At 42.2% G+C, this 1153433-nt stretch overlaps 2 protein-coding genes across 3 annotated transcripts; one reads left to right on the plus strand and one right to left on the minus strand.

Moving 5' to 3' along the window:
- Positions 1-54013: 54013 nt before the first annotated feature.
- On the plus strand, positions 54014-708077 carry LOC126097821 (peripheral plasma membrane protein CASK-like). Its single transcript, XM_049910596.1, has 12 exons — positions 54014-54287; positions 65417-65638; positions 143865-143970; positions 198446-198523; positions 201687-201862; positions 213621-213692; positions 380462-380637; positions 396790-396912; positions 405521-405710; positions 485659-485777; positions 707787-707972; positions 708042-708077. The coding sequence occupies exons 1-12, from the start codon at positions 54014-54016 to the stop codon at positions 708075-708077; spliced, it is 1758 nt and encodes a 585-aa protein (XP_049766553.1).
- On the minus strand, positions 549466-586906 carry LOC126185157 (ejaculatory bulb-specific protein 3-like). Of its 2 annotated transcripts, XR_007536970.1 has the most exons (4): positions 586662-586906; positions 558657-558940; positions 558175-558324; positions 549500-549634 (listed from the first exon to the last, which is right to left on the minus strand). XR_007536970.1 is itself a non-coding variant. In XM_049928006.1 (3 exons), exons 1-3 carry the CDS (start codon positions 586867-586869, stop codon positions 549617-549619), a joined length of 510 nt encoding a protein of 169 aa, XP_049783963.1. In that variant the 5' UTR covers positions 586870-586906; the 3' UTR covers positions 549466-549616. The 2 variants fall into 2 exon arrangements, 1 of the variants encoding a protein (XP_049783963.1); XM_049928006.1 differs by lacking the exon at positions 558175-558324 and having other exon boundaries at positions 549466-549634.
- Positions 708078-1153433: the final 445356 nt, after the last annotated feature.

Raw genomic sequence — 1153433 nt, forward strand, 5'->3', positions numbered from 1 at the left:
TTTGGATTGTGGTTTTGGACTAGTTATTTAGATTTCCATAGGCGAATAGGTTAGTATTACGGCAGACTGCTCCTTGAAAGGCGTGAAACTCAAACAAAAACCGGCCCAGTTTGGGTCCATTATGGAAGACATGAGTCTCTGGAAAGGAAGGTAACGCTGGGGAAGGTCGAAGACTCAAGGAGAAGAGGATGGTAAAGGATGGCATAGGAATAGTAACTGATTCCAACCTGGAAAGTGTGCGGAAGAAAACGATGGACAATGGACCAGGCATGCTTTAGTTCACAGGGTCACGGGGAATCGGAATCGACTAAACGGGGACGAGATGGAGGGAGGTAGGGAGGGGGGAGAGACGCGTAATGAAAAAAGCTAAATTCAATTAGCCATTACAATTACGAACAATTTAAATTGAAAACAACACAGGCAAAACGTTGCGGGGAAGGCAAACCAAAGACTGCGTTTTATTGGCAGAACATTCAGAAAACATAACACTCAGAAAATGTAACAGATCTCGTAAAGACTGCCTACACTTTGCTTGTCCGTCCTCTTTTGGATTACTGCTGCACAGTGTGGCATCTTCGCCGGTTAGATTAACAGAGTACACCGAGAATGTTCAACGAAGAGCAGCGCTTTTTGTATTATCGCGAAATAGAGGAGAGGGTGTCACGGACATGATACAGAATTTGGGATGGTGCTTTAATAGCAAACGCGTTTTTCGTTGCGGTGGAATCTTCTCACGATATTTCAAACACCAACTTCCTTATCAGAATACGAAAATATTTTGTTGACACCGACCTTCATAGGGAGAAATCATCATCATCATCATAAAATAAGGGACATCAGAGCTCGCACGGAGGGGTATAGACTTTCATTTTTTACGCGCACTGTACGAGATTGGAATAATAGAGAAATATTGTGAAGGTGTTTCGAAGAACCCTCCGTCAGGCGCGTTAAGTGTGATTTGCAGGTGTACATGTAGATGTAGATGTGATACAATCAATCTAGACCGTTTCTCGGACGGAAGAAACTAGAGTTCAAAAATGTATTCTCAGTAAGAAGTCGCTTACATAGATTCGCTTCACCCGTTTTACAGTTTTAGCTCTATTACAGTGATACCACAGTTATGACGAAACAGTGACATTTCTGCTGTGTCCGAAGTTACCTTATCATTCTTTTGCTTTACATAATTGCACGAAAGTTCGGGAGTCATAAAATCGGCGGCTGTTTACTTTCTAACAGAACGGGGACAGAACAGGACACGGAGTAGTGCTTTCTGTAGCAAAGATGTGAGCAGAGCTGAAAGCGGGGGGGGGGCGGGGGGGGGGGGGGGGCAGGCGTGACATAGCGGGAAATGGCCCTGGTCTCACGGCGTGGCGTGAGTGGCCGGCTTTGCGAGCCTTTCTTCTCCGTGGGCCAGTTACCGCTTCTTATATAGGATGACCAAAAAACAACAGGATCTTAAGAAACGCCGTGGCTGCCATACACAATTGGCAGCACAGCTGAATAGAACTATGAGAGACGGCCACCCTATTCATTTACTCGTACTAGCCATGGATTGAGCAACTTCACGGAATCACCAAAAAAGTGATAAGCTGAAGGTTGATGGATCAAGTACAGACTTCTACCTGCCTAGGGCGAATTCTTCATGTGGACTCGAAGTATCGAAGTACGCCGTACCAGAACAGCAGAACCACGGACATCAATTAACATTTTTCCAACAAGTACAGACAAACGTAAACCAAGGCTCTGAATTTCGCGATAACTATGACCGTCAGGTGAGATATATTTTCATCCGATATATTAGGCGACTATCAAACCTGTCGTTGCCGGCCGAAGTGGCTGAGCGGTTCTAGGCGCTGCAGTCTAGAACCCCGCGACTTCTACGGTCGCAGGTTCGAATCCTGCCTCGGGCATGGATGTGTGTGATGTCCTTAGGTTAGTTAGGTTTAAGTAGTTCTAAGTTCTAGGGGACTGATGACCTCAGAAGTTAAGTCTCATAGTGCTCAGAGCCATTTGAACCATTTTTGAACATGTCGTTAATGAACAGCATTGAACACTAACGCAGTGCATGAACTAACACCCTTGACACAGTTGCAAAGTTCGCTGCACTGTTTCGTCGCACAGGGTCGTGGAGATTTTTTTTTACTTCTAATACAATCGTAGCTGTAGACATGGAGAAGCGAGCAACGGGAAAAGCGTGCATTACCCAAGGGTGGAAAGAATGCAAAACTAGAAAACAACATCGACAGCTATTCCATTTCCAAACACTGATTGTTTGAATTAGCGTCCGTGAAATGGCGTGTCGAAATCTTTAGTTCTGCAGAAATCTATTTCTGATCGATATCTTTCATTTTTATCGTGAGCTCCAAAACTACGCGTCTTCCTTTTCTTTTTTAAACCCACTGACAGGTAAACACGGGATGGTTAGAAGTGTTGAAAGATAAAAGTTGGCGGTAACCATCTGCGCGCCGACGCCTGTCCTGTCATGCCGCAGGTGGTGTGTGTGTGTGTGTGTGTGTGTGTGACAGAGACAAATAGGATTTGATTTCCGCTGGAAACTGAAATGTATTTCACGGCTTCAATGTAGCAAGAAACGAATAATTTAAATTATGAAAAGATTGACATATACTCATTTGTTAAAATAAGCGTGTCGCCTCGGTAAAATAACTGTAATTAGTCTCTTTGGCGGAAAGTGCAGCAAGTAAGAAGACACACAGACGTCTAACAATCGTTGACACGAAGTCAAAACCAGACATGAGAATAAGGCCACAATAGCTTATAAGCGCGAGAGACAGATTTACGTTGATGAAGCGTAACTGACTACTGGTTTTTGTTCAAGAATGCGGTAAAAACCCAGTCGCAGTTACGTAGATAATCTTGGATACGCGGGAGGAGGAGGAGGAGGAGGACAGTAGGGACGGGAAAAACTGACCGGTTAAAAACGATACCGGTATTTCAGTCCTGAATAAACGGTTTTTTTCAGTCTCCACAATGAGATTTTCACTCGGCAACGGAGTGTGCGCTGATATGAAACTTCCTGGCAGATTAAAACTGTGTGCCCGACCGAGACTCGAACTCGGTGTTTTTCAGTGTTCATCTGGTCTCTGTTATAACAAGTATCTTTTACTAATAACCGAGTAAAATAAACCGAAATATCAATTAGCCATAGCAACACTACTAAAATTTGTAATTTTTAAATGAACCGTTTTTAAAAAAATCGGTAATTTTTGTTCGTAAGTTTGGACTGTTTTGAATTGACGTCTTGTTCTAGGAAATGGGGAAAGCGATTAGTGTTGTTCTAACAACAATGCGGACAGAAACGAGCAAGAAAATCGTGGCATAAGAATTGATTCAAATGGCTCTGAGCACTATGGGACTTAACATCTGAGGTCATCAATCCCCTGGACTTAGAACTACTTCAACCTAACCAACCTAAGGACAGCACACAGATCCATGCCCGCCGGCCACGGTGGTCTAGCGGTTCTGGCGCTGCAGTCCGGAACCGCGGGACTGCTACGGTCGCAGGTTCGAATCCTGCCTCGGGCATGGGTGTGTGTGATGTCCTTAGGTTAGTTAGGTTTAAGTAGTTCTAAGTTCTAGGGGACTTATGACCTAAGATGTTGAGTCCCATAGTGCTGAGAGCCAACCAACATCCATGCCCGAGGCAGGATTTAAACCTGCGACCGAAGCAGCAGCGCGGTTCCGGACTGAAGCGCCTAGAACCGCTCGACCACAGAAGCCGGCTAAGAACTGGTAGAGCGTAGCAGAGGCAATAAGGTCTCTGTTGCCGTGTGTCGTGGATTACGGTAGGCGTGTACGTGCAGCGTGCAGATATTGTCAACACCTGGTCTTTACGGTAGTTTTTCGCTGTCGTCGCCGGAAATCGGTTCTATTGCGGAACTGTGCGAACGTTAGTCTGGAAATATTTTTACAAAGTGACATAGCAGTGAAGTACAGTTCTTCAATTGCTTTAAAACATGAAAGTTTTGTGTCATTTCTATGAAATAATAAATATGGAAATTACAGTGATAAATTAAAACCTTAATAACAACTCATTCATAACGTACAATAAAAATAGAGTGTAGCTGATGTGCTGCCTGTGTCAACATAATATGCCTGTACTGCTTGTAGCCCTTGAAACCTTAAATTAACACGAAGAACAAAGTTCTTCAGCCTCGGTTTTTACCATTTAGGACTATTCGTAGTGCCCAAATAGTGCCATGAGCTCCGATTAAAACATGGTTGAAGAGCAGAATTTCAGAAGATCATTAGAAGAATACTGGTGATTTTTTTAATAATATTCAACCACTTATCACTTTTCGACAACAGCAGCGAACGGTGAACGGACTGTTTTCTTTTATTTGCCTATTTAATTTAATGTTTTGATTATATGTATCCTGAAAGGAGGAGTGGAAATGTTCAATCTGTGTTCCACGTATTACATGAAATAATAGGAATAAGAAAAAGAAAATAGGTTACTTCGGAAATCTCTTATTTTGAGCGGTTTTAACGGTCAGATAAAACTGGCGTGGAAAAAATGATACAACCGAGAACTGGTTGTCTCTGCGAAACCACTATTCTTAACTGATAGTACTCTTGACAGGTCAGTGGCTCGCAAAACTTCACACGAATATTCCAAGACGAATATTGTCTCGGAGGTGCATTCTTTCCGCTTTCCAAGGAAACATAGCGATTAGTGTTCACTGTTTCTGTCTTTCTTTCTGTTTAACCGACTCTCTCCTCTCTCTGGCTCTCTTAGTGCTGCGGTACGGGGTGTCGTTATGTACTACCCAGTTAAACAGTTTGAGAGCTCAAGGTCTACATCTACATCCGTACTCTGCAAGCCACCTGACGGTGTGTGGCGGAGGGTACCTTGAGTACTGAAGACAACTACATGTATAGTCACGTTCAATTGGTTTTTTGTCGAAACGAGCTTTGTTTACATGTCTTCATTTCTGCAAGTTTCAGAAGTTGTTATCTGCTTCGTAATGATGTATAATAAACGCCGTTTATGTATAATGAAATTGAGATTAATTTCCATCCGTGATTTACCACAGTCTGTTTATCAATTTGTAAAAGTACAGCAGTTTCGTCATTTTGCATGTAATACGTAAAGCATTACTCGCTTTACTTTGCAGAAACGCAAAACCAGAGCAAGGAGGAGGAACACGTGGAGAGAAATATAAAACAGAGAAAAGTGAAGAATGAACCATAGAGGGAGACTGACTGTGGTCAAGAACGTACTTCAGAACAGTGTGTCAGTGATACTTTTTGTCTTCGAGCATGCACCATTTGAACTGATCATGCTGCTGTTGATTCGGAAGTTGATTTTCGTGTCTGAGCTTTTTTCGTAGTTTCACATTAAGTCAAGCATGAGAACAATAGGTCTGCAAATAACAGCCCAGTAAATGAATGAAATTTCGTTCCGAACCTCGTTAGGCATCATGTTAAATGCTACCTCTTACCAAATCCGTGCATGACATTTAGCAAATCACATCCACGGTAAAATTTCGGCGTTTCTGGTTAAGATTGTTCAACGTCCGGTACTTTCATTAAAAGTGCTGAATGCGTTATCAATATTAAAGTTTTAAAATAGTATACCTATTCATTACATTATCTTCAGAGTTATTTACCTTTTGAAATTACTATTCGAACAGAGAGATGAGAAAAAGAGCTGATCTTCGTTGTTCTGTTACGCCATTGCTTAAGGGTGGAGAGGAAACATAATGGATGCTCAGCGCAACAGGTTCTGTAGCTCTGGTAGCAGGCTTACAAGATAGTAAGCAGACTTCCAATAGGTTATCATTTTACTACTCGTGTTGAATATTTATTTCCTCCACGTGCACGTGTCTTTGCAGTAATGAATGTTATCGAAGACCGTGAGATGCTGATTGCGATAGTCCATGGTAAATCCAGAAGGGGAGACGGGGGCGGAATGGACTACCGGGGAAGAACGGTCGCGATGATGTACTTTCATCTAGAGACGCCTAGTGCGCTCAGACTGACAAGTGTATACCAGACCTATATCTGTTATGTTTTAGTAAGGTTGCAACTGTTGTCGCGCGCCAGTTACGTAATCTGCCTAGAAAAGTGAGCGAATTCGCAGTTCTGTTATAACTTACCAGACCGTTTCCAGCCATGGTTACTCTGTCATACTTTTTTTTTTTTTTTTTTTTCGCAATCTACGTTTAGTCCATATGAATCAGCATGTTCTTAACTATCTTCGTCCGACAAAAAAATGTTTACTGTGGTTGCTGAATATTTTTTCAATAGATATGCGTTTGGGACGGAATGCTCTACCGGTATAGTCCGACAAAAAAATGTTTACTGTGGTTGCTGAATATTTTTTCAATAGATATGCGTTTGGGACGGAATGCTCTACCGGTATAGTCCGTTTCGCCCCGGTCGCGTATTATTCTTCATTCGACGAACTGTGCCGCACGTTTTATCTTTTTGTTTTGCAGATGGTACGGAAAACGAAGAGGCAAAATTGGTTCACGAAAAATATGGGACAAGCTGTGTTGAACCGGTAATGAATAAAACGATGACCCACGAAAAAGCATCGAAACAATTTCTCGTGCCTTTGACAACTTTAAAACGATAGATAAAAAGGGAGAAGCCCCTTTCAACACTGACAAATATGCGGAAAATATCAATGCGTTTTCAATAAGGAACAAGAGTTAGAATTTGTTAAATATCTTAGAGCCATGCAAAAGCGAGTTTTTGGTATGATTATGAAATAACTGCGCAGATTAGCCTATAAACTCGCTCAACGAAACGGATGGCCGCATCCTTTCAACAACGAAACGGAAATGGCTGCGGAAGATGGGGTCCTTGGATTTCTGGCTCGCCATTCTGACTTAAGTTCCAGGAAACCAGAAGACACTCCCACGGCGCGTGCTTTGGAATTCAATAAAGTTGCAATAGCCTCTCGCAGTTCTTTTTTTTTTTTTTTTTTTTTTTTTTTTTTTTTTGACTTACTGACTGAAGTTATAGAAGAAAAACAAAAATAAGTAAAGGAAGAATTTGCAGCTGTGTCGAGACCGGTGTAACTGTGGTACCGGAACAGACTCAAAAATTATTGTAAATAAATGAAAGCGTGAAGTTCGGGTGATCACATCTGCAGAACGTGGAAACACAGGGACAGCTGAAATTTGTAGTTCAGCGACGTTTATCTATCCTAGGAAAAGGAAACTGCAAGAATTTAAATCTGATTTGCCACCAGCATGTTGGGCTGAACCTCGTGTATATGGATGGATGACAAGCGAAACATTCTTAACGCTTATTCCCCAAATTTGTCGATTTTTCTAATGCAAAAATAAAAAATCCTGTTCTGCTACTCCTTGACGGGTATGCCTCTCATACCAAAATCTTGGAGGTGATCGAACTAGTTCAGAGCAACGGTGTTATTTTACTGTCCTTACCACCACATTGCTCGCATAAACTTCAGCCCCTGGATGTAACATTTATGAAACCCTTCAGGTTGTATTATGAAGACGAAATGAGAAGGTGATTAGGATCCAGTCCACGAAACGTTACCACTTCGTGCCAAATCTCAACCTTGTTTTGGCAACCTCTTTATATATGCTGCGAACAGGAGAACTGCAATGAAAGGATTCCAGTTTTCATCTTGTTAAGGGCAAACAAGATGAGAATGGGAAGAAAAATGTTCGGAACATGAAACATGCTTGTTTCGTAATGGGAGCAGTAGTGCAACCCCCAGCACGTGACCAGATGAGAGAAAATGCAGATGCCAATCACAGACTCGAAGAACTGTAAGTAATCATTTATTTACATAAAAATGAGACGTGAGTTGTTTTATAATCTACAAATAACACATATCCAAACAAAACTGTATCATTCTAGATCCACACGTGATGCCTTAAAGTGAAAAAGTCGAAATGCATTTGGGAGAAATAAAATACAGTGCAGCAAGAAAATGCGGCTTTTATGTACAGAATAAATATTTCTGTGCTGGCGCGCAGGATGTCCAAACAAATAAAGTAGAACTTTACTGAACTCCTGTGTTCATCGTATTTCACGAATATTAGTAGCAGAGGCGAAAGAAGCTGTCTGTAGTTCAGTACAGTGAATACATTTGTTACCTCGTTCATCAACATCATTCCTTAGCTGAAACATGATTACTACACTTCCAGCTCAACTGACAACTTCCACAGAAATGTTAGTCTCCACAAATCCACTGGAAAGTATCAATTTTTTTTATTAATAAGCTGCAGCGAGGATCTGTACACTAGTTCTTCCTGCATTCGGCATGATATTATGATTGTTGCCTAAAAGAGAAACACTAACTGTTCTTGCTGTTACTCTCAAACGGTATCTTCTGCTTTCGAAGCTTTCTTTATTTCAAATGTTAGTTCATATTACAATTATTATTATTATTTGAGACATCGACACAAGTCGACAGCTTCTATCGTGATAATTAGGGATATCCTGTCTCGCTAACTTTTACTGGGAGTATTTTGGTTTTTTAAAAGTTCTAAAGCGCATTTGATGACTAAGCTTACTGTCTGATTGTTTAGGGGCTCTATCCCGAATATTTCCAGTGTTACTTCCGCATTTAAGGACGTTTCTGGCATTGATACAGTAAGCAAGTGCCACCCCCTTTTGTTACATGATCCGTTAATCATCTTGTCTTCGCACGCAGAATTATGATTACCAGTCCTTAAGATATGGACGCATACATCTCAGTACTGAAACATTGCTGTCAGCAAGTGGCATGTTGCACTCGTTATGACATTGGCCTCCTATTTGGGTCTGATGGGATTCAAATCGCCGTCTCGCTATCATACTACATGTTTTCTGCGCTTTCCCAGCTCAGGCGACTGGCTTGATGATTACTCCATAAAGGCCGATTTCTGTGGTCATCCTTGCCAAATATGATCTTCTGCTATGTAATACTACCGCGGCTGACAAGCAAATTTTGCGATCGACACTAAAACCCTAAAAAAATGAATATGTGGTAAAGTCCTCAGGCAGGATCGTTGACCTAGTCGACATGCTGGGTCCGCACCTGTTTCCATATTACGGTTGGTTACGATCGTTCCAGAACCAGTACGTAGCGGCTGTTCGTTCGTCTAAGCATCCATCACAATTCACTACTTCAAGTCACTACAGTCAAGTTCTAAGGCCTCAGATTTTTTGTCTCCGGACTGGAAAGAGATAGAAACATGCGCATTGTTTTAAAATGAGGCGGCGTTAATTGTCAATACGTCCCAGAGATGGCAGCACCGTACGGCAGATTGAATTTTACCGCCAGCGGCGAGAGTGAGAACCGTTTTAAATACTTAAAATGGCGACGTTTTCCTTATTTGAACAGCGTGCAATCATTCGTTTTCTGAATTTGCGTGGTGTGAAACCAATTGAAATTCATTGGCAGTTGAAGGAGACACGTGGTGATGGAGTTATGCATGTGTCGAAAGTGCGTTCGTGGGTGCGACCGTTTAATGAAGGCAGAACATCGTGTGACAACAAACCGAAACAACCTCAGGCTCGCACAAGCCGGTCTGACGACATGATCGAGAAAGTGGAGGGAATTGTTTTGGGGGATTGCCGAATGACTGTTGAACAGATCGCCTCCAGAGTTGGCATTTCTGTGGGTTCTGTGCACACAGTCCTGCATGACGACCTGAAAGTGCGAAAAGTGTCATCCACGTGGGTGCCACAAATGCTGACGGATGACCACATCGCTGCCTGTGTGGCATGTTGCCAAGCAATGTTGACGCGCAACGACAGCATGAATGGGACTTTCTTTTCGTCGGTTGTGAATTTGGATGAGACGTGGATGCCATTTCTCAGTCCAGAAACAAAGCGCCAGTCAGCTCAATGGAAGTACACAGATTCACCGCCACCAAAAAAATTTCGGGTAACCGCCAGTGCTGAAAAAATTATGGTGTCCATGTTCTGGGACAGCGAGGGCGTAATCCTTACCCATTGCGTTCCAAAGGGCACTACGGTAACAGGTGCATCCTACGAAAATGTTTTGAAGAACAAATTCCTTCCTGCACTGCAACAAAAACGTAGGGGAAGGGCTACGCGTGTGCTGTTTCACCAAGACAACGCACCCGCACATCGAGCTAACGTTACGCAACAGTTTCTTCGTGATAACAACTTGGAAGTGAAGTGATTCCTCATGCTCCCTTCTCACCTGACCTGGCTCCTAGTGACTTTTGGCTTTTTCCAACAATGAAAGACACTCTCCGTGGCCGCACATTCACCAGCTGTGCTGCTATTGCCTCAGCGATTTTCCAGTGGTCAAAACAGACTTCTAAAGAAGCCTTCGTCGCTGCCATGGAATCATGGCGTCAGCGTTGTGAAAAATGTGTACGTCTGCAGGGCGATTACGTCGAGAAGTAACGCCAGTTTAATCGATTTCGGGTGAGTAGTTAATTAGAAAAAAAATCGGAGGCCTTAGAACTTGAATGCACCTCGTATATCGGCATACGGGATACGGCATATTGCCAGCTGGGGTAACATCTTACAGTCTAACGGTGTGAGAAGCGAGGCATTTGAGAGCTGGCTTCTGAGGGTGGGGGTGGTGGGACGAGCTGCGTTGGCGGCGGCCCTGAGCCGACGGTTTTCCCTGTCGGTGACTCAGGGCCGGCCGCCGGCAGTTCTCTTCTCCGTGCGTCGTGACGCGTCCTGCTATGGCCTCCTGCTCGTTCCGTGGTCCGTGTCACTCGCCACATGTTCCTGACAGCTTGACGGCTCCCAGCTGCCGCGGCAGGAATAGACTAGACCCAACACCGAGCTCAAGATATGTCGCACAGTGTCAGTCGAGAAAGTGATTTGTGAGCGTGTAACCATTCACAAAGTACTGCCGGCAGGTTTGACAAGCCCCACACAGCTTGGTAGTATGACTGGAGGAGGAATTTAATCTAGATACAGTGGAACCTCGCGTAGCGAACATAATTCGTTCCAGAATCTTACTCGTAGTGCGAAACACGCGTTAAGCGAAACAATTTATCCCATATAAATTAATGTAAAATACGATACTGCATTCCATAGAGAAAAAATACTGAAAGTTTATCTTATTCATTCCATTTATTCAGAGGAAATAATACATACAGTATTATGTACTTTATTATTCAGGATGCATTACTGATTCTTTTTCACTAGGAAGCTATCTGTAGTTATTTGTTTCTGCTGCCTTCAACACTAGGCGAAAATGCGCATTATCGTCAAACAAAGTTGTAGCGTGCATAGCCACTGCTTTACTGGGGTGATAATGATTTTCATTGTACGATGCAACCGATTCCTAGCTTTTCAGCGTTACTCTTACTGCGACAGAAGATTGCTCTTTTGCTGTTACATCCATGAGCTATTCGGTGGTCATTTCTTGACTCTGATTTTCCACAGGCTCTTCGATACCATTGTTATCCACTTGTAGTCCCATACTCTTGGCCAAAGACAATCTCGTTGACTACAGGCTCCACAGGTACTGACTCAAATGCGTCATAGCCATGTTTCACCCGCCGCCCGCGAAAGGTTGATGACGTCACACTAAATCGTCCTCGCTCGTTACGCAAAACGTCGCTCGTTAAGCGAGTCTTTTATTATTATTATGTCCGCCCCAGTAGCTGAGTGGTCAGCGTGACGGATTGCCGTCCTCCGGGCCCGGGTTCGATTCCCGGCTGGGTCGGAGATTTTCTCCGCTCAGGGACTGGGTGTTGTGTTGTGTTCATCATCATTTCATCCCCATCCGGCGTGCAGATCGCCCAATGTGGCGCCGAATGTGATAAGACCTGCGCCAAGGCGGCCGGACCTGCCCCGCGAGGGGCCTCCCGGCCAATGACGCCAAACGCTCATCATCATCATCATTATTATTATTATTATTATTATTATTATTATTACAATCTGTTTTGTTCGTTATGCGAATTGCGCGTTAAGCGAGGTTCCTCAGGACTGTGTTCTCCTGTATTACCAAACAAGCTTTATACACTGCTAGACAGTCGCTAAGCAAGAGACATTGTTGGACGGGAATAATCGCAGACAATGATGGACGTAATAGAGGTGCAGTGGTATATTGGTAACGACAAATGGTACAGATTTCACCACTTAGGAAAACAAGATAACAGACACACACAACTTTGATGTTGGCACAGGTCAGACTCCTAATACAAATGTAGATATCGGAGTCTCGGTAAGAAAGGTACCCTCCTGGGGCACTAATGAACATTTTGCACCTATTATTCGAGCTGCCTGCCGGCCGGGGTGGCCGAGCGGTTTAAGGCGCTACAGTCTGGAACCGCGCGACCGCTACGGTCGCAGGTTCGAATCCTGCCTCGGGCATGGATGTGTGAGATATCCTTAGGTTAGATAGGTTTAATTAGTTCTAAGTTCTAGGGGACTGATGACCTCAGTAATTAAGTCCCATAGTGCTCAGAGCCATTTGAACCATTTGATCGAGCTTGAAACGTCCCCTTTGAACAATTTATACACGACTGTGCTTAACCTGACACACAATATTATTTAGCGCAACGCAATCTGACTATCAAAGATCCCTGCAAAAGAATGGCCCTGAGTAACATTAAACTATACCTTTCACAAATCACTTACCTCACAAAAATCTCCGTTACTCGAACTACTGCAATACGGCGAGCGCCACTACTGCCAGCTAAATAAAAGATTCAAACTACTGAAGGCAGTAACTACTGATAGGGATAGTTAGCAAATGAAAGATTTTAATAGAGAACAAACAATGTATTTACCTTAATAGTCATAATATATATATCAGTTCATGACAAATTACAAAACTTCGCTATCTCTCTCCCCACATCCACCACTGCTGGCGGCTCACCTCCAACTGCGCAACGCTACGCGCTGTTCACATCCAGCTGCCGTTGCCTAACACTACAATGGCAGACAACAATGCAAACTAGCCACAGACTGCACACAGCACAGCCAGTGATTTTCGTACAGAGCGCTACGTAGCGTTGCCAATAAGAAAACATAAACAGCCTACTTACATAAAGAAAACATAAACAGCCTACTTACATAAAGAAAACATAAACAGCCTACTTACAAGCTGCCTACTAAAATCGTTAGGAGTGGGGAATAAATGTCCCACTACTCTCTCAAGGCGGTTTTTACTTCTTTCATGCTTCAGGGAGGCGGTTTTCGATGAGAAACACGTCTGCCAAGACCATCCCCGGCATGCTTTTTAGGGTTTATGTCCGAGAAGTACGCAGGTTGTACCGATTACGTTCATGAACATTCTGTAATAGGAAACATGATTTCCTCTCTCCCCTCACGAACTGGTGGCCAAAAAACTTGCCACAATGAAGCGGGATTCGCAGGAGAACATGACTCTGAAACACTGTTGCTGACACCGACCAACACGTTCCCTACACCACCGAACTTCTCAACAATGGCGTGGTTGAAGGGGGATGCGTGTAACTACCGAGCGTCGAAACCGACCTAATTTAATCGCCGCGAAATGGTTCCGACAGGGACACGTGTACCGGTAGTGGTTGCAAGGTCTGCATCAATCTGCCTAGGAGTGAATGTCAGCTCTTTTTCGCTACCAGGGCTAGGTTTCGATAGTCTTGAAGTGTGGCGGTCCGTCTGCGACCAACAGCATGCTTTTGTATAGCATTTCCACTTTCAGCAGCCTGTGTTAATACCGAGAAAACACCTTCGGACACACTCATCACTGTAACCACAGTGGTGACACTTACCGGCTTCGAGCTGTCCAGTTGCTCGTAAGCATTCAAGCATTCAAATGATGCCTTGCAGATATTTAGCCATACCACACGGAATGTTCAAATAAAAATCTGGACTGGGTGTTGCTTAAATTTTCTGTGTTACCGGAAACAAACCACGTAATATGTAAATTGGAATTGGAAAATTCGTGGTAAGTTCCTACGGCACCAAACTGCTGATGTCATCGGTTCCTAAGCTTACGCTGTACTTAAACCAATTTGACAAACTTACGCTAAGGACAACTCTCACTCACTCTCTCTCTCTCTCTCTCTCTCTCTCTCTCTCTCTCTCTCTCTCTCTCTCTCTCTCACACACACACACACACACACACACACACACACACACACACACACACACACACATGCCCGAGGGAGGACTCGAAAGGGGGGAGCCACGCGGACCGTGACAAGACGCCCTAGACCGCGCGGCTAATACGTAAGTTAAAGTGGCCAGTGTATAAAAAGGGAAGTGCTTTCAGTTGACAGTTCTGGAGTACTGCAGCACTAAATCCCTTTTCGGTTTTGTGAATTTCTTCAGTGGGACCAGATCTTGGCTGCAGGTATTACGTTTTTTCTCGTTTCATTGTAATTGTGCGTTTGATACCTTTCGTGCTACATCCAAATAGGTGGAATTTATTAACGGCAAGTGACAAGAGAAAGAAACTTAATACAGTTTGTTTCAAACACCAATAAACATTCAGGGACGGGTTCTAAATGTTGAGACTAATAAAGATGTCAGTTTTTTCTTTAATTTTGTTTATCTTTTTTAACAATATCCATTACCTTTGGATATCTTGTGAGATCTTTGCACCGCAAGGAATTTCCCCTTCCGTATCAGGTATATACGTCACATGTACATAACAATGCCATAAATGCCATAGAAGTTATTGGAAAACATACATACTCTTAACTGTCCAAAAGCTAATGAAGGGGCAGAAAATGTATGTCCATGACTTCGATTTCTTCCGTGTGATACGTCACACTGTTGCTAGTTACTACCAAGGCTTACTAGAAGTCAAATCAGATTCATAATCTTACTCCGTACACTGGACAGCTAAGCTAAAAGAAAAATTAATAATGTCTTCCATTGATCCACGCTCGACAGTGCACAGTACCAATAAATTCCAAAAAGCCGTGCGCGAAAACACGGTTTTTCAGGGCATCATATCTCGGGTTCTGTTGATAACAGAACAAATGGTCAAGTGTTTTGGAAAGCCCTTGTTCTAGCGAACAATTGCGTACCTATTCCGAAGAACGGACATACTGCAGCCATCCTACAGTACAGGGACAAAATTTCGACATTACGTACTTCCTCCAACCCAGGAAAATAGTGAATTTTTTTGGTTCTTTTGCATTAGATGTGGTCTAGCGTAGATCTTAGGCGGCTTATTTCTTTAAATAACGTTTCCTGAGAAAGCCATGGAAAAACCATGATTTTTGCGTACGAAAAGTTGGGATGGCAACTTATGTCATTTATATTTATGGTAAATCGTCAAAATTTTTTCGTTATATTCTTCAGACGATTTTCTTGGAGACCGTTGAAACTTAGTTCGAACTCATTATCCGTTACAGAGATCCAGAGATTGAAAGTTGTCGTACTTACGTACTAAAATATGCACATAATATCGGGTCTGAGGCCTAAATATAGTTTTAAGTGACATATTGAACACATGCCAAGGGTTCTAGGGTCATCGCAAGGATTCTGAGGTCACCAAACTAAGTTTTTAGTCGGAATTGTTTCACCAATAAAACTTTATGACGCGCAGTCTCTGGGTATTGAGGACTCCACGGCTATACAAATGTGCCCAAATAGGTACTGCAGTGACAAAAATGTGCTAAAACAGGGCTACACACTCCCGAAAAGCAAATTCAGGTAAGTATTTCTAAGAACATTTTTATTGTTTTAAGACAGAAATCATAAGCTGGGCGTTTTCGACAATGAGCAAAGTATCCAGAGAAAAATGTGAAGCAGGCTATTGTGTGTTAACTTTCTATTATGCGTAGTTATTCGTTATTTCTATGTGTCAAAGTTTATAACTGTGTCGAAGTATATAAATAAACTATAAAAAAAACCCTGCGAGTCCGGGGTAAGAATAGGCCCGAGGTTTTTCCTGCCTGTCTTAAGAGGCGACTAAAAGGAGTTTCAACCGTTTCGGCCTTCCATGTGATGGTCCCCCTTGGGGTTTGACCTCCATTTTTCAAAATTCTACAGAAGTACGAGCCTTTTGGGGAAGGACGCCTTACGTGGTGTACCACTGGTCCTCAGTGCACTAAGACCTTGGCACTCAGCATTGTAACGGCGTTGTCACCATACCCACTATTCCTCAACGCCTGATGGGTTGTACAAGTTACGCCCATAGTGCGTCCCCATCTGCACCTACGATCATGATGGACTTTCCATGGCACCCGAAATCCAGCACGGTAGCCAGCCTGTTGTGGTGGGGTCGTCATGTACCTTCTAGGTTGTAGCCCCCTGACAACACAGGGATCGTACTGCCGATACCTGAGCTGCACCCTCCCCATGTCGGCCAAGGAGTAGATGCCCGTCTCCTTGGGGCATTAGGACTCCCGGCAACGGTCATCCTGCCAGGTGGCCCTTGCTGAGGCTGGGTGGCGCCCGTGGGGAGAGCCCCTGGTCGGAGTGGGTGGTACCGGGGCGGACGTTTCGCAGATGAAACGTCACCACGTATCAGGTCGCTCTGCGGCCGAGTATTTCAAAAGGAAAGGTACTGTCTCTGGTTCTGGTTCTCTTGCCCTTTCCCCCCTTGGCCACTCCCTGGGAGGAGGGACAGGCCCACCAGCTTGGGGCGAAGTACTTCCCCCGCTATTTGGTCTTTTCTCGAACCGATGGGGGGACGTTCACCACCTCCAAGCCCATGTTCTTTGTTCAGCACGTCGAGGACATCTTCGGGGAAATCGAGGCTCTCAGTAAGATGCGTTCGGGGTCCGTTCTTATAAAGACCACCTCCGCCACACAGTCGGCGGCGCTCCAGGCGTGCGACCGACTAGGGGACATCCCAGTGTCCATTGTCCCGCATCTGGCACTGAATCGGACGCAGGGGGTTATTTTTCATTGGGACCTCCTGCTGCAATCTGATGAGCTCAGGGCCAACCTGGAGCGCCGAGGCGTGCATTTCGTCCGGCGAGCCCAGCGCGGCCCCAAAGACCGTCGCATCGACACCGGGGCCTTTATCCTCGCCTTCGAGGGGGACGTTCTCCCGGAGAAGGTAAAGGTGATGTGCTACCGGTGCTACGTGCGACCTTATGTCCCGCCTCCTATGCGCTGTTTTCGGTGTTTGCGCTTTGGGCACATGTCGTCACGGTGTGAGGCTGAGCCCCTTTGTGGCGATTGTGGACGTCCTCTTCATGAGGAACATACATGCACCCCACCACCTCTGTGCGTTAATTGTCCTGGCATCCACTCGCCTAGATCCTTAGACTGCCCCACATATCAGAAGGAGAAGAAGATTCAAGAACTCAAAACTTTGGATCGTCTCTCTTATTCTGAGGCCAGGAAGAAGTATGACCGCCTCTATCCCGTGACGTTGACCACTTCGTTTGCCTCAGTCGTGTCCACTCTGTCCACGATATCCTCACCCCTATCCTGTCCCCCCTCCACCTCCTCCCCCCATCCGGGGTCTCCGCCTCCGCCTCCCAAATCCCTCCCTTCCAAATCCTCCTCCCCCGCGGCCCCCGCCCCCTCTGCCCCGGGGGCCACCCTTCCTCCTCCTCCCCCTCCCCCCCCCCGCCGCCTGAGAAACGATCCTCTTCTCAGGCGTCCATCGGGGAAACGTTCCGGACCCCAGCTTCCGAGGTCCGGCGTTCCAAAACGGACCCCGCGCGTGAGGACCTTCTTCGGGTCCAGCCCACCATCCCTGTGCCTCCTCGGACTTCCAAGAAGGCCTCCAAGAAGAAGTCTCTATCCCCCTCTCCACCCCGGCGCGTTTCGTCTGACGCTCCATTTGTGAGTCGCTGCTCCCGGCCGTCCTCAGTTTCGCCGGGACGCTCTGCTGCCAGGCGCTCAGCTGGCCTCTCGTCGGCAAATGATGCTGCCCCTCCTACACAACCCGGGACAGCGGCCGCAGCTGGCGACGACTCGATGGAACAGGATCCGCCTCCCGCCGGTTGTAGCGTTGTTCCCTCGAAACCTGGCCCTCCGCGGCCGTCGAGGTGACCAGCTCTTCCCCCTTCTCGTTCCCCCGACTTTTTGACTAGCGATGGCGTTGTTTCATTGGAACATACGAGGTATTCGATCTCATCGGGAGGAGTTACAACTGCTCCTCCGACTGCACTGTCCGCTCGTCCTTGGACTCCAGGAAACCAAGTTGCGCCCGACTGACCGTATTGCCTTTACCCACTATACCTCGGAGCGGTATGACCTCACACCTGTGGACGGTATCCCAGCTCATGGTGGGGTCATGTTGCTCATTCGGGACGACGTCTATTACCATGCCATCCCATTGACCACCCCACTCCAAGCAATAGCTGTCCGCATTACTCTTTCTGCTTTTACTTTTTCAGTTTGTACCAACTACACTCCACCGTCGTCTGCTGTTAGTCGGGCTGACATGATGCACCTGATCGTTCAGCTTCCCCCGCCGTTTTTATTGTTTGGCGACTTCAATGCCCATCATCCCCTTTGGGGCTCTCCTGCATCCTGTCCAAGAGGCTCACTCTTGGCAGATGTCTTCAACCATCTCAATCTTGTCTGCCTCAATACCGGCGCCCCGACTTTCCTCTCGGACTCTACTCATACCTACTCCCACTTGGACCTCTCGATCTGTTCTACCACTCTTGCTCGTCGGTTCGAGTGGTCTGTCCTTTCTGACACCTATTCGAGCGACCACTTCCCCTGTGTCGTTCGTCTCCTGAACCACACCCCATCCCCACGTCCTTCGAGCTGGAACATACTGAAAGCTGACTGGGGACTTTACTCATCCCTGGCGACCTTTCCGGACCACGATTTTCCCCAGTTGTGACAGTCAGGTCGAATACCTCACGGCTGTTATCGTCCATGCTGCCGAACGTTCCATTCCTCGTACTACTTCTTCACGTCGCGTTTCCGTCCCCTGGTGGAACGAGGGTTGTAGGGACGCTATCCGTGCTCGACGACGTGCTTTACGCACCTTTCGCCGCCATCCTACGTTGGCGAATTGTATTGAATACAAACGACTCCGAGCGCAATGCCGTAGAGTCATCAAAGACAGCAAAAAAGCTTGTTGGGCCTCTTTCACCGGCTCCTTTAACAGTTTTACTCCCTCTTCCGTCGTTTGGGGCAGCCTGCGCCGGCTGTCTGGCATTAAGGCCCACTCCTCGGTACCTGGCCTGACCTCAGGTAATGCGGTCCTTGTTGATCCTGTGGCTGTCTCCAACGCCTTTGGCCGCTTTTTCGAGGAGGTTTCCAGCTCCGCCCATTACCATCCTGCCTTCCTTCCCAGGAAAGAGGCAGAAGAGGCTCGGCGACCTTCCTTCCACTCGCTGAATCTGGAAACCTATAATGCCCCCTTTACTATGCGGGAACTCGAACGTGCGCTTGCACTGTCCCGGTCCTCTGCTCCGGGGCCGGATGCCATTCACGTTCAGATGCTGGCACACCTTTCTCCGGCGGGCAAAAGCTTCCTTCTTCGTACCTACAATCGCGTCTGGACCGAAGGTCAGGTCCCCATGCGTTGGCGTGACGCCGTTGTTGTTCCTATTCCCAAACCCGGGAAGGATAGACACCTTCCTTCTAGTTACCGCCCCATTTCTCTTACAAGCTGTGTCTGTAAGGTGATGGAGCGCATGGTTAATGCTCGGTTAGTCTGGATTCTTGAATCTCGACGGCTACTTACTAATGTCCAATGCGGCTTTCTTCGCCGCCGCTCCGCTGTTGACCACCTTGTGACCTTGTCGACATTCATCATGAACAACTTTTTGCGAAGGCGCCAAACGGTAGCCGTGTTCTTCGACTTAGAGAAGGCTTATGAAACCTGTTGGAGAGGAGGTATCCTCCGCACTATGCACAGGTGGGGCCTACGCGGTCGCCTGCCCCTTTTTATTGATTCCTTTTTAACGGATCGAAAGTTTAGGGTACGTGTGGGCTCCGTATTGTCCGACGTCTTCCTCCAGGAGAACGGAGTGCCTCAGGGCTCCGTCTTGAGCGTAGCCCTTTTTGCCATCGCGATCAATCCAATTATGGATTGCATTCCACCTAATGTCTCAGGCTCTCTCTTTGTCGATGACTTCGCGATCTACTGCAGTGCCCAGAGAACATGCCTCCTGAAGCGCTGCCTTCAGCGTTGTCTAGACAGCCTCTACTCATGGAGCGTGGCGAATGACTTCCGGTTCTCTGAAGAAAAGACGGTTTGTATCAACTTTTGGCGATATAAAGCGTTCCTTCCGCCATCCTTACATCTCGGTCCCGTTGTTCTCCCATTCGTGGACACAACTAAGTTTCTAGGGCTCACGTTGGACAGGAAACTGTGTTGGTCTCCACATGTCTCTTATTTGGCGGCCCATTGTACACGTTCCCTTAATATCCTCAGAGTTCTTAGCGGTTCATCTTGGGGAGCGGATCGCACTGTCCTGCTTCGCTTGTATCGGTCCATAGTCCGATCGAAGCTGGATTATGGGAGCTTCGTCCACTCGTCCGCTCGGCCGTCCCTCTTACGCCGGCTCAACTCCATCCACCATCGGGGGATACGTCTTGCGACCGGAGCCTTCTACACTAGTCCTGTCGAGAGTCTTTATGCTGAAGCTGCCGAATTACCGTTGACCTACCGGCGCGACGTGCTGCTGTGTCGGTATGCCTGCCGGCTGTCGTCTATGCCCGACCACCCCTCTTACAAGTCCTTCTTCGCCGATTCTCTCGACCGTCAGTACGGGTTGTATGTGTCTGCCCTGCTGCCCCCCGGAGTCCGCTTCCGTCGCCTGCTTCGACAATTGGATTTTGCCCTCCCTACCACCTTCAGAGAGGGTGAGAGCCCGACACCACCTTGGCTCCAGGCTCCGGTTCATATTTATCTCGACCTCAGCTCACTCCCGAAGGAGGGTACTCCGGCTGCAGTGTATTGCTCACGGTTTGTCGAACTTCGTGCTCGACTTGCCGGTCACGCCTTTATTTACACCGATGGCTCCAAAACTGACGATGGTGTCGGCTGTGCCTTTGTCGTCGGGGCCGCCACCTTTAAATACCGGCTCCTCGACCAATGTTCCAGCTTTACGGCCGAGCTTTTTGCTCTCCATCAGGCCGTTCAGTATGCCCGCCGCCACCGCCATTCATCATATGTACTCTGCTCTGACTCACTCAGTGCTCTTCAGAGCCTTGGAGCTCCCTATCCGGTCCATCCCTTGATTCAACGGATACAGCAGTCCCTCCATTCTTTCGCTGATAACGGTGGTTCTGTCAGCTTTCTGTGGGTTGCCGGACATGTAGGAGTGCCTGGGAATGAGGCTGCGGATGCTGCAGCCAAGGCTGCAGTCCTCCTGCCTCGGCCAGCCTCCCATTGTGTCCCGTCATCCGACGTTCGTGGGGATGTATGTAAGAGGCTTGTGTCGTTGTGGTGGGATGCTTGGTCATCCCTCCAAGGAAACGAGCTCCGGGCAGTAAAACCGCTACCAACTGCTTGGACAACCTCCTCCCGACCATCTCGGCGAGAAGAGGTCCTTCTGACCAGGTTGCGGGTTGGGCATTGCCGGTTTAGCCACCGCTACCTGCTCTCCGGTGACCCAGCCCCGCAGTGCCCTTGTGGTCAGGCATTAACAGTGCGCCATGTTTTATTGTCGTGTCACCGCTTCAGTCAATCTCGTGTTGTCCTGTCCCTGCCATCCACTTTACCGGATATTTTAGCTGATGACGCTTGAGCAGCTGCTCGTATTCTGCGTTTTATAACTTTGACTGGCTTGTCCAAAGACATCTAACTTTTTTACTTATTTTATCTGCATCCTTGTCAGGACTTTTTGGTGTCCCCCCCTCCCCTTGAGCTTTACTAGATTCCATGTGCTCTAACAACTGTGACTGGGCGCTAATGACCTCAGTAGTTGAGCGCCCTTAAACCCCACCAAAAAAAACTATAAAAATTTTATTGGCCTGTAAAATTCGTTCTATGTAACCAGTACACCATACTGCAGCGGGGAACCAGGGCAAAATTGCTCGCATCGGAACACAAGAAAGGCAAATACGTTCCTGTTTAAAAGACTATGACAAAAAAGTGGGGAAACAGGTGTCTCAATCCTCATTCCCCCTTCCTCACCCAAAATTATTGTATGCGAACATATTCGCGCTTTTTTGTACTGAAAAAGAATAGCAGTAGACAGCGGCGGTGGACAAGAGAGGAGAAAGCGCCAGTGGGGTTGTGGAGGGGGATGGAAGAGGGAGAGGGAGACAAGATAGTGATGGTTGGAGATAGTAGAAAGTGCAGTGAAAGAAAAAGACAGGTAGATGAAGACAGTAGTAGTGTATGCCAAAGAGAGAGGAGATAGGCGTATTGATGGTCAATGAGAGACAGTGGTAGTAAAAACAGAAAGAGAGATGGATGGAGACAAAATCAGAGGAAACAGTGGAAATGAAAAATACAGATGAGTGGAGACCATACATAAGTTTGGGATCCTGGACGCTCCGAGAACGGCGCCCTCCTTAGATAGAAGAGAGGGCACATTAAGAACTAAAATTTTAAACGCATAGGTGGGCAATTTTTGAGTTCTGAGTTACAGTGGAGACCATGGCAGTAGAAACGAAAGAGAAAAGGAGACGGTATACGTCAGAGAGGAGAAAATGACTGTGGGATATAATGTAAATCAATGGGAGAAAACGGAGAAAGTGAGAGAGAGAGACATTTACTCAGACAGTGGCAATCAGCGGGGGATGCCGAGTGTGAAGGCTTAATTCGAAGAGAGGCTGCATAATATGATTGTGTATTCCGTGTTAAAACAGTGCGAATATGTTCGCATGCCAAAATTTTTGCTGAGGAAGGCGGAATGAGGACTGAGGCAGCTACACTCCTGGAAATTGAAATAAGAACACCGTGAATTCATTGTCCCAGGAAGGGGAAACTTTATTGACACATTCCTGGGGTCAGATACATCACATGATCACACTGACAGAACCACAGGCACATAGACACAGGCAACAGAGCATGCACAATGTCGGCACTAGTACAGTATATATCCACCTTTCGCAGCAATGCAGGCTGCTATTCTCCCATGGAGACGATCGTAGAGATGCTGGATGTAGTCCTGTGGAACGGCTTGCCATGCCGTTTCCACCTGGCGCCTCAGTTGGACCAGCGTTCGTGCTGGACGTGCAGACCGCGTGAGACGACGCTTCATCCAGTCCCAAACATGCTCAATGGGGGACAGATCCGGAGATCTTGCTGGCCAGGGTAGTTGACTTACACCTTCTAGAGCACGTTGGGTGGCACGGGATACATGCGGACGTGCATTGTCCTGTTGGAACAGCAAGTTCCCTTGCCGGTCTAGGAATGGTAGAACGATGGGTTCGATGACGGTTTGGATGTACCGTGCACTATTCAGTGTCCCCTCGACGATCACCAGTGGTGTACGGCCAGTGTAGGAGATGGCTCCCCACACCATGATGCCGGGTGTTGGCCCTGTGTGCCTCGGTCGTATGCAGTCCTGATTGTGGCGCTCACCTGCACGGCGCCAAACACGCATACGACCATCATTGGCACCAAGGCAGAAGCGACTCTCATCGCTGAAGACGACACGTCTCCATTCGTCCCTCCATTCACGCCTGTCGCGACACCACTGGAGGCGGGCTGCACGATGTTGGGGCGTGAGCGGAATACGGCCTAACGGTGTGCGGGACCGTAGCCCAGCTTCATGGAGACGGTTGCGAATGGTCCTCGCCGATACCCCAGGAGCAACAGTGTCCCTCATTTGCTGGGAAGTGGCGGTGCGGTCCCCTACGGCACTGCGTAGGATCCTACGGTCTTGGCGTGCATCCGTGCGTCGCTGCGGTCCGGTCCCAGGTCGACGGGCACGGGCACGTGCACCTTCCGCCGACCACTGGCGACAACATCGATGTACTGTGGAGACCTCACGCCCCACATGTTGAGCAATTCGGCGGTACGTCCACCCGGCCTCCCGCATGCCCACTATACGCCCTCGCTCAAAGTCCGTCAACTGCACATACGGTTCACGTCCACGTTGTCGCGGCATGCTACCAGTGTTAAAGACTGCGATGGAGCTCCGTATGCCACGGCAAACTGGCTGACACTGACGGCGGCGGTGCACAAATGCTGCGCAGCTAGCGCCATTCGACGGCCAACACCGCGGTTCCTGGTGTGTCCGCTGTGCCGTGCGTGTGATCATTGCTTGTACAGCCCTCTCGCAGTGTCCGGAGCAAGTATGGTGGGTCTGACACACCGGTGTCAATGTGTTCTTTTTTCCATTTCCAGGAGTGTATTTGCCTACCTTTCTGTCGGTGTGTTTTAAAGAGGAACATACTCGCCTTTGTTGCGCTCCGGCTGGAGCATTCTTCCCGTGTTTTTTAACGACTGTGGAGCTAATGACAACAGTTAAGATGTTTGCCGTCAGCTGCACAGCAAGTAAGTGGCATGAACGGATAGTAGACTGCGTTGTGTCCCACATCAGTGGGTTTTTAATTGTACTGGACATGCATCCATTTAACGTTTAAGAACATCGATGAGTCCAGTGCTTCGACGTACTTGCAGCTGCTGGTGGATTGCGTTTTCCTGAGAAGCTCGATATAATTAAGTAAAGTAAGCTGAGTCACATTTAATTTTTCTTTGTTTCGTTCGAATTTAGTCCGTTTAAACTGGCTGTTTCAACCAGTACGTCGCGATCACGATTCAGAAAACTCAATGAGACTGGTCCGTTATACCGATTGCCTCGAAAAAATTTTAAGATACCTACCGCTTACTGAGTGTCCCGAAGGTACGTGGAGGCGGCTTATACTTCAGGAAGGGTCGTATGAACAGTTGGTCTTCTCACTCTCCATCAAGGAATAAAACTGGAAGAGTAGCTAATACGTAAAAAGCACTGAGTCATGCTCTCTGTTGGTTTTAGAATCTGTGAAGAAAACTTAGAAACGTGACTGTAAATCAGTTGTGATGTGACGAGTCCGCATGTTGCGTCCGTTAGTTGTACGTGCGATACGTTTGAATTATCAAAGTGATGTGCAGGTGTGTTAGTCATTAGAAATATCTGATGACAATTAACTCGGCACACTAAGCACGACTGCTACAAATGACTTCTTCCTAAAACGATCTCTGTTGCTACAAATGTTGATTGAGACATTTTTGTTCATGAAGTATGCATTCAGGGCTGATGATTTAGATTAGCTTGCCTTCTTTACGTTGTTGACAAATTAGACTGCGTTTAGAAGGCTGCATCATATTGCATCTATTACGTGTTACACACGTTCAATCGAGAATTTAGAAAACTGGATTAGATAAAATGTGCTTCACATAATCGGAAGTAGCGAAGATCAAAATATATGAATAAGTTTTGGTGTAGCAGTCACGTATGCAGTCTCTCCCACTCTGAACAGTTGGCGCGGCCTTCGCGCTTCGCTTCTTCAGCTTCCGGCCGATCTCATACGGTCCCCGGCGTCTGCCGCTCTGGGATCAAATCAACGCCTCCCTCCGGTGCTGCCATCGCCGATTTCCTCTCAGCTTCCGCCGTCCCCTCGTCTGCTCCTTTGAACTACGGTGAAGGCACCAGGAACGAATATTCTTTGGAGTATATCAGGCTTGCAAAAAAGTGAAAAGTACTGATTCTATTTTTTTTTTTCTTCCACGTCGAAAACGAACGCAGCAGTTCGCCTGAAGTTCTTCGCTGAATTCTTGTAAGGGTAAAATACTTTCACCCTTCATTTAATACCTATGCTTCCGGCGGGGTCAGGGTTGTGGCGATCTCCCTATCGGGACGTGTATGTAGAAATACGTTCTTACCCTGACGGCCCAAAGTAAGACCTTCCCGGCCCTCGCCACACAGGAAGTGTTTGAACCACGTGCAGACGCCAGGAGAAGGGGCTTAGAATACATCCCCAGTGAAAGCGCAATGTTCAAAATGCGTCTGAACTAACTAAAAACTTTTCTGACAGCGTATTATGATGAACTTAAGCACTGCGCGCTATCTAAGTTAGATTACAAGAATCCCTAAGAATAGTTACCTTGCATTTCTTCGTAATAATTTCTCCACCCTGAATTAAATAAAACTCTTCAAAGCTAGATTGCAGTAAACAATCACCACAGAATGATATTGCTTCAATAAACACCAGATTACAAATAAGAAAATCACGAACTGCTGCCACTCAAGTAAATAAATATAAGTAGTGCACCTCTTGAGTCCTTCGCTATCTTTCAGTCCAGTACTAAATACAGTTTAGTGATGCTTCACTACCTGGCGCAATAGTCTTTCACAATACAATGCAGTGCTCATCATAAAACTGAATGATAGTGTCTTTTTCATAGTCTTTATTATTCGGCAATGGCGAAACTCTTTGGCGGTCGGGATTCTAGTCCCGGCGGTCGCTGTTCGCGAATCTTCTTGCCGGGTATAAGCGGCGATCAAAAAGTTTCCGCTGGAAGGCTTTACAGTCCAGAATCAGTATGGCAGTGAGGCCATCAGCCCACCGACACACAGGTTGAAGATACGCGTCTGGTGAAACACCGTGTCATGCTGCGGGAAGATGTCGTAAGTGACCGCTCGCGTCCTCTTGCGCCCTCCAAGGACTTTAAGGGCCAAAGTCGTTCTAACCGCATATGCAGAGTTCAGTACTAAAGGGTGAGTGCTCTAGTGCCTACACTTTGGCTTTACGACATTTCCGATTTGCGAACGCGCGTTAACACGAAGCAGCAGCACCCGAGCACAACGGCCGTTTTGACAGACGTGCTGGCCCTACATATTCTTCATTCTGCAATGGATGTCCAACGGCGTTTGCCCTTCGATAGCCAAGAAGAGAATAACGGCACGTTGTTACTATTTGGCGACGTTATTACCAAACGCCTCAATAGTTCGCGTTTCCCATTTTACAGCACGCATGTTGGAAATACACGAATGCCACAGAAATCCCTTGCCTGCATGTCTGTGTTCACATACGCGCATCGCTGTCGTACTGCGTTGCATACACGCTGCAGCAACGTCTTTAAACGGAAATATTTTGATAGCCCCTTGTACTGTGAGCTCCCTCGGTACATCAGGATGCTGCAAGGCCACTGTGAAACACGACTTCTGTAACGCTCGTAGCAAAAATTAGCACATGCTGTTACCCTAACTTGTAGTCCATCTGGCTTCTCAGCAGCCACAGTCATTGAAAAGGTCCTAGTTTCACGATATATTTTAGGATCAAAAATGAGCAATGACGGTTGCACTGAGCGGAGTGTCGCAGTGTGCATTTGAAAATTTCTTTTTGGCGTTAGATGACGTTGTTGTGTAAAACTGAATAGCGTTTCGATCGAATGTCAGCGGTAGTCTTCAGGATGCTGAAACATCTTCAGATGTTAAGTTGATCGTGCCTGTGCGTTTTATCATGTTCTGATCCTAACGTGACAGCGTACCTAACATTCATAGGACGTCATTGGACTGGCTGAAGTTGAAACGCTTGTGGCAGGGCGGTTATGCAGGAGACCACAGGTGACTGGCGAGTAACAGCGAATGCGGCTTCTACCCGGCAGCAGTGTTTTCCTACACGGCAGTCCTGTTGTGTCCACACGCGGTCGTTTGGACTGTGATTTATCAGCAGGCGTGGCCGAGAGGTTCTAGGCGCTACAGTCTGGAACCGCGCGACCGCTATGGTTGCAGGTTCGAATCCTGCCTCGGGCATGGATGTGTGTGATGTCCTTAGGTTAGTTAGGTTTAAGTAGTTCTAAGTTCTAGGCGACTGATGACCTTAGAAGTTAAGTCGCATAGTGCTCAGAGCCATTTGAACCATTTTTTTACCAGCAGGCAAGTCGTCGAGAGTCTTTTCCCATCCTTCCTGCTTATGTTATTAGGTCGTTTAACGGTCTCGATACGGCTAGTTGGTGGAACGTGATTCAGGGTGGCCTTTCAGTGTCTCACAGAGTGAACCCCACGACGCATCGCAAACGTCTTCGGAGAGAACCGGGGTACTAGATGCTGACAGCGTAATGGCGAGTCATTCTCTTCTCTGGCCAAATATGTGAACTCCCTTTTTGCTGTGACACCAAGATACGACCGTACGAAGCATCTCTTGCAAATGCAAGGATCAGCAGCACAAGATCGTTCGCTGACGAAGCCGTTGTCTACGGGAAAATATCTTCGTTGAACGATCTTAAGAACTTCGAGAAAACTAAGACAAAATTTCCACTGGGTTTACCCGACTGAATCCGATTGCAAGATTAGTGGTGAACATCTTCAGCACGTCACAGTATATATTTATTTAGGCTAATAGTAAAATCGATGTGAAATGGGGTGACGACGTAAAGTCAGTATTAGGGAAGGCGACTGGGAGGCTCAAATTTATCGAAAGAGTAATGAATATGTAAAGGAAATCTTAGACAAAGAAGCCGATGCAACCAATTCTAGATAACTGTTCTAATGCCGGAAGTGATTATCAATTGAACGAATTCTGAGATGTGCTACTGGGATCGTAAGACGTCGGTATTGCCCATACGAAAGTGCAGCAGAAATGGGAATCCTTGGAAACAAGACGACACATCTCGTGACACCTTGTTGGATACTTATTAAGAAAAATTGCGTTCGTAGAAGAGTGTGCGACCATTATGCTGCCAACGTTGTATGTTTCGTGTGGGATCATAGAATGGCACGAGGATTATTTTTTCCCACGCTCAGTACTAGAACGAAATAGGACAGAAAAATGACAATAATGGTACGATACGTCGTTTGCCAGTACACTGTAAAATTTCTTGCTGAGTACACAGGGTGTAAACGATAACAGTTTACAACTTACCACGCTGGGGTAAAGAGAGTCGAACGAGAGATTTGACATGGGACACTTACGGTCCATCAAGCAAATTGGCTAACAAATATCACATAAGGTATAACGCATGTGCGGTGCGCTATATTTCCCATATCGTTTCACTTTATGCGCTCATAATACTGGCCCTAGAGAAAAAAATGAATAGGACCTCTTTCGTAGGAAATTTTGTGTAGTTTTATTTTTTGCTGGGATACCTTTCCTCCACAGGCAACTTCTTTATAATTATTAAAGGAAAGTCTTCAAAAGTTACTTTAAAACGCACACCCATCCCCACACGCATCATCCTACGCGTCATAACTTATATTAGGTATGTTGTTCGTGGCACTCCCACATACCATTGTACAAAAAATTGAGATTACGAATATTATTTTCCCTATTAAACTTTTCTGGTCTTCATTGACTGCACCGAGCGAGATGGCGCAGTGGTTAGCACATAGGACTTGCATGTGGGAGGACGATGGCTCAAATCCGCAGCCGGCCATCCTGATTTAGATTTCCCGTGCTTCCCCTAAATCACTCCAGGCAAATGACACGACAGATTTTTTTCTCATCCTCCAAACAGTCGGAGCTTGTGCTCAGTTTCTTATGACGTCGATGTCGACGGGACGTTAAACTCTAATCTTCCTTCTTCATTGACTGGGGTATTGCACCAACTGGTTATTCGGCTGTTTCGTTACAATTATTAGCTAAACTTTCCCGTGAGGGTACTGAAATGAAAAAAAAAAAAACCTAAAGTAAACATCAGGCACAAACTCATTACGTACACAAATCCATCTCTACTTAATCTTTACAAGCACAGCAATTTCGAAGTAAGAAGTCCAGACAAGCAAACCGATTTCATTGTTAGTTTTAAGCAGTAAAAATTCACAAAATTATAAGGTAAAAATTACACGAAGATCAGTTTCCACAGTAAGTGGAAAACTAAGCCGGTGGCGTAACTACAATGCAGTCAGTGAAAATGAAACAAGCGGTAGGGGGGAGTACAACGAACCAAAAATTCTGACCGTCGGAGATGAGTGTATAGGTGGGGATCCGTTCGAAAGTCATTTGTGTAAGTTTTTCGTGAAAAAAAATTCGAAAAATGTTCTCTGGATGAAACGTATTGAGGTACAAAAGAAAGTTTATTAAATTCCCTATCAAAAAGGTCGTATTCCTTTTTCTCTAGGAGCAATATTTTGCGCGTAGAGAGCGACAGGATATTGTGAATCCCATGCGACGCGCGTGCGCTGTAGCAGATGGTTTTTGTAAGCCAATTTAAGGTAGTTTCCTGGATTTTTGTTCATCACAAGTGGTCTGTAAGCAAATGCTTGATGTACACTTTGTCTTCACCATTGTGGTACGTTGTAAACAGCTATCGTTTACAATCTGTGTATGTAGGTATAGATAAATGCCCAGATGATCATTGTATTGAAAAGGGAAAACCGAGTATCCTTCTACTTTCGCTTTCATTTTCAGTAGTATGGCTCTGAGCACTATGCGACTCAACTTCTGAGGTCATCAGTCGCCTAGAATTTAGAACTAATTAAACCTAACTAACCTAAGGACATCACACACATCCATGCCCGAGGCAGGATTCGAACCTGCGACCGGAGCGGTCACGCGGTTCCAGACTGAAGCGCCTTTAACCGCACGGCCACACCGGCCGGCTTTTCAGTAGTAGTTTAGGCTTATGGAAGCCTCATAGATAAGGAACTACTTTATTGTGTTATCGCTCAATGACAGCGAAGTTCCTCGTTTCAATGATAATGTACAATCATACATGAGGTAGTTTACTTTGATTATTGTGTGCCATTGGTTAAAGGTTCTTCAGCTGATAAATACATTTGTTTCCCACGTTCTCATACTGATCCACAAAGGTCCCTCGAGACCATTCCTCGAAGTATAAACGTATATACACTTACCTTCCAGCTCCTGTTAGTAGCGTATATGTTAAACCGAGTGGCGTCGTGACTTCATCAAACAGTAAGACAGAAGAAATATAATCGGCATATATCGTTTAAACGACGACAGGCCATCTACGTGTTTCGTTTCTACGACGATAAGCTTTCTAATGGCCTACACAATGATACTCCAGAAACGCTTTCATAAGCGCTAAAAGTACTATAGCTAACATGATTTATACAACTCCTACCTAATAAGATGCCAAATGTCGTACTCGCCGTTACTTACAGAACACCAGAAGTGTTAAGTCACTTTGCAGAAATATAGACGGAATTTTTATCCTGTTGCAGTCACCTCTGACATACAGATACGGCTGGATAAATTGGTCCAACCTTAGAAGCAGGCAGGACGCGATAACCACACTTAAATGGTGTTCTAAAGTAATTTCCAGGGTCGTTATAACACAGTAAATCTTGAGTTTTGAAATAACCGCGGGAAGTAAATATTACGGTGCACCCAACTGCTCAAAACAAAAACGTGGAATTATTGGAACAGATTTTCTGTCGAGTGGACTTCAATTTCTGCAAAACGGTATCTTCATATAATTCCATTCCTATCCTCCCCCACCTTTTGCAAAGGTTCAGCGTTCTCCGGAAAAAATAAGAATGAAACAGTTAGTTAAAAAATAATACTTATCGTAGTTACACATTTACATCTACATTATTACTCTGCAATTCACAGTTAAGTGCCTGGCAGAGGTTCGGTATAAAAGAAGATCAAAATCTTCCCATCTGAGTTGTGATTTCCTTGATTTTATTATGATAATCATTTCTCTCTATGTTCGTGGGCGCCAGCAAAATACTTTCGCATTCGGAGGAGAATTTGAAATTCGATGAGAAGATCCTGCCACAACGAAAAACGCCTTCGTTTAAATGGTTGCCACATAAATTCGCGTATTATATCAGTGGCATTCTGTCCTCTGTTTCGAATAATACGAGTAATGGTTTTTCATACACGTAGAGCTAAGTAATGTTTCATTGATATTACAAACTATTTATAATCATGATTTTGCAAAGTTTCTTCCCCGTTTCGTAACGGGGTGATTCGCCTGGCAAATTTCGATCACGAAGTTTCTGCGTGCCGACGGTTAAGCGACATCTCATTTTCACTGTAATGCATTATGTATTCAATTATAACTTTCACAGACTTTGCTTGGCGAATTTATACCTTGTTCTGCGCTTTGCACAGACGATGAAGAGAGGATAAAGAGAAAGGGTCGTTATGATACCAGTTGTGCGCGCCCAAGAAGGAAAAGCCGATGTCCAATACTGTAAGAGAAAGAAGGAAGAGGTGAATTTCTTAAAAATACTGCCAGTACAGGCAGGGAAATACACATTAAATCAAGAGATCGCAGTGTACAAATATATCTACAAAAAACTAAGCCTGCCTTCATGGACCACAGTATGGGGTATCCATAGTTTAATAGCTACGTATCAGAAAACTTGCAGTTCTTCTTGAGACATTCAGTATGGATTTTAGAGGACCTTAGATCCTAATCTCATAAATCCTTTATCGGCAGAACAATGCAGGGCACATAAGTGCTTGCACTGCCAATTTTAACGTCTTCGCGGTGGATCACAAAACACTCCTAGAGCTTTAGAAAGATTTGACAAAGTAATAATGATAATTAGTGGGTAAAAGGCAAGAAGGCTGGAAAGAAGGAAGGACAGCAGTGGTTCACGTCGAGGTGGTTGGGCCCGGCACAACAGACGAGGTCGTCGCAGCGGTACCTGCTTGTGGCACCCTCCCCTGCCCGACATGAACGCAATGCTCCACTCCACTTGCTGTAGCCACATAAGCTTCGGCGCCTGTGGCTAAGTAAAGGGTAGCGGCAACTGTGAAACACATTTGTTGAATTTAATTTTATTCATATTTCGCAGCTTCAGACGTGACTGTATTCAATATGCTGGAGATATGAATTAAAAAAAGGCCTTCAGTCACAACTTTACGTGTTTTATTAAGTACACGATGCATTTGGTAGTACTACATAACGAAGCCAATGGTAAGACCCTAAATCTGTTAAAGGAACTGGAGATACACCTCCACAAAATCAAAAAACCACAATCTATGCTTAATGAACAAACAGATTTTGCAGGCCACAGCTATTTCAGTGATTTTAAAGTCCTATTCTGAAGTTCTTTCCTGAATATTTCAATTACTTCTTGCATATTTCAATTGTTCAATAATTATATCTTTAGCACTACGAATAACTTCCTCTTTGATCACACCATGTACAGAAACATCTGTGCAGTGTGTATGCCAATGTGTCTCTTAAAGAAAGTGATATGTGCGGAAACGATGGAAAAAAGTATGTATGCTGGTGCTAAAACTTTAAAAAACGCTTTTCTTGGATTATTTGGCAAGTTTACACTGTTCATCTTTTCCACTATTTCGCATATATTTTCCGCGTTTGACTTAAGAAATTCATGACCTCATGACAGGAATATGCATTTCATCTCATTCAAGAGAAAAAATAAAGCATATATTATGACGAATTACACCTGATGTTCGACCCACAGGGTTCGAAACGCATCGTGTACTTAACGAAACACGAAAAGTTGTGACTAAAAGCGTTTTTTAACACATACCTCCAACATTTGTTGAAGCATTTAGAAGCTACTAAAGCACTGTGATGTGTGCTGACTCTAGCTGTCTAATTCATCAAATAGAATAGACAATAAGATCATAAAAATAATAAGGTTCGTGTTTAGCTGTAGTTGTCTAAGTGCCGGTTGATATTATTGCGACCTATGCTAAACATTTATTGTAGTTTATGAACAACTGCAGAAGCCAGAAGTGTTGCTTGCTGTTCGTACATATCTTTTATCTGTTTCCAGTTCAAAAAATCCATACTATGAACGAATGTTCATGTCAAGCAATGTCACTCGTGCCGAATCATTTTTTCAGTCTGTAGCATAATGTGCACTGTTCTGAAATGGGCTGGGAGATTACAGCTCTTGACCGGACCGGCAAAGAATCCAAAATCTTCCCCTTCGCTTGCGATTATCTTACCAAATGAGCATTCCAAGAAAGACTCGCGGCTTAGCGTCACAGTTTTACTTCTTCCAGTACTTCTTTCTTACTATCAGAGATTCATAGAAACTCAAGTGGCAAAAATTTGCCTCAGAAACTGAATGGAAACTTCAGAGATCAAAACATACAATGAACTTACCTCATTGAAAGTAAAATCTTCTACGTTGCTGCGACTCGTCGTGTTGCTCTTCTGATTTATTCTTCACAAGACGAAGTTTAGAACCCAGGGCTGGGATCTTCTTACAGGACTTTCCTGAGTGGGCAGCTTACTGGAAATATCACAAGTGTTGAACATCTCAGTAGAGGGGGTCGTAAAGACTTGTGAAAAATTAATTTGATGAGCAACACAACGCTTGACAACAACCTAGATGATTACGCTTCCAATGGCAACGGATGTGAAAGCCCACGGACTTAAAAAAATTGTTTACGTAAGTATAGGGAAATTGTCATTTATAATACAAAAACGAAACTGCCGGCGATGAAGTAGATTGCTATTAGTTGTGTAACCATCTGCGGTAGCAGTTCTCTTGAGACGTGTCCTCTTCCTCCGCCGCCGCCGCCGCCGCCGCCGCCGCCGCCGCCGCTGCCTGCCAGCCGCAGCTGCCGCTATGTGGTGGGCCGGTCCTGTGCGTGGCCTGTTGCTATTGGATTTCCCGGTCAGTGATTTCTGACGTCCGGTGCAGGTTCGCCGCCGGCCGCGGAATATTACATACCTGTCAGGGCCGCCGCGTGCCACTGCGCCACGCAGCACAGCCTCCTAATTACATCTGCTCAGTACTAACTACTTGCTCCATTAGACGTTATTAACAATCAGTTCTTTTTTACAGAATCAGTTTTTTCCCAGTGCCCTGACACAAAAATTGCCTGCCTGGAGGACTCAGTTTTAACAGCCACAGGCAAAAAAGGACGACGACAAGGACAACAAGAAATATGTTAAATATGCATACATATCTCAAAGCAATCGAGTCATAAATTAAGGTGTTGCTGCACAGTAAATAGACTCAGGCGCGAAATAAATTCATACGGAGCACGGTAAACGCAATAGGTGTCCATCAGAATTAATGGTACATCTATGCTCTGTAAGTCACTATACGGTGTACGGCGACGGGGTACTCAGTGTACGACTCTCCTCCTCCTCCTCCTCGCTCCACTCCCCTCCCTCCCTCCCTCCCTTTCCATTTCCGCCCTCCCTCCCTTTCCTCCTCCCTGTCTCCCTCCCTTTCCTCCTCCCTCTCTCCCTCCCTTTCCAGCCCTCCCTCTCTCCCTCCCTCTCTCCCTCCCTTTCCTCCCTCCCTCTCTCCCTCCCTTTCCTCCCTCCCTCTCACCCTCCCTTTCCTCCCTCCCTCTCTCCCTCCCTTTCCTCCCTCCCTCTCTCCCTCCCTTTCCTCCCTCCCTTTCCTCCCTCCCTTTCCTCCCTCCCTTTCCTCCCTCCCTTTCCTCCCTCCCTTTCCTCCCTCCCTTTCCTCCCTCCCTTTCCTCCCTCCCTTTCCTCCCTCCCTTTCCTCCCTCCCTTTCCTCCCTCCCTTTCCTCCCTCCCTTTCCTCCCTCCCTTTCCTCCCTCCCTTTCCTCCCTCCCTCTCCTCCCTCCCTCCCTCTCTCCCTCCCTTTCCTCCCTCCCTCTCTCCCTCCCTTTCCTCCCTCCCTCTCTCCCTCCCTTTCCTCCCTCCCTCTCTCCCTCCCTTTCCTCCCTCCCTCTCTCTCTCCCTCCCTTTCCTCCCTCCCTCTCTCTCTCCCTCCCTTTCCTCCCTCCCTCTCTCTCTCCCTCCCTTTCCTCCCTCCCTCTCTCTCTCCCTCCCTTTCCTCCCTCCCTCTCTCTCTCCCTCCCTTTCCTCCCTCCCTCTCTCTCTCCCTCCCTCTCTCTCTCCATCTCTCCCTCCCTTTCCTCCCTCCCTCTCTCCCCAGTCGCAAATCATGTGCGGGAAGGATGGTAGTTGGTAAGCCTCCATGTGAACTAGTCTCTTTCTAATTTTTCCTTCACGGTCTTTTCGCTAAATACACTGAAGCGTTAGTTAGTGGAGGAACCATGTATTTTCGTTAATATTTTTGAAGAAACGGGCTTAAGTTCATACAGAGCTGTAATTACCGAGCAATATGAAAGAAACGTAAATTAGCTACAAGCCACGGCGTGCACACACTTTATTCAGCATGTAAACGTCACTACAAATACTCGGATTTAGGTTATGACATGTTCGATATCGCTGCCATCATTGGCTAGGATGTTGCGCAAACGAATAGCGAAATTCTGCATGACCCACTGAAGTGTCAGAACATCGGTGCTGTCGATGACCTTCTGAATGGCTGTTTTCAGCTCAGCAATGGTTTTGAGGTTATTTCTGTATACCTTGTCTTTAATATAAACCCACGAAAACGAGTCACATGCATTGAGATCCGGAGAATATGGCGGCCAACCGAGGCACATGCCAGTGGCATCTGGTTCATCAGAGCCAGAATGCGGTCCCCAAAGTGCTCCTCCAGGACATCGAACACTGTACTGCTTCGATGGGGGTCGAGCTCCGTCTTGTATGAACCACATCTTGTCGAAATCAGGGTCACTGGATAACAGGAATGAAATCATCTTCCAAAACTTTCACCTACCGTTCGGTAGTCGCCGTACCATCAAGGAATATGGTACCGATTATTCCGTGACAGGACAGTGGACACCACACAGTCACCTGTTGAGTGTGGAGAAACTTCTCGATTGCGAAATGCGGATTTTCAGTCCCCCAAATGCGCCAATCTTGCTTGTTGGCGATCGCATCCGAATGAAAGTGGGCTTCGTCGCTAAACCAAACAAAGCATACGCATACTAATTCCCACCATGCCCCGCGGCCAACCGTGCAGTTCGAACGTCCTACCGCAAACCGTTCGGAAATTAGGACGATTTTATTTCATATAGTTCAATAATTGCCACCCTGTATATCCTTCTTCTGTAAGAGTCTTTGTGTATAGTAATATTGTATTTTTTGACAGCGTACTAGAGCTTTATCGATGATCAGCGATATTGAAATGGTCTGCTGCTGAAACAGAATGGAGTGTAGAAAAATGTTCTCTCGGTTTTTTTATCCCCATAAGACTGCAAGTTATCTCATTTACTTTGTCTTCCTGTCGTAGTCTGCTTTACAAGTCAGATCTGCTGTGTAAGTAACGTAATACTACTCGTAATAATAATATTGATAATAATTTTTGTTTGGTGGTTTTAAAGTAATTACCTGTAATAGCTGTTAAGAACTTTCGTAATAATTTTAAATTTGCCTTCTCCCAACAGTATAATTTATGTCCTTTTTTTTCCTTGCTATCAAGCGGAGTGACATAATGACCGAACGCATATTGCTTTCATTAATTCGTACTTGGCCACAGCAATCTGCGACGTTGAGATCAAAGGCCGATCGTTTTAATGTATCTTCAAATCATTACAAGCAAGAGATGTTACAAATGATTCGGTCATTCGTCTCCGAACAATGATTCTTTTGGTCATTGCCTATGTCAGACATCGGTCGCATGTTCAGCAGTTGTGTAATTACCAATATTTCATGCGTTGATCTCCAGGACGGTTACAAAATATGAAAAAAGGCTTACTAAGATAAAAATGAGGGTGCAGCACGTCAGTATGTAGGAGGCAGCAATATATTGGTTGATTCTTCACGGAATGTACGCTCTCGGAATTTGAACTGTAAACCACATCATGATACACAACGCCTCTCCAGTAGCTCTCTCCACTGCAGTTGACTGAACATCTCAGTGCGCTTTCGCGCTTAGTAAATAAAGCAGTAACATAATGCGGTGCTATTCTCTGGATATTCCCTGTAAACTCTGTCACTCCTGCCTGGTAAGGGTCGCGGATTGATGACCTGTTCTTAAGTATCGGTCAAACGAAGCTTTCGTGGGCTACCTGCTTTGTGCGTGCATCTGTCTTCCTCACCTTTTCTAAGATGATTTTCGTGTGGTCGTTCCACTTCTAACTGCTCAGTGTGCATACTTTAAGACTGCTTCCAGTGACACTTCGATAATCGTGTAATGATACATTACTGGATCGTTGTGCCTATTTAAATGCAATGCGTTACATTTGTTTGTGTTGAAAATCAACTACCAGTACAATCACTAGCGTCAACCCTTTCCACGTCTTCAGCATTTCGCTACAATTTGCTGGCCCTTTAACGTCTCTATATGCGGCAGCGTCATTCGCGAACATCATAACGCATCTTCCTACACTATCTACTACGACATCTATATACAGGTATGTACGTCGAAAAGAATGCTAGAAGTACTGCGCGCGAACATTACATTACGAGTATTAACTTAAAAGTTACGCCGAATACGACGTTCATGTAACACACCAAATCGACCCTCAAACTAAAACTACAACTGCGATACGAGCTCAAATGCAAACGGCGTCGTCTCGATTTGCAACAGATACACCTCTGATGAACTGTGCTTCACCGTACAGAATCACAATGGTATTCAATCGTTTCCTACTGACCGATTCAGAGAGATGTGATTTCGGTAGTACTATACTACACGAGCGCCTTCTGTTACCATTCACAATCGGAGATAGTGCGCACTGTCAGTTTCTCATACCAGGGCTTTGTACGTGTAGGCCCCTGGCATGCACAAGGTGAAAGGCCTCAGAAAATATCGGAAACAAATGTCACAAAAAACGAAAGGCATTGTAAGTAATGACCATTAGCTACAACACACATTTTACATCGATTGCTAAGCTTACGGAAACTGTCAGCAAACGCTTCTTCTGGAGTCGCTTGCGAGATGAAGGCGGAGCTCACTATCTGAAGCACTGTCGATAGAACCGACTGCGGTCCTTCGATACAGAGTCGAGTGGAGGGTCTGATTCAGAGACTCAAACGGTTCCGCGACCGTGTAGGTTGCAGATTCCACAACTGGCGTCATGGGATGGTGGGTTACCAGGTACCGCTAAATATGTCAGGAGTCCACTACATGCAGGAAGCGGCAACACGTGTAGCTACGGCTGTATGGAGGGGTCTGGGCGGTTTTAGATGGTCTCGGGAAAGCTCAGACAGGGCTTCAGTTTCAAAGACTGCCGGAAGAACACAGGATGAGTGTAGACAAAGAAAACCAATAAAATAGTTGTAAACTGCCGTAGCTTTGTTGGAAAAGAAACGGAGCTCCAAGCACCAGCAGAAAGCACTGAATCTCAAATCGTTATACGTATGGAAAGCTGGCTAAAGTCGGAAATAAATTCAGCCGCAGTGTGAATGGTTGTGAGAACATACTTGACCTCTTAGCAACAAATAATATTAACCAAATAGGGACCAAGACATAAACAGTTTCCTTTTTATATAGAAATGGGGGCATGGAGAGGAGGGCGAGAAGGGCAGAGTGGGCACGGGTCGTAACCTGAGGCCTGGCCACAGTGGCCCCTGAACGGCGAGGGGAAATCAGTGGTGGGAATATTTTTTAATTTTTTAAATTTCTTTTTTAACATTTGTGTTTTCTTCATACCATACCCAAAATACGTGTAAGTAGCATCGCATCGTGCACGAAGCAAACAAAACAATCTAGGTACGCCTACACTGAGGCACTATACATGGGGAAACGGAAAATATGCTTCGTACACGCTGCAGACATTGAAATTGTAGCAAAATGAAAAGGGAGACTTCAAGGACTGGCAGGAGAACATAGGACTTTCGACCTAACATCTAGGAGAGATTAAAAATGAGATTACTTAATCCATCGAGTGGACCGATACATTACCTGACTGGCCATGGCCCTTACGCCACGTATCTACATAAAATCAGAAAATAGATGACTAATAGCTGCGCCTGCGGCTGTGTGGGCATAACAGAACACACTTTGCGGAACTGCGCGCTCTGTTAAGATGCAGCGGGTAACTGACGTCAGGTGTATACGGTATCTCACAGCAGCACTAAGGAGCGAGTCGACCTGACGCGTCTTGGACGATACTGCAGCCGCTGTATCCAGAAAGACCAAGGAAGACTTTATGAGGCACTCAACCATAAGTCATCGTGCTGCCACCCAGGCTAGAAAACATACTCTGCATATTCAGAGAAGGTAATTGAGGTCGGCGTCCACCGAATGAAATACTGTCCCAAGAATCTACATTATGTTGGTGTAAGTGGTCATCAGAGCGTGGAATGTCAGATCCCTTAATCGGGCAGGTAGATTAGAAAATTTTAAAACGGAAGTGGATATATTAAAGTTACATATGGTGGGAATTAGTGAAGTTCGGTGGCAGGAGAAACAAGACTTCACGTCAGGTGAATATAGAGTTATAAATACAAAATCAAATAGGGATAATGAAGGAGTAGGTTTAATAATGTATAAAAAATAGCAGCGCGGGTAAGCTACTACGGCAGCATAGTGAATGCATTATTATGGCCAAGATAGACACGAATCGAACGCCTTCCACAGTAGTAAAAGTTCGTATGCCAACTAGCTCCGGAGATGACGAAGAGATTGAAGAAATGTATGATCAGATAAAAGAAATTTTTCAGATAGTGAAGGGAGACTAAAATTTAGTAGTCGTGGGAGACTTGAATTAGATAGTACGAAAAGGAAGAGAGAGAAAAGTAGTAGGTGAATATGGAATGGAGGTAAGGAATGAAAGAGGAAGCCGCCTGACAGAATTTTGCACATAGCATAATTTAATCATAGCTAACACTTGGTTTAAGAATCTTGAAGGTTCTATACGTGGGAGAGGCCTGGAGACACTGGACGGTTTCAGATAGTTTATGTAATGGTAAGACAGACATTTAGGAACCAGTTTTTAAATTGTAAGACATTTCTAGGGGCAGATGTGCACTCGACCACAATCTATTGGTTATGAACTGTAGATTAAAACTGAAGAAAATGCAAAAAGGTGGGAGTTAAGAGGATGGGACCTGGATAAACTGAAAGAACCAAAGGTTGAAGGGTGTTTCAGGGAGAGCATTATGGACCGATTGACAGGAATAGGGGAAAGAAATACAGTAGAAGAATGGGTAGCTTTGAGAGATTAAATAGTAAAGGCAGCAGAGGATCAAGTAGGTAAAAATACGAGGGCTAATAGAAATCGTTGGGTAACAGAAGAAATACTGAATTTAGTTGATGAAAGGAGAAAATACAAAAATGCAGTAAATGAAGCAGGCAAAAAGGAATACAAACGTCTCAAAAATGAGATCGACAGGATGTGCAAAATGGCTAAGCAGGGATGGCTAGAGGACAAATGTAAGGATGTAGAGGCGCATATCACTAGGGGTAAGATAGATACTGCCTACAGGAAAATTAAAGAGACCTTTGGAGAAAAGAGAACCACTTGTATGAGTATCAAGAGCTCAGATGGAAAACCAGTTCTAAGCAAAGAAGGAAAAGCAGAAAGTGGAAGGAGTATATAGTGGGTTTATAAAAGGGCGATGTATTTGAGGGCAATGTTAGGGAAATGGAAGAGGAGGTAGATGAAGGTGGAATGTGAAATGTGAGATATGATACTGCGCAAAGAGTTCGACAGAGGATCGGAAGACGTATGTCGAAGCAAGGCCCTGGGAGTAGACTTCATTCCATTAGAACTACTGACAGCGTTGGGAGAGCCAGCCCCGATAAAACTCTACCATCGGATGAGCAAGATGTATGAGACAGGTGAAATACCATCAGACTTCAAGAATAATATAAAAATACCAATCCCACAGAAAGTAGGTGTTGACAGATGTGAAAAGTACCGAACTATCAGTTTAATAAGCCACGGTTGCAAAATACTAACACGAATTCTTTACAGACGAATATAAAAACTGGTAGAAGCCGACCTCGGGGAAGGTCAGTTTGGATACCGTAGAAATATTGTAACACGTGAGGCAATACTGACCGTACAACTTACCTTAGAACATAGATCAAGGAAAGGCAAACATACGTTGCTAGCATTTGTAGACGTAGAGAAAGCTTTTGACAATGTTGACTGGAATACTCTTCTTGCAAATTCTGAAGGTGGCGCGGGTCAAATACAGGGAGCGAAAGGCTATTTACAATTTGTACGGAAACCAGATGGTTATAACCAGTTATAAGAGTCGAGGGGCCTGAGAGGGAAGCAGTGGTTGAGAATGGAGTGAGGCAGGGCTGTAGCGTGTCCCCGATGATATTCAGTTTGTATATTGAGCCACCGGTATAGGAACAAAAGAAAAATTTGCAGTAATTAAATTCCATGGAGAACAAAAAAAAAGCTTTGAGGTTTGCTGATGACATTGCAATTCTGTCAGAGGCAGCAAAGCACCTGGAAGAGCAGTTGAACGGAATGGACAGTGTCTTGAAAGGAGGATATAAGATGAACATCGACAAAAGCGAAACGAGGATAGTGGAATGTAGTCGAATTAAGTCAGGTGACGCTGAGGGAATTAGATTAGGAAATGAGACACCTAAAGTAGTAAAGGAGTTTTGCTATTTGGGGAGCAAAATAATTGATGATGGTCGAAGTAGAGAGAATATAAAATGTAGACTGGCAATGGCAAGGAAAGCGTTTCTGAAGAAGAGAAATTTGTTAACGTCGAGTATAGATTTAAGTGTCAGGAAGTCATTTCTGGAAGTATTTGTATGGAGTGTAGCCATGTATGGAAGTGAAACATGGACGATAAATAGTTTGAACAAGAAGAGAATAGAAGCTTTCGAAATGTGGTGCTACAGAAGAATGTTTAAGATTAGGTGGGTAGATCACGTAACTAATTAGGAGGTATTGAATAGAATTGGGAAGAAGAGGAGCTTGTGGCACAACTTGACTAGAAGAAGGGATCGGTTGGTAGGACATGTCCTGAGGCATGAAGTGATCACCAATTTAGCATTGGAGGGCAGCGTGGAGGGTAAAAATCGTACAGGGACACAAAGAGATGAATACACTAAGCAGATTCAGCAGGATGTAGGTTGCAGTAGCTACTGGGAGATGAAGAAGTTTGCACAGGATAGAGTAGAATGGAGAGCTGCACCAAACCAGTCTCAGGGCTGAAGACCACAACAACAACATTATCATTATTATCTTATGGCTCAGGAGCCTAGTGCAAGTCTTTCAATTTTACGCCACTCCAACAATTTACGTGCTCCTGACCCAGCGGCACCCAGTGTTTCCAAACGGCCACCCAGCCAAGTAATAACCAGGTCAGTCGTTTCTTTACTTCGGTAATCACTCAAGAACCGGTGTGTCTATCGTGGCAAGGCTGTTGGCTTCGAAAACTGAAGTAGATACTTTACGCGTGCCCATTTTCGTAAACAATCGGTGTCTCACGAGTCAGACGTAGCCGAGAACTGCCGATGGTGATCGTTGTGCTCGAGAATCACGATGAGGAACAATTTCCATGTGATTCACCGGCTAATTTCTGAGCGTGGACCAACCACGTTGAAAATCACGCTTTGCACGCTTAACGATGGGAACCCGTCCCGTGTGAAGACGGCTTAAGGGGACACAGTCGCGAACAGGCTCAAAAAAATCGAATTTTTTTTCTTTTAATCTATGCTCCAATTATTTGGGTACAAAATGCCGTTTGTTTCATACAAATCTGATTATTAGATTCGGAGTTACTAATTTGTTCGTGAAGCATGGTAACTAGCGCCACGTCCATTTTTGCTGTACCTTGCGCAGTAGTCATCATTGAGTATAGTACAACTATCATTTATGTTCCACAGATATAAATACTCTTTATTTGGGTTGCAAGAGAGAACTGTTATTCTGATGTTTGCCAGCCTGCCTGCATTGTCGACTATTGTTTGTCAGTTTCTACATCCTAGTTGTTTACGTTTTGGTGATATAAATGTAATGATTTTGTGAAACGTTATAACACAATGGGTAGAATAAGGAAGTTTGGATTTAAGCCTAAGTTTCGTGGAAATAAATATGTAAAAATAAACCGCGAAACTGCTAGTTTGGAACACAGGGCAGAAAATAATACTGAAAGTGATGTCAGTGCGAGTGTCAGTGCTTCAAAAAAGAAGCTTATAGGTGCTACCGGTTTTCCAAGTGCCTCTCAAATGCGTGACAATGCAATATGTGGTGTGAACAGTGTTTCTGTTGTTACTGACACAAACATTCTGATCTCCATGAGGTTATTACGCGAACTTATCGAAAAGCACATAAATTGTAAAAACTGTGGTGGAAACGTTACTTTGCACGAAGATGTGGTGAAAACCAAGGGAACTGTTTGTAATTTAGTTTTGACATGTTTGGAATGTAGCTGTACTGCCAATACAATGTCATCCCACGTAACAAGAAGCAGATTGTATGAAAACAATATAAGATTAGTGTATGAACTTAGATCTGTTCTTTGTGCAGTGATGAACATTCCTCCACCTCCAAGAAAGTTTGATGTTTACAACAAGACTATTGGTGCAGTTGTAGCTGAGGTAAGTGAATCTACAATGTTGAAAGCAGCCAAAGAAGCAGTTCAGTTGAATGATACGAAATTTGACCCAAGGCAAATTCCTGCTGGTTTTGATGGCAGTTGGCAGAAACGTGGGCAGACATCCCTAAATGGCATTGTGTCAACAACTTCTTTTGATACTGGGGAGGTTCTGGATATTGAAATTATTACTAAGTTCTGTGACATCTGTAGCAAAAATCCCACTATACAACATGTGTGCAAAAAGGACTATGATGGTTCTAGTGGAGGCATGGAAGTGGCTGGTGTTGCTAACATTTTCAAAAGGTCTGTGCAGTCAAGAGGTATCCTCTATACAGACTATCTTGGGGACGGGGACAGTAAGGCTTATAAGAAAGTGGTAGAAGATAAACCTTATGGGCCTAGAGTCAAAATTAATAAACTGGAATGTATAGGACAGGTACAGAAAAGAATGGGATCACGACTTCTAAATATATGAAAGGAAAAAAAGTTAGGTGGTAAAGGGGGCCTGACAAAGGCTGAAATAGACAGGATCCAGACTTATTATTGTATGGCCATTAGAAATAACTGCAACAATGTAGAAGCAATGAGGAGAGCCATCTGGGCTATATTCTTTGATAAAATTTCATCAGATGAGGATCCACAACATAACCTTTGCCCACGGCGACCAGACAGCTGGTGCATATTCAACAACCCAGCTACATCTTCCAGCTATTAGCACAAACATTCAATTCCAGAAAAAATCCTCCTAGCTGTGAAACCCATTTTCAGAGACCTTAGCCAACAAGAGCTCTTGAAAAAGTGTCTCCATGGAAAAACTCAAAACCCAAATGAAAGTTTGAATTTTGTCATTTGGACAAGGCTACCAAAAACTCTTTTCGTTAGAAAAGAAACACTAAAATTTGGTGTTCATCATGCAGTGATGTGCTTCAATGCTGGTGTGTCAAAGAAGACAGATGTATTAAGACTCTTGGGAACAAAGGATGGTATCAATACTGAAAGGCGACTGAAAAAGATTGACATGGACCGTATCCGTTATGCTGATACTTCTGCAGGAAATGCTACCAAGGAGGCCAGGATAGCCAGAAGATCAAAGAAAAGAAGAAAAGAAGATAAAGATCAAGAAGCTGAGCCACAGTTTAGCCCTGGAATATTTTAGAAGTATGTCTGTATGACATTGTACAATACTTTCTTGTGCATGTAAAACATTAATACCATTTTTCTCAAAACTACATTTATTGACCTTCTGGTACACCTTTGTCAAACAAACACTATGACTGCTACAGACATCAGACTTACAGTATCTCTTGTTAATACAACAGTGATTGATTAGATAAAAAAAATAGACCAGTAGTGATAAAAAGAACAATTTACAAGCTCCAAGGTGTGTAGAAAAGTTTTAATTTTTTGTCTTACAGAAAAAAAGATTACTCATGAAATATGTAAAATACATTAACCATTTTTTATGTGATTTGAGAATGATGTTTCAGCTGTACACTGTAAAAGTTTCAGGTCTTTATCTCCATTGGTTACTTCAGAAAGTGTACCTGACGTTTGGTAGTTTTAGCATTGATTCCTTATAGGAGTTCCCTCGTGACTGTGTCCCCTTAAGGGCTGTTTCCCGATATTCGCACTTTCCGGGTTGATATTCATAGTGTAAACAGAAACCCCGCCCGCTGGGGAGCAACTCGCCACTACTCTCACTCTCATACACTGAAACCTACACCGGCACTGTTGGGACAACCGAGAATACTCTCAATAGAAAATGCTAAACAGTATCAGCTGCATAACTAAGTAATGTTAGAGCCTCGGTGGATCTTCCAGTTTCGTTGTCATGCAACACTTAAGCTAGATATGCAGCCGACAGTTTCGTTACTATGACAATTTGACACCAGTTGCTGTTGAAAGTACACGAAAGTGTCCCGACAGTGCTGATTGTAATAGAATTTTATCAGCTGGGTTGTAGTTAAGTTATCATGGTAAGCCTTCTGCAGCATGGATCCGAACGTCGAACTAACGAACATTGTTGCGTTGCTGCCCGCAGCACGGAAACGCCAGCCTAATGTTCACAGAGGAACTACCTGTAGCGGCTGATTAACCCGCCGGGCTGCGTCTAGGACCTCCAGGGAGGTGGGCGGCAGCAGCAGCAGCAGCAGCGCAGTTCAGAGTGACCACTCCAGCAGCGTAGCGCGGCGCCAGGCCTGCGGCTCCCGGCCGCCCTTTAAGGCAGGCCGCGTTCTCCCAGGACCCTGCGCCCACGAGCCCTTTACTGGCCGCCGCCCTGCGGTCACGACGCGCTGCAAAGAGACCGGGCTGAAAGCACCGCCCTCCAGGGGCCTCCTCTCAGCCACACTCCACGCTGTGAGCAGCACATATCGAAGGCCAGGCTCTCCCTAGTGCCCACTGCTATACAAACTAGAGCGCACTGTTCTTCGCACACATTCAACTCAAAACCATAGTGACTTCCAATTTTTACGGTGTCGTTATACTGTCAGACTCTGTGTCTTTCTCGTGCGACAGTTTTCCGTCGTGTGTGTGGAATCAGAATACTGACACGACAAAGCAATTAGTTTACTTCATTGTGTGGAAGCTTACAGACTTCCACAGGCTCTCTTTGTTGATCTTGGTTATTCTTACAACTTAGATGATTGATTTTCGGAATCCACATTCCATCAGAATATATATATATCAGAATATTTATATATATTTTATTGGTGTTTTGCCCTTAAAGAGCGCATTTGGACTAAACTACATGGCCAGTTCCTTTTGCTGCCTTCCTTGCTGCCCAAACTTCCCTCATTCGCTCACTGTGTTTCTGTTTCCGGTTCTCTGTCCATGCTTCTTGTCGGCTTTGTGTCTTCGGCTTCATCTTGATTGCTTTTTGGTTGCCCATATTTCTTTCATCTTCTGGCTGTGATCTTGCTTGCGTTCTTCGGTCCATTTTATGCCTGTTCGTTTGTCACATTGTATCTCATGTAGTTTACTTTTCTTAATGATGTTTCTGAATTTTATTCTGTCGTTTATTGTGTCTGCTGTTACGTTGAGTTGGTTCAGGTCGTTTTCTACCTCTGCCACCCATTTGTTGTTTCTAGTGGTTACCCAGTCAAAGATCTGTTTGGTCAGCCTGTGTGATGGCATTCTGTATAGGTGTCCATAAAATTGTAGTCTGCGTTTTCTAATCTTTTCTGTGATTGTCCCCGTATGTTTGTACAGTTCCTCTGTAGATTTCTTGATCCATATTCCATTGTTGTTAGTTGCGCCAAATATTTTCCTAAGTATTTTCCGTTCTACTTTTTCTAGTTGTCTGATACGTGTATGCCCTAGGATTAGTGTGGTCTCCGCTGCATATAGTGCCTCGGGGAGCACCACCGTGTCGTAATGGCGTAATTTGGCTTTTTGTGAGATAGACTTCTTGTTGTAATGATTCCACACTACTTTGTATGCCTTGTCCAGTTTAGTCTTTCTTTTTTCGTTTGAGTCTCTGTTATGTCCACTCATTTGTAGTGTTTCACCGAGATATTTGAAGTTTGCCGTTTTGTAAATCGTGCAATACTTCGTGTTCAGAGATGAGAGTTTCTTTGTGCTCATAAACTGTGTCTTTTTCGTAAGAGATCTGTAGTCCAGTTTTGGAAGCGATTTCGTGCAGTTTTTCAATAACGTCTTTTGTTTTCTTTATACCTTTCGTGACAATCGCCAAATCGTCTGCAAAAGCCATGCATTTAATCTGTAGTTTCCTAAGGTTATCCGCTGTTGTGATGTTTCCCATTCTTTTATGACCTTATCTAACACCAGATTGAAAAGGAGAGGTGAGAGGCCATCGCCTTGTCGGACACCTGTGCGAATTTCAAAGGGCTCTGATAGTTCCCCACAGAACTTTACTTTGGAGGTCGTGTTGGTTAAAGTTTGCTCTATTATAGCCCGTGTTTTGTTGTCTACTTCGTATTCCGCTAGAATTTTGAAGAGAGTTTTCCGGTCGATAGAGTCGTACGCCTTTTTGAAGTCAACAAAGGTAATGATCAGGTTCTGTTTGTGTTGCAAAATTATTTTCAGGTTCCAAATTTGTTCCGCACAAGACCGCCCTTTACGGAAGCCTGCTTGGTATTCCCCAATCAAGTGGTCGGTCTGGCATTCTAGTCTGTTCAGTAAAGCTTTCGAGAGGATCTTGTATGTGACCGGTAGTAGGGATATTCCTCTGTAGTTGTTCGGGTCAGTCTTGTCACTTTTCTTGTGTAGTGGGTGTATCAGAACAGTTTTCCAATCGTCAGGAATTTTCATGGTCTTCCAGATATCTTCCAAGATCCTGTGGATGTCTTTAGTGAGTTCTGGGTCTTGTAACTTCCAGATTTCCGCGATGATGCCATCTTCTCCTGGTGCTCTACGATTCTTGAGTGACTTGATTATTTCTTTAACTTCTTCTAGAGTTGGAGGTTCACTATCTGGATGGTACGTGCTCGCTTCTGTCATCGTTTCTCCGATAGGGGGGTCCGTGTTGAGCAGTTTTTCAAAGTACTTTGCCAGAATGTCACAATTGTTTTTGGTATTGGTTTCTAGGGTTCCATCCGGTCTTCTGAAGCAAAAGTTGGGTGGTTGATATCCAGTCATATTTTCTCTGAACGTTCTGTAGAAGTTTCTTGTATTGTTCTTCATGAAGTCCGATTCGATCTCTGTCAGTCGCCGTTTGTCATACTGTCGTTTTTCACTGCGAATGATTTTGCTTGATTGCTTCTGTGTTTTCAACAACTTCATCCAATTCTCTTGGGATTTATGGCTACTAAATTTTTTCCATGCACTGATTAGTTGGTCAATAGCTTGGTCACATGTGTGGTTCCACCAACGGTGTTTCCGTGTGCGTGGGGCTTGTGCTAGTTTCATGGCCTCTCGGATTCTTTGTGAAAGTTGTGTCCAGTCTGTCGTTTTCTCCATTTTAATTTTGTGTAATATTTGTGTCTGGTTTAAAGTAACGTATTCTGGATCTGGTCTAACAATTTTGTTCTTCTGGAGCTTTTTCTTGGGCAAAAGACGAATCCTGATCTGTAGTAGGTGGTGGTCTGAGTCGAAGTAGCCTTTACGGGTGTCTATGTTAAAAATTTCTTTTTGTGAGTCTTTCTGGACTATTACGTGGTCGATTTGTAGTTCGTGCTTTCTGCGGGGAATTTCCGTGTGGAAAGTTTTCGTGTTGGTTTCTTGAATTTTGTTGACATAATGGCGAGGTCCTGGCTTTTGCAAAAGTCTATCAGATGTTTTCCGTTTTTGTTGGTGTCCTTCTGTGGAGTATGTTTTCCTGTGCTATATATCGATTCAACGAGGTTCGTCCTTGCATCGGTAGCTAATAATCACTGGAACCATGCCACACTTTTCACCACGTTCGTAAAATCAAGTGAATCTATGCAATTAATTTTGTTTTGTTTCCTTTTACAGCGCTTGCGACTCACAAATTGACCGTGACTGACTAGTTATAGTTGGTACGCTCTACGTTCATTTTGCGTTTCGTATGCACTGTTTACGTGATTTCACCGACGTGGTGTCCGGCCCCGGTAGCTGAGTGGTCAGCCCGACAGAATGTCAATCCTAAGGGCCCGGGTTTGATTCCCGGCTGGGTCGGAGATTTTCTCCGCTCAGGGACTGGGTGTGGTGTTGTGTCCTAATCTTCATCATTTCATCACCATAGACGCGCAAGTCGCCGAAGTGGCGTCAAATCGAAATACTTGCACTCGGCGAATCGTCTACCAGACGGGAGGCCCTAGTCACACGTCATTTTAGCCGACGTAGTAACATAGTATGGTAGGATACTGGTGATTATCAGCTATACGTTCGTGGACGTACTTCACTGAATCGATATAGATCTGACTTTTTTTTCCCCAGAAACATCTGGTGAGGGAACTTTCCTAAGTGGGTAGTATATGTTATATGAGCGACCAGCATCATAAAAGTGGAAAAACAAATACGGCTGCGTGCCTTTACGTAGTACGGTCAGATGGAGAAATTATTTTTATCTTCCAAAATACCATCATGAGGTGTTGCCGATCGTGGTAACGTAATAGTTAGTGAACTGGATTCGTATTCGGAAGTTGCCGAGTTGTAACTACCGTCGTACTATATTGATTTCTAGCGATGTCCCCAAATCACTTGAGGTGAGTGCTGGGTCGGTTCCTTAAAATAAGTATACGATATTCTGCAACGTGCTTGTCCTCCCATTTGTTATACTCAGTTTCTCATGATCTCTCTACCGAGTCGCCATTACACAAAAATGGCACTATTAAGTTAATTAGTATCATTAGAGAAAACTATCTAGTTTTGTATCTATCTGATGCTTTCTACTTACTTAAACACCTTTCTTGTTTCTTGTTTCATGTCTTGTAAATCATTTGAGGAACTGAATTTGAGCTTGTTAATTAGTATTAGTTTTAACAGTGGTCTACGCATGTCATGTTTATGGTGTTTCCATTTCCTTAGTAACATTCTTTGGCCTAGTCTTAGTATGCCTAGACAGTGTGAATGTTATGCGATTTCCAGAATTTTACAGGCCCGTGAAAATTTGGTTGTCAAGGATTTGCCGATAGCAATACCTTCACTCTCTTTTATAACCTCTCCCACACTGTTCCACCATACGCTGGAACTGTTCACTGTGCAACGTCGAACAGTTCATATTTGTTAGTCGGTGCACATAGTCTCAGATTTTGAGATGTAAACTCGAGAACAATGACCTGAACCAAAAGTCATTCCCTTCTCAATTTTGAAATTATTTCCAAATGGTTAAGTTTTCTGTAAAATGACAATCCTTACACTCGGGAAAGAAGAAACACTAAATGCGCACCGAGCGGGGTGGCGCAGTGGTTAGACACTGGACTCGCATTCGGGAGGACGACGGTTCAATCCCACGTCCGGCCATCCTGATTTAGGTTTTCCGTGATTTCCCTAAATCACTCCAGGCAAATGCCGGGATGGTTCCTCTGAAAGGGCACGGCCGACTTCCTTCCCTAATCCGATGAGACCGATGACCACGCTGTCTGGTCTCCTTCCCCAAACCAACCAACTAAATGCGCACCTACATTTGAGTTCCGTATTGCGTTCATTGGCATTGGTAATAATAATTGCAAGCAAAGTATAATCCTTCCAAGAATAGAAGAGCATCATCATTCGGATTTCGTAAGATATCATCCTCGTCCAATATACGTATTTCATAAACTAAATATGTATTGACGAATTTGACAAGAACGCAAAATACATGAACAGTGCCATATCGTACTTAGGTGAAAAGGGTCGACTCAGTCACCAAGACTAATCGCACTTCTTACGAGAATGTATTAAGGTACGTTATACTACCTCTTGGGTATTACGGAAGGGCTCTACAGAGATGTTTGTAACACAACTACTCCTTACCAACCTTGCTTCCCGAATGGGAGCACGTTACAGAGCGTACATTGCTCTCCTTGATCAGACACCCTATTAAAAATAATTTCTCGCATTCTGTACTGTCCAGAGGACATCACGAATTACAGTCATTTCAGGGTAATTGTCTTAGCAAAAAGTGTAATTTCTGTTCGTCTCACTGCGTTTTTCATTCAGTGTTCTTCTATACTTTATTGTAGGTACCCTCCGCTACGCACCGTATGGTGGATTGCGGAGTATGTATGTAGATGTAGCAGTTCTTGTATGTATACCCTAGTTTCATCGAGCGATGTTATTTGGCACTGGCACATCATGAGAAATTTACTTTCGTACATAAGTTTTGCAGATGGTTACACAACAGATGAATCACAAGTTTGTGACTGGAGCTGCCCGAGGGCCAGCTACGTCATCGCTTTGTGCCGTTCTTCCATTTCCTTTTCAACGCTGCCGCAGCTCTCGCATTCGTTCAGAACTGGACCTTTTAGCCTTTTGGTTTCTTTCGGTGCGAGCTTTCCTCTGTCTCGAGATTTCTATAATTCCGAGAATATTTATGACTTACATGAGACGATATCTTCCTTTTTTTATTTTCAGTTTCATGCCGGTTTTCATTTATATTCAGACAAATATGTATATATGACAAGCACATCAATGACCTAGCTGAATGCATTTATGCCTAACAAAAGTTTATAAATTTAGACAAAGTAAATTTGTAATAATCACGCTCTTGGGCGTACTTTGGTGCGATGACATCACAGACAAAATAAATACTTCGCAGCTGTCGCGTACAGGCAAGATCTAATCGTTGTGGGCTCAACAGTCGTTTACCTATTGTTAGTCTCGTAGTTATTAGCGATTCATATCTGACGGTCGATTCATATCCGAAGGTTCTGCAACAAAGTTTGACCGATGAGCGAACAGACGTTTTCACGTCAATACAAACGGCTCTACTGAAACGTGCTACGTAGAAGAGGGAGGGGGCGGGGAAGAGAGAGTGTGTTGATCTACGCCAGCTCTGACGGAGAATCGATTAAGTATACAAATATACTAAGATGAAACTCAGTTTCAACATTCGTCCTGGTTTGTTTAAGCAGACGCGAAAAAAACAGTGCAGTACACTGAGGTTAAAAAATTCAAGGCAGAGCGATATGCACGTATACAGATGGCGGTAGTATCACTCAGACAAGGTGTAAAAGAGCAGTGCATTGGCAGAGCTGTCGTTCGTATTCAGGAGATTCAATTGAAAAAGGTTTTCGAGGTGATTATAGCCGCATGATGGGAATTCAGATTTTCAACGCGGAATGATAGTAGGAAGTAGACGCTGCGGCATTTAATTTTGAAAATAATTAGGAAATTCAGTATACCGCGATACAGTGTTAACAGTGTGCCGAGAATACCATATTTGAAGCATTACCTCTCACCACGGGCAACGCAGTGACCGACGCCTTTCTCTTAACGACCGAGAGCAACGGCGTTTACGTAGATTAGTCAGTGCTGACAGACGAGGTACACTGCGTTAAATAACCGCAGAAATCAATGTGGGACGTACGACGAATGTATGCATTAGGACAATGCAGCGAAATTTGGCTTTTATGGACTATGCAAGCAGACAAGCGAAGTTAGTGCCTTTGCTAATGTCTAACGTCGCCTGCAACACATCTCCTCGGCTCGTGACCATATGGGTTCCACCCTAGACGATTGGAAAACTGTGCCCTGATCAGATGAGCCCTGTTTGGAGTTGGTAAGAGGTGTTGGTAGGATTCGAGTGTGGCGCACACCCCACGAAGCCATGGTCAGAGACAAGCTTTCAACAAGGCACAGTGCAAGCTGGTAGTGGCTCCATAATGATGTGGCCTATGTTTGCATGGAATGGACTGGGTCCTCTGGTCCAACTGAACCCATCATCGACTGAAAGCGGTTATGTTCGGCTACTTGGAGACGATTTGCAGCCGCTAATGGACTTCATGTCCTCAAACAACGATGGTATTTTTACGGATAACAATGCGCCGTTTCGCCGGCCCACAATTTTTCGCGATTGGTTTGAAGAACATTCCGGACAGTTCGAGCGAATGATTTGGCCACCCACATCGCCCGATGTGAATCGCATCGAACATTTATAGACATAATCCAGACGTCAGTTCGTGTTCAAAATCCTGCACCGGCAATACTTTTGCAGTTATGGACGGCTATAAAGGCAGGATGGCACAATATTTCTGCAAGAGCCTTCAAACGATTTGTTGAGTCCATGTCACACAGAGTGGCTGCCGGGCGAAAGGTGGTCCGACAAGATACGAGGAGGTATACCATGAGTTGTCATCTCATTGTATGACTCGGGAAGTTCACCGTCTCAGCCATGCTTCTCTGTCTGAGAGACCACTTGCCCAGGAACTACTGTGCGCAGGTCAGCACTGAATCCGTTGCAGTTTGCACGCCTTCACATCCTGCCGCTTCCCCTAGTCCCAAATTAGTTTAAATCGGTAACGAGCCGTGGGGAACGATTGGGTTGTCGCATCACCGGGGCGCGACACGTGTTGTGCAGCGTCCGTGTGGTCGGCTAATCTCTTTACGCCGCTACCGGCCAACATTTAACACCGCGGGTCGAATTTCACAGCGCGGCCCGCTCTGGTGGCTGGTGCCGGGGCGGCACGCACCGCCGCGTTTATCGGATTATGCGGCGCATAATGAAGAGGCCGCTCCGCGCCCGTTACCTGCCGGCCCGGCTCGCCGCACTGGCCGCCACGGCTGACCGGCGCCGCGTCACGTTACACACTCGAGTTCTGTGCTGCGGGGCAAAAGAAGAGCTCTCGCAGTTACAACTGGATTTTCTGTATCGATCTGGTGTGAACCCGCTCCTCGCGCGTGCTCCATCTGCTTCATTTAGTCCACGAAAACATTCATCAATTTGCTGTGCTTCTGGACACGGCCTCATTCCAGCTGACACCGGTATATCTACACGAATACTATGCAATTCACAATTAAGTGCCTGGCAGAGGTTTCTTCGAACCACCTTCAAGCTACTTCCCTACCATTCTAATCTCGAACAGCACGCGGGGAAAAAACTAACATTTGAATCTTCTTGTGCGAGCTGTTTTTTCTCTTACTTTATTGTTACGATTATTTATCCCTATGTAGGGATAAATGATCCGTGGACATAAGCGCCTCGGTCTCTGGGAAATTTATTATATTCGAACTGAAATACGTACAAAAGTTCTACAGCGAACCGAAGTTCGCGCGACAGTCCTTTTATCCTTGTTACAGACCAGAGTCACCGGCGCCTGTTTTCAGTCGTTTAGGACTTTGCGCTGAGCGAGAGATTCGCGATAAATGCAAGCTAAGCAAAGGGGCAATTTCGTAGAGTACTTTCTGTAAAACCGAAGTGGGATTCCATCCGGACCTGGCGACTTATTTGTTTCAAACTGCTTCGGTTGTTCCTCCACGCCAGGGATGCTTATTACTATGTCGTTCATATAGGAGTCTGTGGTCAAACGACAGTACTTTTGTACGATTCTCCTGCCTGAAACATAACTTAAAGGCTAAATCTAAAACTTATGCTTCATTTTTCTTATCTTCTGTTATCGCAACAGACTGGTGAACGAGTGACCGGATGAAAGCCTTAGACCGCGTAGCGATTTCATATACGAGCAGAATTTACTCGGATTCTCGGGCAGATCTTTTTGTAAGGTATGATGGTGGGGGTGGCTGTTGCTTCACTCGTAGATATTTTCACAGACACACGAATCTCTGCAAATATTTGCTTGTCGCCATCTGCGCGCTCTCTTTTGAACCGAGAGTGTAATAGCCTCTGCTTTCACAGCATATAGCGAATTTCGTTGCCATGGTGGGTCTCCTACGTCTTTAATCCACTTACTAGGGCCAAAGTTCTCCAGACCGCTATTTACAGTCTTTTTAAACTTTGCCCATAATGTCTCTGCGTCCATATTACTGGAGTTAAGTGATGTCGATTCACTGCTAAAGTGACATACTGACAACTGCTTGTCTGCTCTTTCTAGCAGAAACACTCCCTTAACCTTCTTGACTGATCTATTAAGTTTCCTAACCATAGCTGCTTAATGACTTCATCATCTCTAATCCCCCGTCTATACTGACGCCTACGATAAGGTCTGGCCCGTTTGTAACTGTAAATTATAAACATGTCCATTGCATTGCAGTTTTCAGAAAATGTGTTCAAAAGTACTTCGCACGACTGTCTGGCTGTACCCTGCTATGAACTCGTTGACGTCCCAATGTATACCCAGGACGTTAAAGTTGACCCCAACTTCTATTGCATGATCTGGACCCTAGACCCTAGAACCGTCACAGCAGAGTCGGGTTGCCGTTAAAAGCATCCAACTTCCTGCTGCGGAGCCGTATATTCAGCAATGTTCGCTGGCTCTCTGACGCGAAACACTTCTGCCTACACCAGCATTGCACTCAGTCGGAAGATCTGCCACAGGTCGCCACTTCAAGCGGCATTCAGCCTCGCAATGGGGAGTGCTAAAATCTTGCTGCTCACCAGTGTATGTTAATGAATTAAATATACTACACTTAGTTTTTGTGGCATTGTAATAATTTCGTTAACACTCAGCAACCAATTTTTATAAATCAACCTTGTATTTTTATGCGACCATGGCGTAGCACACAATAGGTCCTCGATATGCATACAGATTTTTCTACAGTGTTCGGTTTCAGCAACTAGCCGGTTGACAATAGCGTACTGTCTAAGCACTGGAGTCGATGTCTGTGAAACTGTTACACTAAACTGTGAAGCGATCAGATAAGGATAAATACATCTGGCACGGAACAGGAATATTCATTCAAACCTTCTCTCCTCGTAGTGCTACGCTTCATTCTGAGTTCGCTCCAAGCTACAGGGGTTGGGCAAAACTACGGAGATATCGGAAACACGTCACATTACGATGCCTAATAGGTTGTAGGAAACCTGTTGGCATTCAAAAAAGTTTCCAGTCATCTCAAATAGATAAAGAGAGGTCCTGTTTTGTTTCAAAAGAATCTTATAACAACCTTCCTGCAAAACAATGACAACTTCAGATAAGAAGGGGGTAGCGATCAGGCACCTTTCTTTCCAAAGTAGATCGTAAAAGCTCAATAATAATATTGAGACCTGGTGGCTGTGATTATCAGGAGAGATGCGACACTTCATCCCCACGCTCACAGCAAGATTCCCAGACGATGCGAGGTGTGTGAAGAGGGCCACTGTCGTCTTGGAACACCACCACCACTACCACCGGAGAATTAACATTCTACCGCAGGATGGACTTGATCCGCCAAAATGGTCACATAATCCTTGGCATTAATGCGACTCACGGAATATCACGATATGGCTGCTCAAATAATCACCGTATGCTCTCCATGGTTGATTCGTGGGAGGTAAACTCTGCCGTAATTGCAAACAGTGTGAAACAAGACTCATCCGACCAAATGACATTCTTCCATTGCTCGTTTGTACACGTTTTATAGCTTCGGCACCACGTTTTCCTGTTACGGACGTTTGCATCATTGATCCGTGGTTTTTGAATTCCAGCTCGTCCCGCATTTCCCTTCTTATGGATCTCTCTTCGTGATTCGCTATTGCGAAATTCAGTTCAGCAGTCTCTTTCGCAGCTGTCGTCGTCGTGCTTTTTCTCAAAATCGTCTCCAATAACCGTCTGTGAAGATCCATCAATACAGGCATTCCTCTCCGTGGTGTGTTAGTGGATGATGTTTTTACGCTTTCTCTGTATGCAGTATAAATCTTCGCTATGGTATTTCTTGAAACACCGAACACTGAATAGCAGCTATTCGTCTACCTTCGAAATCACTTATCTCCGACATAATGCATTCACTACTTCGCAGAACACTGTTATGGCCACAACTGAAAACGTGTTCAGGACACTGCACAGGAGACGTTGCTGGTCAAATACAACAGATAAACCTGCACTCTTCGCTAGCATTTGCGTTTTTGTTCAAGCAAGCATTTCTCGCCGAGTTCCCATATTTTTGTCCAGCCTCCGCACCTCTCCGTGTGGCCATGGTTCCCCGCGAAAACGGTGCCCGGAATTATCCTCCAAGAGAACCACATGTCAGAGCCAGAGACGAGGCGGCTCAGATCACACAGCACTTCAGGGATCGTGACTCCCGTTACACGAGTGTCGAGTCGTCTGTCCGCGCTGTCTGCGAAGCTCCCTTGCAGTGGCAGGCGTTAGAATTTCCTGCCTCGTTTACACGTCGTCGTACTCAGAGTATCATGTTGCACACCTAGCAGTGATACGTCTCTGCAGTTCCTTTCGCGAGTGGATATATGCAACACGCCGTAAAACTTCATACGCCTCTCTCGATCGCTGCTTTCCGTACGTGTACTTTCTCGAACAACGGATCTGCAGTGTTCATTAGCGGAATATGTGCTCCTACAATGAAGTGAAGCGTTATGGGTTCCAACTTGAGCAACATCACCCCCCCCCCCCCCATACCCCACATACACACAGAAGGTATCTATTTTACACTTAAACCTGCATATGTACGAGGGGTAGGATCCATGCCTAAGTATGAAGTGGACAAAACGACTTATATAAAAGTAAGTGTATGACATGTATGTACAAGAGGGAAGAAAACGATTTATGTAGTTCAATGTGCGCCTCGCTGTCTCTCATCTTTTCTCATGGCATCTACGTCATATACACGGTGATCAGAAAGAGTGTGAAAAGCTTGAAGAATGTTGCGATGTAGGTTGTGCTAAGGTGTAATAGTTATGAAAGTTAAGTCGATACATCACGTCGTTTACGAGTTAACTAGCATTGAATTTGGTCAGTCAGGCCGTTGCGCGCAAAAATTAAGGCTGCCCGCCAGAGATGGTGTCGCCAAACGTGTTCTTCGTTTGGTTTCCTAAAACGGAAAATGAGAGCGATACAAGAATTGCTCGTGCTTTGGCTCATGTTACACCCATACTACCGCCGCATGTCCAATCTCATGCGCCATCACATACGCCGTGAGAGCAACTGACATTAATTGTATCTAGTGGACCGCTTGAATTTTCGTGTGCAACGGCCTGATTGGCTAGCTTTAATGCTAATTAGCTCGGAAATGGCACGAAGTATCTAATTTTTTTTTCTAGACTGTTACTTCTCAGATTAAGCTTATTTATTATAGATGTTTAAGAACCCGTGAATGTTCATGCAGTGTAAATACGGAAAACTGCAACCAGTAACTTTCTTGAAATAGTTATTTATTCCATGAACCGGTTTCCAAACCTTGCCAGGCTCATTTTCAGTTGGTGTACTGGAGGTTACATTGAAGCTCAACACTAATCTTGTAATGGGATTTACCTTTGCTATGGGCATTATCTCGCCTAGAACCACATTTAAAGAGTGTGAGTATTCGGCAGACTAACGGGAATTCCTCTGAGGTTCGTTTAAAAGAAAAGATTAGTATTCAATGCCCCATCGACGACGGGGGAACCTGGAAGTGTTCAAAGGCTGGGGAAGGAAATCGGCCATTCTCTTTCAAAGAAACTTCTGTGTTAGGAGAAGAGCCAACACCGTGTTACAGTGGAGGCCGAAATGCACGCATTTTAGCTCACGCATGCTGGCGTGAGGAGGGAAGAACTATACTGACGTGAGGTCTGGAACATGACAAGGAATGAGAATTCGGAAAGCGGACATAATTAGTTTGATACTTAACTTTAATCCATTAATGATGAACGTCGCTCTTGACGGTACATGAGTCACAATATTATCTGTTCAGAAGACATTCTTGAAGATAGTACTTCCAGTAACTGAATATGGCGCCTTGCTAGGTCGTACAAATGACGTAGCTGAAGGCTATGCTAAACTGTCGTCTCTGCAAATGAGAGCGTATGTAGACAGTGAACCATCGCTAGCAAAGCCGGCTGTACAACTAGGGCGAGTGCTAGGGAGACCCTCTAGACTAGACCTGCCGTGTGACGGCGCTCCGTCTGCAATCTGATAGTGGCGACAGGCGGGTCCGACGTATACTAACGGACCGCGGCCGATTTAAAGGCTACCACCTAGCAAGTGTGGTGTCTCGCGGTGACACCACAGAAACCATCTCAGCATTTTCCAGCAGCGATTTAGGAAAATCACGGAGAACCTAAATCTGGATCGCTCGGTGGGGATTTGAACAGTTGTCCTCTCGAATACGATTCCAGTGTGCTCCCCAATGCGCCACCTCACTAGGCGAGAGTGGGTAAAAAAAATGATTTAAATGGCTCTGAGCACTATGGGACTTAATTTCTGAGGTCATCAGTCCCCTAGAACTTAGAACTACTTAAACCTAACTAACGTAAGGACATTACACACATCCATGCCCGAGGCAGGATTCGAACCTGCGGCCGCAGCAGTCCCGCGGTTCCGGACTGCAGCGCCTAGAACCGCACGGCCACCGGGGCCGGCGAGAGTGGGTCACATTTCTTTCCAGTCATCCGGCAAAGATACCAGGCAGCTAACGGAGCTATCAATAAACAACCTGAAAAAAACCCTGACCCTGTCTAATGTATCCGTTACATATTTTGACTTCTGCATTATCGGTCCTCTCCTGGTTCCTACTGCACATCCGATGCTACTTTTTGTTGAGCATTTGCCTTCTGGTATAACGTACTGGGTTTTTACGCTCAAGTACTATTAACGCTAGTGATGTGTTCGTGACGTCACACCATATAAATTGACAGCCGGACATGTCACCGCGGGTTGCCATCAACGTTGCAGCAGACTGGCGGATGATGTGGTTGGTGGTAGGCGGACGGGATAGAGGGGAAGGGGTGGGGGGGAGAGCATATAAATATTTTACCGCTGATGCGATTCGTGCTCGGCTTACTGTTAACATTTTGAAAGTTAAAAAAGTAACTAAATCGTTGATGATGAGATGATGATGATGAATTTATTATTAACTCTAATTGAGAGAGGAAGTGCTACTACACTTACGTTAGCTATAAAACTTCCCAAGTCTGTTCCTTTTCGCCGTAACCACAGAGGAAGACTGCGACAAGTAATAATAGTTGTCAGTTGCCGTTTACGTTGTTGAGCTTAAATATTTATGCAGAAATAATGTGCTGGTATATTAAACATACAAAATATGTAAAAGTACTTGGGTGGGATTAAACGGCTTTTGTAACAACTTTCGTAAACCTATGAGCACGAAATATTCATATCCATATGTTTCTGTAAGAAGTGGATGTTAGGATTACTGGGGTACAATTATGCACACGAGGATTGATAACCTTCCTGTAAATTTCACTGACTTTGCATCATTCTCCAGTTACGTGGGGTTTCTTCAGTGTGAGAGATGAACGATAAATCCTATGCTAGGGTGGTTTGTTCGGCAAAGCTCTTGGTCGATTGCGTACATTATTCTTATCCAAATCGAGGCAGTGCTCGACCTAGGCGTAAAGGGACATTAAAACTCAACGTTGCATTCATACCCTTCGAAATGCTATGTCATTATTTTATCGGGATCTTTGAAGTGGCTCGCACAGTTACTTTCGTCAGTTACAGTTTTTCTTGGAGACTGACTTTGGGCCTTATTTTTGATTTTTTTCAGTACAAAAAAAAGCAGGATGACAGTTGGAAGCCTTGTAGTGACGGTCTGGGTCTATTAAACGGCAGTTCATTCACTTTACATTTTTATCAGTTTAAAGCACTCTTCTGGGCAAGAACAGACTGATTGAAACAAGCTATCATCTTAAATATCCTTAAAAACATGCGTTATCAGCCAATATACTGCAGCTATTTCTGTCACTGACAGTACCTTAGCTTCAGAACAGTAAATAAATTACAGTGAAAAATACACCAGATGTTTGTGTATGAGGAAAATAATCATAATTTACTATTTCTGTGCACTGGAGAACCTGTAATCTGTCTTCAAAATTACTCGTATTCCTCTGCAACTTTGTCGCTTCACTTGACAAATTAACCACTAGTTCGTTAGAAAATTTTGTTTTTTGAACATATGCGTATATGTATATTTTCAACAAGTTTGTTTCTCTGATTCACACGTGCAGGTTATTAAGCTATTTTCGCTAAGTTTTTATGGGTTTAGAACAGGCGTTTCTTCAGTTCCATGTTTCATTTACTGAACTGTGTCAAATATCTTCAGTTACTCTTTGAAGTAAGAACAATAGCAGAAACTTTTTGAAATATCCCATCTTCGTAGTTTCCTTTGCTGTGCTCTTTTCAACTACAGCAAAAACGTTCGTAAAGGAGTATCTTTACTGATTTACAATCTGCCTTCATCACTTTCAATTCTTATATCAGGTGAACTAGAATCATATTTATTTTCAGAAGAATTCAATGGTTGTTCGCATGGGTCACACAACTGTCCGTCTAGTCTAGGCATCACTCCTGTCTAGACATGACTCCTTCATATTCTTCTGATATTACTAAATTCATTTGCGCACAAAATCCGATAAATTTGAATTTCTTTAAAATTGTTCACTGAAGTGTTAAAAAGGTGTAAAATAAATTACAAGTGAAGTTGAAAACTGATAGCAACCTACAGACCTAAGAGTTATTAAACTTAGTAAGAAATCTTGAATGTGATTATTATTGATACAAATGTCGCAAAACAGGTATTAATAGAAACATTAGTTAGGTCACAGTACTTGCGAAGGCCTCACCCACCGCCAACCGATTCGGCTCATGTTTGCCAAATCGTTTATGTACAACCTGAAATGAAAGACACTAAGATAACTTCGCTCAGTCCCCTCCCACCCCCCCCACCCCCCCCCCCCACCGATACGGGCAATTGACTCAGAAATGAGATCGATAGATAACTGATAACTGAGCATTGTACATCGTTATATATGGAGTCTGAAAACGGTATTTTTGTAGAAATCCAGGAAAGAAACTTCTTTGACTGTCGCCGTTGAACCAATGCAGTTAACACTGTGCAACAAATGCTCCGCTGCTGTAACGGCGAAGGCATTCGGCTGACGAGCAGAGAACTTGACTCGATTTCCAAATACAATTTTTTTTTTCTCGAAATTGGTAGGAATTGGGGGGGGGGGTTTGTTAAGAAGATCAGAAGGCTAAATCGGAAGGAAAACTAACAAGGTAGGGAAATAACTTTCTCGAATTAGTAACGAATTAAAATTAAGCTTCGTTGTATAAAAACAATGCCGAGTAAGAGAGTGCGAAGATGAGTATTCGGTCCACGTCGTCGTACAAGGGAGAAAAAAGAGCCCGGGTCGCAGTGGTAGAATAATAGTGTCACCTATGATGGCATAATCATAGATGGCCCAGGGTCAACTGACTTACATGGTAGAAGTAACATTCACAAACTGCAAGTCTGTGTGACGGCCACATATGTGTATTTTTGTTGTTCGAAGGAAATTAAGGACATGTAACAGAATGAGTAAAAGAGGCAATTGTGAAGCGACTAGGATTAAATTTTTAATTCTTTACTAAACCAAACCGTTACAGAAATTTATTTTCGTACTTTGTTGTTATTATTTATTGATTTACTTACCTTATTAACCGCCCTGTTGCTATCAATTTCGAAAAGGAAAAGACAAATAAAAATGAATGTACCTAGAAATCGAACATAGGTTCTCTTATCCCTAGGCAGACTCCATGGTCGTTACGCTAGCGGGGCTTTCGTTGCACAGCGTTTACCTTACGGATACATTAGCTGCAGTAAAAAAAAAAGAGAACACTTTTCCTCGATTTCTAGAAAAATGTAAGTTTTCGCCCTATATATGATAACGAAAAAACGTTGATTTTTCAGTTATTTATCGACCTAGTCAGTTTTGAGTCGATTGCACGTCTGATCTTTAAAAGCAAAATATCTTAGCCTCCATTTTAGGCTGTGTACAAGCTACCTGACACATATGAGCTGAGTCGATTGGCCGTGTCTGAGGCCTTCGCCTTATTGGTAGAAAATGGAAAATAGGCTTATTTATGAAACTTACAGAAAATAAGCAGTACAATAAAGTTACGTACCTTTTAGTACAAAGTGTTAGTGGTTTGCTCGAAAACTTTTTTAACTGACATCTGATTTCGACCTTTTCCTACAAAATGACTTCTACCATCCAACACACACACTACCGATAACTTTCTTGCTAGAACTCTGTCATGGTACTTCTATTTCAGATATGAGGTGGCAATGTTCCTTCGAATATACTTGATACTTGTGGTCTGTTGAGATCCATTGTTTCGAGTATATCACAGCTATGTCAGCAAATATAATTAAAATTGCAGTATACCATTTTTTTCCCCACGAACTACGGACATATGTTTTTTTCCAAACACAAGTCATAGTGGACTACGCCTGCCATATATTTGATTTACTGTCTCACAAGATATGACTGTTGCGTGAGCTACTTTTATTTTTATTCCTTCTGTCGTCTAGAAAGTGATATATGAGGCACAATTAGATCAAAATTTCTTGCCGTTGTTACACGAGTGTAGTCATTCCATTCTACCATTACTTGGTTGTGTGTCAAACAGGCTCTGCTTTCGGAGGGCAGTTTGCATTCCTGTTCTGTCTTCTTGTAGCTGCCGCACGGAACCGCATCAGTAAATACGGCACGGCTTTTAGGTGAACGACAGACTTAAGTATCCTTTTCACAGTGAAGTTCACGAAGGTTGAGAATTTTCAGGGACATTCTTCCTACAGAAAAAGTTTATAACAGTAGCCGTTAGTATCAGACAAAGCCTAAACTTTGTACCCAAGTCTGACGAGTTTCCCTTTTAGAAAATTGTCCAAGGAAGGTCATTTCATCGATGGAAAAATTTTCATGAAAAATTCCCTGCTCCTGCAAGCTTTTATTCATAGTGACAGACGCCTGAACTTGAACCCCTGGTCACTTTTAATAACATTCGCTTCGTTATTATTCACAAAATGAAACATTAGTTTTAGTTCAAAATACATATTACGTATAAGGCACTTTTTACATGCGACACAACCAGATTGTTATCTTCTGACCCATACTCTTTCTAGCTTGGCAGTGTGTGGTATCAAGCTTGTTTTCGCACTGTTTTGCCTATTTTTCGGTTTCTTTCATTTAGTGACTCAGGATTAAGAAACTCTTCAAAAATTTCCAGGGGTCTGTGTCCTTTTAGACCGTTAACAGGATCTGTAGTGCCAAGAGTACCGACATGACCGAAGTTGTAATTAGAATTTATGTGAGACTCTACTCCTGTTGGCGTATATTGTTTTCTTTTTGGAAGAAAGATATCTGAGTTGTAAGTGAACTTGCTTTTCCTTGACACTAGATAATGATTCTATAAAACAGTTTGTGACGTCACCTGAAACACTAATTTCTACTTTCCCTGGAAAATTCTGATCCATAGGGCATGCTATTTCATCATCATAAAAATCTTCCTCACCTCTCAGATCATCGACATTAGAAGTCATGTGACCATGTCTGCGTCTAACTCAGACAAAAAGTGTTCTACAGCTCCCATCGACTGATACGAATATCTGGTGCGGGTACATATTAGAATTGCTGAAAGATATTGCAACAGCATAGCATGCTATTTATGGCACACCATTCTCAACTCGAACTTTTCAGTACCGGTACGTAATTAAAGGTTTTCTAAGAGAAATTTTGTACAGTTGGCATAAAGAGACTTACAGGATTTCAGTACAAAGTAATGTAATTCACTTGCTCTTCTCATAAGACTTCCGGCAAATTGTATAAATTGAAGGTAAAAAGGGAGAAAGGAAAGGGGACTATTGATGTCAGCTGCTTTGGAGCTTTATGTAGAATCAGTGGTGAAGATTGTAAATGTTCGCCGGACGGGGATTCGAACCCGAGATCTCCGGCTTGCTATACCGTTGCCTTAACCCCTCCACCTTCAGTTTGCGTAATATGTGTCAGAGCTGCGGATTCCGCGTGGTGCCTGTTCTTTCGGACAAGTCTAAAAGAATAGACACCACGCATTCATATGCTTCCAGCATCGCCGAAAGTAAATCATGCGGTGAGATGAATGTCATGCAACAAGGTGTTTGCGCTTCGCCAGTTCGAAGGACTTTTTATGTGACCGATGTCGCAGAGAAGCAGCGAAACCTAAAGATTGGATAGTACAGAACAAATGGTGAACAGATTAGTCTACTCGCAGGAGACAGTTGTTCTGATGGAGAGCTAAGGAGTATCTGCAGTCGATGTGATATAATGCAAGCAGGTGTTGCAGTGGCCGTGGCTCACCACGCATATCTGTCTGTCCACAGGGGGCCGTTCAGCGTGGTGCGGCGCTGCATCCACCGGCAGACCAGCCAGCAGTTCGCCGTCAAGATCGTCGACGTCGCCAAGTTCACTTCCAGCCCCGGCCTCAGCACCGCAGGTCAGTAACCTGTCCACAGCTCTCCAACTCGCATCGTTCTTTGTAGAGTCGTGGACAAGTCTTCTACGGTCCGTACCATTAATCCCACTGTAACTTAAAATACGTATACAGTGGGTAAGTGAGACTTGTAAGCCCATTATCACCACTGACTGAAGAAATATTAACAATAATGCATTAAACAGCAGTTGTTTCGCGCACTGCCTTTGAGTCACATCACTTTTTTATCACCTTCCACTAAATACTTCACTCGTTACAACGAATCATGTATCTAATTGATAATAATAATAATAATAATAATAATAATAATAATAATAATAATAATAATTTCTATTTAGTGGAAGATTAGAAAAAATGACGTGAGTCGGTAACAGTACGTGCAGCCTTATAGTTTCCCACCTTAGCCGGGCGCGCTAATGCCGTTGCACGACGGTTGAGCTCTGGTGGCAGGCTCCTAAAAGTGTATTCGTAAGTTTTCCCGGCGAATATGCCGCTTGAAAGTCTCTCTAACATACCATCGAATAGATTAATGGTTAGAGAACGAATTTTCTACGGTGTAAAGTGCCATCATTTTCGTCAGGTTACTCCAGGTGACTGACGTCCTGGAGCAGTGGTTCCTATATATGTACCGGTCGTCTTCCCTCCTTCTTTGACCCTGTTTACGGACCACGCATTGTCCCGGCCGCGGTAGTGGGAGTAGCTAGCGCTCGGAAGTCGAGTGGTGGACCTGTCTGCGCTCCGCCTTCGCCGGGGTCAGTGTTCAGTTTCCGCTGCGCTTGGATAATATTCGGTGCCGGAGTCCACTCTTGACTAAGTTGGAATCCATTGTCCTAGTCGATGTGGTTCTTAAGTAGCCGGATTTCGATAGCCTCCTTTGTATACAAAGTCCTAATACAGGGATGTCTTATACATATTAATTAATTATTAAATTTTTGTTTTTATTTTTCGTATTTCACTTAGTTGTTGGATTCAAGGTAGTGTTCAGCAACTGCTGATTTTATAGGCTGTTCAGAGGTTGGTGTGCCGTTCATGTTCCATGCACAGCACAGCGTCTATCAGAAGAAAAACCACACGGACCAGTACATTCTCGCCCCTGGCTGTCATCACCCATTTACAAATGGAAGGAGTGCTAAACAAGCCAGTCCACAGAGCTCGTGTGATTTCCGACAAAGAAAGTTTAAAACCGCAACTGGACCAGTTCAGGGGCGTGTTCCAGGGAACATATAGCGACCGCCAAATTCGCCGTGCTTTCAAGCAAAAGACCACATCACAGCCAACAACGAAGCCGGCAAAGAGGAAATCCGATTTTGGGACAATAAAAGACGACTTGGGACACCGGAAATATGGAGTGTACTACGTACAATATTAGTGCCAGAACGCATATGTCAGACAAACTATTAGCACAATTGAAAGGTGCACGGAACTCAAACAAGCTGAACTCCGGAAGGCTACAAAAATTGCTAAACATTGCCTGGAAACCAGCTACAAAATGAAATACGAAGCTACAAAAATTTTGCGTAGCACACCCCACAATTGGGACTATGCATACAATCAGGCAATCGAAATCTGGCTACATGACATCCTCATCAACAAGGGCAATGGATTTCAACTTAGTCAGACTTGGGCTCCGGCACCGAAAACTATCCAGACACAGCGGTAACGGAGCACAGAGGACGGCGAAGACAGTCCGCAGCTCGTGGTCTAGTGGCTAGCTTTACTGCCTCTGGATCACGGGGTCCCGGATTCGATTCCCGGCCTGGCTGGGGATTTTCTCTGCCGGGGACTCGGTATTTATGTCGTCGTCGTCGTCGTCGTCGTCGTCGTCGTCGTCGTCGTCGTCATCATCATCATTAATATCAGTGCTCGATTGGATTGTGTAAAAAATTGGACTGTGTAGAAACTGGGGCTTTGTACAGGCGCTGATAACCGCACAGTTGAGCGCCCCACGAACCAATCATCATCATCATGATCACGGCGAAGACAAAGCGCAGACTGAGGACCGCCAGTCGACTCGCCCATCACCATGGTCAGCACATCGGTCAGTCAGCAGGAGCAACCTGATGATCATGGCACGTCCACTGTCGAAACTTCGTTCTACAACGATCAATCAATCCGGCTGCATGCCCGAGAGACTTTCAAGCGGATTCCTAAAACTTTTAACTTTGATTTCTCGAAAAAGCTAGAGAAGCGTATAGTACTGAAGGAGCATTCGTTAAGTTTATGTGTGTACTATAGTCGTGCGAAAGACGAGCAGAAATCTGTTACTCGTTCGATGTATGCTTCACTTATTAGCTGTGGGATAAACAGGAGAAAAAATGTTTTGAGATTTTTCCCTTCAGGACAATCTGTTACATTACACGAAATCTGCATGGACATCACGTAACTTTAGACAATGTTTCTGGCTTAAAATGAGCTAAACTGGAAATCACTGAGAAAGGATATCTGCACTGAATTCAGACACTGGCCTGAGAGGAAAGTTTAATGAAGCCTGTTACGAAGGACTTCCAAATTAATTTGCCTTTTCGGCTTTGGAAGTCATGAAGAAGTCATTGTATCTACAAGTGTGCTGGCTGGCGTCCTCGACCAGCGACGGAATAGATAACTTGAATCGTGAAGATAGATAACAAGACAGAGGTGCTGTGGATTTACCAGGGGTCTAGAGTCCGGCACTGGACAGGGCTGCCTGCGGATTGCGATGTTTTATTACTGCCGCGTCCTCCCAGCGCGCTTCCCTTCAGATTTGGGATTGACCTGCCGCCAGGCAGCCCTCTGTCCGCCTTGAATAATACAGCCCTCTGCCAGGGATCGCCGCCTCCAGCTGCCGTGCTCTCAGCCTTTCACGTTCTGTATAGAGAGAGAGAGAGAGAGAGAGAGAGAGAGAGAGAGAGAGAGAGAGAGCGAGCGGGGAGGGGAGGTGGGGGAGAGAGCGGGAAGGAAGGAGGGAGGTGAATGCTTAGAACAGAGAACTTGAGGCATGTTTTGATTTGCCGAGAAATTGAAAGCCCATAAATCCGTCAACCAGCCTTGAAAACGATGCCCGCGGGCAATTTAATATGCCGTTAGGCACAAAAGACTCCTTTAGTGAAGTAATATCTTCAACACAGGAAGTTAACTCTATTGACTGATCAGTTGGATCTCCCAACTTGTATTCCAAAAAGCATTTTTCGAAGCTTGTAGGAGGCGTGTAGCTCCACGTAATTATACCGTAAACTATTGCCGCGGTTCTCTGCGAGCACCTTCCATTTATTACGAAGCTGATACCACCACCATAACAGCGTCAAACATCACTTAATGTACGATACTGTCACTTTGTGATTTCTGTAGTGACGTTACGTGTAATACAATAATTTGGCATTTAGACGTTGAAATTTCAAACGTGTATCACATTCGATATTAGACTATTCCAGTTACCGTTTCTTGAGAAACAGTTTCATATACAGCGGATTCCGTGATGATGATCCAGACATTCAGGCACGATGAAACAGGGCAAATGTATCAAACTGGGGTAACTGACCCTTATCGGGAAGCAACCGTGTTGGAAGCTATAAGAGATAAGTTCTTACAGCTCTGACAGCAGAATCTACGTGCTGGTACTGTTGCTGCGAAGCGACTGTTGCGTAGGCAACTTTCAGAGGTGGTAATTCGGACCAAAACAAGGAAAATGGTGTAGTAAACGTGGGCCCCAAAATGAACACCTTAAGAACCACGGGTACTTTTTGAGTCGGAGAGATGTCTTTGACAGCGTGGAAGACGAACAAGTGCTCATAGCTCTTCAGTTATGCACTGCGAGTACTGGTTTATTGGATTTTTCTTCTTCTTTTGGTCCATAATACCTCCTCCGAAAATACGGAAACTGAAGAGCCTGCAGAAGAGGAGATGCATTTCACAGATCGAAGATGAAGTAGTGCTCATAGCTCCTCAGTTATGCATTTAGATGTTTGCTATACATTTTGCTCTGTTTTGGCGCGTATTAACACCTCTGAAAGGGTCTGTGTTCTGCGAACAGAGGACCGAAGCATAATTTGCTCCTTGCCTGACGCTACACTCACGAACATCGGCTATTGCGATAGCTGGCAACGCACCCGTAAGCGCCTTATTTGACCACTGTTTATGCTTCTGGCTGTCGCTGCATGAATTTATATGCTCAAAAACTGTCACTGTCTCTTGTCTTGTTGTCTTCATGCCTCTCGTAATGATCGCTACTGAGGTGAAGCACTTTCATCATACCAGAACTAAAATTAGTGAATGCTAAATGTCCTACGCACATCCTGAAACGCATGCTACAAACAAAGCCCGTAGCATGACGCTTCTGACTGGACTGTCATTCGCTCTTCGCACTGTGCATCGTCCCGCCACCCGTCTTCTTTGTAAGTGCGCATCGCTGTAGTATTTAGTTGTCAACTCGCTACCTTTCGAAGCTTTGATCCCGTAATGTTACGACAAACCAATATCCTGTAGTTTTTTTAGATACTTTGCCGGCATACAGCACATGCACCATTTTTTATCTCCTCGTCGTGTTACATTTTCTGGGTCTCTACCATCTGCGTGAAAGCCATTTGGATTTATTCTCTGCCGCATCCATGGTGGCTAGGCTTCCTTGGGATGCTTCGTTCGTCCGGTTTTGCACGGTCCCTATGGACCAGCTACGTAGCAGACCCTCACGCTGTGAAAGATAACAGCTGTAGACGATGAGATAAAAATTAGTATGTGTGGCTTTCCTGTACACGCTGTCTCATAATGCCGTCCGCTTTACGCTTGACTAGGACGTTTAAAAGGGGAGTTCGCCATTCTATTTCTATAGCGAATTTTATGCTGGGATGGAGAGAGTTCAGAGGCTGAAACTCCTAGTCTTTCATTCCTGCGTAATAAAATCACAAATGTGTTATAATCGTGTCTGAAAAGCATGTGGGGCTAGGTGCAATTTTTTCAGAACCTTCTCTTCGAAATTTTCCACGAATAAGCTTGCCACAGCAAGTGAAAGAGGGACCCCATAGGGACGCCACTAATTTGTGCACAATAATAGCTGCTAAAGAGAGAAAGTGTAGATCTGAGAACGAACTCGTGGAGGTTAGTCATCTTGGGGCTGTGTTTTTCCCTAATCTGTTTGAGGGAATCAGAAAGCGGCGTTCGGGTGGAGAGGGAGACGACATCAAAGTTCACCATAAGCTCCTGGTTATGAATGCGTAGTTCTTAGAGCCAGTGAATGAAATTTACAGAGTTTCTGATGTGATCCTGACATGTACCTAGGTGCTTAATACTTCCCTTAGATGATGTGCCAGCTGGTACATAGCTGTACCTATGTGCTTACAATAGGCCACTAGAGGAATGTCTTGTCTGAGCATTTTTGCTAAACTGTAAAGGCTTAGCGGTGCAGCAGCCAGTGTTCGTAACTTTTTGATTATTTCCTTCACCAGGGACTGGCGTAGAAGTTCTGTGGTCTTTCTTTTTACTCTTTTGGTCGAATCTTCATATAATTTCACATATGCTGGATCCTGGAACGAGTTGTAGGGGAGAGTTTCCTGAATCGTACCACTTGTCAGATTTTATTTATAAGGGGTAGTCAAATGAAAACGTAACACCGGCCACAACAAGACTGTCTCCGCCCGACAGCATTCCTGGGCGTTTTGACTTCATGGCGCGCCGCAGTTTCTGCAAAGTGTCTCACAGCGCTGAGCACTGGTTGTTTGCGTCACGCTCGGGGAGTAGGACTGAGGGGCCCTGCAGTTGGATGAGGTCATCGTGACTTTGTCGGAACATAAGTGGACAGCTCTGGATTTTCTTGGCTGGGTGAGATGTGGGATGTTTCCACTGTTGGCCTTATCGTTTGCCCTCTGGCTGTACCATTGCTGGCGGACGGAATCATCCAGTTGAACGATAATGCCCACCCCCACACTGCCAATCGGACGAAGAGTACACTTCGGCGATTTGGCTGGGAAACACTGAAACGTCCTCCGTACGGCATGGCTCTTTCACTGTGTGATTTTCACATCTTTTGCGAACCCAAGACAGATTCGCGTGAACATCGGTTTCAGACGAACGAGGAAGTGCAAGAGTGGATGCGGTTATGGAACCGTCTGCGGCCAACCGTAGTGTAATGCGTTTGGTGATTACTTTTAAATGAAACCATTCCACGGTGTCCGCAGCTCGAGGTCGTGCGGTAGCGTTCTCGCTTCCCGCGCCAGGGTTCCCGGGTTCGATTCCCGGTGGGGTCAGGGATTTTCTCTGCCTCGTGATGGCTGGGTGTTGTGTGATGTCCTTAGGTTAGTTAGGTTTAAGTAGTTCTAGGGGACTGATGACCATAGATGTTAAGTCCCATAGTGCTCAGAGCCATTTGAACCATTCCACGGTCCTTTTGGGACGGGTGTTCAGTTTTCATTTGACTGCAACTCATAATATAACCGTAACACGAAGTTACAAAATTATTTAAACAATGCCATATTCAAGAGCAGACTGTTGTCCTTGATATCTGATATGAAGAACGGAAATCCTCAGAAAAAACATCACTACACTTAATTTTCTAAACGTCTGCCAGTGGTACAAAGGGTGAATGTCGTCTTTTCGGTCAAATGTTAGAAACGAAAATGGATTCTAAGTCTACTGGTACGAAGTAAACATTGGAGAACAACGCCGAGGTTATGTGATGAGAGCGCATGGGCTGCTTAACAGAAAAATGCTACTTTCTAGACTACTGAAACCGTCTTTGAGGAATCACACCGATTAAGGAGACGCAACAGATGGCGTTCTTGAGAGGGTTTTATCTGCGGAAATCTGTGCTGGTAACAGACCAGCACTATCTCGCATGAACGTAGCAGAAACTCAGAAGAAAAATGTCAGGGTGGTACATAAACTATTTGGAATAAATTATAGCGCCAGGCCGCCTTTTACGAGAAATTGGTATTCTATTTCAGACGTAATTTCATTTCAGCTGTTCTATTAACCGAATTATCTTCTTTTCATTTTACAACTGGAACTGTTACGGTTGTACAGAACATTTCGCCGAAGTATCTTCTTGTATTCACAAAGATTGATCTTTGATACCTCAACGTCTGCCACTTACTGACTCGACGTAATCACGTGCTGATCACCTCAGCTGCACTCGACTAGTTGATAATTCCGTTATCATAATTTTAGGGGCTTTATGCAAGTGACAACTCTGACAGAATTCGAATTTAGCTGCATTTACAACACTGCGGCAACCTCAACAGTCCTAAATCACACATTCCTTTTTCATGAACACTCTCAATTTTTAGCACACACAAACTTCAGTTGCCATAATCTTGAAAAAAAGCATGTTTTTTATTATGTGGTGAACTCTCGTAGTAGCATCAGCGGATATAACCGACGAATCGTGCGAAGTGAATCTAATGATCGATGATTTAAGCTTCGAGACAATATTTTGCGATTGATCATAGACTGAACATAGGACATTGCAGTGCCTCTGTTACTCTTTATTACGATGCAATGCTCGTTCGGACGTGTCCGAAGGAATCGGCTCTGCGGCGACTATAGCCGACAGGGAGTCCATCCCGGATTTCCCGCTTATCGCGAGCGGTCACCTTACTAATTGGCTATCCGAGCACGACTCGCGGCCAGACCCAAAGTCCCATATGACGTCATCCATGCCTACATCTCTACAGCTTGTACTAATCCATTGTGTATATTTACATACAGGGGAGACGTTTTACTTGAGAGTCGCTAGCCCATTGACAGCGGATAAATACCATTTTGCAGTGCCTGTGTTGTTTCAAATTTCGATGCAATGTTCCGTCGTACATGCTGCTTGTTGACGAAATACGGAAGTTTGGGTCTCGCCGCGAGCTGTGTTCGGGTAGCCAAATGGCTGCGGTAAGGGTGAAATCCGGGTTCGAGTTCCAGTCCGGAACACATTTTTATTTTCGTCATTCCACTATAGCGCTGAAGCTTGTCCATATTCGCAACTTCGAATACATTTCATTTTTAGACAGTATACGTTCATCTGACAACGTCCTTCGTGAAACGAATAGGATAAAGAGTGAAACAGCTTTTGCCAAACGAGGACTAGATATTGTACGGACAATGTAGTTTCATATGGCCTTGTGCGAACGTAACACTAAAGACAGTCTAAATATGAAAACGTAAGATGTTACGTGTACAGCTTCTCTGAAGTACCCATTAGCTCGTAGCAGTCGCGGTCGATACTAATAATGACACCAATTCTTCCGATGTAGTGAACGAGAAGGCGTGCCAAGAGACGGCACTGAAGAATGAGTTGCTGAAAATGTTCACCGTTCGCATTAATGCACAAATGGAATCAGCATACTAAAGACTGTGCAACTCGCTCAAAACATCCAGTTACATTCACGAATGATGGCTGCAGTTTCAGCCAACCGGCAACGATCTCTTCTGGGGTGTCTGTCGGTGTCTCGTACACAAAACGCCTTAATTCCTCCGTCAAAGGGAAATCTCTAAAAGTTCAGCAGCATCTCTAAAGCAGTATTCATCAAACGGCATTCTGAACAAGGTCTCTGGATATCACGTAATGGACTGCTAGCGGAAACAATGTTGAACTGTGACATTTTTGTCACATACAAAATTGTTTATTTTTATCTCCTCTACACATTCTAAAATTTTGCATACTTAGTTCCTTTGAACCCTTCGTACAAAGCGCTAGTGATGACAGCAGTATGTAACGCATACACATGAGAAAAAACACCGTGCGGGAAAAAAATAAAAAAGTAAGCGATATAAAACTGAAAATGACGAAGGCGCAACGAGATACATACCTGTTTTCATGTACGCTACCCTGGAAGCACTCTTGAAACTCTGTTGCAGGAGTAACAATAAAATGCAACGTGTAAAAGCAGAGACATGTTCTGCAGAAGCAACTTCTGCACATAGACCGATGGGCCAAACCATCATGACCACCTACTTAAAAACGCAATTCAGCAGTGATTCTGCGTGCCATGGAGTCGGAAAGACCTTAATAGGTTTCCAGAGGTTTGTGGCACCAGTTCCCTACGCACAGGTCACACACTTCTGTAATTTACGTGTGGTTGGTTTGTGGACGCGGAGCTAGCGCCCGATAGCGTCCCAGTTGGGATTCGTTGGATTCAGGTAAGCCGAATTTGATGGCCAAGACATCAACCTGAGTTCACTGTCATGACCCTCAGACCATTGCAACAGCATTCTTGCCTTGTGACATGGACAGTTATGCTGCTGGAAGATGCCATCGCTGCTGGGGAAGACGTCAAGCATAAGGGGTTACAGGTGGTCCCAAATAATGTTCACGTAGTCCACAGCTGTCATGGTGCCTTCGGTTACTGCCGCAGGGTCCATGCGAGCCCAGGGGAATGTCCCCCACAACACAGTACTGCTCTCATCAGCCCGTGTCTGTGGCGCGGTGCATGTTTCGAGCAGCCGTTTGTCTTGATGACAGCGTGTCTGGACGCGACATCGACCCGGTTTAATAATAAACGGGATTCATGCGGTCAGGCGACTCGGTTCCACTGATCTGCGGTCCAATCTCGTTGGATGATTCCATGCCCATTGTAATTGTAACTGACGAAGTTGTTGGATCAACATGGGAGGTAGTAGGGGTCCCCTGCTGAGAAGCACCATGCTCCACACGGTGTGCTGAACGGTGCGCTCCAGGACACTCGGGCTTACGCCAGCACTGTGCTCTTTCGTCAGGCCCGCCACAGATAGCCGCCTGCCCTGCTTTAGGGAGCGCGCGAGCCTCCGATCCGTATGTTCCATGATGAGGTATGGACGTCAGACTTCCTGTCGCATACTCGTAGTTTCATCGTTCTTCGACTACTTCCCATAGAAGCACACGACATTAGCATCACCGTTTCCGAGATACTCGCTTCCAGCCACTGGGCCACAACAATCAGGCTTTTGTCAAACTCGCTTAAGTCGGCGAATTTCAGGAGTGCCGCCACTTACATCGCTAAAATGATTCTCCATTCATCTGTACTCCGTTCTTACACTTACCTTATCACGTCACGTGCCCTCAGCGCTACAAGGCAGCAGACTACCTCGCGGCGAGCAGTGATCATAATGTTTTGGCTCATTAGTGTAATGTGGCTGCAGGTGCGCCATGAACAGCAGAAGATATTTCGTCAGCATAATTCTTTATATTTTATTTCCTTCTTGCGTATAATATTCTTTCGATCGCTTAATGTTTCCATTCATCAAAAAATGGTTCAAATGGCTCCGAGCATTATGGGACTCAACATCTGAGGTCATCAGTCCCCTAGACTTACAATACTTAAACCTAACTAAACCAAGTACATCACACTCATCCATGCCCGAGGCAGGATTCGAACCTGCAACCGTAGCAGCAGCGCGGTTCCGGACTGAAGTGAAGTGCCTAGAACCGGTCGGCCATGGCGGCCGGCTGACGCAAGCTCCACACATAGCTTAAAAATGATGTACAAAGTAAACGGAATACAGAAGTTTAATTATTCTGAGTAACACATAGGGAATATATGCGTTTTGTGTTAATTCATTCTGTTTATTAACCATTTATCGGAAGGTTTTCCTCTTGTATTTTATGTTTCTCATTCTTCTTACAGGTAAAGTGAACAGTCTATAAGAGGATCATGCACTGTTCACAGATTGTGCATGTACATCTACATGATTACTCCTCAATTCACTATTAAGTGCCTGACAGAGGGTTCATCGAACCACCTTTAAGCTGTTTCTGTATCGTTCCACACTCAAACAGGGCGCGGAAAAATGAAAACATAAATCATTCCCTGCGAGCTCAGATTTCTCTCATTTTGTTATGATGATCATTTCTCCCGATGAAGTATGTTCGTGGTCTACCAAATACGTTAGAAAATTGAAGCTTTCTGGCAAATTAAAATTGTGTGCCGTACCTAGACCCGAACTCGAGACCTCTTGCCTTTGGCGGGCAGTTGCTTTATCGATTGAGCTTTCCAAGCGCGACTCACGACCCATCCCCTCAGCTGTTCTTCCACCAGTATCTCATCTCCTGCCTTCCATACTCAACGCAAGTGCTACTCTTGCACTGTAGGCGCGAGGGCTTCTGTGAAGACTTGGAGAACACAGAAACGTTCAGTGTGAGACATAGTTTAGAGTTGATACCGCTATCAGTATTCTATCAATCATAAATCTTAAGTTAAGACTTATTACAGGAGATGAATGCTAAACTAAGCTTCCTATCATTGGTGTGTATACTGTTTTGAATAATCAATGGATCATTTTGCCTTCGCGACTGCCTTTGGAATCACCAACGTATGGTACTCTCCCCCATATTTAAAGTTTGGTTGACCTAGGTTGCATGTTCTTATTGTTGTCGTTGTTGCTTCTGTTTTCGTTGTTTTGCTGTCGCTGTTTCTTGAGTCCGAAGATCGGCTTGATGGAGCTCCCAGCTTTACCAACTGAATTACCCAAGCTATCCTGCACGAGCCTCTCCATCTCAGAGTAACTACATAATCAACATCCATTTGGACCTGCATACTGTATACATCCCTCGGTCTCCCTGTACAGTTTTGCTCTCACACTTCCCTTCAGTACCGAGCGAGGTGGCGCAGTGGTTAGACACTGGTCTCACATTCGGAAGGACGACGGTCCGCGTCCGGCCGTCCTGATTAAGGTTTTCCGTGATTTCCCTAAATCGCTCCAGGCTAATGCCGGGATGGTTCCTTTCAAAGGGTACGGCTGACTTCTTTCCCCGTCATTCCCTAATCCAATGAGACCGTTGACCTCGCTGTCTGGTCTCCTTCCCCAAAACAACCCAATCCTTCCCTTCAGTACCAAATTGACAATTTCCTGATGACTCACAATAGGCCCCATCGACCGTTACCTACTCTTCGTCAAGTTGTGCCAGAATTTTTTCCCCAGTGCTTCATTTGTTATGCGATCTACCCATCTGATCTATAGCATTCTTCTGTAGCACCACATATAAAAGCTTCCATTGCCTTCTTATCTACATGGTTTGTCACCCACCTTTCACTTCGTTACATACGAATACCTTCAGAAAACAGTATCTGACACTTAAATTTTGATAACACTTATCTATTGTTAAGGAATACTTTCCTTGCTATTGCCGGTCTGCATTTTATTTCATGTACACTACTGCTATGATTAGTTTTACTGCTCAAATGGCAAAACTCTCCAACTACTTTTGCTTGTCTCAACACTTAATCTTATTCTTTCAGCAGAGACTGATTTTATATTTTTTCTGGACAGATCCGTACTTGTGCTGCATATAATTCTTTTAATGCAGTGATAAAGTTATAGTCAGGCTACAAAAAATTAAGTAGTAGTATTAGGTGCGTAAACATTATCATTTACAATAAAAATTTTCCTTATCCATCCCAAAACCGGGAAAGTGGTTCCTGAAAGTCTATGTGAAGAACCAAAAACTAAGAGTATCACAACGCATCATGTTCCCTGACTTTCCCAAGTGGTTGTGTCTCGGTATTAAGCAGCTAGGTGGTTGCATTATTTGTCATTCCACCACTAACCTAGAACGCGAGCAGCACGCGTAACGTGGTAGAACAGTAAAGTTCATATTAGGGACAAGTGAGGTTCAAACTTCATACGGTTACTATGATGTAAGTTTCCCGTGTTGTGTATCTAAATAAACTCCCATAAAACGTCCCCGCTAATGGAACTATACACTTGCCTACATTTATAGATGACGTGCCTGTTCTAGCGTTCGCCTGTAACGGCATTAACAACGTGTCTTTTCAAGCTTGTTGCACCTCATCAGAAACATCCAGTTTAAGATTTCCGTGGTTTCCTTAAAGCTCGTAAGATGAATACGGGGATGGATACTTCGGAAAGAACGTCGCCGATTTCTTTCCGTGCCCTCACGCATCATGAGACGTTTCTAAACTAGTTGTGGCAGACGTCGTTATACATTTGGCCTCTACCTACGGGAAGAAAGGATGACATTAACTGACCATTAGACACTCAGGTGCCACCACTTACACACTAACCACATAGGCCTCTTCAAAAGCAGTCAGAACGGCCGCTGTATCTGAAAGCGTGGCAGCCGTTAGAAACATGGAGGGAGCTCTGTGTCCAGGAGGCGGGCGGAACTGGGCGTGCAGAAGTGTGAGGCGGCGGCGGTTGTAAGGGTCGACCGCACTCGTTATCCGCCGCTCACTCTCCACCTGCTGTTCAAACCCAAGGCGCGGCCGCGAGTGTCAGCCCACACACCAGGCGTGTGACAACAAAACCCTCGTCTTCGTAAAGATATTTGCTTTATTTAGGCGATATCGACACGATTCGCTCATTCTTTTTGTGTCCTATTGCGAGCGTGCACATACATAAACTTTTTGCGTGTTGATACTTAATGTTCCCTTAATTGTTTCCAACACATTATGTGTCGTAGTGAAAAGGAGTCACATGAATTGTTTCGAATTTGTCACTGTTGCTCGCTACCGTTTTATGATATTGCCCCCTTTCTGAAGCAAATCGTGCTTTTCATTTATCGGGTCTATTCGTCTCTCTGCGTGTCCACTCTCGAAACTAAATAATAATCTTGTATTTCACTTCATCAATTCTCACTGATACCACCTACATTAGCTGCCACTTACTTTTAACGCTGTCGTGCAGAACGTCGCCTGATATTCACAGATAGATAGGAAGTTGTAATACATATTATTATGGATTTATACACTCCTGGAAATTGAAATAAGAACACCGTGAATTCATTGTCCCAGGAAGGGGAAACTTTATTGACACATTCCTGGGGTCAGATACATCACATGATCACACTGACAGAACCACAGGCACATAGACACAGGCAACAGAGCATGCACAATGTCGGCACTAGTACAGTGTATATCCACCTTTCGCAGCAATGCAGGCTGCTGTTCTCCCATGGAGACGATCGTAGAGATGCTGGATGTAGTCCTGTGGAACGGCTTGCCATGCCATTTCCACCTGGCGCCTCAGTTGGACCAGCGTTCGTGCTGGACGTGCAAACCGCGTGAGACGACGCTTCATCCAGTCCCAAACATTCTCAATGGGGGACAGATCCGGAGATCTTGCTGGCCAGGTTAGTTGACTTACACCTTCTAGAGCACGTTGGGTGGCACGGGATACATGCGGACGTGCATTGTCCTGTTGGAACAGCAAGTTCCCTTGCCGGTCTAGGAATGGTAGAACGATGGGTTCGATGACGGTTTGGATGTACCGTGCACTATTCAGTGTCCCCTCGACGATCACCAGTGGTGTACGGCCAGTGTAGGAGATGGCTCCCCACACCATGATGCCGGGTGTTGGCCCTGTGTGCCTCGGTCGTATGCAGTCCTGATTGTGGCGCTCACCTGCACGGCGCCAAACACGCATACGACCATCATTGGCACCAAGGCAGAAGCGACTCTCATCGCTGAAGACGACACGTCTCCATTCGTCCCTCCATTCACGCCTGTCGCGACACCACTGGAGGCGGGCTGCACGATGTTGGGGCGTGAGCGGAAGACGGCCTAACGGTGTGCGGGACCGTAGCCCAGCTTCATGGAGACGGTTGCGAATGGCCCTCGCCGATACCGCAGGAGCAACAGTGTCCCTAATTTGCTGGGAAGTGGCGGTGCGGTCCCCTACGGCACTGCGTAGGATCCTACGGTCTTGGCGTGCATCCGTGCGTCGCTGCGGTCCGGTCCCAGGTCGACGGGCACGTACACCTTCCGCCGACCACTGGCGACAACATCGATGTACTGTGGAGTCCTCACGCCCCACGTGTTGAGCAATTCGGCGGTACGTCCACCCGGCCTCCCGCATGCCCACTATACGCCCTCGCTCAAAGTCCGTCAACTGCACATACGGTTCACGTCCACGCTGTCGCGGCATGCTACCAGTGTTAAAGACTGCGATGGAGCTCCGTATGCCACGGCAAACTGGCTGACACTGACGGCGGCGGTGCACAAATGCTGCGCAGCTAGCGCCATTCGACGGCCAACACCGCGGTTCCTGGTGTGTCCGCTGTGCCGTGCGTGTGATCATTGCTTGTACAGCCCTCTCGCAGTGTCCGGAGCAAGTATGGTGGGTCTGACACACCGGTGTCAATGTGTTCTTTTTTCCATTTCCAGGAGTGTAGTTTCATAACATTAGAGCCGCGCGGGATTAGCTGAGCGGTATAGGCCGCTGCAGTTATGGACTGTGCGGCTGGTCCCGGCGGAGGTTCGAGTCCTCCCTCGGGCATGAGTGTGTGGGTTTGTCCGTAGGATAATTTAGGTTAAGTGGTGTGTAAGCTTAGGGACTGATGACCTTAGCAATTCAGTCCCATAAGATTTCACACACATTTGAACACAACTGTAGAGAGTCTTTAAGAATGTTCACTGTGTGTTCTTAGAGACTTTTCGGACGTAGTAAGTGCTTCGTTGGTCCTCGGATATTGTGGAAGCTGCACAATATTTCAACGAGACAGCTGCTCGTCATCTTCAGTTGCTCACTGACGTGTTGCTGCAATGGCTCGCCAACATACACCCTGACTCCCTAGAAAAGCGCACGCGCCAACGGGTGGGGCTAAAACGTCATCGTAGACGATTCATAGAACACTGAAACATTCAGTGCCCCCTGCCGGAGAAAGGGAATATGGTCTTCGCGTTCGCGACGCGGGAAAAGCGCGGCTGCAAATAGCGGCCCAGCGCGCGCGCAGGCAGTGTTGGCGTCCAGTTTAATGTACGGACTTCGATTCTCCGTCGGTGTTGCCTCGGATTCGTTCGTTTGCGGCCGACGATGCCTATACAGGTAAGTGTGAGTAGGTTTGCGGAACGCACTGTGACCCAAGGAACCATCTTCTTTCCTGCTGGCCAAGACATCTAGGAACGGGAGGTCTCCGTTTTTCCCCGCTTCAATGGTGAAGCAAAATCTGGGATGGAGGGAGTCAAGGTGTTCCACAAATGTAGGTAGCGTTGCTGCTCTGTGTGGCCAAACTAGAAAAGGGTCGTCCACATACCTCCAGAAACGTTTAGATTTCAATACCGCTGATAAAGTGCTTTTCCCTCGAAGTCTTCAATAAAAAGACTAGCTACTATGTGAGACGAAGCACTACCCATAGCAACACCGTCAGGTTGCTCAAAATCGTGTTCATTAACTAGGAAGTAAGTCGAGGTAAGCACATGCGTGAATAGTTGTAAGATGTCCTCCTCCAACTTAGTTCCTATAAGTTGTAATGAATCCACCAAAGATACTCGCGTGAACATAGAGATCATGTCGAAATCCACTAATATGTCAGCTGGTTCGAGACGCAAAGTCCTCAGTCGTTGTATAAAATCTTCAGAGTTTCGAATGCGATGTTCACATTTTCTTACCAGTGCGCTTAGAAGAGAACCCACATGTTTTGCTAGGTAATTCGTTGGGGCTCCTATATTGCTCACGATGGGGTGAACAGGGACACCTTCCTTACGGATCTTAGGCAGCCTAAGAAATCGTGGTGGAACTGGCGCTTTACTCTTAAGCTCCTCTTAAGATGTCCAGAAGCCTGGATGGATTTGAGGATGTCTTCCATGGTCCTGCGTCAGTTGGATCCTTTTTTTTTCCTTTGTCAGCAGGTAAAATCACTTTCTCTGTTTTCTTGTTATGGAACGAAGAGCTTTCCTTTCTTCGGTATTGATTCGGTGCGGACACCCTGTTTATGGCTCTGCAAGCCCCTCGGCTTATTTCCTCAGCAGTCTCTCCCGTAAGTTTCAAGACATCTTGCTCAACGGCACTGACAAAATTCTCGATGGGCAAGGTCTTCGTCGTGGGCGCAAAATTTAGCCCCTTTTCCAACACTGATATCGCAGCGTCACTTAATTGTTTATCTGAAAATTAAACACAGTAAGTCTTCATGGTTTACGTTCTTGCAGTGATTGGCCGCCGACCTCGTTTGTTCGCTGACAAGACCGCTGACAATTCAAGTACGTGGTAATGTGTAATAGCAGACATCTCTCCAAACCATCACACAGGAATTCCAAACTGCAACAGGATCGACTGCAAGTACTATGACAAATAGGCGGGAGGTGAGAAGACTTGGACTTCATGGTCGAGCGGCTGCTCGAAGCCACACATCACGCCAGTAAGTTCCAAACGACGCCTCGCTTGATGTAAGGAGCGTAAACATTGGACGACTGAACAGTAGAAAAACGTTGTGCGGAGTGATGTATCACGGTACACATTGTGGCGATTCGATGGCAGGGTGTGGGTATGCCGAATGCCCCGTGAACGTCATCAGCCAGCGTGTGTAGTGCCAACAGTAAAATTCAGGAGCGATGGTGTTTAGGTGTGGGCGTGTTTTTCATGGAGGTGGCTTGCACCCTTTGTTGTTTTGCACAGCACAGGCCTACATAGATGTTTTAAGCACCTTCTTGTTTCCCACTGCTGAAGAGCAATTCGGGAATGGCGATTGCATCTTTCAACATTATTGATCACCTGTTCATAATGCATGGCCTGTGGCGGAGAGATTACACGACAGCATCCATGTAATGGACTGGCCTGCACAAATTCCTGACCTGAATCCTAGAGAACACCTTTGGGATGTTTTGGAACCCCGACTTCGTGCCAGGTATAACCGACCGAAATTGATACCTCTCCTCAGTGAAGCACTCCGTGAAGAATGGGCTGCCATTCCCCAAGAAACCTTCAGCACATGATTGAACGTATGCCTGCGAGAGAGGAAGCTGTCATCAAAGCTAAGGGTGGGCCAACACCATACTGAATTCCAGCATTCCCGATGGAGGGCGCCACGAACGTGTAAGTCATTTTCAGCCAGGTGACCGTATAATTCAGATCGCATCGTGTATATAGGGATGGCATGGTCGCTTAAGCGTAATGGCGTGGCGGCCTTATAGCCTAGTGCGTTAACGTATTCGCCTAGAAGGTTTGCTACCCGGCGCGCTTCCGTGATATTTTGTTTGCCAGTATTTAGCAAGCACGTGGGACTTGTTTCTGTTCAACATTAACTGACACTTTTAATGTGTGTTAAGGAGACCTAGCACTTCCGAGAATTGCCATACCCCTTCATACTTCACGGTATCGTTAACTGGTACTACTTTCACACATTTTTGGTTCTTTCAGAATGTATAAGTAACTTGCTTCGCATTGAGATGATGTGTCATAATGTTAGATTTTTTCACAGTACTTTGTAGCAGGACGGTTGGAAGAACCATAAACCACTATGGAAGCTTACTGTTACTGTCGATGCAGTTTGTGTCTCAAAACACAGTATTGTAGCTGGAAGTTGTTTTTTAACTGTCGGCTAAGTAGACCGTGCACTTTGTTTTTTGGACGTTTCCCTTAAGCATCTAGAAAAGGACACGGAGGATTTTTTGATTTTCCTGAGGGAGTAAAGAAACAGATCATTCGGGATCTCTCTTTCACCCTCCAGACTGCTCTAGGCAATAGCATCACTGTGCTAATAAGAATGTCCTTCACACGTGTACATTAGAACATCCGATTCATAAATGGAACTGCAATCCTTCTGACTTCGGCGTAACTTTTCAAGCGTCATTATAACACATTCGTTGCCGTTAGGTATCAGGACACGTTCAGGCTACTATGACGATACAGAAAAACGCAGACATCTAGGTTTGTTGCGTATAATTTTATTATTGTCTTAGCTGTACTCAGCCACGTGTTGTTGTGGCCCAGTCTGCTTAAATGCAAAAGGAGGAAAAGAGAAAGCTTACGTTTCTGCGTTGTATGGGAATTCGATATACGTCATAATCTGGCCTCGTTCTGCTCCTGCTCCTGCTCCTCTTCCTCCTCCTCCATCGACCTCATATTACCCTTTTCTTTGTCCATGTTCTCCTGCCTCCTGTTTCAACACATCTCCTGCTTTCCGCTCTCTATCTCCATTTCCTACCACCCCTCTGTTCTCCATTCACCCTCCCCCTCTCTGACCTTCAGCCTTTTTTTGTTATTGCAAATTCCGATTCTGTAGTATTAGCGGATTTCTATGAACAGCTTCTGTGAGGAAGAAAACAAAACAGCACAGTCTTGTGTGTACAATTAATGTTTACAAATACATATGTGAGAGAATGTATATGAGAGAAACAGTTTGTCTGGTGGTTTAAATGTCCAACTATTATGGTAAAAACTGACTGCGACGAAGGAAACAAAACCGCACCTTTTTGTAGCAGTCCACTTTGTTTCTCGCAGTCTGTTTTAACAGAAAACCTGTACATTTTTGTTTGAATTAATGTTCCACTTAACATTTGAAGTAAATCGGTAAAGAACTTTCAGAGATAACGCTAAAAAGGTTTAACAGATTTCATAATTATATCTTTTATGTTATATATATTTAAAAGTATTTGTCTTAGCTGCGCAGGGTAGCCGCGTGGTCTCGGGCGCCTTGCCACGGTTCGCGCTGCTTCCTCCGTCGGAGGTTCGAGTCCTCCCTCGGGCATGGGTGTGTGCACGTTGTCCTTAGCGTAAGTTAGGTAGGTTCAGTAGTGTGTAAGCCTAGAGACCGATGACCTTAGCAGTTTGGTCCCATAGGAACTTACCATGAATTTCCAAATTTGTCTTCCGTTACTCCAAACGTTAATTAGAATTACGTGCAAAAATTCGAAGTAATTTGGTTAAGTACTTTGGCGATTTTTGGTAGCAATGTATCCACTTAATACACACGGCGACGATTATTGAACTATATGATAATACGTAAATTAGTTACGAACTGGGGTTTGCACACTCTTTATTCAACATGTAAATGTCACTACAGATATTCGAATTTAGGTTATGACATGATCATTATGCTTGCAATAATTGGCGATGCTGTGGCGCAGACCAATAGCGAAATTCTGCATGACCCGCTGAAGTGTCAGAATATCGGGGCTGTCGAGGACCTCATAATGGCTGTTTTCAGCTCAGCAGTGGTTTTGTGGTTATTGCTGTAAACTTTGTCTTCGATATAGCCCCGCAAAAAATAGTCGCATGTGTTCGGATCCGGAGAATATGGTGGCCAATCGAGGCCTATGCCAGAGGCGTCTGAGTATCCCAGAGTCAGAATGCGATCCCCAAAATACTCGTCCTAGACATGAAACACTCAGCTCCGTCGATGGGGTCGAGCTCCGTCTTGCATGAACCACATCTTGCCAAAATCAGGGTTACTGCGGATAATGGGGTGAAATCAAAAAATGGTTCAAATGGCTCTGAGCACTACGGGATGTAACATCTGAGGTCATCAGTCCCCTAGAACTTAGAACTACTTGAAGCTAACTAACCTAAGGACATCACACACATACATGCCCGAGGTAGGATTCGAACCTGCGACCGTAGCGGTCGCACAGTTTCAGACTGTAGCGCCTAGAACCGCTCGGCTACTGCGGCCGGCGGTGAAATCATCTTCCAAAACTTTCGTTAGTCACCGTGCGATCAAGGAATATCGCTCCGATTATCCAATCACTGGAAATTGCACTCCACACAATATACTGGTAACATCTGCAGCAGTAGCTGTAGCGTTACTTGTAACTGTTTCCATCATGGTGATAAATGCTATGGCTTTAGCTTACTTGTTATAAGCGGATTAGTTGTACGTCAGCCGTAGCTACACTATAACAGCTTTATACTAAGAATGTTTTCATTTTTTTTTTTCGTTTGATATCCATTTCTGTTGAAATTTATCTGTCCATGTTGCAGTATCTTCAGCTTATTAGTGCAGTGGTGCTGTATTACGTAAACCTGTATATAGATTCAGATTTGGTGAACGTTAGACATAATCTATTTCCCGCGAACAAGTTGAAATGTGCGCATTTGGTGCGATTGAGAATTTCGGAAAGTTTGCAGTAATCTTAAATGAAAAAGTTGTAGCTTTGTGGAGCATAAACAGCACGAATAGACTGTGTCAATAAATTGATCATATTAAGTTTGCCTCGTAATAACGCAGTGAACTCTACCGCAGAGAGCTCACTCGTCATTAAGAGCGATGACATGGGCGCCCAGTAGTAGGCCCCTGCAGCTGACTCCCCCCGCGGCAGAGTGCCGTGGTGAGGCGTTAAGCAGCGACAGGACGCCCCCCTCCTCCCCAAGATATCTGAAACAGCCCGGGGCGAAAATCAGGCGCGGTGGTAGCCTTCCGCGATGGCGATGGTCCATCTTGGGCTCACCAACAAAGGCGCTGGCGAGAACAGAGGGACAAGGGAGGGGACGACGGCGATCGATGGGGGTGGCGGACGCTCACGGCGCGCGCACGATCTGCTCTGCTCTGCTCTGCCCTGCCCGCTACACTCCAACGCCCCCCCCCCCCAGGCCCCCCTCCTCTCTTCTCACCATACAAAGCCAACACTCACAGTATCGGCGCCACTCGCGGAATCGTCCGCGTAGCTGTGTCCACAGATATAACGACACGCTCCATTTCACAATGCCTGACTCGGCTCGCTGAAATCGGAAAATAGTTCCTTTCCAACATGCGGGCAATCCAGTACCATCGAACGACTTACCTGCCTTTTACTAACCGCTTTTATTATGCGATAAACTTAATGAGATGACCGGTATGGTACGTTACGAGGATGTAAAAAGCTTAACCTTCTGCAAGAAAAGACCTGACATTTTGACGTAGCAGTATTTCCGTTTTTACAATATACGCAACCAGGTGACATGAAATCCGTTTTAAGGAAGAAATTAGTCACTCATTATTGTTCGATTTACGAGGGCATCCGTTGGATGACGTCTGCTAAAATTTATAGGTAATAAACCTAGGCTACCTGAAGTCTAAGGCCCAGTAAGCCTTCATTGGAAAATAGTGATATTTACAACTACGAGCCCCCGTTCTTCGTACGACCGGGAAGTGGCACATTAGTGCCTATTTGGCTGACAACAGTAAGATGTGGGAATAAATTCTGGGTAGTGTTGTGAAGTGATGACGACAGTCTTTTTAACTGTATTCGCGAACTACATTTGCTCCCAAGCTGTAACACACCATTTCGGAGCCAGCAGAAACGAGTGTTCGCAAGAGCAATTATTCGATCTGGATTTTAAATGCGCCAAGTATTTTGCCTTGTTTTTTGTCAGACCCCATAATCAGCTGCGGCTTTGCGCTTGATCTCGGGTGTAAGTGACGCAAGACATGGCGTCCGACGAAGTTTCCGCGAGATCCGAGATCGCAGCGTGCTGCTAACGGATTTAATTCCCGTATCAGCGTAAAATGATGTGTAGTCGAGGTTCACGTGGCACACTAATAGCTGTGGTGATCACTGATAGTCTCACTGACGCGTTAGACACCTTCAGATGACCCAAGGTATTGTCCCAGCAGTATTATGTAGCAAATGCTGATGCCAGCATGCAGCATTTACCGGAGATATGCTATTCGCGGGGGAAAGTGGATGACCGATACGAATCCCAGTATTTGAGTAAAAACCATAAATTTTGCACCTCAGCCCTGATTTTATGAGAGGCCTAAATGTTTGCACAATTTCACGAGTGGTTTGGAGCTCGGAAAATCCAGGAGTCGGTTTACTCAACTTGCGGGTCCTTTACGAAGGAGGTGATGTAGAGATGTAATTTTTCTGCTATCTGAAGTTAATGATTGACGAAGTAAATATACCAGTAAACACAGATTACGAGAATTCGCCGGCTAGTCCGCGGATTTTTGTTTCACATACGACGTAAAACACCATGTCGACGAGCAATAATCGCTCCTGGATATCTTGCAGAACTACTGTTTGTTGTTGTTTCGAGATTGACGTCGGATAACAAATGACAAAAATATTTATTTATGGCCGTATATTTTCAGTGCACTGACTTGGAAGCGAACTTTTATTATACCGCCAAGGTACTGAAGACCTTTTTGCATGACAGAACAGCTTGATAAGTCTACCTGTTTCTTTGAAAAACGGTTCGTCGTCGTTGAATGACACATACACTCTTTCTCCGTCCCTTCAACAGCCACGCGTTATGGAGCCATTGGACGGTATAATCACGCTTACCTCATGCCGTACCACGTCCAGCTTTCTGTGCACGACTGGGAGACTCCGACAACACGCTCCCGCACTTTCATTCATTTACACCGATTTTTCAATATTTTATGTTACATCATCTATTTCGTCGATAAGTTCTGCAGAACTGAGTATCCACGATAGGTCCCCATTTGTTTTCCTAATTTCTACTACGTCTGGCACGCCCAGAAAATAGACGATAGTAGCAGGTAATACAGTCTCCCTTCTTTACCGTTCACAACAGACGCTCAAATTATTATACGCTTACACACTTGGGGTGATAATTTACTACTCGTAAGGCTTACCCTGTCAACGAAGTAACTGCAAAATTAATTTGAAAATAACTGGAAAAAGCTGTTTTCTTCTGAAACGAAATGTTATTCTGCCTTCCATCATCCAGCAGTTATGAAGACTTCAATTTTACGTCGAGATCCATACCTCTGATTTCAAGATAGGATATTTTTTTATTGTTGCAGTTTCTGCTCGCTGCTTGACCTTTTCTGTCAGTCTGTTACGCAAAGCTATCTTTGAAGCATTCTTCTTTCATGTTTTGCCTATTTCGTTGTACTGTACATTTTAGTGTACTGTTAATTGTTTAACTCGTTGGATGAATTTAAATAGAATGGAAGACCATGGGTATGTCTTTTATTTTAGGTATTCATATTTTTTGTTAAAGCATGCAGAATGATCTCATCATTTGCTGTCGTTTAGTGAAACCCGTAATGACAGAGTTCTGTGGCAATAGGACGCACACGATCTATGTGATCTAAATAAAAAAATGTAAAGACAGTATTCTTTTGTTCAGAATCGTTTACCTCCGAAAGTTCTTCACCGACTGTTTTGAAATTTTGACACAAATACGCGCGTGTACTTTCATACCCTATATACATATGAAAGGGAAACATTTTAACTAACTATGTATATATGTACATGCCGTTAAATTGAACTATTGCTGCTAGAAATGTTAACGCTTCGGGAACAGCGAGTAGAACAACTATTTAGGTTTTCTTCCTGACTTACCTTTTTTTACCTGCCACGTGTATTTCGTGTTAGGTCTTAATACGAAGAGTTTATCCGGTAAATAAGTTCATGTCAAATCTAAACACGTAAAACTACACATATATCAGTCAGACGTCGTGTCAGATTTATGGCTTTATCGTCCCAGAATTAAACGATAAGGCTAGGTCAGTAAGATGTAACCCCAGTCTGGCAGCAACACAGGACTCTATTCTCGCAAGAAGACGAGTATACCCAGCAATAAACGGTGCCAATATTTTGTACCTGTTGTAGTTGGGTCTTTAGACAGAGTAGGTTGCCGCGCGGTATTAGCCGAGAGGTCTAAGGCGCTGCAGTCATGGACTGTGCGGCTGGTCCCGGCGGAGGTTCGAGTCCTCCCTCGGGCATGGGTGTGTGTGTTTGTCCTTAGGATAATTTAGGTTAAGTAGTGTGTAAGCTTAGGGGCTGATGACCTTAGCAGTTAAGTCCCATAAGATTTCACACACATTTGAACAGAGTAGGTTGGTGCCCTGGCCTGCTCCTTTCGTGTTTATTGTGGAGAGGCAGAGGAGGCTCCTGAACTTAAACAGCCCTACGTAAATGCTAATGTTCCTGCTGAAACCACACATGGTTTTGCTGTCGAAGGAGCACGGGTTAACAGTCTGACACACGACTAAACGTAACAAAGGCGAAAAAGTCAGCTCTCATAGACACAGTCAGCAACAGATGGATTTTGTATAGTAGACGAATGCAATCTAAGCAGCAACATCACATGCATGTCGGCGGAGCCTGCTGTCATTAACAAATACCCTCCTCTATCATTCAGTTTACGACTTACCAGGCACTAAAGGGCCTGGTCACAAGCAAACAACGTTTGCCTTCCGATTGTGAGCAGGTGATCTCCGCTAGATGATTTTAAGGTAATACTTTGGCCTTGTACTATATATTACTTTCCTCGATGTGTGTCTGTACGATACGAAACGTGCTGTACATAGATGCATCTGTTCCACAGACCGCTGCTGGAGGCAGCGTCACGCAACGGCTATAACGTGACCAGGCTGACAGGCCCGTCTGCTACACGCAAACCTGCAGTGCGGTGTCTTTCAAACGTCTACACCATAACCGGAGCACGTAGGCGCCATCGTGTCAAGGCTACTTGTAAACTCGAATCTTGGCACAACACAGCATCAATGTAGCGCATAAATCATCACTGAAGATACTCTCTCTGCTCAGAACTGTTCACCTCTCATGGCAGCACAGTGACCGCCGGCAAAGCCTGCAGAGAGCACAGTGCGCAGTCGCTGGCCTGTTTCGTGGCGTTTGTTACACAGTGTATGCGACACACGAATAACCACAGCTACAACCTCTCGCTAAACACAGGTGATGACTGTTCATAAAAATCTAGCAGTTTTTGCGGATCTCTCTCATAAATGAAAACGGTTCGCATTTTTTGTAACGACTCTCATTGAGTGAGCTCCAAAGAACTACGTTTTCTGTGCCATTTATTGTATTACATACTTGTCTACTATTTGGCACGAGACACTTGTAAATTATCCTAGGAATTATTAGTAAAATTCTCCAGGGTATGTGACTAAATTGTTAATGTAGAAAATTCTCAGACGTTTCGGCCACTGTTGTAAATGGCGTTCCTCAGGGTGTTTTCTTTTTCTGTTGTTAAAAACACCCAAATAAAGGCCATTTGCAACAGGGGCTGAAACGTTGAGAATTTTACACGTGGACTTCGACTGTGACAACGGCTGCGGAAGCCTACGCATACAACCGTACGCACCTCCGTCTAAGCAGTCAGTGTTCTCTAGCTTTTTTGAAGACAGGGTGGCAAGAAACGAAGTTTCACACAACCTGTAGAAGTGAGAAACAGCCGCAGATGAAGGTACCAATGCATATTGAAGAAATGATCGCATTTTTAAAATTTAACTCGATTGAAAACATGCTTCATGTTGCAATTCGCGTTACTGCTGAGTGGTAGAACAGTATTTACCGGTCTCCTTAGCCGACGCTACAAGTCGAAAGGTAGCTGGTTCGATAAATGTTGCCATTAGTAATTTTAGTTTTGTAGTAATCCGGCGGCAAGGGAGTAACAGTAGTGCTTTACAGCATCTGACCGTCACACTTTGAGCTGTTGTGTATTGGTAGGAGGGCTTGCAACTTAATTGGTAATAATCGTTCCTCTGTTTGTCTGAGCGAGACACTGTTGGTGATTGCCACCTTACTGAGTTTTGTTCCTTCCCTTCTTATCGTTTTGTTATCACCCGTAATATTACAAGGAGAATTTTCGCTTCACACGCACCTGTGGAATGTCCTTAGTTACATCGGTACTTGGTGGTAAATACCAAAATCTAATCACAACCTAAGAATCTTTCCCTTATTTGCAATTTGGAGAAGTGAGGAAACATGTACCGGGGCGTATGTACGGGTGTAGCAGTCTAATTTCCCTTGACCAATCCACTGCTTGCCTCTTTGTGTTCTATCACTGTACCTGGAGTCTTTGACAGTTTGCGCAATGTATGTTTCTTCTTATTTTTTTAATTGCTTTGTCAGCCAAATTATAAACACATGAGAGGCAACAAGCGAAAAATACATAGTGGTCTGTGTTGAAATAAAATTGAGTTGGCTGTAGGTACAATTCTGGGGAGAAGGAGGCGAAATGAAAGGAAGATTAGTATTCAGTTGTCGTCCCACCGACGACGAGATCATTAGAGATGGGGGCTAAGTTCGGAATGGATAGGGACGTCAATGAAATTAGCCGTGACGTTGATCAGTTGACACAGGCGCCGATGACGGAAATGTCATAGGAAGGAGGAAGGTGTGTTCTGGGTGAGGAACTCTTCCGGCCGTTACAATGCATGTGATCCCAACCGGAATGTCAGATCTTCGCATCTCCGGATCTTTGGCGGCACCTGGCGAGTCACACGACGCAATGTCAAATGTCTGTCTTGAGTTCCTACGATTCGCCTAAGACTGACATGACCAATTTACAGTCAAAGACAAGTTGTCCACGGTACTGCAGGTAGCTCAGAAATTGAGCGCTGGAAGCGAATAACAAGTTTTTCGTTAACGGGACAGAGACGCAAACATCGCACGAGAGATACGAGACTTGGAGTGGTGTAGAAAGACAGCTGTTGCGCCGCCCGCTGTGGTAGAGTGGTTCTGTGCGCTTCAGTCTGGAACCGCGCGACCGCTACGGTCACAGGTTCGAATCCTGCCTCGGGCATGGGGGTGTGTGATGTCCGTAGATTAGTTAGGTTTAAGTACTTGTAAGTTCTAGGGGACTGATGACTTCAGATGTTAAATCCAATAGTGCTCAGAGCCATTTGAACCATTTGAACAGCTATTGCAGTCTCCATGTTTGGAAAAAAAGCTTCAGGTGAAAACAGGAAAAAGGCTCGGGTACACTGTGGGAAGGTGGATAGGAAGACTGAAAAAACATTTTGCTAAAAAATTTATATTTTAACATATATCGATTTCCTAATTACTCAGCTACGTTTCCTTGAATGAAGTACCATGTAAATTTCGAATCGCTAAAAATAACAAGGATTCTAGAGAACGAAGAGCTATGTTTACTTTTAATTTAATTTACTTTCCTAAGGGCTAGACCGCGTGCATAGGTCTGTGGCCTGCTTGGCTGCAGAATACACTCCATCCAAAAACGGCCAGGCTCACTATAGCTGGTGCCAACAACAAATCAGACGCAATTCTTGAGACCGTAAGTACAACGGACAAACTACAAGGAGCTGAGTAGCGCAAGACGGAAAGACGGTCCACTGAGAAAAAATGGTAGACCAAATTTCGTGACCGAAAGCGGAAACGACTAAAAGAAGCAGAATTTGCCCCTTTCATGCGCCTGCGTAGCCAGTGACTCCAAAACTCTCTTCAAAATACAGATAATTGTTTGCAAAGTGTGATGTCAAAGTTGTGCGTGTTCGTTGCTGTTACGGTTATTAAAAGTAGTAGACGACTAATTTAGGTCTTCAGTCCTTGTACAAAAGCGTTTCAAATGGTGTGTGTCTCTGAATTACAATTTTTTGGATATATTAAGTTCAAAATGGCTCAAATGGCTCTGAGCACTATGGGACTTAACATCTGCGGTCATCAGTCCTCTAGAACTTACAACTACTTAAACCTAACTAACCTAAGGACATCACACACATCCATGCCCGAGGCAGGATTCGAACCTGCGACCGAAGCAGTCCCGCGGTTCCGGACTGCAGCGCCTAGAACCGCTCGGCCACCGCGGCCGGCCCCCGAGGCAGGATTCGAACCTGCGACCGTAGCAGTAGCGCAGTTTCGGACTGAAGCGCCTAGAACCGCTCGGCCACCGCGATACATTAAGTAGTGACGTAAAAAATTATTACTATATTAAAACAGTTTATATGTATTATTATTATTATTATTATTATTATTATTATTATTATTATGGTTGTTGTTATCGTCGTCGTTGTTAAAATCCGAGGCAGCAGTTGTGCTGTAATGAACCCAATATGGAACCTGGCTCCGCACGTTCCTCGATTCGCGTAAAACAGCCATCTACAATGTTAAAGCCGTACTCTGCAGCGTGAGAGCAACAGGTTTGTAACCAGAACAAGCTGCCCACAGCGCTGCAGCTCGCTTGTCTGTTCAACTCTGGACGAGGAAGACAACCGTTTCCTTACGGGAGTCTGAAGTAACTGTCACAGTAACAATTTTCCTTCAAACCCTCCGCCATCGAGTACAGTTATTTTCACGGACATAGAAACACAGCAACCCCAGCCTCGAAGTGTGGGAAATGAGCTTTCCGACAGATGAGAACAAAGAAAATGTGAGGTGAGGTGTAGTGAGGCAAGGTTCTCACTGTCAGGACGGTGACAACTGAACGGGTAAGATCAGGAGTGCGGTACCCACGCCACGACACGACAAGGCAGTAGCTTACGGAACGTGACGTGCCGGTGTGGGGAGCGGTGTTTAGTGAGGCGCGCGCAGCGTTCGGCGTGCGCCAGAGGGCGCAGGATCCGGCTCATTCACTGGCCGCCGCCCACGCCGCGTGTTTTATCTGTCGCGGCAAAATAAATAACCGTTGGGAGGGGCGAGGCGGGGCGGGGCAGGGCAGGGCAGCGGCCGCACTTCAAAGTCGGCGCGCCACCGCCTCACATCAAAGCGGCCGGCCGGCCGGTAGGCAGGCAGGCAGGCTGCGTGTCCTGGCGGAGAGACTGCCACTGCCACTGCCACTGCCACTGCCACTGCAGCTGCCGTCCCGGCCAGGGGACGTGGCTCGTTCACCAGCCTCTCGCGGTGGGAATGCGGCCGATCTGACATTCACTGGGACACCCGTCTACTGCCAAGGGGCCCCTGTGTACTAGAAGGATAATTCGCGCTTCATTTCCATACCTTGCTTACGGGATGTAGTTCAAATGTTCAAATGTGTGTGAAATCTTATGGGACTTAACTGCTAAGGTCATCAGTCCCTAAGCTTACACACTACTTAACCTAAATTATCCTAAGGACGAACACACACACACACACACACACACACACACACACACACACACACACACACATATACATATGCCCGAGGCAGAACTCGAACCTCCGCCGGGACCAGCCGTACAGTCAACGACTCGGGATGTAGTTCTCGTTCCTAGTTGCTACCGATAGCGATTATTACCCACGGTCGATGACAAGAGAGGTTTGCGGGATTAATCGTGCAACTTGTAGCAACCTGATGGAGAAGTCTGAGTTTGGCGAATACCTGAAGGTTCAAAAATGGCTCTGAGCACTATGGGACTCAAATGCTGAGGTCATTAGTCCCCTAGAACTTAGAACTAGTTAAACCTAACTAACCTAAGGACATCACAAACATCCATGCCCGAGGCAGGATTCGAACCAGCGACCGTAGCGGTCTTGCGGTTCCAGAGTGCAGCGCCTTTAACCGCACGGCCACTTCGGCCGGCTCACTTGAAGGTTACCTGTCATCATGTTTAGTGTCAACTATCCAGTATGGGTCAGATGGTGTTACGGTATGAAGATGGTTTTCGTAGTCAGAATGTGGTCTCCCCTTATTGCGCTTAAGGATACACAAAATTCTGAAGGATATGAGTACATTTTACAGCACTGTGTACAGCAGAGCAACAGGTCGGAGACACTGACTATTTGTATCAGGGTAGTAATGCACTGTGTCATAAAGCAGCAACTGTGAGCTAAAGGTTCGTAGATATTAACACTGCAGAAATAGACTGGCATCCCCGGAGAGCCGACCTGAATTCGACGGAACACTTTTGGGATGAGTTAGAACTTGGACTTTGCTCCAGGCCACCAGCTTCCGACATCACGACACTTCTCATGAAAGTGTCACCAGCAAAGTTCAATCTGTTATAAAGCCCAAGTGTGGTTACAGCTAGAGGTGTACAAATTCCCCTTGCAGCCTGCTTGCCCCTAGCTCCTCTGCAACCATTCATGCAGGTCAGGCTGCCGCGACGTAAACACAAGAGTGCGCGTGTACTGAGGCATAGTGGGTAATGCGGCCGACTTGGGCTCCCGCAAGCCCGGACTACCTGGGTTCCCGCACGCCTGCCGAGCTTCACGGGACCCGCTCAGCTTGCTGCGCGTGACAACAGGTTGCGCTGTCAAGCTACCGTGACTAGAGTAGCCAGGTAGTTAGCACGCAGTTCATTTATCGCAACGGTGGGGGCAGCACAACGAATAGGTCGAACTTTAGTGAGATCGAAAAAAAATTGACAACTGGCGAATACATGCTGATAACGAAACAGCACAAGTGCAGCATGGGAAACGTTTTCGTGTGTTTATGAGGCCGCTTCAATTAAATCGGTAGGTGCGTCTCAATGCAAACTATATAAAAAGCTCTTAAGTACTTATTCGGGAACCTCGAGTATGTTACGACATGTGTGCAAATTTTACAAGCAGTTCCCTCACTCCGTAAATATCTTGAAAGAGGACAAAGATTTAGCGGCCGAAAAGTGCGTCGAAATGTGTGCTAAGGACCTGAGACCATTTAGCAGTATAAAGGGAGAAGGATTTCTTAATTTAGGGCAGACACTGATCGACATAGGTAAAATATATGGCTCAGTTGATATTAAAAATGTTATGCCTTCCCGAGTGACAGTAGCTTGGAAAGTTCAAACCTTAGCTGATAAAGTGCGCAGCAAAATGCTCCCAGACATAGTGCATGCGATTCATTCTGGTATATGTGCCAATACAACTGATCTATGGACAGACAATTACAAAGGGGTGCATTACATGTCCGTGACAATGCATTACATAAATTCAGACTGGCGTTTGAATAAATATGTACTGATGTGCTCTGTGTTTCCTAACTGCCCAAAAACTGGCTCGAATATTCGAAACGAGTTGGAAGATGGCTTAGAAACTTTGGGTGTTTCTCGTGAAGACATTGCCAAAATTACGTTTGTCACAGACCAGGGCAGTAACATTGTCAAAGCGCTCGAAATATATCAGCGTCTTCCATGCATGGCTCATAGTATAAACACAGTCTTGAAACATGTTCCAAATATATTAGCCATTCTTAATACAGTGCGGGCTACGGTTTCGTACTTGAAGAGAAGAGGTCTCTGTGTGAGACTGAACACATCTTTAAAGCAGTGGGTTTCAACTCGTCGGAATAGTTATTTTGACATGCTTGTATCAGTCCATTCTCAGATTGATTCAGTGAAGGCTGTCTTACATAATGAAGGTGCCTCTGATAAAATGATGGGTTATGACCGCCATATAACTGGCCAGCTTATAGAATTTCTTAAGCCTCTTAAAGAAGCCACAGTTGATCTAGAGGGTGACAAGGAGCCAACCCTACATTTAGTTCTACCGTGGTTTTATGCCTTAAAAGCTCACTGTACCGTACGGGATAGCGATGAAGAGGTTTGTAATTTTATTCCATCTGAATATTATAGAACCACTTGTGAAATATGTATGTTGAGAAAATGTATTTTCAGGACATGAAACCTTTGAAACAATCTGCCGATGCCTTCCTAGAACAGAAAATGTGCGTTAGTATGTTGCATAAAATTGCAACGTTTATGGTGGCTAACTACCGCACATTAAGAAAGTTAACCGAGGATGAAAAAATTGAAGTTTACCAAGCAGCACGACAGATCTGTGCTGAAGGTAAGCTCCTAAGATAATGCATCTATTCTTCATCTACATGTTCATGGTTACTCTGCAAGTCACACGCAAGTGCTTGGTTGAGCGTTCATCGAACCACTTTCAACTTATTTGGCTCCTATTCTCGAATTTCGCGCGGGATAGAACACCTACATCTCTCCGTCTGAGCGCTGCTTTTTTGTATTTTATTCTGATGATCATTTCTTCCAATGTAAATGGGACTCAACAATATATCTTCGAATTCGGAGGTGTAAGTTGGTGTTCGAAATTTCATATATAGATCGCGCCACGTCAAAAAACGCCATTGTTGTAATGATTCCCACCCCAACTCTTGTGTAATTTCCGCGACACTCTTTTCCCTGTTTCACGATAATACCAAACCAGCTGCCCTTCTTTATACTCTTTCGACCTTTTCCATCAATCGTAAGGCTCTCAAACTGCGTAGCAATGCTCCAAAAGAGTGTTTTGTCATTAAAACGCCTATAGCGTTTTCTGTGTGTCCATTCCTATTTAAGTAGATGGTAATTGTAATCAGAGGTATTAAGCAGAATCTACAGCCTTTAGATTTGACTGGTTGATCTTGTAAACTAAGTTTAACGGACTTAGTTTAGTACACACACGGATAACCTCGCTCTTGTCATTATTTATTGCCAACTGCTAATTTTCACACCAAAAATATATACCTTATTTACATCGTCCTGCAGTTAGTTTTGATCTTCTGGTGACTTTACTGGACGATAAATGATAGCATCATCTAAAAACTATTATAATTTCAACTACGTGTAGTACGATCTTCACATTATTCTGCAAATATTAATTGGGACCTGTACAGTTTGAGTACAAGTGCCCAATCACAGCACCCAAGAAACAAATCCAGGGCCGTACAAAATGGCGAAATTTGAGGACTGGGCAGAAGAGCCTCCTCTCCTACATGATGAAGTCAGTAGATACTTGCAAGAACACTGTGTGAACGAGGGAGATATTCTACAGTGGTGGAAAAATAACTCCCAATGACTTCCTCGACTTGCGTGTGTGGCAAGAAAAATATTAAACCTACCAGCCACTAGTGCCTTTAGTGAGAGAATTTTTAGTTGCGCTGGAAACCTAATTAGCGAAAAACGATCACGTCTTAATGCAGACAGACTTAACGATCTCGTCATAATTAATTCAAACACTAATCAGCAGACACATTAAGAATACAGTAGAACATTAAACAGGAAACTATGAGTTTGAGCGCAAATTTACTAATTAAGAGTGCAGATTTCTTTTTTGTGCTTTCTGGGCGGCAATTTCTCAGATATTTTGTAATGTATACAGTTCATTTTTATTTTAGACTAAACCTTTTTGATTTCAATCCTCCGAAGTGACATTTATTATTGTTTGTAAACCATTTTCTGTTACTTGCGTTCGCAAAAGTAGCCAAATATTTTTAGGAGTATCTGGTTTGGCCTAAATAATACTTTCAGGGGATCTGAAGGAAAATTTGTAAATATTTTATATTGAAAAGTGTTCTGCAAAATAAAATATTCATTTGTGGATTAAGGCAATACACATTATGAGTTTAAATTACAATTTATTTTGTTGAGTTCCATACACATTGCAAAATGTAATTTTATTTTTGTATTTCTATATTAAGGGGAATTCCACATGCAGAGTCAAGATGCTGAAGACCTAGACACTACAAATGCTCCTAAATTGAAGAGCGTCTTTTTCCATGAATGTATTGTAGTAGGAATATAATGGAAACTCTGAGCCACTCTCCACAGCGTCTACATCTGCGTCATGAGGATTCAGACTCGTCGTTTAGATCTGTGTTATGAGCGTCTACAATCGTTATTGAGGTTTGCATCATGCAAGTAAACACTCGTCATCTTAGTCTGCATCATGATGGTCCGAAATATGGTCCCTCATGACGCAGACCTAGACTACAAGTGTGGACTCTCATGACGCAAACGTAGGTGCCACGAAAAATGGCTCAGGGTCTCCATTGTATTCCCAGTACTATAGTTTTTAGACGAACTGGATGCGAAACAATTCCTTCGATTTTGTTAAAATACATTTTGGCATTTTGGAATGATTTTGCCAACTTCGAATGAATTCACAGAACCAGTAAAATACATCCTGGAAAAGTAGTTAACTATTTATATAATTGGTTTCATACTTGGCTGAAACATACTAAAGTTAAAGACTCTAGACTTCTAAAATCTTAATTTGGTTCTCATTGCAGTACAGTGGTTAATAGGGGCGTAGATAATTTATTCTTCTGGGGAGGTGATCAATCTTCTTTTGGGGGGTGGGGGGGTGGGGGGTGCAGGTTCACTTCTTTAGTATAAATATCCATCCGTTTCGGTGTTGAAAAGTGCAGCACAGACTGCACTGCGTTGCCTGGGCATTTATTTATTCCATACTCTCGTAGTCCATCCTCCCTCCCCTATTTTCTATCTATCCATTTAGCCCTCTCCCACTATCTCTCTGATCACCTCCCCCCCTCCCCTTCCCCATCCCTTGGCCGGCCGAAGTGGCCAAGCAGTTCTAGGCGCTACAGTCTGGAACCGCGCGACCGCTACGGTCGCAGGTTCGAATCCTGCCTCGGGCATGGATGTGTGTGATGTCCTTAGGTTAGTTAGGTTTAAGTAGTTCTAAGTTCTAGGGGACTGATGACCTCAGAAGTAAACTCCCATATTGCTCAGGGCCATTTGAACCATTTTTGAACCCATCCCTTGGCCCATCTCCCACCACCCTCTATCCTTCTCCTCGTCCTCTCTCTGTTGGATTCCGCCACCTCAGTTCGACTCCTCTTCACCTATCTATGAAAACTGATATATATCCGTCAACTTTTGTGGTGATCAGTGAATCAGTGTCAAAGTTAATTGCTAGGTAGCATTTATTGTAATACTTTTTGATACGCAGCATTGATAGTTTTGTTTTCTGGTGCGTAAAAAAATGAAGTCGAAGGTGTCCCGACAGGGGAATATGCGACATACAAATGCCCATGTGGAAAACATGATTTTCAAGATTGATGCCACAAACATACAACAACTGGCCTTGCGATTTATCTATCGACATGGCAAATTAAAGCTGCACTGGAAATTATAGCCGTTTAAAGTCGAATGGCATGTCGGTCGGAATCTTCGTGATACTGGAATCAAACTGTCTTCACCTTTGTACTTTCCTTTTAAAATTGTGGCTTCGATTACGTTGTTCTTTAATTTCCTCCCTGCAAGCCGGGTGCCATTACAAAGACGTGGCTGGTTTACCTTTCGCAACATAATGATTGCCAATCCGACTTAATTACAGATTGGGAGGCGGTAATCCGGGGAAATCCAGCGAATTTAAAAATTCCGTAGGATAGTTGAGTACATCATCTTGGTTAGTAACGGAATAAACCTACTTGTATGTCATCAATTCGCCAGGTGTCATATTTTGAATCTGAAAATTCATTTCGTTAACATCAAGGTTTTTGCACCCAATATAACACATTCACTCAACCAAAAATGGTTTGCAACTGTTAAACGACATTTGCTGTGCGCGAATTGTCAAACACGATGACTGTGAATGTGTCAGACATCTCTCAAATTTCAAAAAGATCATAGACATTTCGTTTAAAAGAAATGTATATATATATATATATATATATATATATATATATATATATATATATATATATATATATATATGGAAATATTCGAAAACCTTCTCCATGGAAATATGCGTACATAGTGAACTTTCATGGTAACCCACAAATGATGTAAAAATCTTTTGTATGGTACTCCATTCAATGTTCTGTCCGAAATATTATGTAGACAGTGATGTTCCTCTTGATGGCCAAATGTGCAAAATTTCTTCAGGATCGGATTAAAACTGTAGGTTGGTGCAGAAGTGTGTAAGTAAAGCATCCTCCGCCATGCACCATTCAGAATTGTAAGCAGACAGCGCCCTTCATCCTGCTTTGAATATCAAGTGTGCCAAATTTCATCAAGATCGGAATAAATACGTACAATTTGTCGAATTCCGTTCTGTAAAGGTACCCTTGTCATGCAACATACGAAATTTTATGTAGACTGTGATCTTCCACTTGGTTTCAAGGTATAGTGTGCAAAATTTCATCAAGATTGTATGCAATACAAACGCTCGGACACAATGAAAACGCACTTTCAGTTTTTGTCAAATTTTCCAATTTTTCGGTCGATTTTCGAAAAATTTTATTTCATAAAAACCTTGTCCTGAGAATTACGAACACAGCAAAAAAAAAAAAAAAAAAAAAAAAAAAAAAATATATATATATATATATATATATATATATATATATATATATATATATATAAATGTTGGGGTTTGTCTCTTGGTGCTCAGGTAAAATAAAAACTTTTAATTAACGTTCATAATACGACAATGACGCGCGCAGACTAAACGGCTGCGTAGCGCAGCTCAGCAGTAATATGGGCAGGCAAGCAAGTTTCCCGCAGCCTGCCCGGGTTGGGTTCTGCTTGGCTTGGCTGGGAGTGAAGCAGCCTGCCCGTTCTGTTGACAATGCGCGGCGGCCTGCCCGCCTGGCCACCGGGCAAGCATGGGCGGGTTAAAAGCGGAACATGTACACCACTAGTTACAGCCCATACTTTTCACCAGGTAGTGTATAAGAGTAGTCGGAACCTAAAATAAGACTGAAACAAGACTGTGCTCACTTTCACTGAACAACCGTGCATACTGTCTCACTACGAGAAGGCCCCCTTAGACCTTTTTTCACGGTGGCACAAACATGCAGTGCAGTTGCAAATTATCGTGCCTAACAATCGCTTAGAGGAGGTGGTTCTAGGGATTCTTCGGCTTTTTAATTTCTTACGCACAATTAAAGCAAGCAGGCCGTTCCCTGTAGTGTACTGGTTACGTTATTTTACAACTGTCAACGGCAACGAAACCTTTAGCAAAGAAGCGTATAGCGTGTTGTCTGTAACTGGTTAGAAGTTGTTAACTGCTCATTTGGTTGCGTTGAAGTGCAGTTACCAGTATAATACAGCTGGCTATAAAACACTATAAAATACTGTGTAAGAGACGTATGAGGAGCATTATTTCTAATAGTGTTTTGTCCAAAAAATAAAATTTTACAGGAGAAGCAAGTAACCGGATTTCTCCTAAACTGCTAAATTTTTCACCAATTGTGAAATATGAAGTTATTGTGTCTGGAAACATGAAAAAGTGAAATTAATTTGCAATTTAAGGAGAATGTGTTGAACTTAATATGCTTTGATCCAATAATCTCTAACAAATTATTTTATAATCATTGTAGAAGAATATCATATTTTAATAAAAAATTAAATTTTTCACAGTAAACTTTTTGATATATAGTATGGTCATTGGGTCCTCCTTGCTGCCAGTTCACTGTAGTACATACCATATTCCTAACAACCATGTTATTACACAATAAAAATATCCACATTAATCATTTTATGCACGGTTCACGATGTCTTTCTCTTATAATTGTTTAATGATATACTGTGTTATTTAAATGTTTGCTTGTCTTATTACACACATCACAAAGTTTTGCATCACCCCGGTTCCCAGAACTCCTGAAGATAGACGTTGACTGTGGATATTGTATCACAGACACAGTCGCTTTGACTGTTCAGAGACGTCACTAAACCAGCCCAAAGATGTAAACAACCATCCATGAGCTGCACCTATTAGACGGAGGGGGTCCGACAGCCATCAGTTCTACTCATTCCACCAGGAAGGAGGTACACGGCTCGTGTTGTCTGTAGTTCAGCCATGCCTAGACGGTCAGTACCGCGGTTCGATCGCGTCCGCATTGTTACTTTTTTGCCAGGAAGGGCTGTCAACAAGGGAAGTGTCCAGGCGTCTGGGAGTAAACCAAAGCTTTGTTGTTCGGACATGGAGGAGATACATAGAGACGGGAACTCTCGATTACATGCCTCGCTCAGGTCGCCCAAGGGCTACTACTGCAGTGGATGACCGCTACCTACGGATTATGGCTCGGAGGAACCCTGACAGCAACGCCACCATGTTGAATAATGCTTTTCGTGCCGCCAAAGGACGTCGTGTTGCGACTCAAACTGTGTGCAATAGACTGCATGATACGTAACTTCACTCCCGACGTCCACGGCGAGGTCCATCTTTGCAACCACGACACCATGCAGTGCGATACAGATGGGTCCAACAACATGCCGAATGGACTGTTCAGGATTGGCATCACGTTCTCTTCAACGAGAGTGTCCCGTATGCTTCCAACCAGACAGTCGTCAGAGACGTGTTTGGAGGCAACCCGGTCAGGCTGAACGCCTTACACACACTGTCCAGTGAGTGCAGCGGGGTCGAGGTTCGCTGATGTTTTGGGATGGCATTATGTGGGACCGACGTACGCCACTGGTGGTCATGGAAGACGCCGTAACGGCTGTACGATACATGAATGACATCCTTCGACCTATAGTGCAAACATATCGGCAGCATATTGGCGAGGCATTAGTTTTCATGGACGACAATTTGCGCCCCCCTCGTGCACGTTTTGTGAGTGACTTCCTGGAAGACAACGACATCGCTCGACTAGAGTGGCCAGCATGTTCTCCACACACGAACCCTATCGAACTTGCCTGGGATGTGTTGGTAAGGGCTGTTTATGGATGATGTGGCTCACCAACCACTCTGAGGAATCTACTCCGAGCCGCAGTTGAGGAGTGGGACAGTCTGGACCAACAGTGCCTTGATGAACTTATGGATAGTATGCCACGACGAATACAGGCATGCATCAGTGCAAGAGGACGTCGTACTGGGTACTAGAGGTATCGGCGTGTACAGCAAACTGGACCACCAACTCGGAAGGTCTCGCTGTATGGTGGTACAGCATGCAGTGTGTGGTGATCATGGGCAATAAAAAGGGTAGAAATGATGTTTATGTTGATCTCGCCGGCCGCGGTGGCCGAGCGGTTCTAGGCGCTTCAGTCCGAAACCACGAGAATGCTACGGTCGCAGGTTCGAATCCTGCCTCGGGCATGGATGTGTGTGATGTCCTTAGGGTAGTTAGGTTTAAGTAGTTCCAAATTCTAGGGGACTGATGACCTCCGATGTTAAGTCCCATAGTGCTCAGAGCAACCCGATCAGCGAGTGTAGTAGCAAGGTGTTACAGTGTGTTCAACATCTCGTGGGCTCAGTAATATCTGGTGACAGATTAAGAATGGCAAAGGAAAACGGCAGTGTCCTTATCGCGGAAGACTCGTGGCGTTCGCCTCAAGTAGTGTAGACGTTTGCTTTCTACGTGTATGTGCTTGTGGCTGTGGCCTGTATGTAGTAGACACAAGAGACGCGGCTGCGAAAAGCCGCCCGGCGTGGCTGCACGCGCGCTGCGGGTGAGCATCGACCCCGCCGCCGCCTCTCACTCCCCCCCCTCCTCACCCCTCCCTCGCATCACGCACTCTTGCCCTGCTGCCTGCACATTTTTTAACACCTGTGGCTGCGCCAGAAGTGTTGTGCCAATCCTTCTAACTCCTGTCCTGTTGCAGTTGGTACGGGCTTGTTCTTAATCTTTCGTGACTGTAGGGCTGACAGGTTTTCACGAAACAGTTGCACAGAGACGCATGCGACATAGCAGTACTGTGAAATCGCAGGACCGACAGCTCCACAGTTCTCCAGTCCTGTTTTTTCGCCTTGTTTTATAGAACTCCGGTTGAGTATTGAAATATCGGTCCGGAGAATGAACCTCCCGCTCGACATTGCGGATCGACTAGTTTCTGCAGCACTAGAGACCAAAACGAAACTTGCGCTATCACATTACCGCATTGCCCTGTGGGGCTGGAAGTCACTTGTTTCCCACTCATAATTTCCTTTGTCTTCCTCCTCTGTTTCATTTGAAAACTGAGACTTCCTCTCGCAAAAATTTTCGGTCCTTGGATGAGTTTACCATTTCATTTGTTTCCATCTGCCTCATGCTACGGAAACCGTTTTACGATACAAAAAAAGACCATTGCATTGAAGAATGTATTTAAAAAAATTCAGTACGCAAACTTTATATTTGCGTCAGTATAACAGATGGAATTTCTATAAGAACTGATCCTTTGCTTACAAAAAAAAAAAAAAAAATACACAAAGTTGAAATATTTTGACTGAAGATTCTGAAGAAACACCGAATTTGTTTGGTTTTCACTTTAACTCTAAAGCTCTCAAAAATTCTGGAATATATGTTGCTAACGCGACTACGTTTTCCACAACAAAATCTTCGAATTACGTGAAGTGCGTTAGTTAATTTCGGAGCTTCATAATAACTACGACAAACATCGGAAATTCAACAAACGCTGACTTCACTAGCAAGGGACGTAGTGTCGGATAGGAATTACCTTATCCGCTCGGAGTGGCGGTGCTGTCTGAGGCGCCATGTCAGGGACTGCGCGGCCTCTCCCGCCGGAGATTAGAGTCCTCCCTCGGGCATGGGTGTGTGTGTGTGTTTGTCCTCAGGATAATTTAGGTTAAGTAGTGTGTAAGCTTAGGGACTGATGACCTTAGCAGTTGCGTCCCGTAAGATTTCACACACATTTGAACATTTTTTTGAAGCGAGCAGGAGTCAAATGTTGTTGATAGATATCGAATGACTGATGGCGGTGATGGTGATCATTCAAATAATGAAAGAAGGTGCTTCCCATGACCTGTCCACGGATAAAAGAATTTTGTGTGTTCCCTATCTTGAGATATGCTATACAGCAAGGCATACGATACGAATGCTACAGTCACGCCTAGTGAAGGTTGGAATAAATCCACTGCAAACGGTGGATCATTTGAAACAGAACAAAAACAAAGAGGAAAGTTCATCATACAAGGTGAGCCAGGAAAAACTTGTGGATTGAAAATTGATGTGGATGAAAAGGAACCGTCTAAATCGTATAAAGTGTATGCAGAGCGACGATTTTCAAGAAACTTGCATGGGACAAAACATAAATCTTCTGTAGGACGGAATGAAAAGCTTGATAATTTGTGTTACTGTCTCATCGTAATTTGGAAACCCCAGCAAATGGAGACCCAGTGGAGGCTGGTAGATCTTTGCTTCATACTGGAATAATTCCATCATTTATTTCAACAGAATTTTCACGATTTGGAAAAGATCTCATACGTGAGATGTAGTGTACTTGATTACAGTTTGTCTTCAACAAAAACCGTTTAGCGTAAGCAGCCGAGGCTTATCTGGTGCAGAGGTTGTGAAGGCATACCATTAACAATTGAAGTCTGCGCTCTGAAGTACCTTCGTGTACAACCCCAAAGTGGACTAACGTAACACTCCCTAGGAAAAAAAAAATTGTCAGGGGACTACCAGCTCCCGACAAATATGCGCACAACACAACGTTTCTCTTTCTTTTCTTTACCGTCCCAATAGAAGCGCTCGTTACCACAGGTGAACAATGGAGCTCCTGAGAATCGACTGTGGCGCTGTTAATGGAACCAGTCCGCCATTTCGGTGAAACAACTGGTAGAATTCAAGGAAAAAAAGATCAAACAGTCGAACTCAGGATCGGATGCGACAGTAGTTCCTTCGACCGCAGGACATTATAATAATCTATACGTTAATTTGGCTCATTTGATTTCGATCGTGCTGCAGCAGGAACTAGATTTCTTCACCCGATGTTATGACCGTACACCAAGGCTACGCCACTCCTCGCCTCTGCCAGTTAAAAAACCGTAGCCGCGCTGCTGCGCTTGCGACTTCAAAATACAAAATGACGACGCCCGATTCATGCTGGTATATCGATGCATCAGCAGGATCTACAATGCGGTAACGTCTTTGAGTTCATCAGAGAGATAGTCTGATTCCATAGTTATTGCTGACTCGAACCACTATCTCTCTAAATCGTTCTCCAAACGCATTTACATGTTCCTTCATCGCCGCGCTGCTGAATGATGAAGTCGACGCTGGAACTTGAATGTTACCGTACAGTGTCGATTCAACATTCTGCAACAGCTGATTTATTGGTTTGTAGTAGCTGGTGTGCTTTCAGTATTCCGTGAATTTCTCTTCACAGTGCGAGTCATCTTCTCGATATTTGAAAGTGACACTCTCAAGGGATCTTCTGGATTCCAGCGTTGAAGTGCATCATGTCGTCGTTGACTGAACCCAGGCAATGGTGTCTTAGTTGCAGTGCATGCTATAAGTACAGTAAGAACGGCAATGGAAGGGGCACTCAGCAAGAAACAGACTATGGCTAGTATTTATTGATCCAAAGAAGGCTTTTGATTGCGTGCCTCGGTTGCTGAAATGCTAGGCTCTGAGACCACACAATGTAGACTACCTGAATATCGTGTAAACATTATTGAAGAAACGTTCAACAACGCCCAGATACGTGTCAGCAGCCCATCTGGAGAACAGCAGAGTGTGAAGTTAAGTGTTGGGACATATACAAGCGTCGCTCTCAACACAAAAGCCCACCTCCTGGAACATCGTATACGGTGATGATACGGCGTCAGTATCAAAAGTCAAACATTAAATTGGAGAAACCTTGAAGCAGTGAGCAGTGTTAGAATGTTGGCATGGATGTCAATAGAACTAACTCAGAATTCGTGCTGTGAGACTTGGATCCTTCCTAAAGGATATGAAGAAGATGGATCTGGTCGAACAAGACTCATACCAACTTAGAAAATAGTGCAACGAGATTAGGAAAGCTGACCGCCGTGTAACGGAATTGAGCTCTAAGTTTTCTTTTATACACCGGAAGTAACATTCTTGTGTTCACAATTACCAGATCGTCGGTATAAGCAAAGGACGGTGTACCATTAAAAGAGCTTGGTCCGTGGCATACAAAAGCAAAATCACTACTACTTAGGAGTGTCACTGCGGTTAATAGGCGTTGTGTCACCCTTGTTACAAAATCACGACGTCTTCGTAATTATTTACAAGAGTGGATACCATCGATTGATCAGATGCAAATTTTATATTTCTGATACCAGAAGCCGTGAAACTATTGAACTTAGTTCGCTGACATTGTATTGCACGCCATTCCGAAGTACTGTGAAACACGATTACGCTATAACATTCCTTTCCAATTGCATTTCATAAACTTTTGTATGAGTTTCAAGCATGTGTTGTAGGATATTATCTCTTCGCGGCCGGTATCCGTGTCAACGCTACAGACGTCACCTTCAAATACTTAGCGTGTTCAACTTCATTGGGCACTTGGCATAGGAAACAACCACGTTTGTCGACTGAACCACAGCCTTCTAATGACTTCGGTCTTCTCGTTGGAACCAGGGAAGGTATTCTGCATTGACTCCTGTATAGTTAACTAGTAGAGGGTAAAACTGTAAAAGACATAAATTGAAATACATCCAGTATATAATTAAGAAAGTAGGTTGCCATTGTTACTCTGAGGAGAAAAGCTTAGCACAGAAGATGAATTCGTGGTGGGGCACATGAAACACTCAAGCCTTTTGGCATACCAAATCATACGTACTTCTTGGAGATGTTGTAGCCTCCCCCTCACTTCTCGACCTCAATGACAGTGAAAAATTAAACCGCGTGCACATAATGGGAAATTTGGGAAAAGCAATCGCCACCGAAGTTAATTTGTCGGTAAAGAGGGAGGAAAGGGTTACATCTAAAAGAAAGGAAAAATGCAAATGAAATTGGTGGAAATTAATTTTGAGAAAAGGGTAAAATTAATAAAGAAAGTAAATGTGCGGTCGTCACGTTAACAATTAATTGGCATTAATTAGATATTTGAGATTTGGGGAAAATTACGGTCGCCAATCCTATGGACAACTACTATAATAACTGAAAAAGAAAGGTTATTGCACACATAATTAGCACTAAAAGCGTGGCAACTGAAGGTTGACACGTGTTGTGTGAAAACTGAATGTTTGTCAGAGTAATAAATTTCGCTACACTCTGACTTGATTTAGCAAAAGAATTAATAAAACCGGAAAATTGAAAGTTAATTTAGTAACTGAAATTAATAGTGAACTTTGTTACTGAAGCACTAAGACATTCAATAAAATAAGGTTAGCCTTGGGCTACCTCAACAATCGTTTCAAAAGCTACTTCAATCTACGGAATTCAGAAATAAGAGATTTAACTTTGAACTTCAATTAAATGATTCTGGACAATTAACAATAGTAACATTTAGCACGTACCAAGCTGAGCTGCAGTCACAGGTAAGCTAAAATATGCTAACAGAACTCGCACTCTTAATTTGTGCTTGTGTAATCTAAATATTGTAGCCAGCTATGAATACTTTAACCGTACTTTGAAATTAAAGCAGTGAAATGGCATGATATTACTTTAATGCTGGCGTTTGAATTTCAACGACACTCGGGTTCATTCCAGTAAAGGAAGGGACCCTGGTTGGTAATGCAATTGGGACAATGAGCAACAAAGGTTCATGCTAAGTCGCTGTGATTTTGTGATGCAACAATTTTAAAAGCTGAGGTTTGCCATACAGTTCTAAAACTTTACATGCTTCCAGTATTCCTTGATTGAAGGTTTGAAGTCGTCGGTTGAGGAGGTGGCGACAGTCAATAATTGTCGGCCGTCGCTGTTGCAGAAGCTGGATGTCGGCGCGCCTTCTTCTCGACATGGTCTCCAGCCGAAACGGGCTCTTGATGTGTGCCAGCTAAAGCTTCCCGTCCGCGACACCATGTCAGAAACTAACATAGCAAGTCGAGCGCAATTACATGATGCCAAACCCCGAAAGTGCGGCAACTCGCGGGAGCGTCACACAACACACCATCTCTACCGCCCTACTCCAGCCATACTCTGCTCTGCCCGCGCTCCACGCGGCCGAGTTCACACTACCAAAGATCCTAAACACTTTGGTTCTCCACACGACCTATCGATGTAATCGTTCGATAGCATAGTTTTCCCTAGGCCAGACCCAGCGTAAAATCAAACAATATTTACAAAACAAACCAATTATACATCGACATGCATGCATAAATATATATATACAAATAGGAAAAAACAATTACAATATATAAAGACACAGAAATGTCATATCTTCAGGTAACAAATAAAGGAAAAGAATTTATAGTACAATAGATGGAAATAGGAGGATATGTACACTCCTGGAAATGGAAAAAAGAACACATTGACACCGGTGTGTCAGACCCACCATACTTGCTCCGGACACTGCGAGAGGGCTGTACAAGCAATGATCACACGCACGGCACAGCGGACACACCAGGAACCGCGGTGTTGGCCGTCGAATGGCGCTAGCTGCGCAGCATTTGTGCACCGCCGCCGTCAGTGTCAGCCAGTTTGCCGTGGCATACGGAGCTCCATCGCAGTCTTTAACACTGGTAGCATGCCGCGACAGCGTGGACGTGAACCGTATGTGCAGTTGACGGACTTTGAGCGAGGGCGTATAGTGGGCATGCGGGAGGCCGGGTGGACGTACCGCCGAATTGCTCAACACGTGGGGCGTGAGGTCTCCACAGTACATCGATGTTGTCGCCAGTGGTCGGCGGAAGCTGCACGTGCCCGTCGACCTGGGACCGGACCGCAGCGACGCACGGATGCACGCCAAGACCGTAGGATCCTACGCAGTGCCGTAGGGGACCGCACCGCCACTTCCCAGCAAATTAGGGACACTGTTGCTCCTGGGGTATCGGCGAGGGCCATTCGCAACCGTCTCCATGAAGCTGGGCTACGGTCCCGCACACCGTTAGGTCGTCTTCCGCTCACGCCCCAACATCGTGCAGCCCGCCTCCAGTGGTGTCGCGACAGGCGTGAATGGAGGGACGAATGGAGACGTGTCGTCTTCAGCGATGAGAGTCGCTTCTGCCTTGGTGCCAATGATGGTCGTATGCGTGTTTGGCGCCGTGCAGGTGAGCGCCACAATCAGGACTGCATACGACCGAGGCACACAGGGCCAACACCCGGCATCATGGTGTGGGGAGCCATCTCCTACACTGGCCGTACACCACTGGTGATCGTCGAGGGGACACTGAATAGTGCACGGTACATCCAAACCGTCATCGAACCCATCGTTCTACCATTCCTAGACCGGCAAGGGAACTTGCTGTTCCAACAGGACAATGCACGTCCGCATGTATCCCGTGCCACCCAACGTGCTCTAGTAGGTGTAAGTCAACTACCCTGGCCAGCAAGATCTCCGGATCTGTCCCCCATTGAGCATGTTTGGGACTGGATGAAGCGTCGTCTCACGCGGTCTGCACGTCCAGCACGAACGCTGGTCCAACTGAGGCGCCAGGTGTAAATGGCATGGCAAGCCGTTCCACAGGACTACATCCAGCATCTCTACGATCGTCTCCATGGGAGAATAGCAGCCTGCATTGCTGCGAAAGGTGGATATACACTGTACTAGTGCCGACATTGTGCATGCTCTGTTGCCTGTGTCTATGTGCCTGTGGTTCTGTCAGTGTGATCATGTGATGTATCTGACCCCAGGAATGTGTCAATAAAGTTTCCCCTTCCTGGGACAATGAATTCACGGTGTTCTTATTTCAATTTCCAGGAGTGTATTTCCGGCGTTACAATATGGTAACTGAATTTGCCTCCCAGTGACAGCGTCTTCATTTTTTTATCATTGCATCTTACCGTCTGCGTGGAAGAAGGCTTCATACGACTTCCCTGATATAGCCTACGTAAGAAGAGGTGCACTTTTACGGCAGAATAAAAAAAGACAAAGAACAGAGCGGCTCTGAATACAACTGAAAGAACACGAAGTCTCACTAAATGAAAAGAAAAAGAGAAGCTCGGGGAATTACAGCTCATACAATTTAAATAAGACAGTATCCGTTCTCCACTTTCCTCACTGCGTTTCTGGAGGGTTGCTAAAATTGCTACGGAGTTAGTTATCTTCAGCAGCGTCGCATCTCTGCTAATTAAAATTCATACTGACATAAAATAGTCCTTGAGAATCACGTTTACATCGCAGCACCACGTGTCAGCGTTTTTTAAGTGAGGTAATTTGCATATCTGTAAAGACCCGAAGCACCTAGGCCACTGGAGTTAGCCGTGAATGTCCAGTTCAGCGAATATGGCTGAGTATGGACAGTAGTTCTCATGGTATCGCATAATATTTGTCAAATGTCATGCGTTCTTCTACGGCTACGTAGATCCTCTGCAAAACACTATGAAGTGCATGGCAGGAGGTACTTAGTACTGTGCTACATGATAGAGTCGTTTCCGTTCCAGTCGCAAATGGAGCACGGGAAGAACGAAAGGATTCAGAGTCTCCCTGCGTGCTGCAATTAGTGTAATTTGTTTTCTCGGCCCTTACAGATTTGTGAGTTGCCAAGCAACCGTTTTCGTTATGGACTGCAAACAAAAGTCGTAGTGGAATAGTACTAAGCACACAAGTAGTAGTTCCCCTATTTCTTTGGCAGATAAGTTACTCAAGCATTAGTTAGGTCTTCCTTTAACCAGTGATTTAACGCAGCTTCTGGAAATAAATGTCCAAGAGAGGGCCAAATCCAGACGAGTTTCAGCTCATAAGTGCCGCATTCCATGGTAATATGCTCATTTATGTATCAAAATGTGTCGTACATTTAAGATCTTGTAAAGCTACTTCATCCAGTATAATCAGGGCTGAAATCTAGTGTCTAAAGCAGCACGCCACGCTGTGTCATCGGCATGGGGGGCGCCCACCTCTCCACCGACATAAATCAAAACTAAAGCCAACGTATGAGCCCGGTCCCCATCGAAAACTTCGAGGGCTACATCTTGCTCACTCGGGAGACTTTACACCATAGGTTTAGGGCGAAAAGTTCTTTTCACCTTACACAATAAAGCACATTGCTGGTTTCATGGGTACATCTTTGCCAATTGTATGCTAATTGAACATATATTTATGAAGTCTGGAAGCAACCACTGTGGAAGATACTGAAAGAGAGTAGATATAAACGGCGATTAGCCGTAACGATCAACTTCTGTTCCGTAGATTGTTTAAAGCATAGTAGAACATCAATTGTATACAAACTGTGAAACTATTTTAACAGCGGCAACAGCTTTCTCCTACTTGCTGAAGACGGCGTATTGGGCCAGAATGCTATAATTGCGAACAGGAAAAGTTATACAGGGTGGTCCATTGATAGTAACCGGGCCAAATATCTCACGAAATATGCATCAAACGAAAAAACTACAAAAAAAGACTCGTTAAGCTTGAAGGGGGAAACCAGATGGCGCTATGGTTGGCCCGCTAGATGGCACTGCCATAGGTCAAACGGACATCAACTGCGTTTTTTTTAAATAGGAACACCCATTTTTATTACATATTCGTGTAGTACGTAAAGAAATATGAATGTTTTAGTTGGACCACTTTTTTCGCTTTGTGATAGATGGCGCTGTAATAGTCACAAACGTGTAAGTACGTGGTATCACGTAACATTCCACCAGTGCGGACGGTATTTGCTTTGTGATACATTACCCGTGTTAAAATGAACTGTTTACCAATTGCGGAAAAGATGTATATCGTGTTGATGTATGGCTATTGTGATCAAAATGCCCAACGGGCGTCTGCTATGTATGCTGCTCGGTATCCTGGACATCATCATCATCCAAGTGTCCGGACCGTTCGCCGGATAGTTACGTTATTTAAGGCAACAGGAAGTGTTCAGCCACATGTGAATGTCGTTGCACATATTGCCAAAGGCATTGGGGTTGACGGACATTATTTTAAACATTTATTGCGTTAATGTGGTATTTACAGATAATCACGCTGTAACAGCATGCGTTCTCAGAAATGATAACTTCACATTGGAACAACCGAAATAAAATGTTCAAACGCACCTACGTTCTGTATTTTAATTTAAAAATCCTACCGGTTATCAACTGTTCGTCTAAAATTGTGAGCCATATGTTTGTGACTATTACAGTGCCATCTATCACATAGCGAAAAAAGTGGTCCAACTAAAACATTCATATTTCTTTACGTACTACACCAATATGTAATAAAAATGGGTGTTTGTATTTTAAAAAACGCAGTTGATATCCGTTTGACCTATGGCAGCGCCATCTAGCGGGCCAACCATAGCGCCATCTGGTTTCCCTATTCAAGCTAGGCGAGTTTCGTTCTTTGTAGTTTTTTCGTTTGACGCTTATTTCGTGAGATATTTGGCCCGGTCACGATCAATGGACCACCTTTTATATCCACAGAAACACTGGTTAAATAAGTCCATTTATTTGTTACCAGTTTCGAGGTTGGCAGTTAATTTCAGATGTTATCGATACTATCATTAAAGATATGTACACGAAAAGAGAACAAATCATTAGAATTTGCGCGTATTGTTGGTCTTATATGTTCATACTCATCAGACTTTGACACCTAATTTGGTGTTCGCATTTTGTGTGCATGTTAATGTGAAAATCTAGCTTTTAGTATCCACTTACCTGGTTCGGATCCAGTGCGTTGTCTTCAACAACTTGGAGAAAATTGTTGTTGATCTTAAAATTTTTCTGAGTTTATGTACAATTAAGGTTCTACGATGTTTGACACAGTCAACGTAAGATACGTTACCCATTATGACTTATACTTTTCCAGAAGTTGTAGAGGAGACTTTTTGTATCGAACTCGTGTCCGGAAACGGTTCCTTTCCACGTTACAAGGAAAACAAGAGCTACTCAGTTTCCTACGCATTTCACCTGTTAATGTAGGCTGCCCACATACATGAATGGTACAATGACGTGATGTCACGTATCTGCCGATGTTTTCATACTGCCTGGTGATGTGTCAGTTGACATTATGATGACTAGTACTGCAGTAACAGGGTGCCTGAGTACACGTTCGCAGAGCACACCGGCATGTTGTTAATTTACGGTGAAGCTCGCTGTAATGGAAGAGAAGCTCAACGTTTTTACCACAAGTACTTTCCAAAGCGTGTGACTGCGTCTCATCCCACCCCATGTTTGCCAGAGAAGAATAACGACTGCGGTGAAAGTGGGAAATTATGAAGCGATGGAACAAACTGCGGTTTTCCAAGAAGGCGCACTATCATATTGGAAGAGGAAGTGCTTCATGAAATTGAAGAGAACCCATTGACGAGTACTCGAGCCATTGGACGTGACTTGGATGTGCCTCATTCGTCTGTCTGGCGCGTCCTGCATGAACAGTAACAACATCCACCGCATCCTCAGAAAGCACACACCATGTTCCCGGCGGAATTTGCGCCACGGGTCAATTTCTGAACTTAGTTTCTACACCACTGTGCAAATTTTCCTCAGTTTTCAAAACTAATTTTGTTCACTGACGAAGCGCATTACAACAGAAAAAAGTGTTCTGAACGCCCGAAACAGGCACATTAAGGATCAAGAAAAACCCCAAAGCCACATGTACACGAAGATTTCAGCATGCCTTCGGCATCAATGTCTGGGCAGGTATCTGCGATGGTCGTATGATTGGTCCGTACGACTTTCCTCCCCATCTAACGGGTACCAAGTAGTTAAAATCCCCGCAACAAGTGCTGGCGGAGTTTTTGGAAGCTGTACCACTGGACATTTGGCACGAATCGTGGTTACAGCATGACTGCAGTTCGCATCCGAAACCATCTGACAGTAGTCTTCGGGGACAGAGAGATCGGTCGAGGTGGACCACATGCTTGGCTACCAAGATCCCCAGATTTATCACTGTTGAGCTTTGTGGGGCCACATGAAGATTCTTGCTTAAGAGACCCGAGTCCAGTCGGAGGAAGGTCCGACTGGACGGATCTTAGCGGAGGCAGAAGTGATTAACCATACACTACGCGTACCAGACAGAGTTCATGCAAACTTAACTGCGTAGGTACACTGTATGCACCGGATTTCGTTGTCCTCTTACCGAAAAGTTGTTATAATACCAAAATAAATAGGAGTGAAATGTGTAAATTTTGTTTTTCTTGTAACATAGAAACGTATAGTTTCCAGACATGAATTCCTGTGTAAAACGTGATCTACGAAGTCCCCTCTACAAATTCTAAATATGTGTAACTTGAATTGTCAAATGCCCCGTATCTACTCTCTTGCAAGGTGCTGGTTGCTTCCAGACTTCATGAGCGTATTTTCTACTAGCATACAATTGTTAACCCTCTGTTATAGAGTCGTTGTTGTGAATAAGATACCGGCGTCAAAAGGTTTCAATGGGACCCGGCTGGTGCGCTGGCTTTAGTTTACGTCGACTGGGAGGTGAGCGCTCGCCATGCCGTGCTGTTTACTGAGGAGAGGCCGCCTGATTAACAAGCGGAGGGCCGCGCTTAGCGCAAAGGGGCCACGGCGTGCAGCCACTTGCTGGCGTGCGCGGACCAGTCCCCAGCCGGTCGGCGTTTTAATTGAGCGGCGCCGGGCAATCAGGCGACGCCTCCCAATGACGCCGCTAATTAAAACCGCCGGATTACCGCTGACCGCATCCGCCGAGACTCGCCTGCTGACGCAGTCCAGTTTCTCTCGAAAGATGAGCGCCAAAACTACCCCGTCTTGGCGGAACAGTAATCACTGGCATCTTCATAAGTACCATAAGTACATATTTAACTTCCTCTTTCACGTTCTGCGATAAAAAAACTGGTTACTACGTTAATGGTGTTTCACTGAAGTCCTTCAGGACTTACTTAGCAGAAAACTTACTTGGAGAAAACTTGTGCAACACTACACAAGTTTTGCGACATGCACGTTTATTGAACGCTAGACACAAGAAAACTTTACGCAAAGTACTGATCTAGTACAAGTAATCAAGTCCAGCGTAGTACGCTGAGGTGACAAAAGTCATGGGATACCTCCTAATGCGTGTCGGACCTCCTTTTGTTCGGCGTAATACAGCAACCCGACGTGGCACTGACTCACTAGTCGTTGGAAGTCCCCAGCAGAAATACTGAGCCATGCTGCCTTTATAACCGTCCATAACTGCGAAAGTATTGCCGGTGCAGCATTTTGTGCACGAACTGGCTTCTCGATTATGTCCCATAAATCTTCTATCAGATTCATGAAGGGCGAAGTGGGTGGCCATATCATTCGCTCGAATTGTCGAGTGTGTTCTCCAAACCAATCGCGAACAACTGTAGCCCAGTGACGTGGCGCATTGTCATCCATAAAAATTCTATCGTTGGTTGGGAACATGAAGTCCATGAATAGCTGCAAATGGTCTCCAAGTAGCCGAACATAGCCACTTCCAATCAACGATCAGTTCAGTTGGTCCAGAGGACCCAGTCCATTCCACAAAAACGCAGCCCACATCGTTATGGAGCCACTACCAGCTTGCACAGTGCCTTGTTGACAACCTGGGTCCATGGGTTCGTGGGGTATGCGCCACACTCGAACCTTATCTTCAGCTCTTACCAATTGAAACTGAAACTTACCTGACCAGGCTACGGTTTTCCAGTCGCCTAGGGACTAACCGCTATTGGTCACAAGCCCAGAAGAGACGTTTCAGGCGATGTCGTGCTGTTAGCAAAGGCACCCGCATCGGTCGTCTGCTTCCATAGCCCATTAATGCCAAATTTCGCCGCCCTGTCCTAACGGATACGTTCGTCGTACGTCCCACATTGACTTACGCTGTTATTTCACGCGATGTTGCTTGTCTGTTTGCGCTGCTAAATCTACGCAAACGCCGCCCTTGCCGGTCGTTAAGTGAAGGGCATCGGCCACTGCATTGCCCATGGTGGGAGGTAATGCCTGAAATATGGCACCTTCGGTAAACTGGTAGTACATTGATTTCCCTGACAATTTGCAAAATGGAGTGTCACATGCGTCTAGCTCCAACTACCATTCCGCGTTCAGAGTCTCTTCATTCCCATCGTGCGGCCAAAATGACGTCGGAAAACTTTTCACATAAGTCACCTGAGTACAAATAACAGGTCCGCCAATACACTGCTGTTTTTTTACGTTGGGTGCGCCATCTGTATATGTGCATATCGCCATCCCATGACTTTTTTCACCCCAGTGCAGTCGCTAAGCAGCAACCGAGAATCTGGCTACCACGATAATCGTAGCGAGTCCGTGGACGTGCAGCCGGGGGCCGTGCCCGCCTCCTGGAGCACAGCGGGGCGATCTGACAAGCTGTGTCGTCAGAGCCGCATTAGCTTCTGTTGGCGGCTGCAACAACCTGTAAAGTCAACTAGGTTATTATTAATAACCATCGCGCTCGTTTTTGCTGCAAAGATAGTATCGACGTGGTCTGCCGCAAAATAATACCTTCCTTATGCACTTAAGCTTTCAACGTGTCTTCGGCGGAACTACGCGTATGTCAGCTTGTAACTGTGTCCTCCTTTTTTCATTTTCTTCTTTCCTGGCGCTACTGTCCCGTCTACGGTGAGTACATGTGTTCAGATATTTTAAGTGCCGGCTGTAGTGCCCAGTTTCATAGCACAAGCATCATTCGAGCTCGTATTCTTTCTCGAATGTGACAGTACTTTGACACATATTGGGAAAAGGCGGTCGAACGTACAACCAAGATCAATTTTTTGTTTCCCATTAGGTAAAACTGACAAGCAAACGTACGAACTGATTAAAAAATGTATACTGCAGTGATCTAACCGCTGTTACATCGTAACAGTAGGGAGGATCGAAAGCTGCTGCATGATAGCTCAAGTTGAGGAAAAGCCGCCTCGAAAATAATGTGTGAAATTTGGCTCAAATTCTTTGTGATCAATGTGTTCCCGCAATATTCGTCAAGGAGCCTTCAGAAGTACCAAAAACTACTATGCATCAAAATATGGCTGATGACAGGAGAAAAGGGGAATTTCTCTCTGTGATTTGTACTGTAAGCTTTGTAAGACAACAGAAATGCACCGGTCCGTAGTACTGTACGAATGTAATTGTTGATTGTCGTCGCTGTTGCACGTTGGTAGGAAGATAGCAATCTTAGGGCTGCTCGACCATCTGCATACTTGCGATCGTCACAGGGTGTGATTCGTTGTATTTTTTTACTGTAACTGAACACTTAGTGATGACCACAAGGCTGAAAATCTTAAAGTAGACCAAAACTTGTTCTCACAAATGACGTGCCACCGTCTCGATAATAAACTATTATTATGAGTTAAAATTAGGTGATCTCTAGCAAACATATCTCCATTAATGATTGTAAAGACATGTTACGTCCACCTGATGTCAAATAAACCTATCAAAATGGAATGTGACGGGTAACGAGAGAAGCGTTCCGTGTGATTCAAGAGGCCCGAGACATTAAGACACAGGACTCGTATTTAGGAGAAGTGGTTCATATCTCCATCCGCCAAGCCGGATTTTGGGTTTCTGTCGTTCTGCTAAATCGCTTAAGACTTCACAATGGTTCCTTTGAAATGGCGTGACTGATTTGCATTTCTGTCCTTTCCTAGTCCTAGTCCGAGCTTGTGCTTCATCTATGATGACCTCGTTGTCGACAGGGCGTTAAGCATTAATTTTCATCTTCCAACAGAGCGGCAGAACTGTGAATGTGTGATCAAAAACGAGGCAAAACTAAAGCGAATGTACATGTCAGGAGTCATGCCAAATTTGTGGCTGCTATGCCGCTCGTTGAGTTCTACAGATGGGGAGCCAACAAGTGGTAGGAAGATAATACAGATGCTGGTAGAATCAGTGTTCAGGAATAATAATTACTAGCGTCGTACTGCCCACGTGAGCTGTAAATGGCAAATGATTCATGAGAAGCTAGCAACTCACAGACAGATAGAGTACTGTTATGTCTTTTACATTTTAGATCATAGGTGATCTATAAAACTTGGAAATTTTGGAGCTCTTGCAGGGACATTTCATGAGTATTTTCATGCGAGGGGCTCGTAACGGCGTAATGATATGTTGGTTTATTCGATTTATTAATCCAGTTACCATTATTTCTCTGAAAATACTCAATGCAAAACCTAGAACTCGTAATGTGTAATCATCAAAACATGCAAAACGAATCACCGAATAATGGAATAACCTTCAGGCAGAAGCAAAATGCTGGGAGGTGATGGCCGTCAACGCGGAAACAGTTCCTAAAAGTTAATGTGCCAGAAGTTATACCCGAACAACTTCCGTTACGATGTCTGTACTGATTTCAGTTGTTTATTACAGACAGACCATTCAACGCGTGAATCAACAGGTCCCTCTTTATTGAATCGACACCTTCAACAATTCAATTTCTCAGATCTTGAAGAATAGCAAGGTGTGAGGTTTGGTGACCTGGGGGGGGGGGGGGCTAAAAACAATGAACAAGATGTTGTTGTCCTCCCCTTCCAATCCAACGTTCTAGGATGGTGTTGGTGAGATAGCGCCGTACTCCAAGGAGAAAGTGAAGCGAGACACAGTCATCATAAAAATTAAATTGTTGGAATCTTCGTGAAGTTGACGAAACGACCAATATTGCAGCATGTCCCGGTATGACATTCTTGTCACAGTTTCCCCCTCAAAATTGAAAGGCCCATAATCTTTGTGAAGAGAAACGGTAAAAATACATCGTTTCAATGCGTCTCTTTCATGTTCAACGACGACGCCATGAATTGGTGACGGCCAAAATTTTACCCTGTAGCGGGTTACTTCACGCTATGCATGAAATGTTGATTCATCCGAAAAGGTGAATTGTGTCGCAAAAGTGTCCTCTGCCATATCCTGGAGAACTGAAATGCAATATTCCAACCTTTTGTTACGGTCGCAGGGATGCAATTGTTGCAGTAGCTTCAAATGCAGGCGTCGTTTCAGAAAACGCCATACCGAGTTTGAGGAAGTTGAATTTCCTGGCCCGCTCGTCTTGTGGATTTTCGGGGAATTTGTGTGATCGCATCTCGCATACTCTCAACATTTTCATCAGACGAGCGTGGCTGACCATTGATCTTCCTTAGCATATACAACCAACTTCCAAGAATTTGGTATGCCAGTCATAAACCTGCTTATGCTGAAGTGGGTTCCTGCTGAATCGATGCCGGAATGTACGTCGCAGATGAACAATGGACTGACTTCGCGCAAATGCCAACACACACAATGGTTTCTCTTGCGTTGTAGCTGCCATGTTGGCACAACAAACAGCTCAGCTGCATCAAAACGTTGGACCTTCCTCCATGCAGTCACATAAAAATGTGTTTTCTATCTTTTATCGTTTGTCTGTAATAAACAACTGAAGTCTGTTCGTTCTTTTTTGAAGCACCCTGTATAGATGAGAAATCCAAATAGATCTGTCGGTATTTGAAATGAGTCTAATTGTGTAAATTGTATACAAATAAATTTAAGTCAGTTCTGGTTGTGTGCTGAGGAGGCAGTTTGTATAGAAACAAGGAAGCCAGTAAACTATTGACATCCTGTACTGAGAGAGACTGAAAGGAACCTGGACACACCGTCCATTATGACAGTTTAATGCATGCAGCACACACGTCAAGAGTTCTTGCGCTGCCAGTGTCTGCAGGGTCTCGTTCGGGGCACTAATTGAGACGTGTTCGCGAGCTGCCTGATATTTTCTGCGTGACATCAGTGCAGCAGCGACCGAGATCTTCGTGGGAGTGACACTCGACACGATGCGTCGATATCGATGTACTGGTCCAGGGCTAGGCCTGGGCCGGGTGAGAAGTGGCGGCGGCAGCGGCGGCGGCGGCGGCCCGTCCCCTGCCGCGGCTCGCGGATCGGGTTTCTCCCAGCGGACGGCGCAGCGCAGCGCAGCGCAGGTCCTCTGCCAGCCCAGGGGCGCGCGCCGCCAGCAGGCTCCGTGCTACATTCCGGTTTAGCAGGCAGCAGGCGTAAGCTGTCGCGCCAGCAAGCTCTCACAATAACTGCGTAACGTCTATTAGGTTCCCGTACGATGCACCGCGTTACCCGCCGTATCTGAGGTTCACACACGTCGCTCCTACAGCCGTATCGAGAAAAAATGCAACAGTGTCCAGAACAGCCCCTTAGAAGGCGGCGCTTCAACTGTCCACTAAGAAACAAAGTAGACGGCACGTCTATTTTTACCATGCTGTAAAAGCATTCATCTTAATTGTCTTAACTACCCTGTATATTACCAGAATTCGCACGTCGATGTAAAATTTTTACTTATTTGTGTCATATTGGTCCGGTAATTTTGAACCTATGTTTCAGCCTCAAAGCCAAGTAATCTGTAGGGTGATGGCAATCTGTAGGTAAGAATTTTACCTGATAGTACCTGTAAATAACTCCTCATAGGCGCACCAATGTTCTTACTACGATGTAATCCTGCTGCACCGTAATAGCATTGTAGCAGATGTTTACATCACATTTTTAGTACGTCGGCATGTGAGACCAAGTAGCTGTATCTGATTCTTCCCATAGTTTCTCCTATAGTATGCTCAGTACCTCACAGTGAACGATTAGCTGATAAACTGAAGCTAATGAACAACCCAAATAACGTCATAATCAGTGACAAAGAAGTTGAAGCTTCAAAACGCGCCGGATCGAACCAAGAAAATAATTTCTGTGCCTGACGATGACGTCTCAGTAACAAAGATATTACTGTCCTATAAGTTACAGTCAAGGAGAGCCCCTTTAGAAATGTCTGTTGTTGTTGTTGTTGTTGTTGTTGTTGTTGTCTTCAGTCCTGAGACTGGTTTGAAGCAGCTGTCCACGCTACTCTATCCTGTGCAAGATTCTTCATCTCTGAGTAACTACTGCAACCTACATCCTTCTGAATCTGCTTAGTGTATTCATCTCTTGGTCTCCCTCTAAGATTTTTACCCTCCACGCTGCCATCCAATACTAAACTGTGATTCCTTAATGCCTCAGAACATGTCCTGCCAACCGATCCCTTCTTCCAGTCAAGTTGTGTCACAAACTTCTCTTCTCCCCAATTCTATTCAATACCTCCTCATTACTTATGCGATCTACCCATCTAATCTTCAGCATTCTTCTGTAGCACCACATTTTGAAAGCTTCTATCCTCTTCTTGTCCAAATTATTTAACGTCCACGTTTCACTTCCATACATGGCTACTCTCCATACAAATACTTTCAGAAACGACTTCCTGACACTTAAATCTATACTAGATGTTAACAAATTTCTCTTCTTCAGAAACTCTTACTTGCCATTGCCAGTCGAAATGTCTGTAAATAACGGAATTACTAGTACATTGAATACACACACTGGGTAAATTCTCTCTTCGCATTTCTTTAACAAAAAAGAATACTGCGCAATTATTATCTCCTCATTCTCAACGTAAAAATTTTTTATTAATCTACTGGCGTTTTAGCCTGGTCTTCGTCCAGATAACGTTTCTTCGCCTTCTGTGACAGTAATTGGTGAGCGAATAATAACGTCGCTCTGTGACCACTGAAAGAAGCTACGGACGTTTTAATTCAACATCCCGTTGACAAGGAGATCGTTGCAGACCGCGCACAATCTGGGACTGGTATAGATAGATTGAGGAAGCCCGAACCCACTGGGGGGGGACACATCTTTGTATTCGACGGAAGTGATTTGATGAATCGGGCGCGCGGACCTAGTTATTTGAATTCCGCTCATTCTGAGTACGGTGCAGACTCCTGTCACACCTTGGTAAACATGACGCCACCAGCAGTCTACGATATGTTCGCCCTGAAGATGACCCCTGCGATGGCCCGAAACCAGTCGGCACTAAATAAATAAAAAAGGCGATTAAGACTGTTTTAATACTAAAAAAAACATGAACAATAGTTGTTCAGAAGTAATTCCTTGAGATACGAACTGCGTGGAGCTGCTCGTCAGAGGCTGTGTACCGTAACCAATGGCGATCTATGAGACAGGGTCCTCCGAATCGCAGTTTAGATGAACGTAGCTGGTTTCAAGTCTTCTTCGACGTGGTTAAGTCGAAGTTTAACCTACATCAAGTAAAGGTGTGAAGGACATGCCATTAATTCGTAGCTGACGTGAAGATGAGGCATGCTGCTATCACGCGCCAGTCAGTCAGGTTTCGAGATATAACTGCGAGCAAACCGCAGTTCATCATTTCGAGGTGAAAAAAAAAAGTGTGTGTGTCTGTGAAGTTGATATATGCTATGACAAATTCATATACAAAAATGACAGTGATAATTGCGAGAAGAGTACTGTTTCCCTAGCTTTGTATCTGTCTTCTGGAACGTCAAAGCATATTAGAACCAAAAATAAAGAAAAGACTGTTTAATAGCGAAAATCTTATAATCGACCAATCAAGATATGAAAAAAATGGGCAGAATTATTTTCAAAATTTCTTTCGAAAAAGTTGCATAAACTGATAAATTGATATTATTTCCTCTCTCTCTCTCTCTCTCTCTCTCTCTCTCTCTCACACACACACACACCACACACACACATATGTCCACATAACATCTTTTCTTTCTTTGTGTGTGAGGAATGTTTCCTGAAAGTTTGGCCGTACCTTTTTGTAACACCCTGTATATATATATATATATATATATATATATATATATATATATAGGGGTACCTCTGCCTTTCAGGAGGACGACGAAGAGACTGTTGATATAATTAAGATTCCACCATTAACAACCAATGCGATTTCCGATAAAGTATTTATTCGACTGTGGAATACATTTTTAAAGAAAATCTTGGACAATGTACTTTCGCCGGCCGCGGTGGTCTAGCGGTTCTAGGCGCTCAGTCCGGAGCCGCGCGACTGCTACGGTCGCAGGTTCGAATCCTGCCTCGGGCATGGATGTGTGTGATGTCCTTAGGTTAGTTAGGTTTAAGTCGTTCTAAGTTCTAGGGGACTGATGACCATAGATGTTAAGTCCCATAGTGCTCAGAGCCATTTTTTTTGACAATGTACTTTCAGATAGTTCGGTGTCATTTGAGGTTATTCAGGAGAACTATCTTCTTAAATATCAGTCATTTGTGCGTAATCAGTTTACATCGGCACGTTTTACGAGTTGCTTCAGGTAGTCTTGTGCCCGGTATGAGGCACAATAAGCAGAGCAACGGACAGGACCATTTCTTACTCTACCGCAATTGTGTCTAAATAAAATTAGTAATTATTGTGAAGTGTGTGAAAGAGTTAATTTTTCTTTCTTCAGCAGTGCTTGGTGTTAGGAAAATGTTCGTTTTCATCATTCGAAGGACACTCAGCTGTATTGTGACGACTATGGGCAACAAATAAGGAAATATTTCATTGTTACTAAAATATACCCTATTCAGAAATTATCATACGAACTTTGTAAAATATGGTTTGTGAAAAAATATTTCAATAAATTTAAGTCACGACTGCTGGAAGTCGTCTGTAAGGTAACACCAAACACAGTCTTCATTTATTTTCCTCTGCTGCTCAAGAATTACTTGTGCAACAGTTCCGCTGTCGATATGAATTGCCTCTTGTTTAAAACATTAATAATACGTGATATTTTTTGTATGGTTTAGTTACTACAAATTCACATGTGTCACGCCGGATATTCGCACTCTGCGGCGCTACGCTCTCTTCTCTGAAGGCTGATCGTGTGCTACGCGGGAAGGGGTAAAAAGTGCTGTCATAACCGGGTTTTCGTGCGAGTAACTTCAAAATAAAGAAAAAACACTTGCACTGTGTTTTAGCAGCTAAAATTTTGACTGTGTAGTTCTTTTTTTTGAATTCTTCCTGGATTAAAAAAATAATTCAGGCAGGGTTTTGACTTGTCGGATTGGACCATTCCCTTCTTAGTTGGAAAAGAGAGATGCGAACGACAGAGCGAACGTCAGTGCGAGACGCCTTTAGCAAGCCGGCCCGACGATCTCCAAAAAGCTTGTAAGCATACAGCAGTGCCGCTGCCCGGTGCCCAAGTCAGTACCGTACTCGAGCTGGCAGCGCGGATGTAATTGTTGAATGCAGCAGTTACTGTTAAATTGTAGTAAGTATTGGGACGTTGTAGCGACCGGACGTCACTTACAATGAAGTCACCAACCAAACAATAATACGTCAGGAATAAGGGTATGAACTTCAAATGGCTCTGAGCACTATGGGACTTAACAGCTCAGGTCACAGTCCCCCTAGGCTTACAACTACTTAAACCTAATTAACCTAAGGACATCACACACATCCATGCCCGAGGCAGGATTCGAAGCCTCATCATCTCCCAGTACCTACTGCAGCCTACATCCTTCTGAATCTGCTTAGTGTATTCATCTCTTGGTCTCCCTCTACGATTTTTACCCTCCACGCTGCCCTCCAATACTAAATTGGTGATCCCTTGATGTCTCAGAACATGTCCTACCAACCGATCCCTTCTTCTAGTCAACAAATTTCTCTTCTTCAGAAACGGTTTCCTTGCCATTGCCAGTCTCCATCTTATATCCTGTCTACTTAGACCATCATCAGTTATTTTGCTCCCCAAATAGCAAAACTCCTTTACTACTTTAAGTGTCTCATTTCCTAATCTAATTCCCTCAGCATCACCCGACTTAATTCGACTACATTCCATTATCCGCGTTTTGCTTTTGTTGATGTTCATCTTATACCCTCCCTTCAAGACACTGTCCCTTCCATTCAGCTGCTCTTCCAAGTCCTTTGCTGTCTCTGACAGAATTACAATGTCGTCGGCGAACCTCAACGTTTTTATTTCTTCTCCATGGATTTTAATACCTACTCCGAACTTTTCTTTCGTTTCCTTTACTGCATGCTCAATATACCTATTGAAGAGCATCGGGGAGAGGCTACAACCCTGTCTCATTCCCTTCCCAACCACTGTTTCCCTTTCAAGCCCCTCGACTCTTATAACTGCCATCTGCTTTCTGTACAAATTGTAAATAGGCTTTCGCTCCCTGTATTTTATCCCTGCCACCTTCAGAATTTGAAAGAGAGTATTCTAGTCAACATTGTCGAAAGCTTTCTCTAAGTCTACAAATGCTAGAAACGTAGGTTTGCCTTTCCTTAATCTTTCTTCTAAGATAAGTCGTAGGGTCAGTAGTGCCTCACGTGTTCCAATATTTCTACGGAATCCAAATTGATCTTCCCCGTGGTCGGCTTGTACCAGTTTTTCCATTCGTCTGTAAACAATTCGCGTTAGTATTTTGCAGCTATGACTTCTTAAACTGATAGTCCGGTAATTTTCACATCTGTCAACACCTGCTTTCTTTGGGATTGGGATTATTATATTCTTCTTGAAGTCTGAGGCTGTTTCGCCTGTCTCTTACATCTTGCTCACCAAAAGGTAGAGTTTTGTCAGGACTGGCTCTCCCAAGGCTGTCAGTAATTCTAATGGAATGTTGTATACTCCAGGGGCTTTGTTTCGACTCAGGTCTTTCAGTGCTCTGTCAAACTCTTCACACAGTATCTTATCTCCCATTTCATCTTCATCTACCTCCTCTTCCATTTCCATAATATTGTCCTCAAGAACATTGGCCCTGTATAGAACTTCTATATACTCCTTCGACCTTTCTGCTTTCCGTTCTTTGCTTAGAACTGGGTTTCCATCAGAGCTCTTGATATTCATACAAGTGGTTCTCTTTTCTCCAAAGGTATCTTTAATTTTCCTGTAGGCAGTATCTACCTGACCCCTCATTAGATAAGCCTCTACATCCTTACATTTGTCCTCTAGCCATCCCTGCTTAGGCATTTTGCACTTCCTGTCCGATTTCATTTTTGAGACGTTTGTATTCCTTTTTGCCTGCCTCATTTACTGCATTTTTATATTTTCTCCTTTCATCAATTAAATTCAGTATCTCTTCTGTTACCCAAGGATTTCTACTAGCCCTCGTCTTTTTACCTACTTGATCCTCTGCTGCCTTCACTACTTCATCCCTCAAAGCTACCCATTCTTCTTCTACTGTATTTCTTTCCCCCATTCCTGTCAATTTTTCCCTTACGCTCTCCCTGAAACTCTCCACAACCTCTCGTTCTTTCAGTTTATCCAGGTCCCATCTCCTTAAATTCCCACCTTTTTGCAGTTTCTTCAGTTTTCATCTACAGTTCATAACCAATAGATTGTGGTCAGAGTCCACATCTGCCCCTGGAAATGTCTTACAATTTAAAATCTAGTTCCTAAATCTCTGTCTTATCATTATATAATCTATCTGAAACCTGTCAGTATCTCCAGGGTTCTTCCATGTATACAACCTTCTGTCATGATTCTTGAAACAAGTGTTAGCTATGATTAAGTTATGCGCTGTGCAAAATTCTACCAGGCGGCTTCCTCTTTCATTTCTTAGCCCCAATCCATATTCATCTACTACGTTTCCTTCTCTTCCTTCTCCTACCATCGAATTCCAGTCACCCATGACTATTAAATTTTCATCTCCCTTCACTACCTGAAAAATTTCTTTTATCTCATCATACATTTCATCAACTCCTCCTTCATCTGCAGAGCTAGTTGGCATATAAACTTGTACTACTGCAGTAGGCGTGGACTTAGTGTCTATTGTGGCCACAATAATGCGTTCACTATGCTGTTGGTAATAGCTTACCCACACTCCTTTTGGTTTATTCATTATTAAACCTACTCCTGCATTACCCCTATTTGACTTTGTGTTTATAACCCTGTAGTCACCTGACCAGAAGTCTTGTTCCTCCTGCCACCAAACTTCACTAATTCCTACTATATCTAACTTTAACCTATCCATTTCCCTTTTTAAATTTTCTAGCCTACCTGCCCGATTAAGGGATCTGACATTCCACACTCAGATCCATAGAATGCGTTTTCTTTCTCCTGATAACGATGTCGCCTTGAGTAGTCCCCACCCGGAGATCCGAATGGGGGACTATTTTACCTCCGGAGTATTTTACCTCCGGAGTATTTTACCTCCGGAGTATTTTACCTCCGGAGTATTTTACCTCCGGAGTATTTTACCTCCGGAGTATTTTACCTCCGGAGTATTTTACCTCCGGAGTATTTTACCTCCGGAGTATTTTACCTCCGGAGTATTTTACCTCCGGAGTATTTTACCTCCGGAGTATTTTACCTCCGGAGTATTTTACCTCCGGAGTATTTTACCTCCGGAGTATTTTACCTCCGGAGTATTTTACCTCCGGAGTATTTTACCTCCGGAGTATTTTACCTCCGGAGTATTTTACCTCCGGAGTATTTTACCTCCGGAGTATTTTACCTCCGGAGTATTTTACCTCCGGAGTATTTTACCTCCGGAGTATTTTACCTCCGGACTATTTTACCTCCGGACTATTTTACCTCCGGACTATTTTACCTCCGGACTATTTTACCTCCGGACTATTTTACCTCCGGACTATTTTACCTCCGGACTATTTTACCTCCGGACTATTTTACCTCCGGACTATTTTACCTCCGGACTATTTTACCTCCGGACTATTTTACCTCCGGACTATTTTACCTCCGGACTATTTTACCTCCGGACTATTTTACCTCCGGACTATTTTACCTCCGGACTATTTTACCTCCGGACTATTTTACCTCCGGACTATTTTACCTCCGGACTATTTTACCTCCGGACTATTTTACCTCCGGACTATTTTACCTCCGGACTATTTTACCTCCGGACTATTTTACCTCCGGACTATTTTACCTCCGGACTATTTTACCTCCGGACTATTTTACCTCCGGACTATTTTACCTCCGGACTATTTTACCTCCGGACTATTTTACCTCCGGACTATTTTACCTCCGGACTATTTTACCTCCGGACTATTTTACCTCCGGACTATTTTACCTCCGGACTATTTTACCTCCGGACTATTTTACCTCCGGACTATTTTACCTCCGGACTATTTTACCTCCGGACTATTTTACCTCCGGACTATTTTACCTCCGGACTATTTTACCTCCGGACTATTTTACCTCCGGACTATTTTACCTCCGGACTATTTTACCTCCGGACTATTTTACCTCCGGACTATTTTACCTCCGGACTATTTTACCTCCGGACTATTTTACCTCCGGACTATTTTACCTCCGGACTATTTTACCTCCGGACTATTTTACCTCCGGACTATTTTACCTCCGGACTATTTTACCTCCGGACTATTTTACCTCCGGACTATTTTACCTCCGGACTATTTTACCTCCGGACTATTTTACCTCCGGACTATTTTACCTCCGGACTATTTTACCTCCGGACTATTTTACCTCCGGACTATTTTACCTCCGGACTATTTTACCTCCGGACTATTTTACCTCCGGACTATTTTACCTCCGGACTATTTTACCTCCGGACTATTTTACCTCCGGACTATTTTACCTCCGGACTATTTTACCTCCGGACTATTTTACCTCCGGACTATTTTACCTCCGGACTATTTTACCTCCGGACTATTTTACCTCCGGACTATTTTACCTCCGGACTATTTTACCTCCGGACTATTTTACCTCCGGACTATTTTACCTCCGGACTATTTTACCTCCGGACTATTTTACCTCCGGACTATTTTACCTCCGGACTATTTTACCTCCGGACTATTTTACCTCTGGACTATTTTACCCAAGAGGACGCCATCATCATTTAATCATACAGTAAAGCTGCATGCCCCCGGGAAAAATTATGGCTGTAGTTTCCCCTTGCTTTCAGCCATTCGCAGTACCAAAACAGCGAGGCCGTTTTGGTTAGTGTTACATGGCCAGATCAGCCAATCATCCAGACTGTTACCCCTACAACTACTGAAAAGGCTGCTGCCCCTCTTCAGGAACCACACATTTGTCTGGCCTCTCAACAGATACCCCTCTGTTGCGGTTGCACCTACGGTATGGCTCTCTGTATCGTTGAGGCACGCAAGCCTCCCCACCAACGGCAAGGTCCATGGTTCATGGGGGGGTTAGATACACCATGTGATTAAAATATCCGGAATCCCCAAAATCATAATTTAATATATGAAGTGTATTGTACTGCCAGGTACTCCATATCAGCGACCTCAGTAGTCATTAGGCATAATGAGAGAGCAGAATGGGGCGCTCCGCGAAACTCACGGACTTCGAACGTGGTCAGGTGGCTAGGTGTCACTTGTGTCATACGTCTGTACACGAGATTTCCACACTCCCAAACATCCGTAGGTCCACTGTTTCCGATGTGATAGTGAAGCGGAAACGTGAAGGGACACGTACAGCACAAAAGCGTGGAAAAACGTTTTGTACAGTGGCGAATCACGGTACACAATGTGGCGGTCCGATGGCAAGGTGTCGGTATGGCGAATACCCAGTGAACGTCATCTGCAGGCGTGTGTAGTCCCAACAGTAAAATTCGGAGGCGGTGGTGTTAAAATTTGGTCGTGTTTTTCATTGAGGAGGCTTGCACCCCTTGTTGTTTCGGGTGGCACTATCACAGCACAGACCTACATTGATGTTTTAAGCACCTTCTTGCTTCCCACTGTGGAAGAGCAGTTCGGGGAAGGCGATTGCAGCTTTCAACACGATTGAGCACATGTTCATAATGCACGGCCTGTGGCGGAGTGGTTACACGACAATAACATCCCTGTAATGGACTGGCCTTCACATAGTCCTGACATGAATCCTATAAAACACCTTTGTGATAATTCGGATGTTTGGGATGTTTTGGAACGCAGACTTCGTGTCAGGCCTCACCGACTGACATCGATACCTCTCCTCAGTGCAGCACGCAGTCGAGAATGGGCTGCCATTCCCCAAGAAACATTCCAGTACCTGATTGAACGTACGCCTGCAAGAGAGGCCGCTGTCATCAAAGCTAAGGGTGGGTCAACACCATATTGAATTCCAGCATTACCGATGGAGGGCGCCACGAACTTGTCATTTTCACTCAGGTGTCAGGATACTTTTGATCACATAGTGTATTACATATCATCATATACACTCAAGCGCCAAAGAAACTGCATATACAGATACAGAGATACATAAACAGGCAGAATACGGCGCCGCAGTCGCCAACGCGTATATAAGACAAGTGTCTGGCGCATTTGTTAGATCAGATACTGCTGCTACAGTGGCAGGTTAATGAAAGTTAAGTGAGTTTGATCGTACTGTTATAGTCGGCGCACGAGCGCTGGGCGATAGCATCTCCGAGGTAGCCATGCAGTGGAGATTTTTCCGTACGGCCCTTGCACGAACGTTCCGTGAATATCAGGAATCCGGTAAAACATCAGATCTTCGACATGGCTGCGCCCGAAAAAGATCCTGCAAGAACTGGACGAACGACTGAACAGAATCGTTGAACGTGACAGAAGTGCAACCCTTCCGCAAATTGCTGCAGATTTAAATTTTGGGCCATCGACATGTGTCAGCGTGCGAACCATTCAACGAAACATGATCGATATGGGTTTTCGGAGGCGAAGGCTCACTCGTCTACCCTCGATGACTGCACGACACAAAGCTTTACACCTCGCCCGAGCCCGTCAACACCGACATTGGACTGTTGATAACTGGAAACATATTGCCTGGTCTGATGAGTGCCGTTTCAAGTTGTGGCTGCGGCTCTGAGCACTATGGGACTTAACATCTATGGTCATCAGTCCCCTAGAACTTACAACTACTTAAACCTAACTAACCTAAGGACATCACACAACACCCAGTCATCACGAGGCAGAGAAAATCCCTGACCCCGCCGGGAATCGAACCCGGGAGTTTCAAGTTGTATCGAGCGGATGGACGTGTACGGGTATGGAACAACCTCGTGAATGCATGGACACTACATGTCAGCAGGGGACTGTTCAAGCTGGTGGAGGTCCGCAGCTCGTGCTCGGGCGGTAGCGTTCTCGCTTCCCGCGCCCTGGTTCTCGGGTTCGATTCCCGGCGGGGTCAGGGATTTTCTCTGCCTCGTGTTGACGGGTTGTTGTGTGATGTCCTTAGGTTAGTTAGGTTTAAATAGTTCTAAGTTCTAGGGGACTAATGACCATAGATGTTAAGCCCCATAGTGCTCAGAGCCATTTGAACCATTTGAACCATTTGAACCATTTGAACCAAGCTGGTGGAGCCTCTGTAATGGTGTGGGGCGTGTGCAGTTGGTGTGATCTGGGACCGCTGAAAGTCTAGATACGACTCTGACAGGTGACACGTACGTAAGTATCCAGTCTGATCACCTGCATCCATTCATGTCCATTGTGCATTCCGACGTACTTAGGCAGTTCCAACAGGACAATGCGACACCCCACACGTCCAGAATTTTTACAGAGTGACTCCAGGAACACTTTTCTGAGTTTAAACACTTCCACTGGCCACCAAAATCCCCCAGACATTAACATTATTGAGGATATGTGGGGTGCCTTGCAACGTGCTGTTCAGAAAGATCTCCACCCCCTCGTACTCCTACAGGTTTATGGACAGCCCTGCAGGATGCATGGTGTCAGTTCCTCCAGTCCTACTTCAGACATTAGTAAACTCTATGCCACGTCATGTTGCGGCACTTCTGCGTGCTCGCGGGGGCCCCACTCTATATCAGGCAGGTGTACCAGTCTCTTTGGCTCTTCAGTGTATAAAAGCAATGTCCCGACTGATTGACTGACTGGTTGACTCACTCAATCACTCACTCCCTGAACCATCAGCGCCCAGCCCAAACTACTGAGAATAGAAAGTTGAAATTTGCAGAGAGTGTTGATCTTACATTATAGGCTTCGTTTAAGAAGGGATTTTTCAGTATTCCATCCCTAATGGGGTGAAATAGTGAATGAAAAGCTTTTTAGAAAATGTGTTTCTATTAAGGCAATTTTGAAGCTCGAAATTCGAAAATTGGAATTGGTTTTTCGGTAAGAAATAAAAAAAATTACTGGCTTCAGCGTGTTACGAAATTCAACCACTTCAGGGAGTTAAGATAATGAGTGAAAGTTTATTTTGAAAACAGATCAGTATAAAACTACTACAAACATTTTAAAAAGTGCATCTGTGGAAACTGATATGTGACATCTCAGTTAGAAATAAACATCTTTCCGTGTTTATGGAAAGTCAACCCGTAAGGGGAAAACAAGAGATGAAAATATTTATGAAAATATTTCTTTATATTAAAACACTTTTAAAGCGAAGTCTATGAGAACTGGTATTTTACTTCTAAAGAAATGTGTGTTAGGGGATGAGTTTCTATGGAAATGTCACAAAAAGAATTCAAAAGGCAGGATTAACGACGACCTGCGACTCCAGCTTGAAGTACATTCGCAAAAGTCCATGCTTCTGTGGCCTTCATGAACGTGAAAAGTTTAAAAGACGTTGCAATTTGTGAACAACATAACAATTTAATTAAAGACAAACAAAACAATCCAGGCATAGCATGCAGTCTACGCGAGCGAAGCAGCGGGTGTTAACCTAGTTAATTTTTTATTACATATACTCAAAAAGAAAGAAAAACAGGTATGCAGAAACATGCGCGTATGTGAATGCAACGTTTTAGCAAAATTTCAAGTCAGTCGACCGATTACTTTTCTAGTTTTTCGAACACAAACATACACAACATACGCAGTTATTTCTGTTATCTGGGATTCGTTTACTGTAATACAAGACAAAGGTGAATAGCTGAATTCATCTATTTATAGTGGATATATTCTAAATGTTTTTATTAATTATCATGTATGCAGTGGAAAATTCAAATGTACAGGGCGATTTTAATTCAGTGTGTATTGGATATCAAACACGATATATAGCTTTCCCGCTCTCGCGGTGAATTCGTTGTGCGGTGAAAATCGCGGAATGTCAGAGGTGAAGCGCAGCAGCAGCAGCCCAAAGCAGGCTGTCGATCGCCCCACTTTGTTCCACTCCATTTCTCTCGTTACATGCCGCAGTGGGTTTGTTTTCCTCGAAGCGATATGTTTGTTATGGCACAGTGTGTTCCAGGTCAGCCGGACTGTTGTTAATGATGAGGTGGACACTGATCACAGGTCATGCGCTCTCTCTCTCTCTCTCTCTCTCTCTCTCTCTCTCTCTCTCTCTCACACACACTCTCACACACCTACACCTACCTCATAGGTTTGTTCCTGCCAGTCGCTGTTGCTCTTTTCCCTTTTATATAGCGTCACGGCAAATATAACGAGAAGTTGGCACGCCATTCGGACTCTGAAATTGAACAGTGTTATCGGCCTTGAGGTTCGGAAGTCTTCCTTTGCAACTATATAGACACGACATGCTGTTCTAGAATTCATAAGCCTCTTGGAAACAAAACATTTACCGTGATTTTTCTATTGAGCAGCTTTTGTCACCACTTACGGTCATAAAATATCACTCAGTAAAAAAAAAAAAAATAAACAAACTTATAAAATTACTCTTTCCTACGGGGCCAGGATGTTCAGCAGAGACGCTGATCGATATGACATTGCAGCGAATAAATTTGATTCATAATCTGCAGTTTTTGCCGCGCTGTTCTTGTGGTTTGCTCAGGCATTCACCTCTATGGTTCGCTCGGCAGTAAGACTTCGTTGCTCTGCAGTAGAGTTTTATGAAGCATATACCTTGCTAAAATGGCAGACTGCAAGAAACAGACATTGGACGTGAGGGAAATGGCTACTGGTGAAAAGAATAAAAAACTAAGAGTTAAATACTCTCCAACGGATAAAAATAAATTATACAGAAATGTGGATGGTTTTGGTGCAAAGGGTAAAGAAACCTTATGCTACTTGATTTCTATTTGATAACACGTACTACCATATGGCAATATTGCTTCGGCATACCGTTGTCAAATCTCTAGGATTGACGAGCAGGGTGAAGCAGTAGTTAAAACGACATTGGTCTAGTGTCCCGGAGGAACTAGTTGATCCCGGCTACCACGATTCGATATCAATTCCGATTCCCACTTAATTATCAATGCCTGTAGCATAGCTTACTTGTAGGTTCAATCTTCTTACCGAACGGGTTTAAGACGATAAGACACAGTCTATCATGATGAGACGTGATGTTTCTGTGTAATAGGTTTCATTAAAATGGATATGCAAATACTCGGACACAACAAACTCAGTTGTCTTGCAACTATCTTTCTTTGGAGTTACAGGTAAGCATCAACAGACTACTTGAAAATTTTAAAGTAGGCTTCGGGTATCTTCGTAGTTCAGTTAACTATAGTATTAGAGCTGAAAAGATGTTTACTCTATCAGACAATAGCATGTACATAAGTAATATTATTATAGAGTAACATAAACAGTTAAGTTTCCAAAGAGCCAACAGTTAACATCTCCCTATCAAGTAACACTGAAATCGTCATTTCTGCAAATTTGATAAAGCTGCTTTCGTGAAACAGCTGCCAGATATGTATGTTTCGTCCAAGTAATTCCCTTTAATGTGGAGTTGTTTCTTTGACGCGTTGTTGAACAGCGCAGCTCTGCATTCCTTTTCTACTTGGTTTAAAAAGCCATTGCGCCTAACTGACTTTACCTAATTCTTCGATTCACTGGCGCCTTCTGATGTAATTCTAAAAGACGATACTTCACTAGCCTAAGTGTTTAACACTAAGTTGTAAGTGATCCTTCCTCATGCATCGGTATTAATTGAAAGTGGAGATGATAAATGCCTTATTGTTCATTTATGTGACGTATGAAATTAGTGTGAAAACCAGTAATAGTCCAACCGTTCAGCCAACGTGCTATGCGTTATGGCCACTATCGACTTCCGTTGGCCTTGCGCACTAGCGAGGCTGCTGGTTTGGATCGCTGCCTGCAGAGTACATTTCAGCTTCTATAAAACTGTAGGAAGTGCAGTTTCTCACCATCAAAATGCTAGTTGGAGACTACTGATTGTGTTGAAGTTGTCCTGCAGAATATTCCGTCGTATAAGCGATGGTCGTCTTAAAAATACTTTGAGGCAACTTTGATACAGATGTATTGTGGATGGAAGGATAATAGAAGCTATGTTCTATTGTGAAAGGCTGGGTACCTTCATTGATGTTGTGAGCTCAGTACACTGACAGTAGCACTCTAAAATCGATGAACTAGCAGATTTGAAAAAAGTATTGTTGTGAACTGGCGGCTGTCTCTGAGTCACCGTATGGTTGGATATGGTAGGTGTCCAAAATTGATGAAATTTACAAAAGATAACTGTTAGGTGATGGGTCATCATGGAGGAGCCATTGAGCATGGTCGGCACGCCTAATAAAGGAAGTAGTGCAAGGAAGCCCAAAATATAAAAACCTCAGCGTAGTACGTGGGAGAAGAAGGTGTAAATGGAACGGCACTAACTTAGGACTCACAGCTGGCGTTCAGACTACAGGTGACGCAGTAGTCGTACTATGTTAGCCGTATTAAGTTCACACTCAAGGCTCTAATTGCTATCTGTGTCTTGTTAATCAAGAATGAAATTTGTTGATGCTTTCTGGAAAAAACAGTTGAAAAGAAAATCATATTTGTTGTTAATGGTATATCGAAGTAATTATTATGGGATTTAAATCATCTGTTTCGAAAAGTATTCCACCCTACCTAAATAAAATGTTGCATTGTCTCTAACGACTGAGACATCGACAGTAGCTTAAACGCTAACCTCCGTTGGTATGAAATAGATTAGGTGATTTTATCCTGTTACTTTTCTTCGTACCACAATACACTTTTCAAGTAGTGAAGTCCCCGCCCTCTTCCTTTCTGCATCCTATAAGCCTGAGCAATCATTTCACGAAATTGTACTTCAATACATACAGTACTTGAAAATTTACGTCCATTATCGCGAAACTTAAAAACGTTATCGTTAAGGTGACATCTAACTATGTCTAAACCATAAATACATCCGTGAAAAATGAACATTTTACTTTTTTCGGCAGTAGTACACTGAGAAGTTTCATCATTCTCCATGCCACTAATTTGTTACAAATGAAACAAAATGAACTTTCCATTTGTTTTAATCAGTGTAAATAATACACTACTGGCCATTAAAATTGCTACACCAAGAAGAAAAGCAGATGATAAACGGGTATTCATTGTACATATATATTATACTAGAACTGACATGTGATTATATTTTCACGCAATTTGGGTGCACAGATGCTGAGAAATCAGTACCCAGAACAACCACCTCTGGCCGTAATAACGGCCTTGATACGCCTGGACATTGAGTCAAACAGAGCTTGGATGGCGTGTACAGGCACAGCTGCCCATGCAGCTTCAACACGATACCACAGTTCATCAAGAGTAATGACTGGCGTATTGTGACGAGCCAGTTGCTCGGCCACCATTGACCAGACGTTTTCAGTTGGTGGGAGATCTGGAGAATGTGCTGTACCCAGAAAGGCCCTTACAGGACCTGCAACATGCGGTCGTGTATTAGCCTGCTGAAATTTAGGGATTCGCAGGGATCGAATGAAGGGTAGAGCCACGGGTCTAACATATATGAAATGTAACGTCCAGTGTTCAAACTGCCGTCAATGCGAACAAGAGGTGACAGAGACGTGTAACCGATGGCACCCCATACCATCACGCCAGGTGATACGCCAGTATGGCGATGACGAATACGCGCTTCCAATATGCTTTCACCGCGATGTCGCCAAACACAGATGCGACCATCACGATGCTATAAACAGAACCTGGATTCATCCGAAAAATGACGTTTTGCCATTCGTGCACCCAGGTTCGTCGTTGAGTACACTATCGCATGCGTTCCTGTCTGTGATGCAGCGTCAAGGGTAACCGCAGCCATGGTCTCCGAGCTGATAGTCCCTGCTGCTGCAAACGTCGTCGAACTGTTCGTGTAGATAGTCGTTGTCTTGCGAACATACCCATCTGTTGACTCAGGGATCGAGATGTGGCTGCACGATCCGTTACTGCCATGCGGATAAGATGCCTGTCATCTCGACTGCTAGTGATACGTGGCCGTTGGGATCCAGCACAGCGTTTCGTATTACCCTCCTGAACCCACCGATTTCATATTCTGCTAACAGTCATTGGATCTCGACCAACGCGAGCAGCTATGTCGCCTTACGATAAACCGCAATCGCGATAGGCTACAATCCGACCTTTATCGAAGTCGGAAACGTGATGGTACGCATTTCTCCTCCTTACTCGTGGCATCGCAACAGCGTTTCACCAGGCAACGCCGGTCAACTACTGTTTATGTATGAGAAATCTTCCCTCATATCAGCATGGTGTAGGTGTCGCCACCGGCGCCAACCATGTGAGAATGCAGAATGAGATTTTCACTCTGCAGCGGAGTGTGCGCTGATATGAAACTTCCTGGCAGATTAAAACTGTGTGCCCGACCGAGACTCGAACTCGGGACCTTTGCCTTTCGCGGGCAAGTGCTCTACCAACTGAGCTACCGAAGCACGACTCACGACCGGTACTCACAGCTTTACTTCTGCCAGTACCTCGTCTCCTACCTTCCAAACTTTACAGAAGCTCTCCTGCGAACCTTGCAGAACTAGCACTCCTGAAAGAAAGGATATTGCGGAGACATGGCTTAGCCACAGCCTGGGGGATGTTTCCAGAATGAGATTTTCACTCTGCAGCGGAGTGTGCGCTGATATGAAACTTCCTGGCAGATTAAAACTGTGTGCCCGACCGAGACTCGAACTCGGGACCTTTGCCTTTCGCGGGCAAGTGCTCTACCAACTGAGCTACCGAAGCACGACTCACGACCGGTACTCACAGCTTTACTTCTGCCAGTACCTCGTCTCCTACCTTCCAAACTTTACAGAAGCTCTCCTGCGAACCTTGCAGAACTAGCACTCCTGAAAGAAAGGATATTGCGGAGACATGGCTTAGCCACAGCCTGGGGGATGTTTCCAGAATGAGATTTTCACTCTGCAGCGGAGTGTGCGCTGATATGAAACTTCCTGGCAGATTAAAACTGTGTGCCCGACCGAGACTCGAACTCGGGACCTTTGCCTTTCGCGGGCAAGTGCTCTACCAACTGAGCTACCGAAGCACGACTCACGACCGGTACTCACAGCTTTACTTCTGCCAGTACCTCGTCTCCTACCTTCCAAACTTTACAGAAGCTCTCCTGCGAACCTTGCAGAACTAGCACTCCTGAAAGAAAGGATATTGCGGAGACATGGCTTAGCCACAGCCTGGGGGATGTTTCCAGAATGAGATTTTCACTCTGCAGCGGAGTGTGCGCTGATATGAAACTTCCTGGCAGATTAAAACTGTGTGCCCGACCGAGACTCGAACTCGGGACCTTTGCCTTTCGCGGGCAAGTGCTCTACCAACTGAGCTACCGAAGCACGACTCACGACCGGTACTCACAGCTTTACTTCTGCCAGTACCTCGTCTCCTACCTTCCAAACTTTACAGAAGCTCTCCTGCGAACCTTGCAGAACTAGCACTCCTGAAAGAAAGGATATTGCGGAGACATGGCTTAGCCACAGCCTGGGGGATGTTTCCAGAATGAGATTTTCACTCTGCAGCGGAGTGTGCGCTGATATGAAACTTCCTGGCAGATTAAAACTGTGTGCCCGACCGAGACTCGAACTCGGGACCTTTGCCTTTCGCGGGCAAGTGCTCTACCAACTGAGCTACCGAAGCACGACTCACGACCGGTACTCACAGCTTTACTTCTGCCAGTACCTCGTCTCCTACCTTCCAAACTTTACAGAAGCTCTCCTGCGAACCTTGCAGAACTAGCACTCCTGAAAGAAAGGATATTGCGGAGACATGGCTTAGCCACAGCCTGGGGGATGTTTCCAGAATGAGATTTTCACTCTGCAGCGGAGTGTGCGCTGATATGAAACTTCCTGGCAGATTAAAACTGTGTGCCCGACCGAGACTCGAACTCGGGACCTTTGCCTTTCGCGGGCAAGTGCTCTACCAACTGAGCTACCGAAGCACGACTCACGACCGGTACTCACAGCTTTACTTCTGCCAGTACCTCGTCTCCTACCTTCCAAACTTTACAGAAGCTCTCCTGCGAACCTTGCAGAACTAGCACTCCTGAAAGAAAGGATATTGCGGAGACATGGCTTAGCCACAGCCTGGGGGATGTTTCCAGAATGAGATTTTCACTCTGCAGCGGAGTGTGCGCTGAAGTAAAGCTGTGAGTACCGGTCGTGAGTCGTGCTTCGGTAGCTCAGTTGGTAGAGCACTTGCCCGCGAAAGGCAAAGGTCCCGAGTTCGAGTCTCGGTCGGGCACACAGTTTTAATCTGCCAGGAAGTTTCATATCAGCGCACACTCCGCTGCAGAGTGAAAATCTCATTCTGGAAACATCCCCCAGGCTGTGGCTAAGCCATGTCTCCGCAATATCCTTTCTTTCAGGAGTGCTAGTTCTGCAGTGTTCGCAGGAGAGCTTCTGTAAAGTTTGGAAGGTAGGAGACGAGGTACTGGCAGAAGTAAAGCTGTGAGTACCGGTCGTGAGTCGTGCTTCGGTAGCTCAGTTGGTAGAGCACTTGCCCGCGAAAGGCAAAGGTCCCGAGTTCGAGTCTCGGTCGGGCACACAGTTTTAATCTGCCAGGAAGTTTCATATCAGCGCACACTCCGCTGCAGAGTGAAAATCTCATTCTGGAAACATCCCCCAGGCTGTGGCTAAGCCATGTCTCCGCAATATCCTTTCTTTCAGGAGTGCTAGTTCTGCAAGGTTCGCAGGAGAGCTTCTGTAAAGTTTGGAAGGTAGGAGACGAGGTACTGGCAGAAGTAAAGCTGTGAGTACCGGTCGTGAGTCGTGCTTCGGTAGCTCAGTTGGTAGAGCACTTGCCCGCGAAAGGCAAAGGTCCCGAGTTCGAGTCTCGGTCGGGCACACAGTTTTAATCTGCCAGGAAGTTTCATATCAGCGCACACTCCGCTGCAGAGTGAAAATCTCATTCTGGAAACATCCCCCAGGCTGTGGCTAAGCCATGTCTCCGCAATATCCTTTCTTTCAGGAGTGCTAGTTCTGCAAGGTTCGCAGGAGAGCTTCTGTAAAGTTTGGAAGGTAGGAGACGAGGTACTGGCAGAAGTAAAGCTGTGAGTACCGGTCGTGAGTCGTGCTTCGGTAGCTCAGTTGGTAGAGCACTTGCCCGCGAAAGGCAAAGGTCCCGAGTTCGAGTCTCGGTCGGGCACACAGTTTTAATCTGCCAGGAAGTTTCATATCAGCGCACACTCCGCTGCAGAGTGAAAATCTCATTCTGGAAACATCCCCCAGGCTGTGGCTAAGCCATGTCTCCGCAATATCCTTTCTTTCAGGAGTGCTAGTTCTGCAAGGTTCGCAGGAGAGCTTCTGTAAAGTTTGGAAGGTAGGAGACGAGGTACTGGCAGAAGTAAAGCTGTGAGTACCGGTCGTGAGTCGTGCTTCGGTAGCTCAGTTGGTAGAGCACTTGCCCGCGAAAGGCAAAGGTCCCGAGTTCGAGTCTCGGTCGGGCACACAGTTTTAATCTGCCAGGAAGTTTCATATCAGCGCACACTCCGCTGCAGAGTGAAAATCTCATTCTGGAAACATCCCCCAGGCTGTGGCTAAGCCATGTCTCCGCAATATCCTTTCTTTCAGGAGTGCTAGTTCTGCAAGGTTCGCAGGAGAGCTTCTGTAAAGTTTGGAAGGTAGGAGACGAGGTACTGGCAGAAGTAAAGCTGTGAGTACCGGTCGTGAGTCGTGCTTCGGTAGCTCAGTTGGTAGAGCACTTGCCCGCGAAAGGCAAAGGTCCCGAGTTCGAGTCTCGGTCGGGCACACAGTTTTAATCTGCCAGGAAGTTTCACATGTGAGAATGCTCTGAAAAGCTAATGATTTGCATATCACAGCATATTCTTCTGTCGGTTAAATTTTGCCTCTGTAGCACATCATCTTCGTGGTGTAACAATTTTAATGGCCAGTAGTGTATCCATAGAAATAACGCAGGGCTGTGTAGGGCCGTATCTGTACAACAGACTACAAACTTAGACATGGTTACAAAATTATTGTAAAATTTCTGCCAGTGCTCGCACTACACGTTACATTTCTAAGCATATTGCACTATGATGAGACTTGACTCTACAGTTCTGTTGATTTACTCATGCTCTCGACTGTTATAATAGTGTGTATGACGCTTAGCTGGTAGTGGTCATTGACTTACATCAATGAGGAAAGCTGAAAATTTGGCCGGACTGGGATTAGAAACCGGTTCTCCTGGTCTTCAGTAGATGCTCTGACTGCTAAGCCATACAGACACAGTGGTCATCGCAACTGCACGGACTATCCTAGCACGCCTCCCGTCAGACTCGAATTTTGAAGTTACCCACACACTACCGGTAGTGATGTTGCGTCCCTGCCCATTATCTTCATTCCTCGCGACCTTCCGCCGATTCCCGTAAGAGTTCGAGAATGGTGTGTATATAAGGATGTGTGTCGAAAAGTTGAGAATTTGTGTCTGACGGGAGGCGTTCTAGGATAGTCCGTGCAGTTGCGATAACCACTGTGTCTGTCTGGCTTAGCAGTCAGAGCATCTATTGATGACCAGGAGAACCGGTTTCGAATCCCAGTCCGGCCAAATTTTCAGCTTTCGTCATTGATGTAAATGAGTGTCCACCATAAGGTAAAAGTCATAAGTTCCTTTGTGCGTTGTTTGATAATGGCTGCAGGTTCTAAACTGTGTCTGTTCTTTCGGATATGTCCGAAAGAAATGACACGACATACGTTACAAATGTGTACAAGTTGTATTAGTATCTGTTTTTTTGTACAGTTGAGTAATGGCGTGATGTTTGTGTTGCAGACCTGAAGCGGGAAGCGACCATCTGCCACATGCTGAAACACCCGCACATCGTGGAGCTGCTGGAGACGTACAGCTCCGAAGGCATGCTCTACATGGTCTTCGAGTAGTAAGTACACAGCCTCACAAAGTTCGCCCTCTTTCGTGGCAGGCGGTGACAGAGCTAGTCGGTAGGCACACCCCTCACCAAAGCAGATTGCATTAGCTTGTCTAATACCGTTAACAAAAAAAAAAATTATCGTTATCACACTCTGCCAGAGGGAGAAGTCCTCTATAGCACTAACGCAAATGAAACGCAACGCGTAACATTCCCATTTACATTAAGATTAACGTTGGGCTTATCAATGTTCTAGAGTTAGTCCAGGAAGATACAAATATTATACGCTCTCACTACCTATACTTATACGTCATAGAAACTAAATAGAAAAAGTTCCGTCAGTGTTCTGTATCTGAATGGTCAACATCTGGACACAACATGGGTAGGGTATCAAGATCAACACCTGATTAGGTGGCGTTTTGTTTCTCTAATTGTTCTCAACCAGAGACACCCTCTTCTGGCTCTCTATTGAGTGTTTGTTTCCCTCTTCATTTGACGAAACGCACCGCTCCGTTATTATGGTGAGCTGTTAATTTGCCTCTGTACATACAAATGATGATGACGATGATGATGATGGGTGCTACGTCACGTCAGTGGTAGTAAATTATTATTATTATTATTATTATTATTATTGTTATTATTTCTTTCTATTCTCAGACGTTATGTCTGGTCAAAAATGGACAGTGACGCGGACCTTGATCAAGCACGAGTTCCTTTTAACTGTACGGTATATGTTATATTGCATTTAGGAACTTTCGGGTCATTGAACATGTATCAATAATTACATATTTTTGTAGTTGTATATATATATATGTTTGGATGTAGCTGTATTGCATTGATGTACTGGTGGATATTGTGAGGTATGACTCCTGTAGTTGGTAGTATAATTGGTATAATGTCGACTTTATCCTGATGCCACATGTCCTTGACTTCCTCAGCCAGTTGGATGTATTTTTCAATTTTTTCTCCTGTTTTCTTCTGTATATTTGTTGTGTTGGGTATGGATATTTCAATTAGTTGTGTTAATTTCTTCTTTTTATTGGTGAGTATGATGTCAGGTTTGTTATGTGGTGTTGTTTTATCTGTTATAATCGTTCTGTTCCAGTATAATTTGTATTCATCATTCTCCAGTACATTTTGTGGTGTGTACTTGTATGTGGGAACGCGTTGTTTTATTAGTTTATGTTTTATGGCAAGTTGTTGATGTATTATTTTTGCTACATTGTCATGTCTTCTGGGGTATTCTGTATTTGCTAGTATTGTACATCCGCTTGTGATGTGATCTACTGTTTCTATTTGTTGTTTGCAAAGTCTGCATTTATCTGTTGTGGTATTGGGATCTTTATTGTTAATAATAATAATAATAATAATAATAATAATAATAATAATAATAATAATAATAATAATAATAAAGTCCCTCAAAGTGTAGTAGAAACTTAAGTTGAATGAAACAACATACTTACTATTACCAGTCACTGTTTACTTGTATCCACAACGCGTTCCAAATGTTTAAACCTCCATCAGGTGGACTTACATGTGTTGATACAGCATGGGTGTGTGTTTTGTTATGATATTCGGTAACCTGTGGCACTGTGTAGTGGAGAAACAGAACAGGGTTCTTTGCAGATTTTCGACTAAAAACTGAACATAAATATAAATGTGAAAATAAAACAACTAAAATAGAATACTTCCAATGGTCACAGACTCCTTTCTCTGTCGTAATACATCACATATAAACTGTCACACTTTATAAAAAAGATGGTATTTGGAGACTAATAAGTTCAAAGAACATATTATAGCAAATACAGGAACACTGTTTCAAAGTACAAAGGCCATATAGCAAAACTCAACATTATTTCAGAGTTGTCTTAAAGCACTGTGGAGATCTTTGGTTGAGTTGATGAATACACATGTCAAAGTAAGTATTTCAAATTGTGTACAGATCCTTTTCTATCAATATTATATAATTTTTTTACGTGGGTGTTTTATTTGATATTTTTCATGTGAACAACTGACTTGCCTAAATCACGAAAAACTCAATAGGTCCAGCAAAGTGGAACCAACAGTTTGTACCAAATGTCAGCCTGATACTACATGTATCTGTTTATATTATTAGGAATATATCTATCTGCATATCTTTAATTCAGTATCAGTGTATTACTTAAACGTTTGCTTAGTCATAACATACAACAAATGTAAGTTTAAAGATCTCACAGCCGTATCATATCCAAAACTTGCCTCTCCTTGACGCGCTCGTTTTATCCACCGTCTCTCTGAATGTCAGCCAAAATTGTTATTAATGTAAAATTTTGCCATTGTTAACAACATAATTATTGCAATGTGTTCGGCATGTCACCTGATAAACTAAACGAATATTAAGTTTAAGCTTTCGTGGATCTGACAGAAAAGGAATTTTATGCCACTTCAGATATTTCTCCAACATACGTGTTCATCAACTCAACCAAGGATCTCCACAATGCTTTAAGAATTACTCTCTAATGTTTTTTGTACATTGAAACAGTGTTTTTTTTTCTCTATATGTTCTCTGGCCCTAGCAGTTTGAAGACACAGTCTTTATTTACAAAGTGTGACAGTTTGTGTGTGATGTAGTGTATAATGGCAGAGAAAGCAGCAAGGGAAGTGCTCTTCTTTAGCTGTTTTATTTTTACATTTACATTTACTTTTTAGTCAAGACCTTCGAAGAGCCAACATCCGAAAAAGGGTTTTGTTTCGCCACAAGACAGTGCCACAGTTTACCCCAAGGTCGTCACACAACAAAAACGTGTCGTATTAACAAATACTCCTATAAATCCACCTGATGAAGCTTTAAACCATGGGAACACGCTGTGGATGTTAGTATGTAGTGACTGCTAACAGTAAACTTGATGTATCTTCAGATACCAATAAAATTCACGATGAAGCCTAACTTAAAATCAAGCATTTGAAGGAAGTTGAGTATTACGAAGAACTGATTGTTTCGTTTATGTAACAACATTACCGTTGACGCTTACTGAATTTCGTTCTCACTTGGGTGACTGGATTATAGAAAAGGGGAAAAACAGACTCCAAATACTAATACTGCAGTGAGTTTTGAACTGACTTAAATGACGAGAGAGACACTAGTAAATCAGCGACACACTGGGGCTTGGAGGGCTCTCGTATTTCTATACTGGTGACCAAGGCGTATGGTTCGCAACGTTTAAGTTAACCACAGCTATAACTTCGATGTAGAACGACATTTGTACAGACAAAAAAATGAGTCTCATTTATGGGTGTTCTTTACTATCATGAACGGAACTGTACACCCTCTAGAGCGACGGGTATTTCACCTTTCAGCTCTGATGTTTTTTTTTGTGCTATCAACTGTAGCTCCACTGTCTTAGCACAACAAGAATAACGCAGTAACAAGTCGAAGGTTATCGACGTCAACACGCTTAGCAGTTCCCAATACTGGGAATGCCCTTCATCTTCTGTTAGCGGTTTGTTCGCTTGCAGTGGGCCTGTGAATATGAACAGCGACATTTTCACTGGCATCAGATAGTCTTCTACAGCTTATTGTGCCTTGCCTTGTGCAGTGATCGTCGTTTCATACATTCCCGCACACTTTCCGGTGGCTGAAAGTCGCCTTGTAATAGGAAGAGCGTACCAACTGCAGACTCGCGCAAAAGATTTCAGACTAGTTGGTATTTACATAGTGTTAGTTGGGCACTATATATCTGGTTAGATACAGAGTGGGATCATATCGAAAATTTCATTTGCAAATCTACGGTGAAATGCAAACTGGTGGAAATATTTAATCTTCATGTTGCTGTTCATGCTGGTATATTGTTACAAAAAAAAACAAAAAAACTGATGAATAGCGAAGAACGCAGTAATGCTGCTGTTTCCGATAACTGAGCCACAAACAGTAAGAACTGTAAACGTAGCAACTACAAACTACAATCTGATTGCAGTCCAGGAAGCTAACACACACAAGGCCATTTCTCAGAACCGCTGTAGAAAGCGACTGTGTTAGTTTCTGACCTAATTTGTGAAAAATGTAATCATCAAACTGGCAGGATAACCGGAAAGATGCCACGCCACCAACGAGCTACAGATTTGTCGCGTGACTGGAATCGGGTCTAAAAAGATGTTGGGAGCTGATTCCTGAATGCTGCTAATACTCTCAGCCGTTAAATAAGGCAAGAGTGTTTTTATTTGATTAATTCTACAGGATATAACTAAATTCTCTTCTATAGCTGGAGAAATTGTAGTGGGGTTAAGCTTAGCATAGGATCTCATGTTCCGAAACATCGTTTTCCCTCTTCACGAAAAACACAACAGCAGATGTTGCTCATTGACTCCTACCGCTTGTTGTCTAGTTCACTTACAAGTAGGGTCTGTAGTGACAACAGCCCAAGTTAAAACAAATACGGTAACTCTGTACGATGTTCCAGTACATACGACCACCGATCCCTGGTGTCCCAGCATCCGCCGCAGAAACTAAGCCCTTACTACACACTATGCAGGCTCGACACATCAGGATGACGCCCTGCTCCATATTCCCCAGATAGTCCGTGAGGTTTTCTTTTACAATAGACATGCCTTTACGCATTTCTACTTCGAATTAAATATCGCCAGCGTGCCAAGCTAGTAGTCAGCCAACTGCCAAAGGCCATCTATACTAAACAACCGATAAAAAAAATTATCAGGATGACTGTCTTTGTCCCAGGAAGAAAACAAAGGACAGTGGCTCGCCGAGCATAAACTTGCGTAGCTGCAGGTTAAAGCTCTAACAATCATTAATTTTCTAAACGCTAAGCCTGTCTCCTTCTCGGAAATCTGTGAGCATAGTTATTTACATTTCCTGATGCTTGCTATTTTGATAAACCCTTCCATTTTTTCATCCTGACGTCGAAATTTTTATGAAACGTTGTAGCAAGTCGTTTTTATCGATTAAGTCGGGCAACACATCATGTACTTGCTGCCTGTGATGGGTTTACAGCAAAGGAACACAGCACATGAAAGTGTCCTATTCTGGAACCAGTTTTCCATCAAAGTTGCAAGCATTGTTCTAATTGTATTTATTAAGTTTTCCCTATCAACTACGCAGAGATGCGTGAGACATGCATGCAGTCAAGCATCCCTTTACAACAGATAACATGGATTCCTCTTGATGACCGGTTTCTCCAGTTATTGATTGAATCGTTAGAGCCGCCATTGTTCCTGCAAGCCACCTGTTACACAATTTAAATTACCATGATTTCTAACATTTATTTTTCCTCTTATGTGTGACGAAGTGGTTCAAATGGCTCTGAGCACTATGGGACTTAACGTCTGTGGTCATCAGTCCCCTAGAACTTAAACCTAACTAACCTAAGGACATCACACACATCCATGCCCGAGGCATGATTCGAACTTGCGACCGTAGCAGTCCCGCGGTTCCGGACTGAGCGCCTAGAACCGCTAGACCACCGCGGCCTGTGACGAAGTGGCACCCAATGGAAAGAACGTCCCATCGACGATAATGCAATAGAGGCGGAGCACAAACTTGCATTCGAGCAGTATGAGATAGGAAGTCGGCTATGTCCTTCTCAACCGAACCATTCAGCCGCTAGGAAACTAAGGAATGGATGGTCGATCGGGGTTTTGTGCCTTGGTTCTCCCAACAAATCTGAGTCCAATGTGGTAGCCACTGCGTCGTCTCGCGACAATGTCTTACCGGAAGACCATTTCAGAGTAAATGACAGGAAGAAAGGACTGAACTCGCATCATTTATAGAGATAACGACAGAAAAGTAGTTACTGAACGATATGAAGGCATCGCCGGAAACAATGGACAGTTGAACGATGAACTGTGGTAGGCAACATTAGAAGTTACGAAAAGAACGCAGACAAAGACATAGCACCAAAAGAAACATAAAGCAGAATGGCGAATGAAGTAATAGTGGGTTCTTCATTGAGTGAGATCGCTAATAAATACGGAATAAATTTCATAATACAACAGATGTTATGCCTAAAAATCAAACCTGATCCTACCGATTAACATACTCAGCTGTTACCAATATTTACAAAAAATCTCACAAAGTTTTGTTGACATCTTAACAAAATGTCCACAAGAAACTGTAATTGCTGCAAAATCTGCAAGGTGAAGCTGAGTCTGTGCTGGAAGTAGAAAAAGACAGACCAAGATGAAGCAGATTAAGACAATGAAGAGCCACAGAAAACAATGTGTTTATGAAGCTAGGAGGAGGAGGAGGAGGAGGAGGAGGAGGAGATGATTTATGATGATGAAGAAACACACAAGGCTCTCGTACAAGAACCATAATGTTCGGCACGTCACCTACACGTTTAACTAAACAACCTTCTACACCCCCCCCCCCCCCCCCAGAGAACTTGTATCGTTCACTTATCCATTACTTTTTGAGCTAACCCTTTTTTGTAGCAAGTTTAGTCAGTTCCTGGTTACGTGTCTCATGGGATAATCTGAACTCCTTGGTAGTTGAAAGTGTCAACGTGTCCTGTCCTAAAGTGCTTTACATATCTCGACTTCTTTTGGATGAAAATTAGATGAAGCCAAGTTACTTACATTGGTAGCATAAAATACATTGAAAAACTCAGGGTCCTTAGCAAGAAAGATTTAAATGTGTTTACAACAGTTACTGAACCATTTTACGACAGTATTATGAAAATTAAAAAAATGTTCAAGTGTGTGTGAAATCTTACGGGACTTAACTAAGGTCATCAGTCCCTAAGCTTACACACTACTTAACCTACCTAAATTATCCTAAGGACACACACACACACACACACACACACACACACACACACACACACACACACACACACACACACACACACGCGCGCGCGCGCGCCCGAGGGAGGACTCGAACCTCCGCCGGGACCAGCCGCACAGCGCCTGAGACCGCTCGGCTAATCCCGCGCGGCTATATGAAAGTTACAATCTACAATCAAGTGGACTGTCATTATGACGATTCATATACAGCTCGCTAAAAACATAGTATACCAACAGTAACCTACACGCGAAGGGATACTGACACTTACTTCACAGTTGTTGTCTGGTGGGTCTGCATGCAGTAATGTGGTCAGGAGCTCTTAATAGCACCATGCTTGTGCAGTCAGAACGTTTGTGTCTCATAACTGGTGTGGATTGGCTGTGGCGTTGTGGCGTGCCTTAGAGTTTTTGTGGAACAACAGTCATGGCGTCGGAATGTGAATATGGTGTGCAATTCAGTCAGAAGTTCAGAAGTATTTTCAGTGCCAGGCCCTAGTGGAGATGGTGTGTAGGCTCACAACCTGCAGCAGTCTCTTCTCCAAGACAGGCTGCGGCACAATAAACTCTGCTACTGTCTGATGCTTTCACCCCACAGTTGCAGTGGCCTCACATCAGTGTATCAATGGATGCTGTGGCCTTGCGATGTTCACTACAGTTGTTTTCATAAGTAAAAAACGGCTACACACATGATGAAGCAGCTTCAGCTATGATGCGTGACTTGGTGGGCGCACGCACACACACACACACACACACACACACACACACACACACAGTGGTAATTATTCAAACATTAAAAGTCTCATATTTGCAATAATCTATAAGCGCCTTATGATCATCTTGAAAACTGATTTTACATTGGGTAGTTGGGAGACACAGAAAAATATTTGAAACTGCATTCCCCATTTCTTGGCCATCAAATTCATTTGATCCAAACACATACTATGGTACTGGACGTCAGGTTTGCATTCACAATTAGCAGGAATTTTGTAAACATTTGATTCCACATATCTGTAGAAACATACCAAGTGTTACTGCACAGACTGTGGAACAACATGCTGTTAATGAGAATTCTCTTCGGCTATCCATATTATCGTACTCTCCTTGGATATGACTACTGCTAAAATTTAATTCCCACCAAATCCTACATATTACAGAAAAATGACGTTAGTTAAAGAATAAAAATTTCATGTAACAAAAGAAGTGTGTGGTCATAGCAGTCCATATGTGATTTCTGTACAGGAGTTTCATCCTCTTAAAGTTTATGACCAAAGTGTTTGGAGATCTATCTATACAAAAGAAACATGCTAGAGATACTTTGTCGGGGTGCTGGAATGTTAATAACGCCTCATTCCTGTAAATATTTCAGATAAGTAAGAAGCCAGAACCTTTCTAGTCTTAAAATTAGGCACTGTTTAACTGTAAAATCATGTAGTCTTCACAGTGCTTCTGAAAGCTGTGTCGGTTCACATCAGCTGTGGCACGGGCGCACTGCCTTAGCAAACAACAGAGGACAGACAGTTGCCTGCATTCCTAACTGATGACACAACTTACGAGCTCTGATACACAGGTAAAAGCTGTCTTCCTGCAGCAGTGCATTGAGTGTGATGTCAAGCACTCAGCGATGGTCAGGTGCCAGGGTCTGTTGACAGTTCAATGTTGGCCGTGGTGAATGACACACTGCGACATGGCCTCTGGTTGCGGATAGTGCAGTGCGGTGTGCGTGAGGCAGCTGCCGAGTTGGGACTGTGAGCCTTCAGCTTAGTGTGGCATGGCATGGTGCTTAAATAAGACACAACTGCGTATCTATCCCAGTCCTGTTCTACTACACACAACAGTGACAAGTGTCCATACATGCCGGCCGCGGTGGTCTAGCGGTTCTGGCGCTGCAGTCCGGAACCGCGGGACTGCTACGGTCGCAGGTTCGAATCCTGCCTCGGGCATGGGTATGTGTGATGTCCTTAGGTTAGTTAGGTTTAAGTAGTTCTAAGTTCTAGGGGACTTATGACCTAATATGTTGAGTCCCATAGTGCTCAGAGCCATTTGAACCATTTTGTCCATACATGCTTCACCAGTGAGCTCTGTGGATGAAAGCCGGGACAAGTGGTCAAGTTCTGAGAATCAGAGGGCTATCCGCCATATTACATTTAAGGTATGTGAATTTCTCGCCATTTCGAACTTGGTGCAAACGAGCTCTTGGGTTCCAAAATTAAGAGAACTGGGGTGGGAGAAATTGTTTTTAATAATGACAGACTTGTTGACAACCTATCATACTGTAAATATTAACTATTACGTATGAGCCTAGCATAAATGAGCTTAGGGTGACTGTCGTACGAATTACGGGGACAGAAAAGTTGGGGGAGGGGATAACTTATTTAAAGTTTGGACATTTTGGCTAGTGACACTTTAGACTTGCAGCAGGTGTATTGTAACATGATAGGTGAAAGATGATTTACGAAGTTCCCATCATTTTAAATTTAGCACAAGGAACCTGGGGAATAATGCATGCTGCACCAATATTCACAGATCCACCATACTGGTTTCTAATGTCATGAGGCCGGAGAAATCTGACAACCATGCAGGCTGCACCTGTATCTGCAGAGCCACCATTGTAGATCGCCATGTTTTTTGACTTCACACTAATAGAACAATGAACAATCTTGGATGTTTTTTTAATTTCCTGGCATTTTTATCATACATACAGCAACAGAAATGTGTAGGGAATGGGAGGGAAAAATGTGGCAACAATGCAGACTGAATCCATTCTCTGTTAGCCCTACTACTAATTCTGTGTGGTCTTGTAAACATCTGACTCGATCCCACAGTTGTGGATCAAGAAGTCAATTTGAACATCGATTAATCGAAATTTATCATGGAGACGTACCTGAACAGGAAGGACTGTACCACAGCCATAACAGTGGGAGGAACCCAAACATGAGTTACCAATTAGAATGTATTCTGCATTTAAGATTCACAAACAGGAAAACTAATATTAAGCATTGTAATCGGGAGGAAAGAGTGCTGTAGCATTCAGTACAGACGAATAAATTAAAAGCTACAAAATGACATGAAAGAAGACAAGTGGTTGAGACAAGTGAGAGAGCAAAATACTACCAATGATGAGAAACGGGTTTAGGATGACATGCTACCTAGCCTGTAGGCGTAGCATCTCAACGAGTTACATAGACAGTAGGCGATGGTTGTATACTGTACTGTGAATCCTGTAATGATCCCAATAGGAAGCGTCATACTAGTTTCTCACATGCTCTTACGAGTTTGTGAGGGCGTAGAGCCACACTTTCGTCAACCTGGCGTCCACCACGAGATCCTCTTTGGGGGACAGTGAATACGGGAGCACTACGTTTTGACTGCTCCAGTACACTAACAAAATTGAGCCTGGATCTCGCTACTCGGTGCCATTTAAAAGGTCGATCACGAAAAGAACACAGCGGGCTGTCAAGGTTGCCATTATTATATTTTGCCACTTTAAAGTGGACTTTCAACAAAAAACTGTGGCTGACTTACAAGCGAGTTCTGATGGAACTCTGCAGATGTCAGGTTGTCATTACCTGGATGGTCCTAACCGCCAGCTACATCCCAGGAAGGTAGACATGCACTTCTAGCGTCCTCCCTCAAACACCATTGTCGTAGGGACCATCAGTAAATACAGTTTGGAATTTGTTGCATTAAAATTAACCTGACCCAAAGTTACTCTTGTACAGTACGAGTGGTAAGTAAATTCTGTCTCACTATTGTCTTCGTCGAGATGGGAGCCAAGATTTTTATTTTTATTTGTAACTTAACTCCTTAATAAAACAAATGTATCACACACTGTAGTCTGTCCCATGATTCATTTATTTATATTCTTGTATCAGACATTTCTAACTTTCTCCTTCTCTCAGAACATATATTTTTGCTAATCAATACAACAGGACCGTTTATTTTTATTACCGCTAAAGGGCATTCCTTGACAAAAACAGGTTTATAAGCGTTCGTCAATATATATCAATCTGATGCAAGAGTAGTTCCTTTGTGTGGTGAAGTTATAGCTGTCAGTGTAACCCATCACAGTAAAATGACATCTAAGAATTTGTAGAAACGTCTCTCTGCTTGAGATCTGCGAGGTTATCTTCGTAAAGTACGGTCTTTCACGGAGTCAGTATTGTATATTATGCTCATCCTTCGTCCGTATATAGCAGATATAGTTGCATGGCCAGGGTGACTAAAACCAGCAGGTTTCTAAACTTAAATAGGTATCCGCCGTTCGGTTCGAGATAATCACGAAAAGCCGATAGACTGTTGCTGCGTTCTCTGCCTTAGATCAGTAAATGTCTATACTCATACATCATAAGGCGTGAGAAGCTAGCTCAGTTATTGCGAACATTCAACCGCGAACACAAACCGTAGTCGCCTAGAAGCGCGGCAGCAGTGAAGCGTTACCGTAGAGATGTAAACGATATCGTACTCCGTTGTTGGGTGTGCTAGACGCGCGAAACATCAGCGTCAAGCCCACTTCAGTTGTCTGGGTCTCAGGCCGTACGGATATAGCGACTGCAGTATTGAGTGGCGGTCAGCACACTCCTATGGTTATCGTAACTGCCTCTAAAGAACGGACGGGGAAGACTATCTGGACTTCGTGAGCAGCAAATGTGAGTACTTTACAGACATTAGCTTAAACACTAGTATTTCTGCAGCTGAATGTTGCTTTACTGTGTGGCTAAATAGCTACTGCCTTCCATCAGTTAAAGTTCAACTGCGAAACATAGTAAGAATCACATCTCTGTTGAATGGTTGTATATTCTGAGCAACATTCAGCCGCCTCACGTCAGACGGCAAAACGGCCTTGCCAGTTATGGTCTAGGTAACTGAAAGTAGTGTTCCCTTCCCATCCACGAAGAAACGGAATGAACTACTACAAAGAATGATATTTCATAAACCTTGGCCGCGCGGTCTAGGACGACTGCCACGTCAGCGTGGTTCTCCCCGTCGGAGGTTCGAGTCCTCCCTCGGGCATGGGTGTGTGCGTTGTACGTAGCGTAATTTAGTTTTAGTTAGATTAAGTAGTGTGTAAGCCTAGAGACCGATGACCTCAGCAGTTTGATCCCACTGGAATTTAGCACAAATTTCCGTAACTTTTCTGGAAGACGGTTACCGAGCGAGGTGGCGCAGTGAGTAGCTCATCCGTGCACCCAGATTTAGGTTTTCTGAGATTTCCCTAAATCGCTCCTTGCAAATGCCACGATGGTTTCTTTGAAAGGATATCACCGATTTCCTTCCACATCCTTGAAACAATCAGTTTGTGCTCCGTCTTTAATAGCCTCGTTGTCGACTGGGTGTTAAACCCTGATCTTCCTTTTTCTTTTTCCTTTAAAAAAAGCGGGCTCAAGAATTATGACGTCTTCTACTCCTGATGAAGCACTGAGACAAGGATGGTCTCAATCATACCGCTATAGCCTTACCATCATCCGTGATCAGTGTATAAAACTGGCTGGCTTTAACCTTCGTCACCCACCTGGACGAAACAAGGGGAGATGCAGTGGTGCCTGTAGAAATGTTAATGCTCTGTATCTGTGGGGCTGGTTACAGTACCATGTTCGTAACTACGCTAATGAAGCTCAAGCCATCAAACACACCACAGAAGATTGACCTTAGTGATTAGATGGAAGCGGTGAATAAAGTATTTAATTCTTTTCTTGTTCTGGATGTTGTGTGTCCGTGATACAATTAACTCGGCTAGAAGAATTACACTTTTGTGTATGAGAGACAAACGTAGAGGGCGAACCCTCCATATTTTTTCCTTTCTTGCTGTCTCAAATTTTATTTCCTGATAAGTATATTTGCGTGTACAACCTTTGTTGAAACTAATTGCTACTGCAGCGTTACAAAAATGTTTCTTTCGAATCTGAGTCAATTTCAGTTGTTTTCACAGTCTGAAGTGACTCGTCTCTAGTCCTTCCGAAAAGGAAAATTCTTGTAAATCTGACGGATCGAAATAAATTTCTTGGTTTAAGTGATTTGGCACATTGACAGCCACAAACACAAAACAGGAAAGAGAATCATACGCAGTGAAGATAATTCCGTGTGTTAGCTATATTGAGTCCAGCCAGACGATAATATTTTGATGGAATCCTTTTTTTGAGATGTATAACTGCTCTGGGGATTGCGATCTGTGATTGTTATTGTGCTCTGGATAGTTCATTGTCTTTCGGTGTCTTCTCTATAAATTTTTTGCTGTTAAATTACCTTAGAACTTCATGTATTCCTTTTATCCAGTTTTGAGGACTAGAAGTTTGTATGCAGTTTTACTTTGTTTACTGTTCTTTTTTTTCTTTAAGCCCTGATTAAAACTTACTTAATATTTTTTTCACATGAAATGCAGTACCTATTCTAGGGCTTCATTTTGTAAGTGTTCGGATTACATTATGATGTTGTGTCCGGCGGTTTCTGAAACTGCATTTGCGTAGTCCATAAATGGCATAATGCGTGTATTATGGACACGAAGACCACAGTTTATGGCTAGTGGCCGACGCTGGGTATCGAACTTGACTATAAATAGCGGCGCGTGGCCGATAACTCTTCAGGCGGGCTAGAATCCAGGCAGCGAACATGTGTAGCATAATCGCTCTGGACACCGTAGACCAGGACTAGAGCAGCCGTCGGTATACAGTGCGTAAAAATGGACCAACGATTCCATTTCACTCTAAAAATGTTTCCTTTCATCAGTCGTCTAGATCAACACAAACAGAGGAAATCTTGAAAAACGCATACGATGGAATCTTGCGACTACAAAGATTTGCAAAAAAGAAACAAAGACGAATTCAAAAGAGTATAAACAAATTCAGCATTTAAGTTAGAACTGTCCTCAGCAACTTTGAGTTTCATTTCGTCCAATGCCAACTCCCCCACTGTTACTCTCGAGCGACAGAGGAGCTGAAGTTTTGTTGGAAGTGAACGTCAGTCAGCAGGCGCAAATTGTGCATTATTTGTGTATGATGTATTCCGAACTCTGTAAGCTTCCTCTACCGCTGCTTCGTTGCATTATATTGCCCTTTTTGCGTTATTTCAACGCGTTGCAAATAAACCAGCTCGTTAACAGAACTGCATGGTTACCGACTGATTACATATTTCATACGAAATACTAACTACATAGCAGATTTCACGACATCTTTCAGTATTTTAGTACATGGTTTATAAATATAATTTTCATAATATGTGCTGACAAAATTAAAAGAATAACAAAAATATTGTAATATCACATATATTCCAAACGCGTACACCTCGTACGCTACGATCTCTCAGTGTAACTGCTAAATTTTTATATTTACTGAAGCATGCGTATAGTTTTTCCGTGAATGTTCTTCTCTGTAAAGAAATACAAATTTACACTACAATATAGCTGTACTTTGCTTCTGTGGAAGTCATTTATTGGAAAGTATGGCAGAATAGGTGCACTATTGTAACTGTTGGTGAGAACTGAATTAAAAGCATATTTGTTTTATCCGCAGCACCCGAGTGTTTCTTAATTGATGCTGATAGAATACTCCGAAAACTAAATTTTTCTTTGCCTAAACCGTGAAAACATTCCCGGCACAGTTCTGACGTGAAGGAGGACAGAAAATAATAAAATTTTGTACGATGTTCTTATACAGTGAAGCAGAAAAATATTTGATCAAATTTGTACGAGGCTTGCGGGGACAGAGGATGCGAAATTTAGTAAACATAGCTGCATTTCGTGGCAACTGCAACATCTCGAAGGCCGCTGGGTATCGTGCCAAAGTGGGCATGGGTCACAGATAAAAATTAACGATCATGCGGACCAGAGATGATCGTGTTGTGTACCCAGTGGCACCCCATACCACCACGCCAGGCGCTGGACACGTACGCCGATGAGGAAAGCAATCTGGCACAGCTCGTTCTCCAAGGATACTACAGACGCTGATACGTCCATCCTGGTGTTGTATGCAAAATCGGGATGGTGCAACTCCCGTAACCAGCGTTGTCGATAGTCACACCACTGTTGGGACCGATGGCCTCCTGTCTGGTCCCCTCCGCCCCCACCCCAACCAACCAACCAACCACACCACTGTCGGTGTGATTATTTCAGCGGTTTTGTCTGGAGAAGGTGCAGCAATGGACACCGTGCTGATAGCATGTGGTCCTCCAGACGTCTTGCATCCATATGGATACTTGTCTTGCAACAAACAAGCTCACTTTGTTTTTCGACTCAAGGTACATGACGTGACGGCACGGTCGTGCCTCCCTGAACGAACAATGTTACGTCCTCTTGGGCGCTAATCAGCTTGAGGCCGCTAAGATTCTGCATGGTCTAGAGTTAGACACTTGGCCTGCTGAACCCGTAGATCCCATATTCGCATAACAGGCGTTGTACACGATCAACGCGACCAGCAATATCGCGGAACGATAAACGGAAGTTTCACTAGGGCTCGATGCTGCCGCTGTCGAATTACGACACGTGCTGCTAGAGCTTTCTTCTTCTTACGCGAGTCATAACACACCCTTGTTTATAACATCTAACATTCCTTTATTGTAAGGCGCCACCCAGGTGATGGAGTGCCATGAGGCGGTATCTCTGGAAAACGGTAAGTGGCCGGAAAGAGACAGAGTGGACAAACCGAGAGGAAGGGCGATGTGACGCCAAGAATGTGAATAGCGTACGAACAAGCAGCGAAAAATTACACAGAACAAGTGTGTCACTGAGTTAACAGCAACTTTGGCGACCGGAAAGCTTCGGATACACCAACACAATTAGCCGAGGAACGCGCTCACTCTGCTCCTAGGCCACGCCGCCACAGGGTCTTGACAACGGACGTCGTGTTCGCGCCGCCCGCAATGCGGCCGCAAAACAATATAACTCGGGGCGGCCAGTGCTGCTGCATTCATCTCGATATCGACTTCCGAATCCGGCGACGATGCTGAAATCTCCCCTTGCAGAACGTAAATGTCGCCACTACTCCCATCTTTTTGTGGCTGCGCTCAAACGCTAATAATTTGCATATCCTAGCGTGTAGAACACAGAGTCTCAATCGGAGGTTTACTGCATACCACCTTCGTGCTGCTACAGTTTTAATAGGTGGCAGTCTTGGTTTTGTGAGACAAAAAGCAGGGAAGTAGGACTAGCAAAGTTGCCAATGGCTGCAGTCTTGGTTAGTCTCTTTTCCTTAAGAAGGCAATGTTACCGTCCAGCACCTGTGGTGTGCATCTGTACTACAATCTTAGAACACACTTTCACTTCAAACATAACCAGATACCTCTTAGAGAATGAGTTCTTCGGAGACATCCAACATGGATTCTGAAAACAAAGTCGCGCTTTTCTCGTATGACATCCTGAAAACCAAGGATCAATGCCGTCAAGTAGGTGCAGTATTTCTTGACACCTGAAAAGCTATTGACCCTTTTTAACCGAAGTATGAGCATGTTGATTATGAAGCGACATTCCTGATTGAAGACGATAGGGAGGCTGTAGCATGTCCTCACAAATATAGAGTCACCGCAAATGTTGAAATAACTTCATGTGTGCCCCAGAAAGCAGCGTGAAGACCCATACTGTTGTGATCTATACTAATGACCTGGCAGAGGATACTGATACTGATCTCGGACTTTTCGCAGATGTTGTTGTTGTTGTTTTTGTTGTTGTGGTCTTCAGTCCTGTGATTGGTTTGATGCAGCTCTCCATGCTACTCTATCCTGTGCCAGCTTCTTCATCTTCCAGTACCTACTGCACCCTACATCCTTCTGAATCTGCTTAGTGTATTCATCTCTTGGTCTCCCTCTACGAGTTTTACCCTCCACGCTGCCCTCCAATGCTAAAATTTTTAGCCCTTGATGCCTCAGAACATGTCCTACCAACCGGTCCCTTCTTCTTGTCAAGCTGTGCCACAAACTCCTTTTCTCCCCAATTCTATTCAATACCTCCTCATTAGTTACGTGATATACCCATCTAATCTTCAGCATTCTTCTGTATTCGCACATGATAGCTATTTATAATGAAGCACTGTTCGAGAAAACTACACAAATAATCAACTTTAATATTCATGCACATATAATTTTGAATTTCAGAAAAGCCAAAATCGTAGCGTTCCATGATTACAGTATCTATGAATCACAATTAGAAAGAGTTATGTGATACATCTGTGATACATATACCACGCTGTAAAAATTTGTGGGGATGTGGAACAGAATGATCACAAAGGCTCAGACGTAGGTAAAGCAGGCGGCAGATTGCGAGATTGCTTACAAAACACTTCTGCGACGCTTAGTAAAACATTATTTAAGTGTGTTGAACCGATATCGTGTTAATAAAGATGATGATGATGATGAACGTATGCAAAGAAGTGCAGCACAAATGGTGACATTTTTGTTTGACCCTTGAAAGAGCATCACATAGATGGTGGTGGAACACCTGTCCTGGCGGACACTTGAACATAGGTGACAACTGTACAGCGAAAGCCAATGTACAAAAGTTTCAAGAATTAGTACTAGGGGAGCAATCGAGGAAAGTATCCGTAAGGATCACGAAGACAAGATTAGCCAAAATGCAGCACGCATAGATGTAGTTAACCAATCATTCTTCCTGTGCTCCACACGCGACTGGAGTGGGAAGAAACCCCAGCATGTGATATGATCGGCAGATCTCTGACAAGCACTTGTCGGTTGAGTGCAGATGCAGATATAAAAGTCACGTGGGCTAAAACGTAACATTGCTGTCGGGTCAGACGCTCAGAGCGGAAATTGCGTGACATGCCAACCTTAAGGACGCGTTTATACGACGTGAATCCGTATGTTTTTGTATCAGCTTCTCTTGCTGACAGTTCGTTAAACCCATATAACAACAGAAAAACCGGTTTTTAAGTAGTTATCGCTGGTACACATTCCCAGTTGCCAACATTACCGGCATACGAAAAAAACTACGTTAGTAAATGTGCTCCTAGTTACGAAGTAAAGAAGTCACGTACCTAGTTTGATTCAGCAATCATCATTTCGCTTCACTAGACAAACTCTATTACACTTTTCGTCTTATTAATCATATTCGAAGGCAATCGAGCCGTGTATGACAGTACATGGTACCAGTATATTCCAAAAAGCTTCGCGCGGAACTGTGATTTAACAGTAGATCATATTTCGGATTCTGTTGATCTCGCAGATGAGGTGTCAAGTGGTTTGATAGCTCTTGGCCTAGCGACCATTTGTGCGGGTATTCCCACCGGAGGAATGGGCACACTGATGCTATGCTACAGCACAGCGTTAAAATTTAAACATTACACACTTCCGCCAGGCCAGGCAAGTTGGTTCTTTAGTATCACGTGTGGTATAAGGTGGATCTTAGGCGGTTTGTAAAAGCATCATTTGTTCAATGTACGATTCCTGAGAAAACCTTGAGTAAGCATGATTTTTGAGTTCCAAAAGTACCAATTGCGGGGATGGCACTTCCATAATTTCTGTTCATGGAAAATCGCAGAAATTTTTTGCCGTATGTTTTTAAGCTGATGTTCTAAAATTTTTCGATAGCATTATCTGTTACCGAGATGCAGAGGAGCAAAGTTACCGTACGTATACACGTAAAATATGCACGTAATGTCCAATCTGAGGCGTGAACGTAGATTTACATCTACATCTACGTCGTTACTCTGCTATTCACAATAAAGTGCTTGGCAAAGGGTTCAATGACCACCTTCAAGCTGTCTCTCTACCGTTCCACTATCGAACGGCACGCGGGAAAAACGAGCACTTAAATTTTTCTATAGTGAACGCACAGTAAGGGTGTTCGTGGCATGCAAGGGTTTGAGCTCACCTGTTTTTAGTCGCCATTTTTCACCAATAAAACTTCATGACGCGCTCTGTGTGTATAGTGGGCACATCAGGTGTATACAGAGATGCCCAAATTAGTACTGTTGTGACAAAAAATAGGCTAAAAAGAGTCTTAAGATCCATGAAAAGAACTTAAAATGATTGCCAAAAATTATGTAAAACTGGAAAGACTGCAAATTCAGTAAAATAACTTCAGTAACAGAAATTTCTACTATTCCAAGATACAGATCACAAGTCAGACGTTTTCGATGAATTGCGATGTGCAAAGTGCCCAGAAAAAAGTAAAGCAAACCATTTTCCTCTAACCTTACATTACACGTTCATATTTGTTTCTTTGTGTGTCAAAGGATATAAATGTGTCGAAGTAGATAAATAAACTGTGAAGACTTTATGGAACTATGGACAAGGCAGCAGAGAGCCAAGACTGGTCTCGGGGCAGGACATGTGGCTGAGCGCCATCTCCAAATAAAGCAATCCAATTTTGTTATTTGAAGGAAGGTCTGACTTAATTTAAACATAATTCGGGGAATATTGGTGATTCACAAAAGATAGTCATTGTGATGAAACATAGAATAACTAAATTTCGTATTAAACTCTAAACATTTCTTCACCAGTGTAATTCATACTATCATACTATACGTTGCACGAGATATTACCGGCAAATGACAATTGTTCGTGGCGCACATAGCTGAGACAGTGGTTGCGACAGTATTAATAGGTGTGTTTCCAGCAATAAGTTCGGTTGCATGTTGAAAAAGTTTTGTAGTACATTACAGAGCCTGTAAACATTTGAGGAAATTATAAAGACATATCTGACACTGCACTGTATTAGAAAGCAGGTGCCCCCGAAGAAATCGCGCTAAGCGTTCCGACGCAGAGCAGAAAGTTTATATTCAGGTGTACCAGAGTAACTGTTACTAATTTTGTGATGTCGTAGAGGACATGAACATTACTCGTCAATAATTTAGTGTCAGCAAATGAATCGTGCTCATCACTCAGATTTTAGATGTTGTTGTTTCAGCTGCTATTGTTACCATGGAAACATTGAACTGCTCAATATCTTCTGTGAAATTTGTTTCCTTAGTTTCGGGTAATAAGATACGTAACATAGTTTTTCTGCGAAAGGATAGAAAGACAGACTTCTTAATTGCAGAAATGACACTGAAAATTATATTTCCTTCTCCGAGAATATAATTTTTTCCAATAGCATTTTCTGCAATCATATTTATGATTTTCACGCACATTTTGTGTCAAATTAGAATAGATAGGGGGTAGCTACGGATTTAAATAACAATTATAACATATTTGCAAATGTCATTATATTTAATTATAATAATTTCCTCGAAAGACAACAATTCGTAACATGTTTGCGTGATGTGCCATTGCCAATATTGTGCTCTAAATGTCACTCTAATTCTGAAGTGAAATCCTTCCAGCACTGTCATTACAATGTACAGTTTCCTTCATGCCAGTAGAAGTTCAAAACGACGCATTATTGGACTCTGATTTATCAAGAAAAATGTTTAGTTCCATGCCCTCTACTGTTTCAAAAAACTAAAGATATTTAATATGAAACACCTGTATTATGTTCTATTACAATCAGAATGATTTGGAGTGTAGTGGAACAAAAAATAGTCGTAAACTGTGTCTCCGGTATCCGACTGTACTGTGAAAAAACTAACAGACTTATGAGATGAATCATGAATGAGTGTAAAAAGGTTAAATACATCGAGGAACAGTACTACCTCCATGACGTTTTCGTGGAGTAGGAGACTGAAAGAATAGTATAAGGGGCCAACAAAAAGAATTCCATTTGAAGGACTTACAGACTAGAACGGTACGCCAGTCAGACATAAACGCCGTGAGCGCTGAGGGAATCATCCCACCGACGCAGCGGGCTGAAGACACCCGTTCGGTAAAACTCCGTGTCCTGCTGCGTGAAGAAGTCCAAACTGCCTGCTGGACATCCTCGTCCGACGGGAATCGTCGACCCTTACGGACTAGTTCAAGGACCTGAAGGCGGTTAATCTGATGGGGAGAGATCAGAAAATTCTATGGATGTCTACGGGTGTTTTTCCTTCGGCAGCCAAGAAAAGAACAACAGCACTTTGGTCCTATTTGGACGCATTTGGTAATAATGTCACCATATTTAACGTTTTCGCATTTACTGCAGTCACTCAGAAAGACGCGAATTCCACCGAGCCAGGCGGTGCAGTGGCTGGCACACTGGACTCGCTTTCGGGAGGACGACTGCTCAAACCCGCGTTCGGCCATCCTGATTTAGGTTTTCGTTATTTCCCTAAATTGCTATAGGCAAATGGCAGGATGGTTCCTTTGAAAGGGCACGGCCTATTTCCTTCCTCATCCTTCCGTAATCCGATGGGACCGACGACCTCGCTCTTTAGTCCACTCCCTCCAAATCGACCAACCACTCTAATTCCTGACCATGTCGGTGCTTATATACCCACATCGGAGTCGTGGTACGTTGCATATACGCTGCAACAACGCCCTCAAATTGAAACATTTCGATCACTCCCTTCTAATAACTATTACTTTGAACAGTAGTGGTGAAGACAGTTATCAGGAGCCCAGGACCACAACAGCGAGGGAAATGGAAGATAGCTATTCAAAGACGTACAGGGCTAGACAGAAAGCTGATACGAATGAAGTACTTAAAAGTTCGACTTCGGATACTACTCAATATCCAATTACTGTAAAATGTACATATACGCACCATTTAATTTCATTTTTTCATTGCTTTGGTTTACTTTCAGTTCACTTTAAAACCAAAGGCTAACCATTACGCTAATTTCTGCACTGCAGCAATGTTAGGTGTGAGTAGGGCTGCGTTACTGAGCGTTCTGTCCCCACTCGTTACCAGGCATGGCCGCATATCAGTGCACTCGTATGTAAATTGCAATGAGTTGCGCAAGGGGTTAGAATATTATAACCTACTTGCTTACAAAATTGTCAACGGTGCTTTGCGAGCCCTTCGTCCAGCAAATGATTGAGATACACCATGAAAATCTAGTTGCCCTGCCAACTTACATTCAGTTGTCAAGTTACCCAAAAATGTGAGACAGTGATGAAGCTTAGTTAACCTGAGACAGTTATTAACGCGAGCCACAGTGCTGTATGATCGTCCTCCTTGAGCTACGATCATTTGAAAAGTGTAAAAGACGCGTATAGCTACACATACGTTCAGAAATAAGCTTGAAATTTTAAGATCGTGCATCTTACTCAAGCGGTTCCAATATTTCCGAAGTAATGTATTGAGTGTTCGAAGTACGAATTGTTTCCAGATATTTCATTTTTTCTCCTAAATACCTTGTGACATAATTAGGGTATTGCCGGCCGGAGTGGCCGAGCGGTTCTAGGCGCTACAGTCTGGAACCGCGCGACCGCTACGGTCGCAGGTTCGAATACTGCCTCGGGCATGGATGTGTGTGATGTCCTTAGGTTAGTTAGGTTTAAGTAGTTCTAAGGTCTAGGGGACTGATGACCTCAGATGTTAAGTCCCATAGTGCTCAGTGCCAATTATGGTATTCAGTGACAAATAACTTGCATGCCTCAGTGACCTAATCGTCAATCGCTCTTGAGTATTTCCAAACCAACCCAAATGTTTCACTAAAATCTTCACTGTTCCATGTAGGTTTTTCAAACTTCCTAGCAGATTAAAACTGTGTGCCGGACCGAGACTCAAACTCGGCACCTTTTTGCCTTTCGCGGTCCTTCACGCAGTTTTAATCTGCCAGGAAGTTGCATATCAGCGCATACTCCGCTGCAGAGTGAAAATTTCATTCTAGGGTTTTCAAGTTCGATACTATATTGTCAATGATGACAAAAAAACCTTTGTCTCGAATAAATCTTCTAAATTGACACGCTGATGACCTCGATGTTGAGCGCCCATAACCCCCCCCCCCCCCTAAATTGACAGCCGCGCGGTTTGAGGTGCCATGTCACTTATTGCGCTGCTCCTCCCGCCGGAGGTTCGAGTCCTCCCTCGGGCACTGGTGTGTGTGTGTGTGTGTGTGTGTGTGTGTGTGTGTGTGTGTGTGTGTGTGTGTGTGTGTGTTTTGTTCTTAACATACGTCAGTTTAAGTTAGTTCAAATAGTGTGTAAGTCTAGGGACCGATGACCTCAGTAGTTTGGTCCCTTAGGAATTCACACACATTTGAACATTTTTCTAAATTCACATCTGTCATTCCGTCCTGGTTTCAGCATGACATGATTTATTATTTTTAGTATGCTCCTCCGGAAATCAGGATCGATATTAATTGCTCTGGCAACAACTTCAGATTGAGAGAGAATGGTGTACCAATTTTCGCGAAGATATCTTAAGTCATTTAATAAGTTCTCAAAGTGTCTTACCTCAATATTAGTGGTAGTATTTTGCGGTTTTAGAAATTCGCTACTGCTGTCAGTGGGCGCCAACTCAAGCCAAACACTTGAAAGATCTCACGTACTCCAAAGCAGCTAGTACCACAGAACGTGATTTTAGATGACAAAATTAACTTCCAGAGTTTCAACAACAATGAAAATCTTTTCCAGCCGAGCAACAGCTGGTCTTAAAGCGCCAATCCGAGCTCTCCAACAGGTATCAGGCATGGAATATAAGCAACTTCCAACACATTTTATCAAACGAACAGGTTGGAAAGTTGCTGAATCACTCCGAAAAAGTACCCGTATCATGACAACTCTCCGCTTCAGTTTCTGCGTATAATGCTATGACGAACACACAGAAAATTTTGCAAGGGGATTCCACTAAAGAAAATGTGTTTGAGCTCCTTTAAAAGACGCTCTCATATTACTTCTGTTATAATATTCTCGTCCGCGGAATTCACTGATAGGAACTGAGTGTTTCTCATGTATTGATCGTACTAAATGTGGAATGGCAACTCCTGTTTTCTGATTACAATCCGCTAATTCCAGGAACCGTTCATGTTTTTCATATTTATCACTTCCCTTATCGAAGTAAATATAACAAGATTTGTATCAGGAGTTCCATCAACAATACTGTAATTGAATAATACTTCCTATTTCTCTCTTTTCCAAGATCCCGCTTCAGATATAATGGGAACAATTGGAGATAAAATCAGTCTCAGTGTCACTTGACAGATAATAAAAGATAATAAACTTCTAACGATTTTGCACCTTCTTATCCGTCTCTGACCGTGCAAATGTGTTTCGCAAGAACTGGATCATATTGTCTCAGGAACTCCAATAATCCGAGCAGATTTTCTGTATTTGGATCTCCAGTTTGGTGAGATGAACCTCTGAGGACCAAGCCTCTTTGACCAAGAAATAACGTCACTTCAGGTGACATGAAAGCTCCCCTGTAAGTTGGCTATTATACGGACGAATGAAAGAAGAAAATTTTCACCTTAATTCCGACCAACAGCATAACCAGTACACCTCTTCCATGTCTCCCCATTTCTTCACTTTTACGATTCTTCCAGGGCACCTACATGGAAATAGGTATAGCTTAATTCGCGTTTATTCTTTAATGCAAAATATGTTCTGTATATTTCGTTTAAAATCACCTTGTGATGGAATCAAAAGCGACAGGTCTTTGAATGTTGTTAACGTTCTTACCAAAGTATAACAACGTTTCACAGTTGTTGCCGTGTACATTCATCGAGGAAACGTTTTGATAGGATTTCCAACAATATGGAAAGAAAGCGCATTTTCGACTCCATCACAAGGTGTTTTTAGGCACCATGTCTAAATAAAATACTGTGCATTCAGAGTTAAACACGAAGTAGAATTGTTTGCAGTTGGTGTGTAAGAATCGTACAAGTGAGGGTATAGGGGAGGCCGCGTTTTGTACCGAAATTGTAAATTCGTGGGTATAGCGTAAAAGTAACTTGGACCCCGTTCAGAATTTTTGAGCTGCCAAGGTATGCTGGAGACTGGCAGTGTGAAAGAAAGACAAGAGGGACCAATGTAAGTGAGAGAAGACACAGTCGCAGTGGGATATACTGTCAATCAGTGGATGAAAAAGGAGACAGTGTCAGAGACATACGTATAGACATGTGTGACAGTGAAAGAGAGGTGCTGAGTACGAAGGCTTAACCACAAAGAGAGTCCGAATAAAAGGATTTAGAATGTTCTGTACTAAAAGAGCACGAATATATTCGCATGCCAATATTTTTGGTGAGGAACGCGGAATGGAGATTGAGGCAGCCGGTTCCCCACCTTTCTGTCAGTCTTTTAGTGAAGAACATCGATATAGGCTAGTGATGCGTCCAGCTTTGGCAAATAGAGTTCATGGTTCCCATAAAGTGTGCAACCAGCAGGTAAGGCAACTATTTTAAGTTTATTGGTATAGTTTTGATAACTTACTGTGCTTCAGACTCTGTCAGCTCCTACCAAATCAGCTTCCTTTTCACGTTTGAATATGCAGAATGTGTGAACTGTCTTTCACTCTATACGAAGCAGCTAGCCTGCTTCACCGTGACTGAAACAACTCAACGTATTGAATTCATTGATGACTGCCGTCTTCATTTAATACATTGTAAAGCCTGGTAGACATATTTTGATTGGACATCGTTTTATACTTACCTCCAAGGAGAGTTTAAAATGTTCCAAGTAGAACTCGTTGCTGTGCGAAGTCTTGCGGCTATTGCCTTTTCGCAGACCTCGTTTTATGAATACTGCCTACTATATAGAGGTCCACTATCTGATCAAAAGTATCCGGACACCTCGCAGAGACCGTGGAGCATTGCGGAGGATGGTTGTGAAAAGTCGCATGAAATCAGCGAAAGGAATAATTCGTGAGTCCAAAGTGCCACCAGCAGTCCAGCGCTATGGCTGTGCGCAGAATTAAAAAGAATGGGGCAAAACGGATGAGCACATCCGCATCAGCCACACATTCCTGTAGTCACTGCTAAGCGCCGGTTGAGGTGGTTTAACCAGCGATGTCGCTAGACAGTGGACGACTGAAGAAAGAGTGACTTGGAATGACGACTCATGCTTTACCCTGTGACAGCCCCGTGGAAGGGTTTGGGTTCTGCAAATGGGTGGAGAAAGCACCCTCCGTCATGTATGGTGCCAACAGTGAGGTATGGAGGAAGCGGCGTTAAGGCATGGGAGCGTTTTTCGTGGCCGGGATGCCGTCCTCTTACTGCAGCTAAGAAAACGCTTGTGCAAAATGACGTGGACATATTTTACTGCATAGTGTACTGCGTACAATAGAGGAACAGTTCGGAGACGATAATTGATTATCGGTATGACAGTCCACCCTGTCGTAAAGCAGCATTGCGAGGCAGTGGTTTGTGTGCAATAATATTACTGACATTGACGAGCCTGTCGAGTCCCGACGTCATCTACACCTACATCTACGTTATTACTGTGCTGTTCACAAGAAAGTGCCTAGCAGTGGGTTCAATGAACCACCTTCAAGCTCTCTCTCTACCGTCCCACTCTCGAACGGCACGCGCAGTGGTTAACGCACTGGACTCACATTCGGGAGGACGACGGTTCAATCCCGTCTCCGGCCATCCTGATTTAGGTTTTCCGTGATTTCCCTAAATCGCATCAGGCAAATGCCGGGATGGTTCCTTTGAAAGGGCACGGCCGATTTCCTTCCCCATCCTTTCCTCACCCGAGCTTGCGCTCCGTCTCTAATGACCTCGTTGTCGACGGGACGTTAAACACTAATCTCCTCCTCCTCCTCCTCGAACGGCACGCGGGAAAAACGAGCTCTTAAATTTTTCTGTGCGATCCCTGATTCCTCTTATTTTATCGTGATGATCATTTCTCCCTATGTAGGTGGGTGCCAACAGAATGGTTTCGCAATAGGAGGAGAAAACTGGAGATTGAAATTTCATGAGGAGATCCCATCGCAACGAAAAACGCCTTTGTTTTAATGATTGCCACTCCAACTCACGTATCATGTCTGTGACACTATCTCCCCTATTTCGCGATAATACAAAACGAGCTGCCCTTCTGTGTACTTATTCGATGTCATCCGTCATTCCCACCTGACGCGGATCCCACACCGCACAGCAATACTTCAGAATAGGGCGGGCAAGCGTGGTGTAAGCAGTCCCTTTAGTAGACCTGTTGCACCTTCTAAGTGTTCTGCCAATGAATCGCAGTCTTTGGTTTGCTCTACCCACAATATTATCTGATTGTTCCAAATGGTTCAAATGGCTCTGAGCACTATGGGACTTAACATCTATGGTCATCAGTCCCCTAGAACTTAGAACTACTTAAACCTAACTAACCTAAGGACATCACACAACACCCAGTCATCACGAGGCAGAGAAATCCCTGACCCCGCCGGAAATCGAACCCGGGAATCCGGGCGTGGGAAACGAGAACGCTACCGCACGACCATGAGCTGCGGACTATGTGATTGTTCCAATTTAGGTTATGTCTAATTGTAACCCATATGTATTTAGTTGAATTTACAGCCTTCAGATTTGACTTATCGCGTAATCGAAATTTAGCTCATTTCTTTTCATACTCATGTGATTAACTTCACACATTTCCTTATTTAGGGTCAATTGCCACTTTTCGCATCATACAGATATCTTGTCTAAATCATTTTGCAAGTCGTTTTGATCATCTGATGGCTTGACAAGACGGTAAATGAGAGCATCATCTGCAAACAATCTAACACGGCTACTCAGATTGTCTCCTATATCGTTAATATAGATCAGGAACAGTAGAGGGCCTATAACACTTCCTTGGGGAACGCCGGGTATTACTTCTGTTTCACTCGATGACTTTCCGTCAATTGCTACGAACTGTGACCTTTCTGACAGGACATACAGTCGCACAACTGAGGCGATATTCCGTAGGCACGCAGTTTGGTTAGAAGACGTTTGTGAGGAACGGTGTCGAAAGCCTTCTGGAAATTTAAACTATGGAATCAATTTGACATCCCCTGTCGATAGCACTTCTTACTTCATAAGTATAAAGAGCTAGTTGAGTTTCAAAAGAAAGATATTTTCTGAAACTGTGCTGACAAGGTGTCAATAAATCGTTTTCTTAGAGGTACTTCATAATGTTCGAATACCGTGTACGTTCCAAAACCCTATTGCAAATCGACGTTAGTGATACAGGCCTGTAATTCAGTGGATTACGCCTACTTCCCTTTTTGGGTATTGGTGTGACTCAAGCACTTTTCCAGGTTTAGGTACGGATCTTTCCGTGAGCGAGTGGTTGTATATGTTGTTGTTGTTGTTGTTGTTGTGGTCTTCAGTCCTGACACTGGTTTGATGCAGCTCTCCATGCTACTCGATCCTGTGCAAGCTTCTTCATCTCCCAGTACCTACTGCAACCTACATCCTTTTGAATCTGCTTAGTGTATTCATCTCTTGGTTTCCCTCTACGATTTTTACCTTCCACGCTGCCCTCCAATACTAAGTTGGTGATCCCTTGATGTCTCACAACGTGTCCTACCAATCGATCCCTTCTTCTAGTCAAGTTGTGCCACAAGCTCCTCATCTCCCCAATTCTGTTCAACACCTCCTCATTAGTTATGTGATCTACCCATCTAATCTTCAGCATTCTTCTGTAGCACCACATTTTGAAAGCTTCTATTCTCTTCTTGTCCAAACTATTTATCGTCCACGTTTCACTTCCATATTTGGGTACACTCCATACAAATACATTCAGAAACGACTTCCTGACATTTAAATCTACACTCGATGTTAACAAATTCCTCTTCTTCAGAAACACTTTCCTTGCCATTGCCATTCTACATTTTATATCCTCTCTACTTCGACCATCATCAGTTATTTTGCTCCCCAAATAGCAAAACTCCTTTACTACTGTAAGTGTCTCATTTCCTAATCTAATTCCCTCAGCATCACCCGACTTAATTCGACTACATTCCATTATCCTCGTTTTGCTTTTGTTGATGTTCATCTTATACCCTCCCTTCAAGACACTGTCCCTTCCGTTCAGCTGCTCTTCCAAGTCCTTTGCTGCCTCTGACAGAATTACAATGTCATCGGCGAACCTCATATTTTTTATTTCTTCTCCATGGATTTTAATACCTACACCGAACTTTTCTTTTGTTTCCGTTATTGCTTGCTCAATATACAGATTGAATAACATCGGGGATAGGCTACAGCAGTGTCTCACTCCCTTCCCAACCACTGTTTCCCTTTCATGCCCCTCAACGCTTATAACTGCCATTTGGTTTCTATACAAATTGTAAATAGCCTTTCGCTCCCTGTATTTTACCCCTGCCACCTTCAGAATTTGAAAGAGAGTATTCCAGTCAACATTGTCAAAAGCTTTCTCTAAGTCCACAAATGCTAGAAACGTAGGTTTGCTTTTCCTTAATCTTTCTTCTAAGATAAGTCGTAGGGTCAGTATTGCCTCACGTGTTCCAACATTTCTACGGAATCCAAACTGATGTTCCCCGAGGTCGGATTCTATCGGTTTTTCCATTCGTCTGTACACAATTCGCGTTAGTATTTTGCAGCTGTGACTTACTAAACTGATAGTTCGGTAATTTTCACATCTGTCAACACCTGCATTCTTTGGGATTGGAATTATTATATTCTTCTTGAAGTCTGAGGGTATTTCCCCTGTCTCATACATCTTCCTCACCAAATGGTAGAGTTTTGTCAGGACTGGCTCTCCCAAGGCTGTCAGTAGTTCTCATGGAATGTTGTCTACTCCCGGGGCCTTGTTTCGACTCAGGTCTTTCAGTGCTCTGTCAAACTCTTCACGCAGTATCATATCTCCCATTTCATCTTCATCTACATCCTCTTCCCTTTCTATAACATTGCCCTCAAGTACATCGCCCTTGTATAGTCCCTCTATATACTCCTTCCACCTTTATGCTTTCCCTTCTTTGCTTAGAACTGGGTTTCCATCTGAGCTCTTGATATTCATACAAGTGGTTCTCTTTTCTCCAAAGGTCTCTTTAATTTTCCTGTAGGCAGTATCTATCTCACCCCTAGTGAGATAAGCCTCTACATCCTTACATTTGTCCTCTAGCCATGCCTGCTTAGCCATTTTGCACTTCCTGTCGATATCATTTTTGAGACATTTGTATTCCTTGTTGGCTGCTTCATTTACTGTATTTTTATATTTTCTCCTTTCATCAATTAAATTCAGTATTTCTTCTGTCACCCATGGGTTTTTACTAACCCTTGTCTTTTTACCTACTTGATCCTCTGCTGCCTTCACTACTTCATCCCTCAAAGCTACCCATTCTTCTTCTACTGTATTTCTTTTCCCCATTCTTGTCAATTGTTCCCTTAAGCTCACTCTGAAACTCTGTACAACCTCTGGTTTAGTCAGTTTATCCAGGTCCCATCTCCTAAAATTCCCACCTTTTTGCAGTTTCTTCAGTTTTAATCTGCAGTTCATAACCAACAGATTGTGGTCAGAGTCCGCAACTGCCCCTGGAAATGTCTTAGAATTCAAAACCTGGTTCCTAAATCTGTCTTACCATTATATAATCTATCTGATACCTTTTAGTATCTCCAGGGTTGTATATAGTTACTAAATATGGAGCTATTTTATCAGCATACAGTTTCTAACATCACCACGTTTTGTGATGTCGGCTCTTCAAGAAGAACGGGCCGCCATTCCTCCACAGACTTTTAGACACCTCATCGAGATTCTCCCAGGAAAGTCCAGCAACCTGAAGTTCCACTTTTAGGTGTCCGGATACCTTTGATCAGACAGTGTATTCAGTCTTGGTGTTGCTTCTTGACTTCCGTAACACGTACTTTAATTTCTGCACTATTGTCTATTGAACTGAAAGTGAGTGCCAGGGACATCAGGCTGCCTTTGTGATTCGCCAGAAGAACTCCTATGAAATAAAATACAGCATGGTTTTCTTGAAAGAGAGAGATTCTCAGACGTAAAAGCACTTTTGAAGTTACCACAAGGTAACGCTGTAGGACCGTAATGTTCATTATATATGTAACCGATCGAATGGGTAACGTGGAAGTTCCGTGGGACTGTTGCTTTATGGTCCTGTTGTATTTAGAGGGGTTGAAACGCTAGGAAATTTTAGCGGAACGTAGATAGCCCTGCAGAAAATCGACGATGATGCAGCTGATCCCCGACATACACGATTGTAACGTAGTGGGCGTAAATAGGCGGAAAGATCGAATTCTCTTTGATAACACGCTTGACGAACGATCACTGGAACAAGCCGTATGAATTAAATATGTAGGATTTGTGCGCAGCGAGCGGTTTAAAGTGGAAGGACCATATAAAAGTAACGGATGGAAGGGCGCATGCCGGTTTGCGCTTTATTGAAATAACCTTCATGAAGTGTAGTCCATCTAAGAACGAGGTATGTTACAAAACTCTCGTTCGATCGATACTTACGTATTGCTCCTCATCTTCGGAATTTCATCAGTATGACTGACGGAAGAAATAGAGATCTAAAAGAGTAACGCATTTTGTAAGCGTGAAAGCGTCACGAGAGATGATCATCCAGTCCGAGTTGTAAACACATCAACAAAGCCATTTTATATGGCTCTTAAAATTCCGAGACAGAGTTGTTCTTCCTGCGCACTTTTCGTGGCTTGAATAAGAAAGGGATGGCTGACAATGGTACAGGACGTATTCTCTTACGTAGTATAGACGTAGCAGATAAGATAGCAGGAGATTGCTAGTAGTTGCTACATTATTAATCATATTGTCAGTTCACTTCCCTGAAGGTCACAAATATACAGGGTTAATTGAGGCTGCCGCTGTTTTGAAAGGCAGCCTCGGATGCGGCACGTGCGTTGCCGAAGCGGACCGTGGCGCTGGCGGCTCGGGGCATCAGCCAGGCAGGCAGGCGCGTTTTCACTGAGAGACGCCGGTGGCAGCGGCAGCGGCAGCGGGTCGCGAGCCCTCGCGAGGCACGCCCGCGGGGCTCGCCACCCCTTCCACCCGGCACTCGCCAGCCGCCACTGATATGCAAATGCGCCGCGCCGGATTACAGGCAGCCCGGTCGCCGTGCGCTCTCCTCCCCGCCCCCGCCACTCGTTTTAACGTGGTTTGTCGCTAACGCGATTAACGGCTAATCCGGCGCCAGTTAAGGGCCCCCCAGCCGGCTGTTTGCGTCGCGCCATCTCCCATTTTTGTTTCTCATTTGCGATTAACTGCTAAATTGCGTGATCCTGTCTAACTTGATTGCAGGCTGCCGGCTTTTATTTTATGGTTTCAATCAAACTGACTACTCCGTGTCAAAGTGTGTAAACGTATTGGTTGCTGCCAGTTTTTATTTTTCGTTCCGAAACGAGTCATCGTTTCGTTTGTACAAGATAGCTACCTAGGCAGCATATTAACCGTTACTTTCGTGTGATAGCCTGGTTCATGTATTTATATGACACGTGTGATTCTCGATAGCAAAAAAGGCTTCTTTCGTTAGTTGTATTCATGTAAGTGCCAGAGAGAGAGAGAGAGAGAGAGAGAGAGAGAGAGAGTTGGGTGCGGGAAGGGAGAGGGGGGGGGGGAATGAGCGCTATTGGGCATAAGTGCCACAGCCAGATCTCCTGAAAACTTCGCTCAGTGAAGGAGTAGTCAAAGTATGCGACCATGTTGGAACATGTACGTTTGAAACAAGATTGAAATTAGGTAACTGACAATACACCAAGTGAAACACAACTATTAGAATGGGAATGGCATGCGAACGTATAGTTCATCTCGCCACTTATGCGCTTTGCCCTGTACTGAACTTCCCTGACTGCGAGAATGTAAACTGTCAATAACTTCAAACCAAAGAAAAACTGCATGAATTTACGTAACACAAAAACTGTGTCTGATGCAACTTTGTTGATTTGAAATTGGTCCTGGTAATAAAAGAAAACTTCATCAATTTGAAAATAATGGTCCTTGTGCTAAATAATTGCTGCATCTGAAATAGCAAAAGTTCTTACCTTTATCTGCGCAGTGATATCGGTCTTCGCACTGCTCTCGGGTAGTACTTTAAATTGTTTAGTTGGCTTGTAAGCTATTGTGCGAGGCTGTTGCCTGACAAACATTTTAATTAAATCGAATGTGGCTGAGACAATAACTTCTTGAGCAAAATAGTTAATCAAAAACGGCATGTATCTGGTATTCACTTGTAACAATGTGGCACCAACGTAGTATTTTGACTCTTTGAAAATTAATAATGCTCACAATTAACACACAATAAACTGATTATACATTAACAATTAGCTTTACAAGATCATTGGATGTGAGTGTTATACACACCTTGAACTAGCGATCGCTGTCGAGCAGCGATGATGGATGATGATGACGATTGGTTTGTGGGGCCCTCAACTGCGCTGTCATCAACACCCGTACCAAGTCCCAATTCTTACACAGTCCATTTTTTTCACATATTAATCTAGACCCTTAACAAGTGATCAAGATGATGAAATGGTAAGGACAACACAAACACCCAGTCCCCGGGCAGAGAAAATCCCCAACCTAGCCGCGAATCGAACCCAGGACACCAGCCACTAGACCACGAGCAGCGGACTTGAACAGCGACGCTCCTATGCAATCCATACTACATTTGATCATCTGGTTCAATATAAAATTTTCTTACAAAATTTTTACTCTGCGTATATACCTTTCAATGTGTCTCAGCTTATCCGTGGATACACTACATATGCCTTTTAGCGGGGAAATAGATCATTCGAGGCGGTGGCACCGTGGCTGCTGACACTGCAGTTTTGCGCCCGTGTTCGAAACCCGATTATTATTATTTTAGTTTTTCTTTTTCTGTCCATGCCCCTACACAATCTATATTGAAATAACATTGTCCTTATTCGTCGGTTAATGGTATGTCTGGAGAATAAATTTAAAAAAATAATGAGAAAAGTGTGACACTTACTGTGAAACCCAGTTGTAATTTTGCAACTAATATAACGTCCTTGGATCCCATAAGTTCATAAGAAACCTTCTTGTAGTATCCTTCTAGTACTTAGATACATAAATGACTGGGCGCGAAAGTGACAGGCCACAACGCTAGCGACTGCACCATAATTCCGGCTGACATTATCACGAGTAAGAGGCAGTTACACTGCGTCGAAAAGTTTCCTCAGAAACTTCGGAGTATCTAGAAATTGTCCTGTATCTACGTATAAGCCGAGACACGTGTTCGCTTACTTTGACTGCTGTTGCACTGAGCGAAGTTTCTGAGAAATCGGGTTATGGTACTTGCCGTGTTCTCCTTGTAAGAGTTACAAAACTGCAAAAGAAGTCGAAGCCTATCGTATCATGGATCAGTTTAGTTATGTAAGGAAAGACCAGCTGTTCGATGATTTAGTAGCTCGCGCGTAGACCTTTCTTGGTCCCATGTACCTAACCCCATTGCTTGGACTGTGGCAGGTGTACCGGCTTCAGCCGAGAATAAAATAGACGAGTTGGGAGTGACCTCAGAAATGTCTCCTTTAGCAGTATAGACTGATGTGTCTGTAGCGCCTTTGCCAAACTCACTCTGAAACCTTTACGGCAGTGCATCGATTGCTCGACGTTAGTTCTGCAGCTGGATATCACAGTCCGTCCATGACAGAGAGCTTAATCCTGAAATGCTCTTTTTTTATGGTTCAGTACGACTGCAGTTATCGCAGTACGTGAACTCGCGGAACCATCTATGTACTTTGGCGGTCTGAAAATCCTCAGTAGTGAATCATGAGCCCCTGTACGGAGAGGAAACAACACTGCGGTTTGCAATTTGTGCAGCACCAGTTCCTGGTCCATCCCTTTTCGACCAAACCATAATATTCAGTGGTTGTATGAACAATTTACTGCAACCCTGTTTCAGACACATTGCTCAAACATATTAGGTGAGGTATCCGTACGACGCTGCAACGCAGAGATGGCTAGATGTCGGTCTTCGAGTGGGGTTGTAATGCGTCAACGACCTTGTTCAACCCACCTTCTATACTGGCCTGTCTCCCTTTAGTGTGTCCACAACCAGTGGATGACTCATGAAGAGGCGTTGGCATCTGCAGCAACACGACCGAAAGTCCATTCTTTTTTTTATCAAACAGTCCGCTCTTGCAACTTGCATGCGCTTGGTTGAATACACCTCCACCAGTGACAGTTGGCATCTTCGTACGTCACTAGAAAACGCTGGGACACCGTACTCACTTTATTATGAGGGGTCACTTGACTCTATAATGCACAAAACAGTCCATAGTGGCGAATGATTTTAATTGTTTGCCTACATTGGAAGCGAAGATCTCAAGCCGTGTAATAAGTGTAGCTAACAGTTAACGAAAATACCTACCTTTTACAGTGCAAGACCACAAATCACTAACGCCTATGATAGTATTACATGTTTTTTTATAAAGGATGATTGACCGGCATGTTCGCTCCTCACATAAATACGGTACACATGATTCTTAGGGAATCTTACAGAATTAGCAGACAGCATTCGATTTGTAATTTCAAGAATTTCGTCTGCCTGAATTCGACCAGTTTTTGAAAATATGTTCAGTTGGTGCCAGGCTGCTCTTGTCACAGAGGCCATTCTGAGGACTTGCTGTTATTACGGGTAAGTTTACTTCAGTCGCACTGGATCTTTTATGTTCAGCTACCGAGCGGTCAAGTTGGTGCACATCCCGAGCAAACTGTGAGGGTATGCACGAAATCAGCGAGAGTAAAAGAGCTTCTCATTCCAATATTCAGAGCCAGCTTAACAAGGCAGAGCCTTGGAAGTCCGCTGAAATCTCCGCCCAGCGATCCAGATGCTGATTCTGCATGGTTTTTTCTAAAATAAGACGATTGATAGAATCGTTTCTTTCAAAAGATACGACGGATTTCCTCCTCCGCTCTTATATGACCAGAGCTTGCACTCCTCCTTTGATGACCGTGCCGTCTGGGGGACTTTAAATCCACTTCCTGATGACCTCTGCGTTGTTGCGAGGACAGTGTATCATACTAGATGAGCATTCTCACTGAGTCCAGTCTTGCAGGTAGTTATGAGGGTCCAGTCGTAATAATTAACTCCATAGTTATCAGTTTAGTTGTTGTGATCCAATGGTCGATTCGATATTTCGTTGCCAGAATGATGTATTTATTTTTTTGGTTAACTTGCTTTCCAGACACAAACGATAATTGAAAATAGTTTTATACGATGCCAGTGGACCTTTTAATAAGCCTGAGAATGGTCACATTATATTTGAACACAGCGGAAAAGCCTCCCCTGCACAAAAAAAGTACGGCAGCGTATGCAGAACTGCATTACGATATATTTGCAATCGATTACTTGTACAAAGTTTGAGAACTGCCAGTGCATTCGAAAGTCATGGAAAATACGTAAACAGTCGTTGATTGTTGGTTCATGAAGAAATTCATGTCGTCTGCAAAATTTCACAAATGGCAGAATGGCCAAAAAAGTAATTTAGCCTTATGATTTGCTGACAGTCGCCATAAGAAAATAATATAAAGGTGTTTGCCGTGAGTAATACAGACGTGTACAAAAATACATCACAAGTGATATATGCTGGAGGCTATATGACATAAATATTTTGGCAATAAATACGCGACTGACCTAGCTAATCAAAGATGTTGATAGTTGCTCCTGGGTTGCATTAACAAAAAATACAATTCACGTCACCATGTTTGCTGTGGTCTGTGTTAACACAGCGCTCCATACTAGTCTATCCAGTGTAAGCCTCGTCATCTCTACATAACTGCTGCATCCTACGAGCATTCGGATCTGTTTATCGCCAAAGCCTTGGTCTCTCTCTCTCTCTCTCTCTCTCTCTCTCTCTCTCTCTCTCTCCCTCTCTCCCCTCAGTTTTGCCTCCATTACCAAATTACTATTCCTCGATACCTCAGAATATGTCATGTCAAGTAATTCCTTCTTTAAGACACGTTGTGCCATTATTTCCCACTTCTGTTCAGCTTGATTCTGTGGCTCTTCATTAGTTATAAGATCATCATGTTTTAGCACCACATTTAGAAAGCATCCATTGTCTTCAAGACTGAAATGTTAATCGTCCACGTTTCACTTCGGCACAGGGCTTTGCTCTTCACACAAATATCTTCATGAAATATTTCCTACCACTTAAATGTATATTCTATGCCAACAAATTCACTTTTTCTTTCTATTGCGTCTGCATTTTATGTCTTCTCTACTTGGGCCTTCTCAACTAATACTTTCCTTGCAAATCCTCTACAGTTTCGTTTCTGTACAAGTTGTACATAATCTTGTGTCCGTGTGTTTTATCACTGGTACCTCCAGAACTTTGAAGAGTGTATTTCAGTCAACATTGTCAAAATTTACAAATGCTACGAACGCAAGTTGCATTTTTTCAGACTTACTAAGCCAGGTGGTAGAATCGGTATTTCTACACGTGTTCTCTCATTTCACAGGAATCTAACATGGTGCTCATGTTATTTTGTAGGATATTCTTTCGAAATTTCAGCCTTTTCCTTTCTGGTTAGTTCTGGCTTCCCGTCTTAGCTCTTGATATTCGTACAGTTCCTTCCCTTTACCCCTTTTTTTAATTTAATATCGTCATCTATCTTTTCAAAGTGAAAAATCGTAATTTTGATTTTGGACTTTGCGTAAATGTCGTTTTTTAGACATCTGAGTCGCTACGGCCTACTTGTTTTGAGGGGTTTTAATAGTTTCTCGTGTTGTCAGTTAAATCCAATAGATTGTGTGTTATCTAAGGATTTCTACTGTACCTTTTTCCTAATTACATCTTCTGCTGCACTCATTACTTGTTCTCTCAAAGGTAACCATTCGGCTTGCAGTAGATTCATTCCTCTGTTTATGTCAGTCGTTACCTAACAGTCGGTTTAAGATGATCGAAAAACTTAGGATCTTAACATATTCATGCTTCATCTCCTTAATTTTCCATCTTTTTCTATCTCTTCAGTTGTAAACCGCAGTTCATAACCAGTAAATTATCGTCATTCTGCATCTGCACCTGGAAATGTCTTACAATTTAAAATCTGGTTTCAAAAAACTGTTGCAGATACGCATCCCTCTTCCATGATTCTTAAGTAAGGTGTTCGCGATGATTAAACTATGCTCCATGGAAAATACTAGCAAATGGCTTCATTTTTCATTCCTTCCCATGAGCCCATGTTTTCCTACTATTTTCTCTTCCTATCCTTCATACCGAATTCTAGTCTGTCATCATATTTTAAATTTTTGTTTAGCTTAATTACCTGAATAATTTACACTCCTGGAAATGGAAAAAAGAACACATTGACACCGGTGTGTCAGACCCACCATACTTGCTCCGGACACTGCGAGAGGGCTGTACAAGCAATGATCACACGCACGGCACAGCGGACACACCAGGAACCGCGGTGTTGGCCGTCGAATGGCGCTAGCTGCGCAGCATTCGTGCACCGCCGCCGTCAGTGTCAGCCAGTTTGCCGTGGCATACGGAGCTCCATCGCAGTCTTTAACACTGGTAGCATGCCGCGACAGCGTGGACGTGAACCGTATGTGCAGTTGACGGACTTTGAGCGAGGGCGTATAGTGGGCATGCGGGAGTCCGGGTGGACGTACCGCCGAATTGCTCAACACGTGGGGCGTGAGGTCTCCACAGTACATCGATTTTGCCGCCAGTGGTCGGCGGAAGGTGCACGTGCCCGTCGACCTGGGACCGGACCGCAGCGACGCACGGATGCACGCCAAGACCGTAGGATCCTACGCAGTGCCGTAGGGGACCGCACCGCCACTTCCCAGCAAATTAGGGACACTGTTGCTCCTGGGGTATCGGCGAGGACCATTCGCAACCGTCTCCATGAAGCTGGGCTACGGTCCCGCACACCGTTAGGCCGTCTTCCGCTCACGCCCCAACATCGTGCAGCCCGCCTCCAGTGGTGTCGCGACAGGCGTGAATGGAGGGACGAATGGAGACGTGTCGTCTTCAGCGATGAGAGTCGCTTCTGCCTTGGTGCCAATGATGGTCGTATGCGTGTTTGGCGCCGTGCAGGTGAGCGCCACAATCAGGACTGCATACGACCGAGGCACACAGGGCCAACACCCGGCATCATGGTGTGGGGAGCGATGTCCTACACTGGCCGTACACCACTGGTGATCGTCGAGGGGACACTGAATAGCGCACGGTACATCCAAACCGTCATCGAACCCATCGTTCTACCATTCCTAGACCGGCAAGGGAACTTGCTGTTCCAACAGGACAATGCACATCCGCATGTATCCCGTGCTCTAGAAGGTGTAAGTCAACTACCCTGGCCAGCAAGATCTCCGGATCTGTCCCCCATTGAGCATGTTTGGGACTGGATGAAGCGTCGTCTCACGCGGTCTGCACGTCCAGCACGAACGCTGCTCCAACTGAGGCGCCAGGTGAAAATGGCATGGCATGGCAAGCCGTTCCACAGGACTACATCCAGCATCTCTACGATCGTCTCCATGGGAGAATAGCAGCCTGCATTGCTGCGAAAGGTGGATATACACTGTACTAGTGCCGACATTGTGCATGCTCTGTTGCCTGTGTCTATGTGCCTGTGGTTCTGTCAGTGTGATCATGTGATGTATCTGACCCCAGGAATGTGTCAATGAAGTTTCCCCTTCCTGGGACAATGAATTCACGGTGTTCTTATTTCAATTTCCAGGAGTGTATTTTATCTTATCTTAGATGTTCATCATCTATGTACAGGGCGACAGTTATTAAACTACATGAAAAAAAAGTAAATTAGTTTCAAACTACGGCGTGCGCAAATTTTATTCAACAAGTAGACGTCAGTACAGATATTCGGATTTAGGTTATGACATGTTCGATATGCCTGCCGTCATTGGCGATGATGTGGCGCAGACGAATAGCGAAATTCTGCATGACCCGCTGAAGTGTTGGAAAAACGATGCAGTCAATGACATCCTGAATGGTTGTTTTCAGGTCTGCAATGGTTTTGGGATTATTGCTGTACACCTTGTCTTCAATATAGTCCCACAAAAAGGAGTCTCGTGAGTTGTGACCTCTGGGTATCCCAGAACCAGAATGCTGTCTCCAAATAGCTCCTCTAGAACATCATTCTCCTGCTTCGATGGGGTCTACTCCGTCTTGTCGATATAGGTTCACTTCGGATAATGGGGATGAAACCATCTTCCAAAACCATCACGTACCGTTCGTTAGTCACCGTGCCATCAAGGAATATCGCCCCGATTATTCCGTGGCTGGACATTGCGCACCACATAATCACCCGTTGAGGATGAAGGGACTTATCCTTCGCGAAATGCGAATTCTCAGTCCCCAAAATGCGCTTATTTTTTCTTGACGAACTCCTGCAAATGAAAGTGGGCTTCGTCGCTATACCCCTGCGTATGCACATACTAATTCCCATCATGCCCCGCGGCCAAACATGCAGTCTGAACGTCCTGACGCAAACCGTTCACAAGTTACGACGATTTTATTTCATATAGTTCAATAATTGTCACCCTGTACATTTTGTACCACTGTGGTGTAGGTGTTAACTTTATCTCTATCTTGGTTATGATTCATGTGTGCATTTATTATGCACTTGCCACGTTCCACATCATAACAGTTACCGTAAGACTGATCAATGGAATACACACATAACTTACTAACTAATGTTAATGGTTGATTAGAGATGGAGCAGAGTGTTATAATAATACTTCATTGAGTGTTTCAGTAGCTAACACATAGTTGTTAAAATACGTGATGTTGACACTACAAATACTGTGGCTCAACTGTCAGACATTTTCATTTGTAAATAAATGCATACCGCATAACAGTTAATGTAGTTCCAATATAATAAACTGTGTTTAGTTACTGCAATTAGCAGCACAACAGGTTTTTATGAGAGTCACAGCCAGTTTTTGGTAGGGGACGATCTGTTTTCTAAATGTTGTCGACTACGTAGTCAGGTAGGGAATAATAATGAATGGTAATCTTCAGATCTGTTTATGGTGAAGTAAGAAAACATGAATAACGAGGTAGGTGAAAGAACATATCGTAGAGAGAATAAAAAATTGGTAGGCTACGTCTTCACCCAATTTCATCATTCTTTCGTGGTTGACGGTACAGTTGTAAGTATGCTGTTTAGGTTTTCTTATTGGTAATGCCACGTAGCGCTTTGTATGAAAATAACTGGCTGTGCTGTGTGCAGTCTGTGGCTAGTTTGCATTGTTGTCTGCCATTGTTATGTTGGGCAGCTGGATGTTAACAGCGCGTAGCGTTGCGCAGTTGGAGGTGAGCCGCCAGCAGTGGTGGATGTGGGGAGAGAAATGGCGGAGTTTTGAAATTTGTAAGACTGGATGTCATGAACTGCTATATATATTATGACTTTTGATGACTATTAAGGTAAATACATTGTTTGTTCTCTATTAAAATCTTTCATTTGCTAACTATACCTATCAGTAGTTAGTGCGTTCAGTAGTTTGAATCTTTTATTTACCTGGCAGTAGTGGCGCTCGCTATATTGCAGTAGTTCGAGTAACCAAGATTTTTGTGAGATAAGTGATTTGTGAAACGTATAGGTTAATGTTAGTCAGGGCCATTCTTTTGTAGGGATTATTGAATGTCAGACTGCGTTGCGCTAAAAATATTGTGTGTCAGTTTAAGGACAGTCCTGTATAATTGTTCTAAGGGGACGTTTCACAGTTAGTCAAATGTACCGCACTTTTCAGTGGGTCCCGCCCCATATCACAGTGGTGGTTCGTCGTTGGCTAGCGCTAGCGTCTGCCGCTTCCAGGTGGGAACGCAAATTCCGCAAGCCACCGCGGTAAACACTCGCGCTGGCGTTGCCGCGCTGTAGTGAGGATCGGCTTTTAAACCTTAAATGAGCGCGCCGCCCTACCGGTGTGGAGCCACACCAACCTCTACCGCTTTCACCACGGTTGTGCTGTCTAAGGGAACTGTTTGGTACACGTGGGAGCACTCTAGTGGGTGGCGCCGCAGTTTACTAAAGTGCGGAGAGACACATTCTGGGCCTCCATTCGACCGCAGTCGGTTGCAGATTTCAGACTCTCTCTTTGCTGACAACAGAAATGAGAAAGTTAGAACGCTTGCGGTGTTTTCCAACCATGGGAGAAGCTTTGTGTGAAGATTTGCTGGTATCGTACAGTATGATTCGGGGTGGGAAGCTAGCAATAAGTATATTGGTTGCTACCGTGCAAATCACGCCGACTGTACCGCACACATTCAGTATCACGACTACACCGGTGAAGTTTCTACAAGCCGCTCATGCCCTTGTGATCGTTTCAGTAGTCACGTTTCGCAAGTATCCTTTTTCATGATTCCTCTCTTTTAATCGGTTCCTCTTCTCTCTCTCTCTCTCTCTCTCTCTCTCTCTCTCTCTCTCTCTCTCTCGGGACCTAAATTATTATTCGCTCAGTGTGAATCTGATAATTGTTTCTTGTCTAATTATCTATCCTGCGGTAGGGATGCTAGCTCGAAAAGGCACATAAAATTGTGAGAGAGCTAGGAATATCGTGTAACATAGCTACCTATCATTGGTGTTATATTTTGAGTTTCAGTATTTTCAAGTTAATTTTATTTGTTGCCTGTCATTGACTGTAACTTTCCCACTGTTGTTGTCCTATTAATTACTTCATTAACTCTACGAGAAACACATGCAGTACCTGATGAACACAGACGCCTTCACAGTTCAGGGAGACCAAGTTTAGCAGGTCAGTGATCCTCTCTGACCGTTAGGGATATCGTATTCGAGAGTAAATCATCCGTTTTATTCCCCATCGTGCAGACGTGGCGACAGCTGAGGTCCCTCATATCTTCTTAAATTCTCCAGTCGCTACGCACTCAGTGTACTCCGTACGCCGTGAGGCTGTGTTGTTACTAGGACAACGTGTCTAAAGGTGGTTTACAGCAATTCATTGATATCCTGGGGCCAATTTCCATGGCATATGAACCGATTAACCAGTCACCCCATTCTCATCCCCTGCACGTTTTTCGCTATATCGAGCATAGCTGCTACACATAAAAAGACGAAGTTCTACTTTTACAAGCGCGTTGTTTTCATCAGCTAGCCATTTTGGCCTGTGAGATACAGAGTATTTGTCTGTTAAGGTATTGCCGGGCCGCGCGGGATTAGCCGAACGGTCTCAGGTGCTGCAGTCATGGACTGTGCGGCTGGTCCCGGCGGAGGTTCGAGTCCTCCCTCGGATGTGTGTGTGTGTGTGTGTGTGTGTGTGTGTGTGTGTGTGTGTGTGTGTGTGTGTGTGTGTGTGTGTGTCCGTCCTTAGGATAATTTAGGTTCAGTAGTGTGTAAGCTTAGGGACTGATGACCTTACCAGTTAAGTCCCATAAGATTTTTCACACACATTTGAAGGTATTGCCGGAAACCTTACACTCGTATGTGTTCGTACATGAAGTTTCGAAGGAAACCTGCAATATTCTGTCGATAAAGAACATAAGTGGCAATGAATTTTAGCAACGAAAATTCGTTTTCAACTCAACAGCACTGAATGGTAATCATTTTCCCGTAAAAACCAGCACCAGTCGATTGAACTGTCGTTCAGTAACTGTTACGACACTTTTATTGCACGTCAGATTTTGTTCACACATTTTTAGCAGTCCTGTATCCGAGGCTGTTTGTGAGTTTGCCAGTAATCGTACAGTTCCCTGGCTGCGTTACGTGCGCCGCGCAAGTTACGTCACGTGATGGGGCTGCCAGCTCTAGGTATCGCGACCCGCCTGATTTTCTGTCGACTCAAATGGCTCTGAGCACTATGGGACTCCACATCTTAGGTCATAAGTCCCCTAGAACTTAGAACTACTTAAACCTAACTAACCTAAGGACATCACACACACCCATGCCCGAGGCAGGATTCGAACCTGCGACCGTAGTAGTCCCGCGGTTCCGGACTGCAGCGCCGATTTTCTGTCGGGTTTGTCTCCCTAATGGAGGCTTGTTTCACCGCGCCTCTAGAGCCCTCCCTGCTCTATGTTGTGTCCTCAGTCGAGACCACTCCCGCTAGGGAGACCCTCCCTGTAGCTACGCTACCGCCGGCGCATCTCTCGACTTCATCGAAGCACGCAAACCCTACCTCCTGATACTGAAGGTGCCTTCGATAAGGCGGTGGTCTACTTTCAAGAAATAATTATTAACCAAGGCGTTAGAGCAGGATGTGGATTGTAACCTACCCTTTTTAATATCTACATTGACTTAATTATTCGCAAATGAAAATATAAATTACGCAAAGGAATTAAGATAACGAATGAAGAATTATCTGAATGCACTTCTGTTTGTTGATGACATCGTTATTATTCAAAAGAATTTAGATGCCCTCCAAAGGTCAGTATACCAGCTAAACGAAATTTGCAAGAAGTACAGCTTTAATATTTCTAGTAACAAGACAAAAATAATGGCATTCCGAGGAAAATATCCAGTCAGATTAAAAATTGTTTTGGATAAGTCAGTTTCAGAACAAGTGACTCAAATCTCATACTTAGACTGTGCTATAAGTTTTGATTTGGACCCTGATGTTGAAAATAAAATACATTCCAAGTTGTCTGTGGTACCTTAGCAAAACAATGGACCGTGAAGTACAAAAAGAAGCAGTCATGAAAATCTGTAAAGTAACGGCGGTTCCTGTGTTATCCTACGGATTCGATAGGTGAGTTACCACAAAAACAAGAAAATAACATTCAGACAGCAGAGGTGAGGTTCCTAAGAAAGCCGAAGGGCTGTACAAGAAAAGACATGATTAGAAACGAAGAGGTTGGAACAGAATTAAATATTTTCAGCATGAATGAAAAAATACAAAATTATCATGAAGATTGGAAAACCACCTCATGAGAATTCCAGGTCACCGTATTCCTCAGAAGATTTTGAACTAAATGCCGAATGGAAAGAGAGATTTTGGAATACCTAGAAAAAGATTGGAATGATTTTATTTGTGAAATCCTTGAAAGGATGGTCGTGGTGGTGGTGATATTTTTAGCAATGATATTTTCTTGTAGATAAATTCGGTATAAATAACTGTTTAAGAACGTATTAGCTACCGTTATATTAATTCAGTAGGTAATAATCGAATTTATATTACAAATTTAGTTCGTAAAAACAGTTAATATCAGCATTTTTTCGATTTCCACGTTGCTGGTGGTGTGATTTCTCTAGTGAAATAAGAATGAAAAGTTTTCCCCGGTTTCACCCGGCAGCAGAACGGTCCCACAGTCTTCATCGAATACACATTCTCTAAATTTACTCGACAGGGGTTCGCAAGAGCTATGTTGCCTTTACTCTAAGCATTCGCATTAAAGTTCCCCGAGTACATCAGACACACTTCCGTATGAGCTAAGGCGTCCTGTTATGATATTAGCAGAGCCTCATGGATTCCTCTGATGTCAGGTATCATGCCTGCTTGGTAAGGATCCCAAATGGTGCAACAATACTCGAGAATTTCTGGATAGCACATTGCAAATGCTTTCCCTTACAGATGCTCTGCACGTTCCCAGAAACCCTTTCAACAAATATGTCTTCCGACAGCCTTCCGTAATAGTCATTTCATGCGATTGTCCCATTTAATATCGCTTCTTAGTATTACCCATACGTACTAAAGCGATGTGACGTGCTCCAGATGTTCACTAACCTTGTAATCAGATATTATCGGGTTCTTCAACCGTGTTATGACATCTTTCTATTATCCAAATTTCCAAAAGAAAACATGAACGAGTGTATTATAGATGCACAGATGACGTATTCTACGTAACTTCATATTAATTTGTCCCTTTAGAAAAGGGACTATAGGGGTAAATCATCGTCTCGTTAAGTCAACAGATGCAGACATCTCAGAAGGAAACTGCCAAGAAGTTAATGACTAATATTCCTAACGAGCTGAGTGCGGACTGTTACGAATGTGTTCGTCGTGCTGCAACTGATCATTCAATTTTAGTGTAGGAACCTCTTCGTTAGTCACTTACTTAAGAGGCATTGAAGATAATACAAAGTGGAATGTCTGACGTTGAACGATGTACTGCGAACAACGTAGCAACTGAATTGATCTTCATAGCAGGAATGCACAAACGGCAATCTCCGGGCCATGTGCGGCCCCCCTTTCATTTGCTGGCGGCCCGTCCCTCACTGTACGTTTATTTTTTTTTATTTTAGAAAAAAGAAGAAACCGGGCCATTGTAAAACTTCATTTATTTGTTCCCCGTCTAGCTAGCGTTGGGTCAGGGAGACTAAATTCGGAATAATAAATTGTCTCACGCCACGTTATTTTCGAACTTAGGTAGTTTAAGTGAGAGATTCGCTGACCGCGGTATTAGCAAGTCTGTAGACACCTACTTTACATAACGGAAAAGAAACCACAACAGGGCAATTCTGTACACGTCTACCAGCCCATGGCGCATGTTGAGGACTGAGGTAAGACACGGTATGAAGGAAATTTGCAAATATGCATTGAAATTACGAACCAGAAATTATGAAAAGAAGGCGCAAAATCATACTAAAAAAGGGCAACATACCACGAGTTGCATACTTCATAGTATGCAAAAAGATCATGAACACACAAATCCATGAATTAAAGTTGTACACGTAATCACCAGAACACTAACAGGTAAAGAAGTTGAAAATGATAAGGGATGAAAGAATTAAAACCTGGCTAACAAAGTACGGGTGTGAAGTACGTAGATGTTAAAAACTATGCTTAACTGAAAGAAGATATTCCCCCCTCATAAATGCAAAAAAAAAAAAAAATCTAAAAGGATGCGGCTTGCCAACGTATCATGTCCCACCGGAACAAATACTACTACTGCAGCGTGTTGTCTGGATAATGAAGCAAGGGGTAACGTACATAAAAACTACGACTGATTAATGCTTTGATACTTGCCCCTGTGATAATAGCTTGTAATAGACGTAGATGAATTATCGGGGTTTACTAACAAAATTTCCATGAAGATTTCTTAAATTACTTACGACGAATTCTCGAATGGTTTCTGTTGTGGACTGACAAGACAGCCAGTCCACAGTGACGAGTAACCGAAAGGCACGCGTTTACACACGCCGGCTGGCGTTAGGTCTGAAACAGGATACGTAATGAATGCTATAAAGAAAAGTACGTAGCTGCTGGAATACTTAACTTTAATCCATCATTTGTATACAGCATTCTTGATGATACTAGTGAGACTCTCTATAGCAATGGTTAATGGCGCCTTGCTAGGTCGTAGCCATGGACTTAACTGAAGGCTATTCTAACTATCTCTCGGCAAATGAGAGAAAGGCTTAGTCAGTGTAGTCGCTAGCAAAGTCGTCCGTACAACTGGGGCGAGTCCTAGTACGTCTCTCTAGACCTGCCGTGTGGTGGCGCTCGGTCTGCGATCACTGACAGTGGCGACACGCGGGTCCGACATGTACTAATGGACCGCGGCCGATTTAAAGCTACCACCTAGCAAGTGTGGTGTCTGGCGGTGACACCACAGTTTCTCAGTATTTCGATGACGACTTCTTTCTGCGTACTTGCGAAACTGGTAAGTCCTCCATCTCTAATTGTAAGTTTTCACTCATTTCCAGTATAAACTGCAAAAGAAATTGTTGAAATAATACGATTAATATCAGTGGTGACGGAGCAAAGCCTCCGCGTACCATGTCTTGTTTAACGATAATCTGGAGTCCTCAATGAATATTTCTGCATCATTTGTAGATTTTACGTTTTATAAAGTCTTAACCGTAAACAAGGAAACTTAGGGGTGAACACTAGAATGTTGTATGAAGCGTACTGGAAATAAAGGAAATATGGCGCAGCTGTTAATTTTGTGTCGGATGACCTGCAAGCAAGCAAGCAAATCCTTGCGACAGGTGCTTCAGCGGCTGTGCCTAGTCACAAACACAGCGAGCTGTTCATTAAAAAGTTGCGGCTCGGAAAGAAAATGAGTGGCAGCCCGCGGAAGGCGCCCTGTTCCGTTGTTCTTTTCTTCACCCCACGCTCCCGAGATGAGAATTTCGGTAGGAGGCAGCGGCATTTGTACTGCGCAACGAGCCGCGTCCGTTCATCGTCATTTGCGCATGCGCTTGAACAAGTTGGAGTAAGCCGTACAAAGCTGTCGGCGCGGAAATAATGAAGCAGGCATCTCTTTAAAGCGCTATCCGCCGATTCCTTTATTCAAAGAGTGGCACTCTCCTCCGCAATTTTAAAGGCAAAATAAAACTTTCGGATACTTACTGCAGTGCCTCTAAATCGACAATAACTTCGGTATTTTCCGACTGTGCTGCCGGTTTTTTTTTAAATCCTCTACTGTCGACGCAGCACGTAAAGCAGGGTGCTGTTAGTAGCAAGACTTATCGCCATAAACCGAAAATAAAAGCGGAGGCATACTCTGCTATGCCTCAGGGGGCGACGACACACTACTCAGAAACACACCTCCCTCTGCAGGTGTGAAGCAAGTGATGATTTTAGGAACTAAAAAGAAAGAAATAAATAAAGACAGAAATGAAGGCAAAAATGAAGGCAAAATAAAAAAAAAAAACATGGACGTCAGCTCACTCAAATGAAAACGAAACTGGCGAGATAATCCCATCGCCCATAGAATTAAGTAATAATCCTCGAAGATAGATTACGTGTTTTCCAATTTTCCAATAATTTTTCATACAAGGTTTACACAATTTCCATGTTACCAATTTCCACATTATCAGTATCATAGAACAGTCTACTATAGTGATACCCAGAAGGCCATTGTCAAATCTGGGGTATAGGCAAGTCAAGGGTAGTTTGAAAGTCCGAGTGACAAAGATCCAGGGCTACACTCAGGCAGTTCTTGTACGAGGTGCCTTAGTCAGCCCGGAACACCTTCTGATAACCATGAACCATTGCCACTTTAAGAAATCTTGCAAAAGTAGTGGTATATTTCCGGTCAGATTCCGCCAGGCGATGCTGGCTCCAAAGGTAGTCCATGAAAGAGACAGCATCGGTGTGGCAAAGGTCATAGATCGTGAAAATGGTGTGGCCCAAGAGCCACACCATTGCGTTACGTTGTGTTCGGGGGTTGGTCTGAATGTCAGGGGTAAGGAACAAGTCGATTGACACATTATCCGGTGTAGTCCCACCGATCAGCGCCAATAGCACACGTGCAAGGTCCCACACTTCTGTGACGTGAGGGCATAAGAGACGATGCTCTCTGGTGTCCACGTCACCACATCGGCCGCAAGCAGCCGAGGGCCGAAGGCGGATGGCCGCCAGGCGATGATTAGTGGGTATTAAATTGTTTACGACGTGATACCATAGCGCTGAAACGTCCGTGGGAAGGGCTGGGTGGTTGATATTGGCCCAAGCTTGGTGCCAGATGACCGACGGTCGTCTGTCCTCCAATTTATGTGGTGTGGGCTGGCCTCGAAGTGCCTGGTAAAGGCGCTTCGACATGCGTGCCTTGTCAGTGGCCACTGGGAGGACGTAACTTTGATCGAGGTAATAGTCCTTGACCGTCGTCATCCGGAACGGAATATGTGTCAAACATACTGGTGCACGCGCCGATTGCGGGCGATAACGGTAGAAAAGCACCGCTGTTGTCCCACCTGGGTCAATCTCACGCAAAGTGGCGATACGGTGAATCAGGAGGGCCGCACATTTGCGGGGAAAGTCAATGAGTCCAAGGCCACCATCGACCTTTGGCAGTGTACAAGTCTGCGCATCAACTTTGAATAGTGCATGCCGCCACAATAGCCAATATACTATTTGTGAGATGGCTCTGCCAGTTTGTTTCGGTAGCGTAAGGAGTTGTGCTACATACCATGCCCTTGATAGGATGTAAGTATTAATCAGTTGGATTCGTTGATAGAGGTCGAGTCGTCGATCAGCGTAACTCACGCAAAGTCCTCTGATGCGCGTGAGAATTCGCCTCCACGTGAGTGTTAGCATGCGCTGCGGGCAGGCAGTCACCTCAAGGCCCAAGATACGTTGTTCCCCCACAATCCGGTACCATGGGCGTTTGATGGTCAATGATCGTGGTCCTAGCGGGATTAGCACCGTTTTGTTGGAATTTAACATGGCACTGGATGCTCGTTCATAAACGTTGAGGACTCTGCGAACTGAATCGATGTCCCTGGCGTTTGCTACAAACACACCGACATCATCCGCGTATGCCGCACTGCGGAAGGTGACGCCTGGGAAAGCGAAACCATCGACCATTCTTCCGATGTCCCGCAGCATGGGGTCCAGCGCCAAAGCGAACAAATACATTGACAAGGGACACCCAAGTCGAACTGATCGTCTGATGGGAATTGGTGTGATCTGCAGCCGTTCACAACGATTGTGGAATTTGCTCCATCCAAGAAGTGCCGGATAACTCTTATGAAGCGCTCCCCGAAACCCATCCGCGACATAACGGCCAGCAGGTAGGTATGGGAGACCATATCGAATGCACCAGCGAAATCTAGGGAAAGAACTGCAGCCGGGGTTAGAGCGTCGGCGGTGAGTAAGACAGCATCACGGTATATAGAAGCGGCGGTAAAGATGGTTCGATTCGAAACGACACATGATTGAGTGGGACAAAGTACCTTGCTCATTACCTGTTTAAGACGTGAAGCCACGCTTCGTGCCACCAACTTATAATCAGTGTTAAGAACGGTGATGGGACGAAGGTCTTTAGCCCGACAGTGACCTGTGACCTTTGGAATAAGGGCAATACGACCAGCTAGAAAATCGGCGGGTAGCTCGCAACCAGCAAAAATTTCCGCGCACATTTTGCAGAAGTGGTCTCCTAACAGGTCCCAAAATTGTTGGTAAAATTCATAAGGGAGACCGTCGGGGCCAGGTGATTTTTGTCCCGGACAGGCACGGAGGACAGATGTGAGGTCAGCAAGTGTGAGTGGCTCAGTCAAACAGTCGCGGTCTCGACTATCCAATGAAGTCGGGACCCCGCCGATAAGTCCTCGTTGGGCGGCGACGTCTACCTCAACATCCTGGAAGAGGTGCGTATAATGGTCTGTTAGGCGTTGGAGGACTTCACGGTGGTCTGTGAGGCGCGTACCATCGTCTGTTTTAAGGCGTAGAATGGTGTTTTTCTTTGCATGATTCCTTTCAGAGGCTAGGTGATAGATGGATGGCCTTTTGCTCTCAATCAGGGATGCGGAACAGCACCTCACCACCATCCCCTCAGCCTTCTCCCGAGAGAAGCAAAGGATTGTCGCTTTAATTTTGTTGAGGCGCTGGTCGTACCTGTCAGCAGGAAGGGTTAGTGCATCATTTAGACATTGTTGATAGAAGTCTAGTGTGCTACGCTTCCAGTGTGCGACTTCGCGACTATGTTGCTGGATAATACGTCGCAGTCGCGGCTTCGCACAGCGGAGCCACCAAACCACAGTGGTAGGGTACTTCGATGCAGTAGCGATGCAATCCCGCCATGTTTTCGTGACAAGGGTGCGAAGTTCGGGTGTTGGGAGATGAAGTGTATTAATCTTCCAATAGGTGCCTCGAGGAACCGGGGTGGACCCGTGATATGCAAGGAGCAAGAGTATGCACAGTGGTCACTAAAGGCCACGGGAATGACTTGGACGGCACAAAGGGCAGGAATCAAATCAGCAGAGACATAAACACGGTCAATACGGCTTGCCCCAGTGGGGTATATGTCAGTAAATTGTGTGTAGGCGGGATGAAAGTGGCGCCACGTATCATTGAGGTCAGCCGCCTGAAGGAGTGAAGAGAGTGCTTCACACCTCATAGGCGTTGGGACCTGATCAGCATCGGCTACCACACAGTTGAAATCTCCGCCAAACACCATAAGTCAACGAGCTGTCAAGAAAGGGGTGATATCTGAAGTAAAAAGTGTTGTTCTGTCATGCCTGTGATTAGCTCCTGAAGGAGCATAGACGTTAATAAAAAGTACATCCCGAATGATACACGCAAGAACGCGACCATTGGGTAGTTTTGTAAAATCGGATGGAGTTAACTCTGATCTGTATAGCAAAGCAGTGCCCCGCCTGGCGTCAGGGTCGATGTTATATAGTGCCTCATAACCAACCAGGACAGAGAGAAAGGGGGCACAAACCTCCTGGAGAAAAACCACATCAAATGCACCAAGGCGCAGAAAGTCCTTCAGAGAGCGTAATTTAACTGGGTTGGAGATGGAGTTACGTCTTAATGTGTGGAAAAACTTTCTTAAAATACAGTTATCCTTTTAGGTGGTTTGCGACACGAATAAATTAAATCAACACAGCTTACTTTGGTAACTTGGCATAGCAAATTACATGCTACAGTGTCTTATTGTTGTCTCACAATGGTCGTCAACTTGGTTATCTTTAAAACCTTATCCTAGATTTTTGAGCGGTAGTATCAGATTTAGAATTCTGTCACATACAAAGAATAAAATGAAGTATGTTTCAAAACAGAAGTAAGAAGAAGACCGGCTGTCACTCTCCTGCGCTATTTTGGAGGCCGTTGCTCCTCTTGAGTATTATTGCATGTGTAATTGAACCATCATTAACTTGACGCAGAGGATGAAAGGGACGATTACGGTGAAGAAAAGGACCCATTGATACCGGGAAAGAAATCAAGTGGTATCTGCTCAGTGAACGATCAACAACGAAATCGCACTGTTATGTCCTTCACATTCTCCTAGTGGAGAGGACTGAGCGCTGCCCGGCTGAAACCTCCGACCTTCCCGAGTGTTTCGTGTGTTGTAAGAGTGGACGCCTTGAGTGGGGATGCGCTGATCTACTTCTATGTTGTTGTGGACGAGCATGAAATGAAATGAAGTGAAAGGAAATGCAGAGAGGCTGAAAAGCGATGACAGCGAGCACTGTTCACTCACCGTCCGTTGATCATAATTGTCATGCCTCCTTCCATTATTGGTGGAGTTCTGGTGAAGAACATTTCTTCCACCACGAGAATTCCATCGGCAACTTTTGGAGCGTGCCTTCGGACGCGGAGACCAATAATGTCCCACAAGTAAAGCCACCTATTTTACTGGTAGAAAGACGTACGCGTGCGGAATTGGATTTAATGTGTGCCAACGAATCTTCTAACACCAATGTTATGGAACTGGATAGTTTTGTACATGCGTACGACCATCTTGCAGTCCAAACGCCCATGCTAAAATACGCAGTGATACTTAATCGCAACAAAATAAAAAAGGAAAGTCGGCGCGGGACCAAGAAAATGTTAACCGCGTATAGCATGGTGTTGCTATTTGACAACAAAGCGTAAGTTTTACGTGTGTTCCGGAAACCACTTTCATATGCATGAAGTTGGCAGCTGGCAACACGCAGAATCTGCCTGTATCCAGCTGCACTGTGTTTAGCATCATTACGTTGGCAGGAACAGTTGAAAAACAACTATCTTAGATAAAGGTCGAGTGTACGTAATCACACGCGCTAAAGTAGTTGAAGGGGTGAATTATTTCTGCTGCTTAGATCATATCTATTAGATTTTTAAGGTATGTAAAATGAGCTTAATGTTACCGCAGATTAAGTTTCCATGTCTCTGTAACTGAAAGATTAATCAGCGTCATCGATTTGTTAGGACATGACAACTAACCTAAAATACTGAATAAATAAAAATTAAATCAAAATTTCTATGTTCAGTCTGTTCCGCGGTATTTTTGTGTCAGACCATACCACCTAACTTTCTTTCACTGAAATTCGTTTCCTAAATAAAGTCACGCAATAGATGGTTAAATAACCTTACGTTGACACTGTGTGTTCCTGTCTTACTCGTAAAGTCATTGTAGCTGCTATTGCATTGAGTTATGATGAGCTCTGACTGTCAACGAGCACGATTAACTCCATATTGGCCTGATTATGGGAAAGAAACTCATCACAGCTGAAAATACGCTTTGATGACAGAGCTTTTTGGCTGGATTTGCACGTTGTTTGTATGCTGAATTTTACATTTTTATCCTGTGAACTATTTTGTTTAGTAATAGTTACTTGCATTATTCCATTTATATTAAGCCTGAGATATATGTGATTAAATTAAAATGAACAGACTTATTTTAATTTCTAAATTAATTAGCTTAACTGAAGTAACGATTACTATTCAAAGTGGCAAGATTAAAGGACAAGGAAAAGTTAAATTATGATTTGGACGTTTCTTTCTATGGACACTCTTGAATGAGATAGGGAAATGGATTCACAGATCAGTCCTATGAAGCATCACGTTGAAATAAATCTTAAAATAAATAGCGCCTGATTTCCAGCGGACAGTGCAGTACCCGCAACCGCACAGGAAGCGGCAAAACTGGCTCAGTGCAGCATTTAATTCTCACAACCGTGCTGACTTTTACTATGTCTATCACTATCCTAATAATACTCCTTGAGATAATGTCGACTGAGTCAGTGGATTTGGTTTGGATGGAAACAGTGTATCTTTCAGTCCATGATGCATTTTTGCATGTTTGGTGAACGACTGAGAATTAGGTCTTTAAAGGAGCACAGTCGCGAATTGTTTTCTTCTTTACAAATAAAACTTACGCCATCATCAGCGTCTCCGGAATTCAGTTTCACGAACATGATTATTACAATAAATTGACCAAGTGTGTTGCAATCTGTTGTGTAGTTCACTCTATTGAAGTGTCTGAGACTGATCCATTCATATGAACTCCCCAAGCCAGTCTAGAGTATATGGTGGAGGATGCTACTTTTGGACGAACTGTATCACAATACCAGCATCACTGTTAGGTACCGTAATTTCATTTAGTCTCTCGTGTTTGTTTTTACACTATGAGCCATCACCTGTTGACAGAAACTTTATTAGGACACTGGCAGCATACAAGCAGCCTTTAGTCGGCGTTGTATTTCATACTGAGCAAATTATTCTTAGGTATCAACTGCAGAGGAAGCGTATAGTCTACTTTTTATTGGTGGCCCGAGTACAAGAAACTGAGGAACGGCAGCAGCGAGTACAGTCTTCTTTGTTGTTGTTGTTGTTGTTGTTGTTGTTGTTAAGGAGAATCAGGTACCCGCTAAGAGCATTCCTGTTGGCAATGAAATGAAATGTGATGCAGAGTCATCGTCAGCAATACTAGTGCTTCCATTTGTCGTAACACAGCATGTGCTTGTGTTCCAGCATGGACGGATCGGACCTGTGCTTCGAGGTCGTCCGTCGAGCCATGGCGGGTTTCGTCTACAGCGAGGCGGTCGCCAGGTAAGAATTGGTAACTTAAAAGCTAACCGTACTGTTTAAGAGCGGACGTCCATAAATATTGGAGAACCTTTACTGCTAAGTGAACAATTTTATTTTGATCCATTGTCCAGCATGTCTGCCATTTTAACACCATGCAATAAAAATTAGTCGAAACATGTTAACAGTACACTTCTTGTGAACACGTAACCGATTTTGAGAGAATAAAGTCGTCATGAGACGTTTTTCTGCGATTTTTACTCGGCTCGGTATTGCGTAGTATTGTCACATGAGAAGTTCTAGTTATGTTCTCAGATAAGCCGTCGTGGAGGACTTGAGTACATGTCAATACTAAAAAACACGTTTTGTGACTAGCAGATTCAGTCAGCGATTTTAGCTGTTTCGTAGTAAAATACTCCAGTGCAACCAATCGCTATGTGTTCCACTAGACACAAGATACGCATTTTTTCGGTATTTCTGCTGGAGTGTACACATTAGAACCGGTCCATAGTGTAGCTCATTCGTTTTCTGCCAAATTCCAATTAACTAATTCAAGGATAACAATTCTGAATTGAGAAAATGTGGTAGGATATTAATAGTTACATTTCCCTGAAAACCAAAGGAAGTCTCGTAAGTCGTTGGTCTAAACCAGAAAATCCCAACACTTTGTCTCTTCTAGCACAGTCCTAGTTGAAAACATGTGCGCTTAGTATCCGGTTTGTTTGTGCATGTAACTGAGCAAAGTCCATGGCTTGAACGAGATATAATTGAGCGCATTTATGCCGTCCAATAAAGCGAAAACCTATATTTTTAAACGTGTTTATATTGTCAAAAAGACCTTTTCAGCTGCAAAAAGGTATGATCGTAACATAGTACAGCGCCATCACTAAGAAGAACAGTAAGGGGAGGGGGGGAGGTAGCGATATCTTACTATAGGATGTTGTTCGTCATGATGATGTTCATGGTGGGACCCGTAGCATTTTTATTTTAGAAAATAGTGGGAATCATTTATCTGGCGACCACCAATGACACCCATTTACTACCAAGATATTCCCGACCTCCAGATGTCAAATCCTATTGTCAAATGTCACATGGGTCACTTGTGAAACTATAAGCGGTGTTAACATAATACGTTAAAAAGGCATTACCGAACAATATGGCTAATGTGAACAGTATCGGTGATCTACTTGGTCATCCGAAGTTACTTGTGTCATTATAGTCGTCACAAATTACAGTTAACCTGTTGAGCGCCTAGTGATAAAATACCCACATACACAATAAACAGCAGTTAGCAGACGACGGCCCTCAAGCCGAACGTGATAAACGTGTGCAAACTGTGTCCACCAGGTCTTTTTCTCAAGTGGATGAAGTAAAAACCGGAAATAATTTGCGAATGAAAATGTGATTTCCAATGAATACGACGTACTACTAAGAAATTATTGTCCCGAAACAGATTTGTGAAAAAATTTATAAACTTGATTCGGAGATCCTTCTTTTCCGTTTAAACATATAGAAAACATACGAAAACACACACAGGGCTGCAGCCAAAAAGCGCTGGACGCCTAAGTATTTCAGAGAAGATTTTATGATTTATAGAACTTCATTTAAATGTCTCACAGATTAGAATCACAAGTCACTGGACACTTTTACGCACCATAGAAATACCACCAGCATTTTGTCAAATATCTTGTTCAAGACAGTATCAATAAGCTTAGACGGAAGGGCGAATGTCTTAGTTTGTGCCCAAATTAGAGAAATTATGTAGGAGTCTACCTGAAAATAAAAACAAGCGCTAACCTATTACCAGGAATTGGAAACGATGACACCAGGTTCATACACATGTTATAAGAACAATGGCTGCCCGTCTCGGAGAATGCTAAGCATGTGGTGATAGAAAAATACTGGCAGTACGTGCTGGAACTGATATTTCCCAAAGACAGATATAAATAAATTTGAGAAGTCACATATTTGGATGCAGCGACGTAACGAAATGTACGGAAAAGCCAGTTTAGAAGATCAGAATAAGTTGTTTTGTGGCCAACTTACTAAAATCCTTGTGTGTGCTGCAATTCGGGTCGGATGAAACCTATCTGACCTTGAACGCGTTCTTGAAATACAAATTCAAGTAAATTCAATCGACCAGTCCCAGTTTCAGCCATCAGAGAACGGAGGAGACTCCACAAATAGAGAATAAACGTAAATATGACGGATATTGAAGTTACGGCTAATCAACTTCAATATCCGCGGCGAATTTGTTCAAATAGTAAATAAGACGAACGTGTGAGTGTGTCCAAAAATAATTGAAAGCACTGCGCCATTTGGAAAGCAGTCAGCAGGCAGATTTATAAGCGAATGAATGGATAAGTTGACAGAAGGTCTAAAGGCGCCAGGTACGTGGTGGAACTGGCAAGAGATCGCCCAGGGTAGATCAATGAAACATATCCTGCGATTCAATGTTAGTGCGGAAAAAATGCAGTCTGTCTAAAAGTTCAGACGTCTAGTAGTTTTACACACTGCCCGTGGTAGCTTATCCCAGAAATAATTGCGTCAGAGACCTCGGGAAGCAAGGTGGTGGTCCGTTTCATCTTTTCGGTTGTCCACAGGATTGGAGTAAAAAGTGCAGTTATTTGCGTTCTGCTCAGCGCTGGCCTCTGTTCGTTTCTTCTCTTGTTCCGAAACTGTGTCTCGGTTTAAAGGCAGAAAAACAGAAAGGGGCACTGAATTCGCTAGCGTGCCTGACCATAATACGTGGCTACAATTGCATCGTGCTAGCGTGCTGAAGATATTACGAATCCTGGAGGAAAAGCAGGAGAAAAAGGGCTTCCAACGAACACAGATTGAACAGAGACATACTGTAATTTTGGGTTTTTATTAGGTCAGAAGAGGTGAGGGGAAAAAAAGACAAAGGGTGAAAAATCAGTAAAGAGCGATACGTAAAGACAGCTAACGGTTTTACTCGATTTTGATGGCGAGGTAATTCGCTGGCAAAAATCCTGTTTTTCAGCAGTGAACAACACACAACACTGTGCTCGTCTTGTAATCGCGTAAGTGATTGTCCAGTACCACACTTTTCAATACATTTTTTCCTGTAATGCGCCCGCGAATGTGATCCAGTTTTTGATTTCGAGCAACCGTGAAGACGGTATGATGAGTAATGCCGACTACAGCCGGCGCCGCCTGTTCGCAGCCACTACATGCGCCAGATCCTGGAGGCGCTGCGCTACTGCCACGAGAACGACATCATCCACAGGGATATCAAGCCGCACTGCGTCCTGCTCGCCACGAAGGAGAACTCTGCACCCGTGAAGCTGGGCGGCTTCGGCGTCGCCATCCAGCTGCAGGACGGCCAGATGATCAACGGCGGTGAGTACACGACACACACTCCGTGCGCCTTGCTCATTATTGCAGTAATTCGCAGCGCACCTACAGAAGTATATTGCTTCGTGCTCCGACGAACAACTGCGCTAAAGACAGAGGCCATAAGACGAGCGCGCAGTGCAGTCACCTTGGTGTACTTACTAACTCGGTGTGGCGCGTAATCCCGTTACTGTCACTGGCCACTCAAATGATATTCGCGCACACTACGGGCAACCACAAGGTCACAGCTCATTTCATCGCGACCGCTTTATCTGGGCCAGATGCATTGGATACTCCGTCATGGAATTAATGAAAACAAAAATTTCGTCCCAGGTGATGGTGTCAACATCTACCACGAGTACAGTCGTGTACAGTGCAGGTTTCAGCCCATCCAACCTGCGTCTCGCACGCTGGCTCGCCTGTCCCGTCGTGCTGGAGACATGAGTGCAGCCCGCCGCACCACAGGCGACGGTCTGTTATACAGGGTAATTATAAAGTCCGTGAAACGTTTCAAGAAATCTCTACAGATAAATGGCGAGGAACAAGCTAACAAACGATAGAGTACGTGAAAGACAACATCTGTCATTTTTTAATAATATTCATAAAAGTTTTACCTGTGGACCATTCGTAACAAGACAAACACATAATCGGTACTCCATTTCTACAGATATCCACAAAGAATATCAGGAGTCACTGAAACAGTAACGGCTGCGATATACTGTCGCAAGTCTTCCAAATTCTGTGGTGGAGATGGAACATAGCATCTACCCGTGGTGTACTCACACAGGAAAAAGCGGCAAAGTGTCAAGTGTGGCGACCGTGGTGGCCACTAGCGTAGCGCCGGGCCGGCGACTGTAACTCTGCCTACCCAGCCGTGTGGCAACATCTCCTTCAAGTATTCTCGCTCATAGTTGTGGAAATGTGGAAAGGTGCCACCTCGTTGAAGTATGAGACACGAGCTATCAGTGTCACGTTCTCCCGGGAGACTTCAATGCAGCATACCAAGGTACTTGATAGCGAAGAAGGGTCCATAAACTGTGTTTTGGACGCGGAACAGAACACGTTAACTTTCTAGATAAATCCCGTCCGGATTCTCTGACACCCCCCCCTCCCCCGCATACGCGTCTTTTGTCGGTTCACTTTTCTCGAAGGATGAATGTAGATTAATTTACGTGCGAAGTCGACATTTTCAAGATGTTTCTCCGTATCATTGCATAGCTGCAGATGGCGCAGTTTGTCATCATGGCTTATGGCTTACAGAAGTAGCAATTTGTATGGCTTCACGCTTAAACGCTTCCGAAGGATCTTACGCAGTCTCTAGCTGAGAAATACTCAGTTCTGCACCAGCTCGATAGCTGGACCCTGTGGTTTTTCGCAGTGTTACTTCGCTTCACCCGGCCCAACGTCACGCCTGTCGGCCGCAGAGTTCTGCATCGCACGAACAACTATCACCCTCGAATTTTTTCCAACATTTCACTGTGCTGCTACAAACATTTGAAGTAGCGTGAAACTTGTCACGGAAAGCTCTCTGCACACTCAGTACCGACTAGCATAGGGCAAATTCTATCATACGAAAAGCTTTCTCTACTGTTTCAGCAACTACGGTCGGTGACGTCCTAGTTGGCTGTTCTCCTAACTAACGTGTCGGCTCCACGTTACAAAAAACTTCAGAGTTTTGTTTCATTATGTTTAGCTATTTACCTGTATGGATTTGTTACAAGTTTAATATACGTTATAATTAGCCTGTATTACAGCAGACCACACGGCTGCGGTGTGGGCCCAGCTCACCACGAGAACACAGAAAGTGCCCTAACCCGCTGTCCTAGCAACTTCCTTCGCTGGAAGACGAGTCAAAATAAGCGAATGTGTGTGTCTGCTTATACCTAGATATTTGACCGTTTCTGAGAAAACTTTCAAATCGTTCAAATGGCTCTGAGCACTATGGGACTTAACTTCCGAGGTCATCACTCCCCTAGAACTTAGAACTACTTAAACCTGACTAACCTAAGGACATCACACTCTCCATGCCCGAGGCAGGATTCGAACCTGCGCCCGTAGCGGTCGCGCAGTTCCAGACTGTAGCGCCTAGAACCGCTCGCCCACGCTGTCCGGCTGAGAAAACTACTGCCAGAGTTTTCCAGGTATCTCATGTGCCTTCAACGGAAGCAGTGGTACAGTTGTAGCGTCGAGTCTTCACACTTTCGCGTCCCTTGATCTAAACCCGAATATTATTTTTATTTTTCACTTATATACCTCAGTTCGTAGATTACCACCAACGTACATAGGAATAACGTTCTCCTTATTCGTCCACCATTTGTATGTGTGGTGAATGAATGTAAGCAAAACAATGAAAGAAAAACAATAAATTAATGTAAAAACTATTTGAAATTATTTTCGATGAAATCTTGTAGTGTATCATTATTCATAATCAAGTACAAGCGCCAGTTCGCGGAGAAGGGATCCACTGTGCGTGGTTTGCCGTGAAAGTATGGAATCTTGAGCAATGTTAACGACTTCTCTTTCCCGAGTGAGATTCAAACGAAGAAATTTCGCTGTGGCAAACCTGCATTCGCTCTTGGTGTTCCAAATTTCTACGCTTATAATGTTTCTACAGTCGGTATCATCAGGGGAATGCACGAAATCTTCGTGAAGAATAAACATAAAAATAATATCTAAGAACTAAGAATTGATATAAAAGTGAAATGCAAGAATATGAGAATTTGAAAAGATCGTAACCCCTGAACATATAATACACGCTTATGAGTGTATAACACTTACTGTGAAATCTACTGTAATTTTACAATTAATGCAAGGCCCTTGTATCCTCCAACTCGATAAGCAACATTCATGTAGAAATCTTATACGGATATGGGTAGATACATGAAAAATAAAATAAATAAAAACAATAAACGTGCTCCAACACAGGACGCAAAAGTGAGAGGCCGGAGTCGTGCGGTAGCGTTCTCGCTTCCCGCGCCCGGTTTCCCGGGTTCGATTCACGGCGGGTCAGGGTTTTTCTCTGCCTCGTGATGACTGGGTGTTGTGTGATGTCCTTAGGTTAGTTAGGTTTAAGTAGTTCTAAGTTCTAGGGGACTGATGACCGTAGATGTTAAGTCCCATAGTGCTCAGAGCCATTTGAACCATTTGAGAGGCCGGAAAGCTAGCGAGTTCGCTACGAGAGACACATGTTCGCTCGTTTTGGTTCCTCTTCAACTGAGCGAAGTTCTTGGGAAATCAGGTTATGGCACTTCCTGTGATCTCCGCGTCAGCATATCGGCTGTTCCAGCCTTTTAACTGTCCGGAGGAGCGCCTCGCAAACGTCAGCAACGTCCATGACATACGGACGGAAAGATATGACTGACGTTGTGACGTTGTGTGCTGCTTGATACCTTTAACTGTCGATGGACTCTCACACTGTGATTACCAGCTTATCACATGCAAGACAGATGTGAAGAATTCAACTATAGATGCGTCACGGAACTGCAGCCGCATCTAAGCGTAATGTGCATCACGAATATGAAAGTTGTTTATGATAAAATAAAAATTATTTTTGGTATTTTCAGGACCTCACGAGGATGTTGACTCCTTTTCAAGTGACGACAGTTCTTATTTTTTTTATTTTGCTGTTTTCACTTGCAAAAGTTATCCACGCTTTATAGCAAGGCAGGTATCGGAAACGGCTAAGTATTGTCTGCAGTATGATACTTGCCAATCTCTGTCCAACTAGGATAAACGTCGTGAGTTACCAGAAGGCAGTCCCTCTGGCAAGACTTTCACTACTATGTGGTACGTTAACGTAAAAGTGTGTTACTCGCCTTTATTGTGTATACAAGGACTGGATAAACACCGACCGCATCAGTGTTATTTGCGATAAGCTTGTCGTCTGTTTAAGAGATTTTCAACACTGTCCAGGAGTGCTTACAGTACACGTTATTAAGACCGGTCATAACTCGGCCTCGCGGCAAGACATCAAGAGCGTGCATTCAGAGCGGAGAGCGCCGCCTCAGCATCAAACAGGGGACTGGAAGTCGGGCACACCTCTCCTCTTCAGGCCCACACCAGCCGCGTTCCTCGAGCTGTGGCACCCGCGGCCTCGAGCCCCGACCGGATGGCAGTTCAGCAGCTCGCAGTTAATCCATTATACATAACGGCCTTCCTGCCGCGACGGTCAAATATACAAGAAAGCGAGCGGGGCGCGGGCAGGCGTTAAAAGTGAACAGCGAGCTGCTTTACGGTCGCTGCGCTGGGGAGTCCACGTCGTCGCCGGCCCGTTGCGTGGTGCGTATCCGCCACGTCACAAACAACTCCAGGACTAGTTGAAGCAGCCTTGCTTCAGGGTTCTTCTCCAGGGCTCTTCTCTATTATCTTAAGACTCGTTGTCAGTTAAAAATAACGCTGCTGTAGTATAACTTCCGTTGCAGATTGTCGTTACACACTACTGCAGTGGTGTGAGGGAGAATGTGGTAATAAAAGGCACGTGGAAACTAGAGTTTTCCATCATTTGCAGCTCGTGTCAGGAAGAAAAGCCTGCTCCAGTATGGTAACAACAAACGTTCTATGTTAAGTAATAGGTGCGATAATCGTCAATAGGGTAGTGCATCATGTGCTAGAGTATGCAACGTATGTTGGTGAAATCGCTAACGTTCGTCAGCCAAGGGGCTCATTGGAGAAGTTCGACGTTATTATCTGTAAGTTGTAAGCACATCACCAAGGAGGGCGCAGTAGTACGTACTTCCAATTTGACATTTGTCAGACAAAACTGGCAAAAGGAGGGCAGTCAGGATCACAGCGGTGTGGGAAAAGGGAACCGGTTCATAATACTTTCGGTATAATATTCTTCGTACATAAAACATATGAAATGAAATGCGAGTGTCGTGGGATCATAAAGTGAACAGATCAACATTGAGGGGCGTTGATGATTCAACTACAATGACAGCTTTGCAACAGAACAGTTCTTTTAGGAAGATCTGTAACAGAATTTTTAGTGCAAAATACAGGGAGATTCAAAAAGAATACCACAACTTTAAAAATGTGTATTTAATGAAAGAAACATAATATAACCTTCTGTTATACATCATTACAAAGAGTATTTAAAAAAGTTTTTTTCACTCAAAAACAAGTTAAGAGATGTTCAATATGGCCCCCTCCAGACACTCGAGCAATATCAACCCGATACTCCAACTCGTTCCACACTCTCTGTAGCATATCAGGCGTAACAGTTTGGATAGCTGCTGTTATTTCTCGTTTCAAATCATCAGTGGTGGCTGGGAGAGGTGGCCGAAACACCATATCCTTAACATACCCCCATAAGAAAAAATCGCAGGGGGTAAGATCAGGGCTTCTTGGAGGCCAGTGATGAAGTGCTTTGTCACGGGCTGCCTGGCGGCCGATCCATCGCCTCGGGTAGTTGACGTTCAGGTAGTTACAGACAGATAAGTGCCAATATGGTGGCCCTCCATCCTGCTGAAATATGAATTATTGTGCTTCTTGTTCGAGCTGAGGGAACAGCCAATTCTCTAACATCTCCAGATACTGTAGTCCAGTTACAGTAGCACCTTCGAAGAAAAAGGGACCAAAAACTTTATTGGCTGAAATGGCACAGAAAACGTTCACCTTAGGCGAGTCACGTTCATACTGAGTTGTTTCCCGCGGATTCTCGTCGATTCACTTCTGCCGTACTCAATAACACAAAAAGCTTTCTGTTGAGCGGTTGCCATCTTAGCATCAACTGACGCTGACGCCTAGTCAACAGCGCCTCAAGCGAACAAATGTGCAACTAAATGAAACTTTATAGCTCCCTTAATTCGCCGACAGATAGTGCTTAGCTCTGCCTTTTGTCGTTGCAGAGTTTTAAATTCCTAAAGTTGTGTTATTCTTTTTGAATCACCCTGTATTACTTGCCAACTACGGCGTATGTACGGAGTGCGTACCCGAAAAAGCAAACTAAAAATTTTTACGCGAAATAGTGCTGAAACAGGGCGGAGAGGACCTGTCACCATGGACATGAAAATAAAATATTCACTCTGAGCAGTGACACTATCTAACGATAGTCCTACCGCTTAGAAGGCCTGCAACTTCTAATAATCGGCAGTCGGATTACTCGCGGGTAGGATTAAGCGAACAACCCACAGGTAACTTTCCCTAGAGGAATCAACTCTGAAGACAAAGAAACGACGCTTCGCGAAAAATTTACCGGAATGGAACGGAAATCGGTAAATGCGGTGTACATGTACAGACAAACAAATGATTAGAGTTTCAGTAAAAATGGGATGATTTTTTTCAGGAGAAAGATCTTTATAATTTGAGCAAGTCAATTATGTGCTGGTCCAGCTCTGTCGCTTATGGAAGGAGTCATTTGGCTTAGCGTTGATTGATAGAGTTTTTGGATGTACACCTGCGGGATAATGTGCCAAATTTTATCCAATTGGCGCGTTAGATAGTCAAATTCCACGTCGAGTTGCCCGTAATGCTTCAAAAGTTCTCAATTGGGGAGAGATCCGGCAGCCTCGTTCGCCAAGGCGTACACATGGGCTGCGGATCGCAACAAAATGAGTTCTGCTATGAGAAGTAATGCCAGACCAGACCATCAGTCCTGGTTGTCGGGCCGTAAGGCGAGCGAGAGACAGGTTGGTATCCCGAGGCGTCTCCAGAGATGTCGTCGCTGGTTGTCAGTGCTCAGTTCGAAGCGGGACTCATCACTGCAGACAGTTCTACTCTACTCAGTGAGATTCCAGGCCGAAGACGTGTCTGGAGATGCCCCAGACAGCGGTGGGACGCCAACCTGTCTGTCGCTCGCTTTACGGCCTGACAACCAGGAGTGATGACCTGGGATGCCACTTCTTTTCATACCAGGACCTTCACAGCACAGGGTCGACGATATTGTACGACCCGTTTTGCTGCCTTCAATGACAAGCCATCCTTGGCATGCATTTCAGCTAGGTATTGCCCGCCTGCACACGGCGAGAGTTTCTACTGCTTGCCTTCATGCTCGCGAAACCGTCCCTTGGCCAGTAAGATCGCTGGCTCCCTCCAAAACTGACAGCATTTGGAGCATTCTGGATAGGGCCCTCCAACCAGCGTGCCAGCTGGACACAATTTGGCACGATATCGCTCAAGAGGAAATTAAACAACTCCATCAATCAATACTAAGTCAAAAATGGTTCAAATGGTTCTGAGCACTATGGGACTTCACATCTGAGATCATCAGTCCCCTAGAACTTTGACCTACTTAAACCTAACTAACCTAAGGACATCACACACGTCCATGCCCGAGGCAGGATTCGAACCTGCGACCGTAACGGTCGCGCGGTTCCAGACTGAAGCGCCTAGAACCGCTCGGCCACTACGGCCGGCCGATACCAAGTCGAATAACTGCTTGCATAGGGGCCAGTGGTGGACCAACACGTTATTGATTTGTTCATTTTATGAAGCTCTTTCTCTTGAATAAATCATCTAATTTTTCTGAAATTATAAGCATTTGTTTGTCAGTTCGTGTACATCACATCTACTGATTTCCGTCCCATTCGGATTACTGCTTCGTGGTGCGTCTCTTTTTGTCTTTGAATCTAAAAGGTTGATAGCTAATGATGCACGACCCACTTAATCGATTGGTCAAAACCAGTCAAGACACTGTACATCCCAGCAACGCTATCAGAATCACTTCCACGTATACACCAATTCCAAGAAACTGAGTTGACAACAGTAGCGGAACAGAACTCATCCATCCAAGTATTCATGTCAGCGCAGTTACTGGACGTTGATGCGAACACACACATTATAGTTACAAAACAGCACAATGTTTGTCTAAAATTAAAGAACAGTGAGTAACAGCGACCGGGCTACTTTTTCCCATCTAAATGGCTTCTCAGTCCAGGGCAGCACAGAATACAAGTATTACATTAAAAATATTTCAAACGTTAGACCGTGGGCAATTCTTAAATGAATTTCCTTTTCTGTACAGGATAGCAAAAATGATAAACTTAACAATTATTTTTTCTATTTCCGCATGCTGCTGCTACCTACATGTGTACATATAGATTTTGAGGCTATAGCATCATGAATTCTGCATGCGGTATACCATACAGGCCACCGATTTATTAAATTGTCCTACAAATAATTCTAATCTCTTCCCCGTGGTTATTGATTTTACCGTTACAGAGAATGGCAGTTATTCATACATCCGTCGACCTTACAGAACCCAGCGAACGACTATCTAAACGACAACCGATGCTTTCGCCTAAACAAAAGACAGACCGTTCGGTTAATCCGTTCGTATTTCATCGAACTGCATTGTTTGCTTGTGCTAATAGTCGACTATTCACTTGCAGATTTATGTCACATGTTACTGGAAGTTGAACTGTGACGCTTCTTTACGTAGCTCCGCCTACACACAGGCTATGAGAAATGTGCACTCATTTCGACTAGGCATGATAACTTCTCATTTGAAAGTTTAATGTTGAAATTCACAAACACTCAAGTAGAACCAACTCTGCTAGTGACGGCCAACTAGCCTTCGCGATGAAGTTCGGAACACGTGATACTCATAAAAGTGGCAGCCTCCTTTATTTGACCATCAACGGGCAACGGACAACTTCTTAGTGTGCCAAGTAGTGGAATCCTATCAACTTTCGCACTGCTGCACCAGGCAACGCCCTCTAGCAAACTACTCCCAATTTGATTCTTTATCGTAAGTGTCACGTAAACATCTTCCTTTCCTTTTTTAGTTCTACTTTCCATCAAATGTATTGTACTCTTAGAGTCCTCTGTTATTCTTAGCAGTACACCCGCTTTTTGGTTATAGTTAGTTTTTTCTTTAACTTGAATGTCTTCCCTGTAATCTCATTTTAGTCTATTATTTTTCCACTTTTTGTACGATGGTCTCCTCTTCTTGCGAACACACCGTTCAGTGGTTAAGGTAAATTGTAATGTTGTTGCAGGTAAGTGGCAAGTAATCAAATATTTAGAAAATCTATCTGTTAATATTATACGCAAATTTAATAGTGACAAATAAGTGTTAACGTAATTAAATGAGTGTTAGTTTACGCAACGCAGAAAAACACGCTCCATTTCAATAAGGAGGACTTGGGTATAAACTGTGATTATACATGGTAATTCAGCTGTCCCTGCCGATACCGTTTTATGCAACTCGCAATATTGTAGTTGGCCTCCAAAAATCACGTGCGAGATGTTCGTATTCTTTCGATCACTACTCGCAAACTGTTGGTCCTACAGAAAAAATTAACGTGACGTTTTTGTAGGAAATTTAATATCAAGTTTGCATGCATGGCCATCGTCCGCAGCAAGCACAGAAATATTCGTTTTGTAAATTAAAACAGCTTTTCCTAGCAGCAAGAAATGGCTGTTTTTCTTTACAAAACGGAATTTAATGTAGTTCAACTTTGTACTGGAATAAATTTTCGTTGGAGGCCACACTTCTACAGGTGTTCAAGAAAACCGCACAGAAGCGACCTACAGATGTACCTTCATCCCCACGCTCATCTCTCATCAGTGAGGATTTCTAGTATGTTGTTGGTGACACTTCGTCACACCACTGTACAGGAATTTCCGACACAAAGAACTATTCCCGATATTCAATCTTCTTTTTTGGTCTTTATTGAATGCCCTTACTGCGCCGCCGGCGTAGCCGAACACTTACACAGACCTCACTTTCAAGTTTGTAAAGTTTAACGAACATTTTGTGAATTTTAACAACGTAAAATAAACAATTATTCGTACTGTATTCGTCATGCTTTATGACATTGCTTAGGTTAAGGTTGGATCGAATTGTCAACGTAATTGCTTTTTTCGTAACGTTACAAAAGTCGTTTTCCTTTCATTAATCTCACGGGTACTTTAAATTAACAATTTTAACTAAATAGACGATTATGTTGGTGGCGTAATAGCGAGATCAATAGAAACCAAGAGAGGTAGAATATCGGGAATAGCTTGTGTAGTCGGAAATTTTCGTACAGTGGTAAGAGAGAGTGCCACGAACGACATAATAGAAATCCTGACTGGTGAGGGATGAGTGTGGGGATGAAGATGCGTTTGGAAGTCACTTCTGTATGTTTTTCTTGAAGAAATGGTAAACTGTGGTCTCCAACGAAAATATATCCCAATACAAAAAATTTAACTAAATTAAATTTCCTGCAAAAAGTCCTGTTCGATTTTTTCTGTAGGACTACTAGTTCGCGCGTAGCGAAGAGCTACTAATTGGTAACAGGATTCACAACTAAGGGCAAAAATTCAAAGCAATGTGCTGAACACTGAAGTGAAATGGCTGACAGGCCAGTGGTTCTAATGTGCCAGACCTGTTATGAGAAACAATTTTAAAAAAGGGTTACCTTGTGGAAAAAAAACTGCTGTGGCTGGAAATGACAATGAGAAGCAGCTGCACAAGATCTCTGTTCAGCCATTAAAGACCACTGCATTCGCCTTCGAGAGGAGTGCATTTCAAAAGCCGACTGCGGCCACCAAGAGCTAGGCTCTCCGTCTTTTCCACAAACCTTTTAAGGACGATGCCGTGATCGTTTCTTCAAAAAGAAAGCGATCCTTTTCTATTCCCATCCCCAGCCCATCCGAGCTTGAGCTTTTATGTACAATGACTTCGTCGTTGGCGAGATGTTAGATCATAATCTTCCTTCCTTCCAAGTACGAAGTACCTCCGCTCGTTTTTGTAAAGTACTTAGTGTTCATTACAAGTCATTCATTATCGCTCATCATATAGTTTTTAGAATTGTTGTGTTGCTGACAGGATGTAAATAGTCTCTCAATTAGGTTTCACTTAATGTTTGTGTTACATCGTAACAGAGAAATTTGATACTTCGATGGTTAATCTCCCGGGGTCGGCAGTATACGGGTACGCTACTTCGACCATAAATTAAGAACCATTTGAATTAATATATTTCACGAGGATGAGTCCATATGGACATACCGTACATGATAATAAGTATTGCGTGTTAGATATTATCATTTTCTCACAAAATGAGGCAGCAGATCTATGGGAAAGAATTAGTTGCACATTTTTTCTAGCACATAAATTAGTCATTGTTTTTAATTTACTTAGTTTACAAAGTAATGAAGATGGTGGTAAAATTGCAGTACGTAATTATAAAGTTAAGTTTCATAAAATTTGGCCATTTTTATTTGATAATTAATGATTGCTAGATCATCTTATAACCCTTTTCCCCTAAAGCAATGTACACATTTCCTTGTTTCAAGTAAATGAATGTCCCACACAAATACTGAACCTACTGATACCACCTGTCTGGTTTGACCTGTGATCTCACCACTATTCGTAAAATAGCGCCGTAGCAATAATTAGTAGATTTCTTTGCGTGATGTCCCTTTCATTTGCTTAACCAACTCTGAAGCAAACTGGTACCTTTAAACACAACCTAGACCTGGGGCTACGCTTCATATCAGTTTGTTAACGCAACTTAAATTCCAAAAAATAACACAGAAGCACAAACGGCATTGTCAGTGTTTTGCTCTAACTTGTTTGTGCTACTACGATATGACACGCCACAGCGTAATTATGTCATGGGTCAAATCAGACGTTTGATATCCGTAGAGTCAAACGGCCCAGTTTCGCTGAAAGTGGGGAACGATCCGTAAGTAGTATGTTAACAATGTTTTGTATCTTTCTTGCCACGAACAGGCCCTGGCTTGGGTAGCCACTGCTAGTACTAGTACTAGAGTTAAGCTACAGTAGTAGTACGTAAGCTGGAGTGGTAACTGAGCTGGTGTGTTTTCCTGCCCACAGAGAATCTTGTGAGAGAGAGCCGGCCAGGCCTGAGCCCCATGGGGCGGCTGTATTACAAGGCAGACCGCGAGGGTAAGCCCCACTGTGCGCGCCTCTACGTCTACCTCTACCTCTGGCTGTCCTGTCCTCGGCCCCTCTTCCTGTGGTGTATGTGTATGAGGCACGCCGTCACGCACGCGGTTCTCTGCCCCTCTGGGCCTCCTCTACTCCTGCACTTTGTGGAACACCTTCACTGTATCACACCTAACTTCTTTACTATTGGGCACTATTTCTCACCTCTCTCTCTCACTATTAACTCTGTGTGTGTGTTCATTTTTTACGTAGATGGATTTTCAAAAGATCCTCGCTTTCATTTTCTTCTCTCAATAAGCTGCTGCTATCTGGGTAACTCTTCGGGACCTATGGACAACACCAGAACCAGTGCTTAGTAACATTCTATACCTGCGTTTCCACGGCGCTAGTCAGTTTTATGAACGACATCCGACTGAATCGTTTTTCTGCTAATACTCTTGAATAAGCATAGTAAGGCACTCTCATCTCGATAAATTTCGTAGGATAGACATACTGCCGACAGTTAGAATGTTATTTCAGATGACGTTTAGCTCTCTTATACGAACATCATTTTCTCTTATGTTTGCGATTCAGCAGGCGGCACAGTGTTTCTTGCTATACCAGCGTTAACGTGGTCGCAAGTGAGCGTAATTACAGTTGTTGGTGGCTTGGTCCAGTTTCTCTACGTAGCAACAGATTGCCGACACGATTCGACAGTCTTACCTGTACAACTAGCGGCATCCAAAGATTGAGACGCACAGTGTTCGAATATCTCAAAATTGCTACATACTTTTTCGAGAACCTGAACTCCAGCGTTCCGTCGGTTGCAGTAATACTGATAGGACGTAAGGCGTTCGCTATTTGACGAATGAAAATATAGTCACAGATTAGTATCGCAATGCTTCGCCACTAACTTAAACATACCAATGTTGGCTGTCATGTAAGACATTCGGTACCTATAGCGGATTAATGCTCGTGTGGCGTTGAGTAAACTCTCCAATAAGCCGGACTTGTTAATTTATTACTAATTACTCTACAGTCATAACATTATGCCGCTCTCAAACTTAGTCCCGAAAATGCGCTGACCATACGACACCTTATTTGTTTGTTTGTCGCAATGTTCCTACTAATGTAATAACAAACGGCTGGGGTTGTTCTGTGTATTTTCCGCTTTTGTGCTTGTTCTGGGTTGGGGTATGTGCCTACACGTTTTCAGCAGCTGTATTGATACCGTATGAGCTTTTATTTATGTTGTATTACAGGTAAGCCAATGAGCAAATAAATAACTCCTATAAAATAACACTAAAATAATGAAGACATAAATACAAATCAGTAACACAAAATACGATAAATAAAGAATAACTACAGCATAATATAGATACCAATTTAGAAAGAATTTATTTTGGACTATTTTATAGTAAGTGTTGTTTATGGAATGCAACTAATCTGCATTTTATGCTAAACATAAATTTATATATGCAAATAAGTATGTCTTGATGAGTATTTTTCCATTGTTCTGAAACAGTTTTTTAGTTCCTCCGTAGAGAAGCTTTTGAATGTGGTATACGTTGAACTCAAAGATGTATGTCGACTTATTCTTCTTATATAGTATTGTTTATTTTCATAGCGTAGCCAGTACCTGTTGTATTATGTTATTACGGCTACTAGTTAACTGCTTTTAACAGTGTGGTTAATTCAAGAAGATCAGAATGAGAAATTTCCACCTCGTGTAGTGGATTCGATTCTTCAATCGCTTCAGAACTACTTCTAAGGTGGCTTAAATGTCGTTACACACCTGTAATCGCCTAGCTGTATCAGTGGCATAAATACGGCGTAAACTGTTAAAATGCTTCTTGAGTACTACCTAGATTGGGAAGACGCTTCACTCTGGTAACTTTTCGAATAGAGTTCAGTGCGCGGTTATATCAGTTTGAATTATGGATGGTTGAACAAATTCATAAGTCTGTAGCCAATGTTGTTGCGAGATTCTCAAAAAAGAGGACCATCATCACATTCACACAAATATTCTTTAATTTTACACATCAAATGTAATCCCTTTTCCACACCAGTTACAATAAACTTGTGTAGTTAAATTAGATGGTCTCTTCAGTGGTAACTGCGAGCGAGCTGATTTGGAATGCATATGCATGCATGAGATTGTAATACGACGTACAGATACTGTAAAATAACAATCGTGTTACATGTCTAGAGAGACTAAAACGACGATAATTACTTGTCTCTCCCTGTGTAGAAATCACGTAATGTGCGAGCATTAGGGGTTGTGGACAGTGTGGCATAAGGAGGTTTGGATCGGTCGGGGAAGCCCAAGTGGTCGAGGCGACGGCTCGCTATAAGCGGGAAATCCGGATCGGAGTCCCGGTCTGGCACAAATTTTCATGTGTCACTAATAAATTGTGCAGATGACGTCAAATGAGATTCGCAATTTACGAACCAGTTTGGTACCTTTGATTTAGCTGCACCTATAGTCTCTCGTTTTTGTACTGTCTTGAGCTTCTTATCCTACTTCCACAGATATGTCGTAGGATCTGTGCTGGCCGTGTTCTTCAGTAACTGGATTATCCTGTACGCTTTGGAACTTCTTGTAGTTCGCTTTTTTGGACATTACATTTCGGACTTTCTGTGGACTGGTATGGTGCGTTACTTGATACGAGAAAGGTTTATGTTGAGTGAATCGTACTGGTGGGTAAAGACCTATTAAGCGTGGTTGTTGCTGTTGTTTTTTACACGTTGACTGTTGAAAAAGAGGTACGGGTTTTATACAGTTCGCCATCTTCCATACAGGTGGACGCATGGAGTTGATTGTCGTGCTTCAGCTCCAAGTTGTACCCATTGTTAGCGTCTTTAGAGTAGCCTCATAAGGTGCTGTGGCTGTAGAGGTCAGCGTACAGTCATGTACTTCAACAGTCTGCACTTCCGTAACGTGCGAGTCTTGGACGTTTGTTGACTGGATCTGTAGCCTAGTTTTGGCAAAATTTATCTGTGTTCCATTCCAGCTGACTTACTGATGAACTACTTGGAATGGAACTGCAAGTAACTGAAATCTTGAGATCGACAGTCCGTACGTTACGCCGCCCTTAAGTGTGGCTCAGGTAGGGTTGGCCAACGAATCTATTAACTAGCGAATAACTGCGGTTTGCGAGTAGTGCGCTGCGTTCGGTTACCTCCGGTACTACCGTAACAGGCGACGATGAAGTGGAAGGCGGGCTGGAGCAAGCGGAGCAGTTCGTCATTTCACCGGAGCGGAGACGTGTGTAGTGCCAACAGTAACATTCGGAGGCGATGTTGTTATGGTATGTCGTGTTTTTCATGGAGAGGGCTTGCACCCCTTGTTGTTTTGCGTGGCACTATCACAGCACAGGCCTACATTGATGTTTTAAGCACCTTCTTGCTTCCCACTGTTGAAGAGCAATTGGGGGATGGCGATTGCATCTTTCAACAAGATCGAGCACCTGTTCATAACGCACGACCTGTGGCGGAGTGGTTACACGACAATAACATCTCTGTAATGGACAGGCCTGCAGAGAGTACTGACCTGAATTCTCTAGCACACCTTTGGCATATTTTGGAACGCCGACTTCGTGCCAGACCTCACCGATCGCCAATGCTACCTCTCCTCAGTGCACCACTCCGTGAAGAATGGGCTGCCTTTCCCCAAGAAACGTTCTAGCACTTGATTGAACGTATGCCTGCGAGAATGGAAGCTGTCATCAAGAGTAAGAGCGGACCAACACCACATTGAATTCCAGCATTACCGATGGAGGGTGCCACGAACTTGTAAGTCATTTTCAGGCAGGTATCCGGGATACTTTTGATCACATAGTATAGTAAGCTGAGTTACAACCCAGACCTTTTCTTTCTACGCTACGTCCTCTAAGGTCAAACGCACTTACTCGACCTGTTAACCTTATCTGCTCCTACCTGTTACCCACATGTTCATATGCTGCACTCCCACATGAGAGACCTGATTAATCTCTGAATTAGCACCGCAGCACTCTGGGAGGATTTTGTGCACGATAAAATATAAGGGGCAGTCAAATGAAAAAGAGACAGATGGGAAAAATAAGTAAACTGGTTATTATTTAAAAAGTAACCGCCGTAACTGTTAGTACATTCATCCCACTGCAAGACAAAGCGTGCGGGCGCACATATTTCCAAAGTAGTTTCGTGTGCGCTGCAGAAGTTTCTATGGGAAGCTTACCCATCCTCCATATGCTCACGATCTCTCCCCCATGTCATTTCCATGTTCTTGCCCCCCCCCCCCCCCCCCGTCTCCTATGAAGAAAGACATCAGTGCCTGTTGATTTTCTCAGGACGAAGAGCTGCATGCCAGGTTGCAATGACAGTTCCTTAGGCAACCGCAAATAATTTTCCATGAAGGCACTGACCATCTTGTCTCACAGTGCGATAAATATATTATCAGTTATGGTGATAGCGTCTGAAATAGTTAACAGTGTACATACTTTTTTCCATCTGTCCTCGTTTGACTGCCCCTTTTTAAGTAAATCTTAATACTTTTTTGACGCACTATGTCCTCCAGTTTGGTTGTTTCACGTCCGTTACAACAATTACGCAAAGGTAAGGATGGCACTAATCAGAATTCACGGAACGTACGCGACCGAAAACTAATTCCACTTGCCAAGCACTTGTGCCTTTACCAAAATATTTGCTTTGTTATAAAATTGCCGTAACAGTGCTTCTCTGCCACGCGACGCAGAAACGAAACGCAGGATACTGTTAGGTCTGCTGGCAATAAGTTTTAAGATATTCTCCAAGACGCAAAATAATCTACTGCACAGTCGCGACCAGTACGTCATCAGCGACAATCTATTAGGAGCACTGAGACAGTATCCAACTATACATTGAGCATCATCCAACTTACACACAGCTGGTTGAGTGATGGTGCATTACGCGACACAAGACTTCATCGACATAAAATGAACAAATATAAAGCCTATTACAAAACTGACGTGGAACTGCCATGTGACGTCAGTCAAGCCGCTTTACTGATATTTTACCTTCTAGTAATAGTGTCGTATGTCGGTTCCTCCAGTGGAGCCTCTTTCAAAACTCCACTTGAAGTAATTTTCTTTTAATGCCAACCCTTACAAAACGTAATTCTGGGATGGACTATTTTTACACCTGGGCTTGAAGATCTGAGACAGGGCTAGCAGCATGTTGCTAAGGTGTGTTTGCCCTTAAAAACTGCATCAGACTTCCGGTTCTTGCGCATCGTATTCTTACGACAGCTCTCCAGGAATTTCCTGAGACCGCTATCTGACTTTCCGTTCTCGGGCGCTCAGGCGTCGCATCGCGCGACAGTGTATGCCTTTGGCCGTCGTGTGTTACATCGAATTCAGATTGCAGCGCTTAATCAAAACTGAAATACCTCGCGATCCTCAGTTAGTACAGGATGACGTTTACACCAGTTGAGCTTAAATAAAAGAATGCAAACGTACAAGGTATGCTCCAACTATGCTCCAACCTTCCTTCTTATCTTCATTAACTATTGTGATTAAAGAAATTGACAAACTGAAAACAAGCCTGGTCAGTGAGGTAACATATCACCTCCATGTCTCAACTTGCCACTTATTTTTCCCCTGGTAATTATTTGTTAATATGAAAACGCTATTTTCACAGTGGCACGGAGTCCACGCTGAGCAGGGTAAGTAATTTTTAAGATAGGAGGAGAGCAAGAGCATAGTCAGAGGGCAACAGGATCATGCCTAGTAAAGCAGTGAGGTGATCAAACCAGCCTCCAGATAGTTCTACGTTTTTACGTCAAAATGAAGATGAAATGTGTAGAAGTTATTTAAAAAGCATACATCCAAAAAGCTTTTCTTTCCTGTGTAGAAACGAAGATCATTTATTGTGTACCACACCAGCTTCAATGTAAATAAATGTTTTCTCTTAATGTAATCGGCCAGAGTAAACACTAGTTTCCTTATTACAGAGCATAACATAATTTCATTGCTCTTAATTTTATTTTTGCTTTATACAGCAAAACTAACAATATTCGTGTTAATTTAAATTCAATTCGGATCTTCACGCATTTCTATATAGTTCTATTTCATCCTGTTAGAAAATATAATCTGCTTGCGTCATACTAAACAAAAAGCCAGTTTTATACATAATTCAGTATTATCATTTTGAAAGCTTTATTTTCATACATCCAAAATATGGGAGTATATTTTAAACAGTTTCCGATTTCTGTGTATTTCTAACTTCCACACAAATAGGAAAATTTCTGACCAATTTTGTATCCAGATGTGTTAAAATCTTTCCACGGAAACAGATGACAGTCAGCTTGATTAGCCTGTACTCAGCACGCATACTGTCCAGTCCTTCGTGTGGCCAGCGCTGGGTGTAGCCTAACGGGTAGGCAACCCGCCGGAGACAGCTGTATTGCGGAACACTCGAGCTGTTTTCCATGCTTCAGCTGAGTGGTCAGCGTGACAGACTGTCAATCCTAAGGGCCCGGGTTCGATTCCCGGCTGGGTCGGAGATTTTCTCCGCTCAGGGACTGGGTGTTGTGTTGTCCTAATCATCATCATTTCATCCCCATCGACGCGCAGGTCGCCGAAGTGGCGTCAAATCGAAAGACCTGCACCAGGCGAACGGTCTACCCGCGGGAGGCCCTAGCCACACGACATTTCCATTTATCAAGAATTTGCGTGAGGGAAGCTCGGTATTTTGAGCGAGTCTTCATCCAGTTTGACAACAGCTTTAATCAAAACACAGCTTCGAGTCGTGTCTTGCTTCAGTCTGACCCGCGGATGATACCACATCAGACAAACAGTGACACATACATAAGATCGGGCCGCCGCCTCAAATCTACTTCATGTAATTTAGCGGCAGGGAAACATTTTATTTAAATACCTTGGGAATTAGAAAACCACTTCATCTGTATGAAAATCATTTTCATTGGACTCACTGACGGTTTCGTGGCATTACTACCACATCTTCAGGTGAATATTACGTACGTATGTCAGTTCTAAACGAATTACCCTGTATGGTTTTTTTTTTTAAACAAAAGCTACAATTAACAGGAGCACAGCAAAATTAAAGAAAATTATGCGACACGCGAGTTACTGAAAGAAAGGGCAGCCATTGATTCTACAACAGCTACTGGCAATGAATGCTGAGAATAATGAAAAGAAAAAAAAAAATGAAATATGCGAAAAATCGCCTAATGCAAGTTTGGCCAGTTTTCACAGCTTGTTTTCAAGAAATTATCTAAACAAGATTACAGGAATAGAGAAAAAGGATCTATCGCTCTCGATGCGCTTTCTGATTCTGTTGCTAATGTCACTGTCCTCGATGGGACAATTAAAACCTAATGTTCCTCCTTTCTAGGCTTCAGAATTTTTCCGACGAGGTAACAAATTCTGGCAAACAGTATGGGCGGGTACCAGTCAACTTACATTGTCTAGACGTCCTGAACGGGGTCCCTTCTAGTTTCAACGCTATGTCTTGTGAAAACAAAACAGTTCATGCAATTGATTTTTGTAACAGCACACCTAATTTTACGCCTGTTAGCTTCACGCTTTGTGTTAAATGTTTTAGGTGCCTAATTTCCGTTATCACTCGACAGGTTTCAGACTCAACAAAGATATCACCAGGAACGAGGGACTAGCAACAGATTCAAAAACTCAGTGGTGATACTGTTTCAATCTGTTACTGGCGAGTGGCAGTATGTTTTCAGCAATTTGATGATAAATGCAAAATGTTCGTAGTAGATATAATCATTGCTTAGCAAGAGAATCCTCAGTTTTGGACTACCACCACTAGCTTAACACGATCGCTCAAGATACCTCTTTCGCAGTAAACATTCCTGTTCGTATTCGACAGCATGAACAGCTCGTTGTAAAGAGGGGCGCCACGTTGAATCTCCGACGTTGATGTCTTGTCTGAGGAGGTTACTCTATGGCTTGTTCTAGGTTATTTCAGGCGAGTGCGGAGATCGTTCCTTAAGAAAAGCATCCTCGTTGTCATTCCGTCATTTATTCACAAATGACCTAGTGCTCTGAGTGTAATTATCTTGCACTCGAAAGAGAAAGAAGAAGATTGCAACTCTTCAATGATTTACTTCTGTTACTTGTACGTCAAAACGAAAAACATAACGAAAAATTTCCAACGTATGAGTCAGTGTGCGACACTCCATCGGTCTCCAACTGCATTGATAAACGCGACGTCAACAGTGCCTTCTTTTACACTAACACTACTACAAACGGTTTAGTCACCGTGCTGAACGATTACATGACATGGACGTGGTTAATGATGGCGATGGCAACGTGCGCCAGTTTAAAATAAAAAATAAGAAAACAGTCGGGGTTGCATTTTATGACTGAGATTATAAAGGAGCATACAAAAGGATATCGAGGGAATTGATTTAGCTTCTAAATTACAAAAATCGAACAACATTAATTTGTATTCGGTGAGGTTCTGAAAAGGAATAATAGATGGTTATTGCTGTAGTTATACAGAGTCTGGTAAAACTAACATTTATTTTTTAATAACTCGCTCCAGATGATACAAGTATTCGTTTAACGAGGTACACGTTTAACTTATATTGAACCATTGCCCACTTACGCCACGTGTCGCTTAGCGTGTTACGAAACAAGTTACGCCCATCAAGATACAGAAGGTTCAAATGGCTCTGAGCACTATGAGGCTTAACATCTATGGTCATCAGTCCCCTAGAAGTTAGAACTACTTAAACCTAACTAGCCTAAGGACAGCACACAACACCCAGCCATCACGAGGCAGAGAAAATCCCTGACCCCGCCGGGAATCGAACCCGGGAACCCGGGCGTGGGAAGCGAGAACGCTACCGCACGATCACGAGATGCGGGCGATACAGAAGGAATAGAAATACTTACACATAAGGACCACTCTGCCGTGAGAATAATTCTGGCATGAAGACCTGTATTTGAAAACTTTAAGTGCTAATTTGTCATTAACGGCGAAACTGTACTTAAGGAGTATAGTAAATCTGAAAAGTTTTGTAATTTCTCTGGACTTAATGTTTTTCTCTGTTGTCTTGGACTATTTATAGTGCAAACACTAGTAAGATGCTGTCATATTTTCTGAAATCTACTTGTTTGTGTAAACTAACAGTGTTACATTAATTTTATTTTCTTAAGGGCACTGATACAGTAATAAATTATTATGTTTAAATATGTGATTATTTCCTGATTCCACATAGAAAGAAGTATGTTTTAGCTCTTCATGATCTAATGAAAGAAAGAAAGAAACTGGAAATGTTTGAAACGTGTTTTCACAGAAGGCCTTTAGTAACAAAGTGAAGAAAGAAATTTCTTAATGGACAGGTATTATTTTAAACAGAGTGTGAGAGAAGTCTGTGGAAAATTCTTGCTATGGTAAGGGGCAGCTTGGTGAGGTATGCTATGAGACCTGTAACACTAGGGTTATCCAAAAAGTCGGTTCCCGTTAGGTAAAGAAATGTAAAGCTTAGTTAGGCGGAAACATTTATCTGATAAAATAATCGTTGAGCTACAGATTAGCAATTGACAAAAAAACATCATTTTTGTCATGTTGGGCGATTATTCCTGTATGGAACTATTTTGCCTCAAGGGATTGGACTCTCGTGCGACATGCCTCTACATAAGTTCCGTCGCTCTCAAAATACTGACCGGGTCTGTAAAAGAAAATACGGGAGTTGGTGACAGTACGGTTAGTACTTTAGACGATAGCAAAATATCGGGATCGGCATATCGGAAGGAAATAGCTATTTATTCATTAATCGTATGTCAATTGTTATTGACACTACGCTGCAGCCACCTCCACTATAAGGTGGTCATTCATGAGGCACGGCCTTCTACTGTGCTTTTCATATTGCATATTTTGTGGCTTTCGGCGCACTACATACAAAAACAATACGCCACCTGATTTGTCCCTATGTCAGACCCATACATCAGATGGAGCTGGCGCTGAATTTCTGTTTGTGTTTGATCCAAAGCTTTTCCCCTGTTACGAAAGGAGCATTCTGAATTAACAGAAGACGATAGCAGTGATCCTAACAGTTATTGTCCAGATAAAGAATAAGATGACTTTCAGTGTCGAGGAAGGAATGAAGAGACCAGTGCGGCAGAAAGTGAGCTGTGGTGGCAGGATTTCTCGTGCCCACGGGAGGCTGGCGGGCGCTGACAAGCCGGCCAAATCGGATTTGGACGCGGTTTGCCGTGCCTGGCAGGGCTCCGGCGTCACCGAGACGCCGCCTCGCCGGCTTAGGCGGCCAGGCCGAGGTCCGCGCAGTCTTTAAACCTCCAGCTGCGCCTGGCCTGGCTCAAGGGAGCCTCGGCCTTATTTCTGTGCACCTCTTCAAATTCTGCCTACACCTCTCTCTCTCTCTCTCTCTCTCTCTCTCTCTCTCTCTCTCTCTCTCACACACACACACACAGTAAGGGAGGTTTTGTTAAAAGGGGATAGAAATGAGAGAGAGAGAGAGAGACAAATATGTGTGTGTGAATTCCTAAGGTTCAAAATGGTTCGAATGGCTCTGAGCACTAAGGGACTTAACATCTGAGGTCATCAGTCCCCTAGAACTTAGAACTACTTAAACTTAACTAACCTAAGGACATCACACACATCCATGCCCGAGGCAGGATTCGAACCTGCGATCGTAGCAGTCGCGCGGTTCCCGACTGAAGCGCCTAGAACCGCTCGGCCACCGCGGCCGGCAATTCCTAAGGGACTGAGGTCTTGGGCCCCCAGACCTATACACTACTTAAACTAACCTATGCTAAGAACAACACACACAGCCATGCCCGAGGGAGGACTCGAACCTCCGGCGGGAGGGGCTGCGCAATCCGTGACATGGAGCCTCAAACCACGCGGCCACTCCGCGCGGCGAGAGAGAAAAGCTGTAGGGTTTAGTATCTGCGCCTACAACGACGCAGAAAGCTTCATGTGTATAAAGTTGTCGTCTACGACTGCAGGGGGGCTACACCGAGTTGTCACGTGGGCTGCGCTTCCAAGTCGGGGCTGGCCAGTCTCATTTGTGCCGTGGTTTGTGAACTTCCTAGTCCATCGTCCTACTGCTGCGACCACAATGACCCCGCAAAATTATTGGATTTCTTTGGTTTTACTATCGATTTTCATTAAGTGCCTAGCTTATTACGACTATGGCTTAGCATCCAGTTTACGGAGGGCGGGGGGGCGGCAGGACTTTTTGACTACATAATTCGTAATTTGTCTGTCTTTATTATTTTCAGTAAAGTTGGTTCCTAGTATCAGCCGATTATGAAAAACTCTACATTACGTAGGGAAAGTGAGGATGTCGGCTTAGGACCAAGTGATTATGAAGGCAAACAAACCGGTCAGCTCATTGTGCCAAGTGCTACATCACTACCACCCGACGTCGAGCTTGATACCTTGCGAAATACGCTATCAACGACCCGTCCAGTGGCAGATACAGTAAGAAGCACCAGAGGGCGGTCATATGGGCATGGCTGTATCGTCTAACCAGAGATAAAACCCTGACCTTGTTATTTATTGGGATTCAGTTGGATTACGTGGTTGACCGCTGTTCTGTAGATTACTGACTCATTTGCTTGACTCTCAACTATTTCTACTCTTAAACAGAATGATCGAATGTAGCGGGTGTGATACTGGCGACTAGAAGTCGAACTTAGTGTGTGCGTGCCTGCCTGCCTGCCTGCCTGCCTGCCTGCCTGCCTGCCTGCCTGCGTGTGTGTGTGTGTGTGTGTGTGTGTGAGTGAGAGAGAGAGAGAGAGAGAGAGAGAGAGAACGAGCGAGCGATATGGAGAGGGGAGAGGACGGAGGGCATGTGAGGACAATGGACTAGGTTCTGTAATCATTGATCGCAATTCACGAAACTGTGACAGCCACAGCTGCAACTTCAGCAGCAAGACTACGCGCGATAACAAGAGCTATAAAAGCAGATTCTGGAACAATGGCAGCAACAGCTTACACTACAGCAAATCATCAAGCGAGAACAGCCTCCACTGCTACCGTTCTGCGCCATTTAATCCAGAAAACGATGAGTTGTCTCATATCACGGACGTTGCAAAACATGGTGCTTTTATGCTATCTACTACCCCCATATGATGTCTCTTCTACAAAAATTAAGTCCTCTCGACAAACCTGAGTGTGAAGATTTGCTGAAATCCATAGTTAGCTCTCTCAAGTATTGCGAGCAGAAAACACACATTGTAGAGCTAGCCTGGCATTTTTTCGTTCTCACAAGAAGTTGCGTCAATCGTATGCCACATGGACAGCTTATATCAAAGGGCTGAGCCGTAAGCGTAGATTTAGGGCGTGGTGGAAGACAGTAAACCATCCGGTTACTTTCTTAGTTCGGCCGCCATGTCGAACACCAAATACGTTTTGGAACATAGACTTGTTTATATTCTCTTTTAAAATAACAAATGACATCAACATTCATCAGCAGTTACACCCTCTGATTATCTTGATTCACTGTGCACCGAATTTTCAGGCTTACCTTCACAAGGTTTAGGGTGTGCAAGTAATTACATGCTACACATGCAACTAAAGCGTTCTGCAGCACCTGGCTGCTCCAGAGCTGCACTAGTACCAGTAGCAGTTCAGGACGACCCCACGTCTCAAGTAAATCGTCTGGTAATCAACTATAAACGCAAACTCAGAGACTGGCGTCTATTCCATTTCAAGACCAGAAGAGCTCAGAAGAGCTCATCTCGAGACTATATTTGAAACTGTTTTATACTACTAAGTTACTTTACAGTAACCATTAGACCAACAGCATTACCGGTTAATGATGATAAACACTACATTTGGATTGTACAGGTACAAGAAGTTGCATTTCGAAATTGTAAACGGACGCCCATTATCCAAACTTTTCCGGAGCGGCTTATTCAAAACATTCCGAGCACAGTCAATTACGTGGACGATATGTTAGTGGTGCTACAAGAGAGCAACATCTTGTAAATTTACATTACTGTTCCACACACATTAACAGTTGGATTTAACTTCAACCAATTAACGTGCGAATTCTTTCGTGGTCTAATGGAGTACTTAGGCCGCATATTTCAATTGTAAACGCGTTCAAGCGATTCAGCAACGTTTGGAAGCAATAAAGAAAGCTAAGTACTTAACGAACATGAACCACCTGGAGTCGTTCGATGGTTGGTTGGTTGGTTGGTTGGTTTGCGGGAGCGGACTATACAGCGAGGTCATCGGTCCCATCGGATTAGGGAAGGACGGGGAAGGAAGTCGGCCGTGCCCTTTTCAGAGGAACCATCCCGGCATTGGCCTGGAGCGATTTAGGGAAACCACGGAAAACCTAAATCAGGATGGCAGGACGCGGGTTTGAACCGTCTTCCTTCCGAATGCGAGTCCAGTGTGCTAACCACTGCGCCACATCGCTCGGTTTTCAGCTATTCCTCGCAAAATAAATTGTTACCCAAAAGTCATGCCGAATGTTGCTCATATCACCAGAGTCCTTAATAATCTTTGCAACAAAGGTGTGAAATATGAGTAGTAACAGCTATGTCAGGAGGCATTTCATAAGTTATAACACTTACTAAACTCTGTTCCTTGTTTGGCGACCTACGATTCCTCAAAGTGGCTTATCCTAGACACGGACGCATCTCAATATGTTGTCGGGGTCGTTCTTTCTGACAGACGTGATGAAGGGCTTGAATGACTCATCGCATACTCACTTAAAACGCTCACTTCTTCTCATATTAATAACCTATAAATTGAAAAAGAGGCACTGACTGTCATATTTGGCATTCAGAAATTCCATACATTTCTTTACAACACAAAATTTCGCCTCATAACGGAACATAAACCATTAATTTCCTCGTATTACGGCAAGTTGAAATAGTTAGCACGATAGGGAGAGATTGGGAAAAGTGATATATACGTGCGTATGATAAACCCTTTCCCTCGCAAACATCTCTCTCTTTCATACCTCCTCTGTGTTACCACAGATCACGTGTCACTGATCTCATTTGTACTAAGATTGCAATATACGCGAGCAGCCTATTTGCTTCCACCAGCCTCAGTGCAATGCTTACGCTCTAATAAATGCCCACCAACTTACAGTCTTCTACGGTTGTTGTCCCCAGCGCTGAAAACAGCACGTAGACAATAAATCTGTAATCTTGAGGCTGCAAGAAACTCTTGGTGAGGAAGTGTTTATTTTATAAATGATTAAACTTCTGATCAGTTTGTTTATATGGGATGCCACTCGCTTTCTATTGGCAGAACACGATAAACTGCACAATTACCTTCCTTTTAGAGTCACAAATGATTTCTATTCTTCAACAAATTAATGAACTGCATATTTCCGTTATTAGTACCACACTGTTCTCAACCATATGTCCAAATAACGACACATTGCTAATAGTCTTCAATAACACCGATCGCGGCAGACTGCATGTCTGTCCTCCGATACTGCCGAACCAGCTCTGATCTTACAACCAAACCACTTGCGTCTAACGCACTGCTTCCCGATCGGAAAGGCGTGCCGGTCGGCAACACGAATCCGCCCGGCGGATTAGTGTCGAGGTCCGATGTGCCGGCCAGCCTGTGGATGGTTTTTAAGGCGGTTTTCCATCTGCCTCGGCGTATGCGGCCTGGTTCCCCTTATCCCGCCTCAGTTACACTATGTCGGCGATTGCTGCGAAAACACTATCTCCACGTATGCATACACCATAACTACTCCACTTCGCAAACACTGGGGTTACACTCGTCTGGAATGAGACGCTCCCGCGGGGTCCACTGTGGGCCGAACCGCACAATAACCCTGGGTTCGGTGGGGTGAGTGGACTGCTGTGGCCTGTTGTGGAGCTGTGTACCACTGAGCGCTACGGCGGGGACGAAGCCTCTCCATCGTTTCTAGGTCCCCAGTTCAATACATACATACATAGGCGCGATCGGAAGACCATCGAAGTGGTTAGTCTGGCTTTTCGTTTAGTAGTTGCTGGTTATTAATACTTGTGAAATAATGGAATGATAGCACGCTATTGAGAGATACTTTAAATATAAAATGCAAGTAAATACGCTGTCTAGTTTGGTTAATATCAATAACAGAGGATTCTCATTTTGGCGCGCAACTTCCGAATGCAGCAGCAAATGGCGGAGAAAGACCACAATTTAGGCGGCTTTTCTCACGATACCCGTACCTAACAAACCATCTGTCATCGGTACCTCACACCACATTACGTCATCTTGCAACTGCTGCCGCCTCAACTGCTCTAAGAAGAGTTTCTTGTACCTGAATATGAGGGCTGCAAAGCCTTAAGAACTGCCGTCCAGAAGGAAGTCACAATCAGTGCAATGTTAGGCGCTTCCTCAGCTGCCTTTCAAACCCGCCTATCAGAGTTTGTCACTGTATCCGTATGGCGAAGGATACAGTTGAGAACTTTATCCACAAGCAAGTTATCAAACACATTCGCTGATGTTGGGCGGAGCATTGATCGCAGTGCCCCCCCCCCCCTTCCCCTCATTCTCTTCCAGAGCTCCGCACATACTTTTCATTAAAAAAGCACGATCCAGATGGTACATGGGGTACTGATGCTGACATCGAACAACAGGGTGTTTCAAAATTTATATATATGGATTTTAAGGCTTTGTAGTGTTTATTACCTTCAACTTACAATTATAAATAATACGTAAAGTGAAAGACCTATTCAACAATTTTTCTTAGAAGTGTTGAATGTGAGCACCAGTCTTTAGACATCGAGTCGACAGGCTTCTTATTCCCAAAACTTCATAGCTGTGTCTGGAGTAATTGTTGCAACAATGCTGCTTCTGAAGTCGGGTAGATCAGCCGGTAGCAGAGGCACATACAGACGATTCTTTGAGCCTCCAAAGGTAAAAATCGCTTGGCGTCAGATCGTGTGTGAACGTCGACGTCACGAAAAACAAGCTCTGTCATCCGGCCCCTTGCGGCCACTCCAGCGATCGGGCACAACACCGTTTAACCGATCGCGTACTGAGTTAAGCCAGTGACGCGGCGCACGATCTTGCTGCCAAATAGAGATCTGTGATTCAGCTTCTTCCAATCCAGGAAAGAGACATAGTTCTAGTGTAGGAAGAGAATAAACACTATTTACAGTTGCTTTGTCGAAAAAGAAATACCTTTAAACTTCCCGCCGGGATATGGCACTAAAAAAAATCAATTTAGGTGAGCCTCGTTGCAACTGCACCATTTCGTGACGATTGGCTGACGCGCACATTACGTGCGTTCACACTTCCACATACGTGAAATGTCACTGAAGACGACACGATCCAGAACATCATCACCGTACAGCAACATTTCGTTTTCGAAGTTGGAACGTAAACCGTTCTTCATATTATTTAGAGCTTGTAACAGCTGCAAACGATAAGGACATAGTTGTCCCCTTAAAAGTCTCCACACAGACGTTACTGTGTGTGTAACTTATGCTAAGAACAAATGACGTCACCTACAGCTCTCCCCCCTCCCCCCCCCCTTGCCACCCTCCCTTTCGTCTATCCAAACATGCGTGCAAGTAAGCTGCATTTTTTCGTGAAGCAACACGTTTCTGTGCAACTATGTGCTCTATGCGAATCTGAATTTTCTGAGCTATTTTAGAGTTCCATTGCCCTATAACTACAGCAGAGTAATTACATCACATTTGTTAGAAACATTACTAGTTTGTTTATAGTTTCTTGAATTCAAAACTGGGTAATTTCGTGAAAATTCAATGAGTTTTGTTTATAGTATAAACCTTCTACTATTTTTCCTTTGTACGAGTGTGCATAATGCACAAATTACACGTTTTCCAAATTACGCGATCTGTCCACGAAAGAAGGCGTCTAAATCTGTTCAATCCTATCAATTATTTTTGTAAACGACAACGTGATCGCATTAAACGGTTACGTTTTATTTTTCTTCTGCCATCCCAAACTCGAACTAAAGTCATTATGAAGCGGTATGATAATCCACTTGATCTTTAGCCAAAATTGCAGTATTAGTTGAAAATAAATCATAATATTAGTCAAAGACTAATATCTTGTCCTTTATAAAATTATGTTCGACTGTGAAAACCGATTGTATAAATTTAATATGTTAAGAAAACATTTTGAAATAATTTTTAATGAATCCATGCGATAAATAGAATACTTTAATATGGCGTAGATTTATCCTCTGGGGAGCGGCAGATATTTGCTATACCTGCAGTTTCCGTATAAAACGCGTATATCTTAATCACTGGTGTAAGTTAAACAGCGAACACTACGATGTGCGATAAATCAGAAAGCAGGCATCTTCATCAGGTAGTCGCGTCTGTAGATGCCAAAACGCAATTACTTTCCTCCCAATCAAATAACTACTCATGCAGAGTAGTATGATAATATAGAAAGTTTCAGTATTTTTTAAATTTTTTGTCTTTTATTATAAATTTCACTCTATAAGACTAATGACGCTTAATTACTACCGAGCGAGGTGGCGCAGTGGTTAGCACACTGGACTCGCATTCGAGATGCCGTCGGTTCAATCCTGCGTCTGGCCATCCTGATTTAAGTTTTCCGTAATTTCCCTAAATCGCTCTAGGCAATTGCCGGAATCGTTCCTATGAAAGGGCACGGCAGACTTCCTTCTCCATCCTTCCCTAATCCGATGAGACCGATAACCTCACTGTTTGGTCTCCTCCCCCAAACAACCCAACCCAGCACTCTTAATTACCACATTCAGTTGAGATGCGACTGAAAGCGAAAGACTGAAATCCGGTAGAACACCTCTGCTATTGATGTGAATAAAAATATGACACCTACTTTTGAGCGCAGGTAATAGAACGGCACAGCACAGTGGCTATATTGCAAAGTCGTGTCCTGATTTAGTTTATTCGTAAAGAGAGGGAGAAGACGTAACTCTGAAACTCCATGAGAAGTGATCTCCAGCTTTTCCTTCCTCCGTGGAGACTTCAGAAAGCAAGGTACACGTGGAGTCCCAAGTTAAGAGCAAGGCGCAACAAGTGTTAGAAGAGAGCATGTGTTCTGGGTTTCCTGCACAGCTCTACTGCTGTACGGGTGATAGGTGCACCACAGCGTGAGAGTGAAATAGCGCGGCAACTGGGAACGTACGCCAAAGTTGAAGTGCGTGGAACAGTACGAATCTTGCGGGCAAAACGTCTGAAGTGGCGGTATATGCACCAAATGAAGTGTCGCTTGCGACCGTAGTGAAACCAAGGCCGCACACGCGTGTGTGGTGCTGATACGCCGTGCAGTTCAGATCGTGCACCGTGCGATTTCCAGCTTTCCTGCGAGCTGAAAGATCACACGATAAGAGATTCTCCAGTGATGACGTCCACACAGCGGTTCTTCAGTGGCTCCTGTATCATCGAGGAATTGAAAGACTGGTGGAACGTTCTTTTCAGAAATTCAGTAACTGCGTTGCAAAATAATGTCACTTTGAGCTGTAGTGCAGCAGTCAATAAAAGTTATTTGGCCTGCCATAATAATGTGTACCTTACTTCTTTAAGTCCCCTCGTTTTACGCTGTTTTAAAGCGTTCTGTTATGAATGTCAAGGGACCTCACCTCACTTCTCGTTGCAAATGAAACGGGCCAGTTCTATTGAGTTGACGAAGTATGTGAAGCTGTGACTCACCTGATGTTCCATCGCAGTTTTCAACAATTTGACCAGAGCGTACCACGAAATAAGAGTTCAAACCACAACTCTTTATTCTATAAATCTGACAGAAGCAACATTGCTCTGCATTATGGATCCCTCGTACCACATTCGCAGCATCAAGGACAATAACACAACGTGTGATGCTATTCGATATTTCACATGACGCTGTTTCAGACTCGTGAACCTTGCCAGAGATGTTTTTTTAACACCGTTGTAAGCAGTTTCCTCGGAATTGTAAAAATCTCTGCAGGAAATGGTAATCAAACGGTTACTGAAGTTACTATGCAGAATTCTATGACTGTAGACATGCCATCGCACTTTCGGTAGAATATATCCACACAGTTCCGAAGACGTCAGTGGCAGATAAACGCATGAACTATCAGTTTAACAGCTCATGCAGCTAAGTTTTTGACAAGAATAGTGTACGGAAGAATGAAAGAGAGAATTGGGGCTGTGTGAAATGACCATCGGTTTGGTTGTAGGAGAGGTCAAAGACGTAGTTCTGAACGTGGGCTTGGTAACAAGAAGCAAGACGTAGGAGAAATAAAGACACGTCCATAAGACGTATTGATGTGGAAAAGGCGTCCGACAACGTAAAGTAGTGCAAGACACTCGAAATTCTCAGAAAAAGTGGTGTAAGATATAGAGAAGTGCGGATAATACGCAGAACGTGCAAGAATGAAATGAGAAAAATAAGACTAGAAGACCAAGAGTAGTGAGGTGGGATTTAAAACGGTTTAAATTAAGGATGCACTCTTTTTCTTTTGCTGTTTAACTTAGACGTCGACCAAACAGTGACAGACATAAAAAGGTTCACGAGTGAGGTTAAAATTCAGGAGGAAAAGATATCTCCCTCAAGATGCGCTGATGACACTACTGTCGTTAGTGAAATTGAATGAGAAGTACAGGTCCTGTGGAACTTAATTAACAGTCTAATGAACACGGAAAATCGACTGAGAGTAAGCCAGAGAAAGGGGAAAGTAATGATGCGTAGAATAAATGTGATTAGCAATAAAATAAAAATAAAAATCGAGCAGCAGACAAAGTGAATAAATGTTGCTATATTTGAAGCCAGGTGTTACAGAAGGCTGCTGAACTGATGAGGTAAGTTGATAAGGTCGTCTTTGTCGTAATGAGCGAGAAAAGGAATATTTGAGAAACACTGACTGATAGAAGGGACAGGCAGACGGGACATGTATTAAGAGATCAGGAAACAATTTTCATGACGGAAAAAATGTAGGAAAAGACTGAGGTTGGAGTACGTGCAGTAGGTAGTGGATGACATTGGACGTACATCCATGAGCCAAAACATTATGACCACCTGTTTAATGGCATGTTGTTTCACTTTTCAAACACAGTACAACAGAGATTCTCCTTGGCATGGATTCTGTAAGACCTAGATAGGGTTCCAGAAGTATGTGGCACAAATGTCTAGGCACAGGTCAAGCAATTGTTGTAAAGTACGGGTTGATGGTTTACGGGCACTCAGCGGCGCTCGATATGTGTTCCAGGGGGAATAGATCAGGCACATTTGCTGGCCAAGACATCAGTGTGAGCCCCTCAAACCACTGTAGCACAAATCTGATTTGTAACACGGACAGATATCCTGCCGGAAGATGTCGTTGCCGTACGGGGAGACTTCAAGCACGAAGCGATCCAGTTAGTCCGCAGTAATGTTCCCATAGTTCTCTGCTGTCATAATTTCTTCGATTACCACCACAGATCCCCTGTATGCCCAACTCAATGTAACCCATGGCATAGTCCTGCCATCACCGGCCTGCATGTTTCATACAGCCATTCGCTGGATGTCGCCGTGTAAGGACCCACCCATCCACCTGATATAACAGGAAACGCGATTCATTCGACAGGCGACACATTTTTATTGATCCACGGTGAAAACTCAGCGATGCTTTGCCCACTGCAGTCGTAACTGACGACGTCGTAGGGTCAACATGGGAACACGTAGGGGTCGTCTGGTGTGGAGCTCCGAAACACTTGTGCTTCCACCAGCATTGTACTCTGTCGTCATCTGTGCAACAGATCGCTGCCTATCCTGGATTGCACGGTGAGGGATCATCTGACCTCTAAGTGTTATGATGACCCTTGGTCGTCAAACACCACACGGCCTACTCGTTATTTCACCATCCTTCAACCACGTTCCACAGGTGCTCAGGAGAGCGCTAGCAGGCTACCAGCTTCGCCCTTTAAGAAAGTTTCGTTTCCAGCCGCAGCACCAGAACAATGTGCACTTCGTCAAAACCGCTTCTGTCAGAGCATTTCCGCATTTGCGGCTCTTATCTTCGCTATAAAGACTGCCCATTCGTCTTTCTTCCGCTTACGTTGTTTCCTTACTGCATCATATGCCCGCAACACCACCAGGAGGCATTCAACCTCGCGGCGGTCGTGGTCATAATGTTTCGGCTCATCAGTGTAAGTGCTGCTCCGAGATGAAGCGGTTAATGCAGGTGAGAAAGTCAGAAAACTGACTACGGAACAAAAGGCGAGCGTTCAGTGTTCTGATCCTTGGTTTATGCGCTGCAGCTCGCATTTGAAATTAAGTTTCAAACATTTCTCAGACTTCACGAATTGTGAGAAAACTGCCGTGTTGTCGAGTCGTCAGTTTCGAGTCTGTGATAATTATTGCTGTCTAGGTCAATATCAGTTTGCATTACTTTCTGTGCAGCTGTAGTGGATAACTGGCTTCCTAGGCCACAGTCTTGAAGTTAAGTCATTGCATTACGCAAAATTTCGCCTTCAGAGTTGGGCTAAGCGCTCACACTCTTAGAGGTGGCTTCGTGTATCCAAAGGCGAAGCTGCGCCGCCTGCAGACTTTCCGGACAACAGGCGAAGGGCGGCAGGCTCCGTATCGACCGGGCGGCCTAACTTTTGCATATGCTGCTACGGTAGCTCAGGCGCTGACGTACATCGGCGATGCATTGCGGAGTGGATGGCTGCTACTCGTGAATTTTTTGTTAACGTTCGCCAAACCGTGCCCGAATGGACAGACTAGTGTGAACTGGAGAATGGTATCCTTGTTATGGAACAACTGTTTTAACGTAAGATGCACTACGTCACCAAACATTCCCCTTGAGACCTTCTGTTTCATTTGATATTGAAGAGTAACAATAACATAAATCGTAGGCATTATCACTACTCTGGAACCAGGTAGGGGAATATGTTTAAAATTGAGAACTAGGCAATTCAATGGAAAAATAAATTGGCATTTTCACCTTAAGTAAGCACTACTTTCTTTTAGAAGAATGACTAACGGAACTGCGCTACTCTTACCCTACACTCGCTGGTTGAATAGTCTGAGCAGCATTTGTTAATTTGGTGTTGAAGGCGACCAGAAATAAGGAGACCGGCTGTACATGTTCGGTTTATCAAGCTTGATTCGGACTATGAAGGGAACAGAAGACTTGTTCGAGAAGCAACTAGAATGCTGAAATCGATTACTTTGCTTTAACTTCCTGTTCTTAGTGAGGACAGCCTTCAGTGTTCGCGAAAAACTATCACTGAAGATAGGAAAGTAAGAAGTTACGGATTATTCTCGTTTCGCCGGCGACAACAGTAGGAACGAAGCACGAACACGAATTGAGGAAGATGGAGAAGGAAATCACCCATGTCCTTTTCAAAGGAACCATCCCGGCATTTGCCTTGTGCGATTTAGGGAAAGTACGAAAACCTAATTCTGGACAGCTGGGCAAGGAGTTGAACCTCCATCATTCGGAAGGCGAGTCCTTTGTAATAACTACTGCGCTTACTTGGATGAATACCTATCGCTGAGGATTGGTTTTTACCTTACTTGCTTTCCGTTGAAGATATCTTGCCACGGGTCACGTACGCCGTTAACACGAGTGAATGCCGTTGTTCGTGTTACGGAAGTACTCAGTAGTCCTCCACAAAAATACACCGACAGAAAAAAAGGGCATCACCATGGAGGAGTTGCGCTACATAAACGTTTAGTGGTAGACGTGTTTTTAAATCTGAAAGATGATGCCTATTCAGATCCCGCGCCAGTCGCATAAGAGTGGCGCTAGTACCGCCACTGTGAGAAAACAAATAAGGTTTGCTTTAAATACACGCTGTAACGGTCGTGAACGTTAGTTACCTTCGCAATTGGACGCGGTGAGTTGATGTTAGTCGAGAATGCCTATTACGCGACAAAGACGCCATTATCTACACCTCAGTGAGTCTCAACGACGTTGTGCAAAAGTGCTCCCAGAAGCTGGATGTTCCTTGTACGATAATGTAGAAAGACGTGGCAGGAACGTATTCACTATACATACTGCTGGCGGCAGTGATCACGAGAATGTACGGGCACAAGACGACCTGTTGTGGATGGCCACGTGGTAACACCGAGAGGGAAGACCATCGTGTTCGGCATATGGCACTGCGCATCGCACTGCATCTGCAGCAACACCACAGTCACACAACGAACTGTCACATACAGTTACTTCAAGGACAGCTCTGAGCCAGTCGCCCTGTAAGCTGCATTCCACTGATTCTAAACCATCACCGTCTGAGACTTCAGTGGTGATAATCGAGAGGTCATTGAAGGGCAAGGTGGTCTGTTGGGTTTTCGGATGAAGGCTGGGTCTGCCTCGGTGCCAGTGACGGCCGCGTGTTGATTAGGAGGAGGCCAATTGAGGGCCTGCAACCAACCTGTCTGTGTGCTGCACCTACTGAATCTACACCTGCAGTTAGGGTCTGGGGTGTGATTTTCTATGACAGCAGGAGCACTCTACTGGTCATCCCACGCACCGTGACTGAAATTTTGTACGAGTGTCTGGTGATTCGACCTGTTGGGATGCATTACAGGGGGTGTTACCCAACAGGATAACGCCGCCCACAAACCGCTGTTGTAACCCAACATGCTCTACAAAGAATGGTGGGTCGACATGTTGCCCTGGCCTGCTCGATCCCCAGACCTGTCTCCAATCGAGCACATATGGGACGTTACCGGACGACACCTCCAGCGTCATCCGCGAGCAGCATTAGCTGTCCCTCTGTAGACCGACCAAGTGAAACTGGCGTGGCATTCCAGCCCACAAAATGACATCCGGCAACTGTCCAATACAATGCATACACGTTTGCATGCTTGCATTCAACATTCTGTCGTTTACAAGGGTTATTAATGTAGCAACATTTCACATTTGCAACGGCTTCACTCGCGCTAACGTTAACCTTTGCTCTTGCAATGTGAATCACTTAAATACGTTACCTAGACAAATGTATTCGAGAAATTTCATAATGATACATCAATTAATGTTTGGTGTTATGATTTTTTTTTCGTCGTCGTATGTCCCTATTTAGGTTTCCGTGGTCCCCTTAAAATCGCTTACGGCAACAGTTGGATGGTTCGTTTGGAAAGGACACTTCCAATTTCCTTTCCCACCCTTTCGTGATGTAAGCCGGAGTTCCCTTTCTAATGACATTGATGTCGACAGGACGTTAAACCATACTCCTCTTCCTCCCGTGTTTATCCGCACAACAACCTACAATTGAACAAACTGTCTTTGTTGAACCTCCAAAAGTTTTGCTGGACAGTGGCAGATATTAATTTGCAGCCCATAGTCCACTTTACTGCTGGCTAATTCATTTTTCCTTATCAGGAGGCAGGTGCAGTTTACGAACTACTGTTGCTACCATAGCGTGCAGATAATTCTGTCCCGCATCGTAATTGTTTCCTGTATTTTGATGGCCATCTTAAAGATTCAGACAGTAATGACACATTTTTACTGTCCATTTTTGCTGCACTGTCTCCCGACACATGCACTTGATTTAGACAACCTTTTCCAAGTCGAGTAGTTTGATAAGACGTCTCATGTCCACAGATCGCTGGCTTGCAAAACAAGGTGGTGGGTCAGGCCCGCCTGGATTGGTGGTGGCTGCTAGACGACCATCCGTGTGGCACACCAGCCAGGCCGACTGTGGGCAGAAGCGGTTTTCCACTCTCGTCAATGCCGGTATAGGCCCTGTTCGCCATCTCCACATCAGAAACGAACCTCAATAACAGTTAAAATAAGAATGCACACACAGCAAAGTCGCGTGGTCCATACAGTACCTTATGATCGCGGCGACAAAAAGGTCATCCGATCCAGATTAAAAATGATGTAATAAGTACCATTGCGATTGCCTGTCATTAGTTGATGGTGCCCGCTCTGGGGAAAAGGTCAAAGGAAAGAAGAAGAAATCGTGAACTATTCTTGCGCAGAGTGTGGAGTCGAATTCGCCCGACAAACTTGCAGAAATTGTTCAGCGATATTTTCTGACTATTTCGATGCAAGGAACCGGTGGGCTCTGGTGACATATTATAGATAAATTCAATTTCGTTTAATTTCTTACCCTCATTTATTTTTGTATCTGTATTGCACTGAACATTGCTGCACAATAGTGGAAGTGTCGACTACATGCTCATTTTGTCTTTTCAGGTAGCAAAGCTGTTACATTCACTCACTGTAGTTGCTGTTGACAACACTAGTGCCCTGGAGCTTGTATTTTGTATTGTTGGCGGTGTTTCGGGTTTGTTTCTCCCGAAGTGCTGGTTGTACGTGAACAGTGAGAGACGGCAGAATGGCTAGGTTTAATGGAGAGTTAGCCGATGGGCGGCCATCAAGATCACCAGATTTGTACCCGTGCGACTACTGGCTACGGTGTGCGGCAAGGACAGGGTTCATCAGCGGGATGCAACACACGTTGGTGGTTTGAGATGAGCGTAGCGAGGGCGTATCCAACATTACACCTGAGGTGTTTAGTAGAGCGATCTCCAGTGCGGTGACCCGCTGTCGTGGATGCGGATGGTCGTCATATTGAACATCATTTGTAACCTGAAACTTAAACATGGTATGCAATTAGCAAGTATTACCCTCTCGCGTGGGAACTGAAACGTGTTTCTTTCAACGGTTTATTCTTATTTGTCTTCCGCATGTCGCTGCAAGTGTTTCCAAAATGTTTCGTTGTCCTACGATCACTCGTTTTTCGTGGGGCCCCTCTCAAGTAGCGAAAGTTTAATTATAAACACCGTGTATTTGCTTTAAAGTGTTTTGTCGTCAAAGCGTTGGCCCTTCATATCAGTTTCTTCACTTCGTCGTTATGTGGCAGGTTCGTGTCCATAACACGAAGTTTCGTCACTCGTGATGATTTTTTTCCAGAAAAGAATAGTCCGCGTTTTGCATTTGAATCAAGTGGCGACATGAGTCGACGCGTCGTTGTTTTTGTTAGGGAGTCAAGATGTGCGGCCGCGTGGGGTAGCCGCGCGGTCGAGGGCTTCTTGTCACGTCCGTGCGGCTCCCCCCGTCGGAGGTTCTATTCTCCTCCCTCTGGCGTGGGTATGTGTGTTGTCCATAGCGTAAGTTAGTTTAAGTTAGATTAAGTCGTGCGTAAGCTTAGAGACCGATGACCTCAGCAGTTTGGTCCCATAAGACCTTACCACAAACTTCCCAAATTTTCCAAGATGTGCTGTACAGACTTCGCACATACTTTTCTCATGCTCAAAACATTCTGGAGAACCTCTCGAACACTTGATTTAGAGCTATTGTTCCACTTTGATTTGTGACATAGCAACACTGACGCACTAAGGCCGCACTTCCACAAATGAACACTGCCTGCCGACGACTGACTGATACAATGCACATCTGTTGTTTACAGTTCTTTTAGTTTAAGCTGCTACCGTAGGTACTGCGCTGACATCGCGTATACACTAGTAATAAAATCAGTCTCGGAGCTGTCTGAATGGGCGGTGTATTTTCATGTAAACAAAAATAACTGTAGTAACCAGCAGAATAAACAATAATTACATTATTACCCTGTGACGTGTCACCTGAGACGACGGGTTTCTTACACGAAAATACACAGAAAAGTCCCTGAACAACCTCCGAAATTTTGTCTGTGGATTTCGGTTTCTTCCTCTATTCATTACGGTCGCTCTAACACATGAAACCCGTGTTTTAGAAATTATTATTACAGGATGGGGGCGCACCATCGGAAATGTGTTCATCCGCTACGAATGTGTCGATGAGCTGCACATGCCGCAGTGCAACAATCCGCTCCCTGTCCATAATAGCACCAAGCGGCGAGCTGGCCGCTGTGACCGAGCTGTCTAGAGCATGGATGTGTGTGATGTCCTTAGGTTAGTTAGGTTTAAGTAGTTATAAGTCTAGGCGACTGATGACCTCAGATGTTAAGTCCCATAGCGCTCAGAGCCACTTGAACCAAGCGGCGACTGCGCGTCCGTGGAGCAGCCGAAGGGCGCGACGCGCGCCGTCCCGCCACGGCATGTAACACCCGACACTGCTACCGGGTGGACTCCAAGTCTGCTGGCCTCGGACCGTCTCTCTGCAATGCCATATTAGTCAGATGGCTTTTTAATTACAGTCACCACGGTCGCTTTGACACGTTATACTTTCATCCTCCAACAGGTTGCTTGTAACGTCCTTCGCATTCTCAGCAAATTAAAAGTCTTCATGATGGGAGCACATATATGTCGTAATCGTGGTCGGTAAATGTAAATGTCCTGTGACTAGGTTCTCCCGTCGGGTAGACCGTTCGCCGGGTGCAAGTCTTCCGATTTAACGCCACTTAGGCGACTTGCACGCCGATGGGGATGAAATGATGATGATTAGGACAACACAATACCCAGTCCCCGAGAGGAGAAAATCTCCGACCCAGCCGGAAATCGAACCTGGGCCCTTAAGATTGACATTCTGTCGCGCTGACCACTCAGCTACCGGGGGGCGGACATGGGCGGTCATCAACGAAATAGTAGTTCGATGTGGCTCCGTGTTAGTGTATGATGAGCAAACCTCATCTCTGTAGGAACTGCTGCACCCTACATCCATTTGAACCACCTTTCTGTAGTTACGCCCCCCACAATTTTTTCATCCCACATTTCCCCCCATTACGAAATAGACGATTCTTTCGTGTCTCAGTACGTGCCCTATTAACCGATCCCTTCTTTTAGTACAGTTGTCATAATTTTTTCTCCTACTTGATTCAGTACCACATCATTAGTTACGCGATTCGTCCATCTAATCTTCAGCAATCTTCCGTAGCACCACATTTCAAAAGCTTCTATTCTCTTCTTGTCTGAGCTGTCCATCGTTCGTGTTCCACTTCCATAAAAGGCTACACTCCAGACAAATACCTTCAGTAAAGACTTCATAACACTGAAGTCTATATTCGATGTTAACAAATTTCTCTTCGACAGGAACGCTTTTCTTGTCACTTCCAATCTACCTTTAACGTTCTCTTCCTTCCGGCCATCATCAGTTAGTTTGCTGCCCATATAGAAAATATCATTTTCTACTTCAAGTGTCTCGTTTCCTAATTTAATTCCCTCAGCATCGCCTGATTTAATTAGGTTTAATAAGTCACGGATGCAAAGTACTAACGCGAATTCTTTACAGAAGAATGAAAAAACTGGTAGAAGTCGACCTCGGGGAAGATCAGTTTGGATTCCGTAGAAATATGGGAACACGTGAGGCAATACTGACCCTACGAATTATCTTAGAAGCTAGATTAAGGAAAGGCAAACCTACGTTTCTAGCATTTGTAGACTTAGAGAAAGCTTTTGACAATGTTGACTGGAATACTCTCTTTCAAATTCTGAAGATGGCAGGGGTAAAATACAGGGAGCGAAAGGCTATTTACAATTTGTACAGAAACCAGATGGCAGTTATAAGAGTCGAGGGACATGAAAGGGAAGCAGTTGTTGGGAAGGGTGTAAGACAGGGTTGTAGCCTCTCCCCGATGTTATTCAATCTGTATATTGAGCAAGCAGTAAACGAAACGAAACGAAAGAAAAATTCGGAGTTGGAATTAAAATCCATGGAGGAGAAATAAAAAATTTGAGGTTTGTCGATGACATTGTAATTCGGTCAGAGACAGCAAAGGACTTGGAAGAGCAGCTGAACGGAATGGACAGTGTCTTGAAAGGAGGGTATAAGAGGAACATCAACAAAAGCAAAACGAGGATAATGGAATGTAGTCGAATTAAATTGGGTGATGCTGCCGGAATTTGATTAGGAAGTGAGACGCTTAAAATAGTAAAGGAGTTTTGCTATTTGGGGCGCAAAATAACTGATGATGGTCGAAGCAGAGAGGATATAAAATGTAGACTGGCAATGGAAAGGAAAGCGTTTCTGAAGAAGAGAAATTTGTTAACATCGAGTGTAGATTTAAGTGTCAGGAAGTCGTTTCTGAAAGTATTTGTATGGAGTGTAGCCACCTATGGAAGTGAAACATGGACGATAAATAGTATGGACAAGAAGAGAATAGAAGCTTTCGAAATGTGGTGCCACAGAAGAATGCTGAAGATTAGTTGGGTAGATTACATAACTAATGAGGAGGTATTGAATAGGATTGGGGAGAAGAGGAGCTTGTGGCACAACTTGACTAGAAGAAGGTATCGGTTGGTAGGACATGTTCTGAGACATCAAGGAATCACCAACTTAGTATTGGAGGGCAGCGTGGAGGATAAAAATCGTAGAGGGAGACCAAGAGATGAATACACTAAACAGATACAGAAGGATGGAGGTAGCAGTAGGTACTGGGAGATGAAGCAGCTTGCACAGGATAGAGTAGCGTAGAGAGCTGCATCAAACCAGTCTGAGGACTGAAGACCACAACAAAAACAACATTCTACTGCCGTAGTTTTGCTTTTACTTTTGTTAATTTTCATCCTACATATTCCTTTCAAGGTACTGTCCATTCCGTTCAACTGCTCTTCGAAGTACTCCGCTGCGTGTAACAGAATTACGGTGTCATAGGCAAACCTCAAAATTTTTATTTCTTATCCCTGAACTTTGATTCCCACTTAAGATTTTTCTTTGGTTTACTTTACTACGTAGTCAGTGTACAAATTGAATAACACAGGCGATAGGCTTCAGTCCTTTCTCAATCATTTTCAACCACTGCTTCCCTTTCATGCTCCTCAACTCTTACAACTACAGTCTGGTTTTTGTACAAGTTGTTAATAACGTTTCGCTCATTGTATTTTATTCCTGCTACATTAAAAATTTCAAAGAGTGTAGTTCACTCAGCGTTTCCAAAAGGTTTCTTTACTTCTACAAATGCTATAAACATGGGTCTGACGTTCTTCAATCCATCTTCTAGGGTAAGTCGCAGGGTCGGTATTGCCTCGTATGTTTCTTTATTTCTAGAGAATCCAAACTAATCTTCTGCGCGGTCGTCTTCTACCACTTTTTCCATTCTTCCATAAATCATCTTGTCAATATTTTACAGCCGTAAATTACCAAATTGGTAGTTAGGTTGCATTCTAACATATCAGTACCTGACATCTTTACGAATGGAATTATTACATTCTTCCTGAAGTCAGAGGTTATCTCGTCCGTATCATGTATCTTGCACATCAGTGTCGTCTACTACAGGAGCCTCACTTCAACTTAGTCTAACAGTGTTCTGTCAAATGCTTATCGCAGTATCGTATCTCCCACCTCATTTTTACCTACTTCCTCTTTTCTTTCTAAAACATTGTCCTCAAGTTCATTTCCCCTATGTAGACACGCTATATATTCATTCCGCGTATCAACTTTCCCTTCTTTTCTGAGTATTGCCTTGCTGTCTGCGCTCTTAATATTTATATAACTACTTCCCTTTTCTCTGGAGGTCTCTTCAATTTTCCTACATTCAGCCTCTATCTTTCACCTAGTTTTGCATGCTTCTGTAGACTTACATGTGTCCTCTGAGCCATTCCTGCTTCGCCATTCTGCACTTAGTGTCAGTCTAATTCTTTTTGTATCTGTATGCCCTTTCGCCTGCTTTATTTGCTTCATTTTTATATTTTCTCCTTTCGCTGATTAAATTCAATATCTTCTGTGATTTCCGACGATTTCTGCTAGGCTTTGTCTTTTTACCTATTTGATCCTCTGCTGCCTCCAATATTTCATCTCTCAAAGCTACCCATTCGTATTCTACTGTAGTCCTTTCCCATTGCACTCAATCGTTGCCTAATGCTCCCTCTGAAACTCTCAACAAACTCTGGTTCTTTCCAGTTACTCAGGTCCCTTCTCCGTTACTGGAAATGTCTTACAGTTTAAAATCAGGTTCCGAAATCTCTTGTCTTACCACTATATAATCAATCTGAAACCTTCCGGTGTTTCCAGGGTCTTCCACGTATACGACCGTCTTTCATGATTCTTAATCCAAGTGTTAGCGATGGTTAAATTATGCCCTGTGCAGAATTGTACCAGACAGCTTCCTCTTCTATTTCTCTCCCCCATTCCATATTCACCTACTACTTTTCGTTCTCTTTCTTTTCCTGTTCACGAATTCCATCCACATTTCACAGTTAAATTTTCATCTCCCTTAAATATCTAAATAATTTCCATTACCTCATCATGCATTCTTTAATTTCCTTCATCTATGTAGCTAGTTGGCATGTAAATTTGTGCTATTGTAGTGAGTTTTGGCTTCCTGTTTAACTTGGCTACGATAGGGAGTTAATTATGCAATTCGTAGTACATTACCCACATTCCTGTTTTGTTATCCATTATTAGACCTACGCTTGCAGTACTTGATTATGTGTTGATTACCCTGTATTATCGTGATCAGTAGACATGTTGTTCCTGCCACCTCACTTAAGTAAATCCCACCATATCTAGCTGTAAGCTGCCCATTTCGCTTTTTAAGATCTGGAACCTTCCTACTGATTATCCTAAAAATCGTCGCTTCGCCCATAGTACGCCAGTTTTGTTTATCCCGATGATGACACCCTAATGAGTAGTCCCCGCCCGAAGATCTAAATGGTGGACTATCTTACCTCCTGGATGCCATCATGATTAAGACATGCAATAGATCTTCATGCCGTGGGGCGAAAGAAAAAGGTTACAGTTTCCTCTTGCTATCAGCCGTTGGCAGTACAAGCACAGGAAATCCAAGCTGGCTAATGTTACAAGGTCAGCAATCACCCAGACAGTCGTCCCTGTGTGACGAAGCGTGCTGGGATGTTTTTTACTTTCCCTTTTGTTTTGCCATCTGCCTCCTTAAAATTCATTTTTTCACTGTACCCTTAATATGCGTGAGTATAATCTGCATTTTCGTAAAAGAAAAAGGGTGGTACTCAGTTTAAAGAATGTAACGCGAGTCCAGTTTTGTGCTTAGTTCGCAATTTCCTAATTTATTTTGACTATTCCTAGTTAATATCTTTTGTTATAGGGTGAAATCAGTAATTGTTTCATAACTTAAATACAATTGTTGACTTATAAAAAAAATATAAATTCTGTACTAATTGTAAACATTTGGAGGAACAACTAATAGTATTAAAAAGGATCTGTTTGGCTCTATTCGAAAGCATGTTAGCAAAGCCAGCTCTTAATTAATTTCAAAGTAATTAACAGTTTTGTCAAAAGTATTGTTTACGTAACTATATTTGTTAATTTCATAATTTAAACAAATAATACGGCTTAACCCTTGTAATAGAAGAAGAAACTGTTAAAAAGACGTAATTTTTCGATGTATGCAGTTACTTGAAGGAGCTAAGTTTTAATTGTAATTTGTGTAAATTAAACATCGAACAACGTGTAGTTTCAGTGCCTATAATTGTGAGGATATATAAGGGCCCGATTTTTGGTCCCGAGACAGTCCATGGCAGAGTTCCAGACAAGAAACCGGTGTTGGTCAGATGACAACAATGCATCAACTTAACCGTGACATAAGTGGTACACAAATAGGCCGTGTGTTGAAACAATGACAGTGTCTGTTCAATACGTACCTTGTTATCCCAAAAACACTGAACTGTGTGGTCAGGTTTTTACTGCTCGTAGATGTTCAACAGTAAACTGTTGTAGCAGTATGTGGATGTTCGCCTGCAAATTATTAATGAGGCTTATCGAAAGTTAAACGATAGTGCACTGGCCATATAACTGTGTATTATTTGAGGGGCGGGAGGGGGGCGTTGTGAACAGTGAAAGTAAAGAACTGTGAAATGCAAAAGTGCACCTGTCGATTACATCATTTACAGTGGTCAGTATTGCACTTCCATCCCCCATTTTTCAGTCTGTATAGCAACGCAGTACGTCGCCACCGAGGACAATCAACAAAGAAATGAAGCAGAGGAACGTCGCACCTGCAACTACTGAAAAGAGTGCCGGCCCTCCTCAGGAACCACAGTCACTTCCACAAGAGAGTGTACGCCATAATGTTAAATGTAACGTCCGCAGCGACATCACTGGTATTGGTCTCGAATCTGCACTCAATGCGCTTTTGCACAGTGTGTAGATAAACAGCGTGAGATTTGAATGTTTTGTTTTGTCGGTTGCAGTTCAAAATCAATGCAAAGTATTTGAAACGTCACGAGGTACTGTTCCTTGTAAAGCATCCAAAGGGACCAAAACTTTCATATGGAGCTGCTGCTAAAATTCTTAGAAAGACTAAGACATTGGTTGCGAAGTGGATCAACTGATACTTCGAAGTTAGAAATGTGGATGATCTACCGGAGAGATTGCTAAGATGCCAAGCTATAATTGATAATGGCAGCGATTGCATTAACTATTACGTAATAGTGCAGTTAGTAATAACATGCATTTTTATGTAAACATGTATTTATAACAGTGTCTTTTATTTCATACAGATAACGGCATACACTTTCTTGTGAAACTGACTGTATGCTTCCGTTGTGATGGCACCTACGATATGCTTACCTGTATCGCTGAGGCGCACAGGCTACCTCACCTTGGTAAGCTATAAGGTTCACGGGAGGGTAGAAAGATAAGAGATTAAAACCCACACTGGTTTAAACCCACACTACAGCTTTCACTGAAACACAATAGTTTCCTTTCTCACTGCAATAAACCTGACACAAACGTATTCTCTTACCAGCATCTCTTGCAACTGATAGTCCCCCTATTTAATGTAAGATTACCATCTAATGACGTCAAATCCTTGTACATCGTACGCTGAAAATCGCCGATCAGCTATCACTACAGTGAAATTATTGCGTGAATATTACCCCCACCATCGCTGTAGCTACAGTGTTTGTATAATGAAACTCTGAATTGCTGATAGCACTTCGCGTTCAGGCGCCGTCAGACCAATCTTCATCCATCTACGACGCTTCTCAAGACTTCCATCTTCCATTCTCGATGGTCGACGGCACCATTTCTTGTTTTCGGGGTAGCTCTCTAAATTCGTTCAACATTCGGGTTTAATAACCGGTCAGCCCTGTGGTTCCAAAAAGTACTTACTTGTTCTTTACTGCCAGGCTTTCTCATAGTTCCAGCCTCCTCTCCTACAAAATTGGGTTTGCCGTCAGACAGAACCATGGTGTAGACTAATTTTTTTATGATACTGACGAGAGAAGTTTCCGTGATGTCACTGGAAGCCATCTGCATACTGGTCGGAACTAAGGCTAGTTAGTCCGTGGATATCCTGCATGGTATACACTCTGCATTGGAAGGTTTCCAGATGTCTTACTGTGATGGGATATTGATTAAGTCTGATGGCACATGGAGTATCCCAGCTTCGGAAGTCTGAAAAATCCGCCGATGCTCCGCTCGTGTCAGTGACTACACCTCGTACCACAACGGTTGCACGTAAAATTACACTTCAGATTGGAATAAGGAAGTGAACAATTACAACTCTGACAAGACGTACTAAAGGCTTGGTAAAAACAAGTTACATAAAGAAGACATTAGCTGTGGCATCTCGCGATGACTACAGCCCCAATTATGAAGGAAGATGATGCATGGACTGAAAGTAAAAGGGAAATAGAGATGACAGGATTCAGGCTTCTCCACACTTCATTCTGAATACAGGTCTAACGGCTTATGCTTTAGTTTTCCGCCATCATCGGTTCGGTCACGAAATGATCACGTAGTGGGGAAGAGAGGGTGTGGAATCGGCTGCTCGCTCTTCTGTTCAAAGACCTACAGAGGAGGAAAGTGCGTTGCCACAATCCGACGACCTGCCTTCCCTCACGTGACTTCACTCCCCCCGCTGTATCCTGAAAAAGCAGTTTATCCATTGATATGGTTCTACTGCACTTCTATGTGGTACACAGATGTAATATTTGTTCTTATACCAGTTTATTTAACAATATACGTTAATTATATACCATTAAACGACCAATTTTAATAATCTACGATTTTCCGTCTGGGCCTTCTGTGTAGCAAATTTAGTGCACTTTAATTTCGTACTGCGAAACAGAAGCCGCGGCTTTCGAAATATTCAAGAAAAATCTCTAAAAGTGACATTAAAAGGCCCCCTCTGCCCCCCTACCCCTCTCACGCCCATGCTTGCACTCCCCTCTACCACTGTACAACTATTGACGACCTCCCGATTTTTCCCTCTTTCCGACCTTTTTTGTCCTTCGTTGACACGGCTTTTAGCGTTTCGGAGACGTGGCGATGTAGGTAAACGGTATCGATGGTCACTCCCGGATACACCATCATCCAGGAAAACGGCTGCTCGAAAGATGCGCCGCGCCACGGATGCAAGCTGGTAGTGCAGTGTTATGCTACGGGGAACATTGGCCTGTGTTTTCATAGAATCTGCGGTAGTAATCAAAGGCACCATAGCACCTGTGGACTGCGTCAATATTATTGCGGACCATCTGCACCCTTCGTGCTTCAAATTTTCCTGGTGGCCATATGCGCTCTGCAGCTTCAGTAGCACGTTTTATTTGTTTTCTTCGCATTGGTTATAACACGGCTGCGCAGTATACAGAAGGCGCGGCTGCCAGCTTGCAGTGCTGTCTTGTGGCCAGCTAACTGAGTTGCCCTGCGCGCCTAAGCGCCGTGATGTCCGTTGCCAGCCGCACAGCTAAGGATGCGCCGCGCTTGGTGTCGGATCAGCCTCGTAAAGTGATGTGCCATGGCATAGCGTCAGTGTTCCACAATAGGCAGCTCAGGTTTTCAGTCAGCACTGAAAGCAATTTTATTTCCGAATGCAAGACACAAGCTGTCTTTATTTCTTTATTATAATTAACCAAGGCTTGCCCTCTAAAATCTCTACGGCGGTTTATTTAAACCCAAGTATCTCTGTAATCAAGTCTTATGCACACTACAACCATAGTTATTTTTAACAGATATTTAACATAAAATAAAGAATACGATAAAATGAAATAAATTCGCTGTAAAGAAAAGAAATTAAAGCACATCCATATGCTGCAAATTTATTTCTATTCTACGCACATGGAGGTCAGTGGCTTTCTCAGAAACACTTAGTCTTGTAAGTCCATTTCGTTCATCCCGAGCTAAGTGTCCGTATTGTTGGATACCCTGCTGCTGTCGAGTGTCTCGTCCCTATTCGCGTCTTCGTAGGTTCGTATGGGTTGCTCGTATTCTAATGCCGATACAAAGCTGTAGAAACTATTTACAATAACAGTGTACAAATAAATAGTTACTTACTGATAACAATGTCTCACAATTATACCAAGGAAATCTCAGTTAATCGAAACTTACTGCTGACCTATGTTATGTTCGTGTCAAATGCTTCCTCCAAATGCACACAATAATGCACGGATTGTTCCGTGTGGCACAGCTGCACATGCAGGCCCAGATTGTAATGGATCAGTCAGTGCGCCAGTGAACACAAGAAAATTGACGCAGACGAACCACGTTTGAAACTAAATATGACTTATGTATGTTACCTGAGCGAGTGGATCTGTTGATCGTGGATTATCCTCGTTAATATTGTTACATTGATACTCTGATATTCAAATGTGTCCCATATATACTTTCCGTTGCTATAGACCTTACCTAATGATACCAGTTCTGCCGAAAGTAGAAAAAATAAAAGAATCATTTATCATCAATTTTCGGTATTACATAGATACGATTTTCTGTAAAAATTTACGAGCAATACTTAGTGCATCTTTTATCTCTTCTTTAAGACGACAGTATCATCACACGTGCAGGATTAAAATTCTGCGTGCAGCGTTCCCAGTCGTACTAATTTTCCACTTTGTACACGGGTGGCCTCTGGTTTTACAGTATTCACTAGGCACGTATCAGCAGCGTAACGAGCACCAGCAAAGGAGAGAAATCCATGCTCCCTTCTGCACCTTTTTCCACGTTCCGACACAATGGAGCTCGCACTGATCTCGCAGTCTACGTCCCCTACTTTCTGTGCAGGTCTCCAGGCTGTGGAGCGCGTGACCCGCCTCCTGACGACTCCTCCAGAAACGCGAGGTGTTTCCACGACTTTCATTTAACAGTGGCGGTGCTTATGAAGCGGCAGACCGGCCGTGTTGGTACATTTCTCGTGGGCTCTCGTCTGCACGGCGACGTGGCGAAATCTGCAGCAAATAGTGGTGGGCTTCTTGTGCGCCGCTGCGGCTAATGCGCACGAGGGAACCGTGGTGCTTAGGCAGCTGGTTGTACAGTCTGCTGGGGGCGTGCTACAGCCCCTCCCTGTGCCGAACCGCTGCAGTGCGGCTGCGGGCAATGGGAAGTGCTGCATCGACTGAAGCAAAAGGGTTAGATAAAACTGGGTACTGCAAATTCAGTTTCGACTAGCATGTGAATACCATATTTCATACTAAAATCGCCATCTGTGCACGTCGCTTGGTGCGTATCCTCATTAAAAGCCGTGCAACTCTTTGCAGAAATATTCTAATAAATCTGTCGTAGAACTACCTCAAAAATAACATTAAAAGTCAGTCTCATTACGAAGTTGTGTCCATACTTAGGCTCACGAGAGTGTCACTTGGATCAACTCGGTTGATTTTCATATTTGTTGTTGCATCCGACTTAGGTTCGTTTATTATTTCGTATCACTGACTCCACAAGTGAAACCCATTCTCTGAATGCTTTAAAACCCCTTATTTCGGTACTGTCAATTTATGACGTACATAACAATCTGAAAGTCAACAAGTACACGAATTTAATGAAGCCATTTCCTGAGATAAGTTATTGCTCAGACATATTTAGAGTTTTCTACGCTCGCTGCCATATATTTGGGCTTTCCTTCCGTCGCTGGTCGCTTCGTGATCTTCTTAACACCATCCTTCTACACGTGAACACTGCAGGCAGCGCTACAGAGTTACGGAGAACATGAGTATGTAAGTCACGTGCGGTGAAGGACATTTTCCAGAGGAGATGAATACATCACCGTTACACAGCCAGGAAGTTCGGCAGCTGTTGCTTTTCAACAGTTGATCGGCCACGCGCAGTAGCACGTTGGCTTCCTGCTTTTGTGAAGGTGAACCATTGGAAGGTGCCGAGGAGAACCATCTGCATTACATAATTTACCTCGTTCTGCGACAAAATAATTGTTTCCTTTACGCCCCACTGGTGGTGTACAATAAGCGTGGAGGCAGAAATGGTGGCGAATCGTTGAATTTATATAGGGGAGACAGATAAAAATAATAAGTAAACCGTTTATTATTTCAAAATTAATTACCATAATTTTTAATACATTTACCCAACTGTGAGACTATGCCGTCAATACCTTCATGGAAAAATGTTTGCCGTTACGTACGGAAACTACTAAACGTCTTTTTCCAAAGCTGTTTCACAGAGAAAGACTGCACTGTAGTTCCTTCTCTAGATTGTCGCACAGATGACAAAATGGTAGATATCGAAATAGATGACAGAGGGATAGAAAAACAATTAAAATCGCTCAAAAGAGGAAAGGCCGCTGGACCTGATGGGATATCAGTTGGATTGTACACAGACTTCGCGAAGGAACTTGACCTCCTCCTTACAGCGGTGTAACATAGGTCACTAGAAGAGCGTAGCGTTCCAAAAAATTGGAAGGGGGCACAGGTCATCCCCGGTTTCAAGAAGGGACGTCGAACAGATGTGCAGAACTCTAACGTCGATCAGTTGTAGAATTTTGGAACACGTATTATGTTCGAGTATAATGACTTTTCTGGAGACTAGAAATCTACTATGAAGGAATAACCATGGGTTTCGAAAAACACGATCGTGTGAAACCCAGCTCGCGCTATTCGTCCACGAGACTCAGAGGGCCATAGACACGGGTTCCCAGGTAGATGATGTGTTTCTTGACTTCCGCAAGGCCTTAAATACAGTTCCCCACAGTCGTTTAATGAACAAAGTAAGAGCATATGGACTATCAGACCAAATGTGTGATTGGATTGAAGACTTCCTAGATAACAGAACGGAGCATGTCATTCTCAATGGAGAGAAGTCTCCCGAAGTAAGAGTGATTTCAGGTGTGCGGCAGGGGAGTGTCGTAGGACCGTTGCCATTCACAATATACATAAATGACCTTGTGGATGACATCGGAAGTTCACCGAGGCTTTTTGCGGATGATGCTGTGGTATATCGAGAGGTTGTAACAATGGAAAATTGTACTCAAATGAAGGAGGATCTGCAACGAATTGACGCATGGTGCAGGGAATGGCAATTGAATCTCAATGTAGACAAGTGAATGTGCTGCGAATACATAGAAAGAAAGATCCTTTAGCTACAATATAGCATGTCAGCAGCTGGAAGCAGTTAATTCCATAAATTATTTGGGAGTAGGCATTAGGAGTTATTTAAAATGGAATGACCATATAAAATTAATTGTCGGTAAAGCAGATGCCAGACTGAGATTCATTGGAAGAATCCTAAGGAGATGCAGTCCGAAAACAAAGGAAATAGTTTACAGTACACTTGTTCGCCCACTGCGTGAGTACTGCTCACCTGTGTGGGATCCGTACCGGGATAGGGTTGATAGCAGAGATAGAGAAGATCCAACGGAGAGCAGCACGCTTCGTTACAGGATCATTTAGTAAGCGCGAAAGCGTTATGGAGAAGATAGATAAACTCCAGTGGAAGACTTTGCAGGAGAGACGCTCAGTAGGTCGGTACGGGCTTTTGTTGAAGTTACGGTACATACCTTCACCGAGGAGTCAAGCAGTATATTGCTCTCTCCTACGTATATCTCGCGAAGAGACCATGAGGATAAAATCAGAGAGATTAGAGCCCACACAGAGGCATACCGACAGTCTTTTTTTTTCCACGAACAATAAGAGACTTGACTAGAAGGGAGAACCGATAGAGGTACTCAAGGTACCCTCGGCCACACACCGCCAGGTGGCTTGTGGAGTACGGGTGTAGATGTAGATGTAGAAACATGATTGTGCCCAGGCGTGCAGATCTTTGTCGGAAGTAAATCGACAGTCACGAAGGTCTTTCTTCAGGGGCTCGAAAAATATGGAAATCACGTGGGGAGAGATCAGGGCCGTATGGAGGATATCTTAGGGATTCCCACAGAAATTTCTGTAGCGTAGTCGAAACAAACTTGGCAACATGTGGAACAGGCATTTTGTTGGTAAGTTGTTTCAATTACGCTGCAGAAGTTCTACAGGGAAGCCCATACACATCCTCCATATTGTCTCGTTCTCTCCCCGTGTGATTTCCGTGTTTTTGGAACCTTGAAAGAAGACATTCATGACCGCCGATTTGCTTCGGACGAAGAGGTGCACGCATGAGTACAGTAGTGGTTCCGTTCCTTTCCTCTGTCTGGGAGTATGGCACCCAAAAAGAAAAGACAGTCATTTTACTGTGCTCTCACAGAAACGTATGAAAGTAGCGGCAGAGAGATGAAAGTATTTGTATTTGTCACTAGTTTGTACCCGAGAAACATTTACTGCAATGGTTGATAGAGAACGTCGACCAGAGTGGGGAACGTTTTAAATGGGTAAGCTACTCTATCTAAAACTGTGGGCCGTATGAGTATGTTAGAGTGACGAGAACAGTCTACTCCAAACACTGGGAACATTTACGCTATTCTTTCATCCAATGCCATCTCTCGTGACAAATTTGTGACAAAACTGCAGTTTATCTTGACTCGCTGGCCCACTCGGCATTCTCATGATGATTGTTACTTACCATACGTTACTCCAGGGTTCCCGAACGGCGGTACGCCTACCGCTGGTGGTATGCAAGGACATTTCAGGTCGTTAGCGTAGAAGTAAGCAAAACAGGTACTGATGTAGAACTATAAATCAAATAGACCACGTTGCTATTGATCTCAGAGCCAAGAGGTGGGTGTTACGCGTTAAGACAGCGCGAGGTGCCGAAGGTGGAGGTGATCATTTCCTGGTCAGAGGCCTTCTAAACATACAGTGTAAAGGGATAACGGGGCCTAAGTTAAAGAGAGTGGAAAGATACCATGTGGAGAAACTAAAAGTTGAAGCAACGAAGACCGGATAGCAGGTGCAACTTACTAACCGCCTCGAAGCACTCAGTGAAATGAACGCAAATCAGGACCTAGAACCTTGTGGGGAAATATTCAGAGCTCAGTTATGGATACAGTAAAGGAAACACTCACGGGAAACACAGTGGGCAAGAAGATCTGGTTTGGAAAGGAATGTGCAGATGCCCTGGAAAGGAGGAAGGAAGCCAGGGGCAAGTGTCTGAAGGGGACAAATCTGACACAGGGCAAAGCACAATTTCAGAGGTCCGAAAGACTACACAAGCAACTCTGAGAAGAGCAAAGAGGAAATACAAAAGGGATATCATCATTGAAGCAGAAACAGCCTTCAGACGACAAAAGACTAGGGAAATGTTTTTGAAGGTGAAGTAACTCTGCAAAGGTAACCAGGCCAAGCAGAAATTTGTCAAAAATTCCCGTGATAAGATCCTGACGAACGATAGCTGCTAAATTGTGATGAACCCGCACTGCAGTTTGATTTCCAGTACCCAGTTACAGCCGATGCAGATGATCTCCCACCTACCCTGATGAGATAAAAACCGGAATCTGACACCTTAAGCAGAATAAGAGTGTAGGTGAAGATGAAATACAGGCTGAAATGATCCTGGCAGGAGGACAGAAACTTGCAGAAAGAATACACTGATACAGGCAATATGGACCAAAGAAGAACTACCAGCAGAATGGAAAACAGGTCAGATTTGTCCAATACATAAGATGGGCGACAAACTGAAATATGACAACTATTGAGGAATCGCAGTGCTTAACGTCTGCTATAAGATCCTGCTCAATTGCCTCATACATAGAATTCAGCCAGTGGCAGAATCGGTGATTGGGGAGTACCAGGGAGGTTTCCGGCCAGGACGGTCAACAGTAGATCACATCTTCAGTCTCCGCCAGCTCACTGAGAAACTGGGTGAATATGGTAAAGATTTGCATATTTTATTCGTTGATTTGAAGAAGGCCTATGATTGCATACATCGCAAGAGCCTGCTCAACTGTTTAAGGGAGTTTGGCATAGCAGAGAAACTCATCAATCTGATAAAGATCTGTCTGAACGAAATACGTGCAAAGGTGAAGGTGGGAAATCGCGTAACCGTGGAATTTGAAATTGTAACAGGACTCGGGCAAGGAGATGGGTTGTCCCCTATCCTGTTCAACTTTGCCCTCGAGAAGATAGTACGCGAGAACGAAGGGATTGAAATAGAAGGAAAGAGACTGGCATATTTAGCCTATGCAGACATCTGTTTACTCTCTAGGTCGGAAGAGGAGCTGAAGCAAATGACCAAAGCACTAAAGGAGGCTGCCAGCAAATTTGGGCTAAACATAAACGAAGCCAAGACAGAGTACTTCGTTATGACGCGTGGTCATTGTTAGACTGCTGATCATCTACAGTCACTGCAGGTTGGGGACCAGTCCTACAAGAGAGTGCAAGAATTCAAATACGTAGGGGCACTTTCCACTGAGAACTCGTCATGTGAAGCAGAGATCGATGCCAGAATACAAGCAGCAAACCGATGTTACCACAACCTAGCACAATTGCTTCGGTCCAGATATCTCTCTAGACAGTTCAAGATTCGACTGTACAAAACCTGGATCATCCTGTTGTTCTATATGGCTGTGAGACATGGGGTACCCGGAAACAAGACTTCCATAAGCTCCTCGTTTTTGAGAGAAAAGTGCTTCAGAAGATCTTCGGTCCGGTTCTGGATGCAGATACAGGGGAATGGAGGATCAGATACAACCAAGAACTTGAGGAACTATACCAGCAGCCCACCATAGCAGGAAATGTCAAAGCCAAACGAATGCAGTGGGCCGGCCGTGTGGCCCGGATGGAGGATCACAGACGACCTCGGAAGCTACTGGATCTAACACCTACAGGAGACAGACCCCCCAGGAAGACCCAAGAAGCGTTGGAGAGATTGACTCCATGAAGATTTAAACCAAGTGTCAATAGATGTGGACGAATGGCGGATAGCAGCAATCGACAGAATACAGTGGAGGAGGAAACTTGTAGAAGGGTGCGGTCCACTGGCCCTGATCACGTAGTATTAGCAGTAGTAGTAGTAGTAGTGGTAGTAGTAGTAGAAGTAGATTTAAAACTGTTCTCTTACGTTACTTTATTTTTAAAGTAAAATGGAAGTGAGAAAACTGGAGTGAGAAAACTGATTGATGAAAGTAGTGTCTGTGTAATGTCAGAGAAAATGGATTTACCACAGACAGTTTGCTTCGGACGTATGCAGGACTCACTCCTCACTTCATCAGTTGTCGCCGCCTTGGCCGGGGGAGTGATTCACCTTGTGACGCTGACGATATTTTGACCAGGTTTTGTTGGCGATTATGGTTCAAATGGCTCTGAGCACTATGGGACTCAACATCTTAGGTCATAAGTCCCCTAGAACTTAGAACTACTTAAACCTAAAGACATCACACACACCCATGCCCGAGGCAGGATTCGAACCTGCGACCGTAGCAGTCCCGTGGTTCCGGACTGCAGCGCCAGAACCGCTAGATCACCGCGGCCGGCTTGGCGATTATTCGAATGTTTTGGTGCCGCTTTGCAGCTGCTGCCAACATATGCAAAGTACCAGTATGTGGTGCTGCAGCAGTCACGTCGCAGTGAATGGTTTATTGTTGTTATTGCCGCTTTGTTGGCCGTTACGTTAAATGGCATCGTGAGGCGAAGAAATCTTGCATCTGCAACTGATGTTGAAGTCTGATATACCGTCAAACTTTGGTTTGATTCTTATTTCCTTTTACTCCGATTTACTATACTCTCGGTTCAGTTTATTATTCTCTTGCAGAACTGGTTTATATTGTTTGTGTTATTAAATATACAGGGTGATCCATTGATCGTGACCGGGCCAAATATCTCACGAAATAATCGTCAAACGAAAAAACTACAAAGAACGAAACTCGCCTAGCTTGAAGGGGGAAACCAGATCGCGCTATGGTTGGCCCGCTGGATGGCGCTGCCATAGGTCAAACGGATGTCAACTAAGTTTTTTTAAATAGGAACCCCCATTTTTATTACATATTCGTGTAGTACGTAAAGAAATATGAATGTTTTAGTTGGACCACTTTTTTCGCTTTGTGATAGATGGCGCTGTAATAGTCACAAACGTATAAGTACGTGGTATCACGTAACATTCCGTCAGTGCGGACGGTCTTGGCTTCTTGATACGTTACCCGTGTTAAAATGGACCGTTTACCAATTGCGGAAAAGGTCGATATCGTGTTGTGTATGGCTGTTGTGATCAAAATGCCCAACGGGCGTGTGCTATGTATGCTGCACGGTATCCTGGACGACATCATCCAAGTGTCCGGACGGTTCACCGGATAGTTACGTTATTTAAGCAACCGGAAGTGTTCAGCCACAAGTGAAACGTCAACCAGGACCTGCAACAAATGATGATGCCCAAGTAGATGTTTTAGCTGCTGTCGCGGCTAATCCGCACATCAGTAGCAGACAAATTGCGCGAGAATCGGGAATCTCAAAAACGTCGGTGTTGAGAATGCTACATCAACATCGATTGCACGCGTACCATATGTTCAAACGAACCTACGTTCTGTATTTTAATTTAAAAAACGTACCTGTTACCAACTGTTCGTCTAAAATTGTGAGCCACATGTTTGTGGCTATTACAGCGCCATCTATCACAAAGCGAAAAAAGTGGTCCAACTAAAACATTCAATTTCTTTATGTGATACACGAATATGTAATAAAAAATGGGGGTTCCTATTTTTAAAAAATGCAGTTGATATCCGTTTGACCTATGGCAGCGCTATCTAGCGAGCCAACCATAGCGCCATCCGGTTTCCCTCTTCAAGCTAGACGACTTTCGTTCTTTGTAGTTTTTTCGTTTGATGCTTATTTCTTGAGATATTTGGCCCGGTCACTATCAATGGACCACCCTGTATATTTTAAATGCAATTCCTCTCTTGCTCATTGAATACTGGTATCAGAACTGACATAATTTCATACTATTTGCTACAAGTAAGTACGACGTGTGGACATGAACGAGTATGTAAAAAGACTTCCCACGAAACATAATTGCGAGTAGCAGCTGGGGGTAATGGCTACGGAGCGTGTAAGAACAGGGCCGAACGTGCGCTGGAGCAGTTCATCCCGGGCGTGGTGGAGCCTGTTCTACACATCGCCACAGCAGGAAAATGTGAGACGACTACCGGAATTCAAGCGGGGGCTTCGCGTTTGCTGATGGCGACTCTGCCTGCTAGACCACACAGGTGTTACCTCATTCACATATCATAAATTCTCTGCAGCTTTTGGAAAGCGAGGAATCGTGGTGAAGACAAAGGAGATGAAACAGAGAGTGATAAATAATGGAATGCTTCAGACGGTGATGACTGTGTGTTGTCCTTAGGTTAGTTAGGTTCAAGTAGTTCTAAGTTCTAGGGGACTGATGACCATCGATGTTAAGTCCCATAGTGCTCAGAGCCATTTGAACCATTTTTTTTGCTTCAGACGGTGTGTTTGCTAGTCTTGTAACAATAAAACTATACCATTAAATACATTTCGTAGGATAAATAAAGAGCTGCAAGATCCTGGAGCTCAGCATAAGTGTCACGGTTACTAAAAATTCTGTTACCAATAGAAATATCGCGCTAAGTCAAATTTCTCATCGGAAATAAAATCTGTTGAAAGGAAATATAATTAATTAATATCAATCGATGACATAAGATATTTTACTCATGTGGTCCCTTCGTACTGATACGGATAAATAGTCTTAGGGTGGAAACAGACCATAGCGGAAGCATCCAGTATTTTCAGATGAAACATCAAAGATGTATAGTCTCATCCGTTCGCACGTCTCCACGTACCTTTGCTTCTTGACACTTTGAAAAACTGGCGATTGCACACACACTTGCAGGGACTACGCGAACACAGCGTTTCAAAAAGTTAGAGCCCATCTAGCACTGTGTACCTTTAATACAAGTTTACTGCTTTTTTGCCTTTATTTAGACGTCTGCATGAAGATAACAACATACAAACGGAAAGAACTACGGCAAGCTACCCCAACAAAAACAGACGAATGTCTCTTGAACAAAAAAAGAAAAAAATAGCTGTTAACTATGTAGTGTATCAGTAAGGACCGTTTGACGATGGCACGCATGTGCTCGGATCAAGTGGTGGAAGTGTTTTGCAACAACTAGACGGAACCTAATCCTATAACGTTTAACGCATGGATGCCGTCGGAAAAAGATGGATTTTTGCTCGACTTCAGGAATTAATGTATCGATCATTTACAGATATGATATTCAGATTAATGTTTGTGACAGTTAACGTCCGCACGACTCGCAAGACCAGTACTCGAATCTCTGCCAGCATTAGACACACCGGGTAAATATATCGCATCAATTTAGCTTTAGATTAACAATTTAATGCTGGAACATGTTAGGATTTACGGGCTAGAAAAGAACAACGGGCACTTTTCTGTTGAAAAGCTATGTAAGCGTTTGCAAGTCTTCCCTCTTAACTCCGTCTCTGGTTTGACGTGAAACCGTATGTGAACTGGTTCTTAAAATATAAGTAGTATTCGGGAAACCAGTCGTGGGCTTACCTAGAGCACACTGCTCTTCAGAATTTCTTTAATCTTAGCGTGCTGTCTCGACCTTCCCTAAAAACAGTGCGCAAGTTAGGTGATCGATGTAACCAGTATGACGGTATGACATCGATACTGAGTGAGCAGTCATTAAGCGGGAAGTGCTGTGAGCTGCGGTTTGAGGCAGGGTGCAGCGACGTCCTGGAGTGATCACCTGGGCAAGTGCAGGCAGTCGGCGAGCGTTAGCAGGCACGGCTTCGCGCGCTTATCGATCACGCGCACGCGCCCGCGGCACGCAGTGTACGCAGTACGCGCCTCGTTGCGTAGCCCGCACACCCCCGCTTCACTCCCCCCCCCCCCTCCTACTCTAGCCGCCCTCGCCCCCATGATGCGCTCCGCCGAACAGCTCCCTCTGCGGCGAACTTGTTCCGTACTCCAGCCTTACCTTCAGAGACTAATGCACTGCGCACACAGTTAATCAGCACTACTGCATTAGCATTAAGTTGCTAGTCTTGTCTACCTCAGTGGCACTTCTAGCGTTAGATACTATGATTTACAGAAATCGGCTTGCAGGAAGACAGCTTGGGTCAAGAAGAAATGTGCGGAGAGGCAATACTTACCATACGACTTACCTCACAAGATTGATTGAAGACCTTTTCACAGTGTTGATTGGAATGTGCTGTTGGAAATTCTGATGTTATCTGAAGTAAAAAGCAGGGACCGAAACACTATAGTCAAAAGACTCCAAGGAAATGAAACGAAGGCAGTGATTATGAAGGGAGTGAAACAGGATTGTAGACGGTCCCTGATATTATTCAATATGCGTATTGAGCAGCTAGTAAAGGAAACCGAGGAGGAATTTGGAAATTCAATTAAAAATCAGGGAGAATAGAGAAAAACTTGGAGGTTTGCCAATGATATTGTAATTCTGTCACAGAAGGCAAAGGATTTGGAACGTAAGTTCAACTAAATGGATAATGTCTTGAAATGAGGTTAGGAGATGAATGTCAACAATTGCCTACCACTAAATCCTCTCCTACTCTAACCACTTCATCTCAGAGTATGACTTGCATGCTACGTCCTCAACTGTTTATTGGATGTATTCCAATCTCTGTCTTCCCCCTGCAGTTTTTATCTTGCACAGCTTCCTCTAGTACAATGGAGGTTATTCCACGATGTCTTAGCACATGTCCTATCATGGCCAAAGTATCGAGGACATAAAAAGCAGACGGACAGTAGCAATAAAAGTGATTCTGAGAAACAAAAATTTGTAAACCTTAAACACAAATTTAAGTGTTAGCGTGTTTTGTGTGTAAGCGTACGTGAAATATACAATAAGAGATCAGAAGCTTTTCATATCTGGTCTTACAGAAGAATGCTGAAGATCAAATGGGTTGATCGTATAACTAATGAAGAAGTACTTAGTCGAATTAGGGAGAAACGAAGTTTATCTCAGAATTTGACGAAAGGGAGGACAATTTCAAAGGACTCACCTCCTCCTCCTCCTCCTCCTCCTCCTCCTCCTCCCTAATTCTATTACTACACTTTTTGCTTCTCTCCTGTTTGAAATTTACCCCGCTTACGTAGGTAGGGCATTCTCCAAGAAGGTGAAAGAACTGCAATATGCTGAAAGTCCGCTTTCTGTGTGAAGATAACGTCTCTGGAAGGCTGCAGGCCGCAGTTGACTACTGAAGTGCTCGCGCTGCTACACTGGCTTACAAGAAAGACCATCATCAATCTCACTAACAAGGAACTGGATGAAAACGCTATTTCGGTTCTTAAGAAAGGATGACACCGATCCTACCAAGAGGGTCGAGAGGAAGACTCTGGCGCTTCTCAAGGATTCCGGCTCCCCTGACGAGATTACCAAGTAGCTACGCCCGAGGGCTGCTGTTCCTCCTAGACTTTACGGACTGCCGAAGGTGCACAAGGAATCGATTCCGTTACGTCCCATTGGCAGCAATATTGGTACCCTAACGTACCTTCTCGCCAAGCATCTCAAACATCTGCTTAGCCCTTACATTGGGAGATGTAACCACCATATCCGTAACTCCGTGGATTTCTTGGGACGCATCAACAACCTTGCGGTTAAGGAATCTGACATGCTGGTGAGCTTCGACGTGGTATCTCTATTCACTAAAGTTCCGTTACAAGAATCCTTGGAACTCATCAGCCAGGAATTTGATGAAGAGACCACCAACCTTTTCAGACATGTTCTGACATCAACTTACTTCTTATTTGACGGTCAATACTACGAGCAGACTGAAGGAGTAGCCATGGGGAGTCCACTCTCACCCGTTGTCGCAAATATGTACATGGAACATTTCGTGGAGGAAGCTCTTGAATCAGCACTTCTAAGACCCACCTGTTTCTTTAGACATGTGGATGATACCTTCTGGTCACATGGAAGAGATAAACTGGCAGACTTCCTAACACATCTCAACTCCAGACACCAGAATATTAAGTTCACAATTGAGATAGAAACGGATGGGATGCTCCCTTTCCTAGATGTTCTGCTTAGAAGACGAGCTGACGGCACTTTGGGCCACAGCGTGTATAGGAAGAAGACGCACAACGATTTGTACCTACATGCGGATAGCTGCCACACCCGGCACAAAAGAATGTCGTGCTCAAAACTCTTGTACACAGAGCTCACACCATCTCCGACAGCGAAAGTCTCCAACAAGAAATGGCCCATCTGAAGACGGTGTTTCGGAGGAACGGTTACAAGGAAGGGCAAATTCGGAAGGCTGTACATCCCACACCTGCAGCACCGGCGAAAACTGAGGATGAACCTCAGGCGGCCTTGGCTATTATTCCGTTTTGTGGGGCCTTATCCGAAAAAATTGGACGCATTTTACGTAAACACCAAGTGAAAACCATCTTGCGTCCTCCAAGCAAAACCAGGAGCCTTCTTGGTAGTGTCGAGAACAACCTTGGTCTACGTAAATCAGGGGTTTATCAGATACCTTGCCAATGCGGTAGTGTATACATAGGGCAGACCATTCGTACCATTGAGGACCGATGCCGAGAACATCAACGGCACACTGGACTGCAACAGCCCAGTAAGTCGGCAATCGCTGAGCATTGCCTGTCGGAGCTCCACAGCATGGATTATGACCAAACCAAAGTCGTGACACAGACTTCAAAATACTGGGACTGTGTCATCAAAGAAGCCATGGAGATCAGAGTAAGGGAGCCACAACTAAACCGTGACAGCGGTTACATCCTTAGCAAGGCGTGGGAACCCGCGATCACCCAGATTAAGAAGAAGAAGGATATTTCCCAGAGTGTACCACCGACTTCGGGGTAGGAGGAAAGAATAACGAGAGCGGTGCCGGCAGACCCTCCTGAACGAGAAGACCTAGGACGCAGCGCCCAGACGGCGGGAGAACGGACGCTGTACCTGGACCGCGCGCGGGGCGCGGACCGCACCGACTCATAGGAAGCGCCTGAGGGAGGAGCGGGAGGGGGATTGCCCTATATAATATAGCGCCGGCCCACCGCCGGTCTGTACATCAGCGCACTTGATGACGGCAACGTGGTCGATCGCCGAAATATTGTTTTCTATGTACTCTCGTACCAGGCTGTTCACCCGAGATTTATTTCGTCGGGAATGACATTGCTCGTGTACTTTGCAAAGGTCTGTCTGGGATTAATCTGAGAGATTTAGGAACCCAGGAAAAATCTGAAGCTGGATGACCGGATGGAGAGTCAAAGCACCGTTCTCCCGAATACGAGTCTAGTGCGTCACCAGTGTCACCTCTCGGCTGGAGTTTTCAACGAAAAGACGAAAGAGGTAACGACGGGATAATGGTGGTCCGCTAGGTGTGCCCGGAAGCAAGAGTCCAGTCTCCTACCCAGTTTTAGTCTACCCTGAGTATTCTAAACAGAAAAAACACAATCCATTTGCAACTTTACGAATGGTCACAAGTTGGTACACGTGTGTGTGGAGCGACCAGGCTGTTACGCGGATATTCATTTCTTTCAGTTGCGACAAGACGCCGCAGCTTTGACTACGCAGTATTTTATCTCACTTCTCACATGAACATTTTCGCAATCTGGTAAAAACAGGTCATGGAATTACAGTGGCTACTGACTGCACAATAAAACTGTGTCTTGCGATGTAACTAAGACCACATCTAAGCATGATAGTCTATTGTTCAGATGTCCAGTACTGTATATAACTTTCGTAGGCTGGGGTGCCGAAAAGTAATGCCTCCGAATTTTTTGCGTGGAAACTCTTCTTAAAGTGAAACAAACCTTATTAACACTCTTCATATCCCTTTTCATGTCTGTGTATACCCAGCCCTCTGCCGCTAGGGGGCCGCGAATTGTAGCGTGTAAGTGTAACATGGCGGTGTGTAACGTCAAGTGTGTCGGTGCGTGAGGAACAGCGTGGGTAACAGGGTTTCGAATTCGAAGAGTTCTGCCACAGATGGAGCACCCTGAGACTCGTGGCGGTAAGACTGAATGAAAAGTTCTCCGGTTTCTAGCCGCGTTAAGTGATGAAAATTACGAGAGTTTTCGGCCAAGAACTCCTTGGCCACTGTTAGTGGTAAGACTGCCAGTGGGCTTCTATTACGCCTATTACGTACACCAGCTGCCGGCTGTGAAGCCACTGGTGTTCACAGCGTCGCCGTATATGGGCATACGTTGACTCTTTATTAGATTTGACCCATTCAACCGCACTATCGCAGGATCCCCCGCCGTGATGTGCTGGCATTAACATTTCATCCAGTTCACAATGGAAGACGATGCATTGCTCTTTCTCGACGTCCTCGTCCACCCTAACGATATTAATGCCATGGTCACAGCGACTATAGGAAACCCACTCAAAACGATCTGTACTTACACGCCATCAGTCACCATTGCCCGTCACAGAGGCGTACTATGTTGCAAACATTAGTGCATCGTGCGAGAATGATATCAGACGCTGATAACCTGCCCCACAAGCTAAGTCACCTATGCATGGTCTTCAGGAACAATGGCTGTAATGTTCGTCAAATAAACGAAGTGGTTCCTAGCAAGTATCACAATAAAACCACCGATGAAGAGCAGGAGAAGGAACTTGCTTTCTTGCCGTTCTGTGGCTTCGTGTCGGACAAGGTAAGGCGTCTGATAAAAAGACAAAAGATCAGTTTGATATTCAAACCTCCGACAGAAATCCATCAGTCACTGAGACCCATTAAAGACGCAGCAACGCTCAGAACACCTGGGTTCTACAAGATACCTTGCGTGTGTGACCAGTGTTAAGTGGGACAAACGGTACGTAGAGTTGAACAAGGCAGAAACTAATATGAGAGGTTTTATCGCCTACGCTATCCTGAGTTACGTTCAGAACACAAAACGGTCATCGGATGAAATTTGACGAAACATCAATCGTGGCTCGCACTAACGGCTTCTGGGAATGTGTAGTTAAATGAACCATTTTAAAAAATCACCGATAACATTCTAAATAGAGACGGTGGCCTGCGCCTCAGCACGGCATGAGATCCAGCGATCGCACGGCAGAAGCAGGCACATCGAAGCATCGAACTACACAGTCAACGTATGCCCTTATATGGTCATGCTGCGTCTACCAGTGACGTCACAGCCCGCAACTAAGGTCGGTAAGGGGGTAACTGCGGCCCAGCGGCAATGGGATAAGAGTTCTTGACCGAAAACCGGTGCAATTTCGATCACTTAACGCGGCTGGAAACCCGAGAACTTTTTATTCAATACCTTCAACGGTTTCACTTCGGTCGTGATGAGGCGGTGCAAGCAGAGGTGAGGTGGTGGCCCCGTCAACAGTCAAACGTTCAACAGTGACAGTATCAACAATTGATCTCACGCTGGGAGAAATTTGCTCGTCGCCAGGATGACAATGTTGGGAAATAAATATGTGGACATGAAAAATAAAGATGTAGAATGTTAATAACGTTTGTTTTATTTAAAGAGCTTTAAGAAGTTTCACATCACCTTCCAGCACGGCCTAGTAGAATGAAGAAAACTTCCTCAAAACTCAGCGGCCTGGTTAGCGTATTAATGGGAACCCTGCATTTGCAACTGTTGTTAGATTTTGGTTTGACCCTGTCACTACTCGGGTTATTACGAAAGTAAGTTTGAATGAATGCAGTCGCAATCACAATGTCATCTACCACATCACGGATAATGTCACCTGTAATTTCACAGTCTTTGTTTTGTTAGATTCCAAGTTTGATTTAGCATATCATACGAATGGTGGGAAATGAAAACATTGTAGCTCCATTTTGTTAAATTGTACAAGATAAGCAAAAATGGCTTCTAAAAAACAATATTAAGTGATTCAGAAAGTTGCTACATGTGTAACGCTATAGTAGAAGCCTACTTCCTGACAGAGTAAGAAATCCACACACTATCAAAACCCCCTTTGGTAATGGAGTTACTGGTTTCTGGAATTACGAGGTTTTTTCAGACAGATGGAGTTCCGAGGTTTTCATTGCCTACCATCTACATGGTGCATTACAGCATTTATTTGTGTTATTGATCGTCTATACTGAAAACTAATTCTAACATATCTGTTCCTCTTCTCTATGCTTGAGGAGCCCTTTCGTCTTGTTTCTGTGTGCCGTCTGTGTGTGAACAACTATGCAGTTTCTGTAGAACACACAGAAATTGTCTTTGAGTGTCGTCATTCGCAATGCGACATTGGAAGATGATCAAGAAGTAAAATGCGCCGTTAGTCCCGTCGGCCCGACAGCGTACGCCTCCTTCGGGCACCGTCACTCCCCTGGGCCTGACGAATGTAGTCTTGGTTGGTTGGTTGTTTTGGGGAAGGAGGCCAGACAGCGAGGTCATCGGTCTCATCGGATTAGGGAAGGACGGGGGATGAAGTCGGCCGTGCGCTTTGAAAGGAACCATCCTGGCATTTGCCTGGAGCGATTTAGGGAAATCACGGAAAACCTAAATCAGGATGGCCGGACGCGGGATTGACCGTCGTCCTCCCGAATGCGAGTCCAGTGTCTAACCACTCGGCCACCTCGCTCGGTGCAAAATGTAGTTTTCGTTTGGACGAAGGCAATCGGTGGGGACGATCTTTGCACAGTTCATCTGGAAGATATCAACGCATGGGAACGGAAGTGTCAAGGTTAAAAACCACATGTTATTTTAGTTATGTATATTAAAACATTCAGTAAGGAGATGGATTTCGATTTGCCGTATTACCAAAAGCAAACACCTGTTTAGTTGATTGTCTAGCGGGGTTGCACCTGAATGTTCTTGTGTTTGTCTTGTACTATTCACAGCAATATCTACACAATTTTGTGCCTTTCTTTCCTTCGTGTCCGACTGGCATTTGCTTCTTCTTATGTCTATACTGACATGAGTCCCTTCATGTAAATGCCCTATGAGCATCTACCAACTGTTTCCTGTATATTTTGATTAACATTTTCCGACCTGTTACATCTTGGAATACGTAAGGCATTCACAGCAGCGGCGTTCAAAAAGGATTGATTGCTAAATTTAGATACTATTTCACATTTCTTCTCAGTGGACTGCTATATACCGGTAATTGATCAGAAAGGTCAATAACAGATTTTCCCTCATTATATTCAGTAATTATTTTTATTTTTCGCTATACATCTCTTTTTTGTTGTCACGTTTTACATTTCACTCGAATATTTGGTGGAATCAACTGAAACCACTTCTGCCTTTCCATTTCAGGACCGTAATTCCTTGAATGCTCTCTTTTCTGTCACATCCTCGCTTTTCAGTTTGGTCGTTAGTTTCTTTGGGAATTTCTTCTATTTTGTCACACTTTAGTACATTTTCATGACTCACGATACTCATAAAATGCACACTGTTCGGCTGTTTGCCTCTAGAAAAAACCAGGTACTTCAATCACTTATTGTACCATCAGATGAATTCTCGCTTTCGGATGTGGCAATCGAATCACGCGGCGACATTTACGGGGTACAAATAACGCACCCGATGAATCACCGTCTTCTCTTCGAGACATTTTTGCTACTATAGGCAACTAAAGCTTTGGGCAAATAATCGCTGTGAAACTAGTCCGTCCTTACACAATAGTGGCTTTCTTATCTGGTCCTGCCTTGGAGGTTGTCTTCGTATCACACCAAGCCCGTTTATACCCAGCCTCAACAACCGTCAGGTGGTGAACTTAACGCTTTGTTTACGTGCCCAGCTCGGCGGCAGTTTTCCACAGTAACGCCTGTGTGCTGGGTGGCAAGGAGTGCGCGGCCGTCGGATGGGATGCTGACCCGCAGGCGCACCATTAAGCGCCCGTTAACTCAACACATCTAAGTGGCCGTCGGTTCCGCGGAGCTGCCGCCTCAGCGGAAAGCAAAGTAAAATCGGCTCCGCGCTCAACGTATCAACAAACATAGTGACTAAACATCATTTCCTGACATGTTGCACGGAAAAAATGAAAATTACTTACATAATACTGTTTTCAGAGTCTCTGTACTTCATTGTTCTTAATGTTCTTCGTGGTTCGCTTAAGTCAGTACAGAAATCAATTTGACGACATGCTCCCTTCAGAACTACTGTGGCTGATTCCCCCCCCTCTCCTCTCCCCTCCCCCTCTCTCTCCTCCCCCCTACCCCTCCCCTTCCTCTCTCTCTCTCTCTCTCTCTCTCTCTCTCTCTCTCTCTCTCTCCCTCCCCCCTCCCCCTCCTTTCTCTCCCCAACTCCAGCTGAGCAAGGTATTCTGTCTGAATCCATCAAGAATCCGTTGCTGCTACGTCACCAATAACACCTGACGAGCCACGCTGCCTGCCTTTTTACCTCCTGACAACATTAAGGACTCATTAGCTTATGTTTTTGCTTGCTTCCTCTGGTAATCGGCTTTTCTTTTCCATATTAATCCGTGATTACTGAGTATCCAGCCCCTGTGTTTCCTAAGAACGGGAAAAATGCTGAAACGCGGTGTGTGGGAACTTAACTCTAACTACATTAATTACACATTGTAAAGCCTTCTAATGACTCTTCGTATTGAAAATTAGCCACCGCGTCTGCATTATATTGAGCAAGCATCGTTTACTTGATGAATTTCATCTGCAGACGTCCTAAATTTGAAAACCACATGATGAAAGCAGAAGAGGTACGTGTAGATGTACATTACTCCCTGCATAGTGCGCAAGTGATGCAGCGTAATGCCTGTTAGATGCTTGCATAAAATACCACCTGATAAGTTATGCTTGCTAATGAAGCAAGCCGTTTCGAATAAATAAGTGAATTAAATAGAGTTTTTAATGTATTTAACAGCGGAAGTGAAGTCTCATATCTAATTTAATTCTACATTTAATTATTTAAAACAAAAGTGCCCATTAACACGTTCAAATATGATGAGCATTTAGGTCACACTGGGTGACAGGTGCCTCACTTGTCTTCCTGCTCAGGAAGAGGAAGACGAGGAGGTCCATTGCCGTCTCGAATTTTTCCATTCCTTCCTTCAAAATAACCCGCGTACTAATGCAGATGATGTAGAGTAAATGTAGTGTAGAAATACCGCAAGACAATAATTAAAAAGCTTGAAACGTGTCGTATAGTGTTAAAAAATCATTTGTTCAGATTATGAATACCTATTTGTTTTTGTACCATAGATTGACACAGCCAAGATAGGCCTGACTTAAAATTTTATTATTTCAAAATTATGACACTGCTTTCCGCGCATAACGGAAGGATAACAATAAGTTAGAAATGTGTGTTCGAAAGCGATAAGTCACAACCAAGATGTAGAACATAGGGCATGAAAGGAGTGGCAGACAGACTAGGCTTGTAACGTCTTGTCGACGACAAGTTCACTATGAGACAAGGAGAGGGGAAGGTCCGTGGTCATTTACTTTCTGAAGGAAGCATCCTCGCATTCCCGTTAATGGATTTTAAGGAAACGACGAAAAATCTAAATCTGCATGCGAGCTGACAATTGAGCCCCGTTGCTCCAGATTACGGGTCCCGTGCCTGAAAGAGTGGGATACACCGACCTCTGTGTAACGTGATATAAATCGAACACCACAAGTTGTATTTGAACTTAAAATATTTTTGATGAACGAAACAAATGTTAATTTCGAGCTGTGCAAACAAAATAAATACGAAACTTCCTGGCAGAATAAAGCCGTGTGCCGGACCGAGACTCGAACTCGGGACCTTTGCCTTTCGCTGGCAAGTGCCCTACCATCTGAGCTGCCCAAGCACAACTCACGACCCATCCTCACAGCTTCAATTCTGCCAGTACCTCGTCTCCTACCTACCAAACTTCAGATGGTAGAGCACTTGCCCGCGAAAGGCAAAGGCCCCGGGTTCGAGTTTCAGCCAGGCACACAGTTTTAATCTGCCAGGAAGTTACATATCAGCTACACTCCGCTGCAGAGTGAAAATCTCATTCTGGAAAATAAATACGAGCAATGATTAGACCGAGGAGGCATACATTACCATTCCTAATACAGTGTAGGAAAATTGTTGTCACTCGAAAGAGTTTGCAGGCGTCTCGGAATGGATAAATAAAAGTACTATACAGTTTTCAAGTGAACCATGTCCGCCCCCCGGTAGCTGAGTGGTCAGCGCGGCAGAATGTCAATCCTAAGGGCCCGGGTTCGGTTCCCAGCTGGGTCGGAGATTTTCTCCGCTCAGGGATTGGGTATTGCGTTGCCCTAATCATCATCATTTCATCCCCATCGACGCGCAAGTCGCCGAAGTGGGGTCAATCGGAAGACTTGCACCCGGCGAACGGTCTACCCGACGGGAAGCCCTAGTCACACATTTTTTATTTTTAAGTGAACCGTGTACCGTTCTTCTGCAAAATAGTGGCAGGTTCATGTAGCGATGATGGATGTGGATGGTGATCACGTACACTTGTCTCCAAAGTAGACCACGAAGGCTCAATATTTTTGAGATCTGCTGACTGCAGTGGCCACGGAAGACGCGACTGTTCATCCTCGTGCTCATGAAAGCAGCCCCGCCCGAGGTTAACTGTGCGAAGACATGGCCTGTATTCTTGGAACATTGCATCACCATTAAGGAACAAACACTATATAATGTGATCGGCCTGATCATCCAGTTGGTCATATAATGCGACTTTAAGGAGGAACCGTGGCTTCGGCACTACGTTTTCCTGATACAGGCATTTGCCTCATTGATGAGTGGTCTTGGAATTCCAGCTCGACCTACAGTTCGCTGTTTCTAGAGCCCCACTCGTGTTTTGGCACTGCCACGGTGGCGGCATTCAGTTCTGCAGTGACATTTGGGGAAGCCGTCCTCTTATTTTTCGTCACAGTCTTTTTTTATGACCGTCTATCACCATCACTCTATGCACTCTTTCGTTTGCTTTGTGACTTAGCGGATGATGATTTTCCGCTTTCCCCAAACGCGCTATACAACCTTCGATACGGTACCTTTTGAAACACACGTGACTTTCGCCGAACTGGTTACGGAAGGACCCACCATACGAGCACTAACAATTCGCCCACGTTCGGATTTACACTACTGGCGATAAAAATTTCTACACCAAGATGAAATGCAGATGATAAACGGATATTCATTAGACAAATATATTATACTAGAACTGACATGTGATTACATTTTCACGCAGTTTAGGTGCATAGATCCTGAGAAATCAGTACCCATACCAACCACCTCTGGCCGTAATAACGGCCTTGATACGCCTGGGCATTGAGTCAAACAGAGCTTGGATGGAGTGTACAGGTACAGCTGCCCATGCAGCTTCAATACGATACCACAGTTCATGAAGAGTAGTGACTGGCGTGTTGTGACGAGCCAGTTGGTCGGCCACCATTGACCAGACGTTTTCAATTGGTGAGAGATCTGGAGAATGTGCTGGCCAGGGCAGCAGTCGAACATTTTCTGTATCCAGAAAGGCCCCTACAGGACCTGCAACATGCGGTCGTGCATTATCCTGCTGAAATGTAGGGTTTCGCAGGGATCGAATGAAGGTTAGAGTCACGGGTCGTAACACATCTGAAGTGTAACGTCCAGTGTTCAGAATGCCGTCAATGCGAACAAGAGGTGACCGAGACGTGTAACCAATGGCACCCCATACCATCACGCCGGGTGATACGCCAGTATGGCGATGACGAATACACGCGTTCACCGCGATGTCGCGAAACACGGATGCGACCATAATGATGCTGTAAACAGAACCTTGATTCATCCGAAAAAATGACGTTTTGCCATTCTTGCACCCAGGTTCGTCGTTGAGTACACCATCGTGGGCGTTCCTGTCTGATGCAGCGTCAAGGGTAACCGCAGCCATGGTCTCCGAGCTGATAGTCCATGCTGCTGCAAACGTCGTCGAACTGTTCGTGCAGATGTTTGTTGTCTTGCAAACATCCACATCTGTTGACTCAGGGATCGAAACGTGGCTGCAGGATCCGTTACAGCCATGCGGATAAGATGCCTGTCATCTCGACTGCTAGTGATAAGAGCCCGTTGGGATCCAGCACGGCGTTCCGTATTACCCTCCTGAACCCACAGATTCCATATTCTGCCAACAGTCATTGGATCTCGAACAACGGGAGCAGCAATGTCGCGATACGATAAGCCGCAATCGCGATAGGCTACAATCCGACCTTTATCAAAGTCGGAAACGTGATGGCACGCATTTCTCCTCCTTACACGAGGCCTCACAACAACGTTTCACCAGGCAACGCCGGTCAACTGCTGTTTGTGTATAAGAAATCGGTTGTTAACTTTCCTCATGTCAGCACGTTGTAGGTGTCGCCACCGGCGCCAGCCTTGTGTGAATGCTCTGAAAAGCTAATCATTTGCATGACAGAGCATCTTCTTCCTGTCGGTTAAATTTCGCGTCTGTAGCACGTCATCTTCGTGGTGTAGCAATTTTAATGGGCAGTAGTGTACTTAGCTCCGACATAATGCACTCGTAACTACACAGCACGCATTTGTGCTAACGACTGACACTTACAAAGTTTACATTAATTAAAACTAGTACGGGCTTATGGTATGAAATGTAATCGAATAATGTTATCGTTGCGTTGCAAGGGTGAAAAATGCAAAGTTGCATCGTGGTTCAGTGTTAACGTCAAACTGCACTACCTCTCGTTACTGACCCTGTTGCTCTGTTCAACGGCTGGAGGAAGGCAAGGGCAATCGACGTCCCGTAGTACCTTCCGTGTTGAGATCGACCTTCGGGCTGAGCTGTACCGATATGACCAGCAAGTAAAACCATCAGTTCTGCACAACAGCCTATTACCAGCCGGTACACCCATGCACTGCTACGACGGGCTGTAGAGACTGGCTGGCTGCGCCTATTAACCGCCAGGCAGGGGTGGGGGTGGGGGTGGGGCTGGGTGTGGGTGTGGGTGAGGGGGCGCGCTACTTGCGTGGCGGTCGCAACTCTGGGCGGTCGAATGTGGTTGTGGCGGCGATGGCAGCGGCGCCGAGGCGAGTATTTCGGTGCAGCCGCTCCGAGATCAAAGGAAGGTCAGCAGGCGGAGCGTGCCATTTTAGACCTCGTTCGCTGTGCCAATGGGCGCTACCTGGGATTGCTTCTCCTTCTTCCCGGCTTGAAGTGCGTATTGTCATCGCTGGTCCCCACGACCAGTGCCACTGACAATTTCCATCGTATGAAATTGCCAGTGGCCTGGCAGTAGTGGTTTCAGCAGAAAACGATGTGCTCCGAGAGCCATATAGGACCTACGACGATGGTTTGGTAGTGATGTTTTGCGATGGAGGCTGTTTATGGTACAGCGCAACATCTAAGTAGGTAGAGCACCAGTACATACTTTCCATTAAAAATAAACTGCTTGTTACACCGTAACAATTTTACATAAATACATATTTTCATAGCACACTGTAAGAGCATTTTTTTTGTACTGCCGCACTACAGTTAACCAGAAATAGTCGTATATGTAGATAATGAAATTTTTTAGCTTTCAGTACTATCTGTCGCATTTTTCACAGGAGTGGAAAAATAATCGTGAATGGCAATTCTGAAGTATTTCTGAAGTCTCATCTCTCGTTTTTTCCCTTTAATCTGGACCAGTACAGCTCTGTTTTTCTTTCTATTACCTATGAAATCGACTTTTTTGGCTTCCTCTTACGAGAATCCAAACTTACAGCGTAGCCTCTGCTTAATAACAACTTTTATCTTTTAATTAGACAATAATCTGCGTCGCTTCTCGCATTTATTTCATGTTCAAAAAATGGTTCAAATGACTCTGAACACTATGGGACTTAACATCTGAGGTCATCAGTCCCCTAGAACTTAGAAATACGTAAACCTAACTAACCTAAGGACATCACACACATCCATGCCCGAGGCAGGATTCGAACGTACAACCGTAGCGGTCGCACGGTTCCCGAATGAAGCGCTTAGAACCTCTCGGCCACACCGGCCGGCTTCGTGTTCAAGTCCTCATTTTCAGAGATGTACTTTGTGTTATAAATGAAGGAACAAATGTGAAAATAAATTAAAATTCTCATCCTAAGTTGCCCCGTAGTAAATTTTATAGACATCCAGGCCTTCCATTTACAGATAGTGGACTCCAGTTTTAAAATGCTCATGTAGTGCACTGCTGCAGGAATACAGTCTAACTATACAGCAATTAACATTTGCACGCACATAATCCCAATGATAACTAACTGGAATATTCAGAGGGGATACAGATGAAGCGACTGCGCAACATGGTTTCGTGTCTGTTGTTTGCAGACCGTGCCAAATGCCTCGCAGTCTTAAGTCTATCCGCGAGAGAGGTCCAAGAAACAATATGCCACATAGAATCAATCGCGTGCATATTCTGTGCCAGTCACCTGTGAGTAATAACAAAGGACGGTACGCCGACTTCGCGCTGATAGTGGGCTATATGCTGAGAGACCAGTGACACGGTTATGCAGAATGGAACATGTACAATATGCGGTGGGAGATATTTATTGGATCGTGTGACTGGCGATGCTTGATTGTATCTTAGCATTGTATGCGTGCCGATATTAGGAGAACCGTGGACACGTTCCAGGCGAAACGTCACCGAAAGGGCCCAGCTGGAGGGATGCGGGCGCTTGTTAGGGGATGGAACGTACGATACGTCTGTAGAACGCAACTGTTTGCTTCCACGGCAACCAGTGCCAGCTACAGAACTAGCGCTGACATTTTGCATTCAAACGGTACGTGATCGCACAAGAACAAGGAGGCAGCACGGTTATATTGAACCGACGATTCTCGTCCATGCAGAGGATGTTAACTCAGGTATTCCCTGGATAGTTAAAATGTCTGGTAATAGAATGACTGTTAGCTGGAGCACTATGTATCGGAATGTGACGCTAGAATACTAGAGAAGAAAAACTTCTCATTTTTAAGATGTGTTGCTGCAGGAGAATTTTAAAATCAACTGGACAGATAAAGTACAAAATGAAAAGGGAGGAAAGAACCTCGTGAGAAATTGTAAACTGAAGAAGGTACATAACACAGAAACATCCAGGGGAAATCGTGTGGAGATTCATTATAAACCATTACGGAATACGTTGATTAAGTATGTATATATGATTTTGCATACATGTATTATGAAACGTCCCCTTAGAACAATTTATACAAGACTGTGCTTAAACTGACACACAATATTTTTAGCGCAACGCAATCTGACTATCAAAAATCCCTGCAAAAGAATGGCCCTGAGTAACATTAAACTATACCTTTCACAAATCACTTACCTCACAAAAATCTTCGTTACTCGAACTACTGCAATACAGCGAGCGCCACTATTGCCAGCTAAATAAAAGATTCAAACTACAGAAGGCACCAACTACTGATAGGGATAGTTAGCAAATGAAAGATATTAATAGAGAGCAAACACTGTATTTACCTTAATAATCATAATTGACAATCAGTATTACAAATTATCAAAACTCCGCCATCTCTCTCCCCACATCCACCACTGCTGGCGGCTCACCTCCAACTGCGCAACGCTATGCGCTGTTCACATTCAGCTATAGCAGTTCATGACAACAATGGCAGGCAACAATGCAAACTAGCCACATACTGCACACAGCACAGCCAGTGATTTTCATACAGAGCGCTACGTAACGTTGCCAATAAGAAAACATAAACAGCAAACTTACATAAAGAAAACATAAACAGCCTACTTACATAGCCCCCATGCGCCCCACAAAAAATTTTACAAATGGTGTTGGGCACTGGCCAATACAGATTTGAAAAAATTTTTCATAATTACAATAACAAAGATATCAAATGCACACACTTATTTATACAATGTTGGTCAAAATCTAAAATTTTCTCACAGTCCATAAAGACAGTCCAGATTGTTCATCATAATAGTAATTACAGTTTTTGTTTTTCACAAAGTCTCATTAGTAAAAGAAATTGCACACAGAAGTAGTGGATTTCCATGCAGTCTTGAAGAAGTAGTGTTGTCCTTCCAACGGAAAGACAGTGCTGACTCTTGAAATGCTGACAGGTAATGGGCCACAACAGAGCAAACCCACAGCAGAGTCAGTCGACATTTAGAAGAATTTTGTTAGGTAGGTCGTCACAGAGCAGACCCACTGTAGTCCTGGAAGAGATTACGGTATTGGTGGGCCACCAGAGGTGCAGACCCACTGTAGTCCTTGTAGAAATCGTGGTTTTGGTGAGTCATCATAGGTGTAGACCCACTGCAGTCCTTGTGGAGACGGCCAGCAGCCATCTGTTGCGACTGTGCAGGTGCACATTCACCATCGAAGAGGCTTGCGGAGAATATAGCAAGTCCATAAACCACCACTTGTCCACTCACAAAGTTTTTTTTTTTTTTCTAATTGTCCTTAGAACCAGCAATGCTGTTATCCAGTCCGTTGCTGAATTATTAACACACGTGCAAACACTATCAGTCCCTACTTCTCACACATTGTCCATATACTATGACCAACAGAAATGTGTGCAGTGAAATGGAACTTACAAGTTACTTGATTAGATGAATTGGTGTCAATTACAATATTATAACATAAGAATACAATTACAAAGGTACAAAATACATCATTAAAAACATAACAGTACAGATAACATTTGTAGTTTAGGCTTTACAAAAGAATAGAAATAGACATATACATAAATGTTACAGGAATTATGACATAAGTAAATACAGAAAAGATCAGAATAACTTTTGAAACATCAACTTTACACATTAGCATTAAAACAAAACAGAATAAATAATAACTAAGCATCTTTACAAGGTAAATAACATATTATTAATGCCAATTATATTCGAGGATAACAGTATTCCTCATCATAGTGAATGTAGCTTAGTATTAGAAGAAAAAAAATTCTATGGAACTACACAGAGACAGGAAGAAAACAAATACACAAGGGTACACAAACACATAGTGGGATAACACAAAAGGAAAGGACAGGGTTTGTTTTCAGTGTTTTGCATGAAGATCTCCCTTCGTTCATCATTATTCCCAAAAAGTCCTATCTAAGCCTGCTTTCTGTATTCTGTTCACATCCTCTGTCAAAAATAGTTTTTCTCCACTGTACAGTATCCTTTTTTTTCCCAAACCATTTTCATATAGCTTCTCATAACATTTCTTCCAAGTCATCATAGTTAGTTTCTTATATAGTCTACCCCTCTTAAGCTAACTTAAATCTACTGAGCTCAGATGCTAAACTAAGGGACGAGGCAATGCAGCATCACATAACAAATTAACACAAACAGCAATGCAAAAAAATGGAAAATTGCAAAGCAAGCTACAGTAAATCTAAATTACCAAGCAATGCAACATTACAACTAATATGAGCCAATGTGCAGCAACAATAAATATAAGTCAGTAGTAAAACTAGCTTAACAGAGTAACACAATTTAAAGTTCAGTAGCACTATGCCTGGCAAACAGCAGCAGCAACTGATATCTAAACATGACAAAGCTCAAGCAGAAAAAATATTACACTAAAATGGCCATGTCTAATACCTATGTCACATCTTAACATTAGAGTGATGCATCACAAAAACTTACGCTAGTAGATAAGTTACCAAATCGTAAAAAAAATATTTATGCAATTCCTGTGAAGGGAAATGTCTTTTTGTGCTCCCTCAATTTTTTTTGGATAGATCATAAAATTATTTACTGGATCTGTAGGCATAAAATATTTATATTAGTACATATATTAAATTTTATTTTAACCAATGCTGCAGTGCAGCTAGAAACTTGATATTAAACAAAATGTGTAAATAAATACATAAAGCAAGCCATATGGCATTTTTCTTAACTAGCAAGACAATAGCCATGAAATGTTTCTCATCGTTTCATTAGGCATTTCAGTAAATATCATAAATTACGAGCTCCACAGTATGCTTTCAACAAGGAGATGTCAGTAGCGCGGACAATGGCCTTCCCTTTCTTTTTTTTTTCTACCTGTGCTTCTGACGAGGCACTCACACTAATGGCTTGTTCTCCAGGCGTCTATGTAAGTAGGCTGTTTATGTTTTCTTTATGTAAGTTTGCTGTTTATGTTTTCTTATTGGCAACGTTACGTAGCGCTCTGTATGAAAATCACTGGCTGTGCTGTGTGCAGTATGTGGCTAGTTTGCATTGTTGCCTGCCATTGTTGTCATGAACTGCTATAGCTGAATGTGAACAGCGCATAGCGTTGCGCAGTTGGAGGTGAGCTGCCAGCAGTGGTGGATGTGGGGAGAGAGATGGCGGAGTTTTGATAATTTGTAATACTGATTGTCAATTATGATTATTAAGGTAAATACAGTGTTTGCTCTCTATTAATATCTTTCATTTGCTAACTATCCCTATCAGTAGTTACTGCCTTCTGTAGTTTGAATTTTCTTATTTGTTCATACTCTTCTGTGTCGGTGAAGGCTACGGGTCTTGTGTCATTCAGATCATCATCTACCTTTGTAGATAAGTTAGTGACCTGATCCGAAAGTTCAGCTACTTTCTCCGATAGTGAACACATTTCCTCAGTGTGTTTTTCTGAACCAAGTTTCAGTGTGTCCATTTGTGTTGAAATCGAATCTACTGTGTTCTTTAAGTTTTCCTGAGTTTTTGCCAGTTGCGTAACCAAATCGGTAGATGCAACTGAGTCAATTTTAGCCCACAAGGTCTCATGATTTTCATGAACAATGGTTTGCAGCTCTTTTATGGCTACTTCGTGATTCTGTAATGCATTTTCATGCCGCGAAAAAATAGGCTGAAAATGCTCACAAATTTGTGTTTTTACGTCATTACAGACCTTTTGACATTTCGATTCAATGTTATGTAACTCAGTAGTTAAATCTTCACGTGTTTGTTCAAGTGTGGTGTCTAACTTCCGAAGATTTTGTTCCATTGTGTCTAACTTTTGCAGCTTTTGCTGTGTTTGTCTCTGATTTTGTTCCATTGTGTCTAACTTTTGCAGCTTTTGCTGTGTTTGTCTCTGATTCTGTTCCATTGTGTCTAACTTTTGAAGATTTTGCCCCATTTGTTGCATTAATTGTAATAACAATGCATTAGTGTCTGGAATCTGTCCCTCTACGCTTTTCGGCAGTGCATTTGCACCAGCAACATTCACATTTTGACAAGCAGAAAATGTGTCTTGACTTATTTGAGAAAACGGTGAGGACGCAAAACCTGAATCTACAGTATTTGCAAAATTGTGTCCTATCATTTCGGATTCCTGAGGCGAGCTGTTGCCGACCGATCGATCGATAATGCTTCCCTGTTCACTACCTGTTTGACTGTCTACGCCATTGTTTGACGCCCGCTCCATTTCCCTATGCACAATTACCAAATTACTACTTTGAATATTAGTTAATTCATTACATGGTGGGGCCAACACACTGCTTTCGTCTTCACTGTCATTTCTCAATTTACTTTGGAGCCGAGTGTTAAGTTTTTCACACGCCATTATTGTCACAATATTTCACACGATAACACAGAAAAGCACAATTTGAATAGCAAAAATAAGAGAACACATTAACATAGCACTGAAAATAATATGTAGTTAATTACAAGCGCAACTGCGAAATACTTGGTGCAAATCTACATGCATGCCACAACTGTTTTACTGTGCAACAATGAAAAGCTGCAACTACAAAGGAGATTCTCTCTACAATTACGCGCTAGCAATAAACAAAATCTACACTAAATACACAAACTACAAGAAAAAATCAGAAGATTCCAGTGAGGTATCCTAGGCTAAGGGTCGACATATGAAACGTCCCCTTATAACAATTTATACAAGACTGTGCTTAAACTGACACACAATATTTTTAGCGCAACGCAATCTGACTATCAAAAATCCCTGCAAAAGAATGGCCCTGAGTAACATTAAACTATACCTTCCACAAATCACTTACCTCACAAAAATCTTCGTTACTCGAACTACTGCAATACAGCGAGCGCCACTATTGCCAGCTAAATAAAAGATTCAAACTACTGAAGACACTAACTACTGATAGGGATAGTTAGCAAATGAAAGATATTAATAGAGAGCAAACACTGTATTTACCTTAATAATCATAATTGACAATCAGTATTACAAATTATCAAAACTCCGCCATCTCTCTCCCCACATCCACCACTGCTGGCGGCTCACCTCCAACTGCGCAACGCTATGCGCTGTTCACATTCAGCTATAGCAGTTCATGACAACAATGGCAGGCAACAATGCAAACTAGCCACATACTGCACACAGCACAGCCAGTGATTTTCATACAGAGCGCTACGTAACGTTGCCAATAAGAAAACATAAACAGCATACTTACATAAAGAAAACATAAACAGCCTACTTACAGTATATACTCGTACAATAATATTAGCGCAATAAAGGAAGAAACGAAAGCGAGATCCAAACCAATGGCAGGACCTTCACGTATCGAGGACATGGAATATACGCCGAAACATGGTCTGTCACACCCCTTTTTCATAACCGCTCTAAAGAGTTGCGACATTGGTTCCAAAGACATTGTATGAAGTCACCAATCGACCGGAGCTGCAGAATTGTTAACATTCAGTGTTTAACGGCCTCCGTTGCAGAACATTTTTTCTAATCAGATCTTGGTGATAAACTTTTCGTGCAGTGCCTTCTTCACTTATTTGAACATGAGACCCATGCAAAATTGAGTTAATTCTTTCCATCGGTCCATCATATATTCGCAGTTGCATAACTCACACCAGTTGGTCTAGTGGTGGAGTACGTTCATAGAAACAGAAACGTTGCGTGATTGACTTCCGGTCGGGCAACGGAAATTTCGATCTGTCTTTAACCTAGTTTTCACTTCTCAAAGGTTCACCGGGAACAACACGAGGATCGTATTCACGTACAACTGTAGGTCCCGTTCCTCCAGTGTCGGGGTAGGCTAGGGCCACTCGTGTCACCCAAGTGCTTTCTGCCAGACTTATACCAGGCCGTCAGCCGCTCGGAATTAATTATTTTATAATTAAATGGAATTTAAACTTGTGTTACCTTTTGGTATATACTGATTTCCATTTCTATAGAAGTTTATGAGAGAGGATATTTTTTATATTGGTCGGATGTGAGGTTTTCACAGTTGTCCGCTAACACAGGTCTTGGGTATTTGGAAGTTGTACTGTACAGTTGTGGCGTCACCGGACCGTCAGTAGGCGACCTATGTCTTACTGGAGAAAGGCGGAATTCAGAGGCGATGTTTGGAAGGGGATATGACACTTGAACGGAGCCTGGGGCTCTTGCCGGGCTAACCGGCTTTTCACAGGTTCATTCACACTAGTCTACCCGCCAGGGTAGCGTAGAGCACTAACGCGCTGCTTGTTGGACTCGGGTAGGCGCGCCAGCCCCGTATCGAGTCCGCTTGACGGATTAACGACGTAGGGGCGGTGTGCCAGTCAGCCTGGATGTGGTTTTTAGGCGGTTTTCCACATCCCCCTAGGTGAATACCGGGCTGGTCCCCACGTTCCGCCTCAGTTACACGACTCGCAGACATTTGCAACACATTCGCACCATTCCATGGCTTACATTAGACACAGACAGCTGGGGGGGTTCGGGGTGGCGGCAGGAAGGGCATCCGGCCACCCCTTAAACTTACCATGCCACATCCGATTAACCATGGCCGATTCTGCGTAACTGTGGGACACGTCTCAGACAATGAAAGAAAGAAAGAAAGAAAGACAGACAGACAGACAGACAGATCCACACTAAGAAGTCCAGCAGTTCAGCATGGCAGCTCGTGAGAGCTGGCACGAGCTCACACCATGGCAGTTACCAACCATGCATCGCTTCAGGGTGGCTCATTAATGAGAACTGACACTGAAATTAACCGTCTCTTTTTAACATTTTGATGATGGAAAGAACGGTGGCAGGGAGGGGGGAGGGCAGTTAAGTAAGAAACATGATATTTCTTACTAGCGTTGCAGCCTTATGACGAGGACGAAATTTAAATTGACAAATTTAATCATAAAAGCACAGATTGTCAAATTTAAACATAAAAACACAGATTGTCAATAAATATTACTCATTTTGCTTTTCACTAAATGATCAGCGTCTGTTACCACTTTTCGAGTAATGCTAAATCGAAGACAGGCTCTTAAGTTGAAGTCTGCCAGCGAGCTTCTGTGTGTGGATTTTGTTGTCTTCATTGCGTAGAAAAGCAGCATGCACATGTAGGTCTAAACATAGACATAATCGTAGCTACAGACTTAAGTCGTGAAAATTTACTTTGGGTGAACAAGAGTTTACGAGACTAAATTTGCTATGAAACCAATCAGGCAAACGCCACGGTGTAGATGTGTAAGTCCTAACTGTAGCAGACTTTCCACACTGTTAGCATGCCCCGAAAATCAGTAAAAATACAAACTGGAAAGCAATATTGGTAACTTGATTTAACTGCAGATTCATTCGTTGAGTATTCCTTCTGAACACAAAAATATATTATCATGGTGAAGACGTTGTAAAAATTATTGAGACGTTTGTTTCTCTGCTCCTATATGATGAATACTTTCTTCAGTCATATGCTTGAAAGTTGAGTTTATTATTATTATTATTATTATTATTATTATTATTATTATTATTATTATTATTATTTCTTCTGGGCCGGCCAGTGTGGCCACGCGGTTAAAGGCGCTTCAGTCTGGAACCGCGCGACCGCTACGGTCGCAGGTTCGAATCCTGCCTCGGGCATGGATGTGTGTGATGTCCTTAGGTTAGTTAGGTTTAAGTAGTTCTAAGTTCTAGGGGACTGATGACCTGAGATATTAAGTCCCATAGTGCTCAGAGCCATTTGAACCATGTGAACCATTTCTTCTGGACTTCGGCTTCTCGCTGTTCACCCTCTAAGTGTCCTTAATCTTTTGCATTGAAATCAATTGTAATGTTGTTGTAAAATGAATTTTTTCGTCGTGTTCGAAGTTTTGAATCGCATTAGTAGAACGCTAAGCATATCAAGGCAACAACGCATACAATAAACATACAGCCTGGGCATCATGCAGTGATACGTAGATGTTGATGTGTCTGACTGCTTTGAGGTTCGTAACCCGACTATCAGGTTACTTTTCATCCCTTTAAAAGCGGCTTCTCTCGATTTTAAGGGGAGATTTCACTCTGAAACATTTTTTCCAAAAAAAAAAAGAATTAATGGCTATTTCATCTTTTCGGAGTTTTACTCTTAGATCCCAGAAGGGTTTGGCTGCATTGGAATTACAAGTACGTCTAAAAAATGTTTTAAATGCTAACTGCGTGACCGTCTGGGGTACACCGAAAGATGCCAAAGATAATTTTTCATTTCTGTCACCATCAGACCTTGGCATAAACTCAAGTTGGGAAAATCAAATTGCAAGATTCCCAGGAAAACTGAAGCGAAACAGTTCGCAGCCAGTCACTGGAAATCAATTACTTTGCATGCTGACTGTATAAATATAAATTTAGGAAATACACTGGAGTCCTGTTCAATACAGTCAATCCTTATCACCGCACTTCCTCGAGAAGACGGTAAATAGATTTTTATTCTGAAAATTAAAGACAAAGGCTACTCTGATCTTGAAATTACTAGAAGCTGCCTCATTTAAGAAGGAAGAGAAAACGTTATTGTGTCAGTGAATTTTATTGGGTATAGGTCTTGAAGCAACATTTATTTATTCTTGATAAAACAATAAAATCCACTTTACCATAAGTTTGTTTTTCTAAGCTGAGAGACAATTTCTTATCGTAAATATTAACCAACCTCAATGAAGTTTTTTCAGGAAGTAGTCTCGATGTGTTTAGATCCTATCACGATTAATATTATCAACAATGTAATTTATTTATTCAAGAACATATTTATGTATCGATAATTAAAGAAAATTTAAGGCTGAAATTTGAAATAAGCACTGAAAACAAATTATTAATACTTCTCATAAAATAAATGCAGCGTTGAACTATGTCCTGTCAGTATACAGTACCTTCAAAATCTAGAACGTGAAAATTATGGTGAGAGTACCAAAAGCTGGTTTTCAATAACACACTGAAATAACATTAAAAATTCAAAAGTCGAAAACCATGGAGCTATGGACTTTAAAAGTTGTAACAATTCCCATCTTTACATAATAGACACACTTTTAAAATTTGGTTATCGGCAAGAAAAGTTAATTCTTGTGATTTGCCTGCGTTTCCGCTTCAAAGATATCCTATTCGATGTCCATTCATACAGATTTTGATTCTGAGGACTTCTCAAGGCTAATGCTGCTATTATTCCTTAGAAAAGACTTAACCGTTGAGGTAATCTTCTGAATTCTCGTTACAGAATATTTTACCGTATTCCAGGGAACACCACGAGAAGATAGTCTCTTTTCGTACTCATTAAATTTATTTACAATATTTAAACGATCACAAACGATTATATTAAAGTACTTTTCAATATTTACTAACTTTTCACTAACTCTAACGTTTTAGTCGTCACTGCAACTTCTGTGCGTAGGCCACACAAGTCAAAAATGATTTTAAGATCCTATCCGTTCGAATTTTCGTTAGAGCCTTTTCAATCGTTTCGTCAGTCTTTATTGCTGACTTTTTTCTTCTTTTCCCATCAAAGTTTAAAATTATTCAGTGAAACTGGCTTCCGTGGTATTGTGCATCTTCTCGAAGACTTTTCGCTGATGCGTAAACATCAGGATGAAGTTTTGATATTAATGTATTTATTCTTCGGTTTCATCCCTTTCAAACGTTATTAGTTTGACAGCACCTTCCATTCCAGTTCCACATCTCTCTTGGCATGTGTTTGTTATCGAGCCACTGGTCCACTACATAGTCATAGAAGTCCTGAAGCTTTTGGTTTTCAGGCGTGCTCTCCTGAATACAAAGCCAACCATCATGCAACATTTGCAATGTAAGATGTGCTAGAACAGAATATATTCTTATCTCATAGCATATTTCCTCGCTTTTCTTTATAAACCGGAACAAGGCCGGAACACCGAACTAGTTTCCACAAACACTGATTAACATGATAACTGCAGCCAGTAACCTCTTTTCTAGAAAACAAATGGGTAGTTGCTTGGACGATGGCAGTCTCGAAGTCTGTCATCAGAGATGCAAGTGTCCACACAGGCACATTAGTTCTAATATCTTTTTTTTAAAAAAAGTTCATATGTGTGTCACTTTTTGTTTGACAGCAAAACGTGAACAACTGCGAGGGTTTTGTTTCCTCCCAAGAACTATTAAGGTCGGCATGGAGTATAAACAACTGTCCAAACTGCTTGCTCGCATTGTTGAATGTTCCGTCCACAAACAATGATTCACAGTTTGATAAACACCTTTCTTCCTTTTCGCTGGCAAACACGAGTACACTGTGATTCGACCATCCGTTATCCTCTGCAAGTAAAAAAACTGCTACCCTCATTCATCAGTAAATTAATTTCTTGGAATAATATTCCTCCACAATCGGTGGGAAATGTGTAGTTCCATATTTTTCGCCGAATCCGGGTAACGATTGTTTCGCACTTCCGTGTGATGGTAACGATGCTGCAAAGCCTGAACCTCGACTGTAGAGCTGCCCTACTTCTTCAACGTAAACTGATGAAACTGTAGCATCTGTTTCGTTTGCTCGCTTCTTTTCGGAGACAAAATGTTTCCACATTGTATTTGCTGTTTCATCTGGAATACAAATATGGCTACCTTCGCCTAAAACTGTGTTACTTTTCGTGATTGGTTGGTTCGTTTGGGGGAGGGGACCAAACAGAGAGGTCACCGGTCCCATCGGATTAGGAAAGGATGGGGGAAAAAAACGGGTCGCGCTCTTTCAAAGGAACCATTCCGGCGTTTGCCTGAAGCGATTTAGAAAATGTTAGGATGGCCGTAAGCGGGTTTGAACTGCAGTCCTCCCAAATACGAGTTCAGTAGCCACTGTGCCACATGGGTGGGTTACTTTTTGTGGATAATCTTCCTTCGCATTTATCGTTTTTAAAGTTTATACAACGCCAGAAATTCACTCTTTGTTTCTTCCTTTGTTTGTATAGTCCACTACATACTGATGCCCGTTATAAATCAGTAAAGGCTTCCCTTTAGTGATCTTCGTGAACTCTATTATCTCTGCACTAAAACATGGAACACTACTTGCCAGTAAGAGGGCAGCGGCAGCACTGAACCCTGGGAGAAAGCCACGCACACGACGAACTGGTGCGGGGACAGGGAACTTCGTGCAGAAATAGACTTCGGCTTTCCCCAGAAAAGGTCGCAGGTAGCGGCGGACAGGCCGGTATATCGTACTTCTGGAACGAACATCCTGTCCACTACCGCTGCGCGTAGTGACCGCGTGGTTTGCGGCAGCATGAACGGATTGCGCGGCCCCTCCTGGAGGAGGTTTGAGTCCTCCCTCGGGCATGTGTGTATGTGTGTGTGTGTGTGTGTCTGTGTGTCTGTGTGTGTGTGTGTGTGTGTGTGTGTGTGTGTGTATGTGTGTGTGTTGTGGTGTTCTTAGCATACGTTAGTTTAAATAGTGTGTAAGTCTAGGGACCGATGACCTCAGCAGTTTGTTCCCTTAAGAATTCACTCACATTTGAACGTTTGTTCGCTACCTTCAGTATCCTCGATTCCGTGCAAATGTCAGCACATTCCCTCTCCGTACAAGTATCACAAACTCTGTGTCGAAGGCGGAGAGTGACTCTGGCCTATGGCCGCTGCTCTCAGTATTCGGACCGCGGGCGGCGTCCGCCCTGTGAATAGAGTCCTTTCGTACCTTTCATTAAAGTACTAACAAACACAGTAGGGTGTATAGACCATTATTTCGGTTTATTTGCAATGTAAGTAACGCAAAAAATGAAGGTAAAAACATTTCCACATATCGGAACTCGAACAACGACCCCCTGAATACCGTTCTGTCACTTTACTCAGCGCCATGGCTGCTTTGAGACTAAAACTAATATGAATGGCTTACGCCTCGACCGACCCGCGCCAAAGGTGGTATTTTTTGTAAATAATAATAATAATAATAGTAGTAATAGTAGTAATGGACATTTAGAAAGACGTAGATTACCTTTGAATGTTTGAAGTCACGTTTATTACTGCCAGAAGCAAGACGAATAAAGAAAGAGGAGAACATTGAAATGACAGTCAGTGGCTGTTAGCAACGGACAGAATACAAACAAAGAACTCTACCGATAAGGCGTAGGGAGAAGTTGCGGGAAGGAAGACTGACGAGAGTGATCTGCACAGAATATGCGAGATGACTGTTGTGATAGGTGGGCTATTAGCTGTCTTTTGAGGTTTGGAAGTAATTTAATTTCTCCGACGTTTTGAGGAAGATTATTACAAAGTTGTATTTCAGATACAGAAAATGATGTAGAGCATATGGGAGCGTCATGTGATGATACAGAGATATTTCCACTTTCTAGAAAAGGTGCACTTCTCCTGTGCTGTTCAGATAGTGTAAGAATTGAAGACAGACAAGAGGAAGTGCAGTGACTGAGTAGCCCATAGAGCAGACATACAGTATGAGAGTTCCTACGCTTACCCGTACATAGCCATGATAATGATGTGATATGGTCAAAAAACCGTACATTGCTAATGTATTCAGCGTCAGTTCCAGCCTGCATAAGTTTTTGTACAAAAGTCCTTGGAGAACAGCGTCACCATAGTCTAGTATAGGGAGTACTAGGGTCTTTACGAGATGTTTTTTAATCTCGATAGGAAGTATTTCTGTAGTGAGGGAAGCGACGCTATCACCTTCCTACAGACTGCAGTTCTATGTTCAGGAAAACCTAAGTGATAGTCGAGAATCATGCCCAAGTTCTTCGCAGAAGAAGAAAAGATTATTTCTGTACCGAAGAGATTCTGTATTTTCACCATTATTCTTCTGCGACATCAAACACTCTGAGATTATTATGTCTGTGATAATGTGGTACTCTTCAGCCTCAGTCGTTCTGTCAGTCATCTGTTTTTCAAGAACCCGAACTTTCTCGTTAGCTTTGGTGAGAGAAGTCTATGACGTACAGTTTCATAACACTACACTGGAAGATGCATTCAAAAATGGCTCTGCGCACTATGGGACTTAACTCCTGAGGTCATCAGTCTCCTAGAACTTAGAACTAGTTAAACCTAACTAACCTAAGGACATCACACACATCCATGCCCGAGGCAGGATTCGAACATGCGACCATAGCGGTCGCGCGGTTCCAGACTGTAGCGCCAAGAACTGCTCGGCCACATCGGCCGGCGAAGATGCATTACCTTTCCCTTCATCATTGGTTAACTTACCGCTTACTTAATTCTGCTGTTTTCCTGTTGTAATCATTTCACAGAAGCAAAACTTTTTTCGTTAATGACATACACACTACCGAGCATGACATTTGAATATTAATATAATACACACATCAAAACAAGTTTTGCATCACCTCGGTTCCGAGAGTTCCGGAACCTGTACTGAAAATTGGAAGAGAGATCAACATAAACATCATTTCCGCTCTTTTTATAATATGTATAATTATATTTAGTTAGCGTTCAGCCACGTTAAAACAATCAAAACACACAGTCACGCGTTGCCGTGTGTCTTCATTGTTTTATCATGGTTGTAAATAAAATAAACGTAATTAATGCGATATGTTTCAGTACTTCAAAGAGTTTTAAAACGCGACATTTAAGTGGAAGTGTGGGCGAAGCGTGCAGCAACACTTTTCTTCGCTGTAGGTTACGACAAAGCAGTACTGTTTATAGACCCGTTTCATAATGTCAGTTACGATCACCGAGGAGGAGGAGGAATGTTTGAGTTATACTTGCCGTCGCTAGTGCTGCGGTTAAACAAGGAAAACCAGACCAAATGGGAGTGGCGGAAGGAAGCTATAACGCTTCTTCGAGGAACTATTCCTGCAATAGCGTTGATTATATTCCAGAAAACCAGGGAGAATATACTTCTTGACACGTGGATTGGTATTTTAATCACTCTTACCTGAATGTAAGTTAACTGCCTTACCCATCGTGTCACCTCGCCTGGTGAACGCTGTCTTGAGTTACAGACTATAACATTCTCACAGGCATCTCGTGGTCGTGCGGTAGCGTTCTCGCTTCCCACGCCCGGGTTCCCGGGTTCGATTCCCGGCGGGGTCAGTGATTTTCTCTGCCTCGTGATGGCTGGGTGTTGTGTGCTGTCCTTAGGTTAGTTAGGTTTAAGTAGTTCTAAGTTCTAGGGGACTGATGACCTAAGATGTTAAGTCCCATAGTGCTCAGAGCCATTTGAACCATTTTGAACCATTCTCACAGCTGAATCCGTAAATAAAATTTCAAGTAAGAGTGGCTCAACAGCTTTCCTCCTCATATGACGTCACAAATACACTAACTGAAAAAAATCACAGCACCAAGAAGGATTTCTGCATCATGAACGAAAGTTGGCTGGCATGTTTCTACAGCTGAGAGACGACGCCTATTAAAATGTCGTACCACTCGCATAAGAATGACGCTAGTAGCGCCACTACGAGGATAAAAATCAGGTTCGCTTGAAATACACGCTGTAATGGTACTGAGCGTTAGTTACCTTTCAGATTGTCTGGAGTGAGTTGTCGTTGCTCAAGGAGACTCCACTATCAACACCTCACTGAGTTCGAACGAGGTTCTGTAATATGGCTGTGGGAAGCTGGTTTGCAGAAAGACTTAGCAGGATTGCAGCCACTGTACGTGACTGCTGGCAGCGGTGGTCACGAGAATATATGACCGGAAGAGGACTGGGCTCCGGACAACCTCTTTGCACTATCTAGAGGGAAGACCATGGTGTTCGGCATATGGTTCTGGCCCATAGTACGCAATCTGCAGCAGCAATTTGAGCAGCAGTTGGCACCAAAGTGACACAATGAACTGTTACAAATTGGCTACTTCAAGGAGATCTCCGAGCCAGACGCCCTATAGCTAGAATTTCACTGACTCCAAACAACCGCCATCTGAGACTCTAGTGGTTACAGGCGAGAGCTCATCGAAGGGCAGAGTGGAGGTCTGCTGAGTTTTGTGATGAAATCTGGTTCTGCCTCGGCGCCAGTGATGGCCGTATGGTGATTATGAGGCGGCCAGTTGAGGACCTGCAGCCGACCTGTCTGCGTGGTAAGTACACAGGATCTACACCTGGAGTTACGGTTTAGGGTGCTATTTTGTATGACAACAGGAGCGCTCTAGTGGTTTTTCGTTGAACCCTGACTAAAAATTACTGCGTCCGCCTGCTGATTCGACTTCTTGTGCTGCCATTCGTTAACAGCATTCCAGGAGGTTTTTTTTTAAAAAAAAAAAAAAAAAAAAAAAACAGGACAACGCCAGTCCACATCCCATTGTTATAAACCCAACATGCTCTACAGAGTATCGGCATGTTGCCTTGACCAGGTCGATCACCAGATCTGTCCCCAGTCGAGCACATGCGGGACATCACCGAGCAACAACTCCAGCGCCATCCACACCAGCATTAACCGCCCCTGTACTGACCAAGTACAACAGGCATGGAACTCAACTCACTCAACTCCATTCCACTCTACTCCACTCCACAGACAGACATCCGGCACCTGTACAACACAATGCATGCACGTTATCATGCTTGCGTTCAACATTCTGGTGGTTAAACCGGTTCTTTGCAGTGATTGTCAGTTACGTATTTTACCTAGACAAATGTATTCCCGAAATTCATTGCTCTACATTACTTATTTTTTGGTTTTGCGATGTTTTTTTTTCGTCACGGAAGCAAACTGTGTAAACGAGATAGTTTTCCAGGTCAGCGAAGCGTGAATTTCGTCCAGAGCCAGTGAAGTAGTTGCAACAGAGGACTGCGGATCACATTTCTGGCACTACGCTGGTACATCGCCGTTGAACCGCGGTGCGGAGACTTTTGCTTATACTGAGTGAAAAAGCGACTTGAGAGCTATAAGATGCACTGGATCGAATTTAGAAGCTCAGTGTCCGCAGCTCGTGGTCTTGCGGCAGCGTTCTAGCTTCCTGCGAACGGGGTCCCGGGTTAGATTTCCGGTGGGGTCAGGGATTTTCTCTGCCTCGTGGTGACTGGGTGTTGTGTGTTCTTCATCATCATTGACTCGCAAGTCGCCGAAGTGGCATCAACTAAAAAGGACTTGCAATAAGGCGGCCGAACTCCCGCGCATGGGGCTCCCGGCCAACAATGCCATACGATCATTTCCTTTTCAGAAGCTCAGTCAACATGATTTGTCTGTTACGGTGAAATAACGCAAAAGAAAGCTTTATCGTTCGTTCCCTTCGAATTTGGAGGTATGCTATGTCTGTAGCAACATCGCTGTCATCTTGGACTGAAAGACATCACCTGTAGCAATAAAAGTATGAAAAAACTTGTTCCCAGTAAAGGTGCGTTGCAGTCGGTTTTGTCTCGTGCCTGCAGGTCCAATGGATTATTTCGACTGTTCTTCCGCTTTCCGTGCTTCGGCTGTATGAAAAAGATTTCAAGCTCTGCTCGGCTGGTGGCACAGTTTGAGATCAGTTTAAAGCAGTACTTTCTTCCGTGGCGGGTTTGTTCTTGCGAGACAATTTACTACCGCAGTGTTAATTGGCTGGAACTGAATACACAGTCTGTTCCTGCTGCTAAACCCCACCCTCCTCTCTTTCCCCTGCCGCGGCTTAAGCAAACAGACGTTTCGCTTATGTACACTTCATTAAAAGAGCGGCAGCTTAGCGGAAGTTGTCTTTTTTCGCGTGATATTTCTTTTGAAACAGGTAATAACGTGTTCGTTGGCCATACAGCCACTGGTGACCTAATTAGCAATGGTTCCACAGACACAATAGCAAATAACGCAAGTCAGAACTAGAAAGGTGTTACACAATTTATCCGGAAACAAGTTCTGAAACAGGAGTATTCTGTACTATGACAGTCATCTGACAACGGCACAGGAGATTACCATTGGCTCTAAAACATCCTTCAATATTTTTCTCAAAGAATAACGAGCCCTCGGATTTGGTGACAAGCGTGTGCCACACGTCCCCGTAACGTCAGCGCCCTGTCGATGGAGGCGGAATTGACCAATGCCTTCAAATGCTCCCATAGCCAGAAATCTAAGAGATGAAGGTCAGTGAACCAAGAAGCTTTGCTGTAGGATCTCGATAGACCGCTCATCCATTAAACGTTTGTGTCGTAGGAGTTGTAGAAAATGGAGTGATGCTCTGTCATGCATATAAATCATCTGTTATTTCTGAAAGGGTCACGTTGTCAAATAACGCAGTTAATTTGTTGCGCCGAAATTGGTGAACAGGACATGTTAATTTGCGCCGTGAAGTGTACAGGCCGCGCGGGATTAGCGAAGCGGTCTAGGACGCTCCAGTCATGGACTCTGCGGCTGGTCCCGGGGAGGTCCTCCCTCGGGCATGGGTGTGTGTGTTTTTCCCTAGGATAATTTAGGTTAAGTAGTGTGTAAGCTTAGGGACTGATAACTTTAGCAGTTAGGTCCCATAAGATTTCACACACATTTTTTTGAAGTGTACAGCCCTAAGAATCAGTCAGCCAGAGTACCTGTCCGCACATATGCCTTGCTTGCAGTCGCTCGAGATTTGAATCGGCCCATACGTAGTTTGTGTGCTGATCTACAGGGTGGTTGTAATTAAACTTTCTTTACTTGAGGGATCCCCTATCAAGAACGAGTGGTCGTAGGGCAACAAAACTTCGGGAAAATATTTTTAAGCACATGCGGAGGATAAATAACGAATAAACCACTTAAAGAAATTTTAATTTCTACTTGAGAGCGTAACATTTATTAATTGCGTACCGTGTTCACGTTCCAAATTACAAACGTTGCTAAATGTGACGGCTATCCGCATCGACGACAGCCTGGAACTGCACTAGAATACCATTTCACAGTTGTTCGCAGCACTTTTCGAACGGTGGACCATGGAATGTTCAGCTGTCGAGATTCGTGCACTGCTTGAAGATCACACATTGCGTCCAGCATATTCTGCCATTACATCATTAACTTCAACAATTTGTGGCGCAACTGGACATGGCCTCTCCCAGGAACAGTTTCCAAATCTCTGTTTATTTCATATTTCGGAACAATGTTCTTCAATCCCCGTGCGGGAAGAGGACTTCTCCATATTTCTTTACAGCGGCGATGGTCGCGCAGAGGAGCAGCACTATTGCTGTTGCTTTGATAAAACAGCTTTACAAGTAAAACGATGCTCGCCTCATTCAGACCTAATTTGATTGTCTGCAACTGTAATGGATTCGCAACGCAACGCCGCCCTGCCAGCAGCGGTGCGTAAAGGCAAGTCGTGACAGTAACACTACTAACAACGTAAATCCTGCAGCGTACGTTCTGAACATCATCCATATAATGTTGCCATGCGATAAATAGTTTTTCGTCTAGAGTGGTCCAAGTAGCGAAAGTTTAATTTATAACCATTCTATATTATCACCTTCTGAGAGAGTCCTTCCTCTTCCGTAAATAAAATGCAGGCTGTCATTTCCGTCTTATAATCCATTGCAGAACTGTTAACTGACATAGTGACCGTGCGGTTACCATTTGTGAGTAATTAGCATTAGTAGCAAATTACCAGAATATACGGGTAAAGTATCTATATGTTGTTTCTCAAATCTACTCCATGCTTTGTCTACCGCATGTTGTTGCATGTTTCTGTTAATTCTCTGTTACTGGTGTTGTAATGAATTAATTTAGTAATTTAGTAATTACGGTAACAGGTTTACCGCTTCTAGCGGCTCTGTAATTACACGCGCTGAGCCGGTAATGAGGTAATATGATAGCGCTTCTCAATGTTTTCAAATAAGGCTTTGTTTGTAGTATCGTAATTTTTATATTGGAGTGATGAATTTCAAGGATTAAGCTAATTAATATTTTTTATCTGCTTGTAGCACTTGAAACAAGAAATTACAATATTTGCGACTGCACCAATAAATTAATTAGAAAAAATTCCTTACAATAAAGTGTGTGCCACTTTTGTAACATACATCGTCCGTAGCTAAAGCAACTGAAAGACTTCGAAATAAAGAAGTCGCCAGATTCGGATGGAATCCCAGTTCACTTTTACAGTGAGTACTCCTAGACGTTGGCCCCGTACTACCTTGCATTTTCCGCGTATATCTCTTCCACCGACGTGCCAAACGAATAGAAGAAAGCCCGTATGGCAACCGTAGATGAGAATGGTAAAAGAATAGATCCGCAATATTACGGACCTGTGTCCTTACCTCGGTTTCCTGCAGCATTTTTGGGCGTATTATAAGTTAGAATATAATACATTTTATTGAGAGAGAAAAGCTTTTACTCACAAAACAACATGGATGTAGAAAGCAGTTCGAAACTAAACTATCCCGTTGCTCGCGGACCATGGCCGAAAGATAAAAAGCAGATTCAATATTTCTTGATTTCCGGAAGGCGTTTGACACAGTGATACTCCGCAGACGGTTAACGAAGATCGTACATAACGAATAGGTTTTCAGATACGTGAGTGCCTTGAAGTCTTTAAAGTAATACGTTGTACTGGATTTAGAGTTTTCATCAGAGACAAAGGTATCGACACAACTGCCACAGGGAAATGTAAAAGGACTGCTTTTGTTCTCTATAGCCATAAACAGACGGATATTGTGAGCAGGTATCTGCGAGTGTTTGCTGATGACCCTGTATTATACAGGAAAGTTATCCTCAGTGAGTGACGTTACGGGGTTACAGAATGAATTGGACGTAATTTGTATTTGGCTGTGATGAATAGCAGCTTCCTCTAAGCTTGAAAAAAAATTGGGTGCAGTAGTCTGAAAAACAGTCCTGTAATGTTCGAATATAGTATCAGTGGTATGTTGCGTGACACAGTCACGTCTGCTGAATATCTTGGCAGTACGAAACAGAACGAGCACGTAAAGGCGGTTGTAGGGAAGGCGAATGGCTGACTTCGATTCATTGGGATGATTCTAGCAAAGTGTAGTCATCTGTAAAGGAGACAGCCCGCAGATCACCCCTGCGACCCATTCTTGAGTACTGTTGGAGTGTCTGGAATTAAGCAATAAGCAGGCGTGCTGCTAGATTTATAATTGGCAGGTTTTATCAGCGCGTAAATATTGCGGAAATGCTCCGTGAACTGAAATGGTAATCCTTGGAGGGAAGACGCCGCCGTTGTCGCAAAACACTGTAGAGGTAGTTAAGAAAACCGGCCTTTACATCAAACTACGGAACGATTGTGTTGCCACCAGTGTACGTATCGCGTAAGCACCGTGAAGACGGAAAAAAAGAGAAATTAGGACCCATACAGAATCGGATACACAGGTGGTTTACCTTCAGTCTATTTGTGGGCAAAGGGAATTACTAGCAGTGGTACAATGTACTCTGCGCCATGCACTGTATGGTGCCATGAGGTGTAGGTTTGTAATTTAGATGCACCCTTGAATGTGGAACAGTGGTACGGTATTCGTCAAATTCGGGTTTCTTGAAGGGCCCTGCTACAGTCTGACTTGGGGTACTGGATGCATACATTTTTCTCCCGAGTTGCATACCGTATCATATTTCAGTTCGTCACATTTACAGTGTGAAAAAAGTGTTGGTATTTTCACAAACCATTAAGACTTCATTCAAGTTAAATAAATTAGCCTAGTTGGCTGTTCTAAGCAGTTGATTCAGAAGTTTGTGTTCTTATTCGACATCAATCATTTTACAGTTTCTGTTAAATCTATGGCGTGTAACATATTAGTACATCACCAAATTACAGCCAATTTAAATTTAAGGTGACCAGACGGATTCTGTGTGTAACCAGTGAGCAGAGTTGTGTAGTTGGTGCACAATATCTTTAGTGTAGGCTCTCCTACTGCAATCCGTTTAGAATTCTTGCGACAATCTAAAACTTATTAAATAATTTTTGATGACTAGTGCACGTCGTCTTTGAATTTTTGCTGTGTCCTCCGTTCAAAAAAGTGGCGAACACACTTCGTGTAATCTTAAGAATAATTGCGGATGGCAGTAAAACGTTAAATAATTTGCAGGTAGCGGTACTCTAGCGTGCATTACAATGCAACATGCATGTTTCTTCCAACGTCATAATGACAAAACTTGTCAAAAAATCACTTACAGAATCAGTCCCTTTGCTGCGTCAAATCAACGGAAGTTTTTGGGAGCATCTTCAACGCCCTGAAGAAATCAATGAAAACTAAACTAAATGTACTTACGTCATGTTAAGCCTAAACAGATGAAGCGCTTGAGTTCGGAGGTACATAATGATCACTGTCTTAAGTACTGTCATCATATGGCAGTGTCTTACATCCTCCACAATTTTCTAAGAAGCCTGCTTGATAAATTTTTGTGTGTCAGTATGATAAAATGTATTCGTTACCAAAGAGGTCATCACTGACAGAGATAACACTTTTGGAGGCGGGGGCGTATGCTTATCAAAATTGTTCACCATTTTTAATATGAGCATGTAGTTTAATTACTTGTCACACTGGCCCTGATGATAAATTTTATACCTGCTTCCATACATGTCCCATCTGTACTTCGGGATTTGAGAAAGCGTGAAAGTAGTTCTGGTATTACCGCTGTTTACGTTTACGAAAATATCAGCATCACTTACTGCTAACGTTAGGTGAAGGCCATAAATCGTAAATGTTGTTTGACACGTCAGATATTTTAAAGCCATATTTTTGTAATAGTATTCTCTCTTCGATCTGAGATCGTCTCACGCACCGTCTTAAGCTGCGTTTTCCTAGCTGCGGGAATTACCCGCAGCGTGCTGCATAAAACGCGTGCCAGGCCCCGCTGCTCACTTGCACAATGCAAACATACGAGACCGTTCTCCTAGGTTGCGGACAACGCAGTACCGCAGCAGGCCCCGCCTGCGAGAAACGCTTGCTTGCTCCGGGAGGAGTCTCTACCGCACGTCGCAGCGATTTACTTGGCCGAAGAGGCAGGGGTAGTCGGACTGGGAAGCGAGACGACAGCTCTCCTGTTTTTTTTCCGTGCGCGCAAGCAACAACAGAGAATTTTTAACGAAGTTGTTATAGAAACAATCACCAGAAATGTCGGCTGACCGCTTCTCTGCCTCAGAGGATGGGCAACTTACCGAACTGGTTTCCGTAAAGCAAATTTTGTGGAATATGGCCGACGCCGAGTGGAAAAATAAAATGAAAAAAGAGTTAATTTGGTCAGAAATCGGAGGAAAAAATGAATAAAACTATTCGCGAGTGGAACAGGGTTGGGGGGCTCAGATGTGGTACAGCCAGTACATTCCGCCACACACCATTAGGTGGCTTGTGGAGTATGATTGTAGATGTAGATGTCTTTTATTATGTCATGTAATTCATTTTGCCACTCGGTTACAGGAATTACTTCTCAGTTTCTCTTCAGTTAACGAAAGAAAATAATGGAAGTGGTTGAGCGTGAGTCTGAAAAATACCATAAACTTCTCCGCATTGTCGAGCAAATGTTCTGTAACTAAAATTTTAATTGCTCCTTCTTCACGATGCAAGAACATTTGTCTCACTGCATTGCGCTTCCTGAGTACTCTTTCCAATAACATACAGTCCTCCTCCTCCTATTCCCTGACTTCGATGTACTTTCGGAGTGCCAAAATTAACAGTTTGGCCTCCGCTGCTACTGTCGCGCTACACTCCCCCGCGGCTAGCAGAAAGGTCCTCGCAGTGCGCAGCAAATAGCGTCGCGCCAACGAACCGCTAGAAACTGCTCTCGTCTAGGAGAAACTATAGCACCCACAGACTTCCAACAAACTGCAAAAATTATTTCAAACCTTTCTGAAACTTTTTCTCGCTTTTACTCCCCCCCCCCCCCCCCCCACACACACACACACAAAATGTATCGGCAAAAGTCAGACGTTACATTTTAATTTATTACTTCACTATTACCGACTCTGTTGGCGAGAACTTCTGCAGACGTTATCGACATATACTACTGAAGGCAACTATAAAGTTATGTGGTTGTCGACTCTTAGTTTAGGAGATATGGCGTGATAAATATCGAGTAGCGCGAAAAATCAACTTTTCTTAAAACATTAAATATTGATCTATTCCAATAGCACAAAATTTTCATCGAGTTAAAAAAAGGTATCAGGAAATAATTCTCGTATCATTTTATCAGCTGCAGTTGCCAAATTCTAAAACAAACCAAAAGCTTCCTTTTTCAGGTTCTGACGCGCACCGCGCCGCACATAAAGAAAAAGTTTCACGCATCATCCTGCGACCCGCATCGTACAGCGAAGACGCAAGCGTATTTCGCAGCACGCTGTGACAGATTTCCGCAACTAGGAAAGAGTAGCTTTATAGGATAACACACAGAGCAAGGCGGTGCAGATCAGTATACACTGAGGAGACAGGTCATTGGTCACCTGCTTAACAGGCTGTAGTTGCATCTTCGGAACGCAATACAGCAGCAATTCTACGTGGCACGGAAGTCTTTGGTAGGTTTCCGGTGCAATGTGGCGCCAAATGTCCACATACAGGTCACCCAAGTTTCGTCGACTACGAGCCGGTGGTTTGTGAGCGCTTACGGTCCAGTGTTTCCAGAAGTGAGCTAGCGTCCGGTAGCGATCCAGATCTGTTCAGTCGAATTCATATCAGCCGAATTTTGTTGCCAAGACAAGAAAGTTGGTTTACTACCGTGCTCCTCATACTATTGTCGTAAGATCCTGGCGCTGTGACGCGGACGGCCATTATGCTAGGCGATTCCATCGCCATCGAGTAAGATAACAGGCACGAATGGACGCAAATGCTGCGCAATGAATGTTTACGTATTCCTCACGTATCATGGTGTCTTCGATTACCACCGCAGGTCCCACGGAAATGCAGGTGAGTATCCGCTTAGTATAACACTGCTCCCATCGGCCTGCTTCAGTGGCGCGGTACTTGTTTCGAGCAAATGTTTGCCTGAATGATCTATATCCGGAGACGACAGTCGATCTGCTGTAAAATGAAACGTTACTCGTCAGACACGTTTTCACTGATCCAAGGCCTAATTCTGATGATCCCGTGCCCACGGCGAAGAAACCGATGGTAACACTGAGCCAACTTAGGAATACGTAGGGGTCGTCTGCTGCGAACTACCGTGTACTACGATGTGCGCTGAACTGTGTGCTCAGAAAAGTTGTACTCTGTCGTCAGTTGTGTCATAGATCGCCGCCTGTCCTGCTTTCCAGAGCAGGCAAGCCTCTGACCTTCACGTTCTGTGATGAGACGTGGACATCCTACACCTTATCGGCTAAAAGTGGTCTCACCGTCCTTTAACTGCGCTCCACATGTCCTCACTACAGTAGCAAGCGAACGGCTGACCAGCTTCGCCGTTTTCTACACTTTGTCGAAGTCCTTCATGTTCGTAAAACACAAACTTTCACGGCCAGAAGTGTCACAATTAATAAAGTGTTCAAGGCTATTATACCGAGATCGGACGTATTTCATATTAAAAACAAACGTGTTTCGTTCCCATCTGCCGAGGACATTTTCAAGCGGTATCCTAGATTCTTTGAATGTCCAATTTACACCATGGCTCGCTACTATTTGTCAGTGGATTTCCCCATTATGGCACGTATCATCGCTAGAATGATACCCATTTGTCTCTGTCCCGCTTATACAGGATGTTCAGAAATTCCCGTTAGAGACTTTTAGGAATTGTAGAGGAAGTGAGTAGAAAATATTTTGAACTGGAACACTTATCCGGAAGCTACAATCATTTGGAAACATGTTGGTAACTCGTCCGCTTTTACAAGTAACTGATTACGCGTGACGCAGTGCATCACTTATTGTATAGTTCCACTCACTGATAGTAAAACAAATTCCTCCTGTACTCGCTAACGGGATCTCTTCACTGTGATGCAGCACGGCCTCTTCCAGTGGGTGTGTGCGGCGTCTCCTTGGAGCACCATAGGGTCACGGATGCTGACAGTGAAGGTACTCTTTCTCGAAGCCGTTGCCTAACTGTGGCGAAAAAGGTGTGTGTGTTGGAGTCAGACGTTGTGGAGAACAATCTTGATAAAGACGACGACCAGCTCTTTCATTACTGTGCGCTTCGCCATTCGGAAGGATCATGTGGGTGCATTCTGCGAACATGTGCTCAACCGTGTTGGTCTAACACTGAGACACGTGGATGAGGCTCGAGTCAGGTCAGAGACGTGAGGTAGTTTTGACTTAACGTAGCAGAAGCAGTCTAAGCAGTGCCCGGGAATCAAATCTCGAGCCTTAGCGATTGTAATCTGACAGTTAGCTATTGATGCTCTGCTGCAGTGAAAATACTCAAGTCACAGGGACTGGCAGTCGAAAGCTTTCTGCTACGTTCGCAGGACAACTACCACTTACGCAACTAATTCCACTTTCGGGCTGACGCGTTCCCCTCCTTCGCTGCCCATCCAGGGTATCATCCCCACGTTGCTGGCTGGCTTCTCCACTTCTTGCAGCTACAGCAGCAACAAACTTGGATTGGGAACGAAATTATTTCCGGCAAAGCTGACCAAAACGTCTTCGCAGGCAGTCTCTGATGCTCAAAGAACACGTGCCAGGGAGCCGAAGAACTCTGCTGGCGAAGTGTCGTAGTTGTAGGGTTCAGGATGCAAATGAAGGATATTGGCCTTTTATATGTTTTAAGCATTCATGGCTTCTTAACACTACACAATATCGTAGTACGATGCCGTTGGTAGTTGCCTGCAAAACATTTTCTTTTACTATCAACGTAAAGAAAATTGACATTACGGTGCAAGGGACGGGACACTCGCTCTTCCATTACCGCTATCGAACATTCTCAGGAAAGATAGCGACACTTACTGAGGAGCTGCCGAAACTACCCTGAAGAACCAAAGATACAGCTACACCTGTCTAATATCGTATTGGCCCCAGCGAGCACGCAGAAGTGCGGCGACACGATGTGGCATCGACTCGACTAATGCCTGCGGTAATACTGGAGGGAATTGACACCATGAATCTTGCAGGACTGTCCATAAATCCGCAGGAGTACCGGGGGGGCGGGGGGGGGGGGAGAGAAACATCACCTCTGCACAGCACGTTGCAAGGAATCCCATTATGCTCAATAATGTTCATTGTCTAGGGAGTTTGGTGGGCAGCGGAAGTGTTTAAACTCAGAAGAGTGTCCTGGCGCCACTCTGTACCAATTCTGGATTCGTGGGGTGTCGCATTGTCCTGGTGGAATTGCCCAAGTCCGTCGGAATGTGCAATGGGCATGAATGGATGCAGGTGATCAGATAGGATGCAGACGTACGTGTCACCTGTCAGAGTCGTATCTAGAGTCATCAACTGTCCAATGTCTGTGTTGACGAGCCCCAGGCGAGGTGTAAAGATTTATGTCGTGCAATCAGTGCTTCAAAAGCCCATATCGATGATTTGTTGAATGGTTCGCACGCAGACACTTTTTGATGACCCAGCATTGAAATCCGCAGCAATTTGCGGAAGGGTTGCACTTCTGTCAAGTTGAACAATTCTGTTCAGTCGTCGTTGGTTCCGTTCTTGCAGAATCTTTCTCCGGCCGAAGCGACGTCGGAGATTTGACGTTCTGCCGGATTCCTGATATTCACGGTACACTCGTGAAACGTACGTACGGGAAAATCCCCACTTCATCGCTGTCTCGGAGATGCTGTGTGTCATTGTTCGTGCGCCGACTGTAATACCACATTCAAACCCACTTAAATCTTGATAATCTGCCATTATAGCAGCAATAACCGATCTAACAATTTCGCCAGACACTTGTTGCCTTATATAAGAATTGCCGTCGGCAGCGCCTTACTCTACCTGGGACAAAACATGGATAACAGAAAACGTCGCGCATATAGTCACCACCGTTACGTACGGCAGCGAAGCTTCGATAACCATCGCTAGGCAAGGACACAAGCCGAATAGTTTTCATCACGGCTGTCGCACAAGGGTCCTCGAGATCTCGCGGAGGGAGCAGGCCTTGTCCAAATGTATAGGTCGCTCACTCAGCGCCGGTTGCGGTGGCTAGGTCATGTGAGACATGTGGATGGTGGACGAATTCCTAATGACGTGCTGTAACACTGATGTTAGACGGCCAGATAAAAGCTTCCATCCTTCCTTCAGGGATGAGTGTATTAGGAGTATGATGCAAACGCATTTTCACAGTCAGTGTTGGTATGCGAATTGAAATTCAAGCATCATAGGGTAGCAGAAGTCTCAACGAACTCTCTGAAAAGGTTTCATGTAAAAAAAATGCGCACCTTTACTGCCAGTGCCGTCGAACGTATATCTTTGAGCTGTTCATGGTTCAAATGTCTTTGAGCGCTATGGGACTTTACATCTGAGGTCATCAGTCCCCTAAACTTAGAACTACTTAAACCTAACTAACCTAAGGACAGCACACACGTCCATGCCCTACGCAGGATTCGAACCTGCGACCGTAGCAGCAGCGCGGGTCCGGACTGAAGCGTCTAGAACCGCTCGGCCACAGAGGCCGGCTGAGCTGTTCATGGCTTGCCTCTGATAGTTGAATCAGTGTGTCACTTCGTCGTCCTTGGTGAACGGACGGATGCCTGCTGCTGCTGCTGCTGCTGCTGCTGCTGCTGCTAATACTACTAACAGAAGAAATATTGAATTTAATTGATGAAAGGAGAAAATATAAAAATGCAGTAAATGAAGCAGGCAAAAAGGAATACAAACGTCTCAAAAATGAGATCGACAGGAAGTGCAAAATGGCTAAGCATGAATGACTAGAGGACAAATGTAAGGATGTACAGGCTTATCTCACTAGAGGTAAGATAGGTACTGCCTACAGGAAAATTAGAGAAACCTTTGGAGAAAAGACAGCCACTTGATTGAATATCAAGAACTCAGATGGAAACCCAGTTCTAAGCAAAGAAGGGAAATCAGAAAGGTGGAAGGAGTATATAGAGGGTCTATACAAGGGCGATGTACTTGAGGTCAATATTATGTAAATTGAAGAGGATGTAGATGAAGATGAAACTGGAGGTACGATACTGCGTGAAGAGTTTGACAGAGTACTGAAAGACCTGAGTCGAAACAAGGCCCCGGGATAGACAACATTCCATTAGAACTACTGACGGCCTTGGGAGAGCCAGTCCTGACAAAACTCTACCATCTGGTGAGCAAGATGTATGAAACAGGCGAAATACCCTCAGACTTCAAGAACAATATAATAATTCCAAGCCCAAACAAAGCAGGTGTTGACAGATGTGAAAATTACCGAACTGTATGCTTAATAAGTCACAGCTGCAAAATACTAACGCGAATTCTTTACAGACGAATGGAAAAACTGGTAGAAGCCGACCTAGGGGAAGATCAGTTTTGGATTCCTTAGAAATATTGGAACACGTGAGGCAATACTGACCCCACGACTTATCTTAGAAAATAGATTAAGGAAAGGCAAACCTACGTTCCTAGCATTTGTAGACTTAGAGAAAGCTTTTGACAATGTTGACGGGAACACACTCTTTCAAATTCTAAAGGTGGCATGGGTAAAATACAGGGAGCGAAAGGCTATTTACAATTTGTACAGAAACCAGATAGCAGTTGTAAGAGTCGAGTGGCATGGAAGGGAAGCAGTGATTGAGAAGGGAGTGAGACAGGATTGTAGCCTCTTCCCGATATTATTCAAGCTATATATTGAGAAAGCAGTAAAGGAAACAAAAGAAAAAATTGGAGTAGGTATTAAAATCCATGGAGAAAAATTAAAAACTTTGAGGTTCGCCGATGACATTGTAATTCTGTTAGAGACAGCAAAGGACTTGGAAGAGCAGTTGAACGGAATGGACAGTGTCTTGAAAGGAGGATATAAGATGAACATCAACAAAAGCAAAACGAGGATAATGGAATGTAGTCGAATTAAGTCGGATGATGCTACGGAAATTAGATTAGGAATTGAGACACTTAAAGTAGTAAAGGAGTTTTGCTATTTGGGAAGCAAAATAACTGATGATGGTCGAAGTAGACAGGATATAAAATGTAGACTGGCAATGGCAAGGATTACGTTTCTGAAGAAGAGAAATTTGTTGGCATGGAGTATATATTTAAGTGTCTGGAGGTCGTTTCTGAAAGTATTTGTATGTAGTATAGCCATGTATGGAAGTGAAACGTGGACGATAAATAGTTTGGACAAGAAGAGAATAGAAGCTTTCGAAATGTGGTGCTACAGAAGAATGCTGAAGATTAGATGGGTAGATGACATAACTAATGAGGAGGTACTGAATAGATTTGGGGATAAGAGAAGTTTGTGGCACAACTTGACAAGATGAAGGGATCGGTTGGTAGGACATGTTCTGAGGCATCAAGGGATCACCAATTTAGTACTGGAGGGCAGCATGGAGGGTAAAAATCATAGAGGGGGACCAAGAGATGAATATACTAAGCAGATTCAGAACGATTTAGGTTGCAGTAGGTACTCGAGATGAAGAAACTTGCACAGGATAGAGTAGCACGGAGAGCTGCATCAAACCAGTCTTAGGACTGAAGACAACAAAAACTACTTTGTAACGACTTGCTTGAATGATACCCTTGCTTATTTCTCATTTAAGGCCATTGTGGATTCAAAGTCAACATCAAACATCAGTTTTTTAATGTCCGGTCCGACAAAGAGGCCTTCTTTTAGTTTAGGTTCTGAACGGTGTGGAAACTTTTGGCGGAGATACTTAAAACATGGTACATCTTTAGGCAAAGCCTTTACAAACTGTTTCATTAGGCATAACATTGTATGTAGAAGTGGTAGGAGTACGTTTTTTGGATCTAAAAGGTTTTTGCGTAGAATATAGTTCTTACCGGGTTTTAAAGACTCCCTCACAGACCAGTCCTTTCTGCACCAGTGTTGATCCCTAGCCCTACTGTTCCATTCACACAAGAAGCATGAAAATCTGATAAAGACACCTTGCTGACCAAGGAGCATGCATGTTCCTTTTCGATCGCCACATATCATTCAACTTTCAGCAGAATAGCCTGTTTTATTTAACACCATTTCTAGATTTTCATAGCTTTCTTTCATACGTACAGAATGTCCAGCAGGTATAGATGCATACATGTTACCATTGTGTAATAAAACAGCCTTTAAACTAGTTTTTGATGAATCAATAAACAGCCTTCCTTTTTTATTCGATACGAAACTCATTCATCAGACTGGGAATGTCTGAGCAGTACACTAAATCACCTTCTTGTTGAAAAAAATTGGAAAATTGCTGCTCTCTCTCTTTCTGTACGTATATATGCTGGTTCCAACTTCCAATAAGTTCTTTTCTTTTAATCTAGAGCCAAGCAATTCAGCTTTTTCTTTCGTTAAGCCCAGATCCCTAACCAAATCGTCGAGCTCGGTCTGAGTAAAAAAGTTGGGCTCTAGATTTTCTGTATTGCAATGGAATTCACCATCATCTGGTTCATCTAAATCACATTGTACATCAGAAAATACTTCCGTTGGAACAGAATTTAAATCATCCGGTGGTTCAGGAACCGGCAAATCTACACCATGCCCTACTGGTCGGATGGCGGACGGAAGGTTAGGGTAGCTTATTACCTTCTTGTTTTTCGAATTATGACCAGTAATATAAACACTGCAAAAGTAGCAATCATCGGAATGATTTCTTTGCTCTCTCCATATCTTGTTGTTGTTGTTGTGGTCTTCAGTTCTGAGACTGGTTTGATGCAGCTCTCCATGCTACTCCATCCTGTGCAAGCTTCTTCATCTCCCAGTATCTACTGCAACCTACATCATTCTGAATCTGCTTAGTGTATTCATCTCTTGGTCTCCCTCTACGATTTTTACCCTCCACACTGCCCTCCAATGCTAAATTTCTGATCCCTTGATGCCTCAAAACATGTCCTACCAACCGATCCCTTCTTCTAGTCAAGTTGTGCCACAAACTTCTCTTCTCCCCAATCCTATTCAATACTTCCTCATTAGTTACGTGATCTACCCACCTTATCTTCAGCATTCTTCTGTAGCACCACATTTCGAAAGCTTCTATTCTCTTCTTGTCCAAACTAGTTATTGTCCATGTTTCACTTCCATACATGGCTACACTCCATACAAATACTTTCAGAAACGACTTCCTGACACTTAAATCTATACTCGATGTTAACAAATTCCTCTTCTTGAGAAACGCTTTCCTTGCCATTGCCAGTCTACATTTTATATCCTCTCTACTTCGACCATCATCGGTTATTTTGCTCCCCAAATAGCGAAACTCATTTACTACTTTAACTGTCTCATTTCCTAATCTAATTCTCTCAGCATCACCCGACTTAATTTGACTACATTCCATTATCCTCGTTTTGCTTTTGTTGATGTTCATCTTATATCCTCCTTTCAAGACACTGTCCATTCCGTTCAACTGTTCTTCCAAGTCATTTGCTGTCTCTGACAGAATTACAATGTCATCGGCGAACCTCAAAGTTTTTACTTCTTCTCCATGAATTTTAATACCTACTCCGAATTTTTCTTTTGTTTCCTTTACTGCTTGCTCAATATACAGATTGAATAACATCGGGGAGAGGCTACAACCCTGTCTTACTCCTTTCCCAACCACTGCTTCCCTTTCATGCCCCTCGACTCTTATAACTGCCATCTGGTTTCTGTACAAACTGTAAATAGCCTTTCGCTCCCTGTATTTTACCCCTGCCACCTTCAGAATTTGAAAGAGAGTATTCCAGTTAACATTGTCAAAAGCTTTCTCTAAGTCTACAAATGCTAGAAACGTAGGTTTGCCTTTTCTTAATCTTTCTTCTAAGATAAGTCGTAAGGTCAGTATTGCCTCACGTGTTCCAACATTTCTACGGAATCCAAACTGATCTTCCCCGAGGTCGGCTTCTACCAGTTTTTCCATTCGTCTGTAAAGAATTCGTGTTAGTATTTTGCAGCTGTGACTTATTAAACTGATAGTTCGGTAATTTTCACATCTGTCAACACCTGCTTTCTTTGGGATTGGAATTATTATATTGTTCTTGAAGTCTGAGGGTATTTCGCCTGTCTCATACATCGTGCTCACCAGATGGTAGAGTTTTGTCATGACTGGCTCTCCCGAGGCCATCAGTAGTTCAGATGGAATGTTGTCTACTCCCGGGGCCTTGTTTCGACTCAGGTCTTTCAATGCTCTGTCAAACTCTTCACGCAGTATCTTATCTCCCATTTCGTCTTCATCTACATCCTCTTCCATTTCCATAATATTGTCCTCAAGTACATCGCCCTTGTATAAACCCTCTATATACTCCTTCCACCTTTCTGCCTTCCCTTCCTTGCTTAGAACTGGGTTGCCATCTGAGCTCTTGATATTCATACAAGTGGTTCTCTTCTCTCCAAAGGTCTCTTTAATTTTCCTGTAGGCAGTATCTATCTTACCCCTAGTGAGACAAGCCTCTACATCCTTACATTTGTCCTCTAGCCATCCCTGCTTAGCCATTTTGCACTTCCTGTCGATATCATTTTTGAGACGTTTGTATTCCTTTTTGCCTGCTTCATTTACTGCATTTTTATATTTTCTCCTTTCATCAATTAAATTCAATATTTCTTCTGTTACCCAAGGATTTCTATTAGCCCTCGTCTTTTTACCTACTTGATCCTCTGCTGCCTTCACTACTTCATCCCTCAGAGCTACCCATTCTTCTTCTACTGTATTTCTTTCCCCAATTCCTGTCAATTGTTCCCTTATGCTCTCCCTGAAACTCTCTACAACCTCTGGTTCTTTCAGTTTATCCAGGTCCCATCTCCTTAAATTCCCACCTTTTTGCAGTTTCTTCAGTTTCAATCTGCAGTTCATAACCAATAGATTGTAGTGAGAGTCCACATCTGCCCCTGGAAATGTCTTACAATTTAAAACCTGGTTCCTAAATCTCTGTCTTACCATTATATAATCTATCTGATACCTTTTAGTATCTCCAGGATTCTTCCAGGTATACAACCTTCTTTTATGATTCTTGAACCAAGTGTTGGCTATGATTAAGTTATGCTCTGTGCAAAATTCTACCAGGCGGCTTCCTCTTTCGTTTCTTACCCCCAATCCATATTCACCCACTACGTTTCCTTCTCTCCCTTTTCCTATTGACGAATTCCAGTCACCCATGACTATTAAATTTTCGTCTCCCTTCACTACCTGAATAATTTCTTTTATCTCGTCATACATTTCATCTATTTCTTCATCATCTGCAGAGGTAGTTGGCATATAAACTTGTACTACTGTAGTAGGCATGGGCTTTGTGTCTATCTTGGCCACAATAATGCGTTCACTATGCTGTTTGTAGTAGCTAACCCGCACTCCTATTTTTTTATTCATTATTAAACCTACTCCTGCATTACCCCTATTTGATTTTGTATTTATAACCCTGTAATCACCTGACCAAAAGTCTTGTTCCTCCTGCCACCGAACTTCACTAATTCCCACTATATCTAACTTTAACCTATCCATTTCCCTTTTTAAATTTTCTAACCTACCTGCCCGATTAAGGGATCTGACATTCCACGCTCCGATCCGTAGAACGCCAGTTTTCTTTCTCCTGATAACGACGTCCTCTTGAGTAGTCCCCGCCCGGAGATCCGAATGGGGGACTATTTTACCTCCGGAATATTTTACCCAAGAGGACGCCATCATCATTTAATCATACAGTAGAGCTGCATGTCCTCGGGAAAAATTACGGCTGTAGTTTCCCCTTGCTTTCAGCCGTTCGCAGTACCAGCACAGCAAGGCCGTTTTGGTTAATGTTACAAGGCCAGATCAGTCAGTCACCCAGACTGTTGCTCCTGCAACTACTGAAAAGGCTGCTGCCCCTCTTCAGGAACCACATGTTTGTCTGGCCTCTCAACAGATACCCCTCCGTTGTGGTTGCACCTACGGTACAGCCATCTGTATCGCTGAGGCACGCAAGCCTCCCCACCAACGGCAAGGTCCATGGTTCATGGGGGGCTCCATATCTTAGGAACAGCAAATCAAAGGCTTTTTTCTCCTTTTTGGACCATTTTCTCAGATGTTCAACACACACATATCAACAACTTCTGTAGTCCTGTCTTCCTGAGTTGCGTGTAATATTACGGTATATTGACAATTTTCACTTTATGGACCGTCTGACAGCAACTGAATGAAACACAGCTTTAGTGCTATACGCCTTTCGCCTTTATTTTCTGCAAGGCATCTTCAGTGGCAGGTTTCGTGGACGATTTCCTACATATTACGCTCCTGTCGCATTTTTGGTGTTGGTGTTCTTCTTCTAAATGCCAATTTGCGGTTTTTTCCCACATTTCACATCACTATGAACTTGCCACTTGTTGCAATGTAATGTTTTCGTTTGCATAGAGCCAGGTAGAAAGGCTAAAAAATTGAAGACATTAATGAACTCCTCTTAAGTCTAAATATCGCGATTCCCGAAGTCGGGAGTATGCCTTGCAGATGCAATATTACCATGAGTGCCATTGAAGCGGTGGCCGACAAGTCGGGCCGTGCTGGAGTGCGGCCGCAGTCAGTTGTAGCTGGGCTGAGCCGATGTGTAGAGTTTTCGAATAGCGGATCTCATCATCGTCATCCTCCTGATTACTCACCACGGATGCTCGTTAGTTCAAAGTGAAACTCCGAAGACTTGGCAAATGGACGAAGCCGAGAAAAGCACGTACTAGCTCAGAGTCCAAATAGGCTCACCAAGTAGAAGTTCGAATCAGGATACTCTAATATACAAATTCAGTATACAAATAGGATGAATGTGAGGAGAAAGACCTGAAACAGGTCGCTGGCTCGCAATGTTATATTCGATTTTGGTCTGACAATTCATGGTAGACATTACTTTAAGTCGTACCCTGGTACGAAGTTACGTAAGATTAACAAGGGGCATCTAATAGTTCCTCTTATTCCAAATTCAGCTACCAAGTTCATTACGCTTAATATGAAATGCGATCAGCCGTTGGAGGCTGTTAGGCAGTTACATAAGAGCTCTTGGAGCACTACAGTTCACGAATGTTTACCTGGCCGGCAGACCTCCGACAGCGGGATTATTACACGGCAGCGTCCCAGGTGATTTATGGCTGTGCGAGTCGCATCGACCGGGATTGCTCCTTCAAAGGAGGCGCTGCTGCTCAGGGGTAAAAGCTAACGTCTCGCTTTCAGGGGCGCGTTTCGTCGCAGTCGCTTACTTAGTGGGAAGCAAAGGTTAGTCTACGTCAGTGATCCAGTGTATAATCTCGGCAAATCTCTTTCGTATATGGATGAAATGTCCATCAAATCAGGCAGAACAATGTGCATCATTCATGTTTCGATAGCTGAGTGTTGAGATAACGGTGATAATTTGAGGGTAATAACACCTGCATTAATCCTGTTTCTGCTGGTGGAATCACGTAAGACAGATCAAATTGGTGATGTTATCGCTCATCTAAAAACTTGAAAGAAAAAAAAACCACAATCTGAGAAATACAATTAATTCTCTTCAGTCATGTGAGAGGTCGGTATTATCTTGTTCGTACTCCCTTTGCATTTATCAGCTGGATGCGAACTGCAAACACAGGTTATCAACTACATGCTCAGACACTCGTGGACGAGTTTGCTGTGCGTAAGTTTATAATATGGTAATGTGAAATTCAAAGTACGTTTATAATAAAATATTTTGCGTAAGATGCAACCAAATCATTTATTTACGTCCGAAAAATGTCCTGTCGAATGTTCAGGCGAAATAAAAGCTGTGGCAACAGAGAACGGAATTTTTTAAATTCAGATGGTAGAGCACTTGCCCGCTGAAGGCAAAGGTCCCGAGTTCGAGTCGGTCGGCCACACAGTTTTAATCTGCCAGGGCGTTTCAATTCACCAATAATTTGACTGTATGCCTCAGTTCAGTCCGTACCATTTATCTACATTGGTATCAGGCTGAGTTCATGAATTACGCGCCTGGACTTGAAGCGTGTGCTGATCGCTCCAGCGCAGTGGCCGCCAGTGACTACAGAAGCATTATATGTGTGTTCGGTAGCAGGTGTAAAGCAATAGGATTATATGCTGATGACAGAAATTTTGATCAGGCTTCCAAAAGAGCTCTTACAGATCCAGTATACTTGGTGTTGAAACTGTAATGACGAACAAAGCAAACAGCAGTGACGGCAAAGGTAGCAGCCATGTTGGAGGCTATCCAGCATTGGGAACAAGCATGAGAAGTTACTGGATTATTAATTTTGAGAGTTGTAAAGAGGCAAAGTTATTAGAAAGCAGGTGGCGTTTCTATGGATGGTACATAGAAATATTCGAAGTAATGAGGAAAAGGAAAATCAGCTTCCTGTTGATAACGATGTCTTTAAGAGACAGATCACAAGCTGTATAGTATCATTCCTGAACGTCATATCGAGTAATATACAAGACAGTTCCGCACAATGGCCACAAACATAAAATAGAACCAGTACGTAGTCGCAATCCTCACACTCATGTAGGCAACTGTCCAATCAACTTCGCACAATAACGAACACCTCGAAATGTATTTCCAGTTTGAAAACACTCCTGTAGTTCATGTGTATGACACAAGAAACAAAAAAATATGTCCACATTTCACATGTTAACATTACTGTAGCAAAGAAAGGAAGTAATTACTCAAATTAGAAAAAGTATTCAAGCATATCTGTTGTGAATTACAAGTACTGCAAAAACTAAAAATTTTAATAAAGAAATAATTTTTTCTCGTCGCCCCGTACTTGATACCATTTTTTTCTTTTGAATATGGAGGAAGATTATGATTTAACGATACCGTTCACGACGAGTCATTAAAGACTGTATGGTTACGGGAATATTCATGCGCGTCACTGTAATGTCATATTTCTGTCAATGGATTTCACTAAAATAAGTAGTCAGCTGGTTCTTTCAGTGCAAACTTAATTTCAAAAAAGTTTGTTTATTTAGTGCACTAATACACCAGAGAGTGGAATACAGTCAAGTACTACTTCTACTAATTATATATATAATTCTGAAAATTTGCCTGATGGAAGCACTCGTTCGTTTACTTATTATTGCAACGCACTACGAACTAAATGAACTAAAATGAAACTGCAGGTAACACAATTCACAAATGTTCGCAATAAGTACTACAAAACTTAAACCCTAAACACATTGAATAATAATCATTTGTTGAAGGTACCACACAAAAAAAATTAATGTACACAGGTAGATTTTTTTTTCCGTCAATGCGGAATTGCAAGAGATTGATGCCAGTACTTGATCTAACTAATCTCCAAGAGCACATACTAGCAAACCAACGCTGATTCGTGCCCTCGATTGCTCTCATCGACTGACAAAAATTAATTCAGTACCTCTAGTTGGTGTACTGCTGCGTTGATTCCCTCCACAGATTGGACCTCCTTAGTTCATTTGTTTATCTGTGCCAAATGTAGAACTGAGGAATTGGAATAGCTCCATATGTGCAAATTAATTAATACTACGTGCCATGCATTTGGTATGAGAACTTTTCCATTATCATGTCTCGATAACATTTTCCGTTTTGTATGTTTGCTCCGTTTTAGAGGAAAGCAGTTTTCGAACAACAGGAGTTACCTGTTTTTAAGTTCTGAACCGCTGGAAATATTTTTTCGGCATCATGACATGATTTGGATTTTTTTTTTTTTTGTTGGAAACCTTTTTCTACCTTTACTCTGCTGAGCATCAGAAATCACAGCCTGTGTAACTGAGGCCAACATAAACCTGCATTCTCATTGGAGATCAGTTGGTTGATCCGGGCAGGGGACCAAACAGCGCGGTCATCGGTCCCATCGGATTAGGAAGGATGGGGAGGGAAGTCGGCCGTGCCCTTTCTAAGGAACCATCCCGGCACTTGGCTGAAACTATTTAGGGAAATCATGGACAACCTAAAACAGGATGGCTGGACGCGGATTTGAACCATTGTGCGCCCGAATGCGAGTCCAGTGTGCTAAGCACTGCGCCACCTCGCTCGGTGCAGTTCAGAGGGGCGCGCTGTGTCTCCAATAGTGAATGGGGCATTGAACTTCGAATGTACTGTTAAGTCTGGCAACGTGCTTGACAGGTTCAAGCTTAGACCTTACGTGCATTGACACTTAATGCCAAGAAGGGTTACCGAGCGAGGTGGTGCAGTCTTTAGCGACTGGATTCGCATTCGGGAGGACGACGGTTCAAACCCGTGTCCGGTCATCCAGATTTAGATTTTCCATGATTTCCCGCAACTGCTCTGGGCAGATGATGAGACGGTTCTTGTGAAAGAGCACGACCGATTTTCTATTCCATCCGTGACACAAGCCGACCTTGTGCCCCATCTCTAATGACCTCTATGTCGACGAGACTTTAAACCCAAACTTCCTTCCTTTCTTCCAGGAAGGGTTGTCAGAATTAAATTGCCAGCCGAAACGACGTACACCACATTGGCATCATTCAAACATTCAGCTGCTATCATGAGACCAAAGAACACTGAAAATCATTCCTGTAGCGGTTGGCTGCATTCAGCAGCAGCAACAGCAGCTGATGACTGCTACATAATTACACATATTGCGAGTTTGGGACAGCTCGAGTTAAACACAACACAACTGTGAGCTGTATTTTTGGAGGCAGCTAGGGCCTACCAGGTATCAGTGTATGTCTATATGTGCACCCCCTCCTCCCCCCCTCCCCCCCCCCCCCACACACACACAGAGAGAGAGAGAGAGAGAGAGAGAGAGAGAGAGAGAGAGAGAGAGAGAGGTACCTTCGTAGCAGAGGCTAGCGCAAAGCGGCTTGAATCAGTGCGGAGAAAATCCCCTTGTTCTCTAATCGAGCAGTGCACAACGGTAGCTGGGTGGCGCCGCCGATGAGGACAGACACGTAACTGTTGGTGAGCCGAAATGTATGAGACACAGTTTGTCAATGTCGACACTACCAGTGAACGATACGCCGCGCTGACAAAATTGAAGGGCGCATCCTAGAATTTTTCTGAAATTATTTTACATGAAGAATTCAGTAAAAATTTTATTTCTTCTTGCTTATAGTTTTATTTGTCAGCTTCATGGTGAGTACCTACCATTTCGTCAGTGGTCATGGTGCTACTAGATTATACATTGCTGCATATCAAATTTAGCTAATATACTGAATTTTTCTTAAAACTTGAGAGGAGGTATACGTGTGTCTCCGGTCTGGAGAAAATGAAATTTATGCAGCGCATTTGTAATTGTACAGTTTTGTTAACTAGTTAGGTATATCATCGTAAAATTGGAGGATACTGTAACCATATCTGGTGCTTTATTAAATAAAAATAATTTATTTTCCGTTATCTATAAATCAGAAAAAATACACATATTGTATATAAGCGCTTCCTGAAGAACTATGTTCATTAACTACAATTTTAAAAGTCCAGAATTAACAGTTTATTTAACTCCTTCACAAACTAAATAACAGATTCGTGATTAATGTCTTCACTGCTGCTAAGCAAATCTAAAATACCTCAAGCCCCTAATACAGTGGTTTGTTAACTCTGTATGTATCTACAGTAATTGGTAATGCTGCACGTGTTTACAGCCAAAAATTTCTCAGTGTTCAGATCAACACCAAACACGATAAATATGAGTCTGTAAACTGCAGGGGGATCACTGCTTACTACTCTCATGTGCAGCAGGACATTAAGCGGACCGGGTTTCGAATCTGGGATCTCCTGCTTAATAGGCAGGAGCTATGACCACAGCGCCATCCGGGACACAGTGTTACCGCAACTGCGCGGACTCTCTCTGTGCGCCTCACGGCCGATCCACACTCCGACCGAGCGACACCTATCCGCAATTGCTGTCCAATAATACTCCTGTTCGCTACTCAGCGATTCAGACAGGGGGTCGGACGTATTTGCGCATTAGCACTGAAGAAGGTGAATCCATTGCCCATTAAGGCTTACGGGTTGTATGAACGTGTGGTGTCTGTTCTTTAGAACCTGGCGCTCGGTGGGAGCGTATATCGGCCACGAGGTGTGCTGAGATAGTCCGTGCAATTGCGAGACCGCTGTGTTCTGGATGGCGCAGTGGTTTACCCCACCTGACAGCACTGATCCCCCTTCAGTTTACATGTAATGTTTCACAGCTGCGGATTCTGCGTGGTGTCTGTCCTTTCAGACATGTCCAAAAGAGCAGACACCACGCATTCGTATAAATGTAAGTACAGGGTGTTTCAAAAATGACCGGTATATTTGAAACGGCAATAAAAACTAAACGAGCAGCGATAGAAATACACCGTTTGTTGCAGTATGCTTGGGACAACAGTACATTTTCAGGCGGACAAACTTTCGAAATTACAGTAGTTACAATTTTCAACAACAGATGGCGCTGCAAGTGATGTGAAAGATATAGAAGACAACGCAGTCTGTGGGTGCGCCATTCTGTACGTCGTCTTTCTGCTGTAAGCGTGTGCTGTTCACAACGTGCAAGTGTGCTGTGGACAACATGGTTTATTCCTTAGAACAGAGGATTTTTCTGGTGTTGGAATTCCACCGGCTAGAACACAGTGTTGTTGCAACAAGACGAAGTTTTCAACGGAGGTTTAATGTAACCAAAGGACGGAAACGCGATACAATAAAGGATCTGTTTGAAAAATTTCAACAGACTGGGAACGTGACGGATGAACGTGCTGGAAAGGTAGGGCTACCGCGTACGGCAACCACAGAGGGCAACGCACAGCTAGTGCAGCAGGTGATCCAACAGCGGCCTCGGGTTTCCGTTCGCCGTGTTGCAGCTGCGGTCCAAATGACGCCAACGTCCACGTATCGTCTCATGCGCCAGAGTTTATACCTCTATCCATACAAAATTCAAACGCGGCAACCCCTCAGCGCCACTACCATTGCTGCACGAGAGACATTCGCTAACGATATAGTGCACAGGATTGATGACGGCGATATGCATGTGGGCAGCATTTGGTTTACTGACGAAGCTTATTTTTACCTGGACGGCTTCGTCAATACACAGAACTGGCGCATATGGGGAACCGAAAAGCCCCATGTTGCAGTCCCATCGTCCCTGCATCCTCAAAAAGTACTGGTCTGGGCCGCCATTTCTTCCAAAGGAATCATTGGCTCATTTTTCAGATCCGAAACGATTACTGCATCTCGCTATCTGGACATTCTTCGTGAATTTGTGACGGTACAAACTGCCTTAGACGACACTGCGAACACCTCGTGGTTTATGCAAGATGGTGCCCGGCCACATCGCACGGCCGACGTCTTTAATTTCCTGAATGAATATTTCGATGATCGTGTGACTGCTTTGGGCTATCCGAAACATACAGGAGGCGGCGTGGATTGGCCTCCCTATTCGCCAGTCATAAACCCCTGTGACTTCTTTCTGTGGGGACACTTGAAAGACCAGGTGTACCGCCAGAATCCAGAAACAATTGAACAGCTGAAGCAGTACATCTCATCTGCATGTGAAGCCATTCCGCCAGACACGTTGTCAAAGGTTTCGGGTAACTTCATTCAGAGACTACGCCATATTATTGCTACGCATGGTGGATATGTGGAAAATATCGTACTATAGTGTTTCCCAGACCGCAGCGCCATCTGTTGTTGACAATTGTAACTACTGTAATTTCGAAAGTTTGTCTGCCTGAAAATGTACTGTTGTCCCAAGCATATTGCAACAAACGGTGTATTTCTATCGCTGCTCGTTTAGTTTGTATTGCCGTTTCAAATATACCGGTCATTTTTGAAACACCCTGTATGTCAAAGATTCGATAAAATGATTCTAAATGTCGAACATGGCTAAAATAATGAAGTCCCCACTAAACGGATAGAGTGCGAGTTCAGCCTCTAATGGGATTGCTGGCCGAAGTGGCCGTGCGGTTCTAGGCGCTACAGTCCGGAACCGCGTGACCGCTACGGTCGCAGGTTAGAATCGTGCCTCGGGCATGGATGTGTCTGATGTCCTTAGGTTAGTTAGGTTTAAGTAGTTCTAAGTTCTAGGGGACTGATGACCACAGATGTTAAGTCCCATAGTGCTCAGAACCATTTGAACCTCTATTGGGATTAATCTACTGTGAATTAGCTCAACACACGGATATTGCAAGTTCCACCGAACCTAACATATAATAATTGTAGATGTTGACCACTGTGAAATTCTGAGTCCCCAACGAAACGTCGCTTGAAATACTTGTGTGTCTCTCGAAAAACTTCTAAGTTATTGTTCCGCGCAGCTAGATTGCCACCCACAGCAGTGTCGATCCTGCCTGTTAAGCTGCATCCAAGCAGCTCTGAAAGAGCCAAGATGGCAGGCAGCTGCTTTTTGTAAGTTTGGTCCCCTTTCCCCTGGAAATTCCAAGAGTTCACGTTACTTAACTTATCAGAGAAATCACCAGGCTCACTTACATCATTCACATCAGAATTAGAACTTAACTTACATGCATCATTGGTTGTCGTTGTTGTGGTCTTCAGTTCAGAGATTGGTTTGATGCAGCTCTCCGTGCTACTCTATCCTGTGCAAGCTTCATCATATCCCAGTACCTACTGCAACCTACATCCTTCTGAATCTGCTTAGTGTTTTCCTCTCTTGGTCTCCCTCTACGATTTTTACCCTCCACGCTGCCCTCCAATACTGAATTGGTGATCCCTTGATGCCTCAGAATAGGCCCTACCAACCGATCCCTTCTTCTAGTCAAGTTGTGCCACAAACTCCTCTTCTCCACAATTCTATTCAATACCTCCTCATTAGGTACGTGATCTACCCATCTAATCTTCAGCATTCTTCTTCAGCATCATATTTCGAAAACTTCTATTCTCTTCTTGTCTAAACTATTTATTGTCCACGTTTCACTTCCATACATGGCTACACTCCATACAAATACTTTCAGAAATGACTTCCTGACACTTCAATCAATACTCGATGTTAACAAATTTCTCTTCTTCACATACGCTTTCCTTGCCATTGCCAGTCTACATTTTATATCCTCTCTATTTCAACCATCATCAGTTATTTTGCTCCCCAAATAGCAAACCTCCTTTACTATTTTAAGCGTCTCACTTCCTAATCAAATTCCGGCAGCATCACCCAATTTAATTCGACTACATTCCATTATACTCATTTTGCTTTTTTTGATGTTCATCTTATATGCTCGTTTCAAGACACTGTCCATTCCATTCAACTGCTCTTCCAGGTCTTTGCTGTCTCTGACAGAATTACAATGTCATCGACAAACCTCAAAGTTTTTATTTCTTCTCCATGGATTTTAATTCCAGCTCCGAATTTTTCTTACGTTTCCTTTACTGCTTCCTCAATATACAGATTGAATAACATCGGGGATAGGCTACAACCCTGTCTCACTCCCTTCCCAACCACTGCTTCCCTTTCGTGCCCCTCGACTCTTGTAACTGCCATCTGTTTCTGTACAAATTGTAAATAGCCTTTCGCTCCCTATATTTTACCCTTGCCACCTTCAGAATTTGAAAGAGAGTATTCCAGTCAACCTTGTCGAAAGCTTTCTCTAAGTCTACAAATGCTAGAAACGTAGGTTTGCCTTTCCTTAATCTTTCTTCTAAGATAAGTCGTAGGGGTCAGTATTGCCTCACGTGTTCCAACATTTCTACAGAATCCAAACTGATCTTCCCCAAGGTCGGCATCTACTAGTTTTTCCATTTGTCTGTAAAGAATTCGCGTTAGTATTCTGCAGCCGTGACTTATTAAACTGATAGTTCGGTAATTTTCACATCTGTCAACACCTGCTTTCTTTGAGATTGTAATTATTATATTCTTCTTGAAGTCTGAGGATATTTCGACTGTCTCATACATCTTGCTCACCAGATGGTAGAGTTTTGTCAGGACTCGCTCCCAAGGCCGTCAGTAGTTCCAATGGAATGTTGTCTACTCCTGGGGCCTTGCTTCGACTCAGGTCTTTCAGTGCTCTGTCAAACTCTTCACGCAGCATATCTCCATTTAATCTTCATTTACATCCTCTTCCATTTCCATAATATTGCCCTCAAGAACATCGCCCTTGTATAGCCCCTCTATATACTCCTTCCACCTTTCTGCTTTGCCTTCTTTGCTTAGAACTGGGTTTCCATCTGAGCTCTCGATATTCATACAAGTGGCTCTCTTTTTTCCAAAGGTCTTTTTAATTTTCCTGTCGGCAGTATCTGTCTTACCCCCTAGTGTGCACTAAAACCTTATTGAAATGATATATTACACTCAGTAATACGATAAATTGTTGGTGAAGATAACGGACCAGAGGCGACACAAAATTTAGCTACATCATCCGGAACAGTACCTCTTCGAATACTGACTGAGCTAGAACCGACTATGTTAAGCTACTCAGACAACCGAAACCGTGATCTGCCTACTCTAATTTCTTGCGCACTGAAGTTTTAAGGGACCTGAAACCAAGAATATTTTACTTTCCCCAGGAGTAACCAACGGTATATTACGTACATACGCAAGTAAAGCTCATAAAACTATGACATGATGAATGTACACATATCTGTCAAATTTAAAAATGCTTGCCCCCTAACGTATCCACTCTCTAAACACACTGGGCAGATCATTGTCAGCTACTGCTTGCTAACGTAATGCCGGACAGTTCACAACTGCTCAACGAGCAATAATCCGTTAGAGGATTGGCGCAAAAAAAAACAGCAAACACAGGTATGCATAAGCAATTAAGAAGCGAATTAAAAATAATGACTGAATGACTTCGATCTCGTTAGCAATAATAGCACTTACTTGCAATAATAAGGTCAGTCGTCATTTTTTCTGTTTTTCCATCGTTCCTTAGTTGTTTCAAAAGTTGTGGAGGTATGTTCCGTCTATGCAACTAAGTGAAGGCAGATTGTTTATTCCCATACGCGTTTCGTTGTTTTATTTCTGAAGCATCTTCAGTGGCCTGTAATGCATGTGGTAGTTACTATATGTTACTATGTTACATTTTGTCGTTATTTTCTGTTGTTTTTGCGTTAGATCTGAAATTATCGTTTTCAGTGACTTACGATTTCCAGCGTTGTTACCCCTTATGTGTGGTCCTGGAGATGTGTTCATTCGTCTCCATGCTCCAGTTGCCCGATTTCCGGCGTTCTTTCACCCACATGTGATTCAATACATCGCATACAATACTTGAACTTTACGTTTTATGTTGTGTTTTCGGTGTGTACTGTTTCCAACGATTGCTACGTGTTTATCATTCGTCGCCTTTTGTGTGTGTGTGTGTGTGTGTGTGTGTGTGTGTGTGTGTGTGTGTGTGTGTGTGTGTCATTGAGACCTGTTTTCATTACAGTGGCTCCTTGTAAGGAGCATTTTGTTGTGATTATTCACTCTGATAAGTCATGTCATGTCATGTCATGTTATGTTCCGTGCTGGATAGTTTGTGAACATATTTTATAAGGTGTTTTCCATATTTCCAACTTTTTTATGCTCTTTACAGCTAGTTCCGAAGTTACTGCATGTCATCGCCAGGTATTTCTTGGCAGCCTAACTGGAATATATACTGCTCCTTGGTATTTATCTAGTTTGTCTGTAAATGTGACTGGAATGTGTTTCTTGCTCTGTGGGCAGCATGGAATGTGTTTCTTGCTCTGTGGGCAGTGTGTAATCCCTGTTCATTAAATATATTTGCTATATTGTGTGTTGCTTTCTGTTTGTATGTTGAAGTCTACCATTTATTTTCGTTAGTCATGTCATGAGTGTAACTGTTTTGTTTTTCCATGTATGCTGTAGTGTCTGTGGGGTTCTTGGTGTTTGTGTTCTCTGCTTGTTTTCAGTTTTCCTTAGTTGTGTTTTAATTTTTTAGTTTACTTTTTCTACTATATTGTTGTTGTAACCATTGTTCGTAGCGATGAGTTGTATTGTTTGTAATTCTTTTTCATGGTTTCCTTTGCTAAGTGGAGTGTTATTTAGTCTGTGTAACATGTGTCGTAGCGCCACTGATCATTAAAATTGTGCGTGGTTGAATGAAGCTTCTGTAATTGTGTCCATGGCTGCTGCCTTTCTGAAGATGTCAAATGCGTGTGCATTGTTGACTCTCTTCATTGTTGTGGCCAAGAAATGTATTTGCCTTTCTTTTTCTTTTTCTATGGTTAACTGAATATTTTTATCAAATATTTTTTATTCCAGTCTCTGATCACAATATCAGTTCTTCAGACGAAGACCGGTTTCAGTTCTTAATGACCATCCTCAAATCTAAAATATATAAATACATACATATAGTGAGCATTGTGTCTTTCAACACAAAACAGCAATAAGTATCACAATATACTGCCATACAACCAGGGAAATGTACAGATAAAATACGGTAAAATGTACCTTTTCTACACCATGTCCGTAAGTGATAAGGCCATAATGGCATCATCAAAACGTACAAATATAATCAGCACAGCATCGTCATATGGTTCTAAAATAAGGTGTAGAATAGGCCACATCGTCCACACAGCGATTATTGCAGCTGGCTACTGAAGTACAGTAGCAACCAGAAACCTGTTTGCCTACATCCTCCCGTGAAATAGCTACTGTGGGCTTAGATGTAGTCATCATTTACTCAAAAAACAAAATCTGATAAAAACACATTAGGTAAAATGCATGTAGCAGACTTATTAAAATTGATAACTATCAAACACTATTGGACATCAAAATTGCTACACCAGGAAGATGATGCTGTGATATGCAAATGATCAGCTTTTCAGAGCATTCACACAAGGGTTGGCGCCGGAGGCGACACATATAATGTGCTGACATGAGGACAGTTTCCAACCGATTTCTCATACACAAACAGCAGTTGACCGGCGTTCCCTGGTGAAACGTTGTTGTGATGCCTCGTGTAAGGAGAAGAAATAGGTACCATCACGTTTCCGACTTTGATAAAGGTCGGATCGTAGCCTATCGCGATTGCGGTTTATCGTATCGCGACATTGCTGCTCCCGTTGATCGAAATCCAATGACTGTTAGCAGAATATGGAATCGGTGGGTTCAGGAGGGTAATACGGAACGCCGTGCTGGATCCCAACGGCCTCGTATCACTAGCAGTCGAGTGACAGGTATCTTATCCACATGGCTGTAATGGATCGTGCAGCCACGTCTCGATCCCCGAGTCAACACATGGGGACGTTTGCAAGACAACAGCCATCTGCACGAACAGTTCGACGACGTTTGCAGCAGCATGGACTCTCAGCTCGGAGAGCATGGCAGCGGTTACCTTTGACGCTGCAACACACAGGAGCGCCTGCAATGGTGTACTCAACGACGAACCTGGGTGCACGAATGGCAAAACGTCATTTTTTCGGATGAATCCAGGTTCTGTTTACAGCATCATGATGGTCGCATCCGTGTTTGTCGACATCGCGGTGAACGCACATTGGAAGCGTGTATTCGTCATCGCCATACTGACGTATCACCCGGCGTGATGGTATGGGGTGCCATTGGTTACACGTCTCTGTCACCTCTTGTTCGCATTAACGGCACTTCGAACAGTGGACGTTACATTTGAGATGTGTTACGACCCGTGGCTCTATCCTTCATTCGATCCCTGCGAAACCCTACATTTCAGCAGGATAATGCACGACCGCATGTTGCAGGTCCTGTACGATCCTTTCTGGATACAGAAAATGTTTGACTGCTGCCCTAGCCAGCACATTCTCCAGACCTCTCACCAATTGAAAACGTCTGGTCAATGGTGGCCGAGCAACTGGCTCGTCACAATACGCCAGTCACTACTCTTGATGAACTGTGGTATCGTGTTGGAGCTGCATGGGCAGCTGAACCTGTACACGCCATCCAAGCTCTTTTTGACTCAATGCCCAGGCGTATCAAGGCCGTTATTACGGCCAGAGGTGGTTGTTCTGGGTACTGATTTCTCAGGATCTAAGCACCCAAATTGCGTGAAAATGTAATCACATGTCAGTCATCATCATTATCATCATCATCATCATCATTTAAGACTGATTATGCCTTTCAGCGTTCAGTCTGGAGCATAGCCCCCCTTACACACTTCCTCCCTGATCCCCTATTCAGTGCTAACATTGGTGCCTCTTCTGATGTTACGCCTATTACTTCAAAATCATTCTTAACCTTCTCCTTGGTCTACCCCGACTCCTCCTACCCTCTACTGCTGAACCCATGAGTCTCTTGGGTAATCTTGCTTCTCCCATGCGTGTAACAAGACCCCACCATCTAAGCCTGTTCGCCCTGACTGCTACATCTATAGAGTTCATTCCCAGTTTTTCTTTGATTTCCTCATTGTGGACACCCTCCTGCCATTGTTCCCATCTACTAGTACCTGCAATCATCCTAGCTACTTTCATATCCGTAACCTCAACCTTGTTGATAAGGTAACCTGAATCCACCCAGCTTTCGCTCCCATACAACAAAGTTGGTCGAAAGATTGAACAGTGCACAGATACCTTAGTCTTGGTACTGACTTCCTTCTTGCAGAAGAGAGTAGATCGTAGCTGAGCGCTCACTGCATTGGCTTTGCTACACCTCCCTTCCAGTTCTTTCACTATGTTGCCATTCTGTGAGAATATGCATCCTAAGTACTTGAAACCGTCCACCTGTTCTAACTTTGTTCCTCCTATTTGGCACTCAATCCGTTTATATCTCTTTCCCACTGACATTACTTTCGTTTTGGAGATGCTAATCTTCATACCATAGTCCTTACATTTCTGATCTAGCTCTGAAATATTACTTTGCAAACTTTCAATCGAATCTGCCATCACAACTAGGTCATCCGCATATGCAAGACTGCTTATTTTGTGTTCACATATCTTAATCTCACCCAGCCAGTCTATTGTTTTCAACATATGATCCATAAATAATACACTCCTGGAAATTGAAATAAGAACACCGTGAATTCATTGTCCCAGGAAGGGGAAACTTTATTGACATATTCCTGGGGTCAGATACATCACATGATCACACTGACAGAACCACAGGCACATAGACACAGGCAACAGAGCATGCACAATGTCGGCACTAGTACAGTGTATATCCACCTTTCGCAGCAATGCAGGCTGCTATTCTCCCAAGGAGACGATCGTAGAGATGCTGGATGTAGTCCTGTGGAACGGCTTGCCATGCCATTTCCACCTGGCGCCTCAGTTGGACCAGCGTTCGTGCTGGACGTGCAGACCGCGTGAGACGACGCTTCATCCAGTCCCAAACATGCTCAATGGGGGACAGATCCGGAGATCTTGCTGGCCAGGGTAGTTGACTTACACCTTCTAGAGCACGTTGGGTGGCACGGGATACATGCGGACGTGCATTGTTCTGTTGGAACAGCAAGTTCCCTTGCCGGTCTAGGAATGGTAGAACGATGGGTTCGATGACGGTTTGGATGTACCGTGCACTATTCAGTGTCCCCTCGACGATCACCAGTGGTGTACGGCCAGTGTAGGAGATCGCTCCCCACCCCATGATGCCGGGTGTTGGCCCTGTGTGCCTCGGTCGTATGCAGTCCTGATTGTGGCGCTCACCTGCACGGCGCCAAACTCGCATACGACCATCATTGGCACCGAGGCAGAAGCGTCTCTCATCGCTGAAGACGACACGTCTCCATTCGTCCCTCCATTCACGCCTGTCGCGACACCACTGGAGGCGGGCTGCACGATGTTGGGGCGTGAGCGGAAGACGGCCTAACGGTGTGCGGGACCGTAGCCCAGCTTCATGGAGACGGGTGCGAATGGTCCTCACCGATACCCCAGGAGCAACAGTGTCCCTAATTTGCTGGGAAGTGGCGGTGCGGTCCCCTACGGCACTGCGTAGGATCCTACGGTCTTGGCGTGCATCCGTGCGTCGCTGCGGTCCGGTCCCAGGTCGACGGGCACGTGCACCTTCCGCCGACCACTGGCGACAACATCGATGTACTGTGGAGACCTCACGCCCCACGTGTTGAGCAATTCGGTGGTACGTCCACCCGGCCTCCCGCATGCCCACTATACGCCGTCGCTCAAAGTCCGTCAACTGCACATACGGTTCACGTCCACGCTGTCGCGGCATGCTACCAGTGTTAAAGACTGCGATGGAGCTCCGTATGCCACGGCAAACTGGCTGACACTGACGGCGGCGGTGCACAAATGCTGCGCAGCTAGCGCCATTCGACGGCCAACACCGCGGTTCCTGGTGTGTCCGCTGTGCCGTGCGTGTGATCATTGCTTGTACAGCCCTCTCGCAGTGTCCGGAGCAAGTGTGGTGGGTCTGACACACCGGTGTCAATGTGTTCTTTTTTCCATTTCCAGGAGTGTATGAACAACAGTGGAGACAGGTTGCAGCCTTGTCTTACCCCTGAAACTGCTCTGAACCATGGACTCAATTAACCGTCAACTGCTGCCTGACTATGTATGTAAAGACCTTTAATTGCTTGCAAAAGTTTGCCTCCTATTCCATAATCTCGTAGAACAGACAACTTCCTCCTAGCAACCCGGTCATATGCTTTTTCTAGATCTATAAAGCATAGATACAATTCCCTGTTCCACTCATAACACTTCTCCATTATTTGCTGTAAGCTAAAGATCTGGTCCTGACAACCTCTAAGAGGCCTAAACCCACACTGATTTTCATCCAATTGGTCCTCAACTAATACTCGCACTTTCCTTTCAACAATACCTGAGAAGATTTTACCCACAACGCTGATCAAAGAGATACCTCCGTAGTTGTTACAATCTTTTCTGTTTCCATGTTTAAAGATTGGTGCGATTACTGTTTTCGTCCAGTCTGATGGAACCTGTCCCGACTCCCACGCCATTTCAATTTTCCTGTGTACCCATTTAAGTCCTGACATTCCACTGTATTTGATGAGTTCCGACTTAATTTCATCCACCCCAGCCGCTGTATTGCACTGCAATCTATTGGCCATTTTCTCCACTTCCTCAAATGTGATCCTATTTCCATCATCATTCCTGTCCCATTGTACATCGAAATCTGAAACATTACTGATCGTATTTTCACCTACATTGAGCAACTCTTCAAAATATTCCCTCCATCTGCCCAACGCATCCACAGGATTCACCAACAGTTTTCTTGACCTGTCCAAAATACTTGTCATTTCCTTCTTACCTCCCTTTCGAAGACTGCTAATTACACTCCAGAATGGTTTTCCAACAGCTTGACCCAAGGTCTCCAACCTGTTTCCAAAGTCTTCCCAAGATTTCTTCTTGGATGCTGCAATTATCTGTTTGGCTTTGTTTCTTTCTTCAACATAACTTTCTCTGTCTACCTGAGTTCTAGTATGTAGCCATTTTTGATACGCCTTCTTTTTCCTTTTACAGGCTGCCTTGACTGTGTCATTCCACCAAGCTGTTTGCTTCATCCTACTTTTACACACTACTGTTCCAAGACATTCTTTAGCCACTTCTAGTACTGCGTCCCTGTACCTTGTCCATTCCTTTTCCAATGACTGTAATTGACTACATTCAACTAACTGGTACCTTTCTGAGATCGCTGTTATGTACGTGTGCCTCATTTCCTTATCCTGAAGTTTCTCCACTCTTATCCTCCTGCATATGGACCTGACCTCCTGCACTTTCGGCCTCACAATCCCAATTTCACTGCAGATTAAATAATGATCAGTGTCATCAAAGAATCCCCTGAATACACGTGTGTCCCTCACAGCCTTCCTGAATTCCTGATCTGTTGTTATATAGTCAATGACAGATCTGGTTCCCCTGCCTTCCCAAGTATACCGGTGAATGTTCTTATGTTTAAGAAAGGAATTTGTGATTACTAAGCCCATACTGGCACAGAAATCAAAGAGTTGTTTCCCGTTCCTGTTGGCCTCCATATCCTCTCAAAATTTACCCATAACCTTTTCATACCCTTCTGTTCGATTTCCAATCCTGGCATTAAAATCACCCATGAGCAGAACACTGTCCTTGTCCTTTACTCTAATAACTACATCACTGAGTGCCTCATAAAAACTATCCTTTATATCTTGATCTGTCCCTTCACAATGCGAATATACTGACACAATCCTAATTTTCTTGCTAGACACTGTCAAATCTATCCACATATCAGTCGTTTGTTTACATACCTTATTGCAACTACACTGGGTTCCATTTCTTTCCTGATGTAAAGCCCTACACCCCATTGTGCTATTCCTGCTTTGACTCCTGACAGGTAGACCTTGTATTCTCCCACTTCCTTTCCTTTCTCACCCCTTACCCGAATGTCACTAACAGCTGAAACGTCCAGCCCCATCTTACTTGCAGCCTCTGCCAGCTCTACCTTCTTCCCAGAGTAGCCCCCATTGATATTAATAGCTCCCCATGTCATTACCATTTGTTTGCCAAGTCGTATCTTAGGAGTCCCTGGTTTGTCAGTTAGAGGTGAGACTCCGTCACCTCCAAAGGTCCGAGGCATTTTGCTCTGATTGTTGCCAGCATCATGTTTATCGTACCAGGGAAGCAGGTTGCTAGCCTTACTTGTCCCGGGTCCCATTGAGTTTTACCCCTAACGGTTGAGGGACTAAACGGTGGATTTGGTAGTCTTTGCCGTATGAGCACAAAGGTGGTCACGACTCGGAATATGTCCGAGATGCCCAGCCTTATTCCAAAGTAACTAGTATCCCGACTGTCAGGACCACTTACTTTAGTCGAGCGGTTCTAGGCGCTTCAGTCCGGAACCGAGAGACCGCTACGGTCGCAGGTTCGAATCCTGCCTCAGGCATGGGTGTGTGTGATGTCCTTAGGTTAGTTAGGTTTAAGTAGTTCTAAGTATAGAGGACTGATGACCTCAGATGTTGAGTCCCATAGTGCTTAGAGCCATTTGAACCATCTGAACCACTTACTTGGCCACTCATACGTTGTCCGTGGTGCATGAACTAGGACATGATGCCAGGAACCCACACCATGAACCGCATCACATGTCAGTTCTAGTATAATATATTTTTTCCAATGAATACCCGTTCATCATCTGCATTTCTTCTTGGTGTAGCAATTTTAATGGCCAGTAGTGTAGAAACCAATTGTGATACATTAAAAGATGAGTGCAGTTACCCATATAAAATTATTAAAACAAAATATATGAAGATAATAGGTCCGAAGTTAATCAGTTTTCTCTGTTGGTTCATCTACCATACAGATTATGTCAGCCATATATCTGTATCAGTAAAAGATTTTGTATCCTTTCTTTGTGATGATTGTATCAAAGATTCATTTTTTTTATATGTGGTTGATGAATTATTTGCCAGTGTTCTTGATACTGGGGATCCCGTTGGAGTCCCATCATATTATAAGTAAAATTCCTTCTCAAATTGGAAGTAACTTTAGGAATTTATTGCTTTTGAAGGTTTAAATTAATTTTCTATATTATTGTCTGCAGGTAGTTCGTTGTATGTCAGTAAGTTTTCCTCAATTACTTTTACTGTGTCTGTAGTTGTCATTGAGGTGTACCTGTTCTCTGTGTCAAAGGAGGTGAGTGATGCTGTTTCTGAAATGTGTAAATCTTCTATTTTTGATAAGATTTCAAAACGTGGCCTTGAGCATTATAGGACTTAACATCCGAGGTCATCAGTCCCCTAGAACTTAGAACTACTTAAACCTAACTAACCTAAGGACATCACACACATCCATGCCCGAGGCAGGATTCGAACCTGCGACCGTAGCGGTCGCGCGGTTCCAGACTGAAGCGTTGTGTTGTGCTGTTCTTCATTTCATAATGTTCATTATGATTTTGGTGTTTTCATGAAATTAATAACAGACCTCAATGGAATAAGGGGTTTGTGGACCTTGGGTTGGCTTCTGAGTGTTGGTGCTTCTCTGTTATTCTGTATGATGTGTCGTTGTTGTTTATCTGTGAGTATCTGTCTGATGTCTTTGAGGTTGTTTCTTATTTATGTCTGGGAACGTGCTGTTGGATCAGATTTCAGTTTTGTGATATTGCCAGAGGAGATGAAATCCTGAGTTCACATTATATATTGTTCTTTATTGATCAGTACTGTATTGTTCCTTCATCAGCTGTTGTGACTATGACGTTGTTAGCTTTTACAGACTAAAAAATATACATAAAATATTCAATTCACCATAGAGAAAGAAACACAGAAGCAAGTACATTTCTTGGATACAACAAAAAAGAGAGAGAACAACAAACACATATTTGACATCTTCAGAAAGCCAGCAGGCATGGACACAATTATAGATGGTTCATCCAGGCAAACTGAAAAATTGAAAATTGTCGGCCCTGCGACACATGTTACAGAGACTAAATAACATACCACCCAGCAAAGAAAACTATGAAAAGGAATTACAAACAATAAAACGCAAAGCCACAAACAGTGGTTACAATGCCATACAGTACAAAAACTCAAGCAAAAAATTATAGCACAACTAAAGAAAAATGAAAAGAAAGAGAGAACACAAACACCAAATACCCCCACAGATACTACAGCATACACAGAAATGCAAAACAGTAACATTCATGACATGACTAGCAGAAAAAATGGCACACTTTAACATACATACACAAAGTAACAGACAAGGTAGCAAATACATTAAAGAAACTGGGGTTACATGCGGCTTCCAGAACAAGAAGCACACTGCAGTCACATTTACAAACAACAGACGAACTGGATAAATACCAAGGAGCAGCTATATTCCAGTTCGAGTGCCAAGAATAGATAGTAAATTCAAATCGAGATATAAAGAGCACATAAAAAGTTGGAAATACGCAAACATCCATTCTACCTTCAGCGAACATCTGATAAAACATGGTCTCGAACCATCCAGCGTTGTACATGACACGACAATTATCAGAGTGAATAATCACAACATAAAACTCCTGACATTGCAAGAAAACTTCCGCATACAAGGAGCCATTGCAATGAAAAAGAATGTACTCAATGAGTAATTCCACATAAACAATAACCCTCTGATTACGTCGGCCACTAAAACATTTACAAACAGAGATCCGACACATAACCGAAATAAAAAGTTAAAGAATCTCTCTCTCTCTCTCACTCACTCACTCACTCACACACACACACACACACACACACACACACACACACACACACACACACACACACCTAATGGAAATATCAAACCACACAAACACAAAGAAAAGACGAATAATAAACACACAGTAACAGTTGACAACTCCACACACCGAAAACAACACGACATGTAAAGTGAAATTGATGTATGCGATATGTTGAATCAAATATGGATGACAGAACGCCGGAAATCGGACAACTGGAACATGGAGACTAATGAACATATGTCCAGGACCACACATGCGCCAATAGCGCTGGAAGTCGTAAGTAACACGAAGCGATAATTTCATATCACGAAATTCGTGCTAAAGTAAATAAGAAACAAGAGAAAAACACGACAAAATGTGACATAGTAACATACTGTAGATACCACATAATACGTTTATTTTATGTGTAAAAAGAAACATGTATTATAGGCCCACTGAAGATTCTTCACAAACAAGAGAAACATAACACGTATGGCAATAAACACATTGCCTTCAAATAGTTACATAGACGGAAGATACCTCCACGAATAAGGTCTGTGTCGGAAGATAATGGAATTTCAGGAAATTACATAAGTAGACCAATTGTTGAACTGAACAAAAATGATTTTAATTTTTAATTTGGAAAGATACTGAAAAATAAAGTCCAATGTTCACTGCAACTTAAATTATTTGAAAGATAGTGATCATGAAAAAGTAACATAACTATCACACAATTAATAAGTTGAATGTACAGTTCCCTTTGCTACAGTTCACGTGGGTTGTGTTTCTTCATAACAAGTCAAGCTTCACATTTTGCCACTGCTGTAAGCGAGTCAAAAATGGTTCAAATGGCTCTGAGCACTATGGGACTTAACATCTGAGGTCATCAGTCCCCTAGAACTTAGAACTACTTAAACCTAACTAACCTAAGGACATCACACACATCCATGCCCGAGGCAGGATTCGAACCTGCGACCGTAGCGGTCTCGCGGTTCCAGACTGAAGCGCCTAGGACCGCTGGGCCCCACCGGCCGGCTGTAAGCGAGTCGTCGACGTTTGAGTTGTTGGTGCATAATCCTTCAGAATTTAATTCTGTAATTATCGACGTCTGTCCTGACTGCTGCCTCGCGTTGCAGTTATTGAAGAAACGCGCGATGTCTAAGCACTTAACTTAATTAGCACATCTATACGCAACGACTGAAGTATGACACGCTTAATTCGATTAACGATTTAACCGTCCGCAATAAGAAAGTATTTTCAATTACTTGTAGCTTGCATTAACAGTCTGTGATACATAGCACTCAATCCGTACCACGCACGGCAGTCACCGAAGTCAGATCAATTACGCAACGATCGGCACACCACACAATCAAGATTAAAGTTATTGATATCAGTTCACGACAGGGAACGCGTTGCTATATTTCTTTTTACAGTCGGTGGTACGCACTAAAGTGTATGCTGTGTACAATCAAAACGGTACACTTACAGCGTTCACGCAGCTTAACGGTCTGCACGTTGCAGTGTTTAAGCTTAATGTGCTGAATAGCAGTTCCGACTAACATGCAACACGTAATTAATTTTCTTCGCCCGCGCGCTACACACCAAAATCACACAACCTATCACTGTTCAAACGATTTTCTTACTTGTGCCGCGGACACTGCACATACACTGTCAGTCACACAGCAGAACAGTCCCCTTCCTGTTCTCGTTCCCGACTCTTGGTGGATGCTTCTTCTGTCCACCTACCTTTATGTTTCTACAGTGCTCAATCCATATCACTTCACATTACACTGTAAAAAATTGTAACTACTGTAAGTAGGCTGTTTATGTTTTCTTATTGGCAACGTTACGTAGCGCTCTGTATGAAAATCACTGGCTGTGCTGTGTGCAGTCTGTGGCTAGTTTGCATTGTTGTCTGCCATTGTAGTGTTGGGCAGCTGAATGTGAACAGCGCGTAGCGTTGCGCAGTTGGAGGTGAGCCGCCAGCAGTGGTGGATGTGGGGAGAGAGATGGCGGAGATTTGAAATTTGTGCATGAACTGCTATATATATATATTATGACTATTAAGGTAAATACATTGTTTGTTCTCTATCAAAATCTTTCATTTGCTAACTATGCCTATCAGTAGTTAGTGCCTTCCGTAGTTTGAATCTTTTATGTAACTGGCAGTAGTGGCGCTCACTGTATTGCAGTAGTTCGAGTAACGAAGATTTTTGTGAGGTAAGTGATTTGTGAAACGTAAAGGTTAATTTAGTCAGGGCCATTCTCTTGTAGGGATTACTAAAAGTCAGATTGCGTTGCGCAAAAAAAATATTGTGTATCAGTTTAAACACAGTCACGTATAATTTTTCTGAGGGGACGTTTCATACTACGTCGAATTAAATTTTCATACAAAATTACAACTTCATATTATTCCGTTCATGAAAAAAAATTAAAAAACAGGTTAATAAACGAAAAAAATCATACAGTGTCAGAATAAATGAGAATAGCAATTACATTAATGACAATTGCGTGACGTAAACAGAAACCCTGTTGTACAAGGAACTGACTTTACAAAACCTATCCTCAAATATTTCTTTCAATGTATCATGAAAATAAAGCAGAAAAAAACGAAAAAAAAGTACTGGAATAAAGATCAAAAAATCTATATTGTTCTGTAGTGTTATCTTCACAGATTCATCGACTAATCAAAGTTAAATAATTAAATATTTCAGATTCAGTGATCACTTTTCTCTATTTGCTCACTGTGTCCCGAATAATTTAATACACACATGTATGGCACCTATACCTTACAGAAAATAACATGCTCCTTACACTGCAGCAACCTAAATTAAGTTTCTGTAACGACATTTCAACAGTGGGCGAAATTATGCAAAATTCTGAACAATTAACTAAAATTGTCAACATGCAAAACTTACAATGTAAATGTAGTATGTGAAGCATGTACACGTTTGTCAACATACACTCCCACGCTGATAGTCTGTTTTTGTTAGTTAATTAAGCTGACTTCGACCTCTTTTTTGAACACATAATTACAACTAAGTATTTAGTGAAAATTCATTACAGAAACCTTCTCGCATCTTTAAATAATTACACGTTTCACTTTCATGGTCCATCGGTAGACCAGCTGAACTTTATCTCTCTCTCTCTCTCTCTCTCTCTCTCTCTCTCTCTCTCTCTCTCTCTCTCTCTCTCTCTGCCTGTCCTCTTTAAGATTGTGCATCATACTTCACTGTAAGTACTGCGTTTTACGCTGTACATGTGAAAATGTATACAAAGCCATATAGACCTTTTTAGGTGTTGCCAGGACAGACATGACGTCACGTACGTGCCTGTTGGAATTTTGACAGGTCCGAATTCTGTCAGTGCCTCAGCTCGCTGCAGCAAACCTTCCTGTGAGCTGTCAGTGCTGCATGATCTGCCTCCTAACTATGGAGCGTGTTAATCAAATTCCTCGTATTATCAAAACCGATCACCTTTGATGCCTTTCCAGTATGTCATGTCACACACTCAGTTCCGCACTGAAACGAGAATTGCTAGTATGATTTAAACACGAAATTTCTTCCCTTCTGTTACTGAAAACCGACGCGGGGAGGTTTTCCATAAGCTGTTGACCTCTGTTTCCCAGCTGCTTGTTTAATAAGAATTCCATCACTATGGTTACTAACAGGATATGAGTAAAGTGAGTTTGCGCACTTTATATTGTGTGTTGCCAAAGCAAGCAAAAGTAATGGTAGACATTACTGATAAGGAAAAAAGGTTAACATTCAGACAAAAATAAATCGCCAGTTCTGTCGCAATTTTGGCAAAATCCCATAACCCATTGATTTTTAGCAGTAAACGACTGGAATGAAAACTTAGCAAAGGATTTTCTTCCTACACTTAACGATATGTGAAGTATGAAAATAATTCGTAGCAAACAGCGTATCATATCTTTGTTCCTATCCCCATTGTCAATGAAGAGGTGAACGTCTGTAGCTTAAGCATTTTTGACACATGAAATAACTTACGTATTGTTTCTTTTCTACTTTCTTTTTGTCCAGACATTTTTCATTCTTTCCCTATGTTTTCTCTTCTCTTCTTCTCATATTGCACCTATTTCTTTGTTTTATTGTGGAAGCCTTTTAAGCCTCTTACTGTGAACCTTTCTTCTTCCAATTTCTTCTTCCATTATTTCCATATTTCTCATTCCTGCTTTAACTTCTTTTATCCACGTCATTGATGTTTTGGGGTTCCTGTCAAAGAAGTTAAAAATACTTTGTTTCCTGTTTTCATCTAGCCTTTTTAGATGTCCTGGAGAATGCAACTCTTCTCTCCCTCCTCGTGTCTGGTATTCGCTCCAATTTTTCATAAACTTGATTATTATTTCTTAATATTCGTTTCCCGTTCTCCTATTTTGATTCCAAGATATTGCTGATTATTTTCCTTTTCTTCTTTTGTATTTCATTTGATTATACATATTTATAATCTATTTTTTACTTAAATGAGTAGTCTCAAGTGGTTCGTAAGGTAACGACCATCATGTTTCCATAACCTTACTATCCATAGATAAACAGGCATCAAATTTGTTATTTTCAATAGAACAATGTTTCATTTTTATTCCCTTGAGTTGAACTGAGGCAGTAAAACTCTTCTGCGTCTCTCTAATCTGTGAACATACTGATGATTTTCAGAATCTTTCTGACTACGTGACAAGGTCGGTATCACAGATGAATTAAAAGGTATTTCAAGAGAAAACATTCACTCCCTCATTCTGTACACGTATAGGAACGGAAATGTGGTACACATTTTACTAAACTGTCTTCTATTTCAAAGATAACTGAAGTGTAGAAAAGAAATTCTTTGGCGAGTTTCAGTACCAGCTGTTCTTATTAAAACCACATTGGGTTACAGAAGTCCGCTTAAACTGAAACAAAAGGAGTGATGTAATCTTCAGAGACGCGTCATCGGGGGCCGAATTTTGAGTATAAACTTAAAATTTTCTTCTTTAAAGTCAGTACCGCGATTAGACTTTTTTATTTGCAGTGTTACATTTACACGATCATGATTTCGGGTTTACCTTACCATTATCAAGTGTTTTAATGTTATACAGTGCCTAAGATGGCATACTATCGTATTTAAAATACACTATTAGACACATTGTCTAAGGGTCAGTATTTCTGATAAAAGCCTACTGCTTTGTTTTATAACTGAGTATACCATCTTGACTTGAGTCAAGATGTAAATATAACACTGCAAATAAAAAACAGTCTAATGGCGGTACTGACTTTAAAGAAATATATTATGACTGTGGCCCCACATTATGAAAAATTACAATTTTCTTGTTTCCATGTTGAAATTTGCTTCTTTTGCCAAAACATAAAGAAGTTTACACCATATCATCACACTGATATGCTAGCATAGTTGCAATTGCAACAGCATGGTGAAACTGTGGTTTATTAAGTGAAGAACTGAAGACGAGTCAGGTCAGTATCTTACGAAGATAAATGAGAAAGGCATTGCCCCTATTATTTTTTAACCAAATAACGGCTGTAAATGCGAAGTCAACATGCCCATTTCAGCGGTGGACCTTTCTTGGACCTGTCTGGCCTTATTTGACGGTAGCTCCGTGGCATGGCACTGGTGTCAGTTCCTGAAGATAGCGGTTGGGCTTCACACGTCAACGGCGTACGAACAACGAAGTGTGATTCGTTTTCTATGGAGCAAGGAACAAACACCCATCGAAATCCACAGCGAAGTGCAGTCCATGTACGGGGAAAAGTCTCTCACTCTGGGAAGAGTGAGATGGTGGTGTTGTGAGTTTACACAACTCTGTGAAGACATGCATAACAATAAGAATTCGGGGAGGGCCCATTTTTCGCCGATTGTCGACCACATTTCCCACATGGATAGAATGGTAAAAACGTGTTGTGTGCACTTCAAGGACATTTGCCGGTAGCGTGGTATTTCATATGGGATTGTCCACTACATACTTCACGGGTCTACATCTACATCTACACTACGCAAGCCACCCAACGGTGTGTGGCGGAGGGCACTTTACGTGCCACTGTCATTACCTCCCTTTCCTGTTCCAGTCGCGTATGGTTCGCGGGAAGAACGACTGTCTGAAAGCCTCCGTGCGTGCTCTGATCTCTCTAATTTTACATTCGTGATCTCCTCGGGAGGTATAAGTAGGGGGAAGCAATATATTCGATATCTCATCCAGAAACGCACCCTCTCGAAACCTGGCGAGCAAGCTACACCGCGATGCAGAGCGCCTCTCTTGCAGAGTCTGCCACTTCAGTTTGTTAAACATCTTCGTAACGCTATCACGGTTACCAAATAACCCTGTGACGAAACGTGCCGCTCTTCTTTGGATCTTCTCTATCTCATCCGTCAACCCGATCTGGTACGGATCCCACACTGATGAGCAATACTGAAGTATAGGTCGAACGAGTGTTTTGTAAGCCACCTCCTTTGTTGATGGACTACATTTCTAAGGACTCTCCCAATGAATCTCAACTTGGTACCCGCCTTACCAACAATTAATTTTATATGATCATTTCACTTCAAATCGTTCCGCACGCATACTCCCAGATATTTTACAGAAGTAACTGCTACCAGAGTTTGTTCCGCTATCATATAATCATACAATAAAGGATCCTTCTTTCTATGTATTCGCAATACATTACATTTGTCTACGTTAAGGGTCAGTTGCCACTCCCTGCACCAAGTGCCTATCCGCTCCAGATCTTCCTGCATTTCGCTACAATTTTCTAATGCTTCATGGTACTGGAAGGTTTCATGTCAGTGGGTGTCTAAGCTGTTGGAGGACATAATGAAACGACAGCGAATGATTTTGCAACGGTATGCCAAGGAGGGTGACAGTTTCCTGGGTCGCATTGTTGCTGCCAGTGAACCGAGGATACTAGAGATGGGCAAACTCGTTCATTCTTACGAACTAGTTCACTAGTGATGGTTCATTTTGGGAACCGTACATTCTTACTCGTTCGCCGCTCCTTTGTACATGGTATATGGTTCTTAAGAAAAATTGAAAACTAGTAGTTTAGGTGACTGAAGGATGGAGGGCACTAAGAGGGGCACTTGCCTCCCTCCCCCCTCCCCCCCTCCCCCCTCCCCCCCCCCTCCCCCCTGGAGTTTTCATTCATTACAGAATTCCCACACACTTGTAGAAGTAATTTCCGTGATTCTGCAGAAACTCTCGTTTAGCCAATTTGAAGCGTTATGTGGCTGATTGCAGGGAAGTAACATACGGTGGCGCACGGAAAACCGGCCCCGAGTACAGACTGCTCGCCAGTTACGCCGATTTGTTGCCCGTTACGAGCAGATAAAACAAACAGATACACAAGTAATAATTAGGCAGTAAAGAAATAACAAATAAGCTAATGCCAGCAACAACTGCGAAACAATAGCTGACGATTGTTGGGAGACAATGTGGCCCATTTTTCGTGTGCCAGCCTGTACCATTGAAATAGTATTGTAGAAGTTATCATATTCTCTTTACAAAATATGACACCAGACACTCGATTATGGAGAGCAGGATTCCTTCGGTTGTAAGTCGGCCTGCGTTCCATAACAATGAACATGTCGTTTTACCTTGGATAAACAAAAAAAACTAAAAAAACGGAAAATAGCCGCTCCTCTGTGCCGTGCCAACTTCCTTCGCTGTCTTTTTGGGAAATATTGTTGTGGAGTTGCGTATGAGGCGTTTCATTGCTATCGTGGAACCGAATTCCCCGTCACAGTTTCATAACGTAATCAGCAATAGCTGAAGGTAGCGCTTCCTGGAGCATGTTTTGTTTTAACAGACTGCCGTGCGCATTCGGCTATGCCTTAAAACTTGTTTTTTCCTGCTTTATCACTTTCGAGACATCTTTGTCAAAGGTTCTTTATGACTGGATCATTTTGCTTATAACCAATAGTATTTTCATTTCTGATTGTTTCATACTTCAGATTTTTCACTTTCAGTATCAGTTTAGCGTTACTAGTACTTGGTTCAAATGGCTCTGAGCACTATGGGACTTAACATCTATGGTCATCAGTCCCTTAGAACTTAGAACTACTTAATACCTACTAACCTAAGGACATCACACAACACCCAGTCATCACGAGGCAGAGAAAATCCCTGACGCCGCCGGGAATCGAACCCGGGACCCGGGTGTGGGAAGCGAGAACGCTACCGCAAGACCACGAGCTGCGGACTACTAGTACTTGATTAAAATATGTTTCCTAAGTATTTTGTTGTTTTATTTCCTAACGTATTGGCCATTTTATTAAATACATGTTAAATGCTATCGTAAAATGATATAACGTTAGATCGTCAACTTCAGAAACGTGTCACGTCCAGAATAATATTAATAACACAGAAATGATTACTTCAAAGAAGATATCCGTGAATCACGCCTGTCTTACAAGTATAAAAGTAGTCTACCCATAGAAAATACGAATATTGAGTCGATATCCATCATTTCGTGGAGAGCTCTGGTGGCATGACATGTCTCTTAAAGTGATAAATTAATTTATAGAAAAAATGCCTGCTTTAAAGTCTGGAAAAATCCGGCGGACTCTCACGACTAGCAGTATTGTACCCTACAAACACTACGTTTTAGAGCAGTGGATAAAAATTGTAGAGACAGTTTTTTAAAAATACAATTCATAAATCTCTTTCTTTCATGACGCAGACTAATTTCCAACAAAGAAGTATTACAGGTAATACAAAAATTGTGATATTTGAATAAATATTTTACGTTTTAGTGGGGTCAAACATTTTCGAAACACGTCCTATTAAAAAAATTGGTGACTCGAGCGAATGTAATTGAGATTAGAATGAATTCAAAGAAGTCAGATTGCCCTGTAATTCCTCCACAGGATTATCAACAGAATTTGAAATGTGAAAATGGTACAGGGGATTATTTAGATAAATTCATTTCACTTCACTGTAAAACTTTATGTAACAGCTTCTAGAACACGTATATACAAACTTAAACATTGCCGTTAATAAATAAAATTTCTGAAATTTTTGATGGCCCCTATCGACTTCTTTTTTAAGGCAGTGTTTGTCCTGTTTCGAAAATGTCCTCTCTGAAGGTACTGTAGTACGCACAGCCTATTTAGGGCCAATGAATATAAATGTGGGTAAAGAAGTTTTCTTTGTTCCCACCACTACAGGGGATCACAATCCCTCGGCAGCAACATCTCAGAAATGTATTTGTCCATTTCAGTTACAGCCATAGGTTCAGAATCATAAGTTTGTGTTTTTGCCACTTCATTCTCAAAGGCTTTCCACAAATTAAATTTTGTTAATGTTGGAAAAGATGATGATGATGATGATGATGATGATGATGATGATGATGATGATGATGAAAGTCCCTTTGAAGAGTAAGTTACTAAAGTACATTCATTAGCTTTTTCTTGTGCTAATAGTTGATGAACTTCACTCACGATTCCATCATATGCCTGCATATACTTCGTGCTTCTATATCATCGTCTCAGACATTGCAACTATTACGGGGGGGGGGGGGGGGGCAACCATTTCTGGTTTTTAAACGTAGAAATAAAGTTTAAAAGCGTCTACGTTAAGACCTCCGTTTTGGGCAACGACACAGTTTGCTCAACTCTCTCATCTTTAGTTGCTTCATAAAAGATTTGAAGTAACGTAATTGAATGTTCTCTGATATCCCACTCGTCTAGCGTCAGTTTATGTTCACCGTTTCCGAGAACAACTAAAATGGAAATTACGGGCAATTTGTTTCGAAAAACACGTACTAGCACGTCGAAAAAGAGTTCCATCGCGTGGGGACTTATTGTTTTAGTTTTAGTATCGGCATTCCTAGAGTTCATTCATTGCAAGTAAACATTTTTGGAAATACTGAACGAGGCATTGAATCTTTTTGACCACACTCTCAATTGGTTTTATACCCGAATTCACAATTACATTTATAGTGTCGGGATAACAGGGGATGTGAGCCCATATACAAATTATGACCGCAGCAACCATGTTAGCTGCATTGTCGTTTACTACTGCAACTATTTTGTTGTTTATTCCCCAGTTGGTCTACATCTACATTTATACTCCGCAAGCCACCCAGCGGTGTGTGGCGGAGGGGTCACTTTTCTTTGTAGAAAATTAGCTGTTTTCTGCAGTGTGCCGAGGCGAAAATTCCAGGCAACGATATGCATTCGAATGAAGTCTCGTGTTATCATCCATATAGTATGCAGTAATCGCAATAAAACTTTGATTGCACGAGGAAGCCCACCCGTCAGTTGTCAGAGCGTTGCTGTCGTCGAATTCAGTTTTCCTCGTAAATTATCCCGCAGTTGTTTGGATAGTTGTGGCAGCAAGCTGGTTGAAAGAGTTTACCTACTTGGAAGCTGGTAATTAGGACAGAGCAGGGAAACAAACTTCCTAAATTCTTTGTTTTCCACAATGCTAAAGGGATGGTATTCCTCACAAATCATTTTAAGTAACTGTAAGTCGATTTCTTTGCTTTTATAATTTGGGAGAGGCTTAATAATACCGACAAAATTTGTAAAATATGACTGTCCTCCTCCTATTGAAACAGGTTCAAAGGTGGCAAATGCAGGCGTCTTGCTGACTAGATTGTTCGACGGTAGCGAATCAAGAACACTGACAGATTCGCTCATAGATGCTGAGGAGGTAGAGGCTGGGGTGAATCGCTGGCAAGACGCAGTTGACTTCGTAGCACTTGTTTCTGCAGATGTTGACCATGGAGACCTAGATCGAAAATCCGTCCTCTCCAGTGGCGCTGTGAGGTGTTTCTTTGTAAGATGCCTTTTTAAATTACCCAAGGAATCTCCAGCAATACTGATGATGGTTGTGCAGTATTTGCATTCTCCTCTATCCACCTCTCTTTTTTTATTGTAGAGATACCACAATAAAGACGGTGAAGATCGTGGCATCAGTAATATTTTTATAATTTTATTACTAATTCGCCTTAAAAAGCTACCCTGAAAAGGTTTAAAGAGAATACCTGTATTCATTGTACAAACCATTACAAATAAATATTGATACGTAAAATTACACATGATTAAAATAGTTGGAAATTAAATAGCAGGGGATGGTGTTGATCAAGTCAATGATAAAAGATTCGAAGTATCATTATGGTTGCTTTTATGACGAGTTTAAAAGTTACGATTTCTTTTTTTGGGCTACCACTCTTCCCTCTCATTTACCCAACTGGGCTCCATTGCATGCAGAAACGAGCTGCGAAATTTGAGCTCAATAGATAAGGGGAAGAAAGGCCCCTGGACCATAAAAATTTGAAAACCTTGAAAAAACATTAAGTCGACCTGAGTATTACTTCTGCACGACTGCTTGATAAATTCATTGATTGCCTAATGTAGACAGATTGTTTACGTAGACTTTCTTAGCTGAAAGTGTTTTTCACATTGCAATATTCGTGTGACGGGCCATTGACTACAAGCAGGCAAAGATGCTCGGTGGCCACAAGGTCGGGTAAAGAGTAACAGATAGACCAGCAGGCTCAGCGCGAACGGAAGTACAAATTTACGGAACCAAAACCTGTTTACGACCCAGCACGACCACCCCAGAACACAATCGCCTTTCGCTTTCGAGGGAAGATCGTAGAAAGTGCAACGTCTTTATTTTCTGTTCGTTTACGTAAAATAATTCACATTCGCAAGGGAATTACTCGCATGAAATACGTGGCCAGTAAAGAGTCGTCTATCAAACCAACATTCATAGTTTTCTTTTGCAATTTGCTGCTGTCTACATCACATTATCTACGCATAAAAGTGCAATACCAACTGTGCGGGAACTGAAGATTAATTTATATAAATCATGACTTCCGACATAGGAGCTGAGAAACGGCATACTAAAATCAGAAGCTTTGTATCAGCAACAGCGGCAACTACATAAAGATGCTGGGATATCGTCGTAATTTTAGAAGTGAAAAGAAAGAAGACGGGGGAAGGGTTCGTGAATTTACTTGAGAAAGATATCTTCTCAGCAAGCACGGGCAGTGAGGTAGACAGTAACAGACTAGATTGAACGAATATGAAATTTTACAATTAGGTTTTACTGTACTTAAAATACAAACTTTACACAGATGTATATGAAAATAAAATGAAAGCGAAATCTATTACTAGTTCAATGCTCATAATTGCGTTTAACGTAATACGGAAGAGGTTTCAAAGTCACTTCTCTAGGTTTTTCTTTAATAAGTGGAAAACCATGGCTTCTCGCGAAAACGTATCCCGGTATAATATTTAACTGCATTAAATTTCGTACAAAAAAGGTCCTATTAATTTTTTTAGCATTACTAGTTTGCTGGAGAAGAGAACATGAAAACCTCACGGACGTACATGGGCTATAACTCAAGTAGTCTTGTTAACGTGTTCCCCATCTTAATAGACCACAAGTGTCTTCTATAAAATTCTTCGTCTCGACGTCCTCTACACAACTGTGCTACATTGTAAACAATAATCGTTAACACTCTATATATATACTTCATGTTCTTTGTGAGCTCCTAGGCGAAGTATAGACTTTACGGAAGAATACATAGTTTCAAAAGAAAATGTGGTTTTCTCGTCATATTTGCCTCACACGCTTAATAAAAAGTAGGTTTTTATGTTGCGTTATTGAAGTTAATGCAGAAATAATAATAATAATTAATAATAATTAAGTTCATAATAAGTAACTAATCAGGAGGTATTGAATAGAATTGGGGAGAAGAGAAGTTTTGGCCCAACTTGACTAGAAGAAGGGATCGGTTGGTAGGACATGTACTGAGGCATCAAGGGATCACAAATTTAGCATTGGAGGGCAGCGTGGAGGGTAAAAATCGTAGAGGGAGACCAAGAGATGAATACACTAAGCAGATTCAGAAGGATGTAGGTTGCAGTAGGTAGTGGGAGATGGAGCTTGCACAGGATAGATTAGCATGGAGAGCTGCATCAAACCAGTCTCAGGACTGAAGACCACCACCACAACAACAACAACAACAACAACAACAACAAGTTCATAATAGTAAAGTTTATGGTTTGAGAGCTCCGCCTGAATAAATATTTTTGAGATAGTAAGTAAATACGATTTTATTGGCAATCTACGTCTTTTCAGATGGTGAGGTACCCACTTTTCCTACTGAGCCAAAATGACCCACATTTTTTTTTTTCAAAGAAACCAAACTAGTAGGTAATGCAAATTGGAAACAACTAAACTTAAAAAAAAAGGTTAGTCTCCCTAAATGTAACGTTTTATATATGAAAGATACACGAAAATCGTTTTATATGAATTTTCTTATACTACAAATTAAGCAAATTATTGAAAGTTAGCTGTTAAATAAAGTCGATGAAACAAAAAAGTATATGAATAACAAAAAAATTGTATTTTTATAAGTACATCTTCAGCTGTTTATCGAAATAATGAAGTGAGCTAATTTGCCCTTTTGTTACCTGAAAGGATGTACCTATTACATACAACGTAATTTTTATGTAATTTACGTAAATATAAAATACTTTTTAATTACCGGTCGTGGGCACTGAATAGCCAGAACCAGAGTTCAAGAACAGTTTGAAACAGATGTAGAATGGACGAGCGCAGTGAACGAAACGAACAACTGGATACTGAACTAACTAGCAGTCCGCAGTGGATGTGCGACAGGTGGTCGCGCGAAGAACGACGAATGCTGCCGAGGGAGAACGAGACAGACGAGAACGGGACCGAGGCTTGAATGACACCGGCGGAAGTGTTGAGGGAACGAGGTCGACCATTTTTCTTTCCTCGGTCCTCTCGTTCATCTTGGTGGACCGTTCCTTTGGACCGGTTAGTTCGCGAGCTACCCATCTCTAGTGGATACCGCATTTCACACCAGAGTGGAAGAGCAGAGCATGCTGTGGAAGCATCGTGTTTCGCTTGCGAGAAAAAAAAAAATCCGTTCAGTACCATCTATTGGGACAGTGATGTTAATGGTCTTACGGGATCGCCGTGGACCGCTGCTGCTGGATTTTGTACCATTAGGTAACCATCAGTGCCGACAGTTATTGTTTCACACAGTCACGTCTCTGGGATGCCATCAGAAATTTGCTGAGGTATTCTCGATGTGGACCGGGTGGGTGTCCTCCACGACAACTTGAGGCCACTCGGGGCCGTCACAACCGCTGACAAGCTGTGGCTGTTTCACCGGGAGAGTTAGGACCACACAACGTACAATCCGAACCTCATCCATTGGTTTTCCACGTTTTTAGTATGCTGAAGCATTTCCTGGAACGATAGCAAATTACGTGCAATAATAAAGTCAAGACAGCAGCAGTGGACGGTGCTTCTACATTCAGCCAGACGAATTCTACCACAGTGGCGTCTCAATTTTAGAGCTGCAATGGAACCTGTGTCTGAACCGGTGTGAGGACTACGCGCAAAAATAGTGTAAGGTATGTCGAGTAGTATATATACAGGCTGAACATTAATAAAACGGAGAAACTACAGGGACGGATTCCTGACTGGAAATGAAGGAAAAAAGGTCCTATCATCATATGCCAGAAAGGGACGGTGCGCGTCCAACGACAAGAAATCGTCCCGCAACACAGTACAGAGCGGCATCGCACCACGTCACAACAAATGCTCATAGCAGCCTCCATGGGGTTGCAGATGACAGGCATGGTAACGGTTGTCGTGCAGGATACATACACATAATCGTACTTCGGTTTACACCATGTTGGCGTATCCTGTATCATGTAGAACCCGGTCCTCTAGGTATGGTGTACGCACAGGTGGTCGCCTCCCTGCAAGTTCGTCTACCCGAAAGCAACCATGATCACACAAACGCCCAAAAAAGGCTTGAAATGTTGTGTGATGTGGTTGGTGGCTGTGAGGCTACTTGCTATGGTACTGCCGTGCAGCCTCTCGACAGTTTCCATCTGGTTGGCCGTACGCAAACACCATCTAGGCTTGTTCCCAACATAAATACCGGACCATGCTGCGTCAACCACACAGCCTGCAGCACACAAGAAACACACGGCACGTGGTCAGGGGAACTTTTCATTCGGCAGCGCCATCTACCGTGGCAACGATTTACAGTCAGGAATCCGTTTCTGCAGTTCGTCGGTTTTATTAATGTTCACCCTATATTTGAAATTACCAGTGTTTACCTTATTTCGTCTGAAAATTGGGGCAAAGACTTTCCGATGATCACTTGTATGAAAAAGTATAAAAATGACGTGTAATTTGTGCACTTATGTTACAGAGCCACACTAATGTTCATTTCAACAGCTATGGATGACACGTGAAAAATTGCACTATTGCATTGAAAAAGTCTGTCGTTTCGCTACTGGAGATACAAGAGACCTCCTCTCAACTGTAAAGAAAAATTCAATATGTCAGCTAATTTTCATATGCAGCGTTGTACAAAACAAACACAAAATCATAGCTGCTGCTGATTTTCGTTGCAGACATTCACGAACTCCATGCAGTGTGCTAACTGAATGCGAAATATCACGTTAGCTATGATCATTAACAAAATGATACGCACTTCAGCATGAAGCTGACATATAAATAACCATTTTTTTCCGAATGATTTTTGTAGAAACGTGTGAGCAAATTTGAAGACAAGGTGGAGCCCTCACAACATATACTCATAGTGGCATTGCAGCACCTTGTCTAGCCTGCTAACCAGGGTTCCTTGTGTGCACCCGTGGAAGCTTATAACTGCGCTGGGCAGCGCAACGAGCGTGCCCGAAGACTACAGGCTCCGTTTGCGTTCGCACATTAACAAGTGGACCGTATGTACTTCCCCTCACCAATTTGATTCGTATTGACAGGGTTTGTAGATCAAGGCTAGGACTCCAACATGTGTAAAAAGGAAGGCGCAACTCTCAACCTTCTTCGAAGAAATCGACTTTGAAAGCTTTGGGCATATTTCCACCGTGTATAAACTCTAGAGAGTGATGGATGAGAGGATACGGAACAAAAAAGGTGTATTGATTTCATGTCCGGAAATAGATGGTTTCCATACTAGAAACCATTTATGGACTCATACTTAGTTACAGAGACTGCGGTCTAATATGCGCTGTATCGCGCAGCCACAGTTACAGTATGCATGGTTTCCTCCCTGAGGGCGATACGTTTCCTCATACGTCATGTCCTAGCGCCCCCTCCTGCCATAGAAAATGCTGATGTCGCGTCCGATTCACTTCTCTTGCTGACTACCTTGCAGTGGATGTAATACAACGGTTCCGCATTCGAATCGAGAGCTTGCCGATATGGTGTTTACTTACGGAAAGGCAAATGGCAACGGGCGACGTGCAGCAATATTGTATCAGGAGACCTATCCCCACCGACAACAAGCACATCATTCAGTGTTTGCAACAGTGTACCGCCGTTTGTCTGAGACAGGGCCGTTTCAGGAAGCAGGAAATCATGCAGGACGTATCCGAAATGTTCCGACACCAGACTTACAGGAAAACGTGATTAACTATGTGGAAGGCTACTGTCGTGTCAGTACCATGCAGTTGGGCCGCCAGTACAGGGTGAATCAGGCGACCGTGTGGGACATTCTTCATGATAATTGTTACTACACTTAACACTTACAGCGTTTGCAGGGCTTACTAAAGACAGATTTTCCACATCGAGAGCAGTTTTGTCGTTGGTTTCTCCACCAGGCAACCGCTATTCCAGGATTTTTGTCATCCATCCTGTTCACAGATGAGGCCACTTTTACGCGGAGTGTTACGTCAAACTTTCATAACAGTCATTTGTGGGATAGTATACAGAAGCCCCATGGTATGGTGACAGCGAATCATCAGCATCGGTGCAGCCGGAATGTGTGGGGCGGGTTAATAGTCGACCATATTTTGGGACCAGTCTTCCTTTCACGTCGTCCTAACAAGCCAGAACTATCGGCGTTTCCTGCGGGTGACTTTGCCTCCGGTGCTGGAAGAAGTGCCGCTGATGATTCGAAGGGTTATGTGGCTGCATGGTGGTGATCCAGCCCACTTGGCCGTTAACGTCCGGACGCCATCTCAGTCGTGTCTTCTGTGGTCGATGGATCGGACAAGGGGTCCAGTTGCAGGGCCTACTCCTCCACCGGACCTCAACCCGTGCGATTTCTGTTATGTGGTCATCTGAAAAGTATCGTGTATGCAGAGTCCATTCCAGATGTGGAGACACTGGAGCAGCGTATTCATGCTGCCTTTAACACTGTTCGGGTGCAGCCTGGACGATGTGAACGTCTGAGACTGAACATGGTACGACGCGTACACGCATGCGTTGAGGCACATGGAAACCATTTTCAACACGTACTGTAACTGTGGCTGCGTGGTACAGCGCGCATTAGACCGCAGTCTCTGTAAAAATGTATGACTGAATAATGTTCTCTAGCATGGAAACGATGCATTTCCGGACATAAGTTTGTTAGACCTTTTTTGTATCTTATCCTCTCATCGATCAGTCCCTGGAGTTTCTACACTGGAAAAAAATCATATTTATTATTGATTGGCGACTCCATGTTGTCCTGTGCACTACGACCAGATAACAGGTATACTTGAAAAAAGAGACAGCATTGGTCGTATATTTTTTACTATCGCAAATCGATTTTCTGTCACTGAGTGATCATCTTCAGTGGTATATTGTATAACTTAAATTAGGATGCACTGTTGTCAATAAGCTTACGGCAATCACATAGACTCTGAGTCTATGTGATTGCCGTAAGCTTATTGACAACAGTGCATCCTAATTTAAGTTATACAATATAGCACTGAAGATGGTCACTCAGTGACAGAAAATCGATTTGCGATAGTAAAAAATATACGACCAATGCTGTCTCTTTTTTCAAGTATATTTATTATTGCCACGTAATTCTGACAACAGGCTTATTATGGCTGCCCAATTTATCAGTATTTCATGATTCGTTTGTTATTTGCATAATAGTTATCCAGAAAAACAAAGAAACAAAATATTTTTGTAACGACATTAGAAATATAAAGATACACGACCGTTTGAATCAAATAAGTATAGTCTTTTTATTGACAATACTGTACCTACATTTCTGACACGTATGGAGCGCTGCGCTAATGTGCACTTACGTGTGGTCGCTAATAACCAACCAGTCCGTAGCCGGCCGAGTAAGTGCATGGGTTCATAAGATGGGGGAGCTCTGGATAGAATATCGCTCCCAATACTGTTTTTTCCTTCAGTCCCACGTAATTCTAACAACATGTTTATTACGATTGTGCAAATTATCAGTATCTAAGGAAACATTTATTGTTAACATGATCTTCATCTTGAAAACTCGGGTTTTTTCTCTAACATTTTGTAAGTAGTTCCCCAATATAATCGTATTTCTTCAGGTACGTTTCAATCCATCATGAGCCCATTTTCCCGATGTATGTACATGTACGGTATGACTGACCATATGAACCCATCTCCCCCGTTATCTTGCAGTTAGTTTTGACCCACCAGAAACAGCTACTTACCCATAAACAACTTTCGGTTGGTGAGGGCAGAAATGGAACAGCGTTCACAGACACGAAAAATACTTAACTCGTATGTTATCCTCCGAGGTGGATACATGCCAACGTACCAAGATGTATGATTTTACGAATAAATGTATTGTTGTGCCTAGTATTTTGACAGCAAGAGAACGTGAACCTGACTGTGAAGCCGAACCGCTGTAGAGTGAAGTTTCAAAAGTACGATGAAAAACTGCCCTTGTGTACGGTGAACACCACCTTCTCCAGAACAATCTTACTTCTTCGAAACCGTCTGCAGTAATAACACAAGAACACGTGGAATTTGGTGAAGAAATATTTCGCAGAATTTTCAAAGTGCGGAGAGAGAACTCTCGCTGCAAGACAAGCTAATTGCCTCCCAGCACATCGATGAGGAGGGTTTGTTCGAAGAAACTGAAAATGCGCTTCATGTTCATCTCCATCAGACGATTGCGAGGCCGAAGAGATCAAGTCGAAAATGGACATCGATTAGGGTCGTCACTCTAGCGAGAGAGCATCCAGGATGGAGTTTAGCTACTCTTCGTAGGACAGCTTCATGTGGCAAAAGCATGTAAGATTTGAAAAGATGGGAAGAATATATAAAACAAGGTGGAAGAACAAGGCATGAACAACTTAACACAATTAATTCGTGGACCTACGACCCTTCCATAGAAACTCCATTGGGCGCTAATGACCATTGAAGTTGTGCGCCCCCCCCCCCCAAAAAAAATAAAAAAAAACTCCAGAATGTAATCAGCAGGTTACGACGAGAAGCCTGCAGCAATGGGCTCTTGGTGCTGCTACCCAATTCCCTGATTTAAATTTTCAAGCTTCTGACTCGTGGGTCGTGCTCTTCAAACGAAGACAGCGGATTTATCAAAGAAAAATCACCAGATTTGTATCCGAGAGGGAAAGCGCTTTAGTCTAACAAGTGCCTGGTGCAGCAGGAAATTTCCAATGCAGACTCGACCCCTCATACCAAAATACGACGAGGATTTTGTTATTAACTCCGATCAAATAGGTATTACAAATCAAAGTATCTGATTCATTTACAACAATTGCAATATTATTTTCATAGATCATACGGTGCTAATTTGTTCTATGGTGCCAAGATCAGTTAACTTACGACCGAACTCTAGCCGGACGCGGAGCAAAGGTGGATCTTCTGCAGCAAAGGGATATGCACAAGTTGACACAATCCTACGCTGCGCAGTGTGCTGTCATCTTATCTGGAAAATTACTATAAGCGGTTTTCGTTTGCTTGGAAGGGACCGTTGGCTCATTTGGTTCAAATGGCTCCGAGCACTATGGGACTCAACATCTTAGGTCATAAGTCCCCAAGAACTCAGAACTACTGAAACCTAACTAACCTAAGGACATCACACACACCCATGCCCGAGGCAGGATTCGAACCTGCGACCGTAGCAGTCCCGCGGTTCCGGACTGCAGCGCCAGAACCGCACGGCCACCGCGGCCGGCGGCTCATTTGGACCAAGGATGCAAAAAGAAGCTAATAAATACGCACACAAATTCAAAAACGTTACGAAAATGTCTTCGAAATCCGGCGTACTCCCGACAGTACTACACAGGAAATTTCTAATTGACGTCTTGAAGCCGTACGTGAGAGAAGAAATATTTCTTTTGCTCCTCGATTCATGTGGGGCACACACGAATCCTGTTTGCACGACGAAATTTTCGGTGTTTCGAGCAGATATGCGCGGTGCGCCGCGAAACAGTGTGATTACCGAGAACCGTTTATGAACGTAAACGAAGTAAGTTTTGCAATTAACATCGAAAAACAAACCACGCTCATACAAACACTCGGTATTCATTACGTTTGCTGTACACCTCATTAATTATTGTTTTGCATGCTTCTACGATCAGTATCATTCTGATTCGTGCAGTGCTCCATACGTGTCACAAATGTAATAATGTCAATAAACTAATATACTTATTTGATTCAAACTGTCGTCTGTCCGGGATAAATATTTTGCAAATAATAAATGAATCATTAAATTCTGATAGTTTGGACAATCGTTACATACTGAAGAGCCAAAGAAACTGGTACACGTGCCTAATATCGTATGTAGGGCCGCCGCGAACCAGCAGGAGTACCACAACACAACGTCGCATGGACTCGACTAATGTCTGAAGTAGTGCTGGAGGGAACTGACACAACGAATCCAGCGGGGCTTTCCATGAATCCGTAACAGTACGAAGGGGTAGATATCTCTTCAGAACAGCACATTGCAAAGCATCCTAGATATGTTCAATAATGTTCAATTCTGGGGAATTTGATAGTCAGCGGAAGTTTTTAAACTCATAAGAGTGTCCCTGGAGCCACTCCGTAGTAATTCCGGGCGTGTGGGGTGTCGAATTTTCCCGCTGGAATTGCCCAAGTCCGTCGGAATGCACAGTGGACATGAATGGATGCAGATGATAAGATAGAATGCTTACGTGCGTGTCTGCTGTCCCAGTCCTACCTAGACTATCAGGGGTCCCATATCACTCCAACTGCATACGCCCCATACCATTACAGAGCCTCCACCAGCTTGTACACCCCCTGCTGACATGCACGATCCATGGATTCATGAGGTTGTCTCCATTCCTGTACACCTCGATCCGCTCGATACAATTTGAAACGAGACTCGTCCGACCAAGGAGCATGTTTCCAAATGGTTCAAATCGCCCTGAGCACTATGGGACTTAACATCTGAGGTCATCAGTCCCCTGGAACTTAGAACTACTTAAACCTAACTAACCTGAGGACATCACACACATCCATGCCCGAGGCAGGATTCGATCCTGCGACCGTAGCGGTGGCGCGGTTCCAGACTGAAGCGCCTAGAACCGCTCGGCCACAACGGCCGGCAGCATGTTTCCAGTCATTAACAGTCCAATGTCAGTGTTGGACGGGCCCAGGCGAGTCGTAAAGCTTTGTGTCGTGCAGTCATCATGGGTACAGGAGTGTCTTCAGGTCAGAAAGCTCATATCGATGATGTTTCGTTGAATGGTTCGCACACTGACACATCTTGATGGCCCAGCGCTGAAATCTGCAGCAATTTGCGGAAGGGTTGCACTTCTGTCACGTTGAACGATTCTCTTCAGTCGTCGCTGGTTCCGTTCTTGCAGGATCTTCTCCCGGCCGCAGCGATGTCAGAGATTTGATGTTTTACCGGATTTCTGATACTAACAATACACTCGTAAGTGAAATGGTCGTACGGGAAAATCCGAACTTCATCGCTACCTCGGAGACGGTGCGTCCCATCGCTCGTGCGCCGACTACAACGCCACGTTCAAACTCACTTAAATCTTGACAGTCTGCCATTGTAGCGGCGGTAACCGATCTAACAACTGCACCAGACACTTGTCGTCTTACATAGCCGTTGCCGAATGTTGTATTCGAATTCGCAAGCCTATACTAGTTTCTTTTGCGCTTCAGTGTAGATCTGTTGTTACAGTTACGGCGGACTAAAAAGAAAAGCACCAACAGCCAGATTCGATCCAGAGATCTCGCGCTGGCTACGGATTCCTTGCTTGCTGACGATCACACAATAGTATATGTACGCATACCTAATACTTTCACACTCGATTTCTCGAAAACAGTTGAGAGTTGCGCCTTCATAAGTTAAAGTTCTAGCCATGCTCTACACACCTTGTAAGCCAAGCCATATAGTCTCGCTGGTTTAGCGGGGAGGTGGCGATGTCCATTTTTTGGGCGGTTATCATACGTAAATAAGTTCATCACTGTCGATGGCAATTTGTGTGCTATGCAATATCAGGACATGATCCTGAAGCAAACTGTCCAGCCGTACGATCAACATTTCAGAGAAGAGTTCCTATTTCAAGGCGATAAGCATGATCACACTGCGTCCACCTTTTGAACATTTTCTTCTAGGGAGCAGGAGACAGTCGTTCTGCATTGCTGATATAATGGCGACTGAGCATACTTGAGACAAGTAGAAACTTGCATTGTTTCTTCGCTGGAGCCCTCGTCACTGGATGACCCCAGGAGGGGCGGCGTTGGGGTGTGGGACAAATCTGAGCAGCAACGTTTCGACCACCTTGTGGAAAACACGCCAACCATTGCACGGCATGGAGCCACGGCCGTTGCTAGGTGTTTCACCGCCCTAGGTGAGAACTGAAAAATGACAACCCTCCTTTTTCACTATCCTAGGTCTCCCCAATATCCCCCTCCACCACCACGAATATCCAACGGCACAATAATGTAAATCTTCTGTTATACTTTTGATCATTAAACTAACGTCACCAGACATTCTCATTTTCTGGGGACCTCAATTTCCATGTTTTATCCTCATTTCCTTTAAAACTTACTGAGAACAATAAATGTCTTCATTTTCTTACTTTTTGTCCTCAGTTTTTGACGTTTCCCAAAATAATGGATATAGGAAGAAAGTGCCGAACATTTAAAAAGTACTCAACTGAATATACCATTTCAAGCAAATTTCACATCATTTACTTACTTTGCTTAATTGCGAGAAAATTGACTAATAAAGGCGTGGAAATATTTTCTATATGTTATTCTGGTGAGAGATATTGGGAAGAATGAAACTGTCATCTGGATAATCTTGCTATTATTAGTTTCTGTGTTTTAATTTAAATATTTTTAGAATGAGAAAGATATCTCACGTTTTCAGCAGCCATTGTATTGCGATTAAATAAATAAATGACACCTTCTTTGCATTTTCTATTGAGAATTCTCCAGCTTCTGTTAACCGCACCGGTGGCGCAGTGTTCTAAGCGATTGTCTTCTGATCATTCGTCCAAGACTAGCTCGTGTTCGAATTCTGGTGAGGCATCGATGTCGTGTTTGTCTACAGGCGTTGGCTGTCTCTCTTCCCTGAACTCAGTGGCCCTAAATTAGGTACGGGCGACTGGTTAGGGCCTACTGAGTTACTCCGGTGATCGTTAAGCCTTAAGTCGAATGTTTCAGTAGCGGGCTGCTTTAGTCGTGAGGTAAATAGAGGCAATCTGTTTACTTTCGTCAAAGTAAATAAAGACTTATTAACAACTTCATCAATTCGGTGTTTTAATTTTTTTCATTTTTTCTCCTCGTTTGCTCAGTTTTTTCCTGTTTCTCGCCGTGGATGGCCGCCTAGTCTTGTCTAGTAGTAGATACAGCCGTGCATGGAGCAACACAGTATAAAATGTTACCTAGCAGAAAATTCTGATTTTAAAGATTTTTGCATAAATTTTCTAACAGGCAGTCTTTAACTTGATTATTTTTTTAATTTTATTTCCCGGTAAAGTTACTTTTTGGCTCTTTAAGCTTTATTATTTTATTTCCTTTTCTCCATACACATTCTCAGATACGCGAGACAATCAAAACTTTATTTTGAACAATTTATATTTATCCCTTGTCTGACATCTTAAACGTAGCTCATCCCTTCTGTGTGGCAACAAGCCGGTCAAAATTTTCTCACGGAAGTCATCATTCCATGAATAACTTTGCCAATCTACCTCATATTTTTATGGTTGAAGTAAATATACTTCACAATTTTAATCATTGGTTATATCCGCATGTTCGTATTACAACCACAATGCAGTCTCAAGTAATGTCCACATAGCTTTCAGACAAGTGTAAAAACAAATTCGAAAAAAGTCTACGGATCTCGGAATGCCTGAGGCTTTGTGCAAGTGTGTCATGTTGCCCTTTAAGGAATCTAGAAACGAATCATGATCCTTCGTTACATTATCGTTCGAGCAAGCTTAAACTTTTTCATTTGCCTCTCATGTATGTTCACTTTCGAGTGTTTATTTTTTTTCCATGATCAGCTGGCATGTCATCTGTAAAATAGTGGAGTCTCCACGAGTTATAAAAAGATATGAAAGCGTAGAAGGTATATGCATATGGTTTCTGTAGTGATTTGTTCGAAAACAGGGACAAAACGGTTACTGAGTACTTTTTGGTATTAAAACGATGCATGGGAAACATTTCGTTTGTCTGTGGCAAGTACATGACAAAAAATTCGGCTGTGAGTATACACATAGATTCAGTCACCACTGCGTTTCTGCTTATTATTATTATTATTATTATTATTATTATTATTATTATTACCACTTCATTATTTTCGAGGGAAGAAAGTCGCTCCATGTGAGTTTCTCCTGTGTTTCATTCATCCGTGTACAGACACTTGTTCTGTGGACCTGAAGCCTAATAACATCACAATTAAAACTCATTTATCTGGAGTGTATCGAAATCCAGTTATGGACGAATTAGATGGAAGCTAACTCTTATTCATCCAAGACTTTCGACAGGAACATGAGAAGCAACTTTTCTATTAATTTCTATGCAATCATACTGATGCAGAAGACCGCAAAACCACTTGTAATTCATATGACTGCCATGAAAAGAATGGTAGGTCTTGTACGTACATAAACATTTTGACTTTGATCCTACTCTCTGTCTTCTTGTATTTTTTTGTGGCTGACACCAATGTGTAAATACCAGAAGTATGAGATCGTAATTGCAAGTTTTGATTCCTTTGCTTACATCTTAAATCCTGGGAATGAAGTTACAGCCTTCATTTCAGTTTCTTTTCTCCATAAATTGTGCGCCATAAAATAATTAAGCCCTATGACCTGAAAACTTTTACCATAGCCGTGAACTACCCTTACTGCAACCAATGCAGGTCATAATGTGCTAAGATAACCTTCCAGCATGGATCTTTGACATTTCTGCAGAGCTGAGACCTATCTGTATTCTTTGTTATACAAACTGCGTGAATGGATCGTCTTTTCCGTGGCTTTTCATAGTTGTCGCCACTAGTTCGCTTTACTTCGAGAAGCATATTCCTTAACGTGTCTAAACACCCTCGCGGAGTTGATGTTCACTCTGACATCGCCCCCTTTCATATAACTTAACTCTTTGACATTAATAATCATTTAAGAAACAGTGCAAATCGCAAAGCGCGCCAAAATGATGAACAACAACCAAGTGCATACGTGCAACGTCTCATATATATATATATATATATATATATATATATATATATAATCTGCTAGGGGCGTCATGTGGCAGCACTTTCCCTCTAGCGGCAGCGTCGTGAACTGCGACGAAGTAGCTTTCAACTCTCGTCGCTTGTCGGCGCTGCGTGCGGGTCGCGCGCGCTGAAGTAAGCGCAGTAAGGGCGGAATTTAAATTACATCATCTCTCAAGGACTTTGGTAGAGGCGCTTAATACCTTGAGACTGCTTGCTAGCCACTGCGCTCCTGCAATATGCATGTCATACACACAGCTGCTGGACGGCCTAACACCCCTTGTTTCTAATGAGGGCTCCCTGCTGTTTAATAGAGCTGATTGTATTCTCGGCACCATAGTAGTAGGTGACTGTAACGGAAGGAAGGTTAAGAGTTCCCATTGTGTTAATACTGATAAAAGATCAGAGCCGGTTTAAATCCCAAGCGACACGAGCGGCCGATTAGATTTATTTTGAAAGGTTTTACGTAGAGCCTAAGGAACGGCAAGTAGGTAGGGAATGGGTGATGAGTAGGAGGGGGGGGGGGCGTCTCGAAAGATACGTCGCACAGTGGAGTATTTGCTCCGAAATCCTGGCTAAAGAAGGCAAAATTTTAAGGTTGCCTAAAAATGTTAGAAAATGCATTTTGTAATAACTGACACACTGGTGGGTCGATGGATACATTTCCAGGAGCCTGACACATCTAGGAACTCCTAGCCTCGTTTGAAGATCGGCTTTTTCTGACAGTCGACGCATTTCTTGATAGAGTTGTCAGTTTGAATCTAAATTTTTTGCTACTGTACTAAGTGAGTGCTCGAATTAGAAACAGGTTTGCGTGTTACAGGAAGGTAACAGCTTCTTTTTAAACTTGTGTATTAATTTAAATACTTTTATCATAACATTTCAAAGTTCAGTTAAACAAGATTTTGGATTGTCTGCTATTTTGATAAGCGTTTTTAAAGGTGTGTCGCCTCTTGTCGCGCCATGTCTAAATTACTGTCGCAATTGGTGTAGCATTGCGAGCCCATTTCAGAAATAATAAATTGCGCAAACTTGCGCCATTTTTATGTATAATTTTTAAATGCCACGAAATTCTTATTTTCCCAGTACTTAGACTTGTGTTCATGTTGAAAAATGAGCTTACTATTAAACATCTAATCTGCATAGCTGGTGACAACATAGAAAGCATTTTTACTACATTTAGAGCTGTAGAAGAGATTCCTTTTTAATTTTACTGCCATTACGTTACTGTTGTGTGTGATGTAATGGCTGCCATTGAGAAATGGATTTAAAACGAGCGTTTCTGTGTTCTTTTTGGAGTGTAAGCTTTGTTAAGTTACCTTCTTAATTTATTTGCATACGCGTTTGTCCCGCAGAAAGCGCAGGGTTGGCGTGGTTACAATCGGATTTGGCAAGGCTGGTTAGAAGGGGTGGCCGGATATCCCTCCTGCCACCACCCCGTACCCTCCAGGACGGAGTCAGTTGTGACCCAGCAGTCTGCGTCTAGTGGAAATCATGAAATAGCGCGAACGTGCTGCAGAGGTCCATGAGTCGTGTAACTGAGGTGGGACGTGGGATCCAGCCCGGTATTTACCTAGTGGGATGTAGAAACCGCCTAAAAACCACATCCATCCTGCCTGGCTGGCAGACCAGACCTCGTCGTTAATCTGCTGGGCGGATTCGTTCTGGGGCCGGCGCGCCTACCTGAGTCCAGGAAGGTGCGCAGTAGTGCTCTCGGCTAACCCCGCGGATTTACACATTCTTAATATTTGCAAAATTTTCTCTGTGGTGTTTGCATATTACAACAGAACCGTAATGAAGTTCATTTTTGTCAATAATCAATCTGTATTTTATTTTGATAATTTCATATCTGAGGTGGCCTTAGCAATATTTAAACATATTTTTTAGCCATCCTTCGTGCAAAAATATAAGTTAGAATTTTACTTAAGTTTTGCAGGTCAGCATTGTTCCGTTTTTCAATCTTTTTTGAAAATGGAAAAGGAATTTTTGAGACTAGAGTCGCTGATATAACGATGTTCCCAGAAGCTGAGAGAACTTCACGTATTTCAAAACGAATTTAAAAAGAAATGGACGTCTGCAAACAGAAATTAGGAGAGGTTCCTCCAGAAGAATCGTGATTGGTTGGCAATAAACGAAAGAGTACCCGTGTTTTCTTTCACTGCAGCAGGCCCAGGCCGCCCTCAAAAAGATTTCGGTGAGTCAAGTGAAAGGAGCAAACGCAGGAAAACTGAAGTCTTACGACAATATTCAACTCATGAAGAGCTGACGTTTGCTGCAACTATGAGTCACAGAACTGCTGGAAACCCCGATGTGGCCGATATGATTAAAAAAATAACAAACTTCGACAAGGGCCACAAAAATAAAGCAAAACCTTTCAACGTCTGAAGAGAAGATAATGATTCCTGAGGAATCATTGGCAATTTTTATTAATGCAGAGCTGACAAAGACGCAATGTGAAGTCATCCATAGTGCAAACAAGGCTGTATACCAGTGTTATTCATTACTAAGAAACGCGAAAACGCAATGCTATCGTAAAGAAGACTCAATTACTGTAACTGAAACATCAGCAGAAGTAAAGTTGCAAGGATTGATAGATCATACCTCATTAAGATTGTGAAGTATTTAGAAGAAGAGTTGCAGGTCATAGATATAGAAGAAAAACACAACTTAGAGTTTATATCAAAATGGGGTTGCGATGGCTCTCAGCAGTCACAATTTAAACAAAAATTACAAAATTTAAGTGACAGTGATGCTGATATATTTCAGAGTTCCTTTGTACACATTAAATTATTTACCAATGTTAATGAAAAACAGAGAACATTGTGGCAGAATCCAAACCTTCCTCCACAAGTTTCTGTAGAACAATCCGCATCCGCTTTGTGTATGAAACATCAGACGTTACAAACGAAGAAATAAAATAAATACAGGGACAAGTAACCATGTTGAACAAAACAGAAGTAGCAATTACCGGAGGACTGCTAAATATTAAACTTCGTTACTGACAATGGTTGACGGAAAAATCTGCAATGCTGCAACAGGCACTACATCAACAATGAGGTGCTATATCTGTGGGCTTACTTCAAAAGATTCCAATAACCTAAATAAAAGCTTACCGGAAATAATGTGATATTTTAAAGTTTGGTTTGTAGAATTTGCACGCACGCATACAATTATTTGAGACAATGCTTCACTTATCATACAGACTTCCAATTCGAAAGTGGCAAGCACGAAGTGAAAAAAACAAAAGAATTGTATTAACCTCAAAGAAAATTCAAAGGAAAATTAGGACTACATGTTGATACAGAGCCAGGCTTTGGGAATACGAATGACCGAAACAGCGCCAGACGTTTCTTTTCAGATCCAAAAACTGCCTAAAAATTACTGGAGTAGATTTACAACTAATTAAAAAGTTGAAGTAGTATTGGAAACAGTGACCACTGGGTTTAACATTGATGAGAGCAAATTCCAAGCATATACAGCAAAACTATATATCGAACTTTACAGTTGGCACCTGATGACGCCAACAATGCATAAACTTTTGATTCATGGGGCCACTGTAATGAAAGAGGCGATAGTACCAATTGGTCAGCTCTCAGAAGAAGCCGCTGAAGCTAGAAATAATCACTTTGGAATGTACAGCACAAATTACTCTAGAAAGTACAGTAGAGAACATTGCAATAGAGTTGTTTTAAACAAGCTACTTTTTTAGCAGCGATCCTTACATCAGTTGCTCCAGAAAACGGTCAGTAAAAAGAAGCAAGCCTTATTGTAGCGAGACCTTACAACTTCTTCTTCCACACAAGTCTGATAGCTGCCCTCACGATGAACAAGAAGAGAGAGACAGATGAACGAAGAAGAGAGAGACAGATGTACAAGAAGAATCTGAAGAAGGCGACAGAGACTTTAGTACTGAAGAATCAGACTAAAATTATTGCTGCAGGTGTATATATGTATATATATTTGCACAAACGAATAAAGTTGTACATATTTCTATCTTAACTGCATTTTGTTTGGAAGTATATATAATCTCCAACATTTTCTCATTAAAAAGTGTTAACGCAAATTTATATGTTACATTTAGTTGTTAAATAAAATAAATAAATGTAAATAAGTAAATACGTATATTTACGAATATTTAAAGTGAAACAGGCAGATTTACTATTAAAATTATGATAAGTCAACAGCAGTGATTTAAACTTTAAACAAGTAATGACAGAATTTTGGTCAGGATTTCGATACAAGTACTCCACTGTGCGTTGCTTATCTGGAAAAATTTCCTCAAGCCAGCCCTGGAAAAAGACAACCTATTTATCAAGAGAGGTACTAAAGGAAGGGAGGGCTTCAATTTCAGAATATAAAAAGGAAAAGGAAACGTTTACACCAGAAGCGTTAGTAAAAATTCGTTGTCTGTTAGAGCTTGTAACTAGAAATTCATCCGGCTTTTTTCCAATTCTAATAAGGTGTTCGAGATTTATCTGTGTATAAACACTGAATCTCAGCCAAAGAATTTTTATTCATTCCTTTGTTTCCGTGTGGCTTGTTGGTTAAGAACAAGTGTTCCTCTACAAATCCAAATGTCATCACTACGTCGACCGAGGATTTTTCCTAATACGTATCACTCCCTTCACCTCTGACAAAGATTGTATAATCTGTGAAAAACGCAATTCGGGCCGTAGTTCGCGTTTTCTGCTCACTTCAAATTATGTACGTGACTGAGCAGGAAAGAAGAATTTAGGTGTAACTTTAGGATAAAGGAGTAATTAAAAATGCTTGTGTGTCACCTATACAGAGCTAGATTAATTCTGATTTTCATATTCGGTAGTAGTGTCTAACGAACGTAAACGTTGCATTTTTAAACTTTCCATGTTGACACCGAATAATTATATAATACCAGAAGTTACGGCATTTCAACAATCGTGGAACAATTACAACATTGACAGCCTAATTCTCTTAAGACTGCTTTTAGCGTAAGCAGACCTGCCTGCATCTTACTCATCTGATCGGTAAGCATTTATAATGTAGACGTATTAACAGGGACCCACATGGAGTGGAGTGATTGACGTGCAATAATTCTTCTTCCCAGTGTAAACGACACTGAGATGCGCGGGAAAAGGTTTGATTTCCTTACTCACAGACAGTATAAATTAATAAGGCGTTTGTTTTTGTCATTGTATGTGGTTCTATATAAGGTGCTTTTTCTTCATGTAATTTGTTCCCGACCCAATAAAAATGGCATCTATTTGATTACCTTCAGCAGGGTGGCTCCCGGCAATCATTAAAACGTGGCCATATTTCCCAAGGAGCCCTCCCATTCCCCAAGGTAACAATTGAAATGTCCTTACTCCAGCAGTATCCTGTTGTGTTTCGATTGGGTCTTGCGTTATGGCGGCTCGTTTGCGGGAACATTGCATCTCAGTAGTTCCAGATAGAACGAAGTCAGAGTTCCTGCGGGAACTAGCTCAGTAACATCTGTCGTCGATGTTCAATACAAGATGTTACGGGGCAGGAGATTCATTCGAACGAGCATACCTGAGGCTCAATAAGTCTGTCGCTATTGAACATATTGAAATCCTTACCATGCTGTACGCGGCGTGTTTCATCGGTTGAGATGGTATCGTAATGACGATGTACTCTTCAAGGACTAAAGTGGATTTCATGCAGGAATAGGGGCAGGAGACTTATTCCTAACGCGAAGAAGTCTTCAGTTGTGAATCAAGTAAAAGAAATACCTAATGTATTTGTTGAGTAACGTAGGGTTCCAGCGATCTTCCTTCGCAATTGAAAAACTGTTGATACAGTCACCTGTATGAGACACGTAAGTTAAAACTTGATGAAGATGAAGACAAAGTGATTTTGGTTTTGCCTACTTGGTATACTTCACGTAATTGAGAAGGGTACGTTCACCCCTTATCAAAGGAAATTCTGTTCGTATCGTTTCAAAGCATCATCCAAATAGTGCGCGCCAATAACAATGAACACGCGGAAAGTAGTTGGAGGTTTCATATACAGTTTCTTCAGAGGTATTACAAATGTGGAGAACATCTGTCTGCCTCAGACGGGACTATTACTGAAATACACTGGTGTCCAGAATTAAAACAAAAACGGGAATTTTGAAAGGTTGTTTTTATTTGGTCACAAAATAGTATGAACAGGTGATGGTACGGTAGAAACAATGCAAAGAATTCAGAACGTAAACAACTGCAACATGCATAACGGTAGACAAAATGTCCTTCGTTTTTTCCAACTTAAGGATATGCAGACACATTCAGACATCTGGTTACTGTGCTGAGTATGGGATGTGACCCCCTCTGAGAGCAATACAGGTCTCACAACGATGGGGGCATGCTGTGAACGATGCAATCAGTCTCGTATTGAGGCAATAACGCCCGTTCTTCCTGCAGACATGCTCGCAGTGTTGAAGAATGGTTTCTGGATAGTCAAATGACGTGATGCAACCCGTGTCCCTAGTGCATATAGATTTGCTGCATGCTATTCAATTAGGGAGAGCAAGCAGGCCACACCATGCAAGTAATGTCTTCCGTGTCCAAAAAACATCAACCACCCATGCTTTATTAGGTTGAGCATTATCGTCCTTTAATACGAAGTCTGGGCCTACAGCACCTCGCAACAACCGCAAATGAGGTCCCAAAATCTCGCCATGATACCTGACAGCAGTTAAACCTTGCCGATTCACCCGTACAATTTCATTAACATACACTACTGCCCATTAAAATTGCTACGCCAAGAAGAAATGCTGATGATAAACGGGTATTCATTGGACAAATATATTATACTAGAACTGACATGTGATTACATTGTTACGCAGTTTGGGTGCATAGACCCTGAGAAATCAGTACCCAGAACAACCACCTCTGGCCATAATAACGGCCGTGATACGCCTGGGCATTGAGTCAAACAGAGCTTAGATGGCGTGTACAGGTACAGCTGCCCATGCAGCTCCAACACGATACCACAGTTCATCAAGAGTAGTGACTGGCGTATTGTGACGAGCCAGCTGTTCGGCCACCATTGACCAGACGTTTTCAATTGGTGAGGGATCTAGACAATGTGCTGGGCAGGGCAGCAGTCGAACATTTTCCGTATCCAGGAAGGCCCGTACAGGACCTGCAACATGCGGTCGTGCATTATCCTGCTGAAATGTAGGGTTTCGCAGGGATCAAATGAAGGATAGAGCCACGGGTCGTAACACACATGAAATGTAACGTCCACTGTTCAAAGTGCCGTCAGTGCGAAAAATAGGTGACGGAGACGTGTAACCAGTGGCACCCCATACAATCACGCCGGGTGATACGCCAGTACGGCGATGAATACACGCTTCCAATGTGCGTTCACCGCGATGTCGCCAAACACGGATGCGACCATCATGCTGCTGTAAACAGAACCTGGATTCATCCTAAAAAATGACATTTTGCCATTCGTGCACCCGGGTTCGTCGTTGAGTACATAATCGCAGGCGCACCTGTCTGTGATGCAGCGTCAAGGGTAACCGCAGGCATGGTCTCCGAGCTGAGAGTCCATGCTGCTGCAAACGTCGTCGAACTGCTCGTGCAGATGGTTGTTGTCTTGCAAACGTCCCCATCTGTTGACTCAGGGATCGAGACGTGGTTGCACGATCCGTTACAGCCATGTGGATAAGATGCATGTCATCTCGACTCCTAGTGATATGAGGCCGTTGGGATCCAGCACGGCGTTCCATATTACCCTCCTGAACCCACCCATTCCATATTCTGCTAACAGTCATGGGATCTCGACCAACGCGAGCAGCAATGTCGCGATACGATAAACCGCAACCGCGGTAGGCTACGATCCGACCTTTATCAAAGTCGGAAACGTGATGGCACTCATTTCTCCTCCTTACACGAGGCATCACAACAACGTTTCACCAGGCAACGCCAGTCAACTGCTGTTTGTGTATGAGAAATCGGTTGGAAACTTTCCTCATGTCAGCACGTTGTAGGTGTCGCCATCGGCGCCAACCTTGTGTGAATGCTCTGAAAAGCTAATCATTTGCATGACACAGCATCTTCTTCCTGGCGGTTAAATTTCGCGTCTGTAGCACGTCATTTTCGTGGTGTAGCAATTTTAATGGCCATTAGTGTTATCCCTGCCCACACCATTAGGGATTCTTCTCGATATCGGTCTCTTTCCACAATGTTTGGGTCCCGAAATCGTAGTGTACGTTCCCTCCAGAAGCGAATCCATCGAGAATCAATCTCCACACTAAATCGGGACTCATCTGTGAAAACAACATTGGCCCCGTGTTCGACCGTCAAGGTGGCATGTTGATGTTTTCACTCTAGACATTCACTTCTATGAAGACGCATCAGTGGCTGACATACAGCAGGTCTCCGACAGTAAAGGCCACTCTGCCGAAGCCTTCTGCGCAGTGTTTGCATCGATACAATGCTTCCAGTGGATGCTGCGAGCTCACATGCAGTTTCCGTGCAGTATTAAGGCGTTAATGTCGTGCCCTTATAGTCAAATAACGGTCCTCTCTTCTGGAGCCGCACGTGGTCCTCCCTGCCCTGGTCTTCGCGATACGGTTTCGGTATCTATAAACTGTCGCCACATCCGAGAAACAACAGAACGATTCACATTAAGCCATTGGACAAAATCAGTTTGCGACTGTCCTGCTTCCTTTCTTTCTATCGCCCTTCACCTCAGATTGTCTGGTAGGCATTTTCTGTGTGACGATGTACACAGCAATAGTGGATTTGGGACTATAAGGAAAACACTACCTCGTTTCATAGGTGTCCTGATGTCATTGTTGGCATCGTTGTCCATTGACCGGAGTGCCATGTTCCGTGCAGAGCGAGACAGTACGGACATTTGATTGACAGTTTGTATGATCATATACTGAATTAGACACAAGATGGGGAAATAACGGTTTGTTGCTTTAATTTTGGACACCAGTGTACATTAAGTCTATTACTCAGAACGCTATTTTTCCAGTATACGTTCAGCTCTTGACGTTCGAAACACGCGAAGGTGAAAACCACGAATCATTTCGTTCGTTTTCTCAATACTTCAAAAGAGTGGTCTTTCCTACGCAAGGACTACAGTCACACGGAACGCGACTGGGCTACAGACAAGATCACAAGGACCGTTTTCATCTGCTCTACGGCCTTGTAGTTCTCGCTTACCTCTCAGTCCTGTACACAACGAGAATTCTACAGCAAAATAGAACATGAAAGGAAGATAAAACGTTCTACATACGTTAATTAGTACCGTGGCTGTGTAAAGTTTAATTCTATGTTGTCTTGATAATAAATTACCAATTTCTTAGCAGATGCACAAATTGAGAGTAACAATTTGGATTAGTAGCTAAGACGCAAAAAAGAAAAATCATTTATCTGAAGAATAGAGTTTCTTGTAGCTATCCATCTTTATAAATCCAATTAAACGGTAATTGACGATGAGTACTACCTCGTTCTTCATCATCTCAAACTCTTTAGGATCCACGCGGTTCCTCTGTAGGAAGGCCTATGAGAGGCATTTCTTCAGCCGGCTCTGAGGGATTGAAATAAAGCGTATGCATGGTTTCTATCGGTTTGTGGAGAATAGGGAAATCGCACTGGGCCTAGAGTGGGCTGGAACTTGGACGCGTATAGAATTAGCGTGAGTTTTAACGCGTTAATAAACCGTCGGTGTGGGATACCTGTTTTCATCGTTTTTTTATTAAGCAGCTGCAGTTTACTGAATGGGTCCTCTGTAGTACAATATTTCGATGATGATTTTTCTGCCATTGTTCAGAAAACTTTAAACGGATTGTAGAAAAGCCACGCATACAAAATTTTAATGTCTTTAGATGAATTAAAAAAAAAACATTTTTATGTGACAAAAATGACACGGCGCACCGTCTCCCCGCTGGAGGTCCGTGATGTTGAGAGACGGTGATCACGCCGAGTGAGAAACTGTTTTAAGCATGTTGCTGAAAATGTCGTCTGTTTACATTAATGCACAACTGGCATCGCGTGCTCATGAGTAGGCAACACGCTCGAAGCAGCCAGGTATTTCAAAAATAATGGCTGCGACTTCAGCTTGATACACAGCCAGATCTTACAGAGTGCGTAACGGTGCTCCTCCCCCCCCCCCCCCCTCCCATCCCACTCACCTCGCAAACGCCCTTCCACACTCCACGCATAGACAGGCGCAAATAAAGAAAGAAGAAATGAGTAGGAATGAGGTCGAGAGAATGCAGTGCAGTGGCAACCGTAATTGCCCGCGCTTCCCAATCCAAAAGTTAGAGGAGACAATGTCTGAAAGTTCTCGGACATCAGCAATGTAGTATGACTGGAACCGTATTCGGTTCCTGACAGCCTGCGGGACAATCTTCAATATTTCCAGTCGTACTTCACAAATAAAGATGCGGTAATTTCCTCTATCGAGCGTGTTAGGCTGAAGATAAGGCCCATTCAGATAATCATGAACAACACGAGATCACAGATTTATGGCAGATATCTATTGATGGTGGTACGCACGAGTTAGTTTGGACTTCATAACTTCCAGACAAGCTTACTGTGGCTGTTGAATATTCCTTCTGCTGTAAAGGTAGCCTCGTTAGTAAACAAAACACATGCTTGAAAATCAGGGATGTTACAATTTGGTTTAGATACCACGCAGAATTCAACACGCTGTGTAAAGTCATTTGCTGGATAGGTCCTTTACCTTTTGATCTTTGAATGGATGCATACCCTCAACGTGCAGGACCCTAGCCTGTGGGTCGTGTGCTGGTCCTGGGGTTATAGTCAGTTCGCTGTAACGCAGCTTCCTGAAACTGAACGGCTCGCTCACTGCGAGGTGTAAATTTCCCGTCGGTCTGGTCTAAAGGGTCCTGTTTCAAGAAGACGGTCATCAACCTTTGAAATGTGACACGATGTGGTGGCCTCTTCCCTTGACATCATCCTCCACACAGGCGCTTGTCTGCTCGATTGTTGCCTTGTGCTGCCGTTATATGAGAAGCTTGTCAGGTAACTCGACCGGAGTGTAATCACCTATCAAGAACATGTAAACATCTGTAGAAACTTTCCTGTAAACAAAATATACTACTACTACTACTACTACTACTACTACTACTACTACTATTACTACCACAAATAATAATAATAATAATAATAATAATAATAATAACGTAAATGTTTGTCGAGGGACATGGACGCTGCTAACTGTATTAAGATCCTAGGGAGTTACGATATTGACTGAGAGCCGACATTGATTTAAATCAATGGGTAAGTTGAAAATTTGTGTCGGACCGGGATTAGAACCCGATGTCCTGCTAGTAGGCAAATGCTCTGACCACTGAGCCATCCGGACACAGTGGTCATCGCAATTACACGGACTACCATAGCACACCTCCCGTCGGACACACATTCTCAACTTATCCACACATTAGTGATGTAGTGCCCCCTTGTTCGTTGTCTTCAATACTCGTGGCGTTTTGCAGATTCTCGTAAGAGTTCGACCCTGGCGTGAATCCGCATTGAAGAGATAATCGCCTTAATTATGTATATGCGTGGTAAAGAACACACCACACATATATATAAAGCTAACTGTTACTAAAACTTATCCCATCTAGCAATAAACTGTAATTGTGTGACAGATCAATTCCACTGTCAACGTATTGCATACGAAGCAGTCAAAACAACTCAATATCGGCATAAAGGGAAGTCGAACGTCAAAACCTTAATGGACCCCCAACGGGGAAACGGTGCACCTGAGGCACTTGTGTCACGTAACTATCGTCTTCCTATCTCCTCTAATAAGTCTACCAGTTTTTTTACGCTCTGCATATCCATTGTCCTTACAGTTCCTGTCCAATTATTCACATAGCAGACGAGTGAAATCGTGTTGAGGTGTACACTGCTAGAAATCATGCAGCTGAATTCAGCCCATAATTTAATGTTCTCTTGAAACCGCCTAAACCGTGTTAAATGAGATTCGGCGGACGTTTCCCAAATGCATTTATTAGTTTTTAATTTCTCGTTACAACTGATGAATAAATATATTTGTAAAATCATACTGATCGATGTCATGTTCGCTGGGCGAGTTTTTTATTCGTTTTAGAGTTATGGCAAAACGCGCAAGCAAAAACCTCATTAAGCAAGTAAATAAATCAGTTAAATAAGCGCATACTGTTTAAATTTACTAGTTAGAATTACAACGTTTTTTCTTACATGTGTATAAAAAATTGATGACGGAGTATCAAGTAACATTTGCCCTCTACTGACGCATGGTAACAGAACTCTCACCAGCACATTGCAGCTACTGGTCGTAATAAACCGTACTGGGCACCGGCACAGTTACGACGTGGTTCGTTTCTGCTGGACAGCGAGAAAGAGGGCGGCAGGGGGAAGAGCTGAATCTTTAGACGTGTCTTACCCTGTAACTGCGTCCTGGGACTCCCCACATCGCTAACGCCCAATGTGGTGACGTTTTTCGTGAAAATCAAAACTGGTTTAGCGTCGCTACGTACTTCCTGCATTTGTAAGAGAGAAGGGAGACTTACAGGTTCGGATTCGTGTCGTGGAAGCTATTATTATTTGAATCTTGAAAGGGACTGTGGTGTTGAATTTGTGATGGATATTTGCTTTGAATCTTGTTATTACAGTGAAGCATGAACTTTCATTTCCAGACAGCCATAGTTCGGCTATAGGAGACCACAGGAATAATTACTATTTTTGTTTTTATTTTTGTAAGTGGTCTTACTTACACTTGGGTTAATCTTTTGTTCTTTTGCACGTGCTGTCACAGGAAAATAAAAACACAAAGAAGTACTATTATTTAATCGAAACTGTGTACCAGCGCCCTACAATAAAACCTTAACCTCTACTGTGTATCTCACAGAGTGTGGACTTTGGACTTCTTTCTGGTATCATACCGTCGAAGGAGGCCGTTTTCTACGGAAGCCCTTTCAACCCGTTTGGAGAAGAGTAGGTTATATGCAGATACCGGTTTTCACGCTTTCCCTTCTTTCGGCTGCGTGTTATCTGCAACAACACTACATTGCACATGCACTCAGAAAAGTCATCCACAGGTACGGTTAAACATCAGTCACATCATCCGTAAGTAGAGTGAAGACAGTGACTACCCATTTTCTCCGACACATGACCAGGAGTTAAATCTAAGGTTTCCAGCTTTATCAAAAATGAGTGTTGAGGTCAGTCAATCAGAAAGTTTGTTTTTCTTTCCTCTTTCTTTCCTCTTTTTTTTTTCTGCGCCTGTATTCCACAAGCGACCTTAGATGTTAGCGCTATCTCGTACGGATCCCAGACTGACGAAAGATACTGAAAGATCTTAAATCAAACGCCTTTCAGTCGTCTAGTTTCGAAACTGTCGACTGTTAAACACTCCTATGTTTATCTAACAACCGGCAGATGATAGTTGAAGTGATCGGTATAGCAAGCAGAAATCTACAGATACCAGAATTCGAATGATGACCCGTGTTTTGACCAGAACAGAGATGAAATCTTCCTACAGGTCGGTCAGGTGCCTGAAGATCGCGTAGTAAATCGCCGAAACTGGTAGCCAAGTAAAATAATTTTGAAAACTAGAAAGGTGTTTGATTTGACATCCTGTATCGAACAGCCGAGTTCCACAACCATCTCTGAAAAGATGGACGTACAGCGAAAAATATTAAAGTATTGAAGGAACGAGAATTTTGTAAGCTGCCTCCTTTGTGAATGGATTACACTCCCTAAAGATTGTTCTGATGAATCTGTCGGAAATCTGCCTTATCTGCGATTTGTTTTATGTGGTCGTTCTGCAGGGTGATGATAATTAAACTTCCTCTACTTGAGTCAGTGTAGAGGGGAAAACTATTTACCGTATTGGTACCCAATTTCTTAGGAATGACGGCTAGACCGTGTGCAGCAGGATTTACATTATTATTAGTGCTAGTGTTATATATTGTCAGGCGCCAGTACTGGCACGGCGACTAGGGTTGAAACACAGGCACCGGTATGCATTTCAGTTCCAGACAGTCCACGTTTGTCTGGGCAAGGTGAGCAGGGCCGTTTTTCCAAAAGAACAGCAATAATGTCGCTACTCTTGACGAGTACCGACGCATTAAAGGAGTACGGACAGGTCTTCTTTCCGCGTCGGGTTTGAAGAACATGACACGGAAGTTCGAATTAACTGGCGATATGGGAACTGCTCCTGGGAGAGGCAGACGACCACTTGCGCAACAAGTTGTTGAAGAAGTTACTGTTCCACGGCTGAGAATGCTTGACGCCATGCGCGCTCTTCAAGCAGTGCACTAGCTGTCTCACGACAGCTAAACAATCCATGTTAACTGTTCGAAAAGTGCTGCGAACAGTTGTGAAATGGCACCCAGGCTGTCGTGGATGCAGATAGGACGACGTTTCAAACACGCGTCTGGCCATCGAGATTCAGGTTTTCCGTGCTTTACCTAAATGGTTTCAGGCAGTTGCCGGGATGGTTACTTTGAAAGGACACGGGCGATTTCTTTCCCCATCCTTTCCTAATCCGAGCATGTGCTCCGTCTCTAATTCCCTCGTTGTCGATAGGACGTTAAACAATCCTACCCCTCTTTAAATAGCTTCTTACGCATGCTCCCAGATACTTAATAGATGTGACTGCTTCCAGTGATTGTTCTGCTGTGACACAATCGTACAATAACAACCCTTTCTTGCTATTTATGCACAATAGGAAAATAAGAATACGGGTAAGCTACTACAAACAGCATAGTGAACGCATTATTGTGGCCAAGATAGATACGAAGCCCATGCCTACCACAGTAGTACGAGTTTATATGCCAACTAGCTCTGCAGATGATGAAGCAATTGAAGAAATGTATGATGAAATAAAAGAAATTATTCAGATAGTGAAGGGAGACGAAAATTTAATAGTCATGGGTGACTGGAATTCGTCAATAGGAAAAGGGAGAGAAGGAAACGTAGTAGGTGAATATGGATTGGGGGTAAGAAACGAAAGAGGAAGCCGCCTGGTAGAATTTTGCACAGAGCACAACCTAATCATAGCTAACACTTGGTTCAAGAATCATAAAAGAAGATTGTATACGTGGAAGAAGCCTGGAGATACTGACAGGTTTCAGATAGATTATATAATGGTAAGACAGAGATTTCGGAACCAAGTTTTAAATTGTAAGACATTTCCAGGGGCAGATGTGGACTCTCACTACAATCTATTGGTTATGAACTGTAGATTAAAACTGAAGAAACTGCAAAAAGGCGGGAATTTAAGGTGATGGGACCTGGATAAACTGAAAGAACCAGAGGTTGTAGAGTGTTTCAGGGAGAGCATAAGGGAACAATTGACAGGAATGGGGGAAAGAAATACAGTAGAAGAAGAATGGGTAGCTTTGAGGGATGAAGTAGTGAAGGCAGCAGAGGAGCAAGTAGGTAAAAAGACGAGGGCTAGTAGAAATCCTTGGATGACAGAAGAAATATTGAATTTAATTGATGAAAGGAGAAAATATAAAAATGCAGTAAATGAAGCAGGCTAAAAGGAATACAAACGTCTCAAAAATGAGATCGACAGGAAGTGCAAAATGGCTAAGCCGGGATAGCTAGAGGACAAATGTAAGGATGTAGAGGCTTATCTCACTAGGGGTAAGATAGATATTGCCTACAGGAAAATTAAAGAGACCTTTGGAGAAAAGAGGGCCACTTGTATGAATATCAAGAGCTCATATGGAAACCCAGCTCTAAGCAAAGAAGGGAAAGCAGAAAGGTGGAAGGAGTATATAGAGGGTCTACACAAGGGCGATGTACTTGAGGACAATATTATGGAAATGGAAGAGGATGTAGATGAAGATGAAATGGGACATATGATGCTGCGTGAAGAGTTTGACAGAGCACTGAAAGACCTGAGTCGAAACAAGGCCCCGGGAGTAGACAACATTCCATTAGAACTACTGACAGCCTTGGGAGAGCCAGTCCTGACAAAACTCTACCATCTGGTGAGCACGATGTATGAGACAGGCGAAATACCCTCAGACTTCAAGAAGAATATAATAATTCCAATCCCAAATAAAGCAGGTGTTGACAGATGTGAAAATTACCGAACTATCAGTTTAATAAGTCACGGCTGCAGAATACTAACGCGAACTCTTTACAGACAAATGGAAAAACTGGTAGAAGCCGACCTCAGGGAAGATCAGTTTGGATTCCGTAGAAATATCGGAACACGCGAGGCAATGCTGACCCTACGACTTATCTTAGAAGCTAGATTAAGGAAAGGCAAACCTACGTTTCTAGCATTTGTAGGCTTAGAGAAAGCTTTTGACAATGTTGACTGGAATACTCTCTTTCAAATTCTGAAGGTGGCAGGGGTAAAATACAGGGAACGAAAAGCTATTTACAATTTGTACAGAAACCAGATGGCAGTTATAAGAGTCGAGGGGTATCAAAGGGACGCAGTGGTTGGGAAGGGACTGAGTCAGGGTTGTAGCCTCTCCCAGATGTTATTCAATCTCTATATTGAGTAAGCAGTGAAGGAATCAAAAGAAAAATTCGGAGTAGTGTAACCTCTCCGCAAAAATAATAAAAGATAATATTTAAATGTGAATGGGAATAGAGCCAAGTGTAACCTTCCCACAAAAATATGAAAATGAAAAGAATTGAATAGAATTGCAAATCATGCCAAATGTTAGCTTCCCACAGTAATAAAACTCAATGATAATAAAATGTGCAAAAATGTTAAGTCCCTACAAAATTAACGTTACGATCAACCTGATAAATTTTATAAGGGCAGCTGCGCTGACCTTAGGCCCTGTGCAATATTTAATCTGATAAATTGATTCAGGGAGGAAAAGCATAGGAAATATCGTTTCAATTGTAATGGTTCTTTTCTTAAAAACGATTGGTTTGAAAACGAAATTATTATTGGGGCATTTCTTGAACAAATTAATTACAATTACCATACATAATTAGCTGAGCGCAATGCTGCTTCATTACCTTTGATAACAATATACATCGTCCTGAATCGTGACCAGAGACCCATGTCGAAGCCCGCCGACTCCTCACACACAACTCCGACAGACAAGTCGTAACTGAACTACATGCTCTCGCGACTCGCTACCTACAACTACTTTGTCGCAACTGCGTCCAACTCGGAGCTGAACTCTCGCGCAGTCAAGCGCAGACTAGCAACGATAAATAACTCTCTGGTCAGAGATTCTGTCACGCCTCGCCATTGCTGCCAATGAATACATACGCGTTTCAGTAGGTATTAAAATCCGTGGAGAAGAAATAAAAACTTTGAGGTTCGCCGATGACATTGTAATTCTGTCAGAGACAGCAAAGGACTTGGAAGAGCAGCTGAACGCAATGGACAGTGTCTTGAAAGGAGGGTATAAGAGGAACATCAACAAAAGCAAAACGAGGATAATGGAATGTAGTCGAATTAAGTCGGGTGATGCTGAGGGAATTAGATAAGGAAATGAGACACTTAAAGTAGTAAAGGAGTTTTGGTATTTGGGTAGCAAAATAACTGATGATAGTCGAAGTAGTAAGGATATAAAATGTAGACTGGCAATGGCAAGGAAAGCGTATCTGAAGAAGAGAAATTTGTTAACATCGAGTATTGATTGAAGTGTCAGGAAGTCATTTCTGAAAGTATTTGTATGGAGTGTAGCCATGTATGGAAGTGAGACATGGACGATAAATAGTTTGGACAAGAAGAGAATAGAAGCTTTCGAAATGTGGTGCTACAGAAGAATGCTGAAGATTAGATGGGTAGATCACATAACTAATGAGGAAGTATTGAATAGGATTGGGGAGAAGAGATGTTTGTGGCACAACTTGACTAGAAGAAGGGATCGATTGGTAGGACATGTTCTAAGGCATCAAGGGATCACTAATTTGGTATTGGAGGGCAGCGTGGAGGGTAAAAATCGTAGAGGAAGACCAAGAGATGAATACACCAAACAGATACAGAAGGATGTAGGTTGCAGTGGGTACTGGGAGATGAAGAAGCTTGCACAAGATAGAGTAGCATGGAGAGCTGCATCAAACCAGTCGCGGGAATGAAGACAACAACAACAACAACAACAACAACAACAATGTTCACTTTGAAACCTGCCGTAAAAAAATATCGAAAAGGGTCCTAGAATGTGAGAGCACGGTGGCTGGAAACTACAGTAGTGCTCTGTTTACATTTAGTGTTAATATCTTTGCTTGTAAAAGTCCGCTGTCGTATTTGATATTCATGACATGCTCTACACGTTATTTGAGTAATTACAAATGTAATATTGTGAGTTAAACCATTTTTACCCTTACCCACGAAGATGGTCCATGGCTCAATCCAGTTATTTGGGTTTAAAATAAAAGCAGCTGATGATCAAACATGCGTTTTATACAACGGCATTTGCGATGCTGATATTTGCCAAGCAGGTGTGTCAGACCAGTCTGTATAGTCGTGTATCGTGAGGTAGGCCTTCGCTACGAGAATAGAGCTTTATTTCCCCTTGAACCAACTTACGACCTAGATGCAGTTTCACCTACGAATGTTGTATACGCCGGCCGGAGTGGCCGTGCGGTTCTAGGCGCTACAGTCTGGAGCCGAGCGACCGCTACGGTCGCAGGTTCGAATCCTGTCTCGGGCATGGATGTGTGTGATGTCCTTAGGTTAGTTAGGTTTAATTAGTTCTAAGTTCTAGGCGACTAATGACCTCAGAATTTAAGTCGCATAGTGCTCAGAGCCATTTGAACCATTTTTTGAATGTTGTATACCAATACGGCATAGGCTAGAATGCAGGGTATAACAAAGAGTTTAGGAAAACTACAATTGTGTATCCTCCCAGATTTACGAGAGCTGACACACAGGTATCAACTGTTCTTCTTCAAAAGTAAAGAGATCTTAAACGCTGCAAAACAACAACTACTGTAATAGATATCTAAATGTTAGAAGGAAGATTTGACCTATCTTTTCCCGTACGTCGCTGTGTGCTACTTAGAGATGAAATATGTGCTGTCAGAGAACTCTCTCAACCAACACTGCCCTAAACGATACTATGTGAGATACACTCGTTGAACTAAACATTATAGTAAAAATACTTCGATAACCACCTGTACACCGCAAAATAAATACTCTTCTTAACGAAACGTCGTTTCATGCTGAAAATTCACATTAGCGTGGTTAATAAACGTTGCTTCATCGGTAAAGAGCACACTTTGGAAAATGCAGAGTAGGCTCTCAGTTGCTGAAGGGCAAACCGACAAAATTTTGTACGACGTTCGAAATCCCGGTCATCGAATCCGTGATTTAGTGACAGGTAGCAGGGACGGAAACTCTGTTGATGCAGGACGCGAATGATACTCGTCTGGCTGATTCCACATTCCTTGGCACTATGTCTCGTACCACCGTGCGGATTCATTAGCGCCGTAGCCAGAACAGCTGCTTCGGTTCTCTGTCTGTTGCAGTCTTCTTTCTTGTCCACTCTTTGACGTTCACGCAGCCTGTCCGCACTAGCGTCTTAATAGTTTTTGCAACCTCCTGGCGCATCGGACATTGGCCATCCGGACAGATAGCCCTACACCGGTGCACTGTTTTTCCGGCATTTCTTATACATTCACCATATAAAAGAGTATATCAAGCTTCTCGTCGTTGGTGTTCATGTCTGCACGCAACGAATGTTGAAGCAGAAATAAGCGGCCTGCAGTGCAGATAAGTAAACAGGCAAATGTCTTGACATTCTGAGACAGCGTAGCACGAGAGCTCTGCTTGACGGTGTTTGCACCACTAATGCCGACTTCAGCCACCATGATCTCAATTTCTAGGAAATTTCTCGATTTTTTTACGACAGGTTTCAACGTCAACACTAACAAACTCTATATCACCGTAATTGTTTTCTCAGGATATGTCGAATCCAATTATAAAAAGTATACGGTCCCATTAAAAAAAAGTACTTGGTTCAATATCTCCGTTGATACCAGCGCTAAAACCATTAACCAAACAAAAAAATACCTGCCCCTCGACGCTCTAACATTTGCCGAAAACCGTATTTCGATATCTGTAACCGTTCACTAAATAAAAGGGGTGTTGCGTCTTACGTGATTCACCCCATATACGAGGATGAGTCAAATGAAAACCTTAAATTTGTAATAACAAACAGAAATTTCGCGCCGGTATCCTGTAAATTGGTAAGCGTGCTACAAACAGCGTTCAGAATGGCCTGTAGGTGGCAGCATAGTGCAGATGCACACATACCGTCGCAGTATCAGTATAAGGATGCCCGTCCCACTTGCGGCTTGCACCAGGGAAGAACAGTGTTCTATTATTCGGATTTTGCGTAGTGAAGGTGTGAAACCTATTGAAATTAATCGACGAATGAAGGTTCAGTGCGGTGATGCATGTTTGTCACAGCAGCAAGTCTACGAATGGAGTAGGAAGTTCGCAAATGGTGTTTCTTCAGTGAAAGATGCTCCTCGTCCATGTCAGGCACAACGAGTTGAGACTCCACAAAACATCGCAGCACTTGAAGCCATAGTGAAGGAAAACCTCCGAGTGGCACTGAATGACATTTCAGCATGTTTAGAGATTAGTCATGGGTCAGCACACCACATTGTGCATGATGTGCTCCAGTTTTACAAAGTGTCTGCAAGATGGGTGCCACGGCAGCTGACACCTGAAATCAGAGAACGACGAGTTGATGCTTGTGAATAACTACTTCGGTGCTTTGAACGAGAAGGTGATGGCTTTCTTGCAAGAATCGTTACTGGGGATGAAACCTGGGTTCACTTCCACCAACCGGAAACGGAGAGCGAGCAAGGAATGGTGCCATTCCTCATCACCCAAACCAAAGAAGTTTCGAACAGAACAATCAGCAGGGAAGGTTATGCTGACTCTCTTTCAGGACGAAAAAGGCATCATTTTGGAGCATTACATGCCTAGAGGGACCACTGTCACCAGTGTATCATACACAGATCTCCTACAAAATCATCTGCGGCCTGCAATCAAATCAAAGCGACGTGGATTGCTGTCAGCAGGTGTCCTTTTGCAACACGACAATGGCAAGGCCCCACACTTACAACTACCTGTACGTTTTCTACAAATAGTGTTCCTTCATGCACTAATTGTATTTTGTAATGTAAATAGTCCTCCAATTAGTGATAGCTCAGTAACCCTCGAGTTAGCACAACTCGTTACGGTTTTCACACGTAATCTATTTGATAATACTTAATTAACCGACGTTAAATATTCCAATTAATTGACCAGTTATTAAATGACTCGAGAGGACACAGAGTAATCACAATTCTTTGCAGATGAACAGAATAACCTGTTTCTAGTTACTAATGTATTTGTATTAAACTGAAGTGAGTGTACTGCATAACACTTCATTGATTTTGCAGTGTTTCTGCGTTACTTATTAAATAATATTCAAGCATTTCTCCGTGACAGAAGAACGTTCCCTGGCCCTGAAAAAATGACTGGTGGGGGAGAGGTCGACTAATGTAAGTTTTGCGGTGAATAACAAAATAGTTTTAAGAGATCACAGCTCTAGACACACTTGCTACTAGACAGTATCCATTACACACTTGCTGTCGTCAAACTTACTGAATTGATACCTTTTTCGAATTGGAATTACAGGATGCAGATTCGATTTGCTAGCTTTTGTTGTAAAGAAGAGAGAGGGTGGAGGTAGCTGGCCTACTCTGCTCCTTGCTGGGTACGCCTTTGCCGTAGTCACTGTGACGTCAATAATATACTGAGGTGACAGAAGTCATCGTATACCTCCTAATACCATGTCGGACCTCCTTTTGCCCGGCATAGTGCAGCAATCGACGTTGCATGGCCTCAGCAAGTCGTTGGGAGTCACCTGCAACAATATTGAGCCATGCTGCCTCTACAGCCGTCCACAACCGCGAACGTGTTGCCGGTGCAGGATTTTGTCGACGAACTGACCTCTCAATTGTGTCCCATAAATGTTCGATGGAATTCATGTCGGACGATCTGGGTGGGCAGATCAATTGTTCGATATTGCAATATTCTTCAAACCAGTCGCTAACAGGGACTATTGAACGCAAGGTTATTGTAGCGAGGCTCAAAACCATATCAAACAAAACCACTAAAAACAAACGCACAATATATCTACTTAAAAAATTCGCTTGATGCCTTCCTAAGAGAGAGTCTCCATTACTTCCAACCTAATTATGTAACTGCAGACCAGATATGGCTCAAATTCAAAGATACAGTATCGACAGCAATAGATAGATTCACACCGCGTAAGTTAAAAAGGGACGGGATTGATCCACCATGGTACACAAAAGACGTCAGAACACTGTTGCAGATGCAACGAAAAAAGCATGCCAAATTCAGAAGAACGCATAATCCCCAAGACTGGCTTAGTTTCACGGAAGCTCGAAATTTAGTGCGGACGTCAATGCGAGATGCTTCTAATAGTTTCCACAATAAAATATTGTCTCAAAATATGGTAGAAAACCCAAAGAGATTTTGGTCGTATGTAAAGTACACCAGTGGCAAAAAACAGTCAATACCGTCACTGCGCGATAGCGATGGAAATGTTACCGATGATGGTGCCACTAAAGCGGAGTTATTAAATACAGTTTTCCGTAATTACTTGACGAAAGAAGACGAGGTAAATATTCCAGAATTCGAAACGAGAACAGCTGTTAGCATGAGTGACAAAAGTAGATATCTTAGGTGTAGCGAAAAAACTCAAATCACTTAAGAAAGGCAAGTCTTCCGGTCCAGATGGTATACCAGTCAGGTTCCTTTCAGAGTATGCAGACACAATAGCGCCTTTCTTAGCAATCACATACAAACGCTCATTTGACGAAAGGTCTGTTCCTAAAGACTGGAAAGTAGCACAGGTCACACCAATATTCAAGAAAGGAAATAGGAGTAACCCGTTGAATTACAGACCTATATCACTGACCTCAATTTGCCGTAGGATTTTGGAGCATAAACTGTACTCGAACATTATGAATCACCTTGAAGAAAATGACTTATTGATACATAACCAATACGGATTCAGAAAATGTCGTTCTTGTGCAACACAGCTAGCTCTTTATTCCCATGAAGTAATGAGTGGTGTCGACAAGGGATCTCAGATCGATTCCATATTCCTAGATTTCCAGAAGGCTTGTGATACCGTTTCTCATAAGCGGCTATTAATCAAATTGCGTGCATATGGAGTATCGTCTCAGTTGTGTGACTGGATGCGTGATACCCTCTCAGAGAGGTTACAGTTCGTAGTGATAGACGGTAAATCATCGAGTAGAACAGAAGTGATATCTGGAGTTCCACAAGGTAGTGTCATAGGCCCTCTGCTGTTCCTGATTTATATAAATGATTTGGGTGATAAACTGAGCAGCCCCCTTAGATTGTTCGCAGATGACTGTAATTTACCGTCTAGTAAAACCATCAGACGATCAATTCCAACTACGAAATGATCTAGAGAGAATTTCTGTTTGGTGCGAAAAGTGACAATTAGCACTAAACAAAAAAAAGTGCGAGGTCATCCATATGGGTACTAAAAGAAATCCGATAAATTTTGGGTATACGATAAATCGCACAAATCTAAGGGCTGTCAATTTGACTAAATACCAAGGAATTACAACTACCAGCAAGTTAAATTGGCAAGACCCCACAGATAATATTGTGGGGAAGACGAAACAAAGACTGCACTTTGTTGGCAGAACACTTAGAAGATGCGACAAACCCACTAAAGAGACAGCCTACATTACACTTGTCCGTCCTCTGCTGGAATATTGCTGAGCGGTATGGGATCCTTACAAGGTAGGATTGACGGAGGACATCGAAAAAGTGCAAAGAAGGGCAGGTCGTTTCGTGTTATCGCACAATACGGTCGAGAGTGTCACTGATATGATACGCGAGTTGGGGTGGCAGTCACTGAAACAAAGGTGGTTTTCTTTGCGGCGAGATCTATTTACGAAATTTCAATCACCAACTTTCTCTTCCAAATGCGTAAATATTTTGTTGACACTCACCTACGTAGGGAGAAATTATCATCATAATAAAATAAGAGAACCAGAGCTCGAACGGAAAGATTTAGGTGTTCGTTTTTCCCACGCCCCATTCGGGAGTGGAACGGTAGAGTAGTAGTAGTATGAAAATGGTTCGATGAACCCTCTGCCAGGCACTTAAGTGTGGATTGCAGAGTAACCATGTAGATGTAGATGTCGCCTGATGACATGTCATTGTTGTTCGGGAACATGAAGTCCATGTATGGCTGCAAACGGTCCCCAGATAGCCGAACATAATCACTTGCAGTCAGTGATCGGTTCAGTTGGACCAAAGGACGCTGTCCATTTCATGTAAACACACTCCGCACCATTATGGAGACACTAACAGTTTGCTCAGTGCCTCGTTGACAACCTGGGTCCATGGCTTTTTGGGGTTTGCGCCACACTTGAACCCTATCGTCAGCTCTTACCAACTGAAATGGGAACTCATCTGACGACCTTTCACATGAATTACCTGAGTAATTACCGCCTATGCACTACCCTTTTATACCTTTTGTACGCGATACCACCGCCATCGTGATACCATCGCTCCCAGATTACTTCTGTCACCTCTGTTTACATCACAAGACACACAGCGTCTGCACTGGGGTTACTGACGTCTGTTCACACCTCCAACATGATCAACATCTTCCCTCTCACTGATGCTCTCTCTTGTGTTAACATCTCCCAGACTTTTGTTACTGTCTCTAACTCCGCTCTAAACTGTTGTGTGTACTGATGTTCAATATCTTAAATGAATCGGTATTGCCGATTAACGGCTGCGCTACTTCCCTAGTAAATTACACTTACACTTGCATGAGGATCAAATGGTGATTGGTGGGCTGACGGTCGGTGGCGATGGTTGCAGGGCGCATCGGGACGCCGCACTTCATGGCGCCCGAGGTGGTGGCGCGGCGGCTGTACGGCAAGCCGGTGGACGTGTGGTCGGCCGGCGTGTTGCTGCACGTGCTGCTGTCCGGCACGCTGCCCTTCCTCGGCACGCGAGACCGCCTCTACGAGTGCATCTGCCGCGGCCGCCTCCACGTGAGTACTCGCTCCCTTCTGCCTGGCCTGGGGCTAACCTGTTAATCACGGGGTTCCACTTCAAGTCAGGTGACAGTGAAACCTTCCCGTCTTCTCTATATCTCTTTTTGTTACGCAACCTTCCCTTCTACAACAACCTATGAAACCTTCCCTTAGGATTTCTATCTCTTGCTTAATAATAACAAATGAAATAGTCCCTTGAAATTAATTCTCTTCCTCAATAATAATAAGTGCAATCTTCGCATACAAATTTAAATGCTGCTTATTAAAAGTGATTTGCTGATTATTTCGACGAAACATAGAATGTGTCGTCGTCGTGGCCCTCAGTAGTTATCTGCAATAAGCCAAAACTGCCGGCCGCGGTGGTCTGGCGGTTGTAGGCGCTCAGTCCGGAACCGCGCGACTGCTACGGTCGCAGGTTCGAATCCTGCCTCGGGCATGGATGTGTGTGATGTCCTTAGGTTAGTTAGGTTTAAGTAGTTCTAAGTTCTAGGGGACTGATGACCTGAGCAGTTAAGTCCCATAGTGCTCAGAGCCATTTGAACCATTGAACCAAAACTGTTCCTTACCTGTTCTACTGTTACTGAATCGCCATCTGACTGCTACATCCAACTCCGACATGAATATACTTCCTCTGGTTTACTATACTCTTTTAACTGCTGGTGAGCTGTCATAATAAGTGGCTGTATTTATTGCCAAAGCTGACGTTATTCTTTAATAGCAAAGCTGACGTTATTCTTTAATTAATTTGACTGAAGTTACGTAATTCATAGTTACACTTTTTCTTGACAACAATAAAATTTTGCGACGTTTTACGTTGATGGTTTTTGGGATGGATTATAATCAGTATTGCAATATTGCTGGCAAAAATTAATTATATTATGAAAAGGATTCTTCAAATATTTACTGTTGGTAATGAAATGATTTTACAAACGTTCAAATAGGACTTACTTTTTACAATAATCTTACAACTAGCATTACCCAAACATACCTACACTAGTCTTGAGTTTCTCAAAAAAAAAAATTCAATAAAATAAGTTCCTCTTATGATGATAGTTAGCTGATGTGTCTGTACATTCGTTTGTAATCTCTTGTAAATCATAGCTGGTGACTGGCAGCCACACCTCTCCTCTCAACCTCTCGCTTCAGACCTGCTACCGACTCGTTTCACATCTCGCTTACTATGACTTCCTACGAACGCTAAAGTGCGGTCTCTCCCGCCAACAATACTTTGGTGCAGACATTCCCTGCTACCACAATTATTTCCAAAATGACAAATATTCCTACTTAATCCTATTAATAAAATATAAACATCTTTCATAAATTGTGGTTTAACAATAGAAATATAGACGTCTTACAGTTTCTAGAAACCAATAGATGATTTAATATGCTCCGTGTAGGCCGTGAAGGACGGTGAGACCTTTTCGAAAGGCTCGGCTCCACCACACATACGTTCATGGACAACTGAAAGTAATGAACGCTGTGTAGCTGTGACGGTACATTTCGTACCAGTTTCCTCATAGAAATTTTGAAACATTAGGTTTGACTGTAAATACCGTACTGGCCAATTTTGTTACGTTAATGTATTACAGTACAGCAAAATATCGTGACGTTCTAGTCACATTAATGTGACCACCGCTTGTCTTCGTCAACGGTAATAACCACTCACAGACGCCAAGTGGAAGCTCTAGTACTAGAGTTTATATAAGCGTGTTGGGAGGATGCGGAAAACGGTGCAGTCTATGTTGTAAGGGAGTGATTTATCTGACGTTCAGAAAGGCATGATCGTTGGCTTTCGGGCCAAGGGTGGAAGAATTTGCGAAACGGTTAAGATTGTAAACTGATTGCGTCGCACCGTAGTTAAAGTATGCCGCGCATGGCAAAATGGAACTATCCAAAGACGGCACCGAGGCGATTGCGGTGCACCACGGGTCATACATGACAGGGGTGAACGACGGCTGAGGGGATGTGTACTGGCTATTACACGTGTAAGTGCCCAGACGAACCGAGGAGCTGCCAACAATGTCTCCTCGACGACCGTTCAGCGAACGTTGTTACGTTTGAGCCTCGGCAGCAGTGACGACAAGCAGCCTTCTCAAATGAATAACGTTTCTTGTTCCATCGTAAAGACGTTGGCGTGTACGGCGCGACACGTCTGAAAACAAACACCCTACAGCAATCGTCGGAAGAGTCCAGGCCGGAGGAGGGAGTGTTTTCGTGGCATTCCGTGGATGATCTCTTCTGGAGGACATAGTGGATCAATACAAGTAATACAAATAGGCATCTGTCCATGGGGACAACATTCAGGCTTTTGATAGGTAGTCACATTAATGTAACTGGGCAGTGTAGATTTCTTTCATTTATTGATGACCACCACACGGACCTACACAAAGAACTGAATGAAAATTCAACATACTTTGCATAGTGCACAAGTACTGGCCTGCAGTCGAAAACGCTCGGCGCACTTGGAGCTGTAAATGTGTCAGTACTTCCGTCTGCACATTGGAAAAATGGAACTGCTTGTGTAGTGGAACCATTCGGCACCCGGCAATCCATTCTTTTTACCTGTTGGCGAAGGAAATATGCTTTCCGGCAGCGAGCTACTCCCTCCCGAGTGGATCTAAAATGTATTAATGAATAACGACTGCGGTGGAGCGTCAGGTTCCGAGAGAACGAGGACGTGACAAGCGCCCCAGTAACTAGCAACCCGGACGGGACTACTTAAGAGCCGGCCGCGGTGGTCTGGCGGTTGTAGGCGCTCAGTCCGGAACCGCGCGACTGCTACGGTCGCAGGTTCGAATCCTGCCTCGGGCATGGATGTGTGTGATATCCTTAGGTTAGTTAGGTTTAAGTAGTTCTAAGTTCTAGGGGACTGATGACCACAGTAGTTACGTCCCATAGTGCTCAGAGCCATTTGAACCATTTTGAACTACTTAAGAACCGCGACTACAGCGCGGCGTTCTCAAGGAACGAGTACGTTTCAGGTGTGCGAATAACGTCCTGCCCATGGACCTATCTGTGCGTAATAGGTTGCGAGACGGAATTCAATCTATCTGTTAAAATGACAAGTTACAAATGCTATTGACGGGTTTAAAACGACTGAATTTCAATCGCGAGTAGAAAAACATTGCTGTAAAACCGAAAGGTTTATTGCTGCTGTACAAAATCGAAATGAATGATGAATTCTCACTTCACTGTTGGTAAATCCTATTCTATAAAAAAATTTAAATTTATGCATATTTCTAACAACCGCACAGTGCACAACCATAACTAGTCCTGTGAAATTCGTGTAGAGTGGGGTGGCTTCCGATGGAATACACAAACGATGAATACGTCGATATGCCTCTGGTGCTGGGTGCGTCCGATAACCAAGCTGCTGCTTCTGCTCGCGAGTGTGCTGCAAGGTGCCGGTACCCTCAAAGGCGCCAAAGCCGATAACAATGTTTGTAATCGCCTGAACGAACGCCTTCGGGAAGCAATAATCTTCTTCCAGAAGTAATGGACACGAACAGAGGAAGCGATCCTTGAAACCGTTCACCAAACACCTTGGCGAAGTACCTGTGATATTTCAAGTTTGTTGCAGTAATCTCGAATATTGGTTGTTGAAGTGTTGCGAAATGAAGAACTGCATCCGTACCACGACACATTGCGTAACACTGTCAGTTGAACTCGCGGTAGGAGTACATTTGGGCCCTTAGCGTGTTCCTGACAAGTTCAATGCGCTCCTCTATCGTTCGTTTGTTGGCGATATTTCGATTTAGTAAAAGTTCCGCTTAGTGTTCGGCGTAAGCTATCGTTTCACCACGGTGGTGCACTGCCAAGCTTTGAAATGAATGTGGGTAACTATTTAATTAATGTTTCCAGAGAAATGGATTCGTCGTGGAGATCCAATGTTCTGGCCTCCGCGTTCCCCAGATCTTTATCCATTAGATTTTTATTTGTGGGAACTCTTACAGGAACGAGTTTATAGCACTACACCCATGGATCTACACGACCTAATAGCTCGTGTGCATGCCACTCCGTCAATGGTGGATGCAGGTGGATTGCATTGGTCCAGCGAGTGGAGAAGTGTTAGCAAAAGCGATGTGGTCGTTTTGAACAACTTCTCCAAGGTGAACGGTGCTCGTACGTGTACATACCGGCCCTGTGAAGAGAAGCCCGGACACCAGACGTACAGAATGGAATTATTGTGCGTAGCATAATGCCCAATCTAATGTTATCTGCCTATTGCGTTATTTGTGCTTCATTGGATCAGACAACTTTACTCTATCCACGATTGTTTTCTGTTGGCTTTACTTGGGTTATGGACGAAACGAAGTGGTCGTTTACGTCCATAAGAAGTTCATATTAAGTCATAATGTTTAAACAAATGTACAGTAACAGAAGTATACTGCATTATTGAGATGTTAGCTGGATACAGTTTGATGCTTTAACTGAAAAAAATGTTCCGCGTGAAGGCGACTCCAACATAGGGGAGTTCCCTTACGGCATTGCCTCGTCGCTGAGTTAATGGGACAGCTCCGGCACAGCGTAGATTTCGTGCTCCTTGTTCTTGGCCACGCTGCATGCGTTTGCAGCGTTGCCAGGGACTCGTCTTTTTTAAGTCGCATTTCTATCAAACCTACTGGCGGGTCTGGGTTTTGCTAGATAGACTTCAGCCTTGAACTGGGATGAGGGATCGCCTGCCGACCTCAAAGTGCGGAATTTTTTTCTTGACCCTGTTTATCACTCGTTCCTAAGAACGAGTTCCCTGTCAAGTTCCTTCCAACCAGTGCACTCTGCAGCATTCGGTATGGTGTCTGCTGTTCTTAACAATGAGGACAGAAGCGTCACAGTGACATTTAATCGTTACACAATCAGTAACGTAGTACGTTCAAGCGTTGGCTGCTGCGGCCGCTGTCTTCTTCAATAGAACTTTCCCGGACATGACCCTGTTGTTTTTATGGTGGTGTGTTTGCTAGTGGGCCAGTGCTGCTTTAGGTCGTATTATTATTTTTTTCGGGAGAGAGGGCTGAGAATTGTCTTGATTTAGGTGTTCCTTTTTCCCACGCGCCATTCGAGAGTGGAATGGTAGAGAAATAGTATGAAAATGGTTAGATGAACCTCCGCCACGCACGTAAGTGTGGATAGCAGAGTAACGATGTAGATGTAGACTGACAGCAGTGGTTGTCTACAACTGGGTTGTGACTCGAGGAATATCTGAATCACAGCATTATTTTCCGGACTAAAAGTAATCATGTAAGTATTAAATAGGAAACACTTCCCTGGTGTTCTGCTAAGTATTATTTATTTGGTCAAGTATCGCATCCTCTGGTACGACTGAATGCCACATCACAGATAAAATGACAAGCGAGTTTTACAGATATTACTCATACAGGTACAGAAGAATGATGAAGTACAGAATGTTCACTTAGAAACTTGTTACGTTTCTGTACTACGCAAGAAATCGTTACATTCAACAGAAATAAAAAATAAACTTTTTAATGTTATGTGGAAATCTTAACAGTTAACAAAAGTTAAGAACTATTGTTGAATTTACAATTGTAATCTAATATTTGTATAACTGAAACTTATTTGGCAGATGTTCATTTAAAACTGGGCTGGCACCCTTGTCACATGTTTATTGATTTCAAGAGTTTCTAGTATTGTCAGCTATCTGCTTTTCTTTTCAGTAAGTAAAACTTAACAATCTACACGATTGGTGGTTTTCTATAAGATATTTTGCGAAAGTAGAATCTGCCTTACCTAGTCTCCATCTTTTCCCGCATTCTGATAACGTAATTGCCAGAGCTCTGAATGACTGACCAGTCTAGTGTTCAGGTGTGTTCGTAAGTGCTACTCTGTGCTAAGCGTTTCGTTTTATCTTTCAAATATAATTAAACTGTGGTGCCGCTATTACAATATACAGGTCTGTAGTTGGAAAGTTAACGGCAATTTTGCCAATATATGGGATTGTACACAAATTTTGTAACTATAATATAAATTATTGTGGTAAGGATGAAATCTGAGATAAAAGGCGCACTTTTACTACGAAGATCACCAATCCTCAGTGTCCAATACTGCGTTGAGTCATTGGGAACTGGAGGAGACGGGCAAGATACAAACATGCTGACGTCACCTACTACTGTCCCACGTAGAAAAAACATGATTCCGAAGAGGCTTTCGAATTTTTATTCTGATACAGCACGCAGTCCAAAATCACAGCAATTCCCAATTGGATTTGCGTGTCACTCCAATTCCGAATCTTCTGGGCGTATCTTCAGGAAATTTTTGGTTCCCTTCGATGTATACCGACTGTTGTTGTCGTACCCAAAGCGGATGATTCACATCTTGCAGCAAAAACAATGCGATAGGGGGTACTTTTTTGGATAGGTGCTAATTGTTTGAGAACCGATTAACTCTAGCAACCAAATGGAAACAAGAGTCAGTGTTCGTCACAAAATGCACCGTAGCGTCCTGTGCATTCCCTCCTCTGTATTACTACAGATTCCACGCGTCTTTTCGAACTTTGCACTTTGAATGCAGAGATGCGAGGGACCATAGCTGTGCACTGTTGCACCTAGACAGACCACAGAAATTATAATTGTCCATCTATCTGGTGTCCTCTTCTGATGTCCCTGCACCGAAGCTGCACGCATCTCGTGGAGTTCGGCTTTCTCGATGTAAGGCTGTAATTAAAGTTACTATCGACTGGGCTAAGGTTGCAAAATAAGAAGTCCTATTTAAATTGAGGGATGGGAGTGGGTCTTTAATAAGCGAAATGAAGTAGCAGATAAAATCACAAATTGCTAAGTTGCTAACAAGTGATATAATAAATGATAGACTACAACGTCCCACACAATACAGTTTAAAGTTAACAATATTAATATGCGTTCAGTAAAACTCCATATAGATCACTTAACAGAATAACTTCCTATTTACACATTCTGCTCTGCATTGCACGCAGACTCGCGGTACATTTATATCTACATATTCGGTGAACAAGTAAGATATACGTCGGCATTGCCTGCTAAATCGAAACGTACAGCCGCTCCTACCGTGTGCTCACATCTGTAGCAACCGACCTTAATTGCTAGAGTGAGCCCGAAACGCTTCGTTCGGCTCACATTGTTGACGTGCCGAAGGTGCATGAAGAGCTCTGTCTGCATTGCATCATAATGCCGAAGTTATTTAAGGAAATTGATAACAAAGAGAATTTCAATACAGTATGTCGATCTCTTTCTGTTGAGTTTCAGTGTGATAACTATCAATCAAATCTGCATCATATATCTTAAAGAAATGTTAATAAACGTAGGAATGTCTGTACCTCACTGCATCTCTTACGTCATACTACAGGGAATATTATCCTTTTCGATTACTAATTGAGTTTGTGAGTGATTGCTGCGGCTTCCAGAGTCAGAAATGTTACAGTCTGCTCTTTTGGGTAGAGAGACCGAACTATTTGTAGTCTGCTTCTTTTGAGACCATTATGAATGGAACTTCAGCCAGTATCTTAATCCAGCTACATTCATCCAACCCTAAACAGCCAAGCTTACCCGTCTACTTTTTGACCGGGTAACTATGTGATTTGGAGAGCATCAACTGCCATCGGATCTCCATAAAGATAGGCTGCGGATGGCAATCTGCGTCCGATCAAAAACGGTTTTTGTTGGACTACTCCACCAAGTCCCAGAGTCTTTGCCAGCTAGGAACTACTGGAGATGCAATATTTTCAGTGCTACTCGACGACGAGATGTATCTGCTTGTTTAGTTGCAGGTGTGTGCTGATAGAAGGCAGCAGATGAAGGCGTCCACAGACAGTAAATGCACTCACTGCCAGATAGAGACTTCGGTCCAAATCTTTAGCTGATACGAAATGACTCTCAACACTGGCATCTGAAATCACTTACCTTATCCCAAGTCGTTGCTTTAGTTCTTCCAGTTTCTTGGGAAGAATTTCTTCTCCCTCCTCTTCGTTTCGCCTTCTCCAAATTTTCGCAGTTAACTCTTAGTCGCCAGTTGCTTTGCCATATGAGTAAGTAAGACATTACTAAAATAGAACTGCTTCCGTTTATTCATATCCTATGGGTTTCCGCGAAACAGGAAGTGTTCATATCCTATAGCTTGCTGCGAAACTGAAAGTAACGACTTCACGAAATTGGCTTTTATTGAAAAATGCAATAAGGAAGAAGGCCTGTCCACAGTCGTGATTGTTGGCAGTTATCGCCGAAAGATACTTTTGATAGCGCCTGCTGTACTAGTACCGCTGTAAACCCCATATCTTTGATGGGTAACGTAGCCTTCCACGAAACTTAACGTGCGTCTCGAATGCCGTGAAGCTGTTAATATGATACGTTGGTCTGGCACGCCTAGAACCTGTCAGCGGGAAGACAAGAAGTCTGACCCATCGCGTCGTCTCTACGGCCTTTCGTGAACCATTCGGCACACACACGCTGCACTGCTGAAACACTTCGTTCCACGCGAGCTGCAATTTCCCGGATGGACACATCACATTTACTCATGCCGATAACGCGCCGTCTTTCAAACTCACTGATCTGACGGTACGGTTCGCGCATATGTCTGTAAGGCATCTTGCGCGTCTGCTCAAATCACAAGATCCATGACCTCCGGGTTATAGAGTCAAAGAGAGCCTCAGGCACATTTCATCGGTACGTGGTGTTGCGCGGCGACATCGATGTTGACCTTGAACCCGCGGGACGACATAGTTCAAATGCTAATCATTTCTGCAGAACATATTGATGGACATCTCCTGTGAATATGAACGCCCTATCTCTAGTCGTTAGATGTGGTTTTTTTTTTCTGAACATGCGTATACATCCGATGATGTGACTACAAACCACGAAACCGGTAGTGCCTTAACAAAATTGGTTCAAGATAAGGCTGTTTCCGGAATCCTTGCTATAAAATGAACTAAAACGGCTCGATGATGTGACTACAAACCACGAAACCGGTAGTGCCTTAACAAAATTGGTTCAAGATAAGGCTGTTTCCGGAATCCTTGCTATAAAATGTACTAAAACGGCTGAGGGTGGCCCGACGACAGAGGCGCGTGTAAGAAAGAAAGGACCAGTTACGCCCATTGCAGAGACAGGGCAGCACACTAGGGCTTTCTGCCTTTGTAATGGACGTTGATTGAGTTCGCGAGAATTATCCTCTCATCAGAGACGGCAGTTCTGCTTGTTGCATTAACCACTCACCCATAGTAAATTTAAGAAACCTTCATTTTCCCTAATTTTTGTCATCATTTCGACAGACAGTCATTTGCTTTTTATAATCACTTTCACGTAACTGTTGCTCAACCTGTATCTTGTTTGGTAACTTCAAAATCAATCCGTAAAATTCTTTGCTCAAGACTACTGGATATTCCCGCTACTGCCGCACTTTGTCTCCCAGAAGGGTGAAGGCTGTTGGTTACTACATTTTACACAACCTCTAGTCGTTCCTCCTTACACGCACTTCCGCTCGCTTCAAAGTTTCACGCCCATAACCTGACTGCATGTACTAATGGCACGGAATCATTTCGTCTAAGGCTAAAATAACGGCGGTATTCCCCGTCTAGTAGCAGCAGCAGCAGCAACAACAACACAATCTCCGTTTTTGTAAAAGGCTTTCACAGACACAGCACTTTCAGATCCACTCCAGTGTTCCATCTCAGCAAATGGCGTAGCCACCTGAAACTTACGACAAACATTCAGCGTTGCCAATAATAGCACTCCACTTTGAGACTTACCAAAACAGCCCGTTTTTCTGCCACACCCTGTAGGTTTCATATATGCTTTCGCCTGTACATATTTTAATATCCACACTGGACTCGCATTCGGGAGGACGACGGTTCAATCCCGTCTCCGGCCATCCTGATTTAGGTTTTCCGTGATTTCCCTAAATCGTTTCAGGCAAATGCCGGGATGGTTCCTTTCAAAGGGCACGGCCGATTTCCTTCCCCATCCTTCCCTAACCCGAGCTAGCGCTCCGTCTCTAATGACCTCGTTGTCGACGGGACGTTAAACAACACTAACCTAACCTATTTTAATATCACTTACAGAGGACCGATCACCGTTTGGTAATTGTGGTAGAACTCATTCACAAAAGTTACCTATTCGCCACCACAATTGTTGAAGTGTTGTTATTGTACTTCACACGAGATAGTATGTGTTGATTACAAATCACTACCCATGCTAAATGTATTTTATGTAGACTGCTTCAAGCGTTACACTTATGAAGTGGCTTCTGTTAGATACTGTAAATTGAACTAGAACCAATATGCTTTAGATCTGCACATGTGATGTATTCTCTGCAGTTCTTCGTGTTTTTATTTTGGGCTCTGCTGCAGGACTGCTTGGAGATGAATCGAAAACATGGAGAGCACTGTGGCAACGCTACACTGAGGAAGTTCGGCAGTAGCATACAAAATTGCCCTGTATTAATTGTTATTTCAGATTGTTCTACGCTGGTTTGTATACAATATATCAAAATGAGAACGTTCGATTCCACCACAAATATAACTTGGGCTGTAAACGATGCATATTAAGACGTCAGCTACTGTCAAACACCCAGAAGGATGGAGTGATGTCCAGGTTATGTTTCACTTGTTGACAGCACGTCGATGAAGTCCAGTGACCACATAGAGTAAAGATATTCTAGACTGAACATTTAGGTGCACAGAATAGGATTTTTGTTTTACTGACTTCAGAATTTGTTATGAATATGCTTTGCCAATTTTGAAATCCGTCAGAAAATGAAAATTTAGCATGTGCAGCAAGTAACAGCTTTCTTAAATACGGTGTAAAAACCCAAGCATTGTATAAAATTAGATACATACTACTATCCTTGTAAGCCAGATCACCGGATCTGTGAATAAAAAAGCTAAAAGCCACAATAGTAGATCAATCATGAACCAGTGGAGATGCTCTCATTATAGAAGCAATGTCCACTACAAGTGATGATTCAGGTATAACTGGAGAAGCATGGTACATCGATTCACGGGTAGCTGATCAGTCGCCCAATTAACGTTCTTGGTTCACTAACTATGAAGAATTTCCATAGACAAGGCTTGTTCATATTGCTGATGGAAAATACAATCCTGCTGTTGGATCCGGAGACGCTAATATTCTGGTCTATACTCGAAACGAATGATAAGAAAATCACATCAGTAATGTTTTGTTAGTTTTGGTGACCTACAGCCCTTGATGTATAACACATCAGCCCGATAATAAAATGTGATAATCTTCAAAGATCGAAAGCATTGTTACAGTAACAAACTGTTTAAAATGTCGGACCGTGGGTGTTTTGTTGGTTGTAAGCTCTCTTCTTTAGCCCTAAGCGAACTGCGTATCAGGTTCAAAAACGGTTCAAATGGCTGTGAGCATTATGGGACATCTGAGGTCATCAGTCCCCTAGAACTTAGAACTAGTTAAACCTAACTAACCTAAGGACATCACACACATCCATGCCCGAGGCGGGATTCGAACCTGCGACTGTAGCGGTCGCGCGGTTCCAGACTGAAGCGCCTAGAACCGCTCGGCCACACGGGCCGGCTGCGTATCAGGATATCATATATAAGTTAAACACTTCGTTGATTACCAAGACAAATTTCAATATCAGAAGACGAGATGCGAAGATTGCACTACTGGCAAAACGTGTAAACCGCCATTTCTATCAAGTGATAACAAACCAAAACAAATAGGTGAGCTTGTGCATGCAGTTTCGTGAGGGGAAACTGCAAGAATGCACTGTGGATAGTGCAAGATATTTCTTGACATTGAAATGTGATTGTTGTCAAGAATAAATCACACAGCTGAATGTTTGAGAATTTGTTTGGAATAAACAGAGGGTAAACGGACTAGTTTTGTAATCAAGAAGTTAACTGTTGGATTACCCAGCACGACATTTTGCGTCAGAGAACAGTGCCATGCGGCCCACAACAAAACAGAGCCACTGAACGGAAAAAACAGAACTATTGTCGAGGTGGCCGGGACTGGTCTGAATGGAGGTGAATTGCCCGCTGAAATGTGGGCAGAAGCGGTGACTTAACGCAGTATTCACGCACACTGGACTGGGACAAGTAGACAAAGCGAAGTTGTGCCATGTAAGCTGTCGTTAGAGAGGAAACCAAGCTTAAGAATCGTCAGAACTTTTAGTGAAGAAATTTATTTCCGTGTTCCTAAGGGAAAAAAGCAATAATGGGATGCAGTAGCTGGTAGGGGTCATTTTTTTGGTTACGACCAAAACACACAAGGTTATCATACCGGCGACAACTCCCAGATATTACTTTTACGGAAAACTGTTTACGGACAATTGTAGCACGGAAGAAACACCGTCAAAAGCAATTGATTTTGTTCTTTCTGCAAATAAGAGACCATCTGCAGAAGACGTTCTTCAGAACTTTCCTGTTGTTCAGAATTATTCAGAGACCTGTGAAGAGAGAAATGATGATGCAAATTCAGATGATGTCAGCGAACAGGAAGTAACAGCTGATGAAGCTGTTCAATCTAACCAGAAATATCAGTTAAGAGATGGTAGATGAACAAAATTGCCATTAGGATACGAAAATAACGAATCCATTTTAGATATTGTCCAACCAGAAGTATACTAAGAAGCAGTTACACGTGATGAAGCAGAAAATGGAAAAGTGCAATGAATAATGAAATTTCTTTAAAGTTAACGAAACCTGGACACTTATGAATCCAATTCAAGAGGTTGCTGACAACCGTTGTGTGTAACAATCAAATATTCTATTAGTGATTATGTAGCACGTTTGAAGGCAATACTTGTGATACAGGTTTCAAGGTAGTTGCTGGTATGGATTATCCTGAAACTTATAGTCAAGCTATTACATATGATTCAATGCGATTAAAATTATCCACTGCAGCTTGCATATGGCAGTTATAAGAGTTGAGGGACATGAAAGGGAAGCAGTGGTTGGGAAGGGAGTGAGAAAGGGTTGTAGCCTATCCCCGATGTTATTCAATCTGTATATTGAGCAAGCAGTGAAGGAAACAACAGAAATTTGGAGTAGGAATTAAAATCCACGAAGAAGTAGTAAAAACTTTGAGGTTTGCCGATGACATCGTAATTTTTTAAGAGACAGCAAAGGACCTGGAAGAGCAATTGAAGGACATGTCTTGAAAGGAGGATATAAGATGAACATCAACAGAAGCAAAACGAGGATAATGTAATGTAGTCGAATTAAATGAGGTGATGCTGAGGGAATTAGATTAGGAAATGAGACACATAAAGTACTAAATGAGCTTTGCTATTTGGGGAGCAAAATAACTGATGAGGGCCAAGTACAGAGGAAATAAAATGTTGACTGGCTATGGCAAGGAAAGCGTTTCTGAGAATGAGAAATTTTTTGACATCGAATGTAGTTTTAAGTGTCACAATGTATTTGTATGGATTATAGCCATGTATGGAAGTGAAACATGGACGATAAATAGCTTAGACAAGAAGAGAAGAGAAGCCTTCAAAATGTAGTGCTACAGAAAAATGCTGAAGATTAGATGGGTAGATCAGTTAACTAATGAGGAGGTACTGAATCAAATTAGGGAGAAGAGAAATTTGTGGCACAACTTGACTAGAAGAAGGGATCCGTTGAGAGGACATGTTATGAGGCATCAAGGGATCACCAATTTAATATTGGAGGGCAGCGCGGAGGGCAAAAATCGTAGAGGGAAACCAAGAGATGAATGCACTAGGCAGATTCAGAAAGACGTAGGTTGCAGTAGTTACTGGGAGATGAAGAGGCTTGCACAGGGTAGAGAGCCGCATCAAACCAGTCTCTGGACTGAGGACTAATACAACAACAGTAACAACAACAACAACAACAACAACAACAACAACATTTGTTGACCCGGTACTTACCAGGTCTAAAACGTTATTTAGATTTTTGCTGTTAAAAGGGAGAATATTAAGCCAAACGGCAACACAAACATATGCGGGAAACACACATTATCTAATCAAAGTAATCTTGACACAAATTAGCAGACATTAATATAGGGTGTTCCACCCTTCTACTGTTTTGACGGCTTGAACTGGGGGGCACTTCCAGTGAGGTGCCTGAATGTTTCTGGAGGATTGGCAACCCGTTATTACTCAAGCGACGAAAGAGAAGGTTGGATGTTTGGAGACACTGAGTCTGGAGCGAAGACGTCATTCTAACTCATCCCAAGGATGTTCTATTGGGTTCTGGCAAGCCAGTCCATTTCAGGGATATTATTGTCCGCAAACCATAGCCTCGCACATGCTGTGTGATGACTGGATGTATTGTCACGTTGATACAATCAGCTATGTCCCCAAAGTGTCCCTTTACTGTACGCAGTACACAGTGCTGAGAACGTGTTCGTATCCTTCCGCAGTTACCATATTCTTAAGGGTAGGAAAAAACCCCCTCCATACTGCAACATCACCTCCTCCAGACTTCACTTGACGGCAAGTAATGATTTCCAGAACATTAACCAAACTCAGCCCATTCCATCGGATTCCATAGGGTGTAGCATGATTCATCGTTTCAAATTGCTTGTTTCCAGTCATCCTCTGTCCAGCGACATCATCCCAAGCATCCGTGTAGCATTGACTACAGAAATGTGTGGCTTGTGAGGAGCTGCTCGACCATTGTACTTCATTCTTTCCAAGTCTCAGCGCACAACGTAGGCTGTAAAATGCATGCTTTTGAGCTATGAGCACTTGTTCAGTAGAAAAGATTTGTGTCACAGTAAAGAAGATGATAAAGAACTCGTAGCACCTGGGGTATGCCTTTTAGAGCCCAAGTTTACTAGAGTTTTTGCTTCTAATGGTCGTTCCTGCCATATCCCTGAATATTGACCGTTCCTCCTGAGTCACCTGTATGTTACCTATGGGGCCTAAGATGGGTATAATATCCGGAACAGTAAGATCTACTCCGCCTAGCTTCCTACAGTTAATCATATTTGCCCACATTCCTACCAAGCGCGCTAAATACGCCGGGTCCTGTTCTTGTCAAAATACACACTTGAACACAGAATAATAGTTTGCTCCCAATTTACCATCAGTACGAACATGTGGAAATCGGTAACTTCATTTTCATCGAAACGTGTAAAAACAGTGGGAATAGTCTTCGGCAGTTTGTGGCCTCGATATTTCGTGGATAAAAAAAAAAAAAAAAAAAAAAACTGTAGGCTTCGATTTGCCCCGAAGAATGTCGATGATGCGAGCAAACAACGGCATATGTCTGGACTCATTTTACTTAACACGAAGAGGCAGTTTCACCTGAAAGTTAGTGTGGAATTGCAGGCAAAAGGTCTACTCCGTGACAGCAGAATTATCTTGATGTTCATACTGTGGCGAGCGATCTGACCTATTTACTATAACCCAAGACGCAATCTATTATTTAAAAAAATGAATTTTTGCGTCACTTGCCAACACGCACTGGTTGTTTTTATATGCACTTTTATACCTTCATTTTTAACAGTTTTTTTGTGCCATGTATATGATATTAAGTGTTTTGTTATGCCATACACTAAATAAATAACAGTAATTTTTAGTACAACAATGACAACGATTTACATTATGCCACACAGTAGACAATACAATACAAGACAATGAATAATGCACGTCGCGAATTGCCGCGACGGCTTATGACTTTAAATCCGTCCGGAAATAGCATCAAACTATACAGTGATCAGCAGCAGAACACTGAAAACAGTTTTGACAGAGATGTTACATCAAATGTATGATGTTGATAAAGAGTCGTTATATTCTAAATCGGATAGTGAAATTTTAATACTTTACTCTAGAGGACTTAACGACACAGAAATTTATAAAAATTTCTATGATTATAATCAAGTAAAGCGAAAATCCAGTCTTTTAATTATAGCTATTTATTTCTATTTCCTGTTTCGAAGAGAGGGTGCAGAGAGTACTGTTATTTCGCATTGTGTCCGATTTGACGGCATTCAGTTTTTTACTAGAATCTGAGTCTATTAAGTAGAAAGTTGGCACGTAGTGCAAAATTGAGTATTGTTCAGAAGAAACATTTGCATGTGTCCTTTTTACAGCAAGAGATTGCTGTAAAGCTTGCAAGTAAAACGACGAGATTATAGTGTTTGCACTCAACGTTGTTTTTGTTGTAAATTGCTATTTCTTAATTGCTGCAATTATCGTTGTGTTATGTTACAGCTGGATTCGCCTCAATGGGAATTCATTAGTGACGCGGCGAAAGACCTCGTTCAAAAAATGCTGACAGTGGACCATACGCAAAGAATAACAATACAAGAAGTGTTAAATCATAGGTGGCTAAGGGTAGGTACCTATGAATCCATATTTGAAAGTAGAAGTACCACAATTTACTGATCCTCATTTCAGGAGCTGTAACCAATTTTGTGTCTTAGTCATAAGCGAAAGACATAAAAGGCTAACAAGTAAGTGGCAGTCATTTGCGCTTGGCATGCTTGTGTAAGTGCTTCAATTTTCCTCTTAACAGTGGGATATACGAGGGTCACTGCTCGCACACCACTTTCCCAAAGCAGTACGACGCTATTGTCAAAAAATAAATAAATAAATAAATCAATAAAAAATAAAAAATAAAAATAAAAAAACCTCTTCCGAAGATCAGGCCTCTAAGATTTCCTAGCGTGTTTAAGTACAAAACATTTAGAAGCTACTGACACAACAATTCCGGGGCAGGTGAGCGGTTAGTGTGCAAGTGCTTGTGAAGTTGTTGGTACGATTCACATCAGTGCTGACTTCTCCTTGGTGTTACTTAAATTCTATATTCATTATAAAATCAGAATGTTTATCAACAAAAATTGAATCATTCGTTTTTAAATAATAATATTTTATTTTTAATTATCATACCCAACGTACGAAAATACCTGTACACTATTCACACAGAATTTGGTACAAGAATTCAAAACATAGAATAGAAAATAAAATACTTTGTTTTAATGTCTGTACATAGAACAGTCTCACTGATTAACATAATTCCCTCATGTAAGAATAAGGCATTTCACATGCCTGTATCAGTGTTATTTTCATGCAGTGGATAATTCAAAATAAAAGATGATAATTTTATTTTAGAAATTATGATTCAGTATTTTTTAACTGACATTTCCATTTGATAATAAGTTTATAACTAAAATAAAGATAGAAAAACAGTCGCTTCTAGCGAGACTTTGAAAAGCGTCCACAGTTCTTTGCCGTCGCACTTCGGTGTTTATTTGGTTAAAATTTGACAAATGTTTAGCAACATTAGGAAATCTTTGCAATGTTAAAAGGCGATTTTTTCGATTTCTTTTGGGAATTACATCGTATTGTAATAGGAAGTATGAAATTAATTGAGATCCACTTCTGACAAAATCACAGATATTAGTTTAGTGGTTGATTTTTCACATACCTCTATTATTTCATTTTGTTTTTAAACATGAGTTTTAAAATGAAAACTTTTGAGCTGTGATGTTTCGTTCAGTAACAGAGATGTGTTTCACAGTAGCGTAATGTAGGTTCAAATGAAGTTTTTCGTTTCTTGAATCAAGTGTTATCTTGAAGTAAGAAACTACCCTTGTGGTCAGAACTTCGTTTGGTGGTCAGTGTACGGCTGAACTGCGAAATTATCTTAACTTTGACGACAGATACCTTAGCTTATCTACAAACAATTGAACGGAAGTGAGAATCGTGTAAGGTGGAAACCAGTGTTTGTGGCAAACGCATCATTATTTCAACCACCGTAGCTGTCATTAGAATACAAAGTATCCTCTTTACATAACAACTTTGATATACTCCAGCTACCTGTCCAGTTTAAAGCAGTTTTTGGAAACAATGACGGTAACTGCTTGTCACATAGCTGAGGTTTTAGCTGTCAATAGGCATATGAACAAAATGTAAAACAATCTTTAACTTCCAGGCAATGCATCAAAGGTGACTAATGTAAATACTGCAACCCCCCCCCCCCCTCACACACAGCTACATTGTATAAAACACTGCAGCTCTAGCAGCCCGATTGAGAGAGAGAGAGAGAGAGAGAGAGAGAGAGAGAGAGAGAGAGACCTTTGAAGCTATTTGTCCTTTCATCGTGTTTTGGAGATCACATCCAGACACAGAACCTTCAAGGATATGGAATGAGTCAAAATAGATGTTAACAAATTGAAAGTGCCTCTTAGAGTATTAATCTGTACATTGTATTAACAATAAACTGTCACTGTATTGCTTGGTATTATTTGTCATTATAAGAGTTAAATGTCACATAGTATGTTGAGAAGCAAGCTGCTACTTTGCAATAAAGGTTGACTATTCCTCAGCTGTATATAATAGCTGTTGTTAAACATCTTTCTTCTTCTTCGCGGTTGGATCACTTAGGACCACGTGTAATCAACAGTGGTTGGCCTTCCTTTTCGCCCAGCATTCCTTCATATACAACAAATGGGCTAGCTTTCGTTGTGTAGATCACGTATGTCGGTTAGTTTTTCTGACTTCTTCCTCAAAACCCCATGTGTTTGTGATTTTTTTGATTTTTTTGATTTCATATCTGTCATGTAGATTTGGAGACCCTAATTCTCTCAGGTCTTTTTCCGTCTGTTTGTACCAGTTTGGTCTTGTAGTTTTGTTGTTTAAAAATGTATGGATTTTGTGCATTAACCTGTTTGAGTCCATTCTTTCTAAATGCCCCATGAATTCGATTCTTCTCATGCACATTGTGTCTGTTATTTTGGAGATATGTTACTGCATTGGGTTTTGGATAATGCACACCATCTTTAGTTCTTGGTCCTAGGATTTTCCTTATTATTTTGCATTATTTCTCTTCGAATTCCCCTTTTAGTGTCCTGTGTTGAAGATTTAGTGTTTCAGATGTGTAGAGAGCTTTGGGTTTAATTACTGTTGTGTAATGTCGTATTTTGCAGTTCCACGAGAGACTCTTTCATTTTAAACATTTTTTGTTAACTCAGATGCCGTCTCCATTTTCTGGACTCTTGATCTGACATTTCTTTTCATTACAATTTTCTGCATTCAATTCACCTAAATATTTAAATTCTTTTACTCGAGAGATGTAGTTATTACCAATTTTGAAATCAGAAGGTGCATCTTTGATGTCAGTCATAAATTTTGTTTTTTTCAAATGAAATTTCTAATCCTATTTTTGCTGCCTGCTCTTGTAATAATTCTAGCTGTTTCGGCACATCAGTAATGTTTTGGGTGATCAGTGCCATGTTGTCAGCAAATGCTAAACAGTCTAATTTTATGCCCTTACATTTTGGTCTCAGTCTGTGTGCTGGTGCACCTGCACAGTTGAAGAGCACTGGGGACAGTCCATCCCCTTGTCGTACTCCTGTGTTTATATCAAATTCTGTGCTCAAGTCTCCCATAAATTTTACTTTGGATTTGGTCTCCGTGAGTGTTTCTTTTATGATGTTTGTTGTCTTTTGATCTTGTCCAAATTCTGCTAACACTTCAAAAAGGGGTTCTGTCATATGCATTTTTAAGGTCGACAAACGTGATGACATAACTTTTGTGCTATGCAAATATTTCATCGAGTTTTTCAAGTTCAGCATTTTTTCTACGTATGATTGACCTTTCCTGAATCCACCTTGGTATTCACCTAGTTTTAAATCGAGCTGAGGTTCTGCTTGGTTTTGTAGGGCTTTAGACAGAATGTAGTATGTTATTGATAATATAAAGAGATTCCTCAGTGGTTGTCGGGGTATGTTTCACTTCCTTTTTTTGTACAGCAGACGTATGATTGCTGTCTTCCAATCTGTGGGGATATTTTCAGTTTTGCAGATTTCATCTATAATTTCTTTGAGTTTTGCAATAAGATTTTCTCCTGCATTTTTCCATAATTCTGTGATGATTTGGTTTTCTCCTGACAATTTGTTATTTTTTAGTGACTGAATTATCTCTTTAATCTCCTGTAAACCTGGTGGCTTTGAGTCTGCGTTTCGTTGTGTGTGATGGAACTTAAATTTTTCTGCAAGCTTTCCACAATTTGGTAATTTAGAAAAGTATTTTGCAAGAATTTCACAGTTTTCGGTGTTGGTATGGGCAATTTCCCCATGCTCATTTCTGAATTGGAGTAATGGAGGAGAGTACTTCTTTAACTTTTGTTTGAATACTCTGTAGAAATCTTGGGAATTGTTTTTCTTGAAATAATTTTCTGTATCTTCGAATCATCTGTTGATAACATTTCCACGAATGCTTAAGAAATATTCAAAGAAAATAATTCCCTGCATTTTTGACAACAGATGCTTGCTTAAAATGTACTAGGCCTAATACTTCTAATGCATCATTTAAAATAAATGCTGCAGCTTCCCTTGTAGGTAACAGGAATTTTGTTAATGCTCTGTATGGCTCTCATGAGAGTTTGGTCTTCTGTAGTTTTCGCCATCATTGATAAAGTACTTACAGCATGTACATCATACTTGATTTTCTCAGTCTGCTTCTACATGTTAAGCTTACGATGATAATTTTTTTCTCAATTAGAGATTGCATTCATTGAAACCTATAGATATTTTGAATGATATCTGAATAATTAATTTTCTTTCAGTTTTCATCTTGTCCAGGCAGGCTTTCTCAGAGGGAATTTTGTTAAATTAACTGGAAGAGTTGTATTTTACTTTGTATTTGACTAACAATTTATTTTCAGTGATGGTTAGACATGCTTAGTCAGATCAATACAATATCTGGAGAATTAACGCTAACAGCACTTTTGTCACAGAGATACTGATTTATTGTTTATAAAACAGGCAGATTATATTTACTATTGAAAGGTTATAATGTGATGGTTAACAGTGCTGTAGTGAACATATTCTGATAAGAATCCTGGGTCATTCCATACTAAATCATCCAGGGCTCTACACCCAACTGTCAGAGATGTTTATGAAAATTTGTATTTGAATTGTATGCATAAAGACAATAAAATATTCAAAGTTTCATCCAATTTTAACAAGTAGTTTCTGAGTTATCACCATTTACAGTTTTAGGTTAATTGAATTTCTCAGGGCGATTAAGACATAACTAAAGCGTGCATGCTTTTACAGAATTTGAAGCAAAATCGTTAATTTTGAAGCTATAGCCTTGAAACTTTTACTGTTCTAAATTAAACACTGAAACTTATAGATCTACAAAATTCTAATTTATCATGTTCATTTGTATTGAAAAACTGTACTGTAACTCAAAATATTGTTAATTTCAAAATTATGACGCAGGCGTAGAAAATTGTGAATAGCTAAAATTTCTCTCCAAATAACCCAATAAAACCATATATTTTTGAAAACAACATAAAATTACCTTTCAAACAGTGCAAAAAAATTGGGGGTTCTGAGTTGTAACAATTTTATAACAAATTGAAGTCAAATTTTGTAATTTACTTCGTAAAATACGTGTTTGATACAGTAATTTAACATTTGAGGTCAATACAACTATGAAAATACCAGATGAACTTAAGTTTTATGTATCAATTATTTTAAAATGAAAGATACATAAATTCAGAATTTTACAAAATAGGTTTACTTACATTTGAATGTACACAAGTTGGCGATTATTTGTTTTCAAACAAGTCCTTTGTACAAAGCGTTTTTCATAACTTTAAAGTTCAATAATTATTCAGTTGAAGTACTATACCAAATTCATATGAAGCAGTGTGTACAATAATTACATTTAAATGTCCATTAAGGGTTTTTTTTTACAATAAAGCATTGAAATTGTTCCATGTTTTGCTGATTTCCTTTTAGGAATTAGCATCAGTCTTATATGATCTGCCAAAGTGAGATGCTACCTCTGGAGGAGCTATTACACATAGAAGACGTGCTGGTGGAACAGACCAAAAGAAAGTTTCTGCTGGTCCACAAGGGTGCATAAAAAAAATTTCATAGTATCCTTCTTATTTTAATTCAGAACCATTCCTGTCAACCAGTTTTGCTCATAAATGCATGCAAAGAAAGAATGTAGGTTAGGTTTAATAGTTGGGATAGTCATAAAAAATATTTTGTTTCAACAAAATTTCCGAGTCTGAACTCGCCTGTTTGGCTGTAATTTCTTTGCAAGAAGCTGGCTTAAAATAATGGAAATTTCTTGTACCTGGTATTGTTTGACCCATTTGAAATCTAGTTTCAAGCATTGTTCTGTTAGTTTCAATTTCTTCTTCCTTTAAAAAGAAAAAATATATTATTGAGAATAAACTTTTGCAAAAATTGTATATTTGTTCAGCGTTTATTATCTGCTCACTCTGCCTACTGCTCTGCAAATTGTTTGTTTTTGTAACAGTTCTCTTCAGAATGTTTCATATCAGCAGTTTTCTTGACTTTGCCCCCAATGCCATCACATATTGTTTTACCATGACGGGCTTGCATTTAATTTAAAATCTTTGTAATGAAAACATAAATTTATTATGCTTTTGAAGCTTTTGTACTGAGCACTGCAACCGTCTGTAAAATACTCAATTTGGTCAACATCAGGAAAGTTTTGTTTTATGAAATCTATGAGTTTTTTTCTTGTTCTGCATAAACAAATAGTACATCATGCTCCAGATCATCAGAAATGAAACAATGTTGTTTCTTATATGGTGGAATCTTCATTTTTAGGAAGAAAAAATCACTACTGGATGAACTGAGTAGCTCAAGTGGCCGCAGTGGTAGGATTCAAGTGTCTATTGTTTCTTGGTGAAGAGTTCTGCCATGTTTGGGTTCTGTTAAAGCCAAAAAACCTTTCTTGTTTTCAAGTGTTCTGGCTTTTTGCACTAAATATTCTAATACATTAAATTTTTCCGCTGCTTTTCTGTGAGACCAGGTCTAGGGTGTGATTTTTAATATCTTTATTTTTCCCATTTGGTTAAGTTTGTCTTGAGTTATTCCTTTATAGCATCCACTAAATGATAAAGATTCTCAGATTTTGTCTTCAATTCATTACCTTGAGTTGTGCTGTCAGATTCACTTGAATCGTTGTAGTCTTGTACTTTCAAAACAAATTACAACTTTTTTAACCTGGCCTTTTGCCGTTTTAAACTTCTTTTTAGCACATTTTTTCCTCGATGGGGTAGATAATGACTGAAGTTTAAGTGGTGTCACATCCAACCCTAAAAGAGTGTCATTCAACTTTTCTATTTCTGCTACTCTTTTTGCATTGGTTAATTCACTCTCATCACTTGCAAGTAGAGCAATATCTTCATGATCTAAAGTAGGTGTTGCCTCTTTCAACAGTTTTCTATGTGTTCTGCACACCAGCTTTCCTGGCAGTAAAATAATGTTCTTATTTTCCTTAACATATTTATTTTGCTTTTTTCAGAGTAATTATCCTGAAATCTTTCTTCTTTTTTAAAGGTAGTGAATGTTTCTTGAATGGATCACAGCAGGATTTTTGGTTCTTTTAAACATACTTTAAAAATAACACAAATGATGGGAACAAGTGTCAACTGTTTCACTGTACTGCTTATTAGTACGCCAAACTAAAATTTCAACTTCTTCTTAAGACTACTTTTTTGAAATTAAATAAATGTCTTTGCTTTTTGTCGGCAAAGTATTATCACATGAAAAATTTAATAATGAACCTCCTGAACACTTAAAATGTTTCATCTTTACTTGAATTTGCTCTTATCTCCATGGCAAGGAAAAGAAAAAACCCCCCCCCCCCCACACACACACACACAGAATACAATAGTTCTAAAAATAAAATTATAACAGCGTTTATATAACAATTATTTAATATGTCACCAAGCATAAAACACTAGGCAGTTAACTTCAACAGAGCCAAAGGCATGATTATAGACTTGCAGTACAGGTAGGCTGTGGGGTGAGGGAGGGTTTCATGTCCTGACTTGAATTCCATGTCTTGACGGAAGACAGCAGGCAGACTGCTGACTGGCGAATTTTTCATGTGCATACTTGCATAGTAGTACTGGCATATCTGAACTTCAACGCACGTCACATGACTCCAAAAATGTTATATGTTTCTTGACTTTAACTTCAGCTAAATAAAACAAAAAAGATAAGTAAAATTGCAACTACAGTAAAGTCTTTGACCCAATTAAAAAATAAATAACAAAAAGTGTACCAATAAATTACTGTTCTAAGCAGCTGATCTTCCAAATTATAGTTTTAAAACCTTTTACTTCTTCATAACCTGTACTATAACCATTTTGAATGTTAAAACAGCCATTCTACAAGTTTTGAATAGATAAAACTTGTTTTTACTTCAGTATAAGATAAAATTGTTACAATACAGAACCCCAACAATTTTTTTTTTGCACCATTTGAAAGCTAATTTTATGCTGTTTTCAAAAATATATGATTATATTGGGTTATTTGGAGAGAGATTTTAGCTATTCATAATTTTCTACGCGTACATCCCAATTATGAAACTGACAATATTTGGAGTTCCAGTTCAGTTTTTCAATATGAATGGGAATTTAATAGATCAATCAGTCTGTGTTTAATTTGGAACAGTGAAAATTTCAAGGCTATAGCTTCAAAATTAACGATTTTGCATCAAATTCTGTAAAAGCATGCACACTTTCGTTGCGTCTTAATCGCACTCGAAAATACAATTAACCTAAAATTTTAAACAGTGATAGCTCAGAAACTACTTGTTAGAATTGGATGAAACTTTGGATATTTTCTTAGCTTTATGCATACATTTCACATATAAATTTTAAACAAATCCAAAATCTTGGGTGTAATATCTACTATTGGCTGGATGATTTGGCGTGGAATGACCCTCATGTTTTCGTTTGAAATCTGTTGTAGATTGAGTTTTGTACTATGCAGAACACAAAATATTCTGTCATTCCTTGTTGTTCAGTCCCAAGAAACACTATTAAAAGTATATCTGTATTCTTATATGTGAACTGTGATAATATCTCTCTGCAGGAATGTTATAGTTGCAGCCAGTGAAGTAATTCTTATTTGATTTTGTTTCCAAATAACAGGACAGAGATAAAAGTGCTACAAAAATACATTTAGCGGATACAGTGGAAGAAATGAAAAAATTCAATGCCAGGAGAAAGCTCAAAGGAGCAGTCTTGGCAGCTGTGTCTTCCCCAAAGTGGACTTCCTTTTACTCGGATCCAAACAGTGATGGGTTCTCAGATTTTGGAGAGGATGAAGTTACATCTTCGGGTGAGTCATTCCAGGTTCAAGTGAATTATAACAGCTCTGGATATTTTGAGGTCCATCATACGTGTATGATGGCAAATAATGAAATTGATTGCAATTAACTATACAGAAAAAGTAAGTCAGAGCAGTTCAAGATATCATTTTTATTCTAAAATATCATTATCGTTACCCCCATTAACATTCCAGTAATCTTAAAACCAAATTCATTAGCTGTTGCTACCCATTCTTCCATTTACCATTCAGTATTCACTTGGACTGTCCCCCCCCCCCCCCCCCCAAAGATAAAGTTCACAGTATACAAAAGAGAATACCTTGGGCGATGTGGGGTCTTCAGAGACACTCCCAAAAATTTGTATTTCTCTCCTTATTTCAATGGGAAGTTTGTGGCTTTATATGGCTGAGATGGACAGTGGCTCACAAATCAATGAAGGTTTTTTAATTTTCTTTTTTTTTTAATTCCTGCCTGAAGCTTTCACATTACTAACCACACTGTGGTGCAACAGTAGTCGTCCTACCCAGCTTCTCATAAAGGACTGAGAGTATTTCTAGAGAGTTAAAGAACGATTTAAGCTTGGTTCATTCTATTTTTCCTTTGTGCTATTGTCTATGGTGTGGCTGAAGTTCCTAATGTATATTTATGCAAATTTTGCTTTCAATTCCATGAAGTGTAGTCAACAGCTGGAAATTACACAGGACTTAGAGATAACTAGAATAAAAGGAATCTGTTACAAATAAAGAATAATTTCTGGCTAATGAAAAGGATACCTTTTTCAAATAAAAATTGAAATTTATTCTGTGTAAATAATGCTACAAATTTTAAGTGTGCACCATACGACAGCATGAAGTCGACAACTGATTATTAATTTGCAAATGAGGACCAAAAAGGTCACAAAAACGTAAAAACAGTGTACGTAAGCTAGTGTGTTTGCAATGTAACTTCAGTTTAGGTTGTGGTTGGTTACTTACCTACTTCATTTCATGTTCCATGAATCATTTATACAGTAAATTGTAATGATGTGGAGTGAATCATTATACATCCATATCACAAAATAATTTGCAAATATGGCTACATACTGGACATTTATATGATTTTTTTCCCTTTTTTCAATATATAGATGTGAGTTTGTAATCCCTATTTACCACCTTTTACACGTTAGAATAATAGAAATTATTTTGTGGAATAGGAGTTGTGAAAGAGAACTTTTCCAGTTTGTCGTCAAATTTTATTTTGTTTCTATCCAATATTTTATGTAACTGGGTAACTTACAGGAAATTTTGGTTACAGTGTTGTGCACACTGTTTTGTCCCAAACACAACCTTAATGTGGAGTAATGAATGTCATTTTTTCTGTCTGGTATTGTAATTAAGTACAGCATTGTTTTAAATAAGTACTGCAGTTCAAATTAACAAACTTCATCAGAGAATAAATATTTAGCAAAACCCAGAAACAATTCTTAAAAAGTGTACTTTGCAGAAACACCTAGGGTCCAAGAAAGTGTGATAGTCACCTGTTCTTTGCGTGTATGATTCTGAAACTGGCTAAACTATCATTATTTAACCAGTATGAACTGTATGTCATTGCTTTAGATGTCGTATTTTCATTTATATGTAAACTTCATTTCTCATCTCATGACTTCTTTTGGTATAGCTATTAGAGACTTGCAGTAAGTAATGCAACACTTTTTTTCCAAGCAGGGTGGTTTTATCCTGGATTCCTATACAAAATATTATTTCCCACTCTTTTATCTACAAAACCCTATTTTTTGACATAATCTCCATTCAGTGCAGTAGCCTTACACCACCTTACTGGGAGGGCCTGTATCCCCTCATGGTACCACTGTCCTGTTCAACATCAGAGCCAATATCTTGCTGCATCAATAACATCCCCATCATACTTGCACTGCTTCCTATGGAGTGCATCCTTTGTTGCGCCAAACAGGTGGAAGTTAGAAGGTGCAAATCTGGGCAGTAGGGTGGATGAGGAAGAACAGTTCAAAAATGGTTCAAATGGCTCTGAACATTATGGGACTTAACTTCTGAGGTCATCATTCCCCTAGAACGAAGAACAGTTCAATAAAGGTTTGTGAGCTCCTCTCGGTGCACAGACAAGTGGGAGGCCATACATTGTTATGGAAAAGGAAAAGTTTATTTGCATTTTTGTGGTGACAAACATGTGGAAGTCATTTCTTCAGTTTTCTGACAGTACCAGAGTATACTTTTTAGTTGATTTTTGTACCATGAGGGAGGACATCAAACAGAATAACGGCTTTAGACTCCCAGAAGACTTTTGACACGACTGCATTGGCTGAGGGTGTGGCTATGAACTTTCTCTTTGGAGGAAAGGTGCTGTGGCACCACTCCAAGGGTTGCCTTCTTATTTCTGGTTCGAAATAATGGACACTTGTTTTATTGTTTGTAGCAATATTTGACAAAAAATTATTATGATCAGCCTTATAACGTGCAAGCAACTCCACATAAATTGTCCTTCATTGGTCTTCATGGCCCTCTGTCAGGCAGTGGGGAACCAGGGAGGCTCACATCTTTGGGTTCCCAACTGGGATACGAGTGTGTCAGCACTGTCAACAGAGATGTCCATTTGTGCAACGAAGTGTTTGATTGTGATCTGTCAATCACCTTGCGTGAGAGTTACTCATGTTTCAACATTGCAGGCATCACATCTGTGTGTGGCTGGCCAACACACAGACTATGGGACAGGTTTGAATGACCTTGTTGCGATGATGACAGACACCGTACCCAATGCCTCGCCATGGTTTTGTTCGCTGCTAGTTTCCTGCAGACATTCTGCAAGCACATATGAATATCTACGATGGTCTGGCTTTCCATCTAAAGACACATATTAATAGCTCTGTGTTCGGAATGCACCTCTGTTACAGATGCCATTTTGAAGGCTATGTGTACCACTGTCACCTATTGGAACTTAATGAAACTATAGGGGCAGAACTGGGAATATTCCATGATGTATCACAACAAATTCATTTCTTCAGCCAAAATTGGTGGAAAAGCAAAAGTGTTGTATTACTTTCAGGTCCTTGTATTTCCCCGTGACAATATGTGACCTAATTGGAGAATTTCTATTTACTTTCTTACAGTATGAAGTTAAAAATTCAGCTACTAGCCAAATTACTTTAAATCTTGTGATTTGATTCATTTCATAATAGCTCCATTACAAAGTTTCTTGTTACAAATTAATAACCAGTTTGATAGGTGGTCACACCACGTTCATTGTGAGAAATGGTGTACTGTTATGTATGCAGTGTGATTTGTTTGGTATTAAAATGTATAAATATAGCCGGTTGTGGTTTTTAATCAGGTTCACATGCAAGTCCCATTTGTGATGTACTGCTGTTATATCTCTTTCCAGTCATGAGCAGGCTGTTGAGAATGGGTCTTATCCCACATCTTCGCGGGTTTGGCATGTTATTCAGGATTTGTCTATGTTTTTGGTAAAGAATGGCAATACGCTACTGTTGTCCGAAGATTATACCTGCAATATGTTTACATATTACACAAGTAATTGGGAGTGAGAGGTTAAATTCACTCACCATGCCGATGTTGAAATGAGGCCAGGCACATAAAAACAGAATGTATTTTGTACTTTAGCTTAGAAATCTTATTTCATTTCATCATTTGTGTTGCTGTGAATCACAGAGTTTGTGATAGAAGTCAAATATGTTATTGGCACATTGTATTCTATTGTCAAATAGCATAAAGAAGCTTATGAAACATGGTACTGCATGCAATTGGATAGATAAAAAAGATCTACTCACCATGTGGCAGCCGGTAAACATGCACATAAAAGATTATTATACTTCTGCAAGCTTTCAGAGCCAGTGGCTCCTTCTTCCAGCACAAGGGTTAAAGATAAAGGAAGGGGGTGAAAGGAAAAGACCTAGAGAGGTTTAGGACAAGGGATAGATTTTGGGAAAGTCAGGGAAGATTTACAGGTCTCATCCTGTCTGGTAAGTCTCCCCTTACCTGCAGTTCTGGGTGTCTTCTCTGAAATCTATCCGTTTTCCTAAACCTCTCTAGTTCTTTTCCTTCACCCCTCTTTGTTCCCCTTAAACACTTCTGTTGGAAGGAGGAGATAATGGTTATGAAAGCTTGCATAAGTATAATCTTCTTTTATGTGTGTTCCCTTGCTGCCGCTTGGTTAGTAGATATTTTTATCTCTCTGATTACATTACATTGTCAAAAATTGATTATTTTGATTGTTATGGTACTGTATGTGAAAGACAAATAATTGATAACATTGTGTAATTGTGTTCTTCCAAAAAATTTTTTTGAATTGTTTGCATATTAAAGGATGACTATGAAGGGTGATGATTATAAATCTGATGCTACCAGACATTCTGATCTCTTGTTGATGTAAAAACATTAAACAACCAACAGAATTTGTTTCTCCTCTTGTTTTTCTGGTGCACAGAGTCCTATTTTTTCTTTAGAAACTTGAAGTGTAAAGAGATATCATGCCCACTGAAGCTATGACATGAATATTTATTTGCTCATGTAGAAATAATCAGCACATATCTATATACAAAAAATACTCTGTAGTGGATGACCTGTAAATTAACTTGTTACATGCCATTATGAGCTGCAGACAAATGAGCGACACTATTTTTATTTGGATGTTGTACGAGTCACATTTGTAGTGTATCATAATGTTGCAGTATATGTGATTTGATGGGGGGAAAAATAGAAAAGAAAAAGTGACACTCTACAAATTCCTGACAGATTAAAACCATGTGCCAGACTAGGACTGAAACCAGGAATCTTTACCCTTCATGGGCAAATGCCTTACTGACAGAAACAGCTCTGCGTCTACCAATACCTATCTCCTATCATCTAAGTTTCATAGTAGTTCTCCTGCATCTCTTGTGGGAGTAGCACATTTGGAAAAAAAGTATATTGCAGAGAAATTACTTACAGACAGCCAAAACGCAGGGGATTGTATGATGTTAGGAAGCATTCCAGTTACAACTGGTAAAATTGTTGTTTATTAAAACACAACCAGTTTCATTGTTTTAAGCCACATCATCAGGTGAATCTACATAGTAAAAACCAAAGTACAGTGTTGCCACATTTTGTGGATATTGAAATTTTAATATCAACAAAATGTGGCGACACTGTACTAAGCTTTTTACCATATAGGTTCACCTGACGACGCTGCTTAAATCCGCAAAACCAGTCCTGTTTTAATAAACAACAATTTTACCAGCTGTAAGCGAAGTTCTTCCTAACATCATGCCTTTCAACTGCAGCGGTTCCCCGGAATATAAAATAGTTTGTGATAGGAGATCGCTTTCAAAGAGAAAATGTTCCAGGTTTATGTTCTAGTGAAGCACACAGTTTCACTTCAGTATGTACTCTGCTGCAGAGTGAAAATTCATAATGGATACAATCCCTTAGGCCAGACTTCTCCATTGCTGCCCCATGGGGCTCAGGGACTTGCAAATGCCCCTCAGCTCACTCACAGGCATGTGCAGGTAGTGTAGACTGCCCAGGAGGCAGTTCTATTGCATGCATTCTGTGCATACTCAAGTCACATGGCTGTCTGTGGCAGTGGGGTCTCAGCTGGGACAGTATGGTCGCATAGGCTGTGGGCCAGGCTGCCTGATTTCCAGTGCGTCAGATGTTTGCTAACATGCAGGCACTTGATCTGGGACAACTTATCCTAGGCTGTGATAAGCAATTTCTTCACAGTATCCTTTCTTCCAGACATGCTAGTCCCACGAGGTATGCAAAAGAACTTCTGTAAAGTTTGGAGGATAGGAGAGAGAGATCAGGGAAAGTAGAGGTATGATGAGAAGTTAAGAGTTGTGACTGGGTAGCTCAGTCAGTAGAACATGTGCATGCAACTGGCAAACATTCTGCATTTGAACCTCAGTTCTATATACAATCTCAATGTTAGAACAAAATTTTAATCACCATACACTACCTTTAAGAGAGAAAAGTTATTCTGGACCTAACCTATAGGTATGTTTAAGTTTGTTGCCTAATCATGCCCATCATACACATTACATTTTGTTTTAAAAAATCATTTTATAGCCATTCAGTGCCTTTCAATTCATTTTGGATGTGGTTGAACTTTTTTATGACTGAACATTTTGTACCATTGTATTGTATGTGATACTTTTGATAACTATTCTAAGAAATCTTAAGATTACAACACACATTATTCATAGTGCACATTTTTGTGCTACAAATACTGTTTGTAAAATCTACTAATAACATTACCCTAAGTGGATTTAAGAGTTTTAGTCAAAATAAGCTAACTTTCTGACACTGTCTCTATGAAAATTGATAGTTACTCACAGAAAATAAACAGTTAAGGATGATTGTTAAGAATATTTGTGTTCTACATTTCAATATCCACATAAAAAGTGTTCAGTTTTACCACTAGTGCTTTACTCTAATTGACAATATGTGAACCATGTAGTACAAAATTGCATATATTGTATTTATTTGATTTGACTGGGTATAGTCTTACAGAAAAGGATCAGTAATTTTGTTGCAAATTTTATTTCTCATTCATTTTGTTGTGATGTCTCTGGTGCTGATAATTTTGGTACTTCAATTGTCACGAAGAAATGTTTTCACTTACTAATATAAAATGACAGATAAACTGAACCGAGAAGAAAAGAGTGGACTCAGTAGTGGAAACAGTATATATTATTAGTGATTTGTGTCTAGCTGGAAGAGGACTGCTTATTCTAAACAATGGAGCTACCTAATGTGGTTTTCTGATTTCTGGTACTTAAAATATCTTGTTTATCAACTAATAACTGTTCATAAAATTTTCTTATTCCATAAAAATAAAAGCTGCAGAGTCAAGTGCTCTAATTTGAAACAGAACTTTTGATTTACAATATTTTGTCATTACAGTATTGTCTAATGCAAGTACCAAATTTGGCTACTCCTGCAGCATTGCCTTTCTGGAAACTTCTACAGTAATACTTGGTCATTTATGGATACACCAGCCTATCCAGAATATTAGAGAGAAACAGTATTATTGAAAGAGCACACTATTGTGTGCTGTCCCTGAATTCAGCAAAGAGATACTTCGCTGCCATAAACTACATAAGAAAGGCATATAAAAAAGTTGACTTCTATTAATGATAATATGTTTTAGTTTAATTGCACTTAAAAGTAAGACAGATAAGTACCTTATGTTAGCAACAGATTTGGTGACGAAAGATTGTTTTCCAGTTCTACTATTTATATTTTGTTGTTCCTTCCGCTGTATGCTATAGAGTTATCTTAGGATAGGAATCATTCACAGTACACAATTAATACCTACATATTGCAATATGCAGGTCAAACACGGGGATAAGATGTTTTTGTATCTGTTTTTAGTGGCAGTCCTTTTCTATCAAGTGACATGTCAGGTAAGGTAATTCATACTGTGGCATGTCAATTTATGACTGTAGTGAAAAGGAAAGATTGCTTCTCACCATAGAGCAGAAATATTGAGTGCAGACAAGCACAACAAAAAGACTCCCAAACATGTTGAGTCACAGACAGACTCAACAAAAAGACTGCCAAACAATTTGTCTTTTTGTTGGGCCTATCTGCGACTCAAAATCTCTGCTATGTTCTCATTATGCCATCCTGGATTTACCGTTGTTTGATTTACATGCACCAAAAAAGTTTTGCGTCACCTTGGTTACAAGAGTTCTGGAACCTGTAGAGAAAATTGGAATAGATATCAACATAAACATCATTTCCGCCCTTTTTATTACTCATGTAAACCACACATTGCATGTTGTACCACGATGCAGCAAGACCTTCAGAGGTGGTGGTCCAGATTGCTGTACCTCTAATACCTAATAGCATGTCCTCTTGCACTGATGCACGCCTGTATTCATCGTGGCATACTATCCACAAGTTCATCAAGGCACTCTTTGTCCAGATTGTCGCACCCCTCAATGGTGATTTGGCATAGATCCCTCAGAGTGGTTGGTGGGTCACGTTGTCCACAAACGGCCCTTTTCAATCTATCCCATGCATGTTCGATAAGGTTCATGTCTGGAGAACATGCTGGCCACTCTAGTTGAGCGATGTTATTATCCTGAAGGAAGTCATTCACAAGGTGTGCACGATGGGGTCGCAAATTGTCACCCGTGAAGATGAATGCCTGACCAATATGCTGCTGATGCCACCACAAAACAACACGGAACCTCCACCTTGCTGCACTCGCTGGACGGTATGTCTAAGGCGTTCAGCCTGACCGGGTTGCACCCAAACAGTCTCCAATGATTGTCTGGTTGAAGGCACATGTGACACTCATCAGTGAAGAGAACGTGATGCCAATCCTGAGCGGTCCATTTGGCATGTTGTTGGGCCCATCTGTACCGCGCTGCATTTTGTCGGACTGTGGTTGAACTATAGACAACATGAGCCGTGTACCTCCTTCCTGGTGGAATGACTGGAATTGACCAGCTGTTGGACCCCCTCCGTCTATTAGGCACTCCTGATGCTTGGGTGTTTACATCTCTGGGCTGGTTTAGTGATATCTGGACAGTTAAAGGAACTGTGTCTGTGATGCAGTATCCACAGTCAATCTTCAGTTCTGGGAGCTGGGGTGATGAAAAACTTTTTTTGATGTGTGTGTAATTGTCATTGCTACTTTTTGTGATAAACACTGGCATCTTTTCCTGTGTAACATATATGGGCATATGTCTTAACTCATACATACATTGTGAACAGCATTTAAAAAGGGAACAAATCATGTATAATGTTTAAATTAAATCCACCTATAAAACTATGATTTTTAGATTGCACCAGCCATCAGTACATGGTCACACCAAGTAATGATCAGTATGACATGTGAGTTAAGGTCAGCTGGTTGGCATGTTTCAGATGACATATATTTTCCCCCTAACGTTAAACAGATGTAGTTTTTGAAATGGCTGCTGATGCAGTATGAAGTGTTTAAATGAGGGTGCTAACAAGCAGATAGCTTGTTGATTGGTCAGATTAACATTTTCAATGCTCATAACTTCATATAGGTCATCATGTATAGTCATCTGAATCACACATAGTTCATTCATTTTATTTTATGTCTTCCATTTCTCTATGAAAGTGAAACCTAAAGGAACATCGACTCTATACAGCTTTGTCACAATGTAATGGCACTAATGGGCATGGGCAGCATTTGAATACATTTAGAGTAAGGACTTATTTTTAGCTGTTGATTTTCCATGTTATGTTAGGAGTAAGTGTGAATGATGTATATCTCAGATTCATGAAGTATTACTGCAGCAACTGAGTATGATCTTGTACAACAAAACATGAAGTGATAATCAATATTGAATGTTATTGAAGGGCACCAATTTAATTTGGATGAATTGAAACCTGATGAACTAATGCTCACATTTAGACGATAGCTAAAATTGTACCGAGATTGAGACATATTTAGAACAGAACAAATGAGAGATTCATGCTGAAGAGCACAACAACAGATAATAATTGTCAAATTTGTTTATAAGGAACAAAAAAGCTTCAGTCTAGTTACACCGTAGACCCTCGCAATTCAATTGAGCTAATGACCTAATAGCACTTGATTCCGTCTGTAATATTATCTGCAGTGACCACAAAGAGGAAGTATGTGTGAGGAGCAGTGGTAAGCGGAGATGGGCATTAATCAAATAAATTTCTGTCCAGTTGATTATTTGAGTAAGTAGATCATTCAAACAAATTTACATGTGAATAAATTAGTTGTAACTTAAACAATGAATAACATAGAATGCCACTGTATTTTGTCTGTTTACTACTTCTACAGAATTTTATAACTAGTGTCTGTTCCTTTCGCTCCATACAGTTTGTGTTTGATGAATAACTTGTTTATAGTTTGTACAGAAATTGGTCTCAGTGGGTTCAGTTCCAACCTACAAAACTTAAGGTTGGGATTCGATCCTCGAATTTTCGTGCATTTTTCTTCATTACGTATCACTTTCTCATCTAATCATGACAACAATGCCTAGTCAAGTCGCATAGTGTTTCAGAGTAAATATTGAAATGTAGGTGCCCTTCTAACAATTTCTTCGGTGGGAGGGCAAAGGCAGACTACCATGCCTAGTAGAACACCACAGTGTTCAAACCCACCTTTGGCTTGAGCACAGCTTTACTTGCTTTATAGCATAACAAATGAAACTCAAAAATACTTAATTTGCAATTGGCTTTAGCAGTTACACTACGGACACAGACAAATTCAGCTTACTCTGCACCTGCCAGTACTTACCTACCCCCCCTCTGCCCTCCCACTGTTAATGTGCACAGGTGCTCTATGTAAGTAACCAAAAATGAGAATGGAGCCAACAAAAGACCTTAATCTGCAACACCTTCCTTAGATTGCTAACATGATCAAATATGGTTGTCTGCTTGAGACAGTTACACAATTCGTTCATGTCTGTAGTGCTACGAAATATGTGAACCAGGCAAGAACTCAGTGGTTGCTAGCAACTAACATCAACTGACTTCTAATCTAATGTCTTTTAAAATGCTTATGAAATGCAGCTGAATGTCCAGAGTCATTTGAAAATGTTTTAGGATTAACACAAAGTAAGATTTCTGTTAAAGATGGAGAAGTTTTTCAATGGGAGATGCATTTACACAGTTACTCTGAGCTTTGAGATTGAAAAATTCCAGAATAGACACTAGGTTTGGATACAAGAGAGGTCATAATATTGCAGAACACTGGCAACTTTTTCATCAAGAAAGAGTCAAGAGATGACTCGAAGACTTTCTTCGCCTTCCTGTACCAATTGCAATTACTCAAGATTTAAAAACAAATAGTTCACCTATGTTGCTGTGCATGTCTTAGGGAGGCTTACAACAGACTACAGTCATTTAATAGCCAAATAAATGTTGTGGGAATTGTGGGACATTATGTCGTAAAAAATATTATTTTGATCTTGATTCGAATTAAAAAAAAAAAAAAAAAAAAAAAAAAAAAGGCAGAATTGAAGATGTATCAATTTTTGCTGCATGTGATTTTGATTGGAAAGTCTTCTATCACTATTCTGAAATAAATGTGGTTTTAGGAGATTTAACACACCAATAGATGAGTAGAAAGTATTTTCTTTAATGTGTCACAATGACACATCCCTGCAAATCAAAGAAACTTTCTTACGACATGTTTGAGGGGGTGGGGGGTAAGAAAAAGGAGTCATTTTAAAAATGGATTTAAAAGCAACAGAAACTACGTTTGTTTAATAAATTACAAAGAATTGGAACAATAAATGTCATTGGATTTCAAATTTATGGATTATTCATAATGTTTTTTTTATCAAAGATGATGAATAAATGTTTTTATTCATGTAAGGGTTACATAATAATATCAAGCGGTTTGAGTGCACACCACCCTGTTTCTTCGTTTTTCCCCTTCTTTATTTGATATTTAGATAATGTACCAAATTTCATAAAAATTGATAAATTTTAATCCTTGCTGCAATGGATTTCAGGCTCTAAGTAAGACTTAAAAACTGAAAAAATTGCGTGTTCTTTCTGTTGGCATAAACAATTTAAACCACCCTTTATATGTACCCCAGATGTGCTTCAATATCTTGATTTGGTAGAAATTTAAGTACTACTGTCTAATACAATACAAAAGATCTACGAATGCAGCAAAAATTATTACTAGTTTTAGGACAAATAATACCTTTTGTTCTTCATTGGCCATTTATAGTCCACTGAAGTCTTGCATTAACTTCACTCCTCTCTCTGCCGTATCATAGAGATGCAAAGCATAATCGGTTAGTAAATATTTTTATATATTCCCAGTAGTTCATGCAAATTTGGAAGTTTTGTAATTGGAACAGGTAGAAAAGTGTACCACCTTTCAGACCCCAAAGTTCTCTGCTACAGATTTCTAACCATATGTGTTTAGTATCATTGTTAATGTTGTCTTGGAACAGTGGTAAAGCACAAATCTATTTAAATATCGTAAGTGCTGACAAAACATCTTTAGAGCACTCAAAGAAACCATTACATTTACTTTCTCATAGAATTTTACATAATTTAAAGGGAAAGTCACTATAAGGTGTACCATTTTGCATATACTTTTACCACAAACTAACAAATGTTCTTCAGGCCATCGAGTTCACTAACACTAAGAGATAGTTGAGAAAGAGAGAACATCATCTTCAACTAGTAACTCCCTTTGTCCATCCATCACCTTGTGTTATTCCAAATTGCCTTTGATTGTTGTTTTGCAATAGAATTCGGTAATGCAGGCACACCATTTAATGGTTCCTGATTTCCATGAGTAAAGGTGACGTGTAGTGTTTCAGGTGGTTGAAACACTGGCATTTAACACTGGTACTAGCTTACTGTTCCAATGAACAGGCACTTAAGTTGGATTCTTCTGTTTAAACAAATATTGAGTATTTTCTGCCTGTTTCTTTCTGAATTCCCTGAACATTTTTTAATTTAATTATGTTGAAGTGTTGTTTCATCATTATTATGTCCAAAGGCTTCAGCTGTAGCCACAAGGACAGCACCCCTCTGATTTAAATGACACCTGTCTGCAACAGCAGCTGGTTTTGATGTCATGAAAGGTTTTCGTCCATATTTGTTTTCCTTTTTTGAATTTAATCTATTTTATCTATGGTTGCTTCACTATGAGAAATTGAAGCTGAGATTGTGGAGAGTTCTGTAGAAATAGTACCACTTTCAGAATTGTTCACTTCAGTGGTTTCTTCAGACAAATCAGTAGTGGTTCCCAAAAACAGTGAGTTGTTATCACCCTTCATCTACATGGATCCCTCTTTTGTAACTCCTTTCCTCATTTGCTGCCAGCTCCCAGTCAACACCACCTCCAAGATAAACTCTACAGCCAGGCTTTTTCTGATGTGATAAAAAGAATTTATCCTCCTCCTATTTTTATCAAGTTCACAGCAGCATGGGCAACACTGAAGAGACTTACTAGTCTTCTCCCAAAATCTTAGACATACACAGACGACTAAATTAGCACTTCCACTTATTGTCAGTACAATTTTGTGTGTGTGCTATAAAACAAGACCAACAAAACCTGTCAGTTAGATGGTAATTTACGTTAGCTGATCTGATACTTATCTTCACTGACTAAATAATTAACTGTATCAATGCTTCTTAAATTATTTGCCATTATGTAAATAAAGGTCCACAGCATTATTGAATGGAAGCTGACAGTCAACTGAAAGTGGGTAGTGTGACAGCAGTCAAGCATGATGCAACATGACTCTTGACTGTGGCATGGGTTACTCTACTCCAGTTTCAACCAAATAGGCCTAAAAATTTCCTTGAAAGAAAAGAAAAAGAACTGAAATATGTGCACAAAGAAACACAAAATTTGAAAAATAAGGACCACCCTAATGGGTATAAATGTCCGTACAGGTGTGGTAAATGGTGAAGTTTATAAATTAACAGCATACTATTCTGGTAGCTGCTTGGAGAAAGATGTCATGTATGTGAGAAGTAACCAAGAATTAAAACTAAATTTATAAGTAATTTGTTTGTGGCACAACAAAAAGAAACATGTGAAATGATAGTTAAATGCCACATTTTCAACAGTTACACATAAATCTCCACTAGAAATTTTTCAGGTATTCGTAGAAAGATTTGAAATATTGTTGTTGTATATGTCTGAAAAGATGAGATAAATATACTTCTTTAAAGTGAGAAATTTAGAAATTTACAATTTCAGCGAGTTGAAATGAAAAAAAAAAAAAACATATTACATTAGCCAATTTTGTGCAAACTACCTGAGTATCTTGATTCAAGATCAAAAAGTTGTGCTAGCCTCATTACAAGTAGCAGAGTTGGCTCTTAAAGCTACATGACAAGGAGTAAACAGTGAACAGGATGTAGTGTTTGCAGGTGTAGGTAACTATATTCTTTTAAAAATACCAATGCAATTAAGTAAATATCAAGTTGCCAGAGTCAGATAAAGAGCAGTGATCTGGTATAACGGAGGAGGCAACAGCTTTTTTCAAAGTAGCATCTTTCTTTCTGATGTATTTGATGAAATTCAGCTGGCATAAGCATGATTAACACAAGCAATGCAGTGATACTGTGTTGGTAAATCCAGATTCAGTCTGTAATGTACTATACTGTTGGCACAAACTAAGTTCACACTTGGCATAGTGGATGACGTGAGTGACCCTAAAGGCATTTCCCATTTATGGCTGCTCTCATCAGCCACCACACGGTCAACTTAATTTGCATGAATTGTACTTTGACTCATTGAGCACACCTAAACATTTTCCCCCTCGATAGGATCTACCAGAATATGGTGAATGAATAATTATGTGAGTGAAGTAAAAATAATTTTTTGAGTAGTCAGAGTAAAAGGACAGCATATAAATATTAGTATTACCACTTACAATTGTGTATCAGTTGCATAATATCCAACAAGAACTGCAAAAGTACTAATGCATCAAATCATTAACTTTTTGTTTGTAAGGATAGTGTCAGTGAAAGTAATGTTTAGCAAGAGCAGACATTGCCTGCAGTGGAAGTGACTGTGAATAATAAATTTTTTAAAAGTTGCAGTTAGTATTTATTATTTACTAGTTCCACTCTTCAAATGAACAACACTGTCATCAGAATATACACTTCAAAGTTGGCTGACAGCACTACAGATTAAACTGGTTATCACTCACTACTGCACTTTAAACGTAAGTTAAGTAGTATAGTACAACCAGTTTAATCTAGTGCTATCAGGCAACTTTAAAATGTATATTCTGATGATGCTCCTGTTTGTTTGCAAAATAAAAAGTACTAACTGTGACTCATATCTGTTTTCAAAAACTTAGAAGAAAAATCTTTCAGATCTTGAGGATCATCGATATGTAACGTGACAACTCAGTCACATGTTAACCAGAAAAACAAAGCAATTAATGGGTTCATGTCGTACTGCTTTAGGGAAAACTGACAAAATATCAGTTAAGATTATATATAAGGATGTTTCACAATTCCTATTATAGAAATCTTGAGATTGTTGTAGGGGTACAGAGTAGATAAAGTTTTGAAAAAGAAGATATGTCCAAAAATGTGCTGTTTTGATGTAAAATAAGTTGAAATATCTGATAACTTTCGAATCTCCTGCTTTAAGTATGCACACAGCAGAAACAGTGAGCTCTGATCTGTGAGCTCTACAGAGCTGGTCCATGTGATGACCCTGCTGTTCATTGCACAGCATGTATCTGAAACATACACTTTCATATACACAATTTACATACCATGGTGCTTTTCTGGGGAGCACCATATCCAAACCTCATGGTTTCTTGTTCTCGATACATGCACTGAACAGCTCTACTGTTATGCACATTACCATTCAATGTGTGGTATGAAAGTGATCTGATATTCAAAACTGCTGTATATCCAAATGGTACAGTTCCAAACATGGGGACATGGATTTCTTATAAAAACTTCACCTACTAAGTCCCAACTACAAGCCGTAGAAGACAGACACAGGAATTGTGAACAAGGCTGTTTACGCATTGACAATTATAGATCATTGTTTTCTCTTTTAACAATTGTTCCCCAGTGTAAACAAAAATGTAGTACCAATACAGCATCATAGAAACACTGGGCAGAAAAAGCAATTAAACTGTCATGTCACTTAATAAGGAAATCATACAAAACTGTAATTATAAGTATGGATAGCTCTCCTTTTATAAGAGATATTCATTTAACTCAAGAAAGTTACAAAATAGCACTTTGTGTGCAAAATTTGTAATTCTGAGAATGAGATCAAAAGACTATGGGTTGGGTGAGGGGAAGAAGTTACCGTAAATGGGAAAGCAGTAAGTCTCATCAATCAGATTATTATTTTTTTTTCTTTTCAAGAAAATAACTTAAAAACATGAATGCAGAACATACTTCCCTACCAGGAGTGGTAGAGAGTTAATGGAGACCAGCAAATATGATTTGGCAGTGCCTATCTCACTCCTTATCAGAGGCAGTGTGCCAGTTAAAAATTATTGCACTGGTAAACTAATATGGATTTTTTGGCTCTCCTAATTGGGAATTTACCACGGCAACACCAAGAACTAAATTGATCAATAAAACCTGCTTACCAGTGAATGTGTGTGGGCATAGATTCTAGGGGAGCAGGGAATGAAAGAGTAATCCTTAGGGAAAAAATTAACTTTACTGTCAAACAACAAAAAAACAGTAACCAAAACAGTCATATTGTTTGAAAATGGACATCTCTGCACATTCACCCTGTGGAATGTAACATACTTGTATCACTCTCAGCATGCTGTCCACAAGATGGCTTAAATGCTGCTCCTGAATCATGCAACACTACTGGACAGCAGCTCTCCTGAGGTCTTTTAGGATGTCAGGTGGGTTCGTATAATAATACACTGCAAGACTCAACTGGTTCTAAGGATGTTCAGGCAGATTTATTTCAGAAAGTATCACAGGCCATTCAGTTGTCTTGCCTTCTGGATGTGTATGTTCATGAAGTAGCCATGTTCTGCTCGTGAATTATGATCTTGAAAGATGAATCCATAGTCAAAGTGTTGACTGCAGGATTGGACAAGAGGCTGGAAGGTACTATCCTGTTACTGCACAGTCCTCAAAATACCTGAACAGCATACTGCCCCAAAAACACGATGGTTCCACCTCCCTGCTTAACCTGTAGGAATGCATGTCAAAGATGTGCATTGGTTCCTGATTGTCTCCCCTCCTGCCCCCCCCCCCCCCCCCTCCACTGCCACACACACTCTGAAATCTTCTGCAGTGGTCATTAGGCTCGGAAAAAGTCAGCATTTGTTGGTGGAGAGAACCTGATACCATTCATTGATCCAGATTCCATCCCAGGTGACGCCTTGCTTAATGTCCTTGCACAGTAGTGCTGGGACTTCTGTATGCGTTGTTGATAATGGATGTACTGACCCAGATTGACTGTGTGGAGATGAATGCATACTGTAGGATCAACACGACAATCATAGTTGTTTCCAAAAAGCAAGCACTCAGCTTTGTTGCATTTTTTTCTTGGGGGGTACTAGTGACACACAATTTGTAGGTTGACAGTGTTGATAGTGACTACACACCATATCTTCAATGTTTTGTGTCTCACGATAACTTTTGAACATTTGGATGACGTCACTGTAGTGTATACCACTACAATGAGAAACCTTTGCTGACAACTTTCCTTGTCATTACTTGCCCCTTCAAGGCACCTTGACTGCCTGAATGGTGTACACCAGTTGCATTGTTCCATTCATGATGGGAGACATATGATGCTCTACTGAACTGCATTTACTTTTGCCTCCATTACATAGGTGGAAGTGCATAGTGATATACTGTCTTCAAAAGAGTATTGGAAAAAAAAGAAAAAATACAGTTTCTGACTAAAACAAATAACTAAGCAGTTCATGATAGTGATGGAAAATTTTCTTGAGCTACTCTTTTTTTAAAAAAAAAAATCATATTACTGTAAAAAAACCTTGTACTTCTTTTCAAAACAAATCAGTAATTCACCTTCAGCTATTACAGTCTACTTGATAACTGATTAGCAGTTTTTAAGTATATAGCTACATATCTGTAAACAAGGTTGTCACAAGTTCTGAAAATCAGGGAAATAATAGGGAAATTTAGAAAAAGCCCTGGAAAAATCTCGTTTTTTGTCTCAGTAGATGAAATGGTTTGTTTACTGAGATGTGATGTATCATTGGTGGCAGAGTGCAGCTGAGAGAGTACGCCATTTCCCTACTCCCTCATCATCTTCCGACCAATGCCCTCAACTTGCAGTCAGTGCTGCCACTACTTCTTGCCACTAGCCTAGAAGCTGCTGATGAGAGGTAGGGAGGCATGGGGAGTGGTCTGTTTGGATCTGATTCTCAGAGACTGTTGGCACATTGGTTGAAGATGTTGGTCGTGTGTGCACGAACTTTGTCTGAGTGATTGTGTGAGCTCTTGTTTTCTGACAAAGTCTATGGCCGAAAATTTAGTTGTGAGAGAGTGATTGTCTTTTCTGTGTGTCTGTCTGTGGCTTTACAGTGACTTGCTACCAATCCTCATTAGTATTGGTTCTCAGGGTATTCGCACAAGTTATCTGTTGCATGGATTGACCACCACGGCCTCCATCGAGATGATCTCTCTGATTCGTGAATAGCTGGTCACACAAGTAGATTTCAACAGTGGACCAAAACGGCAGACAATTTCTGTGGGTATCTCTAATGGAATGGGCCTGCTGACCTGAATCCTGTCATTTTCCACTAATGTGCAGATCGTGCACGTCAGATTTAGTCTCGCCGATCTGTCCACAGACTGGCTCTGTCTGTGTGTGGCATAATGTGGCAGGCATTCATGGTTTCTCCATGGATCCAGACCCAAGCCTACCGTGCTCCTCGCCAGACCAGAGGCGACGGGTGATGTATTTCAAGAGCTGCGACTGTCTTACCGCAAGTACATTGTACAGTGCGACATTTTATTATTACAGCACATTTTGGCACTTCTAAAGTAGTTTATAAATTAGAAAATATGGACAATACGGAAAAGAAGAAAATTGTGGCAGTTGCTGTTGGTTTGTATGCTATAGTAATATATTTCTTGAAAGAAAAATCGGAAAATACCTGTAAATTAATAGACCTAACACAGTGGGTAATAACTGACAATAAAGAACAAAGTGGAACCAACATTTTATTGGTGGTCACATGTACCTGGGAGATTTGGGTGTGTGGAGAGGCAAAAGGGAGTAGAAATGGAGAGAAGTAGAGAAGAGGTGAAAGGAAAGTGAGAGTGTTGGTGGAATAGAGGACTGTATAATGCTGGAGTGGAAGTGGGAGAGGGAGTGGGAGTGGGTAAGTGGAGAAGGGAATAGGTAAGTGGGTAGATTTGGGGGGGGGGGCAGCAGGGAGGGGGGGGCAGGGACTAGCAGAGGTTGAGACCAGAGAGGTTACAAGAAGGTAGGATATATTGCAGAGAGAGTTCCCCCCTGATTAGTTCAGAAAAGCTGGTGTTGGTAGCAAGGATCCAGATGATGCAGTCTGTGCAACAGGTATTGAAGTAAAGCACATTATATTGACAGCATGTTCCGCAACTGGGTGTTCCTGCCATCTTTTGGCTACATTTTGTCAGTGGCCATTCATGCAGACAGACAGCTTGTCAGTCTTCCTGCTGCTTTCCCAATCAGCCCTGTATTTGAAGGTACAGGAGACACCTGTAACGGGTCTGGAGTAAGCAGTAGTGAGAGGATCTTGCTTCTAGGTCTGTCAGGGAAATGAACCATGAGGAAAGAGGTTGGGAGCAGGACTGAAGTAAGGATGGACATAATATTGCGTAAGTTCGGTGGGCAGTGGAATATCACTGGAAGAGGGGTGGGAAAGATGGCTATTACTTATTACAGAGGACAATTCCAGGTAGTTGAACCCTATGGAGAATGTGATTCAGTTGCTCCAGTCCTGTGTGGTACTGAATCATGAGATAAGTGCTCCTTTGTGGCCTGATGGGTTTATGTTGGAGGTGGTAGGTGACTGGAGTAACAAGACATAGGAGATCTGTTTCTGTTCAAGGTTGGGAGGATCATTTCACTCTGTGAGGGGCTCAGTAGGACCCTTCATATATTTGGAGAGGGACTGCTTGTCAGTAGAGATGTGATGATTGCAGTTGGCTGGTCTCTATGGAAGAGATTTCTTGGTATCGAATTGGTGACAGCTGTCAAAGTAGAGGTATTGCTGACAGTTTGTGGGTTTGATATGGACAGAGATGCTGATGCAGCCATCCGTGAGGTGGAGGTTGACATTGAGGAGGATGGGTTCTTGGGTTGTGGAGGAACAGGTGGAATGAATAGTTGAGAATGTGTTGAGGTTCTGAAGGACAGTAGATATACTCTTCTCACTCTTGGTCCAGATGGTGTTGCCATTGAATGTGAAGTCAGTGAGGGGTAGGGATTCTCGGTGGTTAGCAAGAATTCCATTAGATGGCCCATGAATAGGTTGTCATAGGATTGGTGCCCTGCAAGTGCCCCTTCTCTCGTGTTTTCTGGCACCTTCCAAATCACAATCACTCTTGAGCCACACGAACTTGTTGATCCTCAACCTTATACCCCCCCCCCCACTCCTCTCTGTCTCTCTCTCTTTCCCCTGCCCTCCTCCCCCACTATCAGCCACACCCTCTCGGTTTTCATCTTTTTTTCCTTGCATAGTTAATCCTTTCTGTCACTTGCGTGAGCTTCTCCCACATGTTTTACGTATTTTAATGTTTTTTTCCCCTCTTCCGCTATTCGGTTTTTGCTCCTTCCATTTCCCATATACATCAAAGTTTCTGTATCCCTGGCAAGAACCCAGTCTCACATATTGTTCATTCATTGATGCCTAGTCTTGAAATCCCCCCAAATGGCCTACCATCAAATTACTCCACTCCAGCTGCAACCCTCCTTCCATAATGACCTCTATCTGTTTAAATTCTGTCAGTCCATAGCCCTCACCAACCTAGTCATGCAAAACCATGTAAATTAGGCTCAAACATCCTTGCAATACCTACTATCTACCTATTAAATTCTCCTGGTCTGCAGTCACAAATTCTTGCACCCATATCTCACATTAAAACTTTTGCCCTCCAGGGACTAGAGCAGCATGCACAACGTAACCTCCAAAAACCCTCCAACTTTTACCACCTGCTCCGGCCCTGGACTACCACTATACATAACTTCTGTTGTCTCTAAACCTCCCCCGCACCTCTTCATAGCTGACGAACACTGCCTCACAGACATAGTACCTTCACTACATCTTCAAAAATGCACTCCTATAGCCATACAGAATCCAGAACCTAAACAGATCCAAAACACAGTCATGAAACTTTCTTCTGAAATTCTTAGTACCACAGAAGTATCAGTCCTTTCCAAAGGCCTTATCTTTTGCCCCTCCCCCCACCATCCCCCCCTCCCAAAATTAAATAATGCTGGACTTTGTAGAAACCTTTCCTCCAATCGGACTCAACTGAAAACCAGTATTGGACCCTCCATCAAATTGTTATCCATCTCTACTGCCTCTAGCACAACCGCTGACAGCATTCCAGAATTTCTTAACCTTGAATGTTGTCTCGTTGTCATCCTCAAATCCCTCAACATGGAAATGAAGCTTACATCCACAGAAAGAACTGCAATCCACCACCTAAAAACTAATCAGAATCTTAGAATGCTACTGGCCGACAAAGGCTCGAGTCCAGAGATATTCTGGTGCAGGGATTCGATTCCACCAGCTGTCAGACTTGTCCCGTATCTCTACTGAAAGAATCTCACCTTACTGGACGAACACCTTTAGTCTATTATCTGTAATCTACCCTCGTATAAAAAAGGCACCAATAATTTTCTCAACTAACTTTCCACAGTTATTGTCCGTCTGCCACATTGTGCCCTGCTTACATCCATTGATGTCACCTCCCCAATGCCCGTGGCCTTGCCATATTTCCCATTGCCTGACCGATTGCAAACCTACAACATCTATCCTGGTCACCACGACCAACTATATCATCAACAGAATTACTTCTCCTCTGAAGGCATCACCTGTAACCAAAACCATACAGCAATGAGCAGCTACAGAGATCCGTGTATGCCAACCTATTTGTGAGTCACCTGAAGGAATGCTACCTAACCACCCAGAATCCATAATCATCACCTGCTTCATATTCAGTGATGACACCTTCATGATTTGGACCTAGGGTGAGGACACCATATCCACAGACGTCCAGAACCTCAACACGCTCTTAACTATTCGCTGTTTGTTCCTCCTCAATATCGAGCCTTTAATATGGAGCCCCCTACAATATAGACCTCCTCCCCATGGAAGGGTACATCAGTATCTCTGTCCATATCCACACCTACTAACCACCAACAGCTCCTCCATTTTGATAGCTGTCACCCATTACCTACCAAGAAATCCCTTCATAAAAACCAGCCAGCTGCAATCATTGCATTTGTACTGACAAGCAGTCCCTCTACAAATATACAAAGGGTCCCACTGAGCCCCCCACATGCTGAAACGATCTTCCCAGCCTTGTACAGAAACAGATCTCCTGTGCTTTGTCACTCCAGTCACCTACAACCTCCCACATACCTACCATCCAGCCACAAAGGAGCACTTTCTCTTGACTCAGTATCATACAGTACTAGAGCAACTGAACAAATTTCACCGCCACAGTTTCAACTACCTGTCATCATGCCGTGAAATGAGACATTCTGCCCACCATCATTCCCACCTCTAATGGTATCCTCCCGTACACCAAATCTACGCAATATTCTTGTCCATCCTTTCTCCACTCCTTTCTCCACTCCTGCTCCCATCCTCATTCCTCATGGCTCATATCCTTGAAATAGACGTAGATGAAAGACCTGTCCCATACATCCCCCCTCCCCACCCACCCACCCACCTACTACTCTAGTCCAGTCTCACAGATGTCTCATATCCCTTCAAAGGCAGGGCTACCTGTGAAAGCAGCCATATGATCTACAAGCTAATCTAAAACTGCTGTACTGCTTACTACATAGGTGCAATAACTAACAAATTATTTGTCCATATGAATGGCCACTGACAGACCGTGGTCAAAAAATAGTTGGATCACCAAGTTACAGAACATGTTGTCCAATAAAATGTGCTTCACTTCAATACCTGTTTCACAGACTGTGCCATCTGGGCCCTTCCTATCTGTGTCAGATTTTCTGAACTGTGCAGGTGGGGTTACTCTCCCTGTAATATACACTGAAGCGTCAAAGAAACTGGTACAGGATGCGTATTGAAATACAGAGACATGTAAACAGGTAGAATATGGCACTGCTGTTGGCAATGCTTATATTAGACAACAAGAGTCTGGTGCCATTGATAGATCGGTTACTGCTGCTACAGTGACAGGTTATCAAGATTTGAGTGAGTTTGAACGTAGTAATAATACTACGTTCAAACTCGCTCAAATCTTGATAACCTGTCACTGTGGCAGCAGTAACCGAAAAAGCTTTATGCCTCGCTTTGGCCAGTAAACACCAACATAGGACTTTTGATGATTGGAAACATGTTGCTTAGTCAGACGAGTCTCATTTAAGATTGTATTGAGCATACGGACGTGTATGGATTTGGGGATAACCTCATGAATCCATACACTTTAAAAAAGGACCTATGACACTGGCGCAGTATTGGGTGGCACTAGTTCCTTCTTTTGGGAGGAGAGAGGGTTAAATTTGGCAAAGTTAAAAAGGAAGGGCAGGGTGCTCAGATACAGAAAGACCGGGACTCTCATGTTTTGAGGATGAGGGGAGATGAAGAAGAACGAGAGAGCCATTGTCTGAGAGAATAGGAAATCAAAGGCTGTACATTGGTAAGTGCAGTGCTAGTTTGAGTCTGGAAATGAAGAGAATAGAGAAAAAAGTAAAATGAGGAGTACAATTAGAAACTTGGGAAAACTGGAGAAGGGGGAGGAGGAGAAGGAGGAAGAGAGGGGATAAGATGAGAATGAAGAACAAGGGAAAAAAGAAAACCTGGTAAACAGTGTGAGGTAATAAATAAAAATATATAAAGTGTAATGAAAATAGTAAGAGAAATTTAATGATGTGGTTTTATCATACAAATTACTTGTGGTACATGAAGCTAACTAACAAAATTTATAAAAGTGCAATATTATTCCTCAGCTGATGCAAGCATTCTTAATGAAAGTATTATTTGCAGGAGATCTGAGGGGTACCATCTTTGACTAGTAATAAAAACTTCATCAGTTCCAGTTTTGAGCTTTGCCATGCTTAAATTTTGAATACAAATCACTAGTAATGGTGGTTGATGATGTGAGGCATAAGAAGTCATAAGAAGTCACCCTCGTTCTCCCAACAGCCTTGTCAAAAGGGGGGGGGGGGGAGAACAGACAGCAGTTCAGGGCACACACTCGCCCCTGGGGGTGTGAAACTTGCCCTAAATGGTGGAAGAATCAGCTATGATAAACGGCATGAGGATGTAGAAGGCAATGCAAACCACCACATTATAGACATATAATGTGTATCCATAGGACATGTGGCCTGTCATTGGAAAAAGTAATGATGATCTCAGTACTGGAAAAAGGTTCTGGACTAGTCACCATTCAGATCTCCAGGAGGGAGACTGCCAAGGGGGAGGTGACCCAGAGCAAAATATTGAATAACCAATGAAAGGGTAATGTCCTATGATGTTATTCTTTGATATTGTCAGTTGGGGGGGGGGGGGGGGGGGAGATATATGCGATCTGTTGATTTAAAATTTATGGATAAAAATCCTGTGTCAAAATTGCAAATTTTCTCTACTGAGTACCAGTTTCGGCTCGTTACTGAGCTGTCTTCAGATCAGTCTAAAATTTTGTTCAGTGTGTGTCACTCATTACACATTGTCATATTTTTTAGACTGAAGTCACACTAGTTAAATAAAATCCTAAAATGAAAATCTTAGTTGGTTATGCAAATTGGAGATGGCTTGGTAATGAGCTGAAACTGGTTATAAGTAAAGAAAATATGTGATCTTATATCCACACATTTAAAATGTTCTACGAGTTGAGGTGTGAAATGTCAGAAGTTTGAACATGGTAGGAAAATTAGAAAATTTCGCAAACTAGATGCATAATGGAAAGCAGACAAGGATTTCTGGTCAGACAAGTGTAGGGTAATGGGAACAGCAGCAGAAAATAGTAGAACTGGAATAGGATTCATTATAAATAGGGAGATAAAGCAAAGAGTTAGTTACTGTGAACAGTTCATGGATAGGGTTGCTGTTACCCGGATGGACAGCAAACCCTAGACCGACAACAATAGTTCAACTTTATTTTATGCATGTTGGTTCTTGCAAGCTCAGCGGCTGTTAATACAGTTAATGACTGATGCAAATAGCCACAAATAGTTTTAAATGTTGTATTTTAGTGCCGTAACAGCTTTCGGGCTACTGTGACCATCTTTATATGACAAATATTTTCCATTACATAAATGTTTTGGTCAGCAGCATTTCATCTGCTCCACATGGCACAAGAATATTTAGTATTTAGTGCCATGTTATCAGTTGTTTCATTAATAAAAATATGCTAAAGTGCTCGCATTTTGTATATATGATGCAAAATAGTTGTGTTCACTTATATACCTTCCAGTGGATGGCGATTTGTTTTGTTGTTGTTCATGCGGTTCTGTAGCTCGACATACATAACACTTCATAATATTCTTAAAATGCATGTTGAGCATTGCACATGTGGTATACATGTGATGTGTTTGTTTGCAATGCAAAGGTTACCTTTAAGCAAAGATACGATACAAAGCTATCTTTCATTAATTATTGGCCAAGGTTGTACACAGAACGAAGGTAATGTGTAGGATGTGCAAAATGTAACATGTTACTAACAGAAAAATGTTTACGCCTTAAGCATAAACTTATTATAAAAAGACAGTAGGATAAATTGTTTTTAGTAGTATATTTTTTATGCTGTCAGTGGAAATTATTGATGAAATACTTGAAAACCAGTCGAATGCGTATTATAAAGTAGACATACCTGTACACACATTTATATACACGTATATGTCATTATCACTACAGGTTTGATTCCCGGCTGGGTCGGAGATTTTCTCCGCTCAGGGACTGGGTGTTGTGTTGCCTTCATCATCATTTCATCCCCATACGGTGTGCAGGTCACCCAACGTGGCGTCATTTGTAGTAAGACATGCACCGAGGTGGCCGGACCTGTCCCGCAAGGGGCCTCCAGGCCAGTGATGCCAAACTCTCATTTCATTTCATCTCTACAGTATGTAAGTTAACTGCAGGAAATACAAAATTAAAAAGTTGGAGAGTGCGATGAGAGCAACTCATTTGTTCATCAGTGTAATTTGTATTTGTACAATTATATACTGGTATCTTAAACTGCAGTAGTGTGACTGTTAGGGGTGCAATTTGTGTTTGATTTCTGTGAACGGCCTGAGGAAATTATTTAGAAAATGTTTAGTGGCTAGCTCCAGCTGCTCATTCAGAATATATTGGGGTGAGTTGAGGGTGTTAATATGTGTTTCTAGTTCCTCTTCCTGCCCTTGTTAGTGGTGTGTAGTATCTGTAAGTTCTCATTAATGTTAGGAACAATGTACCCATTTACATGAGTGACTGTCACAGATATGTTTAAAGTTTTTAGTCTAAAGGCATCCCCGTGTTCCCAATATCATATATTGAAGCTCCTGCCAATCTGTCCAAGATAAAAGCTGGGGCAATTGTCACAAATAATTTGGTGAATTATTGATTTTTCTAGGCATAGGCTGATGGTTTTGGTGCTGTGGATAGTTATGTTGCACATGTTCCTGCCACAAAAACTTATTTGAACTCCTGTCCTTTGATAAAGATTGTAGCCATGAAGGGAATGCATGCAAATCGTTCCTTTTATTTTACTGGTTGTGAATTCACTGCATGTGACTTACTATCTTTAATTTTATTGTATAGACGATCAGTTATTCGTAGCTTATAGCTATTATTTCAGCTACAGTTTTAATAATATTGATTCGTCTCTCCTTGGCAGATCAGAGAAATTTTGTTTATATGGTTTAACGTAGATCTAAATGAGCCTATTTTGTGCTGTGTTGGATGGTATGAAGAATTATTTATAATTACATTTGTGTGGTTGGTTTTCTATTAATTTCAAAGTATGCTTATGATTCAAAGTTTTGTTCCAAGATCAAGAAAATTGGTACCCTCTTCTTAATAATAGGTTTATACTTCAGATGCAAACAGTCGTCTGTTATTAACATATTACATTTTGCACATCCTACACATCATCTTTGCTCTGTTTCCAACTCTGTCAATGTTTAATGAATGATACCTTTGTATCTTTGCTTAATGATAATCTTTACATTGTAAACAAAAAATGAAGTTTATAACACATGTGCAATGCCCAACATGCGTTTTACAAATATTATGAAGTGTGCCACAGTGATTTATTACGATAAGTGTGCTGTGGTGGAATTAAAGAATCTATGCATTGAGCTAGAAAGCCACATGGACCACAACAAAACAAATCACCTTTTACTGGAACACATGTAAGTAAACTCAACTATTTTGCGTCTTACATATACGTGCAAGCACTTTAGCAAATTTTTATCAGTGAAACAACTGAGAAAGTGGCACTAAATACTCAAAACATTTTTGTGCAGTGTCGAGCAGATGACACGCTGTTGATCAAAACATATATGTAACAAAAAATGTTAGCCATCTGAAGATGGACACGGTAGCCTAAAACTAGGCATGGTACTAAAATAAAACATTTAAAACTGTTTGTGGCAGGTTGTGTCATTATGTTGCAAGCATATGATGAAGAGGTAGAGAAAGCATATGAGGATTCTGAACTTCAGTATGTAAAGGGAGATGAAAATCTAGTACTCATGGGGGGATTGGAATGCAATTGTAGAGAGGTAGTAGAATAAAGGGTTACACTGGAATACAGGATTGAGAGTAGGAATGACAGAGGAGACAGACTAATTGAGTTATGCAATAAATATCGGTTAGTAATAGCAAAGGAGTTAGTAATAGCAAGAGGCGGAGGTATACTTCGAAAACAACCAGAGATGCGAGATGATTTGTGTTAGATTACATTATGGCCAGGCAGAGATTCCGAAATCAGATAGTGGATTGTAAGGCATACCCAGAAGCAGATAAAGACTCAGGTCACAATGTAGTAACTTTGAAGTGTTGGCTGAAGTTTTAAGAGAGTAGTCAGGAAGAATCAGTGCACAAAGAAGTGGGATACAGAAGTACTACAGAAAGAGGAGACACTAAAGTTCTCTGAACCAATAATTATGGTAGTAATGAATAGCTCAGTAGGCGGTTCAATTGAAGAGGAATAGACAACTCAAAAAAGAGCAGTCACAGAAGTTAAGCAGAAAACTGTAGATACAAGGAAGGTAACTGTGAAGAAACCATGGATAACGGAAGAAATACAACAGTTGATCCACAAAAGAAGGAAGTACAAAAATGTTGAGAGAAATTCAGAATATGGAAATACAAGTCATGTCGAATGAAATAAACAGTAAGTGCAGGGAAGCTAAGACAAAATGGCTGTGTGAAAAATATGAAAAAATCCAAAAAGAAATGATCACCAGGAGGACTAACTAAGCATGTAGAAAAGTCAAAACAGCCTTCAGTGAAATTAAAAGCAAGAGCTGTAACATTAAGGGGCTCCGGAACGCCCTATACTTGCAATGTTAAAATAACGCTTATAAATTACATCTTTCCTCATAAAGTATTTGAGGTAGGAAGTTGAACTTTTTACAGATTATTTATTGGAATATGGGCTACAACTTAACACAGGGATTTTACAAAATTTTAGTTCAGTTATTAAAGATGATTTTTTTTCAATTGTAATGAAAATTCACAACATTTTTTTGCAATTTTTTATTTATATATTCAAAAGTATACAGTTTTTTGGAAAAAGGCTGTGTTAAATTATGCAGAAGGTACTGTGTAACATTTACTGAAAGTTTGAAACAAATATGTTTGGAAGATCCTTAGGAAACATGTAATTAGTATGAGAAAATAAAAGTTTTGGGAATCGAGCGACAAAGATTGGATTAACTTTTTAGTGCATTCCAGGTCCATAGGATGGATTATCTTCATCCTCTGCAAACTCCTCCTCCAGCTTCCTCTTGTTCCTCCTCCTGTTTACTCTTGCTTGTATTTCTAGACTCTTTACAGCCCTGTCTGCAGCCCGAAGGCGTTCCTTGTCTAAAGCAAGCATCGCTCGTACCATGTTAGAATGTTATTATTTACAGTAATAACACATACCTTTGGCTTTCCAACATTTCTCCTTTTCTTTAGCCTTCAGAGGATTTCTAATAACTTTACTTTTACTCATTATTATACTTCAACAAAACAGAGACTCAAGAAACAGAATTAATTACGAATATTTTCAAGATAACGACAGAATAAATTAACATGAAACAATCGACAATCACACCAGCGATATATATTGAACCATCACAGGTTAGCCACATCACATACTTTATCTCACATCACTAAAATGTACCTGATGAACACGGACGTTAATAATAATACCATTTGACAGCAGTTTAACAGCGCCACAGTGGGTCACGCCCATGTAGAACACATTTCAAAAAAAGTTTAAAAATAGTTGTAGTCTTTGGAATTGAATAAATTATATATCTATTAAAAGGTAATAGTCTGCAGATTCAGAAAACGCAAAAAAGTAAAAATTAAACTTTTCATGATTTTGAGCCTTTCCGAAGCCCCTTAATAGTGCAATGGGAATCCCACTGTAAATGCAGAAGAGAGAGAGTGGGTAGGTGGAAGGAGTACATTAAGGACTTCTACGAGGGAGAAGACTTGTCTGGTGATGTGCTTGAAGAAGAAGAAACAAGAGATGGCAGGGAAGATATAGGGAACCCAGTATTAGAATCAGTATGTACAAGAGCTATTGATGACTAAATACCAAATAAGGCAGAAGGGATGGATAACATTACATCAGAATTTCTATAATGGTTGGGTAAAGTGGCAACAAAATAACTATTCAGACTGGTTAACAGCTCATGCATCTAAGTCACTGATAAGAAGAATGGGAAAGAAAATTGAGGATGTGGTAGATGACATTGAATTTGGCTTTAGGAAAGGGAAAGACACCAGAGAGGCAATTCTGTCATTGTTGTTGATCATGCAACCAAGACTGAAGAAAAATCAGAAGAAAAATCAAGACTCCTTTACAGGATTTGTCAATCTGGATAAAGCATTCAACAGTGTCAAATGGTGCAAGATGTTAAAAATTCTGAGAAAAGTAGGGAAAAGCAGGTGATATACAACATGACGAGAACCAAGAATGAAGTGCTGGGATTGAAGAGGGTGTAAGGTAGGAGCGTAGTCTTTCACCCCTACTGTTCAATGTATACATCGAAGAAGCAGTGACAGAAAAGGAAGAAAGGTTCAAGAGTGAGATTAAAATTCAGGGTGAAAGGATATCAGTGATAAGATTTGGTTATGACGTTGCTATCCTCAGTGAAAGTAAAGAAGAATTACAGGGTCTGTTAAATGGTATGAACAGTCTAATGAGTACAAAGTATGGACTGAGAGTAAATCAAAGAAAGATGAAAGTAATGAGAACTATTAGAAATGACAAAAGCGAGGAAATTAACATCAGGATTGATAGTCATGAAGTAGATGAAGTTAAGGAATTCTACTATCTAGTCAGCAAAATAACCAATTATGAATGCAGCAAAGTGGACAACAAAAGCAGACTAGCACTGGCAAAAAGGGCATTCCTGGCCGAGAGAAGTCTACTAGTATCAAATACAGGCGTTAATGTGAGGAGGAAATTTCTGAGAATGTACATTTGGAGTACAGCATTCTATGATAGTGAATCATGGACTGTGGGGAAAACTGGAACAGAAGAGAATCGAAGCATTTGAGATGTGGTACTACAGAAGAATGTTGAAAATTAGGTGGACTGATAAGGTAAGGAATGAGGAGGTTCTCTGCAAAATCACGGAAGAAAGGAGTATATGGAATTCATTGACAAGAAGATAGGACAGGATGATAGTATACCTATTAAGACATCAGGGAATAGCTACCATGGTACTAGAGGGAGATGTAGCGGGTAAAAACTGCCTGCAGGGGAAGACACAGGCTGGAATATACCCAGCAAGTAATAGAGTACGTAAGTTGCAGTTGCTACTCTGAGATGAAAAAGTTGTCACAAGAGAGGAATTTGTGGTGGCCTGCTTAAAATCTGTCAGAAGGCTTATGAGTACTCTTCTTATGCATTATTACACATTTTTGTGGTATTAATATTTCATGTAAAATGTGGAATTATCCCAGAATATCATCACATACAAGCACACAAGTCAGTTTAAGTCTGACACCATAATTGCTTATCAGGAACTGTCACTAACATAGGATCATCAAGTTAAAATCAACTGTTGCATTCATAAATATAACATCAGTTACAAATATGGCCATCACTGTTAATGTATTACATGAACACTGACACAGAAATGAGCTAATTATGACACTGCAGTACACCTGTATGAAGAAATAATTGTACTGATAGACAATAAAAGAAGTTTTTAAACACAGTGAGTGTTTCAGTTGATATATTTAAGTATAAGTTATTTAAAATGTAACATATCAACATATTTCCCAAGAATATTTGACATATTTGGTAATTACTTGACCAATTTTCCATTATTATGAGATAATACTGTTGTTATTATCAGTCCAAAGACTTTTGATGCAGCTCTGCTTGGTAGACTACTCTGTGAATCTCTATTCATCTGTACATAAACTCCTGCAACTTATGTAATCTTGAACCTGCTCATTGTAAGCAAGCCTTGGTCTCCCTTTAAAATTCTGCTGCCCACACTTTCCTCCCTTACCAAATTAAATATATTTCTTGATCCCTCAGGATGTGTTTTATTAACTGATCGTTTTTTGTTACGTTGCAAAAATGTATGTTCTCTTCAATTTGATTCAGTACCTCATGTGTTACTCAATCTCTTATATTTATCTGTAACACAATAAGATTGAGATGATATGAGCATTATTCAGAAACGTGCAAACTGGTAACGATGAATCTAACTGCATGTGACGTAAAATTAGACCAAACTCTGGTTGCAGAGATTCGTACTGAAAGAATATGATACAAAATAGATCAGAAATATTGGAATATGTTAAACAGTAGCTATGGCAAATGCTCATTTCAATTTGAGAATTAATAGATTACATTGTGACAGCGGAGGTAAATATTTGTCAAATGAAATGAAAAGCTCCTTTGAAGAAAAGGGGATGCACTGTGAACTGATGATGATAGATAGACCACAACAGAATGGAGTGAATGATGACATGAATGGAATGAATAGAAACTGTAAAAGCGAGGCTCACTGTATACTGTCAAATAGTGAACTTGAGAAATCTTTCTTTGTCAGAAGCCGTACAGACAGCTATTTGCTTAAAAAAGAGTTCCTGTTCACTCTCTGATATGATGAAGTGTCCAAATTACAGAAACTGGAGGTGCTGTGTTATGTGGAATATTCACTGTTTCCTGAAAAACTAATTGCTCGAAAGTTTGATTACATAATTAAAGTAGTGATTCATGGTTGGATTTTATTTGAGTTGATCCGTGCATAAGAGATGAAAACAACAGTGGTCTTAACCCCCTGTTGTCCACACCAAAACTGAGTTTATTGTGCGGTTTCACTCCCTGTGATTATAGTAAAGCCAGCCGGTGTCCTTAAGAAGCAGTAGGAGACTGTCTAGTAGTTCCTTTCTGGACACAATATATTCATGCTCTACCAACCCAGAATTTTGTATTGGAAGATTATTGGTGCTATGAAACTCGTAGAACCTGCACAAATTCTCCTCTGCACACACTCCCATAGTGGAAATTTCCACCTGGAATACTGTGGCCAGCTTCCCTAGAGAGATTTCTTTCTCTAGAATACTCTGGCCCAGCATCTTGATCTGTTTTCAATCCATCAGTAAACTAGACTAGACAGGTATACACTCGCACACGCACCCATATCCAACCGCACATACACAGACGCAAGCAGACATTTGCCTTTACAAATGTCTGCTTGTGTCTGTATATGTGCGGTTGGATATGGGTGTGTGCGAGTGTATACCTGTCCTTTTTTCCCCCTAAGGTAAGTCTTTCCACTCCCGGGATTGGAATGACTCCTTACCCTCTCCCTTAAAACCCACATCCTTTTGTCTTTCCCTCTCCTTCTCTCTTTCCTAATGAAGCAACCGTTTGTTGCGAAAGCTTGAATTTTGTGTGTTTGTTTGTGTGTCTATCGACCTGCCAGTGCTTTCGTTTGGTAATTCACATCATCTTTGTTTGTAGATATATTTTTCCCATGTGGAATGTTTCCCTCTATTATATCCATATCATATATCGTGAGCTAGACGCAGGTCTGGGAAACACTGGTTTGTTGATTTAATTTTGGACACCAGTGTATATTCTGTATGTGAGGGTCTGTGGTGTTCCACATCCAGGATTATTCCTAGATACTTCACTGCTCCCTCCACTGCTCAAGTTTCATTGAGGAGCTTAAATTCCAGTACGTGTGCTGGATATGCTTTCTGATAAATTGTACAACAGCAGTCCCCGACCCCCTCCCCCCCCCCCCCCCCCCCAGACTCGTGGCTGTTAGATCCTATTTTGTGCACCAGTTTCCACAATTTCCAGTTTATATTGTGCCATTGTGCTAACAATACTAGCAAACTTGCCAGGTATTACTATGACGGAACCGTCTGTGTATCCTTGTTGAAAGTAGTCCCTAGTCTTTAACTGTTCAACGACTTCACTCACCACTAGGTTCCATAGGAAGTGGGGAAAGACCCCTCCTTGTGGACACTCTCAGTGGTGTCAGTTGCCATTTTCTCGTTCTTCATGATGGCTTCTCCCTTCTTCTAATCAATAATACCAGTGAAGGAAAGTTGCTACTCACCATAAAGCGGAGATGCTGAGTCACGATAGGCACTACAAAAAGATTCACACAATTAAAGCTTTCAGCCACTAAGGCCTTTGTCAGCAGCGCGCACACACACACACACACACACACACACACACACACACACACACACACACACACACACAAGAACAAGTAAACGCAACTTGCAGACACGTCTGCAGTCAGAGAGCTGAAACCACACTGCGAACAGTGTGGTGTGTGTGTGTGTGTGTGTGTGTGTGTGTGTGTGTGTGTGTGTGGCGTCAACTATGTGTTCTGTATTATGTTTTTCTTACTTGTTCCACATCCAAAGGATCTCCTCAGAATAAGTCTACTGAATTACCAATTTGTACACTCTATGCTATCCAATCTAATGAGATAAACATGTTATATTTAGGAAATGATGACTCGCTCTGGCAACTGTAATATTTTACACTATAGTTTCATAACTTGCAATGGTTCCAAACACAGATGTACTTATTAAAGTTAATGCAATCTTTATATTAATGCAATAAAAATATGACTTCTTATAGTTCTATAGAGTCTTTTATTATTGTATAAAGTTGGTTGAACCCAATGCACGATTTCTGTCTCACTTGTCCAATCTGTACACAGTAGTCTCATTGATGCACAGTTGTGTTACATCACAGTAGAGAATGAGGCTCATTGAAAACAACAACATCAACAATAAAATTAATTAGATAACATAAAGTAATATTTGTGTTTTGTACAAAAAGTGACTCTACTAAGACTTCTGAGGAGAGCTGTTGGTTACATCTTATTGAGTTTTAAGGAATCTGACCAAGATAGATCATAGCATCCTGTCCGTATGTTCACACCACATAATTTGTTGATCACTATGGTTACAATATTGATTGACTGGTGAAGAACTAAGAGAAAAGATTTGTATGAACAAGCACCAAATAGATATTGGAAGGCTTCAGATCAGTTATATAATGATACAATGGTTATTTTGAAACCAGACTTCAAACTGCTAAACATTTACAGCGACAGATGGGTGTTACAAGCTGAAGATTAAAACGGAATGAATTACATAAAGATGGGAACAGAATAAGGTTTGACCTGGATAGATTGAAACAACCACTTGTTGTTTAGAGTTTCAAAGGTGGCATTATGCAACAATTCAATGAAACAAGAGAAACGAATGGGTATCTGTTAGATGTGAAATAGTGAAGCGATCAGAGGATCAAATATACATAAAGACAAGGCCCAGTGTAATTCCTTGAATAGCAAACAAGATATTGAACTTAACTAGTGAAAGGAGAAAATATAACAACACTGAAAGTGAAGCAAGCAAATGGGAATACATATGTCTAAAAATGAGATTCATGTAAAGTGGAAAATTTCAAAGCAGGAAAGGGTAAGAGAGAAGTGCAAAGCTGTAGAAGCATGTTTAACTATGGGAAAGATAGGAAAACTAAAGAGACTTGAGAAAGAGAAGCAACTGTATGAATGTGAAAGTTCAGATGGCAAGCCAGTACCAAGCAAAGAAAGGAATGCTGAAAGGTAGAAAGAATGAATGGAAGAACTCTGCAAAGGAATCTTACATAAAGAGAGTTTTCTGGAAGGTGAGAACTACTCCACATGGCAGCCAAGATATATGAGAAGGGTGAAATAGCCTCAGACTTAAAAAAGAATGTAATACAATAATCCAACTAAGTTACCATGTACAGAAACCAGCAGTTACAGGAGTTAAAGGATGTGAAAGGGAAGCAGTAGTTGAGATGAGAATGAGACAGGCCTTTAGCCTAGCACCTGTGTTGCTCAATCTGTACATTGAGCTAGCAGTAAAGGAAATCAATGAGAAATCTGGAAGGCAGTTAAAGGTTAGGGAAAAGACATAATAAGTTTGAGTTATGCCTGTGACCTTGTAATTCAGTCAGAAACTTACAGTATAAGCTGGTAATGTCTTGAAGAGACATCATAAAAGGAATATCAACAAAAATAAAATAAGAGTAATTAAACACAGTCAAATTAATTAAGGCTGTTATTGAAGGAATTAGATAAGGAAATAAGACATTAAAAGAAATAAGTAAGTATCCCTACTTCGGCAGCAAAATAAATGATGAATGCTGAAGTAGAGAGGATATGAAATACAGACTGGAAATAGCAAAAAAAAGGTACTGAAAAATTAACATTTTGTAAACATTATGCATGGTTTTAAGTGCTAGGAAGTCTTTGTCTGCAGGTATTAGTGTAGAGTGTAACCATGCATGGAAGTGAAATATGGATGATACAAGGTTCAGACAAGAAGAGAGTAGAAGATTTTCAGATGTGGTGCTACAGAAGAATGCTGAAAATTAGATTAATCATTGGATGACTAATGAGAAGGTACTGAATCATATAGAGAGAAAATAATTTTGTGCCACAGCTTGACCAAAAGAAGTACTAGGTTGATAACAGTTGAGGAGTGTTTTTTTCAAAAGTTGTTAAATATTCAGTGTTCTAACTTTCAATTTTTGTTCTTGCGTATAAAGCTTCTTACCATGCATGAGTTGGTGAAACAGTTTTATCGAGTTTATATTTTCTGTTATAGTATATTGAAAACTATGAGTTTTTGCAAAACTCGTTATTTGCTCTCAGCCAGTTAAAGCAAAAGTTGATAAACAAAACTGTATTTTGCCTCTGAGAGACCTGAAGGGTGAATATCAATGTGGGATGTCATTTTCAATGATAGTGTTTTCCGAAAAGAAGTAGGCAATCACTTGTCGCCAGAACCAACAATACAAATAGATTAGTGGTTCTCATGACAACATTAACTGCTCGTTATTGCTCAGTCCAAGCCAGCTTTGTCAGGCAGAGGGAACACCAACAATGAAGCGAAAAGGAAGAATACTGTTTTGGTAAACAACAGCACAAGGACAAAAAGGGCCAGGCAGTACCCATATTTGCCACAACATATCAGGAATGTGCAAATACAGACTGCCAAAAGGAGCAAGATCTGGAGAAAAAGAATCAGTAAATAACCAACTATTGGTCATACAAACATCATGCAAAAACGTTGTATGCAATAATGGAGGAGGAAAATACAAATGCAGTTAAAGTACATTTTGATATTCAACAGAGTCAGCCAATAACAAGCTCTTTGTAGGTGAACTGTTCTACTCCAGACAGGTTAGTCTGTAAAATTTGTGCATTAAGATTCATTCTGGAGCACAGACAAAGGAAAGGATTGCTTTTGATACTTGGCTTGAAACAGAATCACTCACAGGATGCAAATGAAATTAATTTATTTTCAGACTCCTGTACCAGCGAGAATAAAAATGCAGTAGTGATTTGCACACTAATGGCCTTTAAGGAAGAAAGTAGAAAATTTAATAAGCTAGTAAATTATTTTCCTACATGTGGTCCCAGCTGTAATAATGACAGTGGGTTTGGTAGAGAATGTAAAGACTACTCGAAAGAGGAAGATATTCTTCCACTGACTGACTGCTATAAAGTGCTGGAACAACATGGTATTTTCAAGATACTGAATAAAAACTGGGATGAAAATGATCTCAAGTCTAGTGTGCTAAAAGCTATATGATCTAACGTGACTTTGAAAATAACTGCTCAACAAATGATGGCTTACAAAAAGTCTAAGGAGAAGGTATTGTCAATATTGGACACTTAAAATGGAAGTCGTGTAGAGATTGAGGAAGGGAAATCTAGAAACTGCATCAACGAAGTGAGGAAATCAGCCACCCTGGAAGAGAACAGCATGGTCTGCAAGGAAACGAATACGTATGAGGTGTTTTAACATATGAGAAAAAGCGGAACAGTTTTATAAGGACATTTTTGAAAGTGATCAATATTCCGTGTTAGTAATGCAGGATCCAGTATATTGTGTTGTATTACAGAAGTGTTTGTAACTGTTTTGCTCTTCTGCTTATTAGACATCTGTGGGAAAATATGACACTAAAATGTTACATTATAGTACATTATTGTATTCCTATGCAAAATTATCAGTAAAGCTGCTTTCTTTGTAATTAGTGTTCCAGATGAAAAATCAATTTAAATGTTTATATTAACAAAACTTTCAACTTTCATCTTTGTATTTATCGACTTTTCTGAAAACTCTGCAACTTTGTCCCTCTATTCAGAACTAAACAAGGAACAGTCAGTCAGAATCATGCATACAGAACATATGAAATGTTAAATTATCTCATTCATGTAATTAGTATTTTGGTTGTTGTTGTTGTTTTTGTGGTCTTCAGTCCAGTGACTAGTTCGATGCAGTTCTCCAAGCTACTCCATTCTGTGCAAGCTTCTTCATCTCCCACTACCTACTGCAACCTACATCCTTCTGAATCTGTTTTAGTGTACTCATCCCTTGGTCTCCCTCTACAATTTTTACCCTCCACGCTGCCCTCTAATACTAAATTGGTGATACCTTGATGCCTCAGAACATGTCCTACCAATCAATCCCTTCTTCTAGTCAAGTTGTGCCACAAATTTCTCTTTTCTCCAATTCTATTCAATACCTCCTCATTAGTTACGTGATCTACCCATCTAATCTTCAGCATTCTCCTGTAGCACCAGATTTCGAAAGCTTCTATTCTCTTCTTGTCTAAACTATTTATCGTCCATGTTTCACTTCCATATATGGCTAAACTCCATACAAATACTTTCAGAAACAACTTCCTGACATGTAAATCTAAGCTCCTCCCCAAATAGCATAACTCCTTTATTACTTTAAGTGTCTCATTTCCTAATCTAATCCCTGCAGCATCACCTGACTTAATTTGACTACATTCCATTATTCTCGTTTCGCTTTTGTTGATGTTCATCTTATACCCTCCTTTCAAGACACTGTCCATTCCGTTCAGCTGCCCTTCCAAGTCCTTTATTGTCTCTGACAGAATTACGATGTCATCAGCGAACCTCAATGTTTTTATTTCTTCTCCATGGATTTTAATACCTACTCCGAACTTTTCTTTTGTTTCCTTTATTGCTTGCTCAATATACAGATCGAATAACATCGGGGATAGGCTACAACCCTGTCTCACTCCCTTCCCAACCACTGCTTCCCTTTCATGCCCCTCGACTCCTATAAGTGCCATCTGGTTTCTGTACAAATTGTAAATAGCCTTTCGCTCCCTGTCAAAAGCTTTCTCTAAGTCTACAAATGCTAGAGACGTAGGTTTGCCTTTCCTTAATCTAGCTTCTAAGATAAGTCGTAGGGTCAGTATTGCCTCACGTGTTCCAACATTTCTACGGAATCCAAACTGATCTTCCCCGAAGTCGGCTTCTACCAGTTTTTCCATTTGTTTGTAAAGAATTCGTGTTAGTATTTAGCAGCCGTGGCCTATTGAACTGATAGTTCGGTAATTTTCACATCTGTCAACACCTTCTTTCTTTGGGATTGGAATTATTATATTCTTCTTGAAGTATGAGGGTATTTCGCCTGTATCATACATCTTGCTCTCTAAATGGTAGAGTTTTGTTAAGCCTGGCTCTCCCAAGGCTGTCATTAGTTCTAACGGGATGTTAACTACTCCCGGGGCCTTGTTTCGAGTTAGATCTTTCAGTGCTCTGTCAAACTCTTCATGCAGTATCATATCTCCCATTTCATCTTCTTCTACATTCTCTTCCATTTCTATAATATTGTCCTCAAGAACATCGGCCTTGTATAGATCCTCTGTATACTCCTTCCACCTTTCTGCTTTCCCTTCTTTGCTTAGTACTGGGTTTCCATTTGTGTTCTTGATATTCATGCAAGTCGTCCTCTTTTCTCCGAAGGTCTCTTTAATTTTCCTGTAGGCAGTATCTATCTTACCCTTAGTATTTTAGTATGATATTTAAAAGATGAGTTTCCTGAAGCATTTACTGTGGTGTCACCGCCAGACACCACACTTGCTAGGTGGTAGCTTTAAATCGGCCGCGGTCCATTAGTACATGTCGGACCCGCGTGTCACCACTGTCAGTAATTGCAGACCCAGCGCCACCACACGGCAGGTCTAGAGAGACGTACTAGCACTCGCCCAGTTGTACGACGACTTTGCTAGCGACTACACTGACGAAGCCTTTCTCTCATTTGCCGAGAGACAGTTAGAATAGCCTTCAGCTCTAAGACCATGGCTACGACCTAGCAAGGCGCCATTAACCATATCTAGAGAGAGTCTCACTTGTATCATCAAGAACGCTGTATACAAATGATGGATTAAAGTTAAGTATTCCAGCAGCTACGTACTTTTCTTTATAGCATTCATTACGTATCCTGTTTCAGACCTAGCGCCACCTGCGTGAGTTGACGCGTGCATTTCGGCCTCTTCTTGCAACACAGTGTTGGCTCTTCTGCCAACACTACATTTACTTTTTGCATTTAGTAATTTAATGAACAGAATTATGGGGGTAAAAACTATTGAGGGACTTAGAAGGTTGACAATATTAAGCAGGTTCAACTGGATGTAGGTTGCAGTATTTGCACAGGGATGAAAATACTTGCACAAGGTAGAGGAGAATTGAAAGATGTGTGAAATCAGTTGTTGGTCTGGGGCTACATAACTGTCATATCAATATTAGATCCATTGCCGTCATCAGTGGGGCACTACAGTATTTATTTTTATGTTGGATCTTCGGTTGTGATTGGTACAAATGCCACCTTTTGTATTGTATGGAAGCTGCTGCTTTCATCTTTCAGAAGATAAGGTCCAAGATACCAAAAAACAATGCAGTGTATCACTATAGATGAGCGTTAGGCTCAAAATGAGTGTGGCACAATAAATTGTAAAAATATGTCTCTTTCTTTACTTTTGGTCAGTGCGATATTCAAACCAGCTACAGAGCAACATGAGCACACACGTAAAAAATGAGACTGTATTTTATTGTACCTGGTTTTTACAAGTTATTTGAAAATATTGATTGTGAAATGGGTCTGCAATTAGAGGTAAATAATGTAATGTATTGTCATTATTTGAAATGGGATACCTCTATTATGTATTTTGTTGTAGCTCTACCAAGTTCTCTTTCTTATTGTGTGCACTGATCTATGACTCAACACTTGTGCTTGTCAGTGAATTCACATATTATATAATAAAGATAGGTCAAGGTTAATGTACCAAGTGTATTTGACATTAATACTATACTAGATACACCTCCATGACCAGAAGAATTTTACAACTTTCTAGTGACCTAATGATTTTATCAGACTTGTCCACCCTCATGAAAATAATATTTATCAGTGGTGCAGGTGCTAGAATCACTCTTGAAACTTTCATGAGGTTGTTTGTTAGAAGATGAAATGTTTTCTGCCACAGCAATCTGGATACATCTCGTGTATTATTTTTTGTTGGGATTTGTGCAATAATCGGATGGCATATCTTCTATTTGTGATATATTTTCTTCTTATTCTTCACCTTTACTTTCCCTGTGGAGTTGGCATTGTGACATGAGTTGTGGCAATGTGTCATTTGTTGGCCAGATGACCTTACTACTACAAAGTATATTTTGTTCTTTATGTGTAGTATTAGTTTAATAACAAACTGGCAGTTTTATAATCATAATAGTGATGTTAAAACTCCTGATCATATCCTGCCATGTGAATTGGTTACTTTCCTCTTACTGGTTCAAGAAAGAAATCCAGAATTATTTTTAAACAGCCATCTTATTTTCCATACTCTTGATATTTTACAGTTAGTTGCTATTCTATTGAGATACAAAATGTTATTTATCCCATAATCTCTGGTCCTATCATCTGACTGACAAAGTCCTGTGTACCTTAATGGTGGAACTCAGGACCAGCACCTTTGAGCAATTGTTTAACTGCCTTCACAGGATAGTCATTGTCATCATCATCGTCATCTTCATATTGATTGAGTGCTACAACAGCATGACTAGCAGAAACATGCATATTTGAATTTGAATACAAGCAGGAAGAATGTTTCTATGGACTATGTAGAACAAAAGTCAGATTTCGTAGAAAAGTTGTGCATTTCTTTTGGAGTGACCCTCGTATGAAGCCATTAGCCAAAACATCAAAAGCCGTTCCTGTACATCTACATCTACATCTATACTCCGCGAGCCACCTTACGGTGTGTGGCGGAGGGTACTTATTGTACCACTATCTGATCCCCCCTTCCCTGTTCCATTCACGAATTGTGCGTGGGAAGAACGACTGCTTGTAAGTCTCCGTATTTGCTCTAATTTCTCGGATCTTTTCGTTGTGATCATTACGCGAGATATATGTGGGCGGTAGTAATATGTTGCCCATCTCTTCCCGGAATGTGCTCTCTCGTAATTTCGATAATAAACCTCTCCGTATTGCGTAACGCCTTTCTTGAAGTGTCCGCCACTGGAGCTTGTTCAGCATTTCCGTAACGCTCTCGCGCTGACTAAATGTCCCCATGACGAATCGCGCTGCTTTTCGCTGGATCATGTCTATCTCTTCTATTAATCCAACCTGGTAAGGGTCCCATACTGATGAGCAATACTCAAGAATCGGACGAACAAGCGTTTTGTAAGCTACTTCTTTCGTCGATGGGTCACATTTTCTTAGGATTCTTCCTATGAATCTCAACCTGGCGCCTGCTTTTCCCACTATTTGTTTTATGTGATCATTCCACTTCAGATCGCTCCGGATAGTAACTCCTAAGTATTTTACGGTCGTTATCGCTTCCAATGATTTACCACCTATGGCATAATCGTACTGGAATGGATTTCTGCCCCTATGTATGCGCATTATATTACATTTATCTACGTTTAGGGAAAGCTGCCAGCTGTCGCACCATGCATTAATCCTCTGCAGGTCTTCCTGGAGTACGTACGAGTCTTCTGATGTTGCTACTTTCTTGTAGACAACCGTGTCATCTGCAAATAGCCTCACGGAGCTACCGATGTTGTCAACTAAGTCATTTATGTATATTGTAAACAATAAAGGTCCTATCACGCTTCCTTGCGGTACTCCCGAAATTACCTCTACATCTGCAGATTTTGAACCGTTAAGAATGACATGTTGTGTTCTTTCTTCTAGGAAATCCTGAATCCAATCACAAACCTGGTCCGATATTCCGTAAGCTCGTATTTTTTTTCACTAAACGTAAGTGCGGAACCGTATCAAATGCCTTCCTGAAGTCCAGGAATACGGCATCAATCTGCTCGCCAGTGTCTACGGTACTGTGAATTTCTTGGGCAAATAGGGCGAGCTGAGTTTCACATGATCTCTGTTTGCGGAATCCATGTTGGTTATGATGAAGGAGATTTGTATTATCTAAGAACGTCATAATACGAGAACACAAAACATGTTCCATTATTCTACAACAGATTGACGTAAGCGAAATAGGCCTATAATTATTCACATCTGATTTATGACCCTTCTTGAAAATGGGAACGACCTGCGCTTTCTTCCAGTCGCTAGGTACTTTACGTTCTTCCAGCGATCTACGATAAATTGCTGATAGAAAGGGGGCAAGTTCTTTAGCATAATCACTGTAGAATCTTAAGGGTATCTCGTCTGGTCCGGATGCTTTTCCGCTACTAAGTGATAGCAGTTGTTTTTCAATTCCGATATCGTTTATTTCAATATTTTCCATTTTGGCGTCCGTGCGACGGCTGAAGTCAGGGACCGTGTTACGATTTTCCGCAGTGAAACAGTTTCGGAACACTGAATTCAGTATTTCTGCCTTTCTTCGGTCGTCCTCTGTTTCGGTGCCATCGTGGTCAACGAGTGACTGAATAGGGGATTTAGATCCGCTTACCGATTTTACATATGACCAAAACTTTTTAGGGTTCTTGTTTAGATTGTTTGCCAATGTTTTATGTTCGAATTCGTTGAATGCTTCTCTCATTGCTCTCTTTACGCTCTTTTTCGCTTCGTTCAGCTTTTCCTTATCAGCTATGATTCGACTACTCTTAAACCTATGATGAAGCTTTCTTTGTTTCCGTAGTACCTTTCGTACATGATTGTTATACCACGGTGGATCTGTCCCCTCGCTTTGGACCTTAGTCGGTACGAACTTATCTAAGGCGTACTGGACGATGTTTCTGAATTTTTTCCATTTTTGTTCCACATCCTCTTCCTCAGAAATGAACGTTTGATGGTGGTCACTCAGATATTCTGCGATTTGTGCCCTATCACTCTTGTTAAGCAAATATATTTTCCTTCCTTTCTTGGCATTTCTTATTACACTTGTAGTCATTGATGCAACCACTGACTTATGATCACTGATACCCTCTTCTACATTCACGGAGTCGAAAAGTTCCGGTCTATTTGTTGCTATGAGGTCTAAAACGTTAGCTTCACGAGTTGGTTCTCTAACTATCTGCTCGAAGTAATTCTCGGACAAGGCAGTCAGGATAATGTCACAAGAGTCTCTGTCCCTGGCTCCAGTTCTGATTGTGTGACTGTCCCATTCTATACCTGGTAGATTGAAGTCTCCCCCTATTACAATAGTATGATCACGAAACTTCTTCACGACGTTCTGCAGGTTCTCTCTGAGGCGCTCAACTACTACGGTTGCTGATGCAGGTGGTCTATAGAAGCATCCGACTATCATATCTGACCCACCTTTGATACTTAGCTTAACCCAGATTATTTCACATTCGCATTCGCTAATAACTTCACTGGATATTATTGAATTCTTTACTGCTATAAATACTCCTCCACCATTGGCGTTTATCCTATCCTTGCGGTATATATTCCATTCTGTGTCTAGGATTTCGTTACTGTTCACTTCCGGTTTTAACCAACTTTCCGTTCCTAATACTATATGCGCACTATTTCCTTCAATAAGAGATACTAATTCAGGAACCTTGCCCTGGATACTCCTGCAGTTTACCAATATCACGTTAACTTTTCCTGTTTTTGGTCTCTGAGGACGGACGTTCTTTATCAACAATGATAATGTCCTCTCTGGTAAGCCGTCAGGTATGTTATCGTTTCGCCCAATTCTGAGAGGAATATGTGAACCTTATGCATAATGGTGCATATTGACATCAGAGAACTAACTGTGTGAGCTGTAGTAGTCATGCAGTTCAGACACAATGCAAATGAACACAGTTTTTCTTAGTGTCTGTGACATATTTGGTGCATACAGTGCAGATGTGGCTGGACTCAGACAAAAGAACAACTACTGCCAACGAATTATACCCGTCAACTTAAGAACAGAAACAAAATGACTGTAAATGAATGTTGATGTCTTATGGAAAACAACATAATTCCTGCCAGACATCATGTTCCATAGAGCCCACACTGATTAGAAATATATGTATTGTTTGTTAAGTCCACAAATGGTATTCTGTATTTGAAATGGTTGCAAAATAGTCTGTTACTGGCAGTTGTGTTTCCATGATAAAAATGCATAAACAGGAAACCTTTGGTTGGTCTTGATGACACTGAAAAAATATTAATGTCAGATTATGTGGGTGTGTGAAAGCTGTTTTGACAGTTCCATGTGGGTATATTAAAATTCTGGTCATGATGAACCATTATAAGGACAGTGCATTATATGTGAAAATTTTGTATTGTAAACACAGTAAAGTGTTATAATTGAAGTAATAATTGAAATTGGAGAACTGAATCATGATTGCAGTGATGGACAGAGTGTTCAGGTGCATTCATGTGTATCGGTGTGATCAAATTGTTAACTACAATACAGTGGTTGCTACAGGTGTTCTTACACTCAGAATACATTTTATTACAATTTTTAGTTGTGTGTTCTCATAGAGACTAAAAACCAGAACAAGAAAGAACAGACCATTTCCTGCCTATTACATGACTTGATGTTTGTTTGATAACAAGCCATTTAACTTGAAAGAAATAGACACATGTTTACAACTCAGAGGTTCAGTGTAATTTGAAGAAAAGTGACAAGCTCTGTTAGCAACTAAACCTTGTTCCCTAATTATCTGATGCACTAAAGTGTGTATTTATCTACATAGATATTCACTTAAATAGCTGAGACTTTTCCTCCTCACTCTGCACCACAAAATACCTTCAAAAACTAGAAATAGATAACATGCTGAGGGCTGTACATATAATGTATTCCAGTAAATTTAATTTTTTTGAAGTGATTTGGAATTCTGTTGCCTTTTGTATGTAATTCCAGATTATTTACATGTCACCTGCAGTTGAAGTGTACTGCTAATTATGTATGTTCTCAGTGCACATAAGTGTTGTATTAAACAGAGCCAGCAGCACTCTCAGATGGTAGGCCAATAATGTGGCAGGAGCTGTCATCCATGTATGATTATGGAGAAATGCATATAGACTTTGATGACATTCACACATTGTGTTCTGGATGTAATCTCCTTTAAATATGTATAACTTAAACATGAGGCCCTTGAAAAAGTGAAAGTATCTCATAGTATCCAAATACTCCCATGGCTGCTCTCGTAGTTTAAATATATGAATTTGGTGTTACAAAATGAAATTAAATGGAACAAACATTTACCTTAGTAGTAGGGAATGTGACACAAATACTTAGGTTTGTTGGGAGAGTTGTGGGAAAAGTGTGGGGCTAATTTAAAGAACACTGTGTGGAACTGCTAGTGTGACATGTTCTGGATTACTGTTCCAGCATTTCCAAACCTTGAGGTAGCTATGTCAGCAGATAATGAAAGAATTTAGGTATGCACAATAGCCATACAAAATTGTAACTGAGTTGTCCAGGGACCTTAAATGTCAGTTTTAGTATGGGATGCATTATTGTTCCCATAAAAATCTGCTAGATAAATTGAGGGAGCTCGTATTCGAAGTTGACTGTGAAACAATTTGTCTGCCACCATTTTATAATATTGTGTGTTAGAACAAAGAGAGTAAGATGCAGATCTGTATACAAATGCACGTTGACGGTCATCTTGCTATTGCACCACACACAGATGGAATAAGATACAAAAAGGGCCACAGATATCTACTGGTGTATTATGGAAAAGAACAAATTAAGGAAATCAAACTCTTTAAAAAGTTGTTGTTGATAAAAGTGATTCAGACATAAATGTCCATTACTACACTTTTTCGTTAGCTGATCACAGTTCACTGACAAAGAAGAAACAATTTTTTCCCTCAATATTTAGTTTTTAGTGTGTCCCACACTTCGTTGTATAGCTGAGTACATTAAAGTACCCACTTCTGGGACACGGAGCCGCACCAGCCCTGGATCAAATCCACCTTGCAGATTAACTATGGGGTCTAGTGTGCTGGCCAGCCTGGATGTGGATTTTAGGTGGTTTTCCGTATCCCCATAGGTAAATAATTGGCTGGTAACCATGTCTGACAATGTGATTACACTAAACAAAGACAAAGGGGTGCACAGATACAGATTCATCCCAATGCGGTGGTGGTGGTGGTGGGGGGGGGAGGGGGGTACTAGTAGTTTTAAAATCTTCGGGAGTGGTTATCTCATGATCATAACAGCCTATATATAGATATGGTATGTTCCCAGTGCAATTGGAGGTGTCGATACCAGTCCCTACACCTTGGCTGAATTCAGTTGGCTGAATAAAGGGCACCAGAAAGGAAGGAAGGAAAGGGGAGACAGAGAGAGCCTCCATTCCTCTGGTATCAGGGGCAAGTGACACCACAAGCTAATGAATTTCATCGTCTGTTGGTAGTCTAAAGGTATAGATAAGGTGGAGCTGTCACTGCTATGTGGAGGTATTCTTAACGTTTGTGTCACATATTGTGTTCATGAAATCCAGTTGCCAATAAATTAATGTTAGTTAATCACGAACTTTACTCCAATATAAGTGAAAAGTATGTCATTATAACCACTGCAATGTCAACAACGTAATGAAAAGATGAATTGCTACTTACTATAAAGATGACGCGTTAAGTTACAGACAGGCACAACTAAAAGACACAAATTAGTTTTAGGCCACAGCCTTTGAGGACACACACAGACACACACACACACACACACACACACACACACACACACACACACACACACACACACACACACACACACACACACAGTATAATGATGTCCTTGTAAAATTTCCAACAGTTCGTGTTACCTAGGGCACAGCAAAAATATTGTTTAAATTTATGTGTGTATTGAAATACAGACATCTTCAGCACTAATCAATAAATGACCATGCACTAAAATCAATAACTAGTACTACGGGACATTTCCATTATGACTAATGTGTTGGTTGTGACCGAACAAAAGATGAGATGAAGGCGACTGAAATCACCTGAGAAAGAAGGAAGAAAACCGCGCAATCGCTATGGTCGCAGGTTCAAATCCTGCCTTGGTCATGGATGTGTGTGATGTCCTTAGGTTAGTTAGGTTTAGGTAAGTTCTGGGGGACTGATGACCTCAGAAGTTAAGTCCCATAGTGCTCAGAGCCAAAGAAGGAAGAAAGAAGCCTGCTAAAAAGTGTAAGAAGGAAATGGCCTAAAATGTTGTGAGATAATTCATAGCTCTTGCATCACAATAAAGTGCCTACACATTCATTCCTCTTGATGGATTACTATTGTACAAAAAATGAAATTAGTGTACTGCCTGGTCCTCCATACTCTCCAGACCTGGCCCGGGCAGACCTTTTCTTATTTCCAAAGTTGAAAACCCCATTGAAAGGACATAGATTTGCACTGATGGATGAGATAAAAGAAAATTCGCAGACGGCACTGTGGACGTTCCAGCAAGAGGTATACCAAGACTGCTTCCGGAAATGGAAACAGTGTTGGGAGCAGTGTATCAATTGTGTAGGAGAGTAGTTTGAAGGAGACGATGTACAATAAGGAAAAGGTGAGCATAAAAGACTTTTGTGGACAAAGTCCCAGAATTTTTTTAACATACCTCGTATATAGGTTCAATGTGTAATCTTGAAAACTTTGGAATAATTTGTTATGATGTCCCACAGGAATTAGTCTATAGTCTACTATTGTGGGGTATTTTATTGGGATTTATGCTGAGATATGAAGCAGTTCCCAAAAGGTGTACATTTTCACGTCATATGTATCCAGTCGTGCAGAGAAACTGTAGGACAAAAGTTAAAATATTGATACTGAGAACAACAGCTTTGGTATGTGGTGAAAAGTCAAACCCAACAGTACTAAATGGCTTCTGAGGAGATTGTGAACACGTAATGATAGTTCTATGAAATGAAATAAGAATGGAGAATAACAGTATCCAATTCCCGAACTCAAAGATAAAAACTTTGAGGCAGATATATTGCTTGGAATACAAAGAACTGTTTCTGAAAACAACCAAATGCACTCATAAAAATCTATCTAGGAAACTTTATGTGCTGTATACAATATTATCACCATCTTCAACATAATGTTTTTGTTGTTGGTCTTCAGTGTGAAGAACAGTTCGATGAAGTTCTCTACACTAGTCTATCCTGTAAAAGCGCTTCTTTCCTGTTAAACTACTGTGGGTTACATATACTTGAAGCTGCTTGTTGTAGCTAAGATTTGGTCTCCCTCTGCAGTATGATTCTCCATACTTCGTTCGAGTTGTGTATTGACAGTGTGTTGAGAGCCGCATGATGTGTCCCATCAACTGATTCCTTCCTTCAATCAGTTTGTGCCATAAAGTTATTTCATCCCTGATTTGATTGAATACCTCTTCATTAATTAAGGAGTCAGCTTTCTTCTGTAGCAACTCATTTCAAAAGCTTAACTTCTCTTCTCCTATTCTCAGTGGTCCATTATTCACAATTCAATTACATTTAAGGCTACAATCCAGACAAATACTTTCAGCAGAATCTTCTGAAGACTTAAAGTTATATTCAATCTAAACAATTTTCTCATTTTTCGCTAAAGCTTTTCTGCCAGTGCAGATCTTCACTTCATATCCATTTTATGTCAGGCGTCAAATTCACATATGTTCAGTGCCCTATTTCCTATACTAATTCCTTTATCATTGCCTGACCTAATTCACCTACATTCCATTATGCTTGTTTTACTTTAGTTGTTACTCACCTTGTAGCCTCTTTACAAAACATTATCAATGCTGTTCAGCTGCTCTTCATAATCTCTGATGGACTTGAAATGTCATGGCAAATCTCAAAGTTTTTATTACTTCTCCAGAACTTTGATTCTGTTTTCAAATTTTCCTTGGTTTCCTTAATTGCTTGCTTAATTAAGTGGATCAATAGCATCAGGAATAGGCTGCAATCTGCCCCACTTCCTTTTCCACTATTGCTTATATTTGATGTCCTATACTCCTACAACTGCAGTTCGTTTCTATAGGTTGTAGGTAATTTTTTGCTCCATGTATTTTATCCATCGTACGTTCACAGTTGCAGAAAGTTTATTCCACTCAACATTACAAAAGAACTTCTGCACATTCTATAAACATAGTTTTGCATTTCCTCAACAAAGCAGCTAAGATTAGTCTTGATCAGTATTCCCTTTCACGTTCCTAGATATCTCTGAAACCCTGTCTGATCTCCCATGAGATTGGCTTCGAAAAGTTTTTGTATTCTTCTGTAAGTAATCATATCAGTATTCTGCAGCCATGACTTGTTAAGCTGATTGTTCATTAATATTCACACCTATCAGCACTTGCCTTCTTTTGAATTGTAATTATTACGTTCTTTTTGAAATCTGAGGATATTTCTCCATCTCAAGCATCCTGAACACTTTGTGGAATAGTTCGATCATTGCTATTTCCCTAAGAATCTCAGTAACTCTCATCCCGGGGCTTTATTTCGATGTAGGTCTTCCAGTGCTCTGTCAAATTCTTCTTGCAGTATCATATCTCCCATATCATCTTCATCTCCATCTCCATCTCCATCCCTTTGTATAATATTATTTACAACTTCACTATAATATTATTACACACACACACACACACACACACACATACACACATCACCCCGGTTCCCAGAACTTCTGAAGATAGAAGTTGACTGTGGATATTGTATCACAGACACAGTCCCTTTGACTGTTTAGGGATGTCACTAAACCTGCCCAAAGATGTAAACAACCATGCAGAAGCAGCACCTATTAGAAGGAGGGGTCCGACAGCCAATCAGTTCTAGTCATTCCAGCAGGAAGGAGGTACACACCTCGTGTTGTTTCTAGTTCATGTCTAGATAGTCAATCCCGCAGTTCGATCGCATCTGCATTGTTAACTTTGTGCCAGGAAGGGCTCTCAACAAGGGAAGTATCCAGGCTTCTCGGAGTGAACCAAAGCGATGTTGTTTGGACATGGAGGAGATACAGAGAGACAGGAACAATCGATGGCATGCCTCGCTCAGGTCGCCCAAGGGCTATTACTTGAGTGAATGATTGCTACATACACATTATGGCTTGGAGGAACCCGGACAGCAATGCCACCATGTTGATTAATGCTTTTCCTGCAGCCACAGGACTCAAACTGTATGCAATAGGCTGCATGATGCGCAACTTCACTCCCCACATCCATGGCGAGGTCCATCTTTGCCACAACACCACGCAGTGCAGTACAGATGGGCCCAACAACATGCCTAATGGACCACTCAGGATTGGCATCACATTCTCTTCACTGATGAGTGTTGCATATTCCTTCAACTATAAAATCGTCGGAGACGTTTTTGGAGGCAACCCGGTCAGGCTGAATGCCTTAGACACACGGTCCAGTGAGTACAGCAAGGTGGAGGTTTCCTGCTGTTTTGGGGTGGCATTATGTGGGGACGACGTACGCTGCTGGTGGTCATGGAAGATGCTGTAACAGCTGTACAATACGTTAATGCCATCCTCTGACTGATAGTGCAACCATATCGGTAGCATATTGGCAAGTCATTCATTTCCATGAATGACACTTTGCGCCCCCATCGTGCACATGTTGTAAATTACTTCCTTAAGGATAATGACATCGTTCGACTACAGCGGTCAGCATGTTCTCCAGACATGAACCCTATGAAACATGTCTGGGATAGATTGAAAAGAGCTCTTTATGGACGATGTGATCCACCAACCACTGAGGGATCTACACTAAAACGCTGTTGAGTAGTGGGACAGTCTGGACCAACAGTGCCTTGATGAATTTGTGGATAGTATGCCATGACAAATACAGGCTTGCGTCAATGCAAGATGACATGCTACTAGTTATTGGAGGTACCGTTGTGTACAGCAGTCTGGACCACCACCTCGGAAGATCTCCCTGTATGGTGGCACAACGTGCAATGTGTGGTTTTCATGAGTAATAAAAAGGGCGGAAATTATGTTTATGTTGATCTCTCTTCCAATTTTCTGTATATTTTCTGGAACTCTCAGAACCGAGGTGATGCAGAACTTATTTTTATGAGTGTATTTTCAACTTCATTTCCCATGTAGAGCTCCTCTGTGTAGTCCTCCTACCTTTTAGAATTCCCTTCTTTTCTGATCAGTGGCTTTCCATCTGATCTGTCGATATTCATACAGCTGCTTCACTTTTCTTCAAAAGTCTCTTTAATTTTGCTGTAGGTGGTGTGTATCTTTCCCCTAGTTATATGTGCTTCTGTAGTCATGCAAACACTGATCAGACAGAACATTATGATCACCTACCTAATAGCTGGTGTGGCCACCTTTGGCATGGCTAACAGTGGCAACACATCATGACTTGGAAGCAATGAGGCCTTGTTGGGTGGCTGGTGGGAGGAGTCGGCACCACAGCTGCACACACAAGTCACCTAATTCACGTAGATTCCGGGGAGTGAGGCGATGAGCTCCGATGGCACGTTCAATCACATCCCAGATGTGTTCGATCCAGTCAGACCTGGCAAGTTGGGGAGCCAGCACATCAGTTCAAACTTGCCACTGTGTTCTTTGAACCATTCCATCACACTCCTGGCCTTGTAACATGGCGCATTATCTTGCTGAAAAACACCACTGCTGTCAGGAAACACAATCGTCATGAAGTGGTGTACGTGGTCTGCAACCAATGTACAGTACTCCTTGGCAATGTACGATACTCCTTGGCCATCATGGTACCTCGCACAAGCTCCACTGGACCCATGGATGCCCATGTATATGTTCCCCAGAGCATAATAGATCCACCACCAGCTTGTCTTCATCCTGCCATGCTGGTGTGAAGGAGCTGTTGTCCTGGAAGACAAAGGATATGCACCCTCTCATTGGAATGATTTAGAAGGTATTGGCTCTGCCACTGTGTCAACATCCAGTGCCAATGGTCACATGCCCGTTTCAGTTGTACTTGCCGATATTGTGGTGTTAAATTTGGTACCTGCGTGAGTCGTCGGCTGTGGAGGCCCTTTGTTAGGAGTGTTTGGTGCACTTGTACTCTGCCCAGCGTTGAAGTCTAATGTTAGTTCCACCACAGTTTGATGTTAGTTCCACCACAGTTTGATGTTAGTTCCACCACAGTTTACCGCCTGTCCTTTATTTACTAGTCTGCCCAGCCCATGACTTCAGACACCTGTAATGAGGGATGGCCGTCCCCACAATGTCTGGATGTTGTTTCACCAGGTGTCGAAGACACTCACCACAGCACTCCTTGAACACCTCACAAGCTGTGAAGTTTCTGAAATTCTCATATCAAGCCTCTGGGCCATCACAATCTGCCCTCAGTCAAACCCTAACTTTTTGCAGTTGGTTCGGTTTTCATCTATAGTTCAAAACCAATAAATGGTGACTAGTGTCCACATCTTCCCTTGGAAATGTCTTAGTTTGAAAATCTAATTCTGAAATTTCTGTTTTACCATTATATAATCCATCTAAAACTTCTTGGTGTCTCCAGGTTTCTTCCATGTATACAACCTTCTTTCATGATTATTAAACCAGTTGCTAGCAATGATTAAATTATGATCTGTGCAAAACTTAAGCATGTGGCTTTCTCTTTCATTCCTTTTCCCAGCCCTTAGTCTCCTGCTACTTTTCCCCTTTTCCTTTTCCTGCTATTGAATTCTGCCCCCACCGTACCATGCTCCCTCACTTCCTGTGGCCCCCTTCCCGTCACAATTAAATTTATATCTCTCTTAATGACTTGAATAATTCATTTTATCTCGTAATACGTACTCTGCCCTTTCATCCACCGCAGGACTACATACAGCCTATACTTGTAATACTGTCGTTGTGGGTGTTAGCTTTGTGTCCATCTTGCCTGTGATGTGTTCACTATGCTGTTAACAATAGTTAACCACCATTCTTCTTTTCTGATTCATTTTTAGACCTACTCTTGTGTTACTCTGATTTCATGTTTATATACGAGGTGCATTCAAGTTCTAAGCCCTCCAATATTTTTTCTCCGGACTGGAAAAAGATAGAAACATGCGCATTGTTTTAAAATGAGGCCGCGTTCATTGTCAATATGTCCCAGAGATGGCAGCACCATACGGAAGATGGAATTTTACCGCCAGCGGCGAGAATGAGAACTGTTTTAAATACTTAAATGGCGACGTTTTCCTTACTTGAACAGCGTGCAATCATTCGTTTTCTGAATTTGTGTGGTGTGAAACCAATTGAAATTCATCGACATTTGAAGGAGACATGTGGTGATGGAGTTATGGATGTGTCGAAAGTGCGTTTGTGGGTGCTGTCGAAAGTGAATTCGTGGGTGCGACAGTTTAATGAAGACAGAACATCGTGTAACAACAAACCGAAACAACCTCGGGCTCGCACAAGCCGGTCTGACGACATGATCGAGAAAGTGGAGAGAATTAACGACAGCATGAATGGGACTTTCTTTTCGTCAGTTGTAACAATGGATGAGACGTGGATGCCATTTTTCAATCCAGACACAAAGCGCCAGTCAGCTCAATGGAAGGACACAGATTCACTGCCACCAAAAAAATTTCGGGTAACCGCCAGTGCTGAAAAAATGATGGTGTCCATGTTCTGGGACAGCGAGGGCGTAATCCGTACCCATTGCATTCCAAAGGGCACTACGGTAACAGGTGCATCCTACGAAAATGTTTTGAAGAATAAATTCCTTCCTGCACTGCAACAAAAACGTCTGGGAAGGGCTGCGCGTGTGCTGTTTCACCAAGACAATGCACCCGCACATCGAGCTAACGTTACGCAACAGTTTCTTCGTGATAACAACTTTGAAGTGATTCCTCATGCTCCCTACTCACCTGACCTGGCTGCTAGTGACTTTTGGCTTTTTCCAACAATGAAAGACACTCTCTGTGGCCGTACATTCACCAGCCGTGCTGCTATTGCCTCAGCGATTTTCCAGTGGTCAAAACAGACTCCTAAAGAAGCCTTCGCTGCTGCCATGGAATCATGGCGTCAGCGTTGTGAAAAATGTGTACGTCTGCAGGGCGATTACGTCGAGAAGTAACACCAGTTTCATCGATTTCGGGTGAGTAGTTAATTAGAAAAAAAAATCGGAGGCCTTAGAACTTGAATGCACCTCGTATAACCCTACACTTACTTCACTAATTCCTCTTGTATCCAAATTAAACTTGCCCATTTCTCTTTTCAAGTTCTTTAACCTATCTACCTGGTGTAGATATAAGAGACACTACGTTCTACACTACAACCCATTTAATTTGTCCTGATGACATGCGCCTGAGTAGTCCCTGCCCAGTTACCTGATTGGGGCACTTTAAATCCAAACAAACAGAAACTGTACTAACTGAAATGAGCCATAGTATATTCTTGCTGATACGCTGTTAATGCCAATGTAAGGACGTTTGATTCTGGATTGTAACATCAGATTTAACTGCAGAATAGTATGTTTTTGGAGTCATAAATGTAAGTATGACTTTCCAGCTCAGCTGAAGATAGCAGTACACAAGATAGTAATAAATAAGGTTTACATGTAAGTGGAAGTTCATCAAATGTAAACATCTCCTCTGATAAATGAATTATCAAATTATGATGTTTAGCTAGTGGCTGTTTGCAAATGTGAAAACAGTTTCCTGTATAGTGCCAAGCTAATTGGTGCCTATGCAGTGGATCTCTCTGTGGTGTTAGCAAAGTACACTTCTTAAATATCATGTAGCTAACTGCCTGCTGCACACTTACTGATTTTACGTGCAGGAGCATTGCAAAAGTGAGATGGTTTAATCCATGTCTGGTTAAGCTGACAGGCATATTTACTATTTGATCCTCAGTACATATCTGTAAGTGGAAATTCTTCATTAATTGTGGTTTTGTTAGGAATTAAAGAATCAGAAGTTTGGTGGTGATGTCCAGAAAAGAAACAATTGAAGCAGGGAAGAATTCCACTTTGCAAGAGGTACAAACTGGTGCTTGAATGCTGAAGTAAAATGTGAGTAGGTTATTAAACCAAGGCATATAGTAAATTGTGGACTTGATCTCAGTGGTTCAAAACGTGTTAGAGAGTTCCGAAGGGAAGACTGTAGCAACTCATGCTTCAAAGAGGTTAAGAAGAGAAATACTTCATTTAATTTTTCTTCTTATAATTACTCCCTTAAAAGTTAACTGCTAAAGATAGATTCTGTTGAACTGTGCAGTTAAATTCCAAATGCTCCATTCATATTCTTTGGGGAAACCGTATTATTTTTGGACATTTTCTGTTTTGTAGGTAATGAGGGTTTTGCATATTACCTTGTAATAAAACAGTTCACATTGTGTAACTTTAGAGAGATTTACTTGCCTCTCAGATGGCTGCACTTGCACATAAAACCTCATCCTTCCAATAGGAAGTATTGAACCATGCTGCATGGTTGATTTCACACTCTGTGGCTAGCTTCAGTGTACACCAGCATTAGTCAGGACTTTAAGTGTCTTAGCATTGAAACAGAAACTCTGCAAATGACACTACATGAAATTCTATTCAGAAACATTAACAGAAATAAGATTTCTGGAAGAAAATTTTCAAACTAACTGACAGAGATCAAGCTCATAGTGAGCTCAGTGCAAGCTTTAATTTAACATATTTTGAGTATGTTCATATCCAGTTTCAAAATCGTTGCCCAACAATAAATAGCGAGTAGGCACAGTGGTAAGACCCTGGATTGGTATTTAGTACAGCCAATTTTCAGACCTCTGTCCAGCCATCCAGACTGAGATTTCTGGGGTTTTCCCTGAATTAACTTAAAACAATCATGAGGATGGCTCTTTTAAAATAAAAAAATGGCAATTTACCATTACATGCTTGTGTTCTTTCTATAATGATTTAGTCATTGATAAGACATTAAACCATGATCTTCCATTTCTTTGAAGTAATTCTCTAGTTTGTAGACACAAGAAATTTTTAATCAGTGTGTTTTGAGGAAGAAAACAGGAGATACTCAAACTAGTCAGAACAACTGATTAGGAAGTACTTTATTTTATGAGGAGCCATGTATTAAGACAGTTATAAAAAGATCAATATATTGCCTGAAATTACCAGTTCAGTTTAATATTAAAATATATGAAGTATTGTGAAAAACAAAGATATAGAAAGAAGTCGCAGAAGATGAAACTGTTTGTATTATGGAGGATGGGAGCATTGTAAAACACAATTCATGTTTAGCTGGTATTTTAAATTATTACATTTTAAAAGTATGCTAGAAAACTGGTGTAAATAATAAGAGGAGCAAAGAGTGCAACAAACAAAGCAATACAGAGGAAATTTACTAAAGCCAAAAATTTCTCTCACATAGCCACGCAAAATGTGGGAAAACTGTCAACATCCTCAAAAAAACATGTTTATTAAAGCTGACAATTTTTCTGACAAACCTGTTCATAGTAATTTTCAACGTACTAGCTTGTGAGATAGAATGTGAGCCAAACTGATTAATGATTGTGAGCAAGAACACAAGTCAGTTTGGATATGTTCTTAGCAAACAGTGGAAGGTCCAGGTTGGAATATCAACAGTGTAAGGAAAAGATGTATTGCTGCTTACTGAAAGATGACCTGTTAAGTTAGCGACAGGCAAAATTAAGACACAACTACACATTAGCTTTCGGCCACAGCCTTCATCAGAAAAAGAAAGAGAAACATGCACACAATTCATTCACACAAGCAAGCACACCTCGCACATGCATCACTGCCATCTCCAGCAACTCTGACATTCTGACAAAGGCTGTGACTGACACGTAATATGTAAGTGTATTTTTGACTGTGCCTATCAGCAACTTAACGTGTCATCTTTATGGTAAGTAGCAATATATATCTTTCCCTTACATTGGTAGCAATACGTCTTTTTCCTTACATTATTGAATATGGCTTTTAGACGCTTGTTCAGGCAAATGCTGGGCTGGTCCCAAATTTCCACCTCAGAAGGTACTAAACACAAACAGTTAAAGTACAATAACACACAGAACATAGCTTACATGATTTACAGCCAGATGGTGCGCTCGACTTCGCTCCCTTATGTTTCCTTGACACCTGTGGCATCAGAAAGGGCATCCAGTCACAAAGTTAAACACTAATTGAAATTTGCCAAATCCTGAAAACATGGACTTTGTTCTTGATGGCGTAAAGCTAAGGAAAAAAGAGATGATTTTTCTGATAAGATGCTAAAAAGTTGTGTTCCTGTAATTTTTATGTTCCTGGTAACATGGGTAACACATTATTAATTCAGGATATTTTCCGCAGGTAGATTGAAACATTGCATTATTAGTCCTGTCTATAAGAAAGGTGACTCCACAGATGTCGGTAACTCCTGACTGGCCTCACATTACATTATTTACCAAAATTTTTCAAAACTCATTGTACCCAAAGGTTACCACTCATGTACAGTAATTGTTTACTTATTATTAGTTAGGCTTCGGAAAAATCACTCCAGTAAGAAGGCTATTGTACATACACTATTCTATTCGATAAGTCACTTTTTATGTCTGACTTAGTCCTTGTTTATGGAACAAAATACAAAAACTGTGTGCCCGACCGAGACTCGAACTCGGGACCTTTGCCTTTCGCGGGCAAGTGCTCTACCAACTGAGCTACCGAAGCACGACTCACGCCCGGTACTCACAGCTTTACTTCTGCCAGTACCTCGTCTCCTACCTTCCAAACTTTACAGAAGCTCTCCTGCGAACCTTGCAGAACTAGCACTCCTGAAAGAAAGGATATTGCGGAGACATTGCTTAGCCACAGCCTGAAAGTAAAGCTGTGAGTACCGGGCATGAGTCGTGCTTCGGTAGCTCAGTTGGTAGAGCACTTGCCCGCGAAAGGCAAAGGTCCCAAGTTCGAGTCTCGGTCGGGCACACAGTTTTAATCTGCCAGGAAGTTTCATATCAGCGCACACTCCGCTGCAGAGTGAAAATCTCATTCTGGAAACATACAAAAAGTTACATTATGCTGTTGAAGTAACCCACAGAGGGACATTTGTTGGAAGAGAAAATACAGTAAGTATTCTGCAGGGTTTGACTACAAATGTCATAATTGTCACTTTATATGAATCAAATTAGCAGCCCAAGTAAAAAATCATCATCGTGTACATCCCATCCAGTTTTGTGAATTCAAACTAATATACCCTATCAACAAAAAAGTAAACAAGGCAAAAGTTATAAATTCATCTTCTGAATAATGATAGAATTTGAAAAATTTTATAGTGGATCTGCTAAAATGTTTTTATTGGGATACTTCTGTCATAAGAATAGTTCTCGGTTTACTAATCAGTAAATTGCTTTCAGTATTTTCAGTCATTGGTGTCATATACACATATACCCATAGTAGCTTTATTCGCAGGTGATATCTATTACCAACTTCGAGATAAGAAATATTAGAGATATTCACCATCTCAGTATTAGAAGTAAAGAATGTTCTGCACTACCTTACGGTAAATTTGTCTGGCATAAAAATTAGTGAAATATGGAGATGTAAATTTTTTGACACCCCACCCTTAGAAATAAAATCTGTCGTGCAGCAAAACGGTGTTCACATCAAGATTACATTTGTTTCTGTGTAACAATTGTTAACGAGAGAGGAGTATTGAAGAAATATTGTGTCACAAAATTTTAACCATGGATAGCTGATGCCAGTAAGAACCACGATTACAACTGTTGTGTAGGTCAACAACCCACCATTTTTAACCTATGGAAACTTGACACCACACTTGGTGCTCATGATTATATGTTTTTCCTCCAAATGTCAGAAATAAATTTTACCTAATTTGTTATCATATTTGAAGCCAGACTTCCTAAGAGAATTTAAAAAAGTACAAACTGAGTGATCATAGGAAACCATGGCTCACTAAGGGAATCAAAACATCCTGTAAAGAAGGAGAGTGATTTATCTTTCACTCAGAAATTATGACAAACCTCATGGTAGGCAGTACTACAAATTTTACTGTAGCATCCTAAAGAATGGAATTATATATTCCAAGGGCATGTTTACCAAATCTGAAATTGACAGCTCAAGCAGTAAAATAAAAACTATTTGGAAGGTGTTTAAAAGGAAGACAGGAAAAATATCTAAAGATAAAGACAGTATTGAAGGTTGTCATAATGGAAGCATGATAAATGAAGATCATACAGTTGCCAACATCTTCAACAACCATTTTTGGACACTGGTGGATTAAACTTGTTGTAAAGGATCTATGATTGAAACCATGGACCTTATTCAAAATGCAGTGCAGAACAACATTAGTCAGGTGCATATATCTTATATTACAACCGATGAGATTGAGAATGTTATAAGCCAAATAAAAAATAAAAATTTCTTTGGAGTGAATGATGTATCTGTGAATGTACTGAAGTACTGCCACAAATTTATTTTTGAAGTTCTGTGCCACATATGTAGTGAGTCTATAATTCAAGGTACTATCCCCAATAGACTCAAATATGCAGTTGTTGAGCCACTGCTCAAAAAAGGTAATAAAGCTGAGGTTTCCAACTACGTGCCAGTTTCATTGCTAACATGTCGTTCTAAAATCTTAGATTAACTTACGTTCAAGAGAATCATCGATCATCGTAATAAACATAAAACACATAATAAAAATCAGTTTTTATTCCAAAAGGGTATTTACATTGAGCACACCATTTGCTCATTTGTCAACGAACTCTTTGAATCAATAAACAATAAAATGTCACCAGTTGAAATCTTTTGTAAATGGCCTAAAGCATTCGACTGTGTAGATCACGAAATTCTACTTGCGAAGGCTGAGCACTGTGGCTTATATTGTAAAGTAGGGATGTGGCTTGAATCATATCTAGACAGCAGGAGGTAGTATTGAATAATTTTGCAATGGCACCTGCTTGCTATGACTGGGGCACAATGAAATGTTGAGTACCACAGGGCTCAGTGCTTGGTCCCTTACTTTTCGTAATCCTTACCAGTAACATGCCGTGGTGTATTACACAAAAAGGACACTTCATCCTATTTGCAGATGACAAGTTGTACATCCTAGCAATACACCAGTGTTGAGGATTCATGGAACTACAAATATGATATGGAAAGTACCAATGTGCATTCTAGAGAGCTCTGTGTCCACTGTATTCAAAGAAGCTTTAGATTGGTTCACTTCTAATGGTCTTAACCTCAGTCTTAACAAGACTCAATTCATTCAGTTTCAGACATGAAACAAAAAAACTGGAAAATATTGAAATAAATGTGGTGACAAAGGCATATTGAGAACTAAGTCTTAGTGATCCTTGGGATTACACAATAACAACACTTCAAACTGGTTAGTTTACATCATCGACCAATGTAAAAGACTGAATTTGGGAGCATTTCCCATTCACTCGTTTTCATCTGTTTGTAACATGGAAACACTCAAAGCTGCGTACGTAGGATATTTCCATTCATTTATGATTCATGACATCATGTTCTGGGGGAACCAGTTACAAGCAAATTAATTCTTTATATGTAAATGTAATGGGGAAGGGAGGGGGGGGGGGGCGGCGGGGAGAAAGGAAAGGAAAGGAAAGGAAAAGAAAGGAAGTACTGATGTCAGCTGCATCAGGACATCATGCGGAATCAGCAGTCAGTAGTGAAAATGTTTACCGGACCAGCATTCAAACCCAGGATCTGCTTACTAGGCAGGTGTGTTAACCACTGCTATCCGGGACACAGTGTTATCGCAACTGCTTGGACTATCTCGGAATGCCTCACAGCTGACCCACACTCCCAACGTGTGCCACGTACCCATGGCACCTGTCTGTTTCTTCCATGCTCGCAACTCGGAGATTTCCACAGGAGGCCTGACCTATTCATGCATCTACACTGAAGAAGGTGGATCCATTGCACATCTATGTGAAACAATTATATGAGTGTGTGGTGTCTGTTCTTTCAAACATGACCGAAAGAACCAACATCATGCATTCATGTAATAATGTCTTTATTGCAAAAAATAATCAGAATTATAGGTAGAGCACCTCCTAGATGATTTTGCAGAAACTTATTCAAACAACTGTGGATCCTCACCATGTCTTGCCAATACATTTTTTTTAATGAATGTGCTTTGCGAACAATTATCATACAATGTACAGGACGGATGGTGAATATCATTATCATGATACGAGAAGTAAACATGATCCTCACAAAGATATAAAAAATCTCGGCATGGTACGGAAAGGAGTGCATTATTAAACATAAAGTATACATAAACTTACAGTTAAATCACTTACTGGGGATAAGACTAATTTCAAAAATAGAACTTCTGAATAGTCCTTCCTGTTCTTCACAGGATTTTTTTGACACTATGTAATAATCAGTAAATGTTTAATTTAAGCATTACTATAAGGAATGACTATGTAGCAATGCATATCAATTGTTGTAAATGCTTTGTATATGAATTAGAATGTAAGATGTACAATTTGTTTGTTTTAACCATGATTACTACTGTAATCTATTGTTATTTGAACAGTTGAACCTCATGTATCTGTTTATCTATGATGATGATTATTGTAAGCCTCATGACCTTGTACATGTGGTTGTTATTGTAGTAATCTGACACGTTGTACATCCTAGCAATACACCAGTGTTGAGGATTCATGGACCTCAAAAATAAATAAATAAAATAAATCACATGATATGAGGCTTTGGAAAAGCTGAACAAAATAGTATCCTGTAATTTATTTTGTAAACTCAAACAAATGCTTCTGCAAATATAGATAGAAACTTAAGATCCAATAGAGGAAGAGAATAGAGGAACATTACTTGTATCAGATAAAAATGAGGTTCTGCATCACAGGAATTTGTTTCTTCACTGCCTTCGCTCACTTGTTGGTATGCAATTTAAATACTGGAGGAGTGGGGTTTTCAGCATTCTGTCCTCATCTAAATCCATCACTCAATAATGTTCATCTTGTTCTGCCACTGCATGGTAAGGCCTAGGGCCTATTCCAGTCACACCATCTCAGTATCCAAAAAACAGTTCTCAGTGGCCTCTGCCATGTACTTACAGCATAACAATTACAACAGTTCTTTACATTGTTTCAAACTTCACGAGAAGTAATTTTAAACCTTTAAATGACTTCACAAATTTTCATATTAGAACATGACCTTGTCACGTTTCGATGACATCTTAATATTCCAAAAATCACAGGCCTTTTTATTTTAATTAATAGCTTCTTGACTTCAGAAATCTGGTATTTTTCGTAAATTTTTTATTAGCTTTTGGACGTAACATTTGTCTACATATGTATGATATTTATTTATTTATGTGATTGTTAATAAATTTGTGTTATTAATTAACATATTTTTTGACGTAAGAACGTATAAAATTCTTGCTACAGTGTATTATCAATACGATATCCTAGGTTACTGACTTTCTGAGTTTAATATTAAATATAGTTAGTAATTTTCACAGTATTAAAGTATATTCATGGTTATTGGATAGGAAAAACATAATTAATAGTCTGCTTTGCGAGACAAGAGATGGACTACATTGTAATGAATTACGTATTACTAGGTTTTGATATCGTACAGTTCCTAATAAAGGGTGTTGCACGTACGACACCTGGGGGTAGCCCGCAGAACGCGCAACGAATTTACCCACAGGACAACTGTAAAGGATACACCGGCTATTGCCCCCCTGCATCTGCCACACGACTGGTGTGCCGAGTTTGGGGCTTCACCTGTCCTATGTCACTGTGTGCGGTCCTCGAACAGTAACACTCTGCCCTAGCCGCCGCTTCTCACAACCACACGGAATAGATACAGTACCGGTAGCTCGGAAGCCCACTCATGATGTAAATACGCGCGACTGAATGTAGGGATATTTTCTTCTTGAGTTTCTTTTGTTAAGTTTCCATTCGCTATGGTGTACACGAAGAATTAAGGAGTGTTTGTTTTTGCATAGTTCGTTCAACACGAGAATCTTACATGGAATTTCGGCTTGTATTCATACGAAAAATTCCCGGTGTTTGAATTCTCAGTGATTCATTGATACGTATGTTAGTGAAGAAATTTCGAGAGACTTGATCCGTGTTAGACAAACGAATGTCTAGAGAAGCAAGTGTTATAACTCAAAATGAATTAGACGTGGTAGGAAAGGCCTTCGAAAGAAATCTTCAGAAAATCATTGTGCCATTAAGCGCTTCAGACTGGCTTGTCAGCAGTATCTGCTCACAGGGCGTGCACAAACTCAAACTGAAACCATACAAAATAACGATAGTGCATCGACTGACTGACTAAGATAGTGTTCCTCGACGCCATTGCTGCAACTGACTGTTACAGTCTGTGCCTGTTGGGGAGGTTGCTCCTAATATGTTCGTTCTTCTGATGAGGCATGACTGTGTTTATCAGGGTACATAAATTCACAGAACAGTCGACGTTGGAATTTCCAAAACACGCCAAAAACCTCTCTGCATGACGTGAAAACAGAAGTGTGGTATGCAGTTAGTGCAATTCGAATTCATTTATTCCATAAAACAACAACTTCTGATAGGTATGTATACACTAAGCAGTGTACTGCTTTTTTAGGAACTAGCAGCTCACAAGTAATACCCCAGCCGGCATAGAGAACAGAATAAAAAAATTCGGAGGAATTACTTTTCAGCACTCCCATGTTGGCAGTAATACAAAGTGTTTTTGATGATTGGATAGTTGACTGGCCTCAACAACGAACAGCGCGTCCTGTTTGCTATTGGTTATCGAGGAAAAAGTGTACGTAAAAATTGCAGCGCGTGGTCAGACACACGTGCCATCGGAATATCGCAGTCACAGAACTGTTAGATTTTGAGTAAACAAGACCCTTTCTCATACATGTTGAAAGAAGCCACAGATTGGTAGAAGCGTTAAAACGCTATGTAAGAGAGCGATCACGAGCATTACCTGCAAAATCCCCTTTTAATATTGTGGCGAGACACTTAGAGAAGCTCGGGAAATCTGAAGATTTTAAATTTCATTTGCTTTAATCTGACGGGTTACATAATAGTGTGCAAAAGTCGGGAGTAAAAGGCGTGCACGGTCCTAGGAGAATTCTTACATTTACAAAAAAAGAGTTCCAAATAATGTGTCGCTTGTTATAACAAGCAATTGTCACGGAAACGTGGCTGGTCAAGTGAGGATTGATGGACTAATTTATTTATTATATCAGTGGACGAGGCAGTAAGTCATATGCCGTTTTTTACCCACTTGAGGAAATTACATGTTACATAAGTCAATTACGGAAGTGAAATTTTCGAGTGCTTCAGTTTTAACAAATTCAATCAGTATTCATACTCCCAAATTTATTTACAGCTTCTCTGTTAATAAATCTTGCATCCTAGGTAACTTACTTCTAAACATGTGGCGATGTTCAAAATATTAATTTTCTTACGAAATTATCGATAGTCTATTTGAAAATTCGTGGCAAGCACAGTCCCGGACTCCAACTATTGCCTTTCACGGGCAGTGCTTTTATCAAATGACGTATCCAGGCACAACACATGTCTGTTCCGCAGCTGCGGGATAAGAGTTCAATAATGGAGACGAACACACTGCATGTCACGTCGGCAGTTGAATTGGTTTTGTTCTAGAAAAGAAATTGCTGAATTCTAACTCCCAGGTGATAGTTTTATCTATTGTAAGAAATGCATAGAAATTACCACGTGTACAGCTACTACGTTGTTACTGTTTGAAGAAGAACCAATTTTTGTAGAGAATTAGTGGTAGCACGTGGTCGTGTGGGGATTTGCCAGTTACCTCCACCGGGCGCGTCCGCATTGGAAGTGGGGGGAAAGCTCGCGGGCTCTGCCGCCAGCAGAGTCGGAGGGTGGTGAGGAAATAAAAACTGTGAAAAAAAGTGGAGTGGTCCTCCAGGTTGGGGGCTGGGCTAACAACCATACCCGTAAAAAAGAACTTGTTACGAAACGTCCAGAAAATGTGTCGGAGGTAAATAGAAACAAGGAATAGAACAAAAAGAAGACTGTACTTAATGTCAAGGGAAAACGATGACTACAGAGCTAAATCACAATACAAATTATATTGTAAAATTCTAAACAATGTAATCAGAATTTCAAAATGTGTTTATTTTCAAGAACAAATAAATGCCTCGAATAACAAGATAAAAACTATATGGAACATAATAAAAAGTGAAACAGGAAAAACGAATCAGGCAAATGAAATTATGTTAAATGCAAATAATGAGTTGATTAGAGATACCTCCAAAATTGCAGACACTTTCAACAACTTTTTCCTTTTAGTAGCAGACAACTTAGGTTTGCATAGTTCCTCAGAAGACAGCTTAACATATTTTTTAAAAATGCATTAGCACAGAAGTTTGGCAAAATTCAACTATATCCTACCTCACAAAAATAGATTTCTAATATTATTAGCTCTCTTAAAAACAAATGTTTCAGTGGTTATGATGAAATCAGCACTGCAATAATTAAATGTTGCTCCTCAGAACTTTGTGACATTCTGAGTTACTTATGTAATAAATACCTCCACAGTGGTGCCTTTCCAGATAGGCTTAAATATGCTATTGTCAAACAATTACACTAAAAAGGAGACAAATCATTAGTGAAAAACTTCCACCCTATTTTATTATTGGCAATATTTTCAAAAGTGTTTGAAAGGCTTATGTACAATAAACTTTATAAACACTTAGTACAGAAAAATATTCTCATTTGCAATCAGTTTGGATTTCGGAAAGGATTGTCAGCAGATCAAGCTATATTCTTAGTACAGATGGTATATTAGAATCAATAAATCAAAAGTTATTACCACTTCGAATATTCTGTGATCTGGCGAAAGCTTTTGATTGTGTTAAGCATGATATTCCTTATACAAAAGTAAAAATATTATGGGATAACAGGAGTAGCGTGCTCATGGTTCTCATCCTATCTTTTTAATAGGAAACAGTTTGTATGTGTGTATCAGGTACTACATAATAATAGCATTCAAAATACGAAACCATCAGACAAGAGGTGCCCCAGGGCTCCGTTTTAGGTCCCTTGTTGTTCCTATTATATATTAATGACCTTCCATATGCAGTGTCACAAAATGCAAATTTTGTCTTATTTGCAGATGGTACAAGTATTGGTATAAAAACGGTGCCACTGATCTCACTGAGCAATCAGCTAATGAAATATTTGTAAGTATCAATGAGTGGTTCACAGCAAATGGATTGTCGCTGAACTTTGACAAGACCCAGTACATACAGTTTAGTACCTCACAGTGAATACCGGACACTTTAAGTATAATGTATTCAAACAATGAAATTAAAGCTGTAGACAGTGTCAAATTTTTAGGGCTACAAATTGACCACAACATACATTGCAAAACTCACACTCTAGACTTAATGAAACGCCTTAGTTCAGCTACATTTGCAGTACGCATGATAGCAGAAATAGGTGATTTAAAAATAAAGCCGCGCGGGATTAGCCGAGCAGTCTAAGGCGCTGCAGTCATGGACTGTGCAGCTGGTCCCGGCAGAGGTTCGAGTCCTCCCTCGGGCATGGGTGTGTTTGTCCTTAGGATAATTTGGGATAAGTAGTGTGTAAGGTTATGGACTGATGACCTTAGCAGTTAAGTTCCATTAGATTTCACACACATTTGAACATTCTTTTTTTTTAAAAAAAATCAGTTTATTTGGCCTACTTCCATTCACTAATGAGTTATGGAATCATCTTTTGAGGAAACTCCTCTCACAAAAAGAATGTTTTCAAAATTCAAAACGAGTCATTATAATTATATCTGGGGTCAGTCCTACCTATATCATCATGAAGAGATGTCTTTAAGAAACTCGGTATTCTAACTACTACTTCTCAGTACATGAGACAATAAAGTAATGAGACTTACTTTCTATGCAAGATATGGGAACCCTGCAGGCTTGCGTAGGCACAATATCTTTGACCTTGGTCTATAAGCTGCTTCTAGTCCAAGCGGCCCATCGATGCAACTGCTCAGTCGTGAGTTGTGCTGTAATAAGTTAACACGTGTCTGTGTCTCTTGTCACGGAAATGGAACTGCATAATATTTCGCAACGGTATGCCATTTCTTTTTGCGTTAAATTGGGTGAAAACGCGACAACAACTTACGGTAAGCTTCAGAAAGCTTTTGGAGGGGAGGTTATGCCAAGAGCTCAGGTTTTTTGTCGGCATAAAATGTTCAGTGAAGTTAGAACGAATGTTGAAGATGAAGACAGCAGTGGACGACCATCAACCTCAGGGACAGATGTCAACTTCGCCAGGGTGCGTGAACTCGTACGATCTGATCGAAGATTATCCATGAAAATGATGGCAGAAGAACTGAACATCAATGGAGAAACGGTTCGTCTAATGATAACTGAAGATCTTGGTATGAGAAAGATTTGTGCAAAAATGGTCCCCAAAAATCTCACACCACAACAGCGAGAAACACGGGAAAATGTGGCAGCCGATCTGTTAGAGCAAACGGAAATCAATCTAGAACTGTTGAGCCGTGTTATCACTGGTGATTAAAGGTGGTTTGTTTTCAGTACGATCCAGAGACAAAATGCAATGGTGTTCAAAGGGATCACCCAGACCAAAGAAAGTTCGCATGTCAAAGCCAAAAGTGAAATGCATGCTTGTGTGCTTCTTTGATTCTAAGGGAATTGTTCATAAAGAGTGGGTGCCTCCTGGACAAACAGTTAACCAATATTACTACAAAGAAATTTTTGAAAGACTTCGTAAAAGAGTTCTTCGTTTCCATGTCAACATTGCTGATAGTTGGATTCTGCATCACGATAATGCGTTATCCCATGCTGCTCTGTCAGTACAGCAATTTTTAACCTCAAAACAAATGTCAGTACTACCATAGCCACCTTTTTCACCAGATATCGCTCCCTGCGACTTTTTTCTATTTCCAAGAGTCAAAACGGCGATCAAGGGACGCTGTTATGAAACAACACAAGATGTTCAAAGAGATGTGACGAGGGTCTTGGAGGATAATACAGAAGATGAGTTCCAGAAATGTTACCATCAATGGCAGAAGCCCTGAAAAAAGTGTATGCAATCAGATGGGATCTACTTTGAAGGAGACAACACTAAACTTGACTAAACGGTAAGCAACATTCATTTTCATATCAGTCTCATTACTTTATTGTCGCACCTCGTACTAACTGATGTCCTTTGTCGTTTCCAAAATGTCACTTCTTTTTTACACAAAATAGTGCGAAACATGATTATAACACCAGAACCAAAAACAATCTGTATAAGGAGTATAAAAGCTTAACATTAGTACAAAAAGGAGTCAAATACATGGGTACTCATATATTAAATAACATATCAGGGCATATCGAAGTTCTTGTAAATGATAAAGACCGGTTTCAGAGTGAATTAAAGAACTTACTGTTGGCCAATTTCTTCTACTTCATGGATGAATATCTTCACAAGGATTATAGCTCATAACTCTGTCTGCATTAGAACTGTATTCAGATACTCCTCTCCAAGGGATCCATGGAAAACGATAAGTGTAATGTAAATAGAGAAAATGGCTTACGAACAAGGACTTACGATTTGGAATGTCAAACATTAGGACTTTGGAAAAACCTGGCACACGAGAAGAAAGGCAGTTATTATGAAATTCTCGAAGAAGTAATTAGTAAGACTTGGATATGATATGAAGCTCATTGTGGGAGATTCCAATGCTTAAGTTGGAAGGGATATCGTATGGAAAGCAGTAGCTGGGACTGAAAGCCTACATGTTGAAAGTAATGATAATGTAGTGAGACTACTTAGTTTTGAAACTGCAGCTGACCTAAGGGTTACGAGCACACAATTCCCTCAGATGGACATTCTCAAGATAAATTGGGTATCAACAAAAAAAAAAAAAAAGATCGTGCCCTGGTAGATCAAAGCTATGAAAGTATTATAATGAATGTGAAAACTATAAAGGAAGTGGAGGCAGGCAGGCAGGCATAGACGATTATCTAATCATAGCAGAGGTACGCCAAAGAATAACTATTGAAAAACCGGGGGGGGGGGGGGAGCGTTTAAGACCATAACATTGTCATAGACAGATTGAAGGATAACAGCAAAGCACAGTAGTATATCATTAAAACATCAACTTTGCTTTGCAGCTTAACAATGGAAGACAACTTTGACGTTGAAGACCACTGGGAAATGGAAGAAACAGATATGGAAGAAGCGGCACTAGAAGTATGCCGAAAAAGAAATAGAAGGAAGAAAAATCCATAGATTTCAGAAGAATGTGAGCAAAAAGTGAAAGAAGGAAAGAAGAGCAGCGAAGCAAAAAGACCTACAAGAGGATTCCAACGAAAGTAAAAAATCTCACGAAAACTACCAATACAGTTCTGGAAAGATCCAAAGGTATGGAAATTTGGAGGGAATATTTTGAGGAGCTTCTAAATGTTGAAGACAGAAGTGTAGAAATGGAGCAACAGCATGAGTATCAAGAGTTTAGAGCCCTTTGTGGAACCGACAATGAAAGAAACAATAGACTTAAAATACTGAAAAGCAACGAAGCGCCAGGGAGAGATGGCATAATAGCTGAATTGTTTAAGAAGAAAGGAATAAAAATTGCAAAACTAGTAAACTTGTTAGGAACATCTGGAATGAAAAAAGATTTTCAGAGGGGTGGACAGAAGCGATAATAATACCTATTCATAAAAGGGTGATAAACAACAATGCAGGAACTACAGAGGCATCCCATTAATTAGCACTGCGTATAAAGTGTTCTCTAAGATCCTCAAGAAAAAATTAGAACTATATTTAAAAGAGATAATAAATGAGAAACGAGTGAGATTTACGAAAACTTGTTCAACTACTGACCAGTACTCATACTAAAGGAAGCCGTATTCAGACATTGGGAGTATAGCAAAACAATGGCAGTACTATATGTTGATTATAAGAAAGCCTGTGACAGTTTATCCAGATATAAGTTACGGGAGAAAATGTAGAGATGCGGAATACCGACGAAGATTATAAACCTTGTGAAAGTGATACTGATAGGCTCGAAAGGGGTAGTGAAAATCGATGGAGATTATTCGAAGGCGTTTGACATAAAAATAGGAGTCAGGCAAGGAGGTTGAACATTACTCCCCTTGTTCAACATTGTAATACAGGAAGCGCTGGACGCAGCAAGTGAAGCGGAATCGGGAATTAAAATAGGAACAAAGAGAAATGTACTGGCCTTTGCAGATGACGTAGCACTATTCACTGAAAATCCGAATGACCTTAAAATACTGACAAAAAGACTCTTTCAAAAAGCAAAGTAAGCTGGACTGGAAGTAAATGGTGAGAAAACAAAATTCATGAGCGTAGAAAGAAATTACAGAACAAAAAGATAGGAAACTCTGCAGATAGATAACCTCTGCAAACCGATAACGGCATGATTGGAGAAGTAGACAAGTTTAAATATCTGAGGCAGTAGTAAACAACAAAAGCGGTAAGAAGCGAGAAATAGAGGTGAAGATCAAAGCTGCATCCAGACCTTCATATTCTCTCAACAAACTACTACCATCTAACATTTTTTCGAGAGGAACCAAAGTAAGAATATTTAAAACCATAATAAGACCGGTACTACTATATAGGACAGAAATATGGAGAACAGATAAATACACGGAGAGAAAGATAAAATTTTTCCAAAATAAAATCTTACGAAAAATATTTGGAAATTTGTGGTAAGGTCTAATGGGACCAAACTGCTGAGGTCATCGGTCCCTAAGCCTGCTCACTACGTAATCGAACTTAAACTACGGACCGTGACAGATGGCTCAGACCGAGCGGCAAAAATGTTTGGACCAATCTATGAGGAAGGAGAATGGTAAAGAAGGAAGAAAAGATAGCTATACAATGAGCCAGATGTAGTTTCGGGAGCCAAGACAAGAAAACTAAGATGGGCCGACCACGTCTACAGAAGAGAGCAGGGATCTTTACTGAGAGAAATTTCAGGGAATAAACTGGAAGAACGAAGACCTGTAGGCAGGCCAAAAATAAGATGGAGAGACCAGGTTCCCAAGGATCTCCAGGTACTGGGAGCAAGAAAAGACAATACCAAAGACAGAATACTGTGGAAGAAGATACTTGACGAGACCAAAAACCGACTGCAGTTTGTGGGGCCAGGAGAGTAAGAGTAAGTAAGTACATGGCCAGGAAGTAATCGGAAGGTTTCCGTAGGTTATATAATGATGAGACACAGAATATTGTCAGAGGCACATGTGGACTCTATTCATAATTAGGCGGCTATGAACTGCTGATTAAAAGTGAAGAATTACAGAAAGTTTGGAAATTAAGGAAATGGGACCCGAATAAATGGAAAGAACCAGAAGTTGTTGAGAGTTCCAAAGGAATCATTAGGCAATGACTGACTGAAACACTAGAAATAAATATAACAGAAGAATGAGTAGGTTCGATAGATGAAAGAATGAAGGCAGCAAAGGATCAAAAAGGCCGGGTCCAGCTGGATTCTTTGGACAGCACACGACGTGATACTGAATTCAGTTGGCAGAAGTATAAACATAAAAATCCAGAGAATGAAGTCGGAAAAAGGGAATACGGATTTACAGAAAGTGCAAAATGCCTAGAGGAGAAATACAAAGTTGTTGAAGCATGCTTGGCAATGTTAGATGCTGCCTAGAGAGACCTTCGCGGGAAAAAAAATCCAACTGTGTGAATGTCAAAAGCTCAGATGGCAAGCGAGTTCTTACAGAAAAGGAAGGGCAAAATGTTGAATGAGTATACAGAGCAGCTTTACCAAGAAAATAAACTAGAAGACTATATTATGGAAATGGAAGAGGAAGTAGATAAAGATGAAATAGGTGCGAGAAGAAGAGCATTAATGACCTAAATTGAAACAAGTCACTAGACTAGATGACATTGCCGCAAAATTACTGAGATCCTTCGGGAAACATACAATGACAACATGTCTCACCTGATAGCACGATGTATGAGACAGGTGAATCTTATAATTTCAGTTCCAAAAAAAGCAGGTGCTGACATATGAATATTGCAGGATCATCAGACAATGTTTTTTTGCGAATTAGTGACACGAATTATTACCAGGAGATGGATAGCCGAGTAAAAGTGGACTTCGGGGAAGATGAGTTTGGATTCCGGGAAATGAAGGGACAGACCGTGGAATACTCATCCTACGACTTATCTTAGAAGACAGACTGAAGAATGGCAAATCAGCTTTATAGCAGTTGCAGATTTAAAGAAGTATCTCGACTTTTTTGGCTGTATCTGGGATAAAACAGAGACCGCGATGTGCTGCCTACAAAGTGTTAAGAAAACCAAACTGCTTTAAAAGAGATGGACGTGAAAAAGAAACGGTAACTGAGATGGGAGCAAGACAAAATTGTAGCAAATTCCGGATGTTATTCAGTAAGTACATCGGACAAGCAGTAAAAGAAACAAAGGTGTAATCTGGAAACGAAATCATAGATCAGGATGAAAATATAAAAACATCGAGATTTTCTTGTGAGTTTGTAATTTGATCAGTTACTGCCAAAGACTTTGAAGAGCAGTTAAGTTGAATGGACAGTGTCACAAAAAGAAATTATCCGATGAATGATAACAACGAAGACAAAACAAGAGTGATAGAATGTAGTCCAATCAAATCACATGATGCTGAAGGAGTTAGATTAGGGAATGAAACACTGAAAGTGGTAGATGATATTTTACTGCTTGGGCAGCAAACTGACTATGTTATAAGTAGAGATGACATGAAGTGCAGACTGAAAACACCAGGAGAAGAATTTCTGAGGAAAAGAAATTTGATAAATATAAATTTAAGATTCAGTCCCCTAGAACTTAGAACTACTTAAACCTAACTAACCTAAGGACATCACACACATCCAAGCCCGAGGCAGGATTCGAACCTGCGACCGTAATGGCCGCGCGGTTCCAGACTGTAGCGCCTAGAACCGCTCGGCCACAGAAGTGAAACGTGGATGATAAACAGTTCGAACAAAAAGAGAGTAGGAACCTTTGAAATGTGGTGCTACAGAAGTATACTAGAGATTAGGTTGGTAAATTAGAAAACTAATGAGTAGGTACTGAATAGATTCAGGAGACAATAAACTTATGACACACCTTGTCTAAAGGAAGGGATTGACTGGCAGGACATCAAGGCAAATTAATTTCATTATAGAGGAGAGTGTTGGGAGGATGTTAAAATTGTGGAGAGAGATCAAGACTTGACTACAGAAAGCATGTAAAAATGCCTGTAAGTTGCCATTGTTACACAGTGTTAAAGAGGCTTGCACAGGAAAGACTAGCTTCGAAACTGCATCAAACCAATTTTCATACTCAAGATTACAACAACATTGTCAGTAATACAGCCACAAAAGAGGGGGTATCTTACGTTAGCCACATTGCCTTCGCTTTGCAATATGAGATAGTTCATGAAACCTGGTTCAACAGCAGTAAGGTTTATAAAATAATTATTTTGGCAAATGAGTCGTAAATGAAAATTGTCAATTTCGATTATGAGTACAAGGGACTGAAAGTGTATGCGTTTCCGTAGCTGTTCGCCGTGAACAACTGTAAGACGCTTATCAAAGTGTACCTCTTATTGCATGATACGAAGTTTCTTGCTGCGCGATTTACGGATTTAATTCGACAGGAATGAATATATTTATGCGTCTGTGCAAGTTGATATTACTTCACTCATACTTCAATCCTGCCCCCCCCCCTTTCTCTCCCCTGTTATTACAAACCAAGAATCTTGACGGGATAGCATGGTCTGTGTGCTTCGACGTTACATATAGGCAAGTATATGTAAGGAGGGGTCGGACTAATACACGGTTCCTGAAGAGGTGCAGCAGCAGGGATGGTTGATCTATCCTTGTAACAATAGCCTTGTTATGTTGTTACTGTGACAGAGCTGAAAGCAGGGGGAAATACATCTGTTACATTCCCAAACAAATGTAGCGCTACTGTATGACTAACTATTGGCAGCTGCCTACGGGGTAAAATATTTCGGAAGAAAATTAGTCTCCCATTCGGGTAAAATAGGCAGGGAATACTCATGCAAATGTTACCAGAAAAATGAAATGTGGGGTTCTGCCGCCGTTAACATTGACCTCTTTCCATGTGTGTAGACGAAAGTTGTATAGTGTGCGTGTATTTCTGGAGTGCAGTTGAGTGTTCTGGATGTGTGTATGGTGTAATGTGACGATTGTGTTGTATGATACAATGAGGGAAGGGAGAGGCTGAAACCCTCTGCTGACAGCTAAGAGGGTGGACAAAATATGGAAACACCAAAAACACAACACATTACCATGGCTAATACGGCGTAAGAAAACCGTTGGCGTTCCCAACAGCTTCCAGTCGTCTTACGATGGTTAAATAAAGGTCGTGTATGGTTTTCAAGGGAATCTTGCCCCATTCTTTGTCCATAATAGTGGCACGTTCAGGTAAAGATGATGGAAATGGGTAGTGATTATGCTCCCTTCTCTCCCAACCAAACAAACGCTCAATAATATCGATATCGGTGACTGTGGTGTCCATGAGAGATGCGACAATTCGTTCTCATGCTCACAAAACCAGTCATGGACGACAAGACCTGTGTAGCTTTGAAACACAGCATCATAATTGTAGAACAAACATTGTACCATGGGATGGACGTGATCAGCCAAAATGGTCACGTACTGCGGAGTAGTTTACGTAACTGCTCACACCAGCGCCTGAGGTAAAGTTAAAATGATTGAAGCAGAATACAACAAAAAAATTCTTACCTTTATTACCCGCTACCATGTACAACATCGAAAGACCACGGAGAAGAAATAAAAACGTTAAGATCTGCGAATGACATTGTAATTATGTCAGAGAGGCGAAAGATCGGGAAAATCAGTTGAGTGGAATCTTCGGCGTTTTAAAAAGTATTAAGGAGAACATCAACACAAGCGAAACGGAGCTAACGGAATGTAGTCGAATTAAGTAAATGATGAGGTAATTAGATTAGGAAATGCGATGCTGAGAATTGTAGAGCGTTTTACAAATTGGGAATAATAACACTGGCGACAGCAGAAATGAGGAAGATATAAAATGTAGATTGGGATTAGCTAGCAGAACTTTACTGTAGAAGAGAAACATGTAATATGAATTTTATTGTTAGGAAGTCTTTGCTGAAGGTATTTGTTGAGAGTGTAGACTTAAGTGGAAGTGAAACGTGTACGAGGAACAGTACAGAGAAGAACAGAATAAACCCAGTAGAACAGTTCATGATGGGGGAGACCCTCCATAATATACAGTAACTGTGAAGAAAGGTCTAAAGAAACAGAGGCTATTGGATAATATATATAAAACAACATGCAGGACTATAGACAGAGACGATGCTGAATGGAACATGTCTTGCTGTCAAGAGAGAGCAGTGCGTGAAGCCTTCAATGGCCACTGTAGTAGAATATTGTCAAATGATGTACCACAAAACCGGAAGAAATTCTGGTCATGTGTAATGGCTGCTAGTGGCACCAGAGATAGCATCCAGTCACTGAAACACAGGGTACCAAACCAAAAGAAGAAATGCTTGACCCTATTCTCAAAAGTCCCTTTACAAAGGAAAATCAAGGAGTGTTACCCCAGTTTAATCCTCGTACCACTGAAAAGATGAGAGAAATGGATATTAGTGTCAGTACCACTAAGAAACAGCTGAAATAATGAAACTGATCTACGCCCCGCGCCGTTTGGAATCCGCATCAGATTCTGTACTCAATTAGTGGCTGTATTAGCTTATCTTTTAACCATAGTACACTGAAGATCCCTGGACACCAAAAGCTATTCCGAACAGCTCACATCTGTCTACCTGAACTGCATCAGACATGACCTACAAAACAACCGTCCACTATTTTTGACATCCATTTGTTGTTGGATCTTCGAAATATCTTGAGCTCAAGCATAATACTGCATCTTAAATATAACCATGCTAGCCGGTACTGATTTCTAAAACACTGATAATTTGAAACACAACTCGCACTTTTCTCGCATGACACATATTGAAAGCCATGGATCAAGACAGACAGTAGATGCAGTATTTCTCGACTTCCGTAAAGCATTTGACTCGGTACCACACTTACGTTTACTATTAAAAGTACGATCAAATGGGCTATAACCGAAATTTGTGACTGGATTGAGGATTTTTTTAATGGGAATGACGCAGCAATTCATCTCGGATGGAGAGTCATCGACAAATGTAGAGTTAATTTCGGGTGAACCGCAGGGAAGTGTGTCGGATCCCTTGCTGCTCATGCTGTATGTTAATGATCTTGCGGAAATTATTAATAGTACCTCAAACATTCCACAGACGATGTGGTTACCTACAGTGTAGTAGTCTGAACGAAGCTGCTTAAATATTCAGTCCGATCTTAATAAGACTTCAAAGTGGTTCAGAGACTGGCAGCTTCCTGTAACTATTCAGAAATGTAGAACTGTACACATCTCAAAACAAGAAAAAACCTTATATCCTATGACTACAGAATCTAGGTATTGTGTATTTAAACTGGGGACGTAGAAACGACGGAGAGGCTTCGTCCTGCCGTAGCCCTCAGTGGTTCACAACCCGACAGCAGTCCACCCACCACACCGAACCCAGGATTATTGTGTGGTTCGGCCCATCGCCGACACAGCCGGAATCGACCAACTCATAAAAATACCCCGGTGTCACACTGTTTAGTGCTATGAAGTAGAGTGATCACAGGATTAGTTGCGGGTAAGCTAAAGCAGGTGGAAGATTTCGGCTCATTGGTAGAATACTGGGAAACTGCAATCAGTCTACAAAGGAGATAGCCTACAGATCACACGTGCGGCCCATTCTAAACATTACTCACGCGTGTTCGACCTGCACCAATTACAACTAACAGAGGATACTGAACGTATACAGAGAAGGGCAGCACGAATGGTCACAGGTTTGTGTGACGTTAGGGAGAATCACAGAGATGCTGAAGAATCTCAACTGGCAAGCTATTGAAAACAGACGGAATATCCTAAGAAAGCCTACTTTCAATGTTTCATAAAGAACCGGCCATAAATGATGACTCTAGGAAATTGCCGTGCAGTGCACAGTGGTTCAAAGAGTATAGATGAAGATGTAGAATAGAATCTTTTTAAATGACATAGTACAGAAGAGTGCTGAAGATGGGTAGATAGATCGAGTTACTAATCAAGTGTGGAATCAGATTGGTGATCAAGGAGCTTCATGGCATAATTTAATTAAAAGAAGGGATACGTTTATAAAATGCAACCTGAGACATAAAGGAAAAATTAATTTGCTAGTGGAGGAGCGTATGGAGCATAAAAGTTGTGTAGTGAGACCAAGGCTTGAATACGCAAGCAGGTTCAAATTAAAGCAGGTTGCAGGAGGTGAGTGATATTAGAAGAAATGAAGATTTTTGTGTTCCCATAGACTCCACACGAGATGTCGGCGTGCGGGATTAGCCGAGCGGTCTTAGGCGCTGCAGTCATGGACTGTGCGGCTAGTACCGGCGGAGGTTCGAGTGTTCCCTGGGGCATGGGTGTGTGTGTTTGTCTTTACGATAATTTAGGTTAAGTAATGTGTAAGCTTAGGGACTGATGACCTTAGCAGTTAAGTCCCATAGGATTTCACACACATTTGAACTTTTTTTTTTCTCTCCACACGAGAAAGTTCTGGCAACAGTATTCGGAAATACGAGGAGGAAATATGAGCGTCAATGAAAATATCAGTGTAACGCTGAGGTGTGATCATATAGCCTAATAATGGTTACGGCGTCTGCTCGCGAAAAATAGGCAGTCTGGATTTGAATCCTGCCCTGGCACAAATTTTCGTTTGTCACAACTTATTCATTACGTTGCAAATTCAGCATTTCTACCCGTTACCTCACGTATTTCATATTGTTGCACCTACATTTTTTCACCCCTCTGATTCCGTTTATTTTATTTTAGTGAATTTAATTCAAATGGCGAATAAATATCATTAAAAAAATGAAGAAACGTGGAGAGACGAAATAGAACTAGACAGAAGGGCATAGACGGCAGTAGTAGAGGATATTTTGCGAGATGAGGAATAGTGTCAACAGGTGAAACGAAATAAAAATAAAAGTTAATGAAAATGTTCCAAAAAGCGAGCGTGTTCTAGTGATCAGTACAGATCACAAAAAAGGAAGTATAAAAGCGATGATCAGGAAGAGTGGTGGTGGTGGTCATAAGTGTCAATGCAGACAACGATCGAAGAACTGCGGGAATTTTCTGTAGTCGTTAAAAGTACGCGGCAAACGACTCAGTATTGTAAACTGTAAAAAGGAGAACAAAAAATTTGGCATGTACGAAGAAATAGAGAAGTTTGAAGGAAAATTTTAAATAGCCGAAGATCAATGCTTTATCCATCCACTCAAAAGAAGTTCCGAACATCTTTTAGAAGAACGAAAATATTAAATATTCAGGATTCGAGAATCCGTCGGAGAATATGAAATAGGAAAAGTCTGGTAAAATTTGCTTGAAATTCTAATATTAAGTCATTAATGCTTGCCCGCATCTCGTGGTCGTGCGGTAGCGTTCTCGCTTCCCACGCCCGGGTTCCCGGGTTCGATTCCCGGCGGGGTCAGGGATTTTCTCTGCCTCGTGATGGCTGGGTGTTGTGTGCTGTCCTTAGGTTAGTTAGGTTTAAGTAGTTCTAAGTTATAGGGGACTGATGAACATAGATGTTAAGTCCCATAGTGCTTAGAGCCATTTGAACCATTTTTTTCATTAATGCTAACAGCTGCTTTATTTTCGGACAAAGATTACAGAAGCTCGAGACGAAAGTAAACAAGTAGGCAGTTTCCTGAAGTGAGGTCCCTTGGACTATTAGAGTAGGTTTGTGACCTTAATATGTAAGTAAACTTTAGAATACAAGGTCGTAGTCAAATTTTGATTTATCTGAAGAGATACCCCGTTTCGTATACTGAATACATCTAAGTGCGTCGTTACTCTTTTTAAGATCTGATAACTTATAAAGTTAAGCTGAAGCGGGTTCTCTGTCCAAATGCATCAACATGTGACCAGTAATGTGAACTCTTCACCCTATCAAGAAAGAAATAGGAACCGGATGATAAAAAATGAGTGTGGCATGTATTTCGCCTATGGCATAGAGGGAAAAGGCTTTTTGAATTTACGAATGATGAAATTAGGACTCCTTACTGCCAGTAGGAATAGCGATCGGCAGCTAAACGTCAAAGTACGTGAACAGAATGTGATATGAATGATTTAAACTGTGTTATTTGTAGATTGTTCAGTGTGTATGTGTAAATAAAAGAACAATAAATGACGTAAAGTTGCGCTATTTGTACACGTGAAGTATTTACGGTAATTTCGTAGTGTGCTTCAGAGCTCACGCTGAGCCTTTGAGATGGCTACTGCGACGCTTTAGTTCTAATTTTTCTTGACTGATGTTGAAGTACTGCTTTGTAAGATGAGTGTTGTCTTTCCCTAAGGAGCTGTGAGCCTGGTTCTCGATTCCCTCGACGATATCCACTGTTTACAAGAAGCGCCCCTCAATGACCGTGACTTCCTCCATTCGGTTCTGGAGGATCGGCAACTGCACGCCCTGCTCGAGGTAAGTGCGCCTCATTTTGTTCTATGCGTATTATCGGTTGCCTACGTAACATGTAATTACCCTGAGTAGACGTCAACATTTTCTTTTTGCATTTTACGTCTTCTTCGAAGTTGAGTGCGTCGTATGATTTACGTCATTATCGAAGGACTGTTCAATATAAAACCAAGTGAAGAGCAGCATTTGTGTTATGAAATTTCCTTCTTTCGTGTGATCCACTGCGTTTGAATGTATTGTATTACTTCTGTGAATAGCTTGTATTATATACTACTGGAGTTACATTTTGTGGTATATGTTATTAGAAATTGTTTTGAGAGGCGGTACAAAAGAGCTGATAAAGTACAGTTTTTTTCGGTTATTTTTCTTTTACAATTTGGACGGGTGATTCATTGTAGAATCTACACACATTGCTGAAAAAAAATGCAACACACTAAAGTAAAAGGTCGTTTTATTGACAAATGGTGACGCACATACTTCATAATTGTAAGAGTATACAGTAACAAACTGAGGCCAAATGAAACGCGCATGTCACAATAAAGAGTGTCCAAATAGTCGTATCAGTACACAGTGTACCCCCCCCCTCCTCCTTTCCTCTGGCGTTAGTGCATATGGTTGGGTGTTCTCGCATGCAAACGATCATAAAGCTGCCGAATGACACCCAGTGATAGATAGTCCCAGGCATCTTCAGTTAATGAGGTAGTTCAAAGTTCCAGGGATCATTTTACGCGATAAATCACAATGAGTTGGAACGAGTTATTTTACACTCATATCGCAAATTGATTTGTACATATGCTGGACATTTCTAAGGATTTTTATAGGAAAAAAATAAACAAATGCGAGTTAGTAGATACAACCAATCAGCTTTTACACATCACGATAAAAGAAATTCTTCTGTGGATTGGAAAGACTTATTATGAACATGCTTTCTCAGTTTTGTCAGAAATTTTATTTCACTGGGTAAGCGATCAAAAAAGTTTGTTGCAACATTATGAAGTTCCTTTTGTGCTTGAGACAACCTTAATATGAAGTAATCAATGTCATTTTTTCTTCTGGTGTTGTAATTAAGTACATCATTGCGCCTTCTGAACTGCAGTGGAGTATTTACAGCAAACTTAACGAGGGAATAAACATATCATGAAACAGTAGTCAGAATGCGCAACTCCTTAAACAGATATTTACAAGATGGTATGTGTGAGCATCACATATTATTCCTACTGCACGTTTTTGAGCAACGAAGAAGTTGTTTCTTAAATATGAGTTACCCCAGAACATTATTCCGTATGACTTTCTTGCATGAAAATATGTCAACTGACTGATTAGTCTCTCCCCGAGAATTACACTGATTCTAAGTGCAGATGTGGCTGAACTAAGGTGTTTTCCGAGTTCCAAAAATGCTTATTCCAGCTGAAATTGTCATTGATATGGACGCAGAAGAATGTTGGAAGTTCCCGCTGTATTTAATATTTCGTCACTTTGTGCTCTACTTACAATTGGTGTTTCACCCCAACATGTGCCGAACTGAATATGTCGTGTCTTTTTAAAATTAAGGATGAGACCATCTTAAAAAACTAGTCAATGATACTTTTTAAGAGTGCCGTCCGGGGTGGTCGAGCGGTTCTAGGCGCTTCATTCTGGAACCGCGCGACCGCTACGGTCGCAGGTTCGAATCCTGCCTCTGGCATGGATGTGTGTGATGTCCTTAGGTTAGTTAGGTTTAAGTAGTTCTAAGTTCTAGGGGAGTAATGACCTCAGATGTTAAGTCCCGTAGTGCTCAGAGCCATTTGAACCATACTTTTAAGAACTTTGTTTACCATTTCTTCTGTTTCTCTCTGTATGCTTGGATTGATGACAATACTAGTGTCATCTGCAAAAAGATATAATTCTACTTATTGTATATTGGACGGAAGATCATCTACATATGTGACATACAATAGTGGACCTAAGATTGACCCATCAGAATTATGTTCTGGACTTTATTGACTGTATTACTGAGCACAATTTTTTGCGTTCTTCCGGTTTGAACTGGCATTGTCAATTGTCTGGCAATCCCATAAAACTTAATTTATCCAGAATGATAGTGTGATTCACACGGCACAGAAAATACCAATTGGCACTATTTTGTTACTTAATGCATGTCAAACCTGGTGAGCGAACATTTAAATTGCCTTCTTAGTAGTGCAACTCTTCTGAAAGCCAGACTGTGATTTGCTGAGGATATTATTGTTGCTAAGGTGAGATACTGTTCTATAATACATCACCTTCTTAAAAATTTTGGAAAATGATGTCAGCGGTGAAACAGGTCATTTGTTATTGGCATTTCTCTAATCTCCTTTCTTAAAGATAATTTTGACAATTAAATATTTCAGTCTCTGTGGAAAAAGGCCCTGAGTTGGTGATGCATTACGTATTTCAGATAACACCAGGCTTACTATACGAGAGAAAATCTTTAGTATTCTATTGGAAACACCATCGGAACTGAGGGAATATATAATTTTCTTCATTTCATATGGAGAAGTTGGTGATAAAGTAATATTATTGAATCTTATGAGAGTTACTTTTTCAACGTAGTGCTGTGATTTTTCTCGTGAATTATTTGTCCCTATGCTTTCTACTATATTTAGGAAATGATTATGAAATACATTCGCTACCTGTGAATCTTCCATTCAGTTCAGTAGTGATGTTACCCTGTTCTGTGGCTGGTTGTCCTGTCTCTCATTTCACCACGTTCCATTTTGCCTTAAGTCTCTTGTCAGAATTATGTTTTCTGACATTACGTGCGTGTTCCCTGATTTTTTTAACAACCTTTCTTTATAATTTTCAGTAATTTTTGTAGTGTGTAACTACCGCAGGATCTCTACTTGTTCTTACCAAAAATACAATTCCCTTATCCTTTCACAAGATACTTAAATCCCTCTAGTGATCCATTGTTTTTTATGTGACTGTTTAGTGCCCTTACTGATTAGCTTATGCGGAAAACTGTTTTCAAATAATAATATGAATTTATCATGGGACAGATTAAATTTTGTGTTAGCATTTGGTTACTGTAAATTTCATTCCCAGTCATCTCCTGTAAACTAATCTTAAAGACATTTGTATTGGAGTCATTAATTACTGTAACTGATTTCCAAAAAATGGCTCTGAGCACTATGGGACTCAACATCTTAGGTCATAAGTCCCCTAGAACTTAGAACTACTTAAACCTAACTAACCTAAGGACATCACACACACCCATGCCCGAGGCAGGATTCGAACCTGCGACCGTAGCAGTCCCGCGGTTCCGGACTGCAGCGCCAGAACCGCTAGACCACCGCGGCCGGCAACTGATTTCCCCTGAGAAGTATTCGTACTTTAAGGCACTACGTTATTTATCCTAAGTAACTGTGAATCGTGATCAGAGTGAGCATTTGTTACTGGTTACCCAGTTATTTTATTGCTTTGAGCTACACCATAGAAAACATTATCAATAAGTGTCCTGTCTTCATCCACCCATGTTTTACAGTTAATAACTGAGATCAAATTGTAGGATCCAAATAAAACTTCCAGGTCATTTTTCCAATCAGAATCTATCAGAAAATCTACGTTGAAGTCAACACAGGCTATTAACTGCTTGCTGCTGTCTGACAGGTAACACATTAAGGACTCCAGATTCCTCATAAGAAGTTCATAATTTGCTAGTGGCAATCTGAATACAGTTACGATTAGAAGCGAACTGTTTTTCAGTATTAATTCACAGCACATACTTCTGTGCCCTGATCACTACAAAATCTAATTGTCTGAATATTTTTGGACTTACGTTCTGTCTTAACATATGTAACAACTCTTTTTCCCGTATTAGTTCTGCATCTTTCATATGTGACTCTAACCCTTTTGGTTACGTGGTGCTCAGACAATCACAGGATGTCCATTTTTTTCAACAGGTCTCCAAATTGTACAAACACCAAGAAGCTCTTCTAACTTATTACTCAGTCCTCGAATACTTTGCTGAAATAACCTAACCTTACTCAATGATCTTGATTTGTGTGATGGTCCCACTCCCCCCCCCCCTCTCTCTTTATCCTGTATATTATGCTAGAAGCTTAATCAACCTATCTGTGCCCCACTTATTCAGATGTAGGCCATGTCTAGTATATCCCCATCTCTCACTGCACTGAACTCATATGAGATATCGTTTGAGTCAGCAGCAGTCTGCTAACTCAGTGTTAACACATCTCACAGCAGTGTTAACCCAGGACCAGTCATGGCGCTACAGGACCTCCACAAAACTCACATTTGTTTGTGTAGTTGCTACTCCTATTTATTCTAGGTCACTTGTAAAGCTGTAAAATACTGTTCTTAGTTAGACTGTTTCCTGCTCCACCTACTACGATAACATGATCCTCTTTATCAAAAGCTTTGCACAAATTCCCTTGTACTCTTCATTGCCGTTTGGCAATGCTTCTTGCAGGCTCTGAAGAGTAAGTTCCCATACGTGTTCGAATGGCAAGAGGTCTCGTGAGATTGCTGGCGTGCCAGTTGTTGTACGCCATGAAGAGCACGTTGTGTCGCAACAGCCATATGTGAATGTGCATTGTGATCCTGTGAAAGCACATCACCTTCCTTTCATGAAATGGCAGAAGCGTGAGGAGGAACAACGTGTGCAATGTAGCAGGCGCTGGTTACTTCACCCTGCAGAAACAGCAAATGTGACTGCGAGTTGTAAGTGATGGATACCCCACACCATGGAGCCTGGGAGGGGACCTGCGGGTTTTGGGCGAATGCACTTCGGAATAAGCCACTCACCAGGTGCCATACTAGTGAATGTCCATCACTCGCATACGGACAGAACCTACTTTCATCATTTCAAACAACAGAGAGCCATTCCACTGTCCAGTCGACTCTTTCACAACACCAGAGTACCTGTGATAAGGGTGTTGTGATGCCAGCAGTGGCCTGGCCAGAGGCACTCATGATCATAGTCCTGCTGCAAGCAGGCGGTTCCCAGTGGCCTGTAGTGACATAGCAGTTTCAACATGGGCCCAGAGTTCTTCTCTGTATGATGGTCGGTCAGCCACCGCTTCTCGCACAATGCATCGAATTCGACGTACGTCTGTACAAGTACAGGCGTCCAAAAGGTGGTGCACAAGTGTGGGAATGTTTCACAGACCACTGTTGAAATCAGCGACACAAACCGATAAATTGTGTCCAACATGTGCGGCAGTCTGTCGATACGTCCATTCAGATTCTCGCAGGCCCCTAATGCGACCCCTTTCAAATGGTTGAAGTTGTTCAACAGGAGTATTTACTCGTTAGCTGGGCATTGTTGTAACCTAATATGATGTTTGCAAACACTGTTTACCTCTGAACTCAGCGTAGTTCTTGCCTGCAGAGTTAACATAGGGAGTGCGCTGACAGGCCTCGTGAGCACCTTTTGATCGCCAATGATCATGACAGATGAATCACTAACACCACACACATTATACCCAGATGCCACTGAACACAATCCTTGAAGGTGTTGCATTTGTCTTCCGGAATTGTGTAAATGCTCATGATGTAACAGACTCAAAAAAGGAGGGATCGATGTTTCAGATATCCGTCATGGAATAGCTGATTTATTTTGTCTGTTTTTAAAAGGTCTATTACTTTTTTCGATGCAGTCATTTATTGTACGACACTGGTATCGTCAGTTAAAATTTAACCTGTTTTTCTCTTGTGTTTAGCTTTTGACAATAAAGTTATCGAACATTTACTGATGCGCAGTCAGTAGTCCGAAATGAAACTACGTTTCCCGGTTTATACATGAAAGTACATATTATAGTACTTGTGAATTGTTTCGCCTAATGTCATTACCTCAGTGAGTACATGATCATAAGCTACAGTCGTTTCTTAATTATAATGTTCTCATGGCTTAAAATCGAAAATCTATTACGAACTGCGTTCTGTTGAAAACTGTGATATATGTGCTGGAAGACTCGATAATCTGTAAGCAAATACAAAACCAATACTTTTTCCTGTTCTTTCTTTTTTAAGTTATGATACATTGGTTAGATAGCAAGGAAGAAGTAGTAGTCAGCCAAAGAAGCAGACTGAAAGGCTGCGATAATTGCTTGGAGAGGCTGCGATATTTTAAAGCTAGTCCGAAGCATAATATTGTTCCGAAGGACATACATTCGAACTAAAAGCCTCGTTTACCACCGATTGACATTCTTTAATTCGTAGCTGATTTTTATTATTCCTTAGAGGCCTAGTATGAAAATTGGTACGGTATTTGCAGCAGGATGATATCATGGTGACCCTCTACCTTTCCTATCAAAGTACAGTTTTATACGTTGCCGTAGTTAATGTATGTAAGATAAATATGTCGTCCAGATGCGGAAAAGCTACTTTTTTGAAAAAGTGATTTGCTGTTACATCTTGTCGTAATGGTTCGTGAAGGAGAACCGGGAAAATTTTAGCATATCAATGTACTAGGTGCAACAGTGATTTAATAAGAGATGGAATAAATTTTGAACAATAATGAGAAGAAAAAAAGTTGTCAGGCCGACGCTTAGTCGCTGCAAAATATTCCCTGCGGCCTTAGAGTTGCACAATATTGAAGTTTAAACTGCGCCAGGCATTTTCAGATATATTGGATATCATTTTTCGAACATTGGCTCTTTTGTTTATCGAAATTTTTTGTTCTGACAACACAGTCAAAGGAAAATAATTCTCCTTCTTATTTGACACCTGTAAGTTCTCCTTCACAGACTAAATTGCTGTAGATGATATCTTTTATGAGGGGTACAGATGTTAAAGACCTAATTGTTTTTTTGCTTTTCTCCGTGGAATCATATGTTCATAGGTCTTCTTTGTTTAGGGTAGACATAATTTCTGCCTAAAGTTCCTTATGCTGCTGTGCGAGATATCATTGAAGATTATACAGATGGTTAAAAATACTCAGACGTAAAGTCCTTGGTGAAACAGAAACGTCGACCACTTCATTGACTACAGTCCTTTTATGAGACTGTCTAAAAGTGCTCATCCGTTGCCAACGTGGTTTACGGCATTGCTAGCAAAACACCATCATAAACTTTTCAACACGATGTACAGAATCGCTATGGTCGCAGATATCCGCATGGACGACTGACGTATCACAAACAGTGAACTGTACAAAATTGTTCTACAACGTTTGAGTTAGCACGAAATTATACTGTACCGGTCTGTCTATTACAGCATCCATTGAAGCTCCGAAGAAACTCGTATAGGTACGGATATTCGAATACAGAGATATGTAAAGAGGCAGAACACGGCGCTGCTATCGGTAACGCCTGTATAAGACAACTAGTGTCTGGCGCAGGTGTTACATCGGTTACTGCTGCTACAACAGCAGGTTATCAAAATTTAAGTGAGTTTGAACGTGGTGTTACAGTCGGCGCACGAGCGATGGGACACAGTATATCCGAGGTAGTGATGAAGTGGGGATATTCCCGTACGACCATTTCACGAGTTTGCTGTAAGTATCAGAAATCCGGTGAAACATCAAATCTCCGACATCGCTTAGGCCGGAAAAAGATGCTGCAAGAACGGAAACAACAACGACAGAAGAGAATCGTTCAATGTGACAGTCGTGCAACCCTTCCGCAAATTGCTGCGGATTTCAATGCTGGGCCATCAAAAAGTGTCAGTTTGCGGACCATTCAACAAATCATCGATATGGGCTTTCGGAGCCGAAGGCCCACTCGTGTACCCTTGCTGACTGTACGACACAAATCTTTACACCTCGCCTGAGCCCGTCATCACAGACATTGGACTGTTGGATGACTCTAGATACGACTCTGACAGGTGACACGTACGTCTGCATCCTGTCTAATCACCTGCATCCATTCATGCCCATTGCGCATTCCGACGGACTTAGGCAATTCCACCAGGACAATGCGACACCCCACACGTCCAGAATTGGTATAGAGTGGCGTCAGGAACACTCCTCTGAGTTTAAACATTTCCGCTGGCCACCTAACTCCACAGACATGAATATTATGAATATATCTGGGATGCTTTGCAACGTGCGTTCAGAAGAGATCCCCACCCCCGATACTCTTAGGGATTTATGGACAGTCCTGCAGGATTCATGGCGTCAATTTCCTCCAGCACTAATTGAGACATTAGTCGAGTCCTATCGAGGTCAGCACGGATCACGCGAATGCATGGCGCAGAGGACGATTATTTCTGCAATGCTTGGGCTTTTCGCATTTTGTGCGCAAAAGAGGCGTAACTTCTTATGTAACGGTTTGTGGACAGTTGACTTGTTCTCTGTAATTCGCATGGTGCACGACGAATTTACTTCTGAGGGATGCATTGAAGTGCAGCTTGTGCTCCATTCAGACACAGGGAGACATCCGCTTCGTTTAAGTTCTGTGACATTTTTTAGTTTTTGAACCACCTCATTATGCTTGTTTTTGCCGATGGTATCTTCTCTTACTGCCATCGATAATTCCACAGTACCGTTGTCACAGGTGCAGATTCTGCATAACAAACGTGACATTGCACCTTCTGGTCTGTCGTCATTTTGATGCAGTCCAAGACAAATCTACGACATAAGACAAACGAGAAGAACTTTAAAAAATGCTAAATGTTTGACTACAAACTACGATTCTCTATCTCTGATAGTTTCCAGGGCATGACTTTTTGAAATGATACCGGAGATTTATGGACAAGCCGCGCGGGATTAGCCGAGCTGTCTGAGGCGCTGCAGTCACGGACTCTGCGGCTGGTCCCGGCGGAGGTTCGAGTCCTCCCTCGGGCATGGGTGTGTGTGTTTGTCCTTAGGATCATTTAGGTTAAGTAGTGTGTGCGCTTAGGGACTGATGACCTTAGCAGTTAAGTCCCATAAGATTTCACACACATTTGAACATTTATGGACACTCCAAGAAGTAACTGCATTGACAATGGATGCCACATACTCAGTAGTCAGCGAATGGCGCAGACCTTTACTGAAATACAATAATTATTGCATTTTTTTCTATCTTGAGTACTGCGTCAGTTATATATATATTTTTTAAAACGACTGCAACAAATCAGTGGTAGTCTTACGAATGTGAACTTTCTTTGAACAATTCATTTTTCGTAAGTAGTATTCATGATATTTTTTCATATTATTATCAAGGCAAATTTCAAATGATTTATTTGTCTTTCCAAGTACCGTGGACCATAGACTCTTCTAGTCCTCCAGTAACTTCATTATTCCTCTCTCCTGCTTTTACCTTTTTGTAAAAGTTGTATATCATTGAAGACCATAAGACATGTAAAAGTGTGGAGGAGGCCTGTATCCAACAGTGTACATGAAATGCCTGATGAGAATGACCCGTCCATGAGAGTGGCCTTTCTATAAACGTTGTGCCGCAAAATCATCTTCTTTGCCAGTTGAGAACTGTGTGGGTGGACTTAATTCCATTCAGAAAATTTAAAAATTTAGAGGGTTCGTTTTCTTCATGAGAAGAAGTAGTACCTTCTTGAAGGACTCAAAAATTTCTTCACAAACTGTTTTACAGAACTGTGCTTTTGAGCAGAGAGTAAATTTTAAGAGAAATTGTCTGTGTAGTGAGTGTATGATACACGAGTACATGAGTTTGATAAAAAATAGTGGTAACACCACAGTAACATCAAGGTTGTGCTTCAAATGGCATGTGCGCTGTCGGTAGCTTATAGAGGAAGGTCAGTTGAAGTAGTGCAGTGAGCGGCGGTTGTGTTTGAGTCAGCTGCAGTGTGTACTGTTTGAAGTGCGGAAGGCCACTTAAAGCACCCTAACCGACGGCCTCTACAGCCTACTACTGCAGTTTCTTGCGACATCACCTTCGTTCCGCCCTGAGAAGAAGGCGACGGCACCTTCTGGCACTGCTCTGGTTCAAATGGCTCTGAGCACAATGGGACTTAACATCCGAGGTCATCAGTCCCCTAGAACTTAGAACTACTTAAACCTAACTAACCTAAGGACATCACACACATCCATGCCCGAGGCAGGATTCGAACCTGCGACCGTAGCAGTCGCGCGGTTCCGGACTGCGCGCCTAGAACCCTAGACCACCGCGGCCGGCCCCGCGGATTCATGGTCATCCTTTATATCGCGTCGCAACACCACCTACCGGTAAAATGTGCCTGGAGCTCTCGTTGTCTCCATAAACCGAAGATAGTGAATCAATTTTACTTGAACAAACGTGCAGGATGTTTCACGACGTATGCGCGAACCATACCGTCAAGTAAGTTAGTTCGAAAGAGGGCGCGTTGTTGGTGTGAGAGAATGTGATGCATCCATCCGGGGAAACTGCTGGTCGTATAGGACGAAGTGTTTCGGCAGTGCAACGGGTGTGTTCCGAATGGTTCATGGAAGGGTTTAGAACACGACGCAATGCGTCAGGTCACACCATCCAGACCACCCCATGAGAAGATCGACACTTCGTCCGAATGGCATTGCGGGACAGATCTGCGTCCTCCTCGGCTGTGACGCAACAGTAGAACAGTGTAACACATCGTCCACTATCAAGGGTGATAGTCAGTCGCCACTTATTACAGCACGGGTTAAGTGCGCGTCGTCTTCTCCTCTGCCTATCATTGACGAATGAGCAAAAACATGCTATGCGGCAACGGTGTATTGAACGACGTCACAGGGGACAGGAATGACATCAGATAGTGTCTTCGGACGGATCCAGGTTCGGTTTGTTTGAAAATGATGGTCGCATTTTGATTCGCCGCAGACAGGGGGAGCGGCATCACAGTGACTGTATTCCCATAAGACATACAGCGCCAACTCAAGGCCTGAGGGTGTGGGGTGCTATTGGATACAACCACAAATCGCAGTCCGCGCATGTCCAGGGCACTGTGAGCAGGGTGACCTACGAGAATGACATCCTGCGACCCGTAGCCTTCACCTTTCTGTACAACACCCCAAGACGCCATTTTCAGCAAGACAGTGCCTGCTGTACCAACACTGGCTTCTTGGTGTCAGAGGATGTCAGCCTTTTCGCCAGGCCTGCCAGATCACTAGACCTGTCGCCGATCGAAAATGGGTGCAGTGCTGTGACCCAATGCCAACCACCACAAATGACCTATGGAAAGAAGTGAATGCAGCAAGTATGGTTATACCAAGGCGTCGCCATTCGCGCCTTATACGCGTCGATGCCATCAAGCATAGAACAAGTTATCACCGCCCATGGCGGACCTTGCGCCCACGAGGCAACAAGACACAAGCTGAATCGAGGTGACTGAAATGCTAATCGTTTCTGCAGAAAGTACTAATGTACATACCCTATGAAAACAAACGTTCTATCTCTAGTCGTTCAAGGTTTTCTGTTTTTTAATGAACACGAGTGTATATCCGCACGAAGCCTGATGCAAGGCAGTCCTACTGTAGCCTGTACACATCGTGAGTGGGATCGATGGCGGTAGCTTTAGCGTTTTTGCGATAGCATTCGAAGTCTTGGGCTGTGGTAGCAGCCCTAAGAAGAGTCCACGAAAGCAGTGCCAAGCCTGCAGGCAACAGGGCATGTCGACGAATCTATGGAACGAGGGATCGAACAGGACATGCTGATGTTACTATCCGAAGACGATAATTCGTTTCCAGGACAGCCGGTTTTTTTTTTTTATGTTTCAGGTGTTCAGGTACTCGAGACGAATCCCTGGTCAACTTAAGCATTTTGCAATACGATCTGCTCCCATAATTCTCCCATCTCATTTAAAGACCCTCACTTTGCAACGACTACAACGAATGAGCTGGGGCTAGGGCCAAAAATTTTGAGAGTCCACAAACTTCTTTTCCTGACATAGAGTTCAAGTTAGCAGGTAGTGATGTCTCTAGACCGATGTGCAACAGGCAATTTTTACTCTGCGGAATAACTACTCCGTTGTACAAGGGATCCTGCTGAGGACGAGAAGAAGCAAGAGTTTAGATGATGATTTACGCACTCGCCGGAACTACAGTCGGAGGGATTAAGTTCGAATTTGTCTTAGATTGAATCCCGTCTGACCATCGCGGTAACCGTTTTGCTGAGGAATTAGAGGCCGAAGCGACTTACAATACGTAACTTGAGGCACGGTCGAAAACGTGGCGACGCGGCCTGCAGGCCCAATTTGTTGTTTGCACGCGCTTCGGCGACGTTATCTGCGACTTGTTCGCGGAGCCGCACGATCGCCACCGGTCAACAAGGTGTGTGTCTTTTATCGGTGTCGCGTTCGTCTGTAGACGATTACGTTCTAACGCGCTCCGCACATTGAAAAGTTGTGAAACAGATGCTGTTGGCTGAAAGTACTGATATTTGCGGAATGCTGCTTATGACTACCGTATAGCCAGTCTCCAACGAAAATTTGTCACAGGTATGCATCACGGGTAGACTCTTAAGGCCGGTATTACATTCCCAACTTTTCGGTACTATAATAAGGAAGTTTGTTAAAGTTAGGCTACGGATAATTTTTCTTCAAATCTAGCGCCTCGTCTTAGATTTGATAACAGAAAGCGTTCATCTTTTGTTTTTGCACGTATAAACGTAAGCGATGGAGCGTTAGCTTCGCCGTAGCTGTCTGAAATACAATGTTTATCAATATGGCTTCGAAATTTATATCGTGCGTCGCATCTGCAACGAAATTGATAGAAATTTACGAGACAAGTGAAACACTTTATAATTTGCGGCATCCCGAATAAAAAATAGAAGCGAGGGCTATAAAAATTGCGGAAGCCATTAGCCATTACGGCCCGGGGTGTACCCCTGGGATATAAAGGAGAAAATCTGTAACTTTTGTAGAAATAAAAATATTTCTTAATGCCTGCAGTATGTGCCAAACAGTTATTTGCCTTCAGATATTTCTCCTTCACTGCTATATAAATAGTTACACACGCTTCTAGTATTATTTTCGTCGTCGTGCGCTATGGTATTCGAGTGCTATACTAGAAACTAGAGTAGCTTTCTCCTGTTGCAAGAAATCGCAGTGTTCAAGATAAGTCTGTCTTTCGCGGATAAAGAGTGAGGTGTGTATTCTGCTTCGTAAGATGATGGGTCGCATTCTTGAGCTCACATTGAAATGTACTCTCGTCCATTCACAAGCAATTTTCAAACAACGTCCTCGACTTGCAACATCCGTTACAGATTCTGTTGGATGACTTTAGCATCTCGCCTCAAAACCAATCCAAGTACATTCCCGTTTCCTGTTCTTCTGCTCCTGTTGAAAATGCAAATACACTGCAGTTGTGGTACAGGCAACTGCAGACCAGTGCAGTAATAAGTCTTCGTCGGCCATTTTGAAGGAACTATGACGTCAAAGATCTTTGTCAAAGGCAATTTGATGACAGTGTAATACTCCCGTTAGCGCCACGTCAGATATCTTTGTCAAATAAAATATGATGAATATTTGATCATATTTTTTCTGAAAGGAAATTTGATAGTGTAATATCGGTCGAAGGAAGGCCATCATTGTGTTTTGCCATCACGTAAATTGAATACAGGGAAATTAAGTGTTAGAAAAGGCAGTGGACAGTAGTTCAGTCATATTAAGTTACGCGGCATCCGTTTCCCTTTCCAACTGGAATTTCTCTCTGTGACTCTGCCACGAAGGTTAATGAAGAATCTCAAATAACTTTTGTCACTCGAAATTGCTTCTAGCTAACTGCATGCCGTGGGTGGTATCGAGCGAGACTGTACTGTGGGTAACAAACTAGGCAGTATTCGAGAACACTCATCCCCGTCATTATTGTTTATGTTTTTCATCATTTTCGTGAACCAGTTAAAAAAATACCGTAACAGATCTTTCAAGTAGATCAGTGTCGATGCCTTTCACCACCACTTCCAACTAGTGTTTTGCAGGGTCGGCGTAATAAAACAAGCCCAGATAATAGTTAATCGACCTTAAGACAGGCAACCCAACTTACATCATCCACACCAGGGGCAGGTAATGTAAGTTGGATTGCCTATCGAATGGTCCACGAAATATTTTCCGGACCAGTTTTATTACGCCCATCACGTAGTGGTCTTCCCACGGGAGGAATTTGTTACTTATTCTCCTCCTCTCTCTGGTGTGAACTGTTCCTATTACGAATGTTGCCAAAAAGTGAACACATGCTATGCTTCCCAAACATATTTGTGTGGGTATTTCCTGTCAGATTTAACTATTTGTATTTCGATCGATGTGTTAAAGATATTTCAGTGCTCAATTATCGTTTTCTTTCGATCTTTGGCAAGTGGTGCGAAGAAAAGTTTCGTACAATACTTAGAGTTCGCTCCTTGGGAGAGATTCATACATTTTGAGCAACGACTATCTTACTTCGTTTTCTGATGTAGATATAAAAGGAATGAATGAAAAACAGAGAGAAAATACGTTTTGCCTCTCTTTCACTGGTCATTTATTATTTTTGCTAATTTAAGTGTCGTATTATTAGGCCATTTTCTGTCGCTATGATGAAATTATAGTGTTAGCAAAAATAATAAATAATTAGTGAAACAGTGGCAAAAAGCGAGTGTTTTTGCTGTAATCATGTTTCACCAAGAATCAACGGTAAAGTCAACGAAAACTATAAATAAAAAAACGTTGAGATCAAATTTTTTAGTATCGTCAGTTTCGAAAACTTTTATTGTCAACGTGTAGCAAAATTTAGACTTCGCAAGCATTTATATGAACGTCCTTACTGGATTCCAGGCAATGCGTCATAGTTAACAGTAGAGGATGAGTTACACTTTCCCGGAGCCGTACAGTTTGTTTTTTTTGTTTTTTTTTTTTGGCGTCCTTAGTAACAAATAACGGTAGAACATGGAAACTACAAAATTTTCGTACTTTTTTCTTTTGATATTAACAAAAAAACTGGTTTTTATTCAGTTGTTCCCGTACTTCTTGAAATAGCCAGTACGTTTCGCTCTTCGTCGATAGGCACCAACGTTAATACCATGACTTGAGGTGTAAACTGGCGAATAGTAAACTGTTATGGTAAACTGTTATAGTAAACTGGCGAATAAAAGCTGATGAATCTGTTCCACTATAGCGTTACGCGTTACCGGTATCTAATGGACAACTTGAAACTGGTTCCTTGTATAAGAAAAAGTGTAGTTATTTTACATAGGACTGAGGAAAGAACGACACCACGCGCGTTAAGAACGGGTAATACTATTACAGACCATACAGTACATTGTAATAATACCGATTGAAGACAGGAAAGGTATAAAAAGAAAACAAGAACTACGGACTACTGTCCTCTTCAAAATGATGCTCGACGTGACGTTGAATCAAGTCCCAAGAACGTGCAGTTTAAAGAGTTTTGCGCAAATAGTGAATACCTAAATTTAAAAAGTTTAAACATTTACATATCAATACTTCATAAAAATGTATTTTTAATATCCGTACTGACGCGTTCCCAAAGTTATCACTGGGCTCCGCGAAACTGAAGTTATAATTTTTTTCATGCAAATGTTGTTCGGTCACAATTACGAGCAGCAACTATTGCAGTTTCAATAGGAATTTTGCCAAAAAATAGTATCACTAGTAGTTGTGCAGGTTCCCTGGGTATGTTTGGTGGAGAAACTGAATGAACAACTGTATTTATAAGAAAATAAACGTTGCGTATAATAAGTAAATGAATCGTAGAAATAAAATAATTTGCTGAATAAGAAGTTTTTTCACTTCCTTTATTAGGAACAACGCAACTCATGTTTGTCATATTGAAATTTTATGTTAGGTATGAAGTAACCGCAATATTGAAGCTGCCTTGGATCAGAGAATGACTAATGCACCTAAAGATAGAAATGTTTACTTCTGAAGAGAGGGAACGCATTCCAGCAACGAATCTCTGGCTCACTGGATGTGGTGTGTTACAAAGAGAGGGTGGCCGTGGGGCTTGCAAGATATTACCTTCTCACAATAGCAGCGAGGACAATGCGGGCGGCACGGAGGTGTAATCCTGCTCTGGATGTAGTAAATGCGACAAAATGGATAGACAGAAAAATAATCCTAAGGGTAATTCGGCTGTTCTTAAGACATGGAAATCCCATGTATGCATGTCTTCACCGACGTGCTGTTTACCAGTCGTAAGAGATCTCGGTTCTGAATTCTACGAACACTTTAGGCTCAGTATACCATGATTTTTATTATGAAACTGATATAATGTTGATGTTTTTAACGTTGAAATAGATATCATTTCTCGCCCTGGAATATACTCAATGATGGATTTATTTCGGGGCGCTATGTAATGTTATATTTAAGGAAATAAATAAAAAAAGCGGAATGGTAGAGTATTAGAAAGCTCATGTCGATGTTCGTAGGCGCTTATGCTCTGTAGGCGCTCACCATAACGAAGCCTTTGTGCTTCACAAACACCTTGATTTCTATAATCACATACATTCTTTGGTAAGACTCTACAGTTTGTAGACATTAGCTGTGTCACTTTGCAGTATTCGCATTTTAGAAACTCATGAGTAGAGAATGAGAACGTCTCTTGTTGCGTTTTCAAGGAGGCTAATGTTATACATATTCTATGTCTGGTTCAGAGATCGGGAGTACAATGGGGATGAAAGAGAACTTGTCACGCTATGCAAACATTGTAAACTCGTTACATCATATTCTTGACATATAATTGAGGATATCGATGTCAAGTGAACCATAACTTGCTAAACTTAACGATGTTCCCTGTTAACTTTCTGTTTTTCGGAGTAAAGTTATGCTTCAACAGTACCAATCTAAAATGCACTCTTTTGTGAAACGGACCTCACAGGGGCCTCTCCACTATTAACCTCCTTTGTGGGCTCCTTGCATGTGTTGGTCTTACCAGCGTCTTCGAAATCGATGGCGACAGATTTCGACTGATACACATAATGCTGTTTTGGAAAGTTTGAGAGATGCAGTCGCTGTGTAACGTACATGTAAGTCGTGTCAACGAAAAGCTTCCAAACCTCATTTCACTATTACATTGTGATTTGTTTAATGGAAAGATAAACTTAGTTGGTACGTAAGACTTTCTAGTGGAAACGCTTCTGTATGAAATATAAACAAATAACAGAACATGATATGAATATCTGCGAATGATGCCAGGGTACTGATTTCAAGAAGTAACCACGAATTGTATACCAAAAGAATCATCGAAGACTGAAAAAGAAATAGTAATTGTAACAGGCTTTGGCCTAACTTAATATTTGTACAGCAGCAGTAGTAACAATAGTAATATTATTATTGTTATTATTATTATTATTATTATTATTATTATTATTAACAGGTGGAAGACGAGGGGGAAAGGGGTGTTGAGAAAGAAAAAGGGCTGCGTACTTCCCCAGGGATGGCAACAAAAATTAGTTGCAGCGGAAGACTGAAAACGTGCCACTTAAATCATTTTATTTTGCCCATAAATTTATCTGTCCGCATATTTGCGCGAGGAACGGTCGAAAGGGTGAGCGACCGTGTTCAACAGGTAGCGTCATTTCGGCAACGAGCCTTTCCTCCCGGGGCAGCACCGCGAGCTCTCCAATCGGATTGATCGAACGCTGTCTGCTAAGGGTTGGAAGCGAGCTGCTATGCTGCTGTAAGCGCCGTGGGGATGACACGGCGTTCTGCTTCCCTCGGCGTCCTCCAACGCGTCGCATCGAGCCCGGCCAGGTGACGTCACAGGCGCTGCTTTCCGCTCTCATAGCGAAGTAGTTCCGAACGACGCCGCCCGGACGTGCTGGCGCGCGCGGCGTCCTTGCCGCCGCCGACGTCGCCCCGCCCCTCATCATGAACCAACGCGCATGTGCTGTGGCGTTTCCTACCCCGCGAAATGTGGAACAGCCGACGGAGCTTTTGTTATTGTGCCCGGCTTGATTAATTACTTGCTTCTGTGCGAGCTGTGTCGAAGAAGCTTCCTGCGCACCGGCGTCGAAGTCAGAGCGACGTTGCGCCGTGTGACGTGTGTGTTTTCCTGTGCATCAGCTACAGAAGTCGTTGCGATATGTGCGTAACGGTGATACCGGATCACCTGCGTGGATGTGTTGCGTGTTGTCCGTTTGCTACAGGAACGATTACAAATGTTGTAGCGACTTGAACGTGATGGTGTAACAACATGTTCGCAAGTTTCTGAACTGCCTTTCTGTTACGCATCTGTTGTATCACCTGTTTGTGTGACTTTTGCTTACTGTGCAATATATCCGCCGTATGTTGTTCGCTCTTACAGTTTTTTATACAACTTATTAGTGTAATTTAATTTGTACAAAACTTGTAACGTGTACGCTCATTTACAGCTTCTCGTTTCACGTCAAAATTCAAATTTCCGAGTTTATTTAGCAGAGGAATTGGGTTGTTTTGAACTCATCTGTGAAAAGATTATCATGTTTTATATTTTGGACGTATGCCGCACGTTATTTACGTTATAGTACACAGAATGCTACTTCAAGATAACCTAATGTAAAGGAAAACTATCTTCTCGAAATAACAGAACTACAGTGATAGTGGCAGGATTTCACATGTCATTTCTGCCCTCGTGAGTATTCATCTGCACTTGTCTGTTGCATCACGTAAGAGCAGAACTTGGTGACGCCTGTAGAGCTATGTTAATATCGTTGGCTGCCGCACGTACGATGGCAGCTGACATTTTGAGTGACACGTGTGATGGAAGCGCGGGAACGTACGTGCACGGAAAATTGATCCCGTCCCGTGCGCGCGCCACGCGTCGCCTCAAGGTGGCACATGGATGACGACGGCGCACGCCGCACGTGGAGCCCTCCACGTATCATGGGGCTGCACTACTACCAGCGTCTCTTCATCGTCAACACGTCGCTCGCATCTGACTTGCTGCAAATTTTCGCTTTCCTCGTAAGTAGAAGCAACGCCATGCACGTTACCGACTTACTGCCCTTGCTTTCGAACAGCCGTCATGCTACCAAGTGATAGCATAGGAACAATAAGTTTAGTAAATTGTAACTGAAAGAATACTTGTGGCAACGAGTCATTCATCGTCGTGTCATCACTGTTTCCCTAATCTGCTACAATGACTCCATATTAAATCAAACAAAAATTTTCCAGATAGTAGTTTTGTCTTCGCGAAGTATCAGTATCAATATGAATCCAAGGTTCATATATCGTAGTTCTATTACTATACGCCTGCATAACATCATTTTTTTATCATCAGATTTACGCCAGTTGCTGTAGTACAGTACATGTTCAAAGTGTCACCTTTTTAAATATTGTTAAGATTCTTGCGAAAGAGCAAACTCGACAATCAGTTTTTTTTTCTCAAACTTTCTCAAGTATTTCTTTTCTCTCAATAAAATGTATATATTAAAACATCATATCTTTACATGAAAAATAAAGTAACGTAAAGATAGTAAGCTCTGCACCATCGCGCTGTGTTACTTGCCTCGTCGGCCTCACTCACGGGAAATGGAAAGTCTTACGGAAATATTACAAGCGTAACACTAAATGGAACATGTCGTTATCCTGCCGTATCTTTCGCGGGAGCGCTTGAAAAGGAAACAAAGACATAGTTGTATTTCTGCCGTCTAAATTTGTAGATCAGTTGCATGGAAAATGCATTTATCTTCACGATTCTCATCCATCGTTTTTTCAACTAAACACTGCACATCTTTAAAACATCTCTAATACATTTCCTTTAATGTGGCTTCGTTTGCAGTTTACTCCAGCAGTCTGACGTGCGTCATTCCGTGAAGTGCGCCCTAAGTCTTTCATCAGGATAAAAGCTTCTAGAGCTTTACCCTTTTGTGAACGGCTGTAGCTAAGAGCAAGAGGTTTCAGTGTCTTACGAAAAGACTTTACGCAGACGCCAAATAATATTACTTCGTTTGTTTCCGTATATTGTTGTAGCATTTATTTATTTCGTATTTCTCAAATCGTTTACTTGGCTTTGTCATTTCTTTATTTTTCGTGCAATGTGATGCAGTATTATTATGTAGGGCCCTACTCCTGTGAATGACTAGACGCTAGTTTACCAAAATTTAACTTCATGATTCAATCACGTAGTGCATCACTTTAGATCCCTTATCGATAGATTAGATGAAATCCGTTTTATTGGAAGAAAGTGGGTGGACCATGTGGCTCGAAGCTAATGAGACCAACAAATAATTATTTTAAAACAGTAAAATAGTCGCTTTCTTCAACCATTCGGGCTTATCTATGTTTAACAGTTTAGAGACTGGTGCGAATGCATGTGGTTTAATGCTACGTCTGTATAATGGTTTTTATTATAACTGGCCGAAGGGAGAGAAACACGATAGGTTTGCGCAGAACAATAGCTTTTTTGTTTTAATGTTACTGAAGGACGTCTTTGTGAAACACAACTGCATTTAATTGCGGTGACGCCTTAACTCTGCTATATTCGTTGTCTCTTGTCTCCTTCCATTTACAGATATGGAATTTCCGGCACTATTAGTAGCGTGCTTGAAAATTACTTACGAAAAACATTCAGTTAGGTGTCGCAGATACTTCTCTTCAGTTTGACTGTGTAAGCTTCGCTGAAGACTACGCGTTCATCGCTTCTTAGCGTTGTGTTACGTAGAATAAAAAATATTCGTCCGCGCATCAGAAAAGGGATTTAGAGTAAAACGAGTGTGATGCGAGTTAATACACTGATTTTGTTAAGTTCTTATTCAAACCAATGTACCCTAATTCTACTTGTAATGTAACAGTTCATATAAAAATGTATAGCTTGGTGATACGTACGCAGGGACGTAGAATTAGGATCAGACAGCAAGGGCGTACCCAAGATCTGAACTTGGGGGGGGGGGGGGGGGAGGGGCGGCAGATCATACTAGTCTCAGGAAACAAGGGCTCGAGACAACATACAGCACTTCTTATTAAATAAAACAGTAAACCACTGAAAAACTGCTTTTAATAAACATTTTAAATACAAGAATGCACTTGTACAATCCGAGAAAACATGCAGCATTTCTTACTAAATAAAACAGTAAACTAGTGAAAAACTGCGAATATCTTCTAGGGGGGGGGGGGGGGGGGGACAGCTGCCCCCTCCTGCCCCTCGCTGGGTACGCCCATGTCAGACAGCACTGGAGATGGAAGGCGGCAGCGATGATAGCATCGGAAAGTGTCTAATATGCAAAGTATGTTACTGTTGCTGTTATCAGTGACAAAAAAAATCTGTTGTCCCTTCTGCTGCTGAGAGAAATTTCACTAGAAATCACGAATATTGTGTGACGAATTCGACAGAAATAGAGTTTTGGTTCAGCATTAATTCTACCCTACTACTTCGCTTTAAGAGCCAGCGTAACTAACCAGTCGGTAGATTGTTGCAAACCTAGTGGCTTTTATTTTCCGAAAGCTGTTCTAAACTTACACTTCATGACTTTATTAAAAAAAAATAAATATCTGCAGTAACAACGCACAGCTATTGAAATAACACGTTTCTTTATGTGGATAAAGTTTCACTGAAAGAAGTGTTACGGGGTTCACTTGTCAGAAAATAATGCAGGTTGTTGTAGTTTGTAACAGAAAGTCAGATTTATAACGCCTATTTCACTACTACGTACGATCAAATTCTTGTAAAATGTAGCTTAGATATCGTGCTTCATTGGGAATTCCCCAACTCTGTCAAAAGACCTGCTCTACAGATACGTCTGAAAACGCTCTCGCATTTCAGTTACAAAGAAAAAGTCTACATTAATGACACGGCGATTACTTACATTTATGGAGGCGACAGCGCGCTTAGATATGCAGAAACCACAATTGGGAGGGCCGGCCGGTGTGGCCGAGCGGGTCTACGCGCCTCAGTCTGGAACCGCGTGACCGCTACGGTTGCAGGTTCGAATCCTGCCTCGGGCATGAATGTGTGTCATGTCCTTAGGTTAGTTAGGTTTAAGTAGTTCTAAGTTCTAGGGGACTCATGACCTCCGCTGTTAAGTCCCATAGTGCTCAGAGCCATTTTTGAGCAATTGGGAGGTATTATACGTCACTGTCGGTAACCGTCTTTCGGCTCTGACGGTCAATTTTTTATGTCGTTTACACTGCTGGTCTTTTCTTCTGGCGCCCAGAGAATATTTTCTTTCCGTCTCAGGTCTCTCTGCAGTAAATCATGACGACCACATGGGAGCTATAAGCGACAACAGTCTTGTGTTGCGGATGACGCTCACAGGGGATTCGATTCTGAGCACGTGAGTTCGAGCTGTTGCATACAAGGACAGGGATGCTTCTCCGAAATCAAGGACTGCGTTAAAGGAGAATGGCTTACCGAAAAATTCTTATGTTCATGAATTGTTACTGTCATTACTATAGAGGCTGTCTCCCACAGTCAAAAGCACCACTGTCATGCTTCAACTATCTGGCAGCCACCCAGGAAAATTGTTTATTGCGTACTAGTCTTGGTTGAAATAGATACTGCAACGCCAAACTGCCGTAGCGACATTGTTATATACATTTCTCCAAACATATCCGTTGTTCTGCGTCGAGTTCAGTGTGTGTGTGTGTGTGTGTGTGTGTGTGTGTGTGTGTGTGTGTGTTTGTTTGTTTTAATTGAAGTCCCTACCAATTTTTGTTTCGATGTCTCATAAAATCCCCACATTGGATTGGAGTCACATTGCTCCAGAGACAGATATCAGTTCAACCTGTGAACGCTCCATCCTCGTCCTCAGCGAATGAAAGATGTAAGAATACTTTAGTTTAAATATTAAGTAAATGAAATACGCAAGCAGTTAAGGTCCTTCCATTGCATTCTTTTGACTGATATGTATAACTTGTAAAAGACTTTACCCATTTCATGGAATAAATAAATCAGATTCGCCCACAGCAATGCGTTCACCGACGAGCTCTTTTCGCGTCTATGCTATATTTGACAGGAGGTACAAAAAAAAAAAAAAACCTGCTCCGCCTATTTTGTGTGTTAAACTTCTCCTAAATTCGGTGGATCCTTTCAGGAGATTCTGTCCATTGACTAACCCTCGTCGGGAAGGCTGAGTTTTGGTAGTTTTTTCTCGACGAAGGTCAAGAGTGCTCCGTTCGTAAACTTAGTACCTATCGCTTGTTTCCTAACATAGAAATTGCAAATAATGCAGTAAAGATCTCTCCTGTTTTTACCCCTTTCCACTCGAACTGGAACTTGGTTCTAAAAAATGATGCATCCTGTAAGAGATCACCTAAATGAAGACTGTTGTTAAATTTGTATTGTCCTCGTAAAGAATTACAGGAGAGCTGCATCTTGCATGTGAGCTTAGTGGGTTAGTTCTACTGGTAGGCAAACATTCTTTCAGTACTATGTCCATATCGCTCTCGTGAATCACAACGTTGACCAGAACAAACGCTTCGCCCATTGGTCTTCAGCGAATCACCTTCTAGTTACCTCGACTACGTCAGAGTCAATGCACTTCTGAAAATTCCTGGCAATGTGCCTGACGCGTATGTACTCGCTGATTAATTGTCCACCAGTAATGAACGTGGGACAACCGACAGTAGAAAGACAGGTTTTGAGGTGGTAGTCTGAGTAAATATAGTACCACATAAAAAAGCTGTACTCAGACCGCATCTTGTAATGAGAAAAATTGCAGCTGGAAATGCTAACAGATCATTAAGTAATGCATCCATTGCGGATAATAGTGTACGACCTACATCTTTTCGAAGATGAGTTGGTTCAGAAGTTTTGCGAGGATGTTACCCCATTTCTGCCCTCAAAATGGTTTTAATGTCCTTATGGTTCCCAGGTAATGATATCCTCCTCGCCACGCGTCTATCAATAGTGTCCCACGCATTTAGTTAATTTTGTGCTGGGTAATTTTGCACACTGTCCTGTGTGCAAGATGATCTCACAAACTAGTCTCACATCAACATTGGCTGATTTATATGGATGGTCGGTGTCCTCGAAATTTAAATTAAGAATTGACTGCACCGGTAAAGACGCGAGTATATCTTCCAATTTTCTTGGTGCAATACCATTCTCCCGTGATTGCTGTGAAGAAACCTGAGGTATTCTTGTATTTCTCATGATACTTCCCGCACTAGCACTCTACGTCTGCTCTCATTGTTACTTTCCAAAGACGCTTGTTAACAAGAAATGTGAATAATCTGAGAACATCATCCTGATGAACGGTTGTGTGTGTGTGTGTGTGTGTGTGTGTGTGTGTGTGTGTGTGTGTGTGTGTGTGTGTGAGTGAGTGAGTGTGAGCACGATCTGTGGGTGACGAACTAAAGGGGCCGTTCATGTTACCAGACAAGTTAACAGGTACTGTTTCCAATTTATCACAAACATCTGCGTGACAGATCATCCGTAGAACGCAGGGACTAGCCAGGTGTTTTCGAACTAGTTTGTGGTTTCACAGGAAAAGGGGGGGGGGTCTGCAATATGTCTAGTAGGAATGAATGGTAACCGCATCGAATATACCCTGCAGTGTCGACAGACAGACAGACAGCTGCCACAGACTGACCCACACCTCAGTCAGCACTTGTTTCCGGACATTAATTTGTAGACTTTTTTTCTCGATTCGGCCAGTACTCTCGCCTTTAAGACTGTGGGAAATTTCATTTTATACCCTCTGTATATGTAAATTCAGCAATACCTTCCTTGCTGAGATAACAGAACCATTTTGATAAAATTGCATTAGAGTTCTACCTATGTGCGGACGACAGAATTTTCTTTAGCAGGCAAGGAAGGAGATGACGTAACGTAGATCCCGATTTCTAGTTGTATGCCAGTACCTTGGATTAATATCGGAACATCTGCACTTTGTCATATGTTGTGAGAGCACAGAATACTATATATCGAGCATTTGGAGCAGCAAGGTCAACACCTTTATTGCACTCCAATCTCTTGTTTTGTCGTCGGTATTAGCTGTTCGTTTCTCGTCTCGCTGAAAACTTGGTGCTAACGTCGTCATTTCTAGTCTCTAACATAACTGTTTCGAAATGATATGTCGGTTCTTTCTTAGATCCTGAGACATGCTGGTGCTCTCTTTCTCTAATATATGTGATATTCAGTACACTGGTAATGAAACCACTTAGCGACTTCCAACAAACTTTACACACAATTTCACACCTGTTCTAAACTTTATCTCTCTTCCTTGCTTAACGTCAAATATTTAAAGCTTTGACTCATTTGTGAAGTAATAAGTCTGGATCTGTTTTATACACGGAATCTGGGGGATTTACTGGTTTAACAGAACACACTTGTAACACGGGCAAAGACTTGGTATAACTTTGTAAGTGCATGATGCGAGGAAGTTTCAGAAACAGTAAAACCACGAAACTTCGGTTATACGGAACAGTACTTGCTTTTTTTGTATCAGGAAAACAAGGTAAGATTGTCGCTCGCCTACATCGGGTTTAATTTGCATGTTGACGAAGTAAAGAAGGGAAAGAAAAGGAGGTACTTTTTGGACTAAAGTTTCAGAGAACATAATGGCGGCAATACAGAGTCTTAGTAAATCCTCTCCTAATGGCAAAGACAGAGAGGTAACAGAACTACCGTAGTACGTACCAGTAAACCCTCTATTCTTTAAAGACTCGAACTCCAGTATTTGATAATCAGAGCACTTATCGACTTTCAACAAACGTCACACACAATTTCAAACCTTCGTGAAACTTTTTCTCGCTGGCACCCTTTAAATGACAGGAAAAACGTCTATCGCTTACTACTTTTCGCCATTCTTGCGGTAAAAGTTCAGCATTAGTCATGAAGTTTTTATTTATAAATCTTTGCTATTAGCTGTATTCGCAACACACTTTGCGGACATTATCTACATAGAGCCTACTCCAGGAGAAGTGCTCAGTATTTAGGGATATGATAGGAAACGTCATTCGAAGCAAGAAAGTATGTTCTAAAATGCATACCTTACGAGCTTTTAGCACTTACTCGTCTTTGCTATTGTGAAACACTTCTATTCTACTGAACAAGTGCTCATAGCTTTTAAGTAATGCACATTAGCGCCAATGTTTGAGACTTTTTTTGCTTCCAGTGATCGTTCCTGTCATCTCTGAATTTTGACCATTCCTCCTTGGACAGCCTGAATGTTATTGAATGTACCTTCAGAATTATATCATTGTACGACACTTAGTTCAGAAGATACGTCATAAACGTTGAGATGCGTGAGATACTTGCTTTTGATTAACATGGAGCACAATTTACCCACACTACATTCATCCAGTGTTTCATAATGAGAGCTCTTAGCGACATCCCACAAACTTAAAGCATTGTTTCAAATCTCTTCTAAGATTTTTCTCGCTTACATGCATAACGTCAAATATTTAACACAGTAACTCATTTGGAAAGTAACCAGACGTCTGAAGCTGTTATATACGTGGGTATTCGCAAATCGTCAGTTACGCAAAAAAAAACCCACACAAACACACACACACACACACACACACACACACACACACAGTTTCTAACTGTAATACTTATTGTATTAAACTTTTAACGTAAGATTATACCTCCTAATGAGTTGATTGACGGTATTTCCAGTTCGTAAATTCGGTTGATAGCCACGCGAAATAATGGAAATCAAATTTTTGTTGCACCTGGAAGCCGTTAGATAGATAACATAAAGTGGGATTGGGTTTCGGAATAGACGCTTAGTAATATGCACTGATCACCCAGAACATTGTCACCAACTACCTAATAGCCGGTATGTCCATTTTCGTCACGAATAACAGCGACGACGCGTCGTGACATTGAAGCAATGAGACCTTGGTAGGTCACTGTAGGGAGTTGGCTCCACATCTGCATAGAAAAGTCATTTGAGTCCTCTAAATTCCGTGGAGGGGGAGGGGGGCGATGAGCTCGACGCCACTTTAAATTACATCTCAGGTGTGTTCGATCGGGTTCAGATGTGGCAAGTTGGGGGGGGGGGGGTGGGGGGGTGGGGAGAGAGGTGGGGTAGCACAGCAATTGGAACTATCCACTGTGTTCCTCGAACCACCCCATCACGTTCCTGGCCTTGTGTTGTGGCGCATTATCTGGTTGAAAAATGCTACTGCCGTCGGGAAACATGATCGTCATGAAGGGATGTACGTGGTCTGCAAGCAGTGTACGATACTCCTTGGTCGTTGTGGCGACACCACTAGCTTGTCTCCGTCCCGCAGCACAGGAAAAAAAGGAGCTGTCAGCCTGGAAGAGACGGATTCGCGCCCACCCATCGGCAGGATGAAGTAGTTACTGGGGTTCATCAGACAATGCAACGCTCTGCCGCTGCGCTACCGTCTAGTGTCTATGGTCACGTGCCCATTTCAGTCGTGGTGTTAACATTGGCACATGCATGGGTATTCGGCTGCGGAAGCGCATCGTTAAGCTGGCCGCAAGATGAGACGCAGGTCCGTGAGGTGACGCAGGGTGACTCACGGTGAGTTTTTGCGAACCACACAACTGAATGGTCCTGCGCACGTTAGAGCGCAGCGTGACGTGACGCAGTTCCTGCGCTTGGTGACCCTGCGTATAGCAGTGTCCAGTACGCAGTTTACTGCGAGGCTCACGGTGGTTCTGGCTGTTGGTAGTTCGAAATGGAGGAAAAGCTAATTGAAGCCGTACGTCTTTGCAAAGTTCTGTATGATACAAGCCATGAAGATTACTTGAAAACGAAGCTGAAAGCTGTGAAGTGGGAGGAAGTGGCCAAGGAAACGGACATTTTTCATCATCTAATTCCTTAGTTAAAGCGAATTCCCCATGACTTAGTCTTCTTTTCATGTACGCACTTTTTTCTGCTTTTTGTTTCATCAAAGCGATGTAACACACCGTTTCGAACTCAAACTCAGAATCGGAATCCAATTCTGAACTTATATCTATTAACATAGCAGAAGTAGTCGCCATCTCTGCCAGAGCCAAAGTTCCTCAGCAAACTGCGTATTGAAACTACGATCCAACTTGCGATGATTGTCGTTGTGACTCACGCTGCCGTGAGGAATTTGGCGTGAGCCCCCCTGCGTCACCTCACGGGCCTGCGTCTCATCTTGCGGCCCGCCTTATGGGTTTCCGTTGCACTGAGAGTCCAGACACCCTTGTACTTCGCCCAGCATGAAGGTTTTGATGTTCATAGCGCGCCGCTTGCTGTAGTTTACCAGTCAGCCCTGCTTACAGCGTCCGACGTATGCAATGAGGAGTAGCCGCCCAACCCCACGGTGTCGGGAAGTGGTTTCGCTTTGGTTTCTTCACGTGTTGAAGACACTCACCACAACATTGCTCGAACACCTGCCAAGTCGTGTAGTTTCCGAAATGGTCGTGCCGAGCCTCCGGGCTACCACAATCTGCCCTCGGTCAAACTCAAGACAGTCCGCGCATTTTCCCCATTCTATTAAATGAAACAACAAGTTCACTGTTACCAGTCACCGTTTTATTTTATTTCCACGACGCGTTTCGAAGGTTTAAACCTCCATCATCGGGTGGATTTACATTAGTAAGTATTACATTTGTGTGTGTGTATTGTGTTACGATTTTTGGAGGAACTTGTGGCACTGCCTAGTGGAGAAACGAAACGCTATTTCAGAATATGGTTTAGGATTAATTTTGACAAAAAATTAAACTGATATCTAATGGTAAACATTAAATAAGTAAACTACAGTACCTTCAGTGATCACAAGTTCCTTTTGCTGTCGTAACACATCACATGTATACTGCCACATTTGTAAACAAATATGGCGTCAGGAATCAGCTGGGTGCAAGGTTCGTATAGCAGAAGTGAAGACATAATCGCAAAGTGCAAAGAATATACATCATAACAATATTATTACAGAATAATTGCTTTAAGCATATAGCGGTGTTTGTTCATGTGTGTGTACTTCAGGTGGTATATAAATCCAATTCTGACAAGTTAAAACAGCAAACATTCGTACTCGTTTGTACAATCACGTGAAATGTTAAAATGGCTTAAACTTCATACTTATTGATTACAGTTAGGTGAAATGTTACAGACTATAATTACAATGATCATATTGGCTACAACAGTAAAATCATACATACATTACACTCTTTGATTGGGGTTAATAAACAGATGTGAAGTGAGGGGGTGGAGTCAGAAGGAGAGGTAGAGAGAGAGAGAGAGAAAGTGTGTGTGTGTGTGTGTGTGTGTGTGTGTGTGTGAGTGAAAGGGGGGAGAGGGGGAGAGGGGGAGAGAGAGAGAGAGAGAGAGAGAGAGAGAGAGAGAGAGAGAGAGAGAGAGGTAAGAGTGATTATATGGGAGGAAACATTTACATGGCAAGGAGTCTTAAGATTGCATGTTGCATATATTACCTGCCTAAAGGTTGGGGTAATACATTGGTTAATGCTATAAACTATGCAGATAGATATCCATTTGTGCCAGTAGTTGATGAACATACAGTTTTAAGCTGACAAGGGGCACAAGCTGTTGGTGTGATGAATTATCTGTGAGTGAGGTCAATCTCTTGTAGTCTTGGCAGCTGTCAATATTTATGGTAAATAAATCCACAACTCCTCTTGCCACCCCGCAGCACACAAAATGGCAGCATTCCGGTACATGATTAATAGAGCTATCCAACTACCACTCTCAGAAGATAAATGTAATCAAGAAATTGAAATAATAAAACAAGCAGCTATTGAAAATGGTTATAACAGCTCCATAGTAGACACCCTAAAACACTCAATAATGGCAAAGGAATCACAACACAAAAAACAAAAAGAAAATAACATCTTCCATACAATCCCCTTTCTGGGTAACATTTCATACCAGATTGCCAATGTCTTCAAACGGAAAGGCATAAGCATATCCTTTACAACAGATAACAAGATTGGACAGAAGTTACCCCACAACATCGGCACACGACACCCACTTCATCACACAGGTGTGTACAAAATTGAATGTTTGGACTGTGACTGCTTCTACATAGGCCAGACAGGCAGATCATTTGAGATTGGGTTCAAGGAACACATGGCAGCACTAAAAAACAAAAAATATCACACATCAGCAATAGCTACCCACCTGCATGAAACAAAACACCATATTAACAACACAAGTATTAGCATCTTACACATCCAACCAAAAGGCAGAAAACTAGACATCCTTGAAACACTCCAAATATACAAACATCAAATGGAACAACCAGAATCTATCTTAAATGACAAAAATGACAATATTTACAATAGTATCATCTCTGTTTTCAGCAACTGCCTACACTCATAAAATGCACACACACACACACACACACACACACACACACACACACACACACACACACACACAAACACACACACACACACACACACACCCCTAATATTTACCATAAATATTGACAGCTGCCAAGACTACAAGAGATTGACCTCACTCACAGATAATTCATCACACCAACAGCTTGTGCCCCTTGTCAGCTTAAAACTGTATGTTCATCAACTACTGGCACAAATGGATATCTATCTGCATAGTTTATAGCATTAACCAATGTATTACCCCAACCTTTAGGCAGGTAATATATGCAACATGCAATCTTAAGACTCCTTGCCATGTAAATGTTTCCTCCCATATAATCACTCTTACCTCTCTCTCTCCCCCTCTCCCCCTCTCCCCCTCTCCCCCCTTTCACTCACACACACACACACACACACACACACACACACACACTTTCTCTCTCTCTCTCTACCTCTCCTTCTGACTCCACCCCCTCACTTCACATCTGTTTATTAACCCCAATCAAAGAGTGTAATGTATGTATGATTTTACTGTTGTAGCCAATATGATCATTGTAATTATAGTCTGTAACATTTCACCTAATTGTTATCAATAAGTATGAAGTTTAAGCCATTTTAACATTTCACGTGATTGTACAAACGAGTACGAATGTTTGCTGTTTTAACTTGTCAGAATTGGATTTATATACCACCTGAAGTACACACACATAAACAAACACCGCTATATGCTTAAAGCAATTATTCTGTAATAATATTGTTATGATGTATATTCTTCGCACTTTGCGATTATGTCTTCACTTCTGCTATACGAACCTTGCACCCAGCTGATTCCTGACGCCATATTTGTTTACAAATGTGGCAGTATACATGTGATGTGTTACGACAGCAAAAGGAACTTGTGATCACTGAAGGTACTGTAGTTTACTTATTTAATGTTTACCATTAGATATCAGTTTAATTTTTTGTCAAAATTAATCCTAAACCATATTCTGAAATAGCGTTTCGTTTCTCCACTAGGCAGTGCCACAAGTTCCTCCAAAAATCGTAACACAATACACACACACAAATGTAATACTTACTAATGTAAATCCACCCGATGATGGAGGTTTAAACCTTCGAAACGCGTCGTGGAAATAAAATAAAACGGTGACTGGTAACAGTGAACTTGTTGTTTCATTTAATGTCAGTAACAGTCACGGTAAAGCCTAACCTAAAAATGTTCGCATTTAAAGTTCCCCATTCTACATACGGTCAGCGCGCTCACTAATATTCGTGCACCGTGCAAGCAGTCATCCCTCGCCAAGTGTCGCTGCTATCGCCTGGACTTGTTTACATAGGTAGTAGGTCGGTGTTGATAATGCTCTGGCTTATTATTGTCGATTAGTAATATATTTTTATAGACTATAAAATACAAAGGTACACACATGAAAAACTACCATTTGACGTGTACTTTTAGTGACGCTATTTGTTGAATATGTATGTTATCGTTTGTAAGCAAACTGTAGAATTATATCAATCGTATACAGGGTTCCAAAATTGCATTTCCCGAGAAAATCCATTATTTGCAAGAAAGAAACAAGGCTGTCCTTCCATACTCGGCAGAAAAAGTTTTTGTACTTCTTCGTACTCATTTTAGAAGCAGTTCCTTGTTTATTTAAAATACATGGCGACAAGGGATATGTTTGAATCATCACACCACTACCAGCTATTCCATTCGGTTGATACTCGCCTCTTGGAGGAAGGAATTCGCGATGTGGTTGTAGCACGATCGTGCGTTATCGTCTTCATAGAAGAACCCTTCGTCGAAATGTTTATTGCAGAGCTAGACAGTAGGTTGGAAAAGCCTGCCCCTATAATGCACAAGCTCTGAGATTACCTTAGAGTGTAACGAAAGGCGTTCTATATCCGAACATCATAACAACTCAAAACGTGGCCGACCCACCTTCCTATTGAACCTGCGGTATTTCACGCCTGGCAGCCTCGACACTCTTCTAAGGCCGAATTTACACCGTGCGCGATGCGATGCAATGCAGAGTCGAGCGCTGACGCTGAATTCAAGTGGCAACGGAGGGGCTTTGTTTAACAGTGGAACAGCACGGCATCCGTTTGGACTGTAGGCTAAGCCGAGCGATGCGGTGCGATCTAATCGCAAGCGAGTTCGTGTTTAGTGCTATCTTATCCAGCGATTCCTTGCGATGGACGTTGAAAGGCTCAATAATAATGAGCGTGAACGTCCCATGTTGAGGGATCGGAAAAACAAACATTATCACAGGAGGAATTTTTTACATCAAGCTTGGAATGGAGTAGCTTAAGATGGTGGAACGGACAGTAAGTAAAAAAAAAACAACTAAAATAAATAACTACCAAAATACTACAAATAAGTAACACAAAACGTATCATACATAAATTACGTACAGATTTCATCATTTTTGTAATGAAATGATGGTCACAATAGGTAAAGTATTCAGTAAATTGTCATTAAACATGTTTGCGTTAATGACTGTTGGCATAGTTTATGAACGCCACTCTGATACTCGTCGCTCTTCTTGAAGCGCTACTATATGATCTGTCATTTTAAAATCATGTTACCAAAGCATTATTTTCGACTATGTAATTGTCAGCACACAAGTGAAGGGAGACGTCCAGTCCATCTTCATCGATTATTATGTTGGGCAGGACGAATATACTCTGAATAATATGGCAGCGTATTGTACAAAAGTTCCAGTTTCAATTCGGCAAAGAAGCCACTTGCTGGTCATAATTGAGAACGTGCTGTCCACCTCCGTTATTGCCCTCAATAGTCAAGTCCAGGAAAGATATGCATTAAATTTTCCAATAGGGAAAGGTTTCATATCCAGTCAGCAGATATCAGGACTGTACTGAAGTACCGGATAGTTCTTTCGGTGGTGGCCAGTTTTGCAGAACGAACAAAATATTGTACAAATAACTTGCGCTAAATGTCCTGCCATCTGATGGCTCGCCATAACTTCCAACGTCAGTTGCCATTAATCAGCAGTTAGCATCGGTTACACTACTAAAGTGTGCGAAATTATTATTATTTTGCAATTGTAGTACGTTGTCCTAGAATGGGAGGAGGAAGGGAGGTGGGGGGCGGCGGGGTCACATAATCCGAAAGTGCTTACTGTCAGTGGCCCCACACAACTCGGAAAATTTCAGTTGGCATACAAGTACTGTACAACGGCTTGAAACTGTTGTGTGCTAGGGGGAGGCAGGTGTACAGGGCTCAGAATTTTCCGTATTGTAGCGCACGTTTCGTGCCGCTGTAGTTAGATTCCTCCGAAATGACTGACGTGCATTGAAAGACAAATACCTAAAAAATAATGAAAAGAGATGAACAATGCAAAGTGTCTTTTCAGGGTTTCCAGTAATGTGCTAGGGAAAAAATTGTGTTGGGTATAAAGTCCTGTGAATTATTTATGCATATCTTCATGTTTGTATTTCCAGGCGAAGTGGTGAAGACTAAGTGGAAATGTTCATGGCACACGTTCCACTCGCAGTTGAAAAAGACCCTTGTAAAACGTTCAGGAGACAAAGGTGCCTCGCCAGCGTTCCAGTCCAGTTGACCGTGGTACGAGGTACTAATGTTATTGAGAGACAGTGTTACTCCTCGGCAAACTCAAAGCAATATTTTACATAGGAAAGAACCGCATCTAAGTACGACGACGTACAGTTGCCAACGGCTGTTAGAGATGGACAGACTGTTTCAGCTGACGAGAGCACCACTGTCCATTATAAGCCGGCTCTTCAAGGCTGTCAGAAAGTTCAGAGGGCAGTTTTTCAGTGCCTCGATCGTCACTCTGCCCATACGCGGTAAACCAAAATAAAGATCAAGGAAATCTACAAATATGAAGTTGGTGAATACGGAAAAACAAAAGTTGGAGCATATAAATAAAAAAAGTCAAAATCGGAGAGGCAAGATGACAATTATCTTTCTGTACTGAGTTTTCTACCCATTATGCGAAAACTATCGCCTGAAGCTCAATTGAGAACTAGACTTGAAATGAAACACATTTTATTGGAAGAACGGCAACATTCTTCAACACCTTGCACTGCAGTCCTTCCATGGCGTGTTAGGAGCCTGAAAAACCTCAAACTGAAATCGTCATTTCAAACGCCAAAGCTTACGGAAACGTCGATACTTAAAGTGAATTGTCATGAGCATTATTTCCAGTCCCTTTCAGCTACGTTATAATTTATAAAATATGGTGAATACAACACAAATTGTAAATTTTTATAACAAAAAGTGTTTGTGAACTTAATGTGTACTTACCTGATGGATAAGTTTATCTTGTCAGGTAATAGCCTTCCAGAAATTTGTGTTCCGCTTCTAAAATCTACTTCAGAAAGACGACACTGTATAATCAAATTTGTTTGCACTCATTCTGAGGTAATCCCAAAATTTATCATATTTTCTCAAGTCACTAAACAAACGATGGAATTAACCTACAGTCCTCTTCTCGTTCTTGGTTTTAGGCACTATTCCGGGACTGTCTTGACTTCTGAGAACAATGTTTTCTACTAAAAACGAATTCACTGGGTCAATGAAAAAAGACATCGTTCTAAGACATCTCAACAACTACTGCTTCCATTGGGCAGGTCGCGCTGCGTCGTACGCAGTGTGAACGCTCACTGCATCGCATTGCTTTGGGAATCAGCTTCGCGTCGCATCGCATCACATCACGGGAAGTGTAAATTCTGGCTCAGACGATCATGAGGCATCAGATATACTGTGTTCTCTTCGGTGAGGGGAAGACGTTGCCATTGATCCAGGTTCTATTTCAGCTGTTTCTCTGCCCAATTTCCAAGCTGCAAGGATATGTGGTGGTGTTCATAGTGAAGGCCAAGGTTTTTTTTTTTTGCAATTAGTAAATTGCATACGGCATTGTATATGGCTGATGGATACTCCACTTGTACCTGCACAAGGGAAGTGCCAGCCTCACCCGCGTTGCAATACACGTTAAGCTTTCCGAGAGAGAATCAGCTGTCGGTGTGTAGTTTCCATTATTGGAGGTCCTCTATTTTCATTGGAGCAGATTTTCTTTCGCAGTTCGCGAAAACGTTAGGTGCTAGTTGCACAGACTTCCCAATGTCAATGTCCAATGACTGAGAGGACCACACTGTTAAAGCAGGATGTATCCACATTGTATTCATGTTCACTTCTTGATTTCTTACCTTTGTGTTTGGGCATTATGAAGAGAATCATCAGCGAATCTGTTAGTCTCCATGTTTTTATGTTGTCATAGTGATTATTTCGTGCGTCCGTAGTGTATTTGCTGCCATTAGTTGTTGATCAGTTATACACTATATTCGATAAAAACGGTTATACAAAGAAAGAAACTGAAGTGATGGCGCGTAGGAAAACAAACCTGTGTTTGTTGCGAGGGATTTCCGATACCTGCAAAAATTCCAAAAAAAAAAAAAAAGATACCTAGTCTGCAGTGTGAAATACCGTCAGTAAGAGCGTTAACTACTCTCTATCAAAATCTGAAAATGGATGTGGGGCACCACAGTGAATTGTGAATACCCACGATGCAGCTTCATGGCGAGAAGCAAGTACGCTATTATTATGTTTTCCTTTGACGTTCAATTTTTTATGCAGCACAGCCTGCATGCCATTTCAGAATGTACTTCGGTGGCAATAATAAGCCTGAAAAGCTATATTGTGTTTAGATACTGTTCTGTCCCTCAAAGTTGGTGTCAGTCCTCCTCCTTGTGTGTGATCATAAAGCAAATGTGGAAGGATTTTTATCAAAGAAAACAGAAAAATTGTGACAGTGTCATAGGCGGAATATAGAATCATTCCTTTCTTAGTGCAGACGTGTAACTACACGGCTTTCCTCACAACTTCGTTTCATTGGGATGCTTTTTGCAATCGATTACCCGGCGGGTTTAATTGTCTCCTCTGGCTATGAGCTGATGTGTTACTCGCCACAGACTGTGCCGCGTCGTCTCTCTCTCTCTCTCTCTCTCTCTCTCTCTCTCTCGATGTGACGGAGAACAGGCGATATGTGAGTGCTCTGGCTTCTGGCTTCTTTCTCATTACAGGCGGCTATCGGCTGGGTAGAAATCGATTGCGCGCCCGTTCGCTCCACTACGTCTTATCAACGGCAGCCCCACGAAAAATTGTCTGTCTTCCTGGCGGCACTCCACTAAATTTTAGTGTTGACACACATTTTCATGTTGACGTCTGTACATACTTGATCTATGCTACGGCCGGGCGATCGCGGTATACCCAGTACCTTTATACCCTGTATCGCTGATTCTTTCTCCTCCATCTTGAGTGAATCTGTGATCGACGCCCAAGTACACATTCACCGGTGTGGTTCTGTCAGCAAAGAAAAACTAATGAGAGTGCTTAACAATGCCACAAAACACTTACAAAAAATTACTTTCAGTCAAAATTACAACGGAGATTTTCTGAGATACGTATATCTAGATATTTTACCTAACAACAAATGAAACTTTTACTCATTTCTGACAGAAATTCATTTCAATAAACCTTTACTGTGTTCGTTAAGGGAAATGCAACTGTCGCTTTTATCTGCACCCTTGTCGCATCTTTAGGTTGGGGTTAGTGTTCTAGCAAACAATCATGCGCTTTTTCCTTGTCTTAACTTCTACTTGTCTCCAAGCACGTCATTTTCATTGGTGACAATTTCATCTTCTTCTATTAAATTGTTATGAATAAAGTCTAGATTATGTATTTTTGTACTAACAGCAAGTTTCAATAGAATTCAAATGTGAAACATGGGAAGGTATAAAGCGGTGATGGAACGCAACTTAAAATTACACAGAAAAGTAAATAAATTAACAGCCGTGCGGTGGATAATGTCATTTAGGATGTTTATAGAAAACACTAACGGCAGGAAAAGAAGATTCTGCACAGTTTACATTCTTTCGTCCTCCTCACACGCTTTTTATCGGAGAGAACGTCTCGTTTTAGCATCATGCATTTTATGAGAGACAGTAATTCTTTAAGGGACTGGTGGGAGATTCGTTCCTCTGAGAGATACACGTTCAAGTTACGCCCCTGGCTTTCTCAGGGAAGGGGTTTCTGCAATACAAGTGACGGCCTACTTGGGGAAGTTCTCTGCCAGGCGAGCGTATCGTGGTTTATTCAGTACGGGAGAAGCAGATAAGAGACAATAATTAGAGCGCTTGCAAAATATTCCTTTCTTTCAGTCTCTTCTAACCCTGTAGCTCTGTATCTTCTCAGAAACGCATTATCTAAGCTATGTTATTTCATGCATAAATAGGCGGAATAATTAAGAGGAAGACGGAGAGAGATCTTTCAGAAACTCCAGCTTTTTAATCACATCTTTACAATCTTTTTATATCTCGTGACACTTGAGTAACAATAAAAATTAGAAAGAAACGAACCCACAACTGATAATAAATTCTGAATGTACTGTCCTATTGTAGTGATATTGCTAATACATAACATTACTTTTTACTCGTTAATCATTTTCCAGGATTAAGTGATAAAAGGAGAGCATATAGCTGTAAACGTGATTCGAAAGTAGATTCATTAAGCAACAGGGATAGTATGTAACCAGATAAAAAAAACGGTCGCAGGAAAATCGAAAATTAATTTGAGAGTAGTTGTGAAATGTAAATTTCACCGCGTGGAATATTGATTAATAAAATGTTACGGGCTGTTATGCCGTGGTCGAATGGATTTCATATTTAAAACCAGTATTTCGCTCCATACTGCGGACAATCTTTGAGTGTCAGATTCACACCCGAGCGCAATTGACCGTTGTCGACTGCCGTCGTCTGCTGTTACTATCACCCCATGGTGTAAGACTGGTACACATCGTCTCCAGCAACGGGATACGAAATGTCATTCAATTTCACGACCTCCTCCTTCCTAATGAAATTTCTGGGGTGATTTTCAGTCTCCATGGCCTCTCTTTATAGCCTCTCATGGTGTCAGCTTGTGTCTGCCAGGACTTGAGTCCGGTCAAAATGAATCTGGTGGTCTCCTGGCTGCAAAGCATGTACCACAACAGCTGTACAGTCAATCTTCCCCCTCTGCAATGACCCTTGTGCTGTTCTAGTCGTGTTTTGACCGTTCTTTTCGTGGTCCCTACGCACACTTCCTCACAATTGCACGGAATCCTATAAATTTCTGCATTTTACATCGGTTTGCGAGCGTCCTTGGCCAATTTTAGATGATTTTCTATCTTCCGGTGGATTTGTAGATTACCACGTTATCTGTCTAGAAGATTTTTCCTATGCGGTCAGTATAGTCCATAATTTAAAAATGCATATAAAGTCACAACCGCACTAAGCTTTTCTTTCGTGTGAGGTTACCGGTTTCGATCCGGTTTAGGCCCTCTTCAGACCCACACCATGATGGTAGACGGTGACTGTGAACGGAGCAGGCGCTACACTTCCACTGTTGGCAGTTAGCGTTCGTGGAGGTGTAGCACCTGGGGTCTGAAGTTGGTCTAAAACGGACCGAAACCGGTAACCTTACACGAAAAAAAGTTTATTGCGGTTGTGACTGCTTATATTCATTTTTAAATAATAAGTAAACCGGTGTATTCCACGGAGACACATGTTCTCAAAAATTACTAATAGCCCTAATGAAGGCAACAGAACTTTAGACTCCACAGGCGCTTATGTATCACGATGATTTGTGCGCGGTGGTTTTACGTTGATGACGCATGCTATGTTTATTTGCTGTTGTATCTTCGCAATTTTGAAGCTGCTAGGTTAGTTTCGTGTTAATCATGTCTGCTCCGCTGTCTATTTGCACCAAAGAAGAGCAACGTTCCGTGATCCGTTTTTTGTGATCGGAAGGCATATCAGGGGCCGAAATTCTTCGAAGACTTTCGGTATAGTACGGGAACAGTGTTTTGCCACAGCGGAGTGTCTACGAATGGATTGAAAAATTGGGAAATGGTCGGACAAGTGTTGCGCACGATGGAGCCGGACGACCGTTTGCCGCCACAAATGAAGAAACCATTGAGCGTTCACGTCAAATGATTCTCTTAGGCAGATGATTAACTATTGACGAAGTGGCAAATCGTCTGCAAATTAGTCACGGTTCTGTCTAAGAAATCACCCACAACAGACTTGGGTTTCATAAAATTTGTGCAAGATGGGTCCCAAAACAACTCACACAGTCGCATAAACAAACGCGCTTGGACATCTGCAAAAAACATTTGGTTCGCTATGGTTACGAAGGGTACAACTTCTTAGACAGGATCATTACTGGTGACGAAACATGGATCCATCTTTGCGAACCGGAGAGTAAACGGCAGACTATGGAATGGAAACATCCAAATTCACCATGCAAGAAAAAATTCAAGACCCAACCATCCACAGGAAAACTGATGCTTACGGTTTTTTGGGACGCACAAGTTCCAGTACTGGACCATTATCGGGAAAGGGGCACAACAATAAACAGTGTACGTTACAGTGAGATGCTTACTGCCAGGCTAAAGCCTGCAATTAGAAGCAAACGCCCAGGATTTCTATCAAAAGGTGGTGTGTTGTTGCACGACATTGCCCGTCCGCACACTGCTGCCCACACTGCTGAAATGCTCCAGAAACTCAAATTTGAATTATTGGATCATCCTCCATATAGTCCCGATCGTGCCCCTTCTTACTATCACTTGTTTGGTCCACTCAAAAAGGTATTACGGGGCCGTCGATTTGCCTCGGACTAAGCAGTGAAAGAAACAGTGCATTCCTGGCTCTAGCTCAACCGAGAACCTTCTTTTATGAGGGAATCAGGAAGCTTGTACAACGATCGACCAAGTGCGTTGAAACACAAGGAGCCTGTGTCGAAAAATGATGTAATTGTAAGTTTCCTATTTGATAACCATAAAATTTTATAACTACTTGGCGGATAATAATTGACTTACCCTTTTACAAAACCTCATGCTGCACGTGAGTCCTATTAGTATACTCAGAGATGTCAACCAAGTTTGAAGTCATCGAGGCATGGAACGCCGTTATAAAGAAGCTACGGTTGCTGAGGTTAAGGCATTTGAAGCGGGAGCAGACACTGCGAGAAAGCTTTAAACCAGTTACTGAATCTCTCGAACTATCAGCGAAATTCCACATCGATGATGATGACGCTATTGCCGATTTCATTAACCATCACAGCGACGCTAGGATAGACAAGACATTCGATTTCAGTACAGAAAAACCATACTTGTTGGGTACTTATGAAAAACGTATACAGATACGGGATAAGGAATCCCAAAGAACACCTGGTCTACTGAACCTTATTTTTCGAAGACCCACAAAAACTGTAAATTATTCGCCTAAAGATCTGGAAATATGCCATGAAATATTGTATTTGACTGATCTGCATAAGAATATGAAGAACTGAATCGATGTCTAATACAAATCCCTTATGAAACCTATATTTGATGATAAAAAAATAGCGCGGTGATGGTATTGACATCAGCATAAAAGTGGGCAGTCGACTCTCACAGTATATATTTTACGACGACCCCTACTAGGTGATAGATCGGCAATGACTGTTCATGGCATCAGCTGCCACTGGTAATACAACTCATTTCAGTGAAGTTGTTTCAATAATTTCTGAGCGTAGAGACAAAGTTATGATCAAATAAATATGGAGACTGTAGTTCGAGAACTGCACAAACTAGAACACAAAACGTGCCCTTGAAGATAGGTTGTGAATAAATGTTCGGATGGCCTGTGACAGGCAGATCTTGTCATGAGGGGAATATTCACATGTGATTAACGAATTTAAATACATTTTCATGTTCATTGGCACTTACTCTAAACATGCCTGGGCATTACCCATGAAAGCGAAAATGGGCAAGGATGTCGCGTATGTGCCCGAGCGGTTGCTGCAGACAGGGACGAATCGAAGCCCAGACAACGTTCACACAGATCCCGGCGGCGAATTTTACAACAGATACTACGTGATGGAGAATCATGGAACACGTCACTACTCGACATTCACCCACCTGAAGGCGAGTATCCGGACTATGGAACACCTGAACAGAACAGTGAAAGCCCAGATGTGGATGTGACCCTATGTCCGTGGATCACACAAATCGACCGATATTCTTCCGCAAATAATAGCGCAGTATAATGGAACCAAACATTGCGTAGTAAAAATGAGATCACTCAATGTTCGTGATAAGACACGTAGACACAGCGTATTAAAATGCTAGATTCACTCAAACAGCAATTTAATGTAGGTGATTTAGCACATACTTGAAAACAGAACATGGTATTTGAGAACTCACATATGCCACACTGGTCAACCAAGACATTCACAGTTCCGAAAGTGCAGAGATCGAATCCTGGAACCCACCTTTTACAGGACAGCATTGCTACAGGAATTGCAGGATGCTTTCTCACAGACGAGTTACAGAAGAGCTCGGAACCAGATGTGTATCTCATAGAGAGAGTCATACAGCGTCGAGGGAATAGAGCATTAGTTAAATGGCTTGGTTTTCCCGTATCAGAAAACAGATGGATAGGCGCTGACGACTTGCTATATAACAGGGTGTGCAGACCATAATCAACTCAATAGCATAACATGCGTGATAGGATACGCTTTAGAGGTGGTGGTGGTATTCTCTATAAAGTACCAGTCGAATTAACATTCCTGAATGTAACTACTGTGGACATGGAACAAACTTCAGAAGCGATTGGTACGCGGTGATAGAGACAGATCTGGATGATGAAGCGTGTATGGAGCACGACGTCGCGTACACAGCAAATGAAGATCGTCACACGGCAGACATAATATTAGCTGTAAAGCTAAGGTAATACATGCGAGAAAGGATATTGGTAATAGGTCAGCGCATTGCAGCATTTACAGTTGAAAAAAGCATGCTTGATTAAGTTAAGTTGGGCTTGGGTGTGACGAAGTTCAGCCAAGTTACGAGCGCTGCAAGTCGGGCGCTAAGGAGGAGGAAGAAGAAGACAACCAAAGGGTGCATGAAAAACTGCATCCTGACAGCGATGTATGTAGCTACAAGCGCCCTGAAGCAGAAAGGAGCGAGAAAAAGACCAATTAAACCACCCAGTGTTCTACCAATACCCAGTTCCTGCCCTAGCCGGTCTTCGGCAATGGGTTCACTAGCTGGGAGTGCTGTGGCTGTTGCCGGGACAGTGAAGAATGCACAAAACTGTCAGGAGAAACTGCAGGAGGCACAAAGACTTAACAGCATGATGGAGGCAGTAGCCATCGGAAAAGGACTACACTTGAAATCACACAAGGAAGGACTAGGTCTTTTCCTAAACAATCAAACAAACAAAAAAGCCCCGTAGCAGTCCTACCAGACAGGGCGCTTACAAATTCAGATATGCTTAAGTTGGTTTGTTAAAAAGAAATTCAACAATCCAAGATTCTGAGGTGTGCTTATATGAAATAAATTACCGAAGACTATGTGAAAATCAGGAGAATGTGGAGTTGTGAATCTGGATGTAGCAGGAGGACCTGGAATTCACTGGGTAGCATATGTTACAAAAAGAAATACAAATAACGTCTACTATTTGGACTTATTCGGCGTCCTGCAATCCCCAAAAGAATTACAACGATACTTCACAGGCGGAAGACATGTACTCAACAATTTTCGATGCTACCAAGACTTTAACATTCCTGTATTGTCATGAATGCATCATGTTCATCCTAACGTTTACGAATGATATGGAAGAACGGGTATTAAGCACACGTTCAGCAGTTGATTTTTAGACGCAATGTCGTACACTTTGACTTTAACAAAACGATTGTCTGTATTCCGTACGAATTACTTCCCACCAATTGTGTTAAGAATTGGAGATTGGAGCATCGCGCTGATTGGACGGGAGAAGTGCAATACCATCCCAAATATCACAGAGGTTAACAGTAAATGGCATTTAGAAATCAATGGCAAAAACGAAATTGTGGAAATTGAACCTGGTGCATATGATATTAACGATTTAAACGAAGGAGTCTGGAAAAGGGATTGAGAGTCATACAAACATTAGTACACTTAAATCTGAAATAAGGTTGGCGAATGCATCGATTGACTTTAAACAGAAAGGTTCACTACTGGGCTTCACAAAGGGACAGGTTTTGAAGACAGATCCCAGCAAATTTTACAAATATGATTAGGAAGTGAATATTCTCTCTGTGAGTACGATTCTTGTTGAATGTAACAGTAATCAACTCATATCTCAACGGTAGATAGATTGGTTGATTCAATTTACAGATTCTTCCCATCAGTTGGATTAGGGTATAAGACTCCTGAGATTCCTACCACTACTGTCTACCTTTCAGTGACAGTTCGGATATTTGACTACCTGAAGCAGCTGCGTATTGTGGACCAGAACAACCAACTTGTTGACTTTCATGTTGAGTAAATCACTGTGCCACTATTTCTACGACAGGACGGGTATAAGGCATAAAACCAGCGCACAGCACAACACTTCGCAGCCGAACCGCCAGGCGATAACACGTGTGAACTAAGAGTTTCTGTAATTAGTAGGCTTGAAACCTCGCAGTGACGTTGTCGCTCAATATCTCACCCAGCGAAATATGATGAACGAATCGTATGCCAGGAATACTTCTCGCATAATCTTATGCTTCAGTGACATTTAACAAGAACGACGAAATCAGGATTGTCATCCAGCACCAAGATGCTTTAACTTTTCCACGCAAGATTTTCATGTATTTGGATGGATCATTTAACGAAAAAGGACGGTATGCAGGCAGTGGGATCAAAGTATTACACGTAATGCTTTAGCGTTTCTGTTGCAGAAAACGCTTTGTGAATTGAATGGGGTGGATACTGATCCAAGCATACCTCTAAAATGCTTTGAGGACATGCAGCGAATTATTATGAATGCTAAACAGACACGTATTCTGGTATGGAGTGCAATGGATAGGAACTCATACATTGAAGGAAATTATATCATCCTCAATAAAATTATATGCAAAATGCAGCACATCACTGTGACACACGAGGAGCATTTAAAGCTTTTGAAAGTTCTGAATACCTGTATATATCTGCCAGTAACTTTCCACTCTTGTAGGGTTTTGAAATATCCGGTGCTACCGACAGCGAGCAGACAAACATGGGCTGTTAAAATCTCCGTGCAGCTGGAAACACAGAGGTTCGTCATATTTGCATTTCAGACCAATAGAAGGGGGAATTTAGCAAATGATTCCAACATATTTGACAACTGTAATTTAACTAATGCCAGAGTGTACTTGAATTCAGAATTCTACCGATATGACAAATTGCTGCTACAGTGGGACCAGAATGTGTATAGTCCAGCATTTGACATGTATGCGAGGTTCCATGCTTCTTACTATGAAGGTGTTGAAGACGAACGATGCCTGTTCAATCCACGGAAATTAGAGGAGCTGGCACCATTCATCGTGATAGACTGTTCTAAGCAGAATGAAATAACTGAGGACCAGTAGATGTGCGATCAAATTTGAATACTCATCAAATTTCCCAGAACACGCTGCAATGTATGCTTTAGTTCTACATGACCGTGTGATTAACTGTTGCCCACTTACTGGTGTTGTGCAACGCAGTGTTTAAACGACCAAGTGCTGTGGCATCCGCAGAGCATTTCAAATGATAAATTGCAGTGTGAACGTCATTGCTGACGTTAAAGGTTTCTATGATGATGAGTGCAGACAATTCATATTTAAAGATGTTGCATTCATAGCATACACAGATGATGCTGATGCTGGTATAACACAGACATCATCAGCAAACATTGCGTTGCCGAGTTCTTTCAAGGATGTGAAGTGTGCTAAAACACGGAGGAGTGAAACGTGTTGAACATGTTTCTTCCATGGACTCCACTGGGACGATCCTGGTTTACTTTATGACGAAATGATGTCACTTCCAATGTTATGTTATCCAGACACCATCGCGCGTGTCAAAGGCGAGGAGAAGATCACATCGATGTGACAAATCTTCAAGTTTGCATCTATTCAAAACGTGAAATTTCATGAGTGCCCTGATGTCCATAAGCTGAAGAAGAAGAATATACACTCCTGGAAATTGAAATAAGAACACCGTGAATTCATTGTCCCAGGAAGGGGAAACTTTATTGACACATTCCTGGGGTCAGATACATCACATGATCACACTGACAGAACCACAGGCACATAGACACAGGCAACAGAGCATGCACAATGTCGGCACTAGTACAGTGTATATCCACCTTTCGCAGCAATGCAGGCTGCTATTCTCCCATGGAGACGATCGTAGAGATGCTGGATGTAGTCCTGTGGAACGGCTTGCCATGCCATTTCCACCTGGCGCCTCAGTTGGACCAGCGTTCGTGCTGGACGTGCAGACCGCGTGAGGCGACGCTTCATCCAGTCCCAAACATGCTCAATGGGGGACAGATCCGGAGATCTTGCTGGCCAGGGTAGTTGACTTACACCTTCTAGAGCACGTTGGGTGGCACGGGATACATGCGGACGTGCATTGTCCTGTTGGAACAGCAAGTTCCCTTGCCGGTCTAGGAATGGTAGAACGATGGATTCGATGACGGTTTGGATGTACCGTGCACTATTCAGTGTCCCCTCGACGATCACCAGTGGTGTACGGCCAGTGTAGGAGATCGCTCCCCACACCATGATGCCGGGTGTTGGCCCTGTGTGCCTCGGTCGTATGCAGTCCTGATTGTGGCGCTCACCTGCGCGGCGCCAAACACGCATACGACCATCATTGGCACCAAGGCAGAAGCGACTCTCATCGCTGAAGACGACACGTCTCCATTCGTCCCTCCATTCACGCCTGTCGCGACACCACTGGAGGCGGGCTGCACGATGTTGGGGCGTGAGCGGAAGACGGCCTAACGGTGTGCGGGACCGTAGCCCAGCTTCATGGAGACGGTTGCGAATGGTCCTCGCCGATACCCCAGGAGCAACAGTGTCCCTAATTTGCTGGGAAGTGGCGGTGCGGTCCCCTACGGCATTGCGTAGGATCCTACGGTCTTGGCGTGCATCCGTGCGTCGCTGCGGTCCGGTCCCAGGTCGACGGGCACGTGCACCTTCCGCCGACCACTGGCGACAACATCGATGTACTGTGGAGACCTCACGCCCCACGTGTTGAGCAATTCGGCGGTACGTCCACCCGGCCTCCCGCATGCCCACTATACGCCCTCGCTCAAAGTCCGTCAACTGCACATACGGTTCACGTCCACGCTGTCGCGGCATGCTACCAGTGTTAAAGACTGCGATGGAGCTCCGTATGCCACGGCAAACTGGCTGACACTGACGGCGGCGGTGCACAAATGCTGCGCAGCTAGCGCCATTCGACGGCCAACACCGCGGTTCCTGGTGTGTCCGCTGTGCCGTGCGTGTGATCATTGCTTGTACAGCCCTCTCGCAGTGTCCGGAGCAAGTATGGTGGGTCTGACACACCGGTGTCAATGTGTTCTTTTTTCCATTTCCAGGAGTGTATATGCAGTCAGCGGTTTTCAGTTTGACGACCACTCATCCATAACAGTATTCATTAATTCAGCTCTGAAGGTTATGGACGTAAGCTTCAGAGGATGTCACATGACCAGACTGGTGTACGATGAGATTTGTAGTGATACACTTACATGCTTTTACATTATCTTTTTTAAAAAAATATTCCAGGCTGTTTTGTCTGTTTGTACATCATTGTATTATCATGTTGTACCAATAACCAAAAAGCTGTACTGTGACTGATTCCAGGGATCTCCACATGTATTTCTAAATTTGTCGATGTCACGTAGGTTCCTACGTATGCTTTATAAATGTATTTTAAATTCATATTATGTTGTTTGAAAGCTATAGAAGTTTGTGCTATCCATTACCAGCTGTTTCTGAATCGATGAAGATGTTTCACTCAGATCAATGTAATGACCTACACAGAAATATTTTCGTATGTTTTCCTTGTTTTCCATAGCAACATTGCCAAATACGCAGTATCCAGCTTTACCCTTTCTTGTGATGAAGTAGCATGTCTTCCATGGCATGACTTACGTTTTCACTATCAATGCCTCAAGATAATTACGTTAATAGCTGGTTCTAATAGTAATGTTTATGAAAATACATACACATATCAAAACCGAAATCCATCAGGATGTGAAATCAGTGACGTTATAACATACATCTTGCTACAATCTTACGGGCCCAGAGCTATAAACTGTACCGTCAGGCAGAATTGCACGATTATTTTTTGTGCAGGACTAGTCAATTATTTTGAAATCCCTGTTCAGAGGATATTTGATCCATGCCATCATGATACCGACTATGTCCCTACACATTTCGATAAGGGGTGTTACATGGAGGGAAAAAAGAAACGCAAGACATACACTTTATTTATTATGCTTACATACAGTATAAATTATTTATTATTGCTTGTTATCTGATCACGCTTAAATATGATGGTAATTCTGTGCATACTCCTGACATGTTGAGGTCATATACACTATTATTATTATTATTATTATTATTATTATTATTATTATAATCATTATCATTTTGTATTGACACGCAGCGTGCATCAAAATACTGGGTAATGGTCGTTTCTTTTGGCTGTATCCTCTGATGCACAAGCTCCACCATTTTCTTCTGCAGCTTCTCTTAGAATCTATTTACATATGACTGCCAACTGAAGCATTCATAACAGCATGCATTACATTCTTGTTATGTTCTTGTAAATGCATGGATTCTTTGTCATTATATTCTATCTTCACTGTTCGTGGAAAGTTACTGTTGCAGACAGTGTCATCTAATGCCACTGAATATTTCTCCCAAACATAGCTGCAGTTAGCTTCGAATTATTGTGTAGAGGAAGCCACTCAGTGCTGGGTAGTGTCTGTTAACCACTGCAATGTCAAGGATTTTCGAAAAACACAAATGGATTGAACAGGCATTATGATGTCTTACCAACAAGATTTTGTATACATTTTCAGACATTCAAACCATATGTTGTATTAAAGCGTGACACTTTCCCCACTTAAGGTTTAAAGTGTGATTTTGTTAGAAGGTAGTCAGTGATACTCATCTGCGACAGTAGCAGTAACTTCAACACACACACACACACACACACACACACACACACACACACACCACAAACTAATAATTACATATAGTTTGAAGGCTATTTTTTATTGCCATGTTATGGCAAATAGAAATGATGATGATGCTGCATGCTTCACGTTTATGGTTCAGCGACTCACACATAACTGAAAACTTTTTTCCAGTGTGCGATTATTTATTTATTTATTTATTTATTTATTTACTTATTTATTTATTACTATTATTATTATTATTATTATTAGCGCTGCAGTGTGCACAGCCTATAGTATCGTTAAAAAAGCATCATAACTTGACCATGCAAACTGTCATACCCATGGGGATATCTTACTACTATGTACCCCATTCACAACATTGTAACCTCCCCACAAAATAATTTACCGTAACCTCCCAACAAAATTCGTTCCCATTTAACCTCCGCACAAAATTCATTCACATTTAGTGTAACCTCAAAACAGAAAAATTCCTAAACCTCTCAACATTAAAAATTATAATTATGTCGTTCACATTCAGTGTAACGTCCCAACAAAAAAATAAATTCAGTAACCTGGTGATAATACAATGTAACTAACCTCTCAATTAAATTGTCACTCACTTATAACTTTTCAATAATTGACTGCGAATTTAACCTGGTAAATTTTGGACGTCAGAAAATGAAATACACGTGGGTGGTACTTCAGCCAGACGAATGGATGGTAGAGGGACCAAGGAAGTTCTTTATTGGATTCTAAGAGATAAGAAGAGACTGGGGCAATGATGTAATGGAAGATGAGTAGCTAGCATTTGAAAACATACCGCAGCAACATGGATGCAGATTGCAAAAAAATCGTAGTACATGAAAACTCTTCAGATCTTCATACAGCAGCGAATGTCCGCTGGCTGATGATGATGAAGGTGGTGGTGATGACGGTGAAGATGAGTTAACTACTATTTTGTGTATTGATAGGTAGGATTCCACTCAAAGATGTTGAGTAGAAGAGTAAATTCACCAGTCAGGCCCGTTCAGTCGCCAAATACTATTTAATTTGCCATATTACTAGACACGAGTACCATCTACACTATGCGTGAAGTGGTGTAATAACTAGAAGCACGCCTCGTATTTTGGAGGAATGGGTTTTATTACCTCGTCCTTTCATTGTGTTTTCGTGTTCCGTAGTTTCTCTAAATTATTTTCAGCGATTAGCAGCACGGCAAATGCCAATTATTTCAGTATCCACCCCAACTGAGCTAGCGTTCCATCTGTGATAGTGATATCATGGAACGTTAACTGTCAACTTCCCTTTTTTCGTTGGCCTCTGTAATAGGGCAAGAATAATGCGTCTATTTATATGTAACTCTGGCTGTCTCGTAAAGCTGATGGTATTTCGTGGAACTGTGCCTTTACAATCAGTGCTTAACTCAAAGTACTGGAGACGAACCGAAAATGCCTTTACTCCATCACGGATGGTGAACATACCATACAATAGCGGTAACTTATGAGTCCCATTGGTTCCTGACTATTTTTAAAAAATTTTCTTCTGGTTTCTGAATGTGTGTTTCCCCTAAGGCAGTGATACTCAACCTGTGCGCCGAGCAGGCATGGTGAGCCATGAATGACCGCCTGGGGCGCCGTGGATTTGTTTCCCAGTTGGGGGTCAAAGAAGGTAGTTGTGTAGCCTCGTTGGAATTACACTACAGACGTTGACCAGCCAGCGGAAGCAGTCACAACTTCGAATCTGAACTATCGCGCGTTACACTTAGTACTTTGCACCAGCAGTTACTGTTGAGCTTTTAACCACTTTTTATTATGTAGAGACTCGTTAGTATGTTGATAAAGGCGATAAACTATTGAAAAGCCGGCCGTGGTGGCCGAGCGGTTCTAGGCGCTAAAGTCTGGAACCGCGTGGCCGCTACGGTCGCAGGTTCGAATCCTGCCTCGGGCATGGATGTGTGTGATGTCCTTAGGTTAGTTAGGTTTAAGTAGTTCTAAGTTCTAGGGGACTGATGACCTCAGATGTTAAGTCCCATAGTGCTCAGAGCCATTTGAACTATTGAAAAGTTCTTGAATTTGTCATTAGGAAGTAAAAGCGAGAACTTGCGTAGGACAACAGGGAAATTGGTAATGAAGGTACGAAACGGATATACAGAAAAACGACGCTAGCTGGTTTCACGTGCAGTGTTCTGAACAATGAAGACGGTTCACAGTGTTATTGTGCTTGAAAGTACTCGCTGTTGAATGTATGCTACTTAGAAAAGTATTAGAAAGTGTTCATAAGAACGACATGGTCAAACCAAGATAATAATTTTTTTTAGAAAACTTGAGTCAAACGAAAGGGGAAAAGCTATCATTTTCTAAGCAGACGAAAATCTCGAATAAACCACATCTAGCGACCTACAGTGTAGTTTGCCGAGTAGCAAAATGTTATAAAGCCCATACGATTGCAGGAGGAATAATTCTACCGTGTGCTATTTGACATGGTGTCCATTATGCTTGGAGAATCCATGACAAAACAGCTTTAGCCCAGCGTTTTGCCTGACTCTACCGTGTCATCGAATTCAAAAAGTAAGATAGGATCTTCGTGAAAAATTATAGAAAAAACTGGTGAGGAATTTTGGTTTGTAGCTTGATAAGGCCATTGATAGCAGTAGAGATGCTCATTTAATTTTCACTGTACTATTTGTTGATGAAAAAAGTAACGGAATGATGGATTTTTTTAAAGGAAATAAATGCTTCTACGACAGGCAAAGATTTGTTCGAAATCGTGGACAACTTCAGTACAACATCAAACTAACTGGGCTTACTTTGTTGGTGTGTGCACTGATGGTCCGCAGTGTGTACTGATGGTTACAGTGGTATAAGAGCACTTATCCGCGGTAAAGCTCCAACTACTATGCGGATCCATTGCATTATCCGTGGCGAAGCACTTGTTTCATAGTATTTGAGTGTTGATGTAAATAACATACTGCATACTGTTATAAATGTTGTGGACTTTTAATAATTTGTCCTCAGAAAGGTAGAATTTTTAGACAGATTTGTCACGATATGGTGGTTGTGAACATACATCTCTCTTGTTTTATGTTAACGCGCATTTTTTAACTTTGGCGAGAAGTATGTACTTACCTGGAAGCAAAAAATCGTATCACTGTTAAGTGCTTCTAAGACACTGACATTCTATTAAAGGTAGCATACCTATATATGATATCTTTGAGGACTAAAACACACTGAAAAAATCTGTGCGGGGTAGTGAAACTCGTTTCATTCAGCTTATTGATAAAGTTTGGGCCTTCAGAAAGAAGCTTTTCTTTGGAGCAGAAAAATGAACGATTCTAGAGAAATGAAATGCTTTTCGTCTTGCAGCACTTTATTAACAATAATGAGACAAGCCTTATAGCAGATATTTTTTCGATGATTGAAGAACATTTATCTGAACTTCATTTTGAAAAACACTTTCCTGAAAACTGTGATAGGTTTCAGTGAGTTCAAAAACCCTTCAGTAAGATTCTCCTTCTAAGTTCAGTGCTGCAAAAGAGAAGGAATTGTTACAACATTCATCAGATTCTTCACTAAAAGTGAAGGTTTCATCAATGTCAGCGGTTAGGTATTCAGTAAGAAAAGAGATTCCAAGCTTGAGCAAGAAAGCACGGAAGGTATTAATTCCTTTTGCAGCCTCCTGCCTTTGCGAAGGTGGTTTTCGTCAGTGGCCGTTATTAAAACCAAGTACAGATCAAGACTTCCTGTGATGATGGAAATGAGGGTAGCTGTATCTGATTTCGTGCCAAGATTTGACAGGTTTTGTAGCAAAAAGCAAGCTCAAGTTTATCACTGAAGTAAGTAGTATATTATTGGTAACTTTTTATTAATTATTTCAATTTTACATGGTATCCTATAGGGGCATCACGGAAACAACGTAGTTGGTCAGGGGAGACACGACTTCAAAAAGGTTGAAAACCATGGCTCTAAGGGATATCTGTATTTTGCAACCGTATTGGCCTATTATCACACAAGACTCCATTAGGCACAGTCGTCAGTGTTATGCAGGGGAATCGCCTTGGCAAAACATTTTGTCTGAAGGTTTGAAAATAACTTTTTAGCCAACACAATCGCAATAATTTCAACCGACATGACCAATTTCATTCGGTATCGGTCGTCCTCAGATCAACAAGGCTAGCTGTAGCTCGACTAAAACGTCGTTGTTTCCAGAATTGTCTGAAGGTTTGACAGTGTGGGAGGAATGTTAGTGAATGCCCACTTGTAAGTGAAGAAAGAACAAATGGAGACGTTCTTCTCCTTCTTTAATATTTCTCAGACTTCTAGCTGTCCTATATATGTCTTACTCCCCACATCCGGAAATTACCCAGTCCACCTGTGTGCGGCATTGATTTTGTAGTTGTCAACTGACTCCACTTGCGTCGCGGAGAAAGGGCTCCCACGCATAGTTGTGTCGTGGCACAGTTGGCGTGCGAAGCTGTCGGTAGCTCACTTGCAGCCCCGAAAGCAAACAGGGTGCCTACACTCTTTCGTTTTTTAAATATAAGTTTTTGTTACTGCTTGAAGAAGAAGGATAAGACATATTTACGTTTTGTGATAGCTGACAAAGCAGTGACGATGGTGATCGTTATTTTATAAAAATACTCCAACAATAACTTCCATTTATTACACTGTTATTCACTGTTTCTGACATACGCTGCAAACCAGAACATCTGGCGCTGTGTTCGTGTTCTTGATCGAGCAGATCTGTACGAGGTAGGTTTACTATTGTTTATGGATCGGTGACAGTCTTATTCAGTGTCAGTGTTGTTCAAACTAAATATGAAAAGGACACGGTCTGTTTCCTTCCCCGTCCTCACCCTGTGCTTCGTCGTTAACGATCTCGTCGTCGATGGAATGTTAAAGCCTAACCGACCGAGCGATGTGGCACAGTGGTTAGCACACTGGGCTTTCGTTCGGGAGGACGACGGTTCAAACCCGCGTCCGTCCATTCAGATTTAGGTTTTCCGTGATTTCCCTAAATCGCGTCAGGAAATGCCAGCACGGTTCATTTGAAAGGACACGGTCGACTTCCTTCCGCGCCCTTCCCTACTCCGATGGGATCGATGCCTCGCTGTTTGGTCCCCTCCCCCATATCATCCAAACAACCAAACGCTAATATTCGTTCTTTCGTGCACTAGAGACTCCTCGCTCTTGCCCTTTCTGCGTACCGGAGCCTAGTAATAAACGTCTTACACAAGAGTTTTATGTTCAGTTCGAGTTCATTGGAGCATTGGTAAGATTTTCACTCATTGCTGTGGTAAGTATGGAGGCAGTAAAGAATATAGCTAGAAAGTGTCGCTGTTATGAATAGAATTAAAATTTAAATTTGTATGAAAAAGATAAAATTACGTGTAAAACAATTTTGATCGTCTCTTTTAATTTAAAAAAAGGGCAGGGGAAGCAATTCTACTGAAAAAACAACAAAAAGATCGAAAATTTTGACAGGACATTCTTAGTAAATAATTAATGAAGTGAATGTTTTACCATAAACACATCGTCTTAAGGCGAGGATTTGACCTATTGTGAAAATGTAGGTTGAGTAGGTTTGTCTTTTGGTTCCATTTCAGATGGTACGTCATACTTTCGTGGAGGACTGAAGAATAGGGAGAAGTATTTTGACTTAATAATTTGTGTCTTGAGATATCTGTGAGAAATAACTGCCTGGGTCGATTATAAATGAGAATAAACAGTAAAAAATAAATAACTGCTGGTGAATTTTGACGCTCTCAGATTTACGACATATTCCGTGGTTCCTGTCACTGGGTAATGGTTTTGTGCTGCAGCACTAATTCCAGAACTGCGCCGATCATGAGACGCGCATTTAGATGCACGAGCAATAATGAACACTTACTACCCTGAAGCTAGTAGGACAGCTTGAAGAAAGTTATTACTGAATGGTTGCAGCAGGATTTTTTAAACAAACTGAATATTTCGATACTGTCACGGATAGAAAAACAGCAAAAGAAATGTTAATTAGTTAGCGTCTTGGGACACACACTGTAGTTGGGCGACAATGGGTTATTATAGGTGCCCTTTCCTGTCGAAACTGAGCTTTTTCTTTGTAGATAAATCGCTGCGGATGGTAATCTAAAATATCTCCCGTTCCTGCAGTTTTAATCCAAACTGCAGAAATTATTAATTACATAATCAGTTTTGGAATTCAGATCGGAATTCTTGTTCTTCCTTCTACGGTTTTAGGTCACTGTTGATGCCAGTTACGTTTCAAGTATTCTTAAGACTCTTTCCATAAAAATATGTGGGATGGTTCACATGGTTGGAAGGCATAGAAATACTGTTCTTCAGCATAATATAAAAATTCGTGAGCCAAGTTCCATGTTCATAGTATATGGTCATTGTTTATATTTAGATTAGTCTTGCAGACATTTATCGAATGAATTAACGTTACTCACTCGTGAATCACAGTAGCTTTCTTTTGCGAATCTGTTAGATGAACAGAACTGCATATTAGTTATGACCTTTTTTGTTCCTCATGATAAATTGTTGATGTCAGTATCGAGCACTTACATGAAATAGTATGGAAGTTGAGGTTGTTAAACTATTTCCAGTCATTCATAAGGTATTTTTTCATCCAGGCGGTGACTGATACACCATAGCAATAGAAAAGTCAAACATTTCCAAAGCCAGGAATATCGTCTACGATTAAACGGATTTCGCCAGTGTGATAGTCAAAGGTACAAACATCTAAATGCTGACTGGCCGTAAGGTAATCCTCAAGTAAAGGAAACAAATCAGAGATCCGTTACACTGGAAATTCACATGTCACGGGAGTCACAAGCGAACGACTGGAGGAGGCTGTAAGTCGTTCTGTACGTGGCCAAAAAGAACACGAAAAAATTTAGTGACACATTTGGGGCAGTGAGTGTCACAAATTGTGATATTTTACGACTTCTCCTTAGTAATATTTAAAATTTGCTAAATTGCCACTAAGACGGTATCAGAAAATAGTTAACGTTGTTGTCACTAAGTTTTGTATAATAAATTATGAAAACAGCGAAGTGTATATGTAATAGCGTATAGTAATCCCTGTCAATGAATTTGACACTAAACATCTTAGTGCTGTCAAACATCCACATTATGCTATTACTATAGACATAATTACAAGAAATATTGATAAAATACGTTAACATTATTCGAGTCAACAAGTTAATCTCTGTGTTGTAGGTACACTGTGTCCTTTAGAGGCCTCTTCAACGGTCTGCAGTCTGTTAGATGGAACAACGCTCCGCGCTCCCCTAGGAGTACGCTCAGTCATGCCAGCTGCGCCCCTGCTCCAGCGCAGTAAACTGTGCAGAGCAAAGAGCGTGCAGTATGCTTCGCTTCTGCTCCACTCTGCAGGGCCTCCCTTTCAGCGTTACCCCTCCCGCCCACGCAGTCTCTTGCATGCGCACAGCGAGTTGTTTGTTCACGGGAAGTAAACACGAAATGCGCCACCGCAACAGCGGCACATTGTGATCACGAATCCAGCGCCCCCGGCGTGCTGCGTCTGTGCACGCGCCCATCCGATGGATATCGATTCCGTGTAGTGCGGAGCGCTGTTGGCGAAGCCACAGCATGGGACAGATGCTCGCTTTCTGCTTTAACTTCAAGGCGATTCCATCTACTAGCGCTTGCGAATGGGAACTCCTTCATGTAATGTGGACACAGATACAACTAGCTACGACGATACACCTCGGTGAATGTCGGAGCTAGATGTACTCGGGTAATAAGCATAAGAGTTCGTGCGTTCGGAAGAAGGCAAGTTTAATTTTATCACCAGACATCCAGATTTAACTTCGTTGTGTGTGATTCCAAATAACTTTATGTGTAGTGATGGTTGGGACCGTCCTTGTACTATGGAATTACCAGCAGTTTACTGCTTCTGACACGCTTGCTGTCGGTTGAACATCTAACAAAGGTGCACCGAACTCTCAACTAGAAGTCCAAAAACAATTGTCTTTGTTTTGCCTTTCTGCTTAAAAAATGTTACTTCAGCAATATAACATATTAAGTAATTTCGTGTCCTTATTAATACCTACCATCAACAAATTTTCGCACTGTTCGGTATAGAACGCCGTTAGCATATTCATCGTCGTCATCACCACCACCAAATAAAATTTTCACTTCAGTACCTACAGTAGGCTTTGCTATCAATATTTCCATTTCGTCTCTTGTCTTCTATGGTACTTACATTATCTCTGTGTTATTGGAGTTACCATTTTCTGAATATGTAACTTGGTTGTATTTTGGATGCATTCGGAAAGGAGCAGCGCAGCACTCGGAAGTCTATCAAAAACCTTCCAAAATTTGTACATTGATTGTCTGTATGTGCGTCATTAATAAGATTAGCGCGTCAGTATTGTTCGTGACACTCCTTTTAGGAACCAGATAGATATTTATATCTCAACTTCTCTACCGTGGCACTTACAGCAGACGACATTTTTTAATATTTTTAGATGGCCGATTTTTACGGTGCGGTATTGCTCTATCTTCAGCGCTCGTTATATTAAATGATTAAAATATTTCTTCAGAAACTATCGCTATAAGTAGGCATTTACTGCCCATTTACGCAAGATAGTTGAAACCAGTAGAATCTCATTCACTCATTCACTCATTAGAAGGAGACATTCCTGTGCAATATGATAGCATAATAAAATCCAGCTAAAAGTGAAAAACGTTCCCTTTTAGAAAAAAATGGTGATAAGTGTGTGTGTACCCGATGGTCTGCGTTTCTGTACCCCACCATTGTTCCCTGGTAGCAGCACTGAAGGTAGTCCAAATAATAGGTCTACAGTTCGTGGAGAATTGTGCAGCGTCAGTTCCAATGGATATATTTGGTGCCGTGGAACTGCTGTAGTTGATATGATGCCAGTGGAACCGGGTGTCGCATGTGCTATACGAGCCCCGTTTCCGATAGCAGTCTGTGATGGATGGCTATGCTCCATCTCCTGCCACAGTCCTCAGTTATTGACGTGCACCCAATCTGTCTGCACTTCTGGTCGGCGTTAGCTGCGTTGCTTTCGTAACCACTGCCAAAGGATGTCTAACTTCCGTGTGTAGAGTACGAGTGTGCTTCTCCCGGAAACAATACATACAAAAATCACGTAGCCAAGTCACTCGAATCACATCATTTTGTTTTGCCCTGATACGAAGCGATAGCGCGTCGATATATAATTACCATCGGAAAAACAGAATGGGAGCATTCTTTATGAAACTGCCAAGTCGTCTTTCAGAAACCTCACTGGGTTCTGCGTTTTAGTCTCTCATGTTCTGACTGTGTGTGAAATGAAATAAAATTGATTTTGTTCTGCTTAGATATAATTTTTATGAAAGTGCTCTGTATCTGTATTTGGGATGGCGTTTCTCCCATCACCCCATGCAGATGACAAATTGTGTTCATTGTTTAAATGGATGTAAAATATTGTCCTTACATAGTATCCGAACAGTCGTGCCCCTGTTTCGTCGATATATGCCTTCGTTACTTTAATATGACAGCCTATTTTGTTCAAAAAAAGAAACGGTGAAAAAGCTGTATTAGAACCGGACCGCTGAGCGCAGGAAAGCTCCGTCTTGTCTGTAGACTCTTCGCCGGCCAGAGTGGCCGAGCGGTTCTAGGCGCTACAGCAACGCCACCATGTTGAATAATGCTTTTCGTGAAGCCACAGGACGTCTTGTTACGACCCAAACTGTGCGCAATAAGCTGCATGATGCGCAACTTCACTCCCAACGGCCATGGCGAGGTCCATGGAACCACGACACCATGCAGCGCGGTACAGACGGGCCCAGCGATACGCCGAATGGACCGCACAGGATTGGTATCACATTCTCCTCACCGATGAGTGTCGCGTATGCCTTCAACCAGACAATCGTCGGAGACGTCTTTGGAGGCAACCCGGTCAGGCTGAACGCCTTAGACATGCTGTACAGCGAGTGCAGCAAGGTGGAGGTTCGCTGCAGTTTCGGTGTGGCATTGCGTGGGGCCGACGTACGCCGCTGGTGGTCATGGAAGGCACCGTAACGGCTGTACGATACGTGAATGTCATCCTCGCACCGATAGTTTAAACATATTGGTGAGGCATTCGTCTTCATGGACGACAATTCGCGCCCCCGGCTTGCATATTTTGTGAGTGACTTCGCCGGCCGGAGTGGCCGAGCGGTTCTAGGCGCCGCAAAAGATGGTTCAAATGGCTCTGAGCACTATGGGACTTAACATCTATGGTCATCAGTCCCCTAGAACTTAGAACTACTTAAACCTAACTAACCTAAGGACAGCACACAACACCCAGTCATCACGAGGCAGAGAAAATCCCTGACCCCGCCGGGAATCGAACCCGGGAACCCGGGCGCGGTAGGCGCCGCAGCCTGGAACCGCGCAACCGCTGCGGTCGCAGGTTCGAATCCTGCCTCGGGCATGGATGTGTGTGATGTCCTTAGGTTAGTTAGGTTTAAGTAGTTCTAAGTTCTAGGGGACTGATGACCTCAGAAGTTAAGTCGCATAGTGCTCAGAGCCATTTGAACCAAATAAGTTTGTTTTTCTTGCAAAGCCAGAGTCGTCAAACAGCGATTTCAGTTTCTGCCACAAGTCCACTGCAGTTTTTGATTTTTTTATGTGCATACGCGAAGATTGATCAGTAGTAAGAATTTCTTCGCTCTAGCCTTGTCATCTTTGTTTCAGCTACGTCTAAGACAGATTTTACCAGTCTTTCGAGAATAAGCACGTTCCCGATTGCCCTGTCTCCGTAGTTCTCATGTTGTTTCATCTTCGGCACTTCAATAAAATAATTGGTCGTATCTTCATTGAGTAAAACAAGCCTTGTTTTGAACAACAGTATTGCCTGGAGTTCAGATAACGACACGTTATTCCTGAACTCATAACCACTTGGTCACTTTGTACACCAAACCAACTCTTAAACGTTGTAACCTGCTCCGAGTGCAGTCGCACGCGGTTTCCGCCGATTATCTACTTGTATTGACAACACGGGTAGACATATTGCTGCACACTGTAATAGAGTGCTTCATCTTCAAACAAACCAGCACATTCTACTGCACTCACTCTGTGCTAAATGATATACAACGAACAGACGTACAACACATATGGCACACAAGAACCAAGAAGACATGAACAAAGCAAAGACACTTACGTATAAAGGAGAGAGATAAAAAGGATTATGGCTCACGGAGACCACAGATACTCATTTGAATGCCTTGATTAAGCTCAAGAGAAGCAATTCACTAATAATGTTTGTCGAATGGTATGGCTACTTACAGACATATAATTTAAGTGTTGAGAGGATGGAGAAAGAAAATAATCACTAATTTACAGTTATTGGAGATAATCTGCATAAGTGATTAGCACGTAGTACAAAGCGGGAAAATTTCAAAGTGTCCTTGGCAATGAGACTTACTCATTTCACCCATTAAGCACTAAAAGAACGTTCAAAATCGCTTGTATAATTACACATCTGCACTAAGAAAGAAATATAAGTGGTTGACCGATTTACAAGTGGGAATCGTACAATCTCAGTGCCATCGTTGAGAGAGTCGTTGTGGCAGAAGACTTGTGATTCTCGGGAATTGTGCTTAACTTATTAATGGCATTACCAATGGCTCTAGTTAACTTCAGTTATTAAGCTGATACACTTCTAGAACTGTTGAATATATCGAACAAGGTTTTGCGACAAGTAGCACGAAAGTTTTTACACACACACACACACACACACACACACACACACACACACACACACACACACACACACACACACACTCCCTATCTGTGTGTCTCTCTCTCGCGGTCAGGTACCTACGTTCCACTTCGTATTTGAAACGCGGTAGACCAAGCTAAATAATATAATCATAAAAAAGGCAAAAAAACAGGACTCGATTGAAATATGAACTGAAAATTATGTACGAAATTGGATTATTTTAATCACAGTACTTTGAGCCACAGCTGTGTCAGTTTGAACGGGGTGAATTAATGCGTCTCTCGTGGAGCTGTTACTATATCTCAGGTCTTCGAATGCTGCCACAATATATTGTAATATAATTTGGAAGAGTATTCTACAGTTCTTAAATCGTTAAGTTTCTTCTAGTTGTTTTGCTGAACTGAACAGCTTGGAACAAGAAATTGCGGCCCTGTGAGACAGCATAGCGTGAGACACACGTTCTACGTAGAAGCTATTACACGACCAGGCGTTAGCATGCGCTGCTTCCGGCTTCTGACGCAGAGAAAGTGATAACGGTTCTTGGATGTCATCGGACGACGTTCAAGCATAACTCTCTAGTTCCTTTTGGCGTGGCGTTGGTAACGCACTCAGCTCGGTCGCCATTGCTTTTTGGACGATGTATGGGAGCGAAAGAAATGTTACTAATGCACAAAACGTCAATAATTTTGCTGTAGTTACGTTTTTCTTTGCGTTACGCATTCGTATCGAAGTCAATAGCACTCAAACTATTACAGCTGTGTCTTTCGGTGTACTAGTTACTCAAATATTATTTCTTCTAGGAAACCGTAGCAGTTACACATCCGTACATCGTTTCATGAATGAGGCGCTGAAGAAAAGTGTCGAGTACACGTGTTTTAATGAATATGTGTTCACTTTACCGAAGGCATACGATGAAACTGAATTTGTTCTGCCAGATTACAGTATTCTGGTCCTGAATAAGTGAATAATAATTTTGAATCTATTTTTTTTAATTTCAGACACAACTACGCCGTTAGTGTAACAATGGTCAATACTCAGCTGTTTTACAGGGACAAAAGTAACTTTGTTACTGGTAGTTTTGTCTTTTGTGACGAGACTGGACATGTCCTTCCGGGCTGGCAAAATCCATCCATACTTTTTAGCCGTGAGAAAGCAACTCATTTAAATCTTCGTTTCCCCAGATAATGTATCTGGAGCAGCCGCCATTTTCGTTCGCAAAAATATTAGATACCGAGTGTATCTAGATGAGCGGGAAGATAACTTCTATGAAGAGTCTGTTGAGAGGCTATTGAAGTTTCGAAAAAATACTGAATTGTTTCGAACTCAGCGGGGAGTATTGTCTTAAGAGGATTCATACCTCGCTCGGTCTTCTCATATACTCGTACATCAATAAATTAAAACGTCATTTCTGTTCTGATATCACTTTCATACGTTTTTCTAACGATCCCATGAAAGCAGCAGCAGCTTTATCCCAGCCAATAAAAATCTTTTATATATTGTCAAGCATATTACAAACTCTTCAGATACTTGCTGTGAGTGTATTTTTAGAAACATGTTGCACGTGACATTCAACATATTGCTGTCATTTCCGCCGACAGTCATTACCACCGCTTCTTAACAAAGAATGTGTACCCTGTTGAACTGTGGTAGTTGTGTTCATAGAAAGCACACGTACCGAATACAGTGGGATTGGTAGCTCTTTCGCAGGCGGGTCTGTGAAGATTCACATTGCACTGAAGTAATATAATTTTGAGTTATCAACTGATAATTCGATGATATTTCTGCTTCACTGCATGGTAATGATTTTCATAGAACATACATTATTTTACCGTTATGGTTGTAGCACTGGGGTACAAATGGTTCAAATGGCTCTGAGCACTATGCGACTCAACTTCTGAGGTCATTAGTCGCCTAGAACTTAGAACTAATTAAACCTAACTAACCTAAGGACATCACACACATCCATGCCCGAGGCAGGATTCGAACCTGCGACCGTAGCGGTCGCTCGGTTCCAGACTAGCGCCCAGAACCGCACCGCCACTCCGGCCGGCACACTGGGGTACAGTGCTAGGCCGCTGTACTCGTATTCTGGAGGACAGCGATCCAGTTCCCCGTCCAGCCATTCAGATTTGGGGTTTCCTTGTTTCCCAAAATCATTTAAGGCAAATAACGGAATAATTCCTTTAAAAATGACGCGACGGTTATGATTTCACATCAATGCCTAATCAGAGATTGTGTCCCGTCTTTAATAAGCTCGTCTTCAACGGAATGTTAAACCACCAAGTGTTTAGTGGACCGGGTGAATTTGCAGCTAAAAACATTGCTGTTCGTAAACTGATATTAGGTTCCTTGTCTAAAAACTCATTAGCGGCATAGTTCGTGTTAGACTTACTTACATACCGTATACAATAACTTACATACCGTTTGACAGCAAAACTTTTATTATAAATTATGCCAATGGGGCGTCTTTTAAGTATTTTTATCACATATTTTCAGCTTTTACAGTTTCAAAGTTACTGTGAACTATACGTTATTAGGACCAAGATAGAAGTCAGTGCCTCTTGTGAGGTATTCTTCTTGTGAGAAATATGGTATCTATAAAGCTCGACTATATTGGTGAGACAGCTAACAGAAACAAAACGGCACGGAACTGTAAGTGAGCATTATCTTCGTGTAATGTTATTTTTACCTTAGCAGTAATGTTGTCAGTTGTTGATAATTGTATCAACTCTGGCTGAGATTTGTATCTTACTTGTAATTTGAGAGTTTTATTTATCTTTCGGATCGAGACTAACAACTTCGCGAAACAGTGTAGCTAAAAGACAAACTGTGAATAAACATTTTTGGTAAGGAGGAATTACCGAATCAGATTTTCAGTTTTACTTAACATGAAGTAGTAGGTTTTATCTGCGTTAGACGTTCAAGCACTGCGGTGCTTTATTTTTAACGCCTGTCGTTTCCCTTTCCATTGAAGGACACAAACACTTTGGAGCAACTCCTGTGCTAGTATTATTATTATTCACTAGTCAATGTGGGTCAGCAAGGACTGAGGATTTCCCATTAGATGCTCTTCAACCGAGAGATCTTCCCTCGGTTTCGTCATGAAAACATAACAAAGGTACCGAACTTCTGTGGAGGACAAAAGGGAAATACGTTGAGCGTATAAATATTTTCCTTTCCATCCTACATCCCACATCCCGCAAGAGTCTGAACTCATACTGTTTTGTGAGTAATGTAACTGACTGAATGTCTGGTATCATGATTGGTTTCGACTTCGTATTAAATTATCACAAAATATTCTCTTTAAAAACAAAGAAAAAGAGGGATAGTAAAACATTAGATAGCTAGGTTACAAATCAAATCAACATCTCTGCACATATGAACATTAACTCGTCCGTTTCACTTGTCAAGAGAGGCGCCAACAAGCTGAACATGTCTACGCTCTGATAGGCTAAATGCCACAGTTATGCCTCAGTGCAGTTAAATAAGTGTTCGCCGACTCCTGTTGGTGTTCTCCTCAGCTTCATTACCAAAGCGAAAGGCGATTTATTGACAGGGATTCGAGCTTTGTTCAGACGTCTAGGGAGTAAATGTTACATTATTGGTGTATGTGTAGGAAGTTTCCAGGAATTAACCAAACATCTTAAGTATTGAACAGACACTTCTTACGTTTGTATGGCAATATTGTAACATCAGAGAGGATGTACGTGTAGTGCAATGCTTAGGCTGTAGAGAAATACTTCACATGTAGCTTTCTCAACGTCAGTACGAAACAGTAGCGCGATACAGGATGATTAACTTCGGGGTAAACGATTTAGCCTAAGTGCTACAGTCAAAAACTGATAATTTTTGAAAAGATTTAGTTTATTTGTCGACATAAAAATGTTGTTCATAAATAAATTAAATGTGTGACTCAGTCTTCAGAGTGCGATCAAGCCTTACTATACTTGCTCTCCACTTGCTCCCAGACACCCGGATAGTTCTGGTGGAGGAAGGCCTTCAGCTTGTTTACATTAGCGAGCTGTGTGGGCGTGCACCTCCTGCACTTGTTGGTTATTACCTCCGGAATCGCCCCTGTAACAGGAAAATCACACTATCTAGGAGACAGTATAAAGCATTAGTTACAGATCATAAATGTTTTAGGAGCTCGCACTTTTTTCGGATCAAATTCTGATGTTTTCTCACTGCAGTATTGATAACAGAGACCTTTTACTAGAATTGAAACTAATCAACAAAGTGGATACATACATTTGATTTGGTATGGGAAATAGAAGTGCTAGGATATAGCATTTTGATCATTATTTTTTACTTTATCTAGATCAGAGGGCAAATGAAGGCGTACTTTTTACCAAAGGATTTATGTGATTTCTTTGCGGTTTATTATAGTACCGACTTGATGAGGAGAGAGGTTTCACGTTTAAAGCTACATTAAATCGTCCATGCTTCTGCATTTGCGGAGGAAGGCAATATGAACGGTAATCGTTAAGCATCATATCGTCGTCTACCTTATTCACTATTTGCATGTAATTAAGTAAAGTGAATGAGGAAAACAGATTTCGGTTTACTGTAACTTACCAAGCCTACCCAGTAGCCTCTGTGGTGAAACTAAAGCTTCAGTTCAGAATGAAACATACGTGCCAGTCCTGGAAATCGTGGTAAATGGAGACATGTCTTCCTAAACTTACCGATTTTTCATATCTGTAAGGCAAGTCTAGGTAGGAATTGGTTAGTCTCAATCAGTGTTGAAGAACAGTTGTTGTGATGTTTTACACACGATATTTTTTTAAATAAGCGGCTGTTGGTCACTGTGATTGTGTTAATTACTTTTTTTGGGAAAAGGGAGATGAAAAGTCGTGTTGGTTTCACCTCAAGACGCGTGTGAAGTTTTCAATGTGGGATCTGTTTGCTATTTCGTGGAGATGGGGACCAGTACCATGTTATTCAGCTCATTCGTCATGGTTTCGTAAATTGATGTGCTGGCTTATTATACGAACTGAAATTCGTACTGCTCAGTTACTTTTAACGACATTCAACTAAGCTGTGCTGCTTTTGTACATGAACGCGAATTTTAGTTCCCCTCTTATTCCACAATATTTCTATTTAACCATAAATTAGTAAACCCTCCTAAAACTTACGATTGCAGTTGGTATCAATTTGCGGTTCCCTCCAATCTGGTATTGCCGGTATGGGATGTAAAACAAAACACTTTGTACTTACTATGTATGTGAAATACCATTGGAGACCTTATAATCGTAATTAAATATAGTCCTATCCACGAATGATGGCGGTTCGCGCATGTCGAGCCACGGAAAAGGATTGCATTGTTGACGATTACAAGCGACAGTTGCGGTAAGCCATGCGCGTGATTTCCGCCTGAAGAAAGCGCATATCCTGCAAATTATGCCTCTCCCTTGCTTATGCGAAATGTATCACTTACCAAAACCATCAGCGATGACAACTCGCAACAAATGGAATAAAAATTCACTAAACAATTCGCTACGATCGCGTTTAATGCTCACATCAGCTACGGCATTCAGAACAGGCTGTTGGAGAATGCTAGACGTAGGTGCGCAGAACAAACCTAAACTCGACCGCCATCGTTCGTGGCCACAACTACAATGCATAAATTATAAATTATGACTTCCTTTGAATAAAATATATAGTACTAAAATTTACGATGGTTTAGCGACAGTGTAACATTTCTTTCCATTGTTTTAGGGTTAAAAAGCAAAAGAATGTGTAACTTCGGTAAAACACCAGTTACGTCATTCACTTTGCCAGTAATGTAAACTGCGAGCGTTAGTGACTGATTCAGTAGTTTTTGTAGAAAACTACTTGGGTTGTCTGCATTTTTTAAAGTAGACTGTTTTTCCATGACGGAGTACATACTTGTATCGAAGATAAGATAATTACGGGGTTCATGATCAGCACGTAACTATCAGACGTGTTGTAAGTGGTAAACCTACAGGGACAGTGAAGTAGTTAACAAAACTTTTTGGTCTTACGAAATGTTCTTTTGTTACTAAACAGCGAACGTCACCACCAGAGGATCCCCGTGAGAACTGTAGATCACAGCAACTATCGAAACTGGAATAGTAAAAACTAAAAGTTACACAAAACATAAGACGCTTCTTATATCATTTGAGTTAACTCTTTATTACTCTGGGAACCTTGTTGGGCAACGTTCTGCGAATGTCACAGCTACATTGTCTGTATTATCCTTTCTATTCTGCTATTGAGAAAAACGTGATATTAATTGCATTATTTGTATACGATTAGTCTGTGCTCATATCAAGAAATGATTGTAAACAAAGCCGTATTGTTGCAGGTTTACTTACTTTGTTGTCAAATCTAAATGCTTCCGTCACTTAAGTAATACGTCTCAGGTTTTGTGTCATCGAAGAACTGGGCGCACTAAGTGTGAGTTACCCTTGCTAAGAACAATCCTGCTCTTTTCAGGGGATAGCAAGAATTTTGCAGTGTGATGACAAAGGTGAAAAAGGTCATCATCTGATTTTGTTTTATAAAGCTAACTGTCAGTGGATGAGTTACAGCTAAAGGTTTGGGCTGCAGCATCAGCGAAAACGCAGCGCAGGAGAGAACAGTACCTCGCAGTTTTACACTGCGATAATTGTCAGTGGCTGAGTGAATTCGTGCTTCAAGGAAGTGGCCACGAGTTCCATGGCGAAGATTCACCAGGTGCCGCAGAGCTTGAGTACTCCTCACAGCCTTAAAACGACCTTCGGTTGAGGTGGCACAGGTACAAAAATTTCGGTTCGCAAATGTTATGTAAGTGATCTCTTCCTGTAACATTCATTGCAAATTATATTCACTACTTTGAACATTTCCTCGTGAATAACATTGGGAGTGCTAGCAGAAATCTAGGTGCGTAACTGGAAAGATGCTTGCCTTAGACAATGAGCAAAGTAAAGTACCACTTACTCATGAGGCTCCTGCCCAGCCTATCGCAAGCTGCTCTTTGGAGTACGCAGTCGATCTCCCTCTTGACGAGCTGCGAGTCCTTGAGCAGCTGTGAGATGTCGCGTGCCCCAAGTGAGGGCAACTGCTGCCCGCTGTTCAGCGCCGCTAGCCCCAAGGTTACTACGACCATCACCGCGCACGTCTGCATGGCGCTCTGCTGTGCTTTCTGGCCAAACGCTCACGGAGCGGCGCTTTTATACCGGAGTTGCAGCCAACACTCCAACGGGTACGGTTCCTTAGCTATCTGGTCGCGATTGCGCAACTCGCTTGTTGCTGCAGGAAGAAACAGTCGTTTCCTTTGGCGCACGGAGAGGTGATTTAAAAGTCATTTGACCGGTGAGCTGGTCATTCTGCTACGATGCTAGCCGATTTATTCCTCTTTCTGACGTAATGACTTCAACCAGGAAGTGAAATGGACTGAGAATTTTTCATAAGGACGGAAAACGCAAGACTTCATTTTGATAAGGAAGACGGACACTCATGAAGGTTACACGAGCAAGTCGAAGTTTTAATTGAGATGCTAGGTGACTACAGGAATTTTGATTTTATGTGCCATTATGCAACACGACTCAAAAACGCCAGCAAGAAGATCAAAAACATTTAATGATGTCGTGATTTGGCACTTTAAATAAGAACATGTATAACAGGCTAGGAGGTTCTGTCTGTTTATTCGCTGTGGATGTGATTATTTATTAAGTTTTCTCCTGCTGGAAGATTACAAAGTTTTCTGCTTTCTATGGCGAACGGCAGCGCTGTAACCGGGGGAAGATTTAATAATTTTCTATTGCGGTGTCAGCCGTACTTAAGGCCGTAGTTACGACGATAGAATTTAGAGGTAATAATTCTGCGGTATGTTACGCGAGTACAGAAAAAAAACTTAGCCGGGGAGCGAACGACAGATTCACTTACAGCAAGACTTACAGCCAGTTTACACTGTGGTGGAAACAGTTTATCCTTGTCATCCATTCTTGAATACTGTCCCACAGGTGTGAATGCCTTGATGGTAGGCTTAATGGTCATACAGGGAGGATCAGAACCAAGTTTTTAGAGCAAGGTTAATGACAAATTTTCGAGAGCCAGCGAATGAGAAAGACTGTAAACAGTTTACCTGCCATCGGTGTGCGGCGGAATACCAATAAAATAAGGCGGTATAGATTGAATTCTGAGGAATTCCGCTTCATTTACATAAAAGCCGTTCGTACGTTTTTTCTCCGTCATGCCCTGAGTTGCTTGCGGGGCATAAATTTACGTACAAATATTAGCAGAAATCTATATTTACAGTTCACACTTAAGTGCCTGTCAGAGAGTTCATCGAAGCATTTTCAGTCCATTTCTTCACCGTTGCACACACGATTAACACTTCGGAAAAATGAACACCTAAATTTTTTCGTGTGACCTCTGACGTATTTTATCACGATGGTCGTTTCTCCTTACGTAGTTGTGCGTCAACAAAATATTTGCGCTTGGGAAGAGAAACTTGGTGATTGAAATTTGGTGAAAAGATCACGCTGCAAAGAACAACTCCATTGTTTTCATGACTCAACTCCAACTCACTTATCACATCTGTCTTAGTCTCCTCCGTATTTCGGGACAACACAAAACTAGGTGCCCTTCTTTGAACTTTCTCTTTGTCTTAAGTTAATTCAAAATAAAAATACAGACAATAAAAGCAAAGTAATATAGGATGTTATAAACAAGAAACTGAAAAAAGGCAGGCGCAAATGTAATACCACAAAAATCAATGATGGACGCAGAATTATAAAAATTCCTGAGGAATTATCAGATTTTCTAAATGATTATTTTTCTGGCGTTGCGGAGAAACTGCAGCAAAATCTGTCTTAAACACGAACAGCAACCACAGTGACCTACAGAGCAAGCACGACTATGATGTTTCCCACAGCAGATATGAAGAAGTCAGGAAGACAGTACAACAGTTACAAATGAGAATTCAGCGGACATAGATGAGGTTTCGTGTCTCCGTGCTGAAGGTGTGCATAGATAAAACATACAAATCCCATTTAACAAATAATAAATGAGTTCTGTAGTTCACATATTTTTCCAGCGTACATGATGCATGCACGAGTTATGGCCTTACTGAAGAAAAGTAATGTGGAAACCATTGAAAATTACAGACCAGTTTTACAACTGTTGACATTCCAAAAAAATAAGGGAGTGAATAATTAAAGATAGACTATTGAGTTACATTAATAAATACCCTAATTTTTCCACAGTGGTAAAAGTACGTTATCGGCCACTGCAGTGTTTACGTAATTGATTCTCGAAGCTCTTGACGAGGATGACTGTGTTCGGGTAGATTAGGCGTAAGCCTAGGCTTGCGGAATGCATTTGACGCTGTTGACCGTAAAATAGTACTAAACAAACTAGGAACGCTGGGTTAAGAGTAATAGCGAACGAGTGGTTCTAGTTCTACCTGGAGAGCAGGGTATAAAATGTAGTTTTAGTTCAGACGCCAGCTTTCGATAAACATAGTTGTGTTCTCACGGTAGTGTATTGGGTCCAGTTCGGTTCTTAATATGTATCAGTGACTTTCTAGTTAGAATAAGACATGGAGAAAAAGTTCTCTTTGCTGATCACAGCAACATCGTAGCCGATGATGAAACACCAGAACTTGTATTAGAGAAGAGAAATGAAACTCACAAAGATGTTTGCGATTGGGCAGTATGTAATAACATACAAAACAAACAATACGCACTTCAACATAAAAATGAAACACAACTATGTCGCATTAAAGATGGGCGATAAATTTGTAGTGGTGTAATAAGCACTAACTTTTTATGATGAACATTGATTGTCAGCTAACATGGGATGAACACACAAAGTTAATATCAATAAGAAAGTCATCAAAAAGTTAATCTCTTAGAGGTTTAGCATTAGTTCGAAACAGCCATTGTCTTGTAGTGATGTACAGTGACTTCTTATGTATGAGATTTTTCTCTGGAGAGCGAAAGCATACAACGTGGACTCGGGTGTTCAACTGCAGGAAGGGGCCGTAAGAACAGTGACTAGTAATAGTAGTCGGGCTCATTATAAAGAGCTATTTAAAAAATTGTGCATCTTTACCGTACCAAGCGAGAACATCTACCCTTCTGTTGTGCATATCGGAGAAAACTCTACTAAGTGTTTCACTAATAGTTCTTTACACAATCATGAAATAAGAGCCAGTTTGCACTTAAAATTAGTAAGGCAATACAAACGAAATGAAAATCATTGCTATAACATGTCTGTTTGAAAAGGCAGCTAAAACGTTCTTCATAAGTAAGGCATACTACACAAAGACTACTTAGAAGACTCAGAGTGATGGGTGGTAATGAAAGGGGATAACTAGAACACCCTGTCACATTCCAGTACATGATCATGGCTTATCTCTTTCACAAGGAAGTTACGCGTCAAGATGTAAAATGCACGATAGTAATGCCTTGTCATTCTCCTGATTTCAGCTCATTGTGAGGAGAGGCTGACTCAGTTTTTCAGGTAGATCGAGGAGCATAGTAGAAAGTTTTGGGCATCGGGTTGACTTTCTGATCAGGCTAGAGTTGGTGCAAGGGACACAGTCGCATCTTCACACTGAAGGAGTCGCCTGCGGGTGTCAGTGTGTTCGGCGATGAAGAACGAAACTACATTTCATTTTACAAGTTACCTGAAATAAACTGTGTGTAAATGAAGGAACATTTATAAGGATCAAACGAACGACGCATTGCAGCTTTTAAGACAATGACCTCATATTCGGGAGGATGGAGTTACTCTATCCGGCCTTCCTTATTTGTGTTTTCCTTGTATTTTCTAAATCAATTCGGCAAATGCTGGCTGTGTGTCCTATTCTCATAAAGCATTTTACTGCACTGCATTACCCTGACAATTCCTGTATGATTGTGAGATGGTCCTTTGATGAATAAAGATAAACAAGTAAATAAATGTCGGGTAAGGATCCCATACAATGCAACAGTACTCCAGAAAAGGACAGGCTAGCGTGATGAAGGCAGTCTCTTCAGTAGATACTACTGGAGGTGGTTACTATAATCTTTTAGAAGATTATATGAAGTGTACTGCACTTTAGTTCTAATATTCCACAGCAGCAGCTTCAAATTTTTATGTAAGGGATCAGATCAAAATCTTAAAATGTATAGTAATTTTTAGCTAGTGCGTGTATCGCCTCCGGGAAACACGGCGACAATAAGGAATTAATGTACCGATAAACTACCACAGCTCGTGTATTATTTGAGTTATTACTAGTTTTACTCAGCAGACGGTATCATCTTCATATCTTCATTGCCCTGATGATAATACGTCAAATGTAATTATCTGTTTCCTGTTGTTTCAGATGCCCATAGGAAACTCTGCTGTATGCTTAGGCGATTTAAAAGGTAGTTTGATGGCATGTAATTTTCTAGTGTTGAGCTTCAGCGCTATTAAATTATCGCCTCAAAGACGATGGCACGTTCACAAAAAAGCTGAACTACGACGTACTTGACTGTAACCACACATGCGCGTGCTCTTGTTCGTCTTCAAAACAACGGAAGCTCCTTTGTCACGATGCCTCTCGGAGTGCAGCAGTCACATCGAAATCTTTTTGGTGCCGGGGTTGAGTAAGTCTGCTTTTTCATTGCCTCCTAAGCAGACTATTTTCTGTTGTCTGTTTCCTTTTGTGTTCCCTTGGATAATATTTGTCCTCATTCTTCGGGCTGACTTGATCAGCTTTGCAATGCATATCCGAGACGGATCACTTCCGTGAGGAACAAATGTCACTTCAGTGAGTAAGTGTAGTAATTGCTGAGTACGATATGTACTGACATGACCAGTGCTATATTGTTACATATGCAGTTCGACGAATCACTTGAGTGAAATAGCGTAGCGAGAAGTTCTCTCGGCCGACAGGGAAAGATTGTGTTTGTAAGCTAAAAGTGCATATTTCAACGGAATCTAGTTTTAGGTTAACGAAATTCGGTGAATGTGTTCCATATGAGTAGATCCGATGGCCTAAATAGTTCCTGGAATGTCTCCAAATACCCATTTCCGGGTACGATAATTTACTCCTCTGACTCTGAATGCTTTCCATCCACGAATTTCTTTAGAGAGTAAGTAGAAGTGAGATGGTACCAAGGCTGCTGTAAATGTTAGATATCCTAATTACTCATCCATCTAAAGTGAGTGTGAGTGTGAGTGTGTGTGTGTGTGTGTGTGTGTGTGTGTGTGTGTGTGTGTGTGTGTGCGTGCGTGCGTGCGGGGATGGGTTGGGGGGCAAGGGGAATGTGTTTGATGAAACATGAGTTCTTTTTTTTCCTTCGTATTCAAAGCTATTATTGCTTTACACTGTAAAAAGTAATCAGTAAGGAGAATTCCTTTTACATGATTGACAACAGTGACCCTGTGTAATCTTTCGGCAGAAGAAATCTACTTAGTGTTTTCTGGTTACAGGGATAGCAGTTTCCTGAAGCATTATCGAAATGTGAATATAACACACGTACGAAGACAAGGAAGGGTTTTCCAGAACATACTTACGTTCTTCTGGTAATTAAAACTAGCGCTACATTTAAATGGTCCTTACGCCACCTACGTCTGATTTCTACAATGGGCATTTCTTAATTTGTAGGTGACGCATTCAAAGGGTCCATTACCTTTTCTGTCTTTCCGTAATCTGAGGTAATCACCTCTTCTTCGACTGGACATTAAATTCTAATCTTCTCTCCTCCAAGAGTAAAAGTATCATGTCTCACTCTTTGCTCGTTAGTATTTTCCTTGTATTAAGCTGCCAATTCTTATTTTCACTGGAGACAAGAGAATATCTTAAGTAAACATTGGAATCTTAAAATTTTGGAATAGTATATAGGACCCTATGTTTGGTGCAGTCATTGAAATTTTTTAGGTGAACTGAACATTTTTATTGACTAATTAGACAACTTAAAACAGTTGACAGGTAGTAGGTAGGAGCAAAACAGTGATTCTAGGAATAATATGGAATTAAGTTTCCTGTTAGTAAATGTTAATAAATCATGTATTAGGTAATTAAAAAAGTCGGTTAACTTGATCAATTTACAAGGACTACAGTAGACGACTGGATGAGAGCACGTCCACGTTACTCGTGTGTGCGGCCACTCACGATTGCAGAGCCGTGTCGGTGTCGGAGACGATGCCAGGAACAGCAGCGGTAGATACAGGACCTGTCGGTGGTCCTGCTAACTGTTCTGATGGTGGTGGTGGCGGTGGCGGCGGCGGCGGCGGCGGCAGCGGCTGCCTGACGTTGGAGACGGCGAGCCAAAAGTGCCATATCGCGATAGGCTTCCGGGTAATGCTTTGCCATCAGTCTTTTCAGCTTCCTCGTAAACAGCTTCTCGTTATTGGAACATTTCCTACAATTCTGGTCCATCATGAAAGGTACCAAACCTGTACAATATGCACTCACATTATACACACTTGGTTAGTGCAGACAGTGATTACATTTGCCGAAGATCATTCTGCTTGTAGAAGGGGTTCAAACAAGTTAACGATTCCATTGATTACACCACATTTACGCTAAAAGCTTAGTCGTGTCCTCAGTTGCAATTAGTGAAGATCTTAGTGGGTCGAAAAACTTTATCTTCTCTCAATAAAGCCGACAGAGCTTTAGCAACCATATAACTACACAAGAACCTAGAACTTAACTGTTTATAGATCGTATTTTCTTTGTTTCGTTGCCTCATGATATTAATCTTCAAAAACACATTTCAAGGCAAAAAATTGTATCAGCGTGGATCTGAAGAAAGTGGAAGAAAAACTGTATTTGGATTACGTCTGGAAAACTGATAGGATTGAGGATTGGACGTGCTCGATTAGTGACAGACTTGAATCTACAGAAGTGCATTTGAGAAATATATGAACAAGTCTCATGGGAACAATTAAAGCAATTTGTACTGCACACGATGACTTCTGTTTAAACCTTCAGAGAACATTCAAATAATTTACTATTCCAGCACCACTCCTCTATCTGTATAATAGCGCAGTATGCCTAAAAAACCAGTTGCCTAAAAACTGGGAAATCAGTCAACGTATAGAATCGTAGGGCAGTAATTTTTAATAGCGCAACTTTTGTCATCGGACGAATAAAAAATAATTTAAATGTAAATCTGTCAATGTAATCATGAAATCATTAGGAGGTCTAAATTTAAGAGAAAAATGAAATAAATAATTAGCTGCACCACATATGGGTGTTTTAAGAGCAGTACTCGGAAATTCACAGATTGAACCCGCAGTTAAACAATTAAATTTACGGGGCTGTTTAGAAATATTACCTGGGTGTTTTGGTATGAGGGACTCGTGGCTTCCTGTGCCTCATTACAAACTAATAATTTTAACTGCTTCGGTTACCAGAGCACGCTTTCCATTTCCCATTACTTCATTGCTCGCAGCTTCGTCTGATTCCCGCAAGAGTTCGGAAGTAGTGCCCATCCGCGCTGAAGGTATCATTATTCGCCGTCAGGCGATATTTTGTGCTTGTGCTTGAACAGCGTCCCAAGTTTTGTCCGAGTTAGGATTCACCTTTATTGTGAAGGATTCGGGGAAACAGTTGTGAAAAAAGAAAGCGGTCGACGTACGAAATGAGTGGAAACAGTAACAGTAGACGATAAACGAGTAATCGGCGATCAACTTGGCGAGCATTCTCTCGGCTTTGATGTCCACTGGTTGAATTCCTGTTGGGATTCGGACTATGGGTAGTTAAAGGTTCGGTAATCCACGTAGAAACGATCAAACTTCAGTTTAGGACTAACGTGTGCGTGCATTGAGGTATAGGAAATTTCGGAAGTCAAACATCATGAAGAGGATTTTTTAACTTTGTTAATAGTCTCATTAATGTATTATTACTTAAAACTGAAAGCATTGCTATTTACAAAATAAAAATATGTACAAGAATCAGAATAATTAAAAACACCAAGAATGAGCTGCTGGACTTCGCCATGCAAAAACTTCAGGAAGAGTTTGGAAAAATTTGAAATGAGTGTGAAGAAAGGGGGTATAATAACTTAAAAACAGCTTTTGTGTGATTCTGTACTACAAGATTCAAATATGCAGTTACACTGATAATACAAATTACATAGGCGTTAGATAGAATCAAACAGAAAAGTGGCCAAGTTTTGAAACGAGAGAGAATTCTATTGTACACAGGGAGCTTAGTTTTGAGCTGGCTGTAAGTAATGAAATTTTGAGGAAGGAAACAGGAAGTTGCGATTCATTCTGGATGTAAGTATGCTGAGACAATAGATCATTATCATACAACAAATATTGTGTAACCATTCGTAACCACTTAAAATTTGGTGATCAAAAAAACGCCACCTGCAAAATGGGACATAAACTTTCAGTGAAACTCTGATACTAACCAAAAGTTTTTTAACATTATTAAATTCTGTGTGTTTCACGGACAAACAGCGATAGTCTTATCCAGTTGTAGTAAGGTTACTTAAAATGATCGCCGTGTGAATGAGGAGTTGTTGCTGCACGAATTGTGTTGGAAATGAAACGATTTGTATCCTCGCTAACTCAGCTGATTTAATTAGCATTCGTCTGAAATATTTAAGCTATACGGTTTCCTCATCCACCTACAGAAAAGTCATATTGCAACTGGGTACAATGCATACGTTTCGCATCACGTTTTCTTATGTTTCCTTCCTTCATTTCGCTCGAAACATGAAGCAGTTACGTTGATTTACAGTATACATATTTATATTTGACGATAATTGTGTTGACTGTTACATATTGCTATACAGGGTGTAAATTTTAAGTTGACAAACCAGAATAACTCTAAAAATAAGTTTCACACGAAAAAATGTGTAGAATCCAAAGTTGATTATTTTCGAGGGGGACAACTGCAGGTGCTAAAATTAGCCCTCCACCTCAGCCACGTGGGGGTTGGGCGGGAAGCAACTTACAATTTCAAATGGGAACCCCCATTTTTTATTGCAGAATCAGATTCGACATAAACTACGCATATTTTGTCTTAAACATTTGTTTTGATTCTTGGTAGCTGGCGGTGTAATTCAAGAAAATCAATGTTCTCATTTTTGCGTGGAAAATGGTTACGGATAAATTAAGTTTTGTTCGTTTCGTGGTCATTTGTAAAACTCTAATTCCTCTCGCTGAAACCCCACCCTATGGGGAGACGGGGAGAGTTTTAGTTTTAGCGAATCAAAATTTACGAAGTAAATAAGTATTTTTAATTGATCCTTAACCATTTTCCACACAACGGGGCTGGGGTGGCGGGCTAATTTTAGCACCAGTAGATGTCCCCCTCGAGCAGATATCCCCCTCGAAAATAATCAACTTTGGATTCTACACATTTTTTTCGTGTGAAGCTTATTTTAGGAGTTATTCTGGTTTGTCAACTTAAAATTTACACCCTGTATATGCAGGATGAAACAGAACTCCACACTTTCAGTGGTGGAAGTATGGACCAAAACAAGACAAACATATCCACTAAACATGGCACTGAAATGCATACCTTAACAGATGTGAAGACTTGTTCATCTTCGCTACTGTGAAACACATCTCTTCTATGAAACTTCCTGGCAGATGAAAACTGTGTGCCGGACCGAGATTCGAACTCGGGACCTTTGCCTTTCGCGGGCATGTGCTCTACCAACTGAGCTACCCAAGCACGATTCACGCCCCGTCCTCACAGCTTTACTTCTGCCAGTATCTCGCCTCCTACCTTCCAAACTTTACAGAAGCTCTCCTTCGAACCTTGCAGAACTAGCACTCCTGAAAGAAAGGATATAGCGGAGACATGGCTTAGCCACAGCCTGGGGGATGTTTCCAGAATGAGATTTTTCACTCTGCAGCGGAGTGTGCGCTGATATGAAACTTCCTGGCAGATTAAAACTGTGTGCCCGACCGAGACTCGAACTCAGGACCTTTGCCTTTCGCGGGCAAGTGCTCTACCAACTGAGCTACCCAAGCACGACTCACGCCTCGTCCTCACAGCTTTACTTCTGCCAGTATCTCGCCTCCTACCTTCCAAACTTTACAAAAGCTCTCCTGCGAACCTGGCAGAACTAGCCGCCAGGCTGTGGCTAAGCCATGTCTCCGCCATATCCTTTCTTTCAGAAGTGCTAGTTCTGCCAGGTTCGCAGGAGAGCTTCTGTAAAGTTTGGAAGGTAGGAGGCGAGATACTGGCAGAAGTATAGCTGTGAGGACCGGGCGTGAGTCATGCTTGGGTAGCTCAGTTGGTAGAGCACTTGCCCGCGAAAGGCAAAGGTCCCGAGTTCGAATCTCGGTCCGGCACACAGTTTTAATCTGCAAGGAAGTTTCATATGAGCGCACACTCCGCTGCAGAGTGAAAATCTCATTCTGGAAACATCTCTTCTACTGAACAAATGCCCATAGTCCTTAAGGTGTGCATTTTAGACGCCATGTTTACTAGATTTTTACCCTTGTTTTGGTGCATATTACCAACTCTGAAAGTCTGCCAGTGGAGTTCCGGTTTTATATATGATTCCAGTGTGTTTATAGACTCGGTTCTGCGGTTGCTGTATTTTTATTGCAAAAAATAACTAAGTTCATCTCCCCGTCGACATGTGGTCATATGACAGATCATTCACTCAGGTAAGCTATGGTGGGTAAAGAAATAGATCGTGTAGTCTTCAAGTTTTATTCTCTGTTAGATTGTAGGAATACAGAGATCGGGAATACTGTACGTAATGCGCTGTAAACTAATCTAGATAATTTTCGCACTACACATCTACATGCACTATTAGGACCTAGGAATGACGATACGATGTTCAAAAGTCATAATTTGTCGTTAATTGTAATCAGTCTTACGAATTGTATTGTGTAACTGTTTCACCACATAATTTCATGTTCACGTTATGCATGTCAGTTACACATTCCAGCTCTGCGTTCCGGCACTGAGAAGCCATCCAGTGCTGACCGGGAGACGTGTCACTGCCTGCCTGAGGGCGTCATTTGGATGCGGTATGAAGCGCACCGAGTCAGCACACCGCTCCGCCAGACCATGTGGCCGTTAATTTTCCCTATAGTGCCTCCTCAATGGCCTACCGACGCTCAGAGTCCTCCCGCCAGAGAAAAAAACCCTGAATGTACTGGGTAATCCGCATTTCCGTGAGACTTGCTGACAACTCAGCTACTGATGCAAACTTCAATTACACGTGCAATGACATGTATTGAACAAATCATTTTTTTTCGGAAACAGGAGAATGATCCTCGACTCATGTTGGAAAGATGATCATGCTCCTGGAATTTGCAAAACAGTATTATTTACGCAAACTTAGTACATCAGTAAAGCAACAACGCTTACATGCAAGGAAATCGTGAGGGTTAGACACGATGAATACTTCCTGACGCAGAACGTGCGCATTAATTGTGTACTGCACGTAGTACCATTGAGTACCAACTTCTGTACACAACAATGTCCAGAATAACTTCCTGTAAATTTCTGTGATCCCTTTTCTTTTTGTGAAAGGTGATGGATGGAACGAATTGTATTTTACTATTGATCTATGTATTTACGTATCAGTATTTTGCCGTGAATATTTTCGTTTTCTTCATTTTTCCACTTGTCCTTTCATTTCTTGGCATCCACATTGTTTCTAGTTTCGTATATTTCGAGTGTGTGTCATCTCATTGCTGCATTCACATTGAGAGCCAGTTTAAAGTTTTTTCAGTTTAATTAAGTGATATGAAATTTAAGTGACTTGTAAAAGTGACATCTAAAATATTTCCTCACAAATATTTCTACTCCGTTGTGTAGTTATAAGGTAACGACGACCGTTCTCTCAATCTACTGTATATTCTATCGTTAAATTTCAGAATTTAATGCATTCAAAATTGCGGTAATTTCGTGCAAATACACTGCCTGGTAGTGATGAATCTATAAGACATGGTCGTATGTCACCGTGCTTCGTGCGGGTATGTAAATGATTACAGTGCTGGCACATGTAAGGTGTACCCGTTAGTGGCTGTTGTGACCAGTCCTGATAGGGTATATACCGTGCGTGAACCTCTTCAGGTGTTGAGTGACCATTGCGAAGGGCATAGAGATACCGGGTATTAGTATACAGGGTGTCCCAGCTATCTTGTCTACCCAAAATATCTCTGGAACAATAACAGCTATTGGAAAACGACTTTCACCGGTATCAATGTAGGGCTGGGGCCCATGAATGTACATATTTGGAAACATTCTAAAACGAAAGCATGTGTGTTTTTTAACACAAACTTACGTTTTTTTAAATGACCTCCTATATTTTTTCTTCAGCAATCCGTAGCATGACAAAGCACATACACAATGGCGTTGATTGCATCGCAATATTCCCATTACATCCCGAGATATTAAGACGCGAAGTTGACGCTTGAAACACCCGACATGCGCTGCTAACGCACGTCCTGAGGCTCAGGCGTGAACCCCATGCTGTCCGTAATCGCAGCAGGATGGCAGCAGACCGTATTATTCGTTTCGGACCTCTTGATAAGTATGGAAGTGTGATTACGCATGTCAATCACATCGCGATTACGGGCAGCATGGGGTTCACGCCTGAGCCTCAGGACGTGCGCTAGCAGCGCATGTCGGGTGTTTCAAGCGTCAAATTCGCGTCTTAATATCTCGGGATGTAATGGGAATATTGCGATGTAATCAACGCCATTGTGTATGCGCTTTGTCATGCTATGGATTGCTGAAGAAAAAATAGAGGAGGTCCATTTAAAAAAACATAAGTTTGTGTTAAAAAACACATATGCTTTCGTTTTAGAATGTTTCCAAATATGTACATTCATGGGTCCCAGCCCTACATTGATACCGGTGAAAGTCGTTTTCCAATAGCTGTTATGTTCCAGAGATATTTTGGGTGGACAAGATAGCTGGGACCCCCTGTATAACAGCGTTATCAGCACCAGGCAGAGGTTGAAAGAGATTCATTGTGGGTCTCTATTTCATCGTCTGATCGAATCGTGCAATATCTAGATTTATGGTGCATTCTGATGTGACTGGCGCCATGTTGGACTGCATGGGAAAGTTAGTGGAGTGAGACTCATCGTCAAGGTTCCGCTCGACCGCATCTGACCACGTCTAGGGAGAATGCAGTATTGTGCACCAAGAACATCGTAACCACTTCACACATGCACCTGTCACCCGACAACAAGTATTGAAGTGTCATCCCCCACCCCGGTCAGAGTCTAGCAGCAGTCAGACTGGGGAATTACTGTCATAAGCTTAGGCTGCGGTTAGCAGGTTAGCACCGCAACACAAACGGCTGCGTTTGAAGTGGTGCCGAGAGAGGAATACATGGATTACTGATGAATGGCGCGCGCGTGTTGTATTAGTGATAAATCACTTTCCAGCACTACCCCAGATCAACATCGTCGACGAGTGTGGCAGCAACCTGGGAAGAGGCCCCACTCTTCTTAAGCCTTGGAGGTGCACAGGCGAGTTCCTCTTGGTGTTATCGTGTGGGAGCCATTGAGTATGACTTCAGGTCACGGCTGGGAATGAGTAATTGAATTCTGACAGCACAACGGTATTTTACAGACATCCTGTGTCCTCATGTGTGACCTCAAATGCTACAGCATTTGCAGTGTCATGTTTTAACAGGACAGTACCAGCCCACAAATAGCAAGTGTCTTATGACCTGTTTGCTTAATGCTGATCCCCTAATCTCTCCCCGATAAAATACTTGTTTGGCCAGCGTGGACGTCAGCTCCATCCCAGTACCAGTATCCAGGATATCAAGGGCCAGTAATAGCAGTTGTGGGTCAGGTTGCCTCTGGAGAAGATACAGTGGCTTCATGACGCCCATCCCAATCGAATCAGTGCAAGTACCTAGGCCAGAGGGGATGCTCATACTCCACCTAGGCCAGAGGGGGGCTCATACTGCCAAGTTCATTGTAAAATTTACTCGATTTTGTAATTAGTGAAACAATAACACCTACTTTCTCAACTTATTTACTCCTCCCCTTCTAGATGCTCATTTATTTTTTTATTGTCAGGCAGTATATTTCACTGTGATTGTTTTTGTCAATAAGTCGCTATAGTCTCTCAGTAGTGAGTTACGACTTTCTGGAAATTAACTTCTAGCAGCAAGTAAAGCTGTGATCTTAATGGTAATGGGAGGACGACATTGCGCAGCAGAATTTTCGAACATTGAATAATCGAAGAATGAGTTGCAAAAAATTCAAATATACGTTTTTTCGATTGGTTCTTATAGATCCTATCGGATGAATATAAGCGTATCTTATTCAATGAGTGACTTGCAAATACACTCCTGGAAATGGAAAAAAGAACACATTGACACCGGTGTGTCAGACCCACCATACTTGCTCCGGACACTGCGAGAGGGCTGTACAAGCAATGATCACACGCACGGCACAGCGGACACACCAGGAACCGCGGTGTTGGCCGTCGAATGGCGCTAGCTGCGCAGCATTTGTGCACCGCCGCCGTCAGTGTCAGCCAGTTTGCCGTGGCATACGGAGCTCCATCGCGGTCTTTAACACTGGTAGCATGCCGCGACAGCGTGGACGTGAACCGTATGTGCAGTTGACGGACTTTGAGCGAGGGCGTATAGTGGGCATGCGGGAGGCCGGGTGGACGTACCGCCGAATTGCTCAACACGTGGGGCGTGAGGTCTCCACAGTACATCAATGTTGTCGCCAGTGGTCGGCGGAAGGTGCACGTGCCCGTCGACCTGGGACCGGACCGCAGCGACGCACGGATGCACGCCAAGACCGTAGGATCCTACGCAGTGCCGTAGGGGACCGCACCGCCACTTCCCAGCAAATTAGGGACACTGTTGCTCCTGGGGTATCGGCGAGGACCATTCGCAACCGTCTCCATGAAGCTGGGCTACGGTCCCGCACACCGTTAGGCCGTCTTCCGCTCACGCCCCAACATCGTGCAGCCCGCCTCCAGTGGTGTCGCGACAGGCGTGAATGGAGGGACGAATGGAGACGTGTCGTCTTCAGCGATGAGAGTCGCTTCTGCCTTGGTGCCAATGATGGTCGTATGCGTGTTTGGCGCCGTGCAGGTGAGCGCCACAATCAGGACTGCATACGACCGAGGCACACAGGGCCAACACCCGGCATCATGGTGTGGGGAGCGATCTCCTACACTGGCCGTACACCACTGGTGATCGTCGAGGGGACACTGAATAGTGCACGGTACATCCAAACCGTCATCGAACCCATCGTTCTACCATTCCTTGACTGGCAAGGGAACTTGCTGTTCCAACAGGACAATGCACGTCCGCATGTATCCCGTGCCACCCAACGTGCTCTAGAAGGTGTAAGTCAACTACCCTAGCCAGCAAGATCTCCGGATCTGTCCCCCATTGAGCATGTTTGGGACTGGATGAAGCGTCGTCTCACGCGGTCTGCACGTCCAGCACGAACGCTGGTCCAACTGAGGCGCCAGGTGGAAATGGCATGGCAAGCCGTTCCACAGGACTACATCCAGCATCTCTACGATCGTCTCCATGGGAGAATAGCAGCCTGCATTGCTGCGAAAGGTGGATATACACTGTACTAGTGCCGACATTGTGCATGCTCTATTGCCTGTGTCTATGTGCCTGTGGTTCTGTCAGTGTGATCATGTGATGTATCTGACCCCAGGAATGTGTCAATAAAGTTTCCCCTTCCTGGGACAATGAATTCACGGTGTTCTTATTTCAATTTCCAGGAGTGTATAACCGTTATACACTCGTGCAGTGCTGGAGATAGCGATGCTCGTGTGGTCACATTGTATGGTTTATTCCGGTAAGTCAAGTGACTGGTATGTTTACAGAACTTGTACTGGATGTCAGCGACACAGTAAAGCACATTGTGGTCGGGACACTTGATAACAACACATTTGATCGCTGCCTACTGCGTGCAGGCGGCGCTCAGTCTCCTCAGTTGTGGACTTTCCGCGTGCTGGCACGTGAAAGTTGTATCCGGTAGTAAAGGATTTGGCGAAAACTACTGTCACCAAAGTCAGCTGTAGAAGACATTAGTTTCTGAATAACAGATACCAGTGGTAGTAGTTGGTTGTGATACGTAGTAATTGTAAATATAGGAGCAACAGTAAGTCATTTTACCAAGCAATTCAAAGCCTAACAGCTGGTTAGCAGCAAACAAATACTTTTAAAACCAATTGGAACCAAGCATCCCGCTTGCCAACAGGGCACCCCTTTCAATCTGGTGGTCGATTGTACTCTAGAAGGTAGACTTGGCCACTGTTTCTATGTTTCGATACAGTGTATCGATACGTGGAACTGTTTCAGTGTTTCGGAACGGCTACGGTTCACTGTTTCGAAACAGTGGTGTTTCATTCCACCCCTGTCTCGGATAACTGGACCAGATTCGGTCTCGAGCCAGACACAGAAACTGTATCATTGTTTCAAAATAAGGCTGTTTCAGTCCGCCAGTGCTTGGAACGGACTAATTGTATCGAAACAGTGATGTTTCATTACCCTCTGTGTCGGACGAGATTCGGGCTCGGCACAGGTACTGAAACACATTTAACATACCACTTCATGAAACACTTTCAAGAGTGTCAAAATCTTTTTGACAAGAGAATAGCATGAAGCTTAAGATATCCGAAAATAAAGCTTCGTTTCTAGCTGACTGTCATATTCCGAAATGGCGTGACATCTGCTTTATAAACACTAACCATGCAATAAAACAACGCATACTATTCACATTCAAAATAATAAATATGTGAAAATCATTCAGTTAAATTACACTTTTTGATAACTTACGCTTCTCTGTTCATGTACAGTAATCATATTAAGAAACGTAAGTAAGCCTACAACATTTTGAATAAAAAAGGCGTAGAGTGACAGTTATTAGACATATACATAAATTTGATGTAGGTATAATTGCAAGCAATCTGTTTGACATATCACTGATAGTGTAATGGTGAACGGGAAGGACTAGGATGCATGGTGAATTTATAGTAACGGTTCGAAACACCTTGAAAGACAATTTTTTTCTGTTATATTTTGTTATTTATTCGAATTATTTGGCGTTATTTGTGAGTCTATAGTCACTGTGCCTATTATCCTCAATGATTCCCTTTGTGTGCATGGAAATTATCAGGATGGGTATATTACCCACACTAACGGAATGTGGGAATTCCAGTAGCATATCCGTTGTTTCTGCAGTTTGCTCCCACCTCCAGTTCCGTTCGTGGTGGCCTTTCTGTCTTCAGCTATGGCTGTCCTCAGCCAATTGAAAAGTATGAAAGTCACACGACACGAAAGCAGCGCATTTGCTGCAGAAATACGAAACTGCCAAGACGCCTAAGTGATAATTTCATACTTTCTGCGATATGATTAGTGCTCTCGCAACTCATTTGTGTTTATGAAGACATACTTATACAGTAGACAGTCAAGATGATAAAGTGTGTAGGTTTATTAGATTACAAAACACAAACTGTTTCACTGTTTCGAAACAGCGTATCGAAACATTACATTGTACTGTTTCATTTGTTTGGAAACAGTTACGAGTTTGTTTGCCCATCTCTACTAGAGGGTGATGTTTACATGGCGTGAACAGGGCCTTCGTAACCGCATCGTATCGGTGGACGATTTAGAAAGCTGCTGTCCGATCATGTGCATCCTATCGTTTGCCTAGAGCACCCCACAGGTGACTTAAGCTTTCAGCATCGCACTGCAGCATTTCATCATTCTTGAACGGGCATAAGGGTGTTTTGTGCCCCAGTCCCGTAGGTCGTTTGCTCTCGGTTCTGTTGAGCACGTGTGGGATGCCATAGAACGATGTGTGTGCGCGCACCATTCTTTCCATCGCGAAGTCAGTTGAGATTGTGTGACGCGGTTGAGTGATGAGAAAGCCGTGTGCCTCCACCCCCTCTCACTCCCCCAACGCTTGTGGTGTCTCGTGACGTCCACACCATCGCGTCGCTGTCGTCAGCAGAGCGAAAGCGATTGTTGAATGAATGGTACAAGGTGGGGTCATCTAATTCAACGGATCATTGGTGTAAGAAAACTCACATTCCTGTTCAGCCTGTTGTAAGTGTTTGGAAAAAAATTGATACAAAGTGAGTGAAAACATTTAGGTTAGAGTGATTATATACACTATGGAATAGCAAGTTATGAGATCTACATGCATTTGTTATAGACGGAGAACTAGTGCGTTTTGAAAAGGAGGGGAAAGAAATAGAATGTTACCGTCCCCATGGAACCATCGCAGCATCTGACATAAATGATACAATGACTCACGGAAATGTCAGTCTGGTTGGTTAGAGAGTACTTTGAACAACGTCCTCTGTGTGATAGTCGAGTACTTCCACGTGATACTATGTTGAATTAGCGACTATACTGTAGTACGGACAGTCAACTATGCAAATGGGGGGAGGGGGGGGGCTAATTTCGCCGTAGGAATTCCAACTGTGAGCTTGTAGAGGGTGTATACGATCCGGGAGATCCGGGAAAAACCCGGGAATTTTTTCATCCGGGAGAAAACCGGGAAAAACTCGGGAATTTTTTAGAATTCCGGGAAGTTTTCATTGCTTTTGTTTTCAGTTCAATTTTTGTAATTTTGATTAGCAAGAACACATTCTAAGTTGATTTCTGAATCAATCGTCAGTTGATTTGTGAATGTGTGCATAGTGTACATGATGTCTCTGTCAGGGGAATTGTCGTCGCATGTAGAAACAAAGTTTCCTACAGACAAAAGGGGCTATACGAGCTTAGCGGAGTAAGGCCGAACGGATGAATGACAACCGCTGTCTGATTGTGTGGTTGATTGGGTTTGCGAATGATGAGCGTTGTTGTAATTACTAGCTAAATCCATGGATTCAGACTACAGGAATGGAAATAAACGAATAACAGGTAAGAAAGATTACGTATTATCTTCTCGGTGTATCTAAGAAAATGAAATTTTGACAGAAAATTTTTAGGCAGATCGCTATACTAGTAAGGGCCAGTTGTACAGTCCCCGGTTAGCAGCCGCTTTAAATTATATTCTGGAAGAAGCGCGGAAAACGCGTTGTACGAACATGTAGCAACGCCTAACCGGAGAATAATCGCCGGATAACTAAACCGGTGATTCTGGCAGAGTTAGTGGAGTTAACCTGCGAATGGGCTTTGACATTGGCAAGAACAGTTACAGAACTAGTGCTAACAGGACTGTTGGTTAGAACGAAGAAGGAGAAGAAACGGGGTCATCATATAATTTTTGTAACAATATGACGATTCCAAGTCTGTATAAAAATTTCGTACTACTACTTTTCAATTTCATACTTGAGAAACTGGAGCGTATGAATGAAGTGTGAAAATACTTCCTAACGTAAGGCTTTTTGCTTGTAGTAGGCCTAATAGGCATTTGATATTGGTACTTTGTAAATTATATTCTGTCGTTACAAAAAAGACCGTTTGTGCCAAAACAGTCTCAATTATTTGGTGTGTATTACAATCGTTGCAGTATTAGAAAGATTTCGTTTTATATAGCAGAGAGTGACAAAATAGAACTAATCAGATAGGGAAACCACATCAGTCTTGGGTCCTATTTGCATTAACAGCTTTTTTAGTATTAGACAACGACATTTCGACTTTTCATGTAGCAAAATATTTCACGAACTTTGATGAGGTAACAGATTCTTTCGCAGAAAGGAAAGCACGCCATGTAAAGCTGTAGCAAGATTAAAGAGAGAAAAATTCTAGGAGCTAAGGATTGAAGAAATGTGTATTGTATTGCTTGTCTCATGTCTTTACTGGGTTTATGTATTCTGTATTTAATTTTATGTCACACAGGGCAGCAAGTTGTTAGCTGATAGGGAATAAAGAGTGCAAATTTTCTGAAGAGGGACAAGAATTCAAACCGGCCAATTGTAAGCAGGAGAGGCACCACAGGACATTTTAATTTCCGCTGTCCTCAATATGGTTTGATGGCATCCATTACAAAGTATAGAATTCCACAGAGCGAAGCACACTGACGTACGATAGAAGAATGCTGTGTGAGGATGCGAGGCACTGCCCTTCGGCACACTTACGACCAAATAACATGTCTTACATTTCCTCGAACACACATGTTTTATGCATCAGACTCCTCAGAAAGATGTGTGCTACAAAATGAACATTTTTGAAAATTCGATTTTTTTTAAATTTTTGACATTCTATCTCAAACACTCGAGGAAATGGCGGGGTATTGCACCGGTTCGGAAATACCGTAGATCCGGGGCTGGTGCGCAGAGCAGTCTTGAGTTACAGTGGGGTAGTGGGTAGTCTCCACGTGACCCGTGTTTACATTTTGTGATTTCGCTGTTTCCTCTTCGTTTACTGCTCTCACTTAAAATGAAAGCAAAACAGATTTCTGATTTCCACCTTTCTGACAGTCAAGCATTAATTGCCTTGCAGAACAATAAAGTTATTTTTGTCGGTTTGCTAAAGGAATTTTCTTTTTAATTCCACAGACTGTTCGCTGCATTTCAAGTGCACGTTTTCAACTTCTAGCACGTATGGCATTATGCCTTAATAAAGAACCAAACATGAGATAACACAGTACTGGTGCTCCAAGAAAATTTACATCCCGAAAACCACATTGAAAAGCTTAATATCAGGTCGTGGCCTACTTAACTGGGAATATGGACATACAAATGTGCACTTTAATGTGGACATTTTAGTATGGGTCTCGCAATTCCGATGCTCTTGGAGTATCCTCTGATGTTTTGTTTTCCCTTGCAGCGTATTAATCTTACAGACCAATATTATATGTGAAAGCTTTGCGTTTCGTGTAGCAACACGCCCGCATCTCGTGGTCGTGCGGTAGCGTTCTCGCTTCCCACGCCCGGGTTCCCGGGTTCGATTCCCGGTGGGGTCAGGGATTTTCTCTGCCTCGTGATGGCTGGGTGTTGTGTGCTGTCCTTAGGTTAGTTAGGTTTAAGTAGTTCTAAGTTCTAGGGGACTGATGACCATAGATGTTAAGTCCCATAGTGCTCAGAGCCATTTGAACCATTTTGTAGCAACACTATGTATATTAATTTAAACCATCAACTTTTTCTGTTTGTGCGTTCGCGCTACAATTGGCTGACTACATCACGTGTCCTAAGCTCTGAATACCCGCTGTTATCGGCTGGCGAGATCACGTGACATGAGCTATGACTGGCTTACAAAAGTGCATCGCAATCTCGATTTCAATGCTTTGGAAAGTAACATGCGGTGTTTGGTGGAATTCGAATTTATACTTTCGTAATACGAAAATATGCAGCATATATGTTGCTGCATATCAAAGATCTTTCCAAAACGCATTTTTTTCCCTGTGTTTAGTTTTATAAAGCGCCGGGAAATTCTACTCCCGTGTATAAAACCATAATTATTCAAACGACTTACACAGTTCCAAGAGAAAATATACTGTCAGTTAACAGGGAAGAAGTATGTTTTCATCCGGGAGAAAGTGTATTTTTAACCGGGAAATCCGGGAGAAATGCAGGAATTTTTTTCCTTGTCCTCGTATACACCCTGTTGTATATTGAAAGGAAAACAGTAAGAATCACGGACATTACAAAAAGTACCCTGTATCTGGAAACTAATAGTAGAAATACATGTGTTTCATCACTGTCAGATTGTGAGATAACTTCCTTATGTGTTTGTACACACGTCCATGTGTAGCTTTACTCAGATTTCTTGCTTCAATTATCACCTCATGTTGCTGTATAGCAATGTTTCAGCCCCACCACAATCATCGTGTTTTAACGATCTTGTAGTAACCGGCGTTGCGCCGTAGACTACTTTGCTTCAGAAAAAGTGAGTGGAGAGGCAGTTCCATTCTGTTACTTCATACGATATAGGATATGAAGGAAGAGGAAGCATTAAATTGAGTTTGTTTTTGAAACTGTCGTGATTATAACTGCACTTTTCAAATTTCGCACGTGGAATAAATGCTTTATGTTTTATTTATAAAAGTACGTTTCTTGCTTGTATAAAATAAATAAATAAATATTGTCTAACAAAGCGAAAGAAATAAGATGAAGATGGTTGTGACGCACGGCGGGGACAGATGGTCTGCGCTGCTGAGCGAGACGGCGCGCTGGTGTCGGTACCGTGCTGCTCATCCGCGGTACTTATCTTCCACAGACTGCCACACACCAGGGTAAAAGGTGCGAAGAAACTGTTTCACTATCTGAGCGTTCTGTCTCTGCCTCAGAGTGCACTGGGAGCATTTCTGTACCACCATGATTGGAACCAATCCTGAAACAGTGGCAACATTGTGTGAAATACTGCAGCGCATATAATATTGCACGGAGAAAGAGTATAACATTAAAGTGTGACTGCAGTCTTGTTGCTAGGATAGAACATGATGGGTATAGTTCGAGCAAGCACTCCATATATTTACCGATATCAATGCTGTTGAAGGTTTCCTGAAAAGTTCCCTTGGCTTCAAAGCTATTGCCGGAATCAGGAATTTAGTTTTGTCTCCTCTTGCTTGACAAGTAATCAATCCGAGAACGACAGTGCAGTTCGGGATAAAAAAGGAAAAAAAAGTAACTGATGTAATATCTTGGTTGTTACTGAGAATACGACCCAGTTTTGTTTCTATTTTCATAATACTTACAGTATTACTCAAATTCTGGAAAATGGTACTACGTCCTTCGCGTGACGCATGTGATTGCAAGCCGTTACTAGTGAAGATTCTACATATTAATTTCCAGGAGGTAGCAGTTTAAAAGCGTTTGAGCAACACCCACTCAGCCCGCATCTCGTGGTCGTGCGGTAGCGTTCTCGCTTCCCACGCCCGGGTTCCCGGGTTCGATTCCCGGCGGGGTCAGGGATTTTCTCTGCCTCGTGATGGCTGGGTGTTGTGTGCTGTCCTTAGGTTAGTTAGGTTTAAGTAGTTCTCAGTTCTAGGGGACTTATGACCACAGCAGTTGAGTCCCATAGTGCTCAGAGCCATTTGAACCATTTGAACGCCCACTCAACAATGTCCTTACAATGCAATCTGTAGTTAGTCTTAGTATTTCGACACACACACACACACACACACACACACACACACACACACACACACACACACACACACACCCTATTTAACCATCCATATCTGCCTGTGTATCTGTTTTTCTCGCACTCACATTATCGTCTTCTTCAGTGACGTTATCGTTTGCACAAACTTTCAAGACTGAATTGATCGCTGCGTCGGAATATGGCAAATCTTGAGTTATTCATCTGTCTTGTAATGCAGTGCCTGAAGTAGGTTGAGTTATGTAAACCTGCTCCGGCGCACTCTGCATCCAGTCATATTAAAGCATTTCATATTGTGGAGATTGCCTGTCACCTCTAATGATTATCTCACTGTGCTTGGCGTGGTCAAGCTGATTCGTTCTGCAGTACTTCTTGTCTATGGTTAGGAGACATTATAGATAGCCCGTTCAATCTCGCGAGGCTAAGAAACAGCTTCACTAAAGAAACGACAAGGTTTCGTGCTTCTCGAGTGTGACCTGTCAGGCGTCCTTGAACTGCGCTGAGGCAACAGGCAGGTGGCTTGTCGGATGCTTCTAAATCTCGCTCCTACAGTGAGCTGTGGAGGACACTACCAGTGTCGATATGCAACTGACGATAACCTCTGTCAGCAGAACGTTAAACTTGAATGACGTACCGTAATTCTTCAGTCAGAGGAAGTTAATTATTATCGTATTTCATCAGAGGAAGTGGGACACTTGAGTACGCGTTTGTTTGCGGTAGCAAGTCCCTTGCCCTAAAAAACTGCTTGCGACAAGAGCAGATCTTCTCCCCTTTCTTTCACATACTTTCGGATCGTAACGAGATTCGTGTTCAGTGAATGTTCCTTAATGGAATCAATACCCCAGTGTCCATTAGAGAAGCGTGAACAAGCAGCCAACAACAATATCCAAAATGTGATTTTCGATAAGTTATGAAAACAGAAGAAGCGGCAAGTCTCTTGCATTGCAACAAATCTTTTACAGAGCATATGGTTTCGCTACATGCCGCACATTCATGGCAGCAACGTAGCATATGACGTCGGAAGCTCCATGGGACTTCTCGCGGATGATGTTTTTTTATGCAGAGAGGTCGCGATGCTAGAAATGGTGTTGCCCAACCTTAGCTTTGATGACAGCATCTACTCTCGCAGGCATACGTTCAGTCAGGTGCTGGAAGGTTTCTTGGGGAATGGCAGCCCATTCTTCACGGAGAGCTGAACTGAGGAGAGGTATCGCTGTCGGTCGGTGAGGCCCGGCACAAAGTCGGCGTTCCAAAACATCCCAAAGGTGTCCTGTAGGATTCAGGTCAGGACTCTGTGCAGGCCAGTCCATTACAGGGATGTTATTGTCGTGTAACCACTCCGCCACAGGCCATACGTAATGAACAGGTGCTCGATCATGCTGAAAGATGCAATCGCCATCCACGAATTGCTCTTGAACAGTGGGTGGAACGACGGTGCTTAAAACATCAAGGTAGGCCTGTACTGTGATAGTGCCACGCAAAACAACAAGGGGTGCAAGCCCCCCTCCATGAAAAACACGACCACACCGTAACACCACCGTCTCCAAATTTTACTGTTGGCACTACACACGCTGGCAGATGATCTTCACTGGACATTCGCCATACCCACACCCTGCCATCGGATCGCCACATTGTGTACCGTGATTCGTCACTCCACACAACGTTTTTCCACTGTTCAATCGTCCAATGTTTACGCTTCTTACCCCAAGCGAGGCGTCGTTTGGCATTTACCGGCGTGATGTGTGGCTTATGAGCAGCCGCTCGACCATGAAATGAAAGTTTTCCCACCTCCCACCTAACTGTCAAAGTACTTGCAGTGGATCCTGATGCAGTTTGGAATTCCCGTGTGATGGTGTGGATAGATATCTGTCTATTACACATAACGACCCTCTTCAACCGTCGGCGGTCTCTGTCAGTCAACAGGCGAGGTCGACCAGTACGCTTGTGTGCTGTACGTGCTCCTTCACGTTTCCGCTTCACTATCACATCGGAAACAGTGGACCTAGGGATGTTTAGGAGTGTGAAAATCTCGCGTACAGACGTATGATACAAGTGACACCCAGTCACCTGACCACGTTCGAAATCCGTGAGTTCCGCGGAGCGCCCCATTCTGCCCTCTCACGATGTCTAATGATTACTGAGGTCGCTGATATGGAGTAGCAGGCAGTAGATGGCAGCACAGTGCACCTAACATGAAAAACGTATGTTTCTGCGGGTGTCCGGATACTTTCGATCACATAGTGTATATACTGTGAAAAGTAATGGTCCTATAACGCTCCCCAGAGGTACGACCGAGGTTATTTTTACGTCTGAAGACTTCACTCCGTTCAGAATAACATGCTGTGTTGTGCTTGCTAGAAAATCTTCTATGCAGTCACACAGTTTGTCTGATATCCCGCGGGCTCGTATTTTGTTCATTAGGCGATAGTGGGGAACAGTATCGAATGTCTTCCGGAAGTCAAGGAACGTGGTATCTGCTGGACGCCTGCATCTAATGCATTCTGTGCCTCGGTGACGAAAAGAGTGAGCTGGGTTTCTTACGATCATTGTTTTTGGAACCCACTTTGGTTCCTACAGAGGAGATTTTCGGCCTATAGAAATTTCATAATACGCGAGCATAAAACATATTTCAAACACCCACAAAAGTCCGACGTCAGAGATAAAGGCCTATAGTTTTTTGCGTCTGCTCGACAACACCTCTTGAAAACGGGAATGGCTAACGCTTTTTTCCAGTCGGGAACACTTCGTTCCTCCAGATATCTACTCTACGCTGCTTCTAGATGAGAGGCAAGTTCTTTCGCGTGCTGTATTTAGAATCATATTTGTATCCCGTCAGGCTCATTGGCCTTTACTCTGTTGTGCGATTTCAGTTGCTTTTCTGTCCCATGGTCAGCAATTTGGTTATCAGCCATTTTGACGTTCGTGCGACGATTTACGGAAAGTATTACAGTGTGACATTCCTCTATGAAACAGTTTTGGAAAAAAAGGTCAATATTTCGGCCTTTTCTGTGTTATCCTCAGTTTCAATGCCATTATGGTCACAGAATGTCTGGACAGAGCCCTCGATCCATAAAGTGATTTAAAATAAGATCAAAACGTCTTAGGACTTTCTGACAAGTCGATAGACAGAATTATACTATTTAATTCGTTGAACACTTCGTGCGTGGCTCTCCTTGAGCTGATTATAGCTTCGTTTAATGTTTGTTTGTCTGTGAGGCTTTGGCTACGTTCAAATCTGCAGTGAAGCTGTCTTTGCCTTCGTAGCAGTTTCCTAATGTGGCTGTCGAACTACGGCAGGTCCTTTCCATCCCTAACAACTTTGCTCGGTTCATATGCGTCGTAAGGCGTATTGTACAACACTCTAGAATTTTGCCCATTGATGCTCAACATAATAACCCCTGGAGATGCAATTTTCGTACTGTCTGTTCAGGTAATTTGAAATTTGTGTCTTGTCGCTCTTGCTAGGAGAAAAATCTTCTTGCCTTCCTTTGTATTCTTATTTTCAGCCGTTTTCAACGATGTTGTAACGGTCTTATGATCACTGATTCTCTGTCCTACTCTGCGTTGGAAAGTGAGAGTCTGTTTGTAACTAGCAGGTCAAAGATCTTCACGAGTCGATGTTATGATTAACTGTTCAAGGTAATTTTCCGATAAGGCACTCAATTTCAAACGGTTCTCTGTCCCTACTACCAGTCCTAATCACTTGAGCTCCCAGTCTATAGTGGGCGAGTTAAAATCTAAACCAAAAACTAAAATGTGACAAGGAAATTTGCGTTAAGTACTCTCCAAGTTTCCTGTTAACTGTTCCGCCATTACCTCTTCTGAGGCAGACAGTTCGTAAAAGGATTCAGTGGCAATGTTTGATGCATCTATAATATCTGTCTTCACTCAAATTATTTCACATTCAGAATCTACTAATCTCATCAGATGTTATCTTTTTATGGCTATAAACACGCCTTCTCCACCAGCGTTCAACCTACCTTTGCGATGTACATTCCAGTTGGGATTCAGTATTTCATTGCTAATGACATCTGATTTCAACCAGCTTCTGTCCCTAGGACTATGTGGGCTTTGTTACCGTTTATAAGCGAGATTAGTTACGAGACATTTCCACAGACGCTCCTGTTCTTAACTAACAATATATTAACATTTTCTTTCTTGGATCTTCGATGACGAATGCTACTCTGGACTGAAGGTATTTCACCGGGCTTGTGGAGGGAATTATGTCTTGAAAAACCAACATGTGTGCGCCACACGCATTCTGCTAGCGTAGGTAGCCGCCCATTGCGTGTAGTGCATGCCTGACCTTTTAAAGGGAACCTCACAATTCTCCACCCTACAGCGGATATCGAAATTTTTCGTCCGATACCGTCGCAAAATCGTCTGAACCTCTGATTTAGACCAACCATTCTGCTCGAAAGCAGAGGACCATTATCCATTCTGGGAGCAAGGCTGCAAAACAATAGCTCCGCTTCCACCTGGCGGGGGAGGAGTCTTCACCGCCTGTAGAAACCGAGAGTGGCCTCTGAACCTAGGCGGTAATGTCGTGTCTACATGAGCCACCGGATGCACCCAGTGCGCTCAGTCGCTGCCGGCAGTCTCTCCTGCACTCTTCCGAAGAGATCGTCCAGCAGACAAAGAGTGAACACTGGCTTACTTTCCCGATCTACTCTGAGCATTCAGTATACACTTTGTAAGGAAACTGGAACTCTCGAGGAAACTGCAAGTCTCGAGATAGCTTCAGTTTATGGAAACAGTTACCTTGGCGGCAACATTAGATTCTGTCGTGCACTTACACTCAGGTATCGATTTTGCCATATGACATTATCGCTTTTGGTCGATCCTGTACTGGCCTAAAACAAAAATTTCTAACGTATCGCAGCTGTCATTAGGGCATATTCAATGCTGTTGAGGCTGCAATCTTTAATCTACTTCAAATCGTACAAGGAATGTATCCTGCAAGGGCGTCTTTGTGGCATTACGTTGTAAACCTTATCAAGGATCTACACTGAGCTCACAACGAAAGTATAAACACGTCAGAAACATTATTTCTCTAATACACTGCTGCGTATTTTCCTGACTCCGCTCAGCTTTTGGGCACTAACGTCTCTTCATCATCTGTCAATAATTGCAGAACTCTTTGCATATACATGATACATACTCCCTCAAAAGAAAACTGAAGCACCCAGAAGGGGAGGAAGAAACAAAATGAAACTAAAAGTGTTGAAGGGTATGTGATGTTATTTCAGCGATTACGGTATAGAGTCAAATTTACAGTGAGCTTGGGAGTTTGAGCCTATTTATTAATGAGAAGTTGCACCATCTCTGGCCTCTATGTAAGTACTGATTCGGTTGGGAAGGGTGTCATAAAGCCTTTGTATCCTATCTTGAGACAAGCTTCCTCACAACTGTTGTAACTGACACTTGATGTCCTCGATACGGGCACTGTGACGGAATTGACACCGAGCGACGTGGCGCAGTGGTTAGCACATTGGACTCGCATTCAGGAGGACGACGGTTCAATCCCGCGTCCGGCCATCCTGATAGAGGTTTTTCGTGATTTCTCTAAATCGCTCCAGGCAAATGCCGGGATAGCTCCGTTCAAACGGCATGGCCGACTTCCTTGCTCATCCTTCCCTAATCCGATGAGACCGATGATCTCGCTGTCTGGTCTCCTCCGCCAAAACAACCCAACGGAATTGACGACGGAGCTGGCCCCATGCGTGTTCTATTGGGGACAAATCTGGAGATCTGTCTGGCCACGGGAGTTTCTTGACATCAAACAGGAAGTACATAGAGACACATGTCTTGTATTGACGAGGATTGCCCCATTGAAAAATGTCACCATGATATTGCCGCACGAAACCTTACACTTGAGGACGAAGGAATTCCGTGACGTACCGTTACGCCGTGAAAGTTCCCTCAATCACGGGCAACGATGGCTCCTTACACCATGACGCCAGAAGTAACATCGCAGTGCCCCTCCGAAACATTTGAAGAATAGGACCTCCTCCAAAGGCCGGCGCCATACTCGCCGACGATGTTCGTCTAGGGTAGTGCGGAACCACGATTGATCACTGAACACAATGAGGCGCTATTCAACAACAGTCCATGCTTTCCTGTCACGGCACCCCTCCAAACGCAGCCGTCTGTATTGCAGTGTTATCGGCAGCATATACAGTGGGCGGTAATTCCATAGTAGATTGTTGCTAGTCTCCGACCAATGGTGCGAGATGAGACACAATGTTGCATGGAGTCCATTATTTTTTCTCGAATGGCAGGCGCATATGTGAAGAAGTTACGATGTCCTTGGTGCACAATATGGCGATACTCCCTTGTGTTGGTCAGACGCTGTTGACTGGAGCCTTGACGACGAGTATGCCTGCTCTGACATTCGTATGCAGTCTAGCGTCAGGGCATTGTCGCATCCGAATGCCCAACATATCTCGATAATGCACGATTCGACCAGCCGCGGCATGTATGTGTCCTTCAGTGATCACCTAACACCTGACGCTTTTCACGCCTCTTGTACATCGTACCATACCTGATTACGACACTAAAAACGAATGGTACTAATGAATCTGATAGCCATTCTATCTGTCATAGAGAACTGCAACTGTTAATAATTTACATACTCGCTGATGAAGTGAACGGAACGAAGGTAACGTTGACATCCAACCACGTCATCTGTGTATTTCACTTCTTTTCAGGCAGTGTATAATAAGTCATGACGGACAAATAATTAACTGCCGGTCGTTGTGGCCGAACGGTTCTAGGCGCTTCAGTCCGGAACCGCGCTGCTGGTACGGTCACAGGTTCGAATCCTGCCTCGGGCATGGATGGGTGTGATGTCCTTAGGTTAGTTATGTTTAAGTAGTCCTAAATCTAGGGGACTGATGACCTCGAATGTTAAGTCCTATAGTGCTTAGAGCCATTTTTTTGAAATAATTAACTTGTAAGTACCTGCACTAAATATAATGCTGTATAGTGGCACTGCTTTAAGTATGCTTACGTACACGAGGGTGGACCGTTTTCCTAATGCCTGGAGATGGATTTAAAATACTTATTTCCTATCAGTTTTTGGTGCGGTCCTACAAGTGCATTGCATTTCTGGAATAAGCGTGACCATCTGAGCAAATCTTACACTAGAACATTTAATTAGTTCAAAAATGGTTCAAATGGCTCTGAGCACTATGGGACTTAACATCTTAGGTCATCAGTCCCATAGAACTTGGAACTACTTAAACCTAACTAACCTAAGCACATCACACACATCCATGCCCGAGGCAGGATTCGAACCTGCGACCGTAGCAGTCCCGCGGTTCCGGACTGCAGCGCCTAGAACCGCACGGCCACCACGGCCGGCATTTGCATTTAATTACTAGTATTACTTAACCGGTTTACACAGGATACATAGTGTAGGTTGTTCAGTTGTGTCTGACGTTGCTTCAGATAATTTGCAATGATTGTGTAATTGTACACACATTCTGCAGTAACTCATATTTTTATACTTAAGAGAACGGATAAACATTGCAAGAACGAGTATCATTAGTCATTAACCTCTGTTGCGGACAATGTGATTCGCCTGGGAGACGCATTGCATCTATTGTAGAACTATATATGTGCAGTTGAATATTAATTGGTACATTGTGTAAAATGGATAGGTGGTGACAATTTCTTTTGCAAAGAGCTTGGTCCCTCGTACATCCAGTGTCATCCATCTCAGTTTTAGAGCATGTTCATTTGTTGTTTCACTTAACTCGTGGGCCTGGAGACCTATTTGACATCACATGTCGCTCCAGAACTGTGCCATGATGATCAGATGCTCCTCTTTCGGACATGAGGATGTTACCGTGGGGCGCAAAAGTTGCCTGTCCCCTTTCCGATCACAAACATCCGGGAGAGAAGGGGTAGTGGCGAGGGGTGTCTTTGACTTTGCTGCAAACTATGTATGTGTGTTGAAGGCTGTTCTTCAGCGAGTATGAACCAACATGTTTCACCATCGCTTTTCGTGTCTTAGTCCTCACATCTTCAATTCGAAAGGAGGCGCTACATTATTAGTTCAAAGGGAAACGGAAACCGTCTAAGTAGCCAGATGTGCACTATGACGGGAAATACCGCAAAACTATTCGCACAGTTTGTCATCGAAATGGACATTGAATTTTTTGTTGTGCTCATAACCTACAACATTTCATGTAATCTTACGTTTGCTCGGAAGGTGCATTTTAAATTTCGGCAACTTCGCTCTCTCATGTAAAGATACAAAAAGATACTAAGGGCAACAGATATATTTGTCAGACATTCAGACTAGACGACAAAGAACTTCCGCTAATAACTGGAACAGCTTGATGTACATAGCTTGCCACTTCCAACGGGCATAAAGAGACGGTGCAGTTCTTTGCCGTTGATTTAACAACCTAACGGCCAGTTATTGGCTGCCTGTCATTTTTAGAATGAAATCTAAATTTAGGGTAAGTTATATTCAATGGTGCACTGATTTTATTATTTACTATTGTAACGCATCTTTTCCAAGTTGATAGGAATGAATTGTCGAAGGAGTAATTATACCATCCGGACTTCTGTCCAAGGAGTCATTTTACGTGCTTCAGTTGCGATGGATCTTCGTAGTCTCTCAAAACAGGGTCACAGTGTGCTTCGCGAATTTTGTGGCAGCTGGAATAAACTGTACTGTTTTCGTAAAATCTATAATGTTGGATTTTGGAGTGAATTTCTAAGTTCCATATCATTGAACTTTCATCCATTTGTTTGTTGAGCTCACTGGACATTGTTAGAAGCCGTTTCGAGGTTAAACGAAATTCAGTAGTAAGAACTTGCAATTCTTCGGATCGGTAAAGAGCAGGGAGCAGTTGTATCAATCTGTTGACGGTTTAATACTACTTCGTGTGAAAACGAGACGGATACCCTTGTGAGAAAGGTATTTCAGTAATGCAGTTAAGCAAAGAGCTGATCTGGGCCCGGCCCATTGTCGACAGCGATGCAATTCTGTAGCGCAGCAGTCTCGCGTCTCTCGGATAGGTCTGGAGCACCCTCACCGTATCGCGGACGTACGTTTGCACCTTCATCCAGACTCTTACAACATTTATAACTCTGTCTTGTTTCATTATCACAAATGACAGTAAAGTTTATTTGTTAAAGTTTCAGACTATCCCTACAGGGCATATTACCAGTCTCGTTCACTAATGTCGACGTATATGGGTGGCTTTCAAATAACGTTTGCTATCATGTCTACAGTGCTAAATCCTACTCCTTGTGGAAGGCCTTTAACACTACTAAGGACGCTGTGCAATAAAATTCGGATACAGTCTTGCCTATGTAATATGCTCAGTCGATACAGCTGGCCGAGGGCTAATGCATGTTTCTTTTTTTTTTACGAATATTAGAGTATAGATTGAGGGGACGATAGAGATACGCTTGAACGTCTAGGTTTTGAGCCATTCTCAGTTTCCGACAATCATTCAGGCCTTGCGTGCGTGGAAATTGGAATCGCCGCTGCAGCTGCGGACTGGCTCCGTCCAAGGTCAGCAACAAGCAACTTCGCAAACACTTGTTAGATTTTCTAGTTTGAAGCAATGCTCGACTGAACTTAAACGCTGCACCACAGTGAACAGATTTTTTATTTGTTCGTTTCTTTTATTTTTTATGTAGCCTTTTTCAGTAAGTGTAGACTCTTCGCCTACATTTTCACAAATTTTTACAGGTAATTACATGTTGATTCTCTCTGCCAGCGAAGTTTCTCATCGTATTTCCAAGTTTGTGGGAGTGAGTGCAGAGGATCTGCTGATCAGTGGGTTCATATGTAATCAGAAGTATGACGTAACGATAAGGTGTGAATATCCAAGTTCTTATTTTGCCGCAGTGCGTAGCGATGTATCCGAATTTAGTCGGTACTAAAATTTCACTGTCATGTTTTTATGACCCAGTACGGCTGCTTATAGGTATGTACGAGCTATCAGATTCAAATAAAATCCAACACGTATTTACGAGAACGCAGTAGGCGACACTTTGAACTCTCGAATAACTGATTGACTGGTTGATTTGCGGTCGTAGCTGTTCTCGTAACTGTCGTTGTTTTTGTTGTGTTCAGTTAACTTCTTTTGCCACTGATAGTCTGTAACATATTTTTTTAATTTACCGAGGGAATTGTTCCAGCTAATTAAACGGATGTACAGTTGCACTACTTTTCATCTTTTAGTAGACAAAAGAAATTAACTCTCGTCCTGAATTCTACGGATGGAAGTAAGTGCAGATTGTATTAGTGTATAAAAATGTTCTGCAGTAATTAAAACACTGGTCTAGTGTTGGAGAGAAAGAATACAGCCCACTTACTTTATTCGAGCAATATACACAGTAAGATTCTTGTGACGGTTTCTTTTCCTGTCGTCGCCCGACTGATGTTTAATTCGTCTTTAATGAGCTCAATATCAACAACATTTTGAATACAACATAAAAATTAAGTACTTAATTCATTGCAAACGTAGCAGAGTAACCCCCAGAATTGTATTGGAGATAGTCCCTTATTACGAGTAAATATGATCGTAAATCATTCCCACTAAATAAACTTATAAACTGCCGCTTTTGCGTAAGACTACGCGATTTTTTTAAAAATAACAGCAACCTTCTGTATATTTATGCTGACATAGCACATAATGCGGCAGAAATATTGAAACAACTCTTCAAGTATTTGCCACTACTTCGTCCAAAGAGATTCAGGCCGTTTTGCAGAAATATGGCTTGAGTATATTTGGTACCTTTCGGGTAGTGTGTAGTCTTCTGGAAGTTGTGCTATGTGGCATTTGTTATTATTGGGATTTTAGAGCGTTACGTGTATTCACAAACGTTATGTTGCAATGCACCTGAAATGAAATGTGTCGCTTTCCATAAGCATACAGCGAGACCTAATCATATACTGTGTCGCGGGAAATTTAGTAATTCCATATCCTAAATCTGGAATACAGAGTATTACTGACTAATTAATAAACTGAAGGCTGATAAAAGAGCCAAGCAGTGAATCTCGATACCTGTTAGTTAGGCATTTAATGAAGTGTAGCGTTAGCTGTCCCACACCATTGCGAGGTTACGACTGCATTAAAATGTTATCCCTCTGACAGTGGCCTCAAGGAAGCGCACAGCTGAGGAAGATGTGGAATGCTTACTTTTCAGCTTCAGTCCGTCGGCGTCGCAGGGCATTTTGTCGAGGACACACTTTATGTGGCGCTCGACTGCAGCTCGGTCCGACAGATAAGCTGACCAATCGGCGTTGATAAATGCTGTGAGAGACGGGTCCTGATGGCCTGCGGCGGCGGCAGCAACAGCAACAGTGGCGAATGCAGCCAGCGGCAGGAGCGCGCGGCACGCCCACATCCTCACTGCTGTCAGAAGAGCGGCGAATGCGCACTGCCTGGCCTCTTATACCGCCGTTAAGGCCAGCCCGCCGCCGAGCGGCGCAATAAGAAGGCGACTTGCCTCCCAGCCGGTCCGCTGCGATTTTCGCTCCTCACTGCCCCCCTCTCCCCCCCCTTTTCCTTACCAGCACAGTTTTTCCTGTATTATCGTGAGATTCTAACACCTGCGTCGCAGAAACATTTCTTTCCGTAGTAGCAATGTTTATGATCAGAAATATCCACGTGTTGAAAAGGAGTCGAGGAAAGCTGGATTTGAAAGCTCCGTCACAATCGATGTAATGTTATAGAATTTATATAACCTCATTTTTGCGACTGACTATACTCAGTAATTAGAATAGTGACAATGTGAGACGTTCCGTGTTGTTGTTCCTTGATTTCCTGTGTTTATGACAATTTATTAATTAACTATTCGTCTTTTTCGCAGTTAAAATCTCGCAGTTAAAATCTCGCAGTTTTCATCTCGCAGTTTTCCACTAAAGACACTTTTGATGGATCATTATTCTCGTTACATCTTAATATTACAGTAAATAGGTCTTTCTTTGTGACAAGAGTTCAGTAGCGGCGGAGATTGTTGGGTTGGAGAATTAAAATATTCGCAGACTGTCATAGGCTTTCACTCCTGGAGACACTATGAAGAGGTTTTAAGACTTAACTCATATTGGCTCATGGTCTGCCAGTTAGAAAATGTACGCTCCATCTCTTCTTGCTGGAAAAACACTGAATATGAAAATTACAGAAACTGTATTGGCTCGAAAATAACCTGCCACCGCATAAAGCCGCACTTCTAAATTTCGAGGAAGGTGAAAAAACAAAAAAAGCATGAAAATAACCCACACACAGTTTGAGAGAGGAAAAATTACCAAAAATTTATTTGTACTTACGTGTAGGACTTAGGTATGGACCGTAAACATTTGTAAATAAGTTATACACAACTGCAACCAGTCACTAGTTGCAGTTGTGTATAACTTATTTACATTCAATATACAGTCACGGTTCTACAATATCCATAATGGATAAGCATAAACCGTTAACATTTGTTCCAACATTTGAAACAACACATGGGTAACGTATATTGTATTATTTTCTCTGGTGACTATTAGTACCGGTATTCACTTCGTCACTCTCACTCCTATCATTTTCTTTATTTTCCTGCAATGCGGCTCTTCCCCCAGCACGTCATTCCCAGTGCCACCCAGCGCATTATTGAACTCTTTCATGATGGACTCTGATGATGTTGAGGACCATGCAGTAAGAATCCACTCGCACAAAGGGGTGAATGGTGGCTTCTTAATCTTACCATATGGTGTAAGGACGTGATCTCCTTCCAGGAGCCAATCTGAATACATTTTTTGGATGTTGTCCTTGAACGGCTTGTTTATCTACAGTGAAGAGCCAAAGAAACTGGTACACCTGCCGAATATCGTGTAGGGCCTCCGCGAGCACGCAGAAGTGACGCAACACGACGTGGCACGGACTGGCTAATGTCTGAAATAGTGCTGGAGGGAATTGACACCACGTCTTCTCTGAACAGCACGTTGCAAGGCATCCCAGATATGCTCAATCATGTTCATTGTCTAGGGAGTTTGGTGGCCAGCAGAAGTGTTCCTGGAGCCACTCTGTAGCTATTCTGGAAGTGAGTGTGGGGTGTCGCATGCCCTGATGAAGTTGTCCAAGTCCCTCGGAAAGCACAATGGACGTGAATGGATGCACTGATCAGACAGGATACTTACGTACGTGTCATCTGTCAGAGTCGTATCGAGACGGGTCAGGGGTCCCATATCACTCCAAATGTATACGTCCCACGCCATTACATGCCTTCACCGGCTTGAACGGTCTCCTGTTGACATGCAGTGCCCGTGGATTCATAATGGTCTCTCCACATGTCCATCCGCTCGATACTATTTGAAACGAAATTCACCCGACCAGGTAACAAGTGTCCAGTCATGAGCAGTCTAATAATGGTGTTGACGGGCCCAGGTGAGGCGTAAAGCTTTGTGTCGTACAGTCATCAAGGGTATACGAGTGGGCCTTCGGCTCCGAAAGCCCATATCGATGATGTTACGTTGAATGGTTCGCACGCTGACACTTGTTGATAGTCCAGCATTGAAATCTGCAGCAATTTGCGGAATGGTTGCACTTTTGCCACGTTGAACGATTCTCTTCAGTCGTCGTTGGTCCCGTTCTTGCAGGATCTTTTTCTGTCTGCAGGGATGTCTGAGATTTGATGTTTTATCGAAATCCTAATATTTACTGTACGCTCGTGAAATGGTAGTACTGGAAAATCCCCACTTAATCACTACCTCTGAGATGCTGTGTCCCATCGCTCGTGCGCCACTATAGCACGGCGTTCAAACTCACTTAAATCTTGATAACCAACCGTTGTACCAGCAGTAACCGATCTAACTACTGTGCCAGACATTTGTCTTATATACTGTAGGCGTTCCCGACCGCAGCACCGTATTCTGCCTGTTTACATAGCTCTGGATTTGAATACGCATGCCTATACCAGTATCTTAGGCGCTTCAGTGTAGTACCTGCAGTTTGAAGTCATTGCTGTAGGTATTACAAGATCTGTGTTCTGTGCAGCAAATTCATCTTTTACTTCAAAAGTTATATGTCCCTTAAAAGCATCTAAAACTAGCATGACTTTCCTAGCAAGCATTGCCATAGGTCTGCAATTTCAAACACTAGACAACCAATCAACCATCAGTTGCGGTGTTATCCAGCCCTTTTCTTGGCAATGAACCACGGAGTCCATTAGGAAAGTTTAGTTTTAGCATGGTTTTTCTCTTCACAGTGATACAACGGGATAACTTTCCTCCAACGGCAGTAACAGCTAACATCACAATTATTCTGTTTTTTTCATTCTCGCTTCTTCTTACATACTTTTTATTCGTATCATGTGTAATGTCGTATTGCTCGGCATGTCAGAAAATATTGGTGTCTCTTCAGCATTGCCAATCTGATGAAAAAGACATGGGTGACACGCCGACCCCGGTGGCCGAGCGGTTCTAGGCGCTTCAGTCCGGAACCGCGCGACTGCTACGGTCGCAGGTTCGAATCCTGCCTCGGGCATGGATGTGTGTGATCCTTAGGTTAGTTAGGTTTAAGTAGTTCTAAGTTCTAGGGGACTGATGACCTGAGATGTTAAGTCTCATAGTGCTCAGAGCCATTTGAACCATTTGAACCATAGGTGACACCATCGCAACTGGATGACGTCATGCTGTAAGTTGATCAGCTTCTCCTCGAAATCTGCTGGCATTCTTTGTGCTAGCGTAGTACTTTGCCGGAGAGCAAGGCCATTTCTTCGCATAAACCGATGACACCAACCAATATTCACACGAAATTCTCATTGTGGGCCGTTAAAGACTTTTGCGGTATTCAAGACATTCAGTTGGACAATTTCTCTTGAGATTGGCATCCCATCTTTCCTCTTATCTTGCACTTAGGAAAGAACCTTAACTTCAAGTTCGGCATACTTGCCACATTTCAGTCGCCTGAACGACTTTTTCATTGAAATTCCCTCTGTCCGTTTTTCTTCTGAAGCAACTCAAAATGTCGCTCATTAGGTTCGTCGAGTCCATACGTCCTTCCGGCCTCTCTGTTGGTTGTGGTTTTGGCATAACTTACAAAATGGCATCGTCACTGTGCCGAATTACTTGGCTCGATGGTGGTTTTTGTTCTGAATGGTCGTTAATGTCGTCATAAATCAGGCTTCCTTACCAGCGTCCAACTGAAATTGAATTATAAGCTAACGGACAATAATGACAGACCTTTATAGCGTTAACGCCAATAAAACACCGGTAGAAATTTGCATTGTTGCATTATAAAGTGCCTTGCCGCCAGGTTCGGCTACAGACGGCTGTTGTATTGTTCGAGATGAGCTTAAAACATTGTACAGCAATTGTTTGGATGGGTAAGGTAGCGGATATAAAACGCACCCTAATTCTCAGAGTGTGAAATTCGGAATAAAAGTGCGGCATATTTTCGGGTCAATATGATATATGAAAATACAACTATCCACAACCATGTATTGCTGACATACACCGAGGTGATGCGCATAGACCGTTTCTCAGACAACGATACTCTCCTCATTGTCATCAGTGGAGGACATAAGTTTCTACTTTATCATCTCTTACCAAATAATTCGCTCAAAGGCTAGGCTCATGTCTTTTAAAATACACTATGATTTTGAAAAATAGGACAAACTGCGGGAGATGATGACAGATAGGATAAGAAATACATAAATGGTATAACGATGTAATACTCCATACAGTGCTTTCCAGTGTAAAACGCGTCGCCATATTACTCAGTGTTTTCAGGAGCAGTCATTGCCTTCCACGGATTTACGCACAAGCCCCTACGTACACCAAACTACCATCCAACGTGCATCCGAATGTCTTTATAGACATCATGAAAGCGTTTTTCATTGCCTGCGTATCTCGGAGCTTTAAAACAGAACATTTTTCGCATATACTCTTGGGTTGGATACACGTCTTCATACCGTTTATTTGGAGCTGTATTACCTTACGCGGTTCATCGATTGGGAAGATGATGTCCAGGTTGTACTGTGCGCTGCTTCTCAAAGTACGAAAAATCATAAAAAATTCAATATGTCTTTTCAAACATCGTTGTACACAACTACCAGGTTTAGGTGAAATTGCTCCTCACAGTATTTTATAACTGAAGAACAGAGGCGACACGTTACATTTTTTATATTATTTACAATTGCAAAACTGAAAGTAATTAATTTTACTTACCTCGTTTTGTTGAAAAAGTGTAAATTTTCTTCTCATTGTAGGCACAGTGGTCTAGAGGTAAGTCAGATTCCTAATGGATGCAGAAAGATATTACGTTTTTCAACTGTAGAATTTCTTCAAATCTGTAATAAAAGTTGCAGGTTTTGCTGTTCACAAATATCACATTTATTGCACGCTTTCAAGTCATTATACTTCAGGTAGGCTTATTGTAGATACACCGATAACGCAGGGAAAGACTGTTACGGAACCAGCAATGACTTAGCACGTTGCTACCAGCCTCCAACAACAGCTACATCACAGAACCAGCAAATAGTACAGATTACGTACGTATCAGAGTGATTCTTTTACGTAACTATTGACCTACCTGTTGATGACATTTTCTGTGAAAGTTTATAATACATAATTTTAATCTCGATAACGTCAGGTGAACTTATTGTTCAATAATTACGATTATTTTGAAATAAATAAAATATATATAATAAGTAAAACATTGCTTCTAAAAATTAGTCATTATCATTTATGCCTGAACACTACTTTGGATATAAGTGCACAAAACCTATCGTTAAAACAATATAAATGCAAGATTCCCGGCAGGGTCAGGGATTTTCTCTGCCTCGTGATGGCTGGGTGTTGTGTGCTGTCCTTAGGTTAGTTAGGTTTAAGTAGTTCTGAGTTCTAGGGGACTGATGACCATAGATTTTAAGTCCCATAGTGCTCAGGGCCAGCCACATGACTCCATCGAACAACCAAAATCTCTTGTTTCAGCAGGGGAAGCAGTATGTATCGCAAGCGGTGCTTGATGCGTCTCGCCTCGAAGCGGATAGCTTTATTGGAGATTTCTGTAGTCCATTGAAATACTGTCTACAGACTGTTGTTCGGTATGCTTAAAATCAGCTCTAGCATGGAACCATACTTTGTGCGGGCAGTTATTCATTAGAATGTTCTTGTCCAATATTTTCTCAGGGATCGCCTCCCGGAGTACGTTCTCACTGTTCATAATCACCCTGTAAGATGTTCAACCATTTCGTCCAGAACAGTTCGCGCTGATATGTGAGGCTGTGTGTATGCTGTCTTTATGGGTTAATGGATTACTCCAGGCAATTCCAAATATTTTCAGTGTTATTAAATCCCGTAAATTGTAAGGTGGAACAGATTGCTCCTGAATGCTATTCATGCAAGGCAGTTTACCACGTAAACATGAGAATTGGCGTTATGAAAGAGGAATTTGGTAAAGCTTCGGCCTTCACTAAAACAACAAAACTTCCTTGTCGACCATCTTTTCCCAGCCTTTCTGATTCAAGTTACTTATTACTTTAGCAGTGCGATCTGTTTCTTAGTAGTTGACATATACTCAAAAAGTCACAGGATTGTTAGCTTGCAACATTCCACGCAAACACATCTTGCGGAAGTCTTTGTACGATCAACGAAATGGAGCATCTGGTAATCAGACGGAATGTGACTCCAGTGACTGCATAAAACGTTTCCAATCTTCCACGGTTCAATGTTGATCAGGTTCCGTCCGTTGAAACCTAATCGCTTTGCGAGCAGTAGTGAACAAAGCTCTTCGGTGTGCTCTTCTGCCAGAAGTATCCATAAGATGCTGTTCTGTTTGGAGTGTTCGTTCGAATGCTGGTTATGAAGGACCAGCGTTGACGTTCTCAACAATTCCTGTCTTATACTGAAGCTGTTTCTAGACACAGGCTGAGACTTACACCTCCGACGCCAGTTCGTGATGAGCATCTTTCGGCTACAGATTTTAGTTCTTCTCGGAATAAGGATGTCTGCCATATCTAGCTGAAACATGGGACAACGTGTGACACTACATCTGCGAAATCGATCACTTTGCTCCCAGAATGGCGTTTGATCCGAATACAATCACCACCTTTTATCACTCCGTTACATCGGCTTTCCTCATATGTGTCGAACGAGACAGGTATCGTTATGTACCACATACGAGGATACAATGATCAACAGCGGTTGACTGTCCAGTAAACTAGTACGTATTAAATTCCATTAATGCTAAAGCGAGAAAAGTTCCCCGTAGAACCAGAAAAGGCAAATAAATAATTTTATTCGGGTTTTCATAAGGGATGTGAGTAACGAAATAATTTATTTCTGATTCTGATAATGAAATTACAAATTTTTGTTCAAGCTCTTTAATCGTTGTAATAAGGAATTAGTCCAGAGACACGTAAACAGTGAAATTCCGAATAATATAACCCTTAGTCGTGCGTCTATGGAGCCGTATTTTCAGTTGGACAATGACCGTTCCGCCGATATGACTGCAGCCTGTAACAAGCGTTCTTTTTCCTTATCTTTACGAACCCTTCATGGCACTTCAGCAGCAGACGTCTGACTTTTACTGCAGGGAAATAAAATGCTATAGTCAGTTGCATTCAGTGGGGACAAACGTCAGTTTTCTTAGTGTACATAGATTGGACAAAAAGCGTAATTATCTTTCCATAAACATAAATACGTAATTTTTGGAACTTCGTGTGTGAGCTATATGTAACACAGATAAGGTATTATTTTTCCCCCTCTGATGTGAAATGGTGAAATGGTTTGTAGCAATATCACATTTATGACGTCGTTGTATTTTCTTGATCTGCAATTATATCGAACAATACAATCTTCCAAAGATGGCAAATTGTAGATGACCGCTTATTACTTGCTTCAGTAATCGCAACTGAAAAGGGTCTACAGCTATTATATGTGCTGTTCGTTCAGCGTGCACACCTCACGGGGTAACGTCTTCTGCGGGAATAATAATGAATGTCAAACTGAACGTACCGTTAACTTCAGTAAGCAACTTACTTTTACCTCCAGTAAGAAAAGCACCGCACGAAAGGAACGATGAGCTTAATAACAGTTTAGAAAATTAAAGTACATTAGAATCTTTTTTAAGCATGGCTGCAGCAGCAACTGTGCAAATGTGAGATATGGAATAAAAATAGCCACCAGTTGCAGAAGGTAGTTGTCAAAAGCTCTTGACCTAGGTTTGAACTCATACAAATAGGACTTCTTCAGAAGTCCTATTATCTAGAAACCAGATAAAATTATAAAAGATACGTCCATGTATCTGGTAGCAGCCGTGGATACCTGGGCTGGTACAAACTGGGCATGGCGGCAGCAGCAACTGCGCAAATGTGAGATACGGAATAAAGATAGCCACCGGTTGCGGCAGGTGGTAGTCAAAAACTCTTGACATAGGTTTCATCCCATATAAAGGGGCCTTCCGCATAACTCTTATTACCTAGAAATAAGTGTAAAATTTTAGATTTTATTCCACATGTTACATTTGCACATTTGCTGCTGCAGCCATTATTAAGACTCTTAACGTTTGTACCTGCCCAGGTATCCAGTGCTGCTACCAAATACATGGATGTATCTTTCAGAATTTTGTATTAGTTTCTGCGTAATAAGAGTTCTGAAGGAGGACCATTTATATGGGTTGAAACCTAGATCAAGAGCTTTAGACTGCTACATTCCGCAACTGTGGCTGTTTTTATTCCATGTATATCCTACTTTACTTCCTACCTCAGGATACGTATGGTCATAGAAAACACCAGGATAAACGTACAAATAAGACGATATCCTTCCAACTATGAAACATGTTGAAGATTTCACGAGCAAATGATGTAGGTAGTTACATAATAGGTTTGGAGGGAACACTGAAAGATAAGGCGTTTAATTCCGCTTTAGATGACAATTAGTCCAGTCAAATAGCGGATATACGTTGCAAAAGGTGGGGTAGAAGAGTTTATTTTTTCAACTCGTTCATATGGGTGGAAAGATTAGAAAACCGAGTTTTGCCAACAAAATTTCGCTTGGGAAAACTTTCTGAATCAAAAAAATTAGAAAATTTCGGCCTTTTTTCAGTTTTTTCAAAATATTTCAGTTTTTTTGCTCCTATCGCTTTAACATCTATTTTCTTTTTTAAAGAGCACAAAATTCTCTACAAATTTGATTGTTGCAATTTTTTTCTACTCCCAATATCTAAGGCGCTACAGCGCCTCAAACAACCCCAATTTTTCAAATTTTGAGCATACTGGCAAGATACCTTATTTCTGAACACTATTTTTTCAGTTTCTGTTTGTGTTTTATAAATACATTATACATCATGTTATATGTTGGAATTTACCACCTCATTTTCAGGTATTCAATTTCTCTGTATGCAACATGAGGATTGCTGGGCACCCAACTACTGTGATTCTTACATCACTACCTGAAGTTCACTATGGGCCACCTCAGCCCTGGTATTTGTAAAACTATAAATATATCATTAAGAGACATAGACACACACACACACACACACACACACACACACACACACACACACACACACACACACACACAAAATAGTCTCAGGAAACTGAACTATTATTAGCTGCAATAGGCAACCTAATTAGGTAGGTAATTATTCTTGTGTATAAAAGCCACACAGTTGACATTAAAAATAGGTAGCTTTATTACAATTAAAATGCATTGTCAGTTACTAAAAAATGTTGACAGTTCTGGGTGTGTAATACTTGTAATATTGCACTTTAGCGCATTTGAGACAGATATGAGCATCACTTCCAACGTTTTGATGGGCCAGGTTCATCAATGTCACCAGAAATACCTTGAGTTACGGATTCAGGGTCTGTACACAGAGTTGATCCCAGATTGACCTCTTCTTTAAACAGCGATTCAGCCTCAGCAAGTTCGTTGATTTCGTCAGCGGTTTCCTCAACATCCTCCATAACATCTTCTTCACTGTCTTCATATACAAATTTTGGCACGTTTTCACAGTTGACCCCAATACATTTCATGCAAATTGAAGAACATTTCAAACCCGCTTTTCTGCAGGACCACTCTCCGCCAAAGTTCAGGTTGCATGAGCATGAAACTACGTGAAGAAGTGCTTCAGGTGCTGGATCTTGGCTCATTATAACGGATATTGGACCGTGGTCACTGTGATTCCAGCCCCATTTCTCAGGTTGTTTCCAGTTTCCCCATCCAACTTTGGACTTGTTGGTAAGTCCGCAAGGAATGATGTTGTGCAGCATCTTGTGTAGGTGGCAACCGTGCAAGATTCAGTTTGCTTTTTGTGGCAGACTTGGCGAATAGCTGGTACCGCAAATGGTCTAGTGTGTGGGAACTGCTGACACCTCCACTATACAATGCGATAGTAACCTGTTCTCCTGCTGTTATTATTTCTTCACGGGTAGCATGTGGTTTATTGAACGTGCAAAGCGCTGAGGTTAGGTGTTCATTTTTCGCAAAAATATTGCAGCACTTAATTTCTCCTTGACCAAAAAAAGCGGATGTTGTATCACATCCGCTAAAGGCGTGAGTGAACAGAATATATTCACTGTCAAACTTGTAAGATGCAGTGGAAATCGACTTGTCTTCTGCATTTCCTGGCTTTAAGAAAAATAAGTTTTCAATGCCTTGCCCCAAACCGGTCATGAGCACAAGCAGGTCAACATCTTCTCCTACAATGACAACACTTCCAAAATCTTTGGTTCTTGAAATGGCAGATGTTACAATTATAACGTCAGCATCTTCTTGTGCCTGGTGCACTTCAATGCTACACTCCAGAAATTCCATTTTAAGAAGTGTGATCAATCGCATCTTGTTTCGTTCGCTGTAAAAGAACTTGTCCTGAGGGACTTGGTTCACCATCTCTGATTCAACCACAACGTCAACCGAAGAATGTTTTTTCGACCTACGAATCCTCTCAGCACTCTTTGTACTACATTTGTCTCCCTCACATGGATACACATCAAATACAATAGCAAATTGAGATCCAAAATGACGTTGCAGCTAAGAAACATAGCTTTGGGCTATTGACTCGAAGCAAACATTTCGAGTCCTAGTCACTTTGTGGATAAGGTACCCTCCATCAATGACAAACAATTTACTCGATTCACCTGACTTCACATCTTCCACTGGAACGAAGGCATTGTAGAATGAAGATTTTGTTCCTTTTCGCATGCCTTTTTCTGAGAATAGGGACATTGGGTAAGGAGCAAGTTCATATTTCTTCACTTTGTTTCATTAACCAAAACCTTTGGAAAAGAGTTAAAGGATCATCAGGAGTAATTTTAGTGCTCCCAGCTTTTACAGAAATGAACGCAGAAAGGAGAGTAACAACTTTATCTTTTCTACGGAACTTTACATCGTGGAAATTGTCACCAACTATTCTTTTCATACCTTTTTCCCCCTTTTCGTGACACATATGACAATTAGCATCCTCCGTTCCGACAACACCACTGTTGATGTTGTTGTTGTTGTGGTCTTCAGTCCTCAGACTGGTTTGATGCAGCTCTCCATGCTACTCTATCCTGTGCAAGCTTCTTCATCTCCCAGTATCTACTGCAACCTACATCCTTCTGAATCTGCTTAGTGTATTCATCTCTTGGTCTCCCTCTACGATTTTTACCCTCCACACTGCCCTCCAATGCTAAATTTGTGATCCCTTGATGCCTCAAAACATGTCCTACCAACCGATCCCTTCTTCTAGTCAAGTTGTGCCACAAACTTCTCTTCTCCCCAATCCTATTCAATACCTCCTCATTAGTTACGTGATCTACCCACCTTATCTTCAGCATTCTTCTGTAGCACCACATTTCGAAAGCTTCTATTCTCTTCTTGTCCAAACTAGTTATCGTCCATGTTTCACTTCCATACATGGCTACACTCCATACAAATACTTTCAGAAACGACTTCCTGACACTTAAATCTATACTCGATGTTAACAAATTCCTCTTCTTGAGAAACGCTTTCCTTGCCATTGCCAGTCTACATTTTATATCCTCTCTACTTCGACCATCATCGGTTATTTTACTCCCTAAATAGCAAAACTCCTTTACTACTTTAAGTGTCTCATTTCCTAATCTAATTCCCTCAGCATCACCCGACTTAATTTGACTACATTCCATTATCCTCGTTTTGCTTTTGTTGATGTTCATCTTATATCCTCCTTTCAAGACACTGTCCATTCCGTTCAACTGCTCTTCCAAGTCCTTTACTGTCTCTGACAGAATTACAATGTCATCGGCGAACCTCAAAGTTTTTACTTCTTCTCCATGAATTTTAATACCTACTCCGAATTTTTCTTTTGTTTCCTTTACTGCTTGCTCAATATACAGATTGAATAACATCGGGGAGAGGCTACAACCCTGTCTTACTCCTTTCCCAACCACTGCTTCCCTTTCATGCCCCTCGACTCTTATAACTGCCATCTGGTTTCTGTACAAACTGTAAATAGCCTTTCGTTCCCTGTATTTTACCCCTGCCACCTTCAGAATTTGAAAGAGAGTATTCCAGTTAACATTGTCAAAAGCTTTCTCTAAGTCCACAAATGCTAGAAACGTAGGTTTGCCTTTTCTTAATCTTTCTTGTAAGATAAGTCGTAAGGTCAGTATTGCCTCACGTGTTCCAACATTTCTACGGAATTCAAACTGATCTTCCCCGAGGTCGGCTTCTACCAGTTTTTCCATTCGTCTGTAAAGAATTCGCGTTAGTATTTTGCAGCTGTGACTTATTAAACTGATAGTTCGGTAATTTTCACATCTGTCAACACCTGCTTTCTTTGGGATTGGAATTATTATATTCTTCTTGAAGTCTGAGGGTATTTCGCCTGTCTCATACATCGTGCTCACCAGATGGTAGAGTTTTGTCATGACTGGCTCTCCCGAGGCCATCAGTAGTTCAAATGGAATGTTGTCTACTCCCGGGGCCTTGTTTCGACTCAGGTCTTTCAGTGCTCTGTCAAACTCTTCACGCAGTATCTTATCTCCCATTTCGTCTTCATCTACATCCTCTTCCATTTCCATAATATTGTCCTCAAGTACATCGCCCTTGTATAAACCCTCTATATACTCCTTCCACCTTTCTGCCTTCCCTTGTTTGCTTAGAACAGGGTTGCCATCTGAGCTCTTGATATTCATACAAGTGGTTCTCTTCTCTCCAAAGGTCTCTTTAATTTTCCTGTAGGCAGTATCTATCTTACCCCTAGTGAGACAAGCCTCTACATCCTTACATTTGTCCTCTAGCCATCCCTGCTTAGCCATTTTGCACTTCCTGTCGATATCATTTTTGAGACGTCTGTATTCCTTTTTGCCTGCTTCATTTACTGCATTTTTGTATTTTCTCCTTTCATCAATTAAATTCAATATTTCTTCTGCTACCCAAGGATTTCTATTAGCCCTCGTCTTTTTACCTACTTGATCCTCTGCTGCCTTCACTACTTCATCCCTCAGAGCTACCCATTCTTCTTCTACTGTATTTCTTTCCTCCATTCCTGTCAATTGTTCCCTTATGCTCTCCCTGAAACTCTCTACAACCTCTGGTTCTTTCAGTTTATCCAGGTCCCATCTCCTTAAATTCCCACCTTTTTGCAGTTTCTTCAGTTTCAATCTGCAGTTCATAACCAATAGATTGTGGTCAGAATCCACATCTGCCCCAGGAAATGTCTTACAATTTAAAACCTGGTTCCTAAATCTCTGTCTTACCATTATATAATCTATCTGATACCTACTAGTATCTCCAGGATTCTTCCAGGTATACAACCTTCTTTTATGATTCTTGAACCAAGTGTTGGCTATGATTAAGTTATGCTCTGTGCAAAATTCTACAAGGCGGCTTCCTCTTTCATTCCTTCCCCCCAATCCATATTCACCTACTATGTTCCCTTCTCTGCCTTTTCCTACTGACGAATTCCAGTCACCCATGACTATTAAATTTTCGTCTCCTTTCACTACCTGAATAATTTCTTTTATCTCGTCATACATGTCATCTATTTCTTCATCATCTGCAGAGGTAGTTGGCATATAAACTTGTACTACTGTAGTAGGCATGGGTTTTGTGTCTATCTTGGCCACAATAATGCGTTCACTATGCTGTTTGTAGTAGCTAACCCGCACTCCTATTTTTTTATTCATTATTAAACCTACTCCTGCATTACCCCTATTTGATTTTGTATTTATAACCCTGTAATCACCCGACCAAAAGTCTTGTTCCTCCTGCCACCGAACTTCACTAATTCCCACTATATCTAACTTTAACCTATCCATTTCCCTTTTTAAATTTTCTAACCTACCTGCCCGATTAAGGGATCTGACATTCCACGCTCCGATCCGTAGAACGCCAGTTTTCTTTCTCCTGATAACGACGTCCTCCTGAGTAGTCCCCGCCCGGAGATCCGAATGGGGGACTATTTTACCTCCGGAATATTTTACCCAAGAGGACGCCATCATCATTTAATCATACAGTAGAGCTGCATGTCCTCGGGAAAAATTACGGCTGTAGTTTCCCCTTGCTTTCAGCCGTTCGCAGTACCAGCACAGCAAGGCCGTTTTGGTTAATGTTACAAGGCCAGATCAGTCAATCATCCAGACTGTTGCCCCTGCAACTACTGAAAAGGCTGCTGCCCCTCTTCAGGACCCACATGTTTGTCAGGCCTCTCAACAGATACCCCTCCGTTGTGGTTGCACCTACGGTACGGCCATCTGTATCGCTGAGGCACGCAAGCCTCCCCACCAGCGGCAAGGTCCATGGTTCATGGGGGGTTGTTGATAGACATTATAAAATCATTTTCAGGGAAGGGAGGGTGCACTGAAAACCAATCACGCAGCTTACGCAAGTCTATGCCATCTCGTTCGATGCGACAACTTCTTGCATCTACATGCTGTTCTGATGTTACTGCGCTCACTTCGCAATATGACTCAATTTCTTCACAAATGTTCTGCATGTGAATCATACCCAATGTCCATCCGACGTGAATGTGATCATAGTTACTGAATATGATGCTGTTTGTCCTGGCCCTGCAGCAGAGTGAGATGGTAAATTCCAATGAATAACACGATGAGTAATTTGTTTATACTACACAAATAGAAACTGAAATAACAGTGTTCAAAGTTAGGTAATTTGCCACTTCGCTCGAAATTTAAGAAATTGGTATTTTTTGACGCGCCGTAGCGCTTTAGATATTGGGAGTAGAAAAAAATGGCAAGAATCAAATTTGTAGAGAATTTTGTACTCTTTAAAAAAGAAATTAGACGTCAAAGTGATAGGAGCAAATGAAACTGAGATATTTTGAAAAAACTGAAGAAAGTCCGAAATTTTCGAAGTTGTTTGACTGCAAAAAGTTTTCCCAAGAGAAATTTTGTTGTCAAAACATGGTTTTCTAACCTTTCCAACAATATAAACGATTTAAAAAAATAAAATCTTCTACCCCACCTTTTGCAAGGTACACGCTTTTTTTCTGACAGTTTCACTGGACTAAATGTGCATCCAGTGGCGCCGGCATTATACCTAGTAGGAGACAGCGTGTTCCAAGATAATGCCCCCAATTACATAGTTGCTAAATGTCAAAGATTGGTCTGATCACCACTTTCAATTTCTGCACTTACAAGATTTTATCTTCAGCACTTTGTAAATCACTTTCACGCTCCTCCAGCGGAAATTTGGATTTTCTGAAAGTGTCACGTGCAGATTTCATTCTGCTGATATTTCGATTTTGATGAGAAATTTTGGGTCATCGGGTTTTGTTTGTAACAATTTTCTGGTGAAACAACCAAATGTCTGTTTTACAAAGAAACCTATAATTGAGTCTGTTCAAATATAAAAATCGTTAACGTTTTTTACTTCTAACACAGAAGCTAAAACTAAACTTAGTCCGGAAAGGCTTCGGGTGGCCCAAACGTATCGACTGATCGCAGTTTCAGTCTCAGCTGATGGTCGTCAATGGATGTAGATATGGAGTTGCCAGCTTTCGTGGCGCCGTGTGATTGTAATTGTACGTTCACCATGAATAAGACAGATGTTAAGAAATTCTATTATGTTTGAAACATTGTGTGTCAGACATACCACATTTATTTTTGTTTAATGGAGGATTCAAGGCAAGACGGTGGCTTAACAGATTTTGCCAACTGCAAGACTGATACTGCACAAAGCTTGATTTGGAAATGATGTAGTTTCAAACAGGGTAGGCGACTTGCTTCGTTGAAGAATCTTCCACAGGCGTACGGACCATTAATTTCTTATGGATGGAAATGTGCTACTTTCTATTCCACATTTTAATTCGCCTTTATGAGACCGACAGCCTGCGAAAACATTCCAAGGGTCTAATGTTCCAGTGAATGAATGGAGACTTGCTTTTGAAAACAGTGTCGTATTACAGCAATAAGTGACGGCGTGATCTCATTTCTTTGAATAAAACTGATCTTCATATGTGTCAGTTGTTACCTGCAGTCTCACGTGACTTTCCAATGTATTTGTTATCTTTTTGGTGCCTGTCATGGAAATTCTCAGTTCTTTAATTCACTTGCGTGAATCAATAGGCATAGATTAAGAGATTTTATTTTCATTCAGCTGGATTCGATAAAAATAGAAAAGCCCTCTGTTTGAGGCAGTCAGATGGCAATTTTGTTTCTGGATACAATGTTGTTTTGCGGGTGGAACATTTAAGTTATAGCATCCAGCTGTATCGAATGTCTGCATCCAATTTTTATTTTACACTTCAGGCCATTGTCGGAAAAGAAAAAGTTTAGAGTGCTACAAATTATCTCATTAGCTCATCACAAATTAAGATTTTAAGCATGGCTGAAACAGCAACTGTTGAAATTCTTCACGGTAAATGATAACAGCCAAACAGTTGCAGGATAAAGATTTATTAAATTCCTTGACCACGGTTTTGGTATATCTAAATATACCTTCATCAGAAGTAAAATACACTAAAATCACATCCTGCAGTAGATATACATAAAACAATCGTGCCAAAGGCGTCGTCAGTAGTTAAAACATCATCTCCATTTGTACAACATAATTATGAACAGTTCGGCTGCTGTCGTTTAGCGAGAACTCATCACACAGACTCCTTCTGCTCCAAGGTCAACCCATAATCGCACCAAAAAAGTTTCGTTCGGTTACTGATGTGTGTCACAGCTTGTTACTTGAGTGATATTGCCGACGCACATTAAGGAAAAGCTAGTTATTCAAGAATGATGAAAATTGCTGCTTATGCTACGAAAGTTCGTATAAATCGAAACGACTGCTGCAGTACTCTCTTGGTAGAGGATATTTTCTCCAACATGAAGACACGTTTCTGAGAACCAGTTTCCATCGATGTTCCGTTCACCCACTTACTGTCCTCTGTCATTATCGGACCGGTATGCGGAGGACGGAGGCGCAGACCCACATAGCCCTGTTTCCTGTCCCACTCTGGCTGTGAAAACCTTCTCCCTCTCTCTTTCTATGTACAATCTGTAAACTTTTTCTTGAGAAAGAGATTCCCTTGTAATTCTGAATTTGTCGAAATCAAAGTTCTGTATATTGATTAAGCACTACAGTGTGAGTAGCATAATGACAGCCTTCGTCAAATGACGTCCTCCAGTTTTTAGTGATGTGTCAGAACTGTTTCTCGAATGAGTGAAGACCTTGTGGTCCAACTTCGGTGTTACCTCTGATTCCTTCGAAACGTAAGTTAGTAGTAACCAACACAGATGTAGTGGCTACACTGGTTGAGGAATCCTGGGCCTGATGAATCTGGTACCGCCGCTCTTTCTGCGCCAGTATGCACGGTGATTCAGCAGCCCGTACCGCTATCGGTTTATACAACACCCATTGTTACAGCAGGTCCGCATAAATCACGAGCGAGATTTTCATATTCTCTCGCTCGCTAAGCGGAAACTGTTAGTCCTACAAAAAGATGAACAGTAACTTTTGTAGAAAATTTAACGCAATTAAATTTTGTATCGGGACACGTTTTAGCCGGAGACGACGGTTTTCGGGTTATTTAAGAACCATATAGACAAGTATCCTTCAAACGCGCCTCCACCCCACACTCATCTTTCACCAGTCAAGATTTCTTGTATGCTGATCGTGACACTCCCTTCTGCCACTGTACAAAAATTTTCGATTACACGAACTGTCTCTATTGACTGGTCTACAACGCCACTAGCGTAATCGACTGCTTTGTTAACATTATTAATTTATTTAAACGTGCCCGTCAGAGTAATGTCAGAAAAACGACTTTTGTTAAAGTTTACGCTAAAACTAATTACGTTGACAATTCGATCCATACTTATCCCTTGCAAGCACATTAGTTTCGTAGTGAGAAGGCCTAACGAATTCAGTGATGTCATTGTTTTTTTATTCTGTTAAAATTCACGATATTGTTAGGTGAAGTTGACACAAAAGTAATTTTTACAATTACGACTAAGCCAGTGGCGTTATAGGGACAGTCATTGAAGACTAAAAAAAAAGGATCGAATGTGGGAAATAATTGGTGCAATCGCAAATATTTGTATATTGGTAGGAGGGAGTGCCATGAACAACATACTAGAAATACTGATTGGTGGGAGCTAAGTGTGGGTGTAGGGATGCGTTTAAAGGTCGCTTTTGAACGTTTTTCGTGAATGATTCCGAACTACGGTCTCTAGCGCAAACATATCCCGGTACTAAATTGAACTACATTAAATTTCCTACAAAAAAGGTACAATTCTTTTTTTTCTGTAGGACTAATTGTTTTCATGTAGCGAGCGAGAGAATTTGAAAATCTCACCCTTTGTTTATGAAGGCCAGCTATAACACTGGGTGTTGCATAAAACGACAATGATGAGGCAGCTGAATCACCCTGTGTAATCCATGTGTTGCTTGCAGTATGTTTTCTTTTCTCTCCAGGCCGTTGTTGTTACAAGGCTCAAGAAAAATAGTACACACCAATGCGATACCTATCTCATAGATGGTCTGGTACATAACGCTAAAATAATTTAGCCATTTCTTATTTTTATTGAATTTCAAAATATCAGTAGTATGTTGTGCGGCTTACACTTTGCCACGATGGTCAGTGAATACTTTTAGTTCATTGCAGTTCTTGTAATGTGTAAGCACTGAGTTACGCCCATCGGCTGTAGTGATGTACACGTAACATCTACATGGATACTCCGCAAATCAGGCTTAAGTGCCTGGCAGAGGGTTCATCGAACCACCTTCAAAATAGTTCTGTTACTCCAGTCGTGAACAATGTGTGGAAAAAATGAAAACCTATATCTTTCCTTGCAAGCTCTGATTTCCCTTACTTTATTATCATGATCATTTCTTCCTTTGTAGGTCGGCGTCAACAAAATGTTTTCGCATTCGTAGAAGAAAGTTGGTGAGTGAAATTTCGTGAGAAGATACCGCCGCAACGAAAAACGCATTTGTTTTAAAGGCGTCCATCTACATCTACGTCTACATCTAAGTGATTACTCTGCTATTCACAATAAAGTGCCTGGCAGAGGGTTCAATGAACCACCTTCATGCTGTCTCTCTACCGCTCCACTCTCGAACGGCACGCGTGAAAAACGAGCACTTAAATTTTTCCGTGAGAGACCTGATTTCTCTTATTTTATCGTGATGATCATTTCTTCCTATGTAGGTGGGTGCCAACAGAATGTTTTCGCAATCGGAGGAGATAACTGGTGATTGAAATTTCATGAGAAGATCCCGTCGCAACGAAAAATTGCCTCTCCAATTCACGTATCCTGTCTGTGACACTATCTCCCCTATTTCGCGATAATGCAAAACGATCTGCCCTTCTTTGTACCTTTCCGATGTCATCCGTCAGTCCAACCTTATGCGGATCCCACACCGCATAGCAGTACTCCAGAATAGGGCGGACAAGCGTAGGGTAAGCAGTCTCTTTGGTAGACCTGTTGCACCTTCTAAGTGTTCTGCCAATGAATCGCACTTAAATTTTTCCGTGCAATCTTTGGTTTGCTCTTCCCACAATATTATCTATGTGATCGTTCCAATTTAGGTTATTTGTTATTGTAATCCCTAAGTATTTAGTTGAATTTACAGCCCTCAGATTTGTGTGACTTATCGCGTAATCGAAATTTAACTGATTTCTTTTAGTACTCATGTGAATAACACAGCACTTTTCTTTATTCAGGGTCAATTGCCACTTTTCGCACCATACAGATATCTTATCTAAATCATTTTGCAAGTAGTTTTGATCATCTGACGACTTTACAAGACGGTAAATGACAGCAGCATCTGCAAAAAATCTAAGATGGCTACTCACATTGTCTTCTATGTCGTTAATATAGATCAGGAACAATAGAGTGCCTGTAACACTTCCTTGGGGAACAAGGCGGGTGATAAGGTCATGGGCAGTATACCATGTGACGATCCAGATAATTGCGTCATTCTGCCACACTGCAGGGTGCACATAGAACATTTGATGTCGATTTTCGTGTTAGTCTAACCACTATGAGGTTACTTAGCCACTATTACTCACATTATGAGTGGTACGAAGCAAACACTACAATTATATGTTAAGAAATGACACAGATAGTTTTCGAGTATGTAAATTCTTTTATTCTGTTAGGGAGAGTCAATTAGAAACGATCTCAAAGTATTCTCCATCTCATTCTGCGCAAAACACATCATGCTGACACCTTATTACATGCATACCACTATAGAACTGGTCGTTGTTTCGAACGTCAGCGCCAGTACCTGTTTCTGCGGGACTGGGGATATTCTCCAGCCTGAAGATGAAGGGCGAGATTCCCCTTATCCGGCTAAAATTAGGTAGTCAGGCCCGACCAGGCTGTTTTCAAAGGTGAGTGGTTTCCAGAGGGTGGAAGGTGTTCCTTAATACCCTTTGGGAACAAACTATTGAATGTGGCAGCAGGCAGCAGCACCAACTTTGTGATTGTTATTAGAATAGTAGTACCAGTTTGACTTTGATGACGCCACTTAGAGTGTCAGCTCACATTTGACCTTGAGAGGTAGGGTTGTGATACAGCTGAGGCAGTGGATGAGATATATTCAAGGTCACCCTCCACCCACCTCCTGCCTGCAAACGTGGTAAGGACTTCTGGTGTCAGGTTACACAATTCCGCAACTTCTATTTAAGGTCACTCTCCATAGTCCTCGCCCTCTCCCTCCTAGATATCCCCTCACGCTTGAGGCAGTGCCACCCTGGCCTTGAGTATCAGGTTATGCATTCTGCTCATGTATCGTTAACGCACTCCCCCCCTCCAGACCTGCTCACACTTCTGAGGAAGGATCTGCTGGTTCTAGATGGGCAATGTACCCCTACCCACCTCCTTCATTTTACAGTTTTTCCATATTCTTCCACATGTCTTCGTATTTTCCATATTTTTCCATGCTTTCTACAGATTTACTATTATTTATGTATTCTCCATATTTCTACTAGTTCTCCTATTTTTCATATTTTCTTCAATTTAACCATTTTTACACTGTTTTTTCAAAATTAAAGTAAATACGATGTACGTACCACTACACGGCCATATATACGTACCTAAATTGCGAGGAACTCGCCCCTGGAATCACCAGATAAATGTGGCTCAGTAAAGTAGGCAGCACTTTGAGTGGCTGTGACTGCCACCGCAGCTGCCACCAACCCTAGGCCGCATAGGAGAGCACGTAGCGCCAGCCCATCTCCCCCAAGAATCTGCAGTATTTTAACAATGTGAGAGTAATAATCTCCAATGCAACTGACCTGGTTGCTGGAGGAAAAGACATTGGCACGAAATCAGGCACTTGAGTGTGCGTGGGGTTGGGGGGGGGGGGGGAGGGGGGACCGTAGGAGGAAGGGCTGTCTCAAGTACAGTGTGCTCTTCCCAACCAGTCTGAGAAGAGGAATTTCTCTGTATGACGCATGTACAGACCATTTAGCCAGAGAAGTATCGCTATGCAGGCGAAACATGCACTCTGTCAGAAAAAAAAGAGTTCTACATGTACATGGTGAACGTGGAATCTTCGCTGTCTCCCCTCAATTCATGCCATTCCCTCAAAAAAACTTACTCCCATGGCCACAACAGTGCGTTGTCCAGAGTCATGCCCCTAGGGGACTCGCCACTCTTTGGCGGATTCGTGCTTGGCTACCACGTGGCCCTAGCCTTTGCAGCATCTTTTCTCTTCAGTCTGCATCATTTCTCTTCAGTCTACATGTCTATCCTCTTGCTACACTTTTTCCCCTCCATTGGGAACGTGTCTGCAATATTGTTGGGAATTTGTTCGGCATATTCAGTCGCCGATATCAGAACAGCCTCCTCACTGTCTTTCGTTCCTTCTTCTTTTTTCGTTTCCCTTCTTCTATTCTTCCTCCGCTTCGGCGTTTGAGTTTCGTTTTTTTCTTGTTCCCCCTTGTACTCTCCAGACGGCCATCCCATCCGTCTGGTGCGTAACAGGTAACTGGCTAACGCGTAATTCTCAGCCTCAGGTTTACAGGTAGGGTTTGCACCTACCTCCTGGTAAAGGCTAGGCCCAGGGAGGGGTGACTGCCTGAGCTGCTACCTTCCTCAATTGCCGATTAGTCCCTCCGTCAGGTGTTCGGGAGGTGTGATGTTAGATATGAACAGTCACATAGGCGGTTGCGGCCCCTTCTGAGGAGCCCCAGTTGGAAGGAGTGCGCCATCGGAGATGCTGGCAATCGTGTCATGGAGTATTTTCTCGCAATGAACCAAACATCATCGTCTCAGTCTACATCTTCTAAATTTAAACGAAATGAAGCTAACGATTCAAAGGCCCTCCCAGCTCCACCACAGTTCCTTGTTGTGTCACATACTGAAGACGGTCAGTTCCATTTCTTAGACGAGAGCAGGATTTCACATGGTCAGCAACTGCATCAACACCTTTATGAATAATAAACGCCTTCTCCCGCAGTTGTCCCACGTGTCTCGATAATGCGGGCTGTCGAGGCAGTTCGGGTGAAAGAAAAAGAGCCTCATCCGGTCGCTCACAAGTCGTTGGCTAGTTGGAAATCCTGCTTTCCACAATCGGACACCTACCGTACTGTTCTTGCTACATCTCATGTCACGCTATGAAGGACATGGCTATGCACACGTGCGACATAATTTTTTGTATCGCGGTTGTGAAATCGCCTATTGCATGATAGTGTCTCCGTCTCCTTCTCCAGCTGTGCAACAAACCACCAAACTTTCGCCTGACACGGCGAAGTCACCTGCTACACAACTGGCAGGCAGGAAAAGACAGAAGGAATACTCCTGCGAAGACTTCTACGTTCCTGCAGCCAACAGACATATGAGTCTTCTTCTGCCAGCCAGAAAGGCTCCAAGAAGTCAATCAAAGGCAAACAGTCTTCTCCTTCACTGACTCAGAGGTGGTCTCTGACGGTGTCGCCACGTGATACCCTCGGCCGGCCGACCTCCGTGTCGCTGGTGCGCACCACCAACAGTTCTACTGCCCTGGACTCCACAGACTGACAGAAGGAGGACGCCGACGCCTCTGTAGACCTCATGGAGCAGGATCCTCCTGCCTCTGTGCCCTGTAGCATCGAGTTTTCGAAGGCTGGGACTCGGCTGCCGCCGAGGTTACACCCCTTCATTTTTTCCACGTCATGACTCCCCTCCAGTGGACGTTCGCGGCCTTCGTTCCAACAAAGAGGACTTACGGCTGCTCTTAGAATCGCAGCGTCTGCTTGTCCTTTGCCTCCAGGAGACAAAATTGGCTCCTCAGCATCGCTTTGAGCTCTCGCATTTCATCCCGGTCCGCCTCGACCTTCCACCTGAGGATGGCATTCTATCTCGTGGGGCAGTCATGCAGCTCTACTGGGATGATGATCATATTCATAGGAAGTTTGTAATAGGAATTGCATACAGTGAATGACGACTCACGCATTTGTTGAAGAAGAAGCGTGGAAAGTTCGAATGAACAGCAGAATGTGAAGCTATGTTCGAAAAAAGGAGGCATTAATACTAGCCCTGGTTTGATCTTCCCAGATTTAGAAAAGGAATTAATTTTAACATGTGATGATAGCAATCATGAGGCGTGTTCCAATTCACGAAGTCAAGGGTAAACAGCATCCAGTTGCTCATACTTAGCATGAAAGTTCAATAAGGCTGGAAAAAACTACTCTCTCACTGAGAACGTGATATTAACCTCAATATATGATGTGGCGTGCTTTAGATGATTCCTGTATAGGAATAAATTTAAAATATTGATAGCTCATATACTATTGAAGTGGATGTTGGTTTCGAAAGCTCCATCCAGTAGACTGACATACGGTGCTTTAAAACTAAGTGAATTTGACTCTGAAGTGATTCACAGATCAGGTAAGAAACGTGGCAATGACAATGAGCTTAGTGGAACAATTTGTGTAACATGAGCACAGGGTTCTAGCCTTGCGGAATGGCAGAGAGCACAAGCTGCTGATGCATACTGTAGGCTATTCATAAGACAGCTGCAGTTTGCTGTTCACAATGGATTTCTTACGTAGGACGGTCTGGGCTGCACATAGTAGTGCCTGCTGCACTGTGGGAAGTAGTAGTCAAGGAAACATGCGGTCATGTATTATCTGGGCACAGAGGTCATAGAATCACAGGCTGGAGGGTAGCTGAACGTTGTTGGTGGATAACAAAGAAACAAGGTGTACATCCGTATGTAAGGAACTATTTGTCATCTGCAGATATAAGTTATTGACGAGTGCCACTAAAGGAGTTGCCAGAGGCGACAAAGTCTTTCAAGATGATTGAAATGGATATTTTAGGACCTTTTAGGCAGACGCTGGTGGAAACCGCTATCTTCTGTCTGTTGTAGATCGTTTCTCGCAATATGTGGCAATACTAGCCATTTCGAACCAACATGGAGACGTGGTAGTGCATGCGGTGGTAAATAACTGGTTATTGAAGTTCAGTGTTCCAGAGACAATAATCACAGATTGTAGCATCACCTTTATGTCACTGATGATGAAGCACGCATGTCACTTGTTAAATATTTGCAAGCTGTGAACTAGCCCGTTATGTCCACAGGCTAGTGGAAAGATGGAATGCATTCAATGCATGATGCTTAGCCATCATAATGACTGGGATGTTTTCTTATCATAGAAAATAACAGCATGCAATTCAAAAACGCATGATACCACAGGTCTGTCGTAATCCCAGGGGAGGGAGAGTGGTTTCAGCTTCCTGTCCCCAGGTAGCATTATCAGAATCGTAAACGCTAGAGTTGTCTCATTTTGTTGAGAGACTGAGTGCATTATGAAGAATTTAGCATTCGCATTTTTCATGCGTGTGACGTTTTGTTGATCATGGTAATAAGAGCGTTCTTCATTGTATTCCGTGTGTTCATTTTTTGTGACTTTTAAGGAAAAAACCTATCCCAAAGATTGTGGGAATGGTGGGAGAAAACGTAAGATAGCTTGCAGATGTTGTTTCTTTTAAAAAAACTAAAGATAATCAATACTTAGTTTTGCAAAAATGATACCCATAAATACATATGATCAGCTCTAGGATTTAGTGTCTTATTGACTACATTATCATTAATGAAAAATTAGAAGGCAAAGTGAGAGACACAAGAGTGAACAGGGATATGACGTAAGTTCTTACTATTCTTCGTGATGTCTCACATAGATATCTACAGGAAACGGAGAAAGAAAAAAAGTTGACTGAAGAAAAGGTGAAGAAAGAAATAAACCTGGTGTAGAAGTATGAAACAGGAATTTCCCTTTACATGATGCTAGCCGTCAGTGTAGGGCCAGTGAGACCGCGTCTGCAGCGCCATCTGCTTCCTGTAACGGCTGACGACGAATATCGACAAACAGTAATCTAAGTTCCATACATCGATATGTGTTGCAAACTCGTGATCATTACGAGTTCTGTGTCTACGAACTACGATTTGCGGAGAGCATTGGTGTTATCATTTGAAGAAAACTGCTGGAGAATCGCATCGAATGCTTGTCGAAGCTTTCGGCGAGCATGCTCTTGGAAAAACACAGTCAGTGTTCCGAGTGGTTCAGAAAATTCAATAGTGGTGATTTTGACCTGAGAAACGACGAGCGCGGGAAACCACCGCAAAAGTTCGAAGACAGCGAACTGCAGGCCTTATTGAACGAAGATGATGCTCAAACTCAACAGGAACTCGCGGAACAATTGAATTTGGCGCAGAAAACCGGTTCTCTTCGGTTGGAAGCTATGGGAAATCTGCAGGAAGTGGGAAAATGGGTTCCACATGAATTGAATGAAAGACAGCAATCAAATCGAAAGACCACTTGTGAAATGCTGCTCGCTAGATACAAAAGAGTCATTTCTCCATCGAATAGTGATAGGTGATGAAAAATGGATATATTTTTAGAAATCATGGGTGAATCCAACAAACCATCGACATACAGTGCAAGACCATATAGCTTTGGAAAGAATACAATGCTCTGTGTTTGGTGGTATCAGAAGAATATCATCTGTTATGAGTTACTAAAACCTGGTGAAATCGTTAATACTGATCGTTACCAGCAGCAAATGATCGATTTAAATCGAGGATTACGTGAAAAACGACATTAATATGGGAAAAGGCGACACAGTCATATTGTTCCGTGATAACGCTCCATTGCACACAGCAAAACGGGTCAAGGAAACGATCGAGGCGTTCAGTTGGTTTATTATCCAGACTTGGCTACGTCAGATTATCATCTATTTGCATCACTGGGACACGCTGGCGCTGAACAATGCTTCAATTCGTATGAAAATGTACGAAAATGGCTCGCTGACTCGTCGCTTCAAAATAATATTTTTTTTTGTTTTTTTTTTTTGCGTGGCATTCATAGCCTGCCGGAGAGGCGAGAGAAGTATATAAATAACAATGTAGATTATTTTGAATGAAGTATTGTTTATCAGTTTCAGAATACAGACGTGTAATTGTTGCAACCAAATTCCGGTTTCATACTTCAACACCTTGTACAAAGCACATCTGCTAACTGAACATAGCATACCAGATCTATACCAGAGGAGACTCAATCAAGAACTACAGCGGGAAGGAGAAGTAGAAGAGAGAGATGTAACGGAAAAACATAGAAACTGCAGTTGAGAAAGCAGCTGAATGAACATTCGGAAAAAGTTAAAACGAAGAAGGAAGAAAAGGTTAAAAATTTGGAGACCAGAATTACACAAAGTTACACAAAATTACAAAGAATGTTAAGAATCTGAGTGAACCGACAGAAGAGAATGATCAAATTTACGAATAAGAGAGAAATGCAGCAAATCGAGCAGTGAAACGAGGTCATAAAGAATCTTAAGATAGGGTGATCAGCGTAACAGATGCCGATATTCACGGAAGTATTAGTATTTAATTTAGGGGCGACTAGACACTTCAACAAGGACAACAAACAACAGGATTAGCGTTGCCACAACTTAATAAATAGTCTCTAGTCCCCTAATGTTACATCAATGCCCGTTTCCAACTCTCCATGGTTGATTGGTTAATGGAGATGGGTGCCTTCAATAACTGCTTACACAACATTACTGATTTACGTAATTTATTAATAATAGTTCACTGAAAAACAAGTCTTAACACTTCATAGAAAGCCTGGTTAAAGAACTGTTCCTTTGATTAATCGGGTAATAAATACTCAACCAATAACAGTAGCAAACAACATCACTTTCAAATAAAAACTTACACAATCGTAATGGTAGAAAGGTACCTTACAAACTTCAAAATTCACTTTTATTTAACACTCAGATCTAAAAACATATCCAAAATTCACAGTTGGCATATTTGTCAAATTCCAGTGTTTATAACCCGCTTAAGAATGGGAAGAGATGCAGGTCTTCAAGAACAATTTTCGCAGTATCTCCCGGTTGATTCCTACCTATTGTGCAACTCGTCTGATCGATTTCCTGGGGCTGGTTTGACACACACAGCGTGTCTTCTCGATGTTTTGCAGGCGTTTCCACCCTTTTTGGACGACCGAAATTGTCAACACTACCAATTCTCTCAAATTTGCGAATCAAATTTTTGATTGTTAGCATACTTTGACGGATTGTCTTCAGCTTGAACTCGCTCGCAAACTTCCTTTGAGCCGCAGTTGGGCTATTATTGCTCGCATAGGAGGCCTTCACAAGTGCTAGCCCATTTTCACGTGCAAATGACGGTAACAACAAGGCACGTGCGCGAAGTGATTCCTATCATGCTCCGCGGCCACCCTCCAGTTTGAAGGTCCTAACGCAAACGGTTCAGAAATTACGACCATTTTATTTCATATAGTTTAATAATTGTCACTCTGTACTTAGCGACAGTATGTACTGCCCTCAAAGACAAGGACACAATCTGAAACGGAAGACTTTTCATGCCGTCAGAAGGAAACTGAAGCAGAATGAATTACTGAAGACAGTGAAATGTAGCGTGTAGGTTCAAGGGTGATACGTTTGCATATCATAGAAACATAGAGGGCTTCACATTAGTTGGAGAGAATCGTCAACACTGAGCAGCCGTCAGACTGCTCGTGTTGCACACTGTTTTAGGCAAATCTGTGACAATTTTGAGGAAACAACAAATACTTAACTGCCCTTTGTTGCAGGGCAAGAAATGGAGTCAAATTCCACATATAGATTTGATCTGTCATTTGTTCAATCATTTATGTACTACTGTTCTAAAAGCTTGATAGACATATATTTGTGCCCTGATTACCACTTTTGCTACCTGACCCCTTTCGTACTTTTGTTTCCTATCTGGAAGTACTGTAGCGGTCACTCCTCGGGTGAGGAGTTTTTGTGGGCGTGGAGTTTGAGCAGGTGATCTGTTGACGCTATTAGTGTAGGAGGCCGAACTCAGGAGCTGGTTCTAGGCGCTACAGTCAGGAACCGTACGACCGCTACGGTCGCAGGTTCGAATCCTGCCTCGGGCTTGGATGTGGTGATGTCCTTAGGTTCGTTAGGTTTAAGTAGTTCTAAGTTCTAGGGGACTGATGACCTCAGAAGTTGAGTCCCAGAGTACTCAGAGCCATTTGAACAATTTTTTTCAGGAGCTGGTGTGGGTAACTGTCATACCCCCAATGGGATCTGTGAAGCAGATAGTACAGTACAGAATGTCTTGCCCGGTGCTGTGAAAGGGCGCTGATTCGCACGCGCGTTGCAATCACATCGCTGCGTCGGTTGCGTCAGTTGTGCCAATCCGGGCCCTGCAGCGATTTCGTGCAGGCAGCTCAAACAGGAGTTCCTAGGCGCTAATCTACCGCGGTTTACTGGCTGCGTGTGCTGCACGCCCGAGCGCTCTCCAAGAGTGACGTGTGCTTAAGCGAGTGCCGACAGCATATCGTGGACGGCACATGTCGTGACGGCTGAAGATCTAGACCCAGATCGGCGACACAGTTTACAGTCAGGCGGGCGGTACACATGTGTCACTCCCAACAGGTTGCAGACGGAAGTTTGCACTCACCTGGTGCGGCACTTCACAGTGGAAGACCCTGGCTCGCCCACGTCTTCAATCATGGCAGTAAACAAACTGCAGTGGCAGTTTGCAGCGGCGAAGTCCCACTACACGCGGCTGGCTGTGGTCTCAGAGGCGAAGTCTTCTCTTGCTCGCCGTTAGCACATCAAAATTCGCGTCAGGTTATTCTGTAACTGCGAGACCGTCGCTCTGACTGAATTAAAGATACAGACGCAATGACCAGACTCTGAGTGTGAGACTTCAGAAACGGTCGTATTTAAAGCTAGACGTAATGTCATCGCGGCCGGCGATGCGGTCATTTGCCCTCATTATCCTGAAGTGTCTCAATTATTGCCTGCTCCCCTTGCCTTCACACTTCCTGTCCGTGCTATGACGACGTGGAGCAGCCGCGCACGGTGGCTACATGTTACGGCTTAGTATTGCAAGGCTCCTAAAATGACGCATTAGTTGCCATCATCTTGCGCCGTTTGCACTTCCTGACTGGTTCGGCTCGATGTGGCAATGTCTTAGCAGCAGCGCTGTGCCTTCTGCAATTTAGTACTCGCTGCGTGCCCCAGATACCGATTGAACAACACGGTATGAGCCGGACCTGATTGCCGCCCACGCTAAGTCATAACTTTAAAAATTCATATGCGCATACGGGAATTGAATTAGCTGTGCAACAGTACTGATTTGGGACTTTGCTACTGCCAGTCTCGTTTTTATCCGCGAGGTACTGGGCACACGTGTGTCTGGTAGTCTGAATCTGAATGTACGTCTACATACAGTAGATACTCCGCAAGCCCTCGTACCACTGTTAGAGCAAGGGAAAAGTGACTCTCTTTAAGCCTCCGCATGAGCCCTAATTTCTTTTATCTTCGTGATCATTACGCACAATGTACACTACTGGCCATTAGAAATGCTGCACCAAGAAGAAATGCAGATGATAAACGGGTATTCGTTGGACAGATATATTGTAGCTGACATGTGATTATATTTTCACTCAATTTGGGCGCATAGATCCTGAGAAATCAGTACGCAGAACAACCACCTATGGCCGTAATAACGGCGTTGATACGCCTGGGTATTCAGTCAAACAGAGCTTGGATGGCGTGTGCAGGTACAGCTGCCCATGCAGCTTCAACACCATACCTCAGCTCATCAAGAGTAGTGACTGGCGTATTGTGACGAGGCAGTTGCTCGGTCGCCATTGACCATACGTTTTCAGTTGGTAAGAGATTGGAGAATGTGCTGGCCAGGGCAGCAGTCCCCATAATTGTGGTCAATTGTTTGCGAGCCCTTCCCTCTCCTTGAAAGACTGAAATGTTGATTACTTGTTGTTAATTTGAATTAACATCTTTATCTGTACTTACCGAGTCGATCCCAAGGTATTTACAAAATGGTTCAAATGGCTCTGAGCACTATGGGATTTAACATCTGAGGTCATCAGTCCCCTAGAACTTAGAACTATTTAAACCTAACTAACCTAAGGACATCACACACATCCATGCCCGAGGCAGGATTCGAACCTGCGACCATAGCAGTTGCCCGGTTCCGGACTGAAGCGCCTAGAACCGCTCGGCCAGTCCGGCCGTCTATTTATTTACACGAAAGGAATACATGTAGTAAACCCGTAATACACTCTAAGGAGAGAAGAAAAACACGCGTCACGAAGAACTTACTCGAATGGGACGGAAGTCGGTGAATATGACGTACACGTACAGACAAAAAATCATTACAAGTTCATAAAAATTGGATGATTTATTGAAGAGATAGGGCTTCATAAATTGAGCAGTCAGTAGCGTATTGGTCCACTTCTGGCCCTTATGCAAGAAGTTATTCCGTCGGGAAGATTTCCAGCAACTCTTTATCAGTCAATGCCAAACCGAACAGTTGCTTACGTAAGGGACCAACACGTTATTGACTTGCTCAGTTTTTGAAGCTCTTTCTGTTGAATAAATTACCTGGTTTTCCTGAAATTGTAGTGATTTGTTTATCTGTACAAGTAAATGATTACATCTTCCGAACTCCGTCCTATTCGGATAATACCTTCGTCGTACGGTATTTTAGAATGTACATGCGATCTTTTGACGCTGTGAGTTGCTGTATACAGCTCACTCTTCTTGACTCAGGTTTGTTCGTCTCATCCATCTTCATTACATAACTTACTGTCCTTTCTTGGTAGGAGATTTTGTGCTGATTCATTTGTCCTTGATGAAGTTATGATGAGGCTGGTCTTGGAAATGTAGCCGAAGTAGATTTACAATAATGCCACGTGTTTCCATTGCAGAAACAGCTACATTGTTTTACACAGCGAATATTTCCAACATACAAACGAATTTATGTATCCGTATTATCATTTGATGGACTGAGATTTACATTAATATTAAGTGGTTAAGTATGCATGTCTTTGAAATACCTGTTCCAGTATCTCAAATTCTATGCCTTAGCTCTTCATAAATGAAGGAACGGCAAAGTACAATTAAATACTATGAATGCTGGTGCACAGATTGAGCATAGTACTCAAAGAATTACAGGTATTGGAGTGTGAATTATTTTTTACCTACTTCTTTCTCTTCATACCTCGAGGTTAAGATCAGTGAGTTTCGAACTTTTTTGTTAAAGAGCCAATATTGATATTGTGGACCTATACCTCGATTCACGTTTTCGCTGGCTCTAGTATTTGCTTTGTTTTACTATTACTCGCGTAACAACTAATATATGAGATAAAATATGTTGCTACGAAAAGAGCCCCGAAATACCTTTTAGTGATGCTGTGCTATGACTTTCTTTGGATCATTAATTTTCAACAAAACAAAATGTATTATGTTCTTATTATTCTGGATCTGGCTTTCTATTAAAGGAACATTTTTTCGTTACTGTAACTCGCCATAAAGTTCAACATATGTTCCTTACTTTATAGTTATTGAAAAGGTTAAAGAAAATACTTCGTTATCAACAATGATTGTTCAACATCAAAATTTTGCAGTGGATTTTTGTTAACAGTAAAACACCAATAATTACCACGACTAACACGAGAACATGAGACTATTGTCATAGATAAAGATGTTTTTACTATAAGGTTTGCCAGACCAGAACTACGCACAGCAAGATTTCTTTTATGTTATGGAGGTAAATTATCTTTTTGCACTGTTAATAATATATTATCAGCAGCCCGCGTCAACCTGTAAAACACATCATAAAATCTGCTGCTCTGCTCTGCAATTCCGGAAGCTGAAAGAAATAATTTTTGTTCACTATTACCTGCCTGCTTCTTTGCGGTATGATTGATTTCATTTAATGTAGTTTGAATGCGCCGCGGCAGCGGCTCGTTCGCTCGTAGCGCAGCACTGCACCACGAATAATATTTAAATAACTGAAAATGTCTTAAAGGGATGGGATAAAATACCAGGCAAGCTTATTACAAATCATAATGCAAGGTTTCACTAAGTAACGCTATTCAAAACATTTAAACAAATCAAGTTATTACACACTTTTCCAAGGCTATGTCTAATGGCGTCCCTCTCACAATCTTGACAAAAGAATGCTACGCAAGCGTACAATATAACGTCACAGGCTCTTCCTACTCACGTAATTCCAAGAAGACGACAGAGAAATTAATGTTTGTTCTGTACTATTTGTACTAGTCAGATATTCTCATCTTTGTTTGATATTTAATAAGTATCGTCTGTGGCGGTTTCAGTACTCGCCGACACAGATATTATCTAAATAAAAAATACCAGTACATAATTCTATACAAGAGCAAAACATGACACATAATGCTTTCTCTTTATTACATAATATGTCTTTTGCTAAGAGACGTTACAACGTATGTGTTATGAGCCCCCAGTAGACTAGCTGTAGTACGGGAGCGATAAGTTAGCCACCGGCCCCAAAATACTGATAGTTTAAAATCTGCACTATTTGGAGTATTTCGTGTCGACTGTTCTCTGTATGATTCCCTCGGTGGCACCAAAGTTGCGAGACTGTAATTGCCTGAAGAAGTGTTGTTGTATTGTCTGTATGATCGGATCGTTAATTGATTAACAACAGTAATTGTACTTATATTAAAACGCATTATGCGGTATGATACACGGTCAGAAAATTTACCAAATGTTCCGGATATTTATCGCTTAGTATTTCAACAGCTTTGATTTAGTTTCAGGCCGGCCTGAGTGGCCGAGCGGCTAAAGGGCTACAGTCTGGAACCGCACGACCGCTACGGTCGCAGGTTCGAATCCTGCCTCGGGCATGGATGTGTGTGATGTCCTTAGGTTAGTTAGGTTTAAGTAGTTCTAAGTTCTAGGGGACTTACGACCACAGCAGTTGAGTCCCATAGTGCTCCGAGCCATTTGAACCATTTAGTTTCATATTTCTTGCTAAAAATAAGTTCCGCATTTGAAGACGATAGTCTGTAATGCGCATTCACAATTCCATGTTACTTCCATGTCAATATTTATACCCTAGCAGCTGATCGATAAAAATCGCGCACACCTGTGAGTTTTCAGTTGTGGAAGACAAACAAAAAAACATTCTCCTCACATCCCGTAACCCCACAGTGGTCGCGCTACTTTAGCCCCTGCCTCGTGAAATAAGCGGCCAACTTAGCTTACGGCCGAATTCACCAATCTCAATTAAAATTAAGCACATCTTATAATATTGTTCTCTCCGTATGTAATTTTGTTTGTTACTGAGGAGAAAACAACATCGTGAAGAAGCTCTTAACGTTAGTTGACTTTTTCAGTTCGGGTGGTAGTTGCCAGACGCGTACTGTTATAAAATACGGCTAAGAACCACGGGCCGCACAAATACTTTATTCATGCCACATACGGCTCGCGGCCACTCGTTGACAACAGAAGGTACTGGCGATTTATTTTCCTTAACCCTCACGGATACTGTCACATCGTGTGATGCAGTGACGTGAACATTGCACTAAGCCAGTGATAGAAGCGTCGCCAGGCCATCACACACAGTAACCTCTGCAAAAATTGTTGCAACGTACTCAATTTCCAATGAAATAACGTTACGAGGTGTCAGTAACCTAATAGCGAAAGTCCGTGTTACACCAAGTTCAGTCGTCATATGAATAGCATGTGTCGATGTGTCGGTATGCCCCGTAGACACTGAATTACGCGTTTCACTGTCTCAATGTGAATGAGCCCGTAAGAGGCAGAATGGCTGGCCTCCGAGAATTGGAGTAGTACAGGGCGGGCATATTGCTACGACAATGACCTTTGTGTGGTTAGAAAGGGGTCGTACACAGCGACTAGTGAACACAAAACCATGTGAAGCGCTGACGATATTGTGTGCATTGCCTTAACGGTTCTTGTTTCTACGTTTGCAGTGTTTACCTGACGTAGGAGCACTGCCAAGTAATTTGGACCTGTCCGCGTCGAGGGTTTGGCCCTGTTGCGCGCCGGACGTATGATACTCCTTTTTTGGCGTATTGTGTGGCCAAATGTGTGTTAGAGTCTGCCTGTTCCTGCTATTTTGCAGTATGTATTGTTGAAATAACGTATAGGACAAAGGCAAGTCTGCAGTCGAGTGCTACGTTTTGTAAAAGAAAATCTATTGAACTCCTGCTGTGTTGAGATGGTTTTAGAGTGCGACTCTACAAGCCAGTTAGATCAACAAATTTTGCAAATCACGATGGATGCCATTGCATCAGTCTGAATATTTACATTTATTGATTTCAGAGAGCACTTCTGTTGAACTGTTCGGGGAGGGAACCTAAATGCAGGAAAGCGTCGAACGAGAGCATTCCATACGTGCTGAGCAACAAATTATCGAAAGTAATGGTTCAAGTGGTTCAAATGGATCTGAGCACTATGAGACTTAACATTTGAGGTCATCAGTCCCCTATACTTCGAAACCACTTAAACCTAACTAACCTAAGGACATGACACACATCAATACCCGAGGTAGGATTCGAATCTGCGACCATAGCGGTCGCGCGGTTCCAGACTGAAGCGCCTAGAACCGCTCGGCCACACCGGCCGGCGAACGTAATGGCTAATGCGAAGTTTTCAGGACTGGTCACGAGTCGTGCCTGGGGAGCTCTATCGATAAGAACACAGCCCGCGCAAGGCAAAGTTTCGAGTCCCATTACAGCATGCAGCTTTAATCTGCCAGAAAGTTTTAATGTTCAGGTAGTTTTGACTGAACTGTACTAGCGGAATGTAAAGAGCCTTACGGTTACCTAGATGAAAAATACGGACTGCATTTTGCAGTGAGGTTGGAACATCATGCATAGAAGTAAGTACCCATTGTATCCTTCTGTGAGATTGGTTGCGGTCGTCTCGGAGTCTGGTTAATCTAAATGCCATCATTGTACTTCGGTAGTAATGCCAATAGTATTTTTGTGCGTCGAATATCAGCACAATTGAAGTGTGTGATGTTCTGTGGTGACGTCGCTGTAAGCTGCTGTCTTACCCTGGCCCCTATCTAACACTGTCCAGTAAATCAGGCGTACCAGCTGTCAGCTTGAAAAGCAGTGCTACAGGTGGCGGCGTGTGGAAGCGTCGTCCCAGGGGCACCCTGTGTCACACGGCTGGAGCCCCGCAATCACCCAGCTACTCCGGTCCCGCCTCCTTGTCTCCCACGTGTCACGCTCAATTGGCCACCGAGATGTCACTGCACGAGTGACCGGCTACAAATGAAGCGCTTGAATAAGAAACCTTTTTTAACGCCAGAAGACTCTCTCGTCTCGAATGTTTCAACTTGCAAGAGTATTAGACAGGAAACTGTAAGCGCAAGTTAACATAGTAACAAAGTACACTGAAGTGCCAAAGAAACTGGTATAGGCATGCGTATTCAAATACAGAGATACTCTACTGGACAATAAAATTGCTACACCACGAAGAAGTCGTGCTACAGACGCGAAATTTAACCGACGGGAAGAAGATGGTGTGATATGAAAATGATTAGTTTTTCAGAGCATTCACACAAGGTTGGCGCCGGTGGCGACACCTACAACGTGCTGAGATGAGGAATGTTTCCAACCGATTTCTCATATACAAACAGCAGTTGACTAGCGTTGCCTGGTGAAACGTTGTGATGCCTCGTGTAAGAAGGAGAAATGCGTACCATCACGTTTCCGACTTTGATAAAGGTCGGATTGTAGCGTATCGCGATTGCAGTTTATCGTACCGCTACATTGCTGCTCGTGTTGGTCGAGATCCAATGACTGTTAGCAGAATATGGAATTGGTGGGTTCAGGAGGGTAATACGGAACGCCGTGCTGGATCCCAACGGCCTCGTAGTACTAGCAGTCGAGATGACAGGCACCTTATGCGCATGGCTGTAACGGATCGTGCAGCCACGTCTCGATCCCTGAGTCAACAGATGGGGACGTTTGCAAGACAACAACCATCTGCACGAACAGTTCGACGACGTTTGCAACAGCATGGACTATCAGCTCGGAGACCATGGCTGCGTTTACCCTTGACGCTGCATCAGAGACAGGAGCGCCTGCGAGGGTGTATTCAACGACGAACCTGGGTGCACGAATAGCAAAACGTCATTTTTTCGGATGAATCCAGGTTTTACAAAATTGTTAAGGCTTTCGTGGCCACTTGTTGACAAACTGCCTATTGGCTTCTGTCTCGGGTTCTTCGGCCGACGTTCATCTAATGATTTTTCTGACGTTTCGCCAGCACGAATGGCTGGCATTGTCAAAGCTTCACCCTCCATTGCCGGTGGTGAACTGGAGCCGAGCTCGCGGCCGCAGACTTTATGTACCTGGCGCGCCAACGTCCGAGGGCTTCTCCGCGGTCATTTCCGGTGTGGTTCTCCTCTTGCTACCTGCGACGGTCGTTCGCTGCAGTACGGGAAGCCAGGATCCGTTTACCTTAAGGCTTTCCTCTTTCTTGTTGAAACTGTTCGCGTGTTTTTGTATTTCTACAGCTTCTCTAAACAAGCGCGTGTGATAGTGCTTCTCTACAGCCAGAACTTCCGTGTCGGCGAATTTTATTACGTGGTCGGTCTCATTCAGTGCGTGCTCTGCCACGGCCGATTTCTCCACCGAGAGACCGACCACGTAATAAAATTCGCCGACACGGAAGTTCTGGCTGTAGAGAAGCACTATCACACGCGCTTGTTTAGAGAAGCTGTAGAAATACAAAAACACGCGAACAGTTTCAACAAGAAAGAGGAAAGCCCTAAGGTAAACGGATCCTGGCTTCCCGAACTGCAGCAAACGACCGTCGCAGGTAGCAAGAGGAGAACCGCACCGGAAATGACCGCGGAGAAGCCCTCGGACGTTGGCGCGCCAGGTACATATAGTCTGCGGCCGCGAGCTCGGCTCCAGTTCACCACCGGCAATGGAGGGTGAAGCTTTGACAATGCCAGCCACTCGTGCTGGCGAAACGTCAGAAAAATCATTAGATGAACGTCGGCCGAAGAACCCGAGACAGAAGCCAATAGGCAGTTTGTCAATCCAGGTTTTGTTTACAGCATCATGATGGTCGGATCCGTGTTTGGTGACATCGCGGTGAACGCACATTGGAAGCATGTATTCGTCACCCGGCGCGATGGTAAGGGGTGCCATTGGTTACACGTCTCGGTCACCTCTTGTTCGCATTGAGGGCAGTTTGAACAGTGGACGTTACATTTCAGATGTGTTACGACCCGTGGCTCTACGCTTCATTCGATCCCTGCGCAACCCTACATTTCAGCAGGATAATGCACGACCGCATGTTGCAGGTCCTGTACGGGCCTTTCTGGATATAGAACATGTTCGACTGCCGCCCTGGCCAGCACATTCTCCAATCTCTCACTAACTGAAAACGTCTGGTCAATGGTGGCCGAGTTTCTGGCTCGTCACAATACATCAGTCACTACTCTTTATGATCTGTGGTATGGTGTTGAAGCTGCATGGGCAGCTGTACCTGTACACGCCATCCAAGCTCTGTTTGACTCAGTGCCCAGGCGTATCAAGGCCGTTATTACGGCCAGAGGTGGTTGTTCTGGGTACTGATTTCTCAGGATCTATGCACCCAAATTGCGTGACCAGCGCGAGAGTGCGGCGGTTGGATGGAAACACACACCGGAATCAGTCACCGTGATGGCGGGTTTTGAGGGCGGACACAGAAATCAAGTAACCTATTCCGATGGTTTAGAGACTCATCTCAATCAACCCATTAGGGACTAAAAAACTAAGTTACCATACAAGATGTTTATTTGTCAGTAATGGCAGTGTCTAACCATATAACCTGGTGTTAAATCACATTTGCAACGCCCAAGTAACGTTTGAATATCAGTATCAACCGTTAGAACACAGAGGTTTGCAGTTACATTGTAAATGAAGTGTAGAATCAAATGCGTTGGTTTATATTTGCAAAAACAGGCACACTTGATGTTTGTCGATTACAGCGCCCTCTATCACGAATAGAAAACAATGGTGTGAATAAACGATATATACTTTCGAGCGTAGAATCCGAGCATGCAATAAAAATGGAGGGGTTCCCATTTGAAAGTTCCCATTGGCTACGCCCATGCAGGAGGAGTGGTTAGGTGGTCCCCATTACCAATATTAACTTTTCACTTACAATATTTTTTCGTACAGTGTGTCGTTTTCGAAATTCGTAGTTGTTTGAAGTTAAAATACACACCCTGTATAACTAGCCAATTTCCAAACACACGATGTTTAGAATGCTTTGTGTAGCAGGAAATAGTTAATATTTGATGAGAAAGGTCCAGAAGAGGTAACTATAATGTTTTGGGGAGCATATGCTAAATTCAAGGAGAATTACCCCCGGTACAAGAGGAGGAAAGTGATTTTGCTTATCAGTGTATTTAAAGTTTTAAACCACTTGGTATGCACATCGTGACGTCAGACAATCTCACTTTCCTTAGAAACTTTACTAAATAATGTATTTTAGATATAACGCCTATTTTGAGATTACTGAGTATGAATTACAAAATTCGATGGAAGTGAAAGGCAGTGTAGAGACATAACTCGACGTTCTGCATCAGCCACCGATGGAGATGGCGCAGCGGTGAAATGGCCTCGCATTTGGGAGTAACAGAGCTCCCCTTCCGGCGATCCAGATTTAGTTCGATCGTGGTTTTTGGTGAATCGCTTAGCACTGTTTCCTGGATGGTTTTTTCGAAACGGTCACTGTTGATTTCCTGACCCATCTTCGTGGGGTCTTGGGGCCCTTGTTGTCGGAGGAACGTTAAACTGTAATTCTTTTTCTTACTTTCGTTTTACTGAAACTTTTCGGAAACAACATGCGCGTAATAGTTCTCAGCAATTTTAGGTAATCATAGAACTAGTTAGTCTAACTGTGGGAAAACTTCACTCTTCTGAAGCAGCTGTGTTTTTAGACTTAAAGTTAGGGTCGTTTGGAATTAGAACTTGTCAATAAATGAATTTCTACACTGTCACTTCCTTTCTAATTGGTTTCGTGAATTCACGAAAGAGAGAAAATAAATTCATGTACTTCATTTATTCTCTTACTGCGTTAGGATACATGAAGAGAAGACGTCTTAGGCGGTGTCTCTTTTAGTTTCTCTTTGCTACTAACAGGAGGAGTTGTGAAAACTCCTATTGTTCCCAGTACCTTAACTGCTCCAAATTGCAGTTGTTCAGCCTTGTGTAGGGTAATGATTTCATGAGCAGAAGCAGGCTAATTGATTTAATGTAATTCATGCAGTATTACAGTAATGCCCGATCGTCAGATAAAGAATCACTGCATTCATTTAGCTTTTAATTTTTCCAGAATTTCTTAATCTCGCTAGTTTTTAAAGATTTGCTTAATGAGTCTTTACAAAACTGTAGCTGTTAATTTCTGTAGATGCTACGCAATATGATATTTAAATCGATGTCTAAAGCTACGACGTTGATGAAGGAGAACTGGGAAACGCTTTTAATGTAATCTGAATGGCCCGCGCAGCACTTTCAGTTTTAATGAGGTCGTTCGAAGTGAACTGCGTATAAAGTACCATCTGCGAGAAGCTATAGCGTGGTGTTTCTGTGCATTCGTCAGTCGTGCTAACCACGTAGATTTTCTCATTGCATGAACACGTTTAATCTTCCACACAGATTTTTCTCGTCCTTTCGAGTTTCTCATAACGTATTTGAGCAACATCTAATTGGTACCTTCGCGATATGAAATACAAGTTTATGTAAGACTTCCTTTGTTAACGTTACTGAGAGTTGCAACGGTGCTGGAGAAGTAAGTACTTTTCCGTCTCGTATGATCCCTAAATTTAATGCCGTACACTTGGGATCTTCTTCTTCTTCCTTCCTTCCGACTGTTTACTTCTGACAGGATACAGCCGAGGTTTTCTGCACGAGATACCATCCCTGGATCTAGTTCCTCATGCTTATTACAAACTTTCGTCTTATAACAGGAATACAATCCAAAAGCACGACACCATGCTCCACAGCAAAACTACTATAGCACAAAATTACGAGTGATGATACATACCTCAAACAACCTTATGAAAATTGCCACATTAACTGACTCGGATACATATTAAGTGTGCGATCACGGAACGAGTGAACTGTAGTTTTATCATAGAACAGCTAAATTTTGTCTCTTTTGTTCGAAACTAATTATCATAAAATAGGCAGGGGAGAAAACATCGGTAGTTCGAAACTAAAACCATAGTAAAATAAATGAAACAATAGCAGTTACTGCGGTTCCATATCTGACCTACCGAGGAAGACGATGCATTGTAGGTGGATCTTGCTTTGTATAAAGACAGTAACTAGCTGGATGATATGAAAAATATGCATGAGTCCTTCATTTACTTGGGAAATAATACGTGCGATATTTTTGTGCTAATTGTAACTGGACGAACGTTACGGAATACAGAATGGCTCGTATGTTCGCTCTCATTCACTCTTTCAGAAGCAGTAAAGGAAAATCCCACAGTGTTGAAGCAGTCTGCAAGTGATAAGCGTAGTTGCCATTGTACTTCTAACGTGACGGTTACAGAAGAACGAACTACTGAATCTTGGTTCTGCAACACCAGTCATCAGCATCCACAGCTTCATTGTTCAAACTAATTTCTTCTAACAAACACCTCTTTCTTTAGTTTAGAGATTAGGATAATGTTCCGAGGTGTATACTGCGGTTTGAAATGACGAGGTTAAATAGGTTCTGTGATCGATAAGACTAAGAGCATTGTCGTCCAAGAAGAAACACTAAAGCGGAAGGTTTCGCTCGGCTTGGATTTCATAGCAGCCCTGTTTGGGTAAGTAATCGCAGAAGGTCGTTCTATGATGTTCCTCCGCATTTGATTGCTGCTGCTGCTGCTGCTGCTGCTGATGATGATGATGAAAGTTACTAAAGTTGCAGTGCCTTTGTGTACTCTTCCACTCTCGCCTTCGAAATATTTTATACCAAGTTTCCAAACATAAAACAGTTACGTGCAAATTATTAGTGATACAGCCTTCGACAGTGTGTCAATATTTGGGCTACTTAACAACAAATAATTTCCTTAATATCTGAATACTATCGTTTGTCATGTCAACAGGGTAATCTAAGTGTGCTGAGGCTGTACGTGCTACCACTTGAGCGAGGATGTGAAACATGACTGTTCATCTGCTCAGTTCTGCCGTGGAATACGAATGTTCCTTATTCGTCAGTCTCTGGAGCTTCAAATGGCTCTGAGCACTATGGGACTTAACATCTGTGGTCATCAGTCCCCTAGAACTTAGAACTACTTAAACCTAACTAACCTAAGGACATCACACACATCCATGCCCGAGGCAGGATTCGAACCTGCGACCGTAGCGGACAATCGGTTCCAGACTGAAGCGCCTAGAACCGCTCCGCCACACCTGGCCGGCGATTATGACTTCTACTAGTTCCGTTTCCATCTCGCTGTCTATTATTTCTGCTCCTATAAAAGAAATAGTTCATTAACTTTCACTTCTCATACCGACACCAGTAATACTCGGGAGATGTACTACAAATTTTGACATAGTAGGACGTGCTTTAGAACACCTAACTCTTCGTATGCTTGTCGTAAAATTTTTCTGGTAAGGAATAAGAGATTTTTATTTGGAGATAAGGGATCTCCGGATACATTTTCAGGTAGATGATAGTAATTATGACCGTGAAATAAGGCAACGCACATGTGAATTAGGACAACCATCATTTGTAGTAAGAATTTACTTTAGTAACAGTACGCCTAACAACACCTCTGGCCGAAATTAGGAAGCTATCCACGTCTACTGGATCCTTGCGCTGTTGGAGATGTAGAAAAATGATCCATCTAGATAAATACGGAGAAACAGGGTGCCAGCACATTGTACTAGTTAAAAGAGCAAGCCTTCGTGTTCCCAAAGTGACTAAGACAGCCATAGAAAAGATAACAAAAAGATGAATAAGTATTTATACCTCGTTCCTTTTGAATGTGAGCACGAAGTCTTAGTCAATACGGAGTCGGTAGATCGTAAGTAATGTTGTAGGTAGGAGTTACGTAGGGTGACGATACATTTACGTGTTGTAAATACTTCTTAATACTACCTACAAGATGAAAGCTATTTCTAAAGTTTCATCAGGATTAAATACTCTGTCAACAGCTTAAAGCAGTGAAGTCAATTTGCTGTATGTCCACGTTCAGATATTTCTCTCTTTGATTTGTCGCAGAGGCAGTATAATACGTTTGTTTCTTCTGCTGAATACTACAGTCTCCCGGGGTGCTGCAGCAAGCAGTCACAACTTCCGTGTGAATTCACTGCCAAAAGCTGAATTCCGCAACAGGAGTTGGACCCTGCCCAGTTGTTTAATCCACTTCTCACAAGCGCTTAAACACTGAAGCACGCGCTTTTGTGTGTGTGTGTGTGTGTGTGTGTGTGTGTGTGTGTGAGAGAGAGAGAGAGAGAGAGAGAGAGAGAGAGAGATTGATTGGGATTGGGGAGAGGACTTTGATGACAAACAATAAATGAAGACAAAAGTGTTGCTTTCTTTAGCAGACATTGCAGCATAACAAACTGTATCCCTTCTAAGAGGCAGGAGATGTAATTATTCTTACATGAACTATAATATTTACAGATTTGTAATTATCGGTCATAACTATTTTGGGGACAGAGTGAATTTGGTGGGTGCTTGACGTTCTGTTTATTTATTTATTCCTGGTACATACACAGGTCCGTTATCTTGGAAGCACTGCGGACGTCAATTTTTGTAACAACATATCAACCTAACAAATGACTAACTAAGGTTTTTCTTTTTTTTTTACGAGCCGGCCGCGATGGTCTCGCGGTCCCATAGTGCTCAGAGCCATTTGAACCATTTTTTTTGTAATTACGATTATTGCTTACATCCTGATCTATACACGACTCATAATTATAGTAATAATAATAATAGTAATAATAATAATAATAATAATAATAATATAGCCTGATAAGTATATTAACTTTTAATTTATAGAAAAATCAAGGTAGTTTCATAGTAATCAGAAATAAGAAACGATAGGGCCTTGTTTCAAGCATTTAAAATCTGTCACTGCAATATTGTTGTCAACTAGTTTAAGTGTATTTTGTATCGCCCAGAGTGGGCAGCGCCGTGCACCATTGAAATGCTTCTATGCTTGCAGAAAAGGATCTAACGCTCCGCCACGGCGAGCGTCCCTTCTAAATATTGCATCTCTTCGATACTATACTGATATACACGGATATAAGAAAATCGCACCACCAAAAAATAACTATTATAGAATAATGATTTCGGGCGTACATTTGTCTAGGTAACATATTTAAGTGATTAACATTGCAAGATCACAGGTTAATGTAAGAGCGAGATACACCATTGCAAATGTGAAATGCTGGTACATTTATAACCGGTGTAACCGCTAGAATGTTGAATGCAAGCATTCAAACGTGCGGGCATTGTGTTGTACAGACGCCGGATGTCAGTGTGTGGGAAGGAGTTCCATACCTGTTTGTTGCACTTCGTCACTCAATACAGAGACAGTAAATGCTGTTAGTGGATGATACTGAAGTAGTCGACCGATGTTGTGCCACATGTACTCAACTGGAGACAGATCTGGTGATCGAGCAGACCAAGGCAACATGTCGACACTCTGTGGAGCATGTTTGGTTACAACAGCGGTATGTGGGTGAGGGTTATCCTGTTGGAAAACATCCCCTGGAATGCTGTTCATGAATCGCAGCACAACAGATTTAATCACTAGAGTGATGTATAGTTCTGCAGTCAGGATGCGTGAAATAACTACGAGAGTGCTCCTGCTCTCATATGAAATTGCTCCCCAGACCATAACTCCAGGTGTATGTCCCGTGTGTCTAGCACAGTCTGATTGCAGGCTCTCAACTGGCAACCTCCTAAACAACAAACGGTCATCAGTGGAACCGAAGCAGAACTATCTTTCATCAGAAGATGCCGGAAATCCCCATCGTGCCCTCCAAGAGCTGCCACTTGTACCACTGAAGTAAAAGGTGTGGCAGTGGTTTGGGGCTCGTGGAATGCACGTTACAGGGCATCTGGCTCTAAGCTCTCCGGGAAGTGGCCGATTTGTAACAGTTTGTTGTGTCAATGTGGTACCAACTGCTGCTCAAATTTCTGCTGAAGATGCAGTACGATGCGCTAGAGCCATACGCGTAAAGTTGGTCTGTACTGCCACCTGGCCGTCCGGAACCTGGTCTTCTTGCGACCATACGTTCTCGTGACCACCGCTGCCAACCGATCGTGTACAGTAGCTACGTTCCTTCCAAGTCTTTCTGCAATGTCGCAGAAGGAATATCCAGCTTCTCGTAGCACTATTACACGAACTCGTTCAAACTCAGTGAGGTGATGATAATTATGTCTTTGTCATCCTAAAGGCATTCTTGATTAACCTCACCTCACCAAGTCCAATCTCAAAGAAAACTAACACTCAGGACTGTTACAGCGTGTATTTAAAGCAAACCCGATTTGCAGCCGCAAAGTGGCGCTACTAGTGCTAACAGTTTTTGTTCATCTGCTGCCCGTAGGGTAAATTTTCAAACCCATGTAGAGCTACGAGGAGATACACAATCTGGTATAGTCTGATTTTAAAAATTCTCGAAAGGCTCTACTGCGCAGTAGGTTCCCTAAGCCAAAATTTGCTCTATATGCCGTTGCAATTCTTGCCTTGTTCTCCATTTCTATTCTGTTCTGTTCGCTGAACATGCTTTCCAAATACACTGCCAGAGAAAAAAATCTACACCCTCAAGGAGAATGCCATTTTACTGATACGTGAGGTGATAAGTAGTTCATCATTGCAGGAGGTGTGATAAATTCAGAGCAAAGAAACACAAATGTCGCAGTAAAGGACGCCTAAACAGTCGCATCAGTACCTAGTGTACTCCACTCTGGTAGCAACGCATGCGTGTATTCTCTCATGCAGATGATCGTAAAGAGCTGAATGGCGTCCTGCGATGAATTGTCGCAAGCTCCTTCCACCTTTCGTTGTATTTCGGTGATAGTTACGCAGATTATCGAACACTAATAAGTTTCCGTTTCACCGTGTCTGACTTGTGGTCAACTGGCGAGAGATAGGGTGATCTTGCTGGCGATGGCAGGTCTTGTGCATCATGGAAAGCACATTGAGTCATAGCAACCGTATGCGAACGTGCTTTGCCCTGCTGAAAAAGCTCATCTTACTGTCGTACAAATCGCTGGGGTGACAACATTTGTAATATAGCGGGCACTGGTTACTTTATCCTCCATAAACATAGAACGTAATCACGAATTGTAACTGATGGTCCCCCACACCATGAAGTCTGGGGTGGGAACTGTACGCGTTTGGTGAAGACACTCCAGAATAGGTCAACAGACAGAAAGTGATCTCATCACTGAAGACGGAAGTACCATTCAAATCTCCAACTGACTTTGTCATGACACCAGAGTAGCCGTGGTTGGCGATGTTACATCAGTGGTAGCATGCCCAGAGCTAAACGTGATCTTAGTCTTGCTGCAAGGAGACGGACGGTTCCCAGTCACTCATGATGACACGTCAGGTGAAGCATGAGCTCAGATTTCTTCTCTAATTGATATTCCGTCTGCCACTGCTGATCTGGGTAAACTGTATTAACCCTCGGTCATTTTAGTAGGGGTAGTCATCTACAGTCGAAGCTGACGCTTGTCTCTTGTCATGAACATCGTTGTCATCTGTGAGTAGAGCGGTGATTAGTACTCTTGTCTGAAGGGTTCCGACCAGACACAAAATAACTCTTCATCATACGAGGAGTGTATATTCTTCGTCTTGTTATAATATAAAGAATAATATAAAGAATAGTGGAAAAGAACATCTGAGTTTCGTTACATGACGATCAGTCCGACGTTAGGAAAGGTATAGGAGCCAATTAGGCAGTCCTGCAATAATCATCTTGTTTCTCATTCAAACGAATAGTACTGTTAAACAAATATTTATGAGTAATGGCGTGAAATTGAGTCCCCGTTCACGAACAATGTGGCGTCTATCATGTTAGGCGCTCATACATACTGCCGCGTTGATCTCAATCCGTCTGGTATACTCTCACAATGTGTCTTGTGGAAGCCCCGCGACGCCACGGTTCCCGTGCTGGCTGGCGAGAGGCCATGTTGCAGGTGAGGGAGCACTGCCGGGGGGGAACCGCAGCGAAGGCGGCAAGGGAGACGTTACGGGAGAGGGAGCTGCCTCCCGCCACCCCTTCATGGACTGAGTGGTCGCGGCGGGCAGCGACAACCGTAAATAACAAGGCCCACCACTGCCAACTATGTTCTTCACTTTGCGCTTGCCATTCCCGAGAGAGTAGAGTAGGCCGCCGCTTCTTCCCGGAATGAAACTGATCCTGTAGCGTTTCCTATAGATCAGGTCGCTGACTGAGACCTGTTTTAAACTCCCTTATCGGTTGTAAAAGTTAAATACGTATCACTGAGATTTTGTCCGTTATGCTGTAATGTGTAACTGTATAAAGATCCATTTAAAAGGAACAAAATTACTTCTCTGTGTATACTCACAAACGTGACTTAAGATGCGCATTACAATAGCGCATTAACAGAACTGACAGCCTGTACGGGACTCTACACTGACTTCGGTGTAATTAATTTTGTCTCGAACTGTCTGATGCTATTGTACCGGGTGCTCTAAAATTCCACTTTCAAACCTCTAGAAGTTGTAGAGGAACGGAATAGAAATTACAAGACGAGGAATACTCCCTTTCCTTGGGCTATTGATTTTCTTTTATAATTAATTTTTGGTATAAGCTGCTACTAGTTTTTAGTTACACATCCAAATCAATAGCAAAGGAAAGGAAGCACTAAATGAATACACATCACTGTGCAATAAAACACTCTTTGCCACAATTGAAGAACTATACAAATAACACCCACACCAACTCTCTCTCTCTCTCTCTCTCTCTCTCTCTCTCTCTCTCTATATATATATATATATATATATATATATATATATATATATATATATATATATATATTCCTGAAAACACACACACACGCGCGCGCGGGCGCTACGAAGCAAATGAACACTACACAGCCACAAAACATGTAATGGCGGCGAAAACTCTGCCCATGTTTTGGAAAATCGGAGAAAGTGCGCTGTCAAGCGATAATAGGTCACGAAAGCAGCCTATTCACCTCGCCAACAATGTATGAGAAAATACTAAATCATCAAAGCCTTAAGTTACACACAAAAACGTGGTATATACTCATCACCGTTTGTAAATGGGCAATAAACAGAAAAATAAAAGAAGTTACGTTTTGCTGTTTGCAGATGAGAAGCTGTAGATTGTGTAGCAGACTAGCTACCAACATAAATATCTAATAGTATCATGTAAGCTATGTAAACTAATGCATACGTCCACTCTTTCGCCAATTAAGCTGTAACTAGAACTTTAGACATAATGTTATAAACAACACAGAGTGCATGAGGTCGTTAATACATATTTCAACTGTGAACAATGAACAAATGATGTACAATATTTTACAATAATTATTCATTCACAATTTTAAATATTGTATACCAAAAGTTTCGGTAAATGTTAATATGTGACAACAATTTTATAGTATGAATATAAAAAATAACCAACTGAAGACTGCACAAAATGTGCTGAAACATGTCTAGGTAAAACAAAACTGAAAAGGTGTCTTGCATAAGGCGGAATTGCTCGTCCTATTTTCATAGAAAGCACGGAAATAAGAACTGACACAATACAACATGATTTTCAATTGGAACCCAGTCCGGAAATGTACCATTTCCGTGCTACAACCACTTGAAAAAAGGTTGGTGACGCGACCACTTTTATAAGTAATTTATTAGGAGTGGCCCAGTACATCACTTGTTTTACAATTCCATGCAATAACAACCAAAGAAAAAAGGAAACTTAACACATTTTCACTGTTTAAACTTGAACCGCCTTTGTCCATTACAAAGGAGAGTGATCTACCTCAAGTGAGGTACGATGTGGCACACATGGTCTATCACACCTGGTGTCTCCGCAATCTTTCAAGCGCCGAACACAACTCGTGCCACCAGATCTTCTTCTGTCTCCAGAGGAGTCCTAGAAACCAAACTCTTCATTCGACCCCAGAGGAAAAAGTCCAGTGCAGTTAAGTATGGTGATCGTGGAGGCCATGCGATTGGACCACCTCGGCCTATTCATCTGTGTCCGAATCGTTGGTGCCGACACTTCCGAACATGACATCAAACGTAAGCAACGCGCCATCATGCTAAAACCACCTGGCTTGATGAAGTTCAGTGGCACACCATCCAACAGTACGGCCAATACTTGCTGTAGGAAGGTCAAATAGATGGGACCCGTGAGCTTGAATGGAAGGATATATGTTCCAGTCACATGACCATTCAAAATACCTGCCCCACATTGGTACTAAATCTGCGTTGGAAACTCTGGACAAGGGTGGCACGTGGGTTTTCGTCTGCGCAGACATGGCTGTTTCGATAAACATCTATCGGTGAAGAGTAGTGAACTCAACGTGTGATGCAGTACAGCCTCTTCCAATTCGGTCGTGCGCCGTGTCGTTGGAGCACCACAGTCACGTCTGCTGACGGCGTGGTACCCCCTTCTCGAAGTTGTTGCGTAATTGTTGCGAAAAGGGTATGCGATGGCGTCGGAAATTGTGGAAACGATCTTGATACAGGCGGCGAAGAGCTGTTCCATTACCGTGAGCTTCGCCATACAGGAGGATCATGTCTGTGTGTTCTGCAAACGTGCTCTCAACTGTGTTGTTGTAACACTCATAGGCACGTGAATGAGGCTCGAAGCAGATCAGGGAGGTAGGACAGACGTCAAATGACATCAGCCGATCCGACATAAGCACCCCACACCACCACCACCCCGTTGCATACCTACCTAGCAAACATGTTTTTTCAATCGGCTGTCCGGATGTGGGTTCCAATTCAAAATATTGCATCCCTCCACATGTGCTACAAGTTTGTAAGGGAAATTTTATAGCATCCTGTGTAACGCGCGGTTCTTGGAATCACCGAAAGAGGCACTCCTACTGTCATGCTATTAACTGCAGTTTAAGAAGGCTAGTCGTGTCAGAGCGTCTGCAGTTACAAAGTAGGGTTAAAGAACGTTAGGGTGTAACGTCTCGTCAACGGCAAGATCATTACAGCTGAAGCACAACTTGCACTTGGGATCGAAATCGGCCGTGTACCTCTCAGTGCAGCTCATCCTGCCATTTGTCTTAAGTGATACAGAGAAATCCAATCTGGATGACCGGCTGGTGATTTGAACCGCCATTCTGCAGATTGAGAGTCTAGTGTTCTATCACTGTGCCACCTCGCCGGGTCACAAGATAAAGATTAAGGATATTTTCAGCTATAATCTCTAAAAAAATTACCTTATTAACCATACTAATCTAGAATTCTTTCTTTTTTGTGCATTCTGCGTTGACTTCGTTTTTGAGGATGTAATTCACGAGAAACTTCTGTTATTAGAATAAGACTCGTCTGATATTTCAGTACGTCACATTGTACACGCAGGAATTTATGTTTTGCGGTAGTGAGATGACAGTACACCAAATGAAATATAATGTGGCGTGCTGAACAGAAAATTTGTTTTCTTTACTAATCTTTCGAGGAACGAAATTAAATTCCGTATCCGATCATAGTGAAGTAATTACTGTGGTATCACTATATCATTAGAGGTGAATACTGAGATAATTCCTTAAAAAGGCCACATTCGAAGACAAAGTGTCAGTTCCACGGGGAAGAATCAGCAGATGAAACAGTGTTCGATTTTCTAGTGTCATTATGGTAACTATCGTCATGTTGTAGCATTGGCTACCATGAACTGCATTGCTTCCTGATTAGATGGCACAGTTGAAAGCTACTTCCTACGGGTAAGTTTGTATGCCAGGCACGATCTGTGGGGATTGTTACTACTGCTAGTTTTTCTGCCTCGTACTCTTCACCCCGCTCACCTGTCGTGTTATACAGCGGCAAGCGGGATGTTGCCTGCAGAACTACTTCTGTTGACTCTACGCTGTTTTATTGTTTACGTTGATAAACAAACAGCGCTCAGTGTCTCGCGGTGAGAAGCATGATATTCAAAATTGTTCAAATGGCTCTGAGCACTATGCGACTTAACTTCTGAGGTCATCAGTCGCCTAGAACTTAGAACTACTTAAACCTAACTAACCTAAGGACATCACACACATCCATGCCCGAGGCAGGATTGGAACCTGCTGCCGTAGCGGTCGCGCGGTTCCAGACTGAAGCGTCTAGAACCGCTCGGCCACACCGGCCGGCGAAGCATGATGTTCGTGAGACATTACACAGGTAGGGACTGTGCTTGTGCTATTAGAGAGGAGTTGAGTCCGTCTCTCTCTTTTCATTCTAGTTCCGTAATAGTCAAGAACAATATAAACACAACAGTACATTGCATAAGTGCAGATCACAAATCATCCAAACGGTACAGATACATCTGGTACTTCAAATATTGTCGGAGTAAGGTAATCACAATTCAATTTCCCGTATAAGGGAACTACTCCAACGCGAAGGGCTAAAACGAAATAAAAATGGTCTTAAAATACGGAGGTGAGTCTCTCCTACAACCATTCAAGGTCAAGGTCATATACACTCTGCGTTTGTGTGCAATAGACATTTGATGGTGAGTAATCTAAAGACTACATGAGCACTATTCGTTATAGAAATAATACCATCTACCAGAGAATACGTGACTCATAAATAATGCTATGTTCGGAAAAAGCATTGGCTTGGCGCTATGTGCAGAGTGAACTTGAATTCCACCAACAAAATTTCGAATATTGTCGAGAGGTATATTCATAAGCTTTATACAGTACTGCTCGCTTCTGTCTCTGGTTTGTTGTTCTCGGAGTGGTAACTGCGCGTTAAAAGAGTGATAAATAGCAGTCTGGGTATGTTTATAGATGAGTAGCTAGCCGATATGCACGTCGTTTATTGGTTCACTGAATGCAATGGAATAGCGGCACAGCAAGGCTACGCTGAGCTATTCATGCTTCCGAGGTATGCTCCGTGACACTTCGGTTAATGAAAAATGGACTACAAACAGTGTCGATCGCAATAAAACATTTGTTTCAATGGTTACCGGTTTCGGCCCCTCATCGGACCCCTTGTACCATGATAGTAGGCGATAGACGTGACTGGAGCAGGTGTTTTGATTCCACGTATGTCAATTGCTGTTGACGTTCGTGGAGCCATAACACCTGCTCCGTTCACCGCCACAGCCTATCATCATGGTGTAAAAGGTCTGAAGATGGCCACATTCTGACTTAAACCAGTAACCATTGAAGTAAATGTTTTATTGCGGTCGAGACTGTTTGTAATCCATTTGTAAAGTACTTTAGACAGACCGCCGTTTCACCACGAGAAATCGTCTAAAAATTATTTGTTTCGTGTTGAACGTGTTGGTGATTGCATATTATAGGCTTTTTCACAGGTGTAGAGGTAATTGCATAAAAACAAAAGTAATTGTGGTAACAAACCGAATAATTCATAATTAGTTTGAAACGGGTCACTCTTATACTATATCTCTGAAATCTCATCGATAGACTTAAGGTTCATCCAAAATAGAAATTCTTTTCATATATTTATTGACAAAGTGCAAGTACGGAGTTTCAGTGAATTGATTAAACACAGCAGAAGGTAAAAGTATTCACACGTGGGCGAATTCAGCGGGAGGTAAAGTGTGTACAATTGACATAGACAGCAGGTGGATAGGCTTCATCATTTTCGGTGCGCTCGACTATCAAAATCCACAGTGATTACATCATCAAGTGAACTATACAGGATCATCAACGCCGTAACCAGTTCTTTTCCACGCATGTGTTGTCATCTCTCTCTTTCTCTGCGTAGATATTAGTTGTAGATAACAGTGTGAAGACAGATGGCGAAAGATCCCTTATTTAACGTAACCTGCATTTGCCATTTTGCATGCGTACAAAATCAACACGACATGCAACAGAGAGTTTGGAATGTCTAAAAAAAAAATCTACTTGCTTTACTGTATGGTTTCTTAGATGAATTGTGCGTATGTAGTCTCAAAATACGTTTATCTCGAAAGATCGATTGTACACAAATGCAGACTTCACAAATAGATCGTCTTGCTGAGTGGTAGAACTACCTTTTCTCCATATTTTAAAATCATTTTTATTCAGGTCTAACGGTTCGAAATTGGATAGTTTCCTTATAGGACATACGCCAGGGCAAACATACTGTTATTTTCTTTAACCGTACTTTACGAATGTTGGACTGACTTAATTATGAAGACAAAAAGAATCTAAATTAGCAAAGTAGAGGCGGAGGAAAAGAATAGTAGACTGAAGAGAGGATGAGAGAAGAAATGTAGAAAAAATGAGGGATAGATGCCCGTATAATGGTGAAAATGAAAAGGCGACTTAAACGTTGAGAATAGAGCAAAACTGCGTAAGGTAGCGCGTGGCTAGGAGCTGTTGTGACATAATCACGAACATTAGATGACTGCTCTGTTAACTTTCTCCAGGCCTAATTGATTTTTTCGATCATCGTGGAAAGCATAGCCCCGTGGACCAGTTGCTCTGGAGATGGGGTAGTGTGTGACAGCGTCGCGTCCGGCTGCCTCCTGGACTGTGCGCGCATCGGTTTCCGATCGCGGTCCGCGGTCCCGGCGAGCACGCGGTCCCCTGCATGCCCTCGAGCGCTCGCCGACCCTCCGCCGTCTGCGGCCACGGGCCACGCAGTCGCCTCGCGGACAGGGACGCGCAAAGCGTCTGAACACTCGCTGCCGGGTGCCTCCAATCCAATTCTGTTGGTCGAGTTTTTGGTGTTCTAGGCAGAAGCCGGCAAAACGTTACTGCTTCCTCCACAGGTGTCACAGCTGAAGGTAAGTTTCGAGTAATGGTCACATCACTCTCGTAAAATACCTGTATTAGTTTCGCGGGAGAAATATTCACTTACGTATTCAAGGTCTTGTGTGGCTATAAGACCAATGATATGAAAGCTGTGCTCCGCCGTGTACCAATACAACGAAAAAGGTTAATACCTTTCAGGGTCGAATAGATCTTGAAGTATGCTGTGACTGAACGTGGGAGAAGGGGCGCTGTTGACTTCTAGTTGCTCACCAGCATCGCCTTGTGATTTGTTGCCTTCGTATCTTCTAATCTTTGCAGCACTTGAATAGCATCAGTCATGTAATAGGTTAATTTTGCACGCTGCACTGTGTTTCTTTTTAAGTGTACTAAATAGAAATACTTCTTCCCTTAGCGGTGGTGACCACTCTCCGAACCCTCTTTAAGGAGAGCGTTGTCTGTTTGAGAACGAATCTCACAAGTCGCCGGTATACGCTTCGAATTTCTTTGTTTAAAAGAATCGCTACAGAGTCTGCTTTAGACCAAGCCAGGAAAGTCAACGTAAAGGTATTTGCTACTAAATGAAGAAGACATGTGAGACAATCGCTAGTTAACAGATAAGTGGGTACAGTAGGCTAGAAAGGAAAAAGTAGGACTTTCCGTAGACGTCGAGATCATCAGAGATGACTTTAGACAAAGAGAGACGTTCAAGTTAGTAGCGAACTTAATTGAAGGAACACACCTGGAATAAAATGAGTCGGCCACATACGACCTAAACTGGAATGAGTGTAAGGTGATAAAGATGTCGCACCTTCGGAATTAGAATACGTGAATGCGGTGTCGTAGCCACTGCGCCTGAGAGAGAGAGAGAGAGAGAGAGAGAGAGAGAGAGAGAGAGAGAGAGAGAGAGAGAGTAGTCTGGCGAAAGTGTGGAACGGTTGATTACTTAACGTGGTAGTAACTGAATCGGTCAATTTTTATTGCATCCAGATACGGAAGAAATTTAGATCTGCAAAAACAAGGCTAGAAGTGATTTAGAGTAAGAAGGTTAGTAATACTTAACGGTACTAAGTTTTAGTCATGTTTGATTATAACAGTAATGATTTTGCTTTCAATGTGTTTCTTTTGACCAAATCCACCAGCCTAAATTTGTTTTAAAATAGTAACGTAAATTCACTGCAAGTGTGTATTCTACGCATATTTGAGACCTTTCCATCTGAATGTACCGCTCTTAATGCCTCAGCAACTTAATATTCCTGTTAAAGCTTTATATTTATAGAGTTAAAGTAATGTAGTAAAATTGTGGTTAACTTGTAAGTTAGCAAGAAAATATGTTGTCTTTCGTCACAACTTTCGTAGCTGTAACAGTAATTCCGATGCAATTGTAATACAGGAATACAGTCGTAAGACATATCTTTCGCACTAAATTGCATGGAAATTTATATTTTGGATGATCGTTCTTTAGACAGGACCTTGCATATTTCGTTTTCAGTACCTAGCAGATATAATATGTACTTTCGCTGTAATGTCAAACGGATGGTAACGTCGTCCCTGCCTAAATGTTATGTACAACTAGAAGCTCTGTTATAGATCATTAGTGAACCAGAGGACATACATTTAGTCGGTCTGCTAAAATAATGTCCCGTGAAAATTAGTTCTTAGAAAAATAAACTGAATATACAGATGTTCGTGACGTTGTTGTATAACAGAACTAAAAATTCCTGTGGGCGTTAGAAATGCATTTGCTTCAGCATCATATTAACAGCAACCATCACTTTCAAATTGTATGAATTAATATTATCAGTAATATCGTTAGTATTATTTCTGTTTATGTAACTTGCCACTCCTAGTAGCTATGCTGATTTCATTTCGTTAAGATAATAATCTCCTAAGTTTAAACAATGTTTTTCCGTGTTACCGACAATACTGATGCGGTCCACCAATACACATTTCTAATGTAACATGGCGGTGCACAACAAGTTCGCCCTGCAAATGTATGGCAGTGTATAATTATTCGGGTGCTATGTGGGTATTGTATAATTGCATAGGTGTTTCCTACGACGCCAGTACATGCGTCGTGCATCTGCTTCACTTTGTTTTCGGAACAGGAAGAACATGTTATGTGCTTTCTATGACAACGATCTCTTAAACATAGTTAATTTTGCAAAGAGATTTGTCGTTAATCCCAGCCCCGTTGTGGTTGCTGTCTGTCTGTTGTAAGCCGTCTAGTGACCGTCTGACGAAATGGGTTTTACTTGGCTAACTACGAAGTATTTCACCTGTAAATCGGTTAATCCATTAACCTAGCAGGAATCTAACAAAAAATCTTTGCACTGAAATTTACGTCATACTTAATAGAGCATGTCGTTTTTGTTTACGTATCTTGGATTTGCTGTCAACAGTGTAAATATGAAATTGGCTGTTGCAGTCTAGTCTTCGAAATGGAATTAGCATCACAGTTCTTGCGATTGTATTCACTGTCAGGCTATCGATACGCGTGGACTGCACGTCGTTTTGGCTCATACCTGCACCTATTGACATCTCACAGAGATATCTACTGATTACTGCAGATCAATAATCAGTTTAAATTATTTCTTAATTCAGATTTCGCCCGGGCAACCACTGGAGTGCAGATACCGGAAAAAGAAATTACGCGGAAGTACTAACACATTCCGATTACTGCAACTAATCGATGCGAAATTCGTAAAAAGTCATATTGAGCAAACAAACCATTAAAGGAGTCTCGAATTTTTTTCTGAAGTCCTTGTTTCAGATTATGAAGAATTAAAAAAATTAATAAATGCAAAATAACATCCGAGAAAAACCCTTAGCCAAGTAAGTGTACTTGTTACGAAACTACGAATGTGAAAAAATATTATTGTCCTTTATCACTCATGACTTTTGAGGCAATGCTGTTGTAAGCACCAGGAAAAGGATATAATAGGAAAAACTGTTTTGTGTCACTGGTTTTTCGTGATTTATGGGAAGCGGAGATACAGAACTTCGTTGCCAGTTCTAGCATCGTCCTTGTAGAATCAAGAGGAAACTTCGTACAGTGGAAACCAATATGGTAAATAAGAAAATATGCAACGCTGCCATTAATAGAAAGCGTTAACACATTACAAACCTTGGACGGATAATAGGAAGATACTACTCCTGTGTCAACGGAATAGAAGCATAACCATCGGAGAACCAAATGCTTAAAAAAGAACAACCACATTCCGAAATTTTAAAATTGGATCACTTTAGAGAAGTTCTACACTTTCGTTGCTTTCTTGAAAAGAAGAGAGATTCTTCTAGACGGAACAACCAGCTCACGCACGCCAAGTGTTTTACTGTAAGTTTGTTGGCGTTAGACGTGTATGAGTCATATTGGTGAGTTAACTGAAGATAATTTATCGAATTTAGTAAAATTGTTAACAAAAGTATTAGAATTTCTAACATCAATGTGTCTGGTGTCATAATATTAGGAAGCCCAGAACGAAAATAGAAACATCTCACTGACTTCACAGTTCATTGTAACGGGCAATCGTTGTGTACTCGAGAGTTACTAAAATAGAAGGAAGGGAAGAACATGAAAAAGAAGAATGAGAATAAGAAGAAGCCGTAGTAGCAGTAAGAAAGCTCGGTGCAATTGTTTTCTCGTGCTGATATTCAGTATGGGAAAGATGCACGCCAGAGAGTGCCGCTTGGTGCAGTTGACCTCTACTCATAAACATAAATAACACATTTCTCATAAATACTCGAAAAGACCCTTTACAGGTGATTACTTTGTTGGCGATGAATTACAGGAAATAGAAGCCTAAAATGTCTAGAAGTCTGCGTCTACAGCGACTTGAAGTAGGAAAACATCGTAAAATGTAATTGCAAGAAAGGAAGAATCAATAAATGGAAGAACCCTAACGTAACGCACCCTCTTTCGATCGGTTCATGAGTAATACTCGTCTGTATTGCATTTTTGACTGGTAGAATTAGTGAAAGAGGCTGAGAAAATCCAAAGAATAGCTGCTGGTTTCTGTGCTGGTTCATTCAGTGAGCACCAGATCGTCATGAATACGCTTACGTCACTCCATTGGCAGACGTTTCATACGAGGAGTCGTGCATCACGGGGAGGTTCACTGTTAAATTTCTGAGAGCGTAGTTCCGAAAAGAGTCATGCGGTATATTACTTTCTCATATATACATTTCGCGAAATGACCGAGATAGTAAAATCAGATAAACTAGAATTCTTATGCAGGTTTACTGACAGTTTTTATTCATGTGCCCAATTTACGAATAGAACAGGAAAGATAGAAACAGATAATACCCAGTCACGCACGATAGAGTAACTCGCTGACTGTAGATGCAGGTGAAAATGTGTTTGAGAAGGTGCCTTTTGGGATGGCGCAATTTTCTGTGTCTGTCACGCTGTAATGTAGGAGGAAAAATGTACTCATGCTTAGAGCCAGTTACAATAAGCTGAATTTCGTATATTTCGATGATAATTCTTATTTACAAGGGGAAGGACGCTATTTGCATCTTCCATTGGGCTGTTACCACAAACCGATACGAAACTAGCTTACCATATGATACTGGTAAGTTACCTTCATGCACTGGAGCCACATACCTCATCGCTTTCACCTTTTTAGGGTTTTCAGAACACAAAGAACAGGATTAGCGGGTATGAAAAAAGTGAAGCGGAAGGAACTACTCACCGGTTTTGTTTTCCAACCGACTTGGTCTATTGTATGAACTAGAGTTTTCCGAAGAGAAAGTTTTTCTATAACGCTGAGCAGACTTGGAATTCCGGAAGGAGAACAGAAAGTTTCTTTAATGCTACCATTCAGAGCATTATGACTTCATTTCTAGACTAGAGCTTGACAGTGATTCTTCCTAAATTTTAAAACACTGCATGCCCCGGTTTTTTGGGCGGTAACTTGATTAATTCGCTTTCACCTGCGGAGTGCTATAAAGACATCCTTGATATATGCTGCATTTGGAGATGTATTGCGTACAATAAAATGAAATTTAGAACGCTGTAAGTAACGCAATTCTGTCGCTGCTCATATTATAAAAAAACTGTTGTATGTTAGAATTGTTATTCCTTGGCTATGTTTTCGCAGCATGTTAACATAAATTTCCTGATGCATGTATTTACTTCCGTACGGATTTTGGGCAAGATGAAATGTTGAAGATGGAACAACACTTGACGCGCTTCGCATATTAAGCGCGTTATTCATTGGCTCGTTGCATTGGATATATCTTCAGAGATCTTTACGCAGCTCCTAGTTGCGCCTGAAGATAGTCTCACTGAAAGTGTGAAATTTTTCGGCAAACACTCTGATAAGCTTTTTCTGTTAATTAAATATTTCATATAACCCACAGAATCAACAACTTCAAGAAAGTTCACGATTAACATACCTAGGACGATGCTCTCATTAGAGATTAAGCACAAGGTCGGACTGTATATGGTCGGAAATAGGCATAGCCCTGTGAGGTCTGATTTAGAGAAACCATATACAGCTTTAGTGCGGGTGACACGATTAAAATTTGAAGCCTGCTTCCGGAATGCTTGACTAGTACTGCAACTACTGAGCTACTTTCCCTTCAGTGACGATGCAACATGAAACTGACGATAATAGCGAGAACGATAATCAGAAGAAAATCTGGAAAAGGCTCAGTTTTTGTTTTTGCTTGATTAGGGAAGCGGTCACAATTCTAACATTTCACGCACATCATTATGAGTTCGTAACCGAAAGTACTAGCAGATGCGGTGTTGCGAAAAACTTGTGGAGGGTTCGAGAATAATTTCACCAATATATTCGAGCATGGTCAAAATATATGCTAGTATTTTAACGTGTCATTTGCAATCGTCTGGGGCCGTATTTTCGCAAAAGCAGCTATCTGATTCGAAAAAAAAAAAAAAACTGAGGCAATAAATATATCTTCATTCGGACATGACCTTAGCAATCATCAAAACAAAAGTCAGTCATCATCTATAGTTGTTTCCACGAATTGTTTTCAGGCCCCATGGACTATGCGACATGATTCTGTCGGTAACGAGGGGCTGCTTGTTCGATTTTTACAAATACACAAGTGTCTTATATATACTATATTATCAACTTACGCTGAATATTGTGATTGGTCCTGCTTCGCGCATAAAGTTTAGAGTTTTTCCGATGACGTCAAGTCTTCTCGGAGTGCCATAAATCGTAAATAATAAATGTGAGAAATCCTTCTAAGACACATCGTGCTACCAGAGAAGAGTTGTTAGCGGGAGGGAAGGGATGAAAATTGAAAATGCAGACATTTGATTTCTGCAGTTCAGGTCTAATTGGCTAAAATGCCTGAATTTGTGGAGTTACTTGGAACATGGTGAATAAAATCTTCTGCCCTTGCTTTTAAAATATCTTTATTAAAAAGTCACCACTGGTTTCGCATCAATAGAGATTCATTTTCAGATCTGTACAAGAAATTAAAACATTACGGAATTCCAGTGACTTGAGAATTAAATGGGTATTACCGTAAAGCCCTATATATCAATGAAAGCTGTGTACTCGCAGGTTTTTTAAACAGTCACGGCGCGGTAGATTGCTTAGAACCATGTCCCATCATTCATCGTCAAGACGGAAACAGATAGCAAGTTGAAAGCGGTAGTCCATGATTAAACACACGAAATCTATGAGTCATCAGCAGCCCTCCCAGATTTAAGAGCCAACTTGTGAGCATTCTGTGCTGGTAGTGATGTTCAACGTTTTGTAGAGATTTCTGAGAAAGTTGCAAAAAACAATTTGGAGGCAGTATATCACTGTTAGGGGTGTACGTTTTCCAACTTGGTATCGGGCCTCGGAATGTTTCTGAGAGCAATTAAAATGTTACCGGCATTAATCATGGTACTGGAGATGTTATTATTTTAACGCTATCATTTGGTTCAAAGTGAGGTTCGCTAGCAGTACAAAGACTATTTCACATGTGTGGCGGTTTCGAGATTGCTCCTAGTACCCCGATAAAGGTTTGTTTGCTAATAAGTTACGTAAATCATCTCGCGCACTGTACGGTACTAGGAGCACATGGGTTCTGGCTGTGGACGCGTGAGATTTCGAGCAACACCTTGGCATCACAGAGGACGATTCGAAGGAGTGTTCCAGCATTTTGGCGCTATTGGGTTATTGCGGGAGAAACGGACATAATTGACCAACATTTTAAAAAAAACGCAAGAGAGCGACAGGTGTTTTTTGTTGTGCTCTACCTTAGCAAAATTAACGGCGGTTGTCTCCTGTTTACAACAGCTGAACACCATATTTTCCATAGCAAAAAATTAAGTATAGGACATAATCGTAATGCATTAAGTTCTTAGTAATGGGTCATTCCATGTCAGTTCAACGTACCTCTCAACCTGAGGCACTCGGATTCCTTTCAAATTTGGTGCATTCAGTGACCCAGATAAGAGATGGAAAAATACCAGTGTGCAGATGTGTATTACAACTGTGAAGAAAGTTACAGGTCTGGAAAGTTTAGAATTTGTGCTAAATTTACATGCACATGTCACAACATAAATTACAGTAATTCTGGTTCTAATTCAGTTACAGCAATGAAAATAGTACCATTGGAAAGCTAAAGAATAGACATTCACATTGATATGCTATATGCCAAGTTTCTGAGAATTTTCATACTATAGGTCATTGACCTTGAATATCTCAAAACACCCCATCTTCAATTTTTTTGAAAAAATACATTTAATTGCTCCAGTATGTTACTATAAATATGGGAAATTTCAAGATGACACATCGAAGGCATCATGCACAAAAAATTATTTTGTCAACTTCAGTACACCATCAACATGCAGTAAGCAGCTATGTATCTACTTTTTTGTATAACATGAGCCAATAGTAGTTATTTTTATTCAGACCAGTTCTTTAATATTTCTAGCTGTGAACAGGCATTGAGAGACACTTTTATTTCAACCAACCAACATCAGCCTGTTTCAGTGAACAGCCAATGAGAGACACTTTTATTTCAACCAATCAGCATTAGCCTGTTATAGTGAACAGCCAATCAGAGAGACTCTTATTGCAACTAGTCACCGTTAGTCCACTGATGTCTATATATTATGCAAATTTTGTTTCGTATGTTTTATGGCCGTGGCTTGTTCAACAAAGTGCAGTGTAAATGTGTTGTAAAGTAATATTTAGCAAAAAATGGATTTCAAGTCAAAATTGTATTGTTGCAATCCGTTAAGGGAAGAAGATCATGCAAGAGTGCAGAAGAATTTAAGGGATGTTCAGGAGTGGATGATAAACAAATATGCTAATGTATTGTTAGGTGGAAAATTTTTCAGTAAATGTAGAAAAAAATATCGCAAAACCCAACGATCACTGCAGATGTTGCCTCAGTTGTGCCAGGTACTTCCAGGGAAGATTTAAGTGAAGATGAAGTAGCATCAGATCTGGCACTCGATGCTTTAAATAGTAGCCTTCAGTATTTAGGTGAATCTCCTGTGAAGAAGAAGAGGAGGCTTCAGAGTGAGGAAAAGATCCCAAAGCAAAAACTGAAAAAATAGACCCTTTGTTGGAGCTTACGTAAGTGGCACAACCGGAAAAAGAAGAGTGTGAAAATGGAGAAAGTGAAATTATTACCCAGCTGAAAGATAAGTTTCACAGTTCAGACCGTGTGTGCGAGAAAACACAAATTCTAACTGTACTTTCAAAGATTTGGAGTATAAGGAAAACTATGTAAGAATTTTCTGCTTCAGATTATATAGTACGGAGAGCAAAACAGTTAGTAGCAGAGCATGGTGTATTAGTAACACCAAATCCAAAGCCAGGTGAGACATTAAGTAAGAAAACTGTTCCGTGTGTGCATGATTTTTACTGTAATCATGACGAGAGCCGTATGATGCCAGGAAGAAAAGACTTTGTGTCTGTGAAAGAAAATGGAATTACAGTACATAAACAAAACCAGCTAGTGTTGCACAACCTTATGGAACTGTATGCATATTTCAAAGATAAATACCTAGATATAAATATTGGATTCTCCAAATTTTGAGAGCTGCGGCCAAAGCACTGTGTTATTGCCAATGCCAGTGGAATGCATGCTGTTTGTGTGTGTGTGCTTTGCACCAGAATTTCAAGTTAATGATTGAAGGTTGTAAACTTAAAGCACTAACAGAGAGTGAAGAATAGACATTACCATCATACAAGCAGTGTGTAGCATTTGTTACACATAATCCTGCACTTCCCTATTGTCCAGGCGTGACAAGACTAACTGATTATCTATATGGTCTGTTTGGTAAGAACTGCATTGACGAAATTGCATGTAAGTGTTGGTTAACTACAGGCAGGGTAGTTCTAGAGGCTATAAAAAGTCAACAAATGATATCATTGAGGTGTTTGCATCGAGTTTACAACAGCTCCTACCGCACTCATTTATCTCCCAGCAGCAGTTAAATTTCTGTAAAATCACTAAAGAAGGTCTCAGAGTAAATGAGTTTCTTGTTCTTAGTGACTTTGCAGAAAATTACTCCTTCACCATTCAGGATGAGGTACAAGGATTACATTGGAAAAATTCACAGGCAACGATTTTCCCATTTGTGGCTTACTAAGGGCTCAAGCACTAATGAAATACGACATGTATCATACGTAGAAATAACTGACTGCCTTCAGCGTGATACAGTGTATGTTCATTCTTTCCAGATAAATGTCATCAATTTCTTAAAATGTCAGTTTTCAAATCCAAAGCACATTTATTACTTTTCTGATGGCTGTGCTGCCCAACACAAAAACAGAAAGAACTTTATGAATCTGTCCTACCATCAAGAAGATTTTAATGTTACAGCAGAATGGCATTTTTTTGCTACAGCGCATGGTAAAGGACCTCGTGATGGGGTAGCAGGGACTGTAAAGAGATTAGCAAGACGCGCCAGCCTCAAGCGACCTTACAAAAATCATATTTTGACGCCATGACAGTTGTTTGAGTGGTGCAAGGAAAATATTCCTTCACGTGTCTTCCATTATACATCGGTTTCCGGCCGTGATGAAGATACGGCCAAGCTGAAACAACGTTTAAAAAATACAACCATGATTCCATGTACTCATAAGCTTCATTGTGTAATACCTGTTAAGAAAGGTTTACTAAAGACAGACATATTCTGCTTCTCTAGTGAGTAGAGAAGAGTCAGTGATTGCTATGGTGAATGAAATGCTGTTAACAGATATACGTGGATTTGTTGCCTGTATGTATGACAGTCATTGGTGGGTTGCGTATGTCTTACAAACATGTGAAGAAACAGGTCAACTTCTTGCATCCACATGGACCATCTATGTCATTTGTGTTTCCTGCAAACCAGACACTTGTCATCAGAAAATGTGACATTATCACAAGAGCGGATCCAGTGAAACCAACTGCAAGGACATACAATCTCCCTGCATCAGATCTGGCGAACATGAGTAATTTAGTTGGAGAATTGTGAGGAGAGATGTAATAACTTTTCGTTGCCTTTTCATTAAAAAGTAACGCAAAACTGACATTGATTCTCTTGGAGTAGCGCACAGTGCGGGTACTTCGGTTAATGTAACTCGTCTACGTACTGGAGTTGACATAATCAAGTGGCAACAAAAGGCAAATGCAGACCGATCATTCAGTCAGCCGTCTTCAACTGAATATTTGTGTGAGTACTGCGTACACCAACGAAGACAAGGAAGCAATGCTACTCGTGTACGGAGAACGTAAGTTAAAAGATAAAAGTTACAAGATAAATAATAAGTTAAAAGATAATATTCTCTTATTTACAATATGATTACATGTAGCATAGTAACTTATATTCTCCATAGACGAGTAGTACGTGGAAGCTGCATTGTAATTAACTTTGAACTGAAAACGGATGGTGAAATGACCGGTGTGCGCTGTCCTTGTGTTTCGATTTTTTTCCCTGTCTACTGCAGCAGGTGGATGAGTTACGTCACCCCGAGTACCTGCACTGTGTACTAGTACAACAGAGTTAAACTCAATTTGTACTACGTTTAGAATAATGTCGTGTTTACGTGAATGGTTCACCGATATCTTCTTGAACTAGTTTTGAGAGAAGGAAGTAGATTACACAATGAAAAATGAAGCATGCTATAAAAAAAGACGTACTGCCGTTAATACCTTCGTATCAAATAAAGTCAGTATATTTTGTTTTACAGAACCCATGTTTTGGTTTTCAAGCCCATTTTCTGGTGTTGCTTATCCAAAGATGTTACTCGTGTGTTCTGAATTGATATAGAATAGTCAACAGCCACGAAAAAGATTAAGTGATGTTTTCAATTTGTCGGGAATGAAAAGGCCAAAACCTACTGGTCTTTAAATGAGTTCGTATTCTATGATTTATTAGATGCCAATGTTTGTGTGTCGGACTTGATAATTATGTTTCAGCGTCTCACCTACGCTAAAACTGCGTAAACAGGCGTGTAGTTACTATTATAACATAAGAGCGCTCTGAAGTCCTGTATCTGCTGTATCCGTTGATGTAACAGGGAATATCGAAATATAAAAGAAGATGCATAAAAGTTGAAAGAGGGAAAGTGTAGCTCGCATTCATGTAGCATTAATAACCCTCTAGCAATTATGTTCTCAGTTTTCGGGGGAACAGATGCTCTTACTTTCATTGCCTCACTTAGAAGTTACGACTTAAGGTGGTAGCTTGCATAGTCGCGGTATACTCCCTCCTCATAGATACATACTAGCTTTCTAGTCATGATGCTGCTATGTATAGAGATGTACAAGGTGGCATTTTCCCATTATTCAGATCATCCATTCACCCCGTCGCAACATTCGTTCCTTGCAGATCATAAGCGCTGCTGTGGCCACGATTCCTCTATCTGCTGAAAACAGCCACCGACCGCAGGGACTCAGGTGTCCTCATTAAGTTCCTCCCCCTTCCTGGCCTCTCGTTTAGCCAGAAAGCGCACCAATCAACTTTTGTCTCTTTTTCACGCCAGGGTTTTTTTTTGTAGCAGTATCGAACTCTGAAGGCAAGCTTGAAATTCTCGAGGGGATACCTGGCCTTCGCTGTAAGAGAATTGCATTTACAAGTCACATTTTCTGTATCTGTAAATCGAGGAAACGCTAGAATCATTTTCGTCTGACCAGGGTTCGAGAACACATGGACCATCCTTATTTAGATTTTCCACGGTTTACAGAATACACATGGACAAGTGCTAGAAAGTTTCCTACGTAACGACACACTCAATTTATTCTCCAATTGCTCTTTACGAATCAGGCATAATTCTTATACATAGTGGTACGATGATCTGTGATTAGAGGCTGATGCGATTCACAGATTAGTTGATAGGAACATGTACCCGGTGATGTCACAGCAAACTTTATGGGAACAAAGAATGTGAGTGCACAGACTGTCGAACGTACAAGCGTACCTGATACCCCACTTCGCCGATTTTCTCGTGTTCAGGTAGCATATGAAAATTGTGCTAGGTTTAAGAGTCTCGTCAAAGGAAAGTTTTTTTATTCGCTCCTCTGTAAAACATATAGATGGACGTTCTGAGACTCTGTGTGTGTTTTATGAAATACACTATTTGAATTATCACCGCCGATATCTCGTCAACAGTCATGTTATTTGGCGACGAAAGCGCACTTGCGCCCGGTGTGCTTCAGACGCATTTTATCTCATGTTTTTAAATGAACACATCGCCATTTCACTGTATTGTTGTTTATTTAATTACTACAAAGGTGTCGGCTTTTTATATCATTTTCAAGTGATTGAGTTTGTGTCATTAACATATATTACAGGACATAAAGCTCAAAATTGGCCATAAAACTAGGAAAAATTTTTCGCTCCTCACGAAATGTCAGATGTAAAACCATCATCTTGTAAAAAGATCAGTAAATAATAGTGGGAGCACGTCATGTTTAATATTATATAAACATATATAATATTTTAATATTTTTTTATTAAATATGACCTGCTCACAATGTTGTTTACTGATCATGTTACAAGATGATGATTTTACATCTAGCATTTCGTGGGGAACGAAAAGTTTTTCCTAGTTTTATGGCCAATTTTGAGCTTGATATCCAGCAATATATGTTAATGACATAAACTCTGTCACCTGAGAATGACAGAAAAGGCCGAAACCTGGGTCGTAATTAAATAAACAACAATACAGTCAAATGCCAGTGTGTTCATTTAAAAATTACTGTGTGACTGTTGCTCAGCAACAACAAAAACTGTTTACCAGATGTGTCGGCAGACATTTGCAATTTCGATTTTGCAGTGAGTAACCGGAGTCATACAAAAAAGATACTGTCTATGGAATCTTTCATACGGCGGACAGCATCAGTTTGTTTCCCGTTGCAACCAAAATGATTTTTAAAAATCTTATGTGCCCATCCTGTAGGGTTGTGTTAGGTTGTTTGGGGAAGGAGACCAAACAGCGAGGTCATCGGTCTCATCGATTAGGGAAGGATGAGGAAGGAAGTCGGTCGTGCCCTTTCAAAGGAACCATCCAGGCAGTTGCCTGGAGCGATTTAGGGAAATCACGGAAAACCTAAATCAGGATGGCCGGACGCAGGATTGAACCATCGTCCTCCCGAATGCGAGTCCAGTGTACTAGCCACTGCGCCATCTCGCTCGGTCATTCTACAGCGGCGTCCACAATTAGTGTAGTACGGCGCGGGCCATGGCGATGCTGTCGCTGCTCGAGTATCGATTAAACGGTCTATTTTAATACATATCCATAAAATGAACAGCAACCTAGACTTAATTTTGGACTGGTCTATCAAATGGGGACATAAAATTCCACTTTAACAGCACTTTGCTTTCAACTGGAAGAAAAAACGACGTTTACCGTCGATACTGGGCATCGCATGAAAGACTTGACGAGCAGTGTTCGTTTGGACGACTTGAGCTACACATTGCTAAAAAGAAACTGCTAATATCTAGAGAAACACCAGAGAAAATGCGCCTGCTGACTCTTAGGATGCACACCCTGTAACATCAAAGAAGATCGAACGTGAACCTTATACGAAGAATACCTGCGTAGAAAATCAGATTATGTATTCAGGAGAAGTGTTCAATGCACAGGATGTAACATATAGGAGTCCGATACTGTGATCCGATTTTCAACACACTGGTGTACATTATTGAAAGAAACATCTATGATTATCCTACGTCCTGTGACGTTTCTTTGACGCTAGATTACAGGATTATGTCACAAGAACCATAAAAATAAAGAAATAATATTTAATGACGATAGAGATGGTCTCTCACATAAGTGGACGCCTTGTGGATCGGATATTTCGTATTGGTGATACCGACACAAGTAATCATGCAGTACCGTGCGGAATATCAGCTAATTTTTTTAATCAACCAGCACTAGGATTACTTGAAGATCACTGATCCGCTAATGCAATCTTCCTGTCTTAGAGAAACTTCCTATGATGATGCACATGTCAGTCTATAGGGAGACTTCGTATTTTGTAACAGGGTAAAGATGTAACTTCCATCCTAAATATAGGATCTGTGATATGCTTTTGCTTTTTAATTGTTATTTAACTGCGGCATTTCATAGAAATAAGATGACCTAGATGCAATGTCGTCATTACTCAGTATTTTCATTCAGTTTTCCTGTACAGAAAGGAGCTATTGATTAATTAACTGTCTCACATCACAGTATCTGTTACTTGGTACGTCAAGTAAACCTTTGGAATCGTATTTACTTCTCCGACCTGTAGTCGCCATTAACGATTTTTTGACATTATCTCCATCTGGAATATACACACATCAAAAAAGGTTTTGCATCACCCCCGTTCCCAGAACTCCTGAAGATAGACGTTGACTGTGGATATTGTATCACAGACACAGTCCCATTGACTGTTCAGAGATGTCACTAAACCCGCCCAAAGATGTAAACAACAATGCATGAGCAGCGCCTATTAGACGGAGGGGTCCGACAGCCGATCAGTTCGTCATTCCACCAGGTAGGAGGTACACGGCTCGTGTTGTCTGTAGTTCAACCATGACTAGACGGTCAATGCCGCGGTTCGATCGCGTGCACATTGGTACTTTGTGCCATGAAGGGCTCTCAATAAAGGAAGTGTCCAGGCGTCTCGCAGTGAACCAAAGCGATGTTGTTCGGACTTTGAGGAGATACAGAGAGGCAGGAACTGTCGATGACATGCCTCGCTCAGGCCGCCCAAGGGCTGCTACTCCAGTGGATGACTGCCACCTACAGTTTATGGCTCGGAGGAACCCTGACAGCAACGTCACCATGTTGAATAATGCTTTTCATGCAGCCACAGGACGTCCTGTTACGACTCAAACTGTGCGCAATAGGCTGCATGATGCACAACTTCACTCCCGACGTCCAACTTCACTCCCGACGTCCATGGCGAGGTCCATCTTTGCAACCACGACGCCATGCAGCGCGGTACAGATGGGCCCAACGATACGCCGAATGGACCGCTCAGGATTGGTATCACATTCTCTTCACCGATGAGTGTCGCATATGCCTTCAACCTGACAATCGCCGGAGACGTGTTTGAAGGCAATCCGGTCAGGGTGAACGCCTTAGACATACTGTCCAGCGAGTGCAGCAAGGTGGAGGTTCGCTGTTGTTTCGGGGTGGCATTGTGTGGGGGCCGACGTACGCCGCAGGTGGTCATGGAAGGCGCCGTAACCGCTGTACAATACGTGAATGTCACCCTCGGACCGATAGTTCAAACATATCGTAAGCATATTTGTGAGGCATTCGTCTTCATGGACGACAATTCGCGCCCCCGCCGTGCACATTTTGTGAGTGACTTCCTTCAGGATAACGACATCGCTCGACTAGGGTGGCCAGCATCTTCTCCAGACATAAACCCAATCGAACATGCCTGGGATAGACTGAAAAGGGTGTTTATGGACGACGTGACCCACCAATCACTCTGAGGGATCTACACCGAATCTCTGTTTAGGAGTAGGACAATCTGGACGGACAGTGCCTTGATGAACTTACGGATAATGTGCCACGACGAACACAGGCATGCATCAATGCAAGAGGACGTGTGGTTCAAAATGGTTCAAATGGCTCTGAGCACTATGCGACTTAACTTCTGAGGTCATCAGTCGCCTAGAACTTAGAACTAATTAAACCTAACTAACCTAAGGACATCACACACATCCATGCCCGAGGCAGGATTCGAACCTGCGACCGTAGCGGTCACGCGGTTCCAGACTGAAGCGCCTTTAACCGCACGGCCACACCGGCCGGCAGGACGTGTGCTACTGGGTATTAGCGGTACTGGTGTGTACAGCAGTCTGGACCATGATGTTTGTTGATCTCTATTCCAATTTTCTGTACAGGTTCCGGAACTCTCGGAACCGAGGTGATGCAAAACTTTTATTTTGATGATGTGTGTACATTAGAAAAATGAAACAATCAACGTTGATGATTCAGAAATTACTCTGTTTTAAATCGCAGGAATCAGTTTAGCATTATATAGTGATATTCATTCACTCAGAAAGACGTGCGAAATTTGACTGTCGTTGTATGATGTACTTTGAAAAACTTACACTCAAGATCCTATTAGATAATAAAGCAGTTTCTCATATGAAGGCCCCTCTTACTTACGTTGTCTACTTCCTACACTCATAAAGTTGCCCAAATTTCTGTTGATAGTAGCTGTCTACCACTTTTAGAACTACTTAAACCTAACTAACCTAAGGACATCACACACATCCACGCCCGAGGCAGGATTTGAACCTGCGACCGCGGTCGCGAGGTTCCAGACTGAAGCGCCTAGAACCACTCGGCCACACCGGCCGGCGCGGTGGACTCCACGTGATTAAAAGAGACATGCCTCTTCCTTACTAAAAGATATGATACGGTTGATCAAAAAATCATAATGCTAAGTAGATGGCGTCCGCTAGATATATAGCTCTAATGCACGTTCTTTGGTCCGACAACGTGAAAGACGAGCGTTTATAATTTGTCTTTTTAATAACGTAGTAATCAGATGTTAAATGACTGGTAATTGTAATCACACGTGGCGGTGTAATTTGTGTACGAAACATATAGCCAGTAAAATATTTGTATATTATATTTCGGATATATGTCCTAAAAGGATGGATTAAATTTTAACGTGGATGGCGAGATACGGGTTTGAAACAACTCATCCAGAATGTGAATGGAGTATCCAAACCACTGCACCACCTCATTAGTTTCTGTGAATCTGGCGTCGTACTTCACGTGTAGAGCTAATTGTAATATTCAAAATCTTCGGCGAATCTACGATCGAACTGTTTCTCACGAGATACACTTCATGTAATGACATGAAGTATGAATGTTTCTAAGAATTGTATCTCATACATAAATGTGTAGTCAATCCATTTTTCGCTAGTATTAGTTGCTAACGGGATGTGAAGGGTTATCGGAGGGCGGACCAGTGAGTAGTACCGACACCGATGAGTTATAATCTACATCTAGACCTCTAGAGTTAATACATGTGGCTTGTATACGATATCAAGTATGTTACTAAACCACGTTATCGATAGCAGGAGAGCGTTCAGCCTTTGCATTTGTTGAGCTCTTGGAATTAATAGTTGTTAGTGCGAGTTGCATTCGACATGTTATCCTTTTGTGTGAAACGATGGTATTTATTTTTGCCTTATGTTTCTGCTGTGCATTAACACTACACATGTGCCTATGAATTTTCTGCCAGGGCATGTTTGCGAGTGTTGAAATCTCCCAGTGGGCAGAGACGGTAAGTGATGGAGCTTCGAGCTACCAGAGTTCCAAAATACATTTTTGAACTGCCTCATGTCCCTTTCTTTAAATGACGCATTAGCCGACTTTTTTGCTTACCTGCAAGTTTGTACATGCACCACGGAAAGCTTATTGTGAGTAAGGAAATACACAGTTAGGGTGGGGCAAATAAAAGTGGCCCGGAGAACAAAAGTTCCAGGGTACAAAGGAACACAGCAGAGGAAAGGAAACACAGAACTAACGTGAATATAGCAGATGTTGAAAGTGACCACCATTCATTTCGTTGCACTTCTGAGACGTGTCAACAAGTCGCTGAAGGCAGATCGAGGTTGGACTGCTGGAATCGGTGCAGTCTCATCTGAAACGTTCTGCTGCTGTCCTAGAAGACTATGAGGGTTGTTGAGATACACCTCAGACTTGAGGGCTTCCCACACAAGGTAATCGCACACTGACAGATCAGGTGACCTGTGTGGCCAGCTAGAGCCGCGACCAGATTGACGTCTGCTAACAACTCTGTCAGGCGTGAAGATTGTGTAAACGTGCTATTAATCTCTGAACCGATGAGGATGATGCGACTTGCGTACACATGGTATTCGCTTCACGGGGCGTAGGTACATGCACACATTCACGTCCAATCGCATCCATTCGTTCGGGCCAATTTTTGTGCCCCACTCTGTATATTTAGGTTTACGGCAGGTGCGTGTAGGAATGAATAAATAGAAGCATTCGTACATGGATATAACATTAAAGCAGTATACATTCACTTTCATTTGATTGTCAGATTTGTGAGTTGTTTGGGGACAAAGTAATCGTTGAAGTTATTCATAGTTAGGATGGAGCGGTCTTACATACCGTTCCTTGCAAATTAGTGATAATTTATGCATGAACACAGGGCTTTTGCACCGATGTAGGGTAGTGTATGTTACTTGATGGGCCATGATGTAGACGAGATGGTAAAGGGAAGGCTCTGCTTCAGAGCTGAAAGTGAAATTTTCAGCTGTACCATCACTCGGAAAACTGAACACTAATCTGTGGCGTGCTGCTTGGAGGTATTAGTTGTTTCCTAGCGGGGTCGTTAACAAAATGAAACAAGTTGTCATGAAATGGTTCCGTTACAACGGTAAGTTTCTTCCACGAGAATGTGTAACGACGGGTTTCGTTTTGTTCGTCAGTGGTAGCAGTTACGCTATAGAAAGAAAATTATTAGGACCTCGTATCATCGACGACGAGGTAATTATAGATGGAGCACAAGAGGGAACCGGAAAATTATAGAATATTCATATTGAATATTTAAGGGAAACCAGAGAAAATATAAATTATGATGGACGAAGGAGTATTTAAACCCTTCTCGTTTTGAATGCCAATTCAGTTCTTAGAGGAACTTTGATTTGGAAGCTCTACCATTGGCCCATAGCATGTGGCGGGTGCTGAATAGTTGTACAGTACACTCCAAGACATTATTAATTATTGACATGATGCTGGAAGAATCTGCGTGCTCCTTTCAACGTTGTAATACATCTCAGTCTTTATAGTTGATTTCCTTATTTCTCAGTAGCTCTCCGCTCCCTCTCTGTGCTCTTAAATTATGGCGCCTGTGTTTTAGGAAACATCATTAAAGTGAAGAGAACTTGTCCTTTTTGTAGTAACTATCTGCGATATTGCACTGATTAGGGCGCTGAAAGCTTCTTCAGGAAGAGTGGGTTGAAATTCTTGTTTCGATATACTGATTTTGTATTTCCTGAGCTTTTCTAAGTCGCTTCAGAAAAATGTAGAGGTCGTTCCTTCAGCAACTTAGCTATTTGATATATGAAATTCCTTCCAGGAATAGAAGGAAGATTACTGACATAATTTAGAGTAAAAACAAGTTTTTAAGCAGTAACAACATCACAGTTGTTTTTAACGCTTGTTAAGGACGGATTTAATAAGGTTGCACCTATTCGGTTGAACCTGTAAGACAGCCAATTTGTAAACCTGTTACTGATCCACGTGTCATAAGATCAGCTCTGATTTTGCGACGTTGTAGTTGCACATTACAATGTCTTCTTTTCCGTTGCGCTTTTTATGCAGTCTGTAGTTCACTCTTTTCCCAGATTACAGGTTGTCTAGAACACTTCTGATTAAACAAGAAATACCTTCAAGAATAAGGGCACTGGAATGCCAAGCAGTAGCTGAAAATCTGCGTCTTTCGCAAAACGATACAGCCTAACACGTACAACTGAATCGTCACCAATTTGTGTGATAGATGTTGAAAAGCTGTTTAGAGATTAAAAAGGTGAATTGTCAGGCGAATGTTTCGCAGTAGTTGGCCTGTTAATGAGAGCGTGATGCAGTCGTCGGAACTTTCAACAATTACGATGTCCATACTGGTCTTCTGCTAGTGTATATTGTAGTTCCGTCGTGGATAGAAATACAGGAAAGGGATTGTGGAATCGTGTGTTGCTAACTGCAGCTTTTATTCCTAGCGGCTGGCATCGTATTTATTTAACCGCTGTGTTTGAATTAATTACATTTCTTTTTCATGAAAGGAAACGACTTCTTAGTTTTAGATAGTGTAAACAGTATCGTGTCACCGTTAGGTTCCTTCGATTATAAGTATTTAATAGATGCGTATAACATAAGTTGTGAACTAAATGCATTGCTGAACCCTCTTCATTCTTGAAACTATCGTGGCAAGAACAACAATTTGAACCTGGCTTAGAGATGGATTTATGTCAGTGATTATTTTTGTTGTTTTTGTATGTGTTCCAAAATGAGTTAAGTGTTAACACGATTTGCAAAATCGAATCTGCTTGCTGTAATACTTGGGGTCTATATCGAAGAGCATTCATAACTAAAGAACTAACTTTTTTGCTGTCAAACTGAGAAATTTTCTTCTTGCTCGCGGGAACAACAAAAACACATGATCCAGAACCAGTCTTTAGAACAAAATTTCAACGCCTACATATATTCTTAGCTAGCCAATGCACAGAGTGTAAGAACATTAACTAGCGAGAGACTAGAAAATCTGCACCGTTGCCAGTTTCGCCAAGAAAAAACTTGGGAGATAAAATCCACTGCTCCCTCGAACGTCGTTAGAATTTAATAGAATAATTGGTCGTGCAGGAACTTTACACAAGTTGGCCTTAAATCACCACTTCGAAACAAGGCACCCAGTTGAAGCGTTGTAGGAGACGGATAGTCGATGCGCTTCATCATTTGTTTGGTGATCGTTTGATGGTTAGGGACCTGAGACATGAACATCATTAGTTAATAAGATGATACCCCACCGAGTAGTACTAGGTGACAAGTAACCACTGTGCCTCAAAATCTGCTTAAAGTCTATAAACGAATTTCCTTTCGGGATACATCACTCCACCGTTAATAGAAGTCTGCGCGACACTAGCTTTAGTAACTTTGTAAAGACTGGTGACCTATTTATGAGTCGGTCTACGTTTGCCATAAAATTCTATTTTGAAATGGTAGCTAGTGTTTGCGCTCTCCTCACAAAATTGAGACAGAAGTTACTGCTGACAAAATACGGAGCACATCCATTGATAAGTGCAAAACAAGTGAAACGTCACTTATGCGGGTCCCATGAAGAATTGAGACCACACACATAAGAAGTTGGAACTACACCAGAATGTTAGTCAAAAGGATCGATATATTAGCCCTCAGGTGCTCAGCTTTCGTTTACTGGGTACGCACCTAGCGATCCCGGGGTTCGTGAGCTGAGCACTGGTAAGCGCCGCCAGTCCTCTATCATTGTAAGCTCCGGGAATTCGTCAGCTACCCCGTGCGGCGCACCGGTGGAACGTTGTGTGCCGCAGGAAACGGGGATCTTGGTTTGACCGCCCTTTCGCAAGGATGGGACAGATGTCTATAAAATAACACTCAATGTCAAGGTGTGGTGTACGTCTGTGTGATGCATGGCTGTTGAGTTGGACCAGTCATTAACGGGCAACCTCTGTAGAAAGTGCCGCACCTCAGTTGTATAAGGCTTACTCATGCAAGCAGACATCTGCCTGAGTGCATCCTCATTTCCTTGGCTGCTTGGGGAACCGAGATGGAACCCTAGAAATCTTCTTCTCCTTCTTCTAGCCTGATGGATGTACCGCATAGGAGTACTCGCAGCTACTCATCCAAACGAATGAGGGAGACTAGTCCTCCCGATAATCAACTTGTCTTTTGTAATGGGGGCCAACTAGAATGTTTTTGTAGTGATCAAAAGGAAGGAGGGGACATTTGAAACAAGTATTTCCTTTCTATATCCATAAAGGCTTAGAAGGGCTTGCTGATATCTTAGCCTATCAAGCGGTTGCGCATGGTTCCTTACTGATGGAGACTAACCGAGCAAAGCATGAGGAACTACTAAGAAAGACACAGAAAATTTGGCGACTTTGACATAATTATTGAGTTGCATAACTCCCTTAACTCCAGAAAGGGTGTGGTCACGTGCCATGACATTGTGGACCTAGATGTAACCGAGCTGAAACAAGAATGGGGATCAAAGCCAGCGTTTTGTCCATACAACGCTGAGTTGCGAAGGCGAAACGACATGTAGGAAGTATGGAAGGACAGCCCATTTAGCTGGGACTGACTGTCCATTTCCAGCAGTCTACATTAGCTGCTCTTGAGCCACCCAGTCAAGAGCCAAGTCTGCCCTATTTTTGCTGAGGAACGCAAAATTCAGGAAATAACAGTGACGAAGTGGATCTCCTATGCAGAAACCAAAAAGGCATACGCATTGCCTTTGCCACTTCTTATGACTTTTACTTGGAGCTGCACAAACGAAAACAAGGTTACTAAAGACATAGCGATCCATGCAGCCACGACAGAATAGAATAGGAATGTTTTCGCTGTGAGCATCTCCTTTCCCCCTCATCCTTGCATGGAAAGGGTTTCAGCTTCAGGTCGAAAACTGGCTCAGTCTTCATCAGAAGTCATTCTGACTGAGGACGAGGACGTTATACATTTTGATGCCTCATCACCGGACCCAGGCAACTCCTCCACCCTTATCACTCTACAAGTGCTTCATCCACCACCCTGTCGCCAATGAAATGGCTCGCATACTCCAGTGGAATATGAAAGGACACAGGACTGATCTGGAGGAAATGAGACTCCTTGTACAGAGCAGACCATTTTTCCTCTGTCTCCAAGAGACTCATTTTAAACAGACTGACGCACCTATACTTGGAGGCTATCATCTCTACAGAAAAGGAATACCTTCCTGGTGACAGGGCAAAAGGTGGTGTAGCAGTGTTTATCAAGGACACTTTCCTCTCCTTGCTTGTGCCCTGTGTACCTACCGCCCCATGAACCCATTGACAGTGAAGTCCTCACACATCATCTAGATGATTCACACCGCTCCTTTCTCCTTTTAGGGGACTTAAAAGCACACAAGATAGGGTTTTTAACACCACTTGCCCCAAGGGTCGGATAACTCAGGATCTGATAAACACTACAGATATCATACTGATGAACATGCGTCAAGCTACACATTTCAGCACTACTACCGATTCGTCTACAGCCATAGACATCTCCTTCTGCTCGCCTGCAATGACACTGCTCAGTCGGGAGTGGACGACGATCCTCATGGTAGCGACCACTACCCTATCTGGATCCATCTGCCTGGTGGAGCAGATCTCAAAAGGAAGCTGTCGAGGTGGTTGTATAGAAAGGGTAATGGGATGCTTTACAGGCAGTAAGCTGTTTTCGAGCACTGTGACGGCGTCCAGAGCAGAAAGGATCACATTGCAGCCGCGATTCCAACTGCCACGATAAATCTATCCCAAAGTCAACGGGATCACCTAGGAGGTGGCCTGTTCCTCAGTGGAATAATGAGTGTCTTTCTGCAATGAGGGGCAGGAGGGCGGCTATGCACAGATTCAATCGGTGCGCCGAAGATTCGAATCTTTCACCCTTTCGTATGGCGCCAGCAAAGGTGAGGAGAATAATTCGAGGGAGTAAGCAGAGGTCTTGGCGAGAGTTCATGAACTCCATCAATAGATCCACTTGCGCAAGTAAAGCATGGAAAGCCATCAGGAGTACCTCAAGGCGCAACTCAGGACCGCTAATAGTAGCTGTACGAGTGCAGGAGTCTCTGCTAGCATCGCTAGTGGTATAGCTCAGACAAAGGCCGAATCATACAAGTCCCTTACGGCGGATTCTAATCAGGATCCAGCTTCTCGTCGATATAGGGAGAGACAGGAGAAAACTGATTTTGGTTTCCGTTCCGTCAGCATGGAGGAATACAACTACCATTTCTCTCTGTGGGAGTTGGTTACTGTGTTGTCAGCAGCTCGTGTTACGAGACGCAGACACGACCTGATAACGTACAGAATGTTGAAACAGGTGGACCACGTTCGAAGGAGGTTTTCGTTCAGCTCGTCAATGAAATTTGGATGACGGGAGACTTTCCCTACTCGTGGAAAGCATCTGCTTTAATTCTAGTTTCAAAACCAGGAAAGGATCGGAAGAAAACGGGTAGTTATCGTAGTATTAGCCTGAAAAGCTGTGTAGGAAAGGCATTGGAGCGTATGGTCATCGGCGCCTAGTGTGGGTTCTCGAAACAAGGTCCCTACTAAGTCAGTCCCTGTGTGGGTTCAGGAGGTATCACTCGACACCCCATCACCTGACCCTGCTCGAAGCGGCAGTTCAGCAAGCTTTCCTTCGCAAGTTAAACATTATTGGTGTCTTCTTCAATTTGAAAAAGGCCTACGATACTACCTGGCGGCATAATATTTAATTGCAGCTCTATCAGTGGGCTTTCTGTGGACAACTGCCCACCTTCATACCGTCCTTCCTCAAAGTTAGATATTTTAGATACAAAGTTGGAATGATCTGTATGACCGTTGTAAACAGGAGAATGGTGTCCATCAAGAGAAAGTTTTAAGTGTCACAGTAGTCGCCATTACAGTATTACGTCTGCAGTACGACTACCGTACTGTGTTACTTGTTGTGGACGACTTCTCAATTTTCTGTGCATCCTTCAACCTTTCAACGGCTGCTTGGCAATTGCAGTTGACGTTAGGGCGGTTGGAAGAATGGTCTTGCACCAAAGGTTTTAAATTTTCTTGGGAGAAAACTGTTTGTGTTGATTTTAACCTATCCCTCTCTCTTTTTAATTTACTCGTTGTAAATCAGGAGATGCCGTTCTCACTTTGAAGGAGTAGGTGAAGTATCTGGTCCTCACTTTTTATGACAAGCTGAAAAGGATTGCTACACCATAAAGAACTGCAACTGAGATGTCTCAAGGTCTTAAAAATCCTTAAATCCGTCAGTCATAGGTCTTAGGGAGCCGACAGGGCACGTCTGCTCCAATTGTATTAGGCATTTGTGCGACAGTGACGTGAGCACAGATGCCAGATTCGTGGGTCAGCAAGGCCTTCATACCTCAAAATACTGGGCGCAGTTCATCACGAGTGTATTAGGCTGTCAACAGGGGCCTGTCGCAAGAGTTCTGTTGCTAGCCTGTGAGGCTGGTGAGCCTCCGCTGTCTATTCGACGTCTTCCACTCATGATACGCCAAGCACATAGGGCCTTGTCCGTTCCTACATCGCCAGCATCCATATACATTGCGCAGTCGCCACTGAAAAGGCTGTTCAGTTGTCAGCCACAGGCAACGAGGCCATCTGGGATCCGTGCAAGAGAGAGCATTGAGTTATTACAGGTGGAAACATTAAGGACCAAGACCAGTGGTGGGGTAGGGCTCCTTTTCTGATAGTAGCTTTCTCGGTTATCTCCATTGATCAGATGTACCCAGCAGGTCGGAGGGTGCAAGAAGTGCAGGACGCCCTCCTTCTCTTGCAAAGACAAGACAAGGAAATCATTTTCTGCTGGGTTCCAGGGCACATAGGGATTCGGAGAAACGAATTCGCTGATGCGGCTGTCAAGGAGGGTAGCTCCCTTCCACCCCCTGCTCGCTGTTCAGTCCCCCTGCAGACTGTCACCTCATTTGTGGCCATGAAGGTCATGTGTTGGTGGTAGGCTCATTGCCTGGAAGCGATGAATAATGAACTACGATTAACACTAGACTTCATCTTACGTTGCGAGGAGCCCCCTGTATGTACAGATGCGGGACACAGTTATCAGTACGACATATTTTAAATGAATGTGTTTTATATGACGATCTGAGGGTTGATTTGGGACTCCCACAGCCCTCTATTTTAACTGATAATGAGGCGAGTGTGGTGTCCTGAACTTTTCCAAAATAATGAGTGTGAGATTGTAATGTGCCACATAGTGCCACGGTCAGTTATTATTTATGGGTAGTCATTCAGCCCCATTCATGCATCCCCTTCTTAAGTGTGTTTACTGGTCTGTCATCCAATATTTTGTGTGTGTCTCCCACCCTCCCTGCCTCCCTCCCTCCGTTCCTCCAAAGACAGTGACGATCGGCCGAAAATTTATATTGCGTAGATTGTTATATTGGCCAATTTTCCGATCGCCCATGCACGCTAAATAGTTGATGGAGCTGAAAAACTGTTCACGTGAGCCACCTTAACTATCGTTGAACGGCTAGCAACTAAGACATATACGTACAATCTTTAAAAAACCTACGTATACAAAATTTTAGAGTTTTTAAAGGAGATAAAGAGAAACTCTTTTCATGTGACAAGAATATCATATGTGCACTTTTTCCCCGCTAGGAGTACTTGGGGGTTTAGACGATAGTAACGTTCATAGACGGTGTTTGCCCTGCCACGTGATATTGCCTCACTCGTATGGATGTCATTTAGTGTGGGGAGAGATATCAATAGACACTCCAGAAGAGCTGATTGCCCGTTTGGCTGAAGTTACCGCCATTTTTTGTGAAACACATGACTGTTTTGAGCGTGTCATACAATCGCTAGCAGACAATTGGCAATTGTGATTAGTGTAAACGGTCACTTTCAGCAACATACCTAAAACGGTTTTCGTCGCTTGGCAGTCTTGAACACAGTCTCTGAACACCACTATAGTAGCCGTCACTAAAATAACCGTCGTACCAGAAAAAGTTACACCTCTATTTTTAGTCTAGAATGTTATTGAGTACTTTCCAAAATAAAGTTCTTGCCAGTCATAACGAAAAAAATAACTGCAAGACATTTTCAAGAAGATAATTTTTTATTTCAACACGTGGAAAATCGGAAACTCAAACACATTTGGAGTGGAAAAATGTATAAACATTGTCAAAGTTACTAGATGGATGTAATATATATTTCGTCGTGAAAATATAAAAGTATATCGAGTTGAAAATGTAGAATACCATAGGAGATGTGAAACTGTTTTTCCTGCATAACGAAAAATGTTGGCGCCTGTTGGACCTCGTAGAAACTTCCAGGAAGAAAGTTGATAAAGAAACTATAGAACTAATTGTTTTGGTGACATTTAAGACATTACTGTATCGTATCACCGCCGGCCGGAGTGGCCGAGCGGTTCTGGGCGCTCCAGTCTAGAACCGCGCGACCGCTACGGTCGCAGGTTCGAATCCTGCCTCGGGCATGGATGTGTGTGGTGTCTTTAGGTTAGTTAGGTTTAAGTAGTTCTAAGTTCTAGGGGACTTACGACCACAGCAGTTGAGTCCCATAGTGCTCAGAGCCATTTGAACCATCGTATCACCTATGAACGCTTATTTATTTACGAGAAACTCCGTGCATGGCAGCGCGCGAGTACGTGTATCCCACCGCTAGGAGTTTTGTTCCAATGGCTCGCCTTAGTAGCACCGAGAATATTCCTAACTGTCGAAAATTATTTGCAACTGTTACAGACTATTGTAAGATGGCTATTTTTTGTTGATGTTATTGGATGTGTTAATATTTGTAAAGGAAAAAAATATATTTGAAAAATTGTGGTCAGAGAAACACTAGCTAAGCAAAAGTGGCTGTGTCTGCGATGGCAGCACTGTTGGAGTCGTAGGATCTTCGACGGTCAGTAGTAGATGGCTGAGGCGTGCAGCAGGCGGGGGTTCGTTGAGTGTACAGTGTAAATGCACGGACGCACTTCATGATAATGGTTCGAGAGCACACGGATGTAAAAAAGGTTTTGAAATGAAGAACAAGGTATGATTTGATGAGGTGAAAAGTTTATTTTTATTTTTGTAGACTTGTATTGTTGGTCTACTTCACACTCATCGCAGTCGATTTTTTGATAATTATTGTATCGATTGATCTTCTGAATTAATTTACTGTACCATGGAAGTTATTAGGTTAAATGAATTTTCATATTCGAGTCTGTAATTGTTTTCTTTGATAAGTTCCTTTTTAACTGAAATTTCAGAGCTTCAACGTTGAGTCATGTGTTTAACTGGCATTCTGTGTCAAGATTATGAACCCAGTCCTCCTGGACCAACTGAACTTAGTTTCTAGCAGTATTGTTTAGCTTTTGCGGAGTCTTGATGTGATGCTGTTTCTGCCAGTACTTCATTTTGCAGGTGAGGTTGATAATACCGGATTGTTTCGTTTCCTCTGCGCAATGTAGGTTCTGTCAGTTTCTTTATGTTACCAGGGTCATATGTCTGTTCAGAAATTTTTGTGTGTTTGAGGTTATATTCTTAAACAGCTCGACATTACAGTTTGCCTTTTTTTATACAGTTACGTTTTTTTTAAACGGTTCACAATGACCAAGTCTACTGAGCGTGAAATTATTTGTTTGCTTATTTATTTGCTTATGAATGAGATCGATTTTCACACACCCAGGATTCTTTTCAGTTTCATGTAAGTAATGTTGCTGCGAGCTGAGTAGCACATTTAGGTTTTCAGTTGACATTCTCAGGTTTGTATTTACGATTTACACACACACAAGTAAAAGCTACTCACTTAACCTTTCATCACTGCACGCATCACCGAAAACGCCGGTATAAATTGTACAAAAGTACGTACAGATATTGGGAAAAAAAATCGGGCATTCCGTTGCAATCAGGCAAAATGTATTTCTTCGCATGTTTTTGTGAAACAGAAGTTTTGTCTAGCAAGTGAGTCCACTACAGGCCTGCTCTCCTCAGCACTCAGTAAGTGCATTGTACGCAAAACTTCGCTGATGCTGCTGCAATGTCTCTACATCTCGTTAAACATTTTCGTCCATCAGTATAATTTTTAATTGAAAATCAAGTGAGCGAAGAGCACGAGGACGGAGGTCTTTGAGCCAGAATAACGATCTTTTTCGCGGAGATCACTCTGTACTTTAGTAGCCGTCAGATACTTCCCTCCTTCGTAATAATGAAGTACAGTTCTGCGCACTAATGTATTGTTAAAATTGTCAGATTCCAAAGGTTTACATTCTTGTTTATATCCCCTTCTTGGTTAAACAAAATTCTTGCTGGCAGTTGGAGATTCCCCCAAAACAGCACTGTTAATGCAGCATACAACGGATTCCGAAATCGCACAAGCTTTGGCTGGCTGTTTGTGACTTGTGCAAAATATATATTATTCCTGGTTTGTTCAGTATTGGCAATCAGTAAAAATATTCAGTAGATTTCGATACGACAATTTTAGTTTGTTTTCGAAAGTGTAGTCGCCCATTACGCACACCGACCGGTGTAGCATTACACATTGGCCATTGATTCTGCATTACGCTCACTAAACAACACACGGAAGACCACACTTGGACACACGATACGGGAATGTAGAACACACACAGCTGTTGCTCTAACCCCTCCGCTGTTACGGTGTGTGTGTGTGACAACAAAGCTGTCAAGCGGACAAATCACAGCGCTTTGCGCATGAAGATGTCATGAAGCGGGTGTGGCCTTCAGCTGCATATTTTGGTGACGGTGATGTAGCGTCTAAAGCCTTCACGGATTTGTAGCGGGAAACGACGCACCTCTGATATTTTTGTCACGTATTAAAGGGTTTGTTTTCATCGTTTCTGTACACTCTAAAATAAGCATGCTGATTTATATGCCCGGTATATCACTAGCTAGATATCCTGCTGAAAAGCTCTGCGTGACTCCCGACCTAGGCGGCGAGGGCGCGGAGAGCAACACGTTATACCGCAGCGGCAGCGGCTGAGCCGGCCGAGGGAGCGGCGGGGCGGCTGCGGCTGGATCGAAGCCGTGGCGGCGGCGGCGGCGGCGGCGGCGGCGGCAGGGTGTGCTGCGCGGGTGGCGTGCCCAGAGGGGCGGAGGGAGGGAGCGCGCCCCATTCAGTCTGGCGCGGAGCGCGGCGCGCACTGCACGTGGCCTGCACGCGGCGCCACGCCACGCCGCAAGCCACGCGAGCGCAGCTCTCTCTGTCTCGCCGCGACCGGAAGTGACAGTCTCTATCGCTAGGCTCGTGTCACAGCGGAACCTTACCACGACGCACCTAGGGTAATTGTCGTCGGTGTTTGCTATGTAACTGGACATGTGTATCACGCATGTTGAATCACATTATTAGGCACGTGGGAAGTTCTAGTCGTGAACAGTGGCGAAACGTCAGTTTATATCTTGCATTCAGAAGCGCGATTACACACACACACACACACACACACACACACACACACAGCGACTCTCTTGAGAGTATGTCAGACTTACTTGCTTTGTACAACTAGAATTACAAATCATTAATTTGATTTTCCGAATAGTTTTGTTGTAAACCAATGGTGTGGCTGTGTTGTCTGAGAATATGTAACTCCCTACATCGGCATTGTTTCATTGTTTTTCTATACCTTTGTGCAGGTATGTATGCAGTAAGAGCGTGTGCCCATCCCCTTTACGTTACCATATTAATATGCCATAAGAACGTATGTATAACTATTTTTCGAGACTTTTCTGGACACGGTATTGTCTGTTGGTTTGCTTTGGATTTTTTTTTTTTTTTTTTGAAGACAAGACACCATATATACCTTTAGTCATATACAAGCCAGAACAGTTATCCATTAATGGGTCCGTCATGATTTTGAGAGACGTAAAATTCTTGTCTTCCACTGTCAGGAATTTCTTCTTCCGTACGATTCCATGTTATTGTAAGAGTTGCCTAGCTATATTTGGATCACGTTTAAATATAAATTATTTCAAGTAACTTTTGTCTCTTAACTGTCAACAGTACAGCTCTTAGTAACTTCTGTGCCCTAGTTTCGTGAATAATTTCTGTGTAAAGCCGAAAAATTGAGTTTAGAGAAACCTATGCCACTTTCCTTTTCTACTGTCAGGTGATACCTGTCGGAGGTGAAAATGTTTAGGTACGAGCTTCTTTTGAAACGCATAGAATAGTTACTACCCCTAAAGAATTACTTATGAAGTTAATCTGCAACGTCACACCTAAGTGTTCATTTCCACACACTTCCTCGTTGTACGCTGTCGAAGAGCCTAAAATTTTGTTTACAAAAACGTGGGAAAGTAGTCCGTGAACTAAATAAAATTATAATGCTGTAACGTTGTTATAAACTCTGCTCTTAGCCTCTTAGGATTCTGAAGCATGTATTTATGTCTACTGATACTGGATCGGATTTCGCATTCAGAAATACGGCGTGTATACGCCAGTCAAACTAAAAGTTTCGTTTATAAGAAAAGGAAGTATACGGAAAGTTCGAAAAATCACATGGATTAATCGATTTTCTTACTCCGGCCTGTTCCTCAATATTGATAGCAGTATACACTGTTATGTACCGCCATGAAGGGTATTTTCTTTCAATTGCTTGCTTTGATAACGTGCTTGTATATGCTGACAGCAGTTAATGCTACTAAACATTTTAATTATTGTTTTCATAAACTGTCGACCCTTTTTCATAACACGCAAACGGCAGAAGTTAGCGCGTGTAATTACACTCATGGTCTTCCTGAATAACATTATCGTGTGTTTGGATGCGTGTATTACACGTTGTCGCCCTTGTCGGTTTTGTCGAAACGATCTGAATCGTTTACTTCTATTAAAATGTAAATTAGAAGACACGATCGTTTCTAATATTTAGTGTCGTGGTGAATTAGTCAAAATAGCGCATGATACATACATGTCTAAGGTTTTTAGGTTACATTTTTATCATGATATCTATAACTCAGTTGCTCATGCTCTCGACGATTCGTAATAGAAACGTAATTATCACATCACCAGTTCGAACGAGCTAGGTGCTTTCTCGTCGTCGTCATCATTGTTGTCGTCGTCATCATTGTTGTCGTCGTCATCATTGTTGTCGTCGTCATCATTGTTGTCGTCGTCATCATTGTTGTCGTCGTCATCGTTGTTGTTGTCGTCGTCATCGTTGTTGTTGTCGTCGTCATTGTTGTTGTTGTCGTCGTCATCGTTGTTGTTGTCGTCGTCATCGTTGTTGTTGTCGTCGTCATCGTTGTTGTCGTCGTCGTCGTCATCGTTGTCGTCGTCGTCGTCGTCATCGTTGTTGTCGTCGTCGTCGTCATCGTTGTTGTCGTCGTCGTCGTCATCGTTGTTGTCGTCGTCGTCGTCGTCATCGTTGTTGTCGTCGTCGTCGTCATCGTTGTTGTCGTCGTCGTCGTCATCGTTGTTGTCGTCGTCGTCGTCATCGGTGTTGTCGTCGTCGTCGTCATCGGTGTCGTCGTCGTCGTCGTCGTCATCGGTGTCGTCGTCGTCGTCGTCATCGGTGTCGTCGTCGTCGTCGTCATCGGTGTCGTCGTCGTCGTCGTCATCGGTGTTGTCGTCGTCGTCGTCATCGGTGTTGTCGTCGTCGTCGTCATCGGTGTTCGTCGTCGTCATCGGTGTTGTCGTCGTCGTCATCGGTGTTGTCGTCGTCGTCATCGGTGTTGTCGTCGTCATCATCGGTGTTGTCGTCGTCATCATCGGTGTTGCCATTATTTCGGACGCACTGCACCGATTATCACGCTGTTTGTGCCTTTTCACGAAACGACGACGATCCAACCTGTATTCCTACCTTTTTCATCCAATTATTTTGCGTTTGAGCCATGTAATTTCGAAAATAAATCTTTCGGATGTGTTCAGTCCATTCCCTTGCCTTCTCTTTCCGAATGCTGGAGATGCTAATTCGAAAGGGTCATGGAAGAGACTAGGAACTGCAGGACGTATACATTGACAGATAGAAGCTTTGATTTGATTCGTTAAGGTTGTGCGGGTAGCTCAGTGGAATCAGCGCACACTGTCGTGAGCAGGGTTTGTCACACTGTTCTAGTTCATCATGAAGTAATGAAAATTCGTCGATTGACATCACGTTGCGCTCCTTTATTTTCCGTAGTGGACTGTACCGTATGTGTTTCCTGTGAGGAAAACTACAGATTTCCTTTCCCTGGCGTGTAAACGCGAGTATGCATGGAATGGAACGCAGTGTCACACTCTGTAGGTACAAAGGGTTAGATCGTTTCGTACAATATTTTTGTAATTAAATTAACTGTGTAACCGTAAAGCGACGTTCTGTTGTCGAAAGGTGAACTGAACGCTTTCTACGTTGCGCAACTTGCTTGACATCTTAGTCATCAGTTACGGCCGAAGTTGATTTATAATCACAAAAGTTCCAAGTGAATGAGTGTATGAAAGGTATGGGCAGTGTCAGTTATTGTTTGTTCGTTATTGGTGATGTGGGAGAGAGTGAAACCCAGTGGCGAAGTACAGCAGCTCTTCTGGCAGCAAAGCTGTTACATTGCAAACTACATTGGACGAATGACCGGCAGCAGTGGCCTGGTTTAACCAGACACTCTGTAAAGAGGTTTATACGGTTCATTCACTAGTAATCCATTGGTCAAAAAGCGCTGCTCACGCTATCAGAACCTCGAAAGTGAGCTATTGAGGAACTATATTACTTGGGAAACAGTTCTCGAAATGCGCCACGATATATATGAGGCACACAGTTGTAAAACTGAATCAAACAGCCGGCCAGTGATATTCCGGAGACAAAGTACTTATATAAGTAGAAGAGGAAAATTATGAAACGATATACAGTGAAACCTTAGTTCATATAACGTTAAGACATGCAGTAAGTTTTGCGAATTGGAAGCACTCGATTCATCTGGCTTGTGCCCTAAGTTTGCGTTTCTGTGAAGTTGAAAGAGGCAAGCAAAGACAGCCGCAAACGGGACTTAGTCGTCACCATGCTGTTTTACGCCTGAGCAGTTGGGAAACAAGAAAAACGTTGGAAGTAGTTCTCCAATTATGATTTATGACGAAACTGAAACAAAAACAATAAAAATGAGAAATGCGTTGTAATTTTCTCAACTTATTATACATCACCTACACAGTATTTCCCTTCCACTATCCATAGCCCGCAATGTAGTAAATTTATAGCCAGAATTACAGAGCCTCCAAAACATTAAAGAGGAGTTATGATTCCTTGGATTATTGTTAATCAATTAGGTTTGATAAATAGGCGGTTAAGTATAACCGGAAGGTTTCAACTGCGAAAGCTGTCACAACCTTTTCTGATAATAATTGTGGTGGTCTTTGCTGTTGTAGGATCGATGGTAATGCAAAAACAGTAGTCACAGATATCACGCTGTTTGTCATCGATTCAGACGACTGATCGCTTTTGATATTCGCCTGCGTAATAATTAACAGTTCAATTCTTTTTCTTAGACATGATTTGTGGGTTTATTATTTTCGTGAGGTTATATTCTTGTGGGAAACGCTACAATGGTTTGCAAATACAGTTAGCCGTTGAACATGTGGATTATGAAAAAAGACGAACTCATTAGTCGGAACTGTGTCGTAAGAGCGACCGCGTCCGCGTGTACGTGCATATTGTATGTGCATGAGCTCTTGTATGTGGCCGATCGTACGCGTTTGTGTGGATGCTCGTAGTTACGTGTAGACATGTTCGTCTATTCGTTAGTGAGCGTTTAATTGTGATAGTGGTTATGGCAACAGATGCAGGCAACAGCCTTGTCACGTTGGTGACGCTCGCTTCCGCCCGACCACCAATATCAAGGAACACTGAGCCGGCTAGTAGGCTACTTGGATGGGTTACCGTTCGGGGAAAACCGGGTACCGTTAGTTTTAAGGACACGCAAGTCGCCGAAGTGGCGTCGAATCGAGAGATTTGCACCAAGCAATGAAGCCAAACGATGTTTACCTTTTATCGTTCGTGTGGCTGTGCATGCGTGTGTTGGGAAGTCGCTATAATATACAGAGGCAAAATATTCTTCTAGATTGCATTGAACGATGTAAAGTTTTCACAGGACACTGCTGCTTTTACATTTGTTGTGATTGTGCTGATGTTCTTGTTGGTGTGATGTGCTTGGATCAGAAATACTTCCTCGCAAGACCCTTTGTGTTGGATTTTCGTTCACACACCTTCCTTAGCCTTCATTTTCGGTGATGTGAATCTGCTTAACGAGCTACGATGGGATCTCTTCTACGCCACTTACCACAATAATCATCGTTGTACTGCTTTATTGCTTCTGTTATACAGTATGAAATACCGACTGCACCCCACAGTGAGGACACTTTAATTCAAAAACTGAGTCGTGTGTTCTGCTGCAGTAATGACGGTGCAGCGAAGTTGTACACGTTCGCGGTCTTGCTGGTTGGCTGGCGTTAGATAACGTCGCAACCAGATAAACGCATCACTCGATACCCCCACAGCACCCACACCTAAGCAGGTCCCCGGGAGTTGCCAGGGCCTAAATCTCTTTTCTTTACATCCCAGGAGCTTTCTTTATCAAGTTAACGTACAGAAAAGGGCCGATGGTTAGAACACGTCGTTCTCATAGTAACGCTCTAGGTGCAGTTGTTGACCTCCTGTGTCAGATATCCCGGCCATTCACAGATCAAGCAGCTGTATCGGAAATTGCTTTGTAAATACACTCAAAAAGAAAGGCAGGCAATAGCCCTACGTCAGATTGTAATAGAAGTTTCTTCCGAACTGTGGAACATCTCTTCAATTTTTATTTTTTCTGTTCCAAGACCACACTAGTGGCTTGCGCTAGAGTTAGATTTTGGTTAACTGTAGCTATTCCAAGAATAGTGACATCGTAAACTGTTTCCGAATTATGTATTAACCGGCCGGCCGGAGTAGCCGAGCGGTTCTAGGCGCTTCAGTCTGGAACAGCGCGACCGCTACGGTCGCAGGTTCGAATCCTGCCTCGGGCATGGATGTGTGTGATGTCCTTAGATTAGTTAGGTTTAAGTAGTTCTAAGTCTATGGGACTGATGACCTCAGATGTTAAGTCCCATAGTGCTCAGAGCCATATGAACCATTTTTTTGTATTAACCTATACATACGCTACGTTGCGTATACGCGGTACCAATGTTCGTTTTCGACTAGCGAATCTTTAGATACGTTAAAAAACTCAGAACAACACGAATAACCAGCACCGACCGTAGGTTTACATTCACAGGGCGACAACTTCGAAGACGACCTGTAAGCCTGATTCCCCATGTGTACTAATCGACAGTTTCAGATGGTTCAAATGGCTCTGAGCACTATGCGACTTAACTTCTGAGGTCATCAGTCGCCTAGAACTTAGAACTACTTAAACCTAACTAACCTAAGGATATCACACACATCCATGCCCGAGGCAGGATTCGAATGCGACCGTAGCGGTCGCGCGGTTCCAGACTGAAGCGCCTAGAACCGCTCGGCCACACCGGCCGGCTCGACAGTTTAGGAGATGGTAGATTGGGCTGGTGGGAGATGTCCGCTACTTATCGCTTATACATTTTCTGAGATAACACGTGAAAACGGTTTTGTAAAGGCGTACAGCAAAGGCAGAATACTGCTTTCATTGCATGTCGTTTCTGAAAAATATTTTACAGAACTTAGAACTACCAAAGACACTATGGCAATACTCAAACAATTATTTACTGGATAAGCAAATTGGATGGATATGAAACCAAATTTCTGTCCAAATAGGAGGAACAAAGTTAGAACAGGTGGACGGTTTCAAGTACTTAGGATGCATATTCTCACAGGATGGCAACATAGTGAAAGAACTGGAAGCAAGGTGTAGCAAAGCTAATGCAGTGAGCGCTCAGCTACGATCTACTCTCTTCTGCAAGAAGGAAGTCAGTACCAAGACTAAGTTATCTGTGCACCGTTCAATCTTTCGACCAACTTTGTTGTATGGGAGCGAAAGCTGGGTGGATTCAGGTTACCTTATAAACAAGGTTGAGGTTACGGATATGAAAGTAGCTAGGATGATTGCAGGTACTAGTAGATGGGAACAATGGCAGGAGGGTGTCCACAATGAGGAAATCAAAGAAAAACTGGGAATGAACTCTATAGATGTAGCAGTCAGGGCGAACAGGCTTAGATGGTGGGGTCATGTTACACGCATGGGAGAAGCAAGGTTACCCAAGAGACTCATGGGTTCAGCAGTAGAGGGTAGGAGGAGTCGGGGCAGACCAAGGAGAAGGTACCTGGATTCGGTTAAGAATGATTTTGAAGTAATAGGTTTAACATTAGAAGAGGCACCAGTGTTAGCACTGAATAGGGGATCATGGAGGAATTATATAAGGGGGGCTATGCTCCAGACTGAACGCTGAAAGGCATAATCAGTCTTAAATGATGATGATGATGATGATTATGATGATGAACTGCCTTTAGCAGTAGTATGCAGAAGTTTGGCGACAGCTCCACTGTTCTTGCCGAAGAGTAAAATATATTACAAAACCTCCGATTCGAATTCAGGCACGGAGTTGATCTCAAGGCAGTTTAGATTTCATGGAAACTATTACCTTGTAGGCGTGATACGCATAAACAAAATTTCCGAGGCATACTGTATCAGCACCTTTGACCGAAACACTTCTCAAAACCCGACCACTACGCAGGAGTTAGTCCCCCGCTTTGGAGTGGCCCGCAACTGGTACGCCGAAGCTCGTCAAACTTGATAAATCACATAATCTGACCTCTCATTGTTGACGGCTAAGCAATATTCTTTCCCATGTAGCCGGAAACACTGATGGTCTACATCGAAAAAAAAGACACATAGTGTACTACGCTGCTCAGAGCGAGTATCGTCGTATGTTTTTGGGCACCTATCCCTATTCGTTCCAGAAACTCAATTTCTTTTTATAACTGTTAAACAGTTTCATCATTGGAGAAAACTTATCACCAATTTTCGATAAAATACAGGCAGTAATTGTTTCCAGTGTTCTTGAAGCACTGCGAATAGATTAGCTAGATTTTTGAACTAATTGCTCAGTAATGGAACCAATGCTCTAGTTCAGGCTAAGGATGTACTATATGGTTTCTGCAGAAGTTTTTATTGTTCTTATTTTGTAACATTCAGAATTCAGTGAGATCATTTTTGCAGTTGAAGAGATGCATCACAAGCAAATAAAGTAATATGATTCACTTTCGTGGAGCAATAACCACAAACAGTCCCTAGTACGCAGCTATATTCGAGGGTAGTTCAGTAAATAATACCCCACAATTTCTTTTTCTCAGAACGTATTTACTCTTAAGACTTAAAATTTGATGACTATATTAGTCAACATTTATTTTTCTTGTAGTATTTTTCTCCACGTTCTATTGTTTTGCGCCAGCGTTGTGTAGGAGCATGTATTCTATGTTGTAAAAGCTCTTGTCCTGTGATCTCAGATTGTTTTCGGTACCTGAATTACGCTCTCATCATCTTCGAAGTCTATCCTTCGTAGATAATCCTTAAGTGGCCCAAAGAGATCATACTCCAAGGATGCCAAGTCTGGCCTTAGGGTGAATAAGGTCTGGGCTGCCGGGTGGATGAGGCTGTGACAGGATGTGGCCCTCAAGGAGCTTAGTTTCTGCACCTCCTGACGCTTTAACTCGCTTTAGCCATTGCCCAACAGCGCTTCATTCAACTGCATCATTACCGCAAGCAAACAGTTTCTTTTTCCGCAACCAAGAATTCAATTACAGCATGTTGCTTGTAACGAGTGTCTTGCGTAGACCCCACTGTAATAGTTCACTGCGGCTGTGCCATCTGTCGTATTTGTTTGAAACTTTGCACACGTGCGGAAGAAGCATCAAATTTTCCCCAGGTTATAGCGGACAATAAGACGTATTTCCTGACGTTTGTAAGTATTTTTTTATCGTGTATAGTCGCCGAATGACGACACCGATTTCGTTTTTTTACTAATAGAGCTATATACTTTTCTCATTGGCATTTGGAAAGAATATTCCAAGAGACTTTCAACGACTTGACATGTATAGGACTTCATCAAATAGTATCAAGATAACAGCATCGCAAACCACTGTCCCTTTGTCAGAAGAGGTTCCAGAAACGTGTGCCCTGTTATACCAAATGTAAGCAAACACACAACTCGCCTAAAGTTCGTATGTTTATCATCTCCGCTGTTTTTCCAAGTGCTCAAAATGCTGACCTAAAGTGTTGCTAAAGGCTATAAAATGGTTCTGGAGAAACAATACTGCACGTTGAATTTCATCTGAAATTAACGGCAGCGCAGACCGGTGTTATAAGGCAATTAATGCCTTCGAGAGTCGTCGGTGTTTCCTAATGGACCTCTTGTTCTAATTTTCGCCATAGATAAAAGTATAGAAGTGTTAAATTTGGTGAGTCTGCAGAACATTTTGCGTTTCCTGGCCGACCTGTTCAGTGTTCTCCACGCTTCCTGTTAAGAGGTCTGTTATTACGTGTGCGGAATAGGAGGGAAATCTGTCATGTTGGGACAACGCTGAGTGCCTTATGTCCAGTGGGATGTCATCCAATAACTGTGGCAGCAGCATAGCTTAGGAACTCAAGATAATTGAGTGCATTCAGACTCCCATCAATAAAACAGGAACCAATAATGCGGGTCTTGAAAACACGCATCAAACGTAGATAGATCAAGAGCGTTATTCTTATTCACTTCTTTGATTCTGCGTAGATTTTCAACTGACGATTAGTGCATTTTGCGGGGATTGACTTGTGAACGATGCTTCTTCCTTAAACTTAATTTTGGATGGATATGCCGCATCGCTTGACACTTTTCGTATATAACATTCGGAGAACAGTATCCAGTTTTGGAAGTCACTACCATGGTGCTGTAGATGCAGTGAAATGTGAAGAGGATGAAATGCGATGGAATGTAGAGTTCCAGAACACTCATTTGGATGATTCTTCACGTACTTCTGAAATGCCTGTTAGTGACATTTGCGTTATGTGTTGATGTTGCTAAAATGTTGGTTTCATTTCTTTCATCAGTTGTTCTTCTTCTGGCGCGTATTTTACTGTCCACACTTACAGTTTATAAAAGGTTTTTAACGATGTTTACAAGGAAAGATCTTGAGTGCTTGGCATAACCTGAACACTCTTTAGCAGTCAACCGCACTGCTGGTCTAATAGTTCGTCGATATTCGCCATAGGCTGTTAATTTTGCGACTATCGTATACATTGTGACTGTCTCAATAGTTTCTCGAGCAAGTTATCTGATTGCTACAACAGTAGAACACAGACTGATGACCTTCAAGCCCACACGTAAACACAAGAACCATACCTGAGTTACCTGTTCGCTTACATTTCGTATAATAGGGCAGACATTTGTGGATATTGACGGTGGGACGGTGGTTTGCGGCGATGTTATCTTGCTACTGTTTGATCAATTCCCATGCGTGTTATGTAGTTGAAGTTCTCTTCGAAACTTCTTTAAACGCCAGAGGAAAAATTATGTAGTTCCGTTAGAAAAAAGAAAACAACAACGAAGTCGATGTCGTAATTCGGCGACTATAAACGATATAAATTACTTGCGAACATTAGGAATTTCGCCACATTGCCCCCTATACTTGACCAGACCCACACCTCGATATAGTTTTTCATTCTGGATGTATGTGGGATGGCCTGTCGCAGCTCCCTCGTTCTGTATTTTAACAGCTGTGTAAAAATGGTGCATTATTTACCAAACGACGCTCGTATTATTCAGCTGGAAAGTATACCGCATAGAACTCCATTTGTAATGGCAGTGGTGAGTGATTTGCGTGATTCGTCCATAGAATCAATTTTGCTGATTATAAATGCAACCGCGTATAGGAGCCAACCTTCAAAACGAGCATGACAAATATTAATATTCATAAATGTTTTTATACTAAACTGCTGGCCATTAAAAGTGCAACAGCAAGAAATGTAGCAGATAGTGAAATTTTAATTATTCTGCGTATAAGTAAGGTAGGAAGAAAATACGAGTACATTTTCACGCGATTAGCGTCCATGCAGTGTCTTAAATTCAGTAATTAGTGGTACTAATCCGGCTGGACATGAAGTCGAATTGAGCTTGGGTGACGGATATCTGTATGCCATTTCGTGTTGCTTCAGCTGTGTGCGATTGCCCATCAGCCACGATGGCTGGTGAGTCGTGGCGAGGCTGTTCTTGCAGCCCATTGGGGGATGTTTTCAGTAGGCCAGAGAGCTTGAGAACGTGCCGATCAGGCCAACCGTGGAACAGTTTTGTATCGAAGTAGATGAGGACAGCACGGACAATGTAAAGCCTTCCGTTATCTTCTTGAATGATAACGTCGTAGCGACTACGAAGGTAAGGCACAATCACCGGCCATAAGACGTCAGGAATGCAGCTATGATTACTTTGCGTACGCATTGGCACTCCCTTTCATTACCCCCAGGTGAAGATGACGAATACAGTCTGGTAAAGCTCGTTCGCCTCTGTGCTTCCACAGCTATCGTGATGGATCCTGAACCACAATTTGCCTGAGAAGACTACTTGGTGGATCTGCTGTGGCCAGTGTTGTTATCGAGCGCATCACTGTCTGCGCGCTGTTGTCGTGTTAAGTGAAGCAGCATGAAAGTTCGCCATGCTGACTTCCCTTGTCGCTCCAGACGTTATCGCATTGTCCTTGTGGATACTCGTCTTGTAGCAAACAAGCCCATGTTCTGACTCAAGGTACGGGACGTGGCTGTACGATCCTGCACGGCCGAGGGAACAATGTGTCTCACTTCTCAGGCGCTAGTCGGGTGGGATCGTTCTTACAAGATATTCTCACAAACAAAACAACCGTCATTTAAATCCGATTCATGAACGAGAAACCCACATCGTAACCTTTCTTCACACTGTGAATGTAGAATGTGGATGGCTTTAATCCTGCAATTGTGTCCGGTTGCGCTGAAATACTAATCATTTACATATGCGAGAATGAAGTTCCCTTCAAACCAATTTGATATATGTTTCAGTATTGTGAATTGAGTTGCTGCGTAGGCGTTCAATCAGGAGGTAACTGATTAAAAATCAACAGTGGAGGCTGACTGCGCTGCGTAGTGGTTAAAACTCTCGATACATTTCCAGAAGTAACCTGGTTCAAATCGCCTTCCGGTCCTTCTGATTTCGGTTTCCGTGTTCACTTGTAAAAATTTCCAATGTTATTTCTTTCAGAGCCTTCAATTGGATTGCTGTGCCTTCCATCTCCAACTAATATTATGCTTAGTCATTCCAGACTTGTACCTATCTTTAATTTCGGAATTCATTACAATAAGACAAATACCAAAGCGTGCTTCTAAAAATTCGTTCCAGCTTCCGCATTGTAAAATTTGGCATGTAATATATATGTCATAGAGGATGTGGAAGTTTCAGGGAAAGTATACCATCACTGGTGATAGTACACCTTCGCTGGCCCACTAAGTGGAAGTGGATTACTGATTTCAGTTCTGTCAAACAATACACATTGAGTACGGATAGTGCACTATCACTATTGAATGTATACCTTCACTGCCAAGCAGTAAGGAATGTGCACCATGGCTATAACAACAAAACGGTCGTACTTCGAAACTTGCATTTATAATCTGTAGTTTGAAAACATAGTCATATTACGTAAAATTCATTTATTGCAGCAAGGACGTGTACCATGGTACTTTTGAGTTACACAGCACATTTCTATTTTTGCAAAAGCATCTCAGAGTAAAAATGGTTTAAATGGCTGTAAGCACAAAGGGACTTAACATCTGAGGTCATCAGTCTCCTATACTTAGAACTATGTAAACTAACCAACCTAAGGACATCACACTCATCGATGCCCGAGGCAGGATTCGAACCTGCGTCCGTAGCAGCCGCGTGGTTCCGGACTGAAGCGCCTAGAACTGTTCGGTCACCGCGGCCAGCCCATCTCAGAATATGACATTTTTGCTGGCAGTTGCATTTGAAGAATCCTTGGCCACTTCCCGTCGACTGAGATGTCGCAACTGTTCTCACGGTAACAGTTTACTCTGCTGGAACTTCCTCCTCTGAGATTTTTCTTAGAGGGCAAGTACTGAACTGGGATCTGAGACAAAATGTTGTAGTTGTAGCCGCAGTGAATTACCGTATCGTCCCTTCCGGAATTATTTAAAAACAAACAGTTTTGTGTATAGCTGGCTCAGCACATCAAATCTCGTCCCGATTCGGTAGAAGCCATCTGCCGTTGTCTCCAGGACAACACCCAAGATCGACCTAGCATCTCCTCTTCCTCTATCAAAGTCGGGAACTGGAACACTCACAGTGCAGCCCTTTTCCACTGTTGGAAAGCAGCGATCTGAACACTGCCGCGTTCTTTGCGCTTGTTCTTCTAAGCACTTTTACACTTCAGTTTTTTTATTTTTAATAGCACAAGTTGACTCATCTAAATCAGTCAGGCAGTTGTCATTATTGTCAAGAACACTTTCTTCCTCTCTGTTCTCTACCTCTGTTCCTGTTGGAATGTTATCCTACAACGTTTCAGTCCCTGTCTCACTGCTAACACTCACTTCATTAATTATATTTTCAAGGTCATCCTCAGAGTGAACCTTCATCAGAGCTTCAGGACGTAATCTTGTTGAAAACGAAACATGTTGAGGAGGGCAGCCAAACATCGCTTCATACGGAGATTTTTTGATTCCAAAATATACAGCGCTATTTTCCATTAGCTGCACAAATCTTAATGCACGGCTCCACTTCGCGGTTTTGTGCTCCTGCATCCATGTAAAACTAAAACCAAAATCCGCCCGAACGGGCCATGAAGGCGCAACGGTACTGACCTGACGCCGTGTCATCCTCAGCCCACAGGCGCCATTGGATGCGGATATGGTCAGCACACCGATCTCCCGGCCGTTATGTCAGCTTACGAGACCGCTTCATCCATGTAGGTAGCACATTTTGTATGTCTTAATTTGCTCGCCCTACGCTGCCTTGGCTCTGACTGTGTCTAGGTTTACCGCGGACAATCTTAAAATTGGGCCATAATTCAGCTAAGCTGCTCATTATTTTGCTGACGAACTCCCTACCATTGGCAGACTGAAATACTGAGGGACTGCCTAACAACGCAAAAATGTCAATAATATTATCGCATACCTCTTCAGCTGTTTTGGACTTCAGTGACCTGAGAACAACGAATTCCGTGAGGTGGTCCTGATAAACCATTACAAATGTGTAATCTCCATCTGGTCGCGACTGGAAGTCGATGACATCAACTTCACGTCTGGAATTTAGTTCCTTGAACAGCATTGGCTTCACTACTATTTTTTTCTGACTTTTTTTGCTTTTGTAAACAAGGCTCACACAAACTAAGATAAAATTGGACATCTCTGCATGTTATACTACAGAACATTGACTTCAAGCATTTTATCATTCGATCGTGTCCACCGTGGCCAGTCATTACAGGAGCATCATGCAGAATATCATACAGTGCTTCATCGTAAGCATGGTGTTTAATCTTACCTTTTTCAGTTACATATTGTATTAATCTGGTTACTCCATTCACTTCCAGCACTTCAGATCTCTTCAAAAACTTGTGGTTGTTGCCGTCCCTCTTTCGTCCACATTTTAGTGATTTAACCTTGCTGGTAAGTGACTCGTACTTTTCTCTGACCATGAAGACAGAATTATAACTGAGATTTGCCCGTTCCAATCTAAGATGTTCGTAGAACTTCACTGATTCAACCATAGCTGCACTGACGTGAACCGTAACTGCACTACTGTCACCCACAGCTGCGCTACTGTAAACTGTAACTGCGCACTGTCAACCATAAATACATTACTGTATAACATAAAAATACAGAGTTGACGCCAATTACATTCATGCTCATGCGTGGTAGCGTTGTCGGGTGCACCGTTAATAATCAGGGAGCAGCAATGGTGCACCTTTCGTAGTGGATGTGTTTTTCCTGTCTGTGGTAAGCTCTCACTTACCATTTTAGTGATGGTGTACATCTACTAGGGAAGGTTTACCTTCCCTAATCTTCCACTGTAACATATACACACCGCTCAAAAGAGCACCAATTGAAATTGTGGGAATTTTCGGACGTTCCTACGTTATCACAATACCCGGTCATTGAGTAGACCAAATTGTTTCCACTTTGCAATAAGTTTCAGCGCACATATCGACTACATGTCTGTTAGCGACGACTTGCCTCATAGTATCAAAGTAGTATACACTTAAGCTGATTTGACGGAAAACCTCGTTACCTGAACAATTGTTCATCATCATTTAATTACTTGCTCATGGCAGATAGTGACTTTATTTAAGAGCAGGTATGAATTTATGGAAAAGGCAGTTCATTTAAAAGAAGAAAAAATGTATGAGCTGTTCACTTGATGCACGAATAGTAGGCAGACGCTAGGTAGGCCAGTGTTGCGATGAGCAACGGCACAGACAGAGAGAGAGAGAGAGAGAGAGAGAGAGAGAGAGAGAGTGCTAGCGCCATTGGTAATAGGTGGTGCACCACCCCCGCACAGCAGCCCTCGCTGCTAGTAAATTGCAGCGCACTCCCCTGACTGCGCGACCCGTATATCATCGACGCCCAGAGCGAGCTTACCCGTGGCTGCCTTAACTTGCGGCCCACTGCTAAAAATTTATACCTGCGCTGCCGCAGCGAGCAAACTTGGAGAGATGTGGAGGCCTCTTCTCGGCGGCGTCGGCGGCGGCAGGAGCATTATGAAGAGCCCTTCGTGGCTGTGTTCCTTACCTCGTCGCTGGAGAACGTGCGCGGACTATATGCAAAGAACCATGTCGAGGCGTGCACGCTGCCAAGACAAACGGCAATGAAGCGGCAGCGTTGCTGCCCCACGCCTTCACAGGCGCACATTACAGCTTTCATATCACCGTGTTGTAACAGACACATGTCTGTCAAACAGAATCGTTGCCCTCCGTATGCGCTAGTTGTTGATATAAAGAAAGAGGTCACAAAAATACTAATCGATGCGAGGAATATTAATAGTGATTTATAAATTACTTCACAGTTTTTTAAAGTACTTTTTTCTCATCTTTAAGCAGAACTTGTAGATTTTTCTATCAAGAAGCGCTGATTATGCTGGGATGTTACGCATCATAATACGATCCGTTTTACGGATTTATGATTTTAGAATGTGTGTTCTTTATGTTTTCACTGCATGGGACATCCGCAATTGAAAATCCTAGATTCTGTTTCCCATACTGTTGTACAACCTTGCGGTACTCTTATACTTCACTCTCTTATGTACCTGTCGTGTTCGTAATTCAAGCTACTTTGCCATCTTGTCAGTAATCATGAGCGGTTCGTATTACTTATGTCTCATGGCATTTGGAGATAATTTATCTTTGATTTGTAACTGAAATATAATCATGGATTTTGAATTTTGAAACTTCTTGAGTACACGTATTATGTGGATCTAAATCTTTCTTCACTAGTGACTATATTCCATTTCAAGTACTCTTGTGGTATTTTCGGATATACATTTTGTGACAAACTTCGACAGTAACTTCAGAAGTATCAAGTCTGAGTTAAGGTTGTGCATCGGGAGGGTAGTGGGGCGAAACTGGACGCTTGCAGCTTATCTTCATTCTTTCACATGCTACACAAATGTGTTTATCAACCAGACTTGTCCAGTTAGTTGCATTTTACTGAAACCCCTTACGCTGGTCTCTCTTGTAGATTTGTAAGGAAATGCATTGCAATGTCAGTAACGGCGTAGTATTTAAGGTGGAAGAGGGAAAGAAAGGAAGGAAGGAGGGTTAGGGGAGTTACAGAACATCATCTCGTCCATGTGTAGCTGTTAGAGACAGAGAATGGAGTCAGGAGTCTCCGTACTATAGTTAAAATAATCACTCCAGCGGTAAAGCAGTACAGCAAAACTGGAAAAAGTATAAATCGGTATAGTTAATTGAAGTCTTTTTTCCACATTACAAGTTCTTTGTCTTCACCACTGCGACATTTCGTTTTGTATCATCAGTAGAAACTGAGGAGACTGACTGTTCTTCTACCTGGTCGTAGCTGTATGAGAAACGCTTTCTAATTGTCTGCAGCATTTTATTTACACTCGTTATAATTATTATAATCATAATCATTATTGCTGTTGTGTTAATACCTTTCGCATAACATTGAATGTCAGTCACTTAATGATCGTCGCCTCGGTAGTTTACCTGACGTTCTTTATACACAACGTCCTTCAAGCTTAGTTTCATTTCCAACCAAAAAAAAAAAAAATTAAGTTACCTCACTTCACTAATCGGCAAGAAATACAGAAACAATGACAGACAGAATTTGCTCTTTCACAGTGTATACGAAAACACACTACAGAGTTCACTCATAATCGTACTTCTTTTTCCCTTGTATAGGGAACACAATCAGCTTTTCGTGTTCAATAGTTTCTCTACACCTAGGTCATAGGATACAACAAAACCAGACTGGCCGTAATGAAACATTCTCCTCTAGACAGCGTTTTAAGGAGTAATCTAGAAACACACTTCTAATGCCCACCGTTCACTGTGGACTGTAACAAACAGGAAACAGGCAGCTATTTGCTCAATGCGAAACGTTATTTAGAATTGTAGCAAAAAGAGTGGGAGTGTGCAGATTATTGGTTAGGGTACTTACGTTAATTTACTGGTCAGCGCCTATTTAATTTTGTTTAGAAAACCTACAAAATATTTGACATTGTATTTTATAAATTACGAGACGCTAAGAGGAAATGATAAAACATCCGACTGGTTTATGGGCGATTATGAGTTTGTCACAGACGATTTTTAATGATCAGTTTGAAAACTCGCTATTAGTGCGTTTTTTTTTTTTATTTTTACTCCAACATTTGACCAAGAAACATGCACATAATGAAAGACGTACATCGCTGATTTAAATGTGTTGTCGAGTTACGGAACATATCATACGTCACGTATTATGACGTTTTTGGAGATAGAAAATCTCTTCCATATGAGTTAACATGGATTCTACGAATATAGATCTTGAGAAACTCAGCTCGCTTTGTTGCTCCATGAGATCATCAGTGCTGTAGACAACAGCGCTCAGGACGATGCTGTGTTCGTAGAGCTCAAGAAGGCATTTGACACCGTCCCACACTGCCGTTTAATGAAAAAATACGAGTTTATCGAGTATCGAAGCAGATTTCCAACTGGATTCGAGGCTTCCTTGCAGACAGAATTCAAAACGTCGCTCTTAACTGATCAGAGTCGATAGATGAAAAGTAATTACAGGTGTACACCAGGGTGTGTGATACAATCCTTTCTGTTTACAGCGTATGTAAAAATGGTTTAGCAGAAAATGTCAGAGGCCCATAAGGCTATTCGCAGGTGATGCGGTTGTCTACAAGAAGGTAGCAATAGCAGAAGATAGTAGCGATTTGCAAAAGAGGATTGATGAATGGTACAGTGAGTAGCAGTTGACCCTGAACGTAAATACATGTTACATACTGCGCTTATATAGGAGAAGAAATCCACTGCAGTACAACTACTCTACTGATGATAAATTGCTGGAAACGGTACATAACGTAAACCGTCTAGCAATAACAATCTGGCGCTACCTTCAGTGGAATGAACACACAAAACAAAGTAGATGCTAGACTCATATTCATAGGAAAAATATTAAGGAAATTTAACTCACCCACTAAAGGTGTGCCTTACAGAACACTTGTTCGACCTGTTCTTGAGTACTGCACATCACTCTGGGACCCTTAACACATAGGACTTACAGAAGGGATAGGGAAGATCTGTTACGAGCAATACCTTTCGCCGTTTAATCAGCCTGAGAGCGTTACTGAGATGCTCAACAATCTCCGGCGTTGCAAGAGAGGAGTTGTGCACCACGGACCGGTTTACCATCGAAATTCCGAGAGAGGGACAGGTTATTACTGCCGCCCGTCACGAAAAGTGACCGCAACGAGAAAAGTCGAGAAACTGTTGCTAGTACAGACGTGTACCGGCAATCATTCTTTCCACGCGCCGTTCGCAAGGGGAAGAGAGAAAGGGGGAACAGATACTGGTACCGGAAGTACCTACCGCTACACAAATTCAGCTGCTTTGTAAAGTACTGATGTAGATGCAGATGTAGAAACGTAAATGTGAATATACAAAATCATGAGTCCAAACACTGTGAAACACTGGCTTATTTTTCACCACACACACTAGTAGTTGCAGTAGTACTCATTTGCTTCCATTTAACTACTCTGCCAGTAAAAACCATAATTCAGGGAATGTTCTTCCGAACAGATTCATGCAGAATTAGTTCTTATTTATCATGTTAGTCATCAGTTGAATTATTATGTGTGATGTATGTAGTACCTCCCGTTTGTCTTACAGTTATGGCTGTCATAAGTCAGGAACCTCACGCAAAACGTGTTTCCTTGCCGCCTAATTTTTACCCTCCCCTCTTACTAATGGACACAGTGTCTAATTTGGGTTAGATAAGTACTAAGATTGCTTTCAGTAAGCAAACTGTGTCATTTCGTGATGATTGTAGCGGTTCTGCTTATGGTGTATCTTCTCGAAGAAAAAATCGGCGTTTATCACGCTTTTGTGATTGATTAGATTTCGATAATGTATCACAGGTTACAATAAATCACAGTGCAGGATTAATAATTGAGTACATTTATGCAGCTCTAATGTAATTATCGAACCCTTAGAAGCACACAACTTTCCTTACATTCTGTGTTATACTGCACAGATCCTAAGTTTCGTTCTTGGGGAAATTTTCAAAAGCGCATTCTTCTTCTTAAACAACGAAAAACTTAATAACGATTTCCAAGCTTCACTTTTTATTCAAGTGCAGGCGTAAAAATTAATTCTGGAAATACATAGTTCTCCGTGACTACGAAGAGTACGATCTTGTCAAGGTAATGGTTAAAGAATATCTGAATTATTTTCAATAAATGTTTGAGTGCATACTTCAGTGACATGCATTTTTCACAATGCACAGTCGGATGTTTAGCTGCTATTTGTCACTACCTTCCCTATTTTTCCCTGCATGAAACCCGAACAAAATGTTCAAGTGTACCTGTTCGTATCTTAATTACTTTTATGATCCTTACAAGTGTTTTTATCAGTAATTTGTCAAAATGTTCGTAACAAAGATCCCGAATTTACAGCCTTCTAGGAAATTACTCCCGCTAAAATTATTCTCGGGACTGAGGACCGGTTGAAACCCGAAGTATGAAGCTCTGAGATATTCAGCGACTCATGGAACGTATATCGGAAAGACAGATTATACGCCATAGGAGGGGAAGTATTCATTGCAGCTGACGAAAATGTCTCGACTGTGCTCGAATTTCAGCGTGACTGCGAAGTTATATGGAAGCGTATAACAGGTCTAGTCGAAATCAAGTTAACTATTAGATGTTTTTATTGGCCACCCGATTCCGCTGTGTCATTTTTACAGTCATTCAAAGAAGGTTACGGTCAGTAGCGCGTAAATATCCAGATCATGCAAGACTAATTGGAAGCACTTTTAACCTACCGAGTCTACACAGGGACGACTGTTCACTCATTGCAGGGGATACATACAGTCAGTCAGTCTTGCAAAGTTTTCTGACAACTGTCGTGAGCAGGTAGTTCGGCAGTACTCACGCAGCGGAAATGGTTCAAACGGCTCTGAGAATTATGGGACTTAATTTCTGAGGTCATCAGTTCCCTAGACTTAGGACTACCTAAACCTAACTAACCTAAGGATATCACACACATCAATGCCTGAGGCAGGATTCGAACCTGCGACCGTAGCAGTCGCGCGGTTCCAGACTGAAGCCCCTAGAACAGCTCGGCCACCGCGGCTGGCCGCAGCGGAAATATCTCAGACCATGTAGCTACTAACAGGCTGGACCTTGTCGACAGCGTTAGTATGGAGATAGGGATTAGTGATCATGGTGTCATTATAGCAACTATGGTTACTATGATTTAACAACGAAATTCAGAAAATACTGAGGGAGCAAAGCCTGTTGCAATCTCGGTTCAAAAGAGAACGTGCAATGGTGACAAGCATAAGTTACTAGGATTCGTGTGTCTGTGAAAGGATCTCTGCGTGAAGCATAGAAGTGGTGCCCTCATCATACCTTAACAAAAGATCTTGCTGATTACCCGAGAAAATTCTGGTCCAGCCTAAAATCGCTAAGCGGATCGAATGCTTCTACCCAGTCACAGACTCCCGTACAGAGGATATAGTAGGGGGTATTCCTGGCGTAGACAAGCAGCTGAGCCGGCCGGGGTGGCCGAGCGGTTCTAGGCGCTACAGTCTGGAACAGCGCGACCGCTACGGTTGCAGGATCGAATCCTGCCTCGGGCAAGGATGTGTGTGATGTCCTTAGGTTAGTTAGGTTTAAGTAGTTCTAAGTTCTAGGGGACTGATGACCTCAGAAGTTAAGTCCCATAGTGCTCAGAGCCATTTTTGAACAAGCAGCTGAAAGAGTCCAAAACAAACAAGCCGCCAGGACCAGATGGAATCGTAGTTCAGTGTTACAGAGAGTACTCCGCGGCATTGGTGCCTTGCTTAGCCTGCATTCACTGCGAATCCCTCGCCCAGCGAAAAGTCTCAGGCGACTGGAAAAAAACGCAGGTGGCTCCTATGCATAAAAAAAGAAGAGACCTGCAAAATTACAAGTATTCTGAACATACTCTTACGTTATATCTTGCCAAGGACTGTAGGCAGTAGGCAGATTCCATATTTATAGATTGCTGAAAAGTTTTTGACATAGTGCCTCACTGCCGACTGTTACCGAAGGTACGAGCATACTAAATGTTTCCTGATACGTGAGTGGCTCGAAAACTTCTTAAGTAATAGAAGCCAGTATGTTTTCCAAGTCAGCGAGTATTCATCAGAGGCAAAGGGATCTTCAGGAGTGCCCCGGAGAAGTGTGGTAACACCGCTTTTATTCTCTGTATACATAAATGATCTGAGGGACAGGGTGAGCAGCAATCTGCTGATGATGCCGCGGTGTACGGGAAGGTGTCGTCGTAGAGTGACAGTAGGAGGATACCAGATGACTTCAACAAAATTTACAGATGGTGTGATGAATGTTAGCTAGCTCTAAATGTAGAAAAATGAGCAATCCCGTAATGTTCGAATGCAGCATTAGTAGTGTGGTGCTTGATACCACGTCGATTAAATATCTAGTCCTACCATTGCAAAGCGATATGAAATGGAAAGAGTATGTAAGAACTGTAGTGAGGCAAACGGTCGACTTCGGTTTATTTGGAGAATTTTAGGAAATTATGTTTCATCTGTAAAGGAGAGAGCTTATAAGATATTAGTGCTACCCATTCCAGAGCGCTGCTTGAGCGTTTGGCATCCCCACCAGGTCGGATTAAAGAGAGACATGGAAGCAATTCAGAGGCGGGCTGCTAGGTTTGTTGTCGTTAAGTTCGAACAACATGCAATTATTACGGAGATGCTGCGGAAACTGAAATGGGAATCCCTGGAGTGAAGGTGACGTTTCGCGACTGCTACGGTCGCAGGTTCGAATCCTGCCTCGGGCATGGATGTGTGTGATGTCCTTAGGTTAGTTAGGTTTAAGTAGTTCTAAGTTCTAGGGGACTGATGACCACGGATGTTAAGTCCCACAGTGCTCAGAGCCATTCGAACCATTTTTTTTTGTTTGCACATCCCTGTATACAGATGCGTTATTAAGAAGCTTTTTGAATGTCTGCTGAGGGTGTTCTTAGCATATTGCATGTGAGAGCGGCCTTATGTTTTTAGGGGACTACAGACGTTTTTTGTGAACATTCGCCATCCAGCAAACACACTGGGTTCCATCATTCATTCGTTCATTCTTTAAGCTAATCACATGGTTGTTAGTACACAAAATGATACAGCGTTTTAGACATAGAAAAATTCAAAGTCTTATCTATTCAAGAAGTGCATTTCACGTGAGTATCGCTTCGGTAATCCATGATGGTTTTCACAGAAAAAGTTGTTTCTATATAATAGCGTCTTTGTTAGTATTACAAAAAAATGTTTACATATTTGTGGTGTACACTACTAGTATTGGTAATTATTCTGCAAAGTAGAATCGTTTCCGGATTGTACGCATTTTCTGTGACATTGTCTACCTTGCTCGATATATTACAACGAAAGCGGGTTCAAATAATGGGTTCCTGCAGTCAAAGTTTCTAGAGCTCGGGTGATCGGCCGTGTTGCTGACTTATGGCGAAAATAAAGTGATTTTCATTTGAAGCGGCTGAACCAAGCATTTCAAGTGGCCGGGCAGATCGATCAGAGTAAATACCATGTACTGGATCTCCCCATTAATCGAGAAGAGGTGCAGTGGGAAGACACTGGAGACGCCTTCGGGAGGGCGGCGGTTCAAATCTACCGGTTCGGCCATTCAAATTTAAGTTTCCCGTGTTTTCCGTAAATCGCATAGGCAACTGCCGGTATCACCTCTTTGATAAGGTCACGAACAGTTTACCTCTGCAATTCGAACACATGTTCCTCTCGAATAACAAGTTGTTGACGGATGTCAAATTTTAACCTTCTCCGCTTCCTTCTGACTTAGATAATCCCCTTCGTGGAAGCTTTCTATTTCTATCCATTGTACCAAAACTTTACATTATTGTAAACATGTGTTAGAAAAGAGAAGTGGCCGAGCGGTTCTAGGCGCGCAGGTTCGAATCCTGCCTCGGGCATGGTTGTGTGTGTTGTCGTTAGGTTAGTTAGGTTTAAGTAGTTCTAAGTTCTAGGGGACTGATGACCTCAGAAGTTAAGTCCCATAGTGCTCAGAGCCATTTAGAAAAGATAATTAGGGGAGCCCAATTGGAAATAAGACCGCGAAGCTTGCTGATAAGACTCGTGAGTATTATAGCTGTGACTTGCTAAGTAGCAGAGCAGGGTTGGGGCACAGGGCCACACATATCGGAGAAAGAGCGATTAATGGCTTAATGTCACCGAATACAGCACAGTTCAGTAGATAGGACAGCTGGTCGTTATCAGCCGTGAACGTTAGGCGTGCATGTTTAGCTGCGGGCGCCGCGGCTGAGAGAGATCGCGATCAGGCAGCGTGCAGCCGGCGACTCGGTGGCGGCGGCCTCCCGTGGAATGAGGCGATGGGCGAGCTGCGCTCCAGGGTGGCGTTGCTGCTCGCGAGGCTGACGCGCAGGGCGCGCTGGAGGCGCCTCTTCCGCTACCACAAGGTGAGCGCACTTTCAGCTTTCCACTTCCAACACACAGCTTCGTTTTTTATGTGTTTGTAATAATCTGCCTCTGGGTCGCCTTGATTGCTGATGTCCGAAATTCGTTACAAACTAACGAAACGATTAAACTAGCGACTAGAATGCTGTGGTCTCTGTATTGTGTACTGTACCTAGTGTGTCATCTGACCAATGAACTTTGTTTGTTGGCTCCTACCCCAAGTCTACTCTCCACTTGACACAAGACTCTCTAGTGGAAAACTTCCACGAATCAACGTACCTGTGACACGAATCGTCAACCTTTGTTGTCAAACAGCACCTCAGCGCCGGAGAATCCATATTCTCACTGTGCAACATTTATACTTTAAATTACAGCTTTGAAAAAAAAAGTTTTCCATTACGCTATGCCTTTTTAAACAATTTAATGTAGACTCAAATGCAGCATTTAAATGTTTGATACCACTACATGTCATCTCTATCATCAGCAACAGCGCAATAGTGAGATGGTATTGCTTTACAATTTCTTCTCCTCGCGCCACACAACGTGCTCCCCGCATCCCCCTGTGAAGTCAACTAATAGAAACTGTTTGCACTGTGCATAGTAATTAAGTTTCATTGCTCTTTCGTGAAAGATTTTGCACTTGTGCTATCAGCGCGTGTTCCCTGTATACCTTGGCTTCCTGATACTGAATCAGCAAAAGTAAATAAATTACAAAAATTACACTCACATTTGGTCGGACGAAGAAATGTATGTAAATGGCAAGACAGTATTACTTTGTGGAAACACTTGAGAATCAACGTGCCATAGACGTATCTATATTCATTTCAGAGGTAGAGAATAAACCAAACTATAGAAAAGGTATTATGTAGTATTCCATTTTTCATTTGTCTGATGCGAAGTATATTTTCATCTTTCTTTCCGAAGCCTAACAAGGCTTAAAGCAGTGCCCGTAGCTCGTTTGGGCTCCAATTAGAGCGCTAACGTGCTTTGCTATACAGATTCCCTTTGTGTATCTTTAATAATAATCATCAGGGAAACTGCCAGTTATTAATTACAAAGATCGATCTATCTATGATACGTCAAAAGATTTCGTGGTGGCTATACCTTACAGAACACTCAGAGTTGACATTTTTGCATCCGAACACGTATACTCAATGAACTAAAACAAATTTGAATATTTAAGAAACAAGTGCAACTCAAAAGGACAAACTGTAATTCTTAGCACCCTCTCCTCATAAGATAATTGGAAGCAGCATGTTGGAAAACAAAACAAGTGAAGCTCAATTTTCAAGTTTCCCTCTGTTGTGTTATTCTTTCCCGTGTAATAAAATAAATGAAACGCGGATTGATTGGATGACAGATGCAGATTCTGGTAGTTTATCGATAGTTAATGTACCCCTTCAAAGTTAGTTTTAAAAGAAAAGTGTGACGTGATGTGGAAAACTACTACAGCCGCATCTCGTAAATATTTGCAATAAAGTTGAGTACTTACAAGTAAAATGTTACAGAAAAAATATATTATGATGTGCTAAAGACTAACAGCTGCGTAACATTACTCGTTGACTGTCGCACAAACAAAAGAATATTGCCGCCTGCAAAACAGATTCGTAATAAATTAAGAATCATTTTTGTCGTCATCGTTGCATCAGGATCGACATCGTATACCAATCAGAGTACACAATATTTCAGCATAACCTAGTTAGCGCACATATTGATGTCTTTCATCTGAAATGTTGTCGCAGACAAATTGTCGCCTTCAGAAGGTCAATAACTCATTAGATATACAATTGTATTATTGTTGTTTCTCAAATCTGCTTTTTCGTGGTGAGATTGCAGATCGTGAATCAGTGTTCGTGTGTGGTAAATCAAATATGGCACTGCTTTCTCCATTTCTCTTGGTATTACAAATCGTGTCATAATTCACTCTGCATTGCGGGTATATACATGGTATTTCTAAGAAATAGATGGATAATTCAGAGTATGCGAATTAATATTTCTCGCGCGTCTATTTTAATTCAGTGTAAAGGTAACAGCTGTACGTGATTCAATTACGAAATAAATCTTATAGGATCACACAGTAACACAGGCGAACAGTTCTTGCAATTAACTATGAAAAATGGTAGAACAATTTAATTTGCAACAGGATATTCCATTGTTAATGCATACACGGAGAAAACGCATTTAAGAATATCATCATATTAGAGGTAAGTAAACGAAACGAGTAATAAAGGAATGTTAAGATTAAAAAAGGAAACTGATTCGCAAAATGCGAATCTGGATTATTTTCAGCTGTTTGTGATTGATGGAATTTTTTTGCCGAACCGGCCTCGAACTCACGTTTCCTGCTTGTCGCGAGCCATCGTCTAAACAACTTCAGCTATGGAGCACGCCTGCAGGAACTACCCAGACTCCCAAATGTCGCGGATCCACAACCCTTACGCTCGTACTTTTCGTGATTCGTGCACAGCGGAGAAAAATATTTTGCTACCGTCATTTTGCCTGTTAGCCGGCCGGTGTGGCCGAGCAGTTCTAGGCGCTTCAGTCTGGAACGGCGCGACCGCTACGATCGCAGGTTTGAATCCTGCGTCGGTCATGGATGTGTGTGCTGCCCTTCGGTTAGTTAGGTTTAAGTAGTTCTAAGTTCTAGGGGACTGATGACCTCAGCAGATAAGTTCCATAGTGCTCAGAGCTATTTGAACCATTTAGCCTGTTAAGGCATTGATGCATCACTGATGGTTGTAATCTGTGTGTACAGTGTCCGAGTCTTCACATTACAATGTCCTTCAGACATGTACGCATCTCTGAAGGGCATTGTGATGTGAAGAGACAGACACTGTATAAACACAGACATTGTACAAAAAATGTTCAAATGTGTGTGAAGTCTTATGGGACTTAACTGCTAAGGTCATCAGTCCCTAAGCTTACACACTACTTAACCTAAATAATTATCCTAAGGACAAACACACACACCCATGCCCGAGGGAGGACTCAAACCTCCGCCGGGACCAGCCGCACAATCCACGACTGTAGCGCTTTAGACCGCTCGGCTAATCCCGCGCGGCACAGACATTGTAATCATCAATGAAATATATAAGCTTTTAACTTCCCAGTAACATAGAATTGGGTGTTTTATTGTTATTAAATAAGAAAGTACCTTTACCTTTATGTACAGGTATCTGGGGAGGGTGTTATCCTGTTTACTTTGTAATTTATAATGAAAAAGGTATTTTATTAATTTCGGCAATTGGTTAGCATTCTCCTCAAATCACAAGTAACGACTACCCGAGCAAAATGGTCTGTAGCAGTAGCAACGGTAGAAATAATGGTGTAAGTGTCAACTTTCTTTGGAGGTGCTGTGCAGGACGTTTTGCGTCGTTGCATTTCTTTACTTCATACAGTCGTTTACACCCGTTACTCAGAAGCAGTTACTCATACCAACTTCCTACCACAAAGTACTGTAACTAGAACTTTTAAACTGTGTGATTGCCAAACTCCCTGTACCTGGTTTTTCTGTCTTTCTGGATTTTCGGTTTGGCTCGTTGAAAGCTGATACTGAACCAGCGAAAGTAAATAAATTACAAAAATTACTCACATTTGGTCGGACGAAGAAATGTATGTAAATAGTAAGTCAGTATTACTTTGTGGAAACACATGAGAATCAACGTGCCATAGACGTATCTATATTCCTTTCACAGGTAGAGAATAAACCAAACCATAGAAAAGGTATTATGTAGTATTCCATTTTTCATTTGCTCTGATGCGAAGTATATTTTCATCTTTCTTTCCAAAGCCTAACAAGGCTTAAAGCAGTGCACGTAGCTCGTTTGGGCTCCAATTAGAGCGCTAACGTGCTTTGCTATACAGATTCCCTTTGTGTATCTTTAATAATAATCATCAGGAAAACTGCCAGTTATTAATTACCAAGATCGATCTATCTATGATACGTCAAAAGATTTCGTGGTGGCTATACCTTACAGGACACTCAGAGTTGACATTTTTGCATCCGAACACGTATACTCAATGAACTAAGACAAATTTGAATATTTGAGAGACAGGTGCAACTCAAAAGGACAAACTGTAATTCTTAGCACCCTCTCCTCATAAGATAATTGGAAGCAGCATGTTGAAAAACAAAACAAGTGAAGCTTCCCGTGTAATAAAATAAATGAAACGCGGGTTGATTGGATGACAGATGCAGATTCTGGTAGTTTATCGATAGTTAATGTACCCCTTCAAAGTTAGTTTTAAAAGAAAAATGTGACGTGATGTGGAAAACTGCTACAGCTGTATCTCGTAAATATTTGCAATAAAGTCATAAGATCATGTAAGCCTCGGAGAATACTGGTGCCTTATTCATACGACAGACGTTGAATCTGATGAGCAACGGTTGTAAATGTAAAAAATGCTACTAACCACTGCAGAAAATGTAACGTGATAGTTACGAAAACATGTTATAACTATATTCTAATTCGGCGAATACTGTGACTTTATTTAAATACTATCGGTATTTTGCTTTGATGTAGTTGGTGAAGCACATGAGCGCTGCTGATTTTGAGAACGAAGTCTGCACGAAGAGCTTCAAGTTTCTCTCTGTTGTGTTATTCTTTCCAGGTGCGAGGTCGAGGGCACCTTGTACCGCTACTACTCATTTCCTTTCCTGTTCCACTCGGAACTTGCCATGTGGCATACTCTCATGCGCGTCGGCATGTGTCAATGTGATGTTTCAGCTTCGTGCATTTATAGCTCGCTGATTACGTAGACGCATGCGTTGAAACTGCCAGTGCTGTTTTCGTGTGACTTTTTTGTATTGACGTTTGCTATATTAGTAACTCTTCAGCTACCGAGGTGTTGAAAGCTCTCATGTTTTTTATTCAGACGATATACTTTTTGTTACTAAAAAGTTTGTAGCAGCTAATTATCGTAAACTGTTAACCTTTTGTAATTTATCGTTCATTTCGGTAGCATCAGTGTATCCAATGCTTGCAGTGGCGAAGCCTGGCAGGAGTTCCTCCCACGTACCAGCCGCCATGATTCCGAATTGTAGCGCATTTTACAAATTAATCAGAAAAAAGTTTTGACCCCTACGTTAACAAGGGGTATATCCGTACTCATATTTCGAAGTCCTTTCGAATGCCGCTCTACTACCATTTCCTTTAACTGTATGCAGGGTGCTTCGCAATTCCTACTACAGGCTTCTAGGGGTTATAGAGGGGCCTACTACACAAAGTGTTAAGGAACACTGTTTCAGCAGAACTGTACCATTTGGACGTAAATTAAGTTTGAAGGTTGGATCACTTTCAAATTTCCCGCTTCACCGGACCGTCATCACCCTCAAAATCACTCCTACTCCGGTCGTCCTACCAGACGAATGATCGCTTATTTGTCGTATGGACTCGTTTGAGATGTGACCCGCCTCCGTGTCTGGCAGTTATTTGGCCTTCACATTATAATACGAATAATTCAATAATCATGTTTACATTGCACTGATGAACATGTGACAATTAATAACAGCAAATATCCAAAATAGTAATTACTTCAGTAGCGTGCTTTATAGAACCAGTTGCGAATCAATACCTCGCAAAAATTGCCGTTGTATCATGTGAAGCTTTCTATTACTCAAAAATATATCCGCAGCAGCGCTTCTCTCTACGAATTTCCATCTTCTTCCCTCTTTCAGATTTTGTGAGCTAGCAGAAAGTTTCTGAGGCTTTTGGAGTAGCTCCAGTTCCTGAAGTTTGCCGATTAATTGGATGCTGTAAGTGAGTTACCCTAATAGCGGCAAATGAATCGATGCCTGTGTGCGGATTTCCTCGCGCTCAGCGGTTTTTCAGCTGAGGCCGCTCTCCGACAGCAGCACAGGGGTGCTCTTATCCCGGCACTTTCGAACAACGGACTGCGGAAGTAGACTGATCTTCTTAGGTCGCATGATTACACATTAATCGTTCCAGTTGAGTTGTAAATCACAGATATTAGTTTCATGTATAGTAGAGGACAGTGAATCTTAGGAGCCCACAAGTGTTTACTGTAAAGTCCTGGACATGAGTAATGCCTTCTGGACATGAAAATAAATGCTCAACAGAGTTTCGTTGCTTACAACTAATGGAAATATAAAGTTAACCTAAAAGCGCTATTGCGAAACACTAAATATCCTAATCCGAACGACTCAAGGATAAAATTATTAAAATGATAATGAGTTTCTGTGTAGGCTACTGTAGATGCTCAAGCCTAAGGAACTTGCGTTAAAAATAAAATAAAAAATTTGCAAAAGACCGTAATAGATACAGTTATCCAAGCGATGAAGAGTACGTATCTTTGCAGTACTAAGAGTTCCTAGATTCTGGAATTACTTGGTGGGATGTATCTGGACGTCTTGCACAAACGTATTTAGAGATTTGAAGGCTTTGTAACTGAGGGACGTTTCCTACTGTAACCCCTGTAATACACGCAGCTACTGTTTCACTTCTTTCTCCACAGATGTGCAAATGCTGCATCTAGGAATGTATTATTAATGCTTTAATCGTTTCAGGACTTATTTTCAAGGGTGTCCACCGTGGTATAAATTTGATACACGTTGAAGTTTGACAGCTGTTCGTTGATCACTTGGATGGATACAGAGTAGAAAATTGTGCTTCTCATTTTATTTGGATTTCCCTACGGATACTATCTCCCCTTGTTGATGAATGACATGTTCAAGAAAGTTGTTGACAAAATAATAAGTGCCAAGTAAGCTTGGTTTACATTTGACGATTACGCTAAGAGTCGTAAAAAGAAGAGAATCTTCTCTTGTCCTCGAACAGGAAGCAACGGCGACGTAGTGCCTTAGTCTTGCTTGCATTTCCGGAAGTACCTGGGGGCATACGTAATCGCCGTTCGGCCATCTAGATTAAGATTTTGTGTTTTGCATAACATATTTAAGATGAACGTTGCGAAAGGTACCTCTGTGACGCCGCGACTGATATTATACCCCGTTCCAGTCGAATTACGGTTTGTGCCCCGTTTTTAATTACCTCTTCGTCGAAAGGATATTAAACCCTGATTTTTCATTCCTTTATTTTTATCTGATTCACTACAACTGTCGCCAACCCCAACGATGAACATTTAAACTTGTGACGAAAGGCAATAAAATAAATCTATCTAACTTGCCCTTTTTGAAACGTAGGATCTACAAGAACATTACATTTCCAGCTTTTAGGGCTGTCAGGAGCATCGTGGTGTTTTTATTTTGATGCACATCCGTCCCGAAGTTCTAAGAATGGTAACAACTGTTTCGAAATTAGCAGTAGTGTCTTCGTAGTCATATCGTGGCATGGTGTCATTTGAATAACGAAAGAAATTAGTTCCCTAAATGGCACAAAGCTCGCATTGCATGTTTCAAAGTTACTAGTTTCCCTACGCTTTGGATTAAGTTCAGATCAGTGCATTCCTCTGCAAGCTGTTTTTGCGTAAGATGGTCTTTGTCTGCGAAACTGCAGGTCTGTCCCACAGGCAAAGAAAGCCACGGGTCGCAAGTGGAAGGGCGGATGCAGTTTAATGAAGCACATCGCGGCACGCAACGAACTTCACTAAACAAGATTGCCAACTTTAACTTGCTTCGCGTCCGGGACTCTTGGCTGCATTCTATCACACATTCCATTTGCGTCGGCTGTGCTGCGTGAAGGGTCTGCGTGTGCTCTGAATGTAAAGAAGCACGCAGCCGCTCCGCGGCGCGAATGCGTAACTGCTCCAGCTTTCATGGAATCGGTGCGGGGGGGGGGGGGGGGGGGGTACTCCTCGCTATTGCGGCACGCCTGGGCACTGGCCGTTAACTGAGGCTTTCAGCCGAAAAATGGCTGAGGGCCTGGTCCCGCGCTTACTTTTATTGTACTTGTTTCCCTATGCTCATTTTCCAAACAGTTTTTACGAAGAGCTGTAAAGTTATATTCCAGTAATATTACAGACCTTGCTAAACCTAGTCGCTTATAGAATGGCATACGAGAACTGAAGTGGAATCAGTGAAAGGTTAATGGTACAGAATGCTTAGCTCACAGGAGTGTTCCTTTGATATGCTTTTCCATATTCGTTTGCTTGTTTACGGATCTGGTTCTGTGTGGTCTCCTCTAGACATTATGCAAACAGATGAAATATAGAAGTTAATTACAAAATTGTTAAGACTTTCGGGTCCATTTGTTGACATATTCCCTGTTTTCTTCTATCTCGGGCTGTTGGCCGACGTATGTTTTATAACTTTTTTGACATTTCGCGAAAGACCATTAGACAGTCCATTTGTCAGAAATTAATTAGTTTAGCCTATTGTAATGGCGAAGATGACGTGCACAACAAGTATACGCGTGCGTCATTCCTCATCTGACATGTTAGAATATGGCCAGAAACTACGTATGATCCAGGACAGGTACGGGCAGACGTGACGTTCATTTATTGCCTGCTTGCTAAGTGATTAGAAAGTGTCTGATTAAGACTCATTTTAAAACAGAAAGACATATGAAAAAAATATGTCGAGGGCAACTCTTTTTCAATAACTTGCAATTCTACTTGTCAGTTGGTAGTTAGGTAGTATTTACGCAAATAAAATGAAGAAACCTCATGGTTCGCTGACTCCAGTTCGTAGTCTTATGAGATAATATAATGTTATCAGCTTTACCACTAGGCTGTTGTCAAGTCTATGCAGCTAGTTGGACAAAAGAAAATCACACTTACAACGAATACTTAGGACGAAACAGGAGCCTCCTTAATATTACTTACGCCAGAAATGACGGCGTTTCTGTAAAAAACCAGATAATAAAGGTAGCTGATCTTCCAAATTGAAGCAGAATTTAATAAAGAAGTATTAAAAATGAAGGAAACCTGATACATTTCTAATGAAACGACTGTAGATCCCTAATATGTAATTTTTGAAAAACTAAAAACATAACATTTTGACTGTTGCCGGAATTCAGTGAATATCACACTAATTGAGACTGAAACAATTACTGGTATTCCTCAAAAGAGGTAAGAAAGGTCCCCTAATGGTGCTAGAATACTGTGGTACGACGAGTTCTGAGGTATAAACAAATTTTAACCAATACGCGTCTGTCACATAAAAGTTTTCATGTGATCTAAATGCATCACCAATGAAAATTAATGTATTCTTTCCTGGATTAATGGCCGATGCACGTATTTTACTAGCACATTACATAAATCAGCAGTCCGACGTGCAGTTTTGATAAATGTGCAAAAGAAGTGAGTGACACTCAAAATCACTAAATACACATTTGTTGTTGCCGCCTTCAGTCCGAAGACTGGTTTGATGCTGCTCTCCAGGTTCTTGTGCAGGCCTCTTCATCTCCGAATAACTACTGCAACCTACTTCCTTCTGAATCTGCTTAGTTTATTCGTCTCGTAGTCTCCCTGTATGATTTTTACTACCAACACTTCCCTTCAATACTACATTTGTGATCGCTTGATGTCTCAGGATGTGTCCTATCAACCGATCCCTTTTGGTCTTTCAAGAGATGTCCGTTCCGTTCAACTGCTTTTAGAAGTCCTTAGATGTCTCAGACAGAATTATGTCATTAGCAAACCTCAAAGTTTTTGTTTCATCTCTTGGACTTAAAGTCCTACTCCAAATTTCTCTTTCTCTACTGCTTGCTCAATATACAGATTAAATAACAATGGCGACAGGGTACAACCGTGCCTAACTCTCTTCTCAACCACTGTCTCTTTCATGCCCCTCGATATATTTAGCAAACGACGAAGAAAACACAAAATTAAATATTTTATATCAAAGCATACGAACATGTAGCTCCCGTAAATTCTACAAGAATGGAAGCAATGTGAAAAAGAAAATATTCACAGATATATAATATTTTGCAATGAAAAAGAATTTAATAAAAGGAATTAGTTTCTGTTTATCTCTTTGAAATTAGTGAAAGAATGGTTTAAAAATCCGGGAATTGAGTAAAACATAGAGAAATCGTAAATGTAATTTCTGGGAGAAACTATGTTTATTAAACACTTCCTTTGGAAATAGATGTACGAGAAGAGAGTTCCATGATGTCCGATGATGAGACACACAGCTGTGGACAAATGGGGTATCGTCATCACACGTTGGCAGCCCAAAACCAGAAGCGTATTCATTATTATAACAGCCACTTCTATAACGATGCAGTGGAAAGTAAGTTATTTACAGCCTCATCGTTGACTGCAGTATCTGTCGATGGAGATGTAGACCAAACGTATTTCACTCAGAAAAAAAATTAACGACGTCACTGTGCTAAACTTCTCTCATCACTGTTAGAAAATTAAACTTTTTATGTTATTTTCTTAAATATTTGTTTATGGCGAGAATCGTATCAGTAAATTTATATGCTCAGTGTCAAAAGTAGTCCTCTTCGTAAATATGTTACTCCACTTTCCGAATATCGTAGCTTTCAAATTGTTATGTGAAACAGTAGTCCGTGAGAAGAAACACTTCCATACATATACACTCTGAGGTGACAAAACGCCATGGGATAGCGATATGCACATATACAGATGGCGGTGGTGTCAAGTACACAAGGTATAAAAGGACAGTGCATTGGCGGAGCTGCCATTTGTACTCTGGTGATTCATATGAAAAGGTTTCCGAAGTGATAATGGCCGCACGACGTTAATTAACGGACTTTGAACGCTGAACGGTTGTTGACGCATGGGGAAATGGTAAGGGATTCAGTATTCGGAGATCCACAGTGTCAGGAGTGAGCCGAGAATACCAAATTTCAGGCATTATCTCTCACCACGGCCAACGCAGTAGCTGACGGCTTTCAGTTAACGACCGAGAGCAGCGCCGTTCGCCTTGAGTTGTCAGTGTTAACAGACAAGCAACACTGCGTGAAGTAACGGCAGAAATCAATATGGGACATAAGACAAACATTCCCATTAGAACAGTCCCGCGAAATTTGCCGTTGATGGGCTTTGATAGCAGACTACCGACGCGAGAGCCTTTGCTAACAGCACTATCAGTTGAGTCGCAATATTAGTTGGTAAGAACTGATGGTAGGGATCGAGTGCGACGCAGAACCTACGAAGCCACGGACCCAGGTTGTCAACAAGTACTATGCAAGCTGGTGGTGCCTCCATAATTGTGTGGGCTGTGTTTACATGGAATGTACTGTGCCCTCTGGTCCAACTGAACCGATGTATGATTGGAAGTGGCTATGTTTGGCTACTTGAAGGCTATTTGCAGCCATTCGTGGACCTCATGTTCCCATACAAACGATGGAATTGTGGTGGATAATAGTGCGCCATATCATCGCTTTGAAGAACATTCTGGACAGTTCTAGCGAATGGTTTGGCCACCCGGATTTTTGGGACATAATGGAGAGGTCAGTTTGTACACAAAATTATGCGTTGGCAACACTTCGGCAGTTATGGACGGGTGTAGAGCCAGCATGGCTCAATATTGCTGCAAGGGACTTCCAACGGTTTTCTGAGTCCGTGTCACTTCGAGTTGCTGCACTACACGGGACAACAGGAGGTCTGCTCGATAGTAGGAGGTATCCCCTCTTTGTATTTCACAGTCTGCGCAGTGCACTCATTAACACAGTCTATAAAGCTGCTACTATGCGGGGTCAGGGATTTTCTCTGCCTCGTGATAACTGGATGTTGTGTGCTGCCCTTAGGTTAGTTAGGTTTAGGTAGTTCTAAGTTCTAGGGGACTGATGGCCATAGATGTTAAGTCCCATAGTGCTCAGAGCCATTTTTTTGCTACTATGAACACTCCATTCTGCCACACACACCAGTGGTCAATCTGCCCAGTTCTCTCCAGACTCCTTCGTTGCCGCTTCACAAAGCGTCCTACCGTTACCTTTCAGAGCTCGTCTCTCTCGTAAAATATTGCACGTTTGGAATTTTACTTTTATATGCAATTTTATGCATATGTAAATATTTTGTTAAAAAATAAGTACCTGTTAATAGACGTGCAAGCATACAACATCAGAAAATTAAGAACAGTAATTGCATAGGTGGTAATTACAGAACATACATAGAAAGAAATGCAGAACTTGCGCTACTGCAATTCTATCTTCAATGTTAAAAGAAAAGAACTTACTTTAACGGATTATCGTAATACCTTTACACATTACAATTTATTACCATTATGAATGCACTCCAAAACTTGGCGCTTACGAAAAGTCCGACCATGTACTGTATGCTGCCGGTCGTCTCTGAAGTCACGTAGCTTGCACCACTGTCCATAAGACGGTACATCCTGGTAAGGGTACGAGAAACTTCAAAAACAGACACAGCCATGGGCGCGCGTCCTGTTGTAACGTTAGGAAACGAATCGGTGAGCGTTGCGACACCCGGGAGGGCGTGTTTTGGCAGCTGTGGAGGCCGAGCTGGGCCGCAGTAGCTTTGCGGCGTCGGCAGTAGGTGGCGGCATCCTGTCGGCGAGTTGATTGGCAGAGACCAGAAAAACTCCCCATCGCAACCCCCCCCCCTCTTCCCAGATTTAATGGTAAAGTGGCTCATTGGATAGCCCGTAAAAAGCTGAACATTTATCAGGCATGAAAACTGGAAGTTAAACTGAACTGTGAAAAAAGAAGCAAAATAGAAACAGTGAACACTCCAAGCTCCTGATACGCAACATCGAACAAGAAGCACGAGCTGCGCCGTCGTGGTTGTGTAGTGATGGTATTGGACTGAAAACGGGTGATCAGTGTTCAAAACTCTGAGAGAGAAATTTACATTTTCTCTTTTAGAGTATATGCTAGAGTCGCAATCGCAACCTGTTTTTGCCACGGCAGTGCATTGCTACGGTACATGGTATTATTTATTTATTGTATTATTATTAATTTTATGTACATGGCTCAAGTCATCAAAGAAAGATGTACGAAGTGGGAAGTGATTAGATTTCTCTCCTTTCGTTGTCCATTGAATACTTGTGATGGATACATGATGCTCGATGTATTCATTAATTACCGAGGTTGGTGGTTCAGGGGTTAGCACACTGAACTCGCACTCGGGGGAACGACGGTTCAGATCCTCGTTCGGCTGATTTAGGTTTCCCATGATCTCCATAAATCCCTTCATTGATATAAATGAAAAAATAAAGTCTGTCGCGCTCAGTCCTTGATAGGGAATAGCCTCTTTACGGGTGGGGTGTAGCCTTCGTTTCGTCGTGGCACGGAGGAGGAGGAGGAGGAGGAGGAGGAGGAGGGGGAGGGGGAGGGGGAGGGGGAGGGTAGCGAGGCCATCACCCTGGCGGCCTTTTACCTCCGCGAGAGATTCCCAGTCCTCAGTTTGAAAAGAGACGGAGTGCAGTATAGGAACTGGAACGAGGAAAACTCCCCGCTCCTGTCCGGAATTAAATCCGAGGCATCCAGGACCGGAGACGAGCGCTTTACCTGGTAGACCAGCATGGCTAACAACAAAAAACATTAATAATGATAATAATAATAATGATGATGATGACGATAACAGTGAGGTAGTAGTTAGACAAGGAATATGATTTTAAACGTGCTACCCGTTGGCAATATGACACCAGAATAGCAAAAGAAAATTTGTGAATTCTCTGTGCTTGTATGTAGGATTGGTGATAGAACGTGATACCTTTCTGTACTGCGTATTTCTTTGTATTTCCGTTCGAGTGTTTTCTGCGAGAAACTGTCTCTTATTTTCCATATATCAAAATTATTTCTAGGAGATGTTCCTTATGGTCGTGTGATTATTTGCAAAACACGTGTCTTGTAATGAAAAATTCAAACATCTTTATTAGACGAGAAGTGTTTTAGAACGCTGAAACGGAGGATATAAGTTACATTTGTACTTTTGGGCTGGAATGAAATGTATCTAGGAGACGAGTACTCAGCCGTGCAAGACAGTTAGACGCAGCGCGCGGTTTGATGTTGCAGCTGTACGACCGCATCTCGAGCAAGGTGGTGAGCCCGACGCGCGCGCCTCCCAGCGACGCGGTGCAGAAGTGTCGCGAGGTGTGTGAGTGCTTGCGCGAGGTGGAGCGCGCCGCGCCGCCGCCCACGCCCGACACGCGCGCCGACATCGCCGAGCTGCGCGAACTGCTGGCGCGGCCGCATCTCAGGGTGAGTGCGCGCCCCTTTCTTACACTCTGTAGCTATTCACTCATTTAGTTGCTTCTACTTCTTTTTCAGACAGCGGCGGCTACTTCATTTCAGACTACAGCATAGTATGTCCAAAACGTCGATGATAAAAGTTGTACTTTTTCAGTATAACATCAGTAATGCATATACTATCATTTCACGTAACATGATATTTACAGAGATACCACACTTCTCTCTAGCTAACGAGCGACAGGTCGAAAGAACACAAAATTAAATAATGATCACGACATGCAAATTTGTTGGAACTGCTTCATCCAGAGAAAGCACATTGATCACAAAGTGCGTGAGAACTTCCGTTAGTGATCCAAGTGAAAGTGTCAATAAAATTCTTCTGGGCCTGAGGCTGCATTGTCAGTGATAAAATTCCGAATTTTATAATTACAATGCGGCCTCGACGCCAGAAGAATTTTATTGACTGTGACAACGGCCGCGCAAGCCTACTTTTACAAGTGAAAGAGAGCCCTTATATTTCCACTGGCATTGGCTCATCGACGGAATGCAACATACAATTTCTTGTACATATCGGCCGCGTATTGTCAGCACTAACCAGCACATCTCCCACAGCGATGCCTGTCCCGACGTCCTACATTGACTGACTGCCTGTTATAACCACATCGGTCTCCGGCGGTTCGTTACGGTGTTACTGCATGTCGTTTGGTTTCTTGCTCCCAGTTAGTCTCTGTAATGTACTGAAAATAAAGCACAACAACGCAAATATCGACGGTCCGTACTGTGTGCCATGTTTGGAAACGAGCTTGGATCATTCACTCACGGTACTTCCTATTGACAGTTGTAATGCCACTTTACTGTTCGCCCTCAACCTTGAGTTCAGTAGTGCTTGCTTCTGTCTCGGGTTTGCTTTCTTGGGAGCGTGAAGTGGTGCGATGGCAGGGATACACTGCAGTATGGATAGCTTACCTAATGACGAGTTGGCCAGCATGCACCCCTGTATGGACTCCTCGAACGCCACGACGACGCCGTGCTGAGCTGTTCCCGCAGTGATGGCAACCACATCACAGAAGTTTTGCATCTGTCTGAGAGTTCTTGGACTACTGTTGTGCCTGCAGCTCGTGGTCGTGCGGTAGCGTTCTCGCTTCCAACGCCCGGGTTCCCGGGTTCGATTCCCGGCGGGGTCAGGGATTTTCTCTGCCTCGTGATAACTGGGTGTTGTGTGATGTCCTTAGGTTAGTTAGGTTTAAGTAGTTCTAAGTTCTAGGGGACTGATGACCATAGATGTTAAGTCCCATAGTGCTCAGAGCCATTTGAACCATTTTTGAACTACTCTGTGTTGTGTGTTGTATATTTTGGACGCTGCTTATTAGGTTATTTTTCACTGACGTGAAGATATTTTCACAGAACAAGGGTGATTTGAGTAACAGATTGTATAATTATAATTACATTATTACCATGTAACGACCTGCCGGAGACTGTGGCTCCCTTATGCCAAAATACTCAGAATGTATCCCTTAACAGCCACTCAACATTTGTCGCTGGAGTTTTACACACATTGAAGGAAAAAAATTCCCAACACCAAAAAGAAGTTCTCCGCGATAAACGAAAGTTCGAAGATGTGTTTCTACATCTGCAACATGTCTATTCTAATTTAGCGCCCGCTGCTTAGGAGTGGCGCTAGTAGCACCTCCGTGAGGTCACAAATCAGGTTTGCTTTAAATACTAGAGATGGGGGATCCGCTCCTGAACTAATTCATAGAGTTGAATCTTTCAAAGGAGTGAACAATCAGTGATTCAGAAAAAAAGAACGGTAGCTCCAAACGTTTCCCACGGCAGAGAGAGAGAGAGGGAGAGGGGGGGGGGGGGAGAGAGAGAGAGAGAGAGAGAGAGAGAGAGAGAGAGAGAGAGAGAGAGAGAGAGATGGAGCATATCATCGGCGCCTCTGCTGGTCAGAGCACAGTGCACGCCACACAACACAGCCGGCGCCGGCCTCTGCCCTGCTTCTACCTTGGCTGCCTGCATTGTGCAGTGCCCTATTGGATTTTGTGTTTCACATATGCCGTGCCATCTCTGTGCGTCCTCCGCCGCGTGCAGTGTCTGGCGCAGCTTAACTTAGCATCACACTCTGTCGGCGATCATTTCAGTCGCACGTCCTGCCCTCTGGGCAGTTGATGCGAGCAACAGGACAGAGAGCCTCCTGGCAGAGAACATAAGAACTACTTGCAACAACCTGCTCGCAAGAGAACGGACGATTTGTCTCGGAGCGGGTGACTGGTGGCCGTTCACCGCTCCCCCCACCCTCGGAACTCGCCCGCTCAACACTCACCCCACCGTTCTCGACTCTAGCCAGAGCGTTGAGCAAAGCAACTCAGGTGTCACTCTGTTCTCTGCGGTCTTAGCTCACGCAGTAATACAGCTCGCGGCTCGACCTGCTTGACTCAGCGCTTCTGCATTGGAGTTCGTCTCTACTGGATATTGTTCTTTGTAGTAATACCGCTATGTGTATTACATTATTATGTTATGTATACATCATTTGTTTATTTTATTTTTATTTGTTTAAACTGTTCAGCTTAGGTTCCTGACGACTCCTCGTACTATAGGATTTTTATTATGGACACTCGAATTTACGCTTTAATTACGAGCGAACCGATAGACGTATCGCAAAATGTGATACACCAATATTTTCCTTGTTTTATTCTGCGTAAGGCTATATGCAGCACTTTAGTCTTACAGTCAAATTTATATAATTTTTTTCTTATTCTGGTACGGATTTTGCGATTTTAGGCGTCTTCGGAAGGAAACGTTCACTTTAAAAATATATGGCTTGCGATGTATTTGTACGAGGTTAATGAAATTTTAATACATTATAGCCAAATATATTGTTAATGTAAATCTCAAGTTACAACATTTTCCGATCACCCATAAAACCACGATAGTGCAAAATAAATCAATAATCAAAAACTTTGTCATATTGTGGAAATTTCAATAAACAATACAAAATTCTTACTCATTATCTGTGTTACTTCAAAATAGGATCAAATAAGATCAAAATACCGGTATAGTACTGGAATAAACCAAGTTTAAAGGGCAATGTGCCTTCCATTTATTTTCTATTGTGAATGAGTGGTGAGTCATGAAAAAGAGCTAGTTCATTTCAGGGCGTGAACAGTTCTGATCCGATCTCTGAAAAGAACAGTTTTGTCCATCTCTATTAAATACACGCTGTAATGGTCGCGAGTGTTAGTTGTCTTTGAGATTGTACGCAGTTAGTTGATGTTAGACAAAAATTGCTTTAAGAAGACGAAGACGCCATTAACAAAAGCTCACCGAGTTTGATCGAGGTCGGCTACGAAAAGCGATATTGCAGGGAGACTTGGCGGGAATGTAGCACCTGTACATAACTGCTGGCAGTGATGGTCACAGGAATGTAAGGTCGCAGGAAGACAGGACTCCAAAAGGCCACATGGCACTTCAAAGAGTGAAGACCGTAATGTTCGGCGTGTGGCTGTGCTGCATCGTATTGCGTCTGCAGCAGCATCTCCAGCAGCAGTTTTCACCAGAATGACTCAAGGAACTGTTACAAATCGGTTACTTCAATGATAGCTCCGAGCCAGAGGCTGACTTCGGTGATGTCAAGCGAGACCTGATTGTCGGTCGGAGTGAAGGTCTGTTCTGCTTTCTGCTGAAAACATTGCAGCCCAGTCAGCAATCTTGATAATCTAATATATAAGAAACTATCAGCCTGTTTTAACTAGTTGGCAGTGATGAGCATGTATTGGTTCGAAGGAGACGATGTGAGGGCCTGCAACCAACCTGTCTGCAGGGTAGACGCCGTGGGCCTATACCTGAAGTTACGGTATGGGGTGCAATTTCGTATTGCAGCAGAAGCAGTATCGTGGTTATCCCATGCATCCTGTCTACAAATTGGTCACTCTGCTGATTCGATGAACAGCGTTCAAGGGGATATTTTCCAATGGGATAACTCTCGCCCATGTAGCGTAACTGTAAGCCAACATGCACTACACAGTATCGACACGCTGCTTTGGCATATTCGATCACCAGATCTGTCTCCAATCGAGCACATATAGGATGTTATCGGACGACAATTCTACATACACTACCGGCATTAACGCCCATGAATGTCCTGGTTAATTTAGAAGCAATTCTAGGCTTAATTTGTTAACTTTCTGTCAATCGGACTTCTGCGAACGAAATCAATAAAAGTAATACTGGATACTGCCCTTGTGGCAATCACACTACAGGCGTCCTGCTAAATCCCCCGTTTAACACACAAATGCTGTAGTGATCTTGATATCCTATGAGAGTTGTCGGACAGTACATCACTATAGTTCAGATCACACACTACACATTAATTTGGCCTGATATAGTAACGTATCTTACACCACAATTTTGTATGAAATAATCCCTACGCAATGTAGGTCAAGCCCAATATTTCTTCTTATACGGGTGCTAATCCTGCTAAGTAATTTTTCAAGTTTCTCAGAAGCTATCAAAATTGACTGCGAGGGCAGGTTGTGCCTTGATGGCTCAGTCGACAAAAGGCAAGGTTCCGGCTTGAGTCCTGTCCGGCATAGAGATTAAATTTGCCAATAAATTTCAGTCTCTCTCAACTTTATTCGACTCCTCCTGTACCACCGACTCCACAGTTTACTGTGCATAACCACCTCATTCACTGTTATGGGCGCCCACTCTTCCCTGAGTATTTCAGAGTCATCCTATTCAGGCGTTGGACTTAACAAATTTACCAACTTTTGCCAATATTTCTTTCTCACTTTAACCATTTATCTTTTATAGAACATGAAGTCTGCCTTAGTTACGTGTTTTCTAATGTGAATTATTCAACTTCCACGTGCAATATTTAGGACAGTGTCTACCAATCATACTCCTCCTAAACCCACTTGCTACAATTGATTCACACATTTGAAGGACAGTTAGAGTGCATGTGACTAAAAGCGTTCTTTATTGGGCCGTATGGAGGAATTTAACTGCCTAACCAAAAAATTTGGATGTGTGCCCATCTAAAGATACAACACACCAAAAATAGACCGTACCTCGTCCTGACTTAGGCCTCATTTCTCTGCGAAGTAACTCGCTTTCATATTAAACCATGTCACCTTGGTAAAGAGAATAGATATAAACGGACGGAAATGAAAACAAAAGAAAAAAAACGCAACCAAGTGATGAAACAATATTTTCATCTCTTTGGGATATGTTGTTTAAAACTTCAGGAGCTTATTTTCAATATTATCGGTACAGAAAGAAAACATTCTGTGTAGAAAGAATAATGCGAGTGTGCGATAGGTACTGTTTCTTTTTCTTTTTCTTTTTTTTTTTTAACGTTACTGGAAAATTTCAGTTGGTAATCGTAGTACGGCAAGCCCAGAGGACGTGCACGTGTATTTCTGCTCATCGCGATCTTTTGAACTTCGAGAAGGACGAATCATTCAAATGAGACACATGGAATCATCATACCGACAGATTTCACAGACAGTTGACTGTTGTTGAATGACAGCAGAACGAGTGGTCACGACCAAGACTCAGGACAACATTGCATTAAGAAGAACGGGCACGGGTCCTTCCAGGAGGGCTGCAACACAAGTAGATCGTAGGATTGCTCGAGTAACTCTGTCTACTAGACTGATGACAACAGGTGAAATCTGGGCAGAGGTGACTGGCAGAGTATCACTGTTAAACGTAGGAAATATATTACCGGAAACTGGGTCGAAATCTCAGGTTGTCCTGCGTCGTTTACCACTGACATTGTACCACAGACAGATTTACACGGTGTTGAGCCGAAGTTGGCTGAGATATAGAGCGACATTCTACAGTGTTAATTGATGAGTCGAGCTGCTGTTTTTGGTGGTCAGATTGACGCCAGCACCGCTGTAGACGACGTGGTAAAAGCTCACGGGAAGCAATGATTCTTGAGACCCATATCTCTCCTGGAGTTATGGTGTGGCGAGCCACTTCATCGGGGGTAATTTCAAATTGTTGAACAGAGACTGAATGCTCCCTATTATGTGACACGAACAGTAAACCCTTTCGTGAACATCGTATCAAATGACACATTTCAGCAGAATAACGCAAGAGCCTCCCTACAGTTCGCACAGTAAACATCTTGCGGAATGTACGAATCCCATACGGAGCTTACTGGTCCCCTGATTTGTCACCGGGAACCTTCTAGGTAAGTTCAAGAGAATCGTTATTCGGTAGAAGAGACTATATCACACTATGAAAGATGAATAAGTGCTCATAGCTCTTGAGGTATGCACTTTATCGAGCCCATATTTACTTGACTTTTTTTTCCTGTTTTGATCCATACTATCTCCTTTCAGATACGGAAAGCACAGAGCTTGCAGTAGAAGAGCTCTACTTGTGTCATACGTCTGTACGCGATATTTCAACACTCCTAAACATTCCTAGGCCCACTGTTTCCGATGTGATAGTGAAGTGGAAACGTGAAAGGACACGTACAGCACAAAAGCGTCCAGGCCGACCTCGTCTGTTGACTGACAGACACCGCCGGCAATTGAAGAGGGTCGCAATGTGTAAAAGGCAGACATCTATCCAGACCATCACACAGGAATTCCAAGCTGGATCAGGATCCACTGCAGGTACTATGACAGTTAGGAGGGATGTGAGAAAACTTGGATTTCATGGTCGAGCGGCTGCTCATAAGCCACACATCACGCCGGTAAAAGGCAAACGACGCCTCGCTTGGTGTAAGGAGAGTAAACATTGGACGATTGAACAGTGGAAAAACGTTGTGTGGAGTGACGAATCACGGTACACAATGTGACGATCCTATGGCAGGGTGTGGGTATGGCGAATACTTGGTGAACGTCATCTGCCAGCGTGTGTAGCGCCAGCAGTAAAATTCGGAGGCAGTGGTGTTATGGTGTGGTCGTGTTTTTCATAGAGGGGGCTTGCTCCCCTTGTCGTTTTGCGTGGCACTATCACAGCAAAGACCTACATTGATGTCTTAAGCACCTTCTTGCTTCCCACTGTTGAAGAGCAATTCGGGGTTGGCGATTGAATCTTTAAGCACGATCGAGCACCTGTTCCTAACGCACGGCCTGTGGCGGAGTTGTTACACGATAATAACACCCCTGTAATGGACTGGCCTGCAGAAAGTCCTGACGTAAATCCTGCAGAACACCTTTGGGATGTTTTGGAACGCCGACTTTGTGCCAGGCCTCACCGACCGACAGCGATACCCATCCTCAGTGCAGCACTTTCTGAAGAATGGGCTGCCGTTCCCCAAGAAACCTTCTAGTACCTGATTTAGCATATGCCTACGAGAGTGGAAGCTGTCATCAATACTAAGGGTGGGCCAACACCATATTGAATTCCACCGTTACCGATGGAGGGCGCCACGAACTTGTAAGTCGTTTTCAGCCAGGTGTCCGGATACTTTTGATCACATGGTGTACGTTTACGCTTTGCCATTATCCCTGTAGGTTTGTAACATCGCCACAGAATTTCCCTTTCTGTATTTGCAGATTGAGTTTGCAGTACGTTATTTAAATGATGCTTTGTTGCCGTTAGATCAGTTGGATTATCTGCGGGTTCTTGTCCCACTGTCACAGCATCAACTGCCGTCGACTCTCAGACGTGCATGTGTTTGCCATACACACGCATCAACAAAATTGTTGCATCATTCTGATTTGTCGTGAAAGTGTGTTGCTATTGTGGCTGTTAGATCATCGATCGGAAGATCACCTCCAACATAAACACACACACATTAAGAATGAGCTCTCCCTGCGGGCAGTACGCCGAACTCGAGAGGACTGCAGCAATTTAATTAAAAGTAAAGCACCAGTAGAGACGCGTTAGAGACACCTGTTGAACAATGGAGTGAACACCCGTCATGCCACGAAGGTCAGTCGAGACTAATGATCGGTTCAACATCATCACATTACGCATAGAATCTTGTCGCCCGGTGAAGTTGCTCGACGTGTTCTCCGGGATCAAAGAGATTTGGTGCGGGCGATGGAATCGGTTCCAATTGACAGGCGGTGTTGAGGACTTCGACCGCACAGGCCGTCCGTGTTCGGCAGGTGCACGGGATGATCGATGTCTACGTTTTTTGAGTTACAGAAACCATGGGATGACTGCTCCAGAATTGAAATCAGAGTTCTAAAAGACTACAGGACGTCATATAGCGCATGAAGCTGGTTGGAGACGATTGCACGACACGAATCTCGATGCCCGACGAACATGGCGAGCACCCCGCCGTACACCAAAACACCGTGGATAGATGTGCAAAAAATCATGCAGAACGGACGCCCCATATTTGACGTAGGGTGTTGATTTCAGTCGGAACATGGATCTGTTTGTATCCTGGTAATCGCAGTAGTTAGAGATATGCCGATAATATCTGCCGCCTCCTACAGTGTGTCCCAAATGTTCAACAATGCAACGGTGGAGTGATGTCCTGGGATGGCATTCCATGGGGCCACCGTACACTTCTCAGGTATCTTGAGGGCAATCTCACTGCTTTGTGGTCTAGGACGAGATTCTGCAACAACCATTCAGTGACAGTTTCATCTTTATAGGTGATAATTCGTGTGCTCATCGTGATGTTCTCGTAAGCACGCTCCTGCAGCATGCTAGGATCACCAGAACGGAGCGGCCTGCCTGTAGCTTGGACATCACCCCAGTCGAATCTTTGTGGAGTCGACCGAAACGAGCTGTTTTTGGGCGTCGACGATGACACGTACTCTCCACAACTTAAGCAGGATTGAAGAGACGTACAATTTGGATCAGAACTAGCTTGTGATGAACTCATCGATGGTAAGTCACGGCGGATTCAAGAAAGGGGGCGGTTCACCTCGTGGTGACGTGACTGAGGAATGCCGTGAAAAGTTCCCCACCTGTAACAGAAGATTCTGTCCTTACACAAAAATTCGTATTTTTCATTAGGTGATGTGGACACATTTCGAATCAATATATATGCATGCCTCAGAGCCAATTTTAGTTTTTTGTGCCATGAATTTCGAAATAAAGGAGTAATGCAGAACTTTTTTTGATATATCTACATGCGACACAAGCGGACTGATTCGCCTGTGGTTTACATACAGAATTTTTGTGCAAATACTGTGATAAAAGTGTTCACTTCTTTCGTAGTAATTGTTTTGTGCTTCCCAGATTACTATTATTTTTGTTTTGTCTAAATTAGTGTAAGTTATTTGGATTTACGCTTCAGATGCTTATTTACATCTCATATTCTCAGATATCTTATTGTGTATGGTCAGAAAACGACAGAGAAGCGGGAACAGATTTTGGAAAACTTCGTTAATCTAAACATACGTGCTGATTTGCTGATCAGATCATAGGCTAGTGACATGTGATTGTATTGATGCAATTTCTGAATAACATTCCTGACGGAATTTTGAGATGCTTTTATCGTAAATGTGTTTGGAATCTAGCTCAGAATAGGATGACGGTGACCTATTTTTTGATGTCAAACTGTTATGGAATCTTAGGATTGCATTATCTGTTAATACAATCGAGTGCGGATTCACTGTAGTGTGTGTGATTTTCATTGCCTGTTGTATTTGTTTTAGAAAAGTATGTACTTGAGCAGGTATGGTGGCGTTCAGAAACGAAAATTAAGTTCAGTGAGGCTCTATGGCTAAAATTAACCAATTTCTTAACAGTGGAACGGTATTCGGTGTAAAAACAAATAATACGATGTGTGAAATTCAGCGTAAATAATTATATAGAAGATGTAACCAATATGTCACAGTGGTCACGCAATAACGTTTTGTTTCACAATTTGTTGGAAGGATTATCACAAAACGTAACAAATGGTCATCGTAAGTAACGAACCGTTCTGATTAGTGTGATGAGGACCGAACGTCTCGTTTCCGCCGCCGCAAATAATTCGCTCTTATTCGTTATTTCAGACGTATACAGGTTATATTTTCCAAAGCCTAAAACAATAAAAGCGTCAGGCGCTTCGTCCTCGTAGGTGTCAGTGTCCCGCAACTGGCGCGGAACGAGACGGCTACCCCCGTAAAATCGTCATGTTGCTTTGTATGTTTAAACAGCTCCACACCCCTCGCCGGCTGTTAAGTTGCGATTTGACGTCATCCTGTTCTGCTTTGTGCTGCCGTTAAAGCAGCCAGACTACTACACAGACGACAGACGCCATTCCGTCTCAGCGTTCACGACGTTGTCGGTCTGTGTATACTATAGAGTTCGTGGTTTCCGTGGCGATCTCTTTCTTCTTCTTAGAACTTCAATTCTTTCAATTTTTATCTTTTTCTTGTCCTCTGATAAATAAAACTTTGAATCTGTTTCCATGTAGTTTCTCCTGGAAATTATTGCTGACTTTGGCGCAGCTCTTTTTCCCAATTCTGTTAAACGTTTTCTGGGCCGTGATACCAACTTCTATGTTGTTCTGGCCTGCTTTACTCATTTAGTGGTCATTCTCAATTCATCTGCATACTTTTTGAAATATATAACCGCCACTTGACTGTACAAGAGGTTTTATTCCACAATCTAGATTTCGGCCTTAGGCCATTACCAAATGTAAAAAGTACAATAACCCTTCAGACTTGTTTAGAACAAAAGTCATCAATTTCGATTTCTCCCGAAGGGGGCAGGCTGACAGCAGCTTAGTACTCAGCTCTTCAGCCTACAGAATTTTTAAAACATAAGAAGAAGATAAGAAATAATAAAAGCAGGGGACAGAACGGTGACTTAAATTGTAAAACGGCGGAAAATTGTGGCAAGTTAAAACGTGAAACAAAGAGTTGGCGATGCTAATAAAATACACAGGAAGCAGACAAGTAAAATAGTAGGCAGACAATTAAAAAACACGGCGACAGTCTGGTTTGTGTTCGTAAGAGATATAAAAATCACAGCCAGCAACAGTATGATTTGCGTTCGCAACACTTCCAAAAAGACACACAACACTGAACACTCACTGGAAACATTACACAAAAAAGTCGGCACGAAGATGACACTCCACAGCCAAGGGCAGATGGGGGGGGGGGGGGGAGAGGAAGCCCAGGGATAGGACAGAGGAAGGGAGGGGGAGGGGAGAATCAGAGTTAATAGGAGAGATAAATGGATGGAGAGAGGGCATCATCTGGGGGGGGGGGGGAGTTGATGGAAGCCACCTTGGGAAAAGAGGGGAAGGAGGGAGGAGGAGATTAGTGTTTAACGTCCCGTCGACAACGAGGTCATTAGAGACGGAGCGCAAGCTCGGGTGAGGGAAGGATGGGGAAGGAAATCGGCCGTGCCCTTTCAAAGGAACCATCCCGGCATTTGCCTGAAGCGATTTAGGGAAATCACGGAAAACCTAAATCAGGATGGCCGGAGACGGGATTGAACCGTCGTCCTCCCGAATGCGAGTCCAGTGTGCTAACCACTGCGCCACCTCGCTCGGTAAGAGGGGAAGGGTGTAGATATGGAGGGAGGGGAGACACAAGGGTGAAGGCGCGCCAGAGGGCGGGGGTTGGAGATGTCAAAATTTTTTTTTTTCTGTATTGTAATTTTAACACCTTATACAAGGTCGGCCGGCAGCGGCAAAACTACGCCGCTCTTCGGCCACAGATAATTCATTCAGTACAAGTGGAGACATCGAAATACGAAACAATACGGTGGATAGACAACAGTAGACCCACAAATTTGAAATACATGAAGTCGTTCACAGGTGCAGCATCCAAATAAAAACGTGCAGCACTCAGACACTAACAGAGACGACAGAAATAACACACGTGAACGAAGGAGCACAAACGATGAAACATTGAATCACTAACATGATGGTACACACAAACAGTGGTGACGATCTCTGGCATGTGAATGTTCACTGTACGTGTATTAGTCCGGGGACATGCCAAAAGGGGAAAAGGTGGGGGAGGAGGGAGAGGGGAGGGTGGAGATGCCAGTGGCAGAGAAGATGGGAGGGGGAGGAAAGAAGGTAGGGGGGGGTAGGGGAAGCTGGGGGGGAGGAGAAAGGGAGAATGGAGAGAGGGTACCCTTGGGGAAAAAACACAGGGGGTGGAAGGGGAGGATCAAAGTTGGTAAGAGGGGTGGATGGAGGGGATGAGGGCATCATCAGGGAGGGGGAGTTGGTGGAAGCCACCTTGGGCGAGGGTATGGAGAGTGGAGAGATGGAGAGCAGATGGGACGTGGGAATAGAGGTGCAGGAGCGGACAGGGGTGGGAGAGGATGGGAGAGACAAGCGAGTGAGGGAGATCAAGTTTACGGGAGGTGTAGAGGATCCGTATCCATTTGAGGAAAAGGAGGAGGTGCGGGAACGGAATGAGGTCATACAGGATCTGCATGACGGAGGGGAGATGGATGCGATAGGTGAGGCGGAGCACATGCCATTCTAGAATTTGAAGGGATTTGTAAAAGGTAGGAGGGGTGGAGATCCAGACAGGGTGGGCGTAGAAGAGGATAGGGCGGATGAGGGATTGGTGGGAGGGTCCAGACCCCATGTGCAGCCAAAAAGGAGCTTGAGGAGACTGAGTCGGGAGCACTTGGTTTGGATTGTCCAGAGATGGGGGGTCCAGGAGAGGCGATGGTCAAGGGTGACGTCAAGGTACTTGAGGGTGGGGGTGAGGGTGATAGGATGGCCATAAATGGTGATATAGAAATCGAGGAGACGGAAGGAAGGGGTGGTTTTGCCTGCAATGATCGCCTGGGTCTTGGAAGGATTGACCTTGAGCAACCACTGGTTGCACCAAGTGGTGAACCGGTCAAGATGGGATTGGAGAAGGTATTGGGAGCGTTGTAGGGTGGGGGCGAGGTCATTGGCGTACTGGAGAAGGTGGACGGGGGGTGAAGGCGGCGGCATGTCCGCCGTATACAGAAGGTAGAGAAGAGGGGAGAGGGCGGAATCTTCAGGCACACCGGTGGAGGGGTAGAAGGTGTAGGAATCCGTGTTACGGTTGGTGACATAGGAAGGACGTTGGGAAAGAAAGGACCCGATCAGACGGACGCAGTTGATACGAAGGGCGAAGGTTTGGAGCTTGAAGAGGAGACCGGAATGCCATACACGGTCGTAAGCACGCTCAAGGCCGATGGAGAGGAAGATGGCGGATCGACGGGAGTTGACCTGTTGGGAGAGGAGATGAGTGAGGTGAAGGAGAAGGTCATCGGTAGAGAAGGATGATCGAAAACCACACTGGGTAGCGGGAAGGAGGCGGTGCTGGCGGAGGAGGACACGTCAAAATATGTATCTTCGGCAATATAAACAAATTTTGTCGAAATTAAATGCGAGAACGTGTGGGTAATAGGCTAATTTACTGGCAATTAGCGTAACGTCATTTGATATGGTTGTGGAATAAAAAGATGTCCGAATCACAGGTTTTAAACTTCGCTACACTGTGTCTAAGCAGCCACTGACATAAACATGAGTGAAACGAACGTCATCCCAGTTTGCACCAGGTGATATGTGGTATCGCAGTGGCTCCGCAACAAAATAAAATCATCTGTATACTGGAGACTCTTTTTAGTCGACTTGTTTTAGCTCATAAGATGTTGCAGTGCCTGTGTTATTCTGATTACGATGCAAATGCATGCATCGTAATCAGAATAGCACAGGCACTGCAATATCGTATTTATCTGCCGATCCCGGGGAGTTCGTAGACGCGTGGTTGACGACATGTGGGAGTTGGGATCTCGCCATGAGTCGCGCATGGACAGCTCAATTTTGAGGCGAGCGCTGGCGATAAGTAGGAAATCGGGATTCGAGTTCCTCTCTGGCACAAATTTTCATTGCCATCATTCCACTTTAGAGCAGACGATTATCTTAATTCGCAATGCCGAATTCATTTATTGTTGTGTCTCATGTTTTCTGGTCTTCCGAAGCTCCTTCAAGAAGCCGAGCAATGCTTTCTGGTCATTTAAGACATAGCCCCCTGTTTTCAAAGTCGACCAAGTCTCAAGAAGTCTTTTTAATATTTTGCATTGTGTATGCTTAGTAGTTCAGTTATTAACCACATCTCTAAGAATGTCTAAGCTTTTGAGGGAAGTTACATTGTTTATTTATGTAAACTGGCTTGGACGTTACATACACTTAACTGGACAAAACTAAACTTACCTACTCACAACTAGGTGCCGGAATTCAGAGGTAACATTAGAGCTCTGTGCAACACTGACGCGAATCGGATGCAGTGTAACTGTTGTTCCCTTTACATTGCGAACGCGCGGAAGAGGAATTACTGCTTCAAAAATTACGCAAAACATGAACTGCCAGCGTTCTGGACGTACTAAATAAAGACATAAATACTTTACTCCAAACTGAGTGTGCTGTTACAGTGCACTGGACTAGACAAAATGGCCGCGTTTCGCCGGTGGTTTTTATTGCTGATTGTTAGTTCGTGCTGTGGGACTGCTTCTGTTTACTGAATGCGAGCACAGACGTGCTTGTTAACCATAGATATCATGAGTCGAAAGTGTACAAGTAGGCTCTGTTTCCACGGTTATATGAGTTATTTCCAATATTGTGGAAATTTTGGGGCCTTGCAAAACGAGCGCCGCTTTATGTAGATCGATGATGATCAGCCTTACGAATACAGAGATGGTATCAATCTCGCTTGATAATATGACACAGCTAGCCATCTCCTTTCCCAGCTCAGCAGGGTTTTCGATAGGATAAGCCACCGATATTTGTTGACCGCATGAGCGTATTGGTTTTCTGTCCATCTTTCATCCACTTGATGAAAGAGTTGTATTACACGAACACTCTCTATATTTAAAAGCAACAGCCTGTTAACTGAGGCCGCGCGGGATTAGCCGAGCGGTCTAGGCGCTGCAGTCATGGACTGTGCGGCTGGTCCCGGCGGAGATTCGAGTCCTCCCTCGGGCATGGGTGTGTGTGTTTGTCCTTACGATAATTTAAGTGTGTAAGCTTAGGGACTGATGACCTTAGCAGTTAATTCCCATAAGATTTCACATACATTTGAAGCTTTTTTTTTTTTTAGCTGGGTCACTTCTCGTTAGGCGACCGGTACAATATTTATGCCTTAGTCGTCGATCGCGATCGGTCACCAAGACTTTTTCAGTCATAAGCGGCTCATGTGAAAGCTCTGGAATATAATGAGGGAGCTGCGCAGGCAATTGTAAAAGGTAACGAAAATAGAAACAGCGCACAGCTAAAGTTAGTCAAATCGACAGTTCCTCCCTTACGCGTCAGAAAAGTAATTTTATTCAGCCCTCTTATCTCCGTAAGGGAAGCATTTCACATGAACCTCTCAAAAATTTATACAACTTATTTTGGGAATCCAACCTGTTTGTGATTTCGTAACCCTTCGGTAGCAAAACTTTGGTTCTATCAGTTTACCATCCAAACCGCCCAACATTATGATCCTACGTGTCATTCTTTATTTCTGAGCAGCAAAGATGTTACAGGGGGCAGTTAGAGCGCTGAGAGTCCACCGAAACTGTCGCCAACCGAAAGATCTACACATATTTTTCATGTGCCTTAGTCCCGCATCTGCGCAGGATCGGCACTACTGTTAACGGATTTTGTATGGTTAATTTAAGGGGTGGCCGGTGCCCTTTCTGCCGCCATTCGTTTCCTCTCGGGACGGAATCTGTGTTCCCTAAACGTCTGTGTGAAGTGTTGCTTATTTGAAAGTAGGTGAAACTTTTCTAAATGCTTGCGAATCTTGTAGTTGAGGCTTGACTTGGGTACCAGCCCGATATTCACCTAGTCGGATGTGGCAACCCATCGAAAAATCACATCCGGGCTGGCCAGCAAGCCTTCGTCATTAATCCGCCGTGCGTATTCGATCTGGGGATGGCACCCCATCCCGGAAGGGGAGCTTTAACACTCAAGGCCGTCAGGTCGGGTGAAAGACGTACACATGCAGCGCCATATAGTGACTGGATGATAGCATCTGTCTTGGTTTGTGTGAAAAAAATTGTCGTCGATGAAAGGATAAGTTCTCCAAAATGTTAAGAGTTTTGATCATGCACCTAAAATGAAACGGCAGGGTACACTGGCGACATGGTTCAACGGACAAGCGGCATTTTTGCAACGGCCATAGTTTAGCCAGTACACTATTATGAAAGATGTTGGGCCTTGGTGATTATCTCGAAAAATAGTCACTATGTGTTTTGTACATGTACGTGAAATCTTTCTGGTGGCTGAACTTATTTCTGTTTGTGACCGTGTCGAAGGTTGAGAGAAGAAAAGACCTCATGAAGGAGGAAGACCCAATGATGATTTTTAAGTACTTACTGATGTCACAAGTTTCTAGAGTATTAAAGAATAAAATGTAGGTTCGTTGGTGTTGTGTTATAGGCAGTGTTCGAGACTCATATAAAGTTTAGCCTAGTAATGTTAAATAAGAGTATATATCGGTTGTCCTAGGAAGAATGATCAGTATTCAGTGGTATGCCAGGAGCGGTAATTCGAAGCAAAAAAAGTATGCCAAACAAGGGCTCTAAAATCTATGTATTAAGAGCTATGAGCAGTTATTGATCTTCGGTGCTCTGAATCATATCTCTTATACTGCAAGCTCTTTCGTTTCCATATTTTGATAGATGATTGTATGGACACATATAAAGAAAAAACATGCCCGGTAAACACGGACTCGGAAATGTATACCTTAAGAGCTATGAGCACTTATTCATCTAAACTACTGTGAAACATCTCTCTTCTACTCAACAAGTGCTCAATGCTCCTAAGGTATGTATTTTAGAGCCCATGTTCACTACTCTTTTTTTGCTTCGAATGATCGTGCCTGTCATATCAGTGAACATAGACCATTCTTCCTGTGACACCTTGTATACAGCATTGCTTATGCGTGGACTCGCTTGCGACATTGGAAAGCTAGATTAAGAAAGATAAAAAAAATAGGGCTGTCGTAGAACGCTATGAAATTACTCTCTCCACAGAAACAAAAATGCAAGCGGAATATTATCCCTTAAGCTAAGAGGGGATCGTACATTCCAACTAACGAAAAAATTGTAAAAGCTCTCTCTAAATGTTTACGATGTTCTTAAGCGTTACGTCAGAGGGTGCCGCTGAACCTATGGAACATCACATCTCATTTCCTATTCAGTAAATTTGACATCATAACTAAAGAATTTCAGTGATAGCAGTTGACGCATCAGACAGCGTCACCAATATCAGCAAATATACTGATAACTTACTTATCACAGACAAAAATTAACTGCTGAAACTAGAGCTTATAGGAAAATTAAGAGATTTTTGGTAAAAGACATGAAAGATTATAACATCATGTTTGGCCATTCTACTTCCATCAATAGTATTGCACAGAAACATGATCTCTCAGAAATTTGTTTTCTTCTTTTGCCATAGTGCTTCTGATTTGAATTTCGAGGATAGCACTAAGAACTACCATTTATGGAAATTTTTTTCTGGGTTCCTAATTACTCCGTATTCTTCTACGTGCCGAGCTCTTAGATGTCTGTGGTCGTCAAGCAACGGTCCCCGTGTGGTTCTTTACATTTAAGATGATGTCTATGAAACTTCCTTTGTGTGACTATTTCAGATGCCAGTTTCACCGTCAGTTGTTTTGCTTCTTTCACCAACGCTAATTCTTGTACACTTTTGTCACTTAAAGGAACCTTGGACTAGTAGTATAACCTCTCTGACAGTTCGGTTGTTTCTACGCACTCTATTTCTTTGATTTCAGTGACACCGTTATCATTTCGCCAAGTTTAGCGCTTCGCGAAAAAATTAATGGAACTTGTTTTTTTAGCTGTTATTGATTGTAAGACAGATTCTGCTGTGAGCTTCGTGATTCAGGAAGGCTGCCCGTGTGTTTATAACACAGATACTATGTCAATGATGCGAACAATGTTTTGCAAGTGATACAGGTGACTAGTTTAGCTCTGAAAACTCACACCTGTTATAACTGCAATTATTCTCTGAACCTTAACGCTCCTTGTAAAAGTATCTATTTTCTCGTAATTTATGTTTAGCGAACATGCTTCGAGTGTGACTTCAAACACGTTTGGTCTTTATTGTAGTTTATTTTCGGATTTTTCAACCAGAACAATATCTTCAGCAAGCGTCATGGCATACTCATCTTTGTTTCGATGCATGGGAAATCGCGCGGACGTGTTTTAACAAAGGTAAATGCTTTCTCTTTGATTTGTTGTCATCTTCAGTCGCTGACTATTATCTAGCGGTTAGGCCAGCTGTGTTGCACTATTTACAGTCGATGAAATAAGGATTCCTGTAGACCAATATTAAAAAAATTATCGAGTTTGTTAGAAACGTTACCTTTTTCCAGAGCTGCACTATACACCCCACGGCAACGCAATATGTTCCTCAGCATACCCTGTTATTTATCATGGGTCTGCAAATAGGAAAGAAGTTGTTACTCGGTTCTGTTACTAAACGAATTTCCCTTCATTTGAAATAGTCGATGTTTAATTTTGTTATAACTTTCAAGTGTAGTTTCGTTTTAATTATATCGTACCTTACCTTCATCGACTCTAGAATGTCATTATTGCACAGAATTTTCTGTTATTTCGACTCTCTGAGGTTATTGAATGTCACTTCTGTATCATTTATTGAAAACATCTTTGTTAGTTATTTAGAAACCTGTTCTTACTGCATCCATCGTATCAATCTAATTGGATAGATTTAGGCTTCACTTTTAATAGGTAACTACCATAATTTGAGTTTTATTACAGCGGTGTGTTATTTTTTTTCACATTGCTATAATGTAATTTTCAAAATTCTGTGGCGTACTTTCCAAAGGCTGAATACTATCCTTCTCTCGTGTAATTTATTTAGCCCACTCTTCGTCTTCTCTTCTTCACCATGCCTTTTTTTTCAATGTTGGAGACCTGCCAAGATAGAATAATGAAGAAACCAAGGTTGAGAACCTGCCTCGCTATTTAGTTTAGTTCTTTATTGCTTCAGAAAATTAATCCAAATACTCGTCCCCATAAGCAGTTTGAGTGTCTATGTTCAACAGCAGTTATTGACAAAAACTTGAAGCACTCGGAAGACACGGTGTGACGTCAGTGTAACTTCTTATGCATACACACTATCGTTGGGTTCGTAATTATTGGAGTTGTAGTTCTCTGTGGCCGGTAGAACAGACACCAGAGTGCATTAGGGTTGTTGGTTTTTATTGTTGTCATGAGACCTGTTACGATACAAGGGCTGTGAACAGCCTTAAATGTAGAGTGAACACTGTGAAGTAGAGAGTTAGAAAGGGGCCTCGCTGTGTGTCTCCATTTGGCCGTCTGATCGAATCGTGTGATATCCAGATTTTTGGAGCATTCACATGCGACAGTGGTCAGATGTTGGACTGCATGGGAATATAAAGGCAGACGTACTAGTTTATGCACTCTGTGCACCATTCTGTGTCATCCCGCACCATTGATCAGAAAGTAGCAGCAGCCGAAATAGGTAATCATCATCCCGCGCACTCACTACCATTAACACCACAACGCAAACACCTACATTTGACCGCTGCTGAATGGTGTCTCCATTGCGCTCAGCGATGTACCCTGGTTCATCCGTATCCCGGATGACGATCGTCATCGACGAGTAGGGCAGCGACTTGGGAGAGGTCCCATACTTCCAATGGTTTGGAGGAGGACAGCAGTCATGATAAGGGGAGCCAATAGGTATGACTTCGGGTCTTGGCTGGTAGTAACTAAGGGAACACTGACAACAGAACGGTGCTTCACGGACTTGGTGCGTACTCATTTGTCACCTCTCAGAGGACAGTATAGTCGAGCCATTTTTCAACAGGACCACGCTGGCCCTCGCGTCTCTATGGACTGTCTGCGTGATGTCGAGGTCCTCTGGGACCAACACGATGCCCAGATCTGTTTCCGATAGAACATGTGTGAGGACCAGCTTGGACGTCCACTCCGTTCCAGAGCCAGTATCCAGGTAATCAAGGACCATTTACAGCAGTTACGGGTCACCTTGCTTCAGGAAAGGATACAACGGCTTTATGACACCCCTTCCAACCGAATCAGCGTAGCCATCAAGGCCGGAGGAGGATGCACTGTCATACTGATGGTAGGCTTTCCATTTCTTTGTCCTTACGTGGTGGCAAAGACAGCACGAAAATAAGTCGGCTCCCAGGGTACATTGAAAGGTATTGGTAAACGCATATATCGACAACTCGCGATTCTAATGTGATAACAGAAATAATAACCGCTAAAGGTGGAAAGTCTCTCAACAGGAGTCTTGGTCCGTTTTCTTAGCTGGTGCCCAAACAGCGTCATAGACAGTGCCCGGCCAGTGTTCAGGATGGTGTCTCTTCTGGGATCCGCCGGTAGGTGAGACCTCATGATCGGTGGAGGTCAGGATCCACCGGAAGATGAGTCCTTCGTATTGGCGGAGGCCGGCGATGTACGAGGGCCGCGCTGACTTGACGTCTCGTCGGAGTCCTGGACTGTTCTGGAAATGCCACTGATGAATGCGACCGACAAATAGGCTGCTAGGCACAACCGGAGTTAAGCCCTTAGCGTCTTAAGCCTTACAGTACCGTTTATGTTTGAACCACCATTTTATTAAATTTATTTGAAGTATCAGTGCCTTTAGCATGAAACCACGGATGCTGTTGCAAGACGGAGACAGCTAGTGGTACAATGAGGTACTTCTGCGAATATAGTGCATAGTCGCTTACAGTGTTCGCATCAACATTCGGCGCAGAGTACTAAGTGATTTTAGGAGATGGTGATATGAGTGGTTTTTTTTCTTTTATAGTACCCATACTGAGGAGATCATTGACAGTGGAAGTAAGCACAGCTAAACGATTGTGTAACGTAAATTTGAGTTTGTGCTCCTGCTTTTATGAGTGGTTGGTTAGTTTGTTGATGCAGGGTATGGGACCAAACAGCAAGGTCATCTGTCCCATCGGATGAGGGAAGGATGGGGAAGGATGTTGGCCGCGTGTCCTCATTCCGGCATTTGCCTGTAGCGATTTAGTGAAATCAGGGAAAACCTAAATCAGGATGGACGGCCGCGGGTTTTACCGTCCTCCTCCCGAATGCGAATCCAGTGTGCTAACTAATGCGCAACCTCGCTTGGTCTTTTGTGAGTGAGTGTCTTCGAAATGAAACCACTAGGGTAGCATGTAGGTTTGATGCAAAATTTATTAAATTTTAGGTTCATTTTTGCGTGCTTTTAGGACTATAATTTGTTTTAAGCGTTATTAGTTCTTTTGAGTTTCCAGACGTGTGATTTTGTGTAGGTTAAACGGGGATTTTCATTCTGATAGATCACATGAAATGATGGGTGATTCCAAACTGAAACCACCTCCAAAAAATAACTGGTTGTTTACTTTTTGCTAATTTTTTCTTGTATTGAGTTGCTCACTATGATAATAAAGGTTAATTATGTGAAAAAATTTAACTTAAACAATTTTCGTATTGTTGGGAGTCAGAAGGTTAAATAATCCGGTGGAAGGATTTCCGTGAGTTATCACGTAAAGTGCTAACGCTTATGATGTGGTGCGCGGGCGAAACGTAGTGTCATGGTCGCAGCGCCGCTGTCGGACGCGCGTGCTGTTGGCAGGTGCCTCTTGTGAGATCCACTGGAATCTGGGGTGTATGCAGAGCGCAGTGTTGCCGTCGGGCATGCACATTGATTGCCGTATTGTTATTGTTATTAGTCCACCTAGGTTATGAAGCACACGGTGTGACGGGCCGCATATGGGTGGCTTCGGCGAACAACGCCTGGAGTCTAGCAAAGTGCTGTCGCGGCCGTATGTACAGGCGGAAGTAGTGGATACGCGATTGGCCTGGCTACAGTACTCGTATGTCTCATATTGCCAAGTTCATTGAAAACTGGACTGCATACTGTAATCGCTGATATAACAACACATACACTCTCAACTCGTTTCCATCTCCCATTTTCCATCCTTAACTTTATATACACCGGTATGTATGACAAACTTATGTCCCAGTTATCTAACATTATTTTAATTTTGCTCTGATCAATAATTCGTCACAGTTGGTATAATTACGTACTTCATGTCTTTAGTTGGAAAGTTTTCTTAATTTTTTATTTATTTAGGTCCCCTACAGTTTTTACCGTCCACACCTCCCTCTTGTACAGTGGAAGTTGTTCCCTGATGTCGTAACACATGGCCCTTCTTCTTGTCAGTGTTTTCCACATATTTCTCTCTTCACCGTATCTGCGGACAACCTCCTCATTCCTTATCTTATTTTCAACATTCTTCAGTAGCACCACATCTCAAAAGCTTCGATTCCCGCTGTCCATGATTCACTACCATACAATGCTGTGCATCATATGTACATACTCAGAACTTTCTTCCTCAAATCAAAGCCTTTGTCTGATACTAGTGGACTTCTGTTGGCCAGAAAGACTTTTAAGTCTTCGAAACTTCAACTAACAAGCACACTGCGTGCGAAAGGCAAATAGTGTGCTTTGGTTTCCATCATGGCAACTGAAGTTCGTGACGAACCATTTAGGCCTGGTTGCGTAGTTGCAGCTGAAGGTTTCCATGCAAATTCTTCTTTCTCAAGCCAGTATTTCTTTTTATTTTTTGCCGTAGGTCACGACCATAAAATGGACCTTCCTTTGAATACCTCCTGATACTAATATATAAAACGAAATAAATGCACTGAAATGAAATGGATGGCTTGATGGGGATGAAATCATTGAAGCGCAATGACTCGAAATGATATTAGTGCAAATCTTTCAAGTATGCTGAACTTGCAGTGTGATGAATGTGGCAGACTGAGTCTCTAACCTGGAGACCGCTGTGGCCGAGCGGTTCTAGGCGGTTCAGTATGGAACAGCGCGACAGCTGCGGTCGCAGGTTCGAATCCTGCCTCAGGCATGGATGTGTGTGATGTCTTTAGGGTTGTTAGGTTTAAGTAGTTCTAAGTTCTAGGGGACTGATAACCTCAAATGTTAAGTCCATAATACTCACAGCCATGACTTTTCATCACAAGCAATCACCTTATCGATTTACTTATCTGGGATCGTGTATAATCGTGCCTCAAATTTTAATCCTCACTGATACTCCCACATACGATTTCTGATTAGTACTGTATGATGTTCTCACTCTGGGTACTCGTACGTGGAAATAGCGCTAATGGGGCAATGAAGTAGGTTGAAGACCGTGGCTACCCTGTTGAAAGGGATATACAGGGTGTTCATTTTAACTGAAGACATTTCAGTATCTCGAAAACTACATATCGTATCAAGAAAAGTTATAATTCCAGTTTGTTTGTCTCGAAGTGGGGCATCCAACGATACCACTCTCAACCAGCCACCTCTACCCGTGCATGGGTGGCGGGGGCAAATTTGAAATCTTTAATGGGAACCCCCGTTCTCTTCTTTTATTTCAGATTACTATTCTGCTGCAAAATCTACATACGTTTTGTCTGAAGTATTTTCTTCATTTCACTACAGGTGGCCTTGTAAACGGAGGAAAAGAAATGGATACACAGTCGTAATTTACGACATGCTGCTCAGTGCCCTTGAATATCCAATGGTGTATGGGACCCCACTATGCTGAGAGGGTAGGACACGGCAGTGTTTCATAACTTCTGATTGAAAATCCCATTCGCAACATTGGTTTCCTCGTACACATTGAACAGGAGACTGTTGGATGCGCAACCGTGGCCGTGTAGCGATCTACGACGTATCATAACAGTCCGTACAGTGCGACCGGAGCTCATGTATCGTGCAGACGTAGAAGAGATAGCAGTTCTAAACATTATTACATGCACAGTGTTTATTGTCTGCACACGTACCTATCATTTGGACAACAAGTGGATGATGAATGTTGCTGCAACCGCAGAAGAAATAAACTGAAATGATCATTATTTACGGAGAATGTAGGAGGGATGTTGAGGATGCTTTTGCCTTGTATGCCGAGCGTTTCCCAGAGAAAGCTCGCTCTCCTTTGTTCTTTTACCTGGTTGTGAGCGCCTTTAAGTCTGATGACAGGGTACAAAACTGCAAAAGGAAACCAAATGAAAGTGTTATGGGAGAAGGTAATAAAATAACTGTATTAGTAGCAGTGCAGCTCAATCCACGGATGTGCACCTGGCAGTTACACTGCAATTCCTGTTTGCCCGTAGGTAGTATTGTCACAATATTGCATCGTCATAAGTATCATCCATACCACATCATCACACTGCATCAAGAACATCATGGCGCCGGTTTCCATAACCAGGTGAATGGGCACGTCAACAAATGCCAACGACCCCGCACGTTCTTTACCGAGACACTAATTTTTGATAAGTCTACATTCACAAACCATGTTAGCGTTAACCTGCATAACATGCATTACTGGAGCATAGACAATCTCCACTGATTACTGCTAGTTGGCCATCAATATCCTTGGTCGGTTAACGTATGGTGTGGCATCATGGGGAGCAAACCAATTGGTTCCTATTTTATCGACGGCACGTTGAATGGAAGTAAATACCGAACGTTTTTGGAGCAGGAACTACCGGTGCTCCTACAGGATGTTACCCTGGACGTTCGACAACGTATATGGTTTCAGCATGACGGCCGCCCAGCGCATTACGCAATTGAAGCACAGGAGGTGTTAGACCGCGTTTACATTGGTCGGTGGTACGGCAGAGGTGGCTCTCTTATTTGGCCCGGTAGGTCGCCGGATTTCGTTCTGTGGGAATATTTAAAAGATAAGGTTTGTCAGCTAGTACCAACAGGCAGTGAAGATACGGTCGATCGTATAAGAAAAGCCTGTGGTGACCTCCCGCAGATGCGCTCCTGTTCTGTCTACGGCTATTTAAAAAGCGCTTCACTAAGTGTATTGAAGCTGGCGGTACTACGTTTGAACACCTACTCTTGTTGTAAAAGACGAGCAGCGTTCGCCTCGAGCCACGACCAGTGTACAGCATGTTATGATACGTCCTAGTTCGCTACACGGCCTCGGTTTCGCGTCGAATAGCCCCCTGTTTGATAGGTCGGAGGAATACAGCATGGAAGTGGGGTCCCAAGTGCCGTTGGATGTAAGAGGGCGGTTGAGTAGCATGTCGTAAATTCCTCCAATTACAGCACCATATGTGGCGAAACGAAGAAAATGCTTCAGACAAAACGTAAGTAGATTTTGCCATAGAATCGTCGTCTGCAATTAAAAGGCAGGGGTTCCCACTCAAGAGTTCAAAGTAGCCCCAGCCACACACGCACGGGGTGGGGTGAGACAAAGAAATTGGAATTATAATTTTTTTTAATCCGATATGTAGTTTTCGAGATATTTCAATGGCTTCAGTTAAAATTAATGCCCTGTATATTTAACTAGCTATTACTCACAGCTCTGCTTGCATATCAATTGTTTTGTTATAAAGAGTGATGGTGTTCGGGTTAGCATAGTTCGCAGTGTGCTCCGCCCCCAACCCCAGTTTGTTTGAGTGCACGCCGACGTGCCACGTGCAGAGTCGCTGCCAAGCAGTGTGTGCAGAGGGGCGTGGGCAGGAGCGCGCATCTATGCGCTGTGCTATTGAAGTATCTATGCATTATACGACATGCACGAGCTATCTCCAGACCAAATTTCTGCCAGGCGTAGAGCAGTGTGCTCAGATAGCCTACGGCGACATCGACTGCTTCCGATAAGGAAGTAATACGGTTTCAAGTCTCTGTCTGCCACGGATTCTTAATTGTCACTGCATATTTAATATTAAAATACTTACGGTCGATGCGTATAAGGGGCGTTCAGAGAGAAACGAGCCGGAGGCATAATTACAGAAACCAGTACCTGTATGTTAGAAGTATTGACCCTGGCTGTTGAGACATTTGTCCCACTGTGACATAAGGCGGTGAATGGCTGTCTCATAAAATTCCCGAGCCTGCAATTTTAACCAGTTCCGCACGTACAGCTGAACGTCGTCGTCCGAGGTGAATCGTTTGCCCATCAGAGCCTCTTTAAGGGGACCAAAAATGGTGCAATCACAGGGAAAGAGGTCGGGACTGTGTGGAGGGTGGCCGAGAACATCCCATTTCAATTTCTATAGGAGTGCATCGGCTGTGTTGGCCGTATGAGGCTCTGCATTGTCGTGAAACAGAATGACTACATGGGTGAGATTGCCTGGTTGTTTTGATTTGATCGCTTGGCAAAGAGTGGTCAAGGTTTGCGAGTAACGCTGGGCGTTCACTGTTGACCCGTGCTGCAGGAAGTTAATCAGAAGAGGGCCATCTTGGTCAAGGAAGAACGACAGCATATCCTTTCCTGCACTCGTGTGGATGGCCTTCGCCCTTTTTTTTTTGGTGGTGGTGACCCTGGATGCTTCCACTGGAGACTTGGTCGTTTTGCTTCTGGTTCGAAGTGATGACACCATGATTCATCTCCAGCTACTACTCGTGCCAGGAACGCATTCCCTTCCCGAGAATAGCGCTGCGGATGAGCAAGACACTGGACCATTCGACGTGCTTCCTGGTGTGCCGATTGCGCACACACTTTGCGCATGTGCAGTCGTTCCTTCATGATGGTGAGAACACTTCCGACGCTCAATCCGACCGCGGCGGCTATGGCTTTCACTGTCATTCGGCGGTCCTGGGTAATGAGTGCATCCACCAGCTGGACGATGTCATCGGTAATTCAGTGTGGTTCTCCAGACCGTGTATCATCGGCTAACGACACCCGTCCTTCACTGAAGCGCTTGTGCCACGCCGTGTCCCTTGCAAGGAACGTGCGGTGTTCGCCGTACGCTTGTGACATTCGTCGATGTATGTCCGTTCCTCCTACTCCTTCCGGTGCCAGATAACGAACATCATCTCTTTGCTCCTCTTTGTGCCCTCTAGCGACGGGCTGTGAACTTCGACGCTCTGGTCGGAACCACACCTCATTATACACGCCACGATATTCCCTCTTGTCACCGGGTTGCGCATTCCAGACGCCGGCTCGTTTCTTTTTGAACGCCCATTATACTTTGGCACGATTATTCCGTGTGGTACTTCACGTTTTCGTCCCTGATCCCTTGTTCGAATTCAGCTTGCTGTGGATCTTCACGATTAACAGATTGTCGTTATAGTGGTGTTGTTGTTATAATTTTAAATTTCATTCATGATGAGATAGTTTTTCGCTCTACTCAGTGCTTAAAACGTCATACCTCCTGAACTATGTTTCGTACAATGATATAATGTTGCTGGTACATTCAGCTGTAGATGCGACTACTGTGTTCAAAATATGTCATGAATACACTTAGTAGTAACTAAGTAATAAATTAAAATGACATGCTTCATGCGGCAGTTTTACTGCACGAACTGCGAAAATGTAGTAAACGATAAATTATTTTCATTTCATCATTTTGTGGTGTAGCGTCAGCGAGAAGTGGTTTTGTAAAGGTTTGATATTATGTACAAAGTTTGGTATTGCTCTCTAAGTGCTCTCATTCTCAAACATTGGATGAATAAAGTATGGGTATTCGCCCGTCGTGGGCTACTCTTCATATTAACCCCTACCCCTACCCCTTTTGGTAGGTAGGTGTATATAAGGCGTTTTAATTTAAGGTATAAACTATCGCTATGAGAAAGTTCATCTAGAGCCGTCCACCGTTTCAGCGTGAACGAGTGACAAACATATAAAACACACACACAATCAACTTCTGCATTTATGAAATACGGGGTTGTGAGGAACAGTCTGAAAAGCTTATAAGAATGTTGCAAGGAAGGTTGTATGGAGAATATTTGGTAAGAAAAAAAATCATGACTTTGCGCCGTTTCAGAGTTTTTGGCATTAAAGTTAGCCAGTTAGGTCGTCACGCGCACAAGTTATGGTAATCTGCCAGAGGCGGTGTCGCCAAACGTGTGCCTCGTTTGGTTTTCTTAAACTGAATAAATGTAACTTTTGCTCACCTAGCTTAAATTTGTCACTTTCGAAAAAGGCACATTTAACTGGTAATGAGGATTTCAACAAGTGGCAACTCAGAGACCCACATACGCCCGTGCATTACCGCATTTTAGTGCATGAAAATGCTTGAATTTGCGTACGCAACGTCCTAATTGGCGAACTTCATTGCTAATTAAGTCGGAAACGGGGTAGTGTATAGAATTTTTTTCTTAACAATTGTTTCTCAGCACTGCCTCACCTGCAACGTCCTTACAAGCCTGTCAGACTGTTTCTGACCATCCTGCATATAAGATTCGTTTCAAGTGTTCCTATTTGCCACAACTGAATTTTTACTTTGTAACCAACATACACCGTCCTCGTTGCTACACCTTGGGATGAACAATTCTTGACTGAGATCTCACATTTCAATGACTCATTTTGGTCTATAGATCGTCATGTCAGTATATTCCAAAATGCACTTTAGTAGCAATGCGTCTTGTAGTTATTAGATTTTTCATATCACTGAAGCAGTCAATAAATAATAGCGGAAGAAATAGTTATTGATTGCTTCAGAATGTAATTACTTTAAACCGTTCGGATATGACCGAGCAAAGGGAATTTTTTAATTGGTTCAATGTAATGAGGCAACTTCTTGCGGATGCAACTCTTTACGTTACACCTAGTACAAGATCATGCATCAGTACGTAGTCTCTTACTCGGTAGCAGAATGACGGTTGTTGTGAAACTTCCAGGGAGATAAAATTGTGTGCCGGACCAGAACTCCAACCTGTAGCGTAGAATTGCGCATACACTTACCGACTAAACTATACAGGTACGAGTAACAGCTATGGTGACAAGTTGTGAGACCTGCCTGAACATCGCAAACAAAGTTGCCCTCGGAAGATAAGATGTTGAGGACGAGTCTCAGTTGTGCACGCAGTTTTAGTCTGTCAGGAAGTTTCAAGTTAGTGCATCGCAAGTATAAATACACATATGGAAACTGCTGAACGAGAAATTTAGTTGTTGATAGAGTATGGTGTTTGAACAAAATACCTTTGACACCAGGAGAAGGATATAATTTTATTGGTAGTAAGCCTTTTTACGAAAGGTGTGAAGCAGAGACTCCTGTTAGTTCCAAAAAATGCCAAGAATAGCAGCAAAACTTGGACTGTATTCAGGAGCACTCAAGCTTGATTCCTAACGCGACGAACTTTTACTTTAGTCTTTTTCTACAGCGGTGTTTCTTCTCCTGGCGCATTGCAGAGTGGTGACCCGAAGACTCGGATCGAGCGTGCAGACAGAGAGCAAGTGGCACGCGACAAACCGTGGGTGCGACTTCTGAGAGGAAAAAGTTCGAGGGAGGCAGTTCACTGTGGGGACCAGCTTGCAGCCTCCACTCCTTAGGAAACAAGCTCCGACATAGCGGCAAGAGGCAGTCCACTCTTAGATTGGATATCTCGTTGCAAAAAGTTTCCGGGTCCTCCTCCGTATTTTTTCTGTCTTTTCCTCCTTTACCCTCCTTCATCTGTACCTATCGTGTATATTGCGGAGGAGTAACTGGAAAGAGAGTTACGTATAATTTTCTTAAGCGAAGGTACAATATGTCTACAAGATATTGCTACACAGTAACTACAATGCGGAAGTATTTTATTACGAAAGTGACCATTTGTATCACTTTAATTACCAAACACAACGAAAAACATGAAATAACAATAAAAATTTCACAACGATAATATTTTTCCACATTCACAAAAGATCAAGTTATATGACTTACAAAACATTTACAATTACAAATCAAAATATTATTTAAATTCCCATACTTTTGTTTAGTCGAAATGACACAGTAGAATCGAAGAGGAAAAGGAGGACTAATAAAAGACGCGACAATATTGGTTCAAAATGGTTCAAATGGCTCTGAGCAATATGGGACTTAACTTCTGTGGTCATCAGTCCCCTAGAACTTAGAACTACTTAAACCTAACCAACCTAAGGACATCACACACATCTATACCCGAGGCAGGATTCAAACCTGCGACCGTAACGGTCGCGACAATATTCTTTACAAAATAGCGAGCAGCAAAACGAGCGTATTTTGTAATAATTTTAACAGACAAGATGCAATCGTTTGTGCTACTTGTTGAAAAATCGTTGTATGATAAGTGTAAGAATGTATCAAATAAATAATGAAAAATATGTACATGTAATATTGTAAATTAACGGTGATGATCAATGTAAAATTCATGTGCAGCTCCTGTGTGGCACACAGTGCTTTATAATATAGTCATACACCGTTAAAAATTTTGAAGAATGTTTTTATGGAAACCGTGTAAATTTAGAAAGAACAAACACATTTTATAATCTGGTGTAAATTAGCATTCTACAACAATATGTAAAGATAAAAATATGCACAGTGCTGAGGTGAGCTGTAGTCCGAAGACAAGTTGGATGTAGGTCTGTATACTACACTGTACTACGCAAGTATCTTCATTTCTCCATAACTACTTCAATCTCCCCCCAGCTGTTCCTTCCACTACCAGAATAACTGTTGCTTGATGCCACAGGACGTGTCCTGTCAACCTACCCCTCATTTTGGTTAAGTTGTGCCGTACGGATATTTTCTTCCCGAATCTCTGTAACAAAAGCTTCTGTTCTCCTCTAGTCTGTACTGATTATTGTCTGTGAATTAATTCCATATCGTACTACACGTGAGACAAATAATTGAGAGAAGACTTTCTAATCTGCAATTTATATTCGATGTTAGCAAATTTCTCTGCCACCATTTCCTAGTCTAATTCCCTCGGCAACGTCTTATTTAATTCGATTACATTGCATTATTAATATTTTACTTAAACTTACATTTATCATACAGGGTTTGGCAAGAAAAAGGGGCCCGGACGAGTGGATGCGACTGAACGCGAATACATACGGAAGAGGAAGAGCCCTACTGCTATTTCCAACAGGATGGAGTAACTGCCCATAAAGCCAACCGAACCCTGGAGCACATTACACAATCTTCACGCCTGACAGAGTTGTTAGCAGAGGTTAGTCTGGTCGCAATCTTAGCTGGCCACCTAGGTCAACTGATCTGTCAGTGTGCGATTACTTTGTGAGGGAAGCCCTCAGGTCTGAGATGTATCGGAACAGCTCCATAGTCTTCAAGAACTGTACCAGAACATTTCGGATGATATTGCAGCAATTCCAGCAGTCCAGTTTTGATCCGCCTTCAGCAGCTTGTTGACCAGGGCCCAATAGTGCCAAGAGATGAATGAATGGTGGCCGCTTTCAACATCTGCTATAATCAGATTAATACTATTTTTTTTCCTCCAGTGTGTTTCTTTGTAACATTGAAGTATGTTCTTCGGGCCACTTTCATTTGTCCCATACTGTATAATCTCTTTTGAAGGTACTTCATATTCCGTTAAATTTGTCTATCAAGTACATTGTCGTATGTGACAGAACTGCAGTGTCATGGGCGAACCCAAAACGTTTCTCTCTTGTTCCTGAATTTTAATTCAGTTCCAAACTTACCTTCGCTTTCCTTTACTACTCGCTCAGTATGTGGATAGAATAACGCCGGGGATAGGCTATAGCCCTGTCTCAATTCCTTCTCTATTAATGTCTCCCTTTCATATGAACTTCACACCACAAAAATTAGCCTGCGGAAATAGCAGCCAGAGTTATATGTTGTGTTTGGAGCTTACGGCCGCTCAACGGCGAGGTTAACAGCGCCGTTACGCATATTAGAAGAAGCAAATGTGGATAAAATTACGAAAATGTTATCATACAGTGAGGGAGAAATCTATAAAATGACGCATTCACTCACTCCGACCTCACTCGAATTACCCACGCAATCGCTGTATAGCACATGCGCTAGGACAACGGAGAAGGAGTAAAAGGTGCTACATGTGAGACTAGAACACAAGTAAAACGGCAGAGGAGCTAGAAGAAAGGAACAGGAAAAAGTCGCTGGCTGACAGCTTACAAAAAACATAGGTGAGCCAGTCACACTGTTAACACATTAAAACCATCTCCCAGAAATGTTGGGAAAAATATTGGACAATTGACAAAACTTTAAAACTCTAACCACTTCCGTTTGAAAATTATCAATAATGAAAGACAGATCCGTCGGCAAATCCGCTGCGGTTCCCATGTCCGAAACTAAAACAGAATACAACAAAATATGGCGCACAGTGATCTGTACGCCGCATGTGGCACACATTGGAGGGTCCTCTCGCCGGAGCAAGAAGTTACGCATCGTAGGGCTGTGGCTTATGCGAAGACAAATAGGGAGCATCTTGTCCCGTCGACGTGGCTGGCAAGAAATACGCCACGGCTTCGTTGAGGGCTATTTTTTTACTCAGCATTCTTCTAACTGGTTTGATGCGACCCGCCACGAGTTCCTCTCCTGTCCCGATCTCTTCATCTCAGAGTAGCACTTGCAAACTATGTCCTCAATTATCTGCTGGATGTATTCCAAACTCTGTCTTCCTCTACAGTTTCTGCCCTCTACACCTCCATCAAGTGCAGTGGAAGTCATTCCCTGATGCCTTAACAGACGTCCTATCATCCTGTCCCTTCTACTTGTACGTATTTTCCACATATTCCTTTCCTCTCCTGTTCTGCGCAGAACCTCCTCATTCCTTACCTTATCAGTCCACTTAATTTTCAACATACGTCTGTAGCACCACATCTCAATTTCTTCGATTCTCTTCTGTTCCGGTTTTCCAACAGGCCCTATTTCACTACCACACAATGCTGTCCTGCAAACGTACATTCTCAGAAATGTCTTCCACAAATTAAGGTCTATGTATGATACTAATGGATGTCTCTTAACCAGGAATGCCGTTTTGCCAGTGCAAGACAGCTTTTTATGTCGTCCTTACTCCTTCCGTCGTTATTTAGCTGCCTAGGTATCAGAATTCCTTAACTTCATCTGCTTAGTGACCATCAATCCTGTTGTTCAGTTTCTCGCTGTTCTCATTTGTGCTACTTCTCATTGCTTACGTCATTCTTAGATTTACTCTCAGTGCGTATTCTGCACTCAGTAGATTGTTCATTCCATTTAGAGGATCCTGTAATTATTCCTCACTTTGACGAAGGATAGCCTCCCAGGGGGCTCGGCACTCTTTGGGGGGTTCGTGCTTGACTACCACAGGCCCCCACTCTTTGGAGCATCTTTTTCCTTCCTTGGGGAACATTTCTGGGCCGTTGTTGGGGATGTTCTGCATTGTGTGTCGCTGACATAAGAACAGTCTCACATTTGTTTTTCGCTCCCTTTTCCTTTCTTCGTTTCCCTTCTCCTCTCGTTCCTCCGCTTCGGCGTTTGAGGTTTCTCTTTTTCTTCTTCCTCCCTGTGCGGTCCTGAAGGCCGGCCCAAGCGTCTGACGCATAACAGGTGACTGGGTAGCGCGTAATTCCCAGCCCCAGATCGAGAAGTAGGGTTCGCACGTACTTCCTGGTACAGGCAAGGCCCAGGGAGGGGTTATTGCCTGAGCTGCAACCTTACCAAATTGCCGATTGGTCCCTCTGTCAGGTGTTCGGGAGGTGCGACCTGAGGCAGGTGCGCCCCCATCTGAAGGGGGCCCCCAGTTGGAAAGAGCGCGCCATCGGAAACGCTGACAATCATGGGTGATTTTCTCGCAATTATTCAATCATCTTCACAATCAACATCTACGAAACGTAAAAGTAATGAGGCTGACGATTCAAAGGCCTTTCCAGCTGCACCATGGTTTCTCGTGGTGTCACATACTGAAGACGGTCAGTCCTTCGCCACAGTCAATCCGTTTATTATTCAGAAAGGTGTTGATGCAATTGTGAAATCTTCCTCTCGTTTACGGAATGGCACTTCGCTTTTGGAGACTATTTCTGATTTTCAAGCACACATGCAACCTTCAGTTCAGCTCTGAGGTTGTGATATCGCCAAGGTGTCAAGGTAGCGTCGCCATCCCCCTGTCCAGCTGTGCAACAAGCCATCAGACTCTCGCCTCAAGGGGCGAAGCCACCAGCTACACAACCAATAGGTGGCAAAGAACAGAATGGGTACTCCCATGAAGACTTCCTATGTCCCTCCAGTCTCGCAATTTACTAACTACTGCACAATGTGGATTTCGAGCCCGGCGTTCTGCAGTTTACCATCTCGTTACTTTGTCCACCCATGTCATGAATGGTTTTCTGCGGGAATCACAGACTGTGGCCGTGTTTTTTCGATTTGGAGAAGGCCTACAACACCTGCTGGGTACGTGGAGCGTCCGTGGCCCTGTTTCCTTCAGGAAGTTTTAAAATACCGCTTTTTCCCTCTGCTAACCGGAAAGGCTCTAAGATGTCCACCAAAGGCAAACGGTCTTCTCCTTCGCTGACTCGAAGATCATCTTAGACGGTGTTGCCACGTGATACCTTAACCCGGCCGGCCTCCGTACCACCGGTGCGCACCACCAACCGTTTTTCTGCATTTGACTCCACAACCGAGAGCACAAGCAAGCCAATGCTTCTGTGGACCCCAAAGAGCAGGATCCTCCTGCTTCTGTGCTCTGTAGCAGCGACTCTTCGCAGTCTGTCACTCGGCAGCCACCAAGGTGACACCCCTTTATCTCTTCCTCATCATGACTCTCCTCCAATGGAACGTTCATGGTCTTCGGTCCCAGAAAGAGGATTTACGGCTGTTTTTAGCATCGCAGCGTCCCCCTGTACTCTGCCTTCAGGAAATGAAATTGCGTCCCTACGACCACTTTCAGCTTTCACATTTCTTCCCAGTTCGTTTTGACCTTCCCCCTGACGTCGGCATTCCATCGCATGGAGGTGACATGCTGCTCGCACGGGATGACATTCATAGTTAACCGATCTCCCTGACTACCCATCTTCAAGCTGTTGCAGCTCGCCATTTCCTTTCCCACCTGACCTTTTCCCCCCCTACCATTTTTGTCCTCCGACATTCGATGTCACCAGGGCAGACTTCCATCACTTTATCGGGCAGCTACCTCCCCCATTTCTGCTACTCGGTGACTTTAATGCGCTTCATCTCCTTTGGGTTTCTCCCAGAGCCTGTCAGAGAGGTGTCCTCTTAGGTGATCTTCTTTATCAACTCACTTTCTTCTGCCTTAACACTGGAGCATCCACATTGCTTTCTGACTCGTAGCACATCTATTCCCAGTTGGACCTATCCTTCTGCACTGCCCAGCTTGCCCATCGTCTTGAGTGGTCCGTTCTTTCTGACACCTACTCGTGCGACCATTTCCCATTTGCTATCCGTTTGCTGACTCCTACCCCATCTGTGTGCACACTCAAATGACAGCTTACTGAGGCTGACTGGCGACTTTACTCCTCCCTGGCGACCTTACAAGAACAGGATTTCCCCCAGTTGTGATGACCAGGTGGACTACCTCATGAACGTTATTCTTACTGCTGCAGAATGTTCCGTTCCTCGCACTTCCTCTTTACCACGCCGTGTCCCAGTTCCTTGGTGGACTGAGGCATGAAGCGACGCATTTCGCGCTCGGGGGCGTGCTCTCCGCGTTTTTAACCGTCATCCTACGATGGCAAACTGCATTCATTACAAACGAATGGATGCAAAGTGTCGTCGCGTTCTTCAGGATAGCAAAAAAGGCTAGCAAAAAACTAGCTGAATTTCATCCAATAATTCTTTTAACAGTTCCACCGCTTCCTCTGTCGTGTGGGTCAACGGCCGAGGGCTCTCTGAGAGGAAGATCCATTCGCCATATTTTGGCCTAACAGTAGCAGACGACGTTATCGTGGCCCCTATTGCTATCTACAACACCTTGAGCCGCCATTTTGCGGAAATTTTGAGCTATTGCCACAATCACCCTGCCTTCCTCCATCGGAAACAAGTGGAGGCGGCTCGGGCGATACCTTTTTCTTCTCAGAATCGTGAGTGGTACGATGCTGCCTTTACTATGAGGGAGCTAGATCATGCTCTCAGTTCATCCCGATCCTTCGCCCCAGGGCCAGACGCTGTCGACATTCAGATGTTGCAGCACCTTTCTCTTGCCGGCAAGCACTTTCTTATTAACAAATACAACCGCATCTGAGCAGAGGGCACATTTCCCGGACGTTGGCGTGAAGCCACCGTCATACCCATATTTAAGCCCGGTAAGGACAAAAACCTTCCTTCTAGCTACCGTCCTAACTATCTCATCAACTTTGTTTTCAAGGTGATGGAACGTATGATTCATGCACGGCTGGTATGGTGCTCCAGTCTCGCAATTTACTAACTACTGCACAATGTGGATTTCGAGCCCGGCGTTCTGCAGTTTACCATCTCGTTACTTTGTCCACCCATGTCATGAATGGTTTTCTGCGGGAATCACAGACTGTGGCCGTGTTTTTCGATTTGGAGAAGGCCTACAACACCTGCTGGGTACGTGGGGCTTCCGTGGCCCTGTTTCCTTCAGGAAGTTTTAAAATACCGAGTTTTCAAGATGCGTGTGGGCTCTGCGTTGTCGGACACTTTTATCCAGGAAAACGGTGTGCCTCAGGGTTCCGTCCTAAGCGTCGTTCTCTTTGCTATCTCCATTAACCCTCTAATGGCCAGTCTCCCGCCGGGTATCTCCGGCTCCTTTTTTGTTGACGATTTTACCGTCTATTGCAGTGCTCCACTGACCTGTCTCACTGAGCGGTGTCTTCAGCGATGTCTTGATCGTCTTTACTCCTGGAGCCTCGACAGTGGCTTTCGTTTTTCCACTGCAAAAACCGTCTGTATGAATTTCTGGTGGCGCAAATGGTTTCTCCCACCATCTTTACATCTTGGGCCTGTTGACACTACGAAATTCCTGGGGCTCACGCTCGATTAGGGAACACTCTAGGTCCTCCCATGTGTCTTCCCTGGCAGCCTGCCGTACGCGGTCCAACTCTTACGTGTCCTCAATGGTGCTTGCTGGTGTGCTGATCGAACCACCTTCCTCGCTTTGTACCGGTCCCTTGTCGGTTCGAAACTCGGCTGTAGGTGCTTTGTTTGTGCGACTGCACTTCCATCCCTCTTACGGCGTCTAACACTACATACCATCGTGGCAGCTGTTTGACCACTGGCGCCTTTTACAGCAGCCCGGTTGAGAGTCCGTTTGCTGAAGCTGCTGAACTACCACTGTCATACTGCCGTGACTTTCTCCTCAGCATGTATGCACGCTGTTTGCCTACCATGCGTGGCCACCCATACTATACCTCCTCCTTCGATGATTCCTTTGATCACCAGTGTGGGGCGCGTCCCTCCTCCGTTACTTCCTGTAGTCCTCTTGATTCAGCAGCTTAACTTCACAGTACGTGAAACTTTCCCGGTGGGTGTGAGCTCTTCACCACTTTTGCTTCGTGAAGTGATCCGTGTTAACCTTGGCCTTCATTCACTTCCTAAGGACACTACTCCAGCCTCTCTCTATCACCTTCAGTTTGACGACCTTCTCATGAATTTTCGCGATAGTACTTGTACACTGGTGTCTCTCGGACTGACCGTGGTGTCGAGTGTGCCTTCGTCATTTACAGCCACGGCTTTAGATATCGGCCTCTGTCACACTGCTCAGTATTTACAGCCGAGCTCTTCGCCCTGTATCAGGCCACGGAGTACATCTGGTGACACTGACTCTTCAGTCGTGTCCTCTGCACAGACTCACTCAACGCCCTTCAAAGTCTATGTGCACTGTACACCGCCCATCCGTTAGTGCAACGGGTCCAGGAAAACGGTCACTTGCTCAGTCGTGGCGGAGCCACTGTGCAGTTTATGTGGGTTGCTGGTCATGTTGGTCTGTCAGGAAACGAGGCTGCTGACTCTGCTGCCAAGGCTGCAGTCATCGTACCTCAGTCCAGTAGTTTCTATGTTCACTCCAGTTATCTCTGTGCCTGTCATGAGGTGGTGTTCCTTTGGCATCGCCATTGGTCCTCCCTTCAGGGGAATAAGCTCAGGATTATTAAGCTTCTCCCAGCGGCTTGGACGACTTTTAACTGGGTTGCGTATTGGGCACTGCCTTTTTAGTCATCGTCATTTGATAAGTGGCAGTCCCCCGTCACTTTGCCCACATTGCACCCTTAGGTTTGCCGTCTGAGTTTCGGCCGTTTTAGCAAGTGACGCTCGGGCTGTCGACCGCGTTTTACTTTTTATCCGTCAAAGCAATGTGGCGAAGGCCATTAAATTTTAGTTTTGGACCTACTTTTCTGTATGGTGTCCTTAGCAGCCCTTTCTCCTCGTCCCTGTTTTTCGCTGTCTTCTCTGATGTCAATTGGGATTGACGTTTAGTCGTTTTTTAACTCCCCTCGGTTTTCGTGTCCTATAGTTTTGACGTGTGCCACGTGTGACCCCAGTTGTTCTTGCGCCCTCAAAGAAAACAAAACAAAACTGAGGATAGCAGTGTCATCAGCAAATCGTATCACCTTGCACTTTGATTGCACTCCTCAACCTTTCTTTCATTTTCATGATTGCTTCTTCAGTGTCAAGATTGAACAGTAGGGGCGAAAGACTACATCCCAGTTTTAAACCCTTTTTAATTCCAGAACTTCGTTCTTGGTCTTCAATCTCGTTATTCTTTCCTGGCTCTTGTACATATAAACTCCTGGAAATTGAAATAAGAACACCGTGAATTCATTGTCCCAGGAAGGGGAAACTTTATTGACACATTCCTGGGGTCAGATACATCACATGATCACACTGACAGAACCACAGGCACATAGACACAGGCAACAGAGCATGCACAATGTCGGCACTAGTACAGTGTATATCCACCTTTCGCAGCAATGCAGGCTGCTATTCTCCCATGGAGACGATCGTAGAGATGCTGGATGTAGTCCTGTGGAACGGCTTGCCATGCCATTTCCACCTGGCGCCTCAGTTGGACCAGCGTTCGTGCTGGACGTGCAGACCGCGTGAGACGACGCTTCATCCAGTCCCAAACATGCTCAATGGGGGACAGATCCGGAGATCTTGCTTGCCAGGGTAGTTGACTTACACCTTCTAGAGCACGTTGGGTGGCACGGGATACATGCGGACGTGCATTGTCCTGTTGGAACAGCAAGTTCCCTTGCCGGTCTAGGAATGGTAGAACGATGGGTTCGATGACGGTTTGGATGTACCGTGCACTATTCAGTGTGCCCTCGACGATCACCAGTGGTGTACGGCCAGTGTAGGAGATCGCTCCCCACACCATGATGCCGGGTGTTGGCCCTGTGTGCCTCGGTCGTATGCAGTCCTGATTGTGGCGCTCACCTGCACGGCGCCAAACACGCATACGACCATCATTGGCACCAAGGCAGAAGCGACTCTCATCGCTGAAGACGACACGTCTCCATTCGTCCCTCCATTCACGCCTGTCGCGACACCACTGGAGGCGGGCTGCACGATGTTACGGTGTGCGGGACCGTAGCCCAGCTTCATGGAGACGGTTGCGAATGGTCCTCGCCGATACCCCAGGAGCAACAGTGTCCCTAATTTGCTGGGAAGTGGCGGTGCGGTCCCCTACGGCACTGCGTAGGATCCTACGGTCTTGGCGTGCATCCGTGCGTCGCTGCGGTCCGGTCCCAGGTCGACGGGCACGTGCACCTTCCGCCGACCACTGGCGACAACATCGATGTACTGTGGAGACCTCACGCCCCACGTGTTGAGCAATTCGGCGGTACGTCCACCCGGCCTCCCGCATGCCCACTATACGCCCCCGCTCAAAGTGCGTCAACTGCACATACGGTTCACGTCCACGCTGTCGCGGCATGCTACCAGTGTTAAAGACTGCGATGGAGCTCCGTATGCCACGGCAAACTGGCTGACACTGACGGCGGCGGTGCACAAATGCTGCGCAGCTAGCGCCATTCGACGGCCAACACCGCGGTTCCTGGTGTGTCCGCTGTGCCGTGCGTGTGATCATTGCTCGTACAGCCCTCTCGCAGTGTCCGGAGCAAGTATGGTGGGTCTGACACACCGGTGTCAATGTGTTCTTTTTTCCATTTCCAGGAGTGTAGTATATTGCCCGTCTCTCCTTCTAGCTTACACCTATTTTCTCAGAATTTCAAACATCTTGCAACAATTTACATTGTCAACGCTTTTTCCAGGTCGAAAAATCCTGTGAACGTGTCTCGATATGTGTTTAGTCTTGCTTCAGTTATCAACCGGAACGTCGGAATTGCCTCTCTGTCGTCCTTAACTTTCATAAAGCAAACCGATCATCTAACACATACTCAATTTCCTTTTCCATTCTTCTGTATATTATTCTTGTCAGCAACTTGGATGCATGAAGTATTAAATTGATTGTGCGATAATTCTCGCACTTGTCAGCCATTGCAGTCTTCGGAACTGTGTGGTTGATATTTTTTTCCGAAATTCAGAGTGTACGAGGTGCATTCAAGTTCTGAGGCCTCCGATTTTTTTTTTCTCCAGACTGGAAAGAGATAGAAACATGCGCATTGTTTTAAAATGAGGCCACGTTCATTGTTAATACGTCCCAGAGATGGCAGCACCATACGGCAGATGGAATTTTACCGCCAGCGGCGAGAAGGAGAACTGTTTTAAATACTTAAAATGGCGACGTTTTCCTTACTTGAACAGCGTGCAATCATTCGTTTTCTGAATTTGCGTGGTGTGAAACCAATTGAAATTCATCGACAGTTGAAGGAGACTTGTGGTGATTGAGTTATGGATGTGTCGAAAGTGCGTTCGTGGGTGCGACAGTTTAATGAAGGCAGGACATCGTGTGACAACAAACCGAAACAACCTCGGGCTCGCACAAGCCGGTCTGACGACATGATCGAGAAAGTGGAGAGAATTGTTTTGGGGGATCGCCGAATGACTGTTGAACAGATCGCCTCCAGAGTTGGCATTTCTGTGTGTTCTGTGCACACAATCCTGCATGACGACCTGAAAATGCGAAAAGTGTCATCCAGGTGGGTGTCGCGAATGCTGACGGACGACCACATGGCTGCCCGTGTGGCATGTTGCCAAGCAATGTTGACACGCAACGACAGCATGAATGGGACTTTCTTATGGTCGGTTGTGACAATGGATGAGACGTGGATGCCATTTTTCAATCCAGATACAAAGCGCTAGTCAGCTCAATGGAAGCACACAGATTCACCGCCACCAAAAAATTTCGGGTAACCGCCAGTGCTGAAAAAATGATGATGTCCATGTTCTGGGACAGCGAGGGCGTAATCCTTACCCATTGCGTTCCAAAGGGCACTACGGTAACAGGTACATCCTACGAAAATGTTTTGAAGAACAAATTCCTTCCTGCACTGCAACAAAAACGTCCGGGAAGGGCTGCGCGTGTGCTGTTTCACCAAGACAACGCACCCGCACATCGAGCTAACGTTACGCAACAGTTTCTTCGTGATAACAACTTTGAAGTGATTCCTCATGCTCCCTACTCACCTGACCTGGCTCCTAGTGACTTTTGGCTTTTTCCAACAATGAAAGACACTCACCGTGGCCGCACATTCAACAGCCGTGCTGCTATTGCCTCAGCGATTTTCCAGTGGTCAAACCAGACTCCTAAAGAAGCCTTCGCCGCTGCCATGGAATCATGGCGTCAGCGTTGTGAAAAATGTGTACGTCTGCAGGGCGATTACGTCGAGAAGTAACGCCAGTTTCGTCGATTTCGGGTGAGTAGTTAATTAGAAAAAAAAATCGGAGGCCTTAGAACTTGAATGCACCTCGTCTGTCGTCAGACTCATACATTCTGTACACCAACGTGAATAGTCGTTTTGTTGCAACCTCCGCCAACGGTACGTGTCTTTAATGCAGTGGATTCTATTGCCTTCTGCAGCCTCATGCCGTTGATCATTGCTGATTCTTCCGCCTTTAGGGACAGTTTTCTACTCCAAGGACAAGAGAGTGTCCTGAGTCTCCGTCCGCTCCTGCAGTCTCTTTTACAAAGCTGTTGGCCGAATGAGGATCATTTGTTATGCTGGAAGTCTTCGGTCGCCAATACTGTTTATCAATCAAAATTTAAGCGGCGACGGTTTTCGAGCACGGGACCGAGGACATTTTGGTTGCTAATCAAAGACGCTATCCCAAGAGCGTGGGTGTAGAGGGATGGTACACTAAAATAACTGAGGATCACAACACGCTTCCTTGGGTGCTACGTCCGCCCTTTCGTTCTTCGCAAGATCCATTTGCCCTGGGATCCAGCAGAAAACCACCACCTTCCCCAGTCGTTGTAGTTGGAGAGCATCCCGGATATTCTGGTTCAAAAATGGCTCTGAGCACTATGGTACTTAACATCTGAGGTCATCAGTCTCCTAGAACTTAGAATTACTTGAACCTACTGACCTAAGGACACTACACTCATACATGCCCGAGGCAGGATTCGAACATGCGACCGTAGCGGTCACGCGGTTCTAGACTGAAGCGCGTAGAACCGCTCGACTATACCGGCCGGCCGATATTCTGGACTACTTTGCCTGCTGGGTACGAATGTTGTAGAGTGAAGGGCACTCAGAGAATCGGAACAAACAAGAAATTGACCACTGGCAGAACGTCTCACAGGCTCCAGTGCCCGCAAGATCGCATATAATTCTGCGTCGTGAGGCAATCGGACCATGGCGACAGGATTCTGGGAAAACAACAAAGCAACCAAAGGAGTTCCCTTGTTTGGGCCCAGCTGTAAAAATAAAAACAAAAAAACAAAAAAACTACATAGTTTTGGTGGTCATTCAGAATGTTAGAAGATATCGAATTAAAAACAGGAGCAGATGTGCAATCTCACCTGTACTGCACCAGATCTAAAACTACTCTAGGTCTGTACACTAACCAGGGCAGAGGACAGTTAAAACCTTGGATTTGGGATGTACTTGCTCCACAACGAGTGACTCCAGCACACGCTACACGCAGATCCCAGTAGGTATTGTGACTCGTGGATAATTGAAGAAAAGGCGTTCCAGAGGCAGACGAACAACAGTATGGTGAGCGGGTGAAGTCGGACCTGCGAAGAACTAACATGCCTGACGCACCATGAGGAGCTGCCGCCGGATGGTGAGTGGTAGTTCCCCAGCATGAGAACACAGACCAGGTATGGGCCTGGTCCTGTAAGCATCTGTGGCCAGCCTCATACCCTCATGGTCGATAGGGTCAATAATCCTCAGTAAGGAGGCCTCTCTGATCCATACAGCATACATCCACAGTCTAGCCATGAACACTCAAAAGCCCCATAAAACAGGAGCGAAAGCCCTGTCAGGTCCCCAGGATCTGTGGCTAAGCCACGTGATGATATTTAGCACCTTCTGGACCCTGGTTTTCAGGTCCCTCAGGTGTGGTAGTCACGACAATTTGGAGTCTAAAATGAGGCCTAGAAACCTCACCGAGTCTTTAAAATTTTAGAATGGTGTCACACACACACACACACACACACACACACACACACACTGACCTGCAGAATGACCAGTTTTGCTTATTCATGACTCGACTCAGGTGGAAGTGGGCTTCATCTTGAGACCAGAAACATGTGCAGTATTTTCTGTTTGCTGGAATGCTTCAAACTAGTCTCAGCTGCAATTCTTCGGACGCATTTCCTTCGATTTTGCTGAGTTATTGCAGAAACATTTTCGACGTTTTCAGGAGTGACATTCCCCGCTAGTTCATCAATCACGCTGCCTGTCCATTGGCATTTGGCGAAAAGCTTGGGAACGGTTTTCGCATGGGGTTCTTTTGGAAGATTAAATTGTGTCTGCAAGCTGCGCCTCGTTGTCGTAGGACTGTGTTCTAACTTAGGGTATTCCAGTATCAGAAAAATACGGCTTTCAGTGGAATACATGATTTCAGTCTCTTCCTTCGGACGCTAACCTCCTTTCACGTATCATCGGTAGAACTGATAACTCTGTGCTACGGCGCATAATTTATAGGCACTACGTATTGAGATTACAGCGTTATTTGTTAGCAGCTTTTCGAACTATTACGAAACTTCTGTACAAAATTCTTTCAGCTTTCACAATAAACATAACTTTTGTTGCACTGGTCTATCGATATTAGTTTTCGAGATATTTAATTTGGAAATCAGGATCTCCTTCGCTGGACACTATATCTACACCCAGACGATTGTCTGATGTATCGGTAATTTTATTTAACCCTCGCAGCACCAGAGGGGAGTAATTTGCTCCATGCCTACCATTTGAAAATATTGTTATCTAATCATGTACGTTATATTTTTAAATTTTGAAAAAAATAATTGTTTTATATATTTAAGTAAAATTTAACAAAAAAATTTGGGTCTTAATAGTGTGTTACTTTTTTTAACAAACATCATATTCATATTTTAAGTTTCACGCCTGTTCTTACACGTCTGTATATCTTTAAAATATGTGTTGTGAATAAAAGTCAACTACAATTAAGGAAATTTGTATTTTTTTAAATTTTTGGTGTGGTCGTTATGGAAAGTGCGCTGGTGTTGCTCAGATTGTGATAAATATTTTCAGATTCTGGACCTACCTATTTAAAAAGTATGTTGTTAATAAAAGTTACAAAAGTTAACGAAATTTCTTTCTTTTCTTTTATTTTATTGTATTTTTATATGTATTTTTTGTGGCGGACATAAAGTACTCCTCCTCTTCCGTTGGTACGAGACGGTATGGAAATATGGAAAATCCGCTGGTATTGTTAGGGTTAAGGACCACTGCGTAGAATTATGATGAAAATTCAGAGAGCAGCTTTAGGTAACTGAACATCATTGCTTCCGTATAACTTATATGGTCTGTAATGGGCAGTCGTAAATGGTAAGAGGGAATGGTGTTGAATAACGATTGGTAGTGCGGGGGTTTGTGGAGCCAGGTGCATGTCCGATGGCAATCCATAAAAACAGGAATTACATAAATACGTTTATTCCGAGTGAAAAATACAATAGTCCTGTTTCTGACTGACGGCGTTCAAAGCCATTTAGACGCAAGGTTGTCTTAGTCACGCGATTGTGCTCAGCTCAGCAAATGGTCTCATGTAAATGACGACGCGCAACGTCGCCTTTCGAGCGGGCGGTAGCCGAAGCGACGTTACGTACTCGGCACTCTGGCTAAGAGAGCAGCATCAGGCCCACAGGCTGACGGGCATCACACCGCTACGATGGACCCTGCAGTCTGTCACGTTGGTCGCAGTGGCTGCACGACTCAGTGCGGAAAGCACTTCAGCAAGCACAGCGAATCAGAAATTCCAACGTAGCGTTGTGCCACAATGGCCTTCAGGCGCAAGCCTGCTGTAGTAGCATGTTTCCGCACAAGGCAAGCGATAGCTTGACAGCTAGTCAGGCCGAGGCGCGAACCATGGGTCCCAGGTAGCACCTTGAAGTATGTAGAAATCGGCCAACGGGGTACCAGTTCAACTCCCGACGACCTCAGATGAAGACACAGATAGTGAAGGGGAAATCTAGTGGTAACTGCTAGATCACACATTTCTGTTCGACGACGAGCGTGGAGTACCTTTTGTAGCTGACTGCAGGAGGTGACGGACACTGCATAGCTGAAACGGGTAGTATTTATGTCAGTTAGGTACGCCACGGTTTTTCCAAGCCACCACTCCACTCAAGTAGAATAAGGAGTAGCCCGGCATGGCCCTGGACGTGCTGATATCCAGGTTGCTGTGGCTACAGTATCTTTCCGTGCTTACTCAATGTCAGTGATGTTAACACCCCCGCACTAGTTCTTGGTGTGCTTTTGAAGTCAGCTTGCAACTTCTTGTGAAAGTCCGCTCTCCTAGCTCCCAGCTTCTTCCCTTCGCTAAGGCTTCTTACATGAGCCTGTGGCGACATTTTTGTGCTGTATAGATAATGAAAATATAACACACTGGTTATAGATTTATTATGAAACTATAATTGTGATCTACTTACTGTAGATTAGAAGAAATGCATTAGATGTTTTACAACAGTGTGACACCCCAGAAGTACAGTGAGCTATATATCTTGTTATTTGTACCTCCCATGCCTGAATGAACCTGCATGACAGACAGACAAGCGAAGACTTAGGAATTATAACCTTCAAGGGAGACAGTTAGGTAACTGTTACCTCCATTAGACGAAAATGAAGTCATGTCCCCTCACCCAGTCTTGGCATTGGACGCTTTCTGAATGACCTATTTATAAAATGGGATGTGGCATAGGAAGGAGTTGAGAGATGCGAATAGACGAGCCGGTAAGGCAGTAGAATACACAGCTATGATAGAGACAGCTAAATATCAGTAAAACATACAGCTTGAAAGCTCTGTGATTGGACTGTTTCCAAGAAAGGGGTAGGAAATAAAAATGGAGTTGACAAATGTGATTTGCGAGTAAAGTTCGGAGCAGTGATTTGGAGTACTAAAAACAAGTGTTGGCCTAAGAAAGAGGGAAGCAGGAAGTGGAGGGCATGTAGGGTGGGGAGGGTAGGATGGGGGAGGAGAGGATGAGGGTGAGGAGAATGAAGTGGAGGGGAGTGTGGGAAATGGAGGGGAACTGAGATGGTGGTGGGGTGGCCAGTGGAGGGCAGTGTCCAGTGGAATGGATGGGAGGTCAACGACAAGTTTAAAGATCAATTTTGGAACAGGAACTGGGAGAGTGATGGGGAGTGGGCAATGGAGATGTAAGGGGGTAGGTGGTCAGATTTAGACCAAAGTCACCATTGCGCTCCTACTGGTACTTAACCATTTCAGACCTGAATTTTTTCTGGGGGAAGCAAAATGTTTCTTTATGCTCTTAGGTGATTTTTTAATGATTTTAGATTCAAGCTCTATACAAAAATATGTTCCCGTTTTCAAAACATACTTTGCACAATTGTCTTCATTTTATGGACTAAAATAAGCAATTACGAAATTTTCTGTATTGTAATAAATAGTAAAAATTATCATTCAGTAATTACCATGCAGCCGGCCGGTGTGGCCGAGCTGTTGTAGGCGCTACAGTCTGGAACTGTGCGACCGCTACGGTCGCAGGTTCAAATCCTGCCTCGGGCATGGATGTGTGTGATGTTCTAAGGTTAGTTAGGTTTAAGTAGTTCTAAGTTCTAGGGGACTGATGACCTCAGCAGTTAAGTCCCATAGTGCTCAGAGCCATTTGAACCATTTATGAATTACCAGTACCATGCAAAATAACAATAACAATAACAATATTCAATTATACAGTGGAATATAGCGAACCAGCCACATCCGTGTATTCTGGAGGTCACGAGCTGCTACGCACTGCTGCATTGACTTTCTAATATTTTCGTAATGATACCCAACACACGGCAGCACATGCTCATGATGAAAAGTTGAACATTCGCAAATGTAACAGGTGTGTATCGTGAGAAAATTCTTCTGTTGCAGCTAAGACACAGTAAAAGTTAATGTATACAGTTGTAGCCAGAAGATCTGGAAGGGTTAAGTGCTGCAAGTTTATCCAGCCTCTCCTCAACTGTGTCGACGGTAAAATCAACTCTTACGTTACCCAATTCAATACTGTGTACTTAGTGACTTAATGTTTCCCAAGGCGTATTTCTAGCACTCACTGTTATTAAATAAGGTGGCTTCTTTGATGTTCAAAAGTTCAAATATGTGTGAAATCTTATGGGACTTAACTGCTAAGGTCATCAGTCCCTAAGCTTACACACTACTTAACCTAAATTGTCCTAAGGACAAACACACACAGCCATGCCCGAGGGAGGACTCGAACCTCCGCCGGGACGAGCCGCACAGTCCATGACTGCAGCGCCTTAGACCGGGTTTGTTTGATAAACACGTAAGTTAACGTACTGTTCTGTTCCAGTAAGTCTATGCATCAAGCACACAGTTAAACTGGCGTCTTATCACGATCGCAATCTCAGTGGTGACAGTAGCAGGTTTTCGTTTTGGAAGACTAACTTCTTTACTTCCGTGCAGAATACGGACAGTTGTATAATTATATCGTGAATTAGACACAGGACCGGGAAATAACGGTTGTTGCTTTAATTTTGGTCACCAGTGTAGTTTCATCATCCTCAGCACTCGCATACTTAACATCAACGTATTCTAGACATAGAACTGCTTCCTTTTTATGGAAACCATCGCGCACATGCCCATTCATCTCGGCTGTCAATATTCGATTCACATAACATAGCAGATTGAACAAGTACTATTAAGCCTATGTGATCCCGACAGTAGCTACTAATGCTGGATTTAGTTGACCAGGTCTGGTATGTAAATCATGTATTTTGTCAAAACAAGTGTGCTTACATTGTACCACCTCAGTCATTTCGCAGTCAGTAGTTTTATGTATGTCGAATAAATAGACCACCAGTCAGTAAGGCTGTCCCCTGAAATTCCAGTTCTCTTTAATTAGTGTTGTTCGGCAGGAATGTCAAGCACAGGAAGAGCAGAGGACATTGGGTCGAACCAGAGAAAAGAAAGTCCAGTATACGATTTAAAGCAATAATACGCCATGACATCTGTTCTCTGTGGCGATACAAGAGGATGGCGGTTCGTGGATAGAACAGAAAGAGATAAGGTAAGTTAATAGGCAGCAAATGAAGATTTAAGAGGGTAACTACTCACAACGATATTACGAGTAAGACACCAAGTCAGGATAATTACGGCACGAATAATACTTCGTAAGGAATCCTATTCGCACGCTGAACCTGTCGACTGATAACCAAAAGGTGACCTCACTATCACAGCAGAAAAAAAATCTACACTCTCAAAAACATAAATACACATGATGCGAGCGCAGCTGTAGGTCTAAAACGAACGAACGTTGTGTAGCTGTAGCTTATGGTAAATCGTTAGTAAGTGTCGGCCGCGGTTTCTCTCTCTGTGTAATATGATACTGTTAGCGGAGACCTGGATCTGATTACTCATGATTAATTCAGGAGAACCACTCACATTTGTGTCACAAAATATTCTGTTCCCCCTTCGTGTATAACGAGATCACCGGGTGAAATCGTGTAACTTCCGTTTTGCATTACATGGAAGCGGACCGTTGAATGAAGACGAGACAGTATAAAAAAGATTTAAATGTATGTTCTACGAATAACGGGATAGCCAAATTAAGAAAAGGTTCAGAGGTACAACGAAGAATTATGGATTCTTACAAATCACAGCTATTTCAGTGGCGTACTCGTAATATAGCGTACTTCGTGCTACAAATCGTATCGATTCATTCGTTTTCGTACTTAACCATGACAGATGTGACGCTTCTTTTTAAAGACCGCCAAACTATTTCATCAGGGTCTTACTTTTATACAATATAAGCACAGTAACCGGAGACTACCGTCAGCTTCACAGGTTAACTAGAACAAGCATTATTACCGTAATATTGACGATACTATTTGTCAACTTACAGAACTTCTGTAACCAAATACCGTTGAGATTGTTAACCGATGGGACTTCCATTCTTGTGTTTACTTTCATAAGCTGAGTTATGTGGTGTAATATACTTGTCTCATGTGTAGTTACTTCTTGCTTTTATATGTAGCCTTCTTTCCATTAATTAAAATGTCTTGGTATTATGACAGGAACCGGGAAGTCAGATATGTTCGGCAGACGTTAATTAAGAAATATTAGAATTCTTGTTTCTTATTAAAAACGATTTGTTCTGCAGAAGGTAAATTAAGCGTATGGGCAGACAATAAAACAATAATTCTACAGTGGCAAGATTCTTCGAGGTAGCTTGAATATACTTGAACATATGTATCTCATACTGCCAGACAAGGAGACGAGTCGATTAAAATTGTTGTATAGTAGATGCAGCTTTAGGAGCGTCCAGTAAGGAACATACAGCTTTTGTCTGAACCTGAATGGGTGCCTATTCAGGGTATGGGGACGTCATATGAGGCACAGAAACCAAATATTCACTGCGTAACAAAGCCAGAATAGATGGCATTATGCCGTTTAATATAATTGCTTAAGGTTTCTTATTTTTTGTGTGGTGTAAGTATTTAAATGTCAGATACAAAGGGAACATTACGCAGTACCTACTAGACTATCGTTAATGGTTCGCTTACTACCGGTGAATAATCTGTGCGAACATTGCTTACTTTCCTTTTATGTACAGGAACTCCCGGCCTTGTAAACACCCATGTTGGTCTTCTGCAGCTATCACAGGTCTTGGGCTGTATACTTCATTATGTTACGTAACTAACCGGTATCACGAGAATAGAACAATTTTTTTTTTTTTTTTTTTTTTTTTTTGCTAAGCTGATTCCGTTCGAAACGGCTTGTACTTCCCTAGCTCGTAGTAACAAATTAGTAATTCTTATAGTAATTCTTAATTGACGAATTTATCAATTTCCCAGCGTAACAAAGCACCATCTGACAGCAATAACATTCAGTTCTAAATAAAATGTTATATTTGCAGAGACTTCGTGAGAATAGATGTAAAAGAACCTAAAGTGGCGTTGTTTGCTATTTATACAATTATTTTACTTGGCAAGATCAAGGCCTTCACACCCTCTCTTAATCTAACCACATACCCTTACCGAATCACCACTACAGTTGGTGTAACATACGAGGAATATACATTGACGATCCGAAGAACCTGCTTTGCTTTACAGCGCGTTCATCCAGTTTTGTAATGCGGTACCGCAGTGATATTGTGTGGTACGGATTCCACAACTCCTTGAAGGTTCCCTGAAATATATGATACTGGATGTCTGCGCGTTTCAGCGGATTCAGATTAGGAGACTTTTGTGGCCAAGACAGCAACTTGATGTCGCTGTCATAATCCTCAAACCATAGAAGGCACGGATCTGTCCCAATCACTCGGCCAGTTATCATGCTGCAATACATCATCGCCGTCGGGGAAGACATAATGCAAGAGCCGGCCTGGGTGGCCGAGCGGTTCTAGGCGCTACAGTCTGGAACCGCGCGACCGCTACGGTCGTAGGTTCGAATCCTGCCTCGGGCATGGATGTGTGTGATGTCCTTAGGTTAGTTAGGTGTAAGTAGTTCTAAGTTCTAGGGGACTGATGACCTCAGAAGTTAAGTCCCATAGTGCTCAGATCCATTTTTGAACCATAATGCAAGATGGAATGGACGTGATCCGCAGTAATGTCCATTCAGTCCATAGCACCCATGGTAGTTCATCACTTCAGGTTCGTTTAAAGACCAAGTGAATTACCCCCGACCCCCAGCCCTCGTAGTATGATACTGACCGCACCGGTGTACGTCCGTGGTGCTTTGCGTGTTGTAAGCAGCCACTAATGGCGTATCCGGACACGACCATCGTCTTAATGTAGCAAGGAACGTGATTCGTCACACCAAGTGACACTTTCCCATTGATCCACAGTCAAATCTCGATAACTCTGTTCTCATTACATACGTAATAGACGATATCATTGAGTCAACATGGTAACATGTAGGGGTCGTCTGCTACGGAGCTCCATGCTCAGGAATGTGTGCTAATAGTGTGACACGAAATACTTGTCTTTCACTCTCGCGGTGGGCTATGATCATAATGTTCTGAATCATTATCGTATAATAATAATTGTAGTAGTTGTTGTATGCATACTAATGAATATATCGAATTCAAGACATGTCAATCATTACAGTTATATCATTGTCCTCAAACGCTACACAAACAACGTTTGCAGGAAGATATATACCTCGCAACTACAAAGTTGCCCTTTCAGACAGACAGACTACAACTGAGCAGTAACAAATAATTCACCATCGTGTCTATTATAGGAGAAACCATAAATAAGAAACAGAAACGCTGTTAGTGGCCAGACAATTAAGCATCGGTCCTGAGTGGCGATTGAGATCATGATGCACGACCAGATGGCACAGATTTCGTTGCCGGCCCAGTCGAACCTTAAGGTCTCACCCAGAAATGTTGGAGCTTCACCATCTCATTGGGAGGATAAGAGGAAAGACAAAAAGAAACGTTACCGCCAAGATGACTCCCAGTTTGCAATGAACTGTATCTGTGATATGAAGGTGTGTAGAGTAGTTCAGATGTTTAAAACAGGGCAGGGAATTGTTGATGTGTAAAGGAGGAACACATTCTGATACATCAGGCATCCTTGTGCTAAAGAATTCTTTCCTTGACTGGAAATGCAAGAGTTGAAGGAGGGATAGCGATCTTTGCAGGTGATACAAACCACTCGTCGCCTCTCCCCGAATTATCAGAAAGTGATTGTAACATCGAAAAACGCAAGCAGAGAACTTATATTACCTCCTTATATCTTCTAGTGAACCATGTAACGAATAGACGTGCTCTAATTTCATCACTGATATCACATTCATCCATTGTCAATGACAGTTTTAATGAATACAGTAAGTTACTGGGCTCCGCGACTACCGTTCCCGACCTTGAACTTTTGAAAGCCTCCTACTGAATGAAGAAATATGACTGTGCTAAAAGGGATGAACACGACCTTTACCCCTGATACGGACTTGTTTTAGCTATGTAACGCCCACTCGTGCTATTCTGCACGCTGACCGTTGAAAAGTGGCCGACACTGACTATAGTTTCACATTCTAGAAACCAGGCAGAGCAGTTCCCTAAAGAAAGTCTCTCAGATGGGGACTAAACGCGACGAACCGGACACTGTACAGCATACAGGCAATATTCGGTAGACATACAGTGCGTTTTTATATTCCCGTTACAAATTTGGATGATTTGTAAAGGGGAGTGAGTACATAATATTTTGAAAGGAACCCACGTGCTACAGAAGTTTGAAAACGTGGTTGGTATGTAGGAATGCAACTGAGTAGTTTTGGTGGGAGGTGGTTACCTCGGATCGGCTGATGTCACTTGACGTCTGTTCTACCCCTCTGACCTGGCTCGAACGTCATTCACGTGTCAGCGAGTGTTACAGCAACATCGTTGAGTACGCGTTTGCCGTATACACCGACACGATCCTTCTGAATTACAAAGCTCACTGTAATGGAAGAGCTGCTCGTCGTCTTTGTCAAGATCATTCTCCACAACGACCGACTCATCGCATACTCTTTTCGTCACTATTACCGAAGAGGTTCGAGAAAGGGTACCTTAACCGTCAGCAGGCGTGACTGTGGTACTCCAAGGAGACGTCGCACACTCGAACTGGAAGAGGCTGTATTGCATCACGTTGAAGAGCAACCGGAGTACGGGAGCAATTTCTTTGGCTATTAATGAATTGTGAACCGAGTGACATAATGGACAACGGCTAATCAGTTAGTTGTAAAAGTGGTCACGTTACCAACCATTTTCAAGTGGTTGCAGGACAGAAACGATATGTCTTCGGACAAGGGTTCCGGTTCAAAATATTATTTGCTCACTCCCCTTTACAACTCCTAGACGTTCGTAATGAAAATTTCCGAACATCCTGTATAAACAGCGCCCAGGGTGAGTAAGACATATCACCTCCAAGGCCCACAACGTCGCTGATGCATCCATGCCAAACAGTACAAACGCTATGGAAAGGATCAGCTTGTTACCTGGTGGACTCAAAAATGAAATGATAGTATGGAGTTAGTGGTCGGAAGACATTGTCTTAATTTGTCCGATCACCTGGTGCAAGTTTTTATTCTGTTTGACGCCACTTCGGCGACTTGCGCATCGTTGGGATGAAGAGACGAAATGATTACGATAACACAAACACCCAGTCACCTTTGGGATCTTTGGGATGAAGAGACGAAATTATTATGATAACACAAACACCCAGTCACCCAGCGAAGAAAATCTCCAACCCAGCTGAGAATCGAGCCCGGTATATGTGGCAGTGGTAGCGGTAGCGGCGCTAACCACTGAACTAAGAGCTGCAATCGGCGAACTCAAGAGATGTCGCCTTTCCCGTCGCTTGGACGAAGTATGTCCTCCTAATAGAAATTAGCATGAAAAGGTCTTGGCAGTAATTACTGAACGGTATAAATGGCTTCACTTAATAATAACGTGCATGGAATAAGAGTAGGAGTGGTCCAGAAAAGAGCATAAGGTATCATGTTGATGTTCTGTTGAGGAATAGAGTTTTCCAGGGTATCATAGGAAGCAGTATCCAGACCATGCTTGAGGACATTGCTCGAATTACCAGTAAAGACCTTCCTCCACCTCCGAACGATAAATGGGAAGAACGACTGGGATTTATGGAATCTCTAATTGGTCTTTCTTAACATACGAGCTGGCTCGACCTTTTACCTGCAGCCAGTGACACATCGCCATCGCGTGAAAAAATCCACTATAAATATAAAATAGAATAAATGCTAAATAGCAATAAGCATCTCATAACAGAAGCTGTTTTAATTATCCTCCTGTAGCCTTTGAAGTGACATTCACGCCGAAGTGGCCGTTATGGTGAATGTCCTCACCAGCAACGTGACAAAAATCGTGGAGCGGATGGTCAGCCGCTACTTCGTCAGGAATTCAGAGTTGAGGCAGTTTCTTCTATGCTTCCAGAGATGGCCCAAGAGATATTATCAGTCCACCATTGACGAGACCACTCAACTGGAGGCGGCTGTATAAACGATTTATCCATTCCGATACGACTGGAAGCTGTTTTGTATGGCAACGGTTTTCTTGCACCGCCCTAGGCATAGTGATGTCTTTATGTTCGTGGTGTTGCGATGTTTTCGTACACTCCCTGTAGGTGTGTTTGTTGTGCTTATTTTTTATAGATGAATATGAACTGTGCTGCTTTCTGATCAAGAGGAACATATCTGTGTGCAGTGGATCTGCCGTAAAGTATTGCCTAGAGTAAAATGAGTACACTAAAAAAGTTTGTATAGAGCTTGACAGAGGCTTCACCGCGGCTTGTTGCCTTATTGAGTTTTGTGATTAATCTACCTTTCAAACGCCACTAGCAGTGATTAACGTGTCAGTCAGCAGGGATATGTCCAGTGAATGACAGCAACATTCCTTGATTTTCCTTACTTAGGAAAATTTGTAGATAGTATTCAATATCTCAGCTTGTATCATACAACAAAAAACCAATTCAGAGTTGCAAATTCTACTTTTTTATTCATTTGATGATTAATTTCGGGCCGAAACCCATATCATCGTAACATAATCAAAAATGGTATTTTCGAAGATGTGAAAATAATATCAAAAATGTATTCGTTGCACCTTTTCTACATGGTTTTCTCATGTTCCGAAATAGCATTTTTCACTATGTTACGATGATTTGAAAATGGATCGCGGCACGTAACTAGTCGTCGAGTGAATAAAAAAGTAAAATTTGCAACTTTGAGCTGGGTTTTCGTTGTACTGATCAACAGAAGTGTTGACAAACAGCAATTCCAGATGCAGTCGCAATTTTCTGTGACGCTCCCTATCTCTCCACAAGTATCTGGAAATTGATTGTAAGGTCACTACAACCGTTACATACGATGCGAGCTACGGGGAATAGAACGAGGACGTGCTGAAAATTGCCTCCGAATTTATGTCAAAAGTCTTAAAACTTTTGAAATAAAACAAGTGCTATCAATATTCTTTATTCTTGATGTCTACGTATTTATTTCTCAACATAGTCACCCTAACAACGAACACATTTCTCCCAAAGAGAGACCAGTTTGTTGATATCGTCATTGTCGAGTGTTTGCCTTCGTTGGCACAGCCAGAACTTCACTTAACCTCTGCTTGCACTTGTTTATCACTATCAGGGAGAAGTCTCGGAGATGATCTTTGTGTTTTGCAAACTGATGAAAATCGCATGGAGCCAAGTCGGGACTGTAAGGAGGATTATCGATAACATTGAACTCAAGGCGTCGTATTGTTGCAAACCTCGCAGCGCTCGCTTTTAATCTGGCATTGTCATGCTGAAGGAGAGGGTACTCCATGTGTAGCGAACTCTTCGAATTCGAAACTCGATTGCAGCACTCTGTTTCTCAAGCGCTCGATGTAGTTACGTTACACACCACCATGTTACACGCTGCAGTTCGGAGTCCTCTAGCGGCAGATGGTGACAACTTGAGTCAGCGAAGCGTGTAATACCTCATTGTAACATCTCAACCGATATTTAGAACAGAATAAAAAATTAAAAAATTACCTGGCATTACTTTTCAGAAAGCCCTCAGACATTGTCAGTTGGCCACACTGCTCAGGTGTAGGTGTGCTCATGCTATTTATCGCATCCGATAGGACCCACATAATATGCTATTCAGTGGAGTACGGAACGTTGGCCAGGACAGGGCCGTATTGAGGCGGTGGAGGAGTTGTGTAACGTGCAGATTGGTGCGGCTGTCCAGCCCACAATGCTCTGTGGAAGAGAGAGCGGTTTCCTTGTTCCAAACAGAAGAACAGTATCCAGTCGCATAAAATAATGACGATAGATGGGTTCTGTAACCAAAGAGAAGCATAGGCGACCTGAAATTACAATTTGAACGTCGTAAGTTCGTGAAACCCTGCAACGAAACCCATAGCCATCTATCGATCACAGTTCTAGAACATTACAAATCTCTTCAACAGGAGCTGAGGTTCCATCTCTATACTCGTAAGTTAAAAATTGCTCGTCAGAAGAACAGGAATCCACGTCTGTCCAATGAATGCTGATTCTAAGTTATTGTCGCACCGTAGTTAACAATTTCTTCATTCCACAGCCGCAGGGGCGTAGCCATCTAATCAGCATACAGTTTCAGCAATACAGACAACAACCCATACGACTCGTAATTGAATGGAAACACTGAGGCACCAATTTCCCCTTCGATTAAATTCACGATTCGATGATATCTCATGGCCGGCGAAATCATCTGATCTCTCAGCCGGATGTATTCAATAACAAAGTTTTTTAGCGGCGATTCCACAATACTGAAAGGCCGAATCCCGCAATCCGGGAATAGATAGAAAACATTTGTCAAGAAATGACTGAGAACATGATGATAAGATTCTTTGAAAGTCTTCAGGAGTGCATCGACAACGATGGAATCCATTTGTATGATGCACTTTTTGAGAAATAAACTTAGGTTTGTAATATAAGCTATGTTGGTGTAAATATACTCTAAACATCATAATAACGAAATGAAATTGTTGTACTTGGAATTCATTGGAATAAGGCGAAATGAGGTAGCTGAGACAACAATCAAGGAAGCTTGTCAAAGAGATACAAAGAGTACTGCACCATTTCCATGCGATGTGTTCACGAAGAAGAAACAATTCAACAACTGCAGTACCCGCTTCACAAAACAGCGATACTGGAATAGATATTGCTATGTTATTCAGCTATGAAGGGTTGCTACGATGCAAGTTATTGGACTGAGCAATGTGGTAATGTGATTAGGAATAGTGTCCCGAGCGTTGTGTTTCAATGCTCCTCTCGCCGTTCTTATTTAATTCAGGAAATGCACTCACAATTGCGAATCTGAGCCACCATCGGCCTTATAATCGAATGACGATAATGAAAATTTGCGCCGGACTTGATTTTCCGCTTTACGCGAGCTATCACCTTAATCGCTTCGGCCATCCGAGCACGAATCACTGCCAGACCGAAACCTCCATATGTCATCACCCGTGTATCGGAGCCTGCACTCATATGTTACATATATTCCCGTCCAGGGAGGACATATATATTGAGAGTCGAGGACTTGGTGTTGGCGAATGAATACGAAATAGCGGTACCTGTGTTATTAAGAAGTAGGATGCAATGTTCATTCGGACATGCATATCACAGGCACTGCTATTTCGTGCTGTTATTTAACTGTTTAGAAGTTTCCCTTAATCGCAAGGGGCCAATGCCAGGGGAATCCTTCCTCTGCCGCACCCCAACCGGACTAGTGCTCTATCTGTTAGACCTATATGTCGACGAGCAATTGATTTCTGATCTTCGTTTCTCGGTTTTTTTATTCTGTCTGCCGCTGTACACTGATGGGCCCGTTACCAAATGAAGTTTATTATAGCAACTGTTAACACTTTGCCTGAGTGTGAAGGTTAAGTTCCTTCTGAAGGTGGATTTAACACAAAAAATAAATCACATCCTCAAATTTGGGAATTCTGAATGCTCAGAGAGATCACAACGTACTGACACAGTTTCTGGTTTTGTCTTTGTAAGTCGCAGCGACTTCCACAAAGAAGAAAAAAGAAAAAAAACGCAATGCCCATTGCGAACTCTTTCGCTCTGTTTGAGTTTACCCCAAAAATCGCTTAACCATTTACGTAAAGAGGCTCCAGAAACACGGCTATCCGAAATATTCTTGATTTGAAATGCAACTCTGAAGTTGCTTCGAAAGCAGTTTCGTAGCAAGGTCACCTGATAAATGTCCACGCGCATCCCTCGTTTGGCGTGAGTTCTCGCTCGCGCTCCCAGCCGGGATTGTCATTACCACCGACCTCGTCAGTGGCCCCAGAGTGGGGAACGGTCGGCCGCGCTAAGGCACCGGGGTGGCTGGATCGCGCGGCCACCTCATCAGGCCCGGAGCATTGTTAATTGGCGAAGTTTGCGCCGCAACGACTCGGCTGATGAGCGCGCGGCGCCCGCTCTCGACACTGGGAGCGGCTGCCCGCGGCCAGCACTGCCCCAGTCGTTAGTGGACGCGCCGTCTGTCCTCCCGGCCGTAAGCGCTCTGCGCCTCGGGGATTAATGGCTGTAGCCGAGGGAAACGCTCATCTGATCACTTCCCGACCTAGTTGACAGCGCCGTTGCGGACTTCACCCGCAGTACGAGCCTTAAGCGAAAAAAAGCGTTAAAACTCCTGCTGCGTCACAGGTTCTGGCAAACAGAACATTACTATATAAGGTGTTATTCAAGTTACACATCAAAAAGCGTTCGGGTTAGCAACGCAGTCTTCTTCTGTGCAGCCTGATGATTTTCCATGCAACAGGGTTTGATTCTACATATACATCGAAATCTATATTCAGAAAGCTACATCGTGGTACGTGGCGGAGAGTATTTAGTGTATCACTGTCATTTCCCATTTTTCCTGTTCCGCCCGCGTTCTCGCTTCCCACGCCCGGGTTCCCGGGTTCGATTCCCGGCGGGGTCAGGGATTTTCTCTGCCTCCTGATGGCTGGGTGTTGTGTGCTGTTCTTAGGTTAGTTAGGTACCATAGATGTTAAGTCCCATAGTGCTCAGAGCCATTTTTTCCTGTTCCAGTTGGGGCTGGTTCGCTTTACTGCGATTCCCGGTGAGCCTCCGTGTGGGCTTGAATCTCTCGAATTTTATCTTCATGGTCTTGTCGCGAGATATGCGTAGGGTGGAGATTGACTCTTGTAGGAGCGGACGCTCTCAGAACTTAGCAATAGACCACACAGTAATACAGAATGGCTGTCTTGCACCGTCTGTCACTGGAGTTGATGACCTATCTTCGTGACGCTTTCGCGTTTGCAAAATGTACCTGTAAGGAAACGTGCTTCTCTTCTTTGGATCTTCTCTATGTCCGTTATCTGCCGTATCTGGTGCCGATCCCATCCTGACAAGCAGTATTAAACTATTGATCGAGCAAGTGCTTTGTAGGCTACTTCTTTTGTTGCGGACTAGATTTCCTGAGGGTTCTTCAGTACATATCACCATGGCATCTACCTACGTGGCATCTACCTCTCTTCTGATTAGTTTTATGATGATGTTCCATTTCAAATAGCACCGTACGCACTCTTTTAGGTATTTTAAGGAAATAGCTACTTCCAATGATTTGTATGCAATCGTGTGATCATACAGTAATGGGCCTTTCCATTTTTGTATAAACGTTTCATTTCTTTATACTTAGATTCAGTTGCCTCTTCCTGCAACAAACATCGATCCTTTGCAGGTTGTATTCCTCTTACACTACCGGCCCTTAACAAATTGTCAATCTCCGATGATGGTAACCTTCTGTGAAGGATTTATCCTGGCCGCGACAGTACTTACTGACAAGGAATTGGACTATAATTTCGTAATTGCAAAGTAAGTGAAACAGTAACAATAGCAAAGTAAATGGGTTTTGAACTTATGTTCTGCTAATACGAAAGTAAACTGTAATTATATATACATGCGGTCGCCAGCCAAATTAGGCAATTCGCTATAAAGTTTTAAGACAAAGTGGAAGTAAACTTCACCTAATAAAGCTAACCTCACTTGATACTCTAACAAATCTATTCTAACACAGTTACTTTCAATATTACACAGCTACTTGCCCTAGCAAAAAATACAACTGCTAACCATTATGCAGAACGTACACTCAAGCGTCAAAGAAACTGGTATAGGCATGCGTATTCCAATACAGAGATATGTAAAGAGGCAGAATACGGCGCTGCAGTGGGCAACGCCTATATAAGACAACAAGTGTCTGCCGCAGTTATTAAATCGGTTACAGCTGCTACAATGGTAGGATATCAAGATTTAAGTGACTTTGAACGTGATGTTATAGTTGGCGCAGGAGCGGTGGCAAACATCATCTCTGAGGTAGCGATGAAGTGGGGATTTCCCCGTACGACCATTTCACAAGTGTACCGTGAATATCAGTAAGCCGGCCGGGGTGTCCGAGCGGTTCTAGGCGCTACAGTCTGGAACCGCGCGACAGCTCGGTCGCAGGTTCGAATCCTGCCTCGGGCATGGATGTGTGTGGTGTTCTTAGGTTAGTTAGGTTTAAGTAGTTCAAAGTTCTAGGGGACTGATGATCTCAGAAGTTAAGTCCCACAGTGCTCAGAGCCATTTGAACCATTATCAGTAACCCGGTAAAATATCACTGCTGTCGGAAAATGATCCTGCAAGAATGGGACCAACGACGACTGAAGAGAATCGTTCAGCGTGATAGAAGTTCAAGCCTTCCCCAAATTGCTGCAGATTTCAATGCTGGGCCATCAGCCAGTGTCAGTGTGCGAACCGTTCAACGGAACATCATCAGTATGGGCCTTCGGAGCCGAAGGCCCACTCGTGTGCCCTTGATGACTGCACGACACAACGCTTAACGTCTTGCCTTTGCCCGTCATCACCGACATTGGACTGTTGATCACTGGAAACATGTTGCCTGGTCGGACGAGTCTCGTTTCAAATTTTATCGAGCGGATGGATGTGTACGGGTATGGAATGAACCTCATGAATCCACGGACCCTGCCTGTCAGCAGGGGCTACGGAGTGGCTCCAGGAACACTCTTCTGAGTTTAAATACTTCCGCTGGCCACCAAACTCCCCAGACGTCTACATTATTGAGCATATCTAGCATGCCTTGCAACGTGCTGTTCAGAAGCGACAGACATCAGTAAAGCCCATGCCACGTCGTGTTGCGGCACTTCTGCGTGCTCACGGGGGCCCTACACGATATTAGGCAGGTCCACCAGTTTCTTTGGGTTTTCATTGTAGAATTCTCAATAAATGCAGCAGTACACTTTCTCACAGTAACACGTACTATTGGCAAAAGCTACTGTACAGTATAATAAAGGAATACAGAAGCGCATGTAGACCTAGTGACAACGCTTGACTGCCAATAGCATGAACTACTGTTAATTTAATTAACTATCACAAAAAAGATCATGATTTTGAAATAGTACTGATTATTATGGGCTTCAGAAAGTTGCTCATGAAGTTACTCTATACAACTGGGCTTTATAGTTATTATTTATGAGAAACGTTTTGGCGCAGAATAAATGATTGTACTGGTTGCTGCACTAGCTGAGAGAGAGAGCTGTTACTTTCATTTATCACATACGTTAAGTAGCTTATGGGGTCCCTTAAACTAGTATGGTTTGAGGAACCATAATCGGTTGTAGATGATAACGCACAAATTTGAAAATGGTAAGTACTTGTAGTAACAACTTTAGTTATAGTGAATAATGCAAAATTAGTCCAACAGTTAACAAGCAGCTACGCTCTCATTGGACTCAGAGTTAAACTGACTTTGTAAATGACTGCACAACCTGAAAAACTACTTTAAACAACATATACAAAGAAACAGATAGTTACAAGTTTACAAGCCTGTTCAAAGTGAAACAAAACTGTTGTCTTTTTGTAACTTTTACTTACAGACAGCTATAAGCACTTTATATTTTTGTCATTGGTTAATTTAAGGGGAGGTTTACTACCTTTTGGTTCAAAAAATCGATTTTTTTAAATTGCATTTTTGGTTCCATAAAAGTGTTTAGAATCCACCCCTGAAACGGTTTTTGCCAATACGGAACGGAAATGTGTGTTATTCGCGGCTGAACAAAACAATGCACCTGCCTGAAATGGGCCTTTTTCGCACACCAATTGTTTTTCGAGAATTTCGACTTCGTAACCGCGAAAAATTATTCTATGTGTTTGACCATGATTAAAACTGATAAAGTGATCAAGGAGCTTACGACGTACTACGGCTTGGCAATCCGACGGCATTCCAATTCGGTGGAACAGATGAAGAAAGCAATTTCTGCAACGTATTTCCACGAGTGTTCGACGGATGACCACCCACAACACCAAAATTGTCCCGCTGGGGAAACTAATTGGTGCAAGTGGCGCATTGCAGAGTCTACAGGACGTCTGCACGAATATCAACACGACCAGCCGCTCTCCAAAGAAGTTCAAAAAGTGATTCATCCGATCTACGAGGCCCTTTCGGAGGACGAGTTATTGTAGCGGTGCTTGGGAGGAAACACACAAAATTCAAATGAAAGTTTGAAAGCGTGTGTTTGGAAATTAGCCCTCCAGCATTTGCATTCTGGTGCGAAGACTGTGGAGATTGCGACTTTCCTGGCAGTGAGCAGCTTTAACGAAGGGTATTCAGCAATTCTGAAGACCATGACAACGATAGACGTCACCTTGGGACGCTATTCGACGCAGTTCGCCAAGCATTCGGACGACCACCGGATTCAAGCGCCGAAAACCGCTTGTCCGCCGGCCGTACGAGCGGCTCTGGAGCAGCGCAGGATGGCCCAGATCGAGCAGAACGCCCTCTATGACGAAGAGGAAGGACTAGTTTATGGACCCGGAATAGCAGATTGAACGTAAGTTGCATAATATTGCATTTTTATGTAGTCAAAACTTCAAACGCTTTTTTCTCGAAATGAGTTTTTATTTCGGGCGGTATGGTAACTTCAGAGCTACTGAACCGATTGGCATGATTCTTTGTTTCCGACGAAGCTAACTAAATTGTCTAGAAGGTGTGCCACTTTTATTCCGATCCATCAACTATAAATATTTTTACTTGGCCCACGAAGTCGAAAAATCTGTGAAAAAAACCCTATTTTTTCAAATGGCCGCCATTTTGTTTACTATGGTCCAAATAACTTAAGCGAGGTACAACTCCTAAAGAATCTTATATACTTCGCTATCGTCGACTCAGTTTTGATTTCAGACGAACCAGCTGACCTGTGACGTACCGTGCGTTTTGACTAAATTTGACATTGATATCTATAACACATACCGAGAAAAAAATTCTCAAATAACATGCTTTTTTCGGGCCAAAGATAGTAAACCTCCCCTTACTGGCAGCTTCTTATTTAATGAAAAGCTTCTTTATGAACACACTTAGGCAATTTTGAGATGAAAAAATACGTGGACTAAATTATTTACTTATGTACAGGAAGCTAACCACACTTCACACTCCACAAAGTTAATCAAACTGCAAAATGTTTCACTGCCAAAGTTACCAGTTTAATAAAAATAGGATACTCGGAATTAATTCACTTGGAAAGGACCCTGTCTAGGAATGTGACTGGGATAATCAGGGGTGTGCACACGTAATTTAGAAGTTCCACAAAAAATATTATTCAATACATAATACCTGGTTCATTGGGTAGAAATATTTAGGTAACAGTTCTGAGGAAGTAGTGGCGCTTGTGGCAAATTAAAGTGGCTATAAAATTGGCGGTAAAGCAACCATGGTTCTTGATGTTAGCCATGGCCTCATATAACTCTTCTTGGCATCGTAAATTTAATCAGACAGGGCCAATGATGATAACATGGTCTATAAGCCGCTTTACATTCCATCCGAAGCTAATTTACATGCTCGAGAGCTCTTCTTGCCTCAATTTATACATCCAAATTAACCATAACAGCTGACAAGGTTGCCACTGACCATTCAACGTCCGCGGGGGTGCTTTACATACCCTCCACAGCTGAAGTGTCTTCGACGTGCCGTCTCTGTGTGGTCATTGCACGTTGACGTCGAAATAGACTGTGGTCACATTAATGTGACTGGACCGTATATTTGGTAGCAGTAAATATTTTGTTGCGTGCAGAAATTTGAAAAAGCCGTTACATACTCCTTTCGTAGTGAGTGCTATGGCTAACTCCGTTGGAGGCTTTGTCTAAGTCAATCACACATATTTGTTACCGGTAGGTTCAGTCGACAAGCAGGTATTAAGGAGATGGTCCGTGAACTCAGATGGGAATTCTTGTAAAGAAGACGATGTTCTTTTCTCGAAAACACTATCGAGAATATTAAGAGAACTACCATTTTCATAGGACTGCAGAACGACTCTGCTATCGGCAGAGTTTATCTCGCGTCAGGGCCACGAAGAAGAGAGAGGACTGTTTAGTACTGCTGAATGGAGCTATGCCATACATTGTAACTAGCTGTGCACCATCATCAGAAAGACCATTCTCAACAGGCTGAGCATTTATCTGGTTAAACTTATCTTGGTCTATAAAGAAGTTATATATCAGTGAGCTGATATCCTTTACCACCCGAGTAGGAAAACCAATAACGGGTGTCAAATTGAAAGAACCGAGTAATACTTCAAGGTCATTTTTCCTATTACCCTCTTTCAGAGAATCTACATTGAAGTCCCCACAAATAATAATTTGCTTCCCCCTGTCTGACAGATAGCTCAACAAGGAGCCCAAATTTTTCAGAAATAGATGAAAATTTCTCGATGGGGACCTATATACAGTTACAATTATAAATGTGCCTTTATTTAATTTAAGCTCACAGGCACATGCTTCTATATGTTTCTCTACACAAAACTTTTTTGTTTCTATACTTTTTGCACAATGATAACTTTTGACATATATGGCAACTCCTCCTTTCTCCATATTTTCTCTAATTACATGTGCAGAGAGCTTATATCCACTTACATTTACCTTATCCATATCAGTAACAATGTGATGCTCAGACAGGCATAGTATATCTATTTCATCCTCAGCTTCTAAATCTTCTAAACAAACCAGATGCTCATCTGTTTTGTTCTTTAAACTCCCAATATTTTGATGAAATGTACTTACATTATTTTTAATTGTTCTTTTATGAGAACCTTTCCTTATTCTAACATTTGCAGTACTCTCCTGTCTGAGTTTCTCATTATGCTTAGGCCTAGTTCCTATACCAGTGGTCGCATGGTGTTCAGAGAGGCAGATTATGTCAACTGGGTTGGGTGACTTTAATTCATTAATGCAGTTACCTAGGACTGAGATACAACTTGGTGGAGATAAAATTTCTGGTGATTGGTGAAAATTTATAATTGACAGCTGTGATTGGTGATCCAATGTGCTAGAATTGTGCTGTTTAATTTCTTTCCTAAACTGAAGATTTGTTTCAATCCTGACCTCTCGTAGAACTTGACATCTTTCTGTCTTACATATCCTAAAAAAAGTGCTGCTCCAACACCTGTAACCCCTGGTATTTTACCATTCATGGTAGTGCCTCCCCCCCTTAAATTTCCTGCTATTACCCCAGCCAGTTTACCCTTCCCTTTCCTGTTAAGATGTAGGCCGTGCCTGGTATAGTCCCACCTACTGAGAGAATCAACAGGAACCACACCAATATGAGCCCCCGCACCCGACCCAAGCAGCCGTTCCAACTCCAAATTAACTCTCGCAACAGAAGAGTTCAAATGAGGCCGGTCATGGCGTCTCAGGACAGATACAAACTCAACATTGGTGTGTCTCGATGCTGACGCAATCTTTACCAGGTCACACTCTATACTGTACCCAGGATCTGTGTCGATACTGTTCCTTGGCTCTCCCACAATAACCACGGTGTCTTCCCTGATAAATCCTTTACAGAGTGAACCTAAATCCTCTGTCACCTGATCCAGACTAGCACTTGGTTTGAAAAAATTTGTGACCTGTTATTCTGGTCCTAATTCCTCCTGCAGAAGTTGGCCTACACCTCTGTCATGAGAACTGCCTAACAACAAAACTTTCTTCCTTTTCGATGACTTTCCTACATTATTTTTCAAATTCCTATTGACAGTTTGTTGTGTCCTGTCTACACCTACCTCTGCTTGAGGCTCATCAGTTTCTAACTGAAGCAACATTTTAAACTTATTTTTGACATTCACCACAAAACTGTCAGACTTAGTTCTAGGCCTGTTCCTTCTGTTACCTGTTGCCACTTCCCACCTCTCTTTGCCCTTCTCCCTCCTTAACCTGTCCAGATCTTCCCTAGCCTGACCTAGCTCAGCCTGAAGGGCAGCAATTTTCCACTCCTGTTCCACTATCTTCCTACCTCTGCTGCAAATCCTACATAACCACTTTCCCGACACCCACGCCACTGCAGTCCCCCCAATGAAAAAAAAAAACTACTGCATCCATTGTTACAGGCTTCGTGCATAGATCTTCTCACAGACGCCTGTGTGTCTACTAACCTTCGCTTGTCATAATTTGTGTGTTCCGTTTTGAACCCAAAGTACAACGGCCTCTGCTTCCTCAGCCTCCACAGAATTTCATTATTAACCATGGTGGGTCTTTTTCGTCCTTTATCCACGTACTAGACATGTAACTGACTAGACCATGATTTAAAATCTTCTTAAACTTTGCCCATAATTCTTCTACATCCATCTTACTGGAAGTAACTGATGCCAATTCACTGTCTAAGTGAGATGTAAATAACTGCTTATTTGCTCTGTCTAGCAGAAACACTCTCTTAGGCTTCTTGACTTAACTTCCGTGATCATAGTACAAAGCCTAAGATATATTCGTTACGTGTGGGCTGCCGACCTAGTTGCTCAAGACAATTTTCAGAAAACGTGTTCAAAAGTATTTCGCATGGCTGTCTGTATCCCCCCCTCCCCAATGAATCCATAGACATACTAGTCTATATTCAACAGATTAAAGTCGCCTTCAACCAGTATTGCATGATCTTGGATCAGGTGGCCGGTAGAAACATCGAACAATTAACGTGGGTTTACCTACACTTGTTATACGCTACCAGATGACTTCTCTGTCACACTCTTCAACTTCGACTTCAATAGAGACAATATTTCTGTCAACTGCAATGAACACTCCCCGTCCTATGACCTCTGATTTGTCTTCCCGATATACGTTCCAGGACTCGCTAAATATCTCAGAGCTTCCCACTTCGAGTTTCAGCCAGGTCTCGGTCCCAAGAATTTGAGCGCGAGAACTTACCTGGAGGCAGTAAATTCGGAAACTTTATTACAAATACTTCGATACTTTACTAATAGAGTTGTGACGATGTGTCTTTTTTCTGAAAACCTTTCGGTTTCCGTTGCTGTATATCGACTGGCGAGTGTCCACCAGAGCACCTAGCCTACAAAACCCTCATGTGCGCTCCACAAGCACTCTGCTACTCGACTAGCAGCTTCCCTTGTGTAGTGCAGACACTTACGTATTCGTGCCTTAATCAATTCTGAATATTAATGCATGTAATTCTCCTCGATGATGTGCAAGAACTCTGCCGTTTTTATCTAAACTGCCCATCCACTGTCTCTGATGTCACCGATTATCACAAATTTGTGATGGCGTAAGGACACAATGCGAGACCGGAAAACAATGACGCACTAACACACAGGGACTGTAGTTCACTCAAGTGAGCAATATCGTCTCATTTTTTATCGGAGCTATTTGCACTTCGAAGAACAAATTACGCGAAGTTTTCGAAATGTGGATATCTAGAAGAAACTTAGCTTTTCCTGGGCGAAATTCTACTGCGTCAGTAGGGGCTCATTATCTGGGATAAAAGTAGGAACCGGCTAAACCGACGGTACCTGCCTACAGAAAATGTCGGATTATCGAGCGGCATTTAAAAATAACTGTGTGCGGAGTGTGTGAGACCCAAGATAACTGTCTTTGATTGTTCCTCGTGCGTTCTCAGCTTCCGTTAAAGCCATAAAAACTATAATAGTGTACAAAATATTTTAGAGATCAAGTGAAAATTTTATTTCATACATCCTGTAACGTAATTTTAAGATTTGATGTTACGTTCAGGACAGTACAGTGTTATACTGCAGTATTTTTTATATTACAGTACAAACATTATTTATGTATTTTATTCACTTAAAATAAGACCGTAACGTCGTGGTTTCTTTTTTTCCGAAGTTTTCTTCATCAACTCGTTACGTATAGAAGACAAATTTACAAGTTGCGCAGTGTTGTACGATTTGCTGCTTTCAGCAAATCTTACACGTAAATGTATCAATAGCGGCAGCTGCTCCGTTTCAGGTAGGTGGAGGTATTGAGTTTGTTCCGTCAGCTCCTATTTCTTCATCTGACTCGATATCTGATGGTTGAAGTTCATGTTGTGATTGAATTTCATGTTGCGACCCTATCACACTTTCTGCTAGCAGTTCGCGTGATATTTCTTCAAGTAAAGGTTCTTTATTGTCCATGTCTACCCAGTCCAGAACTTCATCTTGCCGTTAATTTCTTATTTCATTTTGAGCGACATCTAACAGTTTAAAAATAGCATTTTTGATTGGAAGAGTGGGGAAGAGAGGACTCTGTCTCTTCTTCGTAAGCGTGTGGCCAGCGTTTTTCCCAAGACTTTCGAAGTGCAGCAGGCTTAACTTTATTCCATGCCAAAGCATTTCCAAAAATAGCATTTTTTATGTAAAATTTAAAAAAAAAATTAAATTTTGAATTACTTGTGGATCCAGTGATTGAATCGGGGAAGTAACTTTTGCTGGAAGAAAACGGGTGGAAATGTTCCTTCAAATCAATTCAGATGCTGGAGGGTGCGTTGTATACTCATCTAGCAATAGTAGAACCCTGCTCTGTTCTGGCAAAAAAAGTCACTTTGATTGTCTCTCACAGAAACTACAAAATTACAGAAAAACCAGTCCTGAAACAATTCTGAAGTCTCACATGCACTGGGATGAGCTCCATAAATTACAGGAAATTTTAAAACGCCTGTAAAAGCTCTTGGCTCTTTGTACTTGCCAATAACATAAAGAGTCAACATGTGGTTATCTGAAGCATTTGAACATAGTAAAACTATCAACTGATACTTCAAAGAAAACCCTTGGGCGCATTTTCTATCTATATCTGCCAAAGTGGGACTAGACAAACAGCGTCAAGGTAGGCCCGTTTTGTCGGTGTTGTATAACTGACTAGTAGTTACGAAGTTTTTTTTATTCTTGTACTGTATTTTAATCTGTCGATCGTAACGCTCCACTTACGTCAGGCTTTCGAATTCCATGACGAGTTTTGTATCAGTTGAAGCCAACTGTAAGAATATACACATTCAGTTTCTGATAACCCCAGATATCATGAAACTGTTTACAATTTTGAACATGGCCGATAATGCAGCAACCGTAGACGAAATTTATAATATTACTTGAAAATACAGCTCTTCGGTTGCACAGGTAAAAAATTTTCAACTTTACCTAGGTTTCAACTGCTCTAAGGCAGCCTTCATCAGAAGGTGCAACCGAAGAGCTGTATTTTCAAGTAATATTAGAAACTGTTTACCTTTTTCCATAATCATAAACACGGTTATAGGTTTTCTTTCAGACCTTTTGGCACAGAAAAAATCGTACAAAACTTCACGTAGCTAATCTAATGTGGGCTTTTTCAAAGTTTTCCCTGATTCAATGCCTTTCCTGTAACTGTCTGTGAGGCAAACTTATGAAGTTACCTCGGATTTTTTTGTAATATCATCGATTGTTGAAGAATCAACTTCCGTAATATTATTTCTATTCTTACTTTTATCAGTCCGATTAATGTTGTGGAACTTTTGTTGTATCGTAAGCGTAGCATGTTTATGTTTCACTTCCACTTTGTTTTGAGAGGTGGTGCTTGGTTGAGAAACCATTCCCACAACAATGCGCAGCACCACTGTAATTTGCGACATAGAAAACACTAATCGTGATTAAATTGTAAAATACCACTTTTTAATCGCTGTAGACAACTGGTGTGCGACAAAAGCTGTGTAACCATTGTTGCCAACTCACCAAAACGAAATAAGGTAAATGTGTCTACAAAGAGCGCCAGTATGACAATTCAGTAAGGTAGCAGTTGTTATATAACTCCGACTGTGTGCAGAACAATTTGATCAAGTTTTATCTACAGACAAGCCAGAATGTAATCAACACTGATATTGTTTATATAGCAATATCTTTTAATTTGAAATCAAGCCCCTGAAAGATAATTTATCCAAATTTCTCATGTTAGGTATGTAACTGAGTTTAAAAGAAATTCAGGAAGCAACTGTTCCACAGAGTTTTGCATCATATCCTGAATGCGTGTACGACGTTTCATTTTAATGGCTTTCGTAACCGAAGAGAGAATTGTGTAGATATTCAAAAATGTAAAGCTTCCGGAATACACAATAGAATAAAGTTTAGAGGCTTGCCTTTAATAACGTAGATTTTGGTGCTTTCCTATAGTCAAGGAAAAACGCTAGAAAAGAAGCCAAATGTTTGTGAAAAAAGCCGTACTCCCGGACCCCAGCTAAATCACTCATTTGCCATCTAATTGGTATTAAAAAGAAGCCAGAGTTAGCGCTAAGAAAGTTGAGTTTGGAACACTGTGACTGACAGGTGACAAACGATTGTTGGCGCTACACGACTTGAAATTGTCGACCACTGACGAACTCGGCGGAATTCCGCTGAACGCGTCCGAATTATTTAGTATGTGTGAAGTGATGTAAGATCATTGAACGTTCCGGACTCTCGGAAACTGGACGAATGGGCTTTTACTGTTCTGATTAGTGTTACCACACCATACATGCGACATCAATAGTTCCATTGCTGTTCCAACTCTACAATTCATTAACTATCCTATTGCAATCAAATGTTCATAGCCTGTTGTTCACTTTACCTAAGCGTTAGAATGTACTCGCAGAAATTTAATGTTCTGTTACGGGTCACACTATGAAGTTTCTCAAAATCCAACCTTTGTAAGCATTCTGGGTTCAGACATCAAGAGATCACTCACACAGACAGTAAAACAAACTCAGTAGGGACATTATTTTTGTGATACCGTTGTCGCTACAGTAGTCACAATGAGTGTTGAACAACGGAGCTACTGAAAATTTAATGAATAAATTTCACTCACGTTTTCTTGAATATGAATGGATAAAAGAACCATAGATTTTACGAAGATTTTTTCACAAATAAGGTGTCAGCAACCAAATATGTGTCGATAAAAACTGAAGTGATATTTTGCGGTTGAAAACGTGTGTGTGGCAATGATTTCTTTGTATATTGCTTAGCCCGTTCGTGAAAGCCTACTTTTCCATTTTTATGAAATAGTTTTATAAAACGACTGATGAAAATTGTATTATCATTATCGATTATGGAATTCGACAAACATTCTTCATTGGAACTCCAACATTTTTAATCCTGTATATTTTTCATTCCTACATATTCTACTTTGTTTCAATCAGACTTTAAATTTGGGAAACTAATGTACCAATACCAGGTTCGATCGAAGTGGTTGCAATTCTCAGGAAGTTCTCAAGATGAATATCTGCGATTTTGGTTTCGTGTTTACTCTTTGCATGTTTTACTCTTGAAAATAACTGTTCACAAACGCTTGAAAACGAAGATGGCATGTACAATGCATGACTATGCAGCAGTTGGTATTTGTCTCGGGGCAGGTATGATTTGTAAAAGTTCATCAAAGATACATGATCAGATTTTTCTTTTAGTTGGAGGCCAGACTACAGTTCTATGCATTACATCTGAAAATCTTCTGGCAAAGTATCTGTATATAGTATTTTGCAAAAGGTGTCGCGTAAATCCAAAAATTTTGATTATGTTTTCGAATATCTAGGAATCGTTTCGCTAATTTTTGCATCAAATCGGAAGGTGTGACTGCATATTTCATACCATCTTTAGGATTATGTAAGGCCAACGTATTGAACCGAAAAATAAATTGCCTTTACTTGTGCTTGCTATAATTTCAGTTTAATTTGGAGCGCGCTTGTTGTTTGAAGCATTGTACTGAGTAGGTTTCTGCTTTGAAGATGCTTGTTTAAATCACGTAAATCAGCGATCAAAAATGCTAAATTTGCCACCCAGTTAGCATCGTCGAGGTCTGACACAGATTTTGCTTTTGATATCATGGACAATATAATTTAATTAATTATGATACAAAATCTTTTTAACATTTGACCGCAACCGAGGCACATTACTTCTCTAAAATAAACGTTATCACCATATTCAGTATCTAAACTTCCGAGAATTGACGACGATTCAATCCGATTGGAAGTTAGCCCGGGGGCTGTAGAATGAAGAATTTGAATTCAGTTAAAACTCATTTGTTGGAACTAATAGTCTGCTATGATAGAAATTTCGTACGAAAGGAAAAAGACTTTGTGAAAGTCCATTGTAAGTCTCTAAGTATCCAGTTCCGTATTTGCAACTGAAGTAGTGATAAGAAAACTGACTGGCCGGTCCTACATGATAGGTGCAGTGACGGCTTGTGAATATTCACGTAAATATGAGAGTGCGAAATTAATAGCATCTGCTGTATAATAGTTATGCTTATCAACAACTTCAACCGCTCTCAGTAGTAATAATAATCATAATAATAATAATATGCATACATTGACTGAAAAAAGGAAGAATTGTTTTTGTGGAATTTTGTTGTTTTGTACATAATTAAGCACAGTTTATGGAAAGAATGAAATAATGTTTAAGCTTTCGGTACTCTCCGTTTCGCATTTTTGTGTAAGCGGGAGTTTCCGAGATTTTTTGTTTTTCGGACAAATATCCAAGAACCTTTATTCATGTATTAGTTAATGAATTAGCTTCTGGGGTGAAAATCAGGTATTTTTACGTTGCACCCACATAAAGACTAGTTGAATTTTCGCTTGTAGTCATGCTTATTTGATTTCGTCACTTCCTCGGTCAACGAATCTGACTCTTAGCGGATAACTTTTCCTAGTAATTCTCTTTTCTGTTAGCGCTTAATACAGGTTCAACTCCAAACACAAACTCTCGTTTGCAGAAATGATTAAATTCAAGTAGTACTATCTAACAACAACGTCATTTGACTAGAATTCAAATGAGGCGTTGAGAGTCGTAAGGGCCAAAAGCACGCACACTGCGACCCCCCCCCCCCCCCCCCAATTTAAGTGAATATCAGAGAAACCAGTGAGACAGCTTTCCGTAAATGGTCAAATACATGTACAATGTGGACCTACAGTACAGATAAACAATAAGATCAACAGATGTCTGAAGCACGAATAAAAGCTACAGTCTCACAGTCGTCGATGATGTGCTTTATGGTTCTCAGCGCCTCAAATGGATTACTCTATGATAAAATTCAAAGCTTTATGTACCATACATCATTCAGAATCTCACAAAATAGGTTTTTCTCTCAGTATAACCATAACATACTGATGTCCGATCTAATTTTAATATAACTGAGCGAGGTGGCGCAGTGGCTAGCACACTGGATTCGCATTCGGGAGGACGACGGTTCAATCCCGAGTCCGGCCATCCTGATTTAGGGTTTCTTTGATTTCCCTAAATCACTTTAGGCAAATGCCGGGATGGTTCCTTTGAAAGGACACGACCGACTTCCTTCCCCGTCCTTTCCTAATCCGATGAGACCGATGACCTCGCTGTCTGGTCTCCTTCCCCAAACAATCCAATCCAAATCCAATCTAATTTTAATATATAGTGTGTGAATTCACATATCTGTGGAGTGTGCTACCACCTAGCAGGATTTATGGCGAACGTAGATAAAAATATGGTGCAGTATGCTACCACCTGCTGGCATTGATGTAAAGTTGTAGTTCAGTATTAAGGGCTAGCATTGCACGCCATGAACCATGCACATTGTTTATCAGATCCGTGTGGTATTTATCCCGTAAGGCAATTACGTAACGCCTGTTGCGCATGCGCAGGAATGTTCTAATATGTGTGAATTCGTAAGGGACCAAACTGATGAGGTCATCGGTCCTTAGATTTACACACTACTTAAACTAACTTACGCTAAGAACAAAACACACACACACACACACACACACACACACACACACACACGAGTAGAAGCTGCTTAAAATGTGCACGAGTGAAGGTGTGCTCCAGTGGAGCAATTGTAGCACGGGGCGTTAGATTTAGTGCTGTGTATTTCAGACTACCGCATCAACATTACTTTTAACAGCATTCAAAGAAAAATAACCAACAAATCCGCAAGATGTCAAAACTTAGGGGGATCACGTGCTCTTGTGCTCTTACACAGCAGTCGCCACTGGATTCGTGTATTTCTGATTGTAGCCGTCAGCTACAATCTCTCAGATAGCGTCTGTGTTCTATACGGCCAAACTCGGGGGACACTCGGCGAAGTACCTCAAAGAAAACGATTTATTGACACATAGTCAGCAGTGTTTAAGAAAATATCGTTCTTGTGAAACACGAATAGCTCTTTATACTTTTGAAGTAATAAGTGCTATCGACAGGGGATGTCAAATTTATTCCATCTTTTTAGATTTCCAGAAGGCTTCCGACACCATTCCTCAAAAGCGTCTTCTAACCAAACTGCGTGCTTACGGAGTATCGCCTCAGTTGTGCGACTGGATTCGTGATTTACTGTCAGAAAGGTTACATTTCGTAGTAACAGACGGAAATTCATCGAGTAAAACAGAAGTAGCATCCGGCGTTCCCCAAGGAAGTGTTATAGGCCCTCTATTGTTCCTGATCTATATTAACGATATAGGAGACAATCTGAGTAGCCGCCTTAGATTGTTTGCAGATGATGCTGTCATTTACCGTCTTTCAGAGTATTCAGATGATCAAAACGACTTACAAAATGATTTAGGTAAGATATCTGTATGGACCCTGAATAAGGAAAAGTGTGAAGTTATTCACATGAGTACTAAAAGAAATCAGCTAAATTTCAATTACGCGATAAGTCCAACAAATCTGAAGGCTGTAAATTCCGCTAAATACTTAGGGATTACAACTACAAATAACCTAAATTGGAACGATCACACAGATAATATTGTGGGTAGAGCAAACCAAAGACTGCGATTCATTGGCAGAACACTTAGAAGGTGCAACAGGTCAACTAAAGAGACTGCTTACACCACGCTTGTCCGCCCTCTTCTGGAGTATTGCTGTGCGGCGTGGGATCCGCATCAGGTGGGACTGACGGATGCCATCGAAAAAGTACAAAGAAGGGCAGCTCGTTTTGTATTATCGCGGAATAGGGGAGATAGTGTCACAGCCGTGAATTGGAGTGGCAAACATTAAAACAAAGGCGTTTTTCTTTGCGACGGGATCTTCTCATGAAATTTCAATCACCAGTTTTCTCCTCCGATTGCGAAAAAATTCTGTTAGCACCCACCAACATAGGGAGAAATGTTCATCACGATAAAATAAGAGAAATCAGGGATCGAACAGAAAAATTTAAGAGCTCGTTTTTGCCGCCTGCCGTTCTAGAGTGGAACGGTAGAGAGACAGCTTGAAGGTGATTCATTTAACCCCCTTCCAGGCACTGAATAGCAGAGTAATCACATAGATGTAGAAGTACGTGAGTGATATAATATGTATACATACTTACTTAATCTTTACAGGGATCAAAAGTGCTTGCTAAAATAAAAGTATTGCACCATGACTCCAAGAGTACAACGACTTACTTCTGTTGTTATGGCATAGTCACGAAACATTTAAAACTCCGGCTAGTAGAATCAAAGATACTGAACTTGTTATACACCACAACACGAGTGAGGATGTCTCTTCTAAACTCAGATATTCTTATCCCTAAATGGAAACATCGAGATATTATCTGCAGCAAAATTTTATGTTAAGACCGATCGCAAACGCCGAGTCACAAATTCTCTACGTCGCTTAAATTATTTGAAACTGTATTATCCAGCTACATTAATGTGACTACCTGTCAAAAGCCAGAATAACCACTTTCTGCAGAAAGGACCGCTGCTAGACGTGCAGGAAGAGTGTCATTGATGTTCTGGAAGGTGCCGACAGGGATGTGGAGCCATGCCGACTGCAGTGCCCTGGCCAGCAGTGTTAGGTTCCTCGGTTGAGGATCCATGGCACGGACAGTCCGATCGAGGTGGACCCACAGATTCTCGATTGAGTTTAAATGCTTGGAGTTTTACGGCCAAGGTGCTACGATAGACTCAAGCTAGTGCTCTTCGAACCTCGCATGTACACTTCGAGCTGTGGCATGTTGCATTGTCCTACTGGTAGATGCTATCGTGCCGAGGAAAAAACAGGTTGTATGTATGGGTGTACATAGTCCCCAATGATTGATGTATACTCGTATTGATCCATTGTGCCTTCCAGAATGACTAAATCACCGAGGAAATGACACGAAAACATTCACCGACCATAACGCTCCCTTCCCCGGTCCCCACCCGTTCGACAATTGTTGCAGGGTGTCTGGTTTCGGACTTTTCACATCGTACTCGCCGACGGCCTTGTGTACGAAGGAGCATAAGACATGATTCTTCTGAAAGGGCCACCTGTGCCACTTAGCGGACGTCTAGTTCTGGTACTGGCGTGCAAATTGCGTTCTTCGTCGCCCATGAACAGCAGTCAGAATGGGTGCATGAACCAGGCGTCCGCTGCAGAGTCCCATCAGCAGCAACCTTCACGGAACGATGGTCGAGGAGACACTGTGGGCAGTCCTTGGCTCATGTGGATCTTATGTCACCCAGAAACTGCTCATCTATTCGCCCGCACACATCTCCGTAACCGTCGTCCGATCCTTTCATATATGGTCACAGTTGCGTCGACGTCAGTTTTCAATAGCGCCATTTTGCAATGCACCAGTATACTTTAACCAAGTTCTACAAACTTAGCCGTTTCGGAAAAGTTTCTACCATGATCCCGAAATCCAGTGATCATGGCATTTTGGACGTTAAATAAATCGTTCCGTTCCACAATGATTAGCACAATGATTCCACTGTTTTCGCGTCCTTCGGACACGCTTTATACACCCTCCGCTGCTTGTGCCGCCACCTGCAGCCTGTCACTTGTTACTGCACACTAATGTCGAATATAGCCTGCGGTCACATTAATGTGAGTGGACCGTGTATTAAAACGATAAGTGTGCTGGTCACTCTACGTATCCGGCGCTGTCTGTTATTCAGAATGCTAATTGTATGTACCTAAGGTAATTATTTCTTTTACCAGTTAACAGCTGTACTATATAAAGCAAGAGACGGTGAGTTCTTCTAGCAACGGTAGGTTACATCGAATAATGTTACTGCCAGACTTACTCTAAAAAAGTGTTTTGCGCTCATGGCAACCCAGATGAGAAAAACTGTGTTCGCTAAGAGATACCGCAATAGTTCATCCTTATCTGGAACATACATAATCGTCATCAGCCACCTGACGCCCATTGCTGGATAAAGATCTCCTTCAAGCTTTTCCATTCCTTTAGCTGCATGTATTGCGATACACATCCATGCTGTTCCTGCATGGCTTCTAATGTCATCTATCCAATTCCCACTAGATCGTCTTCGCGGTCTTTTCTCTTGAAAAACAACAAAGTACTCTTTTTGGTTCATCAGTCACCCATTTGGCTGGCTATGTATTCATTACTGCCATACTCAAGTCTTTCATTTCAGTCATACACCCATAATTAACATTAAGTATGTGTAGAATCATTCTTGCTGGATTGGAACCTCGTGTGGACGTTTTTTCCTTGTTGGGTGATGAAATTTGTGGTTTTTAAACTCCGATGTATGCAAAACACAATGTACTTTTTAAAACTAAATATTCTGAACACCTCAGAGCCTTAAAAAGTAAAAGTAAACACTCCACTTTTGCAGATAATCTCATACAAGAAAATCACAACCAAACAACATGAGAGTAATCTTCAGATCCTCAGAAAAAGCAATAGTCTCTATTAAAAACTAAAACACACACACACACACACACACACACACACACACACAACACACACGTTATCCCCAAGCAGAGCGACCAGAATAGTGCTCACGAAACATTTAAAATTAGCGTCACACTAGAAAGAAGCAAAACGACGAACAAATGAGCGGCGACAATCACATAGCCCTTCTCAGTGAGTATGGAGACGTAAGTGTTCGCTCAAATCTAGCTTTGAGTAAAATACATACGAAGAGAAAAAAATAAGCACATTTCTTCATGACTATTTTGCAGATAAAATGCCATCAAAACGATAAAAACGGACACAAAATAGCGAAGCTGTGAAAATCGCTTTACACGAGCGAAGTAATCTTCAGGTGAACAGTCCAAACAAATAAATCAAATTGCGTGTGATGGAGTTTTCAGGCCTAAAACAAACAAACGACAGTGAACTTTGTAAAATATTTTACAAAAATACATGTGACCCAACGAGTGTGACATAGATTTGGAAATATCTCTGGGAAAATAAAAATGAAATACATTGTATTTTACTTAATGCAGGTTGAAAAAAAACAAATTTAAAACATTAGGTGTCCTCTTTTTCCTTGAGCAGGTAGATGTTTAAGACTGACTATTTTGTAACATTGTCAGAGACATAATATAAAAAACGACACGAATCGAAGAATCTTGAATGCAAATGTAGCTGTATATTCACAAAATCAGATTCTGACTTGTCCACGTGGAACGTCACGTGGTTGAGTGTGCCTCCTGAGAACTGCGCGTGTAATATTGTCTTATTTCCACAATGTTTCATTTTATGTTCCATCACTGATGTCATTCACACCTCCGAATATAAAAATTACTGCGTTTCAGTTTTTACGCGTTGAGCAAGTAGTAGTATGACTTTCTGCGTACCTCCAGTAATATTTAAATCGTGCACCTTACTAAACTTTAAAGCGTTTTCCTTTAAAAAATTAAGCAAGACTTTAAAAGTCAAATGTGATGTGCATGTGTTTAATCTTAGAAATGGAAGTATGTGGTTCAGCAAGTTTGAAAATCTGAACAGAATTTTTGCTAGTGACAAATCTGTTGTGCCGGTCCAATAATTTCATTGCATGAAAGTAAATGACTTTAATGATAACACACGAGCAACTGTTAAACTATAGTTGTGTCAACCGTGTTGTACGAAGGCATGCTGAAAAGTAGTTAGCGATAATGTTTTACGTGAAAGCTCTTAAAGATTTTTAAATAAAACATGGCCGTGTGTAACGCAGCTGTGTTAGTGCGTGGGAAACAGCATCGAGTGTCGAATTAGAAGATTTAGTTCACACATGGAGCACCCTCTCGTTCAGCATGACAAGGCGACACCACACACGTGTGCTGCGACATCTGCAGCAATCCGACTCACTGGGTTCACTGTCATCGATCATCCTCCACACATACAGTCTCGACTTGGCCCCCGTGCGATTTTCATCGGTTTCCAAACCTTAAGGAACACCTGCTAGGGCTAACTTTGATAGTGATGAAGCGGTGCAGCCACAGATGAGATTGTGGCTCCGTCAACGAATCAAATATTCTATAGTGGCGGTAACAACAAACTGGTCTATCGTTAGGGGAAATTTGTTCGTCGCTAGGATGACTATAAAGAGAAATAAAGAAATAGAATTGAAAAACAGAGATTCAGAATGTTAATGACATTTGTCTCATAGAAAAATCTTTAAGAGTTTACACATGAAAAATTCGGAGGCATTATTTTTCAACACGCCCTCGTATTTTGTTATGACTCGAACCATGGATCTTGAGAATCAGTCCGTTGCAGCTTGGTAAAGACAACGGACAGAATGAACAAAAATGTGTTAGTACGATTAGTACGCAATAAAACAACAACATTGATATACTAAGTGTTTAGACTAGAAGCACTCCACGTGTATGACTCAGCCGCGCATAATACAGAAATAAGATTGCGAAATAGGCTATTAATCTTCTTTTGTGGAAAGGTTCGCGTTCTAGATTCAAATCACATTGGAGTTATTCCATGCGCGATATTGGAAGAACGGATGGCTGATTCCAGATTGCAGCTAATGGGATTAATCTGATATCATGATAGTAAAAGGTAACATTCAAATCGATTAGTAGGAAATTTACGTAATTCGGGAGAGGGCGTACGAGTTTGTTTATATTAATAGTATCTTATTTTTGTACTACCACAGCATACATAAAAGTAAATACCTTATTTGAAAGTATGTTACTGAAGATAACATTTTAGAAGCAAACTTTTGTCTGTATTCAGAATTGACGGCCATACATATCACATACAGAATCTCGCGGCGATTTTGAAGTGGTGAATATTGCCTCTTTAAGCATTTCTGCTCAAATGCTAATTGCATTAGCAACAGCTCGTCTGGTAGCGACATTCTGTATTTCTGTAGCATGATCTAAAAGATACTGACGCCTTGAAAAATCTGTTCACCTTTTTCAAAATAATGGGTACATTTAACGTGTATGTTCTGCTGCGTGATGCTGTTCCTTTACCTCACGTACTTTAGATTCCATGCTCCCTACGATGAACGGTGTGTAATCCATATTTGACTACCGACATTACAACACTACTGGTCTCAAGTTCCACTCAACGATCATCCACGTACTGCTATGTAATGCTTCACCTGAAAGGCAAGTACGTGAAATGTTCTCACTGATGGTATTAACATCCAGATAACAAAGTTGGTAATAATTACTTCACAGGAGGACTGTTTTTATTTTTATTTATTTTTTGGTTTACTTACTTACTGTCAGCTATTTATGGCCATACCTTTTTCACATCATATTTACTTGAGAAACAACAGTTTTTGATTTGAGTGTCTGTAGTGACGATGTGAGCAAATAGTATTGACTATGAACCTATAAAGTTGACACTAGCAGTACTTGTCTCACTGCAGTGTGATTTTTAGGCAGTTTACCACATCTGACTAGTTAAATACCGAGCTAGTACCCACGTACCACCTCAGTTACACGATTCACAAACATTAGAAAATGTTTGCACACTTTCAGATGGGATAATAATGGACGCAAACTGTTGAGATATACTAAGTGCCTCCCAGGGGAGGTAGGAGAGGGCGGGAAAGGGAGGAGGTGGAGGAGGAATGGTTGACGATAGGTAGGGCATCCGGCCACCATCTATCAATAACGCAGCCAAAACCAGAATAACGTGCCGCCCACGTGTGAAGATACAGGTTAAAAGCCAGAAAATGAAAGAATCGCTAGTACAAAGAATTGAGAAAAACTCAAAAAGTTGAATGACCGACGTGTCCACCTAAAGAATGAGTTAACGTAATTTATGACCAATGTTTGTTCTTCCCATGTAAGTGGTGTTCTTAATAATCTTTTTTTGCACATAGTTCAGTTAGCAAAAAGTACACATAAAACAATAACTCTGCGATAAATGTGCGAACTGATTAGACCTCTAATGAAATAGGAAGAGTCGTTTGTCCATCGTCAAATTAAAGGCATTTTCCAGTACTTGTGCCCTCAAATGTTCTTTAAGACATTAATTATACCAAAATCTTGTATGTTGCTACAAAAAGTTGTGAACGCTGTATCAGCTCATTTCCGTTAAAAAATTTCATTGAGTTTCGAACAAAACGTTCGAGACGGAGAGATTATTACTTCGTAAGGAATTTTGTTACATTCCGTCGTTATTTAATCACGTACCATGTAAATTTTCGAATGAGTTCCGTCGTTTCACTACCTTCAGTTTTATTCTTACAATGCGTGATGACTGGGTGTTGGGTGATGTCCTTAGGTTAGTTAGGTTTAACTAGTTCTAAGTTCTAGGGGACTGATGACCATAAATGTTAAGTCCCATAGTGCTCAGAGCCATTTGAACCATTTTTTTCTTACAATGGAAGTCGAACCGACTTAGAGTCAACACCACGTATTAAATGTAAATGTAAATAGAAGAAGGAAGAAGCAGTCCAGTCTTATATACAAAGAGAACTTATATACAAAGAGAACTTGCTCTTAGTAACATTGTAAATGCCCTAAAATTGAAATAACGTTATTCAGCAAAGGAAGCATCTATAAGGATACAAGGGCAGTTCGGGAAGTAAGGTCCGATCGGGCGCGATATGGAAACCATATTGACAAACTGCAGAAGCTGTGGACACGTGTGTTAGGAAGTGTTGTAAGTAGGCTGTTTAGGTTTTTTTGTTGGTAACGCCATGTAGCGCTCTGTATGAAAATCAACGTGGAGTTACCAACATAAAAACCTTAACAGACTACTTACAGTGTCTCTAGTATGCCCGCCGATCGCGTCACATCGCTCTTTCCAGTTCGGAGCACACAGTGAGCGCGTAAAGATGCCTAGAAAAATAGCGTCTCCCGCTAAGTATGAGGGCCTGGTGAGAGATTTCGCCTGATGTTATGCTGCCCACTTAACGTAACTGCCATGAATTTCCTTCTTCTCGGCCGCACTCTGCAGGGGCTGTGAAGATGCTCTTGCAGCGTTTTCGATAGGAAGTGTTCTATCCCCCTCCCCCCCCCCCACCCCCCGAGTTTTATCTGTGCTCACATAAAACGCTGGCTGTGAAGACAACATTTTGGCACAGACAACTAGCTGTAGGCCAGCATAGAGAATCGGCAGAATACATAGTCAGTTACCTTCTATGAAGAGGATGTTGGGTAGTTGGTACCACTCTATGACGGATGCCTAAGTCGGAGCGGCAACTGTGTAGTGAAATAGCTGGAAAGTATAGCTAACAGTTGCAAGCAAAACATTGTTGATTTTCACAATGGTTGCCATTTCACTACCGATCGGACTATTTCCGAATAGCCCCCATATAATATTAGAAGTTGCGCCATGTTCTGTGCAGAAAATTAGCGTTGTAGTCTACAAATAATTATTGTGACGCTATTAATTATATTTTTGTAGTCGTGGGAGTATAGATTGACTACGTGTACTTAGAATGTAGCCATGACGAGTCACACGATACGTAAACTAAGTATTTAAAGAATTTTTGCACGGTTTACTTAAATCCGAGACCAAAATATTATTCCTTACAAATAAAAATTTATGTTTTCTTATGTCTGGTATTACATTTCTGGACAAAATAGCAAATTTTAGTGAAGTACCACTGAAAACCATGCGCAACATTCCTTCTCAGTAACTCACGTTCTTTAATAATACGTGAATATCCGGCAAAGTGGGAGGCACGAAGCGTGCTTGCGTATTGTGGTCTCGGTCGCTTCATTGCCCCACTCGAGAGCTTCTGTGCCCTCTTGAGGAGCCCTTGGGACTGTTTGAGATTGAAATGTGATGCAAATAAGAGGCTGAGCGCTGGGCTTGGGGCTGTGCCTGCTGCGGGCAGCTCTGTCCAGAGGCGCTCTCTGAGGCAGCTCTGGACACACCCTGTGCGAGTCACGGTGCCAGCGGTGTGCTGCCTGCTACCCGAACCCGGACTCGAGAACATCATCTGCAGTTCGGATTTAAAATACAGGATGTTACAAAAAGGTACGGCCAAACTTTCAGGAAACATTCCTCACACACAAATAAAGAAAAGATGTTATGTGGACATGTGTCCGGAAACGCTTAATTTCCATGTTAGAGAGCTCATTTTAGTTTCGTCAGTATATACTGTACTTCCTCGATTCACCGCCAGTTGGCCCAGTTGAAGGAAGGTAATTTTGACTTCCGTGCTTGTGTTGACATGCGACTCACTGCTCTACAGTACTAGCATCAAGCACATCAGTACGCAGCATCAACAGGTTAGTGTTTATCACGAACGTGGTTTTGCAGTCAGTGCAATGTGTACAACGGAGTTGGCAGATGCCCATTTGATGTATGGATTAGCACGGGGCAATAGCCGTGGCGCGGTACGTTTGTATCGAGACAGATTTCCAGAACGAAGGTGTCCCGACAGGAAGACGTTCGAAGCAATTGATCGGCGTCTTAGGGAGCACGGAACATTCCAGCCAATGACTCGCGACTGGGGAAGACCTAGAACGACGAGGACACCTGCAATGGACGAGGCAATTCTTCGTGCAGTTGACGATAACCCTAATGTGAGCGTCAGAGAAGCTGCTGCTGTACAAGGTAACGTTGACCACGTCACTGTATGGAGAGTGCTACGGGAGATCAGGGCTGCATCAGCGCATCAGGGATTCCATGCGGCGGAGGGTGGACGCATGTGTCCTCGCTAACGGAGGACATTTTGAACATTTCTTGTAACAAAGTGTTTGAAGTCACGCTGGTACGTTCTGTTGCTGTGTGTTTCCATTCCATGATTAATGTGATTTGAAGAGACGTAATAAAATGAGCTCTAACATGGAAAGTAAGCGTTTCCGGACACATGTCCACATAACATATTTTCTTTCTTTGTGTGTGAGGAATGTTTCCTGAAAGTTTGGGCGTGCCTTTTTGTAATACCCTGTATATATCGGAGAATCAGAAATCTGTATTATATAGACGGTGTTTCATAATTTCTATCCGCCTAGATAGCAGAGTTCGTTAACGCGCCTCTTCCGGGATTATGGGAGACCTGCCCAGTATCGATTAACGACGTGAGTTCGTGAGCAGGCTATGTTGGACGTGGTTTTTAGGCAGTTTCCCACATCCAGCTAGGTAAAAAGCGGCTTTGTACCCACGTCCAGCTTCACATATACGCTACGTAAACATTGAGAAAACTTCCTCACACTTAAACGTCATATCTACTCTAGACTCATACACCTGGGGACAATACGTAACGTCCGTTGCGGGGAAGTGGAGGCGTCATGGAAGGGTATCCGGCCACCAGTGTCAAGAACATGTGCCAAAACCCATATAACAGTGCTAACCCCGCCGAGAAACGGGAACAGGCAAGGAAGAAGAAGAAGAAGAAGAAGAAGAAGAAGAAGAAGATGATGATGATGATGATGATGATGATGATGATGATGATACTTTTCACAGTCCCTATTACAGAGTTATTGTACATACAAATAGTATATTTCGGGATAGGGATTCTTGATGAAAAAGTTTGTCCTCTCTACAACGCCTGTGAGCCTTGAATAGAAATTGTGAAAGACTTCGTACATTGTAATAAGTTTCTTCTTGTGGATCACTAGTGATGCAAATGAAATTTGATTTTGTTATTTTGCGTTCTGTCTGAAAAGGCTGGTGCTTTTTCCGTTTTTCTTTACTTCTTTCATCTTAGCTCATAATGGCCGAGTGAGTAAGCATAATGAACGCAGAGTAGTTGTCTTATAAATTCGCTTCCCTGTGGATTGTAAAATTCAGAAGTTTTTTCGTACTTGAACATGCGAAGCTTTGTAACGTAGTCACATGCCACAAACTCATGCTGCGCAACCTTTGTTCGCTTCATGTTTCCGTCAGATTTCAAACATATGGCGGATGCTTGTTGGGTTACGCTTCAGTAAATGTTAACACAAGAACTTGGACATAATAAAAATTTTCAGAGTTTTCTGTTCTGATTAGAAAGTGTAGATTTAAGGTCACTTTTTTAAATTTTTGCATTTATTTTTCTTGAGAGGATTACGACCATTCGTTGTTTCCTCTCGTTTCTAATTACATACAACGGCTCGTACAGCATATCAAGATGATGACCAAATGAAGAGAGGAACAAAAAGTGGAAGATTACATTCTGTTCCAAGAAGTAATTTCCAGAACAACGTTCACAATAGCCTGTGCCTCTGCGTTTGGCTGTAAACACACACACACACACTTATCTCGTCGCTCATCTAAAAATATAGCAATGAATTTTAGTACAAGGAGACGTTATATTATTATAAATTAAAGTTGAATTTGTAGCCTAGATGAAGGACTTGTTTATAAAATGGGCAGCGGGCACGATTCTCTCATCTCGGTCATTCCTTAACACAGTACAGTGCAGATGGTCGCAGCTTCTGTCACTTATGTTTATTACTGTTCGATTTTTGTACTTCATTGTGTTGAGCACATACGGTTCCGACGGGAAACATTCTCGTCTCTCTAGCTAGCTGGTTTTCGAAATGATGTGGAACGACTCAGTGTACACGCTATGTGTACACAATTTGCTTGTGTATGGCAGCGTGCTGTCCGTTTACAGAATATTAACTATTACAGAATCCTAAATTTAATGAAAATGAACATGTTACATCAGTTGGACTTTCGTTACAAATGAAACAGATTTAACAGAAAAGTAAACAATTTTTTGCTGTACTAATACAATATAATACTACCAGCGTTTAATTAAGAATTCATCCATGGAATAGCAGTTGACTTGACGAAATGATTTCAGATTAGATTTAAATTTTGATTTGCTACCGTCGGAGATTTTGTGTTGTTAGGTAAGTGATCAGAGAAATGTGTGCCTCTATACTGAACTCTGTCTTCCGGAAATGGCAGCTTTAGAATGGCTAATGAAAACTCCATTTTCTTTTGATGTTGTAGCAGTGCTCCTTACTGGTCACATATCACGATGGATATCTGATGAAAAGTTTCTTTGACAATATACACACTTTCTTCAAGAATGCTTTTGATGACGTGTTCTTAATGAGAATGAAATACGGAATTCTCAATGCAGTCCCACAGTATGCTCGATATTTGACAAGCACAAATTTTTCATAGTAGACCATAGTTTGAAGCTGTCGTGGGCTTTTGCAGATACTGTAATTTCTTGTCATAAAATGGTTGTAGCGCACGGAAAGTAAAAATCCCGTTTCATAAAAAATTTGTGTATTACAGCCAAGGAAAACAAGAAATAGGATGAAACGTGCATAAAATGAATAATACGTAGTAGCCGGCCGGGGTGGCTGTCCTTACGTTAGTTAGGTTTAAGTAGTTCTAAGTTCTAGGGGACTGATGACCATAGATGTTAAGTACCATAGTGCTCAGAGCCATTTGAACCATTTAATACGTAGTAAAGTCGTGGAATGACGTGGCTATGAAAATAAAAGAATATCTTTTCACAACGTACGTACGTATTGCAATTTATGAGCTGACATAATACATTCTCGGTATTCTTGCACTGTAAGAATGCTGCTGCACTATTTTTGTATTTCACTGATTTCGAAAGCCAGATACGTTATTATGGCGTCCTCATATACTGTTAGGGGCAGAGTGTAACAGTTCTGTCAGTTTTTTAGCGATACTTAAAAACAGGACCCCATTTAAGACGTTGAAACGCTGCAAGCGATTTGAAATAGAACAAGCATGTGAGAACTGTGGTAGGGAAGGCGAATGGGCGACTTAGATTTGTTGGGAGAATTTTCGGAAAGAGTGATTCACCTGTAAAGGACACCGCATATAGGACGCTGGTGCTTCGGAAACTCAAATCGGAATCACTGGAAGGTTGTCGACGTTCATTTCGAGAAACACTATTGAGGAAATTTAGAGAACCGGCGTTTGAAGTTGACTGCCACACGATTCTACTACCGCCAGCAAACAATGCGCATAAGTACCACGAAGATAAGGTACGAGAAATTAGGATTCGCCGGCCATTGTGGCTTAGCGATTCTAGGCGCTTCAGTCCGGAACCACGCTGCTGCTACGGTCGCAGGTTCGAATCGTGCCTCGAGCCTGGATGTGTGTGCTGTCCTTAGGTAAGTTAGGTTTAAGTAGTTCTAAGTCTAGGAGACTGATGACCTCAGCTGTTAAGTCCCATAGTGCTCAGAGCCATTTGAACCATTTGAAATTAGGGGTCATTCAAATCCAAATGGACAGTCGTTTCTTCCTCGCTCTGTGAGTGGAACAGGAAGGGAAATGAATAGTTGTGATTCAGAGTATCCTTCGCCAAGCACCGTACGGTGACTTGCGTAGTATCTATGTAGATGTAGATGTAGAAGTAGATATGATTCGGTTACTCAATAGTTACGCGCCGTCGATAGTTGTGTAGTGTAACGAAGTTTGTCTATCGACCTTAACTACAAAGCTAGTGGTAAAAGGAGGAATACATCACTAAATATATGTTGAACGAACAGCATCATATCAGGTTACCGGTGTTAAGACAGCCATTGCAGGGCAATAAATTAGCGTTTCGAGTGAACGTGAACAGACTATTCGTGATAACTGAAAAATAAAGAAAAGTTAATCTTAACAAACGTATTTTTTCTTTCGTCTCACTATTAAAGAAGAGAACACTGTATTTTTAACTTAAGAAGGAAAGTACCGTTTAAGTATGCAATAAAATAGGAGCTTCTATGGCATTACCTAATCGCCAGCAATAGTAGAGTTTCATGAAAAAGGAAATATTAGTATGTACTATCCTAAGCAGTAATCATACCTCTAATCATGGCCTGTCTTATCGGGAAAATACATTATAGTTTCAATAATCAATTGGAAGTGTATCTGTAAAAGAATTGCTTATGCTTGAACTGGAATGTGATTAATGTGCTGTCGTTCGTAATTCTCGTCGCGGTCGGGATCACGAATGATAGGAGCTTATCCGCAATTGCAGCCCTATTAGCATTGACCGATTGTGAATGTGGCTGATGGAGTGGTCCCCACGGGCCGACGGTGAATACAGCTTGTCGCCCGGTCAAGCAGATCGGATTGCCTGCTCTCCGCAGGAAGCGGATGGAGTTTCTGGGGATAACCGACATCATACGACGGCGGGTTCGTGGCAGAGCCGTTATTTGCTGTCGAAAATCTGTGAGCTGCAGACGGCGAGTAGCTGCTATTGCGTGAACTACGCAACTTAGTGTGAAATATTGACTGATTCGCACATGTCAGCAGTAGAGTTTCGGGAGAGCGATTAGAAAGCTTACGCTCTGTGTGTGTTCCTTCGCCGGCCGATGTGGCCGTGCGGTTCTAGGCGCTTCCCGCGTGACCGCTACGGTCGCAGGTTCGAATCCTGCCTCGGGCATGGATGTGTGTGATGTTCTTAGGTTAGTTAGGTTTAAGTAGTTCTAAGTTCTAGGGGACTGATGACCACAGATGTTCAGTCCCATAGTGCTCAGAGCCATTTGAACCATTTTTGTGTTCCTTCCTTTCATTGTGTTTACGTCTTTCGAAATTTTCGTACATGCTACGAAGGGTAGAATTGTAGGACGAGCCCCTATTCGAGACCACATATTGTTAGAAATAACCTTCCTCTTGACAATACAGACAGGACAGTAACAAGCACAATATTCGCTTTGATATTTAAAATATTACGATGAAGCATTATGTAAGATGTTACTGAAAACGCATATCATATTGCAGTAAGAAGTAACGGGGTAGCGACGTAATTATCTCTCACTGTTAACATTTCCACCGTTCACACTCTGCAGTCAACATATCGTAATTAAACATTCACTTTTCCATATCTTTTTAATTTCTCACTATGTGGCGTCAATATCATAGCCATAACTGATCGAAAAGTCTTACATAAGACTGAAGTTTTAAATTACACAATATCACAGTTACCGTGTTCCTTTTAAAGACAAAATGTTTAATGTAGTTTCCCATACAAATGCAGGAACATAGTTTGTGTCAGATTTTATGATAACATGACATGCAAACCACTTACTCCTAAATAGATTAGTGTGGTTGCGACGCTGATAAAGAACTTCATCTGCCAGAGTCATGCTCGTACGTTGAGTTAGCAGCGCAGTTCCTGAAGTAAAAATATGAACGGAATTAAATAAACTAGCATAAGATGAAGTTATCCTCAATGCAGCTAAGTGCTATGTAATTCAGAAGAAGTCAGTGAAACACCACTGATAAACTTTTTCATTGAGACGGGAGCTATAGCAGAGATGTCATAAAGGTGACACGTATCAAATGATACAATACTACGTGCATAAGTGGCTGTACGAGTTCCTAAACGGTACATACGTTCTGTTTTGAAGAGAACATGGAATTAAACAGAGTTTCGAAACATGACTGTTACCACAAATATTGAAAATACGCTAAAAGTTTAAGTTTGTATTGTTTAACAGTTGTGAGTCGCAGTTTAAGAACAATTTCAGAATAATTTTTCACGAAGAGAACATTAAAACAATATTTAGCTTGTTATAAATTCAGGCATTCTTTGGACTTAGTCACTTTTCCTTTCCGTTGGTTGTTAATACACACGAACGATATTTGATTCTTACTTCAAGATTACGAAATGATGCTGCGGCAATTTTCCAAGATGTAAACATGGGAACGAAGGGATTCAAGTCGCCTTTTTGCCATTCCGAATGATTTTTCTTCGTTCTAGTTAACCTAATGCTGATGAATGTGGGATAATTATTTTTAAAAATTGAATGAAACCGTTTTTCTGAAATATATTGTAACACGAGTTCTCTTATTTTTTCTTGAAATACCACCATCGAGGTTTGATGGATAAGGATTTTCTGGATTAATCCAATACGAAGGGAGAGAACACAGTTTTCATGTGTTGCTATGTGAGCGCAGTAAATTTTTTAAATTTAAAAATGCACTGCACCACATGACATTCAGTACTGGCCTGCTCCAAGATAGATTCGTGCGGCAGACACAAAACACTCACATCTCCAACCACGGAATCGTGACATAGCACGTGTTAACGATCTAGTTTGTACGCTAGTTGCACCAAGTTAGTAGTTACACAGTCTGGTGGCGCTATATCTATCTGTTATAAAATATAGTTGAAGGACTGTTGTCGGGGATTTACTACTGGCTTGCTCGTACGTTAGGAGGTATCAGTTGCAATACCTGGCGCTTACTTCGGTCATCAGTCTTACAATGACGCCAAGATGACGGAGCCCTTCTAGCGGTCGCATTATGCATTGCGGCGACGACAGGGCTCCATTGATTCTATTTTAACCTTTCTGAGAGACCGTAAGATGGGTCTTCAGAATATTTTTAGTAAGACAACAGAGTATACATAGCTCTCTTTGTGAGGGATTAGCTATACACAGTCATTTTGTAGTCTATACCTTGAAGATCATTCAGATCAGATGGATGGAAAATTATTGCATGTTGAAACCACTATGAAGTTCTTTTGATTTGGTGATTTTTTTTAATGCTCGGAGGACGGTGTGTGTGCAACGGGACTGAACATTTACTTGTGAGCTAGACCCCAAGGTCCTCTCTGGACCGACGTTTGTCACCAGAAAGAATGTGACATCCATTGTGCTTGATGATACGGTATGTAAGGCCGCCACAGTTCTCAGGTGTTTCACAAAGGGTTTAGTAGCAGACTATTCATAAGGTTTTTCTTACATGAATCTGTATTTTACATGGTATCGCGAGAAAGCTGTTATAAAGGTTAGAAAAACTGACAAAACACTAGGTCGTATATAGAAAGAGACCAGCAGTTGATTTCAGCCGAATTCAAATCGAACATAGTAACATATGACCGATTAACAGACGTTAAGAGCTTCTATGATTTTTTTGTCACAAAAATCACTACAGTCAGTGATAACCGCCAAAAACTTACACGTAAAGGAAGATGAGGTTATGTTCGGTATAGATGGAATCATTAAACGTTAAAAGACGTGAGATTATACCATAATAAATATCATGAAATTTTTCGATGATTGACGAATATGGTACCTGTAACAACGGTATTAAGTCACTGAGGAGTCACAATAAGATAAGTTACTACCAATATATTATGAATATATCTTCACTATGGGAACTATCCCCCCATGAACCATGGACCTTGCCGCTGGTGGGGAGGCTTGCGTGCCTCAGCGATACAGATGGCCGTACCGTAGGTGCAACCACAACGGAGGGGTATCTGTTGAGAGGCCAGACAAACATGTGGTTCCTGAAGAGGGGCAGCAGCCTTTTCAGTAGTTGCAGGGGCAACAGTCTGGATGATTGACTGATCTGGCCTTGTAACATTAACCAAAACGGCCTTGCTGTGCTGGTACTGCGAACGGCTGAAAGCAAGGGGAAACTACAGCCGTAATTTTTTCCGAGGACATGCAGCTCTACTGTATGATTAAATGATGATGGCGTCCTCTTGGGTAAAATATTCCGGAGGTAAAATAGTCCCCCATTCGGATCTCCGGGCGGGGACTACTCAGGAGGACGTCGTTATCAGGAGAAAGAAAACTGGCGTTCTACGGATCGGAGCGTGGAATGTCAGATCCCTTAATCGGGCAGGTAGGTTAGAAAATTTAAAAAGGGAAATGGATAGGCTAAAGTTAGATATAGTGGGAATTAGTGAAGTTCGGTGGCAGGAGGAACAAGACTTTTGGTCAGGTGATTACAGGGTTATAAATACAAAATCAAATAGGGGTAATGCAGGAGTAGGTTTAATAATGAATAAAAAAATAGGAGTGCGGGTTAGCTACTACAAACAGCATAGTGAACGCATTATTGTGGCCAAGATAGATACAAAGCCCATGCCTACTACAGTAGTACAAGTTTATATGCCAACTACCTCTGCAGATGATGAAGAAATAGATGAAATGTATGACGAGATAAAAGAAATTATTCAGGTAGTGAAAGGAGACGAAAATTTAATAGTCATGGGTGACTGGAATTCGTCAGTAGGAAAAGGGAGAGAAGGAAACATAGTAGGTGAATATGGATTGGGGGGAAGGAATGAAAGAGGAAGCCGCCTTGTAGAATTTTGCACAGAGCATAACTTAATTATAGCCAACACTTGGTTCAAGAATCATAAAAGAAGGTTGTATACCTGGAAGAATCCTGGAGATACTAGTAGGTATCAGATAGATTATATAATGGTAAGACAGAGATTTAGGAACCAGGTTTTAAATTGTAAGACATTTCCTGGGGCAGATGTGGATTCTGACCACAATCTATTGGTTATGAACTGCAGATTGAAACTGAAGAAACTGCAAAAAGGTGGGAATTTAAGGAGATGGGACCTGGATAAACTGAAAGAACCAGAGGTTGTAGAGAGTTTCAGGGAGAGCATAAGGGAACAATTGACAGGAATGGGGGAAAGAAATACAGTAGAAGAAGAATGGGTAGCTCTGAGGGATGTAGTAGTGAAGGCAGCAGAGGATCAAGTAGGTAAAAAGACGAGGGCTAATAGAAATCCTTGGGTAACAGAAGAAATATTGAATTTAATTGATGAAAGGAGAAAATACAAAAATGCAGTAAATGAAGCAGGCAAAAAGGAATACAGACGTCTCAAAAATGATATCGACAGGAAGTGCAAAATGGCTAAGCAGGGATGGCTAGAGGACAAATGTAAGGATGTAGAGGCTTGTCTCACTAGGGGTAAGATAGATACTGCCTACAGGAAAATTAAAGAGACCTTTGGAGAGAAGAGAACCACTTGTATGAATATCAAGAGCTCAGATGGCAACCCAGTTCTAAGCAAAGAAGGGAAGGCAGAAAGGTGGAAGGAGTATATAGAGGGTTTATACAAGGGCGAGGTACTGGAGGACAATATTATGGAAATGGAAGAGGATGTAGATGAAGACGAAATGGGAGATAAGATACTGCGTGAAGAGTTTGACAGAGCACTGAAAGACCTGAGTCGAAACAAGGCCCCGGGAGTAGACAACATTCCATTTGAACTACTGATGGCCTCGGGAGAGCCAGTCCTGACAAAACTCTACCATCTGGTGAGCACGATGTATGAGACAGGCGAAATACCCTCAGACTTCAAGAAGAATATAATAATTCCAATCCCAAAGAAAGCAGGTGTTGACAGATGTGAAAATTACCGAACTATCAGTTTAATAAGTCACAGCTGCAAAATACTAACGCGAATTCTTTACAGACGAATGGAAAAACTGGTAGAAGCCGACCTCGGGGAAGATCAGTTTGGATTCCGTAGAAATGTTGGAACACGTGAGGCAATACTGACCTTACGACTTATCTTAGAAGAAAGATTAAGAAAAGGCAAACCTACATTTCTAGCATTTGTAGACTTAGAGAAAGCTTTTGACAATGTTAACTGGAATACTCTCTTTCAAATTCTGAAGGTGGCAGGGGTAAAATACAGGGAGCGAAAGGCTATTTACAGTTTGTACAGAAACCAGATGGCAGTTATAAGAGTCGAGGGGTGTGAAAGGGAAGCAGTGGTTGGGAAAGGAGTAAGACAGGGTTGTAGCCTCTCCCCGATGTTATTCAATCTGTATATTGAGCAAGCAGTAAAGGAAACAAAAGAAAAATTCGGAGTAGGTATTAAAATTCAAGGAGAAGAAGTAAAAACTTTGAGGTTCGCAGATGACATTGTAATTCTGTCAGAGACAGTAAAGGACTTGGAAGAGCAGTTGAACGGAATGGACAGTGTCTTGAAAGGAGGGTATAAGATGAACATCAACAAAAGCAAAACGAGGATAATGGAATGTAGTCAAATTAAATCGGGTGATGCTGAGGGAATTAGATTAGGAAATGAGACACTTAAAGCAGTAAAGGAGTTTTGCTATTTAGGGAGTAAAATAACCGATGATGGTCGAAGTAGAGAGGATATAAAATGTAGACTGGCAATGGCAAGGAAAGCGTTTCTCAAGAAGAGGAATTTGTTAACATCGAGTATAGATTTAAGTGTCAGGAAGTCATTTCTGAAAGTATTTGTATGGAGTGTAGCCATGTATGGAAGTGAAACATGGACGATAACTAGTTTGGACAAGAAGAGAATAGAAGCTTTCGAAATGTGGTGCTACAGAAGAATGCTGAAGATAAGGTGGGTAGATCACGTAACTAATGAGGAGGTATTGAATAGGATTGGGGAGAAGAGAAGTTTGTGGCACAACTTGACTAGAAGAAGGGATCGGTTGGTAGGACATGTTTTGAGGCATCAAGGGATCACAAATTTAGCATTGGAGGGCAGTGTGGAGGGTAAAAATCGTAGAGGGAGACCAAGAGATGAATACACTAAGCAGATTCAGAAGGATGTAGGTTGCAGTAGATACTGGGAGATGAAGAAGCTTGCACAGGATAGAGTAGCATGGAGAGCTGCATCAAACCAGTCTCAGGACTGAAGACCACAACAACAACAACATGGGAACTATAACAAAACTGGTGGAGGACTGGAAATTTACTGTCCACAGCAGAAGAATGAATACGACAGAAGCCAGAATTGAGGGGGACTAGTTAGAATATTAAATGATGTAGTAGAGAAATATGCTATTATATTTGTAACAATTCAAACATTCTCAGCAAACTTCCCCACTCATTTCTTACAATCTCTAAGATATTCAACTAGCCTTCTTCGTTCTGCGACATTCTTTCTCTCGACGGCGGTAGTCCACAAGCTATAATTTCAGAGAATTACGTTTCAGTTAGGCTATTCGTGATCATGGGTTTAGTGTTAATCGTGTATGGTATTTGAACATAAACTGGCATGATTGATGATCAGTCTTCAGAAACTCAACAGCAGCCTGTCGAAACGGCCATAGTGCCGGTAGGTACCTGTCAGCAGCGCGCAGTATGTTGGGCACGTGCAGAACGCGGCAGCCCAACTTCCGCGCCTGCGCTTTCGCACTATGACGAATGGCAGTCGGATTCCAGCGGCACAGTCGCGCGTTTATCAGACGCGCGTCCGGGCCGCCGCACTGCGGCCTCGCCCAAAATGCCACTTCCCGCTGGGCAGGCACGCGCCCCGCCACTCGTTATGTCGCCCGGAATTTACTTCCGCTATTTTCTGGTTTTGTGGCGCGTAGGAGACGCGTTTCGCCGACGCTGCACAACGGTGTACGTACTTTAAAATCACTTCTATGCAGTCAGTGCGCGCTAGACGTACTTTCTGTGCCGTGGTCTTCGAAAGGAGTCTCGTCTTTTTTATGTTGCCCTCGCTCTAATTAAGAAAATTTGTGACGAATCGAACAGATATAATGTAATTATAATTTGACTATTCCCTTAATCTGCATGATACGGATCTCAGACCCTTGAACAGGAATTTTGGTAGAATGTTTCCTTCGTGGGTTAATCACACTTCGTCACAGTGTTAACAATAAACGTGTCTTGGAAATATCTCTGTCGTTCCATCTCAAAGCTCTCCGGAAAAATATTCTTATGTAGGTACCGCCCAAGCTGTTGCAGTTGCAGGACAATAAACTCGTATTCGAGTGGAGGCGATTCGGATACCGTCTGGCCATCTATATTCCATCTTAATTTAGATTTCCTGTTGTTTCCGTAGTTGCTGAAGGCAAGTGCTTGGTTGATACGCCCAACCCGTTACAGGTAGCTCGGTAAAGAGAAAGGATGCTAATGAGTCGTTCATTACAAGCGGAAGCAATATTTACTTTTGGGCTCTCACATACGATATCAGTGATTGCGCAAGGTTTCTGTATTCCCGTATCAAAGCATCGTTCCACTGAGCTATACCAGCTGCTTGATAAGTAGCTTCATCTCTTAACGATTCTGTCGCAAAACCTTTATACCACTCGTAAATGACAATAAAATTTTCACAAAACGTTTGCCTTACTTCTGATGATAGCAAATAACCGCTTTGTTGTGAAATTGTTCATTCCAGCTTGTAATTGAGTGTGGATCGGGAGAAGAACGCGTACCCGTCCTACAGTGTATAAAGCAATAGACAATATTGCTATTAATACCTCGAACTACGTAGGTGCACAAGTCGTCCTGCATGGTCCATCAGTGTTCTGTGGTGGAGTTCTTAACTTTCCCATTACCAATAATGATACGCTGCAGCATGGTAACGAATTTCCTAGAATGCCAACTCTTAGCTCCTCGTACAAATCAGTTACGATTGTTCTGTAAAGCTACAACATTCATCTTGTACATTTGACGACATGTGCAAATAGTGTCTGCCTCGAAGTTCGAGACTTGCATCACTCTGAGGTGTCTGTTAAAAGGCGTTGCAAAAATAAAACGGTGTGATATCTCCCAATAATTTAGAGTCGTCCTGTGCACCACTGAAAGAAAAGACTGCAACTAAACTTAATCTGTTCCAATACTGTGTTCATATTGTTAGATTTCGTGCTGTAATTGCTTCTTAGATTATGTGATCAAAAGTATTCAGGCACCCCTATGTAATTCTTAATTGACCTCTACATGTTACGAGAGGAGGACTCGTCAGTATAAATTACGCAAGGAGTATTGTGTAGTCTATAGAGAAACAGTAACTGCGGAATACGTCGATTCACTTCAAACATGGACTAGTCACTTGATGCCGCCTGAGTAACAGAGCCATCCGGGACACTTCAGTCCTTCTAGAGCTGCCAAGGTTGACTGTTAATAATGTGACTGTGTAGTTGAAATGCGAAGGAACGGAACCGCTAAACCAAGGCTAGGCAAACCTTACGAACGACGGACAGGGGTCGTCGAGCATTGCGAAGGGACTCTGTGGAAACCTGGCATGAAATCAGCGAAAGGAATCACATGTAAGTTCCAAAGAGCTGCCAGCAGTCCAGCTAGCACAGTGATTGTGCGTAGGGAGGTAACAAGAATGGGCACAATAGTCCACCAGCTCATTTTTGTAATCAGTGCTAAGCGACGCTTGAGACAGCATAAAGAGAGACGCCACTGTACAGTAGACGACTGGAATCGAGTGAATGCCTGGAGAAGGTTACGTACCATCAAGTGTAGTGCCAAGAGTACGGGGAAAGCGATGTTACGATGTACGGGTGTTTCTCGCAGTTAGGATATGGTCCACTTATTACGCTTCAGAGGACGCTAAAAGCGGAGGGACACATTTTCCAGCATTGTGTGGTGCGTACAGTAGAGGAACAGTTCGTCGTCGATGATTGATTGTATCAGAAAGACAGTGCACCCTGGGAGGCAGTGGCTTGCGGACATTAATATTCCTGAAATGGACTGTACTGACCAGAGTCCCGCCTCGAAATCAATAGAACACTTTTTGGACGAGTTAGAACGTCGACTTCAGTTGAGCCTACAGACGTTCACTAGTTTCGCCTCTTGAGGAACAAAGTGCCGCCATTCTTCCACAGACATCCAGGTATCTAATTAAAAATGTCTCCAGCAGAATTCAAGCCATCATAAAGGCGAACGATGGACACACACTATATTGTCTGCTAATATGTGTCCGGTTACTTCGGATGAGATATAGCTTTTTTGTCGATTTACCATATGCTTCGATAATCTTGGTGCTATATTATAGCTTCCAAGAGGTTAAAGCTTTTCACTACCAAACGATATCGGAAAGCGATTTGTGATCTCAGCGCAAGAAATGTGACTGATATGCTGCTTCCTTCGCAATTCGTCTGGAACAGCGACTATTTGTACTCTGTCTTATCTCCGTTACACTAGCTTCGATGCAGAGATACTGGAACATGCTTGTATCATATTCAACTAAACAAGTACCAAGTAATGGGCTGTTAATAAAATGGAGTGACAGATACAGCGTTTTTGTTATTAGTGGAGAGAGTAGTTAATTAGGAACTGTAGCAGTACAGATACCTACAATAAGTAATGTGTGTGTGGTGAAATCATGAATATAAATTTCTTACACACTGTGGTGCTAAAGCTTAGACTATTACTACTTCATGGTTATCTGCAAGTTTTGTACGACATGAAGTGTTGCTCACAGCGTTCTTTGTGTCAAATTTGCTAATTATAAACTTAAATTTCATCTTTAGATACATGATTTTCTTTGCATTCAGGCACTAGTTTTATGATACAGCAACCAAAATAGACACTAATCTTAATAAAGAAATGCTGGCATTGTACAGTTGCCGTAATGTGCAGAGATCAGTGATACAGGTATCGCTACTATGGGTGACGATAATTAGTTGAAATCAATGAATCTGAACAATCAAGAACCAATGAAGTCCCCGTCAAGTTCTGAACGCAAATTTTGAAGTGAATCAGATAAATTCCTAACTATAATTTGTTCCATCTGCTTCGAGCGTGCACCGATCGATTAGAAGGGACCATAGCCCTACTATCTGCAGAAGAGACAGCAAAACTGATTCATAGAATTATCATCTCGCATTACTCGCTCCCACCTGTAGAAAAATACATTGATCTATTTTGAATTCTAATATAATTACGTACTTGAGACAGAATAACGTTCTCCGTGATAGAGGATAAGCATGAATTGCAAAAAGAATGATGATATGTTTCAAACACATGTTCTTAATAAACGTTTCCCTAAAGACCCACGAAAGAAAACGCTCTCCTGCGAACTGAGTACCAACTGGATTGAGAATTTCATGAGGAATGGAACGTATCGGGTTATTCGAACAGAATGTATTCCACAGACAGTATGGTAATTTCAATTGTATTTAAATTTATATTATAAATGAATAACTTAAGTCACCATTAATTGAGGCTAAGTCCTTTCGTTAAGGTTTGAAAGCGTCACCGATTAGAAATGTTGTAATGTCCAAAACATCAGACATGCAAAGACTGGCAGCAGTTCTTAATAGAGAAAAATATAAATTTGGCGACTTCAAGAAATATAAAAAAGTAGCCTTTGATACGTAGTGAGTCACAACTGCATGAATCACACATCTTAGAAGCATAATCTAAGACATAGAGTCTCATTCGCGGGTAGGGCAGATTATAGGAGTCGATTGATTGGTGATGTGTTGGATGAATGCAGTTTGTCTGTAGAAAGATTGCTCACACTAAAATTAAAAACAAGAAATAAAAATAAATGAGCTGACAAAGGACATCGAAAGCACGGAAAGAGGGCAGCGTGAGTGGTCACAGGCTTGTCCGTCTCGCTGACCAATAAGAGATTCCACCAACGGTAGTCCTACAGCACATCTGTTAACGGGAAGAAATACTAATATGGTGTAAAAACCAAGTGTCATGCGCCACAGTACTCTTGATAATTTGTAGAGCACAGATGTAAAAATAGGTATTTTGCTAGTTGAAGCTTCTGGAACACAGTACAGATAAAAGAGATAAATAGAACTTTGAGTGTCTGTCTAACTCCAAAAATTAGAAGAAAACTTTTGACACATTGGTTATCCTATACTACCTACGTCGCAGTTACGAAACTTCATTACAATCTTATAGGTTGTTTCACCGGCCGCGCGCGATAGCCGTGCGGTCTGAGGTGCCTTGTTACGTTTCACGCGGCTTCCCCTCGTCGGAGGTTCGAGCCCCTCGTCGGAGGTTCGAGCCCCTCGTCGGAGGTTCGAGTCCTCCCTCGGGCGCGCGCGCGTGTTTGTGTGTGTGTGTGTGTGTGTGTGTGTGTGTGTGTGTGTGTGTGTGTGTGTGTGTGTGTGTGTGTGGGTGGTCCTTAGCGTAAGTTAAGTCAGATTAAGTAGTGTGTACGCTTAGGGACCGATGACCTCAGCAGTTTGTCCCATGGGACTTAGCACAAATTTCCAAATTTTTTTCTTCACTCTTTGCATAGTACAACCCGTGAAGTATCAGCCATTGTTACTGTAAATATCGAACCTTTGGCATAGCAGTAATTTAACACTCATCGAGAACATTATCCCTATTCGTAGTCCCAGGAAGAATGAAGATTTAATAGCCGCGCGATTCTTTTCAGGCCTAAACTGCAAATATACTATGCTGTATTGAACATAATGCTTTTTACTGTGATAACGTTCATTAATCATACAATTAACCGCAACTACTAAGCACCTATGATGGTCATAATAATCCCAACAGATAACATGATTTATAAATAACGCGAGATTTTACCTCAGGAGCTAGTGTATTGAATGCTCTCTTTCAGTAGATTTTTCGTACAGTGACATCGGTTGATTTACTGAACAGAATGTGAAAGAACTATAGTTACTTGGAATTATTTTCGGTTACTCCGTTCTAAGCCTATTTGAGAAATTAATCCTCTGTTAGTAACGAACCATAAAAATTGTGCGCTGCATTTGGAATTACAGGGTACACACTGATGGAGCGGCGAGGTACTGGGCGTAATGGAACAGTGCTTAACAGGATCACGGGATTATTCGAACGTGCTGGGGCTGCGAGAAGTCAACATGTGTTCCGTATTTGCTTGTACCCAGGTTTTAATTTCAACTACGTGTTCTCTGTGGACTGGAAGGACCTGAATTGTATTCTTTTGTCAAATGCTCGGTTAAGAAGATATACTTGGGAAATTCTTTTGACTTATGCAGATACTAGCAATTTAATAGTCCATTTTGTTGTGAACACGACTTGTATCTATCAAATCAGGCTCCAGACATTCATTATATTGTTTGTTGATTAAATGCCGCTTCCTATCAACAGTTTTGCGGAAGGCATATTTTTTAAATTTTTCAGTTGATTTGGGAAAGAATCAGTTCGAGAGCAGCAATTTCCTAAAATTTCAGAAGTTACTTCAAATCCGGCCATGTGACCACTATATATGTATGGTGTGTGTGTGTGTGTGTGTGTGTGTGTGTGTGTGTGTGTGTGTGTGTTTTATTTCACCATATGCGTTTCGTTTTTTTGATTGGAAAAATCGGGAATGATCCGGAATTAAAGATATTTACAATTTTGATTTAGTTCTACATCTAAAAACTTTTCATTTCATAAGCCATTTATTTCAGATTTTTACTTCCTGCAATTCCATCGATTTTCTGTGTACATCAGGAAGTGTCATTTGGATGAGCTGACGCTTGTAGGGACCTTTACTTACAGAACTGGTGCCAACCCTGGCTTTTATGGGAGTACACAATCGAATCACGATAATAAATCGTTTCTCGTCAAGGAAGTCAAGGAAAGCCATAACATTCTGGTAATTGTAACACTTACCAAACTTCATTGCATACAAAGCGATCAAAAATTAATGAACGATATCATAAAGTTTAATTCTAAGTGATAACCGAGCTGGAAAACTTCATAATTTCCTTTAACAAATGTACGGTTGTGGTGTCCCATTGACGAAAAACATACGAACATTGATTGGCAGCGACAATGGGTGTATAATTCTGTCAAATAGTGTGTTTTTTATAGTTAATCACGCTGCAGATGGTTGCAGTGCATCAGCTACAATTGCTACCACTGAATCTGCCTCACTGGTGATATCGCTAAATATTACTAGCAGACACATTGCGTTGATTTGTGCTGCAAACTATCATGTACAACCTATTCGCTAATGACGGATGCATCCTACGTTGCAAAATTATCCGTACCATATTCTGATTGATCTAGCAGGAACTACATGTCGTTAAGAGTGTCTTTCCTAGGCCAGCCCAGTCGTGAAAAACTTACTCTCTGCGCTAAGATCGCTCCAGACCAACATCAGCGAACCATTTTCTTGCTACATACAAGAAAAGACAATTTAAAAAAAAATTGAACTTATTTCTTTATTATGGTATATAATAATGTTTATATCTTCACTATTGGAATAAATGTAGCCCTACGGAATTGTCCCACTATTTACCACCCTGTATAACAATTAATCCAGTTAGAAATAAGTAATAACTCATGGAAACGGGTGTTTTCTGGCGACTGTCCAGTAACAGATACATGCTTTTTCGAGTTTAATATTTCATCATCCTCCTTTTTCGTGGTAGCGGTCAGACCTCGGGTGAATGCAGCTGACAGATGGCGCTTCCGGTGTTGTTGAAGCAGGTCGTGGTCCGGAAGCGGCGACGTTATCTTCACGTTGCCACCCCCCTCCCCCCGCCGTGATGACTGGGTGTTGTGTGCTGTCCTTAGCTTAGTTAGGTTTAAGTAGTTCTGAGTTCTAGGGGACTGATGACCATAGATGTTAAGTCCCATAGTGCTCAGAGCCAACCCTTCCCCCGCCCTATGCAGCACGCCAGTACAATTCCCCGCGGCCCGACGACAACTTTTTCAATTTGGCCGTCAGTGGAGCCGCGACCCAGAACTACTGGCGACGCGTGCTACGGGGACGCGAGCATCCGAGCGTCTGCCCCTCCCCCTCCTCCACCCCCACCAGCTTCTTGTGCCGTCTCACACCCCCTGCTCTACGAGCCTTAACTGCTGGGACGGTCCCCCACACTGTGCAAACTACGCAAGATGAATGGAACAACTTGCAAACTACGGAGATAGCTCGCTCCATTTCCTTCGACCTACCTCTTCTTTTCTTCTGATACACCATGGCACAATTTAGTTCCACGTCTTGACTATCAGGTCACTTCTGTCATGATTTATTCTGTCAGTAACTACATATGGAAATCTCCTTAAAACACAAGGACGTCACACTGTTTCTTAGAAAAATTTGTTTGTGTTTCACAATTTCATGTTATTTCCAGTACTTTGTTGTCATGTTCCATAGCATACTCCTTGGCGTTAGTTTTAATGACTGCACTTGTAATTATGAACAGCAATAGTCTATGCATTTAACGCCCTATACAGCGTATGCCTGCAGTCTGTGTAAGATTATCAATATTTATTGTACCAAAACTGTAGAACATAAATATTTGTGTTTTGCGGCAAATGGAAGAATAAATCCCCAAGTTTTTGTTACGACGTCAGTAAACTTTCACATTTGCACCGTTTGTTGCTCGAAGAATGTCTAATCGATATTCAGTTTCACGCCACGCCATACGTTTAACATCATTTCTTGGTAACACCAGCAACAGCATCTGTTATCCTTCGTAATGTATCCAGGTCCAGGTACTTGGGTAGCGTAAACCTTTCCCTTTACGTACCCCACAAAAATAAACCTGAACGCGTTATCTCTGGTGCGCTTATAGGCCAAGCAGTAGGATCATCACGCCCAATCTACCAATCTGGATATGTTTCATTAAGGAAACAACAAATAATCCTGAGTTAATAGCCACCATCAAAACCGATATAGGGATTAGTGAACACAGGGTTGTCGTAGCGAGATTGAATATTGTAATCCCCAAATCCTCGAAAAATAAGCGAAAAATATACCTATTCAAAAAAGCAGATAAAAATTCACTTGACGCCTTCCTGAGAGACAATCTCCACTCATTCTAAATTAATAATGTAAGTGTAGACCAGATGTGGCTAAAGTTCAAAGAAATACTATCGGCAGCAATTGAGAGGTTTATACCAAATAAACTAACAAACGACGGAGCTGTTTCTCCTAGGTACACAAAACGGGTTAGAACACTGTTGCAAAAACAACGAAACAAACATGCCAAATTCAAACAGACGCAAAATCCCCAAGATTGGCGATCCTTTGCAGAAGCTCGAAACTTAGCGCGGAGTTCAATGCGAGACGCCTATAACAGTTTCCACAGCGAAACTTTGTCTCGAAACCTAGCAGACAACCCAAAGAGATTCTGGTCGTATGTGAAGTATGTTAGCGGCAAGAAACAATCAATGCCTTCTCTGCGTGATAACAATGGAGATACTATCGATGACAGTGCTTCCAAAGGAGATTTACTAAACACAGCCTTCCAAAATGCCTTCACAAAAGAAGAAGAAGAAGAAGTAAATATTCCAGAATTCGAATCGACAACAGCTGCCAAAATGAGTAACGTAGAAGTAAATATCCCCGGAGTTGTGAAGCAACTCAAATCACTTAATGAAAGCAAGTCTTCTCGTCCCAGACTGTATACCAATTATGTTCCTTTCTGGTTTAGAAAACACCGTTCCTGTGAAACACAACTAGCTCTTTATTCACATGAAGTGCTGAGTGCTATTTGACAAGGGATTTCAGATCGATTCCATATTCCTGGATTTGCGAAGACTTTTGACACTGTACCACACAAGCGGCTCGTATTTAAATTGTGTGCTTATGGAATATCGTCAAAGTAATGTGACTGGATTTTCGATTTACTGTCAGAGAGGTCACAGTTCGTAGTAACCGACGGAAAGTCATCGAGTAAAACAAGTGATTTCTGCCGTTCCCCAAGGTAGTGTTACAGGCCCTTTGCTGTTCCTTATGTATATAAAAGATTTGGGAGATAATCTGAGCAACCGTCTTCGGTTGTTTGCAGATGACGCTGTCGTTTATCGAGTAATAAAGTCATCAGAAGATCAAAACAAATTGCAAAACGATTTAGAAAAAATATCTGAATGGTTCGAAAAGTGGCAGTTGACCCTAAATGACGAAAAGTGTGATGTCGTCCACATGAGCGCTAAAAGGAACTCGTTAAACTTTGGTTACACGATAAATCAGTCTAACCTAAAAGCCGTAAATTCAACTAAATACCTAGGTATTACAATTACGAACAACTTAAATTGGAAAGAACACATAGAAAATGTCGTGGGGAAGGCTACGCAAAGGCTGCGTTTTATTGGCAGGACACTTAGAAAATGTAACAGACCTACTAAGGAGACTGCCTGCACTACGCTTGTCCGTCCTCTTTTAGAATACTGCTGCGCGGTGTGGGATTCTTACCAGGTAGGACTGACGAAGTACATCGAAAAAGTTCAAAGAAAGGCAGCACGTTTTGTATTATCGCGAAATATGGGAGAGTGTGTCACAGAAATGATACAGGATTTGGGCTGGAAATCATTAGAAGAAAGGCGTTTTTCGTTGCGACGGAATCTTCTCACGAAATTCCAATCACCGACTTTCTCCTCCGAATGCGAAAATATTTTGTTGACACCGACCGACATTGGAATAATAGAGAATTGTGAAACTGTTTCCATGAACCCTCTGCCAGACACTTAAATGTTATTTGCAGAGTATCCATGTAGATGTAAATAAATTTGTAACATACAGCCGCACGGAGTGGCCACGCGGTTTGAGGCGCTATGGCGCTGATTGCGCGGCCCCTCCCGCCGGAGGTTCGAGTCCTCCCTCGGGATGGGTAATGTGTGTTGTTCGTAGCATAAATTGGTTTAAGTAGTGTGTAAGTCTAGGGACCGATGACCTGAGCTGTTTGGTCCCTTAGAAATTCACAGACATTTGAAAATTTTTGTAACATGCAATCCTCAACGCGATGGTGTACCAACTTGTTGGAAAATCACTTCAGGCTGCAAATCTCCAGTTGCGGCACCGCAAACAGTTCTTAAATATCCAGATAGATGTTAGCTGTTAATAATATTCTGACAAAAATGGAAGTTCGAATGACTCTGTTGCCCATTAAACCGGGTCACGCATTGATTTTAAGGAAATCCCAAACATAATCTAAGCCATCGTGGGGACTTTCTGAACCCCATATCCTCGTATTTCGCTGGTAAACTTTGATTTGTGGAAAGCAGTCTCATCTGAAAAACGAATTCGCTGGAGACAGTCATTGCTGGTGTCAATTTTCGCCAGTATCTCAGTGGCAAAAGATGCTCGACAAGTTCCATCATCTAGCTGTAACACGTGTCTTATTTGGACCTTACATGCATGCAGATGCAATCTGTGGTAGAATTATTGGCCCTGTGGTTCTATGAAACCCTGATTCATGAGATGCCCGTCGAGTAGATTTGAAAGGGCTCCGTAAGGACGCCTGTTGCACAGCTCCGACACTTTGTTCACTGACAGAATGCCACCCTGTTCGCGGAAGATAGATTGTACTGCGGATCTGTTTAAAGTTCACTTAAGAAGCAACAATATTTCGACTGTTACGTACTTCTCTTCTGTGTTGTCTTCGAAAATTTTACTGCACAGTAATTGGACATTTTGTGATATCACAGAACACACTTTGTCTTTTTATTTGTGTGACACAAGTTTACAATGCAGCGGTTGTAGTGCCATCTACTCAGCTTCTTCCTGCAACAAAGATATGTAAACAAATTAGACGGTTTACTGTTTCATTCGTCATAAACTACAAATTTGTAAGTTCTATGGCTTTTGTAAAATAAATATTGATAGTTTTACAAAGACTTGAGGTCCATCATGTATAGTTAGACGATTGCTGTTTAGTCAGTATCCACGCATAACCTCTCTGACTACGGCCTTGGTGCTGGCTCTGTTGGTCGTTCCGATACTGCAGACTTCTTCAATTCCTTTTTACTGTTATTTCACAAAAGAATCCAGTACAGTGAGATATCTTTGAGTGCTTAACTTATTTTCTCGTCATGTACTATCTGTTCCTTCTGACTGTTTCCAAATGTCATCAAAACCATAATTTCTGTTACTCAGGTGTATCTGTCCCGTGAAACCATTGCGTGCGGCCAATAGAACCACCACTGCGTAGTTGGTCATGATGCAGGAATCAGAACTACCAAAGATTTTGTCCATTTCTCGTATAAGTAAATACGCTTCAAATCAAGTCCTCCACACACAGCAGTAGCACTTTTCTGACAATTATTTTTGCATTACGTTTATCGACATAGCCCATCTTACCTCAGCGACAATCTATGCTGTATTGTCGTACGTGGCCAAAATTTGTCACTTATAATGAACATTCCCAAAATTCGGTTCGATTCAGCTATTTTCAGATTTGGAATTTCGGTCTACCGGCAGCCCTTGTGGAATCGAGCTATTAGTAAACAGGTCTGTGTAATGTTCAAGACAGTTTCACGTCCGATGTTTAGTTCTATACAAATATCATTGCTAACAATGTGCCGGAATTGCTAACTTTCCACGTGATTTCGTCAACTTGTTTTGCTGAGAGGGTTCAAGTGCATCGTTGACTAGGCTTTCGAAAATTCTCTCTTCTACATACCTATAAAAACCTATGTAAATTATTCTTAATGTTTCTTCATAAATAAAAACTATTTAACTAGAGTCAATAATTATTACAAGTCGAATTCACGCTGTCACGGAACTGTTACAAGCTGAAGACAGGCCATCTTGCGAGAAATTACTACAAGTCCCGCTCGCCTGAACTGGCGAAAATAAGTTCACAAACTGGTCCCGTAGAACGTATAATTTGCCCCGATGTGCGAGATTCTTAAAAGTCTCTGAACTCGTTGCTAGAAAAATTTCAAACAGTTTCAGGTCGTGACTCACTCATCACTCATAGATACACGCGTTCGTTCTATTGCAAAGTCTCCGAACCAACGGTCCTTGGCTAAGGTGGCCGCCAACTTTTTATTTACTCCTTAACGAATATTTCTCTTAATTGTACATGTATACAAATAACAGATCGTGCCGAATTTATCTCAAATTTCCGAGGGTGACTTTGCTTTGCTCCAATACCATAGTTCAATTTACTAGGGCAACCGCCTCTTTTATCAGTTTCTTTATTTTTTTTATGTGAAAACTACGTTTTTATACCTTAGAATACATATATCGGCGTATAGTGTAAAGTACACAGGGTGTCGCGGGAAGAATGGTCTACATAGAGGTATGACAGTAAAGGTCATTCGAAGCAAAAATGTCAGGTAAACATGCGCTCTAAAATTCATACCTTAAGAGTTCTGAGCACTTCTTCAGCTTCAACGCCATGAAGCAGATCTTTTACACTGCAAGCTCTTTGCTTTCCACAATTTGAGAGGTGGCAATAAGGACCAAAATGAGAAAAAATTCCCAGTAGACATGGGCTCCAAAATGCGTGCCTGAAGGGCTATGAGTACTCATTCATCTTCATTACTGTGAAAGACATGTTTTCTGCAGAACAAACGCTCATTGCTCTTATCGTATGCATTTTAGCGTCCGTGTTTACTAGACGTTTTCACATTGAATGATCGTTCATGTCATATGCCTGAATACCGACCATTCCTCATGGAACACCCTGTATAATATGTACAAATATTCTGTTTGTATGTTCTGATGCAGCTCCGCGATCTCTATCCATCAACACCCAGGTGATCAAGATCGCCCAAGATATTGGAAAGATCTTAATTTTGAAAGATGATTTTATTGGCAATACTTTGAAAATCATTAAGTCAAGAACTACTGGTCTGATTGAAGCAACGTCTACACACACTCACTCGTATTATTTTTCTCTTTTTTTTACATGTACTTGTTTATGTATTAGCTATTTTTGGCCGGGTTTTACTGAGTTTTGGTCTGTTTAGTAAGTACTGCAGGCGCGTTTAGTTACAGCGACTAGCCCCACCGTGCGCGTCTCCAACGGCTGCGCGCGCAGAGTTTTTCCAGCCGCCTTCCGACAGACGTGGTAATACTGATGATACCGTTTCCGCCAGTCGTGGTGTCTGAAATCTATCGTCTGCTGAGCTAAGTCAGTCGTTCCTCGCCGTGACTTTCTGGCGAACTCAGCGACCCTGATGCCTGTAATGAGTCAAACCTTGAACGGCTAAAAGCCCCTCAGCGTTAAAATACACCTATTATTCGCACAGTCGCGTCTGTTTTTAAAAATTCTGGCGTCGGGCCGTTGCTAGCTGCTACCTCAGATGTGTCACAGAAGTACTGAAGAATTCTAACTGGCACGGGTTTCTTAGAAAAATGCCTATTTGTGCGCCATATATGATAATTCAGGTTTTAATGAGAAAATACTCTTAGTTCCCTACATACTTATTCTGCAGCAATAGTTAAGATAACGTTCTAATACTCAAAGCTGTTGTACAAGTTGTAAACAATAACTATTCACGACTTTAATTTCAAGTCCAGCATGTGGAACATCTTGGTGACGATTCTGCAACTGTGGTAATAGTTTTGAAGAAAACCTCAGCACCTGTTGCACTTTCCATTTTATTTTAAGCCACGGCCGCTTTCGCTCCCCAAGGCCATTATCTAGTGATATCTACATACGATCAAACAAAATACTCAGAATTAGTCAAATGGTGGGAGAATATAACAGTAAACATCATCATCAGTGTCATCTTCGTCATCAGGAGATCAATCAGATAAATGTTCAAAACAACTCGTCTATACACTTCTTGAAAGCAATAAATTAAAATTTAATGTAGTGTGAACGCACCTACTATTAGAATGAACATACATTATTTAAACTAAATAATGTTGAAACTCACCTTGTCAACAAACATCGTAAAAACAGTATAATAACTGATATAGAATTCTAAACTTCAGGTTATTCAAAACGATGAGGCAGAAATGATAAAACTCATCTCGGTTTCCTGTTATGGGAAATCTTTGTGTAGACTCAGTGCTTTGTTTCGCAGATACAACGTCAGAATTGCGTTCAGAACTGACAACACACTAGGCCAGCTACTTGTACACTACATTAAAACTAATAACAACGCTTTTACAACTTCGGGCATTTATAAAGTCTGCTGCACTGATTGTTACTCCTTTTATATTGTCGAGAAAGGGAAAAGCTAGATTCAAAGAGCATAGATAAGTAAGGAGGAAGCATGCAGAGGACAAATCTGCCTTTGCTTGTCACTTAATTTCATGCCGACACAGTATCGTGAATATTATCAATAATCTTCAGTTTTGCATAAAATGGATAAAGGAACTCGTACGGACGGTTTCGGAGAAACTGAAATCTTCAAGCATATGCACCACAATAAGAGCAATGTTCTTAACGAAGAACGGAGCCTGAAAAACATCGTTTTCCTGGATGCCTCACAGATTATGTTAGATGTATTACAATGTAGTTAATTTTAGCGCTGTTACATCTCATCACATAGTACATCATTCAGTTTATTGTAAACAGCAGACCATGCTCAGTTTCTTATGGGAATTTTTGGCGTAATAGATGTCTTAGCCGGCAGGATGTCACCAACTACCGCCTTTCACTGCTTCATTGCACCAGAATCATCTGGGCACTTGAAAATGAATATGAAGAAAAATTAGTTAACAGCCATACCATCCTTTGGAAATAACCGTTTTCAGTTGAACACTGCAATTGGTGTTAGAAAGTGAACAGTTTTGCCATCTATAACGAATAAAAGATTTGTTTGAATATGTTTTTTAATCGACGATGGCCGAGGGCGAATCATACGTTGTGCCTGTAGACTCCAAGAGGAACGGAAGATCAGGAACCAGATGTGACAACTGGAAGGAACGAAGGAACGAACGAACAAACGAACACAGGGATGAACGTCACACCGTCGACGATGTCATTACAGACTTTAGAAGAGAGTGAGCGCGAACTCTGATTGTGGAGAAACTGTTCTTATCAAAGGCACAATCCCGGGTTTTCCCCATAGTGATGGCATGTAAGCCTGAGATTTTTCTACGATGCATCACCCACGGATGGTCTCAGCAGCTGTGTCGTTCTGTACCTCACAAAGGAAGACTACTTAATTAGCTGAAAAATATTATTTCTGATCACGGATCCATATTAAACGCGAAATTACAAATCCTATTAAAGTAATCATGGGCTGACTGCGTTAATATTTAGCAAGCATGAAACTTAATAGACTAATTGATACAATATTGTCGGTTTTCTTTGGGCTTCTGTGCCGATCGGAAGGAGAACTTTTTCTTGCGGAATTCTGCCTCCTGACGCCAACAAGAGGACAGGACCGGTGTAAGCACCAAGTGACAAAAGCGGCCGCTTGGTAGGGTGGCGGTGGAGGGGGGGGGGGGGGCAGACCGAGAGGGGTACTAGAGACGTCGGACTGCAGAATTTGTCTACACTGTGAATCATAGTAATAACGAAGAAGACAGACAAAAACACTTCAGTAAAACTGTCTGGACTTCTAGCCCAACACACAGTTCCCAAACCATGTTAGTGCATAGCAGTCATGACGAGAATTACACACACACTTGCTTTTGGACAAGATATTGGAAGAAGAAAGTCAGAGGCTCGTTTAGGCTAAGACTGAACAGTGGTATGAGGTATTAATTAGGTTGCTTTGCGTAACGGAGTTCCTGGGTACACAAGCTTTATCATTTCAAACATACTGTACATGCTCTTTAAAGAAAATAACCAGATATTGTTGAAACTAATAGAACAAGTTTGTTGAAACAGCGCTTGCGAAGTTCTCATGAAATCAAAATTCACTACCTCAGGAATGTGAGACAGAATGAATTCATCATTCTGTTAGCAACACTTATTCAAGATTACGTTTTAAATAAACCTTAAAAATCAACTACGCAGTTATTTTACGCTGTACACCAGACGTGAGTCACACGGAACAAATCTCAGTGGTTGTTCACTTTATTCAGTCAGAGCCTGATGAAGAAATAATTAAGTTTCCTTTGTCTTTATTGCAGTTACTGACATTACCGATGAAGGAGTAACTTACACTCTCTTTAAACTGGTTGGTAAGACAGCACAATCCTTTGACAAATATGCTTGAGCAAGGTTGCCATAACGGTTCGAATATGAAAGGGAAAAACATACGAGTTCAAGAAATAATAAAAAACTTCAACCCTTCAGCATTTTTGTTCCATGTGGGGCTGATTCTTTTAAACTTATCGTATGCAGCGCTATCATGTCATGTTGGTATCAACTTCTTCAGTATATTTCAATAAACTTTTTTATTTTTTTCTCTGGATGTACTTACCGATGGAGTCTTTGGAAGAAATATGTATCTAATCTTACTGTAAAACCTGTCATCGGTATCCGCTGGGAAAGCCGAATCCCTTGGAGCCTATTAGGTACTAACTTGAACAAATGTATAGTGCAGTTTATGAAGCTAGGAAAGATTCTTTCGGAGGAAACAGTGCTGTTGGTGTTGTAAGAAAGCTAAAAGAATTTGTATTACTTGTTTGTATATTATTGTACGTGATTGCATTCAGGGTAAACCAGGACAAGAAAGCTCTCCGAAGCGTTACTGTAAACATATTAAGTATATGGATCTGGCGGAAAGCACTGACTGTTTTTTTAAGAATGCCAGATCCAAATAAGACTTTAATAATCTGGTAACGGATTCAAAAATACTAGATGACGAAGTTAGATCTCATTACGACATTCAAAAATAAATGAAAACTCGTTTCAGGACAGTAAAGAAGCAGTTTAGATATGAATTTAACGATGAACCTATTGATGAAGATGAAGCAGAAAGTGCCTTGAAGGTAACATTTTTTACCTTGCTGTTAAGACAGCGATCTGCTCACTAAAAGATAGATTTGAACTTATTTACAGTTATAGTAAGAGCGTCAATTTTCTATACGATATTCGTCTTCGGTAGATTGGAATGGTGGAAAACTAAAAGTTGCGATGCATGCTTCTTAAAAGTATATTAAGTGATGCCGATGAACGTGGCACAGTGGAAAGAACTATACTATAAAGTTTTGACTTTTAGTTCCCAATGTTCCTGCCGAAAGTTCTCCACAAAGCTTGTTATCTTAAGGGCAATTCTCCCAATACTCACGTAAACTTACGAACCCACTTTACTTTCCTGCAGTTATAGCTAGTGGCCCCCCCATGGACCATGGACCTTGCCGCTGGTGGGGAGGCTTGCGTGCCTCAGCGATACAGATAGCCGTACCGTAGGTACAACCACAACGGAGGGGTATCTGTTGAGAGGCCAGACAAACGTGTGGTTCCTGAAGAGGGGCAGCAGCCTTTTCAGTAGTTGCAAGGGCAACAGTCTGGATGATTGACTGATCTGGCCTTGTAACAATAACCAAAACGGCCTTACTATGCTGGTACTGCGAACGGCTGAAAGCAAGGGGAAACTACGGCCGTAATTTTTCCCGAGGGCATGCAGCTTTACTGTATGATTAAATGATGATGGCGTCCTCTTGGGTAAAATATTCCGGAGGTAAAATAGTCCCTCATTCGGATCTCCGGGCGGGGACCACTCAAGAGGACGTCGTTATCAGGAGAAAGAAAACTGGCGTTCTACGGATCGGAGCGTGGAATGTCAGATCACTTAATCGGGCAGGCAGGTTAGAAAATTTAAAAAGGGAAATGGATAGGTTAAAGTTAGATATAGTGGGAATTAGTGAAGTTCGGTGGCAGGAGGAACAAGACTTCTGGTCAGGTGACTACAGGGTTATAAACACAAAGTCAAATAGGGGTAATGCAGGAGTAGGTTTAATAATGAATAGGAAAATAGGAATGCGGGTAAGCTACTACAAACAGCATAGTGAACGCATAATTGTGGCCAAGATAGATACGCAGCCCACACCTACTACAGTAGTACAAGTTTATATACCAACTAGCTCTGCAGATGACGAAGAAATTGAAGAAATGTATGATGAAATAAAAGGAATTATTCAGATAGTGAAGGGAGACGAAAATTTAATAGTGATGGGTGACTGGAATTCGAGTGTAGGAAAAGGGAGAGAAGGAAACGTAGTAGGTGAATATGGATTGGGGCTAAGAAATGAAAGAGGAAGCCGCCTGGTAGAATTTTGCACAGAGCACAACTTAATCATAGCTAACACTTGGTTTAAGAATCATGATAGAAGGTTGTATACATGGAAGAACCCTGGAGATACTAAAAGGTATCAGATAGATTATATAATGGTAAGACAGAGATTTAGGAACCAGGTTTTAAATTGTAAGACATTTCCAGGGGCAGATGTGGACTCTGACCACAATCTATTGGTTATGACCTGTAGATTAAAACTGAAGAAACTGCAAAAAGGTGGGAATTTAAGGAGATGGGACCTGGATAAACTGAAAGAACCAGAGGTTGTACAGAGTTTCAGGGAGAGCATAAGGGAACAATTGACAGGAATGGGGGGAAGAAATACAGTAGAAGAAGAATGGGTAGCTTTGAGGGATGAAGTAGTGAAGGCAGCAGAGGATCAAGTAGGTAAAAAGACGAGGGCTAGTAGAAATCCTTGGGTAACAGAAGAAATACTGAATTTAATTGATGAAAGGAGAAAATATAAAAATGCAGTAAATGAAGCAGGCAAAAAGGATTACAAACGTCTCAAAAATGAGATCGACAGGAAGTGCAAAATGGCTAAGCAGGGATGGCTAGAGGACAAATGCAAGGATGTAGAGGCTTATCTCAATAGGGGTAAGATAGATACTGCCTACAGGAAAATTAAAGAGACCTTTGGAGATACGAGAACCACTTGTATGAACATCAAGAGCTCAGATGGAAACCCAGTTCTAAGCAAAGAAGGGAAGGCAGAAAGGTGGAAGGAGTATATAGAGGGTCTATACAAGGGCGATGTACTTGAGGACAATACTATGGAAATGGAAGAGGATGTAGATGAAGATGAAATGGGAGATACGATACTGCGTGAAGAGTTTGACAGAGCACTGAAAGACCTGAGTCGAAACAAGGCCCCTGGAGTAGACAACATTCCATTGTAACTACTGACGGCCTTGGGAGAGCCAGTCCTGACAAAACTGTACCATCTGGTGAGCAAGATGTATGAAACAGGCGAAATACCCTCAGACTTCAAGAAGAATATAATAATTCCAATCCCAAAGAAAGCAGGTGATGACAGATGTGAAAATTACCGAACAATCAGTTTAATAAGCCACAGCTGCAAAATACTAACGCGAATTCTTTACAGACGAATGGAAAAACTAGTAGAAGCCGACCTCGGGGAAGATCAGTTTGGATGCCGTAGAAATACTGGAACACGTGAGGCAATACTGACCTTACGACTTATCTTAGAAGAAAGATTAAGGAAAGGCAAACCTACGTTTTTAGCATTTGTAGACTTAGAGAAATCTTTTGACAATGTTGACTGGAATACTCTCTTTCAAATTCTAAAGGTGGCAGGGGTAAAATACAGGGAGCGAAAGGTTATTTACAATTGGTACAGAAACCAGATGGCAGTTATAAGAGTCGAGGGGCATGAAAGGGAAACAGTGGTTGGGAAGGGAGTAAGACAGGGTTGTAGCCTCTCCCCGATGTTATTCAATCTGTATATTGAGCAAGCAGTAAAGGAAACAAAAGAAAAATTCGGAGTAGGTATTAAAATCCATGGAGAAGAAATAGAAACTTTGAGGTTCGCCGATGACATTGTAATTCTGTCAGAGACAGTAAAGGACTTGGAAGAGCAGTTGAACGGAATGGACAGTGTCTTGAAAGGAGGATATAAGATGAACATCAACAAAAGCAAAACGAGGATAATGGAATGTAGTCGAATTAAGTCGGGTGATGTTGAGGGTATTAGATTAGGAAATGAGACACTTAAAGTAGTAAAGGAGTTTTTCTATTTGGGGAGCAAAATAACTGATGATGGTCGAAGTAGAGAGGATATAAAATGTAGACTGGCAATGGCAAGGAAAGCGTTTCTGAAGAAGAGAAATTTGTTAACATCGAGTATAGATTTAAGTGTCAGGAAGTCATTTCTGAAAGTATTTGTATGGAGTGTAGCCATGTATGGAAGCGAAACATGGACGATAAATAGTTTGGACAAGAAGAGAATAGAAGCTTTCGAAATGTGGTGCTACAGAAGAATGCTGAAGATTAGATGGGTAGATCACGTAACTAATGAGGAAGTATTGAATAGGATTGGTGAGAAGAGAAGTTTGTGGCACAAAAAAAAATCGTAGGGGGAGACCAAGAGATGAATACACTAAGCAGATTCAGAAGGATGTAGGATGCAGTAGGTACTGGGAGATGAAGAAGCTTGCACAGGATGGAGTAGCATGGAGAGCTGCATCAAACCAGTCTCAGGACTGAAGACCACAACAACAACATAGCTAGTGGATGAATGGATGATTTCAGAACTAAAATTGAGAAAAACATACCTGTGTTCAACACTTTCTTCAGAAAAATTGTGTAGACTGTCAGTTAAGGCCACTTACAGCAGTACTTTAAAGTCAATACATTCGGATTCTATTCTGAAGGATTTAGCTGAGGCTATAAAAATTTCAATAATTTCTTTTATCCATTGGAAAAATTGTCATTATACAGGGTGTTACAAAAAGGTACGGCCAAACTTTCAGGTAACATTCCTCACACACAAAGAACTCGTACACATAACCTTGTCGATCATTAGTGTAGGGGCTGGACGACTTGTTTTGTCTCGTTCGGTTGTTTGTCTCTTGTTATTTATTTTTCCGTTGAATGACCGGCTACCCGACCGGTAATTCAGAATTGTGGAGTGATGTTGTCTCTTAATGCAAGAAGGTTGCATCACATTCAGATGTGTTTCTAACAGTTCAGTTTATAATTATTCCATTAATTTGTTGCTTTTCTGTTACTGTTTAGTAGGCTTAACAACGTCCTTTATTACATCACTCATTTTGGTATAAAGAGCTGCCTTAGGGTCGTCATCCGAAGCTGCTATGGACAGGGGACAAGATTTGCAGGTAAGATTCCTTTAATCTGCCGACAGGGAATTGGTATGAGATACAACATGTAACTGAATGTAATTAACCTCTCTTTCATCAACAGTGGATAATTTATAAACGGTACAGGCCACAGATGGATTTGAACCACCATTCGCTCGAATGCGAATCTAGTGTCTTAATATTGCGCTACCTCGCTCGATATGACAGCTGGAGTTCAGTAGTTGCGATATGTAGAGACCCGGGGAGGTCAGAGCTGGACAGTTACATTGATGGCGTAGTACGTGCCTAACGGAGATGATGAGAGCCGTATTGAGTTATCCAGAACTAAGCGCGAAGATCAGGTTTCAATTACGCATTAGGAGGAAGACGAAAGGGAACTGTAACTCTTATCAGTCACATGCTTGAGTCTTTCAAATTACACATACACCTAGATACAGGATCAAAGGCTGACTTGTTTAGCGACGTATGTCGACATGTACCTCACACTTGGCAACACATTTGACAAATAGTACGATTTCCTGTGAAATCAGTCCAATGAGAGCGCGATCGTTTTAATCAGGCCCAAGGAAGGAAAGGTGTGTTGCAGGCTTCTGCAGAACGGTCGACTGCTGAGCAAGTGGGATAGCTGAGAGAAGCGGATGCTGCCATTCCCTTCCTTTGACACTGCAGTTGTTGGCACCTTGGCAAGATATAATTTCTCTGTGCGTCTTTACCCTTTTACAGATCCATATCGCTTCCTCTACTGGCGTCGCAAGATAATGATCATTATATGGTTATTTAGTTTGCGAACTTTACTAGTAACATTTTGAGAACACAGAAGTAGAAGGAAGTTTATAGTTTAGCATGTCTTTGACAAAAACTTCATTAGAAATGAAATACGCACCACGATGTACAAGGATGAGGCAAGAACTTGGACAGAGTAATTTAGAGTGAATCCCCCCTTCATTTGTCTTAAGTGGTGTAAAGAAGCTATAGAAAATAAAGATCAGGTTATCGAGAAGTTGATTTGAAACATAGTGTCATACTCGTTGCATCATTTTGCTTCGCGGATCGCGAAGAACTTCAGTTAGTGTATGGAGATGTTGCTCCACAGAACTTACATGCAGCCATACATCGACAGCTTGTTTTCACTCTACAGTCAAGGCGGTAAACGAGCTGTTGTTGCTGTAGGACGAGTGTTCAGAGAAAATCGTGTTCTCATCTGTGAAGTGAATTGACTGGTATTCTCGTACACCACTACTTATGTTCCTTAGCCATTGTAAGCTGTCTCATGTGTGATTAAAAGGTACGTACTACGCAGTAAATACCACTATCTCCTCGTGCCCAAGTTAATGTATTAAGTCGTTTACAAACATTAATTGGAGATACAGATTGGCTAATACAGTCATATCTTCATGCAGGTAGTCTGAATTCATATCCTACTCTCGCAGATGTACTAGTCTCGATCGTTTGATTTTCTGAGAGACTCCCATTATAGTAAGTGAAAAGAATTTTTACTTAGAGTAGAAGGTGTTTTACAGTCCAATAAACACAGAAAAACAAACGACGACCAACAGTAAGAACGTTTTCGTTCACCAGTAAATAACACACGTACTCTCACACCACTCACCTACGTCAAATGAAGAGTCTGCAAGGCTAACGCAGTTTGTGACTCCTTCACTTTTGAAATGCAAAAGAACAATCGAAAAATTGGAACCAAAACGTTCTTCATTAGATAAGCTAATGGGAGATTTGTGGTAAACTATTAATTTAGTTCCGCTTTTTCTTTCCAAAATTAAAGATGTAGCATCTTCAGTTATGTAATTTTCTCCTGTAAATAATACGTTAACAGAGTGTTCCCTGGTTTTTGATTTTAGATGTACAAATGAAGAAAAAAATCATTTTCGTTCCATTCATGGTGAACGGAGCGCAAGTGAAATATTAAATGATACAGACGATAACGCGTTGAATAAAAAAGGCCATATTACAGATTTAATGGACAGTCGCATTCATTTAAAGTGTTAAACAGCATATCTGAAACCACAATATGAGATTCAGTAAAGAAAAAAGTTGTACTCATATCAAGAAAGTAACACTGCCGGTATTCGTTATTCACATTTTTTCTGACTCTACGTCTGTTGTTTTGATGGATTCGGGCGTGCCATTCTCCACAGTACTTCCATTTCGCTCTGAATTTCGAAACGATTTCGATGCAGTCGTTATTGGGAGTTCTTAACTTCTATAACTGTTCCTCATCGAAACTTTGTGGCAGTCTTATTTATTTAGCGCGGCCGGCGTGTTCTTTGCTGGAGCGCACTCCTTTTAATTGGCCGGTATGAGCCAGAGAACTGAAATGGGCGATTTTTAAAACTAACTTCACTGCTCAACAGAGACGGAGCGTGGCGCTTATTGCTGCCAGAGTTTAAATTACAGCGGGCGCAGTTCATCCGTTTATTGTCGAATATACGCCCCACAAGCAGGAAGAACGGAGCTCAGTTACAGCACATAAAGTCCTGATGAGTACTAACTAGCAGACAAATTGTTAATTATGGGCTCGCCTCACTGAAATGCAAGGCCGACTCCACAGTTTCATGTATCATTCGCTTTTTTGTACGGCAGTCAAGTTTCTTTCTGAACGGTCAGATGACTCATGAGAGAGATAGATTTGGTTACAACGGGGTGATAGAGTATGTGTTTTGCATACTGCTGCTGAGCATTATCAGCAAAAGACGACAAACGCTTTGTACTGTACGGAGAAACTAATACCGTAGCGTGGAGTTGCTACAATGTTTGGGTGGCTCTGAACGCATAAAAATCCTCGTTTCGTATCCATATGTGCGTGTATCACTACCGTTCAGTATGCTGTCCCATCGAAGTGTAATGTTACTTCCATTGTCTGAGAGCAGAATATGACAGAACTTCTGAGCTGCAAGATGAATTTAATGTCCTAGTATGCGTTCACTATATTGTTCGGCTGAGTTTGATACTGATTTTAGAGCAAGTTTTCGGCTAATGTAGATGTGTGGATAACATGGTGTGTGCTTTATGTTGTAAGTCTGTGTAGCTTTCATGTGCGTTCTGTAATGCTGTAGAATCAATTTTAATGTGTTTTGATAATGTGTGGTATTCACTCTAACAATTTCTTTATGAAATTAAGGACCAATCTTATTTGATAATTAGGATGGTTGTAAGGGTAGTTTTAAAGGACTGTAAGAAGAAAACCAAAAACTGAATTTAGAAGTGACTTTTAATTGACATTTGACGAACATAATACAAGAAACTCGAACATCACGTTCGACATTACAAACACGACGAACTTGTTGATAATTTTTCTTAAAGTGCTACATTTTGAAGCAAGGTTCCATACATATGCTAGCGAAAATTGCTAGTATAAAAAGGTATGTGTATTAAGTTTTTAGCAGCTCCAAATTTTCCAGAGCAACTGAAAAAGATTCCACGAGAAAGTTACGGCTTCCGATGTTCCAGAGGAACATAAAAAAGATTCGGCGGTAAAACGGACTTCCGATGTACGAACAGCCCAGAAATTATTCACGCAATGACAGCTTGCCACATGGAAATGTACACAAGGGGCTGAAGGCTCACGTACGCTACTCTCAAACCTGGAGTCCTAATGTGTGGTAAAAAGATCGAACTGTGGTTGCCTAGTAACCTCAAATTTTTTTCAGTAGTGCCAGTAAGCGAGCCGTGTGTGTTCTAATAAGTAATACAGACGATTTAGACGAGGGAATATTTAATCCAAGTTCTATCAGTAGTGCCAATATGCAAGCCAGGTGTATTCCTTTTAAATCTTGCATTACCTTATGACATTAGTGCCACATTTGTTTTTTGCTTAAAGTCTTACATATTTTCAGAAATTATTTGATTTTGCTACAGAGTTAGAACTTTCATTCACAATCAGAAATCTGCAGTAAAACTTGCCTGTAATGGTAACCAACCCAAAGTGCGCGAGCGTGTGCGTGTGTGTGTGTTTCTGATGTATTTTATTTGTGTAAATACTGCGAGACACACCCTTTATGTAATTCTTTGGATAAATACTTTTAAACATGGCGCAACAATTTAGATCGTTGAGGTTCTACTGAGCACAGCCATGTTGGATACTGGAGCTATATTCTGATTGGCTCTTTAGTTTGAATGGTCTGTAAAGTATGGGGATGAGGTTGGAGAGTCGAGAGGAAAGGCTGGCTTAGGGGTAGCGCCAGGGCTAAGGTAACGCTAGGGCTAGGGGTAAGGGAAGGCGAAGGGGCACGAAGTGCAGCTGGGCTCGTTCCGCCATGTTTTCAAAATACTCTTTGAATTATTTCGAATTTCCTGCCATCTTGTATTTTTACTTTCTCGTCATGTGAATTTTTTGATTTCCTTAATTCCAGTGCCTAGGACTGCAGCGCCACACCAGTAGCACTGATTAGAGATGGAAACTTGAACTGTCCACTAGGTTCGTCATATAGTATTACCGCTAGAAAGAAGAGCATTATACAGAGTATTCAAAAAGTCAGAGCCTTAACTAACAGGGGTGATGAAGGAGACAAAACAAAGATATTTCGTAAAGCAACCATGTGACTAAAACGCATATTGTTGGAGTACTGAATATCCAGAAGGTTGTTGTGTTTGAGAATAAAAGGATGTTAAATTTATGTTATTGCTGGTCACTGTTACATGACAATAAATGTTCAAAATGAGCACCGTTAACTTCAGTACAGAGCCGGTATCGACGTAGCAGGGAATCACTTATCAGCTGGAAAATGAGTGGTGTAAACTGTATTTCTGTGGCTGCTACAAGAATTCTTGCAACCAATTCCACCTCCGAAAGAGGTCTAGTGGGGTGGGGTGGGGTGGGGTCCGGGGATCTTGCAGGCCTGTGTGCAGGTTCTCCCCGGACGCTCCACCAGTAGCCGAAAGTCGTGGTTATTACTGCGCGGACAGGTATTGCAAAGTGTGCTGACGCCTCATCATGCTGAAACCACACTGCCTTCAGCCGCACCGTAAACAAAGTACATGTCTCGCAGTTCTCCACATGTGTAGCTCTACATGCTGACACTACGACTGTCATGCAGGCACTAGTGCTACCGGCAGTTTACTAACTCAGTGTCGGAGAGCAGACACAACATACTATGAGTCTCAAACTAACGGAGATGGCTCTGAGAATTGTCTTTTATTTGATTTTCGCCTGGGGTGGAAGGATTGACCGATGCTCTCATGGACATCGTTGACAGGGAGCGTCGGCATTTTCTAATCTTACGGTGGCTTAAAGTGAAAATACACACTTGAAGTCTCCTTCCGTACTACCTAAACTACGGAGATGTCCAAGGTAATAAATAGCACTCATAAAACCAGAAAAAGAGCCTGATTCAGCAACTAACGGCCCGCCCATATCCGTTCTGTCACCTCTTCAAACGGTATGAAAGATTGATCCGTAATCGAATCAATAACAGCACTGACTCAAAGATAATCCCTCAGCAAGCTGGCTTCAGGCTAGATAAATCTTGTGTTGGCCAGATGGCGCCCATAGACCTTAAAGAGGGGTGGAGGCAGGGATACGAGAATAAATTAATAATGGGCTTGGCTCTATTTGATGTAAATGCCACCTACGATACAGTAAACTACCGAAAACTATTACTCAAAATATATAAAATTACGAGGGATCTCAACTCCAACAATTACAGAATCTTTGCTGTGTGAACCGACAGTTCTCCGTCACCCTAGAAGGGAAAGAAAGTCTCTGGAAGAAGCAGAAAAATGGCCTTGCTGAGGGAAATGTTCTAGTTCCCGTCGTGTTCGATATGTATACGAACGCACAGCCAATACCAAAAGATACGACACATTTCCTCTATCCTGACGGTTTTGTTATCACAGCTCAAGGAAGAACTTCCGTGGAACTAAAGTTGGAAAACACTCTAGAAGATATGTCAACATACTACGATGACAATTCTCTCAAACCAGATCCCACCAAAACGAAAGTTTGCGCTTTTCACGTGCACACACGCCTAGCAAATAAAAAGCTGCACGTTAACTGGAATGAGTCTACCGTTGAGCATACAGACCAGCCGACATACCTCGGAGTGGTGCTTGACAGGTAGCTGCAAAGAGGAATATTCGTAGAAAGATAACTGGCAGTAAGTAAGACGGGAAACTTACTGTGTTTAGAACCACCACTTCAGTAATTCACTTTTCCGCTTCTGAGTTACTTACCCTGTGTAGTCTAGATCGGCGCATGCAAAGGAGTCTTAACGAAATTTACAGGCTAGTCCCAGGATACATGAAGCCCACTCCACAGGAAAAGCTCTAGCAAACTTCAATTTGCAACGGACTCAAGTTCGTAGGGTGGCTAATGAACCTAACGAGCAGTCCAAAAAGACATTTGACGAGCGCCATCCTCTATACGGTAGCCAATATGTACATTAAAAAGACTAAAATCAAGATATCGGTTCCTCAGATACACCTTGGATGAATCCCCTTTGCCCGCATCTCGTGGTCGTGCGGTAGCGTTCTCGCTTCCCACGCCCGGGTTCCCGGGTTCGATTCCCGGCGGGGTCAGGGATTTTCTCTGCCTCCTGATGGCTGGGTGTTGTGTGCTGTCCTTAGGTTAGTTAGGTTTAAGTAGTTCTAAGTTCTAGGGGACTGATGACCATAGATGTTAAGTCCCATAGTGCTCAGAGCCATTTTTTGAATCCCCTTTCGGCTACCCTATTTCAGAACGTCCACGAAGTGATGTCGAATTGAACTACATGTCGTGGAAAATGCTAAACCGTGTCAGAACTGGTGTAACCCCTGTAAAAATCAATATGATAAAATGCAGCCTATTAGAACCCGGTGACAAGTGCGACAGTGGAGAAGTACAAAATTTGGAACATCATGTAACATGCCGAAATTTTCTTGCACGTTGCTCCCTAAACGATCTATAGTTAAGCAAGCCTGAAAATTTTGACTTATCCCAGTATTGGGGTGAAAAATTGACAGCTTCAAACACGAAAAAGTAAGTAAATATGCAAGAAAGTACATAAGTAAGTCAGTCAAACTAAAATTAAGTGTAACAACGTTCGACACGACGTCTTTTCTCTTCTCCACGTGTATTACATACGCATACACACTGCTTAAGCAATATGGGTCTCCGAAACATGGTTGCTGTACGAAGTACATTTGTTTTTATGTCCTGTACCAGCCCTGTATAAAGTATAGAGGTTGGACGGACATATGGGAACACAGCGACAATTGCATGCTTGAACATAAATAAAGATGCCAGCCAAGCTCGCAGGTGTAGGATTTGATCAAGAACGGCGTCTGTGCAATGTCTTCAATGTGCTTCAAGTGTCAGTCGTGAACAAAGCAGTGTTCTGTGTAGTTGTGAGCACAGTGTGTCTGAGCTAAATGAATTCGAATGCGGGCAAATTGTTGGTGATCGTGTGGTGAGTGCTTCCATACCCAAGGTAGCCGAAGTGTTAGATATTTCAAGAGAACCCGTATCGAAGACTTATATCGCATGCAGGGAAAATGGGAAAACGTCATTCCATGAATCACATCGTGGACGAAATTATATGTTGAGCGGGCGTGCCGGACGGTCAGTCATGAGGATTGTGACGAAAACTAGAGGGTGACAGCTGCAAAAGTCACTGCAGAACTAAATGAGGCACTCACTCTGTCAGCACCAAAACAACACAAAGGGAGCTCCATCAGTATTGAATTCCAGAGCGAGTTTAAACTACTGATCACTTACGCAGTGCCGCGCGGCCCCTCCCGCCGGAGGTTCGAGTTCTCCCTCGGGCATGGGTGTGTGTCTTGTTCTTAGCATAAGTTAGTTTAAGTAGTATGTAAGTCTAGGGACCTATGCCCTCAGCAGTTTGGTCCGTAAGGAATTCACACACACACACACACACACACACACACACACACACACACACACAAGGGCAAAACACATGCGGCAAAACAGTAGAAACGAAGTCAATACGCTACCGGAAGGAAAATGCTGGACCCTCAAGGACTGTGTTTAATGACACCAGGGTACAATTCGTGGATAGTGAGTGGTTGTAGTGATAGTGATTAATTTACCATGGTCATCGACGATCAGATGGCGTTCAGGAGGCATGTCTGTGTATCCTCTGTTCCGACTCTGCAGGCAGTAACTACACTGCCCTTAGAGGTGAACAAAGATTGAAACATTCATTCCAGGGTACAACCATGCCCCACCGACGAGTGCGTACTCATGTTGAACTATTTCAGCCATTTACACTAGGTCGCATTGTAGTCCTGTGGGAAACTGGATACACGTTTTGGCGGATTGCTGCATATGTTGAACACAGTGTTTCGGTAGTCTGTCACTGATTTTAGCAGTGATCTGTGGCACATTCCCACGCCCGTAGATTAGGTTCAGGAGATCCGTGTAGTACAGACGCAGGTGAAAGAGATTGACGCATTGTGCGAGCAGCAGTACCCGACCGGTAATTGTCCTGGAAAGAAATCAGGGGGCAGGTTGCACCTGCTTTGGCACCAGTGACCGTTGGGAACCATTTGCTTGCTGGATCATGTAGGCTTCTGGCCAGGCTGCCAATGATACCATGAGGTATTACTAGGCCCGTGTTTCAGAAGAATTCACTTCCGGTCTGTTGCACAAGACTCTGGTAAGGCGCGCTGGCGCCGAGCTGGCGCGCTGGGACCGGACGTTGACGTCACGATAAGGCCACTGGCTGCAGCTGCGCCGCAGCACGGAGCGTCATTCGCTCTGCGAACGTCGAGGAGTGCGGACGCATAGCTCTGGGTGTCTCGCTGGGCGTTGGCTTGCTGCGTTCACCTGTGTTAACGTGCCACAGCAAAGCCTCGGCGACGTGCATGGCGACGTCGCTGGCGGCGCAGCGTTCCTGTGTATCGTGCTTTGAAGGCTATTGATATTGATTTGGCTGGACAGTTTAATAAACAACGGCTGATTGGAGGTCCAAATGTGTTTCGAGGACTCCTCCTGAACTTCACATGTGATGTACAAGCTCTGTTTGGAGGTAGTACATGGTTGACAATAGCTGTAGTGTGGGGTAATCATTGTGATTATGGTGGCCTTGAAGCATTTCCAGATGCTAACATTTTGGCTTGGAAGACTTGGAGTATAGCTGAAACAACAGGTCATTGATGCACAAATTTTAACTTTAAAAGATTTTTGTGCTGCAACACGTGTTAAATATAGTCATCAGCTGTTCAGGAAAGCTGATCCAGTTACTGTAGAGACCTTTGTAAACCTTATAAAGGAACAAGAGTGGCAAGATGTTTATAGCGCTGATACAGTAGACGATAAATATAATGCTTTTCTCAAGACTTTTCTCATGCTCTTTGAAAGTTGCTTTCCGTTAGAACGTTTAAAACAGGGTACTAGCACAAACAGGCAGCCTCGGTGGCTGACTAGAGGGATAAGAATATCTTGTAGAACGAAGTTGCAATTATATCAGAACGTTAGAAACAGTCAAAATCTAAATGCAGCAGCCCATTACAAACAGTATTGTAAGGTGTTTAAAACTGTTATTAGGAAGGCAAAAAGTATGCGGTATGCAGATAGAATAGCTAAGTCTCAGGATAAAATTAAAACCATATGGTCAGTCGTAAAGGAAGTGGCTGGTCTGCAGAGACAGGTCTAGGATATAGAATCAGTGCGTAGTGGGAATGTTCGTGTTACTGATAAGTCGCATATATGTACAGTATTTAATAATCATTTTCTGAATATAGCAGGTGAACTAAATAGAAACCTAGTCCCAACAGGGAATCATATAGCGCTCTTAGAAAAAAGTTTTCCGAGACTGTTACCTGAAATGCTCCTCCATGATACTGACAAGAGGGAGATTGAGTTAATAATTAAATCACTAAAGTCCAAGAACTCTCATGGATATGACGGGGTATCTAGCAGAATACTGAAGTATTGTTCTATGTATGTTAGCCCAGTTCTCAGCCATATCTGTAACTTTTCCTTTAGGAGTGGTCGGTTTCCTGACCGATTAAAATACTCGGTAGTGAAGCCACTTTATAAAAAGGGAGACATTGATAATGTTGACAATTTTAGACCTATTTCTATGCCATCGGTGTTTGCTAAAGTTATCGAGAGGGTTGTATATACAAGGTTACTGCAGCATTTAGATTCACATAATTTGCTGTCAAATGTTCAGTTTGGTTTTAGAAATGGTTTAACAACTGAAAATGTTATATTCTCTTTTCTCTGTGAGGTTTTGGACGGATTAAATAGAAGGTTCCGAGCGCTAGGTGTTTTCTTTGATTTAACGAAGGCTTTTGACTGTGTTGACCACAAAATATTACTGCAGAAGTTGGACCATTATGGAGTAAGGGGAGTAGCTTACAATTGGTTCGCCTGTTACTTTAAGAACAGAAAGCAGAGGGTAATTCTTCGCAATACTGAGAGTGGTAGTGATGTTCAGTCCCAATGAGGCACTGTTAAGTGGGGCGTTCCCCAAGGGTCGGTGCTGGGGCCACTGCTGTTTCTTATTTATATAAATGATATGCCTTCTAGTATTACAGCTGATTCAAAAATATTTCTGTTTGCTGATGACACCAGCTTGATAGTGAAGGATCTTGTGTGTAATATTGAAACAGTAACAAATAATGTAATTCATGAAATAAGTTCGTGGCTTGTGGAAAATAATTTGATGCTAAATCACAGTAAGACTCAGTTTTTACAGTTTCTAACTCACAATTCAACAAGAACCGATATTTTGATCAGACAGAATGGGCATATTATAAGCGAGACGGAACAGTTCAAATTCCTGGGCGTTCGGATAGATAGTAAGCTGTTGTGGAAAGCCCATGTCCAGGATCATGTTCAGAAACTAAAAGCTGCTTTATTTACCATTAGAACAGTATCTGAAATAAGTGACACTTCAACACGAAAAGTAGTCTACTTCGCATATTTTCATGCGCTTATGTCGTATGGCATTATTTTTTGGGGTAATTCTTCTGATTCAAAAAGGGTATTTTTGGCTCAAAAACGGGCTGTTCGAGCTATATGTGGTGTAAGTTCGAGAACCTCGTGTCGACCCCTATTCAAAAATATGGGAATTCTGACATTGCCCTCACAGTATATATTTTCTTTAATGTCGTTTGCTGTTAGCAATATTAGCTTATTCCCAAGAGTTAGCAGCTTTCACTCAGTTAATACTAGGCAGAAATCAAATCTGCATGTGGAATGCACTTGCTTGACTCTTGTGCAGAAAGGAGTGCAGTATTCTGCTGCATCCATTTTCAATAAGCTACCACAAGAACTCAAAAATCTTAGCAGTAGCCCAAACACTTTTTATGTCTAAACTGAAGAGTTTCCTCATGGCACACTCCTTCTATTCTGTCGAGGAGCTCCTGGAAGAGCTAGAAAATTAAGCAAATTCCAGTGTTACATTGTTGATTTTCTTCATTTAAACTTACGACTTGTCACCTGAATATGTTTTTTTATATTTCATTTTATCTGTTTCTAATATCGTGTTATAATTTCATGTATTGACTCGTTCCATGACCATGGAGACTTCTCCTTAATTTGGTCCCACGGAACAATAAATAAATAAATAAATAAACACTGTCTGGCGCGGTTATTCTGGTGTTGTAGAAGACTCTTCTGCAGAGTGGAATGCGCTCTGTTGCCTTCAGTAATGAGAACAGGTTCTGTGTGTGCGCAAATTAGGGATGTACACGAGTTTGTCGTAGACTTGGTGTGCAATGTATTTCAGACTGCATCCGTTCACGACACACACGTTCCACTGCAGACTTCATGGTGTGTGGGACCATCAGCTGCAACTCGCGATCACATTCGGTGTTTTTGTAGGGTGAAGTAACCATTGCCTTCTACACTGCTCTGTCTGATAATACCGTGTTCTGCCCTTCCTTCAACAGGAAGGTAATGTGGTTTTTCAGCAGGGCAGTGCACGTCCACATGTGGCTGCTACGACGTAACTTGCTCTTCATAGCATACAACTGTCCTGATTAGCAAAGTCAAAAAATGGTTCAAATGGCTCTGAGCACTATGGGACTTAACGTCTGTGGTCATCAGTCCCCTAGAACTTAGAACTACTTCTACCTAACTAATGTAAGGACATCACAGACATCCATGCCCGAAGCAGGATTCGAACCTGCGACCGTAGCAGTCGCGCGGTTCCGGACTGAGCGCCTAGAACCACTCGGCTACCGCGGCCGGCTAGCAAAGTCATAATTCTCGCAAACTGAATACGATGACATGACGAAGCGGTATCTTATTCGTTCTCCAGAGCTAGAGAGAACTATAGCTGAATTGCAAGGAAAAGCTCAAGATGCTTGGGGATGTCTATCGCAGGATGCCATTCGGCACTCTTATGATAGTTTGTAAGCGAGAATACATGTCTTGTGTTGCTGCCAGAGGGACGTACACTGTGGTTTGATAAGACTGTTTGAGCACCCTTTACTGTGACATTTGGTCTGAATGTGTTATCGTATGCTCCTACAGTGATGTACTACCTATTACATCACTTGTCAGTAAAATGACGTTGTCTTTGAGGGTGTTGCATTTTTATCTTCTGGTAGTGTATTTAACTGTCGTTGATACACAATGTACTATTTTATTCCCTTCAGCTTGGCTCGTTTTGGAACTGTGCATTATGGCCGTGCTGTGTTGTTCGCATTCGACTTCGGCTTTTCTGCCAGAATTAACCTGTCATACCTTTGTTCAGTCCTTTTGCTTCTCGCAATCGTTACGGGCAGCTGCTCGTGGCTATGGCTTACATTGTACTGTATTGCTCAGAGCAAGCTTTATTGCAAGCTTTATTCTACAGATCTTCAGTGGATATTATGTGCGACAGTTCAAGTTAACTTCATTCTCGAAGTCGGAATTCACATGTCTTAGTGAAATGCATGTAAGTATAAATAGATAAAGTGTTATCTGTAGTGTGTTAAGAAAGGGAGGAATGATTTTAGAATTGTTTATACCGGCACATCCGGTCTGTTGGTCGTTAAAGTCTCGTTTAACTGTAGCAGTGAAAAAAAAAGCGAACTATTGAGTTTTTTTTCTTTTTCTGAAAAGGGTTCTCTCCAGAATGCTAGATAGACCACAAGAGACGAAGTGCACTACCAGTTTTTGTACGACTGTTTTGTGGACTGTTTTAGTAGGTGTTTCCTTGGGTCTCCCTCGAAATACGAAGGCGAAGTCTATTGCGAGAATATACGAAAGGTAATGAAACTGCAGATATATGCCAGCTGGCCACAAAATCATGAATAAACAAACACTAATGAAGTTAGCCAATCTATGTTCACTACCCGTACTTAAATTAATGCTTATCTCGCATAAAATGCTGCTCTATAGTGCAACATTTTTTAAAATCTATTTCCTTAAAGCAAAGATAGCAGTCTTCAGTTAGACATCTCTCGGTAGTCCAAGTTATACTATTGGAGAGGAACAGACTGCCTCTCGACATCGTGGAGCTGTGAATAGCAATAAAATTGTTCCACCTTATCAAGCACATATTGCTCAAGTTTATATCCCCTGTATATCTTAGAATAGGATTAACAATAAGTTGTTTATGTGTATAATAAATGCAACTTTTCTTTATGTTCATGTGAAACAAGTGATAAAATTTAAATAAAACGCAGCTCTGTTTGCAGAAATGAATTATTCACCAAGATCAGCTTCAGCCGCCAGGTCATACTCAGTGCAGCGATTTTTTCACACAGCTAAACCTGAACTGTAATGTAATTCAGTACTTAATGAACATCTTCGTATTATCAACTACTTAAAATACAGAAATATGCTAAAATATGCAAAGTGCAAGTATGGAAATTTTAGACCACAAAAATATTTGTGTTCAGTAGGTATGTGTCACTACCACGAAAGGAATATTTCAGATTTCCTTAAAATCCAAAATAGAACTTCAAGGCATTACCTTTCGTAAAGAGGACTAGGTCATGTTGACAAAACGCTGAAGCAGACCTATTACAGAGACGAGTTGTATAACTTTGACATCACGCGAAAGTGCAGCACAGAGTTACAAATGCACTTTCAGGTACTGAAAAAGCTAAATCTAAAGACCAGTTAATGGTTACGATTTACTTGTTCTCCTATAGTTTCAGTAAAATTCAACCAAGAAGAAGTAATCCAAATTAATATTATAAATGGGAAAGTAACTCCATCTGTTACGCTTACACAACTAAACTGCTGAACCGATTTTGATGATATCTGGTATGAAGATAGCTTGAATGCAGAGGAAGAACATAGGCTATTTCAGAAAATGTTTAGAACAACATATTTATCGAGTTGAAGAACGTAACGCGAAATGTAGAGCAATAATTACACTTTAAAAAGCTATTTACTTTTTGAAAAATGCTTTTATTGTTTGATGTGTTCAAAATGGTTCAAATGGCTCTGAGCACTATGGGACTCAACATCTTAGGTCATAAGTCCCCTAGAACTTAGAACTACTTAAACCTAACTAACCTAAGGACAGCACATACACCCATGCCCGAGGCAGGATTCGAACCTGCGACCGTAGCAGCCTCGCGGTTCCGGACTGCAGCGCCAGAACCGCACGGCCACCGCGGCCGGCTTAATGTGTTCCAAATGATGCGATTCAACATAATGAATACAATGCTTAGGTGTTTAATCCATACTTACACAGTAATATCAGTCAAAAGCCCGTCGCATTTTAGCTGCGGAGCGTTAAGCGTACCTTATAACGTCGAAGATGCGTTCTTATTTGCATGAATAGCTTGTGGCCATCCGGTTAGTGTTACTAATTCTCAGTTGTGGAGATCCGGGTTCAGTTCCATGCCTGCTCGGATTTTTTCCGCTATCGATTGGATATGTGTATTGTTCTCATCATTATATTTTCTCCATCATTGACACACAAGTGTGAAGGTCCCGAAAGTTCCGAACAGGGTGTCTCGGCTATTACGGCGCTAGGCCTATTTCGTTTCATTTTACTGACATGCAAGCACAGCCACGGCTAGCAGATCAGTGCTTGTACAATTGTCAACGTGTTTAATCCATACTGAACCATACTTCCATACTAATATTATAAATGCGAATGTAACTCAGGCTGTTACGTTCCCTGACTAAACCACTGAATCGGTGTCCCTGAAATTTGGTATTACATAGCTTGAGCCGTGAAGAAGAACGTAGGCTATTTTACAAAGTGCATAGTATATTTATTGATTTGAAGACTTAGGCAAATTAAGTAAAAGTATTTATTCTTTGAAATAGCTATTTACTCTTTCACTATCGAACTTCATCATATTTGTGAATGTGCTTATGGTGGTTGATATGTTCTACGCAATATGATTCAGCGTATCAATACAATGCTACTTAAATCCTCAACGTTTTTAATCCATACTAATACCGATACAATTAAATGTAAAAATAACTCTGTCTGTTACGTTTTCATGAATTACCGCTGAAGCGATTCCGATGAAGATGTCAACCTTGACCAACATTATAGGCTATTTTAGAAAGTCGTATCTTTTTGAGTATTATTACCATCTTTAAATATGGTATAGGTGAGTGGGATGCAGACGACGCTGGCGCCGTGGTCGACGACTCCTAGTGTTCAGACTTCTCCCTGACAGTACAAATTCAATGTTATTATGCAGATGGTTTATGATACTGAGTTGCTACAGCACCTGGTACAGCTGAAGAATTTTTGTGGAGACAAATTAGTAAAATCCGTTGATAAACGTGAGAACCATAATTAAAACTATTACCATAAGCCTCGCATAACGTAAGGCTGATTTAGTGCATTGTTTTAAGAGAGCTCGACTTGCGAAAAGTTACTCTAATGCAACAAACGTCGGAGAAGTCTGAGGGTCCGCCAGAACTTTGATGCAGAACGTCAGTTGGCCTTAATCCTTTCAGACATGAATTTTTTCTGGAGGAAGGGAAATTTCCTTTATTTTACACGAAAATATGTACCCGTTTTGAAAGCATACTTTATACGCTTGGATTCATTTTATAGACTCAAATAACCGTTTACGATATATTCTCTGTTGTAATAAACTTTGAAATGATCATCCGATAATTATCATGCAAGATAACTGATGTGTCGGCAGAAGTGCCAACACTGTTTTGTTTGAGGAGACCGATTTGCACGCTAAGCTCACGCAGGCTGGCGTGAGGTCTGAAACAGGATACGTAATGAATGCTATAAAGAAAAGTACGTAGCTTCTGGAATACTTAACTTTAATCCACATTTGTAGAACATCGCTCTTGATGATACATTTAGAGTCTCAATATCTATACTGGTAATGGCGCCTTGCTAGGTCGTAGCAAATGTAGCTGAAGGCTATGCTAACTATTGTCTCGGCAAATGAGAGCGTAATTCTCAGTGAACCATGGCTAGCTACGTCGGCTGTACAACTGGGGCGAGTGCTAGTACGTCTCTCTAGACCTGCCGTGTGGTGGCGCTCGGTCTGCAATTACTGACAGTGGCGACACGCGGGTCCGTCGTATACTAGCGGACCGCGGCCGATTTAAAAGCTACCACCTAGCAAGTGTGGTGTCTGGCGGTGACACCACAATAACAATAACAATATCAGTATTTAACTATGCAGTGGAAATGGCGAACCAACCACATCCGTGTATTCTGGTGGTCACGAGCTGCTGCACACTGCTGCACTGACTTGCTGATATTTTCGCAGTGATAGCCGACAGTTGACAGCACTTGCGCAACATGAAAAGGTTGAACATTCACAAATGTGTACCTCCACTTTCCATTGTGAAAAAATACTCCTGTTGAAGTTGGACACAGCAAAAGTTAATGTACACAATAGTAATGGTTCAAATGGATCTGAGCACTATGGGACTTAACTTCTTAGGTCATCAGTCCCCGAGAACTTAGAACTACTTTAAACCTAACTAACCTAAGGACATCACACACATCCACGCCCGAGGCAGGATTCGAACCTGCGACCGTAGCAGTCTGCACAATAGTAGCCAGAGGCTGTGAAAGGGTTAAGAACTACAGGGAAAGTAGAGCAGTCATAAGCCCATCGCACTTTAGACACTGAACGTCACGCATCTCTTGTAGCTTCCGAGATCTTGAAAACTCACATCGACAATATCATTTAAAGGCTGCATGACAAACAGAGAGGCGTCATGTATTTACATGTGGAATGTGGGAGACTTTTTATGAGGCTGCATTTGATTACGATCTATTAACTGACTGAGGTAATCATAAATTGGTCATCTTAGTTGGATGGCTAAAAATGTAGGCACTATAATGCATTGAAATGGAGGGAAGAAACGGTTGGTGGCACAGTCTCACGTCCATTACCAAGTGAACGAGAGGAACCCCTAAAAACTTTACTTTTGTATGGAAGTAATGAAATGAGGAATTTTTAAAAATAATTAGAAAATATAATGCATGCTTTCAGATTTGACATGCGGCAAAACAGTAGAAACGAAGTCATTATGTACCTACATATGGCACAGCATATATTTTTTATATACAGGGTGATCCATTGATCGTGACCGGGCCAAATATCTCACGAAATAAGCGTCAAAGTACAAAGAACGAAACTTGTCTAGCTTGAAGGGGCAAACCAGATGGCGCTATGTTTGGCCCGCTAGATGGCGCTGCCATAGGTCAAACAGATATCAACTGCGTTTTTAAAAATAGGAACCCCCATTTTTTATTACACATTCGTGTAGTACATAAAGAAATATGAATGTTTTAGTTAGACAACTTTTTTCGCTTTGTGATACATGGCGCTGTAACAGTCACAAACGTGTAAGTACGTGGTATCACGTAACATTCTGTCAGTGCGGACGGTATTTGCTTCGTGACATATTACCCGTGTTACAATGGACCGTTTACCAATTGCGGAAAAGGTCGATATCGTGTTGATGAATGGCTATTGTGATCAAAATGCCCAACGGGCGTGTACTATGTATGCTGCTCGGTATCCTGGACGACATCATCCAAGTGTCCGGACCATTCGCCTGATAGTTACGTTATTTAAGGAAACAGGAAGTATTCAGCCACATGTTCAAAATGGTTCAAATGGCTCTGAGCACTATGGGACTTAATTGCTGAGGTCATCAGTCCCCTAGAACTTAGAACTACTTAAACCTAACTAACCTAAGGACATCACACACATCCATGCCCGAGGCAGGATTCGAACCTGCGACCGTAGCGGTCGCGCGGTTCCAGACTGAAGCGCCTAGAACCGCTCGGCCAACCCGGCCGGCCAGCCACATGTGAAACATCAACGACCTGCAACAAATGATGATGCCCAAGCAGGTGTTTTAGCTGCTGTCGCGGCTAATCCGCTCATCAGTAGCAGACAAATTGCGCGAGACTCGGGAATCTCAAAAACGTCGATGTTGACTGCTACATCAACATCGATTGCACCCGTACCAAATTCTATGCACCAGAAATTGCATGGCGATGACTTTGAACGTCGTGTACAGTTCTGCCACCGGGCACAAGAGAAATTACGGGACGATGACAGATTTTTTGCACGCGTTCTGTTTAGCGGCGAAGCGTCATTCACCAACAGCGGTAACGTAAACCGGCATAATACGCACTATTGGGCAACGGAAAATCCACGATGGCTGCGACAAGTGGAACATCAGCGACCTTGGCGGGTTAATGTATGGTGCGGCATTACGGGAGGAAGGATAATTGGCCCCCATTTTATCGATGGCTATCTAAATGGTGCAATGTATGCTGATTTCGTACGTAATGTTCTACCGATGTTACTAAAAGATGTTTCACTGCATGACAGAATGGCGATGTACTTCCAACATGATGGATGTCAGGGGGTTAAAGCGGTATCGAATAGCATGTTTCATGACAGGTGGATTGGTCGTCGAAGCACATGCACCGGATCTGACGTCCCAGGATTTCTTTCTGTGGGAAAAGTAGAAGGATATTTGCTATCGTAATCCACCGAAAACGCCTGACATCATGTGTCATCGCATTGGGAATGCATGTCCGCACATTACGGAAGGCGAACTACTCGCTGTTGAGAGCAATGTCGTTACACGTATTGCCAAATGTATTGAGGTTGACGGACATCATTTTGAGCATTTATTGCATTAATGTGGTATTTACAGGTAATCACGCTGTAACATCATGCGTTCTCAGAAATGATAAGTTCACAAAGGTACATGTATCACATTGGAACAACCGAAATAAAATGTTCAAACGTACCTACGTTCTGTATTTTAATTTAAAAAACCTACCTGTTACCAACTGTTGGTCTAAAATTGTGAGTCATATGTTTGTGACTATTACAGCGCCATATATCACAAAGCGAAAAAGTGGTCCAACTAAAACATTCATATTTCTTTACGTACCACACGAATATGTAATAAAAATGGGGGTTCCTGTTTTTGAAAAAAGCAGTTGATATCCGTTTGACTTAGGGCAGCGTCATATAGCGGGCAACGATAGCGCCATCTGGTTTCCCCCTTCAAGCTAGACAAGTTTCGTTCTTTGTAGTTTTTTCGTTTGACGCTTATTTCGTGAGATATTTGGCCCGGTCACGATCAATGGACCACGCCTCTACGCCACTATATACAGAGTCATTTATAAATTGCTTACTCAGCATCTTTCACCATAACAAGAATACTGATAAGCGAGCGCAGCTGCGGGTAACAGCTACTCTGGTTATATTAAAAACTAGCGCATCTTAGATTGTGGGACCCGACAAGCCAGTCGGCCGTCACCGCGTTATGGAACGCCAGCTTCTTTAGCGTTGTTGGTGCAGTCCTTCCATAGTAGTGAGAGGTCTTTACATTTTGTACTTGAAAAGCGAGCGGACAAAGATGCAGAAACAGGAATCTGAAACTCTGGTTTGATCTCAGTAGTTTTTCGTGATTTTACTAGTTTTATAGTACAGAATTTCTATCCTTAGAGACTTCTTAATTGCAAATGAAGTATTGTAAGGATGTCCATGTGCGGTCACTTCGACCAGAGGGATGGATTTTAATGGGACGGATGAATGACAGTGAGGTTTACAATATTTTTAATTGGTTCGTACGGTGAGGAGATTAGGCCTTTAGGAAAAATTACAAGAAACTTCTGGAGATGTATACAATTTTGTTTTTAGAATCGATAACGATTACTCAAAGAAGATAGCTGTAAAACAGTAAAACACCAGCCAGTATCAGATTATTAAGAGGACGATCTCAAGCGTATACTTCCGCCTTTTAAACAAATGAATATCATCTTTAGAAATGTGACAAACAGAATATTTAACTTTATTCTTCGACTCCATTTACAGTTTTCTCAGGTGAATTGTGTTTCTGTTATAAATCTGTATCTCCTTACATTCATAACCCAATTGTCGTTTCGTTATTTGTATGCCTTTGTTACTGGATAATTTTATAGCTTACCTAAGCATTAAGAAACTCTCACTATGATATAGTAGGCAGAAATTGAGTTGTCTGACAAAAGCTAACTGTGGGTCTCCTTGTCTACATAGGAGTCAGCGATTGCCGGTAGCGGATATCGATCCTGCGTTCCCGAACATCTATTCCGGTCACGGGACCTGCCAGAGAGGGCACCGGCTCCCACCCCAATCTAGCAGCATTAGGCGCCTCTGATGGTGGCCGCCGCTCGCATCGCAATGTTGCTGCCTCTCTGATAGCTGACACGCCGCTTCTCTCTCCCTTGTACCGGCATAGTAGGGGATTTCACAGTGCTTGAGGTTCGGTTTTGGAACACCATCGGCGGAACTTGAGCGTTAGGGTGACCGTTACCTAAATATCATACTTATAAAGATAAAATGTTGTTGTTCCGGCCACCCTAATCGTGTTCCAGTCAACAGAAAAACAATCTGTGCAAAATTTCTGCTCAGATGGACAACTTCTAAGCGACTCCAAAATCAACTGAAAAATTGTATATGCACTGATTAATTCGATTAAAAAGTGGTATATCCTTCCCCATCTCCATCATTTTCTCTATAATACAGATTTGTTGAGAGACAAATAAAAGATACCTGTGAAAAACGTTTTGTACCATATTTTGCGAAACTTCCTGAAAAACGTGGAAAATTAGAACAAACTATATTATCTTCAAAAAACAAAAACAATTTCTGAAAGAGAAACGCAAATTTATTTACAATTTCTGTTAAAACGAAAGATCATGTGAGCGTACATTTATGTTTCCGTAAGAAAGGACTTGGTAGCAGTTTTACGATCTTCAGCGACTATCTGCAAAACATGTGTCCATATGTTTCATACTGTGTGGCAATATTGTTGTAATCTTGAATGAGTTTGATACCTGTATCTACCTCTGTCTTTTTGTTTTTTATATAATTCCTCTTTCGTAACCAGAATCATTATTCCTTGAAAGGTCTGTTTCTAGGAAAATAATACATGTAGAAAATACCCTGAGGAAAGGCTTTCTAACGACCGTAAAAGAAAACGAGAACTCAGTGTTTGTTGAAGATCGAAAATTGCTTTGCCGCAAATTGTCCCTCAGTGGTTTTTTTTTCCTCATCTTCACTGTGTTATACTTGCAGTATAATTAGACGATTTGCCTTGAACGCTGTTGGAACATCGTCAATTAATATGGATAGAGTCAAAGTTACAGGAACTAAATACTCGAAATGGTTGGAACTTTTTTTCACAGGAGCCTTACTAATTTCAGATGAATTTTATGAAAATTGATCAGTTGGCATATGAATACGAAATTACGATAAGGAATTTTAATAGTTTCTGATGCTGAAGCCAGGTTCTTTGAAATATTCCAGCAAGAAAAATTGATATTCGTCTGGAAAGGTACTCCCTGTCAGAGAACCGAAGTTGATATAGATATCGGTACATCTTGAAAGCGAAAACTGCATTTTTAATTAACGTAGCATGACATAGGCCTCATGATACACTAAATGATGACCTGTTCTTCGAAATATCACTAGCAACTCAAAAAAATCTTGGTACTGTTCTTTTGTAAACCTTCTTGTCGAGTTTAATCGAGTTTTGTCTTAAACTTTTGAAAAGTCGTGTCTGAACTGGAAGCTGGATCATCAGCGAAACGGAAGAGCTCCTCAATAGTGTGCCGACGGAAGAAAGGCACAACAAGCTCCGATGAAACAAATTGTCTATGTATCTACAGACACAGTGTGGTAGGCGTGTGTTATTTGTGGTCGTAGAGTGGACTTCGGTGATCTTTCTTCCTTGCGATTTAGTTCTTCATTTACATAAACCATTGTGGTCAGCCGTCTTTTATAGCGTTAGGAAATTCTTATCCTCTTTTGTTTTCATCTGTTCCAAAGCGTGTTAATGAGTAAATGAAAAAGATTGCCCATTATTTCGAGAATAAGACACTTTTTCCTTGCGTGCAGTTCTTGTAAAATGATTCTGAAAAGCTTCAGATTCATCACTGAGTTTTAATACCTAATGCATGAGTTTCATTCTCAATATCAGGAAAAACTCAAAGACAACAGCTTACGCTCCTGAAACACAAAATTCAAGTTGTAGGTTCTGATGCTTCCATATTTTCCAAAAAGCTTCATACGATCAATTATCTCAGCTAATAATGTAACAATATTTACAGAAATAGTGCTCTTGACATTTCTATTACCTCTTGACTCCTCAGCTTTGCTCGTTCCATCATTAATCTGAGGTAGTAGAAGTCTGTGTTTTTCGTTGTGGCTTCCTATTACAAATATGTCGCCTATCGCATGCTATAAGGAAATAAACAAAAGCTTGGTATTTGTACTGAAACATAGCATAGAGGTCGCAATGGTACTTCCATCCTCATTAATGTGCGTATGGGATAAAGCGGGAATCCTGCTTGCTGTTTTCGGAAGGTGACAGTGGACGTGGTGACCGTTAGCTTCAAGTCACTTGTCTGACACAGTTTCGTATTTGTGTAGATTGGATAACTTAAACGGTATTTTTGTACTCCAAAGTGCTTGATGAGAGACACTTCTTTTGTAGTAGGCTATCTTCCTCACGGCGTCCCTAATATTTTGCAGGGCTATTTCCAATACTTATTCTCTACTGCAACCAATTTCCTCTGCGATCAGTGTTATAGATCCACTTTCTCATGCGACTGTGAAATCCTAGGCTGAAAGTTCGGCGGTAACTTGTAGGATGGATGGCAACGTTAAGTTCCTTCTCCCTAACCTTACGCTTGTATCCTAGGGGTAACGTATTTGACTAGTAATCGAAACGTCCTGCATCTCGGGTGGATTCCAGCCACTGTTTGAATTTTGGTAAAAATTATCAGCAATGGCTGTCAAATACATCCGGCATAAAGATTCACTCTCGTTCTGGCAACGCCCTTATCAAAGAAGGCGGAGGAGCGGAAAAATGTTCAGGGCGCAATCTTGCCTTTGGGATGGAAAACTGCCCCTATAATCAACGGTACGAGAATGCAGAAAGGCACTGGAAACCACTGCATGAAATACATGTAATGTGTATACTCAGGACATGTGGCCTATAACTGGGAAAGTATCATCATGATCTCTCCATTGGCAGAAGATTCCAGATTTGTTGCCCCATTTGCATCTCCGTAAGGGGACAGCCAAGTGGAAGATAACCACGAGGAAAGATGGAGTAACCAACAGAGGGATATAGGGGTAACATACCACAAGTGGGAACGTCAAATGTCAGAAGTCTTAACGTGGTAGGGAAGGTAGAAAATCTGAAAAGGGAAAAGGAAAGGCTCAGTCTAGACATACACAATGCAAAATTCACTTTTTCTAAACCACGTTATTTTCTGCATTGCTAAACATAAGTTTGAAATTTGGCCCAAAGTTGCCTACAATCTTCCTCTGTAATGCTGCTCTGCTACGTTAAAAGCGTGTTCGACGTCACCTTCGGTCTCGGCGATGCTTCAAACAGCAATGTATTGACCCACGTGTAAGAAAAACAATCCACAGGGCAGAAGTTCATGGGGGAGGGGGGTGGGTGTAATGATACCACATTGGTATCAAATTTCACAATAATTCTGCCCAACATCATCGTGGACGTGTCACACAATGGGAAGATCTTCACATCTCGTTACCCACATTCCACCCTTCCTTTTGTTGACTCTGTGATGGAGGCTAGAACTGCGGCACGCAGCGTTGAAATCACACAGTTTCGTATGGGTGGTCGAGGAAAACGTTTCAGACTCGCTGTCTTCATAATTGACGCGGAATGCCCTCAGAAGGTGGCATATAGGGCGTCAATGAAACCACCCCTTCCCTTGGAGCGTTGATTTTCATACATTTTGCGGTCTAAAACGACAGTTCGCAGTGCGATGAGCAACAGCAGGACGATGTTCTTGACGATGTTCGACAATGCTAATATCTACACCCCTCCGACCGAGTAAATTCTACTCTAAGGTCATCGTGGGGCTGCAACCCCATTAAACATGATCCGATCCCTTTGAAGTGTAGTTCGACCACAATATTTGCTCTGGTCTGCAGGGTGGAACCACTAGAAACCCTTCAGAACCCTTCGAAGAATGTTAAAAAATATATCGGCTCAACCACTTGTTTGTAGTATAAAACACTACGATTGACGCGTTTCGGAAGTCAAGCTTCTATCATCAGAATAATAAAAAGTAAAAGAACCTGTTAAAACTCGCTAAAGTGGAACATGCACCAGGCACAATAAAATTGATAATAAAATTAAAACATCGTGGCTACTTCCCTTGTTGCAGCCGTGTCTTCCAAGGTGCATCTCCACATAGTCGTCAAAATATAAAAAACTCTAAAATGGTGTCGCCTATGGTGTTCCACATCTAACCACATGGCTCTCTCCTCTATCATCGTAAACCGCCCCTGCGTCTTCGTTGATATCACACACCACGTAGCCAAACACGACACTGAAACGCGAGTGAGCTCACGCGCAAGTAAACAAGGAAGTCACAGAGATGCCTATACAAACAGATAACGTATACATGTTCCAAGGACCTCATGAAATGATGGTATCCTACCATTTGCTAAAAATGTAGTTACTGAAAGAAACCAGTGAAATGTTTGAAAAAGTTATTTGTATCATCAGTTAGCTGTTCGTTCAGTGTGTTCTGATTATCCACGCCATGTATCGTAATTTCCAGCTGTTGTAGTAGATCCAGCTTCTTGCCTTTGTCCTGTCTGTGTAAAATAACGAGATCCTGATCTATTTCCAACACGGGGTATCCCGTTTCCCAAATATGCGTGGCTACAGCTGACTTTTCGAAATTATTAAGCCGGAAAGCATCGCTATGGTCTTTGTAACGTACTTTAAAGGACCTACCAGTTTGGCCTACATAGCTTGCCTTGCACGTATTACACTGAATTTTATATACCTCAGCTCTCTCATATTTATCGCTTTCCTGCTGCAAATTATTTCTTAGTTAAAACCGCAGCGTTGGTCTGAAACGCGGTATCAACTTTAAAAGATTTTAAAATGTTAGCCACTTTTTGCGAAGTATCACTGAAGTATGGTATTGTGACTCTCGTAATATTATTTGCGGTATTCTTCCTTGCATTCGCGCGCTGTTTCTGTCGTCTTTTTATTATTCTGATGATAGAAGCTTGACTTCCGAAACGCGTCAATCTTAGTGTGTTACACTATAAACAAGTGGTTGAGCCGATATATTTTTTAACATTGACATACACAAACACGACCTCTCATCCAGTATGGATAAAATCAAAACCCTTTGAAGAAATTTGAACGTGATCCGAAACAGTGTAAACATCCTTTACTGCTTCGTACGTCGTTCAAATTTCGTCGAATGGTTTTGTACAGTACCTAGTGGTTCCACCCTGTATGCCAGAGCAAGAACTGCGGCCACACTACACTTCAAAGGAGTCAGATAACGTTCAGTGGAGTCGCAGCCCCACGACAGAATCAACTCCCCAAGGGAAGGGGTTGTTCTATTGATGCCCTTTATACCACCCCGTGGGGAGTATTGGTGTCAATTCTGAGCGGCGATGCGTCTGAAATGTTTTCCTCGGACACGTATAAGAAAACCACTTGATTTCAACATTGAGTGTCGCGGTTCTAACCTCCATCGCAGAGACGCCAAAAGAAGGGATGAAATGTGGAAAAGAGGAAATGTGATGACCTTCTCACCGTGTGACACGTCCGCGATGGCGTCGGGCAGAATTGTGGTGAAACTTCGTGCCAATGTGACGTTATTAACCCAACTTAAATCTTACAGCTTACACACTTCGGCACAATTACAGAGAAATATTGTACGACGCATCTTTGAGCCAGATTTCATACTTACGCGTCGCAGAGGGGGAGAATTAAACTGTTCCGAAAAAGTGATACATATCATTGATCTGAAAAGGAGTTTTGGTCGCACTAATATATGGTCTTATCTGCAGTAGCAGATAGTGGTATAGCTGTTGTAGGGTTCCTTTTGATTAGGAAGATAGGACAGTGTGTCACTATGAACAATTCAGTGGTAGAGTTGTTCTTATCACTGGCGCCAAAAAACCGCTAACATTAATAATTTAGGTACACATGTCCACATCACATGCAGAAGATGAAGAGACGGAAGTAGTATATTGAAGTACTGAATGGGTACATCAGAATGCAAAGGGGAGTGAAAATATAATAATGAAGGATGATTGGAATGTGGTAGTAGAAGAATAGAAATAGGGCTATGGGAGGAAATGGGCTTGTTAATAGGAATAAGAGATAAGAAAGACTGCAGAAAACATCAACTGGTATTAGGGAATATACTGCTCGAAAATCAAAAGTGGAGGAAGTGTACTTAGTAAAAGCTTGGAGACACTGGAAGGGAGTAGAAATTTGTGCGCGTGTAAAAATATCTGTGGGAAAGGGTACATAGACATCCATCGCCATATCTTACCAAAAGGTCTTGGTGAGAACCCGAGAATTTCTGTTCGTATATAAATCTCCTAAGCGAGTCGTAGGCTTCTTCTGTCCAGTCAGTCGTGGACCGGCCTGGTGTGGCAGTAGAAATGTCGCATTTAAGAATTGATTCACGCAGGAGGATTTTACAAACGTACTATTGTTCGACCGTCGTACAGACTCCCTTGTGGAGGACATAGTAATAATCATTCCTGGTGTAGAGAAGTAGCGGGAAGAGTTGAAAACAAATATCGTTTTACAGAGAGTACTCTACGACGTTGGCTCCTTCCTTAAGAGGCCGCAATGAAAAGCAATGCCTCCGAATTTCAAGCGTGAAAACTCTTAAAGCTTTTTAAGTAAAACAAACGTTGTTAACATGTTACAGCTTTATTCTTCATGTCTATATATTTATTTCTCAACATAGCCAACCTGGCAACGAACATACATCTCCCAACGAGAGACAAGTTTGTTGATACCAGTTAGACTTCGTTCACGGAGCCACGACCTCACCTATGCCTGTACCGTTTAATCACTATTAAAGCGAATTCCTCGAGGATGTTCTTTAAGTTTTGGAAACAGATGAAAATGGAATATGATCAAATCGGGCCTGTATGGAGGATGATAGTGAACCCAAGACGTCGGCTTGTCCGGATGGTGCAGTGCTCGTGTGTCGTCTGGCATTAGTAATGCTGAAGGAGCGGGTGCTCCGTGTGTGGAAGAACTCGTCTGAAGTTATTAACTACGTTACAGCACGCTGTTTGTCACGTACCGTTACAGCACCCTGTTTGCCACGCACCGACATAGTTACCTTACACAATATGTTACACAGAACAATTCGGAGCCATCTAGAGCGAGAGAGTTGCAACTTCTGTGAGCAAAGCGAGAGTGTCTGCTGAGTAATATGCATGACTTATAATGCCTCATCCGGTATTGCAGAACAGAATAAAAAATTCGCAGGCATTACTTTTCAGCACGTCCTCATACCTTGCAGTGTTCGCGAATTTCTCGCCCAGTGAAAAGTCACAGAAGACTGGGAGAAAGCGCACGTGACTCCTTTATAAAAGAAGAGTAAAAGAACGGACACCCAAAATTACAGACCAGTGTCAGTGACATTTGTTTGCTGCAGAATTGTTCAATATATTCTCAGTTCGAATGTAATAAATTTCCTTGAGACGGAAGAACTACTTGTGTTGAACTCATCATTTCATCATCATTCACAAGAGTGGCGAGATTGGACTGAGCAAAGGTTGGGAATTTGTACGGGCACTGATAACCGCACAGTTGAGCGTCCCAGAAACCAAACATCATCATCATCATCATCATCATCATCATCATCATCACGAGCATGTACCCGGATGTGTGAGTGACTCGAAGTCTTCGTAAGTAATAAAATCCAGTACGTTGTTCTCGACGAAGAGTGTTCATCAGAAGCAAGGATATCGTTAGAAATGTCCCTAGGAAGTGTGATAGGATCGCTCTAACCTTGATCGATAATCTGATGGACAGGGTGAGCAGCCATCTGCGACTGTATTGCTGGTGATGCCGTGGTGTATGTGAAGGTGTCGTCGTTGAGACACTGCAAGAGGATGCAAGATGACTTTGACAAAATTTCTGGTTGATAGTGTGGAAGAAGAATGGTCGACTTCCGTTTATTGGGAGAGTTTTAGGAATATTTGGTTCCTCTATAACGGGGAACGCGTATAGAATACTACTGCGACCGTTTCTTGAGTACCGCTCGACTGTTCGGATTTCCACAGGGTGGCATATAGACAGTCGTTTTTTTTCCTTCGATTTGTTTGCAAGTGGAACAGAAAAGAAAATGACTAGTAGTGGTACAGGGTACCCTTCGCCACAGGGTACAATTACTTGCTGAGTATGTATGTAGATGTAGATACCAGCTGGAGTACACCATGTTCGGAGGGATATTCCAAATGAGATATTTGATTGTAAGTCGTACGCAGGAACAGGTACAGACTCAGATCACAGTTCAAGTATCTACGGCCGGACGGCTTGTCTAGCGTGGCGGTAATAAGTTGTATACGCAAACCTTCTTAGTGGACCCCATATCACAATACGCACAGTAGTTTGTGAGATTAGCTTTCATATACAGACAGAAAAACGCGTCGGGGAACGTTAATTTAGTAGTATAGGCTAAAGGTCAAGAGATCCGCCAGGAAGAGTCAATGTGGAAAGAAGTGGGGTACTGAAGTACTGAGGAGTGATGACGTACATGGTGACACAGAATAACGGGAATGTTTGAAATGAGTAGTGGCAGCCATGGACAGGTGGCAGCATTGCCGGTTCATGACAGTTAGCAAGTAAACAGTCCGTAATTTCAGTAATCGTGGATCAGTGGAATGGACAACAGCATGCGTTAACCATAAAAATGTTTTATAAAAACAAATCAGTGGCGCTGAGGGTGTTCCGATGTTTCTATAATTTAGGCCGTCATGATGCCGTTCCGTCGAAACACGCGATAAAATGTGGGATTAATAACTTTCAAGAGACTGGATCTTCCCTAAAGAAGAAACCAACAGGACGACCAAGAAGTGTGCGTTCTCCAGCTAACACTGATGTTGTATGCGAGTCTGTCTTACGGAGCCCACCGCGTTCAGTTCGTGAGCAAGCAGCAGGGGTTGGAATGTCCCGGGAGAGTGTTCGCAGAATTCTTCATCTTGATTTAAAATATCATCCGTACAAACTGCAGATGGTGCAAGAATTGAAGGACAACGATTACCGAGTACAATTAGGATTCTGTCTACAAATAATAACAAAAATAATCAATGACAACTAATTTCTAAACAAGTTGTGGATGTCAGATGAGGCACATTTTTGTCTCACAGGTTACGTGAATAAACAGAACTACCGTTACTGGGCAAACACAATGAGCGCACTTTACACACCAGTAAAGCGACAGTATGGTGTGGTGTTTCATCACATGGGATTATCGGATCGTATATTTTCGCAAATGAACACGATAACTGTCAATGCCGATCGTTACGTGGAGATGTTACGAACTTTCGTTACATCTGCACTGAACAACTTTCGTTACACCTGCACTGAACAACTTTCCAAACGTTCAAGAAGCCTGGTTTCAATAGGACGAAGCGAAATTACAAACTGCTCGGCAATCGATGGCATATGTGCGAGAACTGTTTGGCAACCGTGTGATCTCACGATTCGGTAATATTTCTTGGCCCCCCTAGATCGCCATATTTATCAGTTTGATTTCTTCTTGGGGGGGGGGGGGGGGCCTACCTCGAGAGCAAAGTCTACGCGACTCGACCAAGAACCCTGGATGATTTAAAACAGAGACTTCGGGATGCAATTCACAGTATTCCAGCTGAGATGTTTCAGCGGTCAATGACGAATCTCAGCAGCAGATTTCACGAATGTATTCATTCGTACAGGATGATGCCATCTAAAGGACGTAATTAAAAAAAAAAAAAAAAAAAAAAACCTCCCATCAGTGTTTCGAAGATGGAAAAGTTGTAACGTTTCGATTATTAAAAATGCAGTTTCTTTTCTTCATCACTTCTAGTTTTGTTGGATTGTAGAAATGTTTCCGTTTTTCTGTGTCATTCTGTACGTGTCAAGTTCTGTAACACTGTAGAAACTCCGATAGTGAATACCATAGAAGGCAGTTAGATGAAGAGGAAAGGGGCAATCATAGAAGTTGATCAGGTAAATGTGGGTACAAGGAAAGTAACCATGAAGAAATCATGAGCAACGGAGAAATTAGTTCGGAAAACTACAATAATAGATCGACGAAGGAAAGAAGTACAAAAAGGACAGGGGTACAGCAATTTATGTCGCTTACAAATGAAATAATTAGGAATCGAAAAATAAATGGTCGTCGAGAGGACTGATTCAGTATACAGAGAAGTCCCAACTACCTTCGCTGAAATTAGAAGTAAGGGCGTCAACATAAAATCGGGTAGTAGGGAAGAATACACTGAAGGCCTCTCTGAAGCGCAAGGTTTGTCTGACGAAGTGACAAGAAGAAGGAATTCGAATCGATATCAGACATATACGGAATCCTATATTAGTTAGAAATTAAAAGAGCTTTGGAAGACTTGCTGTCAGACAAGACGGAAGGGATAGATAAGTTTTCTTTGGAGTTTCTAAAATAAATGTGAGAAGTGGCCACCAAAGGACTATTCGAGTTCGTATGTGTAGTCTAAGGGACTGGAAACCAATTACCAGACTTTCGAAAAATATCACCCATACATTCCCGAATATAGCAAGGGCAAAATAAATGCGCTAACTATCGCACAATCAGCTTGATAGCTCATTTGTCCAAGTTGCTGTCAAGATTAATATACAGAAGTATGGAAAAGAAAATTGAGTGGGCGAATTGAAAAGGCTGCTAACCAGAAATGCGGTCTTCCTTCCCTACTGTTCAGTCTGTACATCGAAGAAGCAATGAGGGAAATAAAAGATAGGTTCAGGTATGCGATTAAAATTCAGAGTGCAAGAATATCAACGATAAGATTTGCTGATAACATTGCTGTACTTCGTGAAAGCGAGAAAGAATTACTGGACATACTGAAGAAACTGGTCTGTCTACTGAACACAGAATGCGGACTGAGAGTAAACCAAAGTAACAGAAGTTATGAGGATTGGGAGAAATGAGATTAGTGATGTTAACATCAAATTTGAAGACCACGAAGTACGCCAGGTGAAGGAATTCAGCTGCCTTGGAAGCCAAGTAACATAAGACGGACGAAACGAAGAGGACATAAATAGCAGAATAATACACGCAGAGAAGGCATCCCTCACCAACAGAAGTCTGCTGGTGTCACACATAGGTCTTAAAAAAAGAAGTAAAATTTATGAGAACGTACTTAATTGAACTGGTAAGAAATGAGGTAGTTTCTCCGCAAAATCGGTGAGGATAGGAATATGTGGATAACACTGACAAGAATCGGCAGGATCATAGCACATATGTTACGACATGAGGCGATAACTTCTGTAGCACAGAGGGAGCTGCAGAGGATAAAAACTGAAGGAGAAGCCCGAGATTGGGATCTATCCAACAGATAAATGGGTATGTTGGGTCAAAGTGCTACTCTGAAACGAAGTTATTGGCGCAGGGGGGGGGGGGGGGGGGGGGGGGGGGGGAAGTCGTGGTAGACATCAAACCATTCAGATGATTTATGAACCATCGCCCCGTGCCCCCTCCCAAAAAAACAAAAAAGTTCTAAGTTGGTTCCACAGTGGTTTTATAAAATGAGGGTATGCGACATGTAGAGGAACCGTCTGTTGGGAATGGACATTAAGCTTCCCCGTCTTTATGTGCTGTTTCGTAGGTATAGGCTATGAGCCGGCACCCACTCCCTCCTCAAAGTAACAAACCACCACACTTTGCATACATTATACTCTGTATACTTCGTTAAACAGTTACATGTGAGACAGTAAGTAGGTAAGTGAAACGATATCAACTAATAAAGCTTGGATCAAGTCATGTAGACTTAACGTTACCATTTCTGATAATTTCTTGTTGTTGCTGCAGTAAAGATTATTCCATGTGACAAGGCCTGTCTGTAGGTCAAAGGCCGTTGAAAAGTAGCAGCGCAGATGAACAGGAAGAGAAGTTATAACTGTGGCCGGTTTGTGTGCGACTGTAATTTTGTGGGGGTTGGGATTTAAAAACTTTTCTGTAGTTCCCGCATGAAAGGATAAAATATGTCTGATGAAAAAGAATATAGAGTTAACGCTCAGTCTCACAATGAAGGAATTAATGTGTAAGACTATGAATTTTCCTGTTAATTGTCGTTTATTAGGTTAGCAGTCACTTGCAGGCTTCTGGTGCGTACGCACCAGAGTTGGACCGCCTGCGCGCGTGGCAGGAACACGTCCCGAGACGGTGTATCGGGCGCAGCATTCGCGTCACGCGCAGCCTTCGTAGCGCAGGGCTCTCACCAATACGCCAATTCTGCCGCGCTGGCTGCCACGTCACGATCCCTCTGATCTTTCGCGGGCCTTCCTGTTCAGCACGTCTTTCGTTTTCAGGAATCACCGCACCGAAGAGTGACTGGAATGCAACTTGCTGTCCCTCAGCCCAGTTTCTTTGGCATTCCTTGACGTTGTTATGCCCTTGCACGATGACGCCTTTTCTCACTATGGATTGGCACGTGTCCGTACATCGCTGTAGATAACTTATTATTCATGCTGGTAACCCTTATGATGTCAATGTAACACTTACTTGTAGAGTCTCCTATAAAATATTTGCACACAGCAGCATGGAATGGATTCATTAATACATAAATTGCTCTAGTCACTAAGCGTTCGTTTGGGTAGGCGTTAGGACGCTTCTTTTTGCGTAGTTTCTCAGTGACTGTAATATTTCATCTGCTGTAAATATAACACTGCATACCTGAAGGTTTTTCATGTGATGTGATTATAATGAACTTTACTTAAGCGAAGTGTTTGCGAAATTATTTTCTTAGTGTACCAGACACTCCATAAGGCGCTCATATATATCCATTGCCATTAATGGCAAGTTATCGAGACAGACACACACACACACACACACACACACACACACACACACACACACACACACACACACAGACAGAGAGAGAGAGAGAGAGAGAGAGAGAGAGAAGGGGGGGCGGCGGGTTGTGTTAGCTATAATTAAGTACAAACGTTCGTGCTAAATAGTGTCGTTCAGTCGCATGAAAACTTCTGCCACATTTGTTAGGAGCATATACTTGTAGTCTTCAAATCATTTTCTACGCCGGAGAACGGCTTCAACTGACGTTAAATTGTTTCGTGAACCATATTCACTCACGGGAGACAAAATAACTACCACATGTTTAACAATGCAGTGGATGTAAGTTCCACAACTCTATAACATATCCTTAAAGAAATGGCTGCGTTTTCTATAAATGAAAAATTGACTTCTATAAACAGTAAGTTTACGAAGATATTAGAAAAGTAAGGTTGCATGCGATGTAGCAAAAGAAAGAGAAGGTGGAGGAGAAAAATGAATAGGAAAGAGACAAACACAGAAATAACAATGATAATGGTGTTTATTTCGCACTACGCTGATTTTGTCATAGAAATCAGTCTTAAGTAGAGTTTAGAATTTAATGCAAGAATTATTTTTGAAATTTTAAATCTGTCCTTTTTAAATACCTTAACAAAATTAAGCCCAACTGTAGACATTGATTTATTTATATTCTTCCTTATCTCATGAAATTTGAGGATCTTTCCGAATGTAGTCACCTTTAAATGGTCGTCCAATTTTATGCTTTCATACACCACCGAAATTGAGAACAAGACCAGAGAGGAAAACGCGTAGTTAAGTTGCGTCGTGGATCTCTGCACGAATTTCAACAACGTGGACTCGCTCCGCTTCTGACAACCTCCTTTTCTGAAATTTCACCACCTAAAACTTTCAGTAAAGGATATTACGCATTTTTGTGTATCGAGTCGTTATTTGCAATATTAAAAAATCAACTGGTTTTAAATGTAATACAAGGAAACATGTGGAACATTGTAACAGTCCCTGTCCTGTTATAGCAAGTTTCGTTACGTTTGTTGCTGGAATTATATTTTGACTCAGTGTCGTTAGAAATTCTTGGTATTTTTCTCATGTTTTTTTTTCTTTGTAACGTAGTATCATTAACGATTTCATTAATCGATAATGTGTGGGGGAACATCTTTTTGTGACGGGAAATTTATTTTACAACCTACAGGTTTGCCGGTGTACATGTTGTTGTGAAGCCTGTTCACGAAGTAGTAACAGTTAAAGAGACTGGTACTGCATGGGAATCAACACAGTCGCTAGTCCAAGACGTCCGTGAGAATATTCCAGCTGACAAGGGAAATTTGTCATAGCAACCCCCTCAGATTTAGTGTTAAGCAACATCTAAATCGGACAAGGAGGCACATCTCATACACTCACCAGGTGTGCAAGTTAGGTGCGTCGATAAGAGATTCATATCATAATACATACTGTCACCAGTGTCATGTACGACACACCAGACGTGTTTTCTGCTGTAGGATTCGTTTGGTCTGTCGCCTTATCAAACGTTTGCGCTTGCTATTCGAGTACCACTTCCTTTCGGCTGAGAAAAGAGTAGTGTGCATAAACAACTTTCATTGTAGGTCCATTCCTCACACATCACTGTTGGAAAAGGACGTTACTCCACGACACAGATACAGATTTGAACACAGCAAACAGACACGTGTGACTGGACGGACAGTTCGTAATTTTGTGAAGAAAAAAAAAAAAAAAAAAAGTGGCTCGAGGGAGATTTGAACGCGGATCTCCCGTATTGCAGTCCAACACCGTGACCACATAATCGCGACGCCGTGGCTGTTTTAATTCTCTCACTGTTACATATTTTGAACTTGGACCGTTCACTGTTTCAGCTGTTTCTTTTTTCACCTTCAGTACACCTTCTTCCTGCTTGATCTGTGTTTAGTTTTTGACGTGCTGCCCACTGGGCCATCTTACCACTAAATCTATATGTGTAGGTGAGTGTGGGGGGGGGGGGGGGAGGCACGTGCGATGGGGACTTTCCCTCGTGAGACTACTATGCCGTAAAGCGTTGGTGATGGCCGGGCGGCGCAGCAGATGCTCTCTCTCCTCTACAGATAAAGTAGGAGGCGTGCCCTAATCCAGATTAAGGCGGGATGCTCTCGATTGTGGTTGCGTGGGTGTGAGACCCTCTGATAAATGGAGACCCAGGAAGCGTCCACCCTGCCCGTATCTCGTTCCTAATGCACCGGAAGCGGAAAACTGTGTTCTGGCGCCAAACGCCTTTTTATTATACAGCCGGCACATAGCGACAATAATCGTCACGATAATTCATACAAATGCAAATTTCTATCGCTGGATCGCATCTCTGCGGGCAGTGTGTATTTCACTCTGAGTTGTTGGAGGTATAAAATGCATGGAAAATTTGTCCTTGGTATACTAACACCAAAAAATGCGGTGGTGAAGGGAAAAGAAGTTACTCTCGTTATTAAATCTTAACATGTTCTTTATAGTATGAGTGTTAAGGATCCTAAGTAGCTCATTTGGTGATGTAGAACTCCTTATCTGTGTTGGACAGAAAAGGACGATTTTCTTCCGCTATGATACTAGCAGTGACGAGAGGTCCAAACCTTAAAAAAAAACTACTTCCTGCCTTTGTACACCAAACACGTGTTCGGACGTGACAGACCATACTAGTTGGCACTCAGTTTCTTCGAAATCACTCTCTCATTATCGAACTAGGAACTCCTCGTATTTTTACCATTTAACTGAAACAATTAGTTAATAAGGAAACGTGCCAAAACTAAACTGTTGAACGATCTGTGGAACATGTAGCTAACTATATTCTGGAACTATTTGAGCTACAGTCGATTGGCGTTCAAAATCGAAACAACTATATGGACTTGGTCTGTAAAATAGCGTGTGTTTACAATCCTGGATGAGTCTGGCTTGGAACAATCTGGAGGGCAGAGCAGCGGCGGCACATAGTTTTGCGGGGTTAGCTTGGTGCAGCTTAGCGTGGACGGAAAGCGAGGAGATATCTAACATTCAGTTGAGACCAACACCGGAAATTCCAGGAGGAGAACTTACGACCAATCCAGCGACGGGTGGTTTGTCTACTCTGTTCTTGCAGCGACGAAATATTACTCGCAATTTTACACAGAAAAATATTAAGATTGTTTCTAATTCAATTACGTCATACGTGAGGATATATATAAGCAGTGATTACGAAAATACTTTAAACTATAGTAATGGCAAACTAAAAATGTATCGTTTATAAACACTGTGTCGAACAGTGGCTGAACTAAGCAGTCAATACATGCTAACGCCAATCGACTGTAGCTCAAATGGTTCCAGAATATAGTTAGCTACATGTTCCACAGATCGTTCAACAGTTCTTTTATCGAAATAATGTGAAATGAGTCAGATTGCGGGCTCTATATACCTGATTGTGCTTAACATCAATGAACATATTATTTTTACTCGTAATCATGCAACTACACTTACAAACTGGGTTTCTTACATGCTACCTCTTTGAGTAGCTGACAGCTGCAGTAATGGGTATTAAAGGCCATTGTTTTCGTGAAGTGCTGTAGGTATGGGCATCACTTTTCTTCTCAAATTGTGATGGATTATGTGTGATGAATTTAATTGGCGGTGTATATTGTGACGGTGCAGTTAAAGGACTAAATTTTTTGAAGAGGTACTTACATGACCGCGGGTGAACACCACATGCTATTCTTACTGCTCACATTTGTGCTGTCAATACTTCTTACTGAGTGATGAAGTACCCCGTAAAATAATTCAGTAAGACATTATTATTGGTAATATGCAAAATATGTCAGGAGATTGATTTATTTCTTTTCAAGACTAGGAATTACGCGAATCGCAAAAGTCGCAGAACTTAACACTTCTAACTGCTCAGTAATATGCCTCCTCCAGTCCAAGTGTTCATCAACATGTACACCCAAAAACCTGGAGCATTTTAAACTTTTTACTGTCTCATATTTATGTGCTGTATCAATTGTTCGTATGACTATTTGTTGTACAGAACTGAATATAGTTTGTTTTCTCAAAATTAATGGGGAGTTCATTTTCTGAGAACCACTTAATAACTCTATGAAACATATCTAACAGTCTCTTCTGTGGCTTTCTCTCTTACGGTATTATTACAACATTATCGTCTCCAAAAAGTACGATTTCTGCTTGATGATGTCAATTGAAATGTCATCTAGTTATATAGGTAACCGGAGCGCACCCAAAACTGAATCTTGCGGGGATTTTGTGATTTCTCTCTCGTCACTAAAATTTTACCTCCCTTAAACATTGTTAGAATTATCAGCACAACTTGTTGCTTTCTATTTGTGAAGCTGTAGATACTTTAATTCAAGCTATTCATTATAATTAGCAGAAACTAAAAGTATTCCACAAGTACTTGAATTATGTTGTCAGAATATCGTGTTCTATAGCCTTACTCTTTTCCTCGGTGTATTTTTGTTTAGATATATAAGGCATTTACTTGTCAGATTAAGAATTATTCAGTTTCATTGAAGCGGGCCTCTGTTTAAATCAGTTGTTGTTCGAATTTGATGAGTGGTACGTAGAAACCAATAGCACTGCTTAAAAGAGCAGTAAAATAAACAGTGTGTGTTTCAGGAGCAATAGTAAATGTTTTACGAGGCAGTAGTATAGACTGATTTGAATAAAATAATCCATATAATTTGTGCCCAATTTTTATTGCTTACAAAAATACGGCGGTTAAAATGTAACCCAACAAACTTTCGCCATAGGGTTAAGCAAAGGCAAATGATAAAGATCATAGTTGATGTTCATAAATTTCACTTACAACGTGAAAGTGTTATCGAATTCTGTTGACATCGCGTGAAGCCTTTGTTGAGGTCGTCCTCGCGCTCTTTTAAGAGCGCAGCAGTCTTCATAGTCCGGAAGACCATTTCGGCTCTTGAGTTTAGTTTTTCTTCGTAGCGTTTTCGTTTGAACGAACTCCCACAGCAAAATTCCAAACATTCGGTGGCCTTTTCGGCTGAGAAACACGTGCATTTTTGCTGATTCGTGAGACATTAGGTGTATATGATGCCACCTGAAGTCTAGAATGCGCAGTGGCTCCATCATACTGGAAGAACAAACCCAATAGAACATCTTCCAATAACGATGGAAACTCTTTCTCAAGAAACTCATTGATACGGGACCATGTACGACAAGTCCAACAACTGACTATCATACAGCATCACACATTTACGGATAATCTTTCTTGGAAGTGAATTTCCACAAAATCAAGTAGGTATTGTTATTGTTGGACACCGTCACGAGTGAAAGTGGCTCCTGCAGGAAATAATATTAATTGAATTACTTGCCGATTTTCAATTCGACAACGACAAAGTTCCAGTCACCTACGTTCATCTCCTTCTCTAAGGTGTTGGGTCCGCTGTAAATGATAAGGATAATGAGGCTAAGCATTGTAGCATCCACCATATTCTTATGTGTGGAACGCTGATATGTGTAGAAGTTCTGCTTTTGCTTCTCGAAGGTGTACGTTCTACCAGCTGAATAATGTCCTCTAATTCACCCATATTCCGTTCATTTGCACGTCCACGTGAGATAAGACTGCTGGGTATAGCACCAATCTCACCCAGTTAATGAACACGCAAGTAAGCACTTATCAATCTGATGCACTACTGTTACCGTGTGGTCTACAAGCAGAAGCAGCAGCAGCAGCAGCAGCGGCAGCAGCAGGTTTGTGTTACAAAACAATATAGAATTGCGTAAAAAATCTTTAGCACAACTGGAAAATTGATTTACGTAAGCTTAGGCAAAATATCACACTTTGAACTTCAAAACAAAAATTGCTGTTGATAAATATGCCCATAGCAATTGGGATCTCTACACACGAAGTAACCACCTGTATCCCTGTAACCAATAAGAGTTGGACGCAAATTATATGCAATGTTTTATTTGAATTAGTCTATACTACCATCTCCTAAAATATTTACTATATTTTATGAAGCTCTCTATATAGTACTTATTTGTATTTTTTATTTAAAACGATTGTGCACCATGCCACTATTACATGTTTATTGGTATTTGATGTAATATTTAAGTGCTAATGATTTGTGAGATCTGAAACTAGTCAGTGTGGGTGAAGGAGAGAGGGGCACCGCTACCGGTATGTGTCAGATTCAGAAAAACCATGTAATTTAAATCACGCCTATTTTTAACGTAAATCTGTAAGTCTTGTGAACATTTAGTGTGTACATGTCCACGAGATTAAAAAAATGGTGTATGCCCGCATTCTGGTCATTACATGTCTGGCGAGATTCTGGGTCCTCTGGCAATAGGCGATGGGTCTGTGCTTGCCTTCGGCAGGAACTAAATGCAGGGTGGCAAGTAAGATGCACAGTATCAGCATTTCGAAGTTTTAAAGGTGACATAATTTTAAGTAGCATGTAGGGACTTCGATATAATCGCTGTTCTTTCTGATTGCAACGCAACAGTAGCCTCCGTAATAACGCTTATATCAGAAATGGTCGTGTTCATATAAATAATTTGTTAATACATGTAATAGATTTTTCAAGTTATAGCACAACTTGAGGGGAACTGATAAGTTTATAATGAAGTTATTTATGTTTATATGATGCAGTCTTGAAATAATTAAAAACATGAAGTTTTGACCGGCTTACGCGGACTTCAGCAATTATTGCTATTCGCCAAAAACGGTAAGTTAGTTCCAAAAACGGATCCGGAATGCTATAGTATGACTAGTTCTCAGATATAAACAAATTCCAGCCGACTCGCATCTGTCTGAAGTTTTCACCAATGAAGACTTACCTGGTCGTAGCCAACTGACTTAAGAGCGGACGCTATGCGACTCGCTTGTTTTATAGTTTTTTGCATTAAACAAGATGTAATGCGAAATGCAGTATGAATAAATATGCAAAGTGAGAGAACAGCACTCATTAACAATGCAAATACACATTTATATATAGTAAAATATGGAGAAAATATAAAATAAGAAACTTGTATGAATGAAAGACACTCGTAAATGCTACAAGAATGAAGGCAGCAGTGTCAAAAGAGAAAGTATTCGCAAAATATAATATGTTGATATAAAAATTTAATAAAAATTAAAAATTTTAAATTACTGAAAAATGTCGTTTAAAGTGCCTTGAGTTTTCGTTACGTGAGGCAGGTAACAACAACGACAAGTCTTACAATAGAAATTCAGGAAAAAAAATTGTGTTTATTACTTGAGTATCTTTGATACAAATTTAGGAGAGGAGAGCTTCCTAAAAGTCATAGCGCCGATGAAGTAACGTTTAGCTGTGGGAAATACCATGTTGTCGTCCGACATTGGCGATCTGTAGATCATATTAGCGGATTCCTTATTAAGAATGGCTGCTGTCATGTCCACGTGGAACTGGCCACATACATATAAATGAAGTAGAAACTGAGTTATTTACGATCTCCGCATTGATTGGAGTTTCTGTAGTTCGCCACTTACACCATGAAGTCCCTCATCCAGAAAGAAAACCTAACGCTTGCTGACGTCACTACACTTACTAAACATTTCTCACCACTGTTGGAACGTTGTCTTCTTCTTCTTCATTCTTCATTATTCACGCGATCAGGCCCAGAGGACCGCGCGCCACCACAGTTAGAGCTCTCCATCCGTCTCTGTCTTCTGCTATCTGTCTCCAGTTTTCCGTGACTCCCAGCTACAACAGGTCTTCTCTCACTCCATCGATCCACCTCTTTCTAGGTCTTCCCACTGGTCTGCTGCCTGACGGGATCCAGTCCGTTGTGATTTTGGGCCATCTTGTTGCCTCCATCCTAACAACATGTCCAGCCCATTGCAGTCTTTTGCTTCTCATCACTCCCAAGATGTTAGGCTCCTTGTACAGCTCTTCTAATTCAGTGTTATGTCGGCTTCTCCATTCTCCAGTAGTCTGATCTCTGACTGGTCCAAATATTTTCCTGAGGACTTTCCTTTCAAATGTTAGCAGTCGCTTAAGGTCTTGTTTTCGAGTGCTCTAGGTTTGAGAACCATAAAGTACTACTGGCATTATTAATGTCTTATACAACCGTAGCTTTAGTTGTTGCGAGACACTTCTACATTTTAATATAGGGTCTAGAGAGTGATAGTATCTGTTTCCCGCCTGCAGTCGTGCTTTTATTTCTGCTTCAGTTGATGTTACTTCTGTAAAAAATGATCCAAGGTATTTGAACTCTTTCGCATGTTTATACCTGGTGTTGTTCACAATTAAATCTTGAGAGTTCTGGATCTTTCTTTCTATGGTCATATACTCTGTCTTTTCAGAGCTAATTTGTAGACCGAACGTTGTAGCTTTTATATTTATTTATTAGATCTGGCTGTATATGGAGACGTACGTCAGTACTTCACAGTTCGGTCTCTTCAAAAACATTTCCATTGGTAAACACGTTACTCCATTGTCCAAATATCGTAGCTTTCAGATTGCTATCTTGTAAAATACTAGTTCATGACAAAACGCATGTTTGTACTTTGATCTTTACACTCTGCGCTGTGCACTGAAAACAATTCACGTGGAAAGCCTCTCTCTTCACTGTTCTGATTTTGTAGCTTTCACATTATTATTTTCTGGCATAACAGCTCACAACGAGAATAACATTGATCAATACGCCACTTAAGTTCACAGACCGCGTTGTTCACCGTAAACGGTCCACATGGCAAACGCGTTACTCCACTGTCCGATCACTGTACCTGTCAAATTATTTTGTGAAATATCTGTTCATGACAAGAAGCACTTAGACATATTTATGCTTCACAGAGTGCGTTACACATTGAAAACAGTCCGTGGTATACAGCGACGACACTGTCACTATTCTGTCGCCTGCCACACGACAATAATGTTTCTCCACTTCGCTCCAGAATCGTTTGTTATCGTTTCACACAGCGACCTCACGACACATGCCGACGCTCATCTCTCTCTCTCTCTCTCTGTCTCTCTCTCTCTCTCTCTCTCTCTCTCTCTCTCTCTCTCAGGGTATTACAGGGATGTCATTGTTATAGACTTTTACGACAAATTGCAATTTTTGCACGTCGAACTCTTTTTCAGCAGGCAGAAGCAGAAAATGAAACATTACAATCCCATAGATGACAGCTACAGAATGTATATAGGAAGAAACAAAGGAAGTGCACTAGGCGGTATTGCCGTTTTCTTTGATGTGAAAAGCAGAAAAAGAAGGAAACAATTACATCTGACTACCGTAGTACCTTCATAAAATGTGAACATTTTAGGTTAGGCTGTATCGTGGCTGTTATTGACATTAAATGAAACAAGTTTACCGTTACCAGTCACCGTTTTATTTATTTCCACGACGCGTTTCAAAGGTTTAAACCTCCATCATCGGGTGGATTTACATTAGTTAGTATGACGTGTGTGTGTGTGTGTGTGTGTGTGTGTTGTATTACGAATTTTTGGAGGAACTTGTGGCACTGTCTAGTGGAGAAACAAGACATTATTTCAGAACATGGTTTTGGGTTTCTTCTGACAAAAATTAAACTGATATCTAACGGTAATCATAAAATAAGTAAAGTAGACTACCTCCAGTGGTCACAGGTTCCTTTCGCTGTCGTAACACATCACACGTACACTGTCATATTTGTAAACAAATATGGCGTCTGTAATCTGCGGGGTGCATTGTGTTCGCATTTAAAGTTAATCTGCCCAGTCAGGCAGTCAAGGCTATTTTGGAGTACAAAAACAGTGCAGAAGTGATCAAGAATTAGAAATAATAAAACAAACAGCTATTGAGAATGGTTATAACAGCTCCATAGTAGATATCTTAAAACACTCAATAATACAAAGCAATCACAACACAAAAAAACAAAAAGAAAATAACATCTTCCATACAATCCCCTTTCTAGGGAACGTTTCATATCAGATTGCCAATGTCTTCAAACGAAAAGCCATAAGCATCTCCTTTACAACAGACAACAAGATTGGACAGAAGTTACCCCACAACATCGGCACACGAAACCCACTTCATCACACAGGTGTGTACAAAATTGAATGTTTGGACTGTGACTGCTTCTACATAGGCCAGACAGGCAGATCACTTGAGATTAATTCAAAGAACACATAGCAGCTCTAAAAAACAAAAAATACCACACATCGGCAATAGCCACCCACCTGCATGAAACAAAATACCATGTTAACATCACAAGTATCAGCATCCTACACATCCAACCACAAAGCAGAAAACTAGACATCCTTGAAACACTCGAAATATACAAACACCAAATAAAACAACCGGAATCCATCTTAAATGACAAAAATGACAATATTTACAATAGTATCATCTCTGTTTTCAGCAACTGCCTACATCATTAAAAATACACGCGCACACACGAGCGCGCGCACACACACACACACACACACACACACACACACACACACACGTTAATATTTACCGTAAATATTGACAGCCGCCAAGAGTACAAGAGATTGACCTCATTTACAGATAATTCATGACACCAACAGCTTGTACGCCTTGTCAGCTTGAAATTATATGTACATCAACTACCGGCAGAAATTGTATATCTATCTGCATATTTTAAAGCATTAAACAATGTAATACCCCAACCTTTAGGCAGCTAATATATGTAGCATGTAATCGTAAGACCCTTTGCCATGTAAAGTTTGCTCTCATACAATCACTCTTTCCACCCTCTCTCTTCTCTTCCTCTACTTCTGCCTCCAGCCTGCCACATCTGTCTGTTAGTCCCAATCAAATATTGTCATTTATGTATAATTTTAATGCTGAAGCCAATATGATTATTGTGCTCAAAGTCAATAACATTTCACCTGATTGTCATTAACAAGTATGAAGATTAAGCCATTTTAACATTTCATCTGATTGTACAAACGAGTATGAAATTTTGGCTGTTTTAACTTGTCAAAATCGGATGTATGTGCCACCTGAAGTACACACAGACATGTATTCGACACTTCAAAACAAACACCTCCGAAGTCTTTAAATAATTATTCTGTAATAATGTTGTTACGATGTATATTCTTTGTACTTCGCGATTGTGTCTTCTCTTCTGCTATGCGAACGTTGCACCCAGCAGATTCCAGACGCCATATTTGTTTACAAATATGTCAGTATATATGTGATGTGTTACGACAGCGAAAGGAACCTGTGACCACTGGAGGTAGTCTATTTTACTTATTTTATGTTTACCGTTAGATATCAGTTTAATTTTTGTCAGAAGAAACCCAAAACCATGTTCTGAAATAATGTCTTGTTTCTCCACTAGACAGTGCCACAAGTTCCTCCAAAAATTCGTAATACAACACACACACACACACACACACATACACACACACACACACAAATGTCATACTAAGTAATGTAAATCCACCCGATGATGGAGGTTTAAACCTTTGAAACGCGTCGTGGAAATAAATAAAACGGTGACCGGTAACAGTAAATTGTTGTTTCATTTAATTCATAAAATGTCTTAAATTTTTAGACTGGAACTTCGCGCGAGTGATAACCATTTTGACGATGAACTTTTTCAGGCGATAAAATTTCGTCATTAATGAATTACCAGCATATGCGGAACTTAGTGACAGGTTCTGCTTTCATCATAGATTATTTAATCTGGAATGCTGCTAAAGCTTCTTTAGCCAAACTTTATGGCACGTAATAAAATCTCGTTGTTCAGACCACTCACATCGAATTAAACCTCCAACTTAAGGCAAATTATCTATTATTTTATTTATTTGATTTTTAACGTAGAAATCTATATACCTTTTTATTAAAAACTTGATGTGAGGCCATCATCTCTTTTTGTGACTTAGTTTCAACAATATATATAATGTAAACTTAAATTTACTGCGTAGTCGATTACAGTTTTTTTTATTTTTGCCATAGCACCAGTTTTGTTTAACTTCTTATTTATTCCTTTTTGCAATCAGTGCAATCTTAGACAGCTGTTGTTGTTAATACTTACGCCTGGTGGTGTACGAGCCGTCCTAGACTGTAGAAGCATACCACGTCTTAATTAATTAATCCTAATCAGATTAGGTCCTTTAGGCTTTCACATCATCGTATTCACCTAATAAATAACAGTAACTTTAATAAGGCAAACATTCATAAAACAGTATTAATAGAATTAAAAATGATTTGAATCTCTGTAAGATAACGTGAATAAATAGTACTGACTAAGAACTGACAAAGTTAATACAGGCAGTACAACTACTACAGCCAGAACGTGGGATCTTACCAGTAATTCCGAACTGCTAGATGAACATGGCTTTCTAGTTCAAGTGGGGGTGACGTTAAAGCACTAACTTTGCTGTGTCGATAGCTGGTCGGCTATTTTCAATGTCCCGTGTACAGGGGTTTCATGTCATTAGGTGACAAATTTGCATTAATAGGAAGACTTTTATTTGCATGAAGTGCTGGCGGAAGAAACAGTCTGCGCGAGGTTTATAATAGTCAGAAAGAAAGTATTATCTCAGTGAAAGAGGTAGTCTGGCTCTGCTCTTCATATATTTTCTGCTCCTTGTGAAACCATGAACCACGAACCTTGCCGATGTGGAACGGCTCTCTTGCCTCAACAACGTAAATAGCCGTACCATATGTAGAACCACAACTAGAGACGTCTGTGGATAGGTCAGACTAATCTGTGGTTTCTGAAGAGACGCAAACAGCCTGGATAGTTGTCTGATACGTCTTTGTAACACCAGCCAACATAACCTTGCTGTGCTGGTGCTACGAACATACGAAAGCAGATAGCAACTTATTGGGCAAAATATTCCGGAGATAGAATAGTCCTCCATTCGGATCTCCAGGGGGGGGGGGGGCCTACTCGGGAGTAGTCATCATCAGGAAAAACAAAAGTGGCGTTCTACAGGTCGGACCGTGGAATATTGGATCCCTTAATCGAATAAGCAGGTTAGAAAACAAGAAACATAGGACAGTGAATAGTTTGAAGTTAGATGTAATGGGAATCAGTGAAGTGTGGTGGCAACATGAACACGACTTCTTGTCAGGCGAGTACAGGGCTATAAATACAAAATCAAATAATGGTAATTTAGGAGTAGATCTTGTAATGAATAGGGAAAAAGCAATGTGGGTAAGATGCTAATAGTGAAGACATCATCGTAGAAAGAGAGATATGAATCCAACACCCACCACATTAGTACAAGCTTGTACATCACTTAGTTCCGCAGATGATGAAAAGACTGAAAGAATGTATGATAAGATTAAAAGTAGTTATTCAAATAGTTAAAGAAGATGAAAATTTAATTGTGATGGGGGATTTGAATTCGATAGTAGGAAAAGGAAGAGAAGAAAAATTAGTATTATAACGTGGACTAGAGAAAAGGAATGAGCAAAGATGAAGCCTGGTAGAATTTGGCACAGAACACAATTTAACCATAACACTTGGTTACGGCTCATGAAACAAGGTTGCATACATGGAGGGACATCAATACACTGGAAGATTCAAGACATACTACATAATGGTGAGACAGAGATTTCGAAATCAGATTTCAAACTGTAAAACATTTACTAGGACAGTTGAGGCTCTGGCTATAATTTATTAATTATAAGCTGCAGATAAAAACAGAAAAATTGACAAAAGGTAGGAAATTAAGAAGATGGGACTTGAATAAAATGAAAGAACCAAAGGTTGTGGAGAGTTTCAGAAGAAGCATTAGGAAACGAGAGACAGAAATAGGAGAAAGGAGTAGTAGTAGTAGTAGTAGTAGTAGTACCAGCAGCAGCTTTATTCATCTGTGTATCACTTTTTTACAAGGATATAGGACATGTCAAAGTATTTACAAGTTTAGACGAATTTAAAATAAGTTAATTTGTATACACCTACATTTACAGACTTCTAGTTAGAGACAATCATTAGATTTACTCCTGGTATACAATACTTTTTTTACAAATAACTTATTAAATAATATAATGCCACACTGTTCACTCATATCTCACCATCAGTCACTGCACACACTGTACACACATTGTTAACACTTCACTCACTACACATACACAGTGCTGACCTCTGGGCTATTTTCTGTACCGTAACTTCCCATTTGTTATTCTGAAAAACTGAGTCAGCATCCCTCTATAATGAGTGAGATGTTGAGCTCAGAAAGAGGAAGAGATGTTAATATTATGCTATGCATAGTTTGGGGTAAGTTTTTCTAGAAAACGAGAAAAGAAGGAAAAAAAACACAATGTGAAGGTGTTATGTAGAATGTTGGATGATTTATTATCATTATTGTTATTTATTTGTATAACATTTTTTTACCAAACTCCTACCATGTTTTATCTAAGTAATCCTTCAATGTATAAAATGTTTTGCAAAACACGAACTTTTAGCTGCCTTTTTAAATAAGTGTCTTTTTGCAATTTATTTAATCTCTTTTGGTAATTTATTGTACAGTTTTATTCCTTGGTAGAAAATGCTGTTTTGAGTTTTATGTTTATTTTTTCCTGGTAAATGTAAATTGAGTATAGCTCTTGTTCCATGGCCATGGACAGAGCTGTTTGTGCAGTAATTACCAATGTTATTTTTGATGTATACAACTGACTAGTAAATGTATTCACACAGAGCAGTTAAACTCCCCGGTGTTTTGAACAGATCTTTGCAATGAACTCTACTACTATTTTTGGTTATTATTCGTATGGCTCTTTTCTGGAGTTTGAAAACTGTGTTCATATTTAGTGCATTTGTTCCCCAAAAACGAATGCCATAGCTAAGAATCGACTGTACATGTGAATGTATGTAACTAAAAGACACTGCATGTGACACAATAATGATAGGATTGTAAGGGCATAACATGCTGATGACATTCTGTTTGTAAGCACGTTTGTACTTACGTCTTTAACAGAGAATCAATATTGATTCCTAGAAATTTTGCATTTGTTACACTGTCTATAGAGGTGCCATCTACATTAGTTTAACATTGTCATTTTCCCTCATCAAACTGAAATTCATGACATAAGTTTTCTTTATGTTTAATGTGTCTTTATTGCTTATTTACCAGTTGTAAACTTCCTTGAGAATTTCATTTGCTTTTTCTGCAAGGAGTTCTCTTTTTTTCCCAGTGACTATAATATTGCTGTCATCAGTGAAGAGAATTTTTTCACCGTGAGTAACACTGTTGGGAAAGTCATCGATGTATATCAGGAATAGTATTGTTCCTAATATGCTAACTAGCGGAAACTCTATATTAATGTATTTTGATTCTGGTAAGTCTTTTACTAAACGTTTAGATCTTTTTGAAGTATGTGTTATCTCATCTCTTTATACGTTATCAGCTAGGTATGATCGAAACCAGTCATTAACTACCCATCTTATTCCTAATGCTTCTAATTTATTTAATAGAATCTTGTGCTTGACTGTATCAGAGGCCGTAGAAATACCCAAAAACATGCCTGTGACCCACTCATCTTTGTCAAGAGCATCGAGTACAATTTTTGTGAATTATACTGCGGCTAACTCCATATTTTTGCCACTTCGGAAACCAAACTGTGATTCACGTAAAAGATTGTATTTATTCAGGTAATTCATTAATCTGTCTTTCATAAATGCGTCTACTATTTTTGAGAATGGTGACAGCAGGGAAATGGGCCAGTAATTTCCTATGTCTTCTGTATTACCTTTCTTAAGCAAAGGTACAACTCTTGCCTGTTTTAATTGCTCTGGAAATGTCCCTGATGTGAAGGATTCATTTATTATATTTGTTAAGGGGCCTTATATAATCTCTTTGCATTGTTTCAGTACACACATTGGTACTTCATCTAAGCCTAATGACTTTTTATTTTTTAGTTTTTGAACAGTTTTATTGATGTCATTCTCTGTGATTGGAAGTAACATAATTGTATTTAGTGCAACATTATTTACAAGTGTTATATTTGTTTTGGGGAATTCTTTCTGTAACTTCCCCGCAATATTTGAAAAATGCTCGTTTACATAGTTTGCTAAGTGTTGTGTATCATTTATTACCTTATTCCCCTCACTTAGCAGTGTGTTAATCTGCTTTTGCTTACCTCCCAAATTTCCTTTCTTATAATATCCCAGACTGCTTTGCTTTTATTCTCTGCATTATATATTATTTTGCCATTCAATGACATTTTGCAGCGATCAGCACCTTTCTATAGATCTTTTTGTATCTCTGATAGAAATTTGAGAATTCTGGATCATGGCGACTCTCCTTCATGGATCTGAGGTATTTAAGTGTTTGGGAGGACTTCTTAATACCTGCTGTTATCCATCTGTTTTTGTGAGATATTGATACAGACATGCATACTTTTGTAGATGCCTTTTCAAAGTTCAATTTAAATAGTGTGGAGAGTTTAGAGAATTTCATATTTACATTGCTTTCCTTATCCTATTCATCCCAGATTTGTTGTGCTAGTTCTTTTGAAAAATCTTTTATTTTGATTTCTGATGGGTCTCATTTGTAGGCTTGTAGTTTAGGGAATGATTCTATGCCTGATTTTACTGTTGTTATTTGACAGAAATGGCCTGATAGTTCGAGATCTTTTACAGCTACATCACATTTTTTCCTGTCCATATTTGTGACCACATGGTCAGTTACTGATGGTCATTGTAGTAACCCTTGTTGCACTATTGACCAATAGGGACATGCCAAAACTTTGAAGGATATTTATGAGAGTGCTGCTGGCTTCATTTATGACATTAGTGTTGATGTTAATGTCCCCACACCTTTGTACTTGAGACTTTCTGTAGAACTTCTGTTTATTTATTGAAAAAAGTATCCACACTACCACTGGGAGATCTGTACAAAAACAAAATGATTATTTCTTGGTGATATCAAGGCCTGTTAATTCAATAGCTGATATTTCAAAGAGCTTGTTTTCACATACTGTACTGAGGTCATGTATTGATTTGAACAGTGTTCCTTTTCTGGTATAAATGCATGATCCTCCACCCCTTGAAGCAGTTCTACAGTAAGATTTTGCGCTTTCATACAATGATAATTCTACATGTTGGATTTCTGTGCCTCTACAACAATGCTCAGTAACACAAACTACTGTGCAGTTCAAAGATTGGTGCTGAACGTCTAATAGTTGTATTTTATTTTTTATTGATTGCATGTGTTGATGAAGGATTGTTAAGTCTGTGAAATGCCACATGTTACTCTTTCCAATGGTTTGTTTCTCTTTGTGACATCTGGTATGTGGGATATTTGGAGTATTACAATGTCTTGTGAGTGATTGTTTTCGTATCTTTTAAACTGTTGGAGGTACTTTTTAGGCAGGGGAACCTGTTGTCTTGATTTATTCTAAAAAATAAATACTTTTCCTACCCATGACAACAGGTATTTGACCATGTGAGGCCTGAGGTCCACCCCCTATACTTTCATGAATCAGCTGTACAAATCTTCCCTTACTAGTCCTGTTTAGATGTAGGCCATGCCTATCTGTTGATAGTCCCAGTGGGCACCAGAGAAACAACAGCAAAGTTGGCTGCCCTCAGAGCCATCCCTAACCCCACACTGATTCGCGTGACAGCACCATCAAAGTGGGGTCGATCATGACGCTGGAATAGCTCAACAAAGTGTACGTTGGTGCCATGAATCAGGGAAGCTATCTTGTCCAGGTCACCACCTGTGCCATATGCCCCATTCCTTTACAAACTATTTTCCGCCCGACTCACTATCACTACGTGGTCCTCTTTTGTAAAGTCCTTACATAAAAACCCTAAATCCTCTATCATGTGACTTAGCTCTGCATTTGGCTTGACGATACTGGTGGCATGGTACGCTGCCCCTAAACTTTCCTGTAACTGAGGGCCTACACCTCGCCCATGGCTACTACCTAGTAGCAGCACTTCCTTCTTCCTAACACTTCGTACATTCCTAGGATTCTTGGCCTCTGTTGAAGTGTACTGCACATTTACTGCTCCCCATTCTACCTGAAGCTCTCTTCCACTTAACTCTGGCAGTGGTAGATACCTTTTTTTGGTGTTGATGATAAAACTGTCAGATCGCATTCTCTTTCTTCCTATCCTCCTAACCAGTTGCCAGTTCCCAACCACCCTCCTACCCCCTGTCTCCGGTGATCCTTATCTGTTCCTTCCTTGCTTCCTCAAACAGTGCCCGAAGGGCACAGAATTTCCTCTCCTGTTCCCCAATAAAATGTTCCTACTGCATACTCTGCAGTTCCTGGAGAGAGCCTCTTTTCTTCTCCTAACATTCTCTCCATCGCATTCCCCCTCCCCCTCCCCCCCCCCCCCAAGTGAAAATAAATATTTCCTTCAAGATTGGCAACAAATCCCTCTACTCACTACCCTGTAACAGCTCCCACATTTCTCACTCATGGTCGGTTTCGAAAGAATAATTAAGTTAAAAGAATATTTTAAATTTGTCAAGGACGCGAGATCGGCTGTATGTAAACAAAAACCGACACAAAGGTATTATGTGCGGTTGTTGTTGTTTTTTATTGATTTAGAGAAAGAATGGCAGAAGAATGAATTAGTTATTACTTTGTTTTTAGAGAAATTACGTTATCAAGCGTGTTTGATCAGGTTTTTAAACGTGTGTGACTCGGAAAATTTAGACCTAGATCGCGTATATCTAACTAGTAAACAATACGAAATGTTTTGGTTAAATAAGGTTTACACTTTTATTGCGACAATAGACACTGATAAAACTAGTAGATGTCTTTTTTTACGAATTTTTCACTATCAAGAAAACTTAATAGAAATTATTGTTTGTCATGCAATATTTCTGGTTATATCGCGATTCCAGGTAATACAAAGTTTTCCGGGAACCAGCTCTGCTGGGACGCTAATATTCAGTTGTGTGACAAGAATGGACACTACAGCAAGTATACGAAACAAAGAAAATTTAAATTTGACACTCTTTCCTCTTAAATAAGTTATTTTAGTGGACGAAGAAGGTACTTGTGATCTCATCGGCGGCCATCTTGCAGAGTATAACACGAGTATAAGGTGTAAGACTAATGGGTAGCTTTGAGGGATGAAATAGTGAAGCCAGCAGAGGTTCACATATGTAAAAAGAGAAGGCCTATTAGAAATCCCTGGGTAACTCAGGTAGATGGTGGATTTAATTGACCAAACAAGGTAATGCAGAAGTCAAGCAGAAGAATGTAGTACTCCCAAATCCAAGAAAGACAGTTGCTGACGGGTGCAACTGTCAAGTCAATAAGTCATGGCCGCGTGATATCGACACGTATTACACTGGTAAAAATAAATGTTGCGTATTCCTTTATTTTAAATACTGGACATTATAGGAAACAAAACTAAGTTTTTCCGGAGGTACAGTTAATACAAAACTAAAGATGATAGATACATTCCACTTGACAAACACAAACAAAAGAACAAACACAAAACATTAACAAAAGATTCCACCGAAAACACTACAGTTGCTTCTCACTGTCATGTTGGATAAGACATGGTTTATGAGCCGATTGACCCTTCTCGTAGTTAGGGCCACTTTTGAATGCATTTAGGCATACTCCTTACGAAAATGTCCAGGTAAGCATGTGGAATATTGTCTCATTCCTCCACAGTGGTCTCTGTGATACCCTGTAAGGTCTCTGGTGGGCCTAATCGATTAGCTGGCCTAGACGTTCTCGATGATTTTGAGATCTGGAGCATGTGGAGGGTATTACATTAGACTGATTCTGTGCTCCACTGGGAAGCTGTTCGCTAGATTGTGGCAATGAGGGCCTGCATGCCAACCATCAGCGTGCATCCTGCTCTAGTATGTTCACCAAATGGAGCTACAGTGCATGTAAGAACGTCTTCCCGATACTTCGCACCACTTTTTACTTTTGAAATGTGTTGTTAGATGAAAATGATGAAGACTAGATGGGTGGATCATGTAAGTAATGAGGTGAGGTGGTAGTGAATGAAGTTGGGACAAAATATATTTTTGGAACAACTTGAGGAAACGAAGGTATGCATTCATAGACATGAAGGAAGCGTCAATTTGATTAAAGAGGGAAGTGTGTGGGATAAAAATTGTAGATGTAAAACGAGAGTGATTTCAGTAAGAGTGTTCATATGGATGTAGGTTGAGTTAATTACTCAGAGATGAAGAGGCTTGCACAGGGTAGACTAGCAGGAGAGCTGTATCCAACCGGTCTTCGTACTACAGGTAACAACAACATTATCAACAACAAGCTACCCTGTCAGTGGGACGTGTTCGGTGAAAGCGTGACTGGTGCTGGCTTTTGCTTGCCCATTTATTCGATTTTTGGTATTTCTGGCCTCTCTCACAACTGAATTTGCCCGTTCTTCTACCATTTTATGTACATAGATTATCATTAACTGTGTTCTGGTAATAACGCTCAAGCTGAAATTTTGGTGATTTTAACTCTCAGATACTAGATACTCGCCTTATGCAGTATGTTGTATCTTCGTTTCTTACGTTCGGAAATACGGAGAGTCTTTAGCTGATTTATTGGTATGAACTTATCGTTGAAAATAGTGTAATTAGTTTTAGCATCCTAGGCGGAGACGTGCAGAGTCTTTAAAGCAACGCCCTGTTTCATTCTCGCATATGGAGCTAGCATGATTAAAGGGAACTTTGCCAATAGCAGTTCGGCGATGTGCAGGAGACAAATGATGGGGAATAGTAAGACTACACTGCTGTGTGAACTTGTGTCTTTGTGTCACTAATCTAAGTAAATTTTTGTAGTGGCTTAGTCGTCAGCTACTCAATGGCAGCAATGTGCACATTACGTTTTTGCATTTGAAGCGCGCTGAGGCTTCGTCTGAAGTGAAGGAAAAATGAAGTTAAGTTTTACTGGCGCGTCCACGAAAAGGTCATAAGTGATGGAACTCAGTCGTCGATTGAAGAAGGATGAGGAAGGAAGTAGAAATGCTCGAAATCGATCGTATTTTGTTGGCATTTGAAAGAAGTTCGGTTCAGAACCTTCTGCTACGTTACCTAAATCGCTTGAAGTGAATATTGAATTAGTTCCTTTCAAACAAACCTGGTTTAGTTAGTCTATGCAATCAGGGATGGTGCGGTCAGGGACCCATGCTTCGTCGTTAGATCCGTATTGCTTCATACAAGTTCCACTCAAAACTTAAGTGTCGGGACACGATATTACCCAATGAGTCAAAGATAAGCCTTCCTTTAAAAGCGGTAGTAGCGCTGATAGTACAGGAAAAACACTTCCTGTAGATACAGAAGAACGCCAATTAGTACAGCATCTCTAGAATCAAAATCAAAGCCTAGTATTATATTGTTGTCCTGTCCCACATTCATATTTTCGAGATCCCGACTTCCATAATTCCATTGGAGTAAACCGACATACAGGTAGAGCTTTATTTACGTCTGCAATTCAGATGACATTGAGTTTTGCGTTTGGTTACGTTGGTGATAAAGTATCGGGGACACTAAGTGTGCGTGAGAGTTAAGAGTCGGAGTAGGTCAGAAATAGATCACCGTAGTTAAGAAAATTGTATTTTGCTACTTCAAACCATTTACAGATTCAACTGTGTGTGCCCCCCCCCTCCCACGAACCCTATACCTTGCTGATATTCGATACGAATATCCACACTATAGATGTAACAAAAACAACGGAGGGGTGTCGAGAGGCCAGACGATCATATGGTTCCTGAAGAGGTGCAGCCGTCTTTCAAGTAGTTGCAGCAGTACCAGTGTACATAATTGACTAATCTGGCATTGTAACACAAGCCAACATGGTCTTTCTGCGCTGATACTGCGAAAGGCTGAATGCAAGTGGAAATTACAACTGTGATATTTTTTACGAGGGCATGCAGCTCAACTGTATGACTTAATGATGATAGCGTCCTCTTGGATAAAATATTGGTCGCGCAGAGTGGACGCACGGTTAGAAGCGCCATGTCACTCCCTCCAGAGGTTCGAGTCCTCCCTCGGGCATGGGTGTGAGTGTTGTCCTTAGCGTTAAGTTAGTTTAAGGAGTGTGTAAGTCTAGGTACCCATGACATCAGCAGTTTGGTCCCTTAGGAATTCACGCACATTTGAACATTTGATAAAATACGACGGAGATATAATAGTCCCCCCATTCGGATCTCCACATGGGGCTATTGGAAATAATGTCATCAAGACGAACAAGACAGGTATTCTACGGCTAATTTTGTTCTTCAGTGCATGTTCGGCGGTTTTTTACGATTTAAACAATGTGAAGATGATTGTAGAACTAGTCATCATGCTTTAATTGAACAATGAAAATAGAGGTCTAGGCATTACAATTTTTATTTAGTATGCAGTGGTGCAATGTTTGCTTCCAACTGATGATGTTATTTTCCAAGACAACAGGGCCCCGTTTCACACAGCTTGCACCGACCATAATCAACAGATGTCAGTATTATTGAGCTTCTTTGTTTTATTTGGAGAGTAGGATACTTGTAGCGATCCTCTTCAATTACCGTTGCATGAACTTCGTACTACTTTGTAGGAAGAATGGTGTAAGAATCCCTTGAAAATCACACACGACCTGTATTTATCCATTCCGAGATAACTGAAAAGCTGTTTCGCATGCCAACTGGTTTCTGACGCTGTATTAGGCATGGTAATATGTTTTTTTTTTTTATGTTTCAGTATTTTTGCCCACGCACTGTAGTTGTCGGAATGTAGCCTTACATGGGAGTGAAACGTTGACGATAAGAAATTCAGACAAGAACAGATGCCTTTCAAATATAGCGCTACGGAAAACTGCTGAAGATTAGATGGAGTAGCAGATAAGAAGGTGCTGAATCGAATTGGGGTGGTGGGGGGGGGGGGCTGTAACACAGCTTGAGTGAAGGAGGGGAATGTTTTATAGTTAATGTCCTGAGCCATCAAGGAATTGTTAGTTTGGTAATGGAAGGAAGTGTGGAGTAAAAATTGTAGAGGGAGACCAATGCTTCTGTACAGTAAGGGGGTTGAAGTGGGTATAGGTTGTGATAGTTTCGGAGGGACGATGAGGCTTGCACTAGATAGACCAGCATGGAGAGCTGCAACAACATCATTTTCTTGACAAAGTATCGCAGACGACAATATAATTAAATTACTCAAGAGGATTGATTTGATGTTGCTGGTTAGATGTCAGTATGATACGTTTCACAGTAGAAGACGCCTACAGTTTGAGACTCTTAAGAAATACGACCCATTGTAATGACATACTTCTTCATATCCACGTGTCAAACGAGTTTTATGGCGAGAGATGTACAGAATGACACTTGAGATTTTCTTGTCATAACATTTAGCAGGTATGTGGCAGGTATTCCTGACAGCAATCACATAAACAACAAAAGCCTTACAGGTACATTAACGCACTACTGCCTGCTATTGTTTGTTTTCACACACTCCGTTCTGTTGATCTGGAGAGAGAGGAAGGCCGCAAAGCGCTAGAGGTGGAGAGGCCGCCGTGCACCTTAATATTCAGGGAGTTCCGCTTCTGTCTCGAGGGCAATATGCGTGGGAGCCAGGGTGACCTGACGTGCTGCTTGAGTTATGAGCCGGAACCCGGCCTACGCTGTGCTCCAGGCTAGTCTAACCTGCTTATATCGTCACGCTGATGCGTTTCAACCTCAACTTGTTGAAAAGCGCAAGTTCGAGCTGCGCTGCCATGTTACAACTTCTGTTATTAGGCATAGGCGCTATTATTAAGCACGACGGACGCCAGTGTCCACATACGACGTGAAAGAGTTTTGTTGTTCTGAGAGTGTTTGCGCAATGGCGAAACGCATGAGTCATAACCGTTGTATGAGACAGGGTAACTGGTGGCTGATCTTGAGCACTTTGTTACACAATAGAAACGTGTTATGGTGAAACGTAAAATTTTCTAAAGTCCTCTGCATCGAGCACAAAACTAAGGCAAGCTAGACCGACGCCCCGTATCGCAAACAGAACAAATTACCGGCAGAAAGCCGATGTTGCAGGTAACAAAGGAAACCCGGAAGATATTGCCTCACCTCGCATGAACGAAAGCATGAATCTTAAACTCAACAACATGGCCTCAGTGAGGAGGAGATGTCGCTTCATTGTAACAGCACTGCTTGATTTCACAAGAGAGAGTAAAAGTTTCACAAGAGCACCTATCAGACTGCTGATTTGGCGGAAAGGCAACAAACTGGAGCGTTGAAAGTCATTCTTGCTTAATAGGGAGGTGGTGAAGACCTTGAGCTCGGGGAAGTAGGACTCATTCGGCCAGCGCTGGGCAGGCACAACGTCATTGCCACAGCCGAGCAGTAATAAATATTCCGGCTTCCGAGTCTTCCAGTGTGTTACGTTGCGGTACGCCTGATAGGAGGCTGAACCTATGAAGTGAAGTGCGACTACCGATCGCCAAGATGACTTCCGCTTTCGATACTGCTGCCTGTCCGATCTGCTGTGTTCCATGAACTTGACGCCTATCTCAGTCGGATAATTTACAACGTCTAGTTTAGGAACTAGGTATAGAGCGCTGACGTAATAATTTATTTTTCACTATGAAGAATCTGTATTAAGGAACTTGTTACTCGAATAAAGTTATTTAAATATACCTACTCTTATCAGAAAGGAGCTGTTCAGTCCCATTAATCTTAATTTTTGAAATTTGACCGATTCCTACTTAAATCATTGTGTATCTTCGACTGTCAGTTCTGCTTCACGATCCACTATTTTACTGTTTTAATTTTTTATTGAGTAGATAATGGAAACAGAATAAGGGACAGGAACCATAAATGGTATTCCGGATTTCGTAAAGCTTTGTGCAGTGTATCACTATCGACAATCTGATGTATAAATACGAAGGTTTTAAAGAATTCTCTAATCCAAAGAGGCGGAGTTTTGGCTTCTGAAGTGGCACAGGATCATGCTTTGACGTACACAGCGGTAAGGAAAATAGAAACAGAACAAATTGCAGTCTCTTCTTGTGGTCGCGATTCAGCTTCATTAAGGAACATATACTTTTTCAGTACATAGATAGTTTGCGCAATCCACCTTTCGTGATAGATCCGTTTGGAACACGGCAAGACACTCCATGAGGTGGTTCTTCGAGAAGAGAATTGGCAGCGAATTCAAAAATAGTCAATATAATTGTCTCATATATCTTACGCCAGCAAGATAAATACCTGTACAAGAGATCTTTTCCCAAAAATTTTTCAGTCAAAACACGCGCACCTCGAAAAGGAATCGCATTTCATGCCGTTGCGACAGAGACGAATGATTTAACGGAAAGGACATTCAGTGCGACTTTCATGGACAACTGTTCCCTGCCGTTTCCTGTCGTAAGTTAAACGATCAAATGTGCGTAATGTTAGCAGCATTGAACTAATGGTGGATTTTTCTTTTATTTTATTTTCTAATATATTTGTGTGTAAAATTTATCTTTTAAATACATTAATACGTAAGTTACAGATTGGTTGATTTTCATTTACGTTTCACTCTCATCTGTTAATAGTTGGCTGCGCTCGCTCAGAATTTTCTTTCTCAAGTAACTGATGACTCATTCCATGCCTGTACCTCGGGGCGCGTTTCAGCTTCTGACTGATCAAAAACTGGTTATCTTTTTCGATTGTAAGGATCTTGAAAGCTGCGACGTGTGCTAATTCGTCAAGGTTCTGAAAGAAATTCTTTTTTTCTTTTCACTTGTTAAGTTTCGACGACCTCTCAGAAAATTTCTGTAGTTGCTGCCGTTGCTGATACAAACCTAATTTTAGTATGTAGTTTCTAAGCTCGTGTTACGAAGCCGTTAATTTTCCACATAAATTTTCACTTCCACACAGTATGACACTCTGATGTGTAGTTAATTTACTTACCCGCAAATTGTAAAAGAAAAATGTTAATGTTGGTTTTAAAATGTTAGTTTCACAGATGGTAGTTTACTCCCAGTGATATTATGCTAATGTTGGTCACACAAATGTATATAATTTTCTGTAAACGAACTGAAAACAAAAACGTTGTATCTGCTACGAGTGGATGAAGATTCGCGTTGTCCGCGCTGGGTCGTAAACAGGTTGAGTAATTCGTACTTCCGTTCGGCTTGTTTTGGGCTCTCTCTGCCTAGCTTGTGGTCGCTGGCCCGTCATGGCAAACGTGATGCATTCTGAGATCACATTCAGCCACTGAAATCGAAGGAGACAATTTGTCTGCATTAGGTAATCAGTGACTTTCTCAAGCAGAAGTGATACGTTTGCGAACTCCATATTTTTTCGGGAGATTTATGTAACATCCATTGAACGATCACGAGTGAACTAAATCCCGTAGATGAACGAATTTATACATATCTACAGTATACTGAAATTCAGAGCCAGAGGTCATGTACAGTTGTGCAATCTAAGGCATTTACGTATGTCATGCCTAGTAGCTGTGAATGTAAGTTCATGTCAGTCACAAGAATGCTCTTGAAGTTCCATTTTTTCCAAACACTAGAGTATTTGTATAATGCTGTGGCTTTTTGTGATTTGTTGTAACTAAAAAGCTATATATTTTATTCATAAATATATTACCTTGATTTAATGTGTTTTTTTAAATAGTTTACTGTGCTAGCGCAAACGTAATATCTCACAGAAATAAACTGAGTTCATATTATTGCGCCTTTAATGATGTGAAATAAATACAAGTCTCCACCTGACGAGCAGGAGTTAAAGCCTCAAGTGCCTTCTTGATTATGTCCGCAGCTCGTGGTCGTGCGGTAGCGTTCTCGCTTCCCACGCCCGGGTTCCCGGGTTCGATTCCCGGCGGGGTCAGGGATTTTCTCTGCCTCGTGATGACTGGGTGTAGTGTGATGTCCTTAGGTTAGTTAGGTTTAAGTAGTTCTAAGTTCTAGGGAACTGATGACCATAGATGTGAAGTTCCATAGTGCTCAGAGCCTTCTTGATTATTTCTGGTAGTAAATAGTTAATGAGACAGGTAGAAGTTTTAATTACAAAATCAATAGCATTGTTTTTAATTTGTCAAGATACTCCCGTATGAACCGAATTAAATTGCTATATATTTACGAAAATGTGATATTAAATGCACCCTTCTGTTCTCAAAGTCAAACATTTGAAAATAAGTTTTAAATGAACCAAATTTTATGTATGAGCTCATCATGAACAGTAATAAAGCCGACTTCAGTACTAGAAGAAGCCCGGAAAATGATACTTGAATTCGACCGTCGCCTTACCGGGCGCAAGTTTGTCAACAAAACTGTACAATCAATAGCGTTAACAGACGCTTTCACTCTAAACAATACTCCAGCCGTACACTAGATGCTATGTGGAGATCCCCGGACATCAAATAACGCAAAAGAAGTCACTTTAATTTTTTTTTAAATCGTAACAATCGCGACAGTGTGTAAAATAAGCGGACCATCAGACGAAATGTAAGAAAGGCAAATTAATGAGAAATGACAATGTACTAGAAAATGAACCCACATGGCCAGTTAGAAACAATCACAGTTTGTGTATCATTGTTACCGTCACTGGTATTTGAAGGACTTGGAAAATGAATAAAAGTTCAGGAGCCGCGTGATGATCCTTTCGTAACGACGATAGACAAAACTATGACTTAAAATACTTCTTCTGCCGTTGTTTGATTGTAATGTTATTTTCTTTTCTCTACGTTTCAGGTAAGGATCCTGTAAACTATCCTCTTGTCTTCGGGAAAAGGCGGAGATTATTTGAAGGTAATGTACTTTTTAGATATTAGCTTTCATGGTGTCTGAAATGATGACAAGTCTCCGAGGACCAAACAAGAGCTATTTTGGTTCGTATTTTTTCTTTAATGTTATGGGACTTTCTGACATTAGAGTTTCCTATTTTCATCAAAATGTTTGCAGGATTTTCCTAAAGGAAATTTATGTAAGAAGAATCCCAGTTTCATTTTATTTACCGGAACTATGAAGTGGTAGAATTTTCATATCCCCAACGCCCTGAAAGAATGCTAATGGAAGTGAAACGGAGGCGAGTGCGAAGTGCTTTTTTTGTATGTGGCATATGGTTTTCAAATAACTTCGTATCAGGGTCATACTTAACTATCATGACGCTTGGATAATGCATTTAGCATAGAGCGAAAAATTAAAGACGCAAAATTTATGTTCTCCGTTGCAGAAAGGGGGTGGATGACAGTACGTGGAATTGAATACAGTTTTTTTTTAATCTTATGGGACTTAACTTCTAAGGTCATTAGTCCCTGAGCTTACACACTACTTAACCTAAATTATCCTAAGGATAAACACACACACACACACCCATGCCCGACGGAGGACTCGAACCTCCGCCGGGACCAGCCGCACAGTCCATGACTGCAGCTCCTGAGACCGCTCGGCTAATCCCGCGCGGCAATTGAAAACAGTTCTAAAAGAGACTGCAGCGTACTAAATATTTTGTTACAAATAAATATTTATGCCAGACTGGGAGTCCCCTGTTTATCGCGAACAATTACCTTAACACAAGAGAAATTTGTGTCTTTCAGTAACTCGTGATCGGACAGCCTAAATGATGATGATGATGATGATGATGATGATGATGATGATGACTGGTCCAAGTTGCAACCTTTCGTTTGGCACGACTTACCCACATCACAGTTTCAGTATTTCCGAAAGATATTCGTGATATCATTTCATGTCAATACAGTTACATTGTTCATCCCCATTTCAGTAGCTTTAATAAAACTTTCATAGAACTCGGGGACCCTTCTTTCTTGTTACGTGAAATTACACACCAGAAAGCTTGCAATCTCATCAGCAGAGTCCGCCGCTCTGTAGCCGCTGAGGATGAGGCTGAAATAACTGTAATTGATAAATAAACATTCCATGAAAATCGTAACTGTGTGCTGTTTCTTCAAGAATTATCTTCAACTAAAGTGGCGACGGGCATTATTTTGGTCAGTAAGGTAGCACGAGCGTTTTTTTACTGTATAGATATGTAAATGGGAAATGATGATAATCTGAAAGCTATTTATTATGGCTCGGATTTGTTTGTGAAAGCGGCCGTTGCGGCCGGATGAAAAGCTCCACTTGTTTGTAGACGTTAAAACCAATACACTTAGCGTGCAGACGGGAAATATGCACGAGAATGACGCAACAGACGACCGTATGTTGTATTCCGTCCCGCGTACGAGGTCACAGTATTATCATTAGTGCGTAAGCGGTATGAGCCAGTATTTCCATCCCAAAAGGCCTCTTGGGGTCCCTGATTCCAGTTCAAGCTCCTCGAAGAAGAGGCAGCTCACATCTCTTCCTACCTCGGACGCTTTTGCCTTCAGGAATTCGGGTATTTAATTATAACTTTTGCAATTCAGCTTTCAGCCGTAAATAAGTTAACGTGGTAGTTTTTATAGTCGCCTGTTTTTGAAAGTGATTTAACATGTTGTTTCTACGGTGTCCAATGGCGGACGAGACTACACAGTATGGAGTCTACCAAACTATTTTTCTCACTTTGGTTATACTCCCGTCTTATTCTCTACACTAACTCTTCACGCTTCCAGTTAATTCAATCAGACATACCTTCCAGTCAGTTTTTTTCGTGTGTTATATTTCGATTCTCTCTTACTTTAGATGACCCGGCAATACATTGTGGCTTCCCGAATTATACTTTTGCATCTGTACTACTGAATATTTTTGTTGATTTCGATTCCAGTAGTTCGCGAGACATTTCAGTTTGTGATTCAAGCAATTTTCGGTGGGATTTCTGTTACTTTCATCGGCTTTGCTGAACGTCCTTTAATAATATCATTTCCAAACTAGACGGACTCGGTTCCTCTGCAAAACAGGCATGATTCTTAGCGGATTTGGCATGGTCAATTTAAGGGGTGGCCGGTTGCCTCGTCATCCCCTTCGACGCAATGTGTGAACTGCAACTTTCTGCGTGTATTGTTATTCATGTGAAATGCGGAAGTTGTCTAAATGTTGCGAATTTAGGTATCAGTCCGTTATTCTCATAGTCGGATGTGGGGAAACAGCCTAAAAATCACACCCAGGCTTGCCGCAGCACCGATCCTGGTCGTTCAAGCGCCGGGCGGATTTGGTCCGTGACCGCCCTATCTCCCCGTCCCGGAAGCGGTGCATTAACACACACGGTTGTTCACAGGTCAGTTGCATACCTTAAATTATAATTAATCTTTGCACTACTCATCGACGGTTGGAGGCCTTTGTACCTCACAGACTTTACCCCATAAGTACTAACAAGAGACGGGATTAATAATAAAAGAAAGAGAAACGTCAAGATGGTGATTTTTAATGCTTCAGGTATTCTACATTGTCTCTCTCCACTCCAAGACGAAGCACAGAACTTTTGTGCAACCATGTGAAACTGCCAGAAAAGTCATTATTTGGGACAGAGCCGGCCAAACTTTGCACCCAATCTGCTCTTCTTCAACACGCACTATAGAATGTCTTGAACACTTGATTTAGAAATACTGCTCCAACGCCATTTGTGAAATAACAAAATTGACACATTCTGCTAGATGTCCACTAATTAACACTGCCTGTTCACAATTGGGCGAATGCAATTTCGTTGTTCACAGTTGATATTCAAGTTGCTACCGTAGTTACTGCGCTGACGTAGCTTATACGCCCTGAATAAAATCAATCGCGGAACTTTTTGGAGGGGCGGTGTACATTATCCACAAACTCTGAGTAAAATAGCACCACGTTGCAAGAAGACTACAGTTTACCAACATTAGGGCTGTCTTCATGAATTTTTCTCTTTACTTAGACTTACACATATATCGTTAAGGCTAAAAATTTCTGCACTGCACGAAATATCACAAATCTCAGCGCCACAATAGGCTGAGAACGCCCCTCTAAACGCTGGAGATCCTGTAGAGCAGTGTTTCTCAACCTTGAGGTTAATGTGTAATTTTCTGAGGGGTGACAACAGAAGGTTATGAAAATAAATTATTTTTTTTATAGATCATTATTCTTAACCATTATTGTGTAAGATCGTAATACTGATTACACACGTCACCAATAATTACTTTTTTTTTCAAATACTGCCATTAATGAGTGACACAGCGTGTTGAAGATTATAGTTTGTGACACGAATATAGGAACAATATGTTTCTCACGTCGTCTACACATTCATGACAAGATAATTGAGACACATGCATCACATACGTTTAAATATCTCATGAAAATATCTTTACTGATTGTTGTAGTTCCCACAAGACAGTAGGAGTTACTTCAGAATGCACTTCCCAGTAGTAAACGAACTAATTAACAGCACAACACAACACTATTTATGACTGTAATGACAATAACACTGTTGCGGGAGCCACACTGTATTATTATTATTATTATTATTATTATTATTATTATTCGTGGCTGTTGCCAAACACAAAGCATTGGCAGCTTGAAGTCTTCCAACGTCTTCCAGTTCAAGTCTCCATCAGTTAAGTGTTTTACAAACAGAAGGCCCAAGTGTATTGCACTCATTTTAACTGATGCGTTGATGGTACAGTCCGACAAGTCGAATCTTGTCCCGAAAATTATTATACGGCAAGAATACAGCTAAAGAAATATGAGATATAAATTTTAGCTACTAATACGCACTGTAAATAATTTAAAAGAAATATTGAAAATGCCAGATTCGTTGGCCGCCTGGCGGCTGGAGAGATGTTCACCCCTACCAGAGCTGTGGCATACTGCGCATGCGCAACACGCCGGCGCATAAACTTCATCGATGGCGCATGCCAGGCAACATGACACAACACGGTCGTAATTGTATAGCGAAGTCCGATAAGAGTTAACATTTGTTAGTTAATTGGCCGGCCTGGGTGCCCGAGCGGTTCTAGGCGCTACATTCTGGAACCCGCGGCCGCTGCGGTCGCAGGTTCGAATCCTACCTCGGGATGGGTGTGTGTGATGTCCTTAGGTTAGTTAGGTTTATGTAGTTGTAAGTTCTAGGGGACTGATGACTTCAGAAGTGAAGTCCCATAGTGCTCAGAGCCATTTGAACCATTTTTTGTTAGTTAATTTCTTGGACATTTATTCGAAAAATGGTAAACTTTCGTAAGAAACTCTGAAAACTTAAGCAAGAGTAGCTTCGTAGCCTAAAGAAAACATGTACAAAAGCAGCTTTCAATGACGAGGAATAGGCTGTGGATTTTTGGTTAAACGAAGAATGGAGAAAACGCCTAAAGTTAAGCAGTGTGCAAAGTTTGTTTCATTTTGTAAAATCTGAATATGAGCTGTATAAATGGAAGACAGATACACGAATTTAGAAATATGCACCAAAATGAAACTTGAGAAAACGTGATAGAAAAACTGATTCGAAAGAATTACTGCGCCGCTACAGAACGATATCTGTGAGACTGTGCCCTCCTAATTGCAGGTGAGATGAAAATTGGTGGTCTCCAAGTTTCTTCGGCCTGATTAAGCAGGTTCAAGAAATCATACAGAATAGAACGCGGCAAAAATACGAAGATTAGTTCACGTCGACGTGTGGATATTCGTAGTTGACGGAAAGACAAAACTTCCTCTTATCCCACGACATCTGGTGTGTCCAACGCCTGTCAGGTACGTTTCGTGAAAGAACTGCGAGTAAACCGCACTTTATCATTTCGAGGCAAAAAGAAAGTCGGTTGTGCAATCGATGAATGCTATGACACATTCGTATACAATGACACGAGTGATAAGTATCAGTGGGAGTATTGTTTCTGCAGCCTTACATCTACGTTAGGGACCTCAAGGCAAATTAGAATCACAAATAACAAGACATGAGTCTTTAATTGCAAAAAATGTGTAATGGACGTATCAAAATCGAGAAAAACTGGAAAGAAAAATTTTATTCGAAAATTTGCCTTACCAGTGTCATAAAACATTTCATTACTTTTTTAGACTTTTCGCCTGGACATAACGACGCATGTTTCTTCGAGGAAAACGACGAAAAAACTGTTAACTCTTCGTCATTTTTCATGTTCTTCGGAACATTACTCTCAAACTTCGGTCATTTGTGCATTATCAGTTTGCGTCACCACGTTCTACGAATCTGATCAACTATGCCTGATACAAACAGCAATATGCAGAAGAACGACATTCATACCCAATCCTTCTAAATAAAACTAGTAATTGTGTGCCTGAATGCATTGATGTTTCTTTTGTCAGATGTTTTTGGTCTAAAGAAAATTGTTTTCTGGTGTAAAGGTAATTTTGTTTTCATGATTTCTCATTTTTCTGATATCTACGTGTACGGAAGAAACAAGGAAGTCTTTCATTGTTAGGAAAATATACACATCCAATAAATTATCATAAGAAGTGTGATACAGGAATTACACTCCTGGAAATTGAAATAAGAACACCGTGAATTCATTGTCCCAGGAAGGGGAAACTTTATTGACACATTCCTGGGGTCAGATACATCACATGATCACACTGACAGAACCACAGGCACATAGACACAGGCAACAGAGCATGCACAATGTCGGCACTAGTACAGTGTATATCCACCTTTCGCAGCAATGCAGGCTGCTATTCTCCCATGGAGACGATCGTAGAGATGCTGGATGTAGTCCTGTGGAACGGCTTGCTATGCCATTTCCACCTGGTGCCTCAGTTGGACCAGCGTTCGTGCTGGACGTGCAGACCGCGTGAGACGACGCTTCATCCAGTCCCAAACATGCTCAATGGGGGACAGATCCGGAGATCTTGCTGGCCAGGGTAGTTGACTTACGCCTTCTAGAGTACGTTGGGTGGCACGGGATACATGCGGACGTGCATTGTCCTGTTGGAACAGCAAGTTCCCTTGCCGGTCTAGGAATGGTAGAACGATGGGTTCGATGACGGTTTGGATGTACCGTGCACTATTCAGTGTCCCCTCGACGATCACCAGTGGTGTACGGCCAGTGTAGGAGATCGCTCCCCACACCATGATGCCGGGTGTTGGCCCTGTGTGCCTCGGTCGTATGCAGTCCTGATTGTGGCGCTCATCTGCACGGCGCCAAACACGCATACGACCATCATTGGCACCAAGGCAGAAGCGACTCTCATCGCTGAAGACGACACGTCTCCATTCGTCCCTCCATTCACGCCTGTCGCGACACCACTGGAGGCGGGCTGCACGATGTTGGGGCGTGAGCGGAAGACGGCCTAACGGTGTGCGGGACCGTAGCCCAGCTTCATGGAGACGGTTGCGAATGGTCCTCGCCGATACCCCAGGAGCAACAGTGTCCCTAATTTGCTGGGAAGTGGCGGTGCGGTCCCCTACGGCACTGCGTAGGATCCTACGGTCTTGGCGTGCATCCGTGCGTCGCTGCGGTCCGGTCCCAGGTCGACGGGCACGTGCACCTTCCGCCGACCACTGGCGACAACATCGATGTACTGTGGAGACCTCACGCCCCACGTGTTGAGCAATTCGGCGGTACGTCCACCCGGCCTCCCGCATGCCCACTATACGCCCTCGCTCAAAGTCCGTCAACTGCACATACGGTTCACGTCCACGCTGTCGCGGCATGCTACCAGTGTTAAAGACTGCGATGGAGCTCCGTATGCCACGGCAAACTGGCTGACACTGACGGCGGCGGTGCACAAATGCTGCGCAGCTAGCGCCATTCGACGGCCAACACCGCGGTTCCTGGTGTGTCCGCTGTGCCGTGCGTGTGATCATTGCTTGTACAGCCCTCTCGCAGTGTCCGGAGCAAGTATGGTGGGTCGGACACACCGGTGTCAATGTGTTCTTTTTTCCATTTCCAGGAGTGTATTATAAAATGATGGATGTGTAAGAAATATTTCGTTTCCAGAGCGTAAAGTCTCGATTGATGGAAGTCGTTTTTAATGAACATCAAACACTGCCTTAATTTTTCCTCTGCTACTCATCTTTGTAAACATTACATCCGAAACAGTTTACCTATCGATATGACCTGCAAATTATTCAGAAACTTTGTTATACGTGACGTTTTGGTATAGTTTCGTTGTTTAAAATTCGCAAATGTGCACCTTGGATTTTCGTACTATAAAACGCTCTTTTGTCAAGACTATTTCGGCTCACTCGCCGGGACGCGCACTGGGCACGAAGTGCTGTGCAAACCGTTGAGTACCTTCAACATGTTTTTTTTAAATACTTGCATTTCGTCTGAGCAGCTAAAATTTTGATATTGTATTTCTTACGGTGATTTCCTCCTGTGTACAAAATTCCAGGGTCTGTTCCGACATGTCGGATTGGATTATTCCCTCACGAGTTGATTTTAAATGTGGTTGCAGGGTGGGGGCGAAGCAAGTATCGCTAGGAAGAGGAGCGGTGCAGTAGAAATACATTTTGTAGCAAGTATCTTCTCACAGTGCATAGACAGCTTTCTTTTCTGAGAAAGGGTTGTAGGTAGCAATACTGAAGCACTTACAATTGCTTCGTCCTTCCATAGAAAAAGTTCTTAGAAATAATCAATACCAGTTGCCCCGCTGACCTGTTAGTTAGTGAATTAATAAAAAAAAAACATAAGAACTATGTCATTTATCGTAAAGCATTTTAGATGTAAGTGTTCCGAGGAAATTCTTTTTCATTCTAAACTTTAGTTAGGTGCTAAAGCTGTGATGGTGGGGGAAAGGGGGGGGGGGTGTACTCAGGAATATCTTTTCACTCAGGGGTAATGGCTTCAGAAAGGCTGAGACCCGCTAGTTTAAAGTAAGGTTTCTCAAACTGTGTTCCGTAGGACACTGATGTTCTGCGGTAAATGAATAAGTGCTCCACGAAAAGCTATATTTTGACATTTTGGCAAAACTAATTAATTTTGTAATTTTAGTGTTATGTCTGTGTTACTAGTTATTATTTAAAACTGAAGTTATTGCTGAGTAAAACAATATTTTCTCATTTTTCAAAATTTTATTAACCTTTAAAATAAACACATTGTTCCACCGAAGCAGGTGGATTCTCAAAGAGTTCCGTGTGAGGAAAAGTTTGGGAACACTTGGTCAGAGCGTGACGTGTGTTCGAGCTTTCTGTAAATGCTACTGTACAGTCATTCACGCCTTGCGCCTGAAGTTGCGCGCTAATACAGTATTACTTAAGCGCGCGCGTTCTTGATAAAACAAAGCTGTCTCCTGCTTGTCTCTGGAGGTTGGGTGCTGATAGAGCGAGCAAACGGGGACTCAGCGCTCTTATGAGGGCGCCCTGATGCTGGCGCACGCCTGCTACCAGTGACTGCACTGCGTGTTCCAGAGTCCCGCAAACAGCCTCCCTCCTCCCGACGCCGCGTTAATCCGCGGCCGAGGAGGCAGATAACAAGCATTGTCCGGGAGCGGGTTTGCTGGCGGCGCGGCGCCACCACTCTCTCTCTCTCTCCCTCTCTCTCTCTCTCTCTCTCTCTCTCTCTCTCTCTCTCTCCATAACGCCGCCGTGTCCACCATATCCATTATACTCACCTAGGTTGTATACCTTATGCTCTTCTTCAGTCTCTTCAGCATTAAGTGGTACATAACATAAATCAGTTCAAACTTCGCACTGATACTTCCCGCTAAAGGTTTTATTTTATGCTCCTAATACAGAGTGTTTCAAAACGAATTGTTCTATTTTGGACAGTAATAATTCCGAAACATGGGACTTGTCGGCAGAGAAATGTGTGTTCTTTGAATAAGCGCGGCCTAGAGTTTCAGAAAATGGCCATTAGATGTCACTCAGTGTGTCTTCTCACTTTGCAGTCATTCGGAAGTAAGATGGTGTCCACCCAACAGAGGGAATTTTGCAGTTTGCAAAGAGTGAGTCAGTGATTACGAGATCCGGCGTACTTTTCGTCGGCGTTTTGGCGTTATTCCGCTTGAAAGCAAGTACGTTTGTCGTTGGTATTGCGAGTTTGAAGATATAGGGTGCTTGTGCAAAGATAAGAGTCCAGGTCGACCTCGCACTTCTGATGACGTCGTGGAAATAATTTGGCAAATGTTTAAGCAGAGTCCACGGAAGTCTACTCGCCGCGCAAGCAGAGTGTAGGCAATGCCTCATACGACTGTATGGCTTGTGTTAAGGCGTCGTTTGGTCTATAAACCAGACAGACTACAATTAGTGTAAGCTTTTCGGGTTGGTAATAAAAGGAAACGGGATGACTTGAACAATGCTCTACTAGAGTACATGGAAGATGATACACTTTTAAACGATTAATTTGTGTGTTGAAGCTACATTTCGTGTTAGCGGTGCAGTAAACGTAACGTCAGTTTCTCACTGACAGTGGCTCAAAGCCGAATAGGCCGCACGGGACACTGCCCTGCGTTGTTGGCCTACTTGATCGCCAGAAATTTGGTGACATTTGAAGGAAAGTGTGCTTAACTCTCCTTTACCTCGCGACATAGAAGACGTGAAGAACAGAATAACAACCATCATAAGTCCCGCAAACGCAGCTACATCATGTAAAGTTTATGACGAATTTACCTATCGCCTAGATGATGATCGTGCTGCTGCTGGCGGACGCATAGAGCATTTGTGATGGCATAGCAACAACTTTAACGTTTTGTGTGTATTTTGCAATGCATTCCATGTTTGTAGTATGTTTTTATCAATAAATATAGAGTTTTGAAATCAAGTCATTCTTTTTTAAGGCACCATGTATTTCATATTTCTATCGGTTTTTCAGCGAGAATCAAGAAAGTTGTTGTTACTGCATGTCAGATTAATATCTTGATTGACTGACTGACTTATTACTTTATATTCGTTCTAAAAAAAAAATATCGTAATACCCGAACAGAAAACGTGTTCTGCAATTCTACTACAGAGGACATCAGCGATGTAGGACTACAATTCGGTACATCTGTGAGGCGACCCTTCTTGAAAGATGGAATGGCCCGTGCTTTTTCCAAATCGCTGTTGACTCTTCGCTAGTGTAGCGATCTGTGACAAAGTGCATATCGTAGGAGGGCTGGTCAGTATTCAGCAATATGACAGGAACCATAATTCCAAGCAAAAAAGATAGTAGATATGGGCTTTAAATGTGCAGTATACCTGAAGACCTATGAGCACTTTTCGCTTTCGCTACTGTAAAACACATCTCTTATACTGAACAAATGCTCTTAGTTCGAAAGTTAACCATTTTTCATTACAAGATGTACATTTTTTAGATGGTACTGGACATACTAACATTTAAAAAATAAATTTTTGTGACACTATGGACAAAAATAACTCGTATGAACATGTAAACGAAGGGAGTTTATAAATAAACTGAAATTCAAGCAAAATGAGAAATAAAAGTTATAAATGCCTTAACATGGAAGAAAATATAAAATGATAAAATGGGAGAAGTCGAAGTTAGTATACGAAAATAATTAAAATCTCATGGAAAAAGATTGCAAATGAAGAAAGAATGACGAAGAAAAAAGTAAGAGCAAATTCAAAGGTTAATATAAGGATTAAATGATGCAGAAGAGCATTACAAATAAAAAAATTATTTAAACGAATTAACAGAATAAAAATAACGATCAGTATAATTTCGTTAAAGATTCGAAAATAAAAATTAAAAGCGCTTAATGTATATTCAAATATTCTCTTGTCACTGACTATAGTAATACTTGGTGAATCGCGTAGCTACAGCATACACTTTCCTCGTGACCCAGATGGAAAATCGACAGTTAAAATTAATCCCAAATTCTGAATGAATTCCAACACTTTCTGAGCCCATTAGTGCCGCTGCGTTCGTCGAATTTGTAAACTATCCTGGAAACTACACACTTGTATACAAAATCGAGCGATTGTCTGAAGACATTGTAGGGGGACTGTCTTCAGACATGTAGCTAGACAGTGTATACTGCCGAAAAAATTAGTGCACCGCTTTAGAAATTTCCAATTGACTCACGATTTATTGTTGCAACAGTGAATATGGAGTACATGGAATGATTACATTTACAGATCAATAGCACAAATGGTTTTGAGGTACCAAGTGTCGACCCGTGCTGAAACACCCATAATAGTTGTAAGTTGGCTGTTTAGGTTTTTATGTTGGTAACCCCACATAGCACTCTGTATGAAAATCACTGACTGTGCTGTGGGCAGTCTGTGGCTGGCTCGGACTCTTTGTTGGAATATTCGCTATTGTAGTGTTGGGCAGCTGGATGTGAACAGCGCGTAGCGTTGCGCAGTTGGAGGTGAGCCGCCAGCAGTGGTGGATGTGTGAAGAGAGATGGCAGAGTGTTGAGAGCGGACGATTTGGACGTGTGTCCGCCAGAGAAACGAAATTTATAAGACTGGATGTCATGAACTGATATATATTATAACTTTTGAACACTATTAAGGTAAATACATTGTTTGTTCTCTATCAAAATCTTTCATTTGCTGACTATGCCTATCAGTAGTTAGTGCCTTCAGTAGTTAGAATCTTTTATTTAGCTAGCAGTATTGGCGCTCGCTGTATTGCAGTAGTTCGAGTAACGAAGGTTTTTGTGAGGTAAGTGATTCATGAAAGGTATAGGTTATTGTTAGTCAGGGCCATTCTTTTGTAGGGATTTTTGAAAGTCAGATTGCGTTGCGCTAAAAATACTGTGTGTCAGTTTAGTGCTGATCAGAATAAGTAAAGAGAGAAATGTCTGAGTACGTTCAGTTTTACTCAGCTGTGTGAAAATCAAATAACGTAAGAGGTTTATCAGCACAGTCATTAACAATTTTTATATGGTGACGTTTCACAGTACGTGATGTAGCTTCTACGGGCGGCAATGCAGCTGCTGACTCTGGCATCCAGTCGACTCTACAGATGGGAAATGGTGTCTTTGGATACGTTATGCCACGTCTCATCGACCTGTTTACGTAGTTTGTAAGAGTTGTTGGTTGACGAGTCACTTCTCGTCCCATCATATCCTACTTATGCTCGATTGGAGACAAGTCAGGAGATCGTGCTGGCCAGGGAAGTTGCTGCACGTCGGGCAGAGCGCGTTGAGTTTCACGGGCAGTGAGTGGGCGACCATTATCCTGTTGGAACAACACATAACCATTCTGTTGCAAGAATGGCAAAAGAATGAGTCTAACAACATTCTGTAAGTAACGAGTGCTGGTTAATATCCCCTCCAGAAACACCAAAGATGAACGAGAGCTGTAGCTATAGCGTGGGACCAGACAGACTCTGCTTTTATCGCTCAAGACCACCGCGCGCCATTCCATCTTCCAAGTGATCCTCTAACGGCACCAGTCGAACCGTGCACTTCGATGCTGTGGTGTGAGTGGAAGAATGTGAGAATATTCCCTGATTACTTCGCACGCAGCACACCGAGCCGTTGGCCGTGAACATTCCCTATAAGGGTACACACAGATGGCGCTCTGGCAGCTATGCCGCTACGCTATCTGTTGGCGGGCGACGTTGAAACTATTATCAGTACATCTGTTGTCCCCTGTGTGGCATATGCCGTCATCGGATCAAAATCGGCTTCATCTTTTCAGTTGTGCTAATTTTCTTTTTCCGTCAGTGTATATAGACAGTATAGAGACTTAGTGGCATGTACACACATGAGTGTCTTGTTCCTCGATATTTGCTAAATGTGACTGACGTTGTTGGGATTGCAGCTTGTGCACTGATAATAAGGGATAGTGATAGAAATCGGAAGAGGACTATGGTGGAAACGTGGACTGTTTGCGGAGGGTCTTGTAGGATGCGACGCTTGCAACTATTTGTGGTTCCTCTTCTCAAGGTTTTCATGCTGTGTGTTTACAGCTGTCCTGAAAACAGAAATTTTTATCATTACCTGTTGCTACCGTTCACTAACCTAATATGATCGTCAGATGGATGCTCATTGAACAGATATGTCACACTACTTTCACGATATTACCCACATGTGCTAACTAAAGATACTAGTTATTTGTTACAGCTGCCAGAAACAGAACTGACTGGAGATCTGTTGCTGACCTATTTAATTCTCGATAGTATTATACTCATTGCTTAGACAGTGTCAATGGCAAACACGTACAAATATTAGCTCCAGAACGCTTGGAAGCTTGCATTTTAATTACTGAGGTACATTTAGCATTGTGATGCTTGAAGTTGCAGAAAGTAACAACAAATTAATTAATGCTGATGTTGGATGCCAAGGCGGATTTCCGGTGGTGATTTATTCAAGGACACCTCGCTCTACAAAAAGCTAGAGCAATAATCCCTAAATGTGCCAGTTTGTGAAGCGTTACCCGGAATAATATGTCTAGTCTCATTCATTTTTGTGGCATATGACGCATTGGCAGTATGTAGTTACAGGATGAAGCAATACTCAGGTCACAAGACAGGATCATCGAGATGCAAGAGTTTCTAACTAGAAACTGTGTAGAGCACGTAGGACAGTTGAAAATGGGTTTGGCACCATGTCATCAAAGTTTAGAGTACTATTAAAACCGATGCCTGTGGTTCCTCCAGAAAAAGCAAAGGCCCTTACTTTTTCTTGCATGTATCTCCACAAATTTTTGCGTTTTTTTTGCCCAGTAACCGCGTATCCGGAAGTAACTACACTCCAGCAGATATTTCTGATTCGGATGACGCAAGTGGGAACTTCATTCAGGGATCCTGGAGGAAGGAACTGGACGAGAATCGAGCTGCAAAACTATGCTGACAGTCGAAACAAATTGCGTGAACTACGGAATGAATTCAGAGATAATTTTCTCAGGAGAGTTTCCAGAGCAATGTTATTCTTCACTAAATTGAGTCCAGCTAGCATACAACATTTAAAACTGTCAATCATTTTGAACACGCTTTTACAAACACCCTAAGCAACGGTTTCTAGTTAGAAGGTATGTTATAAATATTTTAATTACTGTATTTTAATAATATTGTTTTCTGTCGTATATTCATGTGTAAAAATTAAATAAAATGTATTTGTAAAGTACTTACATTGCCTTCAAAGCTTCATGATACATTGTTTCTTTCCTCGTCACAGTCAGTGTTTCTGCTGCCTCTTGATTCTGAACCTTTCGGCAGAAGTAATAAGTTTTCGTATGCGAACCACATATTGTCTATAGGAGATGCGACACTCTTATTTGTCTCGATTTTTTTTTTTTTGCTCCCTATGAAAAGCTGGTTTCAGATTTTAGTTTTTTCGACACCATTTCCTGATACTTCGTGTAATTTTGGCTTGCTCAGCGTAACCAAACTTCTTATTATTGCGATTTTTATATTCGGAATTGTAAGGTGTCAGGCAAATCCAACACCTTCCATGAAAACCCTGACATGATAAGCAAATCCTGTAGTATGTCACATAGCTCCGAATAAATCGTGACATTAAATTAACCAAAGTAATACGAATAACGAGTGAGCAAATAGAATACCACAGACGAACACAAGAATGCCTAAATGCATGTCATACCTTCCCACCGTGAGACAGACGCAGTTCCGAGGGGAGAAACGAGAGCAGAAGCCGAGAGCAGAACCTTGTTAAGCTGGAAGGCCCTACGATAAGGGACGGACACTCACGGTGCCAGCTAACCGCTAGGACCACCCCCCACCCCATATTAAAAGATGGAGCCCTCCAGAAGAACAGTATAGATCTTACGATAACACTAAAAGGACCACACCAGCTGCAAGTTTTAGCGTGAGACTTTTTCGCGTCTCTGTTACGTTGCAAACTTTAAAAACATTGCCCCACCACGAAAAGTATAACGTTTCTCATTGGATAGACAGAATTTTTGTAGGCGGAGCTTAAGGTTAACATTGAGACCCTGATTGGTCAGATGAAAACACAGCCAGATAGTTTTTTTTAAACCAACTTCGGTAAATTGTAGTAAGGAGAAGTTAGGAGGGAGTTGCTTCCGAGACGGCGAGGTGAGCGGAGCTGTGCTGCCCGCCGCCCCTGACGAACACCGACAAGGTAATGAACGCACGCGATGCCGCATAACAGCGCATAAAGCTTCACTCAGAACTGCAGAAGTCTCATCTGTTACACCCCCTTTTTGCGAAATACTAGTGTCGATCGTCAATTAAGGCTCATGGTGTTCACATTTGCCACTTGAAGTAAAAATCTGAAACGCGATGATTTTTCTGTTATATAGTTATTGAGAAGCCACATTAGCCACTGTAATTTACGACAAGTTAGATAAGTAATTAAAGATAATTGAGGGTCACTGTAGACCATTTTGATAGCTTTCTCTCTTGTGAAACTTAATTTAAACCTAGATTATAGATGTGATATGGCATAGGTCATCCTTCGATCCATTGTAGAACTTGGAAACCCACTCAGGGAATATTCGTTCACATTTTTGTTGAACGCAGTTGGTTTTTACCATCCTGTATTAAAATATTTCCTTTTATCAATAGTGCAATTTATAAACAATGTTTTGTGAGTAGAATAAAATTTCCAATTGTAAACTTAACTGCTTTTTGGACGTTATTTTACCAGCTAACTAAAAATAGGAAAGCCTTGAACTCCTTTCACCAAAATTTAGTTAGTATTAAGATTCTTTTACAGGGAGTGCAGTGGAGCTAACGCTGAAATCATTAAGTATTTGGTTATATCATCGCTAGTCTCACTGAACTCTTCTGAACTCTACATGTCATGTGTGGTCTGGCGTCTCCTTACCAGCAACAGGTCCCAGGTTCAAACTAGTCAATTCCCTAAAAAACACGCTCAGAGCGTCGTTGCGCGAAAGTGGTAGGGAGACACGATATAGAACAGAGAGACACCACGCAGAATGTTAGAGAATTACTAATGTCTCAAAAAAAAAAAAAAAAAAAAAAAAAAAAGATACGATGCCGCGTGAAAATATTCAATCAATTGCACACTTTCGCATTCGGTTAAATCTTGGTAAGTGATGTTTAAATAGGAATAACAAAAATAATAAAAAACCGACGAACCGTTTTCTACAGCGCAGAGAGAATAATTGGAGGTTAAGTCTTCCAACGTATTGCTCAGCATTGTCTAAGAATTGTCTCATGTGACCCACGTCAAACGGGAATCACAAGGTCTCCGATTTTGTTGCAAAATCGTGCCAATAGACAAGAAGTGTTTCTCAGCTGTTTATGTACAAAATCGGCCGATTATCTATAAACGCTGTCCAGATACAAAAATCGCTCGCCTTCGTATACTGGTGTGTATAAGGCCTTAGACACACGGCAGACCTCTCCCGCCGGAGGTTCGAGTCCTCCCTCGGGCATGGGTGTGTGTGTGTGTGTGTGTGTGTGTGTGTGTGTAGTTCTTAGCGTGAGTTAGTTCAGGTTAGATTAAATAGTGTGTAAGTCTAGGGACCGATGACCTCAGCAGTTTGGTCCCTTTGGAATTCATACACATTTGAGCACATGGCAGGACCACTCGCCTGTTGCACCGCACTACGTGAGGTGGGGTGGGTTGCTGTGGGCGAGGAGACCAGACAGCGAGGCAGCGAGGTCATCGGTCTCATCGGATTAGGGAAGGACGGGGAGGGAAGTTGGCCGTGCCCTTTCAAAGGAACCATCTCGGCATTTGCCTGGAGTGATTTAGGGAAATCACGGAAAACCTAAATCACGATGGCCGGACGCGGGATTGAACCGTCGTTCTCCCGAATGCGAGTCCAGTGTGCTAACCACTGCGCCACCTCGCTCGGTGCACTACGTGAGGCAACAGCAGGTCACGTGCATCCGCACAGCGTGTTAAGCGAATGATGGGGAACGAACGGCACTCAACGCGGCTTCGCCACGCGGATGCTGTGCTCTAGTGGGGGTCAGGAGCGGGCAGAGAAATTTCAACTCTTACCGAGCGTATCTACAGTCGGTTCTCCCACGCACCTTTGGCGAATGGAACATATAAAGGGGGAAATGATACGGATATCAGAAGTAGCAAAACACCCGCCACTCTTGCGGAGTATAAATTTAGATGTAGGTACAGGAAATTGTGCACGATCTGTGGTGTGGCCTGACGTTTCTTCGCTCAATACACAGTGTTGACAATGTAATTATGGAGCACTTACCTTTTGAGGGGGCAGTTTACACACATCAGTGCTGCTTGTCACTGCTGGTGCCAGAGTTTGCTTCTGTCGGGCCGCAGTGCCGACGTCATCGGTGGAACCGTTGCGCATTATGCGGCGTTAATGGCGGCGGGTTTATTGCGCGGAAAGCCGGCTGATAGAAGCGGCGGCGCGGCGCTCGGTAGATGGCGAGTGCGCTAGCGCAACGCGACACAATATGTCAGACTGCAAGGAAGGCCATTACGCTCAAATAACTGGCTGCAGGTGCCATGATATTACTGCTCTGTCGTTAAGCTCCCAGTGTTATTCATCTGCGCCGGCGGAAGTAAGGTTGCTCCAGTAGCAATGACTCAAAGGATAAGTGAAACTATATGAGATACTATCGCGTGCTGCGACCATCTCTACCAGTATTTATCGTTACCAGATAACGCCTTCATCTTAATGTTAAAAAATGCTTTATACCTCGTGACTTCATTATGAGCTGTCTTTTGGCGTAAAATTGAAACGATTAGTGAAGTGGCCTGTTTCGCAGACGCTAGTTGACAACTGATTCACAGTTTCGGAAATTTATCTTTGTTTTTAATTGTCCACTACTTTCGACTCGTACATTTCTCATCTCCCTTTCAGGGCATATTAACACGTAATTTTACATAGGTAGGTGATAATATGGATTATTCTCAAGACGAAATATAGAACTATTATCTGTTCCAAATGGCTTCTGAAACAAGGCTATTTGAGACTGTCAGGAATGGGAGCGCCGCAGGAAGGAAACCCCGCGTACAAGTAATAGGGCAGCTTATGTTAAACGATCTGAAAAATACACTGAAATTGCCGACGATAAATTTAAACTGAGTAATAAAGGAAAATACACAAGTAAAAACGAGATGGAGGTTGGTTGGTAGGTTGGTTTGTTTGGTTGGTTGGTTTGTTTGTTTGTTGATTTGGGGGAGAGGATCAAACAGCGAGGCCATCGGTCCCATCGTATTAGGGAAGGATGGGGAAGGAAGGCGGGCGTGCCATTTCCTGGCATTTGCCTGAAAAGGTTTAGGGAAATCACTGAAAACCTAAATCAGGATGACCGGACACGAGTTAGAACCTTCATCCTCCCGAATGCGAGTCCAGTGTGTTAATCACTGCGCCACCTCGCTCGGTAACGAGGTGGAGGACTGTTTATTCATGGTTTTGTAGAAGTGCATGAGCACTTTTCGGGATAGGTTAAACACATGGTACAATAAGATAATTCTATCGTGTATTAAAAATAAAAGTGATTGTTTATTCCAGTAACTATTATTTCATCCTATTAAGTTCAGACAGGTGAGCAATATACCTAATTTTCGTCCATGACCGCCTATCCCATGGAGCATAGAATAGTAATTTGTTATGTTTCGATGCCCTTTTAGAATAAAATTTCATCCGGTTTTATCGTAATGTTTTGACTTTGTTCTTAACGCCAGAAATGGTCGACGGTTGTGAAGTGCGGTGTACACACTCTAACTGAAAATGTTCTTAATGCAAATGTTTTACTGGCTGGCAACGTGGTGTAATGGCATTTAACTTACATAAGTCAGAAAATATTGTTACCGTATTAACCTTTTGCCCATGACTATAAGGAATGTTATGTAAGGTTTGACTTCATTATAAGAACATTAATGTTACTTCACTGCCTACAGAAACCTAACATTTAACACAGAGACTATGAGTGACATAAAAAAATTAACATGAACAGCAGCATATTGCAAAATATATCTGAAGATGGGGTTGGTAGCCCCGAAAAGGGTACTTCAGTAAGGAAACTGAAGACCATTCTCACAACCAAAGTTTAATATATTTATAACTAGAGAACCAGGCATTGCTTTGCAATTACTAAATACGAGGTGTGATTGGAAAGTTTTAAGAATGGTCTTGTAATTGTACAGTGGTGGTACTTACATGCTACTGTTATGCATCTCCTTCAAAATAGTCCCCTTCTGTCTGAACACACTGACTCCAACTGTGTTTTCACTTTTGGAAACATTCCTGGAAATTTTTTTCCTGAAGTGTGTTAAGGACACTCTCCATATTTCCCTGTATGTCCTCAATCGAGTTAAATCGCTTCCCTTTCAGCGAAAATTTCTGTTCAGGAAACAGGTAGAAGTCCGCAGGTGCCAAATCAGGGTAATATGGCGGTTGTGGAAGCATAGGAATTTTGAATTTGGTCAAAAATTCGACGATGGAGAAGGCACGATGAGCCGGAGCATTGCCATGGTGTTGCACTCAACTCCTGTCTTTCCACATTGCAGTCCTTTTCTTCCGCACCTTTTCGCGCAAATGCTCAAGGACACATTTGTAGTATTCCTGGTTAACTGTCTGTCCTCCAGGGGTAAATTCATGATGCACAATACCGGTAGAATCGAAAAAATCACCGACATTGTCTTCACCTTCGACCGACTTTGCCGTGCTTTTTTCGGTCGTGCTGAAACTGGAGTCTTCCATTGCGAACACTGCACCTTGGTTTCAGGACCATATCCATACACCCACGATTCGTCACCTGTATTCGTCACCTATTTAACAAATCTGGCCCATTTTTAGTTCGATTAATAAGTTCTTGGCACACTTCAAGTCGGTATTGTCTCTGGTCACTTGACAACACTTTTGTGTGAATTTTGTGTACACTCGACGCATGTTCAGATCTTCAGTTGAAATAGACTGAACTGCATAGAAACTTAAAGTAAGTTCATCAGCCGTCTCCCTAATTGTAAGTCTGCGATCAGAGCGCTCTAAGTCGCGAACTTTTACAACACTTTCATTCGTTTTTGAGGTGAAAGGACGACTGGACCGTGGTTCATCTTCAAATGATTTGCGGCCATTTTTAAATCTGTTGAACCAGACAAAAACATTTAATTGGCTCACACAATTGTTTTGCTTTTAATAGTTTGTAAGTCTCAGAAGTTCATTTCCCGGTTTTAAAACAAAGTTTCACACTAACTCGTTGCTCCGTTTTTACGTCCATTTTCACGCAGACAGAATCCGGCAACAAGCCCTAACAGACCTGCACTCAACCAGCTGCCACAACGAATTGAATAAAGGAAACGCAGTTTCCTGTCTGAGGGCGTTCAAGGACAAGGCAATGACTCACTCCCCTCCCTTCGTGTACCTCCCCGCCAAACCAGTAAGTAGCACCGCATCCATTCTTAAAACTTTCCAATCACCTATCGAATGTGTGAGAATTGATATATGCCCTAATCTCCTTCTCCTAACCTCTCTATCCTTCCCCCTCCCCCCCCCCCCCCCCATCACTTTGTCTCCTCCTCCCTCGTTTCTCTGTCTATATCCTCTTTCCCCTTCTTTATATACACCTCCTTTCCCTTTCTCAAGTCCATTTCCTACTCCCTTCTCTGCGCATCTCTTCCTCCATCCTCTCTCTGACCTTATTTATCACTGCAAATGGAACTTCGATTGGGAATAGGAGCCAAAAGGAATGGGTAAATCGGTTGGAATCATTAGTACATGTGGTATGAGAGAGACCTTTCATGCTGCTGGGTTTATAAAGTTAGCCATAAACAGAAATTTTCTTGTTTTCTCTTAAAAATGACTGTGAAAAGGAAACAAAATCGCATAATTTCACAGCATAGCTAAGCATGTTCTTCCTCGCAGCTGGTTTAACAGAAAGTGTTTATTGTATAATTCTTATTCGATTTGCTACCAAACTTTGTCCACGCTTTCCAGCAGTCGCATTGACTCGACTACCATGTAGTTGGCTTGCGTTGTGCATTCGCCTCACTGGTAGCATTTTTTCCAAAGAAATATACCACAAACTGAAATCAGTTGAATGTCTGCAACACATCAAATATACGATCACCACTGAATACACTCTGGAATATCGCTTTCAGTTGTATTCTTTTCTGAAAAATATCAATATTCAATGCGGATTTTGCAGATGGTATGAAAATATGCGACAGCAGACTTGTTAAGCTGACCGTCACATTTCTTTCATTGAGATTTTCATACAAAATGCCATCCAATTTTCCGATTTTTCTGGTGGGCTTTCCAAAATTTTTATTCATACAAACCTTGTTCTGACAGTCACATACCAGCCAAATCGGTCGAGCCGTTCTCAGGTGATGATCTTTCATATATGCGGCAATTGATTTTTATTTACACAGGTTTCAACTTAACACACGACCGCGTTGCCGCTTTTCATCATGATGGAAAGTTTATACGCCTAATTTTCTTTTTTTCCTTTTTCCATATTCATCCTCAACAATACGCAGTTTTGTTCTACGACACAAGAAATAAAGCCATAGATGGTTAAATGCACGAGTGTAATACGTCCTCCTCCAAGAGACGAGCAGCCTAGAGTCTTATTGCTGTCTGAAATCCACCACACCTTACAGTGTTGATCCTATCGAGATTTGAAAGCATATCGCAGGGAAAATTCTCCGCTAGTGTCTTTTTAAATGGAATGTTACGTCACATCTTCAAGGTAGGCGGTATTAGTTCATAATCAAGTACCATGTAAAGAGAAATATGAGGAATAAACTAAATTAAAAATTAACACAAAAAGCTATTAGCTATTAAGTACTCAAATTTGATTATTAATTTTTTGTACGATGCCGAGGCGACCGAAAATGGTTCAAATGGCTCTGAGCACTATGGGACTTAACCACTGAGGTCATCAGTCCCCTAGAACTTAGAACTACTTAAACCTAACTAACCTAAGGACATCACACACATCCATGCCCGAGGCAGGATTCGAACCTGCGACCGTAGCAGTCGCGCGGTTCCGGACTGAAGCGCCTAGAATCGCTCGGCCACCGCGGCCGGCGAGGCGACCGAGGGATCACGATACCGTGCTGATGTTCGTCAAATATCTTTCCCCGGTTTTTGGGATTCAGTAAGTTATCAATATTCTCCAAGATAGCGATTACCGTGAAAACGAAGGCATTTCAGGCAGAATCCTCTCTCGCCTTCGCGTATCTATCATCAAGGAGAAATTGTCAATGAAAAATCGTTGGGGTCTAAGAACCCCACGCAGCAGTTCCTTCAGAATTTGCTGCAAAACAACCTAATTAGATTGGTCTCATCAGTCGACTGTTTTCGTCCAGTTAGGATCAGTCACTAAGGAGGATCCACTCTCACTTTTTAACTTTACTTTGAAGAAAAAGCAACTAATTTGATGAGCGACTATCTCGAACATTACATTAATCGAAAGTCGCAGTACCACGTCTACAAATTCCAAGATGGCAATAGGAATGTAAGATCGCCGCCATATCTACCAGTCACTAGCTGACAAAACGTTGTTCTGGTGCTCAGAGCACACACACACACACACACACACACACACACACACACACACACACACACACACATCTAATGTTTTAAATTCTCCTTGTTTGAATACCTATTGCTCGAATTTAACATTAGTTTGAGCCAGTTGATTCTAGCCTTCATGTATGATTATTTATTTTTTTCGGTGCTGTTATTATTCACACAGTGTGCTTTAACTATCAGTACATTTCAAGATCATAATGTATCCGGGACTTTTTTTTTTCCTAAATACGACTCTCCTTTGACTGGTGTTTGCAAGTCTCTTCTCCAGTTGATCATCTCAAATTTGACAGAGACGAATTATTTGACATAACTTCACCTTAACAGAAGGAGTGGAAATGTGATGCTATGGTATCACAGTCCTGATACGATGTTCTCAGAAAGGTCTCCATTTTATAAGAATCCGTCCAAAGGTACATGCTACGATCTCTTCAAAAAATCCATCGCACATGGGGACGAAACGTTGCGTTTGTCCAAGAAATTCATTTGATCACGGCACAATAGCCAGGAGTATGTCGCAGGGTGAGAGCAAAGCCCACAACCGGTACGACACCCTGCTTGTATACTCTGGGGACAACATGCGCGACCTTACGCCTACGACATTGTCATAATTTGGTAATATTTTTGTCGACAATGGTAAACTAAAACCTACAGCAAAAGGGATGAGAGAAAGTACAACTATTTCGTACGATGTACGGAAGTGTGCTTTGAAAACATGACCACAGCCATATTAACCTCCCCCGTTACACTGACGCCTATAAAATTTACACAATTGCTTATCCTGCACGTCATGTAAATATATTAAGGACAATTTTCAAGTCAATCATTGGCCTGAAATTAACGCCATTGAATCTAGCACTTCTGAGCATAACAATTAGGCTTACTAGTCCAGTAATTTTCACTTGCACAGATGCTGAAATTGGTTAACCAGTTTGGTGTGGCAGAACAGGATAGCAAAAGTAAAACCGAAATTTTAAATTTGACAATTTACGCAGGAGAATCTTACAACGTCCTTTGACCATTGCACAGACTCCCGTATGAATGACATAGTTGTAAAAATCCCTGATATAGAGAAACAACTCGCCACGCGGGATTAGCCGAGCGGTCTAGGGAGCTGCAGTAATGGACTGTGGCTGGTCCCAGCGGAGGTTCGAGTCCTCCCTCGGGCATGAATTTGTGTGTTTGTCCTTAAGATAATTTAGGTTAAGTAGTGTGTAAGCTTAGGGACTGATGACCTTAGCAGCTAAGTCCCATAAGATTTCACACACATTTGAATTTGAGAAACAACTGAAAAAGCTGAAAGTAAATAAGTCGCCAAGTCCTGACGAAATCCCAATTCGGTTTTACGAAGAGTGCAGAGTGCTCTTCAGCAATGGCCTCTTACTTAGCTTGCATTTATCAAAAATCTCTCACCCAGCGCAGTCCCAAGCTAATAGTTAAAAGCGTAGGTGACTACTGTATATAAGATGGATGAAAGAAAAGACCCACTGAATTATAGACCAATGTCCTTAACATACTTTTTCTGCAGAAACCTTGAACGTATTGTCAGTTCGAATGTAATAAATTTTCTTGAAACCGAGAAGCTTATGTCCACAAATCAGTACGGTTTTAGAAAGCATCGCTCGTGCGAAACTCAGCTTGCTCTTTTTCTCACATGATATACTGCGAAGTATGGATGAAGGAGAACAGACGAATTCCGTATTCCTACATTTCCATAAAGCATTTCACATGGTGCCTCATTGCAGGTTGTTAACGAAGGTACGAGCATATGGAATGAGTTCAAAGATATGCAAATGTGTCGCAGACTTACTAAGTAACTGAACCCAGTATGTTGTCCTCGACGGCGAGTGTTCAGAGAGACAAGGGTATTATCAGGAGTGCCCCAAGGAAGTGTTACAGGACGGCTGTTATTTTCTTTACACACAAATGATCTGGCGGACAGGGTAAGCAGCAGTCTGTGGCTGTCTGCTGATCATGCTGTGGTGTATGGCAAGGTATCGAAGTTGACTGACAGTATGATGAATGGCAGCTAGCTCTAAATATAGAAACCTGCAGGATAATGCTGATGAGTAGGAAAGACAAACCCATAACGTTCGAATATCGTGTCAGTAGTGTGCTACTTGACATTGAAACGTCGATTAAATGCAGAGTCATATGAAATGGAATGAGCTTGTAAGGACTGAAGTAGGGAAGGCAAATGGTCGACTTCTGTTTGTTGGGGGAATTTTGGGAAAGTGTGGCTCATTTGTGAAGGAGACCTCATATAGCACACTAGTGCGACACATTGTTGAATACTGTCAGAGTGTCTGGGACCCGCTCCATGACGTATTAAAGAAAGACAAGGAAGCATTTCAGAGGCGGGGCTCGCCCAGAAAAATTTAAGTGCTCGTTTTTCCTGCGCGCCATTAGAGAGTGGAACGGTAGAGAGACAGCTTGAAGGTGGTTCATTGAACCCTCTGCTAGGCTCTTTCTCTGAATGGCAGTGTAATCACTAGATGTAGATGCTAGATTTGTTCGATCGACACACAAGTGTTACGGAGACAGTTCGGGAACTCAAATGGAAATACTTAAAGGGAAGGCGAGTTCTTTTCGAGGAGCACTATTGGAAAAATTTAGAGAACCAGTATTTGAGGCTAACTGCAGAACGATTCTACTTCCAACAACGTACATTTCGCATAAGGACCACGATTTTAAGATTAGAGAGGTTACGGCACGTACGGAGGCGTATAGATAGTCACTTTTCCCTTGGGCTATTTACGAGTGCAACAGGGAAGGAAGTGACTAGTTACGGTACGGGGTAATCTCCGCCATGCATCATACGGTGGATTGCGGGGTATGTATGTAGATGTCAAGGGTATGTATGCAGATGTACTTTGTATTGTGTTCGTAAGGTCTAATTTTTGTTAATATTGGTACACCTCTGCCCTAAGCAAACATTCTAAATTGCAATTAGGATGCTGTTATTGATATCGACTTTGGTGGACGTCTGGATATAAATAAGCTAAAGGGACAGAATATTAGTCAGCCTGAAAACGACCACACGGATCACTTTGGATAGCTGTTGATGGCGTACAACTGGTGCTAGATGCTCTTATAACCCTCCACCGTTCACGTGAGTCGTGACTGTCAAGTGAAGTCAGCGTAGTGAATGGATCGACGTGGAAACGTGACAAAATGGCACAATCGAGCTACCGTTTTTGGACGTGCCCATGATCACACCGTGAGTGAAGTTGTCCGAATTACCAGTGTATGAACACGACCTGTCAAAGTGTCTAGGGAAATGGCATACCACTCAAAACGGTGTAAGAACAGTCATCATGAAAAAATACGTACCTTCTGGGACCGGAGGCGTGCGTCGTGTATGCTTGATGAGAAACCGTTTCAACCAAGAGATGAATTGCCATTTTCAGTGAATACAGGGTCATCTGAACGAGTTTCCGATCCAACATTGCGAAGGGAACTGCAAAAGCCATTGTTCACAGCTGCCAAACAACGCAGAAACTGGACAGTAGGGAACGTAGGCATGTAATGTGATCCGATTAGTCACAGATTTGCCTCTTTTCAAATGATTCAAGGTGTTGAGAGCAGTGACGATCCAATGAGGCGTTTAACCTGCAAAGTGTGGAGGATGGCCTCCTGACGATGCTGATTCTGCGATGTGTTCCTCGTACCGTGACTTATGTCCATTCATAAAGCTTACCGTAAATATGAAGCAGTATGTTTATTTCAGCTTTCGTAGTGACAACGTAATGTCCTTTCTGCTATCGTGTAGAAACTTCGGTCTTCCAGCATGAATACAGACGTGCTCACAGGACCGCATGCAAGCGTCCCTGATCAAACGAACATTCTGGTACCTATCACACCTTCACTAGCGCGTTTGATAATCCTATCTAGAGGCTATAGAACATGTCTGGCACTGGAACTGTGAGTGAAACATAGGAATCAGGACCCCTGCAATATGGTACCTTTACGGGAAGTAATGATCATTGAGTGACTTCAGCTGGGTATGGCTCTCTTCCGTCACCGGACTGAAGTCATTATCGAGGCTAACGGTGGTGTTATATGCTATTAGCGTGATGTCTCCTGAGGGTGACTAAATTTTTGTCTGATGTGCTTAGGTTTCCGTTGTGAGTGTGCAGCGGAGACAATTTGAAGAGCTCGTAAAATATTCTCTTTGTGGTCTGATCACCACCAGAATTATGTTACGTGGCTCCCACGGAGTGCGTAAAGTCATAATATAGCCTATGAAAACTCACTTACGGGCTGTAAATGCCTGTCGAGTGTCGCATAATTCGTTAGGCGGCCGCGACGCAGGGCGTCCGTGCGGCGACGGTGGCGCCGCGGCGCGGCGAGCAGCGTCCCGGCTGTCCGGGCAGGGCAGGGCCGGGCCCGCGGCATGCGCCGGTGGCGTCGCTCAGTAGCGTGCCGGGGCCCGCTGCCGCCGTGTCGCGGGGGCTTCTGGGACACTCGCGCCGTCCGGCGTCGCGCCGCGCCGCGCACCGCAGCCGACACAGTGCGTGGCGGCGGGGCGCCGCACCGGTGCGTACCTACCTGCCTGCTGCCTGACACTTGTTGGCTGCCACCTGCACCGCCGACACATCTCCTCCACTGCCTTTTTCTTGTGTTCGCATTGCTTTCTTTTGTTCCAGGTGATACTACTTTTGTTCTCACACGTTTATTTTCCTTTAACTTTACATGATTTTGCTTCTAGTAAATCAACATTTTCACTCCTATCAGAAACCGCGAGTGTGTGTTCCTGTTTCACATTTGTTCTTGCTTATCTCTGTGTGCTACACGTGTTACACATGAGGAGCAAGTTTCACTCATTGCGTGCTTGGATAACGTTGCAGAAGTGGCATGTGTCGCAGTTTTAGGTCGATGTTCTGTAACCCAGCTCTCCGCGTGCTCCGGACGGCTGACCTCGGGCATAATAACTCGGACGCAATTACTTGGATGCTGTGGCTCATTTCCCATACGCATAAAGTTGACGACATACGTTTCTGCTTTCTGATGAGCGAAACACGCTTCGTTGAGCATCTACCGTCACAGTGACATAAAAATATTGCAGATAACGCAACCACAGCATGCTCGCTCGTTGTGTTGTTCGAGTGAAGCGTCTCCGGCTAACATTCGATTACTATCGAACTACATGGAATTTTGCCTGAGCACTTGTTACCCATATCAAAGACACTATTGTGACATTTGTACTGCCTTACTGCTGTAACGTAATACATTGACGCTTATTAAATAATAATACAAGTTTTCAAACTTGACATTTGTGTTGAGAGTCCCAGTATATGAAAGAGTTAGAAGTCTATAACATGATCTTAAATTGGGTGAGCGCTGATTAGTTCACATGTGTGCTCTTCTGATAACTAGCGGATACTTCCTCTTCGTGACGCTTGATATAGACGCTTTACACATTTAGTGACATTCTAATATCTACAGTCTCTTCACACCTTTTCTTTTTCTCATCAAAAATCACATATTTCAGTTACTTAGGTATTAAATTAGCAATTTAATTAGTCGCATATAGAAAAAATGACAGATTACATCTGTCAGCACAGCATCTTGCAGTTTAAATACCAGTCTTTTTTTTTTCTTTTGCGCGTACTCTTCATTAGATTTCTCTAGTAAGATTATTTCATTTCATGTGAATGGATATGATGCATTTTTTACAATTGTGTGAGCTTCAGCGTAATTCTGACGCACATCGTGCATTTACAGCTAGTAAGGGGTCGTATCTAATTTGATATTCCTAGTTTGACATTGCAACCATTGCGTCTATTAAATGTAACAGTCACGTGTCAAACGGAGGCAGACAACATCAGGGTCGCATCTTGAGTAATGTTTGAAGGTTGAAACATCAAGCCTAAACGTGAAGTCATACGGTACATTGCCGGTGTCTTGGGTCTTACATGACGGCCTTAATTTCAGCCTCACGACCTGTGACGTTTACAAAAGTTCTGGATAGTGCTGAAGCACTTTGAAGATCTCGTTTCCTCGAATAATCTTAACCTCACGCGAGGGATGAGCGATTTCGTGAAATCGCAGTCGTTTGTTACACATAGTGTGTTCTATCGTGTTTCCAGTTGCCGTTTCATACCAAAGGAAAGTAGATTAATAACTGTAGTCTTAACAGGATTCTGCGAAAGACCAAAAGTCGTGGAGATCTGTTGCTGTGAGAATCTACAGTTTTCCCGATGTTCGTCTTCCAACAAATAATTTGTTGAACTCTTTGCGTGAGGACTGACAAAATCGTGGACAGTGTACAAGTGTGAGTAGTCCCTGAATTCCGTATATTTGTATGTCAGCATTTTAATCGCAGTGACATGAGTCCCGACTCACTTTCGACATGTGACATCTTTTGAGAGAGAATAATGTTCAGCGAGAGGTATTAAAGCAAACAAACCACGGCTCGCATGTTCTACAGAAGTTGTCATTAGTTTTACAAACCGAAGACAATACAGTAGTTACTCTAACTTGCCTCAGTCTTTTTCACTTAAGAGGCGCCTAGCAGAGGAAGGTATCTGGCGAATATGTGGCAGTGGTGGTCAGCATACGTCGGTTGAGCGCCCTTTCACCGCTGGGGCCCGCACGACCGATCAGCACGTGAGTGATGCGGCTATATTTAATTCACGTGGCAGCCGGGCGCTGGCGCAGGGGTGTTGTGATGCGCGCAGCGGCTGCGACGTGCTCTCTCTCGCTAATGAAGTGTGTGCTCTGGCCAGCGTCTAGCCCCTGTCACGCATCGTGGCCGCTCGTTCTACTCTGTACCCGCCGTCAAACTGGACCCCCCAAAGACGTCGCTTTGATGCACTTAGAACTACAACTTCATTTTGAGTTAGTACTGAACACCCTGAGCGCGCAAGTATCTTTTTATCTTCTTCAAATTTTCTCTCTCTCATTCCTGCACGCAAAACACACGTTACACAGTATCACTACAGGATTAGCTTGAGCTACAGGGCGAGCAAAATGACACAGTGGTGACAAGCTGGAGTCGCGTTTCCTGGAGTACGGCATTTCAAATCCCTGTCTGGCCAACCAGGTTTAGGTTCCCCATGGTTTCGTTAAATTGCGCAGTATTAATGGTGGTGTGATTCCCATGAAAAAGAGACTGCCCTATTCAGAGATTCTGATCCATATTTAAGGCCGGGAAACCGTCTGGGAAAACGCAAATTTCTGCTAGCATTTTAAAGTCCATCTTTTTATTGGGACGTTAAAACAGTACGGATGTTTTACAGAACGAACATCCCGGCAGATTGAGAGGACTACTGGTCTGACATTCAACTAAAACTCAGTTGCGAGGTAGTTTCTGAGTAATGGCCAAGCCAGTTCTAGATGTCATCCCTATCAATCGTCTGAACTTGTGCTGAAGTTGATTTGGCAACATCGAACGTCTCTTTTCGTTACGAAGCCTTGTTTTGTAAGCTTATTTTATGTTGATTCCGAATATTTTTACTCTTGATATAATAAAACTGTCGGGAGCATCATATTACAGAAACTGGGGCGATATTGATCGTCCTTCTAGCTGCCTTTCCAAATCTATTGTACACAAAAATGGTAGCTGAGTGCTTTGAATTGTCATTTGATGTAGCAGTCCATTGACTCATTTAACGGCTCGCCAAGGTCTACAATAGTTACCGTTTTATTCGTAATTATGTGTTTCTACTACTTACGTAGCTCCAAACTTGCAAGTGATATTTCTCTTTAGCGTAATTGATATTACACATAGTGTCCATAAATCTTTACCCTGATAACAAAATAATGAACTCTTTATTGGATACGGTAAATGAAAAATGCTTTACACCACATATTCCTCTACTCATGAAGGTCTGAATCTTATTTAATATGGATAACACACTTCAACATTTAAATCACTTTAACATGTGCGTCCCCGGTAACACGCTAAATATCAAGTGGGTATTCAATCTTTTGCCACACATTCTGCAACATGTCTAGTGTGGTTGTGCCAATAGGATATCCGATGCGTTGTTGCAATGTCGCAACAGAGTCAAGATCTGCTGTTTTGTACACAGTATTTTTCAGTAGTGTCAGGTCATCTCGGGGGCCATGGAATTGGGCCATCTCTGCCGATCCGCCCGTGGAGAAGCTTCTAAAGCCTAATGAGGTGGAGCGCCTTCTTGCTCTAAGATTTGAATGTCTTGCATATCCTGTAGCAGGGAAACGGTAAATTCACCAACATGTGAAGGTAGACATATCCACTTAGTTTCCTTTCAAGGAAGAAAAATGGGCCAGTCGCTCGGTATCACATTAACCCACACCACAGGTAAATCTTCGGACTGTCATGAATGTGTTCTCGTACCACATGAGAATTTGCTGATCCCCTGATCTGGACATAATGGCTGTTAAGTGAGCCACAAACATGAACTGTAGTCCCATCGGAAAGACGCATCGTTTCAAGAAATCGTTGTCCTCATCCAAACGGTTCAGCATGCCCATAGCAAATTGTTCACGTTTTGGGTTGTAATGCCTGAACAATTTGGATCATGTACGCGTACAATTTAAGACGTTTGCGAACCAATTTATGCATTGTATTCTTTGGCACTTGAAACTCCCGCGAAGCTGTTGTAATCGACTTCAGAGGCGACCTCGTGAATGCGGTTCGAACTGCGAGAGTAGATTCATCCGAAACAGATGATCTGCCACTGCTTGTCCGTTTCTGAAACGACCCCGTTGCTAAAAATGTTTCCATCCATTTTCTGGTTAACTTGACATCGGGCGCTTTCTTTCTATAATGGGACACAAACTTTCGTTGCACAGTAATCGGTAAATTTGTTTCAACTAGCCACACAACGCATTGAGTTTTCAACTGGAAGGGGAGGGGCGAAATTTTTACGATATAGCTCCCACAGCGCTTGTTGTGGCGAAAGCGTTAATGAAACACTACTGTACAGGAACATAATTGGTTGCCTAATAGACCTGTAACCAAAAACAAACGTTACCAATATATACATAATTAATTTTTAATCTTGAAAGCAGAATAAACATTTATGGCACACTGTATTTCATTATTATTGTCGTTTCAAAAATCTTTGTATTGACTAATAAGCAAAAAAATAGGGCGTTAAACTACAGTAATATTGATTTTTTAAAACTTTGTTGGCGTATTAGATGTTAAGTTGGTTTTATTCCATATAATTTTGACTACTGCCTCAACTATCATCTTCCGTTACTGTGAGTCATGGTCCGCGCGGATCCCACCGTCGGAGGTTCGAGTCTTCTCTGGGGCAGAGGTGTGTGTGGTGTCCTTAGTGTAAGTTAGTTTAACTTACATTAAGTAGTGCGTAAACTTAGGGACCGATGACCTCAGCAGTTTGGTCCCATAAGACCTTAACACAAATTTCCAAATTTTTTTCAGTTACTGTGACTGATAGTGTTGCGTCTTATGTTTGGATTGCAATACATTTTCGGAGGTGCCACATCCGGCATGCCTTTTCAGGTTGGTGTTCAAACACTTACTGCAAAAAGTCTGGGAGACCGTAAATTTGTGCTAGAATTTTAAAGTCCATATTTCTATCGGACGCATACTCGTTATGTACATGGCACTAAATGGAAATTTTTCTCTTAAGTACTTACACAGTAATGCGACTTCCTGTATTATTACTTTAGCATAACTCCAAAAGCCGGCCGGAGTGGCCGAGCGTTTCTAGGCGCTACTGTCTTGAACCGCGCGACCGCTACGTTCGCAGGTTCGAATCCTGCCTCGGGCATGGATGTGTGTGATGTCCTTAGGTTGGTTAGGTTTAAGTAGTTCAAAGTTCTAGGGGACTGATGACCTCAGATGTTTAGTCGTGTAGTGCTTAGAGCCATTTTCTTAACTTTGGATTACATTATTAAAATTGGCAGGGGGTTCATCTAACCACCTTCACAATTATCTGTTATTCCAATCTTGTATAGCGCGCGGAAAGAACGAACACCTATATCTTTCCGTACGAACTCTGATTTCCCTAATTTTATGTTGGTCGGAGTCAACAAAATATTTTCGCATTCGGAGGAGAAAGTAGGTGTTTCGAATTTCGTGAGAAGATTCCGTCACAACGAGAAACGCCTTTCTTTTAAAGATGTCCAGCCCAAATCCTGTATCGTTTCTGTGACACACTCTCCCATATTTCGCGATAATACAAAACGTGCTGCTCTTTTTTGAACTTTTTCGATGTACACCGTCAGTCCTATCTGTTAAGGATCCCACACGGCGCAGCAGTATTCTAAAAGAGGACGGACAATAGTAGTGTAGGCAGTCTCCTTAGTAGATCTGTTATATTTTCTAAGTGTCCTGCCAATAAAACGCAGTCTTTAGTTAGCCTTCACCACAACATTTTCTGTGTGTTCCTTTCAATTTAAGTTCTTCGTAATTGTAATACCTAGGTATTTAGATGAATTTACGGCTTTTACGTTAGACTGATTTATCGTCCAACCGATGTTTAACGGATTCCTTTTAGCACTCATGTGGATGACCTCATTCTTTTCGTTATTTAGGGTCAGTTGCCACTTTTCGCACCATTCAGATACCTTTTCTAAGTCGTTTTGCAGTTTGTTTTGATCTTCTGATGACTTAATTAGTCGATAAACGACAGCGTCATCTGCAAACAACCTAAGACGGCTGCTCAGCTTGTCTCCCAAATCGTTTATATAGATAAGAAACAGCAAAGGGCCTATAACACTACCTTGGGGAACGCCAGAAATAATTTCTGTTTTACTCGATGACTTTCCGTCAATTGCTACGAACTGTGATCTCTCTGAAAGGAAATCACGAATCGAATCACATAACTGAGACGATATTCCATAAGCACTCAATTTCACTAAAAGCCGCTTGTGTGGTACAGTGTCAAAAGCCTTCTTGCAGTCTATAAATAAGGAATTACTTTGAAATTCCTTGTCAAAAGCACTCAGCACTTCGTGTGGGTAAAGGGCTAGGTGTGTTTCACAGGAACGATGTTTTCTAAACCCTTGTTGACTATGTGTCAATAGACAGTTTTCGTCGAGGTAATTCATAATGTTTGAACACAATATATGTTCCAAAATCCTGCTGCATATCGACGTTGGCGATATGGGCCTGTAATTTAGTGGATTACTCCTACTACCTTTCTTGACTATTGGTGTGACTTGTGCAACTTTCCAGTCTTTGGGTACGGATCTTTCGTCGAGCGAACGGTTGTATATGATTGTTAAGTATCGAACTAATGCATCAGCATACTCCGAAAGGAACCTAATTGGCATACAATATGCACCAGAAGACTTGCTTTTATTAAGTGATTTAAGTTGTTGGGCTACTCCAAGGAAATTTACTTCTACGTTAATCATGTTGGCAGCTGTTCTAGATTCGAATTCTGGAATATTTACTTCGTCTTCTTTTGTTAAGGCATTTCGGAAGGCTGTGTTTAGTAACTCTGCTTTGGCAGCACTGTCTTCTATAGTATCTCCAGTGCTATCGCGCAGAGATGGCATTGATTATTTCTTGTCGCTAACATACTTCACATACGACCAGAGTATCTTTGGATTTTCTGCCAGGTTTCGAGACAAAGTTTTATTCCGGTTGCCAACAATGATCTCAGCCCATACTAACTCACAGGAAGTATCTACTACAATTTCGCGACAAGTTAAACTACTTCTAACAGCAACAAACACGCCACCGCCAACCGTGTTCAGCCTGTCCTTTCGGAACACCGTTAGGTTCTTCGCAAAAATTTCAGCTGAGCTTATATCTGGTTTTAGCCAGCTTTCAGTGCCTATAAAGATTTGATCATCAGTGCTTTCGATTAGCACTTGGAGCTCTGGTACTTTCCCAACACAGCTACGACAATTTACAACTTTTATAACAATGGTTCCTGTATCTAGGTTCTTCCTGAGTTCAACCTGCACCCCTTGTGACTGAAGCCCTTCTTGTGTTTTCTCGAGACCCTCTAACCTAAAAAACCGCCCAGTCCACGCGACACAACCCCTGCTACCCTTGTAGCCGCCTCCTACGTATAGTGGACACCTGATCTATTCAGCGGAACCCGAAACCCAACCACCCTTTGGCGCAAGTCGAGGAATCTGCAGCCTGCACGGTCGGAGAACCATCTGAGCCTCTGATTCACACCCTCCACTCGTCTCTGTACCAGGGGTCCGTAGTCGGTGCTGTCGACTATGCTGCAAATGGCTAGCTCTGCTTTCATCTTGCAAGCACGGCTGGCAGCCTTTAGCACTTCTGTTAGCCACTCGAAACCAGAGAGAATCTCTTCTGATCCAAAGTGACACACATCATTGGTACCGACGTGAGAAACCACCTGCAGTTGGCTGCACCCTGTGCTCTTCATGGTATCCGGGAGGACCCTTTCCATATATGGTATGCAGACGGAGTGCACATTGGATTTCTTTCCCTTCTTGTCAGCCAAGTCCCTAAGAGGCCACATAAAGCGCCTAACGTTGGAGCTCCCAACTACCAATAATCCCACCCTCTGTCATTGCCCGGATCTTACAGGCTGAGTGGTTTCCTCTGAAACAGGACAGGCGACAGCATCTGGCTCAGTAACAGTGTCAGTCACAGACAGCACCTGGAACCTGTTTGTCAGACAAACTGGGGAGGCCTTACATTCGGCCGCCTGGGAAGTCTTTAGCCGCTTGCTTCGCCCCAGAGCGACCTCCCACTCGACCACTCGTGATGGGTCAACCTCAGTGCGAGCTGTAACTGGGTTGGTCTCCGGTGAGGACTCTGACGTGCTGGACGTTCGTTGGATCCCCACGGCTGGCCCACAACAGTGGTGCCCATCCACTGCAGCCTCAAGCTGTGTAACCGAAGCCATGACAGCCTGAAGCTGAGAGCGAAGTGTCACCAACTCGGCTCGCATCCGTACACAACAATCGCAGTCCCTGTCCATACTAAAGACCGTGGAAAACTAACCTATGCAGATAAACGGACTATCGGCACATGCTGCGCAACTCTACTGCAGACCCTGAGGAAAACGCAGGAACTGTGTGTAATCATAAGCAGATAATCAAAAACGTAACTACCGAAATACTCATGTGAAACTAAATAATTTCCCCCTGATTTGGAACTTAGATATATAAAAAAATCGGTTTATTTTCCGGCGCAAACGAAAACGCGAGTACTTGGCTATTGGATATTAAATTTACACGCAGAAAGTCACGAAACTAAACTAGTAAAGCACACAGATGATATAATAAAATTCGTTCCTGGTTAGGAACTCGTAAATGTCTCAAAAGCTTCTGTCTCGGTCGGCTATTACTGTCTGATTAAGATTTCATCTGTTATTTCTGCCAACACATGTCTCATGAAGAGACAACGAGGATACAATTAGAGAGATTTGAGCTGATACAGCAGCTTACCAACAGTAGTTGCCACCATCTATAATTGGCGAGGAACAGGAAAAGGGAGAAGTTACAGTAGTACACAAAGTACTCTCACCCACATTTCGTGTTGTGGTCTGCTGAATATAAATGCCTTTCGAAACTTGTATGTGGCGTCTCGTGCAATTTAACGTAAAGGGAGTACGCGCGACGCACCCCTCCCCCCCTCCCCCCTCTCCCTGCCCCCTCCCCCCTCTCACCGGCACCCAGCAGTAAGACGATCCAACGAACGAAAGGAAAAACTTTTCTGAAGGCGACAGGTGCTCGGCGCCCACGGGTGCAGCAGCAGACAAGAAAACCCAACGAGTCCTTTGGAAGTGGCGTAAGATACTTTTCCGTCAGGTGTTGTTCACAAGAAAGAAAGGCCAGAAAACCCGTGGTTCTGCATAGCGGTAGACTTAGTCCTTCCAAACGATCTCAGCAATGGAAACATATTGGCTCCTGACCTACCATTGATTTCCGTTACCATCCAAATACTCGAGGGAATGACCATTGCAAAATAATGTTTTCCGATCCACGAATCGTCTTGATGTCTTGTAAGCTTGCCAACATCTGGATGCAGTTCTAACAGTAGCATAATATAGCTTCACGGAAGGTACGTACAATGATCAGCCAAAATATTACGACCACCGGCCTAGTAACCGATATGCACACCTTTGGCACGGATAACAGAGGCGACGCATCGTGCCGTGGAAGCAGTGAGGCCTCTGTAGATCGCTGGAGGGAGATTGCAGCAAACCAGCACTCACAAGTTACCTAATTCAGATCTGGCGAGATGTGGGGCCAGTACATCATTTGGAACTTGTCACTGTGTTTTTGAACCACTCCATCACACTCCTGGCCTTGTGACATGGCGCATTATCTTGCTGAAAAATGCCACTGCCGTCAGAAAACATGATCGTCGTGAAGGGGTGTACGTGTTCTGCAGCCAGTGGACGATAATCCTTCGTCGTCATAGTGCCTTGCACGATCACCACTAGACCCACCTGAATGTTCCCCAGAGCATAATGGAGTCGACGCCAGCTTGTTTCTGTCTTGCAGTACAGGTGTCAAGGAGTTGTTCCCCTGGAAGGCGACGGCTTCGCGCCCTCCCATCGTGATGTAGAAGGTATCGAGATTCATCAGACCATCCAACCCTCTGCCACTGCGCCAACGTCCAGTGCGGATGGTCACGTGCCCATTTCAGTAATAGCTGCCGATGTCGTGGTGTTAACATTGCCACATGCGGTGGTCGTCGGCTGCGGAGGCCCATCATTAGGAGTGTTCTGTGTAATGTGTGTTCAGACACACTTGCACTCTGCCCAGCATTAAAGTCTGATGTTAGTTCTGCTACAGTTCGCCGCCTGTCCTGTTTTACAAGTCTGCCCAGCCTATGACGTCCGACATCTGTAATGAGGTGTGGCCACGCAACCCCACGACGTATGGACGTGCTGTCACACTGGTTTCGCCACATGCTGAAGAGAGAGCACTGCAACACACATCGCGTTTCTACAGAATGATGTGCCAACGTTGCTCGAAAATGTTACACTGGAAATGCGTCGACGTATGTGGTATCAGCATGATGGTGAACCTGCACATTCCGCAATTAACACTAGGCTGACCCTTGACAGGATGTTCGACGGGCGTTTCATAGTACGTAGAGGACGCATAAATTGGCCAGCCTGTTCTCCTGATCTTACACCTCTGGACTTCTTTCTGTGGGGTACGTTAAAGGACAATGTGTACCGTGATGTGCCTACAACCCCAGAGGATATGAAACAACGTATTGTGGCAGCCTGCGGCGACATTACACCAGATGTACTGCGGCGTGTACGACATTCATTACGCCAGAGATTGCAATTGTGTGCAGCAAATGATGGCCACCACATTGAACATCTATTGGCCTGACATGTCGGGACACACTCTATTCCACTCCGTAATTCAAAACGGAAACCACGTGTGTACGTATACCTCACCCCTCATGGTAATGTATATGTGCGTCAGTGAAAAAGACCAATAAAAAGGTGTTAGCATGTGGACGTAATGTGCCGTTCCAGTCTCTTCTGCACCTAACGTCCATCACCGTTCCCTTTGGATCCCTACGTAATTCGGTGCTCTCCGATACACACGATCGAACAGCGGAGGAGTGGTACTAAAGCGTCAACTTTAGGTTACAATATCTCCGGATGTAATTAACATTTTACAATGCAACAAACGGCACTGATTACGTATTTGTTTATATGTTCAGATGTACTAACAAAACTAACGGGGTTCCATTTAAAAAAACGTAGGTTTGTGTTAAAAACATACTTCCGTGCATTTATTTATGGTTTATATTAAACAATTACACTAGCCCCTCTCCTCACGTTCGGTCTGTGGAATCGGTTCGTCAGTATTTGATGTGGTTTACGAACTATATCCAGCGGTAATGTTAGGTGACTCACCCTGTATGCTGTTCTGCAATAAATAATCTTAACTTAATGAACGGTAGCGGTTCGTAGCCGAATCGCCTTTGAGTTTAATAATTGTGTAGTAAATGCTATGTTATCTCTTGTAACTATAATCAATACCTGCTAGGCTTTGCTAAATTGTTGGGGTATTATTCCAAATTTTCAATAGTGTACGTTTTTACGCCTGGAAATTGTTTATGAGCTCCTAGCTGTGTTTAAAATAGATGTGATATTTGGAAACAACAACGGTAAAATAAACATCTTACGGATTGCCATAATTTCAGTTGAAGTATACGCCCACAGCCTGCAGAAACATATCAAGCTTAGCCAAATTTTTTCATTTAATGTAATTTTTTAAATGCTCAATTCTTGGCTTTGGAACCTATCCTTGTGTTACAAGCTGCTTTGCGTAATAACTGTTGTTTCAATGACATCTAATTTGCAACTATTTCGTAACGGAAAGAGTTGTTTCGGGTTGCGGGCTGAATTAGGTTTCCCGTTCCTTTGCTACTTGTTTCCTACCGCTGCCTTGCGATTTCCAGGCGCGATTTACCCAGCTCAACACAAAAACAAGTATTTTGAGGGCTCACCGGTTGTTCTTGTAAATATAACTGAAGAAAAAAAACTACACCCATGTACACTTTTGAATGAGTGATTTAGTTCACTGTATTTGTGTTAAGATAATAGCGATAAATCGGCGCCACTGTCCGGTGACGGGTTCAGGCCCGAAACCAGTAACTGTGAGTTATATTATTCATTCAAGAAGTATGACTAGCTGCAATTTTTTTCTTGTGTGGTGTTCACAAAATCAGTTACCAGCGGAAGTGAAAACGCGGAATGGAGGACTACGGGGAATAAATAACACGTTAGTAAATTTGGAAGAATGAGTATCCAGACACCGGGTAGTTACGTAAATTATCTAACCCGTGATTCCTATCGAGCACTCTATACTCTTTGGGGCAGATGCTTTACCTTGTAATAAACAATAACAATCACCTTCATTTTCCGCGTGTTGTATCATCCCACTGTAATACTGTAAACCGCCAGTTAAATGCCACAGTTAAACTGGAATTCATAAAACCACAATACACTTCATTGTAATTGAAAAGCGTATGAGTTTATTAATAGTTTAAGTATTATTAATCCGTTGTATCGGTTTTGAAATGATTGCCTTAAGAGAAAAGTCTTCCAGCCGTTGAAACCTACATCACGACTTTCAGGTCGAAAACACTGAAATGATAAATAGACGAATTGCGAGAAAGATAATAATTTTAAGTGTTGATTTAAATTAGACATTTTCGTTGGTATCATTCATTAGGTAACTCTACCGGATTACGGACTTATTCTTGACCAAGATGTTAGCCTTTTCGAACCCGAGTGAAGATTAGAATTCTCGTTGACAAAATACAGGCAACATAATGGGAGGACTAGAGAAAAATAGGTCTTAATCACTAGTTAGGTACCAAAGTCCGTAGTTAAAACTTCAACTGACAAAGTTGCTCTCAAGCAGAAATGATCATTTGTGGGAAATTTAGTTTTCTAGTGAGATGTGTAGTAAAGTATTAATATTTCCATGGTTGCTATGTGTATTTTAAGTATTTATCTAAACTTTTCCTGAGAATAGAATCCTATTAAACATGCGTTTATAGAATTTTTATTAAACATCAAAACAATTGGGAGATACCACATTGCTCTGTCAGCTACGATGAACCTGCTTTTGTACTGTAGCTTTTTATACTTGGCAATCAAAGAAGTACGTGTATAAAAATTATAATTTAAAGCTGTGACACATAAATGTGGTAAGCACTAATTACCTCCGCAGTGTCATATGAACTGGGACCAGAAGACATTATCAACAATGCTTCGCTGTTGGAATAAGCGTCAGTTACATTTTGAAGTTCCTTTGGTTCAGCTCGACTTGAGGCGGCTACTTGCAAGTACTGTATTCACCTTCTCCAATATTCATCGGTAAGAGGACGACGGAGGCTCAAATCCCCGTCGGGCCATACAGATTTTGGTTTTCCTTGATTTTCGAATTCTCCTGGATGCTGGCATGGTTTCTTTGAAGTGGATACGGGTGATTTCCTTCGCCATCCTTCCTCTACCCCATTTGTGCACCATTCCCAGTGTCCTCGACGTAGACGGAACGTCAAAACCTAATATTCCTCTCTTGGCAAAGTCCATCAGTGTTAAAAACTCGCACCACAAAACTATTCATTATATACATTACCAGTCTGTAACTTACCGAGACTGACAGAGCGCTATGTCATTCATAAGATAATGCGTAAGGCAGGCCTCTAAGAGAAAAAGAGAGGTGTCAACTTGAAAGTACACTAAAGTGACAAAAATCATGCGGTAGTGATATGCATATATAGGGCTATAGATGGCGGTAGTGTTGCCTACGCAAGGTATAAAAGAGCATTGCATTGACGAAGCTGTCATTTGTACTCAGATGATTCACGTAAAAAGGTTTCAGACGTGATTATGGCCGCACGACGGGAATTAACAGACTTTGAACGCGGGATGGTAGTTGGAACTAGACGCATGGGATATTTCATTTTGGAAATCGTTAGAGAATTCAATATTCCGAGATCCACCGTGTCAAGAGAGTGCCGATAATAGCGAATTTCAAGCATTATCTCGCACCATGGGCAAAGCTGACGGCCTTCACTTAATGACCGAGAGCAGCGGTGTTTGTGTAGAGTTGTGAGTGCTAACAGACAAGTAACACTGAGTAAAATAACCGCAGAAATCAATGTGGGACGTACAAAGAACGAATCCGTTAGCACAATGCAGCGAAATTTGGCTTTAATTAGCAATGGTAGCAGACGACCGATGCGAGTGTCGTTGGTAACTGCACTACATCGCCTGCAGTGTCTCTCCTCGGCTCGTGACAATGTCGGCTGGACCCTAGACGACTGGAAAACCGTGGTCTGGTCAGATAAGTTCCGATTTCAGTTCGTAGGAGTTCATGCTAGGGTTAGAGTGTGGCGCAGACCCCTGGAAGCCATGGACGTGGCTCCATAGTGGCGTCGGCTGTGTTTAAGTGGAATAGACTGAGTTCTGTGATCCAACTGAACCGATGATTGACTGAAATACTTACGGTCGGCTACATCGGGACCAATTGCAGCCATTCAACGGTAGAACTTTTATGTAGACCATGCGTCATGTCACCGGGCCACAGTTGTTCGCGATTGGTTTGAGGACATTTTGGACAATTCGAGCGAAGGGTTTGGCCAGCCAGATAGCCTGACAAGTATCCCATCGAACATTTTTGGACAAAATTCAGAGGTGAGATCGTGCACCAGATCCTTCAACGGCAACACTTTCGTAATTATGGACGGGTACAGAGGCAACTTGGTTCAATATTTCTGCAGGGGACTTCCAACGACTTGTTGAGCCCATACCACGTAAAGTTGCTACACTACGTCGGACAGGAGAAAGTCCCACACGATATTAGGAAGTACCGCCTGACTTTTGTTACCTCAGTGTAGAACATATTGCTTGCAGGCGTTCGTGACATTCATATATCTCATTTTCCAAAGATCATCACCGAAGTAGCTGTTCATGTCTTATTTCACCGCGAAGACTTTCGATGTCGAAGGATCAGTAGATTGGGCAGCAACTATGTTGGAGTACAGCAGTATCTTGATTTAAAACTGGAAGCCACCTTTGTTGCGCTCCTCACGAGGAAAGCATCCAATCGTGATTGGACATTGGGAGCCGCCCGTCCAGCATCGACCCGGCGTGCCGTCGCCATTTCAGTCAGTAGCTGGCGAGTGACGACTCCTACGCCCGCTTCTTGGGCGTCGCTCAACCTGCCAGCAGACGCCGGCGACCCGTTGTTTTAGGAGCGGCTGAATCGTCCCAACCGCCTGGCTATCGCGCCTCCTGCCAGTACGACGCAGCCATAAAGTTCGTTCAGGCTCGGTGCCGTATATTTTCAGTTTTCCGCTCCGGTCATTGGCAGCTGCGGATGACTGGATTCTGTTTTATATCGTACTTCAGAAAGGCGTCGTGCGTTTGCTATGTGAACAAGCAATTTTATTGCACTTTTCCCAGGTGGACTCTTTAAAGCTTCTGTAGTTTTCCGTTATCAATGTCTGTATCATGTTTTGCACATTCAAAGCGCAATCTCTTTCATATCTATTCATGAAACAGTTTATTCATATTTTTCATAAAATAAAGGCTAAACGTATAAATCTAACTGGTGTAAGGATATTAGACCGTTAGTAAATTGAGGCTCCGAAACTTTAAGCGTTTCATAAAACTGCCCCTGCCTTCGCGGAAACGTATCCATAAATTTATGTTTCTAAATGTTAGTGAACGTGTACAAAACAGAGATATGCAGCATTATTTACCTTTTGCAATAATGCTTTATTTATTGCACGTGGAGTCTAAATCAAATATTAGTAGTCATAATGTAATATCGTAAACGGCAACATATTTGTTGGAACCTCTCGTTGTGACACAAAGCTGTTTCCGTTTCCCAAATTGATGTTTAGGCTGTATTGTAGATTCATGTTAGCTCGTAAAGTGTGGTGTAGGGTGCTGTTCTATGAGAACCTTAGGACTGTCTTCAAACGTATAAAAAAGGAAGAAATGCCTTCAGGACAGACGAAAGGGAATGTGATATAATTCTTCGACGAGTAAAAGGTCACGGTACAGTATGAGGAAATGACTTGCCTCATTTCGCACTATGCTGCGAAAAATGCTTGAGTAAATTTTGTAATTATATCGGACGAAAGTGGATATTGTGAATACTGCGAGAACATCCAGTACCTACCTTTCCCTTCATAGAAAATTATGGGAATTTAATTTTAATGTAACTCCATACATTTGTGGCTTATTTCACTGAATAATAGCTCGCAATCATAAACGTTACGACCGATTTTATTCATGAATTTGTTGTTGTTGTTGTTGTTGTTGTGGTCTTGAGTCCAGAGACTGGTTTGATGCAGCTCTCCATGCTACTCTATCCTGTGCAAGCTTATTCATCTCCGAGTAACTACTGCAGTTAAATTTATTAGAGCTTCAGCAATCTTATCCTTTATCTCCAAACCGGGAGTCCATGTTTGCATAGACGCACACATTAGAAGTATTATTTCAGTTATCTCTCCATAGCGGTCATTTAATCATTCAGTTATGTTCACTTTGTAATAGATTTACGAAAGTGTCTGGCGAATTGACAGCATTAGCAGAAGTATTGTTTTGCCTGATTCTGCTTTCAGTGCCTTTGCCCTAATGTGGTCTTTCCGCAGGATACACAGGTTGCATAAGCGGTTATTAATGTTCTCTGGACGCCACGAATTTCAGTTAGCTCACAAGTCGGCTATGGTTACCGTTTTTCATTGTTACTTTTTGATGACCTGTATTATTATAATAAACTACATGCTTCACATAAACGTTTCCATTTGTCGCTCTTTAGTCCTGCGATAAAAAATACGAGAGCGTTTGAGTCCGTACTTCCTATCTTTATTACAATACTTTCTTCAAGAGTATTTTTATCATACTGTCTAAACGGTTTGTGTACATGTCTCCCTGCCCGATCTTTGTCGTGGACGGCTTGGCGTACTTTATTCTGAGAGCTTCACATTACATGCTAGTATTCCAAATCATTTAGAGTTTCACGAGGTAAACAGCGACCTAGTTGTTTTCTCTTTATGCACAATCGTAGTCGAAGTTGCTTTCTCGCTCTAGTTAGGTGCTACTCTTTCAAGAACTTGCTAGGTCGAGTCTCAGTGGTGGAAGAAATTATAAACGCCAGTAACTACCAAACGAGGATAGGGTCGGTTGTGCCGTACAAACTTTTACAACTGTATGTGTGTTAATATCCACCATTACATACAAAATCTCTTTCAGCGTCTCATGTAGTAAGGGTGTGTGATAGTGATCTGCTGTTGGATGGTATTTCACTGTCTTGCCCCTTTTGTACTATGCCAGAGGAATTGGATACTTGTCAGCTCCAGGTGTCTCTTTCTCTGTTCTCTCTTTCATCCTAACCAACGGTACAATCACAATCTATGGCCGAAATGTTGTAATTTCGTCAAAGACAATTACCTTGTTTATTTTGTTAATTGTGACTGGGACACATGTATCCTCTCATTAGAAATGTATCCTTGTTTCAAACTACTTCACCCTGTTATTATTCGAGTAGAAGTGCTCCGTACAGTTCTTATGCGACGATGCCAATAAGTCAAGCATACTTCAAGCAACAACTTAATAGCCGTTGTTGTGTTTGACTAATGCTGACAACGAAACAACGCACTAATAAGACTAAATTGCTGACTTTATAATACATACAAGACGACTTTTCATCTTGAATGTGACATGGTGAATAATTGGGTGTCACACTGATAACTCATAGTCCTGCATTAAATAGCCCCTTTCTCCCCTGAAAACCATTTTTGTGTGTGAACAATGCCAGTTTGCGCCGTAGTTCGGAGTCCACGTTAAATTCCAGGTTCCCATACATCTATATGGGTAAGCCAGTCCAGAGCTCGGAGGAAAGCAAGGGCATACCACCTCCAGTAGGACTATGCCTAACAAAGCATATCTGACTTGTTCGAACCAACTTACAGGCTGAGAACAACTGTACTTCTACGTGGCACTATTATCGAATTTCGGAGTTGCTTTCACTGAACTAGTTACGCAGAAGTGATGCATGTCGCCTCTTCGTCCATGTGTTCTTATTACTTTATGAACAACAATTATGTGAGTAACGCTAGTTTCAGAAACAGTGATACGTGGTACGCTGACTAGAATATATGTAACAATAAAGCCACGTGTCAAAATTCGTTCATTAAATGACGCTATCAGAAATTATCAGAACAATGAAAATTGCTGATGATTAACTTTTTTCACTTTGTGCAGCAGAAAGCAGCCTCATGTTGCCAACAAGACAGAAGTCTCCCACGGCTCAGGTAATTCCACAGATGGTGGCCTGATTTGATGTAGGGAGAAGCTGTACTGGTACATTCAGTCTCATGAATGAAATATGTACTGAATCTTTACTTGATAAACTAACGCATTTTTATTTACGAGAAACTATGGGGCATGCATCTGATTTATACATAAAATTTACTAGTAAAGAAAAATTAAATAAATATTTCCCCACATAGTAAAACGGTGATTATTTTCATCCAAATATTTCTTTCTGGCCGTGTATGGCATGTACGACACATTTCTGATTCCTCAGGAAAGATGTATCTCGGAAGTGGAAAAAGATGTGAACAGTGAACCTGATTCCAAGATTGATTTCACTGAGCCGTTGTAAAAGCTTTTGGCAGCTATTAGATGATTGCTTCTTAAGATCATAAAAAATGTCAAATGTGTGTGAATTCCTAAGGGACCAAACTGCTGAGGTCATCGGTCTCTAGGCTTACACACTACTTAAACTAACTTATGCTAAGAACAACACACACACACCAATACCCGAGGGAGGACTCGAACCTCCGGCGGGAGGGGCCGCGCAAACCGTGACAGGGCGCCCCAAGCTGCGCGGTCATTCCCCGCGGCCCTTAAGATCATAATACCGTACTTGGTAACTAGAAGTTCTCATTTATCTGTTCAATTTGTTTTGTTAAAATATAATCATACAACAAACATCGCAACTAACTACTTTAAATATATTTGCGTGATGCTTTCCACTTACTCTGAGAACAAATAACAGATAGAATTACAATTATGCATGAAATATGTTATAACAGAAGTATAGCAGTTTTTAACTTCACTTGCGTTCCTCATTTGAAGCTTCACGATGTCTCTGTTGTTGGCCCTGTAAATTCAGGCATATTCGATTTCCTACTTGCAGTATGGTTTCCAGGCAATGGGAACATTATTTTTTTAAACATGCAGGTATCTTTGTCCTTCACAGAGCACTTTCAATTATTGCATTCTTTACATCTTTTCAATTCTTTCCAACACACTAGAGCCTCCAAATGCAACTCGACAGGCACTACGTTTTCCCGCCAGCCGCGAGAGAGTGTAAAAGTACAAATATAATATTAACAACAAGGAGAGTATAGCATTGGTAAACTAATAACTTTATGGTAATCTTCAGTCAAATAGAGAATTTAAACTAACAATATTAACGAAAATAAGCAAATGTGACATGCTAAGGTGTCAGGAGATTCGCTTGAGACGCAGGGATTTTGTTCCAAACTATTACCTTCCCGTCACATTGCGATTGCGTGCAAAAGACGGCTGCGTTGGCGTCTCTGCACCAGGCAGTTCTTAAATATTATGTGGCGTCCACACGCAGAAGAGGTTTCCGGCACGAAGTGGGGCGGATGAGATGGCCCTCGCTACGGGAAGCTGCAGAAAACGACGTGAACGGCGTCGTGAAGGCGGGCATCCGATCAACTCTGTGCTGATACGGTGAACCTGTCGGTGTCACGCATGAAGGTCAACACTTGGACCGACGTACTTGTACTTAACGTCTTCGCCTTTCGTAAACTGTTTCCGATATTAATGCGTGAAACTGTTTCCGATATTGATGCAAACAGTATTGTGCAGTGCCCTACAAACTGTATCTAAGTTAACGATTGTATCGCCATTCATCCGTTCATAGACAGATTGCAGAATAACCGATACCATCTTTTTCTACCAATTTTCCATTTCACTTTAGTTTGATATTGTGTGTTCATCGAGAAAATGCTGGAAAACTGTGAATTGTATTGAATTTCTTTTTGTGTATTTTTAGTGAAGCGAAACTCAACATCAGTACGGCAACCGCCTGTAGGATTTTCGAATCCACCAAAAAATAGATGAACAATGTCGCCGGTACCCGATTTGTGTAGTACCTTCTTGGCTCAGAACGGAAGAGCCACTTTCTAATTTTATTTGTACTGCGCTGGAGGGGCAAGGAGCACTACGTATAAGAAATCTCATTACTATCAATTTTCTCGAGTTTTGACTTGGATTCTTTTATCGTGAATTTCTTGAATATCTTGAAAGAAAAAGTGACCTTATGCATATTCTTGACTTTTGATACACGAGTAGAAAGTGAATTATTGCTCTTTAACTGGCAAGTCCTTATACAAAAATATACGAAATATAATTCAGATATATTGTCTTTGAAATGTTCCTCCAGGAAATTCGATTTCATCTGTTGAAGTATAGCAACTGATGGCTACATGACGACAGTGAAACCAGTTGCCATTTTCCATAAACCAATGGTTCTTCTTCAAAGCTGTCTACAGTGAAATGCTTTTTGATGATGCAAGGATGAATTAACGTTCAGCCATGTCCAAATGCCGAGGAATGTTGATGGACGGCATGACTCTGCTGCAGGGTAATATCCGCCCACAAGCTGCCAAAGCTGTTTTGGTACGCTGCATAACTTTCTCTGGGAATCCTTTACATACAGTCTTCCGTATGTTGGTAGCCCTGAAGAAAGACATTATTGGCCGTCAGTTTGTTTCGGACGAAGAGTGCAGGCTTGGAAGCAATTACGATTCCGTAGGCGATCGCAAACATTCTTCCATGAAGGTTCTGACAGTCTTGTCTCACAGTGGGATAAATATATTAACAGTAACGACGATTACTTTTGAAATAATTTTCATTTGACTGCCACTTAAACGACAACGTGGTACTAGAATTGGAATATGTTCTTTTTCATAATCTTTCCCGAATGGTATAGGTTTCCATTTTATAGACTTTAAAAAACTTTAGAGACCTTTGACCGTTGCACTAATACAGTGAACTAATTAGTATAGAATTCTGACTATTGTTGTGTTTGGTTTAAATGGCTTCCAAAATAATTTCAGGGCATTATAAGGACGTCCAACCGTCCACCGTAATAGATGAAAAGCTTGTTTTTTGGAGTTAGATCAATTTTAGCTTATTTTCTGTTTCGCGATTATTATTGGACAATTGTGTAAATTCAAAGAGGAAACCGTATTATAAATTTCCGTAGTTGAACAATTTCTGGAGACTGAATTCGGCATCATTTTGTATCTTATCATCGACGTCATGCATTGAGTAGTTGACTTTTATCCATTTACTGACATCACGCAAGACCAAAACATTTATGGTTTTTCATTAGATCGATCAACAGAATTTTACTTTAGATTTATTTAACGCTTTTCATATTCCTCTTCATACTTTCACTTTGTCTTCGTCAGCTTTCGTTCGTCACCGATACTTTAATTTCGCTTTAATCCATGATGATCACTTTATTTTCATGGTAACTTTGTAACACGAATATTAAACCACGATTGATCTTTCCCATCCCTCATAACCTTTCTCGACCAATACAAAGCAAAAGTGTTTTTCTGCTTTACTTAACATTTATCGCTATTCATGTCGGCGTTGAAGCTACAACAGCCTTATGCGACTGATTACATCCTCTATATTTACTAATGCAGAAATATCTAGTGTGTTGGTTACTGAGAGTTATAAAACGAGGTTCAAACTAACTGCTCGAAGAACCTGACCCAAGTCGTTGTCCCTGGCACCATTTTCAATCGTGAATTCGCCGATTGTGTTGTTGGTAAAGTGAAGTCTCCCCGTACTGCAGTAATTGATGAGGAAATTTTCTGGAGCGTTCTTTCATTACAGTTTCTGAATCATGTTACCTATGGAAGCACCTTTGTTCAGTCTCACATAGGGCCCAAAAGTGGATCTTAAACTAAACGTTAAGAAATCACAAGGTGTCTCCCTACATCGACAAAAGTTGATCAGGTATTTTGTGAAATAATTCCCCACATACATCTTGACGGTACTTCATTACCCTGTCAAAACATAGTGACAGATCTTGGTTTACTGTTGATTATTTTAACTGGGTAGATCAAACTACCACAACGTGGAAGAATGTCTCTCTTGCCTACTTCTAATTAAAAAAATTTGAAATCTGTCCAGTTGTTAGCCCTATCGAATCTTATTTCTGTGACGTAGTCCAATATGGAACAAACAGCAAAAACATCTGACGACATGAGCTAGTTATTAATACTTGTTTAAGAAATGTATGTTCAACGTTGTCATGTTAGTCGTTCAGATGTTCAGTTAGGGTGTATGCGACCGGGTCATTCCTGGAATAGACAACATCATCTCCACATTTGATTCCTGGTATACTGAGACCATGTAGTTCCGTTGGAATGGAATTATTCCAGTGTCTAACCAGTCTGTAATACTGTATACTCATTACTAGTACTATTCTTATAATAATAATAGTTATTATTATTATTATTATTATTTCTTTCCTTTCTCAGACGTTATGTCTGGTTAAAAATGGAAAGTGCCACGGACATTGATAAAGCGTGACGTCCTTTTAAGTGTACGGTATATGTTACATTGCATTTAGGAACTTTCGGGTAATTGAACATGTATCAGTAATTACAGATTTCTGTAGTTGTTTACATACGTTTGGATGTAGCTGTATAGCGTTGATGTACTGCTGGATATTGTATGGTATGACTCCTGTAGTTGATAGTACAATTGGTATAATGCCAACTTTATTCTGAAGCCACATGTCCTTGACTTCCTCAGCCAGTTGAGTGTATTTTTCAATTTTTTCTCCTGTTTTCTTTTGTATATTTGTTGTACTGGGTATGGATACTTCGATTAGTTGTGTTAATTTCTTCTTTTTATTGGTGAGTATGATGTCAGGTTTGTTATGTGGTGTTGTTTTATCTGTTATAATGGTTCTGTTCCAGTATAATTTGTATTCATCATTCTCCAGTACATTTTGTGGTGCATACTTGTATGTGGGAACGTGCTGTTTTATTAGTTTATGTTGTATGGCAAGTTGTTGATGTATTATTTTTGCTACATTGTCATGTCTTCTGGGGTATTCTGTATTTGCTAGTATTGTACATCCGTTTGTGATGTGATCTACTGTTTCTATTTGTTGTTTGCAAAGTCTGCATTTATCTGTTGTGGTATTGGGATCTTTAATAATATGCTTGCTGTAATATCTGGTGTTTATTGTTTGATCCTGTATTGCAATCATGAATCCTTCCATCTCACTGTATATATTGCCTTTTCATAGCCATGTGTTGGATGCGTCTTGATCGATGTGTGGCTGTGTTAGATGATACGGTGCTTGCCATGTAGTGTTTTCTTTTTCCAATTTACTTTCTTAGTATCTGTTGATGTTATGTCATCTAAAGGGTTGTAAAAGTGGTCATGAAATTGCAATGGTGTAGCTGATGTATTTATATGAGTGACTGCTTTGTGTATTTTGCTAGTTTCTGCTCGTTCTAGAAAGAATTTTCTTAAATTGTCTACCTGTCCATAATGTAGGTTTTTTATGTCGATAAATCCACTTCCTCCTTCCTTTCTGCTTAATGTGAATCTTTCTGTTGCTGAATGTATGTGATGTATTCTATATTTGTGGCATTGTGATCGTGTAAGTGTATTGAGTGCTTCTAGGTCTGTGTTACTCCATTTCACTACTCCAAATTTGTAGGTCAATATTGGAATAGCATAAGTATTTATAGCTTTTTTATTGTTTCTTGCTGTCAATTCTGTTTTCAGTATTTTTGTTAGTCTTTGTCTATATTTTTCTTTTAGTTCTTCTCTAGTATTTGTATTATCTATTCCTATTTTTTGTCTGTATCCTATATATTTATAGGCATCTGTTTTTTTTCCATCGCTTCTATGCAGTCGCTGTGGTTATCCAATATGTAATCTTCTTGTTCAATGTGTTTTCCCTTGACTATGCTATTTTTCTTACATTTGTCTGTTCCAACAACCATATTTATATCATTGCTGAATACTTGTGTTATCTTTAGTAATTGGTTGAGTTGTTGATTTGTTGCTGCCAATAGTTTTAGATCATCCATGTATAGCAAATGTGTGATTTTGTGTTGGTATGTTCCAGTAATATTGTATCCACAATTTGTATTATTTAGCATTTTGGATAGTGGGTTCAGAGCAAGGCAGAACCAGAAAGGACTTAATGAGTCTTCTTGATATATTCCATGCTTAATCTGTATTGTCTGTGATGAGATATTGTTTGAATTTGTTTGGATATTAAGTGTGGTTTTCCAATTTTTCATTGCTATGTTTAGGAACTGTATCAATTTGGGGTCTACTTTGTATATTTCCAATATTTGTAGTAACCATGAGTGGGGTACACTATCAAAAGCTTTTCGGTAATCAATTTATGCATAATGTAGCGACCTTTGTTTAGTTTTAGCTTGATATGTCACCTCTGTATCTATTATCAGTTGCTCTTTACATCCTCGTGCTCCTTTGAAACAGCCTTTTTGTTCTTCATTTATAATTTTTTTCTATGTTGTATGTGTCATTAATTTCTGTGTAATGACTGAAGTTAATATTTTGTATATTGTTGGTAGGCATGTTATGAGGCGATATTTTGCTGGGTTTGCTGTGTCTGCTTGATCTTTAGGTTTCAGATAAGTTATTCCTCGTGTAAGTGCATCAGGGACTGTGTATGGGTCTGCAATGTAACTGTTAAATAATTTAGTTAGATGTGAATGTGTTGAGGTGAACTTCTTTAGCCAGAAATTTGCTATTTTATCTTTCCCAGGGGCTTTCCAATTGTGTGTAGAATTAATTGCTCAGGTGACTTCATGTTGCAAAATTATCACTTCAGGCATTTGTGGTATCATCTTTTATGTGTCTGTTTATGGTTGTATCCACCGTGCATGTCTGTTATGTTGTACTGGGATTGACCATATGTTGCTCCAGAAGTGTTCCATAACTGTTATGTTTGGTGGATTGTCTATTTTAATGTGTGTGTTATCTATTGTCTGGTAAAACTTCTTTTGGTCTGTGTTGAATGTTTGGTTTTGTTTCCTTCTATTTTCACTTTTTTTGTATCTTCTAAGTCGTTTGGCCAATACTTGTAATTTCTGCTTCTTTTCATCTAATTGCTCTATCGCTTCTTGTTGTGAAATTTTACCTAACCTTTTTCGTTTTTTGTCTGATATTTCATTTCTTACAAATTGTGTTAGCTGTCCGATGTCTTTTCCCAGTTTTTCTATACTGATCTGTAGCCTGTGTTGCCATGCTGGTTTTGTGGGTTTCTTCTGTGTGTTGGTTGGTTCTGATCTCTGCCTAGTGTGTATATTTAGTGTAGTGAGTACTCCTATATAAGCCAGCAGTTGTAACTCTTCCATAGTTTTATTTTCATTTATTTTGTTGTCATAATTTTTAACATGATTGTGTTGATAGTTGTTACTGTTGTTTCGACTTGTGGGTTATTTGGTGGTCTATGCAATAATGGTCTAATTGGTGGTCTATGCAAGAATGGTCTAATGTCTGTATTTGTGTCTTTGTATTCTATATATGGCAGCTGAAATTTTTCTTCTATAACATGTGTGTCACTTCGAGTTCTATTTGTGCTTGTTCCAGTGGCTGTCTTAAAATGTCGTTTTCCTCTGATTGTTTAATTGATGCACGGTGTTCTTTGTTTGTTTGCTCTGGGATGTCTGAGTCCATTACTGTATTTTCTTCTTCTTCTTCTGATTGCACATTATTTTGTTTCAGTATTTGTTGTACTTGTTGTTTGATGTTTTCTAATTCTGACTGGGGTATCCTGTTATTTTTGATTATTACACGGATATTTCATTTCTTACAAATTGTGTTATTTGTCCGATGTCTTTTCTCAGTTTTTCTATTCTGATCTGTAGCCTGTGTTGCCATGCTGGTTTTGTGGGTTTCTTCTGTGTGTTGGTTGGTTCTGATCTCTGCCTAGTGTGTCGTTGTTCTGTTAAAAATTTTAATTCTGGGTATCTGGTAATAAATGTTATGTATACTTGTGATCTGTATCCAGTTGTGTTGGTTCCTAAGTTTGTTGCTTGGTGATAACAGAACATGAGGTGTCGGTTAACTTCATCTGACCATCTCATTCTCTGTCTTTGTTTTCCTTCTAGAGTGGTTGCAGGAAGCATATCCTGCAATACGCCTCTATTTGGATTTAAATCATTTTCCGTGTGACTAGCAGTGTCGTTACCATTGTGGATGGGCATAGGGTTCAAGCGTCGTCCTCGAGCATGACAGCGCTTGTCCGAGGCTTCTTTAGTTCTGTCCTGAACCAACTAATCACACTATAAGGGGGGAGGGGGGGGGTTAGCCCTATTAGTGGTTTGTTCTTTTCGTCGCCTTTTACGACTGGCAAAACGTACCGGAGGCCTATTCTTTTTCCGGGCCTCCACGGGGTTTCTTCTTCTTCTTATTATTATTATTAATACGTAGAGCTCAAGCACAGTGCACAATGTGGTCTTACCTGTTCAAGGATATCGGATTAGATGTAAGAGATATAGCCATGTGAAATAACTACATAAAATGGACGAATCCTTCCCCGTCCGCGTGTATGTACAGCAATAGCATACGTCTAAAATTTCATTAACGTGGAATAATCAAAAGAAAATACATAATCGAACTAACATTTTTCTATCATAGATGTGGTTGCTGAAATCAGTTCTGATGGTGCCTGTCATACATTGAACCTTTTAAAGTGGAGTACATTATTGTGACCTGAAAAATGTAGCAATGACGCACTATTTAAGACATTCAGTTATCAAATTCTCAGTACCACCTCATTTTTATATCAAAAATAATGAGTGTAAGTCCACAATGCAAAGAATTGCTAAACAAAGAATACCTTTTTCCACTTAGATGAAGGAAAGCGTCATTTATAACAACGTACAGCTTGCAACATGAAGAAAAGAGACAAACACAATTGTCATATTTTGTGTGACGGTTGTTTACATTGTTTGACTCAAATTTCATTCAAACTCGGTTGCTGAAACGATTGTGTTTCGCCTCATAGAACAGGTCAAAAATTGTTTTTCGACTGTCTTAGAGCCTTGAGTCTAATCTGTAACGGCCAGTGAACTATGTACTTGTATGTGTGGGATTTCAAAAATCTAGACCGTACTTAGGAATATTTTGCACTGTTTGGTATCAGAAAATTTTTCTGACGATCTCAGCCCCGTACACCGAGAAAATCGCATGCTCCCTACAAGAAACTTTTATTTATCTAACGTACCTCCATGTTAATCTAAGTTGAATAAATTGCCTCATTTTTAATCTTCAATACTTATCAAGTTCTTGAATTTCTATTAGCTGCGACTTTTCGCATGAGTCTCCCTGCTGTAGTAGTTGGTTCAGGACGAACACAGACTTTTCAACTATGGAGGCAATACTTATTGTGTTTTCTGTTCTCATAGACGTAGTTCAGTATATTAATATCGCAGAAATTCATATAACATAAGGCATTCCTTCGCGAACCGTTTGCCGGGTAACAAATGGCGTACAGGAATATCGCTAGGTGGGGCAGAAATCACCAATTGAGCACACACATGCTGCCTACATGTTTGAAGGACCATCAACAATATTTTAATGTAGGGGTGACATTGTTGCCCTCTCCAGTGACTATATCTGTTTGTTCCATCGCCGTAAAGTACCCATTCCATATTGCGATAAGTTTCGTGGACCACTACCATACAACGCGAAACATGTGAGCACGAGTCGTATTACGGTACACATTTTGAACCTTGCCAATGTTCAGGTCAGCAAAAGCTCGGCCTTACAATTGTAGTCTCATTACGATAGTACCCGTATTCATATGCTTAAAATCAAAGCAGCGCAAACACAAGTGAGAAAATTCCGTACATATTTCCATTTCAAGCAAAATATAGAGGTGAAAATTACTGGCCCGTTAACAATAGTTAGATGCTGGTTCTTCGGATACGTCTCCATTATCGGATATTAGATTTATTTTAATAATAACCAAAGAACTGTATTTCACAATGTCTTCTAGCAAATTAGAATTCCTTTAATTCATTACTTTTCTACGTTAGGCACAAAGAATGTGATGGTGTGTGATGCCATTATGGAGCTTATTTGTACCTATTGGCCAGCGGACTTTTCTTCAGTTTATTGCTATGTTCAGTTTAAATAATAACGTCCCCTCTATCATCTCAAACGACCACCACTCTTTAAACTCCACACACACACACGCACACACACACAAACACACACACACACAGAGAGAGAGAGAGAGAGAGAGAGAGAGAGAGAGAGAGCAGGGAATACGCACTGATATAGCATCCGACTTTAATGACTTTTTCCGGTAGGTAATAACGAATCGGACTTCATTAGGGATGAAAACACGGCTGCAGCGGTACTTCACCATTAATAAATCGATTTATTAATTGACGCTGCCTTGGATTGTCCCATTTGCAAGCGGTTCGAGGCTCCACTATAAATTAATGCCTTGTTTCGGTCCGTAACGCCAAATTATCCCTCATATTTATGTGCACACAAGGTCATCAATGCAGGGTAAATTCGTCTGCGTATTGTCCTTAGATATTGTCTTCAGAAAATTTTATGAAGGGCATGCCTAATTTGGAATGTAAAAAATGAGCACAGAATTTGTTTTTAGAATTCGAATGGGAGCAATGAAAAAATTCTGATGATTTTAATTAGGTAAAACCTTCTTTACGCATAACACAGTTTACGATTTTTACTATCAGGTACGACACTGTGTTTCGTATAAGGAATCAAAGATCACGTCTCTGTGTGAATATTATAATGACGTCGATGCGTGTAATGATGCCCTCTGTTAAGAAAAAGCGGACAAAACAATCCGTAATTGAATTTTTGGCGTTATACATTTTTTATGGTCTGTACGTAGTTTATATTGAAGCCTCTTTATGATTCGTTATATAAAACAGAAATAAAACCAGTTACACAATTTGACAGGTGGGCCGTTGTATGGAACAGTCGTACGTTGAATGAGAATGAAATTAAATTGAGTGTGTGCTAGACAATATTGATACTAGAAATCAACATCATTCATGACATTCAGATTCACTCTATCGATCTAGGGAGTTATGTCGTGAGCAATGTTCACCACTTGTGAATAATCAACACGGCCCCCTTCTGTCACTGGCGTGCTGTATCACATCCCTTTTCAATTTCACCCGAAAGACACAAGCGACTTGGAGTTTTGTTCACAATACACTATTATCCGAAAGCGATATAGTATATGCCATCGACTTTTTAAAACTAAATACCACACATAACGATTTAGGATGTAACAAGTTACTGCAACCGCAACTTTAATGCCTAAGATATATCAGCGCTTGTCACTCTTTAACATTAACACTTCTCGTATCTGTTGAAGATCTCAACTTAATCGTGCTTCATTTTTTGAACTATTATTTTAGTTTTCTTGCTGTTTTGTTAATTGGTTTTCACCTTATTAATCACTAGTTCTGTATGTCGAAAAGAATGCAGGTCAGAGATTGACGATGAGAAAACAGGGTGAGGTACTTCTCAAGTCGTAGGAAGGCAATTCGTCAGAATGTTCTTCTCGGCATAATTTTTTTTCATTAATTCAGATCCGATGGCCGTTTAAGGACGCGTAAATCCCCCTGAATGGCCCTTTCAGCCCCACATCTCTTCAGATCAGTGCCAATATATTACTAGCGGATGTTTGAAGTCTACACTGTTCGTTCCTACTTACTCTGGGCATTTGAAGCTTCAGTTAAGATCAAATGATTATCTTCGTCTTTAGGGGATAGGGCTCCGGTCCTTTTCCGACGTGCAGTTCTAACTTTTTGAAACGTTCAGAGGCATCACTCTTCTAGTGTTGTTTGAAAACCTTACCTGAGCACACTTCAGGGATGGACTGTGATTTCAACTGCACGCAAGCTCCTTCCGACTTTTTTTCAGATTTTAGAGAGTGATGATATAGAACTAACGATGAAGGACAGTTTTAGATGTGTGTATAAATTGCCTTTCTCTTTTCTGGTTGTACACTAGAATAGCAATGGCATTAGTAATGTGAGGCGTGATGGCATGCTTAAAAACTGGAAGTCCATGGTTGCGATGTGTTGAATGAGTCCTAGCCCGTCATATAGTCGACCTCAAGATATTTGACTTTCATGATGGTTACGTTCATTTATAGCTGGTGATGTCATCAATCCCTATATGAGTCTTCCGTCTACTCATGACCATTACATAACGTTTAACTATACTCAGGATCAATAGCGATTATTCTGCATCATAGTCACTGCCTATGGATTGTCTAAGTTTGTGACAGTTTTTAGAGGATTACTACCTCTAAGTAAACGATAACATAGTCTGCGAACGGACAGAAAATATTGTTGACGCTAGAGCAATCCTCACACTTTATAGATATATTAATAGGTTACAGTCTATGTTTTTTCTTCAATACACAGAATGTAGGCCTACATTCTGCGTACATAGTTGGAGGATATTACAGACGATTTAATCTTTTTGAGTGTATGAACAGCGTGTGTTGTAAACTTTATGGGGACAACGATAGGGTGAATCAGTCTGAATGTAGCTGCATATGGCTGTAGGCTAGACATTCAATAATTTGCAGAAATTGATGACGCTTTAGTATCAGTGTCTGCACTGAAGATACGCTTTTAGGATCGGAAATTAAAAACAATATTAATAATATTACACAGTATCAGTGGAATTTCTTGCACTTAAGCAACATACATATCAACGAAAGATATGACTTGCGGGATAGAAATCTGCAGGACTCCTCATCAGCTGTTCCCTAATTCAGACCTATTAAATCCTTTTAGGGCTCTTCTGACAAACGGTAACACGATGCCTTCGATGAATCTATTAATTACTGCTCTCCTCTGTATATCATTTTTGAGTGTTTGTGTAATCTATTCTAGTGAAAAGTCACAGAAACTGACAACTGTTAAATGTCTGAAACTCAATTTAGTGGATATTTTGTAGGAAACATAGCAACTACTCAGTGAGACTGTGTGTGCAACGTAGCCTCCCCAGATATTCTCTCAGAACGAAAACATTCTCCATATTAACAAATAGAAAACACTGGGGACTTTCTGTTTTGGAATGTAGCATCCAGATGTCATTCCGCTGCTGGCGCCGTCAGTTCTCTGACCTGTGAGGAAGCACTCCGGGGCTCCCTGGCGCTCGCTGCCGGTTGTTTTCTTCTTTTGTCGCTGCTGTCTCCTGTGATTGCCTCCGTGTCGTCTTCCTGACTGAAATCTAATTTGCAGTTTAACTCCGATTGCATGGTCCACATTCTGTGCGCGCTGCTGCTTTGTAGGAAGAATTGCAGCACAAGAAACTGAGCGAGTTTCGTTCGAATTTTATCCTCCTCCACTTGCAGTCCATTTTTGCACATGGGCTCCTGCGTTTCCATGCCTCACTCAACGCAAATGTTCTTAATGTTGAACTGGCACTCAAGTTATGGTCGAGGATTTTTGAGAACTGCTTTTGCAATAAAGCTCGTCTTAGTTTACTCTTACCCATTCTGTTGCAATGTTTCATTCAGCACATCTCTAGGAAAACCTTAAGAATTCGCTGACATTACGACCCATTCAGAGCGCTTTTCTCGTTGATATTCTACAGATTATTGGTCACCATATTTGGCGCTAACTACCAAGTTTAAATTACTAATAGCTATTCATTTCGAATGACGACAGTGTACAACATATAGCCATCATCAACCATCGGTCAGATCAGGCACTGCGCCATCATCAGATAACATCTTCACTTTCAGTTTCATTCCTGATTTCTTTCACGTCAGAATACGTGAGACGTCGTCATCGCAGTACTTACACTGTAAATACGAAGATGAAAATCATATTGATCGCACCAATCGATTAGTGGGCACGAAGAGTATTGTGGGAGAATAGAAGTCCTGTGCTGAACAACGAACCAGCGGTGGTGGTTTCCACAACCTGTCACTTCTTTACATATGACTTTTTAGATGCACAACTACAGTTCCGATGATCAGAAAGAACTATTAAGCAATTTAATGTTTTCATGAGGGTATTTTTAATCCGTCGTTGCAACTACAAAATGCGTGATTCTTTCACCAGGCGCGTTTCGCTTTATTAAGGTAAAGCATCATCAGTGGTCTGTAAGTTTATTTACATTTTGATTTGCTTTTTATATCGAAAAACAGTTCATTAAGAATAGGTTGGTTTGTACTTTCGGTGATTTTTCGGCTGAAGCACTATGCATTTCTCACAACACAGATATGGTGGGTACCGGGGAAATAAAATACCTGGGATGGACCAAAACTGGTACCAAGGGCACGACGGTTCCACAAGTCACTGACGGTACCCAAACAGCGTCTGTTCTATATGTTAGTGGTGGCTGATTAATATCCTCTGTGGCTAACAACCATAGTTGTAATACGAAGTTTGCTTCACTCGAGGTTGATAGTCTCTGAGAGCCAAACATGAAAACGTCTTTTTGAGAAAAATTTCCACTGCTCAACACTGTAGGGAAGGAGAAGGCTGCATCAGATTCGGTGGGTAGCCAACCCGAAGAGTCAAATGAATCGGAGCATTTGAAACCACACAACTCTCATCAAGCGCATAATGCCAAAATAAAGCATAAACACGTGAACTATATTGCTACACATAACAATTTCTTTACTGAAAACTGGAAAGCGTAAAAACTTCACAAATGCATTGGACAGACAAAATATCATAATAGCAGAACTTCAAGAAACGCAGAATACAACAGAAGATCCGTTTGAATCTCAATGTTATAGAATTTACAACGGGAAACCAAGAAAAGATTTCTGAAAAAAACATCCACAATTCGGAACAGAATTTATAGCAAATTTGAAAGTGATAGATTCAATAACTGATTTTGAAGCTATTTCTCCACGAATTGCAACTTTACTTCTAAAAATCACAAACAACATGTGTGCTACGATAAACTCCCATGCCCCTGCCAATGAGAAAAACTTTCTAAAAGAGCTTTGGTGGAAGAAGAAAATTTCTTAAATCTTTTGGCTCAGACAATAAATCAAGTCAGTAAAAACAACATAAAGATCGTAATAGGAGATTTTAATGCCCAACTGGGAAAGGAAAAAAAGTAGGGCCTACAGAGATATAATTGGAAAATGGGCTTCACGTAAACAGACTAATAGAGATGGACAAAGACTCCTTGAGATTTTCAGGACACACGGGCTCATGTCTAAATCTACACATTTTGTAAGGAAACCAAGCAAATTTATGATATATCGTGATTGGACGAAAGGAGAGTGACAATTGGACCATGTCTGCAAGGACAAATTCTTTCATAAAGAAATTCTAAATGTTAAAGGTACTGAGGGGAACAGACACAGACACAGATTCAGATCATTATTTGGCAAAATCAAAATCAAATTCATCCCATTAAGGAAAAAAAGACAGAACAATTGGAGATAAAAGAAAGTATGACGCACATAAATTAATAAAAAATGACAAATATCAGAAAAACACACAAAGTATAATAATAACGTATGATCTTGAGGAACTAATACCATTTTTAAAACAGCGTGCTGAAGACTCGGCCCCAGTAAATGAACGTAAAAAACATGCATATTGGACTCCAGAATGTGACGAAGTTCTTAATGAAAGACATTAAGCCGGGACAAAATTTCAAACTCATAAAACAGGAGAAAATGCAACTAAACTCAATAACATCAGAAAAAAAAGTTATCTCAAATTATCAGATAAACAAAGCGGCAATATCAAAAGGATCTACTGAGTTCCAGTCAAGAAAACTTCTTCAAAAACAATTACAAGAGTGTTTCGAAGCCTTTGACAAACAGTTACTAATTACAACCCTCCCACACTATTGCAGAGAAATAAAGATGGAAGAGATGCCCATAACAACAACGAAAAAGCAGAAATCGTAGCAGAAGCATTCAACAAGCTATTGAACAGTGAGGAACCTGATAGTCTTTTAACAATAGACAGAAGCACCTCTGTAAAAACCAAACCGGAGTCCGCAGTTCGTGGTCGTGCGGTAGCGTTCTCGCTTCCCACGCCCGGGTTCCCGGGTTCGATTCCCGGCGGGGTCGGGGATTTTCTCTACCTCGTGATGACTGGGTGTTGTGTGATGTCCTTAGGTTAGTTAGGTTTAAGTAGTTCTAAGTTCTACGGGACTGATGACCTCAGAAGTTAAGTTCCATAGTGCTGAGTGCCATTTTGAACCAAACCAGAAAATATAAACCCACCTACAGTACAAGAAACAGAAGTTGCATTTAAAGCAATGAGAAACTACAAAACATGTGGGTAATATCAAGTGTTTGCGGAAATGTGGAAGTATGCTTGTGATGTAACTCAGACATCTTTACATATTATTTTACAAAAGATTTGGGAAGAGAAAAAATCCCAGAAGAGTGGACCACAGCTATAATTAACCCGCTTTATAAGAAAGGAGACAAAAATGATCCAGACAACTATAGAGGAATCTCATTCGTGGACTGTATCTACAAGATTTGTTTCATAAGATGTTGCACGATAGGACAAAGAGCAGCTGGATAAGGAACTGGAGGAATACCAAGGATGCTTCAGACCTTGGAGAAGCGGAGTCGAACAATTAATTACTCTGAAATTAATCATGGCTTAGTACTGCAAATGACAGAAGCCTCCCTCAATTACATTTATAGATTTTAAGAAACCATATCATTCTGTCCATAGACCCTAACTGTTAAAAATTTTGAGACATTTCGCACTCAAATCAAAATTAATTAAACTGATAGAACTTACCTTACCAAATGCATATTCGATAATTAAGTTCAGAGGGGAACTTTGTCAATCATTCTAGGTAAAAACTGGTTTAAGGCAGGGAGATGGCCTGTCACCACTTCTTTTTAATTGCGCCCGTGAATACATAATGAGGGAATGGTACAAGTACAAAGAAAAGTCCAAAGAAAATTAACATTGGAACACAAAAAGACGACATGAAGTTAAACTGTTTAGGATTTGCAGACGACCTAGCTCTTCTCGCCAACAACATTCTAGAAACCAAACAACAAATACATTCATTACGGGAAACAGCCCAGAGCATGGCCTTAAAAGTAATGCTAACAAAACCCCCCTTGCAGATAAAATTAGAATTGGAGGACAAGATATAAAAATTGAAAAGTTTAAATACTAGAGAGAAATAGAGAAACGCAACCTGAATGAGAAACCATCGTGCCCGAGAAGAATAAACAAATGGATTAAAACACATCATGTTACCAAGAACACCTATAACAAAAATGCCTCTCAGTAACCACAAAACTGAAACACTACAAAATAGTCACATAGCCGCAAATTAAATATGCTTTCGAAACAGTATTTAAAACAACCAACACTGTGGCAGTAGACAGATTACTCAAAATAGAAGGAAGGATAGTCACAACATGTATAAGTAAAAAATACAAAAAAGACGGAGTTTGAAGAATAGCTTCAAATGAAACAGCTTATAAAGAATTAGAACCAATGACACGTACATGGAAAAAGAAACGCATCTCTTTCCTATGACATTTGGTGAGGACAACAGAAAACAGCCGGCCGGTGTGGCCGTGCGGTTAAAGGCGCTTCAGTCTGGAACCGCGTGACCGCTACGGTCGCAGGTTCGAATCCTGCTTCGGGCATGGTTGTGTGTGATGTCCTTAGGTTAGTTAGGTTTAAGTAGTTCTAAGTTCTAGGGGACTGACGACCACAGAAGTTGAGTCCCATAGTGCTCAGAGCCATTTGAACCATTTGAACAGAAAACAGAATTAGCAGGAGAATAATTGAGAAGTCATGGAATAGTAAGAGCGGCTTTGGATGGATCGCAGAGATCAAGGACGACATGTTTAAATTATAGATTACGATGGGGGACTTGAAAGGCATGACAGACGCGCTCAAGATACTTCAGGACATAAATATCACACTACCTATAAAAATTAACAAACAGAGAATAGGGCTGGTGATTTCGATGAGGAGAGAAGGGCACGATCTGAAAGAATGGAAAAGTATTGAGTCAACAAAAAACGGAACAACCTAGTTCATAATATTGACTGAAGTGGTCCAATGTAGGCCATAAAATAAATAAATAAACAAATGGGTAATGGTTTGAGAAGGAACGAAAAGTTCGAAATTAGTCGCTAATAAAAATATTGTTTGCGTCTCTGAAGGAAATCTTAATTCATAAATTACAAAGTTGCTGATCCTGATACCAACATAATGTTGGAATAACATAAATACTGACTTCTTTGGTCGGATGCTCATCAAGACACCAAAAACTGAGGTCTTGTACTTACGTAGTTCTATGTCAGCATGTCCATTCTCCTGAAGGCAATGTGCAGAAACCAAAATTTCTGGAAATGAAATAACTCCGTGTCTAACGCTGTCGTGGTATTGCCTTTTGAAAACTATACGAAATTTAAAACATTCTTGTAGTAACGGAAAGACACATCGATGGGTATTTTGACTTTTCTAGTAAGTTCAATACAACGTATTACCATTTTCTTTCCTTCTAATTTCGCAACGTTTATAAAATTTTGATGGAGTCTTCTCTCATTGCCTGAAAGGTACAAATGGGCAAAGACCGTTTATATCTGTACCAGCGATTATGTTTATTTAATTTTTTGATAGCGAGAGTCTCAGTGACAAAACTTGGAAAATAAGAAAATAAGTATATTTACTTCCCAGAAAAATGTTATAAGCACATTATAATTAACAAACATGCTTTACTAGCCATAGGTAATGAGGGAGTACTTTTAGCCTTCTTTCGACCTATTGACTCACGCAGCCAGTTACAGAGGGAGCACCAAGCCACGCTTTTACAATTACATCTGCAGAATTGACAGCAGATACAGACCTACGTACTTACAATTAGCAATAAAGTGAAACATTCGGGGGGAGAGAGAGAGAGAGAGAGAGAGAGAGAGAGAGAGAGAGAGAGAGAGAGAGAGAGAGAGAAAGATTCTGTAAGCATTCTGGAATAGTACTACGGTTCTTCGCGTTTTCTGTATTCCAAGACCCTTTGTTCAGTTTCTATGTTGATGACATAGTAGTGGACTGTTTGAGTGCAGGTCACCGTTCCCTCATGACCAGTTATATTAGTACGAACATGTATCCACAGTGATTCAAAAAGTGATAGCTTGGATGCCTGTGAAGTCTGAAGGCCCCAAGGTCGCTACAGAACAGACATTTTCGTAGACCATGTGTAATGTGGTTCGTAAGCGGGTATCTATTTCAAATGGAAAATATGAGTTCACATGCGGAGAGCAGTCATTATTTGTAAATGTCTTACACGAAATCTCGCCACGGAGGCTCACCAAAAGATGATTTCTTTTTTAAAGACAGTAGACTCGAATGAAGTGAAGTGACCAGGAATTAGAATAAGTTGGAATCCTGGGAGATTAACCACTTCATTTAAGTGTGGCAACACTATTTGATACCGCTCCATTAGCATACTTTAGTGTTACACGAAGCTGCTGAAGTGCATTTGTGTCTTTGAAAGCCTCGTTCTCTCTCATTCAAACCTATGTATCAGTGGGAGTATTGGACAGTGGCGAGGCTAGTGTTATACGACGCCTTGGAGTCGTATATTATACCAATATCCGGCTTCGTGGTACCCTTTGTGAGGACTCGGACCTGCGCCCGCAGCGGGAGATTACGTTACGGAGGACTGTGCTGACTGCAGCGAGGCAGTTAATCAGCGAGATAGTCAGCGCAGTCGCGCGGCTAATAATGCTGGTATTGGCCCCTGCCGACCGCATTCACCAATGATCGAAATTTGTGCGACAGTGCTTTGCGCTATGGAGCAGGCTACGTACCAGCGCATTAGGTCCACTGTCACCCCAGATCTCCAATTACTGCCAGCTGCGTCATATGGGTATCTTTTTGTTCTCGTGCATCACAGAACCCATCTATGTATAAAACTTTAATTTTTTCCTTAATAATGTAAGCTATTTCGTGTTCTGTGTGATATTTTCTCGCACTATCAAAGTGAAACTGGCAGAAAAATTTCGATCGTAAATGCAATGGCAACCAGACCCACGATATGAGATAAGAGTATTAGAGACGGGCAATATACCCGCCATCTACCCTGTACATCGCCACTCTAACTATTGAGGAAGTCAAGTCGTAGTACGAAGTATGCCTGTTTGCTTTTTATTGTGACATACAACATACATACATCCTCTCTGTCAGTATATGGACACCTCATATATTTAAATATTCTTAGATTTCGTCTAGTGTCATCTCATTTTTACCTAATAATTTACGCTGATCTGGATAAATACAGTACGTATCTGAAAAAGATTTATTGTTACAATCTCAACTGCAAATTGTCACATATGACAGCTAATTTCGAGTAGTTAATATCTGATTGATCAAAAATTGTGAATACTGAAAATTTTTGTAAAATAATTGAGTCAGGAGACGTGGCGAACAGCTGAATAAATTTGTAATAGCATGCAGTGGTATCCGAAGTACGCAATTGTTGACTGGAGGTAACGGTTGAGTACTGGAAATGTCGACTCTTCATTTTCAGCACTGTCCGCGAACAGTCAGCATAGATGTAAACTGAGGCAAAGAAACAAGAATGCTGCTGACAACGTTCGATAAAATGCTACATCCTATCATGTAACATGTGGAGATCCACGGCGTACCCGAATTCTACAACATTTTCAAAGTTCCTCGTTTAAGAATTCCACTCTTTTTTTGCTCCTGTGTCGAATGATCACTGGCGTTTATTGAACGTTTCATTGATTTAACAAGCCTCTGGTATTCTGTAAGTTTCTTATCGATGTGATATTAGTGTAAGTGATTACTTACATTTAACGCACAGTAAAAGCTTGTAGAGAATTAATTTATGGATTCCCGATATGCCATCGGAATTTATCGATGTTCGTAGACAGTATAACTTTCGAAATTTTTTTCAAATAATCCATTTTAGATATATCGATCTATTGTTGTTGTCCTATTGGCGTCTAACTTTCTGTGTGCCATTTAAATGTGTGTTGTACATCAGCAGAGAATTGCAAGATGTAAACGTCTATGTTTTAGTACAACGAAAAACCGGCCAGAGTTGCAAATTTCACTTTTTTATTCATTGATGACGAATTTCGGGCCGGGACCTAGGCTAACTAAGAAAACTGATGTTTGACTCACTGTCACAGGAATTTTTCTTTATCGTCCCATTAGACTTTACAGGAGGATCTTGTGTTGATGTACGTTGTTACTATTGTGTGCTATCTCATGCTCAGTTGTTACGGCTACGTACTAATGACCGAGAAGCAACTTCATAATCTCAGTTGAAAACATGTAGGTCGCACATAAACATCACTGCAAATAATGATACGTAGTTCGAGTATGGTGAACATATTTTACGGTTGTAATATTTCATTACAAACGCAATATTGATACTGTGTGCTTTCATTCTTTGTGCTTTGGTCAATAACATTATAGTTTACATTTCACTTGTAATCCAGTGTCGGGCAAATGTGAAGTTGCAAAACTTCAGCAAATTTCTCGTAGCGTTAAAGTGCTGTGAGAAATGAAAGTGTTTTATTGCGTGCGCGGTGCTGAAGCCTTCTGGAGCAGATGCGGTGCTGTTCACGGATGATTTAAGAATTCGTAGAATCGCGTTGGCCCGAGAGGTCGTAACTCCTGCGCCTCTTGGTTGGGCAACACGAAGAAAAGAAAAGAAAAAGAACAAGGTGGAGAACCATGAGACGAAGTTGTGAGGGGGGGGGGTGGGGGAAATATCGGCGAGGCGCTGGTTGAACCACCTCTCCCCTCTCCCCCCACCCCAAATGTCACAAGACCCTGTACGTCTGCGTCTCGCGTTAGCGTTGCACGCAGTGTGCCTTAGTGTTATTGCATGAAATTTTGGTACAGCACGAAGTGCTGCATGCATTTACCATGACTATTTTCTACTACACAACCGTTGTTATGCAGAGATTACACAAATGTATAGCGAAACACTCAAATGGACAAAATGGTTAGAGTTGTTTCATCATGAATTTTTATTATAGGCATACCAGCTTGTTTAATACCAGTTTTCCATTCATCAGTAGTTGTTCTTTACTTTATTTTTGATTTTAAAAGCCTTTCATGGCTTTATCTTCATCCGCGTAGGCACTTTTATCGATAAGTCCCCAGCATCCAGCGTCATGGAAACAACGAGATTTCGTCGTAACGTCATTGTTGAGCTTTTCGCACTAGTAACTGTCCAGGAAAGCCCTGAATAGTCACTATAAGGCCTGAAAATACCCGGGGTCGCCTTACAATTGTAACTTCAGTCAGCGTCCGAGGATGTACAGTCCTAACGATGAGCAGCAGCAGGAAATTCAGCGACGACTTCTTTTTTCCTGATTTGTAGTTGTCTTTTTTCTCCTTTACTGCTGTCAGCGTGAGATTTTTTTTATTCACTGCGACGTGTAAAGCGTGGCAAGCCGTGCGATAACGGCGGGCTTCTTAATTATCTTCCTGTTATGAGGGATATCTGCCTCGTCCCGGTGCAGTCGGTCACTGTTGTTTGCAAGCCATGTGTCCCAGTAAGTCCGGATACAAAGTTGTACTGTACTTTCTTTCTTTTATTTATTATTAGTCAGAGAAACATAAGAGTGAAACCGACGGCAAACTGTCATTGTAAAATTAATCATGTTTTGCGAGAATTAATTGTATACTTTATTTATTACTTGCATCGAGACCTACACAGAGAAAATTAAAATGGTTGAACAGTGACAGTCGTATGCTCACTGCATTCGCTTCTCAACGGAGCAGACCTTTTGCATCGAGCCTGAAAATGAAAACCCGTCGCGATGCGTGCAGTGCTGTGCACAACACGTGCACTGCTGGTCACTCGACTTATCGATCGATTAGACCGACGCCAGAGGAGAGAGATCTGTAGTAATTTAATTTCTGCTGAATTAGATTATTTTTCAAAGCAAACTATACAATTCGATGTGTTTTAAGGCGCGCAATATTTGTAAAAGCATCTATTTTAGTAGAAAAGTTGCTATTAGCAGCTGATGGTGTTGGAAGTGGGCGACAGCTACGAGGCACGTCTTTAATGTTTTGTATGTCCCGATAGTGGCTGAATACTGAATGACGCCACTGTGATGTACGCCAGTTCAGTAAGTAACCTCTCGTGCTGACAAACATAGCAACCGTAAAGTACATTGCGCACATGGTTCAAGCTTGAAATGACCTTTCGAGGTTCATTCCCAGACTGAATGGTGTATAAAAGCCACATGTTCAAGATTGGAAAATTTTGGAAATTTGTGGTAAGGACTATGGGACCAAACTGCTGAGGTCATCGGTCCCTAGGCTTACGCACTACTTAATCTAACTTAAACTAAATTACGCTAAGGACAACACACACACCCCTGCCTCACGATTGGAGACGCAGCACGTTGTGCTGACACTATACTGAGAATGTAGCTTTACGTTTATTCTCATAACAAGCAGTTGTTCGTAGCAATTTCTTGAATTACGAAATCCATTTGACTCAGTACCTTACCAGTGCTTATTAACTATCACGTGTCTGGCCTATCAATCGAAATATTTGATAGGAAGTACATTGGCAGGGCTGATTCTTTTGTCTTCTTCATCGTCGGCCGATTGTCTCCCCCTTCCCAATGTACTGTTGCCAGAATTCTGACAAAGGCAATTTCAGATAGCAAAACGAAAGCCTAATTTTTGAATATCACGTTCAAGAAATCGTTCACACAGGAGAATCGTACAAAAATACCGTCATTTGACCATTGGACAGACTCCCGTACGGACGACATAGAAATAAGCAAACCTGGCGTAAAGAAACAACTAAAGGATTTGAAAGCAAATAAATCCGGATGGAATCCCAGTTTAGTTTTACAAAGAGTACACTACGGCACTGGCCTCTTAGCTAGCTTGCATTTATCGCGAATCTCTCGACCAGCTCAAAGTCCCAAGCGACTGGAAAAAACACAGGTGACTCTAGTGTATATGAAACGTAAAAGAACGGACCCACAAAATTACAGACCGATATCGCAAACTTTTGTTTGCTGCAGAATCTGTGAACACATTCTCTGTTCGAATATCATAAATTTTCTTGAGACTAAGAAGCTTATGTCCACGAATCAGCATGGTTTTAGAAAGCATCGCGCGTGCAAAACTCAGTTTGCCCTTTCCTCACATGATGTACTGAGAACTATGGATGAAAGACACATTTCTGGATTTCCAGAAAGCATTTGACACGGTGCCCCACTGCAGGCGGTTAACGAAGTTACGAACATAAGGAATAAGTTCACAGATATATGAGAGGCTCAAAGACTTCTTAAATAATGGAACCCAGTATGTTGTCCTTGAAGGCGAGTGTTCATCAGAGTATCGTCAGGAGTGCCCGAGGGAAGTGTGGTAGGACCGCCGTTGTTCTCTGTATACATAAATGATTCGGCGGGCGGGGTGGGCAGCAGTCTGAGGTTGTTTGCTGATGATGCCGTGGTGTACGGTAAAGTGTCAAAATTGAGTGACTGTAGGAAGATACAAGACGGCCTAGACAGAATTTCTGGTTTGTGTGATTAATGGAATCTAGCCCTGAATGCTGGTGCGACCTATTCTTGAGTACTGCTCGAGTGTTTGGGATCCATAGCAGGTCATATTGAAGGAAGACATCGAAGCAATTCAGAGGCGGGCTGCTAGATTTGTTACCAGTAGTTTCGAACAAAACGTAAGTGTTACGGAGATGCTTCCGGAACTCAAATGGGAATTCCTGGAGGGAAGGCGACGTTCTTTTCGAAAAACACTACTGAGAAAATTTTGAGAACCGGCATTTGAAGTTGAAGGCTGACTATCAAATGATTTTTCTGCCGCCAACATACATTACGCGCAAGGACCACAAAGATAAGATACTAGAAATTAGGGCCCATACAGAGGCGTACAGACAGTCCTTTTTCCTTCGCTCTATTTGCGAATGGAATCGGAGGGGAAAAGACAAGTAGTGGTACAGGGTACCCTCCGTCAGGCATCGTATGGTGGCTTGCGGAGTATCTGTGTAGATGTAGATGTAGGTCAGTTTCCCTGTATAGGAAACTTTAATGTTGGCTGGAAACTCAAAAAACGATGGGAAATTAAAACAAAAATAGCCCAGTTGTGCGACAGAGTCGTCGTCGTCGTCGTCGTCGTGTCGTCGTCCCCCCCCCCCCCTCCCAAACTGAAAGGTCACTATGGAAATAGGGATGTGGTCTTAGGTGGAAAGTGGTGGGAAATTTAAAAAAATCCAAGATGGTACATTGTCATGATGGAATTCATGATGGCAGACCTGGAATACTGATGTGCTCTGCATTGTTGTCAGATTTTCTGCCTGAGGGAAAGGATGTTCGATCGCCCTGCAGGTCCAGGCCTACGGTTCTGGAACAGAGGGCAAGGCCACTTTCTATGCCACCCACTTTCGCTAACAATAAGTATATAATTCAAGATGGCTGAGCTGGAATACTGTTGCAGCTCTAATTCGTCAGACTTCAAGACAGCTAACCTGGAATGCAAGTGCAGCCTGCACTGCTGCCAGGTTTCTTCGGATTTCCTCCTGACGCAAACGATGTGAACTTTTCCTACAGGCTCAAGCCTGTGGTTCTGGAAACATGCTTTCCGCCAGCTACTATTCACTCAAATAAGTTGTTTTGAGTATAGAATTCCAGATGGTCAACACGTTTTCCAAGCCTCATGCTCATGCGTTGCAAATAGTTCTATACGTTACAGAGCAGCCTTTTTTATTGGCATATTTTGCTTAATACTAGATGAACAGAGTTAAGTGTCATAGGTTTGTGAGTGAAGAAGACAGACAGATCGGAGGCAAATACCCGTCGAGACACATGTTTCTTTCGGTAGAAGACCACTGTGATGTACATGGCAGAGGGTAAGTACCACTTTACTAGTTTCTAAAGATTCTTCCCACTCCATTCACGTATGGAGCGCGGGAAGAGAGATTTTTTTTACTGCCTCTGTGCGTGCAGTAATTATTCTAACCTTACCCCAAGATATGTATGTAACCAATATGTAAGGGATTGTAATAGTATATTTCTAGAATCATCAATTAAACCTTCTTCTTGAAAGTTTATTAATAGACTTCCTCGGGATAGTTTATGTCTGTCTCCAAGAGCCTTCAGTATTTCTGTAACACTCTCACAGATCAGACAAACCCGTGACCATTCATGCTGGCCTTCTCTGTACAGGTTTAATGTCCCCTGTTATTCCTTTTTGGTACGGGTCCCAAACACTTGAGAAATATTCTAGAACAGGTCACACGAGTGATCTGTAAGCAATGTCCTTTGTAGACTGTGTGCACTTTCCCAGTATGCTACGAATAAAGCGAAGTCAGACATCTGGTTTACACACGACTGAGCCTATGTGATCATTCCTTTTCGTATCCCTACAAAGTGTGCACCCAAGTATTTGTATGAGTTAGCCGATACCAAGGGTGACTCGTAGATGTTATAGTCATAGGATACTACGTTTTTTCGTTTTTTGAAGTGTGCAATTTTTCTTTTCCGAACATTTAAAGTAAGTTGCCAATCTTTGCACCACTTTGAAATTTTATCAATCTCTGACTGAATATTTATGCAGCTCCTTTCAGATGGTACTTCATTATAGATAACTGCATCATCTGCAAAAAGTTTGAGGTTACCATTAATAGTGTCTGAAAGCTCATTTTAATATACGATACGAACAACAAGGGTTCCAACGCACTTCCCTGGCGCACACTTGAAGTTACTTCTACATCTGACGATGACGCTTCATATAAGATAACATGCTGTGTCCTCCCTAACGAAAAGTCCTCAATCCAGTCACAAATTTCACTTGATTACTATTATGACCGTACAATAAGCGTAGGTGTGGTACTGAGTCAGATGAGTTTCATAAACCACCTCCCTGACTGCCTTGATCCAAAGCTTTCAGTATGTCACGTAAGAAAAGTGCGAGTAGTGTTTCGCATCATCAATATTTTCGGAATCCATGCTCGTTGGCGCTGAGATGGTCATTTTGTTTAAGATACCTAGTTAAGTTTGAGCTCAGAATGTGTTCCAGGATTCTACAACAAACTGATGTCAGGGATATTGGACGATACTCTTGTTGTCACTTCTACTACCCTTCTTGTAGACGACTGTAACCACAGCCATATGGCTGAAAGCGACTGATGGAGACATAGCCACATAGACACGAGAGCGATTTTCATATACGCTGGTAGAATTGCGTGTTAAGTGGGTAAACCATTAAGCTCAAAAAGCCTTTGAGTGTGATCATAAATATACAAAAACTTTGTGTGCAGCGAACAGCGAACTAATGGAGCTTGAGGCATTCTGAACCGTCCTATTCGAAACACTCGTAAGTCTTTAGTCGATGGACATTTAGCTATTAGAATATAGTGTATTATAACTCTTGACTATAGTCTACCTCTTCTCTAGAGTGTGATTTCAGATCATCAGTTAGGTACAACTTCGTTCTAGAGTATGTCGTTTGCCATTAGAAATGTAATATCAGAAATAGCAGCCTTGAATGGGTGAAAAGTAGGAGCCTGTCGCAAAAATCCACTAGAAGTGTGAATATCTTACATCACCACTAGCCGTTCCCTTTCCTAGTCCACTCGCAGATGGAGCAATATCCACTAGACATGTCCTACGTACAGCGTAAAACACTTAAAAATTTCTGTGAGCAGTCGCTTAAAATAGCCTGAGTACTAAATCGTTTTCTATTTGTAGAAGGGATGACTAGAGTTTAATTTAGCTATAAACACGTGAAATTGTCAAGCTATTACACGCTAAATACTAACACACTACTCCTGCTCAACCTCGAATCCTAGAAAAGCAGCTATATATACTCTTCAAGCCTGTATGCAATACTTGGCGAGTATATCGGGTGTCATTGCTAGTCGTTGCCGCTACTATTCCTCTCGCAAATGGATCAATGGGAGAACAGCCGTGTACTGTAAGTCGGATGTCTCTATTTACCTATGGGGTAACAGTATAGGGCTTTTTAGATTAGAAATAGCATGCATCATCTAAGAGGTTACCTGTGTTGGAATGTCACATGCGAATAACGCGTTAGAAATTTATCTCCCTGACTTCTGGTCGTATTGGTTCCGAGCTGTCACAACATGAGCAAAATACCAAATGTTATGTCAGATTTATGATTGAATTGAAGAGCTCCTGGCAAACAGCAAGTTGTCTTTAACATTGGATACTAATTTCATTGAATTCGGTGCCACAGAAACCTTTCTCAGTAATAGTGGCAGTATTCTTTGACATCATGAAGAGCAAACGTTGTTACAAAATAATACGCATTAAAGGATGGAGTCTTAAGTTTTGTCTCACAAATTCGGAACGTACCAGTGCCATCAGCAATGATCTGTTCCTGTGTAAAACAGAATCGACGGTGCAATGTATACCGATACGCTATTCAACAGTCATTCCCATTTTCAAGATCTAACAATAAACCTCATATGTTTTCTGATTTCTATAGAAACGATGAGGTTTCGCTCGCAGTATTTCGACATCAGCCTTAGAGATTAAGTGGGAACGTCTGATGTCGTTATACATTACGTAAAACACATCAAACCATCGAGTAACGATACTTTAGTGAGGTCTTTACGTGAAATGTGAATCGTTCTGCAACCTGTCTCAGCTGTCGGTTCTGTACTATTTAGCATTAATGTTTCGTGATTTAAACGTCCATACGCTTCTGAATAGCTTTTGATGGCTTCCGTTCGTCCAATTGTTCAAATGGTTCAAATGGCTCTGAGCACTATGGGACTCAACTGCTGAGGTAATTAGTCCCCTAGAACTTAGAACTAGTTAAACCTAACTAACCTAAGGACAACACAAACATCCATGCCCGAGGCAGGATTCGAACCTGCGACCGTAGCGGTCTTGCGGTTCCAGACTGCAGCGCCTTTTACCGCACGGCCACTTCGGCCGGCCGTCCAATTGTCTCGTTAGAAAATATTCCACTGTAGATGTAAACGGTGTTGTATGGGGCGTGACATGTGTTGTAATTTTCCTAGAACTTTCATTGTGATTAACAAGCTGTTATATCACTGCATCCCTTTCAGATTCTACTGAAATCAAATCTGCCGTATACTCTTAGGAAACAATAAAGACCAATGAAATGTTAGGGAGTTATAAGGGACGTAAAAGTTCGCGTACGCAGTAACACAGATGCATGTTGGGAGATGGGCGGTGGAATCAGGCCGAACCAATACAACAGGGTTATGCTGTGTGAGGGTTCAGCGGTCGGCTGGCTGCAACTGGGGGCGCCGGCTACCTGCGTGGGTTGCGCTATTGTCCTCAGAATCTGTTTGTATGTGGGCGCTATTGTGGACTGCAGGTAGGTTCTGGACCACTGAGTTCAACAACTCGTCGCTAGTGGCTATACGCTCTCCTGCTGCTGCTGATAGAATTTTTTCGTGTTTAAGTGCCAGACGTGACTACGTTACGAACCAATACTCTAGTAAAATTGGCCGACGGTGGCGCGCCTCGGGGCTAGGTCTTTCCGGGGCGGCGAACCCAGCTCTCTGGCGGCCCAGAGCCCGTAGCACTAAAGCTAAGACACGACATTGCGCACTGTTTCGCCCCTGAGTGGGTGCTAGCAGATTTCGCGACCGACGTGCCCGAATGAGGCGGAGAAGAGCCTCTCTGACGTGGTGTTTGTTTAAAATTAAATCCATAAACATCCCCAGCATAGCACAAGTGGACAGATTCGAACTAACCATACACTTCTGAGTGAACAATAGTACGGGGAAAAAATGGTATGTGATTTTTCATGTTGCTGAAACGATTACTACCGATAGGATAAAACCTAGACCTAAAGCAGAAACAAACAACTTTTGTCATAGAATTGGTGAAGGAGGGGAGGGGATGTCATTGACCTTTGTTCCAGAACAGTGCGCTTGGACCTGCAGGAGAAACGAGCATTCTTTCTCCCAGAGGGAAAATCTGACAATAATGCAGAGCATGCCGCTATTCCACGTCAATCACCGTGAACGCCAACATGCAAATGTGCCCCCTTGAATTCCATACTTAGCACAAGTGGCCTGATCCATCAGCATGACAGTGTTTCAATTCAGATTTTTGAATTTCCTGACAACTTGCACTTAGGACACTGATGTAATAGAAATGAAGGTAAAACCCTGTAGCACAGTTGAGCTGCCGGCCGTGATGGCCGAGCGGTTCTAGGCGCTACAGTCTGGAACCGCGCGACCGCAACGGTCGCAGGTTCGAATTCTGCCTCGGGCATGGATGTGTGTGATGTCCTTAGGTTAGTTAGGTTTAAGTAGTTCTAAGTTCTAGGGGACTGATGACCTCAGATGTTAAGTCCCTTAGTGCTCAGAGCCATTTGAACCATTTGAACAATTAGGCTGTTTTTGAATTTCCCACCAAAGTTTATATTTCCCGACATTTTATACAAGTGAAATTAGCCTTTGTCAGAAATGTGACAACAGTGCATGATGTCATATGGGAGGGGGAAATCTCTCAGCAATGCGGAGCACGCTAAAACTGACACTGCCTACTACTGCCGGGCTGAGAATTTGTTGTTAGGAATGTATCTATCTTGAATGGATAATCATCGATAAATGTAAAAGTGGTCTGTAGAAATGTTTTGGAACCTTCTGTTCATGTTGCGTATTAATGACGTGGCACAAAACTGGAAATAGTCAACTCATACAAATAACTAGGTATAGCAGCGTGTGGGTATGTGAAATGAAATGATCGTGTGGGCTCAGTTGTAGGTAAAACAGGTGGCAGATTGCGGTTCATTGGTAGGTTACTGGGAAAATGCGGTCAGTTTTCAAAGAAGGTTGCTTACAAACGCTCTTGAGACCGATTCTAGAACATTTTGTATTGAATGAAGAAATGGAAAAAGTTTATGGAGTAGTGTGCCATTCGTAATTATTTACTTTTATCAAAACTAAAATATTCCACTAATATTTCTTAACGCGGGTTGAAGAAGCTGTAATGAAGATATTTGAGACAGAAGTCCCTAATAATGTTGCAAATCCATTGCAGCAATGAGAAACTAAGTTTACTAAGCTGTATTTAGTTCATGCATTCGTAACGCTGAAACCAAAAAAATCGTGACAGCGGGTGTAGGGGATCGTAGGCCATTAGTCTGTTCTTTCACAGGCCGTTAATGGGTAATGGTGATTAAGGTTAGCACTCGTCGCATGTACGGCGTACAATGGAATGCCGAGTATGGGGACCTGGTTTTAATCCTGTCATGATCTGAGAGGAGAGGAGGAGATTAGTGTTTAACGTCCCGTCGACAACGAGGTCATTAGAGACGGAGCGCAAGCTTGGGTTAGGGAAGGACGAAGAAGGAAATCGGCGGTGCCCTTTAAAAGGAACCATCCCGGCATTTGCCTGAAAGGATTCAGGGAAATCACGGAAAACCTAAATCAGGATGGCCGGAGACGGGATTGAACCGTCGTCCTCCCGAATGCGAGTCCAGGGTGCTAACCACTGCGCCACCCCGCTCGGTGTCATGATCTGAGATGACGCTGAAATCATATGCTCGTGTTCAGGACAGTCGGATGTCGGATCTCTATCGAATAACGTAATAATACACACTGATTATTGCAGCAAAATCTATATTGATTCTATGAAAACAGACTCTGTAGGCTTTTATTAATGTTCGCAGTGAGACAGTTTGGCTACTTATGCATATCTATTCACAATAAAGAATTTAAATTTAGATTGTATTGTGGCATCTTGCTAGGCATTTATCACACTGGAGGTATGCTGTTGCTTATGTTTAGACGTGCATATTCTGTCCTTGACAGACTACTGGACAGATGATGAACAATACAAGTAGTGTGTTCTACAAATAAACAGATCTCTATTTATTGTTGAGTAAGCAGCAAATTTAGAAACTTCGTGCCGGTCACAGAACACTGAAGGCAGGATACGTAAATAGTGTTGTAGACTATAATAAAGCCAGAGGAAAGAGACAGACTGTTGCTTCGATTAGTAGAGATAAATCGGCTAGAGAGAGTACTATTTCTATTTCCTGTTCTACCCTGGAACTATTTTACCATTGTTGACAACACTAACACTATGAATGATATTGTATCGCAGTCGCAAAATTGTTTAAAACGTTAATCATTCCGTTGCTAATACGAAACTTCGAGTGCTTTACAATGAATCGTTTAACAGGAGACTTAGATCCTTCGGAATACAAAGTTTTGTGCGAATGTCACAAGAATCAGCAAAATAACAACCCTCCTGTCTACTCAAACTAATTGTGACAGATTCTCTCTCCTTTGTGAGCTTCATACGCTTGTTGTTTGTTGTTGTGGTCTTCAGTCCTGAGACTGGTTCGATGCAGCTGTCCATGCTATTCTATCCTGTGCAAGCTTCTTCATCTCCCAGTACCTACTGCAGCCTACATCTTTCTGAATCTGCTTAGTGTATTCATCTCTTGGTCTCCCTCTACGATTTTTACCCTCCACGCTGCCCTCCAATACTAAATTTGTGATCCCTTGATGCTCAGAATATGTCCTACTAACAGGTCCCTTCTTTTTGTCAAGTTGTGCCACAAACTCCTCTTCTCCCCAATTATATTCAATACTGCATCATTAGTTATGTGATCTACCCATCTAATCTTCAGCATTCTTCTGTAGCACCACATTTCGAAAGCTTCTATTCTCTTCTTGTCCAAACTATTTATCGTCCATGTTTCACTTCCACACATGGCTACACTCCATACAAATACTTTCAGAAACGACTTCCTGACACTTAAATCTATACTCGATGTTAACAAATTCCTCTTCTTCAGAAACGCTTTCCTTGCCATTGCCAGTCTACATTTTATATCCTCTCTACTTCGACCATCATCAGTTATTTTGCTCCCCAAATAGCAAAACACCTTTACTACTTTAAGTGTCTCATTTCCTAATCGAATTCTCTCAGCATCACTCGACTTAATTCGACTACATTTCATTATCCTCGTTTTGCTTTTTTTGATGTTCATCTTATATCCTCCTTTCAAGACACTGTCCATTCCGTTCAACTGCTCTTCCAAGTCCTTTGCTGTCTCTGACAGAATTACGATTTCATCGGCGAACCTCAAAATTTTTATTTCTTCTCCATGGATTTTAATACCTACTCCGAATTTTTCTTTTGTTTCCTTCACTGCTTGCTCAATATACAGATTGAATAACATCGGGGAGAGACTACAACCCTATCTTACTCCCTTCCCAACCACTGCTTCCCTTTCATACCCCTCGACTCGTATGACTGCCATCTGGTTTCTGTACAAATTGTAAATAGCCTTTCGCTCCCTGTATTTTACCCCTGTCACTTTCAGAATTTGAAAGAGAGTATTCCAGTCAACATTGTCAAAAGCTTTCTGTAAGTCTACAAATACTAGAAACGTAGGTTGCCCTTCCTTAATCTAACTTCTGAGATAAGTCGTAGGGTCAATATTGCCTCACGTGTTCCAACATTTCTACGGAATCCAAACTGATCTTCCCCGAGGTCGGCTTCTACTAGTTTTTCCATTCGTCTGTAAATAATTCGCGTTAATATTTTGCAGCTGTAACTTATTAAACCGATAGTTCGGTAATTTTCACATCTGTCAACACCTTCATACGGTATTACCATCAATTCTGTATCTTCTGTAAAGGTGACTCACTTTTATTCGTAATGTGGTCTCGGTTTATAACTTAATCTGGTGTTATAAGTCATTCCGATCTATGCTTTTTGTGTCTCGTGTTATGATGAGCCAGGATATAAACTGAATGAGACCACGAAGTCTGGCTTTGGGTACAGAATTTTCTCCACAGCTTGAATTGAGTTCTTTGAGAGGTAGTTGGTTTGCATACGAATAAGAGGAGGTCTGTGGCTTGCAGAGCTCCTTTGTGGGACGCGCTCAACTTTTCTGCGGCGTCACGTCCCAGCGGACCGGCCAGCCGACCCACGGTTCTCGGGCGAACGCCGCTCCCTCCACTTCTGCTGGCCTGTCAAGCGCGGAACCGTGCACTCAATGTCGCGATATTCCCAAGAGTGTAGAATTCTTTGACATTTAACTTAAACTACCGCCGGCTCGGCTTTGAGAGAAATTCCTTCTCATATTTGTTCCTTCATTCCAACTTCGAATCCCAGGATATTTCGTGCAATTTATCTTTCACTAAATTCACCACCGCAGAGCTCCTTCGATAGGGGCAAAAGGTTCCGCAAAGTAACTTTGACAGATAAAATTTTTACTTTTCTTCGAAAGAGTAATTTTTGTATTCGTAACGTTTAAACACAACCTCATATGCGTAGTTTACGTTGATACAAGAAAAAAAGTTAAAATAAGAAGCCTTTACTGTTTCTTTATTCGGTCACTACCAAAGCGACACACAGTAGCTAGTTCGTTCGTAAAGCACATTCTTTAGAGTTATGTAATGTTCTATCTTAATATATATTTTTCATCAAGACTGCAGCACTACGAGTAATGTCCATTCTTAGGTTACACTATAAGTAATGTCCATTCTTACATTACTGTAGCAACATCGCAATTACTGCAGTCTATTGTGGAACGATTAGGTTACTCTCTTCGAAATATGAAATTGTAAACTGGGCTGCAAGCGTCCCATCGTAACGAAAACAGAAGCGCCGCTTTTGTACTTTTAATATCTCGAGTTATTATGTCAGAACGAGAATTTTTAGGATTCTTTTCGATAAGCAATGAGGTACTGTAGGTATCACGAGTGTGCGATGAATGCAGTGATGGGCAAATGTGATACCACACTTCGCGAAGAGAATTGTCCAGAGGCAGGCGAATTGTCGGAGGTGATAGCTTAGCAGCCAAAGATATCACAGAAATACTTATTGGATTATAAACAACAATTACGATGGCTGTATCATTCAAACGATGACAACGTGATGTAATAAGTTGTTCACAGTAGTATCATAACTATCATCCATTGGATGAAACGATTCAGGAGTGGTAATACACAATGGAACAGTTGGTATCCTGACAGATGACACACAAAAAATGGTTCAAATGGCTCTGAGCACTATGCGACTTAACTTCTGAGGTCATCAGTCGCCTAGAACTTAGAACTAATTAAACCTAACTAACCTAGGGACATCACACACATCCATGCCCGAGGCAGGATTCGAACCTGCGACCGTAGCGGTAGCTCGGTTCCAGACTGTAGCGCCTAGAACCGCACGGCCACTCCGGCCGGCTAGATGATACACAAATTACGACAGTGATCCAGTAGTTGGGAGGAGGTTCCCAGACTGGCCATCTGTTTCAGATTTTCTGTAGTTTCTACAAACCATTTACAGCAAAAGCTGGGTCGGTTCCTTCTACTAGACAACGACCAGTTCCTCCTTCAACCAAGCTTGTATTCATTCTGTACTGATTTCACACCCTAAAGTAGTTGTTTCAGATTGCCTAATCCTCCGAATTTACCTATAGATTACATGTTTCCACTGACAAATGAAATGAGGTTTCGAGTCCAACGTCCCCCCCCGTTGTCAACTTTGAGAGAGAATCATGGCTTTTCGGAGAATCAAACACAACTGTTATCGGTGTGCCCACATATTGCTTATCTTGCCGTCGCTTACGAGGACTTTCGTTTCGTGCATTGGATCATACGTGTAGTAACGACGCAGACTATAGACAACTTGAATTGGTTTGTACGTTATATTGTGGGCACAGCTTTTTTGCGTTTTGCGGTGGTTGTGATGGGTTTTTATCGGGTTAGACCCATTATGCCGGCTGTAAAATCTAGTAAATTAGAGTATTTTGGTTTTGTTCTAAAACCACTATCATTGAAAATAAATCCACAGTTGCGAATATTTACGACGTGTCCAATTGTTTCTCAGGTTTTTGAACTGTTGGTGTATCGTAGCGCGTTTGATGTAGGAAAATCTCTAAATTGACACACTGACCTAGCTCGCTAGTTGTAACATGTTCCGTAGCACTGCGGATGTTGTGAATCTTTGTAAATCACGAACAGAGTGTTTCTGAATAGTATTGCAGTTCTTTCTTTTGTGCTCTTGCGTGTGCATTGTTAGAATAATCTTAAGGTTACGAGATCCGTACAGCAATTTCGCCACTGGCGATGATAGCAGCGCGGAAGTGCACCCAGCCAGCCGCAGTAGATGCGCCCGCTCAGGCCGACATCCCGGCAGGCATCAGAGATTTCGTCCGCAGTCTGGTGGCTGCCGCGCTATGGCACGCCCACTGACGCCGTCTCCATAGCAACGCTCTAGAAAACCCAGAATCTCAGAGAACACACCGCAAAAAAGATTAATGCCTAGAGAAGTCCTTCGCCGAAGCTGACGAGAAACTAGAAACGCCTGAAAAACAGATCATTGAGAGATCAGGTGAAATAGAATAGTACCAAAGACGTAATAATCTCAGAGTCTTCGGTGTACCGGAGGAACTTGAGAAGGTACAAATGCATTATTCTTCAGAATCGCCCGTGAAAGAGCAGTCGTATAGTGCGCGCAAAATGCCGTGGCCGCTAGATGCGCTGTCGGCCGGGGAAGCGTGGGGGGAGAGGCACTGGCGGGAGGCCGCTCAGAGCGCTGTAGGGAAAATGCCGAGCGCTGCAGGGAAAGTACCGAAGCCTACACTCACATTCGTGGTAAATATTAACCGGAGCCCATCCACGCCCAGACTTGCATGGTGACCATTCAAAAAATTCTGTCACCTTTTCTTTGGTTAGTGTCTAAAACCACCGACAATGCAGCGATTCGTTTTGGCCTGTTTTGTTAACCATTTGTAACGTTCAGAGAAGAGTCACGTGCGGGGAATTTTGAGTGAAACCTACACATTTCTCTTGTTGCCATGTTAAAGTGTGTTTCTTTTGCCAAAACTCAGCGACGTTTGCGCAGTCTCACCTTACTAACATGTTGTACAGACACAGTTGCGAAAGAACTCTGAAACGGCGGTTTATTAAGTTCATTAAGTGAGGTACTGAAGAGAAGTAAGGTCACGATCTTCCGAGAAAGCACATCCTCGGTACAAAATAAACTTGTAATGACCTCACTTATGTTGTTCCAAACCCAATAGTATTTCTCGTTTCACCAGCTATCGGTGGCACTCAAAAATTACATTCTTTCATCGGAAAAGTCGTAGTTAGCGGTTTAACACGGTAGATAATTAAGTTTTGGATAATAACCATACTGAAAAATACTCTCCTCTTTGTGTGGTATCATTTGCCGATATATCAGATGAAATATGAGGATTTTGTGGATATTTAACTTCAGCTTTATCGCTGGCGCAGTGCGATCGCAAATGGTGCGCTACGTCAGATTAGTTTTCTCGAGACTGGTGGTAGAGACACTTCCAACCAAGTCTAAAGAAAAATTCAGTATATTAGCTAAATTTCACATGCAACGACATATTATGTAATATGCACCAGACGCAAAATCATAGCGACCCCTATTCTTCATCGCAAACTTTCTCGAATTTCGTGCAGTGTCTTACTTCCATGTAACTATCACAATAATTCTGATCATTAACGAAGTGATGGGCACATCAAAATGAAATGGACAAAACTACAAGCAAAGCGAAAATGAATTTTTTTTACCGAATAGTTTCTGTGAAATCGTTTGAGGAAAACTGCGGGGCGTGCGCGTTGATATATGTTCCAAAATCCTGCTGCATATTGACGTTAGCGATATGGGCCTGTAATTTAATGCATTACTCCTATCTTTTTTTGAATCTTGGTGTGACCTGTGCAACTTTCCAGTCTTCGGGTACGGATCTTTCGTCGAGCGAACGGTTATACATGATTGTTAAGTATGAAGCTAATGCATCAGCGTACTCTGAAAGGAAACTAATTGGCATACAGTCTGGACCAGAAGACTTGCTTTCATTAAGTTATTTAAGTTGCTGCACTACTCCAAGGATATTTACTTCTACGTCACTCTTGTTGGTAGCTGTTCTCGATTCGAATTCTGGAATATTTACTTCGTCTTTTTTTGTGAAGGCATTTCGGAAGGCTCTGTTTAGTAACTCTGCTTTGGCAGCACTGTTTTCGATAGTAGGCCATTAGTATCGCTCAGAGAAGGCATTGATTGTTTCTTGTCGCTAACGTACTTCACATACGACCAGAATCTGTTTGGATTTTCTGCCAGGTTTCGAGTCAAAGGTATGTTGTGGAACTGTTATAAGCGTCTCACGTTGAAGTCCGCGCTAAATTTCGAGCTTCTGTAAAAGATCGCCAATCTAGGAGATTTTGCGTCTGTTTAAATCTGGCATGTTTCTTTCGTTGTTTCTGCAACAGAGAATGCGTTTAGCACAATTTCGGATGTTATTTTATGCGTACCTCCGGAATTAAACATGTATTTTTGCCATCATAACGAGGGTAAATTAAGGTCACCACCAACTATAATCGTATTAGCCGGGTAAGTATTTGAAATCGAACTCAAGTTTTCTTTGAACCTTTCAGCAACTGTATCATCTGAATTTGGAGGTCGGTAAAAGGATACAGTTATTATTTTATTCCGGTTGTCAACAATGACCTCAGCCCATACTAACTCACAGGAAGTATCTACTTGAATTTCGCGACAAGTTAAATTACTTCTAACAGCAACAAACACGCCACCGCCAACCGTGTTTAGCCTATCTTTTCGGAACACCGTTAGGTTCTTCGCAAAAATTTCAGCTGAGCTTATGTCCGGCTTTAGCCAGCTTTCAGTGCTTGTAATGATTTGAGCATCAGTGCTTTCTATTAGCGCTTGGAGCTCTGGTACTTTCCCAACACAGCTACGACAATTTACAACTTTTATAACAATGGTTCCTGTATCTACGTTCTTCATGTGTTCGGCCTGCACCCTTTGTGACTGAAGCCCTTCTTGTGTTTTCCCGAGACCTTCTAACCTAAAAAAACCGCCCACTCACGCTACTCAGCCCCTGCTACCCGTGTAGCCGCGTCCTGCGTATAGTGGACTCCTGACCTATTCAGCGGAACCGAAACCCAAACACCCTTTGGCGCAAGTCGAGGAATCTGCAGCCTACACGGTTGGAGAACCGTCTGAGCCTCTGATTCAGACCCTCCACTCGGCTCTGTACCAGAGGTCCACAATCGGTCATGTCGACTACACTACAAATGGCCAGCTCTGCTTTTATCTTGCAAGCAAGACTGGCAGCCATAACCATTTCTGTTAGCCGCTCGAAACAAGAGAGAATCTTTTCTGATTCAAAGTGACACACATCATTGGCACCGACGTGAACAACAACATGCAGTTGGCTGCACCCTGTGCTCTTCATGGCATCCTGGAGGACCCTTCCCACGTCTGGAATGACTCCACCCGGTATGCACAGGAGTGCACATTGGTTTTCTTTCCCTTCTTGTCAGCCAAGTCCCTAAGGGGTCCTATTACGCGCCTAACGTATGAGCGGAGGTTTGGCCAGCGCTGAGGACCGATCGGAGGACTCGGACGTGCTGGACGTTCGTTGGTTCCCCACGGCCGGCCAACAACAATGGTGCCCATCCACTGCAGCGTCAAGCTGTGTAACCGAAGCCATGACAGCCTGAAGCTGAGAGCGAAGTGTCACCAACTGGGCTCGCATCCGCATATAGCAATCGCAGTCCCTGTCCATACTAAAGACCGTGGAAAACTAACCTATGCAGATAAACGGACTATCGGCACATGCTGCGCAACTCTACTGTCGACCCTGACGAAAACGCAGAAAGTATATGTAATAATGCGTAGAGATTCAGAAACCTAACTACCGAAGCACTCAGGTGAAACTAAATAATTCGCCCCTGATTAGGAACTTGTAATATGTCACAAAATCTGTTTACTTTCCGACGCAAACGAAAACGCGAGAACTGTGGCTATAGATATTAAATTTAGACGCAGAAAGTCAAGAAACTAAACTATTAAAGCACACAGATGATACAATAAAATTCGCTCCTGGTTAGAAACTCGTGAATGTCACAAAAACGGTTACTTCCCTTTTGCTGCGTTTGTCTCGGTCGGCTACTGCTTCTTAACTGCCTACAGCCCAAAATGACAGACATTTTTAACCTGTCTCTGACATCCAGCATCTTTTAACCTGCCTCTGACCTCTATCATCTTCCCAGCTGCCTGGAAACAGGAACTCATAACATCACTACCCAAAAAGGAATCTGCCAAAGAACCCTCCAACTACGGGAAATTTGCATTCTATCAGTATTATCTAAGACTGTAGAATACGTAGTTCACGTTCAGCATACTACTTACTTAACATTAATTAATCTTTTAGCTCAGTACCAGTCAGGTTTCCAAAAGAATCGCATCGCGATCACTGCTCTTACGAAAGTGACTGTCGGAATGAAACGAGCTAAGGGCAAACAAGAGGCGACTACATTGTGCTCTTTGTATTTCAGCAAAGCTTGCGACACTGTCGAATTTGACTCACTAATTGGGAAAATCACAAGTAAAAATTTTTCTAAAAATGCGTTACTAAGGTAAGGATTAAATTTCAGGTTCATTGTTGTTGTACTATAGACAGTGACACAGACTAATGTAAAGTTTAGATTAATTTTGTTAAATAAGAGTATATAGGGGGTCTCCCAGGAGTAATGGTTGATGTTCAGGGATATGATAGGAAGATCATTCGAAGCAAAAAAGTCTTAGTAAACATGTTGTCTCAAATGACGTCATTAAGAGGTATGAGCATTTGTTCATCTTGGCTAATCTGAAACACATCTACTGAAAAAATGCTCTTCCTGGGAAACCCTATGTTAACGTACCGATGATTTTGCTCAGATCGTTTATGTCGATATAGGAAATGATCCTCCACGTGCCTGCAGATATACGGTATTTGTCACAAGTAACTGCAGACTGTAACATCTATATTGAGACTGCATGAAGTTCAGTAATACGAGTGCCACACATAACGGACAGCCATGAACTGCAGATAGTTTTTAATCTGAGCGTACTGTCGGCACATCATGCGTTTCTTCATTTTTAAGCTGAATGTAAGTGAGGAGGAATAGGGAAGAGCATGTAAGTTAACAGTATATGTGGGAATTTACAGTTTCAGGTCAATATACAGCACTGAAAAGTGGACAAACGCGTGCTCGTTATTCTCAAATACTCCACCAAACTACCATCCTCCAGTTCTCAAACATGTCAGAGGTTCTTGCCTGACAACGAATCAACATTTTTGTAAAAATACATTCAGATCAGCATCCAGATGATGGTCTCGTGCGAAACTCAGTGGAATCGTTTCTCAGGAAGAACTGAAATATTCTAAAATAAATAAATAAATAAATAAACAAATAAATAAATTTCATCCGGGTGATGAAGTGGTAGGAAAAAACCCTAAAAATAATTTTTTAATAATTCTAGAAATAGGTTTCTACATCTTGTTTGACATTGCACTGATAATGAAAACTAGATCAGTGACAGGGATAATATACATAACGCAGTGCTAATGAATTTTAATTACAACAGAACATTAATAATTCGAATAATTAGTAAGCATTTAGACACGGTGAAAATAATTACACCCTAGCAAAATATTTCGAAAAGCAACACAATGTTTCAGTTTTAGTAGTCCAACAATTTACTTTTACAATAAATTTTACTAATGGCAGGTTATTTGTAGTGTATCGTATTACTTAAGCTGAAATGTGGTGAATTTTCTTGACTCAATGAGTTCATTTCTTCTGGCATCTCTTGGAAATGAAAAATAAGACCAGCTGTATAGTTTTCAGGTAAATTTCACTATCAGGTATTTAGAAATTTTGACCTGCAACTTCTTTCGTTGACAGTGTACATTCATCGGCAAAATGACTTCTTCCAACGCTTCTCGCGTAGCTGTTTTTAAAGTGTGTTGAGGTTCCTTCCGTTTTTGTTGTGCCAACCAAACATCGCACCTTTTAAATTTGTAATGCTTCCTTTGTTAACATGCAAATTTTTTAATATCGGTACTGAAAACGATGGATCGTTCTCATCCCTCACAACACTAATCGACACGTTACATGTCTAAAGTGTATTGTAGGATTATCTTGAAATTTATACCCTTAAACCTCAGCGGATAATCTGTAGTCTGTTTTCTAGTCACACATGGCTAAGCTGTAGTACTTTCCCATTTCTCTTATGACTCCTGAGTATAAAAAATTATTTCAGAAGGAACATCACTAGATTTTTGGGAAAAAATTAAGTGATAATTGAAACAGTTGTTTAAGCATTCTTTTTATTCGATTTTATGCAGATGAATGAGATTTGTTGTATAAAAGAGACATACAGTATATGTCACCTTATAATTTTTTCTTTATTTTTTCATTACTGTCCCTTCACGTCCGCATTATCCTGTTATTGCGCTCCACTTATGTCGAATGAGCTGTTGTATAGAGCGTGGGTGGCATGCCGTAAAGAAAATAAGCAGTAATCATTATCCCACAGAACAGTACATGGAGACTACTGTGCAGGCACATCAGTTTGATTTGCAGGGTTGCCACGTAGATGTATATAAAGTGGATGCTCCTGACGTGCGAGGACTGAAGACGCTCGAAAGTCGAAGTGCTACAGGGTGTGCCGAGCTTATAAATGGAATTGACTCGATTTGGTAACCACAAAGACGAAACGAGTTCGTCGCTGTCGCAGGGTTGGTGAGGTAGCAGCGGCGGGAAGAGGACGGTGCCGGGATCCATTCCGGTTAGAGCGGTGCGTCGTTGGGCGGAGTGACGGCGAACAGCCGCGGCGGCTCTGGCCTGGCTGCTCGTTACCCGCGCGGCACCGGCACAGGCGCCGGCGCCGTTGGCAGGTGTGCATAACGAGGCGGCAGTCGCCACTCCCGCCTGCCGCTTTCTGCCGCCCTCTCACGTCTCGTGTCAGGGGAGTCTTCTTCCTCGTATCTCACACACCAGAAAGTAACATCACGATTCCCTACCTCGCTACGCATCGTAAAGAGCCGTAAAACCCACTTGACAGTGTATGTTGATTGACCAAACCTTTTAGACATTGCAGTTGTGCACTTTTCACACACATTACAGCAGTAATGGACGTCGTGTAACTTTCGTCTTCCTCTTCTCGCATCGAAATAGTGAAATAACGTTCGCTGTAGTCGTCCACGTTCTACAGGAGAGGTGTAGCGACAGCTGTTACGCTAGGTGGCGTGACTACCCCACAGTTGACGAAGAAAACATTTTACTGACAGATCATTTTTCCTGCAAGTTTATTTAGGAAAAGCTTGCCAGATTCTCTTTGACCTATGAGACAAAATTAAATTGTTAACCTCAGACACTGTAAAGCCCCAACACAGTATCAGTTACGAATAATTTTCTTATGTCTTGAATATAAAAAAGCATAGTCAGTTTTGTCGTTACCTGTTCATTCTTATGAGGTGCACTTCGATAAAAACATTCGGTGCTTTTAATCTTTATGTGTAAAGAGTAACCATTATAATCACTGCTGTAGGACAGAGCAAAGAGAATTATGAAAGTTAGCACTCACACGTCGCAGAAAAAGAAATTCGGCCTTTGGACGCGGTAGTAACAGCAGATTTGACCCCTGAGGCGAACTTGGAAACAGCAGAGTGCGATCGCTTGCGTTGTCGAACCCACCTTCACAGCATGTGAGTTTTTGCAAGCGTAACTCGGTTTTCAGTGAGCAGGGAAGAAATCTTTCACAATAGTTTATGTCGCGGCATAATATTGGTAAGGTGTCTCAAACCTTGGGCATGGAACAGTTCTGCGCCGCGCGGAATTAGCCGTGCGGTCTGAGGCGCTGCCGTCACGGAATGTGCGGCTGTTCCCGGCGGAGGTTCGAGTTCTCCCTCGGGCATGGCTGTGTGTGTTTGTCCTTAGGATAATTCAGGTAAATAGTGTGTAAGCTTAGGGAATGAGATGACCTTCGCAGTTAAGTCCTGTAAGATTTCACACACATTTGAACATTTTGAACAGTTCTGCACCATTGGCAGTGCCGACGAACCACTAAACGAGATAACGACGTTGACTTCACAGGACTGTTACATTGACACTTACATTGATTAGTAAATTCTAAATCCCAGTGATTGTTTTCAGAAGAGTAATTTTGCCAGAATACAGTGTTTTGTGTTGATGTAGATTGTGTTATTAGCCTATCTCTTTATCATCTGGCATGGTTTCCCCCTTCCAAGATTCATATTGGCATGACAGAAAATCACAATATATAATTTAATATCGTTATATCAAATTTCGATTCTCAGAAAAATTTATGAGTGTATATAAATTACCCAACAGCCAGTATTCTTTTACCTGAAATTAATTATTTTATTTAATTTGAATTCTGGCATTAATCAAAACATCGAAAAATATTTCCTCTTACTTCTGTGTTGTTGTCATTATTGTATGCTGATCGCTTCGTGTGCAGTATTTCAGCATTGTCTCTACAGTCGATAGTTCATAATGGTTTCTAGTAGTTTGAAAGTTGTAATTTTCTGATCACGTTAATTCGTAAAAAATATTTATGTGAAAGTAAGTGTTTATGTGCCGCAACGTTTATGTATTGTCGTCTTCGAGGTCATTCCAGTGTTATAAAATGTGTGTGTGAAATCTTAAGGCACTTAACTGCTAAGGTCGTCAGTCCCTAAGCTTCCACACTACTTAACCTAAATTATCCTAAGGACAAACACACACACCCATACCCGAGAGAGGACTCGAACCTCCGCCGGGACCAGCCTCACAGTCTATGACTGCAGCGCCCGAGACCGCTCGGCTAAACCCGCGCGGCTCAGTGTTAGACTAATCATGTTACGTTCTATCGTATTGCGAATGTTCTGTTAAAATTAATTAGCAGAGTGATTCAGGCATTCTAAATTCAATAACTGCAGCAAATATTTGCAGCATGCATGATACAAAATTATGTAATCGAGTTGTACTCCCAGTCTTAGACTACGTACGCCACCTGCAGTGGAGTTTGTCCAATTGGACTGGCGATCGTATTATTTCAAAATTATCCAAGTGTGCTTAAGCGACTAAATTACTCAGCCATTGTAACATTTATTTCCGAGAAAGATCAGTACCAAATTTATTCCTGTTATTCGTTAATAATTCCGCATCAAAATACTGCAGTTGAGCGAGTTGTCGTTGCCATTCTCGGTAGTGTTGTCCCATTGCGGTTCGATAGCCATGCTTCCGAAACCCTTAGGTACATGATCACAATGCCAGAAGTTTTAACCAATCGGAGTATGCGGGACGTCACAGCATCCCAGCTATGTGCCCTCTAGGTATCGACTTGCAGCACTGGATCGGGAAAAAATACACTGCGAAAGGTCTCCAAATCGTTCCTTGCGAACAAGTCTGGATTTCAGAGCTACGAAACTCAAAACTGCTCTACCAAATCAAGCGTTTTGATTTCCACTGAAACTATAAGTTTCCTCTACGGCTTCACAAATCTCGAAACGTTCGAGTCTTAAATCAACACCTTTTCCAGCTGTCTATTAACTCTGTCGTGTAACACAAATTTACAGCAGAAACTCGTGCCTACCTGGGTTCAACCACAAACAACAATAAATATTCAGACCTGTCAATAGAGTTCCGTGCTTGCGAAACGGAACGTCATTTGATGCGAAGTCTTAGCACATGAAATATGATGCTACCGATTCCAACGAACTACGCACTGAATCTCACAAAAAAGAAAGAAGTACTGAAAAGAACTATTTTTCTGCAGGGTGCCAATACGTGCCCTCCATCTTCCACAAGGATCAAGCGATTTAGTCCACTTTTTCCGAGGGGTGCCAATACGTGCCCTCCATCTTCCACGAAGATAGCCAGCGAATTACTCCGACATTGATTCTAGAATGACCCCAGAGAATAATTGAATAGTAAGCCTTTTAGTCTGAGCATAGACAGGTTTACTTTGTCATGAGAAATCTTTTGACACTCGTCTTTGGGCACTAAGTGTGTGCTGACATCTTTCTTTAGAGTCAGCCACACGGTCCGCTAATATTTATGGATAAAATTATTTTTCCATTCGTAACAACGTAAGACTTCCCTGACTCGAAATGACAAGAGTGCTGCCGCAGTGTTATCATGTGCCAATCTTGAATACAGATATGGATCGGACAAGTAATGTTACAAAAACTTGTTCAAAACTTGTTCAAATGGTTCAAATGGCTCTAAGCACTATGGGACTTAACATCTGAGGTCATCAGTCCCCTAGACTTAGAAACTACTTAAACCTAACTAACCTAAGTACGTCACACACATCCATGCCCGAGGCAGGATTCGAACCTGCGACCGTAGCAGCAGCTCGGTTCCGGACTGAAGCGCCTAGAACCGCTCGGCCGCAACGGCCGGCCCAAAAACTTGTTGGTCACAGGAGTGAAGACACGGTAGATGTTATGACGGGGAGGGATTTGTTCACTTGTCTTCACTTTTTCCTAAAATCGACGTTGACTTTCAAGTCAGGCGGCGCCACGAGGGTAGGTTATTATCCATACTAGTTGTAAAGATCTTTCTAAAGAAAAAAAACGTGTATGAGGTGACAGTGACGTCGTATCACGTAGGCTGTCCCCTTGCTATCTAATGTTATAGTGTGGAAAATTTCATACAGTGATAAGGCTTGCGCACACTCCTCTCGGTATCCAACTGGATAATTGCACCAAATGCCGGTAAATTATTATGAGAAACATAAGACGATCAGCAATACTACGCTACTTCCTGCGCCTTGCAGGTCTTAGGAAAAATTTATCTCAACTGCCAGTAACCAAGTTCGAATTAAATTACAGTTCTGTTTTCTGCAGTCAGCGGAATGCTTTGGCACAGATGGAGATACTGCACTGCGTTTTGTTGCCCCAAACACTACAATGGTTTAAACATGGAGACGCTATAGCAATGTTGCAGTTAGATGCTGTACTGTCTATACAATTTGTTGCAAATTATATAGCATCTGGTAATATAAATTTATATTTCCTGTAGAAATGATCCTACATAGCATCTGATTAACGGCAATACATAAAATAAGTGATAAAGATTTCTTAGAATTGTGCAGTACGTTTAGAATGAGTACGTTTCTTACTTACAAGGCTCAGCAATATTTGGATGCAGATGCTGAATACTACATAAACTTCCTCATGATATTCGACAAAGGGACTGTCTTACAGCTCAGGTAATAATTTTAATTGTTGTTGTTGTGGTCTTCAGTCCTGAGACTGGTTTGATGCAGCTCTCCATGCTACTCTATCCTGTGCAAGCTTCTTCATCTCCCAGTATCTACTGCAACCTACATCCTTCTGAATCTGCTTAGTGTATTCATCTCTTGGTCTCCCTCTACGATTTTTACCCTCCACACTGCCCTCCAATGCTAAATTTGTGATCCCTTGATGCCTCAAAACATGTCCTACCAACCGATCCCTTCTTCTAGTCAAGTTGTGCCACAAACTTCTCTTCTCCCCAATCCTATTCAATACCTCCTCATTAGTTACGTGATCTACCCACCTTATCTTCAGCATTCTTCTGTAGCACCACATTTCGAAAGCTTCTATTCTCTTCTTGTCCAAAATAGTTATCGTCCATGTTTCACTTCCATACATGGCTACACTCCATACAAATACCTTCAGAAACGACTTCCTGACACTTAAATCTATACTCGATGTTAACAAATTCCTCTTCTTGAGAAACGCTTTCCTTGCCATTGCCAGTCTACATTTTATATCCTCTCTACTTCGACCATCATCGGTTATTTTACTCCCTAAATAGCAAAACTCCTTTACTACTTTAAGTGTCTCATTTCCTAATCTAATTCCCTCAGCATCACCCGACTTAATTTGACTACATTCCATTATCCTCGTTTTGCTTTTGTTGATGTTCACCTTATATCCTCCTTTCAAGACACTGTCCATTCCGTTCAACTGCTCTTCCAAGTCCTTTACTGTCTCTGACAGAATTACAATGTCATCGGCGAACCTCAAAGTTTTTACTTCTTCTCCATGAATTTTAATACCTACTCCGAATTTTTCTTTTGTTTCCTTTACTGCTTGCTCAATATACAGATTGAATAACATCGGGGAGAGGCTACAACCCTATCTTACTCCTTTCCCAACCACTGCTTCCCTTTCATGCCCCTCGACTCTTATAACTGCCATCTGGTTTCTGTACAAACTGTAAATAGCCTTTCGCTCCCTGTATTTTACCCCTGCCACCTTCAGAATTTGAAAGAGAGTATTCCAGTTAACATTGTCAAAAGCTTTCTCTAAGTCTACAAATGCTAGAAACGTAGGTTTGCCTTTTCTTAATCTTTCTTCTAAGATAAGTCGTAAGGTCAGTATTGCCTCACGTGTTCCAACATTTCTACGGAATCCAAACTGATCTTCCCCGAGGTCGGCTTCTACCAGTTTCTCCATTCGTCTGTAAAGAATTCGCGTTAGTATTTTGCAGCTGTGACTTATTAAACTGATAGTTCGGTAATTTTCACATCTGTCAACACCTGCTTTCTTTGGGATTGGAATTATTATATTCTTCTTGAAGTCTGAGGGTATTTCGCCTGTCTCATACATCGTGCTCACCAGATGGTAGAGTTTTGTCATGACTGGCTCTCCCGAGGCCATCAGTAGTTCAAATGGAATTTTGTCTACTTCCGGGGCCTTGTTTCGACTCAGGTCTTTCAGTGCTCTGTCAAACTCTTCACGCAGTATCTTATCTCCCATTTCGTCTTCATCTACATCCTCTTCCATTTCCATAATATTGTCCTCAAGTACATCGCCTTTGTATAAACCCTCTATATACTCCATCCACCTTTCTGCCTTCCCTTCTTCGCTTAGAACTGGGTTGCCATCTGAGCTCTTGATATTCATACAAGTGGTTCTCTTCTCTCCAAAGGTCTCTTTAATTTTCCTGTAGGCAGTATCTATCTTACCCCTAGTGAGACAAGCCTCTACATCCTTACATTTGTCCTCTAGCCACCCCTGCTTAGCCATTTTGCACTTCCTGTCGATATCATTTTTGAGATGTCTGTATTCCTTTTTGCCTGCTTCATTTACTGCATTTTTGTATTTTCTCCTTTCATCAATTAAATTCAATATTTCTTCTGTTACCCAAGGATTTCTATTAGCCCTCGTCTTTTTACCTACTTGATCCTCTGCTGCCTTCACTACTTCATCCCTCAGAGCTACCCATTGTTCTTCTACTGTATTTCTTTCCCCCATTCCTGTCAATTGTTCCCTTATGCTCTCCCTGAAACTCTCTACAACCTCTGGTTCTTTCAGTTTATCCAGGTCCCATCTCCTTAAATTCCCACCTTTTTGCAGTTTCTTCAGTTTCAATCTGCAGTTCATAACCAATAAATTGTGGTCAGAATCCACATCTGCCCCAGGAAATGTCTTACAATTTAAAACCTGGTTCCTAAATCTCTGTCTTACCATTATATAATCAATCTGATACCTACTAGTATCTCCAGGATTCTTCCAGGTATACAACCTTCTTTTATGATTCTTGAACCAAGTGTTGGCTATGATTAAGTTATGCTCTGTGCAAAATTCTACAAGGCGGCTTCCTCTTTCATTCCTTCCCCCCAATCCATATTCACCTACTATGTTTCCTTCTCTCCCTTTTCCTACTGACGAATTCTAGTCACCCATGACTATTAAATTTTCGTCTCCTTTCACTACCTGAATAATTTCTTTTATCTCGTCATACATTTCATCTATTTCTTCATAATCTGCAGAGGTAGTTGGCATATAAACTTGTACTACTGTAGTAGGCATGGGCTTTGTGTCTATCTTGGCCACAATAATGCGTTCACTATGCTGTTTGTAGTAGCTAACCCGCACTCCTATTTTTTTATTCATTATTAAACCTACTGCTGCATTTCCCCTATTTGATTTTGTATTTATAACCCTGTAATCACCTGACCAAAAGTCTTGTTCCTCCTGCCACCGAACTTCACTAATTCCCACTATATCTAACTTTAACCTATCCATTTCCCTTTTTAAATTTTCTAACCTACCTGCCCGATTAAGGGATCTGACATTCCACGCTCCGATCCGTAGAACGCCAGTTTTCTTTCTCCTGATAACGACGTCCTCCTGAGTAGTCCCCGCCCGGAGATCCGAATGGGGGACTATTTTACCTCCGGAATATTTTACCCAAGAGGACGCCATCATCATTTAATCATACAGTAGAGCTGCATGTCCTCGGGAAAAATTACGGCTGTAGTTTCCCCTTGCTTTCAGCCGTTCGCAGTACCAGCACAGCAAGGCCGTTTTGGTTAATGTTACAAGGCCAGATCAGTCAATCATCCAGACTGTTGCCCCTGCAACTACTGAAAAGGCTGCTGCCCCTCTTCAGGAACCACATGTTTGTCTGGCCTCTCAACAGATACCCCTCCGTTGTGGTTGCACCTACGGTACGGCCATCTGTATCGCTGAGGCACGCAAGCCTCCCCACCAGCGGCAAGGTCCATGGTTCATGGGGGGGGGGGGGGGATAATTTTAATAACATCTTCAAATCTATGGCGCAGTAGGTATACATTAGCCAGCACAGATATCCAGCTTATTTACCTCACGTCAGTTTGATAACTTAACTTGCTGCCATTCAACCATGAAATCTAAACAGTTGTTGATCTTTGCCATGGTACATGCATTTCGAAAGCTCGAGCTCTAAGGTAGCTAATTTTCTTATTAACTTATAATTTCACTGCTACCTTTAACACAGTAATTCGTAATGGAGCATTAATGGAGCATTCGGCATGAGTATTCAGGCCCCTGCTTGGCCAGTTTGAATTTTGGTATCGAATTGCGCATGTGGCTGTTTCAAACATAAAAGTCTGCTGCACTGATTTGGTGTACATTATCAGGATGTCCAGAGGAGGGTTGGAAACCCGGTGCATCCGGACCATATTACAAGCACTACCCATTTCACTCAGTAGTTACTAAATGTTGACTGCTCTATCGATCAATTTTATGACTGTCTTCTTCAGTTTCTTCACATTCAGATGCAAAGCGTCCGTCTGTATCAAATACAAGGTGGGGGCAAATAAAAGTATCCCGGAGATCAGAGTTCTAGGGTACAAAGAAACACCGCATAGGAAAGGAAATACAATACTCACCTGACTATAGCAGACGTTTGAAGTGACCACCATTCATCTCTTGGCACTTTTGGGCACTGGTCAGCAAGCTGCTGAAGGCAGATTAAAGTCGGACTGCTGGAATTGCTGCAGCCTCATCAGAAATATTCTACTGCAGTTCTTAAATACTATGAGGGGTGTTATGATACACCTTAGAATGAAGGCTCCCCACACAAACTAATCGCACACTGACAGATCTGGTGACCCGGGTGGTCAGCTAGGATCTTTGCTAACAATTCTGTCAGGGGTGAAGATTGTAAATCTGCTCCAAGTTTCGACCGGCTGTATGGGTAGTTGCTCCATCCTGTTGGAAGTAACTGTAGTTCTTATCCTCCTCCGTTAATGCTGCCACAATGGTCAGAAAGTTTCCTGGCCGTTTTTATTTTCCTCACCCTGTGTTAACAAAGAAACATTTTTATAATAGCTATGATAATCACTTCATATTATTAAAGATATTTAGTTCAATAACCACAACATGAATATATGGAACTCTGCCTTTTGCAAATTACCATAGTCTTTCTTTGTAATTTGCAGAAATAAAGTTTAAAAGTCAAAGACATGTTACAAACATGGTAAAAATAAGAAGACAGGAGCACCAAAATTCAGCACATGACTTTTTCATGACATGATTTCAAGTACTCGTAATGTTTTTTTATTAGTACTGAAAACAATTTCATTGTAATTAAAACATTTCCATACTGTTCTATTCAGTTCTATAGTTTCTCTTTTCCTCTAAAATTTCTGTGTGCATATTTTATTTAGTTGTGAAATTCTTGACTGGTAGAAATAATCACATCGTTATTCTAAATCAAGAAGAGTTTATCGCCTTCATCGTAATTTTTTACTTAATAATTCTTTATCGTCATTTCATATTACTGTGAAACTATAATTCAGTGACCACTGTATATTGTATTCGCCGTTGTTTTTGTTTTTGCCGTCATTTCGCTTAATTGTTACTCAAGAAGTGCTGACACTAAATGTGTATCTCCGCACAGTCATAATATACTCAGTAAATATTCACTGTTGTAAATGTTGTTGCCTATTCCTCTGGTGGAATTCCACAGCGTTTTAAAATATTCAGCTACTATTGTTACTAAAGTATATTTCCTTTGAAATTATAACTGCATTTTCTCTTGGCAGTTTCAGGTTAGATGTCGAATTGCGAATGGAGCTATTTCCAACAAACAATTCTTCTGCACTTACTTCGTTTACATGATTAAAAATTTGGTGTATTACGCGAGCAAATAGAGTTTTGTTTTCCTTATAAAACTTGTAATTTGACGCTGGTTGTATTTCATTGCGGCATGACAAAACGTCTTGCAAAGCTGAAACTGAAATTTGATATTAAACAAATAATATAATTATCATAATGTTCCTCTATACACTTTAGCTGTTATGATTTGATCCACTGAACGAAATTTTTTGGGCTGTAAATTATGTCCATTGCCTTGATAATTTTTAGGGAATGTTAGTTTTCAAGTGCATGTTGAACACAAAGACTACGGCAGATGTGTATATGTAGCATATTTCCGCTTTGCAGATTCTGGGAAACTTCCACGTGGTGTTAAACAGTACGCATCAGATTTCAGTACAGGTACTCGGTAATGGTGCATTTTAATTCGTAGTCGATGTTCACGTTCATCGGACAAAGTCTAGTCGATGGCACAACGGCGTACGTACTACTCTTGCAATAAGGTCAGAATGTTGCCAGCAGGGATTTGGTATTCGTAGAATCTCGGTAATACCTGTTATCAGGAAAGATGTTATGTATGGAATTTCATTTCAGAACTTGGCGTCGTCCAGTACCACCCCTCCTCTTCCAAGTTTGAGCATGCATATGCATTAGGTGCGAATTAATGAAGCTTGTTCCCCAACTGTGCTTAAGCAGAACAACTGTCGTTTGAACAACACTATTTCCGACGAAAATTTGTATACCTGGGGTAAGACACATATTATAATATAAACGAAATACAATTGAAATGAAAATCGAAAATATCTTGGTAACTGACTCCGCAGAGGGTCAAGAATCGATTCAGACATTACTCAGAATATTTCATAGTTTTCCACTGATAACTATGCCATTGAGCACCCTGGAATCAATATTTACATTTCTCCTATACTGTCAACCTCCCAGACGGCCTTTTATATGTGCACCTATACATCATGTGATACTGTTTATAGCGGCCAATAGACTCTTTTTTTTAATTATTTCTTCCCTAAGCGGTCAGATGTGTCACTGTTGTAATACGCTCCCGGTGGTAGGATTGTGATATGGCCAGCGATGCTGCGTATAGTGTCGACATGTGGGCAAGCGATGCGCCGACTGTTGTTTCTTGAAGCACTAAAAGTGCCACAAGGTGATGACTACTAGGGGCCAAAAGAGCGCTGTATTCTTAAAATCAGTTCGGTGCTGGAAATAGTCCGCGTCTTGGTAAGTAGTACTCTTGCGAGATGCAGTCGAAGATCCGGAAAGGGGGTTGCACTGTTGTCGTGTATCTGACTTCGGAATCAGTATTCAAAAACGTTACTTGGTTTGCGCCTTATATTCGCTCGCCAGTAATGAACGGAGGAAACACAACTCGTCATACCATTGAGCGCCTGTGCGCAGTTTTACGGAAGACGTACTCGGTGCATTTTCGCAACACAGTTATTGACTAAACCAACAACTGCCGTTCTTTAAAAATCTGACGCCCGATACTACCATCGCCAAACCGCCTCTCTGACTCTGCTTCTTGACCCTGATGGAACACCACTGGTTGCTCCACCATGACACTCGAACGATAACTATTGAAGTGTTACTTCCTCCCCTTTTTATAATGTTGTGAAAAGTTTTCAGAGAGGCGATTCAGTTTAATTAATTAATTAAAATGATATGTATGTAACTGCTGCAAACGACAGTCACCACGAGAAGACCACTATTCATTTTATAGTGGTAAGTGATTCTGTTATCACATGGGGCTTCGTGCTTCGAAAAGGAAATGCATATGCTCAGTACAGAGACATGTATGAGAATACTAAACCTTTTTTCTACCACCATCGATAAAAATAGTACGGCGGGGCCTATGTCTGACTAATACTGAAGATTGACAACGTCATCGACTGGAGACAAATGATCAAATCATTTTCAGTATAGCTTGCACAAGACTTACTGCAAAATAATATACCTCAGGACTGCTTTGTACTTTGTTCAAAGACAAATTAACGACTGAAAAAAATTCTGAAAACTGTGTATGAGTACATACTCTTGACAGAATTCGAGGAAAGAGAAGTCCTCTGTAAGTGATAACAGTGGAATAAGTAATACACAAGTTTAATCTGACTTAAAGCCAACGAAAAGTACGCACACGGGCGAACAGTTACAGAATAACTCAACTCTGCAGCACAGAAGACGGAAGGCAAGATAGAAGTGGCGTGGCGGTCATAAATCAAAAGAATAACCATTGCATTTTGTTGTTTTAGCTGTAGAATCACACCTGTCTCCCGAGTGTCTAGGAAATTCTAATTTGAAATACAGATCGCTGGTACCTTTCATAAGATATGTGCATTTTAGAATATCAATTTAAACTAAATGTGTGTATACGTAATCAAAGGAGGAAGGGTGCACATACGCACTAGAGCTAGGCTCTAGCCCTAATATCAATAAGAAAAACTTGTGTATTTTTTAAAGAAACATCTCACTATGTTGCTCCTTTATACTCCCGTCGCTATGTTCTGTGGTTGTCCAGTGGTCTCTTGCCATTGTTACTTGGCAGCAGGACTGAGCTGGTAATCGTATGTTCTTATGTGATAAGCGTGTGAATTTTGGTTCTGCGCCACGAGTATACCTACAGACGTGTGTAGGTTTAGAGTCAATGAGAGCAGCGAATGAAAGAATAAGCCATAGGAGGCTTAAAAAGCACTAGCCAAAATAAGGCCAATCTGTTCAACGTAGACATGTTTCAGATCAGAATCTGCTGCTGGAGTACATTCAGTTCTGTGTTTCCCCATCTCGTGATCCTGTCCCGATATTACACATCGTTAAAATTACCTTAGATGGCGATGGGAGGCGACGGAGAATAGTATACGATATCGGACCAAAACAAGACTGCTGATGACTACAAGCCAGAGACGTGCATTGCCTTCTGACTGACTTCTCTCTCTCGTATGTCGGTTTTCAGGCAGTGTGATCATCTTGTGCTCTTGGTAAGAGAACTCGATGCTGTTGATCCGGGTTCCAATCTAGGTGTTCTTTTGCCCTCCAAGGTGGGACAGGGAGGGAGGGAGGGAGGGGGGGGGGAGAGTGGGCGTCGTTGTATGATGTTCGTAATAGACGGTAGTAAGAGACTTGTGCCTACACCACACAGTTCTGTTGCAATCTCTTCGGGGTACTAAAGAGACGTAGTTTGTAGGCATCGAACATCAGCTGTAAATTTTGGCCGCAGGTAAACACTACCAGACAGATCTTCAGTTTTGTGTTCCCGCTAGCTGTTGAATATTGCATGACATCGCTTTGGTTTACGCCTATTCTACGGGCAAGTTCCAGTGCTGACAACACTTCTTGCCACAAAGTGACAATATGCGCGTGGTTTATCCTCAAACGACATTTCGAGACATATTAGCAGACTGAAAACTGTACGCAAGCCGCATTGTTTCGGTTCACGATTGGAGGTACATTTCTCTTTACCGTACTATGTGTGTGCTGAGGATGCATTCTACTTTTATTTCCATTACAGTGGTGGCTGTAAGTAGTGATTTCCTTTAGACAGAATACTACGGTCGCAGGTTCGAATCCTGCTTCGGGCATGGGTGTGTGTGATGTCCTTAGGTTAGTTAGGTTTAAGTAGTTGTAAGTTCTAGGGGACTGATGACCTAAGATGTTAAGTCCCAAAGTGCTCAGAGCCATTTGAACCATTTTTAGACAGAATAATTTGAAGAAAGTGTTTCCCGATCAGACAAAACGCAGTTCATGCAAATCATGAAGATAATCCAGATTTCTTTCGAGCAGTTTCTTTCTGTTAAGAACATAGCGGTGCACCTGTGGGTACATACTGTCTGATTGACAATATTCTGATCATATTCGTATTCTTGTTGCACACACATCATTATACGAACTTCGGAAACGATTCACCCTCTAGAATACTGTATATTGTTGTACTTGACAAAAACATTTTTTATACAATCCTGTTACGTTGTATATAGTCTGGTATCAGCGTAGCATGTAGTTACTCTTTTTTTGTTATTTGTATAGAGTGATGTAAGTTTCATTTTTGTAGCAGTCTACGGCGACGTAGATTAGATGCAACTGCAACTTTAAGCTATTCGTATCATGTGAAAAAAACGAAAGGATGATTTATACGCTAAACGTGTAAGCAGCTCGTAATATTTGACTAGAGTTTTACGTCAGCACATTTCTGACTTCGTAGTAAATGGTACTTAACTCAATACTTCATGTTAAACATCGTTATTTTTCACTTAAAATTAAGCACTTTCTTAATACTACGTACGATAATGACCGTCCCGATCTTGGAAGATATACATAAACGTCAGCTCAACTCTCTTCAGAAGCGCGACGACCCAAAAGTTTGGAGAGGCGTAGAAGCGTGGCGTTTATTTCCGCGGGCAGGGCAATATGCAGCTTGTTGCAGTATCCTACTCCCCCTAGGCTTCTCGCGTTGCCTGAACAAGCTGGCCAGCAATATGCCGGCGCGTACATGCTAGTGTGTTCTTCCGCGTGGAAATGAGAGAAGGGTGGAGTGGCTCCCGCACTGGACACTGCAGAGCAGAGTTCGCAGTTTCATCTGCGCTTTGAGCTGAATTCTCTTGTTTAACTTCGCATACGACACAATAGTAAACGACCGTTCTCAGGCCTTCATGCTTATTAACGGTACTGTGAATAGTTCAAAATTAGTAACTACTATTTTGATGACGACAGGAAGTCGTTTCTTAAACTATTTGTATGGAGTGTAGCCATGTATGGAAGTGAGACATGGACGATACATAGTTTGGACAAGAAGTGAATAGAAGCTTTCGAAATGTGGTGCTACAGAAGAATGCTGAAGATTAGATGGGTAGATCACATAACTAATGATGCAGTATTGAATATAATTGGGGAGAAGAGGAGTTTGTGGCACAACTTGACAAAAAGAAGGGACCTGTTAGTAGGACATATTCTGAGCATCAAGGGATCACAAATTTAATATTGGAGGGCAGCGTGGAGGGTAAAAATCGTAGAGGGAGACCAAGAGATGAATACACTAAGCAGATTCAGAAAGATGTAGGCTGCAGTAAGTACTGGGAGATGAATAAGCTTGCACAGGATAGGGTAGCATGGAGAGCTGCATCAAAACAGTCTCAGGACTGAAGACCACAACAACAACAACAACAACAACAACAACAACATTTTGATGCTGTGAGTAAAGCCATAATACACACATCAAAAAAGCTGTCACCTCGGTTCCGGGAGTTCTAGAACCTGTACAGAAAATTGGAAGAGAGACCAACATAAACATCATTTCCGCCCTTTTTATTGCTCATGAAAACCACACATTGCATGTTGTAGCATCATACAGCGAGAGCTTCAGAGGTGGTGGTCCAGATTGCTGTACACACCGGTACCTCTAATACCAATAGCACGTCCTATTGTACTGGTGCATGCCTGTATTCGTCGTGGCATACCATCCACAAGTTCATCAAGGCACTGTTAGTCCAGATTGTCCCACTCCTCAACGGCGATTCGGAGTAGATCCCTCAGAGTGGTTGGAGAGTCACATCGTCCATAAACAGCCTTTTTCAATATATCCCAGGCATTTTCGATAGGGTTCATGTATGGAGAACATGCTGGCAACTCTAGTTGAGCGATGTCGTTATCCTGAAGGAAGTCGTTCACAAGGTGCGCACGATGGGGGTGCGAATTGTCGTCCATGAAAACGAATACCTCGCCAATATGCTGCCGATTTGGTTACACTATCGACTCGAGGATGGCATTCACGTATCGTATAGCAGTTACGGCGCCTTCCATGACCACCAGCGGCGTACTTCGGCCCCACATAATGCCACCCCAAAACAGCAAGGAACCTCCACCTTGCCGCACCCGCTGGACAGTTCAGGCATTCAGCCTGACCGGGTTGCCTCCAAACACGACTCCAACGATTTTCTGGTTGAAGGCATGAGCGACACATATGCGAGAACGTGATGCCAATCCTGAGCGGTCCATTCGACATGTTGTTGGTCGCATATGTACCGCGCTGCAAGGTGTCGTGGTTGCAAAAATGGACCTCGCCATGGACGTCGGGAGTGAAGCTACGAATCATGCAGCCTATTGCGCACAGTTTCAGTCGTAACACGAATCCGGTGGCTGCATGAAAAGCATTGTTCAACATGGTGGCGTTGCTGTCAGGATTCCTCCGAGCCATAATCCGTAGGTAGCCGTCATCCACTGCAGTAGTAGCCCTTGGGCGGCCTGAGCGAGGCATGTCATCGACAGTTCCTGTCTCTCTGTATCTCCTCCATGTCCTAACAACATCGCTTTGGTTCACTCCGAGACACTTGGACACTTCCCTTGTTGAGACCTCTTCCTGGCAAAAAAGTAACAATGCGGACGCGATCGAAACGCGGTATTGACCGTCTAGGCATGGTTGAACTACAGAGAACACGAGCCGTGTACCTCCTTCCTGGTGGAATGACTGGAACTGATGGCTGTCGGACCCCCTCCGTCTAACAGGCGCTGGGCGTGCATGGTTGTTTACATCTTTGGGTGGGTTTAGTGACATCTGTGAACACTGAAAGGGACTGTATCTTTGATACAATATCCGCAGTCAACGTCTACCTTCAGGAGTTCTGGGAACCGGGGTGATGCAAAACTTTTTTTGATGTGTGTAGTAAATTCTTTTCTGGCATAGATTTGATCTTCAGTACATTTTAAGTTTTTTTTTCCATTGTACCTGAACCACGGTTTATATAGCTTCATGATCCATTCGGGACAAGGATATAACGAATATTATGCTTGTATTTTTCGTTAATCTAAACGATTAAAAATGTGTGTTTTTATTCCGTTTCGTTGGTATAACAGAATAATAATCCAGCGCTTTAACAGTCAGAAGTGCATGAGTTTCATTTTATATATGGGTAACATCAGACAAATGACTATGTCAGACTAGTATGTCTGCGTTTAATAAGCAAATAACTTTTGAAGTAACACTCGAACATCGTAGATGGAAATCGCAGAGAATTTGGCATCGCTTGCCTGGATTTTCGAAATCACATAAAACTGCCACTAACGCTGGGCAATTACCAGATGACAACATCCAATACGTGTTCAGTTTTTCTGGCACAAGCGAAATGGCAGGCCTGAAGAGAAACAAAATATACTTTGCGCTGCGAAAAAGATTTGCACGTTATGGGGAACATGTGATCGGACATTATCTTTCCAAGAAACACACTGCTCGTTGTTTAACAATTATCACCAACAATGGACACAGGCAACGCTTATGCTAAGAGCCCTGTACATTTCGGTCACGGATCTGAGTATAATCTAACCGTTTTCGGAAGCGTATTCGATTGGTTTTCGTCCTCGAGGAAAGTGTTGTCGGTCTCTGGACTGTGTCAACAGGTATTGGACCATTCATGTGATCTGTATTCGAGCTTTATTTCATTCATTGTAAACGACGCGCGACAGAGTTAATGTGAGTGGCGTGTTGAGGCCGGCGGCGCTGTGTGGCTTCTGGCCGGACCCATCTTGACTGAGCAAACGCCGGCCGTCCCACTTTCATTTAGCCGGCGGCAGGGCGCGGAGCGGCCGTTAGCGGGATATTGGCTGTCTGCCTTGTCGGCACCAGCCGCCGCCCTTCGCATCCCGCCTGCACTGCACTCCCTACTTTGTCTTCCCCAAGAGCACGTAGCTACTGCGAAGAGATTTAGTACGGTTTTTCCTCGTCGCCTGGCGCTTGCTCTCTGGACGCCTTGGTCTTTTCCTCCTCCAACTGCTTGTCAAGCTTCTAGCAGAATAAATAATTTTAAAGCGTCCAGAGAAATAATACTGCACCAATCAAAAGTGTTTTAGTACTGCGAACGTAAAAGCAAATAGCGTACGAGAGCATAATATTATCAAAAACGCTACTGCTCCCGAGCAAAACTTTTCCATCATGTTGCTGATTTCGACTACATCGATATTATAACCCCGTATAAAACAACACTTGCAGTTGTGATTTTCCCCCGTATGCCTCGCGATAATAGGGCCGTCGACATTCTAGTGAATGTCGTCATTGTCCTCCCATCAGAAGCCTGCGTCACAGATCACCAGATAAATAGTGCTTTCACCTCATCAGTGTCCGTTACTGTTTCCTTGTTTATGTGCACTCAGTCTCTTGATTTGCAACAGTTACGCAGAAGAAAATCCTTTACTTCGTGAGATGATCGTTGCTGCGATCTTCAGTCTAAAGGCTGGTTTGAAAAAGTTGTGCACGATAATCTATCGTGTACAAGTCTCTTCATTTCTGCGAAACTACCGCAAGGTAGATCCATGTTAGTCGGCTTACTGTAGTCAAGCCTTGGTTTTCCTCTTCTACTTTTACACTCCACATTTCCCTCCATTACCAAATGGACGGTTTATCGATATACGAGGGTCGTTCCGAAAGTAATGCTTGCTATTTTCGTTCATGGAAACTACATGAGACACACACAACACAACAGCACAGCTAAATAGTGCATTGTTTCAGCTACGGAGTGTCGTTTTTCCACATAGCCACCACCATTCGTTACGCATTTTTGCCCCGCCAACGGCGAACCATAGCCTGCATGACACGCTTGTAAAATTCGGAACCAGCTGAGGCCAACCACTTCCTTACAGCTTTGACAACAGCATATGATCCTGACAATGTTCGCAACGTCGTCCATCTTTCAGAGACCCAAAGACATGGAAATCTGAAGGTGCTAAATCGGGACTTACGGTGGATGTGATAAGACAGTCCAGCTGAATTTTGCGATGAGTTACGTGGTCGCAAAACTGGTGTAGGGCCGGCGTTATCATGTTTCACGTGAAATTTAGCCTTCTTCTCTGGCGTTACCCTGGGAAATCGGGCTTTCAGTTTAGTCAGTGTCGTCTTGTTGCGTGCTGAATTGACAGTTTCTCCAGGCCCCAGGACAGCCAAAAGAACCGCATCCTGGCTATCCCAGAAGACAATGCATATCAAATGGCCTGCAGACGGTTGTCTCTTGAATTTCTTCTTTGACGGAGAATTCGCATGTCGCCATTCCATGGACTGTCTTTTGGATTCCGGCTCGTAGTGGTAACACCGCATATCATCTTCGGTGACAATGCTCTTCAGAGAAATTGTCATCTTCAGCTTCATAATGTCCCAGCAGGTCCCAACAAATCTCCATTCGATGAGGTTTTGTTCATCTGTAAGCATCCGCCGGACCCATGTCACACAGACTTTGGAGTAACCAAGATGTTCCAACTTTGTTTCCAAGGCATTACAGCCGACATTTAGCTTTGTACACAATTCTCTGGTCGTTATCCGGCGATCAGCACGGATGAGTTGATCAAGAAGCTCTTCATTGCGAGCAATGTATATTGCCACCCTACTTAATCAAATCTTATCCAAGTTGATTGATATTGCTAACAAGAACTCTTCTGGCTACTACGTACCCTGTACCTGACAGTTCTCTTAAATGCGCTGATGGTGAAAACAAGATAGAAGTATTTGTCTCGTCTACTTTGCCGCCCACCGGTCCGTGATCTTAACTACACTGATAACACGGTTTAGATACGTGGTGTCCAGTACAAATTGAAAATTCAGTGTGGCTGCTCCAAGAGTCGGAGGACAACTTTTAGAGCGTTTAATGTAAAAAGCCAGTATTGTTCCCTATTCGAAGATCTTCTGCGGCTGTTACATTTTATGAATTTCTCAGAATTAACCTTTTTTTCCTTTTTAGGTTGTCGATGAAGTTTTTATATTTAAAGGGATTGTTTTCATTACAGGTTCCACACTGACTGCTGACTGTAGTGTTTTTCTCATTGATGCAAACAGCGCTATTTAACAGTTTACAGGCCGGCCGCGATGGCCTAGCGGTTCTGGGCGCTCAGTCCGGAACCGCGCGACTGCTACGGTCGCAGGTTCGAATCCTGCCTCGGGTATGGATGTGTGTGATGTCCTTAGGTTAGTTAGGTTTAAGTAGTTCTAAGTTCTAGGGGACTGATGACCACAGATGTTTAGTCCCATAGTGCTCAGAGCCATTTGAACAGTTTACAATGACGTTGATTATGACGCAGAAGCTTCAACGATTTATCGTATAAAGTTCATTGATATTGTGACGCATACAGAATTCGTACAGCAAACATGAACTTTCACTAGGACAAAGTTTTTCTACGTTTCGTTTGAGGTTCCGTACCCCCTTGCGATTTTCAGGTTAATATCACGTATAGCCTTTTAGTTTTAGTTAGTTGACTTCCTCTTTGAAAAAGTCAATACATTCAGTCCAGAAACCATACTGAGGCATTTAGGGGTGCATCATATGTAGACAGTAGTAACAGCAAGAAATATTTGGAGCTCATTGCTTGAGCATCATTTGAAGAATGTATTTTAATTTTCGTAATTTCTTATGCCCACTGTTTTCCGCAGGCTCGAAACATGGATTCGGCTGCTTCCTTTCTTTTTATGCGTTGGAAATTACCTCTATACTTTTTTCTGAGTCGTGTTTATTTACCATGCTCTACTTGTCAGAAAACTGTTTCTTACATTTGACTCATTAGTAATTGCACAGGAACTCTAAAGACCACTTGGAATCTCATGTCTTGTGTGTGACTCGAATGCTGCACATAGTACTCCCGTGTTCCACTGGCCTGCCACATCTGTAACAAGCCAAACTCTCAATAAGATTTTGGTGATACCTTCTACACGAAAATGCATTGCACGTCTCTTGTTGCTTATGAAAATCACGTGTAATTATGAAGTTTTGGCTTCGCAGTCCCAGCTTAAAGCGACTAAATTCCAGCGTCACACGCGTCTATTTCGAGAGCAACCCTTCAGTGTGTCAGCTGCAGAGGACTCATCTCACACACCATAGATCAAAGCCAAGGTCGTTCAACCTTTCACACATTCTTCCACTTTCATGAAAGCCTGCCCAGTATCTACCCTGCTTTTCCCCTCGCGGAGTCAAAACGCTTAAAACTGTTTACGATTAGTACCCCATTTTTTCTGACGTTGGCGACCTATGAAGGACCGAGGTAAGTCTCTCTTCTTCTAGATGAAGAATTATGTCCCGTATCAACAGCATTCACGTTGAAACGCTACCGGTCACATGCTAAAGATTATTAATCCCCATTCGAGACCAGTCAACGTCCACGAAGCGAGCTGAGAGCAAGTGCACGACCTTAAATTTCAGCGTGACTCACAGAATCAAATCGGATGAGTCATGCATTGTTGCTTTTAAGCCGTAATCGAAGTGCAGATTAATCATGAAACCCATTCGTTAGCATCGACACTAACGAGCATGAAAATAAATAAGCTATACATTAATTATGAACACTAAATGGTAAGCAGTATGAAATACTCCAGTGGGATAATAATGTGGGCTAAAACAGATTGTTTAAACTTTTGACCATATATTTATTCAGATAAGCACATAAATATATCTGAATGGTGGCCTCATATCGTTGACAGTTTAACGCTACTATGATTCAGGAGAACAAAGAAAATATAAATTCATACTGCAAGCAAAGCATTCACAGCCAGTAGCAATTGTGGAGTAAGTGCGTGGAGTCTGCAACAAAATCACGAAAACGTACAGCCATAACCTCAAAATTCAGCAGTGTAGAGTCTGCTTAATATTCACTGCGAAATCTAATCTTTATTAACACTCTTATCGCTACTAAAACAGTTCAAGTTTATTCAACTAATGAAATTATACAGTGCAGCAAATCTGCCATAGTTCACAGCACCCTACAATTATTGAAACAGCAACAAATTTCACACAGTTGTAAAATATTCAGTCACTGAAATCATGGTTCAGATTCTAAGTCCAACAGCGCTGGGAGTTCCAAAAATATTCTAAGTTCTCAAACCATTGACACAAAATATTCTAAGTCTGAACAAAACTCTTAAACCCAAGCGGCACTTGGGCCGCACAGTACCTTCTAAACATCTTACCAAGCAAACTATGCAACGAAAAAAGACCCAGAGCTCTGCCTTGCTTGCTTGTTTAAAATCTTCGCCGGGCTGGCCACCATTCGCGAAAGCTGGACGTAATAAAAACTTGTTAAATGTATGGTATACATTAATACTCTTAGCTAATCTGCAGACTCTTCTTACTATATTCGCTCTAAATTTATCAATAACAGTTGGCTTCATTATCTTGTTCTCCACATTCGCAGCTGCCATTAAAGTAGTCAAAGCATTGTCTTTACACACTTTGGCGCTGCAGCCCTACACTTGTCAGATGACGATTTTACATACATTAAAATCTCGAAGTGTTGCTAAATAGTCATTTAAATTAATAGGATCACTAGCTGGCATTCTCATGCTAACGTTTAACGGTTGTGTTCAGGTGGAGAAATATTTGTGTGGACACCTTTCTTTATGTTATTCTAAAACTTTTTTCAACGGTTATCTTGTTTATTAACTATACTAATGACTTGTTATCTTCAGTGCTGGTACTGAAAGCTTAAAAACGACGTATCATATGTATACATTGTATGTCTGCGTAATTAGTTACAAATTTATAAAGACTAACAATTTCAAATGTTAATAGCTTCATTAATAATAATTTCATGTGCGTTATGTTCCGGGGTTTGGTACATACAGACAAAACTGCAGTCAAGTAGACTGAAAGCAATAACGCGTTTACTCACAGTACAGTTACAGGAAGAAATACCGCTATCAAGCAACTGTGCAGTCTATCTGGGTTACAGGAAGACGTTGCACTTACGAGGTAACCACTTAGGGAATAACTAGAGGAGATTTTATCAGGCTGGTAACTCCGAAGAAGATGCGTGTTAGAGCCCTAACAGTGAAGCATAGTCCAAGGCCTAGGTCTGCGAGACTATGTACGCCAAGAGAAGGCTTGGTCAGATTCGTGGAGGTCAGAGCTGATCGCGAGTTACTCTGAATAAGGAACTGCGGAGCGGCCGGCGTAATTGCCTGACGTAGCTCTTGACGATGACTGAATTCTCGGAAGCTGCGCACCGGCCTAAGTATTGCTGAGGCGAGAAGGTATACAGAGTGAATTATTTTCAGGCACGTGACGCGCGGAGGGAAGTAGTCCACGCTGGTTGCTCCCCCTCTCATCGACTGGAACGCCACCAGATAGCGGAAGTAGCGCCTGCAGTGGTGGCGTCCTGAATTCCGTACAATAACAAGTCATTGTCGTAGTTGTTGTTGTGTTGGGTTGCACCCACAACTATTGTCATCGTAGAGGCTGGTGGAGTGGATGGCGCCTGCGGCAAAGCCAGCCATGGACCACGCGTGTATATGCAGTTGCTGTCCAGATGGAGAACAGATGCTGATACCATGTGCTTTCATCCTTAGGAGATGCTGACGGAGCCATTTTGTTCGTAGTCGCAGAGCCCGCACCCCTTGGGGAAAGAGACAACAAACCCGTCAAGTCATTCATTGCTGCAGAGCCTGTATACAGAGAAACAGTGGAACCCGCCTGATGTTGGAAGATGTGGCATCGGTGGGTGTCCACATGGGAGTGGTGCCTCCCCTGGGAGACGTGGAATGTCTGTTAGGTTGTGTCCAGGGAGTCGTAGGCAGCTGCAGCCCAGAACCCGGAACTAGTACCTGAGGCTGAGTAGCGTCACCATGCAGATGTTGTGGACGGCCCAGGTGCAATGGTGAACAGTAGAGCAGGCAAGAACAGGGCCGATTGAAAAAAGAAACTGTTAAGAATAGGACCTCACAGAAGGGCCGATGGCGTAAAGCCAGTGAAGGTATGGCAAGGAAGGGATGCGGAAGGGGAAAGGTTGGAGCACTGAAGAAAGTGGGCCCGTGGTATGCTCACTGCCACGGCGGACCTGAGAGCACAGAAAAGAAAAGGTTGGTCTCGGGTAAAAAATGAGAAACGTTGGATCCTGTAGAAAACTGAGTAGGGCGACAGCGCCAGAGAGGTCAGCAAGGGAAGGGCAGTGCAGCGGAGAGGTCTGTTGGTTGAGAACCATCTCCACGCCAGCGGAGCCTTGGAGGTAGATGATCCACGGAGCCCTGGAAGCGGTTGACCCTAGAGGACAGATAACCCAGAGGCTAGATGGCCCTGAAAAAGGAAGGAGGCTTACTACGGGGGTGTTAGAGCGATAACTGAGCTGGAGCCCATGGCCAACTGATGACAGTAACAGGTGCCCCAATGAGAAGAGGGCATGCCACAGCTGCAACATGCTATAGCAACATGTTAAAGTAACAGGAAGCAACACTGGATGACTGGAAGAGGACGGGACACAGTTCTGCAAAGACGTACTGCAACCCTATCTCCCAGAAGATGAAAAACGTCGAGAGTGTTGGATTCAAAAATTGTGTAGAAAAGGCACGATACAATAGAGCCCATGCTGGGTCCAGGGCAGAAAACGACAAATGGAGCCAGAGGCGAAAGTCAGGAAAAGAACTGAAAAAGGTGGCACTAAAGCCAAATAGGAAAATGTCGCCAGACGTAAGCACCATGTAGAATCCTCACTGAAAGCGACCGAGGGCGAAATATCGTCCTCGCCAAGACGAGATTGGGAGAAGCGGCACTGGGGCCAGCGATAACTGTGTGATCTCGTCACCAATTCCTTCTTCGGAAATAGTGCCATCCTCAAGAAGAGGGTGTGCATAACTGCAAAAAAATAAAGAGGAAGTGCTGTCATCATCGCCTATTCGGGTATTTTGACGAGAATGGAACAAATAAAAATGGTTACTCTTTGCACCAACGATGAAAATGGATAGAGCAGCATGGAAACTGCGTCCCCAACGAACGAAAAACACATTGCAAAGAAGAGTTTTATCTCGTGTGATACGGCGGGTGACGCTGTGAGAGGTGTTCAAAATTTTATGCTCATTGCCAGTGTCTAAAGCAGCGCCTCCCTCGGGAAATGGCCTGCCGTGGCTTGGCTGCAATGTGCATAGCTACTGGAAATACGTAGTATCAGGTAGAGCTGCAGAAGGTAGCGGCCGGGTGACGAATGAGGAAAATGCCATGCGGTCGTTCGGTACATACAGATAAAACACCATTCAAGTAGACTGGAAGTAATCACACATTTATTCAGGGTATAGTTACAAGAAGAAATAAGACAGTCAAGCAACCGTACAGTCTATACGGGTTAAAGGAAGACGTACCGGTAATACTTAGAAATAACCAGCTAGGGAGTTACCGGCGGAGATATCACCAGGGTGGTAACTCTGTTGAAGTTGCGGAACTCAGTGTCTGCTGAGAGGATTCGTCAAATCGGTGGAGGTGGCGCTGTTCGGAAGATACTCCGAATGAGAAACTGTCGTCGCAATTGCCCGGTGTAGCTCCTGACGATGACCGACTTCTTCGAGGCCGTGCGGCGGCTTAAGTACTGCTGATGTGGGGATACACGGTGTGGACTATTCTCAGACACGTGACATGCTGCACTTCCTGTCGGCGCTTGGAACGTCACCACATAGCGAAAATAGCGATAGCAGTGGTGGGTGGCGTCCTGAGTTGCCAGCAATAACAAGCTACATTGTTGTTACTGTTATTGTGCTGGCTTGCTATTAGTCAATCATAATATTATTGCACATGGAAGTGAGGGCGCTTCAGTCTTGAGTTTTTTATCGTGATATTTGACGCGGACACGCTCAACCACTTCATAGTATATACACAACCGTCCATAAAGCATTCACAGTGCGATGCGTTTTCCTTAGATACCACTGTCCTTGTTTACGGAAACATCCCCGCGGGTTTATGGTAACGACCGCGGGAGGCTAAACGCAGTAATATCGTTGTAGGGGAGTACTCTGAACTGTTGTCATTATAAGGCTTGCAGAGTTTGGAGCTGAGTGGACGACGCCTGAAGCTACGCCACCCGCGGAACGCGGGAGTGCATGCAGTTGCTATCCGGACGGGGAGTAGGTGCGGATACCGTGATAAGCATGGTATAAGTGTTAGCGAACTCGTCTCACTATCTCGAATCAGAAACTATCTTTAGGTTTTGTGCGGAGTGCCTTAAGCAGTTTTGGTATTTTTAGTTGAACACATTTTATACACTCAGTCATTAGGCAATTTAACTCGCTTAGCGAGCACGCCGCCTAAATTCCCGCGCTACAGGGATTTACAAGTCGCCGACTCTCAGCTACCTGCTGCCTATATTCAAGCCTGATTCATGTAGCCCGGCCACACCAAGGCAACTTGCGAGCCAAAACCGTACAGCCATATAATCAGCACTCATACAATTATTTCGGACTAGCCGCTCATAATGGTACAACGGTCACGTCATCAAACTAATCTTCTGAGACAGAAATGATAGTTACGTTGTGTGTAATAGTGTTTTAAGAGTGTATTTGTTTATGAGACGTTAATAGAGTTGTCGCACAAAAAGTATAAAAATTACAATTTCGCACTTTTTCTGGTTGTATTGAATACCACATTATTGTTAAACACATAAATTATCTGTAATTTATTTAGTATAAATGTTTTTAACAGCAGACCTGGATGTCACTTAATTTATGTTACTATCACATCTCTTACTCTTCTTTTTTCTTCACTTGATGTCTTCTCAGACAATACGATCGTTGGAAAACTAAGATAAATTCCCTGTAAATAGCAAAAGATTTTAGCTGTGGCTTCGGTGGAAGAAGTACCTGGAGATACTTTGGCAACATCAGAATCTGAAGTTCTGTAGTACAAATCGTCAGCTTGAGACGCTCATGAGATAGGATTAATGGAGGAGCTAGAGAAGATCCAAAGAAGAGCGAGCATTTCATCACAGGTTCCGTTCACCGAGAGCGAGGACGTCACCGAGATACTCATCCAAGTCCAGTAGTTAATTCTCCAACAGAGGCGTTGCACACTACGATGAAGTTCACTGTTAAACTTGGATCTACATTTACATCCATACTCCTCAAGCCACCTGACGGTGTGTAACGGAGGGTACTTTGAGTACCTCTGTCGGTTCTCCCTTCTATTCCAGTCTCGTATTGTTCGTGGAAAGAAAGATTGTTGGTATGCCTCTGTGTGGGCTCTAATCTCTCTGATTTTATCCTCATGGTCTCTCCCCGAGATATACGTAGAAGGGAGCAATCAATATACTGCTTGACTCTTCGGTGAAGGTAAGTTCTCGAAACTTCAACAAAAGCCCACCTGGGAACCCATGTCTATGGCCCTCTGAGTGTTGTGGACGAATAGCGCGAGCTGCATTTCACACGATCGTCTTTTTCGAAACCCTTGCTGATTCCTACAGAGTAGATTTCTAGTCTCCAGAAAAGTCATTATACTCCTACGTTCGAAGGGGGAGTCATACAACACATTACTTCCTCCCAAACACATCTCACGAAATGACCATGATGGGAGAATCATAAAAATTTGATCTCATTAGGTGTCTTACCGACAGCAGCTCTTCCCATATATCATACGCAAATGGAACAGAAAAAGGAAAAATTATGATTCACATGAATTACCTATCGTCATATATGTTACGGAGGCTGGCCAAAAATAGAGGCATTATAGCTCTAAAATGGGTACAACCTACAGAACGCAGGAATTTTATTTCTTACTTTTATTCAATTCAGAAAAACAGACATATTTTTCCACTTACGGGAAACCGAAAACTAATCTAAGTTTTCTATACTACTCGAGGTTGATTTTAATGCTTGTCTAAGTTTATGGTGTGTCTAACATTCGGGTTTTTGAACGTGTTAATTCTTTTATGATCATTTAAGTGCCATGTCTCTCACAGTCTTTAATCCACCGGTTTATTAGTCACTGTACATATCACTGCTTCCCCTCGCATATCAGATCCCTGTAACCGAAATATAAAATCACAGTACGTCAGGCATTTTGTCTGTATCTATGCGGGACTCAATCTCGTCCTCTATTTCTGCCATACGTTTGTACAATGTTGTTGTTGTTGTTGTTGTTGTTGTTCTGGTCTTCAGTCCTGAGACTGGTTTGATGCTACTCTATCCTGTGCAAGCTTCTTCATCTCCCAGTACCTACTGCAACCTACATCCTTCTGAATCTGCTTAGTGTATTCATCTCTTGGTCTCCCTCTACAATTTTTACCTTCCACGCTACCCTCCAATGTTAAATTTGTGATCCCTTGATGCCTCAGAATATGTCCTACCAACCGGTCTCTTCTTCTAGTCAAGTTGTCCCACAAACTCCTCTTCTCCCCAATTCTATTCAATACCTCCTCATTAGTTATGTGATCTACCTATCTAATCTTCAGCATTCTTCTGTAGCACCACATTTCGAAAGATTCTATTCTCTTTTTGTCCGAACCATTTATCGTCCATGTTTCACTTCCATACATGGCTACACTCCATACAAATACTTTCAGAAACGACTTACTGACACTTACATCTATACTAGATGTTAACAAATTTCTCTTCTTCAGAAACGCTTTCCTTGCCATTGCCAGTCTACATTTTATATCCTCTCTACTTCGACCATTATCAGTTATTGTATTCCCCAAATAGCAAAACTCCTTTACTACTTTAAGTGTCTCATTTCCTAATGTAATTACCTCAGAATCACACGACTTAAATCGACTACATTCCATTATCCTCGCATTGCTTTTGTTGATGTTCATCTTATACCCTCCTTTCAAGACACTGTCCATTCCGTTCAACTGCTCTTCCAAGTCCTTTACTGTCTCTGACAGAATTACAATGTTATCGGCCAACCCCGAAGTTTTTATTTCTTCTCCGTGGATTTTAATACCTGCTCCGAATTTTTCTTTTGTTTCCTTTACTGCTTGCTCAATATACAGAGTGAATAACATCGGGGAGAGGCTACAACCCTGTCTCACTCCCTTCCCAACCACTGCTTCCCTTTCATGTCCCTCAACTCTTATAACTGCTATCTGTTTTCTGTACAAATTGTAAATAGCGTTTCGTTCCCTATATTTTACCCCTGCCACCTTCAGAATTTGGAAGAGTATTCCAGTCAACATTACCAAAAGCTAAGATAAGTCGCCCGCATCTCGTGGTCGTGCGGTAGCGTTCTCGCTTCCCACGCCCGGGTTCCCGGGTTCGATTCCCGGCGGGGTCAGGGATTTTCTCTGCCTCGTGATGGCTGGGTGTTGTGTGCTGTCCTTAGGTTAGTTAGGTTTAAGTAGTTCTAAGTTCTAGGGGACTTATGACCACAGCAGTTGAGTCCCATGGTGCTCAGAGCCATTTGAACCATTTTTAAGATAAGTCGTAAGGTCAGTATTGCCTCACATGTTCCAACATTTCTACGGAATCCAAACTAATCTTCCCCGAGGTCGGCTTCTACCAGTTTTTCTATTCGTCTGTAAAGAATACTCGTTAGTATTTTGCAACTGTGACTTATTAAACTGATAGTTAGGTAATTTTCACGTCTGTCACACATGCTTTCTTTGGGATTGGAATTATTATATTCTTCTTGAAGTCTGAGGGTATTTCGCCTTTCTCATACATCTTGCTCACAAGACGGTAGAGTTTAGTCAGAAAAAAATATTTCAAATGGCTCTGAGCACTATGGGACTTAACATCTATGGTCATCAGTCCCCTATAACTTAGAACTACTTAAACCTAACTAACCTAAGGACATCACACACATCCATGCCCGAGGCAGGATTCGAACCTGCGACTGTAGCAGTCGCGCGGCTCCGAACTGAGCGCCTAGAACCGCTATACCACCGCGGCCGGCAGTTTAGTCAGAACTGGCTCTCCCAAGGCCGTCAGTAGTTCTAATGGAATGTCGTCTACTCCCGGGGCTTGTTTCGACTCAGGTCTTTCAGTGCTCTGTCAAAGTCTTCATGCAGTATCGTATCTCCCATTTCATCGTCATCCACATCCTCTTCCATTTCCATAATATTGTCCTCAAGTACATCGCCCTTGCATAGACCCTCTATATACTCCTTCCACCTTTCTGCTTTCCCTTCTTTGCTTAGAACTAAGTTTCCATCTCGGCTTTTGATATTCATGTAAGTGGTTCTCTTTTCTCCAAAGGTCTCTTTAATTTTCCTGTAGGCAGTACCTATCTTACCCCTAGCGATACATGCCTCTACATCCTTAAATTTGCCCTCTAGCCATCTCTGCGTAGCCATTTTGCACTTACTGTCGATCTCATTTTTGAGACGTTTGTATTCCTTTTTGCCTGCTTCATTTACTGCGTTTTTATATTTTCTCCTTTCATCAATTAAATTCAATATTTCTTCTCTTACCCAAGGATTTCTACTAGCCCTCGTCTTTTTACCTACTTGATCCCCTGCTGCCTTCACTACTTCATCCCTCAGAGCTACCCATTCTACTTCTGTTGTATTTCTTTCCCCCATTCCTGTCAATTGTTCCCTTATGCTCTCCCTGAAACTCTGTACAAACTCTGGTTTAGTCAGTTTATCCAGGTCCCATCCTCTTAACTCCCACCTTTTTGCATTTTCTTCAGTTTTAATCTACAGTTCATAACCAATAGATTGTGGTCAGAGTCCACATCTGCCCCTGGAAATGTCTTACAATTTAAAACCTGGTTCCTAAGTCTCTGTCTCACCGTTATATAATCTGTCTGATACCTTCTAGTATCTGCAGGATTCTTCCATGTATACAACCTTCTTTTATGATTCTTAACCAAGTGTTAGGTATGATTAAGTTATGCTCTGTGCAAAATTCTACCAGACGGCTTCCTCTTTCATTTCTTAGCCCCAATCCATATTCACCTACTATGTTTCCTTCTCTCTGTTTTCCTATTCTCGAATTCCAGTCACCCATAACTATTAAATTTTCGTCTCCCTTCACTTCCTGAATAATTTCTTTTATCTCATCATACATCTCATCAATTTCTGCATCATCTGCAGAGCTAGTTGGCATATAAACTTGTACTACTGTAGTAGGCGTGGGCTTCGTGTCTATCTTGGCCACAATAATGCGTTCACTATGCTGTTTGCAGTAGCTTACCCGCACTCCTATTTTTTTATTCATTATTAAACCTACTCCTGCATTACCCCTATTCGATTTTGTATTTATAACCCTGTAATCACCTGACCAAAAGTCTTGTTCCTCCTGCCACCGAACTTCACTAATTCCCACTATATCTAACTTTAACCTATCCATTTCCCTTTTTAAATTTTCTAACCTACCTGCCCGATTAAGGGCTCTGACATTCCACGCTCCGATCCGTAGAACGCCAGTTTTCTTTCTCGTGATAACGACGTCCTCTTGAATAGTCCCCGCCCGGAGATCCGAATGGTGGACTATTTTACCTCCGGAATATTTTACCCAAGAGGATGCCATCATCATTTAACCACAGAGTAAAGCTGCATGCTCTCGGGAAAAATAACACCTATAGTTTCCCCTTGCTTTCAACCGTTCGCAGTACCAGCACAGCGAGGCTGTTGTGGTTAGCGTTACAAGGCCAGATCAGTCAATCATCCAGACTGTTGCCCCTGTAACTACTGAAAAGGCTGCTGCCCCTCTTCAGGAACCACATGTTTGTCTGGCTTCTCAACAGTTACCCCTCCGTTGTGGTTGCTCCTACGGTACGGCCATCTGTATCGCTGAGGCACGCAAGCCTCCCCACGAACGGCAAGGTCCATGGTTCATGGGGGGGGGGGGGGGCTGTACAACGTACTACTCAGTAATTTACGTCAGACCAAAAATTAACGCTGCATTCGAAGGGAAACTAAAGCCTTTACTATTATGTTAAGCGTAGCTTCTTTTGCATGTCCCGGCTTTCTTCTTCCTGTCTAACATTTAAGCAACATATCTCTCCGGTTGTCCACACACTGTCATACTCTTGATCCCTTCTTCTGGTTATTTTCATTTCCTCTGAATTGCTCTGTTTTCTATTATTCCTTGTTATGACAGTTCTTTTTTATCTCTCTGTGTTTCAGACCACCAGATTTAATTATTTCTTTATTGCTTCCACGCTTTTCTGTTAATTATTAATTTCACAGGTAAGAGTTTTAAAAATATGGAAAACGCATGAGGTCAGATCGGTACTACATGGAAAATGTGTAAGAACTCCCCGGCGAAACTTCTGTACCTTACTCTAAACAACCTTGGCAACTTGTTGGCCGGCTCTCACATCTTTCATTCAGTCCCGATCCCCCCCGCCCCAATGCTCTTTCCGTATTTTTGGAGACCTGGAGAAAGACATTCGTGGCCGTCAATTTCCTTCGGACGAAGCGGTGCACGCCTGTCTACAATCATGTTTCCATAGGCAACCGCAAACCCTTTTCCATGAAGTCATTGACCGCCTTGTCTCACAGTGGGGTGATGTATTAAATAATGAAGTTTACATTCTCTTTCCATCTGTCCCGTTGTTCATTTGACTGCTCCTATTATTGTTGTTGTTGTTGTTGTTGTTGTTCTTATTCTCATCTGGTAGTACTGTATAATGAACTGTAGAATGTAATGTTAACTATTAGCAAAATATCTAGGGACGTCTCGTCAGAAGGGAGAGCGAGCCTAGCGGTTTTCACTCTGCTAGGTAGAAGAAGTCATAAGTAAAATGAATCCACATACTCTACGAAAATGTATGTATCTATGTTCCACATCTCCTTCTAAACCACTGGACAGATTTCAACAAAACTTGGTATACACATAACTCACTGCTAGTCGACAATCGCTGTGGGGGTAAGAACCACCTATCTTTCAAAGGGAGAGGGGTGGGTGTGGAAAAGCTGTGTAGCTGACGACGCACACATACCCATATTTTAGTCATCCAGTATTTGAGAATGAGAGCACTTAGAGACCAGAAACAAGTTTTACACAGATCTTCAAACATTTACGAAACGCTGTTGACCCCCACAAAATAATGAAAGGAAAACAGTTTACCGCTTACTACATTTTCGCTGAGTGCCACATGAATTATGACGTTTTAATTTAATACTTCATTAGTACTGATTGCATTCTCGATGCATTGTGCAGATAGTATAACCAAGTAGCACAGAATGTACCATAAAAATTATATTGCTGTGCTGCACATATTTCAGGAGATATGACGTCGTAAACATTGAGGTACGTGAAAACGAAAAGTCGAGGGCGAAGTTCCCTACAGATATAGGTGAAATATGTGTACAAAACGTGTGAAAATGTTAAATAATGTGAAATAAATGTATCATGTGCGTACTCTGACAAAGGCGCGGGTAAAAAGCTCCTCCTAAGTCCCTGCATAGATTTCAACCTAACTTGGTAAATATATTACTTACTGGCTGGAAAGAATAATGTGGGGATAAGAACCATCATCCTGCAATTAGGAAATGGTCTGACTTGGTGATGGAGAGGGAGGGTGGGGAGGAAGAGATGAATGGAAAGATGGGGGAGGAGCAGATAGACAGAGAGAGAGGGGAAGACAAATGGAAAGAGGGCAAGGAGAAGATGGAAAAAATTAATTTTGGATAAAATACTTACCCGGGCAACGCCGGGTACTTACCCAGTCTTATAAAACACATAAAATTACTTAAACAATGAAGTATGCTACATAATTGGTTTACATGTATCGCTAGATGATACATTTTGCTTGATTTGTTGGCAATATGGTTACACATTTTGTCAGTATCTTCCATTAATTAACGCATCATTACCTCTAATCACTGGTTTCATTAAGGAACAACTTACGGGCTGTGTCCATTGTGTTGTCTTTACCTTAAGCCCAAGTGACAAAAAAGTAAAAGAAAAATAACAGGCAGGAAGATGTTAGTGCTTCAGTTTGCCAATCATCAGCAGTTTCAAAATCTCTCTGTTGCGAGTAGATTACATCCAGATGAGACGCCCGGCCGTGACAAACGCGTTAGCAGCAGTTCAGCGGCTCCGCGAGATGCATTTCCATGTTAAGCGAACCACCCCTGCTTTTATCGGCTGGTGCGCTTGTAAAATTTTATTTCGCTGTGGCACTGTGTTACTCATGACAGCTGGCGCACCGAACGCCAGTTGCCATGTTGCACAGTTCATGGCATACACTACTAATGCGATTTCACGAAGCTATTTCAAAATCTCCAGTCATGTTCGACATAAACAGTCAGTCATACATTTTTTTACGTAACATAACTAAGTGTAATAGGTTTATCGACAGTCAGTACTATAGATGTCTCTGTTCTACGGTTTCTGTTCCCTAATATTACAGTGTATCCAACAACTGTCCTCAAATAATGTACTTCAGATAATAGGTTAGTTAAAACCAATATAAACCTGTTTCGATATAAAACCACAAGTGTATTTCATAATTCGCACTAAATGTATTATTTGAAAGAAGGTAGATTGCATTGTGAAGTAGATTCGTGCACAGTACCATATAAAGAATTCTGATCATTTGTTATTAAAAACTTTGTTGGGGTATTTAAAACAAATGTAGTTTCCCCTTTCTTGTCCTCCAGTGATATCATTGCGTGCTGATGATGTTGGTATACACTTCAGCGAAAGTGGTGTTTTGGCCTAAGTCTTGGCTATCTTTGACTTCTCTTTCTTTTCACTTGCAAACCGATCGTCTGCCTTTTTTATAACTTTTTTCATTAGTTCGTTCAAGAAACTCAAAATGATTGAGTATTATTTTCTCCTTTTATGATGGTTTTTTTAAATATTTCTTTTCACTGTACATTTTTCACGGGCGAACATTCTCACCTACATGCACACTATTAACAGTGCGTTTAAACTACTAGTATATGTGCTACAGCATGGAGAATGCTTTGAAAACTCAGAATTCGAAAAAAAGCTTCCTATCTCAGCATTCAAGTTTATTATGTGATTAACCAGTTTGTAACCCTTTTACTTTCTAGTTTTGGACGATATAACATACTTAATTTTAGCTGTCGATTAGTACGAGCTGTGCGAAGTTTAATTTCAACGTCTCTATAAAAAGGGAACACACTGCAGGTGTGGCTAACATAGCTTCAGTCCAAGTACACTGTGGCTCGCACTTAACCTGGCCTGATAGAATGAGCTCAGCAAAAAAGCAATCTGCAAAACTTATGTGCACATCTTTTGCGCCGGCCGTTGTGACCGAGCGGTTCTATGCGCTTCAGTCTGGAACAGCGCGACCGCTACGGTCGCAGGTTCGAATCCTGCCTCGGGCATGGATGTGTGTGATGTCATTAGGTTAGTTAGGTTTAAGTAGTTCTAAGTTCTAAGAGATTGTTGACCTCAGATGTTAAGTCCCATAGTGCTCAGAGCCATTTGAACCATACTCAACACCAGAACACAAGAAATTTCACGGAAGCTACTAATCAGTGTAATCGTCTTCCCAATTTACTCTCTGAGAACTCGCGAAACAAATAGAAAATTAAACACGCACTGGTAGGCGCGTGTTAAAACATTCTTGCCGAGCGGAACTTCTCTCCTAAATGCCATGATATTGAAACACTGTTTCGGCACCTTATCAACATCGTATTCTCCCTCTTCGTCGCGTTTTACACACGCATTCACGATCACAAGGCCATCAGCGAATATCTGTACAGTATTGAGAAAATCGCGCAGCAAGCTAAGCATAGCATAGTATATCCGAGACACTCATCACAATAGCGAAAACAGACTCCAGGGAACGGCGTTGACTGTATCAGTCACTGTCTACCCACGCGTAAGCCTGCAGTCAAACATTCGTTCACAATGTTACGAGTTACTTCCTACGTAGTATGACTTCTTTCACTCATCAAAGACAACGGAACCTCTATTACAGCTTAATACGCCACTCAGATCTGTGCAACAAGGGTGGAATAGTTTGTTTGCGTTCGATCCCCGTCATTATACCCTTTGAACAAGAGGCTGCCTAAAAGTGAACGTTCCGTTTTCCATGACGCCCTATACGTCACGTCGCGTGGGTAAGAAAATCTGAACAACTTCGTTAAAGCGGGCGTCACGTATCTTGGGGGGTGGTGGGGAAGTTCTCGCAGCCAGTAGTTACTGGTGGGGGGAGCCAGCTGCCAGCTGCGGCCCGGCAGTGTGGCCACACTGTGCGTTTTCGACTGTCGGCTACTGACCGCCGCGCGTGGAAGTACGCGGGCATGCAGGAAGGGTGACGAGCGCAATAATACGTATACGTCTTTGTGAGAAAGCGGTTGTTATCGATTCGTCTGCCTTTACTATATGGAGTTGTATAAAATGTGTAAAAATAAAAAAGCTATGAACGTTGGAAAGAATAACAGACTTGCAATGTTTATTGTGTCTGTCGATCAGCATAAGAATACCGTGTTGAGTAACTGGGGAAAATGCTGCGCATTTATTTATCTTTCCTATTCTAACTTGGAAAATACAATCTTATTGTACTGCCTTGAAAAATAAAATTTGAAAAGTAGAAGAAACCTCGTGAAAAAATGTATACCTACTGATACTCAAACGATTTTTATAATACCCGTAAAATGTTTTGCAATACGTGTGAGTACTGGGAAAAATCGCGGCACATATAGGAGTATTTCTGTCTCCCTTTCGAACCCAGAGAATACGTTCACCCTGTGATAGCTTGCCATCTGTAGTCAAAATTATTTATTTGGATTGCAGGTGAAATATTCGCACATATGAAATTTTTGCATGCCAGTTTTTTAAGTGACCTAAGAAAACGTCTGAGCAGTCTTCATGTAGACCATCTTTTCGGCATATAGTTGAAAGAATCATATTTTAGAAAATATAAAAAGATCCTGTCATACATTAAACATCGTTATTAAAAGAACCAAAGGCATTTTCCGTTTCTAGAAACCTCACTTACAACAAATAATTTATAGTTGCTGATATTGTGTCTATTGTACATAGTTATTGTAATGCATAATATAAAACAAGTTTCCACGTGCTGTTTTTTGGGACAAATTTTCGGGAAAGCAAAAACAATTTCTTCTTCAAAAATGAAGACAGCAGTCCGACTAGCATAAATACAAACAACATTTTACATATTTTGACGGATAATTCAATGAGAAAATCGACGAGTGTAATCCCTAAAGACAAGCTTTAAACGAAGTACACAACGAAATTGCATAAGAAACTAAAATCTTTTTATAATTGATTTACCAGCCAGGCAAACCCAGAATCAAGTTACATAATACAGGCTTATGATTTAAGATATATGTTTAAATGCTTACTGCAGCATTGCAGTACTGTCACAGGTATACCAAAACATCGTCTTCATCCTCGCTGTCTGATTAAGACGAATCCGAATCGTGAAGATTGATTTTGAAAGGCTCCATCACCAAGTCTCTGTCGATTTCCTTTTTAAAATCTTCTTCCTGGAGTGTTTCCGAATGTCTGATACAGTTTGCCCATGCAGATACGCTTACGTTGTCCACTGCTTCATGTGTGAGTCTTTCCCTGTCAACAATTCGGAAGGTGCTGTTTCTTTCTAAGAAGTGGGCTTTAACTTGCGCCCATACCAACTCAATAGGGTTGTAGTGACAGTGATATGGTGGTAACCTGATTACTCGGTGACCAAGCTGTCTTGCCAGTTCATCTATCTCGTAAGTGCGGTATTTAGGCTTGAATGCATTTACGAGCATGAGTAACTCTGCCCTGGTCTGTGACGCTGTGTGAGGAATTTCATTAGACGACAACCATGAAATAATTTCATCCTTCCTGGTATTTGAAGTAGGAGCCTTATTCTCTTGTACAGAGTGCACGCTTGCGTTGTCCATGACAATAACAGAATTCCCTGCCGTGTACGGAAGTAGCTGTTGCACAAACCACTGCTTAAAGACAGCATAAGCCATTTCAGAGTGATAGTCATCTGATTCCTCCGTCTTCGATGCTTTAAATATTAATTTACTCTCTGGTATGAAGCCTGTTTCTGCGGAACCAGCGTGAAGCACAATAAGGCGTCTCCCTTTTCCCACAGGAACCTCCAGGTCACCAACATCGTCACTTGTCTTCCAGCGCATTGGTGTTGAATGGTTCTGGTGAACGTATGTTTCATCGAGATAAATAAATACATGATTTTCCGGTTTGTTTTATCTCGTACATTTCTCTCAAGAATACAGTTCTTGCTGCTACAATGTCACTTCTCCCTAAGCGCAGTTTTCTTCCGTCATTGCCCTTTCTGTATTTAAATCCCATCTCCCTTAATTTTCTGAGCATGGTAGATTTGCTGCCGTTGAAAATTTCAACTTCTTTCGTGTAGGAACATAATTTTTCTGCCGTAGGATATTCACCTTGGCTATACATGTCGAATATTTTGCGCCGTAACACGTTCTTGCTGAAATCGTCGAGCTCACTTGCGAGTTTCTTTCGATTTCGGCACTTATCATGCGACTTAGTAATAGGTGATTCGTTCTCTTGTAGATGCTTTGGCTTCACTGGCGATCCGTTGTACAGTTCTCAAACCGATTCCACACACCTCAGCTGTTCGTTCTTGGCACTTGGGAACACTGGGCGACGCTTTTTTGTCAGCTGTGGTTGCCACTTCCAGCTCCCGTCTAAAGAACTGATACACAGGAAATATTATTTCTCTCGCCTGCCTGTGTAATACTGGGTGAGATTTGTTGTTGCCGCACATATTACCACAATGCCTTGCAGTAACTACCGAAAAAGCACCACACACAATGCTAAAACCAATCGTAAACTTGCGCCGCCCAGAACGACATTAAATCGGGCGCTCGCTACGGCTGACTGACTCCTATTGGTCGGCAGGTTACGTGACTCCCGTGCTACTGCGCATCCAGCCCTCATCTGCCAAGTTACATCACGCCCGCTCGAGTACAAAATGTGGCGAATGCGTATTATAACTCGAACCAATCATAACTAAAAAGTTACTTTGTGTGCTTATGTTCCAAATATTACAGTTCCTGAGCCAGTACTTAGTCTTCCCAACTTCGGGGAAACGGACGATGCAGTTGGTTTCCATTCACTTGAACTGCTTCTTTCTCCTCTTTAAACCGTAAGTTTGTATATATGCTAACCGTCTAGAAGATCGAGGAACCATGTTGAACAGCTTAACGTGGAATTTCCTCCGCCCTTTCCGACTTCACCCGTGCTCGCCGGACACATCTTTCAAGCGACTCTTCGGTACAGTGCAAAACATGGGCTCCGTGTTCGTCTCTGACTTCAGTGCTTATGTATCTTTAAAACTAAATAGGACTCAAATTGTTAGTCTGATTTTGATACGGATTGCAGCATTAAACATAGAGTTTTTTGCTGTGTATTATCAAGCACAAGAAATAATAATTCCCTTTGAAATACACTTAAGTTATTATTACGAAAATTTACATAGGAATCGGCTGGGTAGAGAAATGAAACAGCAACCGCGCCTTAAGCTGACGGATACATTGTTTACACTGTCTGATAAATACCTGTGTTTTGACCTATTGCAGTGTATAATACATTGCATGATTGCAATGTAATAAACGAAGTAGATCTTCTGGTATACCCGATTAAGCGTACAAGAGGATTGTATATTCGTAGCCGGGCACAACGAACTATTCGTATTTCATAGAATATTCACTGAGAGAGAGCTTGAATTTAAAAAAAAATGGTTCAAATGGCTCTGAGCACTATGGGACTTACCATCTGAGGTCATCAGTCCCCTAGAATTTGGAACTACTTAAACCTAACTAACCTAAGGACATCACACACATCTATGCCCGAAGCAGGATTCGAACCTGCGACCGAAGCTGTCACGCGGTTCCAGACTGAAGCGCCTAGAACAGCTCGGGAGCTTGAATTCACATGTTATTTGAGGTTATATGGTGAACACAATGATGTTAAGAACACACTTAAATCAATTAAAAAGTAACGTGTGGATTCTCCCTGCATACATCTACATGTGCTGTTGTTTACAGAGAGATGGTTTTCCTGCACATACGTTTTACAGAAGACTTAAAGAAAAAATAATGCGTAATATAGGATTGTGGGCCCTCCTTGATTAAAAACACTCTTGTTTTATTTGTTTTATTTTCTTTCCCAAGCTAGTTTCAGCAGCAATATCACCATCATCAATGGGTTTTTCTTGTTTCTGAAACATGCAAAATTAACATCGACATCCTTACAAACATTACAAAGCGTTAATATATGTATACTGTTTGGTTACAGATACTGTATTGTGTGAATAGTTTCATAATGCCTAATTTACTTTGTCACAGCATAGTTTCTACATTTTTTGCCGTTATTTCTGGCATATTTTATTGCCATTTCTTTGACATGCAGCAAGTCATCGTCAACTGTATGAGCAACTGTTATTATATAAAATAAAATTATTTTGCATCAGGGCTTATCCACAACCCCTTATTGTTGTTTTTATGCATACACGGACCAACTGAAAAGTTTCAATATACGACTTAAAATAGTACGATCAGAAGAAGCCGCAACTATATAATATTTGTGACTGTGTTCATCTTTCGTGTCTTTGAAATCCTCCGTGAACGAAGATATTAGTCAATAAAGTTACTTATTGAGACAAAGCAGAAAATTTCGCAGACTCCTTTGACAGAAAAAGCTGTTGGTTTTTGACAGCTCTTTTTAATGTGAAGAGTAGATATCCATTTTATAGCACCTACCATCTAAATCAGTTTATCGTAATAGTAATGTTATCGAGCTGTCCTGAAAACTCAGGCATCGTCTGTATTGCCACTATCTTCGGGACTGTTCAGTTGTTTTGTTTACCACTACGGGTGGCAACTCAAATTAAGAAACAATAGGGAGGGGTGGGTCACATAACCGTTTTTTTTTTTAATTTCTGCATGGGTAAATATTGGCATTCCATCGCTCAGCATTTTTGCATTCGAAAAGTACGTATGAACGATTGTTAAAGAAATCTACACAGCAAAAAGAGTTGTGTGCTGGATAACAGACGAACGGCATTAGGCCTACTTAATTCTGAAATGTTGTTTATTAATAATGGATTTACAGTATTACCAAGGGATAACAGCAGCGGAAGAGCACAACATGGCGAAATGTATATGTGAGCTAAAATTACGTATAAGAGTACTAGTAGTAGTTCTTTCTCACCCGTTCTATTGATAGTAGCCTCTAACCGCAGGGCTCTTTTAATACTGTGGTTTTGAGGGTCATGTGTTTATTGGAGAGAGAGCGCATTAAATTGCCGATTGATTGGAATCTTTTACACGGCGGTACTTGCGGCACAAATATTTTATTATTCATCGTAATGAACATTAATGTGACAACAGCAGTGCATCTGGCACGATTACTTTTTTCCATTTGTCAACTTGGTTTCATTTAACTCTGTGAACACAATCAGTTTATCAGATTTACAGCTGGTTACATTGGCAAATCGACACTGTTATTGCGCTAATGCCTGATTCCGTACAAGTGGGTTAGTCGGAAATTAAAACTCTAGTATTTAGTGCCAATCGCATCGGATGAGTGCCGTGCGCGAGAGGATAATCTGCTTGGCGCCCATTCACCTGCTAGTTGGCCTGATTACTAATCCGCAGGACTACTATGCCGCCTGCGGCGAAAAATCGCGCTTGTCACATGCTTTGTTCCCTGCCGTTGCATGCACTTACGTGAATTGGATGGCGTTGTGATGTTCATCTGTGTTTCTCCGTAGTTCTCTCTAATCTGCCGTGATATAGTGTGATGTATAGCGCGCTTGGTGCCAAAAGTGGGAGATTTTACCGAAATACCTGCAACAATACAATTAATAATGGCCACACACAATCCATAGGGGTCCAACGGAAGTGTTATGAAGTGGGGTTGGGGCAGCGATAAACAAATCGCTACATGGACTGTCAACGCATTTAGACTAGCAAAGATTTCGACCTGCTTTTGTTCTTTTAATTTGAGACGTGACACTTGAAGAACTAATGACGAGTAGTTTTGCTGAACAATAAATTATATTCTAGGGCTGATGACATTAACTCAGAATATGTAAAGATTTTGGAGAAGACTGTGCATGTCACTCTGCAATTTTCATGTAGTTCCGAGAGTTTGAGGGATCAGGAAGAATGTCTTAGATGCTACCCGCATGGCTACCTTCATCGTTATTGATGAGAGCATTTTTGTGTACAGAAAATTGTGAACGAAGGCCGGTGTGTGCAGCAGCCCTTTCGTAACTTCTGCACATTTTTAGGGCTCACTTTTGTAGTTATTGAAGGTAGAATTTATGTCTTCATTGCATTCACTTTGCTTCAGACACCTCAGTTCCTACTCTATTCATATCACAATTCAAGATCCACTCTGGGATACACCATAATACAGCTGAAATAAGAATTCCAAATCTGTTAATTCTTGTTCTTAGCTTTACATCTTCATTACCACACCCGTATTGCTAGGCGTCCCTTTCAGATTTATCTTTCCATGCACTACCCTTTTCCTCACGGGCTAACAGTTTTGCACAGCTTGCCATCACTATGTGGATTGCATGCTGTCGTATACTAACGGCATTTTTCCGCTCACGTGGACAAGTTTCAGAATGCCGCTGACGAAAAGTCCAAGAAAACCCAAGGTGCTGTGTGATGGCGAGTATGCACAATGGTTACAGTGTGCTCGAATGACATAAGACGCTAGACAAAAATGAGCATGGTTGAAATAATTCTGAAAACAAAAAGAAATTATAAATGCACGGCGCCAGCGCAAAAGTGTCTGGGTACTCTTTTTGTCATTCTGAATGAAAATTTGTGTTATAGTTGCCCTGCTTTCCCGCTGGACGTGGCTAGCAGTGATGTCGCGTCAATGGTCGCGACGAGTGGATGTCTCAAATGCTGCATGTTTATGTATTTTGTTATTATGGAGGTGGTAATGACAGGAAATAAGAACCTGTAATCTAGCAACTACACAGTCTTTGACAAAATACAAGTGGCTTCCTCAATTTCTTTAACGTTACAGTAAACATGGTCGGCCTCAGAAGCATGCCTTGGCATCCTCACAAACTGGGAACACTCTGGGATGCGTCAATCTCTGAAATAAATTTCGCCTTCCGCTCGATTTGTTCGTGTGTATTGGTTTTCAGTGGTAAACAACGAGCAGTGTAAACGTGAAGTCGCTCTTTCGAGTCCACAACGTAAATCGCTTTTTGCTGTCGGTTAAAAGTATTCATCTGATAGAAGAACACTAATAATTTATTTCACTCTTTGATATGCTCGTAAGCGTAAAAACGTTTCAAAACATTTCCGCGAAAGATCTCGTAGCTGTCTTTCCAGCCTGTCGCTCGAGGATTTCTTCTCGATGTAGCATTCACTATCTAAATTAACGAAGTTCAACCAAGAATATCTTACGATGAAATTCTCGAAGCTATCAGCTAATGGTTTTGCGTCACGAAGCTAGACCAATAGTTGCATTTCTTTTTTTAATTCTAGGAAATACAAAATAATTAATTTATTTGGTGTAGAATCGTATTAAAACAAAACGTTAATGGGGAACAACTGAATTGTCCTTTATCAGTTGCAGTCAAACATCTACCTCAAAAGAAAACCGTATCTCGATAGAATTGTTGAACAGAAATGAAGCCAGACATGCTCATTACTCGATGCATTTCTCCCGCGAGTGAGGCAATGACTATATGTCGTACACTGCTGCAGATATCTACAGTTCGCAACGAATTTGGAGGATGCGTACTCGCACTCCCATAGACTACAGGTGGTTCGATACTGATGTCTTTTGGCGATTAACAGATGTACATATACTGAAACCGTCGTGACAGCTCACATTCTGCTTTCTTTTCAGTCTACACTGAAGTGCGAAAGAAACTGGTATGGGCATGAGTATTCAAATATAGAGATATGCAAACAGGCAGAATACAGTGCTTCAGTCGGCAACTCCTATATAGGACGACAGGTGTCTGGCTCAGCTGTTACATCGGTTACTCCTGCTACAATGGCAGGTTATCAAGATTTACGTAATAACGTGGTGTTCTAGTCGACACACTAGCGATGGGACATAGCATCTCCGAGCTAGTGATGAAGTGGGGATTTTCCCGTACGACCATTTCAGCATTGTACCGTGAATATCAGCAGTCTGGCAAAATATTAGATCTGCGACATCGCAGCGGCCGTAGAAAGATCCTGCAAGGTCAGGATCAACGACGCCTGAAGAGAATCGTTCAGCGTGACAGAAGTGCAACCCTTCCACAAATTGCCGCAGGTTTCAATGCTGTGCCATCAATGTCAGCGTGCCAACCATTCAACAAACCATCATCGATATGGACTTTCGGAGCGGTATGGAGACAACCTGAAGAATCCACGGACCCTGCGTGTCAGCGGAGGACTGTTCAAGCTGGTTGAGGCTGTGTAATGTTGTGGGCCGTGTGCAGTTGGAGTGATATGGGACCTCTGATACGCTTAGATACGACTCTTGACAGGTGACACGTACGTAAGCATCCTATCTGATCACCTGCATCCATTCATGTCCATTGTGCATTCTGACGCAATTGTGCAATTCCAGCAGGACAACGCAACATTCCACACGTCCAGAATTGCTACAGAGTGGCACCAGGAAAACTTTTCTAAGTTCACACACTTCCGCTGGCCACCAAACTCCCCAAACATGAACATTATTGAGCATATCTGGGACGCTTTGCAGCGTGCTGTTCAGAAGAGATCTCCACCCTCTCGTACTCTCACGGGTTTATGGAGAGTTCTGCAGGATTCATGGTGTCAGTTCCCTCCAGCACTACTTCAGGCTTCAGTCGAGTCCTGTTTAGGCACTTCTGCGTGCTCGCGGGGTCCCTACACCAAATTAGGCAGGTGTACCAGTTTCTTTCGTTTTTCAGTGTATGATTAATATATGTAAAAACAAAACAATGCTTTACCATAACATCCACTGAAGATGTATTTAATATGAAAGGTGATACACAGAAAATAAACTGAATAATAACTTGGCAGCAAGGAAAAGACGTTTATCTTATAAACGATCACTTGTCTAGTTATTGCTGAAAATCGCAGCACCAATTTTGGTTTTTGACCGCTGTATACTGTCTGCTAATAACTCTTCGTGAGTGTACCAGTTCTATATGAGGGAAAAACGTTTCAGTCAGTGTTAATTAACGCACGTTATTTGAAGTCATTACTCCTACAGTTTATGGCTTGTTTCAGAAGTGACATTCAGGGTCTTTTTCGGGATTTCTTTCTTGCTATTACTTTTCTCTAAATATTCACAAGACGGGTCTACTGACTGTGTATATTACGTGTCTTATCCGCAGGTGTCATCGTTGTTACATTGTTTTCCTGATTGTTCTCCCTTCACTAATTCTTTGAAAAACCCAGTTGGTTGGTAGTTTTATCGCTCGAATTTATGATTGATAATCATCTACAGAACCATACGTCGGATGGTTCAAGTAATTTCATTTATGCCTATCGGCCATGTTTCTTCAATTGTACTTTGGAGTCTTAGAATAGCTTCTCTTGTTTCTCTACGCTATGGGAAGCCGAAATGATTTTCAGCTAATTTAGCTTCGGCTTTGTACTCGAGGTGTCTGTATTTACGAAACACGGGTTAGAAAATCAAAATCCTATGATCTTCGCATGCGGCTCTGTTGTTCTTTGGAATCATTATCAAGGTATTTTATGGAAGTGGTGCAATGGTAAGAAAAGTTTTATTTGAAAAAGAAATGGGCGAGCTTCGCCCCATGGTTTCCCAATGAAATCTTGTGCTCCGTTTATACTCACCTCATCGTCGGTAGGACGTTAAACCTTGATCTTCCTTCTTTTTTTCCTTCTTCTGGGGTGTGAACAGTTACATATTTTACGAATCAGTATGAAGATCTGATCTCTTCAGGTCATTCAATGTTTTTTTTCAAATTTCGTTTTATAGTAATTTAAAGAAAAAATACTTCTATAACTATACCATTTGCATCATTTTCAGGTGGTTTGCTTTGAGTATCTTCTTTATGTCATATGTAAGGATTAATTCACCTTTCATTCATGTATGGGGCGTGGAAGAATGTTGCTTGTGTGCCTATTGTTGAGCTGTTACTCACTTAACCTTGCCCTCCTCATTTCTAATTGATCGTAAGCACGCGAAATATTTGTAGCTTCCGTCTTGAAATAAGGCATTCACAGTTTTAAGTAGTTTTTCATGCGGCATCTTTGTCTGAGTTTTAGCTAGCTAAGATTTTTCAGCATTTCTGGTAGACTCTCTCATCTATCACACCTGTGACCATTGTAACTGCTATTCGGTTTATACGCTCGATGTTCCAGGTCAATCCGACTTGAGGTCTGTCTCACAGCTGAAATGGATCCTATAAAATTAGACAGTGTTTCAGAATGGATTGCACAAGCATTTTGTAAGTGGTCTCTTTTACAAGCAAACCACATTTTCCGCCTAACCACCTCATATCTCCAGTCATTTGATTTGACTGTCACTTCGTATTTTCTAGCGCAAGTAAATTTTTACGTTTTGTGAAGTGCAGTAATTTACTTTCTTCTACATTAAGATCTAACTGCTTATCCATGCACTAGGTTGATTTTTATGACTATGTAACTGGATATTACTACTTTTGTAGCAAATGGAACTTTCTTAGAGAAAAGTACGTCACCAGTGAAAAGACTAAGATCGCTGCTACCGCTGCCTGTTAAGGAATTAATTAAAACATGAACAACAATAATGGTCCTGTTCCACTGGGTGACGCTAGCTATTATTACTGTGTTCGTACGTCATTGCCGAATGATAACGTGACATATTCTGCCTGTCGAGCAATTCTCAAAACAATAGTAACTCGGTTATATGTATCATCCAACGTGTCAGCTTACGAGACTCGTAAACGGAAGGACGTTGATTCAAATCCCATTTTGTCGACGGGACGTAAAACCGTATGCTTTCTTCCGACAACAGCAAAAAACAGGAGAAAAAATCGCGTAGTTGGAAATTTTTGTATCGTGATAGGAGTGAGTGCCTTGTACAACATACTAAAAATAGTGACTGGTGGGTAAGCGGGGAGGTTTAAAGGTAGCCTCAGTTCCTTATGTGTTTGTCGAATGACTCGAGAAACGCGGCTTCTAGCGAAAATGTTTTCCACGATAAAATTAAATTACAATTAATTTCATGAAAAGGTCCAATTCATTTTTTCAGCAGGAATAAAGAGAAACGCCGCAAATTATGAAAAATAGTGTTTAACTGGCATAAAAGCTGTGTTTATTGTGAATTTCATTGGTTAAGAACAATTAATAAATGTGTGTACCTCATCTAAGTGTTGTAGATGTCGGTGTGATCTACAGTCAAAAGCTGTATAGATCTTTACGAACAACTCTATCCATGGGCATCGCATTGCGAGATTACTGTTCTCGAGGAGTCGCAGAAATCCTCGCATGATGTCCCACAGTGTCATCAGCCATGTTCCATTGTGTCTAACGTAATATTAAACAAAACTCATCATTAACGCAAATACTGGCCGTGAAAGCCAGCGTTGTATGATCAGCTCTTGATCTGTCAACGGTTCGACATGAGTCAAAGTGCTTACAGTATTGAATCCATTACGCAGTAACAAATGCTTATAACTGTTCCACAGAATCACGTTAAAAGTTTCTGTAACATCTGCGGCAAGTTGGCCACCTACCTCGCAAACGTACCTCCCTCAGCCATTGGTGGTCACCCAATGCCCAACATCCTGCAGAATCCCGCAACCCATCCTCCTCTTCCCGTTTCAACCACCAGTACCCATTTACTAGAAGTAAGTCATAGAAGCTGTCTTTTTACAGTACATAATGAGTTTTTGCTGTCTGTAGTTCTTTCTCCTTTCAGAAAATTTTTTTTCCTTCTCGACCAGTGCAATAAATACGTTTGAACATCTTTTGTAATATTGCTGCGTGTAACTCATGAAGTGAATTAAGGAGACGTATGGCTCTTTAATTTCTGCAGCTGTACAATTGCCTTGCTTGCATGACAGTAAGAACTACACGTTTTGCTTTTGGCAGAGAAATAGCTGTTCTGACGACGTTGATTTAATTTACACACTGAAAATTTCAACCACCAAAGGCCGGTGTTGTGAAAGTAGTGTGCCAGAACTTGTGCGGTGTGCTGTTCTCGGAGACGGTAATTTCGCCGCTCGCCATTGTCGCTGTCCGTAACTCAGAGCGACGCACCTCTGCGTGAGACCCCGGCTCTGAGGGAGACGCTGTTACTCAACGCTGCTACCGGCCGGGCGTGCGTCCTGTCCGGTCATTACTCCAGCGCTTAGTTACAAGCGCGCACGTTATCGACTTCCAGACGCAGGAACACTGCTAAAACATTCTTTCTGTCTTCAGTCGTTACTGTCACCATTACCGTCGAAAGTGTAGTGAACATGAGCAGACTCGATCTAATAAGAACATTCGTGTTCCGTAGTTCCCTGCGTGGTGCGAGTCTTTCGATTTGAGGCGTTATCTGCTGGTGGCTTGATAATTTCCTTTTTTTTTTTATTTAAGCAGCCTATGACTAGTTCACTGGGGCTCGTTGCATGTTATAAAACTCTGTGATTATTACCGTAAAGTGAACCTTCGCCACCTCACGTTAGCAGCAGCGATGCTAGCTGCAAGACTACGGAAGCCGTCAGCGCGAGACTGACCATTTGGAATTGTGACGGGTTAAGCACTTCCACGACGAAGGCAATGTAAACGCTATTCCCATTAGGGTTCACGTTCATCTACCTTACTTGTGAGATTTGTCGTGCATTATAGATTTTTTTATGCACGTGGAAAATGCCGGAAAGCGTCCACATTTTCAATCTCGTTTTTGCCTACTTTTCTCTTTATTGCTGGCTATGGTGTTGAACAAACGAAGGAGCAGTAGATGCTTTCTTCTCCCTCTTCCAGTTTATGAGTACAGTGGTTTGAACTACGGATATGATACGCCATTTGGAGGGTATCAATGGGCAGTACCCGGTGTCACAAAATTCTGTGGAGGAGAACTTTCATCAATAAAAACGACTTAATTTGAATAGTTGAAAATTCTGAAGAAGAAACACACACACCGACAGCGGTATCTAAATGCTCTGTGTGTGTTCTGTTCACAATATCTAACTGTTAATTGATGCAAATCGCCTTATTTCCCGACTGTCATAACCGTGCTTAGTACTCACAGTTAGTGTATGCTTCTGTTTACATATTTTCTATTATCGAACGATTTTTATAGCACGCTTACCATCAAAGATTTTGCTTGCATTAAGTTTTCCTGTATTTGTTCGCGACAGCAGAATGACAGCAGGATGACTGCAGAATGCAGTGAAAACCTACACACGAGTCCTGAAACATTGAGAAGCTAAACGAGAAATAGTAATGTTGAAAGTACGTAATTCCATCTTATGCTTTTGCTCATTTAAAACGCAAGTAAATGACGGTCAACAAGGAGTGCACTGGGATACAGTTAATGGGATTTGTATTTCAGGTAACATTCGAATTTGAAAATGCATTCTCGCATTGCCTATTGTGAAGTTAAACTACGCCTATGTTGTACCTAATGCCCGACTGCAGAATTCAAGGCTACAAATATTTATGTTGCACTTTCCTAGCATTCAACTGGTTAGAATAATATGAAACAAAGAGACAGAAAGTAGAGGGGGCGGGTGGAAGTCGAAAAGAGAGAGAGAGAGAGAGAGAGAGAGAGAGAGAGAGAGAGAGAGTGTTTCCATCAACGATCAGTTGTCTGTACATACGCGAACCACTTCAAGTGTCATGAACATACTCTGCCGATATCTGAATGGAAATTAATGCATGCTTTCAGACAAAATGTAGTGTTCTCAGTCTGTGGCATATTGCCTTCCCGTAAGTTAATAATCTGTAATCTTGTGCTAGCAGCTTACCCATGAAAACAAGTAGCCAATTATTACTTTTGAGGAATAACTACACTGTGACCGCCTAGTCCGTAGACACCTTTATGTAATTTTGCGCGGTGTGTGATAAACAGAATAGCATACAGCTATCGGTGACATAGTATCAGCTATCGCTTATTCTTCATTGTTCTTAAAGACTGAGTCGTTTTGACGGTCAACCATGCAACATACATACTTCATTTCACACAACGGGCTGAGCTTCGCCATAGAATTACAATAACAAGGAATTCATCTCGTTAACTTTCCCACAAAAGCAGACACAAACAGAGAGTTTATATCGCCTCTCTGTTTTTGTAGCGATATCGTGCCACGTTTTACATGTTTCAGTAATTCCATTGCCCAGGGAACAAAAATGTACAAAGAATTAAAGATACCCTCAAATTTTCAGCAGTTGGTTTCAAAACTAGTACACCACACTGCACTTACGTTGTACTGTCATACATAACAAAACGACACGAAAGATCCCAATATTCCTAAAATATAATTTCGATCGCCGGGGCAGCATCGAAGATTTTTATTTTCAGTCGACATTTCAGTGAAATTGAGTAAAATTATGCTTGCGACTAGAGTCAGCACCGTATTTGGGGAAAACCGCTCATATTACATGTGTTGGTGCCTAGACAACACAAAAATTTCTGTACGATCGGTCAAGGTAGACGACAGAAACGTGTGCGGACCATAACTCGCTCCCATGCAAGCCCATAGCTAACGATTGCATGGTCAGTTACATAGCATATCATTTCCGTTCTGCGATATAAATGAGTTGTGAAAACGGCGGGAGGTAAAAGTTTCTAATTCTTAGTTAAAAGTTTGTAATTCTCAGTAACAGAATCGATAAATGTAATGTAGGTTAGTTCGTCATAGAAAACATATTTGTTGCCTCCGTAGTCTATTAATTACCTGTTTCGTTAAGATGTGTAACAGCGTTGAAATTTTACTTTTAATGTGGTAATTGGAAATCTTTTGAAGGTTCATGGATAGTTTAACAGCTTCTTTACTATGAGGGCGGTCTCGTGTAATATGGCTACTTTTCCCACCCACGATGTGTTTTTTTCTTCGCAGTGCTCTCGCTAATTAATTTCATGTACAGTTTTGCCCTGCATGGAACGACGAACACAGGCTTAAGATTACCGTAGCTTCGGAAAACCTGAAGTAGCCTGTTTGATTAATTTCTTGGCCCATACTTATTATCTTTAGCATTAGTGTCTCATTATAGCTTAACAAGTAAATTCTTAAATTGAGGCGCTTCGAGAAGATGGCAGTAGTGGTATGTATGCAGATATGAAATTTTACGTATAAAATACGAATAAAAAACGTTAAATATTTCGAAAAATAATATTCCTGAGTGTACATTTTTTTTGTGTGTGTTCGTGTCAAGGCGAGAGATAGATTTGGGGAAAGAGATCTTCGCAAAATACAAAGGACCACGGATGGACTTTCGACTTACTAGTGGCTCTCTGCTTTCCTTTCGCAACGTCTTTTTTCTTCTTTCTTTTATTCATTCATTCTTTCTTTTTATCCTCTTTTGTTGTTTTCATTTTACGACAAAGGACATTTGTTAAAGCTGGTTATTTAAAGCAGCAGGATTTCCGTCATGGCTATAAATTTTACCCTTCATGCTCTGAAGGTAAAGAACCTGCTGAAAATAAATCCGCAGCGTAAAGTGTTTCTGTTGCGTCTATAAAACCAGCTTAAGTTATTCGCGATGCTTTGGTGAGTGAGTGCACACGATATCCTTAAACGCTAGGCGGCACATTGTGTAGCTGTCTCATACTCTTGAATCTTGAATCAACTGCTCACAATGAATTGTATTAAAGCCAAATGACTGAGTTCTTTCAGTGAGTATTCCTTCACCGATTAATTCGTGCGAAGGCTACCTGAGGGAATTCAAAGCTACCTGATTATTAATAATATATGCGTAGTGCCACGGAAGTTTTCCTTTCTTTGAAAAGAATTTCTTTTATAGTTGTTGCAGCGCTAACTGATGCCGAAATTGCCTGCTGTTGCGCATCGGTTTATTAGTTTTATTCTTATTACGTTGATACCAACCGAAAGAGCTCTTTTGTGCAATACCTGTTGATGACATTACATATTCAAAGATTCGGTTATATGCTTCTTCCACCTATGCGAAAATATTGTTTGTAGGGAGGGTAGACACTGTGTATTTGTCTAACAAAGAGTTCATAGAATAAAATCATTCTGTAATTACTTCTAACACTTATAACGTAGCAAGTTGAGTGTTATCATAGGTGCAGTTAAGTATGGAGACGTGAGCTCCTCCGGTCCAGTAGCTGCAGAAGATTCGTAGGTTTTTTAGTTAGAACCCAGCAGGCGCACCTGTCTCAGACGCCGTCTGTGGTGCCAGTAGAACGCTACGAATGTTTATAATTCCCATCAATCGAAATAAACTACATTGGTTTTCTCTGATTTTGTTCCAACGTTACACATTGCTTTTTATTATTGCTGAAATGATACTGGGCAAATTTCATTTCGTTATTTATAGTAGTTTCGAAAATTTTAGCTAAAAATCACAAACATTCAGGTATTTCAAAAATGATCGAGTAACGGCAATAGATTAACTTTCAACATCGTATGAAGCTATTGTGAAAAGTTCAGCTTCTAAAAGTCTCCTAACTAAATTTTTTCGTTTTATAAGATGTGTAATTTTTATTTGACGAAATATTGTAACTTTTTAAATTAATATTCAATTATATTTTGCTATGTGAGCGTGTGGGAGTGATTGAGAGAATGAGGGAAATATGAAAATTCGAAATGTTTTCTTTAGTGAAGAACTCTGTGAAATCCAAACTGTGGGAAAAATTCCTGGGAAGAACCTCGAGTCATGTAACATACGTCTGAGTGAGCATGCTTTTGTACAAGACTGCCAGAAGTTAGGAACGGAATAAGTTTGTTATTTAATTTTAGAATTATTTTATAAGTTATTTGGTTTATAATTAAATATAATGTAATGAACTCAAGTTTTGCTTACATGAAATTACTTTCTAATTTGTGATTGGATAAGACAGGATTCTGCGAGAATGATCCAGAAGGAATGTTCGATCGGTTATTCATATCAACAGACAAACAGAATCGAGAGCTTCCCGCACGAAGAGAGGTGCGCTATCCGTACGAGGGCACTGCCTAGGGCGTTGCTTCCGAGCCATTGTACCGAACACATCACGTTAGATCGCTCTTCGCAGATCGTATGTAAAATGAAGAATTAGAGACTTAACATAAATTAGAGAAGCGACTTTCGTGGGAAGCGGAATATGCTGATAGAACTTAGAAAATCCGTGTGGCAAGTTCCGCATTCGTGACCGAAGTATGGCGAGCACTTCTGTACAGAAAGACCACTGAATCGGCCGAATGTTTAACTCGCGTCAAGTTGTGGGTCAGTGACTTTTTAGATCGTGACTAATACTCGGGTCGAAATTACAAAATTTCTAGATACTTTCATGTGACTATATGTAGATATCTTTATAACTGAAAACTTGCAGAGACAGTATTAGCGCAGACGTAAATAAGGACTTGATTGCCATTCCCTGGGTCTTAGTGGCAATAAATAGTCAATAGAACTTTAAACATCTTGCCACCAGAAGGTAGAAGCCGAATACCTGATGTTTGTCATTAATTTTTAGGAATTGATTTTTAACTAGAGTTCCGCGGCCTTTATCTGGTAGTCATTAGGTGGTGATTTCCTTAACGCTGCTTTGCACCACCCCGATAGTAGCTGCTACGACAGCGTGAAGGGACAACGAGAGACAAGAGGTGGGGTAACAGTACGAAGAAAACCAAAACTCGCCCCGCCGGAGTTGGTGCTTCATGCGTTCGGGAAGAAAAAAGTTAACGGGAACGAGAACTTTAAAAACAGCAGAATAAAAAAAAAAGAAAGATTCACACGTGTGAAAATAAACTTTCGGACTTGTAAGTAGAAAGAGGAAAGACAATTTATTAGGAAGCGCTGCGATATATCGTTATTTAGCGTTCCTGAGAAATTCGAGGGTATGTGTTCGTAAGTGTGTATACGTCGTAACATGCCTGTGGACCTCAGATATATGTTCTTTGATTAGTCTATATGTGAACCAAGCGCTAAGCGTTTTGCAGTCTTCTTTTCACGATGTTCATCTGATTCGAAATACTGTTGCAGACGAGGTTTTAATAGGTGTTTGTCGTCAGCAGGAAGTTATTCTTCCACTTAACTTTACGGTCGAGGCGAGGCTTCGAAGTCTTTGCGAAAAGCAAGACCGCGAGACCGTAGGATAAGTCGTATCCAGCGGGGGTGAAAAGTAATTACTCGTAATTGCTCGAGTCCTTTAGACGCCAGCCACTACTTTTAACGTAATCACACTGCCACAAAATATACCCAAAACGAAGCACATGGTAAGAGCCGAGCTCGTGTTAATCACGGCTGCGGAGCGCTTTAATCAGAATGTGCTCGCGCCCTGATGAAATATCAGCTGGAGAGGGCGACGGGGCTAATTAACCCCTTCTTGCGGCCTGCTAATGAATTGCAACCTGCCAACGGCTGCTGCGGGCGGAGACATCTGCCGTAGATGGTTGCCCTGGTCCCACCCTTGCTCTGCCACTGCTACTTTGGCCGGCTGTCTTCAACGAACTTACTAGGCGCTGGGCGATCGTCTCTCACAAAATGAGGAAAGAGTAGTTACGAGCATACTGTATACTGAACTGACACCGCCTACTTCAAAGACGTCATAAATAGATTCTGATGGAACACACGTGTTGGTAAGCTTCTCTTTGTTAAAAGGCAGTATTGCATCAGTGTCTAACATGGTGCCCCTTCATGAGATACGTACAACTAGTGAACTTCTTCATCTACATTCGCATCTACATTGATCAATCAAAATATTATTACCGCCTGCTCAGTAGCGTGTTTTGCAGGCCGTTGGTTTGTGTGCGCAGAGCTGGAGCCCTTTAGCGTCCCAGAAGTGCTCCATCGGGTTCAAATCGGGCAGTTCTGGTGGATAAGACGTCAACATGAATCCCCTACACACTCCTCAAACCACTGCAGTACGATTCTGGACTTTCCATATTAGAAGATGCCATCACCGCCGCGGTGGACATCAAGCAGGAAAAGGAGCAGGTGGCTCATAGTAAAGTTCATGTATTCCATAGACGTCATGACGATTTTGATTTCTAACAGAAGTTTCATGGAGGCCCAGGTGAATGATCCCAGTACGATAATATTGCCTTGGACCAACCGTTCGCCATGGTGACGGCGTATGTGGTCAGGACAACCGATTTACTACAAAAAGAAGTGTGATCTGACCAGGTAACACGTTTCCATTGATCCATGGACCAATCTCGATGATTCTGTGCTGCATCATAATTGACGATATTGTTGGGTGAACAAAAGAACAGGAGGATCGTATTCTGTGGAGCCGAATGGTCAACAAATGTGTGCTGAACGGGGCGCTCCGAATAACGTTTGCCTTCACAAGCATTGCACTCCGTCATTTCATGTGCCACATAAGGCCCCATATCCTGATATGCAAACTGGTCAAGTCTCTTACTTCTACCTTCTATGCTGAAGCGTGGACTTCCAACACCGTCTCGCCTATTTTTGGTTTCACCATCCCTCAACCACTTTCCATAGAAGCCTAAGCCAGTAGTCTTCGCATTTGCGGCCTATATAGTCAATAGAATGATAGAAGGTTTTGTGACTTACGTTTAAGTTTCCTTCCGTTCCATTCGCGATTAGGCTGTGGAAATGCTGAATGATTTTCTCTCTCTGCAAATGTTATTGATCTACAGGGTGAGCACAAAATCTTGCCTTGATTGTAAAAATTTATAACAGAATAACCGCTTCACATAATAAGTTACATTTGATGCCGTTACATAGGTTAGTGTTACTAGTTGTTGTGACCAGCAGATGGCGCTAGTGCTCCACAACACCGAAGCGGTCTGTTGGGTCACGTTTGTTGCTGGCGAAATGGCGTCGAAGCAAGAGAAAGCGCAATGTGCGCTTTGGTTTCGCGAAACGAAATCGCCCATCAGTGTTCATCGTAAATTTCGGGCATCTTATGGACCTAACCATCCTGACGTTAAATCAATAAAGCGATGGTATGCAAAGTTTAACGAAACAGGCAGCGTTGAAGATCGTCGTCGAAGTGGCAGGCCTCGTGTGAGTGATGCAACGGTTGATCGTGTTCGGCAGTCGTTTCAACGTAGTAAGTTTAAATCAACTCGTCAAGCATCATGTGAATTTCAGATACCGCAAGCAAGTGTGGTGAAGATTCTTCATGACAAGCTTAGGTTGCATGCTTACAAAGTGCAAATTGTACAGGCCTTGCAACCGACTGATTTTCTGACGCGTGCTGAATTTGCAACTGAGATTCTCAACAGGATTAATGGCGCTAACGATTACGTAAATCGCATATGCTTCACCGATGAGTCCACCTTTCATGTCAGTGGAATGGTAAATAGCCGTAATGTCCGTATATGGGGTTTAGAGTCTCCACATGCTAGTGTACAGTTACGGCGAGGCAGCGAAAAAATGTGAATGTTTGGTGCGGCCTCATTTGTAACCAGGTTTTAGACCGTTTTTCTTCGCGGAAAAATCCATTACCGCTAACATTTACTTAGACGTTTTTTTACAGTTCATTGCCCCACAGTTAGAAGAATGTCAACCATCGATACTTCTCCAGCAAGATGGAGCAACCCCCCCCCCCCCCCCCCTCCGCTGGGCTTTGATGGTCCGTGATTTCCTGGATGAAACATTCCTGGATCGGTGGATTGGAAGGAGCGGTCCAACACCCTGGCCACCCCGCTCTCCAGACATTACGCCTCTTGAATTTTTTTTTTTCTGGGGCTATATCAAGGACAGAGTCTTCGTCACACCAGTTGCTGACGTCGACGAACTGAAGGCTAGAAAACAAGTTGCTGTGACATTAACCTATGTAACGGCATCAAATGTAAATAATTAGGTCAAACGGTTATTCTGTAATAAATTGTTATAATCAGGGCAAGACTTTGTGCTCACCCTGTATTTTATCTCGGCGATGTCTATGGGAGTGATATTATATACACGGCACTGAAAATGGTCGTAGATTACGCTCTTTTAACCGGTTCTTACAGTTGGTGCACCATTTGTAGTCTACCTTCACGTACATAACTTGCAACTTGTGCCATGAAAGCTTTACTTGCTTCTCATTGCTGACAGGTTAGGATGCAACCTACACATACGTGATCTGATGACCATAATGGCTTTTGTGATAAGTATCCACAACTTGTGGATGTGTATCCCTTTACTCTGAGGACGATCTTGTGAAACTCGTAAGAGATTACTACTAACTGGTCATGGTATTAAGTATACTATGTAATATCAGAATTTGTAATTTGTATATTAAGGTTACTATAAGAACCTAAACTCTGGTGGAAACCAATATTCAATATATGTTGAAAAGCCTTTTCTTCTTGAGCATAAAATGAGAAAAATTATCCTGAAACATTTCTAAACGAGTAATTTATGAAAGCACTGGTCCCGTATCACGAAAATCTAGACTGAATCTGTAGTTTGATATCACTATGTACTAAAATACTTTGACCTATTTTCGGTTCATCCACATATTGGTGTCTCCATAGCAATGGTGGCCGGTTATCACATGCTAATGTGCTACAGCACACTGTAAATACCACACAAAAATTGTACCATTTCGCTAAAAAGGCGAGCCGGAAATCGCACTAAAATCACGCTATTTCTGTTCAAATGCGAGCCGGAAATCTCTTCGAATACATGCTGGTGTGGAAATAAAATGGATGAAAATATGTTTTCAAACCGTCTCTCTGTGATAATTATAGACCTGTGTTGAGTGTTGAAGTGAACAGCTGTCTATTCTACTGCACATGCTCTGATGTGACATCATCGCTTCCGGCACTATGAGTGTTGCGTTTCTCATAGCACCAGGTCAATATTTTTGTTTGAAATTGCGTATAGTGTATTGTGCAAGCTTAAGAGTGTAAGGACTTTTATAAGATCCTTTGTCGTGAGGGTACTGTGGGCGCCGGTCTAAAGCACAAACTTAAGTTGCGGACTAGCGCTCATTTCGTGCTGATTAATTCCTCGCATTGTTAAACTATTAACTACGATATTTTAAAAGTTAAGTCTGTTTGTACGTAAAATTAATATATTCGATTTAGTTATGGTAACTACCCTTATACGTCAGCAGGCTATAGGCTGGATGGTAGTAAAACAAACAACTATACGAGGAAATTCAGTATGAAAGGGTTTCCCGTAGATGATATGCTAAAGAGACCATTTACAGTAGCTCTTTGGACGAGAAAGTGAGTTGTAAAAAAGTTAGGTAAGGGACGAGGCTTACTTATTTGACTTACGTAACACTGAAAATTTAGAGATACGTGCAAAATATTTTGGTCAGCTTCCTGATTTTCCGGAAGCAATCCATAAGCTCGTAAACTTAAATACTCACGAAAATCTGAAAGATGATTTTCCTCAAGCTATCAAAGAAACTGAAGAAGTTACTAAAACGGTATGAAACTAGTGGCGAAGGCTCCATTACAACAGAACTTTAAAATGGGCTCTACCAAAAATGTAAAAAAAGGGGTAAAATTAATCGTTGAGAAAACTTGGAAAACAAGAATACTCACAGGAGAGTGGAAGGTGGCCTTGGAACATTCGCTACATAAGACAGGCAACAAACATTATGATAACGACAACAAAGGAATTTCTTTGCAACCAGTTGCATGTAACATGTTTTCCGAGATAATACTTAACACTGTAGATATGTTAATATCAAGGTGGATTTAAGAAGGGCAGATCACATTCCGAACAAGTATTTAATCTTAAGTCAATCATTTTCCATAGACTACTGAATCAAAAAGGTCAGTGTTCTTCTGTGAAATAGCGGGTGGTGTATTGTGGAAGCGTTGAGTTTGAGGAATATATAAAGCACCGTTGTTGTGACACGCTTGTGTTAGTGGCAGTGGCGGCCGAGTGCTCATGTTGTAGCTGACTGGTTAACTTGTGTTATGATACGTGTATACTGCGTTCCTTGTGTAGTCACAGAACTTCTGAGTAATGATACTTCTTGTTCATCGTCTTCGTCAGTCTTTGTGTATTGTTCATGAAGCGGAGGTTCCGCTTCGTTCCAGTAAATAATGTCCATGAACGCGATCAGGAAAAATACTTTGAGGTTCGCCTTTTGTAAGAACACAGGACGTCTGGAAGACGTCTGCAACCTACAGCTTTGGAAATTTGTGTATGGCTGCATGAAAATTTCAGTATTTCTGGTGACAATGCTGAGTTCTTTCAAATGGAAATACTTTATTTCCGCTAAAGTGCCTAGTTCTGTTATGTTGGACAGAATATTATTGAAAACCGAGGGCGAACTTTAATTCATCTACATCTACATGGATAATCTGCAAATCACATTTAAGTGTCTGGTAGAGGGTTCATCGAACCTCCTTCACAATTCTCTATTATTCCAATCTCGTATAGCGCACGGAAAGAATGAACACCTATATCTTTCCGTACGAGCTCTGATTTCCCTTATTTTATCGTGGTGATCGTTCCTCCCTATGTCGGTCGGTGTCAACAAAATATTTTGGCATTCGGAGGAGAAAGTTGGTGATTGGAATTTCGTGAGAAGATTCCGTCGCACCGAAAAACGCCTTTCTTTTAATGATGTCCATCCCAAATCCTGTATCATTTCTGTGACACTCTCTCACATATTTCGCGGTAATACAAAACGTGCTGCGTTTCTTCGAACTTTTTCGATGTACTCCGTCAATCCTATCTGGTAAGGATCGCACACCGCGCAGCAGTATTCTAAAAGGGCACGGACAAGCGTGGTGTAGGCAGTCTCCTTAGTAGGTCTGTTACATTTTTAAGTGTCCAGCCAATAAAACGCAGTCTTTGGTTAGCCTTCCCCACTACATTCTATCATCGTGATGATTCTGTCAGTACCGTTGCTGTAGGTAAAGCCAACTGCGAACAGAAAACAGTCAGGCGGCTAAATCTTTTCCCAGAGCTGGACAACGAGGTCTTGATACAGGTACTTTCTAATCATGGACAGGAAAAAGCATTGTAATCGAAAAACCATATACAAGATACAAGTTTCAGCGTTACAACGGGATTAGATCTGTACGAATGTTCGTTACGTCAGATATTCCGTCCCACATTCTTCAACGCGGTTGCAAGGCACACACAGTATGCATTGGGTAAACTCACACGTGTCACATGTGCAATGAACCAGGAAATCTTCGAGAAAACTGCCCATGGCTCCAGTTTATTCTACGAAATAATCTGCAACAGCCGATAAGATTCGAGGCGCAAGAACTGATTCCATCAAATACTGCAACGGGCAACACCAAGAATACTCGTATGGAATCCACTGACCAAACCCCAGTTTAGCTGAAGAGGAATTCCCACCCCTGAACAAGAGACCAGTAATAAATGAAGCACACAAGAAATCAGACAACGATCAAATGCATGAAATAGATAAAGACGAGCCTGCTACTGTTGTTTACGAAAATAGTTAAAGAATCCGTCGGTTCAAGAGTAAGAAAACGAAGCAGACATGGTAAATAAAAGTAAAGGACAGTAAGAGCTCCTAAGAGAATCCTGAAGAATAATCGGCATAGATACCAAGGAAACAGAAGCCCGATAAGGTTCAAGCGATATACGATGGACACGAGATTGGGATGGAAACTCACGCGGACGCAGATATTTTTGAGTCACGACAATCATACATGGCGAGCCCCTTGAGCCGTCCGCAACAGCAAAGTAAACCCCAACCACTGCAGGAAACAACACGCCAGGCAACAAAACAAGAACCGGTGAGTAAAGCCACAGTAGCTCTGACTGGAGCGTGTAAATGGGAAAGTAAAATAGAAGATTGTGCGAGAACCTCTTTCAGTGTCATCGCACGATCTGCAAAGCGTAGAGTTAAAAAGGGAAGCATATAAACTCTAAAGTCCTTGAGAAGGCACCGAGAGCGAAAGCCAAACAAAACACAAATGCAGTATGTCGCAAAATAAAAAAAGGTATGGAATGAGAATAACAAAACGATGTGGGAGGAGAGATAGAAAGTGTGTCTCCTGGAAACGAATCCGTACAAGACAATTAAGTTAACGGACATGAATGGATATGAAAACTTGACAGCAACGCAGAGTGGCCGTGTGGTTTGAGACGCCATGTCACGGACTGCGCGGCCCCTCCCGCCGGAGGTTCGAGTCCTCCCTCGGGCATGGGTGTGTGTGTTGTTCTTAACGTCAGGTAGTTTAAGTTAGTTTAAGTAGTGTGTAAGCCTAGGGACCGATGACCTCAGCAGTTTGGTCCATTAGGAATTCACACACATTTGAAAACTGAAAAATAGCTTGCAGTGGAAAATGGGAGGGTGCTTACACTACTCACGCTAAATATGTGTGAAAGAACATAAGAAAAAAAGATGAGTACCCAAAACTTCGAAACCGGTAAGAGTAGTTGATTATAGGCCAATAACTATGTGTCGACACAAAGTCATGGCGCGCATAATAGCCGCAAGACTAAAAGAGACTCTTCCAGATATAATCCGGACTGGCCAAACGTGTGATGTTCCCAGCAGGAAGATCATTGATGGACTTTCCTCTATGATGGACACGACCTTCTTTCTTCTCATGAATGTACCAAACCGGAATAAAATGATTGTTTATCATCGACCTTGAAAATGCCTTCGACGAAGTCAGAAATATGTAAGGAATGTGTGGCAACACTGTAACTTCCCACAGGCCACCAGACTGCTTCTAGCAGACCAGAAACCAGTGGTCTCCAAAACACAAATAAATGGGTACTTCACGTGAGAATTCTCAATTCAGCGCTCAGTCCGGCAGGGGTGACCGTTATCCATGATACTTTTTGTTTTCCCCCCATGAACCATGGACCTTGCCGTTGGTGGGGAGGCTTGCGTGCCTCAACGATACAGATAGCAGTACCATAGGTGCAACCACAACGGAGGGGTATCTGTTGAGAAGCCAGACAAATGTGTTGTTCCTGAATAGGGGCAGCAGCCTTTTCAGTAGTTGCAGGGGCAACAGTCTGGATGATTGACTGATCTGGCCTTGTAACACTAACCAAAACGGCCTTGCTGTGCTGGTACAGCGAACGGCTGATAGCAAGGGGAAACTACAGCCGTAATTTTTCCCGAGGGCATGCAGCTTTACTGTATGGTTAAATGATGATGGCGTCCTCTTGGGTAAAATATTCCGGAGGTAAAATAGTCCCCCATTCGGATCTCCGGGCGGGGACTACTCAAGAAGACGTCGTTATCAGGAGAAAGAAAACTGGCATTCTATGGATCGGAGTGTGGAATGTCAGATCCCTTAATCGGGCAGGTAGGTTAGAAAATTTAAAAAGGGAAATGGATAGGTTAAAGTTAGATATAGTGAGAATTAGTGAAGTTCGGTGGCAGGAGGAACAAGACTTCTGGTCAGGTGAATACAGGGTTATAAATACAAAATCGAATAGGGGTAATGCAGGAGTAGGTTTAATAATGAATAAAAAAAATAGGAGTGCGGGTAAGCTACTACAAACAGCATAGTGAACGTATTATAGTGGCCAAGATAGACACGAAGCCCATGCCTACTACAGTAGTACAAGTTTATATGCCAACTAGCTCTGCAGATGACGAAGAAATTGAAGAAATGTATGATGAGATAAAAGAAATTATTCAGGTAGTGAAGGGAGACGAAAATTTAATAGTCATGGTTGACTGGAATTCGACAGTAGGAAAAGGGAGAGAAGGAAACGTAGTAGGTGAATATGGACTGGGCTAAGAAATGAAAGAGGAAGCCGTCTGTTAGAATTTTGCACAGAGCATAACTTAATTATAGCTGACACCTGGTTCAAGAATCATAAAAGAAAGTTGTATACATGGAAGAATCCTGGAGATACTAAAAGGTATCGGATAGATTATATAATGGTAAGACAGAGATTTAGGAACCAGGTTTTAAATAGTAAGACATTTCCAGGGGCAGATGTGGACCCTGACCACAATATATTGGTTATGACCTGTAGATTAAAACTGAAGAAACTGCAAAAAGGTGGGAATTTAAGGAGATGGGACCTGGATAAACTGAAAGAAGGGAACAATTGACAGGAATGGGGGCAAGAAATACAGTAGAAGAAGAATGGGTAGCTTTGAGGGATGAAGTAGTGAAGGCAGCAGAGGATCAAGTAGGTAAAAAGATGAGGGCTAGAAGAAATCCTTGGGTAACAGAAGAAATATTGATTTTAATTGATGAAAGGAGAAAATATAAAAATGCAGTAAATGAAGCAGGCAAAAAGGAATACAAACGTCTCAAAAATGAGATCGACAGTAAGTGCAAAATGGCTACGCAGAGATGGCTAGAGGACAAATGTAAGGATGTAGAGGCTTATCTCACTAGGGGTAAGATAGACACTGCCAGCAGGAATATTAAAGAGACCTTTGGAGAAAAGAGAACCACTTGAATGAATATCAAGAGCTCAGATGGAAACCCAGTTCTAACCAAAGAAGGGAAAGCAAAAAGGTGGAAGGAGTATATAGAAGGACTATGCAAGGGCGATGTACTTGAGGACAATATTATGGAAATGGAAGAGGATGTAGAGGAAGATGAAATGGGAGATACGATACTGCGTGAAGAGTTTGACAGAGCACTGAAAGACCTGAGCCGAAACGAGGCCCCGGGAGTAGACAACATTCCATTAGAACTACTGACGGCCTTGGGAGAGCCAGTCCTGACAAAACTCTACCATCTGGTGAGCAAGATGTACGAGACAGGCGAAATAACCTCAGACTTAAAGAAGAATATAATAATTCCAATCTCAAAGAAAGCAGGTGTTGACAGATGTGAAAATTACCGAACTATCAGTTTAATAAGTCACAGCTGCAAAAAACTAACGCGAATTATTTACAGACGAATGGAAAAACTGGTAGATGCCAACCTCGGGGAAGATCAGTTTGGATTCCGTAGAAATGTTGGAACACGAGAGGCAATACTGACCATACGACTTATTTTAGAAGAAAGATTAAGGAAAGGCAAAACTACGTTTCTAGCATTTTTGGACTTAGAGAAAGCTTTTGACAATGTTGACTGGAATACTCTCTTTCAAATTCTGAAGGTGGCAGGGGTAAAATATAGGGAGTGAAAGGCTATTTACAATTTGTACAGAAACCAGATGGCAGTTACATGAGTCGAGGGGCATGAAAGGGAAGCAGTGGTTGGGAAGGGAGTGAGACAGTAGCCTCTCCCCGATGTTATTCAATCTGTATATTGAGCAAGCAGTAAAGGAAACAAAAGAAAAATTTGGAGTAAGTATTAAAATCCAGGGAGAAGAAATAAAAATTTTGAGGTTCGCCGATGACATTATAATTCTGTCAGAGACAGCAAAGGACTTGGAAGAGCAGTTGGACAGTGTCTTGAAATGAGAATATAAGATGAACATCAACAATAGCAAAACGAGGATAATGGAATGTAGTCGAATTAAGTCGGGTGATGCTGAGGGAATTAGATTAGGAAATGAGACAGTTAAAGTAGTAAAGGAGTTTTGCTATTTGGGGAGCAAAATAACTGTGATGGTCGAAGTAGAGAGGATATAAAATGTAGACTGGCAATGGCAAGGAAAGCGTTTCTGAAGAAGAGAAATTTGTTAACATCGAGTGTAGATCTGAGTGTCAGGAAGTCGTTTCTGAAAGTATTTGTATGGAGTGTAGCCATGTATGGAAGTGAATCATGGACAATAAATAGTTTGGACAAGAAGAGAATAGAAGCTTTAGAAATGTGGTGCTACAGAAGAATGTTGAAGATTAGGTGGGTAGATCACGTAACTAATGAGGAGGTATTGAATAGGATTGGGGAGAAGAGAAGTTTGTGGGACAACTTGACTAGAAGAAGGGATCGGTTGGTAGGGCATGTTCTGAGGCATCAAAGGATCACCAACTGAGTACTGGAGGGCAGTGTGGAGGGTAAAAATCGTAGAGGAAGACCAAGAGATGAATACACTAAGCAGATTCAGAAGGATGTAGGCTGCAGTAGGTACTGGGAGATGTAGAAGCTTGCACAGGATAGATTAGCATGGAGAGCTGCATCAAACCAGTCTCTGGACTGAAGACCACAACAACAACAACAACAATTTCCATGGAGCCAGTGTTCCACTCAATCACCAACGAAATCTCTGGGATGAATGTTGGTACGCAAAGGTACGAAAAATGCCGACAGTACAACAATTGTACTCACGCAGCATAAGGACTTTGAGAAGATATAAAAAAAAAAATAGATTCTTATAAGGAAGCAGCAGGAGCAACGATAAACAACATCAGAATCCGACTCCTACGGTTGAACGAAACTTCATAATTCACGAAATGGAATTGCTCGACGTTAAACAGAAGAAGAACATGAACGAACTGGTTAATGATAATTCGAAACCAGTGGTGGAGAAAGTAAGAGCAGTGTGCTGGCTCTTTCAGAAACGTGGTATACAGATCAAATAACACCCGTAGAGCGACAATATAATGCTCAAATAAAGAAGTTTACTGTATGATTCATCTGGAAAGGGATGCTATTCCGTGCAGCCGGAGAGCAGGTAACAAAGCCGTCAAATGAAGGTGGGTTAGGCTTCAAAGATCGTCAGAATAAATTCACACCCCTCATAGTTAAAAATTTTATAAGATCTTTGAAACAACCAGAAACTCATTCGGATCTATTGAAGGCCGCTTGGGGAATTACCAGAAGAAGTAGAACAACGACAGACACCCACATATATTACTCGTATTATTAATATCACAACGGGAATAATTATAGAAAAATTCTCAAATGAAAAGAATTTCACCAAGAAAAAGATTATGGAAGAACTATAGAAAGAAACAATCCCCGCACCTGTCAGCCAAATAGAACTCGAAGATCTAAACCGGCAGCTAGTGTGATCTCACCTTCCGGATGAGACTATAAGTTCAGTGCTGCGCTCGGGCGCTTACTTATGCTTAAACGGTCTGTTTCCGACAGCATCATGGTGTCACCACCTGTGACTCACGGGAAACCCATTCTGTGAACATTGTGCTTGACTTACAGAGCGCTGCATCGAACAGTAGGCTGTTCCTAAATCCTACGCTCATGGAAGCGCAAAAAATTTAGATGTGGAATGCTATTAACGACAACAGCAGCTGAAATTAACAACAAGAACATAATGTTTATGGATTTCAAAACGTTCCCGGCTTCAAAGACGAGAACCATCATAAAATTCCTGTATAAACTACGTCATCAAAGATAACTGAATTCGGACTATACTTGCACCAAGAAAGGAAAAAAGTTTCCAGAAACAACTGGTAAAAGGAAAAATTTGTCACATTTATACACTTCTTGTAAGTACAAGGATATTTAAAAATTACTTCTCGGAGGTAGTCTTCGTTTCCTTATTTCAAATAAAGTCAGAACATGTTATTTAATTTGTGGCATTTTAGAGAAATTAAAATTGACATACCCTAAAGCAGAAGAAGAAGAAGAAGAAGAAGAAGAAGATTTTGGTTCCGAGAGGAAACAGAAGTTCTTAGTTAAATTTAAAGAAGAAAAATTTAGTTACTTAAAAATAATAATAAAATAAACCAAGTGGTCTTCAGCATAGACTGGTAACTTGCAGACTCGTTTCGGTTCCGACAGAGACCAACATTTTTTCATTTTCTTCTATTCCTGACAATATTATAGCATTAATTATTAAATTTAAATCTGTTTCAACAGTTTATATAAGTAGATTTAATGTACTCAATTTAGTTACAATTACTACTGTCGTAAGTCCGAAGCCATTAGTCCACCACATTGCCGCGCATTGGTAGAATTTTGCACGAGCCGCCACCGGTAAGTTAAGAGAGAGCCAGTGATTTACTCGGCATTTATTGGAATATATTATTCGTCAAACCGAGATATTAGCAGGAACTAACCGTGCAACACTGCAGCTACGATCAGTTTCAAAGTAGTGGTCATTGTGACCTTGCAGTAACTGCGTGATCGCAGAAAATATGTGCTTGGACAGACGAAGTACCTAAAATTTGACTTCAATCTAACCTTCACATCTCAAAGATGTGAATATTCGTCAGGAATGACAGGAGATTCAGATTCCACGTTAAACTCCAGGTTCACTTTCGGCGATAGCATTACTGGGCTAGCTCTCAGACATTCAAGTCGCCGTAGTTGCGTCCAATTGAAAAACTTATGCCAGGCCGTTAAGTCACACGGAATAGTAATATTAACAATAATAATAAATTATTCATATCATTATTGTCATTGGTATTATCTTATTCATAACACATGGAAATGTACGTAATTCAGGCAACATGAAGTTGAGATTATGTCAGGATGTAGCTGATGGGCTTAATGATACGCTGAGAAACAGTAGCAACTGGAAATTAATTCCTGAGTGCAAACACATTCGCTCTGGCATTATCTTTATTACAATGCATAACGCTTGCTGTTGTGTAGGGACCAGAGTCATTCTTACCCCTGTTCTTACTGTTGTAATCTAGCTTTCTCTTGTAAAACGGTTTGACATTCGGACAAGAACTGAGCCAGGGAACCTTGTAAGCCGCACGCGCGATGCCTCCGGCTGCGCCAGTTGGCAGCCACTGCCCGCCTAGATTGCGCTGCCGCTACATTTGCGCCAATGGAGACAGATTGGCTTTTGTGGCGATGCCCGCGCACAATGGCCTCGCCGGCGACGAGACACGACACCCTTCCGGCGACGACAAAAGACGACTGGCAACTAACTGAAGCATCAGCTGATTGCCTGTGAGAACGGCTGAACGATGCGCCCTATTACCGCAATCGAGTCTCGGTAGTCTCAATAGAAGCTGAAGTGTAGTGCCTTATCAAAGGTGACAAATGACGTGCTACAAACCACGAGAGACGGTGCAGTTGTTACAGGCACTGTGCTCAAATTCTGTAGAGCAGGCTTAAAATTACAGTCCGAACATGTTTGTTTTTTTTTTTTCGATGTGCCTGAGTCACTTCACTCATTTTTTTGAGATGACGCCTTGAATCAGAGCACTAAGCATTCCTTGACTCATGCTCAGAAATCCGAGCTAGAGGTTCACCTCATATGACCTAGACGGTGACGGAGCCTTGAACCGTGACCTCTCATGTGCCACGATAGGACGTGTCACAGTAGTCGAGCTGTACGTGCCTGTGCAATGCCTAACGGCTGTAGAATTATGCGCAGTCCAATAGAAATAAAGGTAAACTAAACAATAGTCTGCCCAGCTAGCCTCGCGGTCTAACGCGCTGCTTCCCGAGCGGGAGGCGTGCCGGACCCCGGCACGAATACGCCCGGCGGATTTGTGTAGAGGTCCGATGTGCCGGCCAGCCTGTGGATGGTTTTTAAGGCGGTTTTCCATCTGTCTCGGCGAATGCGGGCTGGTTCCCCTTATTCCGCCTCAGTTACACTATGTCGGCGATTGCTGCGCAAACACTGTCACACTTACGCGTACACCATAATTACTCTACCGAGCGAGGTGGCACAGTGGTAAAACACTGGACTCTCATTCGGGAGGACGACGGTTCAATCCCGCGTCCGGCCATCCTGATTTAGGTTTTCCGTGATTTCCCTAAATCGCTCCAGGCAATTGCCGGGATGGTTCCTTTCAAAGGGCACGGCCGACTTCCTTCCCCGTCGTTCCCTAATTCGATGAGACCGATGACCTTGCTGTCTGGTCTCCTTCCCCAAAACAACCCAACTCAACCGTAAGTACTCTACCACGCAAGCATTTGCGGCTGCAATCGTCTGGTATGAGACGTTCCCGGGCGGGGGGCGAACTGCACAATAATCCTGGGTTCTGTGTGGGGTGGCGGTGGAGTGGGTGGACCGCTGTTGCCTGTTGTGGGGTTGTAGACCACTGTGGGCTACAGCGGGACGAAGTCTCTCCGTCGCTTCACGGTCCCCGGTACAATACAAAGCACAAACTAAACACTTTTACTCAAATGTCAAAGTTATTACACTGTGCGTACTGCTGCAACGTAGCAGTAAATTGTAACAAATCATCACTTACAAGTGGTAAATTTAAAGGAAAAATAAAATAGCACAAGGTCGTAGTGTGTTCTCTTCCACAGATGGCGCACAACTAACGTAAGGTTGAATGCCTAGGGTTTTACGTAATTCACGTGAAATAATTTAACATATGGCTGACCTGTGGAGTGTCTCCACGTGGAGCTACGTATGCGAGAGTAATAGACTGCGTGGCAGTACCCAGTTTGACACACTCCACCTCTTGACATTCCATATCGGGTATAATAACGAAAAGTAACACCGATGAATGATACTGGCGTGTATCGATGCAATATTAATACTCATTAACCATGTCAACATATCGTGGAAAGGACCGAAGAAACATGCCGACTAGTACCTTGTCAAGGACAGTAATGAGAGGTTTTCATATTGTACTTAATACGTACTGACTAATATTGGTGGACGTCTTGCTTTTTCACGGTCATGGTCTGCCCAAAGTGCTCAGGGCCATTTGATTCGCACTTTATACATTTAAAATGAACGACTGCTAACTATGCTGGCTCCACGTCTCACTAAAATTAAATTAAAATTTTATCCTATTTTTAATTTACCACATTTTCAAATATTTATGCAGAAGACTGTAACTAAATAATTTATTTTATTAACACCAGCAGTAGCATACGTCAGTTGTAGCAGTGTTGCTGTAGTTATTTTTAATAGAGCTTCCAGTTAGTACTTTTTACTTAGCTAGCGATTCCCAAGATACAACAAAAAAGAACAGCTTCGAGACAAAATATGTTATTAGGCTGATTTTACATGATGGGCGGTTAAGGTTTGTAGGTTCAATTACAAGGCGTTGCTTGACGAGCCGCATCGAGACAGCTGTGCCGTCTGCAAAAGCGCCATCCTTGGCTTTAAAGATATAACCCGGCGCCTTCACGCTTCGCTCATCGGTTTTTAATACGCGCACAGCTCTATACTGCTCTTAGTTTCATATGCCAGCCTCCTTTGTTCTTCATACAAAGACCTCCGCCTTGTTCCCTCGCTCTGTTCGTGCGTTCCACCGTTTAGTAGGAGCTTCTGGACGCCGCCTGTGCTTACAATGGTTTTCTGCTATCACGTTAACAAAAGCGCAATCAATATTTCACATGTCCTTAAAGGACTAAAACTATACTCATTTTCGGTACGAATACTTGGTTATTGTACAGTCATTATGTATACTGGCGTATGATAATACGTAGCGAAAACTGACACGGTAGAAAGTATACGCTAATAGAAGCAAAAACATTACAGTAAAGATGGTACAGTTCATAAAATAGTGTTCAGTCTCTCTCAGTTCATTTCAACTCCTTATAGTTAAATGATGTGTGCTGCCTAATTTACAAAACGGGCATCTGGAGAAACGGCAAAACACACAGTAATCCACACATGCAAAAGCATTTATTAAAGAGGATGCGAATAATGACGCAGGTTTTACTGATAAACACAGTTTATGTTCAAGTGATTCATAATCTTCTGCAGAATGCATCAGTTCTTGCTTGGAACAGCCTGTCATAAAATTTATCGTGATCTTAGCATCTCACCAGCTGAAGAATAGTAAAAATTCGTATAATGTTTGCTCGTCTTAAAGCTTCATCGCTGACAAACAACAAAAATGAATTTGTGCTTCCACACTGTTTCATAGCACGAAACGGAACGCGTACGAAAATATTCAGACTGCCACACATGAACACATCTAATCAAAATTATTCAAAGTACTGACTCGGTGTAACTGTTCAAAACCAAACTCCAAGATACACGTTGAAAGTTATTTGCTCTGACTCGATCGTTCGTTCATTCGGTCATTAGCAGTAAAATTGTCTGTCCTCTTATCAAAAAAGGTCGAACTAAAATAACTATTGCGAACACCGTGTCCCAGTGCACACCTTTACATAAAAACAAAACTAACTGGCGTTCACTGTGCAGTCAAAAACCACTACCAAAATCAAAGTATGCACTGCCCAGAAAAAATTGAAACACTGAAATTACGTAGCAACACTGTGAAACACACACTGTTCATTGACCCATTAAAAGTCTGAATTACAAGGAAAATGCTTAGAGTTTGCGCGATAGAAACATGAGATGAGAAACGAAAGAAACAAGAAAATATGAAAAGAATCTCACCTGAAAAATTACAGCGTAGTCAGCAGCAGCAGAACAGCATGAAGAAATCGCGCCAGTTAAAATATGCTAAAATAAAACTGAACTACTCTGAGGATGATTTGGATGACGATGTCATAGTAAAATAAAAAAACTTGAAATGAAAATACAGTAAAAAAAATAATTTGAAATGAAAATACTAATCCGTTTATGATAATGTCAATGCTGAATTTTAATCTCTTATTTCACGAGATCATGAAACTCACAGTAAATCAAAAATTTAACTTTCTTTAAAAAAGCCGTACAAGGCAATGCTTTTACAATTATGCAAATTGAAATGAATTAAACTGAAATGACCTAAACTGAGTTGGGGAGGTGGACTGTTCTTTTGCAAGAATCGCTAACATAATCAGTACGTGCAAGCAAAAGCCGGCCGGAGTGACCGTGCGGTTCTAGGCGCTACAGTCTGGAACCGAGTGCCCGCTACGGTCGCAGGTTCGAATCCTGCCTCGGGCATGGATGTGTGTGATGTCCTTAGATTAGTTAGGTTTAATTAGTTCTAAATTCTAGAAGACTGATGACGTCAGAAGTTAAGTCGCATAGTGCTCAGAGCCATTTGAACCTTTTTTTGCAAGCAAAAAATTATTACCTTAAGAACTTATCAATAATGCAAATGCATTCTCTCTGTCCCGTAAATGAGGCGCCTGTAAGTCCTTCCATCACATTAATAATTCCTAACAATTTTCTTCAGCAAAATCTTCCTCCAATATGCACTGCGCCAAAAGTTCTGGCAACTTACTCCATATCGAACACTCGACTCCTTTCCACTCTACCATTGAGCCGAAGACACAAAAGTTCAGAGATACTACTGTCACTGCCGTAAGTTGACTTTCCACAGATGTCACACGCGACTGCTTCGCTCTCGTAACATGAAATTTCCACTGATCCTTAAACTATCCGCAAAATAAATGTCCAGTCCGCCTATGTATTTTCGAACGTGAAAGTTAAAGCTTGCTGGCATAGAGTTGTCACCATTTCTATAATAGAAACAGAGTGCGAAATTCTCCGTAAAATTTTCAAGACGCTATCGCAAGACGTCGCTGTCTGGCCGAAAACGTTCCAACTCCGTAACAAATAGATATGCTCCACATAGCTATACCACCGTCTAAACAGGTGATGGTATCAGATAATCGGGCATATGAGCTCGGTCGGCGTAGCTTTACAGCAGAGTAACTTAAGTGCTCAAAAATGGTACAAATGGCTATGAGCACTATGGGACTCAACTGCTGTGGTCATAAGTCCCCTAGAACTTAGAACTACTTAAACCTAACTAACCTAAGGGCATCACACACATCCATGCCCGAGGCAGGATTCGAACCTGCGACCGTAGCGGTCGTGCGGTTCCAGACTGTAGCGCCTTTAACCGCTCGGACACTCCGGCCGGCTTTAAGTGCTCAAATTCGTGCTGAGGGGAACGGACCGCATGCTAAATGCTTGTTGATTTTTGCGCTTACACAGACTTTGTAATGGTAAGCGTTCGCCAAATGAAGATTCAGTCGCTTCCTGCTACCCAACTCGGGCATTCCCAACTTCGTTTAATGATTACTTGAAAGGAGATCACTTGCTTTTCCTCAGTCTAAACAGGCTATAAAACTGTGCCCGTAGCAGTTTTTCCAACTGACAAGATTTTCTTACATTTACAAGATACCCTGCGAAAATTTCTATGACCGACTGAAGGACCTCAAACTTTGCACAGTTTCTCGATCTCATCTGACTTAAGCAATTCTGTGCAATATAAATATTAGCTAATATGCAATGATTTGATCAAAAACGGAAACAAACACGAATAATACGAAAAACTACTATTACTATTACAAAACGTCACTAACCCCTCAAATGTAATATCAAAATATTCCGCTTATTTCCCCTAGCATTAATCCCGTGTAGTTCGCTCTTTCATGATTTGGCAAGATTGTTTAATTGTTATTATGGGAAACTGCCTTAAAACCACAGTCAGACTGGACGCTATACTTACCTACCGGCGTTAATCCGCCGCGCAGATTCCAACCAGGTCCTTTCTCACCTCCGTGTCACGCCGTCCCAAATTTGTTCTTAGCTTTAATCCGGAGCCGAACTCTATTTCGATAAAATACTAAAATTTCCCTAACTGCTGCTCTCAAGAGCATCCGGTTCCTGGTGTGTTTAGACGTCACGAATACAATCCGGTAATCAAAATGGTTGGTTGTGGTAGAATAGAATTCCAACAATCGGAAAATGTTGCAACAACAGTCGTCTTGCGAGTAACGGGTAGGGATTGATTTATCTTTGAAACAGCTCTTCTTCGGTTATATAGGTTTTTTCAGCGCCAGTTTAACAGGGCTATTAAAACCGCTCCAAATATCCGATTTCTGAAACAACTGATTTTAGTTTTTTATTCCTATTATTTGTTGTAATATACGTAAAATCGAACAAAAACTGAAAAATGTTGCCTGCCTGAGTTTCAAGATGCATAGAATGAAAATATTACATTAAATAAGCAAATGAAAGAAAAGTTAATCTGTCCACCGGTCGCTGCTTTTTTCGAAGGGTGATAAGTACCTGACTGCTACAAAAAATCACGAGTAATCTCCTGTTGATTCTAATTTTTTGGAACTCTGTTGAAAATTATTTTGCAATCGGATTTCATACCATTATTTAGACATTACGAATAGTCAGTGCTCTACAGTCATGGACTGAGCGGCCGATCCCGGCGGAGGTTGGAGTCCTCCTTCGGGCATGGGTGTGTGTGTTTGTCCCTAGGATAATTTAGGTTAAGTAGTGTGTAAGCTTAGGGACTGATGACCTTAGCAGTTAAGTCCCATAAGATTTCACACACATTTGAATATTTGAATAGTCAGTGCTAAGAGTGAAAACTGCGTCTGAAGAACTCTGTTTTTCGAGTTAGTTCGCCCGTTTTCAAAGACAAGAAGCTGATAAAGGTATGTCACGTAGACAACGCAGCAGATTAGCAGCTTTCTATTTTTATTGTACGCTATGAATGAACTGCTAAATTTTAAGTTTTCTTTTTGTATTGTGTCGCAAGTTGTTGTTGTGGCTCCTCCCGTTTTTATTCTTTTAAAGGAACTGGAGCATCGCACGTCATTAATACCGTACTTCGTAAAATACTTCCAGACTAGGGATGGTACCATTCTGTAATACAATTGATGTCCGACGAGGACAGTGGGAAACCAGCTTATACACAAGATAGGGCAAGTCTTGCACACTCCATGTACGCGCGTACCATCTAATAGGCCACACCACATGGTATCAGGTACCTTATTGTCTCAGGAGTGCTGTACCAAATGGTTCAAATGGCTCTGAGCACTATGGGACTTAACATCTGAGGTCATCAGGCCCCGAGAACTTAGAACTACTTAAACCTAACTAATCTAAGGACATCACACACATCCATGCCCGAGGCAAGATTCGAACCCGCGATCGTAGCAGCCGCGCGGTTCCAGACTGTAGCGCCTAGAACCGCTCGACTACAGCGGCCGGCAATGCTGTATCAGTTCTTATTCCATGTGTTTGGCGCTTATTTCTGTCTGCATTGGCCTTAAAATAACACTGATCGCTTTTCCTATGTTGTGTAATAATTCAAAAGCTCAAAACAATGTAAATTCTACGAATAAAACTTATTTATCTTTAGAAAAGGTTTATTTAAAAACGAAAATTTTTACCTCTGCTGGTATGGCTAGCTGATATTTCGGTATTTTAGCCGCTTGTTAGTAACAAGTAAAAACACCTATTATAACCGAGATCAAAAAAATACCAAAAAATATCAGTTATTCATAATTAAAATAACGGTATCGGTCCTAACCGTTCGGTTTTTCCCATCCCTAGTAACGGCTCGCCGCTTGGCTGTGACATTCCCCAAATTCCAAGTGATTCAGGAAATAGAGGACCAAAAACACACAAGAATAACTGTGAGCAGTTTTGTTTTGAAAATTATTGTACACTGTTTATTTTTATTCTGTATGTTGTAATGTATCTCTGTGGTTAGACCAACATGGTATAAAATTTTGCTATAAACGACGTAGAAACGTAAGTATACCACTGTAGTAGATGCCCATTTTGGTACAGACGACATGATATCAATGTATGGACATCTGTTATTCTGAATATAGTATGTTGATTTGCCCTTCCTGTACTAATCACATGGACATTTTTTCGTTCGTGTTAATTCGAGTCACTAAATCAATGACACCCATGTCATTGCATTTCAGTCACGAAGTTCTATTTGAAACATAAATAAAATCCAAATATTGAAAGTGCTTCTAATATTAGGTATGAAGTGTCGGCGCTGTATTCGGTGTGACGTAAAAGTAAAAGCGGGTCAATCGCAGGTTGCGAAGTTGACCACAGAGTGTACTCAAGGGCTTCCGGAGTTCAACGTAAGGCTTCAGGCCGCAGTCATCTTACGCAGATAGGTACACCCTGTTACAAATTGGCTCTCAGCGCTCTGATTTCCTGGTGTGACTATTACGTCGTTCTTTATTTCATTCTGAACTGATTGCAGTGGCATCCTTTTGCTGCTATTTTCCCCCTCAAGAATACAGACAAAATCTACGGTTTGAGCTGTGTTTAAAGTTTAATGGTGGAAATCAAATGTTTAAATCGTATATGCACCGAAGAGTAGGAAGTTTATTGAATTAATTTCGTGGTTTCCATCTTATCAGTATGGTTGCCCTATGTTCTATGCTTGTCTGTAATATTTTTCGACAAATTTTGAATTTGACGTACGCTTACCGAAATAGTACATACAGTTGTGGTGGAAAGTGAGACGGTCTACGAATGGGTCCAACCCGGCTGATAAATGTACCTGAGAAGCTGTAATGGGATAACCATTGAACATTCCACTGTTGGTGAGGAAATGAAAAAGAAAGAAATTTTCAACGTGCCGTCGTTATCGAGAACGTTAGAGACGGAGAAATTAACCATTCGACTAGGATGTGGGTGACTGTTGGCGGTGATTTTGATGAGATTCATCATGGCAATCGCATAAATTGATAATGGAAGCTGTACTGTCTGCCTAGATGTAAACACAATTCCCGCGAAGGCTAATCCATTCTGCTGACAACTGCGCGACCTCTCACCATAACCTGTACTGCCATTGACGACGCTCCTTCGAGACGAATAACCAGACGTGCCTCTTTTTTCTTTTACTTTGGTGAAAAACAGCGTACGCATCAGTTGTATGTATGAAATTGTATACTTCGATTTCGGCTAACAAAAAGAGAAGCATTCACCCGCGTAGTCTTGGAGCAGTGTACATCCAATGTCTTTAAATCAGGACTGTTTCCGACTCTTTACCGAACAGTCTGGGAATTCTCGCACCTGGAAATAGGACAGTTCGACACATTCACAGAAAAAAGAAACAAACAGGAGCCTAAATTGTCCAGTATGGGGATAAGGCACAACAGAAACTGTTGGTCGTCATGTTCCTGATCAGAACGTTTATTGCGTATGACAGTTCTTGTGATTTATAGCTGCCAAGTGTTTGGAACACAATAATTCGTGTACAAGTAACATTGTCGGCCTCTGTGACCGAGCGGTTCTAGGCGCTTCGGTCCGGAACCGCGCGACTGCTACGGTCGCAGGTTCGAATCCTGCCTCGGGCGTGGATGTGTGTGATGTCCTTAGGTTGGTTAGGTTTAAGTAGTTCTAAGTCTAGGGGACTGATGACCTCAAATGTTAAGTGCCATAGTGCTTAGAGCCATTTGAACCATTTTGAACAAGTAACATTTCTTGTCCTTCACAACGTACACGATTCTCAATTAACACATAGCTTTGAATTTGACGAGTGAATGCACCATGTTAAATTCCAGTGCTGCGCATGGTATGGGTGTCCTACATTTTTCCTTTAATGCAACACCCTACCTGTTATAGTTAATTGCTTTTAAATACGCTTAAGTGTGTCCTGTATATTCATCCTAATGAAGTTGTTTCCATATGAACGTTGATGTGGAAGGAAATTTCATTTTACTACAACTGGGACGAACACATTACCCTCTCTTCAGTGGTCATTTTTTTTCCAGTCATGTTTATTATTGTGTTGACATTGGTGGAACGACTTTTCGAGCTGCATTGCTTGCTAGCACCAGGAAATTTGATGTTATTTGTTATTTCTTTGTAATTAATTCTATAATTTTTGTCATCTTACATTCTTTTCGTAGGTAGCTCCTCAGTTCATGGCTTGTGTGATATATCGGCATGATGCGATAAATAACAGACAGAGAGATGTAACAGCTGATCTGTGTAAGAAAGACGTGGCGTCCACAGTAAGCGGCAGTTATCAGATGCAGTGGTAATAACCCCAATCGTAAAGCAGTGGAGTCGAAAAGTTGCCGGGCTCTGATATCTACCAGGTTGTTCTTATTAAATCTTCGGCTCTTTCCTTAAATGACTGAATTTCTCATGGTGTGTTCTTGAGTCAGAACATTCACCCAGACCGAGCGAGGTGGCGCAGTGGTTAGACACCGGACTCGCATTCGGGAGGACGATGGTTCAATCCCGCGTCCGGTCATCCTGATTTAGGTTTTCCGTGATTTCCCTAAATCGCTCCAGGCAAATGCCGGGATGGTTCCTTTCAAAGGGCTCGGCCGCCTTCCTTCCCCGTCCTTCCCTAATCCGATGAGACCGATGACCTCGCTGTCTGGTCTCCTTCCTCAAAAACAACAACAATAACAACAACAACAACAACAACATTCACCCAGTTTCCCAGTTTTGTCAAAGTAATGTTCCGTTCGTGAGGAATAACCTGCCTATATTGAAAGAATTATTCCATTGTTAAATAATGAGACTCTAGCGTTTGCATGCCTTACATGTCACCAATCCTTACGTCTGTGGTATTCTTTGTCTGTTTAAAGTTTTATTTATAACCAGGAAACAGCGTTTTTCTCTTTGTTCTTTCGTGTAACTATTTATTTAAGTATCGGATACCAAAATGTCGGATTTAGGGTTGAAGGAGAACATTAAACTACATTCTAAGGCTTAGGCTTTCTGTACCACTCTCACATTCATTAATTCAGCGCACAGATTCGATCCACGTATGTTTCATTACATTGTTTCTCAAGCAACCGTCAAAAACATTTTTCTGCGCGAGCACAATTCAAATAAATGTGTTATTGGGTGATAAACTTCCATATTAACGAATGTCTTTGTAGTGCTACAGAACTTCTGTAGCATGGTCGTGAACGTACAATAAAAGTCTGCAGGAGCGTCTGTCCACCGCTGTCTATAGGCACGGACCGCATGTAGGTCGTGCTCTCCTGCATTGCGGGCCGAGGTCTTTTGTGTAGTTGGCACCAACAACGGGTTCGATGCTGGCGGGCCGCAATTGCCATGAACTTCTTTCTTTTGCTGAGGATGGATGTCACGCGGTCGCTTAAGAAACACGACTTCTAGTGCTATTGACGATCGACGAATCGTGTGTTCGGCCTGACCACAATTTTTATAAATCAGTTGGTTCACATTTTCTTTCGCGCACTAGGAAACGCCGTCTGCATTTCAGAAGTCTGTCCTGTGACAATTTGGGGCTGTGCCAGTAGGGTGTCTCTTATTTTCCAAGTTTCATTTTTTCTTTGTGCTGCCCTTCAGTTTGATTCTATATGCGCGAAAAAGTGAGTTGGGCATAATTTGGACTCCATAGGAAAAGTGGAAGCAGCGTCCCTATGTGCTTACAATTCACAAAAAGCGAAAAATCGCATAAAAATCTAATTTATTTTTATCTAAGATGTTACACTGAAGTAAATGAGTAATTCATTACTTTCAACTTCATTGTAAGCTATAATTCTTCAGTCTGTTACACTACTAAGTATAAAGACTGTAAAAAAAATGGTGAGAAATTAAAATTTTCCTTTGCAAACCCTTACTCGTCGGTACTATTTTTTTTTTTGTACCCTAGTAACTTATGGCTGCACTCGGATGTAACTCGAAGCGTATATTGCTTCTGTTTCTCGTTTCTTGAACACAATTTAGCCTAGTTCTCCATAGGGTCAACGCTTCTTTATACTGAATCGTTTATAGCTTTCACTTTATTAAATATGTGCAGGGCTTTGATTGGTTTCTTCATTTTGACGCCAAAGCGAAGGATCTGTCTTATGGAACTCGTTTCTCGAGTCAACTCTGCTAAAAGGATAGTCTCATTTTATTAAAAACAAACTTCTGTTTCATTATAGATGGTTTCTCGAATTATATACTTTGCGAACGCTTTTGTATTTTAGTCTGACGGTTCTGCTTCATGCTACATTTCATTGACCATTTTAGTTTTTGAATCAGAAGACAAATTATGGTCAAAGAATGCAGGAATCTTCAATCTGTCGTTAAGCCGTACAAGAGATACCAAACTGATATTTACAGCTTTGAAACAGTGCTGAAATACATACATTTCGCTTTGAATGTTGAAGTGGCAGAGAACTACGATTCGACGTACACACTGACAAGGAAAGTATAATACCACAAATTGCACTTTTTTTTTTTTTGTCGCCATAATTCAAATTCTTCATCACCGTTGCATGACAGATGACCCCTAGAGCATGGAAAGATTCATAAGTAAACATACAGGCAGCGTATCTCGTCACTAGTAACTAGGATTTCTAAGAGGGTCCACTCTGCTTTCTTGATTTCTATACTATTTCAGTAAGACAGTGGGCAGCATGCAAAAACAGACCATTTCGAAGTACAGAGCATGTAACATTTTGCTAATTTGCGCCAATATGGACACAGTCATGTTACAGATACTTTGCATTATTAAAATAGACTTTCGTCGTGAAGTTATCATGGTAAGTTGCACCTCATTTGTATTAGTACAATGCATATTTTAATAGCGTTTTCCATTAGTTTATTGAACACTACTGTAAACGAAAAAGTTGAGTATCAACAATATGTTCTCCAAAACTGTTTAAAACAATGTGACAATGCGCTGATATTTTACCGATTCCACACCTTCGGAAACCTATTCTTTCGGACTTAAACATATCGTGAAACCAGGTTTGAAGTGTATTTCCATCAACACAGCAGTTTTCTTGATGGTTGTTGTATAAGGAGCAGGAAATATGAACACTTGAGGCCACAAAATCAGAACAGTTAACTCTTGATAGTTCCTTTTATGAAATCCGAAGACTGCATTATCTTGTAGCAGCGACGATTGATATGGTTTTGTTAATCATTTATTTTATACTGCGACCAAAAGGTGTCTCAGTTATTAGCAGAAATGCTAGCTGTAATGAAAACACGCCTGCGGTTATGTTCGCAGTGCACAATAACCTTCTTGTGCCGCTAGATGCAAAATGTTATCTGTTCACACTGTCCTTTACTCGAGGAGATGTATTTTGTTAGGGATAAGCCATTAATTCCTTCTCGTTACTCTTGATGAGTAACATTAATGCATAGGAATGCTCAGTTTGTGAATTGATGACGTTCAGCAGAAATGTAGTAATGATAACACTTTTGATTTTTGTTGCTTCGTATTGGAGCATCCAGTATTCCCCCAACCAACTTCTGCAACTAGCCTATTGAATGGAAATGTCGCAGTTCATGACATCTATAATTGTTATAGAGATTTCGTGAATGCGGAAAATCCTTTAGGCCAGAACGATATTTCTTGAAACAGGAAAATCCTTTCATGACGTGATTTGTCCAGTAGCACACGCACCACACACGAGTCGCCTAGCTTGCTTGAAAACCTCCATTAAATTCAAAGCGAACACTATTATCCAAACGTTAGATTTTTTCCGGTTCTTACTGTATTCTGTAACGCTTAAACAGCTATGAGAAGACTGTAGCGTGGAAAATTCAGTTTCTAACTGCAAGACAAATACTATAACCTGAAATAAGAAAATGACAGTTAAGAATATGCTCATAATAACCTACGCATATTGTGTAACTGATTGCGCTCACTAGCAAGGGAATGGTCAGACTTGTCATGCCGAAACATGTATTGCTTTTTTTAGCACTGTTATTTAACTGTGCAAAAGGTCCGTATGCAAAATTGTAGCTGCTGACATGAACTGGAAGTCACCTAAAAAAATCACGAACATGGCTGTGTTTCCTGCTTGGCGCTTGCAGTGACGGCTGGCCACCCCTGGAAATGGCGAGTCGCGAGCGTTGTGCGCATGGTCGGGAAGTGCGGTCGTCTTATCGCGGCGGTCATTAAAGAGGGATACCGCTGCAGGGTTTTGGTGGAAAGGGGAAACGAATATTTATTTCTGTCGCATGCACGTCCCTTTAATTTCTGGTACGTATTTCGAAACATACCGTCCTGAAACTGGTTAGATATGTGAAAGATGTTCTGTACATGTTCATCTATACTCCGCTAGCCACTTTACGGTGAACATTCAATCTCCCCTCACAGGTGATGGCGAACCCTGTAAATGTTTTGCTGCTTGCCATGGAGATATACCACAGACGCCAAATGAAGCAATCAACAGAAAACACGCGTGAAGACTATGTGTTGTCCGCGATGGTTGTTAAACTTCTAGACGAGCATGTAAATGGCGCAGACATGTGGCTAGAAGCAACTGAAACACTCGATATTGCAGACTGTGAATCTACAGACGGCGAAGACACCGACGGAAGTTGCACTCATGAAGACTCTTCGAGTGAGAGTGCCACGTACCATCATTTATTATCTCCGAAAGTGACACCAGCAACTACAATTACCTTATCAGACATAGAAAAAGCGGTGACGTATTGGTTGAACGAAAGTGATAAGAAACGCCTACGTGTCAGTACTGTTCAAAATAAGTATCGCTTTGTCCGTTCTGAACGTGAATTGTATAGATGGAAAAAGGAAGTCGCTGGACGAAGAGTCGACTGGAAATTACGACGGAGACAAATGCGCGACTTTTTTAGCTATTTACCGATGCCAGACAACAGTCATTTAGTGTCAGCGATACAACTTTGCGTGACTGGGCGTTAGAGATTGCCAACGCGATAGGCGCTAAATAATTTATAGCTTCCCAAAGTTGGATTAGTCGCTTCACAAGATCACATAAAATTGTGGCAATAAAAATAACAAAATTTGTATCGAGAAACAGGTCGGAAAATGAAGTGACACAAATCGAAATGATAGAAGCTTTTCTTACGAATGCAAAAAATAAGATCGCTAGTTTTAGTGAATCGTTCGTGTACAATGCGGATTAGTCAGGTTTTCAAAAAGAAATGCGTGCGAAAAGAGTACTGTCATGCAAAGGGGAAAAACATATTGAGGCGATTGCGCAATCCACGACTGTACTCACCCATTCATACACTATAATGCCCATAATTAGTCTGGATGGTTCATTGCTGCCTAAACTATAAGTGTGTCTTCAAGAACCAGCTGGACGTTTTGGACCACGTGTCAAAAGAACAATGTTCTACGCAAACAATCTTCTGTAGACGCATCGAAGTCTGGTAAAATGGGAAATGAAAACGTTACACTTTTCATGCGTCATGCTTTTCTTCCGTTCTGCGGAAACAAATCTCTTCTCCTTCTAGATTCGTGGTCAGGTCATAAGAGGTCTGATTCATTAAAAGCTGTATTTCGAGCCCACCCTGACAAATAAGTAGAGATGCTTCAGATTCCACCAGGCACGACCAACGTAATTCAACCTTTAGACAGAGAATTTTTCCGCCAGTGGAAGGCATTTTACAGAAAACTAACAGAGAAAATTATTTTGTGCAGATCACTGCAATTTCCTGTCTATCAACTTGACAATATTCTCAAGCTGCAATTAGTAGTACATTATTAATTTTCCTCTCCACGGTTTCAGAATTTGATTAAATATGCGTGGCAATCCTCGAAATATACTGATACTAGGCCTGATTCATTCCTAACACCGGCCCAGGTTTGTCACGGACATCTAACAACGTCTGTGATTCGCAGAGCTGTCATATGTCGTCTTTGCTTGTATGTTCTTTGTGCACAAAAAACCTTTGTTTTGAACACTGTATCAATATTTCGCATTTTTGCGGTAATTACAAGAAATAAAATTTGGACGTGTAGTAAACCGTATATTTATTTGTGTCTATTTCATAGCTATTTGGAAAGAATGTTGTAGATAACATATCAGCTATATTTGTCAACGAATGTTTAATTATCATACCATCGCTTTCACTGGGGGAATCAGCTCTCTCACTGCTGTGGCAAGAGAGCGGCGCGTAGCTAACGCCACCTTGTCCCTAGATGGCGTTGGTATAACGTAGCGAGAGAGGTCAGGGTTGTACAAGAGGCAGTTATAAGCTCGGAAACCATGCGACAATAATGTCTTACTTCATAAAATTGTTTACAGACTTCCAGGTCATGTCAGCAGCTAAAATTTTGCATACATACTTCTTGCAATGTTAACTCAGTGCTAAAAAAAGCAACACAGGTTTCGACATGACAAGTCTGACCATTCCCTTGTAAGTTTAGCACCGTTATTTCACTTGGAAACCAAAACTACAGTAAGAAACAATTTTATGCCAACCAGTGCGAGGGCAGCAACATGCCCGAGAAAGACAGCACCGCTTTCGTCTGATCGGAGTGCGTCTGACGTCAAGCAGCTGCTGTAGGGCCGCAGTAGGGCGAGGATACTCACGAGCAGAAACCGTTTTGATCTTGACACAGCCGTGAACTCTTTTGCGGAAGGTTTTGTTATTAGTGGTGCGTTAGAAAGTGAAGCTTACTATCTTTCATATTTTATGAGACTGGAACCTTTAGCAGTCAGCTCAAATGCAGTAAAAAAAATAAAGGAATGTTAGGACTCTAGCTTGTGACTTTACATCTACACGTTTAACGGCTAGAGCGGCAGACAACACTTCTTCCTCATAATTCCCCAACACAATATTGCCAGGTCTGAGGGGCGGCCAAGTTTAGTACTGTCAAATGAGCATGCCAAATTTGGTTGAATTCGTTCCAGGCGTTCCAGAGTAATACTTAAGAACAACATTTCCCTGCAGTCCGTCCGGCCAGTAAGAGTGCCAGAGCAGTCTTAAGATTATTATGATTTTCTCCCGATCATAAGTGGTTTATACGCCAAGTATTGTTGAAATTTCTCCTCGATAGTCGCATACCCCTCTCTTGCTGGTGCTGTTTTTGTTTTGTTTTGGTTTTAGGGCGCAAAACTGCTATGGTCATTAGCGCCCGTTGCTGGTGCTGTATTACTGTCATCTCAGAGGTACACTTTCATCAAAAGCACCCAGACACTACTATGTAATGCCGAATTGGTCTCTAGATGTGACGAAAGACGGAATATCCGGTATAAATGAAGGCGGGTAGTGTTGTGCTGTCAGTAGGGAAGGAGTAACGGCAGACTGGGTAGGTCAGGAGAGCTCAGTGAAGTCCAACATGACTAGTCTTTGGATGTCGTCCAAGTAAAACAATCCGTCAGGGACGTTCCAATCTTCTAAAGCAGCCCCGGTCGACTGTTGATGGCGTGATTGTGAACTGGAAACGCGAAGGAATAACCACAGCTAAACCAAGACCTGTACTGATAAACAGGGACTGTCAAGCATTGCGTAGGGTACCTGTAAAAGAATGCATGAAATCAGCCGAAAGAACCACTCGCGAGTTTCAAACTGGTACCAGCAGTTAAGCAAGGGAGGTAAAAAGTTGTCGCGCAGTTCCTCATGAGCCACCCATATCTGTAATCCATGCTAAGCGTTGCTTGGTGTGCTGTAAAGAGCGATACCACTGGACAGTGGATGACTGGAAATGAGTGATTTGGAGTGATGAATCGCGCTGTACCCCGTGGCACTCGACGGAAGAGTTTGGATTTGGCAAATGCATGGAGAACGTAACCTGCCGTCATGCGTAGAGCCAATAGTGAAGCGCAGAGTTGGTTGTGTTACTGCATTGGTGTGATTTTGGTGATTATGCTGTGCTCCCCTTATTGTTAAGAAAAAGCTTAATGAGGAGAATACAAGCATATTTCTCAGCATTATGTATTGTTCACAGCAGAGGAAAAGTCCAGAGACGATGATCGTTCGTATCTTCATGACAGTGCACCCTGTCATAAAGCAGCAATTGTGAGGTAACGGCTTATGAACACTATTAATGCTAAAATGGACTGCCCTGTGCAGAGTTCCGACCTGAACCCAATGAAACACCTGTTGGGTGAGTTAGAACGTTAACACAGCTCCAGACCTCAGCGTCCAACACCATTGTCTTCTCTAACTTCGGCCTTCAGGGAGAGTAACGTGTAGAATTTCCATGTTTTGGCATCTTCCAATGCAGTCACATACGAACCTTAATGACGAGAAAGCCAAGCGCAGCTATCAGTCGAACTGTAGTGAGGAATGCGACGGGAAATTAATATTGAGATAGCTGATCCGTCAGTATTTCATACGCTGAAGATAGCGACCATTAAAAAGTCCAGCAACAGAAACTGCCATATTCACTGCATATCTACTCGTATCTGTGAGGCATTTAACTACTACTACTTTTTTTTTCGTCAATCTTCAGATTGGTCTGATGCGGCCCACCACGAATTCCTTTTGTGCCAACTCCTTTTTCATCTCAGAGTAGCACTTGCACCCTACGTCCTTAATTATTTGTGAGATGTTATCCAATCTCTGTCTCCATCTACAATTTTTATCCCTAATAGCATGAAAGTTATTCCTTGATGTATTACTATTTTGTACTATCATTCTGTCTTCTTCTTGTGACAGTTTTCCTTGTGTTCTTTTCTTCGCCAATATTGCGGCGAAACTGGTAGCTCTTTGTTATCAGTACACCAAATTTCCAACGTCCTTCTATAGCAACACATCTCAGACGCTTTCGGTGTTCCAGCAGTGCATGGTCTACTACCATACAATGTTAGGCTCCAAACGTACATTCTCAGAGTATTCTTACCTTACGTATTTAAATATAAGTGAGGAAAGGAAAGGAACGAAGATTAGTGTCTTAACGTCTCGATCAGTAGGGACGGAACGCGAGCTCAACAATGATGGCGCCGGAATGCGTCCGTGTGGTTTTAGTAGGAACCATTCCGGCATTTTCCTTTAACACGTTAGGGAAAGCACTAATACTTAAGTCAGAATGGTCAGACTAAAACCTTCTCTCGAATACGAATCCTACGTGGTAACCGCTTGGTCCCACTGTTCGGTCATCGTGATCCGATTCGAGTGAATTGCGTACCGACGTTTGATGTTCGCTCTTTTTCTTGAGCTGTCATATTTGTGTAGCTGAAAGTTTTATTAGCCAGCGTTCGTCATCGCCTATTATAATGACAATGGAGTATTCCTTGTGCCATATGTGTGTTATGTCGCCCGCATCTCGTGGTCGTGCGGTAGCGTTCTCGCTTCCCACGCCCGGGTTCGATTCCCGGCGGGGTCAGGGATTTTCTCTGCCTCGTGATGGCTGGGTATTGTGTGCTGTCCTTAGGTTAGTTAGGTTTAAGTAGTTCTAAGTTCTAGGGGACTTATGACAACAGCAGTTGAGTCCCATAGTGCTCAGAACCATTTTGTATTATGTCGAAGATAACATGATATATATTTCAGCAACAGCAAACACGGACTTGGAACCAAACGTCGTTACGCAGTGAATAAAACATGCTTTGGATTCTAAGGAAGAATTTTAGCCGGTCGTGCTGGCCGAGCGGTTCTAGGCGCTCCTTAGGTTAGTTAGGTTCAAATGGCTCTGAGCACTATGGGACTTAACATCTGAGGGCATCAGTCCCCTAGAACTTAGAACTACTGAAACCTAACTAATCTAAGGACATCCCACACATCCATGCCCGAGGAAGGATTCGAACCTGCGACCGTAGCAGTCGCGCGGTTCCAGACTGTAGCGCATAGAACCGATCGGCCACCCCGGCCGGCGGTTAGTTAGGTTTAAGTAGTTCTAAGTTCTATGGGGCTGATGACCTCAGAAGCTGAGTCCCATAGTGCTCAGAGCCATTGTTTGAAGACTTTTACGAGCAAAGACAAATCGTGTTGAATATCGTGAAGTGTGATTTCCGTAAACCACATTAAGTGAATGCCATCGTGGTTTCATTGTCCTTGTTCGTAAATGGGAGCCACTGTTCCGCTTCCATAAATATTACTATCAACTATCACTGGTAAAAAGAAGAGATATTTTAAAATTAAATTCGTCACAAATATGTACCGTACGTTAAAGCAGGACGAGAATTACGCTGTTCATTTCTGGTAAATGAATTGGGTGGCTTTTTCTTCGGATAAATTCCTGTCGAGTATATAGAGGATCTCTAGAAGGGCGATGTACTTGAGGACAATATTATGGAAATGGAAGAGGACGTAGAGAAGATGAAATGGGAGAAATGATAGTGCGTGAAGAGTTTGACAGAGCGATGAAAGATCTAAGTCGAAACAAGACCCCTGGAGTAGACAACATTCCATTAGAACTACTGATGGCATTGGGAGAGCTAGCCGTGACAGAAGTCTACCATTTGGTGAGCAAGATGTAAGAGACCGGCGAAATACCCTCAGACTTCAACAAAAATATAATAATTCCAATCCCAAAGAAAGCAAGTATTGACAGTTGTGTCTTTCTGTTTTGAGTTAAGTCTTAGTCGTGCTCTACACACCCTTTGAATATAAGTCAAATCTGTGAAGAGAAGTTTGTACTATCACCTTGTACGCATTTTTCATTTCAGCAAGAAGAGCTCAATCATCTGAAAATCTTACGAATATTATCTATTAGTCTTGCACTTATTCGCATTCTGTTGTTTTCCTGCACTTCTTTCGTTGTACTTCGGCATAAAAGTTACCATGACACCGTTCTTAACACCAATTTGCCCCCATTGACGTGGCACTTTTATTACTCCACTTAGGATTTGTTCATCTGTCTAATTCACGCCTATGCTTTCGGAAATTCAATCATATATCGAAAGTTGTTTCCATGTCAGTAAAAACTATGACAGTATCCTATTTATTTTCTTCTCCTTCCGCTACTAAGCACCAGGACCTGAAGTACATCTCCGGAACTTATTGCTACTACGTATCACTTCTGGAACTAATGTGATTTTCAGCCATTACGACTCCAGTTTTACTTAAAACAACCTTATATTTAGCCATTTATCGTGGAATTTCAGACAGATCGTCAGAAAGTTTAAACAACGATTGGGCTCCTTCCTTCTTCGGTAGTGACACGATAATGGGGTTACAAAAGAACGATTGTGGTTCGGATGGAAGCAGTTCAATGAAAAGCCCATGAACCACCGCAGCCGTGCGACTATTGGTGTATTTCAATGTCGTACACCTTGTACCACCACAGACTCTGAGATCCACCTGTTAACAAAGTGCTTAATCTGCTATCTGACATACACTTTGAGAGACGTAAAAAATCTTCGTCTTTTTTCTTGGACACTAATGGATTAAAAATTCTGTGTGTGTCATAGCACTCCCGCCCAAATTAAATTTAAAGTCTCTAGTATTGTTAAGATGCATTTGATCTTCGCAATGGTAGCGATAAACTCGACACGTTTAGTAAGGACCTATATACGTTTTCAGCGTTCACATGAAAGAAGAAAATTGATAAACACAGTGATTATTTCTATTTTAGCCTTTTTTCAATTTTTTTACGAATAAATTTAGTACTTCGGGAAACATTGCAATAATTCAGAAATAAAGCTGTTTTTACTGAACACTTTGGAATTTGATGAGAGTCATTACTAATAGTGATAAGGAGCCTAAATCATTACTATTAGCTAGAGAAAGCGAACAGTTTACTTCCCAACAGCCCGCCCCCGGTAGCTGAGTGGTCAGCGCGACAGAATGTCAATCTTAAGGGCCCGGGTTCGATTCCCAGCTGGGTCGGAGATTTTCTCCGCTCAGGGACAGGGTGTTGTGTTGTCCTAATCATCACCATTTCATCCCCATAGACGCGCAAGTCGCCGAAGTGGCGTCAAATCGAAAGACTTGCAGCCCAAATAGCAAAACTCGTCTACTGCTTTAGGTGTCTCATTTCGTCCATTATCCTCGTTTTGCTTTTGTTGATGTTCATCTTATATCCTACCTTCAAGACACTGTCTATTCCGTTCAACTGCTCTTCCAAGTCCTTTGCTGTCTGTGACAGAATTACAATGTCATCGGCAACACTCAAAGTTTTTATTTCTTCTCCATGGATTTTAATTCCTACTCCAAATTGTTCTTTTGTTTCCTGTACTGCTTGCTCAATATACAGATTGAATAACATTGAGGACAGGCTACAGCCCTGTCTCACTCCCTTCCCAACCACTGCTTCTCTTTCATGCCCCTTGACCCTTATAACTGCCGTGTGGTTTTTGTACAAATTGTAAATAGCCTTTTGCTCCTTGTATTTTACCCCTGCCATCTTCAAAATTTGAAAGAGAGTATTCCAGTCAACATTGTAAAAAGCTTTCTCTAGATCTGCAAAATAACTGATGACGGTCAAAGTAGAGAGGATATAAAATGTAACCTGACAATGGCAAAGAAAGCGTGTATGGAGAAGAGAAATTTGTTTACATCGAGTATAGATTTAAGTGTCAGGCAGCCGTTTCTAAAAGTATTTGTATGGAGTATAGCCATGTATGGAAGTGAAACATGGACGATAAATAGTTTAGACAAGAAGAGAATATGAGCTTTCGAAATGTGGTCCTGCAGAAAAATGCTGAAGATTAGATGGTAAAATCACGTAACTAATGAGGAGGTACTGAATAGAATTGGGGAGAAGAGGAATTTGCGGCACAACTTGATTAGAAAAAGGAATCGGCTGGTGGGACACATTCTGAGGCATCGAGGGATCATCACTTTAGTACTGGAGGGATGTGCGGAGGGTAAAAACTGTAGCGGGAGACTAAGGCGTGAATACACTAAACAGATTCAGAAGGATGTAGGTTGCAATAGTTACTCGGAGATGAAGAAGCTTGCACAGGATAGAGTAGCATGGAGAGCTGTATCAAACCATTCTCTGGACTGAAGACCACAACAACAAAACACCTCACAGAGAATTAGTGTGTGTATTTGTTTACAGTTTCGTCGATAGTGCTGTAGTATCAAAGTATTACCTATACCTCATCCGTCGAAGTTACTTAGTAAGTTGTGCACAATGTATTATTAAGATAAAGGAAGGATTTCGGCGTCGATGCATATTTACAATATGGAAGGTAAGAATGAGTGCTACGTCCTCCACACCCGAACGCTTACGTTCTTCTGTTCTTTTTTTCCCCCTAGCTTTTTCCGGTCACAGAAATTAAATGCCAGAAATGAAGACTAAACATTAAGAAGTCTGTTATATCTGATCACTTTAGTAAATGTGTTTTCGAATATTGTTCGTATATAAGCTGACAAAATTTTTCCTTCAAATGTGTTTGTAAAAGTGTTTAGATGTCAGAACTTGATCCCCGGACTTTTGTTCTTCGTTTTAAAGTATAGTTCAATTTTTACTGTTCTGAGATCCCTCGAGGTGTAGAATCAATAATCCTTATCTTTACTAGGGAGAACGATTGACACTGTGCCCGGGCTATTTTTGTTTATGCTGAATTATTTGTATTATGTAAAGACTTGTTGGAATGTAAAGCTGCAGAAAGAAATAAAGAAAGATGGAAAGTGAGAGCTGTTTCAGAGATATCGAAAGTCTTTCTGGAGGTTCAGTGTAGGTTAATATATATTCGTCTGCTCTCAGCCGACGCGGAAGCGTTATCTTCTACGCGCAGCTCTGTTTATTTATGCATACATGCCCAAGCGGGGGGATCTGTTTGTCTGAGGGCTGGGATTACTCGCGGATGCTCACACGACACATCCATTTCATATTTATGGAGCTTTACAGAACAAGGACCCTGGTGTGTTTACTGGAGATTCAGAAGCGAGTGTGGTTGTTTGATAGTCATTTCTGTTGGGAAGTGTGACTAGGGCCTCCCGTCGGGTAGACCGTCCGCCGGGTGCAAGTCTTTCGATTTGACGCCACTTCGGCGACTTGCGCGTCTATGGGAATGAAATGGTAATGATTAGGACAACACAACACCCTGTCCCTGAGCGGAGAAAATCTCCGACCCAGCTGGGAATCGAACCCGGGCCCTTAAGATTGACATTCTGTCGCGCTGACCACTCAGCTACCGGGGGCGGGCTGTTGGGAAGTAAACTGTTCGCTTTCTCTAGCTAATAGTAATGATTTAGGCTCCTTATCACTATTAGTAATGACTCTCATCAAATTCCAAAGTTTTCAGTAAAAACAGCTTTATTTCTGAATTATTGCAATGTTTCCCGAAGTACTAAATTTATTCGTAAAAAAATTGAAAAAAGGCTAAAATAGAAATAATCCCTGTGTTTATCAATTTTCTTCTTTCATGTGAACGCTGAAAACGTATATAGGTCCTTACTAAACGTGTCGAGTTTATCGCTACCATTGCGAAGATCAAATGCATCTTAACAATACTAGAGACTTTAAATTTAATTTGGGCGGGAGTGCTATGACACACACAGAATTTTTAATCCATTAGTGTCCAAGAAAAAAGACGAAGATTTTTTACGTCTCTCAAAGTGTATGTCAGATAGCAGATTAAGCACTTTGTAAACAGTGGATCTCAGAGTCTGTGGTGGTACAAGGTGTACGACGTTGAAATACACCAATAGTCGCAAGGCTGCGGTGGTTCATGGGCTTTTCATTGAACTGCTTCCATCCGAACCACAATCGTTCTTTTGTAACCCCATTATCGTGTCACTACCGAAGAAGGAAGGAGCCCAATCGTTGTCTAAACTTTCTGACGATCTGTCTGAAATTTCACGATAAATGGCTAAATATAAGGTTGTTTTAAGTAAAACTGGAGTCGTAATGGCTGAAAATCACATTAGTTCCAGAAGTGATACGTAGTAGCAGTAAGTTCCGGAGAAGTACTTCAGGTTCTGGTGCTTAGTAGCGGAAGGAGAAGAAAATAAATAGGATACTGTCATAGTTTTTACTGACATGGAAACAACTTTCGATATATGATTGAATTTCCGAAAGCATAGGCGTGACTTAGACAGATGAACAAAACCTAAGTGGAGTAATAAAAGTGTCACGTCAATGGGGGCAAATTGGTGTTAAGAACGGTGTCAAGGTAACTTTTATGCCGAAGTACAACGAAAGAAGTGCAGGAAAACAACAGAATGCGAATAAGTGCAAGACTAATAGATAATATTCGTAAGATTTTCAGATGATTGAGCTCTTCTTGCTGAAATGAAAAATGCGTACAAGGTGATAGTACAAACTTCTCTTCACAGATTTGACTTATATTCAAAGGGTGTGTAGAGCACGACTAAGACTTAAATGAAAACAGAAAGACACAACTTCCGTTTTTGAGAAAGCAGTTTGAAAATTATAGGCGTGCTTCAGCTGTAAGCTTTGTAGGGGCACTAGGGTTCATGGAATCCGCAGCCGAGCGAGTAAGCGCGTAGTTTCACAAGCGTGAGGTCACTGGGTCGAATCTCATTGCTAGTAGTATATACTCTGACCAGCGCAATTGTAAAAACAGTTTTTTTATGACCGTGAAAAGTATCAATTTGTAATCATTCATTTACTACTTTTTTAATCTTCAATATGAAGAAAGCAGAACAAGGTTTTTTTTTCTTAAGGAGTTTGGAATTGAAACAAGAATACTCGAGACGTTTCAGTCAAATAAGTGTAGTCATTTTATTTATGTTACCAGTAGAAATACGAAAAACAGTAACTATCGGACATACAGCAGATGTAAGGAACGCGAGATTTTTGCATGTCCATGGTTTTTTTAGTGCGTGTGTTGCAAAACAAATTTGGTTTACTTTCATAAACGGTTCTCGGTCGTCACACAGTTTAGCGGCATACCACGCATATCGAAACATAACACCGAATACTGATACAGATAACTCACAGAAAAGTAGCACCTGCAGCGAGATTCGATGCAGAGACCTCGCTCAGTCGCTCGGCTGCGGATACGTTGCTCATTAGCGACCATACAAAGTATATAAGCACGCGTAAAATTTTCAAACTCGATTTTCTCGAAAACAATTGAGTCTTCTTATTCACACATGTCGAAGTGCTAGTCGTGGCCTACACACATTGTCAGTAAGAATCCGATCGGAGAGGGGCAGTTCGTACGGTCCCCGTGTTACTAGATCGGTTGAATGGATTAAGCAGCCTATTTCTACAAAAGTTCCCTGAGCTATAAATAACATTGTGACAAAAATAAAGAACAGTACTAGAAAGGAGAATAACATCTTGCTGAACATCAAAATTAAGGTATTCGTAACAGTAGAAGAGATGAATTAATGCTGTGTAAAATAAGGATTACACAAGATGGAAATAGCAAGCGATATATAGAAACTAGAGTTAAAATGACGACTATATATTAGTTCAAGATAAAGCATCAACTGGTCTAAGGTACGCAGTGTGGATGACGTTCCCAAATTGTGCATTTGTACTACAGCAATGCGTCGTGAGTACAGCAGAGTAAAATAAAATGAAAGCATTTAATTTTTGGTGCTACAGAAATATGTAAAACAAACGTTGCTCAGGAATGGTTCTGAATGTAACAGGGATACTGTAAAACATACGGAAGGAAAGAGACAATTGGGAAACAAGTACTAGAAAAAAAGGCAGTGGTTATTGATACATATTCGATGACACCGGAAGGACAAATTGAGGCGAAGCGAGTAGGAAGAGCCAGGTATTGGTGTATGAAAAACAGATTGTTAAGGATGATTGGTGCAATAGAGTGTAGACGTGTAAAGATTAACGCAAAGTAGAAAGTGGTGGACGTCCGAAGGCTGACAACATCGAGAAAACGCTGAGGTCAACATTGCTGAACCAGTGGATTATCAGGAGCCTGTGCTGACCAAGGTGTGTACTGACGGCGGCGCTGCGATCGTCGCTGGACAGTAGACAGCCGTGGCCGGTGGCCGCAGGGCGGTGCTAACCCCTGCTCCCTGTGCAGCGTCACGCCTGCGGGCGCCTGTCGCTTGTAGAGCCAGCGGCGGTCCCTCCCTGTCTGCGGAAACTTTGGCTTGAATTGAAGCAGCAGTCCCCAGAACAGGACGTATGTCTGATACACGTACAGACCTTGCTTCTCATGGTGCAACCTGTGAAATAGCTATATTCAGCCTTACAGTGAGTGCTTCCCAAAACCGTTCTTGTACAGTGAAACTCGTACGTCTTCTGTGAGCGGTGAAGCCCACGCAGAACAGAGCAGTTCTTACGCAGCTAATTATGACAGTACAAGAGCTTCTGTCAAGACAGGAAAAAAAATCATCTTGTGAAATAAAGACAGATTTTAAAATTGCTATTGTATTTCAGTATTAATATTCCAGCTCATCATTTCGGCCTATAGTGTTGTAAATTAACTCAGTTTCCCCACTTCTATGAACTAATAACAAGAAGCAAAATGGGTTTTGTTACTTTGTTGTACTTCCTGGTCATTTTTTGAAGTTGATGGATGTCCTTATATAGCTTAACAGATAGAATAATAGCTTGTGAGACTGGACTGTGACTCAGATCGGAATTAGATTCGTACGCTGATTTAAGAATCGTTGGGCTGTTACACACGACAGTTTAAATGTCGGATTTCTTCCTGTATCCTAGCTTCGAGTTGGGAAATACCGGACTGTTTGTCTATCTTGAACACAGAAAAGCAGCATAGAGACGGCTAAACACGAAAACACAAAAAAAACAAGCAAATATTCGACGACTGGTAAATTCCAAGACTCTTTTTCCAGTAAAGAAAATGTTGTGGGTACAGTGACAAGAAAGAACCGGTAGGAGAAATGCTAAATGAAGAATAATTCAGTGGCCTTCAAGCGCAAATGCAGATAAATCGGGAAGCGTTCTACTACCTTCGCTACTACACAGAATGCATCATCAAATAACAGAGCAAATGAGATAAAAGCTTGATATTCTCTTTATCCGTTTTGATTCAGTCTGCTTCACGATGCCCATGGGATACTAGTTTCAGTAAACCAAGCTTTAAGAAAATGTTTATTTCTTGCTAAAGGCACAATCGTCTAGCAGGCATCGAGAGAATATGTGATATGTACTATATTTTAAAATTATACCAGCAATCGTTCTAAATGGCTGGAAAGGACATTCGGTTATGTTCTTCAGACGGTTGCGTCGTTTTTTTGTTGCGTCGTTTTTTTCATTATTAAGCGTTGTTAATCAACTAATGTACGTCTTTTAATAAAACATGAATCCAAATATACAAAATGTTAGAAGCATAGTTATTGCGCGAAAAGTGTAAAAATCTAGATGTCTGAGATCTGATTACTAAAATGTATCATATTACAATTTTTAGATTATTGGAGCATTATATTGTGCAGTGTCATTGAGATATTCTTGAAGTAAATTCCTGAATGAAAAAAGTAAATTGCACATTCTGGCTTAGAGAGACTTTTTCAGATCTACCTTTCAATTACTTTAAGACGTATTCGTTTTTTATACATTGCCTAATGTTTATCCAATGAGCGGACTGTGTCGCCAAAAGGCGGTTTTTGGAAGCTTGCAAAATATTGACCTACAGCTGGTGTAGTCTTTTTAGTGGACTCAAAATGTTATCCAGACATATCTTTAAAGGTGACAAATATGGATGTCGGAGAGGATCAGATGAGCAGAATATGGTGAGCGTTCCAATAATTCTCACGTCTAATTCCTCGTTTTTTGCACTGCCAAAACAACATTTCACTGCCATATAATTCTTTTTTTATTTTATAATCCAGACTTGTATTTTTTTCATCCATTTGGTGCTGATGATTTTCTCCATGTCCTCTAGTTGTGTCCTTATACTTAGTAATGTAATGATTGTGAAGAAATCGTATTGAGGCCTCTGTAAACACCGCCCTATGTCTACATCAGTAGTCTGCAATTCACATACAAGTGCTTGACAATGTGTGACATGACCACTTATAGACTATTCTTCGACCGTTCTACTCTCGAATAACACGCGGGAAAACTGAACATCTATATCTTCACGTGCGAACTCCGATATTGTTACGGTGGTCATTTTTCCCTGAGGAGAGAGATGTTAATAAAATATTTTCGCATTCGGAGGAGAAAATTTATTATTGAAAAAAAGTTATCGTTTTAATGATTGCCAGTCCAGCTCGTTTATCATATGTGTGACAGACACTCTGTCCTTTACTTCACAATAATACAGAACAAACTTACCTCCTTTGAACACTTCTCCGTCAACCCTATCTGGTAAGGATCCCATACCACGCAGCAATACTGCCGAAGAGGACGGACAAACGTAGTCTCTGTAGTAGATTCGATGCATTTTCTTAGTGTTCTGCGAATAAAATACAGTTATTTGTTTGCCTTCGCTGCAACATTTTCTATGTGGTGGTTCCAAATTAAGTCCTTCGTAACTGCAATCTCTAGGTATTTAATTGAATGGACAACTTTTAATTTGTATTATTTGTCGTGTAACCGAAATGAATGCATTTTTTTTTGTGCTTGCGTGGAGGAAATCGCACTACTTATTGTTCAGAATCAATTTCCTCTTTTCGGACAATACAGATATTTTGTTTTCATCTTGCTGTAATTCGTATTGACGTTCTAATGACTTCAGCAGACGATAAATGACAGCATCATGTGCAAATAAAGTAAACATGATTAGCAGATTGTCCCCCAAGTCTTTTATATAGATTAGGAATGGCAGATGGCCGATAACATATCGTAGGGAATGTCAAATATCACTTCTGTTTCATTCGATGATATCCCGTTTTCTGACAGAAAATCGCGAATGCAGCAGCACAACTGAGACTATTGTCCATAGGCACGCAATTAGATACGAAGCAGCTTGTGATGAACGGTGTCAAAAGCCTTCTGGAAATACGCAATCAACTCGAGATCCATCGTCGATAGGAGCCATTACGTAGTGTGGTAAGAGAACTAGTTGTGTTTCACAACAACGATATATTTTGAATACCTGCTACGTACAAATAGAGCGTTTCCATCGAGGAAATTCATGATGATCGAACACAGTACATGCTCCAAAATGTTACTGCAAATTGATGTCAGTAATATGGATTCCATAGCTGATGGGATTACTTTTGTTTCCTTTCTTATCTGTTGATGTGATCTGTGCAACTTCCCAATCCTTACATACAGAGCCAGTGTATATTATTGTTAAGTATGGAGCTATTACATCAGCATGCTCTGGAAGGAATCTAACTGGTGTACAAGCTGGTTTGGAACACGTTCAATTATTAAGTGATTTAAATTGCTTCGCTACATCGAGGGTATCTACATATGAGTCACTCATGTTGGCAGTTGTTCTTAAACCGCGTTCTACGATATATACTGCATCTTCTGTAATGAAGGGTTTTAGGAAAACCGTGTTTAGTAAACCCGCTTTGGTAGCACTGTCATCGGTAACACTACCATTGGTAACGCGCAGTGAAGCAATTGTGTGTACTCGGATGTATTTTATATACGACCAAAATCTTTCACGATTTTCTGCCAGATTTTGAGACAGAATTTCATTGTGGCAACTATCAAACGCTTCTTGTATGCAAGTTTGAGTTCAGTTTCTAGCTTGCGTAAAACATCACCTGTCTTGGAGATTTTGCGTCCTTTTAAATTTTGAGTACTTCCATTATTGTTTCTGTAGGAGTCTCCTGACCTGCTTTGTGTATGATAGGATTTTGTTTCGTGTCTTATTAATTTTCTTGGTAGGAATCTCTTAATTGCCATTAATACTATTTCTTTGAACGTAAGGCGCGCCTGGCCTACACTTACATAGTTGGTCCGGTAGGAGTGGAAACTGTCTCTGACGAAGGCGTCTAGGAAAATTTTTATCCGCTTTTTTTAAACATATATTTCGCGTTTATTTTTGGTAGGTTAGGATGTAACAGTATTCATTCTCACTACAATGACCTTGTGGTCGTGATGCTCCCTATTTGCTCAGTATTATTTGTTTCTAAATGGTGAATAATGTTTTCGCGACAATTTACGCTCAGAGAAAGCATTTAGTACAATTTCCGACTTTTTTTTTATACCTGTTACCCTTTTTAAACATGTGTTTTTGCCAACGTATCAAGGTTAGATTAATGGCGTACCCTGTTATAAATAGCTCTATGAATGGGGAACCTATGAATGAAGACTCAAGTTCGTCTGAATCGGGCGGGAGGGGGGGGGGGGGGGGGGCGCTCGGTAGACGGAACCAAGTATTAATTTATTCTGATTGTGAAGTTCAACCTCTACCCATACTAACTCACAGGAACTATCTGTTTCAATTTTGATGCAAGATAAAATGTTTCCAACACCAACAAACATGCCGCCACCATGTTTCTGAAGATTGTTAGGTCCTTATAAAAAATGTCAGCTAAACTTATCTTCGACTTAGCCCGCTTTCAGTGCCTATAACGAATTCTGCTTCAGTGTCTTCTATGAATGCTTGGAGCTGTGGTTCTTTGCCATCACAGCTGCAAAAATTTAGGACCATAATACTGATTCTTCCTAGATGTACCCTCGTATTGTGTTTAACATGCGCCCATTGAGGCGAAATCCCTGTTTTTACTATCCGCAACCCTCTAACCTAAATATCGTCCCAGCCACTCCACAGAGCACCGGCTACCGTTTTAGCCACCTCCTGTATGTATTGGAGCCCCTAGTCCTCCGAATGAATCAATGGATAGTGTAATTAGAAGACATATTAAAACAATCGAAAGCGTTCTTGCTCTTGCATTTGGATCACATTCAGGAAATGCTGTTTAGTCTTGCACAGAGCTTTCTCGCAATAAGCTACTATTCATTTGAAATGACCAGTTTAGAATTTCAGTTCCGTCAATACCATCTCTGTGAAAGGCAGTCAGTTTTCTCCTTGCCCTAGTAAAGGCTTCGGCGCGTTTTCATCAAGATGAGTGGAACCCTTCGTCTCGGTCACTTGAGCATTCCGTATAGAACGATTCATGTCCTCACATACTGTATAGGGTGATTCAGCTGCCCCTACCGCTGTCGTTTTATGCATCCCGCAATGTTATAGCTGACCATCATAAAGCACCTACGAGATTTTCATATTCTCTCAATCGCTACGTGCAAACTGTCAGTCCTACAGAAAGAAAATGAACAGGACTTTTTTGTACGAAATTTAGTGTAGTTAAATTTGGTGTAGGAAAACGTTTTTGCTGGAGCACGAAGTTTTCGAATTATTCAAGAAAAACGTAAAAAAGTTAGCAAATGAAAGATTTTAATAGAGAACAAACAATGTATTTACCTTAATAGTGTTGAAAAATCATAATATACATAGCAGTTCATGACATCCAGTCTTACAAATTTCAAAACTCCGCCATTTCTCTCCCCACATCCACCACTGTTGGCGGCTCACCTCCAACTGCGCAACGCTACGCGCTGTTCACATCCAGCTGCCCAACACTACAATGGCAGACAACAATGCAAACTAGCCACAGACTGCACACAGCACAGCCAGTGATTTTCATACAGAGCGCTACGTAACGTTGCCAATAAGAAAACATAAACAGCGTACTTACAAGGCTTTGTGGCTACGAAACTACTGTGCTTTTTAGAGCTAAGTTTGGGTCGAATTGTGAACGTAATTGGTTTTGGCGTATAGTTTACGATTTTCGTTCATTACTCTAAGGGACACGTTTAAATTAATAAAGTTGACGATATAGCCGACTATGCTGGTGGCGTAGTAGTCCAGTCATTAGACTCCAAAAAAGGTCAAATATCAGGAATAGTTCCTGCAGTCGGATCTTTTTGTACAGTGGTAGGGGGCAGTGCCTCGTATAAGAGAAAACTTATCTTTCTCTGTACGACTAACAGTGCCCGTAGCGGCGAGAGAATATGAAAATTTCGCGCATGGTTTATGAAGGCCAGCTATAATATTGTGGGTTGCATAAAACGACAGCGGTAGGAGCAGCTGAATCACCCTTTAAAATAAGAAGAGTTTCAGTCAGCCCACGTAGAACAATTCCTGGCGTTCCTTCTCCCCTCCCCGACTGTGAATATCTTCGCGTTCGGTTGTTATTAATTCATTTTGCAATATCTGTTTTTGATGTTACCGTCGACAGGAAAGATGTAGATGCGAGACATTTCCTAGTCGTTGGAATCTTGAGGGCTGCGGTGACTCTAGGATGAAATGGTGAGAACAGTAGTGATTTCCTGGCGCCTTCCCGAGAGGGCGCAGGCAGTGCTCGTAAAAGGCGGCACTAGAGTGCAGAGGCGTGTCGTTTCCTGTGCTCATCACGCCGCTCCGCGCCCGTTGCACATCACTTGGGAAATGAGCGGCCGCAGCCGACGACCCCGCCGAGCGCGCCATTACACGGCGTTCCAGAAAAACTTGCTCCTAGCTTCTTTGTAAGAGAAACAAATGTTGCGTTTCTAGCTCGGGAGAAGTTATTTTATGCTCAAAATCTGTAACATCGTTTCAGATTGGTGAGTGATGTACTTTGTGATTCGTTCCGTTCATGATAATTATAACATAAATGGAATTCCACATCAGGTGATCAAGAATGTTACTTGTCATATGATTTGTACTTACCACATGATTTGTAGTATATTTTACGATGTGACAGAAAGTGAATTACTATGTCAGTCTCTCTTCTTCGAGATAGCCATACTGAGACAGTGAATTTACCCAGTCACATGCGAAAGATTTCCAGAAGAAACATCTGATACGTAGGGGTACAAAAGGCTTTTAAGAGAATTTCTTGTCCAAAGCAAATCGATAATAGTCTGGCGATCTTAAGAACCAGAAAGAGTGCTGTTTATTGGAGATCTTAATCGACGAATATTTAGTCATAATTTTTCAGTAAATGTGTTTGTAGTCTTGATTGCAAATCTATGGAAATACGAGTATTCACAAAAAAAATATATAATTTGATACAAAACTCCGGAACATCAAATAGAAAATAAAATATGTTCTTATCTCTAGAGATTGAACAGTGCTACGATGTACATAACTTTTTCATTTCACAATACGGCATTTTGCATGTTTATCAAACTTAAGTATATTTTCATGTGATTAGTAATTACAGATAGAAGTATATAATTTTTTTAAACTATTATGATTTGTTATTAACACTTTCATTTGTTAATAAGTATGAAATTTAGTTGAAAGTTAAATAACTTTGTTACCAGTGAGATTCGAACCAATGACTTTATGATCAGTAGACTTTTGCGCTGTACACTCAGCTACGGGCAACTATTTAAATAATCGCGAAGTGTCTAATCTTCTAATGTACTAAGGAGATTTATTCGAGTTTTTCAACAGAATTGCATCGTTCTGCTTCAGGAAAATGACATACGGACAATTGCTTGAAATCCGTAAGCATGAAGAAAACTAATGAGCGCACCTACGTCATATTTCAAGAAGTGACTAAAAACTAGTCAAGTAATCAACGAATTTATTCTTTCCGTTGGATGTATTTTTAGCTCGCAGTCTAAAATGACGTAGCCAAGATACAACAAAGCGCTTAGACATAACCCTCTCGGCTACCATGCTTTTGTTATGAGCGTAATGCAATGACATTTAACCGTAATCATAATTATATGTTTTGCAGGCAGCGAAGCAAATAGATTAAGATTGCACCATTGTTACAAGAGTCGTGGAATTATATGTAAACGGGCTGCACAGAGGCCAGATAAGAGGCTACTATATTAGTGCTATGAGTGGGTAGAAATTACGCTAACATACAAACTTACATTTTGTGTTAACCAGTTCTGGCGCATATGTAAATCTGTAGCTCTCATTGTAAGGACGGAAGTTTCTATCCTGGTTTGAACAACTGGTTTCAATGTTTTTCACTTTCATCTAGTCATTACCATGGGGTCCTCAAATAACCATATTTAGTTGTCTTCCGACGTTCGGTAGATCTAAGCAGTTCTTGAAGATTAATCCATCACGAAAACGAGAGAAAGTTCAGCCAGATGCCATTTCCCCTAACATCGGGAACTGGAAGAAGGTGGTCGTCGATTATCCTCTCACATTTCTGGGATGACAGGGTACTATTTTTTACTTTTTCTTTGCTGCTGTTAATACATTTTGTAGATTCTTGTACCGCAAGGAAGTAAGTGGGGGGATGTTGTTATGGGTTGCCTGTATCCTGTTTGGTTCAAAATGGTTCTGAGCACTATGGGACTCAACATCTGTGGTCATAAGTCCCCTAGAACTTAGAACTACTTAAACCTAACTAACCTCAGGACATCATACACATCCATGCCCGAGGCAGGACTCGAACCTGCGACCGTAGCGGTCGCGCGGTTCCGGACTGAGCGCCTAGAGCCGCTAGACCACCGCGGCCGGCATGATATCCTCTTTCTACATCACAAATGCACACGTGGATTAATACAGTTCTTTATATGCATGAACTGCAAACATTTACTTCACCTGAATAGGGTCCACGTTTTGTGGTACAAGCTCTTCAGTAATAGTCCTCTTGCAGACAGATGTAATATCAGTATCAGTAATCTTGCTCTTACAAACCTCAGTTTCTCACTGCTAGTGAAGTGCAATTCTGGTTGAAGTGAACTAGTCCTGCTGTAGTCACTACTCTGGTTGCTATGTACTGTCGAAGCCTTTGATGAACTAAACCCGCTCTGTGAGTAAACTGACAGATACCAACTGGATGACTGAGTGAGGTCCTCCGGTCAGCGGTGGTGGCGGCGACCTAAATACATGCTGTCGAGAGGGCGTTGGTGGCATGTTCCTTGTGGGTGTGTCTCTGGTCTCTCTCTCTCGTGATAGGCGTGCTTGATCTAGCACTTACTAATCGATTTTCGCGTTTCATCTTTGCCGACCGATGTGCTGGCGACAGCTTATGCCAGCACACATTTATTGGTGAATTTAGGTTGTGTAACATGCTGCAAGCTGTAACGTTTTTCAATTAAATACATACCTACTGATTTTCCCTTCGAATCTGTTCTGTACAGGATTAAAACTTTGTGATCCCATTATTTATCTATTGGATTTTAGCAGTCTAACTTTGTAAAAGTAAACTGCTGAAAACATGTGTTTTGGACACATCTTTACCGTTTTTTACCAAGAAAATTCGATCGGGTTAAGCAAGATAGAGAGAAGCAGGAATTTGAATAATTATAACCTAGAAGGTAACGACTTAATCCCATGAAGTATTAAACCATACGAAATTTTAGTTGAAAAGGACATCACATATTTTGTATGATACTTTTATACATGTACATTGTTTTATAGTTGAAGCATCAGGGTTGGTTCTAATAAAAATGTGCGAAGCGTTCAGCCACCATTGGGACTGGAGCCACACCCCCACAAAACACGCACGCATGCACACACACACACACACACACACACACACACACACACACACACACACACACACACACACACACACATTTTAAGAATAGCGGTTTAATTTCTAAACATTAACACATGACATCTGTAGTATACTCCTATATTTATTTTAATAAAATATTTCAAAATGTGTCACTGTCAAATATCGACTGGCAGCAATATGACAGCATTTTATGAAGTAATTATGATAAATTCTTACTAATTAGGTATGTTTATGGTCTCATCTCTAAGAAGGGATTTGTTGATAGGACACATCTTGAGGCATGAAGAATGGTCGATTTTTAAATGGAAGGAACTCCTGAAGGTAAAAATTGGAGGAGGAGACAAAATCTTGACTACAGTAAGCAGGCTCAAATGAACGTAGATTTAAGTGGTTATGAGGAGGTCAAGGAACTTTAACAGGATAGAATAAAGTGGACAGCTGCATTAAAGCAGTATTAACGTGGTGTGATAACCCTCTGCTGGAAGATTTTAAAAGATATAATCCTGAAACTTCTCTTATTCACTTTTATGTTTTGGCATCTTGTTCACAAGGAATATAATGCTGGCGTACTTTCTAAATATAAAGTTTTCCAGTTACAAGGAACCTGTATGAACAGTTAGATAGTTTAGTCGTGTTGTCCCATCTGAAGCTACTTTTGCCTGAATTTTATGAACAATTTCGAACATAACTTGAATAAAGAAGCTACAAATGCAAATATTAGTACTGGTTTAGTTATGTAAATGATGTTCTCTTTATGTGGACAGGTACACCAAAGCAGCTCAACACATTTTTTTCATTACTCAGACAACCAATATAAAAACGTGTTTTTCTAAATACAGTCGTTGACATCAGTACACAAATACAGTGTTTCAAAATTTGTAGAAAAACTATAACTGCATACACTGTAACACCTTGCTCACAACACCCAGTAACACACAGACATGGAGCTTTCCATTGAATGGTTCACCATCTCTTATCTGGTTCCATGCCCAAAGAAAATTTTAAAGCATAATTAGACACAATAAAATTTATTTCCTCAACCAATGGGTATAGCACTGTCCTGATAGACCCCATCTTGTATAGAAACAAGAAATTGAAAATTTTACCCGTCCCATATGCTCTCTCTGTTATGCTTTCAAACGTTTACAGGGAGTGGTACAATCCCATAGCTAGGACAGATGTAATGGATTGAATCCTGTAACCATAGGATGTACTTTATGAGGAGAATCACAGCTCAGTGTCGTTTCAGAAATAAACAGAATTACTAACCAACATTGACGTATAAAAAAAGATACTCGTCCTGATAGTGATTCGGTTACATTGGCCAAATAGGCAGGGACGTATCAACTAAGTTGACAGAGCATAAACGCATCTGGCGATTGCGTAATTATAGCACCACATTTGCTGAGCGTGTACCGAGTGAGGGCCACACCTACCTTCCATATTTCCACGCCCTAGACTTAGCAAACAAAGGCCAGAAAATTAATCTGTTAGAAGCGCTACAAATCAACAAACATCTGGCCTAAAGTCATGATTTAATACGAAATGACCAAATACAGCTCAGTACTTCCCCTTTTCTAAACTTCACTTAATCTTCTCATATTTTCAATGCTTCCCACATTGAGTTTCATTCTATTCCTCCATTTTGTTTGTATTTATTTATCTTATTGTGATTGCCTATGTACTACAAATGTTTTGTTACGTTTTTCAATTTTATCTTTTACTTTGTTTTTGTACAAATTGCGAAATTTACTTTATTTGGACTGTAAATGTAATGTAAATTTTTAAATAAGTACTGCTTTTTCGACCTCAGTGTTAATGTTCTTCTGGTTTGTTCACTTTTTTTTGTACTGCTGGGACTCAGTGGAATGGTTTTAGGAATTCGAGGGACGCTGTTTTTCCATAGAGAAGTCTCAGCACCAAAAAATGAAACGAATTGTACGAACAGTTGCAGAGTCTGGCAGCTGACCAACAAAATAAATAAACATCACATGTTGGCAGTAAACATAACAGTTAGATAGCACAATTGACATTCATGCACTAGATACATTCACAACCTTAAATTACTCACACCAGAACATTAAATACTCCGTGATTCGCTAGAAACTCAACAATGACTTCAAAATTAAAACTGGTTCAAAAGTGATCAGCTCCATACCTGAAGGCTTTTGGCGCAAACTTCCTTACTCTTTCAGCACACTATAAACATGGCATGTCAGACATATGATAGGTCAACCATAAACGTCCAAATATTTTACTGTTACTACGTCTGTAATACAAAATGAGGCTGACACACAATATCACAAATATTACTAAATATAATAATATATTCATGTGTGTAGACAGATTAACTATAACTGTAAATAATAAATGATTTCGTCCCATAATAACGATTGCATGTTGTCCAGTACGTAAACGTAGGAATCGGTCTAGGCCTATCATCGTCTAAAATTTAATTATGGGCGAGTCAAATTACAATACAAAATTTGAATCTATGTTTATATATATTCATCTTTACTTTGTCGCTCGTGGGTTTTTTTATTACCTGCGCAGTAAATGTTTTCCACCAATATATAATCGTGTCGGTTATACAAAATGTTTATGTAGTTAGCAGTAAGGACGCTTGGGCAGCGACCCTACAACAGAAAAAGGAAAAAACTACGACTTTGCGCGAAGTATTGAAGTCAATATGATCAGTAAATTTGTCTGGTTTATTGCTTTCGTTCCGCTCCTGAAAACACACACACTCATCATTGGTTTATTTTCAGCCACAGACATCAAGGACCAGATGGACTACGCGGTCTTGGCGGCAACTTTGAAAGGCCGTGTGCACCATCTTCGTCACCTCATCCTTCTCCTCTTCTCTCACCCTAGTATGTGCGAGCCGTAACTGATCCTGTTTGTGGTCCTCACTGAGTGTGTGCACCTGAAGGTAGCCAGTAAAAAAGTGTGTGAAATCTTACGGGACTTAACTGCTAAGGTCATCAGTCCCTAAGCTTACACACTACGTAATCTAAATTATCCTAAGGACAAACACACACACACACACACACACACACACACACACACACACACACACACCGATGCCCGAGGGAGGACTCGAACCTCCGCCGGGACCAGCCGCAAAGTTCACGACTGCAGCCCCCTAGACCGCTCTGTTTATCCCGTGCGGCTGACAGTCAAAGCAAATACGTTTCCCTTTACGGCTAATTGGAGCGGTAATGAGTGTTGTAAATGTGTTTTCATTTGCCATTAGACCTTGAGAGGACGGTAGGTCTTAAAAGTGTAGTCACTTCGGATACTTCGTTAACCGTCACTATCGTCATTCCTTTGAGAAACCAACTCTGGAAAAAGATACACTGTTCTGTTTATTGTACGAGTAATGAATGATTTCTTGCATACATCATCACGAATTACTGATCTGAATGTTACCACTGTGCCTGATTCTTTTATTTACTTTACGTAATAATTTTTTTTATATATTCGATGAGATTCTCTGTCATTACATTTAAAAGCACCGAATATTCGTTTTTATTTCTCAAGTTCATCTCAGTATTTTTCTGCGACATATATCCTTTTCCTGCCCATCGATCACCAAATAGTTTTGTTGTCGCTCCATTAGCATGTTTTGCACAATTCTGAACCATTCTTACATTTGATGAGAATTTGGAAATTTATGGTAAGATCCTATGGGAGCAAACTGCTGAGGTCTTCGGTCCCTAAGCTCACACACTACTTAATCTAACGTAAGTAACTTACGGTAAGGAACACCCACACCCGAGGGAGGACTCGAACCTCCTACGGGGATTTGATGAGAAATAGCAACGCACGCTGCTTGCAAGGAGTAAGATACTAATACTTCAGTCAAAAATATGAAAATTAATCATTTCCTTTCGGAAGTTTTTGCTATTCAATTTGTTGGTTTGCAATTTCTGTCGAAGATCGAACATTTCGTCTCAGATTCTTACATTCTGTCTTTTTTGGCGTACCTTACATCACCTTTCGACGTACAAGCAACACAACGAATCGTACATATAAATTAAGAATGCTCTGTTCATGTTATAAGTCTTAATTTCCCACCAACACCTAATTTACTATCGAAGAAAGAATAACACTTTTAGTGGACCGTCATTTCTGTGTCTAAGATGAATCATTTACTCTATCGTTTCGAACTGCAGATACTTTAAGCATCAAGACAAACGGACTGCTTGCTTCATTTTCAGCGTACGTTTTTCCTCAGAACAGATTCAAGTCATTGTGAGAAATCAGCATTTGTTATTCTTTTTTTGTGTTGTTTTCGAGCAACGGGGAAGAACGCAATAAATCTTCGTGTACGACAACCCTGATTTCCTTAGCTTGTTTCCCCTGCCATCACAGGAAACGAAATGACAAACATACGATGTCGCACTAGTTTCTTTTGTTATCGTGTTTTCTGCATTAAAATGGATGTGTCGGTATAAATTTACTTACAGCATTGACTAATAATTTAATTCAGTACTTTAAATTCCTATGGGGAGTCGTTTTCGAACGGTGATTATGTAGATGCTGAACTAAACTGTGCGCTTTCGAAAGAGTGAGAACCACATTATACTTTAAATCAAGAAAATCCCATCGTACGGGATTGGGTCACTTGTCTGTATTGTGCAAGGCCACTTTCACAAAGGAGCTGAGATCCTGAGCATACCACAGTTAGTAACAACGTGGCATTTCTCTTGTTGTGTGTTGTGGTATGGGAGTCCGATCTGAGATTGGTCCTGACAAACCGCAAATCTTATTTCTTTGCTGTCAACGTCAGTAAGTGTGTTTCTGATTTATTTATTGTCGCTTAGTTTTATTCGACCGTAAAGGGTACGCTAAATTAACGATGTACGGGGTGTTCGGAAATCCCCGTTACAAACTTCTAGGACCTTTAGAGGGAAGTGAGTATACATCATTCTGAATAGGATCCCGCTTCCGGAAACGTACCCAGCCGTTTGAAAACATGCTTTCTAGGTAGGTATGTAACAGGTTAGTTCAAATGACTCTGAGCACTATGGGACTTAACATCTGAGGTCATCAGTTCCCTAGAACTTAGAACTACTAAAACTTAACTAACCTAAGGACATCACACCCATCCATGCCCGAGGCAGGATTCGAACCTGCGACCGTAGCGGTCGCGCGGTTCCAGACTGAGGCGCCTAGAACCGCTCGGCCACTTCGACCGGCTGTAACAGGGTAGTCATGGTGGTGGCGGTCACGTCCGATCGGCTGATGTCATTCGACGTTTACCCTACCTCTCCGACCTTGTTCGTTCCTCATTCAAGTGTCTATATGTGTCAAAGCTCATGGTTGAGTGTACGTTTACAGAATACACCGAAATGATCTTTCTGTATGTGGAAGCTCACGGGAGCGGCAGTCCTGCTCCTTCCCTTTATCAAGATCGTTGTCCACAACGTCCGACTCCATAGCACACCGCTTTGAGAAAGGGTACGTTCACGGTCAGTAGGCGTCTCTGTGGTGCTCCGAGGTGACACCGCGCAAACGATTTGGAAGAGGTCTTCCTGCATCACGTTGAAGAGTACCCGAACAATTTCTGTGATTATTAATGAGTGGAATTGCAAAACAAGTAATGTACTGCGTTACGCGTAATCATTTACTTGTAAAAATGGTGGCCTTACCAACGCATCTTCAAATGTTTCCAAAATGAGATTTTGACTCTGCAGCGGAATGTGCGCTGATACGACAGTTCCTGTCAGATTAAAACGTTATGCCGAGCTTGGAATCGAACGCGGGCCTTTGCCTTTCGCGGGCACTTGCTCTACGTACTAAGCCACCGGGCGAGGTGGCGCAGTGGCTAGCACACTGGACTTGCGTTCGGGAGGACGACGGTTCAATCCCGCGTCCGGCCAGCCTGATTTAGGTTTTCCGTGATTTTCCTAAATCGCCTCAGGCAAATGCTGGGATGGTTCCTTCCAAGGGGCACGGCCGACCTCCTTCCCTAATGATGAGACCGATGACCTTGCGAGGTGCCGGGGCTAGCAGTGTATTTAACACTCAATTCTTCTAGAATCTACATATGTACATGATGCTCTAAGCCCCCACTATTCTAACTCCAACTTTTGCTGTTGCACAAGGATAAAAAAAATACGCGAACTGACTCTAATCAACCCTGCCAGTGGAGTAGAAGAGTGTTTGGCACCTGCAATAATTTAATTTGATAAATAAGTTAAATAAACGAAGGTTTCATTAACATAGTGAGGAATGATGGGGTTGCTCTACCGATTAACAGAATGAAAGTTCTGTCCAAAATAACAATATGATTTATTAAGACTAAACACAAAATAATAAACAAAAACACATGAAACATTTATAATACATCAAATTGGCTCAAATTGGAGACTCAAACAAACGCTGTGAATGTGAAGTTGTCCCTAAACTAGATTGTGAGGATTATGACGAAGTGGTATATGCAGCCAATTCCTTGCAACTCAAATCTTAGAGAAAACACATAGCCAACCCAACATTAATTCCTGCTACCCAAGACAGAACAAAGTTAGAAAAAGACGAACAGGCGCGCTCTGCTGAGCTCTGATTATCACCTAGGAAAATCCCTGTCTGACGGTGCTGCGGACATACCTTACCAAACTGTCTTCTTAACTGCCAGAACACGATCTGGCGTACTGGAGCCGATGGCTGGTTGCTTCGACGTCCTCGATGGAAAGGCGAGAGCCGACTGCCCACAAGAGCACCCGTACAAAACCGAACACAGAACATTCCCGCCCCCACGACAGTGGCCGTGGTTAAACGTTCCAATCAGCAACTCGAAAACCGGCGGAAAATTCCACTCCATTGCCGGAACGCTACCATTCCACCAATGGAGATTCTTGGCGCCAATTTCTGCGCCGATCTTGCTACGTCACGGAGCTATGCCCTGAGCAAGCCAATCACAGTTACTGTTTTGCAGAAAGCGCGGGAATTCTCCCGCCACAGCTGCCTGGGTACACAAGTCATTCCCACGCCTCGCTGGTAGCCCGCCAGAAAGTGTTTTCGCTAAGTTTCTGCGAAGTAACGGAACCTCTAGCCCAGCCGCTACTTCAGGCCCTGCGGGCGTGCCTCTTGACAATGTCGGCGTCTGGAAAGCATTCACTCGACTCCCTCACACCTGTCGGCTTACCCTTTCAAAGTCAACAGTGCCCGCCTGTCACTGGACCACCCGGGTGACGAGAGATGCTGCGTGGGAAGTCCGCGTGTGAAGGAATACCAACTTTCCACCGCATGCAATTAGAGAGGAGAATCGTAAGATAGAAATATGAGAGGGGGCTCATGCCACCTCTCAACCTCGCTGTCTGGTCTCCTCCCTCAAACAACCCACCCTTCAACTAAGCTGCCAAAGCACGACTGACACCAGTTTTGACAGCTTCACTCCCGCCGGTATCTCGTCATCTACCTTCCAAACTTCACAGATATTGTGACGGTTGTAGCACGGAAGCGGTACGTTTCCGAACATGGGTTCCAGTTCAAAACGTTATGTACTCCCCTCTGTTATCTCGATCAGCTACCTTTTATTACAGAAAGAACTGCGATAAGGTTTCATGCTGTGGTTATCAGAGACATACGCTGTGAAAGAAAACTGGCTCAATTTGTCATTAGGCACAAAAAAATGCAAAATGGGTTTCACTAGACGGAGCACCCATTCCGCGGCTGCCTGGGGGGTTCCTTAATAATTGGTGCGCCTTCCTGCGGGCTCCGCCGCAGGACGCGTCTCCGGGACACGTTCCAGTGCACATGCCTCTCCGGTGTTGGCTTACGGCGCCGAAATTCCGACGCGAAGCTCGCGGCCGGCTTTATCTCTGCCCATGCGGAGAGGTGGATTCCGTGGCCTAATTGCGCTGAAATTTCCCTCCTTGCGCATCCGGAGCCGTGTAATGAGGCGTCTTGCGACAACATCGGCCGTGCATCACGCTTCGGTGCCCCCTGCACGCACCAAGCCACGGATTCTATGGGATGAGATGCTGGTTGAAGCATATACTGTAATTTTAGTTTTCCGCATTGAAGTATAGATCTGATCAAAAAGACAAACAATGTGAAAACTGTTTACTTTTCAGGGAATATTGTTCAAATTTTCAATTGTGTGTGAATTCGTAAGGGACCAATCTGCTGGGGTCATCGGTCCCTAGACTTACACACTACTTAAACTAACTTATGCTAAGAACAACACACACACCCAGCCCGCGGGAGGACTCGAACCTCTGGCGGGAGGGGCCGCGCAATCTAGGGAATATTACGAGTTTCTTAACACATTGCTGCTTTTCCTATGAAACTGCAAGTTACAACGTCCCAAAACTGAATCATAAAATTCTGATGAGCTTCTACGGCAATCGACTAAATACTCCTCAGTACGGAATGTTTTATTCCCGACTCGCAGGTGTTCCCTATCTTCCATATGCGCTTACAGCTGAGATTAAATTCGGTGGACATTGCACGAGGTACTTCATCGCCTTATCAGTCCGTTTTCAGCCGTTGGTAAGAGAGCAATGACACTGCATCGAAATACAGACACAAATAGCAAGGCTTCGACTCGACAGCATAACAGCATTGATAATCTTATTGTACTACGTCGTGAGAAATGATGCGGAGAATGTACAGCGTGTTTATAATTAAAGTTTCGCTTCTTGAGACATTGAGACGGAAAGTATTTGCTTTATGAGTACTCAGCTTTATAGGAATGACGTTCAGACAGTAAGCTGCACGATTTTCTTTGATAGTAGTGTCAGTGTCAGGACTTGCCGTTGGTTGCCAGTACTGGTAACTATCATCGCTGAAAGGTACACATCTGTGTCTACTTTGTTTATTGATTTATTAAGTTTTTGTATCTTTGTCGTTTTGCAACTGTCTGTCAGAAATTTGCATTGTCCACAATGAAACAGCACATCACATTTCTTTTATTAATATTGTTATAATTCATTAGCTTAGAAATGATCAGATTGAGTTAAATTATGTCTGTAGAACACAAGGAGGATGTACGAGGACAGTTCAATAAGTAATGCAACACATTTTTTCTCGGCCAATTTTGGTTGAAAAAACCGGAAATCTCTTGTGGAATATTTCCAAACATTCCCGCTTCGTCTCGTTTAGTTTCATTGACTTCCGACAGGTGGCAGCGCTGTACGGAGCTGTTAAAATGGCGTCTGTAACGGATGTGCGTTGCAAACAACGGGCAGTGATCGAGTTTCTTTTGGCGGAAAACCAGGGCATCTCAGATATTCATAGGCGCTTGCAGAATGTCTACGGTGATCTGGCAGTGGACAAAAGCACGGTGAGTCGTTGGGCAAAGCGTGTGTCATCATCGCCGCAAGGTCAAGCAAGACTGTCTGATCTCCCGCGTGCGGGCCGGCCGTGCACAGCTGTGACTCCTGCAATGGCGGAGCGTGCGAACACACTCGTTCGAGATGATCGACGGATCACCATCAAACAACTCAGTGCTCAACTTGACATCTCTGTTGGTAGTGCTGTCACAATTGTTCACCAGTTGGGATATTCAAAGGTTTGTTCCCGCTGGGTCCCTCGTTGTCTATCCGAACACCATAAAGAGCAAAGGAGAACCATCTGTGCGGAATTGCTTGCTCGTCATGTGGCTGAGGGTGACAATTTCTTGTCAAAGATTGTTACAGGCGATGAAACATGGGTTCATCGCTTCGAACCTGAAACAAAACGGCAATCAATGGAGTGGCGCCACACCCACTCCCCTACCAAGAAAAAGTTTAAAGCCATACCCTCAGCCGGTAAAGTCATGGTTACAGTCTTCTGGGACGCTGAAGGGGTTATTCTGTTCGATGTCCTTCCCCATGGTCAAACGATCAACTCTGAAGTGTATTGTGCTACTCTTCAGAAATTGAAGAAACGACTTCAGCGTGTTCGTAGGCACAAAAATCTGAACGAACTTCTCCTTCTTCATGACAACGCAAGCCCTCACACAAGTCTTCGCACCCGAGAGGAGCTCACAAAACTTCAGTGGACTGTTCTTCCTCATGCACCCTACAGCCCCGATCTCGCACCGTCGGATTTCCATATGTTTGGCCCAATGAAGGACGCAATCCGTGGGAGGCACTACGCGGATGATGAAGAAGTTATTGATGCAGTACGACGTTGGCTCCGACATCGACCAGTGGAATGGTACCGTGCAGGCATACAGGCCCTCATTTCAAGGTGGCGTAAGGCCGTAGCATTGAATGGAGATTACGTTGAAAAATAGTGTTGTGTAGCTAAAAGATTGGGGAATAACCTGATGTATTTCAATGCTGAATAAAACAACCCCTGTTTCAGAAAAAAATGTGTTGCATTGCTTATTGAACTGCCCTCGTATTTCTGGTGTGAATGGCCTTCAGCCAGTGAGAATTAGACAATGGCGGAACACTACTGTAGTCATGTGAAGACGCATGTTTTGAGTGGTGAACTCAAGGGAGCGATTCAGAACAATTTACGTCGAGATCTGGAAGAAGACGCACCTGCTTGGGTTAACGTGTGGTATTTCTACATCTACATCTACATTTATACTCCACAAACCACCCAACGGTGTGTGGCGGAGGGCACTTTACGTGCCACTGTCATTACCTCCCTTTCCTGTTCCAGTCGCGTATGGTTCGCGGGAAGAACGACTGTCTGAAAGCCTCCGTGCGCGCTCGAATCTCTCTAATTTTACATTCGTGATCTCCTCGGGAGGTATAAGTAGGGGGAAGCAATATATTCGATACCTCATCCAGAAACGCACCCTCTCGAAACCTGGCGAGCAAGCTACACCGCGATGCAGAGCGCCTCTCTTGCAGAGTCTGCCACTTGAGTTTGTTAAACATCTCCGTAGCGCTATCACGGTTACCAAATAACCCTGTGACGAAACGCGCCGCTCTTCTTTGGATCTTCTCTATCTCCTCCGTCAACCCGATCTGGTACGGATCCCACACTGATGAGCAGTACTCAAGTATAGGTCGAACGAGTGTTTTGTAAGCCACCTCCTTTGTTCATGGACTACATTTTCTAAGGACTCTCCCAATGAATCTCAACCTGGTACCCGCCTTACCAACAATTAATTTTATATGATCATTCCACTTCAAATCGTTCCGCACGCATACTCCCAGATATTTTACAGAAGTAACTGCTACCAGTGTTTGTTCCGCTACCATATAATCATACAATAAAGGATCCTTCTTTCTATGTATTCGCAATACATTACATTTGTCTGTTAAGGGTCAGTTGCCACTCCCTGCACCAAGTGCCTATCCGCTGCAGATCTTCCTGCATTTCACTACAATTTTCTAATGCTGCAACTTCTCTGTATACTACAGCATCATCCGCGAAAAGCCGCATGGAACTTCCGACACTCTCTACTAGGTCATTTATATATATTGTGGAAAGCAATGGTCCCGTAACACTCCCCTGTGGCACGCCAGAGGTTACTTTAACGTCTGTAGACGTCTCTCCATTGATAACAACATACTGTGTTCTGTTTGCTAAAAACTCTTCAATCCAGCCACACAGCTGCTCTGATATTCCATAGGCTATTACTTTGTTTATCAGGCGACAGTGCGGAACTGTATCGAACGCCTTCCGGAAGTCAAGGAAAATAGCATCTACCTGGGAGCCTGTATCTAATATTTTCTGGGTCTCATGAACAAATAAAGCGAGTTGGGTCTCACACGATCGCTGTTTCCGGAATCCATGGTGATTCCTACAGAGTAGATTCTGGGTTTCCAAAAACATGATACTCGAGCAAAAAACATGTTCTAAAATTCTACAACAGATCGACGTCAGAGAAATAGGTCTATAGTTTTGCGCATCTGCTCGACGACCCTTCTTGAAGACTGGGACTACCTGTGCTCTTTTCCAATCATTTGGAACCTTCCGTTCCTCTAGAGACTTGCGGTACACGGCTGTTAGAAGGGGGGCAAGTTTATTTGCGTACTCTGTGTAGAATCGAATTGGTGACTTTCCTCTGTTGAGTGATTCCAGTTGCTTGTCTATTCCTTGGACATTTATTTCGATGTCAGCCATTTCTTCGTTTGTGCGAGGATTTAGAGAAGGAACTGCAGTGCGGTCTTCCTCTGTGAAACAGCTTTGGAAAAAGGTGTTTAGTATTTCAGCTTTACGCGTGTCATCCTCTGTTTCAATGCCATCATCATCCCGGAGTGTCTGGATATGCTGTTTCGAGCCACTTACTGATTTAACGTAAGACCAGAACTTCCTAGGATTTTCTGTCAAGTCGGTACATAGAATTTTACTTTCGAATTCACTGAACGCTTCACGCATAGCCCTCCTTACGCTAACTTTGACATAGTTTAGCTTCTGTTTGTCTGAGAGGTTTTGGCCGCGTTTACACTTGGAGTGAAAAATGGTTCAAATGGCTCTGAACACTATGGGACTTAACTACTGAGGTCATCAGCCCCCTAGAACTTAGAACTACTTAAACCTAACTATCCTAAGGACATCACACACATCCATGCCCGAGGCAGGATTCGAACCTGCGACCGTAGCGGTCACGCGGTTCCAAACTGACGCGCTTAGAACCGTACGGCCACACCGGCCGGCACTTGGAGTGAAGCTCTCTTTGCTTTCGCAGTAGTTTCTTAACTTTGTTGTTGAACCACGGTGGGTTTTTCCCGTCCCTCACAGTATTACTCGGCAAGTACCTGTCTAAAACGCATTTTACAATTGCCTTATACTTTTTCCACAAACACTCAACATTATCAGTGTCGGAACAGAAATTTTCGTTTTGATCTGTTAGGTAGTCTGAAATCTGCCTTCTATTACTCTTGCTAAACAGATAAACCTTCCTCCCTTTTTTTATATTCCTGTTAACGGAAGTTATTCAGGGATGCTTCAACGGGCTTATGATCACTGATTCCCTGTTCTGCACTTACAGAGTCGAAAAGTTCGGGTCTGTTTGTTATTAGTAGGTCCAAGATGTTATCTCCACGAGTCGGTTCTCTGTTTACTTGCTCGAGGTAATTTTCGGATAGTGCACTCAGTATAATGTCACTCGATGCTCTGTCCCTACCACCCGTCCTAAACATCTGATGAGTGTCCCAGTCTATATCTGGTAAATTGAAATCTCCACCTAAGACTATAACATGCTGAGAAAATTTATGCAGTTGTGTTAGTGATACACTCTGGGCGGGGAAAGGCTGCTAGGATAGTTTAACTGTCGAAGGGACTTTAACTTTCGCGAAATATGACCGTGTTCCAGTTCAGAACTTTAATTTTTTCCACTTGCACTCCGGGCTTAAAAGTAGACAGAGCATGAGTTGTTCATTTCATCTTTCGTGTAACAGTGTGTAAATCTTCACGCTGAACCATTCTTGTAATGCGTTTAACGCAACATTATTGCAATCTAATAAGGTTACCTTTCTAGCCCTGTAATTACTGGTAACTGTAGGACCACATTCATTTGAGATGGCTTACTTGAATAAACATTATTTAGCCAATGTGTAGACATTTGACTACAGAATCACAGATACATGAGAGGACACGAAAGCAAACGTGTACGGCTCGCCCCTACAACATTATCGAACCATTCTTTGCAAACAGAGCCGTGCATCGCCCAATTATGTAGTTCTACCAATGCGGAGGTGAAGTCGCCAAGTTACTGTTGCCATGGCTGAGAATGCTGCACGCATTGTGCGGCCTTCAATCAGTGTCACGACAGCTGAACATTCCGTGGTTCACCGTTCGAAAAGTGATGTGAACCAACTGTGAAATCGTATCTCTAGTGCGGTTCCAAGATGATGTTGATGCAGATGTTCTTCACATTGAGGAACATGTGTAACCTGGGACGTAAACATGGCACACAATTTACAAATTTTACTCTCTCATTTGGAAATTAAAATTTTTTTTCCCTTGCGCATGTCGTTACAAATGTTTCCTCAACATTTCATTGTCCTACGATTACTCGTGTTTCATGGGGCCCACTCAAGTAGCGAAAGTCTCAGTTATAAGAATCCTGTATATACGGGGGTTGGAACTTTAATAGTGGCAACCATTTATTTACAGCTAATACAAAATATATACGTGTTTCAAAGTTTTACTGACCTTCATAGTAGTCACCAGCATTGTGTATAACCCTTTGTCAGCGACGTGGAAGTCGTAGGATACTCTTAGCAGTGCCAGTTGTGCTGACTATTCGAGCGGTGCGGTCTATTGCCCGACGAATTTGTAGCAGTTCTGAAGTGAATGCCGTGAAATGTTTCCTTCAGTTTAGAAATCGAGTTGAACTCAAGAGGGCTTAAGTCAGGAGAGTGCAGCAGGTGGTATAGCACTTAGGAGCCCCATCAGTCAAACAAATTAGTAACAACTTGCACTGTACGTACTTGAGCATTGTCCTGCAAAATGATGGTCAGGTCCTGCAGAAAGTGTCATCACTTTTGTCTCTATGCTGTTCATTTTTGGAACACAACCTACGACCAGCTTAGAGACAACTCTAAATAAATAGTTGCCACTATTAAAGTTCCAACCATCTTATGAGCGCTAGCTACTCAGACAGGGAGGCGAACGAGAGCTGTATAAATGTATAATCCTAGTTGCTGGTTATTAGCCAGACATATCTACTAAAGACTGTGTGAGCGTATGCGTGTAAAAATGTGGTATTCTTCCATCTCAGCTATTCTCGCATTTCTGCCATGGAGCCGGCCGCGGTGGTCTAGCGGTTCTAGGCGCTCAGTCCGGAACCGCGCGACTGCTGCGGTCGCAGGTTCGAATCCTGCCTCGGGCATGGATGTGTGTGATGTCCTTAGGTTATGTCCTTAGGTTAGTTAGGTTTAAGTAGTTTTAAGTTCTAGGGGACTGATGACCACAGCTGTTAAGTCCCATAGTGCTCAGAGCCATTCTGCCATGGAAGTAAACCACCGTTATGGAAGGAGTGAAACCTTCGCATCAACAGAAGCGATACCTCAGTTCTTTTAGACCTAGCTTGAATGTGGCTGAACTTCGAACTACATTTCGGAATTAGTTGCAAGTGTAATTCTCAAGAACGGATTGTCACAATCAAAATACTACCGTTAGCCATCTACCTGCGTAACATATTCCTCAAACGAATATCTCTGTAGATCGAGTGGTTGGTAGCTGGAAAACCGCGCTGAAGTCAACCACTTCTCGTTTCATGACCCTCTGGGAATTTTGATCTGCCTCTCGCTTTTGCCAAACACCGAGTGCACTTATCTGAATTACTAATAGCTGTGTAAATTGCATATAACTCGGAATTTCTATATTCTGACACACGGAATTCAGGTCTTCTGTTAGCGACTGCGTTCGCCGTGAATTTTTGTACTGCACAGTGCAATCCTCGTTATTTCCTTTCAGTGTATCATGCCGTCTGGGACATGCTCAAGCATGCTGGAATACGCGATAATGAAAACATTAAATCAGTACCTGTTGTGCAACAGAGGAAACATAAATCTTCCTGAACTTAATTCCGTTGATCTCTGTGCTTTCTCATGTGACAGATATTCAAATAGATCTTTGAAGTTCATGCGTAAATAGTCTGCCACAACAGTTTCAGAAAGACATAACTGCTATACAGTTTCATCGGTGGGCTGCATTAAAAAAAAAATTTCTTTATTCTTCAATACATGATATATAAGCAACCCACCACCTAATACATTAGTGGGTCCTAATTGATACTAATACAATTATTACTACTGCAGATTTTTAGTGTCATTGGAACAACGGTAAAAAGTTTAACGGTGAATAAACCGCTTGTGTATCAATTTCGTTCTATGAATCCGAAGAAATTCGCGATCAGCAGTATTCATTGCTTAGCAGCTTCACACGTTTTCATTTCACTTTGAATTCATAAAATAAATGAACTGTGATTTGCGAGGGCCTAGAAAGGAACATGTTTTGAGTTATTCATAAATGAACTAAGATACCATCAAACAGGCTACTGAAATTTCTGTAAAATGCAATAGACCAATCTAAAATATTAAACTTGCAGTTGTGTGTTTCTCTGGGTTAGTAAGGTACGATGAAAATATGAAGGAACTGTGTTGCATGTGTGTGTTTCTTTAGGTCTTCTATAGTGAACAACGCAGAACGAAAATATGAAATTGATGCAACGAGTTTTCACCATCAGTCTGAGAGTTCCAGATGTGCACACCACCAATGCAATGCCAAAATAACCATTAATTTTAACACTAAATATGAAAACAAATAAACCCCATTTGTTCTGCTGCTTCCTTCATTTCATTGCTGGAACATAGGTCATATGTTAACTATCAGTGTTGACGTGGTCATTTCTGTGAAAAGAGCTGTATCGTCTTGACAATTAGAAATAAAATAAAAGTAGTCGGTAATCGCTAGATGCGCGTTGTCCTTCTCGTGATGTATTCGGTATCCCAGCTTGAGATCACAGTCGTTTTAATAAATACTGTTTACAGAATCTTAAGGGAGAAAGGAAAATAGAGTTCCTGTTCAATTTTACAATGTCTAACGGAACAGACAATGCTGACGTTCCACAGCTGTGTTAAATATTACGGAACTTATTAACAATATCCGAATAAGTTTCGTAGAATACGTGTAGGCTGTGTGGCTCGAAGTAGGAATGTTTCACCTGCATTTTGACAAAACAAACTAATTTTTAACAAATAAATGTAATGCTGAAAACGCCATTGAATTAGGACTACGTTTACAATTAAATTGCTCGTATCGTATTTAATGTGTCACTCATCGTTCCCTGAACCTGCTGATGTATTTGGGCAAATAGAAGAAATTTAATGCTTATATACTGCGCCGCTACGGAGCCCGCTCTGAAGACAAATTGCTTTACAGTGGAAGGCAATCCATGCTGTGTGTGAAGCAGATTAGCGCTATAAACTTTTGCAGTCTCGATGCTCTGCGCTCAGGACTGTATGTTACGGGCAGTCTGACAAACCGAAAGTTTAAAGAACCGGTTAAAATTAACAGAATAAATCAGAGCTTGTTTAATTCGGAGCGGAAGCCGCTGCTTCCTACAGATTCCAATTAGTCTCTTAGCGAGAGACTGTTACAAATGTGGCCCATTCCACTTTGCCAGTTTGCGGCTTCTGCTGTGGTAATTTTTCTTAATTTAGGGCGGCTATACGTACAGATCTTCCAAAAGGAATTTTATTTCAAACTGTGTGTTATGGAGACAATTTTTCTTTATTGTTTCTACACACAATGATAAATGAAACAGTCAGAATATTTCTCCGCTGTTATTTTCTGAAACGAGTAAATACGGTACAGTTCCTTCTCGAACAGGTACACTGTAGTTGGTCCGTAACACATGAAACGTTGTTATTTGCATTCACGTTCATAATCCAATTATAAATTTGAAATACAGGCCGATCAAAAAGTCAATATAAATTTGAAAACTTAATAAACCACGGAATAATGTAGATAAAGAGGTAAAAATTGACACACATGCTTGGAATGACATGGGTTTTATTAGAACACTTTTTTTTCACTAGCTGCTTATATTTTATGACCCACCGTCTAATTTCTTATGGTGGGTCGTATGTTGCCACTTAGCCGCTGTGACTGGGTCCGGGGTCCGGAGTGACTGAAAGTAACACCTCACCGGCTCCCGTCCCCACTCACACCGTTGCCCGTGTCCCGCCACGTGGAGGCGGGCTCTGTTTAGATCCATTTGATATCTTTTTTTTGTGCAGCATTAGAAAAGCTTATAACTAATACAAAATCAAGTAAGATATTAATAAACAAAACGAAATTTAAATATTTAGAAAGAAGGAAGGAAGAGAACTGAATAGAGAAGGGATAGGTATAATATTGCCCGTCACCTGGTTGTGGGCGGCGGCCTGGGTCTTGGAATGACCCTCATGACGCTGGCCGTTGCTCACCATGCCTTTAATATCTACCATCCTAAAAAGTAACTTAACTAGAAGAGATTAGAATACGTTAAAGCTAGAAACTAAGACTAAGACCTCCATGTCCAGCCTGCTAAACTATTTACGATATACAATACAGAGGTAACTGATTTTGTGGTTGGCTCAAAGCTGCTAATGAAAGGGTACTTGTGGTAAAAGTAATAAGGTAATGACGCTAACGGTTTGTGTTTAGCCTACAAGGCTCCTAGTAGAGTACATCAGGCGCAAGCACCTCCCGGCCCCGCCGACAACACGACCTGAACGGTGGTTTTCCCCGATCTACCATAGGTATCCGTCGGGTTGGGCTCAAAAGAGAGGAACCACAATTAAGATCCTTCCATCCAGGACGTGCGCCGCCTCTTACCAGGGGGGCGTAGGTCCCTTGAAGAGGTGCCTAACTTTAAGCTTCAGATCAGAAGTTGTTAGTGTAGTGGAGGTTGAGGTATAGGCTGTGTAGGTTGGTTGTACAAACATTTCACGCTGAGCCAATGAGACTTACAATGATACGTGGTGTGGCAGTTAGCACCTTCCGGCCTCGCCAGCAACACAGCCTGAACGGTGGTTTTCCCCGATCTACCATAGGTATCCGTCGGGTTGGGCTCGAAAGAGAGGGACCACAATTAATATCCTTCCATCCAGACTGTGCGCTGCCTCTTAACGGAAGGCGTAGGTCCCTTGAAGATGTACCTAGCTTTAAGCTCTTATTAGACATGGAGATGCTGTTAACTATTTACATATAAGGTGCAATCTGTTTTTAGGATTGTGTGTGACTTGTGCACCTCTTGTCGGTTGTTCCACTCTGTTCTTTGAATTTGACTTGGTTGACACTATGGATCATCCGCGCTGGACGCTTCAATATCTGTGTTGGTGCCGTGGTCTGTATCTGTTTCTTCTTCATTACTCGTGGTGCTAATCATATCTGTGCCCCCTGGGCATCGTGACGTCTGTTTGGACCGACTTGCCTTCGGTAGGGTCTGTTGCGCAAGTATTCTATTTGTTGGATCATCGAGATTTCGTCCGTTAGTTTGTTGAGTTCAGTCCACCTTTCCGGGTCGCGTATTATGGCATGTAGTTCGTTCTTTGTGTTCAGGCGATTTATGTGTACTGTGTGTCTTATGTTCGTGCGTTGTCCACAGAAGAAGACAGTATGTTCAGGGGAACCTCCTTCCCCGCATGTACATCTATTAGTCTGCTGCAGACTCACGCGGTACAGGTGCGTGGGATAAGGGCCATGTCCTGTGATGAAATGTACCATACCGCGGCTGGGATCAATATGTTTTAGTTTTAGTCTTTCCCGGATGTCAGGGAAGAAGTTGTATACACGGCGGCCCTTATCGCTGTTGGCCCACTCGCTCTGCCAGGTATCCACTCGCCATGCTCTGAGTTGGCGTGTTGCCTCAATCTGTACACCAGTGATCTGCCGAACCTGGTCTATTCTCCCCATCCTAAGCCAATACATTGCTGCGCGGTACCTTATGATGATATCTATGGGGAAGATTCCAATGACGACACATAGTGCGTCATTTGATGTTGTGTTGAATGCCCCTGTTAGTCGAAGTAGAACACTTCTTTGGCCTCGACGTACAACGGTTCTGTTGGTTGAGAGATTTAACCTGTGGGCCCACGTACTGGCAGCAAAGCATAGTACTGACTCGAGGAGAGCACAATGGTATGTTCGTGTCACTGACAGGGGTAGTCTGAATTGTTCCGAATTTAGCCTAGCCAGTTTGTGTAGTATCTTTCCTGCTTTGTTTGTGCATATTCGCATGTGTTCGTGGAAGTTCAATCGTTCATCATTGTATACTCCTAGATAGCGTGTGACTGCTAGTCTTTTTATGTTTGTGTCCCCGAATTTGACTATTGGGCTCCTGCGCAGGATACCCTTTAGCAATGTATAAGTTGTTTTGTTTCCTGCTATCTTTAATTTATTATCTGTGCACCATTGGGTTATTGTCCTAAGTGTTCCACTGGCTCTTCCTTCTAGCTGGGCACGGCTGTTTGCTGAAACTATGACGAGTAGATCATCAGCATAAGCGGCAACTCCATCTGTCAAGATGTGCTCCTCTAGTAACTGTAGGAGCGGTTCTTTAACTATGTCCCAGAAGATGGGGCCGCAGATCGACCCTTGTGGACAGCCTTTTGTAATTCGTTTAATCACTTTCTGGTTGTCCATTTGCCAAACGACCGTTCTGTCTCTGCAGTACTCCATGAAACTATTATACAGAGACTCCGGTACCTGCAGGTGTCTGAGCCTCTTGAACAAGGCCGGTCACCAGAGGTTGTCGAAGGCACCTGAGATGTCTATCATAATTGCAAGTGTGTATTTGGAGGGTGTGTCGTGTACTATTTGGAGTGCTCTGTTAATAGCGTCGTCTATAGATTTCCCTTCCCTGAAGCCGTATTGGTGTGGTGTCAGTCCCCGTAGTGTTCGGTGCGCTTGTAGTCTTTTGCAGAGTAGTTTTTCTTGTACTTTACCGAGTGTATTGATAAGGCAAATTGGTCTGTATGACCCGAGGTCTGATGGGTCTTTGTCTGGAGCCTTTTTGATGATAACCGCCTTCGAGGTCTTCCACACCGCAGGCACACGGCCGAGCCTTAATGCATCGTTTAACAACGTTGTGAGACACGGGGTGATCTGCGGTGCAATTTGTTTCAGTACCTCAGAGTGGATACCATCCGGTCCAGGCGCCTTTTTGTTTTTGAGTTCTGAGATCGCTGTCGCCACTTCTTCCTGCGCAAATGGACATGTGACGGTTGGTGTGGTGTATACTGTGTCTACTTCGCGTCTCAGTGCTGTATGTTGTGGTGTGTCTGTGTCTGCGATGTCGTCAGGCAGGAGTTTGCTCAGCAGGAACTCCGCTGTGCGTCTCCAGCCCTTAGTCATCTCACCATCCTCCTGTCGCAGCGTTCCCAGAACCAGTGGGCTCTTAATTTTCTCTGTCACGATTTTGTATGGTTCCCCCCAAATGTTTAGTTGTGTTTGTGCTGCTACATGGCTGTTCCAATGGTCTTTCCTGGTCTTATTCAGCTCAAGTTTATATTTGTCCTCGGCAAGCCGGTAGTCGTAATTGTCTTTCTCTATCTGAAATTGCTCGTTGGTAAAGCTTACGTTTACGTTTTGAGTCTTGTTTGAGTCGTGTTAATTGTGTAGTCCAGGGAATAGTTTGGTGTTTTGTCATTCTTTGTGTGGGTATGCAGGTGTTCTGTGTGTGTGTGTGTGTGTGTGTGTGTGTGTGTGTGTGTGTGTGTGTGTGACGATATCTGTCAGCATATGTGCTCTGTAATCAACACTGCCGGTGTTGTCTTGCGGTATGTGCTCATGTATTTTTTGTCTGACCCTGTCCAAGTCTGTTTTGTCAAATAATAGTCTTTTTTGTAGTGTTTCTGTGTTGACGTTTGGTGTACCACTTAAGGTTAGTGTGATGATGTTGTGGTCGCTAGCAGTGATCTGGTCATGTACGGTCCAGTCTCGTACGTGGTTGATGGCAGCATTATTAACGAGGGTGATGTCTATGTTTGATGAATGACCGTTGTGTCCGATGTGAGTCGGCTGATGTCCTTCCTTGTTGAGTACGTGTAGTCTGTTTTCTTGGATGATGTCATTTATTATTCTATCTCTGTCGTCAGTTCTGTCTGAATGCCACAGGATTGATCTGCCATTTATGTCTGCACAGATGAGACGTTTTTTGTTGCCAGCGTATTGCGCAACATCTCTGATGAGGTCTGCGTATAGTTTGATGCAATGACAGAATTGGGCGTACAGCGACGCGATGATCCAAGTGTCCCCCTTGTGTGTGACTTCAACTGTAACTAGGTGCTCGGAACAGAGTTCTGTAATTTTGACTGGACGTATTTCTTTGTTTAGTATTATGACAGATGCCATGCAGCCTGTCCTCTCCGCAACTGTCACCGCACTTGGAGGAAAGTTGGGGATATGCCCTTGTCTAGTGTAGGGCTCCTGTATGCACAGAATCTCACTTTTTAGTTCACGTAGGACCCGTGGGAGCTCCGAATTTACAAGTATACTCCGCATAGCATTATTATGTGCTATTAGCAATTTGGGTGTTTAACGGTGGCGTAGCACTTGCTGCCAGTTTGACTGTAATCGAAGTATGTTCTCCCATGAGCCCTTACGTGATCCTTGTAAAGCTTGTTCCTCCCTGCGGGCGCACACCTACATGAACAGGTCTAGTAGGCTGTCTGGACCTTTTGGAATATTCTCCGTTTTGAGAATCAGTCTATCGGTTTGCTCTGATGTACGGAAACAAACAGATTGGCCGTACGGGTGTAGGGTGCGGATGAGCATCCGCTGTGCCGTCTCTAAGATGTCTCTTTTTTCTAGCCTACTTAATTTTCCATTTATATCTAGCTTGTCGTAACTAAAACTATCGGTGTCGATGGCGTGTGTTGTCGTCTCTGCAGCCGTGACGTGTCGTGATGGTGTAGTGGCGTTGCTGTGCACCTCTGCGGGGGGGCGCTGGATTGGCTTCCTCGTTGGTTGTTGTGGGGGTTTCCTTGGGCGTTGGCATTGAGGTTGTTGGCTGGGGGGCTGCGAAAGTGTTGGTATCACCAGGCGTATGCACTTTCGTATCACTAGGTTTTGAGGCAGCCTGCGATTGCCGCGTTTGGTCGTCACACGCTGTCACTTTCTTGACTCTCTTAGGCTGTTTGGGTTTTCTATGCGGTTTTAGTTTCCTAAAGGCTGTGATGATTCGTTTGTTTTTTGTGTGTGTTTCGTTTGTGCAGTCTTGATGCGTATCAGATATGTTGGTTGTTTGTGCCTCCATTCTGCATTGATTTGGCGTGATTTGGTTCCCACTTGACTGCTCGTCTACGCTATCTGTGACAGACATAACAGCTTTTGGTATGTTATGCGCATTGTCGCCTCTATTGCCAGACCCTCCGCAGACTTTCGTTGCGGTTGTTGCTGCGGCTTTTTGTGTGGCATTCGTGGTGTCTGTGGCGCTGTATTACGGTTTCGAATATCATTGTTATCAACACTACAATCTCTGGCGTAAGGGCAATAATAGATGTCATCTTTTTCCTATGTCAGTGAGTCAGAGAGAGTTATTTTGCGTTTGATTTGATTACAGTCCGAGGTGTCTGATTTGTCCATGTTTTCCGCTTGGGCTCCAGTTGTGCTGGCTTGCGTTACGGTTGTGTTTAGCACAGTTGGGTTCAAGGTCTCACCTTGTATGAATTTGATTGGTTTGATGCGTCCTTCGCATTTTGTAGTGTCGTATGTGCGCCGTTGTGCTGGAGTGGATGGGTGATCTTGAGTCGTTAGCAACGCTGTTTTGTGCAGTTGCTTTGGTTGGTCATGTGTGATATGGTTTTCTGTTCTGTCGGTATCAGGATTTGGGGTTATCATGTCTATTCTCAGTAGTTCGTCTTCGAGTTCGTCTATCCTGTTCATAAGGGTCGTCTGGAATGTCATCCAGTACATTATTTGTCTTTTGATTAGTTTGGCCGCGTCGTTTGGTGATGATCGTGTGCTCAGCCGCTACTTTCGTCATGCTTGGCCTCCCAGGTCCCCAGACCTCAGTCCGTGCGATTATTGGCTTTGGGGTTACCCGAAATCGCAAGTCTATCGTGATCGACCGACATCTCTAGGGATGCTGAATGACAACATCCGACGCCAATGCCTCACCATAACAACAGACATGCTTTACAGTGCTGTTCACAACATTATTCCTCGACTACAGCTATTGTTGACGAATGATGGTGGACATATTGACCATTTCCTGTAAGGAACATCGTCTTTGCTTTGTCTTACTTTGTTATGCGAACTATTGCTATTCTGATCAGATGAAGCGCCATCTGTCGGTCGTTTTTTGAACTTTTGTATTTTTTTGGTTTTAATAAAATCCCATGTCATTCTAAGCATGTGTGTCAATTTGTACCTCTCTATCTACATTATTCCGTGATTTATTCTGTTTTCAAATTTATACTGACTTTTTGATCACCCGGTAAATTAACATATGCTCTAAGGGAACGAAATGAAAGAAAACGTGCAAAACAGTGAATTAACACTCCCCAGATTCAGTGAAAGGCTGTCTGGTGGCGAGGGAATCTTTCGGTTTTTTATACGATAATCATCATAATAGCATGCTGAATACCTTCTTAATGGCTAAGAAGGAACTATAATTTTCGTAACTTTTCGATATCAGTGAAAGTTTAAGGGTATACGGAACGCCCTATGCTTACAGTGTTAAATTGAGCTAAAAGTTAGGAACATTTTTTTCGTTTGTTATTTGGACGATACTCTTGATTTTTTCACAGAACGCAGAGATATGTTCTGCTTTTATGCTGAATTATTAATTTTGAAAAAATAATGTATAGTTTTTCAGATTTTTTTTGTAAATGTTAAAAAAGTTATACATTTTAACAAGTATCTTAAAATTTACATCCATTAATACAAAATAATCCCACATATCTTTTAATTCAGATATATTAGAAGGTCTTAAGGAACAACTACAGAAAATTTCATCTTTCTACTATAAATAGACCCTGAGAAAATGTACCTTATACGCAAAAAAACTAAAGTTACAGGAAATTAGCTTCAACGTTATTACTTCAGTACAAGCCTACTCCATTGCTTGTATCATCAGAATCGTCCAACAGCTTCCTCTTGATGGCTCTGCTATGCTGTCTAGCCATCTTTGAATATACTTTTATGGCAGTATCTGAAGACCTGAGCCGTTCCTTGTCCAAACAAAGCATAGCTGCGGCAGTTCGTAGTCCTACACAGAGCCCCAACTTCTGCAGAACTTTGCACTTTGTTATATTGCCCTGATTGAATGATGAAACAGCATCATAAACGCCTAAGTGAAGTGTGTTTATATACCCACAAACACAGTTTTAGGTAGTCTATTCCATATCACATGGTTCACACACTCATTTGGATTTTGAGTCCGGCCATGAAGACATTTCTTTAGTAGACTAATATCTGCGAGGTCTCGGAACATTGGTTTTATTTAATCCATTATGGCAGGTGGCAGGTGATGAGGGTGATTGTATTGTTTCTTAGTTACCTTGCTCTGTTGTACTTGCACCAACTATCGTCTCCTTTTGGACATAGCCCATGTTGGGGATTCTCATTGTTTGAAGCTGTATGAAAAAAAAAGAGCCCAGACTGCTCTTCTAATTAATTCTGCATCTGCTGTATTCTGTCTTATTGCTAGACCATAGCACTTCTGAATATGATGTATTGTAGCATCAGTCAGTCTATTTTTCCCCTCTAAAGTTTTTCCATCGCTCAATTTCTTGCCTTTCATGCTAGCCTTGAGCCGTCGAAGTCTTGATCCCATCCTTTTCTGAACATGGCCAACACACTCCAGTTTGGAAATTTTCACATCGTTACCATAGGGTCTCAGTTCCTCAATTTCTTTGAAAGCCTTTGAGTCACCATCTCCAAGATAATTTATGTATCTAACGTTGTACCATTTTACTGAGCGTTGATAAATACTTCTTACACCAGCAACTTCCATACCACTACTTGACCCATAGTAATTTGCCATGCACTCCTCTTCATGTTTATTTTTCATTTTCTCCTTGCATCTGCAATGCTTGGAAAGTATTGCCACATTAACTACCTTACCAGTGTCTACACTTGTAGCTGTTACTACACCATTCAGAGATGTGTGGCCTCTCTTCTGCCAGCTTCCATCAAAAGCTATGGACAAGTCTCTGCTATTATTATTTTCAACAACTGCTTCCTCAACAGCATCTTTCATGTTTTCCTGTGCCACATCTTCTACAGCAGTGCCTATTGTAATTATGTGTTTGTTTAATTTTAAAGGTGGAGGAGGGAGGTTCATCACATCACCCCACACAACATGGCACCTGCAGCCCTGCCCTTTCCTATACACCGTAATCCATAAACCAGTCTAATGTTTATATCGTATAGTTTACCTGTAACTGCAGTAACATGTGAGGAACTGAAGAAAGTAACACTGTGTTTGCAATAACTGCACATCAACTCTAATTCACAAGCAAGTCCTACATGTAAGTTTGTTTTCAATGAAACACCACATTTTCCACATTGTTTGCAGCACACATTGTTCTCCAAAAGTCTGATAATAAAGAGACGTTAATTACCTCATATTTTGTAGTCCCAGCATTTAGTTGCTTGTATTCTTCTTCAATTCCAGCTAGTTTTCTTCTTGAAGCACTTTCCGGTGTAGTGGCAGCAGCATCACTCAGTGTATCACTACTGGGACATCAGATACTGATGAAGATGAATCAGACGAATTTTTAGTACACTTTACTTTCTTGCGCCAATGTACACGCTTTCTAAATACCTTCAGACTAGGTCTTGGCATGTTGAAAGAAAGAAAACTCAATGACTTCTCCACATACGACTTTCACAACAATGACATGGATGTACTCACAAAGGAAACAATACAAATGGTGCGGAATCTATTGTCAACTGTCTAGCAGTGTAGCCAACAGAAAAGCTAACTCTCTTGTGCTCAGTTATATCTCTGGCAAGGCTGTCTATATCAGGTATATTTCACGTCTCATATACAAGGTGCGGAACATCGTGTGTCGAAATTATTTTAAAAAATTATTTCAAATAGTTCTATTCACGTCATCCAAATATTTTATACATGGTATTAAACGGGAGAGTCTAAATTTTTCGAAAATGCATTTACCCAAAAATCGATTTTTTCATCGAAAAACTCATTCCGTATACCCTTTAGAAATACTTAAACTTTTTATTACGATCACATGATATTAGTGCCAGAAAGAAATAATAAAGTTGTTTAGTTGGAATCGCTGCCTAATTTCCGCTGTACGTTTAAGGCACAGATGATTCGATGAAACAGTCAGTATAAATATTTTTTCCTCGTCATCAGTGCTATAACTGGTTGTGTTACTGTTGATTTTATAGTGGTCGCTGTATGCAGCTGTAATACTTTATAGTAACTGTTACTAAGAAGTTGCAGAATATGTAAAATTCATTATTTAAATGCATATCAAACTTCAGCATTCTGTTCAAATGCAATTACTATTCAGTACAGTCAGCAAAAAAAAGTCACCGACAGACTGGACGCTTCATGGTATCGGTTAATCTGAAAACATTTGTTGAGCACTGGTTGCCTTCTGATTCTGGTTTTAGAAATGGAGTAATAGAATACTGTGTTTTTCACTTAAACGTTACGGGCCGTGCAAAATATGTAACTGTGAGTCAATAGTATCCTAACCCCTTGGATTAGAGAATGGACAAATGGACGATTTTTCAGTAATAAGAAGTTCGCGCAGGTGGCAACGAAAAAAATGCAGGAGGTCGCTAGAACAAGATTTGAATTCCATTCATTAACTGTTACTTCTCCCATCAGCCAAACACATTTATTAATGACAAGAGTCTACCCTCCAGATATTGTTAGGGAACTGTCAAAACTTAAAGAGTATAATGTCCATTGCAAATTTTAGAATCGGTATGCGATTTAGTTTCGCACAGACTTTCATTCGATAGTCAACTCTTGACTGCAAAAAAATGGCTCTGAGCACTATGGGACTTAACATCTGAGGTCATCAGTCCCCTAGATATAGAACTACTTAAACCTATCTAACCTACGGACATCACACACACCCATGCCCGAGACAGGATTCGAATCTGCGACCGTAGCGGTAGCGCGGTTCCAGACTGAAGCGGCTAGAACCGATCGGCCACTCCGGTCGGCTCTTGACTGCAGTTACATCCCATACATCGAATTTCATCGTGAGAGTAACCTACGTGACTTAAAGCCTGTGACCTGCAGCTATGCTAATGTTGGTAGTTACACAATTATAATTTTCCATGTGGCTTCTGCAATCAGAAGGACAATACCTAAGGCATATTTCACATACAAGACGTGCAAGAGAGCAGCATTCCAACAGCACCTAACAACGTACATCTACCCATTGCCAACACCCTTTGTAAATTTCGTTGCCGCGCGGTCTAAGGCGCTGCAGTCATTGACTGTGCAGCTGGTCCCGGCGGAGGTTCGAGTCCTCCCTCGGGCATGGGTGTGTGTGTTTGTCCTAAGGATAATTTAGGTTAAGTAGTGTGTAAGCTTAGGGACTGATGACATTAGCAGGTATGTCCCATATGATTTCATACACACACACACACACACACACACACACACATGTAACTTTCGTTCTAGTCACTTCACTAGCGAAGAACTTCTTTACCTTGCTCAGAAGTGCGCCATGTTTGCTCCCTTTGATGTAAAACAATCTTTTGATCGAGCGTGGCTTTCTGGACTATTCTTCAGGCTGCACACTTGTTCTCTCAGTTAATTATGCCCGCCTTATAGCATCGTTCCTCCACCACCGGCCTACGTAGGTTGCAATCAGCCACACCACCTCCTGCATTTTTCACCCTACTTCCGGTGTATCTCAAGGCTCTGTTTTGTCACACCTTCTTTACATCATATACACGGCTTGCGTTTTCGAGATCCTTCCCCCCGCCCCCCTCCCTCGCCCCTCCTTAATACCACCTTCAATACGCTGACGGCGCCGACCACCTAGCCACCCAACACCTTGAGATCCTCCCATGACTCCTTGCTACCTCACTTGATCCTCCTGCATCAGTTGCGTAATACGTGGGAACTTAAAGTAAATCAAAAGAAAAACCAAGTCACCTTTTTTGGCTCTACCTCTCGCGATTTCTGTAGTCCAGATTTACACCTCTCTGTCTGCAGCCAACTCATTCCTCTCAGTGACACAGGAAATAATGAATAAAAAAAATAAGAGCGTTGGTAAGCTACTACGAATAGCATAGTGAACGCATTATTGTAGTCAAGATAGACACGAAGCCTATGCATACCACAGTAGTACAAGTATATATGCCAACTAGCTCCGCAGATGACGAAAATATTGAAGAAATGTATGATGAGATAAATGAAATTATTCAGATAGTGAAGGGAGCCGAAAATTTAATAGTCGTTCGGGACTGGAATTCAATAGTAGGAAAAGGAAGAGAAGGAAAAGTAGTAGGTGATTGCGGAATGGGGGTAAGGAATGAAAGAGGAAGCCGCCTGGTGGAATTTTGCACAGAGCATAACTTAATTATAGCTAACACTTGGTTTAAGAATCATGAAAGAAGGCTGTACACGTGTAAGAGGGCTGGAGACACTGGAAGATTTCAGATAGATCATGTAATGGTAACACATAGATTTAAAAACCAAGTTTTAAATTGCAAGTCATATCCACGGTCAGAAGTGGACTCTGACCACAATCTATTGGTTATGAACTGTAGATTAAAACTAAAGAAACTGCAAAATGGCGGGAATTTAAGAAGATCGGACCTGGATAAACTGAAAGAACCAGAGGTTGTAGAGAGTTTCAGAGACAGCATTAGGGAACGATTGACAAGAACGGGGGGAAAGAAATGCAGTAGAAGAAGAATAGGTAGCTTTGAGAGATGAAATAGTGAAGGCAACAGAAGATCAAGTAGGTAAAAAGACGAAGCCTAGTAGAAGTCCTTGAGTAACAGAAGAGATATTGAATTTAATTGATGAAAGGATGAAATATAAAAATGCAGTAAATGAAGCAGGCAAAACGGAATACAAATATCTCAAAAATGAGATCGACAGGAGGTGCTAAATGGCTAAGCAGGGATGGCTAGAGGATAAATATAATGATGTAGAGGCATATATCGCTAGGAGTATGCCTACAGGAAAATTAGAGTTACATTTGGAGAATCGAGAACCACTTGTAAGAATATCAAGAACTCAGATGGAAAAACCAGTTCTAAGGAAAGAAGGAAAAGCAGAAGGGTGGAAGGAGTATATAGTGGGTCTATACAAGGGCGATGTACTTGCGGGAAATGTTATGGAGATGGAAGAGGACGTAGATTAAGATGAAATGGGAGATACGATACTGTGTTCTAAATACTTGTGGAATGCCTGCCTCCTTATCATTAAACACATAGCTCGAAACCGAATAAAACTACTAACAGGCAGCACCTGTGGCCCACATCCTTCTACCACTATCAGCAAAGCAAATTTCTCTTCCCCCCCCCCCCCCCCCACCACCACCACCTGAAGTCTACAAATCCTTTTGTATCATAGAATGACATTCAGTCTCGATTCTGCATCCACTTACCTTCCTCCTATACCATCTCGTCCGTTTCGCATACCTTCTTCTCCTCCTGGAGTTCCTTCCAAATGAACACCTTAATCGCAAATACCGTCGGTACCGTTCCCAGTAATTACAAATCCAGCTATCCTGTTGGGCCACTTCATCTATATGCTACCTTTCAACCGTTTCCGTGCCTTATTTAATCCTCTCTCACCAGAAATTTAACCAAATCCCACAACAAAAAGAATAAATCGATACCCAGATTCACTCTTCCTTCCAGCCTTAGTCAGCAACACTTCACCTCATTTGATCCTTCCATTTATTCACCTGTCCACCCTCCACTTCAATACCTATCAGTTGAGCCAGCCGTTGTGGCCAAGTGCTTCTAGGCGCTTTAGTCTGGAACCGCGCGACCGTTACGGTCGCAGGTTCGAATCCTGCCTCGGGCATGGATGTGTGTGATGTCCTTAGGTTAGTTAGGTTTAAGTAGTTCTAAGTTCTAGGGGACTGATGACCTCAGATGTTAAGTCCCATAGTGCTCAGAGCCATTTGAACCTATCAGTTGCTTCCTTTGATACCACAGGACCCCTGTTATAGTACTCATAATTCCACCTTCATCATCACTAGGATCATTTCATGCACCACCAGCATCACCATAGCTGCATCTTTATCATCTCTCATTGCACTGTGCAAATTTTTATGAAACTTAAATCAGAATTTTTTTAGCACTGAATTTATTTTTATCAAAATCTGTTTTATACTTGTAAATACTTTGGCTGAAAAAGATGATATCTCCTGCCAACCCACTCTGTCGTTGGGAATTGAAACAACAATAGAGGGAGAGGGAGGGACAGACATTCCAGATCCGCCAACGCAGATTTTGCTGGTCGTACAGTCTTATATATGTACTTATTAATGGCCAATAGCCTAATTTGTTAGACTGTACTGGCGGGATGGTATCATCTAAAAATTCTTAGCAACTGAATGCTGTGGTTCAAAACAGAAAAAAATATTATTGCGGTTATGTTGGAAGCATAGTAATACTAGAACGCGACATAAACGCAAAACGAACTTAGTTTCCCTGCAACTGCTGTGAATAAATGACAAATCTTGCAAATTAATCTATAAGTTTCGCCACTTATTCATAGCCGTCGCAACCTACATCCTTACTGTAAAGTTTTAGTCTCCCTCCACAATTCATACTCCCGTGGTTCCCTCTAGTACTAAATTCTATCTGTCGTGTTTTCTCCTGAAGTTCCTATAAACATATACCTTCTTTTATTCAAGTTGAGCCATAAAGCTCCTTTCTTCCCCTTTAGAATTCTTAGCGCTTAAGTAGTCATTGAATCTGTCCATCTTATCTTCATCATTCGTATAAAGATACACAGTAAGGACTTTCAAAAGTGACTTCCTAACTCTCGTATTTATATTGTGTGCTAATACTTTTTTCAGTTAAGAATTTGTTGCTGTTGTCAGTCCAGATTTCATTCTCTTTTTACTTCTATCGCCATCATTTGTTTTGCTGCCCAAATAACAAAACTCTTCCACCATTTTCGTCGTCCCTTTTGTTGTCCAGTTCTCACAGAATATTCTGTAATTCACCTACACTGTGTTACCATCTTTAGAGACTTCGTTAATTCCATTCATCGTATTTTTCATGCATTTTATACTAATAATATTTGATGGAATGAATCTGAGTATGCTCGAGAGAGTTGAGCCAAAAATGAAACCCTAGGCTCCCATTCTCTAGCTCTCGCTTTCAGTCTTCCGTAACATTTCACGTAGATAACTGAAACAAAACCTGCGCATTATTCTGCAATCACCCTTCTAAAGTAGTGACATAATCCGCAGTGAAGAACGAATGTCAGACTAAAAATGAAATTCTGCGTGTCACCTGACTGTATTTTATCGTTCTTAGTCACTACACAGCGATCACAGATTGATGATAGAACCGATTTTCCTCAATTATATCTTGTAGCAACCATCAGGTCTTCCATTTCCTTCACATATTACTACTTCGTTCTTTACTACTCGCTATTGTATCTGTTCTGTTTCCTCAGACACCAGTAAGGTTGGAAATGAATTTTACCACCAGATATGGAATTTCATCAGAATACATTAGTATTAAGATTATCTTGTGTGATGTAGAGCAAAGTAAGCCAGAGGAATGACAACTTACGGATATCCTTGCAAGTGGTGAAAAAGTGGAGCGCAGTATACTGAGTGCTGGGACGTAGAAGTGTGTAGAACGTTGCGCATGAGAGACGTATTGGATCCCAAAGATCTATGCCAGCTACTATATATTTTGCAGTAGATAGTATGAATGCTATAGGTATGAAATGAAAGTTTATGAAAGAATTCCGTAATTGATTTTGCTCCATGTAACAGTTTTTCTTTATATAGAGAAGTATCTGAAACCAGATGGCAGTTATAAGAACCGAGAGGCATGAAAGGGGAGCAGTGGTTGGGAAGGGAGTGAGACAGCCTATCGTATTTTTCATGCATTTTATACTAATAATATTTGATGGAATGAATCTGAGTATGCTCGAGAGAGTTGAGCCAAAAATGAAACCCTAGGCTCCCATTCTCTAGCTCTCGCTTTCAGTCTTCCGTAACATTTCACGTAGATAACTGAAACAAAACCTGCGCATTACAGCATGACAGCCTATCCCCGATGTTATTCAATCTGTATATTGACCAAGCAGTGAAGGAAACATAAGAAAAATTCGGAGTAGGTATTATAAAGTCCGTGGAGAAGAAATAAAAACTTTGAGGTTCGCCGATGACATTGTAATTCTGTCAGAGACGGCAAAGGACTTGGAAGAGCAGTTGAACGGAATGGATAGTGTCTTGAAAGGAGGATATAAGCAAATCGAGGATAATGTAATGTAGTAGAATTAAGTCGGGTGATGCTGAGGGAATTAGATTAGGAAATGAGACACTGAAACTAGTAAAGGAGTCTTGCTATTTGGGGAGCAAAATAACTGATGATAGTCGAAGTAGAGAGGATATAAAATATAGACTGGCAATGGCAAGGAAAGCGTTTCTGAAGAAGAGAAATTTGTTAACATCGAGTATAGATTTAAGTGTCAGGAAGTCGTTTCTGAAAGTATTTGTATGGAGTGTAGCCATGTATGGAAGTGAAACATGGACGATAAATAGTTTGGACAAGAAGAGAATAGAAGCTTTCGAAATGTGGTGCTACAGAAGAATGCTGAAGATTAGATGGGTAGACCACATAACTAATGAGGAAGTATTGAATAGGACTGCGGAGAAGAGAAGTTCGTGGCGCAATTGACCAGAAGAAGGGATCGGTTGGTAGGACATGTTCTGAGGCATCAAGGGATCACCAATTTAGTATTGGAGGGCAGCGTGGAGGGTAAAAATCGTAGGGAGAGACCAAGAGATGAATACACTAAGCAGATTCAGAAGGATGTAGGTTGCATTAGGTACTGGGAGATGATGAAGCTTGCACAGGATAGAGTAGCATGGAGAGCTGCATCAAACCAGTCTCAGGACTGAAGACCACAACAACAGAGAAGTATCTCAAAATAAGTAAGTATATTCGTTAAAAATCTGTGTGTAACTAAGGGTAGTTCTGCATCAGGGGAGAATGAAGCAGCAGTAAGATCGTCTAAAACATTTTCTTTGAATAATACAGTTATAATAAAACGAAATAAACAGTTTGGTATAAAAATATACAAAAATTACAAACCAAAGAATCTCCTTGATAGGAATTAAAAACCGAGCGAGGTGGCGCAGTGGTTAGCACACTGGACTCGCATTCGGGAGGACGACGGTTCAATCCCGTCTCCGGCCATCCTGATTTAGGTTTTCCGTGATTTCCCTAAATCGCTTCAGGCAAATGCCGGGATGGTTCCTTTGAAAGGGCACGGCCGATTTCCTTCCCCATCCTTCCCTCACCCGAGCTTGCGCTCCGTCTCTAATGACCTCGTTGTCGACGGGACGTTAAACACTAATCTCCTCCTCCTCCTCCCTCCAGGAATTAAAAGCGACGAATAAAGAATGACGAAGTGGTGAAATGGTGGAAATATTTAAAGTTCAGAAAATGAGGTCGCAGCTCTTGGTATTCTAGCCCACGACTACGTCACAGCAACTCCTACAATATCCTGTGACACTGGCCTTTGCACGCTAATCATAAATGAGCGTCAGTGTACAGAACACTACTTTTTTTTTTACATTGCCCGCGACTAGTACTGCTAAGCTGTCACACAAGTCAAGTTACCTGCTTGACAATTTCTAAGGAACAGAGACACTGCTGGACAATATGAAACACAGTACGTCCGTTATAGAGGTGGAGTTCTCTAATTTATAACAAAAAATGGTAAAAATTGGCTCTAAGCACTATGGGACTTAACTTCTGAGATCATCAGTCCCCTATAACTTAGACCTACTTAAAACTAACTAACCTAAGGACATCACACACATCCATGCCCGAGGCAGGATTCGAACCTGCGACCGTAGCGGTCGCACGGTTCCAGACTGTAGCGCCTAGAACCGCTCGGCCACTCCGACCGGCGAAAAATGATACAGATATCATCATTGAGAAAGCAGGATAACGAACATGAATCACATTCAAGTTTGACACAGGTCACACTCGCAACATAAATATCGGTTGCTGGCTTCCAAACTGTTGAGGAGTCCTTGGAGGGGGGGGGGGGGTGTATCCGCCCACTTTCTCTCTCAAGGTGGTTCCGAATTCTTGCACGGTTCGCGGAAGGGCTGTTCGCTAGAAAACAACGTCCGCCAGAAGCATCCCAGTCATGATCTATAGGCTTTCTGTCCAGGGATTACGCAAGCCATTCCCTCCAGTTCAATATCTTCACTTCTAGAGTTTCCGACGCCTCGGCGTCGTTCATAAACAGAAAGCCTGCATCTACCGCACTCGTAAGCCGACGAACATGATCCAGAATTACGAAATTTAGTGTGTCTAGGACCTGTCGTCGGAAGGACCGCTCGCCTGGTGCAAGTCTTTTTAGTTGGCGCCAGTTCGGCGACATGCTTATCGACGAGGATGATTCGTTGATGAAGGCGACACAATACCTAGTCTCCGAGCGTAGAAAACCTCCGACACAGACGGAAATCGAGCCCGGGTCCGCCGCATGGCATTGTGCCACACCGACCATCAGGTGTGGAGGCGGACAACCAGAATAACGTTCCTGCAATACTGTTGTGCTACAACGGTACCTCTGGCAAGGATATGCAACGATGTTTGGCCACTGTGCACAATGCCTGCTCTCATCATAACTCCTAGACTATACCGATGACGTTCGGAAACATTCTGCGTTGTGTAAAGTGTTCTCATCTCTCTCCACACCAAATTGTGGCCAGAGCCAATTGCCATAGTGAATCGAGATTCGTCGGAGAACATCACTCTGGACCACTCTTGGTGAACCCAACCAACACACACCCTTTACCAACGAACTCTTTCTCGAAGACGGCGTGGTTGAAGTGCATTTTACAGTCTCGTACATACAAACCAGACAGATTTAATCTCCGCGAAATTGTTCTGTCAGAGACACGGTTGCAAGGTATACAGCGAACTGCCTAGGGGTGGGATGTGTGTTCCTTTACGCCAGTATGGATACGTACCGATCCTCTTACGGTGTGGTGGTCCATCTATGATCACCGGCACGCTTCCACATACCACTTTAACCTTCAGCAGCCTTTTTTAACCACTATATTACACTTTTGTACGCACTCATATCTGTGTGCACACTAGTGACAGTTTGCCCAACATCGAACCGTCCAATTGCTCGTCCACGGTCGTAAGTGTTTGAATGATGTCTTGCATATGTTGCTGTACCACGTGGAATGTTGCGCTGTCGATTCCACAACCACCTTTCGTCAAACATCGTACTCCCTGAATTGTCGAATGCATACAGAGCATTCCTCCACAGGCTTTGCTGCAGTTAACCCATCCCGCCCACTACATTTCGTTTCAGTGCCATCGGTCGTGTTTTTCTTAGCAATAATTGGTTGTTCTGTAATAATTGGCAGTTGTTCCTTAGCAAGTGTCATTTTTTTCGTAGCATATTGTTAGGCAGTGTAATAATGTGTAGCACGTTTCTGAAAAAGTCAGTTGTGTTACATCCCTGTGTGCCCGAAGGTTCTGAACAGTAACATTTACTGAAGAACAACATAGAATTGGCAGGTAATCTGTGTGTTGGGGAATATAGTACGTAGCACTAAACACAAAGGTTTAGAGTAATGGTAGTCGAACATTTTTGCCGACGAGCCAATACTGACATTGTCGGACGGCTCATCGGACCGCATATGTATCTATTTTATTATTAATAACTTGTAAACTAACTTAAAAGTCGTCGCCATTCGGAAAACTTCGTGTCGACTGTTCTCCGTTTCAAATTGCTGCCACCCTCAGTGACCCTGAAGTTGTGGCACTATAACTGTCTGATTATGCGTTGTTGTGTTGCCTGTGTGAGAAGACGAATAATTGATTAATAACATAATTGTACTTACATTTAAATTCATAATGCAATATGAAACACGATGACTAATGCTTAATGTTGTGAAAGTAATTTTTCTTTTGCTCATTGCATTGTATTACAACAGCATTACTTTAAATTAGCATTCCTTGCAACAGGTACGCACTGCATTTGAAGATGCAATTTGTACCATAGCAGCCGGTCGGTATGAGACCGACGGGCCCAAAAGCTGTCAGCACTGGAAGACAAACCAATAAAACATTACGCCTTTTACGTTGACTAACTCCACAGTGCCTCGGTAGTTTGTCTGTGCTCCTGAGATAAGCGTCCAACTTTACTTAGCTCACGGCGGAATTCAACGTCAATTACGTAAGGCACATCTTCAAATATTACTGTCTCTGTAAGTTCTTCTTCCTTTTTTTTTGTTTTTTTTTGTTTTTTTGTTACTGGACGGGAAAACTAATGTCTTAATAAGTGCTTAACCTTTGTTGACACTTCTGGATTCGGCTGTTAGTTGTTAGATGCATGTTACCTAAAATAACTAAGAACCGTGGGACATACGAAAACTTGATTCTGGCCGCAGTTTGACGACAACTGGTTTAGAGGATCAAAACGTGAGGGAGGACGAATGCAGTGGGCTCGGCTCGTATTTTAGTGACCTGAGTTGGCCGTTCCGTCAGAGAACCACGAATGCTCTCAGCGGCTGCCGGACATACGCGAGTAATTGCGGGAGACGTTGCCGGCCGCCGGAGATGTTAGTGCCGTGCCGTGCCTCGCCCCGCCGCGCCGTGCGTAATTATTTAGCGCGGCCGGGATCAGCTTGCGCAGGCTGCCGGTGGGCGGGGCAATTACAAGTGCAGGCGCTCTGATTGCACGCCGCCGCAGTTATGGCAATTAGCGCGTCCGCACCACCGTGCTGCGTCCTCGCCAATCACGGAGCGCCATCAGATTGGGCGCATGCCTGCTAGAGGTAACAACAGCGCTCCATGCGAAAAAAACCCGCGTTCGCTGCTCCGTCCTATGGCGTACGAGATTCTCAAGAGAGCTGCGTGTGACAAGACACACTGTTGTGGTTAATAAAATTAATATTTTCAATTTTGAGGTGTGTAATGTGAGCCCTTCTGTGGGGTGTTATTTTATAAGAGTTCTGTCAGTGAAAGTCATGTCATTTATGCGTTGTCAGCGCTACAAAAAAATTTTGCTGTTGCTGTTCTTTCGTATACTTCGAGGTGACAAGTCATGGGGTACGGATACGCACATATACAGATGGCGGTAGTATCGCGTACACAAGGTATAAGAAGGTATTCCGGTGATACATGTGAAAAGGTGACGTGATTATGTCCGCATGAGGGAAATTAACAGATTTTGCACGTGGAATGCTAGTTGGAGCTAGGCACATGGGACATTCCATTTCGGAAACAGTTAGGGAATTTAGTATTCCGAGGTCCACAATTTCAAGAGTGTGTCGAGAATACCAAATTTCAGGCATTACCTTCCACCACGGACAACGGAGTGGCCGACGGCCTTTACTTAACGACCGAGAGCAGCGACGTTTGCGTAGAGTTGTCAGTGCCGACAGGCAAGGAACAATGCGTGAAATAACTTCAGAAATCAGTACGGGACGTAAGGCGAACGCATCCGTTAGGACTGTGCGGCGAAATTTGGCGTTAGTGTGCTATAATAGCTGGCGACCGAGGTGAATGCCTTTGCTAACGGCACGACGTCGCCTGCAGCGACTCTACTGGACTTGTGACCATATCGGCTAGACTCTAGACGACTGAAAAACCGTGGCCTAGTCAGATAAGTTTCAATTTCAGTGAGAGTATGACGCAGACCACACGAAGCCATGGACCCAGGGCGTCAGCAAGACACTGTGCAAGGTAGAGGTTGTTTCAGAATAGTGTTAGCGGTTTTTACATTGAATCGACTGGATCTTCTGATCCAACTGAACCGATAACTGTCTGGGGAAGGTTATGTTCAGCTACTTGGAGACCAGTTGTAGGCCGGCCGGAGTGGCCGTGCGGTTCTAGGCGCTACAGTCTGGAGCCGAGCGACCGCTACGGTCGGAGGTTCGAATCCTGCCTCGGGCATGCATGTGTGTGGTGTCCTTAGGTTAGTTAGGTTTAATTAGTTCTAAGTTCTAGGCGACTGATGACCCCAGACGTTAAGTCCCATAGTGCTCGGAGCCATTTGAACAATTTTTGAACCAGTTGTAGCCATTTATGGACTTCATATTTCCAAACAACGGTGGAATTGTTACAGATGACAGTACATCATGTCACCGGACAACAGTTGTTCGCGATTCGTTTGAAGAATATTTTGGGTATTTCTAGCTTTGATTTGGCCATCCAGATGGCCCTATATGAATCCCATCCGACATTTTTGGCACGTAATCGGGAGGTCAGTTATTGCACAAAATCCTGTTCTGGCAACGCTTCCACAATTACGGACGCTATAGGGGCAGCTAGCTCCATATTTCTGCAGGGGGCTTCCAACTACTTGTAGAGTCCATGCCACATCGAGTTGGTGCAGTACGCTGGGCAGAAGAACTTGCGATATGATACAAGGAGATACGCCATGACTTTTGTCACCTCTGTGTAAGTCTGACCCCAAAAGACGTTACCCATTTTCGTGGCTGTTTATAGAACGTGCCTAAATGTTCTCCATATGGAGTAGTATTTTAGGTGTATGTCAGTGTCATATAGTTGACTGTAATATGTGTTTCTTTGCAGTACAGAGCTGCGATGTGTTTTTGGTGGAAGACTGTTGAGATCATCTTGAGAGCTTTGGGGCGTAGCCTAGTACATTGACGCAAGGAGCTGTCATCCACATTCCAATAAAACTGCCACCACCGTTGTGATTCGAGCCTAGCATATCCTAGTGCCCGTTAACTCTGCTATACCCGCGGGTCGTATATACTGGACTTGCACCAAATTATAATTTTAAGCTTGGTAGTTATATACTGGAATGTTCTTAGCTATGGAGTAATTTTGTGTCATGACGTGTCATATCTGAATATTGATGATTAATTTTGGTCAGATGCTGTATGTGGAATGCACGGTCTGCGTCGTGAGAGCCACGCGAGCACGCAGTTGACGAATGTCTAGTGGTCACGGCTGCACGCCAAGGGTAGATTCATATTGTTCACGTTTTTGCATGTGCAGCGCAAACTCTTACAGAACTTTATATAAACATCATGTATGCATACATACATACATACATCCTCGTTCCATAGATCATGAATACGACATCTCTTAATCATGTGGAATGTGTCACTTTAACATAAGTTTTCTTTACACAAAATAATCAATTTTTTTTTACAGTTACTACTTCATACCTAAAAATTCATCTGTTGAGTAGAAGGAATTGTCATTTAGAAATTCTTTTAATTTGCTTTTAGATGTTGGTTGGCTATCTGTCAGAATTTTAAAGCTATTTGGCAAATGGCCAAAGATTTTTGTGGCAGCATAATTCATCCCTTTCTGTGCCTAAGTGAGATTTAATCCAGAATAGTGAAGATCGTACTTTCTTCTAGTGTTGTAGCTATGCACTTTGCCGTTATTTTTGAATTTGGATGGGTTATTAATGACAAATTTCATAAGTGAATATATGTATTGGTGAGGTACTGTGAATATCCCGAGTTCCTTAAATAAATGTCTGCAAGGTGATCTTGGGTGGGCTCCAGCTATTATTCTGATCACACGGTTTTGTGCAATGAATACTTTCTCTCTTAATGACGAATTGCCCCAAAATATGATGCCATATGAAAGCAGTGAATGAAAATAGGCATAGTAGACTGATTTACTGATACGTTTATCACCAAAATTTGCAATAACCCTAATAGCATAAGCAGCTGAACCTAACTGTTTCAGCAGATCATCGATGTGTTTCTTCCAATTCAATTTTTCATCAATGCACACACCCACAAATTTGGAATATTTTGCGTTAGCAATAGGCTTCTGTCCATAGTCTAAATTTATCAATGGCTTTATGCAATTTACTGTACAGAATTGTACATAATGTGTTTTGCAGAGAACCACTAAATAATCTTCTGAAAGACATCGTTTACAATTTCTTCAGCTGATTCTTGCTTGTTAGGTGTGATAACTATATTTGTATCATCAGGAAAAAGAACTAGCTTTGCATCTTCATGAATATAGAGTGGCAAGTCAGTAATATGTATTTGGGACAATAAGGGACCCGAGACTGAACGCTGCAGGACACCATTCTTGATACATCCACAGTTAGAGGACGCTGCTGATTTTTGCAGACTATCTGTATTGTTAATTTCAACCTTCTGCATCCTTCCGGATAAATATGAATTAACCATTTGTGCACTGTCCCAGTCATACCACAATACTTCAGCTTATCTAAAAGAATTTGATGGATCACACAATCAAAAGCCTTTGAGGGATCACAAAATACCCCAACGGGTGATGTTCTGTTGTTCAATGCATTTAATATTTGATCAGTGAAAGCATATATAGCATTTTCTGTTGAAAAGCCTTTCTGAAAACCAAAGTGACATTTTGTTAGTATTTATTTCATTTTTACAAATGTGTGATGCTACTCTTTAATACATTATTTTTTCAAGAATTTTGGATAAAGCTGTCAGAAGTGAGACTGGGCGGTGGTTGTTAGCATCAGACCTATCCCCTTTTTTATGCAATGGTTTAACAATAGTGTATTTCAGTCTGGAAAAATGCCCTGTTTCAGTGAGCTGCTACATTTGTGGCTGAGAATCCTACTTACCTGTTGGAACAAGCTTTTAATACTATGTTGTAAATGCCATCAGTTTCAGTATTTCTATATACTGCCTTGTATTTTCTGACTTCTTGTTAACAAACTTTTCATTGCGTTTGATAGAAATACAGTCTTTTTGTGCTCTCAGTTGCCCTGTTTCCCTTTTAACAACATTCCATATTGTTTTAATTTTATTATCAGATGTGCTAATCTCAGACATAATGCACATACTTCTGGACTTTTTAATAACTTTTCTTAATACAGTGCAGAGGTTTTTATAACATTTCACTGTTTCGTGATCATTACTCCTCCTAACTACAAGATACATTTCCCTTTTCTGGTTGCAAGATATTTTTATCCCTTCAGTAAGCCATGGCTTTTTAATTGGTTTCTTACAATCATGTTTAATGTTTTCTAAGGAAACTAACTGTTTTCAAATATACTCACAAAGGTATCACGAAATAGATTAAATTTTAAATTCGCATCAGTTCCCTGTACATTTCATCCCAGTCTGTTGCAAACTTTCCCTAAATTTTGCAACTTTTATATCGTTTATTGAACCCACTATTTTGGAGGACTATGGATCTATGTCATGTATCGTAACTAGCTGTGTATCATGATCAGACAGACCATTCTTAACAGGAAAAGCTTTTATTTGATTAAATTTATCTTGATCTATGAAAACATTAACTTAAATATGGTAGTCATGATGTCACAGAAAGCTTGTAGGTGCGGGGAGAAGAATCACCCGCGACGTCTTTTGTCGATGATTGCTCGGAGTGTTTGATTGGAGAGCTATTGAGCGGCCAGAGGGACGTGTTGTCTGAGATGGCGTTCGTTCAGCTAGGAAAATTTCGTGATTTTCGTAGAAATTTCAGGGAAATTAAATCAATTTCATGAGAATGGGATCTGGATTTCAAATTCTGAATATCTGTGTGTGTTTTTGGTGATTGTTTTTATGCTATCACAAGAACTTGAAGGCTGTTAAGCAATTTAAAGCAGCTAAAACTGTAATATTTTGTTGCATTATTGTTTAGTAGCGAATTCGGCAATGCTTCCAAATTGATAACGTGTGTGGGAATCGTTTATAAGCTCTAATGTGCTTCTCCACCTCTCTCTGTCCATCTCCTTCTCCTTAATATCTCTGTTCATCTCCTCCTCCCTCCTATCTCATGTTCATCTCATCCTACCCGAATCACTCTCCACCTTCTCCTCCCTCCTGTCTGTCTCCACCACCTCCACCCCATCTTTCTGTCAATTTCCGCTTTCCCCCTCTTTATGTCCATCTCACTCCCACCTCTGTCCATTTCCATTCCCCTCTATCTCACCTTGAGCCTCGGTTATTTTTAATTCCCAATGAAACTTTTCTTGGGTAATGAAGTCGTTTGAAATGAACGGGTAAACTGGTTGGGATCATTGGTGTGCGGGATATGAAAGAGCTCTCCTGCTGCTGGATCCGTCAGAATAGTAGCTTCAGTAACTATTTCGTATAGTGTCAATCTGCAAATGGGTTGGATTAGGAAGTTTTGGACGATTCAGATTCCGTAGCAGTATTCTAGTCACAAGCCGATATACCATAAATACAACGTTCATTTGTTCTGTTACAACAGATTGCGAGAAAACAAACAAAACAGTACATAGCTGTGTGTAGAACTTTTGTTTAAAATTATATCTACGGAAGAAGAATATACACGGCAGAAAAAATTTGTCTAATGTTTAAATGCGCTGCTATAAAACTCACTGCAAGAAAGAAAACGAAACCGCACATTTTCATATCACAGCATTTTCTCCTCGTGTCAGTTTTGACAGAAAAACCTGTACATTGTTTTTCTAAAAAGAAAAAACAAAGCTATGCTACCATCCAGAACCTCACTGGCTCCTACATGTCTCGCAGCAGTCCGCGCTGCAAAATTTGGTTATTCAGGCTTTTGGAAGGGGTTACATTAATGTGGCTGAACAGTGTACTTCACCATTGGATTGTAAACCCCCATCCGCTTCGAGTTTTATGCTCTTCTGCAGAGCAAGTTAAACGTCCGAGATACGCGTGAAGTTACGAACATTTAAAATAGTGAATGTTTCTTTTACTTTCACATAATTTAGATATAGAATTTGTGGCGTAAATGTATGTTACATATATAACTTGTAAACTGTTGAGTTTCATATTCTCTTCCTTCTTGCCTCCTTGCGCCCACAGCTGCTCAAGCACAAGCTCTCTTTATTAAATAACTGGTGACGTACATAAACCTTGGCCTTACTTTCATCTTTTTATTGGTCAAAAATTTGACTAAGGTTGTTCGAAGCGGTGACGTGTGTCGTGTGTTCAAGGTTTTGATAAAAAACGTTTTTGCTTTTACATGTGAACCTCCGAGGGACATCCAGCGCATATTTGTAGTTTTAGGTTGTTGATACGAAGCTTCTGATTTTGGTATGTGTAGTTTCTCAGCTCATGAGTCGGAACGTGTGATTTTTCTAAGAAATCTTCATTCTCCACATCACTGTCTTGACAATAGTCAATTTACACAACCACATATTGTAAGAATAACTCTTTAACATTTGTTTAACAAATGGCCGTTTACTTCAAGTGATTTCATGCATCGAATAACCTGGAGACATGCTATCTTGGAAAGAAACTTAATTCCGTCGAAGGAGATCGGTGATTGACGTATTATGAACGTCGTTTATTTCAGTCTGCGATGTCATCATAGCTGGTTTTGGCTTACATCATTTTTAGATGCTTTTGGTCATGAGCATTATTTTGTGAAAATACTGTAAATGTACTCAAAGCAACGACAATGCTCTTGCTACGACTCCCGTATTTATTTGACAGGGAAAACCTGCAGCTTGGGAAAGGAGAGGAGAGGGGAGGGGGGTGGGGTGAGGTGAAAGCAGGTGTCCGGATTGAGGCGTACAAAGGAGTGGACAAGCGCTGTCCTGTCTCCAGTCTCCATATCTTTTGAGGACGCTGAACCGTCTTATCCCCCCATCAATATAATCTCTGAAATGAGGATGCGTTCAGTTAGGTAGTCGAAGTAAATATGTTGTCCACTTCAGGTATGAGAGAATTTATCATACAGAAGTAATAATATTGTGAAGCTGACATTTTTCTTGGATTTTCCTATTTTGTTGTTCCTAGGGCACCCCTATACTGCTAAGCCCAACTTTCACAATTCAGATTTACGGTACGAGGGCTATTTGGTAAGTAGGGTCCGATCAGTCGCGAACCGGAAACCACTGTGAAAATCAAAAACGTATTATTTGCAGCAGTTAGCTAGACCTTCCAGCTACTCTCTAGAGAGTCGCTCTTCCACTTAAACATTTATCGTAGTGTTATATCAACTTTCCAATGCCCTCTTCATAGAAGGAAGCCGCCTGTGCTTCCCCCAAATTTCTACGCTGGTCTACAGCTTGATGTCTGTGCTAAAATGTTGTCTTCATAGCCACCGGTTCGTGCGAGCAGAAGCAAAACTCGGGGGGAATCAATTGCGGGCTGTAATGTTGCTAATCAAACACTTCCCATCGAAAACGTTGCAGGAGCATCTTCATTGTCCCTTCAGGGTGCGGGCGAGAATTGTCATGAAGAAGGATTCGCATGACAATCATATTATGTGGGCTGAATAACTTCAGGCAAAATCTCTCACCAGAGGCTCACACTTGATGGGAGACACTTTTTTCCTAGACTCTTTACGTGCTCCTCGTGCGCTCAAAACTGCAAAGAGCGACTTGACGCAATCTACGGGCATACAAGAGACATCACCCAACACATCTGTGCGAAGTTTCATCCGATTTTAACTGTTATTTCCATTTAGCGATCGATCGGACCTTACTTTCCGAATGACTCTCGTACATCAGGCGTACAGTTGACATGTTAAGAGAAGCACGTCCCGTTGCTGGTCGTTTTATGACCTTACCCACCGCTAGGTGTCTGCTGTTCCATTATTAACCAACAAAAATACAGTTTGTGTTACGGCGCAAAGTCAACACTGGCACGCCAGTCGGGAACGACAAGAAAGGGAAGGCTATGAGAAGACATTAGCCAATCGCACGGTGACCGACTTCACTGAAGGACGACAACGTGACAGCAGCTTCCCCTATGTCGAGAGGACATATGCGCCGCGCCCGACTGGTGGTGGCGCCCACTTGGATAGCAGCGTCAACGTTAGCCACTTCGTTAGGACATTGTATGTAGCACAGACTTGCGTTGTTGAATCATCTTCAAATAGCGTACGCCTTTTTATGAACAAAATAAATCATTACTCGATTAACTACTACATATCACATCTACACATACGGTACACTGGTAAAAACGATTGGTTAGGGCTACACGATGCTATATTCATAATACGTGTACGTGTGAAAGTAGTGTGAAGTCAGCACCGAGAAAGAGGCACCGCTTGTGGGTGATTGTATCGGACTGTACAGTTTTATGCCGTTGGAACTCTGCTACACTGTGCCTGCCTAGTTTTCCAGAGTCTGGTAAGCAGCATACTGCTCACACGCTTTACGCAGGACTAGTGTAACATCCCCCTCTCCCCGAAAAAAAAAAATGCTCGAGCTAAAAGCACTCATCAGAACAGATATTGACGTGCTGACTGGCCACAAATCGGCTTTTCCAGAGAGTTGCACTTCAATTTGCATTAAGGGCATGGGAGGATGCGTATGAATCTATCTGTAGAGGTAACGCATTTTCAGGAGACAATAACCTACCGTCATTCAGAACGACGGCATTTAGCATAATTATTTGGCGCCATTTGATTATAAGAGCACTGCCAGATTTTCTGAATCAATAATACTTTCAGCAACAAATATCGAATTAAGGAAGCGGTAAAACCCAAACTGTAAACCTTGTAGCAGTTAATGGCTGGAGCAATATTCCAACACAGCTTTGTTCACCCACATGTGGTAGGAACTAGAACGATAGATACACACTGATCAGCCATAACATTATGACCACGAACCTAATATCGGTATATACCCTCCAGACGATAGCATCTCACTAGGCGAAAAGTGACGGCCAGTCAGACACAAGCACGGTGCATGTAGTATCAGTGAGCGTGCTTTCCGGTTGTAGAACGGCGAAAACGCGCCATCTATCTGAGTTTGACCGAGGGCAGATTGTAATGGCCCGGAGGCTCGGCACGAGCATTTCGGAAACTGCACGACTTGTCGGGTGTTCGAGGAGTCTTTAGCGAGTGTCTTTAACACGTGGCGAAAGCGGGGTGAAACCACATCCAGGCGTCGTGCTGTTGGGCGGCCACGCCTCATTACGTATAGCTTGTCTGTCGTCGCAGCTGGACTGACTGGGAAAACGTGTCAGACGGCGAACTGTGCCAGAACTAAGATCAGACTTTAATGCTGGGCAAAGTACAAGTGTGTCTGAACACACAGTGCAACGAAAACTCCTAACGATGGGCCTCCGCAGCCGACGACTCATGCATGTGCCAATGTTAACACCACGACATCGGCAACTACGACTGAAGTGAGCACGTGACCATCAGCATTGGACGTTGGCGCAGTGGTTGACACCTGTACTGCGGGACGGAGACAAGCTGGCGGCGGCTCCATTATGCTGTGGGGAACATTCACGTGGGCATCCATGGGTCCAGTGGAGCTCGTGAAAGGCGCCATGTGGGCCGAGGAGTATCGTACATTATGATCATGTTTGCTGACGACAGTTTTTTTTTCCAACAAGATAATGCGCCGTGTCACCCCTGGAGTGTAACGGAGTGGTTCGAGGAACACAGTGGCGAGTACCAGTTGATATGCTGACCCCTCCCCCCCCCCCCAACTCACCAGATCTGTACCCGATCTAACTTGTCTGGGACCTTGTGATGTTTCATGTTGCCAGTGTTTCCTTATGAAGACGATGTTTTTGTAAACGTTGAAATCATGGTAAATGGATTTTAACAAACCTTCCATTTTGCAGCTGATTGGCTGTTCACTATTTCTAAAAGATGAAGATATATGAACAGTCTTTGCTGATTGTCGTACGGTGGACTGAAATAGACAAAATAGAATCAAGTTACAAATTAAGATAAGAAAGACAGAAAAAATTGTAAACATCGAAAATATAGTCATAAGATTCTCCTGTGCTGTCAGCTTCCGTCCTCATAGAGAAACAATGAGAGAAGAAAAGAACTGATCAATGTTACACATATCCTTAAAATATTCTTGTTATATTATTGTACATTATCATCATAGGTTAAAGAGATAAGAAGTGTTGACGTTCTAGATCAGCAAATTTTTCAGAAAACGAACTCATTTCGTTCGTTTCTATTTCCTGCTCTTTGAAGAGAACACCAACATAATGTAACATCTGCATCTGCCTTCATGTATGAGAACTCGTTTGTGGGCGAAGAATCATCTTTTCGCTAGCTAATTCAGCATGACCCTGTGAGAAAAAAAAACTTCGAGTTGTTGGTCCATGGCTTCCAAATTAGTATACGTAACGTTGATAATTTCTTTGAGTATCCAGTTGCTTTTTCCCAGATCGCATTACACTGTTTTCTCCTCGTTCACTGTATCATTGTTGAAAACATCCAAATGCTGAATAGCTACCCTATCATTATTTATTCAATAATTCCTCGCCAAGCCTCTTTTTCAAAGATCTGATCAAAGCTGGAGTTGCTACACTGATATCAAATGTTAGAACACATTGTTGGTAGCTTCTGCCGTCAAATCTGAATCCTGTGTATTGTCTTGATTTGGGATGGAATGGCAAATTTATGCCATATATTATATACAAGTTTCGTCTCACACGTTTCGCCACTATGCTCCATAAACAAAGGATCCATCTTGAACACTTACTTTCACGCAAATTATTTCACACTCAATCTATATTAAACTCAGTACATAGTATCATACTTTTTATTGTTAGAAACACGCCTCCACCACAGCATTCAACTTACCTTTGCGATGTATATCCCATTTGATGTTTAGAATTTTGTAGTTATTAACATCTGGCTTCAGCCAGATTTCTTTCCCTAGTACTATGCGGGTATTGTTACCGTTTACAAACGCAAATAGTTTCGGGACCTTTCCGTAGACCCTCCTGCAGTTAACTAATGTTAACACTTTCTTTCTCCGTTCTGCTATATTTCTCTACCCAATAGCGGAGGTCGAGAAATCTGCATTCAAGATAGTCACAGAACCGTCTGAACTCCTGGTTTCAACCTTACACTCGGCTCAAAACCAGAGGATCGCAATCAGTTCTGGGAACGATACTACATGAAGATAGCTCTGATCGCCCTGCGAGCATTGTTAGCTGTCGTCACCATATCAGCAATATGCCTGGTGCGTCATTTGTGCTGAGACACGATTTGAAGCCGCATACAGCCAATGCACACAATCACTGTTGGCAGACGCCCATTCACATTTTGGACGAGGCTCCCAAACATGAAGAGTGGACGCTGGCCTTTTTTCCCGACCTTTCTGCTATTTCCCTGAGGGGTCCCATCACTCACCTACGGATCTTCGAGTGCCAAACAGTCCAACCTTGTGGCTTGTCTGGACCTTTCAGGAATATACGCCACATTCCCAAGAGACGAGGCATCCAGTGCTGGCTCAGATGTACTTTCGTGTGTGGTCTATACCTCAAACCTATTGTCGAGGAGTGAGGGTACCCATGTTCGCCATCTTCCCCGAGATTTGCGATCCCACCGCTCTTCGCCAATCACCGTTACGTTAGTGTCGGCGGGCCGGGATTTGCGAATCGGAAGGCGCAGCGACATTAGGGATCCCAGGCGATGCTGTAGACTCCAGAAGCGGCAAAGTCTTCGTCTCAGGTACCCCCAACGCCACCGCAGCCCAAGGCACGTAAATTTACACAAAAAACCTAGAGTACGTTAATAAACACTAGTCTACATGGCAAAATACACAGATACAAATCACTTCTTCATAGAAGTGCGTAAAACAGAAACTAAACTAAAATACTGTGCATTAATCAGAGACTGCTAATACTACAAGCGCGTCCGCTCGCCTATGCGACAGCCTTTACGAATCTGCACTCCTTGTGATCATCTTGTAAAGTGTTGTGTGGTTCCTATTATTGCGACTTAACGATCAGAGTGCACTTGAATGGTACACTGAGAATCTTCTCTTTGCCTTTTGTCATTACATTGTCTGTTGCATAATCGATATTTACTTCATCCTTCAACAATTCACCACATACAGGCCTGGTATCACCAGTCCATAGATTTCGAATTGTTTCTGATCTCTTATATATCTTTTGGAATTTTCTCTATCACTCTTCAATTAGAAACTTTCTCAGCGATATATATTGATAGGCGCGTCACTGGAATGCTTTCCATTTTAATCCATTTATGATGTATTTTGGTGTGCACAGCATTAACTAAACAACTTGTATGTACAAAGCACTGGTAATGTTTCCATTTCTATAAAATATGAGTTTTGTTCTCCCAATTTGATATTTCCTTCCTGCGGTAGATCAACTTGTATATCTTTATTTACAACTATTATTTCAAAGCTGTCGTTTGGAGGTTCTACAGATGTTTCTCTCTGGACTGCATCGGGAATTCTTATCGGTACATAGTCTGGAACCACTCTTCACATTACAACAGCCCATACGTGAACGTTTAAACGACTTCTGAAAATAGTACAATGAAATAACCAGTTGCAGTGTACATTTGTTAATGGTTATTCTCACGTGTGGTCAGAATTAATTCTTGAATGTTCATCATTGTAAGAGAAGGTTCATAAAATTTTACAACCTAATGCTACAACGAAGTTTCGAAGCACTGGCGTCGTTCTGTCGGTAAACACGTCTGTAAACTAGGAACACAGTTCTGTTGAGTAATAGTACTAAATTTTCTCAGTGATACAGTTTAAAATATTTTATAATTTATGTTCATTTGTACATAAACACTGCAGGCAACGGCACTTTCTATTTGTTAGTGAATACGGTACACATCCATAAAAATAATTTCGTCCGATTTTTCACAATATTCAAACTACACTGACAACAGACGAACAGAACATTAGTAGAAGCATTACGACGTTTCGCATAACGCGATTTGCATTCCAGTACGCACTGTTCGGCTAGTTACGCAGCTCCCGAAACACGGGGACTGAATCCTGCCGTGCTGGCGACAATGGCCAGCACCGGCGATAATGCATCAAATCAAATTAAAAACGCCAGCGTGGTACTTGAAAGTTTAAATACTGCGTAACGGGGGATAGCAGTACGCTCATAGACACTCAGCAGGATTCATATAAACACTTCTCTTTTTTCTGTTGCAGGACGTAGTAGGACGCGGTAAACTATTTACACGACAATAGTACTCGGCATAACAGCGCAGAATTAGTGCATGACGACCGCGGTGGCCACGCGGTTCTAGGCACTGCAGTCCGGAACCGCGCGACTGCTACGGTTGCAGGTTCGAATCCTGCCTCGGGCATGGATGTGTGTGATGTTCTTAGGTTAGTTAGGTTTAAGTAGTTCTAAGTTCTAGGGGACTGATGACCTCAGATGTTAAGTCCCATAGTGCTCAGAGCCATTTGAACCATTTTTTGAATTAGTGCATTATTTCTCATCCCGCAGTACCAGATCGCCGAGCATACCAGCACTGCGCATTAGCTGTAGGCTATACATGAGGTAGCTGAGTATTTCAAAAATGTTCCGTATTCGGGCATATTCCCTTGGTTCCTACGGTTATCATGAATTCTGCATCAGACTCCCTCCGATACAACGAAACTGTCGTTGCTTTACTATCGATAGAGGCCTTCGATTTCCGCGTGTATGCAAGTTCCTCAGTAATGCCTTTTGCCCGCCTCGAATCGTGTTAGCTTATAAAGGGATTTCAGAGGATTTGGACTGTCGTAATCCGCCCATGTTCTGGCAGGGCTTTCGCATAGCTGACCGCAATGCGCCAATGTTGCGAATGCTCGCAGTGCCGCACGATCGGCGAACGGTAAACGGTGGTCTTGTCTGATGTCATTGTGCTACTGGTGTATTCATTTCTTCGGTGACAGGAGTAAAAGGCGAGACGGCATCTTTCCGTTGCATTGGGAATATATGCAGTGCTCCGTTCGTAGTGCGATTATATGCTCCTTTCAAACAGTGTATCCTGTAGCAAAAGAGATAGCATTTGCGCCGAAACGGGAGTGAAATATTTACGGCGACTGTGTGCTCATCTTCTTCTTAGTATATTGTCAAGAATATATTGTCTTAGAATGTTTCATACTTTGAATTTATTTCTTTCATACATCCAAGTTCTTCGAGGAATACAGGTAAGAAGATAATTTAGTAATATTAAGATGACCTCGACGAACAAGAGTTTCTTTTTATTTTTCGGTAATTATATCTAAAAAAGGCCAGCGCGTTATTTTTACGATTTTTATGCTATCATGACCGTATATCTAGCTAACGTCCAGAGTAAAGTTGGATTAAACATGTTTCACATTTCAGTCAGTCCTTGTTTTAAGAATACGAGAAAAGTGAACAACGATGTAAAATGTTCTCCATGAAGCAATTATAAATCACCTGAACGATAGAAGAAACACAACTTCTAAATGGCAACTATGCATAAAGATTTTAGTTATTTGTAGTACAGAAGCTGTATGGGAACTTCTCGGCGTGAGGTTTTTCTTTCGGGGGTATGCATAAAGTTTTCAGCTGCTGTTCCTGGGTGAAATTATTTGTTGCAACATAGTCAAATTATCTCACGGAACAAATAAGCACTCCTGTCATGGGAATTAATTCACTACAAACATAAGTGGAAGGATCACCCGATGATACCTTCTTAGCATTGTTTTTTGTTACCTACTAGTGCTTTGTCGACACTAACTGTAAAAGACAAAAGTTTGAAAAAGGTGCGTTTCGGATTTGTGTTCTGTTGTTATTAAAAGGTGTAGTTTCCTTAATTTATGAATGAGAATGCGCGAAAAAGTTTTCAGTTACTTTCAAAGTTTGTCTGGCCTTGGGCGACAACATGTACGTACATAGAAATGGCATACTTCTATTTTTATCAAGCTTGTTTTCATTTTAGACGACAATATAGCGCATAGACATTGTCTGAGTGATAACCACTGCCTTGTGTAATGTGACCTCGTTCTGTCAAGAACGGCTTATTTCAATGTGGTTTTAAAAATATGTTCTTAGCATGAACATTGAACTGGTATGAGAGAGAGTAAACTGAGATGACGGGGAGAAGTTGTAATGCAGCGTTGTCTTATTCTGTAATTTGTAACGTGATTCTCTGGAAGAGTGTATGCGAATTCATTTCTACAAAAGTGTCATAATACACTGTCGTCATTAAATGCTAGCAGAACTCGCAGCCGTGTGGTCTCAGACGCCTTGTCACGGTTCGCGCGTCCCCCCCCCCCCCCCCCGCCCCCGTCGGAGTTCGAGTCCTCGCTCGGGCATGGGTGTGTGTGTTGTCCTTAGCGTAAGTTAGCTTAAGTTAGATTAAATAGTGTGTAAGCTTGGGGACCGATGACCTCAGTAGTTTGGTCCCATAGAACTTCCCACAAATTTCTAGTTTCCAGAATTTGCAGCTTCTTACAAGAAATGTGCAACCAATTTATTTAAAATGGTGATGAATGGATAGGTATACTGAACATACACTACTATGCAAAACTGCAGGACGAGATAGATAAAGTAACATAAAATTTTAACAAAGCGGTGGAAAGGAATGAAATTGCAGGAGCATGTTATCAGAGGTCTTCCAGTCGAGCACAAGAAGCCGGACGTCACATGGCGTGACGTCAGCGTTACTATAGCGCCAAATGGAGCTGGCACCAAAATACGAGGCAGTTGAAGGAACGGGAAAAGACGGTGTTCGTCAACCAGCGAGCAGTTACGGTGCACTATGGTGGTGGTTTTCGTTACAACGTGGCGCGGATACAACGTTTGGATGACTTCAATCGGGGAAGAGCCGTCGGGAAAGTGCAAGAAGGACGATGTGTGTCTAGTATGGCACGGGAGTTCGATATTGCTAGGAGCACAGTATCACGTGCACGTAGAGCGTTCCGAATTAAAGGCACTGCAGCCCGAAAAAGAGCAGATGGTCGACTACGGCCAGCTACAGCAGCAGATGACCGCTACATTGTACAACAGGCAAGAAGGGACGCAATCTCTCACTCCCCAGCGATACGGCGATTGCATGGGGGTGCTCTCTATGCCCGACGACAAGTGTGTTGTGTTCTGCTGACACTCGCACATGGTTGGCAACGTTTGCAATGGTGCCAAGAGCATAGGAACTGGACCAGCGAGGAGTGGGGTCGCGTGCTCTTCTCGGATGAGAGCAGATTCAGTCTGAGTAGTTATTCTGGACGTACCGTTGTATGACACTTAACGCACCCATGAACATTGCCTAACACATTAGTTTTGGTGGTGCAGATGATGTGGTGCGGGGAGGCGTAATTTTGCGTGGGCGTATTGATCTCTAAATCTTTGTACACTGTAACTCATCAGTTGATGTTATTGTGACACTATATCCCTTCCCCAAGTGTGTCTTTTCAGGGGGGTGCATTCGGCCCTAACTTCGTTTTTATGGCTGACAACGCGCGAACACATCGAACAGCTAAGGGCAGTATTTTTTGCAAAGAGGATAGTTGGCGAATGGATTCGCCTACCCGTTCCCCCGTCTTCAGTCACATCGAGCAAGTGTGGGATGCTGGAGGAAGAGGTAATGCTGCACGTTTACTTGCATCAACGACAATTCAGCAGCCATGAATCGAAATGGCGAAGGAATGGAACGCCCTGACACAAGAACTCCTTACCAACCTTGTGACCAGCATGGGAGCACGCTGTAGAGCATGGTTTGCCGTTCGTGGTGATCACGGTGACAGGGTATTAACAACCACGTTCCGTCTTTTTAATGCCCAAGGAACCATAATAAATCGTGGTGGCATCTGTGTAATTATTATCTTTGAGTGAAAGTGTCATTTCTATTCGTCTCATTGCATATTGCTTTCAGTTACATCCTGTACTATAGTGTAGTAGTTTTTTATGGGTATGGTCCAAGTTTCATCGGGCTATGTTACTTCGCAGTGACACAGCCAGCAGAAGTTACTTTCGTCCTTCAGTTTTACACAACAGCGTATATTCACAGTTGAATGAATATAGAAAGTGGTATCTTAAGTTCATGTTGTTATTGCTTCGTGTTTTTGCTTTCTGGAAAATGGCTGAGTGATTAGCAGCCGAAATATTGTGACAAAATGTCGACACTATCCGGCTGCAAGCTGAAATCCTCATGGAATAATCATTACGCAGGGAATACTTTAAGAAACATTATTGTCTTTAGCCGTGAAAATTATGACGATTATTGCAGATAAATTGCTTCACACTAATAATTTTTGTCCATTACTTTTATTACTGTTGTCAAAGTTGATGCAGCTACGTCAGCCAGTTGCCGGTAACCAAAGGGTCACAGGCTGGAGTTCGGTCGCGGCCATCCGTGTGAATACTAATTTGTTTAACTCGTGTATTTCTGATTTGGAGTGTTGTGTTTGGCAGCAGCTGTTCGAAACATTTTTTTCTCATTATCAAGAAGTCCCCTGACATGTCGGCGTTATCGCTATCTAAAGATAAGAATGCAGGAGGGAAGCATTCGGATAAGCTCGGATATGCTCGGAGTTGAGAAATTTTAGTATACTATAATGGACATACCTGTTGCTTACAGCTATGTGGTAATGTCGAGTATGTTCTTCTCAGTTTGTGTGATTATCAGCTCATCCTGACGATGTAGCTAATTTCAGGTTTAACACATGGACAGTTGCCCATAAAAAATTCAGCAATTTTTTTTTCTGTGGGCATATGCTTTTCCTCTCGACGCATCATAGTCTGAGGTTAAAGGAAGAAACTTACGTACCGTATGTATTCATACAACTTTTATTTTCTATGTTGTGCTGTTAAGGATTTTTACTGTTTTGGTTTATGAAAATAGGAAGGCAATCCAGCGTCGTATTTGCCGACACAGCAAGTAGCATGAAAACGTTGCCCCAATACGCCAGTTTAGTAAGCCAACTGTCGTAATCCGTCACGAGTTACTTTCAGTATCTAACTAGTCTTTGGTCTTGAAGGATTTTTGTTCTGGGAAATCTTCTTTGAAAATCCATCCATTCAGAACCTACTGTCTTCCCAGCTGTCAGTAAATCTCATCCTTGATGAATCGTGTCGCGTCGATCTTCCTCTTCTGTGGTGCGTTCAAGAAATTAAACATTATTGATCATAGTTTCAGTATCTTTATATCCTGGCAATGTTGGACACAACAATAGGATTATTTTAAAATGTGATTACAGACTTCATTATACTAACTACTGTTCGCTCTGCCACGATAGAATAGTCTCCAAAGAGTCTGAAACTGAAATGCACAAATAATTAATGTAGCAGATGCGTTTTATGCGAGCACAATGTGGAAAGATATTGGCCTGAAGTTGAAAAATCTCATTTCTCGTTAACTCTCTTACTTACCTCCGTGTAGATGCACTTTGTCCAGCAGTCTGGGATAGTGTAGGTGTTCAAAGAATTGATACGACGATGCCATCAGCTTGTTCATCGACAATGCGCAGACAAAGCGGCTTTTAGTCCAAAATGAAAAGGTCGCCTTTCATCAATTCCTTTTGGTCCAAAAGACGTGCCTAGTGTTCGCCATTTATTTTTTGCAACTTTTACAGTGTAACTGATCAGAAGAAGAATCCAATTTTGGGACCGAGTAAACTCGTATCGTAAACATTATGCCAGACAAAATGGACGTTTCCTTTTCTGTGCAACATCACCTGCTTTAAACCGCTGCTTTGACAACTGTTTCGTTTCTGTAATGAAGTGGTGGTCGCATTTCTGATTCACGGTAACACTGGATCAGTTCCTGAGAAAATCATTTTCGCACTTCCTTTTGGCCAGTATACGATTGATGTGGCATACGTTTTCCGCAAAACTTTATTGTAGTAAGTTCTTCACGCAGTATGCCTTATCCTTTTCTGTAGTATATCTGTAACATAGATATTTCGTGTACCTTCATTTCATTTCTCTTTATGTTCATTAATAGTTGCAGTTTTGGGACGTTCTTGACGTGGATGACGATCAAAACAAATACGTCTACATTTAACTGAACAGCCCAGGTCACTAACTACTGAAAGTAAAATTTCACTGACTTTGGATGAATTTCCGTTCCAAACAATTCGTCCAAAACAACGTATGTTATGAAAACACGTTGTTTCGGTTACACCTTTTGAACGAAGCACAAACGAATTGACTACTCTGAATGGCCATATAAACAAAAATATTCTGCACTTGGAGATGACACTTGATGTGTAGCATTTTGCAACATGCACTAACGTTAGAGAAACACAAAATAATTGATTTAATTTTCAGTCTTTGTGCCTAGCGTAGCATTTTCGGATACCTTTGTATGGCTCTCTTGAAGAATACTACCATAATTAAGTTAGAGCTGGAGACGATAACCAGAGCAGCTAAAATATTCCTTGACCGTCGGAAAGAACCTACGTCATACAAAATGAATCAGCAAACAAGATATGAATCAGGAGCTATTTTCACTGGATAACCCGTAAAATTTCTCGTTATTGCACTCACACGTAATAAAACCTGCTCTTGCATAGTGTAAAGCTCCGTACCAGTTGTGAGACTCTTGAAGTAGTGAGCAGGCGAGAGAACTGGAATGGTAGTGTAATATTTATACTTCAGCGCCTCAGCAATAAGAAGTCCCTAATCTGTTCTTTTGCCAACTCCGCCGCACAGGAACACTTGAGTGCGCAAGGCGGGCTGTTATTTCGCGGTTTGTCCTTTCTTTGTCGCTCCTCCACCTCCTCCCACGCAGCAAGCGTTCCTCGGAAGGAAGCAGAATGAGTCAGGGAGCATGGCTCGCTGCACCTCGATGTAATCCACTTAGTGGAACTTTTTAGCATAGCGCCAGTCTTGTTTCCGCTCTCAGCGTAGCTAGAGGTTGGCTCTGTCTCCCCACCTCCTCCCCCTCCCCTTCCACCTCGAACGCAAACAGTTGGGACGTTAAGTTACGAGTCTCGAGCACTGCTGAGGCAATGACTCACTCAGGCGCGCGTGGCTATATGTTGATCTCCGGGGTGTGTTAAATACTCACCCGATGTAGTTATCGATACACTGGCCCCGACATTAGCGTTACAGGCATAGAGCAACAGCGAGCACTAATTTCTGTTGCTGTTGCAGCTAGCCGAAGGTCACCGGATTGATAACGTCCTCCATTTTCCATCGTACGAAGGTACCTAATGTGGGCTACTCGTAGATGTTCATTGCATTAAAACCTAAATGTAAGCCGGCCGGTGTGCCCGAGCGGTTCTAGGCGCTTCAGTCTGGAACCGCACGACCGCTACGGTCGCAGGTTCGAATCCTGCCTCGGGCATGGATGTGTGTGCTGTCCTTAGGTTAGTTAGGTTTAAGAAGTTCTAAGTTCTAGGGGACTGATGACGTCAGACGTTGAGTCCCATAGTGCTCAGAGCCATTTGAACCTAAATGTAAAGGACAATTCAAAGTAAATATAGGGATTACAAACGGATACAACTTTTTAATGCATAGCAATATGTCAATAAGAATTAGAGAAAATGTAAAATTTGAAAAAAATTACCAACTTTATGGGTCTTCTGCATGACACTCCTTGATCTCACCAACAACATCTAAATGATAATCCATTTCACGCCTACATTCTTAACCATGTGTCTAGTCATCGACGCGACCGCGATGGAGATGCGCATTTTGAGTTTTGGAATTTTTTTGGCACGGGGAGCACTTACACAAGGCATTTCACATAAACCCATTAAAAGAACTCAATAGATGTCACGAACGGAGATCTAACAGGCCAAAGTAGAACACAGTGCCGTCATATCCAAAACGACTGACGCTGATTTAATAATATGCGGCTTTCTCAGTCATTCTTATCGGTATATGGGTATGCTTTAAATAGTTACAGCGGTTTGTAATCGCTCTATTCATTTTTAATCGTCCGCCCCCGGTAGCTGAATGCTTAACGTGACGGATTATCAATCCTCTCGGCACGGGTTCGATTCCCGGCTGGGTCGGGGAATTTTCTGCGCCCAGGGACTGGGTGTTGTGCTTTCATCATCATCATCGTATCATCCTCATCGGCTGCAGGTCGCCGAAGTGGCGTCAAATTGAAAGACCGGCACCCGGCGAACGGTCTGCCGACGGGGGGCCATAGCCATACGATAAAATAAAATAAAAAATAAATGCATAAAATTTTTTAATTATATTGTATATATAACTGATTCGCAAGCTTGACTACAATAATTTTCCTTTTATTGGCGTTAATGAAAATTATTTCAGTGTTAACGCGCTGGCACTTTAGTCCCATCATAACGTCAAAGTTTAGCACAAGAATGCTCGGTTCCACAAAAACCAGTTTATGTGATCTTAGGATAAGCATTGAACACGCCTTCATTGAAAAATACCTACAAAGGCATAGGAGAGCGACTGAAAAATGTGTGTTGTGAGGTAGCGAAGACGCATTGTTATATGCAGCAGATACAGTGACAAGCAACGTAAACATTAACACCTATTGAGATAGCTCTGTAATTTTTCTTTTATTTGAGATTACTTTTCGATAACCATTTTTGTCATAGTATTGCAGCGTAGACCAAGAAAAGAGTGTACGCCTCCTACATTCCTCACGCCATTCAAAGCAGGATTTCCTCGCTCAAGCTCAAAACCAGACAGGTCAACATAGTACATTTCTCTCTACGTGATTCGTCTCTGGGGAAAAAGGGTACCCATTCAGGGGTTGGACAAAAATCTGTGAACACCAAGAGAAATGCACGATTCTACGTAAATACAGATGCTAGCCAAACGTGCAGGTTGCGCTGTTATATTTCACCACGAACTGCACCTGTGCAGTGTCCTCAATCGTTGAAAGCGTCAGTAATCGTCACAGCAGTGGTTGTGAGTGTATTAAGTCAGAGCTAAGTGAATTAGAGCGTGGCACGTAATTGGTGCTCGTTTGATGGGTGCTTCCGTAGGCAAGGGAGCCAAAGTGTTCGGTGTTTCAAGAGGCACCGTATCGAAGAGTTATACAGTATACAGGGGAAGCGGAAGAACATCATCGGTTAAACCACAACGCCGAGTGCTACGTGAAGGGAACTCTGTAAACTGGGAATCGTGAGCGAGCTAGAATTCCACAACCAAACGTCATTAAAGCAAATGCCCGTAACGGGAAAACGAGGTGCCGAAGTCATAGAACCTAGTCTGTGGAGCGATGGTAGGAAGCCATTTTGCCATATTAGACTTCTTTTACGCTGTTTCCAATTCCGATTGAGTTAACGTCCCAAGAGTGAAAGTTCGCGGGGGGTTGGGTGATGATTTGAGCTGCTGTATCTTGGTGTTCTACGGGCTCCATGTTTACTCTGTAATGGCTCATTACTGCCAAGGATTATGTGACCATTTTGACGTATCATGCCCATCCTAGGATTGAATGTTAATTCCTCAATAGCGACCCTGTGTTCAAAGTCGGCAAGACGCATGTTCGCACACCTCGCATCGTCCAGAGCAGGTTTTGTCAATATGATGATGAATAATCGCATCTCCCATGGCTACCACACTCAGCTGATCTGAATATTATTGAGTCTTTATTGTCTACTTTGGAGCGAAGGCTGCGTCATCGCTGTCCACTTCCATCATCGTTCCTTGAAGTTGCCACTATTTTCTGGAACAATGGTATGAGATTCCCTGAGCCATATAGCAGCTGTACTTATCCATTCCGAGGCAACTGGCAGCTGGTTTGGTTGCCAACACCTTGTTAGGCATGGTAATGTATTGTGTTTGTGATGTTAACATATTTTTGTCCACTCCCTATGTGTACCTCGACTATAATGCGTACTCTGAAATTTTGCGTCGTGTACTTCTTGTACACTGAGGTGACAAAAGTCGTGAGATGGCGATATGCCGGCCGCTGTGGCCGAGCGGTTTTAGGCGCTTCAGTCTTTTTCTTGTTAACAGAGTATCCGAGAGGAACTGAGTGATATTTACCACCATTATGGAGGAGGACTGCCTTTAAACATGATTTGGAGAAACCAGTAGTGAGTCTCCATTCCTCACGGATGTGAATATGTCACTACACTACACAAACTCGGGGAGGAAGAGAAAAAGATTTTAAACTCACTCTGGCACCTCCTATATGAAGCCACTTTAACACCCAGAGCGAGTGAATTCCATACTTGCAGTTGTGATAAAGTCAAGTCCCTACAGTGATCGTTAAATTCTCTCTGTGTAAAGCGATAATGTGATGATGCTTGTGGTGGCAAATAGAATTCGTACCAACATTTGCTGGTGCTGTGCTGGTTGCTGCTTTACTGCAGCTGTTTCGTTCCCTGTGCTGTCGGATAGCATCTCTAAACGTTGCTCAACAGTGGTCTAATCATATGGCGGCTTAGGAGGTAGAGAACCATCATGAGGATCTGGCCACATAGTTTAGTGCTGGTTTGGATATCAGGTAGCACGTTTTGATTTTGCAGAATATCCTTTTACTTCGCTCAAGCAAAAATAAGTCAGTGGCATAATCCTTCTGTTAGCGAAATACCATTTATACCATAAATGATATTTATTGTCGAGGACCATCAGCCACTTACAAAAGTTACGTGCCCATGTGCCACAAGAAAGAGGAGGAGCAAAAGGCTTTTCTTGGTCCACAACTCTACAGTCAAAATACAGCTCGTATGCCTTATAGGAGTAAGATTATGACTTCGGCTTCTCACTGTATATTCCCCACATATGTAAAAAAAAAAACATACTGGGGTTATTTACATGTTATCTAGACATTTTGTACAGAAGTTTTTTGCAGAACACCATAAAATTCATGTGCGCGCTACAAACAGTACAGTAGTAAGTGCCATTACAGTGTAAAACTAATTATCATTCTTCGAAATTGCATGAAACCACGCCAGCTCACTCTAAACTAACAGAGAGACCAAAATACATATAGAATGAAAGTTTCCCTTTTGCAAGTGAAATGAAACTTCTGTAAATTAAATTAATTGCCGTAACAGAGAAAAAAATGTAATTTCTGGAAGGAAGTGTACTTGATCGAAAATAACTAAATTCGAATCTGAATTCAGCATACGAAAATTAGTTACAATCACCTGTTTCCATGCAGGGGGTGTAAAGTGTGTTGTACAGTTTTATTTAATGATTTGGCTTATTGGGAGTTCGTATTTGTTCCAGAATGAAATTGTTAATATATTCATTTCTCCTTGAATTTATTGGTAACCACCTATAACATTTGCGAATCAAGCTGAGAACTGTCTCTTCCCCGCCCCCTGACTATGTGACTATATGATTATATGAGAGAAAATGTTTTGCTTACTTTGCGCCGGTGCTGTTAAGGAACAGCTAGATGCAGCTCTGTATCCACTGCTAGTGTCAGTACCGTTTTATCGTGGAGCATGTCGTACGTGGTCCTCGTACGAAGAGTTGTGTGGTGGCATTTGTCTGGAAGGTGCAGGCCAGATCCGCGCCGGATGCAGTGACGCACAAGCCATGGCGACCTCGGTGTTCTCAAGAGCAACAGGCTTCCGCACTCTGCCGGTAGATGGCTCCTGCCGCAACTCGCGTAGCCGCAGCCTATCATAAAAAAAGGACCTAAATCGAGTGGAGTACAGTGGATCTGTTGATATTACGCGGTTTGTTAGTAATATGTTTGTTTATAAAACGGTACAAGGAACAATAAGTAAGATTGTAATTACAACAGCATCTGATTCTTTGCTTCTGAAATGAATTGCGCCGATCCCTAATTCTCTACCTACAGCGCGTTTGTGTAACATCGAATTGAAGCACAACTGCGTTAAATTTTCTCAGTCTGCATCCCATCCTTGACTCTCTCCTTCACACATCCCTCCCTACCTAGCCCTCTTCGGCGCACTCCCCCTCCCCCCCCCTGTCTTCCCCTCACTCCCTTCTTCCGGTCTCCCTCATCTCCTTGCGCCTGGAAGATCCTCCGTTTTGATCATCGTCAGTGTGCCACGTCAGTGTTGTGTTTAGTGCTGTTTCTCAGTGCATCGAGAGGTGTGATTTTCGTTGTGTGCTGGCCTTGTACTTAGTGTTACTGTCAGCGTTTGCTATGTGCTACGCCATCCATCGATACTTTTATGCTCCGGCCATACTGTGCCTTGTGCTCTTGTAATTGTCCCAGTGTGTGTTTTTTTGTGTGCACTATTTTTTATGGTTTTTATCTCCATTTTACAGTCGCCCCTTTTTTGTCTGTTGTCTTCCATGATGTTCCCCCTTTCTTATATCTATGTTCACAATGTTATCTCCTTTGTATATTTTTAAATGTCTTCTGTTATTTGTTCTATGTCTTTCGGCTGAAGAGCAGCGCATATCCTGCTGCCAGCCCGCCCCACTGGGGAATTGAAATACAATAAAGGAAAAAGAATTCTCAGTCTGCTTTGTTGAGATTATACGCAAGATAATTGTAATTATTTGACTTTCTATTTCAGTCCATATGTAGTGAATTAAGAGTCTTGATAGTTTATATTGTTATTTTATTTTATATTCAATGTCTTGTTGGCGTCGGCGTCGGCGTTTTCTTAATCGTTAGAGATCGTAGGTAATTTGCAGTTTCACAATCCTGCTGTATTGTGAAATTATCAGATCTAGCATTCCTAATATTAGGTTTAAGGTGCGACTGTTGACTCGAGCTACTCTAACACTGTCAAATGCATAGTGCAACGATCGTAACAGCTGAAATGACCGATCTGAAACAAAAGTGTTGGTAGAAAGTTCCGTCCATATCACTCCATATGATAGTTTCTTTAGGTTAAGAAAATGGGTAACAATCTTTGCTTCAGTACAAAAATTTTTATTGCTCACGAGATGTACTCGAGGAGATAAAACATAGTTAATAATATCTCAGTTATCGAATCAAAATGGTCTTTTAATTTAAGCACACAGAGGGAGATTTAGAGTGACACAGAGCTGCGAATGACGAGTCCACGTGAAAAATTTCTAAACTGGGTATTGAAGAATCGTCTTCTAACCATTTCTCGTGTGTGTGAGATACGGAAATCAGATGTGGGTTGGACAACTTACGTTCACCGTACTGTACCTTGTTACTGTTCTGAGAAAAACACTAAATTCCATCGCACTGTTTTCAGGAACTCCTTAGATCTTGATTCGTCCTTTGAAAATGGACATAATGTTCCCCCTTGCAGTTTTCGTTCGAGAGCAAAGACCATGTGCAGTTTTAGAGTCCTAAAGTATTTAATTTCCGTAAAACCATATGAAACAAATGCAATACTGAACAACGTTACTAATAATCAGTCACGCATTCACGTACACTGTGAACCCATGACAGAAGCCTGAATAACCACCTTCTGCAGCGCAGTCCGCTGCAGGAAAAGTGTCAGTGAGATTTCGCAGTGTACCGATAGGGATGTGGAGCCATGTCGACTCCAGTGCCGCGGCCATCTGCGTTAGGGTTCCCGGCTGAGGATGCATGACGCGAACAACCCGATCGAGGTGGTTCCACAGATCCTGTGATTGGGTTTAAATCCAGGGAGTTTGGTGGCCGGGGGAATACGGTAAAATCGCAGTTCTCTTCGAAGCACTGCGAGCTGTATGACACATCATTGTCCTGCTGGTAGATGCCGTCGTGCCGACGAAAAAAAAAAAATAAATAAAAATACATGTAGGGGTGGACATGATCCTCAAGGATGGATGCATACTTCTGTTGATTCATTGCTGTTGATTCATTGCGCCTTTTAGAATGACAGGATCACGCATCGAATGTCACGAAAACATTCCCTGGGCCATAACGCTCCCTCCTCCGGCCTTGACCCTTTCGACGATCGGTGCAGTGTTTGCATTCAGACATTTCACGCAGATGGGGCATAAAACAGGATTCATCTGAAAAGCCCACCTGTCACCACTCAGTGGACGTCCAGCCGCGGTACTGGCGTGCAAATTCCAGCCTTCGTCGCCGATAAACAACAGTCTGCGTGGGTGCATGAACCAGGCACTTGCTACGAGGCTCATATGCAGCAACGTTCGCTAATACCCTACTGGCCATTAAAATTGCTACACCAAGGAGAAATGCAGATGATAAACGGGTATTCATTGGACAAATATATTATATTAGAACTGACATGTGATTACATTTAAACGCAATTTGGGTGCATAGATCCTGAGAAATCAGTACCCAGAACAACCACCTCTGGCCGTAATAACGGCCTTGATACGCCTGGGCATTGAGTCAAACAGAGCTTGGATGGCGTGTACAGGTACAGCTGCCCGTGCAACTTCAACACGATACCACAGTTCATTGGCGTATTGTGACGAGCCAGTTGCTCGGACACCATTGACTAGACGTTTTCAATTGGTGAGAGATCTGGAAAAGTTGCTGGCCAGGGCAGCAGACGAACATTTTCTGTATCCAGAAAGGCCCATACAGGACCTGCAACATGCGGTCGTGCATTATCCTGCTGAAATGTAGAGTTTCTCACACGGATCGAATGAAAGTAGAGCCACGGGCCGTAACACATCTGAAATGTAATGTCCACTGTTCAAAGTGCCGTCCATGCGAACAAGAGATGACCGAGACGTGTAACCAATGGCACCCCATACCATCACGCTGGGTGATACGCCAGTATGGCGATGACGAATACACGCTTCCGATGTGCGTTCACCGCAATGTCGCCAAACACGGATGCGACCATCATGATGCTGTGAACAGAACCTGGATTCATCCGAGAAATTGACGTTTTGTCATTCGTGCACCCAGGTTCGTCGTCGAGTACACCATCGCAGGCGCTACAGTCTGTGATGCAGCGTCAAGGGTAACGACAGCCATGGTCTCCGAACTGATAGTCCATGCTGCTGCACACGTCGTCGAACTGTTCGTGCTGTGGTAGTTGTCTTGCAAACGTCCCCATCTGTTGACTCAAGGATCGAGACGTGTCTGCACCATCCGTTACAGCCATGCGGATAAGATGCCTGTCATCTCGACTGCTAGTGATACGAGGCCGTTGGGATCCAGCACGGCGTTCCGTATTGCCCTCCCGAATCCACCGATTCCATATTCTGCTAACAGTCATTGGATTTCGGCCAACACGAGCAGCAATGTCGCGATACGATAAACCGCAATCGCGATGGACTACAATCCCACCTTTATCAAAGTCGGAAACGTGATGATACGCATTTCTCCTCCTTATACGAGGCATCACAACAACGTTTCACCAGGCAACGCCGGTCAACTGCTGTTTGTGTATGAGATATCAAATGGTTCAAATGGCTCTGAGCACTATGCGACTTAACTTCTGAGGTCATCAGTCGCCTAGAACTTAGAACTAATTAAACCTAACTAACCTAAGGACATCACACACATCCATGCCCGAGGCAGGATTCGAACCTGCGACCGTAGCGGTCGCTCGGTTCCAGACTGCAGCGCCTAGAACCGCACGGCTACTCCGGCCGGCTGTATGAGATATCGGTTGGAAACTTTCCTCATGTCAGTACGTTGTAGGTGTCGCGACCGGCGCCAACCTTGTGTGAATGCTCTGAAAAGCTAATCATCTGCATATCACAGCATATTCTTCCTGTCGGTTAAATGTCTCGTCTGTAGCACGTCATCTTAGTGGTGTAGCAATTTTAGTGGCCAGTAGTGTAGGTCGATGAAGAGACACTGATGGTAGCCCCTTGGTTCATCTGGGCGGTTATTCCCTCAACAGTTGCACATCCATTCGCCTGTACACGGCTCCGCAGCCGTTGTTCACCTGTTATCTGTGGTTCGTGGTGCAACACAGTTGCCCCGGCGCCGGTTTTGGATAGCGGCAGTTCGCCATCCGCGCGATCAGTGCACACACTTAGCCGTTTCGGAAATGCCTCCACCCTTGCCCCGAAAGCGAATAGTCACGCCCTTTTGGACGTCAGCTGAATCGCTTCGTTTCCGCATTGAGATGACTGCACTATTTTCCGTGTCCCTCTGACAAGCTGTATATGATCACCACTACTAGTGCGGACTAACTTCTTTAAGAATGGTGTTTCCAGTGTTGCCTTCTCTATGGTTCTTCCTCTGACACGTGACTAGTGACATTTCATCAAGAGTTTTTATCATCACACCATCTGTGATAGAAATTTGGCAAAGCAGCTGTTAGACCTTGAAAATAACATATGACTTCGGGAAATGTCTGTAAACACCGCTGATATATTTACTGGAACGAATGTGCTATTTCCTCGCGGTACATATAAAATATATAGCAGCTAGTTAGATGCAGTGAGATATCGAACGACCCTTATGCCTATCAGTCATTCAACGTTTCAGTTGGCCCTAAATTGGTAGTGGCATTTGGTTAGTATAAAAGTTTTTCTCCCAGACAGAAAAACACCCAGAAAATTTTTGTATGTTATCTGCGTCCCTCATGCAACGACTTACCAACTGCTCGTCTGAGAGACGTGTAGACGAACAAGTCACCCTATGTTCAGAAAACACATTTGCTGTCGAAGGGTATCGGATATGACGTGGAAATTACAGGATCGTTCAAGAGTGGGGAGCTACCTGAGACGGTGAGTATACGCTCTCGTATATCACATTCGTTATCTTCGCGAAATAAGATTCTGCATTAGCATTAAATACTTGCGAGAACTGTTGGCAATAAATTACTGTAGCAATGGTTGCTTTCTTATTAAGAAAGAAATAGTAAACGTTGGATTTTTTATCCAACTTAATACCCTTCATCATACTCTATCGATGAAATGGTATATTGTTATGGGAGTGTTTCCTTTTTCTTATAATGCAACCTATGTATTTTATCTAAGTTGAAAGTAACAATCGAGCATAGGAATGCTCGAAATTCACCTATTAACAAATTACGAACAAGCGGTTATGTCTAATTTTGTAATACCCAAAGTCCCTTCAGGTGTGTCGTGAAATTACACTTATCGCACGTTTTGTAGTGAGAAGCGGAAGGAGTTAGGGAAGAATAATTGTTACTTGCGTTACTAAATATTTAAGTCGGTCGATTCGTAAATTAGTAATTCAAAGAGTATCGATCTGCTGTGACAGCAATTTATGGTTATCAAAAGTGCTATTTATGCTGTGGTTCGTATTCCACAGGAGACTCTTGGTCTAGAATAGGTTTATGAGTCGTTCTTTTTGGACTAGAGCAATTCAAGGATCTTTCACTTCCGTGCCCACGTTACCTTCATGTTTATTATTGCTTTCACTTTTTATCACTAGTGTCGCAGCCAGGCGACGTAGTTTGGAGCTTGGACGTTGAGCGGCGCCCTCGGCAGGCAGGCGCGGGTGGCGCCGCCACGCCGCCGGTGGCCAGCTCGCCTACGACGTCGGTGACGCTGCAGCACCGCCGCATCGCATCGCTACATCCGTTTTTCCCAGCAGCTTAGCGCCACGTGAATTATTCCGTCTTCTGTCCGTCCCACTTCTTGCCGTCTCTCCTGCCTCACTTGAGATATTTCGCGCCATTCTCGTGACACCATTGTGTCCTTACGGTTGTCGCCGCCTTAAACCTCGTTTAGCCTTCTCTTGTTCGGATTTTCTTCTTTGCGGAGCTGAGACATGCTCTACCAACACATTATCGTAGAGATAAAACGTTTCACTCTATTCTGTGCCCTTTGCAAAGAAAAGTTTTTCCATTTAAGTTTTGAGCATCTTTTGGTCAGAAAGCATTAAGTATTACGTGCTGGATTTATCCATTTGTGGTTTGTGGTAAGATATTGCGTGATGGAATAGTTGTACACAGATATAACATTAGAAGAGAGAGTAGTTGCTGTGCTATATTTTTATAAAGCTCTTCAGAATGGATGTTGACTTCAGGACAGTAGTGGAGACGACTGGGTGGACAGGAAGACAAATAAACAGAAGAATAGAAATTTAGTTTGGGAGGTGTTGCCCCAGATCTTGTAAATATTAAGGGAAGTAATTTTATGTAACACCAAGACCTCCCGATAAAAATTATTTCAATCAGAACGGTCATCATCAGGTAATCTATATAGCAACGGTGAGAATATATGTGATACATGGGACACTGTGACTATCAATGTTACGAAGACTTCCTGATGAATCTATCATCATATAAATACAAAGTATTGGCATAAAATTGTTAGAGCACTCTAAGTGGCATCACTCCTACTATGGAGTCAATAATAACCTGTGTCAAAAAAAAAAAAGGTTCAAATGGCTCTGAGCTCTATGGGACTTAACATCTAAGGTCATCAGTCCCCTATACTTAGAACTACTTAAACCTAACTAACCTAAGGACAGCACATACATCCATGCGCGAGGCAGGATTCGAACCAGCGACCGTAGCAGCAGCGCGGTTCCAGACTGAAGCGCCTAGAACCGCTCGGCCACAACAGCCGGCTAACCTGTGTCCATTCGTAGTGTGCCCATACTTTGTATACATTCAGTATCTCTCGATAATCTGTGGGTCCCACTTGAGCAATAGTATGAAGACAGCTTTTACGTATCGTTACTTCAACAGCGAGTTTAGTAAGAGCTACGTTTACGATCATCTATATAATAAATTATAGATGAGTTATGAACATTGTAAATCATATATAAATATCTATAACTTGGTCGTCAACAGTTTTACGTTTATTTACATTACATTGCGATACGTTATTTAAGCTACTGTACTATAAGTCATGTGACTGCATGAAAAGAGACGGATATTGAAAATCGAATCATTGTGTATCCGCATGTGAACTACCTAAAAAGCACTGACTGTTCGTGCGTTCGTTATGAGACTCTCTAGAAACACGGAACTTAATCAAAACAGAGAAATGATCTAGAATAGGATTAAAGCTGCTAGTTTAGAAAGTTTGATATGTCCACCCTGAAGAACGTTTCCCATAGTTTCCGTATTGCCGCAATTCACTCCAAAAAATCTTTGCGAATATCGTCTTCCCTTACCCAAGAATGGAGCCCCATTGTTGTTTGATAGTACAGTAAAATGTAGAGATCAGCATAACTAAAGACCTGTTTGGGAGCATGCGCTCGGCTGAACGCAGTCAACCTACTCTCAGCTACGTTTGAATGACGCAGGAAATTTCTTTAATACCGTGCAGTGTAAAAATCGAACAGCGGCTGTTGCGACTGTGGGAAAGCTAGGTTTGAGCGCGGCTGAGCGCTTTCACACCTCTGGGGCGTGCGCCGGGTCTGATGCACTGTCGTCGGCCTTTAATGGGGATCAGGAGGGCAAGCAAGCGCCGTGCTTAATGGCCGTTCATAATTCACGCCGTATCGCAGAATCTGGTCAATTAACTTTGATGGGTCAAATGGGTCGGACGGAGGTCCTCACTCGCGGCGTTCCACAGATCATTGGCGCATCGACCGGGGCAGCCAGCTCTGCGCTGTGGCGCGACCATCCGGCCGACGCCGACGCCGACGTCGACGCTGGCCCGGCCTGCGGCTGGCCACGGAAGCGGGCGAGGTTCTGCGGGCAGCGCGGCAGCTGGGAAGAGCCCAGTGTTGCCGTGTTGTAATTCTGTCGTACACAGGGCGATGCGAGACAAGACCGTGAACTAACAGTCAGTGAAAAGAATCCGGAAGAGGCAGCAGGTTAACTGTTTGACGTCCCTTCGACATTTAGATTTTTAGAAGTGGTGCACTGACTCGTATTGGAGAACAACGAGAAAGGACTGGCTGTGACCCATTGCGACGATAATCGAAATTGTCTGTGGGGAAATAAAAGCAAACAAAACATTAGAATGGCACAACGGAGACTTAAATCGTTTTCCTCCCGCATATCAGTCCAGTGTGCAACGCGACCACTTTCTCTGCGTAGCTTTTCAATACTCGTGCTGCTCCTGCCAAAGTGCTCCAATAAAGATGTAGTTTGCTTCCGCCGGCATTTAAATGCTCGATAAGGAAGTTCAAGAATATGTTACTGACATAATAATATTATTTTTACAGAATTTAATGCGTAGTCACATTTGCTCTCAATTATAAGATTGTACTCGCGTAACGGCCTTAAAAATTCGAATGCGTAACTCAGTTCATTTCAGAACCAGTTTTTGATCTAATTTAGTCAATTTTTGTCACACATATACATGTAAGGGTCGAAACATGATTTGGTTTCTCAATACTATTTTAACCATTTTGTCACATAGCTCGGCGTACACGTTTGTGGTGACAAGCCACGTCTGTAGTATTGGACATTTCTGGTGATGGAGCACGCCAGATAACAATATGTTGTTTAACTAAAGGAATCTGCGTGTTCACAACTTACAATGTCTAAGATACGGCCTTCCATAACAGCAGATGAACTTTTCGTTCAAACGTCCTCTGTCCTATTTCATTGCAGTTATGAAACAGCTGTCCCCTTCTGTAGCACTGCCGATCCATCGATGCGGCAGCTCCTTGTTCAGGTACCCACGGACTTCACGATGAAAATGGAGTGGAGCGCCAGCCTGTTGAAAGATGCACGGAGAGTCCGATTGCATTTGAGGCATCAGCCATTGCTGCAACATGACCAAGTAGGAATATCCAGTGACAGTGCGCTCGTCGAAGAAGAATGGCCCGTACAGTTTTCGACGTGACAAGGCACAAAAAACATTTACCTTTGGGGAATCACGCTCAAATTCAGTGCATTCTTGTGGATACTTTGTACCCCAGATTCGACAGTTATGCCTGTTCACTTTCACATCACAGTGAAAAGTGGCTTCTTTGCTAAAAATTAAGCAATCAACAATGCTACTCCATCCTCATTCAATTGTTGCAACTGCGAACAAAACTTAAAACGCTTGTCTTTGTCTAAGTCATCGAGCTTCTGCACTGGCTCCAATCTGAATGGTTTCATAGATAGCTTCTGTCGCAGGACTTTCCACACTGTCATTGGAGCCATTTCGAGTTCACGGGATGCACGACACACCGATTTCTTTGGACTCCTTATGAATGTCTCTCGTACGCGCTCCACATTCACTTCACTCATACTGGGACGTCCGCTTCTATGTGCCGGGCACAAGCAACCCGTCGTAACGAATTTGTTGTGCCAGTGATAAATTTCCTCCCTTGTTGGTGGCTTCTTACCGTACTTGGTTATAAACATCCGTTGAACAGCTGTAGCACAGTTGTTTTTGTCGAACTCCGACACACAGGAAGCTCGCTCCGCACCTGAACTCGCCATGTTTGCGACTAGCGCTGACTATCGGCGACTTACCAAACTACGCTGTGGCGGGATACATATAAAAAAAAAAACTTTCAGGGTTTCTCTTCAAAATGAGACGTGTATGATATCTGTACAGTATTTGGTTCTTGTGCAGTAAATAATTGAAAGTGTTCCCGGTATCTACGTACACCCTGTATTAATGTTACATCTTAATCACTTACTTTTCTTCGACTACTTTAATCGCTCAGTTTCTTTACCTCGTAATTCATCAGAGTTGGAGGTGAGAATATCTTGAGGCCATTAACTTGATTCAACCTGAAGAAATGGGGCCGCATAACAGAAGTAATGATTATGTGCCCGATGTAACAGAAAGCTGAAACAGGTATTGTCAACCGGTTAAGTGATTTGTTTTCTCCCAAGATTTACGGCAATACGCGAATGATCCTTGTCAATGGTAGCCTCTACCGTTGTAGTTTCGTATCTTGACTGTCGAGAGACATCAGTTTTTTGGCACACTTCTCTCGGTTGTTACAATTGTTACTGTTATACTTATCTCCGATTGAACATAGAAACTATCTTTTATGAGCTAATCGTTATTGTAGGAGTAAGTACTAGAGTCCTTCTGTGTGTCACATCGGCATTAGGTATACTGCACTTGATGGAGTTTTATATATTCTGTGCTTAAATGACTGCTGAAGATCGTTTACTAGAAACCGGCGGTCCATACGTATAAAAGCAATTCACTATAGTGAGGAACATGTGCCCGTACAGCAGAGCTGAAAGTATTTATAATCACACCGTAACTTCAGCTGGGTATCGAAAGTTTTCTGGCACATCCTTCAGAGGAAAAGGTTCGTCGTACTTTGAACGATATCATACTTCTATTGCCGATTCAGTTTGGCCCCTGAAGAAATAGGATATCAGCCTAACGAAGCCAACATTGGGTACAGAATTGATGGAACTATTATAGTAATTAGTGGTGAATCCAGAAAATAGCTCCTCTTGTACTCTGGTTCTCAACAATTTGCCCACAGAAATGAAGATGGGCGGGGGGGATTGAGAACTTGAGAGGTTAATAAGCAAGGAAAACAAATGTTACATTAGAGTTTTCAATGCGTTTTGAGTAATTCATGGTGGTTCCAAATGTTCTGAAATAAAGTTAAATACCTACCAATCAAGAGCTCTGTGTTCACATTCAATAATTTTTCATGCCATAGTTGCAGTCTAGGTCAACCTGCTTCGTTTTCCTCTGAATACACTCCACTCCACCTGTGGAATTCTGGAATATCTAAAAAATACACATATAACGCTGCTGTAAGCTCTTCACAGGACCGGAATTCTTTTTCGAGCCACGTATGTCCTTAGATATGAGCCGAGCTCCGCGTCAGGTGCCAAATCCGGCGAATAAGATCGATCTTCTGCCTTAGCAATTCAAATTTGAGATTCCTCATTTTTCTGAAATCAAAATAACTTTCATTGTCGTCATAAAATATTTCTTTTTATCCAGTTTTTTCACCCATTTGATTCAGGAGACAGTTGTAGTCTTCACTATTCACTGTATTACACTTCATGCGGTAATCAGTACGGGTAGTCCCTTTTGCATACCAGAAAACACTGGACATAACAGACGCGAGTGTTGGTATCGGCTTCGTTTTATTTGGTGCAGCGCCACCTGCTTCCACGCACCTGCTCCGACTGCTGTTTCGTTTGTAGTGCGAAGTAGAAAATCGTGCACAAAAAACATATGAACTATTTTCAAAACTTGCCTATTATTTGATCAGCCGTTTGCATTGACTCAGCGTTCAACATGTATAACATTACATTTATGTCGCATAATGTTGTGGCGTAAATGTGCTGTATTTTTTTATTGTATCCTTTCTAATGTTTCCATTTTTAGTCATTGGTATGACCATTTATTTTGTCCGTCATCTGGAAAATGTATATGTAGACGATCAAGTACAGTCGCCTGTTTTTGAACTAGTAAAGGTACGAGAGCTGTCCGGAAAGTAAGGTCCGATCGATCGCGAAATGAAAACCACAGTGAAAATTCGATGAAGCTTTGCATAGTTATGTTGGACAGTGTCTCCAGTATGCTCGTCGATCGCGTCACTTCGCTCTTTCCAGTTCTGAGCGCACAATGACCACCTGAAGATGCCTAGAAAATAGTGTCTCCCACCAATTATAAGTGTCTATGGGAGACTTCGCCTGATTTCATGCAACCCCACAGAACGTTACTGCCGGCCGCGGTGGTCTAGCGGTTCTGGCGCTGCAGTCCGGAACCGCGGGACTGCTACGGTCGCAGGTTCGAATCCTGCCTCGGGCATGGATGTGTGTGATGTCCTTAGGTTAGTTAGGTTCTAAGTTCTAGGGGACTTATGACCTAAGATGTTGAGTCCCATAGTGCTCAGAGCCATTTGAGCCATTTAGAACGTCACTGTCAAGCATTTCCTTTTTCCTGAAAATTCTCGTCCGCACATTGCAGGAGCAATGAGGACGTTCCTGCTGCGTATTCGATGGGAAGTATTTGAACACCCACAATAAAGCTTCCCTCTGGTTTTCATATATGCTCACCGGAACTATTGGCTATAAAGACAACAAGCTGCAGATCAGCGTAGAAAATTGGCAGAAAGCGCAGGCGACTGCATTCTATGATGAGGGTATTGGAAAGTTGTTGCAATGCCACGACAAATGTCTCAGTCGAAGCAGCGACAAAGTAGAGAAGTAGCGGGAAAGTGCAGCTAACTGTTGCAAATAAAACATTTTTAATTCTGAATATGGTTTCCATTTCGCGACCGATCGGACGTTAATTTCCGAATAGCCCTCATATATCTCCTTTAAATCATTCACTTTGGATGGATTTACATTCGCAATGTATCACAAAAATAATTCTAAGACTGCGCCTTGTTGCATATAAAACAAAGTATTCCGCAAGTCAAGCTGCCAAGCAGGCACTTGACTTCCAGTATTGCTCGACGTACAAAACAAGATGTGGTTACGGAAAAACTGTACAAGTCGTGGAAATGGAGTTGAAAAGAATATTCAAACTCGTTGTTTATGAATCGAGATGTGGTGGATTATTCATGTATTTACATGTACTTGACCCTGCATGAGGATGAGATGTCTGGCGCCGTAACTACTTCGACAGCTGTGCTGAACTGTTGTATGGGTGAGCGTTTCGCTGTCTGTCCTGCGTGAGTGCCGTTAATTTCCTAGGGTTCGCGGTCGCGGTTATCCGCTGAATAGCCGACGCTGTGTAATTGAGCTTGTCTCACTGCAGAACACTGGCTCACTTCCTATTCCACGCTAACAAATGAATGACATCGGCAGGGTAACGGCTCATTCACTACTTGGCGAGTTTCCTGCTAATTTCTCTGCTCGAAGTCGAGCACACACCGAGAGAGGTCAGCTTTTGCCACGCTAGGTTCTCTCTGGATTTGTCTGTCGGAAAGATACTTGTTGAATTGGCAAATTTTCTCACTTTTTCTCTCAGTACGTATCACCTGAATATGATTTTGGATCTCTATCGGTCGGTTGTCGAATTCTAAACATAATTTGCCTCTGAATGTAGTGTACTTAGCCTGTATCGTTTTATCTTTCCTATCGAGAGCCTATTCTTACCTTTATTGCTAGTCATCATTTTAGTAGTTTGCTCGTGTGACCATACTGAAGCTACGTTTCTTCTGCTGAAGGGAAGAGAATCGTCTAATTTTATCCGTTCATGATTTTATGTAGTTGTGTCAATCGAAGGTGCCTCATCAGGAATAATGAATTGAAAATTAAAATTTTTCTTTGCCCATAGGTCTATATCGTTACTCTGAAGCACTCTTTACTTTTTGCCGTAGGTGTTAATTATTTTCAGTCATAGAAAGTTATTCATTGTGACAGGCAGGAGCAACTAATCGTATTTTTGGAAATGATAGGCTGCCCACTCATAATAAAGGAATTTTACGTAAAAGAAACGAGTGAATAGTTCTATTAAGAGAAAGAAATCACAACTGTCCTGCAATAATAATAAAATTTTAGGCCTAATTTTTCATCCACAGATTCCGCTGTTGATCAGATTTAGTATTTAAACATGTCGCGACATCTGCAGTAATCCGACACTTTAGGTTCATGTCTTCAGTCATCCTCCATGCATTCTCGACTTGGCGACATCCCATTATCATATGTACCAAAACTTAAATAAAATCTTCGTGGACTTCACTGTGACAGTGGGGAATAGTGCAAGCAGAGATGAGGTTGTGGTTCTGTCAACATTTTGCACTGACGGTATCAACAAACTACTCTTTCGTTGGGATAAATGTCTTCGTCGTCAGAGAGACTAAGTTGTGAAATAAATATGTAGGCATGAAGAACAAAGTTGGTTTTGTTTACAAGCCTTTAAGAGTTTTCACTTAAAATTCGTTATGTAAACTGTAGAGATGCGAAATAAGTTTTGAAAGTGCAATGGAACTAGGAGGACTCTTTTCGCACTGCCGGGATAGAATATGAAATGAAAGTAAATCTGCCTTTTGTACTTGATTTTATGTGTAAATTTGTGTAATTCATATGTTCTATTTGATAGCGTTAGGCTTATTATTTTAGTAAATATGACACAGTCACTGTAAGGATCAGCATACACATTAGTATCCGTTATCGAGAGAATTCTAATTGTGTGTGAAAGCGTTTCGCACTTACCGTGACTGGATTGAAGCGTTTATATCATTACCAAATTTTCATATATTCCACAAGGCTGTCGATAATTTAGTGTAGCGAAGTCTTTGAGTAGCTGCTTATTTTCAGGCAGATGTATCGATGGAAGGCGACAGGAAGAAATACTAAAGTTCATATGTCCTGTCGCAGCTGAAATCAAGGAAACTGGATTGTCTATTTTAAACGAAACATCCAGTTATTATGGTTTAAGAGATTTAGGGAAACCACAAAAAATCTAAATCTGGATGACAGAACGAGAATTTAAACAGTCGTCCTCCCAAATGCGAGACCAATGTCTTAACCAATTCGCCAACCTGCTCGATATGTTATCGAGTTAGTAAATGGTGTTACTGATGTCTTTCAAAAATTACGGCTGTCTCTATATGTCACAAGATTTTTATTGACAAAGAAAGCTGTAAATAAATTTGTATGGGGAAACAAATTCAGAAGAGCTAACACAGGAACTTGGAGTATTTGATCCATAAGGCAGCTGTAACTCCTGTTTACTGTTACACGTTTCAAAGTAATTCTGCTCAGTTAGAGTTACATGCGAACGAATCTTGCTCTACAACCTCGTACAAAATCTGAGAGTATTGCACGCATATAAGTTTGTTCTAATAAGGACCAATCGAATTTCAAAATTTAATGCCCGCTCTGAATCAAGCCATACTATATACGTCACGAATGCTTCGTGGCAGTGATGCAGCTGGGTAGTAAAATTGAATTAAAAATTAATTTAGTGATCCTGTCATGGATATCATACAGCAACAGAAAGACTAAGTGTGTATTAGAAAACGCGGCATCGTACACGAAAATAAACCTGAATTACACTTTGTCCACGTAAATCATAAAAAAATTATGCTGCTGGAGCTCATCGACATCAAATAGTCGTGTAGCAGTTTACAAAGGTTCGTACTAATGGCATTAGCCAACACAATGATCAAAGACAGTAATTTTCTTCCAAAGTGAATCTTTCACTCTGCAGCGGAGTGTTTGCCATTTTCAAATTTCCTGGCAGATTAAAACCGTGTGCCGGACAGAGGCTACAACCCGAACCTTGCCTTTGGAGGAAATGCTGAGCCATCCCGGCACGACTCACGATTTCCGTCAACACTTATTTTCCGTCACTACCAAATTTCAAGAGTTTTATTGTTTGCAGTAAGACAGTATAAAAGATTATATCGTGTTTGTCTGCATGTTGTCTACCACTAGGAGAAATGTCAGTGTCTCAATTTGTCTCGTTCTCCTTTTTGCGCAATGGCAGTTGCTTCCCTGTTGCATGCAAATTTTGGTAGTTAATTAAACCACTACTTTCCAACTGTGAGCCTCGCAAGGTGGAAATGACAAACTAGTAATGAGGAAGATTCAATTCTAGATGTAGTCCTTGGTGTTGGTAAATCACTTCCCCCGATATCTGAGGAAATAACTGTTACGCAGATTTAAAGCGATTTTCATTATAGACATGAGTCTACCAGCTTGTTCGATGCACTTTATCACTTTTTTCTACCTAACGATTTCGCCCGATTGGTGACGATGAATTCGCGATTGGGAGGAGCGGATTTTTAAATGCTCATTGGACCATCCGAATTTAGAATATCTGTTATTTTCGTAAACAGCTTCAAGCCAGTATTGGATTTTTTTAATTTCATTTCTTTGTTGATTAGGGCCGATGTCGTCTCCCATTCTTCTCCATCTCAATTATTGCTCCGCATCTAATAGATGGAACGTTAACTCTAACCTTAATTCCTCTGTCAGGCTTTTCAGACATTTCTTAAACATGGTTTGATATCTTTGCTCTCCCAACCTCCAAGATTATCGAGCTCCATTCCTCTCTACCCGTACCAAGTCAGCTACTCGAGAGCTCCTTACAAATATACCAACAGCTTCTCCCTTCGGTAAACGGTTTTCCGTTCCTTATTTTCTCGCGCATTTCTTCTGATGCCTGATAGAAAGTCTCGTTAAGAATACCTCTGCTGCCGCCCTCACTGAGACTGCTTGTGGAGCTCGGCGCCCGCCGGGTTCGGGCGGACTGTGGCTAACAGCGCGGCGCGCTCCTGTCCTTTTGGCCGCGCTCTCGAGACGCGCAGCCTCATAAGTCTGCGACTGTCACGAGCAGCTGCAGCCATTAGGTCTCCGTCAAAGGGCGTGCCCGCCCGCGCTGAAAGCAACGGCTGCGCCGCAAGTGCTTTCAAGCGCGCCCCCCCGCGACGCCGTAAACCGCGACGCTCTCTTCCCCGCCGTCACGCGGGTCGCTTCGTTACAATCGTATCTCTCGCGCGTGCCGATCACTGCTGCTAACGATGTTCCGCAGATATTTCGCACCGGAACGGAATCGTACCTCTCACTCACAGTCGCCCAACTGCGGGACTCTGTAATTTTTATTTTTGCTGGTTGCTGTGGCACATGTAGTTATTTCTGTGTAATATCGAAGTAAATGAGCTAGGACAAAATGCAACTGTATCGCAGTGACGACCTATCGGATACTATAGACGTTATGGCCTGGTATGGTGGTATCCAGTAAAGAAGTAACTTAGTAATTGGACTCGAATGCAATAAAAGAGTGAGAATGCGTTGTTTCTATGGGTACAATGGACTCTAAAAAGCATTCTTAATAGATTAGTACTAAATACTAAATCTCAGCTC

This window comes from Schistocerca cancellata, chromosome 1, assembly GCF_023864275.1.
Source record: "Schistocerca cancellata isolate TAMUIC-IGC-003103 chromosome 1, iqSchCanc2.1, whole genome shotgun sequence".
NCBI classification, from domain to species: Eukaryota; Metazoa; Arthropoda; class Insecta; order Orthoptera; family Acrididae; genus Schistocerca; species Schistocerca cancellata.

Bases quoted from the DNA above. Each gene is read 5' to 3' on its own strand.
- LOC126097821 (XM_049910596.1), top strand. From the start codon at position 54,014: ATGCGGCGCATAATGAAGAGGCCGCTCCGCGCCCGTTACCTGCCGGCC. The intron at 380,638-396,789 runs GTGAGTACTCGC...GTTATGTTACAG, and splicing joins TCTGCCGCGGCCGCCTCCAC to CTGGATTCGCCTCAATGGGA. The intron at 396,913-405,520 runs GTAGGTACCTAT...TCCAAATAACAG, and splicing joins TAAATCATAGGTGGCTAAGG to GACAGAGATAAAAGTGCTAC.
- LOC126185157 (XM_049928006.1), bottom strand. From the start codon at position 586,869: ATGTGGGCGTGCCGCGCGCTCCTGCCGCTGGCTGCATTCGCCACTGTT. The intron at 558,941-586,661 runs GTAAGCATTCCA...CATATTGTACAG, and splicing joins CGACGGACTGAAGCTGAAAA to GTTTGGTACCTTTCATGATG.